General features: G+C 36.5%; 1 protein-coding gene, 1 long non-coding RNA gene and 1 pseudogene across 3 annotated transcripts; all 3 read right to left on the minus strand.

The window, feature by feature from the left end:
* Window positions 1-78475: 78475 nt before the first annotated feature.
* On the minus strand, window positions 78476-97243 carry LOC309607163. Its single transcript, XR_014232292.1, has 2 exons — window positions 91898-97243; window positions 78476-91516 (listed from the first exon to the last, which is right to left on the minus strand). It is a non-coding gene; the product is annotated as an uncharacterized lncRNA (long non-coding RNA).
* An 84420-nt stretch (window positions 97244-181663) lies between these two features.
* Window positions 181664-857306, minus strand: CNTN6 (contactin 6). The gene is given in 25 exon segments (XM_082345413.1): window positions 181664-186613; window positions 186615-186691; window positions 187543-187711; window positions 188475-188587; window positions 198153-198339; window positions 199710-199825; window positions 199937-200171; window positions 208349-208419; window positions 210530-210679; window positions 210801-210959; window positions 211598-211715; window positions 212083-212258; window positions 231169-231296; window positions 254256-254406; window positions 256328-256457; window positions 257982-258118; window positions 261116-261300; window positions 279407-279509; window positions 281789-281992; window positions 296922-297017; window positions 332260-332435; window positions 337924-338050; window positions 420374-435144; window positions 791255-794563; window positions 857249-857306. Coding segments are annotated over 23 exon segments (3141 nt in total). The 5' UTR covers window positions 420429-435144; window positions 791255-794563; window positions 857249-857306; the 3' UTR covers window positions 181664-186535.
* LOC309607344 (sperm-associated antigen 1 pseudogene) lies at window positions 624511-630170 on the minus strand (annotated as a pseudogene). The gene has a single exon. The product of its transcript is annotated as a sperm-associated antigen 1 pseudogene (transcript).
* Window positions 857307-1076178: the final 218872 nt, after the last annotated feature.

Consider the following 1076178-nt stretch of genomic DNA (forward strand, 5'->3'; position numbering starts at 1 on the left):
AATCATCTCAAAATTCAGGTGGTGGACTTTGGGAGCAACTGGAGACTTGGGGTTTGCTTTCTGCATCTAATTTGTTTCTGGTTTTATGTTTATCTTAGTTTAGTATTTAGAGCTTATTATCTTTGGTAGATTTGTTTATTGATTTGCTTGCTCTCTTCCTTTTTTTCTTCTATATATGTATATATATATTTTTTATTTTTATTTTTCTCTTTTTGTGAGTGTGTATGTGTATGCTTCTTTGTGTGATTTTCCTGTATAAGTTTGCTTTTATCATTTGTCCTAGGGTTCTCTGTCCTTTTTTTTTTTTTACTGTAGTTTTTAGTGCTTATTATCTTTGTTGGATTTGTTTATTGGTTTTGTTGCTCTCTTCTTTCTTTTTTTAAATTACTTTTTTATTTTTTACTTTAATATTTTTAATTTTTTATTTTAATAACTTAATTTTATTTTATTTTTTTCTTCCTTTCTTTACTTTATTCTCCCTTTTCTTGTGAGCCATGTGGCTGACAGGGTCTTGGTGCTCTGGCCGGGTGTCAGGCCTAAGCCTCTGAGGTGGGAGAGGCGAGTTCAGGACATTGGTCCACCAGAGACCTCCCGGCCCCATGTAATATCAAATGATGAGAAGTCTCCCGAAGATCTCCGTCTCAACACTAAGATCCAGCACCACTCAATGACCAGCAAGCTCCAGTGCTGGACACCTCATGCCAAACAACTAGCAAGATGGGAACACAACCCCACCCATTAGTAGAGAGGCTGCCTAAAATCATAAGTTCACAGACACCCCAAAACACACCACTGACGTGGTCCTGCCCACCAGAAAGACAAGATCCAGACTCATCCATCAGAACACAGGCACCAGTCTCCTCCACCAGGAAGCCTACACAACCCACTGACCCAACCTTACGTACTGGGGGTGGACACCAAAAACAACAGGAACTATGAACCTGCAGCCTGTGAAAAGGAGACCCTAAACGCAGTAAGTCATGCAAAATGAGAAAACAGAGAAATATGCAGCAGATGAAGGAGCCAGGTAAAAACCTTACAGACCAAACAAATGAAAAGGAAACAGGCAGTCTATCTGAAAAAGAATTCAGAGTAATGATAGTAAAGATGATCTAAAATCTTGGAAATAGAATGGAGAAAATACAAGAAACATTTAACAAGGACCTAGAAGAACTAAAGAGCAAACAAACAATGATGAACGACACAATAAATGAAATTAAAAATTCTCCAGAAGGAATCAATAGCAAATAACTGAGGCAGAAAAACGGATAAGTGACCTGGAAATAAAATAGTGGAAATAACTATCACAGACCAGAATAAAGAAAAAAGAATGAAAAGAATTGAAGACAGTCTCAGAGACCCCTGGGACAACATTAAATGCACCAACATTCGAATTATAGGGGTCCCAAAGAAGAAGAGAAAAAGAAACGGACTGAGAAAATATTTGAAGAGATTACAGTTGAAAACGTCCCTAATATAGGAAAGGAAATACTCAACTCCAGGAGGCACAGAGAGTCCCATACATGATAAATCTAAGGAGAAACATGCCAAGACATAATCAATTAAACTATCAAAAATTAAATACAAAGAACAAATATTAAAGGCAGCAAGGGAAAGCAACAAATAACATACAAGGGAATCCCCATAAGGTTAACAACTGATCTTTCAGCAGAAACTCTGCAAGCCAGAAGGGTGTGGCTGCACATATTTAAAGTGATGAAAGGGAAAAACCTACAACCAAGATTACTATACCCAGCAGGCATCTCATTCAGATTTGACAGAGAAATTAAAACCTTTACAGACAAGCAAAAGCTAAGAGAATTCAGCACCACCAAACCAGCATTACAGCAAATGCTAAAAGAACTTATCTAGGCAGGAAACACAAGAGAAGGAAAAGGTCTACAATAACAAACCCTAATCAATTAAGAAAATGGTAATAGGAACATACATATTAATAATTACCTTAAATGTAAACAGATTAAATGCTCCAAACAAAAGACACAGGCTGAATGGATACAAAAACAAGACTGGTATATATGCTGGCTACAAGAGACCAACTTCAGACCTAGGGACACATACATGTTGAAAGTGAGGGGATGGAAAAAGATATCCCATGCAAATGGAAATCAAAAGAAAGTGGGAGTAGCAATTCTCATATCAGACAATACAGAGTTTAAAATAAAGACTCTTACAAGAGACAAAGAAGGACACTACATAATGATCAAGGGATCAATCCAAGAAGAAGATATAACAATTGTAAATATTTATGCACCCAACATAGGAGCACCTCAATACATAAGGCAAAATGCTAACAGCCATAAAAGGGGAAATCGACAGTAACACAATCATAGTAGGGGACTTTAACACCCCACTTTCATCAATGGAGAGATCATCCAAAATGAAAATAAATAGGGAAACACAAGCTTTAAATGATACATTAAACAAGATGGACTTAAATGATATTTATAGGACATTCCATCCAAAAACAGCAGATTACACTTTCTTCTCAAGTGCTCATGGAACATTCTCCAGGATACATCATATCTTGGGTCAAAAATCAAGCCTTGGTAAATTTAAGAAAATTGAAATCAGGAAGTATCTGTTCCCGACCACAATGCTATGAGACTAGATATCAATTACAGGAAAAAATCTGTAAAAAATACAAACACATGGAGGCAAAACAATACACTACTAAATAACCAAGAAATCAAAGAAGGAAAGAAAAACACCTAGAAACAAATGATAATGAAAACACGATAACCCAAAACCTATGGGATGTAGCAAAAGCAGTTCTAAGAGTGACGCTTATAGCAATACAATCCTGCCTCAGGAAACAAGAAAATTCTTAAATAAACACCTAACCTTACAACTAAAGCAATTAGAGAAAGAAGAAGGAAAAAAAGAAGAAGAACAACAAAAAAAACCCCAAAGTTAGCAGAAGGAAACAAATCATAAAGATCAGATCACAAATAAATGAATAAGAAATGAAGGAAACAATAGCAAAGATCAATAAAACTAAAAGCTGGTTCTTTCAGAAGATAAACAAAATTGATAAACCATTAGCCAGAGTCAAGAAAAAAAGGGAGAAGACTCAAATCACTAGAATTAGAAATGAAAAAGGAGAAGTAACAACTGACACTGCAGAAATACAAGGGATCATGAGAGATAACTACAAGCAACTATTTGCCAATAAAATAGACAACGTTGAAGAAGTGCACAAATTCTTAGAAAAGCACAACCTTCCGAGACTGAACAGAAAGAAATAGAAAAAATAAACAGACCAATCACTAGCACTGAAATTGAAAATGTGATTAAAAATCTTCCAACAAACAAAAGCCCAGGACCAGATGGCTTCACAGGTGAATTCTATCAAACATTTAGAGAGAAGCTAAAACCTATCCTTCTCAAACTCTTCCAAACTATAGCAGAGGGAGGAACACTCCCAAACTCATTCTACGAGTCCACCATCACTCTGATACCAAATCCAGGCAAAGATGTCACAAAAAAAGAAAATTACAGGCCAATATCACTGATGAACACAGATAGAAAAATCCTCAACAAAATACTAGCAAACAGAATCCAACAGTACATTAAAAGGATCATACACCATGATCAAGTAGGGTTTATCCCAGGAATACAAGGATTCTTCAATATATGCAAATCACTCAATGTGATAAACCATATTAATAAATTGAAGGAAAGAAAACATATGATCATTTCAATAGATGTAGAAAAAGCTTTTGACAAAATTTAACATCCATTTATGATAAAAACCTTCCAGAAACTAGGGAGAGAAGGAACTTACCTCAACATAATAAAGGCCATATACGACAAATCCACAGTCAACATCGTTATCAATGGTGAAAAACTGAAATCATGTCCACTAAGATCAGGAACAAGACAATGTTGCCCACTCTCACCAGTATTAGTCAACAAAGTTTTGGAAGTTTTAGCCACAGCAATCAGAGAAGAAAAAGAAATAAAATGAATCCAAATTGGAAAAAAAGAAGTACAACTGTCACTGTTCGCAGATGACATGATACTATACATAGAGAATCCTAAAGATTCTACCAGAAAACTACTAGGTCTACTCAATGAATTTGGTAATGTAGCAGGATACATTCCTATACACTAATGATGAAAAATCTGAAAAAGAAATTAAGGAAACACTTCCGTTTACCATTGCAACAAAACGAATAAATTACCTAGGAATAAACCTACCTTAGGAGACAAAAGACCTGTATGCAGAACACTATAAGTACAGATGAAAGAAATTAAAGATGATATAAACAGATGGAGAGATATACCATGTTCTCAGATTGGAGGAATCAACATTGTGAAAATGACTATATTACCCAAAACAATCTGCAGATTCAATGCAATCCTTATCAAACTACCAATGGCATTTTTCACAGAACTAGAACAAAAAAGTTCACAATTTGTATGGAAACATTAAAGACCCCAAATAGCCAAAGCAATCTTGAGAAAGAAAAACAGAGCTGGAGGAATCAGGCTCCCTGACTTCAGACTATATTACAAAGCTACAGTAATCAAGACAGTATGGTACTGGCACAAAAACAGAAACATAGATCAATGGAACAGGATAGAAAGCCCAGAGATAAACCCACACACATATGGTCACCTTTTCTGACAAAGGAGGCAAGAATATGCAATGGAGAAAAGACAGCCTCTTCAGTAAGTGTTGCTGGGAAAACTGGACAGCTACATGTAAAAGAATGAAATTAGAACACTCCCTAACACCATACACAAAAATAAACTCAAAATGTATTAAAGATCTAAATGTAAGGCCAGACACTATAAAACTCTTAGAGGAAAACATAGGCAGAACACTCTGTGACATAAAACACAGCAAGATCCTTTTTGATCCACCTCCTAGAGAAATGGAATAAAAACAGAAATAAACAAAAGGGACCTAATGAAACTTAAAAGATTTTGCACAGCAAAGGAAACCATAAACAAGACAAAAAGACAACCCTCAGAATGGGAGAAAATATTTGCAAACGAAGCAACTGACAAAGGATTAATCTCCAAAATATACAAGCAGCTCATGCAGCTCAATATCAAAACAACAAACTAGATTGTCCAAAAATGGTCAGAAAATCTAAATAGACATTTCTCCAAAGAAGATATACAGATTTCCAACCAGCTCATAAAAGGATGCTCAACATCACTAATCATTAGAGAAATGCAAATCAAAACTACAGTGAGGTATCACCTCACACCAATCAGAATAGCCATCATCAAAAAATCTATAAACAGTAAATGTTGGAGAGGGTGTGGAGAAAAGGGATCCCTCTTGTACTATTGGTGGGACTATAAATTGATATAGCCACTAAGGAGAACAGTATGGAGGTTCCTTAAAATACTAAAAACAGAATTACCATATGACCCAGCAATCCCACTACTGGGCATATACCCTGAGAAAACCATAATTCATAGAGAGTCATGTAAAACAATGTTCATTTCAGCTCTGTTTACAATAGCCAGGACATGAAACCAACCTAAGTGTCCATTGACAGATGAATGGATAAAGAAGATGCTGTATATATATACAATGGAATATTACTCAGCCATAAAAAGAAATGAAATTGAGTTATTTGTAGTGAGGTGGATGGACCTAGAGGCTGTCATACAGAGTGAAGTAAGTCAGAAAGAGAAAAACAAATACCATATGCTAACACAAATGTATGGAATCTAAAAAAAAAAAGGTTCTGAAGAACCTAGGGGCAGGACAGGAATAAAGATGCAGACGTAGAGAATGGACTTGAGGACACCAGGACGGGGAAGGGTAAGCTGGGACAAAGTGAGAGAGTGGCATGGACAGATATACACTACCAAATGTAAAATAGCTAGTGGGAAGCAGCTGCATAGAACAGGGAGATCAGCTCTGTGCTTTGTGTCCACCTAGAGGGGTGGGATAGGGAGGGAGAGAGGGAGGTGCAAGAGGGAGGGGATATGGTGATATATGTATATGTATAGCTGATTCACTTTGTTATACAGCAGAAACTAACACACCATTGTAAAACAATTATACTCCAATAAAGATGTTAAAAAATAAATAAAATAAATGTTAGTTTCTTTATTTAAATGTATTTCATCTTGTTTCCATTGTCTGATAATCTCATGCAGGTGCAAAAACGGGAAAAATGATCCCTGAAAATGAATATGTATTAATGTTTAAATATTTACATTTTATCTATTATACATATTAGACTCAGCAATATAAATTCAGTCTGCCAATAACTTTTCCAGGCTCTATGAGGTAACCATCCTTCATACCAAGAGTTATTACCCTAGGACTATACTACAAATTTGATTTGGTCAGTTCATTCTAGTGACTTGCAATCCAGTGGGGAAAACATCAACAACAGCTTCCAGTGTTATTGGATTCACTTCCATTACTTTTCAATACATTTAAAAATCTTCACCCAGTTGTGTCTATGGCAAAGAAAGTGAAAAAAAAGTTATCTATATCAAGCAATTTCCCAAATTTGAGATTTTTTTTTTTTTTCCATTTTATAGTCTGGGAAATTTTTTAAAAATGTACAAAGTTCCATTAAGCTCACATTCAACAAAATCTTTTATGTTGATTTAGTAAACTTACTTTTGTTGGGAGACTTTTTTGATTATTGATTCAATCTAATTACTAGTGATTGTTTTGTTTAAATTTTCTATTTTTTCTGAATTAAGTCTTAGAAGAGTATATGTTTCTAGAAATTTATCCACTCTTCAAGGTTGTCCAGTTTTTTGGCATGTATGTGTTCATAATAATCTCTTTTGATCCTTTGTATTTTGGTGGTGTCAGTTGTAACTTTTCTTTCATTTCTGATTTTATTTATTTGGGTCCTTTCTCTCTTTTTCTTATTGATTTTGGCTAAAGTTTTTTCAATTTTGTTTATTTTTTCACAAACAAGCTCTTAGTTTCATTCATCTGTTTCAGTGGGTTTTTTTAATGCTCTACTTCATTTATGTCCACTCTAACCTCTATTATTTCTTTCCTTCAACAGATATTAAGCTTTATTTGTTCTTTTCCTCTTTTCTTTAGGTGTAAGGTCAGATTTTTTATTTGAGATTTTTTTTCTTGTTTCTTGAGGCAGGCCTGTATCACTCGAAACTTCCCTCTTAGAACTGCTTTTGCTGCACCCCATAGATTTTGGAACATTGTGTTTCCATTTTCATTTGTCTCAAGGTATTTGTTTAATTCTCCCCCTGATTTCTTCATTGACCCATTTGTGGTATAAACAGCATGTTGTTTATCATGCACATATTTGTGATTTCCAGTTTTCTTCTTGTAATTGATTTCTAGTTTCATACCATCGTGGTTGGAAAAGATGCTTGATATGATTTCAACCATCTTATTTTTATTGAGACTTGTTTGGTCCCAACATGTGATCTATGCTGAAGAATGTTTCATGTGCACTTGAAAACAATGTGTATTCTACTGTTTTGGGGTGGAATGTTTGTATATATCTATTAAGTCAATCTGACCTAATGTGTTGTTTAAGGCCAATGTTTCCTTATTGATTTTCTGTTTGGATGTTCTATCCATTGATGTAAATGCTGTGTTAAAGTCCCCTACTATTATTGTATTACTGTCAATTTCTATCTTTATGTCTGTTAATATTTGCTTTATCTATTCTTCTCCCTAGGTTAGTGAGCATCCTTATGACTCTTAATTTGAACTCTTTATATGGTAAATTGCTTATCTCTGTTTCATTTAGTTCTTTTACTGAGGTTTTGTTTTATTCTTTTATTTGGAGGGTATTCTGTTGTCTCCTCATTTTGCCTAACTCTCTGTTTCTACATATTAAGTATATCAGTATTAAGTATAAGTATTAAGTATATTAAGTATATCAGTCTCCCAGTCTTGAAAAAGCCACTGGATATGAGTTCTGACTATGCTACATCTCTGCCCCTCCTACCTATCTTGATGTGGCATTTTCTTTATAACGTTGGTTGTAGAAAATCTGTTCTGCTAGTCTTTAAGTCATTCTCAGAGACAGGTGTTCTATATGTAGTTATACTTTTTGTGTGTCCATAGCAGGAGATGAGTTAAGGATCTTCCTACTTTGCCATCTTGATCTGGACTGCCTCTCCCTCATTTTTAAAGGATTGTTTTTTGGGGAGTGGGCAGATAGTGAATGCTTTGTTCACAGTCTTTTTCTTTAGCACTTAACTATTTCATACCACTTTCTTTTGGCCTCTGTGGTTTCTGAGAAAAAAATCTATGGTTAACCTTATAGTCACTTCTCTCTTTCTAATTTCAAGGTTTTTCTTTGTCTATGGCTTTTAACAGCTTAATTATGATGTGGTTAGGTGTGGATTTCTTTGAGCTTATCCTATTTGGAGTTCAATAAGCTCCTGTTTGTGCAGATTAAAGTTTTTCATCAATTTGAGACATTTTAAGATATTATTCCTTCATATATTCTTTCTGCCTCTTTCTCTCATCTTCTGGGACTTCCATTATGCATATGTTGGTATTCTAGATTGTATCCCAGAGATCTCCAAGGACTTGTTTATTTTCTATTTTTTCTGCTCTGCAGGCCAGATAATATCAATTAACCTCTACTGAAATTTGCTATTCTTTCTTTTGCCAGAAAAAAATCTGCTGTTGAGCCCCTCTAATGAATTTTTATCTCAGTTAATGTACTTTTCAAGTACATAATTTCTACATAATTTCTATCTGGTTCTTTTTAATTTTTTAAAAATAAGTTCTCTCTCTTTGTTGACATTTTCTGTTTGGTGAGGAATCATTCTCATACTCTCTTTTAGCTCTTTAGACATGGTTTCCTTTAGTTCCTTAAATTAGCATATTTAAAGTCTATAATAAGTCCAGTAGATGGGCTCTTCTGGGTGGGTTTCTGTTGATTACTTTTTCCTTGTATATCAGGTATGCTTTCTCACTTCTTTGCATTCCTCATATATTTTAGTTAAAACATGTATATTTTGAGTAATACAATGTGGCAGCTCTGAACACCAGAATCTGCCCCCTTACCAAGGTTTGTTGTTGTTGCTGTTTGTTGCTGTTGCTGTTGGTTTATTTAGTGACTTTCCTGAACTATTTTTCTGAAATTTTTGTCATATGTGGTCTCTGAAGTCTCTGTTCATATAGCTTAGTGGCCAACTAGTGATTGAACAGATTTCCTTAAATGTCTGAAACTCATCAGTCTACCATCTTTGCCAGGTACTCTTAGTATTTGTTGGGGGCAGACCATCAATGACAAGGTAGAGAGTTTACAATTCTGCCTTAGTCTTCACTTTTTGCTTCCACAATTCCTCATGATCAGCCAGACAAAGAAGTGTAGGCATTCTTGGGTCTTTTATGGGCATGTGCACAGTACTATACATGTACCTAGTCTACTAGCTCACCAGATATTTTGGAGCTTTTCAAAGACCTCTATGGATCTATCACTCCCCAACTTTTCCTTTACATGTTTGGTCAGCTTCTTGTTTGCTCCAACTGTTGTTACACCTCAGACAACTGCAATGCTACTGATTGTTTTGATAAATGCCCTGGAAAAAAGTTGGTTGCAGTCAGTGAGTTCTGAGTCAGGTCAAATAATGACAAACTCTGTGAATGGTGGTTTCCAGGGAAATGGCATGAAATTTTTCATGAAATTTTCATGAAAAATCATGAAAATTTTCTGGGAATGGGACTCTGGAGAAACTCAGAACTGTTTACACTTTCTAGTGGCTGCTATGCTTCTGTTTTTCCTGACTATGATAATTGCAAGGTTGCTCATTTTTATGAGAGCCATACAGCAGGGGAGTGGGGGCTAAAATGACACAAAGCTCACTCTTATTACTAAGATTCGCCCATTTTTCTGGAGTGAATGCGCCTCATATTGCCACAAGCCTTTGGTTGATTTCCACAGTTGATTTTGACAATTTTTGCTAGTTCTCATTGCGTTTATGGATAAGTAGGTTTTGGGGGGGGGTGCATATTTTGCCTTTTGTGTTGACATAACTTCTCTGGGTGGTTCAATTTTAATCCATATGGCTTCATTTAGAGTGGTTGGGTCTGGAATATCCTCTTTCAAGTTGGTCTGTCATTTGGATTTACTATGACTTCTCTCCTTCTTTTTTTTCTCATGTTTTTTCATGACCCAGAACCCTCTCTACATGGCTTAGGCCCTCCTCCAGTATGATGGCACCACAGTGTTTTATGCATGATGACATGCTTTTACAATACCAAGTCAAAAGCTGTCAGCCCTCTTAAATGAAATATAGTAATTTCTACATACTTTATTGGTTATATACAGTTACAGACTAGCTCAGACCCAAGAGACTCCACATTTTACTGGAAGAGCATCAAATAATTTGTGGTACTCCAAAAATTTGCCACATGCATGTTACCTATTTTATCTTCACAAAATTTTATGGAATACATATTGTTATTCTCACTTTAAAAATGCTAAAACTGAGACTAAGTTAAAATATACAGAAAGTATAAAGCAGTGACATGAATCTGTTATGTCATACTAACTCTAAAATTTGTGTCCTTCAGCGATGACATAAGTAGACAAGCATTTTTCCTAAATCTTTTTCACAGAACCATAGTAATTAGAAATTTTCTGAAAAAGAAAAGGGATGTGAAATAAAGTATTTCAAAAGTAAAAATAAAAATCAGTATATTTGAAACCCTTTTTAGAGACTTAAAATGTATATTTTCATATAAGGTTTTTTCTCTGCGAAGTAAGTTTTGTGTAAATAACTGTTATTATACTCCAATGGAAAATTTAAGGAACACACTTTTGGGAAAGACTTAGTAGGTGATCACTCTTAATGTTTACTGAATCGACTATAAGGCGGTCAATCATCAGCAAGTGCCACTGAAATTTCAAGGCTTGAGTAAATTGTTACATTTCTAGACAAGAAGTTGAATCATGTGCTTTAAACAAGGAGGTGGGTAGGATTATGCAGATGCAGATATTGTTCATTTACCTAGTAAGTATAGCAGAGCTCAATTGTGGAAATGGGTTGTTTTATCTGGTGACATGTACCATAGCATTTAAGAATATGGAGGTAAGATCACAAATGCCACTTTTCAGATCTTGGCTCCTCCTCTGAGAATAAGTATAGCATTTGCTAAACTGTTTACACTCTGTGCCTTTGATTCCTTAATGTAACACGAGGGCAAAAATAATACTTTACTGAATTTTTAAAGTTGAAAGAGGAAATGCCTACAAAACTCTTGGCATATTGTAGGCAGTCATTAAGTTTATATGAGAGTAGTAATTACAAATTTGTGGTATTCAAAAGTCTAACAACAGTCTATTGTGTTTATAACACAATTAGCCAGACACAGTAAAGTCAATAAACTAAAGCCAGGATTTTTTTTAAGGCAGATCTCAACAAGTAAACACAGAGAATGGTAAAGTAGGTTCCTTGCTGGCCTTACACATTTTAAGATATGTTTCATAGATCAAGAAAACACAAATAACAAACACTGGCAAGGATGTGGATAAAGGGGAACCCTCCTACACTGTAGGTGAGAATGTAAATTGGTGCAGCCACTGTGGAAAAAAGTATGGCGGTTTCTCAAAAAACTAAAAATAGAACTACTCTATGACGTGGCAATTCCACTCCTAGGTATATATATCCGAAAAAATCAAAAACACTAATTTAAAAAGATACATGCACCCCAATGTTCATAGCAGCAATATTTACAATTGCCAAGTCATGGAAACAACATGTGTCTATCGACAGGTGAATGGATAAAGAAGCTGTGGTATATATGCACAATGAAATACTACTCAGCCATGAAAAAGAATGAAATTTTGTCATTTGCTGCAACATGGATGGACCTGAAGAGAATTATGCTAAGTGAAATAAGTCAGACACAGAAAGATAAATACTATATGAGATTGCTTACACGTGGAATCTAAAAAATACAAAAAAAAAAAAAACCCCAACACCAAAAAACAGTGAATATAACATAAAAGAAGCAGACCACAGGTATATAGAACAAACTAGTAGTTACCAGTGGGGAGGGGGTGGAGGGGCAATATAAGGGTGGGGGAGTGAGAGGTACAAACTATTGGGTATAATAGGATAGGCTCAAGAATGTATTGTACAACACAGAAAACATAGCCAACATTTTATAATAACTGTAAATGGAAAGTAACCTTTAAAAATTGTATAAAAATTGTAAAATATTAAAAGAAATGGGGGAAAAAAGCCTTTTGATCACTATTTTTCTTAGTGATAAGTCTCAGAAATTTCTGTCATTGTATTCACATAATTTTTCTTCCTATCATTAAATATTGATTTAATATATTTTCTAAAAAAAGAGCTGCTTTCTCTGCATGTCTACAGGGATAAATTGAAGAGTTGAAATGACAGAATAGAGACGACTTTTTTCATATTTATAATACCCATATAAGTCTCAGGTTGTGTTCAGACTAATCAAGTGTTTTTCTTTTTTTAAAAAATCCAATATAGATTGAATTTATTCACACCTAAAATATATTATTGAAAAAAGAAGGATAAGTTGCAAAGTAATATGGACATGTCGTTTTCAATAAAAAATAAAAGATACATATTAAAATCTGGAGAAATATGCATCAAACTATTCAAAGTGTTGTGTCTTTGTGGGGAATTGCATAAAATTCCCTCTGCTATATATTTCTGAGGTATTCGTATTTTTAACAATTATGTGTATACTTTTGTAAGTTAAGAAGAAAAAGTTGATTTTAAAAATTGATATTTGTTCAGTTAACAAACAATTTAGAAAAAAATTAAAATGGAATTGCATGAATTCAGATATTAGCTAGCTGCACCCTCTAAATGCCCAAATAACTTCTCTGGTTAAATCCAAATGTTTTTTCCAAAACTTTGAGAATAAAAGCATAGTGTTTATGTCTGATTATTAAAGAGTAAATTTTAAATTTCATCTTTATTATTATATACAATTGGAAATATAGACACCTCAAAATAACCAGATTTAAAAATCTGTTAGTAAATATTTTGTGAATCATATGCCTCTTGGGAATAATTAGTCAATATAAAGTTTCTTTAGTTAGGAAACATGGTGTAGTGCCTTTGAATAAAGATAATTCAAGTAACTGGTGGAAATGTTTATTATTTTAAACATTAAGTTGAGAAACTTATATTTGCCTATTTCCTACACACAAATGGTTATGGAATAACAGAAATGAAAGAGAACTGCTTAAAACAATTGGTTGAGTTCTATAAAATTTGTCTGGAAATGATCCATTTGCCCCTAAATATTAAAGGCTAACGAATTCAACAATTTAGCAATTTTGCTTCAATTAAATGAGCTTGCAAATTTGCATGTCATTTTAATTCATGTCAGAAATGCTTGTGATAATGAAAGTTTAAAAAAATCCAGTGATAAAATAGTATTTCGAACATCAAACACATTTATTGCTTGCAATAAAAATATGACATCATATAAAATGCAGTGAATATATTAAAAAGGCATCTTATTTATTATAACTGTTAAAATAGCAAAAGCTTAATAACTAATAAACCCTGACAAAACTTTGTTTTCCAATAAATTTTTTGATAAAAGATAATTTTGACAAGAATGTTCTCCATGAAATACCTACGATGACAGCTAATTATTGTGTTTAGTAAGTGATGAAAAATACATTTTCTTATACATAAGTAGCTTAAATATGCACTCTGCGACCTTCTTGAGAAATTTTAGCCAAGTCCAATTAAAGGTTTCTAATTAAAATTGTGTAGATAGGAAGGAAATTAATGGCTTCGTTTGAACTATTTATTTCATCATCAAGTGTACTGGATATAATTGCAAGGCCAAGAAGAAATCATCAAAATTATTCTTTACCCTGTTGATTTCCTGTTATATCACTTCATTTCAGAACCTTCATTTTTCCAACTTTAAAGGAAAACAGAAGTAGCTAAATATAAGACGTTAACCTAGGAGACTATTTTTCTCCGTCACTATTAACTAGAGACAACATGTACTGAACAAAAGAAAGGTTAAGTTTCAATAAAGCATTCTAAATATATTTAGTGAGACATTGGAAAAGCTCATAATGCTTCTACCTACACAATTTACCAAAAGCCCTGAATAAAGTAAATTGTAACAGAAGCCAAAAGAGTGCTCAGATGCCTTACTGCATCATGTGGCTTTCCATGGTGAATTATGATTGCCCTTACACTAAATACAGTTGTTTCTAGGAGAGGAAAAAAATATGTATTCCAAAAATAAATAAATAAATCTGTTTCATAATTGTTGCCAACATTGCAGACAAAGTCTTTGAGGGAATGGCTGAAAGTAAAGCCTCATACATACTCACTTTCTCCTCCCCAGATTCAAATGCTCTTTCCGGAGGCTAAAACTATGTGGAACCAGGTCACCGACTTGTTATATTCAAGTCCATTTTTGCAGCTAGCGTACTAGAGGTTTATTTGTTGCCAAAACTGGAGGGATTACTCTATGGCTTTAAAATCAGAACAAAAACTCAGCACTAACATACAGATTGAGGAGGACAATTTTCTAAAGAGGAAATGGAGATCATCCCATGGTCCTGGAGGGAACCATTGTTTCTCTCTGCTTCTCCACTTCTGAGAAAGATACCGGACACTGGCTTGAGCACAATTTTCTGATTCCTAACTGTGAGAGCTGCCTTTGTACGTCTTTTTTTCCAACTAAACACGACATGGTCTGAAACAGGTGTTGGGAGCTCAGCTCCCACTCATGGAGTGCTGTGCAAAGGCTTCATTAACATAATAGTCTCTGAAACCCTGGCTGGGCAAAGACCCTCCCCCAGGTTGCTTTAGGTCTGTGTCTCTGCCACTCCTGAAATTGCACAACTCAGTAATTTTGGTAAAAATATCCAACAATTTAGTGAGAAAAAATGATCCAGAGGGTTATTTGGCATCATGTATTTGTTCAACTTCCTCTCTCGCTCTGAGGAAGGTTCTGTGATTATCATTTTAGGTGTGTGCAAACTAAGTTTGGAGAAGTTAAGTCACTCACCTAAAATCACATAAGTAATCAGAATGACAGCCAGGAATCTAACCCCCTACAAGTCTAATATTAATACCTACCCTCTGCTCAATATATTTTATTGCCATCCTTAAAAGCAATTTGTGTGTGTGTGAGAGAGAGAGAGAGAGTTTTTTCTCTTCCTCATGTTTGGAACAATTTACTTTTTATAACAACATCTATCTTTATGATTTAGGGAATTTAACTTTTAGAAAATGTGTTTATACTTGGAATCCTTGAGTCATCAGCTTTCAAAGATATCTGTTTAGATGTGGCAATTAATGCTCTAACACACTGTGGTGGATTTATATTTTGTCAACTTACCCAACCTGGAACAATGTTTTCCAGATTCTCTCATATATATATATATATATATATATATATATATATATATATATATATATGTGTGTGTGTGTGTGTGTGTGTGTGTATATATATATATATGTGTGTGTGTGTGTGTGTATATATATATATATATATATATACACACACACACACACACATATATATATATATATATACACATATATATATATATATAGTATCTGGTTAACCTGGGCCGAAAGACACAATTTACATGAGATTTGAAAGGCAGAAGTTCAGAAAGCAGATATATTATATAGAGTGTGTATATATAAATATGTATATATGTATATTTTAATTGACTTTATTTTTTAGAGCTGCTTTAGGTTCACAGCAAAATTGAGTGAAAAGAAGAGATTTCCACCAATACCCTTACCCCAATACATGCATAGCTCCTACACCACTAACAACATACTGCCCTGGAGTGGTACATTTATTGAAACTGATGAATCTACATTGACACACAAATACCACCCAGAGTTCACAGCATACATTAGGGTTCACTCTTTGAGTTATACATTCTATGATTTTGGACAAAAGTACAGTGATATGTATTGACCAGTATAGTATCCTACAGAGTAGTTTCACTGCCTAAAAATCCTCCATGTTTCACTACGTCACTCTCTCCCCACTAACCCTTGGCAACCACTGATTTTTATTTTTTTTTACTGTCTCTATAAGTTGCCTCCACATATTTTTTACACTCAGATAGTTGGTGTAGGGTATGAGGATTGTTATAGCTCTCACAAGCTGTAGCATCTTTTCTATCTTACTTTCCGGAGTGGGACAGAAGCAGGATTCAGCTCCTTCAGTTTGTGCCATATTGCCTCCTTCAGTTTCTCTGACTCCTGGGACAGGTGTGTGTTTAGTTCTGAGAAGAAGGGCAGCAGTTTCACTTGCAGGTCACACCTCTTTACAAAGTTTGAGCTTGGAGCTGGTGAGAGCCTTATATTGGTTTCAGTCTATCCTTACAGTCTTCTGTTTGTCCATGCTTTTCCTACATCATGTCTTTCTTTTCTCCCAAACTGCCTGCCCTGTGGATTTTAGACCTTAGCACCACACACAGAGGCAACAGTTTTACACAGACTTTTTAACTAGCTCTCACAACTGAAGAACATAAGATCAAAGCCATATAATAAATCTCCTATTGAATGGAGTGGGGGTGGAAAAGAAGGAGAAAGAGAGAGAGCTCTCCCCCAGTGATTTCACTTCTCTGATTGTTCCTTGATTGATACAATGTTTATTCATCTCCCCCTTCCCCATCCTCACCTCCACCATATATTTTGGTTGGTTTTGTCACTATTATTGTTTGATCTATACATACAACTGATTATTTTCTATTTAGCTTATTCCTCTCAGAGGATTCAATTATTTGTATGTTGAATCTCCTTCATCTTCTATTTCTGTTATTTTTTTCTCTAACACTGTAAGCATGCCTTCTTTTCAATTTTATTTCATTCTATTTTCTGAAGGTGACCTTATTTATTCTTGCTATGTTTTGGAGTGCTTTTCATTTTGGTCCTTCCAATGTGACTTTTGCTTTCATAATGTTACTGTTTATCTCTTTCATTTCTTCACTAATCCCTTTCAGCTTACTTTTTATTTTCTAATTCTGTTGTGTTTTTTTCCTCTCCTTTGAACACTTTGAAATTCTAATTTTCATCATTTTTCAGACACTGTAAGTCATATTTTTATTCATAACTCATAATTTAAATCTGCTTTGCTACATACATTTCACGATTTGAATTGCTTTTCTCCCATCAGCTTTTCATGTAAGGAAACTTACATAGTTTCTTTGTATTTATTGTGGTGGTTACTCACTTTTACATGGGAGTACATTTTTTTTCTGGACCAGATGATTTTTGAATAATGTCAGGGAGGAGGTGGGAATGTGAGTTAGATCAGCATCTTGGATTTTAGTCTATTGTTTCAAACACATTCTCAGAAATAATCTATTCCATAATATATCTCTAGTCTGGCCTTGGTCAGAGTGCAACCTGATTTGTTAAAGGTCTTTCTTCTGATTTAGACTGACTGCCATCCACTTTTAATTGGCACACTGTCACACTGATATTCTGATTCCTGCCATGTTGTCTTGTCTTATCTATGCTTCCTCACTTGGCCCTTGACACTTCCATACTATGGTGTTTTGGAGGGCAGAGTTTAGGAAGGCTCTAACAGTACAATTAGTACTTTGATATTCAGTGAAAGGAATTTCTTTTCCTCCTAAAGATGGGAAATATACTTTGGGAGAACTCTGAATAGTTGATCTGAAATATTAACAAATAAAATCATGGTATTTTTCCTTGTTTAGTTGTAATTTTCAAAGCATTTTTAGCCTTCTCTTGATTGTAATTCAGCACTATTTTTATTTTTATGGAAAATCTCATTTACTTTTGATTTTTCTTCTCCTTTGTCCTTTTTATTATCAGTTGTTTTGAAAGATGAAAGCTAGAGAGAGATTCTCCTTACTTAAAAGCAGTTACTTAAGTCCTTCAAACAGCAGTTTCTGCTCCTTTGAACCCAATTAGAATGAAAACCAACAAAAAATTAGGAGCTCAAACTACAAGAGGCTAGACTCTGAAATCAAAGGTTATGATATGACTGGAGATAAATTGCTTGACATGTCTAGAGCCTCTTTTCATACTTCAGATTGTTGGCTAGGATCCTGCTTTCATCCAACCCAAACACATGGCTACTAAACTGGTCCATCACAGAGTAGTTCATTGGGACCTGAATCAAATGAGGATGTTGCCATCACCCTGAGGGATATCATCAGTGTCTGGAATCTTCTGTTCACATATCTTATGAATTTCATCTTTACACCTTGAAGATTTACACCAGTACAAGTTGGACAGAACTTTGCCAATTGGAAATTGTGACTTAGCCTGCTTGTCAGCATCTTTGGAAAGACCAATTCTATAGCCAACTTGTGTCACTTAGTTCTGGTCTATTCACTCCTCCCTGACTTCATCAGCTATTTTCTGAGGTTCCTGGAATGTCCTGAATTAAACCTAAGCAAGCTATATCAACCCTACTGTAATGGGGAAAATCAGTATCAGAGTTATAATCTTATATACAATAATAGACACCAGGTGGAGAGCAAATTCTCTACTGCAACAGTGTCACTCCTGATGAGAAGAAAAATGAAAGTGATAAGTCCAGTTTGCTATCCTTTGGTACAAATCAATTCAGCTATATCGTTTCTCATGAAAAGCTAAGGCATCAAATCTCTTCTACAATGCTACTGGCTAACCTAGTCCCTTGTAACTCCAGTATTACAATTGCCTCTCTTTTTTTCTAGATATAAGGATAATACGATAGAGGGCTTTAATCAGGGAATCTCATTTGCTTATAAAAGCATTTGAATGGCATTACATTGTTTGTATACACTCACATATATTATCCTATATAATCTGATTTAATGGAGACTGTCTGAAGCACACAATGCTTACACGCTCACGATAAGCCTTATGGGAAGCTCAGAGAGGATTTCCATTAGCTTATTTAATGTATAACTATTTCAGTGAGAAAGAATGCTGTGACAATATATACACTTGTCCATTACTGTGAATTAAAAATAATTATTATTATTTACTAGGATAAGTGATAAACCTGATATTCAAGTTCTGATTCTGCCATATGTTATACAGATGATTTTGCATAATTTATCTAATTTCTCATCCCAAGTTTCTTTCATGTTAGTATTGCCTGACTCAAGAGTTGTATCAGTCATTAAAGGAGAATGCTTTGTTTAAAGAATAACCATGTATCATTTAGCATGTGTAAATCAAACAGCTTGAGAAAGTCAGAAAGTCTTCATGGAGGAGGTGCTATATGAGCCAGATCTTGGAGGATCAGCATGATGTATCCAAATGTAGAACTGTAGAAAGGGGATTGCAGAGAGAAGAGTATGTGCAAAGACATAAAAGAGTGATAAGAATGGATAAATTGGAAAATTAAACAATTGGGTGTGAATTAATTAGACTGTAGTATATATTCAGAAAGAATGAGGAGATAGAGATTGGAGAAGTAGAGGGTCATAATGATGCCTTACCCCATGTTTATTGTTTTAGGTGATGTTTACAGATTGTGCTCAAATGTTATTCTATTTTTAATTCATTAGTTTTGTATTGAGTCACTTGCATAATTGCAATCTGGTGATTTGTGCGTTTTTTATGTGTGTGTGTTTTATTGTTCTACAGTTGGTACTTTTGTTTGGTACAATTCAAAGATATAGAAGGAATACTGTAGCTAAGTAGTTCTATGCACTATATAGTTGGATCTTGCATTCTCCCTTAAAAAAACAACAACAAAAAAAACCCAACCTAATAATCTCTGCCTTTTAATTGGGGTGTTTTGACTATTTACATTTACTGTGATTATTGACAAAGTTTGGTTTCAATATAACATCTTGCTATTTGTTTTCTATTTATGACATCTGTTATTACTCCATTTTTTTCTCTTTTATTGCTTTCTTTTGGGTTAAGTATGGTTTTAATAATTTCATTTTACTTCTTTTGTTAGTGGTTGTTTTGGAGCTGACAGTATACATTTTTAATATCATAAGTCTATTTTAAGTGATATTATACCACTTCAGTATATTAAAAAAATACAATGGTATACTTACTTTACCATCTTTTGTGTTAGTTTTTATATTTTACTTCCACATGTATTATAAACTACACTATGTATTGTTACTATTTTTGCTTTAATCAGTCAATTTTAAATACCCTTTAAAAATAGGAAAAATATATATTTACATACAAATTTCCCATTTCCTTTGCTTTTCGTTCCTCTGTGAAGATCTGGCTTTCTATATGACATCATTTCCCTTCTGCCTCTAGGATTTACTTTAACATTTCTTTGGTGTAGGTCTGCTGGTGATGAATGCTTTCTGCATATTTATGCCTGAGGAGTCTTTATTTTGTCTTCATTTCTGAAAGATATTCCTGCTCTGTATAGATTTCTACATTGATAGACTTCTCTTTCAGTACATACTTGGAATATGCAGCTCTAATGTCTTCTGGATTGCTTTGTTTCCTATGAGAATTCTTCTGCCATTCTTATCTTTGCTCCTCTGTATGTAATGTGTCTTTTTCTTTCCCCCCTCAGACTGCTAATAATATATTCTCTTCAACATTAGCTCCAAGAAATTTGATTTTGATATGCCTTGGTATAATTTTCTTTATATACTGTGTGCTTGGGGATGGTTGTGATTCTTAGATCTATGTCTAATTTTTATAAAATTAAAAAAAAAAGCAATAAATGTTCAAATTTTTTTTCTGTTGCTCCTTCTCCCTATTCTCCTTCAGGACCACAATTACATGTACATTAGGCCATCTGAAGCTATACCACAGCTCAATGATGGTCTCTTTATTTTATTTTTTTTCTGTTTCATTTTATTATTTTTTAAAGTTTTTATTATTTATTTACTTTATTTATTTTAGGCTGTGTCAGGGCTTAGTTGTAGCATGTGGGGTCTTTCACTGCGGTGCAAGGGCTTCTCTCTAGTTGTGGTGCGCACGCTCCAGGGCTCTGTAGTTTGCAGCACATGGGCTCTCTCATTGAGGTGAGCAAGCTCAGCAGTTGTGGCACGTGGGCTTAGTTGCCACGTGGCATGTGGGACCTTAGTTCCCTGACCAGGGATCAAACCCGAGTCCCTTGCATTGTAAGGTGGATTCTTTACCACTGGACCACCAGGAAAGTCCCATTTCATTTTCAATAGTGTCTATTTCTATGTCTACAATTTTACCAATCTATTAATCTCTTACTGGTCCTTCTTAACATTCCAGCTCCATTTCCTAAACTCTGGGCATCCACTGGGCTCTGCCTTAGTTTCTTCCTCCTCTACTGCTACCTATAAACACTCTCCACATACTAAACTGCTACATTGTAGGACTCACTTCACTTGTTTCCACTCTCTCTAGGAGCTGTTGCCCTGTACTGCACAAAGCTCAATGCTGGAAACAATTATCTCACATTTTGTCCATTTTTTTAGTTGTTTTTGGTGGAAGGGTAAATACCTTGACTGGAAGTGGAAGTACTATTTTAAACCCATTTAATATAAATAAACAAGTTGGTTAACAGTAAAAGAATGGAAAAACAGACACCATCCCTACATTAATCGATACAAAACTGGAGGACCCTATATTGATGTCAGATCAGATAGATTTCAGAACAAAGAATATTACCTGGGATAAAGAGGGTTATTGTTTGATGCTGAAAAAAATCAATTCAATACAATGATGTAGCAATTGAAACATCTATTTGGGTTGGAAACAACCCAAATTTCCATCAACAGTGAATGGGTAAACAAATTATGCTGTGGGATATTACTCAGCAACAAATATAAATGAACTATTGATATATGCAACAACATGGATGGATTTCAAAATAATTATGTTGAGTGTAAAAAGCCAGGACAAAAAACCCTACATACTCTATGATCCCATTTATATGAAGTTCTAGAAATGAAAATTAATCTTCAGTGACAGAAAACACAGCAGTATTTGTCTGATGATGTGTGGGTAGGGGAAGTCAGAGGGAATGACAAAGTGGCAGTGGGGGAAGGGTGACTATTATGTTCATTATCTTGATCACAGTGATGATTTATGTCTGTATACATATATCAAAACTCATCAAAATGTGCACTTTATATTGGACCCATATATTGTTAATTACACCTCAATAAACCTGAACAAAAATGTAAAACAGATAGGGAAACAGATTCAGGATTCCACATATCTGTGTATTGCCCCACCTCAGCTCCCTACCGGCAATTTCAATAATTCGGAATCATTATGAAAAAACTACTTCACTCGTTCTTTCAACAAATATTTATGGATTCCTGCAATGTGCCAGTCCCCACTTCAGTTGCTGGAAATAAAATGGAAACAAGGTACACAAGGTCTCCAGACTCGTGAAGATTACATTTTGTTGGAGAAGGAAGACAAAATCAAGTAAACATAGAAAAATAATTACAATGAATGATAGACAGAATACAGTGTTAGAGAATAACAGAGGAACCTGCATTACAGTGATCAGAGGGAGGCTCCTCTGAGTAGATGACATTTGAGTTGACCCGTGATGTTTGAGAAGGAGTCATTCAGACAAAGATACTGGAAAAAAAATTCCAAATTCCAGGTTTAGGGCCAGAATGTATTAAGGCTTGCCCATGAGACTAAGCTAGGCTTGTTCCTGAAATTGAGAGAAGGTCATTATGACTATATCTCTAGAAGCAACACGTACAGGATACTCATTCTATGCTCATCATTTCACTTTAATTTTGCAGACTCAGGCCCTCCTCTCAGAGCCATCTAATAAGCATCTCTAGTAACCTTTATAATTTCTTCCAAAGCATACATTCCAAGCTTCAGAAAAAAATCACTGTGAAAAACTGGAAAAAGAAAGAAGATTCTAAATCTTTGAAATATTAATGAAGCCACATATATTGGAAAAGAGATGTTCTTGTTTTTAATCATTTTTGCCACATCTTGCTTTACAATCAGCTTAAACTGGGAACAAAGATTATTTCATTGAAGCAAGATTCCTCTGGAATTAGTGCCACTCATATTTCTGTAGAGCATCAGAGCCAATATCAGAAAGAATAAAACAGAGAGGAAAAGAAGGTAGAAAAGAAGGAGAGAGGGAGGGAAGAGATGGAACATCAAGAATAGGATTAAAATTATAAATGTACTTTAAAATATATCTTTCAATATTGCCTATAATGGGACTTCCCTTTTGGTGCAGTGGTTAAGAATCCTCGTGGCAATGCAGGAGACACGGGTTTGAGCTCTGGTCCAGGAAGATCCCACATGCAGCGGAGCAACAAAGCCCGTGTGCCACAACTACTGAGCCTGTGCTCTAGAGCCTGTGAGCCACAACTACTGAGCCCGCATGCCACAACTACTGAAGCCCACGTGCCTAGAGCCCGTGCTCCACAACAAGAGAAGCCTGCACACGGCAACGAAGAGTAGCCCCTGCTTGCAGCAAGTAGAAAAAGCCCACGTGCAACAACAAAGACCCAATGCAGCCAAAAATAAATAAATAAATAAATAAACTTATAAAAAAATATTGCCTATAATATTTACCTTGTCATTACCTTTTCAAGAAGTGTTAGAGGGTGACAACAGTGTAAAAATAGCAGTCTCTGTATTCTCTATATCAACATGAAAGAAGCATCATGAATCCTAAAAATATCGGTACTCAGTCTCACTAGAATAATCACAGATTCTTCATTTGTGAGCTAGCGTGTTATATGACAGATGAGGATGCTAAAATTGTTTGCCAATTCTATAAGGTACAACTCAAGGATGCCAGGGGAGTATTAACTAATGTAAAGCGATCAATAAAGTCCAAAGGTTGCCTTCAAGGAGTGGAAGTAATGATTATAAATATGTGTCCCAGCTGCAAGGAAGCAGGATCTGCAAGACCAGCAGGTTTGACTTCAAAAGCAACACAAAGATTAATAAAACCAAGGAACTTTCCTAAAGAGAAATGAAACTACCAGATGGGTAATTTCTAAAAAGTTCCTATATGTGCTTTCATTTGGTAAAACTTGGTCTTGAATATTGCTCAAATCTAAATCAGCTGAACTGCGGTGAGAAGGCAGTTACCAAGGGAGAAATTTCTAAAATAGCATGTTGCCTTCTTTTGAAGTTTCCCTTAGGGATTAATGCCATAAGAGCCTTCTGTTCCTGTTAGCTCATCAGCGACAGCGGTTTGGAATTAGCCAATTAAGCTGGACTGACCCAATGGTCAATGGTCATTGGACTGATGGCTCCCAGTCAAATGTGGTTGGAGGGGAAGTGCTGTGTGGTGTTATAGAAACCCCAGGACTGCTGACATCAGAGAATAAGGAAGAACAAGTTGGAGTTTCCACAGGTATCAAAATAAACATAGATGATGATGGCAAGTATGAGGAACCAAAGAGAAGCCAAATGGTCCCGGCTCTACCACTGCACTTTGAATGAACACATCATATAGAGTCACGCATATCTTTTTCACCTCTGAAACAAGGCCATGTTGTCCTACTTTGCCGTTACATTGTGAGAATTAAATAAGATAAATAATATAAAAGGACACTGTAAATTGTAAAGCCCACACAGATGTTAGCTATTGCTGTGGCAATACAGCAGGATGGCACAGTGTTCTGTTTGCCATTGCATTACTGTGAGGAAAAGGTTTTGGCTCCAAATAAATTTGGATGGCAACATAGTTTAAATCAAGTGGTACAGTGGCAGAAAAACAACAGCTGGTTGTCTCTATTAGTCTCTTCTACTGTTTTCTTCAGTACTGGGTTTCTATCACAGATAATACAGCCCCTAATTATCAAACAGCATGTGGCTTGGAAGGGCTCAGTGGTTTGTGAAATAAAAACCTTCCTGAAGACTCACTATGGTCATAAGCTCAAATGGATCCAGAGGGGCCTGTCGAGTTGCAATACATGCTTTAATAAATTTTTAATTTGCTTTTTTCTTGAAAGAACTGGATTCTTATGTCTCATTGAGCAAATAAGACTCTGAAAAGAACTGTGGCCACAAAAAAAAAAAAAAATGCATGTTAAGAGAAAGAGTGTAAAGAAACCTGCCAGGGTGAGTTATAAGAGGTTAACATGGCAAGAAAACTAGATAGAGCCCTTGGGATTAAGACTTAAAAGAAATCATGCCGTGGGCAATTATGCATTTTTATATAATTGGGAGCCCAAAGCTTCAGCACTGTAACATTTTTGAGGCTACAATCGATATTTTGCCTTAACCATAATTCCTGTGATGTTGGGAGATACAAGGTGAAAATTGATAGAAAAGCTGGTTTAGTACCCACAATAACCCAGTATCTATTATTTGCCCCTGTGTATTTTCTCTAGGAAACTTTTATTACTAAATACTAATGTCAATCAAAGAAGGCTTGGGTGATTTTCACCTCACATTTCATTCATTTAAACACATTTTGAGCACCTATGTACTGGACCATGTATGTGTTATTCAGTGGTTTAAATATAATAGTTTCCTACAATAAAAACAGACATAAGATATCATAGCAGACTTTAGAGAAAGAGCTGATTTAGACATAATTTCTATTGTTACTTTGTCTTGGGCTCACAGTTAACAAATGTGGAATCCGGGTATGAACTCAACATTCTGACTCAAGTCCATTCACATAACCACTAAGCTATACTTCTTCTCACGTATTCTGAGAAATACTAAAGACTCTCTTAGTGTGTGAACCAATCAGAATTATCCCCATCGGGAAGCCATAGCCAAGTATAGTTATAAGTCATGAAGTCACCAATCGACAAACATTCACATAAACCCAGCTTTCTTGTAGGAAGGCAATTTGTGAAGGAGGAACCTATGAAAATTCAGCACTGTTAAAAATCACCAGCATATGGCTAATTATGCAAGAGAAGCTATACCTCAAGGATGCTATGAGCTTAAAATCAGAATTGCCCCTTTCTAGTTGTGTGCCTTCAGACAGTGCACTGCTGCAGGCTTCAGTTTGTTCTTGTTTAACATGAGGAGAACACCTTAGTTAATCATAAAGTAAAATATCCATATAAGTTATAAGTAAATAATTTTAATATAAGATATAAAGGGCTAAACACATGTAGGTACAAATAGAGTAACGCAGTAGCTTAAAAACAGTTGGCATGGGTTTGTCACAAGTATGAAAATACCCATATAAAAGTGACTTTAAAGATTTATTTTTCCTTTGTAACAAGAAGTGTGGAGCCAGGTGGCACCTGGATTGGTTGAGTGGCTCAATAATGGCAGTACTCTGAATGGATTTCTCTTGAGATTGTCTCAATCTCCCCATCAGAGTGGTAAATTGGCTACAGCAAATACATATCTGCATCTCAGTTCTACAGCTAAAGATGGAAGGAAGGGGAAGGGACTTTCCTTACACATATTATTACCATGGTGGAAATGCTTCCTAGCAGATTTCTCCTCCTGGCCTGTTGTCCAGGAGATGGTCACATAGGTATATATACTAGTGATAAAGAAGGTAAGGCAAGCACATACCTGGAATCTTCAGTGTGTTTAAACTGGCCCTACCCTCCATGAACAAAGGTGGAACAACAGCTGTTGGAGAGGCTATTGAAGCTCTGAGACAGGAAGGAGGCACTCTTGATTCATTGAATTACAGGGGCAACGCCATAAGTGGAAAGGAATCATGAAGCCAGGTGGTGGTAGTGGTGGAATACAGGAAGATAAACATTTTGATTTGATTGGACTTGTGTGGAACTTTAAGGAAACCTGCAGAATAAGATATTTTTCGTTCAGTTACCAGTTGCTAACTTCTTTTCATACATATGAGGTACATATGTACCTGTAGCCAGATCATGGAAGACCTTAAATTTCATGTAAAGGAGTTGAAATCATGGTGCTTGCAAATGTAGCATCTCACGTTTTAAAGCATTGAGAGTCCTAAATACCAGGGCATACATGTCGGCTGATTGAGGCCAGGAGGTCTACAGAAATTAGTGATAGATTCATGATGAAAATAAAATAAAAAGGGGCAAGATGGCTAGCACATATTTACAACCACTGTTTTCTCTGAGGAGTTAAAATTCCCTAAACTTTCTCAGTGTGCTGACATATTGGACAGGGCAGAACCGTGGGGCACACGTGGTATAAGTATGCCCTCCAGTGCCTTATGTTGTATTTCCCGTTCCTGTTGTTTCCTGGGGACCAGCGGGCTTCTCTACATTCTGTGAGGACCAACCTGTATTTGTGGCTTCAGCCAACCATTTTGTATATTTATGAACTCTGCCTTAGGGAAGACCAGCAAAAAGATGCATTTGTACAAATCTATCCATCCTACCAGAGAAATTCGAAGGATCTTGACTACATTGATGATAGAGTATAATTTCTATAAGTGTCATGAGATCAGACACCTCATTTGTTTCATCCACTGCTATATCCCTAGGGCCTAGAATGCAAATAGCACATAGTAGACAGTGAATGATAATTATTTTACTAATAGATACATCTACTAGTTATTAGCTTCCAACTCAGCTATTTTCAAAGATAGAGAACTGCTCTGACCAATTACCTCAAAATGAAACATTACCTGGGAATTTGGAGGTATGTGTCCTTCTCCTAGTTCTAATACTAATTCTTTGTGAACTTAGACCCACAATTTAACTTCCCTGGATCTCAATATCCTCATCTACAAAAGAAGGAGATTTGACCAAATGATTTCTATATTAGCTTAACTTCATCAGACAGGTAAAGTATTTTAAGGACGTAGAGAAGTCTTACAACACTCAAGGGCAAAATTGGAACAGGGCTTCGGAAAGAAACTAAACCAGGGCTTGAGAAGCTCAGCAAGAAGTCTTAAAACATTTGCTTCCTTTTTCTCTTATTTGTTGATCTGCCATATCTGCTTCCCAGTTCATATAAGCCAGAAAACCTGGCTACTCATAGATTCTGAAGTCACATAATAAGATCTAAGCACCTACAAAGGTGCCTTCCTTCACTGAGTCCACATTCCAAATTCTTAGGAAAGAGGTTGTAGTCGTATCAAATTTGAATCAATTGTCCACGTGAGCAGCAAGAACGAGGGGTTGGAAGATGGAAGATATAAAGCGTGAAACGGCAGCTTGGATTCCACTTGTGCCTCAGGTACAGGCAGTCACCAGAGAGGCAGGTGTTGTTAAGAGCTGAGAGTGGAACACAGTAAAGTCTCCTAACCTTAGCAGTTAAGATTGCCAGATAGATTTCTTCCTTTTGTGCCAAACTACATCAACTGGCACTGTAATGCTGTCCTAAACACTACAGAAAACTGAAATGAAAAACATCTGACTGATGATTAACAATTTAAAACCTAAAGTTATAACAGTGTTAAACATAGAGATTATTATATTCTTGATTATCAAGGAAATGAGCCATTTCATTAAATAATCCAAAATATCTGTTAATACAGATATGATACATATTTGTCTTTGGGAATGCATGAATTTCTAAACAGACTTAGCTTTTTAAATGTTAGTTCAGGCTAATATTTAAATTAGTCTGCATTTCCTAAGCACATATCAATTGATGGAACAGAGAGTGATATCAGATGTGTGCCGGGGAGGCACAAAGAAATCAGCCTGAGATTAACCAGCCCTGAATACTTCATACATGCATAATTGAGAGATGATTGACAACCAGCAACTGACTGACAAATAACATTTGCAGGTATTTATAAAACTTCCCTTATGAGCGTAAGATATATTTGAAATGGTAAAGTACATCATGACTCTTGCCCTGTTTATCACTCGTATTAGTCAGGGTTCTCCAGAGAAACAGAACCAACAGGATAGGATAAATGGATAATTTTCTTCTGCCTTCTGTTCTATTCAGGCCTTCAATAGGTTGGATGATGATCACCCACATTGGGGAGGACAAGCTACTTTACAGAGTCTACTGATTCAAATGCTAATCTCTTTTTTTTAAAACATCTTTATTGGAGTATAATTGCTTTACAATGGTGTGTTAGTTTCTGCTTTATAACAAAGTGAATCAGCTATACATATACATATGTTCCCATATCTCTTCCCTCTTGCATCTCCCTCTCTCTCACCCTCCCTATCCCACCCCTCTAGGTGGTCACAAAGCACCGAGCTGATCTCCCTGTGCTATGTGGCTGCTTCCCACTAGCTATCTATTTTCCATTTGGTAGTGTATATATGTCCATGCCACTCTCTCACCCTGTCACATCTCACCCCTCCCCCTCCCCACATCCTCAAGTCCATTCTCTAGTAGGTCTGTGTCTTTATTCCCGTCTTGCCAGTAGGTTCTTCATGACCTTTTTTTTTTTTTTTCTTAGATTCCATATATATGTGTTAGCGTACTGTATTTGTTTTTCTCTTTCTGACTTACTTCACTCTGTATGACAGACTCTAACTCCATCCACCTCATTACAAATACCTCCATTTCATTTCTTTTTATGGCTGAGTAATATTCCATTGTATATATGTGCCACATCTTCTTTATCCATTCATCCGATGATGGACACTTAGGTTGCTTCCATGTCCTGGCTATTGTAAATAGAGCTGCAATGAACATTTTGGTACATGACTCTTTTTGAATTATGGTTTTCTCAGGGTATATGCCCAGTAGTGGGATTGCTCGGTCATATGGTAGTTCTGTTTTTAGTTTTTTAAGGAACCTCCATACTGTTCTCCATAGTGGCTGTATCAATTTACATTCCCACCAACAGTGCAAGAGGGTTCCCTTTTCTCTACACCCACTCCAGCATTTATTGTTTGTAGATTTTTTGATGATGGCCATTCTGACCGGTGTGAGATGATATCTCATTGTAGTTTTGATTTGCATTTCTCTAATGATTAATGATGTTGAGCATTCTTTCATGTGTTTGTTGGCAATCTGTATATCTTCTTTGGAGAAATGTCTATTTAGGTCTTCTGCCCATTTTTGGATTGGGTTGTTTGTTTTTTTGATATTGAGCTGCATGAGCTGCTTGTAAATTTTGGAGATTAATCCTTTGTCAGTTGCTTCATTTGCAAATATTTTCTGGAAACACCTTCATAGACACACCCAGAAATAATGTTTAATCTGGGCATCCTGCAGCCAGTCAAGTTGACACCATAAGATCAACTGTCACACTCATGGTCCAGGTCTTCCAACAATGACTGAAGCAGAAACTGAGTAATTTTCTGTGTGCTCAGGAATCTAGGGTATTCAACAGACTTTAAACCTTATAAGACTTAATTTTGTTTTGTGTGGTGAAAACATTTCAGCAGGATTGTATAGTCATTTTAGAGGTTCTATTAGTTTACTAGGGCTGCTGTAATAAAGTACCACAAACTGGGTGCCTTAAAGAACAGAAATGTATTATCTTACAGTTCTGGAGGAGGCTAGACATCCTGAAATCAAGGTGTTGGCAGGGTTGGTTCCTTCTGAGGTCTATGAAGAAGACTCTTTTGTCATTCTCTGGTGTGTAGATGGCCACCTTCTCCTTATGTCTCCTTACACTGTCTTCCTCTATGTGTTTCCCTCTGTTTACAAATGCCCTCTTTTTATAAGGACACCAGTCATATTGGATTAGGACCCATTCTAAATGACCTCATTTTAATGTGATTACCCCTTTAAAGACCCTATCTCCAAATAAGATCACATTCAGAAGCACTATATCTTCACTGGAGGGACACAAGTCAACCTATAACAGAGGTGATGACTTGGGAATAATAAATCAAAACAAATATTAACACAAAGTATATAGGTTAATGACAAAATACTACCAAATATTAATTGTATATGAAGCATGTATGCAATGTAGGGCATACATGATATATTATATTTAAACTTTGCCTTTAAAGAATTTATGTGAAAAGCAATAAGAATTTGTAGTTTAAGAAAATCAAAAGAACTTTAGAAATATTTCAGGGAAGTTCATGTATAATTGACAAATTAATCAAATATGTAGTAGTGACTGCCAAAGTTCAGAAAAGGAGAATGCCCCTGTAGACTGGGTGGTGAGATGTTCAAATGCTTTTAAGTAGGTTGCAAGCTCTGGCTGCATATGTCTAAAACCAATAAGAAAAATTTCCAGATATTCCATAATTCATTCTCCTGCTATACTGACCTGCTTTAGTTTGCTAGCCAGTGTCCCACAAATCCATTTTAATTATTATTTTCCTGCCTTTGCTCCTATCTATATAGATTAAGATGTCCTTTCCATCTCATCTCATCCTTTTCACTTTCTCTCTATTCTCTCCATCTTCAAATTCAACCACTTTCTTTAAATTTAAAGAAAGCCCCAAGTAATTTCCTATTCACCTATTTTATGATACGATGCCCTACATCTGTATCACCATGTACACCTCCCATTGGACTTACCAGATTATTAGATAATATAATATGATACTATACTAAATAATGGAAATAAATAGTTATGTGTCTGTATCTCTTCCCAATTTTTGTTGCCTTAAAATTAAGGATGATATTTCATTTGTATCTCTAAAAGCCTAGCATCCTACTGGAAATATAAATTCCAAAAATTAATTTTAAAATATTTTGTACAGAAGGAAAAAGTCAGAGTAAAATTCTAGTTTTGATGTTCTGTAGTGGAATTGGAATTGTCTATATATTGGCTGAAAGAATGCTGCTGTGGGCATGAGAGAGCTCAAATGGGCAAAACTCAAAAGTGCTGGTCACTAATTTCACAGCTATGCACATGCACAAACATACCTTCTCTGAGGAAAAGTGATAAAGTGGTTTGTTTTGTGACAATCATTGTTTGCATTTTCAAGAATTAAAAAAAGAGAATCTTAGAAAAATTAATATTTCCCTGTGAGAACATCACATCTTATCTAGAATCAGATACACAGCTTGAAGTACATTAAGAAAGACTTTAGAAAAGAAGAATAAACTTAGCTCATTGGGGCATGTTATGTAGATCTAGTTCAGGTCCTCTATTTCATAGATAATAATAAGGACAACTAACATCCAAGGGCCATACTATATGCCAGGGGTTATGCTGAACACTTTCAATGGATGAAGAAAATGCTCAGATTTCATAAAGCTATAAGCAAACTTGTGATTATATACTCAAACTGCAACTCTAGAAACATTTCCAGTTATAAAATTTTTAGACAGCACTATCTTTTATATACCTGTTAACCACATGTGTAAAAGATGTAATAAACCAGTTTAAAATGCTGCCTGGTTTTTATATATCATGAGAGTCTATCAACAGTCTTTCCTGTGTTTTTCAAGGCTTAGAAGAAGTTTTCAATAGAATAGAAACAATATTAAGAAGCTTACAGAAATGAAATATTTTTTTCCAATATGCAAGTTATAGCACATTCTAACTATATTATTTTTCAATACTAGCAACTACGGTTTGCTGGTAAAACAGATCAATACATTATAATTTCACTGTATATCTTCACTGTGATATTTTTGTTCCATTAAAATTACATACGGTTATCTTCTCTATATTTAGAATAATATGACACAATTAATTTCTCTAAATCAGGGATTTTATGACCAGAATATTTTAATGGTAAGAATGTAGAGAAAGGGATATATTTACAATTTAACAGACTCAGTAACCTCAGTTAAGATAACCAAAAAAATACCAGAGAAAATCATGTAATTCCACGTCCTCAAAGCAGATATTTTAAACAAATTAACTTGACCCGTGCTAAGGTACATATTGACAGAGATAAACCGAGAGGCCAAGTCATCAGTAATTGAATGAATCTATAGTTATTCACCCCCTCTGTCACCATCATATCAAACTGCTTAATTTGAGCAAGAAACCCATCTCATCTTGAACTATTTCATGCAGTATAAACCAACCAAAGAATAAAAATATCTGCTGAAAGCTTAATTGGAAAATATTTCCTTAGACACTAGGAAATATCAGCTTTTAGACTTCTAAATATACTAATGTTATAGATGCCACAGTGGTAAGGATATGTTTTTCTTGATTTCAAATTATATAGTCATACATTCTGAATTATTATAAAATCGTTCTCTAATATTCTACTCTTTCATAGAGCTAGTTTATGTATTAAGTCACACTGAACCAAAGATAATTCAATTCTTTGATGACCACATCAGGTTCAACTTAAACTAGAAAACATATTGAACTTGGGTACCAAGTAAAACAGTCATTTGAATGATTTCTCCCTCTTTAAAAGCCAGTTGAGTCATCAAGATATTCATAGGTGAATGACTTAAACCTCTTTGGAGTGTGGATGAATTATCTTATATGAAGTCAAGAGCATTTGCTGGCCACAGCATGCAAGAAAACAGCAACCAAAATAAGTTGACTGAAAGGGCTAAAGGAAGCCCAGACAGAGCAAAGGCTGAAGCCCAGACAGAGCAAAGGCCAAAGCCCACATGATTCCAGAGTACGCTGCCATTAAGGTAAATGTGCTGTGGTCATGCAATTACACTTGTGTAAGTGACTTCACCTCTCCTTTCCTCATCTGCAAAATGAGGAGGCTCAGTTGAATAAAACCAGATTATCTCACAGTTTGAGGAGACCCTTGCAGGCACTCAACCGAACTTGAAACTAATATTGAAGACCTACTGTGCATAAGCATCATGGCTCAACTTAAAGAGGACCTATTACTCGGTGCGATGCCTTGTCCCATGAAGAGACAGTTCCAGTAAGTGACAATGATGTATTTGAGCAGAACATTGAAATTTAGACGAGACTTTCATTTATATTATTTTTCATATTCATATAAGTTGTATGGAGAAGGACAAAGTTGTTGTTAATAATTTTCATTTTGTGCATCAGGAAATTAAGATTTAGAGAGAGAAAGCAACCTGTCTGAAATCACAAAGCCATTAAGTGGTATTGTAGGTGCAAACCAAGGTGTTTAGATTCCAAGTACAGTGTTCTTTCTACTACCTCCCCCATTGCCTCTCTAAAAGTGTCTGCTCATGTTACACTAAAATCTACCTGTCTCCAATCCCCACCTGTTGATTCCAGTATTATTATTTGGACCAATAAGTATTTGATATATTTTAACATAGCCAATCTTTCAAACATGGGCTTAATTCACTGAAAGATCTCTTTAAGAAGCCATTTCCCTGCAATGTGTAGATATTTGTTGGTATGCTTATAAATATATTTGATGAACAGAGTGAGGTAGGGAAGGAATCAGAACAGAAATAAAAATTGTAAGTGTAATTCAGACAGAGCCACTGCTAATTATAAATCAATGTGAAATTCAGAAGATGCCATTTTGAATGAGATAGTTAAGAAAATATAAGGTAACAGAAGAGTGATAGTTTCAGTTAGTTTAGGAAAACTTCATGGAATGGATGAGAATTTGGGGGTTTTGAAACAGAACGTATTCCATACAGTTGTTGCATGTCATATGAACTTTGCAGTCCTGTTGTTAGATTTCAGAAAGAATGTGTAGACCAAGGAAGCAGAGCATAAGAGGGGTCTTAGGGTGTGATGAAGCTGGAAGGTGGCTGGCACCTTGCTTCTACCTGTTGCCATTTACAAAAGAGAGAAAATTTCATGATTCTTATGGATGACCCTTCACCTTGATGATCATTTTCCCTCCCAGAAAGCACTCCAAACAAATGCAAACCTCATTCATTTATTCCATAAATATACATGTAACACCTTCTCTGAAACAGTTATGTCAAACAGTTAACCATGCACCAAAATTTATGCTGCTCCTCCACAGAATAGGTAGTGGCTGGGAACTGGATGCCCAGACAGAAAGTACATTTCCCAGCCTCCCGTGCATTTAAGTGAAGCCATAAGACTATTTCTTGCTAATGGAATATAAAAGTGGCATATGTCACTTTTGTTGTGACAAGGTTAAGAAGTGTTAGGGCTTCTCCACCTTCTTTTTTCCTTTTATTCTACCTGAGCACAGTCGACTCTAGAATGCTAGAGAATAAGAGAGGCAGTGCCACGATGGAAAAATCCAAATGCCTAAATCTTCAGGTTGAGTACGGCCACATTCTGACTAGGAACACCTGCATCAGAACTGTTATCCAAGCAAGAAATTAGCTTCAATTATGTTAAGTCAATACAATTTTGAGGTTTATTTGTCACATTAGCTTGCATTACTCTAGTTAATATAGGAAAGCACCGATGAATAAGATGAGTTGAAGGAAAGTCAGAAATAAGTTTTGTTGCTGATTTCTTATACAATATTCATCCTCATTTCTTAGAATTAGTTTCCAGTATTCAGGCCAATTCATACTATATTTTCTAAATTTAAAAACAATTTTCAAATAAGCAAATTTTTGAAGTTTAAACTCCTTTTTTCAAGTTTTAAAGGTGAAAATAATAACACATGTTTCATTATTTTCTCTTGCTTGGGCCTTACTGAAATTTCATATGCATAAAAGTGCTGGAAAAGAACATGAATTCATATTTGTCTCCCTTTCATTATTCCATTCAGAAAGCATTTGTATCATGGACTATTCCACTAACTTTGTATTCTTTCCCAGGTTTGCTCTCCTACTGTTATAATATTGATTACTAGAACCCTCTTCTAATACACTCATTATCAGAGAAGCATGAAAGATTTTGACAACAACCTTTAATTGTGTGAGCATTTAAGGTTAATTTGGTCTTCATTACTCTATCTTAAATGAGGTTTCATTTCCATACTAAAATTATTCATACCTTAATTTTATAACATAACTCATTCATCCCCTTAAAGGAAGAATGTTTCTCAATTTTAAATTTTAAAATGTAAGATCTAACAAGAATTCAAAAAAGTACAGTAAATGTTATTTAACATCTTATTGGCCATCTGTCATTGTGTGAATTGTAGTCAATAATAATTTGCCAAACAATTAACAGAGTTAATAAATAGTCACAGAGTAACCTAATCTGCCTGCCACTAGTAGTAACTAGTTGGGAATCAATGTACTGAAACTCTTCAGCATCACACCTGATACCCAACCAGATGGAGAGCAAACATGACATAACAGATGATGATTAATGATAAGGATGATATAATTCACTAATAACATTTTAGGTGCTAGAAATCCTTTCTCTTCTCTCTCCTTGTTAAGTTTGCAACATGTATCATACACTAAAGACTCTTTTAGGCAGAACTGTATGCATTCTTGGCAGTTTTTGCAAAAACACATGTATTAAATAAAAATGAAGCTGAGGTCTAAATTACTTGTTTATATCATTTCTCCACTTGAGTTGTTCCACGATAGGAAAAATTATAATGTGTGTTATTAAAAAAATTGAAATGTTAACATTTATCCAAGTCACCAAGGGACTAAGTAATCATGTTTATAAAACTAATACTTGCCCATGTGCACAAAAAGTGTGCGCATTTCAGCATTATTTGTGACATTAAAAATGGGACAATACCTTAATATCTATCAAGACGTATATGGTCTACAAAGCAATAATCTGTACTATGCAATATCATCTTCCAGCTAAAACGAATAAGATAGATTCACGGAAAGATCTCTAAGACATGTTTTTACATATATATGAAGATATTTTGGAAAACTGTTCATTCTATATCCAGGATTGACAAACCACTTCTTAAAGGGTCAGAAAGCAAATATTTAAGGTTTTGCAGACCAAGACCAAGAGACAAAATTGAAGTTGTCATATGAGTTCTCGTATAACTATTTGAAAGTAACAATTAAAAAATGTAAAAACCAACCTAGCTCACAGGTAGTAAACAAACAGGTGGCCAAAAAGATTTGACCCCCAGGCTATAGTTTTCTGATCCCTCTTGTATATAATCCCATTTTAAACATACATATATGATAACATAAATATCTATGCATAGGTCTGGAAAAATACCAAACTGATAGTATGTGTATCTGGGACAGAAATGATATTGGAATGGGGATGTGGTAGTCAAGGGGTTATTGCTTTGTCTATATTATTTAAAATTTTTACATGTATTTTACACACACATACACACGCATGAGAGGGATCAACATTCAACACTCTTGGGGATGATACAAACAAGGAGAGCATTCTAAGTAGCAAGCTGCCTGGACTCCTGTACCAGTCCCGGTCCACTTTAGAGCATTAAACAAGATTTTCAGCTTTTCCTCGTATATAGGGCCTCCTATAGCATCAAAAAGCAGAGGAGAAACTATGTGAAATTTCAACTTCCTCCTTTATTACCTACTCTGATTTGATAGTGTGAAGGGGGAAAGCAACAGGTATGGAATTGCCAAAACTTCTCTTGAGTGCATAGACATAAACTCATCCCTGAGCATCTAACTCAACTTCTTCTCCTTTGAGATGTCATTGTTTCTCTGGAGCATAACTCCCTTTCAAACTCCTTTCCAGACTTTCACTCAAGATGGAGCTATCTAGATGATATGCAGCAGTGCTTCTAATTACTGTTTATTTCATTTGCATGACATTTTCCTCAATATACTTCCATTCTTATGAGTTAGAGTCTGCAGAGTGTAGCCTTAACTTTGATTTAACTCTACTTGGTCAGATGTCTACTATATTCTTGGTCTTTCTCACTTTTTTGATTAAAAGATGCAAACTATTCCACACTTTGGCTTGTTTTCTTTCTTTTCCTTTTTTTTTTTTTTTTTTTGGCCACGCCACCCGGCATGTGGGATCTTAGTTCCCTGATTAGGGATGGAACCCACATCCCCTGCGTTGGAAGTGAGGACTCTTTTTTTTTTTTTAATATTTATTTATTTGGTTGCACTGGATCTTAGTTACAGCAATTGGGCTCCTTAGTTGTGGCATGCATGTGGGATCTAGTTCCCTGACCAGGGATCAACCCCGGCCCCCTGCACTGGGAGCGCAGAGTCTTATCCACTGCGCCGCCAGGGAAGTCCAGAGTCTTAATCACTGGACCACCAGGGAAGTCCCTTGCTTGTTTTCTTATTGTATTTTTCACTTCTCCATAAGTTTCTTTTGGCCTATATGTTTTCTCTGGAATTAACTGATTTAATTTCTCTTACTTCTAGAAGTTAACCACAATGTCTTTTCCTCCTCTTACAAGGCATGTTTTTCCATTTCTTACCTTTCTAATCAGTATTTCACACTTAGCATTGCAAAAATAGCCTCTTCTATGAAATGAGCTATAAAATTAAGAAGTGAAATTTCCTGGTTCTTCCAAGGTGTTCTACCATCTTGCAAATCCTCCAGAGAATGCCTTCAAGGGCTTTTGTTCTTTTCTAATCTGTTTTTCTCTTGAAGAAATTCTCAAGAAATTGTGGTTACTTCTCATAACCAGGGCTTATCTTTATCCCTTTCAGTTTAGGTTACTCTAGTTCTTTTTTTACAGTTCAGCAGGATCTCGTTCTTTTTTATTTTTTTTTAACCCCTTTTTTTTTTTGGCTGCGTTGTGTCTTTGTTGCCGTGTGCAGGATTTCTCTAGTTGCGGTGAGCGGGGGCTACTTCGCTGTGGTGTGTGGGCTTCTCATTGTGGTGGCTGCACTTGCTGAGGAACACAGGCTCTAGGCGGGCAGGCTCAGTAGTTGTGGTGCACGGGCTTAAGTTGCTCCATGGCATGTGGGATCTTCCCGGACCAGAGACTGAACCTGTGTCTCCTGCATTGGCATGTGGATTCCTAACCAATGCACCACCAGGGAAGTCCCAGGATCTCATTCTTAAAAAAGAATGACACATAACTGAAACAAAGGTTTCTTTTCTTTTAAAATTACCAATCCCTAGAATGATTTCAGAGGCACCACCACTGGCCCTTGGAATCATATAGAATAGAGGTTGAAAACCTCTAGATTATAACTTTTGTAAGCAAACAAACATCTAGATCAGTGCTTCTCAAAGTACCTGTGGTGAAAGAACCACTATGTTGAGAAACAATTATCTATGGGATCGTCATATGTTTGCATGTCTTTTGAGTGAAAGAGATACTCACTGCTTTTTATTCTCAATTATCTTTTCAAGGATGTTTGTATTGTGAACAGCTTAGGAGGATAAAGATAGAGTTTTCCTCTGGAGCAAAGCACAAATTTGCTTACAACCTGGAAGGCAGAGATAGCATCTGCTTTGGGGGCAAAGAGCAGATATGCTTACTGTTGATTACAAAATATTTAGGTTTGCTGAACTCAGGGTTCCTCACCTGTAATGCAATCCACTGCTTGTGCAAGAGTAATCTGGCACTCTGTTTCATTTGGCAAGAATTGGATTGATAAAACAATATTAACAAATGCTGATGTTCTGGCTACTCATTATTTCAAGTGATAAAGCGTCCTTAGTCTCTGAACCCATAGTTTCTTGTCTTCCTACCAGAGATCCATGAAATTGTGGCAGGCTAACTTGTTAAATGGCATACAGCACAGAGTAAAATGCCAATCCCTTCATAATTTTTTTTTTATACTGCAGGTTGTTATTAGTCATCCATTTTATACACATCAGTGTATACATGTCAATCCCAATCTCCCAATTCATCACACCACCATCCCCACCCCCCCCGCCGCTTTCCCCTCTTGGTGTCCATACGTTTGTTCTCTACATCTGTGTCTCAATTTCTGCCCTGCAAATCGGTTCAGCTGTACCATTTTCTAGGTTCCACATATATGCATTAATATACAATATTTGTTTTTCTCTTTCTGAGTTCCACATATATGTGTTAATATACAATATTTGTTTTTCTCTTTCTGGCTTACTTCACTCTGTATGACAGTCTCTAGATCCCTCCACGTCTCTACAAATGACCCAATTTCGTTCCTTTTTATGGCTGAGTAATATTCCATTGTATATATGTACCACATCTTCTTTATCCATTCCTCTGTCGATGGGCATTTATGTTGTTTCCATGACCTGGCTATTGTAAATAGTACTGCAGTGAACACTGGGGTGCGTGTGTCTTTTTGAATTATGGTTTTCTCTGGGTATATGCCCAGTAGTGGGATTGCTGGGTAATATGGTAATTCTATTTTTAGTTTTTTAAGGAAACTCCGTACTGTTCTCCATAGTGGCTATATCAATTTACATTCCCACCAACAGTGCAAGAGGGTTCCCTTTTCTCCACACCCTCTCCAGCATTTGTTGTTTGTAGATTTTCTAATGATGCCCATTCTAACTCGTGTGAGGTGATACCTCATTGTAGTTTTGGTTTGTATTTCTCTAATAATTAGTGATGTTGAGCAGCTTTTCCTGTGCTTCTTGGCCGTCTGTATGTCTTCTTCGGAGAAATATCTATTTAGGTCTTATGCCCATTTTTTGATTGGGTTCTCTGTTTTTTAACATTGAGCTGCATGAGCTGTTTATATATTTTGGAGATTAATCCTCTGTCTGTTGATTCGTTTGCAAATATTATCTCCCATTCTGAGGGTTGTCTTTTCGTCTTGTTTGTAGTTTCCTTTGCTTTGCAAAAGCTTTTAAGTTTCATTAGGTCCCATTTGTTTATTTTTGTTTTTATTTCCATTACTCTAGGAGGTGGAGCAAAAAAGATCTTGCTGTGATTTATGTTAAAGAGTGTTCTTCCTAAGTTTTCCTCTAAGAGTTTTATAGTGTTCAGTCTTACATTTAGGTCTCTAATCTATTTTGAGTTTATTTTTGTTATGGCGTTAGGGAGTGTTCTAATTTCATTCTTTTACATGTAGCTGTCCAATTTTCCCAGCACCACTTATTGAAGAGACTATCTTTACTCCACTGTGTATCCTTGCCTCCTTTGTCATAGAATAGTTGACCATAGGTGCATGGGTTTATCTCTGGGCTTTCTATCCTGTTCCACAGATCTATATTTCTGTTTTTGTGCCAGTACCATACTCTCTTGATTACTGTAGCTTGGTAGTATAGTCTGAAGTCGGGGAGTCTGATTCCTCCAGCTCCGTTTTTTTTCGCTCAAGACTGCTTTGGATATTCGGGATCTTTTGTGTCTCCATGCAAATTTTAAGATTTTTTGTTCTAGTTCTATAAAAAATGCCATTGGTAATTTGATTGGGATTGCACTGAATCTGTAGATTGCTTTGGGTAGTATAGTCATTTTCACAATATTGATTCTTCCAATCCAAGAACATGGTATATCTCTCCATCTGTTTCTATCATCTTTAATTTCTTTCATCAGTGTCATATAGTTTTCTGTATACAGGTCTCTTGTCTCCCTAGGTAGGTTTATTCCTAGGTATTGTATTCTTTTTGTTGCAGTAGTAAATTGGAGTGTTTCCTTAATTTCTCTTTCAGATTTTGCATCATTAGTGTATAGGAATGCAAGAGATTTCTGTGCGTTAATTTTGTATGCTTCAACTTTACCAAATTCATTGATTAGCTCTAGTAGTTTTCTGGTGGCATCTTTAGGATTCTCTATGTATGGTAACATGTCATCTGGAAACAGTGACAGCTTTATTTCTTCTTTTCCAATTTGTATTCCTTTTATTTCTTTTTTTCCTCTGATTGCCATGGCTACGACTTCCAAAACTATGGTGAATAATAGTGGCGAGAGTGAACATCCTTGTCTTGTTCCTGATCTTAGAGGAAATGCTTTCAGTTTTTCACCATTGAGAATGATGTTTACTGTGGGTTTGTCATATATGGCCTTTATTATCTTGAGGTAGGTTCCCTCTATGCCCACTTTCTGGAGAGTTTTTTATCATAAATGGATGTTGAATTTTGTCAAACGCTTTTTCTGCATCTATTGAGATGATCATATGGTTTTTATCTTCAATTTGTTAATATGGTGTATCACATTGATTGATTTGCATACACTGAAGAATCCTTGCATCCCTGGGATAAATCCCACTTGATCATGGTGTATGATCCTTTTAATGGGTTGTTGGATTCTGTTTGCTAGTATTTTGTTGAGGATTTTTGCATCTATATTCATCAGTGATATTGGTCTGTAATTTGCTGTTTTTGTAGTATCTTTGTCTGGTTTTGGTATCATGGTGATGGTGGCCTCATAGAATGAGTTTGGGAGTGTTCCGTCCTCTGCAATTTTTTGGAAGAGTTTGAGAAGGTTGAGTGTTAGCTCTTCTCTAAATGTTTCATAGAATTCACCTGTGAAGCCATCTGGTCCTGGACTATTATTTCTTGGAAGATTTCTAATCACAGTTTCAATTTCATTACTTGTGATTGGTCTGTTCATATTTTCTATTTCTTCCTGGTTCAGTCTTGGAAGGTTATACCTTTCTAAGAATTTGTCCATTTCTTCCAGGTTCTCCATTTTATTGGCATAGAGTTGCTTGTAGTAGTCTCTTAGGATGCTTTGTATTTCTGCGGTGTCTGTTGTAACCTCTCCTTTTTCATTTCTAATGTTATTGATTTGAGTCCTCTCCATCTTTTTCTTGATGAGTCTGGCTAACAGTTTATCAATTTTGTTTATCTTCTCAAAGACTCAGCTTTTAGTTTTATTGATCTTTGCTACTGTTTTCTTTTTTCTATTTCATTTATTTCTGCTCTGATCTTTATGAGTCCTTTCCTCCTGCTAACTTTGGGTTTGCTTGTTCTTCTATCTATAGTTCCTTTAGGTATAAGGTTAGATTGTTTATTTGAAAATTTTTCTTGTTTATTGAGGTAGGTTTGTATTGCTATAAACTTCCCTCCTAAAACTGCTTTTGCTACATCCTATAGGTTTTGGATCATCGTGTTTTCGTTGTCATTTGTCTCTAGGTATTTTTTGATTTCCTCTTTGATTTCTTCAGTGATCTCTTGGTTATTTAGTAATGTATTGTTTAGCCTCCATATGTTTGTGTTTTTTATATTTTTTCCCATAATTGATTTCTAATCTCATAGTGTTGTGGTCAGAAAAGATGCTTGATATGATTTCAATTTTCTTAAATTTACTGAGGCTTGATTTGTGATCCAAGATGTAATCTATCCTGGAGAATGTTCCATGTGCATTTGAGAAGAAAGTGTAATCTGCTGTTTTTGGATGGAATGTCCTATAAATATCAATTAAATCTATCTGGCCTATTGTGTCATTTAAAGCTTGTATTTCCTTATTAATTTTCTATTTGGATGATCTGTCTATTGGTATAAGTGAGGTGTTAAAGTCCCCCACTATTATGTGTTAATGTCGATTTCCTCTTTTATAGCGGTTAGCAGTTGCCTTATGTATTGAGGTGTTCCTATGTTGGGTGTATATATATTTATAATTGTTATATCTTCTTCTTGGGATTGATCCCTTGATCATTATGTAGTGTCCTTCCTTGTCTCGTTTAAAATTCTTTATTTTAAAGTCTACTTTATCTGATATGAGTATTGCTACTCCAGCTTTCTTTTGATTTCCATTTGCATGGAATATCTTTTTCCATCCCCTTACTTTCAGTCTGTATGTGTCCCTAGGTCTGAAGTGGGTCTCTTGTAGATAGCATATATATGGGTCCTGTTTTTGTATCCATTCAGCGAGGCTGTGTCTTTTGCTTGGAGCATTTAATCCATTCACGTTTAAGGCAATTATTGATATGTATGTTCCTATGACCATTTTCTTTATTGTAATGGGTTTGTTTGTTTTGTCTCTTGTGTTTCCCACATAGAGAAGTTCCTTTAGCATTTGTTGTAGAGCTGGTTTGGTGGTGCTGAATTCTTTTAGCTTTTGCTTGTCTGTAAAGCTTTTGATTTCTCCATCGAATCTGACTGAGATCCTTGACAGGTAGAGTAATTTTGGTTGTAGGTTCTTCCCTTTCATCACTTTAAATATGTCATGCCACTACCTTCTGGCTTGTAGAGTTTCTGCTGAGAAATCAGCTGTTAACCTTATGGGAGCTCCCTTGTATGTTATTTGTTGTTTTTCCCTTGTGGCTTTCAATAATTTTTCTTTGTCTTTAATTTTTTAATTTTTGTCAATTTGAATACTATGTGTCTCAGTGTGTTTCTCCTTGGGTTTATCCTGCCTGGGACTCTCTGCGCTTCCTGGACTTGGGTGGCTATTTCCCTTCCCATGTTAGGGAAGTTTTTGACTATAACCTCTTCAAATATTTTCTCAGGTGCTTTCTCTCTCTCTTCTCCTTCTGGGACCCCTATGATGCGCACGTTGTTGCGTTTAATGTTGTCCCAGAGGTCTCTTAGGCTGTCTTCATTTCTTTTCATTCTTTTTCTTTATTCTGTTCTGTGGTAGTGAATTCCACCATTCTGTCATCCAGGTCACTTATCCGTTCTTCTGCCTCAGTTATTCTGCTATAGATTCCTTCTAGTGTATTTTTCATTTTGGTTATTGTATGGTTCATCTCTGTTTGTTTATTCTTTAATTCTTCTAGGTCTTTGTTAAACATTTCTTGCATCTTCTCGATCTTTGCCTCGGTTCTTTTTCCGAAGTCCTGGATCATCTTCACTATCATTATTCTGAATTCTTTTTCTGGAAGGTTGCCTATCTCCACTTCAGTTAGTTGATTTTCTGGGGTTTTATCTTTTTCCTTCATCTGGTACATAGCCCTCTGCCTTTTAATCTTATCTCTCTTTCTGTGAATGTGGTTTTTGTTCTACAGGCTGCAGGATTGTAGTTCTTCTTGCTTCAGCTGCCTGCTCTCTGGTGGATGAGGCTATCTAAAAGGCTTGTGGAATTTTCCTGATGGGAGGGACTGGTGGTGGGTAGAGCTGGGTGTTGTTCTGGTGGGCAGAGCTCAGTAAAAGTTTAATCCCCTTGTCTGCTGATGGGTGGAGCTGAGTTCCCTCCCTGTTGGTTGTCTGGCCTGAGGTGACCCAACACTGGAGCCTACCTGGGCTCTTTGGTGGGGCTAATGGCAGACACTGGGAGGGCTCAGGCCAAGGAGTACTTCCCAGAACTTCTGCTGACAGTGTCCTCGTCCTCAAGGTGAGCCACAGCCACCCTCTGCCTCTGCAGGAGACCCTCCAACACCAGCAGGTAGGTCTGGTTCAGTCTCCTATGGGGTCACTGCTCCTTCCCCTGGGTCCCAATGCGCACAGTACTTTGTGTGTGCCCTCCAAGACTGGAGTCTCTGTGTCCCCCAGTCCTGTCGAAGCCCTGCAATCAAATCCCACTAGCCTTCAAAGTCTGATTCTCTAGGAATTCCTCCTCCCATTGCCAGATCCCCAGGTTGGGAAGGCTGACGTGGGGCTCAGGACCTTCACTCCAGTGGGTGGACTTCTGTGGTATAAGTGTTCTCTAGTTTGTGAGTCACCCAGCCAGCAGCGATGGGATTTGATTTTATTCTGATCACGCCCCTCCTACCATCTCATTGTGGCTTCTCCTTTGTCTTTGGATGTGGGTTATCTTTTGTGGTGAGTTCCAGTGTCTTCCTGTTGATGATTGTTCAGCAGCTAGTTGTGATTCCGGTGTTCTCGCAAGAGGGAGCCCCTTCACAATTTTTGACATAATATTGTTTTTTATTTAAAAATTTCCATTTGGTCACATACTGATATATTTATAAAATACAAACCTGTGGTAAGTAGCTTCTAAGGTAACTTCCAATAATACCTAACTTGTGCTTTTAACGCTCTTCTGTAATCTTCCTAAGTGTGGGCGAGATGCTCTGATTTTCTTCTTCTGATAAGAATATGTCGAAAGGGATAGGCTGTGACTTTCAAGATTAGGTAACATATAGACTCTGGTTTCCATTTTGATTTTCTTCTTCTTGTTCTCTTGCTTGCCACTATGATGGAAGCCAGATATCATGCTATGGTGTTCCCTATAGAAAGGTCCATCTGGCAAGAAACTGATGGTAGCCTCTATCCCACAGCCAGTGATGAACTGAGGTCCTTAGTCCAACAACCCACAAGGAACTGAATCTTGCTTAAAACCATGAGAATGAGACGAGAAGCAGATCTCCCCTAGTTGAGCCTTCAGATGAGACTACAACCCTGGCTGACATTTTGATTGCAGCCTGATGAGAGACTCTGAGACAGGAGACCCAGCTAATCTATGCCTAGATTCCTACAGAAAATAAGAGATAATGAATATTTGTTGTTTTAGGCTGCTATATTTTGGGGGTAATCAGTTAAGCAGTTAGGCAGTTCAAGCACTGGCATAAATTCATGGAGCACCCTTGCCTTGCTCTAGATAATATGCTCTGTGAGGGAAGGAATCCAATCTACCTTATTCATCAATGCATCCTCATACAGTGTATGGTACATGATAGGTTACTGATAAACTATTTTTGAAAAGGTTAATGACCCTCTGGTTAAACCCAATTATGGCCAGAATATCTGTTAATAAGATATAAATTGAGAACTGGGAAGCATGAGGGTAAGTACAAGTCATATAGGACAGCCACTGTATTACTAAGAAGACGGTAGGTGATACATATAATGGATGGAAGAGGAGTTTGGAAATAATAATTTAAATAATAATCTATGGGATCTATTCTTGATGCACACATAAACATAAATGAACTTAAATACATATATAAGAAATTCGGATGCTGCGCCCTGGGGCAGGTTTGGGTGATGAAGAAGGGTTACCAGCTGTGTGGATGAAAGGCTCTTGGTGCTCCAGCCAAGCATCAGGGCTGTGCCTCTGAGGTGGGAGAGCCAACTTCAGGACACTGGTCTACAAGAGACCTCCCAGCTCCACGTAATACCAAACGGGGAAAATCTCTCAGAGATCTCCATCTCAACATCAAGACCCAGCTTCATTCAATGACCAGCAAGCTACAGTGTTGGACACCCTATGCCAAACAACTAGTAAGACAGGAACACAGCCCCATCCATTAGCAGAGAGGCTGCCTAAAATCATAATAAGGCCACAGACACCCCAAAACACACCAACAGACGTGGACGTACCCACCAGAAAGACAAGATCCAACCTCATCCGCCAGAACACAGGCACTAGTCCCCTCCACCAGGAAGCCTACACAACCCACTGAACCAACCTTAGCCACTGGGGACAGATACCAAAAACAACGGGAACTACGAACCTGCAGCCTGTGAAAAGGAGACCCCAAACACAGTAAGATAAGCAAAATGAGATGACAGAAAAACACACAGCAGAGGAAGGAGCAGGGTCAAAACACACCAGACCTAACAAATGAAGAGGAAATAGGCAGTCTACCTGAAAAAGAATTCAGAATAATGATAGTAAAGATGATCCAAAATCTTGGAAATAGAATAGACAAAATGCAAGAAACATTTAACAAGGACGTAGAAGAACTAAAGAGGAACCAAGCAATGATGAAAAACACAATAAATGAAATTAAAAATACTCTAGATGGGATCAATAGCAGAATAACTGAGGCAGAAGAGCGGATAAGTGACCTCGAAGATAAAATAGTGGAAATAACTACTGCAGAGCAGAATAAAGAAAAAAGAATGAAAAGAACTGAGGACAGTCTCAGAGACCTCTGGGACAACATTAAACGCACCAACATTCGAATTATAGGGGTCCCAGAAGAAGAAGAGAAAAAGAAAGGGACTGAGAAAATATTTGAAGAGATTATAGTTGAAAACTTCCCTAATATGGGAAAGGAAATAGTTAATCAAGTCCTGGAAGCACAGAGAGTCCCATACAGGATAAACCCAAGGAGAAACACGCCAAGACACATACTAATCAAACTATCAAAAATTAAATATAAAGAAAACATATTAAAAGCAGCAAGGGAAAAACAATAACACACAAGGGAATCCCCATAAGGTTAACAGCTGATCTTTCAGCAGAAACTCTGCAAGCCAGAAGGGAGTGTCAGGATATACTTAAAGTGATGAAGGAGAAAAACCTACAACCAAGGTTACTCTACCCAGCAAGGATCTCATTCAGATTTGATGGAGAAATTAAAACCTTTATAGACAAGCAAAAGCTGAGCGAGTTCAGCACCACCAAACCAGCTTTACAACAAATGCTAAAGGAACTTCTCTAGGCAAGAAACACAAGAGAAGGAAAACACCTACAATAACAAACCCAAAACATTTAAGAAAATGGGAATAGGAACATACATATCGATAATTACCTTAAATGTAAATGGATTAAATGCTCCCACCAAAAGACACAGACTGGCAGAATGGATACAAAAACAAGACCCATATATATGCTGTCTACAAGAGACCCACGTCAGACCTAGAGACACATACAGACTGAAAGTGAGGGGATGGAAAAAGATATTCCATGCAAATGGAAATCAAAAGAAAGCTGGAGTAGCAATTCTCATATCAGACAAAATAGACTTTAAAATAAAGACTATTACAAGAGACAAAGAAGGACACTATATAATGATCAAGGGATCGATCCAAGAGGAAGGTATAACAATTGTAAATATTTATGCACCCAACATAGGAGCACCTCAATACATAAGGCAAATACTAACAGCCATAAAAGGGGAAATCGACAGCAACACAATCATAGTAGGGGACTTTAACACCGCACTTTCACCAATGGACAGATCATCCAAAATGAAAATAAATAAGGAAACACAAGCTTTAAATCATACATTAAACAAGATGGACTTAATTGATATTTATAGGACATTCCACCCAAAAACAACAGAATACACATTTTTCTCAAGTGCTCATGGTACATTCTCCAGGATAGATCATATCCTGGGTCACAAATCAAGCCTTGGTAAATTTAAGAACATTGAAATCGTATCAAGTATCTTTTCCGACCACAACGCTATGAGACTAGATATCAATTACAGGAAAAGATCTGTAAAAAATACAAACACATGGAGGCTACACAATACACTACTTAATAACGAAGTGATCACTGAAGAAATCAAAGGGGAAATCAAAAAATACCTAGAAACAAATGACAATGGAGATACAACGACCCAAAACCTATGGGATGCAGCAAAATCAGTGCTAAGAGGGAAGTTTATAGCAATACAAGCCTACCTCAAGAAACAGGAAACATCTCGAATAAACAACCTAACCTTGCACCTAAAGCAATTAGAGAAAGAAGAGCAAAAAAACCCCAAAGCTAGTAGAAGGAAAGAAATCATAAAGATCAGATCAGAAATAAATGAAAAAGAAATAAAGGAAACAATAGCAAAAATCAATGAAACTAAAAGCTGGTTCTTTGAGAAGATAAACAAAATTGATAAACCATTAGCCAGACTCATCAAGAGAAAAAGGGAGAAGACTCAAATCAATAGAATTAGAAATGAAAAAGGAGAAGTAACCACTGACACTGCAGAAATACAAACGATCATGAGAGATTACTACAAGCAACTCTATGCCAATAAAAGGGACAACCTGGAAGAAATGGACAGATTCTTAGAAATGCACAACCTGCCGAGACTGAACCAGGAAGAACTAGAAAATATGAACAGACCAATCACAAGCACTGAAATTGAAACTGTGGTTAAAAATCTTCCAACAAACAAAAGCCCAGGACCAGATGGCTTCACTGGCGAATTCTATCAAATATTTAGAGAAGAGCTAACACCTATCCTTCTCAAACTCTTCCAAAATATTGCAGAGGGAGCAACACTCCCCAACTCATTCTACGAGGCCACCATCGCCCTGATACCAAAACCAGACAAAGATGTCACAAAGAAAGAAAACTACAAGCCAATATCACTGATGAACATAGATGCAAAAATCCTCAACAAAATACTAGCAAACAGAATCCAACAGCACATTAAAAGGATCATACACCATGATCAAGTGGGGTTTATTCCAGGAATGCAAGGATTCTTCAATATACGCAAATCAATCAACGTGATACATCATATTAACAAATTGAAGGAGAAAAACCATATGATCATCTCAATAGATGCAGAGAAAGCTTTCGACAAAATTCAACACCCATTTATGATAAAAGCCCTTCAGAAAGTAGGCATAGAGGGAACTTTCCTCAACATAATAAAGGCCATATATGACAAACCCACAGCCAACATTGTCCTCAATGGTGAAAACCTGAAACCATTTCCACTAAGATCAGGAACAAGACAAGGTTGCCCACTCTCACCACTATTATTCAACATAGTTTTGGAAGTATTAGCCACAGCAATCAGAGAAGAAAAAGAAATAAAAGGAATCCAAATCAGAAAAGAAGAAGTAAAGCTGTCACTGTTTGCAGATGACATGATACTATACATAGAGAATCCTAAAGATGCTACCAGAAAACTACTAGAGTTAATCAATGAATTTGGTAGAGTAGCAGGATACAAAATTAATGCACAGAAATCTCTTGCATTCCTATATACTAATGATGAAAAATCTGAAAGTGAAATTAAGAGAACACTCCCGTTTACCATTGCAACAAAAAGAATAAAATATCTAGGAATAAACCTACCTAATGAGACAAAACACCTGTATGTAGAAAATTATAGGACACTGATGAAAGAAATTAAAGATGATACAAATAGATGGAGAGATACACCATGTTCTTGGATTGGAAGAATCAACATTGTGAAAATGACTCTACTACCCAAAGCAATCTACAGATTCAATGCAATCCCTATCAAACTACCACTGGCATTTTTCACAGAACTAGAACAAAAAATTTTACAATTTGTATGGAGACACAAAAGACCCCGAATAGCCAAACCAATCTTGAGAACGAAAAATGGAGCTGGAGGAATCAGGCTCCCTGACTTCAGACTATATTACAAAGCTACAGTAGTCAAGACAGTTTGGTACTGGCACAAAAACAGAAATATAGATCAATGGAACAGGATAGAAAGCCCAGAGATAAACCCACGCACATATGGTCACCTTATCTTTGATAAAGGAGGCAAGCATATACAGTGGAGAAGAGACAGCCTCTTCAATAAGTGGTGCTGGGAAAATTGGACAGGTACATGTAAAAGTATGAAATTAGAACACTCCCTGACACCATACACAAAAATAAACTCAAAATGGGTTAAAGACCTAAGTGTAAGGCCAGACACTATCAAACTCTTAGAGGAAAACATCGGCAGAACACTCTATGACATAAATCACAGCAAGATCCTTTTTGACCCAGCCCCTAGAGAAATGGAAATAAAAACAAAAATAAACAAATGGGACCTAAAGAAGCTTAAAAGCTTTTGCACAGCAAAGGAAACTATAAACAAGACAAAAAGACAACCCTCAGAATGGGTGAAAATATTTGCAAATGAAGCAACTGACAAAGGATTAATCTCCAAGATTTACAAGCAGCTCATGCAGCTCAATAACAAAAAAACAAACAACCCAATCCAAAAATGGGCAGAAGACCTAAATAGACATTTCTCCAAAGAAGATATACAGATGGCCAACAGACACATGAAAGAATGCTCAACATCATTAATCATTAGAGAAATGCAAATCAAAACTACAATGAGGTATCATCTCACACCGGTCAGAATGGCCATCATCAAAAAATCTAGAAACAATAACTGCTGGAGAGGGTGTAGAGAAAAGGGAACACTCTTGCACTGTTGGTGGGAATGTAAATTGATACAGCCACTATGGAGAACAGTATGGAGGTTCCTTAAAAAACTAAAAATAGAACTACCATATGACCCAGCAATCCCACTACTGGGCATATACCCTGAGAAAACCATAATTCAAAAAGAGTCATGTACCAAAATGTTCATTGCAGCTCTATTTACAATAGCCAGGACATGGAAGCAACCTAAGTGTCCATCATCGGATGAATGGATAAAGAAGATGTGGCACATATATACAATGGAATATTACTCAGCCATAAAAAGAAATGAAATGGAGGTATTTGTAATGAGGTGGATGGAGTTAGAGTCTGTCATACAGAGTGAAGTAAGTCAGAAAGAGAAAAACAAATACAGTATGCTAACACATATATATGGAATCTAAGAAAAAAAAAAAAAAAGGTCATGAAGAACCTACTGGCAAGACGGGAATAAAGACACAGACCTACTAGAGAATGGACTTGAGGATGTGGGGAGGGGGAGGGGTGAGATGTGACAGGGTGAGAGAGTGGCATGGACATATATACACTACCAAATGGAAAATAGATAGCTAGTGGGAAGCAGCCACATAGCACAGGGAGATCAGCTCGGTGCTTTGTGACCACCTAGAGGGGTGGGATAGGGAGGGTGAGAGAGAGGGAGATGCAAGAGGGAAGAGATATGGGAACATATGTATATGTATAACTGATTCACTTTGTTATAAAGCAGAAACTAACACACCATTGTAAAGCAATTATACTCCAATAAAGATGTTAAAAAAAAAAGAAATTCGGCTCAATTAGATATTTGTATATTTATACAAACTCCTTGTCCTTCTCCTTAATTTTTTGTTATCATTAACTTTAATTTTTATATATAATTTTAAAAGGCTACCCTTTTGGCTAACATTTTGGTAACAAATTAGTGCTTAAAAACAGTAAGAGAGCCAGACCATTGTTATTGATTGTGTGACTGCTGGCATTTAAACTCTGTGGCCCACAGGGACTGCAACTGTCAAAAGATCATCAGGTAAATGATCTCTAAGGTCTCTTCTAAAAAGTAAAAATTCTATGTATCCTGACTCCGTCTACAAAAGTTAAAATAAGTCAGCCCACATTGATCTGAAAGAAACATTTCATAAGACTTTTTTTTTTTAACATCTTTATTGAAGTATAATTGCCTCACATTGTTGTGTTAGTTGCTGCTGTATAACAAAGTGAATCAGCTACAGGTATACATATATCCCCATATCCCCTCCCTCTTGCGTCTCCCTCCCAACCTCCCTATCCCACCCCTCTAGGCGGTCACAAAGCAAAGCAGGTCTAGTTCTAATTTAAGGCTGCCCCACAAATTTAATAAACCAGTATTAAAAATAAAAAAAAAAAACTAAATACTAAAATTATTTCCTAAAACTAAAGAAATAACTTTTCCAAGGAAAAATAATTATTTGGGGTCACTACAATTTCACTTATTTTACAGAAAGAATTACAAAGGAGAGCTTGCTAAACAGGATAATATTCTTTAAAATACTGTAATTTCTAAAATTTAATTCATAGTTTATTTTTATATATTATGACCTTTGGAGTGCTTTATATTTACTTTTGATTAAATTTTAGCTGACAGAGGATCTGTCATTCTAGCTTGCAGTTTCTCTATTGCCTGATATCTCTTCCACTGAATTTATGACTTGTAAATAACAAACCAACAAAGAAATTCCATTATGTATTGTTATATTTACAGAGAAATTCATTTTTCCTACTAATAAAATTGTAGCTTATTTCCAATTTTCTCTAATGGATCTTCTTATTTTATACATTCAAGTTTTCCCCAATGGATTTCTTTAATGTAAAGTATGACAATAGTTTCCCACACCTGCTCAAGCTGAAAGTGTTAAAAAAATTATAAAGTATTACAATAAGATGAATAACTTACCACCCAGGGAAGCAAACCTACTTAGACAACAGGCTTAATAGCTAGCTAAAATTGACTACCACATTCTAGTTCAATAAGAAGAAACAGATATTTATGCTTTAAGAAGTAAATTGACAGTTGTCATATTAAGAAATATTTCAAATTCTCAGTGAACCAAAATTTGTAAGAAAAGTCAACAGTAATTTTTTTACAAAATATAATTCACAATAGAAAAGAAAAATAACACACATAAAAGTCTATGGAAAAATGTGTTTCATTAGTAAAAGGTTATATGTTTTCAGGATTTAATAAATCATAGAATGAAAAATGCTGATTTAGGAGTGATAAAGGTGCTAGAGATGTAAATTAGAAAGGTTTCCATAACTTCTGCTTTTTTGAAAGTACAGTTTCTTTGCTGATAAAAAGTAAATAAGCATTGAGAGGGCTTATCTGTATAAAATGGCAGATATTAATTGTCTCTGTCTATAAGATTCCTCAGCATGTTGGCTAAGATTTATACAAGGTGCCTTCATTTGGTCCCCTTAAGTTTTATGGCAATGCAGCGATTTCTAAGGTTCAATAATACACATTCTCTTACCAGGATATAATTGGACAAACTGAATTTGTAACAAGTGAACACAACCAGAAATGTCACATTTTAATATAAAACTCAACTAATCTGGTGTGACAAGTTCACCATTAAGAAACCTGGGCTGTACTTCATGTGTGGAAAGAATGCTTAAAGGGCCCCTCAGGAAACTCTGAGGCATTAAATATTACTTCCCAGCAGACTGCGGTCAGTGACAAATTTGGGAGACCTTGAAGGAAGGGGGAAAAACTCATCTCATAAATATTGAAGACAAAAATTGGTTGAGATAACTGGTTTTCTGTTCTCAGAGAAGATGACTTTAGAAAACTGATAAAAAGAAAGAAAAGATAATAACTTTCATGATACTTACAGACTCACCATATGGCTATTTTCTATAGGGCTTTAGATTTACTGACCATAGAACAAATGGACTTTTGTGTGTTAACAACACATCTTGTACCTATATAGATAAAATTGATAAAATATACACCATATAACTATATAAGCCCATAGACTATATAAAACAGCCATTGGGATTATTTTAGTAATTATTCCCAAATGTGAGGAAGTCATTCAGAGGAATAGCATCAATATGCTTATGGAAATACATCTTGTCTTTTCAAAATCAGATATAAAATTTAATATAAGGAATGCTTTAAAAAGTTCTTAAAGTAATTTAAAGGATAGAGCAAAGAAAGAAATGCATTGAAGAAATAAATTTATAGAAAAATCTCATCACTATCACTGACTTCTTTCCAGAGCTTGGATTTTAACATTTCCAGATGGTTGAAGAGAAAATTCTGTAGTAGTTAAAGAGTAAGAGTCTCATAATATGAAAAAAAATTAAATGTCATTCTGTGGATAGGCTGGCTTGTATGAAAGAATTTGAAAAAGAAATTAAGACAGTAAAAAATACATTTTCTTAGTCATATTACAGCTGGAAATACTACAAACCTCAGTTTTTAAACACTGTGCTAGTTATTACATACTGTGAAAGTAGGGCTTGCTTTTATTTATTAAACTATAAAATTATTATAACATTATTGACCCAATGTTGAAATGCATTAATAAGAATAGTACAGTTTATTAATTTAAAATTTAGAAGTAAAACTGTAATATATATATGCTCAACACACCATAGACAATTATAAAATTATACTCCTAAAACAGATTTCTCTATTTATGACCTTCTTCCACTCTATTTCAGTCTTTGGGATAGAAATGCACACTTATCAAACCTTTATTTTTATTTGTCTATATATAGGTTAAAGCTTCCCCATCTTTTGAAAATATAAGTAGCTCTCAAAGTTAACCTTATTATTAAACAGAATACAAAAAGTGTTTCCTGACCCCATTTATGCACTAGCCCTGAAATGGATTCTTTAGTTGACACCAAAGAAAAATAAACAATTCCACCTTTGAGGAACTCAAAACCTTGCTAAGAAGCCTAGATGTACACATATAAAACAATAAGACACATAAATGAGCATTAGTAACATAACATTGAAAATAACATTATGATTATATTTTCTTCACTTCATATGTCACTCAATAAAAAACAAGGAAAAAATTATATATATATATGAATTTCAGGATTAGAATAATGGGCATTCACATCCACAAAACATTATTTTATGAAGCCATTACAACTGACTTAGCATCTGCAGTAGCTACTATGGTTATAATGTGCTTTGAGATATTTGAATGAAATACATTAAATCATCATCACTAATGACCATGGTTACTATCTGTCATTAAAAGTCTAGCAGCAACCATGTGAGGGTCTAATGGGGAAAGAGAATTATAATGAACTATAGCGACCGCTAGACTATGTGAAATCTCTCCCTGCTGGTCTCTTCTCCATGGTCAAAACAGGAATCAATATGAAATTGAGTGAGTTGGTATTTACATGAGGGATGATAATCATTTATTTTTTAAATCTTAATGTCTTAACACAGCAGTTTCGAAAACTGTATTTCATAAGCTAACAAAATATTTTAAAATGGGTCTTCTGTAGACTGAATGTATTCATATGTTGAAACTTACTACCTATGTGATGGTATTTGGAGGTTGGGTCTTTGGCAGGTGGAGCCTTCATGAATGAGAGTAATGTCCTTATAAAAGAAACCCTGGGGAACACCTTATGCCTTCCTCCACGTGAGGACACAGCATGAGCACACACCTCTATAAATGAGGAAGCAGGTCTTCATCGGTGCTTAAATGTGCTTGTAGCTTGACCTTGGACTTCCCAGACCAGAGGACTGTGAGAAATAAATGTTTGTTGTTCATAAGCCACCTACTCTATGTTACTCTGTTATAGCAGGCTGAACTAAGACAGCCCAAACTGACTAAGACAGGGTCTACTGCACGTAAGAAGAAATAAATTGTTAAGTAAAGACATAATCTGAAAATTAAAGGCACTTTCTTTAAATTCAACAAATTTAACTCTGTGGGTAAACTTTCACTAAAGTGTCCTTAGTTTTCTTTTTGCCACCAATCTCTGACTCCACTGGGTCTGGATTTAGGGATTCTACTGCTTAAAAGTTCTTTCTCCAGTAGTCCACATTTTATTTCCATCTTGATGAGGAATAGGCTTGTTACTATGTGTGTTACTATATGACACACAATTAACCAGGTATTTATGAATGTCAGACAATGTGAGAATGCACCTAGACCTTAAAATCAGCACCACTAAAAGAAACAACTCTAGAAGCCACATTCATATTATATTCTATGGGAACATATCCCCCTCCCCCAGGGAGCATGGAGAATACAGTGTGAACGATAATTTTGAATCTGGACAACTTGATTTGTCCCCTTAAAATAGAGGGCACGCTGGAATCTAGACAATATCACTTAATTGGCAGTGTAGTAGACTATGAATTGTTAAAAACCAATACATTGCCCTAGAAGTACCAGAAATATTCCTATTGTCTCCACCCCACACCCATTTTTTTTTTTTTTTTGTTAAAGGACACAGTGGGACAAATGTTGTGATGGAGCAACAAGAGAAATAAAACTGGGAGGAGACTATCCAAGATATTTTGCAATTGCAATATTCAAATATTTCTTTTATATCCTTTGTATCACTCTATGAAAGCGATACAGTCTGTGCTCATGATACGCTCTCATGTTAATGACATCAGGGAATTATCTAAGATTCTGTGAACCAGAAAAGGTTTTATCACCTCAGTGTTATGCCAGTTGTCTAAAGACTCTGATGAAGGCTAAAAGAAATTATCTACAATCAGTAATGACCACTATTTGCATATCTAGCCAGGTAAGCATCATAACATGTCATTATATTACTAAGGGACAGGAGTCTTGATGGCATCAAAAACAGTCCGAAATAGAACTGCCAACATTCTTATATCTAAAACCAAATAGTTTACTTAACCTAGTCTTAGAGTTGATATGGGTGTATGTATCTATTTCAGAAAACCTAGGTTGCTTGGTAGATTCTCCTGCAACATTCTAAATTCTAATTGGAAATTACTATTGGATAATATTTAGTTACACAGATTATTTAAATACGTAACTGAATTTTGAGTAAAACTCCAGGAGAGAAAAAGATTTGAGCAAATGTGTTTGTTGTTTTTTGTTTTTGTCAGAAGTACATAAACACTTTGAAATGGTATCAAACAGAACCTGAAACATTACTCTCTGAATGCAGTGATGAACTAGATGTGTGACTGGTTTTGGTAAAAACTGAAAAAGGACTATGTACATTCATTGTTAAATGAATATACTTTTTCCATCTTGTAATAATAAAGCTATCACTCATTCTGCCTATACACTTTTCAGCATTAAACTTTACGTGAAATTGGAGAGATCGTGTTGTAGGATATCTTGCGGGAAGGCACATTTCAATGCTTGTGTGGAGGGCAAATCTACACCTTGTACTTGTGGATGTTTTAAACTGAAGGCAAAAGCCATCACTGAGGTATAAACAATTTGTAGAACCTCATAAGATATTCAACTTTGTTTTCTTTTTGGAGGTAGAGGATTAAGAAGCAGATTCTGAAATATTGCTGCAATCCTATAGAGAGAATTATCCAGAAAACATATTTTAATAATATAGTTTAAGTAGTCTACTCCAAGGATGTTTTGGTCACTTCATTTCATTTCCATTTTTTAACATTAAAGTATTTTTTGTAGAATTTGTCTGATGTGATGAAAATGCATCTCTGGCTCAACTGAAGCTGAGAAGTCTCAACAGTGTTCATGAATAAATGCCTAATTTCTTGATCAGAAATAGTGTTCTACAGAAAAGGCTAGCATGTGGCATTAACACCATAATTTCTCAGTGAGAGAAAAATAATAAAGATAAATAATCTCTGAATGGACCCAAAGAGGATGGAAGCAAATGATGTCAGATGACCTCTGAATGCATGGGAGATAAGAGAAATTGAATCTCATTATATGATCATTGCTAAAGTACACAAGTGAGAGGAAGAGAATACTATAGGACAAAGATGCCTCAATGAAGAAGTATGATTTGAGGCAAACACTGTTGAATTGAATTGGAAAGAACTAAACCAAGCAATGCCATATATCTGCTGCTTAATAAATGAGAAGTGAATGAGGAAGAGCCATGTCAGAAGGCAACTGCTGAGCAAATGTGAATCAAACCAAGATAAATAATGTTCAAGGGTGGTTACTGAGACCAGCAGGGTGAATTAAGATAAATGATATAAATGGCCAATCTTTAAATGAACTAGTGACAAACCAAGATCAATGTTTCCAGATGTAAAAAAAAAAATTAAAAAGGAAGTGACCAAAAGACACTAGCCTCAGGATGCAGCCAAGAGTAACCATGGCAGAGTATTCACAAAGAAAGTATCATTAGCCACTGAGGCTTTCCCAACTTTTCAATTTCCTGTAATGTAAGATAACTTTCCTTATTCTTTCTTTATTTATCTATTTATTTTTGGCTGTGGTGGGTCTTCGTTGCTGTCAGCGGGCTTTCTCTAGTTGTGGCAAGCGGGGGCTACTCTTCATTGTGGTGTGTGGGCTTCTCATTGCGGTGGCTTCTCTTGTTGTGGAGCATGGGCTCTAGGCGCCTGGGCTTTAGTAGCTGTGGCACGCAGGCTCAGTAGTTGTGGCTCGCGGGCTCTAGAGCTCAGGCTCAGTAGCTGTGGTGCACAGGATTAGCTGCTCTGCGGCATGTGGGATCTTCCCAGACCAGGGCTCGAACCGATATCCCCTGCATTGGCAGGTGGATTCTTAACAACTGTGCCACCAGGGAAGTCCTAACTTTCCTTATTCTTTAAGGTAATCTGAGTTTGTACTTTTTTGTTATTATTTATAGTAGAAAGAATTTTAAATGATAAAATAAATCTCTTTCCTGCAGCAAAAATACTGAAACACACAGGTGTTTCAACTTCTCATATATATATATATATATACATATATATGAGAGAGACAGACAGAGCCGCAGAGAGACTTTGATTAAAAACCACCTTCAATTTGAGAAACAATTTTTTCCGATGCCTTTTTTTCAATTGTATAATGTTCTTTAATTATCTTGATTTACTTTGGACTGATTCTTTAAAGCCCACCGGTAAACACTGTGAAATCTACTGCTCAGATGTTTTGAGATGGTCATGGAACTTATTTAGAAATAATCAAGTTCTCCTGAACTTTGTCTAGGACACCCTAGACACTAGAAGACCTTGTTGTTATATCTACTGGGAGCTAACCATCACCACTCTTTCTTTCATGTATTTTGACTGAACAAAAACTTTATTTGAATGTTTACCTATTACACTTAAATAGCCAAAGTTATAGAGAGAAAATAATTACTGAACAAAATGTATCTCCTGGATCTTATTGCCTCTATGACATATAATGGACTATCTATTGACACAAAGAAATGACTCTCACTGTAGGCACATTGCAGGAATCTTGGAGCATATCAGTTCCCACACAACCTTTCAATTTAACATTCAGTCATTCTCTAACCACTCCAGCATCCGACACAGCTGAGGCTGGCACTAGGGTGCAATGAAAAGAGCCCTTTCTTAGAGACAGAAGGTTTAGCTTGTGGCCCTGTTTCTGCCACTTCCTAGCAGTATAACTTTCAGGAAGTTTAACTGGAAGGCTCCCAATCTATTATTCCTTTTTTGAACTCCAGATTCATATTTCCAATTAGCTGGATAACTTCAGGCAAGAAACTATCTTCCTGAGCCTCAATTTCCTCAAGTGATTTGGCAATTTTACAAAGCTGAACTAGGTATCTAGAAGGACACATGTAAATGTCATCTGAGAATTGTAAAGTTCTGTTTCTAGCTACATGATTATTATGAAATACTTTCTTGAGGCCACACAACCTCTTTCTCTCAACTCTCATTACAGATTGGGTTCTTAGGAAACACATGCTGAGATGCAGTTTGGGGTGCAAGATTTTATTTTTTATTATTATTATTATTTTATTTTTTTAAACTAAAAGCTGGGAAGGGAAGGAGGAAGAAGCAAGATTGAGCAGAAGAAATCAAATTGCAATGCAGGCCTGACTGACATAGCCTTGGCCCACCAGGTGTGGGTACAGGAAGCTCTGGAAGGAGTATTATCTGTTAGAATTGTCCCCTGTCTGGTCAAGCTGGCAGATATTTATATGCCTGCCTTGCTCAGTCACTGTGTTTGGGCTGTATTTGGAATGGTGTGACCTTGGGTAGACCAAGCTTTCTGATACTGAGGCAGATCTTGAAGAAGCTGACATCTTGAAGAATATGTCTGCTGACTACTTCCCCACGATCCTTCCTTCAAGGAGGATTTGAGAGCCACATCTCCAAAATACACCTGTTATATAAGTTTGTTATATCTTGTGCTTTCTCTGACATCCTTGACACAGGTGTTTCAACTGTTCAGTCTATGTATTCTACTTCTTTCATTCTCTATTTTCTTCTTTGAAGGTGTCTTATATTTCTTGGGTTTGACTCTTCCACAAAGATAACTCATAATCTATGTCTGACCACTTTCTTGGGCTCTACTTCCATATTTTAGTTGTATTGTAGACAACTTCAATTTGATCCCATTCTGAAAATGAAATCGTTTTAACAAGTCCTCTCAGCTGTCTGTTCTGTTTCCACTGGTACCAAATGCCACAGTAAACAGCCCAAAGATCTTTTCATCCCACATTCTTTCTCCTCTCTCTATACGTCCCAACAAATTCTTCACTGGGTCCTCAAGTGAATTAAGTTTTCCAACTTATTAGCTTGACTTAAATGATCTTTTGGATTCTGATCCAAATCTTCACAGTCATAATTCTCCTACAAAAATTCTCCCCTCTGATCATCTGGTCCAGACACCATCACCGTGCACACCAATAATTTACTACCTTTACACACTGGCTCTAGCCCTTCCTGTTATCTGAAATCTCTATATATTCTTCTCTCCTTTTAGGAAACTTTTTTTCATTTATTACGTACCTTAAAAACTGTATTTTTGGTGAAGCCAATCTTTACCCATTTGATATTATTTCTTAATCCTCTGAGTTTTCATGATATTCATTATTTTTACTACTCATTTGAAACAAAGTGTTTTGATTTTGAAAGAAGATGTATTTCAATAATAATTCTAAAATACCTATAGGATGATAATTATGGACCACATACTTATATTAGGTCTTAGAATTCTAGAGTGAGGGGGGAAATGTTGTTGCACATACACAAAGTACAGATAAAAGACAATTAAACAATAACCAGGTAAATAAATATAGTATTTCTATTGTGTTATTAGAATGACATGTTCTTGGTACCTTGAGTCTACATAAGAAGGAAATTTGACAATATCAAAAAGGTCAGTGAAAGTTTCCCTTAGGAATTAAGTATTGAGCTGAAATCTACTTGATAGAGAGAAGTGAATTGGTTGAAAATGGGAGGAAAGAACAACTGCACAGAAAATGACATATGAAAAGACACTGTAACAGGAGATGGCATGGGACTTAGGGGGAATAGACAAGACATTGGTATAGGAGAAGTGAAAGAGCAAGGGATGTAAGATGTGAAATGAGTCTGTGTATGTAGGCAGGAGCCAGTACATGGAGTGCTTTGTGGAAGACATTGAAGACTCCTGTTTTGGTCTTAAACTAAGGGCATTAGGAAGCCATTGAGGAATTTTAAGTACAGGTCTAATGGCATATTTTCAGAGTGGAAAAGAAAAGAAAAAGAGAGGGAAAGAAAACTCACATCATCTCTGGCTGGGGTGTAGAGAATACACTGATAGGGTGCAAAGATGGACCTGAGTAAACTATTTAGGAAACTAGCACCTTAAATCTGGTAAGAGATGAGGGTACCACGAGTGGAAACAGTGGTAAGAGAGGGATGTGGGTAGGTTTATTTCATATTTAGAAGGTAAAAACTCCAGGGCTTGGTGTTCAGTTGGCTATGGGATATGAGGTAGTGGAGACTGATCTGTCTGGTTTGCCTAAATGAATATTCCACTGCTGTAGCAAACCAACAAAAAACAATCAGGTTTATAAAGAAGATTAAGAGATAAGACATGTGCTTGTTAAATGTGCCTTTAAAACCTACAAGAGGAGATTTTAAGTAAGGCAGAGGGAATTATCAGTATGGAGCTCAGAAGAGGGTTTTAGCCTAGAGAGATAAATTTGGGAGTTAACTACAAGCAGAAATAAAATGTCACAATTCAGCTCTATTATTACTGTGAAACAGTGGACAAATGTAGCAAACTAAGGCTCTTCCAAATCTATTTTTTCCTTGTTGCTGGGCATATGGTCATGCAGCTAGTGATTACACTTTACAGACCTTCTTCTATCTAAATGTAGCCATGTGAGTAAATCCTCACCAACAGAATGTTACAGAATTGATGGAGCCAACTTCTAGGTTTTTTTCATAATAATGCTTGGCCTGAACTTGTTTATCCTTCTCATTCAAAGTGGCTGAAACTAGGTACAATGAGAACTAGAGCAGACCCACTTGTCCCTGGATGACTTTTGGGGACACAGTCTGCTTACCTGCCAGATACTACCCACCATTTTAGAGAAATAAACTTTTATCCTGTTGGAGTCATTGCATTTTTAGGTCCTTTGATCACAGCAGTTTACTGTTTACTCAAATTTTCAAAAGCTCACCTATAATGTAATGAACCTACAGGTCTGGAGAAATTGACAGGTGATGTGCAAAATGCAAGTACATTTTTTGGCTTATGGCATCATGCAAATAATTGTTTATATTCATATCAATCCTGCAAGTTAGGTTTCCATATTCCTATTATATAGACAGGAAAGTTAAACTCAAAGTGTTTCAATAAATTGCTTAATTCACTGAGATGTTAAGGGATCCAGGATTCAAATACAAGCCCAACTTCAAAGATCCCATTGTTTCTAAGACTTCATGTTACAGGTTTATATCTCTAATTGTTTCAGTACCTTGAGCATCAGCACCATGTCTTTTACTTTTTATTTTCTGGAGTGCCTAACACGAGGCCTCACACATGGTTGGAACTCATTAAATATTCATTTATTTCCTTAGAATACAGGCCTTAACAGTCCAACTAGAGAATTCACTTCCTTCCATAAAATTCAGTAATGAGAATGAGCCCGAAGAGACTTAATTTCATTTCAGAGAATCTATATCCAATACCATATCACTATATATTATAAATCATGGCCTATTTGCAAAATGAGGCTCTGTTCTAATGGATCTGAACCCTCAGCTTTTTTCATTTTGCTCGGATTTGTAAATCGGCATGCAAGCAAACAAATAACTTTCAATAACCTACATAGTTGCACTGTTTATTTGTATTGTTTTTATTTTAACCAGGCTGCCTCATTCCCAAGGATCACATAAACAATGAAATCAGCATTTCTCCAAATCACTCACTCAGCAAAAATAATTAAATAAATGCTCCTCACCTTTGAATAATAACTATTTTCAAGAGTAAATCATTTACATACTTATTATTAATATCCAACCACTGTGTTGACTGGAAATATTATGATTCCATGTGGAACTGAAAACCTCTCAGTATTAGATTCTGCATGTTTACCTATCTTGACACCTCTTTCTTTCATTAGTATTCATGCAGCCTTGCAATGGAGAAATAAGGTAATGAAAATTCAGCCTGAATCAGATCTGTATTTACATGGGCAGGCATGGACAAGGAAGTTCATTTTGGCTGAACCCATGAGCTCTCTGATTTGTTTCCTTATTAATATTTTCCTTGTAATCATTAATATACTTTTATTGCATCCTGGGAACAGTGTGGGAGTTAAATATTGTCATTAAATAAATTGAGGCATGTGGTTCAGCTTCCCTGCTACTGTACAGATAGATGGCAGGAGATAACACAGACACAGATGTATAAATTATACCTGTGCAGTCATACCTCCTTCTTTCTGCCAATATCACGACTTATCAACAGTTCACAGTTGGATATGCAGGGGACTGTCTTCAATAACGTACAGTGTATTAGCATATCCTTTACTCCCAATTACTAAAACACTAACAAAAAGGTGTCCAGTTAACAACACATGCAGGAAACAAACGATTGCTCATACTGTTTGAACAAAGAAGGAGAATGCCTCTAATATTAATTCTTTCATTTCTCCATTCACAAAAATGGAGTTGTTTTTTCCACTTACACAAAAGGTGTCAAATTTTGTCTGATAAATAACGAGTGGTGTAAAAGAAACTAAATATATTAAGTTTCAAAGAATAACTATAATCAATTGGTATCTTTTAAATTTGAATTGTAGCATGATACTGTGTTGGTGTTAAACAAATACCAATGTTTTATCCTCTTAGACCAAAGATAAGCTCAGAATCATACAGAATAATTACTCTAATAAGAACAGTCACCAACTGACTTAAATCTAGTTTATTTTATGAATGAGATCAAGGCTACTCTCTTATGACTAGATCCCAGGAGGCAACAGATTATATGTTTAACTCTAGCAAGCCACCTCCAAAATCCATGAACTCGATAAATTCAGCATAATATTTGAGAATGCATAAATCCCAAGGAATATCATCAGTATATCAATTTAAAAACAATAATATAAAATAATTAATATTATTGAGCACTTTTATGTCAGGTACTCTTCATTGTGATTTACACGTACTCAGATTTGCTCGTATGATCTCTAACTTGACACAAGTTATGTGTCACATGGGCATAAATCACATGCCCATTTTACGGTGATGAAATCAAGGCACAGAGACCTTTGCTGCTTTTCCCAGAGCTGGTAAGTGATAGAACCACAATTCAGACCCAAATAGTCTGCTTGTGGGATTTGTGTTCTCATTTGCTCTTACATTATCTTTCTAGATAGTCTGCATCTACTAGTGATTTCAATGATAGTTACCATCCTCAAATATGACAAAGAACATATGCCCATAGTTACTCATAATCTATTACAAATTTCAATTGTTGTGCAGATAATCATTGAGAACATTAGCAACTGTACAAAAGAGAGAGATGCCGTGAGAGCAAGGATGAGATTCAGAGGTGCATTTTTCAGTATACACTGGATTTAGTGAATACAGACAGAAAACTATTTGGCTAGGACATTGAAGGGGGAGTAAACTACATTAGAGGAAAAAAAAGTTTTAGATTAAATGCATTTTGGGTGTGTGAAATTTTGACAGCAGAAGAGGCCTTACTTCCTATTGATGGGGTCAATGATAACAGTGTAATCCACAAAGCACATGAAAAGTAAACCAGGGTACCAAAAAAGAATTTACTTCTATCCTTGACCCATAACGGCCTTTCAAAAACATGAAAGTGGGAGGGAAGGAGGAAGAAAAAGAATGCAAGTTAAGAAGACTGTAGAATAAACAGAAAACCAAATTGTTGTTGTTTAGTAAAGAATATATTTACACTTCAGAGGGACTTCCCTGGTGGTCCAGTGGTTAAGAATCCATCTTGCAATGCAGGGGACGCGGGTTCCATCCCGGTCGGGAACTAAGCGCCCACATGCCGCAACTACTGAGCCTGCGAGCGCCGCCACAACTAGAGAGAAGCCCACGCGCCACAACAAAGACCCGACACAGCCAGAAAATAAATAAATATTAAAAAATAGATTTACACTTCATTGCAGTGGGTTGATCTAAATGCAGACGTCTCAGTAAAATAAAGTTTTAAAATATTACTCAAAGGCTTCATATAAATATTTTAAAGAAGTACCTATTTCCATGATTTATGTTTTGTATACACTGATCAATCTATTCTATTCACATAATAAAAGTAATCACAATGTAACTTACAATGGGAATGGTACGAGACAGGTACCTTCCTAGCCTATTGTTTTCTGGTATATTTCCACTTTTGCTTTGGATGAAATATTTGAAAGAGTTTGAACAGCAAAATTGTTTAAAAAATCTGTGTCCATATTTGTATTCAGAAATATGTATTTTTATGCTTTCAATGTGTGTCTATATATATATGTATATATGTATATGATATATATCATATGTTATAAAGAATCTTATTACAATAAAAAGAGCTTACTCTCATTTACTGTTGACTCTAGTTGTATTCTTACCTGAGACCAGGAAGATGAGCAAAAAGTTTAAATCAGGAACAACCAAACAGGACTGGGTAGATAAGAGATATATGTAGCATTTGTAAACTCTGTTTTGAGATACACTTTTCCTTTCTGAAATCAGAAAATATTTTGTTGACTTTCCTTATCTTGTTTCATGACCACTGCTTACCCTGATTCTTATCTGCAAGAGTATTTCTATGAAGCACACAATGGACATCCAGCTATTTTTCATTCATTTTGGCCACGTAGGTCCAACAGGGAAAGTTGCATAAAATGGAAGGAAAAAACCACTGGTTTTAGAATCAGACCATCTGGAAAAAAAATTCCAACTGGAACAATTACTAGCTGGGTAATTTTTGTAAGTTACTTACAATATCTGAATTTCAGTTCCTCTTACATGAAATGGTAACACTCTACGCCCTATTATTATTGTTAGAATTCTCTGAGATAAAGTATGTGGGAAAAAAAAAAGCCTTTTTCAGACGATGATGTTTAATAAATACCCACTGACCAATATCCAAACTAAATAACTCTTTGTAAGAGATGTTGAACTTTGTCTAGTTGGCTGTTTCCAGTTATCAAACTGTTGGAAAGCTTTTCATATGGAAACCCTGGGGTCCGTTGTGAAGATATAATGTACTGTATTCTCTTATTCCTCTTGTGGGTGTCTGTCTCTAGTGTACTGACTGTGATGTCAGATATACTGCTCCCTTCATGCCTTTTCATCCTCATAGGTCTCGGTTCACCCAAACACAGGAATTTCATTGGGTTGCTCTTTTCTTTGCTACTCTCCCTTGTTTGCCAATTACTTTTAACTTTCACTTTCTCTCAAAAATTTAAAATCAGATGCTTGATTCCCTATTGCTCTATACCAGGCCTTCAGTAGGGCTGCTATCCAGTGTCTAAATGAAGAATGAACAGTTAAATAAACATTATTGAGAGCTTCACATTTAAAACCACTCTTAGGAACACAACAGCAGAAATGCTTTGGCAACATGGCATAAAACAAAAACAATGTTGGAATAAATGTAGAAAAACAAAACTTTAACATCAAAAGCCCCCCTTATAATAAACTAGGTACAAGCAAAACCAAAAGAGAATAGTGAATGAAAAAAACACGTTTTTTAAAAAGGAAAACGGAAATAAAAGAAAAATTGAAACTGCTTAATAGCAAATGGCTTTTTAGAAATGGTACTCTCTTAGGGTATGTTTGTGTGCATTCTCTGCCAGACTTCAAAACGCAGAGTATACTTTTTTATGCTTTTGAAGTTAGATCAGTGTTCAGGGATGGTTAGAGTGTGGCCACAAGCAAAACTGCCGCTTTGCTGTTCATTAAAAAATAAGTGTAGGAGGACACAAAGGTGCATCCCATTAAAGTAGTTGGGAAAATCTGTGTAATTGAAGAATTTTATAGAGGTCCTCTTGGCTCCACTCTACTGAAGCAAAAAGACATAAGCAATTAAACATGACACCTTGTACTGTAGTCATAAAGGCCAAGGATACAATTTTAAATTATTAAAACAAAACACATATGGACCACCATTACAGTTGGCTGTAATGTCCTGATGAACCTTCTTCTACTTTCCACCAAAATGCCTTTGAAGGTTCTAGAAAAGATGAACACAAAAGCATCATGGAAATACAGGTATGACAGTCTCCCTAGAAAGAATTCCCAGAAAGAACTCAGGCCTATGACCTATGAAATTTAATAGAAAAATATCAAAGGTGAGACCTCTGAAATATATATCCAGAAGCAGAGGAACTTTGGCCATTTGAAAGTTGTGGGGAAAATTTTTGGATCTGGCTCATTTACATAATACATTGGCTCATTTATGCAATGCATATTGAGACCTACTATGTGCCAGGCACTTCCTAGGCACTGGAATAGAACAGGTGATGTCCCTGTTTTGAGAGAGCTTGCATTCTGGTGAAGGGTGTCAGGAAATAAATAGATTGATCTTGCATCAGTGCTTTGGAAACATAAAACAAAAGGAGCAGATATAGCTGTTCCAGTGAGAGTCATTTAATCCCCTAAATATTGCTCCAGAACCCAATTTGCTCAGTGGTCACTGATTCTTAACTTGGAAATTTTTAGTGTGTTAGTCCATGTAACATTGTCCCCATTTTCACTGCAGTGCTCTCCCAAGCCTGATCTGCAGAGATTCTCTCTGTTCTCTTTTGTCTATCAGAATCCCATTCTTTTTGTTTGAAATTATTCTTTTGGTTTTCCATATGTTAATAAAAACTTCATACCCTCTACCACCCCTGCCCAGTCAGCAGGTGTTAATGCTCCTTAAATGGAGAGTGGGGGAGGGAAGGGACTGGGGAGAGACAGAGCTTACAGATCCCATTTACCCTCTGATACAGAAAGAGCTGATTTTTGTTGTTTTTAAGGAAGGTCACTTTTTAAAAAAATTGAAGTATGGTTGTTTTACAATGTTGTGTTAATTTCTGCTGTACAGCAAAGTGATTCAGTTATATTTTATATATATACTTTCTTGTTTCATATTCTTTTCCATTATGGTTTATCACAGGATATTGTATGTAGTTCCCTGTGCTCCACAATAGGACCTTGTTTATCCATCCTATATATACTAGTTTACATCTGCTAACCTCAACCTCCCACTTCATCTAAAGAGAGCTGATTTTTATTCTTACTTTTTAAGTTTCAATACAAAGTTAAAAAATTTAAAATATATTTCTTTGATAATCAGAAAATTAATATATTTGAATATTTTAATAATGATTATTTAAAATTTCATGTATATTTTAGATATTTGTTCTTATTTCCAAAAGTAAAGCAAAGGACAAACAGTGGGTATGGTCTTCTATCAGTTTTCCTGACAAATAACATCTGTAAAACATTTCAAATAAAAAATGAAAGCCATGCAAAAATATAAGGCCATGTAATCTATATATTGATAGAAACAGCTGCTAAATAAGCACATGATACAATATTAGAGCTTGATAATAGTAAAAAAGGCAAAATAAAACAAGAAAATTCCACTTTAGAGCTTAAATGATCAAAATGCATCCTCTAATTTTTACCTTGACTGTCGTATTTGTGACACTTGTAAAGCCACATACTTTTGATTGGAAGTGCAGTTTAATACAACATTTTGAGAAAGCAAAATCATTCAAATATTTATACCTTCAATACTATAATTCTATTTTTAATTTTTTCCAAAATAAACATTTTGAAAAGAAAAATAAAAAGCAATTAAATATATAAAATACTTGTCACTATATTTGTAAGAATAAATAGACATATAACTACAATAGAATTGCTTGGTAAAAAAAATTTCATGATGTTTCATTTCATGGAATAAGAGGTAGCTATTAAAATAACTATTTAGACTATACAGTAACATGGAAAATATTTATATTAAATTAACAGGCAAAATTAACTATATTTATGTATGTATGCATATATATGTACTTATATGTATACACACATAAATTTTAGGTGAACACAGTGCATAAAAACATAAAGACTAAGGATAAAATGTGAAAATAATTTGACTTCCAAGAGTATCAGAATTATGGGTGACTTTTCATTCAATGACTGCCTATTAGTCCTGTTACTGTATCCTTATAATGTTGGTATAATTATAGTTTATTAAAATGATAAAACAATGCCAATCTATTCTAGTTTCAGGGCCTTTGCTCACTATTTTCTCTCTTGGACTCCTCATCCTCCAGATATCCACTCGGCTTTCTCGTTCATTTTTTTCAGATCTTTATTTAAATGTCATCTTCCTAGTGGGGCCTACCCTGGCCACGCTTTTTACAATTACAAATCTCGCTACCTGCCAACTGTTCTTACTTCCACTTTCCTTTTTAAAATTTCTCCTTAATGCTTATTACTATATAACATATTATCTCTTTCATTTGTTTACCAGGCCTATTTTCTGTCTTCCACGCAAGAATATACGATAAAGTCCATACTTCTTAACCGAAAAAATAGGCTCTTTGTAATGTGTTCTCAGTCTACTCCTCCAGCTATACCTATCCCTAAAGCCTTTCTTACATTGTCCACTCTGGTCACATATTGTTGGAAAGCTTCAAAAAATAATATGGTTTGAATGCAGAAATAGATAGATGGATAGATATTTGCTAGAATACATATAATAAGATGCTAACTGTTGAATCTACTTGGTAAATATACATTTGTTGTATTTTTTTTAACCAGCTTTGTAAGTTCGAAATTTTTCTTATGAAATGCTGGGAAAAATGCCATCAAACAAGGAAATGTCATGTAGGGAATGTATTTTGACTTGCTCTGAACAAATGAACTATAACAATATTGTTTTAGATAAACCAGGGAAATATGAACACTTAAGTGGTATTAGCTGATATTAAGTAAATAGTGCTATTAACTTTTTAAAGCATGATAATTTAATAGGTATTGTGATTTTTTTTAAAGGACTCATATTTTAGACAAAGATATTGAAATTTTGTAATGGGTGAGGTGCTATTGTGTCCAGGATTTTCTTTGAAATAGGAAGCAAAAGTTGAGGGAAGAGTAGAGGTAAAAAATAAGACAAGAGTTTGCCATACACTGATAACTGATGGAGTTGGATGATGGGTTCCTAGGGGTTTAACATGCTATTTTGTGTTCATTTGAAAGCTTCCATAATAAAAGCTTGAACAGTATTCCACATTTCTCTCTCATTTATCATACCATATGGAATCATATTTAATTTTACCTCTTTTGCTGGACCACAAGTACAACTATTGTATCTCCAGTTCCTAGTATAGTGCCAAGAACTATGAAGTAGGTATTCAATGAATAGTTGTCAATTATTGAATGTGAAATGTCAAGAATAATACAGTGCACAAATATTAAATTTCTAGTAGAACTACTTTAAAATTTTCATTATTCTTTCATTAAGTAACACAGATGGAAGTCAACTTTGCTGATTACCACCATCTGGCTATTTATAATCCTTAGAAGTGTATGTGAGTGTAAATAATATGTTAAGAACAATTATATAAGGTTCTTAACCTCTAGTCCACTACTTTTTCTAATCATTCTCTCTTTCACTTCATAACCACTGTGGTAGCCCTCACAACATATCCTTAGTAATAATCCATTAAGTGGTTGTCTCCATTTCTCTTGATACAATTAATTTGTTTCTCATGCTTTGCTCTTCTTCCCACCTGCTAGCTTAGTGGGTATGCACTGTTGAATTGCACTGGGAATGTCAGAGCTAAGAGAACTGCAGACTCCTTCCCTCAAAAGCTACAAATGAGCAATTATCCCTCTACTTCCTAGATCTTAAGCTGGTGCCAAAGTTCATAGGAAAAATAGTTATGCTGACTCTCAGAACACTGGTTCCTGATAGAGAGTTGCTGCTACAGGCACAGGTTAAATGGTGTGTCTTTATTATGCATCTGACTCTACCCTCTGAGTTTTGGTATACCTTCTGCCCAGTACATAAGTGAAGCTTGGAAAGAATCCATGCCTGAGTAGCTCTAGGAAAGCAAATATAAAGCAAATTGTGCAACTGTGTCAACTCTAATGCTATTGCATGAGCAAATTACATTAGTAAGCCATGAGCTCTCTGATGTGTACAGTTGGCTGACAGAAGAGAATGACTTTTTTTCAGAACCAAAGGCAGCTCATAAACCTTTCTTTAAGCCTGTGTGGTTAGAATGGAAAATTCTAATATTAATCTTTTTGGAGGAAAGAAAGTTGTTTAAATCTCTTGTGTAATAAACAAATTAACAACATGTAATATATGCTGCAAAGTATGTTATTTCACTTTTAATTACACATTTAATCATTTGCCTCAGATGTGCAATTTTCTAACACATATAACTTCAGTCCCTCTAAGTAAATCAGGAATTAACTTCATAATGCTGCAAACTAGAAATTATTGAACCAGATGATTAATGAAAAGCAAGTAGTGAAAGTCAACAGAAAATCTTTAGGACCTTCCTTATATTCAGAGGAATGATTCTGAAATGAGTTCTACTCTGAAAACCTTTATAAATCTCTAGTGAACAAACAATTGAGATTTTCACTTGATTGCTGGCACATTTTAGAGACTTACGGAGTGAAATGTGTAGTCTGTTTTCTCAACTGAGCAATTCATAAAAATGTTCCTTTTACTATCTCCCCTCCAAAGAAACCCCAGAAAGAGGAGCTAAATATTTTTAGTAAATTACAGCTGGGAAAAATCTGTCCTGAAAAATATAACCCTTTCATCTACATATTTAATTAACAATATTTAACACCCAGAGAGTCTATATACATTATTATATGCTGTTATATTTTCCTCATTCTAAAAGTGGAACTAGTCATGTATATACTCACAAAAATTTTAAAATGTATTCTATTCATCATCTGGCTCTTATCAGATGAACAAACGTTTTGGATCAAGCAGGAAAATATCAATATGACTGATTAAATTTTTATTTGTAATCAATGTTTGATACTTCATAAATACAACTATATATGATCTTATGCTTGCTACAGATACACTACATACATATATGCGCAACGACATGAATTCTTGTATTTAGGTCAAAAACAATTTAAAGAAAAATCATTTTTTCTTACAGAGAGAAAGCAATTTAATATTTATTGAATTTAAAATAAGAAGCAAGAACATAAAGGCAATCGGAAAGGAAGAAATTTCATTACTACTATTAAGGAGAAGAAAAATGTATTATCATACATTGAACTTCATGTGTTTAAAGACAAGACAAGCTCTTGATGACTGGGTTTGCAAACAGAATATGACTATGTTAATTTTGAAATTGCATATATTAGATTTAGTTAAGAAGAGTTTTTTGGTGTGGGGAAGAATATTTGATTTTGTATTCTATTATTCCATAGATTATTTATTCCTCAACTTTCAAAGACTTTGAATCTACTGGTAAAAACCACTGGTAGATGGACACTAATTTATTCATTAGTTTATCACCAAAAAAAAAGGAATTAACACAGACAAGGCTGTAGTATCTCAGCCTTTAAATCTATGAGTGCATGTAGGATATTATGATCACTAAAGTAAGATTCTCATCTGGAACCTTCTGTGACACTGAATTGAGCAAATTTCAAACTTATTTAAGGAGAGTTCAGAAGTACAAGTCCAGTTTGTCACTTTCCTGTCATAATTTCAGGCTGAGATTAAGAATTTAACTTTCCTCTGAAGTAAGAGAAGGCACCAAGTTTAATCATGTTTGCAGGAAAACAATATCAGAAAAGAAGGGAAGGAATGTGGCTTTACAGAACACAAAAAAATCCTTTCTAAAATCTAGAAAGTAATAAATATTATCTAAAATACTATTTATTTGTTTTTAATTTGAGTATAGTTGATTTACAATATTATACTAGTTTCAGGTGTATAACATAGTGATTCAGTCTTTTTATAGATTATACTCCATTTAAAGTTATTACAAAATAATGGCTATATTTCCATGTCCTGTACAATATATCCTTGTTGCTTATTTATTTTATACATAGTACTCTGTGCCTCTTAATTCCATACCCCTATCCCACCCCTCCTGCTTTTCCTCTTCCCACTGGTAACCACTAGTTCCTTCTCTATATCTGTGAGTCTGTTTTTGTTTTGTTATATACATTTATTTTATTTTTTAGATTCCACATATAAGTGATAACATAGAGTATCTGTCTGTCTCTAACTTATTTCACTAACCATAATACTCTCCAGGTCCATCCAAATGCCAGAACATCATTCTTTTTTTAGGGCTGAGTAATATTCCATTGTAGATATATAGCATAACTTCTTTATCTATTCATCTATTGATGGGCACTTCCATATCTTGGCAATTGTAAATAATGTTACTATGAACACTGGGGTTCATGAATCTTTTCAAATTAGTGTTTTTGTTTTCTTTGGATATATACCCAGCAGTGGAATTGCTAGATCATATGGTAGTTCTATTTTTAGTTTTTTGAGAACCTCCATACTGTTTTCCACAGTGGCTGCAACAATTTACAATCCTACCAACCAGGTACTAAGGGTCCTTTTTCTATATATCCTTGCCAACATTTGTTATTTCTAGACTTTTTGATGACAGTCATTTTGACAGGTGTGAAGTGATATCTTATTGTGGTTTTGATTTGCATTTCTCTGATGATTAGCGATGCTGAGCATCTTTTATACATGGGCCTGTTGGTCATCTGTATATCTTCTTTGGAAAAATGTCTATTCAGTTTTTCTGCCCATTTTTTAATTGGGCTTTTTGTCTTTTTGATATTGACTTGTATACTTTTTTTACATTTTTGGGGGGTATTAACACATTATCAGTCATATCATTTGCAAATATTTTTCCCATTAAGTAGGTTGTCTTTTTGTTTACAATATTATTTAAAAGGGATTAATATTATTTTTTAAAACTACTACCTTAATACAGGTATATGTGTAAATATAAGCTATAATCTCTATATTGTGATATGTCTATGAGCAATTTGTAAGTATAGATCTTTCTAAACATGAAATTGTTTAATTTCTGAGTTTAATTATATTGCGTAAGTCATTGCTAAAGTAAAGTAAACCCAAAAACATTTTAAAGAAGTTTGCAGTGTAAAAAAAAAAATAGTGCTTTCACCATTTAACCTAGTAATTATTTTGCTTTTTGTCTGAGCAGATATTTTTAAAACTGGAGAGAATATTAAAAGATGTAAAACATGACAGAGAGAGAGGGAGTTACAGGAGAGAGCAAGAAAGAAGTATAGAATGTCTGAAGGTAATGTTATATCATTCCTGGTTTGATATCATACTTTGCAATGCCTTTCTAACTCCAAGGGACCATGACTTTCTGAATTCTTGATGGCATCATTAAACAGCTGTGCAACACTCATTCTGGAACAAAAACGCTCAGGCGGGAACACTGGAATTAACTGTGGAGAATACAAATTAGCTAACAGATTTATTCCTCATACTGACATAATAAACAAATATTGATGGCTTCCTGTGGTATAATACGTTCTTATTCATTGCTTCACAACTCACTCATAGCTTCTTCATTTTCTCTTCAATGCTTCTAAATGGGTGATTCATCCTACACTTCTCGAAATATTAGTCTGTTTACAGTCTTCATATAGCTAACAGATTGTACATCATTAAAGTAGCTCAGTGATGGCTTTCACTGTAGATTGTTGTTCTCTTTCAATTTATTTGCTTTTTTATTTCTTTTTAAAGTTTAATAGAAGAGAGGAAAGTAAATGGCATATTTTTATTTAGTAATAAATTTTTGATTGTACATAGTAGTATTATGTTTTTAATAACTTTCAGCTTTCCAAATACATCTAAACATAGCTAAAATACGAATTAGTCAAAGCAAAAATCCATAACCAAAATAAGTATCTTTTCTTTCTTTTTTACATAGTATCTTAATCCTTACCCAGTTGTATAGTCAATTTGAAAGGAAATCATAAGAGCTCTGTCCATCTTTCTATTTACAGTAATGTTGGGACTAAGAAAAATGCTACTATTCTACTTAGGATTTTTTTTTTTAAGTATGGATGGAGTTTTCACATTTCTATGAAAAAGGCTCAGCACTAGAAATATTTTTTACATTGGTCATACCTGATTATATTATATAGTTTATTTAAGTCAGAACTACTCTTTTGAGTAGTAGGTAGTATTGGTAGGTACACCATAAAGGGATAAAATGACACCAAAAAGGGATAAAGTTACATACCCCAAATTGTAGAATATACCAGAGTGAGCAACTACACAAAACTTAAGAGTGCACACACAGAAATTCTGCTAGGTACATACTATCAGTATTTTAGAATGCTGAATACAGGCATCTTGAAATGGAAAACCCAACTCTCACACCCTTGTTTCTCAGTTATTTATTGGTTGAACACGGATCAATGCCATTGTCTGCTATTAAATTTGTATTCTTTATAGATTCCACACTGGAATCACAAGCAAATCTGTCCATTAACGATAATGGACATTGAATATAAATAACTGCATTCATGATGTAATGCGTCCCTAAGTAGTGTTTAAACTATTGTATTGTCAAAAAATCTCATTCTACAGCATTGCTGGGTCTAAATTCTTGTTAAAATGTATTGTGCCTTGGAAAAAAAGTGACAAGATTAGGCCTGAGACAGTAAAGGGCATGTCAGTCACAGTGTAGTTGGAACTCATAAAGTTCCTACAATAATGTAAGCATGAACTTTACAAAGCATTTCACTTGCTTGCAATACAGTATTCTCCTCACTGCAATACCAGGATTTCAGCTTGATGATGCAGGAACATCCCATTGAGCTCAGTAAATTTAGATGTTACATTGGAGTGACATATATTATTAACTGTACATTGATAACAAGACACAGGAAAAAATCAATTACAACCTCTTTGGAAAGAAGTTATCAGCATTTCTGAATCCAAATGCCTATATATCCCCTGTCGTGTACGCCAAGAAATAACAATAAATAATATGATAACGGATACATTATTTATGTAGGTAATAGTTTTGTAATAATCTAAATGTGGCATCTGAAATGATTTGATACAAGATATCCAAGGCCAACATTAAGGGGACAGCTATGCTCTGAGGATTGATAAGTGGCGTAATGGAAAGAAATAGATTTTGACTCAGACATCCTGGGCTTATGACCCAGATCTGCTACATACTACACTATACTGTTTGACCTCAGGCAAGTCACGTAACCTCTGTGAGTTATGCAATTTCAACATCTGTAAAATGCAAAATAGAGCGATTTACAGGGTCATTGTATAAGGAAATATATTTGAAACCCATTGCAAACCGTGTGTGTGTGTGTGTGTGTGTGTGTAATTTACTTATGTTATTAGAAAGAATCTTGACATAGATACATCTAATCATTGGTATTTTTGTCACATTCCCCCTTAGCATACATTTCTTCTTTTCTACAAAGTACATCCTCCTTCTCATGTCAGTAAGAGATTAATGGGGAACAAAGGAGTAGGACATCACATAGAGCATCGTACACCACACAGAGATACTGTTTAAAATAGCATCTTATTGGGTTAATTATTTAACCTCTCTGCACCTTAATTTCCTTGTGTATGAATCATGAGAAAATATGATCATATATTGTTGGTGAACTGACTAAAAATAATATGCTATGATCACAGAGTAACCCCCCAAAATAACTGGTAGTTATCATAATTTTGTGCTCTATTCTTGCTGGTAACTGATCACTGTTAAAATACATTAATGATCTCATGTTTGAAGTACCTTCCACCATATATGCATTCCTAGCATAGAAGGTATCAAGGCTAAATTTTTGTATGAGCTCATTCTTTAAAGGATAGTCTTGATCATAGCAACCAATGTTGTCACAGGCAGGTTGTGCCTATAGCCATTCCAACCTCATCTCCTATAGTCTAGGTATCCTGTTAGACAGGTACTAGACTATCCAACTGCTATATAGGCTGACAGGTTCTACACATTTGCTAAACATCAAGATGTTTGGGTGCTATATTGCTTATTGAAATAATTACACTCTCAGCACACACACATACTTTGCAAGACATGAATAAAGATCACAGCACTTCCAAATTGCATTCACATCGATAATTCGATTTCCCTTAAAATAATTCTTTTTTACAGATGAAGAAACTAATGCACAGAGATATTAAGTAATTTGCTTAAGTCACATAACTGGTGAGGAAGAAAGCAAGATATAAGAACCAAATTATTTATCATTTAATTTTATTGCAATATGTTAAACATGTTACTAGAGCTTCTGAAAAGTCCTCAATATTTTAATATATATAAATGGTATATACTTTATTTACAAATTGTGAAAAATCTAGATTTAGGGATAAAATAAAATCAAGTGGTTATATTCATTTTTTAAGAATTTTGAATGCAATTACTTTAGACTTTCTAAACCATTTGGATACATGTGTTTCAATATCTTTGCTACATGATTATGTATCACTATTGAGATTCTACATTAACTTTCAAATACCTTGCTTCTTCTTAAAGTGAAGAACATGTGTAATTTATAGGTTAATGACTGTTTCAAACAAAACCAATTTATTCAACATACTGGTTGGTTTATCTACTCAAAGAGCTGAGTTTTCTCTGTTTAAAATGAGTAGCTGAGGGCTTCCCTGGTGGCACCGTGGTTAAGGATCTGCCTGCCAATGCAGGGGACACGGGTTCGGGCCCTGGTCCGGGAAGATCCCACATGCCGCGAAGCAACTAAGCCCGTGCATCACAACTACTGAGCCCACACGCCACAACTACTGAGCCTGCACTCTAGAGCCCACAAGCCACAACTACTGAAGCCCACGCGCCTAGAGCCCGTGCTCCGCAGCAAGAGAAGCCACCACAATGAGAAGCCCACGCACCGCAACGAAGAGTAGCCCCCGCTCACCACAACTAGAGAAAGCCTGTACGCAGCAATGAAAACCCAACGCAAAGATAAATAAATAAAAATAAATAAGTTTATTTAAAAAATAAAAATAAAATGAGTAGCTGAAACTTGATTTATCATTTCTCATTGTTTCCTCCACATGCCCTATGTTCCAGGCACGATAGAGAATCTATTGTTTCTTGAATAAGGTTCATACATTCCTGCTGCTATATTTTTGCTCATTGTCACCTCCACACTCTGGAATTCCCTAACCTACCCTTTTCTGTGCTCCTACAAAGTATTACTAACCATCTTCACTTTCCCCCTGCTTGATCTCAGATACAGTATTAGAATAATTCTATGCAGCTACTCTCAATGTTTGTACTTAAAATATATTTGCCATCTCCTCCTCAGCCTTTTTCAACATCTCCCTTCAGCTCTTCCCTACAGCTGCCAAGCAGGGAGGAACAGGTTGTGTTTAAATGTCTATTTGTATGTCTATTTGTCCAGGTTCAAATCTACACCACCCCCCTCAGAAAGCCATTTCTGATTTTTTGCTTACTTGATTCTCACCTGTCCCTGCTTAAATCAGTTGTTCTTTTCTCTGCACTACGTAGCATTTGGTCTCTCAATTACAACATTTTTAAAAATCAGTTTTGTAGTATAACTATTTGATTTCATTTTGTATACTCCCTATGTATTTTAAAGAAGACTCACTAACACCTAGTTGAACTCATCATCAATGTGTCTATGGCTCCAAAGCTGTTATTCTCCCCTGTCTGAATTATTCCAAGTGCTTCCTAACTGGACCCTTTGTTCTGTCCTTGCCCCACTGGGTTTTAATCACAGCAGCCAGAGTGATGTTTTAAAATCATAAGATTAATCATTTCCTTCCTTTGCTCAAAACTCTCCATTGGTTTCCCATCCACTTGGAGTAACAACCAAGATTCTCACAATGGCCTCCATGGCCTCTAACTAGGTCCCTGCTCCCTTCTGCTTCTCATCCCCTCATCTATTCCATTCCAGCCATACATAGACTTTTTGCTACTCCTTGAACTCTCCGACACAAAGCAGCATCAGGACTTCTTTACTTGCTCTTTCCTACACTTCTTCTTTCCTCAGATACCCACATGACTCACTTCTTCACTTCTTGCCTCAAACGTTACCATCTTATTGAGGTATTCCACGGACACCCTATTTAAAATCGCATTTCCATTAGTGCCTTGCTTCTTCCCCATTTTGTTTTTTTCTTTCCATCTAAAAGACTCGCAGTATATGTTTTTTTAAAATTTGGTTTATTTTTTGCCTACTTCCGCTAGAAGGTAAAGAGAGGAGAAACTTGTCTGTTATATTCACTTCTGTATCCCCAACAACTAGATCCAGTCCTGATACATAGTATGCACTCAATAACTACCTACTGAATATAATTACTTACTGAATAAATGAATCAATTCATCCATTATATATAATGGATGAGTCATAATACATCAGAAGTAATAATAATCCCTAATACAATGCTGGAGGATACTAGCTAGGTGAGTATAGTCCTACATTTTGACGTGAGACAAAATTCTAGCCGTCATCACTTATCTAACCCCATCCTTATTCTGGCTGCAATTTGGAGACAAACATTTCAACAGCTGCTGTGTGGACTCTGACTGAATACTTTCTAAGCTTTCCCATTATTTGTTGGGCAGTTCTATTGTTCAAGTCATTAGAAATGGTGGCTGGGAATCTTTCTCTAGTTGTTAGAATTCCGCTGCACTGATTAGGCTTTTCACCTTTAGAGTTATGCTTATACTGCCATGGCTTGACTCAAATATGACCAGAAGTTACCTAATCAAGACAGTTCATGAAAAGCTTTCTCTGTCATTTTAATTTTCATGCTCGTCTTCAGAGAAATCTGCAGCACACATGCGCTAAGGCAATTTCCCTTACAGAGGCAACATCATTCCTGGTGTATCCCCTCAAAATCAAAGTTTGTCTTTAAAGTCCTATAAATTATAGGTAATATCGCTCTTGTGTTCCCCTGAGAGTTGCTTCAGTTATTGCTGCTCCTCTTTGAACTTCTAGGGTAGGCTCCAAATGCCAAACCACAGATAATATCTCTGCAGCCACAGCATCCGATTCTCTGGCAGCCGTTTCTGACAATTGCCTTGGCAGCCTGCACGTTCCCTCCAGTTCTCCTCACAGCCTCAGTGTCCAGAGGGCTGCCGTCTTGGATGAAATAATGTTTTACACATTTATAGGCTCTCTAATATGAGGGTCATCCTTTTTCTGAGCCCTGGTGAAAGAAGCAAGCCTGTCTGCTCTTGCATATCACCCTGGAGTTCCTGTCCCCAGAACTGCCATTTCACCTCATAGGGTCTGGCCAAAAGGCATGCATCACATTCTGGGCATGTCACATAAATCTGTCTCCTCGATTTTGGGTCACTTTCCTGTTTTAGAACAGGCACGGGGCAGCTTGCTTCTCTATTAAATTTAAGTGGTCCTCATCAAAGTGCAGAACCTCTGCTGCGAGTGAAATTAATAGCACATTTGATGCATTGCTGGCACTCCACTAATGGATTTTTGACCACACAGCAGAGTGAATATGACTGAAGTGTTCAGAAAGTAAACCCTTTATGCAAGTTCTTTTTTTGTGGTCAGATGGGATCGATATCCGTCCTATAGGTTAAGCAAAACACGTGAGGTTGTGACTGCCATTGTTTCAATTTGGGAGTATGTTTTTTTTTCCTTTACCATATGTAATCAATAATGTGCTCATTAAGTGGTAACTTTGTATCTGAAACTGTGTCAGGCTCTATTTTTTGACATAATATTAGGACTCAAGTTGTTCTGAGTTTCTTGAGAGTTACACTGCAAACACAGATGAAACAGAAATTGAGACAAGACAGATTGCAATTAAGATGAAAATCTATGTTGGATAAAGAAGTGTCATAGGGCAGAGATATCCTTAAGGGTCACAATAACTAGAAAGGCTTTATTAAAGGTATAGGATTTGAATTGTTCCTTGAGTTTGTTATGTACTGAATGCTGCAACAAAGGGTTTATACTCTCATGAAGTCAAATTCATAATCCCAGGTCTGCCCATAACTTGTTATACTCCTAAACTGAACCACAATTTCACATATGCATACCTCTATCTCATGAGACTGCTTGCTTTCTTTCAAAGTGTTCTGCAGTTTCCTACCTTTCCCATTTGCTTACAACCTAATGTCCATTCATTAAAGGTTTACTCCTACTTTAAGTCTCTGCTCAAATTCAAATTATTCCAAAAGTGTTTCTAGATCATTTGAATCAGAATGAATTTATTTTCTTCTTATGCTTGTAACATTTAGTATTCCTTTAAGCCTCCTAGCATTCCTTTGGTACTATTTTTCTTTGATCAGATAAATTATGTGTGTGTGTGCGCTCTGTTGCTTTCAGAGAAGATTGAAAATTTTATACAGCTCTGTAAAACACAGTCTAAGTGCAAAGAAAATTAGGGATCTCTTTATATAATGAATAGCAAACACAGGTTTTTTGTTTTTATTTTTCAACTTCCAACTTTTTGCACACAGAAAGAAACATTACATATCTACTTTCCTGAACTCGTTTTGGGAAATGGACACAGAGGACTGAAAGCAGAGGGAGGTTTGCATATTGTATTAGGAACAAGCCATTTTCCCCTGCCTTTTCCTAGTTGAGTTACATTTTGTAGATGGCAAAGAGGAAATATTTTCAATAAAGATGGAATTTTACAGTGCCCATTTCTAATATCGTAAAAAACTTTGCTGTCAGTACTCTTCATGGGACCTGTTTCCAATAGCAAGCTTCATTTCATCCCACAATAAATGCAAAAGAATCCTTCCTTTTGTGGATTTCTCCCTTAAAGAGGCAATCCCTTATTTTGCTTGTCAGACTCAGCCACTGTCTATTGGAATCTAACCCGAAATCCTTGATGGATAAATCCTGTTCTAAATGCTAAGGCATATCAGAGTTTAGTCGGAAAATTAGTCACCACTTTGGTGTACTCAGAGTGTATCAGAGGAAAGAAATGAGTCAAGCATGTAAGGTCTTTCACTTTGTTGTCTTTTTGTAGCCCTGAGGTAGAATCCATAACCCACATTAAAGTTGTTATACCTGCTACAACCAAGACAAAGATTTTGCAGCTCCAGTCCCAACTGAGATTCTTGGGACCTATATCAGTGATACTTAATAAATAAAATTGACTTTCCTTTTTGTTAATTTTTAGAGGAGGATATATCAGTATAATAAAAGATGGAAAAATACATAGGCACAAAAACACAGGCACACACGCATACTAGCTTCAACTTAACATTCCTCATTCATCCCCTCCTGAGCTGACAAAATAAGTAGGACAGTCCCATAGTGGTTACTATGACATCTATCCTAGTTTGTACCTTGGAGAGGCTGCCTTGGCAATTGATACACTTTTTCTTGGTATCCTCTCCTTACAGATTTTAAGGAAGGCCTCCAAGGCTCTGTAAACACTTGATTTGCGTTTGAGGAATGCTTGGAGTTTATATTCTACTTGGGGGAAATGAGCAATGAGGTGAGGGTGCACTACATTAGCTAAGGATGTTAGAGGAGAAGGCTCTTGGTTATGATGATGCATTTCATTACAGATCCACTGCAAAGGAGGCAGCCATACAAAGGTCTGGAATAAGAACATTCTGGAGAAGAAAAACAGTTTTAACAACCTGAGCTAGGACGAAGTTTTATTCCTGATTGACATAAATGAGGTTGGTGGTGCAGGGACATAAGAGTAGTATGTGATGAAGGTACAGTGGGAGGGAGAAGCCAGATGGAGAAGGGATTTTATACGTGGTTAAGGGTGTAGACTATATTCTTATTGCCATGAGAAGACACTCATTTTAAACAGAAGATTGATTGGGTATATTTACTCATAAAAAATTATCTTGGTTACTTTGGAGAAAATAGTCACTAAGAGGACAAAAGTGGAAGCAGAGAATTTTTTGGAAGCCTATTTCAGCAATCCATTGAACGATGACAGTGGCTTAGTCGAGGATTGTATCCATGGAAATGGAAATACATGCACAGGGTCATTATCTATTCTGGAGAGAAATCAACTGCAAATCTCCTAGGTTTTGGGTGGATAGTGCAATTTACTGATACAGGGAAGATGGATGTTATAATAATCCAGAGGATTATTTTTTCACCTTATGGCCACAGACACTTACTCATGTAATAGATTCTTATTGAACAACCTATTGTACAGAGAATCATTCTTTCTCTAGAATTCACTGGTTCTTCATTAAAAGTATATATAAAACTGAGACATTTTGTAAGCATTCGTTATGTGCAAAGCATTGTGCTAAGCACTTGGTGTGGAGTGCATTTGGTAGTTATTGTCTTTTTTTCTGTCAAGAATCTCTTTCTGGTAATTCTCTGATTCTAGTCAAAAGTGAGCACATGACAGAGAGTGAGACCACCAACGTCCTTCCCTGGGATTTTTCTGCTAGACCTTGAAAGGAAGATAAATTCTTTCTCCTTTGCGGAATCGTTCCGTGACACATACAAAGACTGAAGAAATAAAGTTAACATTTTAAAAAAATGAAGAAATTAGGAGTGCATCAATACAGTCTCGCTGGAAATGAGTTCAGAAATACCTGAAGACTCAGGAGGTTCCCCTGATCCCAGAGTTCTCTCTTTGATCTGTGAGCTTCCCCAGGTACAGTTCCCTCATCAAAGTTTACCCTCTCCATCTCTTATTCTTGCTTAAGAGAGTTCAAGTTGTATATCTATCCCAATCAACAGAGGCAGGAAAAAATTTTCATTTCACCCTACAGTAACTGGTTAAATTGGAATTATGATCCCATTTCACAGAACAAGAAGCAGAATTTAAAAGCCTGAGTCGTGGACTAAGATCAGACTTCATGTAGTGAGACAAGTTCTCAATTGTGGGTCCTTCTCTGCTTAGAGTCCAATTTACTAACACCTGCATGGAATTATGCCCTGTACTCTGGGTGGAAAATGGATATGTGTCTGTTTGTGTAGAAATCAGAGGACGGAAGAAATAAAACTCAGTCAGACCTAGGTCATATCCTCAAGGACATTAAAATTAAAATGTCATAAACATAGCATGTAAATAATAATAAAACGAACATGAAATAACTGCTATAATAGAGGGACAATGAGAGTGAAGAGAAAGGATGATTAATTCCCATCAGGATATCAGGAGAAGGTCTTTGAACTGGACTTTGAAAGATAAATCGTCTGTTTATTATGCCTCCCCTGTCTATGCAAATCACCTCTTATGTAGCTGCTTTGATTTATCTCATAAACTCATTTATCCTTTATGGTTCAAATACAGGTTTTTCTACCAATTATTATTATTTTTTCTAACATGGTCCATGCACTTGAATCTAAATGCTGTGTCTGAATTCCCCAAATGGAAACTCTAGAAATTATCCAGTTCATTTGATCCCTGGAAACAAGTGAAAGGAAAACGTACTTTGATTCAAGACCAAATTAAACTGATAATCGTCAAAGCTGTGCTTTATTTTATACAGGAAGTTGAAATCTCAATTCCCTACAGAACTTTACAGATATTTCCCCCCAGCCAATTCCTTTTTTTTCCATTTTCCCCTACTAACTATAGTTTTTCTTTGCCTTATTTTTGATTCTTATTCTCTTTTCCATCTCTTTTCTCAGTTCACGCTAACAATCGTGGCTTATTTGAAAACTGCTTCAGGTAGATAGTGTTGCTTCTGCTCTTATATAAAATTACTTAGTGCTAAGAAGGGAGTGAAGAGCTCCTGAATGAAACTTATTTGGAACTCTTTTTCAATTCCACATCTGACAGTTTTTGTCTTTCCAAACATTAGCATTACAGTCTTTTTTTTGTTGTTGTTGTTTTGTTTGTTAGTGATTGATAATAAATCCCCCTTGAACATAACTATACATTTTACACTGCCTGTGACTTCCATGGATGATATTATTTTTTATGCATAAGTTTCAGATTATCCTGAAGGGAAGTAAGGCAGATCAGGATATGAATTGCTTCTGGGACTTTCTGAAAGATCACAATTTGTAGAAAAACAGTGCAAACATTCCATTACCTGGATGACCTTTTGTCTATACTTTGACTTTTTACACCCTCCTTTTTCTCAGCCTCTCCAAGGCCTTGAATTCCCTCTATCCTTTTATTCTTATTTCATGTAATATTAGTCCTCATCTTCTTGACATTAAGCCCAACTTAAAGATACTTTGAAGACAGGCTCCTAATAAATGTACAGAATAAGAAAAGGGCATTGAATGACATCAGGCATATCCCTCAGCATCTTAAATATCACACTTTGATTTGCTATCAATTTAATACAAAACTCATGCACAACTAGACTGTTCTGAGCTTCATTAATAACGTTTGGTGGTTGTCAGGTAGCATGAAAAAAGTTAATATACCTTACATAGTCTCCCAGCTTTCAACTAGACAAAAGTAACACATTTTCCCTTCTTTGCTGATTTTTTTTGGTAGCACTATATCATTGCAATGAAGTAGAAAAAAGTGGAAACTGGATTATTCTGGATTCTTTTTTATACATAGTTACAACCTAACACTTCCAGCATGTATTTTTAAATCCTTTAGAAATGATTCTGAACCTTATTATCAGATATTTCAGGAGTCTTATTGCAACTGACCAACAAGCCTCATGAATTTAGCTCTCCTTTGCCGTGATGGCATCAACATGAATAACACTTTTTTGTCAGTAGATGGAAAACAAATATTCTCTAAGAAAATTCACCTATAAATCTTTTCTAAAAGATTTACTTAGTAATCGAACACAAAGGGAATATTTTTAAAACTACACTGGCTCCAGCCTTGAATGCTCACTCCTCGTGGCTTACTTCTATCTTGTGTTTAACACTTCCTAGTACCAGATCCTCCAAAAAGGATTTCCTGACCATTCTGCCTCACTCAGTCAAATTTCTTGCTTCCTAGTATCAGCTGGACCCTGTCAATACCTTAAAATAGCAGCTATCACAGAAAGACATTCTCTATTTAAATACCTCTCTCCCAAAGAGAATATAACTACTAGAGGGCAGGAATTGGGTTTTACGTATTGACTTCACTTCAAAGAAAGTTGCTGATCTGAACTCACTCATTCATTTCTCACATGAAGTTTGTATTATAAATCCTACTTTAAAGAGAAGAAAATTAAAACTTTGAGCCTCAACCCAGTCAGGGTCTATACAGCTGGTAACAGCAGGGATAAAACATGAACCCAGGACCGCCTGACTCCAAAGTCTATACTTTATTTACTACAAGGCATTACAACTTATCAGACGATTAACACTACTTTGGTCTGCCACTGATTTGAAGTAATGAGTTGTTAAAAATAAGACTAGATATCTGATAAAAGATTTGTATCTAGAATTTATAGAACTCTAACAATTCTATAATAAAAAGACCGAAAAATCCAGTTAAAAATGAGCAAAGGATTTGAATAAACATTTCACCAAAGATAACACATAAGCAACTCTTAAGCATATGAAACACTATTCGTTGTTATTAGAAAATGCAAATTAAAACAACGAGATACTATTTTACATCCACTAGGATGGTTAAAATAGAAAGAAAATAACTGTTGGTGGGGATGTGAAAAACTGGAACCACATCCACTTGTGAGAATGTAACATGGTATGACCACTTTGGAAAACAGTTCGGTAATTTCTTAAGAATTTAAGCATAAACTTACCAGATGATAAGTAATTCCACTCCTAGGAATCTACAAAAGATAAATGAAAATATACGTTGTTAACATAAGGACTTCATAGTGAATGTTCACAGCAGCAGCATTATTCATAAAAGCCCCAAACTGAAAACAACCCACGTGTCCATCACTGGTGAATAAACAAAACATCGTACACCCATATGATGAAACACTGTTTAGCAATCAAAAGGAACAAAAACTGATCCTTTGTCTACGTGAGTGGACCTTAAAAACAGTATCCTAAGTGAAATAAGCCCGATGTAAACATGATATATATGATTCCATTTATAGGAAATGTCCATAAAAGGCAAATTTATAGAGATGGAAAGGAGATAAATAGTTGCTTGAGGCTGTGGGTGAGAGTAGGGATTGAAAACAGACAGGTACAAGGAATTTTTCAGAGTAATGAAAATGCTTGAAAACTGGATTTGTGCCAATGGTTGTGCAACTCCATATATAATTGTGGGAATATATTATTGAATCATATGCTTAAAATGGTGAATGCTATAGTATGTAAATTATGCTTCAATAAAGCTTTAATAAAGTGTGGACTCTTGGATAATTTACTTTTTATGAACCATTTGCAACATAAATCTGTCTTTTTTTAGCATTAAATTCGCAGAAGTTCTTCCCAGCAAAACCTATTCTTAGAACTCACTTATCTTCCAAAACTATATCTAACTACTGCTATAACTAGGGTTAAGCAAACTCTTTCTGTAAAGGGACAGATAATAAATATGTTATGCTTTATGGACAACACTGTTTCTAACGAAACTATTCAACTCTGCTACTGCAGAGCAAAAGCAGCCACAGATCATACGTAAATGAATGGGTGTCACTGAGCTCCAATAAAACTTTATTTAAGAGAACAAACAGTGGGCAAGGTATGTTCTGTGAGCCATATTCAGTTAATAGCTGCTATAGACTAGTAACCTTTGATCTTCTAGTAAAAACTGAAGTTGCAGTAAATTATATCCTAGAATTTGCAACATGAGGAAACAAAGCCCTCAAAGCATTATAATTGTGCTTTGCCTATTACTTCTGACTTGCTCTTTGTTAAAAAAAAAAAAAATTACAGGATTTCAATCCTAGAATAACAATAGCTATTAATGATTGAATGCTTTCCAGTGGCCAGGCACTGTTCTAAGAAATTTACATTCATTGTTTCTTTTAATTCTACCAACAACCCAAAGTGGAAGCCCCAGAGAAGTTGAGCTATTTTGCCCAAGATAAAAGACAGAATGAATTAGACTGAGGAGACATGCACAGGAGGTCTAATTCCAGAGACCACGTTTTTCTAAACCCCTATGCTCTCCTGCCTCCAGACATCAATTGGTACCTAACTATTTTTGAAGAACAAACTGTGGTTTCTACTTTGTTGGATAGGGATGAGTTCCTTCATTGAAGAAGGTGAAAAACATAGGGAGCTCACTATGATATCTGGGAATTCAGACTATGCCCTATTTCTACTTGGAACTAGTAACACTTAATACAAGTAAGATTTCAGATAAGTGGGCTTTGTCCCTTATTAAAGCACTTTGTATTTCTATGATAAAGGAGAACTTAAGTTCAGTTTTTAAAGAGACCTTGGATAGTGATTTCAATCATTAGTTAGAACTGAACTCTCTCTTCAACAGACTTCTTTGGATCAGTATTTCTTAGAACTGTTGATGTCATATTGTACCTTAATGCCAGCCACCCCCCGCTCCCCCATCTATAGATATATGTTATTTACAGTATATTCCAAAACAGTGATTTGTTTTGCTAATTCCAGAATGAATGAAATTCAAGAACAACACCAAAATGTCGATTTACTCATTTTGTTGACCAAATGTCATCAGGGAAGCTACTTTGCAAGTCACAGGGGAAATGAAGCATTTCTAATTCAACAAGTTAATCCTGTGATTTGAGGGACTTGAGGGGAGAAGAAGAAACTGCTTAATGCACTGCATTAGTCAGACAAGCATCCATGAAAATAAAAGGCTATTAAATTGTTCAAATGCAATGCTAAAATAAAAAGCAGCAAGTTTGTGGACTGGGGTAGAGTGATTTCAAAGAGAGAGCTGTAATGTTTACAGAGTATTACTATAGTGCTAGACAGGGAATCAAGGTAGAAGCTCATAGGATATAATTATAATCCTTACTTTTTGGAGGTGGTAAAGCTTTCTGTCCAACTATGATTAGTTTAGAAACTGGAGTAGCCCTACCATACAGGGGAAGTTGACTGGTGAATAATAAATTGTGATAATGACATAATCCTGGAAATTTACAGAGTACTCAGTATATGTCAACTGGATTTCAGCTGGAGGTGTCAAAGGGAAGGTAATAAAACAGGGGGAAATATCTTCAGCCCTGTCTATGCTTCCATTACTTGACTCAAATGCTTGTTTTAAATTTAAATCAAAACAGGGAGTATGGTAAAATGGAAAGTGTTTTGCAATTAGAGCCAGGAGATTTGAGTTCTAATTTTCTCATCTTAAATATGCCAATTATCATCTCTAATGATAATTAGCAATAAAAGCTTGTTATTTTTAATGGAAGATTTAGACTGGGTGATCGCCAAGATTCCTCATAGATGTTATCACCCAGGATTTCACTGTGCAATACCATTTTTAACAAAACATGATTTTACAGACTGTGTTGTTTTCTCCATAAACACTTGAGACACTGCATGTAAGAAGAAAAAGCTCCTTCCACTTTTCTTGATCATATTGTTTCTCCATACACTCAGGATACATAAGAACATCCAACTCTTTATTGCCCATAATTAGATTATCCTTTAAAAATATTTAATCTCAGACTTGCCTTTTCCCTAACCTCACTAGAATTGATTGATAAGTACTGGGGTAGAAAATCTCATGTTTAAATATAGCTTTGGACAATGAATTCATCCTGTCAAATAATAGCACAATGACTTTGGAAAAGAGTTTTTGAATGATCTGTGGAATTACTTATGAGTATTTATAACCATAGGTTGACTTGATATGATTCTTACATAGACATTTTGTATTATGCTTAAAATAGATTTTTAAAATAGATTAATACAGAACAAAAACATCCTTAATGTACTGTCTTATTGTCCAATACAACAAAATATTCTTGTATGCATCTAGAATCATAAACATAATTATCATAAACAGTAAAAAAATAACATTTCTTATTAAGATCTACCTTGAATTATAAAATAAAGACCTTGCTTATAGCCCAAGAGACCCTATGCTAATTGTGTTGAATGATTAATTTTGCAAAATTCAAGCACCACAAAGTTCTCTGCTGGCTGAGGAACTGTCAAAGCCACTATGAAAATATTCCCTTCAACCACCTTGTACGATATCATTATAATTAAATATTGGCAAAAAAAGAACATGTAGATTAAAGAGTATACGGGGTGATCTAGGGATGTGACATTTACCATAGCTTTTCTTATCCATTCTCAAATTCCACTTTACTGTTGTTTACCTCAGTCAAAAATGTTACCACATTGACATTCCACTTACATATTTTTATCAAGAAAATTCTGCACTTTATTAATAAAATGTCAACTGCATCCATGCCATCGTGACATGAAAAACTTCAGATTTAATGGCATTAGTGTCTTGTTATTGACATGAATTTCTTTGGTGTCTATATATCTTCTCTTTTTCATTTTAGAGTATTGGGCCCAGGATACGGAAGATGCCTGACACAAAAGCAAGGGGGATGTAAAAAAAAAAAAACAAACCCAGAAACAAATGTGACAGATTTTCAAGAGTTGCCTCGACTTAGCTTCCCTCCCCATTTTCTTCCCTTCTTGTTAACCTTTTACTTGAGAACATCAAATAAAAACATTTGCAAATAGCATTTCAGTTAACACTTTAAAACATCTATTTCTTTCATAGGCCCTTCAGTTGACTACAGTTTCTATGTCTGTTTGGTTCTTTTTTTTCTTATTATATGCCACCAGAAGTCAAGAAGTTTCTAGAACCTTGACACATAACTGAATCTCAGTACCTAAGGCCCGAACATTGTCTTTTAGTTGTCTTTCTATATCATAAAATGTGAGTTATAGTTCTTTTAATGAAACAATACAAAAACTTTTTTTAAAAAGGAATAATTGAGAGTCTCCGTAAGACATAATTAGCATATTATAAGGCATTAAGTTGGTTCAGTACTGTGTGGAAAAGGTCAAGCCTTCACTTGAACAGGGAAGAGTTCAGGAGACCTAAGGCATAGAGACAAAATCAAAGTGCTTTCAATAGTTTTCATTTAGTAAAAAATGTAATCACTATGCATCAGTGTACATTTCTTTAAAGCAACTATTGTGCAGTTAGAAACTTACTTAGCAACTAGGGAGTTCTAAATATTTTATCATCTAAGTGGGCTTATAAAACTTGTCAGGAGGTGCAGATCAAAAGTGGCACCTTTGGGCTTCCCTGGTGGCTCAGTGGTTGGGAATCTGCCTGCCAATGCAGGGGACACGGGTTCGGGCCCTGGTCCGGGAGGATCCCACATGCTGTGGAGCAGCTAAGCCCGTGCACCATAACTGCTGAGCCTGCGCTCTAGAGTCCACAAGCCACAACTACTGAGCCTGTGTGCCACGGCTACTGAAGTCCACGCACCTAGAGCCTGTGCGTCACAGCAAGGGAAGCCACTGCAATGAGAAGTCCGTGCACCGCAGTGAAGAGTAGCCCCTGCTCCCCGCAACTAGAGAAAGCCCATGCACAGCAACGAAGACCCAACGCAGCCAAAAATAAATTAATTAATTAAATAAATTTATTAAAAAAAAAAAAAAAAAGTGGCACCTTTAATTCTGCTACATACCAGGCTTGACACTGTTTAGAAGTAGGAAATTTGGGAGTTTCTTCTCAAATGCTCTTAGGAGCTATTTTCTTAACTGTGACCACATTAATGAGGGGAATGTGCAGCCAAATTATTGCCTTTTTTTATGAGATTTAAATTTTAATTTATTGTATATACCGAAGAAAATATTTTTATATTACTCTAAAAAACCAGCAGATATAGGAATTACCAGAAAAATTGTTTTCTGATATAAACCAGATACTAGAAGAAACTACAACTTCATTTAAACTAGGGATGAACCAGGTGTAGGAACACGTTGACTGGTGGGTGCCAATTGCATTAGCACCTTTGACAGCTGGAAAAGGGCCAAGCTAACCAGAATGATGCTCTAGATTTTAGGTCAACCACGTATTTCTCTCCTCTGGGAACAACTATCTATTTGCATTATTTGCAGAGTTATTGACTTAAAATCCATGTTTTTGGATTTTAGAAGGATTGCTAGAAGGTAGGTCAGATAAAACCTGTTCATTCTTTCTAGCCCTGTTCCATAAACTTCAAACCAGGCGACAAACTCTTGAGATTTTATGCATAGATATTTTATTTCTGTTTTTCTATTGAAAATATTTTGGTTTTAAATTTATTGTAGGCAATACATCTACAAACCTAAATGTAAAAATACCAACTGTAGTTACTATGGTGATAATGTAAATCAGTGTCTCTTCAGACCTCTTTAGCAATTTGTGTTCAAGATGAAAAAGGAAACTCTTCAAGTTTCTTTGACCTACCGAACTGCATGCTTTGCAAATACCAGTTGGAGATGTATAGACAGGAGTCAACAAACAGTTATGATTAGAGGAGGTGAAATTCTTAGACATCTGTTGTCATTTAAAGTACTCTAAGCTTAGTTTAGTTGTTTCCTTGAACTCTCATAACATTCAGAAACTTCCAGATTCTGCATTAATGATGTACTCTTCCACACAGTTACCCTGTTTTCATTTACATATGGCAACCAAATACAGTGATATTTTGCCACTTGTGAATAAGACCACGACAGAAGAAAAAAAGTTGTGAAAAACCTACCTTCAATATTTCGAATAAAACTGTCAATGCTACGGAAGAGAGTGAATCTTCACTTTTTTGACTCAGGCTCTGCCTTCTCATCTGAGGATATAGGTTAGTTTTGAACTTTTTATCAGGTAGATTATCTGTTTCATTAATTTTCCCCCCTGAGGTTTTATCTTGTTCTTTCACTTGGAACATATTCCTGTTTCTTCACGTTCCTCGACTCTCGGTGCTGGTTTCCGTGCATTAAGTGAAGCAGCCACCTTCCTGGTCCGCAAGGAGAGGCCTCGTGTAGATGGACTTTATCCTGCAGTCCTGCCCCGGCTCTTGGTTGTCTCTCAGGCTTTGTGACCGTCCAGCAGCCTATTTCATTTTTCGCGGCTCCCAGTGGGTGAGCTCTGCCCAGCCCTGTCAGCGTCCTGAAGGGAGGGGAGGGCTCAGCCCGCACTGACTCGGCTGACTGGAAGCCCAGCCTCAGGCGGCAGCTCTTAAACAAGCGCACATACGCAGTCCTGTGGGGCCGCGCGCGGAAGCCGCCAGAGCCAGGCCGTCTGGAGGTGCCCCCTGTGCGGCAGCGGCAAATACAAGGGTTCCAGAGGAGCGTGGAAGCTCCCGTGTGCGGGACACGGGCAAACTATGGGGGCAGAGGGGCCGCCAAGATGGCGGCGCAGCGCCCTCAGGGGCGTCGGCAGCCTCTGCTCGCAGCAGACCTGAGCTCCCCTCAGGCGGGAGCTCCTCACAGGCAAATAAGTCTTTCTCAGAAAGATGGGAGCACATTTTAGTCAGCGGTGTGCGCAGAGCCCTGGCGAGGGCGGCCTGTGGAGAACTGCGCCTTCCGTGGTTGGTTATGTCACAGCTGCACGGGACTCAGGAAAGCAACACCCCCGACCCCACCCCCATCTCTGGAGCAAGAGATTCAAGGGGCGTGTCCTCGGCAGCAGCTAAAAAAGCTGGGCCCCAGACGTGTGGAGAAGCTGCCTTCCAGGAAATGCTGGCACACTTTGCGTGGCATAGAAGAGCACAAGGAGGCACCCTCTGAGTAAGGAAAAAAAAGAAAAAGGAAAGGAAAAAAAAAAAAAAAAGATGGTGCCCGCGGGCTTCAGCACCACAGAGGAAGAGCGGGAAGATGGCGCCCACCAGCCCGGTCCGCAGAGAGTATCCCAGCAGGTTCCTGCCCTTCAAACCCACACTTAAAATTAGCAAATGAGTCTCTTTCACATCGAGTCTGGGCACCTTTTAAAGGGCTGATTCTGCGCCGGGCGCTGGAGTAGCGGGTGAGTCTGTGCGAGGAGTTTCTCAGTTCCTCTCAGCCCCTCGGGTCTTGTCCCTGTGGACTCCGTCAGTCTTCAAAGCCAGGGGTTTGGGGGCCTTGTCTCCCAAGTGCAGGTCTTAATAGTTGAGATGCCCGGTGTTGGACACCCCAACTTTTCCTCAGAAAAAAAAAAAAAAAAAGCTTCAGGTATGGAGCTCCCCCCTGATTTTGGGTCGCAGCTTAGATGTGGCTTCCCTCTCGGCCCAGTGTGAAGAGGTCACTCCACCAGTTTTAGGCTCTTTTCAGAAGACATTATTCCATAGATAGCTGTAGCTTCCGGGTGTCCAGGGGAGGAGGTGAGTTTGAGGGGTTTTTTTTTGCTTTGCCGGGTCTTAGTTGCAGCATGTGGGATCTTCCATGCGGCATGAGGGATCTAGTTCCCTGACCAGGGATTGAACCCGGGCCCCCTGCATTGGGAGCGTGGAATCTCACCCACTGGACCACCAGGGAAGTCCCAGTTTGAGTTTTTCCTGAGTCGTTATCTGGACCTGGGACTGAGCATATACATTAGAAGTAGAATTAGAAGTATGGCTGTCGTTTCCATCAGAGTACTGGTTTGTTGGTTTAAAACCTCAGGAGCTTCTCCTGTGAAATCTGAAACTGGCCCCCATACACGGAAGGCAAGGAGAGACCAAAGAAAGTAGCAGAACATTCCAGATTGGTAGGGGGCAGTTTTAATAAGCAAGGGACTTACACACAGGGTTTGTCTTGGGCGGTAGCAAGATGAGTAGATCTCTCACCCACCTGCCAGAATCTTGGAAGTTTATACAGAGGCCTTAACTGGGTGCATTCGTGTGTACCATCCAGCTCGGTCTCAAGAACACATCACTCTCTCCAGGCTGAGTTCTTGGGGGAGCTTCTAGTGCAGGGAAGGCAAGTGGGATGCACATTCCGAGGACAGGGGATTGGTGAGGAGCCTCCAGTTGTGTGGGCCCAGCTCACGTGTCAACAGAGTCACATTCTCTCCATGACCTCCTCCAGTACGGTTACATAAAATTACAAGTAGTTTCTTGTGTATTTGTTTTCTCTCTCAGGCTGTAAGGAACTCTGCAAATGGAGAGGGTACTTTATTCATATTTTTATAGTTCAATACCTTTAACCTCAGATCTTGCTTTTCAAATATTTTTGTATAGTTTCCATATTAGAACCTAGGTTAGCAGTTGGTACATAGTAAGTACTCATTAACACTTAATGAATGAAATTAGAATTCAGGCCAACAATTATTGAGTACTAACTTATGCCCCTCAATGAATGAAACATTATGGGATTTAAATAACTTATTCTAGATATTAAAGGGTACATTAGCATTCCAGTAGCCCTCTAACATGAGAACTATACTATAAGAATTCCCATTTTTATCAAGAGGAACAGAGGAAGAAGAAAATGTGACATGAGTGACTCAAGGCATAGGAGAATTTCCGGATAGAAAAAATTTAGAATTATAAGTTATTGAGATAAGAACCTTCTTTAATAGGGATATTCATTCAGTCATTAAAAGTAATTCTGTGTCAGCCTAGAAACAAGACCATTGTCTCTCACTGTCCTCTTTATCCTTTGGTTCTATTATTACCATCCAATACTTTCAACTTAAAGTTTTCACTCCGACAGGTTAATAATGAGAAGCACCGTTGTTTCCCATGACTTGCGGCATGGATTGCCTCATTGGAATCTAATCATTTGCAATTATGCAAAAAAATTGAAAAGCAAGATCTACACTCAAATGTACTGTACAAATTCCATTTAATATGTAATTGCTTATATTGGCAATCTCTGTATTGACTTTCCCCAAGCAGGGCTCAAATTAAATGAATCTGTCTTTCTTATAAAATGACCATTCAACTCATTTAAAATAGTTTTATAGTCAACTTGCATTTGTATGATATTCATAACAAATATCTTATTACAGTACAACCGTGGGTTTTTATCCAATAGCAATTATTCCTCTATCTGGCACTGCTTTGCAAAATGTCAACATACTGTAAAAACTGTATCAATCATGCAAGTGGAATGGGAGAATAAATTAGTCAAAAGTCTCAGCTAACTAAGATTCAATTCAAGTTGCCCCAGGTGGTATTCCTGATAAATTTCCTAAATCTCTCATATGAGATTTCTAACAAGATAAAGGACAGCACTTTGCTCATCATGTTCTGCAAAAGCGCTTTATCCAGAAAAACAGCCCTCCTTGCTGAAATACAGAGCAACAACAAAAAAAAAACTGAAATGAATTGGGAAAATGCTTATGTAATCTTATTTAGAGAAAATTAAGATGTTTGGTGATGCAGATTTTGGTTTAGTAAGACTTCTACTTAAAACTCGATAAAAATAATTTAATCTAAGGTTTATGACAGTATACAATCTCAGTAAAACCACAAATTCAATTTTCAAACTACTTTTATAACCATTTCTGCACATTAATCATAAATATTGAGATTTTCATTTGGAAGTACAAATTAAGTTAATAAAGCAAAGTTTTTTATTGAGATATAATTGGCATATAACATATTAGTTTCAGGTGTAAAACATAATGATTCAATATTTGTATATATTATGGAATGATCACAACAGTGAGTCTAGTTAACATCAGTCATCATACATAGTTACAGTTTTTTTTCCTTGTGATGAAAACTTTTAAGATCTTTTAAGTTTAGCAACTTTCAAATATACAGTACAGTATTATTAACTATAGTCGCCATTCTGTACATTACATCCTCATGACATTTATTTTATAACTGGAAGTTTGTACAATAAAGATTTAATGCCCTTTACGTACTGCCCTAAAATGAATAAAAATTTCAAACCCTCTTCCATTCAGTGTAGGTCTTCCTTTAACCATATTGACCCTACTTGCTTCTATACCTTGAAATAGTATTATTTTCCATTTCAATGGAGTGCCTTTTCTTGAACAAATCATTATAAGCACTGCACAATGCTTTTGTTGCTTATAGTCATTATAATAAAAGTTCCCCTTCAATTAGCTTTTAAAAATCAGATTATATTAGGTTTGGTAAATTATTTTTTGCTCGTTCATAAGTTCAACAGATATTTAATAATCCCCTGATTAGAAAACTATTAAGCCATGGTTCTCAGCTGGGGGTGATTTTTCCTCCTAGAGGACATTTAACCATGTCTGAAGACAGTTTTGGATGATTGTCACAACTGGGGTGAGGTTGCTACTGGCATCTAGTGGGTGCCCAACATCCTAAAATGCACAGGACAGACCCCACAGCAAAGAGTAGTAGTGTAGAGGTTGGTAAAAACCAGTGTAAAGAAATTATCAATAAATCACTCATAACAAGGCCTGAGATCAAACTCTAGCCCTGACCAGCCAGAGCCACTTCAGACAATTAGCATAATTATCTCGTTATAGTATAAAGGAAACTTCTATCTCCTGTTTTATGGGCTGAGAATTGTAACATACACCTCACTGGTCTATAGTGAGTATTAAATACAACAAAATGTATCAAGATATTTTTGTAAACTCTAAAGTAGCTTACAAAAAGGAAAAATAATTGATAATAAGAGAACTTTCTCATGTATTTAGCTTCAATAAAACATCCAGCCCCAAAGCATCATTTAATATAATTTATAATTTAATATTATCCTATATTCTCATTTGCTAAAATTTTAAGCTTAGATATATATAACATATTCTTCCTTTACTCTAGATAATGTCCAGTGTTTTACTCTCCCCACATACTCTAAACCTTGTTAACTGTATGTATTATTTTTCTATTGCTGCATAAAAATTACCCCAATACTTAGCAGCTTAAAACATTACACTGTTTTAATCTTATTTTTTGAGAGCCAGTAACTTTATTTGCATATTTATTTTTATTGAAGTATAGTTGATGTTCAATATTATATAACTTATAGGTATATAATACAGTGATTCACAGGTTTTAAAGGTTATACTATATTTATGGTTATTATAGAATATTGGGTATATTCCCTGTGTTCTGCAATATATCCTTGTAGCTTATTTTATACATAAGAGTTTGCACTGTTTAATCCCCTACCCCTCCCTATCTTGCCTCTTCCCTCTTCTCTCTCCCCAGTGGTAACCCTGGTTTGTTCTCTATATCTGTGAGTCTGTTTCTTTTTTGTTAAATTCCCTAGTTTGTTGTATTTTTTTAGATTCCACATATGAGTGATATCATACAATATTTGTCTTTCTCTGTCTGACTTATTTCACTTAGCATAATATGCTCCAAGTCTATCTATGTTGTTGCAAATGGTAAAATGTCCTTCTCTTTTTTATGGATGACTAGTATTGCATAGCATGTACATACCACATCTTATTTATCCATTCATTTGCTGATGGACACTTAGGTTGCTTCCATATCTTCACAATTATAAATAAGGCTGCTATGTACATTGGGCTGCGTGTATCCTTTCGAATTAGTGTTTTGTTTTTTTTTTTTCTTTTAGATATATACCCAGGAGTGGAATTGTTGGACCACATGGTAGTTCTGTTTTTAGTTTTTTGAGAACCTCCATACTGTTTTCCACAGTGGTTGTACCAAATTACATTCCTACCACCAGTGTATGAGGGTTCCCTTTTCTCCATGTCCTTGTCAACATTTATTATTTGTGTTCTTTTTGATGATAGACATTCTGACAGGTGTGAGGTGATACCTCATTGAGGTTTTGATTTGCATTTCCCTGATGATTAGCAGTGTTGAACAACTTTTCATGTTCTCTTGCCCATCTGCATGTCCTCTTTGGAAAAATGTCTATTCAGGTCTTCTTTGTGGGCCAATAAAGTGACAGCAGCTCTGGTTCAAGATCTCTCACGAGGTTGCAGTCAATATATCAGTTGGGTCTTTAGTTATTTGAAGGCTTGGCTGGAATTGGAGGATATACCTCCTACAAGGCTCACCAACGTATCTGTCATAAGAAGGTCTTAGTTCCACCTGACTGTGATAGGAGACCTCAGTTCTTCACCATATGGACTTCTCCATAGGGCTGCTGGAGGGTCCTCATAACATGGCAGCCAACTTCTCCTACAGGGAGGAATTCAAAAGAGATGCAGTCCATTCTACGGTCTAGTTCTGGAAGTTTCATGCCGTCAATTCTGCCATATTTTATTTATTAAGAGCAAGTCATTAGGTAGAACTCCACTTAAGGGTGGGTCATGAATTAAGTGCTACCTTTTGATGGAAGAAGGGTCAAAGAATTTGGAAACATAATATAAAACTACCATGATCTCTTCCTTCCCTTTGCTTTTAAGATTCAACTAAAGGCCCACGGCCCACTATCTCTAGGAAGGTTTCATGACCACTTCTGCCTATGATAATTTATTTAATTTCCTATACCCTCTCCATATACTTACCATATAGAATTTATCAACTGTGGTATAACCAAATTACTTAGCCTACAATTCCCGATAATCCATCTCTGTTTGTCTGGAATGAGACTCAGGAATTTATATTATTTTAAAATATCATTTGTTGTATTTTTATGTACAGCCATATTTGAGAACCACTGGTAATAAATTATATGTGAGCAATTGCAAATTTACATAAGTCATGTCCAAAGTTCTTTTCTTAAGGAAATTATTGGAATTTGGGCCATATTTTTCTCCAGATAAATCATTTAAAAAACAGGAATTACGTGTGGCCGGAATAACATTCTCACATGATAATTTCACATTATTGGAATTAAGGAAAATAATAGGATTCTGATAATATTAATTTTACCATTACCACCTCACTCATTTCTCCCATTTGCTGAGTGCCTGTAAGAAAGGGAATTTTTATCCCTTAACTCTCCAAGTTAGAATGATATTTTTAGGGTTGCAATTACACAAAGTTTTTTTTTTTCCTATTTGTAGATGCAATGGCAAACATCGAATTGTTGCAGTTAAAACACACAATTTTTAATCAGTCTTTAAAAAAAATAAAACACACAAGAAAAGTAATTTTATCCTCCAGGGTAATGACCATGTCAATTCCAACTACTGCTGCTGCTGCTTCCCTGAATTCCCCTTAGATGTTCTTTTTTCTTTTCAATTTGTTGTACCCTAACCAGTCACAGCATGGTCTTGTACTACTTTGCAGTAATTCATATCATTTTAATTATTACATGAACAAATAGGTATGGGATCAAGTTTAATCTTGCCAGAAATTTAGACTTAGGGTTGAGTAGCATAATTTAAAATTTCTTAGTGGACTAGGTAAGAAACATGTTTACTTGTTGGATAGTTGAATATATGTGTCTGTGTATATGAAACCTAGTAAACAGCAGATTGATTTCTACTTTTATGACCAGTTTTACCCAAATTGTATGTTTTTATTTGTTTTAAACACACTTAAAAGGGGCAAGCCAATTAATTCTTCCTAATGTGCGATGTTGACTGCATGTATAGTAATGGGTTAATTTCCAAGATATTATGGGCTCTTGAAAATAGATTTTAAATTAAAATACCACTTTTTAAAATAAAGATTTTTGTCAGTATAAAAGAATAAATTCAAAAATACAAAACCACATTCCTCCAAGTTTATTCATTGTAGCATTATTTTTGATAATAGAATACTGGAAAAATCTAAATGCCCTTCCACTGGAGAGTGGTTGATTAAACTGTGGTATATCCACATAGTAGAGCACTGTGCAGTCATAAAAAAATGAGTAAGCATGACCTCTATGATCTGATAAGGAGTGATTTCCAGTATATAATATCAAATAGCAAAACAAGAGTAAGGTGAAAAAAAGTACGTAGAGTAATCCACCATCTGTGGAAAAAAATAAAGAAGAATAAGAAGGCTATATATATATGTGTGTGTGTGTGTATACCTACACACACATATATATACCTACATACACACATATATACATATATGTATATGTTACGTATATACATATATAAAATCAGATTAATTGGGTGTGTGTTTGTGTAAGTATACATACATGTTGCTTATTTTATAAAGAAACACAGAAATGATAACACAAAAACAAATTAAAATAGTTACCTGTAGCTGGTTCAGTGAGGACAATGTAGAAGGGATAGGGATGGATATGAGGCCTTCAGGAGTTTATCTTTTTATACTGTGATGACTTTAGAACATAGTCAAACATAAAATAAAATCAAGACATGCAAAAAAGTAACCTCCTAAAATTGAATACAAACAAAAGCAAATTAATATATATGTATAATGTAAACACACAGGAAAAAAGTATTTCAAGTTATATTTGATCAGAGTACAGCTTTAGGTTCTTTGAAAAGAAATTCTGAACTTTAGGAGGTTTGTTGTCATTAGAGGGTATGAATTTATTAAATTTGAAAGTATTTTATATGAATTAAGTGATAGAGCAAATGAATAAATACACAGTTGTGCTTTGGAACCAGTACTTTCAATATTAGGGAATGGGAGGAAAAACTCTGTGCAGTTGGAATTGAATTGGCAGTGATAACATAAATTTGTTAGACATATATTAGAAAATATAAACATTTCTTAGCTTTAGATGAAATGAAAGTGCAGTAACAATAAGGATGTCTAGTTTCCAGAACTTGACTTACAATGTCATTACCTGTGGCAGGGGTAGGAAGAGGGAAGGGGAGGTTAAACCAAAGTTTTTAAAGAAAATGTTGGTTTTGGGTGTTGGACACAGAAATTACAAGCTGAATCTGAATCAAGGACCATTAGGGACATGTTCTGAGGACCTAAGATCTCTTTAAAAGCCACTGTTACAAAAATGAATAGGAAAGCCACAGACGGAGGGAAAAAATTTCCTAATGTTTTCTGACAAAGGACTCCAGTCTAGTCAATCTCTCTGACAACGGAATATATAGCTGTTGTATACATATATAAATATATATATATATATAAGATATATATAAATAATATATATATATGATATATATAAATATATATCTGACTAAGAAACTCCTTCAAATCAACAATAAAAAGAGGAACAAACCAATTTTTAAAAAATGTGAGAAAAACTTGAACAGTTCGAAAAAGTAGGTGTATATATATGGCCAATAGGTTCCAAAAAAAAAGGAGCTCAACATCATGAATAGGGACATGGAAAATAAAACCACAAAGAGTTACTACCTCATATCTATTAAAATAGCTAAAATAATTTTTAAAAAGTTACAATATTAGATTTGGGCACTTTTTGGTGAACTGGACTCTCGTACATTGCAGGAATAAACCATTGTTTGACAGTTTCTTAAAATGTTAAGCATGCATATATGCTATCCTATGACCCCAGAAATTTGACTCTGAGGTATTCACCAAGAGAAATATTTTTGCCAGCAAAAGGACCTGTATGTATAGGAATGTTCATGACAGCTTATTTACAGTAATTACAAATTAGAATGAATACATACGTCTAGCAATAGTATAATGTATTAAAAATTATGTTACATTGACAGAATGCTACACAACAGTAAACAGGAGCAATACATTGATACATACAACTGACATGGGTGAATCTCAGAAATGCTATGTTGATTGAAAGCAACAGACACAAACAAGTACAGGCTATGTAGTTCCATTTACATGACATCCAAGAACAGATAAAATAATCTTTACTGGTGGAAGTCACCTCCTAGGAGAGATGGCTACAGAGGGCTGGGGAAGAAGAGGAGGACTGACTGAGAACAAAACTAGAGAACTTTCTGGAATGATAGAAATATTCTGTATCTTGTTTGAGCTGGTATATACAACTGTCAGTACTCATCACACTGTACACTTACTATGTATGTAATTTACTGAGTATAATTTATATCTCAAAATTAAAATAACTGTAATTCATATATTTTAGTTTATACATTTCATCCTGGTGTACTATGCTCTTCTCTCACAATTGAGACCATATGGTATGAATCACTATATGCTGATTGTTTGAATATAAGAGTGGTGCAAACTTTTAAATCTGAAAAAGATGCCAAATGGTCATGGGCTGGTAGCGCTCTCCCTTAAGGAGAAGTTGCCACACAGCTGAAGAGAGAGATGGAGCATAGCTATAGGGTAGTTTCCTATACTGAAGCTCAAAGATTGTGTGCGTGTATGTGTGTGTGTGTGTGATGGGGGGAGGGATTTTACACAAAAGATAAAAGTGTGTGTGTTTTACTGACTCACTAGAAAATGGCAAACATCACGCCTCTTCACCAGAAAATAATTCAGCATTTATCTTTCCCAAAAGGACATTGTCGTACATAACCACAATATTATTATCACATCCAAGAAATTTAACATTCATAAAATATTATCTGCAATTTACATGTAAGGCTAGATAATCAACAAAACAATAAATCAAGCCCTGATTTGTAGCAGTTGTTAATTTGATGATGTAAAAACTTCCATTATGGATGATTTTAAGCTATCATCATGATGTCACTGAACGCAGAGCTGGGAAGGGATGTGCAATAACCCACCAATACTTAGCATTTCCATCATACTGACATAATAGATAGACATAACCTCAAGAGCATAGATTATAGCAAATTGTAATTAATTAGTAGTGTATGGGTTGATCTTTGCAACCCTGTAAATATTTTGTTTCTCAAAAACTTTACACCCATTGGTTTTAGTATTCAAAAGTGTTCTTGACCTGAATCAGTTATTACTATACCTATGTCAAATTTGGTTAGTGTGAGCCCTACAGGCTTGCTCCTTTGCCCTTCTTTTCTTTTCTTTTCTTTTTTTCTCTTCTCTTCTCTTTTCAAATAATCAAGAATCACTTAGTTTTTTGCTGCTGTTTATCGTGCCTTTTTAATCTCTTCACCTGAGAACAGTTCTATCTCATTTTTCTTTCCTTTTTCCATTAGGTTGATGTTTTCAAAATCTAGGCTAGTTGTCTTGTAGCCTAACAGTTTGCATTTGTCTGATTGTTTTCTCAAGGTTAGATTCAGCATAAAGACATAGATGCTTTCACGTAGGTATTGTTGATTACTTTCTATTGTATCACTGCAGAGGTACCTACTGTTAGTTTGTTCTGTTGTTAGTGATGCTAAATTTGACCATTTTAGTACATTGGGGTCTGCCGGATCAATGCATCATAAAAGTATTATTTCTCTTATAAATGTAGGAGAATAGTTAGGAAGTATGAATTTTGAATGTTTATCTTTTTTTACTATAATACATTTAATCAGAAGTTAATGTAGTTTAACATTTAATAATGGCTAGGTTTGACCACTGGCTCACAAGATTCCTGATAATTAACAACTGGCTCTCATGAAATGGTATGAACTGTCTCTAGCACACTACTGTGCCTATCTCAATATAGTCCCAAATAGATAAACTATCAAATTATATGATAAAATTCTATATATATATGAGAGAGACAAAATCAATAATTATAGTTCAGTAGTTATAATAGTGAATCCCACTTGGAACCTGATATGATCAAATAGAAATATGCACAGATACAAAGTACAAATAACATGATTAATTGTGTCATCTAGTCTGTGTGTATCACTCTTGGTTGGTAGATATATAGACAGAAAGACACAGAGAGAGATCATTGTGTACAATAGAGAAAACTTACTATGTTTCGAACACCCATGGCCCATTCACAGAAAATTCAGGCATTTACTAGACCACAAAGAAAGCCTTGGTGAATTCCAAAGACTCAAAATAAAACAAAACAACAAGAAAAGCTGCTCCACGACTGATTATGGTTCTTTTACCACACTGCAGTAAAGTTAGAGACAAATAACAAAATAATAGCTAAAATTAGATATAAATTTTTAAAAATAATTACTGGGGTAAGAGAGAAAACACAGACTATTTCAGTCTGAATGACAGTGAAGACACAGAGTAGAGAAATGACACATGCAATTAATTTAGTACTTGTCACTGACAAAAATAACTCTGAATACACTAAAGAAAAAAACCTGAAACTTGATTTTCAGTTATGAAATGCATTAAACTTGTATTTTTTTATCTTAAATTCTTTTTTTAATGTACCCTTTTTATTTTTATGTTTTTACCTTTTTAACATCTTTATTGGATGTGTTAGTTTCTGCTGTATAACAAAGTGACTTAGCTATACAATGGTGTGTTAGTTTCTGCTGTATAACAGAGTGACTCAGCTATACTTATATATGCATCCCAATATCTCCTCCCCCTTACATCTCCCTCCCACCCTCCCTATCCCACCCTTCTAGGTGGACACTAAGCACCATGCTAATCTCCATGTGCTATGTGGCTGCTTCCCACTAGCTATCTGTTTTACATTTGGTACTGTATATATGTCATTGCTACTCTCTCACTTCATCCCAGCTTCCCCTTCCCAACCCCGTGCCCTCAAGTCCGTTCTCTACATCTGCATCTTTATTCTTGCCCTGCCACTAGGTTCATCAGTACAGCTTTTTAAAATTCCATGTATATGCATTAGCATACGGTATTTGTTTTTCACTTTCTGACTCACTTCACTCCACATGACAGACTCTAGGTCTATCCACCTTACTTCAAATAATTCAATATCATTTCTTTTTATGGCTAAGTAATATTCCATTGTATATATGTGCCATGTTTTCTTTATCCATTCATCTGTTGATGGACACTTACGTTGCTTCCATGTCCTGGCTGTTGTACATAGAGCTGCAGTGAACATTGTGGTACATGACTCTTTTTGAATTATGGTTTTCTCAGGGTATATGTAGTGGGATTGCTGGGTTGTATGGTAGTTCTATTTTTAGTTTTTTGAGGAACATTCATACTGTTCTCCATAGTGGCTGTATGATTTTACATTCCCACCAACAGTGCAAGAGGGTTCCCTTTTCTCCACGCCTGCTCCAGCATTTATTGTTTGTAGATTTTTGAGGATGGCCATTTTGACTGGTGTGAGGTGATACCTCACTGTAGTTTTGATTTGCATTTCTCTAATGATTAGTGATGTTGAGCATCCTTTCATGTGTTTGTTGGCAATCTGTATATCTTCTTTGGAGAAATGTCAGTTTAGGTCTTCTGCCCATTTTTGGATTGGGTTGTTTGTTTTTTTGATATTGAGCTGCATGAGCTGCATGTATATTTTGGGGATTAATCCTTTGTCAGTTGCTTCATTTGCAAATATTTTCTCCCATTCTGAGCATTGTCTTTTCATCTTGTTTATGTTTTCCTTTGCTGCGCAAAAGCTTTTGTTTCATTAGGTCCCATTTGTTTATTTATTTTTTTATTATTTCCATTTCTCTAGGAGGTGGGTCAAAAAGGATCTTACTGTAATTTATGTAATGGAGTGTTCTGCCTATCTTTTCCTCTGAGAGTTTAATAGTGTCTGGCCTTACATTTAGGTCTTTAATCCATTTTGAGTTTAGTTTTGTGTATGGTGTTAGGGAGTGTTCTAATTTCATTCTTTTACACGTAGCTGTCCAGTTTTCCCAGCACCACTTATTGAAGAGACTGTCTTTTCTCCATTGTATACTCTTGCCTCCTTTATCAAAGATAAGGTGACAATAGGCTTTCTATCCTGTTCTATTGATCAATATTTCTGTTTTTGTGCCAGTACCATACTGTCTTGATTACTGTAACTTTGTAGTGTAGTCTGAAGTCAGGGAGCCTGGTTCATCCAGCTCCGTTTTTTGTTCTCAAGATTGCTTTGGCTATTCGGGGTCTTTGGTGTTTCCATACAAATTGTGAATTTTTTTGTTCTAGTTCTGTGAAAAATTCCATTGGTAGTTTGATAGGGATTGCATTGAATTTGTAAGTTGCTTTGGGTAATATTGTCATTTTCACAATGTTCATTCTTCCAATACAAGAACATGGTATATCTCTCCATCATCATTTGTATCATCCTTAATTTCTTTCATCAGCATCTTATAGTTTTCTGCATACAGGTCTTTTGTCTCCTTAGGTAGGTTTATCCTAGGTATTTTATTCTTTTTTGTTGTAGTAGTAAATGGGAGTGTTTCCTTAATTTCTCTTTCAGATTTTTCATCATTAGTGTATAGGAATGCAAGAGATTTCTGTGCATTAATTTTGTATCCTGCTACTTTACCAAATTCGTTATTTAGCTTTAGTTGTTTTCTGGTAGCATCTTTAGGATTCTCTATGAATACTATTATGTCATCTGCAAACAGTGACAGTTTTACTTCTTCTTTTCCGATTTGGATTCCTTTTATTTCTTTTTCTTCTCTGATTGCTGTGACTAAAACTTCCAAAACTATGTTGAATAATAGTGGTGAGAGTGGGCAACCTTGTCTTATTCCTGATCTTAGTGGAAATGGTTTCTGTTTTTCACCATTGAGAACGATTTTGGCTGTGGGTTTGTCATAAATGGCCTTATTATGTTGAGGTAAGTTCCCTCTATGCCTACTTTCTGGAGGGTTTTTATCATAAATGGGTGTTGAATTTTGTCAAAAGCTTTTTCTGTATCTATTGAGATGATCATATGGTTTTTCTCCTTCAATTTGTTAATATGGTTTTATCACATGATCCTTTTAATGTGCTGTTGGATTCTCTTTGCTAGTATTTTGTTGAGGATTTTTGCATCTATGTTCATCAGTGATACTGGCCAGTAATTTTCTTTTTTTGTGGCATCTTTGCCTGGTTTTGGTATCAGGGTGATGGTGGCCTCGTAGAATGAGTTGGGGAGTGTTCCTCCCTCTGCTATATTTTGGAAGAGTTTGAGAAGGATAGGTGTTATCGCTTCTCTAAATGTTTGACAGAATTCACCTGTGAAGCCATCTCGTCCTGGGCTTTTGTTTGTTGGAAGATTTTTAATCACAGTTTCAATTTCAGCACTTGTGATTGGTCTGTTTATATTTTCTATTTCTTCCTGGTTCAGTCTCGGAAGCTTGTGCTTTTCTAAGAATTCCTTCATTTCTTCCAGGTTGTCTATTTTACTGGCATATAGTTGCTTATAGTAACCTCTCATGATCCACTGTACTTTTGCAGTGTCAGTTGTTATTTCTTTTTCATTTCTAATTCTATTGATTTGAGTCTTCTCCCTTTTATTCTTGATGAGTCTGGCTAATGGTTTATCAATTTTGTTTATCTTCTCAACGGACCAGCTTTTAGTTTAATTGATCTTTGCTATCATTTCCTTCATTTCTTTTTCATTTATTTCTGATCTGATCTTTATGATTCCTTTCCTTCTGCTAACTTTGTGGGTTTTTTGTTCTTTCTCTAATTGCTTTCGGTGTAAGGTTAGGCTTTTTATTTGAGATGTTTCTTGTTTATTGAGGTAGGATTGTATTGCTATAAACTTCCCTCTTAGAACTGCTTTTGCTGCATCCCATAGGTTTTGGGTCGTCATGTTTTCATTGTCATTTGTTTCTAGGTATTTTTTGATTTCCTCTTTGATTTCTGCAGTGATCTCTTGGTTATTTAGTAGTGTATTGTTTAGCCTCCATGTGTTTGTATTCTTTACAGATTTCTTCCTGTAATTGATATCTAGTTTCATAGCATTGTGGTCGGAAAAGATACTTGATGCAATTGCAATTTTCTTAAATTTTCCAAGGCTTGATTTGTGACCCAAGGTATGCTCTCTCCTGGAGAATGTTCCATGAGCACTTGAGAAGAAAGTGTATTCTGTTGTTTATGGATGGAATGTCCTATAAATGTCAATTAAGTCCATCTTGTTTAATGTGTTATTTAAAACTTGTGTTTCCTTATTTATTTTCATTTTGGATGATCTGTCCATTGGTAAAAGTGGGGTGTTAAAGTCTTCTATTATGATTGTGTTACTCTCGATTTCCCCTTTTATGGCTGTTAGCATTTGCCTTATGTATTGAGGTCCTCCTATGTTGGGTGCATAAATATTTACAATTGTTATACCTTCCTCTTGGATCGATCCCTTGATCATTATATAGTGTCCTTCTTTGTCTCTTGTAATAGTCTTTATTTTAAAGTCTATTTTTGTCTGATACGCAACTTGCTACTCCAGCTTTCTTTTGATTTCCATTTGCATGGAATATCTTTTTCCATCCCTTCACTTTCAGTCTGTCTGTGTCCCTAAGTCTGAAGTGGGTCTCTTGTAGAAAGCATATGTACAGGTCTTGTTTTTGTATCCATTCAGGCAGTCTGTATCTTTTGGTTGGAGCATTTAATCCATTTACATTTAAGGTAGTTATCGATATTTATGTTCCTATTACCATTTTTTAAATTGTTTTGGGTTTGTTATTGTAAGTCTTTTCCTTCTCTTGTGTTTCCTGCCTAGGGAAGCTCCTTTTGCATTTGTTGTAGAGCTGGTTTGGTGGTGCTGAATTCTGTTGCTTTTGCTTGTTTGTAAAGCTTTTAATTTCTTTTTCGAATCTGAGTGATATCCTTGCTGGGTATAGTAATCTTGGTTGTAATTTTTTTCCCTTTCATCACTTTAAATATGTCCTGCCACTCCCTTCTGGCTTGCAGAGTTTCTGCTGAAAGATCAGCTCTTAACCTCATGGGGACTCCCTTGTATGTTAATTGTTGCTTTTCCCTTCTTGCTTTTAATATTTTTCTTTGTATTTAATTTTTTTTTCTACTTTTTTTTTGTTTTTTTTTTTCATTTATTTATTTATTATTTATGGGTGTGTTGGGTCTTCGTTTCTGTGTGAGGGCTTTCTCTAGTTGCGGCAAGCGGGGGCCACGCTTCATCGCGGTGCACGGGCCTCTCATTATCGCGGCCTCTCTTGTTGCAGAGCACAGGCTCCAGACGCGCAGGCTCAGTAATTGTGGCTCACGGGCCCAGCTGCTCTGCGGCATGTGGGATCTTCACAGACCGGGGCTCAAACCCGTGTCCCCTGCATTGGCAGGCAGATTCTCAACCACTGCGCCACCAGGGAAGCCCCCTTTGTATTTAATTTTTGATAGTTTGATTAATATGTGTCTTGGCATGTTTCTCCTTGTATTTATCCTGTATGAAACTCTCTGTGCTTCCTGGTCTTGACTGATTATTTCCTTTCCCATATTAGGGAAGTTTTCAATTATAATCTCTTCAAATATTTTCTCAGTCCCTTTTTTCTTCTCTTATTCTTCTCGGACCCCTGTAATTCGAATGTTGGTGCCTTAAATGTTGTCCCAGAGGTCTCTGAGATTGTCCTCAATTCTTTTCATTCTTTTTCTTTATTCTGCTCTGCAGTAGTTATTTCCACTATTTTATCTTCCAGATCACTTATCCGTTCTTCTGCCTCAGTTACTCTGCTATTGATTCCTTCTAGAGAATTTTTAATTTCATTTATTTTGGTGTTCATCATTGTTTGTTTGCTCTTTACTTCTTCCAGGTCCTTGTTCAATGTTTCTTGTATTTTCTCCATTGTATTTCCAAGATTTTGGATCATCTTTACTATCATTACTCTGAATTCTGTTTCAGGTAGACTGCCTGTTTCCTCTTCATTTGTTTGGTCTGGTGGGTTTATACCTTGCTCCTTCATCTGCTGTGTATTTCTCAGTCTTCTCATTTTGCTTAACTTACTGTGTTTGGGGTCTCTGTTTCATAGGATGCAGGTTTGTAGTTCCCATTGGTTTGGTGTCTGCTCCCTTGGGTAATGTTCGTTCAGTGGGTTGTGTAGGCTTCCTGGTGGAGGGGACTGGTGCCTGTGTTCTGGTGGCTGAGTCTGGATCTTGTCTTTCTGGTGGGCAGGACTACGTCCGGTGGTGTGTTTTGGGGTGTCTGTGAACTTATTATGATTTTAGGCAAACTCTCTGGCAATGCGTGGGTTTGTGTTCTTGTCTTGCTTGTTGTTTGGCATAGAGTGTTCAGCACTGTATCTTGTTGATCGTTGAGTGGAGCTGGGTCTTAGCATTGAGACGGTGTTTTCTGGGAGAGCTTTCGCCGTTTGATATTACATGGGGCTGGAGGTCCCTGGTGGACTGATGTCCTCAACTAGGCTCTCCCACTTCAGAGACTCAGGCCTGACACCCGGCCAGAGCACCAAGATCCTGTCAGCCACGTGGCTCAGAAGAAAAGAGAGAAAAATAAGTAAGTAAGTAAGTAAATAAACAAATAAATAAATAAAAAAGTTCTTAAAATGGAAAAAAATTATTAAAAATGAAAAAATAAAAAGTAATTAAAAAAAAGAGAGATGGAAAGAAGAAAGCAACCAAACCAAAAAACAAATCCACCAATGATTACAAGAGCTAAAAACTATACTAAACAAACAAACAAACAAAAAAAAAACATACAGAACCCTAGGACAAATAGCAAGAAAAAAAGCTATACAGACAAAACCACCCAAAGAAACATACACATACACACTCACATAAAGAGAAAAAGGAAAAAAAAAACATATATATATTAATAAAATAAAAAAGGAAAGAGAGCAACCAAATCAATAAACAAATCTACCAGTGTTAATAAGTTCTAAATAATAAACTAATATAACCATAAAACTATAAACAAATTAGATGCAGAAGGCAAACCAGAAGTCTACAGTTGCTCCCAAAGTCCACCGCCTCAATTTTGGGATGATTCGTTGTCTATTCAGGTGTTCCACAGATGCAGGGTGCATCAAGTTCATTGTGGAGATTTAATCCGCTGCTCTGGAGGCTGCACAGAGAAATTTCCCTTCTCTTCTTTGTTCGCACAGCTCCTGCTGTTCAGCTTTGGATTTGGCCCCGCCTCTGGGTATAGGTCGCCTGAAGGTGTTTGTTCCCTACCCAGAGAGGTCCCCGTTAAAGTAGCAGCTGATTAGGGGGCTCTTGCTCACTCAGGCTGGGGGGAGGGAGGGGTACAGAATGTGGAGTGAGCCTACGGCGGCAGAGGACAGTGTGACGTTGCAGCAACCTGAGGTGCGCCGTGTGTTCTCCTGGGGAAGTTGTTCCTGGATCACGGGACCCTGGCAGTGGCAGGCTGCACAGGCTCCCAGGAGGGGAGGTGTGGATAGTGACCTGTGCTTGCCCACAGGCTTCTTGGTGGCTGTAGCAGCAGCCTTAGCATTTCATGCCCGTCTCTGTGGTCCGCGCTGATAGCCGTGGCTCACGCCCATGTCTGGAGCTCGTTTAGGTGGTGCTCTGAATCCTCTCTCCTCGCGCATCCCGAAACAATGGTCTTTTGACTCTTAGGCAGTTCAGGGCTTTTTCCCGGACCTCTTCCTGGCTAAATGTGGTGCACTAGCCCCCTTCAGGCTGTGTTCACGCAGCCAACCCCAGTCCTCTCCCTGGGATCTGACCTCTGAAGCCTGAGCCTCAGCTCCCAGCCCCCACCCACTGTGGCAGGTGAGCAGAGAAGCCTCTCAGGCTGTTGAGTGCTGGGTGGCACCGATCCTCTGTGAGGGACTCTCTCTGCTTTGCCCTCTGCACCCCTGTTGCTGTGCTTTCCTCAGTGGCTCCGAATCTTCCCCCCTGCCCACTCCTGTCTCCACCAGTGAAGGGGCTTCCTAGTGTGTGGAAAGTTTTCCTCCTTCACAGCTCCCTCCCAGAGGTGCAGGCCCCATCCCTATTCTTTTGTCTGTGTTTTTCATTTTTTCTTTTGCCCTACCCAGGTATGTGGGGATTTTCTTGCCTTTTGGGAAGTCTGAGTTCTTCTGCTGGCATTCCATAGGTGTTCTGTAGGAGTTGTTCCACATGTAGATATAGTTTTGATGTATTTGTTGGGAGGAAGGTTATCTCCACGTCTTACTCCTCTGCCATCTTGAAGGCACCCCTTGCATTAAACTTTTAAATTAAAACTGAGAGAGAAAACAACACGGAAGGAAACAAACAAAACACATACCAAAAAAGCTAATATTAAAGTTATATAAAATATTAAAAATCAGTAAATGCAAAAATTAATATCATAGCTTGGAATGACAAAAAGCAAAAGAGATGATTATGAATACTGCATTATAGACAAACCTTGGACATGACTCAGCAAGAGAAAAGAAAAAGCAGATGTGAATATTTTGCAGAGTGCAGAAAGGAAAGAAAACCAGTATAGATTAAAATTTTAAATATTTGATTAGTTAGTTACACCAATAAATTTTAACACCTAGCATACATTGATAACCTTCTAAAAATTGTGAATTACCACATTTAACCTCCAAATAAATAGAATGTTGAACAAATAAAAGCCTATAAAAGACACTGAAGTGGGCTTCCCTGGTGGTGCAGTGGTTAAGAATCCATCTGCCAATGCAGGGGGCACAGGTTCAAGTCCTGGTCCTGGAAGATCCCACATTCCATGGAGCAACTAAGCCCGTTCGCCACAACTACCAAGCCTGCATTCTAGAGCCTGCGAGCCACAACTACTGAGCCCACATGCCACAACTACTGAAACCCGCACGCCTAGAACCCATGCTCCACAACAAGAGAAGCCACCGCAATGAGAAGCCTGCACACTGCAATGAAGAGAAGCCCTGCTCACCGCAACTAGAGAAAGCCCGCGCACAGCAACGGAGACCCAAAACAGCCAAAAATAAAAATAAATAAATTAAAAAAAAAAAGACACTGAAGTGATGGTCTAAAATTTCCCTCTTGAAAAATCATCACCCTCAGGTGGCTTCAGAAGTGACTTCTACCAAAATTTCAGAGTCTATCTTATATGAGTTCCAGAATTTACAGGAAAATGGGACATTTATAAATTCATCTTATGAAGTCACATAGTTCTAATGCCAAACTGAGATAAGGATGATCTAAAATAACCGAATTAAAAGCCAGTTGCTTTATAAACATAGGTTTTAAAAAATTAAGTATGGTAGTGACCAACATATGTCCCTATGTCATTGACTTAGTTTACAGCACTGATATTTCTTTTCAGTCCTGCCTCCGATGGTGTTCTAAGTCATCTAGTATGTTTTTGGTTTCCTTGCAAGTGTTTCTTTTTACATTCATCATCCTTTCATCTCATGCAGTAATATTTTCATATCAATCTGTTATCTTCTTTTGGTTTTCTGCTTCTGTATTAGAAAGCATGTCTTTTCACTCATATTAAAGTTATCAAGCCATATTTAAAATTTTTCTTTCCTTTTTGCTATATTAACTCCTAATAGTTCACTCACAAAAGTTGCATTCATCACTTGGAGAACTGGCTCATGAAAAAGAATGTAAAATAGTGGTTGGATTTGTTCCAAGAGATCCTTAATGTTAAACATAATATAAAGAGAAGGCTTACAGAATATAGCTTTATCTTTGGAAAGCATGTATTTCAATATTAACTATATGCTAATGATTATTATTACTAAGATTTAACAAAAAACCCCTACAAGTTTTAGAGTGCTTGTTATGTTCCAGAAATGGCCTTGTTTTCTATTCATATTATACATGAGAAAAGTAGAACTTAGTCAAACAAGGATCTTGCTCAAGATCAGCCAGTTATTTAGTGGCAGAGCCAAAATTTAGATTCATCCTAACTCTCCTAACACCATACATAACCTTTACTATTAAATACTGGGCTCTAAAGTATTATTGGATATTACAAGGTACCTATTCTCTACATATTATAAAATAATCAACATAAATTCATATTTCTAACATCACTTCATCTATTTTATAAATGTGTGTTTTCTCATTTTTGCCAGAAGTCTCTGACAATTTTGAAAATGAAATCTAAGAATATAACATTTTTCCCCTTAGGTTAAAAATGTATAAACCTTTGGGCCAGTGATTCATGTGTAAGAATGCATAATAAAGTAATAAGGATGGTTATTTTAAAAAAAGATTATACTACACAGATATTCATTTAAATATGGTATCTAAAAGCAAGATACATACTAAATGTATATATATATATTAAATGTCTTAAAAATTGGAATTAACTAAATAAAATATTGGAATACCATGAATGGAATAGTATGAAAGCATTTTTTAAAAGCACTGACAATGTAGAACACAGTTAGCAACATGAAAAGGTGTTGATAAACAAACAAATTACTTTTTGGTGTTTAAAGATATTTTCACTGAATTTTACACTTCCAAAGGGTGACTTTTATGGTATGTGAATTAATTTTTTTATGAAAAATATTCATTCTTCTTTGGCACAAATTAAAACAAGGGACCAATCGGTTAAAGGATTTCTTTTCCATACCTGCATGACAAATATATCCTTCTCTTCACTTGTAAAATTTAAATAAAACGATATCGACACAATTTGCCATGTATTTCTGTGCACAGAACATATCCTATCCATGAAATAATGAAGTATACTGAGTATTAAACAATGGCTACCGGTTTGTATCTTCACCCATGAATGATTTTCATTTTTATATTTCTACTTAAGCCTTCCAATTTTTCCATGTTGAGCATTGTCTTGATTATTAAATATAAAATATAATTTAAAAATTTTTATTCTTTTTTAAAAATTTTATTTATTTTTGGCTGTGTTGGGTCTTTGTTGCTGCATTTGGACTTTCTCTAGTTGTGGCGAGTGGGGACTACTCTTTGTTGCGGTGTGCAGGCTTCTCATTGCGGTGGCTTCCCTTGTTGCGGAGTACGGGCTCTAGGCACGCTTGCTTCAGTAGTTGTGGCACGTGGGCTCAGTAATTGTGGCTCGTGGGCTCTAGAGCGCAGGCTCGGTAGTTGTGGCGCATGGACTTAGTTGCTCTGAGGAATGGGGGATCTTCCCGGACCAGGGCTTTAACCCGTGTCCCCTGCATTGGCAGGTGGATTCTTACCCACTGCACCACCAGGGACGTCCAAAAAATTTTTATTCTTTACATGACTGCTAATCCTTCTCTGTAGAGTGCTAGTTTAGAGTCAGAGTTCTCAACTATGGTGATTGTTTGTTTATTTTAAACACAGATTTCTTCTGCTTTGCATGAAACAATTGGGCAGTACCTGTCCATTTTATTAGTGGACTCTTAATTGGCTGATTGGTTGAGGCTCTGCTAAGCATGGTGAGTGGAGGTCGGCAATGTAGGAGTAGCTGGATATGGGAAGGGCCAAGCATGGATTATAGTGGACTGTGACAGTGCATTTTCAAACTTGCCACCTAGAGGTGCACTGTTTGACTTTTCCTTAACATCGAATAAATTAAAACAAGGGAGCACTCGGGTGAATTATTTCTTATTCCTACTTGAAATTAATCAAATATACCTTCCTGCTCACCTATAAAACAGGAATTAAAAGACATCAGCCCAGGACTTATGTGAGGATTTTATCAGATAATATATATTTGAGAGACACATCTATAATTTCTTGGCATATGTAATAGAAATAGAAAATATATATTATGTAAATCTGAAAAGATATTCTTAAATATTTTTCTGTTATAAACTGGGCTAGTCCCTAATGAAGTAAACATCCCTCAAACCTCAGTCAGAAATGATTTCTGTATTTATATATTGAAATGGTTATCTTTTGCCCTGATTTGAAGTGAGTGTTAGGATTATCTTTCTGGAGGTAAACTTCTTAGCTACGTGGCCCTATAAAGTTGGCCACTGCTTTCCAGGTTGCCTGAACTAATTTGCATTCCCAAGCAATTACTAAATCAGAATCTGTAGGGAAGATTCTTTCCTTACATCAGGAAAATTTGGGGAACACCTTGTTCAGGGATTAAAAAGATCAGCCCTGGAGCCAGAGGAACAGACTGAATGAGACTTTCTGTTGCACCCCTTTGATCCAGTTTTTTAAATCTTTCTGGGTTTTAGTTTCTTCATCTCTAAAATGAAAACTCAAAAGAAGCTGGATGATTGGGTAATTATGGGGATGGAATTAATATACATAAAGTCCTTAAGACAGTACCTGGAAAAATTATTTTCAATCAGTCCTTGCTACTTCTATTGTTGTTATTACTACTTTTTCAGTGTGTAAAGGAAGATTATTGCACCATTTTCTCTCCCCGAGTAAGTGTTCAGTATGAAATGTGGCATAATAATGATGGCAGTTAAAGCTACCCCATCTGTAGAAATCCTTTTATTTAAAACACCCCATGAAATATGTCCAAATATTTGACTCTCCTCCACAAATTAACTCTTTTATGCTTATATCTTTAAAAGTTCCTACAATTAGTGTTTGCTAGTGACTGGTCCTCAGATTATATTTTAAGAAGGCTTTATTGTATCCAACTTCATCTGCAGACTCATTTAAAATTCACAAAGCCTTGCATTATCACACATCAAATGTCACAGTCTGGCAGTTAATCTTATTGAAAGGTTAGTTATGTGTAGCACCTGCAAAGGTGTCTGAACTGAAGATTCCCAGGATTTGATGCTAAAATGGGGATGAAGGTAAAATTAAATTGAGGATTGGAAAGGCAGCTGTGTATTAACTAACTTTTGGATATCTCAATGTCTTAAAACTTCCAGCATAGTTTTCATTGGTTATTGTTGACAACAACAACATATACAACAAATATCAACCTTCTCTTTCTGAAAACAAGGTAGTTTTTAGGTTTGCTTCTCTCTGTATAATACCAAAATAAGGTAGAAAAAAAATTTTAATAGCATATTAGGTTTTTATTCATCCACTAAACTAAGAACTTTTTTTAGGATGTCAAATTCCACAAATTCTCAATTAGATATGTGTAAGTTATCTTCATTGTGCAGAAAATTTAAATATTAGTCTAGTCCCACTAAGCAGCATGTCTGTGATCAGTTTTTGCAAGGATGTGTGCTCTGGGAATGTGATCTTTAATATTTAACTCAATCTAATTATAATTATAAAGGACAAACTTCTGGGAAAAGGAAAGAAAAATGCAGCTCTGTTTGGATTACATACCTTTTGATTATTTCATAGACACAAATGTCTAGAAGGACAAGACAGGTAACATAAATGAGTGTAATGGGTCAGCTCAGGTGTGCGTGTCCCGTTCAATGGGGCCGAAAGCCCCCTCTGCCACTTCAATTCATGGCCAACTCTGAGAAGATATGGAGGGTTATAGAGCGGAATGTCAAGGTGTTCTTGTTCAGTTGCACCAAGGTAGTTTATTTGGTGGGCGGTGTTTTCCTTCCATACCAATGCTCCTCCCAACCCCACCAGACCCATGAGTCTAAAGCCCACCATAGCAAGTCTCCTGGGCCATTTGAGTAGGGAGGTTGCCTAATATTTAGCTATTGGTAGACTTTGTAAAGACAGTATGGGGGCAGCATTTCTACTAAAAGATCAAAATCCAAGCTGCTGTTACAGGGAAACCAGGGTGAGTGTGGTTAACATAGCTCCTCTCTTGGGGGCAATGTGTAGAATCCACTAAAATCATGATGGATGGGTTTTTGTAGCAAGGCTCTCAGGTCCTGCTGTCATCCCTGACACCAGCTGTGAAATCATTTGCTCTCTTGAGCAAAAATTGGGTGGTTTCGACTCAGTTTTTCTGAATCCAAGGAGGTTTTAAAAGCATCCTCTTCATGTTCCTTCTTCTTGTACTTTGTCCAACAAGAAATGTTTTCTTCTATCTGCTTTTCAGTGTAGTGGTTGTGGATAACCTTTGTGTCCTGCTATATCAGAGTTTTCCAATTTGGACAAAATGTGTGGGAGGCTGAGGGACAGAGAGTATGTAAGTGTTGAGGAAGCCATGGAGTTGTGCTACTCAGATCTCTTTGAAGAGAACTTGCTGTGGGGAGCAGCTGACTGAGAGCCTCAAGCTGCCAATCCAGAGAACTAGGAAGCCTCGCCTACCAAGGGTTTCCTCCCGGCAGTGACAAAGGAGGGTGGGCTTCTAGTGCCGGTTGGATTCCTGCTCAGTGAAGGACTCTGCTAACAGGCAACTTGCTTGAGGAGCCCCCATTGTTCTGGCAGAAAATTTTTCAGACCCGAGCTGTGGTCTGAGGCTCTTCCTACCCAGTCCTTCTTCCACATTCTCCTTTCATAGGATTCAGACCTGCCTTGTGGTCTGAAGATTTTGCCTCCTCCTATGCTTTCTCCCTTTATCCGTCACAGGTGTTCCTTCCACTAAATCTCTTCGATGAGGCATCTGCCTCTCGCAATGCATATGTGACTTACATATATATGTATAATGTATGTGGAGGGTTGTGTGTATATATATATGTATGTGTGTTTGTGTGTCCTTTCTGTTACAATGTGTATTTATATAATGTAAACTAGATCACATACAATTCGCATATAGCAGAAAAATACTAATAAAATGTGGAAGTTGCATTAGTCTGTGCTTGATTTTCCCAACATGCCAATATTTTGAAGCCGTCTGGGACATGCTTTCCCAGAATTAAAAGAGAAACCTTCAGGAAGTAGGAAATACTACATAAGTGCTTTCTATTAGTGCAAATACTAGCTGGTTTAGTGGCTTTAAGAACCTCTAAGCTTTCCATAATGTCTCTGCCAAAACTGCAAATGCAAATGAATCTGCAAAGATATTTCCTGTGTGTTTAGAAAAAACTGATGTGGAAGTCCACACTGTGACATTTTTAATTTTGATAAAACTGGTCTGAATTGGGAGTATATCCCTCTAAGTAAGTTTATCTTGGGGGAAGAGGCATGAACCTTGGGAAAAAACTGATGGATTTTCACCTTAGGTGTCAAGGCCAGTTGAGATTTAACTCTGATAATATTTATATTAAGATTATTATTGTTTTTATTAGTACTTTGGCTACAAAGTTGCATAGGTTTTAGTGCTCTGCCTTCAGTTATTTTCTAAAAATATACAGTTATTTTAGTATGTGATTTTGTAGAGCACAAGTATTCTCTCATTATAGAAGAAACTCCAGTGTATATCAGTATAGATATATATTGGTTCATTCTTTTCAGAGAGCCAGGGTTTGGCAAATTAAAAGCTTTTGTGCAAAGATTGTCCTCAAAATGAGCTTGAAAGGCCTATTTCGGAACTCAGAAGCTAAACATTGAATCTTTCTTTTTCATTTGTGCTCTAACCATCCTCTCTTTCCACTTAGGCAATGGATAATCCAGAATGAATTCAGAGAAGACCTGTATTAAAGATGCAAAGAAGAAGCAAATACATGTTTGAAAATATGTCTTCATGTGGGCTTGTTGCTGATGCTGACTAGTCACCTTCTAAGTGACTCACTCTGCACTTACCCACCCCGAAGCACCCAGGATTCAAGTTCGTGCACCAGAAGAAGGGAAGAATATTCATATGTTGTGGACCTTCAGGATCACTTGGTAAGTTGAAAAAACTGAACACCAATGGTTTGCTATTTTAAGCACATAACAAGAGGGAAAAAATAGCTTAGAAAGGTGAGAATGTATTTTATCAAATGCTACTAACTACTGTTTGCACAGACGTGAAGTATTTTTCTCCTCCAGCCACTTAAATGATGATCTTTTGCTAGGAAATTTTCATTCCGATTACCTAAGAGAAGTACCAAAGCATAAATATATTTTCAGGTTTGCAGAAAAAATTAAATCTCAGTTATGGATTCTTTTGTCCTCAAATAAATTGTATGTTTTCTCTAGGAGGGAAGTTTGAGATGTAACTTCATAAAAATAAAATCCAGGAGTGAAGAATAGCTTTTCCCCTACTCCAATGATGGCAAGAGTAGTAAGGGGCATATATCATGACAGATGATTTGGAAAAACTATAAGAAAGCCTTTCCTGATAAGGCAGTCCTAAAATACTGCAGTGTTGGAAAGGATTACCAAGGGACTTCCCTGGTGGCATGGTGATTAAGAATCCACTTGTCAATGCAGGGGACACGGGTTCGATCCCTGGTCTGGGAAGATCCCACATGCTACAGAGCAACTAAGCCTGTGTGCCACAACTATTGAGCCTGTGCTCTAGAGCCTGTGAGCCACAACTACTGAGCCCATGTGCCACAACTACTGAAGCCTGCACCCCTGGAGCCCGTGCTCCACAACAAGAGAAGCCACCGCAATGAGAAGCCCGCACACCACAACAAAGAGTAGCCCCTGCTTGCCGTAACTAGGGAAAGCCTGCACGCAGCAACGAAGACCCAAAATGCAGCCAAAAATAAATAAAATTTTAAAAAAGTCATTATCGCCTTTAAGAAATAAATAAATAAAAAGGATTACCAAAAAACAGTTCAACACTATTGTCTTTAGAGCACTGTGTCCTAAATAAAGGTAGAAGGAAAAAGAGAATGGTCATGGGTCACATGGCCCTAGCACATAATAAATCTTATCTATCTTATCTAACTTTAATGATAGGTTAAGGTTCTTACAATTCTGCTGTCCCATTCTTTTCATGAACTATTTGATTTATGATTTTATATTTTCCTATTCACATGATTAGGAGAACAGAAAAATAAAGATGAAATTCATCTCCAACAATTAGTCTGTAACAGTGGTTCTCAAACAATGGTAGGTAGTAGAATGACTTGAAAAAAAAAAGTATTATAATGGTGCCTTACCCAGCGCTTACACAATCAGATTTCCTGAGTGTGGAGCATCTATCTTTACTTGTTTTAAAAGTTTAAAATGATATATATTTTTTCGAAGATTGACTTTAAATTCCTATCAAGAATAAAACAGTCATTTAAATTTCCTTACACAAAACTACACAGAAACTACACCAAGAAAACTGAAGTCCATCTGGAACTTTTAAGCTACACGACGGTCACCTAAAACCATTAGTGGAAGAGATAGGGCCTGAATTCAACAAAGTGAAATTGAAAGTCACCTTGGTCTTTAAAAAAAAAAAAAGACTTTAGAACAGAAATGTCAAGAACAGATGTTTTAGGAAAAAATACAAGATGCTTTTAACCCTATGATTTATATTCAATTAGGAGTAGGCTTTAGCATAGGTAGTCAAATATCTTTATAAAATATGTGAAATTAACTGTTACATTACAAAATGCCTTGTGACTGAGTAAACTGAGGGTCTCTGGTGCACTAACAAGAGGGTCTCTGGTGCACTAACAAGAAATTATAAGGTCATTTGGAAGGTGGGCTGGGGTCACTGAAGTGAAGTCACAGGATATGAGCATTGCCAATGCCCACCAGAGTATCACTCCTTTCCCTCACCCCTCAATATAATTGTTAAATTACCATGGACAATAAAGGGAGACTTTAGGATAAGAAATATTTAAGTAAACGCTGATCTTCTTTGTATTTTGAACATAAATTACAAGTGAAATAATTCCCACCACATAATCTGCTGTGAACATTGCCCTATTTTCTTTTTCATTTTCAGGAAAATTATTCCTGCATTCAATAGTTATAAAGAATGAAAAAACATAAAATGTGAGATTAAAAAAATCATGAGTTATACTATAGTTTTAACACATATAGGTTTTATTACATGGCTATAATTACAAAAAGAAAGTTTCTGCATTGTCATTGGTTCTCATTATTAGAAGTAACACCCCCCAGCCTGAGCCTGGCAGTCTATACCATCACCTCACTGAACTTCAAAAGACATTTTTAAAATGGACAGTTGCCAATAAGTAGCCTGCTTCCATCCTACTTTAATATTAGCTTAACAACTGGAAGGATCTGGCTGTTTAAATATTAAACACATGTTCAATTATTAAAGAGTTAACATTCTTTTTCTGATTATTAAACCTGTATGGAAAGAGCATTAAAACTCATGTGCAGTCTGTTACCAGTTTCACAGACTGCAATGTCACATATGCTAAATTGTTTCTATACTGTCTTGGCCGTCAAAACAGGGCTCAGCAACGCCAGAATCTGATGAAAATGCAATTAAAACTACTGCTCAAATGTTCCAGTGGGCACAATGGATCATTTCCAAGAGGGATGTTCAGATTATTGCTCAAGGCAAAATGACTACAGATTATTGTTTTGCCATTGATCTAACAGGAAAGAATTGCCAGCTAATGAACCTCAGGAAAGAGACTAATTAAAGGAATAAAAAGATAGCTCCTACTCCCACCCTTTTTCAAACATGAGCAAGTCTAACAATAAGATGTAAGATTCATTAAAAACCAACAGTAAGTAAGGAAAAATAAATGCAATAAACACTGAATTTCTGGATAAGTAACAGCATTCCATAAATACTACATCAAACAATTAGCTAATAAAGTTCAATAGTTTATCACCTTTGGACATGTTACCATGAAATTTAAATATTCAAATACATTAATTAATGTCTTAAAATTAATTTAATAATATAGACTGTCTCATCCCAGTTGCTGGTTTGAATAATTCTAGGGGTCCCCCATCCTCCTGAACAAATGATTTTGATCAGGATATTATACCTTCTTGCTTTAGTCTGTTCTTATAGAAAATAGGAAGGAGAAATATAAGGAAAATTTAGTAGAACTAGGTTTAGAAATAAAATTTGATTTGCTGCCCAGTATCCAGCATTTCATATATATATGAGCATTCAGCTATCTTGCTAAATCACTACAGGTAAATTTTCCTAAAATTAAACATTATATTAGGTAAACCCAACAAACATGAGATCATATGTTTCATGATAAACATTAGGCTGGGCCATGACATGCAAGAAATGTCAATAAGAAAAATGACATCCAACTCTCAAGAGACTGTACTCTCAAGGTGGAATATTCATGTAATGGAGTCTAATGATATTGGTACTGGTACTTCTGCTACCATTATTAGGTTATATGACTCCAGACAAGTCATGTCACCTCATCCACAAAATGAGGTGCTGGGTTAAATACTCTCCCTTTCTCCTCTTCACACTATAATTTTACAATGTGTAAATTAATAAAGGGAAATGGGGCTGAGATAATGCATGAACCTAGAAAAGAAGAAGTCATTGACATTTAGCCTTGGGATTTTTTACTTTCATATTTATGTTTTTCATGGGCTGGTATTAAAACTAGTTTCATTCCCAGGTCACATCACATGATGGTGAAGTCAGATGACTCAGATTCATGCTGGGAAGAAGGGTGAAATAGCCTAGGAATAATTCACAAGATAGGTAATACACGAGTTAGAAATGGCATTTTATGGGTAAATAAACACAAATTCCCATGTGCTTAGTGGAGACTTAGACATAATCTATTAAGCAAATGTTTATTAAGTGCTTATTTTGTGCCCACCAATTGTGTTTGAAACTGCAAGACCCAATACAGGAATTAAAATTTATATTCTCTACCTTAAGCAAACTTACAAGTTAGTTGGGAGCACTTCAAATGTCAAAATATCATCTCTTTCAAACCGGAAACTATAGTTAATTAAGTAATAATTGAATTGATAAGCTGGACAGTAAGTTTAAGTTTCTTAATGAAGGTATAAAATAAAGTATAAAAGAGGAGATAAGAATCATTCTGTCACTATCCAAAAGGGAATACTGTGTGATACCGTGAAAAGTTAAGCAATTAACTGAAAATCTGAGGAAACTTGAGAAATGATTGGAGATGTTCAGGTATTAGGATCATAAATCTCTCATCGGGCATGAGAAGAAAGTACGTAATTCAATTTAAAACTTGCTTCTTCAGATAATGTCTTTATGTGGCAGTGGTGTGAATTCATTACAAATAGGGAGACAAGTGGTATACCTTATATCAGAAATGGAAATATTATAATGTCTAGAAAGAATGTAACATTATATGATATAAATTCTCAAATATTAATTAATGACTTGCTTACCTTCACAACATACCCCAGTCAGTGCTTTAGTTGATACATGATGAATTTCTATTTCATCTCTGCACTGGTCAGCATAGAGTAGTTTTTCCTATGGCAACAAAACACTAAACCTAAAATGACAGAAGTCAATTACTTGCTAAACATCTGCTCACTCTGGGACCCAAGCTAATGAAATAAGCTGAGTCTGGACACAATGTTACATGTCGTGACAGAGGAGAAAGACAGAACGGATCCACTTGTTGGTTCTGAAATATTCATTCGTCAAAGCAAGTCACATGCTCAAATTTGTAGCCAATAGGAGAGGGAGTAGAAGCAAATATTTGTAAATACTAATAGTTTCTAACACAGCCTTCCACTAGTTTCCTCTTACAGAGTCATTTTTCTAATTAAAATTTTTGTCATGAAACTAAGGCATGCATGTACTTTTTAAAAAAGCAATGTTTTGAAAGATTTTTAATGGTAAAAATAAAACAAAAACAAAAAACAAGTGTTCCCTGCCCAATCTTTCCTTCACCTGAGTCTTTCCTCAGACGTGAATAGCTTATACTTTTCATTCGCTTATTTTAATATATGTTTATGTATATGTTTGTCTATCTCCACATTTTCTTTTTAAACATTTATTTTTTAAATTATTTTTAACTTTATTTTTGGCTGCATTGGGTCTTTGTTGCTGTGCGTGGCCCTTCTCTAGTTGCGGCAAGTGGGGGCTACTCTTCCTTGCAGTACGCAGGCTTCTCCTTGCGGTGGCTTCTCTTGTTGCAGAGCACGGGCTGTAGGCGTGCAGGCTTCAGTAGTTTTGGCTCACGGGCTCTAGAGCACAGGCTCAGTACTTGTGGTACACGGGCTTAGTTGCTCCGCAGCATGTGGGATCTTCCCGGACCAGGGCTCGAACCCGTGTGCCCTGCATTGGCAGGCGGATTCTTAACCACTGCGCCACCAGGGAAGTCCCTATCTCCACATTTTAAAATAATGAACATCTTAATAAAATGTTCATTCTGTTATTTACTGATTTATCAATCTTAAATACCATGCATTTACTTTCTACTTCCTAGGCAGAGGTTTATCATTTTTAAACCAACGTGTTCACTTTTTCGCTTCATTCTTCCCAGTTATCACAATTGTCTACAGAACAGTCAGTGCATTTTTGTATCTATAAAATTACCATTCACTGTTGGGTGAAGAAGTGACCTATTATTATGTTTATTTTCTATTTGATATCTTTTTTTTAGCCTGGAGTAAATAATCACCTCTTTTTTAGGTGATTTTTTAACTTGCTTAGTGTAATATGTATTGTGTTGATTTCTCCTCAAATTCTCTAACAGATATGTTACATGATTATAAATAATTATTTCCAAATATTCAAACTAATCAAATAATGTTTTCATTATTTTTATTTCTTTTCTGGAGATTTTTTTCTTGAAAGTCCACTGAGAGATGCTCCAGTTTGAACAGTTTTCACACTGGGGCAAATTATGCACTATTACTTTGGGAATTCTCTTTGTTGCTCTCTGATAATGGATTACAAGTTTCCTGCATTCCTGCATGTTCTTCCCTCTGTTGGTTTATTTATTTATTTATTTTCCTAACACTCACTTTGCACTTGTTTTCTAAAAGGGGAACTTGGTGCATGAGAATTTCCTGGTTTCTTCTCCTTGCATTTCTGCAAAATGTATATAATGTATTTTAACAATAATTTAGCTGGTTATGATTCTAGGTTCAAAGTCGTTTATCTCTAAAAATTTGAGGATGTTATTCTACTGTATTGTGGTATCCACTGTTACCGTTGGAAAGTCGTATGCTAGTCTGGTTCTACGCTGATGTATATGACTTTTCCCCCATGAAAGTGTATTAAACTAGCTGGGCTGCCAAAACAAAATACTGTAGACTGAATGAGTGGCTTAAACAACAGAAATGTATTTCTTACACTTCTGGAAACTGGAAAGTCTAAGATCAGGGTTTCAGCCAATTCGATTTCTGGTGAGAATGCTCCTCCTGGCTTACAGACAGCCCTTCTTGCTGTGTCGTCACATAACATAGCAGGGAGGGAGGGAGAAAGAGAGAGAGAGAGAGAGATCGCTTTCTGAAGACTCTTCCCATGAGGATTCTAATCTCATTGGATCAGAGTCCCACTTTTAAGACCTCATTTAATCTTAATCACTGCCTTACTCCAAAGATAGTTACAATGGGGGTTAGGAATTTAGCATATAAATTTTGAGGAGACACAATTCAGACCATAGCATAAAATATTTAGAATCTTTCCTTTATCGCTGGATTTCTGAAATTTCATGGAATGGGCTAATCTTTGGTTAATCCAATCATTCCTTCATGTCTGGAACGTTTCCACTTTTAAAAAACATATAATTTCCTTTACTATGATTTCTGTCACTCAAATATTGCAGTTCTTGAACTCATCTTTCAACTTCCTCATATTGTTCCACTATCTTTCATTTATTGATCTTTTTACTCTACTTACTAGGATATTCCTCAACCACAATATTATACTAGTATTCAACTTTTCTCCTTAATTTTTACTTGATTATCCAGTATTTATGAGTTATCTTTTGTTCCCTTTCTCTCGATCTATCTTTCTCTGTCTCACTCTCTCGTAGTTAAGGATGTTAATTTTAGTTTCTGTAAACTTTTAATTTCACATAATTATGTTTCTTTTTGCCTTCCCTTTGTTGGTAGTTTGTCCTTATCTCTATTTTTTATAATTAGAGATTTCCATCAACCATCTGGTCATTATTGTATGCCTGTGTGTATTTAAAAATGAAAACTGAAAACATGTTTAAAAGGTTGGAGGTTAATATGCATAGGTGGGTTTCTTGTTTGGTAGACTTCACGATTGAATTAGTGCATGATCAGCTGCATCCCCAATGACAACACAGAAAGGTTGTTTCTCTAAGGCTATGCAGTTCTTCCAGAGAAATATTTTCTAATTTTCAGTCACTTGGATGATTGTATCTATAGGAGGGCTGATGGGAGTGGTTCTGAAAACCTTTTTCTGGTGTCCTAGGAACAAGGTTCTATGGCTTGGCATTGAGATTCTTTTGTAATCTGCCTTCCTCCCTTTTTTGAACCATACTTCACTCTGGACTTCTACTGTACGTGGTGTCCCCAGACCAGAAATCTCTTTTAGTATCTCTGGAATGTATACCTCCTGTCTCCTGCTGCATGGAGATAGGATGGATCATCATCACCTTGCTGCACAGTGTGAGGCAAGGATCACCTGGTCCCTTCCTTGTGAACACTCCTAAAACCAATTCTCCCCTTTTTTAGCACCAAGTCTTACCTCAATATCCTGTAGGCTTTGGGTTCTTAAGTATTCCACCTTTCTAATTCTGTTGCCGCTCTTCCATTTATTTTCTTTCTTTCACAAATTTATTTACATTTTTTATCCATTGTTTTCTCCTTTTCCCATCCTTTTTGTACTTTTGCTTGTCACAAAGTACATATATAGATGGCAGTTCTTTTGAATGAGTTTTCTTTAGTGACCGTAAATGAAGACATTTTCATTGTGTGTATTATCTGAAAATGTACTGTTAGAAATAATGATTTTGGACTTCCCGGTGGTGCAGTGGTTAAGAATCCGCCTGTCAATGCAGGGCACATGGGTTCTATCCCTGGTCCGGGAAGATCCCACATGCCGCGGAGCAACTAAGCCCATGCGCCACAACTACTGAGACCACATGACACAACTACTGAAGCCCTCGCGCCTAGAGCCCATGCTCTGCAACAAGAGAAGCCACTGCAATGAGAAGGCCGCACACCTCAACGAAGAGTAGACCTGCCTGCCACAATTAGAGAAAGCCCGTGCACAGCAACAAAGACCCGATGCAGGCAATCAATCAATCAAGCAAGCAAGCAATAAATAATTCAGTGGTTTATAAAGAACCTATCATACAGCAATCCTCCATCTGTGGCAGCAATATAACTTCTCACTATATTGATAACTCATTAATTTAAACTTCTTGGTATCACACTTGCTCCTTCCTTTTCACTGAGCCATTGACAATCTTAAGAAAAAGTTATCAACTGAGCTCTGCCCACCAAAGCAACAGCCAGCTCTACCCATCACCAGTCCCTCCCATCAGGAAACTTGCACAAGCCTCTTAGATAGCCTCATCCACCACAGGACAGATAGCAGAAGCAAGAAGAACTACAATCCTGCAGCCTGTGGAACAAAAACCACATTCACAGAAAGATAGACAAGATGAAAAGGCAGAGGGCTATGTACCAGATGAAGGAAAAAGATAAAACCCCAGAAAAACAACTAAATGAAGTGGAGATAGGCAACCTTCCAGAAAAAGAATTCAGAATAATGATAGTGAAGATGATCCAGGACCTCGGAAAAAGAATGGAGGCAAAGATCGAGACGATGCAAGAAATGTTTAACAAAGATCTAGAAGAATTAAGGAACAAAAAAACAGATGAACAACACAGTAACTGAAATGAAAAATACACTAGAAGGAATCAATAGCAGAATAACTGAGGCAGAAGAATGGATAAGTGACCTGGAAGACAGAATGGTGGAATTCACTGCTGCGGAACAGACTAAAGAAAAAAGAATGAAAAGAAATGAAGACAGCCTAAGAGACCTCTGGGACAACATTAAACGCAACGACATTTGTATTATAGGGGTCCCAGAAGGAGAAGAGAGAGAGAAAGCACCGAGAAAATATTTGAAGAGATTATAGTCGAAAACTTCCCTAACATGGGAAAGGAAATAGCCACCCAAGTCCAGGAAGTGCAGAGAGACCCATACAGGGTAAACCAAAGGAGAAACACACCGAGACACATAGTAATCAAATTGGCAAAAATTAAAGACAAAGAAAAATTATTGAAAGCAGCAAGGGAAAAACGACAAATAACATGCAAGGGAACTCCCATAAGGTTAACAGCTGATTTCTCAGCAGAAACTCTACAAGCCAGAAGGGGGTGGCATGACATACTTAAAGTGATGAAAGGGAAGAACCTACAACCAAGATTACTCTACCCAGCAAGGATCTCATTCAGATTCGATGGAGAAATCAAAAGCTTTACAGACAAGCAAAAGCTAAGAGAATTCAGCACCACCAAACCAGCTCTACAACAAATGCTAAAGGAACTTCTCTAAGTGGGAAACACAAGAGAAGAAAAGGACCTACAAAAGCAAACCCAAAACAATTAAGAAAATGGTCATAGGAAATACATATTGATAATTACCTTAAATGTGAATGGATTAAATGCTCCAACCAAAAGACACAGGCTTGCTGAATGGATACAAAAACAAGACCCATATATATGCTGTCTACAAGAGACCCACTTCAGACCTAGGGACACATTCAGACTGAAAGTGAGGGGATGGAAAATGATATTCCATGCAAATGGAAATCAAAAGAAAGCTGGAGTAGCAATACTCATATCAGATAAAATAGACTTTAAAATAAAGAATGTTACAAGAGACAGGGAAGGACACTACATAATGATCAAGGGATCAATCCAAGAAGGAGATATAACAATTATAAATATATATGCACCCAACATAGGAGCACCTCAATACATAAGGCAACTGTTAACAGCTATAAAAGAGGAAATCGACAGTAACACAAAAATAGTGAGAGACTTTAACACCTCACTTACACCAGTGCACGGATCATCCAAGCAAAATTAATAAGGAAACACAAGCTTTAAATGACACATAGACCAGATAGATTTAATTGATATTTATAGCACATTCCATCCAAAAACAGCAGATTACACTTTCTTCTCAAGGGCACACGGAACATTCTCCAGAGTAGATCACATCTTGGGTCACAAATCAAGCCTCAGTAAATTTAAGAAAATTGAAATCATATCAAGCATCTTTTCTGATGACAACGCTCTGAGATTAGAAATCAATTACAGGGAATAAAAACGTAAAATCACAAACACATGGAGGGTGAACAATACGTTACTAAATAACCAAGAGATCACTGAAGAAATCAAAGAGGAAGTAAAAAAATACCTCGAGACAAATGACAATGAAAACATGACGATCCAAAACCTATGGAATGCAGCAAAAGTAGTTCTAAGAGGGAAGTTTATAGCTATACAAGCCTACCTCAAGAAACAAGAAAAATCTAAAATACACAATCTAACCTTACACCTAAAGGAACTAGAGAAAGAAGAACAAACGAAACCCAAAGTCAGCAGAAGGAAAGAAATCATAAAGATCAGAGCAGAAATAAATGAAATAGAAACGAAGAAAATAGTAGCAAAGATCAATAAAACTCAAAGCTGGTTCTTTGAGAAGATAAACAAAATTGATAAACCATTAGCCAGACTGATCAAGAAAAAGAGGGAGAGGACTCAAATCAATAAAATTAGAAATGCAAAAGGAAAGGTTACAACAGACACTGCAGAAATACAAAGGATTATAAGAGATTACTACAAACAACTATATGCCAATAAAATGGACAACCTGGAAGAAATGGAGAAATTCTTAGAAAGGTATAACCTTCCAAGACTGAACCAGGAAGAAATAGAAAATATGAAGAGACCAATCACAGGTAATGAAATTGAAACTGTGATTAGAAATCTTCCAACAACGTCCAGGACCAGATGGCTTCACAGATGAATTCTGTCAAACACTTAGAGAACAGCTAACACCCATCCTTCTCAAACTCTTCCAAAAGTTGCAAAGGAAGGAAAACTCCCAAACTCATTCTATGAGGCCACCATCACCCTGATGCCAAAACCAGACAAAGATACTACAAAAAAAGAAAATTACACACCAATATCAGTGATGAATATAGATGCAAAAAGCCTCAACAAAATACTAGCAAACAGAATCCAACAACACATTAAAAGGATCATACGCCATGATCAAGTGGGATTTATCCCAGGGATGCATGGATTCTTCAGTATACGCAAATCAACCAATGTGATGCACCATATTAACAAATTGAAGAAGAAAAACCATATGATCATCTCAATAGATGCAGAACAAGCTTTTGACAAAATTCAACACCAATTTATGATAAAAACTCACCAGAAAGTGGGCACAGAGAGAACCTACCTCAAGATAATAAACGCCATATATGACAAACCCACAGTAAACATCATTCTCAACGTTGAAAAACTAAAAGCATTTCCTCTAAGATCAGGAATGAGACAAGGATGTCCACTCTCACCACTATTATTCAACATAGTTCTGGAAGTCCTAGCCACAGCAATCAGAGAAGAAAAAGAAATAAAAGGAATTCAAATCGGAAAAGAAAAAGTAAAACTGTCACTCTTTGCAGATGACATGATACTACATATAGAGAATCCTAAAGATGCCACCAGAAAACTACTAGAGCTAATCAATGAATTTGGTAAAGTAACAGGATACAAAATTAATGCACAGAAATCTCTTGCATTCCTGTACACTAATGATGAAAAATCTGAAAGAGAAATTAAGGAAACACTCCCATTTACCACTGCAACAAAAAGAATAAAATACCTAGGAATAAACCTACCTAGGGAGACAAAAGACCTGTATGCAGAAAAGTATAAGCCACTGTTGAAGGAAATTAAAGATGATACCAACAGATGGAGAGATATTCCACGTTCTTGGATTGGAAGAATCAATATTGTGAAAATGACTATACTACCCAAAGCAATCTACAGATTCACTGCAATCCCTATCAAATTGCCAATGGCATTTTTTACAGAACCAGAACAAAAAATCTTAAAATCTGTATGGAGACACAAAAGACCCCAAATAGCCAAAGCAGTCTTGAGGGAAAAAAACGGAGCTAGAGGAATCAGACTCCCTGACTTCAGACTATATTACAAAGCTACAAAGACTATATGGTACTGGCACAAAAACAGAAATATAGATCAATGGAACAGGACAGAAAGCCCAGATATAAACCCACGCACCTATGGTCAACTAATCTATGACAAAGGAGGCAAGGATATACAATGGAGAAAAGACAGTCTCTTCAATAAATGGTGCTGGGAAAACTGGACAGCTACATATAAAAGAATGAAATTAGAACACTCCCTAACACCATACACAAAAATAAACTCAAAATGGATTAGAGACCTAAATGTAAGACTGGACACTATAAAACTCTTAGAGGAAAACATAGGAAGAACACTCTTTGACATAAATCAGCAAGATCTTTTTTGATCCACCTCCTGGAGTAATGGAAATAAAAATAAACAAATGAGGCCTAATGAAACTTAAAAGCTTTTGCAAAGCAAAGGAAACTACAAACAAGACGAAAAGACAACCCTCAGAATGGGAAATATTTGCAAACGAATCAACGGACAAAGGATTAATCTCCAAAATATATAAACAGCTCATGCACCTCAATATTAAAAAAACAACCCAATCCAAAAATGGGCAGAAGACCTAAATAGACATTTCTCCACAGAGAACATACAGATGGCCAAGAAGCACATGAAAAGCTGCTCAACATCACTAATTATTAGAGAAATGCAAATCAAAACTACAATGAGGTATCACCTCACACGAGTTAGAATGGGCATCATCAGAAATCTACAAACAACAAATGCTGGAGAGGGTGTGGAGAAAAGGCATCCCTCTTGCACTGTTGGTAGGAATGTAAATTGATACAGCCACTATGGAGAACAGTATGGAGTTTCCTTAAAAAACTAAAAATAGAATTACCATATGACCCAGCAATCCCACTACTGGGCACATACCCATAGAAAACCATAATTGAAAAAGATACATGCACCCCAATGTTCATTGCTGCGCTGTTTACAATAGCCAGGTCACGGAAGCAACCTAAATGCCCATTGGCAGATGAATGGATAAAGAAGATGTGGTACATATATACAATGGAATATTACTCAGCCATAAAAAGGAACAAAATTGGGTCATTTGTAGAGACGTGGATGAATCTAGAATCTGTTATACAGAGTGAAGTAAGTCAGAAAGAGAAAAACAAATATCATATATTAACACATATATGTGGAACCTAGAAAAATGGTACAGATGAACCGGTTTGCAGGGCAGAAATAGAGACACAGATGTAGAGAACAAACGTATGGACACCAAGCGGGGAAAGCAATGGGGTGGGTGGGTGTGGTGGTGTGATGAATTGGGAGATTGGGATTGACATGTATACACTGATGTGTATAAAATGGATGACTAATAAGAACCTGCTGTATAAAAAAATAAATAAAATAAAAATAAAAAACATAAAAAAAGTTATCTACTGCCATATAATGTTTGACTTGTAATATACTTGATATTTATTAGTTATTTGAATATTTTTATAGGTATAAGAATTTATGACTATACTAAAGGCATGAAATAAAAAGTAAATATGTTTTATGTTAGCCAATATTTGTGTGGTATTTTAGCACACAATTTTCTAAAGATAAAATTGACATCATATACACTGTTGGTATGTTCTTAAATATTAAAGCATGAAAACATATGTTTATGTTTCAAAAAATAAATGGGAATAATCTGGTCAGAAGCATGAATTTTGGTATTAGACAGTTCTGGACTTGAAGGCTTTGCAAGATGCATGATCTGGGACATGATACTTAAATATCCTTTCTTTGTCTCAGTTTTCTCATCTCTATAATGGGGATAAATACAGTAACATATTTTCTTCATAGAACTATATTGTGAATTACCTGAGATAATTTAGGTACACCCTAGAGCTCAGTGACTGGCATACATAAATGCCCAATAAATTTTGCTAATATTAAAGTTATGAGTAATATTAATGAGTTATTGATTCATGCAAGTCTCCTGGATTATGGAAAGAAGACTGAGAGAAAGCTTAAAGCAGTCAAAGTGTTCTCAGAGTAAAACATGGAATAGAATTTGACACTAGATGACTGTCTCATGCTTTCTAGAGGTATGTGCACTGAAGAATTAGTAGAGATATAGTGAGAATGTTAGAACACCAAAGAAAAAGCAGGAAGAAAGAAAGTTCCAAAGACAAAGTAACTTAAGTTGTCTATATTTTGCAATTTATCAGAAATTTCTGAGGTCTCATTAATTTTTCATTTCACAGCTAAAATTAGAAATGGGGTGACGGATTTTAAAAATCACCTTTTCCTACTATGTTGCTAGTTAAGATAAGCCAGTGTTGGGAGTAAAATTCAACTTTATATTAAAAAAATGAATACCCACAATTCCATGGGATCACCAGGCTTATGCAGTAATAACTCAGATATTATGTGGATAGAGCACCTGCATTGACTATATAGAGGAGCCTTTTTCTTTGTTAGTTGACACTTGCATTTATATGGAAAATTCAGTGCTAAGTTTCCATCTATTCATGTTCTGTCACCTTTTGATTCATCTCTTGTAAAAGTCAATATGTCACTCTTCTCTGTCAGTGGAGACTGATTAGACTGCTGACTTTAAAGACAAGTCAGAAAGTCATTGCAAAAAAAAGGCAACAACCTTTACTGAAACAATGTTGCTAAATGTCAAAGAACAAAAGATTTAGATGCAATTTAAAGGCTGACATGCAAAATGTTTAACTGTATTGCTGGGATATTAGGTTCCAAATCATGTAAAACTGACCTAAGCTTATCCAACAGCTCTGCAAAGTCAATTTGGAATACTACCTCCTTCCCAGGTTCTCCTAGAAGGGAAGAGGAAGGAGAAATAGCCACCTGGAAGGGGCACCTATCTGCATTAAAGCAGGTGCAAAATCTTGACACCAAAGGGACAAAAAATTCCAAGTTTAAATTCTGGGTTTTCTGTTTTCTCATCATGTTTTAAATGAAAAATGACTATATCTCTGGAGGTGTGGGGTCTTTTTTTTTTTTTCTTTTTGTTAATACTGTATCCATCAGAGATTCACACAATGAAGACATTATCTCTAACGTAGGTAAAATTATTCTGTAGAATTTATGACACTCTAAGGAAGCCTTCAGCAATTCTTAAACTTTCTTTATTGTTATTCCTGGAAAAGATGTTCATTTTAGATCATCCTTGAACCTCAGCCCCTTCTGTAGATGTGCCCTATTTTGAGTAGGTAGATTCAGGAATCAATTTTAAAGTGGAAGTGAACTGAGGACGAAGTATGATGTTAGAGGTGAGCTGAGGTTATGTCAGGACCAGAGAAGACCAGCCAGAAAAGGTCAGGGATATCTATTAATTTCATTAATTTGAAAAATTGAAGTGGATATTTTGTTTAACACGTCGAAAGGATTGCCTTTGCTATTTCCATTTATTACATTTTAACAAATGTGTACTGTATTAGATTTCTTCCTACATGCCTCTCATTGTGCTTGGTGCTGAAAGAACAACAAAGAACCAAACCTTTTGACTTCAAGGTTTACTGTCACGTGGGAAGTCAGGCACAAACCGATAATTTCACCACTGCATGGGTAAGGTACAAGTAGGCACAGGGTGTCTTGAAAGCACTTAGCTGAACCCTAGAGTTCAGGTTTTCCTTCCTAAAGAAGGTGACATCTTAGCTGGGTCTTCAAGAATATATATTGATTACTATGTAGGGATACATGAAAAGCATTCCAAGAAGACGTAGAATGAGCAAAGCTACAGAGACATGAATATGTATGAATCGGTCAGATCCTACCAGTGGTTCAGCATTATTTTTAGAATACAGTTGGATAGTGAACAGATATGAGGCCGCAAAACAGCAATGTTTTATGTTTCGTTAGAACTTTCTATAATGATGGAAATGTTCTATATTTGTATTGTCTGGTACATAGATACATAACTGCTAGCCACATGTGGCTTTTGAGCACTTGAAACATGTTTATTGAGCTGAAGAAATGAATTTTTAATTTTACTTGATTTTAATTAATTTCCATTTAAATTGTTACGTGCAGCTAGTGGCTATTATTTAGTGTAGCAAAATTACAGAAGTGCATGCTATCCATGTACAGTAGGCTAGGGTTGGATATTATTCTGACAACATTAGAAAGCCCTTGATTGTTTTATTTTATTTTATTTTATTTTTTTCCTTGATGATTTTAAAACAGGGAAGTGGCATGGCAGAATTTATGTTTTAAACAGATTTCATTGTCAGCCACATAGAGAATGGGTTTAATGGGCTAAGTCATGAGTCAGAGAGATTAATTAAACCCCACTGTTGTTATCCAACTGAGAGAACCAGTAATAGGGATAAATGGATTGATTTGAACAATATTTAAGAAGTAAAGGGCTTGGTGAGAATGAGGAATGGCACGAAGGTTCTGGATTGTGTGACCACATGTGTACTAGTGCTAATGGTGTAAAGAACACCAAGGTGAGAGTTGTAAGATGAGAAAAAGCCATTTATAACACCCAGCTTGTTGGGAAGAGTCTCCAACTCTGATAACAACTGATCCCTCAAAATAAGACTGTTACCAATCAAGAAATCATGGCACACTCTCATCTGCTCTTACATCCTGACCTGCATCTCTGCCTTCTTTTGGTCAAAATATTATTTTACCGGGGGTGATGTTTTTTCTTGATTCCATCAATAATGTTCTAAAAATAAAGCTAACACAGATAGAAGTAGGGCTGAGGGAGATTTCTAATGACATTTTTTTTTTTTTTTTTGTATCTGGATCTAGTGTTGCCTAAACTCAGATGCTTCTAGAATCTTAAGTTATATGACTCACTAGTTTTGTTTTTTGATTAGATAGTCTGAGTTGGGTTTGTGACCCTTGTAAATGAAATAATCCTGAGTTCTGGACCAGAAGCAACTGGCAGTGACTTGTTTTGCTGCCCCTACTGCCATCAATGCAGGAAATTATGCTTTGGACACAAAAAGGTGTTTCCTGATATTTTCCCTGTTTCTACTTGGTGTAGGACATTTGGGGAGCAATTAGAGATGTCATTATTGTTGATCAGGGTTAGATTCCCATGGAGAAATTTTTGAGTATGTCTATCTCACCAAGAATTGCTCATTAATTGAGACATTGGCAATTGGCAGCAGGTAATTCTCCACTGTAATGAAATTCAAGTGTTTCTGTCATTCTAAAGAGGACAATGACTAATGTGAAATCTCTTATTCCTTCCTCTCTTCTATTTCTCAAAAGGCTCATTTGGTCATAGGGTGACTTTTTCAAGTACGAAGCTTAGACCTGAATAAATAATTTCTTTCAAACATTAGTACTGGTATTGTCTTAGTAGTAAAAGGGTTCTACTCATGCTTTCAAAATTGTTAACAATTTTTAACAGTTATTAAGTGGCTGAATACATGTTTGACATATGGTGATATTTAAAAAGTACAACTGTCACTGTGTTATCACTCATTAATGTGTTCAGAGGGTAGGATCAGGAGCACTATTGCTTAGATTCACATTTTAGGTCCACCACTTTCTGTGTGATCGTGGGCAGATTACTTAACCACTCTGTGAATATATATTAAATAAATTGTTTTGAATAGTGCCTGACAGATAGAAAATTCTCAAGAAATGCTAGTTCTTACAGTACTAGGTATATTATAGGGGCTTGCCAACTACATATGGGTTTTTATCACTATGCAAGTTAGAAACATATGGATATTTTTATTTGACTACTTTGGGAGATAACAGGTATAGGGCTAAAAATTCCAGTTCAAATGATGAAATAAGGTGTCTATTGAGTTTAAAATAAGGAAGAAAATTCCTGCCTTAAAGCAAAAGAAGCTAAAAGGATAAAAGTCACACCATTCATTCAGTAATGAATTTAAAGATTCATTCTATGTGTTGCAGTTATAATATGACTAATGGAATCGAAAGCAAGAGAAGATTCTAGTATACCAGTAGGTAACAGGTGGACAAAAATAAAGGCCTTGCCCCTTCAGTCAGCAGCTCACAGCTGGTCTAGTTTTCTTTTTCTTTTTGTCAAGAACCATTATTATTTGATGATCTATGTGATGATTGCTGGCTGGTGATCTCAGTGAAATGTGTTTGCTGGCTTACTCCTGGATTTGATTGATTGATGTTTCCGTTATAGAAATCTCGGCTGCACTCCGTTCTAAGTGATGTACTGCTGGCAGTGTTTGTACAAAGGCCAACAAGTGAATGGGCCACAAAGATAGCCTTTTAGCCCAGACATTGCTCCATTCTTCCTGGGCAGGGAACAGGCTCGCAGGTGAAGAAACAAAGAACACATCTGGTTGCTGCAGCTGCCTTTGATGTTTATTTAGTGGTTGGCAGGTTTCAAATACAATCATAGTTTCAAATACTTGCTAGAGTCGCCTCTCTGTCATTACTTGGCAAGTCCCAGTGGTATTACCGCAATGTCTCTTATTCACAATTATATACGAAAAATGTCTATTTGCTGCATCATACGAAAGTAATTTTTTTAAATAATGCTGTACCTAATTGGGCATAGGACATGGGCTTGAAACCTGGCTCCTCTGGTTAGTCTGAGCACACTGGGCAAGTCTTTTAACCTCCCTAAGCCTCCCCTAGCTCATATGTAAGTGGATTAGAATTACAATACCTACTTCGTAGAGTGATCGCAGACTTAAATTAGATAATGCATGCAGATGACTGGCACATAGTACAGCTTAATAGATGGAAGTTAATAATAATAATTATTATCATAATAAATCATGCACACAGTTTTTATAAAAATATTAAATATTTCATTTTGGCAGGGGTTTTATAATATCCATTTCTTAATGATGTGGCTCAGAATTTGCCATTTTCCTTGCCCCATTCCAGGCAAAGAGTGACATAAGAACTAATTTTTTAAAAACCATCTTGTTATTTTTTCCCAGTGTTTTATGATGATAAATTTCAAATTTTAGTGAAGTTGAATTTCACAGTGAACATCGTGTAGACATAACCCATGTAGTTTTTAAGTGTTTCAACATGTATTTGGAATTGGAAGTTTCATTCTAGTTCAAGAAGAAGCTAAGCCTTGCAACTTAGATAAGTCAATGGCAGAATTGCCTGGCCTAGTCCAGGCTGAAGAGCACTGTGGCAGCACCGTGGACATCCATGTTATTAGATGTGGGGGGCTTTTGTGTTAAACCAAGCCCAGATCCTTGAGACCACCTCTGGAAGAGGGACTTCCAGGTGTGTGGGTGCAGAGAGGAATAAGGGTTACCTGTACACATGTTAGAATAATGCAGCAGTTATTTTTCTCTGGGGAAAATAACATGTAACTGAACACTAGAGGGCAAATCACAATCACTTTGAAGAGTGAGAGACAGCCATCAGTCTTCTTTTTTTTGGAGACATCTCCTCCTAAGGGTTCTCAGCTCCTGGTTACTCAGTTCCTGGTTACTGCCACTACTTACTCCAAGTGGACATGCTACTTAACCTTTTAAATTCTGGTCTAGTCCTAAGCAACCCCTGCTCCTTCCTATTTTCTGAGATAGGCTGACATTTTAATCTGTCTATATTTGTATCTATACCTATATCTATGCACATGTATTTATGTATCTATTTTTCTATTTTGTCTGTCTGTCTAGACAAACACACAGAGTTGTTGTTTTTTTTAAATTAAATACTAAGGGAGAAAATGAAAGAAGCAAAGAGCTTGTATGTAACAAAGCAGTTGCATTAGTAAGTGTGAGTGCTGCTTCTGTAATAGTTATCAAACACCCAGATAAATCTCAGTCAATTCCACAGTAAATTTCCTGAAATAATTACTCTCCCAGGTCAAAAGCCTAGTATGTTTTCGGGTTTGCCTCCTTCTTCATTTCTTTCCTGTTTGCCATAAGAGGTATACACTTTCTTTTTCCTACGGATGATGATCTAAATTGTTTAAAGGAAACACATTTTTTTGGACATGTTAGAGGACTATCACTGTAGAAGATGTCACTCACAGATTTTCTTCACTTTTCTATATGGATGAAAATTTAACAATTTCTGACCCTGGCGAAAAACAAGTACAGTGATGAGTTATATTTCACCATTTATGTAATGGATTTCATGTCCTTTTGGCAATTCTATGACATTTCTCTGGGCCTGCAAATGTTTTGTCTTAGAAGTTGCCGATGAGTGGTACACCAGACCCTAGGCATTCACAACCTATTTATTCCTTCACTGGCAACTTCAAAAGACCACATTTTTTTTTTAACATCTTTATTGGAGTATAAATGCCTTATAATGGTGTGTTAGTTTCTGCTTTATAACACAGTCGATCAGCTATGCATATACATATATCCCCATATCTCCTCCCTCTTGCATCTCCTTCCCACCCTCCCTATCCCACCCCTCTATGTGGTCACAAAGCACCGAGCTGATCTCCCTGTGCTATGCGGCTGCTTCCCACTAGCTATCTCTTTTACATTTGGTAGTGTATATATGACCACATTTTAGATCGATCACACATAGGACCCTTTAGCTGAGAGTGGGTTTCTTGGCATCATTAGAATTCGCACCGTAATTGAAGTGGCATTTCAAGTTCTATGCGATAGTAGCTTTCTTTTTAACATGTTCCAAAAATTTCTGTCTCCACCACAAATACATGGATAGTATGGGATCAAAAGGTGCTTGTTGAGTGGATAAATGTGTGAGTGTTACAATAGCTTCAGCATGACCATTGTTAATTCATAAAGAGAAATTTCAGGTAGTTCATTGAGGCTTATTCTATCACTGATTGAAATGAGGCTATCTATTCAAATCAGAAAATATGCTGTTTAAGGCAGTCTACATTTCTTCATCCTCCTCACTCTTACAACCTTCATCTTCTTTTTTTCCCTAACCTTTTTTTTTTATTTGTTTTGCTGTGTGTTAAATATATATAGAGCTTGGTACCTCCTTGATGGTTCTGTAGAACCCCTCCGTCTCCCTCTTGTGATCCTATAGCATCTTTCCACCCATGTATTTTTCCTGCCCTCCACAATTCCATAAGCAATACTGTGTTCCTTGTGCCATTAAGCCCTTCACATTGCCTCACGATGTTAACAGCATTATCTCCACCTTAGTCCTGCATTTGAAAGTGAAAAAACAATACTTGCTGTCATCCCCAGACAGATGATGGACTCAGGGTAAGCAACAGTCACTTTGTACCCAAAACATGATAAACCTGTAATAGTCCAGTTGGTCCTTTCCTCTGACCTTAATTCTCATCGATTTTTCTCTTGCTTTTTCAAATACCTGAAAGGAATTCAAGTTGTTTTCAAGATAAGGAACATGATCTGGACATGAAGCTTTCTCTTTTTCCTTCTTTTATCTGTGATACTTTTGAGCCTTACTGAATATCCTGATTTACAATTAAGTGGATTGGAGGAGATTGTAGAAAATACTACATTGCAAAGTCACACTAAATGATGAGCACAGACCCCTTCTGCATGGGGTTGATAGAAGAACAGAGGGAACATAAGTGTCTTTTCTATCCTTTTGTGTGTTCTGTAGCGTTATGTCAGGGAAATTTTAGTGGACTATAGCTTTTAGGCTGACATAAGAAGCAAAAATTGAAAAAATAAATATTTAGTCACATTAGACCGGAGGAGATGGTTGAGTGTACTCCTTCAACCCTGTTTAAATGGTGTTGAATGGATAATACATTCTGATGATTGGTTATTTAACAGTTACTGAATAAATGTCTCGTATTAGTTATTTCACTGGTTTCCAGGTACAAAAGACCTAACTTGAATTGGCTTATGTTATATAACTGGAGGTTCTAGAGGTAGGTCTAGCTTTAGGTCCATCTGGACAGAGAGGTCCCAGATATGTCCTTAGTATACAACATTCTTAATTAAGATTATCTCTTAATCTTGCTTGAAATAGTTTATTCCCTCTTTGTTGCTAGTTAATTACTAGAAGCTTGCTACACCTGTACACTTACAGATTTAAATCCCAAGAAAATGCCTGATACTTATTCTATGTCCAGCTCAGGTCATACACTAGCATGGAACTAATAACCATGGCTTAGAGGATGGGACATACAGGGTGACTTACACCAGAGTCACATGTTCCATCCTTAGGGTTTAAGCCCTGGTAAACCCATGTGGATTGAAATTGGGTAAAGATGGGAGAAGATAAACTAGAAACCTTCATAACATTATTTACTATGTTTTGAGAGAAGTGTGGGTTGTACAGATGAATTGAAAATCTCTACCTTTAAATATTGCATAAATTACAAAGAGGTGAATTTCATCAAATAGATTAAGAAAATATGCTATGGAGACTCAGAAAGGGGGTGTTTATAGGAAAATGGATCAATGGGATCAAGATTCAAGGGTATAGCCTTTTAATAGCCTTGGGTGGATTTTTACATTCAAGAATAAATAGCAAAGATGGGAAAAGCAGAAAACAGCTTGGGCTTAATCATGGAGTAAGCGCAATACCATATACAGAAGTGTAAGGCAAGGCATTCCAGGCAGAGGGAACAGCAGGAAAAAAAGCACAAAAGGTGACAGGACAGTGAACTTTCAGAAAACCATGGAATCACAACTCTCACTAAAGCATGTAAAATGAAGGTGGGTTAGTCAGAGGTAAGCTCGGAAAGGTCACTTAAGACTAAATTATATAGATCTTAGTAGCTTTGGATAAGGGGAACTTAAACTTAGTGTGTAGGCAGGGAGGAATCACTGAGGCTCTCCAATAGAATAGGATGATCAGAGCTGTCAGTAAGACTAATCTACAGGTGGAGTATAATAGGTTAGAGAAGGAGACAAATTAGAAAAGAAATAAGAAATCAGGAAAGTGTTCCTGAGGGCCTGAGAGGATTGTTCTTAGTTCTTTTTTCACAGCTACTCATGTATGTGAGACAGAGTATGCCAAAAATATTAAGGAGTGTAGAGTGAAGAGGTAGGGCTAGAACCACTGCCACCTGTGTGTTAAGGTAGATCTGAGTTTAATTAATTTCAGAGCAACTTGGTTGTGTGGCTGTTTTGGGGAAATGATCCTGTTTGTACTGTTTAGGTCAAGATCAGTGGTTCTTATCATTGGCACGTTAGAATGAAGAAGAAATAGTCTCAGGTGAGCTTTTGAAGAAACAATCTGAGATGGGGCCCCAGGTAAGTGTATTCTTAAGGTGGGCTCCCCTGGTAAACTTAATGTGCAGCTAGGGTTGAGAATGACTGATGTAATGGGAAGAACATTTAACTGATCGCTCAGTGACTTCATTTCTAGTCTGGGCTCTGTCTAAATTTGCTATAACCATGCAGGAGACTTTTAACATATTTCTCCATTGTCCAAAAGTAATATGTACAGACATGCCACATACAGTGACTTCTTGATGGTGTTGGAGAACAAAACACAGATTTTGGAATAAAACGTACTAAAGTTGAATTCAAATTCCTCTGCTTACTAGTCGTATGGGCTTGGATAGATTACTCAGCCTCTTTGAGTCTCACAGAAAGATTTAGGGACTTGCCCAAGGTCATGCAACAAATGCAAGGTGGAGATGCAGCTTGAACTCAGGTCTGCCAGAAATGCCTCTATACTCACACTTTCTTCAGAGAAGGAGAAAATAAAGCTGGATTAATTTTTAAAATTCTTTTCATCATGGTTTATTGCAGGATTGAATATAGTTTCCTGTGCTATACAGTAGGACCCTGTTGTTTATCTATTTTATATATAGTAGTGTGTATCTGCTAATACCAAATTCCTAATTTATCCCTCCCCCCACCCTTTTCCCCTTTGGTAACCGTAAGTTTGTTTTCTATGTCTGTGAGTCTGTTTCTGTTTTGTAAATAAGTTCATTTGCATCGTATTTTAGATTCCACGTATAAGTGATATCATATATTTGTCTTTCTCTGTCTGACTTACTTCACTAAGTATGATAATCTCTGGATCCATCCATGTTGCTGAAAATGGCATTATTTCATTCTTTTTCATGGCTAAGTAATATTTTATTGTGTATATATATAATTATAATATATATAGTATATAATAATTATAATATAGATTATAATATAATAATTATATATAATATATAATTATATGTATAATATTTTATATATATATACACATCTTCTTTATCCTTTCATCTGTCGATGGACATTTAGGCTGCTTCCATTTCTTGGCTATTGTAAACAGTGCTGTTATGAATATTGGGGTGCATGTATCTTTTCAAATTAGAGTTTTCTCCGGATATATGCCCAGGAGTAGGATCGCTAGATGATATGGCAACTCTATTTTTAGTTATTTAAGAAACGTCCATGCTGTTTTCCATAGTGACTGCACCAGTTTACATCCTCTAAAGCTGGATCCTAATGGCCAGAACACTTAGGTCAGTTATTTTACGTTTGAGCCTGTTTGCTCATTTGTACAATGGTGAAGCTTTTTTACATGACCTCTTCCATATTTACGACAGCAGAAGTAAGCAAGTATTGACTGCTCGGTGTATACAATATTATTGAAAGTGTGAAGCATGTATAAACTTGCATAATTCTCCAACAACTTATAAGCTTGGAGTTATTATTGTCTCTGTTTTAAACATAGGAAATAGGTCAAGTATTAACTTACCCAAGATCACACAGCCTGTAAGTGCATGTTTTGAAGCCAGGCGATCTGTCTCAAGAACGCTCACTTTTAACCACTACACTCTATTTTTAAATCTTTTGCTGCCACTTACATGCTGGATCAGCTGAAGTCCATTTGAACTGGGAAATGGTATTAAGAGAATATGCTTTTGAAGTGAAATGTTACTGCAGGCAACAAGTGCCTCATGAAGTATCCCAACACATGGAGGCTCCTGACATGACAAGATTTCAGATCATTTTACAAAGTAACCTATTTCCTCTTCCTGGAAGGCTGCCTCTCACTTTAAAGGGTCATGGAATCAGAGTCTAAACCAATATTAACAGGAGTGGGTAAAGAACAGTAAATCTGCCTCCCATGTACACTTATCTCAGAAAAAGCTAGTGTGCAATGGCAATCTCATAAAAACATTATTAGAAGATAAAACAGCACTATGAAGTCTAGTGGGATTAATGGATGGGCAGTAAATCTGACAGATCTTGAGTGAGGAGAGTTTGGATTTAATGTAATTTAGAATTTGCCTGCATAGTACCAGAGTCCCTCTGATAAATTATACTGATGTTAAATGAAGTTGATTCTCCTCCTCTCTGTAAAAGGGACAATCAGAACACTTTATAGGGAAATTTTTGTTGCTTTTTTCTTAGGGGGAAGAGAAAGCAAACAGTATGTGAAAAGAATAGAAAGAATTGCTTGCTCCATGAATGACCCCAAATCGTCTATGGCTATGGTGATCCTCTGATTTTACAAAGAAATAGTTTCACTGGTGTTCTTTTAGGGGTAGAGACAGAGAATCTTAAAGACCTGTGTAAATTTTCTTCTGTTCTCCCTCAGTTAAAGATAGCTGGATCATTAAATGGAATGAGAGATATGTACCAGACATCACAGGTTTAGAGCAGGGAATTCAACTCTATACTATTCTTCTAAGAACAAAGTATTATTTATTAGCAAAATCCACAAGATCAAAATATTAATTACTTAACAAGAATAGGTTTGGAAATATGTCATCCGTTATGCATGCTATACTTTTGGACATTCAGCAACAGATATTAAGATGCCTTAACAACAGTTAAACAACAAGTATCTTCTCAGGTTCTCACTATTTAGTGACATAAATAAAATTTTCAGAGGCATTAAAATTATAATTATTTTCCCCTATTCCCATCAGTTATTTATATTATACATATAAACACTAATATGAATTATACACAATCCCACTTAGAACCCAGGTACAAACACACTAAATTAAAATTTTTCTTTCCAAGAAGAGAAGTAATATGGATATATAATTATAATTATAGACACTTCAAGCCAGAGGTGCAGGTCCTATACATCTTTGGGGCCAATTGTGCTTTTGTATAACAACTTCTGAGTAGATGTTTTGGGATTTTGTTAAGTGGAGCCAGTTCATATGGAGTTAAATCTACAATTCAGTGTTTGTTTGAATACTCATAATGAGTAAGCAGAAGAAAACTCCCAGAGTTCATAGATTAGTCACTGACAAGGGTAAAACATTGTAAGTGATATGAACATGCATTTAACACATTGGGCCATACAAAATGCAAATCAATAAGAGAAATTTTTACTACTTCCTCGGACTCCTCCCTGCTATCTGTGCTAGCCAAGTGAGTCTCTACTGAGCAGACTTTATAGCATTTCTACTCTAATTAGACTCTATCAGTTTCCTTCCACAGTGAAATGACCTTGAAACATAGAAAGCTCTTTCACTGCTAGCTCAAAAAATGCTTTCTTGTGAGATTTCAAGTTCTTCTTCATTTCTCAGACCTCACATCTTTCCAGCAAGGGCATTCTTAAGAATACTCTTTGGAATGAATATGCCATAAATAAACATGTCTAACCTTCACCTCTTAAAAATTAGAATTTCAGAGAAAAATGTTATATTTTTGATCTGAACACTGGAAAATTTTGATAAGGAGCCAGAAAGTAGTTATTTTGTCTTCTCTGATTGACGTAGTTTTTCTCAAAACTGATAAGTACAGATAGGAATCAGACATATTATAAAATGCTGCCTTGAAATGATCTCTGTATTTAAAACCATGATTGAGATAGTATGACTTAGTGAACCTAAAGACTAAGATCAACTTATTACAGATTCTTTGTAAGTGATTTTATTTCAAGGAAGAATACATTCCTGTATTCAGAAATACGGTACTGTGCTTTGTTGCTAGAGACATAACTTTAAAATTCTACATAGTTGTAAATGCCGAATGTCCACTTGTCTTCAAAAGAAATCCAAAATAGATTATTTTCATGGAAGAAAATTGAAGAAAACACTCTAAATTCTCAAATCCACTTTTTCTTTCAGAAATATATGTTTTTTTGTTCCTTGGTAAGGCAGAAGAATAAGGTGAGAGTCAAAATATGTTGGATGTATTCATACAAAGTATAAAGTTGTTTTCTATTGACTTATCAAATTATGGCTTGTTGAGAAGCACACTTGGCTTTGTTTTTTTATGATAATAGATAGACATAGAAATCATTCTTTCAAAAAAGAACAAGGACATCTTGTTCCCTATCTTTCAAGAGGGGACAAAGATATTTTGTTCCCCCATTAGATGAGAACCCATAGGCCCACTCTTGATTTGTTGGAGCAAATCGTTGAGAAAGAGTTCTAGTGCTGCTCGAAATAGGTCCCTGAATTCAGGAGACAACACATGAGAACAGAGACTGGTGTCTGCTCTTGGTCAAGAGATTCATGAAAGCAAGAAGAATTCTGGAGTAATTCTTGCCAGCATAATATGAAAAGCCTCTATGTGCCTGGGAATGGAAAGTGAATAAGACCCACCAAATCCCAAATCTTGGTGGTCTTTGGAAGGTATGGAAGTAATACCTCAGTGGCTCCGATGATTCCATCAAAGTTAGATGAGGGGCAAGATCCAGGTACCACCCTGGTGGAACTTGGGCCAAGTTCCACCCCAACTCAGAAGGGCAGGGATAAAGTAATATCGTTGAGGCTGAAGGGAGATATACCTCCTCCTTTCAGGACATCCTCTATGGTGGATGGAGCCAGGAGAAGCTGAACACTGCCTTCCAAAACACACACACACACATACACACACACACACACATGCATACATACATACATACATACATACATACATACATACAATATCTGCAGAGTCTACTATTTTAGATGAAAGCAGACCAAACTAGAAAAAAGCCTCTTTATCACTGACTAGAGTTTCCATGTTAATTGGCAATTCGTCAACAAAGGATGTTCAATGCTCTTAAATACTATTTCTAGTCTAAGAAGTAAGCATATCCTTTACTATCTTCTTAAGGTAAAAATATATGAGAATTACAAGAAATTTTGGAAATAACTTGACTTAGATTTTTCCTGACTTTTTTTTTTTTAACACTGAGGTGCGGTGAGGAGTTTTTTTAAATTTTTATTTATTTATTTATTTATTTATGGCTGTGTTGGGTCTTCGTTTCTGTGCGAGGGCTTTCTCTAGTTGCGGCGAGCGGGGGCCACTCTTCATCGCGGTGCGCGGGCCTCTCACTATCGTGGCCTCTCTTGTTGCGGAGCACAGGCTCCAGACGCGCAGGCTCAGTAATTGTGGCTCACGGGCCCAGCTGCTCCGCGACATGTGGGATCTTCCCAGACCAGGGCTCGAACCCGTGTCCCCTGCATTGGCAGGCAGATTCTCAACCACTGCGCCACCAGGGAAGCCCCTGACTATCTTTTGAGAAAAAGTTTTGGGCTATGAGATATTACCAGCTGTTTCAAAAACAAAATAGCTATATTTCTGTGGTCAAATAATTTCATTAAACTATGAGATAAACACAATTAAAAAGGATATTTAAATTATTAACTTAATTTGTTTTTTGCTAACATGCTAATATGATTTGGGATCCTCTAAGGCACTGCTTATGAAACTGTAATGTACATAGGAATCACGTCAGGATTCTGTTAAAGGGAACGTTTTAATTCACTAGTATGGGGTGGGGCCTGATATTTCTTCATTTCCTGCATTTCTAACAGGTAACCAGGTTATGCCCCTCCAATGTGTGGGAGGTACATTCTGAGCAGCAAGGTTCAGAGGGGTGTGAAGGAAATGGTTATCTATTAATCATCATTTCTCAAATTAATTTTACCACAAAACTTTTTATTAATATCTTGGCGAACACTAATGTTCCCTAGTACACAATCTGGGAAATATCCATAAATCTAATCTCCTGGTTTAAACAGGCAGCTAGTAAATCTCTTTCACATCATTTACAGTGCAATTGTAAGCAGAATCTGAGTGAATGAGGTGTTCTGTATAATTAAGTAGAGGAAGTGCACAAGGTTAAAGTGAGAATTTTATATTTTCATTTTTAGAATGGGTATTTTTATCTTTATCAGCTAGGAAAGAGTTAAGCTCTGTGGAGTGCTTATTATTTTCTCTGATGGAAAATAAATAACTAGTATTCCTCAGGGCAGAAACTAAACTCTAACAAGGAGAAAGAAAGGACATGCTCCTACTTTCTCATCTATGTAGGCATTCTGATTGATCCCTGGGGACTTTGATTCATCTGGGCAACTTTAATTGGCCTCACTTGGAAATTCTTTTCTCCTCACCTGGAAGGGAAGTCATCTTAAAAAAGAGAGCAAAAAATTTTAAAGGAAAAGAAAATTTTTATAAAATAGAAAGAGGAGAGGAGAGAGAAAAAGAGAGAGAGAGAGAGGAAATATGCTTGTCCTTTTCCTTGAGGAATGTGTATTGCTTCCTGATTGCCCAGGATTACCAAAAGATCCAAGGGTTAGCCCAAACTCTTTCAGAAAGACTCAGATGTGATTAAACGAAAAGGAGTGAGGTGGGGAAGAATTATATATTTGATCTCATTAAAGGATGGGTACTCTGTTCTGCATTTTATGGTTTTAGCATCTACACTAAAGTTAGTTTTCAAAGAATTCCTCTGCTATTTACTATTAAGCAGAACACTACAAGGAGCCTCAGGTTCTAAGCTGAAATCACTAGGTCTTGTTGACTTTTCATTTGCTCTTTTAACTTCAAAAGGGCAAAAAAGAGAAAAATGAGCATTAGAGAGAAGTGATCAACTCAGTATTCTTCGAATATGCCTGGCTGCTCAGTTTCTTGCATAATACAAATAAATGTGATTATTCATGAAAAATTTATTGTCTAAAGCATTGGTTCTCAATCTTGCCTGAAGAGCTGAATCACATGGGGAGATTTTAAAGTACATGATGCTCAGGCCTCACCCAAGACTTAACGAAATCAGAATCTCTGAGTGTGGACCCCAAGCATCAGTGCTTTTAAAACCTCTCCAGAGGATTTCAATATGCAGTAGAGGAGAGGCATTGGTAAAAGGAGGTAACATTGTATCAACTATTAGGTCACATACATAATGACAGTGTTAGACACTGTGCTAAGCACTTTACATAATGACAGTGTTAGACATTGTGCTAAGCACTTTATATGAATTGTTTAATCCTTCAAAAGAAGCCTATAAGATAAATATTTATTATTATCTCCATTTTAAGAGATTACAAAACAGAGGCTGGAAAAAGTTAAAGAATCCATCCAAGTCTACACATTTAGTGTGACCTGGGGTAAGAACCCTGGTTTTGTCTCTCAGTACTACATACCATCTCTCCATAGTTCATGGGGGCCATTAATTTCAAACAACAAACTGGAGGATGACTATGATAATCATCTTGATCTCCCTTGGTGCTTCTCTAAATAAGCATGATACCTCTGTCTTCACATTGTAACTGTTTTAGCCATGTATTTAGATCATGAATACTTCTGAGATCTCAATTTTTCCTGAAATTCAGTGTGTCTTATGAAAAGCCTTCATACGTCACTGTAAAATTGGTCAATACCCAGAGATTCTGGATGAAGAATGAAGTCTGCTCAAGTGACATTTCAATAACGTAACGGTACTGAGTTTGTGTGATTTTACAGTTAGTTCACATTACTAATGATTTTATTGTCTTCCTTCTCCCCAACCCTATACATTAAATACTTTCTTTAGACTTTGCTGAAAAATAGGGTTTAAAATATAAACATTGCACAATGTCAAAGGAATTTTTATTGAAGTATAGTTGATTTACAATATTGTGTTAGTTTCAGGAGTACAGCAAAGTAATTCAGTTACATATATGTATATTTTTCAGATTATTTTCCATTATAGCTTATTTAGCTTATTACAAGATATTGAACATTGCTCCGTGTGCTATATAGTAAATCCTCATTGCTTATCTATTTTATGTACAGTAGTTTGTTAATCACATTCTCCTAATTTACCCCTACCACTTCCTTTCCCTTTTGGTAACCATATGTTTGTTTTCTATGCCTGTGAGTCTGTTTCTGTTTGTACATAGATTCATTTGTGTTATTATTTAGATTCCACATATAAGTGATATCATATAATATTTGTCTTTCTCTGTCTGACTTCACTTAGTATGATACTCTCTAGGTCCATCCATGTTGCTGCAAATGGCAATATTTCATAATTTTTATGGCTGAGTAATATTCATTGTGTGTGTGTGTGTGTATATATATATATCTTCTTAAACCAATCATCTGTTGATGAGCACTTGGGGGTTTCCATGTCTTGGCTGTTGTAAATAGTGCTGCTATGAACATTGGGGTGCATGTATCTTTTCTTCTTTATTTAAAATTAAATTAATTTTGCTGGAGTATAATTGCTTTACAATGTTGTGTTAGTTTCTGCTTTATAACACAGTGAATCAGCTTTATGTATACATATATCCCCTCCATCTTGGACCTCCCTCCCACCCATGTAGGTCATCACAGAGCACCATGGGGTGCATGTATCTTTTCGAATTAGAGTTTCCATCTCAAAGTAATTTTTTTAGCCTAATGACAAATTGAGAGGAATTCTAGAGGACTGATGTGAACCAACAAAAGTGCATCTCCAATGCTAATTTTTCACACTGAAAGAGCACTAGAGAAGAATCTCATTCTGTATCCTGAAATGTTAGCAGTTTTGAAATACTTTGAGAGTTCCAGTTTCTGTGCAATTTCTGTGATTAAAGAAAAACCATACTGTTTCGCTACGGTGTTACAATGTAAATGGCCTTTTCCAAAACCCTGAGCAATTTTAGCTTTTGGCTGTCCACCCTAGTGTCCTTCAGTGTTCTGTGTACATTTTAAAGTACACCTTTTCTAGTCAATTTGGTCTTCAAAGTGATTAACTGACTTCTGTTATAAAACCCACAGCAAATCTCTGCCATCCATCTATTAAAACACTTAAAAAAGAGAGAGAGATTCCAGAAGTGAACACATTTAGCCAGTGATAGTTTCTCCTGCTGTTTAACTAGTGTTAACATTACCTCAGCTCTAGGGCAGCAGTGGTAGTCAGCATGGCAGCTAATTGCCTGATTTTAATTTATGCACCTGTTTATTCACCAGCTCCATGGTGATGTAGAGGGGAAGAAAGGTATGGTAACTAGGAATGTGCCAGCAGTAAATTTTCACATTTGGCTTAGTCTACTGCTTTTCTTTCCTGCCGTTAGCTACTTTCATCTTCAACCTGGATTTCAGGCCGTCCTACTTAGCAGGCATTCACTTAACATCTGGTCCTTTGCTTCATTCAGCCTTGGCCGGAGGGCTCAATTCTGGGAAATCATGGCCGAGACATGAATCAAAGCTGTTTTTCAGCTACTTAAAACAAAACCTCAATTATGCTACCTGTTGAAATATTCTGACCTTGAGAATAGGGATTCTCCACCACTACATTATACACCTTCTGCCATAGGGTTCTGCTGAGTGTCCCAAACTTTTTTCTGGGAATGACTAGTGGCTGTTGAGAGGAGAGGAAGGTAATGGGTGAATCCCACAATCGAGTGATGGATGAGTAACTGAAAGCCTAACTAATTCCCTAAGGATAAAAGAGGAACAGGGTTTCTGGGAGTATGCAAGTGAACCTGTAGGTCCACCTCGGCTGCATTTCCCACAGTCCCAGACCACAAGTTAGCCAGAGACCTGTCAGGAACATCTACAAGTCCAGCTTCATGAATGTGTGACATGTACAGTTGTACAGGACCCACACTTAGAAGGGCCCTGCCCTTAGTTTAATGTCCTGCTGTAGCCATCTTGAAATTCTTATTATTTTTGGACAAGGGGCCTCACATTTTCAATTTGCCCTGGGCTCCACAAATTATACAGCTGAATACAAAGAGCACTAAATTATCTCCAGAATAATTTTAAAATGCCAGTTCACTCAGGTTTCCACACTGTTAGGCCTTACACAGTGGTGGAACAGATGGCACCTGGAGGTGGAAAGACAATAAAAACAGAAACAAGTATTTCCTTGCTAGAACTAATCTATGTGATGCTCTGCTTACAGTGGACTTCTGCAAGTTGGATTGTGCTATTACTGGGTGCAGCACCACAAATATGTCAACCTCGAAGTTACATCAGTAGAGATTTTGAAAATGAATAATGTTGAACGGTGTATTGTCTACTGAGAGGAGTCATGCCCCTCCATGCTCCCCTAATTGTTTCAGTATGCTCAGACCCCATCAGTTTCCCTCAGACTCTCCCAGGACTCTCCCTCCAATGACCCAATGCTCCTGCAGTACTTTCAGGACTTCCAGACCCCATTATCTTCCCCACAGATTCCCTCGAGTTCCCTAAGACACATTCAAAACCTTCCAGGCCCCTTTAGCCTCCCTCTCATAGGCCCTCAGCTCCCCACAGGTTATGCCAAGATCCCTGAAGGCCTGAAAAATTCCCTCAGTCTTTGGGCTCCCAGGCTCCCTCTAGTCCCCCAGCATCTCCTGCCCCAAGGTGCTCTCTTCCTGGACAAGTCCTGGTAGATTCACCCCAGGTGAGGTGCCATAGGTAGGGCAGCAGAATTCTCTAGCTTGTTGCCAAGTGGAATTACTGCTGGAGGCCTCCTGCTGCCTCCAGAAGACGCTGTGTGGAGAGGAGGGCAGTTAGAAGAAAGGGTAACTATTCCTTAGTGCCTGTTTGGGCCTGGGCTATGGAAAGGGAAAGGTTAAGCTGCTGCTGAGTACTTGTGTACTCTCAGAGGCTCTTTGGGCTCAATGTTGCCTGGAGGGGGTGTGTTTTTCTGCATCTCTTGAAAATCACTTCCATTAAGGGGCTGGGGCCAGAAGGGGCTTGGGTCAGAAAATTTTCAAGTATCTTTTTATTAGATTTTGAGATTTCCTCCCAACATTTTGTCAATTAAGTGTATGTTAATATGTCAAAAGCAAACCTTTAAAATACAGTTTATTTTTTGTGACTCGATTTTGTCATTTCTTCATTCATAAACATCTACTTGGAGTCTCAAAGCACAGAATTTTTTTGGCCATTCTCCACCTCTGAGTGACTCCACCAGCAAATTCCAGAGCTTAATTGCCTCCAATTAACCCTCAAAAGGGCCATCTTCTGTCTGTCTACTCACTTGTTCATTCTTCCTTTCAACAGAGATGTTCTGAGAGCACAGTGTTAGCAGCAGTAACAAGGTCCAGCAAAGGTGCTGGCATCTTCACACACAGGACCTAGTGGTCGAGACATGCAATAACAGGGCACTGTGTTAAGAAAGATGATAAGGGGCACACACAGCTCAGTGGGAGCACTTAGAAGGGAAAGCCAACCCAGGCTGCGGGTATTTGTCTCACCAGAAGAAGAGATGTTGAATCTGAGATTCAGAGGCTGAGTCTAAGTTTCCCAGTGGAATTGAGTGGGACTGTTACAGGCGAGGGAAAAGACAGCACAAGATTCAGACTCCAGAGAGAACATAGCACCTTCATGAAACACATTGTTCGTTATGTCTGGACCTTGGATATTGGCTGACTAGGTTAGAAAATAAATTGGGATGGGGTGTTGTATGTCATTCTAAGGAGGCATGGCTTTATGTAAGGGCAATGGGAAGAATACCAAACACATTTCATTTTAAGCCAGGGGTTGAAAATATTCTCAACTCTTTAGTGACCAACTCTGAACTCAGAGTCATAATTGTAAAGATTAACAACTATAAAATAATATATTGGACTAATTTACTCAATCATTTGCAAATTTGTATTGTGTGCCTTAATACGATGCTTTTGTTGGGGATTACAATGGTGACCAACAGTTCTGCCTTCTGTCCTTGTGCCATTGCAACACAGGTGGCTTTCGGACCCAGTAAAAATGGAAGAAAAATGAAGTCCTCTCAACGTCTTGGTGCTGATTGCCCCAGCTGGCTGTCAGTAGCCAATTTTGCTATTTATACCATAGCTCAGAATAAAGTGAAGGACAAATGGCACTCCCTGCTGCCTTTTTCAGTCTGAAGAAGAATTTCCAATGCTGAAGAACAGCTAAATGCTTCCTTTCGTGTTTGTCTGATTGTGGACAGCAGTGACCAAAGCTGTGAAATCAAGTCAGAGAGAAACAGGCAGCCTCACCAGTGAACTAACAAAACATTCACTATGGGTGCAGATGACATAGCACATTTTCAGTGCTAAATGAAATCTTTACATTTCACCCAATAGGGGCTCTTATCTATTTCCGGAAGTGTTCTGTCTCTTATTTACATTGGTCTGACTTTGGAACTCAACTTTAGTACAAGGATCCATGCTACTTTCTGAATTTTCTCAGAAGGTACTTCTCCTGGGGTCACCAGATAAACAGGCCCACCAGATATGTAGCAAACCAACAGTTCTACACTTGTATGAATTTCCACTTTTGTTATAATATTCATAGAAATACACCAACTTTGAGAGCTCTCCTTATTTAAAGTTGAGAAAATAATTCTAGGCATACATAGTATAATGATACATGAAGTAATATCAGAGCCCTGGATTTCAAAGAAATCTTTTCAGACTTTTAAAAGAGAGAAAAAAATCATTACATGAATATGTAAATAGAATAGTAACTGAATCATAAATACAAAAGAGTTTCAAGATTCTAAGTTCCAAAATGCTATTTTTATTATGATTTTGGTGCTCCCCCAAAGCAGTCTGGATATGTGTATAAGCAGTTGCATTTGTGTGTATGTGATTGTGTGTGTTCTGAGTGCAACTATTTTTCATATTGTAAAGTACTCAGCCTTTTCATTCTAAGCAGTGGGGACAGTGGGGGAAATTATCTGACAAATTGAAGGAGAAATATATTTCATCTTATAAAAAAAAGAGAGATTACTATCTTTATACCCAGAGTGTATAAACTTGGATTTCAAGAACAAATTATCCACAATTTGCTTTGCTTGAGTTACCAGGATATTGAGATGGGGAAAAAATTAACTTGGATCTTACTGCTATTTATTAGCATTCCAGATATTGAGGGAAAAACATTTTCGTCGGAACCTTACCTTCGGTCTATCTTGATTTTCTAGGGAGTGCACTTAATATTGCATTGATAAAGTGTTTAAGTTTTCCACTTATTAAATTGCATTTTTTCTATACAGCATATGCATCATTATTTTCAAGGAATGATTCTTTTAATAATAACACAATGATATTAATAATAACTGATATCCACTTCTATAAATTAACTAATCATTTTAATTCTAATATAGCGTCTTAGTTACCCAGAGGACTAAATCCTAGTTTCTGTAAAATAGAAATATTATTTTTTTGAAAATCTATTCTGAGAACATTTATAAACATGGCGTAATCCAGAGAAGTCAGTTCTTCAAAAGCCATGTACAGAAATACCAACTGTTTATTATTACTAATAAGGTTCTTCTAACTAAAACTTTCTACCCTGTTTTACTTTATCTCTTTAACAAAGACATTTATCAAGAGAGTGTTTTCATATTGTTTATGGCTTTAACGAAAATGATTTCATGACCTACAAATATACTTTTATGTCTCTCTCTTTGTATATCTGCTGTTTTTTGTCTAGCATGGTTATTTGCCATACAGAAAGACACACGGATGTTAAGAGTATATTTCACTGAGTTTTGATAAATGGGTATATGTGGCTTTACCATCACTGAAATCAAGATATAGAACATTTTCATTATGCTACAGAGTTTTCTCATGATCCTTATTGGTCAGTCCAGCCACCTGCTGAGTCAACCTATAACCTTAATTCTATTACTGTAGATTAATTTAGCTTGTTCTTTTTTTTTAATTTTTAATTTATTATTTTATTTTTGGTTGCATTGGGTCTTTGTTGCTGTGCGTGGGCTTTCTCTAGTTGTGGCGAGTGGGGGCTACTCTTCATTGCGGTGCGCAGGCTTCTCATTGCAGTGGCTTCTCTTGTAGTGGAGCACAGGCTCTAGGTGCGCGGGCTTCAGTAACTGTGGCGCACGGGCTTAGTTGTGCCACAATTGTGGCAGGCTCAGTAGTTGTGGCTCACGGGCTCTAGAGCGCAGGCTCAGTAGTTGTGGCACACGGGCTTAGTTGCTCCGTGGCATGTGGCATCTTCCCGGACCAGGGCTTGAACCCATGTCCCCTGCATTCGCAGGCGGATTCTTAACCACTGTGCCACCAGGGAAGCCCTAGCTTGTTCTTAAAATTCATATATGTGGAATCATAGTATATGTACAAATTTGTGTCTGGCTACTTTTTCTTAATATAATATTTAAAAAATTAATCCATATTGCAAGACTGTGACTAAGGAATTTGTTCCTTTTATTCCTGAGTGGCATTCGATTATATGGATATAGAACAACACTAAGCTATTATATTCATGGAAATTTGGGGTATTTCAAGCATGGGCTATTATAAATAATCTCCTATCAACATTCTTATACATATATTGGGTTGGCCAAAAGGTTCATTTGGGTTTTTCGTAAGATGTTACAGAAAAACCTGAATGAACTTTTTGGCTAACCCAATACTTTCAATTTTCTTGAGTATTATTGGATCATAAGGTATTGTGTTTTTAACTGTATTAGAAACTGTCAAATGGTTTTCTAATTTGGTTGTATCATTTTACATTCCACCTTCCTTCCTTATAGAAGAGGTTCGGTTTTCCACATCCTCGCCAGCTCTTGTATTTGTCAAACTTTTTACTATTAATCACTGTAGTGGATGTGAAGCAACATTTCCTCTTGGTTTTAATTTGTTTCTGCATTATAACTAGTAGTGCCAAGCACCATATGAAGTGCTCATTGACTGCTTATAATCTTCTGTAAAATATTTATTCACAAGTGTTTTGCCCACTTTTTAAATTGGATTATTTTCTTATTATAATTGGTTTGTATCCTGGATAATAGTCCTTTGTCAGATATCTATTACAAACATTTCCCACAGTTTAAAGTTTACTCTCTTGTTTTCTTATCTGTGACATGAGCAAAGATTTTCATTTTAAGATAGTCTGATTTATCAACTCTTTGCATAGTTACTGTTTAAATAATTCTCTAAATAATCTTTGCCTGCACTACAGTTATGAAGATATTCTTCCATATTTTCTTCTAGAAGATTTATAGATTTAGCTTTTATGTTTAGGTCTATGATAAATCTAAAATTAATTTTTCTGCATGGTGTAAAGCAAGATTCAGCTTTGGCATCAACTGTTGAAAAACTTTTTATTTATCCTCAGAATTGCAGTGACATGTTAAAATCAATTTACCTTTCATATGTGTCTATTTCAGTACTCTGAATGATGTATCCTTGATTTATTTGTGTACCCTGATATGAACACCACACTCTCTAATTATTGTAGATTCAGAGTGAGTCATGAAATCAGTTATAAGTCCTTCAAGTTTGTAATATTTCTTCAAGATTGCCTCAAACATTCTAGGTTCTTTGGATTATCATATAATTGTTATAATAAGCTCATTCATTTCTAAAGCCTTTTGGGATTTTTATTGGGCTCTATTGATATTGTAAATCAACTTGAGAAGAATCAGTATCTTAATATTGAATCTTCTAAATCATGTCTTGGTCAGTTCTAAAATCTGTATTTGTTTTGTTTATCAGTGATATTTTATATATTTTCATATAATATTTTCAGTATAATTGTCTTCTTGCACACATTTCATTACATTTAGTCCCAGTATTTTCGTTTCTTTTTTGATGCTGCTGTAAATGGTATTTCAAAAATTTTACTTTCCAATTGTTTGTTGACTGTGTGTGTGTGTGTGTGTGTGTGTGTGTGTGTGTGTGTATTTCATTGACTTTGTATTCTGTGCCTAGGCCAAAATCACTTAGTAGCTCAGTTAGCTTCTCTGTAAATTCCTTTGGATTTTTTAATGTACACAATCATGTTATCTTCTTTCCATTATTTTATGTTTTTTATTTCTTTATCCTTTTTATTATATTAACCAGGCCCTCCAGCACAATGTTGAATAGAAGTAGTCTGGGAAAACATCTTTGTTTTTTCCTGATCTTTTTGAGAACAGCATTTGATTTATCAGTTGCATATGATGTTAGCTTTAGAATAGTTCCAAATGCACCACATCTCAAAGATGTTCTATTTTTTGCTTGCTGAACGCTTTTATTCAGTATGAATAGGTGTTGAATTTTGTCAGTTGCCTTTCTGCATCCATTGTAATGATGTTTTTTTCTCCTTTACTCTGTTAATGGAGTGATTTCTGTTGAATGATTTTTTAAAATATTAATTCAATTTTGCATTCCTCAATTGGTTATAGTGTATTATCCAATGTGTATAACACTAGACTTGATATGCTTATATTTTAAAGGATTTTTGTGCCTTTGTTCATGAGTTGTATTGGTTTGTAGATTTTTCTTCTAATATCTATATTATATCTTATTATAGTATGCAAAATATTTACATATATTTATGAACATTAGATATTATATATATAATTATATCAATTATATAGTAAATATAAATTGATTATTTTATATATATCTCCTTTAATCCTTTATTATTAGGTATAATGACCTTATAAAATGAGTGCAAGATTTTCACTTTTTCTCTGTTGTCTGAATGTAGTCACAATTGGTATGTCTTCTGTAAGTATTTGATTAATTCACCCATGGAGTCATCTGGACTCACAGAAAAAAAGAAGAGAAAAATAAGCAACCAAAGCTCCCAGAAAGATGGTAACCAAAGAAGTTCAGGAGGTCAGAATTAATGTCTTAGTTGCAGAAAGTCATGGGCGATCTCAAATCTCAAAATAAATTTCCATTCATTTTTTAAAATTCTATGTCACTTTGCCCTGGAATTCTCTTATTAATATGTTTATATTTTATGATTATAGAATCTGAAAAGAGGGTGGAAGTCCAGTTGTTGTTTGGAGAGGGGATTCATTTTCTTAAATCTAAGGTCTTAATTATAATAATATCATGGTCTTTTCCAAAAGCAGTTTTTGATGAGAGTCAGTTTTGGGTCCCTGAAGAAGGTACCATGGCAATACCTATACATCTTGAATAGATAAATTCCTCTTAACAACCTGTATTATTATTATTATTATTATTATTTTAATTTATTTATTTATGGCTGTGTTGGGTCTTCGTTTCTGTGCGAGGGCTTTCTCTAGTTGCGGCAAGCGGGGGCCACTCTTCATCGCGGTGCGCGGGCCTCTCACTATCGCGGCCTCTCTTGTTGCGGAGCACGGGCTCCAGACGCGCAGGCTCAGTAATTGTGGCTCATGGGCCCAGTTGCTCCGCGACATGTGGGATCTTCCCAGACCAGGGCTCGAACCCGTGTCCCCTGCATTGGCAGGCAGATTCTCAACCACTGTGTCACCAGGGAAGCCCTATTATTATTTTTTAATCTCAAAGGAACCTACAAGCACTTTAATTGCTCAAGTTACTGGAGTTAATCCTCCAATCACTTTCTGGCTTTGTTGTAAATACTAATCGTCATTAATGTAATGACACCGAACACTAATCTTCTATTTCACAGTATGAGGTACAAGGAAAGCATAAAGATAGTTACTCAGTAGAAACAAACAAAAAACAAAAAAAAAAAGGAAAAAAAAATCTCCTGACAATTTAATACCTTACAGCTAAGGAGAACCTCCCACATTATTTAAGATACTTAATTTTCACAACATGCATTGATGCTAATCTTTAAAAAAATCTTACACACTAAATGGAATTTTTAACTCTCTTTCTTAATTCTTTCTCTCTGGAATTGTAACTTAACTTTTCCACCAAGAAATAGAATAGAGATATTTATTTTTCTTAAATAATTTGCGTTGTTCAGCTTTATATGAAATACAAATTAATGGCCCTTGTATGATGAATAAAAAAACCTTAATGGTAATGAGAAAGGCAGGTGGTGATGTCAGCAAATAGTGTTCTGATGTTTGAATGTAATTGTTTAAAGTTCAGATGTTACAGAAGTCATAGACTGAACTAGTCCTCAGTCCAGGATTCAGAGGAAATTCTCTCTAGCTGAGATAAAATGCTTGCTGTGGGCAAACACTGATGAATAAAGCATTGGTTCAATGTCCCAGAATCATAGAATTTATGAGTGAAAGTGGATCCTAGTGATCATTCTAGGTTAAACCTCTCATATCATCAATGAGAAAACAGTTACTGAAATATTAAATGATTTTTCCATTTTACCCAGTTAGCTACTGGGTTGAGAACCAAGAGCTTTAGATTCTCTCTATAATATTCTTTCTACTCTACCTCTGTATGGGTCATTAATTAATAAAAATAACATTTATTGAACGTTTTTATAACTTTTTAAAATATTTATTTATTTATTTGGCTGTGCCGAGTCATAGTTGTGGCACACGGGAACTCCGTTGCCGCATGTGGGATCTAGTTCCTGGACCAGGGATCGAACCTGGGCCTCTGCGTTGGGAGCAAGGAGTCTTAACCACTGGATCACCAGGGAAGTCCCTACTGAATGTTTTTAACATGACAGGCAATGTGCTGAATGGTTTATATGAATCCCTAAATTTATCTTCCTAATAACTCTGGGAGGTGGGAATCCCAAGTTTACATATATGAATATTGTGCATGCTCCACTCCCTCCCAAATGCAATTCCTCTCTCAGGCCTCATATCCCCCACAGTCTCTTCTCATTCCGGCTGAAATGTATCTCTCTTTTTTCTGACCTCCTATGGCTGACTCCTAACAAATTGTGTTGTCTGTCTGTGGATGTCGTATGAGAATAGCATGCTATTCTGTCCTTTTATGGGAGGATTCCTTTTTCCACCACCCAGAGTGTCAGCTTCCTGACACTTTGGTGCAGTGCTCTCCCTGGGTATGATTGGCAAATAGCTCTTGTACAGTTGATTTAGAAGTTAGCATTGATCAGAAAGTCAATGAAGTTAATACCTTTCACATATTTCATATTTGGTTTAGCGTGAGAGCAGTGGATTTTCCAAGTCAGCTTTCCCTTGTTCCCCAGCATTCAGTCCAAGGACAAGGAACAGACAACTTAGGAACCTGAGGTGGGATGTGGTGAGGAGAGGCTTCCTAGTGATAATTACCAAAATAAAAGTATAGTGTAACGGCATGATTTTAAAAAACAAATGCTAAAGATCTGGGTTATGTTGTACAAAACTCTTAATCCCTATTACCTATTTCCTCCTACATGGGCTGGAAAAGAATAGATTCTTAAGTCTAGTTTTAGTCCTACCACTACTTTTTTCTCACCTTGAAGAATTTACTTACGTCACTAAGTTTCCTCTGCTGTTAGATGAGAAATGTGAACAAGTGAGTCCAGCCTAGCATAGCTCCTCCCGTACTCCCTGCCTCCACAAACCACTAGGCACTGCACTGAATGGGAGTCCAGGTGTCATGCTATGTTTTTAAACCTTTCTCCACATCTTCACACCTGATCCTACACTGCTTCCAACCTCACTGGCTAGCATCGCTGCTCTTTGTTTTCTCATTCTGCAGCACAAAGTTGAGGCAAGGTCAGTGATAACTGGTACTGAGTTGCAACTTTACAGGGTAAGTGATTATGTTGCAGGATATCGTCTGAACTTTACACATGGAAGCCAATATTTAAGTAGTAGTATCTCTTTGGCAGCCATGTACTCTCATTTCATCAAAAAGCCTCCTCTGAATTGAAGCTTCTTTCAAATATCAGCTTTCAGGTGAACTTGTGACAATCAGCACTTGATAAGAATAAGTGGCTTACCATGTGAACTTATCATATTATACATCATAGAGCCAACAGGGAGGCAAAGTTTGTCAAGTAGGTAAGAGTTCTGTTTCCAGTATAATTAAACCTCTTTTCATTACTATAACATATGAGAACACAATGATCTCAGAACACAATGCAAATCTGAATCATTTCTCATGCAGTGATTTGGACTGTGACAGGACAGTTTCTCTGTTCCATCTCACTCCCATTTTATAGTAGTATATGAATTTTGCTGTCTTTTTTTCTTTCCCTGTGATATTTAGAAAAAAAATGTTATACTTGGACTTTAGTTTTCAAACTTTTAACTCCTAAGACAGGTGAGCATTTGAACAATGAGACATCGGTAAGCAAAGATGCTGCTGGCCAGGGAATCACCATGGAAACCACCAAAGACATGGATTATGAAGATGAACAACTTTGAGTTAATTTATTCTCAGGGTTGTGGCATTTTGGTTCATTGATTCGTACGTTGAAGTGTCTTTTAGAGGAAATGCTGTCAGAGACAAAGATGGATCTCCCAAGATTCATTGTAGAGTAAAATTCAGAGCAAGTCACACTCAAGTTCTTCAAGTAAGAAAAGCCAACAAACAAAATATCCCAAGGAAACATAAATCCTTGCTAAAGCATAATCATACATGACTTGGAAATTGAACCACTAGATGTACCCCAAATAAACTATTATCATAGGACTGCAATAATTCTGTCATTTCAGGTGTTGTATTGTGGAATTCTCACATATACTGAATTATCAGGTGGAGTCCCCTGTCTGACTATCTCTACTCATTAAATAGCAGTGAATGCTAAATGTGAGCTCTAGGTTAAATTTGGCTATAGAGCATTATATCTATTTTGTGATTAAAGTAAATGAAAAATATAATAGGGGCAATAATTTTAAAGTTTAGAAATGAGCTATACTTTAAGAAATATAGTGAGTCCCTTTTAAAAACTGAAAAGATGTCAGAGGAAATATAATTGATGAGTAAGAAAATGACTGAGCTGGAAGGGACCTTGAAAAATTGTCTGGTCCAGCTGGAAGTCTTTAATTTGCCCACTAGCAGTTAAATGTCTCAGCCTTCTAGAACAGATAGATGTCTGTTCTCTTCTCGGAGTTCTCGAGGGACGGAGTCTCAACAACTTAATTTAATAATCCTTGCCAGGGTTTTATCACCTTGACAGTGTCTAGAAGTTCTTTTTTATATCCCACAGAAATCTCTCTTGTAGCCTGTTTTCTCTAGGTGGGTTTTCAGTGAACAAAAAACAGAAAATGTTCTGTGCCCTTCTCGGGAACATTGTTCACATACCCAAGTTGTTGCATCTTAATAGTGTCTTCTCTGGGCTAATTTACAACTGTCCTCTCCTGTTTTGAATGCATAGGACACATTCCTGGGTCCTTTGGCATTACTTTTTCCCTAACTATGCATTTTTGAAGTAGGAAGTAGCTTCTACCTGTCTTCTGTTAGGCTCAAGGGAAAGTAATAACAGCTACATTTGTACAGTACTGCACAGTACTTTGCAACGTACAGACCATTTCATGTGCATTATTTCGTTAGATCTACAACGTCAACTCTGTTAATTAGGCAGAGAATGAAATCCTCATTTACATTTTCAGGATTATGTATACTAAGTATTCATGTGGATTAAAGTACTGATAAATAAACCCAACTGAAAATATTGGGCCTCAGATGAATACTAGACACAGAGCTATCTGCTTTGCCATATTATTTTAGGTGTTTTCACACACTATTTCACATACTCATCAGAGACTATTATATGCATTTTATAGTTAGAAAAATTGATTTTATTGTGTTTATAGTATATGTTCTTCCTAATGCTGTATAGCTGGTAAGCAGCGGAGTTGGTATTCGAATTCATATCTCCACAATTAAGGGCATAAATTTTCCTGCTTCTGAACAGCTACCTCTTTCTTGGCATTCTTTTTTGAAAGCAAGATGTAAAATACAAGAAAGTAACCAAGTGTTATGATGATTTTATTAGATAATATTTCAATCAGTTCTTAACACGGGACATGTTACATAGTAAGTGCTCAATTAATGTTAGCTCATTATTATCAGTGACAAATACACAACAGAGGAGTAAACCAGTTGGGTTGAGATCATTAAAAGCAATAGAAAGTGATTACATCTAATGTAAGTTCAATAACTTCATAAAAACTTTTTACAAAAAAAAATATGATGCAATTCATGTTAGAAAAAACTTCAGACTGACTTACAAATCTAAAAGTCAACAATGCAACACAGGATTTTGCAGTAACTAAGGAAATCTTGATGTTACGAGTAATCAAGAGTCTGAGTATAGAGCTGCAGACAAATAAGATAAATTATTATAGTGGACACTAGATACAAAAGTACTGCTATGAAATGTCTAATATTTCAAAATCAGTTCTTTGATTTTCTCTCAAAGAGAAGAGTGAATAATTTATTCATCTCTTGACTATGAACATCATTATATGATGCTTCTGAAATAGAGTTCTCACTTTTAAGCCCCTTGCTTTTAAAAGTACTCAATTTAATGCCATAAGAAATTCTTTCCTTTGTCATTAAAGAACTGAAAATGCATTATTTCTTTCTCAATTTTTTTCCAGAAGTATGATAATGCTTTCTTTCCTAGTATTAAAATATAATTAGGTTGTTTATATTAAATCTACTCAGAGCAGTGGATCAAAGTTTAAGGGTTCTGGATTCTAGTTCAGCTTTACTACTTGGTGGTTTTATGATGCAGTCATTTAAATAGTTTTTCAATTCCCTTGGTGCTATGGAATGAGTGTTTATTGTGTCCCCCAAATTCATATGTTGAAACCTAACACCCAGTGTGACAGTTTTAGGAGGTGGGGCCTTTGGAAGGTGCTTAGATCATGAGGGTGGGGCCTCATGAATGAGATTCATGTCTTTATAAAAGAAAACCCAGAGAGCTCCCTTCCCCACCCCCCCATGTGAGGACACAATGAGAAGACTAAGAGGAAGAGGGTCCTCAACAGACATCAGATCTACTGGTGCCTGGACTTTGAACTTTCCAGCCTCCAAAACTGTGAGAAATAAATTTCTGTTGTTTATAAGCTACCCAAACTAAGATATTTTTTATAGCAGCCCCAGTGGACTAGAACACTTACAGAACACCATTTCCTTCTATTCATAGGGTTGTGTGAATCAGATGATATATTATAAATGAAAGAACTTTGAAAATTAAGGCATTATACCCACCATATATAGTTTTAATAAATATAAAGCACTTTCTTACTGTGCCTTTTATTTACAAGGTTCTCTATAGTTTTTAAACATGCATATTTAATTGATTGATCAGCACTATACCCCTTTCCTTCTTCCCTTTCCTTTTTTCAACACCTTCTTTTTCTGTAAAACTCTTACACAATTTTCAAGTCCTGAATCAAATGTTTCCTCCTCTGAGAATCCTTAAGTTTCCGAGACTGAGATGGTCACTTCCTCTATCTGTGATCTCATCTCTGGCGTAACAGTTACCCTGCTGGAGTCCAAGTCATGTGTTTAAATATCTGTTTCTTTTACTGGACTGAGTTCATCACACAGATCAAAGCACATTCCCTTCAAGTACACATTAACCACGGAGTACTAATATTACGAGAGCTTCTAAGGAGTCATTATAAGCTCTAATTACTGTACTGATCTTCAGGAACACGCGTTTGAATTATTTACCTCACTCTCACTCTTCCAGTAGAGATTTTGGGAGAGGGAATTGATACTCTCCTGAAATGAGTCCACAACCATGTTATCACAATCAAAATTAAGAAGCCAGCAATTCATCCACTGCCCCACCCACCTCACCTCCAAGCCCTGTGGCCAGCTTAGTGATCTCCCAGCATTTCCCCACCCCCTCTCAGGGATCCTTCCCCCAGTGCTCTTAGTGATTAGGCACCAGCAAGGCTCACGTGGGCTCCAGAGGTAAGGAAGGGCACAGCTTTGGTGGTCAGATGGACTTAGATTTGAATCTTGACTCTGCCACGTGCTTTTGTTAATCCTTGAGCAAGTGAACCACTTTGGGTGTCTGTTTCCACATCTAGAAAATGAGGATAAGAACAACAGTATGTTGAACAAAAAAAGTCTGTGTGTGTGCACGTGTGCGTGTGTGTGTGAATGAACCCTCTGCAGAGGGCTCAGCACATAATAATCATTTCAGAAATGATTATTATGGGCTTTGGAATTGGACAAATATGAAATTGAATCCTCATTCTGACTCATCCAATAATCAGCTGACTGGATCAATTTCAACTTTTCTTTGTGTGTGTGTCTCTCTCTTAAAGGCACGCATATACACACACATGCACACACACACACCCCTTCTGTGCTATGATATAAAGAGGAATAACATCACTACACTTAAGGAATTTATCTTCTAGTGTATAGTGTACCTCCAAAGGCAGCATGGTACACCCCCCTCAATGTCTGTCCCCCACTGAAAGTAATCCATTCTCAACCCATTGAGTCTAGGCCTACTGAATAGAGATGTTTGATTAACAGGAATCAGTTGTTTCATTTATTGCAAATAGAGATGCACTTTATTTTTACTCTTAAATGCCTTCCAACTCTGTGTAAAATATTTATTTTTAGTTTTAAATACCTTCCAACTCTGTAAGGTGTTTGCTTATTTCTTTGGAGCCTCACAGCCACCAGCAAGATGAAGAGAAAAAGGCAGTAAGCTTATGTTTATTTAAATAATAAAGTCCCCAGGCTCAAGTGGTTTAATAAGTTGTCTAGAGTCACAGAGCTAATAACAGAATAATAGCAAATTTAGTTACCATTCATTGAGTTTTTACCATGAGCTGGGCAGCAGCCTTAGTGTTTTACATGTATTATCTCAGTGGTAGGAGACAGGCATTATCTACAGTTTAAAGCTAGAGGATCTGAGGCTCACAGTTGTGATGTGCTTTGCCCAAAGATCCAGAGACAAAATTGGAAACAAAAACTAACCCCAAGGGGCTTCCCTGGTGGCGCAGTGGTTGGGAGTCTGCCTGCCAGTGCGGGGGACACGGGTTCGAGCCCTGGTCTGGGAAGATCCCACATGCCGCGGAGCAACTGGGCCCGTGAGCCACGATTGCTGAGCCTGCGCGTCTGGAGCCTGTGCTCCGCAACAAGAGAGGCCGCGATGGTGAGAGGCCCGCGCACCGCGATGAAGAGTGGCGCCCGCTTGCCGCAACTAGAGAAAGCCCTCGCACAGAAACGAAGACCCAACACATCCATAAATAATAAATAGAAAGTAAAAAAAAAAAGACAAAACTGTAGTTCCCAGAGGCTCTCATTAAAAAAAAAAAAAAAACTAACCCCAAACCTGTGCTCCATCCTGCATCCTCACAAGCAGTGAAGTCCAATGGTTAGACATGTGAGCTCCGGAGTGGGACTACCTTGGTTTGAGTCCTGACACTATTATATTAGCTGAACGACTTTCAGAAAGTTTATCTGATTCTCTAAACATCTGTAAGATAGGACTATCATAATAGTCTTAATCTTGGGGTCTTAGAGTGATTCAACACCATAATATATGTAAAACTTTTAGTAAAGTGCATACTGCGTTCTGAATAATGCCTTTTATTATTAGTTCTATCTATTGCTACCCCAGTTCACCTTCCACATTTCTTGTTCATTTTCCTTCTCATAGACAAATGGCTTTTCAATTCTTTAGATATATAAATAAGAGAAAACTTGGAGTAAGCGAGACAACTATGGTATCATACTTCTCGAGGAGGAGGGGGTGTGTTATTGATACTTTCATGTATTGTTCTTCCCAGTCCACTCAAAAGACCATTCCTTCTCCCTAGAATTCCTCCAATTCTGTGCAGATTTAATGGTTCATTAAAGCTGCCTTCCTCTGAGAAACCTTGCTTCTCTTGAAATTGGAAAGAGGAAGTCTGTGAGAATGATAACAAATATGGAAAAGATTATGGACCATGTCTCAAAGGAAAATATCCCTTTTATTAGAAACATATTAAAGGAAAGGAAATCAATCTTGTGAGATCATGAAAATCTGGGATAGTTTAAACTTGATTTATTTATTTAAGATTTATACCCAGTCTACTTCCATAAAGGATTCAAGGTGGCGGCAGGCTAGGCTAAAATCATTTTCTTGTAATGTTTCAGACTGGAATTAGAAGTTCGTTTTCTAGCAGATGAAGTTAAGCTGATTACAGCAAATGAGCTATTGAAAATCAATACCATAAAACTGTTCCATTAGTACCTGTACAATCATCCCAGGATTATAAGTAATATTTATAATCTCAAACACTGACATTTTCAGGAAATGAGATGCAGAATATTTGCACGGGGCACAGCCACTTGTGGTTGCTTGGCTCTGATGATTAAAGCATGTTGCTAATGAGGCCAAGGTCATGGGCTTGCTCCCTCCATAGCCTAATTATCTCCCTTCTGTTCTGCAACTATGAATGTAACCAGATTCCTTCAGCAGCTGCTTTACTATAATGTGCAGGGGGTCACTAAAGCTAAGAGAGCCTTCCTAGGTTACGACATATGCATCCCCGCTGTTGAAAGAGCACCCCCAAGTGCGTGGCATGTTGGCTGTGTTGTTCCTTTGGAAGAGATTGAGCACACACATAAATGCTCTCTCTCTTACACATATACATACAACACACAACACACGCACACACACATATACACACACCTCCCTCTGGGAGAGGCATGATGATTCAGAGGAACAATAACATGGAGAAAAAATTTCGACTTTGTACAGTCAGAAGGAGTTAGATTAAGTCCAAGTTTTCACATATACTGGCAGCAAGGCCTTGGATAGGTAAATAGCCTCAGTTTTCAAAATTTCAAAAAAAAAAAAAAAAAGGACAGTATATTTACCTTGGAGAGATGAGGGAGTACTGAAGGTATAATACACATATAGCACTTGGAATAGGCACACCGGTGACTTTAAAAAATCAGTATTATTTAACCATTAGTATGTACCATGTATGAGGTAGATGTCATTGTTATCCTTTTTATTCATAGTGAATTAAAGTGAGATTTAGAGATTGTAAGTAATTTTCCCAGTTCCACACAATGAGAAGACAACATGACTAATGCCCAAACCTAAACCAATGTCACCCCAGGGCCAACATGTTCTTGTGCTGTGCTGTATTCATGCTGCTTTTCCGAAAACTGAGCTGCTATTATTATTCTAACCTCTATCAACTGGCCTTTAACAATGTGGTCCATTCTCCGACACAAAAATATAATTTCATCTCCTGTGGGCTGCCGCCTACTTCAGCACAAATCCTTTAGTTGGTATGGTTGCTGTCATACTTCAGGAGCCTGCTAGAGTCATTTTAGATGGTGTATTCCCTCTGAGACCTATGTGAACATAAATTTCCTATCTCAGGAGACCCTTAAAAGGAACCTAATGTTAAGTATATAAAATAAAGCAAGCAAGGACCACAGATTACTTCCCTCTCTATTTGTATGCATCTGTTTTTATCCCTGGGGGTCCAACAAGATGGATTTCTAAAGCAGATTTGCTGGGAAGCTGCGTAAACTCTAGGCCGTGGCTCATTATCCAGCTATAACAATGACTCTTGAAGGCCAAATAAGTTACATTCACTTGATGATGTCGAAGTATGCTTCCACTATTGTAACCTTCATCTTTTATTCTCTGGGAGAAGAAATTATATCTTCAAAAAACCTTTCATAGAGTGGAAATCCAGAGATTACCAAGTTGACAGAGTCTGTGCATGAGGTCTATTGCTGGTTTGCTTTTATTTTTTTTAATTTATTTTTTTATAAATTTATTTATTTATTTATTTTTGGCTGTGTTGGGTCTTCGTTGCTACGTGCGGGCTTTCTCTAGTTGCGGTGAGCGGGGGCTACTCGTCGTTGCGGTGCGCAGGCTTCTCATTGCGGTGGCTTCTCTTGTTGCGGAGCACGGGCTTTAGGTTCGCGAGCGTCAATATTTGTGGCACGGGAACTCAGTAGTGGCTCGCGGGCTCTAGAGCGCAGGCTCAGTAGCTGTGGCGCACGGGCTTAGTTGCTCCACGGCATGTGGGATCTTCCTGGACCAGGACTCGAACCCGCGTCCCCTGCATCGGCAGGCGGATTCTTAACCACTGCATCACCAGGGAAGTCCCAACACTGCGTATTTTAAAATGGACATAGAACCCTAAGTTGTGTATCATTTGAAAACAGCTTATTTGACAGAGCAGATTTTAGGATTTATTGCTCTAAAGAATGCAGGAAAGTATCAATGAGACTGCAGAGAGGAAGAAAGGAAATAATATCTGCTGAAGAACTACCCTCTCCTAAGTGATTAACATGCGTTGGCTTATTTAATCATTATAACAGGCTTGTGTAGTAGATATTAGTGTGTCTTTCTATAAGATGAGAATCAGGTTCAGAGAGGTTAAATGTATGGTTCAATATTAGCCAGCTGGAAAATGATGGAGTTGCAAATTGATCTCTCTTCTTCCTGGCTCTAGGAAGTGGAGAGCCACTCTTCTCCTCTCCAAACATTTTTAAAGTTTCTTGCAAATTATTTCAAAGCCTGATTTTCAGGAGAGCTTACGCATCTCTCCAACAACGCTTGCTACTGAAGCTCATTCTTGTACTGATGCACTGTTCTCTTATTTCTCTACACATTCCTAAGTACCTGGTTATAACTTCTTGTCCATTGTGGTTAGTGTTGCTTTCAGGATTCCTCATATCTAAATCACGAAGAATTGATGAGCAATTGTTAGTAACAATTACAGTTATAAACATTCCCAAAGCTTTAAAAGAAAGTAGATACACACACACACACACACAGTAAAATCCATAATCCACAATCAATTTATAACCTGAGGATAATGCTGGTAGAACTGTAATTTCTTTTGAGTATTACTGTGTGCTGTGTATCTTCAGCATCCCATGAAACAAGCTGTATAAATAGTATTTAGTAGCACTTTGAAACCAAGTTTTTCTCTGCACTTTCATTATCATAAAGATATGCTATTTTCAGGTAATCAAAATGAATGAGGCAGTACTTCGTTGGTGTGTTTGTCTCTGTGTGTGTTTGTGTCTAAAACATATATAGTTATATAATCATTTATATTCGTGCCATGTGTGTATATTCATCTGTGTGTGCAGTTTTGAGTTGTTTTTAAATTAGCAGGTACACAAAATGGGTTTTCTTTCTTTTTTAAAAAATTAATTAATTAATTAAGTTTTGGCTGCGTTGGGTCTTCGTTGCTGCACACGTGGGCTTTCCCTAGTTGCAGCGAGTGGGGGCTACTCTTCGTTGCGGTGTGCAGTGGCTTCTCTTGTTGAGGAGCACGGGCTCTAGGCACGCGGGTTTCAGTAGTTATGGCACACAGGCTCAGTAGTTGTGGTGCACGGACTTAGTTACTCCGAAGCATGTGGGATCTTCCTAGACCAGGGATCAAACCCATGTTCCCTGCATTGGCAGGCGGAGTCTTAACCACTGCGCCACCAGGGAAGTCCCTAAAATGGGTTTTCTTGTCAGGCTGTGTGGGTTTTATTTCTGACTCTCCATTCACCGTATGAACTTGGCAAGTTTCTTAAACTTACTGTATTTGCTTCCTATTACTGCTGTACCACAAACTTAGTGACTTACAAAAACACAAAATAGATCTCAGTGGACTAAAATCAAGGTTTTGGCAGAGCTGCATTCCTTCTGGAGGCTCTGGAGGAAAATTGTTTTCTTGCCTTCCCAGCTTCTAGAGGCTGCCTGCATCTGTTAGATTGTGGCCGTTTCCATCGTCAAAGCCAGACATGGCCCATCTAGTTTTTCTTATATCAAATCACTTCGAATCTGATTCTCCTTTTGCCTCTAGCTTCCACCTATAAGGATCCTTTTGATTATATTGAGCCCATCTAGATAATCCAAGTTAATCTCCCCATGCCATAAGGTCCTTAATTTAAACACATCTTTAAAGCCCTTTTTGCCATGTGTGGTACATTTCACAGGTTTTGGGGATTAGGACTTGGACATCCTTGGAGGGAGGAAGCATTATTCTCCCTACCATACTGACCGTTCTGAGATATCCTATCATCTAAATGATGGAGCCCACATGTCAGGATTCATGTTTAAGAGATCTGAGATAACTGAGAAAATGTCTGGTATACATTGTGAGAAGAAAGAGATTAAACTGAATATATATTTTGTAAAAACGCTTTATGACAAATTTATAGAAAAAATGTAAAGCTGTTCTTAATATATGGTTGGAGCCAAAGCAATGTGGGTAATTAGAAAGTGTGTTCTTCTTATTGTAATTCCCAAAAAAAGTTTGTCTTGCTGGTCATGGAAAGAAAGAGACTTTTTTTCTTTACTTTTTTGAGAAATTGCAAGTCAATTTCATCTCATGATGCCAAAAAAAAAAAAAATTATTCATAGTTACCTTAGTGGCAACTATAACAATGCCTAGTCATAGTGGCATTGTATTTAAAAGAATTCTGAAGGTCAGCAGGAAGGATTGTCTTGGTTATGGGATGGTAGAGTTATGCATGTCACATATTGTCACCTTTTTTCCACTAGGTTGATTTTTTTTAAATGTAGGTAGATGTGAGATAAAATAGGCATTACAAATATAATTTAATAAAAGCTTCTCTAATTTCACATTGTTTTCTGTTCCATAAAAAAGATGATGAAATCTGAGAACTGTCTACTTGTTTTGAGGAATAAGTAGCCTAGCAGAAGGTCTAAGCTGGGTTCTAAGAACAGAACAGTCTTTCAGGAAAGATATAAGTAATGGTCATTAACTCAATGATTAATTCCATCTTTTGTGATTAAATAATGTGTGCTTATTTTATTAGATATTTATTCAAATTTATTATTTGTTGCTTATTTGTTTCTAAATAAATCCCATTTATTGAGAGCTTCCCAAGTGCCACCACCGTGTTAGGTACTGGCGATATGTTGATCAACCAAAAACAAGGTCCCTATCCTCGTGGATCTTGCAGTTTATTGGAAAGTATAGGAATTTATTGAAAATAACACAAATAAATGTAAAAAAAACCCACAAAACTGTAGCTATGATGAGTGTTAGGAATGAATGACATTGCTACAATGGAAGAATATAAGAGGGTGGGTTTACCTAATCAGAGTTAATAGAAATTAAGTAGATGAAAGGAGCAAGGGTAGATGAGCGAGGGCAAAGGGAAACTCCAGGAAGAGATAATAGCATATGCAAAGGTCCTGTGGTGAGATGGAGGTACAACTCATGGGTGAAGGGGAAATGAAGGTCTATTCTGCTAGAACACTAAAAATGAAAGGCTAGAATAGTAACAGATGAGTTTGAAGAGGTTATTAAAACTGGAGATAAATAGCAGAAGGAAATGAGGAAGGAAAATGTCTGACAAGAGTGGAAAAACAGTATATGGTAGAAAAGTGTTTATCTGATAAAGGGGATTTCACTGAGGGAAAGCTGTTTACCTACAGTCATTTTAATTCCTGCAGTAGGATCTTCTGTTTCTACTCTTCCCTTCTTGTTTTACTGGGGCTTCTGCCTACACCGTGAGAGATACCATGTCATGTGGTGGTTCTGACGCTCCTCTTCCCACCATGAAGTTGCAAATATGGGAGGAGGAAGATATGTTTCCCATAAGCCACATCAGAATTCTAAACGTGCTTTCTCAGAAAATCATGGTTTCATTTTAAGATTGGGTTTTTGAGTACCACCAAATGTTAGACTGTCAACCCATCATGAAATAATAGGCTTTTGTGGGCTGTAGAGGGGACCATCTTCAGCAATATTTCTATGAAGAAAAGTGAACATATGTCTAAACAACCAAATGACAGACTTCCTAGAACAATATAATTTATTCATCAACTAGTGAATGTCTGTACCTTGAAAGCGTCATACTTCATCCTATCGGGAGACTACAGTTTGGGAATGGCTAGAATTTTCTTCCACTAAGAGCTCACCTAACTCTATGATTCTGGGGGTGCTGACTGCCAAGACTGTAGGTGGGTTTAAAGAGTAAAGAGGAATCAATTTAAAAGAATAAATTAAACATTGATCTTGGCAATGAACATGTCCAAATCATTTTACCTTTGGATGTTAACCTGTCTTCTGGACAAAAGAGGCAATAGTGCTGGGATTTTGTTTTCCTTAAAATGTAAGTTTACAGAAAAGGCCTGCTTGTTTAATTGTCATAAATCTAACAACATGGTCTTAAATTCAAATTACAGAAAATAATTCATGTAGAGTTACTTGTCATGATATCTTTAAAATGTTTGTTCTTCAGCATGTCTAAGATGAACTAATAAAAGATTCATGTTGATAATAGGCTTTTTTTCCTTCCTATTTCAAGATACTCCTTTTATAAACATTAGAAAAAAACTTTTGCTGGCAAACTAGAGTATTTAATATTATCATTCCATATTCTTGCATTTAGATTCTTTTTGTTCTAAAATATATAGCTGGCAAAATACATTCAGACCGGTTCTTTTTTTAAAAAAAGCAATACTTCCTTCATTTCTTCCCTGCCTCTTGTCTTCCTTGTGCTCAGCATAATAGTTAAGTACAGGAGAATTCATAGTCCTCAAGTAAACCAACAGTTGAAAAATGAAGTGCCAAATGTTGTGATAGAGATGTATGCAGGGAGCTCAAGGGACTGCAGAAGGGCATGCACAGTCTGAGGAGGAGGGTGGAATAGGCTGGGAACTCTCCAAGGTGGCAGTGTCTGGCAATAGGGTTAGTTACTGAAGATGCTCTTCCCCAGGCAGTCAAAGGGAGGAAGGTATTCCATGCAGAGAATGGAGCATAACTAAAGGTCTAAAGGAAAAAAAGAAAAATGTCACAGAATAGCAAACCATTTTGTTACCCTAAACTTAGTAATTCAGAGATGGATAACTCTTTTATGGAATGAAGTCATAGGAAAAAAAACAAACTAGAAGATCTGTTGATTTCTCATTTTGGAATTTGGTTAAACCCAAACAATCTTTTATGTTTCAATCAGTAATCGATCTCAAAGTATTCTGCAAATGCAGTTCTCTGGTTAATTTTGAATTACAGGTAACATTTCTTCTCAGCATTTTAAGGGTAAAAAAGAAATTTAAGCTTAGTAAAGTCAAGGTGGTAATCTGAATATACCTGTTTGAATGGTTGACTCAGCACCTTTCAGGGTTTAGGGTTCTTGTTACAAAACAGCAATTATGTATCATTTATACTATTTGAGTACTACTAAATGATTTAAGAATTTCCCTAGACACAGCAGTACATTATAAAGAAAGAAAATGTGAGACTCAAGAAGCGAAGTAGCCCACTTCAAAAGTAACCTCAGAGGTCAAGGCTCACTACTGCCTGTTAATGAAAGAGCTGGAACCCTGGGGAAACCCGGATCTCCTTGACCCTAATTTCAGTGATGTGTTCCATTGACATTTCCACCCAGATGTGTCATAGGTATCTCTAACTTACCAAACCCAAAAAAGAAATCTTGATTTCTCCCTAACCTCTGTATTCCTAGGTGTGCTCCTTCCGTAGTCTTCTCCATCTGATAAAATAACAGCAGCAAAACCCAAATCTCTTACCTGGTTATAGCCTGCCAACTGATAGTTCTTGGCAAGTCCATCCCCAACTACCAACTCAATCTGCACCACTATTATCCATCACCGAGGCTACTGTTAGAACCTCTGGTTCTACTCTTGACTCCTGACGATCCATTTACCACACAGTAGCCAGAGTAATCTTCTTAAAACATGCATACTGTTTAAAACTTAAAACCAAATTCTTTCTCATGACCTGAAAAGTCCAGGATAATGGCATTCCATCTTATCTCTGCAAATTCATGCACTGCACCCTTCCGGCCCCATCCTCAGTGGCCTTCCTTGAGCCACTATAACACACTGAACTCTTTCCCTCCTTAAGGCATTTGCAAATTTCTTTTTCAGGTTTCAGTGTAAATGGAACTTTTTATAAGTTGTTGGACCTTGTTTTATTCTCTGTCCCAGCCCTTCCTTATTTCCTCTTAGCATTCACCTCAACTTGTAATTATTATTATTATCATTATTATTACTATTATTATTTGCTGGGGTGGGGTGGGGTAGGGGGAAATTGGTTGGTTTATACCTGCTCCCAACCTTGGTAGCACATTTCTCCTCTTCACTATTTTTTTGCAGAGCCAAGCGCAATGTATAGAACATGATAAACAATGAATGTTTTTCAAATGATTTGGTGGATTATAAATGCAGATCTAGTCAATGAGTAGCAGCAATGTTTCTGACATCAATGTGAACAGGAAGATATATTTTTTTAAAAATTGATGACATAATTGTAACTTTTTCTTTTCATTTCATATAAATGTTCATTTTTCTTACATTAAATGCTCATAGTTCACATGAGAGCTAAAATGAAGTGTTCATTTAAATAATATAATATGCTATAAAAATGATATTTATTACTAAGCTTTCAAAAACATAGAGTAAAAATTAGAAATTAATGTAATTAAGATAACATAAACATAAATAAAACAGAAAGAGGCTATTTTCACAACCTAATTTGAAAGCCATGATGGGCGTTTTCTGGTACTACCTGTACTTCATCGAAAACAGTAAGTTCAAAGAGTCTTAGCCAATCAATGCCCCTTAAAATTGTTAAACTCTTCAAAATTTATAGACCTCTTTCCAGCCTTTATTTTGTGTATTCCTTAGAACAACCCCATTATGTATATGGAGAAGATATTTTCATTTAACAGATGTAGAAACTGAAGTTCAGAACAAATAAGAATCTTGCTTAAGAGCATCCAACTAGGGATAGCTAGTCCAAAGGTCTTTCATCAAAAAATATTATTTTCTAAGTACATTTTGTCACATATAACAGGAGTCAAACTCAAATGCCTAAAGATGGACCAGTGAGTATATGGATTATGGAAGCTGGGAGGGGAGTTTGGTGAAGGGAAAAGCAGTGTTTCTCAAAGGGACGGCCCTATTCAGTGGCTCACTAAGTTGGCATCATGCAGGAAGTTAGGTCCAGGATTACCTATGGAAAGCTGGATTAACATAACATCTTCTGACTTCTAAACACTGATAACTATTTCAGTCTTTGAACAGACACTCATGACATCTAAACTGTTTGTGGCTGGGTTTGACCTTGGGCTGAATGTTTGCAACCTCTTTAATGTCAAGGGAATTTTTTTTTTTTCTGATAACTTCAGTAAATCATCAGGTATTCAGAGATTTTTGGAAACAAAACTGTCTGAATCTTACAATGTGGACTAAGGAAGTAGCACCTTAGAAGAGGATGTCATAACTGTGTTATCTGCCAACTAAAAATACTCTCCTGGCTGAATATATGGATTTAATATTGCAGCATGACAAGATGATTACATTTCATTATAGTGTCTGATCAAGTGTATGGACTTTAGTTAATTTGACTGCAGGGAAAATAGTTACAACTTAGACCTTGGAATGGTCCATAGGCTTTTTCACACATGGGTGTTACTCCTGAGCTTGATTCTATAATTCTGAGAGTCGTGTTTATACAGACAAACTTTTGATTCTTTTGTCTATTAAAAATCTTACAGTGGAAGGAGAAGAAGCTTTTGTACAATTCCATGGTATTTTCTATGAAAAGTTTTGCCCTTAAAATTTTATTTTAGAATATTTGTTAAAAAATTAAAATATTTTATGTGCAGACAGAGCTACATTAGTTATACATCTTGCCAAATCATACTACTTTAACACGGAAGGCTTACTGAAAGGTAACATTCTTAAGGTAAACTTCGCTACTTTGCAGAAGTGGTAATGAGAGTCTATTGAACAATTTATGTACACAATTTAGGCACAGAAATGTATGCTTCTTTTTGGTTGTTTATTCATTCAGAATATGTGTTTTTAGTAACTACTGGATTTTAGACATTTCTCTTGGTGTGATGGATGCAAGGAGGAATAACAAGATAACGTCCAGCTCTTCCACGACTCATTTTCTAGAAGAGTGAGGCAAGAAATAATATAATATGATATGATGTGATATAATATATAATATTATATAATTATGATATTATATAATTATGACGTTACAGTCGGCCCTCCCTATCTCCAGGTTCTGCATCCTCAGATATGGAGGGCCAATTGTAAGGAACTTGAGTATTTGTGGATTTTGGCATTGAGGGGCATCCTAGAACCGATCAATCCCCCATTAATACTGAAAGATGACTGTACTGTAATGTAACATAAAACATAACATAACATAACAACATAACATAACCCAACATAAGGTAATGTGATGTAAAGAATTAGAAGTTTTCTGATGAAGAATATCAATTTCAGATACACAAATTTCGGTATCTTAATTCTTATCAACTGTTATGAAGTGAATATTAATTTCTCTCCTGTCTGTCTATTGACAACTGCTTGTAGGTTCTTCAAATTGTCTTCAGTTAAAACTCATACTTATGCAAACGTCTAGCTTGAAATATTAAATGATTCCAAATATTGCTGAAAATAACTTGAGCCATGTCCTTTTATTTAAGAGACTTTTTTTAGAAACTTCTAAAGGCTCTGCTCCCTAAGAGTGTAAAGGGATGAAAATAGCTCTGTATGAGTTTGCAAATCTAAAGATAACAATAATTTAGGATGACAACACTTTCACTTTTAAATAGATAAAGAAAATGATCTGATTTAGAAAGACAGTAATATATTCAATTACTTTTTGCTGTCAACAAAAATAGGCTGAAATTTATCTGCTCAAAGTTGGTTTGGGAGATTTTATAACTACTGCACTTAAAGGTAATAAAAGTTGCCTACAAAAAAAAAAAAAAAAAGTTGCCTACACCCCATTATTGTTACTATCTGAAGCCCTTGAGAAAACTTGAGGTTTGTTATGAGTAAATATCAGGAACAAATTTTCATGTTATGACATTTACTTCACAAGCTGGTAACTCAGTCATGAATAGATGTAGATTACCTCATGTTTGAATTAAAATTATTTAGTCGATGCAGGATATTATGAATTCACCTAAAATGTTGGTGTCTCAAAATGTTTACCTTTCATACTTCCCAGTTACTGCTTTCCCCCAGGCATGGACCTGGCCTCGATCACTAATGCATGCTTTTTCAAAGTGCCATTGCAAAAAGTCAATATACTTCTGGGGAAAAAAAATCCTAAAACAATCATTAGAACTTATGAAGTGCTGTTCCATCCTCAAAGTGATTTATGAACATTAATTAATCACTGTCCAAGAACAGGTACCTACCCAATACAGCGTTCAGTTCCAGGAGTAACATGAGAAACCTGCAAAGATTTCAGCCTAGCATACTTCCTAGTCTTTGATGGGGATGGGAGCAAAACATTTTATTACGTCAGGATTTATTTTCTCTCTCATTGAGCTGCAACTTACTACCTTTATTTAAAGAGTCGCCATGTTTGTTTCTCTCCTGAGTTTACCTTGGAAAGAAAAGTATCTCCTCACATATGCCTTAACAGACTATAATGTATATGTTTTCAAAAATAGGAAAATAATTTGGCATTTCTGATATGTTCTCAAAAACTACTGTATTCCAAGAATTTTACTTCATTTTATTCCTTTCAAGAGTATATTATTTACCCATCAAAATCTGGAGTTCAGTTTAGCTTATTATTTTAGCCAGGCTTATAAAAGAAAAATACTTATTTTCTTGAGGAAACTAAGGAAAAACAAATTGCCCCAACAGTTGGCTGTATAAATCAGTCCAGAAAGCAAAATATGTGTTTCAAGCATCATTCTCTCTGTCCAGGACAGTACCAAGAACTATGAAGTACAGAACTTTTAAAAATAATAAGGGAGACAAATTTGCCTTTTTGTAAAAATTATTTTGCTTTGTCAAGACATGAAAGAAAGCCTAATAGCTACTATTTGTAATTTCATAAAAGAAAAGAAATTTTCGTATAGAAAAGTAGAAAGCAAATAGTCTTCACATTTTAAGATAATAAAACAATACAGGATTTTTATATTCTTTTTGTTGTTAATTATTTTAATAGCTTGTTTTAAAAGGTAGACCAGATTTCCTAGACCTGTAAGTGCGTTTATGTACATAAACAATAATTAATTACATAGAACTCAGAACATTGGTGTTCAAGGGATACAGATAAAGATCTTGGCACACAAACTTTAGTCGATGGACCAAGTCAAACTTACTAATTTGATGGTAATGAGATAAAAGAAATAAAAGTATTTTTAAAAGATATCATGAACACCAGTGATTTTCAGACTTTTGATTTTCTCAGAAGATAAAAGTCTTAAATAATAATAAGAATTGATTTGATTTATAGAAAGTAACCTACTCTTTTACCAAGTAAGATATTTTAAAACCGAACACATAAAGCCAGCTAGTATTCATATACAACTTCATTTCATCAAAGAGTGAACATTTCACCACAAAAAGCCAAAAAAAGTAGTAATAATCTCCCAAATATTTCATAAATTATTTATTATTAAAATCTCACTACACTGTGTGAATTTTTCTCATTTTTTCACTGAACAATGAAACTTTATCACAGCCTTGCCCTTGGGAACCACTGAAATACTCCAGCAATTCTCAGTGGAGTATGAAGATGGGCCAGAACTTTTTTTTTTTTAATACATTTATTTATTTATTTATTTATGGTTGCGTTGGGTCTTCGTTGCTGTGCGTGGGCTTTTCTCTAGTTGGGGCGAGCGGGGCTACTCTGGGGCTACTCTTCGTTATGGTGCGAGGGCTTCTCATTGTGGTGGTTTCTCTTGTTGCGGAGCACAGTCTCTAGGCGCGTGGGCTTCAGTAGTTGTGGCTCGTGGGCTCTAGAGTGCAGGCTCAGTAGTTGTGGCGCATGACCTTAGTTGCTCTGCAGGATGTGGGATCTTCCTGGACTAGGGCTTGAACCGGTGTCCCCTGAATTGGAAGGTGGATTCTCAACCACTGTGCCACCAGGGAAGCCCTTTTTTTTTTTAATTGATGTATAGTTGCCTTACAATGTTGTGTTAGTTTCAGCTGTACAGCAAAGTGATTCAGTTATACATATATATGCATTCATTTTTAAAATATTCTTTTCCATTATGGTTTATCATAGGGTATTGAATATAGTTTTCTGTGCTATACTGTAGGACCTTGTGTATCCATTCTATATATAAAAGTTTACATTTGCTAACCTGAATCGTCCACTCCATCCCTCCCCCACACCCGACCTCCTTGGCAACCACCTGTTATCTATGTCTATGATTCTGTTTCTGTTTCATAGATGGTTCATTTGTGTCATGTTTTAGATTTCACATATAAGTGATATCGTATGGTCTTTATCTTTCTGTCTTACTTCAGTCAATGTGATAATCTCTAGTTGCATCCATGTTGCTGCAAATGGCATTATTTCACTCTTTTTTATGGCTGAGTAATATTCCATTGTATATATGTACCACATCTTCTTTATCCATTCATCTGTCGATGGACATTTAGGTTGTTTCCATGTCTTGGCATTGTGAATAGTGCTGCTATGAGCATAGGGGTGCATGTATCATTTTGAATTATAGTTTTGTCGGATATATGCCCAGGAGTAGGATTGCTGGATCATATGGTAATTCTATTTTTAGTTTTCTCAGGAACCTTCATACTGTTTTTCACAGTGGGTGCACCAACTTACATTCCCACCAACAGTGTAGGAAGGTTCCCTTTTCTCCACACCCTCTCCACCATTTGTTTTTGTAGACTTTTTAATGATGGCCATTCTGACCAGTGTGAGGTGGTACCTCATTGTAGTTTCGATTTGCATTTCTCTAATAATTAGAAATGTTGAGGATCTTTTCATGTGCCTCTTGGCCATCTGTATTTCTTCTGTGGAGAAATATCTATTGAGGTCTTCTGCCCATTTTTCAATTGGGTTTTTTGTTTTTTTGTTGTTGAGTTGTATGAGCTGTTTGTATATTTTGGAAATTAAGCCCTTGTCAGTCGCATAGTTTGCAAATATTTTTTTCCCATCCTCTAGGTTGTCTTTTCATTTTGTTTATGGTGTCCTTTGCTGTGCAAAAGTTTGTAAATTTAATTAGGTCAAGATCGGCCAGAACTTCTAAGGGTTCTTTGCCATTTGGAAAACATACTCAATTTTATCTATTGTTTTAGTGAAGTCCAATTAAGAAAGCTCAACACAATTATTTAGGCTAATGAAAATATAGGAAAAAAAGCTGGAAAAGCCTTGCAGAGTGTTGTGTGGGTTGTGAAAGGTTATTAAAACCTGTTTTGCACTAAAAATAACACCACTGTGCAGCTTGATATAGAATTACAGGATTTTAAAGGAACCTGGAGATCATGTAATCCCAACATCTCATTTTACAGATGAATAAACTGAGGAGAGTGTCTCCATAACTTCATTTCAAAAGTTTTGGGGATTACAACTGAATTATTTAAAATAATTAAAAAGAGTGCTGTGATGGTTAATTTTATGAGTCAACTTGACTGGGCCAGAAGGTGCCCAAATATTCTGGGTGTGTCTGTGAGGGTGTTTCTGCATTTGAATCAGTAGACTGAGTGAAGCAGCTTACCCTTTTCAATTTGGATGAGTCTCATCCAATTCATTAAAAGCCTGAATAAATAAAAGGCTCAGTAGGAAGGAATTCTTTCTCTTTGCCTGAAAATCTTCCAACTGGGATATTGGTTTTCTCCTGCCTTTGCATTCAGACTCAGAATGAAAATTACACCATTGGATCTCCTGGTTTCCAGACTCAAACTGGAACTATACCATTGGCTCTCTTGGGTGTGGAATTCTTAGCCTCCAAAATTACATGCTAATTTCTTATAATATATCACTCTCTGTCTCTCTCTCTCTGTCTCTCTCTGTTTTTCTCTGTGTCTCTGTCTCTGTCTTTCTCTCTGTCTCTGTCTTTCTCTGTCTCTCTGTCTCTCTGTATACACATACATGCACACACGTACACACACACACATTCTGTTGGTTCTGTTTCCCAGGAGAACTTAACTAATTCAAGTACTGTGTTCAATAGAGATGTTGAAATAAATTCTTGAATTCTGGAACAGAAACAAATTAAATATGTTGTTGAATTAAATATATAGTTCTGTAGACAATAAGGTAATAATTGTGGCATACAGTGGGTGTATAAAACGTGACATCCCAAGATGGGGTACAAACTGATAACATATAGAGGCTTAAAAATAGTAGATTTACTTAAGGGAGGTCATGATTATGTTACTGCGTTTGGAATCTAAATTGATTCCAGGTCATCTCTCACTGTTTGCATTTGCTGTTATAGAGAGCAGGTGTGCCCTTCTATAAGGCACCTTCTGGTGTATAGTCAGAAAAGGGACACTGACCTGGAAGTATTATAATGTGAATAGTAAGAGAAGAGAGAAAATGGAGTTGAATTTGAAGTTAACATTATCTGGGCAGCCCATAGCTTTATAGTGTTATATTTCCCCTGTGTCAAGTGTCCTAACTCTTATTCACTTTCATTTTCTGGCAATTTCCAGGTACAATCACTTTTTTTTTTCCTTTTCCTGTAAGAAGTATGGAAATGAGTTATCATGTTCATAACAGTGTATAACAGCAGTATACTCAGTCAATAAAGGGATTCACTGGCAATCCTTCCTAAATGTCAAAGGAGTGTATACATCACAAAGAATATTTTCCTGAAATGGATTGGTGGAACCACGATTGGTTCCATTCTTTAGTGCCATTTAGTGTTGAGTAGGTGGACTGCTCATTTTTCTTGAAGCTGTTTTGTAATTTGATATAAATACAGGTTGAATATGTTTTCATAGTCTATTGAACACTTAAGTAACTTATTTCATTAGGGGTTTAGTTCACAGCAGCAGATGACAGCAGCTCTGTTGACAGCTTACAGTGTTGCAACATGCTCAATACTTGTGTGCATTATGTCCTTTAATCCTCATAAAAGTGACATGGGGACGTTAAAAGATGTGCCCAAGGCCTCACAAAGAGTAGAGATTCAAATCAGTTGAGAGTCAAATCTCACACTTTTTCATATTAATGCCAAATTATATTCTGAAAAATTTAGCATGGATGGGTGAAAATATAAATAATATATTATATATTGAATAATACAGACATTTAATACTCCAATGATTATGAATTAAAACACACCTGCAAATAAATGTGTTGTTGATAAGAACTGACTTAGCTTTTGGATTCTTACTCAAATGACTATGTATCTAATTCTCTTAATTGCAAAAACAAAAATCTCATAGTATATTTCATGCTCAATCTCCACTTTGGGGACCAGGACACAAATCTTGTCTCTTACCAATTTGAGAAAACCATTAAGACCATGTGCCAACACTGGTATATCTGATCAATACAAATATGTGTTGTTCAGGCAGCTGTTAATGTGAGTGTGCCAAACAGTATTTTCTGTTGTTTGTTTATTTTGCTCCATCAAAGCACAGTCAGATCTTAATGTGCAGGGATAATAAGGGTCATTGATTTGTACTGCGTGCTTGACATACTCTTCAGCAAGGAGCAAGTTCTGAACTATGGAAAGTCATTGTCCATCTGCTGTTGACTATGTCGAGTATTTTAAACAGCTCTAAAATATTTTAGAAGTGAAAATGACAAAATCCAGCTTTGAGGATTGTGTGATATGAGAGTTGGGAGGAGAGTTCAAATATTTTCAGCATAATTTAATTAAGAGGTTGCGCCATGTTAATAAGGCAATACTAGTGTGACCATTCCTCACTCCCAGCTTTGCAGGGCATCATACCTGATTGGCTGGGAGCTAGAGCAGGCTGACAGCAGGACAAACCCCTCAAGGCTGTTTGTGAAGGATAGATGATTACTTAAAAGGTCATGGCCTCCCTCATTAACCTTTCCTCTCCCCAGGCTGCTTTCTCCAGACTGTGCAATCCCAAGAAGTGAGACTGCTGACTTTATCAGGTACATCATAGAGAAGAGTCAACCCACAAAAATCTTTCTAAGCCTTGGATGGTATAGAATTATTTTTAATAGTTGCAGAGAAGATTGGCAAAAATATATATATATATATTATTTTTTTTTGACCAAAATGTCAAAAAAAACTTTGTAAAGTAATTCCGTTCCCAGATTTATTTATCGTACAAAAATAAAACCCACACACATTGCTATCACTTTGTAATAATTACCTGAGAATTGTTCATGCAACCTCTTCGTTGGGAGAATTCAGAATTGATTTTAAAATTAAACTTTGCTGTAAGAAATTGCTTACTGTATACAAGATTCATTAGATGTTTTCGCTGGTTCCTTTTTCCCTTCTTTTCTTTTTCTTTGCCAGAAAGCGCTTTTTTTGCCATTTTTATTACTGAACCTGATAGAAAAGTGAGTTGAGAAGAACATCAAGTAAATGGATATATTACTGGGTACAAATATTTCTTGTCCCAACTTGATTCAGAGATAAAACGCAGCATGCTTTACAATAGCTTACATTTTTAAAGAACCCCGAGGATAAACAAATGATTTTATTTTATTTCCAACTAGGGTGAAATTTTAATTTACTGAATTAAATTGCCTGGAGCATATAAAAAATGGACATCTTAGCTATGGAAACTACAATTTCTTTCAATACATTGACCATCGTCATCAAGAGAATTATTTATACTCTCCATTTAAGTCACTTAAAAGCCACAGTAGTGACAACTCCATGCATTAATTTGGCACCTTCTGAATGTGTGTAATCATGTGTGGACTTTGAAATTCCAAAGTGTTTAAAATTGTTTTATTAATGTACCATAGATATGTACAAGATTTTCATAATATACATTTTTTCTTTCCAAACAAGTCAGTTTTAAGAATGTATCTTGTAACAGGGGCTGGAGAGCTTATTTACAGAATGATTTGCTTTCAAAAAAACTCAAAGATTTATCGTTTTCTTCATCATATAAGAGGCTGAATAGCAAAACAGTAAAAAATCATGATGACAATTGACAGGAAATGGATGCTAGGTTCTAAGACTGAAACTCCTCTGGAACTCAAACCTGCAAAATATAAAAATGAAACAAAATGTCTTGAGAAAAAGTAAAATTACTTGTTAGATTAATTCTTCATGAACTAAAATGCATACTGTTATTTCTCTTTTAATAACACGTTTTAGTACACTTGTTTCACTTATATTGGATTTAATTTTAGGAAGTGTATTTAACCCTCTGTCTTAGGATATCTGTTTTAAATATAAAAAGAAAAAAGAAAAATGCCTAAAATTGGCCAAGCCTGACTACAGGGCAGAGTAGGATTGGCTAACGTGGTGGCTGATGACTTATACTGAGTCACAGCTTCAGGTAGATACGTGGGCGATTCTTCTAAAGCAGAAATAATAAATTATTATTACATGCTAAATATGACCGATTGGTGTTACCTGCTTAGGACATCATATTGAGAGGATTTGAAAGTGCTGACTCAGCTCAGTATGAATGTCATAATCGATTAGTGATGTCCGCCATGAAAATGGGAAGAGAGGTGTTATGTACATGTGCTTCATATTTGCTATCCTTGCTCTCAGAAGCCTCCAAGTTAGTATCCATGGAAAAACTTTCTCGTTTTTGTGCCAATAGAGTGAAGCATATACCAATGACACAGTTGTGAGGGTTTTTTTTTTTTATTCAAATGAGGAAATATAAAACTGTTTGTGATATATAAGCATGTTGTAAATCTGAGGGATTAAAGAAAGTTGACTCATCACCTCTTGCTCACAATTGAAAAATGGAACCATAGACCTTTTATTTTTTCACCCAACATTTAAACAAGAATTGGAAAGATTCATAGAGCCCAGATTTCATGCTGGCATCTGTCTGGATTCAAAATCTACAACAGGAATGGTGATTCAACTTACTTGACATTTTTGGAATCCTAATTTCCTCACTGCTGCTTCCATCCCCACCATCACTAACTGTTCTTATTTCAATCAAGTAGTCCTCTTCAAATGGAACCAGAAGCTCAGCAGATGTGTTGTTTGTTTCCAAAATATGAGTTTTACTCTGTCTGTTTTGCCGGTACAGAATCTGAATAAAATGGTGAATCAAGTTAAATGGACATGTTGCTTATCTAAGGTTCAGAAACTCTTATGGAACACTGTAACACCGCGAGCATTATACATGCTGTAATCCTTGGATGGAAATATCTGGTCTGTGCCTTTTCTTTAAATTTAGTTGTTAAGAGAAAGATTTCCTTTTTGGCCAGTGCTTCTGAAATGAGAATAGATTTATCTCTATTAATTAAATAGCTTGAGGCCATTATCTTTGGAGCTTGCCGTGAAAAGTTACTGGTTAGTTTGGACCCATTTCAGATGTTTGACTACTATATGCATTTGCCAGGAGAGGATGTTCATTACCACTGATGGAAATGGTTTGCTCTGGGTATTTGACTGTACTCTTGTTGGAGTCCTTTTATGTTGTTAAAAGATGATATCCTACTGTAGCCTAAGTTCTAGAAATTCTATTTGAATATACTTTTTGACCTCATACTCATCTCACAGTTACTATCTACGTACACCATCATTTTTTGATGGCAAGGGGAGTCACTTGAAAAAAGAATGTTGCATACTATGAAGTTTTATTTCTTAATGCTCCATGACACATTCTGACCTCACAATATAAAATTTTCCATGAAGAATTTAAAAGCAGCAATGCCAAGTATTTTCAGAACATTGGAAAAATAAGATTCCTATATTTCCATGTGCATAATATTTGTTTCTTATTTGGTTCTGACATTTCTGGTTCCTTAGTAAGTTAATTGATATGGTTAAAAGAGAAACAGAATACTCACCTTGTAGCCCAATACTTCAGACTCATTTTCCATGGTTTTTACATGCTCCCAGTTTAGGCATAATTTAGAGTTTGTCAGCTTCCAGGCAATGTTAGCTGGTGGTTGGCTTGGAGCTTTAAAAAGATAATCAAAGATCCAAATGAATATAAATTAGCTCATGGTTACTGTATGACCCATCGACATGAAAAGGGAAAATAAATCGTGGATAATTAGCATAGAAGGAGCTAAAATGGTTTCAGTGTCTTTTGAAATATCATATTAATTCTAATCAGAGTAAGCAAATTCATTCAAATTCCGGTCATTTGGAAATATCTCTGTGACAAACTTATGAATTAATAATGGCGTGCTGGATGTCCAGTATTAATTTATTAATCACTGCTGTTGAATTTGTTTACTTTACTATATATGAATAGAGGGAGGGCTCCTTTATCTAGTGTTTAATTTGTCCATCAATCAATAAGCATCTCAGACAAACTCAGGCGGCAAACTTTTTACATATATCAACACAAAGGTATTCATTCCTAGTAGTCCTTTACTTAATAATCATGTACTAGTTAGGACTTTCACTGTAAGTAATACAACCAAATCAAGGTGTTTTAAAACAAAATATTAGGAATATACTGTGAAGGATATAGGAGACTCTCTTTAGAATTCATGGCAGAATGCAGCAGAGCCTCAGAAGGGACAAAAAATGTCCAAAAGCCAAGAAGTTCCTCTCTGTACCTCTCACAGTAGTTTTTGCTGCATGCTCATCTTGCCATAGACCATCTCTTTGTTCTTCTCAGTGTGTGTGGCAGAAATCATGACTGCCCACCTACACCTGAAGTTTGAAATTTCCTCTGTTCAGAGATAGTCCAAGTTAGAATTTCCAAGTAAAAGCTGATGATTGGCTTAATTTGGCCATATTCTATCTTAGCCCAATCGTGGCTAGACAGTGAGAAAGATACATGTCACTTAATATAGATAGAGCTGGTAGGAACCCTGAAGAGGGAAAATTACAAACTGGATGATCATCCCAAAAGGTGTCTACTCTAAATCCAAACTGTGCTTTTAGTTCCCTGAAATTAATGTTTTCTGGGAGAAACGTAGTGGGAAGTAAGGGAAGACGTATTTAGAATCAGCCTTCTAAATTAATGGATCTTGTCCAACTGAAAAATTTTACATGCAAGCAAACTAGAGTCCAGGTTGGAAATGTATGTCTTCAAAAGCATGCAGCTAATGAGTGGCCGATCCCAGTCAGAATCCTGGTCTCTTGATTTTTAATCTAGTTTTTCTCCATGACAGCATACTGCTTCTCAAAGATTTGAGTCCACATGATTATTTTTGAGATTTAAGAAACTGGAGACATTAAAAATAATTCAGCTGGATAGCAGAGGCAAAGATAAAACTACCCAGCAAGATGTTTTTGGCATCTTATTTGAATTTGTGAGGCTGAATGAGCATAATATTTAACTCATTATAACACTGATGGAAATAGAAATGATTTCTTTTGGAGTTTTGACTCAACTGCTATTTAATGTCTTATGTGCCACTGGAAGAATCACAGGGTGTCCAACTTTGCATTATGATACATCTACTTGCCTTCGCCAAGCCCCTGGGATATCATTCACCCAGTCACTTACACCTCATTTGGGACGTAGTGGAGAGATAAATATTTCCCCTGTGCTCTCATGGGACTCAGTTCATATTTTATTATGAATTTATCACATTGAATTATAGCTATTCGTGCTCTGTGTTTATTTAAATTTACTGAGGACATATGCCTTGTTCAACTCTGTATTCCATCATCTAGCATGGTGCTTGGCATGTAGGAGGAGGCATATATTTCATATATGTTGAATAAATGACTGTGTAATAGATGGCTAAAGAAAAACTACTTGGGGTCCTGTGTGATTTTCTTGGGTCATATTAATTATGTACTGGGCTGTGGGAAGATCCATAGGTGGCACAGTGTGGCCAGTCCATTCATTATGCTGTCCTATAATCAAGGCCAATTGACATGGCCAAACCTATAGCAATCCACGTGAATTTATAAGACGAACATGCCAGTTGGATCAACCATGCCCTAGTACATTTCTTGGCAGTATAAACCCAATCATAATAAGAAGACCGAGAGTTTTGCGCTTGGTAAGAACTCAGTGAATGATTGTCAATACGTTTATTTCTGAAGGGCTGATGGCAATGATTATAGTTTTGTAACTATTTTCCCTCAACTTATCCCAAAGTGCCTTTTCTAATCTTTTTCTCAGCTATAAAAGAGATAATATAAAAATTCTCCTAAGATACCACAGTTTTAATATCTAATATACTCTTGTGACTCATTTCTTTTACTTTGTTCTTTAAAACAAAGTGCTAACATTAACAACGTCATACAATCAATACAGAAAAAATATAAATTCAATCCTTTGATGTCACTGGCCGTGATGAATTCTGAAGGTTTCATCTATTGCTGTGCCTTTTCTGTTTCTTTGCATGTTTAGATAAAAAGTACTACTTTTAACACTATGAATCCATTGATGAAGCTCCAGACTGAGAGAGAGAAGAACTGACTTCTACTAACTATATGGTAGTGATTGTGTCTCTGATACTGGAACATTTGCATTTATTTCCTCATCTACCAAAGCAGAAGTAAGACTTTCCATGGACATAAAATGAGAAACATTCTGTCAGGAATGAACTCACGGTATGAATGGCCAATCGTGTGGATTATTTGGAATGCTTTACCTCTCATGCTATCTGGGAGGTGTAAAGAGTTGGGCTTTGAAGTCAGAGAGACCTGAATCTGTATCCAGTCTCTTACAAGAGGCCTGGTTTTCCAATCTTTGGAATGAGACTAAAATATTCTAGTTATAAGAGTTTTAGCGTCCATGAAATAAAATAGGAAATATTCCTATCTTGGTTAGTGGTGCAAACTAAATAGCTCAGTAACTGTTAATTCTCTTCGTGGGAGTAGCAGTTCTTCACTGTGGCATTATGACATAATCAGTTTTTCCATTGTGTTCAATGTGGTTTGCTACTAATAACAGAATTCCAAAGTTTGCAAAAGATTCACTTCTTAAATATAATTAGGGTATACTCAAGATTTTCCCTTAATAATTTTGCTCTTACTTGGATTCTTTATGTGCTTTTTGAAAGGCAGATAAAGTGGTGAAGTCTCAGCTAATTTTCTGGGAAGTTCTCATGTCTATAGCTTTTCTTATCTTTGTCCATGAGTGTGACTCCAATGCCAATGCCCTGTGTCTAATATATTTTTTTTTAAGTTTCTAAAATGTGCTTCAAAAGGCCATCATCTTATTATGAACACCTTGAACAGCTCTGGTTTCATGAATTTGATGTATTTGCTTAAACTGGATTGTAAATATCTATGATGAAATTGAAATTTGTATTACCTAGGAAAAACAAAACACTGTCATGTGGATAATATAAAACACATGCCATGGATGTTTGTACCTACTTGGTACAAGTACCAAGTACCTACTCAACAAACAAGCACTTTTCTAGTTTACTGAAAGAATTTTGCAGGCAATTTCCAAAGACTAAATAATTTTCTATTAATCAAATGACAGAGCAACATTAAACTAGCCCTCTGCAGCTCTAATGGCTTCCCTGTGATCAATTTTTCTGTAGATGGCATTTATATTCCACTGTAGTTCACACTGTGAATTCAATTCAAAAACAACTTCTTATGTTACACTTCTAAGTAACAGCATGGGGTTGACATTTGGGAAAGAGAGAAAGAACATAAGTGCAAGATGAAATAAAAGCTTAATGCTTCCTTTATGTCTAAATATGGATTGATTACATTATTTACAGCAAGAAAAATCCAGTACAGAGTGCTAGTCAGTCGACGTCAGGGGCCAAATTGAACCAAAATTTGCAAACACTTTCTGTTACTGGCTCTGAATACTTCTGTCTACATAAGCAGTGCTTTTTCCTCTTGGAACTGATGTAAATATTTTTCTCCCTTTGGTTGTAAATCTAAATTCCATTTAAGCGAAGTCTGTGTGGATCACAATATATTTGTACTTGCAGTGCTCCTCACTTGTCTTTTGGAAAGACATAATTTTTAGTAAGCTACAATACTTAATGTTAAACCACTGATATTTACTTTAAAAAAACCTGTAAGGCTATCAACATCACCAGCAACAATAATAACAAAGACTTCAGAAGCTTTGCATATGCTGTTCCTTCTGTTTGGAGGTCTCTTTGTCCACTAGCTCCATTTTATCTTTTATGTCATATCAAAATGTATAGCCTTCCCCATATAGGTGCTCCTTATGTATATCTCAGCCTCTTATTTTCTTCATATTACTTTTCATAATTTCTGATTATTTCATTTTCTTTCTTGTTTTAAGTTGCCTCCCCACTAAAAGAGCAATTGCCCAAAGGCAGGTATAGTTCCTGTTTTAATCTCCATTAGGCACCTAACCCTGTGCATGGCTCATGGCAGGCACTATTTTCTTGAGTGATTAACAAATTCATCATGTTTCAAAAAAAAAAGGCTCTGTCTTCTGTTTAGCGTACCCAGTCAGAATAGGCAGAGATTTTGGTAAATGTGAGCTCTGCTTTCTCAGAATTTACAATGGATGATCAAATATCAAATGGAAAATCTAGACAGTAACAGTATGAATGTGTGATGGATGCAGAATTTTTTGCTGTCACCACTATTCAGAGGTAATGTTGGTATCATCTCAAGGACATGGAAAATCAAAGTTAGATCCAGGGATAACACTTAGAATCAGAGCTATCTTCAATGTTTCATTAAAGCCATTTCTCATCTTTGCTTTTGCCTGTCCTTCCATGACCCTTGAAGAAAATTTCTGCAACAAATTTATGAAAAGAAAGAAAGTAGAAAGTAGATGGGCTTTCCTACTTTAAGAAATGCAAAGAAAGTGAAATCACCTCTAAAGAAGAAATTTAATAATATATGTTACTACACATTGATCTCTCACTATATGGCTGCCTCTGGGTCACCTTGGTGTATATTATATCCTTTAGTTCTCAGAGCAAACTCTAGAGGAAAGTACAGTCGTCTCTGTTTTTCAGTTGAGAAAATGGGTTCTGAGTTATTAAGTAATTAGACTTACCACACAGTTCATGGCTGGGCTGGGATTCATACCCAACTTTATTTCACTCTGAAGTTCTTTTCTAGCTCTTTCCAACAATATTTCACAATGGGCCAAAGTTATAGAATCACCCAGTAAAATGCAAATATATTAAAGGGGAAATTTATAGATCAGTAGAAAAGATATTTGTTTATAGGCATGGTGGGACCACTACAAACTGGGAGAATGCATGAAATTAGATAAGTGAATGTTAAACTTTAGAAGATCATTAAGTCTGGTGCTGCGAGGGCTAGATGAGGAATGGGATGAAAAGAAATTTGGGGACAGACTGTGAAAGATCTTGTACACCTTTCTCTACTCTTTGTTCTCTGGAATAGAGGAGACAGTGAAATTTTGGAATTAGAAGAGAGTATGATTCCATTTTAGGGCTAAAAATCTCAAGCCAGTTTGAGGTCTGGACTGAAGATTTGAGAGTCTAGAGAGAGAGAGACTATTTAGATGGTTAGAGATGAAGATTGCAAACTAGTACAATGTCCATGGGATCCAGAGATTCAGAGCGTCCATGTTCATAGTATGCCAGTCCCACAGATGCCACAGCAGAACCTTTTTAAGCATCTGTTTTCTTGTATCTAGGAATTAAAATAACATACTCCTTGATGTGTTGTAATAATTGAGATAAGTATGTAGAACGTTAACGCTGGGCTTGGGACATGAGTGCTCAGTATTTTGTAACTGTCATAGGCAGAATAAGGGCCTCCCAAACATGTCCAGATTCTAATCCCCAAAACCTGTGGATATGTTACTTGTTGCACATGTGATTATGTTAAGGATCTTGACGTGGATAAATAATCCTGGATTCTCCGGGTGGGTTCAATGTAATTACAAGGATGCTGATGAAGGAAAAAAGGAGGCAAGAGAGCCAGAGTCAGAGGAAATGTGAAGATAGAAGAGGAAGTCAGAGTCAGAGGAAGACTTGAGGATAACATGAGGCTGGCATTGAAGATAGAGGCAGGGCCCACAAGCCAAGGGGAGAAGGCTCTCTAAAAGACAGAAAATGCATGGAAACAAATGCTCTTCTAGAGTTTCCAAAAGGAACACAGCCCTTGCGCATATCTTGTTTTCCAGCCAGTGAAACTCATTTCTGACTTTTGACCTCTGGAAGTGTATGAAAACAAATTTATATTGTTTTAAACCACTAAGTTGTGGTAATTTGAATAGCAACAGTAGGAGACTAAAGTAGTTTCTATTCTATTTTCATAATGTTAGTCATAAAAAATGTTGAAAGAATAAAATTAGAGGTTTTATTGGTATCCAAATACGAGATAGAGTCTTGTAGAACCTTATTCTCAAGTCGTTGTTGGATATTTTTATAAAAATGCTGTTGCACACAGGCTGGTGAAAGCCAAATTTAAGAAATATTGAAACAAGGTTTTCATGAAAGAGTTTAGGAATTACAAGGGTTTTTGTGTGTTGGATTGAATCAAAAAAGAATGTGGATGCTAAAGAAACACTAAACTTCAGTTTATACTTTGACTCTCATCTCACTCTCCTCTCAGCAGATATATTCTAGCATTGTATCTTGATAAAATTACTCCCTGTTAATTAAAGTGTTTTCAAAGGATATGTCTCCTACTCTTTGATAGGGCTGATCTCATGTGAACACTCAGACAAACCACCAACAATGTTCTTGGCATTTAATCCAAATTTCAGTCAAGCCCATTTGTAGGACCAAGTGGGTCAACTGAGCAAACCTGATGCTACTGTGTCTAAAACAAGTTTTCTGCTTAAACACATAGAGTAGGTTAGCACAAACTATCACATGGTTAATTTAGGTTGCATGGACAAACTAGCAAATTCAAGTTAAAGGAAAAAAATTATTTTTAAGGTTATATGTAATATGTATGTATGTTTGTTTATTTATTTATTTATTTATGGCTGTGTTGGGTCTTCGTTTCTGTGTGAGGGCTTTCTCCAGTTGTGGCAAGCGGGGGCCACTCTTCATCGCGGTGCACGGGCCTCTCACTATCACGGCCTCTCTTGTTGCAGAGCACAGGCTCCAGACGCTCAGGCTCAGTAATTGTGGCTCACGGGCCTAGTTGCTCTGCGGCATGTGGGATCTTCCCAGACCAGGGCTCGAACCCGTGTCCCCTGCATTGGCAGGCAGATTCTCAACCACTGCGCCACCAGGGAAACCCCTGTATGTATGTTTTTACAGGTGGCCCTCTGTATCTGCATATCTCTGGGTTCCACATTGGCAGATTCAACCATGTTAGGATTGAAAATATTTGAAAAAAATTCCAGAAAGTTCCAAAAAGCAAAACTTGAATTTGCTAACAACTATTTACATAGCATTTACATTGTATTTGCAACTAGTTACATAACATTTACTGTTTTAGGTATAATAAATAATCTAGAGATGACTTAAATTATACGGAGGATGTATGTAGGTTATATGCAAACCCTGTGCCATTTTACATAAGGGACTTGGGCATCTGTGGATGCTCCTGGAACCATCCCCCCTAGGCTACTGAAGGACAATTGTACATGTGTGTGGGTATATATAGATGTATATACATGGTCTCCTATGTATATCATGTATATATCTATATCTTTTTGATAATTAAGTTTATTGTTCAGGTCTCAGCCCACCTTAAACTGGTTAATGGAATCGCACGTAATATGAGTCGGCTTGAGTGTTACATCAACAACTACACTAAAATGTCTGTCAGTTTATCACAGATCTGTCAGATCTGTGAGGTTTTTTTGATACTATCTTTACGCATTTCTAATCACCCTTGATTTTGCCTGAGATAGAAACTAAATTACACACAAGAGTTTCTGTGAGTTTGGCATCTCTCAATCAGCTAGAAGGAAATGTCCGGGCAAATTTAAAACCACTGATTGATTGGAGATTTCAATCGGATTTTCAGATTAACTGAAAGAGGCTAGACTCCAGAAGGACCATGGAAGCAAATCGTTCATACAGGTATATGGCAATGACTTCATCAACTTGGTCAAAATGGAGTAAAACAGGAAGAGGAATAGAACCACGTCTCTAGCTAGTCAGTTCTAGAAGATCACTCATGACCTAGTCTTTATCAAACTAGGGGATTGAAGGAGAGCTGGTTTAAGAGTTGTTGATCCACACGTACTCTTCCCTTAAAATGGACTGGTACTAGAGAGTTTTGTTCATCTGTTTGTTTCCTGCTTAGCAGTTCTACAGTACTTTGTATTTTCCAATGTGCTCCTATAATCAGAACCTCGTTTGTGCCTCACTGATAATTTGAGAAAATAGTGAGGGCAGAGAAAATTTCCATTTGACAGTTAAGAAAATTAAAGCAGAAAAATGGAATGTCTTGTCCTGTATCAGGTCATGAGTCACTGACGTACCCAGAATTAGAACACAAATCTCTGGCTACTGGCTGGTGATACGAACACAAGTGGGTAATGCACTCTGTAATCAAAGACCTATTAACTGAGATGATTCCTAAGTCCTTTTTGGACATGACAAATATGTATATGGAAAAAAAACTGTGTATCACTTGATTTTCAAACTTTTTAAAACCACCTATTCTTTCCCAATACACAGGAAAAAAACGAATGCAGTATTTAAAGGAAAGCTGTATTTTTTCCTGTCGGTTAGTAGCAGTGAATTCATGTCTTAGTCATTCTCAAAATTCAGCAACTATATTTGTTACTCTTTTTCATTGGGATTTAGAGACCAAAGAAATTATTTTAAAAAGCCTGTTAACACAATTTATGTTCATCTACAATATACAAGAAATATGTAACTATTATGCAATTATATAAAATTACAAATTGCAGCTCTTACTAAGTCACATCTGATCAGTTTGCTATTTACTACTTTGCTTCGTATTATGGAATATTTGTGCAATACCAGACTCACTCACAGGACAAATGCAGCAACAATCAACTCTTCATCCTTTATTTAGTAGGTCCTATCTGTGTGAAAGATATGTAGCTTATTGTTAAGGGAGATAAAAAGAAGCACAAGAGTTAATTCTTGGATTTCAGGGGCTACCAAGTAATTTGCAGTGATAAAATATCATAGAAGGAAAGATCTAGGTATCTGACAGTGCAAGGATCACACCAAGACTCAAATGGTAAACCAAACCAACAAAAACAAACAAAAAATCATTGACTAAGCATTTACTAAAGTACGTACTGGACACTTTCTATTAATTATCTCTTTTAATCTTGAACAAAACCCAGTGAGAAAATAGGTACTATTTTTCCTTCATTTTACAGATGAGGATCTTGAGACTGAAAGATTAAGTAACCACTTAACATTCCAAGGATGGGAGGTCAGGTTATGAACTCAAGTTGGAAGAGGGCATTGGAGCCATTATATTCTCTGTCTTTCATTTATACTGAAAATATTTTCTCTTTTGCAATTCCAAAAGATCAGAATAGTTCATTTTGATTGTTACCAGAGAGTTTCAACAATTATCCAGATTTAAGGGAAAAACCCACTTGACTAAATAAAGTGATCAGTAAAATGATGAGGTGGTAAGAATGAAATGGAGATTGAGCAAAGGAATGTTTCTAACTGTAGGTGAATCTTGGTCCCTGCAATGTGATGTATACTTACGAGACTTCTTGGTGGTGCCATTGACTGGGGGGCTTGAGGGCCCTGTCCCAGCAGTGTTGTAAGCTCTCACGGAAGCAAAGTAGACGGTGTTAGCTTTCAGCCCTGTGATGTTTTTGGTTGTGACATTTCCACTGACCCTAATTTTACCAATCACGGATTCTTTGGAGTCATCTGTCCAGTATAAGACCTGATCATTAAAAACAAAGAACAAATAAATTTATTGTTTCCTAACAACTGTCAACCACAGTGGCATATGGGAAGAAGTCAGGAGCATAAATGAGAGAATATTTTCCAATTAAAATGGTTATACAACAATAACAAAATAATCAAAGTCCAAAATTTATAGGGAAGAAATAAAAAAAAAGAATACAAATTCACAATGGAAATTAGAGAACCTAGGTTTTTTTAGATTACCACAATAAAATATTTCATGAAATATCTAAAGGTTGACAGCTTTAACAAAGTGTATACAATAAGTCAGAGAAAAACAAGATTCATACTGTCAATCAAAAACTTACATTATGTTTTACTACTGACATTTCCTGGAGAGTTTTTTAAATCACAGATGAATTAATAATTCAACTTTTACTGAGGCCTTCCTGTGCATTAGCACTGTTTTAGGCACGTTGGAAAAGGCAAGAGAGAATAAAGCATAGTACCTGCCTTTGAACCTCTTATAATCTAGTTAAGATATTAGAGTACATATGTAAAAAGAAAGCAGAGAATGCATCCCAAAAAAGTGATATGGAAATAAATGCTAAAAGAATTTGAAGAAAGATAGTATCAGGGAGTGATCAGAGAAGAGTTCAAAGAGCAGGGGAGACTAGAGATGAGCTTTGAGAAATAAATAGGGTTCAGATAAGAGGTAAGGCATTCTAGGATTGGAGTGGCAGAGGCATCTGTTATCATATGAGTAGAACTTTCTGTTTGGGCAAGAGGGTTCAGATAAAAAGAAAAAAAAAGAACAGTACAAGGGAAAATCATAATTTTATTCTAACTCCAAAATAAAGTAAACCTTGTAACTCATTTTGTGGATCATTAGATTTAAAAGTCAAAGGAACAATAAGTGATTAATAAGTCTCATCCCTTAACTTTGTGAGAATGAAGGCCCATAAATTCAAAGTGATTTGCCTCATTCTAGATAGACTATAAATGACAGATTAGGAGAATGTAGACTTTTTCTTATCACTTAACTGCCTTTTCCGAGATGACTAACTTTTTTCAAGTTATGCTCCAGTTCTTAGAGCAGGTTTCCCAGTGAGATTCTTCTATGGTTTAAGATCACTGAAGATTAAATGTTTACTTCTCCCCAAAAAACAAACATGACTGCAATTTGGATACTTAATTAAGATAATCACCTGATTACTTTTTAAATGCTACCATTTGTTACTTTGCTTGCTTAAGATCACCTGGAAAGATCCCCTCCATTAATTCCTCTCTATAGCTTTAGACATATACTATCATATACTAAGAACTAGGTTAGTAGTACAGGACTGTTGAACAGAGCTATTGCTAGCTGGCATATTCATAGTAGAAAGTGAAATTAATGTGGATTACCTCATAGCCCAGAACTCTTCCAGTGTTTCTATTCCAGGCAATAGCATTCCATGAAACCTCCATTTCCGAAGCAGAAAAACTTTGAACAGAAGTTCCCCTTGGGGCCAGTTGAGGTTCTGCCATCAAGAGAAAGACACAACCATCTTCAGCAGAGTTGTTCATGAAAACAAATGCAAAATATACATACAGTCTCAAGGAGGAGCATTCCAGTGCTGACCACAACTTACCATCTTCCCCAGAGTAGACAATGGATGTGGTACTCAGGGCTCCTTCTCCTTTCTTATTATATACACCCACTTTGACTTCAAAGGGAGAGAGGGGGGTGATGCTTTCATTTCTGTAAACAAACCTTGACGATTCTACAAATGGTACTCTTTCCTTGGTCCATGTTGTTGAGCCAACTGGCCGCAGCATGATGATGTATCCAAATTCCTCTCCATTTTGTAGTTCTTCTGGAATTGACTTGGGCAGAAGTGATCAATCACTGAGTATTTAGAAAAATGTATTGTACAGCTATTATAATGTTTATTGATTGTTTGGCATATCTTTTGTAGAGATAGCATGGATATTTACCCTGTTTAATGAAGTATTGAAAAAAAAAATACTTCTATTTGGAATGCCAATTAGAAAAATGATCCCAACTTAAGATACTCAGATAAATAAATGAAAAATTTAAATGGAAATGTAAAACAGGTTTTACATGTTTATATATCCTTCCTGATTATTCCTAAATTGTAATAATAAAATGGTTTAGAAGATTGCAAGATTTTATAAGCTAAAACATAATTTTGATATAAAATTTTAAACTCGGCACAAAATTAGCTTGTTAACTATTTCAAGGCTAGCCATGTTTTCCTTTCACATTTTCAGCAAATTTTTGTAAAATACAGGTAATATAATAAATGTGTAATAATATTTGCTTTAAAACATATAGACTATTACTCAAACACAAACATATAAGGGACCGTCCAATATTTTTTTTGAAACATACATCTTAATTAGTCGTAGTATCAGTGTGCAGTTTCCTTAACATTAAAAAACAAACAATAAAAAGTTTGCTAAGTCCCAAAGAGACAAAATTCTTTGAGTCATTTAAAACTTAAATTTATTAAAATTACAAAACAAAAATAGATACAAGTTCCCCATTATAGATAATTATAACATTATAAATAATCACATCAAGAAGTGAAAATGGGGCTTCCCTGGTGGCACAGTGGTTGAGAATCTGCCTGCTAATGCAGGGGACACGGGTTCGAGCCCTGATCTGGGAAGATCCCACATGCCACAGAGCAACTAGGCCCGTGAGCCACAACTGCTGAGCCTGCGCGTCTGGAGCCTGTGCCCCGCAACGGGAGGGGCCGCGATAGTGAGAGGCCCGCGCACCGCGATGAAGAGTGGCCCCCGCTTGCCACAACTAGAGAAAGCCCTCGCACGAAACGAAGACCCAACACAGCTAAAAAATAAATAAATAAATAAATAAATAAATAAATAAATAAATAAATAAATAAAGTAGCTATTAAAAAAAAAAAAAAAGTGAAAATGAATTAGTCCTTGAATTTAGACAAATATTCCAGCTGTTTATAAGAAAGTTATATTTAAAAATGATAGAATTAATTTAGTTTCTCTAAAGGAAGATGCTTTTTATTTCTGAACATTTTCATGTAGACTAATAAAGGCATACCTGATAGGGCATAAGGCTTGAGTCTGTCATGCACACAACTTTATTCCTGAGGTTTTCCTTACCAAAGGTATCCATTTATTGTATCACATTATCCTGTGACTTGGACCACATCTGGTTATCCAGCAGTGGGCACCAGAACAAAAGGCACCCTCTTGGTCAGAATCTTTGAGGTGTTCTGGTATAGAATCTCTGAATTCTTTTTTTTTTTACACATATATACATTCTTTTTTAAATATTCTTTTCCATTGTGGTTTATCCCAGGAGATTGGATACAGTTCCCCATACACTAGGAACTTGTTGTTTATCCATTTTAAATATAATAGTTTTCATCTGCCAACCCCACATTCCCAATCCATCCCCCTCCCTACCCCCTTCCCCCAGGCAACCACAAGCCTGATCTCTGTGTCTGTGAGTCTGCTTCCTAGACAGGTTCATTTGTGCCATATTTTAGATTCCACATATAAGTGATATCATGTGGTATTTGTCTTTCTCTTTCTGACTTACTTCACTTAGTGTGATAATCTCATCCATGTTGCTGCAAATGGCATTATTTTATTCTTTTTTATGGTTGGGTAGTATTCCATTGTATATTTGTATCACAACTTCTTTATCCATCAGAATCTCTGAATTCTATAGTGACTAGCAAACCCAATTAATTCCTCTCCCTTATGGAATTTGAATATGAAACATAGGTGTGTTGGGGTAATAATAGATAAACTTAGAGCAAGCAATAAGTAGAAAACATACAGTAGCAGGGACACTGAGGCAGTGGAAGCTAGGAGAAAATCTAAGCTGTAAATTATACAGAGAAGAGATAGAATTTAGCCATTAGCCAGGTAGAAAACTGTAAGTAAAGTAAATAGGAAGAACTGAAGGATGAGCAGGAGGGACTCTTAGAACTGGGGCTGGGTTACCAGAATAGATGACAGCAGGGTAGGGCTACGGTTCTCAGAACAGTGATGAATGATGTTCCGGTTCTTCTTTTGCCCTGTCTGCTTGGTTACTGAGACTTTTTCCCATCCTCATTACTTCCCATGTAGCTTTAAAATAAATCCCCATTAACCAAGATGACCTGAGCTGCTCCCTGCTTCTTGCCATGTGGAACAGTCTAAGGAATATGGACTGTGAAAAGCAGAAGAAAAATACATGTCCTGAAATCTTAGGAAAGAAAATGCTTCCTTGTGTTGACACTTCCCTTTCACAGGTAGATCAGAATTAAAATGGTTAACTTTGAGTGGTATGGAGGAGATTTATGAGAATTTAAGCTACTTGCTAGAGAATTTGATTTCTTTTGGATGCTTCTCTGATCTTAGATTTAATCAAGATGTTTAGTTCATCGGAGAAAGTGGAGGACTTTTGTTTTTGGTAGTGAAGTGCAATGAATGTTTCACATGGTGTTCCCTCAAGAAAGATCTGAGTCCAACATGCTCAGTTTAGAGGAGAAAAAAAGGCTTATTTAGGTCCTTCCTTTCATTCTTCTCATATGGGTTGAGAGCCAAATGATGGAGAAATATATATAGCTATTTAAGGTGGCCAGAAAGAGAGTTTTCTCCTTTAAGCAGAGAAAGTATTCAGCAGAATACAGAAATTCAAAAATTCCTCTGGTAATGAAATCTCTTAAAGTTGATAAAGATTAACAATATCATTCTCCACCACAGTGTCTGTAAGAACTACATTTTTAGTATAGACCAAGAGTCAGCAAACTACGGCCTTTGAACCAAATCTGGCCCGTAGTCTGGTTTTGAAAATAAAGGTTTTTGGAAACACAGTCACACATGTTAATTTGTATAATGATATATGGCTTTTGAATGACAATGGCAGGGATGAGAAGTTGTGAAAGAGGCCATGTAGCTTGCAAGGCTGAATAGTTTTACTGGCTGACCCTCTAGGTAGAAAGTGTATCAATGGGCAGTTTGGGTGTTTATTTCTTACTCTACAGTTTTTTATCCTATATGCTTAATTTTATAGTCATATTTTTTATGAGACGTTTATCATAAGCACCTCAAACTTGCAGTTATTTTGGGTATAAATTACAATAACATATGAGTAAAGATACCTTTAAAAAAGGTTATCAGTTATAACATCCCTAAAGTTAGATATCATGTCTAGGTTAGTTGAAAGATAACAAACCAAAACAAATAACCATACACAAAATACACATTATTTTGGCACAGGAGAAAACACAGGTCGATTATACCACAGTGTACTTATAAACCATAATGGTGGAGTCAGACTGAGTTTAGAACAGTGATTGGACCTGGATTAGTGTTGAAAGCTCAATGGGTACTTCTTCATCCACAGTGCGGTGACTTTGGCCTGCAATGGTCTCTTTATCCCCGAGTTCTTTTTCACAGCATAGTTCAGATATGCTATGATGGTACCTTTCCTGACCTCCTTTCAGGCTGAGTTAAGGCCATCCTGTCAATTTCTGACCATAAAGACTTTTTTTTCAAGAAATTCATTTTTGTACCCCCACTGCACTACTCGTTAGTGTTCACTGAATTGAAAGTGTTACTATGTGCCTTCTGATTGCTCGAATTAATGTATGCATCTCCTTCTAAGTACACATAACTGATTCCTTAAAGAAGTTTGGGCACCAGAAGAATTTGGCTCAGTAACTGCATGTACATGATGCCAAATGTGAATGATAAATGGGAACTTGCATCCATTTATGTAATAGTTTCTGTTAGTATCCTCATATCTGATATCCCAAGAAGAAATACACAGAGGGAATGATTTTAACTTAATTTTTTAAAAATATAGGTCAGAAAAAGTTTTCTGTAGAGGGTCAGATGCTTAAATATTTTGAGCATTTGGGGATCTAGGGTCTCTTGCAACGTCATGAAAGCAGTGATACATAACACATAAGAGAATGGGTATGGTGGTGGGTGAATTTGTTTAGGAAAACAGGGAGCAGGCCAGATTTGGCCTGTAGGTGATGGTCTCTGGAACCTGGCTTTAAAAACAACATTATAAATCGTGGAAAGTTTTTTTTTTTTTTTTTTGTTAATTCACATCATCTCTATTTAAGAATAGTATACATAGGATTTCCCATTCTCCTCACGTATAGACTGAGTAGAAGCTGTGATTTACCAACCTTTAGTAATTTCTGACATGGAGGAGAAAAAACAAGGGGTGAAGTTCGGCAAGTGATGAAAAGCTTATATGGCCTTCAAAGAATATTGAAACCTAAATAACCTCCTCACCATCCCACAAAACCAATCCTGTTTTAGACTACTTGAGAGTCAGTGTTTCTGTGAGAAACATGTTTGGTAAACAAGAATAACTTGATTAACTTACTACTCAAGGCAGATACAGGAAAACTCCTGGCCTCTCTAAACCATGACTTTGCATATGGACCATTGGAATTCTAATTTAGGACAAAGTAAAAAAGCATGGAGAGTCCTATAGTCAGATGCTTCTCTGCCCACCTGTATTGCATTTCTAAGCCTATTTTCTTTTCTGAACATGGCATTGCCACCGGCTAGCATTGTCATGAGGAGTAAATGACATGAAATGTCCAGCACAGCACTGAAAATCCTGTAAGTGCTCCACAATTGAGCCACATCTCTCTCTGTGCATATCCATTCCTTCAACAGGTACTTCAGGAGGTCACACCACATTCCAGGCACTGTGCTAGGCCCATAACGCATATGTGAAACTAGACGTCCAGAAGAAAGGACAACTTTTATAGCAGCTGCACCTGGTTCCTGGCTCTGTTGTTTACAACCTTTAGAAAACATCTCTGCGTCTCAGTGTTCTCTCATATGAAGAGGGTTTAATAATACTACTTTTTCTCTATCTGTAATAGAATTTTTTTTGTTTGTTTCTTTTTTAAAAATTTTTTATTGGAGTATAGTTGCTTTACAATGTTGTGTTAGTTTCTACTGTACAGCAAAGTGAATCAGCTATACGTATACATACACCCCCTCTTTTTGGGATTTCCTTCCCATTTAGGTCACCACAGAGCATTGAGTAGCGTTCCCTGTGCTATACGGTAGGTTCTCATTAGTTATCTATTTCATACACAGCATCAGTAGTGTATATATGTCAATCCCAGTCTCCCAATTCATCCCGCCCCCACTTCTCTCTTGGTATCCATACGTTTGTTGTCTACATCTGTGTCTCTATTTCTGCTTTGTAAATAAGATCATCTATAGCAATTTTTTCAGATTCCACATATATGCGTTAACATACGATATTGATTTTTCTCTTTATGACTTACTTCACTCTGTATGATAGTCTCCAGGTCCATCCATGTCTCTACAAATGACCCAATTTCGTTCCTTTTTATGGCTGAGTAATATTCCATTGTATATATGTACCACGTCTTCTTTATCCGTTCCTCTGTTGATGGACATTTAGGTTGTTTCCATGTCCTGGCTATTGTAAATAGTGCTGCAGTGAACATTGGGGTGCCTGTGTCTTTTGAATTATGGTTTTCTTTGGGTATATGCCCAGTAGTGGGATTGCTGGGTCACATGGTAGTTCTATTTTTAGTTTTTTTAAGGAACCTCCATACTGTTCTCCATAGTGGCTGTATCAATTTACATTCCCACCAACAGTGCAAGAAGGTTCCCTTTTTTCCACACCCTCTCCAACATTTATTGTTTGTAGATTTTGTGAGGAATAAAATGGACCATATATATAGAAGGTCTTATACTACTGTAAAATCATTTACAGATGCAATGAATCCCTATTATTCTGCAACAGGGTTTCTCAACCTTAGCACTCTTGACATCTGGGGGCAGATAATGTCTTCTCATGGGGGGGCTGTCCTGGGCATTGTAGGATGTTTAGCTGCATCCTAGCCTCTATCCAGATGAACCTCTCCCCTTAGTTGTAAACAACCAAACATGCCCTCAGACATTGTAAATATCTCCTGAGGGATGAAACCACCCCTGCCTCCCAATGAGAGGCCCTCTAACATATCAGACATCATGATTTTTAACTAAAATATCCATAGCCATCATGTTCTTAGGTGTGGTATTAAAATGTCCAAGGAAGTGGATGTTTTGGCTATGAAAATTATCACCACAGTGTCAGAAACATGTACACAGGGCAATGAAATAGGGCAAGGCTCTTTTATCAGTTATAGCTGGGGCTCAAAGCTGGTAACAAAGGTATGAAGTGCCATGCATTCTAAAGAGAGACATCAAACCATTTATATATAAGTCTACCTGGCAAAACTTAGCCTATAACCCAAGAGAAATGTACAGAAAGGGAGTGTTGGTTTGTTTAGGGAGAGATTAGTAGGAAGATATTTCTTTTGAGACGGTTGTAGAAAAAGCTGTGCATTCCTACCCCTCTACCCAGGGGAAAGCAAAGGGGCTACTTCTTATCCCTTGCCTAACGAAGTGAAGAGGCTTCAGAAAGAAACACATGGTATATGTTCTCTGTAATTTAGGGGATGCAGGTTCTTTTAACTGACAAATGCCTGAGAAACTGCCAAAGGGGAGAGAGACCCGGACAGTGTATTGTGGCAGAGTGAGGAGAGGCTAAGTGGGGACACACTGCACTTCCATGGAACATAGAGCAAAGGTGCATGTTTGCTGAGGGCAAATGTGAAAACCATGTAGGGAGCTATCCATGAGCAACCTTATGGTTGCTCTGTCATCATAAGGTTGTGACCTTATGATGCTATATCCACAAAGAGCATCTAGAGGAGAGAGAGAACCTCTACCAGAAGAGTCTGGCCATGGACCACCAGATTCCAGGAACTGAGGAGACCTTCCGGCAGCTTGCACCAAGGAATGACAACCAAAAGTTTGGGCACTTCTTTGGACACTGCGCCCTCCCCGCCACCACCAAAAACCACGAAAAAACAAAGCAATACAAAAAACCGCTCTATGAAATGTCAACGTCTGGTCATTTACCATTCCTAGAGTATACCAAAGTCAAATTACAAATGTACCAGCAATCAGGACTTTTTCTGTCCCTTTCCTCTCCTCCCAATCCCAGTTTACTACAACTCTGGAGGAACTAGTTTGGGAAAGGAGAAATTGAATAGCAGAGTGGAGAAAAGGTGGAGAACTGACTATGCGTTCCCTTTCACACTATAGCATTTCTCCGCTGAGGCAGGCCTGAGCGTCTGGAAATGAGAAACTTTAGATTGGTTGAAAGTCTAAAGTTTATGATAATAAACCAGGTTGAAAAAATTTTAAGTACAAAAATGAACCTATTGGGGCTTCCCTGGTGGCGCAGTGGTTGAGAATCTGCCTGCTAAAGCAGGGGGCACGGTTCGAGCCCTGGTCTGGGAAGATCCCACATGCCACGGAGCAACTAGGCCCATGAGCCACAGCTACTGAGCCTGCGCGTCTGGAGCCTGTGCTCCGCGACAAGAGAGGCCGTGATGAAGAGTGGCCCCCACTTGCCGCAACTAGAGAAAGCCCTCGCACAGAAACGAAGACCCAACACAGCCAAAAATAAATATAAAAATAAATAAATAAATAAAAGATTACTATTAAAAAAAAAAAATGAACCTACTTGTTGATACTTAATAATAATGACTACAAAAGCTATACCATGTGCCTAAGCTTTCATCTAGATGCAGGGAAGAACAAAGGAAGGATTTAAAGAACAGTGATAGGGAAATTATTTTCTACCTGTGCTCTGCTGAGTCTAACTCATGAATAGTTCTAGAGGTAACAAATAAAATAATTTCTAGTTCATCAACTAATAACAAAAATGCTACTGACCCACCTTCAATAGACATTGAACGTCTGTTTCTTATATTTGGAAGCAAATTGTGTTGAGTTAGTCACACTCTCTTACTTTAGTAGAAATACAAGAAGTTTCCAATACCTCTTTTAAATAATGCATCATCAGGAGTCTCTCATACCACGTATTTTTATATACTCAATAGTGATCAAATAAATCTTCTTTTTTGTTTTTCAATATTCCTCTTAGCCAGCTAAATCTTTTTCCTTCAAAGTAACTCAGTTGGATAGAAAATTACCTCCCACGTAATGACAAGTTCAGACCGACTTCCTCCACCTCCATTGATGTTTGTTGGTGCCACGACAGGGACTAAAGCAACCAAGAGAAACATAGGATGGCAATTACTAAAGTAGCTCTTCATTGGGAAGAATTTTGTTTTTGGATTTCACCTTTCAAAATCTCACGCAGACACATTATGAGAGAGTCTTGCATTTTTAATGAACATAAATTATGTTTACACATATCCAAATTTCTAAGAGAGGGGACACAGTTGTGTTTGATACAAGAGCACCCTGGCTCCAAAATTAATTAAAAATCGACTAACATCGTGTATTTGACATTATTATGCATCATCTACTAATTGGCAAAATGATGTTCCATTCAGATGGTAACCGCAACATTGCTGATTTAGTGCCTAATTATACAGTTGTGCTGTAAACAAGTTACTTAGGCAGTCTATTAATTAATTTTTTTCAATAAACTAAAATAATTTTTCTTTTTGTTAGCCATCAGGATATTTTAACATTTAAAAATGAATCCTGCTTTGATCTTCATAATTTATTTAAAAGATTGCCTTGAACCTATGCCCTGTCGTCTAAGCCTTCCAATGCCTTTGGCCAAAAGCAGCGTGAATTGGAATAGCTTCTACAGTTGCAGGGTTTCTAGTACTTGACAACTTACAGTAACATATTTTAGGACAATTGACTAGTTTAGATACATAAGGAAATTATTTTAAATTATACTTTAATTAACTCTTTGCAAAAGTTTCCAATGTTCTGGGTAGTAAAGTTCCCTCTTTTCTTCAGTTTTCAAATGAACCATACTCATCCTAAAGCCATATTGAGAAGAACTGTCTTTGATGATACCAGCAAACAAACAAACAAACAAAACCTCACAACCTCTCACTGCAGTATGATTTGGAGCCTCAGGGAAATCACTATGAATACCAAGTCTCATTATGCTACTGAAATGAGAGCGCCAATGGTTAACAGAAGGTGACATAAAAACTACTGTAAAAACTTTAGAATTAGCATCAACCCTGCCCAAAACTATCATAATATAAATCAGCTGTAAACAAACAATCTGAAATTGAAGCTAATATCCAGAGGCATGGACCAAACTTGCAGATTCTTATCCAGTTGGTCTGTGGTAGGGCCTGGGAATTTCTATATTTAGACATTTCCTTATGTCAGTCTTTATCTCATTTAGGTTAAGGTCCACTGTTATGGTGAATGCTCGTGCCTAAGTCTGGATGTCTGGGTTCAAATCCTGACTTTGTCCAAAACAATCAGCTAACATCCTGGTCTTCCTTTTCTTCCTCTATCAAAGGAAGGACCCTCCTCTCAGCTCTAAACTTTTAGAATGATTTAAGATATCACTACCAAATATGCTGTTTTCCAGCCCTAATCCTATAATAAAATGATTAGCATTACCTTTAGTTTCAAAAAAATGATTTATTGACATCTGACAGTTGCGCACACTTTGTTGAAATAGTTTGTGCTTGTTAAACTAAGCCTCAGCATCAGTGATCCTTCATAGGTGACTGGATAAGAATGTGAACTTTGTTGGCTACATGCATTGCGCAGATCAAGTATCACCTTGGATGTGAAAGTTTAAGAGTGGAACAAAGGATCCATTGAAAAGAGCTTAAGAAGGTGTGATTTCTGAGGCAGGTTCCACTTGTATTCTGCTGTTCAGTGAACCAGTTGATGCTCAATTAGCACTTCTGTTAAATGAGTTTAAAATTTACCTCATTTGCCTGTGGAAAAATTTATAGTATCACTCAATGAAGCTGCAGCTAGGTCAGAGTTGAGAAATAGATGGAAATATGTGGCTGGCGGCACCATCAGAGTCTCAGTTAATTCTTGGCTACAACATTTAATGAAACAAGCAGTAACTCATTTGCATTTACAAATCTACAGATTCTCTATTGGATTTTGGCTAGAAAATAAATGAGATGAGAGGACAGCTTTTGAAAAATTCTAATTTTTGACATGCCTGCTTAACTATAATCATCTCTTTTTGAATTCACTTTTTGGGAGAAAATATACCTTGCTCTGTGCACATACAAATGGAAAATAAGAGCCACTGGTTTACTGCCTCTGATTTTGGACCAAAAATACTACACTTCTCACTTATTTTCTTTAGGAACTAGACTTTAAAAGGTCTTCCACATCTTTAGAAGACATTGATTTCTTACCTGATGCTTTGGTTCTTAACACTTCTGATGGTTTACTTGGTTCTCCAATCCCAATGCTATTCCCGGCAACAACACGAAACTCATATTCCACCCAAGGACTCAAACCAACCACTGTTGCATTGTATGTCTTACCATTGAGAATTTCTGGAACTGAAAAGAAGGGGATGCTTCAGGCCCCTAAATTGGCACTAGTTAAAAACAATCAGTTATTCAATTAAACAAACACACCATCTGTTTTAGAAAATTATTCAAAAATGCTTGTGTCACTTACCTGTAGAAACAGCCTGCCAACCCACAGAAAATGGTGTCCGAGCCTGAATACTAAATATTTGAATGGGACTGTTATTATCTGAGCCTGGTCTCCAGCTTAGTTGAGAAGTAGTACTGGAAATATGTTCCACTCTTACATCTTCTGGGGGACCTGGGGGACCTTGAAAAATATGTTTTATGATGACTATATTGGAAATTATTAAATTCATGGATTTGGGACAGGGATAGTCCATCTGTTATGCTTAGAAAATAAAATATTGAACATAATGTATTTTAGCACATTATTTGAGATAAAGCCCTATTAATTCAACTTACATGGTGAGAGATTAATTTAGAAATGCTTCCCTTGAAGATTAGAAAATGCCAGTCATGGGATGGTTGAATATCATCCGATAGGGAGTTAACCTCAAAAATTGAGAACCATTCTCGTCCATTCTCTCTTGAAAGCTAACTCAAATAAATACATCTGATACGGAGACCTTCAGGAACATGTGACTTTGACCCTGCTCTGACAAGAATGGTTTATTATGAATAGAAAACATGTCTAAATTTTAGGGACCGACACTGCTTGCTAAGTCTGACCATTCCTTATAAAGAGACAAAACCCACTCATTTCAATATCCATATCTATACCTGTACCCTGGAGTCTTAGAGTTTAGAAAATAAAAAATCTGTACTATTTATCTCACTTTTTTATCATAATGTGGTTACTCAAAGATCTACCATGTATCAATACATATTAACATTTTTGATTGTGAATAAACTGTGTGCTCCTTCATTTTCACCATTTATGCTTACCCCTCACAATGATATCAGCTTCAGCAGATAAACTTTCCAGAGTTGTTTTTACTGTGCATAGATATTTTCCTGAATGATTTAACTGAATATTCCTTATCATCAAATCCCCAACAGATTCCTGCAGATAGATAGGGAAAAAGGGATAAAAACATAATCATACACAGCAGGTCCCTTTTTTTTTTTTTTTTCAGCTGGATAAATACTAAATATGAGGCAGTTCTGAAATTAGGAGATATACTAGTATCATTATAGTTTCTCATATTTGATCCCTTTTATTATCCCCTTTATTATAATTGCATCCAGAACACAAGCATTTCTATGCAAGACATAAAACAAAATAAAACAAAACAAAAACAGTTGCAACTTCATAAACAGACAGTGACTATCCATGCAAATCAATATGGGGAGAATAATTATGAAAGATGTTGATTCATGTAAAAGACTTGATTCATTTTATTAAGCACTTAAAAATTTCAGCAACTTACTCCTCCAATCCTCTCAAAATGAGCCACTCCTCTTTTTAAGTCTATGACATCTCCATTGAAAGACCATACAAATACAACTTCAATGGAGGGGTCATGGGACACCTGGCAGGGTAGGACTATACTCTCGCCAACTGTAACATCCATTTTGGAAGGTGGCACGGTAATAACAGTCCTCTCTGTTGAGAAAAAATATTATTATTATAAAAGCTTATCAAATGCTAGCATATGGCTATAAAACATATTATTTTGAATGATTTTGCCATTGTTTGAAATTGTATAAATACAACATGAAGCTCTACTATACTCAGTATGAAAAATTATATTCCCACTTTTCAAATATTTCTGCATTAATCAATGTAGCCTATTACTTGTAAGAAAATTCAAGATATACATTCATTTATACTTAATATAAAAATGAGTAGTTCATAGAAAACTGTGGACATCAAAAGACAGCATTCCCTACATAGAGAATGCACCACACCATTTTTATTATTATTTTATTCTGAAATTCCAGCCACAATATTACAATCCACACAATGGTTACAGCTCTAAATATTCTATGTTAATTTCATATACTATGAGACAAATTGCGTCCCTAAGATCATAACTACATTAGTTTATATTATATCGAGATTTATAATCATAACCTTATATTTGCAAATGTGAATACAACATATTTATTCTATTTCTGACATAGCTGTGATAAAAAATTTCTATTTTAGATAAAGGTGCAACACGAATAGGAAGGAGGTAACTTTTTTCTTTTTCATCGAGATTTCACAATTTTAGAATTACACATCTATCATAAAAAAATTTCTCTCTAGAAATATGAGTCACAATATCAGCCCTTGCTCTACAAGTCATATCATGTCATTGACCCATTTCAAAGGATAATTCCAAACAGTGTTCCAGCTGGACTTGTGAGTCCTATATTTCTGTGGTTAAAAGAGACTCATAGTGATATCATTTTTGACTACATTTTTTATAACAAAATACATAGTTTTGATTTTAGAGGACTAAGAATTGACTAAGATGGCAACTCAGTAAATTGACCAAAATGGCAACTCAGTAACCACACACACAAAAAAAAACCCTGGACATATATTTGGATTTAGATATGCACTATCTTACCAAAATAAAGTATGTTTTAAGGGGTTTACATTTAAGAATTAGGGATTTTGGCAAATTATAGTGAAAGCAAGTATCATACATAAAGAAGTTTCAAAACAAAATGAAATGAGGACCCTGGAAAATCTCTTTCTCTAAAGATCACTCATAAGATAAAGTTTTACCCTCTAGGAGATAAGCTAAAAGCTTTACTTTCCTTCTGGCTTCTTTGTGCTGCTCAAGAAATCAAAGTAGCATTGAGGTTGAATTTATATGTTCATATGGATGAGTGTGCCACTGTATTTTATCAATAGAATGTTTAAGTATTATTCCAACATTTCAATAATTGTGATTGTTTCCTTAATAAACAAAAAGTAGGAAGTAATAATCTTGGGCTTTAAGGTACATATTGATAAAAGAGTCATGGAAAAATAAAAGCACATATTTTGTTTCTGAATATAATGAAGAAAATCTACCTCAGTCTACATCAGATGGTGTCTGTGTCTTCATATTTTCATATTTTAAAGATACTCTTTACCTTATTATATTAGACACATATACTTTTTATTCTAATTATTTCTGGGGAAAAGTTTAAAGAATGATTTTGTGGACTAAGTCCATTCTTAATTCCAAACCTTCTTCAGACGTCTCCCACAAAGAAAGGATAAATACTAACCAGGGTTTCAATAACGCATTTTAAGACTAGAGACTATTTTCCTTCTTGTAGTATCTTTGAAAAAAATATATCGCTAATATCTTATTTACACTTATGGGAAGATGAGTTGGCTAACTGGTTGTGCTGGTAGAGCAAAATTGCTCTGATTTAAAGTTTTGGATCATGCAGTTAAAATAATTTTCAAACATTAAAAATGAAAACCTCTCCTTCCATTTATGGCACCACAAAGTGGCAAAATTAGACAAATCATTCCCTATATACAGTTTGTTAGTAGTATAGTAATATTGACTAAAACTTCATGAATAAGAAACATTTGTATTATAATTCATTATAATGTTTACATGTTCTCACTAGTTAATTCATTTATTAACTAATATTTATTGAGCACCTACCAAATTCCAGCTGTCTGCTAAGTATTGGAAATACAATGGAAGGAGAAGGAAAAAAAAAAGCACCAAATAAAAATGATGTGGTGCTTGCCTTCACAGATATTTAAGAATAAAACGAGAGGCTGACATTAATCAAATCATACTCAGAAATACATAGTTACAACTGTTATAAGTGCCATGTATTAGAAGTAAATGATTCTATTAAAATAGTGAATCCTGAGGGATCAGTTTATTGGGAAAGGATTGCTTTAGCTGAAAGCAAAAGGCAAATAGGAGTTAGCTAAGTAAACATAATAGTCAGGGAGAAGTAACTTTATTCACTATGCAGGCAAGAGCATTTACAAAGAATCTGTGCAAAGAAGAATGGTTTGTTGAGGCAAGGCAGCCATTTTGCTGGAAAGAAGTGTTGGAGAGTAAAACAGGAGTGAAGGTGGAGAGTATGAAGCTTGGTGATGGTCATAGTCCGAATGTAAGCTTTAGATGTTTTTAGGGCCAGCTACATAAATAATTTTTGGGTCGCAGTATGAAATAAAAATGTGGGGTGTTTTTCTTTGAAATTACTTTGCTTTAAAAATAATATATTACCTACAAAATGTAACAGGGTAATAATGATACATGAGTAACAACATAAACATACAAATTGCAAAAGTATATTTTTGATTCAATTTTATATATACATTAAATAATAATACTTTATTAAATTTATTTCTTGATTGATCATAAGATTTTTCTCACTTTTCTATAAATTTATTAGGTCATCAGAATTTGTTTTAGCAATTTTATTTTTAAGTGATTGACATCGGTTGCTCATGGCAAATGTAAAATCGCAAATGCTTTTCGATAATTCTTTATGTTTGCAAAGATCTTTCTGTTGATGCAATTGTTATGGAACCATTGAGAGTATTTTATAGGTTGTGAGAACATTGGAATAAATATCTGATAAATTATTTTGAAATGTGAATCTTAGATCATCTAGAGCTGATGATTCTCAAGGAACAATCTTTTCCAAAAAGATTTATCTCTTCATACAAATCCCTTCTGTTTAAGTCTGCATTGAATTTTAGATGTAAATTTAAACAATGGAACTGTTACATTCTTCGGACACATCCTGTAACTTGTGGAGGTTTCACGGGAAACTGAAAGTGGCTTAAAGGTTTGTGTATAATCCAGAACGCCTGTTTATGCATTCTACTGCTGTATCTTTAATTGTAAGGAAACACTCATTAATAATTGGTTTACCCGGAGATTTGTATAGAAATAGTATTTTTCCCATTGAGTAGAGTAGTCTCTAAATTTCTATTTCTAAGCCTCTGGAAATGAGCTTTCTAGTGTTGCAGACATTTTCAAAATCATGTATGCCAAACTCTTTTAAGAATTCACATAACTCTATGATACGCCTTATTGCAATATATGTAGGCTTTTATTTCGTAATACTTTACTGACAAAATTTACTGCCTGGGCACTGACAGTTCCTTTTCTGGTGCTCAGGCTGAAGAGTTAATATTTGTACAGATGTCACCCGGACATTGTCTGGGCACAGATGAGCAAGCTGACTTCTCACAGTGGATCCTGACGCTGACTGCTTTCTGAGTTCCTTGTTCCCCTGAAGCCCTTGCTGTCATCCCCTGAAGTTTCTACAGCTGCTACCATCATCACCTCCACCAATTTGGTCCCGGGTCCTGATTTGCTCCCCTTCCTCTGGGCCTCAGCACTCCTGACCGCCATCAGGCATGTGGGTATACACAGTCCCACCTGCCTGCTTGGTGCATGGACCTGAGCCCGTTTGTGCACAAGCTACGGCTGCTGAACCATAAACACTTGTACGTGCTTCCACCTAGGCTGTCTCCTCTGCTCATGGTCATGCTCCATTGTCCCACTAGCTTTCACTTACAAAGCACAAGTTCAGAGACAAAGCGATCAAGAATTTTGAGATGGCGACAGTGGAGCATTAGACCAAACATGAGGCATATCTCAGCACGGGATCCTGTGTGACTGGGTTACAAACGGATGAAACCAGCCCTGGATGCCATGTTAAAAAATTGCCAAAAAAAAAGGGAAGCCTTGGAAGTATGAAGCAGAGGGAAAAAAGGCATAAAGACATAGCAGTATTTGTAGGGTAAAAAAAAAAAAAAAAAAAAAGGATTATATTTAAAAGAAGAGTCTTCTATGTGGGCAGACTTGTTATTCAAAAACAGGGAATGCATGGTTATCTGAACATAGTCCCCTTGTGAGTACCCTCCTGTGAGGGTGAGGGGGTACATGGACAAGAACGCTTATAACTACTGTATCCTCTCCTCACACCACATGCAGACCTGTCCTGATCCTGTGTAGGTGGCTGTCCAACACCCACAAGGCCACTGATTGCTACCCTGAAGCGTTCCCTTCTGCAACCGCGCAGAGCTCTAACTCAGAACTAGAAGTGAATACCCCACAGAGACAAAATCACAGTTGCAGAGAATGGGAGAGTGGTTCTTGAGCAGGAGAAACATACACAATTTTTGATGCTATTTTAGGGAAAGAACAAGGAGGAGCTTTAGTTCATTAACAAGTTCTGATTCCTGTGCATATACTTTAACTTCTTAAGAAACTAACACCAGAGAAATTTTTTAAAAAGCCACTCGAATCACTCTCAAGGAGTGGAGGGATGTATATACACACATCTAGTGTACTACTTTCCTGGGAGCGCATACATGCCAGTGGAGTAGGTGCAGTAACATGAGGCTCATTATTAACACCGAAATACTTCTTGGTATTTATGGATAAGTGAGATAATTAGGGCCTGAATTATAACAAATTAAAAAGGAGGAACGTCGACTCTGCTAGACTCTATCATTTGTAAAACTTTGAAATTCTTTAAGGCTCTTTCTCTGAAACAAAATAGAGCGATAGTTATTCCTTTTCATTTCCTATAATTATATTTTTGTTGCCTATTCCTTAAGTATTGATATTTATAGAAATTCTACTCTAGTAGTTTAAAAATTTAGCATGAATTTCCTGGAGAATGTGTTCAAAATGTGCATTTCTCTGCTTCCACCAGAAATACTGATCTGGCAGGTCTGCAGAGAGAACCTAGAAATGGATTTTTTTGACAGGTTGCGTCTTCAGTTGATTTTAATGTGGTCAGTCCAGGCCCATGCTTTGAGAAATAATTGCTTTAGGTTTTGAAATTTGAACCTGAAATTTCTATTTAAGGAAAATCCAAGCTATGTGAAATATATTGCCAGAAATCCACCAATGCTTTGGATCCAGGAAAAAGTCATATCCAGTAAAATGTTATTGATTAGTGATGCTCCAAAAATAAATAAAGGTGCATTTCCCAGGTTATTCAACTTTAATTAATTCTGTATACTTACTATGTTTGCTTTTAGAGTTTCATAGTACCTTTTAGCATATTAAAAGCTTTGAAAATTCCTGTATTAAAGAAGTTTCCTTAATTCTAGTTTTCCTGCACTTACTAGATATGGAACATTTTTAATTCATGTAATACCTCTTAATACGTTTTGGGATATAAAGAATTCTAAGAAACAATGTTTGGAAATATGACTTTCATGGTTGAAGAGGGTTAGCGTACACAAATATATACACACATGTGTGTGTATTTATTTAACATGCATAATACATATATAAATATATATTTAAGAGATAATCACATACATTTGAACTCCGAAAAACTTAAGAGTAGTCGTTAATTTTTTTAAGATAGGAAAACTGGTTTATTGTTATGTTAAAAAGATCCCCTTGTCATTTAAAAATACATTCTGAAATATTTATAGAATAAATTATGATGTTTATGATTTGCCTCTAGATATTTGAGGTGGATGTTGGGGAAGTAGGTGAGGGTATAGGTGAAACAAAGTTGGATATGAGTTGATGATTATCAACCCTGATTGATGAGTACATGGGTATTCCTGGTACTGTTTTCTCTACTTTTCTGTGTGTTTCTAATTTTCAATAATAATAAAAGAAAGACATAAAGGAAATGATGGGGGTAGTGAATATTTATATAGAGAATAGGGAGACATCTTTTCCATTCGGCTTCTAGTGTGAAGAGGACCGACCACTTTTTGAAGGTTATTCTAAGTATGAATGACATGCGTTAATGGAGAGTTCATAAAATTACAGAATTTTAATGTTTACTCTTTTCAGTCTGTTTCAGTGAGAATCAGATCGTACGAAAACAGCTTGATCTAACAATCCTATCCTTAAGAAGTACAAGGAAAGGCTTAATAAAATATATAATGCTTTTGATGAATAGCCTTACTCAAATTCACATTGTCAAAATAGACAGTGATATTTCCAGAACCCATCTTTAGTAAAGAGCACCTCAGGAGACATGAAAACTAATAACAAAATTTCTCTCAGAACTGTTAAGCATGATTTCTTTAAACATAAGTGTGGCTTGTTCCCTGTATCAATGGCCAAACACTCTATTACATATCATGATCCCCAGCTACATTTTTACAAGCCAGGGATGGCAATCCATCATGTAATTGGTCTTTCCTGAGCATCCAGAAAATATTACTTTTGGTAACTTTTTGTTTGTTTCTTTTGTACTTTTAACTCAGTTGAAATCTCCATCTGTGAGTGATAATCTTTCAGGGTCATTGTTCAGAATAATAACTGCTCAGGTGGTTCTGAATTACCAATTCCTCTCAAAAGATTGACGAATGTTAAGAAAAATCATCAAATCTCCCTCTGTGCAACATGTGATTCTGCCTTCATTTGTCTATGACATTATTGGAAATGTTATTAAGATACTGATATAAAGGAAATTAGTGTATAAATAACACTTAAAACAGGTGATGAAAGTCTCTGATATTTTCTCTCATTAGTTAACTTGTGAAGACTAGAAATAAAAACTTCTAAAATTTGGTCCTCTTCCTAATTCCCCAGAATCTCAAATTAGCCTCGTATCAACGTATTAACTCTTCCCATTGCTCTTAATTTCTTCTTCAATCTGTGACCACATTGCTTCTAGTTATAGGAGTTTCATTATCATTTCTTTTAGTGCAGATTTGAGTGATAGGTTCTCCGAGGTTTTGTTTGGTGAAAGCATCTCTATTTTGTCCTCATTTGAGAGGATATTTTGCTGGGAATAGAATTTTATTGGTATTGTCTTTCAGACCATTAAAAATGTCATTCCACTGTCTTCTTGATTCCCTTAATTCTGTTGTTATGTCAACTGTCATTGTCATTGTTATTCTTTTGAAGATAATGTGGTTTTTTTTAATTGGGATGATTTTTCTTTCCTTTGTTTTCGCTACTATGTGCTTATTTAAACTTTCCTTTGTGTTTATCCTAATTAAGGCTCATATGATTTCCTGAATAGATGGCTGATGTCATTTTCAGTTTTTTTTTAACTCTCTGGAAAATCTTTCTTCAAACTGGTCATCCCTCATCCCTCCTCAGCCCCTTTGGGAACCACAATTTCATGTATGTTAGAGCTATTCACCATCAACAATATATTCTTTGTGTTCTTTTTTGTCTTTCCTATTGCATTTCTTCTCCATATTGGATATCTTATATTCACATATCTTCCTCTTTACTAATCTTCTTCTCTACCATATCTAATCTGCTGTTAAGTCAGTCTATTTTGTTCTTAATTTTAGCCTTTGTATTTTTCACTTCTAGAACTTCCAACTGATGTTTAATACATGCCATTTCTCTTCTGAAATTCTCCATCTTGTCACCTTTAAAAAAACATACTAATCACAATTATTTTAAAACCCTTGTGTGATAGCTTCTATATTTCTATCAGCCGTGACTTGTTGCTGTTATCTGATATTTCCCTGGGTTTTGGTCATTTGGTCCTGGCTCCAGCTGTTCTTGGTAACATTTTATGAAATGTCAGGTGCTGTGGCTCAAAATGTAAATATTTTCATTTTGTTGTATTTTTCCCAAGAAGACTGACTTTTAAGCAGGCAATTGAAAAAGAGCAGAATCTAGTCAGGAATTGATACAAATTGAGTCTAAAGTCAGTGATTTTAAGTCCTGGTCAATTTTGCTCTGCTTTTATTACTAGGGCATAGTCCCTTAGGTGTCTTGATTCAAGATTGAATTGTTTAGCTGGCCTCATTCTATTTGGTTGATTATGAGCCCCAGTTTTTTCTTTCTGGCACTGTGAGACCACCAAAATTTCTGCTTGAGATTTTTATTTTTAAAATATTTTTACATTATTGTGATTGATATTGGTATGATGTTTGTGTGATAAATCTACTTCAACTAGTCAGGACAGAAGTTTCGCCAATATTATTAACTTTTTGTAATAGCTTATGTGTAGGGTTGGAAATATTTAGGCCATTTATCAGTAGCTTTTTAGATAATAGCTTGAACAGTATGATAGTTAATGTCATTTGGAAAAAGAAGTGAGCACTACTTTGGACAGATGTAGAAACCCTTAACATAAAAATATACTAATTGTTTATTCAATATTTTATTCAAAACCATTTAATTAGTATTGAACCCTTACTTTCTTCCAGGTGTACATCAGTGTGAATACTGAGCAAATAAAACAACACTGAACTGAGGAGCCTTTAGAGGATTTCCATAACAAAGGCAAAAAACTCATCTACAATTTAATAGGAACATTCAAGCTTCTAGAAGGGAGACAAAGATGGAATTGAGACCCATACTTCTGAGGCTATGGGTGAGTCTCTTAATTTCAATATTGTTATCATTTTGGGCCAGATTATATTTTGTCGCATGTATGTGTAAGTGGATTCAGAGTGCGGTGGGGAAGCTGTTCTGTGCATTATAGGATATTTAGCAGCATCTTTGGCCTCTACCTACTAGATGTTAGTAGATCCTTCAGTTGTGACAACCAGGAATATCCCTACACATTGCCCTATGTCCCCTAGGAGGCAAAATAAACTTAGTTGGGTATCTCTGTGCTAGAGACACACTTTGGGAAAGTGACAGTATTGGTTTAAACTAATGTTTGGTCATTGAAGTTGTGGGACCTGGTTAGATTCTTTACATATCTTGATGCTGAGGCCATTTGTTGGACAATGGGATATGGGGTTTGAAAGAAGGAAAAGAGTGAAAATGACTGCAAGGATTCGGCTTGAGCAAGTGTCGGTGTAGGCTGTCATTAATATAGTGGGGATTTACTGTGGCAGGAGCAAGTTCTGGGAGTGAGAATTAGGAGGTTAGTGTTAGGATATAGTAAATTGGAAGTTAAGATAAATTGGCAGTTGGATTTGGGATTAAGATAGATAACTAAGCTGGGTTATCATTTTGGGAATTAGCTTGTAGATTTTGTTTAAAATGATGAGACTGGACGAGTTACCAAGTGAGTGGTAATAGCTATGGCAGAGAATAAATTCGAGGAAAGTTCCCTGTGATATTCCAAATTTAGGAAATTGGTAAGATTCAGAAGAACTAGAAAAGGAAATTGAAAAGGAGTGACTCAAGATGTTAAAGGAAAACCTGAAAATTACTATGTCCTGGTAGCCAAGTGAGAAATGTGTATCAAGAACTGTGTGATCAGTAGTCTGATAGGTTAAGTAAGATGACTGAGAACTGACCGCTGGATAAAACAGTGTGGAGGCTACTAGTCACCTTGTTAAGAACAGTTTTGATGAAATGGTAGGAAAAAAGCCTGGTTGCATGGATTCAAAACAGAATTGACCAGAAAGATTGAAAAAAGCAAGCTCGTATAGACAACGTTTTAAAAGAGTTTTGATATAAAGGAGAAGAGTCAAATATGGCAGTAGCCGGAGGGGAAGTAAGGTCAGAAGATGACAGCTTTTTAATGATGAGAGTAACAATATGCAAGTATGGTGGTGGGAGTGATGCCTTAGAGGGGATAATAGAGATGAAAAAGACAAGGGAGGGAGAGGGAGGGGGTAAGGAGGGAGAGAGAGAGAGAGAGAGAGGGAATGTCCCTGAATGTGAGAGGGAATCATATCTAGTGTACAAGTGGAAGATTTGAGTCCATGACCCATAATCTCCCAAATTGTGCTTTCTAGATTACTTGACAAATTTTGTTTAAGCAAAAAATAGCTAAAGCTTGACTTCTTCTAAATATTAGCAGAGAAAAATAGTATCACAATAAAAAATAGGATGTACAACATCCTGGCGATGATAATTGATTACATAGTATTTACTTCAAGTTCTTTATAAACATCTAATAAGTGATGCCAAAAGAAATTTTTTTTCTAAGACATTAATCCACCAAAACAGAGACGAAAAGGGGAGACAAAATTTGAGGAACTGGAGTGAAGTTGAATGACTTCTAACTGGCTTACTGTAAAGGTCAGTCATAGGCTGGCAGTGGGAAGGCTGAGGAGAAAACTTATTTAGCATGTCTTTATGAATTAATTCATTTTGGAATTTATGAATAGGATGCTATTTGGTCTCAAGAATGTTTTCCCATCTCAGAAGAAAACCAGCAAATTACTTTCCTGAGAGGATATGCAACAGAGGGTCTCAACTGCTGGTCACCAAGTACAGTTAAGGGTGGGGGGCTCCTACTGAAAATAGGGGAATTAAGGAAACATGTACAGGGTGAGGGCTGAGATCCATGTGTTGTAAGCTTATGCAGTTCTGAGGGTGCTGTCTGCTGGGCCTTTGCTCTCCAGGCAGGAAACCTGGATGGGAGGTGAGGGACAGCTTTCCTAGGGATCTGATGAGCCTACAAGAGAAGATCCAAATATAGTGACCTTAGAGTTTTCCAAGGAAATATCTTGGCCAGATCATCTAAATGTGAAGTCCAATCATTCAAAAATCCCCACACTTGATCAGAGCTTTCTGTAAGATTTTTAGTGACCCACTTTTAAATATGAGCAGGCAACAGATGCACAGAGTATCTTTGTACACCTTTTAATAAAGGATAGGGATTAAAACAAAGAAAAGAGAAGAAAGTAGTTTGGGACAACAGATACCATGCATAAAAAATAAACTAGAAAAGAGAAAAACTACAAGCAATATTTTCAGAGGAAGGGGGAGAAAATGAGCAAGGCCAGAAAATAAAAGGACACTTAGAAATTTTTTCAAAATAGCAAAAACAAAAATACAATAGAAAGTCTGGAAGATAAAGTTGAGAAAATCACCTAGAAGATAGAGCAACAAAGCTATAAAATGGATATGAGGAGAGAGAAACAAAAGTATATATATGTGTGTGTGTGTGTGTGTGTGTGTGTGTGTGTGTGTGTGTGTGTGTGTATATAACATGAGCATGTATATAAATTATATGTATCTAAATATATATATAATTATATAAAATACAATATTATATACAAAGATAGGTAAATAGTTACATACATACATACATACACACACGCATAAACTCGAATACCAGTTTAGGAAATCTATTAAATAATAGGGATTTCAGAAAAAGAAATGGAGTAAATTATTAAATTATTTGGGAAGATATTCCAGGACCAAGAACTACGAGTTTCCAGGATGACAAAGTACGCCAAATGCCCTGTGAAAAGGTTGAAAATAAATTTACACCATGGCACATCATCATGTAATTGTGGGACACTGGGAAAAACAGACTTGTAGAGAGAGAGAGAGAAAAGATGTCACAAACAACAGGTCAGAAATCAAAATGGCTTCAGCTTTTAGAGCAGAGTAACATCTCCAAAGTTATGAAGAATCCTGATTTCCAGTCCAGAATTCTGTTTCCAACTAAACCATCAATCAAATGTAATCATAGTGTAAAGACATTTTCAAACAGGAAAGATCTCAAAAAAATTGCATTTTTCTTAAATTGTTTCTCAGAAATCCATAGGAAGATGCAGTCTACCCAAATGAAGAAGTATGTCAAGAGAAAGGTATGTTGCTTAGGAAACCAGGCTCCCCAACACAAAGGTAGATTGATATTAAAGGAAGAAAGTTGAAATAGAACTGAGGGATGAATTGTTGCCAATTCCGTAGAAAGCTAAGCAAACAAACAAGAAAATTACTAACTCTAGGAAAAGCAAGCACAGGAAAATCAAAGCTAGTACTCTGAAATAAACCCTGTAGAGAAAACAAACAAACAAGGAAATCAGTGTGATAGAGTCTTCAATTCCCCACCTCTAGCAAGCAAGAAATGGAGGAGTTTTTAATCTTTATTTAATACATTTTTCCTCTTTGTACATATACTTACAGTAGGCTAGGTTGTTTTACATCCACTAAAATCTACGTGCAGTACTTGGTATTTATATTATATTCCACCATAGGCAGAGTATGATTTAATTCCAATGTACAAAGTAACCATGGTCAGTATATTACAGTTTCTCTGCAGTTACCATTACCCATTTATCTTCCACTTCAATATTTAAATGATTTAGAACAAATATTAAAAGACTACCCTGAACCCCAGAGTAAAAGAAACAAATGAAGAATTGTCTGGAGAAAGTAATTGTCTAAAATTTGAGTTGTCTAAATGAGAAAACAAATCTAAGTATCATGCAAGGTAACACTGAAAAATTCCCTAGCAAGTAATAATGTAAAATGTAAACACAGATCTTCTATATTAACAAGTAATCAAAACAGAGCCTGACGTCTATTTAAAAAGAGCATGCACTGTAGATTCTGCTTAATGAATTAAATATGCCAACTACTCACTTTCAAAGCAGTAATACATAATAGGCAATGACTATTTATGGGATCATATTTATATTTCCTATAAATAGATAGCATTCGCTCAGTCCTCCAACTGTAACTTTATGCTGGGTTGTAGTAAAATATCAGGTTGAAGTGTTGTGTAGTTTTAAAAGGGATGGAATGAGGAAATTTTACTTTGCCTGGCAACAGGACCTAATAGAAAATGTTTTCTTCTGAACATTTATGTTGGGATAAGGATAGATGAAATGAGAAAATAAAATCCAGAAGAGGAGAATCAGCGTCAATCAATTCATTTGATTATTTTTCCCCTCTACACCCCCTTGCCCCACTCCTACCCCATTCCTTTTTTTGGCTTGAAAGAATTTGCTAATAACTGTTTCCTTGAGTGTTCAGGATCCACAGACCTAAAACAGAGCTTGCATCTTTTTCTTAATGTTGTAATGACACACATTTTTCCTAAAAAAATGTCACTAGAGCTTGAGTGACCACTGTGCTGGTTTAGAAATAGAATGCCCAAGTAACACAGGAGTCTAATCACTTCCTTTAGCTTCAGACTGGAATCAAGAAAAAAATTACTGAACTTCCAATTCCTAACCCAATACTCAGGGCACAAGTGTGTACAAGTTTGGGAAGGAAACTGGAGACAAAGATATTTATAATTCAAGATTTTTTTTTTTTTTTTTACTACACAGGTTAAACCTACTGTTGGTAAAGTTTTGTTTAGTTTTGTTCATTTTTAATAAAAACAGAAGGTTGATAGCTAGTGATTTAAGCTGTGTGAGAGAAGCCAGATGCCAAAGAGTATATTCTGTATGATTGCATTTGTATGAAATCTGTGGCAGAAAAAAATCGTAACAGTACTTGCTTCTAGGACTGGGGTGGGGGTAGGGATTGATTAAGAAGAGGCATGAGGGAAGTTCTATAGGATGATGGTAATTATCTTGGTAGAGTTAGGGGTTACGCAGGTGTACGCATTTGCCAAAATTCAGCAAATGTACACTTAAGACGTGTATTTCATTATATATGTAAAGTTTACCTCAAATGATAAAGATATAAACAAATATTGAACTCTATTTAACAAAGGAAAACTGAAGTATTTAGGGGGAAGTACTAATATCTGCAAGTTACTATAGTTTCATTTTCTTTGAACTTTAAACAATGTCATGTAAAAGTGTCTCATGTAAGTATGATTACATAAATTTACTAGAAGGGAAAAAAGAGTTCTGCCACTTAATAACAAGGGACCTTGGCAAGCACTTTCAGACGTCTATGCCTTAATGTCTAATGATCATCTGCTTCAAAGTGTTGTTCGGAGGGTTCAGTGAGATGATATACATAAAGCAGCTATAACAGTGCCTGGAGCAGAGTATGTATATTTAATAGAGTGTCGTTAGTGATAATAATAAAGAATACAACATCAAACAGCAAAAACAAACTCTTTAGGATTTCATGCTAGTTAGTAATTGAACTAGTTAATCTAATTTCAAAGTTTCTGCTTTTCATCTCTTTAAGAAGTGGTATGTACTCATCTGTCTGGCCTGTTTATTTGGTATAAAGCACAAGCTATACAACCCCCTGTTTTTATTAAGAATAAATAAAACAAAGCAAAATTTTAACCAATAATAGGTTCAGTGAAAATTTTCTTGCATAATAAAAAAGTGCAGACTTATAATTCATTAATTATAATTAATATATAATGTCCTTTACATTATATATTGTATAATATATATTTAAAAGAAAAAAGGCTGCTTAACATGCCTGGAAATTTCATCTGAGTGATATGTGCTACATTTTTAAAAGACTATGAACTAAATTATTATGAAGACTAAAATAATATTGATATTATTGTGTTTGCTTACATGAAAGCTTTTTGTTTGTTTTCTCCTTTATACTTGAAGAGATTATGGAATTCAGGTCTCAAGAACTCAGCGTTATTTTCAATACTGGAGGGGGGAAGAAAACTTCATTTCTAGACAGTATAAAAACTCACTATATATTTTTTCACCTTAAGAATACTTCCATTAATAATTTTTAAATCAAAGTCTTCTTTCTATTAAATGTTTTAATTCATTCTTGTAGAAAATTGGAATGTAGAATTAAATATTTGGGGAAAGATATTAGCAGTACTGGGAGACTTCAACCACTACAAAAAGATGGATGTATTCCATTGTGTCTTGTCATTTCTGTGAAATTGTATTTTTGGTTTACTCAGTGAAGCTGGGCTTCTAGATACAGCTGGGCTCAACACCTCAAATCTTTTAAACTGCAGTGTAAAGCCACAAAGCCTCCAATTATCTACCTATCTAGATATTTCTCTTAGTAAATGTAGAACAATATTAGTGAACACTCTCATTCTGCTGGAGAAAATGGATAGGCCACTCTCCATGCTGATAAAATAAAGACTTCTATCACAAAGAATAAACAACTAAATGAGCAGCAATAAACTTAATTTGCACATTAGATATGCTTTTCCAAGTTCCGACATTTCAGTTGAAAATAATGCTGAAGCAATGAGGCCTATAATTGGACATACAGAACTTCTCCAGTGAGGAAACAAAAACAAATGTTGCCTGCAAACAAGATCATTTTTATAGCCTGCTGTTACTCTGCTTTTTAATAATTTTCCAAATGCCAGATCAAATAATTTCCCCTTTTATGTGATTTTCATACACCTCTTAGTGTATGTACACATTGTAATTTTACTAAGTCCTCCAGACTGAAAACATTTAAACTCCCTTTCCTTTCCATTCTCTGTCTGTGCCTATGGAACATGTCCTCAAATTACACTGGGCATCTGCCAGGGCTCTGGTAAGGCTGGTGCTAATTGCACTCCCTGTGTTGAATAGCAAATTGCTTTATCCTGTTGCATAGTGGAATAGAAATTTCCAACATACAGTGCAGATAACTTCAGAATCCTCTTGACACAGATAAGCCATATCAGCTAAAAACTAAGCTGGAAAATATCTTACTCCTGTAACTATTATCTTTTTACATGTTATCTAACAACAACATTTCTTGCATGACTGAGGCAGGTAAGTAAATTCAAAGAAAGATGATTGTTTTATCAGCTTTACTGAAATTTCTCATTTGCTCCTTACCACCCTATTACCAGAAAGGTCACTGTAAGATTTTGATTTGAGAAATAAAATTATATTTGACTCTATAATGACAATCAGATGAACATTATAGACAAGAAAATGCAAACATACAAACACACACAGGTGCACACACACACATACATACATACACAGAGAAGTATTAAATCGTCTTAACAGCCAAATGGCTACACTCTTAACAGTCAAGAAAATGTTTGAATCAATGCATAGTATTATGATTCCTTCTCATATTAAAGCTTCAAATTTGTAGGTTATAAAATAATAATTTTGGCAGTGATACCTTCAACATTCCCACGTGAAAGGGAATTAGAGATAGCAGTCTAGTTAAGAAGCTGTGCTAATGATAGACTTATCTTAGAACTGTATTTGTGTAAAAATCCCACAGTTTAATAAAGATTATACATTACAGATCAGTAATAAAGCAAAGTTTCTAAAGATGCTTTTATCCATACTGTACACATTTTGTGTTTATGTAGTTTTTTTAATGTATATGTTATTATGTATGTATGTGTTTATTTATATTGCATATGATGGTTACTGTCAATGGCAAAGAAGCAAGAAATCCCCAAATCCCTTTAAAATGGCACATGGATATTTCATGAAGGTTAAAAATAACAAACACAATTTCCTTCCCATTACTAGATATAAATGAGTGAAAATAACTTGATATTCATGCATATTGACATAAGCCCTTTTTGCATATGTAAATCATCCTCTGGTATTATGCTGAAAATACCAGAACAGTGAGTTCTCTGCATGAAGTCTTTCAGATTTTCATGTATTTTCATATTTGTCCCCCCTTTCAGAGTGTGGGGTTCTCTATGTATTAGAATAATGTAACTACAAACCGTAAAATTGGGAAAGTGAAAGCATTTACAAGTTTGTTATTTGCCTTTGATGTTCTTTATTGTGAAGTGTTCTAACAAGAGTACACCCTGAAAAATTGAAAACTTGTAGATTTTAGAGCAAGGAAGTCAGGATGGAAATTATCTCTGAGAACTAAGGGGAATGAGGTGAGATCCTTTCACTCAATCAATAAATATTTATTGAACACATACAGTTCCCAGGACTGTACTAGAATTTGTGATGTCCCTGCCTTCTTTATGCTTCTTTTCTAGAGGAAGGGAAATAAAGGGAAAAAAATACATGTAAATAAGTGAATTATATCCTTTGTAAGAAGATGAAATGTGCCACAGAAGAAGAAAGAGTAGAAAAGATAAAGTTGACCAGGAATGTAGATTGAGATAATTTTGTTTCAATAGCTCCAGCAAAAAAAACACTAGAAATAAGCAAAAATATATCAGTTTTTAAACTGAGCAATCTTAGTTATTTTCTTACTCATAGACAGAGTGGAGTGCCTGAGGATTATGGTGTGTTTTGTGGAACATCCCAAAATACATATCAACTTGATTCTATCTTGAGAATTAGGAACCTATTTAGTAAGAAACATGGCTATGTTTCACCTCTACAATATCCAAATTCCATAATTAGAACTAAGTTAGTAGCTGCTCCTGAGTTTCTCACATTTATGTGAGTCTTCTCCTTTTACTTTTCTTCCATTAATTACTAATTGACAGCATTAAGACAGCATTTAGCTAAAGGCTAAAGAAACATTTGAGGAAAAGAAACTATCCATTTAGCTCAATCTATTAACTTTTTTTCTTAGTCTCTGAGGTGAAAGCATCCCCATCATTGTATTTTAGCAGGAAAATTATTGGTCCTACTCACCCATCACCAGTATTCTACCAAAACTTTCTTTGAGAAACTACGTTTCCACTACTGATGTCTTCATCCTTAAAATTTCATATTTTAACTCCTCCTGGATTTCTCCATACCTGTAAGAATTAACTGCAATGCCTTTTTATCCTCTACCATATTTTAATCTTCTGCTGTAATAAAAATGAGTGCATACCACCTGTAGTTTCTTAATTTGACATAAGGTAATCTCTTCTGTTTTTTTCTCCTTAATGGACATGTTAGTTCTTCAAACATAAAGCATTCACACTCTTCAGTACATGAGTATTACCAAAACTTTGCTGGAGAAATTCCCTATTATTAAATATAGCTACGGCACATTCCTTGAAACATTAAGTCCATATCTGTCTTAAAAACCTGATGACAATACAATCTTAAAGAAGTGAAGTTTTTCAAAATATGCTACACTGGTTGAATTTTGATACAAGTTCTATCATTTATATTTCCCCTGAGTGTTTCAGACAATTGTTGGCATAATGTAATAGGCTTGAGATAAAGTTGGGAGAAATATCTTCCAGGGATAAAGATGAGTTTATTTTCCTGGAGACATTTTAAAGGATAGTAGAAGTATAGCAGCTAACTACTTTTTATTGTATTTAATCATTTTTAATAGAAATGATGATAAAGCATCAATTGCTGAATTTAATCATTTAATCATTTGGGCTTAAGTAGCTGCTCAAACTCATCTTTCAAGACAGTCATTTTTGTCATCCAGGAGGCAATAAAATGATAAAAGTGACCTGGCTCCCCCTAAACAGACTAGTTTTATGAGCTGAGGTTCAATAAAATAAAGTAGCAAAGATGGGGAATAGATGCATCTAATGCTAATTATGTCCTTTGGTGATATATGTAGTTGCATTTGGATTGATACTAGTTTAAAAGTCTCAAGACTAAGGTATGCACTTTTACCATCTGAAGTTGTGTGAGCGTATGTGTTTACTGTGATGGGAATCTAATAATAACTCAAATAGACACTAATGTTTAAATTTTTTTTCTTTGCAAAGAACTGCTTATTAAGGTGAATGTAAGAGAGTCTGCATTTCACTAGTTAGTACTTAGAGTTATAGAAATAAATGAACTGATTATGCACTTGGCAGCCTTACATCCAGGTAAAAACTTTACACAAAATGAGTTTCTGAAGGAAACTTCACAAAAAAAATATTATCCACTGATGTCAACAAAATGTCCATGGCTTCCCCACACTGAGGCATCTGTGGAAATCCAAAATTTTTAGTTCAAGTTTTAGTTTTGTCTAATTACCCGCTGGACAGCTTTTCAACTGCCAAGGTATTCACATCTACCATGTTATTCCAGTGGCAAAGTGAGCATGCTATTAATGAATATGGGAACACAACTCTTAAATAAAATGTGAAATCAAACATTTCACATATACAATATGATACAGGGTTGACAACTGTGATAGAGGTCATGATATGCATACATATCTTCCAATGTTCATCAAGCACAAATGAAGATAGTAAAATACCTTTTACAACTAGGCTGCCAGTGTTCTTGGCAACACCAAACTGATTTGTAGCTATGCAAGTGTATGATCCGGCATCCGACCTGGTAACGTTATGTATCTTGAGGCTGGCATCCTTCAGGATGAACACTCTAAAAAGAAAATGTATAACTAACATAAGTAAGGCTCTTTAAAACTGGTAAGTCTTAACCACCTATTTTCATTTTAAAGCGTTACTGAAACCATGGGTGCATTTGTTAATATGAATGTATTCCTTTCCTATTATCCTGCTTTTAATTGTGAGCAATCTGTGAATCCACATATTAGAATAAATGACATTTGCTTTTATTCTGACACAGTACTGATAATTATTTTGCTATAACTTGAATTATCATTGCTGATTTCAATGCACATTAAAAGTCAAATGAGTGCTTGGTGCTACAGTGCCCATTTGCTTGATTAATAACAAATGCAACTAGTTACTATGCATTTTGAAAAACCAACTCTGGTGAAAACTGAACTTGGCGTTAGAGAAACGCAAGCCCAATTTTCACATTGTTTACTCTGTGGCTTTATAGACCAGTTTTTACTTAGGACTTTCAGCTACCAAACAACAGGGTTTTCAACCATGACAATATTTGCCTGTGCTAGTGAGTTGAAGGAACCATCCATGGGGTTCCATAGCCAGGGGGCTCAGGCCATCTTGTTATGTGGCCTGTCCCATTAAAAAGAGGAAGAGAGAAGTAAAAAGAATGAAGGCTTCAAGAATCAGACTGAATTAAATATTCCTAAAATACATGTATTCATATAATACGCAATGGAGAGAGCTATTTAAGAAGTTCCAGTCTTTGAAAAAATGATTCGTATGAAGTTTTCTCTGAAACTCAGAAATAGTCAAAAGCAAACATCAGAACACTGTCGTAATCAAGGGAACCCCTAAGATTGGTTTCTTGACAAAATCATCATCAAATGTTTTAGTAAGGAGACAAAAAATGAAAAACAAAACAAAACAAAAAAAAAACCATGTGCCCAATTTTATGTCTTATAAATTTAATTAACGACCTTTTAAAAATACAGCTCTAAGAACAAACACTAGTGGGTAGTCAGAGTTGCAGAAAAATAAGCAGTGAAAACTCATTTGTAATGACAACGGTTTTAAAGGAATGAAAGGAAAGAGAGTTGGCATGCATGTCACATCCATTAACAATAACAAAACAGTATTTCTTTCATTGCAAACATATCATTGTTTCTAATATGTGTATTACAGGAAATGTAGCTAATATAATTAATTACCCAATTTGAAACACAGAGAACATCAGCCAACTACAATTTGTATGAAACCAGCTTATGATGTTGGGTGTATTATCAGTGACAAGTTCCATATTCTGTTGTCAAGTGAGTGGAAGGGGCCACATCTGGGTTTAGAATGTTCCATGGCACATAATCAGATTTCTTTTAAGTCATTTTCTTGGAGTATTCCCCAACAGTGAACATTTGACATCTTATTTAATTTCTGAAATGTCTAGATTTCTTGATCCCAGTTTATACTAACAATCGAATCATACCGCTATTGACACAGTAACAAAGCTATTCTAGTATGCAGCAAACTTCTGGCCAAAAACAATTCTTAACCTGATTCAATTAGAAGAGGTCGGTGTGAGAAACATTTGGGTGCATCACTTACCTCTAGAATTTAGGAATAACTAAGAATTTCAAGCAACACAGAAACATTAAATTTTGGCCAAAAAACATTTTAAATGTTAAAGAAATATGTATCTGCTGATAGCTAAAGGCCGTCAGACAAACTTCCCAGCTAGTAATACCAATGTTTATATGTCATAATTTTCCACTTAGCTTTCAGAAAAGGACAATTCATATAAACTGTGGTTTAATATTACCCTAAGTCCACCAGCCTTTTCAGGCTCATTGTGTATGTTCAGTAATGTTTGTTAAATTGAACTGAAATCGTCATCATTGAAACTGATTATTTCTTTTGAAATCTTAATCAACCGACATTTCTCAAGCTTCAGATAATAAGAAGACAGACTAAGACTAGGAAAAGTTAAAATCTGCTCAAGATTAAGCAGCTAATAAGCATCAAAGAATGAATTGAAAATTATAACTGAGTATCTCTAGTGCTCATGCTCTTTCCAGAACCATCACTTTGCGTCACTTGTAGTAAATAATTCTGCATGTTGACTATGACGTTCAAGAAATATCTGCTGAGTCATCATTAGAGGCCCTTAAGATGGTCTTAGGTGTTTGCTCCTCAAAATGTGGTCTCATCCCAGACCTACTGAATCAAACTTTGCATTTTAACATGATTTTCAGTAATTAGTATGTACAATAAAGTTTGAGAACATTGCTCAGTTCATTATAAATCAGACTTTAGTCTGTAAAGATTATCTTTATGTCTAAGTAAGAATCCATTTTGTTTTCATAGATCAATATGTAAAAATGTGCAAAAGAATAAAAAATCTTAGATTTAAATGTTTTATGAAAATAGCCAAACTAGTAACCAAACCAATGTATCATTTATTAAAACTAGATGATTAAAAAAGTAATTCTCCCTAGTGCCCTAGGATATAGAAAGCCAGACATTTAACTATAGAGATTTTATAACATAATAAATGGTATGAATATTTCAACTTACTATTTTTTCATTAATAAGAGATGTTAAAATATAGTAAGAAAACTTAATCTTTAACAATGTAGATGGTCTCAAACTATCTAATCATAGCCCTAAATTTATGCAGAATAATTAAACAAAAACTATTAAAGAAAAGTGAGAATTTCCAGTTCTCTCACATATCAAAACACGGCTTAGTAGAAATTATTAAAAAAAAAAAAAAAGAAATAACACCCAATTAACATCAAACTGTATTAAGAAAACTGAGCAATTGACGTTTTCAATGATAGGGAAGGATGCACATGAAAAAATTTACTGGAACATTTTAATTGATAGTTTTGGTAACATTCATAGAGAAAGATAAAGACTGACTTTTTCTATCCTTCTTTTGAAATATTCTAAAAGATATTTTAAAATAGTACCTGGAGGGTTCGAAAGGATATATTAATAAAGTACATTAAAATATTGTCTTTGTTCATACAAGACTCTCTGGTATTTAAAAACAAAACACAGCCACAAGTATAGATACGCTCGGCTAACTGAAAAACTGAGACTCTGGTGATAAAAATGGAAATTTGCATAAATTATTAGCAAACAGAATATAAGTTACAGAGAAGAAAGCAAAAGACAGTGAAGTGATTGATTACATATAATACAGATATGTATTTAAATTAGCACTTAATGCTGAGATTACACTGCTAATAGACAATAGATCATAAAAGCATATATGAAAATATCTGGTACCATGGAATATGGTAAGGCTTCTAAAAACTTAACAGCAATTTTAATGCCTGATTGGAAATAGAACAATGCTAAGACTTTTTTTCCTTCTAAATTTATTCAACAAATATTTATTAAATACCTATTGTGTTCCAGGCACTATGTTAGATATCACAATAGGTATGTAAGAAATAGAGAATGTTAATATCGAAGATATTCTTTTTCACGACTAAACTCATTGGTCAAAACACAAGCAGGTTGTGAACTATTATTGTAAGCTGACTCTGCACAAGTCCTCTACTAAGTGTATAATAAATGTCAACTCATTGACTTACTAAGTAAACCTCTGGGCTTACTATTGTTATCATTCCCGTTTTACAAGTCAGGAAACTGCAGCATGGAAAGAAGTGGGTACCTTAAGGTACACACTCAGTAGTGTAGCACCAAGATTCCAACCATGCCTTTCTCTTTACACCAGGAAGCACTTATTTTAAGAAGGGCTCTTTCACTTCAAGTTTACAAAGTATAATTTACTAATAATATAGTTACTTAGAGCACAAATTTAAGCATATATATACATATATATAAAATTGTATTTGCATAAAATGATCTTTAATATTGGAGGTTTATAATCTGACCTTCAGGGAATCCAATAACTCCCCAAAATGTGATGGAACATTTGTGTGTGTGCATATATGCACATTTCCTCAGATTTCTAAGCGTTTGTGAAACCTTAAAGGTGAGTTTGATCTACCCTACTATAGGAGAGTTTTAACCATAAACATGAGGTAATAATGATGGCAATACTAATACTAAGGATTATTTTTCTTCTGTTACACTGTCCTATGCAATAATGTAGTTGAGTTATTAGCAAACGTGGAATTTGGGGTCAACTGCTTGTGACTGAATCTGAGCCCTAATATTTAATATTTGTATTACTGAGTCCAAGTTACTCAACTGTGCAAGAGTCTTCAGCTTTCTCATCTGTAACATGGGGATATTAATATTACCTGTGTCACTGAGTCATGAGGAGTAAATGATATAAACTGTTTAAAATGCTCAGCCCTGTCTATGCCCTACTCCTGGTTAGCCATCAATAAGTAGGTTTTTAATGAACCATTTTCTCATTCTGCCAAAGAATGTAAGCACTTCTATAACTCCATGAGCAGTAACAACAGGGAAAGAAGGAAGTGTTTTGTCACAATTCAGTTTGAACAAAGGGACCTGAGAGGTATATGCCAGGCTTTTTGAAAGGAGCCTAATGCCAGAAGATTTTTCCTAGCATTACGTTTCACTGCCTAAGACCCTTCGTTGAATTCATGCCACTTCGTGTCTGTACTTGTGGAGTCAATCTTTCCGATCCGCATTGCTCTCATTTTTATTTTAGAAATGGAAATAGGGTTGTCATAAGAATTGAATTAATTAAACGCTAGCTATTAATCTTATTCTTTTTCTTTGCTGATAATAGTTTTTGGTCTTTGCTCTTCTCCATGACTCGGACCAGCATTTTCAATTCTCACTTTGATTCTTACTCCTGCCTGATGTCTTAAAAAACACTTTCATCTGACTGGACTCAACAGTATGTTTTGTGGCTTTAACTACAATATGATTATCAGTCCTCGGTGTCACCAAGTTCTAATACTTGACTTACGGTGTATGTATGTTTGCTCTTTAACTCTTCCTCTATAATCATTTCACAGTTCAGTGATAACACTGTTCCTCTCTGGTGTCTATTCTCAAATATCCACTTAATTAGAATATTTCACCTGTTCACACAATCAAATAGAAAAATTTCCCCCAAATTACCAAAGCTTAGTATTCTATTCAGATGATTAAATCACAAATTAAGGCATTGCATTTAAAATGTTACATAATAATTAGAATTTAAAGACATTTACATGTATAGATATATTATGACCATTCAACAATAGAAAAATTAATAGTTAGCATTTGTAATGTATCACACTATTCTTCTAATTGCATTTGGGCATTAAAAAGGTGGAAATTCAGAACTACAAGCTGTGTCTGATAGTCAAGTGACATTGGGAGATTTTATAGTCACATTAGAAAACAGAAAATGTAGAAACCTGAGCCACCAACATATGTAAACATTTCAAGGTTAACTGATAAGTTGAAGGCAGACTATGTAGTGTGATTGAACATCCAACATTTCAATCTTCCCACTGTCAGGGAACGTTAGTAGCATAAAGCGAAAACAAAAGTAATGGATGCTTTGACTAGTTGCCTTCTACTTTCATACCCTTTGCCTTCTACTTGATGAGCTATTGTGAATAAAACATCAGGAAGATAGACTACGACATCAAGTGAACTCCTAGGAGTCTTTTACCTGGAACATGTGTGTCAAATTTTGTGTCATTCTAAGGAATTAGTCTAAAGACTAATGTCGAATGCTTTTACCCTTGCTTTCCTAAGTTGTACATGATTCCAATTCATTACAAGCTTCATAAATAAAATAGATATTAGCATTCACATCTAGTTTATCACTACAACTAATCTAATGTATTTCCAAATTTTGATTTACCTACATATAGAAAAAACAGATCTATATTATGTAGACCCTATATGAATAGCAAATGAGGAAGGCTCTGATTTTTTTTTTTGTTTAATTGTCGACCATAGCCTATCACAAAATTTGAGGACATAGAAGATTAGCAATAGCTAAATTTCTTAAACTCAGAGAAATTAGGACATTGGGCAATTACAATTTCATATTGCTGAAACTAGAGCAGTACTTCTATTTTTATAGTTAGATTATTAACTGGAGTATTGCTTCCACTTCTGTCTAAAGATAATACTGTAGACCATGAAATTTTAATTGACAGTTTAATTTTACTGATATCTAGAAAATGTAAAATAGATTGGATTAAAATGAATTAGATAAGTAGGAAAGTATGTATAAATTTTGGCTCTGCACAATTTAGGTTTTAGGTAAAATGTCCCACTGGAATCCATTTTATTTTATTTTATTATTTTTAATTTTTTTTAACATCTTTATTAGAGTGTCATTGCCTTACAATGGTGTGTTAGTTTCTGCTTTATAACAAAGTGAATCAGTTATACATATACATATGTTCCCATATCTCTTCCCTCTTGCATCTCCCTCCCTCTCACCTTCCCTATCCGCCCGCTCTAGGTGGTCACAAAGCACCGAGCTGATCTCCCTGTGCTATGCGGCTGCTTCCCACCAGCTATCTATTTTACGTTTGGTAGTGTATATATGTCCATGCCACTCTCTCACTTTATCCCAGCTTACCCTTCCTCCTCCCCATATCCTCAAGTCCATTCTCTAGTAGGTCTGTGTCTTTATTCCCGTCTTGCCCCTAGGTTCTTCATGACCATTTTTTTTTTCTTAGATTCCATATATATGTGTTAGCATACGGTATTTGTTTTTCTGTTTCTGACTTACTTCACTCTGTATGACAGACTCTAGGTCCATCCACCTCACTACAAATAACTCAATTTCATTTCTTTTTATGGCTGAGTAATATTCCATTGTATATATGTGCCGCATCTTGTTTATCCATTCATCTGTTGATGGACACTTAGGTTGCTTCCATGTCCTGGCTATTGTAAACAGAGCTGCAATGAACATTTTGGTACATGACTCTTTTTGAATTATGGTTTTCTCAGGGTATATGCCCAGTAGTGGGATTGCTGGGTCGTCTGGTAGTTCTATTTTTAGTTTTTTAAGGAACCAGTGGCTGTATCAATTTACATTCCTGGAATCCATTTTAGATCAAATATTGACATTACATTTTAATAATTTTAGCACCTGATTAGCATAGTTAAGGTGTAATATCTATGCTTATCTCACTGTCATTTAATAAGCTATCTTTTAAAAATTCCTTATTTTAACAAGCTACAAAAACTGATCTACAAACAAGTAAATACGTAAGCTTCCTCATTTAAATCAAAGCAAAGGTTCCTTTTCTGTCTTTTTATGTCAATAATTTTAAACAGCTCTAAAGGCAGTTATACACAGAAAATATCTCACACCTCTGTACAGGGAAAATTTAAAGGTTTAATCACTGGATTATTAAGATGTATTTTATTATTCCTTATAAAATCATCAGAGTAGTAAAAATCTCAACAGATAACCCAAAAAAGAAATAACAAAAAAGATAAAAAGATAGAGACAGAATAAAAATTAAGTGCTATCTCAAGACAGAGATGACTGAATGGGCACAGAAAATAAAATCTAGTCTCTCTACTAAATAGTGTAGATCATCTTCTGCAAAGAACAATACACTTTTTATCTTTAATCAGTTCTAAACAAGGGGAAGCACATACCAGAAAATTCAACAAAATTTATGGAAGGAATTCTTAAATATGTTATCTCTTTTATTTTGTCTGGCTGTTAGGAAAGAGCACAAATATTCTTTTCAGTAAAGAGTTGTGTAACTCCCAAAGAGAAAACAAATGTTCATAATTTGCAAATCTTTGTTAGAATACATCCTTCAGAGACTTGCCAGATGAAAGCCTAGAGTCTCTTCCCCAAGTATCTAGCAGAAGATTTGCACTCCAATCCGCTTGTCTGAATTCCATCCATCCTCCCAAGCCTACTTTGATTTTCACCGTTTCAGACACACCTTATGTGTCTCTGTCTCCTCAGCTTCTCTTAGTTCCATTGGCTGCCAAAGGTCCAGATAATACAACCCCACTGACAAAGGGGCAGCCAGCAGATAAATCCCATTTTCTTTCCTTCCAAAGTCTTTTTATTCCCAAGTGGTTTCTGTCTGGAGACAGTTTATATGACTAACTGATGCCAGCCTACGTGTTGTGTGTCACTTGGCTTAAAGTGAGTCAGTGGCCAGTGTAATAAGATATGATCCTGCATTGCTGCCTGTATTTACCTGCTTCACTCTTAGTTTTGTGTCCTAGGGAAACTGGAGTAAGATATGTAGCTTTCTCTATCACACCTGTCCTCTCAAACACGACAGTTCACAGTACTCTGTCTCCCCAAATATTAAAAATCAGCAGTTTTGTCCTTCATCAATAAACTTATATGGGGAATTCTTTGGTGATCCAGTGGTTAGGATTCCGCACTTCCACTGAAGGGGGACGTAGGTTCGATCCCTGGTCAGGGAACTAAGATATTTTATTTTAAAAAAATAAAAAATAAATAAACTCATATGCAGGGAGGTTTAATAACTTACTTAGCTACAGCAAGGATGCGGGTCTTCTGATCCTGATTTCTACTGAATCATTATCTGAATCATTATGTTGCCTTGTATTTTGAATTTTCCTTTATTTTAAGACTTTTTTTTTACAGCAGTTTTAGGTTCACAGAAAAACTGAGAGAAAGGTAGATTTCCTATGTACCCGCACATATGCATAGCCTCCCTTGTTGTCAACATTCCCCACCTGAGTGGTACATTTCTTACAGTTCATGAACATACACTTACGAGTCATAGTCAAAGACCATAGTTTACCTTAGAGTTCACCCTTGGTGTTGTGCAGTCTTTGGGTTTGGGAACATATATAATAACATGTATCTATTATTATAATATCATACAGAATATTTCCACTGAACTAAAAATTCTCTGTGTTCCACCTGTTCATTCTTATCTCCTCCAGCCCTTGGCAACTCCTGATCTTTTTACTGTCTCCAAAGTTTTGCCTTTTCCAGAATGTCATATAGTTGAAATCACACAGTATGTAACCTTTCAGATTGGCTTCTTTTAGTTAGTAATATGTATTTAAGATTCTTCCATGTCTTTTCATGGCCTGTTAGCTCATTTCTTTTTAGCACCGAATAATATTCCATTGCCTGGATATACCAGTTTATTTATCCATTTGTCTACTGAGGAATCTCTTGGTTGCTTCCAATTTTGGGCAATTATGAATAAAGATGCTATAAACTATATAGTGTGCAGGTTTTTATGTGGACATAAGTTTTCAAGTCCTTTGGGTGAACATTAAAGAGTACAATATCTGTATTGTATGATAAGAGTATGTTTAGTTTTGTAAGAAACTGCCAAACTGTCTTCCAAAGTGGCTGTACCATTTTGCATTCCCATCCGTAATGAATGAGAGTTCTCGTTGCTCCATATCCTTGCCAGCATTTGGTGTTAGTCTTCCAGATTTTGGCCATTCTAATAGGTGTGTAGTGGTATCTCATTTTAATTTACATTTTTCTGATGACATATGCTGTGGAACATCTTTTCAAATGTATATTTGCCATCTGTATATCTTATTTGGTAAGGTGTATGTTAAGGTCTTTTGCCCGTTTTTTAATGGAGTTGTTGGTTTTCTTATTCTTGAGTTTAAAGAGTTCTTTGCATATTTTAGATAACAATCTTTTATCAGATGTGTATTTGCAAATATTTTTTCCCAGTCTCTGGCTTGACTTCTCATTCTGTTGACATTGTCTTTCACAGAGCAGAAGTTTTTTGTTTTTTTATTTTAAGGAAGTCCAGGTTATTATGTCTTTCCTTCATGGATCTGCCTTTGATATTGTATCTATAAAGTCATGGCCTTACCCAAGGTCATCTAGATTTTCTCCTATGTTATCTTGTAGGAGTTTTACAGTTTTTTGTTCTACATTTAAGTCTGTGATCCATTCTGAGTTAATTTTGTGTGTGTGTGTGTGTGTGTGTGTGTGTGTGCGTGTGTGAAGGGTGTAAGGTCTGTGTCTAAATTCTTGTTTTTCTTTTTTTTGGCATGTGGCTGTCCAGTTGCTTCAGCACCATTTGTTGAAAAGACTATCTTTGCTTTGTTGTATTGCCTTTGCTCCTTTGTCATAATTTTCTTTTTAGACAAGTTTTCACTCTCTAAATAGACTGTAAAAGCTAAGTTTTTTTGCTTAAGTGATATAGGGGTCAAGTGATATAGGGGTTTTAAGACCATGAACTCTAAAGTCAGCTTGCTTTTGCTTTGTTCTGGCTCTGTTCCTTTGGAAGCACTTGCTTGCTTTCTATGAAAATTTCCATGTAAATGGGGATAACAGTAGTAATAATATCAGTTTGTTATGAGAATCAAATTTTTTAAATGTATTAAAAATGCTGAGATAAGACTAGAGGATAATGAGTAACCCCAAATGGTAGCTGTTCTTCTTTATGTTTTTTGTATTTTTCAACAATACCTATAATTCATAGGTACTAAATAAATACGTATTTTCTGTTTGTGTATACCACAAAACCTTTAGTCTTCTCTTTCTAGGTGCAGATGTATATTTATTACCATTACCAATAAATTCAGTAAACTTACAGAAAGTCACTCAGGCAAATAATTTCTTTGTTTAAAAGTAAAAGCTAGGGCTTCCCTGGTGGTGCAGTGGTTAAGAATCTGCCTGCCAGTGCAGGGGACATGGTTTGTAGCCCTGGTCCGGGAAGATCCCACATGCCACGGAGGAACTAAGCCCATGCGCCACAACTACTGAGCCTGCGCTCTAGAGCCCATGAGCTACAACTACTGAGCCTGTGTGCCACACCTACTGAAGCCCGCGTGCCTAGAGCCCGTGCTCCGCAGCAAGAGAAGCCACCGCGATGAGAAGCCCGCGCACCGCAAAGAAGTATAGCCCCTGCTCGCCGCAACTAGAGAAAGCCCGTGCACAGCAACGAAGACCCAATGCAGCCAAAAATAAAATAAATAAATTTATTTTTTAAAAAAGTAAAAGCTAGTTAAAAATATAAACATGATGCTTATTTAGCTAAGTGACTTTCAGTTCGTTTGCTGATGCCATATAAAGTAGGACAAGAGTTGAGGTAAAGAAATACATTCAAATCAGTCTTAGCAAGGACAAGGCTTGCTTATCCTTGCTAAGAGGATATAGAGCAAATTTTAGTCATCCTTTTATATAGTTACAATCATGAAACTAAAGTTTTAATAAAGTACTTAATAAAAAATTCTTAAATTATTATGGTAATATGGACCCTGTTGGGGGGTTCCTAATTATTTAGTTAATTTACAGAAAATACAGTTATTATAGCCTTTGTTATTTTCTTAGCCTCTTCCCTAGCTCCAAAGAAGTAACAGTGTTCCTTTGGTCTCTTGTATTGAGTAACATCAGGCACAGAATGTTTAAATTTATATGTGTAATGGGATGTGAGTGGAGTAGCAAAAGTAAACAAACATAAAAACCTACATGGTGTGGCATCACCAATCGGTAGCACAAATAAATTCAATTTTGCTATGTTTTGTCAGAAAATACGTTTTTCTCAGGTGTGTAGGGGAAAAACACAGTATGCATGGTTGCATGCCCTTTTTTCTTACTACTCGTAATGGACGAAAGGATTAATCAGATTAAATAGCTAAAGATATGTTTGTCATGAACTGATTAATCAAAGATGATTTGAGGGTCATTATACAGTTAACTGAGAGGGTTTAACTAGCAAAGGATTGTTTAGAAATATTACCTGGAGATTAAAAATGGACTCAAACACATTTTAATTTGCATAAAAATAAAAACATCACTGCTACCAGTGTCTAATTTTTTAAAAATTCCTGGTTTCTATGGTTGCATTTTATGCTTAATGCATAATTACTGGTGTGAACAGCCAAATGTTTCAGAGTTAAGTCTTTGGTTCAACTCTTCTAAACTCCAAAGCAGAAATCAAGCATCAGACCTTAGAATTCATCAAAATGTGACTCCTTCTTTAATATACACAAATAATTTAAGCAACGGCTTTGTAGTGGCTGACATACAATGCAAAAACAGATTCAGGGTGACTGAATTGTGACATAAATTAGGAGATGGCAGATAAGAACCTTTGCTAAATAACATAATTATTTGGTGTAATGATGTGTCTTTATTTCGATGGCATGCCAAAGAGTGTGCTGCTAGGCTGATTCCCATAAAATGTGAAGGAAGTGTGATTTAACATTAACAAAACTGCATCAGATGGAGAGCTTAGTTAAATTAATCCAGTGAAAGAGCCCTAAGAGGAATATTTAGCTGTTTAGTAGAAGAAAGAAAAGATCAAGAAAAGTGTCTGCATTTGCTGCAGTATTTTAGGATGCCTGAGAAAACACAAAAGGGAATTAAAACAGATTCATATGCTAACATGCCTTACAGCCCAAGCAAATCAAAAGAAAAGATAGGAAATTATAAAGTTAGCAAATGACAAAAAAGTTGTGAAAATAGGACTTAAAAGAAATATCTTAAAAAGTATGCTCCCAAAATAACTGGAGGAAAACCGATTGAAAACACAATGGGAGAAAGAGTTGTGCAAAACAGAATGGAGAAGTTTGAACATTGCAAGGACATTTTGGCTACACTTTCATTATGTTTATGATGATGAGCCTATTGTGTGATTTTCCTCAAGGCTTTGAAATTTTGCAAATGTAAAGCTGTATCTGAAGCTTACTTTGAGATAGATGGATGAGATTCAAACACTGCCAGGTGAACTTAAACTAGTAACTTTATCCCCGAGGTCTTTGTTTTCCCTCAGATGTAAAAAGTGAGGGAATTGGGCTGGAACATTCATGATTATTACCCCTTTAACTCCAGCTTTGTAATTCAGTGCTTTCAGAATATGTGTATCTCAGAAATGCCTCCCCTTGCTATCTTGAACGTGGGTAGTTTTGAAAGTGATGGATGCTAGTGGGATTTCCAATTCTAGATCCCCTTTGGCTACTGAATTATTGTACTCCTCAGAATCTTTACAAAACTAACAAACTGGCTGAGAAAGGGAGGTCAACTTGGATGTGCCTCCTAGTCTGCTAATTCTTTCTTCTTAATTATAACACATAATTTCATATCAGATCAAGTCCTTTATGAGTTTAGGGAGTTTATCCGTGTTTGTTGAATTTGCATATCTGTGTCTATATGTCACCAAAAATTATATTGTATGTTACATTGAAAATCCAGTCAGTCATTTGAACGTTGTGGATGCAGGATGCTAAGCCACTAAGAGGACTGAATTATTTTATTTTATTGATGTGAATTGACTCCATCTTTCAGTATATTGACAACATATGGACTTATCCTATACCTTTTATTGATATAAAAATAGAATTTGAGTGTATATATCACAGTTTTCAGAAGAATTTTGGTCTAACTGGAAAAAATGAGGAACAAATAATGTGTACAGTATGACAGTCTGCATTTAGATCCACAGATGGACACTATACTACTTCAAAAAGCTAATGAAAAACCTACAGTGTAGTGTTTAATATTACACATGGCTTTGAAATCAGAGCTTCCTGGAATTGAATGCTTTTCTATCATTTACTATCTGTGTGACTGTGGACATGATGCCTAACTTCTCTAAGCCTTAGTTTTAACTCATCTAAAAAGTATAAATAAATGATAACCTCCATAGGTATCTTGTAAAAATTAAGTGAATTGTTGTAGCTAACATTTTAATATACTGCCCATTGTAGGTAGGATATTAGTGGATGTTATTATTGTTATTGTTATTATATATGATGAGACTCAGGGTCAACTATGAGAAGGGTAGATTTCTGGCTATATTGGTTAATTTAATCTGAGAAAGAATGAAAACTGTATGTAATTAAGTACATCTAAGCATCCCTTGAGTGCTCAAAGAGTCAACTGTTGGATCGTTCATAAAATAATTTGATTCTCTACTTAGAGAAATCATGGATGAAATATATCCTGTACTGAGGAAGGGAGGTCTAAATCTAAATCTTCGAAATGGCATCAAGTATGAAGCTTACTATGGATTAAAGCTGCCACACAGTAAACCTGTTCCTCCTACATTCCTCGTGTAGGAGATTTTCCTACCTACCCTTCAAGTGCCAGGTCAGTTACCTCCAACCTGCTAAGGCCTTTCTCTCCTCCTGTAAGCTGCATTCCTGAGTCTCTACACCATCTTCTGTCTGTGGTGACACATGCTCCACTGCACTGGAGCTGTTGACCTGCCTGCTTCCCCCGCCAGATTCTGGGCTCATTCAAATTTATAAACCTAGAATCTTCTACATGGCCTGTCAAATTGGTTTGCAGTTGTGCTTATTAATAAGTGAATGGTTTGACAAGTTACACTTGAGGATCAGATTTGTCACTCTAACTCAGTAATTCTCCAGCTATGCTCTCAGGAGATCCAGGGGATTCTTAGGGCACTCCAACGGCTGCTTGTGGCTGAAAAGTGATGAGGGTTTAGAGAGGGGCTCTGATTCTCCCTCCAGGACATTAGCCAGATTAGTTCAATTTTACTTGTTTTATGAAATGAGCTCTTGCATAAATTTCATTTGGAAATGCTTTTTAATTCTACTGTTGAAAAAAAGGAAAAAAAAAAGATATAGGGAAATAATAGCCAGTGACTTAAAAAAAATGCTCTGATAGCCTCACTCTTCATTTTGAAAATATTAACAAGACTCACTGTCACATAATTGGTCTGGCTTTTATTTCTTCAACTGGATCATAATTTCTACCAAGACAAAAATTATATTTCTATCTATTTCTATTTATTTACTTTCTGTATGCCCACCAGTTATCTCTAAAAAAGGGTGGGCGTTAACAAACACTTGTCAAGCAACCATTTTCTTTCCAAGTAAGGAACATTATACTTTAAGCATATCAAGTGATCACTTTTTTCTGCCAAAGTCAAACGGAGAATGAAAGGTCATTTGTATAAATTGCACTAATAACTGACCTTGTCTGTCTATAAAATTATTGCTGTTGAATATTTACGTAAACTTTGGAAGATATAAATGTCACTCAGAAATTAGAAGCAAGCACTTAAGTAAGTTGACACCATTTGAAGGCCAGTTGTATTCATATTTTCAAAAAGTAACTGAACTGAGGACTTACATCTCCTCAGCAATGAGATAAGATGAGGAGCTGAGCGTGTTAGTACAGGAAGCAGAGTTCTTAGGGGAAAGAAGATGAAACAAAGTTTCTATTTTTTAAATGATACATTTGCACCAAGTCAGTGTTTCTCTAGGTGGTATGGAACAGTCTCAGCTTTACTTGGGAGCAGAGAGAGTGAATTTGTAAAAATGCAGATTTCTCAGCCCTTCTTCTTACCCACTAACTCAAAATCTTGAATGCAGCTCTGGGATCTGCATTTTTCACAAGGTTCTTATGCATAATCATGCATGATCTTGAAATCTTATACACGAAAATCTTATGCATGATAATGAAGTCTACCAATCTAGCCAATGAATTCATAGCAACTCTATGATGAAGCTTATGCATTTTCAGTGATAGCTTATAGTACAAGAATTTATAAGATGCTATTTATTTGTGGAACTTCTTTGCTTTGCTGTATTTGCCCTTGGCTTAAAACCACAGGATGTTATTACCCATCATTAAAACATTTTAAATAGGGAACTAAAGCAATGATAGTCTAACTAAGGCAGTAGTGTAAAACAGCACACACCCAGCTGGGCAGGCTGGGTTTAAAGGCAGGCTTTACATCTTTAATGAACTGGAGCTTTTTCAGACCATGTCAGGTAGGTGGCTCTACAGGCATTGTGCTAAAGGGTCAGTGCTCCAGGCCAGTGGAGGCCAGTGGGGATAAAGAAAGGAAGATTGGATGGCAAGAGGAAAAAATAGGGCAAGACTGACAGGGGCACACATAGGATTTTAGCTTGTTACATCTTTGCGTGACACAGGCAAGAGTATCAGATGGCTCTTGACATCTTCAGCATGTATTCCCTTGGAAAGGCTCACCTTAACAAGGCTTTCAGGAGTTGAGTATGAACGATTTAAAATTTTATTACAAAGAAGCAGCACAGAAGGGAGATTGTAATAAGCCTGGCATTATGCAGACTGTCATTCTTCCTTAAACATGGGAACATATGGTTCATTTGCCTATTTGATACTCATGCTACCTAATGTACTAAGCACTATTGTATTAAGTAGTTGGTGATACAAAATAAAATTAGTTTTATTTGCTTGTTCCATTAGGAAGCTCTGCAAGGAGGAAGGGCTAGGAAATCCTGCTTACCAGTTGCTACATTCTGGCTAAAGTTGCATTAAAAAAACATGTGTGGAGGGGATATTTTATTAAGATCGAGTGCTTGGAGGTAAAGGTTTAAAAAAAGAAGGAATAGTGGTGATTTAGAAAGCAGTTATTGAAAAATGCATAGAGAAGGGTCAAACAGGGAGAGAGCATCATATAATCGGCTTCCTTACAACGAGGCAGCCAGACTCCCATTAGGTGATGCCCCACAGGGTAAGATGGCTGTGAAAAGGCTCCAAGGAGAAAGTGGAATGATAGCTAAGTGTTGGGCAACAGGCTCTGTAACTAAAGGAACTACTTTGTCCAGGTAGCTTAGCAAGGAGAAGAATGAAGACAGACTCTTTTTTTTTATTCTGTTCTTTTTCTGTGTCACTATGCTAAGGGCTTTCAAATAGGTTCTCCCAAGTGTACCTTTTTACCCATGAAGAAAAGAAAGATCAAGTGACTTGCTCAATAACGATCAATTATCTCTTGGCACAGAGAATGACATCTCATCCTCATCTCCTTCTCTCTCATTTCTGCTTCCCCTCTCTACTCTTCTTCCCCTGGCCCTTTCCCACAGGTACTATTGTGTCTAAGAGGGAGGTCTTGGGAGTTGAAGTGCCATGCAGATGGAAATGGAGTGGGCCCACCAAATTGGGGGATTGAAGGCGAAACTATTGAATAAACATCACTACTAGATTCCATGCCACCTAATGGGTTCATTATGTTCCCACAGGGTACACCATTTTATGAAGTGCCCAGGGCCATGCAGGTTTTAATGGTGTCATTATTGTAGGATAAAGCACAAAATCCAGGATTTGATAAGATCTGTTTAGAAGTATATATATATATACGTATCTGGGTGGAAAGAGGTAATGAAATCGGTTCCAAAAAGTCCAACAGTCCTCTTAGTTCAAGTCTGTGGAATATGATCACATCCTGAAACCAGTTGCTCAGGGGTAGGGGCAGAATCTCTATGACTGAATGAGTTCGATTCTCTGTGAATTTCAAAGTGCCGTTTGTATTCAGCTCTTTGAGATTACCAGGGTAAAAGTGGTACAAACATAACCGTATGCTCTGTGGCAACTGTGTCCTTCAGAAATGTATCTGAATATGAAAAAAGTGTGCTTTAGTTTTTTGAGATGCATGAAAAGCCTGGTATACTGCCTGTCATATGGAGGTGCTTAAAATGGTTATTTTAATTATTAATGACAATTAGTCTAACATATAGCTGGATTTTATTTTACTTCATTTTATGAAATGACGGAGAAATGTGGTGGATTTTTTTAGGAAAGTGAAGAAGCAATGTAATGGGTTACCTATTAATTCAATTATTATTCTTTCAATAATAGGAAAAAAAATCTGTCCATCTCTTTGTTTTTGTTGATCAGAGCTTGTGTTCCCACTCGGACAAGATCTCAGGTGATTTAGGCGTCTTACTGAATGCTGCCCTTCAGAGGACGTTTTGAGCTGTCTTCCCAGCAGGTTCACATTTCCTGCGTTTTCTATTAGATTCATGAGGTGACCCCTGAACAGGTAGCCAGCAGTCACTGGGTATAAGGAGATAAATCTAGGCCTTTGATTTCTGTCAGTTCACTTGCTAAGTGGATCCACAAGGCAAAAAAGAAGCGATTAATCAAACTTAGCAGATGTGGAATTGATTCCTTCAGTTGCCTCAGAATGCCTTGCACAGATAAGCTTAATCTGTATTCATCTTGACTTCCTGTGGTGAAGTCTGTGGTTTTTCCCTTGGCTGGTGGAGGTAAGAATGTGTAACTTGGATTTGCATAAAGGTTAGGATAACAGCAGTAAATGCACCCAATGGTAACAGAGTGTATACAGATCACCCCTCCTTTTCACACATGCTATGTCATTTGAGTCTCACACAACTCCAAGGGTGAGACAAGTATTATTTTCTCTATTTTTCAAACAAATCAACTGAGAACCATTGAAGTTAAAGGACTTGCTAGAAGTTAACTTAGTGAGAAGTAGAGTTCATACCAGAACTCAGATCTTTGACTCCAAATAACTTAAAAATAAGACACTTTCTTATGAAGGCATATTATGTATCATCTAGTTGGCTACTTAAAAATTATCTACAGAACCTAGTATAGTATTTAGGGTATAATTTTTGCTCATCAGATCTTTACAGAATGAATGAATAAACACATCATTGGTCTATTAATTATTAAATACGTTTTTGGTTTAGCTGCAAAATCTCTTGATTCAGGTAGACACAAAACAAAGTAAATTTTAACTTTCATTGATTTAGCAAAGTAGAAAATGTTCATTGGACATCTGTTATGTGCCAGGTTTGTTCTGGGTGCTGGGCCCATAATGGCGAGTTAATGAGTGGTGCCTAGTACTCTGGGGATGCTTAAATCTAGATGCCAGGGCCCTCTGTAACCTCTGAATCCATCTAAACAGATCATTTTAGCTGTTTTGACAATTCACAGCAATCACCATGTTTGGCTCAGTCACTTGGTCACCTGAACAAATCAGTAAAACAATATATAAAACTATGAGTATGAGTGTGATAGAATCTGCAATTTCAACCTGCCAGGCTAACGTTTTGCATTGATTTCTAACATATAATCTCTATTCTGGCAGTCATTGCATGGGTAGCATGCTTAGTATTTCTGAAAGTTGTTTTCAAATTATTTCATCTTAAATAAGTCCAGGAAACAGTGACCTCAGTGAAAAAAACAGTAGGCTAGTGATTTTACCCAAGGTCAGGCCGCTCGTCAATGACAGAACTGGGACCAGAATCCTGGTTTTCTGATTCCCAGCAAGGGACTCTTTATAATACATCCCAGTTTCTTCCACAGGAACACACCATTGCTTTTCTTCAGTTTAGGTGCTGTTTCTAAATGACTGGTAGCTCCAAAAAGGAAGAGGTAGATGGAGTATGACTATAGATTCCTGGCAGGAAACCGGGCAGCCTTAGGGCTCTGTAATGCCATCTGCCTATTTTTAGTTGGAGTAAAACTTTTCTCTTCTGACAGCCAGCCACGAATATAGACACTTGTAAAGATGGAACTCTTAAAATAGTCAAAACTTTGTGACACACAGGCCAATAAGAAACACTAACCATATTCAGAAATGTTGCTTGATCTGAATTATCAACACATGAAATTTGGTAAAAATCACGTGACAATAGCTTTCAGAAAATAAAGAGTTTGAGTATGTTCTCCATTATTTGCAGAGAGGAAAAGATCTGGAAACAGAGATGGCAGATTTGGCATCAATTCTAAGCTTTGCATTAGCTATGTGATATATGCTGTCTTGATTCTTGTAAGACTGGAAGAAATTGTCAAAAAATATATATTGCCACCATTTTTATAAGTAGGGCATACAGTAAGATTAGTTTGAATAGGCTTCTTTAGAGTCCTTTCAACCATTTCTAGTTACACTTTATTGGAAGCAAGTGTAGCAACAATGAAATTTCAAAGTAGACAGGATGGTATAGAAGTTTTATAACAGACAAAAAACTTACATTTACCCATGTAGATATTTCCAAGGTCAAGAACTAAAAACGGTTCCTACTTGGAATCATTTAAACTGTTTTCTGTACCTGATTCTTTTAATCTTCCTGTGTATACAGTTGTATCATGCTTTAACAGAGTATGAAAGGATAGGAATTACATTTATTTTGCTATTTAGATAAAATATTCAGGCTGATGTGGCATTAAAATCTGTGTACTAAGACTCAGTGTTCTGTGTTTGAGTTTAGGATCTGGCTCTATAAAATTTGGACAATGGACTAGGTCTCTGTCTCCTAGGGTAATTAATTTCATTAGTTTTGGAAATTATGGCTACCCCTATGGTACACACACACACACATAAGTGTGTGCACACACAGTGTAAAAATGTATACACAGACTCTAAGTCAAATAACTTTTATTCATATATTGCAAATGTAAGAAGAACTATTTTGTGGCATTAGGTACTCTTTTAATATTCTCCTCCCCAAAGTGTTCTTCCAGTGTGGTAGCTACTTACAAGCTGAATGCAGTTACTTTGCTAGAATTTGGGATCTGTTCTGGCAACACTGACTTGAGAAGGAGAAAAGATCATGGAGAAAAGAGTCAGTTCCCTTCTAATGGCTCATATCAAAGCTATAGAAGAAATAATCAACCTTAGGCTTGAATGGGCTTGGAGACACTACTTGGCTCTCTGTTCTCTTTTAGGAAGGTGAGATGCTTCTAATCCATTTTACATATAGAGGCCTATCAAAGACATGTGACTTACTCTAAGTTATGGTGTAATTAGGATAGAATAGAGGCTGGGCTATCTCTTCATTGTACCATACAACCTCCACAGTAAACGGTTATGCCCTTTCCATCCTTCCCTCCTCCTTCCCTTCCTCCCTTCCTCCATTCCTTCCTTCCTTTCTTCTTTCCTTCCTTCTTTCCTTTTTTTTTATCACTGCTCTAATTTTTACCTTCAGCCTGTTTGGAAATCACCATGATAAGACTACAAAAAAGCCATCAAGTCAACACAAATAGAAGCATGGGTGCTGCATTTCCCAATAAGCTGCATGAAGTCAACTCTTAATGAAACCAGTCGTCTCAGAAAACAATAGAAGAGGGGGCAGGATAGGAAACATGCAGAAACACATAGTCTCACAGAGCTGGCTGTGTGTGACCTTTGCAAATTACTGCTTAAGGTCAGCTATACCTGGCAGAGATATACATCTGTAATTACTGTACTCTGCTGGGGCTCGACTTTTTTTCCCAACTTTTTAGGATGCATATTCAGGAGATAATTTTATTTGTTTTCTTTTGCTGAAACCTGTAATGAAATTCTAAAGCAATGAGTGAATGGAATTTTGAAAGAAGAATCTGTACATAAAAATCATGTGGGCCATTCCTTTAATCCCAGTGAGACGATGCTGAATCTGATATAACTATTAGTGACTGTTCGGAGGCTAAAAAGATCCCAAATTCATCCTATATGGGGCAAAACAAATAAAACAAAAATCTGAAAAGCTGTTTTAAAAAGCAGTTTCCCTTGTACCCTCCATCTAAATCTTTTTCCTTTTCTTTCTCTTCCCAACATGCCTTGCATTTGGGTCTTTAAAGGTTATAGAAGGTATACAGTAATCATTCTGGGTCTTTAGGTGAAAACTTACAGTCGCTTTAGTAAATGAAGCAGAGCTAATCGATCTTTCCGAACCCTCAGTACAGAGCCTGTGTTTGAGCCTATGGGATCTCTTGAGTTTTCCTGTTCTACAGCAGTATATTTAAACTTTGATTAGGATTTAGGAATGAAAGAGAAAACATTTAAAGAAGATCCACATCCAGATCTGTTGGGAGTGCTTGCAGCAGTTTCCCAGGTAGTCTACATGAGGAAGGAGCCCAGCTGGTGCAGGGCACCAGTTTTCCTTTCACCTTTCTTTTCACCTTAGTTTCGAATTATCTGTTCTTATGTCTTGAGGCATTTCCTCCCAGAATAGGCTTTCTATAAAGCTGGTAATGCCTTACATATTCATCCTTTTGGACATGTTCATTCATTCTGCAGATATTTATTGAGTTTGGGTTCTGTGCCAAGGCACAGGACATACAAGGATACATTTGACAGAATCCCTCTCCTGGGAAAAGCTTCAGTCTGGGGCTGTAGAGACCCCTGGAGACAGAAAACAGTAAGAAAGGAAAGAGTGCCTTTGAAGGGGCTTTCTCTTGTATATCTTGCCATGTCAGGAGAGGGTCTGCAAGGCAGCAGATATAACGGTGAGAACACTGTACACAATTAACACTGTTTATTTGCTTGTTTTAACTTCCTTTTCTCTCTTCCTGACCACAAATGCAATCTGAGATCAGAAATGACAAAATGGTGTCCCTGCAACCCGCCTATGGACATTTTTTCTGGCTCAGAACTTTCAGTGCCAAAAATCAGATTTCTAGCTTTTCCTGAAATGTTAGAGGTTCTTCCCATAAAACATTTGACTGCATTCAGAGTTATGACTGCCTCTTTTAGGTGTAGAACTCGCTCTCCAGTCCTTCACAGTCTTCCAAGATTGACAGATAGCCATTTTTTCATCACACTTCAGTTGTCTTTTCTTTCACTTGGCCTGTTTCATTATTTATGTTACCTGCCTGGTATGTATATGAGTTTGTGACGCATATGATGCTGAAGAAGTGCCCATTGAACCATTTTCATATCTTCAGCACAACAGCTAATTCATAGTAGTACCCCATTGTATATTTGATCACATAGAAACACACATGGGTCATTAAATTAGAGCTGCAACTGTAGTCAAGTCAACTCTGGGTATACAAGGTTCTACAGCACAATGGACTGAAATGTATTATGAGTAGAGAAAAACACCTGTTTTTGGGCTGTCAAAACTCTCCCAGAAAACATGCCAGTGCCGATCAGGGATTTCTCAACCACATCCATAGTAGAAGGAAACCTCTCTTCTTTCTCTACAGGAACCTGTCTACATTTTTCTCATGTGGTGAATTCATTTTGTCCTGGGGTGAACACCTGTGTGACTATTTAAAAACTGCAACGCCAGGTGTATGAGTATGACTGCCTCCTTTGTTTGTATAATGCTCTTCTCAATGATTTCTCAGCAGGCTGGGTCAAGAAAAAGCCTTCAAACTGAATATAGAAAAAGGTGTTAAAGGATTTTTAAAAATATATCTGTTACAAGTGCATGCACTGAAAATATTGCAGTCAAATTATAGAAACAGCTTGTAGCCTTGTAAGATCCTTTTGTTTTTACCATCATGTGAAAATGTTTGATATCTCCGCATATGTAGTTGTAAGTTGGGAGGGAGTAATAAGGGAGAGAATTTTGGAAGACCTAGTAAGCCCTAAAAATCTGGAAGATATTATATTACAAAATATTTAAAATATTAAAACAAAAGAGATTTGTTTACCTTTTGCTTTGTCTCAGGCTCTCCATTCCTCTTTTCCAGGAGATGGCGGCCCTAGGGAAAGCATTCGGTTTGCATTCGATCACAATATCCCCTCCAACTTGAACAACTGAATTTTTTTTAATGGGATTTTTGGAGAAATCAGGAGCTGAGGCTAAAAACAAAATTACAGAATTGTTAAATTACTAATATCTGTAAACAAAACTTTTTTCAAGCTACTTTGCTCAAGGTTTCTTTGGGCTAGTTATGGATTTGGCATTTTGGAGTCAGTTTCCATTTGTAAAATGAGGATGACAGTAGATATTACCTCAGAAAGTTAGTCTAGGTCTTGAATGAGATAACATTCAATAAAGAAGGGTAAATAGTGCCTGGCACAAAGTATGGGCTCAGTAAATGTAATTTATTTTTGTTTTGGTGCTGGTCATTGTGATAACAAAAGCAAGCTGGAGCGAGGGAGGAAGCAAGTTACAAAAAGTCACATTCTTAATAGTATTTATAATGAAGAGGGTGAAGATGGTTCCACAAGAACAGAAGACGGAATTTTAACCCTGATTAGGGAAATTACTAAATCTGTTCTAGCCAAGATAATAATCCTAAATGTGAATATACATATATGACAATGAAATACCTTTGAAGTAAATCAGAAGTACATCATCATTATTTTAGATTTCTTCAGGCGTGCCTTTAACTAGAAAAATGGAAATAGTCTGCCTTCTGTTGAAGCAGGCAGGCTGAGTAGAAACTTAAAAAAAAAAAAAAACCCAATCTTTGTCAGTTTCAACAAATACCAGTTCATGAGGGTGATCAATAATTAGACTGCCTGGGTGCATCCAAGTCTTCCCAGCTCCATTCTTGTGGGAACCTATGTGTCCAATCCCCATTCCTAGCCTAAAGTCTACGTGAACTGAAGTTCTTTCAGATGTGCCATGTTCTCTTGCTTCTGGGCATTTCGAGTATGGCTTCTCTGTCCTTCCACTGACTTGTGCATGCTTTTTCTTCTGATTTCAGCTTAAAGATAATGTTCTCAATTTAGGTTATGTTCAACTGATAACACCTATTCAATTCTTCACTGTAATAACCATGATATTTTAAAACTTAGCCTTTTTCCTCTGTGAAACTACAGGTTCTATGAAGGTAAAGATCACTTTAATTTTGATAATTATGTTTTAGGTGCTTAGTACACAATAAATATTCAATAAATACTGGCTGAATGAATAAACAGATGAATCAATGTCCATCACCCATATGCTCATGAAACTGTCTTTTTGCTTGATTCCTCCTCTCTTTCATCTCCTGTCTTCATACCATTAAGAAAGCGTTAGGATGAAATATATCAATGAGTCATTTATCCTGACAGACACCACTGGTTGACTGTTCCAGAATATCATCTGCAAACCACTTCTATCTCAACATTTTCCACTGTAGGGGCTTATTTTCCCAGCTTCTCTCGAGGTCTCAGTGGTCATATGACAGGGTTCTAGCTAATGACATAAACGGAGTCTGCTGTAAGGGCTCAGAAATTTTTGCTTTTCTAATGAAAAGGACTGTCCGCTCTGTCTTATTCTGCTTTGAATATGGACTTGATTTCTGTAGCTACAGCAGTCATCCTGGAACCAGGAGGCTACAAGCATGAGGAAAGAGTTTAAAGAATAACGTCATCAAGTCACAGTGCCATTGCTCAGTTACCACCCATGAAGTTCTTATTGAGATAAAATAAATCGTTGTTTAAGTCTCTATAAATTGAGGTTTTCATTTCTTGTTTTCTTATTTTCAGCTGAAAACATTCCTAATAGATGCTTTTGGGGTTGTATTCAAAACCTCATGCTGGGATCAGCTTTGGAGGAACCCCTTCTGGTTTGGATGAACCCAATAGTGGGCTCCTCCAAGCCCTAATATGCTGCCCTAGCAGAATAATAATTCTCACTTTGCATTTTTGTAGAAGCTAACTTAGACATTTTTCATTATTTCAAGGAAAAGCAATTTCTAATTTACAGAAAAATTGGATTCATATTACACATAATCATAGCTTGCTAAAATGTCAGTTTGAATTTTTTGGGTATAAATGAATGACTTACCTAATACTCTCAATTCTGCATTTGCATAAATTATCTGATATTTGTTTTCTGCAGCACATTGGTAGATACCAGAATCTGACACATTCAGCATAGTTATGATAAGTGTCCCATTTTCTATATGAATTCTTTCCTAATAAAAGAAAAGTCACATAAAGATGCTAGTGTGTTAACGTGGGTATTCTCTTATCATTTATGCATATCTATGAGCTATGATATTTTGGTGTATGAGAACTATTGCTTATGAAAATGAGGTTAATATACTTCAAGATCCTGAGAAGCTTTGTGGAGTTTAAAAAAATGGAAATGTTCTTAGTATAATTTTAGTGGTTAGTATATTTTATGTTACCTTATTTCTTTGAATATTGGCATTTTTTGCATAGAAGGTATGTTACCTTTCTGTTATACGGTATATAAAATAATTGGAATACTCTACCATTACAATTTTCCAGAAAACATGGTTGACAATAATGTTAGACGTGGGTAGAGTGATTAGCAAATTTCCTTGGATTTCCATCATAATGTCTCAGAAAGACTTAAAATATGATGACTTGATAATTTTCTAATTGAGTACATAAGTTGAAGGAGCTAAATTCTTCTTTTCTGCAGTGGACTGTAAAGTATGTTTAAATAGCCAAAATCTGTTACAGAGTCCCATTTGGGGTATAGAAATATAATTTTGAGTGTGTAGAATGAAATAGTTTAATAGTGCAAATATAACTTTAAATACTTCAGGGTACCTATTACCATCCTCTAAAGATAACAAAAGTAGGCTGGAGGAAACAGGGAATGTTATATGCAAAAGGGATTCAGGAATTAAATTTCAGTAAAGCCGAAACAAAGAACAGTGTTCCATTCAGATTCTAAACAACAGATGTTCCTTTTATCTCTAACTGTGCATATAAGTGCAAAGTAGAGTGGAGAATTAACACAATTATTTGGATAATTTGATGGGAAAAATAACCTTGTCTCATTTTCTGTATATTGTAGAATAAGGTATGCTTTAGATTGAAAAATGAGGATAACTGCCTCAGTTCTCTACTTCCCTAAGGTTAGAGACAGCCATTAGCTTTCATAAAACCAAGACACTGGGTAATAATTAAGAGCTTGGGTTCTGGAGTCAGATTATGCTTAGAATACTAATTCTAACATTTACTAGCTGCCGTGTGACCTTGGACAAATGGACTTAAGCCCTCTGAAACCAATTTTTTTTCATTTATAGAAATAATAATCACATCTCTCTCATAAAATTGTCATGAGGACACAATAAGATAATGCATGGAAAATATTTAACACAGGGCCTGGCTCATATGAGAGTTCCGTGGATGTTGTTGTTGATGATGATGATGATGATGATGATGATGATAATGATGATGATGATGATAATGGTATCATCTGAATACGGATCCATCACTGAGTAATGTGTGACCTTGTACACATTGTGTTCTCTACCCTTAGTTTTCTCATTTGAAAAATGGTGATAATATTAATAGCTATGTGAGGATTAAATAAATTTAAGGATCAAATAAATTAAGGTATATAAAGATTATACTATATTTCCTGACACCTACTAAACACTCCAGAAACATAGTTTCTGTTAGTAACAAAATTTCCCTAGCAGAGTAGGTGAATGTTTAATATCAGCACAGTTGCTTACCTCTGGATTGAGGCGTTCACCATTCTTTAACCACGTGTACCAAGGGTTTGGCTTTCCACTAGCTTTGCATTCCCAAAACAAGCTGTCATAGATGGACAGGTATGTATTTTGGATTTTTTGTTCCCATTCTGGAGGGGCTGTTTCAAAAAGAAACAACAGCAGCTCTTCAGCAAGTCAGTTATCCAAGACATTATTTTACTTTCCAAGGACTGTAGAAATCAGAAGGGCAAGGCTAACTGGGTCTGGTAGTACTGTACACACATGATTTGAGGGAAGAGAAATGCAGGACCCCCAAAGTGGGATAAGAGAAACCCTGTTGTAAATATCAGTGGACCTTTTGCATAAGATTGATGTTTGCCTTTTGTCATTTTGCTGCACCTATATAACAACTTGGGAGTTGTGGGAACAAGGCTAGAGAATAATTCCATGTTAAATATTAGGATGTAGGTCAAGTTAGAAAATGTATATCAAATCTGAACCCTCTGTGGGCAAAAGGCCATTGATTACATTTGGATTAAACTAAGTAAAATAATTGTATCTCTACCTGACATAATTACAATTCAATAGTTTGAAGCATAAATCAAATATCAGCCTCATCGCATTTTAGTACGGTAATAATCCAGTTTTTTTTTTTCCCTACATAAAATTCTTGACAGGGAATGAGAACTTTTGGAGTTGTATATCGGTTAAGCATCTAACTTTAATCCTAGGCATGAATTTTCCAAACCTTATTTTCTAATCTGAGAAAGTTCTACATAGTTCTGAAGCAAAAAGCAACTGGTATAATTGATGTTGAAATGTTATTTAAGTGTAAGGTAGTATTATCCTTTCTAACATTCATGGAAACAGGGGTGTATAAGTTAAATGCTTTAAAATTAATATTTCTTCTATAATGATGATAGGAAACTTTCTGGATTTGCCATTTAATCCCTCACCTTTGTTTAGATCTATTCTAGATATGTTGGAGTGGAGGAGCCTTCCTTTGGAATCTCAGTCTATTACAAGCTAGGTGTTTTACATGTGTTGTACTCAATTCTCCCTCCAAACTTTTATAGAGGATTTTGTTGTATGGGTGTTAGGTAACCTGCTCAAGAAGACATAGTTAGAAAAGATAAACATATCTTTTTACTCTGAGAGCAGAGCCAAAGTCAAGGGCTTGTGTTCAGTTTGTTTATTTGTGAGTGCTGGCCAAGGGTAAGGTGTCAGGAAAAGGGAGAGTCAACAGGGAAGGAAAGAGTTAATGCAAGGATGAGTTATTGAGTTGACCACCAGCACGGACGATTGTTACCCCATCCTCTGTGAATGTATAAGGAGTGTCTATAACTGCCTACCCAGGAAAGGAGGAGGAAGCATTTATGCAATGGCTCTTTTTCACAGTTATTCAAGGGCAGTGCAAGTGTTAACTATTAGAACATCCAGGTTGTGTGTGCTTAAGTGCTGAGTAGGTCCTTGAAGGGGCCAAAGAAAACTGGAGCAGGAAACAAGATGGCCTTCTGTGGCACCTGCGGTAAGACTCTGTCAGGTTACACCTGCAAACCATGGTGCTGAGCTGGTCACTGCAGCAGTAGTTGGAGAAAGTGGGACTGAGAGTCTTTGAAATGATGCACAAGTATATCTGACTTTCAGGGTGTTTCCACTGTAACTTCCGCTTCCACAAAGATAGAAGGTCCTTTAGGGAGGAGAGGAAAAAATCATGATGTCCCACTGTGGTGAAAAGTAAGCCTAGATTACCTCCTGTGGAAATCAGGGCAACTTCCAGTTACAGAACATGTTTTTCACAACCTTGAGGGATAAATGAAGGCAACCCTTAGAAGAACTGAGTGTATGGGTGAAATTGATTCATGTTTCTATTTATTATTTTTAAAATGTATAATTTGTAGGTAATTGTTTAGAAATTGCCCTAACATATGTTTGACCTGGAAGAAGAAATGCATGGTCATATAAAATCCACATAGTTTACAGGAGTTTGAGATATATATGGTTTGTTGCTTAGTGCAATAACTGTAACTTTAAACCATATTTGTTTATTTAATGTGTACATTCTTTGGATGCTTAGGATTCTGAAGAACAAAGTTTTAAATCATCAACTAAGTAGGAACTACATAAAAAAAAAAAAAGCTTAGGGTTTCAAGTCTGCCATATGGGCTTGGGTTTTAGATTTATTTTTTCCCCGTCAATGGTTGTGTAACTCACTTAACTCCTCTAAATGTGTTCCATTTTTTATAATGAAAATAATATTTTATAAACTTATTTTGGAGGTTATAAGGACACAATATAGATGGATATTTTTCCTCCAATTACTTTATTATTGATTATAAATGTGTCACATAGAAACATGTCACATAGAAAATGACTTTTGGCCATGTATAAATACAGTTTTAAAAAGTCCCCTAGTACAAATGTATTAAATTTAGCAAAGAAGTTAAGAATATTTTAAAAGCAACAAACATTTTGATAATTATGAGGTATATTTTATGGTTTTTTTGGCATCAAAAAAAAAAAAAAGTGAATTTCATGCAAGTGTGTATTTTGGCCTAGATGAAAGAAGACATAAAGACAACTTTTAGAAAATATATGCTTTCACCATCTCTCTTAAGTCCATGACAGATTCTGATAATTGAGGCAAGTATATTTTTTAAATGAAGTAATGAGTTTATTTTTCTATTACCTACATATGAGTAGACAATTATGGGAAATATAAACAAATACTGAAAACTACCATTAAGTATTATGTTTCTCCTGTCATTTTCTCCTTTTGTAAGTTCTACTTGAGATTATAATTAAGGTTTTCATAGGCTGTTGCTGAATGTTTTAAGGAAAATATATTGAATTCCATTCTACTTCGTGTTATAAACGTCTATGGCTTTTACATGACATTGCTGATATTTCCAAGGCAATTATAATAAACAATAGCATGCTATTATTTATTAGCATACTATGCTGAAATTAAAGCCATATTTTAAAAATGGTCATTCCCATCTGCTAATCATTGTATTAATAAACATCCTTTCCTGGAAATGTGTCTTCTCTATTTCTCCTATGACACTTTTCCACAACATGCTAAAGACCTTCACTATTTACTATGAAGGATATGACCAATTATTTCATATACTTTTTGAAATTCATTAGCTCACCATAGAAAATGAGTTGACCTTTTGCAAGATTTCTTCCTCGAAGGTTACTTGCAATGCACTCATAGACGCCTTCATCTTCCTGTTGAAAGTTTGGGATTTCAAGGATAGCTTGGGATTTGCTGTACTTGACTTTCCCAGGCAACGGGCTTCCATCCAACCTCCTCCAACTAATATCAGGGACTGGACTAAACAGTTATACCTCATTAGAATAGAAGATGGTTCAGTCTTTATGACAGCAGGATAAAATAAGAATTCCTTAAGCATAACTCTCAAGGAAAATAAATCAATCAATATATTATATTGTGACTGGTTTTCAGATCATGCAGTCATTCGCCATTCACTCATCCAGCGATTTATAACACTTTATTAAGAGCCTGTCATGTGCAAGTCACAGTACTAGGATCAGGGAATAAACTGATGACTGAACTAAACATGTTTTCTGCCCTCATGTTGCTCACAGACTAGTGGGGAAACAGGCAATAAACAAATTATAAAAAACAAATATATTTGTAGATTGCAATAACTGAAACAAAGGAAATAAGGTGCAGAGATAATAACAAGATTATATGAGTTTAAATACGGTGGTCAGGAAATTCTTTGTGAGGATGTGACTTTTAAGAGGAGGCAAGCTCTCTCTATTTACAGATTCTAGGACAGAAATACAGATTCCTCTATAGCTAAATTGGTACTAATATGTAACTGAAGACATATGTGATGGGTGAGCTAAATTATCAAAGGGGATCAGTATTATATAACAGACCCAGATGAATTGGGAGGACAGAATCTATGATCCTCAAAAGAATGTACTTATTTATACCCAAACTTAAAACAAAATGACATAAAAGATAACTTTACATTGTACTCTGTCTCTTTTCAGAAAGAATTTGTAAAGAATTCCTTTATTTATAGGAATTTAGCTTAAGGTCTTAAATCTAATATGTTTAGTCTAATACGATTATCTTTTAAAACAGCAAAAATACCATGGTGAGGAAGGCCTCACTTGTACAGATAGAATATAAAGAAATGTAGGTTATAAATAAAGTTATAACCAGAAAATCTTCCCTAATAAACCAATCATTTGTAAAATCAATCCCCAGTCTATTCGCACTATCATCTTTCCTTTCTTACTTTCAAGTAATTCTTCATTTCCTTATGGATTTTCAGGTGCTTTAAATATTTCTGTTCTAAACGTATTTCAAATAATAATAATAATAATAATAATAATAGTAAATCATTTTGCAAAGCCAAATTATAAACTTTGTAGAAGATGCAGAATTTTTTTCAAGTCCATGAAACTAATGTAGGAGAACCATCCAGTCACATACAAAGTGGTTGACAAATGAAGATCTACTGAGTCTGAGCAGTAAGAACTGCAGAAAATTGGTGGTGATGACTGAGTAGAGACTTCAATTAAAGCAGGAAAACTGATGAAGGCTCAGGAATTTTTTATTGCAAACAATGATGATCCTGCTGTGCAAATCAAAGATATACATCATGCAGAACGTCATACGTGTGCTCACACATATTTGACAGGAAACATACTCCCCAATCGTTTGGTTCATCTGTTTTTCTCGAAATTAGCATATAGTGACAAATGCAACTTGAATTTTGTTAAACACAACATCATTATGTATTATGATAAGTTTTGTTTTTGTCCTTTTAAAAAGCCTTGCCACTCGCCACAACTTTAGGTTGATATTTTAGTAAAATGGCATATTCTTGCCAACAATTAATCCAGTTAACTGGTTTTCTTATTCATTCATTTTATGAAGTACCAAACTAAGAATAAAAATAAAGTTCTAGAAGAAAGTTTACTCACAGAGAAAGATCTTCACCAAGTCTGGGGCAGTATTATCCAATTTTTAAAAATACATGCAACGTGTATGTGAACATGAAAAGTTAGTAGCTATAGGTGGTGAGAATATGAACGCCTTTTATTCTCCTTTTTTCAGCTTATCTCAATTTTTCCATTATTTTCCTACAATGAGCATGTATTACCCGTGTAATAGAAAAATTCTAAGAAAATTTATTTACAAAGAGAAAAATATTATAAATAGAGGCTCTGATATTTATCTGAATTCATGATCCTTTGTTGTCTTTTTATGATAGTGTATCCCTGAGGTTTATGACAAATACATGCAAAATATTCAACTAAAAAACATTTTAACCTAAAACATTCAGACAAAAAAAAAAATTTCAGTGAAGACTATTTTCCCATTGTTATATCATTGTTCTTTATTTTAACTATGAAGACAGAAGTCAATTTTTAACCTAACTAAATATCTAAATCTCTGAACCAGAAATTGAATGGTTTGACACTTGATAATAATAACTATAATAATATCACAATGAAGAGCTACGGTTTATTAACCACAAACTATGTGCCAAGCACTATGTGCCAAGCACTATGTGTATAATGTGTAAATATAATTTCATTTTCTCTTTCTATAAGTGAAGGTGGCACAGCTGGGATTTATTTCCAGGTTTCTTTGTCTCAGAATCTATGTGCTTACAAGACAAAACAGACATCCCAGCTACTGTAAAATCATCCTCTGATAGCTTTCAATTTTTGTGGTTTTGTAAAAGTGAATCACCATCTTAAGTGGCCCAATTAAGTGGGGGTAAAAAGAACAAGTCCCACCAATCCCAATTATTCTGACTTTTCCCTCCAAAAGAACTCAGTGAGGACACTGGAGTCTCTGGACAAGCATTTTTCCCTTGAAGGATAAAATGATGTATCCTGTATAGACACACCTTTCCAATAGAAGTAGTGTAGCAGATAATGTCAGTGCTTCACCCGTTTTCTTTCTCATCCCTTAGCACCCCAAGTCCTGATGTGCTTTCACCCTCAACAGTTAGTACATGCATCATTTTGCTGTCAACTACCCTTAAGCTGCTGTAGCTAACTTTTCCTTCACAAAAAAAGAGCTGAAAACAGTTAGGAATTTACATACTCCCTGGGGCAACTCTCAACCAATAACTGACTAAATGAGGCGTAAATACTCCAGCCCCCCTGCCCCTGATGGTGGAATACCTCTAGGTGTGACCTGCACTCTTTCTAGAACTCCTGTACAAGACTGAGGCAAATTTATCTTCTGTGGAGCTTTGCATGATATTATACTCTGCCTGGCTACTCTTTTTTCCCAAGTGGGCTTGTCCATTCTCTGATGGGTTCTTCATAAGAACTCTTCTAAAAAGTCACTTTAAAAAAAATATCCTTTCAAGATCTACTTCTTGGAAAACCAGTTTATTAGAACACCCAATATGCTCTAATCATGTTCCACTTTGATTACAATACCAGCTGTAAGTACTTCTCAATATGGTACTTCTATATAGCCACTAGACACATAAAAATGATATTCTGTGGAAATGAACATTAATGGCATATAAGACCAAAAACTGAGCAGTAGAATCCTTGTGAAAAACCATGAGTGTGGAATATATTTTCAGAACAATGCTCTATAGGGTCAAAATTACACTAGAAGGCAAGAAATGTGAAAGAGACATGAGGCTGAAGAGAGACATAAGTTTCTCACTTAAAGAACATCCTCTAGATCTTGTTTTTCTTACCTCAATTATGTTTGGAGTGATACATCTTCTCTCATAAACCACTCAACTCAATTGAGAAGCTTATAAGATTCAATGAACTGGCTTCTAACATAACTTTCAATTTTGAAGAAGGGTATAAGAATTAGACCTCTGTATTCTCAATCTGCAGTGGATATGTGTTGGTTTTTGTGTGTGCATTTTGATTTTCCTTAGAAAACCCAATGCTTACTATCTTTAGTCCATCTGATTTGAATTGGGAGGACTGTACCTCTGGCTGCAGGACCGAGCACAAGATTCAGATCTTGCCATTAGAAGCTAGTGTACCGTGGCCACCATGGTTGGTTAACTCTGGGAACTAAGACAACCCAATCAGAGACAACTAGACTCAGTTCTGGGACTGCTTTTGGAGGAGCTATTAAAGAGAGGATCTTTTGTCACTAGGGTTTCCTCAGACAGTGGGATATAGCTTGGTGCTTCTAGGCAACACTTCCACCACATGGAGAAAGTGTCTTTGAAAGTCAAAGCTAACACAAAAGAAGGAAACTTGGAATTCTTTACAGGTCTAGATTGTCACGCTTGATGCCAAAAATTTTTTTTTAAAAATCTCCTTGAACATTTCCATTAGTCAATACAGTCTCTTTTTGTCTTATGCCTGTTTGAGTAATTTTCCTGCTGCTCTCGTCCAAAAAAAGACTTTACAAATAGTGTCTGAATGCCTGGGTTCAAATCCTAGCTATGTTATTTTCTATCTGTGTGATCGAATTGTATGATATGGTAGATTCCTTCAGGATATTATATTTTATACTCTAGATATTTTGGAATCCTCAGAGCAACTAAACTATCAAAAAATAGTCACTCAAACATTTAAACTTTTTAATCAAAAGCCTTATCAAGTGTGTTTTGTGGCTATATTTCATGTTAACAAAATGTCTAATGGGAGAAAAATCAAGCAGTTTTATACGATTTCACAGTTACTAATTAAACGTTGAGATTTTGTTTTCAGATTTGTTATGTCAGTACAAAATATGAATGTCATGAGCCTCTTGATTACCACTGGTAATGTGAGATATAGGGTCAGGGAGAATAAATGTAAAACATGTGCATTTTAATGAAAAGTTCCCATTTAGTCTGGGCACTTTTTATGAAGACACTAAATGAATTGCTTTAGATTTCGCACCGTCTCTCTTTTCTGAAGACATCCCAAATGGACAGTGGGTAGAAGGAACTAAAATCAACAAAAGATGAAATTTTTTTAGTAGTGAGCTTTAGTTTTAAATGCAAGTTAATTTTTCCAAGAGATACCATTCTGTATAAATGATAATACTAATACTAGTGCTAATATTAATAACAAAGCTATTATAATAGAATACTATTTATACAGTACAGAGCAGAGTGCAGTTTTTACACTTACCAGCTATATGTTATTGCACATTTATAACATAAATATTCTCATTTATAGGATAGGGCTTAACACTAGTATGTAAGTCACAGGATTAGAGTGAAGATTAAATGATATAATACATTTCATGTGTTTAACACACTGTCTAGAACACATTAAACAATGTATTTTTTGTGTAAATGACAAGTTAAAAAATAATTTAAGATTATTATGTTACTGTTATCATTTCAAAAGCCAGATTCCTAGCTTATATTTATCTGTTTTCTATTCTCCTTTAAGAACTCCATATGACTAGGCATTTGACATAAATTGATTTATGAATCATAAATAAACTAAAATCAGGTCTCCATACTGTGAACGAAATGGGTACACAAGCATGCACATATGTCTCTAGAAGTAAATTTCCTGCTTCTTCCTGTTTAATACACTGGCTGGTAAGGAGATAATGCCTCTGATCATAGCGGTCATGTTCATTTCCTCATCATGAGAGCAGGGATGTCTCAGGTGAGATATAACATGCTTTGCTGTAAAATACTTTTTTTTTTCAGCCTGGCTTATCATCTAGGGCCATTATGGTAGAGAGGAAAGGAATTAGACAACATTCTCCAAAGAGAAAAAAAATGCGTTGTAAGAAAGCTGAACGTTTATTTATGAATATTAATAACCATTAATTGAGTGCTTACTATATACCAGGATTGTGACAGATGGTGTCCATATGTCGAGTTAAATACTCAGCTGGAAGTTGTTAACAATCCTAATTACCTTCTTGGAATGGTACTCACGTTTAGACAGGTAATTTCTGCTAAATTATTACCTGCCAATTCTCTTCCACTTAGCGTTCCAGTACAGGCTAATTTACTGTGATCCACCCTCCAATTCTCTGAGTTGCCACCCATTCAGTTATTAGCACTAGTAGACTCCTTCTCCTTCTGTGGCTTTAGCATTCTATTTAGGCTCTACCTAGTTTGTCCACGATGATGATATTAGTGATGTAATATTCTCTGGCAGTTCATTTTAATTTAAAATAAGTGATCTATTTAAAGTGCAAAGTTAATATATTAATATATGAAGAATGCCATGCAGCAAGGGAGATCTTTGAAGGGTCTTCAGAATGGAGATTATTATTAAATCTCTTGAAACTCTGTCGTTTAAAGGTTAAGTTAAAATACATGGTGCCATCATCATCCTAACTACAGGTATCAGCCATTTCTGGCAACATTTCCCTTTCAGCTCCAGTTCCTCCCCACTTTTTTTTTTTTTTTTTTAATCTTCACAAATATGGTGTCAAAATCCAGCTTGGATACAAATCTCAATAAAGAAAATCAATTTGAAGCAACTCTCTCATCCAAAGTTTCCTCAGACCATAGATTGAGGCATTCATGAACCGTGTATTTCAAAAAACTTTGCAAAAGCCTTTTCTTATTTTGTTTCTATATTTTCCTGAAATGTGAGTCCTCACAGTTCTAAAATACTACTAGATCATAAAAGCAAAGTTTCTTTCTTCCTCCTTCCCTCCCTTCTGCTTTCTCTTTCCCTCTTTTTGTCTCTTTCTTTCTCTCCCCCCTTTCTCCCTCCCTTCCTTCCTTCCTCCCTCCCTCCCTCCCCACCTCCCTCCCTCCCTTCCTTCCTTCCTTCCTTCCTTCCTTTCCTTCTCTCTCTCTCTCTCTTTCTTTCTTTCTTGCCCTTCCCTCTGGTATTGTGCTTCTTAAATAAGCATTGCCATAAATAAGGACTTTCACTCCTTACTCTCTTGTCATTATGCTTTTACAGAGTGAGCATCCCATTAATTTTATCTGGAGGCAGAGAATACATTTGTTAACCCTCTGGCCTAGTTCAACCTGAACTGGAAGTTAAATTAAAGCTCTTCACACTCTTGTACAAACTCTGCTTCAATTCTATACTTTTAGCCCATAAATAGAATTTTCATTACTAGTGCTATTTGAGAAAGCTTATATTTCTTCCCTGGATTTCTTAAATCTCATTATCCACAGCTTAAATCCATGCCATACCAAGTTTTTAACTAGAAACTGGTACAGAGAACCTGTTTCCTAAGATGCTTATATTTGGGATTATTCTTAACTTGAACCGCATTTCAGAAAATCCCGCCAGTGGCCATTTTTAATCGAAGAGAGGGAAGCAGAATAACAAAACCAGCAAGGAGTGCCTTTGTTAAATTTTCAGACTGTTCAGCTAGCTGCTTTCATTTCCTCAACTTGAAATATTCATACAAAGAGCTTGGAATATGAGATTGTCCTATGGGGATACAATATGGATAAATTCATGAGTTCTGTAGAAAAGCAATCTTACTGTTATGGAAAAAGGAAAATCTTTTTTTTTTTTTCTGAGTGATCTAAACGTAGTCATGATCCTGTTCTACTGGTCAGTGTGTATACCAGGTTTCCCTTGGGGGAAAAATGTTATCATGTGCACGTATTTATCTGGTATTTGACACTTGACACTACAGTTGCTGCAGCCAATTGAAAAGCCACAGACGGTTTGGACGTAATAGCAGTGGTAGCAGAATAGTACTTGCATGTAGAGTAAAAGGACACAGGTGAGTTTTGTGTAAATGAGTGCAAATTACCTAACATCTCTGAGCCTCAGCTTTCTCTTTATAACTAGAGGTAACAATGGGTACGTAAAAGTCTTCTTGAAAGGATAAAATGAGGATATACTACGAGAATACATTCTGAAATATAAACTTTGAACCAATAATAAAGCTTACTAAGTTGCCTTATTACCATGATCATCACATAGGGACAGGAAGGTTCTATCATCCAAAGAGTCCCTAAGACTTTATTGCTATTTTCTACTCCACAATGTGAGTAATCATTTGCACATGAAACATAAAACTGGAGCCCATAATTTCAAGGTGTGGTAGAGCTGAAAATGATACTGCACTTAGCAGTTAATTGACAGCTTCTCCATAATGTTTTATTTTTATTTATTTATTTATTTTTAAAAGGGTTATGCTGAGTTTGTGAATTTGAGAATTTCTTTAATTTATTTATTTTTGGCTGTGTTGGGTTTTCGTTTCTGTGTAAGGGCTTTCTCTAGTTTGTGACAAGCGAGGGCCACTCTTCATCGCGGTGCGCGGGCCTCTCACTGTCGCGGCCTCTCTTGTTGGGAGCACAGGCTCCAGACGCGCGGGCTCAGTAGTTGTGGCTCACGGGCTTAGTTGCTCTGCAGCATGTAGGATCCTCCCAGACCAGGGCTCGAACCCGTGTCCCCTGCATTGGCAGGCAGATTCTGAACCACTGCGCCACCAGGGAAGCCCCTCCATAATGTTTTATTAATACATAATATTAACCCTAAATAAATACTTCACCAATCATATGAGTGCTATGTTACACTACAGCAGAGAAAATGATAATTTGGTTGAGGTAGGTTCTCGAGGCACATGTTCCTTCAGAATTATGTTCAGAATTATAACTCCTTAAGAATTATAGGGCTTGACCTTAGCTCTGCTCATAATCATAAACTTAAATATAAAGGAGACATTGTATATGGTTTTTTATATTTAATCATTCTATTATTAATACATTTAACATTTATTGAGCACATTATGTGCCAGGCACTGTGCTAAGTGCTTCATTGAAACCATATAATAATACCATGAGACACAGTACTATTGCTATTAACATTTTGTAGATGAGGAGATTGGGACTAGAATAGGTTGAGTAACATGCCCAGTATCACACAGTAAGCTTTAAAAGAAAAGTTTTGAGCTAAAGTCTGTCTTTCCATACTGACTGAGCTCTAAACCACCATGTTTTTCTGCTCCTGTGTGAGCTAACCAGCTACAACATGAGAATCACCTTTTTAGTCTGTATAATGTGTGCTTAGAAATATATTCTTCACCTAATGAACTAACATGTTTTATAATCAGTGGGTAGAGTTCCTTTTGTCCAAGGGCCAGAAGATGAAATCATAGAGTTTTTTTTTTTAACATATTGAGATGCCTCCAAATTCCAGTAAAGGTTCTAGAGATGGGTTCCAAGGTCAGCTGGAAAAAAGGAAGTAACTTCTTTTCCTTCAGCTCAGTTCCAACTTGGATTTGAAATCTTTCTCTCCTGCAATTGCCAGTTACTTAAAAAGTAAGAACTGTAGGTCTCCTGAGAAAGGTGGTGATAGACTGGAATGGAAAGGATGAACAGTCACTTGCAGAAGTATATATATTCTTCTTGGATGATTTTCAGAACCTTTAAATTAATTTAGTTTTGGAAACAGCAGTGTAAAAATCCAATTTTGGTTTTTGAAATAGAAAAAAAATGAAAGGAATGTTCGACATTGGATTCAGCATGTGTGTAAGATCAAAAGAGACCCAACTTGTAACCTAGGGTCCTGGTCTTTGAAAGTGGACCCTCTGCAGTGGTTCTTCAGGAGAATTTGGCAACACATATCAGAAACCTTAGCTTTTATATTCCTGTTATCCAAAAATTCTAATTTTTAAAAAATATATTGAGGAAGTTCACATGGAGATGGGCAAAATATAGCCACAAGAATATGCATTACATCATTATTCATGACAACAAAAAATGAAAACCAAACGAAAGGAAACTAAATGTCCACCAGTAAGAGACTGGCTGAAAACATACATCTGAATACCCCACTGTCATTACAATTGAGGGTACAGAAAACTGTTTAATGACCCAGAGATACATTCATAGTGTACATTTAAAAAAACAATTTTAAAAGCATTTTACAGAAGAATATGCTGAAACAATTTGAGCAGCAAAATAAAGTAATATTGGATTATGACCCAAAGTATGAAATAAATATCTACTAATCAATACTCATATAAATAAAGGATTGGATAAATTAATAAATGGGAAGGGAGACCTGAAAAATCTCCCATGAGGAAGAATTCCAAATAAATTAACATAGATTAGAGGAGGTGAAGCATGACTCCCTACTCATTAGGTGTGGACAGCACATATTAACCTCCTTTCAAAGACTCAAATGTAAAGAGAGAAAAATGAGTACATTTATAGTGGAGAACCCTGACAAAACTGCTTCCGCCAGGTGATGAAGGGCAGCATCGGTAGCCATAGATCATTGTGAGAGAAAGTAACCTTAATATGATGTGCGAAAATGGCACTTTACCTTTGTAGTCTTCTTACCCAAGACCCATAACCTCAGACTAATTATAAGAAAAATAGTAGACAAATTCAAATAGAGGGCCATCCTACAGTAAAACTGACCACCACTCCTCAAAACTGTCAGGGTCATCAAAAACAAGAAAAGTCTGAGACACTGTTACAGCCAAGAAGAGCCTAGGGAGACAAGAAAACTCAGTGTGGTACGTTGGATGGAATCTTGGAATAAAAAAAAGGGCATCAGGTAAAAACCAAGGAAATTTGAGTAAATTATGGACTTCAGTTAATTAAAATGTATTCATGTTGGTTCATTAATTGTAACAAATGTACCATCTTAGTGTAAGATGTTAATAATAGGGGAAACTGTGTGTGGCATTATAGGGGATTTCACTATACCATCTGCTCAACTTTTGTGTTCTAAAACTGTTATTTCAAAAGTATTAATTTTGAAAAAAAAAAGTATTGATGAAATGGGAGAAAAAGAAGCAAGAACCTTCTATTTCTAAGAGATACGAAGGACCCCTTCAATAACAGTCTAACATTAGTTCTACCAAAGGAATTGAGAGTGACTGCCTCCAATCTCAATTTAACAAGGAGTAACCTGGGGAAAAGATAATCGGGAAAGCTCCCAGAATGACTATCCTTGAATCTTCCTTCACTGAGAGTTTGTAAGGAAAGAGCAGATCCCAGGAAAAATGTATGATCACATATTGTTACACCAATCCTATTTTCAGTAGCCTGCAAACTCCCTGGGGCCTTTATATCATATTTCCGCAGGGCCTAGCCTAGCATCTGCTGCCAGGAGAATTCCTTCTGACTAAGTGAAGGAATAAAGGAATTAATTATTGAATGAGGTATTTAATGCATATTTGCTAAGTTAATAGATACTGGAGCTTAATTTGCCAAATGAATAAATGAGGGAATGTCAATAATCCTTACAAAGATTAAACACATTATTTAGAAATGGTAAATCCATTGTTCTGAGCAAGTCCTTGAGGATTGTGTTAGCCCAGAAATAGAATGCAGAAACCCCTACTCTCCCTCCTGTGTATTCCTTTTTACTTCCTCAGCCAAAGCAGCACTGACAATGACCACAATTAATAAAATTGTTGTAATTTATTGATTGCCTATTATAAGCCAGGGACTCTTGTAGGGAAGTTTAATAGTATTTCCAGTCCTTACATCAATCCTATTCTCTCTATTGTCTATCTATCTATCTATCCATCTATCTATCTATCTAGTTTTTACGTTTGTTTTACAGATAAGAAAACTGATCATAGCGACCCAGCTATTGACAGGGGATCTGAGAATTTAAACCCTGATCTCTTTGAATTCAAAGTCTATACTCTTTCCAGAACACAATGTTGCCTTGAAATGTTAGTAAATCTGCTGATAAATCTTTCAGCCCCAGGGTGAGTGTGTGTGTGACTGTGTTTTTGTTGAGGGGTTACTATCTTTCAATTTCTCAAAGATTGGCTTGAACATTTGTCATTTCTCAGATTTGCATGGACATTACCATACTATTTTATGCCAAGCAATATAAGATCATGATAAAAAAGCAAAGCAATTAGTGAGAACCTAATGAGTAAGCTTCAGTATACATTGTGGGGCAAAAGGGAGAAGGTATGTTAGGAAAATAGTCTGCTCTCTATCCATTCAACTCAATGAGGAAAATAAAAAAGCTAAACTGCTTATTAGGCATTCAAATGGGACAATTTTAAGATATCTCTCTGACTTTTTTTTTAAACCAAGTGTTAAAAGTCTGAAAAATTTGAATGTACCTAGTTTGATTTTAAAATACTACTGTCATCCTGAGTGTCTTGAGCAGCCTTTCTGTGGTATGATCTGCAATGATGTCCATATGTGTAAAAAGAAAAGCAAAATCAAATAGCTGCTCTGTCATCTGAAAGTTCTGGAATAGATCAAAACATCTTGGTGAGACTTCAGATTTATTGCTTGACATTAATAGCCAAGCTGAGTATCTTTTTCTTCATAAATTAGAAAAAATAAATAAGATATACATGTATACATAAATATAGTCCTCTGTGTGAAGGCTCCAGAACACATAGGAACATTTAGTGCAGTGACTAATTTTATTTACATTCCAGGGCATTGACAGCAAAGTTACTAAATTAAGATTCACACACAAAAAAGAAAAGAAAAGAAAAGTAAATATGTTTGGTTGTTTACAAGAGTGGTAGGAGAGTTTTGAGGGATATCAGTTTAACTTCTTTACTAAGAGCAAAGGCCTATATTTTCTTGAGAGGAGACACACAGATCTATAAGTCAATCATACTACATTTGCATAGCACCTATCCAAGGAGTTCCTCGGGTATTTCACAATACAATTAATTTGCAGCTTAGATAATTAAGAGTCTGCCGTGTTAAACAAATGAGACAAAGCTGAGAGTTGAAAGCTGTGATCATGTCAGCTCTGAAACTCCAACATAGAAAGTGATCATGTCAGCTCTGAAACTCCAACATAGAAAGTGAGTTACATGTCCCCAAAGTCATAGTAATTAAAGTTCAAGCAGGTATCTGAAGTTTTGTCTTAATTATTCTATACTCACATTAGCCTGTGGTGGTTTGAGATGGTTAAGGTCTATGAGTAAACACTCTAGCCAGCCTTCTATAGACTTCACTCTCTATACTCTGCCTGCATGATTGCAGCAGACTCCTAGGTTGATTGGCATGTTTTCTGTGCTCTCCCTAATCATCTACCCCAGATTTTTATAAATGGTAGATATTACCATCATCACATACAAACCAGTGGGGTGTATGCTCCACAATGGCCCTGATTGATTTTTAGAAACACTTTTTTCTTCTCATTCAAAAGCAACTTGAATTTTGAAAAGGTTATCTTTTGAATTATTAAAAAAATTTAATGTATAAAATTGAACTTACTTTTTTGCTGAATTATTAGTAATTACAGAGAATCTAAATGGAGAATACATCCATAATTTCATTCCCCAAATAACATCTTTTTACCATTTTGCTGAAATGTTTCAAGCCTTTTCTAAGGAAAACATTTACAGAACTGAGGGCTAACTACATCTGCACATGGGGCATTAATTCATATATTAAAAGGATAATTTGATGTAAATATCAAACGGCTATGAGCATGAGTTTTGAAGTCAGAATCAGTGATATTTAGATTTGAATCCCAGATTTACAACTTATTTTTATCAAGTCATTTCATTTCTCTAAACTTCACCTCATTTACCTTCACAATTAGCCTTAAAGAATACCTGGGTTTTAGATATGTTGGATTAACTGGAACTAGATTTACCCTGCTGGGAACAATTAGAAAACTGGACAAATATAATGGGAAACAAACCTGATTCCAGAGATGTAACAATGGGTAGCACAAAACTGTGATCCCTAAAGGAGGGGGAAATGTATGAAGTAAGCCGTTGGTATCCCTGATTTTCGACCTACAGGCACTTTCCAGAACACGGAATAAGGAAGCAAACATAAATAGGACAAGACTGCATCCCTGAGTTGAGGAGACACAGGTGACTGAAGTGGCTGGGATTGCAAAGCAAAGTATCAGAGAGGATGAGACTAGAAAAAGAAAGTGCTCCAAAAATCTTAAGAGTGTCACATGAGGCTGGGCAAAGAACAAATTTTAGAGCTCAAACAGGGCTAGAAGATGTTAGAGTTCCCCCAAGCCCGAGAAGAGAGACTTAGCAAACATTTAGAGCATTCAATTGGGAGATGCATCTTAGTAGTAAACAAGCCTTAGACTAACATCTACTCTGTATCTACCCAAGGAAGCTTAATAGTAAGCTATAGAAAGATGAGATTCATCATAACTTAACTTCTATCAATAAAATCCAATACTTGAAATAAATATACCACAGTGTAGCATTCAATAACATAACATTTATCATGTCTCTAATTCAATCTAAATTACTAAACTAAAAAGCATAAAAAATAGGAATCATGATAAGAAGAAAAAACAGTCAACAGAAACAGATCCATAAATTACAGAGATTATAGAATTAGCTAACAAGGACATTCATACCATCAGTAGGGCTCCTGAATAATAGCTGGGGGTTACAGGTAAAGAAACTGCAAACCTCAGCCTTTAATTAAGAAAGAGTCTCTAGGGAAACCCAAAGACAACAGGAAAAACAAAAACAAAAACAATGGAGGAAATTTTAGCCTCTGACACCACAACTACAGCAAACAGTAAACACAGCCTAACTCCTTACCAAGTAAACATAAAAATTTACACCAAAATCTAGTGTAAAATCACTTCTTTTTACCTGTTACATCATATCTAGGTTTCAGCAACAACAAAAAATGTATAAAAGGCCCATTGACAAGTACAAATGCAGAGACAAAGCAAGCATTGGAACCAGACTCAAATATGGCAAATATTTTTAAAGTATCAGACTGGGAATTTAAAATTTCTAAGATTAATATGCTAAGGGCTCTAATGGAAAAAGCAGACAACATGCAAGAACAGATGATTAATGTAGCAGAAAAAAAGGAAATTCTAAGAAAGGGTCTGGGGGATGGTGGTGTGATGAAGTGGGAGACTGGGATTGACATATATACACTAATATGTATAAAATGGATAACTAGTAAGAACCTGCTGTATAAAAAAATAAATAAAATTCTAAAATTCAAAAAAGAAAAAAGAAATGATAGACATAAAAACACTGTAAAACAAGTGAGAATGCCTTTGATAGGCTCACCAGTGGGCTGAATGTGATGAAGGAAAGAGTAAGTGAACTAGAAGAAATATCAATAGAAACTTCCCAAACTAAAATATGAAGAGAGAAAAAAAAAGAAAGAAACAAACAACAAAAGAATGGAATATCCAAGAACTGGGGGCAATTACAAACGGTGCAACAGATTTCTAATGGGAATACCAGAAGGAGAACAAAGAGAGAAATGAACAGAATAAATATTTGAAATAACAATGACTGGAAATCTTCCAGAATTAATGACAGCCACCAAACCATAGACCCAGGAATCTCAGAGAACAACAAGCAAGATAAATTCCAAAATAATCTACCCATTTAAGAGAAAGAATATTCCCAGGGATAAAGGGAATTATTTCCTAATTACTTAGGAAATATTTCCACAAATATTTAATGAAAACTAGTCAGTATTTCAGGAACTGTCGTAGGTCCTAAAAATAAAAAACTAAATAAGATGTGGCATTGACCTGTGTTATTTTTTCTTTTTTTGTTCCTCTTTCCTATTCACCTATCCACCTACTGATTTCCTTACTCCCTCCCTCCCTACTTTCCCTCCTTTCTCTTATTAACTAAAATATATAAACCTTAGTTTCATGACTGTATAGTTTATAGCATAAATAGTAGTCAGTAAGCAAAAGTGTTTAGAAACATTGTTAATAAGAAAAAGAACTCTGATTCTATTCCTCACTGAACCAATTAGCTTGTTTCAGTTTGGGGTTTATCCAACTTATTACAGAGAAGTGCAGTACCTCAGAAAGTGAATAAGTAGATTTAAAAGGATTTATACAAAGCAATCCCAACATTTGGAAAAATATATATATAACAAAACCAAGTGCTGAACAGCAATATTTTTATAAAGAGCTGTCAGAGAACATGATTTATAATTATCATTCAATAGTTTGTAAAATACTTGTCAATAAACCTGCAAATAGAGATTTATAATTTAAAAAATGGTTTGATTTTGTTCTTTTCAGATTGTTATTTATGCCTATCATGTAATTAATTGTCTAGGGAGTACGTTGTTTTTATGTTTGTTAATGTTGCAAATTTTAAAAAGTCAGTAAAGTATTTGGTAAATATCAAATTTTATAATGGACTAGAAAGCTTCTTCAGTATGTTTGCAATGTTTCAACTACAGTGCAACTTGTTTTCTGAAAACTATTGGCGAGCAAATATAAAAACTTTTTGTTAGTAGCTAAAATTTGTATAATATTTTCCAAAGTATACAAAGCATTTTCATACACATTCTGTTCATTTGAAGAAATGAGAACTAGATCTGCACTTCAGTTACACAGAATATATATTTCTTATACATGGCATTTTAACACTATCTCTTTGACCCTGTGGATGCTTTGGACTTTGCATTTTAACCCCTAGGCATTTCAATTCCATATTAATAATTTAATAAATATAATTTCAACATTAATTTTGTCAGGGTAAAATGTTTTTAAGCATACTCCATTAAATCAATTATTTCCTTGACAATTTTCTATGAGGTGCAATTAAGTAATTCTCATCATTTTCCCATTCTTCCTTAATTTTATTTCATGTGCAGTAGTTCCTTTATGTATAAACTTAACAATGAATGTATACTTTATCATTCAGGGTTTTTTTTGTACATATACATCGGATATGCCATGTTTTTACATGTATTATCCACTCTCATCTTCAAAACAAACACAGGAGACAGGTATCATTATAACATTTTTTGGATGAGAATATGGAAATTCATAAAGCTTAAGACGCGTGTTTGCTGATGGTCAGACAACTCTTTTGAGAAAGTTGGGAGTTCAATCTGCCTCCTCTGACTTGGAGAGCAGTTATCTTAACCATTTGGTCAAAAGTTTCTAAGTTCAGAACTTCAAATCAGGTGGGACTAAATTTGAATCGCCCTCTCTTTCTTATCAGAAGCATGAAATTGAACAGGTTACTTGTACAATCTGAGCCTCATTTTCCTCATATATAATAAAAATATCATGTACCCTGCATAATTATGAGGATTATGTATGTCATATAAATTCTTAGTTATAAATGATTAACAAATGAAATTTATTTACATGAGATTCTTGAGAACCAGCCTCAATCCTTTTCAGTTATTTATTATGTGAGTATTTTTTAAACTACAGAAATCCATATTTCCTGATGCCAGACATGATAGAATAAACTATTAACATTATTTTCAGATACTCTCTTTCATTGGTTTTCTTTTTAAAGAAATCAACTAATTGTCAAAGTATTTTGCTGACATTTTATGTTTTTTGTATACTTTAATTTCTGAGAAAGCTTGAAAATGGTGAAAGTTCATCATGTCTTAATAGGCAGGCAAACAAATAAAAACGGACAAAGCCTCAATTTGTCACTTTTTAAAAAATAATTTAATCAATCAGTTATTTATTGGACAAATACTATGGGACCAGTATTGTATAAAAATTAAATATGGTCTCTTAAATATATGAAAAATGGATAACCTGATAAATTTAAAGAGCTACAAGATTTCATATATAGAAAGGAACCTAAAAGATTTAGTAACCAGCATTATTTGGATTGCTCAGTATATTTACTTAATAACAAGTTGGAGACTTTTAAGGATGTTTGCCATAGTTTGGAACGTAAGTCACTGTTTCTGAATGTGAGGCCCACATTACAAATAGACTCTGGATTTGTAAGTAAGCCCTTAAATGTGGTAGTGAGAGTCAAGTCCTTTACTCTTGAAAGTATGTTCTGTAGACAAGAAGAAGAATCACTATTACCTCGGAGCCTGTTAGATATGGAGCAATCAGACATCACCCCAGATCTACAGAATCTCAATTTAACTGTGCCCCCAGATAATTCATATGTATATCAGTGTTTTAAAACGGCAAATCTGATCTATCAGTTTGTTACTTCGTTCTGGTGTTTATGGGCGTAAAAATAAAATTTGAATATTGCCAAAAAGCAAAGAAATGTTCTCAGTATTCCATGCAAAAATGCAGATATTTGGCTGGCTTCAAAGCTTTCCAAACCTACTGCTGATAAACACTTATCTGAGTGAAATAAAATGCCTCCACTGCCAGGACAGGTTTGGCTCAATTCTAATTATCCACTATGAACAATGGCTTTTAATTAGTCTTATTTTGGACACTAGCAGTGCAGGTTTTTCATTTACAAGAGTCGCTGATTAATTAAGCAAGGAGACACTCCAGGTAATATATTTCTGGATGTAGGATGAGATGGAGTGAAGGATACCTCGAAAGTTTAGTGACCTGCTCACCATCTTATACAAGCTCACTTATTCCTTTGCAATGTGCTGCCTAAACGGGTTTCATTGTGCTCAAACTCAAGTAAATATCGGCTCATTTGGGGAAATTGCTGCCCCAATCACTTTCAGAGTATTAGGCATGTTTATTTAAAGTCCAATCAGAAAGTTCCACTTCTGCCTAGCATTTAAAGTCTATTTGCTAATTTACCTTAGAGCAGCGTTTGAATACCAAAATACTCGTTTGTTTTAATTAAAACAACCAGGAAAAAAAAAAAAAAAAAAAAACCTTACTTTCCAAGGGCAAAGCATTCCAGTTTTATAGATGAATCCTTTGCAGCTTGAATAGTTTCAGGAAAATGCACTTCAATCTTTGGTTCATATTCCCCCATCACACCTGTTAAATACCAAAAGAGCTAGCAGCATTTCTAGAGAATAGAAGTTTTCTATGAAGCAAATGCTTTATTTACCAAAATCTGATTATTCTGTCGTTCAATTAACAATATTTTTCTATACTGTAATGAGTGACAGAGGGCAAGGAAACCTCATGATGCTATTTAAGGAATTAGTTTATTCCTCTCTCCCCTAAAAAAGAAATACCTAAGGTATATCAAAGTATCAGAATAGAGGCATTCCAAATTTCCCTATATTCCACAACAGCATCTTAAAAAGAATTAATATTTCCAATTAAGAACTGAATATACCCAACTTTAAAATGCTTCTGAGTTATCGAGCAAGTTTCTTCTCTAGAGATTTGGATCTTTCACCCATTCACAGAACTCATGGGCCAGATCTGCTTAGGAATAAAGAAGTTTTTAGCTAACACTGTGTAATAGATCTGATACAGAACCTCAATCCAAAATATCAGTACTTTTGCAGCAAAACCTTTGAAGTAAGTAGTTGGGATAAATAAAGACATAAATATTCTTATGTCGGTTTATTAAGGTTTTACCGCTAAATGAGTTTACTGTACACTTATAAAAACTTATTTTAATAATTTAAAAATTTTCCAAAGGAATTGTGGATACGGGCTAAGATAAGACTAAGACAATAGTCCAAGGTATTGTAAATATGCTATCTACCAGAAGAGTTGGAAAAAGTAGAAATGTATCTCTGGGCTATCCTCATTAACTTGATTAATTTAATCAACAACAAACTGTTGTTTAAAATGTTTAAATTTCTTTAAAACATCTTTAAAAATGTTGAATTTCTTTTATTTTTACTTATATACCAAACATCAGAATAATACATTCCTAACATAAATGATTTATTGGTGGCCAGTACAAGTGCACAAAAAAGTGAAATTTACAAAATACATATAAAATGAAAATACCTCATTTTTAAGACCTTAATCATTCCAAACATTCAAAGAGGCTATGGTTGAGGAGGTCAAGAGTATTACTTCATTCAACTAAATTGGTAATCTTTATGTTTTCTATTTCTTTGACATCTGATACTTCTTGAGTGACTAATTTTAGAAGAGTTTTTTTTTTTGTTTTTTTTTTAATATTATGTATGATGCTTCTGGTCATTTTTTACCATAAATGTGTTGAAAAGAATAGAGGAGATGGAAGAATGAAGGAATTAAGAAGAGAAAAAGAGGGAACTAAGAGTAGATGGGGGAAGAAAGGAAAATATGGTAGCGTTTCTATACATATTATTGGCTCATGAGCTCTTGCAATCATGAAAAGAGTACTCACTGAAGGGGAGAAATTGGACTTATGAATAAATCTAGTGGTTGCTGAATTCTGAATTAAGACCGTGAAAATATATTTGAATGGTTAGTGATTATAAAAGCTCTGTCATAAGTACTCCCTGTAAGGAGCTAGTTCCATGATTCTTTAGCCGTCATTAACATTGTATTCCTGCTTTTCTTACGCTCCTTAGAGAGGAGAAAAACTCTATGAAGTGTTACATTTCAAGTCCAGAATCTGATCACAAAATGCATCAACAGATTTTCCATCTTTACATTTCCCACTGTGAATATGTAATTAAAGAATCAACTAGAGGATTTTTCTACTTCAATGACTTCCTTAGGTTTTCTAACTCTCTAAATCTTGTACCAGCTATGGCTTGACTAAACTACAAAACTCATCAGAGACCAATCTGAATTATGTTCCTTGGAGGAATATAATTAGTATGAATCTTGTGTTTCATTTTTCTTTGGAATGCTCATAATTAATGTTGACTTGATTTACTTTCCTTGGATCTGAATCATTTACCTGCCTTGCCAACCAGGAAAATAAATGGTGAACAAAAGATACAAATACGGAAAAGAAAGAGGCATTAAAGAGAAGCTGTGTCCTATGTCCATTGAAAATATATTAATTCAATCAATAAGTTTGGCAGCACCCACACATGTCCACACACCTGCCTACTCTCCCAAACAAACATTGTTTTTTTAAACAAAATACTTCTTAAGCAAAGAAAAGATGATCTGTTCCAACGCCAGAGAAGAAATGGCATAGTATACCCAGAATCATCTATACTATGCTATGTGGATAAATTATATAGTTTTCTATTATTTTTTGTGATTTTCATCATACTGTGAATTAAACCTCGCCTCATAGATGATATGGCTCCACTGAACCACAGGGAAGCAGAAAGCTCTACAGATCTCCCCAGGCTTCAAGATCCACAGATAAAGTATATCACTAAGATAACTCATCATCTTACCATCAGTACGCTGCACTAGTGGAGTGGGTGGTCCTTGAACACTTCGCTGGGCTTCTTTGTTTGTTATGTAGCAAGTGTAGTTGCCAACATCTGATGGCTCCACTTTGGCAATGTACAAGTTTCCTGTCTCTTGTGAGACAAACCGCCTGTTGTCCTCTTGGACATATAAGGGGTTATCATTGAAAGTCCACGCATAAGATAAACCTAGAAAACAGAAAAAATAAGTATTATCCTTACTGTATTCATTCTTACCTGAAAGTTCTGTGCCCTACTTCTCCATAAGTAGAATACAATTATACCCGTTTGTCCAGTTTATGCCTGTAGTCCTGCTGTAATTGTCATATTCCCTTATAGTTAAATATATCCCAATTTGGATGATACAGTCTCCCTATCCATCACTAGCTTTGTGTAATTAAGGATGTGATGATGGGATGTCGAGGGAATAAGTGAATGAACTTATTAAGAAAAGCTATAAGATATAAAATACGAAGGACTCAAAATGCACACTGAATTTCTCCAGCAATGCTTGTGTTGAAGCACTGTTTCTCAATTTGCAGTCAGAAGGATGCCCGCATTAATCATGTTTAGGTGTACTTGCTAAAAATTTAACTTCAAGATGCAAGTCCAAGGACTCTACCACTGATCTTGGAATTCATTCATTCCATCATTCAATCATTACATAATTTCTGAACACCTAGTTTGTGACCATTTTCGGACTTAGAATACAGCAAAGCAAAACCTATGCCGTATAAAGCTTGACCAGTTAAACTAGTTACAACTAGTTTGGACAATGTCAGTGTGGGATGATATGTGCTTTGACAGAAGCATTGTAGGGAGCCCATAGAAGGAAGCTAGAATGATCTGTGGTCAGAAAAGTCTTCTGAAAAGAATTCCATGTTAGGGACTTCCCTGGCGGTCCAGTGGTTAGGACATTGCCTTCCAATGCAGGGGGTGCGGGTTCGATCCCTGGTCAGGAAGCTAAGATCCCACATGCCTTGCGGTCAAAGAACCAAAACTTAAAAGCAGAAGCAATGTTGTAACAGTTTCAATAAAGACTTTAAAAATGGTCCATTCATCTGTCGATGGATGACACAAGGAGATCAGCTCGGTGCTTTATGTCCACCTAGCGGGGTAGGATAGGGAGGGTGGGAGGGAGACGCAAGAAGGAGAAATGGGGATAAATGTATTTGTATAGCTGATTCACTTTGTTATACAGCAGAAACTAACACACCATTGTACAGCAATTATACTCCAATAAAGATGTTAAAAAAAAAATGGTGCACATTAAAAAAATCTTTAAAAAAAAAATTTCCGTGTTCAAACCAGAAGGGTGATTCGGAGCTATCCAAGCAGCAGATGAGCAGCTAGACATTGCTCAGAGAATAAAAACTTGAAGATGAAAAAGAACATATCAGTTTTGCTGAACATCAATCAACCTATCTCTGGAAATCTTATATATAAATATGAATATAAATATATAGAGACATATATAATTGATATAATGAACATACTATAAAATGCACAGATCCTAAGTGTTCAGTCCAATTAGTTGTAACAATCTAAACCCTATGAAACCACCAACCCAAAATAAAATATGGAACATTTCCATCTCTTCAGAAATTTTCTTATGTCCCTTCTGGTCAGTCTCTACCATTGTAACAACTACCTGATTTCTATCATCATAGATTATTTCTGCCAGTATTGGAATTTCATAAAAATGGAATCAAACAGAATGTACAGTTTTTTTTCAATTTTTATTTTATATTGGAGTATAGTTGATTAACAATGTCATGTTAGTTTCAGGTGTGCAGCAAAGTGATTCAGTTATGCATATACATGTAGCTATTCTTTTTCAAATTCTTTTCCCATTTAGAGAGTACTGAGCAGAGCTCCCTGTGCTATACAGTAGGTCCTTGTTGGTTATCAATTTTAAATACAGTAGTGTGTACATGCCAGTCCCAAACTCCCAATGTACTGTTTTGTGTCTGGTTTCTTGAACGTATTTTAATGTTCCCCTATGTAGTTGTGACTACCAGTACTTCTTTCCTTTTTATTGCTGAGTGGGATTCCAGTCTATGAATATACCACAATGTGTTTGGCTGCTTTCTTCTTGAAAAACATATGAATTATTTCCATCTCGGGACCATTGTATATTAGGTTGAAATAAACATTCTTTTCTAAGACTATCTGTGGACATTTTCATTTTTCTTCGTTAAGTTCTTAGGAGTGAGCCATAGGATAGATGCATGTTTTACTTTATAAAAAACTACAGAAGAACTTTCCAAAATTGTACCAGTTGATATCTCCATCAGCAATATATGAAAGTTAGAGTTGTTCTAAATCTTTGCAAAAATTACGTGTTGTCATTTTTTATTTTAGCCAGGTATCTTTGAGCAAAGGAAAATATTCTCATGGATTAAGGTTTTGTAAGTGTGGTGCTATATGAAGGTTAAAAATTATACGTATTGTGGAAACTAGGTAGAACTGGACTTATGTCTAGGAAAGTGGAAGAATATAACTGGTTCAAAAATGACCCCTCCCCCCTAATAAGTGGAAGGTATAGGTGCTAGGGGTGAAAAGGGGGATATACTAGTTATGGTTAAAATATCTTCACCTGTAGATGAATTTGGACATCACACACTTAGAAATCACAGCTCATAGGAGAGCACCTGAAGCAACTAGGGGCCTCTTGTCCAGACAGAAGTTGCAGGTCATATCTCTCATCTGCACTTATATTAAAACTGGTACAGAAGTGAGACATGGTAGAGACCAAAAAAAAAAGGCTAATTATTTCTGGTGTGATCTAGCAGTCTTCTCCAGATAGAAGCAGACCACCTGAAACATTCTTCACTAGTCGTACTGATTTAAAATTGTCTAAAGGATGAGGAAGCAATACAGATTGACAGCTATTCTGACCTTAAGCCTGATCCATATAGAAAAACTTTTGAGAAGGTGGGAGTGTGGGAATTTTGCCATCTTTATCATCCCTTTCACCAAGAAAAAAAAACATAAAGCATTAACAATACACTTAGAGAACCAGATTATTAAAAGAATACAAGAAAGGAGGATAGGAAGGAGAAAGAAGAAAAGAGTGGGTGTACAAAAAAACAGACTAATAGTGAGGAGGAGCTAAATCAAATCAAATCATCTATTATATATTAAATTATATATATTCTATATAATAGTATATTAAATTCTGACAACAATTCATAATGATTTCAACAAAAATAAATTCATCTATACAGCCAGAACTCTGATATCATTCTAAGGAGTGAAGAAGATATAAGGGAAATATATGACAAGGGGGAAGAACAGCAACAAAAATGCCACTAAAGCATGAAATGTGCAAATGCACAAAGTGGCATTAAACCTATAAAAGTAGTGTTCAGGAAGAAAAATATTCAAGACGCATCATTATGTGAAAAGCGTGTTGTAAATCAAGATGTTTAGTATGATCCCATTAAGAGTTATGTATCTGTGTGTGAGGACTTGTGTGTATATGTATATATGTGTGTGTTCATATAAATTATTAAATTAAGAAACCTAAGAATGTATATAGTGGTTTTCTCAGGGTAAGGAGAAGGAATACCATAGGTTTTCACTCTCTGCATAATGTGTTTCTGCCATATTAGAGTTTTTAATTACTATGTAGTATTTGTGTAAATGGGAAAAAGAAGCAACGGGATGAAACTAGTATCAGGAAAGATAAACACTAGAATGAAGCAGTGTTTTTACAACTTACAAGTTTTTATGACTTATAAAAAATATGATGGATAATATTTTTTATTCTTACTCTGAACCGTTAAGACTGGAGTATTATGTTTTATTCAGAGCACATTAGGAAGCTTGTTAACGTACAGATAGCTAATCCTACTCCTATCAATTTGGTTTATTAATATCTGAGTAAAATACCATGGAATCTGTTTTCAACACCCTACAAATGTCTCGTGGTTGAACTGTAATATTATGTTCAGAGCACCCGTTATTGGGAGGGAATTAAAAATCTCAAGTATATCAAGAGAGAGATAAGCAAAACATAGCAAAGGCCAGAAGTTAGGACACCAAAGAAAGTGATAAGAACTTAGATATTGACCCTTGAGGGGGAAAATGGGGAAGAATAATTGAATTGTCTTCATAGGTCGAATTGCTGTCGTGTTCATAAAGGGCGAAATGAAGCCCTCTCCATTGATGTCCAGAAGGCAAAAGTAGGACTTGCAGCTGTTGAGGGTTACAGAATGCAGTTTGACTGTATTAAGATACAGTGAAGACCAGTCTAAACTTTAGAGCTATACCAGCAGAAGATATATGAGAGAACAAGTTTTCTATCATGAGAGGTGACCAAGCAGAGAATGGATGAGCATTGCTTGAGGTGTTGCAAAAAAATTTATTTTTGCAGTGGATGGGAGGTTAAACCTGTGTTTGTATGAATGGTCTACTCCACCCTCAACATTCCTTCGATTTTTCTAATACTCTATGCTTTTAGATCAACTATGCATAAATACAATTCGCTTTTTATTTTTTAAAATATGCTTTGACATTCTTGTCCTGTTTCCGGGTATTGAATCTTTGCTTTCTTTTTCAAGTCCCTACTGGAGTCTTCTATCATTTCATGTGGTCTCTTGCTTCTAAGTTTCTTTACTGATGTCCTTTGCGGTCTCATTTCTGAGCCTGTTGCTTTGTCTTTACCAAAGAGATGCTCAAAGGGTTTTGTTTAAAACTGGAGAGCCATCTAGATAGCAAAATATTCTTCGGTATAAAGAGGAGGAAAAAATGTAGTTCAGATCTCCCTGTTGTAGTGACTCCTCATCTTTTGAACCTTCTATGAAATAAAGACAAATCTTGAGCAAATTCCCAGGACTGTGTTCAGCTAGGGATCTTTCATCAATACCTCTGTGGGGAGAAAAATAAGCTCTAGCTCTCTGAAATCCAAGGTAACCCCTTTCACTTTACAGAAATTACAGATTGCCGCTAGTGCCCAAGAAATCTTTGTATTCTTTACCCTATAATCTTGGGGCCAGAGACTGTAATTTTCACCTCTCCCTTGCTGAATTCATTTTTACCTTAGCTGCTAAAACTTTTCGATCTGTTCCTACATGTGGTGTATCCTTCTTCAATTATGGTATATTTTGAAGCTGCTCAAAGAGTGGTTCAGAAATAAGGAGGATTACCTAAGGAATAATAAAAAAAAAAAAAACAACTAAGAAGCACTTTTATTTCATACCTGTTTCATCATTCCCACAATTTGTTTTGTGAGGCTAATTGGCTATTACTAATATGCCTGTCATATATATAGGGGAGGATACTGGAGCTAGGGGTATAAAAGTAATTTCCCAAAATCATACTGTTAACATGTAGAGAGGGGTAGAACTTGAACCTAGATCCTTCTAATGTCAAACCCTTTGTTCTTTCCCTAATACCATCTTTCTTCTTTTCTGTGTATCTACAACTGATCCTCTTTTTCTATGTCAGTATGCTTTTTCTGGCTATTCTTCCTTGCCTTCAGACTTCCAAAACCCCAGCTCCCTGCATACCTGAACCTACTCACACCTAGGACAATTGTTCCTCACCACGCATTCCCTCCCCTATCAGTACTGCCTGTCCTGGATTCAATTTCCTCAGAATGTTGTAGAATAAATGATTAACCCGCTATTCTAAATTACTCCAGTGTACTTATAGCTACTATTAGCAGGGAATAGAACACATTTGCAAAACCTGTAATAAGTAATTCTTCTCTCCAAAAAGTCCTCTCTAGAGAAGAGATTTTAAAACTTCCGTGAGCATCAGAATCACCTGGAGGACTTGGTAAAACACCAGCTGCTGGGCTCCACTCTCTGAGTTTCTCATTCAGTATGTCTGGGGTGGAGCCAGAGAATTTGCATTGCTAACAAATTCCCAGGGGGTGCTGACACTGGGCAAAGTCTGCTTTGAAAATAACTGCTATTAATGGTAAATTTCAGTGTCCTCTGCGTGATCACACTAGGAAGGATTTGATAGAACGGTGGTCACCTTGTATATTTGCCTTTGGGCTGGAGAAAAGGATGTACATCAGTTCATAGATTCATGGAATGTCTGGGATGGGAGGGACCTGAGATTTCTTCCAGCCCAACCTCCTCATTTTACAGGCGAATAAGCAGAAAGGAAGATTGCAGTAGCTCTGAGACTAGAAACCAGGTGTCTTTTGTGCCCCTCTGTGAATTGTTGAAGATGTAAAGCTGCAAGCCCTTCCTGTCACTGTTATTTTTCATCCTGCCCTGCTCCCTTCTCCCCATAGTCTGACTCTTCCAATTCATCCAAACAGCCAGCCTGCAGTGGGGGCTTTTATCTATTTTGTTCCATTATCAGCCACTGCCGTGCTTAATTTGTATATTTTTTTAATGGGGAAAGAAGAAAAATACCTTGCAAATTAGAAGCTTAAAATCCTTCCCATTTGGCTTTTCTTAATTAAATGTATAATTCATGAGCCACTTAAGTTGAAACCATTGAATTTTTAAATATTTTCTCCACCGTCTATGGCATTTATTTGTTATTGATGATTGTGATGTATTTTCCCTATGATGATTCAGCAGGAACGCTGGAACTGAATGATAATAGGTCCTCCCTGAACCATTGTCTGTAGTTTCACGTTGACACCATCCTCTACAATTATTATTAGAAATGGAAGATCTGCAGTAAGCAATTGAAGACTGTCTGCTGCTCTGTCAAGCATACAACAAATCCTGTTTTCCCCAGAGCATGAATACATTTTAACATCTTTTGCAGCCCTATATCTTGTACTGTGATATTTAAAATACAAACACAAAAGTTATATGCAAGTATACCCATTATATGGGATGTAATTTTTATTAGAGGGGAAGCATCTCATGTGAAAGAGACCAGTAAAAATAAACACTGACACTGAGAACTTCTGTTGGCTCTGTAGAAAGGATGTCAAAATTGGTAGCATGTTTCTTGAGGCAGAAAATAAATGAGTAGAAAAAAGAATTTGAAGCAGAGTGCTCAGATTTAGTGGCTAAATCCCCCCTTTGGAATATTCCAGTATGAGTGTAATTTACTGCAAACATTGTGTAGTGCTACAGGGTAAAATGTGACTGGCTCTTAGGTGGTAAATCATGGTTATGCCAGCTCAGTGGTAAAGACCTAATCCAAGAAGAATAATTCCTATTCTGGGTTGAGGTCACTGATACCGGTGCTGAGCAAGTTTATGATGCAAGCCAGAAAACTGCCCCAACACCTTTATAATCACTCCTATTTGAGCTCCCATTTGTTCCATAATTACTGCTTGACCACCTAGATTTTATTCAATACCTTTTGATTTACAGCACCTCCTGTTTGGAATCATGGAGATCGCTGCCTTTGTGGCCTACAGACAATCACTAAGTAAAGGCCCTCAGAGTTCCTATGATTCCTAGGTTCCAGTGAATTCTAGGACAGCATCTGTACTGGCAAATCCTTTCTGAAGAAGGAATTAAAACCTAGCCAGATTCTGAATAAACTTCAGGGATTCCTCCAATTCTAAGGAAGCCTGGGCAAGTCATGGGGGATAATACACAAGGATTAGACTTCCTCTTTCCTCCTCAATTTCCATCCTCCGTGGGTGAGCTTAATAGAGTGAATGTAAGAGATGGGCTAAACCAGCGGTTCTCAACCAAGGGTGATTTTGCCCACCTGGGGATATTTGTCAATGTCTAGAGCCATTTTTCGTGCTCACAATTGGGAGAGGGTGTGCTACTGGCATCAAGTGGGTACAGGCCAAAGATGCTGCTAAACATGTTAGCAATGCACAAGACGAACCCTATATCACAGAATTATCTCATCCTAAATTGTCAGTAGTACTGATATTGAAAAACCCTGGGCTATTCAGATGGTAACAGGCTGTAACATGAGTTCCGTTCAATGTGCTGAAAAGTAAGGAAAACATTCTTCCTGGGAATGAATGAGATTCTGAATGTGGAGAGAATGTGTGGAGCATGGGACCTAGAAGAATAAACTCTGGGTTTTTGGTCCTACATGCAGTGGGAGAGCCATAATCTTTCTGGTTCTCATACTGTACACTAATTTTAGGAAAATCAATCCACCTCTCTGGATGGTGTTTACATATTCTCCAATAGAGTTCAGAACACTTGCTATCACTTTGTATACTTTATGCAGTAATTATTAAGTGTCTGCTGTGGCCAGGTTATGTCTGACAAAATTAGGCAGTAGAATAGATGCAGTGGTATTTAGATAGGATCCTTTGAACTCCAGATACATGATCTTGGCCAAGTTAACAGTAACCTCTTTAACACAGTTACTCAATTTGTAAATTGGAGAAATTTTTCTTGAAAGTGTTACATGAGTCGAGGTATGCCAGATGCTGAGCTGAACGCCCAGTGTATAGTAGGCACTCATTATCTTTCCAATCATATGGTGTTAGATACTATTTACATATGATAACTTCCAAATTTCGTTCTTCAAACCTTTCTTCCTAGATACATCAATTCAGCTGCATACTCGAAGTTTTCGCTCTGAAGTTAGATATTTGAAAATTAACGTGTCTTATAATAAATTCCTGATTTCCCCCATCCCCAAACCTGCTCCCCCTTTATTGGCCTCATCCCTGCACGTGGAACTGCATTCTTCCAGCTGCTCAGCCTAAAGACCTTGGAGTTATCTTTTACTCCTCTCTTTTTCTTACAATCCATGTTTAATCTTTCAGGAAGTTATTTCAGCTATACCCTCTAAATATATCCTGAATATGGCAACTTATCCACCTGTCCACTGCTATCATCCTGGTTTAAGCCACCATTAACTCTAGCCTGAATCACTGTAATCACCTTTTAACTGCTTATATTGTTGCCCCTTGATGGTCTGTTCTCCAGAATAAACTATTAAAACTGAAAGTCAGAGAAAGCATGTCTTTCTTCTGCTCACTATCATGCAATGTGTTCTAATCTCACTCACAGGAAACTCCAAAGGCTGTAAAATATCTTCAAAGTAGTGCTTCTATCCTCATCTACTCTCCTGTTTGCTCACCCTTCTTCATCCACACGGGCCTCACTGCTGTTCTTCCAACATGCCAGACACAGTCCTACCACAGGTCCTTTGCACATGCTGCTCCTACTCCCCAAACTGCCTTTTCTCAGTGTCTCACTCACTCCTTTAGTCCTCTTCGCAAATGTAAATGGCTTCTTTGACCTCTGAGTAGACAGCAGCCACACCCATCATTCCCTATCCCCTTTATTTTTCTCCCTAGCTTTTATCACCATCTGCCATACTTATATTTTTTATTATATTTGTTTATGGTAAGATTCATGGAGTGAAGGACTTTGTTGCTTTGTTCTCCACCATATCCCTGAAACTCAGTAAAATGAGTGGCACTTAGTAAGTACACAATAAATATTTACTGAGTGAATATATAATAGAAGGTCAATAATGATGGTTATCATCACTATTATTATTATGCTAACGAGCAGCTGTTGGGCCTATCTGCCTAAATAATTTACACATTCAAGCAACATTCAAAAGTAATATTGTCACTGCCAATTTGACCTACCCACTAAGACAACACCAGTGTAATTTACTCCAGAAACAAGAAAAAAACCAACAAACTAATTGGGAGGAAGGGGATATGAAAGTTTAGCATGTTTTCTCAATAGTTTTCCTCTTTATTCTCTAACACAATTTTGAGCCTTTGCTGGGAACGATTGTCAATTTAAGTTGAATCGTCAACATTTTTATTGACTCAAATACAAATGCTGGGCTCAAACAATAGTGCTATCTTTCTACTACAGACATAGATGCTCCAAACTACTGGCATAAATTCAATTGTTCTACAAACCTAAAAGTTGTATCTGAGGAGAGAATGGAACATTTCCTCTAAAACAAATTTTAAACCTACGATTTTTATGAGCCCAGGATTGAGTTTTATATCCAGACAATAAAGGGAAAGAATGTTCTTTACTTTCAATATGGTGAAACTATTATTTCACAGTGAAGGTGATTTTAATTGTTTTAGACAACATGTATCATTTCTACACTGTCATTTGTAAACAAAATTTCATGTGAGGTCAAGCTCATTCACTGTACTCATGAAGATCTATTGACTGCTTATTTTCATATTCATCCAATAGCTTTGTCTTCAAGTGTTTTACGTTCATTTCAAAAATTTAGAGGAAACTCTGCTTTCAGTCCTTTTGCAGATGACTTACGCAAAATCATTGTTACAAGTGACTGAGGCTCTTAACAAAAGCTCACTCTTGAGGTGAGTGAGAACTCAAGGTGCAACGACCTCTCTGCATAACAGTTCAAAGTCCACCTCAAGGCTGTGACCCCTCCCCCACATGAATTAGTAAAATAAATGTTCTATTGGTTCTTTCCACCACATGAACCTGTGTTTAGAGGAATGACCTTAGAACCCTCCAGAGACATAGTGGAGGAAAGAAAAGGGTTTTATTTAGCTGACTCTCCAAATTTTAGTTCTGCTAAGCACCAAGAAGCTAAGTAGGAGAATTGTATTTTTCTGAGACAGTTATCCAAATTAAGGATAAGAACTATAACAGATCATGGAAGGAACTGTTAGATATTGTGTCAAGATAAGGGAAGTCATGGACGACCAATAGAGTTTAGGAGAAAAGAAAGTGAGGTCTAATGGGAAATGAAATGTTTCAATCCGATGTGTTCTTTCCACCAAATCTTCAGTACAACTTACATTTCTCTGAAATATTTTGGAGTTATATATATTTAGGAGGATGGAAAGGAGGGATGAGTCTGCCTCTGCAGGCATGGATTCAGTCACATCCATGGAGCTTATCTCTAGCTAGGAAGTAGGATTAAGGAAGAAAATACGCTTCTCTCCTCAGAGTATAGGGAATGGTTACTGTTTTGTTTCCAAATCTCACATTTCTAAGGGGTGCAGCAGAATGTGCCAGTTTTGCGTTCTGGCATTATTGCCTAGGTTCCTTTTCTTTTCCACTGTGGGTACGTTTCTCCTAGAATAACCTTTATCTGTAACTCGTCCCTTCCTAGATGAGTAGCACATCTGCAGTTGTGGTTGTCCTAAAAATTGTGTAGGAAGCATCCAGAAGAATGCCTACTCTGGATTCAGATCTCCTTTGGTTTATTTGAAAGAAAGGATGTCCATATAACAACACCTGTTCAGTTTGGTTTATGCCAGTTACTCTATTTCATTGAGTTGTGACCAATCATTTCTGTGGGAAATCTGTTTACACACATTTTTTCTTTTGTTTTGGTCCTGGAGCTATTCTTTGCTGGGTAAATTTATAGGATTCAGCCTAGTTGATAATTTTTCCTACTCTGCTGTAGGTTTTTTTTTAATATTATAAAATACACTGAAATGTATTTGATAGGCCTTGTTAAGAAAAGAATTTGCAAGTTTTTTGTGAATACACTAGAGAGAAAGCACAAAGAATTCAGGATGTTCTGATAATATCACGTTTAATATGATTTCTCCCTTGTTACTGAGCAACTTGAGGGATTCACTGCTGCTGACCAGGTACATAGAGAAAGGCAACATAACCGAATTGTCCAAAAAATGATGTAAAAATTTCAGCCCTAATGGTCTTCTATCACTATGGAATCTGTAGCACTTTTCTTTATGAGAAGCTTTATTGATATTTACAGTGTATCTTTGCTTTTCACACACCGGATATAAAAGTAATTTGGCCATGCCAACATTTGCTCCATCCTGCCCTGCTAACCTCATCTGCCCAAATTAGTATATTTCTAAGGCATGTTTTTGTGACTGCCAAGTGTGCAAGCAAATATGGAGCCTTTAGAGAGATGGAAATAAATGAAGGCAAAATTTTTGGAAAGTGTATTATGGTTGACAAAATTCTAAAATAACTGCCATTGACCCCTGCCCACCATCTGAGTATGATGGGATTAATGAGTATGGTGAGATGTCACTTTCATGATTACGTTAGATTAGATGGCACAGTTGACTTGGAAAAAGTGACTTTATCTTTAGTGGAGCTGACCTGTTCAGGTGAGCCCTTCCTGGGATGGGATGCTTCTTGGCTAGAGAGATTTGAAGTATTAGAGGGAACTGATGCAAAGGAGGTTCTGAAAACGGAGAGGCATGTGGCAAGAAGTGTGGGCAGCTTCTAGAAGATGAGAATGCTTTTGACAGCTGGCCGAAAAGGAAACGGGGACCTCAGACCTACAACGTACGGAGCTGAATTCAGGCAATTGCCTGAATGAGCTTAGAAGTGGATTCTTCCTCAGACTCTCCAGAAAAAAAGTCATCTGGTTATGGCCTTGACCATAGATACACATGAAATCTAAGGACAAATTACAAAGACAGACAAAGATAGACAATGTCTGTCTCTAGAGTCAACCCACTTTAAACCAGCTGTCCATTAATCCAATTTAAAGGTTTTCTGACCAATATATTTCTCTTCTTTCTTGAGGTCTTTCCTGGCACAATTCACCTTCACAAGAAGGTGAGGCAGGAAAAAGAAGAATAAAGAATTGTTTTAATGAACCGGTTAAAGACACTCTCAGGGCTCTTAGCAGACCTGAAGGTGTAAGATTCTTGAAACTAATAAGCAGCTTGAGGTTTAAGAATTAACTATAGAGTCTTCTATCCGTAGGCATTTTTTGAAGTCAGAAAGTCCTGGGTTGGAATCTTGCCTTTATTTACCAACTGAAAACCGATTTACTTAGTCTGAGTCTCAATTTCCTCATTTTAAAATTATTATTATTAACGTATATGTATAGCTGATTCACTTTGTTATAAAGCAGAAACTAACACACCATTGTAAAGCAGTTATACTCCAATAAAGATGTTAAATAAATAAATAAATAAATAAATAAAATAAAAATTAAAAAAAATTATTGGAATGGTGGGAATGAGAAAATAAATGGAAAGTCTTATAGTGCTTGCTGATGGTAACAATTCAACAACTGGTAGCTCTTATTACTGTTATTAATACTTTATTGCATTAATTTAATGAATTAATTACTTTATTAATACTTTAATGAATGAATGACTATTTGTATAATTGGAGCAAAAGGTGTCTGTTAATATTCCCCTCAGTTTTGATCTGAGAGAGCAATAAAGGACAAAAGAACAGTATTCCAGCATTCCTTCCTTTGTAGAGATGAGGAAGCCATGACTCTCAGGAAGAAAATACTTATAATACCTGGATGAAGTCAATATTGACAAATACCTTTGGAATCCTGCTAGAATATTTCATATTACATAATCGAATTTGTTATCAGGCAAGTTTGTCATAATTTGCATGCAACAGGGATGCATTATTCAGTTATGACGATCTTAATTTAGGCAGGTTTTGTATATCTGTTATTTAGTCTTATGGCATTAAGCAGAAAGGCACTGTTATAATGAAGGACTTATACGCTTTAAAAGATCAACATATACTTCTTCATTGGTAGGTGGCAAGGTGACAAGGGAAAGCTTCTCCTAGTTGATGGCCTTTTTAAAATATATGACACTCATTTAGAAGTATTCTACATATCTGTTATTCTTATTTAGAGTAAACAAATTTAAAAATGATCTTCGATTCTGTCAAGTCTCTTTGACCAATGTCAGAGTGTAAAATGACACAGACTGACAGCACAAATGAACATGATTTGCATGTCTTGTCATCTTAGATTATGGTACTGGAAAATAATTTTCCTATTATTAAAAAACAAACATCATCACATTTTTGTGTGCTCTTATTTTATCTCAGATAGCATTGAAAGTTTTGTAACTCTTCCCTAATATTTCAGGTGAGCATAGTGACATACCAGTCTGTAATAATATTGAATAAAAGTATTGTTAACTTCCAGTTAGTATTTTTTTTCTTTCTTTTTGTGTCAGCATTTCACAAGGTTGTATAAAAATGAAAGTAATGGCAAAAATATTTTCAACTTTTTAAAGGATCATAAAAAAGATTTGGTTTAATATTAGAAGAAAAGTTGCTTTCATTTTATTTTTAAATATTTGTCTATGTGTTTCCAAGAATCCTCCCATTCCAAAGTGGAAATCAACTATAACAGAGGCAGTGGTGGTTAAGAGCTGCCCAGGGTCTGGGACCCAGTTTGCCTGGATTTGAAGCTTGGCTTCACTGCCTACCAGCTGCATGACATTGGACCAAGTACTTAACCTCTCTCTACCTTAGTGTTCTCATCTGTAAAACAATAATCATTATAGTATCTCCCTCGAGTAGTAGTTGTTGTACAGAGTTAAAAAGTTAATACATGTAAAGTATTTAGGTGTGTACTATGTAAGCACTTGCTATTATTATTAAGCTAACTACAATATAGTCAGTATGATATCGGATTGTACTAAATGAAATGACTTTATGGATATTTTTACACTGAATCCTCCAGGATCACAGTTGGTTGAGAATCTACCAAATTGTACCAAACCATACAGAATTTGAGAAAATGCAGCCCCAAGGGCTTGCAGATCAGTGGGTGGTTTAGATCCCTGGCAACAGGTTAATTCACTGGCTAATCCAGATTCTTCCAAAGTAAGGAATGGCATTTATTGCTTGATTTTCCCCATTGCTAGGAGATATTCTGATTCAGTGCCATCCAACATTTGCTTCCAATTAGGGGGTAACTTTCCTCTTCCAATAATTAAGGTGAGGTCGCCAAAATGAGTGTTGGCATTCACTTCTCCATAGAGCCCGATAATAAAAATAAAATAACAATCTTAGCTTTCTTTTTTAAATAAAACACTAGCCATTAAACTAATTGATTTACATTCATTAACTCATTTAACATTCACAACAGTACTATAATATAGGTATTAGTTAGTGTCTCCACTTTACAGGTGAGGAAACTAAGCCTAAAAAGGTTAAACAAATTGCCCTTTGTCATGCAGGATGACAGGCAGCAGATTACAGCTGTGGTTGTTTCACTGCAAAGCCCCATTTCTCACACGTGTGTACAGAGCCATCCTGCATCTCCTTAAGGGCATATCTGTTGAGTGGCTGATTGAATAAATATTTTTAAAAGAAAAGATTTGGATTAAGACTGTTTGGATGCAGCAAGATGAGCCCGAACCTTCCTGGTCCCTTAGATTTGATGAAGGGCTACCATTGGCTCTAAGAACTGAAGTGCCTATTTTATTCCCTGAGTGGCCACCTGAATGGTGTGACCCAAAATAGCCCCACCATACCTCCAAAGTGTGGCGGTGGACCACAGAGAAGCACCACACCTTGACCTTCTCGGACGGACACTGTGCTTCTTATTTTGGTTTCAAAGTCTTCAATATCTTGAAAAACAAAGAAAAGCAGCTTTAGAACTCGTTATTTTGCCGAGAAAAAGTTTTAGAAGAAAAACTTATCGTTAACAGTAATGAACACTCACACTTGTCTGACCAGAAGTTTTAGTTGATGGTCAATTGCTGTACCCTGGTTATATTTCTCAGAATTTCGTCTTTCCTTCTTTTATTTTAATGCAGTTAAACAGAGTATATGATAAAGACATTTGTTAACAAAACTCACTTTTTGTTTACTTTTATTCTCCCAGGCAGCCTGTAGCCCGAGAGGAAATCTTTTAAACCCAGCACATATTTACTTTTCCTTCCCAAGGAAGGTGTGATTTAAAAAAGGTATGTGGCAAGTGTGCTGCAGTCTTCTAGCATCTAAGCTTAATGGTAACCGTTTTGATGTGGGGATGAAGTCTGTGAGAAATTAGCATGGAATGTTGTGACGGACAGAGTTTTATGTGACTGAACCAATGAGAAGAAAGGTATATTTTCTAATTTCTGTTGATCTACTCCTTCACAAAGCAGCTTCACGGTCTTATATGAAGTGTTGTAATTTCCTACAACACCGAAGAATCATAGATATTCAGTGCCGGAAGACAGCTTACTAGCTATCTTGATAACCTATCCATCTGAGCTGTAAATCGTTCAACATTCCTAGAAATGGTCACCCAGCCTCCAGGAAAGGCTAATGTCTGAACCTTAGTTTCTTCACCTGTAAAATCCCTTTTATTCATTCATTCATTCAATCAGTCATTCAGTGATTTAAAAATTTTGTATTAAACCCCTACTAAAAGATAGGAAGGGTATTTAAGGGCAGGAGATATATTGGTAAATAAAGCAGACTTGTACCTTGCCCTTATTGTGCTTACTAATAGGAAAAGTAGAAGGCCAATTAAAAAACGTGTGTTTGTGTGTGTGTGTGTGTATAAAATATACACATTGCGATAAGTGTCACGGGGTAGAGGCTGCTACTTCTCTACCAAAATCTACTCTCCCTTCTTCCATAGTAATAGATTTATAGAACAAATACTACACTTTTCTAACCAAAAGATACATTTCCCAAACATCTTTGCAGCAAATAGAGTAAGCAGAAACTTCTCACATATTGTGAAACTTCCACCTATTACGTTTGAGAGGAAATATCCAAAAAATTTAATGTTCTCCACCTACCCACCCAATATCACCACCATCTAGATGGCCAGTGACGTGAAAATATTGAAGGTAAAAGACCACTAGCCTGGGTGCTTGAGTGACTGCATGGAGCAGAAGCACAGCTGATCTGGACCACCTACTTTTCATTATTATATTAGATATTAGTAAATTTCTATCTTGTTTGAGGCATTTTGGGGGGCAGGAGTATTATAAGTTTAATAACTCTTATATATGCTTTACTTTTAATAATGAAAATATTTACCCAAGATGGACTCTGCTTCTTCCCAACTAAATCTCTTCCCCTTCCTCTTCAGCAGTCATTAGCCTTACCTCTGATTAGGACCTGGAGTGCCTTGTACATTACATTTCTTCTAGAGGATTTTTAAACAAATATTCCCTCTTTCTTCTTTGGCCATACAAAGACTAAATCAGCCTACATATGTTGGTACCATTGATGTGAATTATTGCCTTGCCTTGGGTTTGCATCATTTTACATGTGACTCATTAAGAATCAGGCTAACAAACTGAATTTAAAACCAAAAATCAATATATTGATTGTTTCTATTTCGAGCAGTAATAACGGTGAGGATTTTAAGGGTTTTTTTTCCTTACTTTTATCATTGAAAGTTCCCATTAAATTGTCATGACATTTTACTGGTCACAAAAACAAAAACTGTCACAAAGGAGTAGTGAGAAATTGAATGATTCTATGAAATTAACAAGCTTTCGATTAAATTCCCTGTGTCACATTGTCAGTGTTCCACGCTCACAGTAACATCAATCATGTTTTCAGTGTTAATCAGAAGCCATTACAACACACTGTTGATAAGACTATGGGTACTTTAATGTATTCTGTGTTCACTTCCACTTAAATAGTATCCACTTGTAACATAATTTCTCCATGCCTTATGATTACAACGGCGTTTCTATTAGCTGACATGAAAGGAAATCAACCTCTTTCAAAAGTCACCCAAGCTCTGTTAGCAATCAAAACACAGTCATTTGAAAATAGTACTAGTTCACAGGTTTTAATTAATAATTCAGATTTTAAAACTGTTTAATAGCACACATATCATAGACAAGATCTAATTTTGCTTTATCTAAATTAAGTGAATTTAAGTACCATTTCACGTGAATGTACTTTGAACAAGATCTGTTTTAAGTATCCAACCTGTATTTCACGTACCTTTCTGCTAACCAGAAACATGATATAATTCAGATTATTTTGAAGCAAGGTTCACTGAAGGTGGCCATACATGCATTCAGTGAAGTTTTCTTTGCTCTGTAAGACCTTTAAAAACTCCAGATTTATTCTTCTTTAAGGAGAGGCCAGAGAGAACCACCTTTTTCTATTTTCGTCCTATCCATTTTTTGCTTAAGAGAAAAATAGCTTAGTATGAGTCGTTCCCTGAGTCTCAAATTCTATAATATTTGGAGAAATTCCCATAAACCAGAAAGGTGACCTGCCCAGGATGTCCTTGTGCTCAAGGTACAAGTCCTGCCGTGCTGGTTGCTATTAAAGACCCCAGTTGTCGAGGTTGCTCTCATTAAGCCATTCTGATGACCAGGGCTTATTGGATCCTGTGGTTTTATTGCTGGTTTTGGAGGAAGCATTTGGCAGGAGCATAAGCAAAAATGCATTCACAAACAAGGCTCTGTTCCAAAGGCCAGCAGGAAGTGCCTGAGAATGGCCCATAAAATGAGCTTTAAAGAATTACTGGGCCATTTGCTCTCTCCTGGAGCAACCAAGGTGCAGTGGAGGGAAAAGGACCACCAAAATGTATTTAAAATTAAGTCCAAGCAATGCTAAGCATTTCAACGCCTAATTGTAAGGAGAATACATCTTTGCAGCTGCCACTTGTAGGAATGAATCTCAGCCCAATTAAAGCGAGAAAACTCTGTATTCGCTGCCAAGACCTGAGGATCACAGTCAGAGGATGTGCTTGGCGGTGCCAGCCCCTGTCACAGAAGGAGGCTAGTGGTTTGCCAACTCTCATAAGCTTGGAGGAAGGCTGTGGGTACTCAGAGTTTATTGATCCTGACTAAGAGAACAGCACCTGAAAAGATAGGGATAGGAAAAAATATTCACCAGGAAAAGGTCCATGCTTCAAGCAGGACATAGTGTAGTTGAGTTGGCCAAAGTAAAAATAATACTATTAATTGCATCTTTCTCTATTTGCTGTGCATGAATTATTTTATTTTAGTGTTTTAAATCTTCTTTATTTTTCTTTCTTTCTTTCATATATCAAGAATAACTACTAAGCGCCAGACACTCAGTGAAGCAGTTTCATTGAATCTTCATGATGATCCTGGAATATAGGTACCAACGTCACATTCATTTCACAAAGGAGGATATGAGGTTCAAAGAGGATTAGCAACTTACTGAAGACCATACGGTTTCTATTCGTCAAGACAGAACTGAAAAGGAGAGAGTCTGGTTCCAGGGCTCACACTCTCAAACACCAGGTTATTCTGCTTTCCAGATGTTAACTGAGGTCTCCCTGCCACTTACAGCATATAAAATGGCATAAACTGCCATTCCATTTTCAAACAAAGAAACACAAAAGCTCAATGCCTTTCCAAAGGGTTCTGCAAATTGCTGGGTTGGGGTAGGGAGTGCTGTATTGCTAGGTTTTAGAAATAGCTCCCTTTCTAATATCCTTACTCCTCTGAATCCTTCAGATGTGTTTCTTGATTTACCTCCACTCTCATGTCCCTGCAAACAAGGAACTTAGCCCCTTATCTTGACCCTCATACATAGATATACCCCCTCAACACACACACACACACACACACACACACACACACACTTGAAGCACCACCATTATCATACTTTGTGCCTCTGTTGTCAAGCTTATTGATTTAGTAAGATGTGACCCAAACACCTTAAAATCAAATATTAGGTATTTGATTCTTAAAAGTTATTTTGCTCCCCCTTTCTGTTGCTTATGTCTGTTCTCTCTCTCTCTTCTCCAATTTTCCCACTACAGCCCTCTCTTTGAAGAGCAAGGGAAATCAAAATCTTCCCATTTTCCTCTGCAAAGAAGTTCACCTCCCTCCAGCTCCCACTACCAACTCAGAAATTGATGGATCTGCCCTAGTTCACACTGCTTATAAGAAAAGGAAATAAAATTCAATTCCATATATCATCTCTCTAGAGGGCGTTTGCTTAACCACCAGCCTTAATTGCCTCTCTAGCTAGAGCTTCACCCAAGGCTTAACTGCCTCTCTAACTAGAGTCTGACCCTAGACACAGGCCATATGATCTGCCCTCAGACCAGAGACAGTGCTCATTTTCTCTTTCCACACCTCAAAAGCAACTTCAATTATGTGTTACTTTGAGGACATTAAATCTGATTTTCAGCTCTAAGATTTCTTTTACCCTGCTTCTGGCTTTCCACCAATCAAATTTTGTTTCCCCCCTTTGCAAATCCTTCCGAAGAAGTCTCAGCATTGAGATCTGGTGCTGGAGTAAACAAGACCAAGGAGCATGTGTTCACCTTTGTGATGCAGTTCTCACGTTGGAGGTACGTGTTTTGTTTTCACCTATGGCAAAAATATCTTGTTGGAGGAGGAGAAGCTGATACTCTGCCCAGTGAAAGGGAAATGGTGAAAGATACCAAGAATAATTCTCTAGTTCTGCATTAGTCTTGCAGAATTCCCAGATATAGTATATGCAACTTTTGCAATCAAAGTACTCTTTTTGAATCTTAAGACATTATAATAAGGTAATTCTGAATTCATATCTCCATTAATTTTCCCCTTGGAAGAGGACCACTCATGGAGAATACCAGAATTGTTCATGTTACTATTTCCTGTTTCCTGGTGGTTTTGAATAAGCTGAAGTTCTTGGTACTGTAATTAATTTTCCCAGATCTTTATTAAGTGGCATACAAAAATATCTCTACTTAGACCAGTTTCACTTTCCACCATCATTTTCAAGATGCGATATACTCAGTTACAGAGTTTGTGATATTACTGTGTTTCCTAGCACAACTCAGTAACATAACATGACATAACCTAATAAAGCACAGTGATATTGTCAAATTCTGTAAAAGAGGCAATAGCTAAGTCTTGATATTGGACATAAATTTGGAATGGTAATATGCAAGCAGGAAGTAAAGAGATATTTTAAGAGATTCTGGTGTCAAATCCATTTACAATCCAAGTTAAAATTCCTCCTTTTGTGGTGTAAAAGTATTTTTATAAAAATTCATAAATAAATGGAGAGAAGTGAGTCGTTTCTTGGTTTCCTGAGACTAATGAATCCACTGAGAACCATTTTCTTATGGTGTTTAAGAAAAAATATATAGGATAATAGTCAGGAGGGGGGGGGGTGAAAGGCTTTTTCTGTCAGCCCAGCATCAAGGTTTTCAGAGAGAAAAGCGTTTAATAAACACAACAAGTAAACAAATATGAAATAATTGGTGTATTATAATATACATGTAAGACTGGATTTGAAATTCTATAAATGGACTCATTTGTCTGATTAATGGTGGTAAGAATAGTGTCAGCTATGACTTAAAAAAAAAATACAAGTTTTAGGCATGACCTGTCCTCTGCCTTGCTTATTAAGTTTGCATATTCCCTATAGTTAAAACTAAGTGAGAGAAGCAGAAGTGAAGGATGGAATGATACAACTTTGATAGCATAGGATAGACTGGATGTGAGATGACTGAAGAGTTCAGATCTTCAGTGTTTCTGAAAAGAAAAGAAGCAGTTTAAGTAGGCACGCAAAGATTAAACAACCCACTAATGAATTCCGTACGAGGTTATTAGTGATAGAACAGAATGATCAGACTGTGACCAGTGATCAGAACAATTAAGAACACACGTTTAGGATCAGACTGTGTAGGTTCAAATGTTAGCCTCACCATGCTAGCTGTTGATACAGGGCAGATTAAATATTCTCTATCTCAGTTTTTGGCGCTTTAAAATGAAGCTACAGGGAATTCCTTGGTGGCCCAGTGGTTAGGACTCCACGCTTTCACTGCCATAGGCTGGGTTCAATCCCTGGTCGGGGAACTAAGATCCCGCAAGCCTCGCGGCCTAATTAATTAATTAATTAAAATGAAGCTACCAAGAGCACCTGTCTTAGAGGAATAATGATATAATGTCTTTTAAATGTTTAGAAGATGTTAAATACTAAATAATAATGTTGGGGACTTTGTATTATTAATGATCTACCTACACATGACCAAAAGGAGGTTGTTTAGAATTTTTAAATAGGTTTCATTTTCTGTTTTCATCTCAGTGTCCGATGATGTAACAAAACATATTTTCTTGAAGTCTGAGTATGGAACTCCCTTTTCTGCTCACCCAGTGGCCAGCTCAAATGCTCAGTGAATAAATGAAAAAAAAAAGCCTAAAGTCAAAGTATATGAATTTTATTCCAAGCACTGCCACATCACATTTCATTTTACTACAGAGAATGTTTCGCCAACTTGACAGGAGTTATTACATGGAGGGTCATTGAACCTCTCTGCCCAGAAAGCTACACAGCCCAGCTGGAGGCAGAAGTAACCTCTTGGCCTGGTGTGTGAGTAGCCAGAAAAATCCTAGGCTGCCCTGCTTCTTCTTGGTCTTGGATTGTGCCTTTTGGCACTTACTCATTTTCCCATCTCTTGTTCTACAGGGAGGATAGTGCCAGTACCTTTTTAGTCAATTATCTCTAAAGAGATTTCTTAGGGCTATTTGTGCTCCTTGAGATTAATGAATGATACAAATATTGCTCAAGTGCAAAAAGAGGAGTATCTGGAGTAGGTCAAGTCCTCAGGTGAATAAAGGATGCACTGCAGCATGTGGGAAGATGTGGACTTAGCTGTGTGTGTGTGTGTGTGTGTGTGTGTGTGTGTGTGTGTGTGTGTGTGAGGGGGCAGGGAGAGAGAGATCAAGGTAGTCTTTTCTCCAGAATAAACATTTGAGGATTTTGCTGAGGAGCCATGAGTGACAGAGAGAAAATACATTCCATCGTGAACACCAAAGTAGCTAATCCAAAGGACACTGGGGTTTAAATAAATTTCAGTTAAACATTTGAATGCATCAGTGAAGAGCTTGGAGGGTTGCAGTGAAAGGGGTTTCTAGCACAGGGGAAGGGAATTCTTATTTATTGACATACTTCCCAGTTACTGGAACTTTATAAACATCATAACATTTAATCTTCACAGTGACCCTGAGATGTAGCTACTATGACACTATTTTATAAATAAACATACCAAAGTTCAGAAAGGTTAAGTAACTTGCCCAAGGCTACACAGCTAGAAGAGGGCCAGAAAGGGACTCCTACCTAACTCTGACACTGGAAGCATTTTCAGCTCTTCAGGATACCACTCTGGTCATTCCATGGAGGGAGAAGGAAAAAGCAGAGGAAAGGGAGAAGGGGAAAAGAAGAAGGCAAAGCAGAATTTCTTTTTATCCAACAGTCTTCCTGCCTTTTTGGGAAGAACATCCTAGCCTGGTACAAATGTCTTTGCACGTTGTAGCAAAAAAGCCAAACTGACCGCTGGCCCCCCCAGAGGTCTGAGGGAGTTTGGCCAGAGCCTCAGCTGTAATTACCTCCTGTCCCAGATCATCAGCAAAGGGGGCTGGAGTATTAGTTTTGGTGGAAATATGGTGAAACTGTGTCCTTTCAGGAGCAATCCCACTCTTAACTCCCTTTTGACCCACTTTTGTGATGCTCATTAGAGTAAAAGGGAATGATTTCCTTGAAGTAAGTCTCCAGGATCTTTGATAAGAGGGATTAATGTGAACATTTACAGCAACCAGAGTCCTTTCTGAAACAGCACATAATAAGCCCTTTTATTCATTGTGATGGTTTTTTGTTTGTTTGTTTTTTGTTTTGTTTTTTGTTTTTTTTTGTTTTTTTTTTTGACATATGTTACATGGAGCTTTTTTATTTATTTATTTATTTTATTTATGGCTGTGTTGGGTCTTAGTTTCTGTGCGAGGGCTTTCTCTAGTTGCAGCAAGTGGGGGCCACTCTTCATCGCGGTGCGCGGGCCTCTCATTATCGCGGCCTCTCCTGTTGCGGAGCACAGGCTCCAGACGCGCAGGCTCAGTAGTTGTGGCTCACGGGCCCAGTTGCCCCGCGGCATGTGGGATCTTCCCAGACCAGGGCTCGAACCCGTGTCCCCTGCATTGGCAGGCAGATTCTCAACCACTGCGCCACCAGGGAAGCCCCCATTGTGATGGTTTAATCAGAATGTTCAATTTCAAAATTTGCAACCTATGTAGAATATAAAAGGTGGAGTTTTCAAAGTAATGGAGCTGAGTCCCTGGCTAAATGTGTTACTACTCCTGTTTATACAAAGAGTGTGAAATGAGAGCACTTTTTCAAACACCTTGCACACACTTAAGCTCTGAGTTTACCAGAGTTTTTATCCTACCGACTTCAATTTGCAAGAACTTGAACAACTGGAATTAAGGAGATTGACTTCATGATTGTTGCTAAATACTGGAGGGGTTTTTTGTTGTTTGTTTGTTTCTATCAAATTGTTTTACTCTGAGCAAGGTCTTTGGAGTCACAGCTACAATCTGCATTTCCTTTGCAGCTTTCACCAGCTCAGCCCTCAGGGGAATTGAGGGTCAGTGATAAGGACTTTTGCATGCATTGTCATTTAGAGACAGAGAAGGAGAGACAGAGAGAGAGAGAGCAGAAGCCAGAGTAAGAATGTGCACCTAATTTAAATAAAACCCCGTTCTTTTTCCAAGCACTTTCACTTCTGTCATCTTTGTAACTACTTATAGTAACCTTGACAGGTGAACAGGAAGGATATTACCAATGTACAGGATAGGTATACTTGGTTCTATGGGCAGTGCACTTAAGTGTTATACAAATAAATATTTTTAAACTTTAATTGCTGTGCATTGCTTTTTTTGTGTGTGCATTGCTTTTTAAAATTTCCTTCTATTTATGATGAATGACACCAATTTTCTAGATACAGTGGTGATAAATATGTCCTTTTAAACAAATGTACTTACTAAAAAGTCAAAACAATTTGATTGGGAAAAATAAATATAGTATATGTGGTACCTGGATATTTCAGACCCCACGAAATTAATGTATAGATGCCTGAAGTTTGGGGATGATTTAAGAAAATGGGCTGTTTGAGCTCCAAAGGATATGGTGGATCAGGAGACAGGACACTTTTGAGAGAACCAGGGTGGTCTGTGTTAGGAATGAGCAGGGATGTGGTTGGGAGGTAGGGGTGGGGGAAGAAATAGAAACAAAAGGAAAATCAACTTACAGAATGCTGAAGGACTTTCAGAAAAAGACAATTCAACTTAAAACGGCTTGTGTTCTTGTGTCAATGTACCTTTCCTCCCCCAAACTTCCACAAATGTTTTGATACAAACCAAAAACAATGTGAATATATTTAGCAGTGCTTTATGTGGGGGACAGAACTAAAAGTTCCATCCACTTTTGGGTCAAAACCAGGGTGAAGAAAAGAGAGAAAACTGTAAGAGGTAGTGAGTGCAGAGACAAAGCTGGAGCTGGAAGCGATGGTCAGGATGAATATCTGTCCACTGGGGTATGCAGGAATCTGGACACTGATTTTCCTACAGAACAGTGAGTAGATTTTATCTAGACTTTAAGAGGCAGAAAGTGCCAGCTGACAGGAGTTTTGTATAAATGAAACTGGTCTGAGTCATAGTACTTGTTTCTGACAAAGTTGAAATTGGTTCTTTCAGTCTCAGCCTCATTCTGAGGAATCTCTCAGGATCCCTTTAAATAGCTGCATCTCATAGACAGGTGCTCGAGAAGTATTGGTTGATTTAATACACTAAAAAGATAAGTGATTTGCTTGCATTTCATTATAATTTATTATAAGAATCTCTTAAATGTAGAGTTTGTTCATTAGTTCATGCATTCATGAAATTATTTATTAACCCTACTCAGCTGCAATTGCGTGTATGACTTCCTTGTACAAAATGAGCATATGGGCTTGTTTTTGTATTCCCAGTACATAACACAGTGCTGGCACACAGTAGGTACTCAATAAATGTTTGATTAATGATTATGAACTCAGAGAAATAAAAAACGACTTTAAATCGCTTACTAAATTATTTAAGCCTCCATATGATATGGTCCTTCTTACCACTTCTTTTCGTCTGTTGTTCAGGAAACTCCATACACAATGAACATTTTATTTTCATGTTTCTCAGAACACAATAGGTTTCCTTCCCTTTATGGTCCTCGGCCTTTTTCTTTCTTCTTCTTGAAAAATTCCTCCCAGATCCCTGCATCGCTGGATTCTTTCTAACATTCAAATCTCCACCTACATGCTACCTTCTTAGGGAAGCCTCTCCTGGCCAATCTAAAGTAGCAGCTCCCCATCACTCTCTATTTTTCCCCCAAAGGTCTAATCACTGTCAGAAATGATTGGTTTAATTTATTTCAATTTTTGTGAAATAGACTCTAAGCTTCAAGAGAAGAGGGACCTTGTCCTCCCTCAGTAACTAGGTCAGTGCTCACAAAAAGCAGGTATTGAACATGTTTAATGAATTAACAAATAATTATAACTAAAGCAAATGTGTGAATGCAAAATACTACATATGGAGTCCAGCATATTTTCTTCCGGAATTGAGAGGATAAGAACAATTTTTCTTGGATCATAGAAGATTGCAGAGAGCAGAGGCTAGGATGTATTCTGAAAAAATGATGTTGTAGCCAGACTCCAAAATGGCCCGCAGTGAACCTGCTCATGGTATCCACTTCCTCCTCTAGTCCCGTCCCACCACATTTTACTAGAATCAGTCTGTGTGACCAACAGTATGGCAGAAATTATGGCACATCACTTCTGAAGTTTGGTTATAAAAGATCATGGCCCAGAAGAGAGAGACAAACCCATGAGCAGAGGGGACGTTTATTTCTTTTATATAAAAGGAAAGAGTGTTCACATAGTTGAAAGATAATGTTTGGGCTTTGGATTTAAATAAACCTGTGTTTGAATTCAGCTCTTGGATTTATAAACTGTGAGACACTGAAAAGTTTACTTCTCAGCTCTTTTAAGTGTTACTTAATATACTTATTATCTGATACCTAAAGGATATTCAACAAACGTTTGCTGAAAAGAAGAATGGATGGGTGAATCTAATCTATAAACATATTTTATAATAATTATGTTATTGGATTTTTGTGAGAATCAAATGAAATGCTATAAGTAACCTGTTGAAATACTATGTCAAATAGTCCTCAATAAGTTGTATAGTTACCTAATAAGTATGCACCATTATTATGCATATTTTGCACATGAAATGCTAAACTCCAAAAGCTTAAGAAAACTTGCCAAAAGGTCACTGAACTAGTAATTAATTGTTGGAGCCAAGTTTCTAATTCCAAGGAGCTACAGTTTTTACCACAATGCCATAATGCCTAAATGATGACCCAGTTGATCTAACACATTCTAATTTCTGCTACAGTCATAATCATGTTCATTGTTTGATCTGGGTCTCTTTGCATGGCAGGGACAGAAATTTACTTAAAGAATTCTAAACTAAAGGAGGGGGCAGGTATAAAGTTATCAAGAGAAATCATGCCAGCAAAGTCAGAAACGTGTCTGAGAACAGGAAGGCCAAAGGACAGCTGTTCCCTCCCTCCATCTCCTTTTTCTTTTTCCAGTCGTCATGGTCTTCGTCATCTCTGCTTTTCTTTGAGCATCTGCTCCGTTCTCTTCTCTGCAGATCAGTCTCCTTGTATTTACTTACAGTTCATGCACCCTTAAAATCTCAGACTGCGTATTGTTTTGGCTTATCCTAACTGCTCTATACACTTCTCAGCTCTTGAACCTACCATGAAGTTTGCTTGTGTCTCTTATTTGAGATTTTTGAGATGTTTAATGCCAGACATCTGTGACTATAGAAAAGAGGTTATCCATCCAGCAACCTAGGTTTGCTCTTTTACAAGACAAGCAGAAACTGTAATTATCATCTTCAGCATAATGATTAATCAAGGAGATCACTGTCCAATTGCCTCAATTAGGTATTTCATTTATTTTAAGGGTAGAATAAGTGCAGTCCAATCACTTATTCAGTAATCAGAAACAACTGAAAAATAACCTATTTACTCATAGAAATAGGAGGGCCAAGTATATGGAAAACATAAAATTCCTGAACTGCTATCTTTGAACTTTCACGTACCCTCTTACCTTATTAGATAAGTCTCTGTGACCTTTTTAATTAAAACTGTGTAATAGATGTAAATACCAACAGATTTCTTGAATTTTCTCACATTGTGACTGTCACTTAGAAAACCAAAAGTAGTGTCATTCTTTCAAGGTATGATTGTAGCAGCCATTGTAGCTCAGCCCATCTAGGAAGTCACCTGACACTTTGGGGGACAGTTACAGTTGAGAAGTTGCTACCTTCAGCACTTGGGTCTCGCTGCCTGAAACTGCTCCGTGGACTTCTTTATTCCATGAGCATAGTATGACTTACATCCCCTGTATGCCTGCTGGGGATTTAATGTCCCCAGGAGTGACCCTCAGCCCAGGAGATAAGGGAGTTGGTAGGTAAGAACCCTAGCTTCCTTGCCCTGTGGTGGGCAATCGTGTGGTGTGTTCTATACAGCTTCTCAGAGGGGCCCACTGTACGGAGCCATAGTTGCCCACTGTGATAACCTACTCCTGAGCTTCCTTTCCGTGGGTTTTCTGTCTTTCCTTTATACTTTCCTTGTCCTTCACCGTGCTTCCTGAAATTACCTTCCAAGTATACTACCTCATCCAAATCCTTGTCATGAAGTCTGGTTTTGAAGAAAGTCAAGCAAACAGAAAGAGTTTACTACAGACATTTAGAACAAGTCTTATCTGCCAATTTATTAAGCAGCTACTCTTTGCCAAGCACTGCTCCAGAAGCTGCAAATGCAGCAATGAACTAAATTGCCAAAGAGATTCGTCTCCTGTGGGAATTCCATGTTTCTCTCATTTTTTTCTTTTTCATGGCACACGTGGAGTTTTCTGAAGCTTCACATTAAGTTTGAACAGCCAGTTTCCTTATTTCTTCATAAAGCAGAGAATGTGATGCCTTATAGAAACAAATCAATTTTTGTTTTTCTTTCAGTGAATTATTACCTAAAACACCAAATAAGGGGAATTTATTGCTGTTGTTACCACTATTAAAATGTTGACGAGAGGCAGAGAAACTCGTGATGGTATTCAGCAGCCCAAACATGCTGCAACATTAAACATCTGCCCTGAATCCATCTTTGGTACTACATAGTTAATGGTATAAAATATTAAGACTCACCTCTGGACCGTAAGAGGTGCTGTGCTGCATAGTAAGTACAGATGGAGCCTCCGGATGCTTTGAGTCTGAACCCCCATCCGGAAGCCACAGGCAGGCAAGGCAATTGGCTCGCCAAAACAAAAAATGTTTTTGATATTCTGTTTTTGAAAAGTTCTCTAGCTTGTCATCACAGAGTCACTTACAATCAGGGAGTCAGTTTTGTATTCAAGAGGTTCTCTTTCTATCAGCAAAGGGTTTATAGGCACTTTCACTAAATTGCTTCTCTAAAAGAAGTAGTCAGTATCTCATCTGCATTGGCTTGAGGATATCTCTGCCTAAAGATAGAGGGATGGCCTAGATGACCTGCTAAGAACTCTTTATGCCTCAGAATCTGTGAAAATTTCTTCTAAAATTTTGGTTCACATTCAAAGCATTTTTGGTTTAGATCATTGAAACACAGACTTTCTTTACTCATCTAAATAATACATAACTTTTTAACATACACTTTCACATACATCATATACTTTCATGTGTGTGTATGTTTGCATATATATATTTAATTATCTGCTATGTATTTTATATATTATGCTGTTCATGATTTTGTATATTAATATATCTGTACAAGCATGTCTATATTTAGTAATTCAATAGATCCTGAAAATAATGTAGCTATAGAGCCAGTGCTGCTCTAATTTTAAAAATGAGACAATTAGGACTCAAAATGCAACTTGCCCAAACTCATACATCTTATAAGTGTTAGAGCCAGTTCATTTAACTCCAAATTCCTGACTCTTTCCAACATTTCATGATGACTTTACATATCTTGTATTTAGTCTTCTGTACTTTTCCCCTACCAGTAAATTCATAATTAATTTTCTCCAGATAAAAATGTAAACACTTAAATTTAAACAATAATAGCAATCTAGGATCCTGTGAATAATAAGCTAGAGCATTATGTCATACTTCATTTTTTTTCTTTAATTAAAGGAAAAAAAACTTATTCACACACGGAAACATCTCACCGAAATGGATTTTTGTGGGATCTTCATTCCTACTGATTAATTAGAAAAGCATTATGGAATAAATGGTTAGAAAGCTTGGGTCCCAGGATGAGCCTGACTTCAAACATCCCTGTACCATGTCCTAGAAAATTACTTGAACTTTGTCATCTTCTGCTTATTTATCTGTAAAATGGGTTTATAATAGTTCCTGCCTCTTAGTTTTGCTAAATGATATGAGATTTTGAGTAGATGCTCAATAAATGTTAGCTATCCCCATTGGCAGAATGCATCTAAAAAAATATTCTGTCTCTTCAAGTACTCAGGAAACTATGATGACCCACAGCTAAATCCAATCTACTGCCTGTTTTTGTAAATAAAGTTTTATTGGAACACAGCAACACACATTTGTTTATATATGGTTGCTTTCACGCTGTAACAGCAGAGAGGTTGGCCTGCAAATCAAAGGTATTTACTGCGTGTCTCTTTACACCCCTGGTCTACCCCTTCATCAACACTCCTTCAGACTAATATCTCGATCAAGCCTGGCTGATCTTTATGTGACACAGCCAAGAAGAGGATCTGAGAAAGGAAATTGAAAGTACCCCAGACAAAGGTAACTGCACCATGGAGCAGATAAAAGCCAAACCTAAGAGCGTCAATATGAACTGGAGATATAAATCCTCAGGCATCCAGCGATATTAGAAGAGTGGTACTAGGGGGAAAAGTTGAGAAAGTTGACTTTTAACAGCTATGATCCCCAGACACAAATGAAACTTCTTTTATTTGAAAAACTAAGCTCCTTCAACCCACAGTTTTTTATTAAAGGTATTTATGAGTACTCTTCCAGTCCCGCACACAGAAACCATGCACCGCCTGAGCCAGACCACTGCACATTCAAGCTTTGTGACGCATATGAAGCGAGATTTACCTGCATTACAGCCGTGAAAGGGAAGTAAATTCGGTGATTTCATTACTCTCTGTTCAATGAAATCCTTATTTTATTGCTGAGCTTTGACACTTTTTCCAGAACCTCAACTATCTTTCCTCTCACCCACTAAGTAGCAGCAGCACCAAAAAATAATCTGGACATCTGGATATTGCATTCAATAATTTATTGGAATCTCAGTCATACTGCTACAATGAAAGTAGAGGAGATAAAAATAACTTTACCCATACAACAAATAAAGGAATTGGAATAATAGTCTTTTTCTTTTTCTCTCTCTCTCTTCAAAATATTACATTTTATCAATCAGAATCTAACAGCTCTGGGACCAGAACATGCTTTGTTGTTAACAATATCTCAATCACACATATTGCTTTTCCAATACAACTTTCAGGCGACTGATTTGTGATAAAGCTGATATAGGAAATGCAGAGGGGGACAGACATATAGCCAAATAAATCAGGTTAAAATGAAATTGATGGAATGGACTCAAAGGCAACTCTTCACTCACTTTCTCCAGTTTTGATGCTGCGTTTGGTCTTAATGGCTGCCTTTGAAACCTTTGTATCTGACCTATTCATAGGAAGAATAAAGCAACGCAAACTACTAAGATCTAGGTAGTGCTGCCTTTTTAAAGGTTTGTCTTTAGTTGATAAACAGGCTTTCTCCAGAGGAGAAATATCGCCCTGTGGTACAGTCTTGAGCTTTTTAGAACAGTTTACTGTGTCACCAGCCAGTGTTACGTTCTACCAGGAGGGGCAGGATGAGGGCAGAAGGGAATTATTTAGGGTAATTAGAGTCTTTACTCTTAATTACTACATTGTACTGCCTCCACAGCAAATAACTACTTGGATTTTAAGTGGAAAATGGGCTCTGTCAACACTGGACTATTTAATAAATGAAAATGAGAAAATGTCACAGGACAGAAATGAGAAAGCAAAGCTAGGTGTTTACCTCAAGCTCCTTACAAAAATAAATTCTAGATAAATCACAGATCTAGATGTAATAAATGAAATTACAAGGATACTAAAGGGGAATAATTTTATAATCTTGGGCTTTAGAAAATGTTTTTGCATGTGTCACAAAACAAAAAAATTTAAAGGAAATCAGAGATACTTTGAATTACAAAAATACCAATTTTACATGCTAAAATTTCTATAAGATAAAAATAACACAAGCAAAATTAAAATCAAAGTTGAAATATTTTAAATAACTTGTAATAGAGAAATATTAATACACTTAGAGTAAATAATTTCTGGAAATTAATAAGAAAAATCTGAACCCCTCCATACAAAACTAGGCAAAGACCATGTGTAGGAAATTTGCAAAAGAATTTTGGATTTCTAATATGCACATGAAAAGTTCAATTTTATTAGTAAACCAGGACATCCAAATTAAAGCCACAAAAATTTGTAACTTATCAGGTGGTAAATGAAAAATTAAGCAATATATACACTTGAGAGGGACTGAGGAAACCGCATACTCAGTGATGCTGCAAGTATAATTTGGTATAACTGTTTTTTAAGGGTTGTTAATCAAGATGTATTCACATTTGAAATGTAAAACTTACATTCCCCAGCAATTCAACTTTCTAGTATCTACTCTAAGGATATAATTTGTCAAATGAGTAAAGGAATATATAATACATGGTCATTATATCACTGTCTAATGTAGTCTAACTAAGCCCGTTAACAGTAAATTACTTAAAATAATATGGTAAAGTTCATATAATCAGGTACTATGTAGCCATTTAAAAGTGTGTGTATATCTATCTATATTCCTTGATGCCTAATCATTGGAATTATTTTGCATTTATTTTGGGGACCTCTTCTTTCTTTTGAAAATTTCACTCTTGGTGACTTCAACCACTCTTATGGCTTCAGGTAATATTTATATGCAATATTTATATGCAATACAGACCTTCACATCTAACTATATGACATCCCTAAAATGGAACTCTTAATTCCTTCCTCAAAGTAGTTCTTCAGTCTTACTCATAAAAAACACAACTATCCATTTGACCATCTTTGATATCATCTTCTCCCTCAAAACTGATATCCCTCCAGCAGCAAACATTATTAACATCACAAATTCCTCCACAGTATCTCCACTTTTGCTTCTCTGTTGCTACCCTCTCACCCATGGTTTTCTCATCTATTCAATAACATCTGAACAACTGTATAGCTTCCCAAACTGTTTCATCACTTGCATAATTACAGTCTTTTATATGTTATCACACATATTAGCCAAAGAAATTTAATTAAAAATTAGATTATATAATCTATTAAATCATGAAAAGATTAAATTAGATAATAAAATCAATTAAAATGAGATCATGCAATCGATTTCTTAAAATTGTGTGGGGTCCTATTGTTCTTGGAACACAATTCAAAATCCAAAACATGGACAGTGAGGCCAGCATGACCTGGTCCCTGCCAACCACTTCAGCTTTCTCTCATACCATTCATTTTCTTCAAAAAACTCCACAATGTCCTTTTTTTTCTAGGTTTGGAATGTCTTAGTTCCTTTCAGCCTCTAAGTCTTTAAATATGTTGTTCCCCCTACATGGAATTTTCTTCAGTGCCATCCCTTGTATCATTTATAGGAGAGTGTTTGCAAATTAGCCCCAGTTCTTCACCTCTCACTATATCCACATTCTTTGCAATATGACTTTGGAGGACCTTTCATCACAAGCGTAGTCTACTTTACCACTGCTTAATCTGGCCTGGTCTTACAACCAAAATGCAGCAGAAGTGACAATCTGCCAATTCTGAGCCTCTGCTTCAAAATAGCTTTGTAATCTTTTGCTCACTCTCTTTCTCTTGGAACCCCACCCATCCACTATGATAAAAGCTGAGACTAACCTGCTGGAGCATAAGAGACTCTATGCAGAAGAACTGAGTCAGTCCAGTTGCCCCAGCCTGGACTGAAAGGACCCAGCAAAATCAGTAGAGCTGCTTATTTCATCCCCAATATATAAGTGAGCACAGATGAGACCAGAAAAACCACCTAGTAACCCAAAGACTTGTGACCAAAAATAAAGGTTTACTGCTATATACCACAGGGGTTTTCTCCTTGTTTGTTTGACAGCATTATTATAGAATTAGGTATAAAAAACACAGTGTATCACTGATATTGGATAAACTCTAGTTTTCATCCATCAGAGATTTCATCCATCTTGAGTCCTACTTTCCTGCACCCCCAATAAATAACCCCTACATTTTAGTCTCTCAGAGTTTCTTCAACTATTTATTAAGGTTTTTATGCTGTGTATATATTTAGATGATCCCTTTTCCACTACATACACAGACTCATGGTGGCCAAGGACATGTTTGTTTTGTCAAGCACTGTACCTTCAAAATATCATAGAGTGTCTGACACATGATAGTAGCTCAATAAAAACAAGTTAAATGAATTCATAAACATATGAAAATATCTTTGTAATATATTGTTCCTGAAAAATAAGATTAAATTTTTATTTCCATCCTTGCATAGAAATAGAATAAACTTTATTTTATTCATGTGATGAAATACTATACAACAGTTAAAAGGAAAGACGGAAACCAGCATGTAGAAATATGACTAACTTTTAAAACTTAGTGTAGAGGGGGAAAAAAGTTTCAAAAGGAATTGCACTCTGATATCATTTATACCAAGATTTAAAACAAAAGGAATAAAAACACAAAGCCATACTTTAAAATATAATAATTCTGAGGAGAATATAAACATCAATAATTCTATTTATATAAAGAAAAAGAGTGAAAACCTACTTCAGTATTTATTAAGATCTCAATTTTGTGCAGACCAACACTACTGAGTTAAAAGAATAAATAAAAATATAAACATTCCTTTTCTTGCTTTCAAAAATATAAGAGTAAAGAGTATGGCATCACGATGCTGGGCTGGGTTAGGTGAGGTGGTGTGAGAACTGATGCTGAAGGGGTTTTGTCAGCTGACAAAAGAGAATGCTTGAAATAGATTAATTAGATTAGACCATCCACATTGTATCCATTTCTATACCTGTCTCTAAATAAAATTTAGCAGTCCAGTGGAGAAAATGCAGAAATTAAGCATCTGACTTACCAGATTTATCCAAGCAATACCTTCTTCCAACAGGGAATCTTTGTTAAGGAGATGCCCTGAGAAGATTACTTACGCCCTGGACTGAGCCAAACACCAACAGGATTTAGAATGGTCCAACTTGGAGGTTCTCAGAGATGCATGTTACCAGTCTCTGTGAGTCTCCTCAAGTCATCTTGACAAGAAGGAGCCCTCTTTGCATGCAGTTTTACATGTAGTTTGGCATTTCCAAAATCTTATTCCCCAGAAGTAAAATGAGCATCTTAGTCAGGAAACTTGAATTTTAAAAGAAAGATCATTACTGTCAAACTTTGAGAATTCTGAAATCCAGACACTTTAGAGAAAGAAAGTAGTTGGACCATTCTATTATTGATTACTACTAATGAGGGAAAAGGCACACAAAAAGAAAATCACACACCTGTATGCTTATCCTTGGAGGACAGCACACAGTCAGACTCAGGAAAAGTGAATTTCAATACAGAAAGAGGGTGATGACATGTATTTAAAGAGAAAGGCAAGCTGGGTGATGTCTAAAAAGTGGGACTAGGTTGTGAGATTAAAAAAAAAAAGGCGAAGGCTTTGCAAACTTTGTGGGGGAAGAGAAACCCAACACATTAACATCTTTGAATTTCATGATTACTTCCCTTCCTTATCTTAATGTTAAGTGACAATAAGGTCCCACTTGATGTCAGTGTTTATGAATGAAAAATGAGACCAGTTGTCATGGTTGGACTTTTCTCTGGGTGAAAATTCTGTTTTGGATTTCACCATGGTTAGGTTTTCACCAGATGAATAAAATGAAGGAAGAAATGAGCAGTTGAATCAGGGGTAACTGGAAAAAAATGGTTTCAAAGGTAAATCAGGGAATATAGTCTGGTTAAAAAGAGAATGATGACAAGGGGTGGGAGAGGGACAGCGGGTAGTTGTTAGGATTCATATAGGATCCAGTGAGTCGAAGTGTGGTTGGAGTCCATGGACCATAATAGGGGCAGTGAGCTAGAGAGTTAAGAAGTGGTGTTCCAGAGTTGGGAAGGTTGAAAATTAGCTATGGGTGAAGCTTGGCATTTTAGATAGTGACAAGGTTTCGGATTCAGCTTGACAGGGTGGCGTTTGGCTAAGGTAGAGAGATGAACAAGGTCAATGGAAGATAAAAAATCAAGGAACTGAGAAATCAGGTTATTGAATACTGAATGCTGACTATAGTGAAAGATGAAATGGCCAAGAATATGACAAGAGTGTTTTGGTGAAATTAACAATAAGCTAGGAGGTAAAGTCTCTAAGGAATGATGGGATGATCTGGAGTGAGAACATGAAGACAACATGGGTAGCATAGTCTAATGGCCATGATCCTAGTGACTGGGGCATTACATATGAGAGGAAGGTCATCTAGAAGTGGCATTGAGGAAAACGGGGGACTCTATCCTCACTCACAGACTGGGTAGTAAGAGGACATGGGACACACTGCTATATTTAAAATAGATCACCAACAAGGACCTACTATATAGCACATGGAACTCTGCTCAATACTCTGTAATAACCTAAATGGGAAAAGAATTTGAAAAAGAACAGTTACAAGTATATGTATCACTGAATCACTTTGCTGTACATGCGAAACTAATACAACGTTGTTAATCAAGTATACTCCAATATAAAATAAAAATATTAAGAAAAAGAGGACCTGGGAGAAAATAGTCACAAGTCTGGGGGAATACAAGAGAAGCAGCATCCTCAGATGAAAGCCAAATTTCAGTTGATGCAACCCAGTGAGGAGGAAGTCAGCAAAGGTTAAGGGTATAAGGATTCGGCTGATGACTGACTTGGTTTCATGAAGTCCAGGGAAGAACTTTAGCAGCTGGGGGAGGGTTGGCAAATGGGGTCAGAAATGGGAACAAGCAGAGTTACGTGTATATGAGGGTTTGGGCAGTAAGGGGTGACCTTGGAACTCTAGGCTTATTACAGTGCCCTATGTACAGCGCAGTGGAGGCCCAGCATATCAGAGTTGGTAATGTCAAGGCAAATACGGGGGCAAGGATACATGCTTGGGGAGGCATGGTGGAGGGTCTTGTCGAAACACCCTCTCCACTTCTGCTGGGAGAGCGTGGAGTTGAGGGGAAGGGACACTTATTTGGAGCATCACAGACTGACGCTTCCTTTTGTTAACCGCAGAAAGAGAGGTGGAGGGCAGAGATGAGATAACCGGGACCACAGGCAGTAAGATGCTTCTTTAGGACACCTGACACTGGGGATGCTTGTGTTGAAAGCCTGACTTCTGCTGTCAGTCAGAGCCAGGTTTAAAATCCTGGCTCTGCCGCACACTTGCTGGGGGAATTTAAGCAAGCCCGGGAACTGCTTTTCCCAGGGCTTGGCTTACTGGATACGTATTAACTTTTATTAATATTAATATTTATGTTAATAAGCATAGTCAAGGCCCTAAACCTGCTAGACGTGCCAAAAAGAAATGTCATAAACTTCGATGTTTGACTCAGCCAGATTTTGTTCCTTTTTAAATGAAAACACTAGGATTACTTTCTAAATGAATCCTGAGAACAGTACAAAGACAAAAACAGAAAGCTGAGAGGCAACTGTGGGGGGGAACAGCCCCCTAGCACAGTTGTTTACATTTGATGCTTTTGCTTAAAACTGATGAAATAATTAAAATAAATCCTTTGTGCTCAAGGGATAGAACCCTAGTAAGATAAACTCTAGTAGCTCTTATGGATGGGATTTCTGGAAGAATTAAATGAAGGTTATATAATCCCCATTCATAAAATAGAATTAATTTATGCAAACCAACTCATTAATATGCATGTGAAAGTAGATCTGTCAATTTAAGTATTCTCAAATAGGTGGGGAAACACCCTGCAGTTGACTCCTTAAGTCATGCCTGTAGATCTAGACTTTCTCATTTGCATTTTCTGATGTCATAAGTAGAAATTTCTGACAGGGGACTATAGTTTGAAAACCTATTGTTTTGGTTGATGCGCAAACACACTTTTCTTGTTCTATATTCCAAAGGCATTGATATTTTTTTTTTAAGGAAGTCTATAGTTATATTTGAGCAGGTGCACAAACACCGAAAATAGAGTTTACTTTGCTCACTGCCTCCACCTGTGTTTGTCACATAGTAGGTGCTCAATAAATATGCATTATTTGAATGTGGAAATAAATATGTTAATGGCCATCTTAGAGTTTGGAAATATAGATTAACATTTGCTTTTCCCCTGGATTTATGTAGACCATATCATAGCTGCCTTTTTATATCACCTTGGGTTAACCTCTACATGCTGCTATTAGATTGTCTTTAGGCACTAACATAAGGCTTATTTTGAGACTGTATTTCCTACTCAATATGGTATTGAGGCCAGCAACGGATGTGTCACCTGGAAGCTTGCTAGAAACTTAAACTATTGGCACCCCCCCCTTTGGCCTCTTGAAACGGAACTTACATTTAATAAGGTCCCCAAGTGATTTGTATGCATATTAAATTAACATTTGACAAGCACTAGTTGAATGATTAGGGAAGTGGGTTATAATATCAAGAATCTCTGGCATTACATCTCACCTACACTATTTTCTAATGACCCTAGGCATGTTACTCCACTTCTCTGAAGTTAATTTTCCTCGTCTATAAAACTGGGTTTATAATGGTAGCTTCTGTGTTACATGGTAATTTGAAGGATTAAACTAAATTATCCTCTTTAGCTAGAAAGAACTGTTGAGAAGGTTGTGACTTCCTTTTAGGAACATATATGTAAGCATCCATCATAGAGGATGTACTCAGTATCATAAAACTTGAAATGCTTATGTGCCTTATTTTTATAAATTCCCATCATTCCCTGGCTCCTACAAGAATGGAGAAGGGGGTAACATAAATGTAACACCACCAGTTCAGGAAGCAGAACAACTTTCTTCCCAAACCATCAATCTCGCAAGTATAGGAAAAGGCGCAGGCTCATGGAAGCACACCAAGAAATGCCCAGGAAAAATATTCTAACCTAGTTTTCTGAAATAGGTAGGCAGGACCTCTGGACTGAGTTATGCTTTGTGAGCCTTCCACCAAGAAAAGCCACATAATATGTGAATAAAGCAAGCATTGGATTCACCTGAAGTTTGAAAAATTTAGCAAGTCATTTCTATTGCCTGTGCAGAGGACCTATTGTGGTGGTGTTACAGCTATAGCCAGAGATTGGTGAGATTTGCAAATAGAGATAGTGACATTGGCTACAGTGATAGTAAACTAGGCACATAGTTTAGGAAGCCTCTTAACTAACACTATGGAAGAGGCTTAAGGAGTATCTAATGAATGTGAGCTATTATTTTTAAGACATGATATAAGAAGCCACTGTAAGAAATCCAATGTTGTAAGCATTTGAGCAGGTTTGTGAGACGAATGTGATCCACTGATTCACCCACTTTGCTCTTGAGGATTCACAAGAGAAGCTTCTCTCAGGTTCTAGAGTCAGAGCGATTACGCTTATAGGAACAATTGGCATGTTTTTATCCCGTGAAAGATATGAACCCTTTTTTGCCTTGGCCACTGAAAAGCTCGAGTTTAGTAATTGGATATGACTTTATGATATGAATTTTTATTCCCTTTTTATTTTATTTGAGATATTTTTCCCCTTGAGTTTAGCTTACAAATTGAGCCTCATTTTTAATCCATATCATCTATTTTAATAACTCCCAGATATCAAGACTAATTTTAAGACTGCTGTAAATGAGTGTGGCATTTGCACAAAGATAGACAAATATAACAATGGAAGAGAAAAGAGAGAGCCTAAATGCAGTCCCAAGCAGCGGGTATGCATGCTTGATTACCTTCAGAGATGGCACTATAGAACTGTGAGGCAAGGGTTGCATTTTTAATATCTTGGTTGGCTCGATTGGATCCCTATGAAGATATATATATATATATGTATAGAACCTACCTTACACCATGCCAATAAATAAATAAATAACTTCCAGGTGCATTGCAATTCTAAATATGAAAGACAAGACAATAAACTGTAGAAGATAATATAGGAGAGTATCTTCATTTAATCAGGGCAGGAAAACGTTTCTAAAACTTTTTACAAAAAGCATCATTACATATAGGAAACAACTGATAAATTGGACTACATTAAATTTGAAAATTTCTGTTTATCAAGGACATGATTAAGAGAGTATAAAAAGGCAAGCCACAAGGTAGGAAAAGCTATTTCCCTACATAAAACCAACACTGTGCTCATATCTAGAATCAGTCACTAAGAAAAAGAAAGACAGCTCAATAGAAAAATGATTTAAATTTTTTTTAAAGGGGGTAGGCTTTGCATGTAGCCAATACACATGTAAAAGGTGCTCAAGTTCATTAGTTATCAGGAAATATAAATTAAACCCAAATGAGATACCCTTACATATCCTCCCCAAAAGCTAAAATTTAAAAAAGACTGACAATACCAAGTGTTGTCAAAAAAACATTGCTGGTAAGAGGATAAATTAACAAAACCACTGTAGACAATAGTTGGCATTATCTTTTAAAGTTGTAAATATGCATACCCAAATGCTCTATAATTAATTCTACACTATGGTATATACAACAGAGAAATGTATACACAAATGTACCGAAGATAGATACATGATTATTCATAAAGAATTATTCATCTTTGCCTCTAGAAACAATGCACATTTCCATTAAGAGTAGAAGTCATTCATAAATTGTAGTATATTCGTACAATAAAATATTATATATTAATGGAAATTAATGATCTACAGCTACCCACAACAATATGGATGAATCTCACAAATACTGTCGGCTACAAAGCCAGACTCAAAGGAATTTATATTGTATGGTTTTATTCATATAAAATTCAAAAAGACAATATTTAATTATATATTTACATGTCAAGATAGTGGAGAAGAGAGAGAGAGAGTAGTAACAGGAAGGGTAGACCAGAGGAGGGCCTTCTGGAGTGTTCCCAGTTTTCTGTTTCTGAATCTGGTTTAGTACTGCTTCACTGATCTATGTACGTTTTGTAATTTTCTTGTATGTGTTTTGCTTCTTGGAAAAGATTGTATATAAATTAATACGTTAAAACGTGATGGGGGCTTCCTTTGGTGGCGCAGTGGTTGAGAATCTGCCTGCCAATGCAGGGGACACGGGTTCGAGCCCTGGTCTGGGAGGATCCCACATCCTGCGGAGCAACTAGGCCCGTGAGCCACAATTGCTGAGCCTGCGTGTCTGGAGCCTGTGCTCCGCAACAAGAGAGGCCGTGATAGTGAGAGGCCCGCGCACCGCGATGAAGAGTGGCCCCCACTTGCCGCAACTGAAGAAAGCCCTCACACAGAAACGAAGACCCAACGCAGCCAAAAAAAATAAATAAATAAAATTAAAAAAAAAAAAAGAGTCAATTTGTATTAAAAAAAAAAAAAAAAAAAAGTGATGAACATTTCCAGAGGTTGCCACCAAATCCTCTTTATCATTTGAATTTACTTTTTAAACATTTAATTCTAGTCTGCTATTTTGATAACACATTAATAATAAACCCCAGAAAATAGTTCATCTGATTCTTTAGTACAAATAAAAATTTTGCTGTGATTCCTGACCAAATTTATAAATCTCAAAAGCAAAATCTCTACAGGCTATGTTCAAAACTTCCTCAAAATCATTTCTCAGATAGCATAAGAGTAATAAATAAGCACTTCAGCTTTGGGTTTCTTTCTCAGTTTTACAAATCAGAAAATCTCAGTTTTGATCGGATGAATACCTTACTTTCTAACATTGTCTTCTCCCACCCCAACTCTTTGCCTGTGCAGCTCGAATGTTGCAACTTTATTCAAATGGACCAAAAAGACTAGGTCCTGCTGAATATGAGTAGAGGTGAGGGGTAAGAGAAGGCCTGCATTTTTAAAAAGTATCATTTCTGATAAGATACATAAATAGATGTCCAGCAGTGATGATGAAGAGAAAATGAGGCTGAAACATTGGATAATCCACTCTCCTGTTGATTGAAAAAAATAAAAATAATAGTGGCTTGCTGTAATTCCACCATGCAGCTGCTCTGAGTCCATTTGTTTAAGGCTTAAATTATTCTTAAAAGCGAAGACAAACTCTTCTCCTTTTTATGATACCCACTGATGGTTATTACATTAAGATAAATTCAGAATATTAAATCCATTGCTACATTGTTTAGTGCTGTTTCCAAAATGATCATTAAAAATCAATACTAATTTATCAGATTTCTTGTATTTAATAAATTAAAGAAAAATATTTCTTTACCCACTTTGTTTAGGTACTTTTCTGATGTACAAAAAAAAAAAAGGTTAAAAACCATCTAGCATTTACATTTATAATTAGATACGCATTACCCACTTAACACACACTTCACAATTATCAGAGCCTTTACAATTTCCAAATGCGTTTTTAAGTGTTATTTTTAAAACCCCTTCTCTTGGGTTTTAATTTGCTTTTCAGATATAAATGCACTTTGTCACTATATCATCAGGATCATGTATAACTGTTTTTATATTTCTTATATATGAAAAATTATTAAAGGCATTCTGAATTCATCAGTACCCAATGAAGATTTTAAAATTTATTTCTAAATGTGAGAGGGTTTTTGTTGTTGTTTTTCATGCTTGTACAGACCCTGGGCAAGAGACAGAAATAAAAATACACGTCACCTACAAATACACAGATATCTTAGAAATCCTTCTCGAAAGAGCCAAAGTCCTTTATATCATTACTTTTACCTGGAGACCTTTTCTGTTGTTCTCTGACTATGGTTTTTGGATTTGTGTGGATTCTGTTTTACTTCCTCTATCTACAAATAAATGTATATTTAAAAATTATTTTCAGATGGAGATGTGAGAAATTCTAGGTCTGTGGTAGGTTGGTGACCTTGGGCAAGTAACATAGTTGCCCCACTTTGAATTTCTTTAATTTTTTCATCTGTAAAACATGGTTTAGGAGAGCTTACAGGTATAGAATAAAGATGAACAGCATTGCAGATATAAAACCCTTGGCATTTCTCTGGAAAAAAAAAATTATGGTGATTGTAAATGCCTGCATGTTTATAGCCTTTAAAATGAAATATTATTGCATTTTAACCTTGAGCCACCTAAAATCAACCCTGTGACACGGAGCAAGATCCTTTAACCCCATCCTACAAGTGTTAGAAATGAGGTTTGGAACATCCCTAAATATGTGTACCGTGGTTTTAATAACATTAGTAATATCATTAATTTATCAGACTGATATTTTTAAGGGGAAAAGTATGTGGCGTTTTCAAACAACGTTCTATAAATAACTTCAAAATTCTTAACATCAAAGTATTTCCATTGTTCATAGGATAAGTACTGAAGTCCCAAACTTGGGCTATTAATAGTTGCATGGGCAGACCTCTGCCAAGCTCTCCATCAACAACTCACAACAATATATCAGGTGCCCTTACCCACTGCTCTACATGTAATCATAAGTATTTGGGCCTTACAGTAAACCTACAGAAAGTGGGTACTACTGACACCTCCATTTTACACGTAAATTCACACCTGTGCACAATGTCACATTGAGTGGGGAATATTTTTCAAACTTAGGCAGTTCATGCCTGGTACCTCTGCCTAAAAGCTTCATGATATGAGGGAGTTCTGCAGGTTTCTCTGGCATCTCCTAATATCACCCAATCATTCCATTATTTGTAGATTAAGCTTGGAAATAAAGGGTCTCCAAAATTTGGATATACCTGGCTCCAAATTATGTTTCAGCCTTGTCCTAGAAAACCGGTTATTTCTAAATCATAGCCTTTCACATTCCAGGTACCCTGGCCTGGTTTTTGCCATTGCCCTCGCATTTTCTCTAATGCTTGAGACTTGTTTGCATTTGCATTTCCTCTCACTCTCCTGTCAACCTGAATGTTCTCCTCCACCTACTTTCTGTGTTTGGAACACAAACTAATATTCCAAGGCTCAGTTCAAGCCCAATTGCCTTTGGAAGGCTTCCTTTGCCCTTTGTCCAATCCAGACAAACTTTACTACTTCCTTCTCTGGTCTCCCTTATAGGTTACATCTCACGTCACCTGATTCTTTTTTTGAGGAGGTACAGTGGGCAGTAAGAACTTGGACTCCAGGTTCTGACTGCCTGGGTTTGAATACTGACTCTGCTACTTATTATGTGTGTGATTTTGGGCAAGTTAGTTAATTCTTCTGTGGCCTCAATCTGCTCATCTGAAAATGGAATTATAGTAACTTCATAGGGTTGTTGTAAGGCTCATTGATGTTAATTTACATAAAAAGCTCGGAACGGTGCCTGCTATATAATACATACTATGCAAATGCTAGCAATTTCTTTCCTTTTTTTCTTGCACACAAGATTTCACCTGCCTGCTCTGTGAAGACAGGGAACAGCTATTTCATATCTATCATTTAATCTTTAGTCCCTAGCACAGTGCTTGATGCATATAAATAAGGTGTTTTCTGGTTGCTTGGTGGATGAATAAATAAATGACCATTCATTTATTCAACTAGTCTAGCTTCAGTCTAGCTAGGCTAGGAGGCTCTAGCAATAATGGAACAAACTTATGTGAAATGGTATCTGTGATTAAATTTTAAATAGTGCAGGACCAAAAAAGCCCTATTCATAAGTAACTTTTATCCCAATGTTGATCTGTTCATTGGTAGAGTTATATATTATGAGTGTCTAAAAAAAATACAGCTCAGTGAAATCATGGATTTCTTTCAAAATGCCTATCTTTTTTACTCAAGGATGACATTTTAAACAGCAATGACAGATGCAATGTTCTCTCACACAAGTACAGAGTAATTCATTAACATAGATATGAAAGGAAAAAGTCTACATTCTACCTTTACCACCAAAGTCCTTGAGAAATAAAAGAAATTCAAAGCAGCTACGAGTGTAGCTTGTAAAAAGTCAAACTAGTGTTATCATTCAAGAATACCAGGGTGATAACAGGAGCTTTTGATGACTAGACACTTGCTGAATTTGATTTAGGGTTGAGGTTGGGTAGAGGAAGAAGAGAAGAGCTTAAATTAGAATCTATCTGAGAATTTGGAATGACAGAATCTTATGTGGAAGAACTGAAGGAGACTTTTGCAATTAAATAGTTCAAAACATACTTTTGATAAGTCCACAGAGATGACTGACTTGTCTGAGTAACATAGCTGGTTAAAGACAAATTTGATTTAGGAGGATTTTTCATAACAGAGTTTTTTTATATTTGGGCTGCATTTCAGGATGGTTTCATGGTGGGGTGATTCAAGGTGAGGCAGACTGTAACAGGCTGAGTCTAATATAAACTCCAAGGGTGCTTTTGAATTTCTGAACATCAGGACAGAAGTTGCAAACAAAAGTCATCAATTATCTAGATGTATTTACCTACAGAGTCTCTCCCATGGACAAGTTAGGTACTGAAAGGCTGTTCATAGTTCATTTGTTCTGAAGGTCAAAGTGGCACTATACAATTGACAGCCAACTGGTAGGAAGCAGAGTTGTTGACACAATTTTATTTTGATGTATAGCTTTGTTCTTACCTATGGAAATTCATATTAGGGCTTCTGGACGCAATTTCTCTGTCAATAAGAAGATCAAATATCTTATATTGAATGTTTAGTGTCTGTCTTACTTTGGGTTCCTTAGAAGCAGAGTCTGATGCAGAGATTCAGGGTGTTGATTTATTGAGGAAGCACTCCCAGGAGAAATGGAGGGATGGAAACTGGATAGATCAAGGGAAGGGGCTAAGCAAGAAGGTGTCTCAGCTGTTGTCTAGCTCCATCCTGACCCCATGGGGAGCTCTAGGGCATGCATTGAAGAACAGGGGCAGCTGTGGGCATTAACAGCTGGGCCCACTGCCCGTTAAAAGGGATCTGGACCCGGCACCAACAGCATCTACCACCAGGCTTATTGTGAAGGTTACTGTCCTACAGATATGGCTTATTATTTCAGCAAGGATTATACCAATAGCAAATGAAATAAAGAAAGAAGGTCCACATAATTTGTGTGGGCAGTGTTTGAAAAGGACTGAATACCTTAATACAAAAGCCATGAGTTTTAGAATCTGAACCTTTATACTCAAGTTATAACTGGTTCTCTAACAGTATACTTTTTAAAAAGTCCCAATCTCAGTGAGCCTCAGGCTTCTAATCTGTAAAATGGGGACAACAATAGCATCTTCCTCTTATGGTTGTTCCACAGTTCAAGAAAGGTAATATATGTCAAATACCTAAAAGTCTTGAAAACTAGGGAACAGCTGGTCTGGAGAAAGTTTTAAAATGTAAACTAGATTTTTTTTATGAGTAACTGTAGCAGTTTGAAATATGTAGATGTTTGGCCAACTTGAGAGAGGAAATGAAAATATAAAAAGAAGAATTAGAGTTACCGTTTCCTGAGTGCCTATAAGGGACCAGGGGTTTCACATTCATTACCTCAGTTAATCCATTTCACTGTGCTATGGATGCTGCTGTAATTCTCATTGTATACATTTCATAAAAGAGGCTTAATATTGTTAAGAGGTGACCTAATATCATACTAATGGTTGTTTTACAGAGAGAGAATTTGAACGCAGATCTCTTTGTATTGAATATATTAGCATTTGGCCACCATTGTTGCAATGTTCAGAAAGGTACAAAAGCCTTTCTAGCAAAATAAACAATGTTGAAAATTTATGAAGGTGGTGGTGAGAACTCAAATTAAGTTGAAGGTGTGGCTCTTGCACTTTAGAAACTTTCCATTTGGTTGGAGACTTGCATTTGGATTCTACTTTTTCTGTGCAAAGAAACGGAACAGATACTTAATAAGGAAAACTTACTCTTTTTTTTTTTTTGATAATTATGGGAGGAAAAGAAGCCAACTGAAATGATTACTTTTATTCCACTGAATTCTGATGATATCATTTTTTAAAGACTTGTGGTAAAATACGTATAACATAAACTTTACCATTTAAACCATTTTAAGCGTACAGTTCTTTAGTATTAAGTACATTCGCATTGTTGTATAATCCCCATCCATCTCCAGAATTTTTTAATCAATCCAAACTAAATCTCTGTACTCATTAAACAATAACTCCCCATTTTCCTTCACCTAGTCCATGGAAGCCACCATTCTACTTTCCGTCTAGGAATTTGCCTAGTCTACTTACCTCATATAAATGGAATCCTACAATAAGTATCCTTTTGTGTGTGTCTTATTTCACTTAGAAAAATGTTTTCAAGGTTCATACATGGTGTAGTATGTAATAGAATTTTAAAATTTCCTTTTTAAAGTTGAATAATATTCTGTTGTATGTTTATACCACATTTTGTTAATGCATTTATCTGTTGATGGGCATTTGGGTCCTTTCTACCTTTTACCTGTTATATATAATGCCACTATTAACATGGGTATACAAACATCTGCCTGAGTCCCTTCCATCCTTTGGGGCATTTACCTAGAGGTGGAATTGCTGTGTCGTGGTAATTCTATGTTCAAGTTTTTAAGGAACTGCCATGCTGTCTTCCACAGTAGCTGTACCATTTTACATTCGCACCAGTAATGCACAAGGATTCCAATGTTTTCACATCCTTGCCAACTCTTGTTATTTTCTGCGTGTGTGTGTGTGTGTGTGTGTGTGTGTGTGTGTGTGTATTTAAAATAATAGCCATCCTAATGAGTGTGAAGCAGCATTTTCTGGCTCTGATTTGTATTTCTGTACTGATTAGTGATGTTCAGGATGTTTTCATAGCGAAACAAATTCCCAATTGGATATTTCTCTTCTATTATGTTCTCTCTTTTTCTTTCTGACTCTCTTCTCTCTGTCTCTCTATTTCTCTGCCTTTCTCTTTCCCTTCCTCTCTTTTTGGAAGAGTAACCTTATTAATGAGATTATGCATAGATTTGCATGTGGATACAGATGTAATTTCTTTGAATGAAATTTCAGAAAACCTATTTTGCAAAATTAATATCCTGTATCTCTTAAATGAGATTAGAAGAAAGAATTTGTAAGTGGAGTCTTCTGGGCTGTAAGTCATCAACCTTTTTTTTCTTTTTTTTTTTTTTTAATAGAAAGCTTTCTGCTTTTTTCCATGGTCTATGTCTTGACTTACGGTGTTTTTTTGTTTTTTGGTTTTTTTTCTTTTTTAAAGGATGTTTTAATTAATTTATTTATTTTTGGCTGCATTGGGTCTTCCTTGCTGCGTGTGGGCTTTCTCTAGTTGCAGTGAGCCAGGGCTACTCTTCATTGTGGTGCATGGGCTTCTTATTGCAGTGGCTTCTCTTGTTGCAGAGCACGGGCTCTAGGCGTGTGGGCTTCAGTAGTTGTGGCACGTGGGCTCAGTAGTTGTGACTCGTGGGCTTAGTTGCTCCATGGCATGTGGGATTTTCCCAGACCAGGGCTCGAACCCATGTTCCCTGCATTGGCAGGTGGATTCTTAACCACTGTGCCACCAGGGAAGTCCCCATCAACACTTTTTGATTCATCTTTAAGATCTTTGTGCTCATTTGTACAAAAAATAAACCACTCAGACTTGCATAATAGCAGTGACAAAGCTAGACCTGGTATTTTCACCTTTTGAAAAGAAGTTATTTACTACTTGGAATGAACAACTGACTTAAGTAAGGTGGCAAGAGTACTTCTGAAATACAGGAAATGAAGGGAGATACTTTATAGGTGATTAAAATGTGTTGGTTATGTTTAGGGTTGATTCAAGAGATAATTACACTCAACTAAATCTCTCCATGGACCTAGTAGGAAATGTTTCAGGCATGGGACCACTATAGATACTGGACACAAAAGGCAGAATGATGTGGTTCTTTTTTTGTTTTTGTTCTTGTTTTCAAGTTTAAGACTTGGAACATAAGATCCTTTAAGTCTGCAGGAGAAAGATCAGCTAATGCATGTAGGCCATTCTTCTTTCTGCATGAATAGTAATAGAAACGATTTTAGGGATCAACTGTCATGCACCTTCAACTCAAAAAAAGGAAGATTTTGTGAAGAGACAAGAAAGTCAGCAAGGACAGAAGAATTGATTTTCCCGTTCATCCAAATGAAAGCATACAATTTCTTCTTAATTTAAACCTTTCCTCTTTTTTTAGCAAAGAGAAAATATGATTTAACTTTGAAAAACTTCTGGTTACACATATTTTTAAAAGCAGAAAAAAGGTGAGAAAAAATAATGTAGGGGATTAAAAATATATATTTTTTGTTTAAGAAGAGGAACAAAGAGGAGGAAATAGATGGCCATGTAAAGCATAGTGCATTAATTTTCATCATAGGTATTCAGTTATTTTCAAGAATGGATAGAATCCATAGCTTTAGAGAAACTCCAGGATATAGCACATAAATGTGCTGTATGTGTTTTCCGTTGCCAGAAAGTCAAATTTATTCTTATGCAATCTGATCCAAATCATTTGTATCTTCTAGGGTTATCTCCCATCCAAGTAGGAGATATAATTATTTTGGCAGTATCATTGAAAGTCTATGGAGCAATTGTTTACTTCTAAAATAAGTTTCTTATTAGTATTTTGCTTGCTATTATTTTTCCAAGTGCTGGTCTTAGCTGAAATGCAGAAATCAAGTATTGTGTTTATCTTTACCGTAAGGTTCAAGCAGCCATCAGCCTTTGTTCAGATTCCATTTAGCTCTATAAACTTTTGCATTATCCTTTGATTTCTGCAGATATAAATACATTCCGATACACTTAGTAATGCTTGTGTGTATGTATACATGTGTATATATAGGACCACATACATATATGTACATATGTATAATGTGTGTATATTTATGACCGCATGCATATATATACATATATACATATGTGTGTGTATGTGTGTATTTATTTCTGAATATGTTTATATACATATTCAGAAACAATGCCATCCCCAGAATGGTCAACATAGGGGAACTATGTGTAGAACAAGGCATATTTGGAACACAAGACCTGCAATGGGAAACAGACCCAATTGTTAATTTATATATCTAGTGATGACTAAAGCAGTTCTACAAGGTGGGCTTTGGACATATATTTTTATTTTATTTTTTAAATTTTTTAAATTTCAAAATAATTACTTTTTCAAAGTAACAGAAGCATAGACCTTTTCATGAGGGCTGCAAAGAGTAGCTTCTCACGCTTTGGCCCCTGATACATCCTCTGAGGTGGACATGGGTAGGGATTGGGTCAGGGAGGGGGTACAAAAGGAGACATTTAAGGCTTCTACTTCATCCATATCAACAGATGTAATTACTTTCAAACAAGGCTTTCCCTGGATCCAGTATGAAACATTTCAGCCCCTGGAAACACTACATAAAAACTATATAAGGAGCAGTATGTCTATTGTTCATCTGCTAATGTCCCCAAATGTCACCAAGGTAATTATTTGGATGACATTTTTGTGACGCAGCTGGACATTGTTACAGTTAATATAAAGTCTGCCTTTGGCAACCACTTTATTTCCACCTACATCAAAGTGTGGATGCATGATCACTTTTCCTGGGAGAATACTTGCCTCCCCCAAAAGACATCTCTGCCCTCAGCTTTTGCTTCGTGTGCTCTGCATACTAATACCCAATGCAAAAGAAAAAGGAAAAAGAGTAATATATATAATCTTTATCTTAATATGTATATCTGGAACTTTCAGAGATGTTTCTAAATATAATTCACAAAACACAATAACACTGATATTTCCTTCTTTTTTTGAAACAGATTTCAGCTATCCCCAGGAGTCTGAATTCACAAAATGCACACTGTTAAAACTTTTTGCCTCTATAAATTCATATTTGCTCGCAAAGAGCATATGATTGGCAAAGCTGGATTTTTTTCTACTATGATTATAATAAAAATATATTTTTACAAACATAAAGATTATAGATTTTTCCCACAAACTCACATGCAAATTGGAGCTTCGCCTTCTGGCTCAGAATTGTTCCCAGAGGGTTGGTGGCCAGGCACTGGTACGTGCCAATATCTTGATCTGTGCGCGGGCTACTGATTGCCAAACTGCCTCCATCCAACCTGTAGTGATAGCTCATGGTAAAATCAATATCTGTGCCATTTTGCTTCCACCTTCAAGGGAAAGAAAATCAAATCATGTTTCTAATATACAGAGCTGACCACTCTTGTCTTAAACAACATGCACCTGTAGTTCCTGAGACTGTTAAAATGAAACAAAACATGGTTATATGTGGATACATCCCACCAGTTTCATCGAAGATAATCGTCTTCATGAGCTCTGTGATATCAATAGCTAGGTTATTTTGAAGATCTTCTACTCTTTACAAATTATGAACATTCACCCAAATGTGTACAAAGAGGCAATAGAACTCTTGACGTGAGAAATAAAAAGTAGGCATTCAGTCAAATAAACCTGGCCGCCCTGTTCCTTTAGCAACTTTTCAAATAACATATACCATACCTGAACTCGCACAACTGATACTGCAAAATTGAATGTCAAAAATGATTTAGACATAGAAATCCAAGAAAAATATATTAGAAATGGCACAAAGAAAGCCAGCAAAGATTTTACAATGCCAATTTGAGGCTGATAACAAAACAAAAATAACCAGACTACTTTAGAACATTATTGTCTCTGTTAGTCTCTTACTAGGAAAATTAATTTCAACAGTATTTAGAAATACTGAATATTTTTCAGTATTTCTACAGTATTTAGAAATATTTCAATAGTATTTAGAAATGTCAAACTAAAATTATACCTTAACAAAAACAAATGCAGTTTGAGAAGTTTTTATTTTAGGCTGCAAAAAGTTTCTTGGCTTACTTATTAGTCAACAATCTTTTTGTACATGAATTAAGTATCAGAAAGGCCTAACAGTTATATTTATTTTCAAAGAAACATAAGATGTTTTAGAAATTGCATTTGGTCATTTTAAGATGAATGAATAGCCAGTAATTATCTTTAACTGGACTCACTTCCACCACCTTGCAACCCCTAACTTCCATCAAAATATTCAGACATTTTGAAATAAGAATATTATATACTTAAACAGGTACATTTCTAGGGCACAAGCTGTGTGTAGTCATATAAAGCATTTAAGAAAAGAGATATTTTAAACTATTGAATTAAGATAGTCAGTCAGAAAAACAAGTGAGTGGCCTCTTCCTATGTAATATAGCCAATTTCCAAATCATATTTTTTTAGGGTTTATGCCAGCTTTGCAGTTTCTCCCCTTATTTTGGTAGAGGTAGCTAACTGTAAGAAAGGAATGACATTTTATAGCATTATTCCAAATGTCATTGACTTTTTTAGGAGTATTCTGAAACATCCCGTGGAAAAAGTCTGGCAAATATCTACAACATTAGAAAAGAAATACGGACTTAGTTAATCTTCTACCCTATTAAAGATGAGAAGTGATTGACCAGATATCAAATCATCCAGAGGTTTTGAACAAACTCTGTCACTTTTAAATTATATAGCCAGTTCTTGTGCACCTCAACTTCATTTTAATAAAGGAAGTTGAAAGACAACAGTCAAAAATAGTATATTTCATTTGCCTGAACTATCTGCCAAATTTTTTTCTAGAGAACTTTGTTCGGCCTCTCGTTCTCAATTTCAGAAGAAGAAAATGGAGAAAACTATTATTTTTTAGGCCTATCTGAAGCCTCGAATATTCTCCTTGCCAGCACTGTAATACTGTCTTACATGGTCTTTTAACCTTTGTGTTCCCTTTCGTTTTCAATGCAAAGGCTATACAGCACTTAGTTTGCCAGCTCTCTTTAATTTTGGAATCAATCACTGAAATAACTGCTGTCATCATTATATGCTCCTAATTAAGCTCAGTAATTGTTTTTCAACACAAATTCAAAGTTGTTGGCTTAGCTGCAGCAAATGAATTTTTCACAGTATCCCCATAATCATTCTAATCACTGTGGTACAATGATTATTAAACTGTGCATATAGATTAAGGGTTCAACTCATGGTGTGGGCTTTGTCCTAATTAATATGTTTAAATCAATGGAGAAATAGTATTAATGAATTCAAGTGATTGTCTTACAAACGTTACGGATAGAATTGCATGCCCAGGAGAATTATCCCATGATGCAAACTAGGAAATATGCTATAGATGATTATTTTAAGCATCTGCCTTAATATCATATTAATTCCATGAAACATATGGATTTGAACTAAAATCTTGAACTTTTTCTGGTGAACATCCTTCCCTATTGAGTAGTTAAGAATATAATGGCTGGGGGCTATATTTGTTTGCTGGCCTGTGATAATGCACGAGTGTGTGTGTGTGTGTGTGCACGTGAGTGTTTTTCAAAACTGAGCCTTGCTTTAGAATTACATGGAGCGCTATTTCCGGGTCCATCCCTAGACCTTTGAAGAACTCCAAAATCTAAATTTTTTAGTAGTCTCTGTGGGTGATTGTAATGTGCACTGAATTTGGCTCCATTGACCCTGTAGAAAGAGTCCTAGGCCTAGCTTTGACATTCCTTTGCTGTGTATGCTTGTGCAAGTAATGACTTCTCCAAAAGTCACATCCATCAATTATAAAATTTGCACAATAAAAATATCCTGCTTTATCACATGAGGTTGTTAAGAAGATCAAGTGAGGAAATGAATAAAAAGAATAGAAGGGCAGAGTAACTACTTTCATGATTTTTACTCAGAGACCTAGAGCTTCTCCAGGCTTAAGAACCTCTTTATGACTGGAGTAGATTAAATTACAGAAAGGAGCCTCCTCTTGTGACCAGGTCCAGAGAACATGTGTTAGAAATCCTCTATGACATTGAAAGATAGTGTATCTGATAGAGAGTGTGTCCAATGTAAAAATGATTTATGTGTGTGTTACTTCATTTTCCCAAATAAAAGATATATTCTGAGCTGGAACTAAGCTCATTACTATCTGATTTTCCTAAACTTTTTAAAGTATAAGCAATCCTACCCAAGTACTATTTTTGCATAACCCATTTTCCTTCCCTTAACAAAGCTTCCTGGTTAGATGTTAATTGCCATGTGTTGCGTGGTCTTTAAAAGAATAAAGAGTGATCCTTTCCATGGGAAAACTTCTGTGCCAACTTGCCTGACATCTGTATCTTCTTGTTTTCTACTGAAATCCTGTCTGTGAAGGTGTTGACTCCAACTGTAAGTGACTTTAGACAAGTTACTTTTAAACTGTTTCCAAAGTTCTGCTTTAAATATTGCTTATTTTCTCCTATGAGATTTCATTTGCTAAAGGAATTTACTAAAAGGAATAAAACACACCTTAAAGTCAACCACACCCTCACTTTGTGGATAAGGAATCCAATGCCAGGAGAAAGAAATGATTATTCCAAGGTCACATATGGAATGGTTCTAAGTCAAGGGCTCTTTAGTACGGCTTCACACTATATCCAAATAACCTCAAATAACGTTAGACTCTGAATCATAAAGATTGTCCCTCTATTTCATACACACACACGCAATCTAAGATGAATACAGTTACGATGTTTTTTAAAAATAAACTTTATGTTAGAAAGGATCATATTAAAACTAAATTTCATATTTTGTTGCTAATGTGCATTGTCTGAAATACCTCTGCCCTTTGCTTTATTATCAAGAAAATTGGGTCTTAGTCTGACATTTAAGCATTAAAAACTTGGTTTTGTTCTCACTCTTTTTTCAAAGCCTCTTGCCTATGAGTATTTTATACCATGATATTAGAGCCGAGCTAAACCTGGTTATGGAGATTGGAAATAAGAATCTAAATTACCTGTCTTTAGCCTCCTAATTTATAAGTATGTTAGAAACAGAAGCCATTTCACAACACTGGAATTTGCAGTCTCTTCATTCAGTGTATTTCTTCATAGATAATATTAGCAAATTGTTGTGAGAACCACTGTTTTATATCTTTCAGCCTGTTATAAGCCAACAGACATTTTTATTTAAGTACATGATTGACTGATGATTTATCTTACTTATACTTAGCAAATGTTTCTTATTTTATAGGGATTCATACTTTTTTTTCCTTTCTCTAACAAAGTCTGTCAATCTTTAGGATCAATCAAATTAGCTTTCAAAAATAAAATTCCAACTTAAACTGTAAGGTGATCCTGAAAAATGTGTTAATCACGTTTTTATATATTTAACCAAATTTTAAGTTAAATAGGACAACTCTTTATTTAAGGAAAACAAACCACCAACCATGAACTGGGTGAACCAATTTATAAACTAAGTAATCTTTATCAACCAGATGGACTTTATTGGTTTGGGTGTCCTAAAGATAGGAAAGCTTTAATAAAGTGTAGTGAGACACAGTTTTTCAGCTCTTTTGTTGTAAAAAAACAAATTCTGAAGTTCTTTTGACAAAATACAATGTAAAGGAGAGTTGTCTTTAACTTTGTGCATTTAAGTCATTTAGCTAGTTAATCTAGACAATCTTAAGATCAACGTAATTATACATAGAAATTTGGTATTTTTAATGGAACATAAAAATCACACCAAGCCAGCTTATTTTGCCAAAATGGACTGAAATTGTTGCTTTTTGTGTGTGATGATTTAACTTAACTACTAAAAATTAAGACTTAAAAAAAATGCTTTTAAAATCCCAAAGCCACAATAGTGATTTTAATATTTATTCTACTTTTCCTATATTCACACTGCATATGCAGTTCTTACCAACAAAATATCTTTATGATTTATATAAGCATAATATATACATGCATATATTTTTAAATTTGTGAAGTCCACCCACAAAGTGGATCAGATTCTGCCTTTACTGCAGTATTCTAAGAACTGAAACACTATAGAACTTTCTTCCTTATTATTTCAGAGGTAATATGTGAGGAGCAAATATATATTTTTCTACTTGCCCAGAATGAAAATTCCTTTTCTGCGTTAGATGGTACATAGCTGTCTTCAACATGTTTTTCTAAAACCAGTGCTTTTTGGGTGATGGGACATGTCAGTGGAGCCACAGAAATTAGTCTGATAAAATAAAGTTTCCATCTGGATTAATTCCTTTTAGGGGAACATTTTCACAGTCGTTGTATATGGGGCAACTGAGGCAGTGGCTCCAAATTGTGGGGAAGGGAGTACAAAATGAACTTGTGCTTTACAGTCTTTCAAATTGGGGAAACAAATCTTTTCCTGTCCTTTCCCTTTATTTTTTCTTCTTTTTTCCTGTATTCCTTCCCTCCTCCCTTCCTTCCTTCCTTTCTTCTTTACTTCCTTTTTCTCTCTTCCTTCAGGAAACTTCCTTTTTCTCTCTTTCTTCAGGAAACTCTGTCAATTCTCTCCATAACATGGCACTGCATGGCACCAATCTCAAGAATAACCGTTCTAAGCAGACCTAATCAATAAGTCATAATAGTGGTTGCTGCGGGTGGGGGTGGGGTAGTCATCTTTGGCAAGTGGCATGAGGGAACAGCTTGCCGTACCAGAAATGTCCATATCTTCATTTGAGTGGTGGGCATGCAGCTGTATACCTATGTAAAAATTCTTTGAGCTGTACACTTCAAATTAAGTCACTTTATTGTGTGTATATTTTACCCCGAAGACAAAGAAAAAAAAAAAAAAAAACAAGCAATGTGGTACTCAGAAGTAGAACTTTACCTATAATGGGGTGAAGGGTAACCATTAGCAGCACAATTCAGGATGATTTCAGATTTTGACAAATCCAATGGAAAAATAACATCTTGTGGTTCCTGGGTAAAAATAGGACGGCTCAAATGACCATCACCTGGAAAAAGAAAAGAATTACACCACATGAAAAAACTTGACCCTGTTTTGAATGCAAGTCTGAATTAGACATCAAGTCAATACATATTTTTAAAAACATTTTATCTTGAAACAATCGCAGACATATGGAAAATGTTTCAGAAATGGTACAAAAAATTTCTTTCTATGCCGTTTAGAGTAATTTTGCAAATTTATGCTACATCATCCCAAATAAATTAGTTTATATTTCCTACAAAGGATACAATAAAATGATCAAAATCAGTGAATTAACATTGATTCAATACTAGCATCTAATCTTCAGATCCCATTTCTCCATTTTCCCTAATAAAATCCTTATAGCAAAAAGATCCAGTAGAGAATCACAGATTTCATTTAATTGTTTTCTCCTCTTAGTCTCCTTCAATGCAGAACAATTTCCCAGTCTTTCCTTGGTTTTCCTCACCTTGGTACCTTCGAAAATTACAAGGCACTGATCTGGTAAAGTTTCACTCAATTTGGGCTTATCTGAGTGACAACAGGGTAAGGGTCCTGGTAGGAGCTGTGTGCTGAGGGTATGGGTAATAAAAAGGGTCTATAAAGATTTTAAAAAACAATAATAAAACCAATGAGAAAACTGGCTCTTATTTTTTAAAATTATCACCATGAAAAAGACTGGTCCCTACCAGCCAGAGTATATTGATCACGTTGTCTTCCATCTTGTCCCTCCATTCCCCTCACCCACGGGTGCACCACTTTGTCTGCTGTTTCATTACAGTTAGATTCAGGAATGCTGTGTGCTTCAGATTGTATCCTACCAGATAGTGCAGGGCTTCTATTTGTCCCATTTCTGCTGAAGTTAACTTTGATCACTTGATTGACATGCTGCCTGCCAGACTTCTCCACTATAAAATTGCTTTCTTTTCCCCCTTTATAATTGGTAAACATTTTGTGGTTAGGGACTTTGAGACAATGTAAATATACTGTTCCTTACTGAACATTTAAATTTTTTATTTATATATTTCTATCAGTATGATCTACTCTATCACTGTGAATCCATCGTTTCTTATTTTATTAAAATTATCCATTACTATTTATTTTGATGCCCAAATTGTCACTGATTTGGCCAGCAGAAACCATTCAAGCTGGTTTCTTCATCTTTTTGACATGTGCCTATCATTCTTTATACTATTCTTTACTTTCTGGTACAAGAAAGTGTTCCAGAATCACCTTGCATTTCTCCTGTTCCAGCCATCGAAGTAGTCTTTTTTTTCCCTAAGAAAAGCTTGTTCCTTTTATTAGAGAATGGTATTTAGAAAGCATGATCTGGAACTAAGTGTACTTATTGTTATTGAGGTGTTCTTGCTCTGAGGATTTTCAGTGTGTGCATGTGTGTGTGTGTGTAGGTTTTATAGATTATATGTATGAATACATACATATAGATACTTATATGAATTTATAAACACATATGAATACATGTAAGTATGCATATGTATAATTTTATATACAGACATATATTTATGTAAATATGTATATATGTGTGTGTGTATATATTCTTATTCCATACTTCTATCTATCTATGATGATTTATAGTGGGTTTATTATAGGTTTTTTCTGTCTATATATATATTTTAAATTTTATTTATTTTTGGCTGTGTTGGGTCTTTGTTGCTGCATTCGGGCTTTCTCTAGTTGTGGTGATCGGGGGCTACTCTTCGTTGCAGTGCACGGGCTTCTCCCTGTGGTGGCTTCCCTTGTTGCAGGGCACAGGCTATAGGCGCGCTGGCTTCAGTAGTTGCAACATGTGGGCTCAGTAGTTGTGACTTGCGGGCTCTAGAGCACAGGCTCAGTAGTTGTGGCTCACGGACTTAGTTGCTCCATGACATGTGGGATCTTCCCAGACCAGGGATCGAACCCATGTCCCCTGCATTGGCAGGCGGATTCTTATCCACTGAGCCACCAGGGAAGTCCTCTGTCTATATTTTTAACTCCCTATTCCAGCTGTGAGAACCCTGGTTTCCACTATTCTCAGTGTATTTATGAATTTGTTCAATCTCCTTGTATGTAACTAACCTCCAGTTACTGTCACCACCTTCTCCCCTTTGTGAAGCTCCTCTTCACCCTGTACAGATTCTGATACCTGCTGCAAGTTCTACTCCCATACCTTCCTTGACACCACTTGTAAGCTGTCTCCTACCTCCTCACCTCACTCATGTTCTGACCCTGTGCAGGGTCTCCCTCCTGTGTGGATGCTATCTTTCACTACACTTGACCTCTGACACTCTGTGCATAGTTATATTCCAAAGTGGATAACTTTCTCACATCCTTGAGGATCTAACACCTCACCCTGGAATGCTCTTTCCCTGTGGAGGCTCTGTCCTCACTCACTTAGCTTCCAGGTTTCTATCTTCACCACCCTCTCCTGGCAATGGAACCCTCCTCAGGCTTCTCAGACTCTGATAGCCTGTGCCAGGCCACCTCAGTAAGGGCATGCCCTTCTCACCTTCCTCGGGCTCTGCCACTCCACTGGGCCACCGCTGCCTTACCCCTTGTCCTGCATGCCTGACTTGCTCACCACTCTTAGGCTCCAACAACTCATGCTGGGCTACTCTGGTGCTCATCTTCCACATTCATGTGGATGCCTACCTTACTGAGCCCTACTTCATGGCATTTGGACTGAATTGTTAAGAAAGAAAGATTTGGAGGAAGGGAGGAGGAAGAGTTCGGTACTTATGTTTTAGGTGAAATTCTGTGTTTTTTAAATGTGCAAATGAATACATAAAGCAAAAACCTCATCATGTTAAGATTTAATTTTAGGACACCCAGTCCAGAACTCTAGTAGTTGTACCTGAGGGTCATGTAGGAGCATGGTCATTTCCTCTGATACCAACCACAGCTCTAGAGAATCTCAAAGTTGGTAGGTCTTTTGTAGACCATTCAGGCCAGACTTCTTGGTTTGGAAAGACAATAGAGCTAGTGGTCAATAGCATGTGCCCTTGAATCAAATGGGCTTCAGTGGATTTGTGAAATTTGCAGTATCTTCGTTGACAAAATAGATAGACTCTGTATATCAGATGGTTATTTTGAGATTTAATGACATATTACTTATAAAGTATATCACATTGTGCCTGGTACATGTAAATGTATAATCATCAAATTGTGAAAATTACCATCATTATTCTCATCATCATCATCATCCTTATTATTATTACACACAAGGAAACTAAAACCCAGGAAGTTGAATCATCTTTTCCAAATTCACCATCTGCTTTGAGAGATAGGAGGAAGTTAAACTTAGGCATCTTGATTCTCTCACTGTTTTCACCATCCACTCAGATCTATTTCTTTCTTCCAGAATATTTGCACCCAGGTAAAATATTAATTTAGTAACTTTATCTTAAATTGTAATTTTAGTATACTCCATTATTTACCTAGAAGTGCAGACAGTTATTAGCTGTATAATGCTGGACAAGTTATAACTCTTAACTATAAAGTAGCAATACATCTTACATCTTTGTTTTTTTTGCAAAGGCTGATTGAGAAAGAGTGAGTTAAACATGTAATACAGACTTTCCTTACTCTAGTACCTAATGAAATGCACAAGGAATTATAAATATAAATAAACAACAAACAAATTAACAGTGTCTGAATAAGAAAAGGGACAAATTCCAATGCCATTGGCTAAAAATAATCAAAAGAAACAAAGAAACAACAGAAAAAAACATTTGTGGCATAAGAAGAGTTTGTCCAGGCTCAGAGGGGTGAAAGAGTTCTTGACGTCTTAATCTCATCCCTAACCTCTGTGAGATTTACTGGTGAAATGACAAAATTCTGAGAATTCTCATAACAACCTCCAATGCTGGAGTTAAGCAGCTTTGTATATACATGCATAGTGTGTTTTAATCTGTTTTCTCTTCTGGCTGAAGAGAGGAGTAGACGGGGCTCCTGGAGAAAAAAAGAGTGAAGCAGAGAAGCATGACTAGTAAAGCTGACTCTGTTTCAGAAACTAATAGTTTCACGCCTATATATTCACTTGGTAAAATCTCTAAAGCCCAACTGAAAACTGATGCATTTCCCAATAAAGTATACCTATGACTCTTCCACCAATAATCTTGCTACAAACCACTAAAAAAGAAAAAAAAAACCTTAAAATAGAAGCACCCAGATATTCTGCTAAAGGCTGAATTTCCCACAATCCCAGTATTTCCTCAGGCTACAAAATGGGGGTACTCGTGATATGTGGATATTCAGCCTCCAAAATTGAGCTAAGAGGAAGAAAACAAACAGTTCCGTGATATGATGAGAAGAACGTTTAAAAATATCCCTTTCTATAGAGGAATGACTGAGTTGTCTGCACACAGTTCCTCAAGTATGAGCAAATGAAAAGAAGTGGAATAGTAAGTATGGAAATGTATTGCAACAATAAAAGTGAAAAACATAGCATGCCAAAGATAGACAAAATATCCAATCTAGAAGAAAATATAACTCAAGGAATCCTAGGAAATTTCTCAAAATTTTTCACATAGTAGAGTAAGAACCTGAATTCAAAAGACGTAACTCAATGGCAAGATGAAAAAGACAAACTATAGAATCAGATAAATTAGATGTAACTTAAACGTAAAAATTGCAACCAAAGGAGCATCATTAAAGAATTAATAAATCAACTAAAATAGGCAAGAAACAAAACAGATACCTACTAAAAGTCAAATTACTGACATAAAGAGAAGATTAGAGATAATTGTGGTGAATACAATTTAAAAAACACAGATAAGAGGGAAGAGAAGGTAATGGATAAGAAAGATAGATAAAAGATGATCCAACATAAAGATCCTTGATGTCACTGAGATAGACAAACAAATGTATTGAAAGATATCACCAAGAAAATTTCCTGTGAATTGAAAGAATACACCACATTCCAGAGACATTTTAGAGAGAGCACTTAACACCAAAGCACGTGTTAGTTAAGTGACTGATGTTCAAACTTAAAGAAAGACTTTGCCAGAAGACCCGGTTGAAACAGAAAATTACTTAAAAGAGTGAAAGATAAAATCAGATTAATTTCAGATTTTATAATAGTAGCATTAGCATTCTATACCAGAAGACAGGGAAAGTCTACAGTATTCTGAATAAAAGGGTGACATGACTGTTATTACCCACTGATATAGCTTTCGAATCTAATGACATTCAACATTCTTTAACATCAAAATACAAACAAATAAACAAACAAAAAACCCTCAGGGAATACAACGTAAATGACCACTCTTAAAGAAATGACTTAACAATGAAGTCTATCCAGGTAGAAATGAACCAATATACAGATCTCAAGAATGAAGGAGGAATAGGATGCACAATGAATACATTTAAATATAAAACTACCACTTAAGAACCATGTTGGTTTTAGTTATAGAACAGAATATGAATGCCATAAACTTGGATAATATAAAAATAACAGTATAAACAGAAAAATGAGGGATGGGTAAAAGAATACAGTTTGAAATGTGTGAGTGCTAATATCTTCTTTCATAGCAAAAATTCAAGTGGAATATGAGGGGTTTTTTTGTTTTGTTTTTTCATAGATCTTTATAATTTAAACATTTTCAACCACCTTCCTCTCCCCCTAAAAAGAAAACCTGGCTGAAATATTAAGCACCGTGCTATGTACAAAATAGGCAGACAACAAATGTTAATTTATCTTCCTTTACCTTCACTCAGAGAAGAGCTCTGTTCAATCTTCATATAATCTAAATTAAGGGTATAATTGACTTAATAATATTTTATATTTGGGAGAGTAATTTGTAGTTTTCCAAGGAGTTTTACATGCACCAAGTAACAAATTAAATTCCTGTGACACGTTTTATGAGACATACATTTCCATTCCCATTTGACAGATGAAGAACTTGAGACGAATAGAATCAGGCATTTTCTAACAAACTTTGGTTATTTTGAAAGACAGAAAAGCCTGGTCTTGGTGAATTATCATCAGCCCATATCTTATTTAGTCATTTATATTTGTTGTTATCAAATTTTTAAGAGCTTGAATTCATACCAGTAAAATGTCTAGCTTTTGTCAACTAATTGTTTGGTCTCTTGTGGTAAATCCTTAGATTTTTTTCATAGCGCAATGAGATGATTAAATAATAACAGACTTTTGTTGCTTTGCCTACAGTGTCAGAAAGCAAGGACAACATGAGCTTTCTGTACAAGAAGAGCTGAAACCATGTGACAATATAATATCAAAAGCAAGAAATCAAAAATGCTTTTTAAGTACCTTTTCTTTAAAAATGCGCTAGACCTTAGGAAAAGTGTCGGTATTTTGAGCAATAAGTGATTAAATAATTGTACTGACAACACCTACTGCTATAAAATCACCTACAATATAACACTACACAATAAGAAAAGTTTTTACTTGGCAATAAAGGAAGAACTTTGCAATAGAGGAACGTTAAAAAGTAAATAATTTTAAATGACAATTAAAAGCAAATTATACAATGTTATTGAAAATTCATGTAGGGTTCTGCCCCATTTTTCTTCCTCTTTATCTTCCATGGAGTTAAAAAAAAATTAGTCCTATGATCTGAGTCCAATACTGGATCAAACTACCAGAATCTAAAGTTCATTGTCATCCCCCGAATGCAAAAAACTTTTGATTATATCTACGGCAGTCACATTTTGTCATTTCTGGACAGTTCATGAAGATCTTTATGGAGAATCATCTCTTAACTGATAGGAATAGGCCCTTAAAGTCATATTTTATTTACTTCACCCCATTCTTATGGCCATGAATGACTGGACAAAAGGTGAATATGTCCTGCTCGGCTGCTGTACTTCTCTCTCCTGGAAATTAGGAAATAAAATGAAGAGATTCTTAGTTTCTGATTGTTACTTGAATAGAGAGGAGGTTGTTCAGGATTATTAGAGCCTCTGTCTTCCATAAAACTTGTTAAGAGTTAAGAGAATGCTAGTGTAGATGGACCCTCAAGATGCCAGAGGAGTAAGACCTGGAGATCACTTTCCTCCCCACAGCTACTTAAAAAATACATCTACATGTGGAACAACTCCTTCAGAACACCTACTGAACGCTGGCAGAAGACCTCAGACCTCCCAAAAGGCAAGAAACTCCCCGCATACCTGGGTAGGGCAAAAGAAAAAAGAAAAAACAGAGACAAAAGAATAGGGATGGGACCTGCACATAGGGGAGGGAGCTGTGAAGGAGGAAAAGTTTCCACACACGAGGAAGCCCCTTCCCTTGCAGAGAAGTGGGGTGGGTGGTGGGGGGAAGCCATGGAGGAGAGTACAGCAACAGGGGTGCAGAGGGCAAAGCAGAGAGATTCCCGCACAGAGGATTGGTGCCAACTAGCACTCACCAGCCTGAGGGGCTTGTCTGCTCACCCGCCAGTGTGGGTGGGCGCTGGGAGCTGAGGCTCTGGCTTCGGAAGTCAGGTCCCAGGAAGAGGACTGGGGTTGGCTGCGTGAACACAGACTGAAGGGGGCTAGTGCACCACAGCTAGCCAGGAGGGAGTCCGGGAAAAAGTCTGGAGCTGCCTAAGAGGCAAGACACGATTGTTTCAGGGTGCGCAAGGAGAGGGGATTCAGAGCATCGCCTAATGAGCTTCAGAGATGGGCTCAAGCCGCGGCACTCAGCACGGACACAAGAGACGGGCATGAGACACTAAGGCTGCTGCTGCAGCCACCAAGAAGCCTGAGCGCAAGCACAGGTCATTATCCACACCTCCCCTCCCGGGAGCCTGTGCAGCCCACCACTGCCAGGGTCCCGTGATCCAGAGACAACTTCCCCAGGAGAACACAGGGCACGGCTCAGGCTGTTGCAGCATCATGCCGGCTTCTGCCACTGCAGGCTCATCCCGCATTCCGTACCCTTCCCTCTCCCCCGGCCTGACTGAGCCAGAGCCCCCTAATCAGCCACTCCTTTAATCCCTTCCTGTCTTGGCGAAAATCAGACGCCAGAGAGCAACCTACCTGCAGAGGCGGGGCCAAGTCCAAAGCTGAACCCCAGGAGCTGTGCGAACAAAGAAGAAAAAGGGAAGTTGCTCCATGCAGCCTCAGAAGCAGCAGATTACATTTCCACAATCAACTTGATGTACCCTGCATCTGTGGAATACCTGAATAGACAACAAATCATCCCAAAATTGAGGCAGTGGACTTTGGGAGAAACTGTACACTTGGAGTTTCCTGTATGCGACTGACGAGTTTCTGATTTATATGGTTATCTTAGTTTAATTTTTAGTGCTTGTTATCATTGGTGGATTTCTTTATTGGTTTGGTTGCTCTCTTCTTTTTTTTTAATTATTTTTTTATTGTTATTTTATTTTATTTTTTTATTTTAATGATATTAAAATTTTTTTATTTTAAGAACTTATTTATTTATTTATTTTTCTTTCTTTTTTTTCTCCCTTTTCTTCTGAGCTGTGTGGCTGACAGGGCCTTGGTGCTCTGGCCTGGTGTCAGGCCTGAGCCTCTTAGGAGGGAGAGCCGAGTTCAGGACATTGGACTACCAGAGACTTCCTGGCCCCACTTAATATCAATTGGCAAGAGCTCTCCCAGAGATCTCCATCTCAATGCTAAGACCCAGCTCCACTCAACGACCAGCAAGCTCCACTGCAGGACACCCCATACCAAACAACTAGCAAGAAAGGAACACAACCCCACCCATCAGCAGAGAAGCTGCCTAAAATCACACTACGTTCACACAGTGTCGTGCCGGCCTCTGCTGCTGCAGGCTCATCCCGCATTCCGTACCCCTCCCCTTCCCCAGCCTGAGTGAGCCAGAGCTCCCTAATCAGCCGCTCCTTTAACCCCCTCCTGTCTGGGCGAAGATCACACTACAAGCACCCCAAAACACCACTGGAAGTGGTCTTGCCCACCAGAAAGACAAGATCCAGCCTCATCCACCAGAACACAGGCACCAGTCCCTTCCACCAGGAAGCCTACACAGCCCACTGAACCAATCTTAGCCACTGGGGGCAGACATCAAAAACAACGGGATCTACGAACCTGCAGCCTGTGAAAACGAGACCCCCCCCAAACACAGTAGTTAAGCAAAATGAGAAGACAGAGTAATATGCAGCAGATGAAGGAGCAAGGTAAAAACCCACCAGACCAAACAAATGAAGAGGAAATAGGCAGTCTACCTGAAAAGAATTCAGAGTAATGATAGTAAAGATGATCCAAAATCTTGGAAATAGAATAGAAAAAATAAAAGAAACGTTTAAGAAGGACCAAGAAATACTAAAGAGCAAACAAACAATGATGAACAACACAATAAATGAAATGAAAATTTTTCTAGAAGGAATCAATAGCAGAATAACTGAGGCAGAAGAATGGATAAGTGACCTGGAAGATAAAATAGTGGAAATAACTACCACAGAGCAGAATAAAGAAAAAAAGAATGAAAAGAATTGAGGACTGTCTCAGAGACCTCTGTGACAACATTAAATGCACCAACATTTGAATTATAGGGGTCCCAGAAGAAGAAGAGAAAAAGAAAGGGATTGAGAAAATATTTGAAGAGATTATAGTTGAAAACTTCCCTAATATGGGAAAGGAAATAGTCATTCAAGTCCAGGAAGTGCAGAGAGTCCCATACAGGATAAATTCAAGGATGAACATGCCAAGACACATATTAATCAAACTATCAAAAGTTAAATACAAAGAAAAAATATTTAAAGCAACAAGGGAAAGCAACAAATAACATACAACGGAATCCCCATAAGGTTAACAACTGATCTTTCAGCAGAAACTTTGCAAGCCAGAAGGGAGTGGCAGGACATATTTAAAGTGATAAAAAGGAAAAAGCCTATAACCAAGATTACTCTACCCAGCAAGGATCTCATTCAGTTTCGACGGGGATATTAAAACCTTTACAGACAAGCAAAAGCTAAGAGAATTCAGCACCACCAAACCAGCTTTACAACAAATGCTATAGGAACTTCTCTAGACAGGAAACACAAGAGAAGGAAAAGACCTACAATAACAAACCCAAAGAATTAAGAAAATGGTAATAGGAACATACATATCAATAATTACCTTAAATGCAAATGGATTAAGTGCTCCAACCAAAAGACATACACTGGCCGAATGGATACAAAAACAAGACCTGTATATATGCTATCTACAAGAGACCCATTTCAGACCTAGGGACACATACAGACTGAAAGTGAGGGGATGGAAAAAGATATTCCATGCAAATGGAAATCAGAAGAAAGCTGGAGTAGCAATGGAGAAAGATGGAGTTAATTGATATTTATAGGACATTCCATCCAAAAAAACCCAGAATACACTTTCTTCTCAAGTGCTCATGGAACATTCTCTAAGCTAGATCATATCTTGGGTCACAAATCAAGCCTAGGTAAATTTAAGAAAACTGAAATCGTATCAAGTATCTTTTCTGACCACAACACTGTGAGACTAGACATCAATTACAGGAAAAGCACTGTAAAAAATACAGACACATGGAGACTAAACAATCTGCTACTAAATAACCGAGAGATCACTGAAGAAACCAAAGAGGAAAGCAACAAATACCTAGAAACAAATGACAATGAAAACACAATGACCCGAAACCTATGGGATGCAGCAGAAGCAGTTCTAAGAGGGAAGTTTATAACAATACAATCCTACCTCAAGAAACAAGAAAAATCTCAAATAAACAACCTAACCTTACACCTAAAGCAAGTAGAAAAAGAACAAAAAACCCCCAAAAGTTAGCAGAAGGAAAGAAATCATAAAGATCAGATCAGAAATAAATGAAAAAGAAATGAAGGAAACGATAGCAAAGATCAGTAAAACTAAAAGCTGGTTCTTTGAGAAGATAAACAAAATTGATAAACCATTAGCCAGACTCATCAAGAAACAAAGGGAGAAGACTCAGATCAACGGAATTAGAAATGAAAAAGAAGTAACAACTGACACTGAAGAAATACAAAGGATCATGAGAGATTACTTCAAGCAACTATATGCCAATAAAATGGACAACCTGGAAAAAATGGACAAATTCTTAGAAAAGCACAACTGTCTGAGACTGAACCAAGAAGAAATAGAAAATATAATCAGACCTAATCACAAGCACTGGAATGGAAACTGTGATTAAAAAATCTTCCAACGAACAAAAGAACAGGACCAGATCGCTTCACAGGCGAATTCTATCAAACATTTAGAAAAGAGCTAACACCTATCCTTCTCAAACTCTTCCAAAATATAGCAGAGGGAGGAACGCTCCCAAACTCATTCTACAAGGCCACTATCACCATGATACCAAAACCAGGCAAAGATGCCACAAAAAAAGAAAACTACAGGCCAATATCACTGATGAACATACATGCAAAAATCCTCAACAAAATACTAGCAAACAGAATCTAACAGCACATTAAAAGGATCATACACCATGATCAAGTGGGGTTTACCCCAGGAATGCAAGGATTCTTCAATATACGCAAATGAATCAATGTGATAGACCATATTAAAAAATTGAAGGAGAAAAACCATATGATCATCTCAATAGATGCAGAAAAAGCTTTCAACAAAATTCAACACCCATTTATGATAAAAACTCTCCAGAAAGTAGGCATAGAGGGAACTTACCTCAACATAATAAAGGCCATATATGACGAACCCACAGCCAACATAGTTCTCAATGGTGAAAAACTGAAACCATTTCTACTAAGATCAGGAACAAGACAAGGTTACTCTCACAACTGTTATTCAACATAGTTTTGGAAGTTTTAGCCATAGCAATCAGAGAAGAAGAAGAAATAAAAGGAATCCAAATCGGAAAAGAAAAAGTAAAACGGTCACTGTTTGCAGATGACATGATACAGAGGACATAGAGAATCCTAAAGATGCTACCAGAAAACTACTAGAGCTAATCAACAAATTTGGTAAAGTTGCAGGATACAAAATTATTGCACAGAAATCTCTTGCATTCCTATACACTAATGATGAAAAATCTGAAAGAGAAATTAAGGAAACACTCCCATTTACCACTGCAACAAAAAGAATAAAATACCTAGGAATAAACCTACCTAAGGAGACAAAAGACCTGTATGTAGAAAACTATAAGACACTGATGAAAGAAATTAAAGATGATACAAACAGATGGAGAGATATACCATGTTCTTGGATTGGAAGGATCAACATTGTGAAAATGACTGTACTACCCAAAGCAACCTACCGAAGCAGTCACATAGCACAGGGAGATCACCTCGGTGCTTTGTGACCACCTAGAGGGGTGGGATAGGGAGGGAGGGAGGGAGGTGCAAGAGGGAGGGGATATGGTGATATATGTATACGTATAGGAGATTCACTTTGTTATACAGCAGCAACTAACACAACATTGTAAAGCAATTATACTCCAATAAAGATGTTAAAAAAAAAAAAAAAGTAAGAACAGTGATGGGTACACACAAATACAGTATATAAACAATGAAAAAAATTTCTGTATATGATGTAAATAAAATAAAATTGGGTAAATATAAAAAAAGAAAAAGAATACTAGTCTATATAGAGACAAAGATTGAGACAAGACAGACAGGCAGACAGTAGAATGATGGGGAGAAAGAATAAATAGTAAAGCGGGACTTTATTCCCTAAGCTTATTAATCCTTGGTTCCAGTTTCTAGTGAGACTTGCCTCTGGGTTCCATGAGCCATTGACTGTACAATTTCTGCTTTCCGCAATGGACAGAATGTTGGGAAAGACTGATTCAAATAAACAATATAGAATGACCAGTGTTCTGCTTTTCTCCTCTCCAGAAATACCAAAGTGCAGATAACCTGGGCACACAACAATTTGTTTTCAGGAGAAGTTATTAGGGTCAAAGTTAAGCACATGAGAAGACCTGCATCTAAAAGAGAACAGAACTAAAAGGCATATTATCCGTGGTTTTACTTGAATTTCATTGTTTGGGCTTAGGCAAATTTCAGGTTTCACAGAGGGTTAAGACTTGAATTCTCCAAGGTCACACCCAGAGAGAAAATTGCTGGCATCACTCTTTGTGCTACAGTCCTATCCCTCCCAATAAATTTCCCCACCCAGGTTCCTGGCACCCCCAAAACATCTTCTATTACAGAAGTTCAATTTTTAAATTATTTTCCAATTCATTAAAAACAGGGCAAAAGAAAACAAGCAAAAAGAGAAGTAAAAGAAAAGGAGATATCTGTGCTTGTTTTTACCAAAGAAGAAACTAAAACCAGGGTGTGTAACCAATGCGACCACACAGGGCTAGGCACTTAGAAGGGCCTAGCAATTCTAGTTTAATGCTCTGAAGTCACCATCTTAACATTCTTGATACTATTACCTGTAATTTTGTGCTTTGTTAAGTCAAGTCCAATGAATCTGATAAGCCCTGAGTGCTTGGAGCCTTGGCTAATGGGTGGTGCCTGCTCCAGCCACCTCCAGGGCTGCCCCCTTGGACAGGTTCTTCTCCTCTTGCTCCTCATCTCCTGATGCCTCAGGCCTCTCCTGGCTTCCCCTCATCCCCTCTGCCTAGCAACACCTCCAGCCCCAGCTCCAGAATGGGGCCCAGGTAGAGCTCACACAGCGTCAGGGTCTGCAGTGAGTGTGCCGTTGTGTCTCAGAGCAGGGCATGGAGGTGGTCATTCCTGCCCCCACCTAGCAGCACCATAGTACATTCGTACATAGTACATAGTGTTGAGCATCTTGTTAAGGGTGAGGCTGTTGTCCATTCCCGCTCTGCGTACCTGGTGTATCCTGGCACAAGAGACTGCAATGCCTTGAGGGTTGTCCATCTGCTGTGAGTTGGGGGAATGGTCCAGGGCACAACATGTTGGTCAGGCAGCTGGTAAGGGGCAGAATCCAGCGGCCAGCAGCAGCAGCTGGGCCATGTTTGCACAAAGTAGTGGCGAGAGGCCCTCAGGGCCTCTAAGGGTCTACCTTACTCAACAAATATCCCTGTGCCCCAGGGAAAGTGACTTTAAATAGCAAATAAAAAACATCATACCAGATCAAGAGAGATAGCATGACTAAAGTTTACAGAATTTAAATGATTTGATCAAGGTCACACTGCTAGTGGTATTCCAGAAGGGGTACTCAAACAGAGGTTTGACTCCAAGTCCAAGGTTGTACACCCTGCAGTATATCCACCAGAGTTCTGTTTATTTCCAGGACTAAAAGAGCTCTACTCTGTCTGCTTTATTTATTTATTTTCTCTTACTAAGCCTCTGCCTTAGTTTCCAAACCAATTTCTTTAGCCTGTCAAACCTACCCTAGACTAAGGTCAGTTGTGTCTTCCCTGAAATTAAGGTTCTATAAAGAGAAAATCTCTCTCTCATTCTTTCTATCTTTCTCTCATTCTCTCTCTCTCACCAATTTCCCTTGTTATTCTAAGCAAGTCACAGAATTTTAAAATAGAAAAAAAAAAAGGTGTATCAGAGAAATTCCACCTAATTTACAGGGGAGGAGAAGTAATTCCAGGGAGCTCAAGTGCCTTATTTAAGAATTAGAGGCAGACATGAGTCTTAAATCTGACTATAAAGCTCTGCACTGGAATTCCCAATATATCTTGATGCTTAGCTTGTGGTAGGTTTTATACAGGGAAGACATGTTAGGATTATTTTTTGGTGGAAAAACAAGAGGGAGAAAAATCATCAGCTATGTCAGAGAATAAAGATAAATAGAATTTAAAACATAGTTATGAGATTATTACAATAGTCCAAGCGGAGAGATACATCCTAAAGTAATGTAGCGAGAGTAAGAATGGAAAGGAAAAATAAAAAGGTGATTTGTCAACTAATTGAATTTGGAGGATGCTTAAGTGGAAAGAAAACATTAAAAATTGCTCAGAGATATACTGTTTTTCAAAATAGGGGGAAAAATAAAAGAAATTAGTTCAGATTTGCAGATGTTGATTTTCACGGTTCCTTGGGGCTCATAGGTTTAGCTGTCTAAGAAATAGTTGTATATACTGCTATGGCTTGGTAATTAGGGCTGGGGTGGAGAGACTGATTTTTTGGACTCATTGGTCTTTAAATTTTAGTGAAAAGAGAATTTTATTCTACTGATGGTTTGATGGCAATACATTCTAGAGATATATTTGAAATTGTTTCAAAAAAGTAGGTTCCCATGTTTAATGCAGCATTGTTTACAATAGCCAAGACAGGAAACAACCTAAATATCCATCAGTGGTTGAATAGATAAAGAAAATGTGGTATATACATATATGTGTATGTATATATATATATGTGTGTGTGTGTGTATACACACACACACACACATATATATATATACGGACTATTATTCAGTCATAAAGAAGAAGGAAGTACTGGTGCTTGTAACAACATGGATGAACTTTGAGGACATTATGTTGAGTGAAATAACTCATTCTCACTTATAAGTGGAATCTAGAGAACTGGAACTCATAGAAACAGAACAGATTGGTGGTTGCCAGGAGTAGGGATGAGGAAGAATGGGGGAGGTGGGAATAGGTGAAGGTTGTCAAAGGTACAAACATCTAGTATAAGATGAGTAAGTTTGGGGTATATAAAGATGTACAGCATGGTGACTATAGTTAACAAGAGTGTATTGTATATTTGAAATTTGCTAAGAGGTAAGCTCTTAAAAGAAACACACAAAAAATTGTTACTACATGAGGTGATGAATGTATTAACTAACCTTATGGGGTCATCATTTCACAATAAATACATATAGTGCATCATTACATTGTACTCCTTAAACATACACAATGTTGTTATATCTCAATTGACTTACACAATGTCAATTATATCTCAGTAAAGTTGGGGAAAAAATATAGGGTCAAATTAGCGTTAGCTTTAAGCATTAATTAGATTCAAGCTATATTTTGACGTTGGCGTTTTTTTTACACCTGGATAATCAGTGACTTCTTATTCAAGTAAACATCAAAAGTCTGTAGAGGAGGAGGTTAATAGTTACCTGAGAGTGACCATGCTTGATGTTTCTTTCATGCAACAGACATTTGAGAAGACAATTCTTAACTGAGAATCTACTCTGAACATGATGGAATCATTTTGGTTATTTTTTTATAAGTTACTCTAGCAGAATGAACTAATGGTATACACATGGTATAACATTGGAGACCTGCAGTATTTCAGTCTACTCAGACAACTATGGTGACCTACTGATTTAGAAGTTAAGCCTTAAACCTGCCTGGAAAGTATATGACATATTGGAAGTGGCACACAGATAATAAAGTAAATCATAATAAGTGTGCCTTACCATATATTTCACATATGTTGATCTCTTCAGTCTAAAGCCAAACCAAAATAAAATTATCCATCGTTGCTTATTTTGATATTGCCAGCACACAGTGATAAAGGCCAACATAAGTAAATTCAACCACATTTAATTAGCTCTGATTATGTGTTAAACCTTCTTTATGCACTGCCAATGCAAAAATAAATAAATGAATTGCACTCAAGATGCTTATAATCAAATAAGAGCAATTTTGGCATATAGTAAGAGCCAGGGACAAAGTTGAACTTTTATAGGAATTATTTTATCCTTACATAAACTCTGTCACATAGATTCCAATATTCCCATTATAAGAGTGAAGAAATTGATGTTTGAGGAACTTAAGTAACTTAGTCAATACCAAACAGCTAGAGAGTGTTGGAATCCAGTTTTGAATTTAGGCAGTCTGACTCCAGAACCCATACTCTACGTCACTATGATATATACTCCAGAAAGGGAGGCTGACAAAAACAATTAACTAATTGCATTATTACAGGATAAGTGTTCTACCAAAAGCACAAATATAATTTTAAGGAAGTCCAGAGAAGGAAGTAATTAATTCTACTTAGAGGTTATGGACGAGTGACAAAAGATGCAATATTTGAACTAAGTGTAAAAGAATGAGAGTGAGAATGCCTTTGAAAGAAAAGGGAATAGTAAGGAAACTTTAAGAATAGCGATATGAAAATACCTGTCATTCAAAAAATGTAACTGGTCTGGAATGAAGGAGAGTAATGAAATATATGGATGGAATTGTAGATTTAGAAGAGTTTTGAAGGACTTTCAGTGATATGACAGAGGTTTGAACCTGATGTGTAAAAGTTAGAAAACATGGGAGTGTTTTCAATTTTAAGCAGATGTATGACAAACTTAGATCTATGACTAACTGGGGGAGGATAGGGGAAGAAAAACCACAGATCAGGAAGATTATTTATCAAACCATTTGAAAACACTGAGATAACTGGGGCATTGTCAGTAAGAATGAAAAGAATGAGGACGAAGTGAGCCATTTTGAAGTGTTTAGAGGCAATACCAACAGACTGGTATAACTGATTTGATGTGAAAGATGAAGGAAAGAGAACATTTAAGATTACTCTGAGCTAGCTATTGTGGATGAATGCAAGAATGCATGTATGTTGAAGTCCTTAACTGTTAAAGGGAAAAGGAGAAGAAGAAAGACTAAGGGCAGTGAGGACGAAAGGAGATGAGAAAGTAGATATAAGGTTAATTCATTTTTCATTCATTTTTTAAACATTCATTCAGACACAAACAATTTCCTTATGAGTTACTAGCCTACACACCCCATGTTTTCTGTAATCACGCAGATGTGAATGGAAGTTTGAATGATTAAATAAATGAAACATCCATTCACTGCAGAGAATCATTTTACAAGGCAAACTGGGTTTAGAGAATAAAATTATTCAAGAAATTCTGCAAGTATTTAGGTTCACGTTTTAGAATCTTACACCTTAAGCTGTTCCTCCTTGACAATTGAGTGATGCGCTTGGGGTGACAGGAGGGATCTAGTTCATTGTGTAGTAACTGGCCTTAGAAAGGTTCTTTCACAATAACAGGAAGGAAGGCAGAGTAGAGACAGATAGAAAACGTACTGATACAAGTGGGATTGAAAACCTGTTAAAATAATACTCAGATTTTTTTTCCCTTACTTTCTTAGGAAGGAGAAAGGAATATCATTAGCTGACACAGATGATGGGAGAGGAAGTATGGGAAGTTTGAGAAGAGATGATAATGTGTAAAATGATCATCAGGAGAATGAAAAAGTGAATAGACAAGAGATATGTGTTGTGACAGGACAAACCAGGAATATTTGTGAAAGATTTCAAAAGGGACATGAAAAGATTACTGAGTGTTCTGTTCAGTGCACTTTTGGGGGTTAATTTTGCCTTTCAGTGTCTTTTATCTATTTTACAGCAGTGTAAGGAGGTGGAAAACTATTAAAAAGGCAAATGATTCTAACCACTAAAATGCAAATGAATTGTGCCCAGTGGAATGCCATTGGTTTTTCCCTTTTTCCCGTATGGAGAAACCAGCCTTTTGTTTTGTTTTGTAACAGCTTTCTTGAAATATAATTCACATGCCATATGATTTAGCCATGATAAACCCATATTGCATCTATTTATGAATTAATATTACCATTTCTTATCGCCTGTGTGGTTCTTTGCATTCTATTTTGAACAAGTTGCAGCATTTTACTGGTTTCCACATTAATTGATTTGTTTAAGCAAAATTTTTCAGATGGGCTTATTTATATTTGTTTGAGATTCATGATTTTGTCATTTAAAGAATATCATTAAGACATGTTAAATTTGAATTGCCAGAGGGACTCAAAGTTGTAGGAGGGGGCTGGGGACAGAAGCAGAGTTGGATGGCATTGCTTTGTAAAAGGTAGTAACAACATGGAATTTAAATAAAAACTAAAACTGAAGATGGAAGACCAATGATCATCAACATCTATAGAACTGACAAAAGAGAGAAAATAGCCAAAAAATTCTGAGGAAGATCTATATGAGAAGTTGAGACTATTTTACCAGGATCATTGTATGAGTTTTCTATTGCTACCATAACAAATTACCTGAAATTTAGTGGCAGTAACCTACACATATTTATTATCTTATAATTCTGTAGGTCGGAATTCCAAAATGGGTCTCACTGAGCTAAAATCAAGATTGGTACAACTGTATCCCCTTCTCAAGGCTCCAGAGTAGAGTCCTTTTCTTTGCCTTTTCCAGCTTCTAGAAGCTGCCTGCATTCCTTGGTTTGTGGACCCCCTTTCTCCAACTTCAAAGACAACAACAGCACATTGAATCCTTCTCATATCAAATTACTCTGGCTATTCTTCCAGAGTCACATTTTTCCTGATTCACTTGTCTCTCTTGTAGTTTTAAGGACCCTTGTGATTACACTGGGCTCATCCAGATCATCCAAGATAATCTCCCTATTAAGATCAGCTGATTAGCAACCTTAATTCTATCTGCTACTTTAATTCCCCTTCACCATGTAATCTAACATATTCACACGATCCAGGGATTAGGATATGGACATCTTTGGAGCCATTATTCTGCCCATCACACCCATCACATGGGAGACCAAGAAAGGAGAGCTTTTAATAAAGGACATAGTTAAGATTGTCACATGTTAGTAATAATGAAAAACAAGAACAACAGCAAAGCACTAGGGTTGGTCATCAGAAAGTCTCTTGTTTCTTCTTTAGGAGAAATTTCGTTTTCAAAGTCAAGATGGATTGAGACAAAAAGGCCAAATTTTAAATAAATTCAAGACAGAGAAAACTATGGCATTGTATATAAAATACTCTACAAAGAAATCAGATGGCAGAGAGAAAGAGAGGTGAACAGAAATAACAGCAGGGCCTAGAGCCGTTGGTATATGTGAGTTTCAGTTCTGATTATTTATATTTTTAGGAAAAAAGGGACAATCTTATTTGTAGGCTGAGGGGCTGACTGAGAGGCAAACTTAGATTCTGTCTTTTGAACTTCTGGGTCTTTGACCCTATTACTTGCCCAATTTAGAGCATTTCAGCATTAACCTTTGAAAAATAACAGCATGCTGTCAGGAACACAAAGCACCAAAAAGCACTTTGCTAAAACGTCGCAGAGTGAAGATGTTAGAAAACCCCTGGAAACCTATTATTATCATTGAGATATTACAGGGCCCTCTTTGGTTGCTCTCTGAGATAAGATTGTGTCTGCCTGAAATGGCATTGATTCCATGTATATACCAATAACAAACCGAAGAAAGAAAATTTGGAAAAAAAGAAAAATAAATAACTGAGAAAAGCACTCTAAAAATCTGTGAATGCCAGACATAGTATCCCAGTGTATATTATTTGATGATGACAGACTTAATTTTGGTTACACAGTGTCACCACAAAGCATGCTGATCTATCAGTCCTGCTTGTACTTATTGCCAGCATGAATATCTTAATGAAATCAGTGTTTTGGGGGTTAAATGTCACCCAAGTGGCCTCCTTTGGAAAGTTAAAGCAGTACCTCATTCCCATATATGTCATCTATGCCTTTCTACTTTCTCACGTAGAATTCTATCTCTCATTCTAGTCATGTACTTTTCCTGCCCTCTGTGCCAAGCAAAAATGCCACCAAATTTGTCAGAAAAGGTTTGCCCTTTGTGAAACTAGCCTGATTAAGTTTTATCAGCTCATCTCTCTCTGGATGTTTGGTAACCTCACTCCTTATTACTGTCTTAGAGATCTTGCCTACAGCCAAGGGCAGATCTGCTCATTTATAATTTTCTGGTTCTTTTTCAGCTCTTTTCTCACAGGCTGGGGTGAAGTATTTGTTATTTCATTTTGCCTCTATCTCCCTGTAACTGTGAAACATTTTTGCTAAGGTTTCCTCATTTTGGTTAAAAATTTATTTATTTAGAAATAGATTTATATTTTTTCCAATTTATCACAATGAAAATTTCTTATAAATGTAAAATTATTGGTTGATAAAAACCTCTCATGCATTTCCTGTACTTGCCAATGTGATCTTTCTTGTCAAGAAAGGCTCCTTAGAGTGGATGAACACTTATTCTCTTTATTTCTCTCTTGCTACATCGGTTTAAACTTCATAAACACCATAATTACACTAGACCGAACTTGAATGTGAAATAAGAAAATGAAATAGCATCCCCTGATTCATTATGCTATATTGTCTTCTTCCCAATATAAAGATTAAATGACAGGGATAGTTTACAGAAATGAGAAACACGAGTTCAATTTTTTTCGGACTCATAATCAACAAAAGATTTTTTCTTTTCTTTTATGAGTAGGGAAACTGGCTGATTCCCTATGTGAGAGAAGCACTTGACATTTTCTGTTTATTCTTTCAAGGTTCAGTTAGTTCTGAATTTTGCCTTTTTTTTTTCACTTCAGTGTTTGAACATAAACAGTTTATCCTGTGATGCTACATTGACTTTGTAAACATTTTACAAAGATGAATATGCGTCAGGCTTTTTCTTCTTCTCTTTCCTATTGATTTTTTCCCCTTCATGTTCTTTATCAACCCGTTTCCATGTTCTTTACGATAGGTGAAAATTTAGACAAGAGAAATACATCACATATCTCATTGGCAGGGACTGGTATGGACATGTAAGAAAAAGTTTTATTTACTCAACCAGTATTGTTTTAAGTTTAAAGTTTTAATTTTATGCCATTATATAAACAATAGATGCTCATTATGGAATATTTGCAAGACTCAAACATGAAGAGAAAAAAATACCCAATTGTGTTTTTGCAAAATAACTACTATTAGGATATTGGTACCGATAATTCCAGGATTTTTTACTATACTATGCTGTTAATTTTTAATCTCTGCTATTACTCAGTTAAAAATATGAGATAAGCATTTCCCTGCTCTTAATTAGCACTTGTGAAATTTCATTTTTAATGGAACTATACATTTTGAAAGTTTCATAATAATCCATCATATAACTGGTGTATCTAAATGAAAATATTTACATTGTTCCATATTTTGGTTTTCTATTACCAAAACAATGAAATAATAAATGCCTTTTCTATATTTATGATTATTAGCATAATTTTCTAGAATTGGAATTAGTGAATATAAGAGAATTAATGTTTGGATTGTTCTGATAATTACTGATAATTTTCATCTAGTTTAATGTTATAAAGTCAGAAAACACTTTCTAGTACAAATTCTATCCTAGCTAGGGTTTGAAAGATGATGAGGATGATGACATTTTTGACAATTTACTTACTGTTAGGTGTACTAGTTTGGCATTCATTATCTTATTCTTAACACAACTCTGAGGAAAATGCTAACTCTCCCCCATTTTACACAGGGTAGAATTTTGACACTAGTCTGTCTCATATCAGAAGCCATGATCTTAACAACTCATGAAGATATAGGAATTAGGAATAGAGAGATTATTTAGAAAGAAGAAAGAGTAAGTAAATGCAAATGCCCTGAGTTGAGAGAAATTAAGGAGAATTTGGAGAACTCACATAATCCTTGCTAAGGAAAGAGTTGACAAGAGATGAGGCTAGAGAGATAGATATCCAAAGTAACATCAAGAAGGTCATTTTAGCCACCTTAAAGAATGAGAAATTAATCCTGAGGTCTTTGGGGAGCCATAAACATGATTTAAGTTTGTGATTACATTTTTGCAGTTGGAAAAACATGTCCAAATTCTCATGCAAATTTGCCAGGAAGCAGTAGCTGCCATGCTTGTATTTAAGGAGCTTAACAGAGAGCCCAGATATGAAGTGCGCTCTCCAGATAAGAATGTCTACTGAAAAAAAATGCACAACCTAAAAGTTGAGAGTTATGTTTTATTCATCAGATTTTCTAAGGACTTCAAGTACAGGAGGCAGATTCTCAGATCGCTCTGAGGGACTGCTCCAAAGAGGTAAGAGAAGAGCCAGGATACATAGGGGTTTTTGCAACAAAGACCAGGTAGTCAGAACATCAAAAGATTACCGTTAATGAATTAAGCACTTTTCTCGGTATGGGAACATGCAAAAGTTTGGACGCATTGAAATCATTCCTTTGATATGCACCTTAGCTACCTAGGGCCAGTATCCTGTTCTTTCCCTCCAGAGTCCCCTCAGGGTGCACTGCTGTGGGTGGCTGCAGTGGCTGAGGGCTTGGCAGTGGGCAGCCCATTTGTCTCCATCCTGAGTTCCTTCAGGGCTCACCGTCAGTGCGGCTGTAGTGGCTTGATGGCTGCTGCAACATCCTTTGTTTACTGATACGGTAGGCAACATTTTTCATTTACAAGAAGGAACTCGACTTAGGGCAAATCTACTGTTTTCTTTATTTGCCTATCTGTCCCCAAAGGGTCCAGATGTCTCTGGCTTCTTCTGATGCCGTGATCTTGGCTGTCTCTTTTGCTTCTTTGGAGGTATCTTTGCTGTCCACTGACCGAGCAAGTGTCACATATACTGTTAGACTCAGTTCACATAGCAATGACTGGATGCTGCTCCAGAAAGGACTGGATTAAAAATATGTGCTTTATTTTCTAGACAAAGAAATAAAAAGAGAATTCTAGCAGAGAGACTAACTGACATTTAGCAAACATTGCTATGGTATATTGGCTATTACCTATTTTGTCCTTTCTTTTATTTGTTTCTTCTAGAGGTAGCGTAGAAGAAGCTGACTGCTTTGTAAACTTTTCACAAACACCAATAATTCACAAATGCCAAGGACTTTTGTTGACAAGAGCACAAGAGATAACAGAAAAAATAATGGAGAGCTCACTTTTGAGTCATAATTTAACTCAATCACAATGTTTTGCAGTGTTTTCTCCACCCACTTTGTACAGTTTGTCACCCCCCCATCACCAAAAATTGGAACAAAAACAAATGGGCAGAAGAGGGAAAAAGCTTTTATTGAGCTATATTTAGTGGCATTTTCCACATTTCAAATGGCCGTTTTGTAATACCATATACATGTTTCCTAGGGCCGCCATAACAAATTACCGATAACTGAGAGGCTCAAACCAACAAATGCGTTCTCTCACAGTTCCAAAAGGCTTAAAGTCTAAAATGAAGATGTCGTCAGGGTTGATTCATTCTGGAGGGTCTGAGGCTTCCAGAAATCTTCCCATGCCTCCATCCGAGGGTCTAGTGGTTGTTGGCCATCCTTGGTTTTCCTTGGCTCATAGACACATCACTTCAATCTCTGCGTCCATCTTCACATCACCACCTTCTGTTTCTCTGTGTGTTTTCTTCTAAAAGGACTCCAGTCATTGGATTTAGGACCCAATCAAAATCTGTTAAGATTTTATCTCAATATCCTTAATTAATTACATTTTCAAAGACCCTATTGCCAAATATAATCTCATTCTTAGTTTGTAGGTGGACATAAATGTTGTGGAGGACACTGTTGAACCTACAACACTTAGCTCAGCATTTTTTTGAATTATTTCTTTTATTAGAGCTGTTCCAGATTTCTCAGACACTTCAACACTAAAGTAAGAATTGTTATTCTTTAAGGTGCAAGAGGCAATCTAATATTCAATGTTTCCCAAACTTATGAAGGCAGATTTTTTTTAAAAATAGCACCTTATGATATAAGTTGTTTCTTTGTTTGTTTGTTTTTTATGGACAGTTTTTTGGAAATGTTGGGGAAGGCAAGCTTCAAATACTTCATATAAAACTCATTTCTTTCTCTGCCTTTCAGTTTCTCTTTGTATTCTGGCCTAAACGTTAGTATACATAGGCTACACATCTCAAGAAGCCCAGTGGAAATAGCAAAACTTGTCTGTCTTTGCCTTTTCCTCTGATTTTCTGCAATCCCTGGAGAAGTAAAGTAATTGCTTTTCAACATGAGTTAATTGTTTCTTTGCATGAGTTGGGAGGATGGAATCATTTCCTAGAATAATAAAAACTAACATATAATCAGCACACATTGCAGAGCAGACACTATATGAAATATTTTATAAAATAGTATTTAATGCATTTTAATCCTTATTACAACCCTGTAGGTATTAATATTATGTCCATTTGACAGATAAGAAGGATGACATTCAGAGGACTGTGACTTGCCCATGTTCACACAGCTGATAAAATAAGGAGCCCACACTCTTTGTCACTATGTGTGCTTCCTTTCCGTATAAGTACACATTTCTCTATTTTATCATGTTGTACATGTGTGCTGGGAGTGGGGGAGTGGGGGTGGGGAGGGTGCACCTGACTTGTATCACTAAGCGCTGTAGGTGCTGCTTTTTATTTATTTACTTATTTAACTTTATAAGCTCCTTAAGTTTCATTAAATGCATAATTGACTTGGAGATAAAAATGTCCACTTATGCATAACCTCTCATAACAATTTGGCGTTAACAATTCAAACAGTGGTACCACTAGCAAATCACAGATGCTGATTAGCAAGGTTTCAGGGCTGTGCTTGGAACTGCTGGCACCTCTATCATTATTACATCCAGAAAATAGATGAGGTTAGAGATACAATGGTCTAATTAACCAGGAGCTGCTTCAGTATCCTCAGTGACCAGCCACAGATTAATCAGAAACAGAAACCTTGCTTTTCAGAGGACCCAGAGATGATGCTTAGATGTATATCAAGAACAATGGCACTAAAATAACTAATAGCCAATTATGTCTATAACCTGAAAGAACTAGTTGAGAAATTCTCTAGGGCAAACGTTGGCAGTAAAGAGGAGAGTCTCTGAATAATCTCTTGTCTCAGAGAAAATGCTTTTGTATCTCAAGAGTTTTAGAGAATCTGATGGATACAGAAATGCCAAAAGATTAATAATAAAGTTAATAATTTGAATACCCTGTTTTCATCACTGTCCTATAGGTTTCTTCTTCCTCAGGGATTGGTTATTGATAGACATATAGGAACTGCCCTGGGTTGGGCAGAATGTTTCATGGATGTGCTTTATTTTTGGCTATTTTTGTTTACCTCTGAATCCTCAGGTCCTGTAATAGTGCATATGATCATTGCTGGATACTTACTTGGTGAATAAATAAATAAATGGACAATACAAATAGGAATCTAATATTATAATTAATTGATTTCCTATAAACCCATCACTGAACTCTTTATTAAGTATAAAGGATTTAGTCTGTTTTTGTCTTAACTGTATGTTTTTTAAATGAACTGAGAGCTTACTGTGTGCCAGGCCCTGGTCTAAGGGCTTTGCATACATGATAGCAGTTTATCCTCATCACAACCCTTTGTTCATTCAACAACAAATATTTATTTTGTGCTTCCTCTGGGCCAGTCACTTTTCGAGGTACAGCAAACAGCAGAAAACAAAACAGATAAACAAAGAAACCATTTTTTCTTTTGGATCTGAAAAGAAGAAAGTGATATTACTATCTGTCTGAAGTCAGAAGTAGACTTGTTCCAGGGTAAACCCAGGTACTTTAACTACAGAGCCCCTACTGCTAATAAAAGCCTCTACACCAACCACCATGCTAAAGGTTTTCTGTACCATACTCCGTGTACTATTTCTGCGGTGATCACTACACTAAAGAAAGAAAGAAGATACATGCTCTCTGGATGATTGTTCAGCCTGAGCAAATGCCAAATGCTGTTAAGCAATGCCTATCTCTAAAACAAATTCTTTCTCATTGAATCACCAAGGTTAAGGGAGATATTTCCATAAGCAGAAGCAAATTAACTTGGAGTTTTTCATCAACAATAATGAGATGGGGCAGTAAGAACCTAACCTTTCATTGTGTCTTTTTGCTTTATGACAAAGAGAGCACCTTTTCGAGCTGCCTAAAAAGGAATTACTTGCTGCTGAGTTTTGTGTGAGCTTTTAGTGCTGCTCATGAAAAAAATCTTTGGCTGCTGAAATAGTGGGTATAGGTTCTTGTGTGGAATATAAGAAGTTAAAGTGATAAATCCCTAAGCAACATGGAAATAAGATTACACTAAAGGTGAGATTAGTAAGATCCAGTATATAATGAATGAGATCAACCATCAGATCAACCATCAAAACAGCCCCATGGGTTGTCTATAAATATATACCTGAAAAGGTCTGGTAACACCCAGGTCATTCAAGGGGTAAAGTAACAAGACAAAACTAGGGTGGGTCTAACCAAAGCTATGAGTTTTAATCTGGTACATGTTACTGTGAATAACTAAAAAGCCTCTTAACAACACAGAAGTGTCTGCTTAGACCCAGAAAAGAAGAACAAAAGGAGTAAGAATTTGGAAGTGTTTTTATAGTACTCTTTCCGCAGGAGAGACTCTAGCATGGCCCCTAAAACAATAAAATATTAATGGTTATGTGTACTTAATGAGTGTATCAATTTGTGTACATTCAGTAAAGATTAGACTTGCCCAAAGGGATGTTCAGCTCTTTGCCCTAGAGGTAATCTCTAAGCCCTTGGGCTGTCAGACCTGGTAAGAATGTCTGTTTACTTAGGGCCTAGGCCATGCTGGATAGTCTAGGCTAACAATGTGATTGGTGGTGCAGAGGGTGGGAGGCAAAGAAAGACTGGGCCCTGCAGCACCAGCTTGACCTCTGGAAGGGCCTTAGCCTAAGGGAAGGCACATGGGCAGTCAACTAGTCTACATGACGGAGCCCCAGTAAAGACTCCACATCAAGACTGAGCATGCTTCCCTGCATATGGTCATGCATCTTTCCTAGAAATAAGCACTCTTTGCACGGTTCCACTAGGAGAGCACACCTGAAGGCTGTGCACATGGAACTCTTCTGGACTCTGCCCTATGTGTCTCTTCCCTGGGCTAATTTGAATCAGTATGTTTTCATTGTAATAAACTGTACCAGTCAGTATAGTGGCTTTGCAGATTTCTGTGAGTCCTTTAAGGGAATTACCAAGCTTGAGAGTGATCTTGGATTGAGCTTTTACTTTTCTTTTTGGCCACGCCATGCAACTTGTGGGATGCTAGTTCCCCAGCCAGGGATTGAAACTGGGCCCCCTGCAGTGGAAGCGTGGAGTCAGGATTCCTAACCACTGGACTGCCAGGGAATTCCCATGAGGTGATCTTGGGACCTCCTGAATTTGCAGTTAGTACCAGAAGTGAGGGTGATCTTGGCAACTCCAGAAATTTGCAGACATATTATTTAATCCTCATAGCAAACTAATGAGGTTTAAGATCACATGGCTGAGAAGAGAACATAAACAAAATATTCTCTGACATAAATCATAACAGTATTTTCTTAGATCAGTTTCCAAAGGCAAAAGACATACCAGCAAAAATAAACAAGTGGGACTTAATCAAACTTACAAGCTTTTGCACAGCAAAGAAAACTGTAACAAAATCAAAAGATGACCTATGGACTGGGAGAATATATTAGCAAATGTGACCGAGAAGGGCTTAATTTCCAAAATATACAAACAGCTCATACAACTCAATATCAAAAAAACAATCAAAAAATGGGCAGAAGGCCTAAATAGACATTTCTCCAAAGAAGACATCCAGATGGTTATCAGGCACATGAAAGATGCTCAATGTCACTAATTATTAGAGAAATACAAATCGAAACTACAACGAGGTACCTCCTCACACCAGTCAGAATGGCCATCATCAAAAAGTCTACAAATAATAAATGCTGGAGAAGGTATGGAGAAAAAGGAACCCTCCTAAGCTATTGGTGTGAATGTAAACTGGTGCAGCCACTATGAAAAACAGTATGGAGATTCTTTAAAAAAACTAAAAATATTGTTACCATATGACCCAGCAATCCCACTCCTGAGCATATATCCGGAAAAAATAAAAACTCTAACTCGAAAGGATAAGTGCACCCTTGGGCTCTCCTGGTGGTGCAGTGGTTAAGAATCCACCTGCCAATGCAGGGGACACTGGTTCGACCCCTGGTCCGGGAAGATCCCACGTGCCGTGGAGCAACAAAGCCCATGCGCCACAACTACTGAGCCTGTGCTCTAGAGCCCACAAGCCACAACTACTGAGCCCATGCGCCACAACTACTGAAGCCCACATGCCTAGGGCCCATGCTCTGCAACAGGAGAAGCCACTGCAATGAGAAACCCACACACTGCAACGAAGAGTAGCCCCTGCTCACCACAACTGGAGAAAGCCCGTGTGTGGCAACGAAGACCCAACTCAGCCAAAAATAAAATAAATAAATTTATATTTAAAAAATACAAAAGGATACATGCATCCTAATGTTCATTGCAGCACTGTTTACAATAGCCAAGACGTGGAAGCAACCTAAGTGTCCATCCACACATGAATGGATAAAGAAGATGTGCTATATATATATAAAATGGAATATAACTCAGGCATAAAAAAGAATGAAATATTGCCATTAGCAGCCATATGGATGGACCTAGAGATTATCATACTAAGTGAAGTACATCAGACAGAGAAAGACAAATATTATATAACACTTATATGTGGAATCTAAAAAATAATACAAACGAAGCTATATACAAAATAGAAACAGACTTACAGACTTAGAAAACAATATTAGGGTTACCAAAGGGGAAAGGTGGGGGGAGGGATAAATCAGGAGTATGGGACTAGCAGATATATACTACTATATATAAAATAGATAAACAATAAGGATTTACTGTATAGCATAGGGAACTATATTTGATATCTTATAATAACCTATAATGGAAAATAATGTGAAAAAGAATGTATATACATATACATGTGTATATATGTGAAACACTTTGCTGTACACCTGAAGTTAACACAACATTGTAAATCAACTATACTTCAATTTAAAAAGAAAAAGAGAAAAAGATTACATAGCTAAGAAGTTGCCAAGTTAAGGTTTGAAACCCAAAAGCCTGACTGCTAAAGTCATGCATTAATCACTTTTCAGTTCTCACACTAGTGTAGAAATCACTAAGGATGGTACTTTGTAAGGGACAGGGAGGATTTATAAGACTTCACCATAACTCTAACACATAGTCTCAAGACTATCCATTTTTTATGCTGGCCAACCAACTTCTTGATATCTAATTGTTCTAAAATGTAGGTTTTATTATTATTCGGGTATAGTAAGGACAACAGATTTAGGAGATGACTGCCATTAAAAAGATAGTTCGGTATTTGTTTTTCTCCTTCTGAATTACTTCACCCTGTATGGTAGACTAGGTCCATCCACCTCAATACTGTATGCTAACACATATATATGGAATCTAAAAACAAAAATGGTTCTGAAGAACCTAGGGGCAGGACAGGAATAAAGACACAGATGTAGAGAATGGGCTTGAGGACACGGGGAGTGGGAAGGGTAAGCTGTGACGAAGAGAGAGAGTGGCATGGACACATATACACTACCAAATGTAAAATAGATAGCTAGTGGGAAGCAGCTGCATAGCACAGGGAGATCAGCTCGGTGCTTTGTGACCACCTAGAGGGGTGGGATAGGGAGGGTGGGAGGGAGACGCAAGAGGGAGGGGATATGGGGATATATGTATACGTATAGCTGATTCACTTTGTTATACAGCAGCAACTAACACAACATTGTAAAGCATTTATACTCCAATAAAGATGTTAAAAAAAAAAAAAAAGATAGTCCGTTATAGTTCCCAAAAGCAGGGGAGATTCCATGCCATGCAAGGCTACACAGGGAAGCACCAGTGTCAGTCAGGAGGCAGAGGAAGTGGAGGCGAGAGAGAGCTTGTATTGTGATTTCCATAGGAAGAAACAGGGAAGGCAGTCTAAGAAGGTTCAGGATTGACTAGTTTGAATACTTTCAGCAGCCTCTGGGGTGTAGGGTCTCTCTCTAGTTGTCTGATAACTGCCCCGAGGTGATTAGGGCTGGGGAATAGTGGCCCAGAGTGTAAGATCCCAATAAAGGAGGTGGTTTGGGTATGGACTCTGATAGGTTGGTTTGCATATGAAAGACAGCTCAGTGGTATCTCTAGAAATTGGCTAGCCCTGGGAGGGGCAGACCCTCCAGGGTCAGCAAGGCCCCAGATGGCAAAGTAACAGAAATACAGAAAATGAGATGACATGATTATTCAATAATCCATACTGCCAGGTAGCAGGAAACAAGAAATAGGGTATACACCCACAATGGGTCAATATCACCCCCAAGGAGGTGAAAATTAGTTCCAAGGAGTGGAGAGGATGGTGAAAAAAATGTTACTTTTTATGTATAAAGCACAGGACCACATATATTATATGAATAAATATACAGAATATATATGGTATTAAAACTTCATGGGTGGGGGACTGAGTGGGCCCCTTTGTGGCAAAAAGAGAGTGAAAATAAAATAAAAGTTGAGAAAAACTGGAATAAAGTATCCTAGATAATGAATGTAAATATTCTGTTAAGTGAAAAACAATCCATTATAATAATATATTATTAATGTACTAATATATTAATTAATATAAACTTTTTTCTGATTTATATATAAAGTCATATAAATTTGCTCAGCAAGTGTTTGTCCATAAGACCTGATCAACTCTGTGCTAAGAAAACCTAGTCTCCAATACCACAGAACTGAGAATCAGACTCTGAAGGGTGATGAGTGAAACTCCACTATTCTGTGCTTGGGCACCACCATTTCTCTGAAAGATTTCCTATCTTCTCCCTCTAAAATATCATTAATGTTATAAAGACATCTTGTAAAATAGAGATTTGTGCTTTTAAGTGGCTGGGGGTGGAGGAGCAGCTCTGTACTCACCAAGAGTTTGCTGATCTTAGATTGGCTCAAGAGTATTTCTGGGTTAATTGTTCTTTCTCTTTTTTATAATTTCTGCTGCATCTGAGAGAATAAGGGAGGTAATCAGAAATGCAATGGGTAGTGCCCACTTTGGCAAAATGAAGTAAAATTAGCCTGATACAAAGAAGATTAGCATAGAACTTGCATAAGGATGACACAAATGTTTTTGAGACAATTCCATTTTTTCTTCTTTTTTTATTGAAAAAAAGACATGAGAAACTACCTGGGATAATGGAAATGTTTTACAACTATAAAAACTCATTAATCTGAACACAAGATCATTGTATTGAATATTAAACATGCTTTAATTTTTAAAATGAGTACTGTGAGAAGACTGAAACAATGATTTAACTCTGGGGTTTGCAGGGTTGACTGCCTTATATGTAACTAAGGTTGAACAAATAGAGCACTAAGCATAAGCTTATTGTACTTTATATAACAGATGAAACTGCATTGGAAAATCACATATTTATAAATTGAAGAGTTCATGAGAAAATGGAGGCCCAGAGATAAAACTGACTTTACAAATATTGCAACTGGGAGAAGAACAGCACTAGAGGGAAAAATATCCAAGAACATGCACGGATTGCTTACCGCATGCTAGGTACTGTATTGGCATTTCAAATTTCTTATTTCATTGATTGTTTATACCAACCCTATGAAGAACTCGCTACTAAAAATCCATTTTTACCTTTTGAACAATGACAGGTTAAGTGACCTACCCGAGGTTACAAAGCTAAAAATGGTAAAGCTAAATCTTGAGGCTCTATTTCTGATGTCAAAGTCTGTACTCTTGACAACCAAGGCATGTTACTTCCATTCAGTCATTGTAGGTTAGCTTAGGCTAGTTTAATTATGCATGATGAGCCATTAAAGGGCAACTTGAATCACATTGGCCACTCTACTTTTAAATATGTAAAAGTATAAATATGTGCTATAACAATAGCACAGCCAAACCTGATTATTTTAATCTCTTTAATTCGGTTAAATGGCAGAATTTTAATGGCTCAATATGGCCAGCAGGTGGCAATGGTATTCCATTAAGTCAATACAGCAACTTCAGGCAAATTAATGTACATATAAAATACAGAGCTGCAAAAAAGAGGGGAGGAGCTGATTGGGTTTACTGAGTCGTTCTTGTGTCTTGACCCTAGATTTTTATGGACTTGGCTTGTGGGGTATACATAATTTGTGAGTAGTTCACACACCTGTGCTAATTTAATTGCATTATGGGTGAGCTAAGCAGAGGAAGCAATAATGAACACATTGAAAAGAGAAGGTTCCAATGAACACATTGAAAAGAGAAGGTTCCAAGCTGTCTAAGTGAGGGTAGAGATAGAAAAAAAAAATTATTATTTGAGGGAAGTTTTGAAGCTTCCTTTACAGTGGTTGTGTGTTGGGTGTGTGAATATTTGTGTGTGTATGTATGTATATATGTATATGTGTGTGTATATATATATATATATATATATATATATATATATATATATATATATTGATGTCATTGTTGTTACTGATGCACACATAAAACTCAACAGCATGTGTGGATCTGTGACAAAAAGGAATACTTTTGGACTTAAGCCAAATCTTTCTACCTCCAGAAAAGTAAAACCTATTCTGAAACTAACATGCAGCAAACAAGGGACATTTGCCTCCAGTGTTGCAAATGACATGTATTATGATCCATGTAGGCAACAGTTTCCTACAACCAGAATGCTGGACAGAGAAAAGCTTCCTGGGCAAAAGATATTTATTTTAGGTTTTGAAAGATAGTAGTAGTTTTCCAGGAAGACAAGGTAAGTATAAATATTTTAGGAAGAGGCACTAGCAACTAAAACAGGTATAGAGAAATCAAAAAACATGGTGTCTTCTTAAAGCATAAATAGTTTGGTAAAAGTGGGAATTTGTAGTATCCTAGGGGAATGAATCACGGAAGGCTTTTTGGCCATGCACGGATTTTGGATATTATCCTATAAGGATCTTTTAGATGAGTTTGTCCATTATGAAAATATGAGACTTAAAAAAAAAAAGGTAATGGGGGCCTAATCTGAAAGTATCAAAAGGAGGTTATAGATTGAAGAGTTATTTGGGATGCATATAAGACTATTCTAGACAGATAAGCAATCACAATATACAGAAGAAAAAAAAAAAAAAAGCCCAAACCAAAAAACAGCCTTGCCCTGAGTACCAGGGAATTGGGTCAATACAGGAAAACTGAACTGGAAGACTTATTTTTTAATATAAATTTATTTATTCATTTATTTTTGGCTGCGTTGGGTCTTTGTTGCTTCGTGCAGGCTTTCTCTAGTTGCGATGAGCAGGGGTTACTCTTCGTTGCATTGTACGGGCTTCTCATTGCAGTGGCTTCTTTTGTTGCAAAGCACGGGCTCTAGGCACGCGGGCTTCAGTAGTTGTGGCACACGAGCTCAGTAGTTGTGGCTCGCGGTCTCTAGAGCACAGGCTCAGTACTTGTGGCGCACGGGCTTAGTTGCTCCGCGGCATGTGGGATCTTCCCACACTAGGGCTCGAACCCGTGTCCCCTGCATTGGCAGGAGGATTCTTCACCACTGTGCCACCACAGAAGTACATTGGAAGATTTTTAATAGAAAAACAGTGGCAACAGTTTCACATCATATTTTTCAGTGGAGGCTTGGGAGGAAACCCACTGTTCTCCAGGAGGTAATTGAATGTTCCCTTTTTCTATATTTCAGCTGAGAATTTTTTCACTATATTTTGGGCTATTATTTATCTTGGTCCTTGACAATATTCATTTTTGAGGTTATAGTGTATAGTCATTTCTCATTTTGTATTTTTGGTTTTTTTGAAATAAAAAGCATTTTAAAAACTTCTAATAGTTTGTTTTTTTAACCAAAATCAAGTCCTCAGAGACTATAGAAAAACTAAATGTACAATGGGATGGCAAGTTCTGTATATCTAGTACCGGCCTATGGATGTGTATGTAAACACACTATGCTTTCTATAAAAGATCAGGTGAAAACTGTGCCCATGGAGAAGGACTTTTGTGCAGCAGACACACATTCTAATTATTTCATCCTCATTGGCTTCTATACAACTCAAAGGAATGTAAGGAAGTGGGTGAAGGTGTAGGAAAGAAAAAAAGTGGTATGTATAGATGGAACTGATGTTAGCGAAAAAGTGCTTTATTACACATCAGGCAGTTTTTTGAGCTTGCTTAGTTCCCGATGGAAGGTTTTCACTGTAGGGGGCAATTGACCATAGGAATTGATCAGTGGGAAGCCTATGAATTGTAAAAAAACAACAACAAACGCTTTTGCAAGTCATTCTATGTGGATAAAATAGGTAAAAATCCTCACATTGGGGGCATTTATGAGAACCCACTGGCCTTACCTCTTTACCTCCCATTTCCCTTAATTGGCTTCACTCCTCAACTTCTCTTTTCCTCTTAGGCAACGTGAAATAGACCTTTATACATGACAAGATTTCTTTTATATTTGTATTTGGGCAGGGAGAATGGGGAGAAATCATACTGAAAAGGGCAACTTATCATATCTCTTTTTTCCCCTGTTTATTAAAAAATAAGAGTACAACTGAGGGACTTCTGCTGAGTGTGGCAGACACTTCACCACTGTAAAAGGGGCTCCAGCTGTAAAGGGTCTCCAGCCAACTAGATGGAGCAGCACTTCTCACCACAGCCACGTTCAGGTTGTCTTTTCCAAACAGACAGCTAAATTAGGAGTTAAGAGATGCCCACGTAGCTTTTTATGCTGCAAATGAAAGATGAAAGAGCCCTAACTCACAGGAAATATTAAAGAAAGAAAAACACCTAGGCGGAAAGCAGAGTAGCTAAATGACTTGCATTTGGGTTTTATTTTGCTGGTCAGTCCACAGGACTCAATATTTTGTTCATTCTAAATTCATTCTAAATTAAAGATATTTTTGTGAAAATTTCCCAAAATGGTTAAAATGAAACAGGTCTTTTTCTCTCCTAGGTAATTTTGGGAGACTGGTTGGAATTTGTGAAGCCATGTGTGAAAATCGCGTTTACATTCTCATGAATGTCTGCAGGTATGTGATGTTCTCATATATAAACATAGATCTACAAATCTCTTTTCAAAGGATAGGTAACCCTTTAGTAACATCAGCCATCTCTGTGGTTCAACGCTGACACCCTTCTGGGTACGGCTCAAAATGACGTCTTTCAAAAATTCATAGAAATAACTCTTTTATTTTGAGATTTTACTATCTTGTACTAGCTTTCATTTTCTTCAATATACTACTAACATATAAGCAAAATCTTATCTTTTATATTACACAATTAACATTTCCATCACAAAAGTCACATCCTGTTTCCTTTTATAGTCCTCTTATTATTTGGGCAGTGTCTTGAAGTTGGTACAGGAATCAATGAATATTTATTAAATGAATGAAAGTAACAAAGCCCTAAAATTTATTGATAAGATTACATCTGTCTCTAGGAACTAAAAAATAGCAATAATTAAGAATAAACATTTCATAGTTCATAATCTGTACAAGACACTGTTTTATTAATTTATATAATCCTCATAAAACTTCATGAGATGTCATTATTAATATCTCAGTGTTACAGATAAGAACAGTGAGATGCAGAGATGTAATGTATTCAAGTTGACAGTGGCAGAGCAAGGATTTGAACCAATGCAGCCTTCAGGCTGTGCTCTTAATTACTATGCTATATATAGCTTTCCTGACAGACTATATTTATTATGTCTGTTGTAAGTGCTTTACATGCACTAATTCATTCGTACCATGAATTCTATTTGCAGAAGCTGGCTGTAAGCCATGATGGGGTATATTAGCACTTTCATTGGTCTTTAACAATACCAAACATAGGCTGAGGATTTCATACTTCTGTTGTTTTATTCTAATGCAGTGGTTATAAAAATGTGGATTGGAAAACCAAGGGGTCCCCAACGTCCTTTTAGCTCATCCATTTGCATAGTCAAATCTCTTCTAGATAGCAAAGAAAGTGTTTCGTAATTTTTTTGTTCTTTTTCTCTTCACATATTTTATAAAATTTTTTTAAACACATGATATTCATTGTGGAAGAGATAAGAATCCCTGAGTGTAAAAACTACAGCAAATAAATGCAAAATTAAAAAAGAAATCATGGATTTGTGATTGGTTCACGATGGCAGAGTAGAAGGACGTGCGCTCACTCCCTCTTGTGAGAGCACCAGAATCACAACTAACTGCTGAACAGTCATCCACAGGAAGACACTGGAACTCACCAAAAAAGATACCCTACATCCAAAGACAAAGGAGAAGCCACAATTAGATGATAGGAGGGGCGTGATCAGAATAAAATCAAATCCCATAACTACTGGGTGGGCGACTCACAAACTAGAGAACACTTATACCACAGAAGTCCACCCACTGGAGTGAAGGTTCTGAGCCCCACGTCAGGTTTCCCAAGCTGGGGGCCCAGCAACGGGAGGAGGAATTCCCAAAGAATCAGACTTAGAAGGCTAGCAGGATTTGATTGCAGGACTTATACAGGACTGGGGGAAACAGAGACTCCACTCTTGGAGGGCACACACAAAGTAGTGTGTGCACCAGGAACCAGGAGGAAGAAGCAGTGACCCCATAGGAGGCTGAACCAGACTTACCTGCTAGTCTTGGAGGGTCTCATGCAGAGGTGGGGTGTGCCTGTGGCTCACTGCAGGGACAAGGACACTGGCAGCAGAAGTTCTGGGAAGTACTCCTTGGCCTGAACCTCCCAGAGTCCACCATTAGCCCCACCAAAGAGCCAGTAGTCTCCAGTTCTGGGTCGCCTCAGGCCAAACAACCAACAGGGAGGGAACTCGGCCCCACCCGTCATCAGACAAGCAGATTAAACTTTTACTGAGCTCTGCCCACCAGAACAACACGCAGCTCTATCCACCACCAATCCCTCCCATCAGGAAGCTGACACAAGGCTCTGAGATAGCCTCATCCACCAGAGGGCAGACAGCAGAAGAAAAAAGAACTACAATTCTGCAGCCTGTGGAACAAAAACCACATTCACAGAAAGATAAACAAAATGCAAAGGCAGAGGACTATGTACCAGATGAGGGGAAAAGATAAAACCCCAGAAAAACAACTAAATGAAGTGGAGATAGGCAACGTTCCAGAAAAAGAATTCAGAATAATGATAGTGAAGATGATCCAGGACCTCAGAAAATGAATGCAAAGATCGAGAAGATGCAAGAAATGTTTAACAAAGACCTAGAAGAATTAAAGAACTAACACCTAGAAGAATTAAAGAACAAACAAACAGAGGTGAACAATACAATAACTGAAATGAAAAATACACGAGAAGGAATCAATAGCAGAATAACTGAGGCAGAAGAACGGATAAGTGACCTGGAAGACAGAATGTTGGAATTCACTGCCACAGAACAGAATAAAGAAAAAGAAAGAAAAGAAATGAAGACAGCCTTAAAGACCTCTGGGACAAGATTAAACGCACCAACATTCGCATTATAAGGGTCCCAGAAAGAGAAGAGAGAGAGAAAGGGCCTGAGAAAATATTTGAAGAGATTATAGTCGAAAACTTCTCTAATATGGGAAAGGAAATAGCCACCCAAGTCCAGGAAGTGCAGAGAGTCCCAGGCAGGATAAACCCAAGGAGAAACATGCCAAGATACATAGTAATCAAATTGAGAAAAATTAAAGAAAAAGAAAAATTATTAAAAGCAACAAGAGAAGAACAACAAATAACATACAAGGGAACTCCCATAAGGTTAACAGCTGAATTCTCAGCAGAAACTCTACAAGCCAGAAGGGAGTGGAACGATTATTATAAAGTGATGAAAGGGAACAACCTACAACCAAGATTACTCTGCCCGGCAAGGATCTCATTCAGATTTGATGGAGAAATCAAAAGCTTTACAGACAAGCAAAAGCTAAGAAAATTCAGCACCACCAAACCAGCTCTACAACAAATGCTAAAGGAACTTCTCTAGACAGGAAATACAAGAGAAAAAACGACCTACAAAAACAAACCCAAAACAATTAAGAAATGGTAATAGGAACATACATATTGATAATTACCTTAAATGTGAATGGATTAAATGCTCCAACCAAAAGACACAAGCTCACAGAATGGATACAAAAACAAGACCTGTATATATGCTGTCTACAAGAGACCCACTTCAGACCTAGGGTAACATACAGACTGAAAGTGAAGGGATGGAAAATGATGTACCATGCAAATGTAAATCAAAAGAAAGCTGGAGTAGCAATACTCATATCAGATAAAATAGACTTTAAAATAAAAAAATGTTACAAGAGACAAGGAAGGATACTACATAATGATCAAGGGATCAGTCCAAGAAGAAGATATAACAATTATAAATATATATGTACCCAACATAGGAGCACTGCAATACATAAGGCAAAAGCTAACACCTATAAAAGAGGAAATTGACAGTAACGCAATAATAGAGGGGGACTTTGACACCTCACTTACACCAATGGACAGATCATCCAGACAGAAAATTAATAAGGAAACACAAGCTTTAAGTGACACAATAGACCAGATAGATTTAATTGATATTTATAGGACATTCCATCCGAAAACAGCAGATTACACTTTCTTCTCAAGTGCAAACGGAACATTCTCCAGGATAGATCACATCTTGGGTCACAAATCAAGCCTCGGTAAATTGAAGAAAATTGAAATCATATCAAGCATCTTCCAGCCACAACGCTATAAGATTAGAAATCAATTACAGGGAAGAAAATGTAAAAAACACAAACACATGGAGGCTAACCCAGAGATCACTGAAGAAATCAAAGAGGAAATCAAAAAATACCTAGAGACAAATGACAATGAAATCACGACGATCCAAAACCTATGAGATGCAGCAAAAGCAGTTCTAAGAGGGAAGGTTATAGCTATACAAGCCTACCTCAAGAAACAGGAAAAATCTCAAATAAACACTCTAACCTTACACCTAAAGGAACTAGAGAAAGAAGAACAAACAAAACCCAAAGTTAGTAGAAGGAAAGAAATCATAAAGATCAGAGCAGAAATAAATGAAACAGAAACAAAGAAAACAATAGCAAAGATCAATAAAACTAAAAGCTGGTTCTTTGAGAAGATAACAAAATTGATAAACCTTCAGCCAGACACATCAAGAAAAAGAGGGTGAACACTCAAATCAATAAAATTAGAAATGAAAAATGAGAAGTTACAACAGACATCGCAGAAATACAAAGCATCATAAGAGACTACTACAAGCAACTCTATTCCAATAAAATGGACAACCTGGAAGAAAAGGACAAATTCTTAGAATGGTATAAGCTTCCAAGACTGAACAAGGAAGAAATAGAAAATATGAACAGACCAATCACAAGTAATGAAATTCAAACTGTGATTAAAAATCTTCCAGCAAACAAAACTCTAGGCCCAGACGGCTTCACAGGTGAATGCTATCAACATTTAGAGAAGAGCTAACAACCAGCCTTCTCAAACTCTTCCAAAAAATTGCAGAGGAAGTCACACTCCCAAACTCATTCTACGAGGCCACCATCACCCTGATACCAAAACCAGACATAGATACTAGAAAAAAGAAAATTACGTACCAATATCACTGATTAATATAGATGCAAAAATCCTCAACAAAATACTAGCAAACAGAATCCAACAACACATTAAAAGGATCATACACTATGATCAAGTGGGATTTATCCCAGGGATGTAAGGATTCTTCAATATACACAAATCAATCAGTGTGATACACCATATGAACAAATATGATCATCTCAGTAGATGCAGAAAAAGCTTTTGACAAAATTCAACACCCATTTATGATAAAAAAAACTCTCCAGGAAGTAGACATATAGGGAAGCCACCTCAACATAAAAAAGGCCATATACGACAAACCCACAGCAAACATCATTCTCAGTGGTGAAAAACTGAAAGCATTTCCTCTAAGATCAGGAACAAGACAAGGATGTCCACTCTCGCCACGGCAATCAGAGAATAAAAAGAAATAAAAGGAATACAGATTGGAAAAGAAGTAAAACTGCCACTGTTTGCAGATGACATGATACTATACATAGATAATCTTAAAGATGCCACCAGAAAACTACTAGAGCTAATCAATGAATTTGGTAAAGTAGCAGGATACAAAATTAATGCACAGAAATCTCTTGCATTCCTATACACTAACAATGAAAGATCAGAAAGAGAAATTAAGGCAACAGTCCCAATCACCATTGCAACAAAAAGAATAAAATACCTAGGAATAAACCTACCTAAGGAGGTAAAAGACCTGTACTCAGAAAACTAAAAGACACTGATGTAAGAAATCAACGATGACACAAACCGATGGAGAGACATACAAGTTCTTGGATGGGAGGTATCAATATTGTGAAAATGACTCTACTACCCAAAGCAATCTACAGATTCAATGCAATCCCTATCAAATTACCAGTGGCATTTTTTACAGAACTAGAACAAAAAATCTTAAAATTTGTATGGAGACACAAGAGACCCCGAATAGCCAAAGCAATCTTGAGGGGAAAAAACGGAGCTGGAGGAATCCGACTCCCTGACTTTAGACTATACTACAAAGCTACAGTAATCAAGACAATATGGTACTGGTATAAAAACAGAAATATAGACCAATGGAACAGGATAGAAAGCCCAGAGATAAACCCATGCACCTATGGTCAAGTAATCTATGACAAAGGAGGCAAGGATATGCAATGGAGAAAAGACATCTCTTCAGTAAGTGGTGCTGGGAAAACTGGACAGCTACATGTAAAAGAATAAAATTAGAACACTCCCTAACACCATACACAAAAATGAACTCAAAATGATTAAAGACCTAAATGTAAGAACAGACACTATAAAACTCTTAGAGGAAAACATAGGAAGAACATTCTTTGAGATAAATCACAGTAAGATCCTTTTTGACCCACCTCCTAGAGTAATGGAAATAAACAAAATAAAGAAATGGGGCCTAATGAAACTTAAAAGATTTTGCACAGCAAAGGAAACTGTAAAAAGACGAAAAGACAACCCTCAGAATGGGAGAAAATATTTGCAAATGAAGCAACTGACAAAGGATTAATTTCCAAAATATCTAAACAGCTCATGCAGGTCAATATTAAAAAAACAATCAACCCAATCCAAAAATGCGCAGAAGACCTAAACAGACATTTCTCCAAAGAAGGCATGCAGATGGCCAAAAGGCACATGAAAAGCTGCTCAACATCACTAATTATTAGAGAAATGCAAGTCAAAACTACATTGAGTTATCACCTCACACCGGTTAGAATGGGCATCATCAGAAAATCTACAAACAACAAATGCCAGAGAGGATGTGGAGAAAAGGGAACCCTCTTGCACTGTTGGTGGGAATGTAAATTGATACAGCCACTATGGAGAACAGTATGGAGGTTCCTTAAAAAACTAAAAATAGAATTATCATATGACCCAGCAATCCCACTACTGGACATATACCCAGAGAAAACCATAATTCAAAAAGACACATGCACCCCTATGTTCATTGCAGCACTATTTACAATAGCCACGTCATGGAAGCAACCTAAATGCCCGTCGACAGAGGAACGGATAAAGAAGAAGTGGTACATATATACAATGGAATATTACTTAGCCATAAAAAGGAACAAAATTGGGTCATTTGTAGAGACGTGGATGGACTTAGGGACTGTCATACAGAGTGAAGTAAGTCAGAAAGAGAAAAAGCAATATCGTATATTAACACATATATGTGGACTCTAGAAAAATGGTACAGGTGAAGTGTTTTGCAAGGCAGAAATAGAGACACAAATGTAGAGAACAAACATATGGATACCAAAGGGGGAAAGCGGCGGGTGGGGAGTGGTGGGATGAATTGGGAGATTGGGATTGACATCTATACACTAACATGTATATGTATCTATTTTACTAATATGTAAACTAGATAGCTAATTGAGAAAAGAAATCACGCATCTGCTCCTTAAATCCATTAATTTTAAGGAGAAGGGGTTTTGAGGTCACCCATATCCCACCGAACTGGGTCTGTTAACTACTGGACCATCTTAAATTCCTTATTAAAGATGTAACAAGCAATGATTATTCCACAAATTTTAAGAATGGTTCTTTACTCTCTAACTTCTGTTAATGGGATGCCAATACTTTCAGTGTATGTACATTTTATTTTTTACCATTTCCAGTAAAGCTGCTCTTTCCTCTAATCCATACCAAAGTTATGTTAAGGTAATGCTAAAATAAGCACTAGTTGTTCCTAATTCTATAAAGACAACCAACAAATTCTTATATATTAATTTTACATCCCCATGTGATTCCCTAATTGAACTTCTAGTGAAAAATACCAGGAATGAAAATGTTCTAGTAAAAAATACATAATTCCATAAGCCTTGCCATTCACACAAATGCTTAATTCCTAGGCTATGTAAGTTTCATTCAGTCTGCAGTTAGCTGTTCAATCGTTTCCTAGGACCAGTATAAAAGTCATTACTTATTTTAAGATACTCTTACAGAGAGGCATCATTATATTCCATTGAAATCAGTATATTAGTTATCTTACAACTAGTTCCAAATTTGGGCTCTGGTTTTTTGTTTTTAACGTGAATAAGTTTGTGTCCTTCAAATATGGTATTACTATTACATGTACTATATGTAACTATCCTACACATAAACATCAGACTTTGTAGACATATATCCACTATTAAGTTAAAGGGTGGCATCTTTATGATATATGCTAATCTCAAAGCATATTCTTCTCAATTAAACATCATTAGAATTTTTGATAACAGTCAAAGCAAATAATTAATAATAAAACTTTTTAATCTACTGTATATGCATCACCTTCCTTGAAATTTCTGGGTTAGACCTAGATTCAGTGACATATACTATCTCTTCTATTACACTTCTATAATATTCCTTAGGCAAAATTGTCTGCCAATTACAGAATAGAAAAAGTGTGGTGGGAAGACTCTAAAAATGACCCCCAATGACCCTGCCTCCTGGTATTGGGCATCTTTGTGTAATCCCCTGCCTTTGAGTGTAGGTTTGACCTGTGACTTGCTTCTAACCAGTAGAACACAGCAGAGGGGATGAAGTGTCATTTCCATGATTAGGTACATAAGATTATAACTTCCCTTTTGCTAGAAAATTGTCTCAATTGCATAGTCAGTTTGCACAGTTTAACAAAGTAAGCAGCTGTGTGTAGATACCCATGTGTTAATGAATTGAGGGCATCCTTTGGGCAATAGCCAGCAAGTGGCTGAAGCTCTCAATCTAACAATATTCAGTGAACTGAATTCTGTCAACAAGCATATGACTATGAAAGCAGATCCTTTCCCAGTTGGGTTTTCAGATAAAAACCCAGTCATGGCCGGCACCTTGTTTGCCACTTTCAGATGAGACCTCGAAGCAAAGAACCCAGATGAGCTGTAGCCAGACTACTGACCCACAGAAACTGTGACATAATAGATGTGTGCTGTTTTAAGCCTCTAATTTAATGGTATTATTGTACCATAATATTATTATACCAATGTTATAATGCAGCATCAGAAAATTAATATAGTAACTCGGGCACCTGTTCTCTTTGAAGCCAGAAACAGAATTAGGGCTTTGATTCCAAGAGGTGCTCCTCTTCTTAAAAGTAAAAAAATAAATAAATTACATGAAAATATGAGAATGAACCTAGAATGCCGAGAAAATAAGTGGCACTGAGGATTATAAAAATATGAAATCCAGTTGTATACTGTACAATAAGTAGAATACTGGTCCTTGCAAAACAGTTTCATACTTAACTAATGCTGAAAGAAAAAATATTTATGATCATGACCAAGAGCCTGGTTATACCAGCCTCTTATGAACCCACTTATTTTTCAATTTAAATATTCACTTATATATTTTTCATACATTTAAAATTGCCAATTGACCAGTAAAAAATATTAATCCATGGTTTCTCTTTGAATAAGTGAAATTGTCTTAATAGAAGAATTTGTCACATTTTATCTTCAGATTCACAGCTACCTTTACTTTCTCTATGCTGATTTTTATTTCACTGTTACTTTTTTTCTAATGATAATCTTGATGTTAGAATGGTTATATTTTTCTGAGAACTATAAGTTTCAGTGTGAAGTTAGCAGCATTATATGTTGCCTTTTAAATTCTATGCCTATGTATATAGAGTATTTCATCTTGGCCTTTTAAAAAAATCACTACTTTAGCTCACACATGAAGCAAAAAGAGAGACCATGCCCATGAAAATTATACCAATGCTTTTCAGCACAATAAGTCAACAATAGAATTAAAATAAAATAAAATAATTATTTGAGACAATACATTTTATGCATCAAACATGGACTCCTACAGAGCTGATCTTTAGGTGTATCTTATGAAAAGCTATAGAATGAATTCCTCCAGGATTACTTTTAAAGGAAGAAATTAAATTGTCCATGCAATACCATTATGTATGCAAGAAAAAATATTCATAGATGCATGATAAACATTTTAATTGGATTACACTTTTATAGCTAGAACTGAAATATAATTTTATGTCACAAGCATTCAGGCATATTTTATCAATTTTCTGTTCTTTTACCCATATGAAATGTGTGATATATGATATAAATATACACACACTTTGTATAGGAGTTACATTTTTGAAGGGTAAAAACAAAAAAAGCCAGAGAAAATGTCAATAGAAGATGCTTGCCTTTATCTTAATGCTGTGTTTTAAACTAAGAGAATATTCACTATAACTACATATTTGCCATCCTTGCTCAGGCTGATGATACTATTTTGAATTCGAAAAACATTATCAAGACTTGCTCAAAATGAACTACCAAGTAACTATAGTTCTTTCGTGACTTCAGAAAACAGAACACCCTGTCTACCATGACTGACTGATCTAGGACTATGGAAACAAACTATAGGGAAAGTCCATTAACTGAAGTACCTCTTTGAAAACTGGAGAAGGAAGATGATCATTGTCAGACTCTAACCCTGATAGGGGAAATATAATTACTAAAATTTCATACATAGGAATGCTAAGTTAGTTTTGTCTCTCTGGGATATTGGGATAAAACAATGAGTTAATTCTTCTACCATTCCTGAACAAAGGTCTTAGAAGAGTAGCTGGAAATGGTTGATGAGATATTAGTAGAAAGGATGAATATTAAAATGTCTTGAAATAATACACTGTATACTGAGTGTGTCGGAAGTTTAAAGCTTTGAAAAGCAGAAGGAAAAGATCTTCTGGAGAGACAGCCGTGGTGATAGGAGTGATGTTGGTAGGATTGTCAGGGTGACGGCTGATGGTGGGCAGAAAGGGTGTTTTGCTCTGGAGTGTTTGGAAGGGCACAAATGTGTGGAATACGTACACATCAAATATTCTATTCAGTAGTCTTTTGTAAATATTATTACTGTTTGGATTCTTTATACATTATAAGCCTGACTGAGCAGAATAAAATGCTCTCAAATATCAATTTTCCACACCCATGAATAGCCTAGCTGTTTAAGTCATGAGACATTAACATGACACAAACAAATCACAAGGATAGAGCACCCTATGTGCAAGGCACACACCTAGCAAGAAATGTCACCTTGTAAACTCAAAACTGCATAAACATAATACCTGGAGACACACATATACACAAATGCTTAAAACTGCATGTATAACTCTGTGTCTCAAAAAGATGTAGCCCAAAAGTTTAGATGTTCGTATTAACAGAGCACTTAAAAAAAAACACAAAACAAAAATAAACTCTATATTGCTTGTTGTAAGAACTTTTTGTTTACATTGATTTTTTTTTTTTTGTAAAACAAGATGAAATCTCAAAAAAGCAAAGATTTGGAATGATTAATAAAGCAGCTTGCATGATTTGATGATGCACATATAATCACGGTATTTGAGAAGTCAGTTCCTCTTAATATGACCTCCATATAGAAACAGCAACTCCAAGTTTTTCTCCCCTTTTGTAGGATATGGGTAAGTGAGTGTGTGTGGGAATGTGTTTTATTCATTGTGCATCTCTGGAGAAAATCAGGTCACCTTCAATGATCTTATCAGTCAAAGAAAATAGGACTGCTTCACAGAGCTATTAAAATGGAAGAGAATTAAAATGTATAAAAAGCTTTCAGATGCCAGGATCAAAGGGAAGAAGGTCACAGACTAGTCAGGGATTGTTGCCTTTGCTGAAATTCATGATTTTGATTAACATGAAGTTGTAAATGGCTATAACATTGTAAGCAGTTGTAATAAAATAAAGTGGGAAACAAAGGCCAAGGACATTACAGAAACATGGAGGAAAGCATCAAAAGAATACTTCTAACAAGTGGAAAAAATAAACAACTAGACGAGAATTATAATAATATGCTTTTCGGTAATTTATTTATGATTCACAAAATGCTTTAGCATATACCAGGGAATTTAACCCTCACAAGTGAGGTAAGTGTTGTTACACATACTTCACTGAGATGGAGATGAAGTTGAAGATAGTTATAAATTTGTGCAAGTTCAAAGAACTAGTAGGCAGCAGACTACTGTTTTCTTCCATGTCTCTAAAAACAACCGATAGAACACTGTAAAATCTCCATAAATATTTGTTAAATGAATAAGCTTGCGTTTAAGCCTATTTTTCCTAATTCCAAATCTAATGTTCTTTCCAATCAGCTGACTTCCTTAATAAGTGGTGAATTTATGCAAAACCATTTCTATTTTATTTGAAACATTGCTGAGAGAGAAGTAAATGAAATATTTACGAGGAGTCTGTTTTTAAAATAGAAAAAACAGGAGTGGTATCTTAGGATGACAGTGTCAGAGCAGGATGGAAAAAAACCGATTCACCTATTTTTTTTGTTTTGTTTTTGGTTTTTTTGGCCGTGTTGGGTCTTCGTTGCTGCGCGCAGGCTTTCTCTAGTTATGGCGAGCGGGGGCTACTCTTCGTTGCGGTGCACAGGCTTCTCATTGCGGATTCACCAAGTTTGACTGAGACTAATAAGAATACCATAATACTATCACTCAACAGATTATGTCTTAACTACATGTAAAAGATTTGAGCACTTCTTATGAGTTAACACAGAGAAATGGAAAGATAAGTATTATACATATCCATAGTCACTTCTCCTAGTTTTACCAACTATTAATGTTTTGCCACATTTGTGCTTTCTTGCTCTCTCTTTTTTGCATGTTCTCTCTGTGTCTTTCTTTCCTTTTTTTTTTTTTTGCTAAACCATTTGAAATCAAGTTTGGGACCTCCAGTTTGTGCCCAGGATGTACAAAGCTGGAAAGTATTATGCCAACTCAAGAAAAAATAGCTAGACAAATTACGAATTCACAACTTTTCTTGAACCAGAAAGCTGAGGTTGCAGGAATACCACCTAGCCTAAAATCTAAAGAAAGACGTGCCTATAAGGAGATAGGATAAACTAGCACTTGTTTGCTTGGTAACAGATTGGTAAGGAAGAGCGTGGGCCTGGTGCTGCAGATAGAATAGAAATTCTCTCACTTTCAGGCCCTTGTTGTAGAAACTTGAGGCCAGAGATACAAGGGAACAGCAGCCACCATAGCAAAGGCAAGAAATCTCACTCACACACTTACATTCCCTTCCCCTATCTCTCCTATAGAAGCAAAGCTTTAAACTGTAGGGAGAAGTGCCTTCAGGAAGGGATGAAAACCCATTGCAGCTGGGGATATGAAACAAAACCAAACCTCTATACCTTTCCCAGAGTTATAGCTCGGAGGAGGGCAGGAAGACTGAGACAGCCACATCCCTGAAATCCAGGGACATAGTGTTTGCCTAAAACGGAGACTTAATCAGAGCAGGAGTGACCCTCCCACCACTGTATCCCCAAAGCTGCAAAGAGTTGAGTGAAGTCTAACAGTGGATTCAACTTCGGGAGTCTCAAAAAACATGTGGGTAGAGACTCTCTGAGGTACAGTGCAAAGAGAAGACCCCAAAGATGAGGATGGAACAGACATTGAGAAAAACCCTCTGGCAAACCAATCCTCACCCTAAACACAGTTATCCCCAAAAGGAGTTGAAGCCAGTGGTACACTGATGGTCATCACAGCAAATCTAAACCGGCACTACTCCTAACTAGATTGACTCAAATTCCTACACTAATGGCCTACCAGAAGCAAAAACATGCCGCTTCCAGATATAGATACGATATAGTTTCTGTTGTTCTACCTAAGATGTCCAGCTTTCAACAAAAAAATTATGAAGTATGTGAGAAAACACAAAAAAAATATAGGCTTCCCCCTCTACGCGGAAGCAGCATGTTCTTATGAAACCTTTCGTAAGCTAAGGTGGTATAAAGTGAAGAAGCAGTTACCTTAGAACACATCTTGCTAACACATGCATGAAATAAATTGATATAGAGCAGAGATGTTCACCAACACAGTTCAACTCTGTGGTGGCTTGATGCTAAGATTCTGAGTGTAGTCCCCAGGAGAGGAGGTTGACGGTGCCACTCTCACTGCTTGGGGTGCACCCTGCCTCTATAAAGCTGAACTCTGTTTTTGCTGTTCACCTTTTTTTTTTTTTTTTTTTTTTTTTGATAAAAGCAAAAATCCTGTTCTGATTTCTTTCAGTTAGCGAAAACAGGCACTAATGTAGGTTTTTTTGTAAAATTCAAATGGCATAAAGCGAATTTCCTAGAAGTGGGGGGTTACCTGTACAACCAAGGGACAAAGCAGTCAGCAGAACCAGGATAAGATATGACACAGATATTGAAGCTATCACAAAGAGAACTTAAAATAACTATGATTAATATATTAAAGCTCTGATGGAAAACATTATATGCAACATCAGCTGGGTGCTTTCTACAGATGGATGGAGAAAATCAATTGGATATGTTAGCAATGGAAAATACAGCAGCAGTGATGAAGAAAGCCTTCAACAGTCTCATTGGCAGACTCGACACACCTGAAGAAAGAAAGCTGAAAGAGCTGGGAACTACCATGGATGGGTTCCATCGTTCTTTTGAATACATTCAGGACTATGTCAACATTTACGGTCTGAAGATTTGGCAGGAAGAAGTATCTCGTGTTATAAATTACAATGTGGAACAAGAGTGTAATAACTTCTTAAGAACAAAGATTCAAGACTGGCAAAGTATGTACCAGTCCGTGTGTGTACTAGTCCACTCATATTCCAATACCAAAGTTTACCCCTGTGGACGAGTCCATAACATTTATTGGTCGACTCTGCAGAGAAATCTTGCAGATCACACACCCAAAGTAGGTGTATCTGAATTCCACTGGAGAGCTTTTTTTTTTTTTTTTTTTTAATTTAAAAAGTTTTAATAAACCAGAGAGTCCACAGACCCAAGTGAGTAAAATGTTAGCTGGAAAGCAAGAGAAGCATAGACTAAAATAAGAGGTGGCTGAATAGACCTTCTAATTGTTTTCGTCTATATGTCTTTGGACTGGGGTCTCCTCAGTCACACTGAGGAAAATATGCAGCCTCAGAGAAACTGAAGTTAATAAACCCATTAGAAAGGCTCCAATTGTGGCAGGAACAAGGGTGTGATCTAAGTAGATATGATATATGTTTAGAGACACTGTCCATGGCATTCAAAGTCCAGTGGAATTGAAGATACGTCAATAGGAATCTTTAAACGAAAACACAGAGAGAAAAATGAGTGAACAAAGCAGAACAGAGGCTCCAGGAGCTGTCATACAATATCAAACTGTCTAACACATGTGTAATTGGAATTCCAGAAGAAGAACATGAGACCAGGGCAGAAGGAACACCAATCAAGATTAAAAATATGCAGGTAAGTTATAATCAAGCAGAAAATCTGAAAGACAAACAAAGAGAAAGGACACATACACACAGGAAAACAAATACAAAAATTACAGAAATGTTCCTTCAGAAGTCATGCAGGTGAGAAGAAAATGGAGTGATATCTTTAAAGCACTGAAAAAAAAATCTGCCCACAATTCTATAACCAGTGAAAATATCTTTCACAAATGAAGGAGATGTTATGATTTTCTTTAGACAAAATACAGAGTATATTGTCAGCAGACCTGCAGTAAAAGATATATTAAAGAAAGCTCTTCAGGCAGAAGGAATGTGATGCTAGACAGAATCTAGACAGTAAAATTGTGTGCTAAAAATAGAATAAACAAAGGTAAATATACAATTCAATTTTTAAAAATTGTTTTGACAGTAAGTTGCAAAATATCACATTTCATCTCTATATACCCCAGCATTTATTTCCAAAGAAAAGGGTATTATCCTTCAATAATCATGATGATATTAGCACAATTGAGAAATTTAATATAGATACATTTCACTATAGCCTATATTAAAATTTATCCAACTGGCCAAAAACATATATCCTTTGTAACTGCTTTTGTTTCTCAGGATCAAATCAAGACTGCATTTTCAATATAATCTCTTTAGTTTTTTAATCTGGAACAGTTCTCCAAAGTTTTCTTTTGTCACATTGATGTTTTTGAAGATCCTGGGCTGTGGAGACAGTTTCCCAGTCTGAACTGTATGGTTGTTTCCGCAAGATTAGATTCAGGTAAAACATTCTTGGCAAGACTATCACATGTGTGACGTTCCTTACTTCCTATTGTATCAGGGAGCATATTATATCAGTCTCTTTATGGGTGACGCTGTTTGATCACTTGGCTAGAGTGGATTGTGCACATCTTGCCACTGTGGAAGTCTCTTCCTCTGTAATGAAGAAGTAATCTGTGTACTGATAATTTGAGATCATGCATAGTACATTTTATTCCCTAATAAATTATAAACATTCTAACTCCCATCAAAGCTAAACATCTATAAATTTGCTACTATACTCATTGCTTCTGTTTCCACACTCCTCATTCACTGAATTCAGTTTTACTCTTTATACTTTTAAAAATTATCCATTTACTTGACCACTCAATGGTCATATGTGGTTGTCTCCCCTGAAAACACTCTTTTTCTTTGCTTTTTGTGATAACACACTCTCTAGTTTGCTTCATATCTTTGTGGTTACTACTTCTTCACCTTTGCATGGTAAATATTCTCTATCAGCCACTCTTTTGATAACCAGCTTGAATAAAGTTGTCTCTAGTCTGGTCATGGTGCCTCTGCTCTCATCTATGCTTACCATATTTTATTCATACTTATGGCATGATGATTGCCAAATTCACCCTGGCTGTAACTCATCCCTATTCTTTTTGTTCCATGGATATTTATTTTTGTACTCAACACTTCTACAGGAATAATAAACTTACATAGAAGAAGGAACTCATGGTCAAAACCCAGATCCGGTTATCTTCCCTCTTTACTTCAGAAATGGCATCATGATTGAACCAAATGTTCATTAGACACCTGGGAGTCCTCCTTAACATCTTCCTCTCACCTCTCTACATAACACAATTCCAAGTCCAGTTGTTAACCCTTCAATTCAGTCCTAATTCTACTTAAATAGTTCTGCTGCTACACCCAGATCCTTACACCAAACTATTGTGTTTTTTAACCTTCATTACGGTGATTTCCTTTTAACTCTCACTCTTTTTATTCTTTCAATATATTCACCATTGAGGAGTCAATGTAATCTTTTCAGTTTACAAATTTGATCATTTCTTTCTTGTTCCTCTTCCCTATCCTACCTCCTCCTTGCAGCTAGAAAATCTTAAATGACTACATTCTTTGGGGACAAAGGGAAAACCCTTAATAATTTATAAAAAGACCTACAAATTCCTGTTTGGTTTGGTCCTGCCTCTCCCTGTTGCCTCATCTGCTCTTCCCGTTTTTACTATCTGCTCTACCCTTCTATTGGCCTTGAACTACTTGTGTTTTCTCCCACCTAGTTTTCTTTGGAGTTTATTTTTGCTTATGTCACAAACGCCTCTTCTCCACTGTATATAACTAATGGTCAATTATTATTCATATTTTAGAAAGTCAGTTCCTCAAGGTAGTCTTCTTTGGAGTCAGATGCGCTACCATTAAACCATGAGGTCTTGTGGGGGCCCCTGAAGGTAGTCTTTTTTGAATTCCCCAAACCAAGTGAGATTTCCTGTTACAGGCTCTTGAAGTCATTTCTCTTTTAGGGCACTAATCACAGATGTGTGTTTGTGTGTGTGTGTAAGAATAAACAATCATTGGACTACAAGCTTTATAAGGATTGGTCCATGTCAGTTTTGCTCAGTACTTTACCTACAGCACAGAGCTTGGTATCTTAACTCAATTTTATTCATTGGGTTTCTCCTATATGTTCCTCACTGATTTAGGCTTTGGGGATATAGAAATGAAGAGTAGAAGACATGTGACTAATAGTTGTTAAATGGTTGACTGCGATTTTATAAGAATACTGTGGACTCCAAAATCAACACAAATAGTTTCTAATTATATGTCCTACCACAATTACAATCTGGAAAGAAAAAAGAGAGAAGGATTTAATGGCTGTCATTACCATTGCTCAAACCACAGGTCACATTTATGACAGAAAACCTGACAGAAGAACGTTTGTGATAGGAAATCTGGAAAGTTCACGGGATACAGCTAAATAATTTAGTTTGAGGTAGAGTCCATTCTCCTGCATATGAAAATATTCAGTCTGAAAAATGTGTCCTCTATATCTTTGTATTTAAAGAAATAAAAAGTTGCAGGATACAAAATTAATGCACAGAAATCTCTTGCATTCCTATACGCTAAGGACAAAAGATCAGAAAGAGAAATTAAGGAAACAATCCCATTCAACATTGCAACAAAAAGAATAAAATACCTAGGAATAAACCTACCTAAAGAGGTAAAACACCTGTACTCAGAAAACTATAAGGCAAAGTGGGGTTTACCCCAGGAATGCAAGGATTCTTCAGTATACGCAAATCAATCAATGTGACAAACCTTATTAACAAACTGAAGGAGAAAAACCATATGATCATCTCAATAGATGCAGACAAAGCTTTTGACAAAATTCAACACCCATTTATGATAAAAACCCTCCAGAAAGTAGGCATAGAGGGAACTTACCTCTACATAATAAAGGCCATATATGACAAACGCACAGCCAACATCATTCCCAATGGTGAAAAACTGAAAGCATTTCCTCTAAGATCAGGAACAAGACAAGGTTGTCCACTCTCACCACTGTTATTCAACATAGTTTTGGAAGTTTTAGCCACAGCACTCAGAGAAGAAGCAGGAATAAAAAGAATCCAAATCGGAAAAGGACAAGTAAAACTGTCACTGTTTGCAGATGACATGATACTATACATAGAGAATCCTAAAGATGCTACCAGAAAACTACTACAGTTAATCAATGAATCTGGTAAAGTAGCAAGATACAAAATTAATGCACAGAAATCTCTTGCATACCTATACACTTATGATGAAAAATATGAAAGAGAAATTAAGGAAACACTCCCATTTACCACTGCAACAAAAAGAATAAAATAACTAGGAATAAACCTACCTAAGGAGACAAAAGACCTGTATGCAGAAAACTATAAGACACTGATGGAAGAAATTACAGATGATACAAACAGATGGAGAGATATAACATGTTCTTGGATTGGAAGAATCAACGTTGTGAAAATGACAATACTACCCAAAGCAATCTACAGGTTCAATGCAATCCATATCAAACTACCAATGGCATTTTTCACAGAATTGAAACAAAAAATTGCACAATTTATATGGAAACACAAAAGACCCCAAATAGCAAAAGCAATCTTGAGAAAGAAAAACGGAGCTGGAGGAATCAGGCTCCCAGACTTCAGACTATACTACAAGCTACAGTAATCAAGACAATATGGTACTGGCACAAAAACAGAAGTATAGATCAGTGGAACAGGATAGAAAGCCCAGAGATAAACCCACGCACCTATGGTCAGCTAATGTATGACAAAGGAGGCAAGGATGTACAATGGGGAAAAGACAGTGTGTTCAGTAAGTGGTGCTGGGACAACTGGACAGCTACTTGTAAAAGAATGAAATTAGAACACTCCCTAACACCATACACAAAAATAAAGTCAAAATGGATTAGAGACCTAAATGTAAGAGCAGACACTATAAAACTCTTAGAGGAAAACATAGGAAGAACACTCTTTGACATAAATAACGGCAAAATCTTTCTTGACCCACCTCCTAGAGTAATGGAAATAAAAACAAAAATAAACAAATGGGACCTAATGAAACTTAAAAGATTTTGCACAGCAAAGGAAACTATAAAGGAGACGAAAAGAAAACCCTCAGAATGGGAGAAAATATTTGCAAATGAATCAACGGACAAAGGATTAATCTCCAAAATACATAAACAGCTCATGCAGCTCAATATAAAAAAAAACCAACTCAATCAAAAATGGCCAGAAGACCTAAATAGACATTTCTCCAAAGAAGACATACCAAGAAGCACATGAAAAGCTGCTCAGCATCACTAATTATTAGAGAAATGCAAATCAAAACTACGATGAGGTATCACCTCATGCCAGTTAGAATGAGCATCATGAGAAAATGTACAAACAACAAATGCTGGAGAGGGTGTGGAGAAAAGGGAACCCTCTTGCACTGTTGGTGGGAATGTAAATTGATATAGCCACTATGGAGAACAGTATGGAGGTTCCTTAAAAAACTACATATAGAACTACCATATGACCCAGCCATCCCACTACTGGGCATATACCCAGAGAAAACCATAATTCAAGAAGACAAGTGCACCCCAATGTTCATTGCAGCACTATTTACAATAGCCAGGTCATGGAAGCAACCTAAATGCCCATCAACAGAGGAATGGATAAAGAAGAAGTGGTACATATATACAATGGAATATTACTCAGCTGTAAAAAGGAGCAATATTGGGTAATTTGTAGAGACGCGGATGGACCTAGAGACTGTCATACAGAGTGAAGTAAGTCAGAAAGAGAAAAACAAATATTGTATATTAACGCATATATGTGAAATCTAGAAAAACGTTAGAGATGAACCAGTTTGCAAGGCAGAAATAGACACCCAGATGCAGAGAACAAATGTACGGACACCAAGGGGGGAAAGTGACGGGGGAGGGGGGTGGTGGGATGAATTGGGAGATTGGGATTGACATATATACACTAATATGTATAAAACAGATAACTAATAAGAACCAGCTGCATAACAAATAAATAAATAGGAAAAAAATAAAGAAATAATTCTTCTCATTGCCTCTCAGAGGGCGTTTTGCAGGCTCCCATGCCAATTAAGAGACATTTAGTAAATTGGGTGCCTCTGAAGAGATGTACAGATTTGTTAGCTTTACCTCTGGCTGTAGCTAAATGAACAGGAAATTCTTAGAGGAAAAAATAAAGCCTTTGCAAAAGTGGATGTATTGTGTGGGTACCAGAGAAATGCCTCAAGCTGAGATTTGCAGAGAAGACCCATTTTATAAAGGGCTATATTAAATTAAATAAGTGCTTGGAATCTCTCTGGGGAGAGGCACTATGGAGATATTTGAATGAGCACAAAGTTAAGTAGCAGTGAATGTAGAATTTCCTATTACTGGTGTTTTCTCCAGTGAACTTTGTAAACCCTTTGTGAGGCAGAAATATCCTATGCATCAGAAAATCATAGAATATCATAGATAGAAAGGAATTAAGAATTCATCAGTCCAATTCCATCAATTTACAAATAAAGAAACTGAAGCCTAGAGAAGTAACGTGATTTTTCTGGTGTTGGCCATTAGTGGCATATCTGAGATTAGAATACTGGTCTAATCTGTTATTCTAGGTTCCTTCTACAAGGAAAATATTAGGAAATTGGCACTTCTGGAGACTTTTTTGCTTGTAATCCAATTTCCATGTCTTTTCAGATTCTACAAATGCATTCTTTTTGTCAACTACAAAGAGAAATGAAGGTGAAAATAACATTATAGGTCAAGCAATAAAAGATAATCTCAACAGAAACTCACATGAAGACAGTGTGATAAAATGAACAACCTTGGGTTTGGGGATTGGATAGATCTGTGTTCAAATCCCAACTCTGTCATATACTAGCTATGTGAAATTGGACAGTTATTTACCTTCTCTTCATTAGTTTCCTTTATCTAAAATGGGGATAATAATACCTATTTCCCTTTAGAGTTTTCTGAGAATTAAATGAAATCATTCATGTAAAGCACTTAGCACAATATTGGGCACATGTTGGCAAGCTTAATAAAGGGAGTTATTTTTACTGGAGCATTCACACTAAAGTCTGTGCAAACTGCCAGATGATTTAAGAGCATTTAGCATAAGGGATGGATATCCAAAAGAAGAAGCCAGAAATGAGACAGTAATAAACAGAACTGGACTGATTAACTCCTACTGAAAAGAAGTAAGATGATAATATATATAACCACAGTCTGTAAGTATAGTTAGGATGTTAAACATCCTCTGTTTCCAGAATGAAACAGAGTAATCCTTAAAAATGTCCTCTCTTTAAGGTTTGCCTGGGAGATGTCACAGCTGGCAGGAAGGCCAGAAGGAAAACAACATCTCCAGATAGGAAGACAAGTAGGTTAAATGAGCAATGGCACTGAGTCAGCTCAAGTGTGATATAAATAGTGCTAAGTTCTGTCTCAGTTTTGTAAGCAGAGACCTTGGCCTGAACCCATCCGCTTCTGGAGAAAGATCTTCCAGTAGGAAGACATGTACCTTATGTGAAATGGGCAGAGATTCCTGCCTCTGATGGTGAACAGCCAAGTGAGACACTAAGGGACTAGCAGACTGGAGGCCAGATGCCTCTAAATCATTTTTAAAAAGAGACAGCTTGCCTCATGAGAGATCTGTAGATAGAAACTTGCCTTCTCTCCAATGTGTAAGAGTTGCTTTTCAAGAAATCTGACTGTTCTCTTCGATCCTCTGGGACATAGTTGATTCCGGGTTTTAGTGAGATGCTTAATATTTCAAAAGTATGGGTTAAGTTGTGAGATACACATAGCGCACACACACATATACACACATAAATATGGGCACCACAGGCTGTCCCCGCCTTTCACAAGAATTCCTGAACACTGTTAGAAATGGTACACTAAAGTGGGCACAGGGTACTGAGTCAGGCAGAACAATCCGGAATGGCCATTTACTTACAGTACAATGTTGGAAACAACCTACCTAAGTCTCAGTTTCTTCATCTAAAACTTTTACTGTAAGGATTAAATGAGATACTAAGTAATCTAGAAGCTGACACATGGTAGCTTAATCATTGTTAGTTCCCTTCTTTCTTCTTCCTTCCTAACACATTGTTTTTATGTTAAAAGCCTCTTTTGGTTTTTAATTTTTTATAACCAGTAGTATCTGCAGAAGCCAATATAGTCCTGCTGTTTTGGGAGACCCTCAGAAACTGATGGAAGAGTGAATTTGGGTTCAGAATAGTGAAAAATACTATTTTTTTAGGCACCTCTGGGAAAGTAGGTACATAGTTGGAAGAGAGAAGTATGAAGTTTGTGTAGTTACTCTTTGCAGAGCACATGAGGGGAGTGGGTATCATGAGAGGAATCCTGAAGCAGCTGTCAACCTCCATGGAGAGATGGTCCAGTAGGAGATGGTAAGAGTCTCCATGTCAGAAGACTCAACAGCTGTAGTAGTTTTGGTGTGAAATCAGAGGTTGAGGCTTTATTGGAAGGCAGAGTATAACTAATGGTTGCTTAACTTTCGGAGCATTCTTAAAGAGTATACAGAAGTCATGCCCAATTGGGGGCACTTTTCCTCCCCAGTGGACTTTTTGAGTCTGGAGACATTTCTCGATTGTCATGACTTGGGTGGGTGTTGTTGCTGACATCTAGCGGGTAGAAGACAAGGATGCCAGTAAACATTCTGCATTGCACAGGACAGTTCTGTACAGCAAAGAATTATCTGGCCCCAAATCTGATTAATTAACAGGTCCATAGGTTAAGGATGAGAAACACTGGTTTGCAAAGTTCCCAAATAGGAAATTAAGTGATTTTGTAGCCAAAATTTTGAAGAAAAATTTTAGGTTATTTTATCTGTATTTTTACAGTTCCTCCCATGTCTTTCTGGCACCTATAATTGTTCCTTCATTTAAATTTAGGGTTTAATCTGTGGCCATAATAACCCAGTTATTCACTTAGGGTAATTGAGATGGAGCATGACCCCCTGTTCATTTTAACTTTGGATATTTGATTCAGAGCAGTAGGAAGTAGCCATCCAAAGCCCAGGGATCAAAGAAAGACAACGTACATTTCCCAGGTGACTGAGTTTTAAAATCTGATCCTTAGAGTTACAAATACAATCTAGCAGTGAGTGGTGTTGGCTATTGATTCTACTTCAGCTGTTAGTATTAACCCATCTCTTAGCACTGTTCTTACCATGATCCCACTAGCTATCATTTGTTGAGCACTGTGCTAGTCACTTTGCATTTCTGCGTATCTATACAAATGAATAGTGAAATGTAAAACTCACTGATGAACTAGGTGTTAAACCTATTGTAAAGTGAAGAGAGAGCTGAGAAAAGTATGAAACTTGCCAGGAGTAACTCATCTACTTAAAGGGCAGAGATAGGGTTGGTACACAGGTATGTCCTTCTCCAAAGCCCATGTTGTTAGGTGTTAAGAACACGGCAGTGTACCTGAGGAAGGACTAAGGTAAGGAGAAAAGCATTGGAAAAGTCCTAGGGTATGTAAGTTTTGACACTGTTTGATTCTCTGTGTTCCTTGAGCTAAGACTTGGATAACACAAGTGATACAGAAAGGAAATATTTTGAGCTTTATAAAAATGTTTTAAGTTTCACTTTGGTTATTATGATCTGTGCTAAGATCTCAATTTGTATCTTCCTGGGATATCAAACTCTTGAAATCAAAGGGCTCTAGAGATCAAGTGTTTCCACTTCCAAAGAAGTTTGCGATTTAAATAGACATTCTGGGTTTTAGAGTCAGTTTTGCTACTTTTGATATTTCTGGTGTTAAGACTACTTTACCCTTTTTTTGTCTATATAATGGAGAGAATATCCATTCCTTTCTACTTCATAATTTTTTAATGATTAATCATGATAGTAAAATTAAAGAACTTCGAACAGTATATGTGAATATTACAAGTACTCTTTTCTAATAAAACTTACGATGGGGCTTCCCTGGTGGCGCAGTGGTTGAGAATCTGCCTGCCAATGCAGGGGACACGGGTTCGAGCCCTGGTCTGGGAAGATCCCACATGCCGCGGAGCAACTGGGCCCGTGAGCCACAATTACTGAGCCTGCGCTTCTGGAGCCTGTGCTCCGCAACAAGAGAGGCCGCGATGGTGAGAGGCCCACGCACCGCGATGAACAGTGGTCCCCACTTGCCACAACTAGAGAAAGCCCTCGCACAGAAACGAAGACCCAACACAGTCATAAATAAATAAATAAATAAATAAATTAATTAATTAATTTAAAAAAAAAACAAAAAAAAAACTTACGATGACTATAACCTATGTCATATATGTAACCCAAGAGTTCTAAGAAAATACACAAAAGAGTTAAGTATTTGATTATTTATCAAAGTCAAAATCCTTGGTGGTGTTTGGAAATTTAGAATGGTCAAGGTTTATCAAATAAAGTGGAAAGTTTGGGTCAATTGTCTGATTAGTTCAGTGGGGAAAATGCCTCAGCTTCTCAAGTCATCTATTTAACTAACAAAACTTTTAAAATCTATTAATATTTTATTTCAAAGATAATATAAACCCACTTAAAAATTTAGAAAAGGGCTTCCCTGGTGGCGCAGTGGTTGAGAATCTGCCTGCCAATGCAGGGGACACGGGTTCGAGCCTTGGTCTGGGAAGATCCCACATGCCGTGGAGCAACTAGGCCCGTGAGCCACAACTACTGAGCCTGCGCGTCTGGAGCCTGTGCTCCACAACAAGAGAGGCCGCGATAGTGAGAGGCCCGCGCACCGCAATGAACAGTAGCCCCCACTTGCCGCAACTAGAGAAAGCCCTCGCACAGAAACGAAGACCCAACACAGCCAAAAATAAATAAAATTAAAAAAAAAAAAAATGCTTAAAAAAAAAATTTAGGAAAGTACAAAGAGTAAATAAAATTCACTGAAATACTACTACTCAGAATTACTTTTCCAATTCAGCTCTGAAACTTGACCATACAGTTTCTTTATATTATTTTTAGCCTCTTGTTAAATATGGTCTATGCTAAAGAAATATGAATAATTATCATCATTATCTGCAGCATCCCTGAAGAGCTAAATATCCAGTCAAAATCTGGATCATCACATAAGCACTGAGAATTAAATCTGGACGTGGACAGAATATAGTGAGTTGAGAGTGTGATTTCTAAATTCAATCTGTGCTAAAATATAACTTCTGTTACTTATCTGCCATGTTTCCTTGAGCAAGTCATTTAGCTTCTACAGTTTTGATTTCCTCATCTCCAAAATGGGAATAATAACAACACATACCTTATTGTTGGGTAATAGGTAAAGAACTAGTAGGATATTTGGCATCTTACACATGCTTAATACAAATACCGTTTACAAATATTATTATTAGTGTGTCCTTGCAGAAGTGAGTGTTTATGAGACTTGAGCTCAATTTGACCAGCACAAAGCATCCTTAAAGAAGAAAAGTAGGGAAAAAAGTTCTAAGAGGTTTACTGGGGTCTTGAAGAAGCTTCAATATGAAGTTAAGAAGAATCTACTTGGTTCTGCAGCAAAGGGACAGCACGTGAGGTCTGGTCAGAGCAGATGGACTATTGGAGCTATATTTCAAAATGGAAAACATGAAACTATTGTGAACCATCTCTTACTGGCATAGGAGAAGCAGGGTGTGGTTGACAGTGAAGACAAGGTGATTGCAGAGACGCCTGCAGCAGCCAAGGTGAGAGGTAAAGAGAATGGAAAACAGAGTAGTAAGAGTGGGAATGGGGAAACCAATGACCTCATCTCATTAGAGTAGCAGCATGTTTCAGTGCAACAAACACTATAGAGTATGAGTACCTGTTTGTGTTCAGTTCCTTCCTGCCACAGATAATCATGGGTGAGCATGTAACTCTGCCCTTCCAGTAACCTTAGGAGGAATCATGAGCAGTAAAGAAGATGATGTGTGCAAATATCCTATATTCTGTATAGCGCTGTATATGTTGCCGTTAAAAAGTGACATCCCTGTAACCCTATTACAGCTTGATACCCTCCCACACTATTTTGCATTTTTCTTTCTTTGGGTGAAAGCACTAAAAATCATGGTCAAATCAACAGTAAGGCAACCCAGAGGCACAGTGATTTAAAGTACTCTCAGCCCTTTGTTCCTGAGTGTGAAACAGCATACTCTCTCCTTCTAAAGCATGGAACTTGGGGAAATAAGGCCAAGGCTGGCTTTTGCAATAGAGAAAAGTTTAAAAGAGGTTAGGGCAGTTAAGTAGGGACTGCTACCTGAGAACTAAATGGTATGCGAGAATAATAGGCTTCTATACAAAGAAGCTGAGATTAAAATATCAATACTCTGAGTATTATGCTTTCATACTATTTGCAAAGGATTTATTCACTATACCAGTCACACTGTACATGGAAAATTTAAGTTCCCTGAGAACTTCAACATTCATCAGACATCACAGGGGAAACCACGTTATAGTGATTTGGATATTGCTCCCCCATCAAGCATGACAAATTTGAACTGTATTAGTCAGGGGTTCAGTCAGGAAAGCAAACTCACTATGAATAATAGAGTATAGGGGATTTATTTCAGGAAGAAGATCTTGTACAATTATAAGAGAAACTGGAGTACTAAGGGTCCAAAAGTGGAAGCTGAAGGATGGCAGTAATGTTATCAACAAGCCCTCTTGGGCACTGGAGCAGGTGGATAAGTCAGATCTTACAAGTGGATCTGGAAGGGTTGCAAGTCCAGAGGCCAGAGTGGACATGAGGAGACCTAGGTATAGACTGTCATCTCTGAAACTGGGAGGGGGCCTGGGGTCGCTGTTGGTCAGCAGTGCCAGCAGTTGGGACAAAAGCTGGATATGAGGAAGGAGACAGGGACACACTCTCAGCTTATCAACATCTCTCTCTCACCACAGTTACTTACATGTGGCTTTCGGAGAACCTTGTCATTTCCACCTTCCGAATTTCACTCAATTTCCTTTTTAATCAACTCCAACCCAGAACCATACAGGGAAAGGAAATTTGGGAAATTTAGTTTTAGCTAAGCCAAGTTTGTTGATCCTTCTTATCTCTGGATTCAGATTTCCCCTGATCATCACTCAGTTTTCTAATGAAAATAAGCAAGAGTTCAACGACTATATATTGGCAAAATGTTTACCTTCTTAACACATCAGCTGCTAAACACGTGTTTCATGCTGTCTCTTTACATTAATAGTTTGTCTGCAGTGTCTGAGTGTCTCACTGAATTAACCAATTTGACCACACTGACAGACAGGCAGGCTAAGCAATGAGCTTTCAAAGCTGGAACCTGGGTATAGCACAACCTTAGCCATGGAACTGTAGCATTCAACAACTTGACAACAACAGTGGAGTTTAAAAACCATTACCCATCTGTGACTAAATTCCATCAGTGATGCTCTTGAAAATAATTTCAAAATAACAATCAGAAAATGTTTGACGAAAGAACAGCACAGAGCAATTCACTCTATAGCATAAGATGGATAAATACAATTCAGAGATGAGTTCCCAAGTGCCTTTTAGCTAAAAGAAGTTATGCTGTTGTTGTTTGTTATGTCAAAAAATAGTAAAATTGTGTAATACTTTTCATCTTAAAATCATTGAATATCCGGGCTGGAAAGGTCTGCTGGTACAGAGATTATAAACTCTAATATTTTCAAGGGCCAAATCAGAACTAAGCTGAGAGGCTAGTCCCCAGGCATAGATTATTTTCCCTGGTCTCATTTTTCTTCAGCATCTCATTTCTTTTCTATTCCTACACCCTCATTTGGAGTGATTTTGATGTAGTAAAAATATAGGCAATGGGCAGGTGCAAAGGGGCAGAATGTCCAGCCAGGAAGTAAACAGAAAAACCTGGCAGTTGAATAGAAGATGATTTTTCTGGAACCAGTTCTCTGAACAGCCCATCTGCATCATCAATCCTCACATGCTTTGGACTCTGGAAATGTGTTCTCAAACACAAAGCATGATCCAGCTTCCACAAATATTTTATCATACAACAACAAATCATTTGGCAAATTGTCAACTTCTACTTAAGAGAGACTCTGAGTCTGGGTAAGCAAGATAAGTGTATCGCCATGAACTTAGATATATTAAATTATACCTGTGGCCTTGGATTCAGTTTAGCAATGCTACATAAAGAGCACAAAGTAAAAGGACAATTGACAGTTATTAAGAGATGCTGTGACCACCCAGTGGATTTCGATAATTTGCTCCCAGAAAACACTCTTCCCTCAGTTACTGGTGAGTTTGAATAAGACTTCTGTGTAGAGGATGAGGGGTTGCACCTCTCCTCTTTCCAGCTGTACCATTGTGGCTCTGTAAAGCTCTTATCACAAATGTAGCACTTCTGTGTTCTTTGATGTAAGTGCTTTCTGTTAATTTCCATGCATGCAAATACAGGTAAACCACACAAAGTAAAACAAACAAAGCTTCCTGCTCTTTTTTGAAATAAATTGACATTGTTTCCGGGCTCAGGGTTGAAAACTGATTATAAAGCTGGTCAGAGCATTCAGGGAGAGTTTGTTTTTTATTCAAATGTTGATTGAATTCTGTATATACCAAATTTCTTCGTTGTGAGTTTCTGGCAAAGTGAGCAGACAACACCTATTGTTAGCTGCAAGTTTTAGGACATGCAAGTTTGATTTTTTTTTAATTACAGGGAGGGAAAGAAACTCTCTTCATCTGTTTTTCTGGTAACCTAATAGGTATATTTTCAGATTGAGTTTTTTTTTAACAGAGTCAAAATCTGTTATCTTTGTTCCTGAAATTAGCACTAATTCTGTAGAGTAAACAAAATATCAAAATCTAAATTAATGCTAAAAGAAACAAAAACAATTATAATATCAACTCTCTCCCTCTCTGTAGAAACTTGATATTTAATATATTGATTAATATGAGATATATATATATATATATATATATATATATATATATATATATATATATATATTCTGGATATATTATATATATTCCTAAGGTCACCATGATCTGGGTCTCTAATAAATCTATAAACATGATATACTTCCACTAAAAAAAAGGCTAAAAATTTTTATAATGGTTAAATGAAGCAGCACACTAACAGATGTTTAACAACCACCACACTGAAAAAAAGTTTGTGTACACATATATATGTGTTTGTATACCTATATATGTGTGTGCATGTATGTATATATATGCTTATTATCAATAATATTAATACAATGAATGTTAGCAGACAATTTAAATATAATAATAAAATGTACAATACTCTTCGTTATAAATTCCATAAAGTCAATTTATTCTCACTGAAGGCTTTTGTTAAGTTTGCATGAATGCATATACTCCTAGCTAATCACTTGTTGCAATTCAACAATGACTTGACAGTTGGAGTTGCGTTTCAATTCACTAACTCTATTCCAGGTTATTGTCATTAAATCTGATATGTTATATAATCTTAAACAGTTTCTCACCCTCTTACAAATTATTTCATTACTGAAAACACTTTCAGCATCAGCACTCAATCAAGCCCTGATTTGTAGCATTTGTCAATTTCTATGGTATAAATACTCCTGTGGCTGATTTCAAGCTAACATGACATCACCATGAATGAGGATTTGGGAAGAGAGATACAGTAGTTCTTCATGATACAGTATTTCCACCATATAGGTACTATATATATAAACCACTTCAAGACCATAAATAATAATAAAGTGTAGTAAAGCAATTAGGAAGTAGTAAGTTTTGAATATTTATTACTTTTTAATATAATTATTTTACTTTTAAGATGACATAATTTAACTTTGAATAATGGCTGTGTTTAATAACTTGCTTACAAAATTCCTGAAAGTAGCACTCAGCTCTCAAGAGCTGCCACAAGTCACTTGCTGCACATCCCTGGCTAAATAAATTATTAATAAATATATATGATATAGATAAATTTTGTATTACATATAAAATGTAAACCTAATCTATGTGATTGGAAATCAGATAGTGGTTATCCTTTTCTGTCTCAGCTGTGATTGGTGGGTCTTCTAGGATGACAGCCTCGGTCTGCATCCTGACTTGAGTACTGGTTACGTTAAGTGGGTTCAATTTGTGAAAATTCATTGAGCTGATATTCATACTCAATCTCAATAACCAAACTGAGCATGATTAAATCTGAATTGCTAAGGGTGGGACTTTGACACAGTATTCTGAAAGGTCCTCATGTGATTCCAGTGTGAAGTTTGAGAACCAGAATTTTTCCACATAGTTTAAATGATCTGTCAACTCACAGTAGTTTAAAATATACTAATATGTTCACTCAAAAAAAAGAAAAAGGTTATATAAAAGATAATATAGTTGCAAAAAAATCATATAATTAGGAGGTATTTTGAACAAAATCTAGCTCCCTATCATGACTTAGGAGGCCCTGGGTAGTTTAGCCTCTCTCTCTCTGTCCAGCCTTCTAGTTTTCTCTGATTCGAATTCAGTGAAGCCACATAAGCCAAACAAAGTGAAACCAGCAGAGAAAATATCCAGACAACCTGCAGAATCACACACACACACACAAAAATAGTGAATTGTTGTTTTAAAGCACTAATTTTGGGGTAGGTATATAGACAGCTATAGGCAACTGATACATATACCTACAGTTTTAAACAATATCTGTAGGATTGCAAAGGTGTTCTTAAGGTTTGCATATATTTTAATGAAATGAGGTACATAAAATCTATTTTTCCCCAATTTTACCTACTTTTGCATTAACCATGGTTTTAAAAATGTGACTGCATTTCTACCTCCAGTTCCTCTTTTATTCTGGTGAGTTGAGGAGAATTTCTGTAAATACAGATGGTTTTCTCTTTCCCTGTCAACTCCTCCACTTAGGACACATCCTTTCTTACCTTTAAAATACATAGTCTCCAAAGTGAGGTGGTTTGCACCTATAGAGTGTACAAAATGAACCATTGATGGTGAGGGAAGAAAATGTTAGGCATTCTATACCTGTCTATTTTATCTAATACTTTCCTTAACTTTTATTTTTCTGTGTTTTATAATGTATGTAATATAAATATAGATTTGTTGGGCTTATATGTTTATAACTACTACTTCTTTATTTTCTGGTCATAGAATTTTGGTGACTATCTCTTTAAATCATACTATAGTTTGAACAGAAGCTAGCTTCTCTACACAATGGACACCAACCTGAAAAAGCCAACTGTTACATAAATTTGAATTTATGTTGAGAAGCAAAGTCTTGAATAAATACTGAACAAAATTTTCATCTGAGTGTTGGATTCTTGTCATAAACTCTGCTATTTTCTAGTCCTATGGTCCTTGATGAGTCTGGTACCTCTGAATTTCAGTTTCTCCAGCTATAGACGAAAGATAATAATACTTCCTCTGCCTACTTTTAAGCACAGATGAAACACTGCATGTAAAACACTTTATAAACTGTAAAGCACTAGGTAAAAGATATAACTAATCAAATATCAAAGGTTAGTCTTTCTTTTCCCTTTAGAACTGGACATTCCATGATTATTAACTTATTTTCAACAAGAGCAAAATATATATTTCTCAGAATGAGTACGTATTTGAGAAAAATGACATCTTTTAAGCAAAGTGTATGGAAATGATAAAATTCCTCTTAAGAGTTAAGGAGAAAGGGAAATTATTGGTTCCTTGGAGGATTATTCAGAGTGGAGGTCACATTTGAACTTGGCTGAGAAAGGTTGGATTTGCCTTCAGTTAGGGGGAAATCGATCTGAAGAAAGACAATGCAGGTGGAGACAGTCATATGAGGAGAGACTTGGGAATAAAAAAAAACCTGCAGAGATCGTACTAGTAGTACAGTCTGACTAAAATGAAAGATACATGAAGGAGAGTAAGGGAAGACATGGCTCATGACACAGGTGGAATTGAATTAACTGGAGAACTTTCAATATTTGTTGAAGGAAATTGCATTTGAATGCTTGATTAGACAGTTTGAACTTCATAGGAAATGGGATCTGTGAAGGTCTTGACACAGAGTAATGGCAAAATCAGCTGTGATTTATGATTTGTCCGCACAGGAGTCTGTGTCAATAAGCTATGTCTTGGAAAGGATGTAGAGGATGTCCTGAAATAGGGAGAAGTCTTAGGAGACCACTATAAAAGTCTTGGGCAGAGTAATGGGGGATTGGCTTGACTGATGACCCTCAAACTGGAAAAGGAATGAACAAATATATCCTGAGGTAAAATACAGCACAAAGGTTTTAAACGTTTATATTATTTATGACACAATATCAATGGGCATCTGCTACCCAATAATATTAAAATAGCATTGGCTGTGTGTTCAATATGCTACTTCCTGAACAAACAACACTAACATTATGCCTGAGTAGGTCAAGTGTGTCTTAGCAAACTGTATTAGCTTTACAAATTAGGGGTAGCTTCATGTGTTCATTGTATATCATGATTTGTTTTAAAAACAAAAAAAGTACCTATCTGAGACCAAATTACGTGTTGTGATTAAAACACTTATGCCTAAAAGTGGATTCTAATAATATCCAATAAAATTCTAAAAGTGTTTGGGAATATTGGATTACACCTAATTAGTCATAGGGGATTACTTTGAGAGGTCAGTCATTTATTCATTTATTTCAAAATATTTATTGATTGCTTACTATGTGTCAGGCAGTGTTCTGGGCATGAAAGATGCAGTCATATATATGACTGGAAATAGTTTTATCTACGCAGAGCTTATATTCCACAAGATGTAGAAAGAAAATGGACAAGTAATAAATAAGCTAATTTCAGACAGTAAAAAGCGCACTGAAGACAGTAAAATAAGATTGATGAGAGTAGGGCCAGTGGTGGGACTAGGTGCTGACTTCCTCCATAGTGTTCTAAGGGAAGGTCGTTCTATGGAGGTGATTGATCTGAGGTGGGTGTAATGGAAAGAGCCAGCCTTAGAAAGATTTGGAGAAGAGAGTTTTGGGCAACTGAACAGCAACTGCAGAGACCCTAAGGAACAATTTTGAAATTTCTGGGAGCCTAAGAAAGAATAATGGCTCTAATATAATGGAAAAAGGGGAGTTTAGTATAAGTTGAGATGGAAAGGGTTGACAAAGTCAGATTGTCTAGTGTCATGGTAAGGAGTTTGATTTTAAATCTCAGGAGAGATTTAAGTGGAAAAAAAAAACTATCAATCCCCCGTGTTATTTTCAATTTGTGGAATAACTATTTATGGTACCCCTAAAATTAAAAAAATTACCTGATGTTATCACCTCCATAGAAACCTTGACCCTCTTCTTCAAAGACTTCAGGTTAAAAACGAAGTTCCCCACATTCCTTTCTGCTAAGGGGTTTACATTCCCTATACAATATCTTGTCTACATAACAATCATTTCCTTCCAATGCTGACAAAACAATTATTTTTTTCTACATTGTTACCAGTCTTAAAAAGCAATTTCATTTAGGGTTTAAGAATCAATTACTTTTGCAGGAGCATCAAGATGGCTGAAGAGTAAGATGCACAGATCACCTTCCTCCCCACAAATACATCAGAAATACATCTACATGTGGAACAACTCCTACAGAACACCTACTGAACGCTGGCAGAAGACCTCAGACCTCCCAAAAGGCAAGAAACTCCCCACGTACCTGGGTAGGGCAAAAGAAAAAGCAGAGACAAAAGAATAGGCACAGGACATGCACCTAGGGGAGGGAGCTGTGAAGGAGGAAAGGTTTCCACACACTAGGAAGTCCCTTCACTGGTGGAGACTGCGGGTGGCAGGGGGGAAGCTTCAGAGCCATGGAGGAGAGCGCAGCAACAGCGGTGCAGAGGGCAAAGCGGAGAGATTCCCGCACAGAGGATCAGTGCCGACCAGCACTCACCAGCCCGAGAGGGCTGTCTGCTCACCCGCCGGGGTGGGCGGGGGCTGGGAGCTGAGGCTCCGGCTTCGGAGGTCGGATCCCAGGGAGAGGACTGGGGTTGGCTGCGTGAACACAGCCTGAAGGGGGCTAGTGCACCACAGCTGGCTGGGAGGGACTCCGGGAAAAAGTCTGGACCTGCCTAAGAGACAAGAGACTTTTTCTTGCCTCTTTGTTTCCTGGTGCGCGAGGAGAGGGGATTCAGAGCGCTGCTTGAAGGAGCTCCAGAGAAGGGCACGAGCCGCGGCTATCAGCGCGGACCCCAGAGACAGGCATGAGACGCTAAGGCTGCTGCTGCCGCCACCAAGAAGCCTGTGTGCAAGCACATGTCACTGTCCACACCTCCCCTCCCAGGAGCCTGTGCAGCCCGCCACTGCCAGGGTCCCGTGATCCAGGGACAACTTCCCCAGGAGAACGCACGGTGCACCTCAGGCTGGTGCAACGTCATGTTGGCCTCTGCCGCCGCAGGATCGCCCCACACTCCTTACCCCTCCCTACCCCCGGCCTGAGTGAGCCAGAGTCCCTGAATCAGCTGCTCCTTTAACCCCGTCCTGTCTGAGCAAAGAAGAGACGCCCTCAGGCAACCTACACACAGAGGTGAGGACAAATCCAAAGCTGAACCACAGGAGCTGTGTGAACAGAGAAGGGAAATCTCTCCCAGCAGCCTCAGGAGCAGCGAATTAAATCTCCACAATCAACTTGATGTACCCTGCATCTGTGGAATACCTGAATAGACACCGAATCATCCCAAATTGAGGAGGTGGACTTTGGGAACAACGATATATATATTTTTTTCCCTTTTTTGCTTTTTCTGAGTGTGTATGTGTATGCTTCTGTGTGTGATTTTGTCTGTATAGCTTTGCTTTTACCATTTGTCCTAGGGTTCTGTCTGTCTGGGTTTTTTTTTGTTTTTGTATAGTTTTTAGCACTTGTTATCATTGGTGGATTTGTTCTTTGGTTTGGTTGCTCTCTTCTTTCTTTTTTTCTTATTACTTAAAAATTTTTTTTAATAATTATTTTTTATTTTAATAACTTTATTTTATTTTACTTTGTTTTGTTATTGTACTTTATTTTATGTTATTTTATTTTATCTTCTTCTTTCATTCTTTCTTTCTTTTTTCCCCTCCCTTTTATTCTGAGCTGTGTGGATGACAGGCTCTTGGTGCTCCAGCCAGGCATCAGGGCTGTGCCTCTGAGGTGGGAGAACCAAGTTCAGGACACTGGTCCACAACAGACCTCCCAGCTCCACATAATATCAAATGGCGAAAATCTCCCAGAGATCTCCATCTCAACGCCAAGACCCAGCTCCACTCAATGACCAGCAAGCTACACTCTTGGACACCCTATGCAAAACAACTAGCAAGACAGGAACACAACCCCATCCATTAGCAGAGAGGCTGCCTAAAATCATAATAAGGCCACAGACACCCCAAAACACACCACCAGACATGGACCTGCCCACCAGCAAGACAAGATCCAGCCTCATCCACCAGAACACAGGCACTAGTCCCCTCCACCAGGAAGCCTACACAACCCACTTAACCAACCTTAGCCACTGGGGACAGACACCAAAAACAACGGGAACTACGAACCTGCAGCCTGCGAAAAGGAGACCCCAAACACAGTAAGTTAAGAAAAATGAGAAGACAGACAAACACACAGCAGATGAAGGAGCAAGGCAAAAACCCATCAGACCTAACGAATGAGGAAATAGGCAGTCTACCTGAAAAAGAATTCAGAATAATGATATTAAAGATGATCCAAAATCTTGGAAATAGAATGGAGAAAATAGAAGAAATGTTTAACAAGGACCTAGAAGAACTAAAGAGCAAACAAACAGTGATGAACAACACAATAAATGAAATTAAAAATTCTCTAGAAGGGATCAATAGCAGAATAACTGAGTCAGAAGAACGAATAAGTGACCTGGAAGATAAAATAGTGGAAATAACTACTGCAGAGCAGAATAAAGAAAAAAGAATGAAAAGAATTGAGGACAGTCTCAGAGACCTCTGGGACAACACTAAACACACCAACATTCGAATTATAGGGGTCCCAGAAGAAGAAGAGAAAAAGAAAGGGACTGAGAAAATATTTGAAGAGATTATAGTTGAAAACTTCCCTAATATGGGAAAGGAAATAGTTAATCAAGTCCAGGAAGCGAAAAGAGTCCCATACAGGATAAATCCAAGGAGAAACATGCCAAGACACATATTAATCTAACTATCAAAAATTAAATACAAAGAAAAAAATATTAAAAGCAGCAAGGGAAAAACAACAAATAACACACAAGGGAAACCCCATAAGGTTAACAGCTGACCTTTCAGCAGAAGCTCTGCAAGCCAGAAGGGAGTGGCAGGACATATTTAAAATGATGAAGAAGGAAAACTTACAACCAAGATTACTCTACCCAGCAAGGATCTCATTAAGATTCGACAGGGAAATTAAAACCTTTACAGACAAGCAAAAGCTAAGAGAATTCAGCACCACCAAACCAGCTTTACAACAAATGCTAAAGGAACTTCTCTAGGCACGAAACACAAGAGAAGGAAAAGACCTACAATAGCAAACCCAAAACAATTAAGAAAATGGTAATAGGAACATACATATCGATAATTACCTTAAATGTAAATGGATTAAATGCTCCAACCAAAAGACATAGACTGGCTGAATGGATACAAAAACAAGACCTGTATAGATGCTGTCTACAAGCGACCCACTTCAGACCTAGGGACACATACAGACTGAAAGTGAGGGGATGGAAAAAGATATTCCATGCAAATGGAAATCAGAAGAAAGCTGGAGTAGCAATTCTCATATCAGACAAAATAGACTTTAAAACAAAGACTATTACAAGAGACAAAGAAGGACACTACATACTGATCAAGGGATCAATCCAAGAAGAAGATATAACAATTGTAAATATTTATGCACCCAACATAGGAGCTCCTCAATACATAAGACAAATACAAACAGCCATAAAATGGGAAATCAACAGTAACACAATCATAGTAGGGGACTTTAACACCTCACTTTCATCAATGGACAGATCATCCAACATGAAAATAAATAAGGAAACACAAGCTTTAAATGATACATTAAACAAGATGGACTTAATTGATATTTATAGGACAGTCCATCCAAAAACAACAGAATACACTTTCTTCTAAAGTGCTCATGGAACATTCTCCAGGATAGACCATATCTTGGGTCACAAATCAAGTCTTGGTAAATTTAAGAAAATTGAACTCGTATCAAGTATGTTTTCCAACCACAAGGCTATGAGACTAGATATCAATTACAGGAAAAAATCTGTAAAAAATACAAACATATGGAGGCTAAACAATACACTACTTAATAACCAAGAGATCACTGAAGAAATCAAAGGGGAAATAAAAAAATACCTAGAAACAAAGGACAATAAAAACACGATGACCCAAAACCTATGGGATGCACCAAAAGCAGTTCTAAGAGGGAAGGTTATAGCAATGCAATCCTACCTTAACAAACAGGAAACATCTCAAATAAACAACCTAACCTTGCACCTAAAGCAATTAGAGAAAGAAGAACAAAAAAAACCCAAAGTTAGCATATGGAAAGAAATCATAACGATCAGGTCAGAAATAAATGAAAAAGAAATGAAGGAAACAATAGCAAGGATCAATAAAACTAAAAGCTGGTTCTTTGAGAAGATAAACAAAATTGATAAACCGTTAGCCAGACTCATCAAGAAAAAAGGGCAGAAGACTCAAATCAGTAGAATTAGAAATGAAAAAGGAGAAGTAACAAATAACACTGCAGAAATACAAAGAATCATGAGAGATTACTACAAGCAACTATATGCCAATTAAGTGGACAACCTGGAAGAAATGGACAAATTCTTAGAAATGCACAACCTTCCGAGACTGAACCAGGGAAGAAATAGAAAATATGAACAGACCAGTCACAAGCACTGAAATTGAAACTGTGACTAAAAATCTTCCAACAGACAAAAGAACAGGACAAGATGGCTTCACAGGCGAATTCTGTCAAACATTTAGAGAAGAGCTAACACCTATCCTTCTCAAACTCTTCCAAGATATAGAAGAGGGAGGAACACTCCCAAACTCATTCTACGAGGCCACCATCACCCTGATACCAAAACCAGACGAAGATGTCACAAAGAAAGGAAACTACAGGCCAATATTACTGATGAACATAGATGCAAAAATCCTCAACAAAACACTAGCAAACAGAATCCAACAGCACATTAAAAGGATCATACAGCATGATCAAGTGGGGTTCATCCCAGGAATGCAAGGATTCTTCAATATACGCAAAGCAATCAATGTGATACACCATATTAACAAACTGAAGGATAAAAAGCATATGATCATCTCAATAGATGCAGAGAAAGTTTTTGACAAAATTCAACACCGATTTATGATAAAAACCCTCCAGAAAGCAGGCATAGAGGGAAATTTCCTCAACCTCATAAAGGCCATATATGACAAACCCACAGCCAACATCGTCCTCAATGGTGAAAAACTGAAACCATTTCCACTAAGATCAGGAACAAGACAAGGTTGTCCACTTTCACCACTATTATTCAACAGAGTCTTGGAAGGTTTAGCCACAGCAGTCAGAGAAGAAAAAGAAATAAAAGGAATCCAAATCAGAAAAAAAGAAATAAAGCTGTCACTGTTTGCAGATGACATGATACTATACATAGAGAATCCTAAAGATGCTACCAGAAAACTCCTAGAGCTAATCAATGAATCTGGTAAAGTAGCAGGATACAAAATTAATGCACAGAAATCTCTTGCATTCCTGTACACTAATGATGAAAAATCTGAAAGTGAAATTAAGAAAACACTCCCATTTACCAATGCAACAAAAAGAATAAAATATCTAGGAATAAACCTACCTAAGGAGACAAAAGACCTGTATGCAGAAAATGATAAGACACTGATGAAAGAAATTAAAGATGATACAAATAAATGGAGAGATATACCATGTTCTTGGATTGGAAGAATCAACATTGTGAAAATGACTCTACCACCCCAGGCAATCTACAGATTCAATGCAATCCCTATCAAGCTACCACTAGCATTTTTCACAGAACTAGAACAAAAAAATTCATAATTTGTATGGAAACACAAAAGACCCCGAATAGCCAAAGCATTCTTGAGAAAGCAAAACGGAGCTGGAGGAATCAGGTTCCCTGACTTCAGACTATACTCCAAAGCTACAGTAATCAAGACAGTATAGTACTGGCAGAAAAGCAGATCAATGGCACAGGATAGAAAGCCCAGAGATAAAGCCACACACATATGGCCACCTTATCTTTCATAAAGGAGGCAAGAATATACAGTGGAGAAAAGACAGCCTCTTCAATAAGTGGTGCTGGGAAAACTGGACAGCTACATGTAAAAGAATGAAATTAGAACGCTCCCTAACACCATACACAAAGATAAACTCAAAATGGATTAAAGACCTAAATGTAAGGCCAGACACTATCAAACTCTTAGAGGAAAACATAGGCAGAACACTCCATGACATAAATCACAGGAAGATCCTTTTTGACCCACCTTCTAGAGAAATGGAAATAAAAACAAAAATAAACAAATGGGACCTAATGAAACTTAAAAGCTTTTGCACAGCAATGGAAACCATAAACAAGACGAAAAGACAACCCTCAGACTGGGAGAAAATATTTGCAAATGAAGCAACCGACAAAAGATTAATCTCCAAAATATACAAGCAGCTCATGCAGCTCAATATCAAAAAGCAAACAACCCAATCCAAAAATGGGCAGAAGTCCTAAATGGACATTTCTCCAAAGAAGATATACAGATTGCCAACAAACATATGAAAGAATGCTCGACATCATTAATCATTAGAGAAATGCAAATCAAAACTACAATGAGATATCCTCTCACACCGGTTGCAAAGGCCATCATCAAAAAATCTACAAACAATAAATGCTGGAGAGGGTGTGGAGAAAACGGAACCCTCTTGCACTGTAGGTGGGAATGTAAACTGATACAGCCACTATGGAGAACAGTATGGAGGTTCCTTAAAAAACTAAAAATAGCACTTCCATACAACCCAGCAATCCCACTACTGGGCATATACCCTGAGAAAACCGTAATTCAAAAAGAGTCATGTACCAAAATGTTCATTGCAGCTGTATTTACAATAGCCAGCACATGGAAGCAACCTAAGTGCCCATCAACAGGTGAATGGATAAAGAAGCTGTGGCACATATATACAATGGAATATTACTCAGCCATAAAAAGAAACAAAATTGAGTTATTTGTAGTGAGGTCGATGGACCTAGAGTCTGTCATACAGAGTGGAGTAAGTCAGAAAGAGAAAAACAAATACAGTATGCTAACACATATATATGGAACCAAAAAAAGAAAAAAAAGGTCATGAAGAACTTAGGGGCAAGACAGGAATAAAGACACAGACCTACTAGAGAATGGACTTGAGGATACGGGGAGGGGCAAGGGCAAGCTGGGACAAAGTGAGAGAGTGGCATGGACATATATACACTACCAAACGTAAAATAGATGGCTAATGGGAAGCAGCCGCATAGCACAGGGAGATCAGGTCGGTGCTTTGTGACCACCTAGAGGGGTGGGATAAGGAGGGTGGGAGGGAGGGAGATGCAAGAGGGAAGAGATATGGGGACATATGTATATGTATAACTGTTTCACTTTGTCATAAAGCAGAAACTAACACACCATTGTAAAGCAATTATACTGCAATAAAGATGTTTTAAAAATATTTTTTTAAAAAGAATCAATTACTTTTGAAAAAGATTTGATAATCATACAGCTACCTTTATTAGTAGGCATTGCATAAAAATGGGTTTTCAGCATTTCTTAATTGGACCATCTCCAGTAGAAATTGCAAAGACGTCACTTGACTTAAGAATATAGCCTGGTGTTCCATTCCTGAAGGCGCTATTATGCTAGCAATAAATCTGAACAAGACTGTAGGCAGAGTGTGGGTTGTGATGTACTCAATATTCATCACACTCTGACCCAAAGGAATATCCATTATGTGCTTCTGGGATCCTTGAGCAAAGCAGGTTTATAACACCTGCCAATTTTCATGGATTTGCTGTGTGATACATCGTCTTCTTTGAAGAAATCTTGGTCACAGTGCATATTTCCATTCTTGTGGCTTTCTTTGTCAGGTAGTTCAATTACTCTGGTTCTCAGTTCAATAGAAACTATGTTTGAAATAGAGTAAAATTCAAGCCATCATACATACTTTCAATGTCCCCTTATCACAGACCCCTGATTGTTAGTATTTAGAAGAAGGAACATTTTCTCCAGATTCACGTTAAGGCTACTCCATTTGTAAAATGGCATGCTGTGCAAAAACACTGACAAAACAGTTTTTTTTTTCTTCATTGGTATAATCCCTAGAAAAAAATTGATTCAAGTTTTAAGAATCAATTACTCTGGGAGAAGTTTTGAAAATAATATAAGTACATTTATCGGTAGATATTACATAAAAATAGTGGCAGGAACAACATCTTATAATTTTAGTCTCAGTTTATTCCTCAAGAGTAATTAATACAGTGAGAGAAAGTGGCTCATTAGGCCCTGATGACATAATACAATAGTTACATGCCTACAGGAGGCCTTTAATCCTGCTCTGCCAATAAATGTAACTAGCTTCCTGTTCACGTCCTTGAATTATTCAGTTTCTCTCTGGAAAAACTGAGTCTCATACTGCATAAGCAGTACTTCTTCAGGACTAACCAAAGAGATGTTCAGTCATAGTTTTACAAGATATGGACAAAAGTGTTTGGCCATAGGAAAACAAATACAAATGGCACACAAATGAGCCACATACATTTATGAACCAAATGCGTTGTTTAAAAAACTACCATTTAAGCTATAATATTTTCTTAAAGTAACAAAGTTAAAAGAGAATTTATTAGGCAGAAATTCTTAAGATGATATTAGTAAATCCCTTATAACTAGTGACGTTTGCTATTTCCTATTAGGTTTGAGTCTAAAATACCAGCCATTTGACCTCCATTGACACTACTCTTAAGCACAGCAGAGTTTTTATGAGGTTCTTGGTTTAAACTTGTGCTATCTCTAAGCCTGGATGACTCGTAACATATATAGCACAAGATTTAGCTGATTATCACTTTTACACTACTAATCAAGTATTTAGTATTTTTTAAAATATCAAATTTTTAAAGATTTGGACTTAAATTGTGAAATCTGTCTATAATTTATCAAATTTTATATGAAAATCATAGTGAGATGAAAGACTTAAATGAATAATAACATATAGTACATTCTGAGCCTTTTTTTCACCATTGGAAAATTTAACACTTAACCACATCGGTAAACCTTGGGTTTCTTACACATGTGACATTCTAACATCAACAAAATCTGATCCTACATGATTTTTCAGCTTCTGCTATACCCTACAGATTTGTTCCAGCCACTTCATTTACTATTTATTTAAGCATAAAATATTTCTTTATGAAAACTTCCCGTACTTCATGAAAACTTTCTTGGCTACAAGAAAAGAAAACAGTTGTAGGTTTTCCTCCATTGATCAACGTGGTCTCCAGTTATCCCATTAATGTTATGTTTTTTCCAACCCTGAGACATAGATGGTTCAATAATTTGGGGGCTAAAAATCAACCTTCTGAGTCTATATTAAACCTCTTGATGCTTTTTATCCTTCCAGGAAATATTGTGCCTTTTCTGCATTCCTTTATTTTCTCTATTCCTCATTCCCAGCAGGGAGTAGGCATTTATCTCAAGTGGAATTCTATTTCTAATCTAACTTCTTCACTAATATTCACTAACATACGTTGAAAACAATTTTTAACCTGTATTAGACAAGATTCTTTCCATCACAAGGGACAGAATTTCAATGGAAATTAGCCTAAAATAGGAAAAGGGCACCTTATTGGTTTATATTACTTAACGTTCAAAAGGTAAAGTTAAGAAATTGTGCCTTTCTTCCCTTGGATTGTTCTGCCTCTGTGTGAATTTCATTTCCAGGCCAACTCTTCCTTCATAGCAGTCCTTGGTACATCTTTATACTAACTAGAACAGCACAGATGCAATGTCTTTCTGTCATTTTAATTTAGCAAAAGCCCAGGGATTTGTTCAGATATAATATATCCTGAACCAAATAGTATGGTGAGGGAGGATGGAATATGCCAATTGGCTGATCATGAGGTTATGCCAATCCCACTCAAACTACAAAGACTGATAGGAAAGATTGGTTTCCCAATAAAAATCAAATATTCTCTATCAGAGGAAGCAGAAATGGATTGAGGGTTGACAAAAACACCAGATGTCCTCTTAGAACATTTCCATGTTATATGCTCCCTACTATGTTTTTCAAATAGCAAGTTGTACTTTCTCTATTGCAATTGTTGACTTACTTGCTTGTTTCCATTTTTAGGCTGTAGGCTGAAGAGGACAGGGACCATGGCCCTCTTATTGGTGAAGGTCAACATCTAGCTCAGTGCCCGGCACATCTAAGGTACTAAAACTATCTGTTGAATTGAATGGAACTGCTTTATTTAATTAATTTGATAAATATCTACAAACCGTATGCTAGGCAATGGAGAAACAGCAGAGAATAAAACAGATGGAAATCTCTGCTCTCCTGAAATTTACTTTCAAATAGGGCATAGTTCGAAACTTTCAAATGTTACTAGAGTTTCATCTCTAAAATTCTATGATAATAACATAACATAGGGGCAATCATATAGGGATACACCGGAACAATTATTCCTCAGAGGAAATTATATGACTAAACTTCTTCTACTTGATGATAATCCAAATAGGACCAATGCATTGGATCTAATTCATTCATTCGTTCATTCAACAAGTATTTATTGAATCCCTACCAAGTGCCAGGAAGATACAGTCCCAGCTGTCCTGGAACTTAAAGGTTAGTGAGGAAAAAACACGTTGCATTAGTTTCCTATGGCTTCTCTAAAAATTACAACTTGGTGGCTTAGAACAACACGCATTTATTTTCTTACAGTTCTGGATGTCCGAAGTCCAAAATGGGTTTCACTGGGTGGAAACCAATGTATCCACAGGGCCATACTCCCTCCAAAAAAGAAAACATCTGTTTCCTTGCCTTTTCTAGCTTCTAGAGCTTCATTTCTCTCATTTCTTGGCTTATGGTCCCTTCCTATACACTTAAGGTCAGCAGCATAGCATCTTCAAATCTCTCTCTCCTCTTTCATCACATTGCCTTCTGCTCTGTGACAAATCCCCCTTTGCCACCTTCTTACAAGGGCATTTGTGATTTCCCACTCAGTTATTCCAGGATAATCTCTCCATCTCAATATCTTTAACTTAGTCACATCTGCAAAATCCATTTTGCTACTTAACGTAAAAGTCACAAGTTCCAGACATTAGGTCCTAGATACCCTTGTGGGCAATTATTTAGCCTACCACACACATTAATGAAATAATTAAAAAGTATATAATTAGCAATCATGTTTCTTAATTAAATGGTTTTCTCATAATATTTAAAAAATATTAAAATAGAACAATAGAACTTTTAAATACCCATAACTTCAAAAATGTTCCAGAACCATAAAGTGTGTCTGGGTAGATTATGGTTCATTGTAAAAGCTTAAAGGCCAATGTTCATAGTAAAGAAGTTAGATGAAGTAAAGTTAATTGAAAAAAAAGAAAAAAAAGAACAGGAGACGAGATTGGGGGCAAAATTTTTTATTTTAATTTCGAGTGTGGAGAGATTTAAAATGTAAACATTTTGAAAAGACTGTAACCATAAAAATAGGAAGGAAAAAGCACATAATTGTGAAAGATTTGCTGGCCTTTCAGAATGAATCAAAGGCAAGTTTTGGAAAAACAAAGAAGATATTACATATACGCATAGAAAGAGTAGTATATCATTAGAGAATCTAATTTTCTAAACTAGCATAGTATCTGCAAGTAGGGAGACACACCATGAAATCTCTAAAAATAACAAGCAGATTTAAAGCAATACTCTCTTGTGTATATCATTATCAGCATCCTTACCTCTGGGGCAATGTTTAGCTCAGATTATCTTATTTAAATAGCTATGGCTTAAAAAAAAAGATCCAATCTGTTCTTTCACAAGAAAATTGTACACCAAGGACATATGATTATTTTTCCCTTTAGGATAAAGCAAAAAGACATGTTGAATCACATACAATTTTGATAAATAAAAGTTAACAGAAGAACTGGAGGATTTTTCAGATCTGATATGTGCTCTGAGAATAATAATTTATTTTTTTTACCATGAAAGTTCTTCTAGAGATACTGTGTTGATTCAATATAGATATTTAAAGGGCAAAATGTTAATGATAAATTTTGACAGGAAGCTGAAACTTGAGGGTAGAAATATAATTTTTATTCACATATGTATAATTTGGGGGCACCTTGATGCAGCTTTTTTTTTTCCATCTATTACAAAAAAATATATTGTTATTTAACTCTGATTCTTTGTTACAGAGAGTTAGAAGTGACATGAATCAAAATAATGTTATAACTTTGAATAAACATGATACGGCTGTAGCACTTCTAGCCACTGGATTCTCTAGTAGTAAAAATACTTTTATTTAAATGGTTTTCTGATTCTAATAGTTGTTTTCTGCATATTTTAGCCTTCTCATAGCTTTTAAGATTAGAAAGCTTTCCACTTCTTAGAATTGTCATTAAATATTTGTCTCTTACAATTACTGTGTTTCTGGCTTGTATGTTACTATGTTTGTTCCTGTGTTTCTCCCAATATATTAGGGCTTTGTCATGAACATTGGAAACTTCAATAGTACCCGCTATTGAAGGTGATGGGAAGCAGTATGTTGTAATAGAAGAGCTGCTCTGACAATCAGATGACCCGGACAATATCCATTCTCTTTGGCAACTCACATAGGTAAGCTTGAAAATTCAGAACAGAATTCTGTGTTCTTAATAGACTATGGTTGATTATGTACAAAAACAGCTACTAGTATCCCCTTTACTATTTCCATGCCCCTTTACAGTGTAACTTTGTGGCTTTTCTATCAAGAGATGCAGTATATTTTCATATCTCTTGAATCTGGACTGATTGTGTGACTTGGAATTGTTAAAAGAATGCAGCAGAAATGACACTGTGTCAGTTACAAGCCTTGACATTAAAAAGACTTGCATACTTCTGATTTCTCTTGGAACTCTGAGCAGGCACTATGTGAAGGAGCCCAGACTCACAGAGGATGAAAGAACCCTTGGCCCAGGGCAGAGACAGCCCAGTGGTCTCAGCTGAGAATATCCTAGACTAGCCAGATCCCAGATGACTCAGTAGCTAACCACAGGTGTAAAGTACTCAGGCAAAATCAAAAGAATAGCGCAGTTGATCCCATTTAAAATTGCCAACCTACAGACTTAACTAAATACATGGTAATTTGTTATTGTAATCCATTCAGATGTGGGATGGTTTATTACATGGCAAAAGCTAACTGATACACAGACTTAATATATTTTAGTTGAGTGAAAGAATATATCATTGAAATGGAAAGAAAAAAAATTTCTAAAGTTATTCTACTTCTGATGTGAAATTCTATATTATTTTTTCTTCTATACCAATATAGCTTTTTATCCATACCAAATTCTAAATTTGAGGGAAAATATACATTTCTATTTTAATTTTTAAAGACTACTCTAAAGGAAATAAAAAAGAAATATTCTTCTTTGTTTATTGATGAGAAAATTACTTAATCACATTTTTACTATAAAAATTTCATATGTGACAATTTATAATTGAAATAATCTTAGTTCTGTTTAAAAATGGCACTTGATTTATTTTTTAAGGATTAAAGTCTCTATATTAGCCATAGAGATTACCTTCAAAATTGTATCATTTTAGTCATTTAAATAAATAAATAACATAAGTTATTTTGTATTTGAAAATTGCTTCCCTGCGGAAAAAAATAAAATGCCAATAGATTATCAATCAAAACTCATAATAATAGAACACTTTACCTGCATAAGTATTTATGAGTGTCAGCAGAATTACCAATTTCCAAAGCAACCTCATTTCCACTTGCTGAGGTCAAAATTTCTCCCATACAATCAGCCGGAAAGAAAATGTCTGTCTTCCAGTCTGAAAGAAAAAAAAATTGTCATGAAATGACAAATATACAAACATGCATATTGTAAAGTATGTATGAATTGTTGCATATTCATTCAAGTTGATATTAAAATATTAACCTAAATAAAGCAACCTAAAGGTCTACTTTTTATATATATGTGTAGTTTATAAATTTCCATAATTTCAGCTCATATTTCCATAATTTCAATTCATACCTTAGAAATACATGTCATTTGCTATAAAATTTGCTGTAGTAGTTTATGGGCTGTAGTACAATTCAATTGAATGTATTCTATATGGATTAAAACTTTCATGAGTATAATTTTAAATTCGGTTCTTTTTGAAATGTTAGAGAGGTTTAAAAACATGTTAAATCAACTCCTACAATTCTGTTGGTGACTTTTATTTTTGATTTTACACCATTAGGAATAAGGTAAAATATTACTCTGTCTTATATATATTAACAGTGATTTTATACATTTCATGGATTTTTAAGTGTTTTTTTTATCAGCATTATTCTCAATATATTGAGAATATATTCATTGGGAAACATTTTCCTATTGTTACTAGAACTAAAATTAATATTGTGCTACAATATTTCTGCTGGAACTCAGTTTCTGGAAGTATTATCTTTCAAGTGTGAGACATACTTTTCCTTTGTGATCACGTCACAATTTTCTCTAATTTATTTTTACATTTAAGCTTTCCAGTGAGAAATGAAATCAAGATAAAGTGTTTGTTCAGCCTTTACTCCAAAAGTGAAATCTAGTAAGCAGCTCATAAAGCTCATAATCTCAAACAAGTATAGAATAAACTCACATAGGTCACATTTGATAAAATTATTATATATCAAATGATAGGACCCTTTGGAAACTTTTAACTTAGTGCAAATGTATTTTCTTGCAACTTCAAATATCCTTGGAAGCATGTGGATTTTAAGTGTAAGTCTAGTAAAAAAAAACTTTTTTTTTTGATCATTTCCTGATATATTTTTAAATTGTAAAAATCTTTAATTTCTTTCTGTAACTAGTTACTTCAACTTAAACCCCAAACACTGACTGTATTCAACTTTAAATCTATATAAAATCCAAGTTAAAAGCTTTCAAATTTAATCTAGGAATAAAAATCAAAAAGAAAATAAACAATATTCAGGTCAATATGCTATGCTGAGTTGACAACGTCCTTCCAGAAATTCTCTCATATCTTACATCATCTTTCCATTCTCTTTGACACCACAGGTTCTAAGCTCTTAACCCCTTACAGTTAAGTGAAATTATACACGATATCCATTCATTAATTTATATTTTTTCAAGAAATATTTATTTATTTATATTTATTCTCTGCCAGACATTAGGTACTTTGGTGTTAGTAGTGAATCTAAAACCCTTCATTTCTACGCTTGAGGTCTTGCCATCTTTTAAGAGACACAGACTTTTAAGAAAAACAGCAAAATCAAACACACACACACACACACACACACACACACACACACACTGATAAATAGTTAGGTGTGGTAAATATGGTAATACTTTGAAGAAAACAAATGCAATCTATGAGGCGGGGTTCGAGTAGTATTTTTGAACGGAGGCTTGAAAAATGAGTATGCTTTAGCCAGGCGAAGAGTACATGTACATGAGGTAGGGAGCATAGGAGAGCAGGGATTAAGATAGGTAAGATGTGGAAGGAGACTACTAGCTGTCTAAGCAAAAGGGAGAGAGTGTGACAAGGTCCTGAAGCAGGCCTGAGTTTGCATTTTCAAAGACCTGACAAAGATCCAGTTTGCTATTCAGAAGGACAGTAACATGAGACAAGGTTGGAGAAGGACAAAGAGGTTAAACTATGGGCCATGTTGACAAGTATGGATGTTGTACTTCTACATTATAATGAGGATTTTTAAGCAGGACAGAATCAATTTAATATACATCGTACAAACATCACTGGCTGATGTGGAGAATGGAAGGGGAGGAGTAAAAAGTAAAAACTTACAATTACTAACTTATCTGATGGGCATTCATTATTTTTTCCAACCAAACAATTCTTCCCCCTTCTTCTGATAAAAGCTCTGTGGTTTTTTGTTTTCGTTTTTGTTGTTTTAGGAACCACCTCCCTACACACCCTCAGTCCATATAATGAGAGTGAGATTCCCTTCACCTCCTAGCTCCAGGGATGAGGATGTGACCAGGGCTATGTCAGTCAGGAATCCATACCCCTGGCTACAATGTTTTGTAAAAGGATGGGCATGTAGCCTAAGCCAAACCAGTGACAACAAAGCCAAGACCTTTGTCAATAATATTAAGACAGTTAAGTTGTTAAGATATAATCTGTTGATCCAATGTAATACAAAATTTTGCAAGTCCTGTCTTGACCCAATTTTGAAGGCATGGCTAAAAACGCTCGGGCTTCCCTGGTGGCGCAGTGGTTGAGAATCTGCCTGCCAATGCAGGGGACACGGGTTCGAGCCCTGGTCTGGGAAGATCCCACATGCCGCGGAGCAACTGGGCCCGTGAGCCATAATTACTGAGCCTGCGCGTCTGGAGCCTGTGCTCCGCAACAAGAGAGGCCCCTATAGTGAGAGGCCCGCGCACCGCGATGAAGAGTGGCCCCCACTTGCCACAACTAGAGAAAGCCCTCGCACAGAAACGAAGACCCAACACAGCCATAAGTAAATAAATAAATAAATTTAAAAAAAAAAATTAAAAAAAAAAACGCTCAATTCCCCTTAGCAGACAGTTTGCTGAGTCCCCACCCCAACTTCTTCCCTTATCAGGCCCTGACGCTTCTGGGTTATAATGCACACAAACCAATTTCCAGAGGCCTCCAGTTACCTAACAACCAGGAATGGCCCTTCTTCCTAGGGCTGACAGAATTATTCAAAATACTCAATCTCAATCAAAATACTCAATCTCAATCAAAATACTCAATGTCCTCAAAACTTAGCTAACACTACCTCACTTGCCATACATTAGCTGCTCTTATCCTGTCCATACATACTTGTCATACATCAGTCCCAGCTTGCTATTATCCTGTCCCTGGGTATACTTCCATGAATACCCCTTCTCTCATTTGGATCTGTAGGAAACAAGAGTTTTGCTTCATATATCCCAGTTTCACATATCTGAGTGTTACTATGTTGTGTTCCTCCATCTAAAGAACCTGTAGTCGTAGCTGATATCATGAAATTATGAAATGTCATGCTTAAAATCTGGAATTCCCAGATGTGAATGAGTAAGACAAAATTTTTGCCCGATCCAGTTTGGGTTGTAAATTTTTTTGTCTCTTGCAAACAAAATCATCTGACTAGTATATTCATTTTTCAGCCTGAATTTATATAAAGTTTTTCTTAAAGACTCCAGTGCAAACTGACATGATATATACCCCTTGAGCCTCGTATTTATCAAAGACTCCATTATATTGCCAGCATTTTCATACATTATCTTGAAGATAAAGCTGTATGTAATGCTTGCTCCTAATACATGGTATAGTATGTAATGTAGAGCACATAGGTATTCAGTAAGTAGGTGTCTGGTTTGTATTTGACAACCAAACAATCTAGTATTATGAAGGAAAAGACTAAACTGGGAATCTAGAGACTCTGCTTCTACTACTGTATTTCTCTTAACCAGCTTATTAATTTTGGGTGTTTCATTTCTAATCACAATGATTGTCAGCTTCCTCCTATGAAAAAGGAAGGGCTTGACCTAGAGATCACCCTTAAATTTCTTCCAACTCTAATAGTCTAAGATTGTTTGATTCAACCAGGTATCTAACTTCATAGCACATATTTCCCTTTATCATCTGATTGCTTATCAACATCCTGTAATGAGGGCAAAGTCCAAGAGATATTTTATTTTGCAATGCTCTATAAAGATAGCCTAAATAGCTAATATTTATGCATCAGTTGCCATTTGTAAAAGTTCCATTTGTAAAAGTTTAAATTGCCTGAGGAAGGAGAATACACTGGCTCAATGAGAACAATCCAGATAAGAAGAGTCTGGTTATTTACTCACAGCGAAAAGGGATAGAAATATTCAGTAGCTAAAATTTATGCTGGGCACTGACACGCAAAATAGCCACAGGAATTATTTCTAGGTTCCTAGAATCCTAAAGATTGCTTGAGGCAAAATAAAGGAGGCCAGTATATAAACTTAACTTAAAAGAACTTCCCGAAGCTCTAAAAAAGTTTCAAAAATGCATCACCAGCACTTTGTTTTGGATGAGGTTAATAAACCATGCAATCTTTAAATATCATTTTGGCCTCGAGAAGTGGGTGTCTTGGTTCATAACCCAGCTGCTGAGGTTATTGTTCTATTATTACTGGACAAACTTGTCCCCTCCAGACCATATGTGTTTCTTTTTCCTCTCATGGAATTTCTCAGTGCAAAAGTAACAATTTCAAACACTTCAACACAAGAATATGTGTAGGTACACAATCTCTTTCTTGTAATCCCCACCCCCAGATTTTTTTAAAATCTCTGAAAGTTGAAATACCCTTGTAAGTTGAGTGGCAAAATTAATTTGGTGGTAAAATCTGTACCAAATTAATGTGAGGTTGTTTAGTCTGTTTCATCCAACTTAGCATGAATATTTAGGTTTTGCTGTTGAACAGAAAGTGTTGGTTGATGATAGAGCTGTTCAGCCCACTGAAGGTATTGTCTAAATACGTGTAAATTTGAACCACATTGCCTTTCTAAAGACCAAAGTAGGGATCAGCAAACTGAAGTCTTCTGACCAAAGTCAGTCTTCTGCCTGTTTTTGTAAATAAAGTTTCACTGGAACCCAGCATACCTATTTATTTATGTACTGTCTATGGTTCCTTTTGTGCTACAAACGCAGAGTTGAGTAGTTGTGCCAGAGACCATATGGCCCTCAAAACTGAAAATATTTACTATCTGGCCCTTTATAACCTTAGGGCTTCTGGAAGTTCTGTTGCTGATCTCTGGTCTAATATACTCTAAAGTCTAAAAACATTTGGCTCTGAAGATTTCAGGTAAAGGAATGTGGAACTCTATTTCTCTAACCGCATGTATACATACTCAGCAAGAATTGCACATGTTTAGCAGAAAAAATAAATGGGTCTTGATTTTGAAGTAGCTTCGGACTGTATTATACCTTAATAGGATATCTTCTTACCACGTGTCCCCAATCAGCATCTGACCCCAGATGGCACAGGAGAGAAGAGTTCAGAGATGATTGCTGTGACTGTGAGTTTGTACCTAAGACTGATTGTTCTCAACCCACACAACACAAACATTTCCTTCGTTTGGTTCAGAATAACCCTTTTTTTTTTCAAATAGAAAGCCATCACTCAATTTCTTGGCCATAAAACCATTCATCAGTCTATGAATGTGCTACAAATGCTCATAAACCAGGAATGATTAGGAAGTTAAGTATTGGCTTGACTTTAGGTAATAGAATAATTCTGGGAGGTTGTTGCCATGTTAAATTGTGGTGTGCCCAGCAGACATGAGAGACAATGGGTGTTACCAAAAGAGAGATGGAATGAATCTCTGCTGTTTAGCTTTTACAAAAGCATCTTCCAACTTCTCTTTGCACTGAGAACTAGCAACATTTGCTTAAACAAAACGGTGGGTGGATGTGCATGTACAGCTTTGTAACAAGCCTTTGAAAGGGGCTCATGAAGGATTCTACTTGGTACTCAATAACTACACTTACAAGCTACAGAGAATGCCTAAGATAACCTAACACATCACATTGAATGACAGAAGAAAAACCTGGGGAGTTATTCTTGTCTAACTGTCTCAACTTGATGCTCTTTAATATCTGTAGATACATCTATGTGACACCAGTTTGGGTGACAGACAATTTTGTTAATCGGTACATACAGTGTATAAAAATCCTCAGGTCTATTACAATTGTACCTGTTTCTTGCCCTTTTTGCATTATCTGAAATGATTTTCTCACTTTGGTAGTAGGAAAAAGAAGTAACTACTCATTGGCTTTGGTGGTCACTATAAATACAGGGTAATAGAATGACCAATGGAGGAATATTACTTAAAATATTGCCAACTTCTCTCTATGTGTATTAGCTGTGCTGCTTTAACATGAAAGGAAATCATTGTTGCAAGTGCATTATTCCTAATGGGCTTATTCTTCCTCTACTTATAGCAACATTGCTTTGACATTGAAGAATTTCATAGCAGAGATTAAGATCCATTTTCAGATGGCATGTTCATCATAAGAACAAATGTGCTCAGCACTAATTGCCCTTTTGTTTTTAATTGACCACTTAATTAACTGCACTAGGTAAATTAAAAATCTCAAATCCATTTTCTTCAGGTAGCCGCACTGTTTTATTTCAGTATGATAAAAATCTGTGGCCAGATAGAAGGGAAGATGCTTAATAATTTTACAACAGATTTCCAACCTCAGCATTCATGGAGTTATTTACTATCAAACTAAATCAATAATAAATTAAAAAATGAAATATTTATGATCTGAAAAATCTGATTTAGACTAGGAAACCCCAACTGCCTTTAAGTCAGGCAAAGTAGCAAGATAAATCATGCCATCACAGTCTTTGTTTTCAGAATATAATGCAATCACTTACGGTAATTGTTATGCCAGCTCTCAAAATAGGCAGTCATAATAGATGATAGATTAGCAGAAAGATATAACACAGCGTGTTTAATGCAATCATAGAAGAAACATTCCTTCTTTTCTTCGAGGAGACATGATTAAATGTTAAGTTGTTAACAGCATGAAATAAATGCAAATATGTTTGTTATGAAAGTAGTTAGAATCATTTCTACATTTTTTCTTATTAGAGAAACCAAGCTGTACAACTTAACCTAGTCATCAATACAGTCTATCTCATATGGCTTTTGCTTGAGGCAGTGGAGTCTTGCTGAAAGAGACCAACATGAAGAAATTAGTTTTCTAAGTGATAAGAAATCATCCTTTCAATGAATTTCAGAATTGAAAGAAAGTACAGATCTTCCTCGATTTACAATGGGGTTATGTACCAATAACCCCAATGTAAGTTGAAAATATCATAAGTCAACAATGCATTTAATACACCTAACCTACTGAGCAGCATAGCTTAATCTAGCCTACCTTAAACATGTTCAGAACACTTACATTAGCCTGCAGCTGGGCAAAATCCTCTAACCCAAAGCCTCTTTTATAATAAAGCGTTGAATATCTCTTGTAATACGTTGAATATTGTATTGAAAGTGAAAAACAGAATTGTTGTAAGTGTATCAGTTGTTTACCTATGTGATTGGGGGACTGATTGGGAGCCGTAGCTGCCCAGCATCATGAGATAGGAGCCTACGGCATATTGCTAACCTGGGAGAAGGTCAGGGTTCAAAATTCAAAGTAAAGTTGAATTTGAAACATCGTACGTTGGGGTCCGTCTGTGTAGAGATAATATTGCTTTCATAGGGGAGGAAACTGAGGCCTCAAAGGAGTAAATAATTATCCCTATTCAGTTCATGACCTAGAGTGAGACCTGAGGGCGGATCCCTGATAGAGAGTCCTCCCTACTACATGCCCCTTTTGATCTGTGACACTGGACACGTCACCTAAGTATAGCTTCAGCCTCTGTGAGCCTATTTTCCCAACTGAAAAATGCAGGTAATTATATCTCATAGAAATGGTCTTGGTATCTCTGTTAATCAGACTAAGAGAATCAGGGTGGGTGATAATGTAGTTTGGAGGATTTGTAATGTCAACTCTCATCTCTGAAAACGGTGACAAGAAATATTTGCTGTTCAGGCAAACCTAACTTTATTAGACTTACTACAGAAAGAGAGACTATAACTTGAAATAGTCTTAGTACTATCTCAGAAGGGGAAGTTATGGATGATATTTATAGGATTTTATGGCCTGAGCTGAGTGACTTTAAGGTTGATCTTGCAAGATGAAGAACTGACTAGAAATAGGCAGAATTCATGGTGTAATAGCTTTAGATTGATGGGCACCATGTGGTTAGACTCTTGATGTAGGTCTTGATGTTGTTCTTGAAATGAAAGTTTTATCCTATAGAAGTGAATACTTCCTAAGGCAAATAACTAAATTACTTTGCTTTCAGTATCATTTAACACAGGGATAGGGAATTATGCCAGTTTCAGTTCTCAGTAATGAGTTGAATAATAAGATGGACAGACTGCTAACCAAGCACCAAAGCAGAAAGGAGTTGGGAAATTTTTCTGTAAGAATCAGATAGGAAATAACTTTCGCTTTTACAGATCATTCGGCCTCTGTTGCCACTACTAAACAGGACTGTTGTAGCAAAAAAGCAGTCATAGACAAGACGTTAACAAATGGGAGTCGCTGTGTTCTAATAAAACTTTATTTACAAAAAAGTGATCAAGGGTAGCATTTAATCCAAGGCCACAATTTGCCAACCCCTGTCTAAAGAATGGCATGGAGAGAAGTTTCTAGTGGGAAGTTATCAGCCCAAGCCTACTGAATATTTGAGTAACCTCTGGAATGACAAGAAGCTGGGAGGGAGAGTGAGTATATCAGATACCAGATATATTCAGAAATATAATTCAGAAATATCTTGATTAAAACAAATGGGGTATAGTCATTTGCCCCATTCTTTTTAATCTAAATATTTCTGAATTTTGCTACTGATATCTATGTTAAATATATGATATATATTATAATGTATATGATATACATATATCATACATAAATAAGTTTAACAGTAAGAAGCAGATTATTTTTCTTTTCACTCTTATTGCTTCTTCATGTATTCCAAATTAAAAAAAGGGCTAAACAAAACAAGAATATTTATAGCAAGATCCTGTTGAAACAACTATGCATATGAAGCGTTTTGTTCATTTGTTTTGTTTGGGGGAATATAAATAAGCTTATTTGGGAGCAGCATTAGAGCATCAGAGGAAAAAAATTTACTTCTTTATGTGCTTAAGAAAAAGCAGTCAGACTGGGGGAAAATTTCCTTTTTTTCTGCTTTGCTAAATTTGGCAAATTAAAGAAAAACAAAGCAAAACAGATTGGTATAGTCCAAAACAATATCTAAATCTAATAAGGTGGTATTTAATAAGAGTACATATTAAGTTTTAGGTTTAAAACATTGATCTACTTATTCAGCATAGGAGCAGCGTGGGGCAAAGTGACTTTACATAATTTCAAGTTAGAAAAACAAACACAATATGGGGTGATTCTAGGCCAACATTCAATATTTGCTTATCTTTTGACATAGTTGCTGAAAATCAGATGTAACTGAGGTTGCATTAATAAAAGCATAGTGTCCAAAACAAGGGAGGTGCTATTTCTACCTTAACGTGCGCTTATGTAACCACATAGGGGGATTGCATTCTCCTCTCAACATCAAGGCTTAAGAGAAATTTTGACAAATTGAAAGCCTCTCCTAGGGAGCAGGGTGAGGATGATGAAGTGGCTGGGAGCTTATGAGGGTCATTGGAAGAAAACGAGTATGCTTAGCCTGGGGAAGAGAGGATTTAGCAGGCAGAGGAGAACCATCTTCAAATATTTGAAAGGCTGTGTTGTGGAAGAAGGATTAGACTTATTATTTGTGTCTCAGGAGAGCAGAACTGGGACCAAAGAGTAGACATTTCAGGGCAGCAAAATTCAGCTTAATATCAGCCCAGAGCATTTTAACAAGTAGAATTGTTTAGCCAGTGGTTAAGTGCACTGGCTTTGAAACCTAGGCATTCTAGGTTTGTATCTCAAAACCTACAGTCACTTAATAGCTTTGTGACTTTAGAGGAAGTAAAATACCATCTCTGAGCCTCAGTTTTATGATAATGACAATGGAAAAAGTACTATCTACTGCATGGGTTTATATAAGGATTCAGTGAGATTGTGCATACAAAGAGAAAAGTGGTTTCTCCATGAGATACCAAGTTCTTCAGGACTAGGCATATAGAAGGAGCAGCTAGATGACCACTTCTCTGGAATATTATAGAGGGCATTTCTGCACCAGGTAGAAGATTAAACTAGACAACCTCTTAAGCCCTTCTAAACTTGTATCTTTTTATTTCTATATAGGAGCAGGAAGCTGAAAATCCTCTGTACCAGGGGTCATTGGGTGGTGGTCCAAAAGCTGGATTCCCCTAGAAGAACACTTGAAAATTGGGAAACCAGAATAAAAAGGAACATTCTGGCTTCTCTTTAAATATCTGAAGACTTGGTATCAATGGTTCACATTTCTACATGGTTAAGAAGCCGAATCCAGCCTCTGTACCCCAACAGTGAATTAAATCTTGGAGACAGAGTTTTGGGTGAAGTAGAAAAGAATAGCTTTATTGTTTTGCCAGGCAAAAGGGGCCACAGCAGGCTAATGCCCGCAAAGCTGTGTGTCCCCACTTGGAGAGGGTAGTGAGAAGTTCTATAGTAATGGTTCAAAGAGGGTGTGATCAGCTCATGGACATTCTTCTGACTGGTTGGTGGTGAGGTAAGTGGGAGTCAGCATCATCAACCTTCTGGTTCCAGCCAGTCTGGGGTCTACATGCCTGTGGGCAGCATACCTTCGTTAACTGTTAACTTCACTCACCTGATGGGGGTTTCAGTATCTGCAAAACAGCTTAAAGATATTGTTGTGTGTATCCCTTGATGGGGAACAGGACCTTGCCCCAAGGTGGCACTATTGTTTGTTTCTCCCCTGTCTCATGTCCCCTCCCTTCCCTAATAACAACTGCTTGAATCTGTCCGTTGGGACTCAGGGAAATTCATGGAGGCTGAATAAAGCCTATTTCTTATAATCAAAGAAATGGGGGACACAGAAAGGTTTTTGTGCATAGGAGCCTCACAGGGCCCTGCTTGGTATCAGTAACAACACCTTTAAAAGGCATTAACAACAACAAGCATCAGCAGTGCTTGGCCCTTTAACATCATTTGCCTTAGTTTAGACAATCAGACCCAGTTCGTCTAAGATCCAGCCCACCTTAGTCTCATATCACCTGCCTGATCTCTGAAGGCGGTGTATTGCCATTTCTGTCCTACATTAGCTAGGTGAGATAGCTGGAAGCAGTCCTTCTGGACTGCAGTCCTTTTGGACAGGATAGAAAAATAGGAGGAGGAAGAGAATGAATGGGATACCGGCAGGCTGTCTGAAAGGGAAGATTAACAACAAAAGTATTAATAATATTAGTTTTTGAATACTGACCAGTTACCAGGCTCTGTGTCAAGGACTGTATGTACATTGTCTCATTTAATCTTTACAGCAGTCCTATAAGGTGTGTAAAATGATTGCTTTCCTTTTATGAGTGAGGGTACTAAAGCCTGGAGGGGTAAATACTTGCGTAAATGTGTGCCCAGCTAATAAATGGCAGAAAAGTCTCTCATCTGACCAGTATCTGTTCCAATCCTGAGCCTTTGCTTTCCTCCACAATGGCCAATCGTACAAACTTTACAATTTTGCCTAAAGCCAGTCCTGGGAGATTCAGTTCTAATTTCTGAGCAAACATATTTCTGATAGGAAAGGTCTCTTCCTATCAGAGTTGCAAAGGGAAGATTCCTCCTTCATTGTGAATAACCTGAACTGTTACGAATCTATATGGCACTGTGCAAGGTTTCCCACAGTGTGCTTTTTGGACTTAAAAAAAAGTAGCATGTAGTCAAATACTATGCCAAACACAAGGTTAAATAAGGTGAACAAGTTCTTTCCTGCAGGATTTCTCAGTGTCTCTACTCTTCTAATGCACATTATAGAATCTGAGGAGAAGGGTGCGTACTGTTTCTTAGACTTCCGTGATCCTGGGACTCTGTATTCTTCAGTGTTTACCCTAGAGTGAATGAATACTCCATAGAACACAAACCTAATAGAGAGAAAAGAGCCCTGGACCAGAAATGCAATGGTATCAAAGTCCCAACTCTGCCAACAGCTAGCTATGTGATCTAAGTCTTGTAACCTCTGTTCTTATGTTGGGACAGTAATATCTGTCCTACTGACCGCTCCAAGTTTTTATAGGGATAAACTAAAAGAGGATTTAAAAGAGCTCTCTAAATTGAAAAAAGCCCAAGATATGCATAAGGGATTAAATGACTAATGTTTCTCTCTCCTACGTAACTGATCAGGGAAATGGGCTAGATTTTAATCACTTTCATGCCAATCAGCGATTTTCTGACCACACATAATGTTGTATCTTTTAAAAATGCATGAATGTGTGAATTTTCTGATCTACCTGGGAAGAATTATCAAAATATTATCTATATATTCATATTGTCATGAAAACATTAGAGCTATGCAATTGTAAACTCTCTGCTGAGAAAGAACACACTTTCTTCCAAGGCTATCCATTAAGGAAGGAAAGAGGAAAGAAATAGTGAGTACTCATAGCAGGATGTACACTGATTCCATTCTGTTCCCTTTGGCTAAGGTTCATGGTCCCCAGCCCCTGGACAATTGGACCTTTTGCCTTCTCTTCCATCAACCTGTCCCCTGATATGTGCTCCCATTGGCAGTCCTGACCTCACAGAAATAGGAGTCGTCTCCGGAGGAAAATGCAGTTGCCTGTCAACACTGTCGCTGTAAAAGTGGGAAATTCCTCTGCTATTGAGAGGCTAGAATTTCTAAAATAATAAAAATAAAAAGGAGAGAGAGAAAAAAATAACTCATTTGGCAACAGGGAATGGCATTGAACCTTGGTCTCTTAAGTGCCCCATTCCTTGGCTTTTTGAAGTTGCAGAAATGCGAATCAGGCTTTCTGTTGAGTGTGTTACTCTTGCTAAATACATGGTCACCGAGAGGAAAGATGCTGTGGCCTGGGGCACGGGGGCAGACCTCATTCCTCAGCCCTTTGCTCATTCTTTCACCTTTGGAGGTGGCTTTTGTAGGTAAAGAAAAAAAAAGTCATCTGCTGACCTGACGATACACTTCCCCAAAGGCAGGGTATTAAGATGTTATCTCAGATTTCCCCCAGTTCATGCCTGCTTCCTGCCTTCTTACTAATAGGACCTAAACTGCCTTCCAATACCTGGATCTCATGTTTATATAAATAGTACCCCACTTCTGTAAATTGATTTATAGTGTGAAAAGTGCTTTCTCAAATAAAATGTCTCATTTTGATTTTTTTTTTAATTACCAAGAAAAACAAAAAGTGAGGCTCTGAGAGATTAATTAACTTTCTTGGAGTCAGCCAGGATAAAGTATGCATACTCTTTTAAAAATATTGTTTTATATTTTCCACCCTCTAAATTTTGGTGATTTGGGACAAAACTGTATTATAATTTATATCCAGATCTAGGTAAGGGTATTGTGAGCTGTGAACGGTGGGGAGGGAATAACAGGAGGATGTGAAAAGCACTCTTAGAGGAAAAGAGCAGTACCTTCTGCAGAGGTTCCCCATGGGCAGACTGGCCCAGTGAAAACATCACTGGACCAGGAATCCAAAGGGCTCAGAGACAGTCCACCACTGCCAGTAACCAGTTACATAATCTTAGTAAATCCAGCAACATTTCTGGTCTCAGAATTCTATGCTGAGATGGGAGAGCAGGCAATTCAACAGAAACAAGTAGGAGGCAGGCTTCCAAATAATGTAACGCTACTTCAAGTATTGGGCCAAAAGCATATAGGTAGTATGTGGCCGAGCTGGACCTTGGACCTAGGTCTTTTGATTTTAAGACTAAGGCCCTTTCCATATTATATATAGGAAGCACAGGATTGATGTCAGTGATCTGGACATATGTACTTGGAATTATTCTGAAAAAGACATTAATTGGTTTCCAGAACAGTAGGCAACTTGAATGTAAAAGTAGTTTTAGGAAAATATCTAAAGTGGGACAGGCTGTAGTGAGACTAAAGGCAGAGTGGTGCTCTTAAAACTGCCTTTTGTTCAGTCCCTATGGCCGCCTACTAGACTAAGCAGATCTGCGGAAGGAAAGAGAACACCAGAAAACAGCCACGTTTCCACTACAGTAGTTTCCTTTCTCTGCATAATGTAAACAAAAGGCCATGATTCTGGGGAATAGCTCCCAACCCAATCCAGCAGTCCATTTTGCACATAGGTAGATGGCCACTACTGCCCTGAACTCCTATGTGCAAGAGGGCATTGGTTCTGTTAGGCCACCATGTCTGAAGGGACATGGAAAGGACGACAGAGTCATTGACTCAGTGGCTTTGAGCTTTTCAAGAGGAGACAGTGGTAGCTGCAGGTCTGTGCTCTGTAGCCACGCCTCCTCCTTTCAATCCAGCCTCTGCCTCTCGTTCAGTAAGGAATTTGGTACAGGTTACCTAACTCTTCTGTGCCTTCGTTTCCTCATCAGTAAAATGGGAATAATAATAGTAGCTACTTCCCAAGTCTGAGGCGAGGATAAGTTAATTCATATAAACTGCTTTGAACAGTATCTCATATGAGACCAGAGCTCACTAAATAATAGCTGATATTATTATTGTCATCATTATTGTTGTTATTATTAAGTACAAAACAACCAAATTTAAAAGATCAGGTCATTTTCAAGGATGCCTCTGTCTTTGATTATGTTGGTCCATCTTCCTAGAATTCTCCAATTTTAGAATTCTGCCAAGATTCAATGACCTTTATCCCATGAAGATTTTTATTATACCTTCATTTAGAAATGCTTTCACTTTCAACTTCTAATCAATTTATCTTTAATGAAGGAATGAATAAAATATTTAAGGTATGACTGCTTTTCCATAATATTTTTTGCTGGTCTATTTTTCAGCATTGTGTGTGTAAGTGTGTGTGTCCTTGTACACAGGAAGGATCAAGTTACACTAATTCACTGAGCGGGTGAATGGTTGCTACTTATGACTTAAATGTATTTCAGGGGTGTTATGGAAAAAGCCATTCAGAAGCAATAATAATTTTGAGAGTTATCATTCTCTTTGTTACCTTATAGAATTTAGTACAGTCTCCTTGAAAGGTGATACACTAGACCTTTTAAATAAGGGTAATGAAGAGAAGTAAGTAGGCTTACCCTTGCCTGTCTTCAAGTGACTATTACCCAAACAGTCTAGAATGAGGAAATAAGTGAAAGAAGAATTCTTTTTGCACTAAAGTGATTCCAGGCAAGGATGATATCACCTATCCTCCTCTTAACATCTTTTCCCAACCTGTATGTCTGGTATGTCATCGATGGGACAACCGGTCTTTAGGCTTCCAGAAGAGGTATATATTCTGAATAGGGCAGTGACTTTGGATTCTGCATCTGAATCTCCAATGGCTTAAACTTGGCCTCCCAAGTGTAAAGTGGATTTTAAAACGATATGAGTTTGAAAACATATTGATCATGTTACAAGATGTTATTTGGAGATTTTACAGTAAAAGAAATATAAGCACAGCTGCATATTTCAGAAATTTCAGTCCCAATTTGCTTGTCAGTTCCCAGAACATACTAGTTTTTCAGGGGATGTACATATATAAATAAACTAAATGCGTATAGAAAAGCACATATATCTTTTCTTTCCAAATAGCTTTCCTTCACTCTACCTGACATAAACTCCCTCATGTCCCCAGCCAGAATGGTATTTTTGGCACAATATTGTTCCTGACTTCTCTGTTGCCTCCTGGGGACCTGCCTTTCAAACATCTAATGTGAATTTTCTCATGAATGCCAATGATACACGGCTACATTTTTCCTTCGAACTTTTCATCCCCCAGGCACTCCAAGTACTCTGTAACTACTTCCAAGTTATCCATAATTAGATGAATAGCAATTACTTGTAAAAGAGGGTGGAAAAGGCAAAGGGCATTTTTATTGGTTCTGGGAAGATTTAACTGCATTGATACAGCATTTACTGAAAATCCCCATCACCCCAGAGCATGATGAATGGCCACCTCCATCTCAGCTCTGTCTCAGGAGGTTTCTGGGTACAAAGTGCCCTGAGGTCTCCTTTGCCACGAAAAGAAGCTAGTCTCCATTCATTCTCTCATGTTAACTTCACTTGAGTTAAGTGAGCAGACAACACTTTATTCACTCCCAATTCAAATCAAAATAAAGGTTTAATTTGCTTCCCTGTCTTCTGGGGCTAATCTCCCTCATTGAACACTCATACTCCCATTAATTCAAGGAGAACAACCCCCTAAGCAGCCTTTGATTAGACTCGAAGGATTAATTGTTCCTTTGGAAGCTTGCACACAGCATCCACCAGTATCAACAAGAACCTCCCTTTGTGTACCCTATACCCCAGGGCAGAATTAGGTACGAGACATGACCATCAGCGTTTATGTGACTAGCGGCAGATAATTCACACTCTACCTACTTCTGAGCTCAAGTGCTAAATTTCTAGGATGCCTATTATAGTGCTCCATCTTCCCTGCAGACCTACCATTTGCAGGTAGAATACAAAGACGTCAACTCCTGCTAAGTGTCGGGAACTTTTATCACATAGGAGATGTCAGAACAGACTTTAGCAGAAGTTAGCTTTATGGAATATCTCCAGGGTCTGCCTCTAATGTTAATGGATCAACCTCCCGGTTGAAAAAAAAAAAAAAAGAGTTCTCAGTTCTTTTGCTATTCTTTATATTCTATGACTTCAACTTTATTATTTACATTCAAAGAATCTCTTGAGATAAAGTAAAGTAATACGTTTCAATAATTAGTTTAATAATAAGTTAATTAAGAAAGGATTCACTCCCCCCAACTCTAAGCTGAGTTCCACTTACAACAGCTCTTATAAACCAGCTTAGAGAAAGATGAGATGATTTGTATGTTGATACAGAGAGGCAGAAGTTTTTCTGTGTATGTGTGTATCTTTTCATAAGGGTGGACTAATTTATTTATCAAACAGTATTTTCTTTTTCTGAGTTCCCCCAAAAGTAGTCTGTGAGTCAAGGACTTTTTAATGCAAAAAGGTTGGTTGGGAAGTTATCCTAAGAAACATGGGAAGGGAAGTGGCTTACTCAGACACAGAATAATGGAGCCAGTAAAAGTTTATTATCAGGCCAGTTGTCAGTGTGGTCAACTGGATCTCAGTCTCTCTGGGGAGTACTGGAAGCAGAACAATGTTCAGTTATCCCAAATGAGGGGCACAGAAGATGAGTATTTATTTATCAATTTCTCATCCATAATTGATTGAGAGTTGGTTCTGGGAACATTAACTCTCAGGCAATGCTACTTTGGCCTGCATGGAGAAAAGCTTGTTTCTCAGGCCAGAAACAGAGATAGTAAGGTTTTCACAGTCATCAGAGTTGTAGTTGTGAATCCTGATGGTGGGTATGGGGGTGGGAGATTCACTGAGAGCATGGACAACCTCTGCTATAATTAGTAAATCTCTGCCATTTATTAGACATTGGGTTGTACATTAGCCTTGAAATAGAATCAGTGCCTTTTATAAAAATTGGACTTCAGCAAAGATTTTTATTACTAGAACACCAGGATTATTGCTACCCATCAATCTTCTTGTTTTGCAATTGGCTTTTTCATTAAGTAAAGAGAAGAGAGAGAAGACAGAACATTTAATAGGTAAGTCACACTAAAATTAAGGTTTGGCCTTTCAAACCAATTTTTAAACTCCATATTAAGGAAGCATGCTTTTTTTTCAAAGGGATTGAATATTTAAAGTAACAAAAAATTAAAGAAAGAAAACAAAATGTATTCTATATAAATGAACACTGCCTGATGTAGATAGTTTTCAAAAGCATGACCTGGGAGTTTAAATCAATAACTGTTGAAAATTACCTAGAAACTCATATCTAAAACCAATTCATGTACACTTAAATGTTTAAGTTACAGTACATATACCTCAAACACTTGTCACTTAGAAAGTGTTTTATGTTCCAGCATTGATCCTACAAACTTGCTGGAGTTAAGAAAAGCATCTTATATTTATATAGCATTTTGACTATTAAAATGTACCTCACATTCATATTTTTACTTAAACTTCATAAATATATGTGAGAAAAGTATTATTCACATTTTATAAAAATGGAAAGTGACAGTGCAAAAAGTCAGGTGATTTGCTATAGGTCACAAAACTAGGAAAAGTTGAAACCAAAAATCAGCCCAAACCTTCTTACCAGCTTGTGCCTACATGCATGAAGACAATACAATTCCAGCTACTATTTCACTTGGAACTTTTGGTCAGACCAATAGGACCAAATTTCTTGAGTTGCCTGGGAATTGAAGGTTTCCTGGGATGCAATACTTTGAGTTCTATTATCAGGGCCATCCCAGACAAACGGAAAATTGGGCCTTCTGCCTGGCACTTAAAATATGTACATTGTTTTAGAAGCATATGCTGAAGTCTTTGGTGCTTATACTGCTCCATAGTTGTTCTCGAAAGTTACAGTTCTTTAATAACGTACAGCTGATCTCTTAATGTTGATAATATTCTATAACTTGCTTTTTAAAATGAATCCACTTTTTCCTAAGTGGCTCCCAAGAATAGCATTAGCTACATTAGTATTCTAATACCCTTCCTGGAATATAGTTTACTCATTTTTCACTTATATTCATTTACATAGACCCTAAAAGGAAAACCATAAATAAAAGAAGGCATATACCTAGTTGTTCCAATATTGAAATGAAGATTAGATGAGATAAGGAATGAAAACACTGCCTACCTAAAATAGCTTTATGGAACTTAATAGTACTCAGAAAGCTTGAATTATTAAAAGTCCAATATCTTTCAGCTTGTAAGTTGAATATATTTGGGCTGCTAAAGGGAAAATCAGAAGTTCTAATGTTGTCATTTGTTTGATCAAAAACTATAGAAACAAACAGCCCCCTCAAGCGTGTTGCTCTGTAGAAATACGTGTATCTGTAGGAGGCTATTGAATTTTATAACTAAAACTAATTAGGTGAATAGCTAGTGACTTTATTTCCCTGAAACAAGCACAACTAAATTCCTCAATTCTCAACTCATTGATTCCATCCCTGCAGGTTTCTCCAGGGCAATCAATCATTAATCTATCTACATACCTGAGTTTTGGTACAGGCACTGTCTCTAATTTTCTGTGTGACGTTTGGAAAGTACTCTGCTTGTTTGAATGTCAGTTTTTTATCTGACAAATTGTGGAGTGGAGAGGCAGTTGGACCAGATGATTTCCAGATTATCCAGAGAATGAATTATAGAACTTGACCTGATGACAAGGAACATTACAGTTGATTCTAAATTAATGGAGATGCACAGGATTGGGGTGGTGCCCACTCTGTATCTTGGCCTCACATGTCATTCTGGTCACTTTAGGGTGTCATCATATGGGAATTAATGCAACAAAGTAATCATTATGTAACAAAATGTCAAAAACATTTATTATGTACAAGTAATGTTGAAAGTTATGGTCTGAAAAATTATATTCTGAGATAAAAGAAACATAATTTCAAAAGAATAAGTTGATTGATTCAGATAGGTTGTCTCTATAATTCAACCAATAAATAGGTTAAACCAACTCTAGGTAGACTCTAAAAGTAGCTAAAGAGAAGCAGTTATGTAAATCTGGTTGGTACGTGCTTAATTTAGAATATTTCTTGTAGACAGCCATTCCCTGCTACAAAACTTTTGAACCTCTAGGCCCTGCAGTGGGTGCTCACTCAATTTCAGAGACATATCCTTTGCTTTCTATTGTTCATAGTTTTTTTTTTTAACAATCTATGTTCTATATATACATATATATATATAAATATATATATATACATAAATATATATATATATATATACACCCACACAAAATTGAATGGCTGCATAAAATATTGAAGTTTTACATATTGAGAATATCACTTTGACCATTGCTTTAGCCTAGCAGAAGACCCTAAAAAATTCTGGAAACATAGAAAAGACCCCCTAGTTATATGTTAGACTGTCTTTTCCTAGTGGACAAGAATTCAATCAACAAAATATATTTAATGCTGAGAATACTTGATATCAAAGTAACAGATTAAAAAGCAAAAATTCAATCAACTTATTGTTTTTCTATACAAGATATCAAAGTAGTTCATTGACTTTACAGATTTCCTCTGGCTGTGTCAGCCAAATCATATTATTGGTTAGTGTTACTTATCCATAGCCCTAATTAAATCTCATGGTTATAGGGGAATAAAATATAGTCATTTAGAGAGGTTTATGTGCTTACATATATATCTGACAGTAGATATTAATACGGATAAATTTGATGCGTAATCTGAACTCAAAGAATTTATGTAATTGAAAATGGATTTGGCTTACAAAACACAAAGTATCAGTCTTAAGAAATTTTCCTTCTTGTGTTCATTATATAATAATATTGTTAGAATATAATGAAACATTTATATAAAGTTGTAATATCAAGAGAAATTAATTTTCCTTTTTTCTGGTTGCTGTATAGTTATTTTAGAACTGTGCTAGGATATGTCCTTTAAGCAAGAGTGTTTCCATATCACTTAGTAGACGAAAATAGGCATTTTTAACTTTGCCACTTTAATTGAAAACAAATAAATACTTTTACAAAAGTATGTGTAAACTATGTATAATACATATAAAATACATGAAACGTATATACTTCTATACAATTTATATATTATATATATATATGTATGTATGTATGTTTATATATATGTATAATTTAAGGTACTTAGGGCACCAGTGATGTGGTGATGACATATCAGATAATTAATAGATAAGAGGATCCAGAACCAATGGGAAAGGTGCTGACTCTCCAGATGACTTTCCCTCTGTCCTTCCTCTGGTCATGTGGGGAGTTCCTGGTTGGTGATGGGAAGAAGAGGCATGTGGAAGAGACACAGGAAGAAGCTCTAAATATAAAGATTATGCATTCTTTTTGAAAGCCTTTCTCATCTCTTCTGGCTTGACCCAAGACATTGCTTTCATTCCATAAAATGTGGTGTCTGCAACCAAAAAAATCTTATTTAACAAACATTGATTGATGACCTGCTAAGAGCTCTTTGTGTCAGTGATAGAACGTTGAACAAGGCAAAAATGGTCTGTGCCCTCCTGGAGCTTTTATTCTAAAGGTGGTGGTGCCAGAGACAATAGGAAAATAGGCAGAGCCATAATAAATAAAGATTGTGATAAGTATGAAGAAATAAATAAATAGAATAATTAGACAGTGACCTGAGGTGTAATGAGATGGGGAGTCTTTCTGCTACTTTAGGTAAACTGATTAGGGAAGGTCACATCACTGAAAATCCTTCCAATTAAATGAACTCTCACCTTACTACATGATAAGCCAAAAGTGGGGAATGAGTCTTACCCAGCAGAATTAGATTTATCTAAAGAATCTATAATTAGCATACATTCATATGCACGTGCTTGTTTTTTTGTTTTTTTTAATATCAAGTACTGATTTAACTTTCTCTACAGTTCTCCATATTGAAGATGAGGAAATGGAGGCTCAGAAGGCGGGCAAGCAAAACAATCTCATAAAATCTGAAACTTTTCCAAACAATTATCAATTTAACTATTTAGGAAAACATAGGAGGAAGACAAAAATAAACTGAGGAACATAACATTGGTTTGGAAGATTGTTAGGCTCTCAAGAACTGGTATGATTCTAGAGGTTATGAAGAGTACCTAATGGTAAAAGGAGATATTAGAATTTAAAATGCTATGAAATATAAAAGCAAAATGAAAACTACAATCCCTAAAAGGCAGAACACATCTAGCTCATCGTAGAAATATGGTGTTGGCTTTTGTCTTAAATCTTTTCTCTTAAGATGATATCATCTCAGTGTGTTGGGGCTTGTCAAATAAACATTAGGATTTATGTAGTATCAATACCTTGATTGGATTAAGTGGAAAAGTAGGCTTTGATTTACAGAAATTCACATCACAGCCAAGTCTTACTTGAAACACTTCTAGTCTGTAAAGCAACACTGAAACTTGAGGCATCTTGCTGACACTATGACTTATTTTTTAATATTTGTAAAGGGCAATAAGTAAGAATGAGTTCTTATATCATTTTACACGCTGGGTGGCTGGTTAGTAGTCATTTTTATTCTGACCTGGTTTGAACTTGCACAATACTCACATTGCCTCTGGCATTTGACTGTGTGCAGACTACATTTTATTTCTTTCTCCAGAAATTGAACTCTGCCTGGGAAAGCCAGAATTTCCTAGAAGATTGTGCTCCAAGCCTATTGATTTAAAAGGCAGAAATAAACTGCTTTCTTTTGCCCCAGATTCTATTTTCAAATCTTGCTTGTGTATCTCAGAATTTTTTCAAAAACCAATTCTGAAAATGAGTGCTCTAAAACTCTGGGTTTGTCTCTCAGTCTTTGCACAGATAGCGAATCAATAATTTGGTAAATTAAAACAATCAGATATATTAACTGTCATTTATGGGTAAGGCACAGTATTAAAGATTTAGATAACTAGATTAAAAATATTTTAATTGGTTATTTTTGTTTCACAGAGATATCTTAAGTGTACACACACAAAACATTAACTTACATTTTTAAGTGCTACATTTCCTGAATGTTACAGATAAAGAAAAAAAAAAATGTAGGCTGATTCATTCAGTTATTCTTGTGCTCATTCTATAACTTAAAAACAAGCAAACAAATAAACAAACAACAAACAAAAAACTACTGTATAAATTGCAAAGGCCCGGGTCTTGAAGATACAACATTGAGCAAACAGGATTGGGTATAAAACTTATAGAGATTAACTTGTTATTTTAATAAACTGATAAATGCTATGATATAAGCAGTGTGGGTATTAGGGGGAAATACTACAAAAGTACCTCTCTTAGTCTAAGGAGGATCAGAAAACCTTCCTGGAGGAAATAACTGAGAACTAAAGAATAAGTAGAAGTAAAACTCCATGGTGTTGGGGAGTGAAGAAGGGGAAAGGATATTCTGATCAGAGGGAAGTAAATGTGTGGAAGATGAGAGCAAAAGACAACTTGACTGACAGAAGAAACTAAGTGAGGTTCAATGTGGCTAGAGCATAGAAAGAAGAGGGTAGGGTGATTTGAGGAGGCTGAGGGGAAAGAGACTAAATGACAAGTTAACGAAAGAATAATGTTAGTAGGGTTGATGTAATTTAGAGTTTCTCAACTTGGGCAATATTGACACGTTGGGATGGCTAATGGTTTGTTGTAAGAGGAAAGGCAGCTGTTTTGTCTATTGTGGACTGTTTAGCAATATCCTGGCCTCCATACACCAGATGCTGCTACCACCCTCCTCCAATGTGATAATCAATACTACCTTGATATTTTCAAATGTCTATTTAGGGTGCAAAATCACTGCTGGCCCAGCAGCACATTAAATGGATTATGTGTCACTATCAACTGAGAATTATCCCAGAGATGCAAGGATGGTTTGACATAAGAAAAATTAAGCAATGGAATACACCACATTAATAGAGTGAAGGGGGAAAAAGAGGAAGAAAAAATGCTTATCTTAATTGATGCACAAAAAAAGGATTTGACAAAATTCAGCACCCTTTCATAATAAAAACACTCAGAAAACTAGGAACAGAATGAAACTTCCTCAAAATGATAAAGAACATTTCCTCCGAACCTGGTAATAAGACAACTCAGTTGAACTATTTCTCAGAACTTTTAGTAAATAGCATAAATATCTGGTTATGTAAAAATAAATATTATGATCATGGACTTTTTTAAGTTGAAGCTGTTCTAAGAGCTGAGCTGGACCACGGGAGCACTGTCCTTGGATTTTGCAGTTTTTTTTATCACAGACACACACACACACACACACACACACACACACACACACACACACACAGGTTTTCTAATGTTACTTTTTCTTTTTCTCAAATGTGCCTAGACAGTAATGTTCTAAGGCCTAAAATCAGACCATCAACAAACAAATAAAATGATAGTCATATTATGATCTACATCTACTGACTTAAAAAGGACTGAAATAATCACTTTACTAATAGTTCAGCTTCAAAATTCATATTACAGTTATTTGGAAGAGGGAATCTGAAAGAGTCTGTGACACACTTGCCAACAGTTCCCTCCTCCACTTCTGCCACATTGACTTCTTTTCAGAATTCTTCCAAAAGTGGGTGGAAATATTTGAGATGGCTCAGTGAATTAGACCGCTTATGTATGATTATATGAAAAGCTAGCCACACCATTTCCACCTTCTTAATTTATGGATCAGAGATTACATTTGTAAATAAAAGAAAAAGGAGAGCGGAAAATGATAATTTCTATAGAGGAATTGGAAAGCAGTCATCTTAATAATACAAAGGTCATCAATCTGGCAGAAAACATTAATGACACAAATGCTAAACTTAACTCTCAGATGTCTCTTGGACTTGCCAAAATCATTTCCATTAAATTATGAATTAGAGAGACATGACTGTATGAAAGGCCAAGTGACCAGTACTTGAATTGAGGAAAACAACATGAGTTGGATTGGTGTGAGGAATAAATATTCATTCTTTCAGCAATTATGTTACCCATATTTACCACCTGTCCACAGACTATAACCTAAAGAAGAGAGGAGAATAATAAATGAGAATAAGAGTTCAAAAAAATTATGGAAAACACACATTATTAAGGACCTGAGGACTTTTGGATCAGTGAATTGTGAAAGTATGGGCAAGTCACTTACCCAGAAGATCTTACCTTTTACTTTTATGAAAGCAGGACTTTAAAGTCCCTGCTCTCTTGGTTTTGGAGTCAGTGTTCACCCTGACATCCAATTTTTGGCCAAATCTCACTTTTCTTCATTGAAACCTCTATCAGATAAAATATTTTAATATCTCAAGGATGTTCTTCTCAGTACATTTCACACCTGGGATATTTTTGTGATAATATGTTTTATATTATTTTCCGCTTCTTTTTTCTTGTCTATGTTTTAGAAGTTCCCTAGGATATTATACTTCATAGATTAATTCTTTACCTTTCTTATTTTATTGCTACTACTATAAAATTATTATTATGTCTTTCCTTTCTGGATAATTCCTTCAACTTTATCTTACAACTCTGTGCTGAATGTAATTTTTGTTATCATTTTTGTTGTTTTGATTTTAGCTATCATAATGTAAGCTTCCAAAAACTATTTCTAATTCCTGTATTGTTTTCTTCCATTTATTTCTTTAATGTCTTTTTTGTGGATGAAAAAATTTTTATTTGTATTTTTTTGTAAAATCATTTTAAAAAATTTTTATTTTATGTTGGAGTATAGTTGATTAACAATGTTGTGTTAGTTTCAGGTGTACAGCACAGTGATTCAGTTATACATATTCATACATCTATTCTTTTTCAAATTCTTTTCCCATTTAGATTATTACAGAGTATTGAGAAGAGTTCCCTGTGCTATACAGTAGGTCCTTGTTGGTTATCTATGTTAAATGTAGCAGTGTGTACAAGCCAATCCCAAACTCCCAAACTACCCTTCCCAAGTTTTTACAGTCTTGATATGAAGAAATCAGTGATTTTTTGAAGTTTTCTTGTTTCCATATAATGCCATTTTAATGGTTATTATTTAGTTGGAGGCCTTACTCTTGTATACTGAGGGCTTCCTCAAATGGTTCATAACCCTAGCTCTTCATTCATATATCTGTATTCATGGATGTAGTGTGTTGGCTGATGCTCTTCATTTTTAGGTTATTAAGGCTGACAGTTTTTTATTGGAAAATTCCTAAACATGGATATTTTTAAGTCTATCTTTTGGGTCTTTCAATTTCTGCACAGAAGGATCATCCAAAGTCTGTTTTCTATCTCAAGCCTTATGCTATTTTCTTTTCTGTCTTAAGACTGAATGTCTGGAGATCCTGTAACTCAATTTCTCTGCAAATATTCTCCAGTCTCCCATAGGTTTTGTCTGTGTGTGAGTGAGAGGGAGAGAGAGAGGCAAACAGACAGACAGACAGAGAGAGACAGTCCACTGATTGGAGAAGGTGATGACCTGGAAGGCCAAGTGAAAGCCTTTCAAATAAGCCTTCTATTCCAGTTTTAGCATCCCTGCCACTACCTTCCAAGCTATAAGGTGACTCCAGTTCCTGGTCCTTTGAGGGGAATCCACAAGATATTTCACTTACTTCTTGCAGTCATCTTCCTTTGAGAGTATTTTGGTATGACACTTTTTCTTTCTGCATTTATCCTTCCACTTTGTGTTCTTGTCGTTTTTGAGATTATAACTTGTCTCTGTGTTTCATTGACAATGGAATTTTGATTTCTGTTTCTTGCTGTCCTAGTTATTTGTGAATCCTTTTAGAGAGGGTACAGGTAAAGAAATGTCTTTTATCAACATCCTGAGACTAAAAACAGCACCTTTGTGAAGTCTTCTTCACACCGTCATCAACAATTATCTTTTACCTCTTCTGAGCTACCAATTTACTTGGTCTATATTTATGTTCTTTTTTGTTTTACATTTATTGTGAGTCTTTACAGATCCCTGTGTTCCTAATAGACCTGTGAGACAGGAACTTTGTCTTTTAGTAAATTACTATCTACATAATTTCAGATAGGACCTACCACATATGAGGTGCTTAATAACCACTTGCTGAATTGCATTAATAAAGGAGGAAGGAAGAGGATGTTATTCTGTGTCATTACTTCTATGCATATCTATCCTCCTTCCTGCCACACACAGGAATTCAGCTTTCAACATTTCCAAGGCTTGATTCATTGGATGAATAAAGCTGCAACTAAAAAAACCTAAATTGAAGTTATACAATGGCTAAAGAGAAAAGATGCTCACGCTAGTGAGTGAACACAAATAAAGAGCTCTTCAATTAATGCTACCAGTCATCTTGCCTTTACAATCATTCCTCTTCTCTCTCTCTCTCTCTCTCTCTTTTTACCTTCCTGTCCTGGAGAAGTCTGTGACTGGAATTGTAGATACTCATGGAACCATACATAACTGAAAAGTCTGTTCTCTAGTACATGGATTGTATGCCACCACCTTCTTGAAGACATCCCTATTTTCCCAGCTGCAAATCATCTCTTTCTCTTTTGAATTCTGTAGTACTTTTGCTATCACAGTGACTAGCTGTAAACACGCAAATCTCTATTGAAATGACCAATAAATGAATAGTGACCATATGTGGGAACAGGATTGTTCTAGCTGTGTGCCCATACCAGAGTCATGGAGAGATATTTTAGAAGATGATTCTCCTAACCCACTGGGTAGGTGAGGACTTTTAACTAATATGTTTTAGTAACATGATGCCATTCTGTGTAATTATACATGAATTTCTATGTGCAACCTGAGACAGTCTGCAGCTAAATAGAGGTCTCCAGTTAACACTAGAGTGGTATCTAGGATTAACTAGATGACACAGGAGAGTTATTACTGCATCTTAACCACCTGAGTCAATCCCCTAGGAAAGACAAGGCCATACAGATTCAATAGTCTCATTGTGAGTGTCACTGAATTTGTTTACTGAATTTGAATACTACATCCTACAAATGTTTTATTTATCTCTTAATTTAATTCTTAAGATTTTTTCATGTTATTATGTTTCTTCAGAAATCATTCCTTTTCCTAGAATTTATAATGAAGTTGTTCACATATTGAGCAATATACTTTATTGCATTAATTACTCCCAGCCTCACATTTTTCATATGATAATTTGTTATTTACCTTCTGAATCAATAATTAGACCATAAACTGAATAAGTCATGATCTGGAAAAATATACACATGCCTCTCATTTATTCACCAGGAGGGTATAAAAATCCAGCATCTTTTTTCAGTAAAATGAAGCTGATTTGAATAATATCAATATTTGTGAATGTATTTGGCTACTAGTTAATCCAAAGTAATTAGACTGTGTATTTATTATTCTAAAGTTCCTTGCCTCTTCAGGAGTTAAAGGCAATATAGTATTTCCACCCCTATCTTTCCCTACTAATCTCATTTTCTACCACTCGCCTGAACTCAGTTTTCTTGTCAGGAACCCCATGAGATATCAGAGCGTGAGGAAAGGCACTCTGACTTTCATCTTCACAACTCAGTGCCTATTGTATTGCCTAGTACCTAACAAGTATTTAATAAGTGATAATGTGATTAGTGAATGCTCAATATTACCATGCCCATTATTCTATAAGTGCTATACATTTTAACCTCTTTCATTCTTCATCTCTTCTTGGAAATTGCTTATGATTGCTTTTCCACCCAATAAAATTCCCTTGCATTTCTCAATGTCATGGACTTTCTGAATCTTTATGTCACCTGCCTGGGAGGATCTGGTCCCTCCAACACTTAACATTGCACTCTCCTATGACTCTTTGGGTCTATTTTCCCTATTTTGCTGTGAGCTCTTTGAGAAAGGAATTTCTAAGTACCTGACAAATTATAGGTGCATTAAGGTTTAATTAAACTGATAGAGTTTTCCCTGAGGGACTGAACAGTGAAGTGCAGAAGTTCCACAACTTTTTCTGATCCTGTTGTTCTCGGTGTCTCAGTAATTTTCTCCTGGCATCCCTAGGCCAAAATAAACACCGAACAGTTGCATGTATAAAGCAGTTTGATTCAAACAACTTATGTTTTAACAACCTAGGGGCTGTTTGACAAATAATATGCATATCCAGGCATACCTCGTTTTATTGTGCTTTGCTTTATGGCACTTCACAGATACTATGTTTTTTACAAACTGAAGTTTGTGGCAGCCCTGCCTCGAGCAAGTCTATCGGTGCCATTTTTCCAACAGCATTTGCTCATTTCATGTCTCTGTGTCACGTTTTGGTAGTAATTCTTGCAATATTTCAAACTTTTTAATTATTATTACATTTGTCATGGTGATCTGTGATCAGTGATCTTTGATGTTACTACTATGACTCGCTGAAGGCTCAGATGATGGTTAGCGCTTTTTAGCAACAAGATATTTTTAATTAAAGTATAGACATTTTTAGATATAATGCTATTGCACATTTAATAGACTACAGTATAGTGTAAACATCACTTTTATATGCATTGGGAAACCAAAAAGTTTATGTGACTCGCTTTATTGCAATATTTGCTTTATTGTGTTCTGGAATCAAACCTACAGTATCTCTGAGGTATGCGGGCAATGATAGAAAAGATAATATTTTTATTTTCTTCTTAAATAACCACTTTTACTTATGGCAGATATGCTCCTGTTAGGCAGAGCACAACTTCTCAACCCTTGAAATAAGAGTGCCCAGCCTTATTTCCTATCCGACACTGATTTTCACACAGCATTTGGTTTTTGTAAAGCACAATCACTGGAAGCCCAGCTCCAACAATGACACGATATCGAAAGCAAGTAGTGCGATAAAATGTTGGAGCAAAACTACCTCAAAGTAGTAGTCCATGCAGTAGCTGACAGGTGTCGAGCATCACTGTGTTTCTCTGGAACATTTAAGTACATCCCGTGATGCCTCTGTGAATTCACTGTGGTGCTCTGGGGTGCCTTGATTTTCAGTTTGGGAATGGAGAGTATGGTGGTAGAACACATTGACTTTGGCAAAAGACTGCTTGGTTTTGAATTCTGGCTCCTTTATTGAATGGCTCTTTGACTTTGAGCAACTTACCTTTCTGGATCTCAATTTACTTATCTGTAAAATGTGGAATGATATCACTTCTTCTTAGGGTTTTTATGAAAATTAACTGTGCTGGTCTAAGAAAAGAACTTAGGAAAGTGCTTGGGACTATATAAAGTGGGTAGCTATTCCTGTTGTGATTAATACTAATTTGAACTAAATATCTTGCTTTTGTAGTAGAGATCAGTCAAACACCATACAGGGTCACTGCATGTCCTCGGGGGGATACCACTATTCCTATACCATCTATGTTATTTCTTTACTCATAATGAATCTAATGATACTATATTACTTGAAATTCACCGAGTAATTACTCTATATCAGGCATTGTGCTAAGACTTTTAGATTCCTTCATATCAATTAATTCTCCAAACAATCATGAGAGATGTTATTTCCCATTTATACGAGTGAGAAAACTGAAGCTACAGATGTCAAAAAGTGTATCTCATTTCAACCAGCTAGTAGGTGTCTCAGCTGACCAGTATTCAAATCCAGATGTGCCTGACTCCCAACTTGAATTCTTCACTACTACCCCTTCTGATGGACCAAAAGGAAAGGCAGTTTCTGTCACTAGACTAAGGATCTCAGATCTTCTTACGACTGAGGGACAAAGCAGAGGTTGTAAAACCAGGTACAGGTTGGGTCAGGACCCAGGAGGACTTGTATTTCACATCATTCACAATTGCAGCTTCATCTCGGTCACAATCCTGACGACACTGTCAATCTGCTCATCGTTTTTTCTCCTGAAGTACTGATTTAGAGTACAAGATAGAAATCTTCAGGGCTGCTGAATATTAAGTGAAAATCTTAACAGAGTCATTATAAAATATATCACCTTCCTGCAGGATTCATCTATAAAAGGAATTTATTTTTTCCAAATTTGCCAGCTTTGAGAGAGACTTTTAGAAATGTTCAGAGGCTAGAATATGTGCAGAGTCCACCATCTAAGGAATAATGGATGGTATTGATTTCTTTCAGCCACTCAAACCTCTATATGAGTTTATGGTGTCCTAAATCAAGAAGCAATTTTTGGTTTTTGACAATGATATAGAAAGTATCTACTTTCCCCATGATGTTATACCTGCTTTATGTGGTTTCTTTAAAAAAAAAAAAAAAGTTTCTTCTATGGTTTTTCTATTGTTTAGCAAAATTGGATCTGTTTTAAAGTCAATCTTTTAATGAGTGAATATTTACATATCCTAAATCAAAAAGCAATTCTGTTTCTCTGACGCCAATATTTTAAATGATGATTCTTCTATCTCTTTCATAAGACTTGGTTCACTGCTTTTTGAATGTCTGTGGTGTAAATATCAGATGTAGAAAACATAAAGCACTTTTCCTTAAGAAGGACACAGGTCTAACACATTTTTGGCCATGGGAAATATTTCCCATGAATATGGGAAATATTCAAATGTAACACAACAGCTGACAAGTAAGTGCTCCAACACTAGACAACAATTTAAAAACACCATCCATAGATAGGTTAAAATTGACCTACCCAGTGAAAACAGCTATAGGAGACATTTATAGAGAAGAAATATATAAAAATAATTAAACATTTAAAAATTACAATTAAAGAACAGAACAAGAGAAGGCACTGAAAAAAACTGGAATCTGTTTGTAATTCATTTTTGAAAAAACTGTATACAAATACAAAGCCTGTATGTGCATATAAATAGAAATATGGGTCTATTTGCTTTCCATTTAGATTTACCTCAGAGGATCAGCATCAAAACTGGTAAAGAGAGGAGAATGAAAAAAAATATCATTTTTTAAAGTTATTACTCAAACCTTTTCAAGTCTGTTCAGAGGCAATAAATAATGTAAAATGACTTATTATGTATTCTAAATAAGAATACAGTGTGAATACAGGCTCAAAATAACTATACCATTTTAAAAAGTCAACAGCAGCAGAACAACTGCTGTCTATTTAGAGTTAAAAATCATAGCCACAAAGATGAACTTATTTCTTAAACTGGGAAGAGAAAAATGACGGTAGATAATGTCTAATTTACATTATTTTGACTATTTAAAAATGTACTGTATGTTCTATTTTCTTTTGGCTTTGGTAGGTTTTAAACCAGAAAATTAGCAATAAAAGATTACAGAGTATTTCAGAGCATTAGATTATTTTACTCGAAAATTTTGCACAATCCTACAAAAAGCTAACTTTTTCCTTTGAGAATGAATATAGAAACCACAGCCACTGGAGTTGCATGTTAAAATCTGAGTCTCAGTGTTTGCTCTACAGTCTTGGGCAAGTCCCCTTATCTCCGTAGAATTCAGGGTCTCAGTGCTCATTGCAGATCGTAAATTAACATCCAATTTATTAGAGTTTCAAATGTAAATACTGTTTTTCTCTTAAAAAAATAGGCTTAATTTATATTCTTCACATAATCTTAGTAAAATAAGAAAAATCTCTTCACTTTTGCCATGATTAATGTTCAATTATTTCAAGTTGAGTAGACTAAACTTACCTAAACAATAAGGGCCATTGATAACTTAGTTTATTATAATGTCCTCAAATATTTTAAATGGTAGTTATAAAATTTAAGTATTTTGTTCTCTTAAGTGTCTCAAAGGTCTAACCAATCAACATAAGGACCTTAACAAGGAAAATCTTTCCAAGTATTTAAATGTTTTATATTACCCTCCTAAAATAGTAAATCTTAACTTTCTTTTCAACATTTCAAAATGTTTTAAATTACTTTTTATATATTGTTCAACTTAAACTGATATGTTTAAAATCAGTTATTTGATTACACACTTAAAAGTGTAAACATAAGTCTTAGTTGTGCAGGGGATCCTCAGAGTTTTAATTATTACAGGCCCTTTATACATCAATATGTAGAAGTGGTACTAATGAGCAAAAACTTACCCTAAACTGAAATCAAGAGTATTAATACCATGGGTTTGATTTATGTCATTATCTCTATATTTCATTCTAAAACATTTTCATGTTAAAAGACATTTATCCTCTAAGGTGTTTACCACCTCAAATGAGTTAAAACTTTTGGGGGGCATAAAACTGAGAACAGGTGCTAGGAGCTAACTATGCCTCGGATAATTTTCTGCATAACACACACGAGACACGCTGAAACTTAATTGTAATTATATTTACTATAATAACTGAAGACTCCAAGTTTAAACCCTTCAGATGGAGGTGGATTTTTGCGGTTCTAGTTGCACTCTTAAATATACTCTTAAATCTTATATGGCTCATTTTGCAACCCGTGACCCAGGTTACAGTTAACTTCTTTCAGTAAACTCCTTGCAGTTCATCTAATTCCTTGTGCATTTCATATTATTCTCATGTGGCTGGGCCACACCTCTTATAGACATTTATCTGTCTTGGGGGGGTGGTGGTCACAACTCCAGGTTTCAACGCTGCTAATTACACACATTAACACCTAACATAAAAAGTGAAAGGTGATAGAACAGAGAAGCGAATCATCTTCAGAAATTCTCAAACACACCAGGAAGTATGGTCAAACATTGCTAACTTACTCAGCATTTATCACCCTGGAAAATTTAAAATTCTGAACCATTTCATTTTGATCTTTTGGAGTCTAAAATATGATTAATGACACATTTAAAAAGCAATCTAATTTTAAGCAGGAGAAGTTATTTATTTTGCCCTCTCACAATATACACAACAAAAAGTGGCATTTTTGACATCTCCATGAATGGCAACTGCAAATGAATGTACTTGAACTTGCTATGAATAAATATGCAGTCATCTCATAATTATAGAGAGAATTGAATCAATTTAACATTTAGTCCTCAAATGAACAATGGAACTTTTAGGGAAATAGATAAGCAAAAATTATCATTTTAAACCATGTAACATATTTGATGGTCATTTCTCTGGCTTTTACATGAAAAGTATTTGTTTCTCAACCAGGTCAACTGAGTTTCTTTTATCTACTAATATTACGACACTTGAGAATTTCAATGTTGTTTTATTATTATTATCATTAGTGACCAGAAGGATGTATGTTAACAAAACAAAATTATTATGCTACAAAACAAAAATCCACATGGTGACACTCATTGTAACAATAAAGTTATGCTTAAAAAACATATAAATCTCTTTGGTTACCTATTCATCTCTGAATTGTTCTGGTTAACCATGACCCCGGAGAAATGTATGACATCTATTGGATAGACTTCTAACCAAAAATAGTTATAACTTGATATTAAAATAGCACTTAAGTCCACAGTATATTAAAAAGAAAATCACTTAAGAAATTTACAAAGGTTTCCAAGAATGTAGAGAAGTCACATATATTCTTGACTCTAAGTATATGGGTACCTGTGAACCTGCTTTACTCTTTATTTTTCCCGTCAAAGACCAAATCCAGCACATAAGTCTTATATTTTGGTCTTGGTTCAAATTCTAACCAACTCTGTGCATATAATACACATTGAAGTGAAAATGAATCTAACAGATTTTTTTTGGTCTATTTTTTAAATTTCCTTACTCGGATTTAGCAGTTTATAATTACAAGACTTGGAAATCCAAAATTAACCATACACAACTTTTAGAGACAGGCTTGTGCCATGTGAACCTTGGGTATATTTTTCATAGGGCTGCATAAACTAGGGGTCTGTAATGTGAAAAACAGAACTTTGGGGGCACTTCATAGCATTTTATTTTTCTTCTAAAAATTGACCAAGTGATTGTGATTGTGTCATTTATTGAATGCTCCCTAACAAACCACCACAAAAATTGGTGGTTAAAACAACAATTTATTATTTCTCAAAATCCTGTGGGTTCACTGGATAGTTCTTTGGATCTATGTAGTGTCTCCTGGGGTCACTCATATCACAACTGGACTGGAAGATCCAAGAAACCCTCTTTCCTGCCTTGGCACAGACTCTTAGCTGGGGAGCCTGCGTTTCCCTCCAAGCAGCCTCTCTCTTTGTGTGGTGTGTCTATAGGGACTCTACAGACCTCTTCCTTCAGAAGAAACAAGAACTTCCTTAATGCATGGTGTTTGGGTTCCAAGAAAATGAAAGTAGAAACAGCTTGGCCTCTTAGGGACCAAGAATTGGCATAGTTTCACTTCTACTTTTGGTCAAAACAAGTTATGAGTCCAGAACAGAATCAAGGGGAAAGAAACAGACATCACTTCTTGAAGAGAGGGTGGGTACATATATACGGGGAGTGGAGGGCTTATTGGTGACCATCTTTGGAGATTATCTACCACAGTGAGAATCTTACATCTCTGTATATTTTTAGTAAAATTTTAGCTTAGAGTGGAAATATTAGAAGTTTTGTTATCCTTAAAATATAAAAGTTTAGGGAAATATTTAGGAGTAATTTTTGGAAGAACATATTATTTGTGATTTTATTTTTCTATATTATTATTTTATATACTTTCCAAACTTTCCATTTTGGACCTATACTTTAAAAATTAGTAAACTGTTCTTTTACTATTTTTTTTCAAATCTTTCAAATGACTATTGTGTGAAAAAGTCAACATAAGGAAAAAACAACAAAATTGCAGGATTTGTGAAATTCAAAACGGGTTTTGCTTTGTTATCAAATGAGAGGAAACTCTAAATAGGTGGTTATTTTCTCTGTTCCCTATGCCATTCCATCTTGATTTCCGTATCATCCTGATGCTAAATATTTGAATAGTGAAAAATGAATTTTCCCACATTGTAGACAGGAGAATTACTTCAGTACCTAAGTCTGGTGGTATTATTTCATTCCCAGTAGTCCTCAATAGCTCCTCTATTTTTGTAGGAAGAAAATCCAAAGCCCTAACACGAGCTGCAAAACCCTTGGTCAAGTTCTCGTCTATTTCTCTAGCTTCCTCTGGGCACCTGGACCTCTGGTCCACCTGGAACTGAATCTTGCCTTCTTCGGTTTCTCATTCCTGCTGTGCCCCCTCTGCTCATCTGCTCTTCCTTCTGTATGAACATCTCCCCTCACATCCAACTAGTCAGCACCTAGTCAGCACTCCCCCATGGAAGTCTTCACTGGCTTTGCTTATGTCATATTATCTTCTCATGGCACCATGGAGCTGTTCTCCTGGGCACTTAGCACAGGTTCTACTTTATGTGGTAATTTAATTCAAATATATCTCCTCAAAATGCTGTAAGATTCATGAGTACAAGGTGTGTTTCTCTAAGCCCTAATACTCCAAACAGAGTCTTGGACATGTGGAATAGATAATAAATAGTTACTGAATGAATGAATCAGTGAATGAAAGTGCTATGAACGAGGTGACTACTTAATGTATAGCAGACAAAAATGTTGATATGTATTACTCCTTAATAGATACAAAGAGTGAAAATGCATCTCAGTAAAACAAAAGAGAGTGAGACTGCTTGACACAAATGAAGTAAATTTATTCATTGGCAAAAGGTACAAGTAAAATATTTTTTGTTAGCAAACTCAAAGTGGTAGATATTGTTGTCACTCAGCAATATTTCTCATCCTCCTCTTGTAAGGTACACAAGCAATTTCACTTCTTCACTCTCTTGAGTGATTTGCTTTAGCCAGTGAAGTGTGAATGCAAGTTTATGTATCACTTCTGAGTGGAAGCATTTAAACGCCACTGCAAGACTCTAGAATTCTCTTTTCTGAAATTGTGGAAGCACATGTTCATATGAAGTTGTAACATTGAGTTTTCTCATGGAGGATAGTTTCCTCAGAAATGCACACAGAGAAATCTTGGTTGGTTCAAACTCCTAAGATTTAGAGGTTGTTTCCCTTGTGCACTGTTGGTGAGATTATATATTGTTACAATTACTATTGAGAGCAGTATGGAGGATTCTTAAAAAATTAAGAACTACTATATGATCCAGCCAGTTATTCCACTTCTGGGTATATATCTGAAAGAAATGAAATCACTGTCTTGAAGATATAGCTGCACTTATGACAACATAAGTGTCCATCGACAGAGAAATGGATAAAGAAAATATACCTATATACATATATATATTTGAATATATATGTTAGAATATTTTTTATCCATAAAAAAGAAAGAAATCCTGACATTTATGACAACATGGATGAACTTTGAGGACATTATGCTAAGTGAACTAAGCCAGAGATAGAAAGATAAATACTGTATAATCTTACATGTGGAATCTAAAAAAAACAAATTCATAGAAACAGAACACATTGGTGGTTGCCAGAGGTTGATGGATATGGGGGAAATGGGTGGACATGGGGGAAATGGGTAAAGATGGTCCAAGAGTACAAACCTTCAGATATAAGATGAATAAGTGCTGGGGATGTAATGCATGCATAGTGACTATAATTAACAATACTGTATAGTATATTTGAAAGTTGCTAAGAGAGTAGATCTCAGAAGTTCTCACCATAAAAAAAAAGATAACTGTGTGAGGTGATGGATGTGTTAACTAACATTACTATGGTAATCATTTCACAATGTACAGAGCTTCATCAACTTCCAATGGGGTTACATCCTGATAAACGCATCATAAGTTGAAAATATTGTAAGTCAAAATACATTTAATACACCTAACTTATCAAACATCATAGCTTAGCTTAGCCTACCTTAAACATGCTCAGACACTTAGATTAGGCTACAGTTGGGCAAAATCATCCAACACAAAGCCTCTTTTTATAATAAAGTATTGACTCATGTAATTTATTGAATACTGTACTGAAAGTGAAAAAACGGAATGGTTGTAAATGTATCAGTTGTTTACTCTTGTGATTACCTGGCAGACAGGAAACTGCAGCTCATTGCTGTTGCCCAGAATCAAGAGAGATTATACTGCATATGTTAGCCCAGGAAAAGATCAAAATTCCAAATCCCAAATACAATTTCTACTGAATGTATATCACTTTTGCACCATTGTAAACTCAGAAAATTGTAAGTTGAACCATTGTACATGGAGGATTGTCACTATACACATATCAAATCCTTATGTTGTGTACCTTAAACTTACATAATGTTATATGTAAATTATATCTTTTAAAAAGCTGAAAAACAAAAAAACAAGTGAAGAGAGCACTCAGTAGCATTCATACAATGATATTTGCTTTCTTGTTTGTGTCTGTGTTATCTCTGTTTAAAGTAGACATCTACTGAATATACATCATTGAATAAAATGAGCAAGACCTCTTGTCAAAAAAAAAAAAAAAAGATTTAGGGATTGTTTGTTATTGCAGCATAACCTGATTTATGAATGTCGTGATTCGAAACTAGAAGTAAAACATGTTTGTTTGATAGCGTTTATCTTTATCATTCAATATGCCAAACAAAGTGTGAATATATTTGGGTCTAAATCACACACAAAACTATTCCTAAAATGCTGTTTGGCCGAGCCAAATACTTCATTATTTTCCTCCGAATTAAGATAGGATCACATGTGAACATAACAAGTTATACTAAGTTAAATGCAGGTTAACACACAAAAAAGAAATTCTTCTACTGAGCATCTGGAGAAGAAATTTATGTATCTCATATAATTTTGAGATAAGAAGAAATTATTACATACCTCATATATACTCTCTCTGTAATTTATAAATTGCTTATGAATCTAGAGATGTTTTTAAATTTTACCCTCAAATCTATTCCCTATTACCTCTGTGCACTTCTGAGTCACCCTTTTATGCCAAATCCCTGTCAAGCCCACAATATACATTAGGTCCAAAGACAAGACAAATACAATTTGTAGTGATGCAATAAATAATGACTTAAATTTCCTGATTGCTTCATCATGGAGAGGATTACTGAGGTTGCCAAGGGCAGAGACATAAATTTAAGTTTAACATTAATTATCATTTTAATATGTGCTATTTTTTACACCATTAGATTTAGATGGCATTCTAATAGCATACTTGGAATGGACACAGATGTATTTGAATTTATGTTTCTCTAGTATATTTAGAATCTACGTTCATTAAGCAAGCATTTATTGAGCACCCACCACATGCCAGACATTGTGCTAGGTACTAGACCTAAAAACTTGAAAACATAGTTCCTATCCTTAGTAGACTTCAAACTTATTAATTTAGACTTGTTTGTGATCTGATGAACAATCTAAGTCAAATAGTGATTTAATTTTAATAAGACTGAGAACAATAGTTACAAAAGTACATTTGGGAATACTAACTCATTTCAGTTTCTCTAAATTTGTGGAATTCAGGCCAGGTATTATTGGCTCCACTGTGAACATATGGAAACTGAGGTTCAGATAGTATTTCATACATTTTACAAGGTTTCACAGTTAAAATGCAATAAGGTAAATATATTATAAAATTTGAAAAAAGTTTGAGACATGTATGTATGAAAATTAAGGGTTATGTCCTTATATGATGAATTTCTTGAGCATAAGAAAAAAGTCCGAATGGAAAAAATGGAAAAGAATATGGGCTGACCTTAACAAAAGGCAGAGATACAACCGGTTCAAACACCCATAGAATATTCAGCCTGTATTTATGAAAAAATGTGAGTTAGAGAAATATTGAAATAGATTTTATTTGTGCATTTGTTTTGCCAATTCAATCAAAAGAGCATTTACATTAATAATATGTAGTGTTTACAAATATGTGGGCAATGAGAATTCATCTGCCTGGAAATACAAAGGGAATTGTCTTCCTAAAGCACAATTTACTAATAAACACAGTGACATCTTCAAAATAATGTACTATAGTGTGTCATATGACATTGAAATTGTAATACTAGAAATTTATTTTTAAGGAATAATCAGAGACACGTGTAAAAGATCGAGGTACAAAGATATATGTACATCATCATATTTTTATAAGTAGTAAATATTTAGAAAAAGCTAAATATCTAATGATAGGTTATTGGTTTGAGTAAAATTATGACATACCCATCTGGTAGAATATCCTTCAAGTTTAGAAGAATATTTATGATACTTAAAATGTTCACAATATGTTAATTAACGAAAACCAGTTACAAAACAGAACACATAGGATTGGTTCAAGATGGTGGAGTAGAAGGACGTGTGCTCACTCCCTCTTGCAAGAGCACCAGAATCACAACTAACTGCTGAGCAATCATCGACAGGAGGACACTGGAACTCACCAAAAAGCTTACCCCACATCCAAAGACAAAGGAGAAGCTACAATGAGATGGTACGAGGAGTGCAATCACAATAAAATCAAATCCCATAACCACTGGGTGGGCGACTCACAAACTGGAGAACAATTATACCACAGAAGTCCACCCACAGGAGTGAAGGTTCTGAGCCCCACGTCAGGCTTCCCAACCTGGGGGTCCCACAATGGGATAAGGAGTTCCCAGATAATCAGACTTTGAAGGCTAGAAGGATTTGGTTGCAGGACTTCGACAGGACTGGGGGAAACAGAGACTCCACTCTTGGAGGGCACACACAATGTGTAATGTGTGCATCAGGACCCAGGGGGAAGGAGCAGGGACCCCATAGGAGACTGAACCAGACTTACCTGCTAGTGTTGGAGGGTCTCCTGCAGAGGTGGAGTGTAGCTGTGGCTCACCACGGGGACAAGGACACTGGCAGTAGATGTTCAGGGAAGTACTCCTTGGCGTGAGCCCTCCTGGAGTGCACCATTAGCCCCACCAAAGAGCCTCTAGGCTCCAGTGCTGGGTCACCTCAGGCCAAACAACCAACAAAGAGGGAACTCAGCCCCACCCATCATCAGACAAGCAGATTAAAGTTTTACTGAGCTCTGCCCACCAGAGCAACACCCACCTCTGCCCATCACCAGCCCTTCCCATCAGGAAGCTTGCAGAAGCCTCTTAGATAGCCTCGTCCACTAGAGAGAGGGCAGACAGCAGAAGCAAGAAGAACTACAATCCTGCAGCCTGTGGAATGAAAACCACATTCACAGAAAGATAGACAAAATGAAAAGACAGAGGACTATGTACCAGATGAAGGAACAAGATAAAACCAAAAAAAACTACTAAATGAAGTGGAGATAGGCAACCTTCCAGAAAAGGAATTCAGAATAATGATAGTGAAGATGATCCAGGACCTTGGAAAAAGAATGGAGGCAAAGATCGAGAAGATGCAAGAAATGTTTAACAAAGACCTAGAAGAATTAAAGAACAAGCACCTAGAAGAATGAAAGAACAGACAAACAGAGATGAACAATACAATAACTGAAATGAAAAATACACTAGAAGGAATCTATAGCAGAATAACTGAGGCAGAAGAACGGATAAGTGACCTGGAAGACAGAATGGTGGAATTCACTGTCACGGAACAGAATAAAGAAAAAAGAATGAAAAGAAATGAAGACAGCCTAAAAGACCTCTGGGACAACATTAAACGCACCAACATTCACATTATAGGGGTCCCAGAAGGAGAAGAAAGAGAGAAAGGACCAGAGAAAATATTTGAAGAGATTATAGTCGAATACTTCCCTAACAAGGGAAAGGAAATAGCCAACCAAGTGCAGGAAGTGCAGAAGTCCCAGGCAGGATAAATCCAAGGAGAAACACACCAAGACACATAGTAGTCAAATTGACAAAAATTAAAGACAAAGAAAAATTTTTAAAAGCAACAAGAACGACAAATAACATATAAGGGAACTCCTATAAGGTTAACAGCTGATTTCTCAGGAGAAACTCTACAAGCCAGAAGAGAGTGGCATGTTATATTTAAAGTGATGAAAGGGAAGAACCTACAGCCAAGATTACTCTGCCCGGCAAGGATCTCATTCAGATTCGACAGAGAAATCAAAAGCTTTACAGACAAGCAAAAGCTAAGAGAATTCAGCACCACCAAACCAGCTCTACAACAAATGCTAAAGGAACTTCCCTAAGTGGGAAACACAAGAGAAGAAAAGGACGTACAAAAACAAACCCAAAACAATTAAGAAAACGGTAATAGGAACATACATATTGATAATTACCTTAAATGTGATTGGATTAAATGCTCCAATCAAAAGACACAGGCTCGCAGAATGGATACAAAAACAAGACCTGTATATATGCTATCTACATGAGGCCCACTTCAGACCTAGGGACACATACAGACTGAAAGTGAGGGGATGGAAAAAGATATTCCATGCAAATGGAAATCAAAAGAAAGCTGTAGTAGCAATACTCATATCAGATAAAATAGACTTTAAAATAAAGAATGTTACAAGAGACAAGGAAGGACACTACATAATGATCAAGGGATCAGTCCAAGAAGAAGATATAGCAATTATAAATATATATTTACCCAACATAGGAACACCTCAATACATAAGGCAAATGCTAACACCTATAAAAGAGGAAATTGACAATAACACAATAGTAGTGAGGGACTTTAACACCTCACTTACACCAATGGACAGATCATCCAGACAGAAAATAAATAAGGAAACACAAACACATGGAGGCTAAACAGTATGTTACTAAATAACCAAGAGATCACTGAAGAAATCAAAGAGGAAATCAAAAAATAACTAGAGACAAATGACAACAAAAACACGATGATCCAAAACCTATGGGATGCAGCAAAAGCAGTTCTAAGAGGGAAGTTTATAGCAATACAATCCTACCTCAAGAAACAAGAAAAATCTCAAATAAACAATCTAACCTTACACCTAAAGGAACTAGAGAAAGAAGAACAAACAAAACCCAAAGTTAGTAGAAGGAAAGAAATCATAAAGATCAGAGCAGAAATAAATGAAATAGAATCAAAGAAAACAATAGCAAAGATCATTAAAGCTAAAAGCTGGTTCTCTGAGAAGATAAACAAAATTGGTAAACCTTTAGCCAGACTGATCAAGAAAAAGAGGGCGAGCACTCAAATCAATAAAGTTAGAAATGAAATGTGAGAAGTTACAACAGACATGGCGGATATACAAAACATCATAAGAGACTACTACAAACAACTCTATGCCAATAAAATGGACAACCTGGAAGAAATGGACAAATACTTAGAAAGGTATAACCTTCCAAGACTGAACCAGGAAGAAATAAAAACTATGAACAGACCAATCACAAGTAATGAAATTGAAATGTGATTAAAAATCTTCCAGCAAACAAAAGTCCAGGCCCAGATGGCTTCACAGGTGAATTCTGTCAAACCTTTAGAGAAGAGCTAACACCCATCCTTCTCAAACTCTTCCAAAAAATTGCAGAGGAAGGCACACTCCCAAACTCATCCTACAAGGCCACCATCACCCTGACACCAAAACCAGACAAAGGTATTACAAATAAAATTAGAGACCAATATCACTGATGAATATAGATGAAAAACCCTCAAAAAATACTAGCAAACAGAATCCAAAAACACATTAAAAGGATCATACACCATGATCAAGTGGGATTTATCCCAGGGATGCAAGGATTCTTCAATATACACAAATCAATCAATGCGATACACCATATTAACAAACTGAAGAATAAAAACCATATGATCATCTCAATAGATGCAGAAAAAGCTTTTGACAAAATTCAACATCCATTTCTGATCAAAAGTCTCCAGAAAGTGGGCATAGAGGGAAGCTACTCAACATAATAAAGGCTATATATGACAAACTGACAGCCAACATCGTCCTCAGTGGTGAAAAACTGAAAACATTTCCTCTAAGATCAGGAACAAGAAAAGGATGTCCACTTTCGCCACTATTATTGAACATAGTTTTGGAAGTCCTAGCCATAGCAGTCAGAGAAGAAAAAGAAATAAAAGGAATACAAATTGGAAAAGAAGAAGTAAAAGTGCCTCTGTTTGCAGATGACATGATACTATACATAATTATCTTACATTATCTTTAGATAATCCTAAAGATGCCACCAGAAAACTACTAGAGCTAATCAATGAATTTGGTAAAGTTGCAGGATACAAAATCAATGCACAGAAATCTCTTACATTCCTATACACTAACAATGAAGGATCAGACAGAGAAATTAAGGCAACAATCCCATTCACCATTGCAACAAAAAGGATACAATACATAGGAATAAACCTACCTAAGGAGGTAAAAGACCTGTACTGAGAAAACTAAAAGACACTGATGAAAGAAATCAAAGATGACACAAACAGATGGAGAGTTATACCATGTTCTTGGATGGGAAGAATCAATATTGTGAAAATGACTCTAGTATCCAAAGCAATCTACAGATTCAATGCAATCCCTATCAAATAACCAATGGCATTTTTTACTGAACTAGAACAAAAAATCTTAAAATTTGTATGGAGATACAAAAGATCCTGAATTGCCAAAGAAATCTTGAGGGAAAAAAATGGAGCTGGAGGAATCAGACTCCCTGAGTTCAGACTATACTACAAAGCTACAGTAATCAAGACAGTATGGTACTGGCACAAAAACAGAAATATAGATCAATGGAACAGGATAGAAAGCCCAGAGATAAACCCACGCACCTGTGGTCAACTAATCTATGACAAAGGAGGCAAGGATATACAATGGAGAAAAGACAGTCTCTTCAATAAATGGTGCTGGGAGAACTGGACAGCTACATGTAAAAGAATGAAATTAGAATACTCCCTAACACCATACACAAAAATAAAGTCAAAATGGATTAGAGACCTAAATGTAAGACCAGACACTATAAAACTCTTAGAGGAAAAGATAGGAAGAACACTCTTAGACATAAATCACAGCAAGATCTTTCTTCACCCACCTCCTAGAGTAATGGAAATAAAAACAAAAATAAACAAATGAGACTTATGAAACTTAGAAGTTTTGCACAGCAAAGGAAAGTATAAACAAGATGAAAAGACATCCCTCAGAACTGGAGAAAATGTCTGCAAAAAATTAACAGAGGATTAATTTTCAAACTATATAAACAGCTCATGCAGCTCAATATTAAAAAAACAAACAACCCAAACAAAAACTGGACAGAATACCTAAACAGACATTTCTCCAAAGAAGACATACAGATGGCCACGAAGCACATGAAAAGCTGCTCAACATCATTAATTATTAAAGAAATGCAAATCAAAACTACAATGAGGTATCATCTCACACTGGTTAGAATGAGCATCATCAGAAAATCTACAAACAACAAATTCTGGAGAGGGTGTGGAGAACCCTTCTGCACTGTTGGTGGGAATGTAAATTGATACAGCCCCTATGGAGAACAGTATGGAGGTTCCTTAAAAAACTAAAAATAGAATCACATTATGACCCAGCAATCTCACTACTGGGCATATACCCGGAGGAAAACATACTTCAAAAAGACACATGCACCCCAATGTTCATTGCAGCACTATTTACAATAGCCAGGTCATGGAAGCAACCTAAATGCCCATTGACAGACGAATGGATAAAGAAGAAGTAGTACATATATACAATGGAATATTACTCAGCCATAAAAAGGAACAAAATTGGGTCATTTGTAGAGACGTGGTTGGACCTAGAGACTGTCATACAGAGTGAAGTAAGTCAGAGAAAAACAAATATCGTGTATTAACACATATATGTGGTATGTAGAAAAATGGTACAGATGAAGCAGTTTGCAACACAGAAATAGAGACACAGATGTAGAGAACAACCTTAAAGACACCAAGGGGAGAAACCGGGGGCAAGGGGTGGTGGTGGGATGAATTGCGAGGTTGAGATCGACAAATATACACTAATATGTATAAAACAGATAACTGATAAGAACCTGCCATATAAAAAAAATAAAATAAAATTTAAATTAAAAAATCAACTATCAAAAAAAACCAAAAAATAAAAAAAAGAAACAAAGAGAGAAGCCAATATGTGGTCTTAATTGGATCTTGATCTGAGACATAATCAGGGAGATTTGAATGTTGACTGAATTCTACATTATAATCCCTATATTAAGGGATGGTTGTTAATATTCTTTGGTTGTGATGTGGTTTTCTGGTTAGGTGTTTTTCAATGTCTTTATCTTTTAGAGATATATATGAAAATATTTATGGATGATAAGATATAATGTCTGAACTTGTTTCAAAATGTGATCAGAGAACTAGAGGGATGGGTGGAAGATTTGAGATTTGCCAGTAGTTCTTTGTTGGAGCTGAGTGAGGGTTCCATAGGAATTCACTATGCTAGTCTCTGCTTTTTTGTATATATTTGGAAGTTTTCATAACAAAGAAAAGTGTTTTTAATGAATGGAAAGGACCCAAAGATGAAGAAGAGTCTAAGCTCTGCCAAAGTCCTACTGTCATTTCCAAGAAAGCCTGTTTACTGAAAGTAACACTTTCTATATAAATTTCCCCAAGTAATTATCTTGACAGAATACTTCCCGTTAACACATCTTCTTTCCAAATGTTGTTGAGAATTTCTGAAACACAGGACAAGCACCCCTTCCACAGGGTTACATTAAGAAGTTTAATTCACAGAAAATACTGTATAAACTCATATGAAACATTAAATCGATGTTTGGCCTGTGTATTGTATTTGTTGCTGCTTGTGCAGTCTGAGCCTTTATAAACTTATTCACCCTAATTTCTATAATCTTAGCAGGGAGAGATCTTTCTCATCCTGACACCAAAGACAGAAACCATAATGACAGATTAGTTACACAAAGATGTAAAATTTAGAAGCCTGAAACCAGTGTCTTTTCATAATGAAAGGCATTTGCCAGACATGACAGCAAAAGAGATTAATATTCTTAGTATTTAAAAAAAAAAAAAACCTCTTCCCAAGTCAGTCTGTGAGGTGAAAAATAAAACTACCACTGCTATTTTAAAAATCAGCAAAAATTCTGGACAGATGATTTCCGGAAGAAAAGGAACTAATGTAGGACTGCCAGGTACAATATAGGATACCCAGTTAAATTTGAATTTCAGATAAATAACAAATAATTTGGGCCATAATTATGCTAAAACATTACTTGTTGTTTATCTAAACTCCAATTTATGCAATTTACAATTTAGGCAATCCTACATTAGTATTTTTATTTGCCAACTCTGGCAACCCTAACTAATGGCCAATGAATTTGAGAAAATGATTAGCTTCAGCTCTAATTATCAAGGGAGAGCAAGTACAGCAAGAAGAGCAGAGGCCCCACCAGGTAGGGGTGGAAGAAGAACACTGCACTTGCACCCACCTGGCCCACCTGGAGCTCAGGGGAGGAGGCGTGACCTCAGGGCCTCACAAGGGCAGGAGGGAGGTGGCCAGCACTGAGGCAGTGGGGTTCACAAGTTTGTTTGAACAGCCCTGAACATGGTCTTCAGGGGAAAGGAAAAATATGATCAGCAGCTTGGAGCAGAGGACCCCGTGCAGAAGCAACACTTTTATTATTTGCTCTTAAAACTTTGTTGTGATCTATCAAAATGCATTTTTATCTTTTATGGAAAATTTTATGATGTACTATGTAATACTTACAAAAAGGAATTTAAATATCCATGTACTCACCTTCCACTTTAAAAACATAAAACATTACCAACCAATGTTTCTCTCCCTCCTGCCCTCACACCCTAGGTAACTACTATAACCTGAGCTTAAGAATCATCATTGCCTTTAATTTTCACATGTTTTTTACATATGTTTGCACCCCTAAATAAAATACATAGTATAGTTTTCACATACTTTCAACTTTCATGTAAATAGCAGCATAACGTATGTATTCTACAATTTGCCTTTTTTCACCCCACATTTTGATTTTGAAATTGATCCATAATAATGAGTGATGCTTTATATTAGTCAGTTTCAGGGCTGTGTAATATTCCATTATTTGGATATACCAAAATTTCCACTTCTAGTCCCTGTTGATGGACAGCTGGTTTACAATTTTTGCTACTACCAAAAATTACTGCTGTGAACATCCTTAAACATGTCTCTTAGTATACATTTCAGCGCATTTCTCTAGGGTATATGCCAGAGTGGAATTACAAGCTCAAAGAGTGTGTACAACTTCAACTGTAATTCTACAAAGTGATTGTACTAATTTATATTCCCGCCAGCATCAATAAATACATTTTTTACAGTTAAAAAAAAAAAAACCACATAGATTCATCCCAGTGTTGTATTTTACACACACACACACACACACACACACACACACAAAAGATGACTGAAAGGATGCCATTATCTTGAGTGATAGGATAATGAGTAGTATTTATTTTTCTGCATTTCCAAATTTTGTATAATAAATATATACAACTTGCATAATCAGTAAAAAGGGATTAAAATAAGTGATATTCTGTTTGTTTTCAATTTCCTTCACTGCTATATAGAGTAATTTGCTGAAGTTATTTAAGAATTTGGTGTAGTTTGCAAATTTTGAACATATTTCATCATCTTTGTGAGTCCACAAGTACCATTTACTTGATGAAAATGAGTAACATTCAGGTAAAGAAGTTGGGACATGTGATTAGAAAATTATGTGAACATGTATATAATATGAGATGTTATTTTTTTCAGGTAGTTTATGAATCCACTGGATAACCTAGAATATATCAACATCTATAACAATAGAGGGATAATTATTCCAAACAAATATGCATTCCTTTTCATGTAGTCCTTTCTGTGTTTCTCACTATATACAGTTTTTTCATTAAAAATTATTTTGGAATTAAATATTTTATTAAATTCTAATGCTCATTTCTCAAGTAAATTCTAAAATTTTAGCCCCCCAAATTGGTAGAGATGGGTATTTAATTGAATTCAAGAACACATGTTAGAATTTTGATTTCACAGTAGCAGGACTCTTCTCTGTCTTGTTTATAGTTGCACTCCAGTACCTGAAGTAGCATCAATCACATAGTAAGTATTCAGTCAATATTTGTGGAATTAATGTATTAGTGAAAATCACTGTCTACAATGAACCAGGCACTGAACATACAAAAAGGAACAAGTCAGGGCCCAAGCCTTCAGGAACTCAGATTCGGGGGGAGAACAAAACTGGAATAAATAATTAAACAAAGTAAAATATGGTCCAAACTTCCATGAAAACAAAGTGTTAAAAAAAAATTTTTAAACTATGTTTATAAGACAATAATTATAAATATATGCATCACATTTTTTCAATCATTTATAAAGATAATATTGAAAAATTTTAGTGTACTGAAATGTTATTTAATTAAACTTGAGAATTCCTTTTACTATTGCTTTATTATCAGTACATTTTATTGAATTATATTATTAGTATTGTAATTAAGTATGTTAAATTATTGATCTGGATTAAACAGAATTTTTGAATAAATTGGGATAATTTCATATACACATAAAAGCATGAAAGAAAATGTTGCCCAGGGGCTAAAACTCTGAGAATAAAAAAAAATACTTTAGGACATCCAAAGATATATTTATAAGTCTTGAAACTTCAATGGCATAAAATGATTTTTTTGTTCTTCCACGTTTCTTTGTGGAAAATGACTTTTACCTTTTTTTTTTAAACATCTTTATTGGAGTATAATTGCTTTACAATGCTGTGTTAGTTTCTGCTTTATAACAAAGTGAATCAGCTATACATATACATATATCCCCATATCTCCTCCCTCTTGTGTCTCCCTCCTCCCACCCTCCCTATCCCACCCATCTAGGTGGTCACAAAGCACTGAGCTGATCTCCCTGTGCTATGTGGCTGCTTCCCAATAGCTATCTATTTTACATTTGGTAGTATATATATACCCATGCCACTCTCTCACTTCGTCCCAGCTTACCCTTCCCTCTCCCCGTGTCATACAGAGTGAAGTAAGTCAGAAAGAAAAAAACAAATACCGTATGCTAACACATATATATGGAGTCTAAAAAAAAACAAAAAACAAAAACAAATGGTTCTGAAGAACCTAGGAGCGGGACAGGAATAAAGACACAGATGTAGAGAATGGACTTGAGGACTTTTACCTTTTAAGTGAAGAAGTCACTAATGGTAAAATAAATTGGCTCAAGTATTGTGCAGATGATGGACGTGTGTGTGTAAATGTATGAAAACTTCTATTTGGGTTTCTATGTTGAACCACACAGGGCAAATAGGTTATTTTTCTTTTAAATTCCATTCTCTCTTTTTCTATAAGAAAGCTGTTTCTGTCATTGCATAATCACTCTGAACATCTTACAACAATAGATGAAACTAGAGTGAAGTCAGCTGAGACAGTTTTCCCCATCAAAGTGCCCTATAGCTTGAAAGGAAGAAGCAGATAGAGGCCTCATTCTCTTGTCTACAAACCATATAGACACAGTTGGCACAAAATAACATATCGGCATCTCTGAAAAACATGTATATTATTTTAAGAGAACTTAATTTTAAGAGAACTCTTGAATACACACTTTTGTGTTAATTTAGATATAGGAATGTCAGAATTAGCATACCTGTCAGCACCACAGATTCACAATTAAGCGTGTTTAAGAATTTGCTAACAATATTAAATGCCTAGAAAACATCTTAACGTTACATATTTGAAAAAAACGTTCCTTCTATCAAACCTTGAGTAACTATAAGCTTTTCATCTCAATAAAACTTGAAGGAATTTCTTTAATTTACTCATATCAGCCGATAGAAAATTAGCAGCATATCTGCTTTCTGACCTCTTTCATTTGCTGCTCTTTACTAATTGGAGAAATTTGATGGATGCCAGAGAGGAAAATTAGGTTCTTTGGCTAAGAGCTCTATTCCAACAAGTGTAATGCACTCCTGACATTTACAAAGATACCATTAAAATTCTCTATATACAGCTCCTTACACAGCCCTGTCAGTCATGCAAATGTAATAGAAGCCAAATAAATTAAACTTTGAAATAATAAAATAAAAGTATTGAAAGTAACGTGTCCATATTGGCTTTTTTACACACAAGAGTGAGAAATTACTAGAAACTTTGCAAAATATCATATTTGAGTCTTTCCTTCCTGCCTTAAAAGGAGACTTTTAAAGAGCTTTTAAAACACATCCAACCCAATATTCTCACTTTAATCAGCAGAAGCCACCTAAAGGAAGAATGGTCTGTTTAGCACTCAGCTTTACTGTGTCATTAGGAATTGCTGTGATAAAAAACATTTTCAATAATTGCCGCTACATTTTAAGAATTTGCACATCATTAAATTTAAAGAATTAATATAGCTGCCACTCCCAAAGAATATATAAACGTTCAGCTTTTCTAACTAAATTCTAGAGTATTACCTAGCATAGTTTCTTATTGAATGAACTGTCCTTTTGGACTGAATCAGACACTTTAGTAAGTCAATGTTTGTGGAACCAATGGAAACACAAATACAGCTGGCTTTAACCATTTCTTGTTAGATAATGTGAGGATCTAGCGAATTACTTAAAAATTAAGGAAAGTAACCATCTTTAATTTCTGTGAAAAATCTATTTTTAAAGCTCAGAATTGGGGCTTCCCTGGTGGCGCAGTGGTTAAGAGTCCGCCTGCCAATGCAAGGGACACGGGTTCGAGCCCTGGTCCGGGAGGATCCCACATGCCGTGGAGCAACTAAGCCCGTGTGCCACAACTACTGAGCCTGTGCTCTAGAGCCTATGAGCCACAACTGCTGGAGCCCGCGCCTGGAGCCCATGCTACGAGACGGGAGAGGCCACCACAGTGAGAGGCTCGCACATCAGAGCAAAGAGTAGCCCCTGCTCACCGCAACTGGGGAAAGCAACCCCGCGCACAGCAACGAAGACCCAACGCAGCCAAAAATAAATAAATAAAATTAATTAATTAAAAAAAAAACCTCAGAATTAACTTCCAGCTTAATATTTTGGAATGAGTGTATGCCTCCACCCCTAACGTACCATTGAATTGATCCAAAACATACCAAAAGAAATATATGAAATCATAGAGGGCCGGGAAGAAAAAAAAACAGTAAGCCAGAAATTTGATGACTTTCTAAAAGATGGAAAGCAGATGGGGAAAATTCGAGTCAACGTGGAAGTATATGATATTATGCACAATAATGAGAAAGTTATCATTTCCACCACGGATGCATAAAATACTATCTAATATACTTTAAAACAAATATAAAAATGTATATAACCAAGGTTGTAAATGAAAACAAAAAATGCTCAGGGAACCAAAAATGAAGAGGAAACTCAAACGTAGACTGGTGAGGAGGTGGTAAAGCTAAAATAATTCAAGGAGAAAAGGACCGTGCATGAAAGAGGGAATCTTGAAGGATTCTGCTTATCTGGTGGAAAAAGAGTCTCTCATAGGTAGCCAGAATACCAAGTTTATCCCAAGCTTGGTTGTAGGGCTCAAATTTATTCCATCTGCATGGTGAGGTAATTTTAGGCCAAAAAGTTAACATAGAAAGTAGTCCAAAACGGGGAAATTATAGAGCCACCCTAGAGGCAGAAGTGGAGCAATGTTATAGAGAAGCATCTTCTACTCACATGATGCTGGTCTCTTATGGAAAGCAACATCTGCTGAAGATGAATTTGCCATAAAAGGAAATCATAAACACCAGAAAGAATGAGCCACCATGAGGGAAATCCAGCAGACACAAGTAATGGAATAATTTGTCTCTAAAAATGAAAACTAGTTGAACAATCAAAATTCAACTTTAAAATAAGCTTAGTTAAAAATATGGGAAGCAGTTTAAAAATAAAATGAAAATAAAATGGTAGAAAGGCAGACACTGGGTAAAATATCTTGGAGAAAATTTAAACAAGTCATGATCCTGTTTGTGAAGAGGATTTATATATTATCTCTAGCCTTTTTAGAAAATATAAAGTTATATTTTATGTTAGAATATTTATGTTCACTAAAATGTGATAGAGTATCCAATTTTTAAGCTAGTAAAAAATATATAAATAATATATTTATCAATCCAATAAAAGGCGGTAAACAATAAATACAATAAAATAAACTGTTGAAATTATCTCTGGGAAGTGGGACTAGAAATGTGTAGGAAGGTATTTTTATTTTACTATCTTTGCTGTAGTTTCAAATTTCATTACTGTTGTTTCGAGGTGCATGTATTACTTTTTTAGGACATTAAAATTTTAATTAAAAAATAAAAAGCCCTTAGTAACAACAGGAAAGAAATGCATAAGCATTTTGTCATGGCTTTCCTTGGTGAAAGGAATTATGGCTATTTAAAAAATGTTTTTCTGTGCATTGCATTCATAATCAGAAAATTAAATAAATCCTTTTTCTTGATCAGGACTGACTGTTTGGTCTATGCAGAAATATCACTTCTATTTTTAAGCTATATGGATCTTAGGGCCAGCATCTCTAAATCTTCTCTCAATGCCCCCTGAGCTCTATTTTCATATCTTATTGTGATTTACACCTCCAAATTTAATTGTCTACTAAATACCCAATATAATTGAATAGATGATTGTAATTTTCATTCGTTTCATTGTTTTGTATTATTTGTCCCAATTGATCCCAAAGCTTGTAGACAAATGTTATAGTAGTGATACTAACACAAAAACAATTAAACAACTAATACAAAGAGTACTTATTAATTTCAAGGCTTTCTTCCAGGTGTTTTCACATATTAACCTATTTAATCCTCTTGCTAATACTTTGAAGTCAGTACTATTATTCTCTCCATTAGGGATGGGGAAACTGAGCTAAAGAGAGGCTAAGTAACTCACTTAAGGCAACAAAGCTATTCTGTACTGGATGTAGAGAAGAGCAGGTATATAGCTGATGGGTGGCACTTCAGCTCAAGTGGCCTGCCTTCAGAATCCTGCTTATCACTTTATACCCATGCAGAGAATGGAACTTAATGGAACATGTTTTACCAGTAAGATCACTCATTTTTTACTTCATAGGATACATGATTCTTTTATTGCTTCTTTCAAAAATATCAATACCTAAGTAATTTCATTCGTTTATTCATTTAATTGGAAACCAATTATGTGTAAGTTTTATACCCACTCTACTACCATAAAATATTTGAGAGTGCTAATTTTGATTCATGCTACTAGGACGCAAATTCACTGTAAATTACCTTAGGATTCATTGCAGGATAGTTAAGTAAGCCATAGACTTCATCATGAAAGACTAATACGAGATCAAAAGAATGCCCAATGACTGTGGGTTGTTTTTTTTTTTTTTTCTCTAGTATGCCCTGTGTTATGCCTTTACTATAACAAGTATTTAATACTAGAATACATAGTGCACATGAAATCAATTTTACCTAAAACAGCTCTTGTCAATATGAATGAGAATAATTTAGTTTCTAATTTTCTAATGAAATTCCCACTTAAAAGAATTTTCCCCAACTGAAAGATTTTTACTTAAAGTTCCTTAAAGAGATTTCTATTCCTCATTTATTCTGCAGAAACAAGGAAGAAAGAAAATCATGATGGTGGTGGGATACAAAAACAAAGCAAAAAACCCTCTGTTTTCAATGAAAAATGTGAGTAGAGGTTACCCCAAAACACAGACTCTGAAGCACATTTCCATCACTGCCAAAGTCTGAAGAAACATGGACCTAAGGGGGGGTGCATGAGGGAAAAGTGACAGTTACTTTCTCCTCCTCTTACTTTTAGGAGAATGCAGTTTGTCCCCAAACCCTCTAGCTTATACACCCTGCCCACACAGGTGAACAGCCCCCCCACTGTCAGCATCCCCACCACAGTATACATGATTCTACAATTTGTTACAATTGGTGAACGTATATTGTTACATTACCATCACCCCAAACCCACAGTTCATATTAGGGTTCATTCTTGGTGTTGTACATTCTGTGGGTTATGACAAATATATAATGACATGTATCTACTATTATAGTATCATAGAAAATTGTTTCAGTGCCCTAAAAATCATCTGTGCTCTGCTTATTCATATTTCATGCCTATATTTTGAAAGGAAAAGAAGATCGTGGGGAGGGGAGAACAAAGGGAAATGCAGTTAAAAAACATAAATCTCAAGAAGAATCAGCCCCAGCTTGGGGAAAGTGCTTAGTTACTCTTACATAGATTTAATATCTTCTGCATATATTTTTAAAAAGAAAATCAAAGTGAACTGAAAAAGTATAAAATTAAAAATAATTTGGATAATATGATAGATATTGAAGACAGACAAGTGAGATCCAACATGCCCATAATTGGTGATCCTGAAGAAAAGAAGCAATATACAAACCATCTCCCCATTCTCTGGGAAAAAATTAAATACATAGTGTAACAACAAAAAATTTTGAAATAAAAGAACCTCAAATCAGTGGAGTACACCATATTCAAGCAAAGTTGATGAAGACCGACCAACTTCAGAACATATTCTGGCAAACACAAACAGACAAACAAGAATCATGTGGACATCCATCACAATAAAAGCAAGTTGTATACAAGGATGAAAATTTCAAACATATCTAAAAACCACTGGGCAGCACCATTCACTATGGGAAGTGTCCTCAGCTTTGTTTATAAATATTTACAAATTTCTGAAGGAAAAAATAAGTTTGATTCAAGAAAGATAACTTGTCTTTCATGTATAAGGCAAATGGAATAAACAGTCTATCTAAGCACAGAGAAAATACAGCATCTATGACAGTTTCTTTGGTGGAGGGGTACTACTTAACAGTGACCTCCAACAACCTGAGAAATAATTCAAAATAAAGAATACAGGAATGGTGAATTGATCAATTGGTAAGGACTGAATCCTTTCAAATTTGAAATAAGTCCAAACCAAGACTGTAGGAATTAAGCCAGGATGTAAATACTGTAAATCTCAATAATGTAAAACTGATAATATAATTAAAATTCAGGTGGTATGTGTAAGGGAGATAATCATAAAGTACATGTGCTAATTTCTTTATCACAACAAGGACTTATAAGAGATTGTTTAATAGTTAAACATGCATTCTAAAAATGAGTTGAAACTATTAACATTTTCATAATTGTTGTTCTTAACTCTAAGGTAATTTTTCTGGAACTAATCTCTCTGTTGCAAGGAAATGAATACCCAAAATTTAGTCATTTCTTCAGTTTCATATCAGCTCCTTTTTTTTCTGCTTAATCCAAATCTAAAATTAAATTCAGTACCTTTTTTAAAGAGTAGGGTAAAATCATATCCTTTTAAAAAAATCTATCTATGGATCTATCTATCAATCATCAATCATGTTATTTAAATTCTTCTTATTTGTAAAAAAAAAATTAAATATGTACGGTAAGAAATCGTTCTTACCAAAGTCTTTCTCTTTCTCATTTAGGCATTGGCATTGGATGTCTCCAGTGATAGTCTTTAAATTTCATGGTTGTTATTTATGAGTGTTGAGATTTCTTTTTCAAACTTTTATGTTTCAGTTATTTTTAATGAGTATAGCTTCTGCTACTGCATTCTAAATAACATGATGTTAAATACATAAAAGAATAATTTCATAACCTTCCTCCACTAAAATAATTTAAAAGGTACAAATTTACTTTTGTACTACTGAGTATTTTATTTGTCAGAAAAATTAAGTATGCAAACAATATACCTAACATGCTTTTTACAAGATAATTAATTTGTTTTGTCTAAGTTTGTACCAAATATGTAATAATTTTCTATATGACAATGTAAATTCTTTTTATTAAGGAAAGTTACATGGAGAATTAAAAAAAAAACTATTCTGGTACTTCACTAGCAATGTTCAAAGAAGTAATGCACAGTAGTTGATGGGTTTTTTTTTTTTTTTTTTTTGCTAAGATGTGATAAGTTATGCATTTATATAACCTCATATAAAGCCTTATATAAAAGTTTGCAGATTTATATATTTGAAATCTTTGGACTGCATAGCCATGTTGTTGCTTTAAAAAAAAAATCACTGAAGCATCAAAGATAAAATGACTGTATTTCTGTTTGTTATACACATCTTGTCAGTATTTTTGTATGTATCTGTTTGTTTTGTGAATTTGTGTAGGTTTATACGTGTGTGAAAGAAGGGAGGGTCAAGGGAGAGTGTGCTTAAATGTCTCTTTTTTTTTAATAAAATACAATGCACATAAATTGGTAGTCTTTAAAAACAATAATCAAAAAAAGATGATAAACAAACCCATGAGGCAAATGAAAATTGTTCAAAACAAGCAATTCAGTATTCAACATATGGCTTCTTTTTTTTATAAAGACCTTTGAAAAACATTGCCACTTTAGATAAGATTATGAATACCTCATTTTCTGAATTGATTCTGTGTAATTCTACTGTTCTCCCTATTTTTTCCTCTTCTATTTAGTCATTCTGTGAATGTTTCTCAGAGGACATAGTCAAGATGCTGATTATTTAAACATAAGTAGTTTACAATTGGAGAAGCAAAACTGTGAATTCCAATTTCCCCCCAAACCCCCAATGTTGACAATATTCCATTAACATAATGGGTTATATGTGGCTAATCTCAGAGCTCTTAAAAGTTTTATTCCCAAGTCATCAACTTTTGAAACTTTCCATAAAGTATTATACATACCTTAACACTGACAAGCTTAACTATTATAAATGGAAGCTCCAGAAGCTATTATCTAGAAGCTACATAAAAGGCAAAATACCAGATAAATTTGGTGAGCTCGTGTGACCTCCAGTCTTGCTCTGCTCCCCTAACTAAAACCCTCCCCCAGGAAGCTTTTTATAAACATTCCTTTAAATCATCCTTTGGACACTGTAAACCCCACCCCTTTACCCTTTGATGAAAAAAATTTAGCAATCACATTTTCCCTTTTGCCATTACAGAAAGGGCATGAAGCCATCTGAAAGTACCAGAATTAGCACTGTCATCCCACCTTGCCCATTAGTTTTACTGCAGCAAAGACTAGTGAAACACTGAAAAATATACCTGTAGTCTCTTTCCCTGGTTTGATCCTAAGCTCCTCCGAATACAGATTCAATACATTTTCTTTCACAGGAATAAATGCATTTTAAGCATCAGCATCATAGAAACACAGCATAAATAAAGCAGAGACTTCTCCCCCAACCCCAGCTTTTACCTGTTATGCTAATACAAAGACATTGAAAGGAAGAAAAGCTGCAGCTTGCCCAGCAATATTCTCATTGCAGCGGACAGCACAATTCTGTACTTACAGATCTTGCCAGGGAAATGTCTCGGGATCTTGACAGTTTTTCTGCAGAACTCTTGTTTCAAGCTCTCAGCCAGGCACGCTGTGCGTCCAGGCGGAACCAAGCCGTACGGAATGTCTATGCAGCTGGGAGATAATGGGACTCTTTTTCCCAGCTGGGACCGCAAGCCTTTTATCCACTGAGTACTGCGTGGCTCTTCTCTGGTCTTAAGCATAAAACACGCTTCTCTCCTGCTGCATTCCTGACGGAACCTAGACAATTAGTTCTTGAGGCACATGTGCAAATCTCCCGTTTGGAATATTCAAGAGGAAAATTCTCCCTACATTGAAAAGCCAGTTCTATCTTCATCATCCTTCACAGAATCAGAGAATGCTGAGAGTAGCTGCCATTCCAGTGGCATGAAAGATTAAATTCACCCTCCCCTTTTTTTGACTAGAGATAGTCACTCCTGTTGGGTCGTCAGAAAATCTCTCTTATTGAAAACTGGGTCAGGCTAACTACTTATTAGGTTTCCAACAGGAAAAGAAGTAAATTTGTTTCTTCCTATGGTTTCACTGCATTGTCATTTGCAAGCAAAGATTAAGCTGGTCAAGGGTCTGCCCTAATTTAGACTATATTCAAACGTAAGCTTTCTTAAGCTTTCATGCCTGTAGCTCCTGCGACTCGTTAGGGTGAAGAGAAAAGGGAAGTAAAACCCAATGATCTTATGCACTGTCACTGAATCCTTTCTAAACCATAATTTTAAAATACGTGCATGAGGCTTCTAAAAGACAGGTAAGCACATAAAGAAAGTAAAGGCCAAAAGAGTATAGCTGCTCTCTCAGGTTACATATGTATAATCTCCTGAGGCCGAGAGCCACTGTATATGTGTTTGCAAAACAACTCTGTAAGGAAAAGAATGCTGTTTGTGTTTCACATCCAGCCCTTCAACTAAACTTTTTAATATGTTTGAGTTTTGCTATTGCTTTTGAAGGGAGTAACAGCTTGTTGAATAAAAGCTAAGAAATAGGAAGGCCACCTGCATGCAGAGACACCAACAGATACACACATGGCTACAACATGAGAGCAGAAGAATTGCTTGGGCTTATTTTCATGTTGTAATAAAAGGAAATTGCACTTTTTACATCTTAAAGTAAATAGATACTGGGAAGATGAAATCCACAAATCAAATATGGTATCTTTCAGACTCAGTTTTCTTTTATCTGTTGAGCCAGAAGGTTTCTATGTCTGCGTGTTATGACTACATTCTATGGATTTCTATGATTACATTCTTCTGTAAATATGTCAGTCACATACCTCATTTCTACACAGGGTCTAACAAACATTATAGGGAGGTTTAGAGAGGAGTTAATGCTTCATAACACTAGGTAAGCTCAAAATGGTCTGTACTATTCTTCTAATTCATGGGGAGGCAAATTGGAAGAATTATTTTATAGGGATATTTGTCTTAGTTGAACCTCAAAACTTTTTAAGTTAAAGGCATCTCTCTCTTTTGAAATCAAAATGTTGTTTATTTATAAAAATTCCAACATGCTGAATTTTTCTGAGGATGTATGAGAAAAATAGTCATAATGTAGTAAGGTTTTCCATGAAGAGGAATTCATTTAGTTTAAAGGACACCCCTTGACTCACATCTCTAATGCTTCTGCCCCATATTCAAAGACAGCTAATTGCTTTACTTCCTATTTCCCGGAGAAGGGAATAAAAATCAGAAGAGGGCTCTAGTAGCTCCTCCTACTGCATCTAATTACACACTTGCACCTGTACCCATAGACTCTGCCTTCACTTCTGCTTCTGTGTGTGAACCATGCTCCTTCCTCAGGCCAGGTCCTCCACTGTGTTCTAGTTACTGTGCTCTCTTACATATTCAAACACTGTTCCAGCTACTTGTCCCCCTTTTCAGAATCACCAGTTCTGTCTTTTTTAAAGCACCTTGAATGAATTGTCTATACTCATGGTCTTCAAATCATCCTCTTTCTTTCTCCCTTGAATCCAACTTAATTGGCTTTTTCTCCCCACTGTTCCCTGTCTCACTAGCTGTTCCTGCTCAGAAACTTTTGCTGGTATCTTCTCATCTTCCTAATCTTTAATCACTGGCAGCATCAAAGTTTTAAATTAAGGTCTGTACACTAAAAACTATAAAGGAGTACTGAGAGAAATCGAATAAGACCTAGATAAGTAAAGAAATATACCATGTTCATGGACTAGAAAACTCAATATTTTTAAGAGGTCAGTTGTCTACAAATAGGTCTTTAGATTTGAAATAATTCTAATCAAAATCTCAGCTAGTTTTCTTGTGGCAGTTGTCAAGTGATGATAAAATTTCTATAGAATGAAAATAGCTAAGAAAAGTAAAATCAAAATGATAAAGAACAAAATTGGAGAAATTATACTCTGATTTTACCACTTACTACTACCCTAAACTGATCAAAGCAGTGTAGTATTGGCAGGATAGTTCAACAGAACATAATAGAGTGTCTAAAAATAGAACCACACTTATATGATCAATTGATTTTAGACAAAGGTGCCAAGATGATTCAATGATGAAAGCATCATATTTCAATAAATGGTGTTTAAACAAATGGATATTTATTTGGAATAAATTAACCTTGACCCACCATACATACACATGCAAAAAAAGGATCACAAACCTAAAAGTAAAATTTGAAATGGATCACAGACCTAAAAGTAAAATTTTAAAACTTCTAAAAGAAAATATACAAGTTATTGGGCTAGGCAAAGATTTCTTAGGACACACACATACATACACATTTATACACAATAACACAAAACATAGCGAAAAATAGAAATATTGGGCTTTGTCAAAATGGAAAATGATCTTTGAAATATATCATTAAGGAATTTTTACAACTCAATAACAAGAAGACAACCAACTAAAAATTTTTTGTAAATATATAAACGGACAGTTCACCAAAGATATGTGAATATCATTTAAGCACATAAAAAAAAGGTGCTCAACATCATTATTCATCAGGAAAAATGCAAATTAAAACTGCAGTGAAATACCACTGCACACCTATTAGAAAGACTAAAATTACAAACACTGAAAATACCAAAGCATTTTTGAGGATGTGAGACAACTGGAATTCTTACTCCTGGCTGCTTAGAGTGTAAAGTGTTAAAACTACTTTGAAAAACAATTTGGTAGTTTCTTAAAATACTATTACCAAGAAACTCCACTCCTATGTATTTTCCCAAAAGAAAAGAAAGCGTATGTCTACACAAAGTTTTTCAGTGAAGGTTCAGAGCAACTTTTTCCTAATAGCCAAAAGTTGGAAACTACACAAATGTCCATCAGAAGATTAAGGGATTAAAAAATTGTGCTACTTTCATAAATGTAATATTAGTTAGCACTAAAAAGACAAAAATTACTGATACTCATTACTTAGATTAATCTAGAAAATAATATGCTAACAGAAAGATATTCAAAACAAGGCATGGCAGTTTTATACTGACAGAAAACAAAAAATGGTTGCTTAAGGCTGAGGTGGGAGAAGACTAATTGCAGCTGGGTATCGGGATATTTTAAAGTGCTGAAAATATTGGTTTTGATTTTGATAGTGGTTACCTGGTATGTACATTTGACAAATGTTTTCATACTCTACCAGTGGGTATGTTTTATTTCATGTAAAGTATATCTTATAAAGTTGAGTTTTAATAAATTAAATGATGATGATGGTAGGTAGTAGTTTTTCTTACAGGTTTTGGAAAAATAAATATTGACAAGCCTATCATTCTGACCAAATATTATTATTTTTGCTATTATTGTTATTACTGATTTTAGTGGACAATGAAAATTGTCCTCTCCAATCTCTTCTATGATTGTTAGTCCTTTCAATCCTTTTTTGATCTACCTGTGTCAATTTGATTCATTTTTATTTTTCTAGGGATCAGTGATGATGATGGTGATGATGGTGATATTGAGAGGTAACTTTTATAGCCCCAAATATGTGCCAGGTAGTGTTTTAAGTATTTTATATTATTTATTTAATCCTCACAATAACGTGATTAGTGTTATTATTTTCCATATGTAACAAACAAGGAAACTGAAGCACATAGAGGTTAACTAAATTGTCTAAGAGCATCTAGGCAGGAGATAGTGTAAAGGAGGGACCAAGCCCAGGCAGTCTGGCTCAAGAATTCAATATTAATATTGATTTTATTATTCAAATCTTTATATTCCTTTTTACATTTTGTCACTTGACATGTCAAATTCTGTGAAAAGCATATTAAATTTCTCCCACAAAGATTTTTTAAATCAAGTAATCCTCATTTTTCAAGAAGCTTTTGCACTGCATATTCTCCTGCTAGATTGCTTAATGGATAAAGGTTATGTGTGTGTGTGTGTGTGTGTGTGTGTGTACATATATATCACTATGTATCTCACTATAGTGAGATATATATACTATATATTGTATCTATCTATCTATTCTCTACCTACCTATACAGTGAATTGCATCTTTATGAGTGTATATGTATGTATATATACATATGATTGCATCTTTATGATATTATAACAACTTTAGGAATCCTTTTAAACTTGTTTACATCTCTTGGACTTGAATTCTATTTGGCATCCCTGCTTTCTGGTTTGCATTTTCCTGTATACACTTGCACATTAACAAAATTTTTTGCCAGTTTGTTTTAGCTGTCTTTCTCATAATCATCATAAGGTTGGGCTTTCTTTTTTTTTAACTGGGGTATAGTTGCTTTACAATATTGTGTTAGTTTCTGCTGTACAACGAAGTGAATCAGCTATATGTATACACATATCTCTTCCCTCTTGGACCTCCCTCCCACCCCCCCCACCCCACCCATCTAGGTCACCGCAGAGCACCGAGCTGAGCTCCCTGTGCTACACAGCATGTTCCCACTAGCTACCTATTTTACACATGATAGTGTATATATGTCAATCCCAATCTCCCAATTCATCCCAGCTCCGCTTCCCCTCCCCGTGTCCACATGTCCATTCTCTACATCTGTGTCCTTATTCCTGCCCTGCAAATAGGTTTATCTGTACCATTTTTCTAGATTCCACATATGTTCATTGCAGCAGTACTCACAATAGCCAGGACATGGAAGCAACCTAAATATCCACTGACAGATGAATGGATAAAGAAGATGTGACACATATATACAATGGAATATTACTCAGACAGAAAAAGGAACAAAATTGGGTCATTTGTAGAGAAGTGGATGGACCTAGAGTCTGTCATACAGAGTGAAGTAAGTCAGAGAAAAACAAATATCGTATATTAACACACATATGTGGAATGTAGTTGGGCTTTTTTAACCCAATGTGGCTCTGCTTTCTGATAGGGTAGCTTAGTGCACTTGCATTTAGTGTGGTATCTGGCATTCGTATTGGAATCTCTTTCTTTCTTCTCAGTCTGTCTGAGGCATGGAGTTGGGAGTCTTTCTGTGTGCAGATATTTGCCACATGCCCACATGGTCTGGGAGACATTGAGACCTACAGTTCAGGTTCTACCCAGTGCAGTAGGACAGCCTCATTCGGCAGGACCCCTGACATTAGGCACAGGCTGACGGGTGTAACGCGTGTCTCAATTCTGCCACAGAATTCCTTCAGCAGTTAAGTCAACATCAGGGAACTACAAGACGCTGCTGTTTTTCCCCTCACGGCCTCAGGGAGCATTTCCCTTCATGCTGCTATTTCCTCTGCTCTCTTGGTACCAAAGGAAAACAAACAGACAAACAAACAAAAACAACAAAAGAAAACGGTGCTCATCTTCGTCCCAACACTTCCCAGTAGAATACATAGGCTCCGCTCACCTGCCGACTCTTGAAGTGGGTCCCCCAAATTTTATAAGCTTCAAGCCCCACACAATCTTGATCTATTTCTTCCTCTTGAAAACATGCCTATTAACTATAACTGATATATAGTTGCTTTATTGTGAAGAAACCTCTAATGACATTCTTTCTCTAAAGGAATTAAAAGAAAGGTTACTTTATTGAACTAATGCAATTATTTAAAGATATATGATATACCAACATAGAGGTGTTGTTTCTTGATGTTATTGTTTTGTTACCTTTATTTTCTATTCAGATACTTTGGTATGCACAGCTGTTCTAAATAACCCTTGTTTAAAAATGTGTATATTTAATGAAATATTTTCCCCTGCCCATGATAGGCATTTCTCCTAATATTACCAAAATATAAACAAGTTTTTATAATTTCCTGAGGGTTTCCCATGGGCCAGACGCTAACTCTAAAATCTCGCTTAACCCTTACGACGACCCTATGATGTAGTTACTATCACCTTTGCTATACTGGCACCTGAGATTTGGAAAGATTAAACAGCATGCCAAGATCATACAAATTGTAAAAGGCCAAACAGGGATTTGAACGCAGGTCCATTACCCTCAACATCTGTCTCCTGAACCTCTCTGCTAGGAGCTCTTTGCTGTATCCAATGGCATATCTAATGGAACGCAAAAATAACTGCTATAATTTTTAAGGTTATTTCACTCTTAAAGACATAAAATAAAAGGTTTCTCTTGAACACAATTGTTTAAGCTATAACTGCACAGACTTTGACAATTAACTAGATAATTAAGCCCTATATTATTTATAGAACAGCTGATTTCTCATGAAAATAGTATGAATCTAAATATTTGGCTCAACTCTCCACTGTGCTTTGAAAAGGATAGATGTATTAAATGGTCCCAAGAAATGTAAACTATAATTTTTCCTTTACCATTTTCTTTTCCTTTTTGGTGAGGGAGAGGTAGGGATTAGAGTGCTATGAAGGGAATTTCAGTACACATATTACATTTACTTTCCCTCAGAAAAAAGCACATTGAAGGAAGGATGATAACAGTTTTCTTAGTCTTTTGCCCCAACACAAAATTGTTTTTTCACTTTATACCACGTATGTATAATTTTAAAGTTATTCAAAAGTTCACTTCCCTTTGGGAAAAAAAGGAACACTTTTTTGCCTGGAAATGTATTGCTTTTCAAAGGGAAAATAGTCAGGGAAATGAATATATTCTTTTTCTACCACATAGTAAGAAAAGGTATATTTTAGAAGAAGTATATTCCAATAATTCAGTTCAAACACCTTGAATATGTTCATATAAATATGGAAGAATTTTTACACAATGATAACTTACAACAGGGAGTAGGTAAGACCTGATATCTTGTGACATGAATTATTTTTCTTCAACCAGAGATGGACACTGAGAAATTGTTCTATGGAACTGCCTGCCACCTGCTGCTTCCAACACTGAATTTTAATGAGCACCAATTGCTCTGCGAGGCTCACTATTTTAGGAGTATTATTTACCATGAGGCCCACTATGATTTTTCTAAATTATAGAGTAAATTGCTTGGGCCCCAGTGAAAATAAATGTATTTCATTAATGCGGCGCCTCTTCTAGTCTAATCTTTTTAACCCTGAAGATTGAGACATTTTCCATGCATAATAATTATGATTGTATCCTATTTCCTAGACACAATGAAGAGGTCACAGCACATAAACTCTAAAATCTGGAGCTTAGCTGCTTAAACAACTGTTCTGGCTTCCCCATTCTTGTCCTTCATTTATGCAATATACAAACTATTACACTGAGTTTTAATGGTGATTAGACATAGAAAACATGAGTTTCATCAGAGTTTCCATCAAGTAGAATTTACTTATTGGCCCACTGGCATCATTACCAGAAATACTGCACAGGTTTTTCTTTCACTGACAATGCAGTGGTACTTCTTTCATAATCATGTGGTAGATTGGTTTATTACCTTCAAGTCTTTATCCTTCCCTGTGTATACACAATTGCTATTGCTTCATTGTAGGTGGAGTATACTTCCCTGTCCCTCGATTTTTGGACTTGACATGTGGCTTGCTTTGACCAATAGCATATGAATATAAGTCACAGTGTGCTGGCTATAGGCCTAGGTTTTAAGTAAATCCATGTGTTTCTGTTCACCTTCTTGTTCCTTTGGTGTTACCATAGAAAAACATGTTGGCTAGCCTGCAGTCCAAGGAGAATGAAAGATACTTGGAGTAGAGCTACTTCAGCTGATTCACAGACTTGGGTAATAAGCAAGCTGCTTGGCTAAGTGCAGCCCAGATGGGCTGAACCTCAGCTATCTTGTAAACACAAGCAATAAAATCAATTTTTATTATTTTAAGCCACTAAATTTTGGGGTGATTTGTCATGCAACAATAACTAGCCAACATAGATATTATCACTCCTTGAACCCAAGTCAACATAGTCTGGATTCTTTTTAGAGCAGAGCCTGAGATAAGGACTTTTTGTCTTTTGTCATATATGAGTGATTTATTTGAAAATGTGATCTCAGAGGAGTGAGGGACAAAGAGAATTAAAAAGGGAGCAAGAAAATCCAATACAGGATGTATCATTGAGTTTTCCATCACTAAGTATGAATGGTTGTTCAATAATATGGGAACATCTAAGAAGTTTATCATATCCAGTGCCTCTCTGGGCTATCCACCTAGATTGAGCACGAGAGAAGCATATATCTATTGGCTCCCATCCCCAATGGTAACATGATCATATACTTCATTATGTAAAACAGGACAATTATAACAGTAAAAAGAGAAAGTATTAATAGTAATGCTGGCACAACTGGTATAACTCAAATCTATCCTGGGCCATTGAGGACATGTGACCACCCTACATATTGGTCCAAGATTGTCCTAGGAGACATTAACTCTTCTACACGTCCATGGTACAAATACATGAGTGCCAATCAGGTTTGTGTGCTCACTCAGTACCATGGAGTCAGAAAAACTGCTGAATGGGAAACAAGAGTTATGAGAGATAAAATTTGTCAGGTAGCATCTGTGTTAGATGAAACGTTGCCTTGAATATTTGGTCAGACTGAGAAGATTTGAAATTGTGCAGAAAAAGGCATTGAATTTAGTTCCCACTTTGCCATACTCAGATCTATTCAAAACCTTCATTAAGTCCAAACAGTAACAGAGTCAACTTCTGGATTGAGCCAGGCAAATTCTCTGCAATGACTTAAAAACAAGAGGCTTAGAGAAAAATAGCTATAGCCCCACTGAAACTAGACTTGGGATGGTAACTGATAACTCTCATCTCATTTCTTTACTACCAAATCTAGATTTTTCTTACCCTCAGCTAGCAGTTTGGCTGTCCTTGACTATCTGTTTAGGTAACCCAGATGTACTTCCCTGGGGAGATTATACCCTTAGACCTCTTGCCCTAGTGAGACTACATTGGCACACTTCCCAACTATTATTTTACAATAAAACTCAAGAGATAATCCAGTGTATAGTCAGCATTACAGATGTACTCCTCCAAGACCCCACTCTGTAGCAGAAAATGTTGCTCCTAATGGTATTAAGGGTTAGCTAGTCCCAGCAATATATTAATTTCTTTCTTTTTCTATGTGTCACTAGAATAAGATAATTAAAGAGATCAAGTAGAAGTCATAGAATATTTATTGTCTCCTAGTAAAAGTTTTCTTCCATTAGGATTCAGAACCTCTAAATTAAGGAATCTGAAATTGCAGGGGTAGGAGCACAAATTCTGCAAATGGGCAATTGGGAATGATGGTAAGAAAGACTAATTGTACTACTGCCCTTCATTTCATGGATCTACATATCCCACTCACGGTGGACATCACCATATATCAAATGCAAGTTTAGTGTATATATCACATCCCAGATGACTGGCCTCTAACTCTGCAAGGTATGTTCCTGGAACTGTCAACTTAGCTAAGTCTTGAACAGTTCACTCCATCATTACATTTGACTGGCTGTCCCTGAGTAAGAAGGGCATATAGAATGAATGTTGAAAATCCCATTTTCGTTCACCCATTGTCACTCATACTTTGACATAAAATGAATCCCTTCAGCTTAGGCAGTGATATATAGGATACCATAATGATAGATTAAGCATTCTGTAAATTCTCAGATGGTGGTGCTAGCAGAGGAATTGCAGGCAGGGAAGGAAAATCTATATCCTGAGTAGCTTTCAGTTCTGATAAGAATAAGTCACTGTTTCCTTCAGGTTGGATAATGTGCACTATAATCAACTTCCCATCAAGTGGGTGCCTGGATTCTTGAGGAATGGTGCCGTATTGAGGAGTCATGACTGGTCTCTACTGTCAGCAGACTAGGCAAGCAGCAGTGGCAGTAGCTAGTCATCCACACGTTGAAGAAGGGCATGCTGTTGAATTTATGCCTATCTACATCCATGAGGCCATGGCCACTCAGTTCTTGGGCCTACTGCACCAGAACTTGTGTGGCCAAGAAGAAAGAATGACTGGCATTCAAGATTAAGTTATTCTCTCCAGTTCAGTGGTTGAGGGCCTCTTTGCAGTGGATGCCTTCTGGTGGACATGAATATAAAACACAAAGAAATCACAAATCATGCTTGCTACTATGTGTCTATCTCCAATGACTGTCCCTTGTTTCTGATTTTCTATTCTTGTTCTTTCCAGACTCTCTACTAACTAGGCAAACCATTCATTATTGCTTAAGGGTCCATGTATATTCATAACTCAGGTCCCTTCTCCCTCCCTACAAAGAGAACAATAATTGGACTGTTCACTGCTCAGGCCTCCAGAAAGATTTCCATTTACCACTTTGTTTAGAGCCACCTCTGAGATAGGATATAATGAGATAGTAGTCCATTTTTGGCTCACACCAATATTTCACAACAACTGAACTGTTATATAGGCTTGATATATGTTTTCCCTCTTCTTTTAGTTGGTCAGTATTTCCAGGTGCAAAATATGTTGGCTGAAAAACTCAGAAGGCCCACCAAGTGACGTGCCTCTTTATTAATGATAGGGGGTATATGGTGAAATAAATTGTCCTATCTTAGAAAGGATGTCTCAGGATGCCACAGATATTTGAACACCTAAAAATGTTAAAGCAGCAGTCCCAGAGCCTTTGTGAGTTTACCTACCATCATATGGGATTTAGCATTTCTTATAATATGGCAGGTCTAACGGTAACAAACTTCCTTAGCTTTGTTTGTTTAGTAAAGTCTTTATCCCTCCTTTGTTTCTGAAGGACAGCCTACTGGCTAAAAAATTCTTGGTTGGCAGTTACTTTCTTTCAATATTCTGAATATGTCACTACATTCTCTTCTCTTTCTGTTGAGAAATCTGCCTATGGTCTTATGGTGGTACCCTTACATACAACTTCTCTCTTATCTCTTGCTGCTCTTAAAATTCATTTTTTTGCCTTTGACTTTTGAAAATTTATTTTTAATGTGTCTATGTGTAGTCCCATCCAGGTTAAAACTATTTGGGATCTTTGGGATTCATGGATCAAGAAATCTATTTCTATCCCCAAGTTTGGAAAGTTTTCAGCCATTTTTGCTTAAACATTCTTTCTGTCCCTTATTCTTCCTCTTTTCCTTCTGGAATTTCTGTAATGCAAATATTGTTTCTTTACATTGTGTCACCTAATTCCAGTAGGTTTCTTCACTCTGTCATTCTTTTTTTCTTTTTGCTCCTCTGACTGGGTGATTTCCAAATTCTTATCCTCTAGGTCACTGATTCTTTCTTCTGCACGGTCAGATCTACTTCTGAAAATTTCTATTGAATTCTTCAGTTCAGTTATTGTATTTTCCAGCTCTAGGATTTCTGTTTGTTTGTTTGATATTTGCTATTTCCTTGTCAAACTTCTTGTTTTGTTCATGCATTGTTTTCCTAATGGTTTTATCGTCTGCCTGTGTTTGCTTGTAGTTCATTAAATGTCCTTAAGAGGATTATTCTGAATCTTAAATCACTTATCATTTTGTCAAATTTAGAAAGTACTTCTACACATTATGACATATAAAGGAGTACTACCATTCTCTGTTCTCTCCAAATTTCTCCAACTGCTTTCTTCAGCTATGTTTTTCCTTTTAATTTGCTAATTGTGGTAACCTTGTTTTTTGGTCCAGTAAACGTAATTAAGACGTGTGAGTTTTCTATCAATTGATTTGAAATTCTAAAAGCCATTAATCGCATTTTAACTACAGATCTTCCTCAGCTTACAATGAGGTTACATCCTGATAAATCTATCATTAAGTTAAAAATATCATAAGTTGGGGACTTCTCTGGCAGTCCAGTGGTTAAGACTTTGCCTTCCAACGCAGGGGGTGCAGGTTCAGTCCCTGGTTGGGGAGCTAGGATCCCACATGCCTGGTGGCCAAAAAACTAAATCATAAAACAGAAGCAACATTGTAACAAATTCAATAAGGACTTCAGAAAAATACATTTAAGAAAATTAAAAAGTTAAAATTAAAAAAAATTTTAAATAAAAAAAATCATAAGTTGAAAATGCATTTAATACACCTAATCTACTGAACATCAGAGCTTAGTGTAGCCTACCTTCAATGTGCTCAGAACACTTATATTAGCCTTTAGTTGGGCAAATTTATCTAACATAAAGACTACTTTTTAACAAAGTATTGAATACCTCATATAATTTATTGAACACTGCACTGTAAGTGAAAACCAGGATACTGTAGTTGTACGGGGACAGAATGGTTGTGCATATATTGGTTGTTTACCCTCGTGATTGTGTGGCTGAGTGGAAGATACAGCTGCCACTGCCCAGCATCACGAGAGAGTATCATACCACGTTTTGCAGGGAAAAGATCAAAATTTGAAATTTGAACTACGGATTCTACTGAATGCATATCGCCTCTGCACCAGCATAAAGCTGAAAAATTGTAAGTCAAACAGTCATAAGTCAAGGACCATCTGTATTTTGGATTTCCTTTTCTTCCTTGTGGTTCCAACATCCACTGCTTTTCAGCCATTCAATAAAAACTATTTCTGGGTTCCTATTCAGATAAATTCCTTTATTTTCTGAACTCATCGATTGCTTAGGGTCATGCTACATTTTATTTTACTTTCTATTTGAAACTTGGATGCCCTTAAGTGTTTTTGTGATTTTATCTTTGCTTTTATTTGTTGGGAGGAAAAAAAAATTCTTTTTTCAAGTACAACATACGACTATCATTTTCTAGCTTCTTATTAATTTTTTTTTTAACAGACTCCATTCCATTTTTTCTTTTTCTTTTTTTAGAAGAAATTCAGCTTAGATCTTAAAATTTCCTTCACTAAGTTAGACCCTTTCTGACCATCATCCTGCAGCTAATTTTATAGCACTTTAAAGTTCTTTTAATTTTTTCTTATGTTTCAAATCTTTCTCTCTCTTGGTTTTCACCTTCCTTTTTTCTGGCACATACCCATATGTATCCTGTGAGTCTTTTTGTCTGAGAAATATTTATTTGGGCACTGGTTCTTTGGTATAGGATTTATAGTCAAAATAGTTTTCTCACAAACTTTGAAAGCATTGTCTTCTAGAAACTGGTTTTACTGATGCCAGTCTGATTCTGATTCTTAATATATTGCAGATTATCTTTTTTTTCTGAAAATTTTAACACTTTCTTTTGTTTTTTTGAGATCTTATAAAGGTATGTTTAGGTATATCATTTTTTAAATTTCCTTCCTTTGTCAGTTTTGATTCTTTTAATCTCAAAATGTGTGTCTCTAATATGCTGGCAAATTTAATTTTATTATTTCTTGATAATTCCTTCCCCTCCCTTTATTCTGCTCTTTATTTCTAAAAAGTAAAATAGGTTGGTGTTGCATTTCTTTGATCTTATATTTATCATATCTTTTCTGTCTTAGTATCTATCTTCTTGATTCTTTTATCTTAATTATGTTTTTAATCTTCAAGTTTTTACACTCAATGTTTTTGTTTGTGTGTGTATTTAATTGTATTTTTAATATTCTAAATTTTAATAACTTTTATTTCATAATTTGACTTGATTGAGAAACCCTACCTCCTCTCTGAAAGCATTATTCCTTTTCTCCATGATTCTAAATATAGCATTTAATTCTTAATTCTAGAAAAATATCACTATGGAGTGAATTGTGCCCCCTTGTCCCCAAAATTTATAAGCTGAAGCCCTAACCCCAAATGTGAAAGTGATAGTGTCTGGAGATAGGGTCAAGAGGAGGTAATTAAGGTTAGGTGAGGTCGTATGGGTAGGCCCTAATGTAATAGAATTGTGGCCATAGAAGAAAAGGAAGACCTCTCTCTCTCTCTCTCTCTCTCTGCCAAAGCAGCATCTGCAAACCAAGAAGAGAGGCTTCCCCAGAATCCAACCATGCTGGCACCCTGATCTTGGCCTTTCAGCCTCCAGAAGTGTGAGAAAATATATCTCTGTTGTTTAAGTCCCCTAGTCTATAGTGTTTTGTTGTGGCATCCTGAGCTACCTAACACAAATACTTATTTTTTATTTATTTAATCATGATAACTGCATATACCATTTGTTTACTGATTTATAAAGCTAGGCTTCTCCTTATGAGTTTTTGGTTCTAGAGAGAAGGGGTACTATTTCTGTCTATATTTCCAACATGCAGTATACTACTTAGCGCTCACTAAAAAGAATTTTGTTGGATTGATTTTGTTGCACGAGCATGATGTGATAGTTTGTTTAGGCAAATCTCAGGAAGTACTACAGTCAGGCGAGGCAAATCTATGCCATGATAATAAGTAAACCCGGAATTTCCCTGGCATAACATAACCCAAGCCCAGTGCAGGTTACATGGCTTTTGGCTGTCTTCCAGAGAGTAATTCAGAGACTAGGCTTCTTCTGTCTCTCAACTTTGTCACCTCACCCTCCTTTGTTTATACCTGTGCTAAGGAGAGAAAAAGCTTGGGAAAATATATCCACGTATGTATGTCAAGACCAGAGGGACATGCCAGCTCTGCTCATTCTCCACTAGAAGAATGAATCACTTGATTCCTTCTAGATTCATGAGGCACAGGAAATGGATATTAGATAAACAATAACAGTTTATTGCAGATGCCTTCTATAATATGTTGAGAGTTGTGTTTAATACTCTAAAATCATCTTGTCTACTTTCTGAATAACCTGCCAACAAATCTCCTGGATCAGTGGTTCACCAGCAGTAAGAAGAGCTTCTGATTTTATTTCCCTTTAAGTTAATTCTTACATAAGTTTTAGTATAATATATATCCTATAAAATTCTGTAAAATTATTTTTCTTATTTAATTAATCTAATGTAGTAGTAAATTAAATCTAAAAATGGAAGAAATAGAGCAGTAACCATAAATGTCTATGTAATTGTATAGTAAGAACAAGATAACTTTCAAACACCCCATATAATTAATACCTTTCTTATCTGGTAGAAACATTATTACTAGAAAAATTCTATGATATTTGATTGCTTAATATAGCCAATACTATTCTTATTACCTTAGATAGTTTGAGTAGAGTTATTTGGAGAAATTAAACATAAGTTAAAAAAATTTACTCTAAAGGAAGAATACAAATTACTTCAAGGTAGTTATCTAAATTAGTAGTTCACACTGATGGCATTAATTAGACAATTATTCCAAGTTCACTTTCAGTTGTAATACTATTTAATTAATGATAAAAATCAATCTCTTATTAAATGAAAAAAAAATCCCTAAATTCAAGTTAAAATGATTGGTAGAAAATAAACAAACTGATTATGAAAACTGGAGTTCAGGGAAAACTCCCCTAAAACTAAAATGTGTAAGCCAAGGTCTAAAGAACGGATAAGAGTTAACTGCACTGAAGGGAAACAAAAAACATGAGCAACACTGGAAACAGTAGGGACAAAGGTCTTGAATGGGAAAGGAAGCAATGAGTATTCAAAACATCAAAAGAAGGCAGGAGTGACTGAGAAGCAGTAAGAAGGGTGAGAGTGGGGCCGGCAAGGCTGGAATGGCTTCCCAACATTTGTCACTCTCATTTGTTGCCAAATTAATACAGAGTAATTATTCTAAATTTATCATTCACTCACTCATTAAATTCATTCAATGAGCATCTTCTAGTGTTTCATTATGATATAGATTTCTGAGGGTAAAGAGACAAAGACCAGTTTTTGCTCATATGTTTGTTTGTTTTACCCCAAGGAGCTCACACGAACTCTTTTATACAACAAACTCATTAATTTGCATGACTGTAAAGTAGGTATTTTGAATTCTTGTCTAGCACAATATTTCCTTCCTGCTGACTGCCATGATGTCAGAGTGGCTCTCAGAGGCTGCTTTGCAGAAACCTTGCCTTATAACCACTTTCCATGTGTACTTATTGAACACTTACTGTGTCCCAGAGCTGCCTTTATTGCTCACACTTTTGTACTTCCTTCTTCTTTGGACGAACATAGGCCAAGCCTACACGATATCCAGTGAAATAGAAATGTAGCAAACGATTTTATGCATGTATCTGAGATCTGTCTTTCTCTGGAGCCATTTCTTTTCTGCTATGCAGCAACAGATTTGAACATTTTTAGCCTTACCATGATATCTCAGACCAAGGAAATAAAAGGTTCAAATCAATATTTGAAGCTTATCTGTAATGGAATTGCAAGCTCTTTAACAAGACAACTCACTGTCAAGACTGATGAGAGATAATTGGATGTTTGGGGAAAAAAATGTGGGAAGGGTTAAACTCTGAAGTTATTTCAGCAGCCTATATTTTTCTGACTAGTTTCAAATGAATGATCATGTGTAAATTATAAACCATAATGCAATTGTACCATCTTAAGCTGTCCTCAGTATCTTTATAGAAGCTTTGTAGCTAGTCAGTCTCCAATTTATTCACAGCAGGTATTTTGCAACTTTTTCTTTTAACAATCTGTAGATTAGAATAAGTTGGTTTGTAAAGTCCAGATTTTTTTTTTTCCTTTTTTAGTGGTTGCTGTTGTTACTGTAACTTGACTGAATCCTCTTAAACTGATTTCTCAAGTGGTGAAAAAAAAGAAATCAAAAATGACATTTTCAATGTTGTACTTCATGAGTTTACTAAATGGTCACTTAAATTATTTTCTTTCTGAACATTGTAGTGTAGAGAAGTCTGTCATGTTATATATTCACCAATAAACCAGTTGTCCTGGGTGCCACTGAATGGCTAATACCATGAATGTAAACATCATTCCATATTTATTCAATTATCATTAGTTATTTTCCTGGAAGAAAGTCTGAGGTGGGAATTTTTATTCAAGTTAATTTATAGGCTAAGTTCTCTCTGGGTAAAGCGAGTGAGGAAAGCAGGATAGGGCAGAGGAAAAAAGCTAAGTAGCTGTAAACAAACTCCAGCGTGTCTCAATGAAGGCTCTGGAGCATAGATTGCACCACAGAGTTGATTCCACTTTGTGGCAAGAAAAACAGCCTCTATACCCTCATGGAAATCAGTCTTGGCTGTGGGCTTTGGAAGAGTGTGGGTGGAGAGCAGTACACTCCCCAAGTCACCACAGATCCAATTAACTGAGGGTATTTCTCTGAAAAAAAAAGGCATCATAAAACTTCAGCAGCCCATTCTCACAGCAGCTGATGGTCTCATGCCCAGGTCTGGAGAAGTGGCCAGGGCCAGGCAGGAACAGCATCCACTACAGAAGCCTGTCCTGGGGTCACCACACGACAGCAGATTTTTAACCTAACCACACAAAGGGATTACTCCGTCTTATAAGATCATCAGAGGATGAAAAGAAAACCTTAATAAGTATCCCTTACAAACGTAAGTAAACAAGTATACATTTAGAAGGAAACAAAAAGTTACCATTAGTATTTTTCAGAACTTCTCCTAAAAGAAACTCCTTTGAACTCTCACTAACAATATCAAATTTTGGCACTTAGAATTGGTATGATTGTTTCACTATCTATTGATGAATTGTTTATTCTTCGGCCATAAAATAATTTTGAAAACCCATTTCCTCTCTACACTATTAGAAAAGCAAAGTAAAACACAAAAGTACACGTAGAAATATACATTTCTTTTCCTTAAAATATGCTAGTAAATAGGTAAATTTTACCAATCTATCCTTTAATTTGCATAATCTGACTTCTCTTAATAATTTAGCAAACTCAGTGGAACTTTAAAACTCCAATATATTTTAATGGAGAAATCAAATAGTTTTTCTTCTCACACTATTTTCCAACTTTTTTGATGTTTTGTTAGCACACTGTGAATTCCAGTATTAAATCGTATCATTTTTTATTTTGATATAGCAGTACAATTGAGACAGGCAGTTCCTAGAAGGAGCAGTGTCTGATTCTTCATGTTTCTCCATGGAGGGGAGCCTTGCAAATAGGAGGTGCTCAATGAACGTGTTGAGTTGGTAAATAGAAAGTGAAGTTACGTTTTATGAGAAAATCACGTTTTGAAGACAGCAAGGAAAGCAACAATTCCATAAAATTGAAATTATCTTTCGAAAGCTTATAAAACTCCCATTAAGTAACATATATGGTTTTGTGTGTATATCCCTGTGTCTGCTCCTCTAATTTCATGTTGGTTAATATTCCTTTATGCGTCTCAATTTTTCATCAGTTTCTTCTTTGCTGATAGTGATAATTCATCACTATCTGCTTGAAGATCACTTAAACAATGCATTTAATGTTTTCCAATGGCCAGGAAATCTTGAAACAACTTTTATACGCACTTCTCATACGTTTTGATAGTTTGCATTTGTTGTTCTTGCTGTGATTACATCCATTGCCCATTTAATATGAAAAAGGAGAGAGGGGCATATCCTGTGTATGAAATTAAATTTGTGTAAGTTAAATACATTAATTATACAATTTTATTATATTGCTTCTTAAGTGAATATAATTAGCACACCAACTTAAAAATAAAATGACATTTCCCATTGATTTTATTAAAACTTCTAAATTCCCTCCCATCTTCTTGTCTTTCACATATATTCATTATCTTGAAAAGTATTAAACGGTTTCTTTTGGACCTTTACATTATGGTCATAACCAAGAGCCACTGAATAGTACCCAAATCCATCCCTTAACAGTGACTTGCTTTTCTATATGCAGACTGTCACATTGTTGTGTTTACAGAATTGCTTCCAACAGCTAATTATTGTAAACAGCATAATGCTATATGGTACTGACAAGAGTAAATATGATAATGACCATGCATACTCATCATAGCTTTATGTTTGGAAAACTATTTCTGAAAGTAAGAAATTGATGATCATTGGAATACAAAGTGAAGGAAAGGGGGAAATTTTGATTACTAGGTTTTAGAGGTTTCAATTTGCTGAAAAAGTAAATCTCTAACATAATGACATGCAAGAATGTGAAAGAAAAGGCTCCATCACCACTTGGACAGCTGTTTACATTTTCTTCCATCTGGAACACAAGTGAAAAGAATAAAATTTTGTTTGATTGGAGCGACCCAGGTCAGGGAATTAAAAATGCAACAAAATTCCCCTAAAGCAGTATGGTCCACAAACTGATTTCCCAGAAGCTAACACAAATTTATTTCTTCCCCAAAGTAATCAGCATTCTGGACATTAAAAAAGATGGAGGTTTTCCAGCACTTGTTTTCCCCTTCTTCCAACCTCTATTGTCATTCATTGTTTTCTTCTGAAGTACCATTTCAACCAGGAGTCCCACTTCCATGTAGTAGAATCAAACAAGAGGACACTCACAACCATAGGGAGAAGATGATACAAGTTTTGGGAAATTTTAACAGATCTGCTTTGTCTAATCATACACAATAACATAGACACAGGTTTCTGGTGAGCAGCTTAAAACAAAATTACATTAGTTGAGAAATATAACCACACAAAGAGAAATTGGTCTACAGCGAAATCAATTTTACTATGATATGGAAAACAAATTGAGGCTTTTCTAAAGCTTACTTACAATACTAACCATAAAGACATTAACATCTACAATTAATTCCAAAATAACAAACGTACAGAATAGCTTAACTTCTAGTTGAGGTGAAGTTTTGACCAGGAAGAAAGACTTTACTGATAAACAAAGTGACAAATAAGCTCCTGAGAAATAAAGTATCTCTATGATGTTTCCTTATTGTATTACAACTGTCTCATAGTATTTGTATTACACATTATGCTAGTCTTATTTCATACTACTGTAAAATGAATTCAATACAATCTGAAAATTATATAGTAATTCTGTATATATAAAAAGTAATTATATTACTTTTGCAATGAAAAATATAAATATATAATACATTTTGGCTTTTAACATCCTTTGTTTAATTATTGTGTCATTTTCAGTCTTCTTCCTTTATGTAATATTTTTCAAAACCTGGGTATATTTAGACCTATGTAAGTTTTCTATTGCTGCTATAATAAATGATCAGAAACTCAAATATGAGTTCAAAAAAGATCTTGCTGCGATTTATGTCAAAGAGTGTTCTGCCTATGTTTTCCTTTAACAGTTTTATAGTGTCTGGCCTTACATTTAGGTCTTTAATCCATTTTGAGTTTATTTTTCTGTATACTGTTAGGGAGTGTTTTAATTTCATTCTACATGTAGCTATCCAGTTTTGCTGTGCATTAGAAGCTAACACAACATTGTAAAGCAACTATACTCCAATAAAAATTAATTGAAATAAAATAAAATAATATGAATTCATTATCTTACATTTCTGGAAGTTATAAGACCAAAATCAAGGTGTTGGGAGGCTGTATTCCTCCTAGAAGCTTTTGGGGAGAATCTACTTTCTTGCCTTTTTCAGATTCCTACATTCCTTGGCTCTTGGCTCTTACCTTGCTAATATTATTCCCACCTCTTGTTTACATTGTCACACCTCCTACTACAAATTTGATCTTCCTGCCTCCCTTTAAAAGGAACTTTGTGATTGATTACATTGGATTCACCCAGATAATCCATGATAATCTTCCCATCTCAAGGTTCTTTACTTAATCACATCTGCAACCCATACTGATGGGTTCTGAGGATTAGGACATGGATTTTGAGGGAGCCCATTATTTAGCCCATCACAAAAACCTATAATTTAAGTATTAACTGATTCTTTTCCATATTATATAATACCATGTAAGTATCACATTAATCTTTGCCCAATACTCATCTTTCATTTTTGGAATGTTTAAAATTTTTATGTTAAAGTTTTTTTTTCTATACTACAATAATAAAAATCTCATTTAGTTCAGTCCATCTTATCAAGCTGACATTTAGAATTCTTATCTTTTCACAAAAATAATGTCATTTTATAATGCTTTTTATAAATAATGTATGTTACATATGTGAATATTTATCATTTATCTTAAATTAAAATTTTCTCTAATAACTTTCTCAAGTATGATCACCAATTTCTCATAGTTAGGAGAAAAATTAAACTACCACTTTGTGTTCACCTACTATGTGCTAGAAATTATAGATACATAATTTTAAATTTCAGAACAAAATTCTAAAGATAGGTATTATTATGTACATTTTAAGAGTGACAAAACAGAGACTCAGAGTGGTATGATGAATTTTCCAAGGCTGTGCAGTTGATAGATTATGGATCTATTATTTGAACCTAGATCTTAGTCAAAAGAAGACTCCATCGGTACAAAATGGCTAAATTACCCTATGCAGATTATATCATTGATATAGTTTTGGGCAACAATTATCTTTTAAAATGTTCTGTATGTATGTATTCTAGTCTGGCGTCTGGGTTCTATTATGAATGAATGCTTCCCCCACAAGTCTGTAGATGAGTTTATTAAAATGAGGGCATAATAAATGAAAAGCATCATAACATGAAGTGGCCTTCAAGTTTTCATGGACATTTTAGGGGAATTTATCTGCTCCTTTGCATTCTTTTTTTATTTTTCTCGAGACACTTCAAAGCTGTATTTTTTTTTAATATGTCGTTTTCTCTAGGAGGCTGTCCTAGTTTAAAAACTGCATCACCATAACCTAGGGCTTCGGGGCTAGAAGACATCTCATAGGCATTAAATTCTGGTAAGTATTGTGTATATAATTGATGATAGAATGGATGAATGAATCAATTAATGCAATGGGAGTTTTACAGAAATAATTGTTGGGCTTTATGTTGGATAAATAGTTAATGGTGTCTTTCTAATTTTTCTTTTGAGTTTCAGTATATGTTCAACATACCCCTGACATGATGCTGCATTCTGTGTAAACCTGTCCAGCTGGGTTAACACTCTTAAAGACTTATACTGATAAGGAAACAAAAAGTCTTAGCTTTGGCCGTATTTCATATAAAAATGACAGTGGTGTAGGGAAAAAAAAAAACACAACACATCTTTGGGACCTGTTTAATAAGTACAGAAACTATGTAGAACATGTGCTTTAACAATGTTATTTACTCAGAGGAAGGTAACTAACCATTTTCGTTAAAAAATTAGCAGATTGTTTTATTAAAATGGTCAGTTGATTAACTGATTTTAATTAAAAAAAAATTTTAAGTTAATATATATGTGTTTCCCAAAGTGGAAACTGAATCACACTATGTAAAATACCACTGTTTGGATTTCTACAGGAATCATTCCTACATTGTCTTTATAAAGCTACAAATTCTTATTCTAAAGCAAACATTTGGCCCAGATTAATCTTTTTTATAAATCAATGTTTTCATATACAGAACTTGCTTAAGGCAAAGCACACCTGCATAGGCAAAAGCCATTTTAATTTTACAACACTTTCTTAAAGAAGAAAAATAGCCAAAAGGCACTTCTCAAGGGTTGGAAATTTACAGGTTATTCATAATTGAGCTACTGCAATGCAAACAACTAAGTTGCTTTTTTGTCCCCAGAGAAGATCTGTTAGATTCTTCTTTCAATGGGAAAAATCCATTTGTCAGAAGAGAACTAAAACTAAATCTAGTAGAAACTCTGTACCTACATGCATTTATATGGCAAAATCTCAATCTCAGTGTCCTCAGAATAAATGTTCAGTATATTCATTGGTACTTTTCCTTTATCAAGTTTTCATTTCAAGGAGCTGGGTTGAATTTTTATCTGAATTTTTGATCAACCCAAAGGCTGGCTCAGGATTTCTCAACCTTACACTTTTGACATTTGGATGGTGAGAGAGGGTCCTTGGCCTTCACTCTTTTGATGTTGGGTGTGACAATCAAATTGTCTCCAGACATTGCCAGATGTCCGTTGGGGATGAGGGTGGCAGCAAATTCACCCCAGGCTGAGAACTAGTGGCCTAGCCAAATGGAAGATCCAAACAGAATCAGTGCTATGTCTGTTAAGCAGAGAAACATACTCTGATAATTCTGGGCAGTACCGAAAGAAGTACTTCATTCAGTAATGATCAGGGTCACTGCTTGTGTTCTAAACTGTAGATTTTGTGCCTGACTTTGAAAACCCAAGAGGTACATTATACTTGGAAACTGGACAGAGGGCATGTACAGACATGCCCTGGAAACAGAACTAACCCATTTGATGATTTCTACTGCTGAGATTTATGACTTTAGAGTCAAAACCTCCACCTCACGTTCCAACCTTTAGTTAGGACAGCTAAGCTAGTTATCCAAGCGAAAGCATGCAGTGAATTCAGGCATTCCGACTCTATAGCATCCTTTCTGGCTTTTTGCAACAAATTCCAAAGGTTGCTGAACTGAAATTGCTGGAAGTATTACTCAGAAACTTAGAGAGCAAAGGAACAACAACAACCACAATACACACACACACACACACACACACACACACACGCTTACATTTTGAAAAAGTGTATAATACATGGCCCTCTCCTGTAGTATATTGCACACCTATCCACACAAACTGCTTTTAACTTTCTTTTTTTTTTTTTTTTTTTTTTTTTTTTTTTTTTGCTTTTAACTTTCTTTCTCTCCATGGTTGTATCAAATTGAGTGGTTTATGTTTTGGTCAAGGGTCCTCTCTGAATTGGAAGAAATGGCTTTCTCTTTGCAGGTCCACTTCTTCTATCTGTGTTGTTCCTGAAATGCTGACAAACGTGTTGGCCTTTTCAAATTCTGTCTGTCTCCTAGGTAAGGAGCTTCCTATTCTTCCCTGGCCTTCTAATTATTTCCACCAGAAGAGAGAGTTCTGAAAGGACTGAAACTCAAAGCTTCTGGGTTTTGTTTTCTTTTGTTTGTTAGTAAATGGAGCTGGGAGGCAATATTTACCTAAGGGATTTCAAATAGAATTTCAGGAAATACTATTCCCTGAATCTTACTACCTTTTTTGAGGTAAGGCAGTGAGCATGTGCACAGAGCATTACTGAAAACGATCAGAAATAAAGAGCCTGCACTTTTAAACTAATTTCATAAAATGCAGAGATAGTAATTGGATTATGGATTAATTGTCCATACACACAAAATTATGGGGTTTTGGTCTGATTCTTAAGTTTAGCTGGTTCCCTTGTTTGAATAAAGCAAGACATGCCTCTTCTTCTTTTTGCAGTAGACTGGTAAGTGCATTTATTGGGGTAGAGTGAGAGTGAGGCCAAAATTCTGCCAAAACACTTCAGAGGATTAATTAAATGCTAACCAAAAAAAAAAAAAAAAAAATGCCGGATTCTAGTCATCTCCTTAAATCGCAGATACTTTGCCTTTAGAAGGTGCATAGTACCAATTTCTCTTCTTAGGACTGCCAAAAATTCTTGATATTCAATTGGGGATTGTCCAGGGCATCTGTTTTTGAGTAGGTGTTGCTTCACAACTTAGTTCAAACTCTGAAATGGCTTCACCATCAATGTGTGGGTAATATTGATCCCCTAAACATCATGCATGGCACTATTATCTGGCACTATGAGGTCATCTTGTGAATCAAAGTGTATATCCAATGTTAAAAAGGAGTTTCAGTCTACCTGATGATGCAAGTTAGAATATCATTTCAATTTAAAAAAATATGGCTTGCTTACAATCACCTCATTTATTCCTCACAGAAACTAAACGGGGTAAATCCTATTAACCCCATTACCGAGATGAGCAAACTGAGTCTTAGAGATATTTTTATTAACTCCACATTACATAGAAGTTGGCCTTGGCTCTTATAGCTTCAATAGGTAAAACCAAGACTCAGAACAATGTTTGTCTGAATTCAAAACCATACCCTTATCTGAAAATCCCTTCTTCTCTTTTCAAACTATCCACCCATTTCTTCCACTTGAAAGTAGGTCAGGGTGCCTATCTTTCACAGTCCTTAATAGAAAAACAGTTCTATACTCAAGTATCAATTTTTGCTTAAAAGAGATTGTATAGTCTGTTAAATAAATGTGCACCAGAGAACCTATTACTTGCATTAGACACATTCCTGTAGAGATTTAAAAAGAACAATGCTTGCAATTTTTTTCCAATGAACAAATGTTTGTTGAGAGATAGTTAGGGACAAGGTAACAAGCACTGTGAGGCTACAAACATGCAGAAGTCTATAATCTTTCAGGGAAGCAGAGACAAAGGAGAATGAGATAATTCTAATAGGAGATTAAAAGCATTACTATGGGTTTTCATAAAATTATTAGACACAGAAGTTTTTGTCTCATTTTTTTCCTTAATAGTGTTAGATTGTGAAAGACCTTTATCAACTTCAAAAACCATAAAAGAAAAATGTATACATTCATGTACATCAAGTAAATTCTGCATAACCAAAAACAAATTATATACTTGAATAAAAATATTTAGAATTTGTAGAGGAGTCTAATTTCCTTTATATATAAAGGAAATTCCTTTATATATATATATAAAACTCAATAAGAAAGAAGACACATGATATATGTACAATGTTATTCATTGAAACATTGCTGACAATAGCAAAAATGTTGGAAATACGTGCTCATCAGAGAGGACTGGTTACAGGTATTATGTGCATGGATACTATATCATATTATGCATCCATTTAAAAAATGAAGTTGTTTCTTTTAAACTGACAAACTATTCTATATATTGAAGAAGATATATTGCAAACTATTAAAGATAGGACCCAAAACAAAACTTACCTTAGGCTAAAATAAGTATGCACATTTGTGTATACATACATATCTTAATAAGGTTAATCTACAAGAAATTCATAGCAATGTTTGACTACACTGAGATCTAGGGAACTAGAAGTTAGAAATGGGAGGGAAACATTTCACTGCTATAAGTGAATTCATTACGTAGTCAAAATTTAAATTAAACAAAAAAAAGAATTGTAAAAGACATTATAGGGAGGCTTCTAAGGGAGGAATTATAAAGAGTTTAATAGAAAGTTAGAAGATAACTGACCACAGAAAAGAGAAGTAGTTCAGCCTAGAACTCAGTGAATGAGTTTAGTCTTAGAATAATTGAATTTATCATGCTAGGGCTCATGTAGATAAAGTTGTCTGGTGGACAGGTGGCAATGTGGGTCTAGAATTTTGATATGTTTAGGTTAGCATCTCTTCTCCAAACCGACAGCACCAAGCTACCTCCATTCCATATCCATGCCAAGCCCTGTCTCAGCCTAAGCCATAAGCCCGGACTCCTCTTGGTTGTCTGAGAGGAGAATTCTGATGAATGGAGGATGCTGGAGTTTAGTGACCAGTAAAGAATTGTGTGAGGATCGTAGACATGAAAGTTGAAGTTAACGGAAAGTAAGGAAGACCATAAAACAGGTGTTGATATTATATTATATAATTCCCCCTTATATTTTTTTTCACTGCTGTATTTCTTGCTGGCTATGGACACTGGCTGTGTTTGCTTACAGTTTTACACCCTTTCTCTGAAATCAGCACACTGATGTCTCCTGTAATGAGCCCTCGCTCTCTATTTTCATTCCCTGTGGTTTAGAAGGGACTGATTTACATCCCTGGAACCAGAGACATACCCATGATGTCAGCCATCCCAGTTCATCCCCATAGGCCACAGTTAGGGAAGGCAAGTGAGTTAAAAAAAATTACCTCAATACTGGGACCATTTTGTAAGTATTCAAAACAGAGATGATTTCTCTTCCACTAGGGATACTTGCTAAGATATAAATGTGTAAGCCTAGAATTGGGGGAGTCAACTACATAGAATTAGTGAGCTACTGGAGAATGAAGTTAACACCAAAGAAGGAAGGCAGAAGTGTGTGTGTGTGTGCGCACACGTGCACACCTGTGCATGTATGTGTGTGAGAAAGAGAATAAATCCAGATCACATCTATTGAATTCCTGAATCAAAGCCAAATTCCTTCTTAAACTTTATTTCCTGAGCCAAAAATGTCTATCTGTCTCCCTCCCTCTCTCTCTCTCTCATCCTCATTATCACCATGATGCTCTCTCAGAAGTCTTCACAACTGAGGTTTTATTATTTAAAAGAAGTGTACAAAATTTACACAATGTAATACTTGCCAATTTGGTAAGTATAATTATAAAACTCCATGATTCAAATTGTTTCTCTATTTAAGGTAAGACCCAATTTTATAAAATTTTTGAACATGAGTATAAAGTTTCTTAACAAGCAGTTCTAAGGGGCTCAGTGAACACTTGGTGACTGTTCTCACATCTCTTTATTTCAATACACTGCAACAAATGTGTTGAGCAACTGCAGTAGTCAAGGCTTTGCTTCACTAAAACAAGCATTCGTACTTGTGCAAAGCACAGTCAGTTAACTGACTTTATAAGGCTGGGTCCAAGACTGTAGTGCATGAGTTTTGATATGGGACAGGAAATCTAGTGAAAAGAAGCCAGATTTCTTGTGGGCAACCTTATTTCACTATTAATGTATGGTTTCATCTTTCCATAATGTGTGTCTTTGAGTTTCTCTTTAGCTTTAAAAGAGGAGAAAATTCTGTAATCTTTTGTGAACAATGTAAAAGTAACATTTAGATTTAAGACAAAATAACAATATATTTTAGGACACACAACTCAGATCTATGTAGCTCATACGTTCACTTTTTACAGTGTACATGAATATATTACAAATAACATATTGTGTTTGGCTCTGCCCAGAAAGCAATAAATAAAATCTAGGTTTAATGTCATTGACATATTAGTAGTAGCTGAAATTTTATAGATGCAGCTTTACTGCAAAGAAAAAAAAAACAACAGTTATTTTGGGATCTCTACAGCTATAAACCTGTACATAGATTTTTACAGTGCTGAGTAAGCTTATATAAAATTAAAGCATAAAATTTCCCCACATGGCTACCTCGGTTATCTTTGGGAATATTATTCATTTGAAGATTTTTATTTCAAATAACAAACATATGGAAGTACTTTTTTTTCTTTTGCTTGATGTGGACCAAATTAATGAAACTAATATAACAAACAGACAGAAATCGTCTGTCACAGACACTTGCAAGACATTTTGCATAGAAATGTCCTTGTGTTTTGACATTCTGATTTCTTGTTTTCTGACAGTGCTATAATTTGCTTTAAGAATTGTTTTAATCAGTTGCCAAATGATTCTTATGCTGCACTGAATAGAAATAATTGAATTTTGTAAAGATAGAGTAGCTGTGGTATGATTAAACATTTATTTTTCATTGACCCTTCTTGATTTCAAACCCAGGGTCTAATTAAAGGCAATGCTTCTTAAAAGAGATAATCACCAAAAATAGTTTTAATAAAGCTTCACAGGTTAGTTTTGATGACACTGTTGTTTTCTTTAACTAGAGGACTAACGTCGTTCCTGCAATGACCAAAGTCGGTAATTAAACGTCTCTCAGCTAGCCCATGTTAAATCTGCTCTGTTTCTGAGAGCTTATATATCCATGAAAATAAATCTCTTTGGGGCCATCTCAACTCAAGAAGCATATCTTTTAAATAAGCTATAGAATCGAACCTTGCTCTTTCCCTGAAGGGTGTAGCAGATTGCAGAATGCTTATTTATAGAACTACTTTAAATACAATCACGGCCTCTTCTTTTGAAAGAAATACGTTTTCACTGATGTTTTTTCATTTCACTTTGAGATGAAAGTCGTCTTCCTTTATTTATGAGATTCTATTCACATAAGGCAGGGTTGTATATTAAAGAAAGTACACCAAAAAATGTGAAATACCAAATCATGATCTTATATTTATTCCTAGAATTTTTAAAACTCATAAAAGCCTTAGAAATCACCTAAGGAGTAAGAGGTGCTTTGGGGACAAACATTCTCTTTAGCCTGTCCAGCGTCCGTTATCTTTTCTCTTAGTGATTACTCAATTCTCCTTTGCAACATCGCTCCTCCCCTGATGACCACGGCACACGGTCCATTTCCTCCCAGTTCCTGCTACCTAGTTTTCGGGAACTCCTTGGTCTCTGGTCTTTCTGTAACCTGGATTTCCAGCTTCCCCTTCAAATCTGTCAGCTACCCTGGTTCCTTCTAATTAAGTCATTTTGGCTGGTGAGAGCTCCAGCTGGTTTTTGTTGCTTGCTCTCAAAGAAACATTGCTGACTTTAGCCCATTAAATGAAAGCACAAGAATTGTGTCTATCATTGCTTCATGCCCTAGTGTCTGAAACACAGTAAAGGATCAACCAATATTTATAGAATTAATGAATAAAACCTAGAGGAAAGGAGTGGCATGTCAGTTCTCACAGCTAGATTGTGCCAGAGCCTGACTTAGACATTAAGTTCTCCTTAACTTGTCCTTCCATTTTTTATTTCCCAAAACGCAGCCTTCTCTTAAGCTATACATGCCCTGCTCCAGGTTTTCTGAAGACAGAGCTTACATTGCTGGCTCTTGACATGTGTGCCATTTCTTTGATACGGTAAACTTACACTATTCTGATACTTCCAGTGTTTTATCTGAGCGTAAAAGTATTCCAGGAGTGCCACTGGATGACAAATTTATTAAAGTCTTCATCTCTCAAATCCTCTTAAGGTCATAAATCTAAAATTATGACATAAAATAGAATATAGAATAAGACCAATTATTTTCTCATTTACATTCATTCAACACACAGTGAACTGTACACTGTTTGGGTAGAAAAAAGTACAAGATCAGGCAGTTCAGGTAAGAAAACAGATCGAACATAAATAACTCCTTGGTATAAAAGAGTATTTTACAAAGGGTAAAGTCAAACTCTTGAATATATCCTACAAAGCTGTGTGCTATCTGGCCTCACATTTTATTTTTCACCTCAAGTCCTACCTGCTCTGAACATCCAGAGCCTTCCAACCCCACTCACATTTTACCTCATTTCCTCCATATACACTGGTGTCTCAGAGAAATGTCTTGGACCCTTACTTATACCCTTACACGTACTGCTTGCTCCACCTCTAATGCCATTTCCTGGGCTTTTTATTAACATCCCTTTAGACCCAGAAAAAACATTAACTCATTCATTACCTCTTTTTCAGTTGGCTCAGACTCCCTCTCTCATCTCTTACAACACATTCTATAAACATCCATTCTAATGTTAAATACATTCGACCATAATTATTTTTACACGTTTCTCTCTCCTAATATTCTACACTCTCTTTAATAGTAAGAAATGAATCCTGTTAATTTAGTTATTTCCCCCACTTCTCTCCATGCTAACTGGCACATTATAGGCTCAACATATATCTGACAAATAGAAGCATAAATGAGCAGAAACGAGATAAAAGTGAGAACTTTCAACTCCCAGGCTGGGATTCCTTCCATCGCATCAAGCTGAGTTTATCCATAACAGACAGAACGACAGCTATTAGGTTATAATCTAACTATAAATCCGAATGATTTTCTTTAATTTCAAATATAGTTACAAGTATATTATGTAAGATTGGGAAAGGGAGTATAGACAATCTGATGGTTTAGGCTACACATTCTCTAATTCAAATATCTTTAGGTTTTAGAATATATTCTTTTGGTTAGAAACACCCATTTAATTATTTCACTTCTTCACTTAACTTTGTAATGGGTATGTGTAACCCTTAAGCTCATCTTAATGTTGTGGTTTACATTCACTCAATACCAATTATAAATGTGATTCAAACCAAATAAATAAATAAATAAATAAATAAACACATCTCAACCCTCTAGCTTTGCTTTGACTGAATAGTAGGACATAGGCACAGTTTGTAAACCTGGCTGACTGGGTAATTGGTAATGTGTAGACTTGGTCTGTGTTTGTTTCATAGTGTATCTTCATTCTCAAGCCATTGTTTCTATTAGACTTAATTGGGCTCCCCTGCTACTTTAAATCGAGGGTATCCTCAAAATGAAGATTGCGTCTATTAAATTTAATTACTTCCCTCTGTGGATCAAGTGCCTAAGATGCCACCACTAAAACGAGGCGGTTATTAAGAGAGCCCGTTCCTAAACTGGAACATACATTTATAAAACAGCTCCCAGTTTCTTAGCGTCATGGTTCCAACCAGCTGTGTGCAGTTCTTGCATGAGTTCATTCTTTTTCAGTAAACATGCCTTATGGAGTTAATATCCCAAGTGAATATGCATACATCTTCTTCCCCTGCACCTGACTCCATCCCCAGCATGTCTTCTGAACATTGATTATGTAGTTCTACTTGACTGGTATTTCAACAGGGAAACGCCATATCTACTCTAGCATATTGTGGCTAATGGCTACCGGTAGACAAATCTTGAGGCTATATATGCTTTTGCAATAATTAATTTATTAGTAACATTCCTAAGAGTGTTGTAGAAACTGGAAGGTGATGGAAAAAGGAAAAACACACAGAGAAATTTGCCAGCTGTATACCAAGATCTATTATTACAAACCGTTTTAACTCAGATAATTGAACTCTAGGGGATATCATTCCTTGAATGTTCATTTTAGAATTGTCCCAACATAATTCCATTGATCTTCAGATGTATTTATGAGCAACCTAATACTGATGCCTTGTCTAAAGAATCTCAAACAACATTAGACAACAAGAAGGAACAAATTACACTATTTTCTATTAATAAGGACACTTACTTAGAATCACAGTATTTGTTTGCAAGTCTCTGACTCTGAGCAAATTCTTTTGGTAAAACAAAGGTGGTAATTATAATTCCTGCCTTACCTATCTTCTGAGGTTATAAAGATAATGAAACACGAATTTCCATTTCAAATTTCTATGTTAAAATTAATTTAAAATATCACTATTCATAAAAGTATACAAGTTCAAGACAGAAAATAAGAAAACAGCAGAGAGGAAACCAAGCTATTTTGGACAGACAGTAAAAAATGCCTATCCCATAAACAAACTGTCTACATGATTCTGAGCTGGTTTGACTCAGAATTTTTTACCCAACTGATGGGATGTTTTGGCATCCTGAAGACATCATTATAAAATAGCAATTATTTTCTCACCTTTTATCACCTTCTCTTGGACAAGAGCATATGCCAGAAAACTAATTATCAAAAGCAGTTTTCATCATGCAAAACAAGGTGATCAAATTACTTGGGTCAGTTCCTAAATAAGTACTTTTATGTAATCTAGATATTTAAGTGAACTGTCTGTGCTCAAGAACCTGCTCCTACAATCCCTCAACCCATGTTCTCCAGGTGCTTTCCGCCACCACTTTTAAAAATGTGTTATGTTGTGATACCTCTGGATTATAAATTATTCAAAACACAATTAAAATGACAGAGCAGTTAATCTCTGACCTTGGACAACTGAAAAGGAAAGATATCTTCTATACCCTGTGTGCAAGTCTTGAAGAGCCTATTTACTAAAGAATAAAGAGCTATGGTAAAGGAGGAAGGGTGTGAGACAAAAAAAGATCTGGATCTGTAACATGAAAGAGAGATTCGTTAATTCTTAATGACTCTTGAGAGCAGGACTAACATCAGTTGTTGCAAATTTTAAAAAATGAAAACAGTAATAATAATTACAACAATGACTAATATTTATTCAGTGCTTTTATGTACTAGGCACTTTGCCAAATACTTTATATACATTTTTAAAAACAAATTTATTTATTTATTTATTTTTGGCTGCGTTGGGTCTTTGTTGCTGCACGCGAGCTTTCTCTAGTTGCGGCGAGCGGGGGCTACTCTTCATTGTGGTGCGGAGGCTTCTCACTGCGGTGGCTTCTCTTGTGGAGCACGGGCTCTAGGTGTGCGGGCTTCAGTAGTTGTGGCTCACGGGCTCTAGAGCACAGGCTCAGTAGTTGTGGCCCACAGGCTTAGGTGCTACACAGCATGTGGGATCTTCCTGGACCAGGGCTTGAACCCATGTCCCCTGCATTGGCAGGTGGATTCTTAACCACTGTACCACCAGGGAAGCCCTACATTTTCTAATTAAATCCTTTGAACAACCTTACCAGGTAGTACAATTATTACCCTGACTTTACAAATGAGGAAACTGAGACAGAAAGAGTTTGAGTAAATTGCTCAGTGTCACATACCAGGATTCAAACTCAGGGCTATTTGATATCAGAGTCCACTCTTAATCTCTATACTACATTGTAAGAGAGGCAAAATCCAGCTAAATATAACTTTGAGTTCTCCAACAACAGAATATGCTTATCAGTAGTAGTCATCTCTATTCATAGAAATTAAACTTGATAGAATAGCAAGCTTGAAGCTACCCTACAGTTGAGGAAAATGAAGTCTGGGATCTTCAAAGTGGCTTTTTCAACATCATAAAACTGTTTAGAAGCAGAGATGCGATGGATCTAAGTCTCCCTTCCCCAATCTAGTGATTTCTTCATTATATCCACTGTTTTTACGATTCGATCCTGGAGGAACACCTATAATGATGTTGTAGAATTGTTTCAGCAAGGAATAGTGCCTTGGGCTCTGTTAGTTATTTTTGTCTGTCCAGCTAGCTTTTCTATCCTTATTCCTATAATTGAGACTAGTCCCCTAGTTATAGGAATCAGCAATAGAAGTTGGCAACTGTTATAACTTATATCCCAAACAGTTGTGATTGGCCCAAACAATGGACAAATCAGAGTTTGGTATTAATCCATGGATTTTTAGAGGCACCATGTGCTTTTGCATTAGAGTTGCTGATATGTGGTTATGGTTAACTTATGTTTGGTAGAAGGAAATTGGACCAGCACACAAAAATTAATAGGAATTAGAGAAGGTCAAAGAGAACCCTGGAGCCATCAAACCCAGAGTTCTAGGTTTTGAATCCATTAGTCTTTTGGTTCTTTGATTCTATGAACTACCCCATATCCCTCCTTGACTATACTAGTCAATTAATTTCGCTTTCAGTTAGAGTTCGGTTTAAGTTTCTTGCAACTAAAAGACAGAGGCCTGACTACTCAAGATGGAAAAGGGGAAGTCTGTTTTCCTTAAGGTTTCTTTCTGAATCAATGTCACTGTGAGTCACTAATCCTTATGTCTTCCGTGTTCAGTCATTCGACACCACTGCCTATTTACCACCAATTCATGAAAGCATCCAGGAAGTCAAGCCAAGCCACTTACTGTGAAGTTAAGTGAAAATCTCTCCAACACTAACCCTCTTTTCAAATGGCAGAATGGAGAGAGATAGTCTAAAAATGAGCCCCAATCTTCATTAAAATGCTTGGCTTTCTTCAGTGGAATTAAAAACACTGTAGCTAGAAACTTTTCTTTAGCACCACTAAAAAGAGGCATTGGAATGAAGCATTTTCTTTAAAAAATTTTGTTTTCTTTCAGATAAACTCCTTAGTGACGTTATGCACTAGGTTATTTCCTCCCAAGCACTTGTTTATTATCATGTAGACATGGGAGATGACATGGCTATTTGTTGTGCATAAAATGTAGTTATAATTCTCTTGCTGCCTCTCAGGAACAAGTTTTTGTAATTCAAAAGCCAATGGTCAATAGACTCAAAAGGGACAAGCCTTTTAAAATCACTGCAAAATTTCTTGCTTATGACACTTAGGTCCTTTGGAGAATAACTTATGAACATATTGATGACCAGCAACTTACATAAAAACAACGAACAACAATAACTGGGATTCACAGACAAGGAAGATACACCTAAAAATATATTTGTGATGTTCGCATTAAGCATAAAATTATTAAACTTTTAATGTTGCCTATGAATTCAAAACCTCCAAATGTATGTTGCTGGTTCTACATTATTTTTCATATGGAATTGACAAGAGAGATGTTACGGCATGAAGGTTGTCATTACGGACAATAAAAACTAGCTAAAATATTAGAATCATAACAGATAACTATATTATTACTCTTTATGTTGAATTGGATCACATTGTCACTTATACATTTAAAATGAATTCCAAGTCGTTCTATCTCTAATCATTCTCAGGAGTAAGAAAAACAGATACTTCAGGAGCTGTCAGATATTCAAGAAGTGACCCGCTTTAACCACTGACACAGTTGGTGATGTGGAAATTTTTTGAGGTCAAGTTATTGAAGAAGGGCTTAAATGGGTACCTCTATTACATGCAGTGGGCTTTAGCCTTCTGTCTGTAGCTTTGAACCGCCGACTTTGTATCAAGACTTACCAAAAATGGAGTGACTTTATGAGGTTAAGACATAGAGGGAATTATCGAATAGATTGATTATGCCTCAGGCTTAGTGTGGGATTATGTCTTATTTTCTTAAGTGCTGCTTAGACAATAAATAGGCCTAGAAGAAGCTCACAACATGCTAAATATCTGATATGTCTCTAATCAGCCTTCAAAATATGGATTGCCATTTCGAAAGCACTACTTTATTTCAAACCAAGACTAGGGGATAAAATTCTATTTTCAGGTGGTTTACTACACCAATGTGACTTTCTTCTCTGTAAATGATTAAAACTTAATTTTTAAAAACCCGTAAACTGGAAAGAAAATTAAAAATCACTCTGTTTCTGATACCTCTCTTGGTATTTTGTAATTAAAAACAAGAGTCAGCACCAAAATGTTAGCGGCAATTTTCCTGTGAATTCACAGCCTTAGAACAGTGGTGTCCCTTCAAGAAAGCATTATTCAAAATGACAAGGACAGGATATCACTAGGCAAAGAACCATTAATGTTTAACCTTTCCCCTCTTCTCTGATGTTTTGTGGAAAATATGGTAGTAACAGATAATTTATCTGTCTCATTCTGAGTCACTCTTGACCAAGCAATCTACCCTTTGGGGACATCTTTCTTTCCCCCACCTTCACAATTTTGTACATCTTTCATGCATTGAGTCTCCTTTGACTTTAAATAGAGATTCATATTTTAAAAGATGGAACAGTCAAAGCAAACGAATAATATGGACTTGCATGGGAACAGAATCCAACAAAAAATGGAATCAAAATTAAGAAAAATGATGAAAATGTACACACCTGAATAACTTCGATTTCAATTATGAGGATGATCCAAATGTTTCTGTCTTTATAAGATTGGTTTCCAAGTTATAATTCATTTTGATGTCAACACACATGATGTTATTAGTTACAACTTTATGAAAAAATTAGGGTTAAAGAAGGTTATTATATAGGTTGGGAATTTTGTTCATTTTTCAAGAGGCTTGAGGAATAATGAATATTTACCTTAGTGCACAGTTGTATCATCACCATCACCCCTTTCATCGTTGTCATCCTTCTCCTCCTCATCATCATTCATTAGTTACTATAAAACAAGTCCCATGCTCAGCACTTTTACATACATGATCTTCTTAACCATCAAAGAAGTAGGAAAAAGAAAGGGCAACAAATCCACAAGGTAAGCAGTAAAATCATTTGAAAACTGCATATGAAGTAAAGAGAAGTTAATAAATGCTCAAACGCATGGAAAGATCTGGTATAGAATCCAGGATTTGAATCCAAGCAATTTGAAAGCCTTGCTTTCAATTCAGTTTCTTAATTCATGAAGATTTATGTGAAAATGTCTTTATGCAAAAATTCTGTGATAGTATTTGAATTGTATGCTACTCAAAGAGCATACAAAGAGTGAAGATTACTGAAATTTGAAAGATTCTCAACACTTCTGGAAAGTTCTCTGAAGACAAGCCTTTATTCTTGGTTACTATCACAGTAACCAAGTACATGTAATGATGCTAAATCATTTTAACTAATTAATATTTTGTCAACGTAAAACAAACATTGTGTTTACAAAATTAAATAGTGTCACCACATGCTTAGGATGAATGTCATAATCTCCTTCAACCCTCATCCCAAACTTGGAAGAAGAAACTTTCTTCTGGATCTTGCTTCTATATTTCCAAATAACAAGCTTATATTGATGTCTCTAAATGGATATCTGTAGACTGATATTTAAATTTTCTTAAATTTTGTATTGTGGCAGGTGAGGATTTTAGCTCTCCTACTGTCTACTTTCCCTACCTCTATTCTCCAAATATGGTTATATCATAATCTTTAGGTAATGCCATATTCGGTATTTTAATAATCATGACCACGTAAATATTGTTCACTTTTGAGTCACAGTACACTATGATTATACTTGCTTTCTTGTTACTCCTTCTTTCGTTTATCCTGGAGTTAAGCGTTCCTCATTTTTATCACTTAATAGTCTTTGAATCTTTTGCCAAGACTTCCTACACCCTCCAAAAGATCCCCAAATCCTCTCAATACAATATTCACATATTCAGAAAATCTGTCAATTTCATTTTTTTCACCCTTTGTAGATATCTCTTCTGGAGTCATTTCCTTACTGCTCCAAATTATACTAGTTGCTGTTATCAGGGCCTATTGTACAGATATTATCACAGGTTTTCCTTTGATCTCATCTAGGGAATTCCCTTGATCTCATTCCAGGAATAGATCTCTCTTCTCTGGATCCAATGCCTCCATTTTCTTATTTTCTTTCTCATTATCTTTGTAGTGCATCCTGCATTCAAGTCCAGAACAGGGCATGGAAGGAAAATTTTTGAAACATTGGTTTTGTCAACACATCATTATTCTTACTCAATTTATAAATCTATATTCAGTCATATTATTTATTAGAATGAATGAATGAATGAACAAGTAAATAAACAAATTCACTCTGATTTTTGAAGACATTTGATTCAATTATCTTCTAGCTTTCTGTGTGGATGTTGAGTCTCCTGCCAAGATGATGTCCAGTTCTTTGTATGAAACTTTCTTATTATTAAGATTTAAAAGATATTGGATCTTCTTTTTATAAGCAGTATTTTGGGGAAAATACCATGAGCACATACCACAGAGTGGATCTTTTTTGAGTCTTTTTTTTTTTTTTTTTTACGTCTTTACTGTAGTATAATTGCTTTACAATGTTGTGTTAGTTTCTGCTGTACAGCAAAGTGAATCAGCTATACATATACATATATCCCCATATCCTCTCCCTCTTGAGCCTCCCTCCTACCCTCCCTTGTCCAACCCCCTAGGTCATCACAAAGCATTGAGCTGATCTCCCTGTGCTATGCAGCAGCTTCCCACTAGCTATCTGTTTTACGTTTGGTAGTGTATATATGTCAATGCCACTCTCTCACTTTGTCCCAGCTTCCCCTTCACCCCCTGTGTCCTCAAGTCCATTCTCTACGTCTGCGTCTTTATTCCTGTCCTGCCACTAGGTTCATCAGTACCATTTTTCTAGATTCTGTATATATGCGTTAGCATATGGTATTTGTTTTTCTCTTTCTGACTTACTTCACACAGAGGGGATCTTTTTAAATTCATTTTCTTGGATGCTTCATGGACCCTTCTAATGTGGAGACTTATTTTATTCAGTTCTGGGATTTCTTTTCCAATATCATTTCTTTACTAATTTCCTATTCTATTCTCTGTTGTGTTTTCTGGAATATCTCTTACAGGATATTGGACTGTCTGACTCATTCACACATATCTTCTTATATGTTCACCACTATTATCTAGATCTGTATCCATGTAATTTCCAAAAAATATTACAGACATATCTTTTAAAAATTAGATGCTTTTAATTTTATCTAATCATTAATTTATAAGATCCTTATTTTGTTTTCTAATTACAATTTGTATAACTTTTGTAAAGCTTCCTCTGTTCTTATTTTGGAATTTATCTGAGAATATTGATTATACTTTTTTTTTTTTTTTTGAAATGTTCTACTTTCTGTAAAGTCTTGTTCATCCTAAGTTATTTGTGTTTTTGTTTTAAGTTTATTCACTTAGTCATCTTCCACCTTGGAAAGTTTCCTAAAATGTGTTCCTCAACTTTGGCTATTTGTTTATATTTCACTTGGTACTCCCCAATATCAATATTTAGATGTCTCTTCTCTGGAGTGGTTCAGTTTAGCCAGAGAAGGATGCTCTTACATCCTTCATTGAAGGTCATAAGCCTCTCTGTTAGTTTTATAGAAACCAGGAAGAAAAAGAGAGCTCAAGTATCACAGTTCTGTAAGTAGCATCCTACCTTCCTGGGATCCTGGAGTTGGAAGTAACTGATTCAGTTACTTCAGAGATTAGATATCCTATCTCTTGGGATGTAGGTGGTTTATCCACGTGACTATTAGTAACGGAAGTGGTAATCTTGGGTTTGTCTTTCTCTATATACAAACTTTTAAAAAATATCTCTTAGAAGCATATCCACCATCAACCTAACTGCACCTTTTTCAATAATACGTGCCTTCAAATTTCAGCTTTCCAGGAGTTGTCTGGAGTAAATCAGCTTCCACCTTGTTACTATTTCCTTCATCTACTATGGGGATTTGACATTTTTTTCTGCCCTGGTTGTCCTATTACCATGTCTTCAACTTTCCATCTTTTTATATTGTGATTTGGAGATATTTATTTATCTTAGATTCATTAAGGCCAGAGTTTGCATTTCTGTTTCTTGTACTTCTTACAGCATAAGAGGTGAAAGGGCCTAAGAACATTTCTTTACTATCTTAAAACTAAAAGCCTGCTACCTATCAGATGGGATCTATAAATTAATAAATTGATTAATAAACAACTACAAATATCAGTGGAAGTATTGGTTTAGTGATCATTGTAAATATGCCTCAAATCCTTGTTGAAATTTGAACCACAATTTTCAACAATTTTAAATAGTAAAAACAGACTGATTACATTTTTTTTACAACAAAGCTTCTCTCCTTATATACGAGATGCTGAAATTGACCAGTGGGTGTGGAAAACTCCACTGAGAAATATTAAACAAAGAAAACTGATAACTAAGTAAACATAGTGCTCAAATTTAAATATATCTAGGAGCTCAGCTATTATTCTTAAGTACCTTAACCATCTCCCCCAAGTCTATCCATCCAATTATGCAGAATGCAAAGAGATACCACTACTTACTCCACTATCTTCAATGGATAGATGATTACATCTATAAATACAAAAATGCTGCTTTACAATCCACATCACACTCCCTAGGAATTTACATGACACATTTGAGTGACTCAAGCAATAATATTTGCTAATTGGTCACAGTTGCTGATTGGCTGTTCCTTCATGACAGAATCTTGTGTGAAGTTTCTCAACAATTGAGAATGATAGGGTACCTATGATAATTTTATGTAGAACAAAGATATGAAAAAATAAGAGACGTGATTTTAGAATTGATTATATAAAACAATATAATTAGCCTATGAAAACTGTAATATGCACACTGTAGTTTAGGAAGTGCTCAGGTATAGAGAGCCCAAATAAAGCAGTTGTTAAAACTTACCAGCAGGGGCTTCCCTGGTGGCGCAGTGGTTAAGAATCCGCTTGCCAATGCAGGGGACACGGGTTCGAGCCCTGGTCCCGGAAGATCCCTCATGCCGAGGAGCAGCTGGGCCCGTGAGCCACAATTACTGAGCCTGCGCGTCTGGAGCCTGTGCTCCGCAACAAGAAAGGCCGTGATGGTGAGAGGCCCGCGCACCGCGATGAAGAGTGGCCCCCACTTGCCACAACTGGAGAGAGCCCTCGCACAGAAACGAAGACCCAACACAGCCATAAATAAATAAAATTTAAAAGAAATAAGCAAAAACATTCTTTAAAAAAAAAAAAAAAAAAAAAAAACTTACCAGCATATGTAGAGCGCAAACATGTTCTTTGACAGCGCTTCACTAAATTTTACCATAACTTTTTAACATTGTAGTATACATGGTTGGTTACTTAATGTTGAATTCTCTAAAATTTCACCAGACAACCTGTTAATAAGTCTAACCTAACTTTTTAAGAATACCTAATAAATGAGAATACTATCTTAACAGAATCCTACCAGTTTCTTAGAAGGGGAAAGTCGTAAGTTGTGTATTTACAGGAATTGTTCTGAATTCAGATATTTTAAGGGAAATCTGTCAGGTCAGGATAACTATTAGGATAGGGAAAATTTTAAGATAACAATTTAAACTTGATGGATATAGTTAGACAAGGGTCTTTAAATGATTCTTGTTAAGTAAACTTGTTTGATAAGCAAGCAGTTTGCTCAGGTAAATAAACTCTTACCTCAGATAAAAACGATTTTCAAGAATTCCCTGGGCTTCCCTGGTGGCGCAGTGGTTGAGAGTCTGCCTGCCAATGCAGGGGACACGGGTTCGAGCACTGGTCTGGGAGGATCCCACATGCCGGGGAGCGGCTGGGCCCGTGAGCCACAACTGCTAAGCCTGCGCGTCTGGAGCCTGTGCTCCGCAACAAGAGAGGCCGCGATGGTGAGAGGCCCGTGCATCGCGATGAGGAGTGGCCCCCGCTTGCCGCAACTAGAGAAAACCCTTGCACAGAAATGAAGACCCAATGCAGCCAAAAATAAAAATAATAAATAAATTAAAAAAAAAAAAAAAAGAATTCCCTGAAGAAAATAGGATTTGTATGTAGTTTTCTCTTTTTTGGGCAAAGGTTTTTCAGAAAATTCAACAAAGACAGCTTAAGTGGTCTAAATTCATTTCTTTCCTGGGCAAAATTTCCTGAACACAAAACTAAATAATGGTGATACAGGTAGTCTCAGTTATACTTCTCTTTAAATCAGTGTGCTTTTGGATCAGATGGCCTTATCCCAAACTCCAACAAATACATTCTGATTTTTCTCACCACTCTGATGCACTTTAGGTCAAAGAATAGAGAGGGAGGAGGGGCATCAGCAAAACGGCAGCTCCAAGTCTCTCTCCTCCAAATGAAACATTGAAATACAAGAAAAACTATGAGTGCCAACTTTGTCAGAACGCTGGAAAAGAGTCAAAGATTTACAACAACCAAGCAAACAGTAAATTAAGAAAGAAAACTTCAAAACGGTAAGAAAGTTTTGTGGCATTTTTACTCGCACTTGTCCCATCCCCATCCCTGGAGTGACACCACTACTGACGATGGAAGTGTATGTTCCCAGTGTGGAACTCTGAGCCCTCATTCTGGCAGGAATAGAGAAGCTCTTCATCACGAATCATTATGTATGTCTGTTCTAACATGTATACTGTCTATCTGCACAATTGATACAAGGCACCCATCTTTCTTTCACCTAGCTCATAATTCAAGCTGGAAAAGTGGTGGGCATTCCTCAAAAACACGGCAAGATGAACTAACAAACCACAGATATCTGGGGTAAGAAACACACAGTAGACTGCTTAAGGCCCAGAAGAAAAAGTTGGAGAGAACTTCTTTGGGAAATTAGGAAGTTCAAAAGGATTTTATGTGAATGGGGGATTTAGAAAACAATTTTGAAAGCTTGCCCAAAGCAAGATGCACGCTCAGAAAAGTTTGGAGAAGACCTTGAACTTTTACCTTAGGCTGAACCCAGGCTCAGTGCAAGACTGACTAAGTGGTAAGGAAGTGCCCTGACACAGAGCCAAGATGCAAAGACTGAGACAGGTTTTTTTTTTCCTTTTGCATATTAACTTCTTTTTACTCTTGTCACACTTGAGAACATTGCTGTCAAAACAGTATCTGAGCACAAGCTGAGAAACAGAGACAATGATCTTATATAATAAGGAATACAGTCTTTTCGAAAATATAGTTTGGAAAATCACTAAACAAGTGGACTACTATAGCCATCACCAATTTTTAAAAAAAGCAAAATAAAACAGCAAATTGGGGAATGAGGAGAATTTACATCTAGAGTTACTACATTATAGTATTCAAAGGTCTAGTTTTCAGAAATAAACTCATACACCTATGGCCAATTGATCTTAACCAAGGATGACAAGATCATTCAGTGAAGTAAGAATAATCTTTTCAGGAAACTGTGCTGGAACAACTGGATATTTTCTTGCAAGAGTGAAGTTGAACCTAACACCATATACAAGAATGAACACAAAGTGGAGCTAAATGTAGGCATCATAAAGCTCTTAGAAAAAATATAGGACTAAATCTTCATGATCCTGTATTTGGTACTTGGTGCTTTTGAACAAGACCTTCATTTTTAAAAGGAGGTACATATAAAGCGACAAACCTTTCTTTTACTGAGCATGGTTTCAGTTATGAGTTAAGACTCAGCTTGTAATCATGGCTGTGTCTGACTTGAAGGCAAACTCTATCTGCTAAAGAAGCAATAAACCTTATAAATTTGTGATGTTATTAGCTGTTGAATCAACCATTCCTTTATCTAGCATGTGTCTGGACCACTTGTTATATGAGATAGTGAATCTCCTTATTGTTTAAGCCCTTTTTGGGGAGGGTTTGGTTCCTTGGAGCCCCAAAGCACCTTATATGAATTAAGAAGTATAGATAGTAGAGACAAGATAAGTTGCTATTTTAGATTGTAATATATAGAATTTCAGTATACACCACAGCATTCTTCCCAACACTACACCATTAAGGTGTTACTGATGAGCAAAATATGTATAAATAAAAAAATAATTGTCAACTGATTTCATACCTATCTATATTTTCTTGGGAATTTGCCATAGATCAGTCATTAAAATTCATTAATTACCTAAATCATTTGTCAGTTGTAGCAGATGTTGTCAGTGCCTCACTCATATTCCTCAGACCTACTATTCTGGTGTGCTTACAGCAATTTCCAACTGCCAGTAAATGTATCTCCGAGCCTAAGGCATTTTGCAGAACCACAGAAAGCTGTTCAGCCATGCTTGTGTTGTAGAACAGAGTGTCAGAGAATCAAAACTCTGAGAGCAGTTCTCAACCAATGAGTCTCAGAAGTTCAAGTATAAATATCCAGCTCCCTTTTCCTTCTGGTGAAATAATTCAAAGGATTGTGTTTTGCACCGTTTCAGAGCTTTATTATAGAACTGAACTCCAGAGACTCACTGTGGTTACTGGCTTGTTATTATACTCTTTGTTTCCTCTCTTCCCTTTAATACTTCCCTATCACCCTACCATGTTCCCTGCACCTGCCACATTAAATATTTGCTTTCAAATTCTCGTCTCTTCCAAGGAGATTTAAACTTAAGTATTAGAGTGCTACAAAAAAATAAAGGCAAAATTATCAACCTAGAGATATATGTCTTATTCACAATTACTACTTGTACTAAATTTTTCATCACAGTCTTCACTTTTTTGTCACTGGGAAGCCCTAGAAATGAATGAAGATTCAAGAGTAGTACTCAGTGAAGCCATTAACATTATTAAGAGTAAGGAACTGAATCCATGGCCTTTCCCCTCTTCTGCTTTGTTAACAGTGTGATTACCAATAACTCCTATTTCTTACTGAAGCTAATTGGACTTCTTATAGAAAAGTTCTCATTAATAGTTTTTGTTTGTTTGGAGAAAAATTATTTAATATATTATGTTCACTTGAAGAACTGCATTATGTATTAAAATAACATATATTGCTAGTATATTTGGTCATTTGAAAAACTAAAATTAATCTGTACAAAGCAAGCTTCATCAGTATTTAATGTATAAGAAAGTGAATGGAAAAACTAGAGCCATGCTTTTCATGCTTAGGTTACAATGAATGGTGTTGATTTGGTCATCTGAAAACATAGTTACTAATTCATTCAGTCAGCTTTGCATCTTTTAAAGTCTTGTATAATCCTTTTGGAAGTTCCTTCCCAGTCTGCATGACAGCAATGAATAGATAAAATATACTTTTTTCCTATCTCTCCAAAAATATTCTCCACAAACTTGACAAGTTCAGAGAAAAATCAGACTCAGCATCGCTTCAAATGGCATTTGTAGAAAAGTGTTGTTGAATAGAATCATATCATTTTGGTAAGGGACTAAATCTTAGTAGTCAGTCCCCTAATAATAATAATAATAATAACAACAACAATAATATATATACAAATGAAGGGTTGGCATTAAGACCAAACTAGAAAATGAAACCACCTTGTCAGCTTGCTATTTCGTCATTTTAAAACTAAGAGCAGTATGCCAAATGTATTGATCCGACACAGCTATATCCTTCTCATTGGGGACTTTATTTTTAGATACACCTTTTGTAAATTAATTAGATTTATTGTTATTTATTTTTACTTGTTTATGTTACTCCATTGCCATTAAAATAATAGTGTTGTTATGTTTTCATTGTATATATTTTTACAGTTAGCTTTTATTTATGGCAAACACATAGATTTTTAAAATTTGTTCTACTGATATAAAATCTCCATTTGAAATAAATCTAAGAATACTAATTGAGTCAATTTAGACATTATTAAATGTATATTAGTGCATAGAAATGACAAAAATAGATGAAATATGACTACAGCAGAAGAAAATCTGTCTTAAAATTGGAATTGGATCCTGTCAAACCTGAAAGAACATAGTTTTGGGACTATCCTGTGCTACCTGTGTGAACTTAATCACTTCCCTTTATTCTTCTGGACTTCAGTTTCCTTCCAAAAATATTGCACCTTATAACCTAATATTTTATGATTTTTTAACTACTATTCATAAAACTTTCTATTGTTCCATAACCTTTTACATGTATTATTAAAGTATTTTTTTTCTACATTTTGATCTCTAAATCTCCACTTCTTGATTCTGCTACTTCTGCCTCAGAGTAGATTGTACTTTTGGTTGTGATTTTCACTGTAAACTCATCTTTAGCAGGTTCTGTTTTCTTAGAATGGACAACCCAGAGCATCAGCAAATTTCTACCACTTGGAATAATTTCTTTGTTGCTGGCATCTTGAGATTTTTGTTCTTTTTCTCCTTCCTTCCTTCCTCCCTCCCTCGCCTCCCCTCCCCTCTTTCCTTCCTTCCTTCCTTCCTTCCTTCCTTCCTTCCTTCCTTCCTTCCTTCCTTCCTTCCTTCCTTCCTTCTCCTTCTCAAACAGACAATGCCACTACTTACTTGCTTTTGTTATATTTTATCCAGAAGTTCTATTTACTATCTGGGGCTGAAGGGTATCATTCCACATCAGCTCATTTGTCATATTACTAAAGGTTATTTCATATTTATAGAATATATTGGGAGCTTAGGTCTGTATTCGTATTAGGGAATAAATATTGTTTTTAGCTGGATCAACTTGTTCTTTTTAATCGTAACTAGATTCCATTACAAAATCTAATCTATCCGTTCACATTAGAAAATGTTAAAATAAGTAGAGAAAGCTATTTTTCATGGCATTCTACCTTTAGCTTCTTATACTTCAGCATATAATTTTTTAATTAAAATACAAATGTTTCAAAAATTCTAAATATTGTTAAGAAAATTCACAGTCCTATTTAAGGGTCCATAATTCTTTGCATTTAGTCATGTAATGTGTTTTCTTGTCAAATGTGATTTACTATGTAATTGAATAGATTTTCATTTAAACATGAAGCACTTTCTGAAAATCATTGACATGTGGAAATGGCAACATTTCCCCTTAAGCCTTGAAAACAATTATGTTAAAGGACCAATTCTGACTGACTTTAAGAAGTTCAAGAGTTCAGTAAATAGAATAGGTCAAGTGTTAGTCATATTTTTATAGTGTAGCAAATGTGTGTGGCACTTGGACACAATATTTCGCTGAGTTCACTGTCCTCAATCACACTCAATCATTACCTTTTTGTTTCTAATTAATGAATATTTGTCCTTCAGAACTTAGCTTAAACATTACTTTTTACATAAAAACTTCTATGACCACCTGAATTGGGTTATAACATATGCTTATATAATACCTGGTAATTGTGTATGTCACACTTTATCAACGTTACGTGTTTAACGTCTATCTTTTTCCCATTGCCCTATAACCTCTCTGAGGGCAACAACTCTGTAATCTGGTTTCCCTTTATATCTGCAATCCTTACACTCTTTGAGGATGGAAGAGGCTGAAGAAATGTGTTGAACGCAGAAGTGAATATATAAACAAATACATGTTCCAAACTATTTCTACACATAATTTCAAAACACAACATGTTGAAAGAAAGAATGTGATATAATGAAATCAGAATAACTGCTACTTTCAGGTGTTGGTCAAATATGCTGTCTGTAACCATGAGCTTGACTGATAGTAAAGACCATAACTATCCTTGGCTGCTCTTTCTGATCTAGTTTTTATCGTTCACAAGGTTGAAAAATAGGGGTCTTCACTAAGCTAGATTCATTTCCTCAACATCTTTTGTATTATCCCTGATGCTTGGGTCTCAATTCCCTTTTATATAAAATGAAGACCATGTACTGGAATGACCTCTAGGGAAAAGTTTTCAATTAATACACTAACCAGACTTTTCCTATTTGATTTTTATGTTTTCTACAGTATACCTTGGTATTTTCTTTCTAATATTCCAGGGGGAACTTAATACTTCTTTAGGAATTCCTTCATTCCGAATAAATACTAAAAACAAAAAACATTAAAAAAGAAATAGCTATAGGTCTTGATTTTATTTATTTTTTCCTCTTTTGGCATTTTTATTCCATGAAAATCATTTGCTTGGTCCACGATTTTTGTACATCTTGACCATCCAGCCTATTTGAGTACCTCTAAAGTAGCTGCTTATTTAATCAATAGAAAAGGAGACCTGAAAACAAGTTAATTGAATGCTTCCATAATCATACTTATTTTAAAAGCTACAGCCCCAAATCTCAGTTTTGCTAACAAATATCACTGCTTTCGAGGGGTTTCTCAGAAAGATATTAAATTCTGTTCATTTTGTAGACTTTATTTCCCCCCAGCTTGCAGCATTTAGATGGTCTCTGACTTGTTTTCCATCACTTGCATTGTTGCAAGTTGGCAGCAGACAATTTTCTAGTCTATTTATTTAAAGGCCACCTTCAAATACAACTAAAAAAAATATATGATGCATAACCTATAAATTAGAATTTAGATAGAAAATATAGTATTTTCCCGGCAGGATTTTTTTATTTCTTTTTTTTTTTTAACATCTTTATTGGAGTTATAATTGCTTTACAATGGTGTGTTAGTTTCTGCTTTATAACAAAGTGAATCAGTTATACATATACATATATCCCCATATCTCCTCCCACTTGCGTCTTCCTCCCACCCTCCCTATCCCACCCCTCTAGGTGGTCACAAAGCACCCAGCTGATCTCCCTTTGCTATGTGGCTGCTTCCCACTAGCTACCTATTTTACATTGGGTAGTGTATATATGTCCATGCCACTCTCTCACTTCGTCCCAGCTTACCCTTCCCCCTCCCCGTGTCCTGAAGTCCATTCTCTATGTCTGCATCTTTATTCCTGTCCTGCCCCTACGTTCTTCAGAACCTTTTTTTTTTTTTTAGATTCCATATATATGTGTTAGCATACAGTATTTGTTTTTCTCTTTCTGACTTACTTCAGTCTGTATGACAGACTCTAGGTCTGTCCACCTCGCTACAAATAACTCAATTTCATTTCTTTTTATGGCTGAGTAATATTCCACTGTATGTATGTGCCACATCTTCTTTATCCATTCATCTGTCAGTGGACACTTAGGTTGCTTCCATGTCCTGGCTATTGTCAATAGAGCTGCAATGAACATTGTGGTACATGACTCTTTTCGAATTATGGTTTTCTCAGGGTATATGCCCAGTAGTGGGATTGCTGGGTCATATGGTAGTTCTATTTTTAGTTTTTTTAAGGAGCATCCATACTGTTTTCCATAGGGTCTGTATCAATTTACATTCCCACCAACAGTGCAAGAGGGTTCCCTTTTCTCCACACCCTCTCCAGCATTTATTGTTTGTAGATTTTTTGATGATGGCCATTCTAACTGGTGTGAGGTGATACCTCATTGTAGTTTTGATATGCATTTCTCTAATGATTAGTGATGTTGAGCATCCTTTCATGTGTTTGTTGGCAATCTGTATATCTTCTTTGGAGAAATGTCTATTTAGGTCTTCTGCCCACTTTTGAATTGGGTTGTTTGTTTTTTTGATATTGAGCTGCATGAGCTGCTTGTAAATTTTGGAGATTAATCCTTTGTCAGTTGCTTCATTTGCAAATATTTTCTCCCATTCTGAGGATTGCCCTTCTGTCTTTTTTAAGGTTTCCTTTGCTGTGCAAAAGCTTTTAAGTTCCATTAGGGCCCATTTGTTTATTTTTTTTTTATTTCCATTTCTCTAAGAGGTGGGTCAAAAAGGATCTTGCTGTGATTTATGTCATAGAGTGTTCTGCCTATGTTTTGCTCTAAGAGTTTTATAATGTCTGGCCTTAGATTTAGGTCTTTAATCCATTTTGAGTTTATGTTTGTGTATGGTGTTAGGGAGTGTTCTAACTTCATTCTTTTACATGTAGCTGTCCAGTTTTCCGAGCACCAGTTATTGAAGAGGTTGTCTTTTCTCCATTATATATCTTGCCTCCTTTATCAAAGATAAGGTGGCCATATGTGCATGGGTTTATCTCTGGGCTTTCTATCCTGTTCCATTGATCTATATTTCTGTTTTTGTGCCAGTACCATAGTGTCTTGATTACTGTAGCTTTGTAGTATAGTCTGAAGTCCAGGAGCCTGATTCCTCCAGCTCCGTATTTCTTTCTCAAGGTTGCTTTGGCTATTTGGGGTCTTTTGTGTTTCCATACAAATTGTGAAATTTTTTGTTCTAGTTCTGTGAAAAATGTCCCGGCTGGATTCTACTGGTATATTAATTCCTGTTGTAGCCTCAGATACTTGGCTTATAAATAAGGACATGTCATAAACAATTCAACTCCTCCCAAGTCTAGTAATAGTTTAAACAGCTTTTTCAAAGGCTGGTTCATTCATTTGACTAAGTAAATCTGTAAGGTACAGTTGCAAACTACCAATGAATCTGTGATACCACATTAAAAGAGAAGGAGCTGAAACATTTCTGTTTATGCTCTTGTGAGAACCAGTGTGTTATTTGTGTATAGTCTTTGTAGCTAAAATTAATACCTGGATACTTTAGAATTAGTTGTGCTATATAAATCAGCATTTGAATCTTATTAGTAATCCCCCCCCCCTCATTTTTTTTTTCATTACAGTTGTTTCAGTCTGGTACAAAATACTTCAAGCTTAATTTGAATATTAAAGAGTTTTATGGCAGCATTTTGTCTGCTTCTTGTAGTGAGTTCCATTTGGAATTGCAGTCTTAAGTTTCATCTAGCTTTTTAAGGAAGTGATTAATTATTTTACTGTGGTGGTTTATAATGTGTAACTCTGATTACTTCAGTGTTACATGGGCTCTAGTGTTAAATTATTTCTTTTTTATTTAGTTTAAAGGATTTCTCGGCTATACTGTTTCTTAAACCTAAAACAAAAACAAAAACAATAAAACAGTCAGCCCTTGGGATCATATATGAAATTTGAGACCACATATAGATCCAAGAATTGGAAGTGAGAATTTTTAACTCTAAAATCTATAGAGGTAATCCAGAGGTATAAAGAATCTTCACATTTTAAACTTCAAAGGGACTTTAAAAATCACCTTGTTTAATCACAGTACAGTTCCATTATGGATTCAATCCTTTGATATATCTTGTCTACCATATAAACTATAATTTATGAACTAATTATTAATACATTTCCTATATTTTTTCACCAAAGTAATATGTACTTAACATTCAGAAATTCTGATCAGTATATAATAATTATTGGGACATCAAAAATTAATTTCACTCCAGAGTGCAGAAACTACATTTTTGGGGTACAGTTTGTGCTTCACTATTAAACAGTTTTTTTTTTTTTAAATAATAAAATGATCCTGCACTCACCCCATTGCCAACTATCAAGAATTTCATTTTATAAGGAGCAAAGGGCCGTAGTAAGCAGTCTGCATTACCATGGGTTGGTAATCAAATAATTAATTGATACCTTAGAAAACTGAGCCCAGGAGTCTGCATAAAACAATGAATGCTATAGAAATTCAGAGCTTGGGACATTGTTGTTTTTAAGTTTCTTAATACTGTGGACTATTGCTTTATCTCCAGAATTTTTCACTGTGCCTGGCATATAATTAGTGTGCAATGCAAGTTCCTTGAATAACTGAACTAAATGAACAAAATAAAACACTGAGTAACTTTAGTATTGTGAGTAGAAATTTGAGATATCTGTGTTCCTACAGTGAGCGTGGAGAAGGACAATCGTAGAAACGTAGATGAAAGGGAATTTAAAAATAGCTTAGTCTAATTCCTCCTTTTGCAGTCTCAAGACATGACATGTGATAAAGAGCATACAGCTGACTTACCAAGGGCATAGTTAGGTCTTGAACTCAAGGCTTCTAGGTGTGATGAAAATAATTTTGCTTACTTCATTCTTCATGTACAGCCAAGGAGGATTGCTGTATTTATACAACAAGAAGGTGATATTCCATAACTAGGAATTAATACCTAAAGACCCCTGTTTTATACACTCTACTTCTGTTCACTTTGGCTTAAATCTATGATAAGGTTGTTAGCAATCCTGATAGAGGTTGCTGTTGAATTTCTTGATCATGGTGTTTATAATGCTTCAAGCAATGTCATTCAGCAGGCAGCTTAGTTGGTATTGATTTTACTAAAAGGAAAAATGTATCCATATAGCATTCCTGAATCATTTGTTGGTAGACTGGCTCTTAGTTATGGTCTGTATCTATTAGATTTAACTCTGGTCAAGTGTCAACATAGGTGCAGCAGTTGGATCCTATCTATCAAGGAATGATGTGTGATGTATTTTTTTAATGTAACAGAACTCCTCTAGTCTGAGGCACAAAATTGAAAATTGGCAATCTATACACCACATTTAAATCTTCTGGTCATGGGAAGGTATCTTTGGGGGGAATTTGAAGCCGATAACATAAAATGGCAGATTGTTCTGTCAACTGCTACCAGGTACCACTTATATCGTAGTAGCTGTAAGACTATTTAGCTATTTTTAACAGCTAGCAGGGAAGGTCCTATTCAATTGGATTGGATCAGTCAGAAATGGAAAACTTTATGTGTCTCATATCTTCATGGCTTATTGACCCATGTGCCTGGAAACATCTTTTACATCTCATGTTTACTACAAGAAATGTTTCTCTATAACTGTAATATTTTCCCCCAATATCCTTGGTAAGAAAGTAAAACCCAATTTTAGTCTCGATAATTCCACAACAAGTGTGATTCTGGGTAAGTCATGTATTGCTGCATTTGTACTCAGAGAGTTTTGAAATATATGATGGTACATACCATAATATTAACACCTAAATATCAGATTCCATAGAAAGTCTTTAACCTATGTGATCTCACTTAATTGTTATAAAATCTTAAATATAATCTTCATTTTATTGATGTGGAAACTGAGGCTCAGATAGAATTTGTTGCCTATCTAAATTATGACAGAGCTAATTATGAATGCTGGTGGTTGTAGTTCCAAAGACTACACAATTTTTACTATATCATACTGACATCTTGCTCATTATGGAGGCTTGTCTTTTATTAAATGTCTGAATGTATGTTGTAGAGTGGTGTCCTTGGATATCTATAGCAAAGAAAGTTAACTGACTGATTCTGTCTAATTTACAAACATAAATGGAATTCAAATGCATATGGCATTTGCAAGGTTAAAAGTCTCACAGAAGATGATGTCTATACATGCTTCGTAATCTTAGAGTTCTTTCTGAATTGATTGTGGGTTTGTGTGTGTGTGTGTGTGTGTGTGTTTCGGGAACCTGGGGGCTTCTGTGGAATAATCCTGGTTTCAAGCAAGATTTTTCTGATTCTAATTGCAAAATTATCTTGCTTTGGCAGGGCTCCTCAAGTTTTTCCTATGATCTCCCATTCACATTGTTCCCCCAAAGAGATTACGTTTTTAAAAACTGGCTCATAATAATAGATGGCATTTGTTAACACTGATAGTTTCATTTTGTTCTTTAATCAACATCAATTTTCTTTTTATTTAAAGTTAAAAGAAAACAATATTTAAGTAGTGGAAGTAGTGAATAAAGCTTCAAACTCCTTTAATTATTAATGTCCCAATGGTCTTTTCATTTGACTTGAAGTTGTACAACTATACGAAATCTATTTACGTATAATTAAAATGGTCGATTTTTAGTTTATTTTGTAATTAGATGATTTTTGATGTCACATATATATGCATACAGAGACACGAACATGCACTCATTTCTGTGGAATCCAAATTAGACAGATCTGTAGCTTTAATAGGGTAATTTTAAGCTATATGTAAGTACTATTGGTCTGAACTTTAGCAGACCAGATCTAAAAAGTAGTTTTAAGATTAAGGAGATTCTCAATCATAAAAAGAGTCTCAGAACTAATCAGATTCTTACTGATATACCAAGAGAAATATGGTATATGACCCAAGAGAAATATTGGATTCACTGATTATGTTGCAATATGATCATTTTTTTTGATTGTTTCAGCTGAAAGTTACACCGGGAAAATATTTTCAGAATCATTCAAAATGCTGGTATATCTGGAACTATATTCCTTTGAACATTCTCTTTCTAAGCAGTATTTCTTACTTTGTTTAGACATACAAGTAAGAACAGACAAAGTGTGATTCCACTCCCACGCTATCATCCTTGGAAAGTTTCCTTTTAAATTCAACTGTCTATGAATGTGCAAAGAGAGTGAAAGTTTTTCTGTCATATTATGCTTAGAAACTTGTATGACATTCAGAACATAGCAAATTGAAAGAAAAGAGATTGAATTTAAGACATTAAAAATGAACTAGACACATCGGTACTTTCAACAAGGTTACTAGAAACCTCTCTTTCTAATAATAACCACAGAAATAAAGGGAAAGAAAAAATCTAAGTGATACAGCTTTAATCTAAATGGAAAGACTGCAAAGCATGCAATTATAGGTGTGTAAAAAGTCAGGAAGTGAAGAAGCCAAAATAATGAGAGATTCTTTTAATATCTAGTGTCACAAAGTTGCAGTACTGTCAGAAGTTTTGGTCTCAAGAGGAATCTTGGAAAGGAAAAAAAAAAAAGCCTCAGGAAATAATAACTAGAACTTGGCAAAGAAAGCTCCTTTATGAGAAATGCCTGCAGGGCAGAAATAATTGGAAGCACAGGCTTCCTTTGCCTTGACAGGTGCCCCTTGATTCCACCAGGAGTGGATCCCCTAAAACACCCAAAAACAGAGTAAAATAAAAAATTATCTGGGGGATGATCTCAACATTGTATTTGGACAAACAGAGGAAAAAGTGAAGAGAGATATTAACTTAAGTGGACATTCACACCATGTCCACCATGGGGCTAGAAGGCAATTATTGGGGTAGTGCAGGGCAAAACATGCTTTAGCCTGAAGTATCCAGTGAGTATTTCCTCGGATGACTGGGATAACTGTTTTCATATCCCCATCCATTTTTGTGAGTGCTGAGCTGGTCTGAGAAATATTAGTGCTTAGCAGAAGGAAACTTCCCTCTTGGTGGCAGTGAAAACAGTACCTTTGAGAGTTCATTTCATCTACCAGAAGGTTGAACACTCACAAGAGCATACTGGTAGAGAAAAAAGTATATCAACAACTACTCTTTCAGCACCAATGCCAGTTTAGCTGCCAAGATAGAACCAAAAATATGAGTCAAGTAAAACAAAAGGTTGAAAGCATTTAAAATTTATTTTAAAAATCTAGTATCAGAACTTAAATCCCTTATTATGTAATGAAGCAGTTTAAAATTATCTGTCTATTTCTCTATCTATCATCTATCTATCCAAATGGCTGTTTTATGAACTTCTTCCCAGTAAGAAGCATTGCATATTTCTAAAAGATTTGGTTGATGGGAAATGTTGAAGAAGGGAACTGAGGTTCATAATATTATAACATGGAAATTTAAAAATATTTTGAAAACTAATATTTCCCTCTATTCACCTTAGAACTTTGCTATTCTAAAAATATTTAATTTAGTAGAGTGATGCCTGAAGAATTTTATGTTTAAAATGGATCAAAGGATAACATTTAAGATGGTTTGACTGTGACAGCATGGTTGAGCTTGAACCTATATTTCCCAGAATCCCCTTCATTGTATAGTTGCAGGTTGAATTTGGCGAAAAAATGAACTTGCATGAGATTTGGACAGTGTAAGTGAAGTAGTGACTAATACTTTCTGCAAGTTACCTTAGCCAGATGCAGTCCTTAGGTATCCTCTCTCTCATCTACTCTGTGTCGACTCGTCTTCCTGGTCTGTCACCAGAGGCTTGGCTGCATAACCATAGAGAAATCCCAACTTTCCATTGATCTCCTGCCCTTCCTTTCATCATGCTGTAGAGAAAAAGTACTAGATTAGAAAGTCGGAAGCCTTCCATTCTTATCCAGGTTTTCCCATAGCTTCAGGACCTTGAGCAATCACTTACTTACTCTGTGCCTCAGTTTCCTCAATTATAGAATAAAGGTATTGGACTAGAGAAGTTCTCAGATCCTTTACAGGTCTAAACATTGATCTTTGTCTCTGCTAGGCTTTTATTACCAGTTGCCTTGTACAGGAGGTGAATCGAGTGAATGATTTCGTCACTTCCTCAGGTGTGCACGCATGCTTGACCCCACAAAGCCTGTTGCCTCCTGAAATCGATTTTGTGCTCCGTGTTTTACTTCTGCTCTGATAGACAAAACTCTAGAAGCTCTACTTTGAAAAAAACTTACTTTAGCGTCCTGAACTTTTTTTTAAATATATGAGAAAAACAAATGTAAGTGGCTTGTTACCACTGGGGATGAAATAATTACATTATGGGCATAGGGAAGCATTGATGCAGCAGTTTTCTATATTTTTAGTTATTTTGAAACGAATATAAATTATGCCACAGTTAAGAGTATATATTTAAAGTTGAAATAGTAAAAGAGAGTTGCAAGGCGAGATTTAAATGAGGACAGATTGGACTGTTTTATTGTTTGGAGTAAAATTGAGGTGTAAAAGTGAAGAGATTCCAGAATGTTCTTTTTTTAAAATTTATTTATTTATTTATTTATTTATTTATTTATTTACCTTAGTCTGCGTTGGGTCTTTGTTGCTGCGCGCAGGCTTTATCTAGTTGCGGCGAGCGAGGGCTACTCTTCGTTGCGGTGTACAGGCTTCTCTTTGCGGTGGCTTCTCTTGTTGCAGAGCAGGGGCTCTAGAGCACAGGCTCAGTAGTTGTGGCACGCGGGCTTAACTGCTCCGCGGCATGTGAGATCTTCCCAGACCAGGGCTCGAACCCACGTTTCCTGCATTGGCAGGCGGATTCCTAACCACTGCGCCACCAGGGAAGTCCTTCCAGAATGTTCTTAATTGTCAGGAAAAAATTTTTCAATTAGAAAGTCATTAGAAAGAATGATTTAATTATTATAATAAAATGCTAACATAATCAAAAATACTTCTAAAGAGATCTTATATGTTTTAATATGTGATGATTGAATAATATCAAGTTCATTGTCCACCCATTTTGACCCTAAACCAGGTTCATAGATTTGCGGTCTAATAGCAAGTTCAGGTGACTGATCCTCAGTTCAGCTCAGAGCTTAGTACCATACTCTTTCATCTTCTTTTAATCATAATATTCAGCTTATCAGTTACTTCAAATCATTTAGGGAATACTGAGTTATCTAATCATTCCTTTGTCCAATCATTTGATGGTTAATGTGGAAGTACTTACCACATGCTGGAAATGTGCAAGAGACTCAATGCATTTTCCCATTTAATCTTTATAGGAACTATGGTAGATTATATTATTACCTATTTTCTCCATATGAAGAAATTGAGGCTTAGAAACCTCCGGAATTGGCCAGAGAACACTTAGTTAGAAAGTCCCAAACAAGGGTTTGAAGGCCAATGCGCCTGATTGCAAAATCCACACTTCACATTTACAATATACTGGCTCTTAAGTATAATCCCATATCGTATCCAGCTGTAACCCTATATATAAGTCTCCTGCTCGTGGAAGTAGAAAATGAGTCCAATGAAGTTAAGTGACTTGTCCCTGGTTTACATAGTCAGGGGTACAACATGCTCAAAAGATCGGAGGTGCTTGTGTCTAGATACAGACAGAATTCAATTCGGAGGGAGAATAGCAGTTGTATTCACTCAAGGTCTCTTCTTTTAACCTGTATTATTTCAAATGACTAGTCTCTTGCTGTTTTATGTACACAGTCTAAAAAAGTTGCTAAATATAGAACCCTGAGGTGAAGAATATTCCATCTGAAGTCAGAAAGATGAACCAGATAACCTTTCCTATTTTTTTCAAGATAGCCAAATAATCTTTATATTTTCCTAAGGTTATTGAATAATTGCAAGTAAAAGTTCATGATCATTTGTTTTTATTTCTATTTTATTTTATATTGATGCAAGCAGTCATTTTTGTTATTTTCTTATGAATTAGGATGCTAAAACTTCTATTATATCTAAATATTTTCCGTGAGAAAACTTGAACAAATGGTTACATTGAAAATTACCATTTTCTTTTAAAAAAGTGCAATAAACTACAGTATGATGATATATGCCTATGAAATTCCTAATTGTGTCTGACACAAAAAACTTTTCATGTTGAATCTACATTTGAACTTCAGTCGTAGCAAAGTATGGAAATCTAACAAACAAGATAAACTATATATTAAAATTACATTTTAAATTTAATCAGTTCATTTAATAAGTGCAATTTCTTCTTTGTCTCACTTTTCAACTATTAACCCTAAATAAAATTTAAAATCAGAAAATTTTATTTATAATATTAATATCAGAAAGCATCAATTGTTTACATTATTAGTACTCTACCTCTTTATCTCCACATATGCCAAACCATTCACATTTTTATTGTTGCATAATAACCTTCATATAACTCTTAAGCTCAGTTCAACTGTGATCTCTTTTGAGAAATTGTCTCTGATGCCTCCAAAATATTCTACTGTGGTAGGCTGGTTAAAAACATGTCCCGAGCTCATCACCTCTTTCTATATCCAAGTCCTCTGCCATGTGACTTGATAGTGCTTTCCATCTTGAGTAGAGTAGGTTTCTCTACCCTGTGAATCTAGGCTGGTTATGTGAATTGCTCTGTCAAATAGAATGCAGTGTACATGAAACTCTGCCAGTTCCAAGGCCCCATACACTACTGCTTGCTCTCTTGATACGTTGCTATTACCATGAAAACAAGCTCTGGATAATGTGCTGGATAATGAAAGACACAAGGTCTAGTCATTGTGTCAGATGACTGCCAGCTGAGTGCCAGGCAAGAATGAGGTCCATCCTAGGACACCTAGCCCCCAGCTCACACACCAGCTGAGTACAGATGTGTGAGTGAGCCCTGCCAAGATGGGACAAGCCTGACCCTGATCATCAGAACCACCCAGTCTGCTCATAAGTGTAAGAGCAATGATATGCATGTTTGTTTACTACTCTGTTTGGGGGGTGATTTCTTATCAATATTATGATAGACCTTGTTGATGCCAAGCACTTATTCCTCTTCCCTCACAACTAACACTTCTTACATATGCCTTTGATCTCTAATCATTTCAGCTATATATATCTTGAATCCTTAAGTATTTTAAAGACCAATAGAAGAGCCGTGTGTGGTTCTTGTTAACCATTTTTAAAATATAATTTTTAATACTCAACAAAGTACCTATATTAGTGGGAGGTTTTATCGAGTAAAGGAAAGAACTGTGGAATAAGCATCTGCTAAGCTAACTGCATGCACTGCTTCTTTCCCGTAAGTGACCTTTGGCAAGTCTCTTAACCTTTCTGTACTTTCTAATTTTAAGCCGAGTGTTCGCCACCACCTCACACTTTAGAGAGAACAGCATCTTGATACTATCCTCCTACTTTGGTAATGAAGCCAGAGAACATGCACTTTTAGTTTCCATTTTACAGCAGGGCCCAGATTTGAAAGCCTTACTTGCTCCAAATTCTGTTGGACATCTCTATCACTTTGTACCACATTAGCATTTCAAATGGTCTCTCCTTCCAGCAGCTTTTGCCTTTGCCAATATATTGAACAGGATAAAATGTAAATGAACTGATTTTTTTGGTAAGGAATGTAAATAATATTAATATATTTCTTACAGACCTGGTCAAATGATATACTGAATTCTGTCTCCTCTCATGTTAAACATGTGCTTATATATCTGGGTAATTTCATTCACCAGTTCCATCCAAAGGCTTAAAACCATTGTGGAGGTTAACTGAAAGAAACATACTATTTTGAGGATGTTTGAAATATGTATATATGACTATTAAAAGTACTGATATAAAGCAAGCAGAAAAAAAAAATCACCTGATAACTAGCTAATCAGTAACGATTATACTGGGTTTTGAGAGAAATTTGCAGGTGTCACAAATCTCATTGTGCTTTTGCTCGGCTATGTTTAATTATAACTATTTGCAGATTGCAAATAATTATATACATATAGATGGATCTAAATAGCAGATTGCAGATACAAATGATATATTTCATAAATAGTGAGCTATCAGTAGAACTACATTTTAAATATCTTGGTAAGAGAAGTACTTCTGTGCCCTAATATGAGCTAAACAAAATTTTTAAAGCAAATGTTTGGCTCTCATAATCCTGGAGCACTTGTTTTCTGGAACACTGCACTTGGTTTGAAACCGGGGTAATTAGCCAGGATTGGCAAGGTTTCTGTGAATAAAGTACACGTTTGTGGTCATTTGGAATGCATAAGAATATACCATTCAGTGGTAGCTCTTGTGTTTATTCTTCAGGAAATTTGGAACTATAGATATACAAATGAGCTTATGAGAATCTTAGAAATCTGCGACTGATATCCCACCTTAACAATTATTAGATTAGCTTGATATCATCAGATTCAATTTGTAGGGCCCAGATACTTATAAAAATTGTATTTATTTCCTCACACTAAATAGATAGCTTTTCAAAGCTGTGTTGATCTGAAGAACACTGGCACAGTATAAATTTTCATTCATATTACTGATACTTAGGGCTTCGACAACAGAAGTAACTAACCAACTAGTTTGCTTAGTGATTCTCATTGAACTTATCACTCTTGGTAGGCTGTGTCTAAGTCTTTAATTTAGTAAGGCTCTAATATGACTTTGAGATTACTTTCAGGTAGGGAATAAAGTCTAATTCATTTATATCCTACTGGATGTCACCCTTGGATCCATCAAGAAACCGAAGTGTGCTTATTAAATTATTCTGGGTCTAGAACAATATACACTAATTGAGATACAGAAATACCATATTTTATTGATATTAGGATGCATAAATTTCACAATTTAACATCTCTAAAATAGAGCTGTATCACAATCAGAAGCATCTTAAAATTAGAGTTGGCCAGATAACATTAATGAGGTAGTTGCTTGTGTACGTGCAAATTTTTATAATTTCTTTTTGGGTGACATCGCTGGATACGAGTAACCTTTTGACATGTAAATTATTAAACCACTTGAGAATCATTGGAGAAGTCTACCAATTCTAGATACTGTCTGAAAAACCTTCAATTGTCATCATCTGGTAAAGTCAGGAAAGCAATAAAACTTGCATCACTGATGTCAGACCTTATAAGAGAATCCTGGAGAGAACAGTGAAGTCATCTTTTAAAAAATGTTCCTGCCCTCTCCTCTACCCCAGGCCTTGGATGGTACAGAAGACATCATGGTGTGGAAAAACACTGACACCAACAACTGCGAGTTGGAAAGTGATGTAAAAGTTTTGGATTTTAATGTTAAGACATTTGAGGAGTACCTTAATTATTTTCAAAGTTGTTTTCCTTTTCACATACACGTAGGAGTTAACTTTTTAAATGACCAAAACAAACCTCGAAATGATCTTATTTAATAAGTATAAGCACAGATTTTAGTAAGAAGAAGACATAATGAAACAATAAGAGAGGCTTGTGTCATAGTTGATTTGGCAGCAATTTTTCTTCTTTAGTTTTACAAAAAATAAGATGTCTAATGAGGGCAGCTTAGATTTAATAAGTAAGGTACTATTTATTTGAGAAATCATATTACTATTTACAGTTTAGGAATATGAGTTTGGTTTTAACCTGGTCATAAAATGGACACTGAGGATCCAACCATGCTGTGATAAACAAAATGTGATATTCTATGTAGAGAAAATTATTATTGGACATTGTAAAAATATTGCTTATGAGAGTAAAAGTCATCCCTATGTTTTATAAACTTTGAATTTGAAGCTTTTTAAATAAAATATAACATGGCTTTTTTTTTTTTTTAATAAGGTGTTAAGTACTTATTTATTTATTTATTTTTGACTGTGTTGGGTCTTCGTTTCTGTGCGAGGGCTTTCTCTAGTTGCGGCGAGTGGGGGCCACTCTTCATCTCAGTGCGCGGGCCTTTCACTGTCGCGGCCTCTCTCGTTGCGGAGCACAGGCTCTAGACGCGCAAGCTCAGTAGTTGTGGCTCACGGGCTTAGTTGCTCCGCGGCATGTGGGATCTTCCCAGACCAGGGCTCGAACCTGTATCCCCTGCATTGGCAGGCAGATTCTCAACCACTGCGCCACCAGGGAAGCCCAACATGGCTTTTAAAATCAATAAAGAGATTTTTGTCTCCCTGGCCAATTCTCTCAAGGCATCACCTTATATATATATTTGGGGACCTTTAAGAAGAATATATGACTTTACTCTGAAACACTTTCTTAATTTGAGAGTCCTGGAGATGCTGGGAAGAAAGACAGTTTTATTTGTGAATCCAGCACATCTTGGATCTGTTTTATTTAATGTCTTCCTTTAGCTTATCCTCTTCTCTAGCATTTTATCATAAGCAGCAAGAACCCAGGAGGCATCTTCCACATTCTGCCTAGAAATCTCCATAGATAAATTTTCCATTTCATTAGATACATTTTCCACTTGCTACTTTATCACAAGTAGTTTTGCAAAACTTTCTGCCAGTACATAGCAATAATTCCATTTCTTTCAGTTTCAAATTTTCTTCCTTTTTCTGTAAGATCTCACTGACAGCCTCCTCAGAGGCCATCAGACTTCCACTAACTATTCGAAGCCCTTCCAACTTCTGTCTACCATCCATAGCCACTGGCAGTTTCTAAAGTTTTTGTTACCAAGGACCCTATTTATGGTACCAAAATCTGCTTCAGTTATTATAATTATTACAAAAATTCTCAAAATGTAGTGGCTTAAAAAAACAATATCATATATTATCTCTCACAGTTTCCGTGGGTGAGGAATTTGGACAGGGTATAGTGGGAACAATTGGTATTACTGCAGAAGGTTTGAGGTCTCAGGTGGAAGAAGGGAAGACTGGGGACTGGAAGACTTTGCAAGTTTTTTTTCTCACTTGACTGAAAGTGGATGCTGCCTGTTCACTGCGGACTTCAGTTTCTCCTCCTGTTATACTCTCCATGTGTCTGGTTTGGGAATTCCAATAGCATGGTTGGAATCCAAAGGCAAAGTTCCAGAGAGAGATGGGTGGTGGGGGGAGAGTGTCAGGCCGAAGAGGATCATCTTTATGACCTTACCATGAAAGTTTCATATTATCACGTCTGTCATGCTTATTTATCACAAGAGTTACAAAGCCCAGCCTCTTTACGAGAAGAGAACATAGACCCTACTCCTACATGGGAGTGATGCTTGTACTATAAGATGAGCACATTTGGAAAATGCAAACTGACTCCGTGGGGTTCTGTGGGTAAATTCTCAATTTTTCTTTCATGAAACATCTTTATTTCACCTTTATAATTGAACAGTATTTTTACTGAGTATTATCTAATTCTAGGTTGGGAGTTATTTTTTTGATAATATCATTCCAGTGTATTTTGTTTTTCACTGTTGCTTTCTAGAAGTCAGCTGTCATTCCAGCTTTGCTCCTTTGAAGGCATCCTGTTATTTTTTTTCCTTTTTTTTTCCTCCTAGATTTATTTATAGTTTTATATTTGTTTTGTCATTTTGCTATAATATGACTAGATGTTAGTTTTTATTTATATTGCTTGGTATTTGTTAGGCCTATTGATTCTGTAGATTCATGTCTTTTATTGTTTGGGGGCAACTATCAGTGATTGTCTCAGCAAATTTTACTTCTGCTCCATTCTCTTCCTTCTTTGCTTCTACAACCCTTACATTAGAACTCCTCATTATATTTTTTTTAATTTTTACAATTCTTTAAAAATATTTTGCCCCTTTGTTTTTATTCCAGACAATTTCTTTTTACATTTCTCTCAACCTATTACTTCTTTTAACTGAGTTCCCATCAGCCAAATCTAGTTTGTTGCTGAAACATCCATTAAGTTCTTAGTTTAGGTTATTTTGTTTTCCTTTGTAGAATTTTATTCGATTAATTTTAAAATATGCTATATTGTATTTTATGGTTTCCTGATCACTGGAAATTTGCAAAATTGCCTGTTATTTTTTTTAAATAGACTACTTTTTAGATACATTTTAGGTTCACAGCAAAATTGAAAAGAAAGTACAGAGAGTTTCCAGATACCACCTCCCCCAGGCCCTGTTCCTATACTCACATAGCCTCCCCATTACCATTCGCTCACCAGAGTGTTACATTTGTTACAATTGAATGTACATTGACACATAATTATCACCTAAAATCCATAGTTTACATTTGAATTCTTTCTTGGTGTTGTACATTCCATGAGTTGGACAAATGTATAATGACATGTATCCACCATTATTGTATCATATTGAGTAGTTTTACTGCCCTCGGAATCCTCTGTGCTTATTTATCCCTCCCTCCCCTCAAGCCCTGGCTACCACTGACCTTTTTACTTACCTTCACTTTTGCCTTTTACAGAATGTTATGTAGTTGAAATCACACAGTATGTAACCTTTCAGATTGGCTTCTTTTATTTATTAATATGCATTTAAGTTTTCTCCATATCTTTTCATGGCTTGATAGCTCATTTCTTTTTAGTCCTAAATAATATTCCATTGTCCAGATATACTACAGATTATTTATTTATTCATCTATTGAAGGGCTTCTTGGTTTGCTTCCAAGTTTTGTCAATTGTAAATAAAGCTTCTATAAACATCTGTGTGCACATTTTTGTGTGAACAAAGTTTTCAGCAACCTTGGGTAAATACTAAGGAGTGAGATTGCCGAACCATATGGTAAGAGTAAGTTTAATTTTGTAAGAAACTATCAAACCATCTTCCAAACACCAAAGTGGTTGTAACATCTTGCATTCCCACCAGCAGTGAATGAGAGTTTCTGTTCCTCCACATCCTCGCCAATATTAGGTGTTGTCAGTAGTCTGAATTTTGGCCATTCTAATATGTGTGTAGTGGTATTTCATTGTTGTTTTAATTTGCATTTCTCTAATGATACATAGTGTATGCAAAGAAACATCTCTTTGACCCATTTTTTAATTGGGTTTGTTTTCTTTTTGTTCAGTTTAAGAATTCTTTGTATATTTTGGACAATAGTCATTTATCATATATATCTTTTGCAAATATTTTTCCCAGCCCATGGATGTCTTTTCATTCTCTTGACTGTGCCTTCTATCTGTTATTATTTCTTTTTTATTTCCAATATCTGTAGTACCTGTGCTTCTGTTTCTTCTATCTGTTGTGTATGTTACCAGTTTTTGTTTGTTTGTTTGTTTGTTTATCTGCCCAGATACCTTTTATTCTGTGCTGGACATGTCTTTGAAATAACATTTGTAAAAATACTTTGAGATCTTGGATGATGTTATTTTCTTTCAGAAAGAATTTTTATATTTGCTTCTGTCAGTTACCAGGGCACTATTAATCCTAGATCTTAGTGGAAAAATATATGTAAAGTACCTAATATATGCTAGGCATTCTTTTGGACTCTGGAATGGAATAGAAAACTAAGTAGACAGAGTCCTTGTCCTTATGGAAATTATATTCTACTTTGAATTTGTCAGATTTTGAATATAGGGAAAACTTGTTACTTTTGCTATTTATATCAATTCCACACTCTTTTGGCATTAAAAAAAACTTCATTTTCCTTTAAATGACTATTTTTATCCATTAAAAATATTTCTATTGGAACTATAAATTACGAGGCTCTTCTGTACCACTGCCCCATAGTGAAAGTGTTCTGTGTGCATGGGAAGGGAAAATTAGAATAAATCAAAATATTAGTTATTTCAGAAGGAACTTTAATCCCTGAGGAAAATATAGTGACCAATTATTTTTAAAATAATCAATACCTTGAATTTATCCCTTTAGATTGAATATTAAATTACATAATTTGTATATTCATAGAAAGACTGTATTGTTCTTTCTTTGAAATGTGAATTTGATTTTTTATAGTAACTTTTTATAGAGATAAAAAAGTAAATGACTCAGATACATTTAATATACCTACTCAATCTTTCTTTTTGTTATATTTACAAATATATAGAATTTGCTAATTTTTCAATTAATTTCTCCATAGGAAAAATAAGTTTACAATAAAAGAAATTAACATCCAAATTCTCTGCTACTAGAAGCAATTGAAAAATGCCTTTTATAATTGCAAGTTCTTTGAATCAAACTGTGGTTTAACATCTGAGACTACATAATTAACTAGAAATAATACTATATTTGTTCTGAAAAGGTTTGTTGAAACTATGCTCTTTGTGTCTCTATTCAAATTTATCCACTGAAGTTAAGATTATAAACTTACAGTACAAAAAGCATACTTTACATTTAAATAGTGCTTAACTTTTTGAAAAGCATTTTACAGTCATAATCCTATTGGTACTTAACTAACTCTCACATAGGCAATGCTGGTGTTATATATGCCATTTTATGGATGGAGAAACTGAGGTTCAGATAAGTTACTTCCCAAAGCTTACATAGTAGGTGAGTATTTGAGTTAGAATCACCAAACTTCTGACTTCTAGTCTTGTCCCTTTCTTACACTTTACTGAATATATTCTGCAGATCACCATGCTGAGGGATGCAATATTAAACATTTTTTAAAGGCTCTATGGCAAATAAATTTCAAAAATCCCAATTATTGCAGATTCACAATGTATGTTAGCATATTAAAAAGCTCTGAGAAGACCATTGGCACTGTTTAACTTAGTTTAATCCAGCCTCTCTCACATTTATTTGTGCATGGAATTCCTTTTTCATGAGACACATATTCATAATCTGTGTAAATGTTTTCTGTAAAATATATTACAGTACAGAGTACAGTACAGAGTACAGAGCAGTACTGTATTATGTTCTATGGCTGGTCTTATCTTTTATCCATTGTTTGTTTTTTGTAGACCAAAAGCACTTTATGGGATTCTAAGAGATGTGCTATATAGTTTCTACCCTCAAATGGTTTTCAATTCTCCTAGGAAGCAGAATACTTCACTGACCTGAAACATTTCACGAATTACATTATGTCACAATGAACAATAAGTGATGTGGTTCCTGAGAAGATGGAGTGATTAACAAGGGCAAAATTTTCTCAGGTATGTTTTCATGGCGAAGTCTATTATAAAAGATTACTGAACTGATATCTATTCTAATTTTTGCCTTCATTTCTCTGTGTGATACTGGATAATTCAGTTCAATTAACATTTCCAGATTTTTTTTTTTAATTCTTCTAGAAACTTGTATTTATTTGACTAGATCATTACTTTTCAAACTGTACCTGACAAAATTCTTGAGAGAGCATGGCAGGGAAGAAGTTGGGAGAAATTCTGTGGCACCCAGTTCCCTTCTGATCTATCCCGAGAAGCTCCCCTGCTTCCATATTGGTATTCTTCACCAGATTTCAGGTGAACAGTGGATTCTCAGGATGAAATTAACTTTGAAACCAGTTCCTTTGGAAGACTGGTTCCTTCCTATTTTAACATTCTAAGAATCTCAATCTATGGAAAATTGAGAATGAAAAATCTAAACTATTTTAATTTTTACAATAAATTATTTTAATTTTTATAATATCTAATCTGTGTACAGTATTTACATACTCAACTTTAAAAAATGTTTTTAAGAATAGTGTCATTAATTGATAACCAAAATTTCTTAAATGATCTGTTTATAAAATATTGGGCACTCAGAATTTAAATCTTGATATCCATCATTATTTTGCAGTAATATGCAGTGATAACACAAAGCAAAATTGCAGAATATTCACTTATTGTTCAATATAATATCATATGCTAATTTAGAATGCAGTCTTTATATATTTTGGTTTCTGGAATTACTGATCAATCACTAGCAGAAAGTTTGAACACTAAGGGGAAATTACTTTGACTATTCATAAAGATTAATTTAAAGTGCAGGATGAATTCTTCTCACGAACATGGATTTATAACAGTGTCAGAAACAAAGGTACACTTGAGCTTTGGAAGAAGAGGGAAGGATCTCATTTTTCAAAAGCTATTTAGATATCCAATCGTCCTTCTCTTGGGGTGACTTAAATTTCCCAGAAAGCAACATTTTGAGATGAAGCAAAATGTGTTCATTTCTTTCTACCTCAACAATGACACTGACTAAAATTATATCTAAATTGTGTTTGCTGAAATAAACGGACTTCCACCATCACCTTCTGTGAGATTTATCAGACAGGTCAATAAAGTTAAGTGGAAGTAGATTGCCTTTTGGAGATATATTAGTGGGCTTTTACCACGTAATGGTTTCCTAATTACTTGCCTTAATGTACTTTCAAAAATTAAGCAATTTATTCCCTACCTCCTGAGTGACAAATATTGGGAATTTTTCATTCCTATGTCCAAGTTGTTTAGGATGAACCTTCAGGGAAGTGATGAGTAGGGAAAATATACAAATTTACTGCTTAAAAATCCCTTTGTTAGAAAAAGTTGTTGCGTTTGTAAAGTACTATGCAGAATTTATATAGTTTGTAGATGTATAAAGCAACAACAATAATGATGGCAACTTTTAATTAGAAGGTCTCTTCTATATAAATGGGGAAAAATTATTCTACCACGAGATAGCACATGCACCTTCTCCTTTTGATTTCACTACTATATAGATTTATCAATAGTTAATTGAAACCCATATTGGAATGGGTTTCATAGGTATACAGTTAAACACAGCCTGACTTTATACATGTCACCAGGTTTAAAATGATCTATTCCCATTTTACTCAGATAGCAAACTACGTAACAGTCCATGAAATGGTACCCAGCAATGAAACCTACTATTTGATCTGGGCATTTTGATGCAATTCACTTAATTTGGCTGAGCTTCAGATGCTTAATCTACAGGAAAGCTTATGTCAGAAAACCCAAGTAAGTGAAAGCGCTGAGAATAGATATGACCTATATGTAAGTAAAAGAATTCTTACCCTTTTAAGACTTTACTCCTTGATTATGGCACTCTTATGGTAAAGCAACAACAACATCTTTTTTTTTTTAATTAATTAATTAATTTATTTATTTATGGCTGTGTTGGGTCTTTGTTTCTGTGTGAGGGCTTTCCCTAGTTGCGGCAAGTGGGGGCCACTCCTCATCGCGGTGCGCGGACCTCTCACTATCGCGGCCTCTCTTGTTGCGGAGCACAGGCTCCAGACGCCAGGCTCAGTAATTGTGGCTCACGGGCCTAGTTGCTCCGCGGCATGTGGGATCTTCCCAGACCAGGGCTCGAACCCGTATCCCCTGCATTGGCAGGCAGACTCTCAACCACTGCGCCACCAGGGAAGCCCCAACAACATATTTTTAAAAATGTAAGTACAGCATACTAAAAGGGACATAAAATGGGGAAATGCAAGGGAGAAAGAATGAGAGAGAAAGTATGTGTGTGTGGGGGGAGGGCAGGGTAAGGAGTACTTCAATGAAGAGCGATCGGTATCCCCAAGTAATTTAAATTCAAAATTGAATGTGTTACCATTGTAAAGCAATTATACTCCAATAAAGATGTTAAAAAAAAAAAAAAGATAAATCTACATGGCGAAAAGAAAACTTAAAAAAAAAATGGAATGTGTTTATACCTGTGGCCCTATCATCACCTTACTTCTGTAAAATAGCATGAAACTCTCTAAAACACTAGTCTCTCCTATTGCTCTTTTCTAAGTTTCAATCTGATACAATTTTTAAAGAAAGTGAATACTCAATCAGACACCCTCAGTAGGTGAAACAAAATGCAAACCTTTATCTTTTGTGTTTCCCTTCATAGTTTAGCAGTTCTCAAGCTTAAAGCCTTCAATGGCCATCACAGCAAAGAATACCTCAATCAAGTGCTACAATGTGTTAAGGCATCTTAATAATAATAATGAAATAGACTCCCTTAAAGCGGGTAAAGGTCTTCATTTGTTATTCATTTAAGAGCTTAAATCTACAGTTAAAAAAGAACACAATTTTCTCTGATTGTCAGCCCACTGACGAGTGTGGAGCAGTAAGTACAATGTGCCTGGTGAGACTGTAGACAGAGTATCTGTTGCTCAAAACCATTTTCATTGTTCATTCTCCAGTTAAACAAATATTTATTGAATGTCCAAGAAGTGCTGGGCTATGCTAAGTGCTAAGATAAAAGAGTGATTGAGAAAAGAACTCACTCCTGAGAAGGTCTTGAACTGTGGAGGCGACAGACATGTATCTTTACAATTACAAGGCCTTTAATAAATATGTATAGAAGATAACCTCAAATAAGTGGTAGACACTTTGGCTTAGGGTGTTAAGATGGTGGGGGGATCCAGGGACAATTTTATACTGAAGGAAGGACTTTTAAGGGAAACAAATCAGACCCTAGTTGTTCTATTCTATTTCTCTCTCTCCAGTGGCACTGAGATCCAACATTAGTTAAAGATCACACTATATTACACATAATGCTTTTTCAAACATTGTACTCCAAATAAATAATACTATCTTCAAGTGATTCTCCCATTCTTTTACATTGTATAAGGGAAGAGTACATCTCTTTTTCTCTCCTCTCAAGCTCTGCATGATTTTGTGAGGTAGACTGTTGTGTCAAGTGGTCAGATTTTAGGAGAAATGAATTTGCTACCCAGTTTTTGTTGTTTTGTTGTTTTTTTGTTTTTTCTCTCACAAGGATGATCAGTTGTTAAAACACCCCCCCTTTTTTTTTTGTCTGTAAAATAAAAACAAATAGATACTAACAAAGACGCTGGTCAGAAGCAAAAGTGTTAGAGTCTGGGGTTGAGATTAAATTTGAGAATTAGCTCTGATAGTTATTGGTTGTATGACCTAAGGAGAATGACTTAGTTCTTTGTGCCCCAGTTTACATCTTTAAAATGGGCTAATAACACCCTCCTCTTTGGATTGGGGTGAGGAATAAATGAGCTAACACAGGCGAAGTACTAAGAATAGTACTTAGCACATACTAAATGCAACATAAATGTAAGCTATTATAATCCATACACATAAATCAGTGTGGGTGGGGCTGAGGTCAAAAAGATTATTAATCAAAAACTGAAATAACTAAAATCTATGTTGTTAAAAAATAATCATGTATTTGACTGAAGTAATTTTTTCCTATTCATGTAACATTCAATAAATATTTATTGAGTTCTTTACTATTGGCAGTGGGGATATACAAATATATACAAAGTTAAAAATGGGCAAAAATCTTGCCCTCCTAGAACTTAAATTCAAGACACTGAAGTTGCATAAGAAGATTAGACTGACTTTTCAAATCCCATCCTAACCCATGATTTTAAGAAAATGTTTCAGGAATTTGTTTTTCAATGAAATGAGCCTTTACTGTATGGCATGCTTTGTCCTCAGCACTTTTCCTACATATTTTTTTTCTTTGTGATGGAGCTGTAAGGGAAGTATTGTTATCAGCATTTTACCAATGAGAAAACCATGATTGGGAAAGTTAGGAAACTTAACCAGGATGGAACAGTACTCAGTAGTAAAACTAAAATGCAAATTTAGGAGATCTGATTCCAAGGGCACATGCTCTTTACCAATAACTAGTATTGTGTCATTTTAAAATTCAGTGTGTCAGGATTACAGGAAAAAAAAGAAAAAAATACCTTTTCAATATTTCACTCCGTACAAAAAATGTATTGAAATATTTTATTTTGTTAGAAAGATAAAACTTGTTAGCACTTTTTGGTACTGAGCATATGGATGCTTCTTGTATGAATCTTTATAATTTTATCTATTTTTTGAAAGGTACACATAGAGGATCAAGTCAATTTTTATGCATTTACTATGTGCCAGGCACTGTTCTATGCTCTTTATGTGTATTACTCATTTAATCCACACAACTATCTTGTGTGAGAGACGCTATTATTTATTTATTTATTTATTTTTGGCTGTGCTGGGTCTTCGGTTCGTGCGAGGGCTTTCTCTAGTTGAGGCAAGTGGGGGCCACTCTTCATCGCGGTGCGGGGGCCACTCTTCATCGCGGTGCGGGGACCGCTCTTCATCGCGGTGCGCGGGCCTTTCACTATCGCGGCCCCTCCCGTTGCGGGGCACAGGCCCCAGACGCGCAGGCTCAGTAGTTGTGGCTCACGGGCCCAGCTGCTCCGTGGCATGTGGGATCTTCCCAGACCAGGGCTCGAACCCGTGTCCCCTGCATTAGCAGGCAGATTCTCAACCACTGCGCCACCAGGGAAGCCCGAGACGCTATTATTAAATCACGAATTTTAGAGATGAGGAAATGGTAATACAGAGCGATTGAATAAGTGATAGAGCTAATATTCAGATCCTGGCAGTAAGCTTCCAGAGCATGTGTTTTTTTTAAAGCTGTCTACTACTCTCATTTCAAATAACAAGATGTAACACTTATGAAACATTTATAATGTGAAAGCACTGTTGCCCTTATTTTGCATGAATTAACTGGTTTAATTCTATCTACAACCTTATAAGGTTGTAGTATAATAGAAACTTGTGTATTTTTCCTTTAAAGTTAGAAAATGTGAACCACACAGAGATTTAGTTATTTGCTTAAGTCCACACATCTAAAATGAATATCATCATCAAAAATAATAATTACCTTTGAGTATTTACTGAAGGTAATTCTGCCCCAACGCATAAAATCATTTAAAACAACCACCACACACATAATTTTTTAAAAAACTGAGATCTAATTTTTTTCCTGTCTCTGAAGTTAGTACATGTGGCTACTGACAATATGGTGAAAACCAAATATGTTATGAGTTTTCTTTATTATTATTTTGTAGTGGATTTTGAAAGGATTAGCAAAGAGTTTAACTTGTTGCTAAAAAGAAAACTACGGAAATATTTTTTCAAAAAAAGACAGTAAAAAGGGAATGCTATTTTTTTATTGCAAACAGTTAAGCTTCTCATTAGCCACTCACTTTTACTCATTTTTGAAAGAATGAAAAATGACTAGCATTACTCAATATTCTTCTGTTTCATCAGGAATGATAATGCTTTGTATAATTTCTGCTTCATGCCTGAGTAGTGATAATCATGCATTATATGTTTTTTTACTAATCAAAAAAAAACTATGTCTCTATAAAATTCTTCAACATCTATTTAAGATGGAATATTTTCCTTTGACAGGTAACCTTGTATTAGATTTTTCTGAATGCACCCTTTGGAAAGCATGTCCTGCTGGTGCTCACAACTCCCTTTGGATCTTTCTTTTAATGCACATCACAGCAAGTAATACCACACACCTGTTGCTTTTTTGTGTCTCCTTTTTGTAAATTTAATTCCACAACCCAATTAATGTCTGTCCAACATGGAGTTACTGGGGGAAGGGAGGAGTTCCATAAAGCATCTGGCCCATTGCCAATTTACAATTATGACAAGAATCATCAGTTTGTGTGACTGTAAGAATAACCAAAAAGGCAGGTGTGAAATATACCCAGTAATGCACAGGTTTCAAGTGTTCAGAACTAAATATCTCTAGTCCCAGAATGGTATCAAGAGTATGAATCACTCTTAGAGAGACCAGTCAAAGAAAAGAGCCATTCACATTAACATTGTTTTACAGGTTACAAACATCTAGAAGGCATGACAACCTTCAGAAACTCCCATGTCACTGCTGAGGCACTTTGGCCCCAGTGATTACATAACTAGTTTTATTAGATGACTTGATTTGACCATTCTTTTAGGTAGTGTCCTCTCTTGCTATGCCGCATTCTTGCTACTCCGTTCAATGCCTTTAATAAAGAGTGGAAAGACACCTGAGAATATATTCAGACTATTTAACTTTATAGATGAAAGAACAGACATCCAATTTTTACAATATGAAATATATATCTATATATATCTTTCATGAAAATACCTCAGACATTCTTTTATTTCAGAATTATTGCTATAACTATGGGTTGGTGAACAAAATTGAGATGTTCAGTCATTTGCCACAAGAACAATCTTTGATTATGCTTTTGCAAATTGTATGAAAATAAAAACATAAAACTCTATGAAAGAGTAATTTTAATACGTTAACATTTCAGAGTTAATAGTTTATTTAGCTTGGACTTTTATTCTCAAAACTGCAGCCTTGAATAATTTCCTTGACATGCTATTTAAAAAAAAAAAAAAAAAAAAGATTACAGAAATCACTAGTGTCATCTGTTGGTGAAACTGAAAATTACAAGATATCTTAGAATTAGATTTCTTTAAAAAAACTGTCTATCATCCTTATAAGATCCATTGAGGAAGCATCTGTGGGATTTTGAGGCTAATAAAACTCTTTTGTGCTTCATTTTATCATTTCTCATTTAAAAAAAATGTGCTCTTTTAGATCATAGTTGAACAATAGCAAAACTGTTTTTGCAAAATGAGTTAGAAATGTGAGGCTGTTTTAGATAAATGGATACGTATTTATGTAGCAAACATGGATGCTATTGTAGAATAAAATAACAGTAACTCCTATCTCCCTTTCTATTACTAGCTGTACTGATACAGTGGGGCTGCTTTGAACTTGGGTAAAGTATTGCCCAATAACATTAAGAATAGTAAGTTTGGAGTGTGGGAGGAGGAAAGAAGCTTATTCAGTTATTTCTTTCAAATGAGTCTTAATTCCTATTACCCCAAACCATCTACATCTTATCACTTCCTTTCTTCCAAAAGTTTATAAATGAGTGAAATGGCAGTGATTTAAAAATACAAAAAACAGTCAAGTCCCCAAGGAAACAAAGCCAGTTCTTCTTATAGTTTCAAAAAGAGAACAAGGGAAGAGAAGAGAAGGGGAAGGGAGGAGAGGGGAAGGAGGTACACCCAGAACTGGATCCTTCTGATGTGCCAGCGGAATTACATCCTTGCCACCACTTGAAGTGGTCCAACCAGTATCATTGGTAATTAGTAGAGATTTTGTTAAAAATGTAGAATCTCAAGCCCCATTGAAATCTAAGGAATAAGAGTTGACATTTTAATAATATTCTCAAGTAATTTATGAGAATGTTAATGTTTGGAAATCATGGATCCCACCACTTGGCTTGTTTAAGTCTCACAATGCCATTAGGTACATACTTTTAATCCCCATTTTACTGATCAAGAAATGGATCTTCAGAGAATTTCTCTTTACTTTCCCATGTGTTTCAAATACAGCAAGAATCTCCCAGCCAGGCAAAGTTTAATTTGTGTGCTTATCAGAAATGACATTTTCTAGAAATTTGTGTTTCCTAAACCAATCACTTTATCATTTATGTGTGAACATTTTTTTTCTCCTATTAGAAAGAATAGAGATTGTTTATGCATCTGTAGTCCTAGTCCCATATTTGTCATGCCAAAAAAAGTTTAACAATTTGGGAGTATGTGTGTGTAATTGTATCAGTATTCTCTGTACCTTTGGGCAAATTTCTCAACTTCTATTCGTTTCAGAGTCATTATCCATAAATAATCTGGTGGTAGAACAGTGGTGCTCAATTCTAAAGGAACTTCAGCCCTTTTAGAGAACAAATATTTTATAATGCCTCTTTTATTATCCTGAAATTAAATTCACAGACATTATTGTCTATCTCTCCATATAAGCTAGGAAAATGGAAAAGTTATATGATGCTCTAAATTGACATAATGGAGAAACAGAAGGAAACCAATTGATGAAATATTTTTCACTGTGTAATTGCTTTATTATGACTACTCTAGAAGATAAAATACAAGAGTTACCTGTTTGCACCTATTTCCCCAGAATTACCATGAATTTTGTGGCCACAAATACAGATTGATATAAATAATTGTATTGGCAGTTTATATAGCACAAGTGGTGTGACTACTAGTGATGTGACTTCCCCAAATGGCAAACAACCCTTAACTTTGAGGAAGGAAAATACATTTGATTTATCGAGTTCATATAATTTGATCAATCTGGACAAAATACTTGTTGACTTAAACTGGACCAGACTTTAGTCAGGCTTCTCCCCAACTCCCACATCCAGTTCCTTCAGCTTTGTCCACTTATAAAAGAAGAGCCATTCTGCCTGACCTTTGAGACTCTTGCAGACCTTACAATCAACGTGTTCTCTCTACTGCAATATTCTCCCTTTTCCTATTGCAATAGTCTTTTTGAATAAAATCTCTCTTTATCTAACTCTGGATTTTTTTTTTTTTTTGACATACTCTAGAAATTCACAAAGGTATTTGGCTAAAGAAGATAACAGTCTTTGAAAGGACCTCACATTGTGGTCATCTTTCATAGGTCCCTTTTGATATGTTTAAAGGCAGCCTTCATAACTGAGTTTTAATAAATTTTCAGAAAAAAAGGGGTACAATGTAATAGGCCCTATCCCATATATTAGCACTTGGGGCTAGAGTCTAGTTGGTATTTTTGAATGCAAAATATTTTGTCTTTAAAAGTAAAGCAGAATTATATACAAAGATGAGGTGATTATGAACAGAGTTTTGAAAGTTGTGTGAGATATGAAAAGCTCTCTTCATTGTGTAAGACTTTTCCATGCCTTGTGATTTGTAGCAATGCTGGCTACCAAATACCACTAGTATTCCCAATTATAATAGCCATCACATCCCATCAAATTCCAAAATACTACCTAGAAAACCATACTGCCCCAGTAAAATTCCCTGCACTAGAAGACATCAACCTCTTTTTTACTTGGAAAAATTCCACCTTTCTAAATAATTATAGAGCAAAAAAATGTGTACTAAAAATGGTCTATTTGCAAGAGAATATAACTTTCATTAGTCTGAACTAATAAATCCGTGAAATATACAGATATGGGGGGGGCAGGGGAGGCATGTGTGTTTATACCTCACCTCATTCCAAAAAGATTTAAGGAAGTGACACTAATATATTTTTTTATCCTTTTATATATTTCCAAGGCTGGTGGATTAAACAGGTCAGCATAATCATTTTCTTTAAATAGGAGATTTAATCTTTTTAAAGGCTGTGTATGTCTAAATTGTGTAATTAACATTATTCTAAATGTATTATAGGAGTGTATTATACACAGAAGTTCTAGTAATTAAAATTATGGAAAATCATTTGATTTTATTCCCATTCATCCGTTTAGTCAGTCAGTCAAAATGTGGTTAGATACTTATGCATAGGATATAGTCCTAAATAATCTAGGAAATACTCATGAAACTTAGATTTTATTGGGAGGAGAAAGGGAAATAAAGGCACACACAAAATAAAACCATCAAATAAACACATAAAAGTACAATCAATGCTAAGAAGACCATTGAAATAGAGCTATGACGGAGAACAACCTTGTTGCTACTTCAGACTGGGTGGTTAGAAGAATCATTTCTAATGATATAACATATAAGATGATGTCTGCATATTAGGAAACTACTAGATGTGTGAATATTATGAAGAAAAGCCTGTCAGGCAAAGAGAATAGTTTGTGCAGTGGTCCTGACAGAAAGAAGCCCAGTATAGCTAGAATTCGGTGGGCAAGGAAGGGAGGTTATAAGAAGTCACAGAGGTAGGCAGGGCCCACACTGGAAGTTACTTACAAGTCATGCATTCTTAAAAACCTAGCACAGTATATTATTCAGAAGGCTTTGAAAGTAAGTAGTCTAGCTCATCCACCCGTGATTCCATGTGTCAGTCTATTCATCTATGCAACCAGGCATGCATCCATCCATCCATGCATCTATTAATCCATCCATCTATCCATCTATTTATCCATGCATCTATTTGCTCATAAACATTTATCACATACTGTGTTCTGTTTTGTTTTTTTTTTTTAATCATCGAGTACAGTGATAAATAAATTCCCAATTGCTGACCTCAAAGAACTCATGGCCTGATGGAAAACGTCTATTTTACAATAAATAGAGAACCAGGACCCCTCCTTCTGTCACTTTCATTGCTCTGAGTTCTGATGCAGAACCTGCTGAGAGTTTTACCCAGTTGAGTTGTCAGCCTCCTTGCAATCACACAGTAATGACTCTCTGTGTTGTCTGACAACAATCAAGCCCCTTATCTTCAGATAACTCGCAAGATAAAGCCTGTGACTGTGGCATCAAGCCAGACTAATGTGCCTCTCTCACTATAGGAGAACACATGCCTTTGGATATAGCTTTAGACGGATACACAGGTGCTGACGATAAATAGATATATTACATTGTCTGCCTAAGTGCACAGATACACAAATAGATAAATTCAATGGGGAGAAAAGCCGGCCTTGGGATATCATCACCTAATCCCTGGGAAAGCTGATTGCTAGAGCCTTGACAGAAGGAACCTATTTACTTGTAACAAGCACCATGACAGGCTGATTTGACAACTCCTGAAGTAAATATTTTAAAACTATAACGGAAGAAGAAATTACTTAACTTCAAGTCCTTGTAAACCAAGGAAAGCTTGTCATATGATGTTTTTCCTTCTGTGACTTTATGTTGTTGTTCTCCTAAAGGCACAACTATTAATTGGATTTGATGGCTTTATTATTCAGATTTTATTTTGAGGAAGAAAAGAGGGGGGTGGTGGGAACAGAGAACTACACAGCACGCTTATTAAGGGGTAGATTTTTTCTAACTGTTTCCTAAATGGAATTTCTAGCTCATCTGACCTGTATTTTGTTACCTCCCATATTTGCTAGAAAAAGGTTGAGGGCTTAGCATGATATCTTAACTGTGATGATCCTGCTGTAGAGAAAAAGTTAAAATGTCTTTATCTGAGGAATAGAGAAGAGATTCACTAAAGATATCTTGCTGTGTGAATATAGAATTGTCTCACCCTATTCTCCCCCATCTTGTAGCAAAAAAGAACAATCTCCTCAAATTTCACCTCTGAAAATTACCACTGTGTTTTAAAGTTCCACTGAAATGATGTAGTTGACTCTTGCCCAGGGTCAGTTCAGAAAGCCTGGTATCTAAATAATAATACAGTTCAGGCTCCCTGTACTTAGAAATGAAACAGTTAGGATTTACCCTTTCCCCCCTGCAGCGATCCTGAGATAAATCTTTCCCAGAGAAGTCAAGCTGTTGTTAAAAGCATGTCACCATTTTGGCCAGCTTGGAAGTTTCACAGCCTAGGGTCAGAGTTAAATATTAAGTAGTCTGTAGTTAAACGTAGAGAAGACAAGGTGCGAGGGAAACTAGTTCCTGAAGCCCGTCGAAGTGGACACCTTAGGTGCTGCAGAAACATTTGGGGGTTGACCAGGTATGTTCATCTTTCTCAGGGAACAGCTACCTCTACCCAGCTGCGCTAGCAGCCATGAATCAACTTTCAGAGCCAGAGCTGTGCAGCCTCAGATGTAAATTTGTAACCAAGGGTCGACCAATCAGATTCTTTTTCCTAGGAGTTTGGAAATGGAGCAAGTTAGCCTTAAGTCTATGCAGATGACTTTGAATGGGGTACATGTAAAATCAAGCATAATAATGGCCATTGACACAGAAAAAATTAAAGTCCTATAGAGAGAAAATAATAAAGTTCACATTGAGAAAAGTGAAGACCTCTCTGTTGTCTTTGCCCTTTATTCCATGCAATTTCCTTTATTAACTTAACTCAGTTTGAAAGGGTTTTATCATTGGAAACTAAAAGATTTTACCTAAAAAAACACTACTCAAATAATTAGGCCACAGAACTTATTTTCTCAAATGCTAATACTGCAGTTTACCTGAAGTATATTATGTGCATTGAAATATTAAATAACTAGTCTTAGTGTTTTTCAAAGTCAATAAACCATGCTATCAATTTCATTTAATCGCCTAGAATGTATAACGCTCTGATAGTTTGGTGGGAATAGAGAGATTAATAAGATGTCCCTGACCTTGTAAATGAGTAGGTGGGGCTCTTTGTCACTACGTTTCTGTAATATTTTTATGTACAACATACAAATATTTATATGGAATGAGAAAGTAATCTGTAGTCAATGTGTAGATCACAGTAGTCATGATTTTAACTGGTACATGCAGACACATTCAGAGTCAGAGAAACATCCCAAGAGTTTTCAAGACTGTAATAAACTAAGTTCCCTGAGAAGATAGTGAAGTGAAATGATGTGATAAGCTCCTCTACTTATATAGACCTGTCCTTGGAGAAATACAATTTCAAATGCTTGGGAAATCTATACAAAGAAAACAGTCCAATAACATACCAGGAAATCTATAAATCCAAGATGTTAAATGTCAACCTACTGTTAGTTGGATAGAAAAGCTTGGCAATTAACCTCTAGAGGTAACAGTTGAATGTGTTGGAAAATAATTATGGAGTGAGGTTGTTAATCAGAATTATTTGGCAGGTGATGCCTTAGATAAACTAAGGAGATGATGATGAAAATTATCAGAACACTGGGCTACACTCGGGTTTATTAGCTTTCTTATTTGGGGCACAGGGAGTCCAGTCCAAAAAAAAATGGATTTAAAATGTGTGGATATCTAGCATGCCATGGTAGTAATAGAGATTTGATTAGAGAAATGACTAAAGAAAACTAAATTGTAACTTCCTTACTTCTGGAGGTACTTTAATTTGGTGCCATACTACATCACAGACTGCTCCCAGACCTCTGCAAACAAATAATTATTCTTGGTTCACAAGACAGAATCTTCAGGCCAGCATTCAAATTCCATCTCCACCACTCACAAACTGTGTAGCTTTGGACAAACCACTTAGCTTCTTTGAGCTTGTTTTTTTTAATCTATAAAACAAGAAAAAAATCACAGTAACAGCACCAAGAAAGATAATTATATTTCTCCAGGATATTTTGGATATCAAGCCAAATGAAATAAATTAAAATGTTAACTACATTACATAGTGCTCTGAAGGAGTTAGCTAACATGTTTAACGTCATGTCTCCCTCATTTCTTCATCTTTGATCATCACCATAAACACATGCCCATTTATTCATCACTAGTCCTGCCTGTTCTCCATGCTCATAGCCATCCCGCCCTGCTCCCCTCCCACACCAAATCATTCCATGTTCTGAACCAAATACCAATGCCTTTGATATAACATTTATCTACAGTTTCCTTGATAGCTTCACATAATGCCCGCTCCCCTCTTCCTTCATTTAAATAAAGCTTTGGTTTGAGAACAAAATGATTATTTTCTTTTCTCTTCCTTTGTTAGACCCAGAAGAAAGTTGGAATTTTCCTTCCTCTCCACTCTTACTTGCTCATGAAAAACTGGGCATGTTTTAAACTCTTCTGAGCTTCTTCTAAATTAGTAAACTGTATCTTGAGGGTGGGGATGATTAAATTAGGTAATGCATACTAAATAATCTGATTAGTCTTTTGCGGCTGACCCTCCCATTCATTGTTTACCTCTTATCTGGGATTAGGTCCTGCAGAAGGCATCTGCTGGGCTCCCTGGCCCTCAGGCTTGTGGGTGGGCTTGGCAGGTCAAAGGAGGGCCTGAGCAGACAGCAGCCTTTGCTTTACCGCTTCTCTGTCAGTGACACTATTTTTCTCTGGCTAGAGTCTCTGTCAGGCACCCCTTTTCCGCAATCCTCATGTGACCTCTGATGATACCTCCCCACTCCTTGAGGCCTAGGGTAGTAACAGCTTCTCAATTTTGCAAGATTTTGGGCACCTAACCAACCACCAATGATTCCTTTGACTCTGTCCATACTCTGTAAAATTGTCCCTTCATTAAATTCTGTTCAGTTAAACCCTTTTAATTAAGCCATCTTTTTTTCTGCCAGAGTGCTGATTGATGCAAAAAGGATTTAGCACAGTGCCTGTCAGTAGCCAGCATTCAAGAAACATTGGCTTTTTATAACAAAATAATATATAGAATGATGAAATAATTATTCATTTATTATTATTTTTAATCAGTGTCAGTATATCACGCCTGAAAACAACCCCTAAATTAGTCTATGTTGGTCTCTTCCAAGACTTCCGTAGACAAAGAGCTCTGTAAGACACAACATAAAGACCTGCTATTTTTAGTTTGTCAGTAAACAGAATAGACAAAAGCAAACATCAATTTTTATTTTTCAAAACTGAATTTGTTGTTTTAAATCCTTTTTTGATTGATGGATTTTCTGGTTTTTTGTTAAGCTGAATAATCAGTTGTGAGATTTTTTATTTTATTTTTGTTTCTGATGGAACCAGTTTTAGTTGAAAGGACCCCTCAAGTTTCACGTGGTGGATTAAAGGCAGTTTAAGATTCAACAGAAATAAATTGAGATTTTGAATACTGGATTATGACAGTTGAAAAGCATTGCCTAGAATCCTATTACTCTCCTTTATAACACTTTGTACCCTTGGATGAGAAAGCCATCATCTTCTTGGAGATTCATCTGTTAAATAAGAATAATAATATATACTCCACCCAAATCACTGAGTTGTTGTGAATATCAGTTGAGTTAATATACGTACAAGAACTCCACTGTGTGCAAGGTGATTTATTTACAAGCATTAACTGAGTACCCATGATAGGCCAGATATGGTGCAAGATTCTCAGTATGAAGATGAGTTAGCACAACGCCCATTGGTGGTGAGCAGGGTGGCAGTGAGGGTTGGCATGGGGGAAAATTAAGTAAATAATGTACATTGGTTTTGTATAGCTGCCTTAACAATGCACCACAAACTGGGCAGCTTAGACACAGTTCTGGAGGATAGAAGTCTGAGGTCAAGTTTGGTTCCCTCCAAGACTGTGAGGGAAGGATCTGTTCCAGGTCCTTCTCCTTAGCTTTTGATGGCCATTTTCTCTGTCTCTTCACATTGTCTTCCCTCTCTGTGGATCTGTGTCCAAATTTCCCCTTTTGATAAGGACACCAGTGTCCAATGACCCAGTGACCTCTCATTAACTTGTTTACCTCTGTAAAGACTCTGTTTCCAAACAAGGTCACATTCTGAGATACTGGGGTTTAGGACATCAAAATATAAAGGGGGTAAAGGGAACAATTCAATCTATAACATAAAGAAAACAGAGTGACAGTACACTGTGGTGGAGGAGAGCATAGGGCACTTTGAGAACATAAAAATGAGATGTCTACCTGAAATTATTAAAAATTCTGTCTTAAGGCTCATTTTCTAATTTCTCTCTGTATTTAATTAGCTCTAAATCATTTTGTGTTTTCTCAGTATCCAGAGCTTTGCTGCATTAACCTAGTGAAAATACTTCTATTCATTAACCTATAAGTCATTAGATTCCTCTCTTTTCAAGTGTTTCAGTGGGACAGAGCCCAGGACTCAAGTCTCAGTTAAGGCACTAACTAGCTACGTGACCTTGGGCAGATGAGTTAACTGCTCTGAACCTCTGTTTTTCTACTGTAAATCAAGCGATGAGGTGGTGAGCTTGCTAAAATATCTTTTAGCCCCTATATTCTAAGGTTCTAATTAATGTATGGATGCTGCCACACACTACCAGAAGGCCCTTCCTTTTTAAAGAGTTCATCTCTGCTAAATTGGATAATAAATTTACCAAATTCTATATAAAAAAGCACAGGTTGTACTGAACAGTTAATTGATTCATTTTGAAATAAAAAGTTAATATGAAATTCTTAATCTTCTGGGAGGAGACATTCAATTAGAGTGTGCTTGGTTTCAACTTCCAATGTAATGGCTCTGCTTAAGTGAAAAAGTGAATACTTAGTCACATTAACTTAGGGCCTTCAAAGACACACCTACCATGGTATTTGGATACTTTACTCAGAAATTTTATCTCCCAGGACTATATGGTTCTTTGCTTTGATTTTCCACTTTATGGTGTGTAGTTTTTCTTGAAGGGGTCCAGAATATACCACAGTGGCATAAAAGTTATATTGAGCTGAAGGCGTTAGAGATTCAATTGATGCAGGAAGATGCTTTCTCTGTACCCCCTTTCTCTGCCTAATAGCAGAGCCTTCCAGAAGAATTCAGCTGCCATAAAAAAACCCTACTTTAAGGAAGGATTCCTGTACCGGAGGAAAGAGTGACTACCATCACTGGGGATGAAAAATTGCACAAACAGACCTTATTAAAATAAACCTTGTCTTCCATTAGTTTTCCCCATATATTTCTCAGTCATTTTGTGCCATTTATTTTCCCTTAAAATTCTAGCTGTCTCCCCTTGTTAAGCTGGTATATAAACCCCAAATTCTAACTGCTTCTTTGAGTCATATTTCCTTTCTTACTCACAGGTCTATATAAGTGGATAAACTTTGTCTTTTCTCTTGCTAATCTGCCTTTTGTTAGTTTAATTTGCAGACCCCTGTCGACTGAAAAAAAAATGCACAACCTAAAAGTTGAGAATTGTGTTTGGCGGACACAGCTGCAGACTTAAACCTGGGACACAGCATCTTGGATAGCTTTGAGTCTGAACGACTGCTCCAGAGAGGTAAGGGAGGAGCCAGGATATATAGGAGTTTTTGCAGCAAAGACCAGGTAGGCAGAACTTCAAAAGATTACTGTTAATTTAAGAAAACCAGATATGTCATGTTAAGGAATTTAGCACTTTATTATGTATGGGAAGATACAAGTGTCTGGGCTCCCTGAAAGTATTCCTTTGATATGCATCTCAGCTATCTGGGGCCAGTATCCTGTGCTTTCTCATCCTGAGTCTCCTCAGGATGGTGGGTGGCTACAGGGGTTGACTGCTAGATGGAAGGCATCCTGTTTCTATCTTGAGTCCCCTTAAGGCTCACCATCAGGGTGGCTGTAATGTGACGCCTTGATGGCTGCAACATCCTTTGTTTACTGATATGGCAGGCAACATTTTTTTTTTTTTTCTCATTGACCCCCCCAATCAATTACATAAGAGAGTAGAGGTAAAGTTTTTCTCCTTGACATTCTGCACATCAAACTGACAATTTAGAAAGTATTTGACTAGTAAACATATGTAATTATTAATATAATAGCTAGAATGGAGACAGTTCAGAAGTCATGCTTTTAAAGGTAGAAGGAAGCACAGTCCTTATATTGGTTGTTTGAAGGACAATTACAGAAAAAGAAATATTGCCTGTCTTAGTGAAAGTGTGGGTCATGGACAGCATAGCATGTTCTTTTTTGGCCACAACTTGGAGATGTTCCCTGAAGAGATGCTGCTGGTGTGGAGCTACACTGATAAAAAATCAGCATTTTCAGTGTAGCAGGGCAATGCTGTCTTGGGGAGCACTCCCTTCCGGTGATAATTCCACACATTACACTGAAATATATATTAGCATTCCTGGTGGGTTCAGGGATCTAGGTGTCAAAATGTCCCCCTACTGAGAGTCAGCATGATGTCCTTAGGAACACAAGTTACAATTCCAGATGGTGCCAACTTACACCAAACTGTACATTTGGAGAATCCAATTCCTTTAAGAAGTTGAAGAAGCAGAGGGAAGTATGACTGCCTGATGAAAACTTTGCAGAGTAATAAAATAGCAACTTTCTTATAGAAAGTGTGTGAAATACTTTTGTAAATTTAGCAGTATGGATGGAGCCCCCTGACTAGTCAAGAGTTAATACAAAGCTGGTTACCATGGAGACCCACTGATGAAGTGGAGCCCAGATGAAGAAGGGGTGTTTCTTCATCCCTGGTTCTTCCATTTGCCATGTACACTTGGTGAGACTTGGGAGACTTCAGTGGGGACCAGGAAGGAGGTATTCTGTCAAATTTGTCCCAGGGCTTTTTTCAGTTGCCAGCTCTTCATTTGTCCATTCATTCCACAACTGTTTCTTCAGAATCTACTGTGTATCAAGCACTGTGCTAGGCACAGGAGATAGAGAAGTGAACAAAACAGACCCAGTTCCTGTCACCATGCAGCTTTTCATATGTTGGGGGACTAGTGAAGAAGGCCTGGAAGATGGGGCAGAATGTGGAATAGGTGCATACGTGCAGAAACCTCATGAATGCAGATCCTAAATGCTGGACCCCAAAGTTAAATTTCACATGGAAGTCAGTAGGGATCTGTTGAAGGAATTTAAACACAAAGAAGGCATATCTTGTTTTACATTTCAGAAAGAATATTCCAGCAAGCCTTAGGAAGGGTACATTCATGAACAAAGCAAAATAAAAATCTGTAAGCAGACAAAGGTATTTCTTCCCATGAAATTCAGTTAATAATGGCATTTAAATATTCTATGCCTCAATTTTTTCACATATGAAATAGGTCAGTTGCAGTAGATGAGAGGTTGGCCAACTATATAGCTCTAAGGCCACATTTGGTGGGCTGCCTGTTTGTGTAAACAAAGTTTTATTGGAATACGTCATACTCATTCTTTTTGTGTGGTCTAGGGCTGTTTCTGCCCTACAATGGAAGAGCTGAGTAGTGGCAACAGAGGCTATGTGGCCCACCACACCAAAAATATTTACTGTGTGGCCTTTATAGAAAAAAAGAAAAAAATGCCAACTGTGCACTAGACAGTCAGTTAGGTTTCTTCCAGTCATAATATTATTTGAGTCTAACCAAATACTTGACTAAACACCTATAGCCTCTTTCCCCTTTCCTTCTCACATGTGTGCTATTTATCAATTAATACATACACACATATAATGATTTGGGATGTTTCAGATAATTGAATATATTGGTTAACTGAGAGTTACCCATGCTCAAAATATGTAAAATTTTAAATGCTTAGCTAAAAAAATACATTAAATCTAGAGTTAAGTTAATTTGATACCTGAGGATACAGATTATTTTCAGAGGAAGTAGAATAATGAATACTCAGTATAAAGTATTAGAAAGTAAAGTATGTAAGCTAAGGGACTAAACATACCATCATGAGATTGATGTATCTCAGATGTGATTTACTGAATCAGTCCCTGACATTGCCTTTTCCAATTATCATTTGTTTAACTTGTAAACATGTTTATCTTTTAATTGTTTGTATTATATCAAATGTGATGACCTGTACAGAGTCATGAAAGGACAGCAGAATTGCTCAGAGGTCTCATCTGCTCAAGGATTCACAGCTTATTGCTATTAATAATGGAAATACATCATATTTATGTAGCACCTTTCCTTGGAAGAATTCATTAGATCATTTATTTTCCCGGATTTTTATTTAAAATTCCATGGTTCATACTTATATCAAACTTTTCTTAGAAATATGGAGGGATAGATAATTTTTAGCTATCTTTTATCTATGGTGAAATTAAAGTACAAAAATCACCATTTATTTTCTTTTTCTTTTTTTTTTTTTCCCTTATTTTTGTATTTAAGTGACAGAACAAGTTAAGTGTAGTACATCAGAAATCAGATCATTTAGACTGGGGTCTGCCTCCCAAGCTAGAATTGTTATGATATCTCTTTGTTATTTCTTTAGTCAGATGGATAAGGCACCAAATGCTGAGATTAGAAAGTTAGTTTCTGAAAATTAAAAAAAGGAAACCTCAACTAAAACTAGAGTTGGGAATGGTCTGTAAAGGGAGCTCTCCAGCCCTATCACTCACCATCATTTGTAGGCACTGACCTTCACTGCATGCCCCACAGGAAGAAGTATACCTTGCACTACCAAAAAGGAAGTGCAACTACTTTACTATCTGGAAGGTAGAATTTCTTCTTGCCCAGAAACAGCCCAGCCAATTAGAAATGTTGCTACTCAGCCAATGAGAAGCCCCTGAACTCCTACTTTCTGCAAATGAACTTTCATTTAGAACAGCCAATCGCAACTCCCCTTTTTTTCCCCAATTAAAGCAGTTCCCTTTCTTTGTTCTCTGGACTTGCCTGTGGTTTGCTATAGTTTGTATATCTAGATTGTAATTCTTTGCTACCTTGAAAAAAAAAAAAGGGCAAAACAAACAAAACTGTTGCTGATAAAATAACTGGCTGTTTTACTATTTTAGGTCAAAATTCCTTTCTGACTTTCATGAATTTCTCAAGTTCTCTGAGTCTACTTTCTATTAAGAAGACAGATACAATGCCAGTGTAGGTAAATCTCAAATCTATTCCAAAAATGAATGAGAACCTAATAATTCTAAGTAAGAAAATTTCAAAGTTTTATTGATTGCTAGCTCCAACACTGTCCTTGTTTGGACTAAATTTCTTCCTTTATTTCATCATAAAGGAAGAAATTTATTCCTACAGACTATTCTGAGCTTAGCTCAAATCTTTCTTCTTCCCTGAACGTCTATCCTGGGTAGTTTCAGTCCTGGGTAGTTTCTCACTGATCTGAATGATGTTAGCAGGTATTGAGTGTTTACTATGCTCTAGGCACTATGCTATCTAATACTTACAGCATTCCTAAGGCAGGAGTTATTAATTTTATTATTCCCATTTTATAGATGAGAAAGTTGAGTTGGTCCAGTGTAGGGAAGACAAATAATTTTTCCTCTACCCTTCTGAGTTCTTGGCTTACACATCCCCTGGTAATAAAAGACAGGTTAAAAGGAGAAAAACAAACAGAACTTTAATAACATATATACCTCCTGTATACATAAGAGATATTCAGAAAGGCTGAGTAACTCCCCAAAATGGCCCAATCCATCCCTTAAATAACATCTCCAGCTACAGACAAAAGAAGATGTTGGTGGAGAGGGAAGCCAGTTCTGGAAGGTTACCGGGTAAAACAAACTAGAGTATGGTTGCTAAGCAGATTTAACTCATTGCCTTCTCTATTAATAAGAGTGTCTAGAGATTTAGTCATCCTCCTCTTCCTGTTACAGAGAGGGAGACCCCCCCTTGCAAGTAGAGATTTCCCTTATAATTGTACATGTCTCTTATAAAAAGGTAACTTCTATTCAGTTTCCAGGCTTTTCCAATGTCTGCCTTTTCTTAAAAACAATCAGTCTAAAATAATCCTTATGCCAGAGAGACATGTTTTGTGCAGGCAAATTCTGCTTCCCTTGATTAGTAAGTGGTAGATACTGGATTCAAACCCAGGAATCCTGACTCCCAGTTCCCCACTCTTAACACAATTCTGCTTTCTAGCTCATCAATCCCTATATACTCTGCTCATTTGATGTTTTGCCTTTATATTTTGTAAATAAGCTTTACACTTTTAATTTAAATAAAGTATCTGTACCTTTTCTCTCTAATCAGATAGTATGCCACCTGAGGGTAGTGACTGTCTTATCAGTATCTGGAAGATAGGCAGGTGTTTTTGACCGAAACAAAAGTGCACAATGTAAGAGTTTCAGTTTTATTTACTGAGAACTATATCCCAGGAAACAGCCTCTCCGTAGCTCTGAGAGAGCTGCTCCTTGGAGGTAGGGGAGAAGGCAGTATATACATATACATGGTTTTAGCTAGGGAATATATGTGGTCAAGCATACATCTCAGTAAAAGGTCATTGCTAGTCTCAAGGAACAGATATCTCAGTTAATGATTTTGGGATTTTTTTCTTTGAGTATTATTTTTTTTTTAATTTTTATTGGGATATAGTTGATTTACAATGTTGTGTTAGTTTCAGGTATACAGCAAAGTGAATCTATTATACATATACATATATCCACTCTTTTTTAGATTCTTTTCCCATATAGGCCATTACAGAGTATTGAGTAGAGTTCTCTGTGCTATACAGTAGGTCCTTATTATTGGGTTGGCCAAAAAGTTCATTTGGCTTTAGGTAAAAATAAAAGACATTTTTCATTTTCACGAAGAACTTTATTGAACAACGTATTCACTAACTGAACGAACTTTTTGGCCAACTCAATAGTTATCTATTTTATGTATCGTAGTGTGTATGTGTCAATCCCAATCTTCCAATTTACCCCTCTCCAACCCCCCCTTACCCTCTGGTAACCATACATTTATTTTCTACATCTTTAACTCTATCTCTGTTTCATAGATAGGTTCCTTTGTACCCTTTTTTAGATTACACATATAAGTGCTATCATATGATATTTTTCTTTCTCTGTCTGACTTGCTTTACTCAGTATGACAATCTCTAGTTCCATCCATGTTGCTGGAAATGGCATTATTTTGTTCTTTTTTATGGCTGAGTAATATTCCATTGTATATATGTACCACATCTTCTTTATCCGTTCCTCTGTTGATGGACATTTAGGTCCATGGTCCATTTCCTGGGTATTGTAAATAGTGCTGCAATGAACATTGGGGTGCATGTATGTTTTCGAATTATGGTTTTCTATGGATATATACCCAGGAGTGGGATTGCTGGATCATATGGTAACTCTATTTTTAGTTTTTTTAAGGAATCTCCATACTGTTCTCCATAGTGGCTATACCAGTTTACATTCCCACCAACAGTGTAGGAGGATTCCCTTTTCTCCACACCCTCTCCAGTAGTTATTGTTCGCAGATTTTTTGATGATGGCCATTCTGACCAGTGTGAGGTGATACCTTATTGTAGTTTTGATTTGCATTTCTCTAATAATTAGTGATGTTGAGCATCTTTTCATGTGCTTTTTAACCATCTGTATGTCTTCTTTGGAGAAATGTCTGTTTAGATCTTCTGCCCATTTTTTGATTGTGTTGTTTGTTTTTTTGAAATTGAGCTGCATGAGCTGTTTGTATATTTTGGAGATTAATCCCTTGTTGGTTGCTTCATTTGCAAATATTTTCTCCCATTCTGAGGGTTGTCTTTTTGTTTTGTTTATGGTTTCCTTTGCTGTGCAAAAGCTTTTAAGTTTAATTAGGTCCCATTTGTTTATTTTTGTTTTTATGGTATATTTTTACATTTGGGAAGATGCAAGAATCTGGGTTCATTAAAATTCTTCCTGAGATGTACATCTAACTATCTAAAGGAACTGTTTTTCCAAAGCACCAAGTACCTCATCCTGGTTTTTGTCCTGAATTCCTTTCGGATGCAACATTGGTCAGCGACTGCAGCCACTAATCCTTATGAACTGAATAGTGGGCAGCATTCTTTGTTTCATAGTGTGCACAAAAATCTCTGGAGTGACTGAAATAAATAAATGTATGTGTACCAGTGTGTCTATGTAGAGTGTGTATCTTCAATCTAAGGCAAATGTCAGATGTTTTATAAAATTTCTTAAGAGCATTACCATCCCTAAAAGGAGGAGGAGTTTCTCCTCCCTTAAACAGCTGTCTCATGTTATGTGCATCACTCTTCCAGAATTTTTTTACATTCTACCTATCACCATTGATATTTGGATATGTTTTAGCTCCCTTTTAAAATTATTCGCTTCTTGAGTTTAAAATTAAAGTCATTTTTTTCCCCTTTATCTGCACATTTCTTCACAGACTGACTTGTACGTGATCTGCAAAACTACAAATCTCTGCTTAATAAGTGAATAAACATTAGCTGATTTTATTTGTTGATTTTTTATTTTGTTGATGTGCTGATGCAAGGGAAAATTTTTAGCTTTCATGTTTAGACCCTTTTTCTCAAACTAGAAAGTGTTCCAGATTGTATGATATCTCAAAGTCCTAATAACATTTTAATTGAAGTTCTGCCTTTGATGCTTAACCTTGGGGCTTATAAGGAGTTTCTCTGATTTTGTGGTTAACTTTTTACATCTGAGTTGTAAATTTGACTAGTTTGAGGTGGCATAGCAATATCAGACTGAGCTCACCTTGAGGTCAGGAACTTTATCATTTGGAAATCATATTATTTTGAAGTAAGCAACTCTGGATACAAAGAGTAATTGCGTCAGGGTTCACCATATAACAAGTTGTATCTATAAGAAGAAATGAATTTTGTGAGCCTGTGAGAGGGTACAGAGCCATATGTCGTTTTACTTTTTTTTGTTTTCATGCTGCTATGAATATGGTTGTACAAGTATCTCTTCAAGACCCTTCTTTCACCTCTTTTGGGTAAATACCCAGAAGTAGAATTGCTGGATCATTGGTAATACTATTTTTTTTATTTATCTATTTTAACATCTTCTTTGGAGTATAACTGCTTTACAATGGTGTGTTAGTTTATGCTGTATAATGAAGTGAATCAGCTATACATATATCCCCATATATCCTCCCTCTTGCATCTCTTTCCCACCCTCCCTATACCACCCATCTAGGTGGACAAAAAGCACCGAGCTGATCTCCCTGTGCTATGCAGCTGCTTCCCACTAGCTATCTATTTTACATTTGGTAGTGTATATATGTCCATGCCACTCTCTCACTTTGTCCCAGCTTACCCTTCCCCCTTCCCGTGTCCTCAGGTCCGTTCTCTATGTCTGCGTCTATTTTCCTGTCCTGCCCCTAGGTTTTTCAGCACCATTTATTTATTTATTTATTTAGATTCCATATATATGTATTGGCATATGGTATTTGTTTTTCTCTTTTTGACTTACTTCACTCTGTATGACAGAATCTAGGTCCATCCACCTCACTACAAATAACTCAATTTCGTTTCTTTTTATGGCTGAGTAATATTCCACTGTATATACATGCCATATTTCTTTATCCATTCACCTGCTGATGGACACTAAGGTTATTTCCATGTCCTGGCTATTGTAAATAGAGCTGCAATGAATATTGTGGTACATGACTCTTTTTTTAGAAATTCACGTTCTTTTATTTATTTATTTATGACTGTGTTGAGTCTTCGTTTCTGTGTGAGGGCTTTCTCTAGTTGCGGCAAGTGGGGACCACTCTTCATCGCAGTGCGCGGGCCTCTCACCATCGCGGCCTCTCTTGTTGCAGAGCACAGGCTCCAGACGCACAGGCTCAGTAATTGTGGCTCACGGGCCCAGTTGCTCCGTGGCATGTGGGATCTTCCCAGACCAGGGTTCGAACCCGTGTCCCCTGCATTGGCAGGCAGATTCTCAACCACTGCGCCACCAGGGAAGCCCTACATGACTCTTTTTGAATTATGGGTTTCTCAGGGTATATGCCCACTAGTGGGATTGCTGGGTCGTATGGTAGTTCTATTTTTAGATTTTTGAGGAATGTCCATACTGTTCTCCATAGTGGCTGTATCAGTTTACCTTCCCACCAACAGTGTAGGAGGATTCCCTTTTCTCCACACCCTCTCCAGCATTTATTGTTTGTAGATTTTTTGATGGTGGCCATTCTGACCAGTGTGAGGTGATACCTCATTGTGGTTTTGATTTGCATTTCTCTAATGATTAGTGATGTTGAGCATTCTTTCATGTGTTTGTTGGCAATCTGTATATTTTCTTTGGGAAAATGTCTGTTTAGGTCTTCTGCGCATTTTTGGAATGGTTTTTTGTTTTTTTGGTATTGAGCTGCATGAGGTGCTTGTATAGTTTGGAGATTAATCCTTTGTCAGTTGCTTCATTTGCAAATATTTTCTCCCATTCTGAGGGTTGTCTTTTCATCTTGTTTATGGCTTCCTTTGCTGTGCAAAAGCTTTTAAGTTTCATTAAGTCCCATTTGTTTTTTGTTTTTATTTCCATTATTCTAGGAGGCGGGTCAAAAAGGATCTTGCTATGATTTACGTCATAGAGTGTTCTGCCTATGTTTTCCTCTAAGAGTTTTATAGTGTCTGGCCTTACATTTAGGTCTTTAATCCATTTTGAGTTTATTTTTGTGTTTGGTGTTTAGGGAGTGTTCTAATTTCATTCTTTTACATGTAGCTGTCCAGTTTTCCCAGCACCACTTATTGAAGAGGCTGTCTTTTCTCCACTGTAGATTCTTGCCTCCTTTCTCAAAGATAAGGTGACCATATGTGCGTGGGTTTATCTCTGGGCTTTCTATCCTGTTCCATTGATCTATATTTCTTTTTTTCTGACAGTACCATAGTGTAGCTTTGTAGTATAGTCTGAAGTCAGGGAGCCTGATTCCTCCAGCTCCGTTTTTCTTTCTCAAGATTGCTTTGGCTATTCAGGGTCTTTTGTGTTTCCATACAAATTGTGAAATTTTTTGGTCTAGTTCTGTGAAAAATGCCATTGGTAGTTTGATAGGGATTGCATTGAATCTGTAGATTGCTTTGGGTAGTAGAGTCATTTTCACAATGTTGATTCTTCCAATCCAAAAACATGGTATATCTCTCTGTCTGTTTGTATCATCTTTAATTTCTTTCATCAGTATCTTATAGTTTTCTGTGTACAGGTCTTTTGTCTCCTTAGGTAGGTGTATTCCTAGGTATTTTATTCTTTTTGTTGCAATGGTAAATGGGAGTGTTTCCTTATTTTCTCTTTCCGATGTTTCATCATTAGTGTATAGGAATGCAAGAGATTTCTGTGCATTAATTTTGTATCCCGCTACTTTACCAGATTCATTGATTAGCTCTAGTAGTTTTCTGGTAGCATCTTTAGGATTCTCTATGTATAGTATCATGTCATTTGCAAACAGTGACAGTTTTACTTCTTCTTTTCCAATTTGTATTCCTTTTATTTCTTTTTCTTCTCTGACTGCTGTGGCTAAAACTTTCAGAACTATGTTGAATAATAGTGGTGAGAGTGGGCAACCTTGCCTTGTTCCTGATCTTAGTGGAAATGGTTTCAGTTTTTCACCATTGAGAACGATGTTGGCTGTGGGTTTGTCATATATGGCCTTTATTATGTTGAGGTAAGTTCCCTCTATGCCTACTTTCTGGAGGGTTTTTATCATAAATGGGTGTTGAATTTTGTTCATAGCTTTTTCTGCATCTACTGAGATGATCATATGGTTTTTCTTCTTCAATTTGTTAATATGGTTTATCACATTGATTGATTTGCATATATTGAAGAATCCTTGCATTCCTGGGATAAACCCCACTTAATCATGGTGTATGATCCTTTTAACGTGCTGTTGGATTCTGTTTGCTAGTGTTTTGTTGAGGATTTTTGCATCTATATTCATCCATGATATTGGCCTGTAGTTTTCTTTTTTTGTGGCATCTTTGTCTGGTTTTGGTACCAGAGTGATGGTGGCCTCATAGAGTGAGTTTGGGAGTGTTCCTCCCTCTGTTATACTGTGGAAGAGTTTGAGAAGGATACTTGTTAGCTCTTCTCTAAATGTTTGATAGAATTTGCCTGTGAAGCCCTTTGGTCCTGGGCTTTTATTTATTGGAAGATTTTTAATCACAGTTTCAATTTCAGTGCTTGTGATTGGTCTGTTTATATTTTCTATTTCTTCCTGGTTCAGACTTGGACGGTTGTGCTTTTCTAAGAATTTGTCCATTTTATTGGCATATAGTTGCTTGTAGTAATCTCTCATGATCCTTTGTATTTCTGCAGTGTCAGTTGTGACTTCTCCTTTTTCATTTCTAATTCTATTGATTTGAGTCTTCTTTTTTTTCTTGATGAGTCTGGCTAATGGTTTATCAATTTTGTGTATCTTCTCAAAGAACAAACTTTTAGTTTTATTGATCTTTGCTATCATTTCCTTCATTTCTTTTTCATTTATTTCTGATCTGATCTTTATGATTTCTTTCCTTCTGCTAACTTTGGGGTTTTTTTGTTCTTCTCTATTTGCTTTAGGTGTAAGGTTAGGTTATTTATTTGAGATATTTCTAGTTTCTTGAGGTAGGATTGTAACGCTATAAACTTCCCTCTTAGAACTGCTTTTGCTGTATCCCATAGGTCTTGGGTCATCGTGTTTTCATTGTCATTTGTTTCTAGGTATTTTTTGATTTTCTCTTTGATTTCTTCAGTGATCTCTTGGTTATTTAGTAATGTATTGTTTACCTTCCATGTGTTTGATTTTTTTTTACAATTTTTTTCCCGTAATTGATATCTAGTCTCATAGTGTTGTGGTCAGAAAAGATACTTGATATGATTTCAATTTTCTTAAATTTACCAAAGCTTGATTTGTGACCCAAAACATCCTGGAGAATGTTCCATGAGCACTTGAGAAGAAAGTGTAGTCTGCTGTTTTTAGATGGAATGTCCTATAAATATCAATTAAGTCCATCTTTTGTAATGCATCATTTAAAGCTTGTGTTTCCTTATTTATTTTCATTTTGGATGATCTGTCCATTAGTGAAAGTGGGGTGTTAAAGTCCCATACTATGATTGTGTTACTGTCGATTTCCCCTTTTATGGCTGTTAGCATTTGCCTTATGTATTGAGGTGCTCCTATGTTGGCTGCATAAATATTTACTATTGTTATATCTTCTTCTTGGATTGAACCCTTGATCATTATGTAGTGTCCTTCCTTGTCTCTTGTAATAGTCTTTATTTTAAAGTCAATTTTCTCTGATATGAGAATTGCTACTCCAGCTTTCTTTTGGTTTCCATTTGCATGGAATATCTTTTTCCATCCCCTCACTTTCAGTCTGTATGTGTCCCTAGGTCTGAAGTGGGTCTCTTGCAGACAGCATATGCACGGGTCTTGTTTTTGTATCCATTTAGCCAGTTTATGTCTTTTGGTTGGAGCATTTAATCCATTTGCATTTAAGGTAGTTATCAGTATGTATGTTCCTATTACCATTTTCTTATTTGTTTTGGGTTTGTTATTGTAAGTCTTTTCCTCCTCTTGTGTTTTTCCTTTAACTTTTTTGTTCAGTTTATTTCCAGACATGCCTTTCTTTCTTATTTGGGGTTATTTATTTATTTAACTCCGGTTTTTTCGTTTTTGTCTTCTTTCTTTCTGGATAGTTGTAAAATTTTTTTGTAACAATACTAACAATACCAAATCACAATTTTTATTAACATGCTTCCAGGCAGAGTTTAATTTTAATTACTCATGATATTCTGCTCTGATTTTCCAGTAAAGATAATTTTTAAAGGAACAGAGATGTGATGCTTCTGTACATTACTTTTTATTAAGTTTTGCAGAGAAGTGTGAAGATTATTAATTTTCAGGTTTTTAAGGTGGGAAACACAGAGCTTTTACAAAGTTCAAAAACATCTACAAAAATTATCTTTAGAACTCATAAACTGTACTTTCTCTTCCACTGTTGGTGAAGGTTAGAGTGAATAACTCTGGGATTAGGCTGTGGGTTCTCCTGATTGTTCCATTAATAATAAAAGGTAACATTGCTGGTGTACTTATCATGTTCCAGAATCATGTTTTACACTTTTTATCTCCTTTAATCTAGTTTATGTTCTAGATCATCTTTAATTAAAGCAGAAATACCAGTAAGAGAGGACAAGATTCACAAAGTAAATAATGGAGGTGCCAAGATTTTTTGAACTCATGTTCTCACCTTTATCAGTAAGAATACTTGCATATGTAAAAATCATGGATAGCCAGAATTTTGCAGGGAGCGGTCTTTGAAATGAGTTAGTTCGATTGTCTCATTTTATAAATTAGGATGGATCAGTGAGTTGAGGTGAGTTGCCTAAACACATTAGAAGCTGTGTGTGTTACCAAATGCTGTGCAAAAATCTACCGCAAACCTTCATGAATTGAATCAACAATATTATATCTCATAATTGGGCAATCAGTGCTGGCTCATTGGGACAGTCTTTCTGCTCCACATTATGTCTTCTGAGCCTGGAATGTCTGACATACTGCTACATTCACATATGTGGTGCCTTAGCTAAGTGGCTGGAACCACTGGGGGGGTGACCAGTCATCATTTCTTTTCATTTAGCCTTTGCATGTGGCTAACTTGGGCTTCCTCACCACATGGCATCTGGCTGCCAAGAGGGAAAATACTGTTAAAAAACAAAATTCAATTGAGTGTATTTTCAAGATTTTGTTGGCTTTATTCAATGGTTCAGGCAGCATCCCATCAAGCAGATAAAAAGGAGCTCCAGGGAGCTGTACACAAAGAAAGACTTTTACAGGCAGAAGATAGTGGGAACAAGGAATTTATGCCAGCAAAAAGTGGATTAGTTGTGGCAAGGTCACCTTCCTTTAGGGATGGCAGGGGTCTATCAGGCAGATTACCTCACTAATGCTGGCCAAGTGATTCCTGTTTGACTGGTTTAAGATTCTTCTCTGGAAGAGGCTGAAACTGTAATTAAGTTAAGTCTGAGATTGGTGACATGGGATTTAGCGTAAGTGACTCCATTTGGGGCCTGTTGTCTTGTTTTCAACAATCCCCTTCTTTTCATCAGACTCTCAGCCTGAGAGATGTGATCAAAGTTTAAGGCATTAGCACTGCTCCCAGTTATCACCTTGAGGTTCCTGCAGTTTTCTGCTGATCGTTTCTGTGGTATTCATGGGTCACAACTTTGGGCTCGCATTTAAGCTAGTCAGTCTTTTCATTTCTTTTCGGATGTTCTGTTCTTAGCGAGATTATTTTCTTGGTGGCTACCAGCTTGGAACATGCATTTAAACCTTTTGAGAGAATGCATCCCATTAGGGACACTACTATGATTGTTATAAACAGGATAATTCCCAACATCTGGAGTGCACTTTGGAGCCATGGTCCCCAAGACCCAAACCAATCAGAATCAAATATATCAAAGAAAGTGCTCTGTTGAAGGAGTCACTTTCTTAAGCCAAGTGGCTTGTTCAGTGATCTTATGTAGCTAAGAATCAACTTCCCCAGAAGTGTCTATCCAAGAGCAGCATGTGGTGTTGGCCACAGCACTAACACCTCTTTGCTCAGCTAAAAGATAATCAAGCCTATCCTAGTATCAAAAACAACTTTGTCCAGACAGTCTAGGGATTTTGTTGGGCAGCTATTGCTTTAGCAGCACATTCTGCAATATCTTCAAGAGCTAAGGAAAGATTCCTGATCATCGTCTCATTTGTACTTACTCCTAACCAGGGCAGTAGGGATCTGCCAAAGGAGGCAAATTTTGAATCATGAATGACTCCTGGTAACTCCAGTTTGAGTCTGTGGCTCAGAACTGGAAAGGTGACAGCCATGGGGGACAGTAAAATGTAAAGATCTGTAGACCACACAGGAGGTTTTATTCTGGTTACCCTTGCCTTGTGTCCCTTTCTTTCTATACAGCCTGGATGTAAGTTTCCGCAGGTTTGGAGTTGTTAACCAGAGACAGGGAAATGGACCCCCAGGGTTAGGGAATCTGACACAGTAGAGAGAGGATGTGTTTGTCCAGAGAAATTGAGGCATCGGAAATCAGGAAGAAGTTTGTGATGAGCAGAACTTTATGATCACTGGCATTGTGGTAAATCCAACAGTTGTTTGGCGGTTGTATTACCCAACAATGAGTAATATGAGATATATGAGCATTGGCATTATCTTTCCAAGCCAGAACAAGGCAAAAGGTGGACAAAAGAATTGTAAATGCCTTCATGATGTAAGAATTAGGAAAAGGATGGTCAGAGAAGGAAGGAGGAAAGGAAAGAAACAATCTTGATCCTCTTGATCTGACAAATTGAGAGGAAGCAGTTTACTTTGATGTCGGCTACCTCTTTTCGTAGTTAATTTGATTTTATGGTCTCGAGCTGGTGAGCAGTTCCTAGGGCCTAAGGGAGCCCTTTTTAATTGGGATATATGGACCCAAGATTCAGGTTCCTGCAGTTTGGCTGCCATCTGGTAGTGAAGCGGATCTGGTATAGTCCCTTCCAGAAAGATTCAAAGATAGTCTTTGTTCTTAGTGATCCCAAATCAGAAAGTTGGGAGAAAATTGGAAATGTTAGTTTGGAGATTCATAGCCAGATATTTGAGGAAGCTAGAAGAATTCAGTAGGCAGTCTAGTTTATAGGTGTATAACAAAACCTCAAAGACAATTAATAGGATTTAAATCTAATATCTATAAAGATGCAAACATAATTTTCTTTTCAGACACAGAGGTAAAAGAAGAGGATGAAGAAAAGCTTTAAGACTTTTGATGCAAAGAGGAGGAAAGTTGAGAGAAGATTTGATTGATTAGAAATATCACTGAACACTATTTTGGGGAAAATATTCAAATTTTGATTAAAAAAACAAATGTTGTTACCAAAAGCAAAGAAAAGTTAAATTAAAGATGATACTTCTGTATTGCTCTTTTAGGAACATTGCCATCTTTCAGAGAGAGGAGGAAAGAATAACCACAGCACAAGACACTTGTCTTTTTCCTTTCAAAACTTCTAATCTTTAATTTTGATATAATGCTGAATATCAGAAAGGGATGAGTAGTTAAATTAGAGCTTAAAATTGTTGAGTGCCAAATTCTCCAATTATTTTCCACCTTTTGAGATTTTGTAAGTAGAAGATTAACAGTCTTCTCAATATTTGAAGCAATAAAATATATTTTGGAGATGATATTAACATCCTTACTTAGAGTGTTCTGAAGAGGAAGAGGTCAAGTTCAAGAAGAAAAAAACTTCCACAGATACTCAAGTGTTACTCAGACCTCTGCAGTCTTTCCAATTTTTATGCAATGCCTCAGCCTATCTTAAAGAAAAATCTATGTATTGGGTTGAACGAAACTTTGCTTTTTCTTTTTTTCAAATAAATCTCTTTTTTAAAAAGAGAGCTTAATATCTCATCAGGAAAGACCAAAAACGAAGCCTCAGGAAATTAGCCATAAAGGCATTAATCAATTTCTGTGAGAATAGCCTGCAGTAAAGCTTCAGAGACATCATCCACTAATCTTAGCATTAGTCGACATTAATTTTGAAGTAGTTATTGCTAATATGAATATGTATAACAGATGAAACTATATTTATTTGCAATCTTTAAAATTCAACGGGATGTTTCCTCCCTTTGATATATACATTTAAATTCTCATTACTAATCATGCGTGCTCTCCTAAGAAGCACCTGATCACCCATAACCCATTTTAGGTGGGAAGGGAGAGTCTCATGCCTTCTTTATTCCACATGCCTAACTCATTTCACCAACTACCAACATTTTCATTGGAAAGTTAAGAGTTGTCCTCCTCCCTCTCAACTGCCTTATGTAGTGCAAATTATTACTGAGACCAATGAGGATCCATCAAGAATAAGAGCAACATTTTCTTTGGTGTGAAAGAATTCAAGAGAATATGACTTGTGGTTTAGGTCATAGAATCTGGAATCAGACTACCTGGGTATCAATGCCAACCTCGCCACTTACTAGCTGTGTGCCAGAACAAATTGATCATTGTCGGTCTAACTTTCCCCAAGGAGAGATAATAGTAGCACCTGTTGCATAGAGTTGTCATGAAGGTTAAATGAAATGACCTATACTAAGTCATTATCAGAGCACGCAATATTATATTTTTTATTTTATTATTTTATTATATCAAGCATGCCAAAGTACTACAGAGTTTAATCTTTACTTTATATGAAATAATACAACTTATTAAAAAATAAAAATAACTCCCAGTGTTGTTTATACAATACCATGTAGCTCAAATGTCACTTTCTCAATAAGGCTTATCTCATTTAAAATTGATATCCATACTCCCCTATCTTGACCCAGTACTTCCAGCCATTTTTTTTTCCATGACACTAATTTCCTAACCTCAGTATTTATTCTATTTAAATTCTTTCTCAATTCCACTAGAATATCAGCTCCTCAAGGACAGAGATTTATGTCAGTATTTTCCTCTAGTATATCCCAAGTGCCAAGAATAGTGCCTGGAATACAGTAAACACTATATAAATATTTGTTAAATGAAAGGAGGAAGAAGAAAATAAAGAATGGAAGCAAATACAATTGTTCTTTTCAAAAAAAACAAAAAGAAGAAGGGAAGGGAAAGGAAAAATGAGTGTATCACTTATAAGATTTAAAATATTTTAAGGAAATAGCAACATTATGAAAATGATGAAAATGTTCTTGCTCCATGAGTAGTTCATTAACCTTTTCTAGCTTAAACTGTAACAACAAATTTAGAGCTTTTAAGAGTAAACATTTCCTCAAAAGAAGAAAAAAATAGCTTTAATTATACGAAATAAGAATAACATTGAGGACATGAATAGGCCAGGGGTGCTTGTTGCTTGTTCTGACACATTTTGTTTTTGTATTCTTTTATTTTATAGAAGCAATTTTCTCTAAATAGGGGCCACAGATATCCAGTAATTACCTTCCTCAGAAGTGGAACCCACAGAACAGAAAGTCAGCTCTCTCTAGTTCACTGACTAACTGGAAGAGCCTACCTAGAACCTATCACCTCTTATACCTAGTCCAGGGCAAGATAACCATCTTGCTTCATCAACTCAATCACAGATTTGCTCTTGGAGGGACAAAGGAAGATATTAAAATTATTTAACTAGCATTTGAATTGGATCCAGAGGTAGAACCACTCATGGGGGTGAACACAAAACAAGCTTATGTCAAAAACAATACCAACAATCCTAATAATTGGGTGAGTCAAAGTCAGACCATATTTTTGCCTCATTCCAACATTTGAAATTTAGGAAGAAATTAATAAGTATCCTGAGAAAATGGTACACAGAACCAAAAACAATGGGGAGAGATGAATTCTCTTTAAAGGGTGATTAATTTTATCCAGTTTTAAGAAAGTATTAATGTTATCATCGTGGTGATAACATCTAGATGGCATCTTTATGCAAAGGATTTCTCATGCTACTTTCTTCACCTTCTCTTTTCTCCTGTCTCACCTCTCCTACTTTATGCTATGTATGCAAACATTCTATCCAACAATTACATAATCTCTTCATAATTACATATTTATGAAGGGATATAAGAGGAATTTTCATACCACACCACCTAAGAGTCCAGAGTCCAGATGTTGAGGTTGACCATACATGTCAGTTTGTAGGACAACCCTGGTTTTTGTCAATATTCCTAGTGTATCTATTAATAAAACCCCCTTTCATTCTCAAAAGCCTTTCAGTTTGGATGAAGAATGTTAAGGTCACCCTTAAAAAGTTGAAGTCCAGATGCCAAGAGAAGAGGAAAGAGTTTCAAAGAGGACACGTCACGGTGAGTCCATCTTCCAAGGCCACTACCTATTAATGTTTACAATGGAGGATTCAGAGGACAAACGCAGCATTCATTCCAGGTGACCCCAGTCACCCACACCCAGATTTACATCATTGCTACATCTTGAAAATGGCATTCACTCATGGGTCCCAAGATTTTCCTAAAGTCTATTTATATTAAATACCTGTCCTTGTCCCAAAACTCTGATATTCTAAAACTCTAAAATCTTTCTTTCCAAACTTCCATACAGATTATTAAATACAAAAGGGGGTATCTTACCAGGCATGGCTCCAAACACTTAACTCAAGGGATAGTATCTATTTGCTCCATACTTCTAAAAAGTTGTTTATCTACATCAAAAGTGCAAAAATATATTCTTTACATCTATGTAGGTATTTAAAAGATTTTAGTCATTTAAATCTAGATGAAAAATAAAACCTGACTATAATAAGTAAAAGAAATCCATCAGTTGAGTTCAAAAGATTTTTTAAATGCAAATAGTCTATTTCTCATACAGATATTGTACTATGGTAGTGGAGGGGGGGCTTATAGATTTCTGTCCATTTTAATTAAACCTCTCCTCATTTGATGATCTCTTTCCTTTTGTTGGAAAATCATGATCACCTCTACATTTGGTGGCATATTAAAACATAATTAACAAACTAAAAATTGGTTCAAACAAGGTGAACAGGCAGGCATAATAAAATCAGTCTATTGATTGTCATTTAGTTACTGTTTCACTCTCAGGCGGTGGAGAAGTGACAAATTGTGGGCCATGAAATCCTCAGCCTGCAGGATCATGTCATTTAAATGGGAGGATTACACAAAGCTTGTATCTGCAGAAAATGACACTCCTCTCAAATTACAATTCTGGCTACTCCAGTGGCAGACATGACCATCATCAATATGAGAAAATGTACAGGATCACAGGAAATGCTGTCCTCCATTTCTCTTCCTTCCTAATACAGCTTTCTGCTCTCCAAAATGAGATAGCTGAGTACTTGCTGGATCGTTTCCTAATGATTAAAGATGCTGCCAGCGTTACACCATACGTTTCATACGTTTTGTTGCTTGCACGTTGGGGCTCTAGTGAAAAGAAAGATACCCCACTACAGGAGAAGCATGTTTAGGCAATGTCCTTTTCCTAGAACCTGATTAAATCAGGATGCTTAAAAGAGTTTTGCTTTTATGATACAAGTAGTTTGAGCCCTATTGGCACTGAGTTTAAACACTGCAAGCAAAATATTAGTTTTGGGTCTGCAGTGTATTCATAGCCCTGAGTGTCTCCAACAAGCTTATCTGGAGGATTCTGTTTATGTGAAAGAAATTGCTGTGATCAATCACTGTGTAGTAAGGGATCAAACAAAATGCTGAATCGAGAAATATTTTCCATTGGCCCTGTTCAGCAAGAGACAGGAGCACTACAAGTGAACTGTTATATATTCTGCAGGAAAACTACAATTTATGTTCTAGATTTTTTTTTTCCTTTTTTAATATGAAACCTCATGTTTCAGGATCATTTTTTTCCTCCAGTTCGTATTATGCAGTCTCTATAGAACAGAAGGCAATTTCAGTTGCCCAACCTTGGCTGTTATGAGTATTTTAAAATCGTATATTTTTCCTGAAATAAAAGAAAACCACTGAAATTCTCAGTGTGCATTGCAGAAATGAATTCAATGTTTCTTCTCTAAATCTGTGAGACGGTGGCCAAAATCATTATCACCATTTCATAAATACATTGATACACTGAGAGAACATTTGGGTTATGGGAAGCTCTTCAAAGAAATAACAATTATAAGGAAAGAAAAACGAATCTGAGTCCTAATTTCCAAGTATGATGATAAATCATACGGTCATATGTCCTTTCAAAATGTATTTCTGTGTGCCCCTTTATGACTTCACAGGGTTAAGTGGGCATTTGAAATTGTACAGGGTGATAACTCTTTTGTAGAGTTAGCAACAGGCAAATTTTAGTATTCTAATTTTATATTTAGAATACTTCCTTTTCTTTTTTCTCCTTTTCTCTTTTCAATTCCCAGCCCCCATCTAGTCACATACTTATAAATAAATTTGGGGCAATCTATTTTGCCCCCTCACTTTCTTCCTGATGCTCCAATTAGATCTTGCCAGTGGTTTCCAATCTGGTACCTTTGTATCCAAACTTATTTCTTCATTGAAAAATCCACTGCTGGATTACTCATTTGAGAGTGATGCTCTGAATAGGTCATTCTACTGCTCGAAAGTTTCATGAATCTTATCCTATAGAGTAAATGTCAAATTTCTTATGTAAGCATTCAAGATCCTCCACCTTCTGGATGAAAATTTCCTTCCTTAGTTTTTTTGGGTTGTTGTTCTTTAATCAAATTCTACACTTCAGACAAATAGTCTTTATCCTGCAGCTTTACTCATTTGTTTCAGGATCACAAGGACCCTTTCTTCCTCTTGAACTTGCCCACAACTTAATTTTTTAAGGTATGAATGCTATCCTCCTTCAAGCCTCTCCTTCACCAACACATACTCTATGACATCATTCCCCATCCTTTAAGTTTAGAGGAGAACTTTCTGGTCTTTCATACTCCCACAGCCTATTGCTATTACCACACTTAGCACTTTTACATGATATCCTAGGGGTGGATAAGCATGCTTTAGTGTCCGTGAGCCTGCTAGGCTACCAATTCCTTGGGAAGAAAAGCCACAGCTTGTCCATTTTGCCCTCTAACTGATAAATAGTGATTTACGTGTGGTAGGTGCTTGATAGGATTTTGCTAAGTGAAATAAGAGGAGTGTTTCATTTTTCAATTCTATGGAAATCATCAAAACTTGTTTGTCACAACTTTCATTCCCTCATTGAGCTCTTTTCTTTCTTAAGACATTAATAAACTGGTTTATGATCATAGAGGTAAATGAATTAATGAGTTATTCTCATTCTAAGAGTCTTCATTTAGAAAGAGACTTCTTGGTGACACTGCCTTGGGGCTTTGACAGCTTTATAAGATGGACAGCAATACATTTTACTCTTGCTCTGCTGACTTTTGATAGCGTTGAGCTTAGAGGATTTGTCTTGACTGCTTTTCCCATGAAATACCGGGACCCCTTTACCCTCAGGGGATTCATACCCCAAGCTCTGTTAACCCATATCTTTTCCTCTTAAAAAATACTTTACAAAGGTCTTCGTCCCACAGTTTAGTTGATCTTGGTTAAACTCAGCCTGGGCCTCCTCTTCTGAACAATTTGGAGAGATATTTTCTTTATATAAAAAAAGTAATACTTTGAGGAACTGAATATTCCAAATGGATAATAATTAGACCATCTATAAATACAGAACTCTGGCCCACAATCTATTGCAACCGGCTCAATGTACTATCTACAGTAACCAGTCCAGTAAGCCAAACAAGAACCCTTATAACTGTTGGCTCAAATGGACCACAAATTTTTATCAATTCCCTAATTTTTGTCCTCACCTCAACTTAGGACCAAAAGGAGATAGCCAATTATGTACCTTTAACCAATCACATAGATTGCCTGGCTTCTAGTTACCTGTATACAGCTTCCCAATGTCAACAGCTTCCAATCAGCACATACCTTTCCACTATAGAGCTTTCCCACTCCTCTGCCTGCCTTTGATTCTGCCGAAACACAAGTGATGGTGGCTGACTCCCTTGCTGTACAAAGTTCTGAATAAATAGCCTTTGCTTATTCTCATTTGGATTTATTTGCACGGCATACTAGTAACATCAGTAGCTAGAATATTTTAGAGACTATTCCTCAAGGCTCACCTGGGAAAGTTAGCTTGGTCTTATTCCACTTAAGTTCTCTATTGCTGTGTTAAAAACTAGTCTGAAACTTAGTGGTCTGAAATAATAACCAGTGATCATTTCTCATGATTTTGTGAGTTAACTGAGTGGTTTTTCTGCTGGCCTTACCTGTACTCACTACTGATGGAGCATTAGCAGGTGGGTTGCCTAGGGAATAGGCTCAACTGGGACTACTGGGACAGCTGAGTCTTTCTATGTGGTTCTTCCCTCCAAGGCATGGTAGTATCAGGGCAGCATCCTAGGAACTCAAATACAGAATGTGCAAGGCCTCTGGAGGTCTAGGCTCTGGAATGCACACATTGCCACTTCTGGTACATTGTGTTGTTCAAAGCTAGTCACACTTTTAGCCCAGACTCCAAAGGGTAGAAATTTCTCTTAATGAAGGCTTAGTGAAGTCACACTATAAAGGGGCATGTGTGTAGGAATGGGAGACCTATGTGGCCAGTAAACAATCTAGCATGTGCTTATATGGTGGTGTTCAGACTGTTGTGTCTGCTTCTACCACTGACTAATCTACCAGATTCTCAACCACTCCTGGGCTGGAAGTGGTAACAGCGAGGTGATCATAGGTATAGTCAAGGGTGGTGTCTGCACCAAGCCAAGCATCATCTTTTTCATCTTATCAAATAATTCTCTAGTGGTTTATTTATAATTCAGCCCGGCAAATACATATCAAGCACCCATAGTTCCAGTACTGTGAAAGATGCTAAAGACACAAAGATGAGGAGAATACTCAAGGAGTTGACAATGTACAAAATAAGATTAGATAAGTACTCTAAGGCTAATAACATAAGGTAGGGTTACTTAAGAACCATGGGCAAAGTTAAATTACAATGGGAATTATAAGGTTCAATTTAGTGCCCTTGGAAGGGTATTATTCTGGGTATTTATTGCTTTTTTGTTTTCTCTTCCTATTGTTTTATAAATGCCCCTTCACTTCATTTGTTCCTGGCTGGGCTGTCAATCAAAAAGCCATACCACCCCCAGGGTTATTCAGACTAGCCAATCAATTTCCCAAATCCCTGGACAAAGTGATTGGTCCAGGTGATCATCTGACACAGGTAGGACCAACTGGAGTCTGTGTTCCTTCCTCTCTCCCTCCCATCCTCCTTCCCTCTTTCCTTCCCTCCTTCCTTCCTTCCTTCCTCCTTTCTCTCTCCCTCTTTCTTTCTCTCTCTCTCCCTCTTCATCCCTTCCTCCCTTCCCCCCTTCCTCCCTTCCTCCCTTCCCCCCTCCCTCCCTTCCTCCTTCCCTCCTTTCCTTCCCTCCTTCCTTCCTTCTCTCCTTCCTTCCTTCCATCCTTCCTTCCTTCTTTCCTTCCTTCCTTCCTTCCTTCCTTCCTTCCTTCCTTCGTCTCCAGGTTCTTCAACTTTACCACCTCACTCTGCTATTGGAAGCTCATTGGTGAAGGTAGTCTCTCTCTTCTGATCAATGCTTATATGGACACTTCCAACCTTTTCTTTTAGGATATATTCTTCCGACATTGATCAACACATCTTCTGATAAATATGTTCTTTAGTCTTTGGTTATGTCTTGATGGCATGGAAGCTGTCTTGTATCTATCATACAAGGCTGCATACCTGTGCTAGTGTGTCTTAAGTTTTAGTTTTAAATCTCAGACAGGAACTTAGGAAGTTGAAGTTTTACAGAGATGCCTCATGGTTGCCTATAGGATCTGGCACCAACACAGTGTATTATAATTACATCTTTTATGTGTGTCTATCTTCCTACAAAAGTAAAATTTGCTTATTATTAGGATTTATTATTAGAACTCTAAAGAATTCATCTTTGCACCCTTATCTCTAACAGAGTGCCTCTCCCATGATAGATACTAAATAAATAATTGTTGAAGATATTAGTTGTGTGTGTGTGTTTGTCTCTTTTTGTAAGCAACAGAGACTGACTCTAGCTAGCATAAGAGGAAAGAGATGAATTAGAAAAATATGAGAGTTTGTAGACTCAGAGAGGAGACTGGAAAAGTAGACTTAGAAAAGACAAGGACCAGTATAACTCTAGGGGTCTGGGTTATATGACTTGATGTGCTATCTTTTTTTAGATTAAGTATTTGGAATGAATAAACTCCTACTATTTCTAATCTTTGTGTTAATCAGATCAAGAGGGATTAAATGGGGTTCATGCACCAACCATCTGGCCACTACAGGGCAGGCTACCTTGACTGACATCCCACCAGACTGTAGCCAGTGGAGGCAGGGTTAGTTCCCTCAAATCTGGAGGTATTGCCTAAAGGTAAAAGGATGCATGCTGACTACCAGACGGAAAGAAGACCACTATTTTCCTGATTTAATGATATGACACTTTTGGAAATCTGAGCTTGGCTGGCATTCTTAGAAGATATTAGACATTTGGGAGATTAGAGACATTGATTCAGAAATCATTTGCCCATGATTACTATGTAAGGTTTTGAGAATAGGTAAAATCACAGAAGAGGCAAGAACAACAACAAAAAAAGAGAACAAAAGTAGAGAAACTGGGAAAACCACTCATTTTTACAGAAAAAAAGAATGAAAGTAATGAGAAGGTAACCTTCAGAAAACTGCCTAATGTCTCCAAACCCTTATTGGTTTATTTTTTATTTTGTTTTGTCTTTTGTACAATGCAGATTATAATAGCATCTACTCCTTTGGTGAGTTATGAGAATGAAATGAGATAATCTGTGTAAAGCCCTTACTAACTGTGTGGTCTATCAATAAATGTTATCTGCCATAGTTATTAGGAAAAGGAGAAAACAGAATTCCATGTTTTAGGAACTAAGGAGGTTGGGAAGGTCAGTAGGTTTCATGCTTCAGGGTAACTGAGAAGATGAAGACTGAGGATCTGACTGTTAGATAGTTATTGGAAATACGTAGAAAATAATTTTCAGTAAATGACAAAGAAGAAAAATTGAATGTGGTGAGGCAAGCCATGGTTAGGGCAGCCTTTCTTTCAGAAGGCTGAAGTCAAAGGAAAGGAGCTGAAAATTCATGAAATTCTCCCTGCCAGTTGCCCATCTGAGATCTGTCCTGTTATCTGTGTCAGATTCTGGATTTAGACATCCCCCTTTCTTCTGTGCTGGAGCCTTGGAGAGGACAATTCTGAAACCAAACCTAGACTTTTACATAATCTATAAACGTGTGTCTACACTTGGGACTCAGAAATGAGCTTTTAATGGAAAATTAATATCCAAGCCTAGTTTAAAAAAATGAAACTGAATAAATACAGTAAGCAAAACAAAAAGCCAGCTGGCAGAAAATGAGATTGCTCCCCTTACTTGCACTTGTGAAATACCTACTTCCAAGAGCTAGGAGAGCTTCATCAGTACTTTCTGGTTTTGAGTTGACATAGAACAAGTCTGTTGCTTGAATTTCCATCAGAACAGTTCAGCTAGGTTTCTTCACCATCCCTAGTTTTTATCAAAGGAAAAAAATATTTTTATTGAACTTGCATAAAGACCAAAACTACTAATTGAAAAGAAACCTTTTCTATTCCTTTTATATTTTTGGTGAGTTTTTAAGCATAAGCTTACTCTTTGAACACTGTATTATTTACACTGAGCTCTATGTATACATTACTAAAAAGTGATGTTCCCTTTTGTGTGTATTAATCTCCTGTTGAAATTACATCCATCCTTCAATACCCACTGAAAGACTCCATTTTTCCATAAATTCTGCTCATTTCTTACATTTGCAATTAATCTCTTCCACATAACATGTTTTTCTCACAATCTACATTATTTTGTATTTCTATACCTTCCACTAGTTAAAAGCTCCTTGAGGTAAAGTACTTATTTCTGAGTTAGTCTTTTCAACAGAATCTAGCATAATCCCTTGCTGTTAGTAGGTACTCAGTAAATGTGTATGAAATTGAATTTTATTGATGAATATATTTTTTTACATCAGGGAAATATTGCTGTGTTGAACTTGCTAAGTTAATTTTTCTGCATACTCAAAAATCTACTTACCCATCACCTGATGGTAAGACTCTTGGGGAAATAGTCTCATACAAACTTAAGAGACTTGAAATCAATGAAGATGAAAAGTGCATGTCTCTCCCACTTTCTTCTTCTTTTTTTTTCTTCTCCAGGTCTTGTCCATCTAATTATAGTGGTTGGGCAAGAAAGATCCCCAAAAGCTAACAGTACGGGGCAAATTAACTTCAGTAGTAACCAACACAGTATCAAAAATGGCTATTGAAATTACATTACTAACAAGCTCAAACCTGATTTCAATGCAAGCTCTTTTTTTCTGTGTTGAGGGAGAGCTACCATATCTCAAAATATTATTAAAACTCTTTATATTATCATTTTGCCATGGACTTCTAGACCAACAGACTTTGAGAACAGAAGAGAATCTTAATTCTCACCAGATCTTCTCTCTCAGCTCAATTTAGTGATTATGAAACTGATATTCAATAAGATTATGTAACTCTCTACACACATAACCACTTATCATGGATTTATAACACAAAAGCTCCAGTAGCAGAGAACTTAAGACATTCACAATGTCTTCCTTTAATTAAGGGCAATGGTCAAGTTTTCTCCTTTAACAGAAGTGGGATTACTTATGTTGCTGTATTTCTCCCTGGCCAGGTGTCTACTTCTTATTTGAAATAATTTCTGTAGCACCCACCCACACTAGACCAAAGTGACCATCTTCTCCTTGAACGCTCTACAACCAGCAAAAGCCAACTTGTCCCATTCTTGACCTAACTCCAGTGGTATACATCCCCCTACATCTTCTATCCATGTTAGTGAGAAGGCTAATGAGTACCTTTTGCTAGGGGAGTTATGTCCCCAAGATACCTTGTAATTGTTATAAAGGTTTTAGAGTGTCATTCTGTGTTGTTGGAATTTCAGGTCATTTATTGTTGAATCTCACAATGTTCACGCTCTATGAATGGTTTTTTGCTGAAGATTTCTGTTGCCTCTGATCTTTGTTTTTTGTGATAGGTCAAAACAGTAGGATTGAGACTCAGCATATTAATGGTTGGTAAGCACAATTACCTATAACACTGTATATTTCATGGAATTCCTAACTTGTATTATGTTATGCCTCTCAACTCAGCTTGAAATAGTCATTAGATGGACAGTGGCAGTACGTAGTGTGATACTCTGTCACTGGGGCCATTTAAATTTTTCAAAGCCCAGAGGCAGGTTAAGATCAGAGGCAGCATCTACTTGCCTCATTAGGCATTTGTTTAACCAGTTTCATCAGTTCTCTGTCTCCAAGTTAGCATTGGAACCTCAGGCTTTAATAATGAACACAAAGTGGTTGAAGACTGGCCCAATCTGTACTGATCACTAATGAAATCCTGGTGCTTTCAAAAACTCTTCAATAATTAAACCTGGCAAGACACACACCAGGTTTAGTTTGCAGCGTGCTTAAGGCAATCGAGTAGGATAATTGATGATTAAAACAAAAGGGATCTGCACTTTGTTCCCTAAAATAGGAATTAGAAAGCTAAAGAGAATTCACAGGCTCATAAATGAATGATAGTACACACATGAAAATGGGTTGAAATGTTAAAAAATTTAAAAAAGCAATTCAGTGTCAGCCTAGATATAATATACTATATTTCAGCAAAATAAATTTTCGTTTTAATGTTTGCAAAAGAATCAGGATTCTCTGTACATCTCTCTTTGGGAAGGGTACTAGAGCAGAGAAATACAAGTTATCCAAAAAAGCTCTGTAATATCACCAGAAAGATATTGAAAACTCAATGAGTCTGAAGAGCAACCAGGGAATGTAGTTTCCAGTCGTTTTTCATTCCCATGTGCTTTAGATTGTCTTAGTATAATAGAGTATTATATTTCTGTGACATTACTGGAGCTGGCTTCCTGAGGTAATCATGTAAGTCTGCTTTTTGAGAAACTCTGTATGGGGCAGGAGGTAGCTATGGGAGCAAAAGGATGGGAAAATGGCACCATATGGCATTGCCACAATGGAAGAAGCCATTAACTACCGCCAACATTAAAAGAAAACAAATTGCTTTTCACATACAGGGAACATAAGTAGAGCAGCCTTGATAGAAGACTGCAAACATATAGTGCTGAATCTATAATAGAGTACCAATGGAAGAAAACAGAACTTGTTTTACTTGGTAAAATGATACTACTAAGCCACCAACAGTCAGCCATATACTTGACATGTCCTTATCAGAAGTGGTGATAGGTCTGGACTCAGCCATGCAAACAATGTATCCTTTCTCCCTTATGCTAAACAACTGTTTGCAAGCAAATAACCACCACTGAGTGAAATGGTAACTAGACTATTCAAAGATTAAACTCACAACTGTGTTCTCTTTAAAGTCAGCTGCCCAATAGACTAAGCTAATTTATAACTCCAGTATACATGTATAACTTACTTTAAGCAAACTTTCATGCAAAATAGGTCAAATTTTTCTCTTCTTTTACCACTCCTATTTTCTTTAGTTTATTGATTACATACATATTTACTTGTTTTATTCTCTTTCTGACCCTCACTAGGTTATAAACTCTCTGGAGGTAGCGTCTACATCTCTTTTGTTCATCACTCTCTAGTGCCTGGAACAGTGTCTGCTGTATGGTGAGTTAATAGATAATTGTTGAATCAATCAATCTGTAACCAAAATAAAAATGAATCGTGGATAGATTAATATTTTTAAACTCTTCCCCAGAGGATAGTGAAATATAAATAGTTTGGTATTTTAGCAATAGATCTGAAGCTGAAAAGAAAGAAAACGTAATCTGTAAACTCTACCAGAGAAAAAGAATCTTCTCACTGTAAGTCAGGGGAGCCTTGGTTAAGTTTCAAACTAGAAATCACCTTTATACTTTATCTGCAGCATTGGGCTGCATATCATGATGATCAGTAGCCTCCAAAGGCTTTTGGAATATATACCAAGCTCCAAACTTCTCAGCACAACAAACTCCAAATTTATGTCCACTTCAGCCTTTGCCATTTCAGTGATAATTTACTACTTGGGTTGGAGATAATAAGTAAATACTATATATTTCTGCTCACTTCATGGACAAGAGCTTTCAATGACTAGCATATCATTTATTTTATTATACTGTAGCTCTAGCCAAACATTCTTATCCTCTCACACCACATTTGCATTCAGTGATTTAATATAAATCAATGATTTTTCCTTGCCTCTTACTTTTGGATCAGAGTGCTTACTGATCATTTTATTTTTCTGGAGGGAGGTTGAAGGTTGAAGAGCGTACATGTACAAGTATGGGATGTATGTTTGAAAGAGGGGACATGAAGGTGTAGAGAGGATATCTACAGGTATATAATGGAAAGCTTTTGACTTGGCCTTTTGGATTACAGAAAGAATGTCGTTGATACACACTTCTTCCCTAACAGTTCATTCTGTTAAATGGATAATATTCTCTAAAAATGTCCCATTTACAAATCATTTGATGTATGCCTCTTTAGAGATGAAATTGCTCCAATACAGAAACTGAGGTAGAAAAACTTGTATAATAGCCACAAAAAGTTGTCAACCAACTTAACTTGAAAATCTCCAGTAATGAAGAGTGAAGGAACAAACGGAGGAGGGATATAGAGAACGGTCCATATTTACTTGATGGGTTTCTTTGTTGTTGATTCATCACCAACACATTCCATCCACTAGCAAGTTCTACACATCCTAACACCAAACCATATCCTGGTCTATTTATTTCATCTCCATTGCTCATGGCCCCCTCTATGCTCATCAAGCCACTGTCATACCTCACCTAGCACGCTATAATTATCTCCTTGCTTCCATATTTGCAATCCAGCAATTGGCTCTTCACATGGCAGTCAAACCAACATTTTCAGAACATAAACCATCTCATATCCCTTCCCTTCATAAAGCATTCCAGTATCGTCCCATCTCACCCAGAATCAAATCCAAATTCTCAAGGACCAATATGTTGCCCGACCTCTGTTTACCTTCCCAACCAGCATCCCTGTCACCTTTTCTGTTCCCCAGACGTACTGTTGACTGCCTCAAGGCTTTTATATTTAGTTTCTTCAGCCTACAAAACTCTCCCCCTTATCTTCTATTTGCTGAACCCCAGTCCACCACATAAGTGTTCATTTACTACCCTATAGAGAATTAACCTGTACAGTCACTCTGTGTCCTATTGCCCCGTTTAACTTCAGGGAAACTTATGACATCAATTTATTTATTCCCAGATTCATTCATTTTCTTGTGTATTTGTTGACTGTCTATTTTTGCCTCTAAAATATAAACTTTATAACAGTAAGGCCAGGTCCACTTTCGCTCACCACTTCAACTCCAGTTGTCCAGAAAAGTTTCTGACTCACAGAAGCTATCCATTAATGCTTGCTGATTGAGTAAATGAATAAGAATTCTAGTTCAATATAGCAAGTTTCTGAAAATCACCTAACTTTCTTATCATGGAATGCGCCATTTGGGAAGTAGTAAATCCCATCATATTTGGCCCTTTTAACCTCTGAAAGCGCAAATTAACTAGTGTAACAATAGCACTTATCACATTGTGTTAAAACTCATAATTTACATGCCCTTCTCCCTAAACTCTGGGCAGTATGATGCCATAGACTGTGTATTATTCAATTCTAGATCTCCTGTGCCTATCATAGTAGAATATTTGTCTATAATGACATATGTTACCAAAAGACCTCATGTTCTGCCTAGTAGCAGGGGATGACAAAGCCAATTTTAAGTAAATATATTTTTTTAACCAGAGCACAAACAGAAAAAAAATAACAATTGCCTGTGGAGTTAACTAGGCAGTCAGCTTAGTGTAGCTGAATGGTGCCATAGAATATTTTAATAATGTCCAAAAAACTTTAAGTAAGGAGTTTTGATAAGTACTGAAACAAAGCAGATGGAAACAGAGATCTCAGTCAGTGAGGCTGATAATGTGGACTTGGAAGGAAGCACAACTTGTACTGGTTGAAAAAAGCTGACGGTGAGCCTGTCTAGGGAGGAAGCCCTGTCTGCTTGCATTCAGCTGGAATGATCTAGAAGGGTTCTCACTGCCAGGGCAGTAGCTGAGATGATGGCTTTTTTCTTTTCTGCTATAGGGTATGATCTATTTCCTTTTGTCTGGCTCCTTTTGCTTGAGAAAAATCACATGTGAACCAATAAAATTTTGTATAACGCTGACATCATTCCCCTACTTATCAATCACATATGAACCCTATGTAATGGGTAGAATAGACATAGTGGAGGTTGAAAGAATGATGTAACACAACAAGCATATTTTGGCTTAAAGGGCATCTTCAGAAGTTTTCTTTGTCAGTCAACGCAACTTGGAAAATAAAAGGGAACATTTAATCGCTTCACCTCAAAATAATGGAGTGTCCTAAAGGACTTACAATCTGAGATATTTTATTTGGAGATCAATGACGCAATGTCTATCTTTTCGGGGGTTTTCTCCTATCCTTTTGACATCCTCATAAAGAAGGATGGATTTCATACACACTTCCATTTGATTTTACATTTCTAAAGACTAATCTTAGTGTTAATTTTTAAGGAGTTGTGGTGCTCCTTTAGAAAATGGCATACTTCTATATAATTAGTATCAGAACACTATGGTTAGTGATGGTTTTAGAATGCTAACTTAAATATTATGAACTAATCCTTTTGCGGATATTCTCACCTGGTTTTAAGTAGCTCTTAATAAAATATGACTGATTAAATCAGGATGGATGATGGACTTTGTTGTCGACATTTCAAATTATGAATTGGCTTCACATTCAACATGTTGATTAAACAGAATTCTCCATTATTAAACATCCCTATGTAAAGACTATGCAATATTAAATCCACACATAAATTTTATGATCTAATAAGTGAATTATCTGTAAGCTAATTAAATGTATGAAAATCTAGGTAGGAAAATTAAGATCAAAGAATAGGTATACATTTGTAAATAGCCACTACTCATTCTTCCAGGTTGAGTGATTAATGCTAACAAGTGAAAGGAATAGTACTTGAACAGAACTTTTCAGTCACTGCTGTGTTTTAAATGAGAGATTACAGGGACTTCCCTGACAGTCCAGTGGTTAAGACTCCGTGCTTCCACTGCAGAGGGTGTAGACTCCGATCCCTGGTCAGGGAACTAAGATCCCACACGCCACTCGCCAAAAAAAAAAAAAAAAGAGAGAGAGAGAGAGAGAGATTACAAATTAATAGAAACCTAAATGAAGGTTATGGAGTTCTCTCTTCATCATCTTGAGTAAAATTACTTACAGTCAGGCGATTTTAGATATAAATGGTGAAGAAAGCAATGATTCAACACTGAATCATAGACTCTCTGAGTTAAAAGAAATATTATAACTTACTTATTGGAAGCTTCTATCTGATAAATTACTCCCATTTATCAAACCGTCCATATATTTGTGTTTCTTCCCCTTTTGAACACCTCTAAGAAGAGGAGCTTGATTATAAAACCTCATATTCCATTTTTAATACCTCAGTCTGTTTGAAATGTTTTTCTAAAGCTGACTGGAACTGTGACCACACAACTTCCATCCACTGATAGAGTCATAAAAATAAACTGAAGTCCACTGAAGTATGGCAGTTCTTTTTTAAAGTAATTATCATAATTAGGAAGTATCCACTAAATTTTCTCTTCTCACACATACATATGACTTCTCTATTTTTTTCAACTATTTCTCGTACATATTGATTTACAAAGTCTCCGTCCTCCTGGGGATTTTCACTCAAATATACTCAATGTTTAAATGTTCCTCCTGTGTCCTGCCTACAACTAAACATAGTGCAGTCTACTCTCATTAAGCTAGAAAGCTTCAGTGTTTGAAATCACTCTGTATACAAAAGTGTATAAAATGGAGGTATAAAATATATTTCTCCACTTCTCACATTGGCAAAAACGGCAACATGACAAATTGTCAACAGTCACATTAGAACAGGGAGTTAGAAGCATAACTTAGAAGAGGGAACTCTATAAGCACATGATGAATGAGCAAATGCAATGGTGCCCAAACCCTCAAAATTGAGTTCCAGTGGTACGCAAGTGAAGCTTAACTTATACAAAGCCATAGGAAATGAAAACAAGTATTACTGAAGGTGATTGCACTCCAGGCATGATCTCTCAGATCTGGGCTGGAGAGGAGCTAGTATGAGCTTGCGTCTGCACTTCTCAGAGGAAGGGAAGATTCAATATGCACACACACATGCTCTTTACAGTCTTGTTACAGCATTGCCTCATGACGCGTTTGCAGCCAGCTACAGCCTTTTCTCGCACAGACTGCTATCGCTGTTTGAGTCTATCTTCTCCTTATTGGCTTCTTTTTTCTTTTCCTTTGCTTTGATTTTTTTTTCCTTCTTAATTCAAATATGTTGATCCTTACTATACTTCATTTTATTAGGATCAAATTATTATTTCAATATATTGGTGTGGAATTGGATCTCAACACTACTAGTCAAAGTTTTTTTTTATTATTTTGCTTTGAGCCACTCAGGATGTCAATGGTCTTAGCCAAAACACTGGTAAAATTAGGATGAGATAGGAAAGAAACCAGAGATTTTTAGCTAGGGACTCTGTTCTAAAATGATCAATTTCTATTTATTACATCAAATCTGAGTATATACTGTTGATATTTCTATGAGGGAAGTGATCTGGGGAAAAACAAATTAAGGTAGAGTCAAATGTAATCTGTTAATCATCCACTAGTAATAATGACATTATGAACTTCATTCAATTTTATGTGCTACTCTGCCCACGTTTTCTAGACACATTTGTTGCCTCATCCTTGGAGGATTAAAAATAATAAACACACATTGTAAATTAACTATACTTTAATTAAAAAAATAATACCCTACCTCACATTGTTCACAAAAGACGTCATATGTGATTTCTTATATGATGCTCCTGATTCTCATGCCCTTATTCAGGGCACCAGTGGCAGCTGACCATGAGTCAGCATTTCTAAATCACATGAGTCATGCATTTCTAAATGAGTCATGCATTTCTAAACAGACTTCTCAGTAAAATTATTTCCTTTATTATTGTCACCAGGCATGTTGAAAATAGATGCTTTTGTAAGCTTTTCAATGAAGCAAAGAGAGAACTCCTGAAGGGTAAGATGGTTTTGACAGTGTGATTCATTTTTTCAAGCCATAGGCACTGAAAGAATAAAGCAACAAATAAACAAAACCTGTCGGGTTAGCTGTCAAATATAATTAGACTATAATGGCTGCTATGAGACCTCAGTTTATTTCCAGCACAATGAGCTGGTGCAGCACTTCACTGTGATTGTGCCAGCGGTGGGTTTAACGGGCTGGGCATGGAAACCTGATTGATGGGACAGTCCTTTCTTTTTACACCCAAATAATGCGCTAACAGTTCTCCTGACAAAGATGGCCCAGAAATTAAGGTTTGGTGTAGAGCAGTGTAAAAGGTATGACCTTTACGATCAGGAGCCTAAAGTTCTCATCTGTTCTCTGCCACCACCTAGCTTGGTAACTTTAGGCTGGACATTCGAACACGATGTGTCTCCATTTTCACATCTATAGAATGAGGGGCTTGAACTGAATTATCTCCTTTCAGGACAGCTTTAAATTCTTTTATACCATTCATTATCTGGGAGCCTTAAAATCAATCAGGCATTAAATAGAGAATATTCAATTCACTGCAGTTTTATTTTGCCTTTCATTGGACATTTTGTCTGTGATGGAAATCAATATTATTTTTGCTCTTTTTTTTTTTTTTTTGAAAGCTAAGTGGGCAAACTGGGGAGCCAGGATGCGTCACTGCTTTTTTTTTTTTTTTAATTAATTAATTAATTTTTGGCTGTGTGTTGGGTCTTCGTTTCTGTGCGAGGGCTTTCTCCAGTTGCGGCAAGCGGGGGCCACTCCTCATCGCGGTGCGCGGACCTCTCACTATCGCGGCCTCTCTTGTTGCGGAGCACAGGCTCCAGAGGCGCAGGCTCAGTAGTTGTGGCTCACGGGCCCAGACGCTCCGCGGCATGTGGGATATTCCCAGACCAGGGCTCGAACCCGTGTCCCCTGCGTTGGCAGGCAGACTTTCAACCACTGCGCCACCAGGGAAGCCCTATTTTTGCTCTTAACATAGGAATATTAGAAGCTAGAGAGGGAAGTAAGGACGAGGTGGCAAAAGTTGGTGAGAAAATGAAAAAAGATTCAAAGATGCCTTTTTCCTTCATGAATCTAGGAATACCATGGGGCCCATGTAATTAACAGATCTCTAATTATTATACACAATTGGGAGAGGAAAAAATTCTTGCTGTTGTATATTATTGAATTAAAATATTTAAAGTCTATAAACCCAACAGCCATCCCTTTTCTCCTTCCTTGCTGATATTATGCCTTGCTGGTGGACCTGATCCAAAGAGCCCTGTGAGAGCCAATTGCTCAGTTTCCAGGAGTTTTGCAAACCATTTTTTAAACATAGACGTTGTTAAAAACCAAATTACATAAACTCACAATTAATTACATTAAAAACAAGGGAATAAAAGCTCAAAACTCATCATTTCCAAGTATCTTACTATCTTGTACTATTATCTTTTCTCCTGTGTTTTTCTACATTTATTGCATCCGTATAGTGGAAATTATATATAGTGGTATGCTACTTATTATTGCACATCGCTTCTTGGTCCCATATGGAGGATGTCATGTTGGTAGCATGAACTTAGCTAAGCTAGGAGTATTTACACCAAGGAAATAGGCAAATGCTATAAATCAAGAATTGATTAATAAGGTTTTTGATTGTCTAGACCTAAGAGAGTGATGGAAAAATGTTAATAATGTAAATTAAATTTTAAAATGTCATGTCAATAGCAATTATGCTATGAAAACTGCAAAACATCGAGGAAATCCTGCTGGTATTCAAAGATTCAGGAAAGATGTCCTCACATCATTGATAAACAGGTGAACTTTTTTTTAATACATCTTTATTAGAGTATAATTGCTTCACAATGCTGTGTTAGTTTCTGTTATACAACAAAGTGAATCAGCCATATGCATACATATATCCCCATATCCCCTCCCTCTTGAGCCTCCCTCCCACCCTCCCTGTCCCACCCCTCTAGATCGTCGCAAAGCACCGAGCTGATCTCCCTGTGTTATGCAGCATCTTCCCACTAGCTAACTATTTTACATTTGGTAGTGTATATATGTCGATGCTACTCTCACTTCGCCCCAGCTTCCTCCCACCCCACCGTCCTCAAGTCCATTCTCTATGTCTGTGTCTTTATCCCTGCCCTGCCACTAGGTTCTGACGTACATCTTCTGTGTGGTTTCACTTTCGCATCACTCTTTAACTCAAATGAAATTAGCAATTAACATTCAGGGTGAACTACTCTCAGGAGCTGCAACCACAGTTTGGCTACAGATATAATGTTTCGAAAAAGTCAGTGGACACATTTTGTGTGTATCAATTAGGTATATGGAATTTACAGTTAAGAATACTGTATAGATTATTATCAATTATTTGTAAATAGTGTACTATACATCCTTTATATCTATGAAATTTATGATACACTTTTATATGTATAAACATGTGCCCTCCCTTCAGAAAGCCATTTGTTAAACATTTACCAGCATTACCAGCCCTCAAAATTGAATGTAAAATCAACAAAAACTTGTATTCCCAGTTCCCATTGCAACTAGGAAGGGCCATTTATCCCAGTTCTGCCCAATTACAGTAAAGTGAACTTGTTTGAAGGCCTCTGAGAAGTATTTTATTAATTGGTAGAAAGGAAGAGTTGTATGAGAAGAAAGTCCCTGCCTCTTCTGTCCTGCCTTAAATATTTTTTTAGAAGTTACATGCTATGAGCTGCAGCAGCCATTTTGTGACTATGAGGGGAAGATTAAGAGAGTCATATAGAAGTTATCTGGAGCTCTGATATGAAAAAGTCACTAAAACCATCCTTGGAATTACCTCTCTCTCTATCTCTTTTTGAGATTTATTAATTCCTATTAACTAATTTCTTGAGTGCATCTCAAGAAAGCTCCTCCTAAACATACATGATTCCGTACCTACGTTGCCACGTTGATGTCTTGTGTGTGTGTGCGCATGTGGGCTTCAAGCTACACCATTCTTTTTACTCAATTATACTGTTTTCTTGGGCCGTTGCAAAGGTCAGCCACTCTGGTTGTAACACTTCCAAACCCTCCTCATTTCACCATCAGTGTTAAACTCTACAAATCTTTCATCTCAAGATCACTTCCTTAGAGAAGCATTCCCAACCCCATGTCTTCCCTATCCTTATTTGTTATTATTTATTGTTTGAAAACAGTGTCTTTTCTTCTGTAGCATTTATCTCAGTTTTATATTTTACATTCATTTGTATAGTTATTAATTAATAATATCTGACTTTATTATTTTTATTAATAATCTTTTATTCCTTTTATTAATAATATGACTAACTGCATTCTTACTTAACTAATATCTTAACTTATTTATGACTCTGTCATCCCTGAAATAAATTTTAAACTTATAAACTTCCAGGACACCATATAATTTCTTATTATTCACTGGCTCCTCCTTCTCAACCCCCTTTGATGAATCCATATCAGCTCCTTAATCTCTTAACATCAGTGTGTCCCATTGCACAGTCATTATATCCCTCAATTTCTTGATACATCACTCAGTCCCTTTAGGATCTCATGCAATCTAATTTGTTTAAATAATATCTATGATGACAACAGCCCAGACTTGTACTTCCAACTATAGCCTAATGGATATCTTCACTGGGAACTGAAAAGCAACATGTTCAAACCAAACTCCTGATCTGTTTCCACTCCCCTCTCTCCTCCAAAGCCTTCTCCATCTGTACTCTCTCCCATCTCAATTAAACGTACATCTATTTGTCCAGCTATTCAGGCCAGATCATTTTGAGTTAACCCTGGTTTATCTCTTGCTCTCTTATTCCAGGTCCTATTGATAAGCCAATCCCATCAGCTGTATCTTCAAACTATGTAGAATGCACCCACATCTCCCCAACTCCATCATTGCTGTCCTGGTCCAGTCCTTTATCACATCTCACTTGGATTGTTGCAGTTGTCTTCTAACTGATTTCCCTTCTTCCTCTTTACTCCATTTCAGGTTCTTCTCTATATAACAGAATTTAGCTTTTACTCTGCTTGAGAAAGGGAGGCTTTGGGGTATTAAGACAAAGCCTTTACAATGGCTTCTAAGAACCCACAAACTTTGGTTCCCTATCACTCTCTGGTCTCATCTGCTACCGGTATCTCTCTTGCTCAATTTACCGTTGAACCACCAGGCATCCTCCGAACCGAGGCCTGTGCACTGGCTACTTCTTCTGCCAGAGATCTGTCAGAGAGCTACGTGGCTCACTCCCTCACCGCCTTCAAATTGTTCCTCAAGTATAACCATCTCAGGAAAACCTTTACTGGTCTCGTTTCAAAAAATTGAATACCTCCTGGTCCTGACACTCCCTTCTCTGCTTTATTTCCTTTCTAGCACATTCTGTCTTTTTATATAATGTACAGATTACTTATTTTTTCTTATGATTCTCCATGACAAGAATGTAAGTTCCATAAAAATAGGCATCTTTGCATGTTTTTTACAATGTTATACTCCTAGAGCTTAAAACAACTTTGTACACGGTAGCTTTTCAATAAATACTAGTTCAGTTAAAAAAAAAAAGCCAGAACTATGTTGTAGTTGTTGTTGTTGTTATTGACACAGAGACACAAAGTGAGCAAATGTTGTTGGAGAAATGATGCCAATAGACTTGCTGTATGCAGGGTTGCCACAAAGCTTCAATTTGTAAAACATGCAGTATCCGTGAAGTGCAATAAGATGGGGTGTAACTTTGCTGTGTGTTGGCCTGTACTGATGAGCCTTTTCATTCTGTAATTTTCACATATCTAGTTGTGGCCTTTTCTTTTTGCTTAGAGAAGTTCCTTTAACATTTCTTTTAAAGGTGGTTTGGTAGTGCTGAATTCTTTTAGCTTTTGCTTGTCTGTAAAACTTTGATCTCTCCACCAAATATGAACAAAGCCTTGCTGGGTAGAGTATTCTTGGTTGTAGGTTTTTCTCTTTCATCGCTTTAAATATATTGTGCCACTTCCTTCTGGCCTGTAGAGTTTCTCCTGAAAAGCCAGAGATGACCTTATGGGAGTTTCCTTGTGTGTTATTTGTTGCTTTTCCCTTGCTGCTTTTAATATTCTCTCCTTATGTATAATTTTTTCCATTTTAATTACAATGTGTCTTGGTGTGTTCCTCTTTGGCTGTATCCTATATGGGACTCTCTGGGATGGCTGGACTTGGATGGCTGTTTGCTTTCTCAGGTTAGGGAAGTTTTTAGCTATTAAATCTTCAAATATGTTCTCAGCCCCTTTCTCTCTCTCTTCTCCTTCTGGGACTCTTATAATGCAAATATTAGTGTGCTTGATGTTGTGCCAGAGGTCTCTTAAACTGTCCTGTTTTCCTTTTTTTCTTTTATCTTTTTTTTTCTGTTCACCGTCAGTGATTTCCACTACTCTGTCTTCCATTCCTCTGTACCATTTAGTCTACTGTTGATTCCCTCTAGTATTTTTCAGTTCATTTACTATATTCTTCATCTCCGGTTGCTCTTTATACTTTCTATCTCTTTGTTAAAACCTTCTAACTCCTTGCTCTATGCACCTCATTTTGCCTAAGTCGCTGTTTTTATTTTTATGTATGTGGTAGGTTAGTTACATTTCCCAAAGCTGGAGAAGTGACCTTCTGAAGGAGACGTCCTATGTGTCCCAGCAGTGCACTCCCCTCTCATCACGTCACCTGAGCTGTATGCTCTAGGGATTCCCCCATGAGGGCTTCGAGAGTCCTCTTTCTGTGGAAGGCTAACTATGTGGGTGGTCTGGTAGGCTTCATCCCCTTGGTTGCCAGGCCCTGCCTTGTGCAGAGGCTGCCACCTGCTGGTTGGTGGGACTGGGTCATGAAACCACTGACTTGTGGAACCACAGGCCCCGACCAACCCATCCAGGCTAGTTCTGGCTCATTGGGGGGTAGACTCTGGGTCCAGAAAAGTCTGGGGCTGTTGCCCGCCCACCTGTGGGTGAAGCCAGGTCTTAGGGTTAGTGCCAGACTACTAGCAGGCAAAGCTGGGTCCTGGAGTCTGTTTGCAGGGCCCCGGGATCCCAGAGCTGGTGTCAAGTTTCTGAGTGGGCAGGACGGGGGTTGGGGGGGATGCGCAGGGTCCAGTGTGTCCCGAAGCTTGTGTTGGCCTGCTAGTGGGCAGGGCCCCAGTCCAGCTGGTCTCAGGACAATATCTGGCCTGCTGTGAGCCCGAGTCAGGACTGCGGTTTTCCTGAATGTGGTGTCTGCCCCCTGGTGGTTAAGGCTGATCCAGAGGCTAGAGTAGGCTCCCTGGAGGGCAGTGACAGGGCCTAGGGGATTCTGGGACTGTTGCCTGCCCACTGGTGGGTAGAGCTGGGTCCTGGGCCCTCTGGTGGGCAGGGCTGTGTCTAGAGGAGGCTGTGTGCACAGGAGGACTTAAGGCAGCCTGTCTGCTGATGGGTGGGGCTGTGTCCCCATCCAGTTAGTTGCTTGGCGTGGGGTGTCCCAGCACTGGCACCTGCAGGCTGTTGGGTGGGGCCAGGTCTCGGTGCTAAGGAGCTAGAGGGAGGAATCCATAGCACCTGCACCAAGTAGAAGGAAATTCCAAGAACGTCTGCTGCCAGGGTCCACATCTGCAGGAGGAGCCCCGGCACCCACCCCTGTTCCTTCAGGAAACTCTAAGACCAGCAGGTAGGTCTAGCCAAGCCTCCTATCAAATTACTGCTTTTGCCCTGGGTTCCGGAGGGAGTGAGATTTTGTGTGTGCCCTTTAAGAGTGAAGTCTGTTTCTCCCATCCTTTGGGACTCACAAAATTAAGTCCAGCTGTCCTTCAGAGCCGAATGCTCTGGGGGCTTGTCTTCTGGTGCAGGCCCCCCCGGGCGGGGGAGTCTGGCGTGTGGCTCAGACCTCTCACTCCTGTAGGAGAACGTCTACAATGTAATTACTCTCAGTTTGTGGGTTGCCCACTTGGGGATATGGGACTTGACTGTATCACGAGTCCGCCCATCCTACATGTCTCATTGTGGTTTCGTATTTATATCTTTAGTTGTAGAAGATCTTTTCTGATAGGTTCTGGTCTTTTCCATCAGTGGTTGTTCTGCAAACAGTTGTGATTTGGGTGTGCCTGTGAAAGGAGGTGAGCACACTGTCTTTCTACTCTGCCATGTTTTTTACATCCAAAACTGTGTTTTACTCCACAATTATCTATCCCCAGTGCTGAACTTAGCATACAACCCATAATTGACTCTTTTATTTTTTTAACATCTTTATTGCATATAACTGCTTTACAATGTTGTGTAAGTTTCTGCTGTATAACAAAGTGAATCAACTATATGTATACCCATATACCCTCCCTCTCGTGTCTCCCTCCCCCCCTCCCCTCACACCCCTCTAGGTGGTCACAAAACACTGAGCTGATCTCCCCATGTGATGCAGCTGCTTCCCACTAGCTATCTATTTCACATTTCGTAGTGTATATATGTCAATGCTACTCTCTCACTTCGTCCCAGCTTACCCTTCCCCCTCCCCGTGTCCTCAGGTCCATTCTCTACATCTGCATCTTTATTCCTGTCCTGCCCCTATATTCATAAGAACATTTTTTCTATTTTCTTTTTAGATTCCACATATACGTGTTAGCATATGGTATTTGTTTTTCTCTTTCTGACTTACTTCACTCTGTATGACAGACTCTGTGTCCATCTACTTCACTACAAATAACTCAATGTCGTTTGTTTTTATGGCTGAATAATATTCCATTGTATATATGTTCCACATCTTCTTTATCCATTCATCTGTCGATGGACACTTAGGTTGTTCCCATGTCCTAACTATTGCAAATAGAGCTGCAATGAACATTTTGGTACATGACTCTTTTTGAATTATAGTTTTCTCAGGGTATATGCCCAGTAGTGGGAATGCTGGGTTGTATAGTAGTTCTATTTTTAGTTTTTTAAGGAACCTCCATACTGTTCTCCATAGTGGCTGTATCAGTTTACATTCCCACCAACAGTGCAAGAGTGTTCCCTTTTCTCCACACCCTCTCCAGCATTTATTGTTTGTAGATTTTTTGATGATGGCCATTCTTACTGGTGTGAGGTGATACCTCATTATAGTTTTGATTTGCATTTCTCTAATGATTAGTGATGTTGAGCATCCTTTCATGTGTTTGTTGGCAATCTGTGTATCTTTGTTGGAGAAATGTCTATTTAGATCTTCTGCCCATTTTTGGATTGGGTTGTTTGTTTTTTTGATATTCAGCTGCATGAGCTGCTTGTATATTTTGGAGATTAATCCTTGGTCAGTTACTTCATTTGCAAATATTTTCTCGCATGCTGTGGGTTGTCTTTTTGTCTTCTTTCTGGTTTCCTTTACTGTGCAAAAGCTTTTAAGTTTCATTAGGTCCAACTTGTTTATTTTTGTTTTTATTTCCATTTCTCTAGGAGGTGGGTCAAAAAGGATCTTGCTGTGATTTATGTGATAGAGTGTTCTGCTTATGTTTTCCTCTAAGAGTTTTATAGTGTCTGATCTTACATTTAGGTCTTTAATCCATTTTGAGTTTATTTTTGTATACAGTGCTAGGGAGTGTTTTAATTTCATTCTTTTACATATAGCTGTTCAGTTTTCCCACCACCATTATTGAAGAGGCTATCTTTTCTCCATTGTATATTCTTGCTTCCTTTATCAAAGATAAGGTGACCATATGTGCGTGGGTCTATCTCTGGGCTTTTTATCATGTTCCATTGATCTATATTTCTGTTTTTGTGCCACTACCATACTGTCTTGATTACTGTAGCTTTGTAGTATAGTCTGAAGTCAGGGAGCCTGATTCCTCCAGCTCTGTTTTTCTTTCTCAAGATTGCTTTGGCAGAAGATATACAGATTGCCAACACACACATGAAAGGATGCTCAATATCACTAATCACACCATTGTAAAGCAATTATACTCCAATAAAGATGTTAAAAAATAAATAAATGAACATTTTTTTAAAGTAAATTAATTAATTAATTAATTTAAAAAAAACCAGCTCGCTTTGGCTATTGGGGGTCTTCTGTGTTTCCATACAAATTGTGAAATTTTTTGTTCTAGTTCTGTGAAAAATGCCATTGGTAGTTTGATAGGGATTGCATGGAATCTGTAGATTGCTTTGGGTAGTAGAGTCATTTTCACAATGTTGAATCTTCCAATCCAAGAACATGGTATATCTCTCCATCTGTTGGTATCATCTTTAATTTCTTTCATCAGTGTATTATATTTTTCTGCATATAGGTCTTTTGTCTCCTTAGGTAGGTTTATTCCTAGGTATATCATTCTTTTTGTTGTAATGGTAAATGGGAGTGTTTTCTTAATTTCACGTTCAGATTTTTCATCATTAGTGTATAGGAATGCAAAAGATTTCTGTGCATTAATTTTGTATCCTGCTACTTTACCAGATTCATTGATTAGCTCTAGTAGTTTTCTGGTAGCATCTTTAGGATTCTCTATGTATAGTATCATGTCATCTGCATATAGTGACAGTTTTACTTCTTCTTTTCCAATTTGGATTCCTTTTATTTCTTTTTCTTCTCTGATTGCTGTGGCTAAAACTTCCAAGACTATGTTGAATAATAGTGGTAAGATTGGACATCCTTGTCTCGTTCCTGATTTTAAAGGAAATGGTTTCAGTGTTTCACCATTGGGAATGATGTTGGCTGTGGGTTTGTCATATATGGCCTTTATTATGTTGAGGTAAGTTCCCTCTATGCCTGCTTTCTGGAGTTTTTTTGATCATAAATGGGTGTTGAATTTTATTGAAAGCTTTTTCTGCATCTATTGAGATGATCATATGGTTTTTATCCTTCAGTTTTTTAATACGGTGTATCACATTGATTGATTTGCATATATTGAAGAATCCTTGCATTCCTGGGATAAACCCCACTTGATCATGGTGTATGATCCTTTTAATGTGCTGTTGGATTCTGTTTGCTTGTATTTTGTTGAGGATTTTTACATCTATGTTCATCCATGATATTGGCCTGTAGTTTTCTTTTTTTGTGGCATGTTTGTCTGGTTTTGGTATCAGGGTGATGGTGGCCTCGCAGAATGAGTTTGGGAGTGTTCCTCTCTCTACTATATTTTGGAAGAGTTTGTGAAGGATAGGTGTTAGCTCTTTTCTAAATGTTTGATAGAACTCGCCTGTGAAGCCACCTGGTCCTGGGCTTTTGTTTGTGGGAAGATTTTTAATCACAGTTTCTCAGTGCTTGTGATTGGTCTGTTTATATTTTCTATTTCTTCCTGGTTCAGTCTCAGAAGGTTGTGCTTTTCTAAGAATTTGTCCATTTCTTCCAGGTTGTCCATTTTATTGGCATAGAGTTACTTGTAGTAATCCCTCATGATTCTTTTATTTCTGTAGTGTCAGTTGTGACTTCTCCTTTTTCATTTCTAATTCTATTGATTTGAGTCTTCTCCCTTTTTTTCTTGATGAGTCTGGCTAATGGTTTCTCAATTTTGTTTATCTTCCCAAAGAACCAGCTTTTAGTTTTATTGATCTTTGCTATTGTTTCCTTCATTTCTTTTTCATTTATTTCTGATCTGATCTTTATGATTTCTTTTCTTCTGCTAAATTTGATGTTCTTTTGTTCTTCTTTCTCTAATTGCTTTAGGTGTAAAGTTAGGTAGTTTATTTGAGATTTTTCTTATTTCTGGAGGTAGGATTGTATTGCTACAAACTTCCCTCTTAGAACTGCTTTTGCTGCATCCCATAGATTTTGGGTCATTGTGTTTTTATTGTCATTTGTTTCTAGTTATCTTTTGCTTTCCTCTTTGATTTCTTCAGTGATCTCTTGGTTATTTAGTAGTGTATTGTTTAGCCTCCACGTGTTTGTATTTTTTACAGTTTTTTTCCTTTAATTGATATCTAGTCTCATAGCACTGTGGTCAGAAAAGATACTTGATACGATTTCAATTTTCTTAAATTTACCAAGGCTTGATTTGTGACCCAAGATGTGATCTGTCACATATTCAAGGAATATTGGAATATGGAATATTCCAATATTGGAATATTCCTTGAGCACTTGAGAAGGAAATGTATTCTGTTGTTTTTGGATGCAATGGCCTGTAAATATCAATTAAGTCCATCTTGTTTAATGTATCATTAAAGCTTGTGTTTCCTTATTTATTTTCCTTTTGGATGATCTGTCCATTGGTGAAAGTGCGGTGTTAAAGTCCCCTACTGTGATTGTGTTACTGTCAATTTCCCCTTTTATGGCTGTTAGCATTTGCCTTATGTATTGAGGTGCTCCTATGTTGGGTGCATAAATATTTACAATTGTTATATCTTCTTCTTGGATTGATCCCTTGGTCATTATGTACAGTGTCCTTCTTTGTCTCTTGTAATAGTCTTTATTTTAAAGTCTATTTTGTCTGATATGAGAATTGCTACTCCAGCTTTCTTTTGATTTCCATTTGCATGGAATATCTTTTTCCATTCCCTCACTTTCAGTCTGTATGTGTCCCTAGGTCTGAAGTGGGTCTCTGTTAGAGAGCATATATGTGGGTCTTATTTTTGTATCCATTCAGCCAGTCTGTGTCTTTTGGTTGGAGCATTTAATCCATTTACATTTAAGGTAATTATCAATATGTATGTTCCTATTACCATTTTCTTAATTGTGTTGGGTTTGTTTTTGTGGGTCTTTTTCTACTCTTGTGTTTCCCGCTTAGAGAAGGTTCCTTAGCATTTGTTGTAAAGCTGGTTTGGTGGTGCTGAATTCTCTTAGCTTTTGCTTGTCTGTAAAGCGTTTAATTTCTCTGTCAAATCTGAATGAGATCCTTGCTGGTAGAGTAGTCTTGGTTGTAAGTTCTTCCCTTTCATCACTTTAAATATATCGTGCCACTCCCTCTGGCTTGTAGAGTTTCTGCTGAGAAATAAGCTGATAACCTTATGGGAGTTCCTTTGTATGTTATTTGTTATTTTTCCCTTTAAGAAATGACTTTAAGTCATTTCTGCCTTGAGTCACATGTACTGTATCCAGATGGTCTCAACACCTCAGTGCTCTCTCAGGGCTTCCTCCTTGAAGTAGCTCCCACTGTGGAAACTCCCATAATTGACTCTTAATAAATATATATATATATTTAATATTTTTTTAATGAATGAAAGAACAGCCTACTCTTTAGAGGTTGCCTGATAGACCTTTGATGGCTGATTTATTATTTATGTCGTGTGTCTCTTGGACTGCTCAAGGTGATTCTGATGCAGGGTACTTGAAGATGGCAGTTGCTGTAACACTGAGATAAGGACAGGGAAGAAAGATAGAAAGAGGGGAAAATCCCTTTTGTGACTTCTTTGGTCATTTCTCCTTTATCCTAGGGTTTCTGCTTGAGTTTCGATAGAAACACATGATGCCAATATACATCAGCAACATGTGTTTTCCATCTTGGATGTTATTGCTTAGTAATGAATGTGAGACACCTCCCACAAATCCACAGGATGTCTTTGCCAGAAAAGGACAGACAACCACCTGCAGCTTTTCATCCACCATCATCCACTTCCACGCCTGTTTAATACAGCATCAGTTCTCACGTCAGATCAAGAATGAATCTGTGTTCGATTTCATGTGCCTGTATTTAAGGAACACATTTTTATATTTGAGTGTGCAGTTTTAATTTTCTTAAACTTACCAAATTTATGGCTATCATAAAATATCTATACTTTTCTTACTGAATCATAATCTTTTCTTCCTCACACCCTTCCTCATTTCCTTTTTTTCCTTTTCTTCTCTCCTCTCACCCCTGCCCCCTCCTCAACTCTCTTTTTGCTTCCCTTCTTTCTTTCTTTCCTCTCTTGTCCTCTAGTGAAACTGTGGACATGTGAGTGTATGGATGACAGCAGGCACCAGCATCTTCCATGTTATACACAGGGTTCTGAGCACAGCATGCCTTTGGTCCAGGCAGGTGGAGGAGCTGAGAGAAGCAGGCTAGCCATCTGGAGACGAACATATGGGTGGTGTGGCATACATTCTCACACTTGGCGGCTGGGAAGATCAGAAATAGAAAGGGGAGGTTTGACTCCTCTTAATCAAATAAACAACAACAAAAAAGGAATTTGAAAGGGATACCAATGTGGAAGGATACTAATTTTAAAAAGAAGCATGGGTTTCCTAAATTTCCTAATAAACTGAAACAGAATCTTTGAGAGTGAATACAGAAGAGGTACAAAATAGGGTGGAAAATGGAGTAGGTTTTTTTTTTTTTTTTTAAATCCTCCCTAGATTTATTCTAATCATTAACCAAATTTGGTATATTTATAAAAAATTCTGGCCTTGGACTCAGGAGTGCTATGTTTTAGTTCTAACTTTGATCTTTGCCAGAGCTTTAGGCAAATAACTTTGGTTTCTTGGGACTCCATTTCCTCACCTCAAAAACAAAAATATCAAAATAAAAGACCTCTATATTCAGATATTCTGTGATGAGATTTATAATTCTATTTTTACTATAGTTGAAATCGAGTGAAATGGATAAAATGGAAGTGTTGTATTATACACTAAAACATATTGAGAATTATGTCAAATAATGTAATAAGTTGCCTGGTAAAACAGATTAGAGTGGTCTTATAATTATTAGCAATGGTTCCATGATGGCTATTTTATTAGCTAATCTACTCTCTACAAAATTGAATGAACAGGGAAGTTGAGTGATATGTATAGAGGAAAATAAATTTTTTTTACTTAGAGTATTGGGTTTATTTTTCTGGTCACATCATTTTCAGAGTTTTTTGTATTTACCTAGAGAGTGAAAACCCTGTTCAAGGAGGAGTGATGGGGGTTATAAGGGGTCAGAAAACATTTAACATAAAGGTTGATTGAATAAATGAAGGTCATTATTCTTGAAGTGAGGACCTCCAAGTCAGAGTAAGGAGCATGATGCTTCTCCTCAAACATCCAAAGAAACATTAGGTAGAAATTCAGTTACACTTCTTTTATGTAGACTAAAGGAAGTCTACTCATTTCTTCCATAGATATTTACTGAGTAGATGTTATATGTCAGACCATAATTTAGATGCCATGGATCAGATAGTGAGCATAAAGAAATATAGCACCCACCTTTATAGAAATTTTTGGCCAGAACCTAATAAATCCTAGAAATAAATGTATGATAAGTTCTTTTTTTTTTAATTTTTTAAAATTTATTATTTATTTATTATTTTTATTTTTGGCTGTGTTGGGTCTTCGTTTCTGTGTGAGGGCTTTCTCCAGTTGCGGCGAGTGGGGGCCACTCTTCATCGCGGTGCACGGGCCTCTCACTATCGCGGCCTCTCTTGTTGCGGAGCACAGGCTCCAGACGCTCAGGCTCAGCAGTTGTGGCTCACGGGCCTAGCTGCTCCGCGGCATGTGGGATCTTCCCAGACCAGGGCTCGAACCCGTGTCCCCTGCATTGGCAGGCAGATTCTCAACCACTGCGCCACCAGGGAAGCCCCGATAAGTTCTTTGTAGGAGAGAAATTAATCTAGTTAGAGCGGTCAGAAATTGTTTCCTGGGGAAGAAACCATTGAACTGGAATCTGGAACATGAATGAATAAGAAGGAATTAACTTAGCAAAATAATCATTTAGTGCATGTGTATATGTGTGTGTTCTTGAAGGTATGGCTGAATGGAAGAGTGTTGTTTCGGTAGAAGGAACAGCATATGCTAAGGTCTTATAATAGGAGGGACATGGTCTAACTGAGAAACCAAACAGGTGGTTGCGACATATAGGCTGAAGGAGAGTGTGGGGTGAGTTGAGGCTGTATAAAGAAGCTACAACATTTAGGATTTCATAGGTCATATGAAATGTGATCAGAATCCACTGAAGTGTTTCATGGGGTGAAGCATGTGACATCATTACATATTTGTTTAGATAAGTGCAGCATGAGAACAATTGAAAGAGTTGGAAAAGTGCTGTGGATTAACCAGTAAGAGACCTTCCACCTCCAGACAAGAGATAGTGAACACTTAGTCTTAAGAAGTGGTAATGGCCATGGAGATGAAGTGAAGTGGGTATATATATATAGGAATTTAAGAATAAAGACCAACAGAATTTTTTGTTGAACTTTACAGTGAGAGAGAGAAAGGAAGTGTGTCAAGGATGATTCTGGGGTTTCTGGCTTGTATTGTACAAGCTATGGATGGTGGTGGTTTCCTTGTTCCCTGGTAAGATTACTCAGGAGGAGACCAGGTTTGAAGGCTTGCGTATAGATATTATAGGTTGAATCGAGGCTTGCTGAGCTCATGTGTCATGTTCAAAATTTTTATATCACCAAGTCCCTACACACGTACAGTCAAAGACTGGGAGAGAAAGGGCAAATGAAGAAAGACCTTTGTGAAAGCAACTTGGCTCTTCTTGGTCCTGATCTTGTTTTAAACCAATGCTGAGACAAGCATAAAAGGAACCCTCAGCAAATATTCAGCAAGAATCCAGTGTGACATTACCCAGAGGTCTGTATTCAAGGTTGAAAGTGGTACTCGAAAAAATTTGCTTGTCTTTGTCTTCCTTGCTTGGCCCTAAGCCTCAGCGTCTGCTGATAATTCAAGCTGTTAGTAAAAAGAGGGCAACATTTTCCCCCATATCAACAATGAAATATATAAATAAAACACCATGTGAAGTAATACATAAGGCAAAACAAGTAAAGAAATAGCTGAGAAAGGAGAAAACAAAGTCAATAAAAGCTAATAATCAGGAATGTTTTAAGAATGTAAACATTCAATATTGAAAAGAAAACAGAAACATATTTGTAGATGCTGTTTAGTATTTGGACAGCCTTCATTAGAATGCTCAGCACAGTAAAATTTTTTAGAAAAACCTTTCTGCACAAACATAGTGTGCCTATGGTTTAAACAATTCTCTCTTTGTTATCTGAACTACTGAATAAAATAGCTCCAAGTTCCCATTGACTGCCAGGACCTCTCCAAGTTATTTTATTTAAAATAGAGATTGTAGGATATTTGTGAAGTTTTACTGTTGATACACAATTCTACCTTTAATATCTTCAAGTTTTAAAAATTTTGGTATTTGGCAGTACACTATGCTGTGGGAAAATTATAGCATGTCTTTCTCAAATATCTTGGGTTTATGACAGAAAGACATCACTAAGAAATCAATCATTCTCCAGGCTGAATCTTTTCCACTTTTGCCTCAGAAATAGTCAGCAACTTCAAGCTTTTAAAACGATGATTTCTTTGGTGGCCTATGGGCTGTTAAATCATGTGAATAATTAATTGATGTAATTAAACACATAAAGCACCACTTGCAAAATTTTGTACTGTGAAAATTAGCTAGGGTTTTACAGTAAATAGGCAATTCATGCCAAAGAATAGAGAAGTAAAGAATACATATTGAAAAAAATGAAAAAAGAATACATATTGAGATTCTGTTTTTTGTGTGATATTACCACAACCAGAGGAAAACTCTTTTTTCTTTGGCTGCGCGCGTGGCTTGTGGGATCTTAGTTCCCAGACCAGGGATCAAACCCTCACCCCCTGCCTTGGATGCACAGAGTCCTAACCACTGGACTGCTGGGGAAGTCCCCCATTTTTTAAAAAAAATAAACTCGTAATTTTATTTTATTTCATTAATGTGTTTATTTTTGGCTGTGCTGTGCGGCATGTGGGATCTTAGTTCCCCGACCAAGGATCAAACCCACGCCCCCTGCATTGGAAGTGCGGAGTCTTAACCGCTGGACCACCAGGGAAGTCCCTGGAAAATTGTTTAATTGTTCCTTTTGGTGGACAAAATAACATAAACATTTATAATACTAATTGATCAGTTGGTATACTTAATACTGAATCAAAAGATTAAGTCCAGTTTTCTGACATACCTTCAGTTGAGAAGGAAGACTTACTACAATGGATTGCAGAGGGAAAAGGTTTTTTTTTAAGAAAAAGGGAGGAGTCATGCTGAGGACCCTGGCTTCAAGCAAGCTTCTTTTAGATCCCTGCACCCCAGGAGATAAGCTAATTGTTCCCTCAACCACATCTTCCCTTTCTCCTCCACAACCCCTCAACCCTCGCCCCACCATCAAAAGTAGCTCAGCCCTGCCATGTTTCCACTGCTTTCTTTCCTTTTATCCTTCATTCTTAAGAGTAGCCATCCTGGTTGATATTAAATTATGCACTTTTTATTTCTTAAACATCCCTTTCCTTCATTAGAACTGAATCTTGTCATGTTTCTGATTATGTTCCTGTTTCCTAGAAAAATGACTAGCAGTTTGTAGGGCTCAAACAATTTTTTGAAAAACTAAGCACTTATGTGCCAGGCACAATCCAAGGTGCTTCATATGTATTTTTCTTATAATTCTTCAATAGGTTTAGCTTATAATAAACACTCAATAAAACTAATTTTGTTAAAATGAAACAAAATATTCTTCCAGTGTAAGGGTGTGCTTGAATTCCAGTTAAATCTACCCAACTCTACTGGTTGAAATATTTCCAATGACTGATTTATCAATAAATGGCTATTTGGCCAAATTTACTACATTTCCTGCTAAATCTGATCAAACATACTGTTAGTAATAGCAAATATATTTTAAAAGCAAATATATTTTATTTATGGAAGTATCCTTGATTTCTGAAATTCAGTAGGTACGTAATAAATGTCTGTTTAATGAATGAAATAGTAGCTATATTAGTTTATGTTTGCAGCTACAGGTACACAGTTAACTAGGTCCTATGGGAAGTATAATACCAAACTGCATTTGTGCCTACTGCCTATGTCTGGGATCAGAGCTCTACATAGACACTTATTTATGGACACAAATATTCATTAAATATGTTAGTGAAAATACAGTACAGAGAAAATAGAAGGGATGCAAATAAGTAAATTCTGTGAATGACAACCATCTATAGTAGGTGCTATTGACTAAATTGTGCCCCCCAATTCAAATGTTAAATCCTAAACCTCCAAACTGATTGTGTTTGGAGATAGGGCTTGTAGGAAGTAATTAAGATTAAATGAGATAGTAAGAGTAGGTGTGTAATCCCATAGGATTTGTGGCCTTATAAGAAGAAGAAGAGAGAGCCATCTCTTTCTCTTTTTGCACACGTCAACCCATGAAAGACCACGTGAGAACCCAGCAAGAAGGTGGTTGTCTGCAAGCCAGCAAGAGATGTCTCTCCAGGAACCAAAGCAATGGACAGCCTCCATAACTGTGAGAAAGAAATGTCTGTTGTTTAAGGCCCCCAGTCTATGATATTTTGTTATGTCAGCCTACGCAACTAGTACGTTTGGTACTCTTATTGTCTCCGTTATATTGAGGAGGAAATCGAGGCACAGAGAAGTTAGGTGTTCTGCCTGAGGTCATAGAACTAGGAGGTAAAAGGGCCAGGATCTGAATTTAGCACATATGATTCCAGAGCCCATCCTATTAATCATTTACAGAGCTTCTAGGCATCAAATAAGTAAAAGGGTGCAGATAAAAGAAAACGTGCCATGTGGAGAATTCCAAGAGAAATGAACATGAGCCTGGAGAGGCAAGTAAAGGCCAAACCAGGCAAGGGCTTTTTAAAAAATGTCCTGTTTTCCTCAGGGCAAAAGGAAGTCATTGAAAGGGTTTAAGCAAGGGGGACAGACGATGGGATGATGGATGAGATGTGGATTCTGAAGAGGCCACTCCAGCTGTAGCCTATTTGTTAAAAATATTGAAAAGACTTGATCTCAAGAGTGAAATAAAAATGGTCATTTGGAATCTACTTGGAATTCTTATCTTTTCCACAAGTCAGATTACTGCCTGATATATCACTATAAAGGCAGAACTGTGTTAGTAAGGCAAAGAGGTTTAACTTCTCCAAAGAGGTTAGAAATGTGAGGTTTGCCTGCTTAAGCATCTCAGTTGCGGTAAACATAGTGCATTATTTTCCCATTGCTATCATAACAAATTACCACACAGTTAGCAGCTTAAAACAACTGAAATTTATTATCTTATGGCTCTGTAGGTCTGAAGTCCATGAAAATTGTGGCTAGTCTGGTTCCATTAGTGCTACACAATTGTAGAAACAGAGTTGCCATTTCATTGTTGGCTGTCTGATAGGTCATTCATGCTCATCTGCTAGAGCCCATATTTCCAGGTTTTTGGCCCCTTTCAAAGCCGATAATGGTGTCTTCATATCTCTCACATGCTTCTCTTTCTGCCTTCTCTCTCCAATGCATCTCTTCTGCCTCAATATTCTGCCTTGGTCTTCTGCTTTCAAGGACCCATGTGATTCAAACCGACCCAGATAATCTAAAATAGTCTCCTTAAATTAACATGAGCTGATCAGTAATCTTAATTCTAACTATAAAAGCCCTCCCACAGTGGTAACTAGATTAGTGCTTGTTGAAATAAGCAAAGGATGGGAGTCTTGGGGGGAAATGTGCCTACCACACATGGTCTCCATTTTCTATGTACATATAATTTAGAATTAATTATATATCATGGATAATGTTCTTGAACTATTTTTTGGTTTAGTTTCAGTCTCTATCAATACACATGTTTTCATTCTTCCTGTAGTCATAAAACAAGAGTTAGATAAAAACATATTCTTTTCAAAGAAATCATAATTTCTAATGCTAAGGGTGGATATGTCATTACTTGTGGAGCCAGTATATATGGATAGAGACTGAAAGCCTAGAAATAAATTTCTTAATATGATAAATTAAGGTATTCCACTCATTCAATTATCTTTCCAGCAACTCATCATTCTTCTGGAATTTCATTTTTCTATTTCAGATACAAATGACATATTTTATTCAGTCAAAGCTGCATTAATAATTTCATAGCAAAATAATACAAAAAACAAGTGCACTTTAGATGACAGATGATGGAAATTGGAAGTAGGAACAAATTCTGATTTCACTTATTTTACTATCTATGCCAATACCTCCAGCAATGAAGGGAGCAAGAGTATGTCATGGTAAATGTCTGCATCCTAAAGCAAGGAATAATTAGTCAATATTGGTATTTTGTATGAGTCTTCATGCTTCATCTAAATCAATCTTTATAAATGCATTAGGTACTTCAGAGATGCCCTTAAGGCAGCTACCAAATAATATCAGTGATTTTGAAGGAGTTAATGTGTACCCCTTAGAAAGGAGCTTATCTGAAGGTAACTAAGGTATTTGAGAAAATGCTCTAAGACATGATAAATATGGATAAAAACTGAAAGTGACATTTAATTCTACATACAGGTAAAAGAATAAGTATTATTTAATGGATTCCAAATCTATACTACTTTCCCTCCAGTAAAAAAATAATCAGGTAAGATTTAGTGAACAGCTAAATACCTTTATAATTTCAAAGAGCTTTGAAAAATAAGTGAACATTCCAACAACTAATAGGGAATTAAGTTTATCTTTCCTTAAACAGAAACAATAAATCTAGGAGCCAGTATTAACAGTTACTTTTCAGTTTGCCCTACAGTGTTCCTAAAGACCTATGTCTTATGTTCAGTGTGATCAACATCTCTATGCTTTCTGTAGGGGATCAGAAAAAATGCAGAGGGGATGTTAATTACATGGTCATTATAGAATTTACAACATGTTGATTGATTACTAGGCACTAACATCTATGCAGATGAGGAACTGAAGGCCAGAAGTTATGAAACACAAGAATGAAAATGAGCTCAAGAATCCCACACGAGTCTTCTCAACTCTGACTCTTTAACCAGTAAGTGGAAAGATGATGAAGTTTAGATGTGTTTTTTATTTTGGAGTTCATGTTAAACACGCAGTGTAACTAAAAGAGCATCAAATTACTTCTCACATACTGTATGAATACTGTATATAAGTAGAATAAGTATTTAGAAAGCAGTTGGTGGTGGTGTAGGAAGATGTCCTTATCCTCAGCCAAATCCTAGTTACATCTATGTTGCCTTAGAAAAAACCTACAATGTTTTACCATCAACTAACTTCAAAGGGTGTTCTATTTCCAAAGAGACAGGGAGTTTCTGAGCATGCATTACCTATAATTCTTTTAGAAAGTCCAAATGTTGTCACATTTATCTTGTGTTTACAGAGAATCACTCATCTTTCATAATACAACTACTTAGCACTGAGAAATGCATAGGTAACTGACAGTATATGTCTCCCAATATAAAATAAAGTTTATATTTTGGGCTTAAAATATGTAGGTCAATTTACCAATATTTTGATAAACAGGGTAGATCCAGCTTACCTCACAGACTATGTCTATGAGGTTTAGTGGAAGTTGCTTGTTCTGAGTCTTACTCATGAAGTTGAAATGATACATAAATATATATCTTTTCACCATTTAAATGAAACTCAAACCCAAGAGTATCTAATGAGCAGTGTTTGCAGCCTATAAGGAATTTAATAACACCACTGGAGCCAACCACTTTATAATATATTTGGGCCTCAGTTGTGTCAGAGCTCAGAATAAATCAGGGAGCAAACTGCTGTTTATGCCTCTGCAATCCTCAGCCAAGCTCAGGATAACAGCCATGTTTACTGATACCATTTTTTGAGTTGTTAATGCCCTTACAAAATAGAACTCGGAAAAAATGATACAGAATCTGAATGAGTACAACTTTAAGATAGCCGTTTTTTAAAAGAAGATAACATTTAAGAAAAAAACCCAAATTTACAATGCATGAGTTCCATGATTTCCAAATTTGTTATCATTGCTTATTAGCGGATTGAATAAAATCATGGCAACATTTCTAATGGGGTTGAATTCTGTGGAAAATCATACAAAGGGGAAGCGAGGTATATATGTTAGAAGAAAATGAGAAGAAATATGTTCTCCTACTTACAGTGTGGAATAATTTACAGACTCCTAAACATTCTTGGCCAAAGTTCTGGGATGTATTCTATATAAGCTATCAATTTACAGACAGTTTGATGATATAATAAGCATGTACTCTCTAAAGGAAATTGTTTTGTTTTGAATCCTGGCTCCACCAATTACTAGGAATGTAATCTAAAGCTGTAAATATGGATAATAAAACATTTGTTTGTGGAACTTGCAAGAGGGCAAAATGTCCCACCCCAAAATGTGTCTCTTTGGCATGAGGATTATTTTAGGCAGGTGGTTTTTAAGAAAAAAAATGCTCAGGAAGAGCTTTTGTCTCTCCATTCTTACTGCCTAAAAGAATTTAGATGGAGGACCTGTTCCACGGAGGGAGCCGTCACTGAAGATGACTACAGTATAATATGAATTAGGTGTGATAGACCAGGAGGAACCTAGAAAAGTCTGTTTCTTAAAATTCCTCTTTGTGTCCCAGCAAACATTTGTGTACCAAATATTTGCTCTTTTTCACCTTCCTGTGAATTCCCTTCCTTCTCTTTTATTTTTTAATTTTTTTTCATTTTTGCATGTTTAATTTTCAGGTTAATAGGAAGAACACCATGAATGTAATTAAAAATAGGTTATGTTGTTTTCTTCTATTGACCGATGCTAATGCAAATATGGGACTTTAGCTCACATTAGTTGCCTTCTTTACTGCAGGGCTGACTTGTTCAGATGAATAAAATCATCTTAAGTTGAAATTTTGGGGGGTGAGGAACTTATAAATTTTATGAGGGATTAGCCATTTCACTGTCCTATTTTTTTTTTAAACATCTTTATTGGAATATAATTGCTTTACAATGGTGTGTTCGTTTCTGCTTTATAACAAAGTGAATCAGTTACACATATACATATGTCCCCATATTCTTCTGTCTTCTGTCTCCCTCCCTCCTATCCTCCCTGTCTCACCCCTCTAGGTGGTCACAAAGCACCGAGCTGATCTCCCTGTGCTATGCACCTGCTTCCCACTAGCTATCTATTTTACGTTTGGTAGTGTATATATGTCCATGCCACTCTCTCGCTTTGTCCCAGCTTACCCTTCCCCATCCCCGTATCCTCAAGCCCATTCTCTAGTAGGTCTGTGTCTTTATTCCCATCTTGCCCCTAGGTTCTTCATGACCTTTTTTTTTCTTTTTTACATTCCATATATATGTGTTAGCATATGGTATTTGTTTTTCTCTTTCTGACTTACTTCACTCTGTATGACAGACTCTAGGTCCATCCACCTCACTACAAAGAACTCAATTTTGTTTCTTTTTATGGCTGAGTAATATTCCATTGTATATATGTGCCACATCTTCTTTATCCATTCATTTGTTGATGGACACTTAGGTTGCTTCCAAGTCCTGGCTATTGTAAATAGAGCTGCAATGAACATTGTGGTACATGACTCTTTTTGCTTTTTGGTTTTCTCAGGGTATATGCCCAGTAGTGGGATTGCTGGATCATATGGTAGTTCTATTTTTAGTTTTTTAAGGAACCTCCATACTGTTCTCTATAGTGGCTGTATCAATTTACATTCCCACCAAGAGTGCAAGAGAGTTCCCTTTTCTCCACACCCTCTCCAGCATTTATTGTTTGTAGATTTTTTGATGATGGACATTCTGACTGGTGTGAGATGATAGCTCATTGTAGTTTTGATTTGCATTTCTCTAATGATTAATGATGTTGAGCATTCTTTCATGTGTTTGTTGGCAATCTGTATATCTTCTTTGGAGAAATGTCTATTTAGGTCTTCGGCCCATTTTTGGATTGGGTTGTTTGTTTTTTTGATATTGAGCTGCATGAGCTGCTTGTAAACTTTGGACATTAGTCCTTGGTCAGTTGCTTCATTTGCAAATATATTTTTCCATTCTGAGGGTTTTCTTTTTGTCTTGTTTATGGTTTCCTTTGCTGTGCAAAAGCTTTTAAGTTTCATTAGGTCCCATTTGTTTATTTTTGTTTTTATTTCCATTTCTCTAGGATGTGGATCAAAAAGGATCTTGCTGTGATTTATGTCACACAGTGTTCTGCCTTTGTTTTCCTCTAAGAGTTTTATAGTGTCTGGCCTTACATTTAGGTCTTTAATCCATTTTGAATTTATTTTTGTGTATGGTGTTAGGGAGTGTTCTAATTTCATTCTTTTACATGTAGCTGTCCGTTTTCCCAGCACCACTTATTGAAGAGGCGGTCTTTTCTCTACTGTATATTCTTGCCTCCATTATCAAAGATAAGGTGACCATAGGTGCGTGGGTTTATCTCTGGGCTTTCTATCCTGTTCCATTGATCTATATTTCTGTTTTTGTGCCAGTACCATAGTGTCTTGATTACTGTAGCTTTGGAGTATAGTCTGAAGTCAGGGAGCCTGATTCCTCCAGCTCCGTTTTTCTTTCTCAAGATTGCTTTGGCTATTCGGGGTCTTTTGTGTTTCCATACAAATTGTGAAATTTTTTGTTCTACTTCTGTGAAAAATGCCAGTGGTACTTTGATAGGGATTGCATTGAATCTGTAGATTGCTTTGGGTAGTAGAATCATTTTCACAATGTTGATTCTTCCAATCTGAGAACATGGTATATCTCTCCATCTATTTGTCTCATCTTTTATTTCTTTCATCAGTGTCTTATAATTTTCTGCATACAGGTCTTTTGTCTCCTTAGGTAGGTTTATTCCTAGATACTTTATTCTTTTTGTTGCAGTGGTAAATGGGAGTGCTTCCTTAATTTCTCTTTCAGATTTTTCATCATTAGTGTATAGGAATGCAAGAGATGTCTGTGCATTAATTTTGTATCCTGCTACTTTACCAAATTCATTGATTAGCTCTACTAGTTTTCTGGTAGCATCATTAGGATTCTCTGTGTATTGTATCATGTCATCTGCAAACAGTGACAGCTTTACTTCTTTTCTGATTTGGATTCCTTTTATTTCTTTTTCTTCTCTGATTGCTGTGGCTAACACTTCCAAAACTATGTTGAATAATTGTGGTGAGAGTGTGCAACCTTGCCTTCTTCCTGATCTTAGTGGAAATGGTTTCAGTTTTTCACCATTGAGGACGATGTTGGCTGTGGGTTTGTCTTATATGGCTTTTATTAGGTTGAGGAAAGTTCCCTCTATGCCTGCTTTCTGGAGGGTTTTTATCATAAACTGGTGTTGAATATTGTCGAAAGCTTTTTCTGCATCTATTGAGATGATCATATGGTTTTTCTCCTTCAAGCTGTTAATATGGTGTATCACATTGATTGATTTGCTTATATTGAAGAATACTTGTATTCCTGGGATAAACCCCACTTGATCATGGTGTATGATCTTTTTAATGTGCTGTTGGATTCTGTTTGCTAGCATTTTGTTGAGGATTTTTCATCTATGTTCATCAGTGATATTGGCCTGTAGTTTTCTTTTTTTGTGACATGTTTGTCTGGTTTTGGTATCAGGGTGATGGTGGCCTCGCAGAATGAGTTTGGGAGTGTTCCTCTCTCTGCTATATTTTGGAAGAGTTTGTGAAGGATAGGTGTTAGCTCTTCTCTAAATGTTTGATAGAACTCGCCTGTGAAGCCATCTGGTCCTGGGCTTTTGTTGGTTGGAAGATTTTTAATCACAGTTTCAATTTCAGTGCTTGTGATTGGTCTGTTCATATTTTCTAGCTCTTCCTGGTTCAGTCTCAGAAGGTTGTGCATTTCTAAGAATTTGTCCATTTCTTCCAGGTTGTCCATTTTATTGGCATAGAGTTGCTTGTATTAATCTCTGATGATCCTTTGTATTTCTGTAGTGTCAGTTGTTACTTCTCCTTTTTCATTTCTAATTCTATTGATTTGAGTCTTTTCCCTTTTTTTCTTGATGGGTCTGGCTAATGGTTTCTCAATTTTGTGTATCTTCTGAAAGAACCAGCTTTTAGTTTTATTGATCTTTGCTATCGTTTGCTGCATTTCTTTTTCATTTATTGCTAATCTGATCTTTATGATTTCTTTCCTTCTGCAAACTTTGGGATTGTTTTGTTCTCTTTCTCTAATTACTTTAGGTGTAAGGTTAGGTTGTTTATTAGTGATGTTTCTTGTTTCTTAAGGTAGTATTGTATTGCTATAAACTTCTCTCTTAGAACTGCTTTTGCTGCATCCCATAGGTTTCGGGTCATCGTGTTCTCATTGTCATTTGTTTCTAGGTATTTTTTAATTTCCTCTTTGATTTCTTCAGTGATCTCTTGGTTATTAAGTAGTGTATTGTTTAGCCTCCATGTGTTTGTATTTTTTACACATTTTTTCCTATAATTGATATCTAGTCTCATAGTGTTGTGGTCAGAAAAGATACTTGATACGATTTCAATTTTCTTAAATTTACCAAGGCTTGATTTGTGACCCAGGATATGATCTATACTGGAGAATGTTCCATGAGCACTTGAGAAGAAAGTGTATTCTGTTATTTTTGGATGGAATGTCTATAAATATCAATTAAGTCCATCTTGTTTAATGTATCATTTAAAGCTTGTGTTTCCTTATTTATTTTCATTTAAGATAATCTGTCCATTGGTGAAAGTGGGGTGTTAAAGTCCCCTACTATGATTGTGTTACTGTCGATTCCCCTTTTATGGCTGTTAGTATTTGCCTTATGTATTGAGGTGTTCCTATGTTGGGTGCATAAATATTTACAATTGTTATATCTTCTTCTTGGATTGATCCCTTGATCATAATGTAGTGTCCTTCCTTGTCTCTTGTAATAGTCTTTGTTTTAAAGTCTATTTTGTCTGATATGAGAATTGCTACTCCAGCTTTCTTTTGATTTCCATTTGCATGGAATATCTTTTTCCATCCCCTCACTTTCAGTCTGTATGTGTCCCTAGGTCTGAAGTGGGTCTTTTGTAGACAGCACATATAGGGGTCTTGTTTTTGTATCCATTCAGCCAGTCTATGTCTTTTGGTTGGAGCATGTAATCCATTTAAATTTAAGGTAATTATCAATATGTATGTTCCTATTACCATTTTCTTAATTGTTTTGGGTTTGTTATTGTAGGTCTTTTCCTTCTCTTGTGTTTCCTGCCTAGAGAAGTTCCTTTAGCATTTGTTGTAAAGCTGGTTTGGTGGTGCTGAATTCTCTTAGCTTTTTTTTTTTTTTTTTTTAATGATAATTTTTTTTTAAAGTATTTTTTAAAATATTTTATTTATTTATTTATTTATTTATGGCTGTGTTGGGTCTTCGTTTCTGTGTGAGGGCTTTCTCCAGTTGCGGCGAGTGGGGGCCATTCTTCATCGCGGTGCGCGGGCCTCTCACTATCGCGGCCTCTCTTGTTGCGGAGCACAGGCTCCAGACGCGCAGGCTCAGTAGTTGTGGCTCATGGGCTTAGTTGCTCCGCGGCATGTGGGATCTTCCCAGACCAGGGCTCGAACCCGTGTCCCCTGCATTGGCAGGCAGATTCTCAACCACTGCGCCACGAGGGAAGCCCTTCTCTTAGCTTTTACTTGTCTGTAAAGGTTTTAATTTCTCTGTTGAATCTGAATGAGATCCTTGCTGCGTAGAGTAATCTTGGTTGTAAGTTTTCCTTCTTCATCACTTTAAATATGTCCTGCCACTCCCTTCTGGCTTGCAGAGTTTCTGCTGAAAGATCAGCTGTTAATCTTATGGGGATTCCCTTTTGTGTTATTTGTTGTTTTTCCCTTGCTGCTTTTAATATTTTTTTTGTATTTAATTTTTGATAGTTTGACTAATATGTGTCTTGGCGTGTTTCTCCTTGGATTTATCCTGTATGGGACTCTCTGTGCTTCCTGGACTTGATTAACTATCTCCTTTCCCATATTAGGGAAGTTTTCAACTATAATCTCTTCAAATATTTTCTCAGTCCCTTTCTTTTTCTCTTCCTCTGGGATGGGACCCCTATAATTCAAATGTTGGTGCATTTAGGTTGTCCCAGAGGTCTCTGAGATTGTCCTCAATTCTTTTCATTCTTTTTTCTTTATTCTGCTCTGCAGTAGTTATTTCCACTATTTTATCTTCAGGGTCACTTATCCGTTCTTCTGACTCAGTTATTCTGCTATTGATTCCTTCTGGAGAATTTTTCATTTCAATTATTGTGTTGTTCATCACTGTTTGTTTGTTCTGAAGTTCTTCTACATCCTTGTTAAGCGTTTCTTGTATTTTCTCTATTCTATTTCCAAGATTTTGGATCATCTTTACTTTCATTATTCTGAATTCTTTTTCAGGTAGATTGCCTATTTCCTCTTCATTTGTTAGATCTGGTGGGTTTTTGCCTTGCTCCTTCATCTGCTATGTGTTTCTCTGTCTTCTCATTTTGCTTAACTTACTGTGTTTGGGGTCTCCTTTTCACAGGCTGCAGGTTCATAGTTTCCATTGTTTTTGGTGTCTGCCCCCAGTGGCTAAGGTTGGTTCAGTGGGTTGTGTCGGCTTCCTGGTGGAGGGGACTGGTGCCTGTGTTCTGGTGGATGAGGCTGGATCTTGTCTTTTTGGTGGGCAGGTCCACATCTTGTGGTGTGTTTGGGGGTGTCTGTGACCTTATTATGATTTTAGGCAGCCTCTCTGCTAATGGATGGGGTTGTGTTCCTGTCTTGCTAGTAGTTTGGCATGGGGTGTCCTGCACTGTTGCTTGCTGGTCGTTGAGTGGAGCTGGTTCTTGGCATTGAGATGGAGATCTCACGTTTGATATTACATGGAGCTGGGAGGTCTCTTGTGGACCAGTGTCCTGAAGTTGGCTCTCCCACCTCAGAGGCACAGCCCTGACACCTGGCTGGAGCACCAAGAGCCTGTCATGCACAGGGCTCGGAATAAAAGGGAGAAAAATAAGAAGGAAAGAAAGAAGAAGATAAAATAAAATAAAATAAAATGAAGTTATTAAAATAAAAAATAATTATTAAAAAAAAAATTTTTTTAGTAATAAAAAAAAAAGAGAAAGAATGAAGAGAGCAACCAAACCAAAAAAGAAATCCACCAATGATAACAAGTGCTAAAAAGTATACTAAAACAAAACAAAACAAAACAAAAAACGGACAGAGAGAACCCTAGGACAAATGGTAAAAGCAAAGCTATACAGACAAAATCACACACAGAAGCATACACATACACACTCACAAAAAGAGAAAAAGGGAAATATATATATATATATATATATATATATATATACACACACACACACACACATATATATATATATATATATATATACACACACACATATATATATATATATATATATATATATATATATATATATATATGTATGTATATATATATATCGTTGCTCCCAAAGTCCACCTCCTCAATTTGGGGTGACTCGTTGTGTATTCAGGTATTCCACAGATGCAGGGTACATCAAGTTGATTGTGGAGATTTAATCCGCTGATTCTGAGGCTGCTGGGAGAAATTTCCCTTTCTCTTCTTTGTTCGCACAGCTCCTGGGGTTCAGGTTTGGATTTGGACCCGCCTCTGCTTGCAGGTGTCCTGAGGGCGTCTGTTCTTTGCTCAGACTGGACAGGGTTAAAGGAGCAGCTGATTCAGGGGCTCCGCCTTACTCAGGCTGGGGGGAGGGAGGGGTACGAATGCGGGGCGAGCCTGCGGTGGCAAGAGGCCTGCATGACGTTGCACCAGCCTGAGGCGCCGTGTGTTCTCCCAGGGAAGTTGTCTCCGGATCATGGGACCCTGGCAGTGGTGGGCTGCACAGGCTCCCGGGAGGGGCGGTGTGGACAGTGACCTGTGTTTGCACACAGGCTTCTTGGTGGCGGCAGCAGCAGCCTTAGCATCTCATGCCCGTCTCTGGGGTCCGCGCTGATAGCCCCGGCTCGCACCCGTTTCTGCAGCTCCTTTAAGCGGCGCTCTTAATCCCCTCTCCTCGCGCACCAGGAAACAAAGAGGCAAGAAAAAGTCTCTTGCCTCTTCGGCAGCTCCAGACTTTCCCGGACTCCCTCCCGTCTATCCGTGGAGCACTAGCCCCCTTCAGGCTGTGTTCACGCCGCCAACCCCAGTCCTCTCCCTGCAATCCGACCGACCGAAGCCCGAGCCTCAGCTCCCAGCCCCCGCCCGCCCCGGCGGGTGAGCAGACAAGCCTCTCGGGCTGGTGAGTGCTGCTCGGTGCCGAGCCTCTGTGCGGGAATCTCTCCGCTTTGCCCTCCGCACCCCTGTGGCTGCGCTCTCCTCCGTGGTTCCGAAGCTCCCCCCTCCGCCCCCCGCAGTCTCCACCCGCGAAGGGGCTTCCTAGTGTGTGGAAACCTTTCCTCCTTCACAGCTCCCTCCCAGAGGTGCAGGTCCTGTCCCTGTTCTTTTGTCTCTGTTTTTTCTTTTTTCTTTTGCCCTACCCAGGTACGTGGGGAGTTTCTTGCCTTTTGGGAAGTCTGAGGTCTTCTGCCAGCGTTCAGTAGGTGTTCTGTACGAGTTGTTCCACATGTAGATGTATTTCTGATGTATTTGTGGGAAGGAAGGTGATCTCCACGTCTTACTCTTCTGCCATCTTGAAGCTAACTCCCCTTCCCTTTTAAGTCCTAGACCCCTACCCCCTTTTCCATAATCCAGGATGACATGTATACCTCCGTTTGCTTCACTGTCTTTGGAATCTCTCATTTTATGTGGATTCCCTGTAACTTCAAAATTAAATTTTATTTTCTCCTGTTAATCTGTACCATGTCAGTTTAATTATTAGGCCAGCCAGAAGAACTGGGTAGGGTAGAGGAAAATTTTCCCTCCCTGATAAACTGTTGAGGGGATTAAATTAGGTAATATATTTGAAGCATTTAATAGAATGCTTGGCATGCATTAGGCATGCAATAAAATTAGCTAGTAATATTGATAGAAGTAAAAACAAAGCAAATTTAAGATAAGAATTGCTAGGTGTTACAATCAGCAGCATATTGCCATATTGATGTTATGAGATTTTATTTGTGAGTGCTTTATATTCATTTCATTTAGGAATTACAGCCTATCTTTGAAAGGACCTTACACAAATTACAAAAAAAAAAAAAAATCTTAAGGGAGGATAGAGTCAATATGAATAAAATCACATTTAATTAACATTTCCCCCCTTACCTAGTCCAGTGCTTTGTACATAGTTCACATACAAGTAATCCCTAATGAATAAATAAATAATGGAATGGAAAGATGAGTAGAAGTACGCATGCATAAATGAAAAGCATTCTGGATCATCTGAAAGATGCAGAAAGATTATATTTTCAACATCTGACTTGAGCAGGTTGCCACGTTTCAGCAATAGTTCTAAAGGGAAGGAAAAGTAGGACAAAAAAGAGAAATATTTAGGTATCTGCTTTTACTTCTTTCCTAAGGGAAAGAAAACATTTTTTTTCCCTGACATTAAGTGTGAGCAGAATTTCCTCTGTAGCTTGTGCTACAAAGGAAAAAGATTCTAGTTTCTCCTGGTTTTGCCACTGTCTAGCCATATGAGCTTAATCTCCCTAGAACTTTGTATTCCTCAGTTGTAAAATGAAGTAGAACAAGAGTACTGACAAAGTTTCTTTTACCTTCAAAATTTTGTAATTTAGATAAAGGAGATTATTTAAAGCCACTGCATCAAGGAGAAGGAGGGGATTAGTTTATGAAAGTGCAAGCTGATAAGTCACATCTATTCTCCTGTAGTGGGATATAACTTCTGATTCTGAGATCCTGGCCACTGTTAATCACAAAGGATCATTCACTCCTTGATCAGCTGGAGGCAATGGAACTCAGACTGGATATGAACAGACTGACTTTAAATCCCAGCGCTTGCTACTTACTAGCTGTGGCCAGATGATCTCTCTGTTCCTCTTTATCCTCATTTTGTAGTAAGTAGCAATAAATAGTATATACTTTCTAAGCTTGATTGAGGGGTTGAATGAGTTACTGTAATAAGTGTAGTAGGAGTGTGGCACAGTAAGCACCAACAAATGTCAACTATTAATATTGAAGCTCAGACTTGGTTAGAGGAGTTTTCTAGAAGATGAATGGACAGCTGATTTGTCTCTGTAACTCTACCCTACTAGACACAGGTCCTTTGATGACAAAAGCTATGCCTTTATTTATTCTTCAGCACTAGTTGACAACCAATATATTTGTTGAGCTACATCTATGTCCCAGGCACTGTATAAGCATAGACAATGCATTAAAGAGCAAAATTTGTACATGGACCATACCCTCAAAGAGCTTGAGTGGGACAGAAATTAACAAAACCATCCAAGTCAATGCTTAATTTCATTAATTTACTTAATTTGTTTTTGTTGTATAGTTACATGACTAATTATAACCAATTTTATGCTTATAAATATTTAAGAAAAACATAATAAAACAAATTTTTTAACAGGGATAGATATATTACTTGATACAGTTCATTGTTTTGCCTTCTGCCTTCATATTTAGTCTAAGAAAGCCAACCTGGTCTACGTTCTTTAAGACAGCCTTGTGAACCTCTCTGACATACTAAAGCTGAGGGTTTTATTCATTCAAACACCACTATTCAGCACTGTTCCTAATACTGGGGATGCTTCAATGAACATAAAAATCCCTATCTCAAGAAATTTATATTCTACTTTGGAGAGACAGACAATTACCTAGAAAATAAATGAATACATAAATAAGTAGAACTATCTTATAGTGAAAAGTGCTTTGCAGGAAATTAAAAACTGGGTAAGTGATAATATGATAGCATATGTCTTGGTGATGGTATTAGGTTGAGTGATTAAGAAAAAGCCTCTTGAAGGAAGTGACATTTGAGCTGAAAGCTGATTGATGAGAAGGAGCTTTTCATGGCAGGCACTCATGGAGGAAGAGAATCCCAGGCAGAGGCAGTGATTAATGCAAAGGTCCAGAAATGGGAACTTAGCACGTCGGAGGAACAGAAAACTCAGTGAGGCTGGAATGTAGTGAGTAAGCAGGAGAAAAGAGCTTACAGCAGAAAGAGGAAGAATTCAAATCATCTAGGACTTTGTAAGATAAAATAGGGAGTTGAATTTTATTCTAGGTGAAATGGATAGCTATTGGAAGTTTTTAAGCAGGGGAAGGGCTATCTGATATGTAATTTAGGAAGAACTTTCTAAAATTTAAGATGACTGTAAAGATTATAAAAGGGCAAAAAAAAAAAAAAAAAGGAACGGAAAGTATTAAGAAGTTGTGTCAGTGCTTCATACACCAGACAATGGTGGTTGCTGAGGAGATTTTAAAAATAGAAAGAGTTAGGGTTTATTTTAAAGGTAAGGTCCAGAGGAACTCCTGATACATTGGATGTAGTAGGTAAGGAAAAGAAAACAAACAAACATAATTTTTTTTTTGTAAATTAATAATCACAATTTATTTAATAATCATTTCATATTATAGACTTAAGTGTTACATTTCATCTTAGAGGCCTGTAATCCACAAGTAGTATAAAATGGGATTTATATATATCTTAGCAGGAAATAAAAATGATGTAATAATCACTGTTAATGATTTTCACTTTTAAAAATGAACTGTAAAGAAATACATTTCTATCAAACTTAACAGGACTCCTTCATAGCCCAAAGAAGTGTAATTTAACTCAAAATTTTAACAAGTAAGTTATTAAAAGAAAATGTATAATATAAATTAAAATGCATCTTAACAAGTTCCAGATATACTTATTATTAAATATAAAGATGTTAGCTCTGGTACATAAGAAAATATTTACAACTAATAAAAAGCAGATTGTAGAATATATGTGTTCTATGTATAAAAATAAGTAAAATATTTTATAGTCCAGACCAAGGGATCTTTTCTAAGCCAGCTTTTATCCATGCAACTCTATTACAATACCATCTCATTAGCATTACTGGAACATATACATGCATGGAAGAAATCTAACAATAATCTTTATTTAAAGCTCATACTGCCTTTTGAGGGCCTGCACATCTTCTAAAGTAAAATGTTTGTTTAGTGTGTCTGAGAGGTCATCAAAGAGCTGTTTAATCTGCTCCTTTCGGCCCTTGCTAATCAAGATGTGTCAACATCATCTTAAACCTTTCTGCTTTACTCAGATATAAAAGATGCTGATATACCAAGGAAGGATCTTTATCAATAAGATTATTTTTCAGAGACTGGATGAGGAGCAGGAATGTATCCCCTTCAAGTTTGTTACTCAACGACACTGGCAAGTCTTTCGGTTCAGTGATGGCTAACAGGTGTGCACAGGCTTCTTTATCTTTCCTAGTACTGACGGCGTTTATAACCTGGCCAACTTCGTAGGCATTGTTAGGCTTGGGGATTGGTAGTTTCTCATAGAATTCTTGGGGCCCGTTGCTTGTGTCCCCCTTCTCAGAAGCACGGGAGTCAGTGGAGACGTCCTCCGAGGTCCTTTCAGGCTGCTCTTTACGGCCTTCATTCACCTCTTGAATCTCAATTTTCCTTCTCTCCTTTTCTTTGTTGAACGATGCTGCATTATCCTGAACATTCAGGATTCTGGTGACCTCTTCCAGTTCCATTTTTGCCTCAATAATATTTGGGTCTAGTAGGAGAACTTTATGGAGATCATTTAAACTTTTCTGATAATTCTTGAGTCCTTTGTGAGCAAGAGCTCGTCTATAGCATGCTGTCACATTGCTGAGATCTATCTGAAGCGCCTGGTCACAGCCCTGCTTTGCCTCTTAAAACTGGCCCAGCTTCAAGTAACAGAGGGCTCTGTTTGTATAAATGGCACATTCCTTGTTGTTAATCTTTAAGCATTCACTGTATTTACTAAGGGCATCTTTATAGTTTTTGTCCTTTACACATTGATTTCCTTCTTCTTTAAGGGTTTTAAACATTTTTTCATCTGTGATGCCCGGTTGGTGATGGCTGCAGGAATCTCCCACTTGGTCTGGGGGCGTCTCTGCCACAGGCCGCCAAGCTCGCAATGGTGCGGAAGTGGGCACAGCAGGAATGGGCGACAGCTTCTCCCGCCAGCTTGGTCCATCCAGGGCCATTAACATTTTTCTTATCCTGTTAACACTGTCATTTGCTATCTGGATTCCGCAGTCTATTTGCAACACTGTTTTATAATCCACATAAGCTTTCTGATACTGCTCTAAAGTTTCATAGGCCATTGCTCGGCGAAGAAGAGGCTTGATTGAGAATGGATGAAGTTCCAGAGCCCTGCTACAGTCTTGAATGCAGCCACTGCAGTTTCCGTCTTTTAGGTAACATGCTGCTCTATTTGAATATAAGATACTCAGATCATCTGCACTTCCACTTCCTGCAGGCTCCAGCTGCGCGATCGCCGCCGAGTACCTGAGAGCCGCCTCGGCGAACTGCCGGTTTTTAAAGAGCTCGTTACCCTGGCTCTTCAGGCCGGCGGGGCCGACCAGGGCGGCGGACGCCGGCGGCGGCGGCGGCGGCGGCGGCGGCGCGCCACGTCCGGGGGACGCGCCGGGCCCAGGGGGCGCGCTGGACGCGGGGTCCTCGGCGCCCCGCCGGCCGCTCGGGTGCCTACTGGCGCCGCCCGCCGTCGCCAGGGCCCGCGGCCGGTTCCGCTTGTCCGCGCCGGCCTCCGGCGCCCGGACCCGCCGCGGCGCGCCCCTCTCCGGCCGCCCGCCGCCCTCGCTCTTGCCGGTCAGCTTCTTCTGGATGTTGCCTATGGCGCGCGGCTCGGCGGCGCGCCCGGCTGGCGCCGGCTCCGCGGCCTCTGTGGGGAGTGGATGCGGGAAGTGAGCGTTTGCCTCCAAACAAACATAATTTTGAGAATTTTGGCTCGAGAAATGAGACAGAAGGTGGTGTTATCTAATCAGGTAAAGACTTACTGGAATAAGAGAAGGTTGAGTATATCAACCAGATGTTGACAAACTTTCTCTAAAGGACCAGATAGTAAGCATTTTAGTATTTGAAGACTATACAGTCTCTGTTGTAACTACTCAAATCTACCACTGCAGTGTGAAATAAGCTATAGACAAAATGTAAAAAACAAAAAATGATGTGGTTGTGCTCCAATCAAATTTTACTTAACAAAATTATGTGGAGGGTCAGATTTTAGTTGTAGTTGTAGTTTGCCAACAGATGGTGTAGACAAAAAATTTTGTCCAGGTCCTGTTAAGTTTGAAATGTGTCTGAGACATCCAAATGAAAGTACCAAGTTGGATATTTACTACTGGAGTTCTGAGGAGAGGTCAAGACTTCTGGTTGAGATTTGGGGTTTTTCAGCATTTAGAATGTGTTGAATTTGAGCTGCAATGTTGAGTGTACAGACAAAGAAAAAAAGGAGACTCAAGGATAATGTATTGAAACACTCCAATATTTGGCCTTTTGAGGTAAAAAAGGAGCAATCAGAGAGACAGGAGGAAAAATCATCATAATTTAGTGTCAATGAAACAAAGAGAAGAAGTGATTTCCAGAAGTCATGTGTAGCCAACCATGTTGAAAGCTGCTAAAAGATTAAGGGTAAAAATGAGGCTAGTTGATTTAGCAATGTGGAGGATATTTTGATGACTAATAGTTGAATTTCTGTGAAATGTGAGAAGTGGACATAGCAATAAAAGACAATTGTTTTACAAAGTTTGGCTGGGTAGGGGAGTAGAAAATTTGGGTCACAGTGAAATACGAGCTAAAGTGATGGCTTTTCATTTAAGAATGACTGATGATAGAACATGTTTATTAGTTGTTGGGAATGAGTCATTGGAGAGGGAAGAACCGAGGTAGGCAGAAGAAAAAGAGAATACATGTAAGAATTCAATTCTGCAACAAGGAAAGATGGGCTCAAATCCAGAACACAAGGGGGTGAGGACTGACTTTGTCTCAGAATCTGGAGATTTTGGATAATTCACTTCTCTTTCTTCTTCTGGAAGCCTTATTTAATAGTTAGTGGTGTGCTAGAGCCCATTTGAATCAGCTAGAGAGCACCAGTGTAAGATATCTAGGAATTTTAACTTTTGATAACTTGAAATTGGCCATGCTGTGAGTATTTACTACAGAGTAATAAGCAAATCCTACAAATCAAGACCTTTTTTTTTTTAAAGAATGTGAGAGCGTTGGACTCTTAGTCCCCTGACCTTCGTATCTGGAGACCATTACAGGGATTCCTTTGAGATGTCTTAATACTGAAGTTTCCATGTTAAAATCCCGCTATTCTAACCATTGTGGGCTATTGCTAGAAACTGGTACAGAAAGAAACTCTGAAACCAGCATATGAACTAGGACTCAAAGCACTGACTCTTCATAGTTAACTGGAGTGTTTTCAATATAAAGGGGACCTTGAACCTTAAAAAAAAATCTGAACTATGAAAATCTGTCTGGAATGAGGTTTAATCAGATGCCTACTCTCATGACAGTTTTATTCTTACTCAGTGCCTGGATTTTTGACTTACAGTTGGCCCATGGAATCAAGGTTCCCTTCTTGTGTTGTTCAAATATGCCACTTCCCATTGGTTACTGATGCCGACCTTTTCCCTGACCCTAACTCCATTTGGCTTCCCAAGCAAGGTTTGGGCAGTGGGCTTATCTTTTCTCAGTAGTGATCCCTGTTTTTATCTCTATTTGGGCTTTGCAACTCCCATCAGGATGCTGATAACTTATTATGAATTAAATGTTTCCCCAAAATGCATATGTTGGTTTCCTGACCTCTAGTAAGATGGCATTAGGAAGTGGGAGCTAAATAGGTCCTGAAGGTAGAGCTCTTATGAATGGGATTAGTGCCCTTAGAAGAGACTTGTAAGAGTTTGCTAGGAGAATGGAAAGAGAACATGGTTGTCTGCCAAACAGGAAGTGACTTTATCAGACACCACATCTGCCCAAGCCTTCATTTTGGACTTTCCCGGTTTGAGAAATGTTAGAAATAGATGTTTGTTGTTTAAGCCACCCAGTCTATGGTATTTTTGTTGTAGCAGCCCCAAAATGATTAAGACTCAACCTATACAAACAGTGTATGAGACCTAATTACCCCATAGAGCTTCTGTATTATAAATGGGAATAATGGTTATGTATGTAAGGCACATAGAAATTCAAGCTTATTTTCATTTTTAATTACTGTAAAACAAACCAGAAACTAATTGCTACCAAGTCTTCAAACTTCATAAGTGAAACTCATGCCAGAATAAACAGATGGCTCCAAGCCTCCTTCAAGAAGCACATCCCACCACAGTCAGGACTCGGTGGCATCCAAGTATGTGCCATAAGGGAGCTTAAAAGGCGACATTTAGATCTGCAGTCCTGCACATTATAGGCTCACATGTTTAATAGGATTGGCATGTCCTGTGCCTCTAAGTCAATTATGCTTCTAATAGGATAGTGGGGAGAGGTAAATTAATTCTCCTGAAAGAACCTCATTCCTCTAATTTTTAATAGTTTTCCCTAAGATTTCTCCCTGACTAAATACCTGGTTGAGATAGAGAATAGTGCAATTTGGGAAGGCAGATATTTTATCTCTTTTCTCTTCTTCAAAATATCATTAGATTGCAGAGTTCAAAAACTGTGATGCAAATATAAGTAATTACTTATAATAGTAATTACATATTCATGATCCCATTGGTTAGACGTTGTGATTGGACAGTGAATAAAATGTCCCTGCTCTAGGATCATTCTCCATCATTCTACTAACTAACAGTCTTCAGAAGTGGTGAAAGAAATGAGAAAATTTTTTTTCTTCATTACTTTTATTTTCACTCTTTTCATAAGTTTTCTCATTAACCAAGTTTACCAAGTTTATATTGCAATTTTATATTACTTACACTATTGGAGAAATGTGAAAATTAGAAGTAATGGCAAGAAAGACATCACCAGGCTAGGAGGCAAAAGAGACTTGGAACTGGAAAATCAAAACAGGTCACAAAGATTGTATTTACTTTCATTGATTCTGTCTTGTACTTTCTTGGTGAAGGACTAGAAGTCTCTAAAGAAATGTATCTATGGAATTATCTTCTTTTTAAAAATGTTATTGATCTTATAAATAATAGCACCTTATATTTGTACATGGCTAGCATTATACCGTATATGTCCACATGTATTACATGCATTACGTGCATTACATTTCCATTATTTTTATTTTACAAATGAGGAATGAAACCCAGAGATGAGGAACAACTTGGCTTAAGTTAAACAGACAATGAAAAACCAAGAGTGAAGTTAGTTCTTGTCAACCTGATTTCATTCCTCTTTCCTTTAACTAACAAACTCTAATCGCTTACATCGATATTCATTTATTAATTCAGTTAATAGTAAAGATTGAGACACATCCTGTATCCACTCTATGCTAGTACTGGGTGTATAGTGGTGAATAAAACACAAATTGTCCTTCCCTTATTGGGACTTAGATCCTAGCTGGCTATAGAGGAAACAGTAACAAAAAAATGTCTAAAAAAATAACAAAACATGTAAGACAAGTGTCATAAAAAATGAGCAGCGTGCTCTTAGACAAAGAATATGGGTATGTCTTATTTGAGGTGACAAATAATAAGTGTAGGTCTCTCTAATGATGTGAAATTTAAGCAGAAACCTAGAAAATGGAAAGGGCCAAGTATATGAAAAGTGGGAGAAAAAATATTGCAGGCCAAAGGAACTTGTGTCAAGGAAAGGGTTTGACATGCTTGAAAAACTGAAAGTTTGCCACTGCAATGAAAATGGAAATAATGAGTGAGAGGATGTCAGGAGAAGTTGGAAACGTGGTCAGGGGCTAGAAGAAGGAAAGCATTGCCGGTCGTGAAAGGAGTTTACATTTTATTCTAGGTTCAGTAGGAAGTCAGTGTATTGTTTCCAGGAAAGAATGGCATCATTATTTTATGTGATTCTCTTAACAGTGCTGGTAGATAAGTAAGACAAGTATTATGATGGCTGGTGGGCTAGAGCATGAAAAGATGCAGAGAGCTTAGGTAACTTGCCAGAGTTATACAGCCCTTTAGTCACAAACTTCTCATCCAGGTTTCCCTGCCTAGCCGGGTGGAAATATCCGTGATAAACTTTAAGATGAGAATGAGTACCTCATGGTTTAAAAATAGCTAAACAGTTTCTGAAACTCTACTGTCAAAACGCATAAGTCCTGAGCAACAGAGAAAAAGCCAACTTTCAGCAGTGGATTGCAGTTCTCTTAGCTTTAGAGAGTTTAAAACCAAAATGCTTGTGTGGATTTTTGGCATTGGACACACTGTTTATAAGAATTGTCATTTTTAAAAAAAAAGAATGTGTAATGTTTAATACAGAAGCTTTACCCACTAGTTAGTATCATGAGGATTAGTTAAAGCTGCACAAATACTTTTAGAATAAAGACTGCTAACACGTTAATATATTATGTTCTTGCTGCTCTAAATCAGACATGCTGATATTGGAATTTGTTTAGAAACCTTTCACATACCTAAAGTAAAATTTTAGATTTTCTGCTTTTGTTTGTTGTTGTATCCTATAACAGTGTCTGGCTTAAAATAAGTGCTCAGTAAAATTGTGGGCCATGAAATAAATTAAAATATGACTGCATAAACCCTTTGAAAAATGTGATTATGAAGATACTGATTATTTTGAATTTAATTGCATTTTATGTCAATGGTTATGTCATTTATACTGTTAGTTCTCTGCATATAAAGCAGTGAAAATTAACCGAATATAGTGTATACATGTGTGTGCATGTGTGTGTAGTTTATTCATCATATTGTGAAAGAGTGGCAGCATAGGGGGTCAAAATGTCAGTGTTCTATTCATTGCCCTGTCTCACCACACATTAATTTATAAGGTCCAGAAGATAATCTCTTTAGAGCAGTCTTTAGAATGTTAGGATATACATTTCAAATGTTTTTAAACACGGAGATCATATAGCATAAGGACTTTATTCTTGTCTTAACAAAAGATTTGAAATCCTGGTCACTCTATCCATGATAACTCCCCAGTTATTCTCCATGTAATTCCTGTGCTTGTTTCTTTCTTGGCAATGATGCAAGCTATAATGAATCACTTATTTGTCTACTTCCTGTCTGTCCCAGCAAAGTATACGTTCATGAGGACAGGAACCTTGTCCTTCTTATCTTTCACTTCAGAGACTTGCACAGTGCCAAGGCTCAAGGTGCTCCATAAATATTTGGAAAATGCGTCAACGGGTTAATGAGTAGACTAGGTTCAGATATGTAACTAAGGCTTCTGTTCTGTAAATCCTCATACCCTTTCCCTTTATTCTTTACATCATTTATTCTTCAACAAATATCTTTAAAAAGGCTTTATGTATCAGATACTGTATTAGGCTTTGTGTAGCAAAATGGAAATAAACATAGTCTTTGGGGAAAACAGCCTTTTAAGGGAGGCAGGACCAAAATAAGAAACACGCATAAATAAAATAGTCATAAATTATAATAATAGCGTATGGTAGCCAAATTGGGTACTGATGTATAGGATAAAGAAGGACATGGGAGTCAAGAAAGATTTGGATGGAGAACATGAATGATTTATGAGAGCCTGGGAACGAGGTCAAGGGTCAGTAAGAGACTCCAAGAAGGGACAGTCTTGGGATTTCAGAGGAACATAAAGGAAGAAAATGAGGCTGGAATACAGTGATCGATAAAGAAAGTGAAGCATGGTAAGTTTGGAGAGGTAGAAAACTATCAGATAGGATTGCCTGATAAAATATAGGGCAACCAGTTGAATTTAAGATAAATAGTAATTTTTTTTGTATAAGTATGTCCCAAATATTTTGTGAGATATACTAAAAACTTAATTAGTGTTTATCTGAAATTCAAATATAACTGGGCATTTTATATATACAGTTGACTCTCATTATTTATAGATTCCATATTTATGAATTTATGAATTTGCCTCCTCGTTAACATTTATTTGTAACCCCCAAATCAATATGCGTGATGTTGTCACAGTCATTCATGGACATGTGCAGAGAATCAGAAAGTTTAACTCACCCAACATGTACTGTCCTAGCTGAAGTCAAGGCAATGCTCTACCTTCTTATTTGAGCTTTCATACTATACATGTGTCCTTTTCATAGTCTATTTAGCACCACATATTTCTTGTATATTTGTGCTTTTGCTGGTGATTTTTCTGTTCAAAGTGGTCCCCAAGCTGAAGTGCTGTCTATTGTTCCTAAGCCCAAGAAGATCATATGTGCCTTAGGAGGAAAATATGTGTGCTAGATAAACTTCTTTCAGGCATGAGTTACATTGCTATTGATCATGAGTTCAAATATTAAATGAATCAAATATATTTATGTATATTTAAACAGAAACACACATAATACAAGATTATGTGTTGATTGGTTGATGAAAATGTTCCAACCGGAGGCTCTCAGAAACCTAACCCTCCATTTCCCCAGGAACAATGGTTCTATATTTGCTAATTCAGTGTTGTTGGCAATTTTATACAACATAAGTACTGTGAATAATGAGAATCAACTATATATCCAGCATATATATGTAAATATATATACACACGCACAAGTGGACTGAATATATATCTATGTGTGTGTTATATTTATTTACACTTATATATTTTATATAATTTATAAATGTCTAAAACATAAAATTTTGTAACATATGTAAATATATATATATTTGTTACATATATAATTCTTTTCTTAATCTGGCAACCTGAGATACCATGCAGAGCCTTTTAGACCATGGTTGGTAGTTCAGATGTCATTCTATGTTTCTATGTTCAAAAAGTCTCTGCAGTTTTTTCAGCGAGAGCTTAAAAATGGAGAATAAGTTGAGAGAGGGTGAAATTTGGAAGCAGGGAGAGCAATTAAGTGTCTATTGTGGTAGCTGAAGGAAGGACAGAAGATAAACTGATTTAAAGATAAACTGGTAAAGATAAGAAATAATAGACATTTTTGAGCTTAATTTTGAAGGTAGAATAAGACTATGGGCAAGCCACACCAGCTCCCTCGATAAGCGTGAACAGCCATATGCGTACACATGAGTGGATAGATTGGAGTGAAGGTTAAAGATGGAGGTAGTATTAGCTATCACTTTAGTGGGTCATTAGAAGAACAAAATGGGATAACACATGTAAAGAGGCTGGTGTAATTTATACTTATGGGGAATATGCAGGAAATCTAAATGCATTCTCCCACTGTGCTCACCACTCCACAGACAAATCTTATATTTTGCCATAAATATTAGTTGAAATGATTTTTTTCAGAAAAATGAGTTTCCAGGATAGTTATTTTTAAACAGTTCATATGACATTGTTTTAGCATCAACATAGTTTTCATATCCATGAAAAGCTGCCTGCAAGTGAATTGGAAGCTCCCTTAGCTTTAGCGGTATAGGCATATATTTGTCAACTGTCCAAAGCTTTCTTAGTATTCCACAGGAATAAACATATAAATATTCAGATGCTCCTGTTCTTGGCCAGCATTAGCAGCATAAGGCACCAAAGCCTGCCATGTGATCCAAACCTTGTAGTCTTTAATTCAACACTAATGGCTGAGACATAAGAGCAAACACTTGTTCATGTTCCAGGGTCATCTGCTATGAAATCCGCTTGGCAGGTCAAGTTGGAGAAAATGTTGACACAGAAAATGTTAAATAAAGGTTTGCTTTAAACCTCCATACTTCATAGGGCTTAAGTTGTTTCTGGTTTATGAGTGATAAATACTGCAAGATCAGATGTTAAATAGACCCTCCCATTTCTAGCAGGCAAATGTTGGAAGGGTCCAAGGAATGTAATGGAACGCTTTCCAGTCTCAAATGTAGGGGATAAAATGTTAGAAACCAGATTGTATTGATTTGAGATTAGCTCTCATGTTAAATGAAATGGTTTTCCTGAATTAATTAATGAAACAATAGAATGCATACACATTATTTATTCAAATCGTTTGTATGTATAAAATGCATAGTTTAGTGTAATGCAGTTTTGAAACATTAAGATAGAATGGCACAAAGAAAAAGACAGGAGGAAAAAAACCCTGTAGTTTCTAAATGTCTGCTCAAAGTTCTCTCAATAAGAAATCTGTAACTACTCAAGGAAAAAAGAAAACATCAGTCATGTCTACTAATTTAATCATGTACCCAATCAGTAGAGTCAGAAAGAAAAAGAGTCAAATTCAGTTTGTGGTATGTGCATATGGGCACACGCACGTGCACATACATAGGGATTGAGAAAGTATGGTTGGGGAGGGGGGTAGCAGGTTACATTTCTACCTGAGGCATGGAATGCTGATTTTGTTGGCACCCTGTCTCATAATCTAGTATTCAAGTCCAGATCAAATTTCATGCAAAGTGATTCCATCTTCATAAATAAAAATGTGTCACCAGACTTAGAAGGGCAACACTATTCTCTTCAAGCTTTTGGTAAGGATGTTCAACATTTTATTTGAGCCAGATGGACCTGATCAGCAGATACAGTGTCACTCAGAGTAAGTTTGTGTGTATTCAAGGAAAAGGGAGGAAAGTGACAAGACGTAACCATTGTTAGGCACAGATATTTGTACACCCAAGAGTCTAGGAATGCAAGCTTTTTAGCTTCTTCTGACCCTCTCTTCCAAAATGTTCATACACACACAAAAAACCCTATTTTTTTCTTATTGAGCCTTGTTGTTTTTGTTATTATTACATTTGAATAAAATTTTGAGGTTTCAAAAGAATTATTTTATAGGCTGGCTCATTGCATTTTTATGTTCTAAATCCATACCACTAAGCGTGACTGTAAGGTACTTTATAATCTGACTTCTGTTTTACCTCTCTCTTGTGTGACTTTACTATACTAATAGTGTTTAATCTTCCACTCAACCCTTCTTCTTGCCCTGTGTTTGGAACTTTGTACTTTTCCACCTAACTCTGGTTGGTAATGAGGTCTGACAGTATCACCACCACCTGGGAGCTTATTAGAAATGCAAATTCTATGGCTCCAGCCTAGACCTCAGAATCAGAATTTCTGAGGTTGGGGTCCAGCATTCAGCATTTTAACAAGCCCTCCAGTCAATTCTAATGCATGGTCAAGTCTTAGAACTACCAACCTAACTTTTGGTTTAAAGGCCCAGCTCATGGTCATCTCCTACAGGAACTTATTCACAAATCTTTCTTATTGACCAAATTCCCTCCTCCTTGTGCCCTTAGTAACCCAAATACATCAATGCTTATAATTTTTATTGAAATTATTTGCTTATATTTTTGCAGTAGGGATCAAGATTCTTTTGCTACAATTCCTATGAGTAAAAACAAAACAACAGTGGCCAAAAATTTATTTTCTAACACTGGTTTCCTCATGATTTAGGTAGGCAATATACCATAGTGATTAAGAGAATGAATTAATGTCTGACTCTACCTCTTACTACTTGGGTGACTTGGTGGGATTTGCTTTATCTCTGTGGATCTCATTTGTAAAATGGACATAATAATGTCACTGGACTGTTGTAAGGATTAAATGGGTTAATACATGTAAAGCACTTAGCATGGTCCCTGGTATGTAGAAAGCAGTACCTAAATATTCCTCCCCAGTTTCTCTCTGTTCTCCATCTGGGACCACAATAATAAATATTTTAGACTTTTATTCCCATGCCCTAAGTTTCTTATGTTCTTTTCTGGATTTTTCCTTATTTTTATTTTCTTCTTAATGCTTCAGTGTATGTCTCTTCTGACCTACTTACCAGTTCATTAATCCTGTTGTCAATTGTATCTAATAACATGTTGTTCTTTGAATCTGAGTCCTTAATTATATTTTTTATATTTTACATTTCAAAATTTTAATTTATTTTATAGTTTACAGTTAGTGTTGCCAAATAAAAGAAAGGGTTCCCAGTTAAATATAAATTTCAGATAAGCAAGAAATAATTTTTAGTATGACTATGTCCTAAATATTTTATGAGACATACTTTCACTAAAAAAGTATTTGCTGTTTATCTGAAGTTGAAATTTCACTTAAAATTCTATATTTTTATTTGCTAAATCTGGCAACCCTATTTCCAGTTCTCTACTAAACATTTTTATGACTACACAATTTTTTAGTATATAAAACACTGGTAATTAAAAATCTGTGTATCCAAATATCTGGAAGTTATCCAGGGAATCTGTTTTATTTTATTTTTCTTTCTTTTGGTTTTGATTATATGGACTTGTCTACTGGTGCTGTGGGCAGAATTCTAAGACAGCTCCCAAGATTGCTGACCCCTGGTGTATATGCCCTGTGTAATCTTCCCCCTTGAATGAGAGAGGGAACTGTGACTGTGATGGGGTATTATTCCCCTGATTGTATTATTTTCTATGACAAAGGGATTTTACAAATGTAATTAAGGTCCTTAATCAGTTGATTTTAAATTAATCAAAAGAGGTTTTATTCTTATTCATTCTAAATCAGATGAGTAGGTCAGCGTTGTTTGACCTAATTATATAAACTCTTTAAAAGTGGTTTTAGAGCTCAAGGACAAGAGAAGTCAGAGAGATTTAAAGCAAGGGAGATGCTCTTTGCTGGCCTTGAAGACAAAGTAAATTTCCATGTTGTGAGAGGGACTATGAAGGGGGGCACATGGGAAGAAACTGTGGACATACGTTAGGGACCTGTAGCATCTCCCAGACAGTAGCCAGTAAGAAAACAGCAACGTCAGTCCTGTAGCCACACAGAACCAAAACCTGAACATTCTTAAGAGAGGACCCCCAGCCTCAGATGGGATCACAGCCACGGCTGACACTTTGATTTCAACATTGGAGACCCTGAACAAGGGACCCATATAATCTGTGCTGACAGTGGAAACTGTGAGAGAGTAAGTTTGCGTTTCTTTTCTACTGATTTTTAGTGTGAGAACTGGCCTATATCAAACTACTTACCATTATAAACTACAGAGATTTCATATAAAATTTTAACAATTCTAACTTGAGAAATACAGTCAATCCAAATAGATCCACTCTAGATACATCATTGTTTATAAATATAATCTTGACCCTACAAATATGAGTGTCTAAAAGTACTCGGTTAGGAAATAAGAGAAAATCAAACTTTTTGAGTAAATATGGAGGGTTATTAGGAGACGGATATTAGATTCTTAGATCTGTAAACAGTTGTCATACAGGATTTATTTTTAAAAGCATACTCCCAGTTTGAATTCAATATGGTAAACTAGACTTACATATTTACTTCACTACTGAGAGTCCACTGGAAAAAAAAGTAATAATGGAAATAACTTTAGAAATGCAAAGGAGAAGAAAGCATACCAAAAAAAGGAAACATTTCAACAAATTTCTAGGTGTTGTAAAATGGATAGAATAGGTAGAAAAACTATTTTCCTTAGAAGTGGGAGAATCTGCCCAACAAAACCCCTTTCTAGCCTTTGACTTCAGAGTAATCAGGTACTGAAAGTTTGGGAACACAGTGGGAGCAGAAACCAGAAATTAATTGGAAGGTCCTATAAATTGTCACAACTCGACAATATTTTCTCTCCCAAAGGAGCATAGAGGGTAAACGACAAAGATGTTTACCATGAAGGAAACAATATCCCAAAAGCAAATGACTCTTCTCTAAAAGAACTGGATTATCTCCTTAGGAAAAGGTAAGGTCTTTAATGAGGACACTGGTTCTTTTCTTATCTGAGCATTTTGGGGAATCTGTGGCCAGTATCACTGTCCTTTTAAAGTATGAAGTGACAACCAAAGATCACTAAAAGCAGCAACTTGAAAGAGTAGGAACAAGAGAAATAAATAGACAAGTTTTTTTCAAAGGAAACAGACCTAATTTATAGGAAAAAAATTAAAGTTATAATCTATACAGAAAGATTTAAAAACCTATTACAACCATAAAAAATGAATGGTATGCTATAAAATTTTAAAATCAAGAAAGTTCTCTTAGAGAGTAAGAACATAATTGTCAAAAATTAACAATAGAACTTCTAAATAACGTTGAATAATTCTTACGATATATGAGGAAAGGAAAAAAATACAAAAATGGGACAAACTCAGAAGGTTCAATATTGCAGAGAGAACATTAGAAATAAAGAATAGGAAATAATAGAACATAATTTTGCAGAGATGAAGAAAGACCTAAACCTTCAGAATTGAACCCAGAGCATGCAGCAAAAAAAAATTAAAGAACCCAGACATGTTATCTTGAAATTTCATAACACTAAAAGTAAAAAGAAAGTCCCAAAAATGTCCTGAGAAAAGAAAAGCGAGTTCACTACTAATGAGAAGAGCATCAAAGTCTCATCAGCTATTGTGAATGCTAAAAGTTATGGACAGATAAATTTAAATTTGGGAGGATTGAGAAGGAAGTGGGAGGGAGGGAGAAAGGGAAGAAAGAAAAGACATTTTCAGACACCCAAGTAGAAAGAAAATAATCTCCTGTTTGCCCACCCTTTTATAGAGATAGCCCTCATAACAACCTAAAATCAGAAACAGAAGACTTTATTTCTGGAGAGGAAAAGGGTGGGAGAGAGACTGTGGTTACGGTTACTTTTATTTTATTTCAAACCCCTCTGCAGCCATTAGGTTTGTAACTAGTGTTTATCTGAAGCATGCCCTGATTTAAGGAATTGAAATTAATTAATTAATTATGTTAAATGTCAATTTGGAAAAACTTCAGCCTGACCAACAGAAGCACCTTATTTTGATTTTTGTATATGCAATTAGACTAATTCTGATTGATCATTTAATTATACTACTCTCTTAGTTGTCTATAACCTCAGTCCTGATATAAATAATCAGAGTAGTCAGTACATTTCATAATTATTCAGCATAAATCCTTTCTTTGTGATACAGTCTCCCTTGTCAAACTCCATTTAAAAAAATATCTAAAGATATTCTCTTCATCATACCTGACATGTAACATCTGTGGCTAGTATAAGACAACAAAGGGAATATGCACAATAAAGCTTGCTAGAAAGAAATTTAATTTGAAAAATATATTTTATTTTCACAGGTGGCTGTATATTGCATCTTGTCATAAAATCGAAATGATGTGCTTGGTGTTGGCGTGTATTTGAAACAATAAAGGACTTGTACAGCCATCAAATACCACGTTTTGCTTCTTCATTTTACTGAATTCCAGAGTCACTGTAATATGCTGTTGTATGAAAGAATCTCTAACGGGGTACAATTATAGTTTTGTTTTGTTATTTAATCTTTGAGAGATCACTGGGATTATCTAATTCAATTAATTTATGCATCTCTTGTCTGAACAATTGATTAGACCATTAGATTCAGACTTTCACAAAAAAGCATTAAATATAACAAAGACTGAGCTAAAAACAGCCAGCTTAATTATCACTTGGCCTTGTGTGCAAGGTATATTTTTGGCCACAGGGATATAGTGGTTAACAAGGTAGATAAATAGGTAATGCACCTTCCTTCATGGAGCTTCCATTCTAGTAATTTTGGTTTTGCAAAAGGATGACAATAAAAGAGAAAACGGGGGGCAAATGGAGCCCATGTTCAAATACTAAGCACATATCATTTGCATTTTTAAAACAGCATTAATCAGATGACAGAGGATCTCAATTTTTTATTTTACTTGATGAACATATTCAGGTTTTTCCTCCCAAGAGGAAAAAAATTATACTTGGGACTATATAATTTCTCTGAAAGATGTAGTTGGTCAGAAGTCTCCCCTCCATCTGTAGAGGGAAAGGTAATTCATGAGAAATCCTTTCCTTGTGTTTCTTTCAACTGTACTAAGAGATGCAAAAATATGTAACTAAGCCTTGAGAAGATGGAGACTATGTCAGGAAGAAAGAGATATCCAGAGAGGCCTTGAAAAGATGAAGAAAAGTAGGTACACAAGCCAGAGGCAGGACTAAGTACTTGCTCCAGATCTCCAAGTTCATCTGAGACCAACAAGAACTGCTAGAAGTCCCTAAAGACCATTACAACCCCCTTGTCACATACATCCCACTGTAACGACTTAGTGTTCTTTTAGATATTCACCCTGAACTGAAGCATTTAATTGCCTTCTCTGCTTCCACTGATGGTACCCAAACTCTCTCACTCATTGGGGTGATTTTGTGGAACTTCTTGCTCCTGCCTTTTCTTCTGTGAGTGTCTTTGGCTAAAACATTCACTTGTTGAAATCCCAAATGTTCCTCAGTTTTAAATGAAATTTCACTTCAACTTTGACCATGCCCTTGATCCCTCTAGCTGGAGGGATCTGTCCTTCAACTTCACCATCATGTCATGTCACTCATATAAGATATTTCACATATACCAATATCTTGTGGATATTACTAACAATTGTTTATCTCTTCAAACCATCATCAAATTTCCTTGAAGTGCAGGGGTATGTTTTGTTCAGATGGAAAGAAGCCAGATAGAATTTAATGAGTTTTGAACCGGACTATGAATGCTGACTGTCACTACCAATCTCTATGATCATATTTAAAATCCTTAATGATTCTGAATGCAAATTTTTCATCTATAAAATGAAGGTGCTTCATCAAAATAGCTGTGTGATCCTACTTCTGCTCCACAGTGCCTAACATACTACTTTTAATATGGTAGGCCATTATAAGCATTTATGGAATTGTGAATAAATTTACTTCAAGAGTAAATGATTCAGGGTGATAAAAAGGTATTTGTCTTTCTCTTTCTGACTTACTTCACTTAGTATGATCATCTCTAGGTCCATCCATGTTGCTGCAAATGGCATTATTTCATTCTTTTTTTGTGGCTGTATAGTATTCCAGTGTGTGTGTGTGTGTGTGTGTGTGTGTGTGTGTGTGTGTGTGTGTGTATCCCATCTTCTTTATCCATTCGTCTGTTGATGGACATTTAGGCTGCTTCCATGTCTTGGTTATTGTAAATAATGCTGCTATGAACATTGGGGTGCATGTATCTTTTCAAATTAGAGTTTTGTCCGTGTATATGCCGAGGAGTAGAATTGCTGGATCATATGGTAGTTCTAATTTTAGTTTTTTAAGGAACCTCCATACTGTTTTCCATAGTGGCTGCACCAATTTACATTCCCACCAACAGTGTAGGAGGCTTCCTTTTTCTCCACACCCTCTCTAGCATTTATTATCTGTAGACTTTTTGATGATGGCCATTCCAACTGGTATGAGGTGTTTTGATTTGTATTTCTCTAATATTAGCAATATTGAGCAATTTTTAGATATGTTTTGTTTTTCTCTCTCTGTATATTGCACTTTTCCACTCATTGAGATTGTGCTTATTGGCTTAATGGATGGATACAGCAGGGAACAAGCTTGAAACAGCCAAAAGGGCTTCCTGGCTCTTTCTAAGCCTCAGTAAACAGAAGCAGTGCAATGGACATAAAGAAAGTGCTTGCCGCAGAGATAGAACCATAGCAAAGATGATGGGAAATGATGAAAGTAGAGAGGATAGTAGGTCCAGGGCTGAACTTCTGAAGAGGCATCAAGACCTGAGAAAAAGGGTACATGGTGCATAGAGATGAACAGAGGCAAAAGCCATAGACAAACAGAGAACCATGAGCCTTGATGCTATTACTGTCTCATTACTGACTGGTGCCGATGACTGATTGACCTTTACTCCATCTTGGCACTACTTAAGAGTCCATATGTACCCACAACACATTTTAAGTTTGGAGGAACCCTGAAAAAAACTGAGGTTAAATTTTACATAGTCTTGGTGGGATTAAAATATGAATAGTCTTTAAAAATGTATAACATGTTTTTGCACATCAATGTATATAGGCTGAGATTCGTATCTTCAAAACACAATGAAAGGGCTTTACAAACTGCAAGTTGCTACCGAATAACTCTAGCTCTTTCGAGTGCAAAGCTTTGCTCTACAGACCTGACAGTGGGATCTTCTGAACTTTGCTAATCTGAACTGCTGCTCTCCAGGCCTAATATGATTCTGAGATATCTGAAAGACTCCCTATCTATTGGCTCAGTTAATTCTTATTCTTTTTTGTTGTTTTTCTATCAGCAATCCTGTGGAAAAGCAACGCTGAGATTTACAGTCGTTTCTCTGTCAGTTATGCTTACTAATTTTTGGATATCATTATAAAATATCACATTTGCATGATGAATTCCCACTTAGTATGTTTCAACAGTGTCTCATATTCTATTTTAACAGAAGGGTAAAGTATTTTTAATCTCATTTTTGAGTGAAGCCAAACATTAATATCATTCCTGGTGTACAGACCGGTAACTTGAGGCATGATCCTATTGCTAGTGGTTGACAAAGCCTAGTCAACCAGGAACTCCAAACTAAACTTTTGTCTGTAGATCTTAGGCTCTTTTTACTACACGTTGTGGCTTAAAAACTATTGTTTTCCTGGGAATTCCCTGGTGGCGCAGTGGTTAAGACTCTGCTCTCCCAGTGCTGGGGGCCCAGGTTCCATCCCTGGTCAGGGAACTAGATCCCGCAAGCATGCCACAACTAAGGAGCCCACCTGCCGCAACTAAGACCCGGCACAACCAAATAAATAAATATTAAAAAAAAAATAAGCTTGCCTTAAAAACAACAACAACAACAACAACTATTGTTTTCCAGCCTTCTCATTTCTCATTTCTGTTCCATTCTCCTTTTAGGAATGGTGTATTCCAGCAGCCAACCAAAAGATCTCCGAATGGCCAAAGCCAGAACAATGTGAGTAACAAAATGAAAGTATTGGATTATAAGTCAAATTCTAACATAAACATTAATGAGTCCAAAATGAAATAAGTGATGATTTAATTATATTTAATAAATAGATAAATCAATGAATAAGGAGAGTAAACAAGTTTTCAGTGTAGAAGAATGTCAAATAAACCATATAGATACTCTCCCCTTTCACCTCAGGAAGGCAAAGCATAATGCCCTGCTTCATAAATGCACGCTGTTTAGTAACTTCCTTCCAAACTGTGCAGTGCACAAAGGGGGAAAAAGTAACTTTACAGTGGACCTGACAAACATTACCTCAGCCAAGTGATCAAGGTCAACCTCAGCAGTGATAAGTCATGTTGATACTATGCACCCTTGAACTGGTGTGATGGGAATGCACTTTACTTTTGTGGTCTTCCTCTCAAAAACCTGTATCTCAGTCTAATCATGTGAAAAACGGCAGACATACCTCAGATGACCAATGCTGTACAAAACGCTTAACCAGTGCTACTTAAAAATGTTAAGATCATCAAAAACAAGGAAAGCCTAAGAAATGGTCACAGTCAAGAGGAGCTTAAGGAGACATGACAAAGAAATGTAATGTGGTATCTGGAAACAGAAAAAGGACACCAGATAAAAACTAAAGAAATGTAAATATAAATTATAGACTCTAGCTACTGATAATGGCTTATTAATTGTACTATAGTAATGTAAGATATTAATAATAAGGGAAATTGGGAGGGAAGAGGAACTCTGTACTATCTTTGTAATTTTTCTATAAATGAAAACTATTCTAAAATTTTTTTAAATGGCATATTTTTCTTTCTGTATAATCATCTGCACAGCCTCCTTGCACTGTAATATCTACTCTTATTGTCCTATATAACATTTACCAAATTTTCATTCTAACTTTATGCTAAAGAATCAATTAATTTTTCAAAACATGTTGATAATCTGAGGAAAATAGGATATAGATTTGAGGTCTAGCTTGCTCTCCTCCCAAGCATAAAAACGCCAAATCTTGCCAACCACCAAATCCATGGTAATTCCCCACAGAAAGAGCAAGTCCACTTTAAAGATTTATTTACAAAGCAGAAACCCCAATCTCCTCTCCTTCTACCTGCCTCCAGCTGCAGGGAATTACCAGAAAGGGCTTAATACCCTAACAATCTAATCAATTCCAAACTGAAAACTTCATTTTGCTTTTAAAAGATTAGCACTGCCCATTTATACTTTCTGCCTACACAGATTTAAAATAGATATTGCATGGCCATGCCATTCAATTGATTACAAAATTAATCCACGTAAAGGGGAGAGACAAATGAGCTTGAATGGACTTTTTGCTTTGTAAAGTAGACTCTAGCCGTAGGATAGAGACAAAAGCCTGAGAGATTTGGAAACGTATTCAGCAGGGCAGATAGAGGCACAGTCTGAATATTATGACCACGAGAAATAGGAACAGCCTCCTGCCAACACTACTTTCAGAACAGCGTTTTGCTTCTGGGAAGAAACTTCTCGGTATATCCAGTGCTATCCTAGCCCTACCTCAGAAATACCAATTCTGTGTGGAAGTGCAATAGTAAATTGACTTTCTTTAAGGATTTTATGGTCAGTGTCAAGTCACTGACTGTCTTCTGTGGTTCTGAGGCTTCTCTGCTAAAGGAGATGTGGGAGCAAGCTCGTCAAGCAGGTGGGCTGGGATGGCAGGGAAATTGACCCCTCGCTGCCTGACACAGACCGCCCAGCTTAACTGTGCACGAGGGAGTCTTAGAGATCCTCTCACAAGTCGGACTACAAAGATTCAACTGCCAGAGAGAAAATGCCTTTTAAAAGGACGGCTGTCTGAATTTTTAAGAATTCTGAAAAGAGGTGAAAGTTCAAGAGCTCCTGGTTTTCTTTTCCTCTGTACTCGTTTCCCTCTGTGTGCTGTTTATGTAAAACTGCTGTAAACCAGGCTTTGGGGTTTGTCTTTTGTCCACAGTCAGTATCTTGAGAGGCTAAAATCATGAGGAGAGTCAGGAGTACTGTGTCTTAGGCCAAGTTTTTGCATTTTATAGTCCAGCTCCAGTGCTTCTCAAATTTTAATGTGCCTGGGAATCACCTGGGATCTTCTTAAAATGCAGATTCCAATTTAATACGTTTGGGTTGGGGCCTGAGAGTCTTCATTTTTAACGAATTCCCAGATGATGCTAATGCTGATGGTTTACAAATCATGCTTCGAGCGGCAAGGGTCTAGCTAATGTATTTTTAGGCACCATACAACTATACAGAGTCTCAATGCCCAAGTCTTGGGAATGTCAGAAAGGCATCCGTCATGGGCATCGACAGAGGTTTCTTAATGTCAACCTCTTTTCTTCTCCTAGTTCATCGATTTTTAAAAAAAATCCTTCTCTTGTTCTTCCACTTACTTTATCCATAGCAATTAACATACCCCCTAGCTTCTTTTATCTTAGAAGATCATTTTTATTTCCTTTGAATGAATATATATGTTCAGACATGTTACCATATGAATTTCACCTTTTTCCAACAGCCCTCTCCAGACTTATTCAAAAGCTAAATTTCTTTCCTCTTTCTCCACCATCATCCTTAGCGTAAATTTAGTAGATTATTGTGTTAAAATTGTATGTATCTTATATCTTATATTAGGTTTATATTAAAAGCATTCTGCCATTAGCCTAACACTGGAAGGTGTCAGTCCTAATTTTTTCTTCTCCCAATTACTAATGATGGCTATCAGAGCAGCACTGATGTGGTAAGTAACTGAGGACTAAACACAAACACACACACACATTCTAGAAAGCACATAGGTGACTAGGTTAGTTTTTGTTTGTTTGTTTTGTTTCAAATTAAAAAATTAAGTCAATGGGAGTTGTGAATGTATAGGAATACAAAGTGGGTATGATGAGAAGAGACACTTAAATTTCACTCTGAAGATATGGGTAATTTCCGTAAAATTATACCAAGAACTGTTTGAATTATTTTGCCATATTATTTTACTCTTGGAAATGAGAATAAGCAAGTAAAGTGAAGGATATCCTAGTCTTCATGGCTTTATGGTATGAAAGATTTGATGTAATGTAGAGAACATCTACTTCTATGTTCTGTATAACTAGACATAATCTCGCTCACAGGATAGGAAGGCAGAATGAGAAAACCTCACTAGTTTGTGAATTCTGCTTTAATTCATCTCCTTCTTACGAATAAAAAAAGAAAATAGCCAAACATGGCAATTTTGATCTTATTTTCATTGTTACCAGTGATTTTTTCGCTAGGGATGTTGTTCAATTAATGAAAAGATTCCACCTATAGCTTGGATTGCGTAACACCTCCTTGTCCTGCATTGTGAATGAAAGCAGATGAATAAATCACTGTACAGTGGTGCCTCTTTTTTCCATTGGAAAATTGGTCTGAAAACACAAGGTAAATACATCACATTAACTTTATAACTAATGTTCACTATTTAGCCAGCTAACTGTAACTGAGAGTGTTTATTGTTGTCATTGTATTGTTTTGTTTCTGTAATTATGTATTGCAACTGTTTAGTGTAGAGTTCTGAGGATGAGAGCTCAGACTGCTTGCTGATGGAATCTAAATAGGACCTCAAAGTTGCTTTGATTGGCTAATACAATATTTTAGAGGTAAAAAGACAGTAATTTGGATGCCATGGGAAGGGGCTTGCACCTTAGTTCAAGGAGTTTTTTTCTCCTGTTTCACTTCCTCACATTCTCACCTTTCCTCTCCCCCATCCAATTCACTTGTGTATATTCCCTGACTTGCGTTTAAGGTATCTGAATTTACATCCCTGTTCTAGAGTTGGTCTCAGTAAAGACTTGGAGTCAACACCAGCGTATCTGCTGGATGGCATTTGCTATCCTAGCACAATGCATACTAGTGTTTTTTGTTTTAATTACCTTCCAGCATTCATCTGTCTATTCTGTTATTTAAACAATTCACTTACAGCCATGGTAGCTTTTCAGTGGTAAACAGAACACCTGATACAAAATCTGATAATTCAGTTTGTTCTTTTCCTTGTTAATCTAAAATGAAAACACACTTTTAGTTAAACATCCTCTTTGTATACCTAAAAGATGGGGAAAAATAAACCTCTGAAATATTCTAAAATAGTAAGAATTTGTTTAGCTCATCTTTCCTTTTATCCATATATGTATAAATTAGCCAAGATACACTTTGGGCTAGTAGGTTCCACTTTATTTTGACAATTAGTCAAATAATAGTATAATGTTTTTTCCAATGTATACTCATTGAAATGAGAATATTTCTTTCTAAAAAGAAGCTGCATCAGACTGATCTTAAAAAATTTATAGAGAAAGACAGTATAAAGGACTCCTCAAAGGTCTTCTGAATTTTTAAGATAATTATTACACGTTTTGATCATATTTTAAATGGACAAATGAATTTTGGACGGTCATCAATCATTAGTAAATTATCTATATGGTGGTAATATCTGCATCAGATTTTACTTTCAAGTTAACCAACGCATTCACTCAACAAATATCTATTATCTGCTCTGTAAAATGCAGGTACTAGATTCTATTCAGCGGTCATCTCCTTTGCTATGGAATCATTCTTGTTTTGTAGGTTTTTCTTGTATGTAATTTTGAAAGTTTCATGGCATTCAGGCAATGGAAAACAGTACAACATATTGAAAGGCATATGACAGAGAGAGGATGGATGGGAGGGAGAGAGGGAGGGAAGGAGGGAGGACGGAAGACACTTATTTTAGGAAAGTTCACTACCTGCGTTTTGGCCAATTTTTGTTAAAGTTTTAAAAGTTTTTAAACTTTATTTTGTATTACGTTGACCTTTTAAAATTAGACAAATACAATCTTCTCTTTTGCCTACATTTCTTATTCATTTTCCTAACAACCACAATTTTATGATTTATGATGATCCTTCATGGTATGATAAATTTATAGCTTGGTACATTTTGCAAAAACTCAAATCTGAATAGTAACGTTTTTTTTTTTCCTGTAAATCCTTGCACAATAAGCAAATTGCTTAGGAGAGGAAGAATGAAAAATAACCACATTTTCTTGTGAAAGGTCAGGTAACGTATTGCAAATCTGGTGGAACAATAGCTTTTGAAATTTAGGAGTCAGGCTTATATAGGTATGTATTTTTTTTGTTTTTAAAGGAGGGCTCAGACTAGCCTCAGGCCTCACTCTGGCCTTTTAAAATATGGTTAACTCATATAAATCATATAATTTGAATTTGTATCTTTAACAGCTAACTTATCTAATCCTTATTAGAAAAAAAAGCTACCTGTAAACTTTTCATTACCTGCCACCAGGACTGTCTCTATAGTTTGTGCATCCACTGCAAATGCAAATGTGGGCCCCTTGTTCAAATATTCTTAAGAATTTCAAGATGGCAGCAGCAGAGAATTAAGTCCAGGATAGAGACTTTCTAAGCGTGGGGTACTCTGTCCGCATAGGTCACACACCCATAAAGCCTGTCACTAGTAAACGTTTAAACGTAGGATAACAATGGAAAAGTGCTCTGGAAAAACTTGGTATTTTGGGTGGTGTGTGTGTGTGTTTAACATTTTCTTTTGAGATCATTCATATGCAGTTTCAGGAACTAATACAGAGAGCTCTTCTGTACCCTTTACCCAGATTCTCCCAATGAACACATTTTGAAAAACTAGAGTGCAATATCACAACCAGGATATTGACATTGATACAGAGAACCTTCGTCACGACAGGGATCATTCATTTTGCTTTTTAGTAACCACACACACTTCTGTCCTGGCAACCACTTATCTGTTCTCCATTTCTATAACTTGGTCAGCGTTTCAAGGATGATGTTTCAGTGGAATCATACGGTATGTAACCTTTTGGGATTGGCTATTTTTCTTAAGCATAATCCACACTGTTGTGTAGCACTCCAAAGTGTAGATGCACCACAGTTTGTTTAGCCAGTCACCAGATGAAGAACATCTAGGTTGTTTCCAGTTTGGGGCTATCATGAATAAAGCTGCTATGAATATTCCTGTGCACATTTCTCCCTGAAAATGTCTTCACTTCTCTGGAATAAAGACCTAGAAGAACAATTGCTGGGTTACACAATAGTTATATGTTTACCTAAGAAACCGACAAACTCTTCCTAAGTGGCTCTCCTTTCTTAAACCCTCACTGACTATATGAGTGATTCAGTTTCTCTGCATCTTTACCAGCACGCTATGTTTATTTTATTTTATTATTTTTAATATTAGTCATTCACATAGTTGTATAGTGGCTTTACTCTGCACTTCTCTAATGGCTGATGTTATTGAACATATTTTCATGAGCTTATGTTATCATATGTATACATACTTTGCTGAAGTTTTTTTTTTTTTTTTTGCTCATTTTCCAATTGGATTGGTTATGCTGTGAAAGTTGAGTTTCGAGCATTCTCTATATTTTCTACATAGCGGTCCATTGTTGGATATGTGATTTGCAAATCTGTTCTTCCTATCTGTAGCTCTTCTTTCAATACTTCTGACAGGGACCATTGCAAAGAAAAGAGTTTTAATTTATCATTTTTTATTTTGTGGATCATGTTTTTGGTGTCACGTCTAAGAATTCTTTGCTTAGTTCTAGATTCCAAAGATTTTTTTCCTGTATGTTTTCTAAAAGTTTTATAATTTTATGTTTACGTCCATTATCTATTTTGAGTTAATTTTTATAAAAGACATGAGACATAGGTAGAGATTTTTATTTTCCCCTATGAATGTTCTATTTCTCTGGCACCATTTGTTAAAAAGATTGTCTTTTCTATTTTGAATTGCTTTTGCACCTATGTATGAGATCAGTTGCATGTGTTAGGATGAGTCAAACTCAGCGTTTTCTATTCTGTTCCATTGATCTATGTGTCTATTTTTCTGTCAATACCAAGTCATCTTGATTACTTGAATATGTCTTGAAATTAGGTAGACTGATACCTCCCACTTTATTCTTCTTTTGAAAATTGTTTTGTTTGCCTTTCCATATAAATTTTAAAATAATGTTATTTAAGTCTACAAAAATATTGCTGGGATCTTAATAGAAATTGTGTTAACTTATATATTATTTGGGGGAAAGTTGACTTCTTTACTATATTGAATCTTCAAATCCATTAAAACAGTATGTTCCTCCATTTATTTAGATTGTCTTTGATTACTTTCATCAGCATTATATAGTTTTAACATAGAAGTCCTATACATGTTTTCCTATATTTACACCTAAATATTTCATTTTTAACAACTGTAAATGGTATTGTACTTTTGCGTTTGGTGTCCATGTGTTCCTTGCTTATGTACAGAGATAGAGTTGAGGGTATTTTTCTTTTTCAGATCTTCAACAAGTTGAGAAAAGTTCTATTTCTGTGTCTCTGAGGGTTTTTTTAAATTTTTATTTTATATTGGAGTATAGTTGATTTACAATGTTGTGTTAGTTTTAGGTGCATAGCAAAGTGATTCAGTTATACATATACATATATCTATTCCTTCAGATTCTTTTCCCATTTAGTTTATTACAGAATATTGAGTAGGGTTCCCTGTGCTATACAGTAGGTCCTTGTTGATTATCTTTTTTACATATAGTAGTGTGTGTATGTTAGTGCCAAAGTCTTAACATGGATGGTGTATTTCGTCAAATGTTTTTTCTACGTTAATGCAATTATATGATTTTTCTTCTTTGGCTTATTGATATAGTAGTTTACATTGTTTCATTTTTTAATATTAAACCGGCCATGTATCCCTGGAATAACCCCACTTGGTCAGAGTGTATAATTCTTTTTATACATCACTGAACACTGTTTGCTAGTATTCTGTTGAGGAATTTTGCTTGGGGAATGGGGAGTGTTTCCTATTCTTATATCTAATTACATCATATTTGAAACAAATTTCTTATAAAGAGCGTATAGTTAGATCATGTTTTAAATCCACTCTACTAATCTCTGTATTTTATTTGGTGTATTGCCATTTACATTTAATGTAGTTATTGATATGTTAGGGCTTATGTCTGCCATTTAGTTTTTTATTGTCTATTTTTTCTCCATGTTTTATTTCTGAATTGTATTTCATGTCTTCCTATTGGTTAATCGAAAATTTTTTAGGCTTCCATTTTGATTTATCTATAGTGTTTTTGAGTGTTTTTGTAATATAGAAATTTTAGTGGTAGCTCTGGGTTATTATTCGTATATAACTTATCACAGTCTACTGTTGTAATGTCACCCGTTTGACTGAAGTACAGAAACCTCACCTTTTTTATGCCCCTTTACTTTCTCATATTTATAAATACTTGTCTCAAATAGTTTCTTTCATACATTTAAAGCCACATCAGACAAAGATATAATATTTTTCTTCAATGATGAACATAGTTTAGAAAACTCAGAGGAGAAAGGAATCCTACTGTATTTATAATAATTTTGCTTACCGTATTTATTTTTATTACCTGATGTCCCAAGTTTACTCATTTTATCCTTCTGTTTTTGTTTAGAGAGAAACTTCTTTTAGCCCTCCTTTTGGTGTAGTTCTGCTGGTGACAAAATAATTTTCCTTTTTTTTAAGTATATCTTGATTTCCCATCCAGTCATGAAGGATATTTTTACTTGGTGTAGGATCCTTGATTGAAAGGACTTTTCTTTCAGTACTCTAAATTATTGTGCCACTTCTTTCTTTTTTTTTTTTTTTCCTGGGGGACAGAGGACCCCAGGCCCTGAATTTTTTTCTTTTTTTTAAATTAATTAATTAATTAATTAATTTTTTTGGCTGTGTTGGGTCCTCGTTTCTGTGCGAGGGCTTTCTCTAGTTGCAGCAAGCGGGGGCCACTCTTCATCGCGGTGCGCGGACCTCTCACTATCGTGGCCTATCTTGTTGCGGAGCCTGTGCTCCAGACGCGCAGGCTCAGTAGTTGTGGCTCACGGGCCCAGTTGCTCGGCGGCATGTGGGATCTTCCCAGACCAGGGCTCAAACCCTTGTCCCCTGCATTGGCAGGCAGATTCTCAACCACTGCGCCACCAAGGAAGCCCTGTGCCACTTCTTTCTGCCTCCCATGATTTCTAAATAAGAAATCTGCTGTCATTTTTATTTTTTTTCCCCTAAAGGAAGGTATTTTTCTCTGTATACTTTCAAGATTCTTTTTCCTTATGTTTAGTTTTCAGTAACTTAAGTATTATGTCTCATGGCACGGATTTTTGGGGGTTCACTCAGTGTTTATATGTATGTGTATAAAACATTATAAATTGTATTATTAGAAAAGTTGGGGGAATATTTACATGTTCTTTTCTAAGAACTAGTTACCTAGCCCACTGAGAATTGCCATATAGCATGTGTACAAAAAGCTCATACAAATCAATAAAAAAAATGTCCAGATGCATGTCTACTTAATGGGAAAAAGGATTATTTATGGCATAGGCCATTAATAAAAGAAAAACAAGTGGCAAAGTAACCATATATTAAATAGTTTATCATAGCTGGATTATGGAGTTTTTTCCTATTAAATTGGGAAAAATTCAAGAAGAAAGAGGACAGAAAGAAAATGATACTGCCTAGTTTAATGCAGGGTATACATTCAAATTTGTAAATTCGAAAATAAAGTCATTCTGAATAATATCACACTTTATTAACATATTGTGGAAAATAATGCAAAATATCTACATTAAAATGTATTAAGTTTATCAGTACCGTTTTTTTAGATTCTATCTATGTGTGTTAGCATACAGGATTTGTTTTTCTCTTTCTGACTTACTTCACTCTGTATGACAGACTCTAGGCCCATCCACCTCATTACAAATAACTCAATTTCATTCCTTTTTATGGCTGAGTAATATTCCATTGTATATATGTGCCACATCTTCTTTATCCATTCATCTGTTGATGGAAATTTAGGTTGCTTCCATGTCCTGGCTATTGTAAGTAGTGCTGCAATGAACATATGTGGAATCTAGAAAAATGGTACAGATGAACCTAGTGGCAGGGCAGGAATAAAGACGCAGACATAGAGAATGGACTTGAGGACATGGGGGTGGGGAAAGGGGAAGCTGGGCTGAAATGAGAGAGTAGCATTGACATATATACACTACCAAATGTAAAATGGTTGGCTAGTGGGAAGCTGCTACATAGCACAGGGAGATCAGCTCAATGTTTTGTGACCACCTAGAGGGGTGGGATAGGGAGGGTGGGAGGGAGATGCAAGAGGGAGGAGATATGGGGATATATGTATATGTATAGCTGATTCACTTTGTTATACAGCAGAAGCTAACACACCATTGTAAAGCAATTATACTCCAATAAAGATGTTAAAATAAAAAATAAATTAAAAAAATAAAAGTAATAGGGAAGTTTTGTGATGAGAAGAGAGAGGTGCTAGAAAACTCACCTCAACTGAGTCAGTCTCCCTAAGAGTTAGAGAGGTGGGATAGGGAGGGTGGGAGGGAGGGGATATGGGGATATATGTATACATATAGCTGATTCACTTCGTTGTACAGCAGAAACTAACACAACATTGTAAAGCAATTATACTCCAATAAAGGTATTAAAAAAAGTGTATTAAGGATCATAGAACTTCAAAGCTTCTGTGCTGAGTGGATTATAAATGGATTTAATGTAATTGCCACTTAGCTCTGGCTCTTTAGTGAGTAAAAAGTAATAGCTACCATTCTTTATCAGGATTAGTCTTGAATGATGCAAGTTTTGAATTAGGGGAGTCTTTTAGAAAGTCCTCTTTCACACACATAGCACATACATCAACTCTGTTATAATATGACAAAAGTGTTTCTAAAAATTACACTATGCAAAGTCATGAAATAAAAAATAAAGAACTTATGGGATAAACGGAGTTGGAACGTAATGCTTTAAAAACTTTTTGTCAGTGACATACACACACAAAAAATAGGAAAACATTAAAAATGTTAGCACATTTTTATGCATGTTAAATGGTTAAGAAATACATAATTACAAGAATAAATATATACTTTACCCTTAAAAAGAAGACCTGAAGCTCCCTGTGGAAGTGGGTGTTGAAAGTGTTTCAGCTTTTGAGGGACTATGAAATGGTGGGAAAAGGGTTATCTGAAATGAGACAAAAAGTCATAACACAGACTATAAATGGGTTAGCTATTGATAATAACACGTGCTGAACTGAGGTGTCTGCTAGGTGTTTGGGTGGATGCATGTTTACATTGTGTATATGTATATATTCCTACAGGGCTTAGTTCAACCAGGTGCTGTTTTGTGCCTCCACCTAGTGTTTCTCAAAGACAAAGTAGCACAAAAGCAAATGTGAAATTTGTATTACGCTTAAACTGTCCTTTAATATGTCAATAGTATTGGAACAAATTCACTTCTTCCAAACAAGCATTTTAGCAGAACTGCCTACACCTTCTTTATAATCAGGATACATTTGTTTACAGGTGCTTAAGTTGGCCGAGACTTTGTGTAGTGTAGTTCAGTACAATTCCTTTTAATATCACGTAAACCCTGTAAAATCTGTATGCCATTTGATCCAATATATCAACTTCTGGGACTTTACTAAGGAAGTTAAAATCATTTCATTTCAAAAACATTTAGTGTGAGGGTAAATTTAAATACAAGTAAGTTAAACCCTACTTTAATGTATAAATATAGGTATTTGGTTTAATAAATTATGGTATATCCATATAATCTACTTCCATGAAAATATTAAAATAGCTTTGCAAAACTTATCTTTTGATATGAAAAATATTTATGGCATACAAGAGAGAGGAAAGAGAAGATATTAAAATAATACATATGGTGAAAGAATGTCAAGGATAGTCATTTTTTTTCAGGGTAATGCATTATCACCATGTCCCCTTTTGATGATGTATTATACTAATCAATCAATATATTGTTGCCTCTGGGTGGATGGGATTATAGTTTTCACTTAAGTATTTTTGTTCCTTTTGTTTCTAAATATTTACTGTTATTTTATTCTTGTAATACATATACAGTTAGCATTATAATAAAAACATACATTATGCAAATGTAATGTATGTAAAAAACAGAACAATCTGATGATATATTTTTATTAAGTGATTTACCTGTGACCCAAAATTTTAATAGGTACACTGCCTTTATTAGACCCAGGCCTTATGTCTTGGGCCACTGGCAGACATTCTAATTGATCCCTGACTCACAATTTTTATCAACACACTCTTGGTATAACTGCCCCTGAGCAATTAGAACTGGCACATGAGATGACATCTGTTGGCTTCCTCTCTACTTCACCACACTTGTCAAGATGACCAGTATGATGTATTCCCACTTGAACACCCATTGTCACTATCTATCGTGAGAAATTTAGTATGGCTATTTTTAGAGCTGACCAAAATGAACTACACTCACTGTATTGTTGTATGTGTATTTTTGAAAAAGATATGTGTCCTACAACAACATCAAGAAATGATCTATTTTTTTCCAGCATATAATGCTATCTTTCTTCTAATGTATCCTCAGAGGATTCATTTTTAGAGCTCACTCTTGGACAGAATATTGCCACGCTCTCCTTCACTGGTGACATTGAAATAAAACTGCTGTGAGCCAAGGACTAGAGAAATAAATACAGTATTTTTTTAAAGAAGCTAATTTGATAGCAATTGAGGGGGAAACAATACTGTGCCAGTATCAAAAACAGCGCTTTCTCAAATCCTATCCGTTTTGCAGTGCAGAACAACCTTCCTGAGTTATACTTCTCTCAAGTCCCGAAGCCAAACTTAAAAAGTTTAATCCCACATGAATGAGAAATGAAATCCTTCATAAAAATAGCTCCTGGCCAAAAAGCTCTACTTAAAAAAAGAAAGAAAGAAAGGAAGAATTAAAAAAGCCGACAGCAAATAGGATGGTAAGTCAACAGAATTCTAGCACTGTAACCTTCCCACCTAGCACACAAAGATTCTGGGCAGCCGAGTGTCAAGCTATGTTGAGAAAAAACATGAGTCTCTGGTGCTTACAAATTCAATTCCATTAAACAAGTATTTATTGAGTGTCTTCCATGGGCTCAGCAATGTTTTAGACACCGTGGAAGAAACAAAGGAAGTATAAGACAGTTACTACCCTGAAGGAGTTTGCAATCTTGTTGAAGAGCTTCCTCTGGAAAACAATTTGCTGCTGAATAAGTCAGAAATACACATGATTCAGAACACCCCGTGGACAGAAAACCTATTCACATGTCATCGAGGTGTCATTTTAATGGAAGTTCAATCACCTCATTTTTAATTTACCAAAGGAATCAACCCAGAGCATACAAACGTCTTTAACCTTGTCCACATTTCAAGTAGATCATTGTAAGCAAACAAACTCACTTCCAGACCCAGAATGCTGCTGATGAACTGTGTTGGAGCTGCCTGAATTTGCTCCTTGACCTTGTCTGGCAAGTATGATAGTCATTTTTCTTCCAGTAATGTATTATCACCGTGTCCCATTTTGATGATGTATTATACTTACACATCATTGAAGAGGCAATTTGCTTTGATGATGTACCGACATGCAATAGATCACAATTCTGAAGGAGCGAGAGAAGGAGCACCCTGGAGCTCTATAATTCAAGTAGCGATGGCATCTGTAGAAGAACAGGGAGACGATTAATTTAAATTATCTGGACAGGAACTGGGCTGACAGAAAGACTTTTGACCCTTTCCCAAATGTAAAATGTAAAAAAAGTTATGCTAAAAGTGCTATCACATGGTTATAAAAGAGCAACATCACAGATCCTGTGTTTATGGAACTTTTCAATAACTTGAGTGCATTCGTGGAGGCACAGACCCACACAGGTAACAAAAATGCATAGAACTTAATATGTACACACACACACACACACACAAACACACACACACACACATGGGTGAGTATAAGTCAAACTCAGGTAATCTGAATAAGATAAATGGATTGTATCTGTGTCAGTATCCTGGTGTGATATTACACTATAGTTTTACAAAATGTTAATATGGAGGGAACTGGGTAAAGTGTATACAGAATATTTTGTGCTATTTTTTACAAATGCACATTTGTACATTTGTTCTTTTTTATAAATGCAAACAATTGTACAATTGTCACTAACGTCAATGAAAATATTTCACATTAAGAATCTCAATATTCTAAAATAACACTCAATATTGGAATTTGTTATATTTTAAGAAAGTTTGCAGAAGTTAGGAGAAAATCATAAATGCTAATGTTTATAAATCATGAGCAACTTTATGTGATATCTAAACTGATTGTACGTAAATTTAAGAAGCCTATAGTTTATTACAATTGGGGACTAGCTACTTAAAGTGAGGCCATAATTTCTAAAACACAGTGAGCTTACGTTAAGAGTCAATGATTCTCTATCACTTTTTAATGAAGTAATTAATAAAAAAAACAAAAATCTGCTGTTTATAGTAGCAAATAAAATTAAAGATCTGGTGATGTTTAAAATGGAGTAAAGACAACTTGACAATGAGGTGAAGGGGAAATAATGAGGCAAATATTAAAGGATTATTATATAAAAGACAGAAAAGACTTTGGTATCATCTCAAGTAAAAGAATTAGACCCAATGATGGAAATGCAAAGGAGGTAGTCAAATGAAGGTGTATTTCAAAATGGAAAAGACTTCCTCAGAAGATTTGAGGGGATCTTTCTAGAGGTGCTTCAAACATTTTGTAGGTCTTACACTTCCTTTTAAATCTGAAATTCTGTCATTCAATCATAGGCAAAGTTAGACTGAAGAAACAAATATTTGACAAGAATGTAGATAACACAATTTACAAAAATTGATGATGATTAGTAAAGAGTTTCCAGGGATAGCTGGAGCATATTCTTAACTGTTGAATTTGAAGTCAAATACCACAGCCAAGATCTTGGTATCTCTTTCAAGAAATCAAAATGCACCAAGATGAGTCTTAGGTTCAGTTTTACAAGTCTGATATTTCTGGGATAATGAATATATTAGCTTTTCTAAATAGAGAATTAGCATGAATTGTAGGAGAGATGGCTGAAGCAACATTCCTTTGTTCTGAAGAAAATAGTTCTAGAGCTTATTGGAACATACCAGCTAAAGTAGTCTTAATTTATTGCTACTTAATTCAATCCCACCTTAAACTCTCCCTTTCTTTTAGTTTTTAAAATTTGGAAGTGTGTTCATCCCTAATTGTGACTTCCTACTCTCCTCTCTGACATGCATGATAAATGCCAAGCCCATGAGAGCTTATCCTGTTGAGGATGAAGTTAAAAGGCGTGTTTGTCTTAGACCTGTGATATAATATACAACAGGTTTCCAAGAGGGCCTATTCTTTTCTTTTTATCTCAGTGTGATTGTCTTAAGAGAAAAATTTAAAGCCCTTTTGTATACCATTAGTTTGTTTTCTGGAGATAAAGACATAGCAAATATAGAGATTTAAAAAAAGAAAACTTTCTTATTTTGCTAGCCAAAAGTGTTTTTTTAAACCATATCACAATAAAAGTCCAGTGGCAGTAACATTTATTCCATTCTTAAGATGCTCATCAATTCAAAGAACAAATGTCCCTATTTGTTTGTTTCGGTAGTTTAGCATAACCAAATACAGCAGTATTTTAATAAAGCTGAAGGGGATTGAACATTCCTTTGCTATTCAAAATTAATTAATACTAGCACTGAAGCTCCTAATTTTTTTATGTACTGAGGATAATTTTTCAATTAAAAAGTGATCTATGACTAATACAGAAAATAAGTCAAAAAATAATTATATATTCCCCAAAAGAAGCAGAAATTAGGATACAAGTATACATTTGATTATAGATTTACCATTTTTTAATAATGTTCCCTACAGATAAAAATACTAAGTTGCAAAAGACTTAAATTATGACATTAATTCACACATATGTTTGTCATTGACATCTGGATTAATTTGCAAATTTATTTTGAAATTAATCATACCTCAGTAGTTCCAGGACATTGATAAATTTGGAATCTAAGAAAATCCTGAAGATTTTATCTCTTTGGAAAAATTAAAAATGGATTGCACTCAAAGATGCATATTATACAAATAAAGCAATAGACTTTCTAATACATGTTTGGGGTTGGAAATTAAGCCTGAGTTTGTTAACAATGGGTTAGTATTTACTTGGATTTAGTTTATCTTGAGTAATCACTTAGGAGTCAGGCCAGTCAGGTCATTTTTTGTTTGTTTGTTTGTTTTTGGTAGCATTGCAAGCTAAGAGAACTAGATATTGAAATTCAAAGTCTCTTGAAAAATGGAATACTATATGTAGAAATAATAGAATCACAAGTACATAGATTATTCACATCAGTTTTTTTTAAAGATTTTCCTCTTTTTAAAATTAATTAATTAATTAATTAATTTTTGGCTGCGTTGGGTCTTCGTTGCTGCACGTGGGCTTTCTCTAGTTGCGCTGAGCGGGGGCTACTATTCATTGTGGTGCACAGGCTTCTCATTGTGGTGGCTTCTCGTTGCGGAGCATGGGCTCTAGGTGCGCAGGCTCAATAGTTGTGGCACACGGGCTTAGTTGCTCCATGGCATGTGGGAACTTCCCGGACCAGGGCTCGAACCCGTGTCTCCTGCATTGGCAGGTGGATTCTTAACCACTGTGCCACCAGGGAAGTCCAATTCACATTAGTTTTAAGCATGACGATTTTAAAGGGATAAAGACAAAATGGAAAATATTTTGTGGTGATAAGCAATATGATGAGAGGATTCAGAGCCATGACATGTTACTGACAGCTGAACGAACTCAGTGTTTACCCTCTATACAGATGACTCTGGATTTAGGTCAGTATTGCATGTAGCAGTGAAGAATGTAACTGGGCCTAGTGGTGGAAGTTTCCACGAGGAGCTTTCAGTTCTATGTGAAAATGGGGACGTTACACAGAGATGTCATGGACTTCCCTAAAACTTTCGTAAGTCTCTAAGTTTTTCTGTTTTTTTAGTTAGAGGTATTAAAAAATAACAATTGGCAGGGAAAGCGTAATTCTTAATATTCATGATTCTGAATAAGGATAAAACGGAATAATACCATTTTATTATTATATATTAAGGACTAGTTATATATCAAGACAGTCTAGTGTCAAAATACAACTTGGCCCTATATAACCCTATTTCTTAAGATACATATTTTCACAGCTTTCAACTAGCGTATCTGAACACGTAAGTATCTAATGAAGTTTCATAATGGATTCAATGTGGTATATCACATATTCAAGCATAGTGATGGGTTGTACAAGGCTTCTTTCTGTTATTAATATTAATAATAAATGCAATTTTTGTTAACTAATGATAACATACTATGTGCTGTTCTAAACACTTTGAGTCAATAATTCATTGAATCATTAGAATCAAAGCATTAAAGGGTTAAGTATTTATTTAAGGTCACCCATAAATCGTAGAATGAGAACTGAAGCCTCAGTTTATCTGAAACACATAGGACACTTTTTCATAATTTAATCACTTTAATTAAGCTTTTGGGATTATTTTTCGTTTATACCACTCCAATAATTCCTTCAATATCTTCTTTGTTCTATAGAGATGAAATATGAAAAAATTAGCTCAGGGATATATATATTATAAATATAATACACATATTATATAACATTATAAGTTACATAATACTATCTAGTATAGATATATAATTTTGCTAAGGGATAGATATATATATGCCATGTATATGGCATAATTAGTGTAAAAGATATCTAGAACAGAAAGACTATGAAGAAAACTGCTTGTTTTTATACTTCATATAATAAAGACAGTAATTGCTGGAGAATAATTTTAATCAAGTATTATTTTAGAGTTTGGGACATATGTATTTATTTTGTTGGCTACTGTATTCTTTTATGCTTGAATGAGCCACATTTGAGTCACAAATATTTTTAGCAAGGTCTGTGATGTTTCAGCCAGGATGATGAATGAGGCCTTTGAAGACAGGAGGCAACAGCCTCTGACTTTGGCCCCAGGAAACTATGAGCCCTGACATTGTCTGTCTTTAGTAGGAAGCAAGTTTATCCTTGAGTCCTTTGACCCCAGATAAGTTTATTTGCTTGCCTTTCTTTGCTCTCTAGTGGTTTCTCTGGGCAGCAAATTCAGTCCCTTTCACTCAAAAAATAAAAGATCACACATGATTTGGCAAGTTTGTTATAGTTTCATAAATGGGCTGGGTGATCCAGGTAATGTCATTTCTTTTGCCTGTATCTCTACACATAAAATGGAAGGAGATTATTGGGATCACTATCCAGGTAATTCAGGTGAAAGGTTTTATTTGCAAAAATTAGGACTCTGTGTGAGTTAGCAGGATGTATTTAAATCAATGATTAACATTGGTCAGCAGATCATTTAACTGAGTTGCACAATCATAATATTCATTTTGGAGGGGTTCCTCACTTTTTAGATGAAACTAGCTAAAGTTTAACACAAAAAGCAGAGTAATGTACTGAAGGTGATGAAGAATTATTCACTAGCTAACAAAAATGTTGCAGAGGATTATTAGAAAAATTACAGTTTTCTGCAATAAGAAATAGAGACAGCCAAGAAACTGAAATATGTACAGCTCAGGAGGCAGCTGATCAGTAGTAGGGCAAAAGCCTGTGTATGTGATTTCCCCTGGATTGGAATTCCCGAGGAATAATAGCTTAGAGATGTGCAGTCCATGGAGACAAAATGCATATGTTTGTTCCACCCTTTCAAACTTCTTCTGCCTGAGGTTAATAATAAATACTATAATTAAAGCAGTTTGTGAAATATGAACCTAGAGAGGTGAAAACAGGAATTGCGCAGGTGGAGAAATGCCCATTAAGTTGTACTCCAAGTATGTGCGGCATGACAGCTCAATGTATTGAATCTTAGCCATCTGAGTACCTCCACACTTGCTGAAACACTCCAGACAAGCTAAATGAGGATGATTCAAGGTTTTGCTGAAAATGTATGACTTTTCATAAAGAATAAGTTTCAGGTTCTTATTCTATAATTTAAAAGTGGCTCAAAAACTAAGGTATCCCCCACTACCACAAATAAATTTTCATCAAGTTTTGATGTTTGCATCTTGTCTTTAACTCTTTATCAAGACCACTTAGAAAAAAACACCATCTGGTCAAAAACATAAAGTTTATTCTTTCTTAAGCTTTCCCTGTCTGAATCTATGTGTTGAACCCTAAAACTTCCTATTTTATAAACAGTTATAATAGATATGCTGCATCTACTCCGATATGACCAGTGTTATATCTGAGTAGCATATATATATTATAGCGTTATATATAATGCTATAAAATGAAAGCATTATTTGTGTGTCTGCCTACTTTTAGACCAAGTATTTTCACCAAGAGTTAATATGCTTTGGTGCCAAGGAAATTCAATGAATAAAAGAAAGAAAATATTTAATAAATGATTTTGAAACAACTGGATAGCTATATTGGAAAAATGATGAACCTCGACTCTTAACTCACTTCATAGACATAAATGAATCTGGGATGAATCATAGATGTCAATGTAAAAATTTGAGCCATAAACCTTCTGAAAGAAAACATAAGAGAATAGTTTAGTGATATTGAGGGAAGCAATAATTTCGTTGGATGCAAAAACAATAACCATAAAAGAAAATAATATATATTGAGTTTACTAAAATTAAAAATTATATGTCATCAAAAGAAATATGAACCTAGAAAATGAATAAGTAAGTCATAGATTGGAAAATATCTATAACGCATCTATCTGACAGAGAACTTGCATCAAAAATATATGAAAACACCCACTAATCAACAACAAAAGGGAAAACAATTCAATAGAATGATGAGCAAAAGCCTTGAAAAAATACTTCACAGAGAAAGATACACAAGTGACCAAAAAGCATATGAAAATGTGTTCAACATCATTGTATCATAAGGCAAATGCAAATTAAAATGACAGTTCTAAACCATTTCACACTCACTAGAATGACAAAAATTAAAAAGATTGGAAACCCCAGAAGTTGGCAAGGATGCAGATTGTATTAGTTTCCTATTGCTGCTGTAACAAATTGCCACACACTTAGTGGCTTAAAGCAACACAGCCTTTTAAACTATAGGTTCTGGCAGTCAAAACTCCCAAAATCGAGGTGCTGGAAAGGTCATATTCTTTCTGGAGGTTCTACAAGGGAATGTATTACCTTGCCTTTTCCAACTTCTGGACACCACTTGCTTTCCTTGGTTCATAGCCTCGTCCTCCATTTTCAGAGCCAGCACTGTGGCATCTGTTTTTTCTCTCTCTCACCCTCCCCTCTGTCTCTGCCTTCATCATCATATTTCCTTCTATGACTCTAACTCTCCTGCCTCCCTATAATAAGAACCCTATGATCACCCTTGACGCACTGAATAATCTAGGATAATCTTTCTCTTTCAAGATCCTTAAATTAATCACATTTTCAAAGTCCCTTTTGGCGTGTAAGGTAATATATTATCAGGTTTGGGGGAGTAGGACATTTGGGTGTCCTATTATCTTGCCTACCACACAGAGCAACATGAATTCTCAAAAATGCTGATGGTGACATACAGTGGCACAACCTCATTGAAAAATAGGTTGGCGATTTTTTATACATTTAAAGATAAGCATATATAGTTACACCTTATGACCTAGGAATTCCAGTCCAGGTTATTTACCCAAATGAAAATTAAATATATATACACAAACAGGCTTACATAAGAATGCTTACAGCAGCCCTAAAAGCAGACAAAAACTGGAAATAACTCAAAATATTTATCAGAGATTATATAAATGCATTTTGGTATATCCCTACAATGGGATGCTACTTAGCAATAAAAATGAGCAAACTAATGATACATGCAACAACATGCATGGATTTTAAAAACATTATTTTGAGTGAAAGAAGACTATACACTGTGAACCAAGAACAGGCAAAACAAACTGGTTCACTGGAAATAAGAATCCAAGAATCCAAGAACAGGCAAAACAAACTGGTTCACTGGAAATCAGAAAGTGGTTGCCACTTTGAGGGTGGAAATTGAATAGAAAAACATATGAAGGAACTCTCTAGAGTGATGGAAATATTCTATGTCTTGCTTAGGGTCTTGGTTACACTGGTATATACAATATCATAACTCATCAAAATGAACACATAGGATTTGTGCATTTTATTGAATGTAAATTATACAACGATGAAAACATGTTTTAAATGTTTAAAAATTCTTGTCTTGAAAAAATTTTGAGACCTTATGTTACATTTTTCTTCTACAGGTCTTAATTCTACCTAAAGGTAGTACAAATTTCATTATATTGAATCTATGTAAAAGAAAATAGCAACCACCAGCACAAAACTTTATTGTTAACACACATGTATGAGTGGTCTTTTTCCCTCTCTTTATTTCTTCTCTCCCTCTTCCAGAACAATTGATTATCATCGCTAAAAGCAAGCAACTTGACCTATTAGTAAACTGGGAAATGTTATTGTTTTTCATTTTAATATACCACAGACAGCCCTATGGCAAAACATTTTTATTAAAATCAATCCTAACAATATTTGGATTTTGAAATACAATTTCTTTCATCCTTGATCGATGAGTTTATTTTATGTTAAATGAAGATACGCTATAGACCTAGAATCAATCCACCTTTACTTCTACTCTGTGTCTATATCTATCTATCTACATGGAAAACATAGGTTATTATAAGCCCATATTTTTCGATTTTGCACTGAACTTTCTATTATTTCCTCTTAGAATGTCGCTTTGAATATTCTGTTTATTCATCAGAATTATTGATTCTGCCTAAACAAAGGAAAACATTAGTAAGAATCACACTAACTGTTCCCTAGATCCTTGTTAAAAACACTCAGGCATACAAAGGGGTTTTGTTTCCCTTTAACCCACATGTACTTTTTGCATTGAAATTCCACAGCATTTTGTTCACCAAGGCAGGCAGCTGACATATTCATGTTCGTCATTTCAATAAAACCAAAGCAAATACTGCATTTCTCCAAGAAATTCGTACTGTGAATACTGATAAAGTTAACAGGGATATGCAGGCTTTACCTGCAACCTCTTTGTTAACTCAAATACTGTCAAAATAATAATGGCTTTTACTTGTGCTTCTCTACGCTATTCTAGCTAATAGTGCGTTCATTTTTTTTCTGAAATTATCCTTCAAAGATGATTTTTGTGACATCTGTATAAGTCCACAGAGCTGCATTGCCTTCTAAATTGTATCCACTTGTTCACAAGGATTTAATTAAGAATCTCAAAAATTGAGTAGTAAGACCAAAATATGCTTTGAAAGTTTTCAGAAAGGGGAAAGGTTTGCTTGATGAAGCTGCTTTAATTGTGAGTACAAGAAAGACTACTTAATTGATAATAAGACTGATCCTAATTTCATAATGCAAAAAGAGGATGGAAAAGGGAAGGTAGATAGTAAAAGAAACATCAGATATTTTATACTATTATAGTAGTCCAGAGATATAAAAATATGATGCATATTAAATTATCATATTGAGACCAAAACATACAGGTGTTTAAGAATTTAATTTTAAGTCCAATCCAAGCATTTTATAGCAAACAAAATGTCAGTAATTGTTCCTAAAATTATTATATAGCATAGAAAAAATAATTAAAATGTGTTGTTGTGGAAAATAAGTGCAAAGTATTTATCAACTTGTATGTGTCCCTCCAATTTCCTCTAATCAGATAACGTTACTTTGGCTAACTGTTTAAAATTAACTAACAGTTATTCAAATTTACCTGCTATTGAAAAGATTTCAGCTTGCCCCCCCCTCCTACAAAATACCTGTTTGGGTAATAAAATGTGTATGTATGACTGATCCAGCTCAAGAATTAATTACAATTCAAGGCTAGATTTCCCAGCTGGTACTAGTGAGGCCAAAGTCATGGTTTTCAATCTATTAAGTTTTGTTGTTTGCCTTTGGACTCTGTACTGTGAATTTAAACCCCCTCATTTTAAAGCTCCCATTCATCAAAGACATTATCCATGCCATTATCATGATATTTCTCACTCTGGCCATCTTTTTAATGAGGGCCTTAACTGTCAGAGAAATAGGAAAGGAAAATCTGGGTAGATCAGTAAAACCCTACGCCACTGATGGAAAAAAGATAACAGAGACCATTTGTTAGGATGGGTCCAAAATAGCACGTTCATCCATAGAGGACACTGCATGTTTAACAGTATATACTATCAGCCATCATTATCCCTCAACTGCGAAATTGAAACAGTCTTCTCTCTAGCATACATCGCTATAACTTTTCACCCTTCAAAACTATCTTCTCTGCAATGCCTGCGTCCTGTACTAAACAAATATAAAAAGGCAACTGCCTTGAATAAAAAAAAAAGTCCTCTGTATTACTGTATGTTAAAAGCATTATTCCTTGGCTTACACAATAGCCATTTTCATTTGATTTTGTCAGTTCTCTCCATGTGCTTTCATAACTAGGTATTTTATTGTATGACAGCTTTAAAACATCATTTCTTAAGCCGATTGTCTTTGTTTCCTGGGGCTGCCATAGCAAATTGCCACAAACTGGGTAGCTTAAAAGAACAGAAATTTATTCTCTCAAAGTTTGGAGACCACATGTTTGAAATCCAGGTGTCAGCAGATTTGGTTCCTTCTTGGGGACAAGGAGTGATAATCTGTTCCAGGCCTCTATCCTAGCTTCTGGTGGTTGCTGACAACTTTTGATGCTCCTTGGTTTGCAGGTAGAGCACTGCAATTCCTGCCTCTGTCGTCACATGACCATCCTCCCACTGTGTGTGTCTGTCTTTACATGGTGTTTCCACTGTGTGTGTCTGTCTCTGTGTCTCTTCTCCTTTTCTTATAAGGTCCCCAGTCATAATGGTTTGAGGGCCGACCTTACTCCAGTAAGACCTCATCTTAACTTACACGTAAATTACATCTGCAAAGATTCTATTGTCAGATAAGTCCGTATTCATAGGTACCTGGAGGAAGGACATCAGCATATTTGAAGGGAGACACAATTCAACACACAAGGAGGATATGCATTTATGTCTTCCTCTTATTTTTCTTTTTTTTTTCTCACTTTACCATGTTTTGCCCTCATTCCTACTTGGAAAAGCTTCTACCTAATCTTAAAACACCAGCTCAAATGTCCATTCTTTTTGTAGATTTTCATACTCTTCTTGAAGTAGACTCATTCTTTTCTCATAGTAATTTTCACACAAGTCCTTAGAACAAGGGTTACGGCATCATGTCTGATACATAGTATATTCTCAATAAATGAATTTCAAATGAATGCATGGTACTTATATTTTTTAATATTTATAATAATGTATTAGACTAGACATCTTTGAGCATATGAAACTATGTATTATTCATATACTCATGCTAGTTCTTAATAATACTTATCTATTTGAATTGAAGAATTTTCTAAAAATGAATATTACATCATTTAGATGGATATTAAATGCTTACAAATTACTTAGTCTATACCTGTCTCTTTTTTAGAAATGGATGAAAATCATCCCTCACAAATAAAAACATATTGATTTTTAGGACCTTTTCTGTCCCTCATCACTTTCTTTTTCTTTTTTTTTTTTGATTTTATTTATTTTTTAATTTATTTTTGGCTGCATTGAGTCTTCGTTGCTGTGCGGGGGCTTTCTCTAGTTGCAGTGAACGGGGGCTACTCTTCATTGCAGTGCGTGGGCTTCTCATTGCAGTGGCTTCTCTTGTTGTGGAGCACAGGCTCTAGCTGCGTGGGCTTCAGTAGTTGCGGCTCGCGGGTTCCAGAGGTCAGGCTCAGTAGTTGTGGCGCAGGCTTAGTTGCTCCGCGGCATGTGGGATCTTCCCGGACCAGGGCTCGAACCCGTGTCCCCTGCATTGGCAGGCAGATTCTTAACCACTGAGCCACCAGGGAAGTCCCCGTTCCTCATCACTTTCACTTTCACAGGTTTGTCTAAAGATACAGGATCAATGAAATGTTTAATTTGCAATCGAATATAATATAGAAAAATGCAAAATATTTTCTAAATATCTATATACATGAAAACAATATGATTATTGTTATGCGTAGAAAAATATTAGATGGGCACTAACCACAAAATACTATTAGGAAGCTATTATGATCATTCACTGGGTGTATCATCATACACCAAATCCATTGTCTATAAGCCATTAGAAGTACACATTTAGCAGTTTACTAGGGAAAATGAAAAAGTCTTAGAGACTTACTCTTTGAGTCTATGGTTCTGTGAAAAATTTAAATTCTACAAAACTGAAGCTTAGAGAAATATCTTTCTTGATTGGGCTAGATGTTAACATAAAATCAACTAGTTTCACCTACAGTGTGTGGAAAGAGGCAGGCATTAAATAATTTATAACGTTTGTTCTTTCAAAAAAATCATTACATTTTATATAAAAACAACAGGTAACAATACTTTTCACCGTAGTCTAATTTGCATAAATTCTCTTTCTGGTACCTTAGCCAGTTTCTCAAAAATGTAGGCACCACTACTAGTCATACTTTCAGCCTATTAGTATACTAATACTAATAAATAGAGTTACATTATTCTATAATAGCATGAACTTTGACATTATGTAATTATTCCACATTCATGTGAATGTTCCAAGTGTTATTTTGGTGGCTACACTTGCCATAAATATAGTTTTATATTTATCTTACAACTAGCGATTCAGAGATTCTCAGGTGTCTCTAACCTTACCAACTACAACACAAGTAGTTTTCGCTCATTTAAATTAAGAGCACTCTGTATGTATGTAAATATATTTATATGTATGTGTTTTTTATATGTGTATGTACATGAGTGTATATGTGTGTGTGTGTGTGTAATTGTGCATTTTTTTCCCTGAAAATATCATATCCCAATTCTTTCTAAAATCTACTGTTGACAATTTTATGGTCTTAAGAGAGCACAAAACTCTACTTGGTATTTAAGGTCTAGGCTCCACGATTTAGTTTTTCACCTTCTGTTCCCACAGCTGCACTCCATGCTTCAGTTAAACAAAAGGACTCACTATTCCCATCTCCTTTACTTTGTATTCACATCCACTAAAGTCTGACTCATCCTTAATGGACCATTTCCAATGTTACCTCCTCCTTGAAATCTTTATTAATCTCCCCAATTAAAATCAGTGTTTTTCTCCCTTAATTGTTTTCAGTGCTTTAATCTCATTTAGTGAATGTAAAACATCCTCTGCTTTGCATGGTATTAATTAGCATAATAGATGCATCTCGGCTTTAAAACTACAAACTCTTTCAGGATAGGAATTTTTCTAGTCATCTTTATGTTCCTGTATGATAGCATAATGCTTGGTCCAGAGAGGTTATTAAAAAAAATCTGTTAAATTGAACTGGATAGAAGTATTAATACAAATTCTAAGTTACAACCTATTAGTAAGGAGTTGTGTCACAGAGAATCAGACATACTTTATACATACATCTAATATTGAAAAAAATTACAATTAGAAGTTAAAACAGGGTATTTAATAATGGGTGAGACAAATATATCTTATTTATCTTTCCCTAATGCACTTCACAGGACAAGTTCTGTATTTTGAATCGTTCTTATTGTCAGAACAGATAAATGTGGATTCTTAAAGGCTACATCCATGGTGTGTAGGTGCTGGGGAGATTCACAGAGAAAGGAGAAAGCACCACCAGGTCTCACGTGTTAGATTTTCACAGAAATATGATGTCTTGGGTTATATCTCTACTTACTCACCTACTGCTCCCTGAGTGTTATCAAATCCTGAAACCAGAGACCTTAGAAAGGCATTTCTGACATATTTTTATTTTAGCAACAACGAAAATAGACCAGAGACTTGGAAGTACAGTCTCTCTGACTAGTCTTGGGATTTAACAAAGGCATAAAATCTGTGAAAACTCTACGGAAAACAGAATTAGTGCCTTAGTTCTCCTTCAGGGCAGAGTTAACCTCTCAGTCATCCAGATTATTTTTTTTTAATCAAAGAAGATTATAATGTTAAGGAAGAATCCACAAAGAGCAACAATTCTGAAAAAAAAAGTACTTCCTCCTTATTAACCAGTAACAATAGATGTTTTACTAACCTCATGTTAATACATGTTAGAGGTGCTTAGGTAATTAAGTATCTAAGGCCTCTGGAGAAACCAAAATCACCCAGGAACTTGGCCAATATTTAAGTAAAAAAAGTATGAATATCTATAATGACAATTCACTAGTAGTCACCCTTAAAAAACGTAAGTATTAAATAAAGTACTCAATCTTAAATAATCTTTAAGACATGCTTTTCCTTGACTGCATAAAAAAAATAGACATTTATTTAAAGCTAAAAATGTTAATGATAGTGGCATTCATTCACTTCAGTGACCTATGCTCAGAGTAGGGCTGGTTGTACAATTTTTTCTCCTAGAGGAACTAGAGCCTCTTTTCACTTTTTTAAAAAATATCTTTATTGGAGTATAATTGCTTTACAATGGTGTGATAGTTTCTGCTGTATAACAAAGTGAATCAGCTATACATATACATATATCCCCATATCCCCTCCTTCTTGGGTCTCCCTCGCACCCTCCATATCCCACCCCTCTAGGTGGTCACAAAGCACCAAGCTGATCTCCCTGTGCTATGCGGCTGCTTCCCACTAGCTATCTATTTTACATTTGGTAGTGTATATATGTCCATGCCACTCTCTCACTTCGTCCCAGCTTACCCTTCCCCCTCCCCTTGTCCCCAAGTCCATTCTCTATGTCTGCGTCTTTATTCCTGTCCTGCCCCTAGGTTCTGCAGAACCACTTCTTTTTTTTAGAATCCATATATATGTTTTAGCATACGGTATTTGTTTTTCTCTTTCTGACTTACTTCACTCTGTACGACAGTCTCTAGGTCCATCCACCTCACTACAAATAACTGAATTTCGTTTCTTTCTATGGCTGAGTAATATTCCATTGTATATATGTGCCACATCTTCTTTATCCATTCATCTGTCAATGGACACTTAGGTTGCTTCCACGTCATGGCTATTGTACATAGTGCTGCAATGAACACTGTGGTACATGACTCTTTTTGAACTATGGTTTTCTCAAGGTATATGCCCAGTAGTGGGATTGCTGGGTCGTATGGTAGTTCTATTTTTAGATTTTTGAGGAACGTCCATACTGTTCCCCATGGTGGCTGTATCAATTTACATTCCCACCAACAGTGCAAGAGGGTTCCCTTTTCTCCACACCCTCTGCAGCATTTATTGTTTGTAGATTTTTTGATGATGGCCATTCTGACTGGTGTGAGATGATATCTCATTGTAGTTTTGATTTGCATTTCTCTAATGATTAATGATGTTGAGCATTCTTTCATGTGTTTGCTGGCAATCTGTATATCTTCTTTGGGGAAATGTCAATTTAGGTCTTCTGCCCATTTTTGGATTGGGTTGTTTGTTTTTTTGATATTGAGCTGCATGAGCTGCTTGTGTATTTTGGGGATTAATCCTTGGTCAGTTGCTTCAATTGCAAATATTTTCTCCCATTCTGAGGGTTGTCTTTTTGTCTTGTTTATGGTTTCCTTTGCTGTGCAAAAGCTTTTAAGTTCCATTAGGGCCCATTTGTTTATTTTTGGTTTTATTTCCATTTATCAAGGAGGTGGTTTAAAAAGGATCTTGCTGTGATTTATGTCATAGAGTGTTCTGCCTATGTTTTCCTCTAAGAGTTTGATAGTGTCTGGCCTTATGTTTAGGTCTCTGATCCATTTTGAATTTATGTTTGTGTATGGTGTTAGGGAGTGTTCTAATTTCACTCTTTTACATGTAGCTGTCCAGTTTTCCCAGAACCACTTATTGAAAAGGCTTTCTTTCCTCCATTGTATATTCTTGCCTCCTTTGTCAAAGATAAGGTGACCGTATGTGTGTGGGTTTATCTCTGGGCTTTCTATTCTGTTCCATTGATCTGTATTTCTGTTTTTGTGCCAGTACCATAGTGTCTTGATTACTGTAGCTTTGTAGTATAGTCTGAAGTCAGGGAGCCTGATTCCCCCAGCTCTGTTTTTCTTTATCAAGATTGCTTTGGCTATTCAGGGTCTTTTGTGTTAGCATACAAATTGTGAAACTTTTTGTTCTAGTTCTGTGAAAAATGCCAGTGGTACTTTGATAGGGATTGCATTGAATCTGTAGGTTGCTTTGTGTAGTATAGTCATTTTCACAATGTTGATTCTTCCAATCCAAGAACATGGTGTATCTCTCCATCTGTTTGTATCATCTTTAATTTCTTCACCAGTATCTTATAGTTTTCTGCATACAGGTCTTTTGTCTCCTTAGGTTGGTGTATTCCTAGGTATTTTATTCTTTTTGTTGCAATGGTAAATGGGAGTGTTTCCTTAATTTCTCTTTCAGATTTTTCATCATTAGTGTATAGGAAGGCAAGAGATTTCTGTGCATTGATTTTGTATCCTGCTACTTTACCAAATTCATTGATTAGCTCTACTAGTTTTCTGGTAGCATCTTTAGGATTGTCTATGTATAGTATCATGTCATGTGCAAACAGTGACAGTTTTACTTTTTCTTTTCCGATTTGGATTCCTTTTATTTTGTCTTTTTCTCTGATTGCTGTGCCTAAAACTTCCAAAACTATGTTGAATAATAGTGGTGATAGTGGGCAACCTTGCCTTCTTCCTGATCTTAGTGGAAATGTTTTCAGTTTTTCACCCTTGTGAACGATGTTGTCTGTGTGTTTGTCATATATGGCCTTTATTATGTTGAGGTAAGTTCCCTCTATGCCTACTTTCTGGAGAGTTTTTATCAGAAATGGGTGTTGAAAGCTTTTTCTACAGCTATTGAGATGATCATATGGTTTTTCTCCTTCAATTTTTTAATATGGTTTATCACATTGATTGATTTGCTTATATTGAAAAATCCTTGCATTTCTGGGATAAACCCCACTTGATCATGGTGTATGATCCTTTTAATGTGCTGCTGGATTCTGTTTGCTAGTATTTTGTTGAGGATTTTTGCATCTATGTCCATCAGTGATATTGGCCTTAGTTTTCGTTTTTTGTGGCATCTTTGTCTGGTTTTGGTATCAAGGTGATGGTGACCTCGTAGAATGAGTTTGGGAGTGTTCCTCCCTCTGCTATATTTTGGAAGAGTTTGTGAAGGGTAGGTTTAGCTCTTCTCTAAATGTTTGATTGAATTTGCGTATGAATCCATCTGGTCCTGATCTTTTGTTTGCTGGAAGATATTTAATCACAGTTTCAATTTCAGTGCTTGTGATTGGTCTGTTTACATTTTCTATTTCTTCCTGGTTCAGTCTTGGAAGGTTGTGCTTTTCTAAGAATTCGCCCATTTCTTCCAGGTTGTCCACTTTATTGGCATATAGTTGCTTGTAGTAATCTCTCATGACCAATTGTATTTCTGCAGTGTCAATGGTTACTTCTCCTTTTTCATTTCTAATTCTATTGATTTGAGTCTTCTCCTTTTTTTTCTTGATGAGTCTGGCTAATGGTTTCTCAATTTTGTTTATCTTCTCAAAGAACCAGCTTTTGGTTTTATTGATCTTTGCTATCGTTTCCTTCATTTCTTTTTCATTTATTTCTGATCTGATCTTTATGATTTCTTTCCTTCTGCTAACTTTGGGGCTTTTTTGTTCTTCTTTCTCTAATTGCTTTAGGTGTAAGGTTAGGTTGTTTATTTGAGATTTTTCTTGTTTCTTGAGGTAGGATTGTATTGCTATAATCTTCCCTCTTAGAACTACTTTTGCTGCATCCCATAGGTTTTGGATCGTCATGTTTTCATTATCATTTTTTTCCTAGCTAGTTTTTGATTTCCTCTTTGATTTCTTCAGTGATCTCTTGGTTATTTAGTAGTGTATTGTTTAGCCTCCTTGTGTTTGTATTTTTTACAGATTTTTTCCCTGTAATTATATCTAGTCTCATAGCGTTGTGGTCAGAAAAGATACTTGATATGATTTCAATTTTCTTAAACTTACCAAGGCTTAATTTGTGACCCAAGATATGGTCTATCCTGGAGAATGTTCCATGAGCACTTAAGAAGAAAGTGTATTCTGTTGTTTTGGGATGGAATGTCCTATAAATAACACTTAAGTCCATCTTGTTTAATGTATCATTTAAAGCTTATGTTTCCTTATTTATTTTCATTCTGGATGATCTGTCCATTGGTGAAAGTGCGGTATTAAGGTCCCCTACTATGACTGTGTTACTGTCGAGTTCCCTTTTCATGGCTGTTAGTATTTGCCTTATGTATTGAGGTGCTCCTATGTTGGGTGCATAAATATTTACAATTGTTATATCTTCTTCTTGGATTAATCCCTTGATCATTATGTAGTGTTTGTACTGTCCTTCTTTGTCTCTTGTAATAGTCTGTATTTTAAAGTCTATTTCGTCTGATGTGAGAATGCTACTCCAGCTTTCTTTTGATTTCCATTTGCATGGAATATCTTTTTCCATTCCCTCACTTTCAGTCTGTATGTGTCCCTAGGTCTGAAGTGGGTCTCTTGTAGACAACGTATGTATGGGTCTTGTTTTTGTATCCATTCAACCAGTCTGTGTCTTTTGGTTGAAACATTTAATTTGTTTATATTTAAGGTAATTATTGATATGTATGGTCTTATTACCATTTTCTTAATTGTTTTGGGTTTGTTATTGTAGGTCTTTTCCTTCTCTTTTCACTTTTAAAAGGTAGATTATACTATTATGTGCTCTTTTGGGGAACTTATTTATGCTGAAGAGAATGGAATTATTAAGCATTTCAGGCTTATAACGTTAAACTATTAACGTTTGGCTTTTAGACATTGATTATTTTTGTTAAGTGACCTCAGGGTCACAAGTTCCTCTTTATCATTTATTATATATAATTATTATATATTAAAACATTATTATTTTAAGTTAAATAAAGTAAAACTCACTTTTTGATTGTATCCAGACCTATGAGCTTCAACACATACATAGATTTTTGTAACCACCACCAATAACAGGATAAAGAACAATTCCAACACCCAAGGGATTCACAGACACTGCCCTCAAACCTAACCAGGGACAACAGGCAGTCTGTTCTCTGTTCCTAATAGTTTTATGTTTGTTTATATTGTCTATGTCTACAAAGAATCCTGCTAGGCCTTTAATTGGAATTGCATGAAATCTGAAAATCGATTTAGAAAATTTGCATCTTAATTATACTGAGTCAATCCATGAGCATGGTATTTCCCTTCATTAATTTAGATTGTCTTTGATTTCCTTCATCAGCATTTTGTGGTTTTTTATCATATAGCTCCTACATGTAATTTGTTATAATTAGAGTTAGGACATCTCATTTTTGAGGGGCCATGGTAAATGGTATTTTTAAAATTTTAGTTTTCAGTTTTTTATTGTAAATATATAGAAAAATTATTGTGTTTCTATGTCAATTTTGTATCCTGCAAACTTGCTGAACTCACTTATTAGCTCTAAGAAAATTTTGGAGATTCCTTGAGATTTTTCTACATAGACAATCATCTTGTCTATCATCATTTCTTCCTTTTCAAATTGCATGCCACTTATATATTTTTCTTGCCTTACTGCACTTGCTAGTACTGAGAGCAGTATAATGTTGAATAGTAATAGTGAGAGGGTACATCTTTGACCTGTTCTCACTAATAGGGGAAAAGCATTCAATATTTCCCCACTAAGTATGATGTTAGCTGTAGTTTTGGTTAATTTTTTAGAGATATTCTGTTTTCAGACTGGGAATGTCACCTTCTCTTCCTAGTTTGCTGAGCATATTTTTTTTTAATATGAATGGATATTGATTTTGTCAAATGCATTTTCTTCATTTATTGATATGATTATATGTTCTTTTATATTATTTAGTCTGCTGACAGGATGGATTACATTGATTGATTTTTGAAAGTTGAACCAGCCTCCCTTGCCCCAGAATGTGACCCATTTGGTGAACATTCCATGTGCCATTGAAAAGCACATGTATTGTTGGGTTGAGTGTTCCATAAATGTCCATTAGGTCAAGTGTTAAGTCTTCTATATCTTTGCTGATTTTTCTGTCTGTTGTAACAATTACTGAGAAGAGAGTGCTACAGTTCCCAAGAATTTGCATTATAGTTCCTCATTTAGTTCTATCAGTTTTTGCATCATTCTGTTGCAATTTTAAAATTTTGTTGTTAGATGCATACACACTTAATTAGAATAGAAAAAGCAGTTTTGAAAACGAAGAACCAAGTTGAAGGACTCACACTAAATGATTTCAAGATTTACTAAAAGGCTATGGTAATTGAGACAGTGTGGTTTTAGCAAAAGTTCAGACAGAGATATTAGTGGTACTGAATAAAGAGTCCAGAAATAGATCCACCTTTGTATGATAAATTTGACAAAGATACAAAGAAAATCAGTGGAGAAAGAACAGTCATCAAAAATTGTGCTACGGTGCTTTGTGACCGCCTGGGGGGGTGGGATGGGGAGGGTGGGAGGGAGGGAGATGCGGGAGGGAGGAGATATGGGAACGTGTGTATATCTGTAGCTGATTCACTTTGTTATAAAGCAGAAACTAACACACCATTGTGAAGCAATTATACTTCAATAAAGATGTTTAAAAAAAAAATTGTGCTAAAACAATTGTTCATCCACATGCAAAAAAAAAAAGTAAGAAAGAAAGAAAAAGAAAGAAAAGAAAAAAGAAGAGAAAAAAACCTTCTCCATACTTCACATCATATACAAAAATTAAGTCAAATAGATTGTATACTTAAATATAAAACCAAAAGTTATATAACTTCTAGAAGAAATCATAGGGAAAAAATCTTTGTGACCTTGTGTTTGGCAGATAATTCTTAAATATTACAAGAGTTTGATGCATAAATTTGTCTTTATTAAGTTTTAAAATTCATTTTAGGTACAAGAGGCATAGGGTATATTTTCAGGTGATGGAAATATCTTGATTGTGGTGTGGTTACATAACTTATGTGTTTGTCTAATTTATGGCATTATACACCAATTAATTAATTAATTAATTAATTTTCCTTTATGTAAATTATGCCTGTAATAACCTGTCTTTAAAAATAAAATGTGGCTAGGAGGTGAGTTGTTGAGGCATTTGAGAGATGGGAAAACCTGTTTTGATTTTTATTTTGGGAGTTCTGGGGAGCTACTTGAGGATTTCGAGAAGTTAAATGAGTAAATATATGGGGCATAATAATTTCTCTGTTTGAAGCGTGTAGGATGGGTCATTCCATAGATGGGTATATGATTAGAAGGAATGTGTGCTATATTTTTCCTGTGGTTGCTGTTGCTAAGGAAACATCATTCCTGGTAAGCCTATCTACTTTTCTCTTCTGAAAGACACGAAGGCATCTCATCAAGGAACCTATTGTCTGTCTATCTATCTATCTAAACATCCATCCATCCATCAACTATCTGTCATCTATTTTAGCTTATACTATTCTCCATACAAGGAAGAAGTGTTGTTTTATTTTTATTATGTATACTTTAAATTACTCTATAAAATTTAATATTTAATGCTACAATGCATTATTATTATTGTAATTATGCCTACCTATCTAAAAGTACAACCTTCTAATAGACGTTTTAAGAACTCAGGTCTTTGTGGTGGTAGCGTGACTTATTGGAGAAGCTCTGGGCATTGGAGCAAGATAACAGGCTAAATAAGAGCTCTGTTATATACCTTGATTGATCTCATGTAATTGTATTTAGCTTATTTGCATCATCCTGTAAATAAATAAATAATGATCATAATGTTAATAAATTTCCATCATGTAGGTTTGTCTATTTTAGCCACAAAACAAACCTATGTGGTGAGAATTACTATTATATGCTAATAATGTATATGTATATAGATAGATACATGGAAAGAGTACTCAATATACTACCTATCATATATTATTCATCATATGTCAATTCTTCCTCCATCCCCTGACCCTTTGCTAACCAGAACAACTTACATGGTTTAAACCTGTTATGTACTCTTTAAAATCACTTATTTGGCTCAATTAAATGCTAAATACAAAAACCCAGTAATTGAAGTCTACATACTAAAGTCCATATGTTTAGAAATTATATCTTATTATCCTGTTTATAATACACTAACTTACAGGATAACTTATATTCATAGACTTGAGGTCTTGAAGTCTCTGATATTTTTAATATGTTATATCTTAATATATTTATGATATTCTATGTATCTTCTTTATTCAGAAATGCTATGGAAGAGGAAAATCAATATATTAGATAAATGGGGAAAGTTGCCTAAACTCTACATAGCCATGTGTTAGATGTTTCTTCTGAAAGAAATGAAACAGACTAGGTGGATGTTTCCTTGAAGTGTAAACTAAGCAAAATTTATAGCTGCTGGGGTACAGGAAAATTACTAAAAATCAGGAGACTTTTGTGCTGATATCAATTCTTCCATATCCAATTACTGGTCTTAAGTAACGACTGGTCTTTAACCAATCTCTTTGTTATCTCATCTGTGCAATGAGAATGCTGGACTAGTTGCGGCATTGCTGGAATTAGCCATTCAGCATAAAATGCTCCTTCTTTTACTACTGTAAAATTTTCCTTCGGGAAAACACTCACCTTCTATTCTTCATATGTTTCTACGGTACATGGGGCTCCACCCCTGACTCTAGGGTTTTATTTAAAACTTTGGCCCAGGCAATCTGAGCATGACAGCAACTTGTCCCTAGTGATTAGTTCAAGGATGAGCACAGGGCCCTCATAGCCCACAACATAGACTGTAGAAACTTTTTCTAAGACTCTTGAAAGTGAGATGTTATATTTTTTCTACTAACTTGATAGGTTGTGGGTATCCATTTCTCATCACTTAGAATGTTGAAATTAAGCCAGCATGGGGGAAAACTGAAGTAAGATATAATAAAAGCTGAGTCCTGGTGACATTTTAAGCCACTAAAACCAGGTATGCCTGAAGTTATATTTACCTGTGAATCAAGTTACATGAGGCCGTGTAATACCCACATTACATATACATGTTAATAATCACATGCTTGTATGTATTACATGAAAAGATGGAATACGTGTTTTAAATGATCAAGCTGGCTAATGTATTAAAAAAACTTGTGCAGAGAAAGAGTGACTTCCCTGTGCAAACTGGATTATTAAAAAAAAAAAAAAGCCAGACATCTCACCAAACAAGATATACAGATGGCATATAAGCATATGAAAATATGTCCCACATCATGTGTCATTAGGGAAATGCAAATTGAAACTACAAAATACCGCTATACACCTACTAGAATGGCCAAAATCCAGAACACTGGCAACTCCAAATTCTGGTGAGGATTTGGAGCAGCAGAAACTCTTATTTAGTGCTAGTGGGAATATGAAATGATACAGCCACTTTTGAAAACACATTGGCAGTCTCTTATAAAACTAAATATATTCTTACTATACATACAACCCAGCAGTTACGCTCCTTGGTATTTACCCAAAGTTGTTGAAAATGTATGTCCGCATAAAAACCTGAACATCATAGTTCATAGTAGTAGCTTTTTTCATAATTGCCAAAACTTGGAAGCAATTAAGATATCCTTCAGTTTGTGAATGGATAAACTGTGATACATACAGATAATGGAATATTATTCAACGCTAAAAAGAAATGAGCTATCAAGCCATGGAAAATAGTGCTGCGGTGAACATTGGGGTGCATGTATATTTTTGAATTATGGTTTTCTCCAGCACTATTTACAATAACTAAGACATGGAAACAACTTAAATGTCCATCAGTAGATGAATGGATAAAGAAGGTGTGGTACATATATACAATGGAATATTACTCAGCCATTAAAAAGAATGAAATAATGCCATTTGCAGCAACATGGATGGACCTAGAGGTTGTCATAGTGAGTGAAGTAAGTCAGACAGAGAAAGACAAATATCACATGATATCACTTATATCTGGAATCTAAAAAAATGATACAAATGAACTTATTTACAAAACAGACACAGACTCACAGACTTAGAGAATGAACTTCTGGTTACCAGGGGGGAAGGGTGGGGAGCAGAAATAGGTTGGGAGTTTGGGATTGACATGTACACACTGCTATATTTAAAATAGACAACCAACAAGAACCTACTATATAGCACAAGGAACTCTGCTTACAGTACTCTGTAATAACCTAAATGAGAAAGAAATTTGAAAAAGAAAAAATACATGTATAACTGGATCACTTTTCTGTACACCTGAAACTAACAACATTGTTAATCACCTGTACTCCAACATAAAATTAAAAAAAGTAGAAAACACAGAGTATAGGCATGATATTAATATTAAAATGTCATTAAAAGCAAAAATCATTATGTGAGACTGAAGTGTTTGCCCTATATTTATAAAGGTACAATAAGCAACACTGTTTTAGTTTAAAAAGAAAAAAGAATAGTTGAAGGAAAGGGAAAAAAAATTACCAACCAAAGATAACACTGTCCATTTTGATACATGTTTTTTCTTTTATTTTTTTAAGTACTTTTATTACATCTTGTATTCTGTGTCTTTCTTTTAGCATAAAACATGCCTTTCACCATGCTATTAAAATTTTTCATGATTATTATTCTAATGGATAAATAATATCCCATTGTCATATGTCACATATCAACATTTACATAACTTAATATGGGGCATTTAGGTTGTTTCCAAATATTATAATATTTAATGTTTATCTTATAAACAAAGCTGCATCTCAGTGCAAAAAAGAAAAAGAATAAATGGTCAATAAACAATTATAATTATTTTAAAAAAAGACGTGGAGGAAGCTTAAATGCATATTACTAAGTGAAAGAAGCCAATCTGAAAAATCTACATGCTGAAAAATTCCAACTAGGTGACATTCTGGAAAAGGCAACACTATGCAGACAGTACATAGATCAGTGGTTGCCATGGGTGGGTTGGGATGGGGAAGATGATTAGGCAGAGCAGAGAGGAATTTCAGGACAGTGAAAATACTCTGTATGATACTATAATGATGGAAAAATGTCATTATACATTTGTCTAAACCCAAAGAATGTACATCAAGAGAGAACCCTATGGACTTTGGGTGATTATAATGTGTCAATGTAGGTTCATCCTTGGTAAAACTGTAACACTCTTGTGAGTGATGTTGATAATGACTTTATGCACACCTGGGGGCTGGGGTGTGTGGGAAATCTCTGTTTCTTCTCAATGTTGTTGTAAACCTAAAACTGCTTTCAAAAAATTGTCTTTAAAATTTGTTTTTAAATAGGCTGGAAACATTTTTTTCCTGAATTATAGTATTAGTCCTTTTTCAAACAAAATGTTAACGATATACAAAGATTGCAAAACACAAGTCTTCAATATTATCTGAATTTAATAAATCTTTCATAACTGCTGGGAAATAATCATTATGTGTGTCAAACCTATGAACTAAACCACACATCTGCTAAGACGTAGTGGTGGACTTTTTAAGGCTCATGGAAAGTGCGTCTACTTTCAGATTGTGAGTCAACTTTTACTCTCCATCCCCCACTACTCCCAAGCCACACTTTGGAGACACGTTGGGAGATTTTTTTTTTTTTGGTCAAAGCCAAGATCGCTCACAGTAGACCATCTAGAAACTGCTACTATTATTTCTTCTGGAAAACTTAAGAATGAGGGAATAAAATAACTTGGCATGTCTTCTACTTTCACAAGACCCATTTAAATATTTTATCTACATTTCCCTGGGGAGTGGGCTGGGGAGTGGAGGAACCAAGAATAGTGGTACATGAGTGAGTGTGTACACACATGCATACACAGATGGTACTTCATGCTCTGAAATAGATATTTTGTGCTGAATTACTTGATTTTGTTGCATACTCTTAAATCTGTTTTCTTAGACGATGTTTACATTATAATCTTGTAAAGCCTTATTGATTACAATGCTAAACTCACATGATGGGCTTAATAAATACATACTCAATTGATTAATAGTGATCTTCATAGCCCCCCTGTTGGGATAGTGATCTGCTTCATGCAGTTCATTAGGATAGCAGCATGAGTAATTCTCCAATTATACAGGGACCAGCAAACAATGGCCAAGTCCAGATCTTGCTTGATTTTATAAATAAAATTTTACTGGAACAGCTACATAGTTACACCCATTTATTTATATGTTGTCTGTGACTGCTTTTGTCCTAGAGTAGCTGAGTTGAATAGTTGCAATAGAGACCTATGGTCCTCAAATCCAAAAATATTTACTGCCTGGCCCTTTCCAGGAAAAGTTTGCTGTCCCCTACTCCAATATATTTATTTTTCATGTTGTCTACCATGGTGAAAATGTAACTTTGGTCTTTATCCATATGAACTTAAAGCTTAAAAAATCAAGACATAAGGACTAGGATTCAAGTGATGGAGTAAAAAGTGTCAATAAACATACAATAATAGCTTGCATTGTTTTCATATTTTATTTTCTGTAATCAGATAAATTTTAAATAACACACTTTAAGTAATTAAGATAGATATTGAATGTAAGGAAAGCAATCAACATGAATAAACCAGGATTCTATGTGTTCAATTCCTTTGAGCTTAAAATTTTATTATAAAGTATTAAAATATTATCTAGTGGGTATGATAGGAATTTTTAAAAATTTATGCATGTATGTGTTTTGCCAAAGCATTAAAAAAAATTTCAATGTTTAGAAGATATGTAGCAATAGAATAAGTCCCATATGTTAAGTGAATTCTTTGTGGCTGGAGATACTTAAGCCCAGCTAGATGCAGAAGCACTACTATGGAGGAGAGTCAGCACAGTAAGGAGGGTCCTCCAGATTCCTTTCAGCTGAGATTTTGTGATTTGACATGGTGATGATTAGGTCAAATATATAAGACTCAAGAGCCACCACTGAAAAAAAGAGATAAAAAAGTGTGTATGTGTGCCTGTGTGTGTGTGTGTGTGTGTATACGTACACATCTGAGTATTTTCTGGAGAATTCAATTTTAATTCTGTGGGGTTTTTACCAAACCACTTTCTGCTGCTACAGAAGCTACAAATTATAAGCTATGGATCCTGCCCTCAAGAAGCTTAGATTTGGTTTTAAGAGTTCTGTGGAGAGATTGTTCACATTAGCTCGTCCATTCAGGAAACTGAGGTATGAAGACAACAAAATCTGAACAGTTGTTCAAAAGAGTTAAGATGTAGAAAGAGAGAAAAGGCACAGGTAAAAAGAAAGGTATTGTATACTTTCAGAAAAGAACAATTCAGCTACACTGGCTGAGATCACAAGAAGTGAAAAATCAACCATATGAGACACCTGACAATCCATCATGTAGAAGTAATCACTATTCATATTTTGTTATATGACCTTCTGGTCTTTTTATGTATCTGCACACTTCTGCAAAATTAAGGTGTATTGAATATAAAATTAGGTAACTTGCTTTTTCCACTTAGCAAAATAAAATGACTATTTTCCCATAGCACTAGATATTCTTTCTAGCTGAATGCTTTGTCTTGAATAGTTGAATCATAATTTAATTAATCCCCAGTATTTGATATTTCCACTAAGATGGTTAAAGAGAAGCATGATTTATATAAATCTGTAGTGCCCATAGACAAATCTGATATTTGAACTTATAGTATCCTAAACAAATTTTTCAATAACTGAAGACAAGTGGCAATGCTATTTTTGAGTTGTTATTACCTTATAAATTTATTTGATGGATTTTGTTAAAGAGAAAGACTAAGGAAAGGGAGTCATGGACAGACTTACTTTAGCTTATTATGTGTTTGAATACCAAGTGTGGCATATTATGGTAAATATTACCTTAAATGCAGAAGTTATCTTAAATAAGAACCCTTTATTTTAAGGCTATAGCAGGATTCAGTTGTTTCTTACTGATGGGTATTACAAGAGATGGAAGATTTCATCATTATCCTTGGATTGTTTGTGGATTCTGAGGGGATTGTTCACCTTCACATTTCCTTTTGCCATTACTATTATTTTTGTCTGAAGAGAACGAAGATGAATTGTATGCTTGTACCTTTGTCCAAGCTTTTCTCCTATGTCCCATTACCAACCTACTAGCTTTCTTTTCCCTTTGTACTTTTCTGTGAAGATTTCATATCCTGTGTACTGGGAGAATAACATCTTTGGAAGGAGTGTTTTATCTATATTTTGTAGAAAGAAGTAAAACAGGGAATGTGTGTTGTTTAAAAACAGGGAATGTGTGTTGTTTAAAATATATCAATAACTTAATGAAGAATTGATAAAAATAGGAAAAAAATAATTTCAGATAAATGCACTTTGAAGAGAACATGGTTGTCCTCAAAAGAAGAAAATTCAGAGTAAAAAAAAAAAAAAAACTCTATACATTTTTTATTGAGTCTATCTCTGTAGCACTTTCATGTTCTTTAATCTCTTTTTCTTCCTTTTTTATCAGTTGGTTTTTGAAAACTTAATTCTCTGTGCTGTACCTTGAGCAGTAAAAAGTATAGCCAGAGTGAGAAAACTTCTTAAATTTTGCTTTTTATTAGAGCAAAGATCCGTGAATAGAGCAAGAGAGAAACAAAGCTTGTAAGATTGATGCGGGAAGAGAGAGAAAGAGAAGCTGAAGAAACCGAGGTGCTAATAATGGAATTTGTTTGGTCCCAAGCTGCAAAGCATTCTACCAGGCTAAGTACAAATGTCTTATCCTATTGTTCTAGGTCAAAAAGTCTTCTCGTAATTATACTGTTGGTTCTTGGCAGCTATAAATATAATTGTTATCAATAAATGGAGAAGCAATATTAAATTACAAGTGAAATTTCTGATCAGGTTTTTCTGAATTCAAAAATGTGCTCTTGACACATGGCTTTTCTTAGTAAATTAATAACATACAATCCTATTTTTTTCCTGGTTTTAACTCACCATATATGGGATGATTCAATTTAAAGTCAGTTTACAAAAAATTATCAATATAAATTTTGGCAATTATCTATATAAATCTTACAGCATATTGAGCTGCCAAATCAATATTGACTTAGAATCACTATGTGTGCACTTGGTGAACTATAGCAGGTAGGAAAGTCATGGTTGAAGTCGCTCTCTTATAAGTATAACATTTTGGAATAGTAGTTTCATTGTGAATTCTTCTACTTAGAAGAAAACCAGTGATAGGCAGTATAAATTATTTAGCAAATCAGCCTATCTGCTTGCTAACAGTTTGCTATTTCTTTCCTAAGCACACGAGATTGATTCTGAAAAGTGCTCCTCTTTCTGTGGGTCTAGAATTTTCTGCTTCAGCCACTGTGCAAAACCAGAAGGATGCTTCAGACTAGATGTTTAGGATTTCTACTTCAATTGTGTGATTATTTAACACAGTGTTTTTGTAAATAGATCTGATTTCTTATTAATCACAAAAGTCACAGTTATTAGGCTAGTGCTAGAGGAGAGGGTGTAGCTTTGTGGTTTGGAGAGTTGGATTTAGACCTTAAATCTGCCACTACTGATTACGTTATGTTATGCTGGTGAGTCATTAACCTCTTCAATGCTTAGTGCCTCATCTATACAAAGGAAATACTAATATCTAATGTACACAATTGTTAGGAGTAAATAAGATAATGGCATTAACCACTTAATCTACAGTAGCTCAATGCATGGTAGGTCTCTCAAAATCCCCTGTTGAAAGCTCCTTGAAGCTGGAGATCCTATCAAACTAATTTAATATCTCCCCTGTATGATACCATGTAGATTATGGACAGTAAGGCTGATTTCTCATTATGAACACCAAGAAAATTGGGAAGATAAAGATTTATTCACCTCAGGTTCTACTCATCTTCAAATTCTTAGTTTTATTTTACATTCTTTTGGATTTTATTTATTTCAGGCCTCAAAGCTGTTATCTTAGCTGAGACTGCAAAAAAATTTTTAAACATCATAAAATTAAATTTGCTAGTAGCTACAAATAGCATGTTGACAGCACTGCTTTTTTTCTCATAAAAAGCATGCATGCATATGGAGAGTATTTCATTTTTCTTAATCTTTTTCTGGTGTTAAATATCTGCAGTAAACAGAAAAAGTACACATGATTTTCATATATCACTTGTAAGTGTCTGAGAAACTGCAGGATATGGCACTCACACTCTAAGTCATAACTGATATTTTAACACAAAATAGAAAACCACATATATCATTATTACTAATAATAAGTTGAAATCTGATCCTGTGAACAGTAATCCTGTGTCAAAATCTGATGTTTAAAAACTTTGTAGACGGATAAAAGAGTTTATCTCCATGTGCTTGTTAGTTTGTTTTTTTCTTGTATTACAGGATATTAAGGCAGCTTTTAAAAATATTCTTGTCTAATAGTCATATTCTATAATGTGATTAGCTAAGCATGTTTTTAGTAAGCATGAAAGTCTAGCCTGCACTGAAAGAAAACTTGGTATATTAAAATTTAAGTCTCAGGAAAATTATATTTATGTCAAAATAATTTAATTTTATACTATTTTAAAAATGTGCTTCCTAATGTAATGAAAATTATGTAATTAAAAATAAAAGCTTCTATCTATGGATAATTTTTAGAAAAGTTATCAGATTTTAAAAGTGGTGGTAAGCTAATGTAAGATAAGTGTACAAATCCTAGATAAGGACTACGTTTTGTCTCTTTTCTAGGAAGTAGAACTATAACAGAACCAGATAAAGATGATTTTATATGAAACTCATCAATCTGGCTTCTCTGCCATAGGTTGTGTTTAGAATGCTCTATATTCTAGTCTTTGCTGATTAGGTCATTTTGTAGAAACCCTATTATTGATGTGTCCAACCCACAGCTCCAGCTTAGATAGGGCCTAGATCAACTAAACCATGATGTTGTGTTATCCAGCTGATCTTAATACTTAAAGACTTTTGGATATTAGCACTATGCCTCTGGATCCTTGACTCCCTACTTTCAATTAAGGATTATCTTCCTTTAGTGGTGAATAGGGAGATTCCTTTGGTACAACCTGGCCATTAATTGCCTGAACCCTGGTAGAAAATTAGTTACATGGCCCAGGCTTCTTTTATCAGCAATGACAAATACAGTAAATATCAGCTAATTTCACTCGTTGCCGTGGCAGCCACCCATTGCAGCTACCATTTTTGATTACAGTCTTTTCTATGAGGTGGAAAGAGTTAGTAGGTGTGAACTGTTGTACTATGAATAATATTCAGGCTCCTTATAGGTCTGCATGATATGACCCTTACCTCTCCCCGCTACCCCAACTTCATCTTATACCACTTTTCCTCTTGTTCAAAGTCTCTGTGCCAGTGTTCTCGCAGGTTCTTAAACAAAACAGCCACTCTTGCCATAGGACTTTGCACATGACATTGATGGAGAAGAAGCCAGCAAGGGTGTTGTTTCAGGTCAAGTCCTTTTGAAGGTAGCTTCATCCTGATCTTACAGGATGCTGAGAATTCATACTCACACCACTATCAGCTTCTGGCTAAGGGCCTCAGAGTAGCAGGGGGATGTAAATTCCCAAGAACTCTGGGTCTTCGTGCCTATGGGCAAAGTGTCTCCAATAGCCCTAGGTGAGGCCACCAAATAAGATTTGCAGGTACAGCTAATTGACATCAAAAACACACTGAAGCTGGAGGAGGGCCACTCTGAAATGAGAAATGGGAAGAAGGAGTCTGGACAGTAGATCAGTAGGGTCTTGTAACATCCATCCATATAAATAGAGTTTTATCTCTAATAATGATCTATTCTGAAAATTTTCCCATTTAGCTATGTTCTGCCAAAAGGAAAAGTGCTACACATCAGTGAATTGTCCAAAGAGTGCTGGCAATTGGAATAATAAGTATGGAGTATAAGATAACGAATTAAAACACAAAGGAGGAATCAAAACATTATCAATTGCAACAACAATGGCAAAAGAGGATATAAAGAACAGTGAATGTAAAGTTCCTTAAGAATCAAGGGTGAAAGAAAACAGAACTTATGAGGGTCAACGGAAGACTAGTCTGTCAAATTGATTCGCAGCTTAGCACACCTTTTCCTCTCCTAGAGGGAACACTCCTTAATCATCTTGATAGTCCTGCTAGCAAGAGAGGTATGCTAATTGGATGCCTGGCCCAGTTTTCTAAGACTGAGCAACTACTTTATTTCATAAACTTTTTTTTAAAAACACAAGTCTGCATAAGCAAGGAGAAAAACAACACTTTATATATATTCCAGGTAAGAACTTCTTAGAATATAAAAGAGAATTGGTAAGATATACTGGAAAGAATAAGAAGGCAAGTTTACTATTTTTTCTATCACAAAATACCACATGCTGACACATAGCGACTGGCTAAGACAACTCTGAGACTTGGCTAGGAATCTAGTAGTGTTCCCTTTGAACCCCACACCCCATCCACAACTAGGGTGGTATCAGAGTTTCATAGTGTCATATTTATTCTATACTTTTTGCTAGAGCCCTGGTTTAAGTAAGCAGACAGGTGATTTGTTTTACAATTCCACATTCATTTTGCCTTCTTTTGGAGACAGCACAGTAGTTTCCTATTGGGGAATTACTTCTCTCCCACTGTAAGCAATATGGTGGATCTGTCAGTCAAGGTGATGTAATTCTCTTAACTGAGAAGTGAATATATGATTCAAACCAGGTCAAGCCAACATTCTCCTGCAGGTCTCTGAGTCAAGTGGAGGAATTCAAGAACAGAAAAAGAGTTGGAGTTGATATATGCTACTGTCAGTGTTCAGGTAAGATGGAAACCTACTAGTTGGGTGATCGGAATAGCCATTGTTTCTGCCCCCGCTATGGTGCCTCAGCCGTTTGTTTGAGTCTATGAACTATACTGGAATCTTACAATAAACATAACTGATATAAAGAGCAAAGGGAGCTGGTAGTTAACTAGTCTACCTACCTCCTCCCTGCTAACGTACAAGCTAAACTTCAGTATCAAAGCTCTTTGTAATTTGATGCAATTAAACCTTAAATGGGTTGAATATTAGTTTTAGTCTTGAAATATGTCATTGGATGTAAGCTTTAAGAGGGCATTGCCCAGACCCTTATAGAATGTTTGTTATATAGCAAGTGCTTAATAAATATCACATTTTGCAATAATAAATGGTGAAGAAAAATAAATATTATATGAGTTATCTTTAGCAAGTCATTTAATGCTCTGGGTCTTTTTCTCCTTAGCAATGAGATGAAAAGGCTAGATTTTTTTTTTTTTTTTTTTTAAGGGAACGCTATTTATTTATTTTGGCTGTGTTGGGTCTTCGTTTCTGTGCGAGGGCCTTCTCTAGTTGCGGCGAGCGGGGGCCTCTCACTGTCGCGGCCTCTCGTTGCGGAGCACAGGCTCCAGATGCGCAGGCTCAGTAGTTGTGGCTCACGGGCCTATTTGCTCCGCGGCATGTGGGATCTTCCCAGACCAGGGCTCGAACCCATGTCCCCTGCATTGGCAGGCAGATTCTCAACTACTGCGCAACCAGGGAAGCCAAAGGGCTAGCTTTTAAACTGAAAAATCCTATGCTTCTTTAACGTTTCCTCTCCTCCCCCAATGCAGGTAATAATTATTGCTTTGTGCTGGAATCTAATCTTAATTCTTTATATTCATTACTTCTTTGAATCTTTATGACAACCCTGTGAGAAAGACATTAGCATTAGTTGGGAATTCATTCGGTAATAAGTGGCAGAAAACCACAGTATGCTGGCTTAGACCCATTAATTTTTCTCACTTCACACGAAATCTAAGTGTTGGTAGCTGATGTCTTGTTGATGTCAAAATTAGAACTTTTCCTCACATGCTCACAAGATTGCAGACCTAGCTCTTTGCACTGTGTCCTTGTTTGAGGCAAATACAACAGAGGAAGGTGGAACAGTCTAGAAGCCAGATATTTTTTTTTTTTCCATCAAGAAAGAACATGCTTCTTTCACAGCCTACAGCTGGCTTCCATTTACATCTTATTGGCTGGGACTGTTACACGGCAACCCTTAGCTTGAAAGGAGCTAGAAAAAGAGTATTTAGCGGGGAATATTTCTAGGCCTCAAATTGGGGTTCTGTTGCCAATAAAAAAGGGAGGGATGGATGTTTAAAAGACAATTGACATGGTTAGTTGCAATACTTTTTGAAAATTTTTATTTTACGGTTGAGAAATGAAGACCCCAAAAGGAGAATAACAATGTCAAACAGCTAGTAAATGGTAAAGAGAGGAATCTGATGCTCAAAAGCCTGTTTGAGAATACAAACTCTTAACAAGGGTAGGGGCAGTATGGTACAGGACCACAAAGGGGCAGCCAGGACTATGTAGAATGTCCAGCTGTTCTGATAACTAAGTATACAGAAACCAGTTGGATCAATGGGGCCAGATTTTTAAAGATGACTTGTAAATCTATATTAATTATGGCAAAACTATTTTTTTGTCATCTTTTTTTGGTTATGTCTTTTTTTAGTTTTTATTTTACATTGTAGTATAGTTCATTAACAGTGTTAGGTTAGTTTCAGGTGTACAGCAATGTGATTCAGTTATACATGTACATGTTTCTATTTTTAAAATTCTTTTCCCATTTAGGTTATTACAGAGTATTGAGCAGAGTTCCCTGTGCTCTACAGTAGGTCCTTGTTGGTTATCTATTTTAAATATAGTAGTGTCTTCTTAATGTGTGTGCTTGGTCTTAAATCAGTCTCCATTGAAAGGAATTACAGTAAATCTTTTAGGTCCCTATATTTCAAGATCCTAAGCCACATTCCCATACAAATCGTAAGTTTTTGGGGTGGTATGGGGTGGTAATAATAGCTTAGTTATGGGTGGCCCAAACTAGGCTTGAAACATGACATATTCTTTTGTGAACCTCTGTTAGTAAATTACAGTGATCCTCAGTTTATTCATATGTGAAAGGAAATGATAATAGATTAAACATTTTTCAGAATAGATTAAATGCATATATAATTTCTAGCAGAGTACATGGGTACATTGTAGACATTCAATAAGTGGCACATATTATTTTCATTATTTATGAATATTTCTGAGTTTTTCTCTTATTACTAAAAAATACATCTACTTTAAAGCAAATGTTTTAAATACAGAAAGTAAAATCAAGAAAATAAAATCACCAATAATCTCATAATAGAGCAATAAGATCAATATGATTCTTATGTATTCTACCCTAATTTTTTCTGTTTGAATATTTATTAGAGCAACACATGTCCCAGATAACTAATGAATTTGTACAGAAAAACTCACTATAGAAAACCCTCAGTCTATAGTCTCATTCCTCTTCAACCCTAGTTCCACTTTTTAAGAAAAACTCAGCTTTTAGATAATGTAATTATACAACTATTTCTCAATCTATCAGATGTAGACAATATCTCTTGACTCCTCAATGTGAAAAATAAAGTTTTAGTTTTGATATACTGTACTATAATTCTTCTAATGATTATATTTTCAACATTAAATAATATACTTAAAACTCAATTTCTGGTTCCATTAACATCCAGCAGTATTTCTTGACTTTTTAAGATTAGCATTTAATTTCCCTTACTCTCTCTTCCATTTTTCTTTTTCCACTTTCTCTCCCATGTTAATGTACTACCTTCTGTAAGTTGTGCTTTAATTTGTACTTTGTTGATGTTTTAATATTAATATTTTATATTGCAACTACAAACAAGTTTATTATGTGTTGTCCTTAGGTTGATGCTAAAAAGTAGTTTCACATTTTTTGGTTATATAAATTTTTGGTTGTTCAACAAAGTACTATAAGAAGATTGCATTTAGTTGTCCTCTGATCCAATATCTGCACTCTGTGTTATGTATAGGAGAATTTTCTTAGCATGAGGTTCAAATAAATCACCTCCTTTAATTGCCTAAAACCATTCTATCAGTTCATTTGCTTTATGACTGGACCATGACAGCCATATAAAACTTTGTTTTTCTTAGAGTTTATAACTGTTTTTTCCCCCCTCTCCTTTTTTTTTTAATTCATCATTTTCCTTTATACATTCATGCTTTTCTAAATTTTTAATCCTACTATCCATTCTGTGGATTCCCCTTTTCTGGATGCCTCTTTCATCAAGACTTCCTCCTGTTTTTAATCTAAAATTGTTATATAATCCAGGTTGTCTGTCCTGCTGTTGTTCTAGTACTTCTCATCATAACTTTCCTGGTAGGGCCCACTGTTTTTTGATCTCATGTGTTATTTTTTCTTGGATTATTCTTTGGTGTGGATTGTTTACCCTGAAGTGACTTTTAAAGAATGCTTTGTGAGAGGAAAGGCACCAATGTCATTTCATATATTTTTTTAATAAAGCTTTACATTTGATTTGTAATTTGACAAGTATAGAATTCTAGGTTAAAAATATTTTTTCTCCAAAAATTTGTGGTTCTAAGACTTCATAAGAATATAATTAGGTATCATATAATTGAGTTTTTTAGTATGTGTTTCTGGGGCCTTTACAAGCCATTTTGATCTACATTTTAGTGCCTATTTTCAGTTCTAGGAAATTTTCTTTCATTATTTGTTTGATAGTTTCCTTTGGGTTTTCATTCTGTCTTGTTTTGGTTTGTTTTCTCATATAATTCTTATTTCTGAGGGACCTCCTTTATTGGTCCTTTGTATCTCAGGTTATTTGTATTTTTATCTCTTTTTTTCTATTTAAAAAAAAAAATCTGCCCTTAGTATTTTAATCTTGACAGTGACCTTGTTCTCTGATTGCTCCTTTGACATGGCAAACTCTATTTTAGAAATTTCATACTTTCCCAAATTTTTAATTATAGACTGGATTATTTTAAGTTCTGTTCCCTGAGTTATCTCTCTTTGCTCCTAAAATAGATTTTATGTCTGAGTTTCTTGATTTTCTTGATTCTGCTAGCTCTCCTCATAAGCAAGTTTTGAATTTAAGAGGTGAAGATGCAGAGAATGTTCTCTTACGAGTTTGCTTGATAAATAGTACAGTTTCCTTTTGATTCTCCTCACTGAGTTAGAACTTTGAACAGAATCTCTACATGGGGTAGAATGAAGTCTGACATGTTAGCTGTGTAACTATCAAGCTTCCTCCACCAAATGCCAAAATGACCATGACCTCATAATTAATACCGACAGCCACATTTGAAGCCTTAACTTTCCTCTAACTGTGGGTGCTTGGCAGAAGGACCCTGCTTGGGCTTTTGCCTCACTAGCAGATGCCAGTGGTCTGAGATTGGCTGTAGGATTGCTACTTGGTTTAGTTGTTTTGCATAATGATGATTTGGGACCCCGCTTGCCCCTTGCCCTTGATTGTGTTTCCTGTTGCTGACTTCACAGCCTTTAGTGACCCAATTGGCTCCAAAGTCCCTCAGCCTTCCATACTCTGGGATGTGTGGCGTTCCTCATATTTTTCATCAATTAATCCACTCCCCTCTAGTTTTTACCTTTCATTCAGTTATAAATCACCTCCAGTTACCTCTCTTGTTAATATATAATCATTCTGTGCTAGCTTGAAACATAGAAAGCAGCTAATGTTTAACCATTTTTGACTTAACAGAAATGGCGATTTCAAATCGTTTAACTAATATGATACAGTCCGTAAACTATGCTTTCCCTTCAATATTTTTATTTCAGTCAATTCTCAGGATGGAAGACAATGATTGTACTAGCGATCCATCTTAAATTGGGAGCTTATATTATTTTAATGGGAGTATTCACAGGGATGTAAATTGAGCCCTGCTGGATTATAAGCCTGACAAAACCAGTTCCTTCTTGCCTGGGAAGGCTGAAATTGTCATATGATAAAGAGGAATAGTTTTTCTACTCAGTATTTTATCTACTTAAGATCCTGACTGTTTTGCAGATATTACTTAAAACAATACTGGTCAATTTTGGCCTGGTAATCCTTCCTTACTAAAAACGAAGCAAACAGAGAAACAAATCCACCAAATCACAATAAACAAAAACCTTCTGTACTTCTAATGCATGATTTTTCCACAAAAAATTAAGTCCAAGAGTGAAAAATAAAGACTCTCTTCCTGGAAAGAGAAGCGTAACCTTAGCTGATGGTTATCTTGAACAGACACACCTAGGAGAACACGCCAGGATGCAAATATGTTGTTAGAGGCCAGGAACACAGAACATTCGCTCCCTGTTCTGCTTCCATAGCCATGTGATGGACAAGCTGAGAGTGCAGTGAGGCCAGCACGGACAGACCAGAGTGTCAGGTTTAGGACTCCCACACAAGGCTGCCCTGCCAACGTCTTCAAATTGCTGTGCAAGATTTGCAGCTCTGCTTGGCTTTCTGCTGTCCGGAAGAGAGAAAATGGGGAGGCAGCTTTGCAGAACGCAGAATATATTTGCATGTTTTCAATCTTACATACTGCAGTAACCTCTCCAGGGCCATAGCAATGAGGCCCGGATCCTCCTTATATCCTCAGAGCTTGTGGCCTGAGAGACTGAGAAGGTGTCTGAAAGTATGTGACCCACCCTACGTTCCAGGAAAGGACTGAGATACTGAGTACTGGTTAACACTTCATTCATGGACCAGTTTATTTTTCTGTGTTGAGCTGGTGTTTTCACTTAATCTTTCAAATGAATTCTGCAAGGGTCAATCGAACTTCTGTGCTCTAGTTGAAGATGCTTAAAATCTCAGATTAAGCTTTATTCTGCCACAATAAAGCTATTGTCTTCATCTGATTAACTTCCTCAAGTATGAATTGGTATCATTTTCTGGCTAAATAAAAGGTAAGGGGCTCTGAAAATATTGGTCTAACTTAGGTCTCAGGTGTGTTGTGAATTGAAAAAACCTTGTAATAAACTGTGATTAAATTCTTGACAATTATAATAGAATTATAATAGAAATTTGTTGCTTTTACCAATCCACATCAGTTTTCTTATATTCTGGTAAGAGCTCCCAATTTTGCTTTGACGGATTGGTCATTTAGTAGAATTGTCCACCGTGGTATCCTGCAAGTAGGTGGGCACATAATCCACATTTGTCCTATTCCATTCACTATAGAATCTCAACCTTGAGCAGAGCAATCAAAAACAGAAAAGATTTTTAGCCACTTCATCCATCGCAGGGGTAATGCCCTGAGTACTTTGATTATAATTTCCTGCTCCTTAGACCACAGGAACTATCTCTGTTTTTGTTTATCCCCAGCCTTGTTCTTCAAATATGTCTTCAGTTTTCTGAGCTATCTATTATATGTCAATATATTTATTTCCTGCTTAAGAAAACCAAAGTCTGCTCCTGAAAAACTATTACAAGAATATAATGACCTATTTAAATTGGGAATGCTTGAGTGTCCAGAAAATGTGGCAACAGATATGCTATACAAGTCTTCTGATAAACAGAATTTTCTTTGTCAGTTGTGACACTGTGTAAATGAACCATGTCATTCAACAGTGCTAATTCAGGGTTAATTCTGCCACTGAGCTCAGGCATCTTATTCTTTTTATTTCTTTTTTTTTTTTTAATTGAAGTATAGTTGGTTTACAATGTTGTGTTAATTTCTGCTGTACAGCCAAGTGATTCAGTTATACATATATATATTCTTTCTCATATTCTTTTCCATTACAGTTTATTACAGGATATTGAATATAATTCCCTGTGCTATACAGTAGGACCTTGTTGTTTTTCCATTCTATACATACTAGTTTGCGTCTGCTAATAACAAACTCCACTCCATCCCTCCCCCACCCCACGCCTTGGCAACCACAAGTTTGTTCTCTATGTCTGTGAGTCTGTTTGCGTTTCATAGATAATTTCATTTATGTCATATTTTAGATTTCACATATAAGTGATATCATATGGTATTTGTCTCTTTCTGACTTACTTCACTTAGTATGATAATCTCTAGTCCATCCATGTTGTTGCAAATAGCATTATTTTGTTCTTGTTCATGGCCAAATAATATTCCATTGTATATATGTACCATTTCTTCTTTATCCATTCATCTGTTGATGGACATTTAGGTTGTTTCCATGTCTTGGCTATTATGAATAGTACTGCTACGAATATAGGGGTGCATGTATCTTTTTGAATTATAGTTTTGTCTGGGTATATGCCCAGGAGTGGGATTGCTGGATCATATGGCAACTCTATTTTTAGTTTTTTGAGGAACTTCCATACTGTTTTCCATAGTGGCTGCACCAACTTACATTCCCACTAACAGTGTAGGAGGGTTTCCTTTTCTCCACACCCTCTCCAGCATTTGTTATTTGTAGACTTTTTAGTAATGGCCATTCTGACCAGTGTGAGGTGGTATCTTATTGTAGTTTTGATTTACATTGCTCTAATAATTAGTGATGTTGAGCATCTTTCCATGCAGACACAGTCTTATTCTTAATGAATTATGACTCACCCAACTCAAATGTGAAAGATTAATAGAAAACTGCCACATGATTTCATATCACATATATGGTCAGGTAGACACAAGACCAGGAGAAAAAGGACAAGAGAAAATGAGACTCCAGAAAAATGCTACTCAACTTTTTTCTTCCTTATACTCTCTGTGTGAAAGCATTATAGTGGTATTGACAGCAAAAATGACATCATTATGCAAAAGAGGCGATTGGGGAAGTAACGATAATTTTAAAGATGGGCAGAGCTGAAGCAAGTGCATATGCCTTAAAGAAATGGGGGAGGAAAAGAACCTGTGCTTCTCCAGGGACTGATAAATTAAAACAGATCTTTAAAAAGAAAGCAACACTCTGTCCATCAGCTTTTGTTTCAGTGGAGTTGTCTTCTCTGTAGAATATTTTCTTTAGTAGAAAAATGTTTAGGATACCAGATGCTATACAGACAAAAGGGATAGTGTACTACTCATCAGTTGTTTGAGCTGGGAGACTGGGGTGGGTTAAACATTGTGAAATACAAAATTCACTATGAACAACCTGAGGATCTGTTGACATTAAAAAAGTGGGGCAAGATTTGCACTTATAAATGTTTTAAATTAATATCTACTAATAATACTGCTTTGAGCTCCATAAATCTTTTTCTTCAGTGACATGCATTATCTACTTAATATAGTAATACTTATATTAATATGTGTGTATACAACACATACATCAGTACCATGTAAGACATATATCTTAATACACATAAAATATATACTGCTTATAACTCTCTGACTTCGGGTAAATAGCTCACCTATCCTATTTCTTCATCTATGAAATTAATTATAACACGTACCGCATCAACTTGTTGTGAGGGTTAAATAAGGTAACATACAAAAAGTAATTAGAAAATATACATATTATATGAATTATAAATCTCATTTTACTTTGGTTGAAAATGTCTCTAATCCCTTTATTATTCCTGCAATATTCTGTGATAAAATTATTGACGGGAAAATCATTACTATTTTACTGAAATTTTTCTGAGTTAAACTTGAAACTTGGTATTGCATAGCTTTTGATATAGTCATAAACTGACCAGCTTCATGCATTCAATCATTCAAGTAAGTAATTTTAGGCATGTATTTTGTGTCCAGTGCTGTGCTATGTAAAGCAGATGCAAAGATGAAAACAGGTGCATCTGCTCCAGAGTCTCATGATTGTGGCCCAGTAGTTGAAAAAAAGCTTTAAAAGATAGAATTTAGACGAAAAAACTGTGTTCTGTGTGAACATGATTCATGTGTGCAACTTGTCTGCACTCACTTAAATGTGGACTCTTAAAAAAACAAAAACAACAACAAAAAAACCTCATAGAAAAAGAGATCAGACTTGGGGTTATCGGAGGCGGAGCATGGGGGGAGAGAAACTAGAGGAAGGTGGTCAAAAGGTACACTCCTCCATTTATAAGATAAATGAGTACTGGGGATGTAAGGTACAACATGATGACTATAACTAACACTACTGTATGCTATTTAGGAAAGTTGTTAAGACAGTATATCCCAAAAGTTCTCATCACCAGGAGAAAGTTTATTTTCCTTTTTCTTTCCTTTTTATTGTATCCATGTCAGAAGATGGATGTTAACCTAACCTATTTTGGTAATCATTTCACAATATAAGTAAATCAAACCATCATGCTGTTTCTGTAAAACTTATACAGGGATGTATATCAATTATTTCTCAATAAAACTGGAAAAACATTTTTTTAAGTTGACTATATAAGTTAAATGAAGAATTGTGGTATTAAGTTCCCAGAACATTTTAAGTAAGTTGTAGGGAAGTTAAAATGAAGTGGGTTCTTGGATAGAACATTTCTATAAAATAAAGACATTTCCACTGTGTTTCAAAAATATAGTCATCGATCTTGTTAATAACCCTCCCTTTTTACCATGTGGAGAATATTTCATTCTTCCTCTGATGTCAGTGACTTCCTTTTAGAATTGCTTCCCATTCCTAGAAAGGTGCTCATTACAAAAGAATGGATCTGCCAATAATCTGAAGTACTAAAGGTTCAGTAGACAAAAGAGCTTACTGTTTTGATAAACAGGAGGTTTTAATTTGAATACCCCAGATAGTCCATTAATATTAACCAAATTAATTTTTAACTTGTCAAATTATATAAACCACATGATCATACCCTTTAGTATTTTACTGGATATATATTAGGTCTTGTTATTGCTAGATACCATTTCCATCATCATTTGTTTCCCTGTTTATTTGTTGCCCAAACAAGAAGTATATTCTCTCTTCCTGTGTTTGAGGATCTCCCAGGTCTTTAAATAAAGACTTGGTAAAAGGCAGAGTTCACCATAAAGCTGAAAATATGAAACATTTGTGTACTACTTATTTCCTGAGTCACATTATCTATACTTCCCAATCATTCCAAGAAGCACTTAATACCTATTTTAATAAATTCCTTTTTCACTTAAATTACCTAGAGCATAATACATTTGGGCACAAATTAAAGATACGACATATGGAAAGAAACTTGTTTTAAAAGTTTCCACTATATGCTAGGAACTGTTGATGTTTTTTGAAACATATTAACAACAGCAACAAATAATAATACTTTAGTCACTATTTTATTATTTATAAAAGTTGTTCATTTCCACTGCACACATACTGAAACAACATAAACTTACTCTAAATTATTATAAAATTATTATGCACTTCAAAAATCCTTTATCATAAGACACACCAAAAGCCTTTCTTCTTTTCCAAATGGCTGAGTGTATACCAAGCTTTGCCAAATTTGTGTTAATGAGGAAGTAAAAAACATTGTTCACACACAGAAGCCTGAAGCACATCCTCTTGCTAACATTTTTACAAGCTTTTTTAGTCTTTACAGCAAATTTCCATTTGTGGTTCTTCTTCGAAAGAAGGCTGGGAAATTTTTGCAAGAGTTCATCGTTTTTCTGTCTCTCTCATGAACTTTGAATAGATAAGTGTCTTGCTTTGCAGTTCAGTTATTCTGAAAAGTTAAAGTAGACCCTTGGGGTTACTGTACAAATATCCACCCACAAGATTCAATGTAGAACAATTCTGTGCTGCTTGTGTTTTACATTTGCTACTCATTTCCAGAGCTTGACCTCAGCTGATAAACATTTTTCACTTTCAGTTGCAAGTGAAGGAGCTGAAAGAAAGCTGGTCTCATCTGGGACATGTTATAGTCACAGCTAATTAATGTTCCCAATGCCTTTCTTCACACCTAGAAATGTGCGAAGCTACCTTGATAGTGTGCAGGATAGTTTGTTACTTATTAGTATGCTTATCTATGAATCTTTCTGTCAATAAGAAAATGAAATTTTGCTTGGAAATAACTGATAAAATAAAATTTCTTCCTAATCACCTTTTAGGTAAAAGCAATTCAGAGCTATGATTACAGGTAGCTGCAGGTAGCTGGCTATTTCTTCTCTTTGTGATTCTTTTTTCTTTCTTTTTGTTTTCTTCTTCTTCTTTTTTTTTTTTTTTTTTTTTTTTTTTTTTGGTGAGCAAATTATTCAGATTCCTTGCAAAGGATTTCTGAATTAGGGTTTAGGTAACATTTTCAGATTCAAAACAGAATTTCAAGTAGGGAGAAACCAAATCAAGTTCCTGGAAGGGAGAGAATAGAGTTTGCTTTTTAAGTACAGGCCACTAGCTCCCAGTACCTCACACCATGTTTCCCTTAACCAATTATTGTCTAATGATGGGGAGAATCACTCTGCCAGTAGACTGAGACAGTCTGGAGAATATCAGTGTTTTTGCAACTGCAGTCCAGGAAGTACAAAAACCAATAGCTGTAACAGAAAACCATAAATTATATTTGAGACAGGTTTAAAACTGAGATCATTCAATTTGTGGTGCTATTTAATATCTGCAATTAGCCCCAGTTTGCTTTGTAGTGAATCTGTGATTGTAGAAGGAAAAGAAAAGCCTCTCCAACAAGAAATAATAAAGACAGGAGACATTTACAGGAGGCAGCTTGGGGAGCTTATATCTTCTTTGTGATATACAGAAATCATGTTTTAAAAGGCTGTAAATCTCCAAATCATCTGTGACCGCAGTGTGAAGTCAATTCAGAGTTAGCAATCATTCTGGAGGTCATTTTTTAATCCAATATCAATTTGATGGGATAGGGAACACATACCATTTAGGATTAACATAATGCTTTATGACCACAAGACCACAGAGGTGGGCTGTGAAGAACAAACGTAGTAAATTTCTCCACAGTGGAAAATACCATTTTGCTGATCAGTTCTAGCATTCTAAGCTAGGGAAGAAGCAGTCTTTCATTCTCATAATTCATGGATGATCACCACCAACAACAAATAAATACTTGAGTCCAAAATAAGTTGACTTAAGTAATTTCAAAACATAATTGTGTATTATAGAATCCAAGTTACAGAGATCTTAGAAAGTATAGTGAGATACGGCTATGCTTCCACCACAATGGTGGGAATTCAGTTAACAAATTAAAAAGACTGACAACATTGAGTTTTAGAACAAACAGCAGCAGCCTCAGACCGGAGACAGTGTGAATTTATCTCATGATTTAGAATTATTTGCCTTTGTCTACTAAAGTAGGACATATGTTTCCTCTGTTACCCATTAATTCCACTCTTTCAATATCTAATTAATACAAATGTGATTTGCATCAAAAGAGAAGGACAGAAACATTCGTAGTAGCGTGATGTCTGATAGTCCCAAACTGAAAAAGTCCAAAGGTCCATCAATGGTTGAATAGATAAATAAAGCATGGCGATGTATACAATGGAATACTATACAACAACGAAAATGAAAATGCTGTTGTACAAAATAAGAGTATATATTCATGTTCTCATTTATAAAATGTTCAATTGAAGCAAAAAATAAGTGGCTTGTAATAAGAGATATTTATTGACTCACAATTCTGATGCTAGAAGTCTAAGATCAAAGTGTCTTCAGGGCCATACTCCCTCTAATGGCCCTGGGGAGCACCCTTCTTTACCTTTTCTGCTTCTGGTATGTTCCAGCAGTCTTTGGTGTTTGTTGGCTCCTAAATGCCTTGTTCCAGTCACATGGCCATCTTCTTCCTATGTGTCTTCACACCATTTTCCCTCTGCATTTCTTTCTTCATGTCCAGATTTCTTCTTTTTATAAGGATGATAGTAATACTGGATTAGAGGTCTGTCCTACACTACTATCTCATCCTAACAAATTACATCTTCCACAAGCCTCTTTCCAAAGGAGGTTACATGATGAGGTACTGGGAATTAGGATTTCAACATATCTTTTTGGAGGGAAACTCTTCAACTCGTAACATACCTGAAATTCTCAGTGTGAAACTACTGAGGTGAATTGAAAAATACCTGGGGTTGGATACAAAGCTGCATGAACCCCCATGTAGGGTGTACCTACCAGCTTTATGATGCCATGTTTGTCAGTAATAACTCAGGTACCAACATTTGAGGGTGATTTCTCTGAACACGACCATTATCTGACTTTCCTACAGTCTACACTAGTGTATGTGTAGACAACACCTTTAAATTTAAAGTCCATGTCTTTAAATTTATATATATTTCTGGGTCGAATATCAAATATCTCAGAGTCAACCCATTTCTTTTCTGTTACAGGACTGATCAGTGATTCTAGGAGATTAAGAGTCAAGCATCAAGCCATGAAAATGTTAATATAGTGCAAGGATAACACATATAGGAGGGGAAGTGTATATAGTGCAAGGATAACACATATAGGAGGGGAAGTGTAGAGCATTATAATCTACATCCAAGCTCATCACAGACCTTGAGAAGGGAGAGCAGAATACACTTCAACAGAGACCAGACAAGACTTTACACTGCATCTTAATACCACGTTCTAGGCAGCCATTCCCAATTACCCAGAGTTGGTATGTGAGGTGAAACCTATGATTAGTGTATACTGAACATGGCAGGGCCAGGCCAGGGCTAAATGATCAAGTCAGGTAAATTTGACCTCTGCGACATCTTTCATATCTTCCATTTGGGCTCCTTTCTCCTTTCTTCATATTCTTAGCAATATCCTGATGTCTCTGGCCACCCATGACTCAGTGGTTTATAATCTCAAGAGAGGTTGCTCTCATTGCTTACTTGCCATGTTAAGTTTGTACCCGCATCCACTCTCAGCCACCAACTTTTGCCAATTTCTAATTAAATGATAATATGTATATTATAACCATGACTGTTAATGTAGTGTAATATTACTGCATCTATGGCAAATTACCTTGGCTTGAAGCATTGCTTGATTTTGATAACAGAGATGGTACATTGTGATGGTTATGGGCTTTGACTCTTGACTCAGAGTGTCTGGATTCAAATGTTGATGGTTCCACTCATTTACTTTGGGCAAATTACCTTCCTGGTCCATGCCTTTGCTTCCACTCTATATAATACAGATAAATAAAGTCCTGTCTTACAGAGTTGTTGAGATTAATGAATGAGTTAATACAGAAATGCTTTAAAACATTTTTGGCATATAGAAAGCATTTCACAGCAGTTAGATATTTTAATTGTATAATTATGCAAACAGGAATCCTATATATGATGGTTAAACTTAAAGGATAAAAACAAAAAAAAAATTCTATTTGATTTTTACTTATATGTTGGGCACTGTGTTAGATTTTGGAGATATATGGCTGTGTCTTGAAGGAGAATTTAATGAAAGAGAAAGACATAGAAATTAAAATGAAATATGGTAAGTGCTATAATGACTTTATTTAGTTCTTGTTATGAGAACATGCTGACATGATGCAGCAGATTTTTTTTTTAGCTTTGAAACTATTTACTCTTACTGTTTTCTTTTTTACTATACAGTAGAGAAATTTTCCAGTTAAAGCAATGACGTGCTTTTTACAAAGATCTGGCTATCCTGTCTTGCTGTCTTTTCTCCCTACACTATTCGTTCTCACTCCATGCTTTTCTAGCCTAGATTATCAGATATTCTTAGACTAATACACTTTATAGATGAGTGGGGTTCTTTAACATCTGACATTCAGTTTCTAAGAAACGTCCCTGTAATTTAAAGTTAGGTTTATTTATGAGAATTTATGATGTTGGTTAGCATTAATTAATTCACTTGTACTTTGAAAAGAAAATGTGTATATGCATATATATGTATGTATGTGTACATATATATATATATAATTTAAATTTTGGCTGACAAAAAGACTTATTAGACATTGCAGGTAGTTTATTACAAACATGATATATTTTCTCTCATGATTTAGCTCAGCAATTCTACTTTTCATAGTTCCTAAACAAAATAACATTTTGGTCAGTATTCAAAGATTTCTTTTTAATCTGAAATTTCTTTCTAGTGTATGATACAAACAGGAAGAAAAACATCCTAAAGGTTGTTTTCATATTTAAACTTACCTTTTTAACATAACAATAAAATATATAACTTTTAAAATATCACTTGTCACCAAATATACAGGGCCAGATATGATAGCAGATCCTGGGCTCTAAAAGTTTACGATTTCATATACACCTCGTCATTCATAAACAAATGTTCAGAGCGCCCAGTTGTTTGCCCATTTTGAAATAGAAGTGTAATCTTTAAAGCTTAAAATCCACAGTTACTTGCTTTAGGCATTTGACAGAATTCTATGTTGATAAAAATAAAAGTTGTTAAATACCAAGGCTATAGGCTAACATTCAGAAACTTTTTCAAAATACTCTACCAGGCCAACTCTGTGTTAAAGATTTGACTCTAATTGCTTAACAAAAGATACATCTCTATGGTTAATATGAAAAGAATTCTAAATTGGCTGTTTACTCTCTCGTCCCCTTCCTGGAAGCCTTGAATGAAACCCTCCTCAGGATATTAAAAGAGAACATGTGTTGGAGCCATGAATATATATGTTACTCTAGTTTCTTCCTATTGACAAAGTTAGTTATTCAAGTAGAGAATGAGCTCACTACCTTTCTTCCAGATTCTCTTCTATTCTCTTTAGCATCTCCCCGTGCTTTTCTTAAACCCTTAGCAATCTGTAAACTTAGCTGTCTATGAACTTTTTATGGATAGTTCAAACAACAGATGCTGCCCTTTGAAATCTGTTTTGAAATCTGTTGCAAGATGTAATCAAAAGTAAGTAGGTAGGAGAAGAAGGGCAGACCTACATTTGCTTTCTGTTTTTCAATAGCATGAGCCTGTCATAAAAGCATGGTTTCTTACCTCTATTTTGTTTGAAACACTGACCTTTCTGCAGTAATTAAAGCAGAGTGTGTGGTTTCTGTTCTGTAGAGTTTTAAATTTACTGTTAATGTGTATGTTTGCTGGGTACTTTCAGGCATAACCTGTGCTGTTTTCAATTTTAATTCAAGTTAATGTGGGAAGGTCTTGAGTCAACCTTTAGAAATGCGGATGGGTTGTCATTATAAACAATACAAGATGGCATTCAGTAACTGTTAGGAAGGAAGAAATAACATCGAGTACAAATACACTTTGTGAACAGAGGTTATCAATTATTTTTGTCCTGTGGAATGAAAGCAAGAACATTATTATGTTGAACATAATAGAGTTGTTTACTTAGACTGAAAATATTTGAATCCATCTTGGATTCAGCTAAGCTTTAGATCGCATTTGTATTGTTGCCATCACGGAAGCAATGATTTAAAATCAACCACAGAGGAGGAGCTTCAAGATGGCGGAAGAGTAAGACGCGGAGATCACCTTCCTCCTCACAAATACATCAGAAGTACATCTACATGTGGAACAACTCCTACAGAACAACTCCTGAACGCTGGCAGAAGACCTCAGACCTCCCAAAAGGCAAGAAACTCCCCACGTACCTGGGTAGGGCAAAAGAAAAAAGAAAAAACAGAGACAAAAGAACAGGGACAGGACCTGCACCTCTGGGAGGGAGCTGTGAAGGAGGAAAGGTTTCCACACACTAGGAAGCCCTTTCGCGGGTGGAGACTGCGGGTAGCAGAGGGGGAAAGCTTCGGAGCCACGGAGGAGAGCGCAGCCACAGGGGTGCGGAGGGCAAAGCGGAGCGATTCCCGCACAGAGGATCGGTGCCGAGCAGCACTCACCAGCCCGAGAGGTGTGTCTGCTCACCCACTGGGGCGGGTGGGGGCTGGGAGCTGAGGCTCGGGCTTCGGTCGGATCCCAGGGAGAGGACTGGGGTTGGCGGCGTGAACACAGCCTGAAGGGGGCTAGTGCGCCACAGCTAGCTGGGAGGGAGTCCGGGAAAAGGTCTGGAGCTGCCAAAGAGGCAAGAGACTTTTTCTCGCCTCTTTGTTTCCTGGTGCATGCGGAGAGGGGATTCAGAGCGCCGCTTAAAGGAGCTCCAGAGATGGGCGTGAGCCGCGGCTATCAGCGCGGACCCCAGAGACGGGCATGAGACGCTAAGGCTGCTGCTGCCGCCACCAAGAAGCCTGTGTGCGAGCACAGGTCACTGTCCACACCGCCCCTCCCGGGAGCCTGTGCAGCCCGCCACTGCCACGGTCCTGTGATCCAGCGACAACTTACCCGGGAGAACGAATGGCGCGCCTCAGGCTGGTGCAACGTCACGCAGGCCTCTGCTGCTGCAGGCTCGCCCCGCATCCGTACCCCTCCCTCCCCCAGGCCTGAGTGAGCCAGAGCCCCCGAAGCAGCTGCTCCTTTAACCCCGTCCTGCCTGAGCAAAGAACAGACGCCCTCAGGCGACCTACATGCAGAGGCAAGTCCAAATCCAAAGCTGAACCCCAGGAGCTGTGCGAACAAAGAAGAGAAAGGGAAATCTCTCCCAGCAGCCACAGGAGCAGCAGATTAAATCTCCACAATCAACTTCATGTACCCTGCATCTGTGAAACACCTGAATAGACAATGAATCATCCCAAATTGAGGAGGTGAACTTTGGGAGCAACGATATATACATATTTTTTCCCCTTTTTCTCTTTTTGTGAGTGTGTATGTGTATGCTTCTGTGTGTGATTTTCTCTGTATAGCTTTGATTTTACCATTTGTCCTAGGGTTCTGCCTGTCTTTTTTTTTAATTACTTAAAAATTTTTTTTCTTAATAATTATTTTTTATTTTAATAACTTTATTTTATTTTACTTTATTTTATTTTATTTTATCTTATTCATTCTTTCTTTTTTTTCTATCTTTTATTCTGAGCTGTGTGGAGGACAGGCTCCTGGTACTCTAGCCAGGTGTCAGGGCTGTGCCACTGAGGTGGGAGAGCCAAGTTCAGGACACTGGTCCACAAGAGACCTCCCAGCTCCACGTAATATCAAATAGCGAAAATCTCCCAGAGATCTCCATCTCAACGCCAAGACCCAGCTCCACAATGATCAGCAAGCTACACTGCTGGACACCCTATGCCAAACAACTCTCAAGACAGGAACACAACCCCATCCATTAGCACAGAGGCTGCCTAAAATCATAATAAGGCCACAGACACCCTAAAACACACCACCAGACATGGACCTGCCCACCACAAAGACAAGATCCAGCCTCATCCACCAGAACACAGGCACTAGTCCCCTCCACCAGGAAGCCTACACGACCCACTGAACCAACCTTAGCCACTGGGGACAGACACCAAAAACAACAGAAACTACAAACCTGCAGCCTGCGAAAAGGAGACCCCAAACACAGTAAGTTAAGCAAAATGAGAAGACAGACAAACACACAGCAGATGAAGGAGCAAGGTAAAAAACCCACCAGACCTAACAAATGAAGAGGAAATAGGCAGTCTACCTGAAAAAGAATTCAGAATAATGATAGTAAGGATGATCCAAAATCTTGGTAATAGAATGGAGAAAATAGAAGAAACGTTTAACAAGGACCTAGAAGAACTAAAGAGCAAACAAACAGAGATGAACAACAAAATAATTGAAATTAAAAATTCTCTAGAAGGGATTAATAGCAGAATAACTGAGGCAGAAGAACGGATAAGTGACTTGGAAGATAAAATAGTGGAAATAACTACTATAGAGCATAATAAAGAAAAAAGAATGAAAAGAACTGAGGACAGTCTCAGAGACCTCTGGGACAACATTAAACGCACCAACATTCGAATTGCAGGCGTCCCAGAAGAAGAAGAGAAAAAGAAAGGGACTGAGAAAATATTTGAAGAGATTATAGTTGAAAAGTTCCTTAATATGGGAAAGGAAATAGTTAATCAAGTCCTGGAAGCACAGAGAGTCCCATACAGGATAAATCCAAGGAGAAACACGCCAAGACACATATTAATCAAACTATCAAAAATTAAATACAAAGAAAAAATATTAAAAGCAGCAAGGGAAAAACAACAAGTAACACAAAAGGGAATCCCCATAAGGTTAACAGCTGATCGTTCAGCAGAACCTCTGCAAGCCAGAAGGGATTGGCAGGACATATTTAAAGTGATGAAAGAGAAAAACCTACAACCAAGATTACTCTACCCAGCAAGGATCTCGTTCAGATTTGACAGAGAAATTAAAAGCTTTACAGACAAGCAAAAGCTAAGAGAATTCAGCACCACCAGACCAGCTTTACAACAATGCTAATGGAACTTCTCTAAGCAGGAAACACAAGAGAAGGAAAAGACCTACAATAATAAACCCAAAACAATTAAGAAAATGGTAATAGGAACATACATATCAATAATTTCCTTAAATGTAAATGGATTAAATGCTCCAACCAAAAGACATAGACTGGCTGAATGGATACAAAAACAAGACCTGTATAGATGCTGTCTACAAGAGACCCACTTCAGACCTAGGAACACATACAGACTGAAAGTGAGGGGATGGAAAAAGATATTCCATGCAAATGGAAAACGAAAGCTGGAGTATCAATTCTCATATCAGACAAAAAAGACTTTAAAGCAAAGAATATTACAAGAGACAAAGAAGGACAATACATAATGATCAAGGGATCAATCCAAGAAGAAGATATAACAATTGTAAATATTTATGCACCCAACATAGGAGCACCTCAATACATAAGGCAAATACTAACAGCCATAAAAGGGGAAATCAACAGTGACACAGTCATAGTAGGGGACTTTAACACCCCACTTTCACCAATGGACAGATCATCCAAAATGAAAATAAATAAGGAAACACAAGCTTTAAATCATACATTAAACAAGATGGACTTAATTGATATTTATAGGACATTCCATCCAAAAACAACAGAATACACATTCTTCTCAAGTGCTCAGGGAACATTCTCCAGGATAGATCGTATCTTGGGTCACATATCAAGCCTTGATAAATTTAAGAAAATTGAAAACGTATCAAGTATCTTTTCTGACAACAACGCTATGGACTAGATATCAATTACAGGAAAAAATCTGTAAGAAATACAAACACATGGAGGCTAAACAACACACTAAATAACCAAGAGATCACTGAAGAATTCAAACAGGAAATCAAAAAATACCTAGAAACAAATGACAATGAAAATACAACGACCCAAAACCTGTGGGATCCAGCAAAAGCAGTTCTATGAGGGAAGTTTATAGCTATAGAAGCCTACCTTAAGAAACAAGAAACATCTCAAATAAACAACCTAACCTTACACCTAAAGCAATTAGAGAACGAAGAACAAAAAAACCCCAAAGTTAGCAGAAGGAAAGAAATCATAAAGATCAGATCAGAAATAAATGAAAAAGAAATGAAGGAAACGATAGCAAAGATCAATAAAACTAAAAGCTGGTTCTTTGAGAAGATAAACAAAATTGATAAACCATTAGCCAGACTTATCAAGAAAAAAAGGGTGAAGACTCAAATCAATAGAATTAGAAATGTAAAAGGAGAAGTAACAACTGACACTGCAGAAATACAAAGGATCATGAGAGACTACTACAGGCAACTATATGCCAATAAAATGGACAATCTGGAAGAAATGTACAAATTCGTAGAAATGCACAGCCTTCTGAGACTGAACCAGGAAGAAATAGAAAATATGAACAGACCAATCACAAGCACTGAAATTGAAACTGTGATTAAAAATCTTCCAACAAACAAAAGCCCAGGACCAGATGGCTTCACAGGCGAATTCTATCAAACATTCAGAGAAGAGCTAACACCTATCCTTCTCAAACTCTTCCAAAATATAGCACAGGGAGGAACACTCCCAAACTCATTCTACAAGGCCACCGTCACTGTGATACCAAAACCAGACAAAGATGTCACAAAGAAAGAAAACTACAGGCCAATATCACTGATGAACATAATTGCAAAAATCCTCAACAGAATACTAGCAAACAGAATCCAACAGCACATTAAAAGGATCATACATTATGATCAAGTGGGGTTTATCCCAGGAATGCAAGGATTCTTCAATATATGCAAATCAATCAACGTGATACACCATATTAACAAACTGAAGGAGAAAAACCATATGATCATCTCAATAGATGCAGAGAAAGCTTTCAACAAAATTCAACACCCATTTATGATAAAAACTCTCCAGAAAGTAGGCATAGAGGGAACTTTCCTCAACATAATAAAGGCCATATATGACAAACCCACAGCCCACATCATCCTCAATGGTGAAAAACTGAAACCAATTCCACTAAGATCAGGAACAAGACAAGGTTGTCCACTCTCACCACTATTACTCAACATAGTCTTGGAAGTTTTAGCCACAGCAGTCAGAGAAGAAAAAGAAATAAAAGGAATCCAAATCAGAAAAGAAGTAAAGCTGTCACTGTTTGCAGATGACATGATACTATACATAGAGATCCTAAAGATGCTGCCAGAAAACTACTACAGCTAATCAATGAATTTGGTAAAGTAGCAGGATACAAAATTAATACACAGAAATCTCTTGCATTCCTATACACTAATGATGAAAAATCTGAAAGTGAAATTAAGAAAACACTACCATTTACCACTGTAACAAAAATAACAAAATATCTAGGAATAAACCTACCTAAGGAGACAAAAGACCTGTATGCAGAAAATTATAAGACACTGATGAAAGAAATTAAAGATGATACAAATAGATGGAGAGATATACCATGTTCTTGGATTGGAAGAATCAACATTGTGAAAATGACTCTACCACCCAAAGCAATCTACAGATTCCATGCAATCCCTATCAAACTACCAATGGCATTTTTCACAGAACTAGAACAAAAAGTTCCACAATTTGTATGGAAACATAAAAGACTCTGAATAGCCAAAGCAATCTTGAGAAAGAAAAATGGAGCTGGAGGAATCAGGCTCCCTGACTTCAGACTATACTACAATGCTACAGTAATCAAGACAGTATGGTACTGGCTCAAAAACAGATATATAAATCAATGGAACAGGATAGAAAGCCCAGAGATAAACCCATGCACATATGGTCACCTTATCTTTGATAAAGGAGGCAAGAATATACAGTGGAGAAAAGACAGCCTCTTCAATAAGTGGTGCTGGGAAAACTGGACAGCTACATGTAAAAGAATGAAATTAGAACACTCCCTAAGACCATACACAGAAATAAATTCAAAATGGATTAAAGACCTAAATGTAAGGCCAGACACTATCAAACTCTTAGAGGAAAACATATGCAGAACACTGTATGACATAAATCACAGCAAAATCCTTTTTGACCCACATCCTAGAGAAATGGAAATAAAAACAAAAGTAAACAAATGGGACCTAATGAAACTTAAAAGCTTTTGCATAGCAAAGGAAACCATAAACAAGACGAAAAGAAAACCCTCAGAATGGGAGAAAATATTGGCAAATGAAGCAACTGACCAAGGATTAATCTCCAAGATTTACAAGCAGCTCATGCAGCTCAATATCAAAAAAACAAACAACCCAATCCAAAAATGGGCAGAAGGCCTAAATAGACATTTCTCCAAAGAAGATATACAGATTGCCAACAAACACATGAAAGAATGCTCAACATCATTAATCATTAGAGAAATGCAAATCAAAACTGCAATGAGATATCATCTCACACTGGTCAGAATGGCCATCATCAAAGAATCTACAAACAATAAATGCTGGAGAGGGTGTGGAGAAAAGGGAACCCTCTTGCACTGTTGGTGGGAATGTATGATACAGCCACTAGGAAGAAGAGTGTGAAGGTTCCTTAAAAAACTAAAAATAGAACTACTGTATGACCCAGCAATCCCATTACTGGTCGTATACCCTGAGAAAAGCATAATTGAAAAAGAGTCATGTACCAAAATATTCATTGCATCTCTATTTACTATAGCCAGGACATGGAAGCAAGCTAAGTGTCCATCAACAGATGAATGGATAAAGAAGATGTGGCACATATATACAATGGGATATTACTCAGCCATATAAAGGAACAAAACTGAGTTATTTGTAGTGAGGTGGATGGACCTAGAGACTGTCATACAGAGTGAGGTAAGTCAGAAAGAGAAAAGCAAATACTGTATGCTAACACATGTATATGGGATCTAAAAAAAAAAAAAAAAGGTCAGAAGAATCTAGGGGCAAGACGGGAATAAAGATGCAGACCTACTAGAGAATGGACTTGAAGATACGGGGAGGGGGAAGGGTAAGCTGGAACAAAGTGAGAGAGTGACATGGACATATATACACTACCAAACGTAAAATAGATAGCTAGTGGGAAGCCGCCGAATAGCACAGGGAGATCAGCTCGGTGCTTTGTGACCACCTAGAAGGGTGGGATATGGAGGGTGGGAGGAAGGGAGATGCAAGAGGGAAGAGATATGGGGACATATGTATATGTATAACTGATTCACTTTGTTATAAAGCAGAAACTAACACACCATTGTAAAGCAATTATACTCTAATAAAGATGTTAAAAAATAAAAAAAATATGAAATAAAGTAAACTACAAATCTCAGAGTGTCAAACGATGTTTAAACTTAAATGTTATTTTCATCATTTCACTTTAGAGTAAACAAAATTTATTTCAGGTATTATAAAATTATCATGAGTCAATAGTTTGGCAATGCCAGCATGGTGAAAGATTTTAGATATTTAGTTTTCCCCAAATAACTTACATAATAGTATTTCCCAAAAAGAAATAGTGTTTCTAACCTAGAAAATAATGAAGCAAATGCCCAGTAAAACCATCAAAAGACAGCAATGCACCCCATAGAATGCATGATGAATAGAGTTGCTTTTGTCTCCTGACTTTTTAAAATGTCTTCCTGCTCTCTATCAGTGAATCTTGAAATCCCCCACCTCTTCAGATCCTCTCAGAGATGTTTCATTAGGTAGAAAAGAAATAAATTATGAAACAGGAGGAATTGAGCTGAAAAAACTTAGAACCAGTGTAATCCAGTATTTGCATGTGTGTGTTCACTACCTTTAATAATAATGATGATTAATCAACTTGTTTCAAGGAATTCTTTACATTCGAAGATAAATGACTGTCTAGGCAGGAGCTGGCATATTTGTTAACCAATAATGTGCTTTATCGTGTTAGTGGTTTAAACATGGTGTTTGATATTTTTTTCAAATTATAGCATTGTTTCAAGCATCACAGTTAAAAAGCCCTTCAAAATGCCACAAAGAAATCATTAGTCTAGTAGAGTATATTTTTGTATAATTGATGACAACTGTGTAATGATGTGGTAAGCTGGCAATTAGTCATAATTTGCTTATGCAAGTTAGTTGAAAAAAATGGGAATCAATATTCAGTCTACACCTATGTGAAAAGCAATTAGTTTAATTGATGGGGAAAAAACCCTCAACAATGGCTAATTATTCCAAAATGACCTGAAACACTCATGCAAATTAGTAGAATTAATTATACATGAATGACTAGATTATATAAATCATTTTTAAAACCTTGAAGTTTCTATAGTTATTCATATAATGTAGTAGGAAAGGTGATTTAATAATATAATGGATGCACCTTAGAGAATAATCATCAGGTTTTGCTTACAATCTGTTGGCACGATGCCATCTCAAAATAGACAATAATGAATACAGACAAAACACATGTCATAGCTTCTCACTCAGGTATAATAGTTCAACAAAGAAACATTTATCCAATAAGACACTGCTTTGTATAATTATTATTTTCTCTCAGTTCCTACTTGGCATCTACAGGAATTACTGAGAAACTTGTAACATTTTATTTTCTCTTCTGAAGTTAAACTCAAATATCTTGATTTACTTATCACCAACACTGGTTTTCTTCATGAAATAGATGACGATTTACTCTGTACTTATTCTGCATTTTATTCATCATGTAACCATGCCATTCTCATTATTACTTCTATGAAAGAAGCAGTTTCACGAGTGTCTGAAAACAACATATTTGCTATACACCTGAGATTAATTTTAATTCAGGGCTGATTCGCATTATCAATATATCAATCTGTAATCTAAATATTACATATGGATTCACTGATGACTTTTTTGAACTCCAAGCCCAAGCAACATAATCGATTTTAAATAAATTAGGGGCAATGCCACAAACAAAAGCAAGTATTTGGGTCTGACTTCATTCTCTGATGTAAAGTTATAAAACAGAAGTCCTGTTGTTACAAGAAATTTGTTTCAGCTGAAGTGGTTTCTGATATAAACATAATATTTTTAGGAAGAAAAACATACACACACACACTCAGAAGATGGGTGATGCCCTAATTCAGGTTGCCTATTTTGGTAGGTACCCCGCTTTTCAGAATATCTTTAAACTTATCTCAGTATCTTATTCTGCAGAAAGTCAAAAAACAGCTCCCACAATGATTCATTTTCTTATAAGCTTGCCTTCACAGTGCTGCTAGAGTTTCATTCTAAGATAAGCCTAAATATCTTCACTATTTTTAACGTTTGTCGGTTAGTCTATCCCCAGTTCATCAGTGGTCTCTATAAAATCTTGCTTTTTAACTTGCAATTCTAGTCTTCATCTTTCCCTTCAACATCATAGCTTTATCCCTGTGTAAGTCGGCCCTGTGGTGCTGGCCAGTGGCATAACACAGTGTTATTAGCACTCTCGAAGGACTCTGCACACATTCTCACAAATTATGGAAAGATATTAAGCATGAATCTTCAGAATGCCCAAGTGCATTTTACAGCAGCTCTGATAGCACTCTGAGCTGTATCACATTTTTGTTCTGAATGGGAGCCCCTCAGAGAGGAGGCAAAAAGTTATCTGCTGTCAAAAAGCCTTGATGTGTTTCCAGTCATGGAAGTTTCACACTTGAGAACTGAACACGGTTTTGTATGGAATATTTTGACCTTTTCCGGAGAATGAACAAGTCTGAAAACAAATAATAGAAGTGTAGGGCTCTGAGCTCTGCCACTGGCTCCTGGTCATTGCAAGTCTTTTCATAGCTGCTTATTGAACCCATAAAATTTGGAGTTATCAACCTTGTGATTCACCAGAGTCCTGTTATCTGGACCTTGTAGGGTGACCAGGGGCAAAAGTTTCTCACCTGAGCGTTGCAATAAGAATTTCAAATTCCTGATCACCTTTCTGAATTTAAGTAGGAACTCAATAGGTTTGGAATACGTTGTTTTATATTTGTTTATGTACTTTTATTTTAATTTCCTCACAGTCTTTACCACAACTGTATGACTTAAGCAAAGCATTGTACGTAGAGGGTGTTGAGTCATACATGAAAAAAGAAAAGGAACCGTAGGATGAGAAAATGTTCACATAGAATGTTGGCCCCAGAACTAAGATTAGTCTATGATACTTTTCTTCTAGGTGTGGAAGTTGTTGCTAGATTGGGCTGCTCATCTAAAGGGTTGGTATGATCTGTTCAACTCAGCAAGCAGTTCACAATCAATGTCCCTGCATCAATCCTAGGTCCCCAATTACAGCCTACACAAAATATATTGAACCCCTCCAATCTTTAAGACAGTCTTCTTCAGAATTACAGAAGTCTTAGCATTTAGGAAACAGGAGAAATCTTAGAGAATGTCTAAAGCAGCAGTTCTCAACCTGGCTGTACTTTGGAAACCCCCGGGAAGGTCTAAAAACTGACACCTGGGTTCCACCCACATCTATTGGTCTGGAGTGCACCCTGGACACTGGGATTTTTAAAAATTTCTCCAGAGGATTCATAAGTATAGCCAAGATTGGGAACAGTATTGTCACAGATCTGAGGCAGTATTGTAGGACTTAGAAACTTATATGCCTATGGGAGCCAAAAAGATTACATAAAAGAGGGAAGTAGGACAGGTATAAGAAAAATAACATTGCTATCTTTTATTGCTTAGTTTTTCTACTCTTGATTGAAATATGCGTAAGAGAAATATTGTTTCACCATATATAAGAAAAACACCTGTACAAGCTCAATGTCAAATGGTAATTGGGGGGTCATAGGAAGTGTTGAGGATTGTGTTTAACTAGAAAATGCATGACCATCTAAAGTGTCAAATGCTAAGCTCCAGGTGAATTTGGGCTTAGAGTGTACAGATCTATTGATTTCGTCAAGAGAATATAACTTTTTTTTTTAATTTCAAATTGCTTGTTGGTTTAAATGCTGGCTCATTCAATAACTAACTAATGTTAAAAAATTTAAACAGGAGAGCTTTATAGTCAGAGTGGAGTAGAAGGAAATGAGTGTCTGAGGAGGAGGCCCTTCCAGCTCTTACCCAGTTTTTTTTTTTTTTTAAACCACAGGGTTAGGGTGAAGTCCAGGCTGCATATGTGGTCTCCACTGACACTGCCCTGGGAGTTGGGAGCTTATCACTGCCTGATGTGGATGAGAGATCCAGTTCCCTACTCTGCTTTTTCTGACACCACCTGGTGGGATTTTGAACAACTCCGTGCAGCCTGGTAAGCACGGTCTAGACTCCGCACTTGGCTTTTGCTGATGGGGGTGGGACTATAATCTTTTCAGTGGTGCTTGACTAGAGTAATGCATTATTGTCTGAAAATTGTCTTTCTTCTGAGGCTATCTCATTTCTCCTCCTTGGGCTAGAGAGAGCAGGCTTTTCTTGAGCCACCTTTGTCTATATACATTGACCTTCCTGAGTTGCTGGCTCCTTTACCTTTAAGTCTGTGCTATGAGTCAAAAAGAAAACCCAAGGAATTCACCACCATGTTGTCCTTGGGTCTCAGGATCTTTAACCTGCCTGTCTTCTTTCCTCCACCTTCAGAGTCTTCTTTTGTTTCTTTTGTATAAATGTCCAGGGTTTTTAGCTTCACTTAGCAGGAAGAAAAGTGTAAATGTGTCTACTCCATCTCTCTGGACATGGGAGTCGGTTAAAATATATTTTTTAGAAAAGAACTCTAAGAGATCAGTTAGCCATCACTTGCAATATCTAGTAACTCTGTTAATAAAAAGACATTTCTTCATAGACAAATTGCTGTTTTCCTTTTAAAAATATATCATCTCCTACTGATGGATAGTACTTGGACTTCCTCTCAGTGATTTGCTTTCAATTCTACAGTATAAACCTAAGAGACTCACCTCACTACTTAGTCCCTGAGAAATCTAGCACACAGCAGTTTGTGTTTACAAAGCTCACTGACAGCATTAGCTCAACTATACTGAGCTGGATTATGTGAAAAGTTCAGCATTTCTCTGGGATTCTCATCCATTTTCCTCCCACTGACACCTAAATTTCAGACAGAGCAAAGAACCTGGAAGAGGACAGATCAGAGCAAATAAAATATAAATTAGGGCCTCTTCATTAAATTCAAACCCTAGAAAAGCTGGTAAATGTAACTTCTTACTGGTATTTTTAAAGCTATAAAAATTGTACACAATAAAAGCAATCCCATAAAACTTTTATAATTGTCATTGTAAAATGTATTTTCAAATCAGTAGTCCAGATACAAAGCTCTCTTAGAACTTTAAAATCAGCATATTGTGCTTATTTATGAGCATTGTACTGTTCTAATAGTGTAAGCTTGTGAGTATGCCACTGCCTAAAATTGTATACTCTGTACCCAAGACATCACCTACCCTAGTGCAAGGCATCAATAAATGCCTGTTAATTGAAGTTTGAATAATTAAATACATACTGCTACCCACCCACCCCTTCCAAGTTCTCATCCTGGTATTTAGGAAATGTCCCTAACATTCCAGAAGAGTACTACTTGGATACTCATAACTGTAGCATTGAGTAAATGCTTTGAGTGTTCAGTTTATGTGTACATAATATACTACTTCCTTGACTGTCAGAATCCCCCTCTTAATTTCCTATCTCTTGATTTGACATCACTCTAGGTGTGTCAGTTCCTTAAGAAGCTACATTCTTCACATTTCATTTGGCACTCCTCTTGATTTTAAATTTTATGAGCCTGAAGATCAATGCCTGTCCTCACTAGTTTTACCTTGGCATGCAGCCTGTCAAGGTGATTTTATTCAGCTACCCCATGTGTCACTGTGGGTCAAGAAGTGTACTATTGGGGAAGTGTACTGCTGATATCTTTTGACTAAAGTCACCCCTTCCATGTCAGTGGGCAGCAGGACCAAATCTCTCATGATCCGGAAATACATAGCAATCAGGCACCTTCTTGATGTTGTAAGGGCATGCAGAATGAAAACACGAGCACCAGCCCATCCCAGGAAAGCCAATGATACCTTGATGATAAGCAAGTCAAAATAGGATGGTATCCTTCAGCTTCATGAAGATAGCAACCAACAAAAATGCAAAAGGGTCTATCATACCTCTGTAGAGGATTGTCCTGTGGAAAAGGAATGAGACTCATGCTAAATATTAACAAGGGTGGAGTTTGTCACCATGTAGAAACTTCAAATGGATAAACTCAATCTCAATATGAGGAAGAACTTTCTAACTGAACAAACTGACTTGTTTTAGGACAGGCTTCCTCAGAAGACAGTGAGTTCTACCACTAAAATTATTTGAGTTTAGGCTAGACATCAAATTCCACATGTAAAAATCAGTTGCTTCACAAGAAGATAAGTTTTAAATGGAACTTAGCAGGGTTAGGTTAAACTTCCTCCTAATACCAGCATTCTGGGATCCTATCAAAGATGACCTCAGTCTGCCGATGTTTGCCTGCAAACACTCAGAAAGAAAGAAACAAAGAAAAAAAGCCAAAGCATAAATAACTGAAAATAGATACCAACACAGAAGTAACACCTACTCTACAACTAATTGCTGGTGTGATTCTCCTCTAATTGCATAGCTGTGAATGTGTCTTTTCTTTTTAAATCTTCTGCCAAGATGGCTAAATCCAAGCATAGTTTACAGCAACTCTAATAGGGAAATATATTTTGGAGTAGAATTTGTTGAGTCCTTGTCAGTACCTGTCATTATTTTATTTGATATTATTGACTTCAATAGCATTCTCAGGTGATATTTCCTAGATTAACGAGTGGATTTTTGCATAGAGGAAAGTAAACACTTTCCTCTTAATGAAATGCATTAAAGAATTAACTTTATGCCAGTCCATTTTATAGAAGTGGTATTTCTAAGCCCTGTTAAAACTGTTTTATAGATTTCCTAACTGCTGAAACACATTAGGAGGTAATCACATTAGATGTTGCCTGCTGAGTCTGGCAAGACTTGGTCAGTAGTTTAAAGTAACTGTTCCAATGGTACAGTCAGCTCACTAGTAGCTGGGTGACTCTAATTGAAATAACCTGACTGCACCATTAGTCCAAACGAGCACTTCAGTCCCATTTATGCTTCATTTGAAACTAAGATTAAGAAGATGTCACTTATAAAAATGAGCTTCATTATGAAATTGTCCTCAAGGGTCAGGATAGTGGGCATATATTATAAGTGAAACCTCATACTCATACACATTTTTAAATCATGTGTCTGTTACTTTTTGATTACAAGCACCTATTACCTACATAGTCAAATCATAGAAATCCCTATGATATAATAAATCTTAATATAGCCATTTCAGTTGATCACTGTTAGATGAAGATCAAGCAGACTTTAATTTGTTACTCTTGACAAAGCCCAGTCTTCAGGGTGTTGATGGAGATTATACCTTAATAACCGTAATAGCTAACCTTAAAGATCTACCCCCCGCCCCTGCCTCCCATGATCCCAGCTTCCTGCTATTCAGACCCTTATGCAGCCTTCTCCCACACTGTACCATGGTTGGTCTGTGTGACCATAGAATACAGCAGAGATGATGGTATGTCACTTGTAAGATTAGCTTGGGTTGCCTCTCTTGCATAGCTCTTCCTGAGGGAAGCCAGCTGCCCTGTTGTGAGGATACTCGAGCAGCCTATAGAGAAGGTCATATGGCAAGGAAGTGAGGTATCTGGTCTCAGGAACTATGCAAAATAATACGTGTTTGTTGTTTTAAGCTACTAAATTTAGGATTATTTTTAATGCAGTTATAGATAACTAAATTCAGATTTTAGCACCTTAGAAATGGAATGCTGCAATAACAAAAATTCTAAAATATGAGAATGACTTTGGAACGGAGGGGTGGGAAGAAGCAAGAAAAGATGTAAAGATTTTGAGGAGTGTGCTAATGAAAACTTAAAGTGCCTTGAACACAAGGATTTAAAGGAAAGTGAAGAAGATCTGATAGAAAACTGGAGTTTAGCAATACTGTTGCCTGCAGTAATGTACAAGGTAGAAAATGTGCCTAAAGAGCTGGGTGATCTTGCTGAAAACTTTTCTGAGCAAAGTATTTAAAGAGTCCCTTGATTTCTCCTTGCTGCTTATAAGAAAATTTAAAAGGAGAGATAAACTAAAGGAAGGGTTGTTAAACAAGAAGAGATCATTTTCATGCTAGTTATATGATGTTAATAAATATGTAATGAAAAGAGATGACATGACAAATTCATTAAAATATGCAAGAAGTAGGAAATTTGAACACTTATTAACATGAAGTAAATTGAATTGGTAGTTAAAGACATGTTTCCATTCCAGCAGCCCTTACCCACCCTAATTTTTTAAAGAAATTAATCCTAGATGGATTCAGATGACAATTACCAAACTATCCAGGATAACTTATTCTATGCTTATTAATTTCCTAGGGCTACTGTAATGAACTAGCACATAATATGTGGCTCAAAACAACAGAAATTTGTTTTCAAAGTTTTAGAGCTGGAACTCCCAAATCAAGATGTTGGCAAGGTTATGCTTTCTCTCTTAGCTTTTGGTGAACTTCTTTTAAAAAAATAGACTTTATCTTTTAGAGTTATATTAGATTCATGGCAAAATTGAGTGGAGGGTACAGAGATTCTCACACACCCCCTGCCCACATAGCTTTCCCCACTATCAACATCCGCCACCAGAGAGGGGCATTATTATGATTGATGAATCTGCACTGACACATCATTATCAGCCAAAGTCCATAGTTTACATTAGGGTTCACTTTTGGTGTTGTGCATTCTGTGGGTTTAGACCAATGCACAATGACATGTATCCACTGTTACAGTATCACACAGAGCAGTCTTACTGAGTTTTTAATACTCTGTGTCTATTTATTCATCACTCCCTCTTCTCTAACCCCCAGCAACCACTGATTATTTTATGGTCTCCATATTTTTGCCTTTTCCAGAATGTCGTATAGTTGAAATCATACATTATGTAGTCTTTTCATATTTGTTTCTTCCATCTAGCCATATGCATTTAAGTTTCTTCTATGTCTTTTTGTGGCTTAATAGCTCTCATTTTTTTTTTTTTTAGCCCTGAATAATATTCCATTGTCTAAATGTACCTAGTTTACCCATTCACCTACAGAGGGATGTCAGAGTTGATTCCAAGTTTTGACAGTTGTGAATAGAGCTGCTATGAACTTCTGTGTGTAGGAAGTAAGTTTTTAACTCCATTGGATAAATACCAAGAAGCCTGACTGCTGGACTGTATAGTAAGAGTGTGCTTAGTTTTATAAGAAGCTGCCAAATTGTCTCCCATAGTTGCTGTACCATTTTGCATTCCCACTAGCAAGAATTACTCCATATCCTTGACAGTATTTGGTGTTGTCAGTGTTTTGAATTTTGGCCATTCTAATAGGTATGTAGTGATATCTCAGTGGTGTTTTAACTTGCATTTCTTTGGTGATATATGATGTGGAGCAACGTTTTTATACGCTGATTTGTCACCTGTATATCTCATTTGGTGGGGTAATTGTTAAGGTGTTTGGCACATTTTTTTAATCGGGTTGTTTGTTTTCTTATTTGTGAGTTTTAAGAGTTCTTTTTATATTTTGGTTAACAATCCTTTATCAGATATGTGTTTTGCAAATATTTTTTTCCCAGTCTGTGACTTGTCTTTTCATTCTCTTGACAATTTCTTTCTCAGAGCAGAAAATTTTAAATTTTATTCAGGTCCAGTTTATCAGTTATTTCTTTCACAGAGTGTACTTTTGTCGTGGCATCTAAAAAGTCATCATCAAACTCAAAGTCATCTACATTTTCTCCTCTGTTACCTTCTAGGAATTTTATAGTTTTATATTTTACATTTATGCTGGAGATGGTTCATGTGAGGGCCAAATTCCTCTCCATCCATGGATGTCTAAAACAGGGGGAAAAAATTATCTTTTTCCAAAATTCTATGGTGAGCTAAGCATAGGACAAACATTCCCATTCCAAAAGAAAGACATTTGAAGGGGGACAAAAATCACAGGTACCAGTCAAGTCTGAAACCCAGCGTGGCAAATTCCATTAGATTTCAAGGCCTGAAAATACTCCTCGTGGCTCTGTCCGTTGGGCCCCTCAGGGCGGTCCCACTCTCTGAGCCCTCCTCAGCAGCGTCCCTGCCCTCTCCCCCCACAGCAGTGGCAACCCCAATCACTCAGTCCTTGAAAAGCCCCCTGGCCTCTGAGCCACTGTTTGAGTCTTTCTTCTCTTTTCTTTAAAGATAACACATGTTTGTTGCCGAGTAGCTCTAGCCACCCACGTCCTACCTATAGCATCCCACAAATCCAGTACCTTTCTTCAGGTATTCCCATCTCTGTCCAAGCAGCATTTCCGCTGAGATAGTTGACTGCATCCCTGAGTCATATACCTAATCTCTCTAACAAACGTTTATCCAGGCACACTCTTGGTGTTTTCTCTCCACAACACATTGTGTGATACTTTGAAATATGGATAGACTGAAAATTTTCCAAACTTTGATTACATCCACAAAGACTCTATTTCCAAATAAGATTATATTCACAGTTACTGGGGTTCGGACTTCAACATATCTTTCGGGGGGACACACTTCAATCCAGATCACATACATTTTGCATTTTTTTTCTGAGAAATTAAAAGAAGTAAAAGCTGTTTAGATTATTTTATGTCATATAATTTTATTCAAAAATCATGATCTATATCAGATTATAGAAGAAAATACTACTGATTATATAAGAAAATAAAATTTTAGCCACATTTTGCTTATACCAGTAAATGCAAATACCAGTAATAAAGTATTAGCCAAACCAATCCAACAGTACATCTACACAACTTACAGTACATTCTGATGAATGAGGGTTTATCACCAAACTTCAAGAATGTTATTAGTTGGGATAAAGGTTCAATTGAAGTCATGAAGAAACCCCAAATTTCAGTGATTTAAATAAATGGGAAGTTCATTTTTGTCTTATGGGAGATTCTGATCAGTTCAAGGTTGTGTCATAGGTCTTCCATGCTTGATCCATGGCTTCTGAAGTCATTCCAGTTATTGTTATTTGCAGTCAGCAGGAAGGAAGGAATGGTTATGGTCAATCCAGGGCAGGTGGTATATATGTTGGAGATAATTTGTAAGTCGCTCATAATAACTTTACTCTCATTCCATTTCCCATATTTAGTCACATAGCCCCAACTCTCTGCAAGGAAATCTTGCTTGAAATATAGGTACATGAACAAGTAAACAGGCATACAGTTTGAGAAGAATGCTTGCACCGTACAAAATGGCAAAGTGTGTTATGTCTAGAATATATAATGAAAGCAACAAAAGATTCAAGATTCCAACTAGAAAAACAAAAAATAATATGAATAGGTATTTTATAGAAGTGGAAACTCTAGGTTATAAAATGCATAGAGAAAAAGCTAAAACGAATTTTACACACATTAGAAGGTCAAATGTGGAAAGATGGCATGACAAATGCTGTGGATTGATCCTTTCAAAATCCTTTCCACCCCCCCCCCTTTTTTTTTTTTTTTTAGAAATTCACGTTCTTTTATTTATTTATTTATTTATTTATGGCTGTGTTGGGTCTTCGTTTCTGTGCGAGGGCTTTCTCTAGTTGCGGCAAGTGGGGACCACTCTTCATCGCGGTGCGCGGGCCTCTCACCATCGCGGCCTCTCTTGTTGCGGAGCCCAGGCTCCAGACGCGCAGGCTCAGTAATTGTGGCTCACGGGCCTAGTTGCTCCGCAGCATGTGGGATCTTCCCAGACCAGGGCTCGAACCCGTGCCCCCTGCATTGGCAGGCAGATTCTCAACCACTGTGCCACCAGGGAAGCCCTCCACCCCACTTTTAATGTACTTTTCTGTATTACAGAAGCCAGAAAGCTAAAATCACATTTCCCACACTCCTTTGCAGCTAAGGTTCTGGAAACAAATTAAGTTCTACCAGTAAGGTAAACACTCATGCATTTGGAAGATGAAAATATGACAAAGGACCTCTCCTTGCGCTTTTATCTGCTTTCTGAGCAGGAATGAGTCAAGAGCTGTGAGTAGTTTCTGCAGCTATGTCCCATTCTCTGGCATTCTGAACATCCTTTGGGGATGCCAAGAAGTATTTGCATCTGTAGTAATGGTGGGACCTTCTTTCTAGTTGTAGTTTCCTGATACACAGATAGCAGGTACAACAGCTTCTTAATCTCCGTAGTTCAGGGTGGCCTCAGAGGTTGTAGCTACCCTTTTAAAGGTATTTGAATATCATTCTGGTGTCATTCCTAGCAACCCAGCCTAGACTTGCTGCTGTATCCCATTCAATAATTTTTTGAAAGCATGGAAATTACCTTTGTTAAACCCCTTTCTCCTAAAGTAGAAAAATTAATTTCCATTTCTGCAATGTGACCTGTTTGAAACCATGGGCTATTGCTGAGTTTGGTAGATGGTCTCATAGATTCCTACTATAGACTGATGGAGTCATTCTGGAGAGCCACTCATGAGTCCCTAGTCAAAGTCAGTATATGAATACCACATTCCAAATAATTCCGGTCCTGGGTATATAAGTCAGATACATGCTTACACAAGTTTATAAGAAGATGTTGGCAGGAATTTATTGCAGTGATGTTAGTGATGGTGCAAAGTTAGAAGCAAAATGGGTATCCATTACAGAGAAAGTGATTAAGTAAAATTCTACTTATGCTCACCTTAGAGAATTGCACAACAGTAAGAAGCAATGAACTGGGTATACCTGTACAAGTATAGGTATATTATAGAAACGTATTGTGAACTTCAAAAGTGAGAAATGGAATAAGATCAACACTACTATTTATGAAAATGCAAAACAACAAAACAAATTTTATGAAGCATACATCAACAAAGAGATACCTATCAAATGCATTCAAAACGTTGCTTTGTTAGGGGAAAGATAATGCAAAGTGAGGAATAGGGATAAAACTGAATGAATGAAGAAAAGTGAATTAATGGTTTTGTTTATCTGTAACATAAGATTAAGCTACATGTACTTAGGATTACATTAATTCATCCCTCTATGCCTGCAGTCAAATAATTAGAATTCTACATACCCAACACAGAGCAGTTACACACTGAAACTTAGTTGTAGTATACATTGTGGTTGTCTCCATAGAATTGATGGTACCTCCCCCCTCCCCCTGCCATTGTGTAACATTCTTGTGATTAATGGGACCAGTAAAAGGGATAGGACATAAATGGCCAGTTCCAGACAGGATATTCCTGTTCACCCTAGCAACAAAGATCACTGTAGCTAACCTAAATCTAAGTGTCCTACCCTTGGCTATAAGGATGATTTCAAGTCTGATCCAACCTACAGGAAAGTCAGGATTTATGCTTGAGAACTCTAGGTCACAGATTTCTCGAAACTGCCATTGACCTTTGCAAACATAAGGGACGCCTACAAGTAAATCTGACACATTTGAGAACAAACCTAGGAGACTCATGAGAGCAGTGGCTCTGGACTTTATATTTACATCAATCAATAAATCTCCTTAATGTTTATACGAGGTAGAGTTGAATTGTCCAGGACAGAGAGCACCCTAATTCATCCAGCAAATACACATTGCTTTCTCTCTGATTTTATTCTTTTTCTTGCTGTTTTCGTGTGTGTGCATGCTTGCACATGAGTGTACTGGTGTATGCACACACCTATCCTTATGGCAGTAGTGTGACTGTGTAGTATGAAGAGGGTCAACCTTGACGTCTAAAGAACTGGGTCCAATATGCAGCTACATTTCCTACTGGCATTATAATTGTGAAGAAAATACTCATAGATTCTCCATGTATTCTTTAGGGGGAAAACAGACTAGTCCTAAACTATTCCATGTATACCCCAGGACCACTTTAAGTTTCAAATGAAATGACATATGTGAAAGAGTTTTTTAAATTCCCATATAACATATGATAATTATGTTATCATATAAACAATTATTATTACCTTGTATATGATGCAGTCTATAGAAGCATTTAAAAAAATGAAATCCCCAATCTCTTCAAGTTTATCTTGTATTCTACTCAACTTCCTTCATTTTTAAAGCTGCACAAGTGAAGGACAAAATGTCGTTTTTTACTTTGAATTCCCTATCTTTTGTCAGTGTGTTTCACAACCTTCACTTCATTTAAGCATAGTTCAGTGGTAAATTTCTATATATAACTGCACTTTCAAGTTGCTTAAAGATATAACATAATTGGGTGTACCTTTAACCCAGTGGCTTAAAATCCTAAAGGAATGGTGTGCACACAACATCTTCTAGTATTAAATAGCCTGAGATCAAATAAAATGCAATGAACAATGTCTGCTCCTGCTGAACTGGAAATGTTGTTAGTGTGATACTGGGCACAAATGACAGTGCTACCTCAAGAAACATAATGAGAGAGTTTTGTCCAGCCAAACCTTTTAAAATGTTTGAACTCCATAAAAACCTCCAGGCATGACAGATTAAATGTAATGCTTACCTCTGATTCTGAGCTGCAACTTGTATCATCTAATTCCTATAAATAAGAACAGATGTGCTGTTAGAAGGTTTTGATTTGTGTTTTTATTTTTCAAAACCCATCTAGCATAGTGAGGTTTTTCCACTTGGGGGATGGTGGAGGAGCTTTGTTTTCTCGTTCAAGCATGTCAGAAACAGGAAAATAAGTCTCACTCATCTACATCCTATTAAAAGAGAGGCTCAACACAATTTACAGAGTTGGATGTGTGCTTTAAAGATGGATGAAAAGAGACTGAGCTATTCAAATACATCTTCAAATATTTAGAGTAGCAGGAGAAAAACATTACTTTAGCAAATTTTGAAACTTAACAATTATGAGTTTCAGCTTGTATTTATGTTATACCAGCAGCAACTTGAGAAGTCAGTAAGCACCTAGAATAAATAAACAGGGTAAAGATACTTCAGGCATCCCATTTCTAGGCAAGCTTGCTACTCCTATAAATCACACACCCTCTGCTTTAAGGATACATGTTGCTATTTTTTAATAGGGCAATTTCTTCAGCAAAACATAGTAGTCTCAACTTTAACACATATAAAAAATATAATTTACAAGTTTTGCATTTTCATTTCTGCTGATGACAGTTTCATAAGAGCCTCACAAATCTAATTAAACAGTTCACAGACACACATTTGAATATATTCACATGACAATGATATGAAAAGGATGATGATAATACTTTTCACTTACAGTGAACCAAGAAACTCAGAATAATGCCGTAAAGCTTGCATAGTATCAAGAAGTAACATGGAGTCTGTTAGACTTAATAGCTGCATGTAATAAAACAATATATAGAGGTCTTTTAAGTGATGTTTTTCTGAATAATCATATTTATATACTAATTATAACCCACATATTAAAATTATGAGGGAGAAAATATCCAGCTCTCTTCACATGCCACAATAAGTGAAAAGCAAAAATAGTCAACTTACATGGATTGTCTCGCTACTCTGAAACAAAATGACTTTTAAAAAAATTGAAGTATAGTTGATTTATGGTATTATTTTAGTTTCAGGTGTACAACATAGTGATTCAATGTCTTCATAGATTATACTCCATTTAAAGTTATTACAAAATAGTGGTTTATACTTCTCTGTGCTGTCAACAGATCTTCGTAGCTTACCTATTTTATATATAGTAATCTATACCTCTTAATCCCATACCCCTATCTTGCACCCCCTTCTCCTCCCCACTGTTAACCACTAGTTTGTTATCTACATCTCTGAGTCTGTTTCTGTTTTGTTACATATATTCATTTGTTTTATTTTTTAGGTTCCACATATAAGTGATAACGTAGAGTATTTGTCTTTGGCTTATTTCACTAAGCATAACAAAATGACTTTTTAACATTATATTTTTTTTAAACGAAATCACCAGTTTCGTTTGGTACTATGCAAATACCACTTTTGACTACATATATATACATGCTACTGAAAATTTTATATTTTTTAAATAGTAAGAAACCAAGAATATAGGTAAAATATATAAGCAGAAAGTAAAAATCCATTTATTGTTATTGTTATTTACATTTGACCTCATCGTGAGAGAGTTAAAATCTGTTTTGAATGATAGTGAGGAAAACAAGGAAGGTAAACAATTCAGATCACCAGTAAATATATTTGATTTTATTTTAATAGTTCCTATTATTTTGGGGTAGCAGTATTACAGAAAGCATAAGATTGAACAGTCACTTTCTCAGGACAGTGTTATCATTTGAGATGATTAATTAGATGTTTCATACCATCCATAATGATAAGAACTATAAACCATATTTCTGCCATCTTTGAAACCCTAGTTCCATGCAAATTGAACAACAATTACTAATTACTTCGGAAATATTTGCTAAATAAGTTTAAACACAAATGTAAATGAGAACTGCCAACACACAGCAGTGTGATGGTCAAGAGTGTGGCCTTAGGCATTAAAGGGACATGAGTCTGAGACCATTTAACAGCTGTGTGACTTTTGGCAAATTTTCTAAGTGCTTAAATATCAGTTTACCAATCTATTGGGCTCATACCATCTACCACATAGTATTGCTAGGAATATGAAATAAGGTAATCCATTTAAAGTGCTTTGTACTGTAGACTGCAATAAATGCTAGCCATAATTAAGAGTAATCGCTATTATTGGTAAGTCAGCCCTGAATTGTCCTCCAATAATCCTATTAGATTGATTTTTGGATTCAATTATTAATGTTATCACTCATTTAAGTTTGGATTTCAACACAGAGGAGGTTTGTCTTGAAAAGAGGATGATTATGTGATAAAGTAAAAGAAAAACCTCATTGCATAGTTGCATAGTCATAGATTTTGGTTTAGATCCAGAAAACAGCAATTGTATGGGGTCAATAAAATAATACCTTCCTTTGAAAGAACATTGACTGATTTCTCTTTGATCTGCTACTTAAAAAGTGGCAGTCCCCATATCAAAGGCCAGAAGTGATATTATTTCACTTTTTCATACATATTTTTAACTTTTACTAAAAAATATGTAGTAGTCCCATCTGCTTATGACACTTTTATACAAACAGGATGCTGCTTCCTGACTGTTCTCTGTGAGTTCACAATCTGAGTAACCCTAACTCAACATACAAGCATATGCTCTTCAGAGAAACTGTGAGAGACACGGTGAGAGGCATTGGAAGAGATATTACCGTGAGAGGCAATGGAAGAGATATTTTAGGATTAAAAGCAACAATATTAATGGAATAATCTTTAAAAATATGAAATAGATCAGTGAGTATAAGATGCATCTTTTAGAACCCCTTATAATATAAGACAAATCCATCAGTCAAAGCTTATTCTCCATATACTAGCCGATGTTAAAAAAAACGAACTAAAGGAAAAGGCAAGAAAAATTTTAAGTGAGGATTTACCTTCTTTTCCTCTTCTAAATACGCTTCAGTAAACATTTATCTCTTTTGTCCTTGTGTGCAATACTCAGTGATTGGGAAAGGGAGACTTATTAATCTGAAGAAGAAATAGAGATGGGGTAGGGAAGCCTGATCTCTGCTTCCATGTACATATTATGAGCAATGAGCAGTAAAATTAAATCTTATTCTATACAGGAGAAATGATAATCAGCAAACAGTAGTGTCTTTTGGGTGTGAGGTGAAAACGAAAATGAGGCCATTAGAATAGAATAGTTTGAGAATAGTTCCACAGATCCAAAAAAAAAAAAAAAAACCATCATGAAAACTACATTGTAGCAATTTGGAGAAACTTATATTTTTAGTTGGGTTGCAAACATTTCACAAAAATCATAGTTAAAGTTTCGTCTTGAGATTACACACATATATGCATTTTTTCCCACCCAAAGCAGGCAGAATTCTCCATCAAGATTAGTTTCCTCTGAGGCAAACTTGTGACAAGGAAGCTAAAAATTGCATGGAATGCTCTGATGTTGCTAGTTTGAGTCGACAGAACTGAAATTATCAAGAATTGTGTACACTCTCATGCTTTCAGAATTAGACACTTTTATTTTTGGTGTTATTTTTTTTTGAGGTAGCGTGCGTTTTCAATAAATAATTAAAACATATTTCTTCTACAACTTATCCTTCTGTTTCTGGGAAAAAAATATTACTAGAAAACAAATGGCACTTATATATTTTACCTCAGAGCTACAGGGGGAAAAGTAAATAGAAAATAACGAAAAGCTAGGTCTTTGCCATCTTTAAAAAAGATGAAAACTGTCACTTTCCCTGGTCATCCAATAGTTTATTTTTTTATGGACAATGTTCTAAAATGTGTACATACTGTGTGGTCTAGGGTACCTGCTAATTTTATTTCCATTTGCCATTTACTAACCCCTTGAAATCTAACTTGATCACTATAACTCCATAAACTCTTTATTTTATAGCTTCATTGAGGTATAATTGACATACAAAAAACTGCATGTATTAAAAGTGTACAAGTCGATGAATTTTGTCATATGTTTAAATCCATGAAATCACCACAACTATTCTAGCAAACATATCCACCACCCCAGCAGATTTTTTCATGCCCTTGTTACAATCTATTCGACTCTCTCCAGGCAATCATTGATCTGCTTCCAGTCAATAGAGATTAGTTAACTTTACAGAATTTGCATAAATTGAATCATACAGTATTTTTTTTTAGTCTGGTATATTTCAGCACAGTTATTTTGAGATCAGTCCATGCTGTTTCGTGGATTAATCATTGGTTAGTCCATTCCTTTTTTATTGCAGAGCAATATTCCATTGCATGGATATCCTACAATTTGTTATTCCATTCACTTATTGATAGATATTTCTGTTGTTTCTTCCTTTCAGTGTAATCAGAAGCCAATATTTTACAAAGTCTAATAGCTCGTTTCCAGTCTTCATCTTCTTAGACCATAGCATCTGGTACTCTTAACCACACACTTGTGTTTTGAGCCTTCCCTTTCTGAGGCCTGTACTATTGCCATTCTGTTTCCTGCATTTCTAATAGGTTGTCCTGTGTTCTTCCTGGCAAGCCTTCTTTTTCTAACTTCCAGAGGAAGGCCATCCTGCTCACTGCCCTCATTTCTCACTCTGAACTTCCTTTTATTAAAGAATCAAGTACTCCCAGGATTTCACTGATGTCGTCATGTGGATGACTCCTTGAATCTGAATTTCCAGTTTCAGCTGTTTCTCTTGGTTTCAAGACATCATCTTGTTTCCCTTTGAAAAATGGCCTTTAATTCACATCACGCTATGGAAATTGCACTTGCAGAGGTAGCTGATGGTGAACTCAATGGCTTTTCTCTTTCTTCATCCTCTTTGTCAAATATCCCAGGCTCAGCATTTGAATTAATCTTCCCTTTATCCTTTTCTATATCTCATGTGACCAACCAGTCTCAAATCATAATCTCCTTTGAAATTTGTGTCTGTATCATTCCTTTTTCTCAATTTTTATACCTCCCACTCTTTTGCGAAATAACAAAACCTCATGATTTTTTTGTTGTTCCCCCATCTCTCATCTTCCTTTCCAGTCTTCTCTGCTTATTGCTATAGAACCTCCCCAAACACAACTTTATTTTGTGTTCCTTGAGCCACAAGTCTTTTGTGGATCTCAGTTGCTTCCTATATCAAAAAATTAGCTTCTTTTACCAATAATCTAGGAGCCACCCTACCTAGCAAGTCACTTTCTCACTTTTCCCCAATTAATACCTCCCTTCCCCAACTGGCAGCCGCCTTATCTCTGTACATTCTTTACTGTATCTGTTCAGACCATTTCACCTGCTCTGAAGATCGACACTGCGGGGTCTAGAGTCAGGTTTACCAGGCTAGCATTCTGGGCCTACTAATTGCTGTTGATGTTGCTTTGGATGATGCTGTCTTCTTTATATCCACAAAGTAGGGTTGTGAAGATTAAGGAGATAATTTGTAAAAAGCTCAAGCATATATTAAGTGACCAACAAATGTTAGCTATTATGATTAAGTAAATCCTATTTATTTTCAGAGACTAGCTCAAATGTCAACGAACAAATCGACGTAAACCTAATGGCAGTTTAGGGCAGTGTTTAAAAGTATTGGCTCCTGAGATAGACTCACTGGATTAAAAATCTAGTTTTACCATTCTCTATCCATGTGGCCAGGGAAAATTCTTCAGATGTCTGTGCCTCAGTTTCCTTATTCATCAAATGGAGATGATATTAGTATTCACTTCATAGGGTTTTTCTTTCCTTTATTTTCCCCCTCAACACCATTTATTGAAGACTGTCTTTTCCCCATTGTATACTCTTGGCTCCTTTGACATAAATTGACCATATATGCTTTTGTATATATGCATATATGGTTTATTTCTGGGCTCTCTATTCTGTTTCATTAATCTATGTGTCTGTTTTTATGCCAAAACCATACTGTTTCAATTGCTCTACCTTTGTTATATAGTTTGAAATCAGGAAGTTTGATGCTTCCAGTTTTGTTCTGCATTCTCAAGGTTGCTTTGGTTATTCAGGGCCATTTGTGCTTCCATACACATTTTAGGATTGTTTGTTCTGTTTCTGCAAAAAATGCCATAGAAATTTTGATAAGGATTGCCTTGAATCTGTAGATTGCTTTGGGTACTATGGACATTTTAACAATATTAATTTTTTCCAGAATATCTTTCTACTTATTTGTGTCTTCTTCAGTTTCTTTCACCAGTGCCTTATAGTTTTCAGTGTATAGGTCTTTCACATTCTTGGTTAAATTCAGGGTTTTTCTGGAGAAAAAAATAAGATCACCCCTGGGAGGAACTGAGAAAAGTTCCTGACACTACGCTTATTGCTTACTCCAAATTTTATTTCTTATGAGACTCAGGTTTATGGTAGTTTCTGGGCTTATGTTTCTGTGGGATATATTTATCATTAAACTATATCTAATTTTTATGTAAATTGGATTGATTTTTCCCTTTGCCCTGCAACAGTGAAAGACATATAAAAACAGAATTTTTTCTAACTATGGATTCAGCCCTGAGTTAGATGTATCTGTACCACAGAAAAGCCTATTCCCTGCATGGATTCCTGTTAGTGGTTCAGAGTAAACATCTGGTAAACATTCATTTTTATGTGATGGTCTCTTAGTGTTGCATTAATTTTATTCAACTTTTTACATACCTGATCCTAATAACCTTCTAGAACAGGGTCACCAAACTACAAGCCACAGACCAAATCTGGCCCACTGCCTGACTTTATAAGTAAAGTTTAAATGGAAGACAGCCAAGCTCATTCATTTGCATATTGTCTATGACTGCTTTCACTCTAGAAAAACAGAGAAGAGTAGTTGTGACAGAGACCATTTGGCCTGCAAAGCCTAAAATATTTACTACCTGGCCCTTACAGAAAAAGTTTGCTAACCCTTGTTCTATAAAACATTAATTTCTTCCCTAGTGAGGAGGGATGTTCATTTAACAAAAATTGCCAGATGTAGATGTCAGTGGCTCAAATTTTCTTATTACTTCGATATCTGTCCCTACTGTGAATATATGCACTCGAATATGCTAAGTGTTTAGCTTGCATTTATACCTGCCTCAAACAAGCCGATTAATATTTTAATTAATTAATTTTATTTTTGGCTGTGTTGGGTCTTCTTTGCTGCGCCCGGGCTTTCTCTAGTTGCGGCGAGTGGGAACTACTCTTCGTTGTGATGCATGGACTTCTCATCGCGGTGGCTTCTCTTGTTGCGGAGCACGGGCTCTAAGCACACGGCCTCAGTAGTTGTGGCACTTGGGCTCAGTAGTTGTGGCTCGTGGCTTCTAGATTGCCAGCTCAGTAGTTGTGGCGCACAGGCTTAGTTGCTTTGCACACGTGGGATCTTTCCGGACCAGGGCTCGAACCTGTGTCCCCTGCCTTGGCAGGTGGATTCTTAACCACTGCGCCACCAGGGAAGCCCCCGATTAATTTTCAAAAAAAACAGTCATTCAGTCAATTTTTAATATTTTTTAAAAATCAAGGAAACTATTTCTCTGGCAACAGGTAGTAAAATAAATGGTTGAATGAAAATGTTTTACTGGTTGCTCTCAAGTGCAGAAACAACCTCAGAGTGAGCTATACTAGCTATTAACATTTATACTAAATTATTTTTAATGATCCATAAAGTCAAATGGGTAGTAAAGCAAATCAGAATTATTAGGCATTCGTGTCCCACCAAGATATTTTTAACCGTCTCTCACAGCTCTCCCCAACACAATGCATACTCCCACCATCCTAAACATCAGAACAGTTGTCATTTTCATATCTTCACTAAAGTCATTTCTCTGCTTGAAATTCCCTTCTGCCTAACACCATTTTTATCCCTAAAGCACACTATTGATAAAATCCCCATTCAAATATCATTCACTCCATGATATTTTTCTACGATTTCAGCCAATATTATATTTATGCTACTCATTTCTATTTTGTGCTGAAGAAACTAGTGTACATGGTTCTTTTCAATGATTACATTGTAAATTCCCTGAGGGCAAAAAACATATATTTTAGGCATCCGTGGAATTTAAACACCAGGAGCCTAATTCTAGAACTCGTGCTTATAATCCTCTGAATAACCCTGAAGACTGGGAAAGAAATAAGGAGAGCCTAATTGTTTCCAGATTAGGGGAGCTGAGAGATATAGGAAATAACTAAGAAGTAAAAATTTTGATATAGGGAACAGTATTGGGAGGAAATCACTATGTAGCTTCCCGATTAGTAGAAATCTCCCTAAAACTATTTAGACATCATTGTAGAGAAGCTGATGAAGACATCTGCTCAGTGTTTAACAACTGACATATCAGTAAATATGATTGTTAGACTCCATTCAGTCTTATATGTCAACAACTTTATGTAAAATGTTGATAATTTTCTCTATGAACGTGAGTTTAGTATTAGCCAAGTAATTTAAAAAATACAGCTGGAGTAAAATAGAGATATAAAGACTTGTTCCTGAGAAAACATTACACATTCAGAGCTCTTACCATGTCTTCTCTCATCCAAGCCAGTATTTTCAACTTAAGTTAAAAATTGAGAATATATATGCATATACATACACATATATATTAATGTTATGGGATATACATATATCATGGGATCCCACGTATGTAATATATGTATGTATGTTAACCCATAAAATGCATTCTTTAGAAGTAATTACTTAAAAATGCTAAGTGAAATAACACCAGTATCATGCCTGATGCCACCATGTTGATAACCATTGTTAATACTTTGGTAGAGATATGCACACTGTTCCCCGTTTCAGTAGCACTGTCCCCTCCCAAAGTTTCCACAGAGATCTGAACAGGAGTGAGAGAGAGCCCAGATCATCATGCTTTCCTAGTAACACCATCCTTCCTTCTCCTCCAACTCACATTTGCTGTTCTACCACCATCTGCCTCTCAGACCAGACCTCATGTGATCATGTCCCACACATCTGTTTGTTAGTGACTGCAAGACTCCTTTGCCAGCAGGGCTCTTTTCCCTATATAGTGCTGAAGATCTCAGTCTGACCCACCTCCTACTTTCCTTGACTCCTAAAGCTGTTCTGATCTTGCTCGGCCATGTGGACTTCATGGCTCCAGGAAATTAACTCATGTTTTCAGTCTTTTTCCTGAGCATCCCCTTAACCATTTAGCTGGAACTGAATCCTAGCTCTTTCTTAAGGACATGGCTTCCCCATGACCTTCTTTAAGCTGTGACAGTTTTCTCTCCCGTAATCCTTGTTAATTCTGAGTCTTAAGGTAGGATAGACCACCTTTGCTCTTCAAAGCTTCTTTCAGATTATGATTTATCTCTGTTCCCTAAAATACCCAGCTTTGTAGCTCATGTCATCATATTCTACCATCTGCCTCCCTTCCATGTTCTAGACAATGATACCCCCTTGAATCCTCTATTCCACATTCCTGAAGATTTTGGTGTATGAACCACTGCTACTCTTTCCATTCCAACTTTTGTGATAATTCTTGGTGACTTTAATAATAATCTGAGCAGTTCTTCCAGGACTCTGGCTTCTCATACCCTTCATTCTTCAATAATCTTGTCATTCACACTATCTCAGCCACCTACTCTCATGGTCATAGTCTAGATATTTTCATTTTTAATAACTATACCTCCTCTATAATCTTAGTTTCAATTGTTGCATTTTCCACTTATTAACTCATTATCTCTCCAGCTGCAATAATCTGTCAATCTCTCAGGACTTCTCTGTTGATCCTAGTGCTTTTTACTCTTACAAGATGAAACAATACAATCTCTCATTTGCATGAACCCTGAATGCCTTTATCAATCCCTGTTTCTCCTTTCTGTTCCCATCCCTTTCCTCATCTTCAGCTGACAACCTTGCTTCCTTCTTTTACCGAGAAAATAGAACTACATAGAAGAGTACTCCAGTTGCACTAATAACCGCAACCACCAGTCTGCCTCTATCTATAGCCTGCATCCTCTATATTTAGTACCACTGTTATTATGTATCATCCATCGGTAGTCCCAGTAAAGACCAACCGCCTCACTTCTGCAAAGGAGCCCAGGTCCTCTTACCCTCACCCAGCCATTGTTTCTTCTACTCTAAGTAATCCTTGATTTTTCTCTCTATTGCATTATTGCCATTAGCATATAAGCATGCTATAATATCTCTCATGTAAAAACAAGGACAAAAACCTTACTTCACCCCCATACCCTGCTATCTATTTTTCCCAGTCTATGCTCCCTTATAGGAAATCTTTTCCTACTCTTTCATGTCCTCTTGTTTCATTGTTTTAAAACCACTGCAATTAGATTTTTATTTTCACCACACTACCAAATTCTCATACGGATGCCACCAATGATCTCCATGTTGCAAAATCACATGGCCAATTTTCAGCTATCTTCCATGACTATAAGATGTATTTGAGGGAGTTCATCACAAACTCCTACTGAAATACCCACATTTGGTTTTGTTTTCAAGTCTCTCGGTTCTCTTCCAATCTAACAGCAAGCTCTACATGCAGGAATACTCCAGGATTTAATCCAGAGATGCCTTCTTTTTCTGTCTATATACTCTCTACATGATCAACCCGAGTCAATCCTTTAAAAATCCTTCAATACTTTTGCGCTAATGACTCCAAAATTTCTGTCTTCAGTCAGACTTACATATCCAACTGCCTAATCTCCATTTGATGTAAAATCGGCAGCCCAGTCTAAACATGCCCCAAACTAAATTTCCACTTTTCTCTTAAATCTATTCCTTCCTCAGTCATTTCCATGCACCCTTTCACTTGGTCAGGTTAGAGACTTGGAATCATCTTTAAGTCCTTTCTTTCTCTCATTCACTGTGTCTATCTATCTGCAAATACTAATTGTTCTGTCTTTTAGTTATTTCATATCTCTCACCACTATCATCCTGTTCTAAGTCACCAACACTTCATATTTTGCTTTATGAAATAGCCACCTAACTGATCTCTTTGCTTCCATTCTTGTCACTCACATACACACGCACACGCATATATCCCTACAGTGGAATATTACTCACCCATAAAGAAGATGGAAATCTTGCCATTTGCAACAACATGGAGGAAACCTGAGGAAGTTGTGCTAACTGAAATAAGTCAGACAGAGAAAGACAAATACTGTATGATTTCATTTACATGTTAAATCTAAAAAAAAATCAAACTCATAGAAATAGGGAGTAGATTGGTAGTTGCCAGGGGTGAGAGGGTGGGGGAAGAAGTTGAAGGTGATTAAAGAGTACAAACTTCCAGTTATAAGATGAATAAATTCTGAGGATCCAATGTACGGCATGGTGACTATAGTTAACAGTACTGTATTATATACTTAAAAGTTGTTAAGAGAATAGATCTTAGAAATTCTTAAGACAAACAACAACAACAACAAAATGGTGATTCTGTGAGATGATAGATGTGGTAACTAACTGGATTGTGGTAATCATTTCACAATGTATACATATTTCAGATCATCATGTTATATACCTTAACATTACACAATGTCATATGTCAATTTATCAATAAAGCTAGGAAAAAAAGAAACTCTGAATCCATAGGTCAGTGGTTAAAAAAAAATCTACTTTTTAAAGACATTTTCCAATTCATTATGCAGGTAGTCTGAGGATAACACTTTGAGGATCACTGATAAAGACAATGTGTAAGATGCATCTGATCATTAAAAATAAAATTATTTTAACATGTGTTGATTTTTCAAACAATGAGTCTGCTTCTACAGGGAAGTCACTAAATTTTTTCCTTTCAGTATTAGGTCACAAATGATTTTTTAGTTTACAAAAATTATAAACTGTTTACTATCAATTTTTCCAAGGGCAGAGTGTTATAATGAATTGCAAAAATAAACATGCTATGGTGTTCTAACTCACAAACACCTCTGTTAAAGTCACACAGCCAAAGGCTAAAATTGAACAGCTTTCGTAAGCAATAAAATAATTTTTTTGTTAAAAATGAAACGTCCTAATCTCCCAATTCATCCCACCCTCCGCTTTCCCCCTCTGTGTCTACAAGTCCATTCTCTACGTGTACGTCTCTATTCCCTCCTTGGAATGGTTCATCTGTACCATTTTTCTAGATTCCACATACATAAGTTAATAGAAGATATTTGTTTTTCTCTTTCTGGCTTACTTCACTCTGTATAACAGACTCTGGGTTCATCCACATCTCTACACATGACCCAATTTCATTCCTTTTTATGGATGAGTAATATTCCATTGTATTGACATAAATACACTACCATGTGTAAAATAGATAGCTAGTGGGAACCTGTGGTATAGCACAGGGAGCTCAGCTTGGTGCTCTGTGATGACCTAGATGGGTGGGATGGAGGCGGGTGGGAGGGAGGTACAAGAGGGAGGGGAGATAGGTAGACATATAGCTGATTCACTTCGTTGTACAGAAGAAACTAACACAATGTTGTAAAGCAATTATACTCCCCCCCCCCAAAAAAATTAAACGTCCAATTATCCTGCTGACCATAAGACTGATTGAGACGGGACGGAGGAAAGTCTTGAACAGGTAGTAATACATTCCAAATGCTTAAAAATACATAATATCAAAAGGGAAAAAATGACCACTGAAATAAGTCAGATTGTTAAATTCTTCACTTCTACATAATTATAAATCCCTTTGCTCACAAAACAACCTTCTGGTCTGTAGTTTGATAAACTGAATGGATTTTCTTACCAGAAAGTTATGCCCCGTGAAGACAAATAGTTCTGGGTTGTAGGCCACATAAATCTCCAATTTTAAATCAACTGCCATTCTGGTTTTTGAGATATTCTCTGGTGAATCTAGTTCATTTCAATTCTTCAGATGATTGCTGAACAAATGGATCATAAAGAACTTCTCCATGTACAGTCACTTCGTGAAATCATGGAGTGATTTACTACCATGTTGGGCAGGGAAACAGTAAATGGATTTTATTTTGCTAGACAAGTTCGCAGAAACATTGAAGGACCATGGCCCAACAATAGTGCACAAAATCGTCCTCCGATGGGGAGAGTGTTGGGTTTGGAACATTTTTCTACACTTCTTCAAATTCTGAGGTCTCATGAAAGAACAGGAAACTTATCACTGTTAAGTATCAGAACTGTCTATTGATGTCACATTATATAATGAATATAGTCAAAGGAATTTGGTGAGTGGGGCACTTCTGTTGGATTTTATAAGACTTTCTACTTGATTTAACTCTCTTGGTGATTCTGAGGTGGATAAAGATGGTTTTCAGTTACAGTCTTAAGTCCTGGTAGCACTATTTATCAGATAGGAAACAGAGACAGAAAATAATGGTTTAATCAAACAATACAGTTCAGTCTGCAACTTTTTCTATATAGTTTAATATGTGTTCTGAATGGAATGTCCTCTTGGCACTTGAGGAAATTTCAGCAGAGACTACATTTGTTCCAATACTTTTTTGAAAGTAGTACCAGTCTTTTGACTATAATAGACATTTAATATGGGGCAAGGTTGCCCCACTTTTATTCTCGTTGGATAATCAAAACGTTTGATAAAATACATTTATAAATTGATTATTGTCAATCAATGATCAGATTGATTAATGTCTTTTTCTTCTCCTAAACCATCAGCCCATGAAGCCAGACCTCATATCCGTTTTACTCGGTATTGTATACCCAGTATATGACCTACTACATAACAGAACTTAATAAATAGTTATCAGTGAATGAAGAATATCTTAATATGTGGATTATAAAAAACAGTCAGGAAGAATGCCCTATGCATTTCTTTTGTTACAGAATTCCTTTCAGTGCATTTAATTGAGAAACCATTCCATTTACCCTTCTACGAGCCAAAGAATCTTGCCAAAATTAAGAAATAAAAAGTGTCATTAAAAACAATAATAGCAACAATTTGCATCTATCCTGTTTAAATGATAATCTAAACAATATTCATTTAAGACAAGCACGAAGACAGAACAATAAAACCCTTTAAAAGCTTTCAGTGCTTTGCTTTTTTATACATTTAAGAAGGATCAGGGTAAAAATTTAAGCCTTTCTTTATCTTTTATGTGATAATAAACATTAGTTTTCTGATAGTCTCATTCTCCTCATTTCTTTAGTAAGAGTCACAAATAGATTTACACCTTTATTTAATACACTTTATGTGAATTGTAAAATACATTATCTAACTTTAACTTTGCAGTATTACCATGATAACCATTTCTTCTCATTTACTGTGTGGATATTGAAGATAAGACAACTTAAATAGTTTGTGTAGTGTCCTACAACTAATATACTGGGGCCAGCATGTGAAGTCAGGTGTTCATATGCCAAACTCACATTCTTTCCACTGCCTCAGGGAGCCCAAGATTCCATAGCTGGTCAAGATACTGGTAGGTCTTGTTTCCAGATTTATGATTCTCATTTCAAGTGCAGTTCCATCACTCTCTACTATCTCATATCTGGGCTCCTAACATTCAGAAACAATATCTCCAGTCTTTTAACTGTTTGATTGTTAAAATTCATAGTAAGCAAATAAATTATGTTCAAGTTCTTTCTCTTTCTCTGTTCAAAAATAGCAAAGGATCTGAGATTTTCTTAATTATGAAAACTAATTTTATTTGTAAATATAATACAGGTTTGAAGCTACAAAAAAAATTAAAAATATAAAAGAAAATGTAGAAAATATGCAAGAAGGAAGGAAGGGAGGGAGGGAGGGATGGAGGGAGGGAGGGAAGACAGAAGGAAGGAAAAAAAGCAGGAAAAAAAAATGATATCAAGATAGACAAAATGACTTAACATTCCCCTAAAGCCTGCTACTCTTTTCTCTGTTTATATATTAGTCAATTATAGATATTGTAGTTAGCTATATATTATCAGTTTATTTAATAAAAATGAGAATGCACATGCCCTAAGGCCACCAGTGTATGTAATAATGTGTTTGCTATAGTAATTTTGTTGAAAAAAACAAATTGCTAATAATTTGAATGTTTTTGAGTAAGAAATGGTTGAGCAAATTACAGCATATATTTCTCATGGAATATAAACCAGTTATGCTTTTCATAAATTAGATTCATATCGACTGGCCTGGAAAATTGACTGTTAGAAAGTGATAAGTTAAAAAATAAAAGCAAGTTTCAGAGTAATAATTTTAGTATATTCACATTTATGTGTAAAAAATTTTAAAAGATAGAAAAATGCATTTGTGCTACTAGAAGCATAGAAGAAAAACTGGCATTATGTGTGCCAATCTGTTACTTTAGTTATTTTAAGAGATTTAGGTCTGGAGCAAAGAAGGAAAGTATATTCTGTTTTAGTCTCCTTAAATTCCTCTGCATTATTTGAATTGTTTGAAGCCTATATTACTTTAAAATTGAAGAGAAAATCTTATATTATGTTTTAAAATTTCTACTGAAATCAAATCTAGATTGCCATAGTATTATGGTGTATATTTACTATATAGTAATTGAAGTGAAATGGGCTCAAACTATCTTTCAAAAAAAGTTCTAGGAAACCTCCAAATAATTAGATAATGACACACAGATACAAAACCATAATTGTGCCCCTTGGTCATTTTTTTAAAGTTTTTTTAAAAAATTAAATTATAATTGATTTACAACATTGTGTTAGTTTCAGGTATACAGCACAGTGATTCAGTCATACATATATACTTTTTCGGATTCTTTTCCCTTATAGGTTATTACAAAATATTGAGTATAGTTCCCTGTGCTATACAGTAGGTCCTTGTTGGTTATCTATTTTGTATATAGTAGTATGTATATGTTAATTCCAAACTCCTAACTTATTCCTCCCCCCCTTTCCCCTTTGGTAACCATAAGTTTATTTTCTGTGTCTGTGGGTCTATTTCTGTTTAGTATATAAACATTTAGTATCATTTTTTTTAGATTCCACATATAAGCGATATCATATTATATTTGTCTTTCTCTGGCTCACTTCACTCAGTAAAATAATCTCTAGGTCCATCCATGTTGCTGCAAATGGCATTATTTCATCCTTTTTTATGGCTGAGTGATATTCCATTGTATATATGTACCACATCTTCTTTATCCATTGATCTGTCAATGGACATTTAGGTTGTTTCCATGTCTTGGCTATTATAAATAGTGCTGCAATGAACAATGCTTTCAGAATACAATCAAATATTTTATTAGGGTTCTCATAACTGTCACTCAGTAGATAGTCAGAATTTAAATCCAGGCTTCATTTAATGTAGCTATACTATACATTAGTAGAGAAGTTTTGGGGACAATGTGTTGAAACAAAAGAAGATTTCATATATACCTACCAAACAGTGGAGAAACATCTGTGATTGAGTATCACCCCATCTCAGAGGCTTGGAAAGATATAGGGATGTGTTTTTTTCATTTCCTTTAGAAAATTTTGTTAAGTTGGTTTGGTTAGGTTTTTCACTTTAAAATTAGCTAGAGATCACAAAACCCTCAAAAGACAATTAAGGAGGTCAGAATCAAGTCTAACATTGCTGTTGTGAGGTCCTCTATCATTTTAATTAAAAATAATATAATCCTTAAGCCATTGGGAAAATAAGAAAAATATCCATATTTAGACATGTTCAACTACTTCTCCCTGATTATTTGCCTCATCCCATATACATTGCAAGTCCTCATATGACAATGCTATTAATGTGAGAGAGAGTGAGGGAGAGACACAGAGACAGAGAAACAATGACAGAAAGACAGAGAGAGAGAGAGGGAGAGAGAGGGAGATGGGGTGGGAAGTAGGGAGATGAAGGAAAGGAAGGAGAAGAGAAGGAGGCAGAGAAAGATTTAACTCTGAGACTCAAGCTTCAGAGCTACCGGATATATACAAGAATGTATACATAGTAGGTGAGCAATAAATGTATGTTGGATGAATTACCTTACTTGAGATGTTTCACTGCATCTCCATTCACAATATTTTTTTATAATACTGAGAAATTGGAAAGGAAGCCAATAACGAACAAAAGTTCCTTAAAAAAAAAAAAACTATGGTGCAACCATCCATTAAAAACAGTGTTACAGAAGTACATGGACAGACATTAAGAAATATTCTATATATTAAAGATTAAAAGTACATCAAAAATATAGGCAATAAAATCACATTTTTGTTTAAATCTATGTTTTGAAGGAAATGAATAAAAATATCAATTGTAGTTATTTCTAGGTGATACGGGTATAATGTTTTTGCTTATGGCACATCTACATTTCTGAATAACTTATTAAAACAAAGCAAAAGTATAATGTTACTTTAAAAATAAGAAAGTAAAATACCATTCAGTTGGGATATTTGTGTAGCCTCATAAGAAAATCAGTCAGAGGCGTGTGTGTTTTGCACGTGGATAGATGGGGGATGGTGTTGGATATCTAGGAGCATTTCCACTTTTAGATCATCATGTGCACCTAGGTTGAATTTTGGAATGATTGAGAAAGACTTTAAGAGTATCAAAACCTGCGTCCCAATCTTCAGAGATTCTGACTTATTTCACCTTGAGCTGAGGCCTGAGTATGAACCTTTTTAAAAGCTCTGCCAAATTAGTGATTCTAATTTGCAACCAAGGTTGAAAGATACCACCTTAATCTTTTCTTTTCTTTTCTTTTCAAAATAAATCTCGTCCCAAATCAGGGCCTCTTTCTGCATTAAAATATAGATGCACAACTAGGAATGACCCTTCATTTATTCTAGGGCATGTCATCGTGCACTTCCTTAATCTAACTACATCTTGTGTATTCTCTATTTCCTGATTCACATCCTGCATTTGTTTGAAAACAAAATATAAATTCCTTTCGAACCACTTCATAACCACAAAGAATTTCGAAAGTACTTCCCACATGTTACTTTGCCAATAGCTATTCTCATTTTATATTAATACATTCAATTGCTCTGCTCTCCACCATGTTATAATAGCTTCTATAGCCCAAGTCCACCCACCCCACTCCCAATACCCAGAAACACACAGTTCCACTCCTGTGTGAGCACATATTCAAAGTTCATTTATCAGTTTTGTAACTCTAAAATGTACATATATGTTAATCTTCTATAAATGCATGATTTTAGACAGAACTGCATCTACATGAGATAAAAACCTTTATTAAATTCTGATTACTTTTTTACTACCCTCAAATCACCTTGGTCAACATTTCTTAGCCATGAAGTCCAGTCTGATGAAATAATCTGTAGTATACCAAGCGGAGGAGCTAACCTGAGACTACCATTTCACTTTCTCTTTTAATGTTTTGAACTCTGGTAGATGAAAAATGACTGCAGTTAATCCACCATGTCACCTCATAGGCAATAAAAATACCTAGCACTGAAGTAGCACTTTTCATCAAAAGGACTCCAAGCACCTTATACACGATTTTCTCAGGAAGCCTCACAACAGCCATGAACACTAGGTAGGCAGTTCTCATTATCCCTATGTTTCCAAATGAGAAACCATAGCGTGGAGAGGTAAACTTGCTCAAGTTCACACAGGATGTAACTGAAATTTTTGCTTTTCAAGGATGTAATTAAATATTTTGCTATCCATCCAAAGCATGTTAAGTTAAAATCTTACTTTTACTTTTTAAGGTAAAAAGATTTTTATCATCTGGAATATTGTTCAAAAGTCTAAGAAAATCATTTATGTTCTCTAGAGCCCCTTATTATTTAACTGATTTTTGATAGTATTTGCCAATGACTTTTTCATTATTTATATCTAAATTAAAATACACCATCTTACTAGCTACTGTTACTTAATGCTGCATGTATTGCTCTCTTGCCCCATTCGCACATAAGTGAAACCTTACCAAACACAACAGGTTTTTAAAAAATAATTTGTAGCATTACTGTATTGCCTTACAGCCTGCAAAATAATTATATTTTTTCAATAAGAATTGTCACTAAATTGTACCATAATATAAACTCTTTCCTTTCTACAAGAGGCAAAGGTTAATAACTACCATAAATAGCATTCCCCATCCTTTGTGGAATAATGCTAGCGAAAAAGGAAAACTTTGGTGTTCATTTGTCCAAATAGTATTACACTGAGAAACTATATCATCGTAAGTTCAAGGACTTGAGCAGCCTAGCGCATACTCCTTTCTATCTCGCTCAATAGAAGCATTAACTATTCATTGAAGATAACTACATGATTTTAAGTTTATCTAGCAGAGAGTTTTGATTATGTTTCAAAAATTCCCCAGGTCATTTAAAGTTAAAATTGTTAGTATTTTATTCATAGTCATACACTGACAATATAAAATGTCCATATAGCATAAGAAAAAGTGGTGCTATAATAAAGAAAAATATATATATTTAATCATATCCCATAAACTGGATAGTTAAAAACTGTTATTTTAGTATCAAGTGTGATCTTTATTATATATTTGATTACCTAATTATAACTATGCGTTTGTAAGTTCCATAAATCAAGGAATTATCTAATTTATACTTAGAACCTTGCCAATGTCTGGTACAATGTCATATACAACGTTTTTTGTGTTTTGCAATGTTCGTTAACTAAATGAAAGAATGAGTGAGTGAATGATTAAGTGAAGAAAAGCATTTGAAAAATAAGTAAAGTTCTTCGAATACTAGGAAAATGTGAGTCTTGAAGCTTTAAGGAAGAAAGAGGGTTAGTGGAGACATAAACCCTGATATTCAGTAACGTTAAAGGAAGATATACACTACAGAAAGTACAATTAGGTTGATGTTAAAAGTTTCACAGGATTTTATAAAATTTAAATTTTAATACCTATTTTATGTTAAAAAAAAGTTAACTTTTTTGAAATAGCAAAATGCAGAGAAAATAATGGTTGGGTTTCAGAAAGTTGCCAGAGCCTTTAATATGTAAAACAATACTAAAACACTACAATGTATGAGCTAATCTCATGGAACAAGAAGTGGAAAAGATAATTTAAGAGATTGAATCACTTAAAATATTTTGATTGATTTTACATTTCATACACACACACATATGCACCAGGATATTTTCACTCATTTATTATTCATTCATTTACTCATTTATTCAAATATTTTTTTTGTGCCTAATACATGCTTGTTACTCATCTCCTGTCCTTAAGGAAAGTATAATCTTCTTGAGGGATCTAAATCTTAATAACCATGTAAATGAATGGAAATTTTTGATTTTAATATGTATCAAGAGAGAGAGAAGTAAGTGATGCTCTAAGAGAATAAAGAGGATAAAAGAATAAAGCTGATAGATTAGATTAGTTTAATAAGACCCTAATACATCATCCTTCTTGTATCTTCCTAGCTACTCATAAAGCTGGAGAGGGTGGAGAAGACCATGTGATTTGGTAACATTTCACAAACAAGGCACAATAAGTGTGCTGCTTCTACCCTCCCTCTTTTCTCCCTTCACAAAAATAAATCAATTCCCCAATATACAGATTTAAACATACAGAATAAAAATTGGATGGATTTGGTGAGTACATGAGGAAAAGCAGAAGATATGCAGCCCTTTAACAGCGATTTTTATATTAACATAAAAAATCTGTTTCCACTAGTTTTAGACATGAATCAAAACTCAAAAGACATAATAATTTTAAATTGAAGATCATACACTCATTGACTTTGTTTAATCAGGAGAAGTTGGTTCAAGTTTAAAAGTCACAGGAGAGGAGTTTTTAATTGTGTATCTGTACAAACCCAAGAAAAAAATGTACTGGGAATTCTTTTGCATTACTTTAAAAATGTTCTAAAAGTAATAAGCAAGAGGTTATTATTTGGACTCTGTAATTCACAAACATTAAAATGAGAAGAAATCTTAATGATCATAAATATGTTGCATTCCTTCATCCCCCAAACCCTATTTCTTAAATGAGGGACGTCAAGGCCAGAGAGACTGAGGAAGACTATTAGAAACCCAAGTCTTCTGAAAAGGATAGGGAAGAGCATAGCATGATGGGAAAAATATGTGCCTAGAAGTCAGACAGATATAGGCTTTAGTCTTCCCTCTGTCAGTTATATTATTTTTCACCTTTATTCAGAATGCCCTTCCACACCACTGACTTTGCCTTTTCATCTTTCAAGCTTCATCTCGAGTTTAACTTACAACTTTGTCTTTACTGCTCCCACTCTACTCTTAGAGCCTATAATATTTGTTTTTGCAGTTAATGTCACAAGATTAGTTTTCCCTATCAAGCACTCAAGGGCAAGGTGTTTGTGCTACTTATCTGATTATGCATTATTTGTCTTTGTACTCATTTTTAAGTCTTTTGCAAATATGAAATGTCTCAAAGGTTTTATTCAACCCATTAATTAATGAGGAAACAAGGAAGATGTTAAAAATGGCTCTGAGAACATTTGAAGAGATAGGTATTTGTAAACAATTTAATAAAGGAATGTTAAGATGAAAATGCTAAGTAAAATACAGACCTGATTGATACCCAACAGGGCAATAAACCATAACCGTCTATACTTTTTTAACATCTTTATTGGAGTATAATTGCTTTATGATGGTGTGTTAATTTCTGCTTTATAACAAAGTGAATCAGCTATACATATACATATGTTCCCATATCTCTTCCCTCTTGCATCTCCCTCCCTCCCACCCTCCCTATCCCACCCATCTAGGTGGTCACAAAGCACCGAGCTGATCTCCCTGTGCCATGCGGCTACTTCCCACTAGCTATCTATTTTACATTTGGTAGTGTATATATGTCCATGCCACTCTCTCACTTCGTCCCAGCTTACCCTTCCCCCTCCCCGTGTCCTCAAGTCCATTCTCTACATCTGCATCTTTATTCCTGTCCTACCCCTAGGTTCTTCAAAACCACTTTTTTTTTTTTTTAGATTCCATATATATGTGTTAGCATACGGTATTTGTTTTTCTCTTTCTGACTTACTTCACTCTGTATGACAGACTCTAGGTCCATCCACTTCACTACAAATAACTCAATTTCGTTGCTTTTTATGGCTGAGTAATATTCCTTGTATATATGTGCCACATCTTTATCCATTTATCTGTCGATGAACACTTAGGTTGCTTCTATGTCCTGGCTATTGTAAATAGAACTGCAACGAGCATTGTGGTACATGACTCTTTCTACATTATAGTTTTCTCAGGATATATGCCCAGGAGTGGGATTGCTGGGTCATATGGTAGTTCTATTTTTAGTTTTTTAAGGAACCTCCATACTGTTCTCCATAGTGGCTGTATCAATTTACATTCCCACCAACAGTGCACGAGGGTACCCTTTTCTCCACACCTTCTCCAGCATTTATTGTTTGTAGATTTTTTGATGATGGCCATTCTGACCAGTGTGAGGTGATACCTCACTGTAGTTTTGATCTGCATTTCTCTAATGATTAGTGATGTTAAGCATCCTTTCATAAGTTTGTTGGCAATCTGTATATCTTCTTTAGAGAAATGTCTATTTATGTCTTCTGCCCATTTTTGGATTGGGTTTTTTGTTTTTTTGGTATTGAGCTGCATGAGCTGCTTGTAAATTTTGGAGATTAATCCTTTGTCAGTTTCTTCATTTGCAAATATTTTCTCCCATTCTGAGGGTTGTCTTTTCATCTTGTTTATGGTTTCCTTTGCTGAGCAAAAGCTTTTAAGTTTCATTAGGTCCCATTTGTTTATTTTTGTTTTTATTTCCATTTCTCTAGGAGGTGGGTCAAAAAGGATCTTGCTGTGATTTATGTCATAGAGTGTTCTGCCTATGTTTTCCTCTAAGAGTTTAATAGTGTCTGGCCTTACATTTAGGTCTTTAATCCATTTTGAGTTTATTTTTGTGTATGGTGTTAGGGAGTGTTCTAATTTCATTTTTTTACATGTAGCTGTCCAGTTTTCCCAGCACCACTTATTGAAGATGCTGTCTTTTCTCCATTGTATATTCTTGCCTCCTTTATCAAAAATAAGGTGGCCATATGTGCGTGGGTTTATCTCTGGGCTTTCTATCCTGTTCCATTGATCCATATTTCTGTTTTTGTGCCAGTACAATACTTTCTTGATTACTGTAGCTTTGTAGTATAATTTGAAGTCCGGGAGCCTGATTACTGCAGCTCCTTTTTTTTTGTTTTTTTTTTTTTTTGTTTTTAACATCTTTATTGGAGTATAACTGCTTTACAATGGTGTGTTAGTTTCTGCTTTATAACAAAGTGAATCAGCTCTACATATACATATATCCCCTTATCTCTTCCCTCTTGTGTCTCCCTCCCTCCCAACCCTCCGTATCCCACCACTCTAAGTGGTCAAAAGGCACTGAGCTGATCTCCCTGTGCTATGCGGCTGCTTCCCACTAGCTATCTATTTTACATTTGATAGTGTATATATGTACATGCCACTCTCTCACTTTGTCCCAGCTTACCCTTGCAGCTCTGTTTTTCTTTCTCAAGACTGTTTTGGCTATTCAGGGTCTTTTGTGTATCCATACAAATTGTGAAATTTTTTCTTCTAGTTCTGTGAAAAATGCCATTGGTAGTTTGATAGGGTTTGCATGGAATCTGTAGATTGCTTTGGGTAGTATAGTCATTTTCACAATGTTGATTCTTCCAATCCAAGAGCATGGTATATTTCTCCATCTTTGTATCATCTTTAATTTCTTTCATCAGTGTCTTATAATTTTCTGCATACAGGTTTTTTGTCTCCTTGGTAGGTTTATTCCTAGGTATTTTATTCTTTTTGTTGCAATGGTAAATGGGAGTGTTTCCTTAATTTCTCTTTCAGATTTTTGATCATTAGTGTATAGGAATGCAAGAGATTTCTGTGCATTAGTTTTGTATCCTGTTACTTTACCAAATTCATTGATTAGTGCTAGTAGTTTTCTGGTAGCATCCTTAGGATCCTCTGTTTATAGTATCATGTCATCTGCAAACAGTGACAGTTTAACTTCTTCTTTTCTGATTTGGATTCCTTTTATTTCTTTTTCTTCTCTGATTGCTGTGGCTAAAACTTCCAAAACTATGTTGAATAATAGTGGTGAGAGTGGGCAACCTTGTCTTGTTCCTGATCTTAGTAGAAATGGTTTCAGTTTTTCACCATTGAGAACGATGTTGGCTGTGGGTTTGTCATATATGGCCTTTATTATGTTGAGGTAAGTTCCCTCTATGCCTACTTTTTGGAGAGTTTTTATCGTAAATGGGTGTTGAATTTTCTCAAAAGCTTTTTTGCATCTATTGAGAAGATCATATAATTTTTCTCCTTCAGTGTGTTAATATGGTTTATCACATTGATTGATTTGTGTATATTGAAGGATCCTTTCATTCCTGGGATAAACCCCACTTGATCATGGTGTATCATCCTTTTAATGTGCTGTTAGATTCTGTTTGCTAGTATTTTGTTGAGGATTTTTGCATTTATGTTCATCAGTGATATTGGCCTGCAGTTTTCTTTTTTTGTGGCATCTTTGTCTGGGTTTGGTATCAGGGTAATGGTGCCCTCATACAATGAGTTTGGGAGTGTTCCTCCCTCTGCTATATTTTGGAAGAGTTTGCGAGGGATAGGTTTAGCTCTTCTCTAAATGTTTGATAGAATTCGCTTGTGAAGCCATCTGGTCCTGGGCTTTTGTTTGTTGGAAGATTTTTAATCACAGTTTCAATTTCAGTGTTTGTGATTGGTCTTTTTATATTTTCTGTTTCTTCCTGGTTCAGTCTCGGAAGTTTGTGCTTTTCTAAGAATTTGTCCATTTCTTCCAGGTGTCCATTTTATTGCCATTTAGTTGCTTGTAGTAATCTCTCATGACCCTTTGTATTTCTGCAGGGTCAGTTGTTACTTCTCCTTTTTCATTTCTAATTCTATTGATTTGAGTCTTCTCCCTTTTTTTCTTGATGAGTCTGGCTAATGGTTTATCAATTTTGTTTATCTTCTCAAAGAACCAGCTTTTAGTTTTATTAATCTTTGCTACTGTTTCCTTTATTTCTTTTTCATTTATTTCTGATCTGTTCTTTATGATTTCTTTCCTTCTGTTAACTTTAGGGCTTTTTTGTTCTTCTTTGTCTAATTGCTTTAGGTATAAGATTAGGATGTTTATTTGAGATGTTTCTTGTTTCTTGAGGGAGGATTGTATTTCTATAAACTTCTCTCTTAGAACTTCTTCAAGAGTTGCATCCCATAGGTTTGGGGATCGTCCCATAGGTTTTGGGTCGTCATGTTTTCATTGCCATTTGTTTCTAGGTATTTTTTGATTTCCTGTTTGATTTCTTCAGTGATCTCTTGGTTATTTAGTAGTGTCTCATTTAGCCTCCATGTGTTTGTATTTTTTACAGATATTTTCCTGTAGTTGATATCTAGTCTCATAGCGTTGTGGTCAGAAAAGATACTTGATACAATTGCAGTTATCTTAAATTTACCAAGGTTTGATTTGTGACCCAAGATATGGTCTATCCTGGAGAATGTTCCATGAGCACTTAAGAAGAAAATGTGTTCTGTTGTTTTTGGATGGCATGTCCTATAAATAACACTTAAGTCCATCTTGTTTAATGTATCATTTAAAGCTTATGTTTCCTTATTTATTTCATTTTGGTTGATCTGTCCATTGGTGAAAGTGGGGTGTTAAAGTCCCCTACTATGATTGTGTTACTGTTGATTTCCCCTTTTATGGCTATTAGCATTTGCCTTATGTATTGAGGTGCTCCTATGTTGGGTGCATAAATGTTTACCATCATTATATCTTCTTCTTGGATTGATCCCTTGATCATTATGTAGTGCCCTTCCTTGTCTCTTGTAATAGTCTTTATTTTAAAGCTATGTTGTCTGATATGAGAATTGCTGCTCCAGCTTTCTTTTGATTTCCATTTGCATGGAATATCTTTTTCCATCCCCTCACTTTCAGTCTGTATGTGTCCCTAGGTCTGAAGTGGGTCTCTTGGAGACAGCATATATATGGGTCTTGTTTTTGTATCCATTCAGCCAGTCTGTGTCTTTTCATTGGAGCATTTAATCCATTTACATTTAAGGTAGCTATCGATATGTATGTTCCTATTACCATTTTCTTAATTGTTTTGTGTTTGTTATTATAGGTCTTTTCCTTCTCTTGTGTTTCCTGCCTACAGAATTTTCTTTAGCATTTGTTGTAAAGCTGGTTTGGTGGTGCTGAATTCTCTTAGCTTTTGCTTGTCTGTAAAGGTTTCAATTTCTCCGTCGCATCTGTATGAGATCCTTGCTGGGTAGAGTAATCTTGGTTTTAGGTGTTTCCTTTTCATCACTTTAAATATGTCCTGCCAATCCCTTCTGGCTTGCAGAGTTTCTGCTGAAAGATCAGCTGTTAACCTTATGGGGATTCCCTTTTGTGTTACTTGTTGTTTTTCCCTTGCTGCTTTTAATATTTTTTCTTTGTATTTAACTTTTGATAGTTTGATTAATATGTGTCTTGGCATGTTTCTTCTTGGATTTATCCTGTATGGGACTCTGTGCTTCCTGGACTTGATTGACTATTTCCTTTCCCATATTAGGGAAGTTTTCAACTATAATCTCTTCAAATATTTTCTCAGTCCCTTTTTTTTTCTTCTTCTTCTTCTGGGACCCATATAAATCAAATGTTGTTGTGTTTAATGTTGTCCCAGAGGTCCTGAGACTGTCCTCAATTCTTTTCATTCTTTTTTCTTTATTCTGCTCTGCAGTAGTTATTTCCACTATTTTATCTTCCAGGTCACTTATCTGTTTTTCTGCCTCAGTTATTCTGCTATTGATTCCTTCTAGAGAATTTTTAATTTCATTTATTGTATTGTTCATCACTGTTCGTTTGTTCTTTAGTTCCTCTAGGTCCTTGTTAAACATTTCTTGTATTTTCTGCATTCTATTTCCAAGATTTTGGATCATCTTTACTGTCATTACTCTGAATTCTTTTTCAGGTAGACTGCCTATTTCCTCTTCATTTGTTTGTTCTGGTGGGTTTTTACCTTGCTCCTTCATCAGCTGCGTATTGCTCTGTCTTCTCATTTTGCTTAACTTACTGTGTTTGGGGTCTCCTTTTCGCAGGCTGCAGGTTCGTAGTTCTCATTGTTTTTGGTGTCTGCCCCCAGTGGCTAAGGTTGTTTCAGTGGGTTGTGTCGGCTTCCTGGTGGAGGGGACTGGTGTCTGTGTTCTAGAGGATGAGGCTGGATCTTGTCTTTTTGGTGGGCAGGATCACATCTGGTGGTGTGTTTTGGGGTGTCTGTGGCATTATTATGATTTTAGGCAGCCTTTCTGCTAATGGGTGGAGTTGTGTTCCTGTCTTGCTAGTTGTTAGGCATGGTTTGTCCAGCACTGTAGCTTGCTGGTCTTTGAGGGGACCTGGGTCTTAGCATTGAGATGGAGACCTCTGGGAGAGCTTTCGCCATTTGATTTTACATGGAGCCTGGAGTTCTCTGGTGGACTACTGCCCTGAACTGAGCTCTCCCACCTCAGAGGCCCAGACCTGACATCCAGCCGGAGCACAAAGACCCTGTCAGCCACATGGCTTTTGGGAAGTCTGAGATCTTCTGCCAATGTTTAGTAGGTGTTCTGTAGGAGTTTTTCCACATGTAGATGTATTTCTGATATATTTGTGGGGAGGAAGGTGATCTCCACATCTTACTCCTCCACCATCTTGAAGGTCCCTTAACCTTCTATATTTACTGCTGGTCAGAGTTATGTGTATCTCTACCAGACAAACACTTATAATTTTATAATGTAATATGTCAATTCACTAGATATGGGCCTATCTTTTATAATAAAGTGATTTGAACAAAATGCATTGCTTAACACTGCGTGATATATATGTGTGTGTGTATATGTTTGTATATATATGTGTGTGTGTATATATATATATATATATATATATATATATATATACCACCCATATTTTGCCTAATTTCAAAATCCAGGATGTTTTGCCTTAACATCCAAGAAGTTGTATGCAAATGAAAATGTTTGTCAAGTGGATGAATGAACAAATGAGTCAACAATGTTTAGCATATAATTTAATATGTCTGAACATCAGTTTTCTTATATGTAATGAAAAGTTATACATTTTACCTTATAGGGAAAATAAAAGGATCATAAATAAATATCATATGCCTATCATATGCCTGAACTCAGTAAATATCACTTCTTGTCCTCTATTTTGCTTACTGTTTAGCGTCAGTGATTTCCATGACTGTGTCTTCCAACTCTTTGATCTGTCCCTCCATATCATTTACTCTACTGTTGATTCCTTCTAGTGTATTTTTCATTTCAGTTATTGTATTTTTCATCTCTCTGTTATTGTATTCTTCATATTTTCTAACTCTTTGTTAAAAAAACTTCTAACTTCTCCTTCTGTGTATCCTTTCTTTTTCCAAGTTCTTTGATCATCTTCGTAATCACTACCCTCAACTCTTTCTTGGGTAGATTGACTATCTCCACTTATTTCTTCTTCTGGAGTTTTATCTTGTTCCTTCATCTAGAACATGTTCCTGTGTCGCCTCATTTTTCCTAAATTGCTGTTTGTATTTTTAGGTAACTGGTCAGTTTGTTATGTTTCCCGACCTTGGACAAGTGACCTTCTGTAGCAGACGTCCTATGCATCCCAGCAGTGCACTCATCCTCTCATCACTTAAGGTACATGCTCTGTGGGTTCCCCCATGAGGTCTGCGTGGGTCCTTCTGTTGTGGCGGGCTGACTGTGTGGGTGGTCTGGTAGGCTTGGTTGGTCCCGGTCTGGTTGAGTGCCAGGCTCTACCTTGTTCAGAGGCTGCCCGCTACTGGTTGGTGGAACCAGGTCAAGAGGCGGCTGACTGCAGAGCCCTGGGGGGCCCCCAGGGCTAGTGCTGGAGTGAGCTAGAGGGGCATGGTCAAGGTCCAGAAGACTCCAGGACTGTTGCTCCCCTACTGGTGGGTGAAGACAGCTCCTGGAATTAGTGTTGGACTACAAGTAGGCAGAGCCAGGTCCTAGAGTCTGGTTGCAGGCCCCAGGAATCCCAGAGCTGGTGTCAGATCGCTGGTTGGGGGAGGACTGGTTCCTGATACAGTTGGATTTGGGATCCAGGTTCTCCCAAAGCTTGTATTGGCCTGCTAGTGGGCAGGGCCAGGGACCAGCTGATCTCAGAGCAAATTCTGGCCTGCTGTGGGTAGGTTCATCCGCAGGAAGTGGGACTGAGATTTTCTTGTGTTTGGTGTCTACTCTCTGGTGGTTGATACTGGTCCAGAGGCCAGAGCAGGTTCTCTAGAGGGCAGGGCTGGGCCCCAGCGAATTCTGGGACCATTGGCTGCCCATTGGCGGGTAGAGCTGAGTCCTAGGCTCTCTGGTAGGCAGGGCCATGTCCAAAGGCTGCTGGGAGCTCAGGAGGTCTTTAATCAACCTGTCTGCTGATGGGTGGGTCTGTGTCCCTGCCGGTTATGGGCTGTTGAATGAAGCCAGGTCTTGGTGCTAATGAGCTTGAGGGAAGAATCCACAATGGTGCCCTCCAGCACCAGCATCCACGTAGTAGAAGGAGCTCCCAATAATGGCTGCCGCCAGTGTCTGTGTCCCCAGGGTAAGCCACCCCTTGCCTCTCTGGGAGACTCTCCAAGACCAGCAGGTAGGTCTGGGCCAGGCTCCTGTCAACTTACTGCTTTTGCCCTGGGTCCTGGAGTGTGTGAGATTTTGTGTGAACCCTTTAAGAGCAAAGTGTCTATTTCCCCCAATCCTCTGGGACTCCTGAAATTAAGCCTCACTGGCCTTCAAAGCCAAATGCTCTGGGGATTCATCCTGACATGGGGCTCAGTGCTCTCACGCCTGTGGGAGAACCTCTGCAATGTCATTATTCTCCGGTTTGTGGGTCACTCACCCAGGGCTATGGAACTTGACTATGTTATGTGTCTGTCCTTCTTACTCATCTTGTCATGGTTCCTTCTTTATGTCTTTAGTTGTAGAACACTTTGTACTTTGGTGGGTTCTAGTCTTTTTCATCAATGGTTGTTCTGCAGATAGTTGTGATTTTGGTGTGTCCATAAGAGGTGAGCTAAAGGTCTTTCTATTTGGTCAATCCTCTATCACTACTGGCCCAGGCACAATAGCAGCAGCAGTGGTGTCAGCACCCCAAGCAGCCCAAAGAAGTGTGAAGACAGCCCCACACTTTGCTTTTTCATTCTTTAATCAGTGTTTTTCCCAGAATGTCTGCTACTTTTCTGTGAACTGCCCCCTAGTTAGTGACATATATATTTTCATGTATAAAGTCCAGCTTTATCATGCATTTACATAGTTTCAGAAACTCCTTAAGTATGAAATACAAGAGGCAGAGACAGCAATAGCAATGTACATCACAGCTGTAAATTATATTATCTTATTAGTGCAATGTCCTGGCGCCTTGTTTTCTTGCTTCTTATCTTACTTACCCAAGGCTACCGTATTTTTTCTCTCAAATTCTCTACCTGTTAGTTTACTCACATATCCCACAAGGTTTCATCTCAGCCATATACTACTTTTTCTTAATTTATTATGCTCCTAGCTGTGGAACAAAGACGGCCTGGAGCACTTTTAAATCAGGGACATGTGATAGGAATTGTTTTTTTCTTCATGTTTTGTCAGTGGCACAATGGAACCTCCTGTTTTGTTTGCCATTAAGCATTTGGTGATGCTAGTCGTCAATTCACAGTATCCCTGTTTTCATGGGAGAGAATTGTGGTGGTGGTAGCGGTTAGCTGGTCATTAAGTCTTTCAATATGCCTTGTCAGCCTTCTATTTGCATATTAAACTAACGGCTTCAAGGCTGGAGTGAAGGAGGCATGAAGGAGATCATTATCTTGGAGAAAAAAATGATGCCTTTGCTTCTTGGAGATAATAACACTTTAGGATTTTTTAGTACATCAAAAAGAAGAAAAACAAGGAATAGGAAGCCTGAAAGTATGACATGACAATAACAATCTCAAAGATAATCTAGGTACTCTACAAAGTTTTTTTTTCTAGTATTGAAATGTAGTTGACATACAATATTATATTAGTCTCAGGTGTACTACATAGTGATTTTTCCATTTGCATACATTATGCAGTGATCATCACGGTAAGTCTAGTAACCATCTGTCCCCAGACAAAGTTATTACACTATTACTGACCATTTTCCTTAGGCTGTATATTACATCCCCATGGCTTATTCATTTATAACTAGAGGTGTATACCTCTTAATACTCTTTATCTATTTTATGTGCCCTAATTGTCACCTACCCCAGCAACCACCCATTTTTTTCTCTATCTATGAGTCTGTTTTTGTTTTGCTTGTTTGTTTTGCTTTTAGGATTCCACATATAAGTGAACTCGTACAGTATTTTTCTTTTGTTGCCTGACTTATTTTGCTTAGCATAATACCCAGAAGATCCACCCATGTTGTCATAAATGGAAAGATTTCATTTTTTTATGCCTGAGTAACATTCCATTATATATATACATGCATACACACACACACACACACACACACACACACACCACATCTTCCTATCTATTCATCTATCAATGGCCACTGCCGTATGATCCAGGAATTTTGCTTCTGGGTATTTACACAATGAAAACAGAAACAGTCATTTGAAAAATTATATGCACACTAATGTTCATTGCAGCATTATTTACAATAGCTAGGATATAGAAACAACACAAGTTTTTTTTAATCTAAATAATTTAAATATTTAACAAAAGATTGATATTGCTGACTGAAAACAAAACATAAAAAGCAAAAAATAAAAACTATCAACCTCATTGCCGCTAGATACAGTTAAACCTATAATATTTTAAATGACTTTTCTTTGAAATGTAGAGAATAAACACATATAATGTGTTACTTTCACGAACTTTGTGTTTGACTAAAATTGTCATTGACATAGTACATATTTAAACACCAGAATAGGCAACTGTGATAAAGGTGGAAATAAAACAATCAAGCAAATAAAATTAATTGGCTATCTTGAGGAGATTTATAAAAAGACTAATATGAGAAAGGGCTTACTGCAGGTAATTGGTCAATATTCTTTCAATTATTTGGTAAAATTCAGGAGTGTAGACATGAGGAACAGAGAATATAGGGTCAAAGAACTAGAAAAACAAATAAAAGAAATAATTATTTTTCCTTTTCCAAGAGTCCACAACAAATGAAGATGCTTCGGTAAGGTCTGTATCTTACATAAAATTTTACAGGTGAAGTTTAAATCGATTTCCTTCTTCTCTACAATAAACTGGTAAATAGTTGATTATCATAAAATAAATCTTTCAGATACTTGGGAACAGTTAAGTATCCTCTTAGTTTTCTTTCTACAATATAAAATTACTTATAAATTAACTTATGAATCATACACATACCTTTAGAACAAGCACAGTACATAAATCAACAATTCCCCTTGAGAAATTTGTGTGTTCTTTTAAAATATATGCAAAACTTTCCATTTATATAACATTTTTTTCTGCCAGAGTGCATGGGCAACCTCACATATATCATTCTAATAGCAGCGCTTTGTTTACGTTTAGCATCTTTGTACAAAAAATGCAAACCAGTTTGGAGACAAATTCACTCTTTACAACTGTTCTAAGAGACAGGCAAAATCTTCCCTAAATATAGGAGCAGTATTAGTGTTTTCTCTTATAGATTTCCATGGATCAAAATTTAGGGCAGCAGTCTATTGGGGAAAGAAGGAAGGGAAGCGAGGAAAGAAAAAAAGGAAGAAAAAAATGAAACCTCAAAAGAAATAATAAAAACACTATGTCATTCTTTATTCACTATTAATTATTTCCTCTCATTTTCTCTCATTTATTCCTCTCATGGATTCTCTGATATTTCCTTGTTCCCCAAATAATCCTTTCCAGGACTCAGGCTCCCTTTCATTTTAATGGCCCATTCTTCTTTACATTGTGTAATTCAGTGTCACCTAAACCTCTTCAATACTATTTCCTTTGTTAAGTCTAACTGACTTCCATCCTCATAGCTTCCTTAGCCACATTTCTAGAAGCAACTTCTTTTTTTTGATTAAGGGCATGCTCATTCTTCCAGACACTTGGAATCAGAATTTCTATGTCATCTTTGATTTCATATTTCAGTAGGTAGGTGTTACCAAATTCTGGTACATCATCATAATATCTAGCTTATCACTCCCTTCCTTCTAATTTTAATAATGATCAAACTAGTTTAATCCTTGTTTCTTCTCACCTGGATTTTTATAACAAATCTTAAGTTGATACCTGTGTATCTTGTCTTTCCCTTTACCAATCTATGCACGATGCTTCTGTATTACTTTCTTAGATTATGAAGCCCAATTTATTTGATCCTCCAAGATTATGAACAAATTATTCACCCTGACATGTATGACCTTCAATAGTATGCCCTGATACTTATTTTCAGCTAGATTTATTTTTCATATATACCTTAGCCTCATAGATTCTGTCCTGCTCTGTGTGCTTTCCTCCCTCTCTATTTTTATGCATTCAATATCCTCCACCAGGAAACTCTTCTCCCTTTGGAATGCCCAAACCCTCTATTACTCCTCCTAATCCATTAAAATTCTATCCTGCCTTTGGTTTTCAAAAGCAATATCATTCAGTAAATGTCCTAAGTTTTCCTAATCCTCATAAGAAAATGTTTTTCCTCCTTCCTATGACTACACATGCATTTAGGCTTGTACTTTTTAGAGGCACCTAATTTTACCTCCCTGTAATGTATATATGTGTACTTCTCTAATTCCTTTTATCAAGTCTTAGAGCCATTGTGAACAAGGTTGTTGAGAAAATACCCACTGTTCAAGGAATGATTGTGGTCTTGTGGTATACTCCTAAGTCACTCCCAAGCATACACAGAAAAAGGTGGAGAAGATGGTTTAAAAAAACACACAAAAAAGGCTGGTTTAAAAAAAAAGAATCTCTGTCCCTATTGGGTTTACATTTGTGTGACCGAAGACTAGTCTAGGATATTCAAATCAATGAATGTACAAAAGCACATAGTAAATCTTTCAGCAAAATGCTTATTCGGCTGGAAAAGAGAGAGTCACACACTGTGGCCTTTATGGTTTGGCTCAAAAGCAAATCCATAGTCACCTTTGTGTTTTTAACCATGCATCAAAGCATGCTCTTAAAGAACGGGAACTATTACACGTATATGAATGCTTGTATCCTGAGAAGGTCACATGCAGCTTCAGTCATTGTAGCTGGCCTCATCCATTTCCTTCGAATCCTGTTAAGACAGAGAAGGGCCACCTGATAGAGTTCTTGAGGCAGTCGTTTCTCTTTGGGGCCCCACATCATACTACAAACTACTTGAAAATGTTCCTGGAAGCAATAAATATTTAATTTAAAATGAATCCTCACTGCAGAAGCTTGAATGTACTTGAAATATCTGAGAAACCCTTGAAGTTATGAATATATAAAACCTCAAAGCTAGTCATTTTATAAATAAAAATCATGAATTTGTAATCAAAAGAAGATTTCCTCAGTGTAGGCTCCTAAATGTTTTATATCCGATATTCAGTGAAACGTTTGCTTTTGTGGATGCCTTATCCTTAACGCCCCGCTCATCCTATTTGCCTTAATGTCAGATACCATTCCAGCATGTGTATATAGTTGATTCTGTAGAACTTAGAGTCCAATCCTGGCATCTAGCCTGACTTTTATAGACAATATAGCAGTCCAGTCATTTAAATTTTTTTTGTCTTTGATTTACATTGTTTCTGAACTGTGTTAAAAACACATTCTTGGGCTTCCAAAAGAGAATTTCAGAAAGAATATTTTGAGATGAGATTTCTCTTTAAGTTCAAGTGGATAATAGGGTCTTGTAAGACTCCTCTGGTAGAAGATAGCCCTGAATTTGCTGGGGTTTTCTACTTCAGGTGATAAAATATCACATTAATATTTGGGGGAGAATACCATTTTGTTACTAAAAATATAGACATTTATTTAATTTTTATCAAAGATGCATTTTTAAAGTCGCATTTTAAAAAAATTTATGTATTTATTTATTTATTTTTGGCTGAGTTGGGTCTTTGTTGCTGGGCGCAGGCTTTCTCTAGTCGTGGCGAGCGGAGGCTACTCTTTGTTGTGGTGCGCGGGCTTCTCATTGCGGTGGCTTCTCTTGTTGTGGAGCACGGGCTCTAGGCACGCAGGCTTCAGTAGTTGTGGCACTCAGGCTTCAGTAGTCATGGCTCGCAGGCTCTAGAGTGCAGGCTCAGTAGCTGTGACATGCAGGCTCAGTAGTTGTGGATCACAGGCTCTAGAGCTCAGGCTCAGTAGTTGTGGCTCATGGGCTTAGTAGCTCTGCGGCATGTGGGATCTTCCCGGACCAGGGCTCGAACCCGTGTCCCCTGCATTGACAGGCGGATTCTTAACCACTGCACCACCAGGGAAGCCCTAAAAGTCACATTTTTGTCACCAGTTTCCAATTGCTATCTGGAATCCAGTTTAAAATGTTTAAAGATATAATATATTTTTAAGTCCATGAGAAGATAAATAATAAGGAAAGCCTATAGGAAATATTTTAAACTTCCTGTTACTATCAAACCCTTGTCTATAGAATTCTACTTTTAACAATGCACAGTCTAGAAGGAAACCAGAAAACCAAAAACGTAGAAGAAGCTAAGGAAAATGCATTGGAAAATAGCCACTATGTTAGAATATTCAAAGAAAACTATAGATCTCAAACTATTTCAAGAGTATACACCCATGATTACAAGTAACTCGGAGATTTTTTAACTCTTCATAATGTAGTTACACATTAAATAAAACTTTTATTTTTTTTATCCTAGTTCAAATATTTTCCTGTAAAAGGTCAGCACACATTGCCTAATTAACTTCGGAGGTGAGCAGAGACTAAGACCAAAGGAACAAGGAACTTCAAATAAGTACTGTACTCTAGTTGGTAAAGTTGGTTCCTATCGGGTACAGGTTAACAATTCAAAAAACCTTATATATGTAAAATGAAATTCAACAATTAAGTAAATGGGTGGCAGACAGTGGGAGCTAGGTTTCTCGCTCTTGGCATGGGGGATTCTAGATAAGCAAGGGAGAAGGTTAGAATGATCCGTGTTGTAATTGCAATTAAAGACATGAACATGAACTCATGTTTAGCATAAAATAGATACCAATAGATAGATACATATAGAATTATCTACAGATATGTGTACATACCTGGGTCAGTATATACACATATATTTCCTTCTCTATGAGCTGCAGGAGCCTAGAAGCCACACCCCACTAGCAATAAGCACACTCCACCCAGATCTTGGTTTCTCTAATAAAAGGAACCAGAACTCCTTGTAGAAATGGTTGATTCTAGGGCTTGAATGGGGAATATATAATATTATCATAGAATATCTTGTACTGCCAGACAGCAAAGTAGTGCTAAAATCCAAGCCAAACCAAACAAACAAAATCAATGATGGGGATGTATCAAAGGGGCACAGGAGTCAATAGAAAGAGCTCCTAATAGCCATGGCTAGAACCATATGAGCAACAAAATTTAAAACATAGCATTAGATTAAAACCTAAATTATAAAATATCTTTAAATCCATACTTATATAAATTAATGATTGAATAAATGAATCATTGGAGGGGAGTAGACAATTATCCTGTACAGAAGAATCTCAAATGATTTATGTAGATACTGTCTCCCCAGAAGAAGTGGAACATAACTTTCCACTCCTTAAGCTTCACATAGGACCTCCTTCTAAAGAAAACACTATGGAAAGTGGAGGAAAGAATAACTTTATAGCAGAGAAACCTGACAAACACTCTGTCGGCTAGGTGACTAAAGTCAAGTCAACAGTGATAAAAGTCATGTTGATAGCATGTGCTCTTGACATGATGTGAGAATGGTACTTCATCTCTCTGTATTCTTTTTCCTAAAAACCCATGACCCCAATCTAATCATGAGAAAAACATCAGACAAATCCCAATTGAGGGACAGTCAACAAAACATGTGACCAATAATCCTCAACACTGTCAAGGTCATTGGAACCAAGGAAAGAAACATCTAAGAAACTGACACAATATAGGAGCCTAAGGAGACATGATGACTAAATGTAATGTGGTGTCCTGGATGGGACGCTGGAACAGAAAAAATGACAAATGTTCCATAATAATGTAAGATGCTAACAATAGGGGAAACTGGGTGTGGGCTATATGAGAACTCTGTACACTTTTTTCATAGCTTTTTTGTAAATCTAAAACTATTCTAAAGTAAAAGTTTATTTTAAAAAAATAATAAAACTTTTTCAGGGTGATGGACATGATCTGTGTTTGACGCTAATGGTACTTACACAATTCTGTCAGAATTCATAGAACTGGGCACATAACAAAAGGTGAATTATAACATGTGTACATTACATCTCAATAAACTTTTCAAACTGTCCCGTGGCTTGTGGTTGTCAGGAAACCTGTGAAAGTGATAAACCTCAGAGAATGTCTCTCTTTAAATAGCAGTGATGAATAAGAAAACGATGTAACTATTGCATTACCTGGAGGCACCATATCAGTGATTAGATTGGAGTACTTTCCATTGATTTTAAATATATTACATATAGAGTTAGATGTCAGGGAATAATTGCAGTCACTATCACCTTGTTTAAAATACCTTGCAATGAATGATATGACTGATAAGTGGTTAATATCCAAAGTATAACGATAGCTCATACAGCTCAATATCAAAAAAACAAACAGCCCAATTTAAAAATGGACAGGAGAACTGAATAGACATTTTCCCAAAGAGAGCATGCAGTTGGCCAACAGGCACATGAAAAGATGCTCAACAGTGCTAATCATTAGGAAAATGCAAATCAATACCACAATGAGATATCACCACACACCTGTCAGAATGGCTATCATCAAAAAGAATACAAATAACAAATGTTGGTGAGGATGTGGAGAAAAGGGAACCCTCGTACACCATGGGTGGGAATGTCAATTGGTGCAGCCACTGTGGAAAACAGTATGGAGGTTTCTCAGATAACTAGAAAATACCATATAACCCAACAATTCCACTCCTGGGTATATATTCAAAAGGAACAAAAACAGTAATTTGAAAAGATACATGCACTGCAATGTTCACAGCAGCATTATTTACAGTTTCCAAGATATGGAAGAACCTAAGTGTCCATCAACAAATGAATGGATAAAGAAGTGGTGTACACACACACACACATACACACACACACACACACACACACACACACACACACACACAGTGGAATACTACTCAGCCATAAAAAAGAAGAAAATTTTGTCATTTGCTGCAACATGGATGGACTTGGAGGGTGTTATGCTAACTGAAATAAGTCAGAGAAAGACAAATACTGTATGATATCACTTATAGGTGGAATCTAAAAAATACAACAAATTAGTGAATATAACAATAAAGAAACAGACTCACAGATATAGAGAACAAACTAGTGGTTACCCGTGGGTAGAGGGTAGGGGAGAGAGGCAATATAGGGGTACAGAATTAAGAGGTACAAACTATTATGTATAAAGTAAGCTATGAGGATATATTGTACAACATGGGAAATATAGCCAATATTTTATAATAACTATAAATGGAGTGTAGCCTTTAAAAACTGTGAATCACTATATTGTACACCTGTAACATATAATATTGTACATCAACTATACTTCAATTTTAAAAATAAATAAACTACATTGCAATGCAAAGCTATATTTAAGAAAAGAGTGTTGGAGCAGATCCACCTTAGATTTGAGTCCCAGTTCTGCCACTTACTAGCTGTGCAAACTTGCACAATTCATTTCACTCACCAAAGCCTCAATATCCACATCAGCACAATGAGAATAATAATACTTACATCATAAAATATTTAAGGATTAAATAAGATAAATCAAATTTAGAGCTAAGTATCATGCATAAATTAGTGGAGGTGCTCTATTAGTAGTAGAGCACCATTATGTTTATTATAATGTAATTTTATGTTTATAACAGTGTGAGTGTGTAAAATGGAGATAAACGGAAGCGTCAGAGTAGTGGAAAACTCTAATTGAAAGGCAGGCCCACCCTCCCAGTAGTTTTCAAAACACAGTGTGTTTTTTACTCTGGCTTCCCATATAATGTTAAACTAAGAACTAATGTTAAACGCAATCTGGTTGGGTTGTAACAATTCCATTTCGATTTGAGGGAATAACAGTCTAATTAGTGAACTTTTGCAATGACCAATTTGCTTCTCCTAGAAATCTAGGGTAAAGGGCTCACTTAGTGGTTTTTACCTACACAAAATAAGCTATTTTTTCCTTTCTGATAAATTGTGTAACTCAAAGGTCAATAATAGTATCATGCATCACAGGTCCTTTCTCATGCCTCACAGTGCCTCAGGGCGCCCATTTTAATGTGATCTGTCAGCCCCTACCTAACAGATTCAGTTCTTACTTGTAATATATTAATAGCTTCATTTTTAGATTTTGCCTTCTTCCCAAATAGCACTAAGAAATTGATTGCCAGCTCACTGAGTTGAGAATGGAAGCAGATTGTTGAGCATGAATTACAATCATAAAAACAGCATCAAGATTGCAGATTTGAATATGATAAATAAGAGAGAACTTACAAAAGAGTTGGGGAGCCAGCTGGGGTGATTTTCTATTAGAAATGGAAGAGATGGGACTTTCTGGTATGTTTTTAAGCTTCAGAAATAGTTGCCAAGGCATACAATAAGAAATTAACCATCTACTTCAAAAGAGGTAAACATTTATTTTGCTTTTATTCTAAAGCATGGTAGTTCTCACAGGTCCTTAAAAATGCACAGTGGGAAAAAAATGGGTCCTTATTTAATCTACATTAAGTGAAAGAGTAGAAAATAGATATGGAATTAAAAGACCTATTTTCATATACTGCCTTCATTACTCTGCCAATATAACATCAGGGATAATAAAGTCATTTAATCTGCTTAAATTAGCAGGTTTTGTACAGTCTGCCTCACAAGGTTTTGGTGAGTTTCAAATCAATCCATGAAGTAAAGAATTGATAAACTGGACTTCATTAAAATTGAAATTTGTGCTGTGCAAAAGATACTGTCAAGAGAATAAGACAAGCCTCAGACTGGGAGAAAATATTTGCAAAAGACATATCCAATAAAAGACTTTTATCCAAAATACACCAAAAAAAAAAACCAAACAAACCTCTAAAAACTCAACAATAAGAAAATGAACAACGTAGTTTAAAAATGGACAAAAAACCTGGACGTCTGACCAAAGAAGAAATACAGATGGCAAGTAAGCATATGAAAAAAAATGTTCCTAATCTTATGTCATTAGGGAAATGCAAATTAAAACAACAGTGAGATACTACTACACGCCTATTAGAATGGAGAAAACCCAAACTATTGACAGCACCAAATGCTAATGAGGATTTGGATCAACAGGAACATTCATTCATTGCTGGTGGGAATGCAAAATGCTACAATCACTCTGGAAGACAATATGCTGTTTCCTCAAAAGACTAAGCATATTTTACCATACAGTCCAGAAATCATGCTTCTTGGTACATACCCAGAGTTGCTGGAAACTTATGTCTACATACTGTACTTTATAGCAGCTTTGTTCATAATTGACAAAACTTGAAGTCAACCAAGATGTACGGTAGGTGAATGGATAAATAAACTGTGGTACATCCAGACAATGGGATAATACTTAGCACTAAAAAAAATGAGCTACCAAGCCATGAAAGACATGGAAGAACCATAAATGCATATTACTAGGTGAAAGAATCCAATCTGGATAGGCAACATACTGTGTCATTCCAACTGCATGACATTCTGGAGAAAGCAAAACTCTGGAGACAGTGAGAAGATCAGTGGTTGCCAGGGTCTGAGGGGAGGGAAGGATGAATAGGCAGAGCACAGAGGATTTTAGGACAGTGATACTTTTCTTCATGATGCTAATAGTGGACACATGTCATTGTATTACATGTGTCCGTACTCATAGAATGTAGGACTCTAACAATGAACCCTAATGTAAACTATGAATTTGGGTGATGATGATGTGACAGTGTAGGTTCACCATTTGTAACAATTATACCATTCTGGTGAGGAATGTTGATATTGAGGGAGACTGCATGTGTGGGGGCAGGGGTATATGGGAAGCCTCTGTATCTTCCTCTCAATTTTGCTATGAAACTAAAAGTCTTAAAAAAAATAGAGTGCATTAAAAAAATATGTAGTATGTGGATCACCTGCATTAGAATCACTTCAGGGCAGTGGTGCTTGTTTTTAATGCAGATTCTCAGACCTCTTATTAGTCCTACAGAAACTTAATCTTTGGACATGGGACAAGAGAATCTGAATTTTTAATGGGCTGTCTAGATGGTTAGTAAGAATAGGATAGCCATATGATTAATCATCCAAAGTCAAGATATTGAGAGAAAGAAGCATTGTTAATAATTATACCAGGACTTTATTCAGGCAAACTAGCACATATGGTTACCCCATATAAGAACACCAACTTCAGAACTGCTACCTACAACAGTGATTCTCATTCCCAGATGCACACTGCAATTATCTGGGGTGCTTTTAAAAACAATGACACACAGGACCTCTCCAAAACTCTTAAATCAGGCACTGATATTTTAATATAGCTTCCCAGATGATTCTGAGTGGACTCGTCTGATCCCCATTAAATCCATGAACAAGTTCCTTTTTTATAAGAGGGAAAAAACCCTTTGTTAGAAAAATAAAGACAACATTGTCACAGTTTTTAAAAATCTGGGATCATATTGCCTAAAGATAACAATAGCATCCTAGAGCTCATGGGCCCTATGTAAGTTAGAAGAATATACTTTTATATAGTACAACATAAGGTTTTATGGGTTGAGATAGCATGAGTGACATGAAACACACTTCTGGGAGAAAAAGAGAACATGTGGGGGCAGTGGCACAGATCAGAAAAGGCTTCCGTTACTCAGAGGAATCACGTTTTCAGGCCTCTGGAAAAAATCAGTGGCAAGAGAAGAGGAAGGGCTATTGATTGAGGGCACATAGTTAAAAGGGGGTCAAGAAATTACTCACAGGTGTGAGGCCATGTTCCTCATGAAAAGGGTGAGCCTCATACAGGGGTAGCTGGGAAAGAGGAAGTGGTAGAGGTAAGTGCTTTCAAGAAAAAGTCATGACCATTTTTCAAGGCCTGATGTCGGGTTCTGCAGTGGGGGAAAGCACCCTGGGGCATGAGTGAGTTCTGATTTGGGTTTGATGATCACCTTCAGAAGTCATCCTCAGGTTTCTAGTCCTTGAATTCTTTTCCCTTAAGTAATGTCCTCTTCTTCTCCTATATACCTAGGGTCAATTCATGGAAATCTAGCTAAAGAATTAGATAGTTATGAGGGTTTCATGATGGAGCACAGAGAGGGCAAGAAAATGTATCACAAGACAATAGCATCAAGATGAAAGTTTTGGAGACAAGCAAACCTGGGTTCAAACCTTGACTCTTTCATGTATCAACCATGGAATCTTAATTCTTGGTTTCTCTTCTGCAAAGTGGAGAGATTAACACCTGCCCCAAAGTTGTTGTGAATAGTGAGATAAGACATGAAAAGCTAATTCCATCTTAAGTGCTTAGCAAATTATTGGTATTATTAATACCAAACTAATAACTGCTGGAGTTTTGATTGTTATTTAAGAGAAAAGAAGGCCAAAGGGTGATAAAGCGTATAGAGAATAACTTGGCAAATGAATAATCAAGAACATGGAGTAAACAGGAGTTCTCAATGCCCAAAGATCTGATTCAACAACCCAATAGGACCTTCTCAGATAGAAAATCTTTAAATGTTAATAACCAGACAATCGGCATGACAAATGTAGTGCTACAAAGTAGAACAATGGAGTTAACAGTCCATTATAATCCAAAAGGTCTACAAAAAGTGGAGATTTAGAAAGAAATCAAAATTATTCTTTCTATTTTTCACTTCTATTTTAGAACTAAATTTATCTATAGATAAATTTAATTTATGGATTTAATCTAAGGATGATGATATACTGGTATTTGTGATTTATGTGGTATATGCAGTATTTGTTAAAGGGCTTGAGAAAGCATGAAGCAAAGTTTAATAAAGTATTTACCAAACAACTCGTCACCGAATGCTTTTCACAAGTAATGCTTACTTACATCTCCAGCACTAGAATTCCTAGAACAATTATTTTCTATGGAACCTGGTAGGGTATATGGTCTGAATCATTCATTTGGCAGTTGAATTCGTTTACCTAGATTTAGACAAATCTATTTTAAAACTGCATTATTAGCTTTAAACTCATTTTTAGTCAAATCTATGTAAATAAAAGATTTTTTCATCATTTTTGTGTTTTTACAATGGAATTACTTTTGCATAAGAATTGCGCATGTAATTTAGTATTGTCCACAGTAGCATTTGGCAGGCTTAGTTACCTTTTACTCTTAAATATTCCTACTTTCTTACAAAAGCCCTTGTGAAAAGCCAGATTTACTTTTTCTATACACTGATTTTATTGACAATTTTCCAGTCTTCTATTTTGCTCTGTATATGTCTTGATTTAACATACTCATTTTTGTTTTCTCTGTAAATGCAATTATCATGTCAGCATTATATTTGTTCTTTTAATATATAAAATTGACATTTTTATAAGGTGCCAGAATTTTTTCTTAAGTGTCTATTTTCATCTCATTCATAATTGGCAGTATTTGTTTTTTCATATAATTTAGAGATTACTTTTTAAAAATTCTTTAAAAAGTGAAACAGCTTTCTGTGAGTTTCTAGATCTCAGTTATTACATACATTAGTTTGGGAGGTTTTCATTTGTTTGTTTTGACGATAATGTTCGTATGATCTCAAGAAATGTTCTGATTACTTACAAAAAAGGAACTAAATATAATAGAACATCTTTCTCAAGCAATGTTATTTTTGTTTAATTAGATCCATTTGAATTTTTCTCCAATTAACAATTTCTCAGACATTGTCATCCTACTTCTCTTCCTTATTCCACTGCCTAATTTGCTGAAAATATGGCCACACCTCCTGCTTCCATTCTTCATTTGTAAGATTTTGTAATAGGTTTCTATACTTTTTACTGAAACTGCATATCCATGTAAACAATAGCCATCTGTATTAGTTTCCTATTGCTGCTATAACGAATTGGTATAAATTTAGAGGCTTAAAACAACACAAACTTACTATATTACAGTTTTGGAGAGCAGAAGTCTGAAATCGGTCTCAGTAAGCTAAGATCAAGATGTCAGAATGGCTTTGTTCCTTTCTGGAGAATCAGTTTTCTTGTCTTGCCACCCTCTAGAAGATAAGTGCATTCCTTGGCTTATGACTTCTTTCCATCTTCAAAGCCAGAGATGGCCAGAGGAGTCTTTCTCACATTGTGTCACTCTGATACTGACTTTCCGCCTCCTAATTCCATATACAAAAGAGCCTTGTGATTAAACTGGTCCTACTTGGATAATTCAGAAAAATCTTATTTTAATGTCAGCTGATTAGCAACCCTAATTCCATCTGCAACCTTAATTCCCCTTTGCCATGTAATATAACATATTCACGGGTTTCAAGGATTAGAATGCGGGCATCTCTGGGGACCTATTATTCCACCTACTATACTTTCCTATCATCAAATTCTCTTCATTTGTACATGTTCTGTCTCAGTCTCCATTGCTGGTAATCCTTATTTTTGGAACTCCATTGTGGGTGTCCTGTGAGGTTTTCTAAAGCATTACAATCTCCTTCTCCTTATATTTCCTTTTCTGGAGAAATTCTCTATTTTTCATGTAAAGATATGATTTTTACTCTGTGCTGATGATTCCAAAATGTTTAATTTTGGCCCTGATATTTCTGTCTCCCCCTCCCCCCTGCTCTTTCTCAGAACCCAGTCCTATATCTTCCAAATTTTATTGGGTAATTTCTGCAGCCCTCTCAAATTTACCCTATCTGGTACCAGGACACCAGTTTCACAAGTGTGGCTCTTAGGACTGTGGCATAACTTAAAGGAAGACAAGACACTGTGGTTTACTCTCAGAAAAGATTACTGATAGAATTAAGTCTAGAGCAGCATGGGGTATTAATGTCTAACTGGAAGAATGTAGAACAAAGAATTTATTTTATTTTTTCTTGCATTGCTTTATTATTACTTTTTAAACTTTTTAAATTGAGATAGAGTTGATGTAATATATAAATTTTAGGTGTAAAATAGTGATTCACAACTTTTAAGGTTACATTCCATTTATAGTTATAAAATATTGGCTATATTCCCTATATTATACAATATATCCTTGCAGTTTATTTTATACATAGTAGTTTGTACCTCTTAACCCCCTACGCTGTTTTTTCCCGTTCTCCTTGCCCTCTCCCTACTGGTAACCACTAGCTTTTTCCCTATATCTGTGAGTCTGTTTCTCTTTTGTTATATTCACTAGTTTGTTGTGTTTTTAAAACAAATATTTTAATGTTCCCTCTTCCCTTGAAAAATTACTTACAAGCATGATAACACCCCAAAGTATAAGACAGGGAGTTAATAGGAACGTTTCAATAAGGGTGAGAAAAATTGTCTTGCCCTAGCTTACTTTTGCCCATCCTTCATGAACATTTGTCCTTGGAGGATTCCTGATTTCTTTACATTGTGTACTCATAATATGTTACATTCTACCAAAAAGCACTAAAGTATCCAGATTTATTGATTATCATGTTGTTGAATCCTTCTTCCACGTAAATCACCAGTAAATGTGACACATACTCAGTAAGACATGCTTCTACATAACAAGTAGGTGAAGGATGGCAAAATACTTGTCAAAAGGAGTGTTTATTATCTTTTAGTTCTCTTTTCTAGATTACAAAATGCAAGATAGAGAGCTGAAACATGATTCAATCCTTGACAAATTATGACTCCAAACAACTTAAGTGGAAACATCAGAATAATTCCCTAGGTTTTAGGCTCCTAAAATATTTTCAGTATTTTTCCACAAAAGCCCTCTTGATTTGATCTTTTTGAGGATTACTTATTACAATATTTTATTCACTCTTTCAGGCATGAACTCTCTTGCCAGTTTTAATTACTTTCTCTTACAGTCTTTTCTCCTTCCCATCCACATCCACTAGCCCCCATGTCCTGTGGATTAATCTCTTCTATTTGTGGCTTCTATTCTATGTTCAGTGCCTTCATTCTAATTCTTAATTATTTTCTCAAAATAGAGATATCACAATAGCTTATTAATGAATTCCCTTGCCTCCATCTGTTTTCTTTTTTTAATGAAGTCTACATATCATTGTCAATTAACCTTTCTAACTTACCACTTCCTTATTGTTCTACCTCAGAAATCTTTAATTGCTCTCCTGTACCTGGAGGATAAAGCTCCAAATATATAGACTGTTTTTTATGAGTCTTCATAATTGGTTAGTCCTACCTTTCCAGTTTCATTTGTCATTATTGAATTATATCAGCTGTATACCTTGGATCATCACAAAGTGTTCTGTAAAAACAAATCTAAACAAAATATTTTTTTAAATTTTATGTTAGTACGTTGGGAGAAATAAAGGTTTTAGAAAAATGTGACAGGTTTATTTACTCTGTGATGTTTCAGTATCTTTAATACACTAATATTAATGGTTAAAAACCTCAAGAAGTAATGCTGATAAGCAGGGATTCTGACATACAAATGATTAAAAAGCCCTCTTTGTTCATAAAACACTATTGATATTTTGAAACAACACTGGAGAAATCTGCCCACTGCTGCATCTGGCTGGGTTCACCTCTTGGTGCCCTGCAGGATCTGCAGATTCATGGGGTGCTTGCAGTTTGGTGCAGCTGGTTTTTCTTCACAGTTACTTCTTTCCTCTTATTAGTTGCCTATAGACTCCCATCTCAGGAACAACATAAAATCCTACTTAAATGAGCTGCAGTAAAATGTTATTTGTTTACTTAAGCATAAAACTCTTAGGACTTAGTACTATCCTAACACACTCTAGTGGTTTTTAAAGATCCTTATTCTCTCATACTTTTAATTACTAGATGTTAAGGCCTGGGTGAATGTCATTTTAAAAGTGAGAACTAAGTAAACAGGCATAATTTTGAGAAAATAAAAGCAAGAAAGATATAAAAGTCAAGCTGAAATTTGACTGCAAAGACTGGTGTCTCAAACACAGTGAATACAAATGATACTTGTAGGTCCATAGACTGTATTGAGACTATGTAATTACTAATAGTGATTACCATAAACTGCACTGAATGCCTACTATGTGTGAGTACTAAGTTAGAGTCTTTGCTAACATTACCTCATTTAATTCTTATAACAATTCACAGAACTGGTAATATTCTCCCTAATTTACAGATTCACTACAGTAAAGAAAGGTTCATTGATTTACTAAGAGTCACACAACTACTAAGTAGCAGATTTAGACTTTAAATTTGTGTCTTTAGCTGATTTTAAACTACCAGACTCCATCAGGTGCTGAGTTTGGACCCTCCACTATTGAAGAGACACAAGGATGATCAGAAGAGAGCTCAAATTATGACATAAAGGGAATAGTGTATGGAAGGCTAAACAAATATTTCTTTTCTAGATAGAGGAGGGAAGAAAAAGCTAAGAAGCAAATATACTACACATCCATTGATTGTGCCAAGAGAGTTATATCAGTGAGAGCCCTCAGTTACGAGTCACAGAAATTGACTCTGGCAGAACTTAATAAAGAGAATCTATTGAATGGATATCGAATAGATTAGAGTACTATCAGGAAATCCAAAGAACTAGACTCAAAAATACACAGAAACAGTAAAGAAATAGGCAGCTGGGAAGATCATAATGAAAACTTTTCATAAAACTAATTCAGGGAGGACACCACACCTGTCTTCTGGAGCAGTGTATGCCACAGACCTTAAAGCCATGGCTGCCACCTCTGGATACCACGACTGAGCCACTTAGTCTCTTACCCCTGACAGTCACGTATTTATGCCACCCCGTCTACCTCTGCAATAGATTCTCAGCCAGTCTCTTTTTTTTGTTTGTTTTTCATCATTACCTGCCAATTTAAACACTTGGTTGGAAGCATCTCGTTGATTGACCATGCCCTAGTGCGGGGAAGGTTGAATACACTGGAACGTGCTGTTTTCAACTTTTAAAGAAATAATCTCTGCCTTCTACTGAGACTCTTAAAATAGTGAATTATCCAAACATAGAGTAGAGGGTACAGATTCTAAGCCTTGAAAAAAAATAACAAGCATTTTCTGTAGTCTACAATGTGATATGACTGCTATTTACATAAAATCTAATATCAAATCCATGGCTCTAAGCTGCAGTAACCACTTGAGGTACACGGTTAATTCATACTATTCTATTGATCTATATTTAGATTTTGTAAGATGTACAGTTTTAAAAGTTAATTCACATACCAACTTTTTCCAGATATACTTGAGAGTTTTCTAATAAATAAGCCAAATATTAGCTTTTAAACTTAAGTTTTAGATAATTAAATTAAATGCATTTCTACATTCACTTTATCAATAAAAAAGAAAAATTAGTAAATATATATAACATTAGAAATTACAAAAAAGAAATTATTGAAACCAAAGGAAATTTTTAAACCGTAAGAAACTACGTTTTCTATCTCTACAGAAATAAACTTGAAATTCTAGGCAAATGAATTATTTCCCAGAGAAATACAGATTACCGGAAGTGATCCCATTGAAGTTAGAAAGCTTAAGTAGACCAATTTCATAGAATAAATATAGGAAACTATTAGGAAAACACCACACAAAATAGCACCAGGCCCAGTTACTTTCACAAGGTAATTTTTCTAAACATTCAAAGTCCAGATAGTCCCAATGCTCTATGATTATTTCAGAGCATTAAAAGGGAAGAAAAATATCTTATTTCCTTATGAAGCAACTATAACAGTGATACTTAAATTAGATATATACCACATGATGAAAGAAAACTACAGGTCAATATTACTCATAAATATTAGTGTAAAACTCTTAAATCATTAGTAAGCTGAATCCAACACCACATTAAGAAAATAATACACTATGAACAAATAGGATTTACTTCAGGAATGCAAGGTTGGTTACATATTAGAAAAATCATTTATACTATATGCCATATTAACAATTTAAGGGAGGATTATATTATTTTCATAGACATTAAGAAAGCCTTTGACAGAAAACATGACTAATTTATGATAGAAGCACTCAAGGAGATATGAATTAAGGTATTCTTTCTTACCCTGCTAAAATATATTTACCTTGGTCTTAAGGCGGGTATGTTCTTTGATGCTGAAATACAACAGGCATTTCCAGTAAGATTAGGAACAAGGTAAGGATACTTATTATTACTACTGCTATTTCACATTATTCTATAGTGTTGGCCAACTCAATTAGATGAGAGGAATCAATAAGAAACATAAAACATTGGTAAAGAAGAAATAAAACTATCTCTACTTGCTGTTGTGGAAAACCACATAGGATCAGTAATAGAGCTCACTCAAGGAATCAAATATTTCAGTTAATTAGGTGGATATAGAATTAACATTAAAAAAATCAATAGGCTTTATGTAGTCTCTAACAGTGAACAGTTAGAGAACTTAAGAGAAACCCCATGTACAATAGCAAAAAGAATACTAAATATTTAGGAATAAATTTAATTAAAAATGTATACATGTATGATGAAAATTTTAATGCTCCTGAAAGACACTAAAGAAGACGTGAACAAATGGAAAGGCACCCCCTGTTCTTGCATAAAATGACTCAACACTATAAGGATGTAAGTTCTCCATAAGTTGTTTTATAAATTCAATACAAACCTAATCAAAATACCAACAAATTACAAAGTTAGATAACATGATACTAATGTTCAGATGGAAGAAAAAACATGCAAGAGTACCCAGGAATACACTGTAAAAGAAGAAATACCAGGGAAGACCAGTCTTACCAGACATTAAAAGATACTACAAAGTCTCTACAATTAAAATAGAGTATTACTGGCACATGACTAGACAAACAGAAGAATGGGATAGAAGGTCCAGAATTAAACTTAAATATATTGGGGAACTTAGTATATGACAACAGTGGCATCTCAAATCACTGAGATAGAAATAGACTTGTTAATAACATGTACTGGGATGACTGCATAGCCATTCGACAAAAGGTAAACTTAGCTCCACATCTCACACCATAAGCAAAAACAATCACCAAAAGCATTTGAACTCTTTCAATCCATGAAAAACAACAAGAAAGGAGGAAATGGAGTATTCATCAAAATTCCTACCCACGTCTTCACTAATTTCTTCACCATAATTAATAATGAATAACAACTTCCGTATACCACATTCTGTCAATATATGATGGGCTTGACTACACATGAGTCAGCCAATCTCTTAAAATTCCCCATCACTTTAATTGAGAAACAAAATTGAATTTAAACATGTTACTTTGCACTTAGAATGCCACACAAAATGTACCTTTGTGGAGTCTATTTTTATAACTCCTAGCTGCAAGGTGGCTCTGTGAATACATTATTTGCACATATACATTCCCAGCCCACCTTTAATGACAGAGGTCTCTTAACGATTTCTCCATTATTTCCCAAACTGTCAGAGAATTTGAAAAGTTGTTTTACCCTCTTATAAGATCATTTCAAGCCCATTTTGCCATGAAAGATCCACACCTGAGATGCCTAATAAAGAACTACCAGTAAGTTACCAAGTGGCAGGGGAAGGAGAGAGGCATTGAGGTCTCGTTAGGTCAACACTAACCAGGAGATCAGCGCTCTAGCTTCTGGTTTCTGCTTCTGCTCTGACACTATAATTCTTGGTATAAATCCGTGCCCTCTGGATTTTCAGTTCTTTCAAAATAAAGGGATTAGGCATGAACTGATTACTAAAACTCCTAATCGTTTCAGTAATGAGAGAGTTGTTCTGTTCTTAATACATACAGATATACTTTATTATTTATTTTTTTAAAAATGCAAAAACACAAAGAAACAAATCAAGGATAATATCATTTTTATCATTTCTGTCTCCTTCAATCCTTTTATCTATCTCTCTCTTCTTTCCTTGATCCACTATTTACCTATCTGCCTGTTTATATATTCAGGTATTCAACTATTTCTTTTTGAAATTAGGATCTTAAGGTTTAATAGACTCCTTTTTTTTACCTAAAATACATTGTAACCATTTTTCTGTGTGATTCCATCTTCTTCTATTATAGCACTCTTCGTGGCCATGTGGTTATTTTATTGATTAGATATCCCATGGCTATTTAATCAATGTCTGTTTTTTAAATAGCTAAGTGTATCAAATTTTGATTTTTGATTTGTTTGACTTAGGGTGAAGAAGTTGAATTGAATCATTAATATTTTACAATCAGGGCTTCAACTCTATACGTTTGGTAGTTTGGGATCAGATTTTGAATGTGAAATTTGACAGCTATAGAATCATAATCAGAAACCTACGTCCATCAAAAGGATAAAATGCCTGACACATGTATCTGTGAAACCAAATTGAAGCTAAATCAGTTTCAAATAATGGTTTAAACAGCAAAGAAAAGCAATATGAGAGACATTGCATCAAGGAAGTCTCAACATGAATGCACTAACTATTGGTGTCATATTAAGGGAAAGAGCTATCCTATTTTGTATTTCACCAGGATTGTGTTAAACATTATAGATGCTGGTGGCTTTTTTTTATGCAGTCATATTAGAGAAATATTAGCTCCCATACTTAATAATGCCTCTGAGCCATTGTTGAGATCCATATTTGTGAATTCAGTTGAAAAGATACATGTTAGATACCTTGACGTTTACTTCCACCAGTGACCTGTTATCTAACACTGACACTTTTAAAATGATAACACAGTGTGATCATATTGTAGCTGAAAACAAGTTATAAAGCCATATAAATCTCTCTAGAATTTGCAGGCTTAAAATATGTATGTCAAAGTAGGCAGTCCAATGAATTTATCTAAGTTTTATTTTAGAGTAATGGAAATTGCAAGAGAGAAGTAAATGAGAACCACTGTTAACATGAAATTTAGCCAGAGGGCACTGTTCTTATAAAAAAACGAGATGATGGCGGAGTGGTCCTTAATTCATTTTCTATATGCAACACCTATCAAATGCATCATTACTGTTTCCATTAAAGCAGAATCTTACAAGTCATTCTGTTTGCTATCTCTGGAGCAAGGGCATTTCTAATCAATGTCACTGTGTTTGGAAACTTGTACAAATGACTGGTGTCTTGTTAATTCTTTAACTGCCAGTTATAAGTACATTTAATTCAGTAAAACTTTTATGGCTGTTAAATATCATACTTGCAAAACTGCTTCCAGGCTGCTATGCCTGCCACGATATCATTGTAAAATTTCTCAGTTGCCTGTGAATTTTGTTATACAATTTATATCCTAGTACAATTAATGCAGTGAAAATAGGAAACACTTGTATACTCCAGCAGATCACAAATGGAACGCTTTTAATTGGGTATGAAAATCTGTTCTCGTGCCATCAACAGAATTTTAAAAACGCTTACCTACTTTCTATCATGCTCACTTATGAATCATTGAAAATCCTCTTAGAGGGCATACCAAGAGGACAAAACTATTTTTTTTTGTAGATGTCATGACTCACCCACAATATTTTGCAATTTTCCAAATCCAAATCTGTGTATGTTCTCAGATGACTAATGCTATGTGGGTGGATTATCATTTGAAATTGAGTGGTTTTTGGATGATTGCATTAGACCATGCAGTTATCATTATATAAAAATTGAAACCAAAATTCTTCACAGCTGAAATATTCAAATGATATGTGTTCTAAGTTTCACTGAGTAAATGTGTTTTTGCCTTAATATAACATTTGAATACCTAATACCAATCTCATAACTGTCACTAAACCTCACTTGAATAAGACTAGACTAAATTCCCTGATCTACCACTTAACAATTGTGAAAACTTGGAAAAATTATTGAATTCTCTGAGCCCCAGTGGTAGATTAATAATAATCATTGGAATAGAGTGGGGTTTAATATCAATTAAATAATACATGCAAACCACTTAGAATAGTTCTTTTCACACAGCGAGCAGTCAGTAAATATTAGTTAAAAGTATTGTGTTATCTTCCTTAAACCAGTATATCAGACACAAGAGTTTATTCCATAATTAAAGCACACATAAATTTAGGTTAGTTCTCTCCATTATATTATGGATATAAAGATATGGACAATTAGGCTTTTCTGAAATGTGTTTACCAAATATTCAGAAACAGCATTATCTTAGGAGATAAACATTAAGATAAACATAAAAAGTAAAGAAAAAGTGCATAAAAACTCTGTTCAGATTATGTAGCTACTCTACCCTCAGAAAGGAGATACATAACTCCCCACTACATAAATGTAGACTGTGCATATGAGGGCCTTCTGAAGAGTACCATATGGAAAGGGGGAACAGAAGAGAAAAGAAGTAACTTTGCAATGGAGAGACCAGACAAGCTCTCTCTCAGCCAGGTGATAAAGATCAAGTCCTAAATAATATTGATGGTATATATAGTTGATATGATGTGATAAAAATGGCACTGTATCTCTGTGATCTTCCTCCCCAAAACCCACACTGCCAGTACAATAATAAGAAAAACATCAGACAAATTGCAATAGAGGGAAAGCCAACAAAATACCTGTGTTCCAAAAAAAAAAAAAAGAAAAAAAGCCAAGGTCAGCAAAAAAAAGGAAAATGTGAACCTGTTACAGTCTGAAAGAATTTATGGAGACATGACCACAAAATGGAACTAGATGGGATTCTGGAACAGAAAAAGGACAATTATGTAAAAATGAGGGATATCTGAATACACTATGAAATTTAGTTAATAACAATGTTTTGATACTGGTTCATTAACTGTAACAAATACAGTACCCTAATGCAAGATATTTATAACAGGGAAAACTGGGTATTAGATGTATGGTAACTCTCTGTACTATCATTGTAATTTTTTTTTTTTTTTTTGTAAACCTAAAACTGTTTTAGAAAATAATATTTTAAAAGTTGGGAAAGACTGTGTAAATGAACGTATTCTCTATACAGAACATCATGCCAGGAATATGTCCTAAAACTCTAGGGGATCCTGTTGTAGAAAGGTAAGTCCCTATGTTAAACAGGGTTTGTTTTGCCAAGTATAAAGCTGTATAATCAGAAAAATGCAATTATCTGGGGTTTAAAGTATAAGACCAAAATTAACATTGAAAATCAGAAAGATAAATAATTGTTTAATTATGCTGTACACTTTAGGGCTTGTTTTATGACTTTTTTCTGGTAATATTTTGATCATTTTACCTGTTAGAAAGAGCAACATATGCTTAAATTAAAGGCTGCTAAGTAACACAAATTTGAAAGTTGCAAAAGAGATAAAGATGATCACTGACTTAAGTTAATCATTGGCTTGTAGTGAGGTGATTCAGCTGTTAAAAATGTCGTGATGGGAGTTTAAAATACAACTCACTATATCTTTGTGTCATAGATGTGGTTTAAATAGAATGACAAAGATAAAATTAACTTTTGGATATTATATTATCCATGCAATTGCAATATTAATAAAATGACAAAACAGAGTGTCATGAGCAAGATAAAACTTTTTTTTTCTTTCTCACAGAGTAGTTTAGGGTTAGTTTAGCAGTCCAAAGTTGGTTTTCTCATCTTTAATATATGGCTTCCTCCTTTGGGTCCAATTTAGTTGTTCAGATTGTCACCATCTGTCAGGCAGCATCATGTGGAACAGGACCAGGGCTCACACACATTCACTTTCTAGGCCTGACCTGAAAATCACAGACCACCTTCTACTCACATTCCACTGGGCAGAACTTTGTCCCATCACTACAGGAAGTTGCAAGAAAAACTGAGAAATGTACTCTCTTGATGGTTAACCTAGTAACCAGCTAAAACTAAGAGGTTCTTTTATTTAAAAAAACATAAAATAAAGAATTGCTGGTAGATACCCAGTCATCTCTGCTACAGTAATGTCCAGGTCTCACATGTCCAAAACTTGCATATAACCCACTCGAGGAACTTGTTAAGTTGCAGATTGTGATTTATTAGGTCTGAGATAGAATCTGAGGTTATACTTCTAACAAGCTCCCAAGTGGTACCATTGCTAATTATCCAAGAATCAAACTTTGACTTTCAAAACTCTAGATTATATCCTGCCTAGAAGATTTGCCTTTGAGCCAGATCTGGAATGGACCAGTATTCAGCTTAAGTAATACTTTTACTCTTTAGTTTGCGTTTTTTGTTTCTTGTATGTGGGATGATGATGGTGGTGATGAGAGAAATCACAAAGAATGCACTAGCATTGCAAATAAAATTAGAAATAAATGGACTCTATACAAGAAAAATTTGCAGTATATTTTCTCTTTATTAGAGTTGTGTATTTAATTTATCACTGCGACAGTTAATCATAATAATGAGCTGAGAAACAGGATGAAATTGTGGTGAGGCAGTATGTGGGTGAATGCATGCTAGAAAGGGTGAGAAGAAAAATTTAAATCTGTGTATGAATTGAGAAAATATAGTATATTTCAAAGGGCAAAAGAACTGTTAAAGTGAGTTTTTTGTACTCAGTAACATATTGAATTTTATATCTATTTTTCCCTGTATAGCTGAATACTCTTATTTTTGCACTCAGTGTATATATTGACAGTAAAAAGATCAGCTATTTTTGTCTCCATTTTGCACATATATACCCCAGACCCATCAATAAAAAATGGGATGGGTAGAAACACATAATGCAAACACGTCCACAGGAGCTACCACTTTGGAGTAGGGAACACTTACCAGATAATGGGCAAGGCTTGGGAACTACTAAACCTCCCACAGTATTTCTAGTATATAAATATAAGCATTTCCAACTCACCTGCATAAGTCACCCAAAGAAAATGTACATTATTTATTCATTAACACTGAAATTTGTAACATATGATTTCTAGAAACAAGATAATCAAAGGGTTTTTTTATAGTTTATTTTCTGAGTGGAATATTCACTCTGAGAGTAGAACTATGTAGCACCACACTGCTCAGGGTCAACAGGGCTAGGATCACTACATACTCAGTACATGCTCACTGGTGGTTGGGATCAAGAAAGGAAAATGAAGCTTCCTGAAGGTCACTGAAAAAATGTATTGGCTCATTTTAGATAATTTTAGTTCTTACCATAAGCAAAATACTGGCACTCTGAGATATAGATTGAATTATGTTGCATCTCTGAGATGCAACATAAATTCCCTCTGAGAATTTATTATCTAGTAGGGGAGATGAGAAATTGATGTATGAAAATTGCTATAGATGATTAGTTCCAAAAGCCTAGTTAAAACTATGCCTGTCACAGGCATTTTACAAAATGATCAATACTGGTTGAACTAATTAGGAAGAGGTTCATAGAATCACAGGATAAGAAGGCATTCAGAGGTCTAGATATATAATGCATTACTCATCCAGTCTCCCCTGGATAACCCTCACCACGTTTTTGCCAAACTTGTACTTAAAAATGTATAGGAATGGCAAACTGATCACCTTCTAAGGTAGGTCATTCAGATAGCTCCAAGATTAAACATTCTAATAAACAGTGTTTAAATAAATCTTAGATTTGAATGCAATCTTAAAGAATACTGGAAATTCAGTAAGCCAAGATTATTCCAGGTAGTGGGGATAAGGGGAGTTATGCAGAAAAGCACAAGACCATATCAAAGGAGAAAACTTGTTAATGGATGTCAAGAATGAAAAAAAGCATAATAAGACTAACTTATATGAATGTAAGCTATGAGTTTGGGCTGAATCTTATAACAACAGAATACTTACTGAAGACTATTGACAAAGCACATAACACGAGGGATGGCATGCTTTAAGAATATTCATCTGTCGGTGGTATTCTAGATAGATTGGGAAAGAGCATAAACTAAAGACCAGAAAGATAATAGTCAAAGGTGAGAGGGAGAAAGGCTTGAGCTACATGATCACAGCAGTACTAAGCCTCAGGTAAACTGTAGCAGTTGCTATAAATGTCTTGCGTGAATATATATATATATATATATATATATATATATATATATATACACACACATATAATTTTATATATACATAAAATTTTTCAATGCATCTGAGAACTTCCAACTGCCAACATCTGCATATCCTTGTCCAGAATCTTTTCTCAGAAGGCCACTCTGTTTGATTTATCCCTGCTGGAAAATCAACTTTCCTCCTAAAGTAATGATGATGAGGAGTGTATTAATACCTCAAGTCCATTGACCATTAAGTTGGATATTTCTGGGTTCTTTTTACATTGTTTCCCAGTCTTCCCTATGAAAGTCAGCTTCATTCACCCAATGTGGTTTAATAACACATTATTGGTTACCTATATTTCCCTGTATCACTTTCCCATTTCTCTCTTCACGTTCTCCATTCCCAGTAATAAACTACATTCACTTGAATATTTCAAATTAGGGTCTGCTTCTGAGAGAACCTAAATTAAGGCATTAACTTTTGTCAAAATGGAAGAAAACACTTTTGGTGAATGTTTGCATTTAGAAGGTCTCAGTAGCAGTTTAAAATGTTTTGAAGAGTACTAGGTCAAAGTCAATTAATTAATTAATTTAGTACTTATTGAATGCCCACTATATGCTAAGTACTGCATTAGAGCCTGGAAATAAGAGTGAACAAAACTAAACTTAATACTCACGCTCGTGAAGCTTATATTCTAGTGAGTATTTTATTTAACAATGAGACAAATACATGTAAAGATTGCAACAGAGACAAATGCTACAGAGTAGAGAGACACAGTAGGGTGTAGCTATGAGAATACATAACAAAAGGACTTGACTCAGGTTGGATCAGAATTTGACAAAGAATTCACAGTTATGCTGAAACCCAGGGGCAAAAAGAAAATACATGTGCAAAAACTTTATATTAAAAGGAATCTTGTGGCATTAAAGAGATAGAAGGAACACCCGTGTGAGCCAAAGGAGTGCAGGGTACTTGATAAGGCCAGAAATACAGGGTCTTACATGGCATTTTGGGGGATAGAATTGTAGCAGAGACAGTTGGCTATCCACTGAAAACTATCTCACCATTTATGGTGGAAAACTCCCTGGAAGTGGCTTTCCATTGAAGGAACATAAACCCCAGATATAAGTCCAGCTATATATGGCCATCAGACTATTTCAAGCCAATGGAATGTGTTAAAATTTATGTGCACATCTGGAATAACATGATTAAGGAGTAATGTGACTTCTTCACCCTTTCTTTACTCTTCCATCAGAATGTAGCAAACTCTGAGTCCTTAAGGGATGGAACTGGTGTTCTCATATCATAATTAGATTGAATCGCGCCTAGCAGAGACATCTGTTTTTTACTGAACATGAATGAAAGAGAAACTTGTACTGTGTTAAGCCAGTGAAATTTGGGGTCTATGTGTTACGGCAGCTATTCTTTCTCTAATACAATGTCTTATACTAAGAGAAGTTCTGAGCCACTGAGGGGTTTTAAGCAATGGAGTGGATGTCATTATGTTTGATTAAAAACAAAATTCCTGTGGTTACAGATTTCAGAATTTGAGTATTTGAGCCTAGGCAGAGTGAGTGCAGGTATTCCAATTAGGAGGCTCTTATAGTACTTGTGGTAAGAGCTGATTATAGCCTGAAACTTGAGCAATGCCAAATCTTGGTTGGTAATACCTATGCTTAAGTTTTACTTGCAGTAGGAAGAAAATAATTCATAACTTACAACTTGTTCTTCCTTGATAAAAACACTCATTATTTCCTTTTGCCATGACATATGTGCAATATAACTAATGGAAATACCATTAACTAATGAAAGTTATAGGCAAAAAAGACTCATGAACCTGTATTTCATCAATTGTAAGACATAAAACATACCTTGACTTATTCATCCCATTTCTTCATGGTATTGCAAACTGTCAACTAAATCAATGTTTCTAAAACCTATTTAATTATAATGAAATAGCATTTGTGTTAAAAGTGATAAAATATGTTTATTAACATAATTAAGCATAGCAGCATATTCTTTAAGCTTAAAGTATACTTCAATTAGTCACTGATGTAGCAGTAATAAAAATGACATCAATATGATACAGAATTCCTTCTGATGGTTTTCAATTCAGGAAGTGAATAAATATGGATAATTCCAAATTTGCACTGCTTGATTAAAAAGATTTTTCAAGGACATTTAGTCCTTTACAATTATAAAAGTGAGAATGTTGTTTCATATCACTTGGTAAAATCACGTGTACAGTGGTTCTGTAGATCTAACAATACAGAATTCTTACTGCCTCTGACATTACTCCCAGATGTCACTGCTTCTTATCAAATAGAGACAAAGCTGAGAGTTTTACACTGTGCAAACTACCAGAGCATGTTTTATATCTAAACTGACACATCCAATATTTATTCACAAAAGCAATAATTTCATTGAGGCTTGTGCACACCATCTCTTTAAAGGATTACCTCCAAATGCATAAAAAAAGTTTTGGGGGAACACGCAATGTTAAGTGGTATATGCCATATGAGCTAGTAGGTGCAATGCTGTACTACTTGTAAGAAAGACCTAGAGTTGGTTATTTTGTCATTCATTCATTCATTTACATTCATTCATTCATTCATTGCTTTCCATCAATAGGCAAAAATTACCATCTCAGTGCTGTCTTTTTCCAAATATGTGATCTTAATCAATCTCTTTAACCTTTCTGGAGTCAATAACTGGTCTGCCTACTTACAAGGCTTTTACTAACATCACCTAAAGCTATAGATGTGAAAGTATTTTGTCAAACTGTAAAGATCAGTACTAATGTGTTTCCATCTTAAATCATCATGTGAAGCCCCCCAAATTTCTTGAGTGCTCTCTGATCTACAACACAAATCATGCAAGAGACATCTCAGAGGGAATTCTTTTCTGAATCTTAGCATACTAACAATTGAGAAAAGCAAACTCGATATAAACTCACCATGAAGCTGTGAATGTAAGCTCTGGATTTTCATTCCCCACACTAATCCCTTGATCTTGCAGAATTATTGTCTCCTGTGTTAGTCCTTGCAAAACAGCTCTTCCTGATCTTTAAGACAAAGTCATTCCTGAGAGTCCTAGTGAACACTGGACTACGGCTACATCATACTATGTTGTAACACATTAACACATCAATGCATTTAATGTGATCGTGCATCTTCCCTTGCAGAACATCGACTTCAGTTACATTATCCAGAAAGAACAAATGAATTTAAAAGTGAGAATAACATGATTTGACAAGGTAAATTAGCTGCCGAGATCCACCCTGCACACGGGAGTTAGCCACTGAGTTACATTTTAACGTATAATAAGCGAACTTGTTCCCTCTCTCCCTCTCTTTCCCACTCTGCCAACACAGAGAAGAAGATATCATTCCTCCAGATAAACATAAATTGATTTTTTGGCTTAGAAGGAGGATCTCCTAGTAAAAGCTGTGCATTCAAGAGTATAATGAGATTGATTCCATGCTCTGCAAATAAAAACACATGGCATTTAAATTTGGCTACTTCAAGGATAAGTGAATGATTAAGATGAGTACATATGTTGAAGAAGCAAGTTAACTGAGACTGTTAAAGAGAAATGCCATGACATGTCGAACAAGTGAAACATCATTTAGAGATGTGACTGAACATGTAGGTTTTAATCTGCTGCTCAATCCGTACTTCAAACCAGGCAAGACCAAGTTCAAAAATATCAGGAGCTTGCAAATATTTCCTTTGAACATAATAATCCTCACTGTTTGATGTCATATGTAACATGAGAATATGCTGGATTATTTATTTAAATAAAATTAATGACAAAGTGACTGGATTGTATTTCTTACATACTTCGGTAATTGGATCACCATGAACCCATTTGAGAGCTATTTTTTTTTCATCATATGAATTTTGATATCTTGAGCAGCCAAAATTTGAAAAACAATGAAATCACCCATAGATATGATTAAAACAATAATTTCCTTATAATCTACTGAACACCTTCAGTCTCCTTTCCTTTATGTATGTTGTGTTATACACAATCTATATTTATTAGTATCTATTGACTTCTTCTGCAGTAGGCACTATGAACTAGAAACTTAAGAATTAATAAAAAGTATGGCTAAATACCAAAAAGCTAATATCTAGTGCACAAACCACACTTTATGAGCAAATATGTACTCTGCTTTATTCAGTTACATAGCAAGTGTTATTCCTTATAAGCACATACTCTTCTTAAAGAAACCAGTTTAATTACAAATTTACACATGTGCATTATAAAAATCTCAGTGAGAATTACTTTGAATATACAGTAAACTTCATCTTTCTTTACAATACCCCACATTATAATCACCAGAGTTAACCATTGATAATTGGATTGTTTCCATTTAGCTGAACACTCACTGACACAGACCAGACTCAGACAACTTGGTTTATACTAATGTGATCTACCTAGGCATATATTTTGAGGCTTGGTGTTTATCAGTTACCTTACTTTGAAGTTACTTCCAAATGTTGACTGATACAGATCTATGTCAGCATTGTGTGTAAGACATTCTTACACTTAAGTAACTGAAAGTAATTAAGATCTTGAGTTATATTGCCAAATTAATTTCAATGAGCACTTTTATTTTGAGATAACTGAGTCATGTGCTGTTATAAGAAATAGTACAGAGAAATCCCATATACTCATTACCGAGGTTCCCCCACTGTTACATAGTGCAGCATCACAGCTAGGATATTGACATTGGTACAATTCACCAGTCTTATACAGATTTCTCAAGTTTTACTGGTACTTATCTGTATGTGTGTATGTGTGTGTATTTTTTAGTTTTATACAATTTTATCACATACGTAGGTTTGTGTATCCATCACCACAGTTAGGATACAGAACAATTCCATCACTACAAGGATCCCTCATGCTGCCTTATACAACCATATCCACCACCTACCCTTTGCCATACCTCCTTTCCTAACCCCTGGCAACCTCTAATCTGTTTGCCAGTTCAAAAATTTTGTCTTTTCAAAATGTAATCTAAATAGATTTATAAAGTACGTGACCTTTTGGATTGACTTTTTTTTTCACTCAACATAATTCTCTGGAGAGTCATACAAATTGTTGTAGGTATCAGTAATTTGCTCTTTTTCATTGCTAAGTACTCTTCCATGCCACAGATATATAACCATATGTTTATTCACCAACTGAAGGATATCTAGATTGTTTCCGGTTTGGGGCTGTTTTTAATAAAGCTGACATGAACATTTGTGTACAGAGGTTTGTGTTATCGTACATTTGTTTTTGTCTAGGATAAATGTCCAAGGGTGCTACTGCTGGATTGTGTTGTAATTGATATATAGTTTCATAACAAATTGCCAAACTGTCTTCCAGAGTTTCTGTAACATTTCACATTCCCATAATATATGGGAGATAGTCTCCCCCAGTTTCTCCACATCCTCATCTTCATTTGGTGTTGTTACTGTTTTTCATTTTAGTCACTTATGTAGGTATGTAGTGATATCTCACTGTATTTTAAATCTGCATCTATCTAATAGCTACTGATGTTGAATATCTTTTCATGTACTTATTTGTCATCTGTACATTCTCTTTGGTGAAATATCTCTATACCTTTTCCCATTTTCTAATTGGAGTGTTTGTTTTTTCACCGTTGAATTTTAAAAGTTCCTTATGTATTTTAGATACCAGTCTTCTTTTGGATTTGTAGTTTATAATTATTTTCTCCCAATCTGTATCTTGTTTTTTTCATCCTTTTAACAGGGTCTTTGACAGGACAGAAGTTTTTTTGTTGTTGTTTTTGTTTGTTTTTGTGTTTGTTTTTGTTTTGATGTGATCCAATTTATCAATCTTTTATGAAACATGTTTGATATCAGTCTAAGAACTTTTTGCCTATCTATAGATACTGAAGGTTTCTGCTTAATTTTTTTAAGTTTTATAATTTTACTTCTTATATTTAAGTCTGTAGTCCATTTTTGAGTTGATTTTTATGTAAGGTAGGAGGTTTAGGTCAAGGTTTATTTTTATTGCCTATAATCAGTCACCATTGGTTGAAAAGCCTATCTTTCCTCCATCAAATTGCTTTGCTACCTTTGTCAAAAACCAGTTGGACATCATTGAGTGAGTCTAATTCTGGGCTCTATTGCTCTATGTGCCTATACCTCTGCCAATACCACACTGTCAGACTCCTGTATCTATATAGTAGGCCTATATTCAGGTAGAATAATTCATCCCATTCAATTCTTTTTCTTTTTTTCTTTAATATAAGTGTATTTATTTATGTCTGCATTGGGTCTTCGTTGCTGTGTGCAGGCTTTCTCTAGTTGCAGCGAGCGGGCTACACTTCGTTGCAGTGCGTGGGCTTCTCATTGTGGTAGCTTCTCTTGTTGCGGAGCATGGGCTTTAAGCGTGCGGGCTTCAGTAATTGTGGCACTATTAAACTGAAGAATAAGTTTGTCTATGTCTATAAAAAGCCTCACTGGGATTTGATAGAAATTATATCAAATCTCACTGATACACACAGACCTCACTAAAAATAAAAAATGCCTAAATAGGTAAATCAGTTTGTCAGAATTGATATCTTTGCATGTTGAGTCATTCAATCCATGAACATGATATATCTCTTCATTTATTTAGGTGTTCTTTAATTTCTTTCGATCTTATAAATCTTTTGTTAGACTTATACCTAAGTATTTCATTTTTCTTGGATCAGTTGTAGAACAACAGTTTTCTGTTTTTCAAATGGTTTTGTGTTTTTTTTAAGTTCATTCTCTACATGATCATTGTTAGTATATACAAATGTAATTATTTTTTGTGTTGATCTTATGTACAGTAACCTTGCCAAATTCACATAGTAGTTTTAAGAGTTTATTTTATATAGATTTATGCTAACAAGTTAATTTTTATAGAATTATATAAATTATGTATTGACAGAAAGTATTTGGAAATATTCCCACACTTACTGCACCCTTTTCAGGACTAACTTCTCATTTTTTAATGCCACAGTTATAGCTAAAAATCTTAAAAAAATATTTTTCCATATGTGATAATCATTTAATGTTGTTACCTAGAACTCTTGTTTTCATCATTTTAGATAAATGGTAATATTTTACTTATATCATGAATATGTGACTGCTTTGACCAACAACAGTAGTGGAAATAACAATTATCATTTTAGAAAGAAGCTTTAAAAAAATTGCCACTTTAGCCACATTCCTTTTACCTGTTTTAGCCCCTATGAAGGCCTGTGTTAAAACAGAGCCCCCATCAGCTATGTCCCTCGGTGATACCATGAGCAGAGCTTCCCTGCTGCCCCATGTTCAAAATGTAACAGGAAATAAACTTGTGTTGTATTAAGATTAGATTGATACAGAAACCGGTACTAAAAGTAGGAAACTGGTCTTAACAGATATCTAATGTAAATCAGTCAGGTAGGGCCTCAAAAGTTGCAGACAGGAGGTAGGCTGAGAAAGCTGTTCATATCCTAATAGGGGATATTTCCTAGTCTCTCCTATGGATATAGTCAAGAAGGATAATAAATTAGAAAGTATCTTTAAGAAGGTAAGACCAGGGGCTACAGAGACCACTGTGCAAAGGATTCTCAGAAAATAGAATCAGAGCTTAACCAAGGGGTATGCCCCACCTTCAAGGTAGAGGGCCCGTAGAGTGCGTTTTCAATTTTTATAGAAGCATATATCTTTTTTTTTATTTTAACATCTTTATTGGAGTATAATTGCTTTACAATGGTGTGTTAGTTTCTGCTGTATAACAAAGTGAATCAGCTATACATATACATATATCCCCATATCTCCTCCCTTTTGCGTCTCCCTCCCACTCTCCCTATCCCACCCCTCTAGGTGGTCACAAAGCACTGAGCTGATCTCCCTGTGCTATGCGGCTGCTTCCCACTAGCTATCTATTTTACATTTGGTAGTGTATATATATCCATGCCACTCTCTCACCCTGTCACATCTCACCCCTCCCCCTCCCCATACCCTCAAGTCCATTCTCTAGTAGGTCTGTGTCTTTATTCCCGTCTTGCCACTAGGTTCTTCATGGCCTTTTTTTTCCCCCTTAGATTCCATATATATGTGTTAGCATACTGTATTTGTTTTTCTCTTTCTGACTTACTTCACTCTGTATGACAGACTCTAACTCCATCCACCTCATTACAAATACCTCCATTTCATTTCTTTTTATGGCTGAGTAATATTCCATTGTATATATGTGCCACATCTTCTTTATCCATTCATCTGTCGATGGACACTTAGGTTGCTTCCATGTCCTGGCTATTGTAAATAGAGCTGCAATGAACATTTTGGTACATGACTCTTTTTGAACTATGGTTTTCTCAGGGTATATGCCCAGTAGTGGGATTGCTGGGTCGTATGGTAGTTCTATTTGTAGTTTTTTAAGGAACCTCTGTACTGTTCTCCATAGTGGCTGTATCAATTTACATTCCCACCAAAAGTGCAAGAGTGTTCCCTTTCCTCCACACCCTCTCCAGCATTTATTGTTTCTAGATTTTTTGATGATGGCCATTCTGACCGGTGTGAGATGATATCTCATTGTAGTTTTGATTTGCATTTCTCTAATGATTAATGATGTTGAGCATTCTTTCATGTGTCTGTTGGCCATCTGTATACCTTCTTTGGAGAAATGTCTATTTAGGTCTTCTGCCCATTTTTGGATTGGGTTGTTCGTTTTTTTGTTATTGAGCTGCATGAGCTGCTTGTAAATCTTGGAGATTAATCCTTTGTCAGTTGCTTCATTTGCAAATATTTTCTCCCATTCTGATGGTTGTCTTTTGGTCTTGTTTATGGTTTCCTTTGCTGTGCAAAAGCATTTAAGTTTCATTAGGCAAGCATATACAGTGGAGAAAAGACAGCCTCTCCAATAAGTGGTGCTGGGAAAATTGGACAGATACATGTAAAAGTATGAAATTAGAACACTCCCTGACACCATACACAAAAATAAACTCAAAATGGATTAAAGACCTAAGTGTAAGAACAGACAGTATTAAACTCTTAGAGGAAAACATAGGCAGAACACTCTATGACATAAATCACAGCAAGATTCTTTTTGACCCAGCTCCTAGAGAAATGGAAATAAAAAAACAAATAAACAAATGGGACCTAATGAAACTTAAAAGCGTTTGCAGATTTTTTGATGGTGGCCATTCTGACCGGTGTGAGGTGATACCTCATTGTAGCTTTGATTTGCATTTCTGTAATGATTAGTGATGTTGAGCATCCTTTCATGTGTTTGTTGGCGATCTGTATATCTTCTTTGGGGAAATGTCTGTTTAGGTCTTCTGCCCATTTTTGGATTGGGTTGTTTGTTTTTTTGATATTGAGCTGCATGAGCTGCTTATAAATTTTGGAGATGAGTCCTTTGTCAGTTGTAGAGGCATATATCTTATGTCTCCTATTTTTTTTCTAAGTGAAAATACTTATTATGGATATCCTATCACTGTTTCATGATTATATATTTTGTGTGAGTAGGAGTAGATAACTTATCATTAATTTTGGAGGTTTCTGGATCAAGAAGAGATATAACCAGTACTTTTTATAACTACCATGAACTACAGCCCATCACTCAGGTATCCTAGATATTAATCTTGATGTTGTGACTTTGTGTGGCTTATAGGTTATTCCCTTCATAGACCAGGTGAATGTTTGTTGTTGTGTGTATATAGGAAGGAACGAGAGTATATAAAATATGTGGTGACCAGAAGGCAGATTTTGCCGGTCAATAGGGATAATCATAAATATTCCAGTTTTTCTGTTTTCCAAGCACATGGTAGGATTGTACTCAACTGGCCCCCTTGATATTAAGCTTGGCTTTGGCCACTATAATAGGAGCAAAAAGTTACAAGTGTCATTTTTCAGGCAGATGTCTTAAAGCCGGTTTTGACTAACTATGTCTCCTTTATTGATTGTGGAAGAAAAGGAGTTTTCAGCACTTGGATCCTTGAGTGACTACAATGAGAATAGACCAACTTGCCAATCCCTGTTGGGCAAGGAGCTTGTGAAAGAGAAACTTTTGGTATTTCAAACCACTGAAATCTGGGGGATTGTTTGTTTCTGCAGCGTAAACCAGCCTGTGCTGACTGATACGCCATATTTTAACCAAGTGTCTTCTTTATTCTTAAATTTCATAAAAAGAAAGAGTTAAATACTGTGTTAAGGTCTATACGTGTGATAGAAATTTAATGAATACCAACTAGGAATTTTTATATATACCAGTTTTAATTTTAAATTATTTTCAAAATCTGAGAAAGAGCTACTAAGCCTAATAGGACCAGACTTTCACTGAAAAAGGACAAAGTAGCACTTCATTGCACTGAACTATCTAGCTAATGAGCTGTAGTAAAAGTTGCACGTAAACCAGGAGAACAGAGACAAGCAATCTCATTTTAATCTCACTTATTTGCACCCATTGCAGGAACGTCAGCTTGAATTAGTTAAAAGTCTTAATTACTGGACCAAAAAGCAAAGGTATTTTTATTACATTGAAGAACACATAGTAATTGGAAATAGGCAAAAGAAACCCTTTGTTGGTGAACCTATAAACATGCTATATAGACAGAGAAAATACCAGACGAAGCAGAGATGTTAACTACATTGATGGTAAAATACGCTTCAAAATTCCCACAAACTGCTTATTATTTTAAGAGAATGAAACGTGAACTCGAAACTTGATACTAACTTTACTACCAAGCCATGTTTTGCTGCTAGAAACACCTTATGTCCAGTTTCTGATCAAATTAGCACAGATTTTCAATGGAGCAGAAATTAAACTGTGCTCAAACTGTAATAAGGAAAAACAGAGTAAGAAGGCCAAAGCAGAGAAGAATATATACTACCTTTAAAATAGTTAAGGTTTTGAATGATCTCACTAGTTGTCCACCTGGAGATATTTGGGAACCTGTTTGACAAATCTGAGTATATTCTGGCAACTGAATAAAATCAAAGATATGCATAGTGGTATATTTATGTTTTCATATTTACTCTGTATTTTACTGAATCTACTTAAATGAACTATACGTAATTAAGTGGTGTGATCATTTTTCATATTTGGTACACCTTTATTAAATACCTTTTGCAATTAAACCTGAATTTACTTAGAAGTGTTTGGGAAGAATTGTGAACAATTAGAGTGATGAATATTTTTTTCTTATTGTTTGTCATTTAATTTTAGTTGTGTCATTATTAACATCCCAAATTATCAAATCATACCATACTGCTTTAGCATACTGTCCTTCAATTTTCTAGCATAGTCAACTTTTGTTGATGAGCACTAGGAAGAAAATAGCACATTTATAGAACATAGAGAACGCTTTGTCCAACTAGACTGCAGAAAGCATATTGGATGGGCTGCCCCAAACCTATGATCTCCCGCCAGGTGCAGGATATAACTCCTTACACCATTTGGAATCCATAATCCACTACTGAACTACCAACCTTAGGTGGAATTCAATACCTGACTGTAGCACATCACCTTTTTTTGAGGAAGATGTCAAGCTTTTGAATCTGCACCTTTTATTTTAAAGCTGAAAGCCCATTATTAAGTACGAAAGATTTCTGTATATTTCTTATATATAAACATCCTGCATGTGCCTCTAGAAATTCTCAAAACTGGAGCATTTAATGGCACAGTCTTCTATGCAACTAATAAGGGGTAGTGATAGAGATACAGTGTGGACAAAAGTCAGAAAGTTTTTCTCAGTTTCCATATGAGATCAAGAATTTGGATCTGTAATTATAAATAATAATATTATAAACCTCAAGGTTGCTAAGGCTAGGTCTGAATTGTTCCCAGCACAAAAAAGAAATGATAACATACGACGTGATAGAAGTGTTAACTAATGCTGCCATGCTAATCTTATTGCAAGTCATAAAATGTATCAAATCAACATATTGTACACCTTAAACACAAACACCGCAATGGTTTATGTTAATTATATCTCAAAAAAAATTTTAAAGAATTTGACTCAGATTCTACAACTTTTTTTTACTTCAGGCATGTGACAGTATCTATATATAAAGTGCTAAATTTGTTATTATAAGTTTGTATATATAGGAATGAAAATAGTGTGTAATGCTGCTTAGTGACAGATATATAAATGTTCTTCCTGTCTTAAAATCAGGCAGAAGGTAAACTATCCTAGATCTTTATTAATACATATTAAGTACCAATTTTATTCTTCCATAATATCAATAATATCTAACATTAACTGATCACTGACTAGGTACAAGCCCCTGAAACTGCATAGATTTAAGTGTGAAATAAAAGGAAGTCCAGTGATGGTGTTAACAGACTTGGCATTTGAGGATTGGCTGCTGTCCTCTGCTGATTCCTGAGAAGAGCTGTAAATTCCTGCAACTTATGTTAGCTGGGCGTCAACCTTCTCCTGAGAACTTGCTGCTTCCAGAAAGCACTGTTCTCCTTCTTTTCTCATCTCTGTCCTTGGGGACAGAGGTGAAGTTTGGCAGGAAAGCCAGAGCTTCTGTGACTGCTTGAGATAGGCTGCAGCAATTTTCAGTGTGCCTTGCTTTTCCATGAAGAGAATTGTTCTATACATCTGTATAACCAATAGAATACTACTCAGCCATAAGAAAGAAGGAAATTTTCTCATTTGCAGCAACATGGATGGACCTGCAGGGTATTATGCTATGTGAAATAAGTGAGACAGAGAAAGACAGATACTGTAGATATCGCTTATACGTGGAATCTAAAAAGTAAAACAAACTAGTGAATATAATAAAAAAGAAACAGACTCATAAATATAGAGAACAAACTAGTGGTTACCAGTGGGGAGAGGAAAGGGGGGAGGGGCAAAATAGAGGTAAGAGATTAAGAGATACAAACCATTATGTATAAAATAAGTTAAAGGATATATTATACAACACAGGAAATATAGCCAATATTTTATAATAACTATAAACAAAGTATAGCCTTTAAGGATTATGAATCACTATGTTGTATACCTGTAACTTATATAATATTGTACATCAACTATATCTCAACTTAAGAAAACCCATGTGCTTTGACGTCTACCTACTAATTTGTCCTCATTTCATAGCACTTTTCTCCTTTATACTCCCAAAATATATACCTTCCATTTTTTTTTTTTTTTTTTTTTTTATACTTTCCATCTTTTTGTGAACATGCCGAGATTGCGAGCAAACTAGGGTTTTTGTACTAGTTGGTCCATCTGCCTGGAATGATTTCACTGCATGTATTTTCATAGATGGTATGGCAAGCGGTCTATTAAGAAGGCTCCACCTTCTGCTATTTTTGTTTCTTTATGTTATCCCCTCCCCTTGGATGTGGATTGGAGTTAGAATTGCTTCCAATAAATAGAATGCAGCAAAAAGTGATGGGATGCCACTCTGAGATTAGGCTTCCATTTTGATTGCAGACTTTATTTATTGCCTTCGTGGCTTACATGCTTTGAGGAAGTGAACTGCCATGTTAGAGAAACCTACACGTGACTAGAACCTGAGGGCAGCCTCTGATTGGCTGCCAGTGAGGAAGTCAGGTCCTCAGTCCAACAACTGGGGAGGAACTGAATTCTGCTAACAACCGCCTGAGCTTGCAAGTTGATCCCTCCCCACTTGAGCCTTGAGGTGAGATTATAGCCCTAGTCAACCCCTTGAGTCTAGCCTTGTCATGGGACAGAAAGCAGATGACCCAGCTAGGTCATGCCCAAGTTCCTGACCCACAGAAACTGTGAGATAATAAATGTATGCTATTTTAAGCCGCTAAGTTTGGGGTTATTATTATTCAGAATAGATAACTAATATAATAGAAGAAGTTTCCCCTCATGTAGGTGTCAACCTAACTATCAAATCATCAGAAATTCTGTCATTGACAACCCAATCTTAATGTCTCATCCTCACTAAAAAAATCACGCAGTTTATTTTATCACTTTTTTTTTTATAGCTCATTGCTATCTTAAGGCAAAGCTACTAGTTGTCACCAACTATCTCTTCTCTCCTGCTTCCTCATTACTAGAACTTCTGGTCACATGAATGCTCATTTAAAAAACAAGCAAACAGACAGACAAAAAACATCAACAAAAAAAGCACTGTAACTTCCAGCTTTCCTTGCAGTTAGTCGTGACCATAAGAATAGGTCTGGTTGGTGAGATTAAGTGAACGTGGAACGTCCAAATTCCAACAGACATTCTTCTTCCCACCTTTTACCACTCTCCCTAATGTGGATGTGATGGTTTAAGCTCCATACTGGACCCTGAAAACGAGGGTTACTCATGGGGATGGGAGCACAGACTGTTGAAAGTAACTTGGCCTCATTTGACTATAGTCACCAAACCAGCCCTGAAACACCTATCTAGACTTTGACATAAGAAGGACACAAACTCCCTTGTTTAAGCCACTATTATTTGGGAATCCAGATATACCAAGGCAATCCTAAATCTAAGAGATATATATTTATTAGATTTTGTTTGCTTATTATTTGATTCCTTCCTCATTCTCCTTGTTACGTAAATTCCATCTGTAAAAGCTCCATGATGGATGACCATTTTCTTATTTCCAGTTTTCATTGGTCCATCTCCCATGACTAGAACAGTGTTTGGCATGTAACAAACATTTGATAAACACTTGCAAAATAAATGTATATGAATGGTCATTTAGACTGATTTAAAATTTTTGCTATTACAAAGCTGTAGCAATAAATACCCTTGTATATACATCTTTGTGCAATGATGAGTACTTGTTCTAAGGAGGACACCAAGAGGTAGAATTGCTGGATGGAAGAATATGTACATTTATATTTAATAGTAACTGCCAACTTGCCTTCCAGAAAAATCTCTACCAATTTATATTTTTATTCACAGTTTATCTTAGGAACTATTTTCCTATTCTTTTGCAAAGAGTGGATATTACAAATCATTTTGCTTTTGCCAGTCTGATGAGTGAAATAGATCTCTTGTGATTTATATTTTGATACAAAAAGATTGTTCTTCTGCAAACCTACTCAGATTCTTAATATGTAACATGCTTTGAGATTCTCTGTAAGGGATAGCCAATATACAATGTTTCCCGAAGTAACCATGGCACCTTTTTTTCTTTCTTAAAGGGTCTCAAGACACAAGAGTTCAGCACTCTCTCAGAAATGTTAGCTTGGACTCAACTGGTGGCTGGGATGCAGAGTACAGTTTCTCTCTAAGCTTCCTGGAGGCTAAGATGAATATATTTGGAACTTTCCATCAAAGGAATTCACTGAGAAATGAGACAGTAATAAGAGGTAATTATCTTCAGATTTTAATTTAGCAGAATGACCTTGAGTTCATAACTAAGCAATTACATTAAGCCGTGTGACTCTTGGTTAAGATAATGGGGTTCTCTGAGAAAGAGGAATACTTGTCTCAGCATAGATGCCAAGAGGAAAACCTTAGTCCAGTTCACTTTGTGTACTTGGAGAGTTCTGGGTGGGTTGAACAACTGACATGGCTTACCCTAGAGTGAGGGCTTTCCCAGGACTTTGATCTTTCAGTGCTGAAACTAGAAAGACCTGGGCAAACTTGGATGAGGTGGTCACTGTAGTTCAGGCTTCATATCCTGGGCTGGTTATTTTTTATAAAGTCTTGTCTTTAGAAGAGTATTTGCTGCAGAAACACATTGCATTTTCACATACAAACTTTTTGTCTTTCATGCAGCTTGTGGTAAAACATTGCTGTTCCAGCTATCTCTTCCTGCATTAAAAACTAGCCCAAAAGTTGTGGCTTAAAACAGTGACAATTTAATCTCGTCTCATGATTTTTGTGGGTCAGGAATTGGATAGAGCTTAACTGGGGAATTATTCTCTTCCAATTTGTATTAGTATAAGGCTTTTATGAAGCAGAGGTAAAAATGAGTCTAGACATGCGTGGGATTTCTTGGGGAAATGCCTGTGAAGGATAAAGAGGAGGGAGTGGGAATAGGTAGGAAAAGACTCAGGCTGGGATGCAGGTCTGATACCTATAAAAGAGACAGGGAAGGAGAGCGGACTGGGGAGGAAGACCAAGACTGCAGTGTTAGTTTAAGAAAGGCTCGGGCAGGCTGCAAGTTACCTGTGAGAAGAAATGTGTTGAATATGTCCTTCAGGAATGAGATTCCACTAGTAGACTAACTGTACTCAGTCACTGGATAATAGGCGTCTAGGAGAAGGGTGGCTTTGGACCACCTGGATCAGGAGGGGTGACTGTCAGTCATACGTACCCCCTGCAGCCAGTTGTCTTGACAATCTGAGCAGTACATTTTCATGGCTGTCACACAGCTGTGGGATGGGTGGATCTCAGTGGCCCAAGATAGCTTTGCACACATGCTGATAGCATGAGTGGGTGTCTGGAGTGTCCATTGGAGCACCTTTTCTAGAATGATAAAGGTAGTGTGAATGATAATGGTAGTGTGAATTCTTATATGATGGCTCAGGTAGTGTGTTCCAGTGAACACAGCAGAGCTGCACAGCCTTTCATTAGGTAGCACTGGAAGATACCTAGAGTCCCTTCTGCCATACTCTGTTGGTTTAAACAGTCACAAGTCTGCCCGGGTTCACGGGCAGGGGACATAGACTCCACTTCTCATGAGAGGAATAGCACAACATTTGCAGCCATGTTTTAAAACAGCCACATGGCCTACGTTCTTCCATCTTTCAGCTGGACACCCTCTCTCCATTCTTATTAACTCTAAGAGGAAATTAATTTAACTGTTAAGGGAGCCCATTCTTTGAAATCAGATAGACATGAAATTGAATCCAAGTTCTATGACCTCAGTTTACTTCCCCTTTGTTTTGCCGTAAACTCCCAAATGAAATGGAAATAATAATAATATTGAACTCACTCTGTTTTTGTGAAGAGTGAATGAGATCATGCATGTAAGGTTCCTGGCAGGCAGTAAGCACTCAGTACATGTTTGCTAATACTCATGTATCTTTGCCATTTTTTATACTGTAGCACTGCCAATTCCATTGTTTTGGGACAAATCATTTTGAGTGTGCCCTGCTGCCAGAGAAGTATCTTTGTGGGTAAAATTCATTTATTTCACCGAAGTGTTTCAGACTTTTAGATCTAGAAGGGACACATAACAATCAATTAAAGTTAGCATTCCATCAACATTTATTGAGCAGCTCTTCTGGACTTGGCTTAGGAGTTAGGATGAGACTGCAAATGGAAGAGAAAACAAGGTACAAAGATATACATTTTGCTTGTGTAGTACTGTAAATGGGTTAAAAGGTGGCACTGCAGCCCATCTCTCCCCTCCCTACAACCCTATCCCGGAATGCCAGCAGCAGGCTGGCTGTGCTTCCCATGCCCAGGTGTGCCAGGGTTTGACTATGGCCACTTAGTGGGTGTCCCCGATCAGGCTCCCTGTGGATGCAGGGACAGGAGGACCGAGCTTTGCGCTGATAGCAGCTGAGCACCTCAGACGGGGAGTTGTGCCAGCTCACACAGAAAAAGGTCTGGCCAGGCCTGGCAACCAGATGGCTGGCAGCTGGCCCAGCTGATTTTTTTCTCCATCCAATTTCTGGGCTGAATGTTACTGTTCCCCGTGGTGACCTGGGGACTGCAAATTTTGAGACTTGTTGATGAATTTGAGAAGTACTGTGTAAATAGATCTTATGAAATGTAATGCATTCTTAAGTCACAGACACCGTGTTAAGTGCTTTATAACATTATCTCATTTAATCTTCCCAATGCATTTCTGAGGTTGGACTATGATACGTATTCTACAGGTGAGAAAGCTGAGGTTCTGCTACATGAAGGGAAAAATTAGAGAATCAGGGTTTGGCATTTTAAATGGACCCATGGCAACAAAGTGAATGTTTTCTTTCTTAATAAAACAGAATTCAATGAGTGGGTTTTTTTGTCCTTTACAGATTAGGTGTAAAGAAAAGTGTACAGTAGAAACCCAATCTGATAAAACTGGCACTGATATTTGATCACCCATAAAAATATCACTTAATGTGTGGGATCATACACACAAACATTTTTAATATAAAAATATAAATGTTCATTTATTCATTAACTGTTTGCTGCAAAACCAAGGCTTTTTATTTACTGAGTATAGGTCTGCTGACAAAAGTTCCCCGCTGCCTTTTTACTCATTTAAAAAATTCTCAGGACACATCATCTAACATTTCCAGCTTTAGTTTCCTTACAGAGTGAGGTCTTTTATATTTTTATGATGGTTTACCCCAATTATTTAAAACTACTATATACCTAATTCTACAATAAGTTTTGAGCAAGATGCCCTTTCTGACTGACTTTATAGAACACACATATTTCTTCAGTTTTAAAAATATTTATTGATAAATAAAACTTAAAACTTATCATTCAGCTCAAATAAGTGGTTTGGGTAGCAAATGCAGCAACTGTTAGTAAGCACATCCCTGGGGGACCAGGAGTGCATCTACGTCCCCGAGGGCAGTCAGAGGGGCAGGTGCCGGCTCACCTGTAACATTCATTAAACATAGGGGGTTGGAGCATAGCGGGTCTACCTCTGGCTACTTTTTACTTATCATTAGGATCACATTTGTTTCTATTGACACATGTACCGTTTGATCCACTATTTCGGCTTTGCTTCATCATTAGTTCCTAGGCTCTCCCTTTGCTAACGATTCATTTGCTTATAGAAATGAGTGAGCCATTTTTGTTCCGTTGGGTTGTTTTTCTCTTATTGATTTGTATGTTTGCTTTATATATTCTATAGATACAGTGTCCAGTACATTGTCATTAGCTACATACAGCTGTTGAACACTTTAAATATGTCTAGTACACCTGAGGAGCTGAATTTTTCATTTTATTTAATTTTAATTCATTTAAATTAAAATAGCTACACCTGTTTTGTGGCTGTCATACTGACCAGCAGAGATCTATACTTATTACTCCAGAATTTCCTCAAGTACAGGGCTAACTTATATGACTTGCTTCAAAAATAAATGAAGAGATTTCAGAGGTAAATTATAAGGATGCTTTAATGTTACCCTGGGAGATTTCCTCTTAGTTTGATTGAAAGAGAAGGTGTGCTGTAAGTACATCTCTGCACACAAATACATACTAACTGTATAGTAAATTATTTTCTAGATGATTCTTTCTTTTGGCTTAGTTTAGCTTAACTCTCATCTATGAGTGAGCCAAGAAAGTCAGAGGGCAAATGTCTTGCCATTAGGGTGTAAACTAATTCTTGTGTGCAATGACATGCAAATCAATGTAAATAACCATATTTGTATTACAGCTCATTAAATGAGCTTATGATAAAGCAGAAATATGCAAAATAATGCAAATATGAAAGCAGATCAGTCAGTGATCATGTTCAAAATGTAATGATCACTGCAAAGCTACCTGGATTTAGGAAAGTTATTCAAATCATGTCTACTTTGATTTCTGAGTCTACCAGGTCAGCCTTTCCTTTGCATTCAGGTATTGGAACCTTCACTGGCCTGTGAATTGTAACACCCCAACTTGGAAATTATATGTTTCATAGACCATTGTGTGTCTTAATTTATAATCAGCATCTTCCAATCAGCATAGGTACAATGGACTGAAAGTTTTGAGATAGAAATAACCTATTGATATTTGTAATGTTCAAAACTGGGTATTAGATCAAGCAGAATATAATCAAAACATTTGGTTGAACTATTTTACTGCTACTGTGGTATTTTAGTGTTTTGGAGGTCATTTAAAATGTCTGCTTTTAACTAAAATATTTTCAGTATACATTAATTGTAAAATACATTTCAAAATATGTTTTAGTCATGCTTTCTCCCACATTTTAACGAATACAGTTTTGCTCTCTTCTTTTAATTAATTTTTATTCAAGTATAGTTGCTTTACAATGTTGTTTTAGTTTCTGCTGCACAGCAAAGTGAATCAGTTATATGTATATATATATCCACTCTTTTTTAGATTTCCTTTCCATCTAGGTCACCACAGATTATTGAGTAGGTTTCCCTGTGCTAAACAGTAGGTTCTCATTAGTTATCTATTTTATACATTGTAGTGTATATATGTCAATCCCAATCTCCTAATTCATCCAACCCCCTTTTTCCCCCCTTGGTAACCATAAGTTTGTTCTCTACATCTGTGACTCTATTTCTGTTTTGCCAATAAGTTCATCTGCACCATTCTTCTAGATTCCACATATAAGCGGTATTATATGATATTTGTTTTTCATTCTCTGACTTACTTCACTCTGTATGACAATCTCTAGGTCCATCCACATCTCTGAAAATGACACTATTTTGTTCCTTTTTATGGCTGAGTAATATTCCATTGTATATATGTACCACATCTTATTTATCCATTCCTCTGTTGATGGGCATTTAGGTCACTTCCATGTCCTGGCTATTGTCAATAGTGCTGCAATGAACATTGGGGTGCATGCATCCTTTCAAATTACAGTCTTTTCCAGTTATATGCCTAGGAGTAGGATTTCTGGGTCATGGGGTAGCTCTATTTTTAGTTTTTTAAGGAACCTCCATACTGTTCACCATAGTGGCTGTACCAATTTACATTCCCACCAACAGTGTAGAAGGGTTCCTTTTTCTCCACACCCTCTCTAGCATTTATTGTTTGTAGATTTTTTGATGACGCCCATTCTAACCTGTGTGAGGTGATACCTCATTGTAGTTTTGATTTGCATTTCTCTAATAATTAGTCATGTTGAGCATCTTTTTATATGTTTGTTGGCCATCTGTATGTCTTTTTTGGAGACTGTCTATTTAGATCTTCTCCCCATTTTTTTGATTGGGTTATTTGGGGTTTTTTTTTTGATATTTGCCATCTAAATTGATTTTAATTATATTAAGGAACAACCTTCAGATATTATTTGAGTGTCAGGGAGGGATAGGTATAAGGTGACTGTTGGGAGTTAGGAAAACTCTTTTCTATGGAAACCATAAGATTGTGTGTTGTCAACACTATTCAGTTGCTAGAGGGGTGAGTAATAATTGTAATGAATGTAAAGATTAAATATTATACTTAAAGCTATTATACACTGGACATTTTGTAGTACGTGCAGCCTTGCATCCTGTGAAATATCCTTAATTGAGGATTACTCACTGAAAAAAATTTTTTTTAATTTTCTTGTCCTTTTGTTGACTGGCTACTCAATTTGATGGATTTTATTCAGTTATGTTCAGCCAATTAATATCACACAAGAGAATAAACCACTTAAATTCAGCATCTTCCCTCTTATGGAAACTTTGCAGAATAAATGTTCTTCATTGAAAAGCCAGGAATGGTAATTTCTGCATGAGAGCAGAACCATACTGTGCATTAAAGTGGAATGAAATAAAGTGCTCTACCAGGGAAACACGGAGCATTGTGGTCTGTGAGACGGATGAACATGCTGAAATTGGAATTGTGATTTAGACTTATGAATCAAGTGTTCCCAGAGGAAGCGGCATGTAGAGGAGCCACTTTCCTCAAGTGATGTAAACAAGAGTTTGGATTAATTTGTCTTGACAGTCTCTTGCCACTGACAACTCCTCCTTGGCAGGAGAAACAGTTGACCTCTGCCAAGCATTTGTGTTCCTCTCCTGCACCCCTGCCTTTTATGCAAAGTAAAATGAGGCTGCTTCCATTTTTTTTTTTTTTTTTTTTTTTTTAATTTATGGCTGTGTTGGGTCTTCGTTTCTGTGCGAGGGCTTTCTCCAGTTGCGGCAAGCAGGGGCCACTCTTCATCGCGGTGCGCGGGCCTCTCACTATCGCGGCCTCTCTTGTTGCGGAGCACAGGCTCCAGACGCGCAGGCTCAGTAATTGTGGCTCACGGGCCCAGTTGCTCCGCGGCATGTGGGATCTTCCCAGACCAGGGCTCGAACCCGTGTCCCCTGCGTTGGCAGGCAGACTCTCAACCACTGTGCCACCAGGGAAGCCCTGCTTCAATTTTATAGAGATTACTAGTTCATCCAGCAGTAAAGGAACTAAAAGTCCACACAATTGGTTTAATATTTTAAAAAGAGCATCCTTAAGGTGACTGAAGTCTTTGTGGATAAATTTTAGCAATCTTTTGGCAGAATCTTTTAAACTTACAGTGTTGAAATGCCCATTTCACAGATTGCAAATGTGTCTCATGGTTGAACCAAGTGCACAGAGAGTTATTATGAGTATCAGATTATCTTAAAAATATTTTTCGTGGCCTTTGTTACAAGGCCTACTCACAAATATCCAAGTAGGAATACTGTTGATTTTTATAGATAAATAAAGATTGCAGCCCCTTTTCCACCAAATTTTACTATAATGTAATCATAAGTGTACAGTACAGTTCTACAGTTATGTAAAAATTCATTCGAATTGGACAGAAACTTCTGAATTATCTGAGTCAAATTTCAACTCCTCCCCAAAGTCAATGGAAATAAAATATTACTAATGGACAATGAATGCCAAAGAGCAATGGCAAGAAAGAATGAACGGGCAAAAGGCTAAAACATGAATATTTAACACATTCTATAATGAGCCAGTGATAAATCTAGAATTGATTTGCACTTTCACTCTGGCACATAAGGCCCTTACCTTGCTAAAACAAAATAATACACAAAATGAAACAAAGCAACAGACAAAAATCTCATGATATTATTTTACAGAATGCTTTGGCTGCAAGTAATAGATAAACCACTCAAATGGTGTAAACAATAAATGGATGTGTTATCTTAAAATTGTGTGCTTACCTAAGTACATATGTAGGGCAATTCCAGGCATGATGCTCCATCTTTTATTCTTTGGGTTTTTCTTGAATCTCTCTTCCATCTTGTTCTGGCTTCATCTTCCAGTTGATAGCAAGATGATCATAGCATTTCTAGGCATCACATACAGGGAGAATACCATCAAGAGTCAGGAGGGGCTTTGTGCTTCAATGAACACCCCTGTACATTTCCTATTGTGCACATGTGCAAGAATGATCCTAGTTTATGAACCTGGAATTGAAATTATTGGATGGGAGTATATACACAATATTAATTTTCCTACGTACATCCATGTTTCTTAATGTAAGAAAATTAATATGGATCAACTTATAGTTCTACTAACAGAGAATAAGAGTTCCTGTCTCTTCCTATTCTTATCAACTCTTAACATTGAGAGACTGATTAACATTCTAACATTCTCATTAAAGCTTTTATATATACCTCTCTGATTTTAGTGAAGCTGAGCATCTTATATGTTTACTGGAATTTTTTCAGTTCTTATCATGGCCTGTACATTGTGTTGTTTATGATGGTCTTTTTGAATCAGAGAGTTCATGGATTTAATGATACTCTGGTTCAATCTCCAGTATAGAATGGAATCCATTTTATATAAGCACAGGAGGTCCATCAGCCACCATCTGTTTAAATACTACCAATTACATAATTTTTACTAGTGCCCTATGAATATATTTTAATATTGGAGAATTCTAAACTCTAACAAATAGTTCTGTAAAGTGTTTCTATTTAGTAATCCCTAATGTTTAAAATCCCTATATTAATTTTCATAATGCATGGTAGTAAGGTTTTTTAAGCAATTTGTTTTCTTCTTATAGTTTGAATATATTTTTAATATGCTTTCAATTTGTATACTTAATATTCCTAATTTTAAATATGATGCCACCAAGGACTCATGTTTAGGATGTTACCATTTGTTCAAAAGCAGGATTGCTACAGAAATGGCCTTTTTCCGTTGTTAGTATATCTTAGTTATTTTTCTTATAACTTCCAAATAACATTAAAGAAAGAAACTCTTCGGTGCTTGGTTGCAACCAGACTGCACCATACATATGTTGGTGTATTGGACGGGACATTTTTAGTTATATATAACAAAGCCCACTTGAACCAATTTAAAGAAAATGAAGGAAATACTGTATTTATTTTATGTATCACATAAACACATAAAATGACAGAAATGCATCAGAAATGAAGAAATGAACTGAAACAAAGGATTCAAATACTGAAAGGACATTCATTCTGTCTTTCATATATGATCTTTTTCTTGAATCTAGTTCATTTTTCTTCCTGATAGCACACTGGCATTCACTATTTCCCAGGCCATATGTTGGAAATGTAGCTTCTATGACATCCTGAGTTTTCCTGTTACTGGACCACCTACATGGAGAGCAATTGAATTGACCCTTTCCATTTTTAATCTCCCAGGGAAGATATGTCATGAGCTCATGTTGGGTTAGCTGCCCACTACAAGTCAATAGACTGTACACAATATGGTTGAGACATATAATATAGACATGGCTGCTTTGGCTCTACCAACATGATTTGAGGGGTACAAATCACATAAACTAGAATGGGATTGGGCTTGAAAATCAGTGTAATAGATGCTCACTACAGTATCCATTATATTGAGATGCTCACTGCAGCTAGTGAATGTTGGGTAATATTTTATTAAACACCTACTTTGCAATCAGCACTGGACTTGACTTTTGGGTAAGATGATTGAACTTTGAGGCTATTTGTACTTCCAGCAGTTAGGATGAAAGTATCATTTTGTAGTTTCTATTACATACCAGACAATACAGCAGACTCTTTTCATATTATCTCATTTGACACAGCAATGCTAACCTTTTAGCCCTGTGAAACTACACTGATCAGATGGCTCTTCAAGAGAACCAGCTGCAGGGAGCATTGCTGTTTGACAGCTTCTAGCTGCCATCTCTTTGAATTTGCCTCTGTGTTGACACCAGGCAGTGCTTTCCCTGGGCTGCTTGCTCCTGGCCAAGGATTAAGCCCACTGGGGACACTAGAAGTAAGCCATTCCTGCCCTCTGCAGAATTCTTCTGGTGGGCAAGTTAGGCCTGGGCGTTCTCCCTCGGCTCTAAGATCTTTTTGGTCCCGTGCTCTTGTCTGAGGTTCTTCATACCCAGTTCCCTTCCCTTTCACCTTTCACAGGTGCCAAATCCCACCTGCAATGTGAAATTCTGCCTACTTTTTGCTCCATCTCTTTTTAATCTTCACAAGTGTTTTCCCCAACAAATACTGTGCATATCTTACCCTGTCTTGGTGTCCGTTTCCTAGAGGATTCAAACTAACACTTCTCCATTTTACAGATAGAAAACCAATCCATAGAAAAGCTAAATAACTTTCCCAAAGTCACATACCTATTGTTAGTAAAAGGCAAGTGTCAGGATCACACATAGATCTTTCTTACATGAAAACCCAGATTTTTTTCCACTTCATCATATGCTTTTTACAAGTTTTATAAGAGTGATATCATTAATTTAATGTGTGAGGCATTCAGAATAATGTATGGCATGTAAACAGTCATGTATAACTGTTATTATTCTTCTGATCTTTGCCTTTGTTCGTGTGTTGTAAGAAATTTGGAAAGCAGCTCAGCACAGCAACTTCTAGGACAGCTGTATGGTGGATTGTGAAAGTGGCCACAGATTTTTCCTCTCCTGCATTCCCCCCATCCCCTGCAACATGATACTGTATATCTTTTCATTAAGAAGCAGATACTATTTTCTACCCTTGAATCCGCATTAGCCTTGTAACTTTCTTTGGGCAATGAGACATTAATAAATATGATGCAACAGAGGTTTTAAAAAAAATTTGTACATTGGGGATTACCTTTTAGTGGCTCTGGAAACCTTTCCACCACCGTGTGAACAAGTCCAGGCAAGTCTGTTGGAGGAACAAAGAACATACAGAATAGAGCAGAGCTGTTAAAGCAGAGAACCACTCCTAGAACACAAACTCCCCTTGACCTAACTGCCCCCAACTTCCCTGCAGCTCACTACAGATACATACACAATAATAGTCGAGATCAGCAGGAAAACTACCTGAGTGCAACCTAAATGGCTGACTCACAGAATTAAAAGCTAAGTAAATGGTGTTGTTTCAAGCCAGTAAGTATTGGAGTGGTTGGTTATGTAGCAGAATTTAACTGTTACCCAATTATAACTGCAGAAGGGAAAATATTTGTAGTGGGTGCTTTTGGTTGTCTATTCAATGGCTGTTCCTTCCCTCTTTCTGATTATCATTATACTAATGGCCTTCAGGAACTAGGTACATAAAAGCTTACGAAGCCTCTCTCTGGCACCTACTAGTTAAATTTTGATTGCTGTAAGCCAATCATGGTAATTCTATTTATTTTGCTATTGACTGGGCAGCAGATATAATACTGACAAATGAGTCATCTGGGAATTCTGTTGTTGGACATTTCCAGATACAAGGCAGAAACATGTCACATCCTGGCTTTGAATATTGCTTTGTTGTAATGTGATGCTTGGTGCTCTGGCAGCTACCTTGAGGGCATGAGGTGAAAGTCAAGAGAAACCGAGAAGTTGATGTGGATACCTGATACCACTGAGTCACTGAATTAATCAACCCTTGAACTGCCTGCTCAAGATTTCCTGTTATGTGAAATAATGTATTTCCTACTCTTTAAGACATATGAGTTATAATTTTCTGTAACTTTTTCTGTAACTTGATGGTATCCAATTTAATACAGTGGTTAAATTTAAGCTTCTTAGAAATTCAATACAAACTTTTGAAATGAACGCATGAATATTCATGCCAGGAGATGAAATCTAACCACTAATAAACTTCACCTTTCAGAGTTTCTATTCCTTTCTTCCTCCTCTTCTCTAAACCTACACAGAGCTTTATAAAAATACTAAACAAGAAAAGCAGTGCTTCAGTTTCACACCAAGAGAATGTTCTCCAATTTTCCGAAGTATTGCTGAATATTTCCATTTTAAAAACACAGCTGATTCCTTTAACATGAACTTACTTAAACCAGAGAGTTATGTGCCACAAAATTAGAAGGGAGCCTAATATAATATGTTTGATCTTTGAGAGGGTGATCCGATCCCTTCACAGAAGGTCAGAAATCGTGGCCTAAAAATACCATTTTCATAATTGCTCATGAGGTTACCCATCTAGGTAGGGAAATAAAATGTGTTCTTTATTTCTAGTGTAAAACAGTATCCACTAGAACCCACTGTTGCCTCATAACTCTCCAATAAAATCCCTTGTTTCTAAAGTGTGTTCATAAATTGTCCCTGCCAAATGCAGAATGTCTCATCTGGCTTTCTCAAAACAAGCATGCATGTTGCTGTTTCCTTATTTCAGTGCAACCCAGAAATTGTCTTGCTGTAAGATGGAAAAGAATGATGTTGGAAAGCAGCTAACATAAGAGTAAGTTTGATAACTGGCAACATTATAACGTCTGATGAGAGCGCTGCAGTTGAAGCCTGCCAATTATTCACATCTCCAAAGGATAAATGATTTCCAAAATGGCATGCATCCACCCGGGTAGGGTATCCAGGGTGTTGCAGGAATGTTTCTAAACTGTGATTTGAAGGGTGATGGTCTGAAAGCAATGTTAATGGAGCTTTGTGCCTGGCAAACACTGACAAGAGGCATTTAGACACCCTACATTTCCTCCTTGGGAATGACAGTGTCAATTATGGACTCCTCAGGTAATTTCATCTGGCAGTAGAGATGCAGGCGGTGGGAGAGGATGCTGACTCAGAAGGGAGACTGCTTATCAGTCCATCAGCAAATAATCTTTGGTGCCTGCAGTATGCCAGCACAGTAGGGTCTGAGTCTTTATGATCAGAACTCCTGCCAAAGATAAGTGGGTCATGGAGGGCAAAGGATATGACGAGGATAGACTGGGGTCTCTTCCACATAATCATCGGTACCCATGGTATCACCAAAAACCTTTAAGGACAAAGACTTAAGTTTGGATATACTCTTTTAAATGTAGTAAACTAAATTAAACCTAGGTGCTTTTATACAATGATGAAAAGGCTACCATGGTCTCAACCCTCAGAAAATTAGAAAATCTGAGAAACATCCCTTATGGCAAAATCACAAATCATGTTGGCCTTGCTGCCTATAATGTTCTCAACAGTTAGTACCTTTTACCATCCACTTCCAAACCTCCAGCCACATCTCCCAGGACTAAATCCATGCCATATTTTTCAGCTTTACGTCTCGCTCCTTAAACATACATGCACGTACATACAGACATAACACTCTCCTCCAAGCTTCTTCCTTAACTCTTGTAATTTGCCATTTTCCTGCTCTTTTCTCAGTTTGGAATAAGCTTCCTTTCTTTCCCCCGTCTACTTATACCTTCTCATCCTTTTCTTTCCATAAGAAATACAATTTCATCTACAAATCCTGTATTTATTTCTCTGAATTTGTTTTATTTCCTAGCATTTACTAAGATACATATTGATGCAGACCTTTTACCTAGAACAAAATAGATACTTAATAAACATTAGCTATTTTTGGTTTCTTTTATCTTTTCTTCCACGTTTTGTATCATGCATTCTTTTTTTTTTTCCTTTAGAGCTTAAAGGTCCATTTACTTTTGATTTTGTACAGAAATGCTTCCCTTATCATTCTTTTTTTTTTAAATTGGAGTATGGTTGCTTTACAATGTTATGTTAGCCTACACTGCACAGCAAAATGAATCAGCCATACACATACAGATATCCCCTCCCTTTGTATCATGCATTCTTAGTTACATAGTTTTCCTGTATACCATGGAAGATTGTCTGCAAAGATGGCTGCCGACACCTCTCATTCCTGAATGCCTGACTACTTCCTCCATCAAGCGGTGAGGTCTGTTTCCCCTCCCGTTACATCCTTGATGGGCCCAGGATCAATTACCTTGATCAACAGAATGTGGCCGCAGAAGTGTGAGACTTCTAGGCCTATGGTGGAAACTTTGACTTTTAACCTCTTGAGACCCATCTACCATGTGAAAGGTTTGGAGGGTTATTGTAGACATGAAAAGAGAGAGAGAGAAAGTCCACACCAGCCACTCCAGCTGAAACATGTGACATGTGAGTGAACCTCTTAGATGTTCCAGCCGCAGCCGAGCTTTTAGCTAAATGAAGCTGCATAAGTAACTCAAGTCAACTCTGTCTCTGCACAGATGATCCATACCCCACAAGCCTGGCACAAATTGTGTACTTGCGAGCCAACAAATCGTAATTGCTTTCTAAAGCCCCTCTAAGTTCTGGGGTGGCTAGATATACAGCAATACAGATAATTAAGATATCTACAATGTACAAAATGCAAACACTGAGGGAGAGCAGCAGGCCTTCCGCATTTGTAAAACCCCTAATGCCTAGATCAACATCATGCCAATAGTCGTCATTAAGTTAACATCTTAAAATGAACAAAAAATGCTCCTTGGCTAAATACAGCTCCTGCTCACCCTGTGTCATTTAGGTGATCTCTTTAAACCTGAATGATTGCACTGCAGATATCCTTGGCACTTCTGCTTAGCTGGCATCTCACTTGTACACTGGCAAAATTTGCTCTGAAATGCATATTTTCTAACCTGATTTCAAGCCCAGTGTTCATCATTCTGTCCCAAGAGTGTTCCTCTGGATACCTTTTTGTGTGCTGATCCAAAAATGTGGCCTCATCTGCTTCAGTCTTTTGCAGTTCAAAGGAAATATGAAATTATCCATAGCTATGGACAAATACTCTTTCAACAATCAGAAAATAAAGAAATATGGAAATCACTTTCTCTACACCTCCCCTGCCCACATAACATAGCACGTTCCAATCTTGGTGGCATTAACAACTTCCAGCTGATGTTGAGGGTTCTTCCAGGTGTATGAGCTCTTCCTTGGCACTCTCAGGTTTTCTTGATCTTTACTATGTTGTGAAATTTTGAAATGCTAAAACAGATGTTTCACTGGTTTGATGTTCCCTTCCTCTAGGTTCTGTAACCCCTGTGAAAATACCCCTCACATCTAATTGCCAGCAAATCTCAGTTTTGATTTTAGACCTTGCATGAAAATGTCAATGGTGCTGGCTAGCATTAGCTTTGACACAAGTTCTCCACTTTGTCATGTCCACATGACATGATGATTAGTTTTTAATATGAAAGAGATCATTTTACATCAAGATAATACCATCTATGGAACTTGGATTTCCAGTGCCTTGGACTAAACTTCCACTTCCAGTTGTCCATTTTGTTGAGGCTGGTAGAAGACATATCCACTATTGACTACTTTGCAACAATTTTCTCTTATTTTTACTCTGTTACTAGAGTCATACTATATCCCTTTCCTTTAAAGCACCTTTTTGGACTGGGATCCTAATGCTAGATAAATCAGTTGAGTCATGTATGAAGGAAAAAAATCCATTTCATCTTCATTAAGTTGTCAATAATCCTAAAGCATTTGTTGTTTACAAGCACTGAAAACTTGACATCTTTCTAGAAGATTATTGTTCTGAATTAGTATTTATATATGAACAAAACATGCAGCCTAAAATATGTTTATTCATTAATAGTCCAGTGATCTGTTTATCGTTAGGGAGGATTTTACCAAAACCGATCTTCAAATTTGCTCATTTAAATTTAACTTGCATACTAAGGCTAACATATTTGGATCAAGTATTAATAAAAAGCAATCATGGTGATAAGTAATCAAGTATTAGAAACTGTGAATTTGATGTTTTCAACATTCGGTAATTCAAAGATTTTGCTATCTGTATAAAAATTTTATTTCCCGGCTCTGTCACTTTCCTATTATCAGATGTTTGTGCTCCTTTAGTAAGTGCTACTTGGTTCAAATGATGAAGTCTGTGCTGGATGTATATTTTCATTGATATAATAAGAATGGTTTTAATCAACCCTCAACACAGAGGAGAGGTTTAAAGGAAATTCTTTAAATAATGAGTATCTAGATATAATCAGCTGTCATTCTCAAGAAGACTCCATTGCCAATTCACACTTCTCATTCTTTGCGTCTAGATCAATGGTTCAAAAATTTATTCTGGAGGACCTTAGAGATGGTGGAGGAGTAAGATGTGGAGATCACCTTCCTCCCCACAAATACATTAAAAATACATCTACATGTGGAACAGCTCCTAGAGAACACCTACTGACTCTGGCAGAAGACCTCAGACTTACCAAAAGAGAAGAAACTCCTCACGTACATGGCCATGTGGCTGAGAGGGTCTTGGTGCCCTGGCTGGGTGTCAAGCCTGAGCCTCTGAGGTGGGAGAGCTGAGTTCAGGACACTGGACCACCAGAGACCTCTCAGCCCCACGTAACATCAATCGACGAGAGCTCTCCCAGAGATCTCCGTCTCAATGCTAAGACCCAGCTCCACTCAACGACCAGCAAGGTCCAGTGCTGGACACCCTATGCCAAACAGCTAGCAAGACAGGAACGCAACCCCACCCATTGGCAGAGAGGCTGCCTAAAATTATAAGTTAACAGACACCCCAAAATAAACCACCAGACGCAGTCCTGCCCACCAGAAAGACAAGATCCAGCCTCATCCACCAGAACACAGGCACCAGTCTCCTCCACCAGGAAGCCTACACAACTCACTGAACCAAATTTACCCACTGGAGACAGACACCAAAAACAACGGGAACTACGAACCTGCAGCCTGCGAAAAGGAGACACCAAACACAGTAAGGTAAGCAAAATGAGAAGACAGAGAAACACACAGCAGATGAAGGAGCAAGGTAAAAACCCACCAGACCAAACAAATGAAGAGGAAATAGGCAGTCGACCTGAAAAAGAATTCAGAGTAATGATAGTAAAGATGATCTAAAATCTTGGAAATAGAATGGAGAAAATACAAGAAACGTTTAACAAGGAGCTTCCCTAGTAGTGCAGTGGTTAAGAATCTACCTTCCAATGCAGGGGACATGGGTTCGAGCCCTGGTCTTGGAAGATCCCACATGCTGCGGAGCAACTAAGCCGGTGCACCACAACTACTGAGCCTGCGCTCTAGAGCCCGTGAGCCACAACTACTGAAGCCCGCATGCCTAGAGCCTGTGCTCCGCAACAAGAGAAGCCACTGCAATGAGAAGCCTGCGCACCACAACAAAGAGTAGCCCCCACTCGCCGCAACTAGAGAAAGCCCAGGCACAGCAATGAATAACCAATACAGCCAAAAGTAAATAAATAAAATAAATTTATATATATATATATATAAAAAGAAACGTTTAACAAGGATCTAGAAGAACTAAAGAGCAAACAAACAATGATGAACAACACAATAAATGAAATTTAAAATTCTCTAGAAGGAATCAATAGCAGAATAAATGAGGCAGAAGAATGGATAAGTGACCTGGAAGATAAAATAGTGGAAATAACTGCCACAGAGCAGAATAAAGAAAAAGGAATGAAAAGATTGAGGACAGTCTCAGAGACCTCTGGGACAACATTAAACGCACCAACATTCGAATCATAGGGATCCCAGAAAAAGAAGAGAAAAAGACAGGGTCTGAGAAAATATTTGAAGAGATTATAGTTGAAAACTTCCCTAACATGGGAAAGGAAATAATCAAGTCCAGGAAGCACAGAGAGTCCCATTCAGTATAAATCCAAGGAGAAACACACCAAGAAACATATTAATCAAACTATCAAAAATTACAAAGACAAATACCAAGAAAAACCATTAAAAGCAGCAAGGAAAAAGCAACAAATAACATACAAGGGAATCCCCATAAGGTTAACAGCTAATCTTTCAGCAGAACCTCTGCAAGCCATAAGGGAGTGGCAGGACATATTTAAAGTGATGAAAGGGAAACACCTAAAACCAAGATTACTCTACCCATCAAGGATCTCATTCAGATTCCACGGAGAAATTTAAAACCTTTACAGACAAGCAAAAGCTAAGAGAATTCAGCACCACCAAACCAGCTTTACAACAAATGCTAAAGGAACTTCTCTAGGCAGAAACAGAAGATAAGGAAAAGACCTACATAACAAACCCAAAACAATTAAGAAAATGGTAATAGGAACATACATATTGATAATTACCTTAAATGCAAATGGATTAAATTCTCCAATCAAAAGACATAGACTGGCTGAATGGATACTAAAACAAGACTCGTATATATGCTGTCTACAAGAGACCCAGTTCAGACCTAGGGACACATACAGACTGAAAGTGAGGGGATGGAAAAAGATATTCCACGCAAAAGGAAATCAAAGGAAAGCTGGAATAGCAATTCTCATATCAGACAAAATAGACTTTAAAATAAAGACTATTACAAGAGACAAAGAAAGACACTACATAATGATCAAGGGATCAATCCAAGAAGAAGATATGACAATTGTAAATATTTATGCACCCAACATAGGAGCACCGCAATACATAAAGCAAATACTAACAGCCATAAAAGGGGAAATCGACAGTAACACAATCATAGTCGGGGACTTTAAAACCTCACTTTCACCAATGGACAGATCAACCAAAATGAAAATAAATAAGGAAACAAAGCTTTAAATGACACATTAAACAAGATAGACTTAATTGATATTTATAGGACATTCCATCCAAAAACAACAGACTACACTTTCTTCTCAAGTGCTCTTGGAACATTCTCCAGGATAGATCATATCCTGGGTCACAAATCAGGCCTTGGTAGACTTTAGAAAGTTGAAATCGTATCAAGTATCTTTTCCGAACACAGTGCTATGAGGCTAGATATGAATTGCAGGTAAAAAACTGGAAAAATACAAACACATGGAGGCTAAACAATACACTACTAAATAACCAAGAGATCACTGAAGAAATCAAAGAGGAAATCATAAAATACCTAGAAACAAATGACAATGAAAACACGATGACCCAAAACCTAGGGGATGTAGCAAAAGCAGTTGTAAGAGGGAATTTTATAGGAATATAATCCTACCTCAAAAAACAACAAACATCTCAAATAAAAAACCTAATCTTACACCTAAAGCAATTAGAGAAGAACAAAAAAACCTCCAAAATTAGCAGAAGGAAAGAAATCATAAAGATCAGATCAGAAATAAATGAAAAAGAAATGAAGGAAAAGATAGCAAAGATCAATAAAACTAAAAGCTGGTTCTTTGAGAAGGTAAACAAAATTGATAAACCATTAGCCAGACTTATCAAGAAAAGGAGGGAGAAGACTGATATCAACAGAATTAGAAATGAAAAAGGAAAAGGAACAACTGACACTGCAGAAATACAAAAGATCATGAGAGATTACTAAAAGCAACTATATGACAGTAAAATGGACAACCTGGAAGAAATGGACAAATTCTTAGAAAAGTACAACCTTCTGAGACTGAACCAGGAAGAAATAGAAAATATAAACAGACCAATCACAAGCACTGAAATTGAGACTGTGATTAAAAATCTTCCAACAAACAAAAGCCCAGGACCAGATGGCTTCACAGGTGAAATCTATCAAACATTTAGAGAAGAGCTAACACCTATCCTTCACAAACTCTTCCAAAATATCTCCCAAACTCATTCTACAAGGCCACCATCACTGTGATACCAAAACCAGACACAGATGTCACAAAAAAAGAAAACTACAGGCCAATATCACTGATGAACATAGATACAAAAATCCTCAACAAAATACTAGCAAACAGAATCCAGCAGCACATTAAAAGGATCATACACCATGATGAAGTGGGGTTTATCCCAGGAATGCAAGGATTCTTCAATATACACAAATCAATCAATGTGATACACCGTATTAACAAATTGAAGGATAAAAACCATATGATCATCTCAACAGATGAAGAAAAAGATTTTGAAAAAATTCAACACCCATTTATGATAAAAACTCTCCAGAAAGTAGGCATAGAGGGAACCTACCTCAACATAATAAAGACCATATATGACAAACCCACAGCCAACATCGTTCTCAATGGTGAAAAACTGAAACCATTTCCACTAAGATCAGGAACAAGACAAGGTTGCCCACTCTCACCACTATTATTCAACATAGTTTTGGAAGTGTTAGCCATGGCAATCAGAGAAGAAAAAGAAATAAAAGGAAGGAATCCAAATTGGAAAAGAAGTAAAACTGTCACTGTTTGCAGATGACATGATACTATACACAGAGAATACTAAAGATGCTACCAGAAAACTACTAGAGCTAATCAATGAATTTGGTAAAGTAGCGGGATACAAAATCAATGCATAGAAATCTCTTACATTCCTATACACTAATGATGAAAAATCTGAAAGAGAAAATAAGGAAACACTCCCATTTACCATTGCAAGGAAAAGAATAAAATACCTAGGAATAAACCTACCTAAGGAGACAAAAGACTTGTATGCAGAAAACTAAAAGACACTGATGAAAGAAATTAAAGATGATACAAACAGATGGAGCGATATACCATGTTCTTGGATTGGAGGAATAAACATTCTGAAAATGACTCTACTACCCAAAGCAATCTACAGATTCAGTGCAATCCCTATCAAACTACCAATGACATTTTTCACAGAACTAGAACAAAACATTTCACAATTTGTATGGAAACACAAAAGACCCTGTAGAGCCAAAGCAATCTTGAGAAAGAAAAACGGAGCTGGAGAAATCAGGCTTGCTGACTTCAGACTATACTACAAAGCTACTGTAATCAAGACAGTATGGTACTGGCACAAAAACAAAATTATAGATCAATAGAACAAGATAGAAAGCCCAGAGATAAACCCATGCACCTATGGTCACCTTATCTTTGATAAAGGAGGCAAGAATATACAGTGAAGAAAAGACCACCTCTTCAATAAGTGGTGCTGGGAAAACTGGACAGTTACATGTAAAAAATGAAATTAGAACACTCCTTATCACCATACACAAAAATAAACTCAAAATGGATTAAAGACCTAAATGTAAGGCCAGACACTATCAAACTCTTAGAGAAAAACATAGGCAGAACACTCTATGACATAAATCATAGCAAGATCCTTTTTGACCCACCTCCTAGAGAAATGGAAATAAAAACAAAAATATATAAATGGAACCTAAGGAAACTTAAAAGCTTTTGCACAGCAAAGGAAACCATAATCAAGATGAAAAGACAGCCCTCAGAATGGGAGACAATATTTACAAACGAAGCAACTGATAAAGGATTAATCTCCAAAATATACAAGCAGCTCATAAAGCTCAATATCAAAAAAAACAAACAACCCAATCCAAAAATGGGCAGAAGACCTAAACAGACATTTCCCCAAAGAAGATATACAGATTGCCAACAAACACATGAAAGAATGCTCAACATCATTAATCATTAGAGAAATGCAAATCAAAACTACAATGAGATATCACCTCACACCGGTCAGAATGGCCACCATCAAAAAATCTACAAACAATAAATGCTGGAGAGAGTGTGAAGAAAAGGGAACCCCCTTGCACTGTTGGTAGGAATGTAAATTGATACAGCCACTATGGAGAACAGTATGGAGGTTCCTTAAAAAACTAAAAATAGAACTACTATATGACCCAGCAATCCCACTACTGGGCATATACCCAGAGAAAAGCATAGTTCAAAAAGAGTCATGCACCACAATGTTCATTGCAGCACACTTTACAATAGCCAGGACATGGAAGCAACCTAAGTGTCCATGGAGAGACGAATGGATAAAGAAGATGTGGCACATATATACAAGGAATATCACTGAGCCATAAAAAGGAACAAAATTCAGTTATTTGTAGTGAGGTGGATGGACCTAGAGACTGTCATACAGAGTGAAGTAAGTCAGAAAGAGAAAAACAAATACCGTATGCTAACACATATATATGGAATCTAAAAAGAAAAAAAAAATTGGTTCTGAAGAACCTAGGGGCAGGACAGCAATAAAGATGCAGACATAGATAATGGACTTGAGGACATGGGGATGGGGAAGGGTAAGCTGGGACGAAGTGAGAGAGTAGCATTGACGTACATACACTACCAAATGTAAAATAGATAGCTAGTGGGAAGCAGCCGCATAGCACAGGGAGATCAGCTTGGTGCTTTGTGACCACCTAGAGGGGTGGGATAGGGAGGGTGGGAGGGAGAAGCAAGAGGGAGAGGATATGGGGATATATGTATACGTATAGCTGATCACTTTGTTATACAGCAGAAACTAACACAACAATGTAAAGCAATTATACTCCAATAAAGTAGTTAAAAAAATTATTCTGAATGAATAAAACTGCCACTCTCATAACCTTGTTTTAAAACTTTAACTGGAATAATTTTTTTTATAATTTCACTTGAGTTGGTTAGTTTGAAATCAAGTGATCTTGCCCAGGTGTATGTGTGTCTTTTTTTTTTTTAAAGTATTTATTTATTTATTTATTTATGTCTGTGTTGGGTCCTCGTTTCTGTGCGAGGGCTCTCTCTAGTTGCGGCGAGCGGGGGCCACTCTTCATCGCGGTGCGCGGGCCTCTCACTGTCGCAGCCTCTCTTGTTGCGGAGCACAGGCTCCAGACGCGCAGGCTCAGTAGCTGTGGCTCACGGGCCTAGTTGCTCCGCGGCATGTGGGATCTCCCCAGACCAGGGCTCGAACCCGTGTCCCCTGCATTGGCAGGCAGACTCTCAACCACTGCGCCACCAGGGAAGCCCTGTATGTGTGTCTTGATGCTATCACCTGCCTTGCTCCTCAAAGTTTTACATGGTCTTACAGGTCCCCACATAAATTTAAATAATAGTAAACATAAGTTCTATTTGCCCTTTATCTCCTCCTGTAATAATTATCCAAAGCATTCAATTTAAGTATTTTGCAGTTTTTTTCCTTTTTTTATTCTTACACGATAAAATACCAAAGCAAGATTATACAACACCGAGTAACTCTCCCAAGGTACCACTATGACTCAGACATCTTCTCATGGGCAAGAGGTGAGGGCTGGAGAGAATTGCAATGCATGAAAAGCTTTTCTGAACCACTGTAGGCAAGATCACTTCATGTTCTACCTAGAAATAAGCTCCCCAGTACTATGAGAGCTGTCACTTAAGGATAAGTGTCTCATGAATGGTTCCTTAGTTTCTTGCTGTTCACCTGCTTTAGGGCTAGAGCCAGTCACCTAACTTTTCCTGGGTTTTAGTGTTATCCCATGAAGTATGAGTAAGATGGCAGTCAATTGTATTTGAGGTCACTTGCTCCTCAAATGAAGTTTCCACTCTTGAATGGTGTCTCTGCCCCAGGGCCCCACAGAAGAGGGAAGGCAAATGGGGAAACCAGCACATTGGTTCTGTGGGCTGGGACCCCTGTTCTGGGAAGAGTGAGCAGACAGTCTTTCACACACATCTTGGTGACATTCTTCCATGTATATTTACACAAAGAGAATCTCTTCTCTTTCCCTATAATCCTGACCTTTCTCTTCACCCCTTTTTTCAATGAGTTTATTTAAAATGCCTCTTTTTTTCCTTCCAAAGTAGAGAAAAATATTACCTCTCCTCAGTTCCAGTTGTAACCTGCTGAAATAGGATGAACCCATGCTCTAATGACAACTAAACTTTGAGAGAAAGTGAGAGGGCATGAACAGAAGGACAGTTAATGGACCAAGGAGCTGTGGCTTGGCATAATGAGGGGGTTCTGAAGAGACTGGGAGGGATTTAGAAGCTTGCCCATGTGCTAGGCAATGAAAGAGTATATTCTTGTCCACATCCATCCATAACCTTTCTGAGGAGGCAGCAGTCTACTGCTTCCATGGCACAGTTGATTGAAAAAATAGTTGTCACTCACCCCTTTCAAAAAGAGTTATTTGACTGAGAATCCAGGAGCAGAGTTGACTATGAGCTTGGCTGCTGTAACTGAAAGGTCATGTCGATGCAGGTCTTGGGGCTGCCATTTTAGGAAATAGAAGATTAGAGTGAGAGGAAGATAAAAGAAGAGAGTGAAAACTGAGTAAATGTCTGGAGAAGGACAGTTATGCAGTGTCACTGTGGCAGAAATAGAGACATGTTTGGACCTAAACGCTGCCTGCATTTCTGCCTTTCATAAGAATGGTTGTCGAGGTACTCTTGAGTTCCTTCCCGTGTATGGACATCCTTTCAAAATCTCCCCTTTATCCTGAGGTTCTTTGGTCAGGTCTTTGTTCCTTGAAGCCAAAATTTCTTGATGGGTACAGTATTTTGAAAAAAAATAATGAAGCGTAAAGAAGAACAACACAGAAGAAAACTCATGAAATTGATGGGAGAAGCTACCCAGAAAGAATTAAAAGTATGGATGTATTAGTCACACACACGAAACAATGATGGGGGGAAAATCTTTATTTGGAGGCTGAAATGCACAGAATGGAGTCAAAACAGGTGTGGACATACTTCAAGGGAAATGAGAAAGGTTAACAGGATGGGTCAAAACAATTTAGGATGGAGACAAAGTATTGTAAAGAAAATGCCAAAGAAGGTTAAGTTTTCCTGTATCTCCTCTCTGATTGAATCTTCAATTCCAACATTTCTACACCTCCTTTCTTCTACAAAAATCACTGAAAAATTTTGCATTTCTTTTTTTGCAACATGCTTTGTATTAACCTTTTCTAATTAAAATTTGAACCTTTCTTTTACTTATGAGTTACTTCAAATGTTATTGTTACTCTGAGCACTGTTTCCCTTCTTTAATAATTTGCAAATAGCATAATTCCTTAACAATATTTTTATGGAAAGGTCAGTGAGGCCACAAAACACATTTAGCCGACAATATTTGGAGTTTCTGTGTTTGAAAACATGTTCAGCTATTTCCATCTATTTCTTGTTTATTTGGAACTTGTGAACAGTAAATTTCACTTTTTATTTATTAAGTTATTTATTTGGCTTTCCCCTGGGTCATAATTGAGACTCACTAAGGACTCACTCACTACTTAATTTGGTTATGATGCCTATCAGAAAATGACCCTGGAAGGTTTGAATATGGAAAAAGAGTGTCCTCCTTTGGAGGTTTAGCTTTAGTATAGATCTAAAGGTCCTGGTGCAGAAGACTTACACTGCTTTGGAAAGGAGATGCTTTATGGTGCTTTGAAACATAGAGTCCATTAATAGAAACCAGCAACTAGTAGCCCTCAACAGTAACACCATATGTAGACTGGGCCAACAGTCGGCTAACTTTCACACAAGCACTGCAGCAGCCAGGTGTTCAGGTTCCCTTTGCCTCAGTGGTTCTCCAGGTGGTCCAAGCCTGAGTTGCCTGGAGAGCTTATTCAGACAACATATGATGTTTATCTGTATGTATGTGTGGGTGCACGTTTATCACTACACACTCATAAGCATATACATAATACATGCACAGATTCACTTCCATGGACGAGAATGCTTCAGTAGCTCGTGCTGGTCACATGTCTGTTTGCTCTCAAGTCCATTCCTTACAAGGGAGGGTAGGGGAGTGGAGAAAGCAGGGTATGTCTGCTCAGTCCCTCCTGCTTCCTTCTGCAGCAGATCGAGCCACAGGGGAAACTCCACCATAAGCTCCGGCTCCCACCGGGTGGCTGTTCTTACAGGTTCTCAGCTCCAAAGGGACAGCCCTTCCATGGCCGCCTGGAATTTTCTGAGTTGCTTCACAGCAATTTCTGTTTTCCTGGATGGCCTCCAGTGACTCACACACTCTCATGTGTGCATACATATTCGATAATATTATGGTTGTTATTACAGTTGCAGCAGCTGAACACTTTCATAGTGCTCCCTATTTGCAGGGCACTCTTCTAAGCTATTAAGTCATTTAATCCTCATCACAACCTATGAGGTAAGATCTAGTATTATCATTTCCTTTCTATAGGGGAGGCAACTGAGACCTGGAGGGGTTAAGTGACTTGCCTGTGGTCACACAGCTAGAAAGTGCAATATGAACATGACAGTCTGGCTCCACACGTGTCCTCTCAATGGCATGCCCGTATGGTGGAGAGCCTAGACGCTCCATCGCTACACACGCTGCCTCTGCATACGAGCACGTACAGGCGTGTGCAGCTCACCTCCATTTCCTCCACAGGAAGGTATAAACATAGTTGTGCAAATCTGATTTAGCATGTGAGGGTGTAGCCCAAGTAAAAACATGATCAGAAAGTCTTCCAGATGATTTACATTTACAGTCCTATTTAGAAGTCATTACTTTAATTGTTACCTGCTGTGGCTCTTGTCGAATTATAAGGCGGAATTGGGCAAACCTTCACAGAGGTGAGAGGTTTTTTTTAAAAACGCATCCTTTTTCTTTTTTCCTGTTTTAGCCAGAGGCCAACATGGTGTAGATTTGTTTTTAATGTCAAAGGATCTTTCTAGATGCCCATAGTCCCTCCCCCCGCACCGCCCCATTTTGGTCTTTTACTATGAAAAACACAATCACCTGCATCTCGCCTCATCTATCTACCCCGAGTGAGTTGTTACAGCCCCCCTCGCCTTGGCCAGTAAGGACTGCAACGTTTTCTGCTTTAAATATTATACATTTAAAAATTGAAATCTATCTTAATTTAGAATTGATTAATGGGTGGATCCAGACCTTTAAGGCTCACCCCATACCTCATGGGTATCTTGAAAGCAGGGGTGATTTGATGCATCTGCTATTTTTGTAACCTCATTCGTGATGAAGGGGCTCAGGACAAGAAAATGAATCTCAGTGTTTTCCTGAGGGGGGGATTGCTCTGGTAATGCAGGGAGGAAACTGAGAGAAGATGTAGGCAAAGTGTGTCCTCTGTATACTTAGAGAAACTGCTAGTGCATGACGTCAGGAAAACAATACCTCCTACATTTTATCTGAGGCCAGCAGACTTGATTCTAGCTTCTCCACAGTATTTAGGAAGCCCCGGGACGTCCAGCTGTAAGGTGGGGGGAGTGTGACTCGGAGTCTGTTCTAATGACAGGAGAAATATTTTTATTATGATAAGAAAATAACATCAAAGTAAAATCACATTCTGTTGACACAATAGGTTCTTCTTCCACTTTCCTCTCCAGTCAGGCACAGTTTTCTCAGCTCTAAAATTGGGGTAATGATAATGCTACCGTCGTTGATTGTTGGGGGGTATGAATGAGTTCATAGCTGTAGAGCACTCAGAGTACTACCCGCTTCCAGATGCTGAGCACGTGTTAGCTCCTAGTACTAGCATCATAACTGGTAATGAGTAATATAATTTCCGGTCAAAGGGCTCAATCAAAAAAATTGAGGTTTGAATTGTGTGTTATTTATGGATGGCTTAAGAGTTTAATATAGCACTTTGACACCCATTTTTTTTCTTTCTGAAACTAGAAATTATATCCAGTTTCTACTGTCACATAATGGAATACCAGGACACCATTATAATATTTTATATTTGAGAAATCTAAGCTAGAGACTTTCTTGAGGAGGCAGAGTTACCAAAAGCATAGTCAGGACTCAGACTCAGGTCTTCTGACAAATAGCTATAAACCAAGACAAACTATGATAAGGCCTAAATAATGTAGGGATATGGTCTGTGATGCTTCAGATGAAGAAGGGAGATATTTTATTGGAAGCTGGGATAAGGAAAGGGCATCTGCTTGAAATTCTGTTCATTGGCTTGTATTCTGCCTGGATGTTTCCATAGATGGCACTGAGTCAGTCAGCCTCACTGTTGTGGGGTCCTAAATGACCATAGAAGTTGGCCCTAGAGCCATTTCTTCCTAATCCCATTAGAATTGGCCTCACCCTTTTCACTTACATGGTAAATCAGCCTTAAGCCTTGCCCTCTGCTTGAAAGGTGGCTGGGAATGAGTTCTAATTCAGAGTAAGACTAACTCACCGCACGTGGGCCACCCAGGTGTGATCATCTCTGCCGTGGCTGCCAAACCAATTCTGGGTGTGTGTCAGGGTATAAGTTACTCGCCCTAAAAACCTAGATCAACCAAATTTTATTTTATTAAAATCCATCTGGCCTCTCTTTGGTACCCTTTACCCTGTGTCAAAGGCAGACGGGCTAAAAGTGCTTGGGCAATTTTTGGGCAATTTGGGATTATTATTTCCCTGGCTGTCTTTTGCCAGTAAAGACTAGTCCTTCATGCTCCATGCAGAGAAGAGTTCTGTGATCACTCCCATGAATAAAATGGTATACACAGACTTGCTAATTCAAAATGAACATCACAGAACTAGGACCAGGGTGAGGTGAGTGAGGCCCTCATCTCGAGCCTGAAACTTAAGCAGGTGCCCCAAAATGCAGTAATCAAGATAAATAATATTTAATGGAATATTAATTTAAAATCAATTTTAATGAGAAAAATCCATGATAGATGCTATATCGAAATTGCAAATGAATATGAAATCCAGCACTACATTTCACAGCCCTTCCTCATTCACCTCACAGCCTGCAGCCTATAGTTTACTGATTTTTTTGTAATATTGCATTAAAATATTTCTCTTGATTCCTGAGTTTTTTTGTTAAAATTACGCTCCAGTAGCATGTGCCTCAGTTTCCTTACCCTGGTCCAAATTAGGTTCTTAGTAATCTTGCAGTAGATATGCCTAGATAACTAGCTCCAACCCACTGCACATTTTTCATAACTTCTCACAAAACTCGAGTTCCAGAAAAGCCCTGGTGTGGAAAATTCCAGAGAATAGAGAATAATGGTGCCTATTCATTTCATGCTCTCAACAACCAAATGAAGTGGGCACTTTTATTATGACCCCACTTAATGGATGAGAAAGATGGAGCAATAGTGGTTACATCATTTGCCCTGGCTAAGAGAGTAAGGGACAAAGCTGGGTTTCAGACTTGGACAGACTGACTAGAGTATCAGGTGGCAGAAATGAGAGCCCATGTGGTCCCAGAAAGAGAGAGTAAGAGCCATGGGATGTGGGAAGAGTGTTTCCTACGGGCGTTCTGGTTCCTAGTTCTATACTATGTGAGGCCAGCTACCCTCCTGCCCTTGGATTCCATGAGATTTTTCTGTATCCTTTAAAGAAATTCCCATCATAAATTTGTGTTAGTAGAGGTAAATTTCTGCCTGCCCCCAGGAGTCTTCAGTAAAAGAATAACTGGGTGAAACTTGGTTCTTCCAAAACTCTACCCTGACAATAGCCATCTCAGTTTTTCACTTGGATAAGTCCATTAGTTTTCATCATTTCAACAGTTATTCCATTTTCATTAAATGTTTACAACTTTGTCAGTAGGCAGTTTTATCATTATTTTTCATTCTTAAAATAAATGTTTATAGAAGTACACACATATCCTACTTTTTTTCTCAGCTGGATTGTACTTGTGTTGCACTAGCTTTCTGCCCATGGTATCCAGTTGTGTTGTGTACACAGGTGTCACACAATAAACATTTTAGAAAGTACAAAATCCATCTATTGACTATTTTTATTTTTACCGAGATACAAGGACAAACTTCATCTCCAGCACTTTTAATATGCAACCATATAAGCATAAAAAGATGTTTGCTATCTGTGCTGTTAACCCTGGAATAAACAAGTCTGAATTATGAGATGCTGTAATTCCTTAGAGAGCCACCAATGACAATAGAAAACATGAGTGCAAAGCTCAAATGGTTTGTGGGTTGACCAGAAACTCAATTCGAAATTATGGCTCAATAATTCATCTTTCTCCTGTGAGGTTGTTTTATTTTTAATTTTATATCCTACCTAGATCAGAGTACCTAGCACATAATATGCACAGACAAAATCAAACAGGGCCTAAAAAAATATTAAGTATTCATAAATCCATTATAACTGAGTAGTCTGGGAAATTATTTTATTTTCATAACCTGTACAATGATATGTGAGTCTGAGTTCGTTGTGGACTGTGTTCCTGAAGTTGTGTTTTGGAGCAAGTGATGGATATGTCCTAAAAATACCAATGACGTTTCCGAACCCACTTTGTGAATTTCCATATCCTCAAGGTTTACCAAGTCCAAAATAAGCATATTGAAGCCCAGCTGGCAAAAAACATGATCTTAGGAAGAATTACTGGTGATTCTAATGCAGATCCTAACGCCTAGAAATCACTGAATGGCCACTGCTTGAAAAAATAGTTAAAATTACTGTACTGAGTCATACTTAGAGCCTATGAAGAAGTCTATTTTCTCTCTATTCATGCAAAATTCCAGGAAAAATCTTAGCTGTCCCTCTGTGATATCACCCTTAAAGGGTCAGAAATATATCCTTCTAAAATCTAGCATACCTCCATTAAATTTGTGAGCCTCAGTTTTCTCCTCTGTAAATTGGCAATGACAGTATCAATTTTGAAAGAGTATTGTGAGGATTTAATCAGTTAATGTATAAGGGTGTATTGACTGTGTTATGAATGTACAATGTTGCTGTTTTTATTATTTGTTATGATTTTACTCTTAGAGTTTATTTCCCTGTCATTAATTTAACTAAATCTTCTTTGAAACTGTATTATGAAACTCTGCTTAACATCTCTGGGGTTAACCAAGGTATCCTCAGGTTTATTACTTGCTATATAAGGAGGACTTTGTTCGAAAATCAGCCTTTCAAGTTACAGAAGGTACCTTTTTCTCGCTGTGTGCTACTGTCTGGCTAAAAATGGGCTTTGTTTTCCTTCATCAGCATTTTGTCACGACTGGGATTTCCTCGGTCATGGTGCAGTTGTGTGTCCCTCTGGAAATACTTTTTCTTTGGCTTGATTACTGCAGCCCTTATTTTTATTTGACTGTGACTTTTCGTTCAAGCTCAAATGTGAGCATCAATCACCTATTTGGAAAGCTGTTTTGCAACATCTTTCCATCTAACTAAGGATTACTGTCTTATTTTCACTCTGCACTCATCTGACCTTCCAACTAGAATCTAAGTTCCTTGATAACTGCCCTATTTCATTCACTTTTGTAGCCCTTAGCATAGGTCAGTGCCCAGATTGTATTAGGTTTTAAATGAATGAATGAAAAAAATGTGTAAGATATGTAAAAAAAAAAAAAAAAATGTACTAGAGTGCTTAATTTTCATAGTCCCTTGGCTACTCCCTTCTTTAAAATAGAACATTTTGGGGGATTTCCCTGGTAGTCCAGTGGTTAAGAATCTGCCTTGCAATGCAGGGGACACCGGTTTGATCTCTGGTTGGGGAACTGAGATCCCACATGTCACAGGGCAATTAAGCCCACGTGCGGCAAGGAAAGATCCTGTGCGCCACAACTAAGACCCGACGCAGCTAACAAATAAATAAATAGATAAATATTAAAAATAAAATAAAATAGAACAATTTGGAAGATTCTATTTTGCAGACATTTTTTCACTTAGTAGCTCTGTTTACCGAATGGGATCCTGATTGCCTAAAAAAAAATGAATGTAAAACCCAGAGGTGCCAATGGGATTCTAGGCACTAGGAGAATCTGACTTAACCCTGTTATCAATAATAACAGCAACTACGGGAACGAAGCACGAAAAAAAATTATTTAATATTGTCAATTTCTAAAAAATAAGCAGATGACAAAATCCTTCTAGGTGTTTATCAATTCTGTTTTGTTGTAATGAATTCGGATATGTTTCAAGTGGACATGTTCAGCAATTTTGGATATTGGCTAAATGTTAGAATGACAGCATGTGGATGAGCTTGATATCCATTCTTATGTCAACCAGTAACTGTTCAATTTATGTAAAACTATAGAAAATTTTCATTCATGTTAGGGAACTCTATCAAAACAGAAACATAATGTGAAATTTCAGAGTATGTGATGCACAAATATTTTTCTAGCGTCTTACGAACTTTTCTTAGATGTAGATTGTTTTTCCTAAAACAAATTCAAAACACAAAGGCTATATTCACTGGAAATTTTGGTGCTATGTGTAATGAAAAATATCACGTTTGACACTAACAAGCTGGAGCAGCTTTATATTTATTTCTAATCTAATTTGTTGTGTTTGCATAGACATAACTTATGCAAAAATTATATAATTAAAATGCTAAAATTGTGCCAGCTATATTTAATACTAGTGTTTTATGATCATACTTCTTGATCAGATATGAGTTTACCAAAATATGAAAAGAACCAACAGCATCATCTTCTTTCTTGATGTACTTTGGGCATGTGTCTATGATATTAATCACCTGAGACGTCATGGACCAAAGTCTAAAAACTGACTCTGCCAGATTTCTAGGATTTAAAAAACTGAAATTTCCAGAGGTGATAACTTGGTTTACAGCATAATTTGTCATTCTGTGTACCTAACTGTGGTTTTTACTTATTTCTCACATTATCTAATAGTTGGCAAATGACAACTAGAAGTCATTTGGATTTCATTTTTTTAAAAAAATTGTATGATATTTATAACCCACCTTAAGATAGGTGGAAGACACTTCAGGATAGTCTTTTATCTACTCACTCAGTTAATCTGAAGAATATTTTTTTTTTCTGTATATATAATCTATTACTTAGTGATTCCAGAGGAATGTTATGCATTGTATTTTTAAAGTTTGTGTATTTAAATTAGGAAATGGCCAAGTTACTGCCTTTATTACCTAATTTTTACAGTTAATAACATCCAATAAATATGATGGACCACCAATGCTCAAGAAAGCACTCAAAAGTGGAGTATCAAATCTAGAATAAGGGAATTCGTGCTTCTTCATTAATCATAATCATAATTGAACTAGCTTGACAGATCAGGAATTGAGTTTAATTCTAAAATTTAGGAGCATGGAAGTCAGCTTTGAGTATTTTCCAAACATCCCCAAGACCATAGGTTTGTCGAATGGAAATGCTGTTCCTTTTGCGTTCCAGTCATGCTTATCTTTAAGAAAACATCATCCCAGTCATTTAGAACCTGAAACAACTTCCAGTGGGAAATTTCGTAACTTCAACACAAGCCTAATCAGCAAATCCCCAGCCACGAATAAATAGTTCTGGTTTAACATCTTGAAAATGAAACCATCACCCAGAACATCTTATTTCCCATTGTCCATTTGCAGTCTAATTCCAGTCAAAGTTACAAGATTTGGGTGTGCACATTTTTAGAGTCTAGGAAGGTATTTACATGTTCTGTAGTTCATTGTAGTAGAACATTTTTGTGTTTGTCTAAAAATTATGTACACAATCTTTAAGAGCATTTTGGAAAGAGCAGGAGCCTCAAACTCACATGTATTTTTCATCACTTTCCAGCTGCTATTTCTTAGATTGTCAGAAGTGGGATAATAACCTGAAGGCTATCATTCTGCGATTTGCTGAAAGGGAAGATGGGGTTGCCACCAAATCCCTAATTGAGACCAAATTAAAATAAACAGTTGTTAAGCTCTCCAGCCTAATTATGGATGGTGTGTATTTGACATTCACTAAGATATAAATTAAAATAAAAAGAGCATTTTCAGAGTCATTGGAGAAGCTTTGCATTAATGATGGCCTCCCTTGTACTGCTAAAGGTTTACATTATTCATAATGTCATTATCAGGACTATTCAGTGCTGAATGATTTGTGCACCCAGAAATTGTATGGCCTGACCAGATAAATAATATCTGTAGTTTGTATTTATTCTTATGACTGCTTACCCAGGTATGGCTTCTTTTATCTCTGTTGTGAGCTTACTTACTGCTGTTCAGCGGGATGTACCATCAATGACATAAGCTTTATTCATTTACAGATGCAGAGGGCTGCATCAAAGTATTAAATCCTGCAAACGTGGGTAAAACTCAAAGGCTTTAATCCTTGGACTGGCAATCGGCCTTGTACCGCTGCCATATGTCAACGCTGAAGTTGAGTTTCTAGTCTGCACGCAGTCAGGCAGGCATGCGGGCATGTGCTGCCTGCTTGTTTGTTTAAGATAGAGTCTTCACTGCCACTGCAGTAACTTTGCCATTCAAACCCGTTTCATCTGCACAAGATGCAGTACCCGGAGTCACACAATGAAATGCCAACGGGTACTTTCAGAACTGATTGGTCTATTTCATAGCTGCTTTCTTATTCTAATTAAACTTAGGAGAGAACTGTGTTTTAGAATCTTGGGCTATGGAAAGACAAGGAATGGCAGGCGGGAATCAGAGCATGTAGAAAGCTCTCTGCTGTGAAAGCAAGCTTTAAAGGTCTACAGGGTTTTCTTTTTTTTTCCCCAGCAAAGAGATCATCTTTTGAAATCTTCTCCATCAGCTCCCCTCTACACATACCAATTTCAGTTTTATAACACCCCTTGCTGTGCATCTCTTGGCAGGAAACTTGCCCATCTTGCAGAGTCTTGCATGAATAATTCATTTTAGTGTCATGCTGACTCTCAAAAGCCTGAATTACTGCTTTGGAGGAAATGTTTAATAGGATTCTTCCAAACAATCCAAAATATAGTTCTGAGTTCTATGAGTCCTATCTCTTAGAAGGTCTGAGTGCAATGAAAGAGTGAATGTGCTGAAAGCCCAAACACATCTAGGCCGTTCAACCTCTGTCTAGTTGGATGGTGACCTCACAGAGAGGTTAGTGTTTTAAATTGGGGTCACTGCTATTCAGACACATGATTCTTAAGTACAGGGTTTCAGTTGAAGACATTGGCACAATTACTTTTTGTGAATCTTGAGTTTTCAGCCACTCTTAGAGAATAACAAAGGATCTTGGAGAACCAGGCAGACAAGCAGCTGAGAGAAGTACTGAGTTGGATGTGGGCAAAAAAACCCTACACAGAGCAGCCATTGTGATCTCCTGCTGTTACCCATTGGCATTGTTCTTCAAACAGTAGTCCTAGTCTGGCTGTTGGCCAAACTAGAGTATTCAAAGATTTTCTTTAGACTCAGAAACTTAACCTCTTTTAATCCCTGTCTGGTCATTTCATTGCATCTCTTCACCTTTATCTCCTCTTCCTTTCCCCACAAAGCCTTCCTTTAGCAATTCCATCAAAGCCTACCTTCAACAAAGTCTTTAAAAATATTCATATTGCCCTGTGAAGGACTGATGGCCTAAATTTTAGCCTACTCACCCTCTCCCAGGATGATTTGCATTATAAATCAAGAAGAGCATCACAAACTTGAAAAACACTCTCTGTTGAGGCTTTTTTTTTTTTTTTCTTGCTTAATGAGTTTGAGAATGACAAAAGTAGTACTTGCTCATTGCAGAAAAACAAAACAGATAAAGCAAAAGAAAGAAAAATATTAAAATGATAATCACCAATAACATCTTGGTATATTGATAATACCAATATACCATCTTGGCACTATGGTATATTAATCTGTATTCAAATTTTATATCTATATATTGATCTATCTATAGGTCTATAGATCCATATGTCCATGTATATCACTTTACAAAGGAGAAATAATCTACAGCAGAATTTTAAACAGTGGTGGAATTGCAGAGGAGTGTCTACTCCATAGGTGTGCCCTATCTAGGTCATTGGGTTTTAAATTGTTTCACAGAGCCCTGCAGATTAGTTGAAGGGGTTTGAGTTAGATATCACTTTTTGTTTGTTTGTTTGTTTTGCCCTCAAGGTCTGTGACACTTGTTTCCACTGTTCTTTGTCTCTTGAGGCTAACTTGAATGGATTATATTAATAGGCACCCTTACCTTCCTGCTACCCATTGGGTTCAGCCAATGAGAGAATCAGCAGGAGCTCATCAGGAGGGAAGATAGTGGGTTTTTGGGTATTTATTCTCCCAGTTTCCTCTCTTGGGAGGGGCCATTAATAGCACACACTTCTTTCTTCTTCTTTGTTTTAGTAACCAAAACCTCCCCTTTCTTCTTCAGGCCTAAGGGTAGTAGCAACTTCTCAATTTAGTTATTATTAGTGCAAAGCAGGCTATCCCAAAAACATAGTGATTTAAAACTACAATCATTTATTTGCCCCAAGATTCTGCAGTTTTCGCAGGGCTTGGTAGAGATTCTGCAATTTTTGCAGGGCTCATTTCTGTCTTTTACCAGTAGAGGGTCTACTTCCGAGAAGGCTCCCTAACATGGACGGCAAGTTGGTACTGACTCTACGCTTGGAATTCAGCTTGGACTGAGAGTCAGGGGGCCTTGGTTCTATTTCACACAGGCCTCTTCAAGGCTGTACTGCTTGAATTTCCAAAATTCCCAATATAGTGGTGGGGTTCCAAGAGCAAGCTTCTCAAAGAAAACCAGCATGTAAATGGCATCACCTTTCAGGATGCAGCCATGGACATTGCATAGCATCATTTTCTACTATAGTCACAAATGTTCCCAGATTCAAGGGAAGGGAACAGAGATACCACCTCTCAGTCAGAGGAATCCAAGGGATACTGTACAAAGAACACCTGGGATGAGATATATTATAGCCATTTTTTTTAATGCAAAGAGACTGCTTTAGACAATTAATAACTCTAGGGTATTGTGCTATTTTGGGTTTCTTTATACCCTGTCTATACCTTTGTAAATAATCTCTGCTAAATTATCTTCAAATTATCAAATTTGAAGATGCCATATTTTCCTGCTGGGACAGTACCCAGTAAAGGCTGAAAGTGGATGAGTTCAAGGAAGATAGAGGAAGATGGCTTCATTTAGCAAGGTGCCAGGAACCAACCTCAACCTCAACTACTGCAGTACTATCTTTATTTAATTTTAATAGATATTTTGTACTTCATAAGATCTCATTTGAATGAAGTGTCCTTCTGCTTAAAAAAAAATTGTGTTTTACACCACTGCTTAGGTCCTTGAGCACATTGTTAACAGTTTTCAAAGTTGTTTCCTGCCTACTCTAATAAGTCTTAATCAAAGCCTTTACAAGTCTGTGCTTCTTACCATGAAAGTTCATTCTTTGTTCTTGGTTAATCACCAGATATGTACAAAGCATGTGCAGTATTCAACGCACTGTCAGATGCTTTAACAAAACATTATCATCACTAAATTCCTGAATTTCTCCAGACTGACAGTCATGGTGTCATTAACCTCAAACTTGAACGGTCTGTTCAAACAGTGGACTCATACAGGAATAGTTTTTTAAAAAATGTTCAACGAGACTTTTTCTCTTTTGCACTGTACATCTCTTCTCAGGTGAAACCCTCCAAATGCCTATTGAACCCACAAAAGGAAATAAGAGGCAGGAGCTAGGATATATTCTACTTGTGACAACAAGCAGAATAGAAGGGAGTTGCTGCCCTGTTCAGCTGGTGGAATTGAATTCTCCTGTAAAATAAAAATAGAAAAAATCAATATTTTGGCTAGTAAGGAATCAGGTAAAGGTTATACCTTTTTTTATTCTTTTTTTCTTCTGGCTTTCTAAGCTTTTTCCTATGTGAAACAGAAAGCAGTAGAATTGCTAAACACAATGAAGCAGAAATAAATGAAGAGCTGTAAGTCATTGGAAAATTTAAACCTCAGGTAATTGTGCATGTATTTGTCTATTTTGAAGTGCACAGTAGAGACACAGTCACAATAAATTGTAATACAGAACAATAATCTATTGATACATACTCCCTTCAATGAAAAAAATGTCAATTTTAACTTAATCATTAATGTTCTGGGTTAGAAAAACCAATACCCTTTTCCCATTGTCCCCTGTGATATTAGGGTAGAGTTGGCCCTTAGGTCATTGTGTTAGTCAGGGTCCAGTTGAGAGACAAAAACCACACCAGTTTTTTTAATAGAGAGAATGTGATATAAAGAAATATTAACCATGTATAAAGTTGTAACTAGGTAACTGAAGAGGCAAAAAGGGAAACTAAGGTATCATGGAGATGGTAACTGCAGGAAGCAGCTGTCACCCAGTAGGGCTGGGGAAACAGGGAGAAGCTTGGAATCATTGCAACTTAGAAGCTTGGAAGAAAAGCCCTGTGGAACGGACACACGGACTTCTGAGCAGGGATACTGAACAGCTGGCCCTGGTCGTCTCAAGGGGGACACAGTGAGGCTGGTTCTACAGGTGCTGAAACACCCCTACGACAAACACAGATGTTCCAGGATGGAGAAGCACGGCTAAGGTGAGGGTCACAAGAATAGGAAGCCCACATGAAGCAAGCAGGAAGGAACAAGTCCATTTTTCCTCCTCTAGCCTTTCATCACTCTCTATCACCTCCCTCCCCCACCCTGAGATGGAAGAGCCAGTAAGCACCTGGCAAAGAGGAAATAAGGTTTGCAGAGTCCCAGCCCTGCATCACAAAGCTGAGTGTAAAAGGATGGGTTTGGACAACAGCTAAATAATTGGCAAAACCATTCCTTATAAAAATCAATGTCTGTATTAGTTATTTACTGCTGCATAAAAATTAACCAAAAAATTAGTGACATACAAAAATCCCCAAACATTTATTAACTCAGTTTGAATCAGGTAAAGGAATCCACGTATAACTCAACTGGCTGCTTCTGTATTGGGGTCTCTCACAAGACTGTAATCAAGATGTTGACTGTGTCTCCATGGTCATCTCAAAGCTCAGCTGAGCACATCCTCTACCAAGCTATTTGCAGGGCTGTTGGCCAGCCTCAGAAAATCTACTTCCAAGCTCACTCATATGAGTGTTGGCAGGCCTCGTGTCCTTGCTGGCTGTTGGCTGAAGACTGTAGAGAAATAGTTTCCCTTTCCACTGGGGAAGTGTTTCTGTCCTGCTATCTCTAGTCTTGATGCAGATGTAGTTCCAGGTGATGGCCTTCTGATACAGAAGACCGATGTACCAGTCTACTCTCCCTGCTCCAGTTCCTGCCATAAAAATTACTGAACCAAAGCTTGCCAAGCTGTTTCTTGGAAGTTGAATCTTGAGTAAATGAGAAGGAGATAAGAGAAAATGATTGCAGATGATTCATTGCAGTGTTGATGGTGACAATCAAGGCAGTGTCGTGACTTGCCCTCCTTAGTTCCCTTCACAGCTCCCAGAAATCCCTTGGCTACTACTTCTAGTAGATTCAGTGAGAAATATCTCTGGTCCAAGTCACTCCTAGAGTTATTCTTCTACTAGATCCACTTCACTAAAGATAATAATTTTCGGTACTCATTGCTCTCCTTAAGAACTCTAAATAATAAACCAGAGCATAATTTTAGTCTTTCTTTTCCATTTTTCCTCACATATGAGATTAATTGCTTCTAGTGCAGGTAGATTTATTACAATAAGATGTTTTTTCTCTCTAAGTATTTTATCCTCTCCTATAGATTATTTGGAGTTTCTTGGAGCATATGTGGTATTGATAAAGACATTTTTAATTAAGAGTATTCAGTTCTTGGTAAGCCATGTAGATTGTTTTCCCTATTCATGTTAGTTGAATAAATCTAGTAATTAGATATCACGTGAGAAGTTGTCTTATTTATTTATTGGAAATGTATTATGCTTATTATATGATAGGGGAATAATATAGTCTAGTCTCAGTCTCATATCTATACAAGAAAGCCTTTGGCAGGCTGGCAATTTCCTCCATAAACAGCCTTTAATTGTGCCTAAACTCAAACTGGTATAATGGAGATAGGAAAATCGCATTCGTTCAGTATTTACTATGTAACAGCCTGTTGAGGTTGGTGCTTTTCAAAAATTGTCTCATGTGGGACTTCCCTGGTGGCACAGTGGTTAAGAATCCGCCTGCCAATCCAGGGGACACAGGTTCGAGCCCTGGTCTGGGAAGATCCCACATGCCGCGGAGCAACTAAGCCCATGTGCCACAACTACTGAGCCTGCGCTCTGGAGCCCCCGAACCACAACTACTGAGCCCGCGTCCCGCAACTACTGAGCCCGTGCTCTGCAACAAGAGAAGCCACCACAATGAGCAGCCTGCTCACTGCAACAAAGAGTAGCCCCCACTCACTGCAACTACAGAAAGCCCACGCACAGCAATGAAGACCCAATGCAGCCACAAATAAATAAATAAAAATTATCTCATATGATTTTTCCCCGTAATCCAATCACATAGATGATATTGTTCTCATTTCTCATTTTAACAATGAGAAAACTGACATTATAAAACTTACGCAAAGATGCAAATCAAATAAGTGAGGTAGGCCAGATTTGAAGCTAGAAAAAACTCCTTCAAAAAGTTTAAAGCCCAGGGCCCCCACCAATGTTGGAACCACTGTCAGCCCATTTTTTGTCTTTGTGCTTAGAAGGAAAAGGTGCCTCCTCCAGGTAGACAAACCTCGCAGATACATGTCTTGGCAAGAGGACTAAACATTTGCATGAATTAACGAAAGGCACCTTTTCTTCTGAGTAGATGCAACTCTGAGCCAGGCCACAAAGCTTGGAGAACAAAGCATGATTTGATTTTAACCTCCAGGCATGTCCTTGGTTTGGTCCCCTTGGGTAGAGTACAACCTATGCAATGGAATATAATGATCTTTTCTCAGAGACACCTCTGCCAAAAAAAAAAAAAAAGTCCATGTCTAAGATCTCTCCTTTATTCAGATTTCAGCATTAAGTACTACATAATTTTTTGCCCTAAAATGTTTATGTTTCTCTTCATTTCTCTATTATATAATAATGCCAATTATATAGTAAGTTAGTGGGCTCTTGCTGAGATAAATAAAAAATTATCTCAAAACTTAGCTTCCTAAAATAACAAGCATTTATTATGTCCTACGGATTCTTAGGGTCCGGAATCCAGGAGAAGCTTAGCTGGGTAGTTCTGGCTTAGCATCTTTTATGAGGTTGTAATCAAGCTGCCAGTCGGGGAATCGGTCATCTGGAGTTTTGCTCTAGCTGGAGGATCTGAGCTCACTCCAAAGGCCACTGTCAGGGCTTCAGTTCCTCACCACAGGCACCTCTCCCTAGGACTACTCGTGACGTGGCTTCCCCCAGAGTGAATGACTAAAATGAAGAAGAAAGATAGCAACCGTAATGGAAGCTGCAGTGACTATTATAATATGATCTCAGAAATAATTAATGCACCGTCCCTTCTACTGTATTCTTTCTACTGGTCACACAAACCAACCCAGGTACAAAGTAGGAATCATTGGGGTCCATCTTGAGGGGTAGCTGCCACATAAAGCTCAGGCGTCCTCCTCATATGTGTCAGCAATCTGAGGAAATGAAACTGGCTGATATTCTGGTTGACCGTCAGCAATATGTATGTTGACTGGCATTTATTTTGACCAAATGGATGTTTGTTCTGATTTTTCTAGGCTTGGGTTCAACCAGTTGTTAAATATTTTGAATACCCTTCCTAGAAATAGGTATTATTATTATTCTCATTTCACAGATATTGAATGTGAGGTTTGTAGAGCTCAATTTCTCCCTTGAATAAATGCAATAACAGAGGTTGGAACCCCAAAATTTTCAAAACCATACTATTACGCCCTTTACCATATTCAGTTTTAACTTTGGGCCATGACTTCTGGAAGTAAGCTGGCACCACACCAATATCAAACATGCTTCTACATGGATAAGTTTCAGTAACATATTAAATATAAAAGGCTCTTTTAAAGCTAACGATGCTAAAAATCCAAGGAAGAGATTTTATCATTAGACAGGTCAGAGGCTCATTTTACCCTTGTGTTCAGAGAGCAGAGCCCATGCTTCAGATAAAGAGCTTGCCTCATTTTGAAGAAGACGTTCGATATTACTGTTTTCTTTCTGGCTTATATGATATTTGAAGTTAAGTTTTAAGGAAATAAACCTCTCCCCAAATATTTAGCTTCTGAGTGTCATTTCAATAGGGATGCATTGAGCGTGATGGGAGGTGGGGTCCGTATGTTTGTATCCCCCTCCAACAACAAAAAGACTCAATTCTATTTGTTAAAATTATCAGATAAAACTGGTTGACAGAAAAAAAAATGGCAACCTGACTGAACCTTCCTATTTTCAAATAGATACTAACCATGTTATATAAGTGCTGCCTGAAGCCTGAGTTTGAGTTTATCAAAGAGCAGTAAATGACAGAAGACATACTGTGTAAGAAAATAATGAATTTATGCTTAAGAAGAATAAATGCAAGTTATTAATAGCCACCATTTTATCTAGTCCCTAATTTAGGCAACATTTAGAAAGGCCAAGTGTAATTGAAGCTAAGGTTATTACCCAGGTATGAGCTCAGGGAGAACCCCCAACATTTTGCTGTTGTTTGTCAGAACTAACTATGCTCAGCCCCCCAATATATCAGGATCTCTTTGGCTCTAGAGTAATGTAAACTAAGAGAAAACCTATTTGGTTTGCATAAGCTTTGGATATTTTATTAGCCATGTGGCATTCTGCAAGCTATGGAAATCGAGGTCTGTCCAGGGCCAGGTCTAAGAAAAATAGACTATCACACTACTTTAATAAGCTCACACATTTTAATATCATCTCAAATCTGCTTTCATTTTCCCCATTTCCCACCTAATAACCACTCCCACACTGAAAAGCATGGGGTTTGGGGCCCAAAACCTCCCTCCTTTTTTTAGGAGAAATCTTATTCAATTAGTCCATAAGTAAACACTATGGCCCATGCCATACCACAAGCTAAAACAAATATCTAATATGTTTTTCCTGTTTCCACCTAGCGGCTTGTCCTAGATGCATGGGCCAGAGGCTTCCTATATCACAAAAGTCCTATAATTCAATTATTTGTGAAGGAAAATATCAAAGGAAAGTCTTTGTGGGGGTGTCAAGTTAGAAGTGTAGAAGCTGAAGTTTTCTGACTGAATTCAATTTCAATTAGATTTTAATATCAGATTTCCCTCTGATTATTAATATTATTTCACACATTTAGAAAAATTAATTTGTCCTGCATTACCCTTGCTAGCTCTGTATGTCCATCATCAAATTTGCAGTCATGCCATATTCTTTATTGTCTTTGTAGATAAGCTCTTAATCAAAATCTTATTCCACCCTTAAAAGTGTAACTTTCCTAAATTAAGTTTATAAAATGAGAAATTTCCTCATGCAAGCTTTGTAAATCAGAATCTTCTTAACCTCGGTGTATTCTGCAGAATGAAGGAAAGATGGGACGGGAGGTTTGGAATTTTTAATAACCCCCTCCCTTTGCTTCTTCTAATGATGATTTAAGATTATATGTTACTTAATGAGACAGTTTTCTGTTGACTTGACTTCTATGAAATATTTTCTGGATAACATATAAAGTGGGCCTCTCTTGGGGAAAAAGAAGATACATAGTTTTTTATATTTAAATCAGCATATGACATTAAGAAATTAATCAATTTACAAACCATAAGTGGAATAACTATGGTATGAACGCATGTTGCTGCTGCTTAAGTTTTGACCATCTTTATAGTAATTGAATTAACTCAGTCTCTTTTTCCTTTTAGGGCAAATAGGTTTGAATTTTTTCCCCCAACTTGTGTTGCTAGTAGCCACCAATAGTGCTGTAATGAGGATTTTGAAACTGTCTGAAGTTATTGGAAACATTATCATGACCAACTAAGGATGTCTGTCATGAGTTTGAGAGGGAGAAGTGGTAGCATATATTTTGCAAGACATTTTGCCTTCCTCGTGTATATAAGGTCAAAGGGCAAGACTGACTAATTTTTCCTATTATTTAACTTCAGGACTCAAGGGAAATAGCTCCCATACTTATGGAATTAAAACTCTCCGTGCTGGTGTTTGGGAATGCAAACTTTCCAAAACTTCCCCAAGTGATTCTAATGAGGGCCCAAGTTTGGGAGCCGTTATCTTAAGAACCAGAGTTAAATCAAACATGTTCTGCAGTTCAGAGGTAAGTGGTAAGCAGTGAGCTGAGCATGTGCATGTATGTGGCGGGTGAGAGGGGGTGGTACAGGAAAGCAAGCAATCAAATTCTTGTTTTATGATAGACTCACAGGATCACTTTTGTGTTTTGTAATTTTTTTGCATGTGTGTTTTTGTTATTCTGAAGACAAATTCAGGGGAAAACAAAAAATAGGTATAGACTTGTCCAGGAAAATAAGAACGAGGTAGAGTATAATCTCCGTTAGGGACATAGGATCCCTCTTGTTTCTCTCTTAATTTAGAATGGCTCACCTGCCTTTAGATACAGTGGAAGTGGAGAACTCTGGCAACTGTTTTGAAATTCATTGATTTACCTGATAATTGCTTCCAGTTTCCATCTCAATCAGACTGTGAAGACCTAACCATAATTTACTTCCTGGTTGATTGAGTGATTCCTAACAATACTTGCACTGCTTTCTCTTAATACTGTACAATGTTATCACAGACCATAGTGACATAAATAAGGAAACACATGAATTCCCTTACCTTTTCTCATATATTTAAAGACTTTATTAGCTTCTAAATGCATGGGGCAATAAATATCTAAATGTTTTCACAAACATTTCTCTCTCTCTCCCTCTCCCCTTTCCCTCTCACACACACATGCTATATAGCTATTTTTGTTAATGCATTCTAATAAAGAAAAACTTTGAAAAAGTCCACAGGCATTAAAGTTTCTCAAGATGAGTCATGATCTAACGATTAAAAATAACAATGTTTTGTAACATGCAAAATTATAACATATTGCAAAAGATAATTAAAATTCCTGCATGTGCCTAGGATATTAATATTTTCCCCTACTTTTTTTCTAATTAGAGAGATGTGGGTATTTAAAAATCTGCTCCCCACATGTGCTGAAGCATGCCAGGTTTTTCCTGAGTCATTCTGCCAACCCAGATACTGTGTTTGAATGTGTCTTCTATTTCAGTGATAGTATATACACATATGATATTTTAATATCACTGGAACATACTGGTGTGCTGGGGATGTCAGCACAGATGTAGAAACATGCTATCATCATGGGAAAATAATTCATTTACTGGGCATATTCATCTTTCTATTGACAGTGGTGGCCCTTACGATCCAATGTGATTTATAGCCTCAATATTTACCTGCTAAAACTGATAGGCTTCCAGAACATGGAAAAGTTTTGAGGTGCTGCTATGGACTGAATATTTGTGTCCCTCAAATTCGTATGTTAAAATCTAACTGCAACACGATGGTGTTTTGAGCTGGGGACATTGGAAGGTGCTTAGGTCTTAAGGGCTGAGTCCTCATGAACTAGATTAGTGCCCTTACGAAAGATGGCCCAGAGAGCTGCCTTGTTTCTAACACCATGTGAGGATGCAATGACCAGATGGCCGTCTATGAACCAGAATGTGGGCCCTGACCAGATACTGAATCTGCTGACACCTTGATCTTGAACTTCCCAGTCTTCAGTAACGTAAAAAATAAATTTCTGTTATTTAAGCCATGCAGTCTGTGGTTGTCTGTTATAATAACTGGAGCAGATTAAGAGAAGGGAAGACCTTCTTTTAGAGCTGGTCCTCTAGTAGCAGAACCTGACCAGGATCCCTGGTCCTCTAGAACCAGGGATTTGGATGTACTTGACTAATTGAGGGAGGGTGCTCAAGAAGAAAGAAGTGAGGGAAGCAAGATAGGAAGGGGATGGGATCAGCAAGAGGTGGCTCCACCTTGAGGCAAGAGGGCCAGCATTTTGTGCCCCCATTTTCTTAGTTTGCTAGAACTGCCTTCACAAAATGCCACAGGTTGGGTGGCTTAAATGAGAGAAATGTATTGTCTCATAATTCTGGAGGCTGGAAGTCCAAGATCGAGGTGCCAGCAGGGTTGGTTTCCTCTGAGGACCATAAGGGAAGGATCTGGTCCAGACCTCTGTCCTTGGTTTGCAGATGGCCGCCCTCTTGCTGCCTCTTCACTTGGCCATCTCTCTGCGCACTCGAGTCACTGGTGTCTCTTTTTTTTTTTTTTTTTTAATTATTTATTTTTGGCTGTGTTGGGTCTTCGTTGCTGCACGCGGGCTTCTCATTGCAATGGCTTCTCTTGTTGCGGAGCACGGGCTCTAGTCATGCAGGCTCAGTAGTTGTGGCTCACAGGCTCTAGAGCACAGGCTCTAGAGCCCAGGCTCAGTAGTTGTGGCGCACAGGCTTAGTTGCTCCGCGGCATGTGGGATCTTCCCGGACCCAGGCTCGAACCCGTGTCCCAGGCATTGGCAGGCGGATTCTTAACCACTGCGCCACCAGGGAAGCCCTGGTGTCTCTTTTTATGTCCAAACATCCTCGTGTTTTACGGACACCAGTCAGATTGGATGAGGACCTCCCCTAAGGGTCTCATTTTAATGAATCACCTAATTAAAGGCCCTGTCTCCAAATATAGTCATATTCTGAGGTACTGGGATTAGGGCTTCATTGTATGAATTTGGAGGGTGGTGAACAATTCAGCCCATAACATACATTGATCTGCCAGTCAGTGGCTGAAGGCCACCTCTGGGCCCACCTTCTGGGTGTCTCTGGAAAAGACTTAGACCAGCTGGGGGCTGGGGAAGGGAGTCTGGCCAGAGCCCCACAGGATCCACTGCAGAAATGATCATAAGTAACAATAGCTAATATTTCCTGAGCTTTAATAACATAGTTCATCAAATTTAGGGCCCCACCAATTATAAAATGCACTATTATTTTAAGTACTATAAAGAAAGGAAAAAATGCCCAAGGTGAGGGTCTAATAGAAAAAAAAAAACCTTCACATAAAGCTGGGACACCCAAGAGCTAAATCTGCAGTGTCAGAGCAAATGTGTAAAAAAAAAAACACCAGGCAGGAAAGGGCAGTAATGAACTTTCATATTTCGACGTTGGCACAGGATGGAAGGAAGAAAAAGACAACTCCCATTAGAGTTAGAACCACAAGCTCTTAGTACCATGGATATTTTACTTGCATTCACACCACCAAGATGGTCCCAAAACCTTGAGCAGACACTTTAACATGCTCTCAGGTATGTGGTGCTCCCAAATGACTCACAGAAACAAATACAAATCTGGATAAACAGTCAAGTAAGATGTTATTGATTACAAAACATTTCCTCCAGAAATATAAAATAATGATAAAGATAGATAAATTTTGGTATATTCCAGGGCTTGTTCTCTAGGGGTTGACAAGATATAGTCCATGGCCCAGATGTGGCTGCCACCTTTTTTTTGTAAATAAATTTTATTGGAACATAGCCACACTCATTCATTTGTATAGTCAGTCTGCGGCTGCTTTTGTGTAGCTGATTCATTGCAACAGAGACCACATGGTTTACAAAACCAGAAAGAGACACTATCTGATCCCTGACAGAAAAGGTATGCTGACCCTGATGAACGTCCACCTATTAACTTTTTAATTTTCATAATAATCTTATGTGGTAGGTAGTGTTATATCCCCATTTTATAGACAAGGAAATAGAGGCACCAAGAAAGTAAAGGAATTACCCAAAGTTGTATAGCCTGGTAAGTAGTATAAGAAAGATGTGATCATAGGTACGCCATTCTTATATCCAGTAGTTACCTATAGAGAAGTCAAGATGTACAAAGAAAGGGATTGGCTGATAATAGGAGCTTCGTAGACAATTTGTGGCCTGAGTGAATGAATATAGCTAGGAAGTGGCAGAAGCAAAACTTGAACCCAGGTCACTCTGAATCCAAATGCCATTATCTCTGGGAAACTAGATTTTAAAATGTAATTAAGAACAGAGACTCTTTTAACCTCTCCACTTAACTAACTTGCCAGAGTAATTCATACCACTGCCTCTGATAAAAATATGCTGACTAATGCATCTAATAGGCTACGCTCAAGTACTTTTGTTCCTAGCAGTTGAGGTGGATGATTCTTACTTGAATTAGTATTTTAATTAACTGACCTACTATTGTCCTGATTTCACTGAAGAAGTGGTCATCCACTGTACCAGATATAGAACTTTTTGTGAGTTAATAGAGATTCTAAAGACAGAAAATTTTTTTCCTTGACAAATTATTTATTTGTTGCCTAATGCATATAAAGAATAGTTATTCTTTTTTAACAATTAAAATTAAATTATTGAAAGTCCTAGCTGTTTGAATTTAATACCCAGTATAAATCTTAAAATCATTAGAATTGAGGTAGTTATATATGTGCATATAAATCTTCCTAAAAATATTCCACATAAACTCTTTTTGAAAGGATTATTTTTAAATAATGGGAAAATAGGAAATAATATAGGAAATATTAAGAAAATAATTGAAAAATATTTTTTAAACTACTAAATCCTTTAAAAATATATTAGAAGGACTTGATATGAACAAGAAGAAGGCAAGGTCTTCTGTCCAGTGGGCGAGCCTCTGTTGAACTCAATCGGTTTTGGCTCCAGTGTACTTGCTTTTAACCACTACCTTTTATTTGCTTTTTTCTGGGAAATGCCACTCTGTACAAGTTCTGTACAAAGGGCTTAAGGAGCTTTCTGATTGAAGCAGAGAGGAGAAGACATCCGAGCTGAGTTGTGAATGGCTCATGGGAGCTCAGCAAAAGAACAAGGAAGAGAGAAGGGTTGGGGGAGCAGGTTAGTCAAAAGAAAACCTATGCAGAGACCAGACACACGAAGCCGCACAGCAAGTACAGAGAGTTTAAAGCAGTTCCGTACTAGCAGAGGGTCGGGTAAATGCTGGCCCCCGGTGAAGGATGAAACCAGGAAAACATACATGCCGTGTCTGGAGTGGGAAGGCTTTAAATGCCAAGCTTAGTCTTCAGCCAAGGAGCCGTGAGGAGCCACTGAAGAATTTAAACAGTGGGCCAAGGAACTCATATTTTCATTACTGAACAGTCTTCGTGGCAGAGGTGTATACAATGATCTGGAATGGGGACAGATGGGGTCTCTCTGAACCTTCCTTATCAGTGTTTGCTGACTTCTCCGCTGCCTACGCCTTCCGTGCAGTGGTGATGCAAGAGCCAGTCCTTGGCCCCTTCTTCTTACTCTCCACACTCCCTTGTTCAAACTTATCCAGTCCCATGACTCACAAATGGCTGCAAGCCAGCTGGGTCCCTCTCATGAGGAAGAGTCCATCACTGCCCACTAACAGCTGCTTGGAGCTGAGGAATCTCAAACTCCGTGCATCCAAATCTGACTCATAATCCTCCAAACTGTATCATGACCTCAAATCAGTAATGACCTCCCTATTTCATCAGATAGGCAAGCCTATCAGAAAATCAGATTTCCTAAATCCCTCTCTTTTTTTCCTTTTTTTAAGTTGTGATAAGGACACTTAACATCGAGATCTACCCTTTGAAAATTTAAAGTGCAGAAGACAGTACTGTTAACTGTAGGCGCAGTGTTATACAGCAGATCTCTAAAGCTTATTCCCCTCACGTAACTGAAAGGTTATACTTGTTGAAAATCAACTTCCGATTTCCCCTCCCCCCAGTCCCTGGCAACCATCATTCTACTCTCTGTTTCTATGAGTTGGATTAGTTTAGATACCTCATGTAAGTGGAATCATGCAGTATTCATCCTTCTGTCTAAATTCCTCTTTTTCTCTCATCACTTCTCCCGTTTTACTCAGTTTCAAAATGATGCTTGAATCATGTTAACCTATTACCAGCCCCATCCTTGCTCTTGGTGTGGGTCTTCGATATCTCTCCCCTGAGCTGTGTCCCCTGGTCATCTCCTAATAGAATGGGACCCTTTGTGTCCAGTCTTGCCCATCTTCCATCTATTTTCCACCCTCTGATGAACACAGTCCTAAAATATCAGGCTGCCCCTTGCTTAAATCTCTTCTCTGTTTCCCCATTGCCTACAAGATGAAGTCAGCACAGTTCTCAACTCTTAACTGTGAACTGGAATCTCACGAGGGGCTTTCAAAATGCACAGATGTCAGAATCCCACTCCCAGAGTCAGAGTTACATGCTCTGGCGTGAGGCTCAGAAGGGCTGGTTTGTCAAAGCTCCCAGGTGATTCTGATGCACAGCCATGAGTGAGAATTACCGCCATGAGCCACAGAAGCTGTCACTGATTTGCCCGTTGCTTACGTCTCCCCTTTCTCTCCCAACATTACCCCACTTTCAGCTCATGGCTTGTCCTTCATCCATGTTGAAAGAATGGTAAATTCTCAAATATGTCAATCTATTTCAAGCCCTCTGGCTTTAACATATGCTATTCTCTGTGTCTGGATGGCTCACCTTCCCTCCTCACTATCTGCCTGATTCTTCTCACCTCAAGCAGAACTGACTACTCCCTCCCTGGGCACCCAAGCCTTCAGGTTCTTCCTCATATTTTAGAACATCTATTGCTTTATTGCATTTGCTCTTTACCTGCCTGTCTTCCCCCATAAGAAATAACTCCCTGAGTTGAGAGTTCAGGTCCAGTTTTGTTCCTAGTGTTATCCCAGGACCTTACATCTAGAACAGAGTCTCTCAGCTTTGGCACTGTTGATATTGTGGACTAGATAATCCTACTGTGGGGCTGTCCTGCACATTGTAGGAAGTCTAGCATCCCTGCTCTGCCCACTAGATGCTAGTAGCACATCTCCTGCACTCGGGATGATCACAAGCGTCTCCTCTGAGTGGGGGTAAGGGGGCAAGATCAGCCCTGACTGAAGACAGCTGAGATGCTAAAGCTGATTGGAGGAGGGAATTCATCTAAGGTAAGGCAAACTGCTACAAATTGATGGCCTCTGTGAGTCAAGCCTCCTTATATCCACACCTGTGGAGTTCCCCTCCCCATACTGATGCAGGGCTTGGTCATGTGACTTGCTTTGGCCAATAGTCATCAACAAGCGTGGTGCCTGTGGAGGCTTAAAAATCGCTTGTTGAACGGGGGCTCGCTTCTTGCAGTTTAGCCACCATGTGAGAAGTTCCGGCTAGCCTCCGTCAAGATGAGAGGCCAGGTGAAAATAGAGACACCCAGACATTAAGGAGAAAGAAGGTGTCTTTCCCAACATCCCAGCCAAGACAAGCTTCCAGCTTACCTACCACATGGATATGCTCAGGTAAGACCAGAGTCGGAGCCTCCCTGCCAAACCACAGAGTCATGAGAAATAATAAATCATTGTTTTAAGCCACTCGCTTTGGGGTGGCTTATTAGGCAGCAGTGCAGAATGTGGAGCTAATTGTCCAGGTCCAGTGGAAGAAATGGGGAGTCTGAACAAGGGCAGTGGTAGAGGGAATAGAAAACATGGGAGTTAATTTGCTTTTTATGTTTTCTTCTGGAAAATCTAAGTCTCCTGAAGGATTTGATTTTGTAAATAATGGATGATTTATACTTGCACACATCTTTAAGGATTTGAAATCCCTTATATATCTTGGTACTTTTTTCTTAAGTGTTTGCCATGCATTGGACTCTTTAAAGCGTATTTCATTTAACTCTAATAACACTGCGAGGCCAGTCATGATATCATCCCATTTTACAGATTAGGGAGCCGAGGTTCATAAAGACTTGGCCCCATCAAACAGCTAGTGAGTGCTGGAGCTAGAATTCAGGTCGAGCTACGTGTGGCTCCCAAGACATTACTTTCAAACGCTCTACTGTGTTTTCCACAAAAGCCTTTGGTGTAATTTAAGATCTTCTTTATTCTTGATGGCAGGAAAGATAAGGTATTTACCATGCCCTTCATTCTCAACAACTCCTTTCCCTGGTACATCTTCACTTCCTGAACCATAAAAGCTATAGGAGGATGGATGTGGACATAGACTTGCAGCCTATCGTAGGAGCCAGGGAAGATTATTTGCTTTCAATTGATCCGCCACTTAGTTCTCTCCCCTCCTTCCATATCTAAGGGAAATTCAGTCTTTACTAGCTGATCCCAGGGCTCTTTGTGATGCAGAATTAAGAGCTCAGGTAGAAAGTCATCTAGGGTGGACAGAGCCACAGGTGTGCTTCTACTAAAGGCAGGGATTTGAGGGGCGAGACAGAGGGATCAGCTCCAAGAGGGAACAAGTTCACCTGTGGCCTTTTGATAAGTCAAGGTCACGCATTCCCTTGTGAATGTTGTGAACTGCACAACCAAGGAATATAAACTTTCTTGGGAAAAAGTCAAGAAAAGAAAACTTTTCTCCAAACTTAGTAAAGGCCGGGCCCATGCTTAGTCATCCTTATCATTCCTGCAGCTGTGAGACCTTCTATTGAGATTGTCTCCTCCCCTTCACCAAAAGCAGGGTCAGGAAATCCCACCTGAGAAGCTGTCACTGAAACAAGGATTTGTTGATTTCAATCTCAATTAACAGCAGCTGGCAGTCTTGACTGCTTCTGGTGACAAAGGTGCATAAAAAGTCCAGTCGTCTTTTAGTCTAAATGTTCCTTTTCATGTTTAAAGTTCTTACAGTCAAACAGACGTTAGGAGTGCCCATTCGGATTTGCTGAGTTGGAAATAGTTGTGTATCCATTTGTTTGCCAAGGTGAGAAGGGACTAACGTTCTTAGGACAGTGCAAAGTGTGGTATAGTCAAGTGCTAGTTAACTGACTGCATATATCTAAGTTGATAGTTTTCTGGAAAATACAATAAAAATTACTTGGTGCTCAAGTCTAGGCCATTGTCAACCGTGACAACTTTTCTTTCTTTACTATTTAACCCGGCACATACCCAGCAGGGGGCACTGGTTTAAAACCAGAAGGCTTGATCACTGAATGGTTTCATTGCGATTAGACTATTTTTCTTTTCAAGCCATTTTCTAACTGGAGCAAATGTTTGAAAATGATGTGTACATTGGCTTTGGTAAATGGTTTATGAATTTAATCATCTTCAACACAACTGCAAACTGGATTCTATACCAAGTCTATCAATACAGTAGCCACTTGCCACGTGTGCTATTGAGCATGTAAAACATGGGTATTTTTAATTGAGATGTGCTGTAAGTGTAAAATGCATACCAGGTTTTGAAGATTAAGTACCAAAAAGTAATGTAAAATGCCTCACTGGTTTTTATATTAATTACCCATTGAAATAATATTTTGGATATATCAGATTAAACAAAATAAAATTTGAGCTGGTCTCAGTTTTTCAAAAATATGGCTGCTAGAAAATTTGAAATTACAGGTGTGGTTTGTATTGTATTTCTATTAGACGGCACTACATTTTCTTGTACGAGGAAGTATTTTCCCATTATACTGTCTTTTTTCGGTTCACTCAGTAGTTTTGCTTTCTCTCAGTGTTTCTCATTTTCTCAGATGATTCCAGAAACCATGAGACCCAAATGGGACTGTGGCATTAAGGGAATTATCTGAAAACTATTTTTAAAAATAATAAGGTGCCTCTCAGAGCTCTTATTATCACCTTGGGAGTGTGTTTTGAACTCAGAGAAGGAGTCTTCTGAACCCAGAAGTGTATAACAGCAAACAGGAAAGTTCTATTTGACTAAAAAAAAAAAAAAAAAAAGACTGTTCTTGGTTAAATGCCGAGGGTTTTGTTTTTTTTTTAATGCTAAGGTTTTCGAAACAAAACTAAGCCCCTAGTTTATGCCAGAGACTTTTACATAATCACCTCACTTAATTCTTGCAGAGAAGCTTAGCGAGATTCAGAATTAGTCCTATGCTACAGATGAAAACTTGAGACTCAGAGAGGTTAAGCAACTTCACTGAGATCACACAGCTGGGAAGTGACAGAAGGAACTTTGGAACTCTTATTTGTTGAGTCTGTTAGGTCCTCTCTCTGTAAGTCTCTGGCAGATGAAGAGCACCCTGGGTTTGGGGTCGGGGACTGGCAAGTGATGAGTGAGTGGGCTCTGCTTGCTCCCAGGTGGTCTTCTGTATCAACAAGAAAGGAGGGAGCTGGCTAGTTGAGAGCAGTGATATCACCGTCGACAGCTGTAGGATGCTGAATAGATCAGTTACCACACTCAGAGAGCATGTGCACAGAACAGAAAGCAGTGCCTTCTTCTGTGATCTCAAGATAAGTGTTTCACTGTTCTCAGCTCTGGCTGGGGCCCATTTTCAGCAACAAAAGAACTGCTTTAGAACTATAAATATTCTGCTGATTAGACAAACTGGGTTCATTAGAAAGATCAGGCAGAAAAGAAAAGTTAGAGGGAAAGCAGAATTTATCAGCGCAGTTCAGACTCTTGGGCTTAGTGAGGTGTCATTTTCTCCACAATTGGATTCCTGAGAACAGCAAAGCCATCTCTTCTGTCATCACCCCTACTGTTCTCTCTTGTAAAAACCAGGGAAGTGTCACGGTAATTGTGTTCATGGCATCTTTGTCATTTTCTAGGCTTTAAATGAGCCAGCCCCAAAACAGTGCACATCAAGCTGGGTTAGGCAAAGGGAAACTTAGTCTGCCAGGAAGAATACATATTTGTGTAACAGCTGAGCTGATGATAATATTGACTGAGCATAGACTATTTTATAGACGGCTTACCAGCACTATTTCACTTAATCCTAATTCACATTAAGAGAGCAGCACAGTAATCAGCCCTATTTTACTGAAGAAGACACAGAGGCTCAAAGTTGATGTAACCTGTTCAGAGTCATGGGGCTGTCTAGGCCAGGATTTCAACCACTGACTCACCATGACACCATTCTGCCTTACTTAGAATATCTTACTTTCATGAAAAAAGTTACTTTCTTTCTCTGGTCACTTTCTTGAAAGAAAAAATAATGCAAAAACCTATATTGAAGACATTTGCAACACACTGGATCCTCTTCTCCATTTTCATTCTCTAACACAAAGTTGATACCAAATGTCAGTCCATGTATTTATGAAGGTAGTTGCTTCCTACTCACCTCATTTTGCCATTTGCTTTTTTTTTTTTTTTTAATTTCATTTATTTATTTTTGGTTGCACCAGGTCTTAGTTGCAGCAGGTGGGCTCCTTAGTTGTGGCATGCATGTGGGATCTTAGTTCCCTGACCAGGGATTGAACCCACATCCCCTGCACTGGAAGGCAGATTCTTAACCACTACACCACCAGGGAAGTCCCTTGCCATTTGCTTTGATTCGAAGAAAGGAATAACTAAGAGCAACCTTTACTGCTGTAATTGGATTTTTGCCATCGAGAATGGCTTGGTCCAATTGTATCCTAGAAGAAATAACACACATTTTGGGTTTAGTTTTATAGAACCTGTTTACTGTAACCTCAGAGGTCTCAAATTTTATCTAGGATTGCATTATGTTCAAAACTTGCAACTTGGTTGTAACCCACTAGGGAAAAAAAAGGCTAATTTAAGAAGATCTTTCTACTCTTGTCTTCCAACCTTCACAGTGGACATACCCATCTGAAATTTACATTTGTAGTAATCTTGAACTCTGCATAAAACTTCTAAAAATGGTCTTATCTACCAACTGCAGGAACCATAAGGATAATCTGGTCTCCAAAATCATTACTGAAGCATTTTGGTTTCCTTTGTGTTGTTGAGAGATTCTGTCATTTCTTCAGTATGTGGTTTTTATAGAAAATCTTTGTTTAAGACATTATGTATCATACATACAGTATTAGATGAAAGGGGATAATTTGGGTAAACTATTATTTTTATTAGTACTAACAACATGGAGCTTGCATTTTTAAGAGAAACCGTTTAATTGGCCACAGTTGAGGAATTAAGAGTTTTCAACTTGTGTTGGAAAGCATAAAGGATATTGAGTATGGTTTGGGGATTAAAAAGGGCAAGGGTAAGGGGCCATTTTGCTGCTGGTTTACCCCTTCCTAGTGAAAATGGAATACATCTCCTAACTATAGAAACATAACAGTTATTTAGAGCTTTATGAAATTATACTATGTTCTTCTATTAGAAATAACCCAAAACAGAACATGCAATTCAAGATCAAGATTCTGAATATACTTTTTCAAGAAAAGCTAGGTCCTTTAAAAAAATAAAATGAGTGACAGATAATCCCCAAAAGGCATTATGGTAGATTAATCTCTCAATAGAGAATACTATTTCTATTTTGTGGATTTTGTACTATCTGAAGAATTTGAATAAAAGCCTGTTTTCTTTTCCTTATTTTTTTTTTAACATCTTTATTGGAGTATAATTGCTTTACAATGGTATGTTAGTTTCTGCTTTATAACAAAGTGAATCAGCTATACATGTGGATATATCCCCATATCCCCTCCCTCTTGCATCTCCCACCGACCCTCCCTATCCCACCCCTCTAGGTGGTCACAAAGCACTGAGCTAACCTCTCTGTGCTATGTGGCTGCTTCCCACTAGCTAGATATTTTACATTTCGTAATATATATAAGTCCATGCCACTCTCTCACTTCGTCCCAGCTTACGCTTCCCCCTCCCTGTGTCCTCAAGTCCATTCTCTACGTCTGCGTCTTTATTCCTGTCCTGCCACGAGGTTCTTCAGAACCCTTTTTGTTGATGCTGTTGTTAGATTCCATATATATGTGTTAGCATATGGTATTTATTTTCTCTTTCTGACTTACTTCACTCTGTATTACTCTAGGTCCATCCACCTCACTACAAATAACTCAATTTCGTTTCTTTTTACGGCTGAGTAATACTCCATTGTATATATGTGCCACATCTTCTTTATCCATTCATCTGTCGATGGACACTTAGGTTGCTTCCATGTCCTGGCTATTGTAAAGTGTGCTGCAATGAACATTGTGGTACATGACTCTTTTTGAATTATAGTTTCATTAGGTCCCATTTGTTTATTTTTGGTTTTATTTCCATTTCTCTAGGAGGTGGGTCAAAAAAGATCTTGCTCTGATTTATGTCATAGAGTGTTCTGCCTATGTTTTTCTCTAAGAGTTTTATAGTGTTCGGCCTTACATTTAGGTCTTTAATCCATTTTGAGTTTATTTTTGTGGATGGTGTTAGGAAGTGTTCTAATTTCATTCTTTTACATGTAGCTGTCCAGTTTTCCCAGCACCAATCATCGAAGAGGCTGTCTTTTCTCCACTGTATATTTGTGCCTCCATTATCAAAAATAAGGTGACCATATGTACATGGGTTTATCTCTGGGCTTTCTATCCTGTTCCATTGATCTATATTTCTGTTTTTGTGCCAGTACCATACTGTCCTGATTACTGTAGCTTTGTAGTGTAGTGTGACGTCAGGGAGCCTGATTCCTCCAGATCCATTTTTCTTTCTCAAGATTCCTTTGGCTATTCAGGGTCTTTTGTGTTTCCATACAAATTGTGATTTTTTGTTCTAGTTCTGTGAAAAATGCCATTGGTAGTATGATAGGGATTGCATGGAATCTGTAGATTGCTTTGGGTAGTAGAGTCATTTTCACAATGTTGATTCTTCCAATTCAAGAACATGGTATATCTCTCTGTCTGTTTGTATCATCTTTAATTTCTTTCATCAGTGTCTTATAGTTTTCTACATACAGGTCTTTTGTCTCCTTAGGTAGGTTTATCTTCTCAAAGACCCAAATTTTAGTTTTATAGATCTTTGCTATTGTTTCCTTCATTTCTTTTTCATTTATTTCTGGTATGATTTTATTTATTTCTGATTTTATTCTTTTTGTTGCAATGGTATATGGGAGTGTTTCCTTAATTTCTCTTTCAGATTTTTCATTATTAGTGTATAGGAATACAAGAGATTTCTGTGCATTAATTTTGTATCCTGGTACTTGGCCAGATTCATTGATTAGCTCTAGTAGTTTTCTGGTAGCATCTTTAGGATTCTCTATGTATAGTATCATGTCATCTGCAAACAGTGACAGTTTTACTTCTGCTTTTCCAATTTGGATTCCTTTTATTTCTTCTCTGATTGCTGTGGCTAAAACTTCCATACTATGTTGAATATTAGTTGTGAGAGTGGCAACCTTGTCTTGTTCCTGATCTTAGAGGAAATGGTTTCAGTTTTTCACCATTGAGAATGATGTTGGCTGTGGGTTTGTCATATATGGCCTTTATTATGTTGAGGTAGGTTCCCTCTACGCCCACTTTCAGGAAGTTTTTGTCATAAATGGGTGTTGAATTTTGTTGAAAGCTTTCTGTGCATCTATTGAGATGATCATATGGTTTTTCTCCTTCAGTTTGTTAATATGGTGTATCACATTGATTGATTTGTGTATATTGAAGAATCCTTGCATTCCTGGGATAAACCCCACTTGATCATGGTGTATGATGCTTTTAATGTGCTCTTGGATTCTGTTTGCTAGTATTTTGTTGAGGATTTTTGCATCTATGTTCATCAGTGATATTGGCCTGTAGTTTTCTTTTTTTGTGGCATCTTTCTCTGGTTTTGGTATCAGGGTAATGGTGGCCTCATAGAATGAGTTTGGGAGTGTTCCTTCCTCTGCTATATTTTGGAAGAGTTTGAGAAGGACAGGTGTTAGCTCTTCTCTAAATGTTTGCTAGAATTCGCCTGTGAAGCCATCTGGTCCTGGGCTTTTGTTTGCTGGAAGATATTTAATCAGTTTCAATTTCAGTGCTGTGATTGGTCTGTTCATATTTTCTGTTTCTTCCTGGTTCAGTGTCAGAAGGTTGTACTTTTCTACGAATTTGTCCATTACTTTCAGGTTGTCCATTTTATTGGCATACAGTTGCTTGCAGTCGTCTCTTATGATGCTTTGTATTTCTGCAGTGTCAGTTGTTCCTTCTTTGTCATTTCTAATTCTATTGATTTGAGTCTTCTCCCTTTTTTTCTTGATGAGTCTGGCTAATGGCTTATCAATTTTGTTTATCTTCTCAAAGAACCAGCTTTTAGTTTTATTGATCTTTGCTATTGTTTCCTTCATTTCTTTTTCATTTATTTCTGATCTGATCTTTATGATTTCTTTCCTTCTGCTAACTTTGGGGGTTTTTTGTTCTTCTTTCTCTAATTGCTTTAGGTGTAAGGTTAGGTTGCTTATTTGAGATGTTTCTTGTTTCTGAGGTAGGATTGTATCGCTATAAACTTCCCCCTTAGAACTGCTTTTGCTGCATCCAATAGGTTTGGGGTCATCGTGTTTTCATTGTCATTTATTTTTAGGTATTTTTTGACTTCCTCCTTGATTTTTTCAGTGATCTCTTGGTTATTTAGTAGCGTATTGTTGAGCCACCATGTGTTTGTATTTTTTACAGGGTTTTTTTTTCTGTAATTGACATCTTGTCTCATAGCACTGTGGTCCGAAAAGATACTTGATACGATTTCAGTTTTCTTAATTTTACCGAGGCTTGATTTGTGACCCAAGATGAGATCTATCCTGGAGAATGTTCCACGAGCACTTGAGAAGAAAGTGTATCCTGTTGTTTTTGGATGAATGTCCTATAAATATCAATTAAGTCTATCTGGTCTAATGTGTCTTTTAAAGCTTCTGTTTCCTTATATATTTACATTTGGGTTGATTTGTCCATTGGTGAAAGTCGGGTCCCTTTTAAATTCCCCTACAGTTATTGTGTTACTGTTGATTTCCCCTTTTATGGCTGTTAGCATTTGCCTTATATATTGAGGTGCTCCTATGTTGGGTGCATAAATATTTACAATTGTTATATCTTCTTCTTGGATTGATCCCTTGATCATTATGTAGTGTCCTTCTTTGTCTATTGTAATAGTCTTTATTTTACAGTCTATTTTATCTGATAAGAGTATTGCTACTCCAGCTTTCTTTTGATTTCCATTTGCATGGAATACCTTTTTCCATCCCCTCACTTTCAGTCTGTATGTGTCCCTAGGTCTGAAGTGGGTCTCTTGTAGACAGCATATGTACGGGTCTTTTTTTTGTATCCATTCAGCCTGTCTATGTCTTTTGGTTGTAGCATTTAATCCATTTACATTTAAGGTAATTATCAATATGTATGTTCCTATTACCATTTTCTTAATTGTTTTGGGTTCGTTATTGTAGGTGTTTTCCTTCTCTTGTGTTTCTTGCCTAGAGAAGTTCCTTTAACATTTGTTGTAAACCTGGTTTCATGGTGCTGAATTCTCTTAGCTTTTGCTTATCTGTAAAGGTTTTTCATTTCTCCATGGAATCTGAATGAGATCCTTGCTGGGTAGAGTAATCTTGGTTGTAGATTTTTCTCTTTCATCACTTTAAATATGTCCTGCCACTCCCTTCTGGCTTGCAGAGTTTCTGCTGAAAGGTTCGCTATTAACCTTATGGAGTTTCCCTTGTATGTTATTTGTTACTTTTCTCTTGCTGCTTTTAATATTTTTTCTGTGAATTTAATTTGTGATAGTTTGATTAATATGTCAGGTTCCTTATTTATCCACTCTTCCTAAAATTGGGGGAAAATTATATATGTGTGTGTGTATATATATATATATATATAAAATTATAATGTACACACATATGTGTGTGTATATATATACATACATATACATTTAGAATATTAAATATATGTATGTATGTGTGTATATATACATATATATACATACAATTATATATATATAATTCCAGCAGATGCAAGGCATGGTATAATTTGAAGAAAATGTAAGTAAATAAAATATTGATACATAAATATAGCCAAGTAGAATGTGAGGTTGTAATTATAGTCTTTGATGTGCAGATGAAGAATTTAAATGAAGAATTAAAACTTGAAAAGTTGTGTGATTTTCCTCAAGGATACAAATTTAGCACAAGGATTTAGCTTTTACTTGCCTCTTCTAGTTTTGCTGGGTCTCATCCCATGTACAGGAAAGACAGAAATTACAATAGAGAAGCGAGTACTACTTTCTCTTTTACTTCTCTGGTTATTTGCTTGAACTCATTTTTTCTTCATTGTGAATTTTCAGAATGTTTCCCACCAGCCAGGGAGTAAAACTCATTAATTTATTAAGTAGTAAAGGAACTAGAGATCATTGTAATAATACTTGAATCAGCAGCATAATGGATTCCATTTGGAAGTGCCTACTAGGATCACTGTCATTATCATCAAAACACATTTAATTTGCTTCCTTAGGCAGTGTTGACCTCCAGGAGTCTACCTCTACTCATATTTAAAGAGAACTTGACAAGATTAAGTATTTGTACAGGGAATGACCTACCTTTTTTTACTTCCCTCTTTTTGCTTACCTTTCAAATTGTTATTTCATTTGGAAATATCTAAAAGTAAGACATTGAATCCTTTCATCTACTCTACAGAGATTAGGATTAATACTGCTCTACTGTTTCTAGAAAGTGAACTATGAGATAGAGTCAGCTCTCTGTGATTTTCCGAGTCTTTGATGTTATTAACAGCATTAGTAATTATAGCTAACACCTTCTAGAATGTAAGTGCCAAAAGAGCAGTGGTTTTGGCTTGGTTTTTGAAGTGTTTTATCTTAATACATAACAGGCACTCAATAAATAATTGTCAATAGATAAATAAATTGATTACACCTTCCTAAAAAAAAAAAAAGATGTGTCTTGGCATGTTTCTCCTTGGATTTATCCTGAATGGGACTCTCTGCACTTCCTGGACTTGAATGACTATTTCCTTTCCCATATTAGGGAAGTTTTCAACTGTAATCTCTGCAAATATTTTCTCAGACCCTTTCTTTTTCTCTTCTTATTCTGGGGCCCCTATAATTCAAATGTTGATGCATTTAATGTTGTCCCAGAGGTCTCTGAGACTGTCCTCAATTCTTTTCATTCTTTTTTCTTTATTCTGTTCCATGGCCATTATTTCCACTATTTTATCTTCCAAGTCACTTATCCGTTCTTCTGCCTCAGTTATTCTGCTATTGATTCCTTCTGGGGTATTTTTAACTTCATTTATTGTGTTGTTCATCATTGTTTGTTTGCTCTTTAATTCTTCTAGGTCCTGGTTAAACATTTCTTGTATTTTCTCCATTTTATTTCCGAGATTTTGGATCATCTTTACTATCATTACTCTGAATTCTTTTTCGAGTAGACTGCCTATTTCCTCTTTATTTTTTGGTCTGGTGGGTTTTTACCTTACTCCTTCATCTGCTGCATATTTCTCTGTCTTCTCATTTTGTTTAACTTACCATGTCTGGGGTCTCCTTTTCACAGGCTGTAGGTTCATAGTTTCTGTTATTTTTGGTGTCTGCCCCCTGTGGGTGAGGTTGTTTCTGTGGCTTGTGGAGGGGACTAGTGCCTGTGTTCTGGTGGATGGGGCTGTATCTTGTCCTTCTGGTGGGCAGGGCCACAACTGGTGTGTGTTTTGGAGTGTCTGTGAACTTAGTATGACTTTAGGCAGCCTCTCTGCTAATGAGTGGGGTTGTGTTCTTGTCTTGCTAGTTGTTTGACATGGGGCTTCCAGCACTGGAACTTGCTGGCCGTTGGGTGGAGCTAGGTCTTAGTGTTGTGTCGGAGAGCTCTTGCTGATTGATAATACGTGGGGCCGGGAGGTTTCTAGTGGTCCAGTGTTCTGGACTCGGCCCTCCCACCTCAGAGGTTCATGCTCGACACCCAGCCAGAGCACCAAGACCCTGCCAGCCACATGGCTCAGAAGAAGAGGAAGAAAGACAAAAAAAAAAAAAAAAATGACAGAGCGAACCCTAGGACAAATGGTAAAAGCAAAGCTGTACAGACAAAATTACAAAAAGAGGTATACACATACACACTCAGAAAAAGAGGAAAAAAAAAAAAATATATATATATATAATAAGCTCTAAATACTAAACTAAGATAAACATAAAACCAGAAACAAATTAGACACAGAAAGCAAACCCCAAGTCTACAGTTGCTCCCAAAGTCCACCTCCTCAATTTTGGGAACATTCGATGTCTATTCAGGTATTACAGAGATGCAGGGTACATCAAGTTGATTGTGGAGCTTTAATCCGCTGCTCCTGAGGCTGCTGGGAGAGATTTCCCTTTCTTTTCTTTGTTCGCACAGCTCCCAGGGTTCAGCTTCGGATTTGGACCCGCCTCTGCGTGTAGGTCGCCTGAGGGCTTCTGTTCCCGCCCAGACAGGACAGGGTTAAAGGAGGAGCTGCTTCCAGGGCTCCGCCTCACTCAGGCGGGGGGAGGGAGGGAGGGGTGCGCATGCGGGGTGAGCCTGCGGCGGCAGAGGCCAGCGTGACGTTGCACCAGCCTGAGGCGCCGTTTTTTCTCCCGGGTAAGTTGTTGCTGGATCCCGGGACCCTGGCAGTGGCGGGCTGCACAGGCTCCCGGGAGGGGCGGTGTGGAGAGTGACCTGTGCTCGCACACAGGCTTCTTGGTGGCGGCAGCAGCAGCCTTAGCGTCTCATGCCCGTCTCTGGGGTCCGCGCTGATAGCCACGGCTCGTGTCCGTCTCTGGAGCTCGTTTAGGCGGTGCTCTGAATCCCCTCTCCTTGCGCACCAGGAAACAAAGAGGCAAGAAAAAGTCTCTTGGCTCTTTGGCAGCTCCAGACCTTTTCCCTGGACTCCTTCCCAGCTAGCTGTGGTGTGCTAACCCCTTCAGGCTGTGTTCACGCCGCCAACCCCAGTCCTCTCCCTGCGATCCGACTGAAGCCCGAGCCTCAGCTCCCAGCCCCGCCCGCCCCGGCGGGTGAGCAGACAAGCCCCTTGGGCTGGTGAGTGCTGCTCGGCGCTGAGCCTCTGTGCGGGAATCTCTCCGCTTTGCCCTCCGCACCCCTGTGGCTGCGCTCTCCTCCATGGCTCCGAAGCTCCCCCTTCCTCCACCCGCGAAGGGGCTTCCTAGTGTGTGGAAACCTTTCCTCCTTCACGGCTCCCTCCCACTGGTGCAAGTCCCATCCCTATTCTTTTGTCTCTGTTTTTTCTTTTTTCTTTTGCCCTACCCAGGTACGTGGGGGAGTTTCTTGCCTTTTGGGAGGTCTGACGTCTTCTGCCAGCGTTCAGGAGTTGTTGTGTAGGAGTTGTTCCACATGTAGATGTATTTCTGATGTATTTGTGGGGAGGAAGGTGATCTCCACATCTTACTCCTCCGCCATCTTGAAGGTCTCGCTTCCTTATTTTTTTAAACAAATGTCCAGTCCTGCCTGATCCTCTTAGGGTCAGACTTTAAGAATCAGCATCTTACTTGACATATCCATGTCTTGAAAACAATGCTTTTTTGCATGTGAATTATATGAGCATATTGTGAAAAAGCAGATTCTGATTTAATGGGACTAGGATGGCACCTGAGATTGATCATTTCTAACAAGCTCTTCACTGCCGCCCATGCCACTGGCTAGCTGACTACACTTGATGTAGGAAGGAAGGGAGGCTGCCACATTGAGCCTCACTTTCTGTCTCTCTTCTCATTCAATCCAACTGCAAGTCTATTGGTTCTACCGTCAGACACTATGCCTGATAGGACCACATCCCTGAATTGCATAGATAAGACCCTGAACCAAGGCACTGTCTCACCCTTCCTGATTACTGTCCTTGCTTCCTAGGTTCCTGACTTCTGTCTTTGACTCTTGCCCTCGCCCCAGAATATTCTTCTACAAATGGCAGAGACATCATGTTTCACACATAAATTAAATGATATCAAACTTAATTGTTATTATCTTCCAGCCCATTGTTTGCCAGCCCATTAAAAACAAAATCTGAACTCTGCCAACAGTAAAACCCTCCATTATCTGCCCCAGTTTCCTCTTCCCCCTTGTCTCCTATTTTTCTCTTCCTTTTACTCCATGCCAGCCATACTGGCTGTCTTGTTACTCCTTCAAAATACCAAGTGCATTCTTACCTCAGGGCCTTTGCACTTGTTTTCTCTTCCTGGGAAGTTCGTGTTCCAAATCTTTGAATGGATCATTACCTTACATTATTCAGTTCTCTGTTCTAATATCTGCTCTTCAAATAAACCTCCTACATACCTTATTTTAACTTCTTTTGTTCCAGTTATTATGGGTACTTAAATAATCACCAAAAATTACATGGCTTCAAAAAAAAAAAAAACAATTTTGTTCTCTAATCTACTGGTCAGAGTTTGGTGGGAATAACTCATTTCTCTTCCTCTCAACTTTGGCGGGCGTGCCTCAAAGCCTGGTGCTAGAACAATCTGAAGACTCATTCACACATACGCCTGACAACTGGCCTGAAAAGACTGAGCAGCTGGGCCCAGGCATCTGTCTGTATCTCTTGTGGTATCACCACATGGTCTCTTTCTCTTAGCTGCTTCAGGTTAGCCAGACTGTAAAACCCCGGGGAGTAGGGGGAGCTGTGTGGAAGCCAAATGGCCATTTGTGATCTAGCTGCAGCAGATATGTACGCACTGTCACTTCTGCTTGATTCACATCTGCCAAATTCTGTTTGTTGGAAGCAGGTTACTAAGGATGGCCCATATGCGAGGGGAGAGAAATTAAATTCCACCTTTTGGAGGAGGAATGTCGAAGACTTTGTTAAACATTTTGTAAAAACCATCACATATTCCAACTGCTCACCCAGTATCTTTCCTAGCAGTGCTCACAAGGTGAAATCACACTCTTCTTGGTTCCTCTTACTAGAATATAAGTCCCATGAGAGAAGGGACTTGGTCCTCTTTACTGCTGTATCTCCAGCAACTGAAACTGCTGGACAAAGAGTCGGCTTTTACAAGTACGTGATGATTTGTTTATTTAATAAACCTATTTTCTCTGCAGAGCTCAGTTGAATTCCCATTTACTGCTGTTACTAATTGAGTTCACACAGGAAATCCTTAGAATAGTGCAGCTACATGGTTTATGCTTAATTAATACTAGGTGACATTCCTAATAGTAGCTAACGTTGATGGTACACTTCATACACACCTAACTCTTCACATGGATTACTTTATTTAATCTCCTAAGAAATCTACAAGATGGTACTGTTATTACACATCTACTTAGTGGCAGAACTGGAATTCAAAACCAATCCTGCCTAATTCCAAAGGAAACTTGTCCTGGCTATTCTATTTCACTTTTTTGTCTTTTTTTAAGGGGCTGGGGCGGTGCTGTAAGCTTCAAATGAGTTATCTGTGAGAGTGACTTGCCAAAAGTACACTGCTAAAGGAGTGTAATATAATCCTTTATTTGCTTATGTGTCTCAATCTTTGTGATAGACATTTGTGTGCATATTTCATCCTTATTTGTAAGTTTTTATTTTCAGGCAATGACTGTACTTGTCTATCCCACAGTGCCTTAGATAGACCAAGAGTTTGATAACTATCTGAGGAATTAATGCGTAGGGTCCAGAAGTCCTGATAGGAAGAATGATCTTAAAATTTTAAAATGTATATTATTTATATGCATCATATGCATAATTCACTATTTGCAACTAAAATGCCTCACATTGTTTGAGAAGTAGATAGGCAATTGTCATAAAATAGCCACTTGACTTACTATGCATGGAATCATGAAAGTGGAAAGATGGAAAGAGTGGAAAATAAGGTTCAAAATTCCGATGTACCTCTTAGTAGAATGAGCAAACTCCTAAATGTTTCTGTTTTAAGCTTTAAAGATGAATTTAATTATTGCAATTGGATTGCCATTGTAACATTAGCTAACAACTCAGGCATGTCACACAATTATCATTTCTTTTTTGTGGTGAGGGTAATTAAGGTCTAGTCTCAGAACCTTTGAAATGTATAATACAATATTGCTGACTGTAATCATTAGGCTGTGCATTAAATCTCTAGTTGCAAATTTGTACCATTAAACAATGTATACCCAATTCCTTGGGCCCCTGGTAACCACCATTCTCCTGTTTTCTGAGTTTGGCTTTTGGAGATTCCACATGTGAGTGATACCATATATATTTGTCTTTGACTTATCTCACTTAGTATAATGCCCTAAAGGTCCATCTGTGTTACAGATGGCAGGATTTCCTTTTTTCTGGCTGAGTGATATTCCATTGTATATATAAACCACTTCTTCTTGATCCATTCATCCATTGATGGATACTTAGGTTGTTTCCATATCTGAGCTATTATGTTTATTGCAGCGTTATTCATAAGAGGGCAGATAACTTTTAATATCCTGTTTTCATTTCCTTTGGATATAGGCCCAGAAGCAGGATTGATGGATCATTTGGTAGTTCTATTTTTAACTTTTTTGAGGAACCTCCGTAAGGTGTTCCATAGTGGCCGAACCAATTTATATACACACAGGTTTCCTTTTCTCTACATCTTTGCCAACACTTGTCTTCTTGATGATAGCCGTTCTAACAGATCTGAGGAGATACCTATATTTTTTATCTGTGTTTCCCTGATTATTAGTGACTTGGAGCATTTTTTTCATGTACCTGTTGGTCTTTTAGAAATTATTAAAAACTTGTATTTTAAAATTATGAAAGTTTATTATGGAACCCAAATTGTTGTCTTTTATTACATAGAAAATTGTTCTTAAATGACTGTGTTACCCACAAATGTTTTAATGGAGGCATTCCAAACCCTTGATCGTTGTTACCAGGGAGAAATAGGGCATGGCCTGTGATGAGTCTTGGGTCTCCCAAGTGTCACCCTTCAATTGTTTCCTTTTTAAAAGGTGTTTGATTTTGTTTGGAGTAGCAATATGACGAGCCCCAAGGGGAAATTCACAATGGATTTTAGCCCATTGTGTCTATTCTGTTTTCCTCTGCTAGATATGTGCCCAATCATGTGTCATTAGAATTATCCATGTAATAAAATTACGTTCAATGAAATGTAGTGGAGTCTACTGCAGGACTTCTAGGGAGGGGATGCTTTCTGATAAGCTGAAATTGTACTGTTGCATTTTTTTCCATCCCTTTCTGCTTGAGCCATTGATGACTTCCTCATATTTGCAACAACACAAGAGACCAATAAAATTGAAATTCACCCTCATCTAATAGAATCCTGAAAAAATTGAGCCTCTCGATAACCCTTGTACAGACTACCTACAGATTTCTTAAGTAAACAATCAAAATTCTATGAGTACAGCCACTCCTTATTTGGTTATTGTTGGGATTACTCACAGTTTACTGTACCCTAACTTACCCACATTAGACAATCTCAAAAATCTAGAATGGTCGCAAAGCAAGGGTTTCATTTACTATGTTGAAACAGTAGCATCTTGAAAGAAGCAGTTTTGATTCTAGCAAAAACAGAAACAAAAAAAACCAGAAACAAAAAACAAGCCCAACAAAAACAATTCTAATTTTCTCAGTCTTGAGCCAGCCAGACATCCAGAACTGATCCTTCTCATAAGCCATCAATAAAATTTCACTTAAATTTAGTTAAATGTAGCGTGACCAGTTGAGCAAAAGGACAATGAAGAGTTCTCAGACTATTCTTCATCAGTTCTACTGACTTAAAAATTTTATACTCTGTTATTTAGAGACCTCTTATTTTTGTATGGACTGACCCTTTGAAATTCTGTGAAGGAACTGAAAACATTGTAAAGGAACTGAAAGAAGTTCAGGGCATCGGGATCCAAGACTGAAAAGTCAGGTGGCAAAGCCACCCAGCAGAAGTGAAAACAAGAGTAAGACCATGTGAGGCCAACTTAGAGAGTTAGGACTCTGTCATAGCAAGAAGGAGCAATTGCTCTCCTAATGAGAGTTAACTTTTCTAACTGCAGCATCAAGAAGAAGTTAGATGGGGCAAGATGGAAGAAGATGGGGGAAAGTGACCACTCGGTGGTTGATGGTATTTAGACAAAAATAATGGTAGCCTAAGTATGGGGCTGGATAGAAGGGACCATGTGTGAAGGTAGTTTAGGAAAGTATATAAAAACAGAACAGGAGTTGGTGTTAGGTTAAAATAGAGACATAGAAGGAATATGAGTAGTTACAATGACATCAACATTTGGGTTTCAGATTTAAGAAAACCAGATGGAAGATAGAGGAACTGTTTGCTGGGAATGGCAAATTAGGCCAAATTCTGCAGAGAAATAACATTAAAAGAGAAACGTATAGAAGACATTGGTGAATAGGTTAAGAATACGGTCACTCTGGGGGAAGCCAGACAGTTGTGGATTGAAGAGGGGGGTGGGCAGTGAGTTGTCAGAGATGGTGAAGGCAGATGAATATTGAAGAGGTGGACAAGAGAGGAGTTAACTGGAGGGAAATGGGAATGGAAGGTGGAAGGAACATCTTTGTTTGAATAGGAGGGAGCTGAGGATGTTTCTTGGATCCATCCTGAACAGTTATTACCTTTATTCTCATCTCTTACAAGTCATACACTAAAACAAACAGATTTCTGTTGTTTTCCCTTCCTGTGGCAATGCAGGCAATACGCAGAAAATAGTCAGACTCTGAGAATGTGATTCCCAGAGGTAGTGTTGTCACACAGAAACCAAAAGGGACCATTTTAAAGTTGAAAACAACAATAAAAGTGCAAGCTCACTGGGACTACAATGCTTCTAGCCTCCTCTTCCGTAGCAGACGTTGCTGAGAGGCTGCTGCTTGCTACCTGGGTGCCTTCCTCGTAGGATCCTCCTGGAGGAAAGCAGAATCTCCAGTGTGCGGCCTCCCTTCTCAAGGGGCCTCCTGTTTCTGTTCTGTTTTCACAGAAAGCCATTTCAGCTTTTGTTTCACTTCCCCTTGTTGAGCACAAGTCCATTTCTACAAACAAGGTGCCAGATAGCTCATGCGTAGAATTGTGTATCAGCCTTGGAAAACCGACTATGTTTGTGGTAGAGATCCCTTCCTTTCCCCAAAATCTGTTTCCTCTGGGTCCTGGGTACTTAATGAGACTCCATTTCCCAGCCTCCATCGCAGTTACGGGCAGTCACGTGCGATGTGCAATGTGGGCTGAAATGATACCTGTCACTTAAAACCTTCAAGTGTTTTCACACATCCTTTTTCTTTTCAACTACCTAGAATGGATACAAAGTCCAGGATAAACTTGTAAGCTACTTATTGAAGATAATGGTGTCAAAATGTAGAAGTCTGTGTCCCTGATTTAGCACCTGGAGGAGAGTCGTCTGACAATCAGAAATTTTTATCAGCGAGACATAAACTTCTCGGGTATTAAGCTTTTGAAATTCCAGAGTTTAATCCATAAAAACAGCGACAATAGTAACAAATACATTATTTATTCATGGTAATAATGTGCCATATATTGATTTATATACCACTCACTATATGTAAAACTATTATATTATTTAATTCTTTTATCAACTCCATGAAGTAAGTATCATTATCACCATTTTACAGGTGAGTTTAGGTTTCAGAGCAATTACCAAATGATCCCAATAGCTTCTACAGTAACTCTCTAAAAGCCATGTAGGGACTTATAGTATCTTCACCTGAAACATTATTATGGAACAAATTCCAGGAATGTTTGCCTATTTATAACTTCTGCTTCAGAGCAAAAGTAAGCTCTTAATTCATTTTTAAATATATAGGTATAAAACATTTGAAGAATGCAGAGCTAAACTATTATTTACAGTATTATAACTCACAGTAACATTTTAATTACCTCAAATCAGATTTTCTACCATGCATATGCAAGGTCAAATTCTAGAGTCCTTTTTAAAATAATAAAAAAGGGAAAGGTGCTCTCCTGTTAAAGTCCAAGATATAGGAGTACATCATAATAAAAATTTGCCGGACATTCCTTTCACTTGATATAACCTATTTAAAATGAATAGCTCAAAACCGGCCTGGCTTGACCTAAGTATATTTGCAAAATCTTGAATATTCACACTATGGCTCATTGAAAAGGCAGTGGGCTTTACGACAAGATTGACAACGAAAGGAAAAATGATGAGGAAAATTGCCTTACTTATCTGCTACAGTACTCTTGATTGCCAACTGTAATTTTACGGTTCATTATAAGAGGGGGAAAAGTTTGACTGTCAACTTGAGTACGTGTATATCATATTGATACAAAGAATAAGTTTGCTTGAAACACTCTTAATGAAGCCACTATAACTGTGTGTTTTTGAAGCATCAATTTTCATCGTTTTACCCCTAATGGAGTTATGTGGGTAAAATATTTAAAGGTCATCAAACACTGTGGGATGTGAATCAGCTGTAGGAAAGTGAAGATATTAAAATCACACAGGGGTGACACAGGCTATTTTCTGAGTTATCCCTTGATATAACATAAGATTTGACTGAGTAATTGAGGTAAATAGCATTGCTTTCATAGATGTCAGGATAGATCAAATAGGGGTCAGAAAACTTAACAACTTTAATCACCCTTTAACATAAGAGAATGCCACTCTGCAGTACCGTGGGGATGCCCCCATTTAAAGTCTTATTTCCCCATTTTACTAATAGTACTAAACTTCACTTTTTCAAGGGATACTTCCATACTCAAAACACCTGACTACCTTCTCATTATCTAGACCAGTGCTATTCAATACTACAGCCACTAGACATGTGTGGTTATTTAATTTAACTTAAAAGTAAAAATAAAAATTCAGATCTCAGTTACAATAACCACATTTCAAGTGTTCAGTGCCTTCAGGGGGCTTGTGACTACTGCCTTAGACAATGCAACTCTACAACATTCCCATCAACTCTGAAAGTTGCATTTGATAACTCGGATATAGAGCTGGGCTACCTGATAGGATACCCACTAGCCACGTATGGAAATGTGGCTAGTCCACACTGAGATGTGCTGTAACTCTAAAATACACAGCAGGTTTGGAAGACATAGTTCAAAAAGAATATTACATAATTTCAGTAAGTTTGTGTGCTGATTACATGTTGAAACAATGATATAGGATGGACCTAGAGTCTGTCATAGAGTGAAGTAAGCCAGAAACAGAAAAACAAATACCGTATGCTAATGCATATATATGGAATCAAAAAAAAAAAATGGTACTGATGAACCTTTTGATAGGCTCAAAGCAAAGAAGGGCTATTTGCCAAGGGTTTAACCTCAAGCCTGAGGTTGAGAAGCAGACATTTATCTTATCTTTGGAAAGTAACAAAGTCAAGATAAATGCAGAACGTATTCAAAAACCCCTTATTTGAAGTTCTGTAACTAGGTTGGAAATTGAGGCTTCTTCCTTCTGTCAAGGAGACTCAGTCCAGTCAAAGGTGGCAGGCTCTATTCTTACTAGTATGATTCTTTAATGTTACATCCTTTTGTTAATTATCAAAAGCAATTTTTACAGGCTAATAATAAAATTTCATATTTCTTGACCTAGCGTTAAAGTTCATCCATGGTCTCTGTCATTCCCAGTAACATCCCTTATTCTTCTTCATACACACTGTGATTATGCAAAAATGTCCTGTTCTTGCCACTTCTTTGGCTCATATTCCCTGTACCTAGAATGCTCTTCCCACTCCTTCTGTTGAAATGTTTCAAGGCTTAATTCAAGTATCATAGCTGCTTTTAAAGTCTTCCCAGATTTTACCCACCACAGTCAAACTAGCATCAAACAGATATTTCAAACTGATCTTGACCTTCCTTGGGCAAATGATGGACACACTTTTTAATTTGTGTTATAACTATTAAGTCCCCTTCCTTCGTTCCTTCCTTCGTTCCTTCCTTCCTTCATTCGTTCGTTCGCTCGTTCCTTCCTTCCTCCCTCAGTCATTTCCACCCATCTAATTCATGCCAGACGTTACTAGGCAATACATGTATATGTTGAGATATTATTCTCAACATATTTTGCAGGCTATAGGTGAAATAGGAGATAACTAGGTAGTATTCTTTGAGGAGCTGTTGGAAAATTATCTTATGAGTCTGGTATACTGTCAGAAAATCTGATTTTTCTTGGCAAGGATAAAATATATCTGACATAGGAAATTCTATACTTCTGAAAAAAATATGCTAGGAAGCAAAAGCTTGGTGCTTTGCCTGATTTACTAAGTGATTTGGGAAATAATACCTAGGCACCAGGAATACTAAGACATCTTGTGACTGTTTCCTCTTCAGGCAATCAATCATCAATAAATAAATAAAAATAGAGTATTGTTGTCCAAACTTTTTTCATAAGAATCACAAAAAGAATGATTCCCAGGCCTGGTCCCCAGGGATTATGATTAGTGAGTTTAGAGAGGTCTAGAATCTATTATTATTATTATTTTTTTTAACGAAGCATCCATCCCAGTAATTACAAGGAAAGTTTGCGACCTAACTTCACACTTGTTAGTGTATAAGAGTCACTGGGAGGCTTGTTAAAAAATGGAGATTGTGCTGTCTCACCTCTAATGATCCTGATTCATTCAGCAGATCTGAGGTGGGGTTCAGGAATCCAAAATTTTAATGAGCATTTCCAGGTAATTCTGACTTGGGTTCATAGACCACAGTTTGAGAAATACGGGAATCAATTGCGACTTATGAGAGTTGAGAGATTGCCTAGTTGATGGCTATAACTCCGGCAACCAGAGCAGAGCTGGTGCTCAGTAACCATTGCTGAATCAAATCGAAATTCCCTATGATGCGGTATTGTTTTATCTAGCTAAAGAAACCATTATTAAGAAGGGAAAAATGAACTGATTTACTAATAAAATAACAAAGATTGATATGTCTCTTCCAGTCCTCTGTGTCTTCAGTACATTGATTGTTTCCAATTCATTCTTTCATTTATTCAACAAATACTTCTTGAAATCCTACAATAGGCCAGGCAGCCTGTGAGGAACGGGTGATACAGCCATAAATAAGGAGACATACCTTCTGTCCTGCTGGAACCCAAGGTGTAGGAGGGTTTTAGGGTTATCTATTGCTGGGTAATAAACCATCCCAAAACTTACTGGCTTAAAACCAACAATCATTTATTTTGCTCACAATTAGCAGTCTGAATAGAGGCAGTGGGACATCTGTCTCTGTTCCATGTGGCATCAGCTTGGGCATCTACTGTGGCTGGGAGGTCCAGTTTCAAGAGGCTGCCTGGCCATTTGGCGGTGACTGTCACCTGTGCGCCCAGCTGGGGCTATCAGCAGGGGTCCTGGTCCCCCTGCATGTGGCCTTCCCAGGGGTTGCTTGGGCTCCACACAGCATGGAAGTCTGAGGGTAGCTGAACTTTTTACGTGGATGCTGGCTTTCCTCAAAGACAGTGTTGTGGCAGAACAAGGTGTAGGCTGCAAAGGCGTCTTCCTAGGTAGCCTCTGAAGTCACAGAAGGTCACTTCCACTAAGTTCTGTTGGCAACTCAAATTGCTAAGGCTGTCACAGATTTATAGGGTGGGAAATTTTCTTCCAACTTCCACTAGGAGAAGTAGCAAAGAGTTTGTTGCCATTTTTAATTGTTCACCGGATGAGACAGATATTTAACAATGAACTAGATACACTTGCAGTAAGTACTACTAAGAAAAAGTATCTGGTGCTATGAAAACTTAAAACAGAGGGAGATAATTAGGAAGGGACCCCCTAAGGAAGTAACATTAAAGATGAGACAGGCTCCAAGTCACAGTGCTCCATAAAATGTGAAGAGATAACAATTAGAAAGCAGGTAGAAAAAGTAGGCCAAAGAAATGAGGCTAAAAATGGTAAGAGGTCGTCTTACTTACTTGCTTGATCTGTGTTAGGCACTATTTCCAGACTTTGCATCTATTATCTCATTTAACTCATAAAAATCCTAGGTGGTAAGTAATCGTATTCCCATTTTGCACATACTGAGAAATAAAGAGCTCCCCAAGGTTACAGAGATAGTGAGTGACAGTGCCAGGGTTTTAGGGTCTGGTTGTATTCTAGAAATTTGAGAGTAGGGGCTTCCTTGTACCAAAGGCAATTACAGTGAGGAGCCGTGAGTAGCTAGGAAATTCCAATGGGGGAGCTGGCACCCACGGAGAAAGTTATGCAGAAAGTAAGAATGAGCAAACACCAAACATGAACTTCATCTCCTGCACGCCTTGCTCTGGTGAAGGGTTGTAATTTTCTCTCACAGCGGAGTGTCAGAAGGAGATTGAAAAATAACAGCTGGAGTCCCATTTTTAAGTAGGGGAGGGAAGTCATTCCCTTTGATTTGGCTCCATTTTCCAACTCGAATTTTTTTAAGCCCTAAAAGACCTTAACTACCTCTTTCTCCAGGTACAGTGGAAATGGATGATCTTGCAGCACGGGACAGGATTTGCTAAATAAATAATATCACTTTAAATAAACCTTGAAAGGTGTAAGTCACTTGTATAGGTTTCCACAGGCCGAGGTGACAGTTCAGTAAATGCATCACCTGAGTGATGTGGTTCTTATGATGTACAGATGTAATACTTCATCTGGACCAGTGTGATATAGTATCAGGTCTGTGTTGCTTTGATGATGTATTACTTGGTAAAATGAGGTTAGCTGTCAAAAACTCATTCCAAGGAACTGAAAGTTTGGCTGGGGGAAAAAATTCATTTCAGGCCTTTAAAAAATACATTTTTCACTTGAGTGGAGGGAGAGATGACATGGTTAGAGTCAAAAGGCTTGAGAGCCTTGTGAACCCTGGTGAAAAAAAAAAACATCTTTCAATACAGACAACTCAGGGGAAAGTCAGGACCAAATCAACGAAGCCAGAGCCTTCCTATTTTGCAGGAGCCAATCACACACAATTGCAGAATGGTACAACTTGGGTGACTTTTTGTAACTTCCACTACTATGTCCTTGAGACAGCACAGGATGGAAAAATTATTTGCATAGGTGTTTCAAGAGACTAAATTTTCATAATAAACATTTGGAATTACTGTTCGGTACATGGGCTAGAAATGTCTTATTATTTAGCATAGCCCTATTTATGGATGGCTTAACAACTGTTGTTTTTTTATAGAAGGTGATAATGTATTCTAAAATGATCTTTAATACTGATATTTCAAAATCTGTTCTTAAATATGTGTGTGTTGTATGAAATTTAAAAAAAAAAAAAACCTTTCAATGTTTTATTTGGTTTCAGACGTGCTGACTAATCTTGGAACTTGATTTATATTTATCACAAAATTCAGCTTTTAGACCCACCTATTTTTAATTTCTACCCGATATTTTCATTATAATGAGAAACTTTAAATATAGGGTTAGGGAAAATAAATACCTTAAAAAAAAAAAAAAAACCACCAACAAAAGAAAACCTCTAAGGGAGCCAAATGGAAGAAGTATTTCTTTTAGGCAAAACAAGCAGGTCCCTAAGTTCTGAAGTTCTACAGTTGGGCTCTGATTTTGGTAACAGTTGGATCTTTTCTCTTGTCTAGAAGATACAAGAGAAAGAAAACTTATCTATTCATCATTGAGATGAATATCACTTTCTATCAATGATTCTTGGTTTTTTTAAGAAAAACCAAGAATCATTCAACTAAAAACTATCAGACTAAAACAAAGTAGCCAAACAGTGATTGTGAAACAAAATGTTTATTCTCTGTTCCCTCTCTTCTAAATACAGTAGAGGTAGAGATAGAGCATGCAGTGTTACATCGTTTTCCAACTTTAAAAAATAATCCAAAGTGTTTCAAATTTTGTCTGCCACAATTTGTTCTTACTAATTAGAATGTGTAATTATATGTACATGACTCGAAAATATCTTGGTATTGGGGTAAGTTGGAGTGGACTTAGGTATGGTGGGGAATCTATCCAACTACTTATCTGAAAAATGGATGTAAAGAAGAGTCACAAACTCAATAATTGTTTTGAAATCAGTTCATGTATTATTAGTTTTGGCCTTAAAATAACTTCTCAATGATTAAGCACACAAACAGTAATTTTATCATCAAATAAAAATCGCAGTTGCCTATAAAGCTCTCACCACTTGTTGGCCAAAAGAAAATATAGCGTCGGGAGAGGAAGACATAAATATATCAACTGGTATCTATTTCTAAATTTCCTTTTTAATTTAAATACACTTTTACTTTCTTGAAATTTCTTAGGATTTTTTTAAAGTATTGTTGAAGGAAAGATCCTAGAGAGTTTATAATATATCACAAACATATTTTTAAATGTCAATGTGATGGGTATTTTAATTATTTAGTATTTTTTTGAGTTTAGAACGGGTGATTTGTTACCAGAGAAATTTACAATGATGAAGCCCAGGTGTGTTGGTTCTGTTCCGAGCTGCCAGACTGCTTACAGATGATGATGATAAAATATAATAATTGGGTTTTGTTTTTTAAAAAAAAGGCAATCTAAAATCATTCTGTGTTTAAGTGCCCAAACCAAATTTTAATAACAAGGCTGAGAGAAAGGAATTATGGAATGTGTGTGTGTGTGTGTGTGTGTGTGTGTGTGTGTGTGTGTGTGTGTATGGATATCAATATAAATAACTATGTAGATATATTTCTTGCTTTTTTTTTTAAGGAGAGAGATACTGTGGGAATCTAAAACATCAGAAGTCTTATAATTAAACACAAAGGTTGTGAGGTTGTAGGAAAATATGTTTCCATTGTGAAAAATGTGTAAGAACTAAAGGAGTATTTTAAACTAAATGGAGTCCCTACTGTGTGGAGACAGAGGTCTGGTAAGAGATTGGAGTGCATGACATGAGAAAACCTGAGACACTCTTACCTGGGAAAGGAATTTTGAGTGACATGAGAAAGAAAGGAATAAGTACATCAGAGAGAGGGTGTGACTTACATTTAGCTGGTTACATGATACCTAAGTGGAATTTTTGACAAAGCAATACAGTGAAAATACTTAAATTTCCAGACCTACATCTGGGCCAGTGTGCTGTCCAGTAGAGTGGGGCATGCATGTCTTAAACTCTGCAACTAAGGCTCATGTGATCAACTGCCGGAACTGAGGTGTGTCATTACGATGGCCTCTGTTACCTAGAGGGGTGCCTACAGGGTTAGAAGACATAGTTCAGTGAGGACAGGACAGAAAGTTATAGGGGCTTGATGGTAAAATAGTATGGAGGACACTTCAAGGAGACATAATACCTTGCCCTGTCCTCCATACTCATTTATGGATTTGATAGTTACCTTAACAGGGAAAGTTTCAAATACACGTTCTTTTCATTTTATGTCTCTGTTTCCCAAAGTGTAGTAAGCCTAGTATTGGGAGTATTCACAATGATTTTAGGTGGTATGCCATAGACATTTGTTCTAATAGTTGTTCGTTTAAAAGTATATATATCAGAAAAAAACGTGGCTGAGTCATGAAACTGATGATTTGACAATATCTTTGCTTAAGATAAGGTCAAATCAGTCTTTAAGTAAATTTTGAAAAAAAAAGTGAGTTGCTAATCAGTAGGAATGTTTAGGGAACTCAAAGATGTTGAAAAATAGTCAAGACGTTAAGTGGAAGGCTGAGATGGGAAAAACCCTGGTTCCCTATTTTTCTTCCTACAGCTTTTTATGTCTCTGATACAGTCTAGATTTATTCCTTTCATCATTCTGTACCCATCCTCTGTCCCATGACTGACCACATAATTTGTGAGACCCAGTGCAAAATAAAAATCCAGGGCTCCTTGTTCAAAAATTATAAATAATTTCCAGATGGTGACAGTAGAGCCTTAAATAATGTGTGGGGTGCTTGTGAGCTTGAGGCCCAGTGCAGCTGCAGAGGTCACGCACCCGTGAAGCTTGTCCTACCCCCTCTCTGTGTAAAGGGATAGGTTAAGTTGGGATCTGCCAAAGTTACATGTTAGTCTTTGTTGCAGGAAATCTGAGATGCAGAGTCAGAAAATTTGTGTTAAGTGTTTGTGTGTGTGTGTGTGTTTGGGTATTATTGTTTCCAGTGGAAAATCAGAGTATATCTAAGACATTTCCAGAAAAGTCAAACATCAAAACTTTCTCTGTTGTTACATATGTGGCAGAACATGTAGTCATGTGAGTTACAGAAACCAGGGTCCCAGTGGTCTCCTTTGGAAGATCTTAGGGCCTCATATTGGTCTCTCCTATGAAATCGCCTACTTTATATAGATAACCAACTATCCCAAGTTACTTTTCTAGGTTAACCTAGGACTCCCAGGAGGTCATCACTTCTGGGAAGAACGACATTTCCGCCTCTACTGCATGAAATGGGAGATGATATATCAATTGCTTTTCTCTCCAGGTTCATCTTAAGTCTCATCAAGCCTGCAAAAATTGGAATGTTTCTCTCTCTCCCGCCCTCTCCCACTCTCCCCATCCTCGTGTTTTTGCCATCATCCAACTTATATTTTTGCCTTCAAGTCTCAGCTTACAAGACATCTCCCCATCATGCATTTCTGAAGCCCAGGTGTGTTGGTTCTGTTCTGGGCTGCCAGACTGCTTTGTTCTCCTTGATGCTCTCCCCTAGAAGAGCACTTCAGGGGCTTTCTGGAAGTTCCTTGCTTGCCTGTCTTCCCTCTAGATCCTGAGATGGGTGAAGGCAGGACTTTATCTTGTTGACTGCTTATTCTCTATATTCTGCCAAAGATCCTGGCACATAATACACTATACATATTGAGTGAATGAATGATTGAATGATTTAATGCATCAGTTAAAATATATGTGAGGGGTGAGAGCACTAAGAATGTCTACAAAAAGACACAAATGAACTAGCCTAAACAATATTTTTACTGCTTATGACATAAACGTTATGGTTGCCATATGGACTTTTAGGCATGTATAAGTATCTTCATCCTTATATATGAATTCATACTGTACTTTTCAAATAAATGATTGCTCTTAAAAATACTTTCAATATTCATTTAATGTCTAGTTTCAAAATAGATTTCATATCAAAAGCCTGTGCATACCAAACCAATAATTTTGTCTAAATTTTCATAATAAATGTGAATTTATCCTAGTGCTTAAGTAATAATTTTTAAAAATCACCAATATTTACCCTTTAAACATTTAAACCATGTTTGTGGTCGATTGTTTTCATATATTAACCTACTCTTCTACCGCATGTGAAAACATATTTAATTTGTGTAAAATTGTCTTTTAGTGGGGACAAAGGGTAATTCATGTGATAAATCATTTCTGATTCTTAAATACATCACAGAGAACTTCAAAAATGAAAATTTTTCAAACTTCTAGCTCTAGAGTTTATTGGCTTTGATGTTAGATGCTTATGTTTTCTAAAATAATATCCATTCCCAAGTCTCTTAATTCTATAAACTCTGGACTTAGATTCAGTTATGAACCATAGAGCAACAAATTTGTAATCTAAAAGGTCTGTCTCCTTATGTATATAAAATTTACACATTGTGTATGATTATATTTGGGGGTTCATGTGGAAAACAAATTTTCAATTGTCTTATAGAAGTGTTCCATCATTAAGAAATTTTGCAGTAATATGTATAAGGGCTTAAGACATCTGAGCTATATGCAAATGAAGTAGAAAAATTAAGCTTTGTAGAAAGATGTTTCTGCCTGTGAAGTATGTTGTCAGAAGATTTTGGACAATCTGACAAGGGGATGAACAATTTGGATCTTTGGGTGGAAAAAATGTACAAACATAGCTGAGAGTTATTACAAATGTGCCCTGCTTTTCTCTGTGGGAAGTAATGGACTGGAATTGCTATAATAAGCATGAGTTCTGTTCTTTTTTGTTTTAATTAATTTTTATTGGAATCTGGTTGCTTTACAACGTTGTGTTAGCCTCCACTGCACAACAAAATGAATCAGCCATACACATACAGATATCCCCTCTCTTCTGGACTTCCCTCCCATTTAGGTCACCACAGTGCATTAGGTAGAGTTCCCTGTGCTATACAGTATGTTCCCATCAGTTGTGTATTTTATACATAGTATCAATAATATATATGTATCAATCCCAGTCTCCCAATTTCTCCCACCCCACCCCTTTCCCCCTTGGTATCCATACATTTGTTCTCTATGTCTGTTTCTCTATTTTTGCTTTGCAGATAAGATCATCTATACCATTTTTCTAGATGCCACATATATGCATTATTATATGATATTTGCTTTTCTCTTTCTGATTTACTTCACTCTGTATGACACTCTCTAAGTCCATCCACATCTCTACAAATGACCCAATTTCATTCCCTTTTATGGCTGAGTGATATTCCATTTATATATGTACCACATCTTCTTTATCCATTCCTCTGGTGATGGACATTTAGTTGCTTCCATGTCCTGGCTGTTGTAAATAGTGCTGCAATGAACATTTTGGTACATGACTCTTTTTGAATTATGGTTTTCTCTGGGTATATGCCCAGTAGTGGGATTGCTGGGTCATATGGTAGTTCTATTTTTAGTTTTTTAAGGAACCTCCATACTGTTCTCCATAGTGGCTGTATCAATTTACATTCCCACCAACAGTGTAAGAGGGTTCCCTTTTCTCCACACCCTCTGCAGCATTTATTGTTTGTAGATTTTTTGATGATGGCCATTCTGACCGGTGTGAGGTGATATCTCATTGTAGTTTTGATTTGCATTTCTCTAATAAATAGTGATGTTGAGCATCTTTTCACGTGTTTGTTGGCCATCTATATGTCTTCTTTGGAGAAATGTCTATTTAGGTCTTCTGCCCGAGTTCTGTTCTTAAGTGGGGATTAATAGGGACTCATAGAAGATGATGTCTGACTTCCTTTTGATCTGCACAATTCATTTCTCACATCTTTTCTACATAAATAGTCAAACTTTGCTAGAGAAAATACAAATACTTACCATAAGTATATTTTCTTTGCCATTTTTCTCTCTAATGTTGCTAGACACAAAATGTGTTTTCTGAAAGGCTGTTCTTTATATAACAAGGTCAAATATATGGACATTTCGACTTTCAGCAAAGTGGAGCATAGTGTTACAGATCTAGTGCCTTGATATCACAAAACCTTTTTCACATGCTGAGAGCATTGTGACCAAACTGTGAGACCTTCATCAATAACTTACCTTCTATTTAAAAAATAGCAGTTTCAGCTTCCAAACAAAATTGAGAGGAAGGAACAGAGATTTCCCATATGCCCCTAGCCCCCAAACATGCGTAGATGCTCCACGCCCCCCCACTGTCAATATCACTCACCAGAATGATACATTTTTTACCAAGCACCTACATTGAGGCATCATTATCACTCAAAGTCCATCGTTTACCCTAGGTATTACTCCCAGCATTGTACATCCTATGGGCTTAGACAAATGTATAAAGACATATATCCATCACTATAATGTCATACAGAGCATTTTCACTTCCCTAAAAACCCTCTGTGCTCTGCCTATTCATCCTTCCCCCACCTCCACCCTGGAAACCCCTGCTCTCTTTATTGTCTTCATAGTTTTGCCTTTTCCAGAATGTCATATAGTTGGAATCATACAGTATGTAGACTTTTCAGATTGGCTCTTTCCCTTTGTTATATGCCATGCTTTTTCATGGCTTAATAGCTCCTCTTTTTAATTTTATTGCTGAATAATATTTCATTGTCTGGATATACCATAGTTTATTTATCCATTCACCTACTGAAGGACATCTTGGTTGCTTCCAAGTTTTGGCAGTTATGAATAAAGCTGCTGTAAACTGTGGTATGTCCATTTACATGTGGATATACATTTTTATTCATTTGGGTAAATACCAAGGAGAGCAATTGTTCAATCGTGTGTTACCTATGTTTAGTTTTGTAAGAAGCTGCTAAATTGTCTTTCCAAGTGGCTGTACCATTTTGCATTCCCACCAGCAATGTGCAAGAGGTCCTGTTACTCCACATCCTCACCAGAATTTGGTGTTGTCGCTGTTGCAGATTTTGGCTATTTTAATGTCTGTCGTGGTATCCGACTGTGGTTTTAATTAACATTTTCCTAAGGAAATAAGATGTGGAACATCTTTTCATAGGGTTACTTGCCCCCTGTATATCTTTTTCATTGAGGTGTCTGTTAAGGTTTTTGGCTCACTTTTTAATCTGGTTGTTTGTGTTCTAATTGTTGACTTTTAAGAGTTCTTTATATATTTTGAATGATAGTCCCTTCTCAGATGTGCCATTTGCACATATTTTCTCCCAGTCTGTGGCTTGTCTTCTAATTCTCTTGACACTGTCTTTTGCAAAGAAGTTTTTAACTTTCATGAAGTCCAGCTTATGTTTCTTTCTTGGATTGTATCTTTGGTACTGTATCTAAAAAGGTGTCACAACACCCAAGGTCATCTAGGTTTTCTCCTATGTTATCTTGTAGGAGTTTCATAGTTTTGCACTTTACATTTAGGTCTATGATCCACTTTGTGTTGATTTTTGTGCAGGGCGTAAAGTCTGTGGCTATGTTCATTTTTTTTTTTCCATGTGGATGTCCAGTTGTTTGAGCACCATTTGTTGAAGAGACTATCTTTGTTCTCTTGTATTGCCTTTGATCCTTTGTCAAAAATTAGTTGACTGTATTTGTGGGAGCCTATTTCTGGGCTCTCTATTTTGTTCCTTTGATTTTTTATTATTTTACAAATACCACCAAATACAAATGTCTTCATTATCATAGCTTCATAGTAAGCCTTAAGGTTGGGTAATGTCAGATGTCAGAGTGCCAACTTTATTATTTTCTTTCAATACAGTGTTAGTTATTCTGGGCCTTTTGCCTCTTCCTGTTAGGTTATTACGTGAAATAATCCTCGTAACTTTGTGAGGATGTATTACTATGATTCTTAGAAAACTAGGGCTTAAACTATTACATAAGTTGCCTAAGGTCACAAAGGTAATATGTTTTGAAGTGAAAATTCACTTGTGGGCCTTCTGACTCAAACATATTTACATTTTTAATGCTTAATTAAAGATCAGCATTTGTATTTCAAAGCTGAGGGACTGGAAAGAATACATTTATGTTTGTGTTTATGTATTTGCCATACTAAAAATAAAGATTAAAAAGCTATTAGAAGAAATATAATAGGAGGTCAGGTCAGAGGATCAACAGTGGAGGATTGTTATATCAACAATTCCTCTCTACATTTCCATCATTTTTGAATCTTACTAGCGTTAAGAAATTAGTCCAAGGATGAATTGCTCTGAAGGGACTATACATAACCTTTCCCATCACTCCACCCCTGCTTTGCTGTTCAAGATACACACATATATATCATATTATATATAAACAAAATAATTCTAGTACATAAACTTAGCATTCCTGGAGAAAGATGTATACTGAAAATAAGTGAGCTTGCCTAAACTTTCGATGACTACCATGGCCAGTAAAGTACTTGGCTAAACATACAATTTTTTGGAAAGTAAAGGTTAAAAATTAAAAGATCATATTCAGGTATGGTACTTAAGTGTCATGAAAGTTGCATGGTTAATATTGGGCAATACATTAACATTGGACTGAAATCACTTTGCTTCTTTTTACTCACAGTCTCACTTGATTTTTAAAAGAATAATGTATTTAGAAACAGACTAATAATTTTCAACCACAACCTTTATCTAGTAAACTTTGGTTACCAACTGCCATATTAATATCATGGAGACTTTAGAAATAAAGCCCATATATTTTTGATTGTATATTTGTAGTGTATGAAATAATTGGTAGTTTATTGACTAGTGGTTAAAAGTTTGGACTTTAAAGTCAAACAGGCAGATATAAATTTGGATCAGAGCTATACTTTTTGTTAGCTCTGTGATTTGAGGCAAGTTAACTAACGTCACTTGTCTTTAATATGTGATTTAAAAGTTCCTATTTCACAGTCCTTTGAATTAGAATGAGATAAAACAGGTAAAGTGAATAGCTCATAATAAACCATGTAGTAAACAACAAAACATACTGGTTGTTTTTAATATTCACTGTCATAATAAAAAGGGTTTTAAGTGAGTGTCGTCACAAAGCCAAGTATTGGGGCTCAGGTATTACAGTAAGAAACTAAAAATTTTAAAGCATATTATACATTTATTTTAAATTTTTGAAAATAGTATATGCTATCTGAAAACCATCTAGATGTTCAGTAGCTAACTTCAAGTTTAAAAAAAATTGTCAACTAAAGTGAACTCTCGGATAGTACAGGCTGTTTAGAATCTTCTCCATCCCTATTCATTCTGTCTTATACATTAGTACAGCCTATATGTGTTGAACTAAAGACTATGGACATGCAAACTCCCTTTACATTTATCAACAATACAATCAGAGTTTGCTCTTTCAGGGCCAATACAGTCAGTCAGTGTGAAGGGTGGGACAGTGGAATATTTAATCAAACCATTGATTCCTTTTTAAGATAACACATACATGGGCTGAAATATTCACTTTTTTATTTGGTTGTTCCATGTTGGAAGCTGAAGAAACTATCCTCTATTTGTCTTCTTTGGCCACACTTATTTCTGTGTGCAGCGCCAGTCAACATGCCTCTGAGACTAATTCATGCCCTCTGAAAAATGTGAATAAGAAGCATTGCCTCAGACTTAAGTTTCTAACTTAAGGGAGAGACTACAGGCAAATTTTTCTTTTTCTTTTTTTTCATAATGGGAAGTGATTTGGTATGGTGATAAAATGAGACAGATTTTGGAGGAAACTAGCAATGATACTAAAGTAACAACTTGTACACATCTATAAAATCTTTGTAAAAATTTACCTTGTGACTGAGACTCATGCCTTTTTCTGCCTCCACTTTAGGGCAAACTTAGTTCCTGGGTCTGCAGTCCAGAACTTTTGGCTTCTCGACATCATCCCATTCTCCTAAAAGGGTCACAACAAGCAGAGGAGGAAGGTAAGAGTTGTTAACATTCCAGGCGCATAACATATAATCAGCAATATATTGTGAATTAATGACTAAAAAAGCCAATCAAATTGTTATGTACAATAAATCTCATATTCCGAGGTCATAGGAAGTTTTTTCTTGAGCTTTTAAACACCAGTTCTATACTTATGTTTACAGAACATAAAATTGCAGTATTTTAAACTTACAATTACTTACCCTGGGATCTTTCAGATCCCTGCTACTGGAGGTGTGATCCAGAGATCAGTAGCATCTGCATCATCTGGGGGTTTGTTGAAGTATAGAATCTCAAGCCCCACCCTTAACAGTTGCGTATGAATCTGCATTAACAAAACACCTAAGTAATCCAATGCACATTACAGTTTGGGAAGCACTGGTTTACATGAAATTTTTTTTTTTTTTATGTTGTTTTGACATTATGAAATAGACTAATCCTGACCTTGATAAAAAAGTGATGTGATATTTTCCACTTACACTGCATCATTTATTTCTTGTCACAGATATTTATAACTACTTTGCTGTGTCAAATCACAGAAATTGGTAATCAAATGAGATTGGCTCTAAATGTAAACATTGATGAAAGTGATATTTTAAAATGTAATAAAGATTTTTAAGAGAGATAGTGCTTAATTAAGGGTGTTATTTAGATAGTTTTATGTTATGGGATTTACTTTCAGGAAAAGCATGATTCCTAAAATATATGAATTATAGAGATCTAGAAAGCGACCAGATACATTGATTATTACATTTGTTGATATTTGTATGAAACATTGGCATTATTCAAAGACCATCAGTTGGTTTTGAAGATTTTAAGATGTATATTATATTGACAATATCTATTGATATTCTATTGACAGTATCATATTGCTTGATACTAATTGGCGTTAAACCCAGAAACATTCATGCACAACGGCTGATGCAGTTGGTGATATTTCATTGTGCTCTTGTTTCAAATCTGGAAGTCATCATAAGATATCTTCTTTCAGAATTAGAGTTGTATTTTGTGCTAATTGGATGTTTATAGCTTTAAGGGAAAATTGGTGTTTATCAATCATTTAATTACTGTGAATTAAAATGTATATGTAATCATCTACATTGTATTAAAACTGGACAGATTTATAAGGAATTCTAGGTGAAATATTAGTGTTAGCACCTTGCAAACCAGACTGATAATTGGGAAATCTGTATAATTTCTTCTACTGTATCAAATTAACTCATTCTACTAATTTCTCTAAGGCTTGCTGAAGCAAAAATTCTCTGGATACATAAATTCAAGGGCAATTTTACCATATTTTTAAATTTTTTCATTGAGGCATAGTTGATGTACCATGTTATGGAAATTTCAGGTGTACAACATAGTGATTCACAATTTTTAAAGGTTAAACTTCATTTATAGTTGTTATAAATTATTGGCTATGTTCCCAGTGCTGTACAATATATCCTTGTTGATTATTTTCATACATAGTAGTCTGTACCTTTTAATCCCCTACCTCTATCTTGCCCCTCCCCCCTTAACTCTTTCCACTGGTAACCATTAGTTTGTTCTTCATATCTGCGAGTCGGTTTCCTTTTTGTTATATTCACTAGTTTGTTTTATTTTTTAGATTCCACATATAAGTGATATCATACAATGTCTGTCTTTCTCGGTATGACTTATTTCAGTTAGTATAATACCCTCCAAGTCCATCCATGTTGTTGTAAATGGCAAAATTTCCTTTTCTTTTTTGTTTTTTGGCTGAGTAGTATTTCATTGTATACGTGTACCACATATTCTTTATCCGTTCATCTGTTGATGGACACTTAGGTTGCTTCCTTATCTTGGCAATTGTAAATATTGCTGCTATGAACATTTGGGGTACATGTTTCTTTTCAAATTAGTGTTTTTGTTTTTGTTTTTAGATAAATGCCCAGGAGTGGAATTGCTGGGTCATACGATAGTTCTATTTTCAGTTTTTTACATTCCCACCAAAGTGTACTAGGGTTCTCTTTTCTCCACGTTCTCATCAACATTTGTTATTTGAGGTCTTTTTGATGATAGCCATTCTGACAGATGTAAGGTGATATTTTTAGTGGTTTTGATTTGCATTTCTCTGATTAACGATGTTGAGCATCTTTTCAAGTGCTTATTGGCCATCTGCATGTCTTCTTTGGAAAAATGTCTATTCAGCTCTTCTGCCTTTTTTTAAATCGGGGTTTTTCTTGGTGTTGAGTTGTATGAGCTGTTTATATATCTTGGATATTAACCCCTTTTTGGTCATATCATTAGCAAATATTTTCTCACATTCAGTAGTTGTCTTTTGTCAAAGGTTTGCTTTGCTGTGCAAAAGCTTTTAAGTCTAATTAGGTCCCATTTGTTTATTTTTGCTTTTATTTCCTTTGCTTTAGGGGACAGATCCAAAAAATAATACTATGATTTATGTCAAAGAGTGTCCCGCCTAGGCTTTGTTCTAGGAGTTTTATGGTTTCCAGTCTTACAATTAGGTTTTTAATCCATTTTTTAGTTTGTTTTTGTTTATGGTGTGAGAAAATGTTCTAATTTCTTTATTTTACATGTAGCTGTGCAGTTTTCCCAGCACCACTTACTGAAGAGACTGTCTTTTCTCTATTGTATATTATTGCCTCCTTTGTCATAGATTAATTGACAATAATTGTGTGGGTTTATTTTTGGACTCTCTATTCTGTTCCATTGATCAATTTGTCTGTTTTTGTGCCAGTACCATACTGTTTTGATTCCTGTAGCTTTGTAGTATAGTGTGAAGTCAGAAGTGTGATTCCTCCAGCTCTGTTCTTTCCCAAGATTGTTTTGCAATTCAAAGTCTTTTGTGTTTCCATACTAATTGTAAAATGATTTGTTCTACTTCTGAGAAAAATGCCCTTGGTATTTGATAGGGCTTGCATTGAATCTGTATATTGCCTTGGGTAGTATGATTATTTTAACAATATTAATTTTTGCAATCCATAAAAACAGTATATCTTTCCATCTGTTTATGTTGTATCCAATTTCTTTCATTAGTGTCTTAAAATTTTTCAAGTACAGTTCTTTTACATCCTTAGGTAGGTTTATTCCTAGGTTTTTTTTTTTTTTTTTTTTATGTGATTGTAAATGGTGTTTTTTCTTAATTTCTCTTTCCGATTGTTTGTTGTAGGTGGTTATTGTATAGAAATGCAACAGATTTCTGTATATTACTTTTCTATTTTGCAACTTTACCAAATTCATTGATGAGTTATAGTAGTTTTGGTGGCATCTTTAAATTTTTCTATGTATAGTATCATGTCATCTACAAACAGTGACAGTTTTCCTTTTGTCCTTTCCAATTTGGATTTCTTTTACTTCTTTTTCTTGTCTGATTGCTGTGGCTAGGACTTGCAATATTATGTTGGAAAAGAAAGTGGCAACAGTTGGCCTCCTTGTCTTGTTTCTTAGAGGAAATGCTTTCAGCTTTTTTACTATTGAGTATGATGTTAGCTGTGGGTTCGTCATATATGGCCTTTATTATGTTGAGATATGTTCCCTGTGCCCACTTTCTGGACAGTTGTATCATAAATGGATGTTGAATTTTATCAAAAGCTTTTCTGCATCTGTTGAATTGATCATATGGTTCTTACTCTTGAATTTTTCAATGTGGTGTATCACATTGGTTGACTTGCAGATATTGGAAAATCCTTGCATCCCACATTTTCTTTTTCAAAAACAAAGAACTATTAGGTTCTTTGAACTTAAATTATTTCTTTCAACAAATATTTATTGAGACTCTATGAGAAGAATATCATTCTGAGTACTGTGTGGGGGAAAAAAGAAATCACAAACTGTTTCAGATCACAAGCAGAATATGTACGTATATCTCCATCTTTGTGTGTGTAATCATCATTGAAAATAAAGCCTTTTCATTTCCATCTAATTGTTATTTTTCATATGTTTCAGGCACTAGTTATGATTGTAAATAGGTAGTAGTAACAGTAGGCCTTACTCACCACTGACATTATGTCAGCAACGTTGGTAAGCATTTCAATTTCATTATCTCTTTGAACTTAATAAAAATCCTATGAATTGGACATATGTGTTACTTCATTTTGCACATCAAAAAACAGAGGCTCCGTGATGTCTTGGATATGTTGTTCAAGATTACAGAGATAATAAGTGTTGAATCCAGAAATAATAGCCAGTGTGCAGGATGTGTTTGTGTGTATGTGTGTGCGTGTGTGTGTATGTTTATCAGCACTCAGTATAAGCTTCTGATTATTGAATAACTCTAAAGAAACACCAAATAAAGAGACCTGCAAAAACAATAGGGTAGACTCATGCTGTGAATACCATTCTTAACCGAGTAGCAAACAACTACCATCAGAAAGGTGAAAGAAATCAGATTGAACATTAATGTTTCTCATCATGCACAAGGTTTCTATTTTTGCCTCTTTTGAAAGAAAAAAAAAAAAAAAGAAGAGATTTAGTATAGGCAACACTATTCCACTAGTATAAGTTACTGTCCTGTGACAGTATAAAAATTCCTTTTCTAAAAGGATAGAGAATAAAAAGAAAGTTTGAGTATGCATATAATGTCTGTCAGAATGCGACCAGTACCATTTTACATCATTCCCTTCTTCTTGGTACTTTTTTCCAGAAGGTCCAGAAGTACAGGATGTTTCTGAGTCCTATTTTCTGACTTGATGGATGATTTTCCTTTAAAAAAAAGTAATATCCTTTCAGGGCAAAGATGGAGATGCCTGCCTGACAGTAGCCAATGGTGCCAGATACTCAGGTTTTTTCACTCTTCCGCAGCTAAACTTTTAAAGGAGAAAATGGAAGGCACACAAGCTTGTCTGCCCCCTGAGGGCCTCTGAAGTGACTAATATATACTTTGTTTCGCGATCACATGGGGCCTGTTAAATCAGAGGAGTGACTATTTTTATCTAGTTGGGTTAGAGTTGGACTCCCCATAGAGCCATAAAGAATGGGAATGTAGACCATCATTTTGGAGGTAGTTTCAACTGAAAGAACATTAATGTTGGAAGTTAGAACAGGAGTCTTCTTCATATCAAGGAAATTAGAAACTCCTGTATGGGTTCTGCATTAAAGACCCACTGTTACTCTTTTGTTGTTATTGTTAAGTAATACAAGGACCATACTGATCTTTTCTCTTTTTTTTTTATTATGGTATAATGAAGTTACACTTGTTTTGAACGTTTATATTTGTGAATAGTCTTGACGTTTCGTCACAGTTTAATATGTTATATATTTAGACTCAGTCATCACTCTCCACTGCCTCTTTTTAACACATTTGTAATTGGGAGGAACTAGTTCATTTAAACCAAATGAATCACCCTCTGCCTGAATTAATATTTATTAACATGAGTTATATTGATGGCTCATTTTTTTCCTCTCCTCCTCTCCCGTTTTACTTGCTGTCATTAAGCCTAGCTGTATCTTATTTTAAGAAGAGAAAAGAAAAAAAGGGAAAAATAAATCTCAGCCCAGGGCTAAGTGTTGAAGATAACAACAGCCAATAAACAAAGTGCTGATATTTTTCCTGATGGAATAATGGACACCTTGCTTAAACACATTCTTTATAAATTAACAGGTTTATTTTGCTTCTGAGTGCTAATGAAATGATCAGAACTGTACTGCATTTAATAAAGTTAAACACTTGGAAATAGCCATGCCCATATTCTCAAGTCCCGTCATGGGAATGATAAACCTAAAGGCCAGTTAGGAGTTTATGGTTTAATTTAATGAACATGCATTATGAACTCATGTACCATCCAGTGGTGTGCTAGAGACAGCTTGTGCATTATTTGTATCTTTACCCAACTCCATGTTCAGTGATATCACAGTGTTGACTGGAAATGGGTTACAGTAGGAGTATTTATACCATGGGAATCAGTAAATGCTATAAATTAGAGCTCTCCTGTTTTTTCCCATCCATAGAGAAGTTATTAAGCATTTTCTAGTACACCACTGCATCTGAGAATGCAATTCTTTTTGACCTATTGGCATCTATACTTGCTTGTTGCTTTACAAATGCCTGGCATTATCCACAGGCTAACCACACATAAATCTGGATAAACTGCTAATTAATTGGAAAATGTCCAGCCCAAAGCTCATGTGTTGTATTTCCTTGCTATTTTTGTCACAAATTCGGACCTCACTCAGTATTTGCTGAGTGACTAAATCACCATACGTGATAAAAAAATAAAAGCCTTACCTATTTGAATATAAAGTTCTTTTTATAAGTGCATTTAATGTAGACTAGCTCTTGTTGGAAATTGTAGTATACTGATTTACAATTATTGAGGGAAAGTTTCACATGATAAAAGAGAAAAAATATTAAAGAAATAGGACTGGACTCAAAATCCAGCTAAGCTACTTGCTAAATAGACCTCTTATTCAAGTTGTGTATTCTTCAGTTTCTCATCTGCAAATAGAATAATATCAACCGTGGGCTTATTGTAAAGATTCGGGCAATATAAAGTATTTGGCACATAATATGCTTAAAAGTGGCAATAGATGTTGCTAATATATCAAGGTCAATAAGTATTATTCTTGCTATTATTGTTATTTTAGACATCATCACCTGAGGACAAGTGACTTTTCTAAGTAGTATGTGAGTTATGGAGTCACTGGTAATTCCTTTAACTGCACTGGAAATAAATCTCTTTGAGTAGAATCTTTCATGAAGACTCAGAGTTCATCAAGATCTGGTCTAAGCATTTTCTTTACCAAATAGTAAAATTCACTTTCAATTGTCCAGCTAAAATTTGCAGTGAAATTTACCTAAATAAGAGACTTAAGTTAACAGTAAATTTCTAAGATCAAAAAGAAGCAAGTCCCCAAACATCTGATAATTGGGAAATAGACATCTCCTTTAGGGAAATAGGAGAGTGAGTGATTATGCAACAATTTTGTTCTAACTCAGTGGTTTTCAAACATAATATGCAGAACAGTCACCAGAGAAGCCTGTGGAAGAAATGCAGATTATTGACACCCCTTTTACTAACTCCCTACTCAGGGAGGAAAAGTAGAGAGGGAAGAAGAGGAGGAGAAGAGAGAGGGAGGCAAAGGAGAGAGGGAGGAAAGAAGAATGAAAGGGTAAGAGAGAAGGGAAAGGAGACAGGGAGAGGGAAGAAAAGAGGGAGGAGGGGGTAGAGAGAAGAATATTTTTGGAAAAGATTCATATTTACATCTTAATGTCTTCTGATATTCTAAAGTCTCAACACTGGGCTTTGTGTTCTTTTCACTTTTTCAGAGTTTTGACATTTGGAAAAAAGATTGGGAGTTTATATTGATGTAATTTAGGTAGATTTATATTTTAGGGTAAGTCATCTTACTGGAAATGGTGTCGTAAGTCAGAATGATATTAAGTAAAAACTGATTTTCTCAATGGAACAATGGTACGGTCCAGAGCAACATCCCACACACATCATGAAATGAGAACAAGCATCCTCTTTTCTTTCAACTGCAGGTGATAGACATATACAACATAAAGCTTTCTCAAGGGATGCAAATTTACCTGGCTGTGCTTCATAGTCACCAAAGATCTAAAATTGCACTTGATATGATACTGCATCTCAGTGTACTCTGTAGAGTTATTATGCTCTTCATAATTTATGTCCTATTATTAATGCAACAATGCATAAATAAAGGAAAGCCATTGGTATCCTGAAAGTTTGAAGGATTCCACTCCTTGAGGAAATCTGTTCCAAGTATTTTTTTTCTTTTGGTAAATATGGGATGATTAGAATTCTCTAATAATCATTTTGACTTGTGGATGTATTTCTTGATCTTTTTTCTTGGTATAAATGTTAATGGACCAAATTACCAGCACTAAAGTTCAGTTTGTTGGTCTTTCTGCTAAATTGTAAACAAGTGTCTTTGCTTTCTTAAAAATAATGTTATCAATATTAATAATTGACATTCATAATGTCTCAACCCTAGCAATTGCATAGCATCTACCTTGGATGGGTACATAGCTGCCTTTAAAGTGTACACATTGACATGTATTTACATATTCCTCCCCGAATTTTCAGTACTCTTTTTTTTTTTTTTACAGACTTTTCATGAGATTTAAAATTTAAGTTTGCATGGTGGTCAGATTTAAATGCACTTTGGGCTGAGTTTTGTCTCAACTCCACAGAATTAGAAATTCTCCTTTCTTAAAAGGACCGCATTTAAAAATAATATACTCACAGATCCCAAATTGCGTTATTGCACCACCATTCAATGTATTAAAATTTCAACATACAGTATGACTATAGATTAATGTAATTGATATTATAGAAACAAACACATCAGAGTCATATCAGCTGGGATCCAGCCAGGATATAGAAACCATTCTAAGAATTTTAAGCAGTTAATTCAGTATAGGGTCTTGATAACACAAGCAACATGAAAGCTTACAAAATCAAAAAGAGAACGGGGGGATGCAACACAGTTTAGTAATAGCCAACTCAGCTACGATGCCTGAACCCTGAGAGAGAAGAAAAGGATTGTTCCAAATCCCAGGGAGATGTCCAGCAGATAGCCTGGTGAGAGCTTCAACTACCCAGAAGTACAGACATTCCCCCACAGACATGCCAATGCAGAGCAAGAGAGGAAGAAAGACCCTAATTTCTACCTTCCTAGGAAATGTACTTTGCAGAAGATATAGAATGTCTCTGAGAATTAAATAGATAAGGAACAGCTCAGATAAATATCTTCATGTATATTGTTCTTTATAAAGTTGTCTTCATGAAAGACTCCAAGATCACTCAAATGATGATGCCATTGCAGAGTATATTTTTACATTTCCATTTGTAGAGTTTTTACTACTCTCAGAAGAAAATCTGTCTTTCCCAGAGCCTGTGAATAGCATAACTTCAGTTATGTCCTGACTTACTGTTATAATTACTGCACATGACAACATGCCTGTAATTTGCCTGTGCTGCAAAATGTGAATCACCAGATGTTGATTGCCACGAAATGAGATCTATCTGTTCTAGCAAGTTTTAAGAGCTTTCCCATTAGGGAAGTGAAGGATGATACAGTTTTGGCTGTATATATTATCACAAAGCTCAAATTTTGTGATAGCCAAGTAGAAATTCTGAACACTCTTACTGCTTTTAAACTATTACCCTTTAACTGGGCTGTATATCAGGACTTTAAGACCAGTTAATGGTAACATAGAGTTAAGATTTACTGAGTACCTACTATGAGCTGGGCACTATGTAGGAACTTTGCAAACATTACCTTATGGTGTTATGAGGTAGGTGTTCTGTTTAATGTGATCTAATATCCATTCTCTCTCCGTTACAAATCTATAGCATGAATATTTTGAACTCACCTGTGGCTTTATTTTAGGTGACCTAAACCTGTCTCATTTTCCCACTTATTTTCAGTTCATTCATTCGTGTATTTTTGTGAGCAACTTTTAAACTTTGAGGGAATGAGACAAGCTTTAAATAAATATCGTTCCACTTGAAATAGGATTGTCGATTATACATTAGACTGTGAACTTTCTTAGAATGCGGCTTTCTTATTAACCATTGTTCGCTTGATACCAAGTGTCAGAGAACGACTTTGGAATATTTGTGTGTGTGTGTGTTTGTTTAATTAAGCGTATTTGAATCTATGCCCAATCATATGCCACGCAGATATTTCTGTAGTAGTAACCAATTTTTTTTCTGCTTCTTGATCCTTGTAAGTATGCATGCCTGTTTGAAAAAAAAATGTATTTTTCCAACTTGCTTTTTTCTGGGTCCTCTCTTAAGAATGAGATTTGATTGACTTCAGTATTATATTTTTTCATTTCACTGTAACACCTTTAGTTTGAAAAGACTCTTCCTAATTACTAAGAAGGATTAACAAGGATTTTTTTTAATTTTTGCATTTTTTTGTTTTGCAGTAACTTTTCTGTAGTTCTGTTGCATTTTTCAGTCTATAACACAATAAATACAAGTGGTAGGATAAAACAATCTTCTGAATACCACTGGGATGTTTCATACTTCAGAAGTCTGACAATTCTCACAATTTCACTCACATATTTTTTTAACAACGCAGGTCTCTAATTTCAGAGTAACCTTTCTTTGTCTTAGAACAGTAAGGTTGTGAGTAACATTAGCATGGCCTCTCAACAATTCTTGTCAGTGGAAAAGGTGTTTGTGTGTTGCTAGTAAGGCTATAAATCCCTCATTGGGGATTTATGCAGATGACAGAGAGGATTATTGCCTGAGTCTTAATGGTTATTTTACATAACTTGGCTTGGGGCCATGCTAAGGAACAAACAACTTCTAAGAGCTATCTATTTTGCTTTAATAATTTTGTGTTCTTGAAATCACATGGAGAAGCAGGCAGCTCTGCAACCTATGGAACAATGAGATAGCATGCGTAAAGCTGAGCTGATACCTTGAGGTAATTCTCGTTTGCCAACTAAAAACATATTCATTAGTCAGCTACAGCTAATGTGTCTCCATGATAATATATTCTTGTCTTGAACACAGCAATTTATTTCTGCTAACATATTCCTTTCAGCACTTACATCTCTATCTCCCGCTCAGTTATATATGCATGGGTTCATGTTTTCACATTGCGTGTTTTATTCACACCTTCTACACTTGCAACACTTAATCCAACAGTGTATTATTTACCTCTGCCAAGCATTGTGTTCAGACAGGTACAAGCTTATCCAAGAACTTCCCAACCACATAATCACAAGTCAACAAGTCCACTGGTTTTGTATACATTTGACAAAATTACTATTTAGTTCAATGGGAGGCAATGTCAATAAAGCAGTTTTTTAAAAATTTAAATGAATGTGTGATCGACTTGTCAAAATGCCACTCAATGAAAAGAGATTTGGGGAGACAAATATACTAAGATAGTCCATTTGGAAGAGCATTTTTCAGTTGGCACGTTAAGCTTCTCTTTGCAGATACTGAGAGAAAGGGGATAGTCTGGTATGTCCATGTGATTGAGGTCTTGTTTTTGAACTTAGTAACTTTTTCCTATTTAAAAACTTGCAGCTGGATATCGACCAGAACGACATCTTGATAGCAGGAGAGGTTCTGCCACTCTCTCCTGCATGCTTACCATATTAGTCTTTTCACTGGCAGGCGACCTGGTACCCTCCAGCTTTAAAGTGGAATGTCTTAGTGGCTACTCTGAAACCTGACACTGACTTGCTCTTCCTTGAAGTAGGAAATAGCCTCAAAGATAATTACCAATATTAACGAGTCCAAGCTCATACTACTCACCATGTGACAGGCTAGTAAATCAAGAGACGAGGTGTTGGGGCAAGAAATAGTGGCTTTATTTGCAAAGCCAGCAGACCAAGAAGATGGTGGACTAGTGTCCCAAAGAACCATCTTACCCAAGTTAGAATTCAGGCTTCTCTTATACTAAAAGGGGAGGGGGCGTGGCTGGTTGTCACAGACTTCTTGGTTAAGGAATCCTTTGTTCTTTCAGCTGTCAGGTAGATCTGGTCACAACGTTCCTATAAACCTCCAACAAGACAATTGTTATTTTCTGTTCTGCAACTTTTTATAAAGGTCAGAGCCTTGAGAATGGGCTGTCATGTATATTTCAGGCTATAGGCAACGTTCTTTTACAAAGGTGCAGACTCAGCATGACTAAGCACAGGCAACAGAGCACAAGGGTTAGAGCTAAAGGAATAGATGCAGTGTGGAGTCAGGTTTCTTCTTTGTTTCACCATCTCTTCCTGTCTTGGCACAAAGCACTATTATGGCAACTCATGGTGGTTCTTACTAGTGTTTAGAGCTTACATTTTTTTAACCTCATCAAAGCAGAGTTTCTAGAATAAATTTTGGTGATATTTCATCACCATCGAATGGAGGAGGAAAATAACTTATCTGTGTAATTCAGTAATATTCTTCTTCTTTCTAATGGGGGATTAAATCTTTTGTAACCTCCTTAAACTTTTGTTACCTTTCTAATTTAAAGCGACAAGTTAAATGCTAATGCAATTGATAGGGGTGAGCAACTGGTCAATGACCAGCCTGATCAGACTACATAATGTAGCTGAAATTACTAAAATATGCAGGCCCATTGTAATTTTGACGGAAAACAGTTTTCTGCAGGGCTTTATCTCTCCCTAGGTGATATTAAAAGCCAAGAATGTTGTAAGGACCACATTTCTTTCAAGGAAAGTTGGGAGACATCAGCAACCTTAACTTCAAGTTAAAAATATGTCCATAAATTTCTGAGTATCTTGAGATTTGTGTCTATTTTGAATGGCATATTTGATGGTAAATTATGTTAAAAAATAAGAACACAGCCCAAACTGGGGTGGCTTATGCTAGGCTCCACGTCACCAGAATGAAACTTGACTTAACTACAGTTTCAGCTCTACCGAAAATGAAATCTTAAACCAGTCATTCACGAATTGCCTGATCAACACTAGCTGGGTAATCTTCCTGATAGACCCCTGCCATCCCCTAAAGGAAAGTAAACTTGCCACCACTGCCCAACTTTTTTGTCTCCTATAAATTCTTTGTTCTTGCTCCCTTCTGCCTGTAAAACTCTTTCATTTTGTACATCTTGTGGGAGTTCCTTTCCATCTGCAGGATTGGATGCTGCCTCATTCAAATAGATTTTTGCTTAAATAAACCCTTAAAGATTTTAATATACCTCAGTTTATCTTTGAACAAGTATAATACTGCAGTTTAAAGGTCCTTGTCCACTTTGCAGCCACAATCAAATGATAAGTTATAATAGGTAAGAACCTGCTTTTTCCACTTAGCTCTAGGTCCTCTAAGGCAAAATGAATTAGACATTTTTAGCAGTTATTTGGTGATGTAGGGGTAGGCAATGGGAGTGGGGAAAGCTTGCATACAAATTAGAGTACATTTATTTCAGTAACTTTGGTAGGACCAGGATGTCTGTAAACGGCTAGCATGATGAACGTACATCTGTTAGTATTTGCTTTCTAAAAGCTCATATTTTTTTTAGTATATACTTTTTATATCTATTTGGTGATCCTTGTTTTTTTGCAATATTGAACTAGACTGCTGTTAGCCCATATTGCACTTTTGTACAAAAAGGAAAAAGGCACCACTTCCGGTATATTCAGCACTACACCAGGGCTCATGGCAGAACTGGCTACGTAATATGTGGGAAGCAGTGCAAAATGGAAATGTGGGGTCTTTTGTTTAAAAGGTACTAATAATTTGAAGACAATGACAGTGGAGCAGTAAACCAAGTGCAGAACCCTTCTGAGTTTGGGCCTGTTCAACTGTATAGGCTACCTGCCCATGAAGCTGGCCCTGGCTTGTGGTTTTGTCAGTGGAGCACAAGCTGTACTTTGAATCACATTTGCCCTTTGATGGCCAGATACCATCATTGAGGAAGAATGTAGGACCTTGTTAACTAGGCTGTGATGAATTCTGGCATCAACAGCAATTATATAAATTAAATGCATTTTAAGATGGTATTAATGCCAATTCAAATTTTGGCTAGAATATTTTTCTAGGTAATACAAGATGTAGGTTAGTAAGTGGTGAAAGGGGCACTGAATAACTTCTCTTGCTCCTTCAGTTAAGCACCTAATCAAAATTATGTATTGTTCATTTATTTGTGATCATTTTCCTTGCTTAGTCATTGTGGTAGGGGGCAGTGTACTTTAGTACATTAGACCTAAGAAAGTCAGATCTGAGGGTGAATTCAGACTACATCAGTTCTTAGTTGAGAACATTTAGCCAAGTTACTTAGATCATTAAGTACCTCCTCTGCAAAATGGGGAAAATATCTACAACCTAGAATAAGTCATGTACACCTCTACCATAGGCATTGACTAAATAATATCTCGGATTATGCTAAAATAAAATCAGGTTATTTCTCTTAATGGTAAACAATCTGTATTAATATCTATGAGCTTTGGTTAAGAATGTCTTAAGTTATTACAAATGATACCTTGCAAATCTGAAATACAATCTCCAAGGAAATTGAATCTCTCCTTTTTAAGGAGAGAATGGGTTATAAAATCAAACAGTGAAATAATATCAAACCTAAAAATGGCATAAAGATTTTCTTTAACACTATAATGGAAGCCTAAGTGGGAATTTTAATCATTTCCTGTGTGTGTGTATTTTATAGGAGGAATTTTTTCTTGTTGAAATTGTACTTTTATTTAGAAAATCAATTATTTAAATATATGTCACTAAGGAAATTAAGAGATTGATGGTGAATGAACAATACAAATGTAAATAACTAGTACTCTATGGAGAGAAAGCAAAGAATTTAATCTGGGAAACTTTTGAGTGTTAGCCAGTTAAAATATTAGCATTGTGCAAAATGATTTCCATAGCAATGGGAATTTGGAAGTCTCAAAACAATTTTATTTTAACATTTCATCTCATTTCCTAATATATTTCATCTTGATGAGAGGCCAAAAATTCTTGTGATATCAAAAGATATAAATATCAATGGATAAATTTTTGCCAGAAGAACACATTTTAGAAAACATGATGTATTGGATAAAGTGCAGGATTTACATCCAAACAGACCTTGTTGAAGTTCCAGCTGCCAACATTAAATAATATTTCTGTAACTTGGCAAGTCATTTAATGTTTGTGACCCTAGATTCTTTATTTTTTAAATTAGGGCAATAACACCCATTTTACAAGAATTAAGATGGAGTGTCATATATGTAAGTGGCCTTCCAACATGGTTCTTGCTTAATAATTGATTATTATTGATGGTTATTAACATTAATAATTTTGAAACATATCTTATTTTTATATTTCATCTTATTTTCCCAAGTAGATTATTAGCTCTTTGTGGGTAGGTGCCATAGTAAAACTCTTTTGCATACTCCAAAACCAACAACAGAACTTTGACCAGTTAACTACTTAGTAAAGAACTGCTGGAAAAAGACATGATTCTATTCAACAATTGAGCATTCTCTCTTAGGTCAGGGATTGGAAATTCAAATGCCTAAAGAACAGGACAAAAGATGCCCTGGAATGTTTTCTTATGAAATATTATGCTGTGCTCTTTTGATCCAGACACACATTATTTGCATGTGAAGCTCAGACAAATATTTTCCATTTCACCAAGGTACATTCTCCTCTGTTTTTGTAAATTCAGAGACTTTTCAGGCTTTGACTTTCCCACATTTAAGAGTCGTAGACTAAAAGGTATTTTATCTCTTAATTCTAAGATTAAACAAGTGCATAAGTATAATGATAAATGACTAGATTGTCTATCCCAATGTCAGGCGGCAATGTGGTATAGTAGTGACTATTACAAATGGGAAGGCTTATGCCCCATCCAAAAGGACAGCTACACTTCATCCTTAGCCAATTATTAGTAGTGAGATGTGACCCAGTATTGCTAGATGGCTTTATTTTTCAAGAAAATACGAAAATTCCACTTCTTGTGAAATTTTAAAAATTGGAAACTACTTTGTTGTATTTTGATATGACTACTAGCACTATGTGGACAAAGCGAAACATTTCTTGGGCTGATTGCACATAGTAGGTCACCACTTAATAGTCCCTGATTTAAGTAGTAGCAGATCTTTTTTAGCCGAATCTATAATCAAACCTCCTGAAGACATGACGCCATAGCCAGTTGGTTGAACTGGTGGTCCAGCAACCATTTCTACCTATAGGATGGGGTAGCAGTGAAGAAAATAATATACACGTTCTTATGTCTACTTAGAGACCCTACCATAAATAAATGTCATTCCCAACTGTATTCATACAAATAGTTTATGATTATTGGATAACTGAAAAAGGCTAGAGACCTATTAACTACTTCTTGACTGTTCCATTGCTAATCCCTCTTTTCATTACAAGCTCCTCTATGTGCTACCCCCACTTTCAAAATTAGAAACAGGTGAAAAAAATGGAAGAAGAGTCAGAATATAGCACAAGTTAAATTCTGATAATAGTTTTGACATGTTACCCTAATTAGCCTGAATATATCTGGATTTCTGTGACTACTGCTGACTGGTTGAAATTAGTCAAAATAGTAGTGATTAATGCATCCTTTATACCCTTCCTAATCACAAGGAATAAAGAATCCCTGCTTCACTCCTGAAAAATGAAGATGTCTTGTAAAGATAAATGATGAGGTAACGAAGACAGGAATGGGCCTCAGCAACCAAGGAGTTAGGTTTTATAGAGAAGCACACTGCTGTTCTTGTGATTCAGAAAGAAAGGTCTGTCAGTACTTCTGGTGAGTTAACACCTCTTTTAGCATTTGCTCCCTAAAGCAGGCATTCAGGTCTCCTCATTAGAATTCTGCTAACCCTGCTACTCTCTCTGCTTTACTCTCAACATGTTTATATGCCATTATTGAATTTTTCTATTCTGCTTTCTGTCTCATAATTACCACTGCACTATTGACTTCCAGTGACTGGTGACTTCCACTTGTCTCATGGATTTAGCTGCATGCCCCTCAGCTCAAGCTCCTACAGAGAGGAAGTTCTTACTGGATCTGTTAATCACCATCCAGTTGCTATGGTGTTCTTCTTGGTAGAGTTTTCAAGTCAGTCATTGCTTATCGTGCATCCCACCAATCTATGGACAGATGCCTTAAGAGCAGGTCCCCATTTTGATCCAATCAGCTGTGGCCAAGGCCAGTGGGGTCACATGGTCTGAAGTGCACAAACTCATTCACAAGGAATTCCTTCCAGGTGGAATGAGATCATGACAGAACCTGTGAGGCTCCTCAGAAGGAAATACTCTAGCTTGTAGTATCTTGGGTGGCTGGGACAAATAGTAGTTTCCTCTACACCCTCAGCTTAACCATAGGTTGCCAAAAATTTTCAATGATTCAAACACACCTTCAACTCAGTAACACAACATATTATTCAATGTTTCGTTCAGTAGTCCTATGGCTTCTGAATTCAGAGGGGTTCACAAAGTCTATTCTGCCCTGAAGTTATGGAGACTTTTTGATGCTAAAATACTATTAAGAGTTTGTAAAGTTTTAAAATAGAATTGTAAATTTTCATATTTCCTTCCACAAAGCTCAAATGCATGAAAGCTCACTGATGTCATGGAGTGAAACTGCTTATGCCCATAATTCTGAAAAGTGGGTTACTAAAATACCAAATAAATGATTGGGAGAGATTTATTTGAAGTTTCTAATAGGTAACTAAAGTGGCTGTCTTGAATGCTTGATTTCTAATTAGCTATAAAGTTCTAGAACTAGGGAATTCTGCACAGATTGAGACAGCATCCTTTGACATAGACAGTGAAACTTCAGGATAAGTAATGCCTTTCAAGTATTCATTTCTCCATTTTGGTCAACATCTATATCTACAATTTCTTCTTCCTTTCAATGTGATGTAGAGTTCAGTGTTTTGAAAAAACTACTTTTAATTCTGAACCTTTCTATTTGTGAAGTGCATCTTATTTCCTGTTCAAAACCAAAATCCTCTATTGATAATGAGGTCCATTTCCTCCTTTAGAAGGATGCTCAAATGCTTCTCATACATTTAGGCCATGTGCACACACATGCGCACACACACGCACACAATATGAGAAGTGAAAAACTGAAATGTTCTAATTACAAATGATTAAACATTCCCTGAAATAATTTGTTTTCCACTGAAGTCTTACTTTAGTAAGTTTCCAGATTGAAACTCTATGGTGCTTGGAAAACTTAGCAAAAGGTTAAAATTTGAAAAAAAAAAATGAATAAAAGAACCATCACTAGGTTATCTCTGTAGCATATATTAACATAAACCAATATTAATAAAAAGACTACTGGTTTTTCAGATCCTTTTCTCTGCTTTACTTTGATCTTCAGTCAACTTTGACACGGAGCATAATAAAAATGATCACTTTTGTATAAAACCCAGACCTCAAGGAGAACATTTTATTTTGATTTTTGCTTTTTAAAAACTGTTGTTAACGAACATGTACCAGAAATCTAACCTCTTAACAAATTTTTAAATGTACGGTAATGTATTGTTAACTTTAAGGCTATCGTTATACAGCAATAATGTTGTACCAGTTTTTCTTCTCGTATCACTAGCAACTTTATACCCATTGAACAGAAAATTCTCATTTCTCCCTCCTCTCAGCTCTGGGCAACCACCATTTTACTTTATGCTTTGATGACTTTGACTCCTTTAGATAGCTTATATGAGTGGAATCATGCAGTATTTATCCTGCTGTGCCTGGCTCACTTTTTAGCATAATGTCTTAAAGCTTCATCCATGATGTACTATATAACTGGAGTTCCATATTTTCATGATTGAATAATATTCCACTGTAAATGTGTATAAATCACACTTTTTTATTGGAGAATAATTGCTTTACATTGTTGTGTTAGTTTCTGCTGTACAATGAAGTGAATCAGCTATACATATACATATATCCCCTCCCTCTTGGTCCTCCCTCCCTAGATCACACTTTTAATCCATTCATCTATTGTAGGACATTTAGTTTGTGTCAACTTCTCAGTTACTGTGAACAATGTTGCAGTGAACATGGGAGTACAGACATCTCTTTGAGAACCTGGTTATTTTTTTGGATAAATACCCAGAGATGGGATTGCTATATCATATGGTAGTTCTATTTTTAATTTTTTGAGGAACCTTTATACACCATAGTGCTCCATATTGCCTACACCATTTTACATTCCAGAGAACATTGCACAAGTATTCCAATATCTCCACATCCACACCAATACTTGCTTTTTTATTTTTATAATGGCCATCTTAAAGGGTGTGATGTGATATTGCATTGTGGTTTTGATATGCATTTCCCTGGTAATTAGTGATCATCTTTTCATATATCTGTTGGCCATTTGGATGGCTTCTTTGGAAAAAGTCTACGTTTTTTGCCCATTTTTTCATTGGGTTATATTTTTTGTTACTGAGTTGTAGGAGTTTCTTATATATTTGAATATTAACTCCTTATTAGATATATGGCTTGCAAATATTTTGTCCTATTCTGTAGGTTATCTTTTCACTCCATTGATTGTTTTCTTTGCTGTAAAGAAACTTTGTTTGATGCAGTCCCACTTGTCTATTTTTGCTTTTGTTGTGATTTGATTTCATATAAAATAAATCACTGCCAAGATCAGTGTCATAAAGCTTTTCTCCTGTGTCTTCTTCAAGCAGTTTTATAGTTGTCAAGTCTTATAGTGAAGTCTTTAATCCATTTTGACTTTATTTTTCTGTGGGGTGTAAGTTAAAGACCCAACTTTATTCTTTTGTATGTGGATATCCAGTTTCCCCAACACTCTCTGTTGACAAGGCTATTTTTTCCTATTGTGTATTCTTGGCACCATTGTCAAAGGTCATTTGGTTGTATATGCATAGGACTATTTGGGGGCTCTCTCTTCTCTTCTATTTGTCTAAATGTCTGCCTTTATATCAGTACCACATTGTTTTGATTACTCTAGCTTTGTAATATGTTTTGAAATAAAGAAGTGTGAGACTTCCAACTTTGTCTTCTTTCTCAAGACTGTTCTTTCTATTTGTTTTTTCTTTGTAGTTCCATTTGAATTTTAGGGTGAGTTTTACTATTTCTGTAAAAGGTACCATTAAGGGTTTGATAGGAATTGCATTGAATCTGTAAAGTGCTTTTGAAGGTATGGACCTTTTAACAATATGAAGTTTTCCAATCCATGAACATGGAATATCTTTCCATGATTTGTATCTTTCATTTTTTTCAGCAATGTTTTATAGTTTTCAGTGTACAAGTCTTTTGCTTCCTTGGTTAAGTTTTTCTGAAGTATCTTATTTGTAATGCTATTGTAAATGGAATTGTTTTCTCACTTTGCTTTTCAGATTATTGTTAGTGTACAGAAATGCAAATGATTTTTGTATGTTAATTTTGTATGAGGCAACTTTTCTGAATTCATTTATTTTAACAATTTTCTGGGGGTTTTGTTTGTGGAATCTTCAGAGTTTTCTACACATAAGATCAATTCACCTAGGAATAGAGATGATTTTACTTCTTCCTTTCTGATTTGGGTGACTTTTGTCTCTCTTTCTTGCCTAATTGCTCTGGCTAGAGTATCTAGTACTATGTTGAATGGAAATGGTGAGAGTCAGGTTTGTTGCACTGTTCTTGATTTTGAAAGAAAAGCTTTCAGGTTTTCATTGTTGAGTATAATGTTAGGTTTGTTTTTTTTATATATGACCTTAATTATTTTGAGGTACTTCTCTTCCTACTTTTGTTTTTTTTAATCATAAAAGGGTATCGAATATTGTCAAATGTTTTATATACATCTATTGATAAGATCATGTAGTTTTATTCCTTTATTCTGTCAACCTGGTGTAATACACTGGCTAATAATAATATGTTGAACCATCCTTGCATTCCAGGGATAAATCCAAGTTGATCATGTTTTATAATCCTTTACTATGCTGTTGAATTGAGTTTGCTGTATTGTGTTGAGGATTGTTGCATCAATGTTCAGAAGGAATATTGGTTTGCAGTTTTATTTTCTTATAGTATGTTTGTTTGGCTCTGGTATCAAGGTAAAGTTGGCCTCATAAAATCAGTTTTGGAGTGTTCCCTCCTCTTCAACATTTTGGAAAGAAAGATTGACATTAATTCTCCTTTGAATGTTTGGTGGACTTCACCAATGAACCCATCTGGTCCTGGCTTTTCTTTGTTGAGAGGTTGTTAATCAGTGATTCTGTCTTACTAGATCTGTTCAGTTTTCTCTTCTTCATGGTTCAGTCTTGATAAGTTGTATGTTTCTAGATATTTTCTATTTCTTCTATATAATTCAATTTATTGTCATAAAATTGCTTATAGCAGTCTCAAAATCCTTTTTTATTACTGTGGCATGAGCTGTGATGTTTCCCCTTGATTTCTGATTTTGTTTATTTGAATCTTTATTTTTCTTTCTTAGTCTATCTAAAGATTTGTCAGTTTTGTTCATCTTTTCATAAAAACCAGCTCTTAGTTTTCTTGATTTTTATTTTATTCTCTAATTCGTTTATTCCTATCTCAATCTTTATTATTTCCTTCCTTCTGCTAACTTTGGAGTGTTCTTGAAGCATGTCCTTAGGTATACTCCTTGCTCTTGAAACTGTATAATGACTTTAGTTTCTTCCTACTTTCTCAAACTGAGTTTCTAAACTCAGAGCTATTCCTTGAGCCTTTAGCATCTTTCGAGTGCACTTCCTTTTTGATTGAAAAATCATATTCTGTTATCTGAAACCAAGAACCATTGTATTTTTTGAGCAACAATTGTGAATTAGAACTTTACCTGTATTAAGCTCTATTTTAAGGTATATTGATGGCATTAATGGTCCAATTCTTTACTGCTCCTTGTATACACATCCTTTGTAATGTAACCCTAGAGTTATTCCCATAAAGAAAGAGAATATTTCAGTACCACATGGGATTTATTTTGCCCAGTGGTATTTGATGAAAGGGACAGTGTACCAGTTCCAAACCTGGGCCTCAAGAGACCTTGAGTGCTTCTATTTGTATTCTTGACTTCTGCTATCAGTCATGAGAGAACATTTCTAGGGATTCTGCTGACCCCATGTGAAGGACGGGAGGTACATGGAAAAGAGAGGAGTCACCTGAAGCTCAGCCTAGATGAGGTCCCCAAATGAGCCCAGACTACATCAGCTAAATGACTTAGACACATGAAAAGTAAATTCTTATTGTGATATGCCAAAACATTTTGTTATGGTTTTACACAGCAAAAATAACCAATATAATTATATTGTGTTATTAATCCCAAGTTTTCAAATAAGACACAGGGGCTTAAAAAATTAAATTTAAATAGCTAGTAAATAGAAGAACCAGGGTTTAAAATTGACTTTGGCTGCTACAAAGTACATGGTCTTCCACTATTCTCTGAGAAATCTAATATAGCAGTATTTTTACATGTTCAATAGCCTACATTTAGAAAGGGATCCAGCAAGAAATATTATATTTATCTTTTTAAGATTTGAATTATTTTCTGTGACTATGAATCCAAGCATCTCCTCTTTTATTTGTACTATAAATAAGAAACAACTATAGGAAATATCTGATTTTGACCTGCTTTTTATCAAACATAACTTTCAGTCTTGTTTTTAAAGTTGTATATCAGTCAGGGGGAATTGAGACATCACTGAGCATTACTGCCACAAATAGCATGATGCTCGAAATGAACAGGACTACCATGGAGACAGTTATTTGCTTACAGAGATAGATTGCTAGGTAGATACAAAATTTTCCCACATAGGAAAATATAGCTCATAATTTTACCACCATGGAAATCTAGTAAACGTTGAAAAACAAGCAAAGAGGAAAGGGAATTTAAAAAAATCAACCTATATTAAAAAGGTAAAATAATACTAGTGAATAAAAGCTTTTACTACTAAAATCTCTCTCTTTAAAGAGAACTGTTAACATTTTTACCCAAGAAAAAAAAGTTTTTTTCATTTATCACAGTATACCATGTCTGTACATAGGCTTTCTCCCATCAATTATTTTCAACAGACCCCTAGTGAGGAACCTAAGATTATTTCCATTTTTTAAATATTTGTAAATATATCTTAGAGTACATATGGAATGAGTTATTTGCAGGACGATGCCAAGCTGAGTTAATAACATGTACATGCAACGTTTTGCTAAATAGCGTCAAATTGATTCCTAGAAATTTGCCCCAATTTGTGCTCTCTCATGTACAAAAATTACCCCAATTAGCACACACACACACACACACACACACACACACACACACACACACACACACACTCCTCACCCTTGCCAGCCCTAGTATTTGGTAGATTAAAAAAAGAAATATTTTGGTCATATTTCAACTCAACACAATAGCAGCTACCTATCCCAGGCTTCCAGCTCTGTGGCAGACAGCTATGCATGCATTCCAAGAGAAATTAATATCGAACTTTGGGAGCCAGGATGGGCAAAAAGGAGCCTGTGGTCCAGATACTGGGGATCTGTACTCTAATTGCTTATTGCTGTGTCTGATCACAGAGGTGCAAAGAGTTTGGCAGTCATTATTGTTGCATCTCCCCCCCATTAAGGCAATCTCCTATCCCTCTAAGTTGAAATGACTTCTAGAGACTTAAAGAGCCAGTGCTTTTCCATTTCCTTTCATTTTTCTCTTTTCCCCCTTTTGAGAGCTGGACATTAAAGACTAGAATATTCGAAAGAAACTGCATATATGGGAGAAATTAGAAAGTTTTTGTGCATGCCCAGGGAAAGGCATAATAGAAGACCTAAGTAGATCTTAAGTTTATACCTTAGGCTGATCCTTGGCATGGAAACAGTCTATGTAAATTAAATAAACAAAAGCAAAAAATAGAAAGCCATAGGGAAGAGTAAGAATCTGACTTGCATAGTTACCACATTATTATATTTAAATGTACAGTTTTCAACAACGACAATAAAAAATCACAGCACACAAGGAAACAGAAAAGTATGGCTCATTTAAAGGAAAAAAACAAATCAACAAAAACTGTCCCAGAAAAGACCTGATGATTGGCATGTCTACTAGACAAGACTAAAACAATTGTTGCAAAGATGCTCAAAGCACTAAGGAAGACATAGAGAAAGTCAGGAAAACCAGATATGGACAAAATGGAAGTATCATTAAAGAGAGAGAAAACCTAGAAAGAAACCAAAAAGAAATTCTGGAGCTGAAAAATACAGTAATTGAAATAAAAAAGTCACTAGAGAGGATTCAAAGGCAGATCTGTGCAGGCAGGAGAATGAACCAGTGAACTTGAAGGCAGGATGATGAAAATTAAGTCTGAGGAACAGGAAGAAAAAAGGTTGAAGAAAAGCGAACAGAGTCCAAAAGAGTCCTTTTTGAATCAAAAAGAAGTTACAAGAGATAAGGACATTACTTATTAACAAGATGTTCAATAGATCAAGAAAATATAATAATTATAAATATTTATGCAGCCAATAACAGACCATCAAAATATATGATGCAGAATTTGACAAAATTGAAGGAATAGACAATTCCACAATACTAGCTGGAGGCTTCAATACTCCACTCTCAATTATGGATAGAACAATAACTGATAGAACAATGGAGAGAAGATTAGAAAATAAAGAACTTGAACAACACAATAATCTAACTAGATCTTACTAGACATCTATAGAACACTCTATCCAACAACAGTATACATATTCTTTTCAAGTGTTCATGGATTTTTTAGGATAGGACATATATTTGACTGAAAATTGAGTTTCAATAGATTTGAAAGACAAATATAATACAAAGTAATATTTTCTCTAACAACAGTGGGATGAAGTTAGAAATCAATAACAGAAGGAACCTGGAAAACTTCCAATGGATACCTATATGGGAAAAGAATATGAAAAAGAACATTTTATATATATCTGAATCAACTTGGCTGTATACCTGAAACTAATACAACATTGTAAATCAACTATACCTCAATAAAAAATAAATTTAAAAAAATCCAATGAATCAAAGAAGAAATCATAAGGGAAATAAAATACTTAGAGATAAATAAAAACGAAAATAAAATATACCAAAACTTACAGAGCACAGCAAAGAAATGCTAATGAGGAAATTTATTGATATAAAATTTTTCATTACAAAAGAAGAAACCAGGCTTCCCTGGTGGCGCAGTGGTTAAGAATCCGTCTGCCAATGCAGGGGACAGGGGTTCATGCCCTGGTCTGGGAAGATCCCACATGCACGGAGCAAATAAGTTCGTGTGCCACAACTACTGAGCCTGTGCTCTAGAGCCTGCGAGCCACAACTACTGAGCGCACGTGCCACAACTACTGAAGCCTGCGTGCCTAGAGCCCGTGCTGTGCAACAAGAGAAGCCACCGCAATAAGAAGCCCTCACACCGCAACAAAGAGTAGCCCCAGCTCGCGGCAACTAGAGAAAGCCCGCACACAGCAATGGAAGACCCAATGCAGCCAAAAAATAAATAAATAAATAAATCTATTTAAAAAGCAAAAAACAAACAAAGAAACAAAAAAGAAGAAACCAACTTTACAACCCCTAAGGGACTAGAAAAAGAAGAACCTGAACCCAAAACTAGTAGCAAGAAGGGAAAAATGAGGACTAGAACAGAGATAAATGAAATAGAGAATAGAACAGCAATAAAAAAAATCAACAAAACCAAAAGTTGGTTCTTTCAAAAGAAAAACAAAATTGACAAACCTTTAGCTAAGTGGATTTCAAAAAAACAAAACAAAACTCATTACTACTGTTTCTAGAAAAATAAAAAGGATTATAAGGGCACGGTAGTCCCCCAGATCTGTGAGTTTGCTTTTCACAGCTTCAGTTAATTGCTATCAACTGCAGTATGAGAACATTAAATGGAAAATTCCAGAAATAATCAATCATAAGTTTTAAATTCCATGCCATTATAAGAAGAGTGATGAAATCTTGCAGTGTCACAAATTGTCCTTTTCCTTACTACCTGGGATTCCCAACAATCAACATCATCCTGGCTTGGTGGCCCAGGATCACATGAAGAAGATGATTGTCCTGACATGTCAGAAGGTCCATAGTAGCCCAATGTTATGTCATAATACCTACATCATTGACTTCATTTCCTCCCATAGGCATTTTGTCATCTCACATCATCACAAGATAATATATTATTTGCCCATTTTTAAAAGCTGAGTATTTTTGTTTGTTTTATGTTTTTTACTGATCTGAGTGTAGTGTCCTTAAACTTAAAAAAAAAAAAAAAAAAAGTCCTTTGTCTGACATTTCTATATAAATCTTTAAAGCAGAAGATTTGATCATTATCTTGGTACTCAGGGTAACTAAAATTGGTCTGAGGGGAGGAAACACTTGGGCCCAAATAATGCAGATTGGTGGTAGTCTTACTTTTTCAGTGGACTGCCTTCTTGTCTCCCAAATTTTGCCAATTTAAACCTATAATTTGTATTTCATCGAGATCATGTTATTATTTCAAAATAACTTTCCAAAAGTAAACATTTCTATATCCCTGCAAACTGAAGTCCCAGTAAGGCTTTTAAAGTTCTATTTTTCCATGAATTAGGTTTGTGATGGTGTGTTTAGCTTTTATTCTGGGAGATTTTTTATTCCTAAAAGGTGTTATAAAAATAAATGAGTTGATTTATAAAAAATGCAATGCATTTTTATTTTGTTCTCATAATGCTTATTTTCCCTCGATTCCTAGGTGAGTAATATATTGGATTAATTCTCCACATACACTGTTTGATTTTAATTTGTTGAAGAGCATTATCCATAAATAAGAAAATAAATAATTGCATGTTAAAGCTGATTCTAAAATGCATCTAATTTTCAGCATGTCTTTGTGTTTATCATCTAAAATATTTGATCCTCCAAAACATTCATATATTTTGGAGGCTTTATAGCATTTCTATTATTATGCCTGGAAACAATTAAGTTCTTTATTATAATTATCCTAGAAACCATTAACCTATATTCACTAAACGCATTTAAATTAACACACTTAAAGTCACAATTTAAATGAAATTTTAGCTGCTGTTACTTAAAATAGGAAGATTCAGTTGTGATGGCGTTGCATAAAACTGATGTTTGACACCTCAAATAATTTTTAAAAACTTCAAAATGGACCAAAAGCTGTTGCTCTGCCTATGGATTTTTAACAGCCCATTGCTTTTCAGGATTCAGCAATAAGAGATGGCTATTTTAAAAAGTTACTTTTCCACTTCAAAGGAGGTCTTGTGGGAGTATACATCATTCCTTGTATGAAAGTTGAAAAAGAAATCATGTATATAAAACCGAATATTGAACATATAAATATGTAAGAGTATGACACAAAGAGTCACAAGACCTAGAGGTTATTCTCAACCCTACCTCTGCCTCAGTGTGTGAGAACATGGCCAACATTTAGTGGTTTTGACCTCTGTTCTTCACCCTCATAAAAATTGGTTGGAATCACAGAGGGATTTATTGTAAAGCTTATGAAGTTTCAGTTTCAGGGATTCTCATTTGCACAGGTCACTTCCAAGACCCCAGGTGGCCCAAGTATTTTTGTATTCATGCTTTAAATATCTTTTTCTTAAGAGCGGCCTCCCAAATGGATGTGCTTCTGGATTCCTAAAGCCTGGATTGGTATGCATTCTTGAATACGTTCTCCTGAGTTTCTTCCAGTTCTACAATTCAGTGCTATTTTATGAATGCTCAGTAATTGTTCATACAGTTACTCACAACTCTTTGTCACCCATAGTGTTTTCTGTCATAAGATGTTTCTGCTTTTCTTGCTACACTCTACAACTGATAGGAAGACTGATTTTCACTGGGATACTAAAAAACCCTTGAGATCTCTGTTCTTTATTCTTGTACTTTTCTATCTTTCCTTACCTCTTAGTATAGGGATTCCATCATTGGGTGTATCAGGATCACCAGGAGTTGTTCTTTTTTTTTTTTTTTTTTCTTTAAATGCAGATTCTCACCACTGCAACCTAGATTTACTGAGTAAATGAAAGAAGGAAAGGGTTGCTGATACCAGAATTCAGCATTTTGAAGAAGCCCTTCAAATGCTTTCTGTGTCCACTAATCTTTAAGAGCCAGCTACTTATGTGCATGTTCTGGAAGGCTTCTGTGAGTGTTTGTTAGAAATTAGGACCATATGGCAAGGAGAACAAGAATGTAAGAAAAGCTAAACGCAGGTGAATGTGTGTGACCCTTTCCCCAAACAAAATGGATAAGATTAGCACATTTTATTGTATTATATCATATTATTATCCCATGTCCCAATTTATATTCCCTTCTTATTTGCCATTTTTCCCTTCCACTTTTCTGTGCCCTTACAGCCAGACTAAAGAGAGGAGAGACAAAAGCTGCAAAGTAACGCTGCCTTACATTCCCTTGCCAGACTTCTTGCTTGAAGGTTCAGAATCCAGATTTGGAGAATTGGTATAACCCCTCCCTTAATACTCTGGGGATAATCTTTGCACAGACCTCTCTTACACTATAAGGAGTTGCTTCAGTAAAGGTCAAAAAGTGGAGTAGCATACACTCAGAGAAAGAAAGGCACCCCCAAGCCTTTCTGAGTTCCATGGCTGCTGCATGCCATGATGGAACCCAAGATGATCCGTAGCAGCGCAGACGCGTACCAAGTGCAGGCCAGGATCCATACGGAATGAGCACTAGAAGCTCCGAGGGCCCTGACATATCTGACGCTGCAAGAAGGGATCATTTTAGGATGTGGTAGTATTTTGACTAGTCCTACATCATCATACACAGCCCATGCGCCAGAAGATCCTGAGAAACAGCTACAGAACATGTTTTAGAAACACAATTTCCATTGTTAGAAATGGAAAAGCACAAAAAGTTGGAGAACAAAGAGTATTTTCAGAGACCTTCTTTACCACCCTACAACATATTTAACCAGTGTTTTAGGGTGATAGTTTGCTTGAAGAAGTGTGCCTGGCAGATAGGGAAGCAAAAAGGAAAAACAGAGGTAAAAGTTATTTGGAAATGACCTCAGTTTTTTTGCTGTGCTCAAATTTTGTGATAAGGCTGGTATTCCATGCTGGGCTTTGGAGGACATAGTCACATGTATGTGATTAGCAAGGGTATGAGCAAGCGGAAGTGTGTGCATATTAGTGTGTGTCTCACACAGAGAAATGGGTACTTCATTTGGCCTGGTGTGTTGCTTAGTTGAAATGTTTATGTTGCCCCATCAATTGAGATTGTTTATGCCCTTTCCAGTAGCCATGATTTTCACTGTGCGATCATAAATGGAAACTTGCCTCAAAAGTGTTTTAGAAAATGAAAGTTCCTACAACTAGTTGAAAACTACATTTTAACAAAATATTAGTGTTCTTTATTTTCTTCTTTCCTTCTTTTTATTGACCAATGAGTATAACATGGTTGAAGACAGAGTATAAATGAATATTAGCAAGGGGTATAAATGAAAAATTTGGAAGGGGGGAGAATTTTTAAAGCAACTTTAGTGAGAGAAATATTGTTAAGGAAAACAAGAAGGCAAATCCATCCAATTGTTTGCGGAATGTGAGTTCTGAATGCCAAAAAAGACTGGTAGGAAGATATTAAATTTGAGTGATCACATGAATTTTCATTAATTATCATGAGTGTTCATGCTACTTAAAATCTTCCTTATAGCTTGGCCAACAACTTTAGTCTTTATGGCCACATTTAAAAATGTGGAGGATCTCTTAATGTGAGGCTTGGCATTGACCATCATACCTATCGGAAGCTCTCTATGATCATAATTTTCTTTTTAACCATCTTTAGATTTTTATCTCAAACCTTGTGCTCTTATTGAAGATAACTCAGCATTCAAAAAAAAAGAATTAACAATATGCAGAAGTCAGGCCATCCATTCATATGAACTGTTTATAGACATGCTGTTAAAACACATTACCTTTTATTCCAGCTTGGTTTTCTATATGTCATTATTAACATTTACGCAAATCTTATTGCAAGTGTTTTGTTTCATGAGGATACAGAGGAATGCACACAAAATGGCAAGTACTATTGTCATTGACTCTTAAATGGTAGCTTTGAGATTTGAAGACATGCCTTCAGGATGTTTATCAGAAAGAAAAATTAGCCTTAGGAAAGAGGCTAAACTGGTCTATAAGGTTATTTGAAGGAATCATCTTGGGAAGTTACTTCTATGAGAATAACTTTCTGTTGTTAGAGGGTCATTCATTATCTCTAAGACTGGCAGATTAGTTAGTTGTTGCTATCTTTGATAACACGGGAAAAGTAAGCTCAGAGTTAGGGATCAATTCTGATATTAAAGAGTTAGTTTCACATTAATGCATTATTGGGCTCAGCCAGGTTCCCAGGAGCTATTTGGAAATGCTGGGATGCTTATCACAAACCTATTCCCACTACTCAGGATATGCTTTTGTCTACGAGTCAGTGGTTTCAATGACTAATGCTGGGCATATAGCAAAAGATGGAGTAGCTCTTACCAGAAACTCTTATTCATTTCATTTCATTTTGAACAACAGTATAATTCTTAAAATTCTTGAAGTAGCACTCAATCTAATTAAGCAAATGATTTCCAAATTATGATCCTTACTAATGCCCCTCCCCAAATTCAATGTCTATTAAACTTTTTATATTACATCTTCTCCCAGGGTTTCTAATTCCCTTATTGCTTGTTTAAGCTGACTCTTTTAATATCAGATTTTTTTCAATGTAGTATTAATATTATTACTAAATGTTTATTTGGCAGTATATATTTCTAACTGAACTCTTCAAAGAGAAACATCATCTCTACTAGCCAATGTTATTGTTCTTAATGATACACATTACTTGCCATTTGATTGGTAGGGCTGCATGAGTCACAGTGAGAAAAATGCTAGTGATGATTGCACCTTCTAGGTATGTCTGTTGTGCTACTGTCTGCTCATTTCCTATATATAAAAAAATAGCATTTTACTTAGTACTGACTTTGCCTCAAGCCTGAGAAAGTATTAAACTCTCCAATACTTTAGCTACATATTTCTATAGAAACAGAAAAAACGAACTATAATGAAAACTATAAATTCAGATACTTGTTAAATGGCTGAGGAGTATATTTGGTAGTGTGATAGCTATTAAATGCATTCTAACATCCATAATAATTGAGAATAGTAGCAAAGCAATCATTATGAATGGTGAAACCAACATTAACTAAAAAGAAATTGCTATTCATTATTTTTTGTTGCTTTTTCTAGTGCCAGAGTTTTCCTCCCTACTGTGATAATGGTATGAAGCATCAATGTAAGCTATAAAATATGAAGCAATTTTCAAAATATTTTTATAATTATTTCATTGTGAATGCTCTCATTTTCCAAAATATCTCAAAATAGGATAATACTATACTTGGGTTAATGAAACTGGACCTTCCAAGGAGATGGCACTTTATTTCATAAAACATTTTTTCAGTAACATTTATTGTGGACTTACTGTGTGCAAGGGTCATTGCTAAGTACTAGGGATACCAAGATTAATGAAATGTGTCTTATTTCAATAGGCTGTAAACTAATGATAGAGAAAAACATTAATAAAGAAATGTACAAGGAACTATGAGGATACTGTAGAGGAAGATGACCCAGGATTACTAGGGAAGGGACCAAAAAAAAAAAAAAAAAATGAAAACATTGTTTTCTCCCTTCCCCACCAACTGCAAGTAACATAAACTTCAGTTGTCTTCCTCAGTCAAAAGTATTACTCTTTCCCTCCAAATACTTAGCATTTATTTCTTCTCCCTTCCTCTCTGACCCTTTTGCTTTGAGAGAGGAGTTGAAAGGGAAGGGTGCCTGTCACATACTTACATAAAATTTCCCCTGTTGGATCCTGCAAAAGTGATCAGTTTTCCAATGATGTATCTAGAAAATAGTGACTTGCCTGGTTTAATTTATGGCATGAGAGCATAAGTTTTGTGGCAGAAGAAAAACCTTAAGTTTAGTATGCAGAGCTCGTTGTCTGTGGTACAACTGAATAGATTTGCACTGGGGCCTGCCTGCATTGGAGACAGGGTAACTGAGTCCATAGATCTGCACTCCATGATCTGCTGGGCTGTCAGTTAATTCTCTTTCTGGTACATCACTAAACTTCAAAATTAACATTCATGAGAGCTTAAGGAAAACTACCTAGCCAAAAAGATTTAGGCTTTGTCTTTATTTGTCTTCTATATGAAGGAAACAAGTTTATAAAATACCCAAGTATTCTAAAATATTCATAGCCCAGCAGTATCTTAGAATTAAAATTCTTTAGCCGATTCTTGGACGTTTTGAACGAGGACATTAGATCATTCTTGGTACTTAGGGCTATACAGCAGAAGTAATATCTGGAAAGGAAATAAGTCATTCAAAATGATTTTGGACATCTGTTTTCTAATAGAAAACTGCTTCCTTCCTGTAAAATATTTTATCGTAATAAGAAATAATAGTGTTTTTGTTTGTATGGAAATCTGTTTATTTTGTGTGTTTGCTTTTAACTTGAGGCCACAGAATTTTCCTAAATAATGCTTATTTGGAATATTCTGCCCTTTTAGAGCATTTTATCTGATGGCAAGTTTGAGTCTTTGTAAGGACACTGACAACTGATAAGCGTGGCACACTGTGGTTTTGGCGTCAGAAAGACATTAATTCAAATCTCAGCATATATAACAGGGACTCCTTTAAATTCCCTTCTGATGGGGGAATGTGCAATTTTTACTATCCCCATATCTACCCTTTACTGAGGAGAGGAAAGCCAGTCATGCTGTTCTTTAAACCCAACTCCATTAGTCAACCAATAAAAAGAAAGAGTTCTTCTCTGGCACCCTATAGCCCTAAAGTGAAAAAAGTAGATTGGAAATGACTTCAGTGGGAAAAGTTGACCACAGCAATATGGTATCAGGTGATAACCAAAGGGTAAAGCCAGTAAGAGATTGCTGATCTTAAAAACACTGGGTCTTTGTGGGTATCCAACAAATTGTCTGTTCTTTGATATTGTCAGTGGGGACTCTTAGAATAACTCAACTTAAACCAGCTTTTCTGTTTGTATTTTTTTCCCATTGTTTCTCCTCCACCACCTTTACAACCCAAGCACTAATATCTTCTTATCCTCCCTCCTAAATATTGCATGCACGCAGTCAGCTTTCATCCATCCCTATTCTCCACCGCCATGTTCCACTTTCTAAGATCTTTCAAAAGGTGCCATTGACTGAGGCTTTCAGCAGTCCATATTCCTGAGAGAGTCTTCAAGATATCAACTTTATCTACCTCTTCAGCTTAAATTTGTGTCATTTACATTCCTATTACTCTACACTGAAGCCATTTGGAACGTGGGACTTCTAGTAGCTATTCACAAAAGCCATGTTCATTCCAAGCTAGGAATATCTCCCTTGCACCTTCCATGTGCCATACTCTTACTCACCCTTGATGTCTCAGCTGAAATGCCTTTTCTGACTTTGTAAATTATTATTCTTACAAAGGCCTTAAATTATTATTCTCCTTGCCATAAGCTTTCATAGAATCCTATGTTTTTCTTTATATCAAGCTTTTCTATATCAACTTTTTAAAAAAAATCAGTTACCTAATGTGTTGATTTTCCAGTAACTTACGAGTTCCACCAGATTAGGAACCATTTTATCTGTGTTTATCTTGTATCCTCAGTATTAAATAGAGTGCATATAGGTAGTATAGCCAAAATAAAGACTTGGCGATTGATGAAGCAGATGATAATGCTGATAATCTGTTTAGGAATTAGCCACCAACACTAATTTACTCTATACAGCACCATTGAATAATCAGAGGCATTGATTAGGATATTACAAATGATTTAAATCATTATATTTGCAGGAAATCCATTATTTTTCATCACTCAGTCCAAATTAAATTGCATAAATAACTTTAATCCCCCCAAAACTGCATTATGTCAGAATTGTTTTGAAATGCATAATTTTGCTGATGAAGATTGTTTACAGTACGATTTATTCTGTAGGTTTGGTTTTAAAAAGCCATAATTTTTATAGTGTGGTAGATTAGATTATTATTAAGAAGTATTTATTTTCTCTCCATGAACATCCATGACATACATATACTTCTCTGCCTTTTGACTTTGGGTTTGGCAAAGTCATTTGTTTGGCCAGTGGGTTGCTAGCAGACATGACATGTGATACAGGCAAAGGTTTGGTATATGTTTGTGCAGTTGGGTGTGAGAAATTTTTCTTCTTCTCTGTGCAGAGCTTTTCCCTGAAAGTTGTGGTCCCCTTAAAATGGGGTCTCAAATGTGAGGATGTGGAGAAAATGGAACCCTTGTGCACTATTGGTGGGAACGTAAATTGATACAGTCATTATACCAGTATGAAGGTTCATCAGAAAATTAGAAATAGAACTACCCTCTGATCCGGAAATCCCTCTTCTGAGTTTATACCCAAAGGAAATTAAATTCTGTAAGAGATATCTGTGTTCCTATGTTCATTGCAGCATTATTCACAATAGCCAAGACATGGAAACACTTAAGTGTCCATTGACAGATGCATGGATAAAGAAATTGTGATAACATTAAAACAGGAGGTCCTGCCATTTGCTACGACATGCATGAACCTGGAAGACATTATGCTAAGTGTAATAAGTCAGACAAAGAAAGAAAAAAACTTCATGATCTCCCTTATATGTGTAATCTAACAAAGTCAAGTAGAGAGTAGAATGGACGTCACTGGGGTCAGGGAAATGGGGGAAGAGGAGATGTTGGTCCAAGGATAAAAAGTTGCAGTTATGCGGGACGAATCACTCTAGATATCTAAGGTTCAGCATGATGACTATAATTAATAGTACTGTACTGAAACTAAAAATTTGCTAGGAGAGATTTCAGGTTCTCTCATCACACACACGAACTATGTTAAATAGTTTGACTGTAGTAATCATATCACTGTGTATATGTATATCAAATCATTACGTCATACCCCTTAAATATATAAAATTTTTATTAAAAAAATTAAAACCCTTAAAAAATAAAGAACCAGAGGATTGAATGGTTTTGTTCAACTGCTTCTGGATTAACATGTTCACAAATAATAGATTTTAAATGTTGGCTTCCAAGTTAAAAAAAAAAGCAAAACAAAACCTCTCAAATGAATATACAGGGAGCAGAGCTAACTCAGCTGAACTGTAGACTCAAGAGAAAAATACATGGTCATTGGTGAATGCCATTGAGAGTATCAGGATTTTTATTAGTGGCAATAGTTGATTTTTACACATAGTACACAAAAATTTATAGGGAAGATGGTGTAAGGCAGAGAACGCCAGTTGTTGCCTGGGCGAATCACCCTAAGTGAAACTTCCTTAAATACTTGAGTGTAGTATAAATGAGTAAAGGCTATTAACACTAGGAGGTAAAGTTGTCAGAGCAGTCAGAAATATCACATGAGTAAATAGTAAAGATATTCAGTAATGTTTTTATACTTTCCACACACTAGATACATCTCACCCCAGGTTACTTTCCTCTCATCCTAAAATCTAACCAAGCTCTGTTTCTTACTTGTGTCTCTATGTAATTTCTAGTCACTTGATAAGATCTGAAGGCCAGTGCATCCTTAACTAATACTAAAAGCTAACAATATTTGTGCCCAAATGTTTACACTGAGACATGCAGAGATTTTTGTCAAGCCTGCAACTAATCATTAAAACATAGAAGGGTGATCCTCTTTTCACCATCATAAAGCATCAAAAGGCATTTTTAACATGATGCTATAACTCATAATCAGTTAAAATTTTCCAGTATGTTGGAAGCTGAAGTATGTTTTCAAAATGAAATTTGTCCTCTACTCTCATTAATGAGTGCTTTGGAATATGTATGGAAATAGTTCTCCTCATTTTCAATAAATCTTGTTCATTACAGCATTTAAAGGGGTAGAGGGTGGGGAGTAAAAATACCATTTTGCAGGCACAAAAGTTTTAACTAGCAGCAGATGGTGAGACTGTAAAGAAACTGCTCCTCATATCAAGTTTATGGAAAATGGTCTCTTAGAGTCACACATCATTTAGTACTAGAATCAGGGGTCAGGGCAATACTTGACATATGTTAACCCCAGTATATCTACCTCTTGCTGTTATATATGCTACATTTCAAGGAATTTGATTTGAGTCAAAGCATGCTATAATTTCTATAATAACAAACTGTGACCTTTGATGATATTTTACCACTGCCCAGTAATGAATTCTCAGAAGAGCTTGAATCTCCTTTTTTTCTTTGAAATAAAGCTTAATCTTAATATAAATGCTTTGTGGAACCAAAAAACTGTATTCTTTTTACATACAACCTGGGAGGGGGGTGGTTTGAGGCAAAGGAAACAGTGGGAAATATGTGTGTTGGGGTGTGTGTGTGCGCGCGCGCGCGTGTGTGTGTGTGTGTGTGTCTTGATGTGGGCGTGGAGAAGTGATGGAGGGAAAGGTGGTAGGCTAGAAGTTAGCGGGAGAGGAAAGATCCTTTACCGTCCTTCTATGGTAATTTTTTTTTTAATTCCCATAAATTCTTGGATATGCTTCCCTTCTAAAGTTGGAGGCTAATTCCCCTCCCCCTCAATGTAAGATGGACTTTCTGGACTTGTTACTACTGAATAAAATGAGGTAAAAATGATGCTATGCAACTTCTAAGAGCAGATGATAAAAAGGATAGCTTTTATCTGACTCTATTGTACTATTTGCATTAGGGAAAGGCATCTGCCATGTTGTGAGGTAACTCAAGTAGCCCCGTGGGGGAGTCTGTGTGAGGAGGAACTGAGGCCTCCTGCCCACAGACAGCATGACTTGCCAGCTATGTTGATGAGCCATACTGAGAGCAGATCCTCAGATCCAGTCAAGGCTTCCGATGACTACAGCTCTCAAACATATGACTAAAACCCATGAAGCCAGAAATGTCCAGCTAAGCCACTCTCACAGTCCTGACTCTTTGTCACTGTGAGAATTTATAAAATTTTATTAATATGGTAAGCCACTAAGTTTTGGTGTAAGTTGTTACTCAGCAATAAATAACTAATATGCACAAGTTTAAATTCATTGATCTCATTTTATCGTCATAACAGTTAGATACTATTATTATCTCCTTTTATTTTATTTTTTTAGATGAGAAGCTGAAGCTTCCAGAGTTGCAGTGACCAAATTATTACATTGTTCAGGAGGTCAATATATCAGTAAGGATTAAATATAGCTGTAATTAATAGAAAATGCAACAGAAATAGTAAGACAAATACCTATGTCCACTTAAAAAAAAAAAACATTGCATGTTAGAAAATTGAGGGCTGGTTCTCTGGCCGATGGAACAAACACACAATCTATCCTAGCTCCTTCTAACTATTTTGTTCACTATTTTTAAACTGTGTTTTTTTTTAATACTCATGTTCACATGATGGCTACTACACCACCAGCTATTGCGACCATATTTGGGGCAGGAATAAGGGAAAAGGGCAGCGGTCAACACTTTGCTTTGAATAGATTTGCTTTTTTGTGTCAAGAAGAAAAACCCTCTCCATGACTCTCTCCTACACCACAGTGGCCGTGGTTTTAATTGCCTCTCTTAGCTGCAAGGAAGGATAAGCACATTGACCTCTGGGGGAAAACCTGGCATGTGTGGGTAGTAAGAGATGGAAAATGGATATTTCTAGGCAACTCATTGCAACTCTCATCACCTACCTCTTTGGTTATCCTATGTTCAGATAAACTCTTTTCCCCTTTTAATTTTGCAGGCACACTCATCCCAAAGGGTAGCATCCACACGGGTCATTGACTGTAGCTCAAAGGTTAAGAACTCTGGGTAGTGTACAGATGAGTCCATTACTCCCAGAATAAAGAATAAAAGTAAAAACGTATGCCATAGAAAAAGACTATTTTATGGTTGTAAAAGAAATGGGTCTTCATACTTACTAGCAGCCAGATACTGGCTAAAATAAGTTAAGTAGTTTACATTTTCCTAACATGAAGAAATCATTCAAGAGATGTAAAATTATTCTTGCTCCAACATTCAAGTTTTGCTTTGATATAAATCAAATTATTTAGTGCAAATTTTTACAATCTCTTTAGATTTTCATATTTCTTTAGATCTTAAGTGAAGCTGCTGATTATAAGCCAAAAACTAAATTAGCCCACTCTTCAATTAATTAGTAAATTCAGAATTCATTAAATGCACACTTTACTATCAAGAAACAATTATGTACAATCACTATAAGTTCTTCTCAAACTTGTATAAAGTTTACCTTAATTAAACTTAAATGGCTAATTAAATAATACGTATATGTGTTGTTTTCTCATATACACAGTTAATCTGCTCAAATCAATTGCGAGGAGGTTTTCCATGAAAATAGCCTATTATAAACCTAGAAGTTTTAAGGATGTTTTTCTAAAAGGCTTCTGTTAAATTCAATATTGTTTACTGAGCAAATGATTTAAGTGCCTCTCCAAATTATATTAAATGAGAAAAAGAGGAGTTAAAAAATATTAAGTCCTTATTATACCTGAGACTATGAGAGAGGAATTTTATGAAATAGAACAAACGTTTTGTAAAGTTTCTTAAAAATACATGACATATAAAGAAAAAACGCAACAGAAGAAAAAGAAATACTCAGAAAAATATGTAACATAAATGGTCAGAATAAAAGATCAGTAGAAATATTTAAAGATTAATCAAACAAAATTGCCCATAACATAATTCATTGACAACAACAGCAGAAGATATGGAGAGTGAGAGAGAGAAGAGAGAGAGATGTTAAGAGATATGAAGTTTAATTCAAAGGACAACTTCACACAACAGAGCGGAGAAAATAAAATATGAGGAAAAATTATAAAATCTGGAAAAAAAAAGCTTAGCTTTAAATTGGAAAAGCCAACTAAACACCAAACAGAATGAGTTTTTTAAAAATCTCATACTTTGATACATTCTTGACAAATTTTTGATAAAGTTTCTAAAATTTTTATGAAGAAAATCTTGAGGATGTATTCCAGCAAAATAAGAGTAATTTAAGCGAAAGGAAGAGATAGGATCCAGACAACAGTGCAATTCACACAAATAGTCAGTAAAATGAGATTTTAGAATGGCAGTTTTATAGCATACTTAGAAAGCAGTCAGGACAAAGAAAACAAGAAGTCTGTGGTCTCTATGACAAATGTTTTCAAGAAGAAAATGGTTTCTATTTAGCCTATACTATAATTATGGATTTGGAATATCTAATGACTGTCAATGGTGGTCTATGTATGAGACATACTGAAATGATTTATCATTGTGTACAGTTGCTAGAAAGTTAGGAAAAAACTCGTGTAAAAACCTCTCATCTGAGCTGCCAGACTTAGCAACACGGTTTTATTCTTTTTGTCTAGGCATCTTAGTTGATTTTGTAATAAAATAAATTCACGCAGTAACAATATTGGCATGTAACCCCTAGTACCTCAAAATATGACTGTATTTGGAGATAGGGCCTTTAAAGAGGTAATTAATGTTAAATGAGATCATTAGGGTGGACCCTCATCCTATGAAAATCTATACATTTTTTTCTATAAACTATCAATATAAAAAAATACATTTCTGTTGTTTAAGCCACCCAGTTATTGGTTCTTTGTGATGGCAGCCTTGGCAAACTAATACTTTGTAACTATCACACTCAGGAAAAGAATGGAATGAGAATGTGCTAAGTTATTTAAGTGAACTAATTACATCACCTTCATAACAGAACAAAATAGGTCCTGACTGATTTTGGTAAGAAAAACAGAATAAACAACTAATGTAGAAAATTGTTGATGAAAAGGAGAAGAATTAAAATGATTAAAAGTGATTGCTTCTTAGAAGCAGCACTAGAAATGAATAGGAGGTGAGAGGTATTCAGCTTTTTAAAAATAACCTTCTGTACTGTGATTGTTTTTTGTCCATGGATTACTTTTTACCAAAAAAGTACATGTAATTAATTATTTAGTTTTGAACTATTTATAGAAAGTTACCATAGATTCTGTGGCTTCTGTGTCAGTTTCTTTTCCTGGTATATTTTTATTGCATGAGCCATTCTGGTTTACAGAATATGAAAAAGAAAATAAAACGGTTGTGAGAACTAATTTATTCTCTGGTTTCCTAAAGTGGAGACTACATTGGTGACAAAACACAAGGGAAAAGTCTAATGTAAGGGACTGACTTCAAAGGAGTTTTCGTTGGAAGATGCAGACTGGGAGTAAGATACAATGCAGGGAATGTTTATAAATTATAACCACAGCCATTGAAACAGATGGAGTAACGAGTGGTGGAACAAGAGATGAAGTGTAGAATGCTGGTGGTGAAGGGGAGGCAAAGAGGACCAGAATCAACTTTCTGAAAGGACTTCATTTCAACACAGTATCTTTGAGAAAGTGGATGCTTTCTGAAATAACTGAGGGGCCATTCTATTGTACCCATGTCCTAGCCATTGACATCAGATGGATCTAGTAATACAGCTTTTGAAATTATTAGAAAATAAGTAATGTAAAGTTGATTAATTGCAGCCAGTCAGTCTTTTAGACGAGGTTGAGGGTCATAATCAGTTAACAAAGGGAAAGACAAAACTCACCGCAAGACTAGGGATCTGAATCAAACTATTTACTATTTATACCCTATGTGCAGGGAAGGCATAACTTGGATCAAAAATTAAAATATAAAAATTTTGGGTTTCTGCCTGTTTTATAATGCAGATGGGATGCCTTTCATAAAGAAAAACATTTTTTCATATACGTTACATAATTTTATTACTCAGTTTAAGTGAGATGGAATTTGGAGATAATTTGTGAACAGATTGAAACATTTATCTATGGACAAAGTAAACACAACCACATAATCTCAAATGCAAGTCATTCAGAATGAATTGTTTAGACTTTTATTTTTAATTGACCAGAAAATTACTTATTTGTCCCTATAATAAAAAGAAAAAAATCACCATTAAATGACTGGCAGTGATGGAGTCTCCATCATGTACATTACTTGCCTTTCCATTACAGCCAAAGGCATGGTAAAACATTCTACACTTATTTTAGTTCATCAGGGCTGCTGTAATGAAGTACCACGGAGTGAGTGGCTTATAAACAAAAGAAATGTATTTCTTACAGTTCGGGAGGCCGTGAATGCTGATGTCAGGAAGCCATTATGGTCGGGGAAGTGCCCTTCTCTGGGTTGCAGATTTCTGGTTGTATTCTCACATGTCAAAAGGGGCTAGAGTTCTCTGGGTTCTCTTTTATGAAAGCACTAATCCCATTCATGAGGCTCCATCCTCATGATCTAAGTAGTTCCCAAGACCGCCACCTTCTAATATCATCACGCTGGACATTAGGATTTCAACTTAGGGATTTGGGGAGGACACAAATATTCAGACTATAGAAACGTTTGTTCATTCTGCTTCTTCATGTCTCTCATTCTTCAATCTCTGGAACCTGGCCTTGACCCCCACGATATGATTGAAATAATCTTTGTAGATGAACAGGGACGTCTTTGTAATTGTCCTCATCTTACTTGACTTTTCAGAAACTCTGAGTGCCAGACTACTTTATATATCTCCCTACTGGTTATTTATATCTGGATGTTCCTCAAATAACTCAACGTCAAATGTTCCAAAATGGAACTGTCTCCTTGTTCTTCCGTGGTCTAATCAGTTGACTCTTCCAACTTCTTTTCATCCCCATGTATTGATCACTAATTAAGGTCAGTGCTACCTCCTAGGTATTTGTTCTAATCTAGCCATTTCTCTCTGTCCTTGTGTCCTTATTCTAGTCAAGACTATCTTTTGCCTGAATTATGGTCATGCCCTTCTAACTAATCTTTTTGTCTATGTTCTTCTGCAGCTCCATTCCATTCTCCATATTGTATACAAAGAAATCTTTTTCAAAAATTACTCTCACAAACATGCAGTATGTATGAACATATATGTGTGTATATAATATATGTATACATTTTGTGTGTGTATGTGTGTAATTCCACAGCCTTGGTTCCTCTCAGTGTAAAATTCCAAATGCTTACCCTGGCTCATAAAGATCCTATGTAGTTTTGGCTATCTCTTCTTATTATTTCTGTTTACTTATTCAGCCCCATCTCTCACTATATCGCCCCCGCAATGAACAATTACTGAACTATTTTCAGTTCCAGCATAATGATGACATGTTTTCTTCTTATTTTAGGGTTTTAAAGCATCCTTTTCCTTCTATTCACAACTTTTTTATTCTCAAACCATGTCCCTCTACATTCCCACTCCGACTTCTGGATAATTCTGTGGATTAAAATGGTCAGTAGCTGCTTCTGCCCTTTCCTTTAGCCTCCTGGATACAGGAGGGTTGCCCATGGTCATTTATTCTTGCCATATCAACTCAAGGAGTTTCTGGAAGTATACTTGTATTGGACCAAAATAAGTGATAATCCAGTTGGGGACTACAGGACTGGCTGAAACATCTATTTTTTAAGTATGTAGTGTTGACGATGAGATGCGGCTGAGAATATGCGGGTAAGACATACCCCTGAGTGGATGCCCAAAATACTAGGCATAAAAGTTGGAATGGACTGAGGGCTGGGACTTTTTAAAGCTGAAGCTCTGCACATACTTGTCTTTCACGGCTACGCTTCTCTCGAGTGAGGAATGACTTAAAGTGTGCCTGGGAGCCATAGGAACTCAGTAATGCTGCTGTTGTGCACATTCTCAATTGTTTCCTTTCTGTATCTTTTTCTAAAGATCAGTCAACCTGATGCTAGTTGAAGTATGTTGAGTCTCATGAGTTAGGTTGTCAGTTTAAACCTAAGATCACTGCTGCCAGTAGAGCAGAGAGGCAGTTGCATCTCTATTCATTCTTTAAACTTAGCTAGTGAGCCATTTCCTCCAGGGAGTATTCCCTGATTGACCAGGTAAGTCAAGAATTGAAGGTCCTAATGTTCTCATAAAGCAGGTACACTTCTCTCCTCAACAGTTATAAAGCTATATAATTATTTCTTATCTTTATCCATCACTAAATTACATAAATACTTTCTCTTATTCATTGGTGTATCCCCAATGTATATTACCTGACACTTAGTAGGTTTATAATAAAATTATTAAATAAACGAATGGCTAAAGAACATAAATCTATCTCTGCCATGGGGAATAAGGAACTGGTTAATAACATTTAGGTAACTAAAGCTAAGTTTTCTATTTATTCTCCCATTGTATCAATTTATTCTTGCTGTGTAACAAACCTCTAAAATGACAATAATCATTTATTACTGAGCATGTGTTTTCAGGTTGGCTGGGATGTGGCTGGTCAAGGCTAGGCTTAGTCAGGATACCCTGCTTTAGGCTGCAGTAGCTGGATAGCTCCATCTCTTAGTGTAGGACTATGGGTTTAGTCCACAGGTCTCTCATGGTTCTCGGACCAGCAGGATGGGTAGGCCATGCTTTTTATATGGTGGTGGCAGAGATGCAAAAGAGCAAGTAAAAGTATGCCAGTTTTCTTTCAACACAGGCTTGGCACTGGCATGCTGTTACTTCTGCCCACCTATCATGACCAAAGCAAGTAACAGAGTCACATCTGAAGTCAAGGGCCAGGAAGATACATTGTACCCACAGTGAGGCCATGGCAGAGCAAGTGAAGCAACAATGCAAAAAAAAAAAAAAATGTAACTCTGTGACGAATGTATTAACTAACCTTATTATGGCAATCATTTGGCAGTATATCCATATATCAAATCATTTGTTTGTACACCTTAAACTTACACAATGTTATATGTCTATTTTACCTCAAGAAAGCTGGAAGAAGAAAAAATGTTTCCATACTGCCTCACATTTCAACTATTAATTCTGATTTGTCCAGGAAATTTGAAGCAATATGAAACCTAACTTTCATAATATGGATACATGCAAAATTTCTCTAAGTTAGGTGGTCTGGGCTTTTTCTTATGAATATAGAAAAATAACATTATATATATTCTTATGACCAAGTTAGTTTCTCCTGAGGTAAAGAGTGGTTATTTTAAATACAGAATCTCAACTGCTTAGTTCTTCAGATCCAAGTATTGTTTTTGTTGTTTTTACTTGGATTATGTGGATAATTTTCTTGAGCATTAATTGGTCATGGCCTGCAAATATCTGACTCAAGCTGTATTGCTTTTTGCTGAACAGTTGAGGTAGTCATTAGCATTACTGAACATGTTTCCACATTTTTGTAATTTATTTTAGTCAAAGGAAAGATCAGTTTTTGCATTTTGAAAATACTGTTCACATTGTTAGGATCCTTCCAATCAATTCAAGCCAGGAAGGTGTAGATTCATTATTTTATAATCTAGATAGCATCTAAGATAATGATAAATGCTTTCCTTGGAATAAAAACACACATTTATTTCTTTTCTAACCTACAAATTACTTGTATAACTTGATATTTTAGTCTGCTTCCAATATTTAAAAAGTAGATGATTTAAGGTCAATCAGTGAATTCATTCCTCTTGACTTTAAATGTGTCTTCATTATATGCGTCCCAAAGAAAAATTATTACCTAATCTGCAAAGATACATTTTAATCACTAAATAATCTGCTGGATGCATTTACAACTGTAATTTTATGCATTGTGAAGCACTCTAATTGCTCAATGTGAACTTTAGTCTAATGCGTAGCAAAAAAAAAAAAAAATCAAGGTGCAAAAGTATGCATAATATAGGCTGCCTCCAGATAAACAAATGCACTGAGGAACAGAAAGAATTAGGCAGTGTTTTAAAGGCAGTCAGATTCCTAGTTCTTAAACCTCTAATGCTGGTTATAAAGTTGGTTAAGGTAGGGATAGGGGAGAAAATGTTTGAGGAGGGGTTATAAAACATCATGGAGTTTTGATATTTTTTCTCTTATTTTAAAATGTCTATCTTGACAGTAGTTATACTGGGATAGGAACTACGGAGATCTGAGCCATTTTGTCAGAATGGCATGGAGAAAAGTGCCATTATGACACATGAATGACTGTGATAGACTGAATATTTGTGTCCCCACCCCCTGCTAATTAATAAGTTGAAATCCTAATGCCCAAGGTGATTGTATTAGTAGATGAGGTCTTTGGGAGGTGATTCATGAAGGTGGAGGCCTCATGAATAGGATTAGTGCTCTTATAAAAGAGGCCCTGGAGAGCTCTCTTGCCCCCTATGTATGTTGAGAACATTGAGAAATCAGCCATCTGTTAACCAGGAAGAGTCCTCTCACCAGACACTGAATCTGTAGGCACCTTGATCTTGGACTTTGCAGGCGCCAAAACTGTGAGAAATAAATTTTATTGTTTATAAGCCACCAAGCCTATCATATTCTGTTACAGCAGTCTGAATGGAGTAAGAAAGTGACTTTTATAAATCTTTGTTTTATTTTACTAAATATGTAGTTAGGTGAATGTAGAGTGTTTTCTACCCTCTACACTTGCTACTTTATAAGATTGGTCTGTACCTTTGTGTTTATGTATGCATAATTACCTTAGGATTGCTTGATAACCTTATGAGAAAGGTCACCATACCGGGGGAAGCAGAAGAAGAAAAGCATATGCTATAAATCACTGGAGATGTTTGATCCCTGAATGTGTATATCCCTGTAGATATTTGATAACCTCATCTAAGTATATGCAACTTCTTATGATACCTGATGTTTCAAAGAGTAAGTGCATTGATTCACATGTGAACTTTAGAATAATGGTATTGCAGGTAATTAGAACCTGAGGGACAAGAGACAAAAAATTAATAAACCTGTTTCTGTCTTACTTACCCTGGTATTTCCCTACTTCGCATAGGGCAAACAGTTGATATTCATTGAAGGAATGAATAAATGAATGGTACAGGAGTCAGGGATTGTGAATTAAAAGTATAGTATATACATGGGATAAAGGGGTTAATATTGTAAGACAGATGGACTGGTGAGACGGTAAAAAGTAAAACCTGAGTGAAGAAAGTAAAGACTCTAACCTGGGAAAGATGCAGCTCTTAAGGATAGAGAACAGAGTCTTTTGGAGACCTGGTTTGGCCTGAACTGAGCATCTAAAGATAGGCAGCAATTGAGACTCAGTGTTGAAGCCGAGAAGAAAAACACGTAGATTGGATAGGCAGAGCTAAAATTTAGCCTTGACTACAGATCCTGGATCCTAGCCAGAGATGATCACCTAATGAGACCCCAAATTTATAGATTCTTACTCTTTTCTAAACCACATAAAACATCTTATATGAAATATTTTATTCATTTCTTGCAACAACCCTGGGGTAAGTATTATTTTATGATCAGTCCTTTGCAAAGGAAGCAGTTGAGATACTGAGAGGTTAATCTACCCCAGGTTCCCACAGCTGGGAATAGAGAAAGCCAGGATGGAAACCCAGGCAGAGCTCTGTGAACTCATGCCCTTAACCCCTGGAGGGTCCCTGGAGAAAGAAGGGAGTTAAGGGTTATGGCTTCTCACCATTCAGATGGAGTTAGGAGCACACTGTGTGATGACATGTGTGGGTGGAAATGTCCTGGTAACGGGTAGGCCTGCAAGGAAACTAGCACTTCCATCAGCGAGACTCAGCAGATATAAAAGCAGCAACACCATCTGTGTGGGTACAGATTCCCAAGGCATCAGGAGAGATGGCCTTGAACTTTCTTCATTATGAGGCTAGATGGGAACAGTTCTAATTGTGGCCAGGGCATGATGGCATCAAGGCCAGAATGACATTCAGTGTTTGGAGTTCCCTGGGGAAAGAAAAAAAATTTCACTAAGCCTTTTAAACCATAGATAATAGCCAGTTACATCCTTAAACATTTCAGGGCACTGGTGCCTAGATTTAAGCTGCTGAATTTAATCATTTTGCATCATCTACCTTTATAACAAAGGCTTATAGGTTTTCACTACTTTAGGGGACAGTCTGGTGACCACAGAAAGAAAATTTCTTTTCAACATGTTATTTGATTGAAAGGGTTCTATCCCTGAAGGGTATTATGCTAGGCACTCATAGACAATAAAATAAATTGAAATACAGACACCAGACACTGTTAAGTTATAGACGGTTACTAATGGGTATCTTTGCAGTAAAGCACTGTATTTGGAATCGCACGTTGAATTCTACCACAAGAGTTACTAGCTGTAAAATAAGTGCATTATGTTCCTTGTGATTTCAGACCTTTTGAGCATTATTGCACTTTTTCTAGATTATTTATAACTGGACTCATGGCTTTAAATTGAGAGACGCTCTCCTGAAGAAGATATTTGAAAAAATATATTGTGCATATTATTTGAAAATGCAATTAATATCCCTTTAAAAATAAGAGGCTGTCTTGTGTTTTCCAGTTTTTCAGATACCCTGACATATATATAGTATATGCTTAGTAAATGGTAACTGCTCTGCTTTCCATATCCGAGTTTTAAAAACACAGCTTGTCATACACAAAAATAAACTCAAAATGGATTAAAGACCTAAATGTAAGGCCAGACACTATAAACCTCTTAGAGGAAAACATAGGCACGACACTCTATGACATAAATCACAGCAAGATCCTTTGTGACCCACCTCCTAGAGAAATGGAAATAAAAACAAAAATAAACAAATGGGACCTAATGAAACTTAAAAGCTTTTGCATAGCAAAGGAAACCATAAATAAGACGAAAAGACAACCCGCAGAATGGGAGAAAATATTTGCAAATGAAGCAACTGACAAAGGATTAATCTCCAAGATTTACAAGCAGCTCATGCAGCTCAATAACAAAAAAACGAACAACCCAATCCAAAAATGGGCAGAAGACCTAAATAGACATTTCTCCAAAGAAGATATACAGATGGCCAACAAACACATGAAAGAATGCTCAACATCACTAATCATTAGAGAAATGCAAATCAAAACTACAATGAGGTAACAACTCAAACCAGTCAGAAAGGCCATCATCAAAAAATCTACAAACAATAAATGCTGTAGAGGGTGTGGAGAAAAGGGAACCCTCTTGCACTGTTGGTGGGAAAGTAAATTGATAGAGCCACTATGGAGAACAGTATGGAGGTTCCTTAAACTACAAATAGAACTACCATACGACCCAGCAATCCCACTACTGGGCATATACCCTGAGAAAACCATAATGCAAAAAGAGTCACGTACCACAATGTTCATTGCAGCTCTATTTACAATAGCCAGGACATGGAAGCAACCTAAGTGTCCATCAACAGATGAATGGATAAAGAAGATGTGGCACATATATACAATGGAATATTACTCAGCCATAAAAAGAAATGAAACTGAGTTATTTGTAGTGAGGTGGATGGACCTAGAGACTGTCATACAGAGTGAAGTAAGTCAGAAAGAGAAAAACAAATACCGTATGCTAACACATATATATGGAATCTAAAAAAAAAAAAAAGGGTTATGAAGAACCTAGGGGCAGGACAGGAATAAAGACGCAGATGTAGAGAATGGACTTGAGGACACGGGGAGGGGGAAGGGTAAGCTGGGACGAAGTGAGAGAGTGGCATGGACATATATACACTAGCAAATGTAAAATAGATAGCTAGTGGGAAGCAGCCGCATAGCACAGGGAGATCAGCTCGGTGCTTTGTGACCACCTAGAGGGGTGGGATAGGGAGGGTGGGAGGGAGACGAAAGAGGGAGGAGATATGGGGATATATGTATATGTATAGCTGATTCACTTTGTTATACAGTAGAATCTAACACACCGCTGTGAAGCAATTATACTCCAATAAAGATGTTTAAAAAAAATAATAGATAACATAAAAAAATTAAAAAACAGCTTGTGATTTATTTGCTGAGATGTTTTATGCTATTCTCATAGAATATCTTTGTTTTCCAAGTCACTGGATGAAAGAGTGTCATAGAGGGCCATGAGGAGTAAGGCTGGGTTTCTAGGCCTATTATCTCAAGAAATAGCTGTTCTCTAGGCTGGGAATTCTCTTTATTCCCTTGGGCAGTAGAATGAGAACAGATATGAAAAGGAAGAATCCTTTTTGATAATTTTATCAGACCTTGTGATCCTTTGACTTTTAATAACTTCATTATCAAAACTTTAGGAGGAAATGTGAAATAGTGTGGTAGAGTTTGAGGTCCACACAGCAGAAAAAGAGTAGGTTGTGTACATGAGTGTGGCCATTTTACGTAGGTGTGCATGTATTGATGTGCTTGCCTCAGAATTCTGTCCTATCTACCTTCTACAGGTAGCATGGCCCTCTTTCCTTTGAGAATAGCCTCCCTATGTCACCTGGTCCTGATGGAGCCAGGGAGGCCACACACTGTAGTGATCTGAGCATAAAGATCTGGGCTGGACTGGCTGGGTTCACATCCAAGTTTTAATACTTACTGTGTGACCTTGGGCAAGTTACTTAACCTCTCTGTGTGTCCGTATCTTCATCTTAAAATGGGGTTAATACAAAACCTTCCACATTAGGTCGTTGTATATTACAATTTGTATAACCTGGGTTTCCCTCAAAAGCAGAGTCTAAGATAAGGGATTTGGGCACAGTTGGTTTGTTCTGGAGAGTGATCACGGGGAGTGGGGACATGGGAAGAGTAAAACAGTGAAGAAGCAAAAGCATTTTAAAGATGTCTCCAAGCTGGTCACTGCTATGGGCACTGGGGTTCTACCCTGCTGCAAGCCCTTTAAGGCCTGTGCAGACTGTCTACCAAGAGGTTGAGGAAGGGTGTATTCCTATCAGATCTCCCTTCCTCTGTTGGGCAGTGTTTGCACCATGGGGTGTTGACTTTGATGCACTTGGAGGTTTGCACACATTTATCTGAATAGTTCCACAGGAATCTCTCCCAGCTTTGGGACAGAAGCCCAGGGCAGATACTGGGAAGTTTGTTGCAACACATAGGTGAGATATTGTCAGATTATACCTGGTGGTTGCCATCAAGCAGCTGGAGTGAAAAAGATGGACCAGGAGATGTGACAGGAGAGATGTTCACTTGGGACTAAATGGAAAAAAAAAAAAAAAGTGTCCAAAATGTGTAGACCATTGTCTGGCTCATAGTAAGCACTCTTGCATACTGTTCTGGGCAGAGGTATACAAGAATTTTACAGAAAATCATGTCTCTAGATTTCCTTCCCTTCTTATAACATGTATATATTATGTCTTACAATAGTATGGTCAGAGCTTTACTGTGCCACGTTCCAGGAACTATAGTAACAAGTTGTCACTCCCATCTCTTCCCAGGGAAAGGAATAATTAATTGCAACTTGACCAGTGTCCAAAGAATCCCTAGGCTTGTAAGTAAGACTATCCAGGGGACAGAAAGGTTAACAAATTCCTGTGGACCCAAAGATGTGTGATCAGTGTAAGTGCTTGAACAGGATGTTTTCCCAACCTCACCACACACACACACACACACACACACACACGCACGCACACACACAATTCAGCTGAGAGAGAATATCTATGAGTATGAGCTACTTCTCAGAGAAGTTTTAGATCTGTCTCAACCCACAAAAGAGGCAGTTTGAGCTGAAAGTGGGACCTACTTATTTTCTTAATTCCCAGTTGCTTCACTGAGAACATTAAACTTTTTCTCATTATTGTGGATAATGAATTAGCAAACTTAAATTTAGATCATTCATACTTTTTTTTTAATCTATAATTGAAAAAAATGTGCTTCCTTTTGTCTTTATTTCCTTTGATGCTTCCTCATGATACTTAAATTTTTATTTCTTTATGCTTATAAAATATGGGGAAGAACATAGCCAGAGTGTTCAGCAAGATATCTATCTATAAGTGAAGACTTTTTCAAGTTTGCCTTTCTTACCAAAGATGGGGAAATTGGATAGATTTTCTGGGGAGAAAAGAAAGCATACTGAATATAGAATTTTTTAAATTAAAAAGCAGAAAGGATTGCTTGGAAGAAAAGTAAAAATGCAAATAATTATCAGCCTTTTTGTCCACAATAATGTTCACATGGGTCAAGATGTCCTTTTAAATATTTTAAATTTGTTTTGAAATTTAAAAGTTACTTACACATTTTTTGAAATGTCTATCTTGTATGTGTTAGACATATGCTTTACAGTATTATCAAAATTAAAACTATTGACTTTTAACAGATCCTTTTTGGTTTATTAAATCCAACACATTGACTCTTCTGTGCATGACCTTAAAAATCAGAGCACTGCCAGTGCAAATGAAATCACTGTTTGGGGTTTTTGTGCTCTTTCACAGAAAATGCTAAAGAGATCAAGTGAGTACCCCATAATGGGTTTACCTTGGCTCCTCACAACACATTTACCTACAGTAGTGATAATGAATGGCCACAAATCTAGGCATAAATTTAAGACTTGGGAAGTTTAGATGTGGTGTTAGGAGTGTCTTAGTATAAATAAGGACTGGCTGCCCTTGAACGTTTTTAAAGCATGTGTGAATCTGGTGTTAAAACTAGCAAAATTCATTGCTCATTTTTCCTTTGCTAGGAGAAAAATTTACAGTATGTCTCTTGGGTCTCTTGAGCTATGTGGGAATAAACAAATCTCAGTTTTAGTGAGAGCCATATAGCACCTTAAATAGGCTTTTGGGAACCAGAAGCAGCTCCATTGACTGGGGGATTTGCTCATTTCAGAAAATTACATGGACTTTTGTGTTTAGGATGCCCTATATTATCTTAATTGTGACTCTTTTAACATACTTACTGCCTAATGTATGACTTTTCTTTGCAACTTTTATCACCTTAACTCTGCTGCTTGGATTTGAAGATTACCGCAATTAGGAAAAAACAGTTGACCTTCCCCAGGGTCATCATGAGAACCTCTCCCAAGCAGTGATATGTTTGGGTTATATTGGGCTGTGATCATCTAGATTATTTAAAGTAGTGATAATAATAACTAGTAGAAAGTTAGGAAAATGGTTTGTTGCTTGATTTCTCATTTTATATAAGATGATGTTTTCCAATGGATTTTATACACTAACATGTTCCACTAATCATTATTTGTATTTTTGGCATGAATACTGTAGGAAAGATTCTGGGAAAGAAAACAGGGAGAGACTTTGCCCTAAAGATGCTCATAGCCTGATATGGGCAATGAGGCAGTTTAAAAAATAGCAATATACCCAAAAGAAATATATATATACACTTATATGAATTAATATATATGCCTGTATAATAATTAAAATATTAATTGCAGCACTATCATGATAGTCAAAATCTGGAAATTACCCAAATTTCCCTCAAGAGTAGAATGAATTACTAAGCTGTCTCATAGTTGCATGGTAGAATATAATATAGCCATAAGAATTAATAAATCACAACTACAAGTAGAAACATGGAAGAATCTCATAAACATAATGCTGAATAGAAGAAGCCAGACACGAAAGAGTGTATACTGTATGATTCTATTTACGTAAAGTACAGACAAATGCCTCTGTGCTGTTAGAAGTCGTGCTAGTTACCAGTGACTAGTGACTGTAGTGATAGATGGGGACATGAAGTGACCCTCTGGGGTGCTGGTCATGTTATGCTTCTTTGAACTATGTGCTATGTGTACAGATCATGAAAATTCATAAACAGTATATGTATGATGTGTGCATTTTTCTGTATAGACATATTTCAATTGAGATTTTTTTAAATGAGCGGTATTAAGCAGAAAAAATAAGACACCTTTGTGGAAGAAATGTTTTGTAAGAGTCTGGGCTGTATTTACTAGGTGCCACTGCCTTAGTTTTCTTGATGAATTGACAGGGCTTGGAGATCTGGAGATAGTCATGAAAGAAGAGAAACACAAGCCAAAGCAAAGAGAAAGTGTCGGGTCTCATGTTAAATGAACTTTTAAGTACTTGAAGAGAAGTAGGACAAATACAAAGAGAAAAAAACTAAGGTTGGGCCAGACAGTGAAAAATTTTTAAATATAATGAATAAGATTTCTATTTTTCTTTAGGTGATGGGAGTCGATGAACATTTTTGAACAATAGAATGGCATAGTTGTGTTTTTGAAATCTAGTAATTGAGTTTGGGATGATGGATTGAAAGGCAGAGTGACTGAAGGGGAAGAGATTTAACGACGCCTGCAGTATTAACAGGGGAACCTCACATGGATCTGTACTGGGTGACTGACAGCAGTGGGACGGTGATTGGTGCATAACTGGTGCTCGTTAAATATTTGCTGAATGAACACCAGTGTAAAGCGGTAAGTGAAGGAACGGGATTTTGCTTTAGACTCTGTAAATAGGCATTCTTGAAGAATGAGTTTGCTTTTTCAGTGGTTCATCATTCCAAAGCAGGATCTATTTTTTATAAAGTGATGCCATTTGAAATTGGGGCTGGAGCACACGGTAAAGTCTCCCACACTCTTAGGTGATAGATCATGGAATCCTAACTGCGTCAAGTCCAAATTGTATATAGAATGCAGCAGTGGGCTGGGTTGTATTATCTGTCTGCTAATTCTGCCAAATGCATTTTGAAGTAAAATACAAATTTCTCTCAGGTAGAATATTGGACCTCTTTCTTGATAATTATCCTAAAGAGAAGATCAACAGTCACAATGTACTTTGGGTGATTTGGTTAGGAATTGTTTTACACTGTAATTCTTTAGTAGTTCTTACCCTGAAGGTTACTAATTCCAGCATTCTGAGAGAGAGATCAATGATGGTAAGTGTGACATTAGTGTTTTCCCTTAAAATTCTGACCATAGGTATACTTATTAGGTTTAGGGTCAGTTTTCAAGGAAATGGTATAGGTTTGTGTTGAATTACATTTTTCGCTTAGTTTTGCTTGTGAGTCCTGGAAAGAACTTTGGAGCATTTGGTGGCAATTGGCTCTGGCCATTTATATCTGAGGAGGGCAGAAGGGGTGGTCCAGCTCCCAAATCCAAGCAAGGATGTGTGCCAGGTGGATCAGGAAGACAATTTACCAGCAAAGTATGTGGGCGGAAAGGACGCCTGGATCATCTAATTCTTTCCAGCAAGTGTTTGCTTAACTGAATCTGCTAGATAATTATCTTCATTTTCTCTTTGCTCTTCTCGACACAGTTTAATTGTAGAGGAATGAAGAAGATAGAAAGCTTAGCTGATTCATTATATATTTAGTGGGAAATAAATACAGTTTCAATTCCAACTTGTATTTCCAGACTTTTCATCCTTCCTGTTTTTGCTTTCCTACTTCCAATCCGTCTTCCACATTCTCACTAATGCTATCCATAATTTTTTTTTTATTCAATCATGCCAGGTCTCTGCTGAAAAAGTTTAATGTGACAACTGGGGAGGCATTAACTGGCTTTTCGTAGGTGTTAATGGTCTGTTTACTGAATCAACACTCACTGAGGAAAAGAAAAAAATCTATCATAAATGGCAACTTAGAGATAATATGACCCTAAAAAGATTTTAGCTTAGTTTTGTTCTGCTTTGCTGATTATATTTTAAATTATCCAGCCTATGTCAAGGTTTTCGGTAGCGATAATGAATTGCTTCTCTCTGAAACGTGTTCTGGAGTTCATTGTAAGGAAATACTGTTGCAATTTAAATACTGATGCAGGAGTAATTGAGGTTGTAAAATGTGTTTTATAAAGCCATGCTGTTATTCTTGTTTATTTACGGGAAGAAAACAATCTTTGAGTTTGAATTTTCACATAAAAGAGCTGAAAAATTTACACCCTGCCCAAAAATATATATTCAGAATTTAGGAAGGGAACATAGTGATTAAAAGAAATACCAGGTTCAGTACATGTTAATTATGGAATGAATCAAGTAACTTTACCTTCACACATCATATTTATTTCTGAAATCTAAGAGGACTATTTATTATGTGTCAACATGTCACATTTTTATGGAAATTCTTGTAACATTTTAAAGAAACTTCTAACATAACCCCCATACAACTCATAAACCCATAAACGTGGAAACATTTTTCATGTGTCATTATTTAGAATTTTTAAATAATAAGTACATTGGAAATAAAGTTTCACTTGTTTATTGTAACAGAAAACTGAGACACAAGTTCAGAAGAAGATATATGCCAGACAGGAAATGGAATGTTATCAAGGAAAGTTGTTAGTGTTTTCATTAATGTTTCTAATATATGATTTCTCTCATAAAAAATAGTATATGCTGGGTTCATAGTTTCCTTCTTTCAAAGAAAATTTTGCTGTTTCTCTTGGAGTCCATCTCTTCTTTGCAAAGTGATAAACACAAAATCATTTGTGAGTCATGGTTTCATAAGATGTGATTATAAAAAGATAAGCAATGCAAATCTGATGCATCTTGTTTTTTCTTTACCTTTAAAGATGTTTTTCTTTTGCCTCCACATATTTACTTTCTTAGACTCCATCTAAAAATATTTTTTAAGGAAAAAAAGGTACCTTGTGACAATTTGCATATGTTAATGCAGATAAGCATCTAGACATCTGGATGGCATTTTAATACCTCATTCTCATTCAAGGAACTAGACCTCACACAGATGTTAGAGACAATTTTAAGAGCATTGTTGTAAGCAAATAAGGCAGCCAGGAAACCAAACACACTCCAAGATAGGCTTTGCCACCAAAGAAGCTTTTTAGTGAGATGTTTTGACTACAAGATTGTACAGCCCTTTTCAGTATCTGACAAAAGGAGAGGGAACCAGCAGGCAATTTTCCTATGCAAAGGAAAGGGGAAAAAACCTACACTACCGGCATGCATTTTCAGCTTTGAATAATTGAAAGATTAAATGTACTTTTTAAACTTACACAGAATATATGTGTGCGTGTACCCTTACACACATACATATGTACATATAACATGTATAAGTATATATACTCATACGTATATTTTAATAAAGTAGGCATATAGGATTTACCAATAAGTTCATCTCTTTCTTCCTTCTCTCCCTAGAGATACCTACAGTCAAATCTTTGGCTATTAAAAGCTGGTAGTCTGGCATCTTTTTGCCTGGGTTTAAACCCTGAGTTTAAATCTACAATTAACTAGCTTTGTTGTTTTGAGCAAGTGACTTAGTCTCTTCTTGCATCTGTTTTGTCATCTCGGATCATGATGGTCCCTATCTTAGAGGGTTGATAAGAAGATTAAATGGATCAATTACTTAGCACATGCCCAGACCTATCACACATTCAATAAATGTTAGCAGTTATTATAATTGTTTTTTTTTTTTTTTATATTCTACTTTTGAATCTGGCCATCTGTAATACAAAAACAGTTAACTTGTTCTCTCACATGGTAATAGTGGGTTTCAGGGTCTCCTGGGGCTGTGATAAGGATCATGCTCTGGAATCAGACAAACTGTCTTAAACCTGAGTCTTTCTGTTACTAACTGGTCTGTCATTAAAATTCTGTCAGGGTCAACTTCTTTATGTGGTAGGTGGGGACAATACCTAACTGTTTTTCCTATATGAGAATTCATATGAAGTAAAAGCTTTTGGGGACCCCTATGCAGGTCACATGCCTTGTTACTGAGATTTGCATGGCTACTCCTACCCAAAGGAAGGGACATTCTGCAACCATATTTCTCCTTATTCTATCTCTGTGGTAATCACTGCTTAATTTGGGCCAATATGGATTTGGGGTTGAGTGACATTTGTGAGTTGATGCTTAGCTTTTTTTTTTTTTTAAGTATTTTTATTTTTTTAAATAAATTTATTGATTGATTTTTGGCTGTATTGGGTCTTTGTTGCTGTGCACAGGCTTTCTCTACTTGCGGCGAGCAGGGGCTACTCTTCGTTGCAGTGTGCAGGCTTCTCACTGCGGTGGCTTCTCTTTGCTGTAGAGCACCGGCTCTAGGTGCGTGGGCTTCAGTAGTTGTGGCACGTGGGCTCAGTAGTTATGGCTCATGGCCTCTAGAGCACAGGGTCAGTAGTTGTGGCGCACGAGCTTAGTTGCTCCGCGCATGTGGGATCTTCCCGGACCAGGGCTCGAACCTGTGTCCTGCATTGGCAGGTGGATTCTTAACCACTGTGCCACCAGGGACGCCCTGATGCTTAGCTTTTAAAATAATGGCATTTCATTTGAGGAGCTATGTATTTGTCATGGTTATCCTTGGTTATGCCAAAAGAAGCAACAGTTTTTTAGTAGAGAAAAGCAGAAATGGAAATAGAGGAGTGAAAGCCTATCTGGAAGAGAGAAGACAGAGTGAAACAGAGAAGAGATAAAGTAGAGAGAGTGATTTCCTGGGTTCCATGGCATATCTCAGATTCATTCAAACCGATTTTTTTAATCTACCCTGTATGTGATAGATTTCTTTCACTAGTAAATAAAATATCCCTGATTAAGATGACACATAATTTGACTTTCACTATTAGATCATCTGTGGGGCTATACAGTGATATACTTTATCTTGTCCACAGAATAGAAATGATCATTCTCAGATTCCATGGAGTTTGGAAATGAACTGACAACTACAGGGAAGGGGGGAGCAGGGATAGCAAATCATTGCTACATCTGCCGGCACTACCTTATCTTAAACCCTTGACAGACATCATTAATCAGACATCACAACCTCTCTCCTATCGAATAGAGAAGCAGTATTAGAATGCTTTTCATTGCACAACTTCAGCAAAACACTCAAACTGAGTAAGACTCGAGTGGGATGTGATGTCAGGAACAGGTCAAAGCAAATGGTTTAGGACTAATCCCAGGAAACACTTTCTAAGTGGGCTGTACATTCCATGCGATATGTGGGGCAAGTGTAGTTTCTTGAAAAAATGATGGAAGATGGTCATAAATAATAAAAAAATATACTGTATATAGTTCATGTCTTTAAGAGGCAAAATGAATTCTGAACGTTAAAGTAGGTACATAAAAACAAAGCAAAACAAGATAGTGATTATTTTACTATGGGTCAAATAAACAGAACAGATAATAAGGGTAATAAGAGGTCATGTGCCCTGAGGACTGGGGAGCCTGGCAAGGACTAAAGATGAGGGCCAAGCAGGGGACAAGCTGTGGGAGGCCTTGAATGTCATGCTAAGAAATGAGGACTTCATTTGTAGGCAGTGAAGAACATTTGAAGGTTTTTGAATATGGAATTGTTGATGTCAGAACTGAGAAGGATGTTACATCAATCGGCCTAGCTCTCTACCTTAAAGCATGAGAATTTATAGTTGTTTGATAGTAACAGCTGATTATTCATGCTCACAAGTTAAATATACTACTTATATAGCTGATTATATATTTCCAGGTTTAAAAAAGTGGAGAAAATTGTCCATGGTGATAAGAGGAGGTAAGACAACTAGGGCCATACTTTCTAAGGCACTGGTTAAATTCCATCTAATCATCTTAGTAAATATTTTATAGCTTATTTTATATATAGCATCATTATCTCCTTAGAGCAATGATCCTCCACCTCAGCGCTATTGACATCTTGAGACAGATAATTCTTGATTGGTTGAAGGAGAGCCTGGTGCATCATAGGATGTTTAGAAGCTCTCTCAGCCTTTATCAGTAGATGCCAGTAGCACACCACTCCCATAGTTGTGACAACCAAAAATGTCTACAGACACTGCCAAGTGTCTCCTCGGGACCAAAATCATCCCTGGTGGATAACCACTGACTTAGAGCATGGATTTCTATTTAAAACTTAAAGAAATAATTCCTTAGATTTCAAAATATAATCTTTACATGTAACCATGCAGTGGTTTGCAAGGTAAATTAGAGGAGATAGAAGTGGAAGACAATAGAATATTCAGGAATGATCATGTTAATCTAGGAGTGAGTTGATGAGGCAATGAACTAGAGCTTTGTGCCAGGGAATAACAAACAGAGACACTGCTTCTGGCAACTATTACTATTATTAGTAATAGCAGGAGTTGCAGGAGGTGTAATGCAACTATTACTAGTAATAGCAGGAGTTGCAGGAGGTGTAATGCAACTATTACTAGTAATAGCAGGAGTTGCAGGAAGATTAATGGCAGTAGAAGCAGCATTTATTGGGCACGCATAATATTACTTCTCCCAAGAACCCTTTGAAATCATTGCAACTATTATTATCTCCATTTTACAGAGGAGGAAAATAAGGTTAAGTGGTCATTCAAGGTAGAATCAAGAGTTCAACTTATACTGGTTGGACTTCAACAGTCTGTAATGCCTCACTCCTCAAACTGTAAGTTTGCATTGTGAATGGTAAATAGGAAAAGGCCATCACAATGGTCACCCTCTCTGTTAAATTAGGCCATCCTTCCCAGATCCCATTTGTTTTGTCTAAAGATGGAAACAAAAATGGTTCCCCTTAAGAATGGAATATGCTAATGCGAGACTTAGAGCCCTGTCTATTCTAGCTGAATTTGATACTACTACATTACATTAATTGAGAACATTTACAATACCAAGTGGGCCCATTTTCCAGGGACATATTTTGCATGGTTTTGTCTTTTACTTAAAAATTCATTACACAGATAAAAGTGTGATTGTAATATAACAATTGTAGCCAAATTATGGTATAAAGAAACTTGTTAAAAATAGACAAAAGTAGTTGTAAAATTTTAGACATTATAAAACCTATTTCTTACTGTTGGTACTGTAAATTTTTTTATATTACCCTAAAGACTTTTTGTAGACCTCATTTTATGCCCATAACTTACTTTCACAATTCCAGCATGCTCCTGAATATAACAAAATAAATCAGTTAGTGCCATAACGGATTAACGTTTTGTGGAATCTCCAAGCTGGCCACTTCTCTCCTTTCATTTGGAGTTAAAACACCTTTTGTTTACTTCTCTATAACACAGAAACTCCTACATTAAGCCCAAGTAGGAGAAATAAAAGGAAAAAGAAAAAAACCCAGACACGACTCTTTGGAGTTGGTTGGAAGCTTCTCCAGATGACCTTTAACATAGTGTTGGGAAAATACAGATGCCTATCTTGTAATTGGCAAATAAATTAAGCTCATGGTACAATTCTAAATTTCTGACTTTAGAGGTTTGTTATATGTGTCAATTGAAATATAAGCTCGAGAAAGGAGATAAAAAGCAGGGTTCAAATATGAGACCTGTTTGTTTAGCTTCTCTCAGCTTTAGTTTCTCAATCTGTGAGGTGGTAATAAAATATGAACCTCACAGGATATTAAAAGAGAAATGAGATAATGTAAATTAAATGCCTCCATAATGTCTAGCACAAAGCATAACAAATATGGTTACTTTCCTCTGGTAACAGAGCTATTGACCAATTTCTGCAGTCGTCATTAAGCAAGAGTAGTAAACCTGGACATGTAAGGCTGTTGTAATTTCAGTCCAATACCCAATATTTATGGAAATGACAATATTTATGGAAATACGTGGCATATTTTTCTCTCCCAAGCACCTGTTTAGGTGGTCTTTAACCACTAAATGGGTCAATGACCTGTCTTCTATTGCAAAATTCAGTCTGTATTACTAGTAAAGGATAAACACTTATGCACATAAGAAATTCAGGTATGTGACACTTGAGTGTGCAGTCATAAGTGGGCCGTGTAAGTGTCGTCACGTAAAGGCTTTCTAGCCTAGCCATTGAGATCCTGGCATTAACCTAGATTCTAGATCCTAAGTTTGTGTTTATTGAAAATTCACCAAGCAAGACATATTTCAATACATTTTCCATTTTTATTATCAGTCTCCATCATTTTAATTATGCATAGGATAAATAATAGGAATAAAAGAGCATGATTCAAAGCACGGTATTTATGTATATTCCTTGTGAAAAACACAACTGAAAGGTTAAGAATAAAGTTGACACCTATTTTAAAAATTGCTTGAAGCTGGCTAGCGTATAGTTAAAACTATTGCTGTGGGAAGAAATCACACTCACTTTAGTATTTTGGTATGTTTTCTTTCTAATAGAGAAAAACCACACCTTGCAAACGTGCTACATTTATCCTTATTTCTCTGTGTGGATGAGGCCTCCTTTTCCATTTTTTGGAACACTTTGCAGAAGTGTGCACTGTATTTGGAATTTATTAGATTTCATCAAATGGCAGGTGGTTATGAATTTTGTTTCCAAAAAGGAGACCCCAGGGATATTCCATATTAAAGGCTTTATTCCCTTTTGGTAGAAACATGCAAATCACTTGTTTTTGCTAAAAAAAAATTTATGAAACATTTCTTCTCTTATTATTTTCCTTGGGAATAACAGTTCCCTATTATTCATAATTGTAAATGCGATTGACATCTTGAAGTTTATGTTCATGGGAATAAGATATTTTTGGACATTTTAGGGATATCAAGCCTAGGAAAATCTAGTTTTTATTTGTAATTTGTATGTATGTACCATATGTTAATTGGACTACCATGAAAGCTACTTCAAATTTGGCTCTATTATTCATCTTCTGGGGGGACAAAATAGAGCGAGAGGTAAATTTAACCAACAGAGCAATTGACTCTTCATTGAAATTATGATACAGTTGAAGAATAAAGACACATATGCGTGAAGAAACAATATGTGAAGTAAAACATTCGTTAAATAGAATCTATTACCATCATAAAGTACAAAAATGTTTGAAACAGGAAAGATCTGTACTTTCAGTTAAAATGACAATAAAATGTCAGCAAAAAAAGCAGGACTGTCTATGCAAGGCTGGCTACTTCTGTGATGTCCCAGTCTTTACTTATCCACTATGTAGTTAGCTGGTGTTAACACTGATGTACTACACCTGAAATACTGGAAGAGACCCTTTGAATCTATTCCAGTCCACATATGATGCTGGAACTAGGACATCTCCCCCTAGTAAAATTTCACTGGGGAAAAAAGAATCCTCTGCATGTGGATCAGACAAGTGCTAAAATACACGACTCATCTAACTGCCTCTAAATAATTGGTTAACTTCAGCCACCAATTATTCATAAGCATGTAGGTGTTCTGTGCCACGACACATTCTCCGCAGGCAACAACTGCCTGGAGTTGCCAAATGAATAATGGCACCACGATGAGACACTGCTGTTTGAGCACTGCCAAGGTGAGGGATAAACAATGAGGAACAGCAGTGAAAAGTAAGTGAAGACTGCAATATAATATGAATTCCACCGAGGAATTCATGTGGACCGGGAGAATGGGCGTTTAATGGATGGATTGCCACTACTTTCAATCCTCACTTCTCTAACCTTGTTTTCCCCCAGCCTCCAACACACACCCCAGGCGAACAGACACACAGCTGTATGTGCTTGGCAACTTCCTACCCATTTCATTGTTCAGTGCTTCTGGAAGGGCACGGAATGCGACTCTAGCCTGGAAACATTTGGAAAAATAATACTGTTCATGACATCTTTGTTTCTTCGTGAGTGATAGTGGAAGGTGACTTTCCTGCCTGCCGTTAGCAATTTTCCAAAATTAAATACCAGATTTTTTGTGTTTGATAGGCACAGCTGTGTCTTTTACCAAGGGCAAACACACCTGCACAACACTCTGTGTTCATTTTTATACTGAGAACTTTTTTTAGAACCCAGTTTTATATGGGAAAAAAGTCAAATTTTGAGGGCAATGAATTCTTGGATTCCACATTGAGTTGTGAAAAGGGCACATTCATTTCTTTCCAATAGACGTAATATAAGCTTAGCCAAAATCTTAGCAGTGAAGCAAATGGAATCTCCATCTACCTGTGTGAGCTTTGTATGTATATATTTTTGAATCTAGTTTTTAAAACTCCATGGTGTTCTAAATTTGATAAGTACTAGTGGAAAGTGGCAAGACCAAATTTAGAGACTGGTGTGAGAGTTCTAACTTTGGTATTTGGTCGGGGGACTCCATTTCTCAAAGTCTCCATTATTTTATTTGTCAATTGCCGTGTCAGAGTAGATGAATGCCCGCAGTCATCTGGAACTCTAAAAGTTCCACAATTTGGGGACTGGGGAGGTGGAGTATATGAACTCTCCCAATTAAGGTTGCATCTCTCCAGGCAAAATTAATTTGATGCTTCAGGTAACATTGGTTGACCCTTGTTATTTATGAGGGACCACAGTTTCCAAAGTGTGTCCAATGGGATACTAGTCCCTCAAGGTGTTCCACAAGAACAGAGGTTCTATGGTAAGTATGTTTGGCATGCTGCACACACTTTCTCCCTCCTCCTGATGAAGTCATAAATCACATAAGCACTTTAAGGCTCTCAGAAATCCTACAGAAAAGAAAATTAACTCTGTTTGATCCAAGCTTTCTCAAACTTAATTGGCCTTGTGTGTTAATGTCGTCTTTCCTTATTTGGCATCTTTCCTTTGCCCCTGCAAGTTTACTCTGAATCCTTCTCCATGCTGCTCTGTGTTCATGGAACTGCCCTGTGTGGGTTGTAACATTGGGTTTCCTTTCCACTGGCTTGTGGTTGCGCAGCAATGAAGAGCACCCTCTGAAGAAAGGAGGGAGGGAGAATGTGTCTGAAAGAAGGGAAGTTAAGGTTTTTAACTCCCTGGCTTCTTCCTTACATGCTGATCGTGTCCTTCCATCAGAGATCACACTTCCGGTCCGGTGGCCCTCTGCACACAGCTCTTCCTCTAGGTTCCTGTAAACTGTTCTCTCACTGCCTCCTTTCAGGTAGAGGCTGGAAACACACTCCTTTTAGGTTACTGGCTTCTCTTCTACTTTTCCTAAAACTTGCCCACATCTTTTTAAATACTTCCTATTTTAGACTCTTCTCAAATCACCCATTTTGAGTCTTTCTGTTTTCTGCTGGAACCTTGAACCATACACATAGTATCCTTTTTACCTCCCTGCTTCATGATATTTTGATGGAAATACAAATTACTACCCTTAAAGTGAGGACAGTTCTTGTGGTATCAAAGTGTCTGGAACGTTATAGTTTTATCTGATTTATGCAGCTAATTATAATTATTCAACCACCTCTGTATGTGTAGACATACCGTGAGGCCATGTCAGTAAAATCAGATACTCCTAAATCCTATCAGAGTTTATTTCACTCCTGTGAGCCTTCCTTTTGCTCTTATTGGATCTTACTGTTACCTAGTAGTAATAGCAATTTAAATAGTCAAACATCAGGAAGTCATGCCATTTATCTATTTAGTCAACAAATATTTTTTTTTTTTGCTTTTTTAAAGTATGATCTTTATTTTTTTATTTATTTTTTATACAGCAGGTTCTTATTAGTTATCTATTTTATACATATTAGTGTACACATGTCAATCCCAATCTCTCAAGTCATCCCACCGCCACCCCCCAACAAATAATTATTAAGCATATATTTTGTGTGTGTGTCTAACACAAATCTAGGTTTCAGGAATAAAAAGGTAGAGAAAAATTAATGTGATCATGGAGCATCCCAAAGAAGGCTGCATTCTCTCCACCACAGCAATGATAACAATATCAATATTAAACGGAGTGATAGCTAATACTTAACATAGTTCTAAGTGCAATGAAGGGCGTATGTAGTCTGAGTACTTTATGTTTGTTAACTTATTTAGTCTTCCCAAAAACCCTATGAAAAAGGTACGATTATCATCCCTATTTCACAAACAAAAAAATTGTGACAAGGCAGAATAAATGAATCTGTTCAAGGTTACCCTGAAGGTTAATGATGGAGCTGGATTTACATCACATGCAATTGCTACAGAGGAAGCATAATGAATCATGAAGACAGGGCAAAGGGAAGACTTGACTAAGTTGACATCCAAAGGATGAAAAGGTGAAGAGAAGAGTGTAAGGGAAGAACTTGTGCAAATGTCCTCAAAGAACTGAAAATAGAACTACCATATGATTCAGCAAACCTCCCTGTATATATATGAAAGAATTTATAAAAAAAGAATTGAAGTCAGGATCTTGAAGAGAGATTACCACTCCCATGTTTATTGCAGCACTGTTGACAGCAACAAAGATGTGGAAACAACTAAATGTCCACCCCAGATGATTGGACACAGAAAAACAAAGGGTGTTCACCTACAGTGGAATACTATTCAGCCTTAAAAAAGAAATTCTGCCATATGCGACAACATGGATGAAGCTTGAGGACATTATGCTAAGTGAAATAATCCAGCCATGGAAAGATAAATACTGCATGATTCCATTTAAATGAGGCGTCTAAAATAGTTGCATTCCTAGAATCAAAAATAGTGGTTACCAGGGATTGGGAGGAGAGGAATGAGGAGTTACTAATCAACAGGTGTGAAGTTTCAGGTGAGCAAGATGAACAAGTTCTAGAGATCTTCAGTATATCGTACTTATAGTCAAAAATAATGTGTTGACTTAACAGGCTAAGAGGTTGGATCTCATATTAAGAGTTCTCACCACAATAAAATATAATTTAAAAAATTTGTATGACATTCCATCATCCAGAGCAGAAGGTACTTAGGGCAGTCAAAATGCAGTTGGTAGGTGGTTGTCTGCACAAAAATATTGGTCACGGTCTTAATGGCCTGATATTTAGCAATGGCAACATCATGGCAACATCATGCATCATGGGATATGGTTACAGACCTTCAAATGAAAAATTTGCTTCTTGTGTTAGCAAGATATTTTTTTTAACCAGATTATTGGATTATTGAAGGAATTAAAGTGAAAACAAATTGAGTTTCAGAATAAAGACGATTTCCACAGTTACTGAAAGTTCTGTTTGTTATTAGTGAAGAGGTAAAGAACTCTTTACTGTCCTGACCATATTCTCTTGTATAAGTCACGATACAAGTTTCTTACCGTTTCTAGCATATGGGATATCTTTCTTTACACTAGTGTGCCTTTATATTAAGCCTCATCAGTTCCTGGCAGCAACTTTTTCCCAACCCTGCTGAATGTGCAGTGCTGTCCCAGAAAGACATCCGTGTAAGAGTGTCGTCTCAAACGTAGCAAAAATCGGTTTTTATATGATATCAGGGATAACGTGCTTTTGAGGACTCTTTCTCGCTTCCCTGACAATGCTGACAAGCAGAGTAAATTAAATGTTCCACATTTCTAGGTTCAGAAAAATACCCATCGTAGTGCTAGGAATGAACATAGCAAAAGTATCACTTCTGAAAAACCCAAGCCCCTGGACGTTGAAAGGACTAGAGGGGGGGAAAGGCTACTAATTTCTGAAGTAGTAGTTACTTTTGATCTTATCCCTTTGCGTGCTTAGGGCAGAGGAACTGTCCTTCACCCTTGCCTTTTACAGATGGCCTGGAGTGTGAAGAAAGGGACAAGGGTAAGGGACATGGTGCCAGAGGGAGATCCCAAAGATGTCTGCAGTCTCTCGGGTTGCCATGGCAAGAATATCAGAGCTTCTCAAGAGTCATGTTTATTCTACAGAAGTTAGTTCGGGCTTAAATCATCTTGTCAGTGTTCCACAAAGGCCACACCCATAGGAAAAGGGAACCCCAGCCACAAGAGTGTGGAGGGTAGATTATTTGGGGACCAGGAGTATGGGACAGAGTGATGCTGGGGACCTGGAGACAAGAGTGTGGAACTGTAATAATTGGATTGCATCTCAGAAATACTCATGCTGAGCTTCATTTTTCACCAAAAATGATTGGAAAAAAAAAAAAAAAGATGTCCGCTCTAGGCAGATGGAGGTAAAAGGCTACTCTAGACCCAGAATGTTAGATTCAGATTTACCATGTAACGAGATTCATGTGTGTGCGTAGTGGCATTGAGATTTCTGGTTGGAATTGGCTACCTTAACGAAGGTCAAAATTTGGAAGCCTGTTTGTAAAATGGCTTAGTGTAACGTACTGTTGGAGACTGATTAAGAGCCACTGGTCTGTGGTTTTCTAGGAGGGAAAAAGAACGTTGCTTATCTGTGTATAACTCAATGTAAGAAATTTCACTCAAACCCAGTGATTAAAAAACAAACGAACGAAAAAAAACTGCCCTTCCCAAGAAACACATATTTCGTTTCATATTTAATAAAATTCTCTTTGCCTGGGCAGCTAGGAAGTTTGGATGCAGGCTTCTTTATACTCTGTCACAGCACCTGTTACAGTTAGTACAGTTTCCTTTTTATTGCAACAACTTTTTCACATTTTGTGTTAATTTTTCCTATCTATCATGTTCTACTTGTCTACCATCTGTCTGTGTATCTATGTATGTATTTATCTGTCTATTATACCGAACTCTTTTTGGAAGTGTTGATATCTAAATAAATTTAATAGTATTTGTTAAATACACTTCTTTTGTTCTTGATTTATTCATTTCTTCTATCATAAATACAGTTTGGAAATAGAAATTTGTAGATAAAAGTTACATATATATTGATCATGCAGTTATATAAAAATATATATATACATATACGAAACTCTAATCATGTACATGTACATCCACGTATGGGACTTGTAGTAAATTTCTTTTGGTTTCTTATTTGTAAACGTAAATCTCACAACTGTAAGTTCCCAACACAGTTGGAAACACCATTTATCTACAGAATTCTTCTGCTGGGGTTTTGCTCCCAGGGAAGCTGAGAAAATAAAGAGTTCAGTGCCTTTAATGTTTCTGCTTTTTATGTTCATCATAGTGTCTGCTTTTAGCAAACACCTCCTCACATTAAAAGTTCACTTCATATTTAACCTTAGGAATTTCCTTTGGTAGCCCTGCCCTAAAAACTTGCCCCAGAATTACACAAATGCCATTGAGACATCTATTCGTGCTTTTCATTTGTTTTTGTTTTTTTTTCGTTTCAGCTGAAAGTATACTTCCTCTAAAGTGCACATTTGCAATAGGCATATATTACTGATGGCAGAAATAAATTTCAATGCAAATTCATATTGTTGTTGTATGTGGTAAAGTGACAGCCTTTTGGAAATCATGTACCCAAAACTCCAGGGAATCTCAGATCTATTATCGATTTCATGCATTGTGAGACTTTTATTTTAGTGTCCCCTATCTCTCATTTTTAGTTGTTTTTTTCAGTCTGTTAGTATTATCCATGCCCTTTGAATCACCCAGGATTTTGTCTAAGACTCCTCCTGGGTAGATGACATACTCATATGTGACTATATAATTGAATTTTGACATATGTCAAAAAAGCTGTAAAGTAGATAAGAGAGAAAGTACTATAAATAGATATTTAAAAGAAGGGAACAGATGGCCTCTTTGTGAAGATGTTCAGATACAGCCAAAAAATGACAAACAGATGGTTCACACATGTTGGGTAGGTTGATGATGGAACCTGGAGCTGGTGGGGTAGAATGGACAGAGCTCCAGCATTTCCTAAAAAACTGAAGTTTGGATTGTCAGAGGAAAGCACTACAGACTACATGAAAATACAAACTTAAAAACGTGGCACACTCCATATCATCTTCCTAGAAACCTCCATTTGCATTTCCTTGTTCCATCAATAAGTAACTTACACTTAACTGTTGAGGAGGAAAATTTTAAATGTGAGGATGATAGGGTAGATGATGTACAAGTATCTCAACTTGTTCACCCCTCAATTAGTGCTGACTTAGGTTTACTTCTTTTTCAATATTGGCATAGCCTTGTTTATTTTACAAATCAAATATTAAGAATATTTAAAATATACCAGCTTATTTCCCATATATATATATGTTGCTAGTTATTTCTACTTATAGGGAATATGTGGATTTTTTTAGGAGAATAAAGGGTCAGTGAGCTCTGTCCTCTCTTAGGCAGCACTTTCTGTGTTAGGTAATTCTCCAAACAAAGAAACAGACAAACCTGTTTTCCTTTAAAAAATAATTACAAAGGCAGTGCTTGAATGTTACAGTTTGAACAATGCAGAATTATATAGATTGAAAAGTGCCCCCTGCACCGTTCTCTTCTTCCTATTTAAAATCTGTATTCTAATCTTCCATGGCAACCACTGTTATCATTGCAGTACATATTTTATTCTATCAGTTTCTATGAATTTACATGTGTGTATGCATGTCCAAATTCACATATATGGATTTTATTAAATTCTAAATTCAATAATTTCTGTTCATGAGCTTTTTTCTCTTAATAATGTCTTAAGAGCTTTATACAAAAATCTAACTCATTTTGAGAAAGGTTTGCATATTATTTCATAAAATGGAAGTCCTATAATCTATCTGTGGAATATCTGGCATATTTCCATTTAAGAAAATTTATTACCACCCATACTTCATTGAGCAAGCATGAACAGATGGATTTATGATCACGTGTGGAAAATGAAAGCAGAATTTTTAGGTGAATACCAAAAGTATAACTCTTAACTTTCTTTCATAGACAGATTGGCCTTTTTTATTTCTATTTCTCTCCTCTGTATGTATTCTGAGGTTTTTATGTAATGTGAAAAAATAATGCTCAGAAATATACAGTAGTCACATGGAAAAAAACTAGGAGTTTACAGAGACCAACCTAAAGAGCAACTCTGATAGTACTTGTGTCTTCTATTGTTTTGCTTACTGATCTGCAAGGAATTTGAATCATATAGGACGAATTTTAAAGAGTCACATTTTTTTTTTCCTAAGAACTGATCTGTGTATTCAGGCATGTTACCTGCCCAACTGGGGCAAAAAAAAGATTGATACTCAGAAGACTGATACTGATATCCCCTTGAATATATATCCCCCTGGGAACTTGCTATATTAATTGGACACAGTGATTAAAATCACCAGATTTTATTTCTATTTTACTTTACTTGACCTTTGGAGGCGCAGCTTTCATTTTTCCTATCCATCCTTCTGGCTTCTGTCTAGCTACTGTCCCATAATTTTTTTCTATTAATCCCCACATTATTCATGGTCTTTATTACGCCAGTCCTCTGTAATTAATTTCTCTGGGTTCTAAATGAGAGCAGATTTATCTTCACTCTCATTTAGATGTGCTTTGTCCCTAAGTAACACAACTCTTGAAAAGATAGATTTGGTTGATTTATTTGGAAATGAGACCCATAATTCTTAGCAGTAAATATGCCTGATTCTCATTCTTAAAACTCTTATTTCGGAAGATTCCAGTTGTATCCTAAAAGAGATTTTAGATGCGATGGATATTTTAAGGGGTATCTGCTTTGGATCAAGAAACGTTCACAATGCATTGTTTTATTAGTAAAACTTACTAAGTATATGCGAGTGAAACTGTGAAATGAGAGCCATGCTTTTTATCATAGGAAGAAGAAACAACCCATATCTTAAGTCTAAATCTATAAAAAAAAAAAAAAAGGAATTCCAATATTTTATATATGCATAATGGTTTCCAATTTAAAAACACTATATTAGCTCAAGTGATAGAGACCACAACCACAATATGGTGGAATATTAATATTTTAATTTTTAAAGAAGATAAAATTGACTTGCCAATATGTCACAGCTACCTGCCCTAGGATTCTGGTGTTTTCCTTCTTCTCTGGCTTCTAACAGGCTGACAAACTACTTCTTAGTTTTAATTGCCTTATTCCAGGAGTGTCAGTAATCAATAGAAGCAGCAACTGTTCCCTGCTTATTGGTGTATATAGATTCATATCATTTTTTAATTAATATATTTTATGACTTTTTCAAACTTCTTTGTAGTTTCCTTCAATAAATCATGAAAGGGAGCATATGTGACATTTTTGCCCAACATAACCCTATACTTCCATCAAGTTGGCTTATTTTCAGTGTACACTTTGTTTACACATTCTATAAGTCTTTGTTAAATGAATGAATGTAGGGCTTCTATAGCATTTAAATCATTCTGTACATGGTCTCTAAGTGACCTATCTATATATTTTTATCACCTCAAGCTCCAGTATTTTGATAGCATTTGTTGAGTATTCATTTGGTTATAGCAGCGTATTTCCTGAATAAACATTTTGATTTAAAACTTGGTGCATTGGAGGAAAAAGTGAATATGCTTAAATATCAACCATTTTATTTCTTCTGATATAGCTTTGTCTATTCTGATATAGTTCATGCCAGTATACAGTTTAATAGCCACATTACATACTTTTACTTTCCGCAGATAAACTATGGTTTGATTCAAAATTTTGCAATTATTGAACTTCAGAGTTGATATTTTGTAGCAGGGACTGCTCAAAGTTTTGTATTTTCATTATAGTTAAAGGGTGCTATACACATTTTCCTCTTTCTTTGCTTGTTTGAAGCTCCTTATGTGAAAAGTTATTATTCGTATAACCTCAACAAACTTGTGTGTGACTACAGTATTTATAAATTAACAACAGTGGTACTGTCATTCAAGCTTTTAAGGCAGAAGACATTGTCTATCCTTAGTACTTGTTTTGTTCCCCTTATTTGTAGTTTAAAAAAATGCTCTCAAAAGGTAAACGCTTGGTTAATAGGTCTAAAAACACTTTAAATTTCATTGGAATACCACTTCTGAATGGTGCTGTGGGCAGTTTCCATTCAGTCAGAATATTTGTCCTCAGTTTCCTTAGTTACGGTTCCTATATTGATAGGATTTCCTCTTCTTTTGTTACGTTTATTAACCACAAGTTGAATCATTCTATTTCTGAACTCTATCAGTTTCTTTTGCATGAGTAAACTACAGTTAATTAAGCCATTTTTCCAGTTTACTCTCCTAACATACACGTTGTATAACAGAGTATTTTTTCTGTCACATGAATTGTGCCATTTGCAAATACTATTGATATTTTTCTCTGCAATTTCTTACTTTACAACAGCCTTTATTATTTCATATTTTATTTTTAGGGGTCATTTATGTTTTTCTTTTAAATAGTTTCTCCAGGGTGAATATCTTTGATAGATTTTGTTCACTTCTTTATTCTTTTTTGTGTTAGTTTTATCTGGATCTGACACTTCCCCCCTTACTTTGCCAATAATTTTTGAAGTTTCTCATTGATACTTAATATTTTTCTTCACTATATAATTTTTCATGTTTTTTTTTGAGTTTTCTTAGGAAGTGGCAAAATGTACTTCATTTATAGGAATATTCCATGTCTTTCAACTTCAGTAAAATTTATGCTTATTAATAGTTTCCTTTTCCTATAACACTGGCAATGGAATGAAACCAGACATCTGTTTCTTTGCGCTATCAGCATATTTAGGAATTGGCAGAACAGTTTGATTGAAATTTTTCTAAATGCGATCACAGTACTTTATAGATTTTCATCTTTTTTTTATATAACAACATATATATGGATTACATTTGCCCTTTAATCAAGTGTTTGTGAGTCAAGTAGACTTACCAAGACTTAGATGGTTCTGAGGAGAGACTGCATTTCTCAGTCTAGTATACGAAAAAGGAAGTTAAACTATTGTTAGAAAGAAGAAAATACCTTCCATACCCGATGTCATGTGCATTCTTCCTGGTCTCCAGGATTTTCTTAATCTTTAAGATGGGGATATTAGTATACTTTTCCTACCAAGCTACCAGAGAGGACCTTTAGGAGGATCGGATGAAATAATTTGTTAAACATTTTACTTCATGGCTTATCTACTGTTAGTAATATGTTTATCCTTTTATATATAATATATATTATGTGATAGGATTTCATAGAACTATATCATATATATATATATACATATAACATATGTATATATTTAAGCATTATCTTATAATGGAAAAAAAATGCAGTGGCAGCTATAGATTTTGAGATGTGATTTGCTAATTTTGTGGTGTTGAATGATTTCTCCAATCATGACAAAGTACACAGTGATTAGAAATAACAAACGTCATCCATTCTTTTGATAGAGTACCCAGGCTTCTGTAAATCTGGGGAAACTCTCTGATCATTATTGGCTTTCTAATTCTTCAAGGCAGCTATACATTAGGCTATTGTCATATTACAATTTTCTCCCAAAGAATTGTTCACATTAGTACTTCCTAAAGTTAAAATGGCCTTGGATTTGGTCTTGCTTTCAATGTGAACTGGTCTATGGGTCAGAGATTAATTGCCAGCAGTGTTCCTAAAAACACTATGAAAATAATTTTGAGCAAAATACTCCATTTAATATAACAGATCTTTGGTTTTTGTGATAAAAATGTTCATTTTGAATCATATTTCTCCACTTAATTAGCCAGATATTTCAATATGCTCTATAGATACCTCAATTTTAATATGGCCAAAAAATATTTCTAAATCTATCTCTACCTACAAACAGTTTCTCTCCATTATTTTAAATTTTGGTTACTCTATCTGTATTTACTCACTGTCTCAAGCTTAAAATCTCAGAATTATCATTGACTACTTCCTTTATTCATTCCTGTAAGTCCTTTTGACTCTACTTTCTAATGCTTCTCAAATGTGATCTCTCCCCTTCTTGCCCTTTGCCAATGCTTTATTTTAGGTAAAGTTTGCCTCTTACCTGGACTATATCTGAACATTTGATTTACCTCCCTATTCTCAGTTTTTCCTTAGCCTCCCATCCCTGGATGTTTCATTCTATCCTCTACATAGTTCCCCAAATTACTTTTCCATTATAAATTGTCATCATTTTTGTATATTTAAAGGCTTCCAATGCAAGATCACTGGCCATTAGGGAAATGCAAATTAAGCTACAATAACATACTACTCCACATTTACTAGAATAGGAAAACATACTGACCATACCAAGTGCTGGCAAGGGTGTGGGGCAATGGGATCTTCTCTACATTGCTGGAGGGGATGTAAATTGATATATCCATTCTGAAAAAACAGTTTGACAGTCTTTTTTTTAAGTTAACTATACACTTACCATGTGAAACAGAAATCACATTCTTGGGTATTTATCTCAAAGAAATGAAAACTTACGTTCACATAAAAACCAATACACACACAAAACAAAAAACAAACAAAAAAAATACACAAAAATTTATACCAGCCCTAAACTAGAACAACTCAATTTTCTTTCAATAGGTAAATGAATAAACACAGTGTGGTACATCAGTACAGCAGAATACTTCTTAGCAGTAAAAGGGAACTATTGATACACACGACTGGGACATGTCTCAAGGCCTTATGCTAAACGGGGGAAAAAAGCCAATTGCAAAAAAGTTACCTAGTATACGACTCCAGGCATATAAAAGTCTCCAAATGACAACTGTAGTGATGGAGAACAAACTGATGATTGCTAGGGGTTATGGTTAGGTGAGGTGGAGAGTGTGACGATTAAGGAGTAACATGAGGGAGTTTCTTTACGATGATGATGATGGAACAGTTCTGTATCCTGATTGGGGTGACAGTTACCTGTATCTATATTTGTGATAGAATTTCATAGTGGTATACCCTGAGGGATGAAAGGGGGCTTATAAAAGCTGATGAAATCTATATAAGGTCTGTAGCCTAGTTACTAGTATTGTACCAGTGTTAATTTTCTGGTTTGGACAGTGTTACTTGGCTACACAGGTATATGAGAATCTCCATACTATTGTATTTTATTTTTTAAAAAACTGCACTCTCTTAAAATTTGTTCATCTTAGGCTCTTTTGAAGTAAACTGTTGTTAAAAGAGGGGGAAAAAAGGCTTCTGCTGATTCCTCAAAGCCAAGAGAGATAAAACCCAACCTCTTACCAAGGCATAATCCAATGTAAATTGGATTATCCATTGTAAATCCAGTGTAAATCCAAATTATTTTTAAACTCCGTAAACATCATTCCTCTTCATTCTCACGAGTAGTTTCCATCTTGACCACCTGAAACCCTCACAGCTATGCATGGGATTCCTTCTTCCGCCCTCTTAGGGGCAGATTCCTACTCACCTTTCAATACAAGGGTCGATCTCCTCTTGCTTGTAGTCTTTCTCAGACCTCAGTTGCTGCTACTCCTCTGTGCCCCATCACACGCTGTCGTACTTCTACTTGAGAACTCACCACATTCGCTGGGGTTTTTTTGTTTGCTTGTTTAAGCGTAGGTTTCCTCCACTAGACCATGAACGTAGGAAAGGATACAGCACCTTGCTATTTCACTTTCAGCCCAGAGGAAACTCTACATTAGTCCATTGAAATTACAAACACAATATAACTGAGTTCATAATTTAACCCCCAATAAATTAATGTTTCCTGTGTTTTTATCAAACTTTCACCCTTAGACTTTGTTAATAGAAATATTTTTATTTTCTCCCACCCATGATTCAAGTCTACTTTGCATTGTTGTTTCTGACCTTCGTATTCTTCAGTGATTGGCAGAACTTAGTGATTTTCGGATACAGTTTTAAAAGCAACCTTTGTGGATCTAATAAGAATTAATGCCATCTGTGCTTTTCTATAGCCCAGGGAAATTCTATCTAGAGTTACAGAACATTTTCAAATAGAGTTAGAAATATCTACAGTCCCCTTGGAGTCCATAACATTTTATTTGCCAGATATTATGTCCATAGCATCTAATGCCTGCTGTTATGTGCTATTATAGCCACAATTTAAAAAACATTTGTTTTATATTTAATCTCTTAGGTCAAGCTCTCAGGAAGTCATTTTAGATTATGTCATTTTGATATGATAGAATCACTTTCCAGAAATGACCGTAGTGACAACATGAAAGACAGTAGGACTTCGCTATAGGAAACAAAAGCAGAACCTATAAATAAATTTTGCATGAAGCAAATTATGTGTTAATTTGGACACCACAATTAGTAATACTATGGTGATGCTTACAAATTTCAAACTTTTATTCAGCCTCATTCCCAAACATTTTCTCATACTCCTTCCATCATCAGACAGCCAAGGTCTCTCCCTCCCTCTTTTTGACTTTACTATAGACAGCATAGAGTACGTGCAACATGAGTTTTAGTCAAAACAGTATGATTCATAGACTTTCCAAAGACTTTCCAGCCACATTTCTTACCCTAGATTATGAGGCTGTACATAAAGGCTTTGGCTGTATCTTTCCTTTGCTCCTTACACTTCAGACTCATTGGCCTTCTTTTTGTTCCACCAACAATTGGAGCTTGGACTGGCTTTGGGACTCTCCACTAGCTGTTTTCTCTGCTCGGAATGTAGCTCCTGTAGCTCAACACGTGCCTTTTTCTGGTTATTCAAACTTTAGTTTAAATGTCACTGTCTTAGAGAGGGCTATTCAGCCTGAAGCACCTTTATCAGAATATGGTAGGGCCATCCCAGAACAGTTCACTAGGGCTAATGGTACAAGTCTCTTTCCAACTTGATATTCAGCAATGTTACATTGTAGCTTGAAAGCACGTTTCATGTTGGGATTATTTACCCCACAAAAAACAGCCAACACTACAACCCCGGGCTTTTCTTTTTTTGAGAGCTGGTTATTAAATATTTACCAACATACATTGCCTCTACCACCAATCGATATGTAACTCTTTTAATTCATTTATTTTTAAATAATCGTTTGTCTTTTCAAAAATCTGTATTCATACATGTGTATTTCTTTCTGGTAGAATAGAAGCATCCTGAGAACCGATTCGCTGCTCTCTGCACAATGCCTAGAACAGTACTCTCCACAGACAGGTATACAGCAAATATTTGTTGAATGAGTGAGTCACCAGGCTAGACCTGCTGTTTAGAAGAGGTGAATTTACTAACACCTAACACCCATTAGTTGATATTTTTCCTACAAAACTTATTTAACTCTGCGAATGATTTCCTCAAGTAATGTTACATCTAATGTATGCTGTATGATTAGTTTATTTCAAGTAAAGTCGAACATGGGCCAAATTTCAGGAGGGCTAGTTAGATCTGCTTTATCCTGCATATGAACTTCACTCAGAAGAGAGAACTTTTAAATCCTTAAATCATCTATCTCTTCAATTCTTTCATGTCAAGGTTAATAATTAAATGTTTAAGACTTCGTTAAGCTATCAAGCTAACAATAAAGATGCAATATTTTAGCCCAATTGACTCGACTAAAGAACAATTCCAGATGTTATTTAAGAGGAAGAATAGCAGTGAGCTGCATTTCATTAAAATATGAGAACTAGAAAGAGAATTCTTAACATATTATATAAAGAAGTTGATTTAACTCTTTTTGATAAGGGAAGAGTATCTTCAGTTCCCTAAAACCATGTTGATTATCATTAGACTCTGAGGTTACCTAGTATGAATCATTGCCTTTTTATCGCCTGCATAGCTGTGAACCCATATTTGTTAAGTCACCCATTATCAAATGAAATTTAAATGCAGGTTCTCTTCTTTTTTTGACTGGATTTATCCTGCTAGTTCTTATTTATTCACTTATTTTTATCCAAATGATCATAACCTTTATGTTAAATCTGTCACTTATTTGGAAAATTCTTTTGAAATGCTATCATTATAATTCAGTCCTGAAAAATGTATGTTTAAATTAATAAAGAAAATGCAAAATATCATTCTTTGTTACAGCTCTTTTAAACTTTACTGAAAGGTGAGTCAGTGTGATAAGGAATGGGTCAAAGGCCAAAATTCCCCTTAAGAGTATTGGTAAGACTTCCCAGTGTCTTCTGCTCTCATTATAGGCAGAGTTAATGTGTCATTTTTATTTTTAAAAAATTGAATAATCTAAGTATTTGATGATCTTAGGGTTTAAAGAGAAAAAAATATTGAATATCAGATATCCTGGATGGAGATTCTACTCTCTTAAAAAGCTAATTCACCTTTTATGCTGTTAACTACCTTCACAGATGATATTGTTAAAGTGATCAGTTATGACATTGCTTTCTATTGTTCAGTGTGCACAGAATCAAATCTGCAATATAGTGTTATAAGTGCCTTTGGATCCTAAGACCTGGGTTAGCTGAAAAAGTAAGACCGTGACTAAATGGCATTCAGTTTTATTGTTCAGCATCTGATAAAGTTGTTTACCATTTGTTTTTAGGTCCACGGTTGCTAAAATGTTATTCTTACCTCATGCTCTAGGAGTGATGCATGGCACTAGGAAATCATTGTTCTTTATGGCAAGTCAACCACAGCACAAAGCTGCAAATAACCATCGGGCCTTTATTTACTAGTACACTCTGAGATATACTGCAGAGAATTCACGTGGAAGTAGGAGGGTCCTTTACCACAGGGAAAAATAAGTCTAGTTTAGACAGGTTTAAATTCACATGGGTAATAACGAAGGGAAGAGGGAGATGACTGAAACATGAGAACAAACCAGTAAGGAGTATTTAGAGAACCATTATATCCAAACTCTGCAAACAGGGATTCCTAAAATGGAAGAGAAAATAAAAGAGGTGTTTGTTGATTGGAGATCATGGTTTTGTTGTGAAGCAAAGCTAAGTCCCTGTTCTAACTTGTGTAAAATTAGGAGCAGAGGAATGATTAATGTATTCATGGCATATATTCCTCAACAGACCACCAGCCTCTGTGTATGGGGGACACAAAAAGGAGACAACCTCCTGACAAAATCACACGAAGAAGCATACATATACACACTCACAAAAAGAGAAAAAGGAAAAAAATATATATATATATCTATATATATATATAAAAAAATGGAAGAGAGGAACCAAATCAATAAACAAATCTACCAATGATAGTAAGCTCTAAACACTAAACTAAGATAAACATAAAACCAGAAACAAATTAGATGCAGAAAGCTAGCCCCAAGTCTATAGTTGCTCCCAAAATCCACCACCTCAATTTTGGGATGATTCGTTGTCTATTCAGATATTACAGAGATGCAGGTACATCAAGTTGATTGTGGAGCTTTAATCCGCTGCTCCTGTGGCTGCTGGGAGAGATTTCCCTTTCTCTTCTCTGTTCGTACAGCTCCTGGGGTTCAGCTTTGGATTCGGACCCACCTCTGCGTGTAGGTCGCCTGAGGGCCTCTGTTCTTCGCTCAAACAGGACGGGGTTAAAGGAGCAGCTGCGTCGGGGGCTCTGGCTCACTCAGGCGGGGGCGAGGGAGGGGTACAGATGCGGGGCGAGCCTGCGGCGTCAGAGGCCGGCATGACGTTGCACCAGCCTGAGGCGCACCGTGCATTCTCCTGGGGAAGTTGTCTCTGGATCACGGGACCCTGGCAGTGGCGGCTGCACAGGCTCCCGGGAGGGGCGGTGTGGAGAGTGACCTGTGCTCGCACACAGGCTTCTTGGTGGCGGCAGCAGCAGCCTTAGCGTCTCATGCCCGTCTCTGGGGTCCCCGCTGATAGCCACAGCTCATGCCCATGTAGGGAGCTCCTTTAGGCGGTGCTCTGAATCCCCTGTCCTCGTGCACCCCTGAAACAATGGTGTCTTGCCTCTTAGGCAGTTCCAGACTTTTTCCCGGACTCTCACCCGGCCAGCTGTGGCGCACTAACCCCTTCAGGCTGGGTTCACGCCGCCAGCCCCAGTCCTCTCCCTGCGATCCGACCGACCGAAGCCCGAGCCTCAGCTCCCAGCCCCCGCCCGCCCTGGCGGCTGAGCAGACAAGCCTCTCGGGCTGGTGAGCGCTGCTCGGCGCCGAGCCTCTGTGCGGGAATCTCTCCGCTTTGCCCTTCGCACCCTTGTTGCTGCGCTCTCCTCCGTGGTTCCGAAGCTTCCCCCGTCTGCCACCCGCAGTATCCGCCCGCGAAGGGGCTTCCTAGTTTGTGGAAACCTTTCCTACTTCACAGCTGCCTCCCACTGGTGCAGGTCCCATCCCTATTCTTTTGTCTCTGTGTTTTCTTTTTTCTTTTGCCCTACCCAGGTACGTGGGGAGTTTCTTGCCTTTTGGGAGGTCTGAGGTCTTCTGCCAGCGTTCAGTGGGTGTTCTGTAGGAGTTGTTCCACATGTAGATGTATTTCTGATGTATTTGTGGGGAGGAAGGTGATCTCCATGTCTTACACTTCCGCCATCTTGAAAGTCTCTAGGTTGTTTCTCATATATACAATGAACAAGAGCAAGAACACAAATGAATATATAACTATGACTACTGTGCAGTGTTTTGTTTGCTTTTCTTTTTTAAAAATTTTATTAATTGTCAGATAAACAGTACGTCATACTGGGAAAATTTCGTTAATGAGGGTACAGGTTAAGTTGTCTGTGGAAAACTAATGATGGAAGCAATTTCTTTCTCACTCTCTGCATTGAAAGGTGGAGTTCATTTCCTCTCTCCTTGAAACTGGGTTGGCCCTGTGACTGTTGAATCAGAAAATGTAGTAGAAGTGACACTGTGCCAGTTCCAAGAGGGTATCAGCTCCCGTTTCCTTTTTGTTGGAATGCTTTCTCTGGGGTGAACCAGCTGTCATAAGAGAAGTGGACACCCCAAAGTTGCCATGCTATAAGGAAGCCCAAGCGGGCCATATCCTTATATCATTTAGACATTATGCATTTTAATTGAGTAGGCTCCTTATTTGGATGTTACCTTTCAAACAAAAAAGAACAAATATATCTTATTTATTTTCATTAATTTTTACAGTACACATTTATGGAGTGTAATTAGAGAAACAGAAGTAAAAGTATGTTTGCCTAGAAGGAATCCTAATTGTGATTACATTCTGAGAGACAAGAGAAGTGAACATCCACAAATAATAAAATATTACAGGTGATATGACAGAAAAATGCACAGTGTACAAGTTGGGACACTAAGCTAAGAATGCTAATTCTATCCAGAACCATGGTGTCTACTATACTCTTTGCATATTTTACTTTTACTATTATTATATTTTATGTGCATTATTATTAATAGTAATAACAACTCTCCAATTTTTAAAAATTTATTTTTATTGAAGTGTAGTTGATTCATGATGTTGTGTTCATTTCTGCTATACAGCAAAGTGATTCAGTTATACATATATTTACATTCTTTTCTTAGTATTCTTTTCCATTATGGTTTATCATAGGATACTGAATATAGTTCTCTGTGCTATATGGTAGGACCTTGTTGTTTATCCATTCTATATATAATAGCTTACATCTGCTAACCCCACGCTCCCACTCCATTCCCTCCCCCAGCCCCCTTCCCCTTGGCAACCACAAGTCTATTCTCTATATCTGTGAGTCTGTATCTGTTTTGTAGATAGGTTGATTTGAGGCATATTTTAGATTCCTTATATAACTGATATCATATGATACTTGTCTTTCTCTTTCTGACTTATTTCGCTTAGTATGATAATCCTAGACCCATCCATGTTGCTGCAAATGGCATTATTTTGTTCTTTTTTATGGCTGAGCTACTCTCCAATTATTAAGCACAAATCAAATGCCAGGCATTATGTAAGTGATATAGTACCCTGCTTCTACCTGAGAAAGAGACAAGGAATTATGAATGCTATGGTTCTAGAATTTTCATTGCAAACAAGTCTCGAAAGTAGTACGGCACTTAGGTAACTCAATTTATCAGGGAAAGGAAATAACTAGATTATAAAATTGGATACCTCCTCAAAAAGCAAACTCATCAATGATAGTACCCTAAAGTGTTATATATGAAGATAGAAATATTTAAGGTTTGTCCTTGACCTCTTGATGCTAACATCAGAAAAGACAACACTGTGTTCCAACAAAAATTCCTATTATTCTTCTTACTGATAGAAATACATGTGGAAAGAGCTTGTCTCATTAAGGCAGATCTTATAATGACATACAAATGCTAACAAATGTCTCTGAGTAGAATCTCTCTTCTGATCAGCCTTAATGAAAGGGATGATTTGTAATCTCAATTTAATTGTTTGCATGAGGATGAAAGTACTGAAAATGTGACTCTTAAAGCACTTGAAAATAATTTGAATCCTTTAGTTTTTGAAAATTTACTTCAAATTTGCTTTGTTTTCTCATCGATAACACAAACACAAATCTTTAGCCTAGCACTTTCAGAAATTATTTCAAAATTGGAATTAACAGTCTGAATTCAATGTATCATACTTAAATTGCTTCATTCATAGGGTTGAGTTCCAAATCCACCACTTTCTAGCTATGTGTTTTCACACCAGTCATTTGTCTACCTCACATAGGCCTTGTGAAGATGGAAGGAGAGAATACATGGTGGTAGTTTTCAAAGGGACTTCGGCAGAGACACCCATTCTTTAAATCACAGCTTACTAAGAAGCCAAATACAAAAAGCATATAACCTTAGTGTTACTTGAAGGAGTTCCAGTCAGTACAGTTTTAATGTATAAGAAAGAGATTTGCAACAATATAAAATCATTTTCTTGGTGAATATCAAAGAAGAAACTTTAAGTTCAGTTATATTCCTTTTTCATCTTTTCTTCCCACAATACTGGCTAACATCAATTCCTACATATGGTAGGGGCTTCAAAATTCTCTATGAGATAGGTGTCTATTAAAAATTTAAAAATTAAAAATCATCCCATGGAGAGGAGAAATGAGCAGGGGTAGGACAAAATGAATGAATAGATAGGAATATGTTAGGTAGCAAATTTGTTGTAGATGTTACACAGAGAAAATCTCATTGTCAAATAAGTTTGAAAGACACTCAGTGATTAGGTAGTCAAATAGATTTCTTTATTGCACGGCTTCTCAGAGCCTTAGATACTGACGTGCTCTGTGATTCTCCAGGAAATGGTATTATTCTTCAAAGTTAGGCAGCAAACCACTGAACTTTAGGAAAGACAGAAATGTGTTTTATTCAGCATTTTATCCCCAGTGCTTCCTATAATATCTGACACATAATCGACCCTCAATATGTAACAGTTGATTGAATTGAAATTGTTTCTGAGTTTTAGTTCCTGTGCCACTACTAAGTGGCTTTTTGACTTGAAATACATAACCTTTTCTCTCTGGCGCTATTTCTGTTATACTAGAGGTTTAAAAAAAAAAAAAATAGAAGCAAGCACAAACAAACAAACAGAAGCTCTGAAACTGTACCCACTGAGCTGCTAAAAATTTCCATGTAGATTTATTACATTCTGAGATCTAGAGAGGAGTTGCATGCCCAAATGGGAAAGTCGTATCCAACATAGGAAGACAAATATATTTATCTGTGTCCGTGCTTCACGTCATCTGTTTTATTATTTCTTATTGCTTTCCATGTAATTTATGCTTAACATACTCTGTCCACATTTAATGAACTTCATTCTAGGAGGGTTATTTTGTTAAATTTAGTTTTTAAGCTTATTCCAACTAAATTACAAATTTCTATATGTGCTTCACAATTGAAAATAAATGTAGGAAAATATACTTACCATTATTAAGCACTTATGTACCAGGTGCTATTCTAAATATAGTACATTTATCATAATATCTAATTTTATTAATTCTCTCAATATTGCCTGAGATAAGTATTACTGTCTTTATTTTCTTAATGAGTAAGAAATTTTGAGGGTAAGAAACATTAAGGAATTTTTCCAAACACATAGCTAGAAAATTATAGAGTTGAGGTATAGACTTAGTTTTATCTGACTCAGAATCATATACCCTTAAATAGTAAGTAACAGAAATTTAAAAGACAAAAATTAAAGTTCTTTCCCATCCTGGCTTCCCCAGAACTTCATTACTCTGAGGCGGCAATGGAAAGAAAATGCCTTCTATATTAAACCCCCTCACCTCATTATGAGTATGTACACTATTCCAGGTTTAGTCCCAAAGTAATGGATGAGTCCAAACAGGCAGAAGGTGAGAGATTGGAACATTAATATCAGAGGTCTCAAGCGATTTTCTCCCTCCTATGACAGTATTGAATGAGCTTAAACTAATGCTAGCATCAAGATTTTCAAAACATCATTGATCGTGGGGAAAAGGGAATCAATATTAACATCAGGATCTTCCCTCTTACTTACAGCTTTACTTCACTTTTATGTACAACTAACATAACCCCAAACAACTAATTTCATTTTATAATATTGCCTATGAATTTCACACATTCATCCTTTATTGTTCCATTAGTCATCACTGCATTCCTGCCTCTGTTCATTTAATTAAATACTTATTGAGGACCTATTTGTGCCGGCACTGTTGTAGGCTCTGGGATACATTAGTAAACAAAAAAGACAAAAATCCATGACATAATAGAGCTCAAATTTTGAGGGGTACAGACAGACCATAAATAAAGCGAACATGTTAATATTTATGTGACATGAGAATGTTATAGGTACTATGGGGAAAATAACTCAGAGAAGTCAGATAAGGAGTTTTGGAGAACAGAGTGAATTTTAAATTGAGTATTCAAATAAGAACTTACTGGAAAGGTGACATTTAAGCAAATAAATGAAAGAGGTGAAGAAATGAGTCAGTTGGATGGATATCTGAAGGAAGAGCAGTCCAGGTGGAGGGTCCAGCCAGGTGGCAAGTATGTTAGGAATATATCAGTGAGGAAAGGAGTGCTAGGAAGATGGAAAAGCCATCACAGTTGCAGAGTAAAAGCCATTATAGGCATAGTGCGTGACAGGTGGCTCTACATCTCACCCTTAATTTGGCTGGGCTTCTGACTTCTTTCACCAATAGAACATGGTGGAAATGTTGCTATGTGACTTCTGAGTGCAGGTCTTAAAAGGCATGCGGCGCCCACTGTTCCCTTGGGATCGTCATGCTAGACAAAGCCCACTGCCATGGAGGAAATCTGACTACCCTGAGGGTGCTGTATTGGAGAGACCACATGGAAAGATCTCATAAGTGAGTCAGAGAGATGCCTGATGAGCCTCCAGATGTTGGTCATCCCAGTTCAGGCACCAAACCTGTAAATGAGGAAGGCTTCAAGATGTGTCAGCTCCAGCCTCCATCAGACTGCAATCATATGAGAAAACCCAAGCCAAAACAACCCAGCTGAGCCTAGTTGGTCCCCGGGCCCTTGAAAGGCAACAATAAATGATTATTAGTTTTTTAGAGCCTCTCTGTTTTGGAATTGTTTGTTACATGTAACTAGATAATTGAAAGTAGTAGCCTTCTGAGTATTTTGAGCAAAGGAATGATATAATATTATTTCTGTTTTAACAGGATTTCTCTGGCTTTGTGGGGGGCAAGAGGGAATAAGAGAGTATTTTAATAGTATAGGCAAAAATATTAGTGGCTTGGACCAGAATGGTTGCAGTTTAAGTATTCAGAAGGAGTACTTAAATCTACTTTGAAGGTATAGACAACAACTTTACCTGATAGAGTAGATGTAGGGTATAAGATAAAGAGTTGAATTAAAATGTTTGCAAGGTTTTTAAGCATCTGGCTGAACATTAGCTCTCATTTAGTGATTGCGGGCAGAATATGGGAGGAGCTAGTTTGAAGGTATAAAGTCAGGACCTGAGTTTTAGGTTTCTTAAGTTGTACATGTCTATTTGACATCAGAGTAAAGAAAGCACGGAAGTAGATACATGTAAGAGCCTAGTATTCCTAGGAGAGGTCCTGTCTGGAGATATAAATGTGCCAGTTGTTAGTGTATAGAAAATACTCAGCCAAGAAACTTACTGAAAGCGTAAAGGGAGAAAAGAAAGACCAAGAACTCAGAGCACTTCAATTTTAAGAAGGCAGAAAGATGAATTGGGGCTAGCAAGGGTGTTCAAGAGAAAAGGGCCAAAGAAATAGAAGAAAAATTAGGAGTGATGTCCAAGGAAGCCAAGTGGGAATAATGCTGAACCAAGACCAGTATTCATTATGAACCTGAATACCCAGAAAACAGTGTGAAGGTTTAAAAACTATTTTGTCTGTATTCATCAAACCATGACAACCACTACTGACATCTTGAGTCCATTCTATGTGTAAGTGCCAGTAGAACTTTAGCACATGATCTCAATTATAAGTGAAATTTCAGAAATTGGTGGAGAATTGGGAGGAACTTGGAACTTTTTTCTAGACATGATACCAATTTATAATAAGAAAGGGGAATGGTTAGGGCAGGGTGTTTTAGCCTCTTCTCTGTTTGTTGAGTGTCAGGGGGCATCTACCACCATAATATCTCTTTGATTTTAAGTGGGGATTTTCCTGCAGGACACTGAGGCTGTATCATTCTTACTGTTCATATTAACAGCTCAAATGATCATTAGTGATACCATATTTGTTTCACATGCTACGCATTGTCACAAATTTAAATATATAAGCTGCAGAAATAAATTAGTCCAACCATCCTATAGAATGGGCTTTTCTTTCCAAGAGGCACAATTAGACTTCACTCTGCTGATTTTTCTTTTCTATATTTCCCCATGTGTTTATTTTAATCCCAATACAGATGTCACAGTCCTGTTATTTTACCCCTTAAGGATGTTGGTAGTAAATACAATGTAAAATCTCAAAGAAATGCAGAATAATATACACATACAACTAGTTTCATAAGTGAAGCATTGAAATGAACTCTCCAAGGATTATATTTGCTATTAAATGTTCCCTGTTGAAATGAACAGATAATTAATATGCCTCATGGTTAAAATGTAAAATCTGCTTCAGTACACAAAAACCTAGGGAATTAAAACCATCCTTTTCTCTTCCAATTTATGAAAGGTAAATTTAAATTTTAAATTCCATGTTTTACTCATTATTAAGGACTGATAATGTACACAATATATGTGAGAGCCAGTTATCTAAGAGCAGTTTTAGGTTCACAGCAAAACTGAGATGAAAACACAGACATTTCTCATATACCTGCTGCCCCCATACTTGCATTGCATGCCACCAGAGTGATACATTTGATACAGTTAATGAACCTACATTGACACATCATAATCACTAAGGTCCATAGTTTACCGGAGGATTCACACTAGGTGCTCTACCTTCTTTGGATTTGGACAAGTCTATAATGATATGTATCCTTCATTTTAGTATGATACAGAGTATTGTCACTGCCCTAAAAATCCACTGTGCTCTGCCTATTCATGACCTTCAGTTTTAAATGATAATTTTGCAAGGTTAAGAATTCTAGGTTGGTATTGTTTTTTCTCACCACTTTAAATATTTCACTTCAGTGTCTTCCTGCTTGCATAGTTTCTGAGAAGTTGGATGTAATTCTTATCTTTGCTCCTGTGTAGGTAAGGAGCATGTAGTTTTTTTTCTCTCTGGCTTCTTTCAAGATTTTTCCTTTAACTTTGATTTTCTGTAGTTTGAATATGATATACCTAGGTGTAGTTTTTTGAGCATGTACCTTGCTTTGTGTTTTTTTCTCTCTGGCTTCTTTCAAGATTTTTCCTTTAACTTTGATTTTCTGTAGTTTGAATATGATATACCTAGGTGTAGTTTTTTGAGCATGTACCCTGCTTTGTGTTCTCCGAGCTCCCTGGATCTGTGGCTTCCTGGCCTAACACTGATTTGGGGAAATTAGTCAATGATTTCTTCTGTTCCTTTTTCTCTTTCTTCTCCTTCTGGTATTGTCATTACATATATGGTAAACCTTCTGTAGTAACCCCACAGTTATAAAATATTCTGCTTTTTAAATTTTTCTCTCTTTGTTTTTCATTTTGGGTAGTTTCTATTGAGATATCCTTAAACTCAAAGATTTTCTTCAGCCATGTCCATCAAAGGCATTTTCATTTCTGTTATCCTGTTTTTGATATCTAGCATTCCTTTTTGTTTCTTTATTAGGATTTCCATCTCTCTGTTTACATTGCCTATCTGTTCTTGCATAATATCTACATTATCCCTTAGATCCCTTAGCATATTATTCATAACGGTTTGAAATTCCCAGTTGGATAATTCCAGTGTCCATGACATATCTGAGTCTGGTTCTGATGCTTGCTCTGTCTCTTCAAATTGTCTTTTCTGCCTTTTAGTACACCTTGTAATATTTTCTTGATGAGTGGCTGTGATGTACCGGGTAAAAGCAATGGTTATAAATAGGCCTTAGTAATGTGGTGGTGGGGAGTCAGGGGAGGGGAAGGGGTCTATATTTCTATGACTCGGTCTCAGTCATTTTGTGAGCCTGTGCCCCAGATTTGAACATCACATACGCTTCTCAGTTCCCGTCTCCCCAACCCCCATGTGGTACAGGGTGGCACGAGTGGCCTGTAGTTGGATATTTCCTTTCTTCCATGTGGAAGGATAGAGGAGGTTGGAGTTGAGTACTTCCTTGCTTCCATATATAATGCTAGAGTGGCTGAAGTTGACTATATTCCCTTCCTTAGATTGGTTAGGCCTAGAAAACACCCCGATAGTTTAGTGTCTGGTAAAATAGATTCTCTTGGGAGCAGACTATATTGAAAAAAAAAAAAGGAAAGAAAGCTCTGACATATTTTAAAAATGTTCCTTTTCCTCTCCCTCTGCCAGAAGCACAAGGGATTTTTCTCTGAGAAAAATTTTAGTGTGAGGATCTAGTCGAGGTCCTATAGGTACAACGCACAAGTGTGTGGGTGCCCCCAGTGACTGGGTTCCCTGGAGTTTCTGACTCTGAGAACTGTCCACACTGAACCCCCAGCAATTCATCAATTATAGTTGAGGTTTTCCTACCCTGGCCCTGGTTCCTGTGGAGGTTTCTGCTTTTGGGGTTCTGCTCCTATAAGTTGTGATCTTCTGTGTTTGCCCTGTGTCTCTCCAGTTTGGGGGCCAGTAGTTTGCCCTGTGCCCTCCCATCTCTTATGAGTTTAAGAAGAGTTGTTGATTGTTCACTTTGTTCAGCTTTTTACTCATTGTTGGGATGGAATGAAAATGCCAGAAAACAGAAGTTCTTTTTAGACCAGAAAACAGAAACCTTCTAATTATTATTTGAATAAGCATTCACATTACTACCACAAAATTCAAAGCAATTTTCTTGAGTTTATAGGTCATTTTTATAACTTATATAAAATGCATATTTATATATTTTGCCCACATTTGTACATTTTATTACCTTACTGATTTGTAGGAGCTCATATTACAGGAGATTAGTCTTTTATTTTTTACATATATTACAGCTATTTTTCTTCAGATTACTGTCCTTCAGACTCACACACTAGTGTGTTTTAACATGGATTATGCTCTCTTTTTGCATATAATAAATATAGTAGTATGCTTCTTATAGTAGTATATAGTATAGTGTAAAATATCTCACTTTTTTTCCGTTAGTTTAGAACATTAGAAAGATCTTCTTCACCCAATTCTGCAATTTCTTGAACCAACACATACACACTTCCATACACAGAGGTGTATATATATATATGTGTTTGAGTATACAGTTGACCCTTAAAATGTGGAGGTTAAGGGTGCTGACCCACCCCCCCACCCCGCTGAAAATCTTTGTATAACTTTACATTTTTTCCTTGGTATCTGAGGGGGATTGGTTCCAGGACTGGCCTTGGATACTAAAATTCGCTCAAGTCCCATAGTCAGCCCCTCTTATCTGCAGTTTCATATCCAGGGATTCAACCAACCATGAATCATGTAGTCCTATAGAATCTGTTGAAAAAAAAAATCTGTATATAAGTGGACCCATGTAGTTCAAACCCAAGTTGTTCAAAGGTCGACAGCAGATGGTGTGTATGTGTGTGCGTATGTGTGTTCCATATTTGGAGCTGACTTGTGTAAGTGCTAGTATGAATCGGAGACTTCTGTTTTCAAGAGCATCATCAACTGTTTCAACACGATTGAACACTTATTGAACAATCCCGCTTTTCCACCACTCATTTGAAGTGTCTTCTTTGTCATAAACAAATCCTCATGTGAGGAGCTCCTCAAGCACATGATGCTCACTGACACCTCCTTGCCTTTGCTGTTCTCTCCCATTCACATCTAATGCCCATCTTTCCTTTTTCTACATGGTGTATACTACTCATTCCTTATATCCTCAGTTTAAGTGTCAGGGGTTGTGCTTTCACTCTACTTGTTGTGATATCATATACTGAATACTAATCAGCTGGTATTGGTAGGATGTCTGATATACTTCTGGGTAAACTTGACCCATAGGAATATATATTGCTTTATTTCTGAAAGGATGAAGATGAAGATAAGAAACAGGTACATGTGTTGCTCAAAACACATAAGATGATTAAATTTATGTCTCATTACGTCATTAACATATTGGGATTTCCCTTTTACTACAAATACTCTTTTTCAATATGTGCTTGTTTTATTGAAGTATATGTTTTTAAAATATATATATATGCATAGCCTAAATATGTATATGTTCAAGTAGATGTATTAGTATTATAACCTTCAAGAAAATTAGGGTTGCCCTAGAGTGTGGCAAAATCAAAGTTAGCAATTATTGTTTTAAAGTTTCTGTATTTCAGGCATTCAGCCTGGCACATTGCAAGCATACTGGTGTCTTGTAGGAAATGGAAGAATGTTCATGACATTATCTCAGGCAAGGCTTCCAGCCTGGAAGGCAGCATACATCTGAGCTGTTAATTTTTCCAGTTCAGTCTTTGTCCTCTTTGTGGGAAAAATCAAAGGGATGTCACTTGATCAAAGTGCGAATCACAGAAATGTTGTGGTTGGTTCCTTTGAAAGTCTGATATCAATTGAACACTTCATTAGTTGGAAATTCTCTCCTTTGGTTCCAGTTACCACTTTCCCAGTTTAAGTCCAGAAAACAACAACAGCAACAGCATCTTTGCCAGCTAACCTGAATTGAATTGAACACTGTACCTCAGCTTGGGGAAAGGTGATAGCTTTGGTACTGATTCACCTGTTGAGCCTTTTGTTGAGGGTAGTTACTAGTAATTGGATTACTTCTATGCACAGAATCTGTGGGTGAGCACCCCGCTCTGATGGAAGAAAACTGGAGTTTGCCAGCTAGTTAACAAATGTAAAATTAGGCAATTTTCCTGGGAAGTAAATATATACAGTTAAGTGTGTGTGACTATTACACAGCAGCAGAAAAATCCACATGCCGGTTTGGTTTATTTGCTTACGGTGCTTTGGAAAATGAGATACTTTAGAGAGAGAGAGAGAAAAGGAGAAAGAGAAAGCACAGACTTTCAACTCCATTGATTTTAATTAAGCTAACTGTAGACTGGCAAACACTGCAAAATTCATGAACCTGATGAGACAAAAGAGATTACACAATAGGTACCGGGACCAATGGCTAGTCCTTAATTACCTGAAACTGACAAGACAGTGACCTGTCAAGTTGATGGAAATTATTTTCCATAAAGCCTGGCTGGTATGGCAGTGCAATATTTATTTTTTGGTTGCTCTGTTTTCTTTTTTATTTTTTTATTGAAGTATAGTTAATTTACAACATTTTTTGCATTTCAGGTGTACAGCAAAATGATTCAGTTATATATATTTTTTTCAGATAATTTTCTATTATAGGTTATTACAAGAGATTGAATATAGATTCCTATGCTATACAGTATTTCCTTGTTGCTTATGTATTTTATGTATAATAGTTTGTGTCTGTTAATCCCATATTCCTAATTTATCCCCTTTGGTGGCCATACATTTATTCTCTTTGTCTGTGACTCTGCTTCTGTTTCGTGTATATATTCATTTGTATTATTTTTTAGATTCCATATATTAGTGATATCATATCATGTTTGTATTTTCCTGTCTGACTTACTTAATATGATAATCTCTAGGTTCATCCATTTTGTTGGACATGGCAATATTTCATTCTTTTTTATAGAAGGCGGCACAGTATTAAGTTTTAGAGGAAAAAGAAGTCTGGACTAAAAAGAAGTTCTTTGTCATTAAAAATGAGTGTGTGTGAAAAGAGAGACACGGGAATACTGATGATATATTAAGTGAAAAAAATATATAGAAAATAGTATAGTCAATGTGCTTCCATCTTGGTGAAATTTACATGCACCAAACCATTTTAACCTGTTCAGCTAATGCAGGAAGATATATAGTCACTTATCTTTCTTTTTTTTTTTTTTTTTTTTAATTAATCATTAGAACAGCCCATCTGCCTTGCTATGAAAACATCTAGTAGTGCTTCTCTGTCCTTCTGCAAAAGCACAGAGTCCTTGAACGGTGCACCAGTGACGTTCTTCTCAAAGCCACACAGTGTGTTACTGTCTAAGACTGGGCATGAAAAACTTCACACTTGGCTACTGCTCCTGGGATGCCTTTATTGGTTGAAACCTAGGCCAGATTGGTGCCCATAAGGCACCAGGGATAGAGTCCATTTTAGATCACACTCCCGTGTTCTGTTTTTATTCCAAAACACACAGTAATAGAGCTAGTAAGACTGGGTTTAGAGGATTTTCATCAGGAAAACTCTACTAGCCCAGCCTCTGCACACCCCTGTCTCTAGAGCTGATCCCAAGTCACCAGGCTAAACCATCCTGGATTACATTAATATGTATCCCTCATTTCACATCCAAGGAGTAGGGATTGATGTTTTATTCCGTTTTCTCTTCTGTCTCCAGCAGCTCAGGTTTCTACCTGTATTGACTACTTTTTGATTTTCAGTCAGTTATGTCTAATTTCAGGGTAATGAATGGCCAACAGTCTTAAATGTACATATCAGAGATGGCAAATTGTAGCATTCAGAAGATGCACCTAAGTTCTATCTTCATATGAACATAGGCTTAGAAAATACCAGGGTATTATTTCTTTCTTTTTTTTTTTTTTTTAATTATTTATTTATTTATGGCTGTGTTGGGTCTTCGTTTCTGTGCGAGGTCTTTCTTTAGTTGTGGCAAGCGGGGGCCACTCTTCATGGCAGTGCACGGGCCTCTCACTATCGCGGCCTCTCTTGTTACGGAGCACAGGCTCCAGACGCGCAGGCTCAGTAGTTGTGGCGCACGGGCTTAGTTGCTCCGCGGTATGTGGGATCTTCCCGGACCAGGGCTCGAACCCGTGTCCCCTGCATTGGCAGGCAGACTCTCAGCCACTGCGCCACCAGGGAAGCCCCCAGGGTATTATTCCTAATTGGCAATTTTCATTTTTTTATTCTAATGTGTATTGATCCTTATTATTTTTTCTAGTTCACTAGCAGATACACGCATTATTCGTGTCACAATAAATGTTTGAAATTATGAGAAGATTGTCATTTTATGTCCCATTTCATGTATGTCAAATATTTTCATTGCTCAGCTTCTGTGAAGAAACTTCTAACTCTAATATGGGAGACGAAAACATACAATGTAGGCAATTAGTAATGAGAAAAACGGTTAGTGTGAGAGCCACACAGATTCCTAAATGAAAGTCACAGTTTACTAAATGTCCCCCCTTGTCCCTCTATTTCTGCAGATTTATAAAAGTTAGAAGCAAAGTCCCCCTGCATGGACTCCGAAAGAAATTTCTCTTAATATGTCTGGCATAGCTGATTGTACCAAATCATCATCTGTCTATATCAATGATACATACAGTTCAGGGCCATGAGAATTGAGATAATTGTGTAAAACTCTCCAATACTTTTCTCTGACGTGTATCTCGGCATTTGAAAATCAAAAATGTCTTTGGCTTCAATTATCCAGAAAATTGCTTTCATTACGTGCTCAAACTTGGCTTGTTTGGTCCACCACAGAAATTCCCTCTCAGACTGAAGAAATAAAAAGCAAACAGGATATCGTTTTTTTAATATTATATTTATTTCATTTATTTGGCTGCGCCAGGTCTTAGTTGTGGCACTCAGGGTCTTTGTTGCTGCTTGCAGGATCTTTAGTTGCAGCATGTGGGATCTAGTTCACTGACCAGGGATCGAACCTGGGCCCCCTGCATTGGGAGCGTGGAGTCAACTGCTGGACCACCAGGGAAGTCCCAGGATGTCATTTAAATAAACTTTCTATTTTATTTCAGTACCTGAATCTCCAGGGCAATGATCCTGAGAGTTTGGGTTCCTTTGTGCTTCTATTTTTTTATTTTCTTTAATACTGAACATACTGGACATTCAGTAGCAGAGGTGCATGGGGGATAAAGGAGGTACATGGGGGATAAAGAAGATAATTGATAAAATTAGTTATATTGGTAATCCCACGTGATATTTCTAAGACATGTACAGTCACACCTACTTACATAAAGCGGCTTATTATTTGACTCTTGGCTACACAGGTTAAATAATGCACACAGTAAATTAGAGCACATTTGCTTAAATGTGTCGTGGAGATTCATCTTAATTATAGACTCATCCTAACTAAACAGGTAAATTTGGACTTTCTAGGAAAGAAGGAAGGAAGGGAAGAAGGGAGGGAAGAAGGAAGAAGGGAAGGAAGGAAAGAGGGAGGAAGGAAGAAAGGGAGGAAGGAAATTTAAAAAACTGTCTGTACCATCTCAGTAGTAAGTGTCCTGAAGTCCATCTTTCCATTTTTAAAAAGTCACCAAACTTATGTTCGATAAATGTAAATGAATTTTTTTTAGCCTGTCATTTTAAATGCTTTGGGAAATGCTTTTAGTTTATTTCATTTTTTTCTGATGTAGCTCCTATCTTTCATACTTTGCTTATCTTTTGGAGCTGTCTGTCCAACTTAAGCTCTGCCAAGAAGATATTTAGCAAGGACATCTTCTGCTCCCAGGTATAAAAATGAGTCAAACACCACTATTATTTTTACCCTTCAGGAAAAACCTTCTGTGAAAATCCTGATTGCATTTCCTTTTTATAAGACTCCCTCTCATATTTATTAACTGAAAGGTTTGGGTCAAATCAGCCACATGTACCCGCTGTAGTTTATCAGCAGAAGGATTCTTTGAAAGATTAAATTGCATAGGACTGACTTCTAAAGTGCAGTGGCAGAAAAATAAATCACCTAGTAAAAAATGCTATAACTGTTATTTTCTTGGGGAATGTTGTAAAATTTTAGCAAATTAAATATATTACATTTAAACCTATTTGTACTTGAGACTGCAGTGTTTATAGATGCTTGAAAGAACTGTCATTTGTGTGTAGAGATAAGCAAATTGAAGCATGGTAATTACCCGTAACAGTGTTTTGTGTTTCCTGGAATTTTAAAGTAGTCAAAAAATATCAATGAAATCAAGCAGGGAGAAACTATTGCATTATTAATAGTGTATTTAAAAGTAAATGAATGTCTTTATAGATCATTTTTAGTCGGCATAATCCTTCAAGCATCAATTCACTGTATTTTTAAATGCACATTCATCATCTCTGTATGTGGTTTTCCCCATCTCTCATTTTTCTTCTCTGCCTTTCGGTTTGGAGAACAACGTAGAAGTGATCTCTCAGAAATACATGTCTCCTCTCCCTTAGATGGAGTCCACGTTTATGGTTAAATAATGATTTGAAAATTCTAATTTGTTTCCCATTAGCCTTTCTGACTCCAATTGCTTCTAATCTCAAAGGTTAAGAGAACCACACACCATCTTCTTGCATCTCCCGACACCAGATCCTACTTAAATTTTTCTGAATAGGTCCTCAACCTCTCAGCCCCCTGTGCCAACTCCTTAGTTCAGGTTCTTATCACCACCCTCACCCCTGCCGCCTTAGGTTATTTCAGTAGCCTTTTAACGTCATGCTCTTGTTGCCTCTCTCTCCTAATCATCGTAACAATGGCTGCTTTTAGTTCACATATATTATGTGCCAGGTCCAGTGCTAAGACTTTTTACTATTGCATTTAAACCTTAGAGTCAGCAAGCACGGGCACACATAATATTATCTGACTTTTCACGCGACCAAACTGAAGGTTGCTTAGGGTTTAGTTTTAAATTAAGGCTCTGGTGTAGATCCAGTTCTGTCTGACTCTAAAGCATGAGCTCTTGTATGGTACTATATGCTCCCTCCCTCTCCATTGTGGCCCCAGGAACCTTTTTTTTAAAACCATGAATCTGACATATTTCATTATCTTCTGCAAAACTCTTCAGTGGATCTTAACAAGAGTAGGTTTAAGTACAAATTCCTTAATATGATATCAATGTCCTTAATTATCTGATTCTCTCTTGCATTTCTGGCCTGTTCTGTTTTTAGCCACTTTCCCAGTTTCTCCTTAGCTCTGAAGACTTTTCTCACTTCCAGGGAGAGGTGGTTTCTCTCTCCTCTGGGCACCTTCACACCTGTACTAGGTAATGAACTCCTCAAGGGTAGAGCCTATGTGTTTTCTGTCTTTATGTTTTTGAGGATCTAGCATCATGCTTTGCTCATACTGGGATTAAACATACATTTTTTTTTTTTTTTTTTTTTTGATGAATGTAAGCACACTTACTTTACACAGGAATTTTTGAATCATTCGCTCCCCAAATAGCCCTATTCTCTTTTTCCATTTTGGAGAGGAGATAGAGTTTTCCAAAATGATCCTGTTTGACCAATATAACCTGTTCACTGAGTCAACACATTTGGACTGGCTTCACTGCCTAAGGAAACGTCGTGCAAGTCTTCCTTTCTGGAACTATGCCAAGAGCTAAATAGGAGGCTATTGAATCCTCTGTTTCAAAACCACTCTCTGACTTATTACCAAGATTATTTTTCTCAGTTACACTGATTCTTTATGTGTATTTCCTGCCCTTGGCCATGTTTAAAATTGAATTGCTTATGTCTCTTCCCTTGACTTCTCTTTTAAACCTATTATTATTTAGTTCATTTTTTCTTAGATCCTTATTGGAAAATTTCTGGCTGTAACACTTTCTTGTAACTTCTATTTCTATCCCAGGTTTTTGCTTAAGCTCAGTGTTGCATTAATAAGATTGGGCAAAGTTTCAACAGCATTTAATCTTACATTTTAAATTATTCCTCACATTTTACTATCTTGACACATTAACTGTAATAAAGGGAATCATTAATTCACTTAGAAATACGTGTGTGAAAACTATATTTTTCCTTTTGATTAATTTCCATATTCATCATTACTTTGCTGTTAATTTACTATGCATCCAAGAGAATGAGAGTGAAGAACACAATTTTTTTCCCTTTTGTTCAAAAAGAACTGTCTTAGAAATCAAATGGGGCTGAAAATTAATTTGTCTTTTGGTTGTCAGAGGGGAGGAGTATACTTCTTCTTGAAGATGTTTCTTTGCTCTCATCCTCACGTTTCTCCTCAATCTAAGTAGATGATACCCTTCTATACTTTGCTAGAAAAAAATACCATAAATTGGGTGGCTTATAAGCAACAGAAATTAATTTCTCACAGTTCTGGGGCACTGGGAAGTCCAAGACCAAGGCACCAGCACATTCAGTATCTGGTGAGGAACCACTTCCTGGTTGGTAAATGGCATCTTCTCACTGTGTCCTCACATTACAGAAGGAGAGAGGGAGCTCTCTGGTGTCTCATTTATAAGGACACAAATCCCATTCACGAGGGCTCTACCGTCATAACCTAATCACTTCCCAAAGGACCCACCTCCTAAAACCATCGCACTGGAGATTAGGTTTCAACACATGAATTTCGGAGGACAAACATTCAGTCTATAGCATTACCACTGTCATATCAATTTCTAAAATACATTCTTGTCCTTTATGAAAAGGAAAGAAACCTTGATTTCCCTTTGGATTAAGGAAAACAATCATCCAAAACAAACTTTTACAAAGCCAGCTGCAACTTAAACAGTATTTGATTGACCCCTCTGTCAGAAAACAAAAACCATGCTTGGGTGTGGAGGTCAAATATCTTATCCAGAGTTAGTGGCAAGTGATGGAGTCCTGGAATAAAGGGAAGGTCTTGAATCACGTTTGGCATTTACTCTTTTGTGCACGTAGTGAATTGATAGTGATAGTGACTCCTAAAATTAAGAAAAAGGAATCGATCGTTTTTACACTGGTGATAGAAATAGCCATGTTGGGAATATACCAAAATTATAGTTGTGAAATGAGAACCAAAGTATAAAACTGGAAATAGCTAAAATTGACAGATGGCTATACATGCCACACACTATTCTTAGACCTTTTTATAAATCAATAAAAAGTCCTCACAACAACCCAGGGAGGACTTCTACTGTCTACATGTTACAGAGGAGAAAATTGCGGTCCGCAAAAGTTAAATAAGTTCCCTTAGTTTATTTATTTATTTATTTATTTTGAGAAATAACCTAGTTGGTTTATTGGGGTTACTTCCTGGTCATCTACAGCTAAGACATTCAGCTCTTCAATACCAACTCGGTCGCCAGGTGTGCAGCCCTCTAAATGAAGGGGCAGGGGGGAAACATGAAGAATCTGAGTCACCAAAAGGCAGTCACTCTAGAGATTGAATCTTGTTTGGTAACAGATGTTAATTCCCCCCAAAGTTCTTTTTTTTTTTTCACACACACACACTGTATTTTATTTTTACAGGAGATAAATAAACTGACACCAAGCATTGTAAATGGATGACCACAACCCTTAGTTTATTTTTAATAAGTGAAGGGACTTGGAATTTGAACCCAGGCAAGCTGACTCTGGAGCCCAAATTATTAACTTCAACAGGATTATGCAAGTTACCAAATAAAATAAAACCTGGGCATTCCTGATGTCTTTCTGGCTCCAGGCTTTACTTTTAAGAGACCCCTTCTGTGTCTGTCCTTACTGTGCAGGAGCGGAGGAGGCAGGATTGCAATGGTTTTGAAGATGGCCTTTGTCTTGGTCTCCTCCTGGCTTTGAATTCGGGTTTTACCTTTTACCACAGCTGTGGCAAGTTATCATAGATGGTCATACATCTGTTTGCTCATCTCTAAATGGACATAAGAACATTGGATGCAAAGAATTTGGAGGGAGGGTGAATAAGAGGTGATGTGTGTATAAATAGCTCAGCAAAGTACCTGAGATATACTTGGCCCTCATAAATGATTCTTAGCTTAAAGCATCCCTTAGAGTAACCCCTACTGGAAGAGGAGAATAAAAACTTATCAATACTTGACAGTTGTAGAGAGCGTAACACCAAACCCAAACAAAATTTTTCTTGTTTTAGTTTACACATTCATGCAAACTTTGTATTCTGCTCTATAATACATAATTTTATGTTAAAAACATGATATTTGGAAGTACTTATTACCAGGAACTTATATTTTAGGTGTGCTACCTATGTCCTTGGCTAACGGTCAGAGGCTGTATAGCAGTAAATCTGTATCCATTTTGAAAAACTGGGTTGTAGCATAAAGCCACATGCAGCAGAATGGCAATGATTTGCTCATAAATAGATGCAAGAAAGACTGTTAAGGTAGCAGAAACTTTGGTAGCATTTATTAGCTTTTTCTGTGTCATAGGCACAGATGGTGTCACACACAGATAGCCTTCTTCAAGTGTTGTTTGATAATTCACAGCTGCTTGGCTGGTAAGCTTTGCTCCCACCTCCTCCCCTGCAGATATGCTCTAGGGCAATGACTCACTGACATGGCTTTGCCTCTACGTGGCGCGAACCATGGTGTGTAGCCTTCCTTTCCCATCCTTGTGATTAGACCGCAGCTAGTCTCTCATGCCCTATTCAGTTTCCTTCATTCTCAGTCTCCAAAGAGCAACTCTTCTCCCCTCCCCACTCCCCAAAAACCTCTTGAACCAGAATTCCCAACTCTGGCTCTGCTTCTAGGGAAGCAAACTTAAAACATAGAGACTTATTACTCAAACAGAATGCTGTGAACTCCGTAAGAAAAGGGAAACAGAGTTTAAACATTTTAAAGCAGAATGATTTAAACGCTCAGATATTTTTTAAAAAATATTTTTTGAGTATTATCTATCTCAGTGTTTCAAATGTAGTACTGTAGTACTGGGGTGTGTGAAATGGTTTTAAGTGACAGATTGTTAAATTACTGTAGTTCCATGTTTATGTTAATACCAGTTAGTTAAATATGTGTGTGTGTGTATACATGTATGTGTATGTGTGTGTGTGTGTGTATATATGTGTAGCACACCAAATATATGATTTTGCATTTATGATTGCTTAGAAGAAAGAAAACATGGAAGTTATATTTAAATTTGATCTTAAAAACATTAATTATGGATACTAGTTGGATATGGCAAATATATTAAATGTATAAATTGATGGGTAAAATGTTAGGAAACACTTCTGGTCCCCTAAGTTCTTCTTGTCTATAGCAGGCTGAGAATTTATTTGGTTGCCATGTGATGGTGCTGTCCAGCATGGTGGCATCCGGCAAAAGATTATAGTAAATTCCAAGTGATGGCCAAGTGTTGCAAGGTTGGAAAAGGCTTAGTAACCAGCTTCTGTCATGGGGACTTGCTCTGTGGAGTTATTTGGAATGATTTATAGTGTACTCCACCTTCCCCACAATATAAGTGTGTATTTTCCCATCGCCTCGTTTTAGGCATGATTCATTAGGAAAAAAAAAATCCCTGCATCAGATTTCAGGGGCTAGGATATGATCTTTAATCATTTAGATCAAGTGCACTAGCTAGGGGCTCATGTGTCCTTGCATCCAGTGGCTTTCTGTACCAAATTTTTATGTATGTGTGTTTGTGAGTTTTGTAGAAATAGGTTCTATAAATAACAGTAGGTTCTAAAGATTTTCCTGTTCCCCAAAAGATCAAGAACTACTAGACAGCACAGAAAACTTGTGAAACAGAAGATCTAGAGAGAGTGGGAATAATTACATTGTTCCCTGTAGAATACATAATCTTAAAAATCAAATGGATTTTAGGTTAATCATAAATTCGTATTGATAATTCCAACTTATATTTTTACCTCACTAAACGTTCTTTTAACTGAAACCAATATCTTATAAACGTATCTCTCTTAAAAACAGCATTTGTCTAATATCTTCTAAACCATGACTATTTTTTTAAAAGTATTGGGATAAATATGTATAACATAAAAATTTATCATTTTAACCATTTTAAATGTTCAGTGGAATTAAGTACATTTGCACTGTTGTGCACCATCACCACTATTCATCTCCAGAACTTTTTCATTATCCCAAACTGAAACTGCACCCATTCAACACTAACTCCCCATTCCACCCTTCCCCATTCCAGCCCTGTTAATCTCTATTCTACTTTTTGTCTCTATGAACTTGACGATTGTACCTACTTCGTGTAAGTGGAATCATACAGTATTGGTCCTTTTGTGTCTAGCTAAACCATGATTATTTCAATTCTGTTGTATTCAGCAGAGTTCATGGTGACAAGAATTGTTCTCATTTCCTATTTTTCTTTAGCATCCATGTATTACCTAATACATAACGGTTTTCAAAATGTATCTATATAGAAAACAAACTAGTGGTTACCAAAGGAAAGAAGGAAGGTGGGGAGAGGCAAATTAGGAGTGTGGGATTAAGATATACAAACTAAGTTGTATAAAATAGATAAGAAACAGGATATTTATACCTGAAACTAATATAATATTGTAAATCAATTATAGTTCAATAAAATAAATAAATAAATTTTAAAAGAAAAAAATGATAACTATCTTGCTACATAGTAGGTTTAGTAGCATAGATATTATTGGAACAAATTTTATATCCTCTGTAATAGTATATTTTTATTATCTCCTTGTGTACTAATATTTCGATAAAAACAATTTATGAGTAAAACACACATCTGGAAAAAGAACATCCATATAATTTAGTTCATAAGTTTTTAGACTCACATTGTCTCTAGTGAATGTTGAGAATTCAAAAGCTGTATGGCGTAGAGGTGGAGAACAATCTTTGGCTACAGACAGACACGAGTTCTAGTGCTAACAAGACCACTAACTAGTTGTGTGACTTTGGACACATGTTTCATTCTTGGGAACATTCGGTTACCTCATGCTAAAGATGAGCATGGTGAATCCAACTCAGAAGTTAGTATGAGAATTAAGTGAGGTAATACCTCCATCTACTCAATAAGTGTTTATTAAATGCTTATTATAAGCCAGACAATGCATTAGGTACTGGCTGGGCTGTGATGAATAATACAGAAAAAGCCCATGCATTCATGGAGTTTGCAGTGTCTGCATATAGTAAATGCTCAAAAGTGTTAGTTGCAATTATTAATATCCCCCAGTGTTTGATCCCTAGTCTGAAAAAAAAGATAAACCTGCTTTATCATACCCATGTGTATGTTAGAAAGTTTCAAGCATTTTATCCAGTCCTAAATACAGGACACAAGTCAGAATGCTAAAAATCCTCTAAAAGTTGATCATTGCCTTATTAACCAGACAAGAACTTTCTGGAATGGCAAATTTCGCTGAGTTGACATATTGAATAATAAGATGGTAAAAGAGCATCAGGATGAGCCCCTTTATTGAGAGGTTATGAAAAAATGTAATCCGGAGGCATTGGAGTGACCCAGAGAAGCTACATTTCACTTAGAAGTGTTGGAAATTCTTTGAGAAATTGGTTTATATCTGAGAACCTGAATGAGTCTAAAATGGCCTTCATCTTCTGAAAAGAACAAATGTGAAATAAGACTGCTGTTATTTCTTTGTCTTATTGAGATTCTTTTTTGCAAGAGGATGTGAGTATGTGAGTTTTCTATAATAACATCATACCTGATGTTGGATCACTAGGTAGTTATGGGATAATCTAGGGCTCAGGGAGAGATTTTTATGACAAGCTTTTTTTTTAATTTAACATCTTTATTGGAATATAATTGCTTTACAATGGTGTGTTAGTTTCTGGCTTATAACAAAGTGAATCAGCTATACATATACATATATGCCCTTATCTTCTCCCTCTTGCGTCTCCCTCCCACCCCCCATCCCACCCCTCTAGGTGGTCACAAAGCACCGAGCTGATCTCCCTGTGCTATGCGGCTGCTTCCCACTAGCTAGCTATTTTACATTTGGTAGTGTATATATGTCCATGCAACTCTCTCACTTCATCCCAGCTTACCCTTCCCCCTCCCCATGTCCTCAAGTCCATTCTCTACATCTGCGTCTTTATTCCTGTCCTGCCCTTAGGTTCTTCAGAACCGTTTTTTCAAGCTTTATAATAGACTTGCAGTGTTTTTCAGGAAGAAAATCCCACTGAGGATAGAAATTTCATATTTTTCTTTGACTGTTACATATCACAATAAAGATGATATTCTGCTGATATTTGAGATTCATGTTTTCTGCAAGAAAACTAAGTGTATTGTTCTATGTGATAGTGAAACTGTCTAGGAATGCTAAGGCAAGGGGGAAAATGACATTTAGGTAATATTTACAGAAATAGGGAGGAAAATTTAAGCCTATGAGCCAGAAAGTAAACTGATAATTATTTTTTCCCGAGTCTGTTCAGTTTTAAGTGGCTTTGGCACTGTTTATGAGATGATTTTTCTTTATATTTCATTATCTTTTGATTTGAATTACAAAAACATCTTTAGATGCACTATGGATTATTTAAAATCCACAAACCTAATTCTTGGTGAAGAAACTATTGTTTGTTCTTTGCCAACCATAGTCCAGCCTTCTGTGATGGTTAACATGTCGACTTGGCTAGGCCGTGGTACCCAGATACTTGGTCAAAACACTGGTCTGAATGTTACTGTAAAGCAACTTTTTAGATAATGTTAACATTTAAGTCAGTAGACTTTGAGTAAAGCAGATTAACTTTCCATAAATGTGGGTGGGCCTCATCCAGTCAGTTGAAGGACTTAATAGGAAAAAAGATCCATCTCCCCAGAGGAAGAGGGAATTCTGCCAGCAGACTACCTTTGGATTCCAGCAGTAACACTAACTCTTCCCTGGGTGTCCATCCTACCAGCTCACCCTGCAGATTTTGGACTTGTCAGCCTCCACAGTCACATGAGTCAATTCCTTAAAATCTTTCTCTTCTATATATACATACGTCTTATTGTTTTCCTTCTTCTGGAGAACCCTGACTAATACACCTTGTATGCATGAATCATTCTTGAAACAGAAATTTCTACCTAGGCATTCACCTTGGACAGTTGATTTGGAAGTGGTTTTGCCAGGTCTGTACAAGACACAGTTCAGGTACACTTGGAAGCCCGGCCATGAAAAAAATAGCAGAGAGATTTTAAAAATAGAACTATATTATCTATCTAATTCTACACTGATGCTTCTGGTTTTACCTGTGTGTCTTCTAGTAGTTTCATCTTCCCCATCCACACATTTTTCCTATTGTTGACATCAGATACCATAAAACATAGTCTAATAAAAATTTCTTTTTAGCAATCAGATGAAAACAGATACTCTTTCAGTCTAATAAGGACAAATGCTAGCAATAAGTTAATCTCATTATTAAAATTCCAACTGTCTTTTAAAATCTCCAACATGAGGGCAGCTAATGGGTTACAAAATAGCAGAAGATTCTATGACAGAAAAGAGATTATGACTCCCATAAAAATTAATTTAAAAAAAGAGATTATGAGGGCTTAAGATAGCTGATTCCTCAAGAAAATTTTTTTGTTGGCTAATGGGGACAGCCATTTGAATGGAGGATGGGTATAAACTGAATGAGCTAAAGAAACCATACTGGATTTCTACCACTCTGGAGACAGACTTTAGAGTATTAGGATTGAACCTGAAGTAAAGAAGTGAAGTAAAGATTACCCCCCGGATTCCAGTTGGTCATGATGAAATAATAAAACTATCTGGCTATTATAGACTATATTACTTATCCCTTTCATGACAGTCCCTTTCATGCCCAGCTGGAAACATGGAACACAAAATATAGGCTGGATACTAAAGACATGATGGTAAAGAAATCAGTCTTGGCTTTCAAGGTTTTAAAAACTTGTGACATCCTTCTATTTATTGCAACTCTTTGCATCCATCCCCTTTTTCAGTGCATTAGCTCGTTGCAGTCAAGGGACAATGAATTTATAGTATGTTTAGATGCTTCACAAAGTTAAGCATAGATACAAACATACACACACACACAGCTGTTTCAATTTGCTATTGCCACAAAATTCTGCTTAGCAAATCTCCTCACACTCATTAGCTTAAAGCAATAAGCATGTATGAAATCTCATGCATCTCTGAATTGCCTGTGGATCAACTGGTCTGGAGGCTGGGCCGGAGGTAGCTCTCCTGATCTGTGCTGGGCTTGGCTGGGTGGTTTGCTTCTCATTTATGTGTTTTCTCTTACTCCCAGAGAGATAGCTTGGCATGTTCTCATCACAGAGGCAGAGGTACAGGAGGTCAAGGTCAATCACACAGGCATTTCAAGCCTCAACTCTGTCACATGTACGAAATTCACATTGGTCATATAGCAAGTCGCCAAGCTGTATCCAGGGACAAGTGGAAGAAGAGATACTGTAAAGTTACCTGACAAGTTTGGATGTATAATTCCATTGCTGGAGGAGGGGGAGTGAAACATTGAAAGAATCTACCACAGACACACTTAAGGAATTCTAAGTGTAAGCATGTTTCTCCAAGCTATATCTATGTTTATGGATTCTCAAGAATAACTTACAAAAGTGAGAGTTTTGGTCTTTGTTATTACATTGAATATGCTGATATGCAGAGTTTCAAAGGCATCTTTAAGGTAAGAACTTTTCGCATATTTTAGTGAAAAAGAAAAGCAGTACACATACTTCACGAAAGGTGGAACAACTTTTATAGGAAAGCTGTAATCCAGAGCTATGTGGAGTGACAAAATTGTTCTTATGCCCCTCCTAGGATGGATTAGGGTTTTCTTTGGTGTAAAACTTCTTATACAGATCAAGAGAGAAGCTGTCCTCACAGCTCTTCATGAAAATATACTAAAGAAAATTCACTTCTTTATGCCCAGTAACTTGATTTTATACCTCACTTTGTGGACTACACATCAAGCAAGAGCAACCAGTATGACTTAGGAAAACAAAAAGCCTAAAAAATGTTTTTGTTAAAAAATGTCATCTGAGGGCTTCCCTGGTGGCGCAGTGGTTAAGAATCCACCTGCCAATGCAGGGGACACGGGTTCGAGCCCTGGTCCAGAAAGATCCCAGATGCCGCAGAGCAACTAAGCCTGTGCACCACAACTACTGAGCCTGCGTGCTACAAGTACTGCAGCCCGCGCGCCTAGAGCCCGTGCTCTGCAACAGGAGAAGCCACCGCAATGAGAAGCCCACGCACCACAACGAAGAGTAGCCCCCGCTCGCTGCAACTAGAGAAACCTTGCGCACAGCAACGAAGACCCAATGCAACCAAAAATAAATAAATAAAATAAAATAAATTTATTTAAAAAAAATGTCTCATCTGAGAGTAACTTTTGATTCCTAAAAGAAAAATAAACTTGTTTCATTTTGGTCACATAGTAGCATCTTACACACATTACAATCTTTTACAAAGTAGAGTTGACCCTTAAACAACACAGGGGTTAGGAGCTCCTGCCCTCTGTGCCATTGAAAATCCATGTATAACTTACAGTCAACCGTCTGTATATGTGGCTCCTCAATATCCGTGCTTCTGCATCCACAGACTCAACCAACTACAGATCGTGTAGTACTGTAGTATTTACTATTTTAAAATATCTGCATATAAATGGACCTGTGCAGTTGAAATCCATATTGTTCAAGGTTCAACTATATTTTCACACATGTCTGGTTGGATATGTATATAATATCATTTAAATAGACAGAGATTTGTACCCTCATTTACCATATGAAGAAATTAAAGCTCAAGTCAACGAAATTAAGACTTGACTGTAGTCTATGTAATAGTGAAGGATGCATCTGACAGCAAATAAAAGATAATCCAATTCAAATTGGCTTAATCCTTTTTTAGGATTAGGTATTCTAATCTACCTCTAGCTCAGATGTAGATTAGGATAATCCCTGGTTCAATAAGAGTTTGACTTGTCTGTGACTGCTGTAGGTGTGTCTTTCTCCATATACTGATTTTATATTCTGACCATATTCACAAGATTGCCACTAGCAGAACTGAGGGCAAGTGCTTTCTGATTTACATCCATTGACTAAGAGTACTGAGCTTTCCACTCACTGAACCATCCTGCAACCAGTCTCGCAGGCCCTGGAATACTGTGTGGTGATTGGTCGGTGCCTGGATTACACAAACCAGTCCCTGTAGCCGTGAGTTGGACATTTTGTCCCAAACTCATGGAGCTCATTGTAGCCAAGGTTTATCCCCATTACTGGAGAAGAAGATACTCAACCAAAATTGAACAAACAGATCATACCAAAGAAATCTGGGGATTTAACCAAAGATGAGGGTGTAGGAAGAGGTTTAAAGCTAGTAAACAACATATATAAGATTAAAATCTGTCCCCCGCACACCTTTAGTGACCTTTTTACTCTTAAATAACCTATCTTTCATTGTTTAATGCACATTTTGATAATGGTTTGTATTACTAATATTTACCTACTTTCTCCATTATGTGAATAATAAGAAAGAGCACATGTCTGATTATAACAAGGTGGTAAGTCAGGTAATAATCTATTTCTTGAGCCTCTGTTGAGATTTTCTATTAAATAGCAGTTAAGGCAAAAGCTTTGCTACTTTTGAGACATGGTATTTCAATGTATATCATACATTCTGATATTATTGTTCAGTTGTCATCTTTTACTAATAAAACACTTCAGAGCAAATGACCATTTATTTGATTGATTCATGTAGACAAATTCTTATACCTTTAATGGCAGCTTGACTTGGAAGGCATATCAAGTCGTACATTACAGAGCCATTTCCTCTGAAGATTGTTCTTCCATGTCAGCAAATGCATATTTTGTTGGGACTAAATCACCAGAATGTTTGTGGCTACATATATGTTATATATGAAACATTGTTAATGGCTTACTGTCTTTGCGCCAATATGGTTTTATGCTGGACAATTTAAGGACAGTTTCCAGTCCAAAGCCTTTGGTCATTTTTCAGAGGCTCCATTAAATTTTCCAGGCTACTTAGAATACCACTTAGTAAATTGCTGCCTCAGGGCACTAGATAATGATTTTATGGTTTAAAGAGTTAATATACTTAAATTGCCTGACTTAAGTAAAATGCCTCATTACACCTCACACACACACACACACACACACACACACACACACACACACACACACACTCATTATAACTTTAGCCACTAAATTTTACTGCTGGTGTTCGCAAAATGTGTTAGAGTAATAATAATTCAGTTTTCAACATTAAAGGCACTCCAGAGACCATGTCATCAAACTTCCTTATTCTAAAGAGGAGATAACAGAGTCACTGGCTTTATCTGTCTGTTCGCTGCTCTAGTACTTTAGAAGGCTACAGCTCTCCAAACTCCAAAACTTGCATAATTTGAGGAGTAGTTATTTCTTTCTTTTCACAGAGAATAAAATATTCCCAAATTATGTTTGAGGATGAAAGAATAGTGAGCCACCAGCCGAGGAAACCTGTCTAAAATCGATCATTGTGGGGAAAGGGTAACAGCATTTCACAGATCTCTCTAATTTTTTTAAAATCTTATTTAATTTCCCAATAAAAGGTGTGGTTATTGCACATGCTATAGTTCTCAAGGCTAAAAAGATCCGAATATCTTCAAAAAAAAAAAAAATCCATAAAGAGGTGACTTCGTCGGACTGTAGTTGGGCTGATTGAGTTTAGGTTTAATATTCCTCCTTAGCTCTGGTGTCCCCCTCTGCTGTTTCTAGGCAGTGTCCTTTCCTTTCGCAGATTTGACATTCTCTTTTGACCTTAACTTCTTAATGTCCCTTCATTCTCTCAATGCTTCATTTTTCATGCGTTCAAAAATGGAGTCTTTGAAATAAGGACAACTGTCATACTGTCAGTTCGTAGTAAAATCAGCACCATAACCCAGATGTCACACTTCTCTGTCTGGTTGCAGTTGGTTTGTATAACAAGATTTAAAACAATAATGTTAGTGTTGTTCCTGTGAGTCTCAGAATGCAGTTTTTTTCAGCTTCTCCCATTCTACACATTCCCTTTCTTTCTAACTTTTAACATTCTTGTCTCTCTTATCCCTAAAAATAGATAAATAAAAATATATAAAACCTTTCTTCCCCACATACCTATCTAGCTACCTCCCTTTTGACTCCATATTCCACGTTCTTTAAGAATTAATCAATGTTCTCTGCCTTTATTACAATTAATTTCCACCCTGACCAACCCACTAAAACTGGCCTCATTGAGTTAATAATGATCTTTTATTCCTCAGATCAAATGGATACTTAAGTTATTCCATCTCTAGAGCAATGACTTCTTTCTGAAACTCTTTCACTGTTAGAAAGAAAACGTTTGCTTGGTCTCTCTCCCACCTCTTAGGCCGAACTTCTTTCACTTCCTTATCCCCTGCCATGCTTACCCTATAAATTTTTTTTGTATCTCACAAGTCAATTATTGATATATTTCACTTTCTCAATTTCTAATAATCAGATTAATTTATTCAGCTCTTTTACAAAGGAAGACTTTTGTAAAGGTGTTAGTGAAGCCCAGATCACCAACCTTTCTTCTTTGTGAATACACACACATATACGTGTATATATACATGTTTATGTATACACATACACACATACATAAATATATACACATATATATACGTGAAATGTTTGCCGGTGATGCTATGTTTACACAAGATTGAAATGAATAGCTTTAGAATAATACTTCTCAAAGGCTCCTTGGCTATACATAATTAGGATCTTAGCTTATTATCTGGAAATCTGCATTTTTAAACAACTACAAGGTGGTTTTATGTGAATTCATGCTAAAGAATCAATTCCTTTGCCAAGGTCCAGGCCAATCACAAAACAGGCTATTACATGTTACTAGTTGTCTACTCCCTGTTGCATCTATTGAAGAGCTGCCATTTCCCCTCTGTCAATACAGTAGAGCTGTTGGCAGGAGGTAGCAGATAATTATTAATTTGTAGGCTTTTAGGCCACGAGTTTGGACACTGGGCCTCTGGGCTGAATGTTTTCCTGAGACCATATTGAAAATTTTTTGGCATCACCCAGACTCACACCCTCTTATTGCTAATGGTAGTGCTTGCTTTAAGTGGTCACAAAATTGATCGCAGTCTCAAGGATCAATGTAAGATTTGAAGGTAAGGACTTCCTTATGTGGAGAGGGACATTTTCTGATCTGAAGGCACATCACTTATCAACCTAAGGTGATTTTTCTTCCTCAGCCCTTTCCCTTCTTCTATCAATACTTGTCCCTATTTTAACTTTCGTGATTTGTATACTCGATTGCTGTTTAATTCCATCGTTGCAGCCCTTGGGGCTTCTGGGAACTTGTGCACATCAGTGCATGATTGTAGTGTGGTAGCATGAAAGGGACCCTTGACAAGGAAGCTGGGTACCTTCTTTTCCAGCTCTGATTCTGATACCAACCAGCCATACCTGTCTATGTTGGCATTTCACCCTTTTTTTGAATGGAGAACATTACAGCACATTAATCTTGAGCTTTTTTGAAGTGTTCTGAGGTCTTACTGAGCTCTGAGGAAAGGAGTCGAGTGAATGTGGGAATGGCATCTGGCAGTAGGTGTGCTAGTCCTTTTCCATATGTGACCTGAAATTTTTAATTGTATAGTATAAACAACTTGTGTACGTGTGTGTGTGTGTAAATAGTATAAACAATTGTATAGTATAAACAAATGTTAAGCGTTTATGTGTATGTACATGTACGGGTATTTATACACTAACAGTAGTAGAAAGTATTGATGGGAAAAGGTCAACCTGTTCTAATAAAAATATTTGAAATGAATTTGAAGAAATAGACCCACATATACACATATGTATATACACGTACATATATATTTAGGTGTGTGTACCTATACACAAGCATTGGACTTTGTTTTTAGATAATGACAGTTTTTAGTGGGAAAATGAAAATATAAGAAGTTTGTTACGAGACAGTTGGTCTGGCCACGCTGTGTGAGACAGATTTGAGGGATAAAGATTTGAGACTAAGACAGCCATTCGGAGACTCTTAAAATAGCTCAGAAAGAAAGAACGAGAGTCTCAACAGGGTAGTAGCCCTGGGAATGAAGAGGAAGAAATGGATAGGACAGAGTGTGAATCAAAGTGGTGGTTCATATAATCAACTTCTCTGAACAGTTTCTGAATCAGAGTTACCTTAGGGAAACCCCAAAACATTATTCTTAAGCACTCATATACCTTCTCAGTATGAGAAATAACCAGGTTCTTTTGTAGGTGCTGAAAGACTTTAATTAAACTCAATCAACTTATAAAAGAAGTAAAAGTTGAGGAGGTGACTTAATTGGGCCATGGGAGGGCTCTCCCTTTAAGGTCAGAACTTCCCATTTAAAGGACAACACTCCCAATGGCAATGTCTGTACTACGTTTGGAGATACGAATCTTTGAACGATTCCACTAATTCCACTAATTGGCTGCCGCCACCTGCATTAATGGATATACTGCAGTCTTTTCCCTGCGAGCCCCAGACATATGTGGCCACATTGCACAAGGTACACAAATTGCCCGCAAAGCCAGTGAAACTTACGGCTCCTGTCAAGGTGGTGGCTGGATTATTATTATTACTGATCCACTTGGCTACATCTTGTCACTATGTCACAGCTGGCTTGCAGTCCTAGGGAAGAGCTATTACATATGCTGAATCTTGAAAGCTAAGGGGGAAAAGTGAAGGGGGATAGAGAAACAGTATTAACCACCCGATACCCTGCTGTGTTTTGGTTTAGGGTGCTGGTGAGAAAGTAGAATTCATAGTCTGGTGGAGAGACTGTTGGTGTTAGAGAAAAAATTTTATTTAAATTTTAATGAACGGTGGATAAGTGCTTTAGATTATGTGAACATTCAATTTATAAGTTAACTTTGGAGTGCCTACCCCAGAAATCACATAATCTAAAATCACTCTAATAAGAGTTTGGCTGTGACTAAATTCACAGTTAAAGGAGAGATGTTACTCTAAATTTAGCCTCATTTTTGGATCATGAAAATTGTTAGATTGGGTCATACACACCATGGTGCCGAGTAGTGCTTAATTAACTTAATGGGCCAAGACTTCATTTTGCATGATCTTTATGGGATTTGTGGAACTATTGGCAGCGAAACTAGCAGGAGCCAAAGCCAAGACGCTGCCACCAGGGGACGCTTAAGTACTTCCTTTCTCTACCAGTCACCCAAGCAAATCAGAACTTATTGATGTCTGGAAGGAGCATAAGAGTAGACGCTGATATCCTGAAGGGTGACATTAAACTTCTTTAAATGCGCTAGAAACATATACTGGTCCTAATGATAAGATTTAGTCTATTTAGTGAACCAGACCACACAATACACACACATAAAGGGGACAAGTGTTTTCAAGTGACAGTGATTATATCAAAATATTGTTGAGTGCTTATTTGATGTAAGAAACAGAGTTCATTAACTCCTTTTATTATCTCAATTCACACATTATCTCATGTTAAGTATCTCGAGTCTCACAACATTATTATGAAGTAGGTACTACTATTATCATTTCTTTTGTAGAAGAGGAGATGGCAACTCTGAGAGGTTAATATAGGTTACAGGATTGCTTAGTCGCAGAGCTGGTATTCTAATGCAGTCATCTACTCAGAAGCCTCAATTTTTAACCAGTGTGCCCATTTGCCTCTGAAATCAGCACCCTTAGAATTGACTGGAGTCCAGATGTTTGTCAAAATTTTGAACAAATGGTATTTAAAATTGAGGTGAAATTTAAAAGTTTTAGTTGACACTAAACTTGTATTGAATTTCCTTCCTGGTAAAAGAAAGTGACAAAAGAGGATGGACAATTGCATTTGGTAATAAACGCAGAAACACTATAATAGTAATATAATACACTCGAGCTGCCTTTGTGAATTAATTTTAAAATGGTTGCATGCCTGGAATCGCTTAATAAGAACTTGCCAGTAGAAGAATCTCTGACTTAGCCTTTCTTGTTAATAGGATTGTCACTTTTTTTTTCTCTCCAACTCTGAACAACAGACAGCATTGTATAAAACTTGTCCCAATAGAGGCTCCGAATCAGCAGAGGATGGAATATGCACACTGTTATTCAGAGGCCCATTTCCTTTGTTTTGTAAAAACCAGTTGGGAAGAAGGTTAATCACAGAGATTTAATTCAGCCCAGGGAAGAGTTCCTTCCCCATTCTGGCAATGGCCTTAATCTTAATTACTTGATTTACCCCAAGGAAGAGTCAGATTAATGTACCTGTTAGAACAGCACCCAGTTTGTCTAATTAATGTAAATTGTAAAATGTTCAGGAGGTGTTAGGAAGCAGAATGTGGTTTGTTCCTCTAATTTGAAATCACTCTAATTAGGAGGTGTTCTTGGAGAGAGGGTTCCTTGTGTACCACCTCCAGGAAAATCAGGAAGATTTCTAAGAAACAACAGAAAGGGTTGGGCTGAAGTTACATGGGAGATGCATTGTTTTTCTGAACAAAGACATGAAATAATGGAATCCGTGAGTGAACGTGTGTTGGTCTCAGATCGGATCAACTCCTTTAAATTGTCTCAGGCTGAGAAGACACAGTTAGAAGTGCAATTCAGGCTTTGAGAACACTAGCCTCAATCTCTGACCATTAGCACAGCACTCTCTTTTCATCACCAGCCCTGCCACCACTAAAACCACCACTGTCGTCATCCAAAGTGATTATACACCTGTTTGTTTAAGGGGCTATAAAAATAAAAATTAAATAAACATTGTCCCTTTCACCTAGGGGTTTACTATCTAACGAAAAAGATAAAGAGAAGTATTCTTTTTAATTCATAGTTTGAAAAATCTGGGCTTTATTAGTGTCTCGTATAATATTGGATAACGTGGTACATACAGAAATACTACTGGAGGGGAAGAAAAAAGCCTCCTAATAATTTTAGTCATTTATTGAGCGTATATTTATTGGATATCTGCTATGTACTGAAACACCTTGCTTGGTAGAAAGGACACCAGAATGAACGAGACCTGTGACCTCCAAGAACATTGCATCTAGTGGATGAGATAGGATAGGAATCAGGAAAGGATAACACCTGGGAAACATATTATGCTGGGGTTAAGCATGGGTAGCCGTGGGAACGTATGAGAGGTCCCCCACTCTATTTTCTAGAAGTGTTTGTGAGAGAATATCCCAGGAGGAGGTCAACGGGAAGAGTTAAGTGGACAAGGGGAAAATGAGAGCATTTCAATCTGCAAAGATCAAGAGGTAAGAGAGTACAGGGATCACCCAGGAGTCAAGAGTGAGCTTTACGCGGTTAGAGTTAAGAGAGTGGAGTGAGAGATGGTAAGAAATGAGGCTGGGAAGGTAAGCAGGGACTGATTCCTAAAAAGCCTTCTTTTGCTATGGGAAGTTTAGGCTTAACCTCATAAGTGTTGAGAAGACATGAGAGCGTTTAAACAAGACACTTTTGAACTTGAGAAAGATCACTGTAGATGTTGTGCGAAGAAGGAATGGCTAAGAATTAAGAAAGGAACCAAGTAAATTCGGTGGCAGGCTATCAGAACTTTGGGGTAGAGATAGTAGGTAGTATTCTGACTGTGGTAGCAACAGTGGGGCTGACAAAGTTGGATGGTATCGAGATATTCCAGAAAGAATCTTAACTGGATTAATGATTGGATACATGTAGGTAGGGGAGATATAGGATAGGATTCCTTTCAGACCTAATACAGATCTTCCTCGACTTATGGTGGAGTTAAGTCCTGATAAACCCATTGTAAGTTGTTAATATAATAAATCGAAAATGCATTTAATACACCTAACCTACAGAACATCATAGCTTAGCATAGCCTGTCTTAAATGTGCTCTGAACACTTTGAATAGCCTACATTGGGCAAGTCATCTAACACAAGGCTTATTTTATAATAGTGTTGAATATCTCCTGTAATTTATAGACTACTGTCCTGAAGGTGAAGAACAGAATGGTTATATGGTACAGAATGGCTCTGAATGGATCTGTTGCTTACCCCTGTGACCACCTGGTTGGCTGGGAGCTGCAGCTCACTGCCGCTGTCAAGCATAAGTATCGTACCACATATGGCTAGCCCAGGAGAAGATCCAAATTCAAAATTTGAAGTAAGGTTTCTACTCAATGTGTATCACTTTTGGACCATCGTAGTCAAAAAAATGTAAGTCAGGGACTCTATGTATTTTATGATTTATTTATAAGACAGACTTGTGGTTTGGAATACACAATTTCAAAGAAAATTAATATGGTGGCATAAAGATGCTGGTAAGAAAACTGGGAATTTTAGAAGTGCTGGAGGCAACTGAAATTGTCTCAGTACATTGCTGATTCTCTTATCTGTGTATGACTTCTTCAACTTTAAAAACTGAACATACTTGACAATCAGTAGGCGAGCAAACATTAACTAGGAGTTTTCTAAATGGTTGAACTTTGTTTCATGTACTCGGGGAAATTCTCATCTCTGCTTACATACTTAGTAGATCTGCTGGCTTCTGAGATATAGTTATGATATCATTAATTAGTTGGTTTTCCAGCTCACAGGAAATTAGACGCACCAAAAATAAGGAGGCTAGTAGAAGCTGGCACACTGACAGCAGGCACAAGAAGAAATGATGGTGAATATTTATTCTTTGGGGAAGTCTTTTTTGAGCACTTCCTAGGTGCGTAGCACTGATGATATCCTCCTTCTGGGGAATCAGCAATTGGGGATTCAGCTGACAAAGGAGGAAAAGGAAAACCATATAATACAGGTGCAAGAACGCAAAACAGCATCACAAACTGGAGTAATTTAGCATGGTTTATCATAATCCCATACTTTACAACCCATGCAGTCAACCAGCAATGTTATTTGTGACAGCAAGTCTTTAAGAATAGAAAGAGGTACACTAGACTTCACTGCATAAAAAGAAGGGAGCATAAAATGTTTCTAAAGCATTGCATCAAAAATGGCTGATCTTTAAATTGGTGAAATATAGATAACGTAAGCTTTTTTATTTTCCTTAAACTTTTTTTTAGGTAAGGAGGAGTAACTCTACTAATTTTATGTGAGAAAACAGCAATGTTTATTTTTCTTCATTTTCTTCTTCTTCTTCCTCCTCTTTTTTAATCTAAAAGTGCACCTCAGCCATACACATTCTCAGTTGTAACAAGATTCATTTTTATGGAGTCGAGGAATGTTGAAAAGCACTTTTCAGCTCACTTTCTTGAGAATTGCCTGGGATATGTGGGTATTTTTGGCTGGTCGAATTTATGGAAGGAAAGAAGTGGGAGCTGTCTTCCCATGGAAACTCCACTGGCCCATAGAACTTCTGATAAGAAATAGTAGAATTTCCCGAGAAGATTCTAACTTTTCCCATTTGATGGCCAAACTCCTCTGTTTCCCTCGAAAATATGGATCTACTTTCTGCCTTGATTTCTTCACTTTTCATTTGCTCTTAACATTTCATAAGCTGGATCTAGCACCTGTACCACCCCATAACAGCTCTCTCTAAAGTCTCCGGTGATTCCTTTATAGTTAAGGCAGTAGAATCTGGCCTTTTGGCAGCATCTGGCACCCTTTCCATCACTTTTTCTTGAAACACTGATAACTGCCTACTTTTTCCTCCTAATGTGTGTCATAGCTTTAAGTGCCTATTTGTGTGATAATGTGATTAGGTCTGTCTCCTCTATCAGACAGTAAGTTTGGTAAGAGAAGGGTTCTTGACTATTTCGCCTATCAGTGTATCATTAGCACCTAGTGGATGCCACAGAGAAAGTTCAGTAAGTATTTATTGACAACATGAATAAATAAAAGGCTAACTTGGCCAGTTTTAGGAATATGGGACTGGAGAAAAGAAAAATTTCTACTCTCCTAAAATTTGAAGTCAGTGTTCCTTTGCTAGTTTAGTTGTACAAGTTTGATAACTCAGTAGAACCTGTCCAATAATAACTTTAAGATCGTGTAATTCTGTTAACTCTTACCTCAAGACAAGAGGCAGGCACAGTGATTTCAATGGCTCAATTATAATCAATGAAAATAGTCAAAATATTTTAAAACGGTACAGCATTTCCTGATGAATCAGAATAGTTACTGACTATAAACACTTTGGCCCTCGTACTAGTATCAGCTGAGTACCTGGTATGGACTGATTTGCATCCCCACAAAATTCATATATTGAAGCCCTAACCCACATTTTGACAATATTAGGAGATGGGGCCTTTTAGGGGGCAATTACACGGTCATAAGGGTGGGGCCCAAATCTGTTAGGATTGGTGGCTTCATAAGAAGAGGAAGAGAGATACCTTTCAATCTTTCTCCCTCTCCCTACCTTTGCTCAGAGGAAACCGTCTTCAAGCCAGGAAGAGAGCCCTTACCAGAAACCAAACCCTGCAGAACCTTGATCTTGGACTTTCCACACTCTGGAACCACGAGAACATAAATTTCTGACATTTAAGCCGCCCAATCTATGGTGTTATGTTATGGCAGCCCTAGCAGACAAACATGCAGCTCTGATTAATAGGAACAATCTTGCTGCCAAGAATCTGGTACACTTGTTACACAGAGATTGACCTTGAGCTTATCTTTAAAAGCTTCTGTATAACTTCTACAGCTCTTTGTAATACAAGTTAAAACTTAAAAGTCCATTGATAGGAATACTCATCTGGACACCCCATGCCAGTTCTCACAGTAGTAATAAATTACTTTTTGCAGTGTGTGTATCCTAGAAAAACACATATGGTTAACTTTATAAAGAAAAGTATCACTTATTACAGGAATTTACCATTTCCAGAAATGGTACAGTATGCCACTTACCATAATGAAGTTTTTAAAGGATAATTTTGTAAGATGTTCCAAAAGTGTTTTTTTTTTTTTTAAATCTCTTGATAGAGCAAGTGTGGAAAATGAAGCTTTGTTAAAACAGAGTTCAATGTGGTTATTTCATTGCTGGACCTTGTAGACACTTCCACATGCCAGTGTGTTGCATGAATTGATCAATAATGTTCATCAGGCTTCTCAAGAGGTAGACACAAACGCAGAATTTTCCAAGGACATCTGACAAAAGGATCCTTATTTCATTTAGTACAAATTAAAAACCCACGGGGGGCTTCCCTGGTGGCGCAGTGGTTGAGAATCTGCATGCCAATGCAGGGGACACGGGTTTGATCCCTGGTCTGGGAAGATCCCACGTGCCACGGAGCAGCTGGGCCCGTGAGCCGCAATTACTGAGCCTGCGTGTCTGGAGCCTGTGCTCCGCAACAAGAGAGACCGCAATAGTGAGAAGCCCGCACACCGCGATGAAGAGTGGCCTCCGCTTGCCACAACTACAGAAAGCCCTCGCACAGAAATGAAGACCCAACACAGCCATAAATAAATAAATAATTACTTAAAAAAAAAAAAATATTAAAAAAAAAAATCTATTAAAAAAAAAAAAAAACCCACGGAACCGGTACCTGCAGGACACATAGCTTCTCAGTAAATCCTATTTTAAAATGAAGAACTCTTTTGCAAATGAAAGAATCACTGTATCAGTAGATTTCAGAGCAGGAAAAAGAAAAACAGAATATTTTCTAATTGTTTCAAAGAGAACAGAATTTCACACTTGGAATTAGGTGGGAGATGGGTGGGAAATATTGCTGCTAAATCATTAGGTCACATCCTGTAAACTGCATTAATGGCAGAAAGGTGCCACTGCCAATGGGATATCAAAAAATAAAGTTATAGGAAACTATTAAGGAATCACAGTGCTCCTCTGCCCCAAAGATGAGAACTGTCAGAGGACATGCCGTCCGGCCAGGCCCCACGGATGCTCATGTCTGCTGAAATCAACACATCAGCCGCCACTGCTGGAGGAAGGTGGCCCGCTCTCCTTCTCACATCTTCCTCGGCCTGCACAAGCGCATCTCATTGGCACATGTAGGTTGAATCCAGAGCCCTAGAGACACAGGAGTCTGTGAAAGGTAATACCCAGGCTTCTACCTCAGAGATACAGACCTATGAATCATACACTCTGGATTTCTACTTCTCTTGTCAGTGAAACACGCTGTAAACAGGTATTCTGAGATTTAAGTCCTGTTTCCAATCCCCTTTTTTCTAATTCCTTCAGGGAAAATAGAGAACAAATCTCTTTAACACTCTTTTACCTGCTTGAAGAATCATAGGCACATAGTAGGGGCTTCAGAAGTATGTGTTGCATGAATAAATGAATAAAAGACATCTACATTTTTATGTAATTGAGGAAAGAGGAAAATACAGTGACGTGAAAAGATTGTTAATAAATGAAATGCTTCTCATGTGGAATCCACGGGTTGTCCTCAGGGAGGGTCACATTTGCTTTATGAATTAACTTCATTTAATAATGACCTATTTCAGTTATCTTAAGCTTATCTACACAGTAAAATTGAATTAAGCTATATTTACTACAAGTTACTCATGAAAAGAGAAAAGCACGTGTACTGAATATGAGGACACAGAAGATAAGATCGAAAGAGGAACAATCATTATGATTCCGCTGCGTTTTTCCCTTTCTTTCCTCTTTGCCGCAGTGGTCAGAGACTCTCAGAGGACCTGACACACTTCTCTTCAGTGTAGACATGGCTCTCAGTTGATGGAGTATCAGTGCTTCCTCCTGAAACATGGCTCAGATATACAGGTTCTCATCTGTCTTTCTATCACAAAGCCAGAGATTTAAGTTGGGGCTTGGACTTGCCGGTCCAGTGGTGAAGACTCCACACTTCTACCGCATGGGGCATGGGTTCAATCCCTGGTCAGGGAGCTAAGATCCCTCATGCCACGCGGTGCAGCCAAATAAACAAAGTTGGGGCTTAAGGTACCATGTAAATAGTATCAGTGCCAACGTGTGTGTGTGTGTGTGTGTGTGTGTGTGTGTGTGTGTGTGTGTGTGTGTATGTATTAGGGAGGAAGAGTTTCTCTCTCAATATACTATTTTATGGTAATATCCAGGCAAAAGAGGGGAGATTCTAAGTAGCTCAGATATTTTTTCTTACTTAGGTGGATATTCTAAGAAATCAGAACATTCTTCTGAGTGGATCCTATTAAGCAGCATAAATGTACATTTTGATCTTTTATTTTTGAAGAAAAAATTAACACCTTACCTAAACTCTGGATGGTAGTATGGCATTGGTTTCTCCCCTTCACCCCTCACTCTTTCCCTATCTCCCTCTCTCCAAGAAAAGTTAAGAACACAGGGAGATAATAGACACCAAACTTAATAATAAGATCAGATACCAGACATCATATTTTCAGACACCAAATCTGATAATACACGCCAAATATTCAGTCACTCTGTCATTGTCTAGTTTCTCTCACGGGTGGGTTTGAAACGTGAGTAGTTCTATAAACAATACTGACATCAGCCTCACGGCCTGGGGTGATGCATTTCCTGTATGGCCTGCCCTCACCATCTCTGTCCCTTTGTTGTTGTCACCTTGGAGCCACACGTTCCACCAGATGCCCGACTCCACAGCAGACCTGGTGAGAAAAAAACAAAACAAACACACACACACACAATACTGTGTTATACCTCTAAGATTTCAGGATTTGTCTCTTTTAGGAGCTAGTATTTGCAACCCTGGCAAATGGGAGGAGGGCATCTTTTGTACTAAAAGTCCCATAGGCTGAAATTCATTTTGCCTTTTTCATTGCAAACCCCTGGTGAGATCAACAGAAGTGGAATTTCAGAAACCTTCACTACAAAATAGATAGCTAGTGGGAAGCAGCCGCATAGCACAGGGAGATCAGCTCCGTGCTTTGTGACCACCTAGAGGGGTGGGATAGGGAAGGTGGGAGGGAGACACAAGAGGGAGGAGATATGGGGATATGTATTTGTATAGCTGATTCACTTTGTTATACAGCAGAAACTAACACACCATTGTAAAGCAATTATACAATAAAGATGTTTAAAAAAGAAAAAAGAAACCTTTACTACTGTATCCTGGGAATTGTATGCAGTACTCCATGTGTGTGCTTTTCTTTTCCCTGGAAAGAGGGTAGATAACTTATATCGGAGCCTCCAAAAGGTCTAGAGTCCAAAGAAGGCCAAGGACTACCAGATGAAAAGTTGTCTTTAGTTGAGGGAGTTTTGAGCTTCTGTGAAATTCTCAAATCATGGAAGCCGTTACCAAAAGGCAAGAAGTCTGCTTAAATCTGAGCAATCTTCTTTAGGCTATTGCCCTTCAGGGACTCAGAAGCCTGGCATTTGGGCTTGGGTTTGCAAGAAGCAGGTGTGTGGCAGGTGATGGGAGCTCTTGTGATTAGGAAGTATAGTCTGGAGCCAAGAGGCTTGTTCAATCATGTAACACAAAGGGATTAAAAGAAAAGAGGCAAGCAAGTGCTGAGCAGTTAGTCTTTGTGGTTGGAAGTCTTTTGTCTTCCTCTAATCTCCTTAAATGTGATTGCTGTGATGGCGTAGGCTTTTATATTTAATAGACTCAAGTTGCTTTGGAGATGAAACGTTTTACACTTACATAAAACGTATTTTATACCAGAACACAGATGCTACAGTCAGTACCCCCTCGCTCCAAGAGAGCATTTCACAAAGGGTCCCCAAAGATTTCAGGACTGCATTTATCATATATAAAAGAAAGATTACAATAATACTAAACTCCAAGATTAACGTACCAGAAATAGAAGCACGGAAGATGGGGTTATTTATTACTTTCCCTCTTGGGGAGTATCAGCCAAAAATGTTTTTTAAAATGCACTTAACCATGGCAAGGAGAACTGTTCCAGGTATATAGATTTTCAGTAACTGCTCAAGTTGTCAATACATTGCACTCACTGCTCGGTAGGTGCCCCTAAATTGTGTATTTTGTTAATGAAGAACTGTCAAGAAGTATTGGCTTCATTTAGAAAGCAATATTCTTCTCAGTAGCCTTGGTCTCATTTTAGGAAATCCACAGGGGATACATAATGTAAGAGTTCAGAGCACAAGGTGTCGTATCATTATTCCCCAAATCTTTGCAAGTGTCCCCCAAAGCAGAAAAGATTAAATTATAAGGTTTTGATTTCTCTACTGTTTCAAAGCACAAATGTATAAAAGGGGAACATTGACACTCTTTTTCAAGGGCATAAAACCACCTTTAACTTACATGAAATGCTTTGAGTTGGTGTAATTTGCTCCTCAGATCTCAAGGCACTTTGTCATGTTTCATTGAACTTGGCACTTCCCTTTGCGCAGGAGAGGTTAACCAAAAAAAAAAAAAAAAAAAAAAATCTTGCACTGTTTGCTTTCTCAAGCCACTCCAGGATTAAAAAGAGACACAGCATGTCTTTGTGGCCTTACAATTCTTAGCAGGGAGATTTTCTATGCATTCCATTTATGGGGATAAGTAGGAGTCGTCTGTACATACATAGACAAAGATGGGAACTGTGCCTTCTCCAAATCTACCCATTTCAAGATGGTGTCTGGAATCTATGATTCAAAAAACGATTGAAGACTATCCTGCTAAAAGTTGCATTTATTTTGGAGAATTGTGAGCTTCTATGGTGTTGTGAAAACACGTAGGCAGTTAGAAAAAGTCTTGGTAGTACTTCACCCAGATGCTCTCTGAAATGGTAAGTGGGGATAATAAAAAGTTATTGCTTCATCCATGTATTTTGAAGGTTGAGTAAGATGAAACTTGTAAAGAGCTTAAAATAGGGCAGAAAGTAAACTCAGTAAACGTTAACAAGCAATACGAATAGTAATGGTAGTTGTAAAAAACCTTCGTTGCTCCCTGTATCCAGTTTGCACATGTTACCACATCTATAGAGTTTAATGTATAAAATCTGACAGTTAGTAGTTATTTTCTATAGAGCTTAATTTATAAAATCTGAAAGTTACAAATTATTTTCTCCCTTCCTCCTTTTCTCCCTCCTCCCGTCCCTTCTTCCCTTCCTTTCTTCTTTCCTTCCTTGCTTTGCTGTTTATTTCATTCAATCAGTAATTCTTAGTGAACACCTATTTGTAAACACTGTGGATAAAGTGAAGACCAAGCTAAACCCAATCACTGAAACATGGAATTTATATTTTAGAGCATAGAGGCAGATATTAAAGCCAAAATTTCACAAATACTTAGTGCCAGTTGTGACATGTATTTTACCAGAGATAGCATGGGAGACATTAATGGATTGTAACCTGGGCATATATAAAAAATAGGGGCAGACTCACAATGTATGAAGCACTAATTGAATTGTTTTCTAAATTCTTTGCTAATGGATAGACATACAGTAGTAAATAAAAACGTACAAATCTTTTCCCTCATGAAGCTCTCATTTTAGTTTTCGAATTGTGCGCTAAGAAACTCTAAGGGTCTTAGAAATGTGAGACTCTAAATGCCCAATGGACCATGTTAGGGAGAGGGCATGCACTAAATCTGCACAACTCCACACCCACTTCAGTCAGATGTGGGCAGCCCTCACTTTGCATGACACCATATTAACACAAATGTGTGACTGTGTGTACATAGGAACTCAGTCCTTGCTTTAACAGGTTTCTAATATGCATTAATGTCAGTTAACTTGGTACCATGTAAACTTGGATGTCCTCTCATGTATGTTTGACAGAGGTCATACAGCTAAAACGAAATAATTGTCAACTCTTAGTTAAAAGTTCTAGTCTGGAACATGGTTTTCCAGTTCAAGAGTCCTTATAAGATTACATAGCTCCAAAGAACTATCCTACTGCACTGGGCTAAATATCTCATTTCCTTGACTTATTCTCTTAAGAATCAGCTCCGTTACTCTCGCTACCCTGGTCATCTCTTTGTATACATACTAGTTGGACAACATTCCTCTTAAAGCTTGGAACTCAAGACTGAATGTCAAGTATACTTTGCAATGGAATATTTATCTGTAACACTCTCCAGACTGTATGTTCTATCAAAGTAGGTACATGTCTATGCAATTCACTCTTGTAACCTCAGTACCCTAGCAGAGTACCTGATATCTAATTGGCACTTAATGGTCGTTTCATTAATAAGTACTCTAAGTATTGTATGATCCTCCATAATATGGATACCTACTTTAATAACTATAACATTATCACACGACCTTTGCTGGTAGCCACGTCACACAGTTGACTAATTTCGTGTTTCTTATCGATTTATCAGATTGGCTACTTTTCATTTGTGAAGGTCCTGAGGGAGCAGCCATGAGGGCGGTAAATTTTGTTGGGGAGGGATTGTGAACACAAAAGAGCAAAAGTCAGATCTGAGTGGAATCCTAAAGTGGAAAGGAAGTTGTTAAGAACATTATGATCTCTCTCCCCTAAGTGCTTTGTGCTCAGAGACTGAAAAGAACAAGGAAATCAAACTTCACATCATTCTGGAAATGCCAAGGCATAATGCAGAAATTTTATGGGTTTATATTTTAAAGGTTCTGCATTATAATATTGATTTGAATGATTTGAAATTTCATACAAAACTTCATTACCTCTTAACTTGATGAAAGTCACCGCAGAAAGGAATGTTACAGAAATGGGCTATTCCATAATGCCTTTCATATTCATGTCAGATTGTCAATGCAGACAACTGGGACTTCAAATTATGTGGGGGAAGTACACTTGAATGTCATATTTGGGCAAAGCAACTTGGCACTTATGCGACCAAGCTTAAAATACTGACACTGAAATTAGAAATTATACTTCTGGAAATCTAAGGAAATAATGAGGGGACAGTCAAAGATGTATGTACAAAATACTTCATCATGGCACTTTTTATAATAGAGAAAAAAAAAGGGACAGTGTTCTTTAACATGGAACCACTAAGACCAAATTATGGTTAAACCTATATGATAAAAAACAAAACAATTATACTTCCAGAAAGATGCAGAACAATATGTATAGTAAGTTAGCCTTAAACTGAAAGAAAAAGATGGAAAGGTAAAGCAAAAACTAATAATAATTGTTACCTGTAAGAGGAAGGAGGAAAGGAATAAAGTAGAAGAAAGAGCCTAGGATACTTTAGTTTTGAATTTGGAAGCAGGTAAATGTTTTACGTAACATGTAATATGGAAAAAAGAAATCCTGACACTCCAAAGGAAAATAAAACAAAAGAACTTGTGTGTGGAGTTAGTGGCTTAATGATGTTAAAGAAGAAAATTTGCATTCTAATAATTTGTATAAGTTTTGTGGAATATATCTCAATAACAAAAAGATGGCAAAAACATCTTTTTTTTTTTTTTTGTCCATATTTTAGTTAGGTTATTTTTCTATTGGTAAATTGTAAATATGATTTGTATATTTTATTTTTTTTATTTTTATTTTTTTCCTTTTTTTTTTCACACACACACACTGTATTTTATTTTTACAAGAGATAAATAGACTGACACGAAGCATTGTACATGGATGACCACAAAAAAAGCAACAATGATTGCAATTACCAAACCTGAAACACACTCATACTATGTCATAATATTGACATTCAGTCCAGTAATCCTCCACTGTAACAGCTCCTTTACTTTGCAGTGAAAATTGATTTGTATATTCTTTGCCTCTGAGTCCTTGTGGGATTTTTTTTTTTTTAATTCAGACAGAAAGTCACAAAAATTATACTCATCCTCATCAGTTCACTCAGTCCCATGTAATTAAATTTTTTTTTTCATCTTGATCTTTTGTTAGCACTTTTTTGAGTTCATCGCTTTTTCATTAGAGTTCTGAAAATGCTTATTCAATCAGTTCAGCAGTACAGTCAGTTACCAGAAACCTGTACTTGTCAGAGTCTTTTCCATGAATTTCTTGGAGATGAAACCCTTTTATAGGAACATATTTGCAAAAGCATCAGAGTACACCCAGAACTGTCTGTAAATGACAAAAGACTTAAAAATGACCACAGTTGGGCTTCCCTGGTGGCGCAGTGGTTGAGAATCTGCCTGCCAATGCAGGGGACATGGGTTCGAGCCCTGGTCTGGGAAGATCCCACATGCCACGGAGCAACTGGGCCCGTGAGCCACAATTACTGAGCCTGCGCGTCTGGAGCCTGTGAGCCTGTGCTCCGCAACAAGAGAGGCCGCGATGGTGAGAGGCCCGCGCACCACGATGAGGAGTGGTCCCCACTTGCCGCAACTAGAGAAAGCCCTCGCACAGAAACGAAGACTCAACACAGTCATAAATAAATAAAAAAATAAAAAAAAAAAAAATGACCACAGTTAAAGATTTGATGAAAGTTCATAATAATGCAGTTGACAAGAAAATTAGTTATTTCTGAGATATACATTTTAAAGTAATAACTAGGATTATTACTTATAACATTATACCAGAACATATAAGATTTTTAGAAATTTCATGTAATGTCTGAAACATTTATATTAACATATTTCTATACAAATAACCCAATGAAAGTTTAGTATTAGTTGTTTTGTTTGTTTTTTTATACTGCAGGTTCTTATTAGGCATCAATTTTATACACATCAGTGTATACATGTCAATCCCAATCACCCAATTCAGCACACCACCATCCCCACCCCACCGCAGTTTTCTCTCCTTGGTGTCCATATGTCCATTCTCTACATCTGTGTCTCAACTTCTGCCCTGCAAACCGGCTCATCTGTACCATTTTTCTAGGTTCCACATACATGCATTAATATACGATATTTGTTTTTCTCTTTCTGACTTACTTCACTCTGTATGACAGTCTCTACTTCACTCTGTATGACAGTCTCTAGATCCATCCACGTCTCAACAAATGACTCAATTTTGTTCCTTTTTATGGCTGAGTAATATTCCATTGTATGTATGTACCACATCTTCTTTATCCATTCGTCTGTTGATGGGCATTTCGGTTGCTTCCATGACCTGGCTATTGTAAATAGTGCTGCAATGAACATTGGGGTGCATGTATCTTTTTGAATTACGGTTTTCTCTGGGTATATGCTCAGTAGTGGGATTGCTGGATCATATGGTAATTCTATTTTTAGTTTTTTAAGGAACCTCCATACTGTTCTCCATAGTGGCTGTATCAATTTACATTCCCACCAACAGTGCAAGAGGGTTCCCTTTTCTCCACACCCTCTCCAGCATTTATTGTTTGTGGATTTTTTGATCATGGCCATTCTGACCAGTGTGAGGTGATACCTCATTGTAGCTTTGATTTGCATTTCTCTAATAATTAGTGATGTTGAGCAGCTTTTCATGTGCTTCGTGGCCATCTGTATGTCTTCTTTGGAGAAATGTCTATTTAGGTCTTCTGCCCATTTTTGGATTGGGGTGTTTGTTTCTTTAATATTGAGCTGAATGAGCTGTTTATATATTTTGGAGATTAATCCTTTGTCCGTTGATTCGTTTGCAAATATTTTCTCCCATTCTGAGGGTTGTCTTTTCGTCTTGTTTATGGTTTCCTTTGCTGTGCAAAAGCTTTGAAGTTTCATTAGGTCCCATTTGTTTATTTTTGTTTTTATTTCCATTACTAGGAGGTGGATCAAAAAAGATCTTGCTGTGATTTATGTCAAAGAGTGTTCTTCCTATGTTTTCCTCTAAGAGTTTTATAGTGTCCAGTCTTATATTTAGGTCTCTAATCCATTTTGAGTTTATTTTTGTGTATGGTGTTAGGGAGTATTCTAATTTCATTCTTTTACATGTAGCTGTCCAGTTTTCCCAGCACCACTTATTGAAGAGACTGTCTTTTCTCCATTGTATATCTTTGCCTCCTTTGTCATAGATTAGTTGACCATAGGTGCGTGGGTTAATCTCTGGGCTTTCTATCTTGTTCCATTGATCTATGTTTCTGTTTTTGTGCCAGTACCATATTGTCTTGATTACTGTAGCTTTGTAGTATAGTCTGAAGTCAGGGAGTCTGATTCCTCCAGCTCCATTTTTTTCCCCTCAAGACTGCTTTGGCTATTTGGGGTCTTTTCTGACTCCATACAAATTTTAAGATGATTTGTTCTAGCTCCGTAAAAAATGCCATTGGTAATTTGATAGGGATTGCATTGAATCTGTATATTGCTTTGGGTAGTATACTCATTTTCACAATGTTGATTCTTCCAATCCAAGAACATGGTATATCTCTCCATCTGTTGGTATCATCTTTAATTTCTTTCATGAGTATCTTATAGTTTTCTGCATACAGGTCTTTTGTCTCCCTAGGTAGGTTTATTCCTAGGTATTTTATTCTTTTTGTTGCAATGGTAAATGGGAGTGTTTCCATAATTTCTCTTTCAGATTTTTCGTCATTAGTGTATAGGAATGCAAGAGATTTCTGTGCATTAATTTTGTATCCTGCAACTTTACCATATTCATTAATTAGCTCTAGCAGTTTTCTGGTGGCAGTTTTAGGATTCTCTATGTATAGTATCATGTCATCCGCAAACAGTGACAGTTTTACTTCTTCTTTTCCAATTTGTATTCCTTTTATTTCTTTTTCTTCTCTGATTGCCGAGGCTAGGACTTCCAGAACTATGTTGAATAATAGTGGTGAGAGTGGACATCCTTGTCTCTTTCCTGTTCTTAGAGGAAATGCTTTCAGTTTTTCACCATTGAGAATGATGTTTGCTGTGGGTTTGTCATATATGGCCTTTATTATGTTGAGGTAGGTTCCCTCTATGCCCACTTTCTGGAGAGTTTTTATCATAAATGGGTGTTGAATTTTGTCGAAAGCTTTTTCTGCATCTATTGAGATGATCATATGGTTTTTATTCTTCAATTTGTTAATATGGTGTATCACATTGATTGATTTGCGTATATTGAAGAATCCTTGCATCCCTGGGGTAAATCCCACTTGATCGTGGTGTATGATCCTTTTAATGTGTTGTTGGATTCTGTTTGCTAGTATTTTGTTGAGGATTTTTGCATCTATATTCATCAGTGATATTGGTCTGTAATTTTCTTTTTTTGTAGTGTCTTTGTCTGGTTTTGGTATCAGGGTGATGGTGGCCTCATAGAATGAGTTTGGGAGTGTTCCTTCCTCTGCAGTTTTTTGGAAGAGTTTGAGAAGGATAGGTGTTAGCTCTTCTCTAAATGTTTGATAGAATTCACCTGTGAAGCCATCTGGTCCTGGACTTTTGTTTGTTGGAAGATTTTTAATCACAGTTTCAATTTCATTACTTGTGATTGGTCTGTTCATATTTTCTGTTTCTTCCTGGTTCAGTTTTGGAAGGTTATACCTTTCTAAAAATTTGTCCATTTCTTCCAGGTTGTCCATTTTATTGGCATAAAGTTGCTTGTAGTAGTCTCTTAGGATGCTTTGTATTTCTGCGGTGTCTGTTGTAACTCCTCCTTTTTCATTTCTGATTTTATTGATTTGAGTCCTCTCCCTCTTTTTCTTGATGAGTCTGGCTAATGGCTTATCAATTTTGTTTATCTTCTCAAAGAACCAACTTTTAGTTTTATTGATCTTTGCTATTGTTTTCTTTGTTTCTATTTCATTTATTTCTGCTCTGATCTTTATGATTTCTTTCTTTCTGCTAACTTTGGGTTTTGTTTGTTCTTCTTTCTCTAGTTTCTTTGGGTGTAAGGTTAGATTGTTTACTTGAGATTTTTCTTGTTTCTTGAGATAGGCTTGTATAGCTATAAACTTCCCTCTTAGAACTGTTTTTGCTGCATCCCATAGGTTTTGGGTCGTCGTGTTTTCATTGTCATTTGTCTCTAGGTATTTTTTTATTTCCTCTTTGATTTCTTCAGTGATCTCTTGGTTATTTAGTAACGTATTGTTTAGCCTCCACGTGTTTGTCTTTTTTACGTTTTTTTCCCTGTAATTCATTTCTAATCTCATAGCGTTGTGGTCAGAAAAGATGCTTGATATGATTTCAATTTTCTTAAATATACTGAGGCTTGATTTGTGACCCAAGATGTGATCTATCCTGGAGAATGTTCCGTGCGCACTTGAGAAGAATGTGTAATCTGCTGTTTTTGGATGGAATGTCCTATATATATCAATTAAATCTATCTGGTCTATTGTGTCATTTAAAGCTTCTGTTTCCTTATTCATTTTCATTTTGGATGATCTGTCCATTGGTGTAAGTAAGGTGTTAAAGTCCCCCACTATGATTGTGTTACTGTCGATTTCCTCTTTTATAGCTGTTAGCAGTTGCCTTATGTATTGAGGTGCTCCTATGTTGGGTGCATATATATTTATAATTGTTATATCTTCTTCTTGGATTGATCCCTTGATCATTATGTAGTGTCCTTCCTTGTCTCTTGTAACATTCTTTATTTTAAAGTCTATTTTATCTGATATGAGTATAGCTACTCCAGCTTTCTTTTGATTTCCATTTGCATGGAATATCTTTTTCCATCCCCTCACTTTCAGTCTGTATGTGTCCCTAGGTCTAAAGTGGGTCTCTTGTAGACAGCATATATATGGGTCTTGTTTTTGTATCCATTCAGCCAGTCTATGTCTTTTGGTTGGGGCATTTAATCCATTCACGTTTAAGGTAATTATCGATATGTATGTTCCTATGACCATTTTCTTAATTGTTTTGGGTTTGTTTTTGTAGGTCCTTTTCTTCTCTTGTGTTTCCCACTTAGAGAAGTTCCTTTAGCATTTGCTGTAGAGCTGGTTTGATGGTGCTGAATTCTCTTAGCTTTTGCTTGTCTGTAAAGCTTTTGATTTCTCCATCAAATCTAAATGAGATCCTTGCCGGGTAGAGTAATCTTGGTTGTAGGTTCTTCCCTTTCATCACTTTAAGTATATCATGCCACTCCCTTCTGGCTTGTAGAGTTTCTGCTGAGAAATCAGCTGTTAACCTTATGGGAGTTCCCTTGTATGTTATTTGTCATTTTTCCCTTGCTGCTTTCAATGATTTTTCTTTGTCTTTAATTTTTGCCACTTTGATTACTATCTGTCTCGGCGTGTTTCTCCTTGGGTTTATCCTGTATGGGACTCTCTGTGCTTCCTGGACTTGGGTGGCTATTTCCTTTCCCATGTTAGGCAAGTTTTCGACTATAATCTTTTCAAATATTTTCTCTAGTCCTTTCTCTCTCTCTTCTCCTTCTGGGACCCCTATAATGCGAATGTTGTTGCGTTTAATGTTGTCCCAGAGGTCTCTTAGGCTGTCTTCATTTCTTTTCATTCTTTTTTCTTTATTCTGTTCCGCAGCAGTGAATCCCACCATTCTGTCTTCCAGATCACTTATCCGTTCTTCTGCCTCAGTTATTCTGCTATTGATTCCTTCTAGTGTAGTTTTCATTTCAGTTATTGTATTGGTCATATCTGTTTGTTTGTTCTTTAATTCTTCTAGGTCTTTGTTAATCTTTTTGTGCATCTTCTCAATCTTTGCCTCCATTCTTATTCTGAGGTCCTGGATCATCTTCACTATCATTATTCTGAATTCTTTTTCTGGAAGGTTGCCTATCTCCACTTCATTTAGTTGTTTTTCTGGGTTTTTTTCTTGTTCCTTCATCTGGTACATAGCCCTCTGCCTTTTCATCTTGTCTATCTTTCTGTAACTGTGGTTTTTGGTCCACAGGCTGCAGGATTGTAGTTTTTCTTGCTTCTGCTGTCTGCCTTCTGGTGGTTGAGGCTATCTAAAAAAAAACATCTTTTTTTTTCTTTGATTTTCTTTAAATTGAAGTATAGTTGATTTACAATATTATATTAGTTTCAGGTGTACAGCTTGGTGATTCAGTATTTTTACCGACTATACTCCATTAAGTTATTATAAGATATGGTTATAATTCCCTGTGTTATACAATATATCCTTGTTGCTTATCTATTTTATACGTAGTAGTTTGTTTGTATCTCTCAATCCCACACGCTTAATTTGTCCCTCCCCCTGGCAAAAAAAAAAAAATCTTAAAATGTTATCTGTAATCATACTTAAATAATACTAATATTGTTATTTTTAATTCATTACCCACATATTTTGGAACAAATCAAAGAAGTATTTTTATATCATGAGGAAACATGACTTTAATTGTTAAAATAAATCAAATATAAAGTCAAAGAAGTTAAGCAAAAGCCCTTTCATCCAATATTTGATTTGAAATTATCAAAATGAACTCATACTGTATTTTAACATGATATTTTCTATATCTCTCCACTAAAATGTCCAGAAACAATGACTGTCCCCATATTAGTGAATAGCCCCAGCACACAGATTGTGGTCTCTAAGTGCCTTTCCTAATAAAAGAAATCAGGACACCTTGGAGAGATGGCCAATTCCAGATTTGGGGCAGAAAGAGTATAAGATGAGACTGAAATATATGCTTGAACCCCCAAACAGGGAAGTCACATAACTGTCCTTATAGTGGAAGGTAATTATAATCATTTTTAAGGGCACAACCCTATCTAAGAAAAGATGAGAACTGTGAGCATTGGAAATAGCGATAATGGCAATGAACTGAAATGTACCAAAATATAAAAAATGTAGATGCATAGTGATAGCAAAAAATGGTAAAAAGAGAATCATGTACTTTTCTTACCGTTTCTATTCACACCATCTCAGTGTAGCCAAAGAGTTTCTTTATATAGAAGTATTGTAGGTAATAAATGTGGAAAGAATGATAAAATTAGATTATTACAATTTTGTAACCACTAATGAAAAAAAAGATAATAGCTGCTAAAACCAAAACCCAGCAATGAATGGCTGGTAGGAGCTTTATAATGGATAGATCAGGTTGTCAGTATCTTTAAATCTTAGTATCAGGCACACACACATACACTCATATACACACCCACCCAGAAAGCAGAAGAAGATGTGCATATAGATGTGATGCAGTAGGAATTATTCAGCATCACCTACAGCTATGAATTATCCATGCCATGATATTGAACCTGAATCTGATCAAGCTTCAAGACTTACCAGTTTGCAGGACATACACAGGTAGAGCAGCATGTTGAAAACACCCCAGAGAAACTATCAGCAAAGTTCAGGGTGTGAGAAATTCTTCAGGACGAATAACTGATTTCTTCCACAAATTAATGGCATGAAAACTAAATAAGAGAAGGAAAGGGACCAATAGATTAAGAGACTCAACAGATGTCTCAACCAAATGATATATGTTGGATATTTTTTTTAATCCCAGTTTAGGCATACAAAATAGTAAAAACACATTTTAAAACTGAAAGATTGAACATTGACTTGGTGATATTGAACACATTTTCAAATGCATTGAGTGTGATAATGGTATTTTAATTTGGTCACAAAGTAAAATCGTTATCTTTTAGAAGTACAAACTGAACTGTTCATGGATAAAATTATATGACATGTTAGATTTGATTTAAAGTATGCTAGTGGAATGATCGAATAATGGGTGGGGGTGTAGGTGAATCAAGATTGGCCATATGTTGATAACTGTCTAAGCTAGGTGAAGGGTATAAGAAGTTTTAATATAATATTCTCTCTAATTTTATCTATGTTTGAAATTTTACATAATAAAAATTTAAAATTAATATTTTTAGATAATATTAACAACAGTTATCTCTGGGTTACAGGATTTATGAATCTTTTACTTTCCTTGATTTATTTTATTGTATAACTTTTTTTTAGCAAGGGCGTATGACTTTCATGAGCATTGAAAAAAAGGTATATAAATTTTAAGTGAACTCAAGACCAAATCTAAGCTGATATAACCAGGTTCAAATTCCCTAACGCTTGTAAGGAATCACTATATTGTTTTCCAAGGGCTGCTGTAACAAAGTACCACAAATCAGTGGCTTAAAACAATGGAAATTTAATCTCTCACAGTTCTAGAGGCTAGAAGTCCAAAATCAAGATGTCAAGAGGGCCATGTTCCTTCTGAAAACTGTATGGGGGAATTCTTTCTTGCCTCTTCTAGCTTCTGGTAGTGGCCATCAGTCCTTGGCTTATAGCTGTTATCACTCCAATCTCTGCTTCTGTTGTCACATGGTATTCTTCTTGTGTTTGTGTCTTTTTCCCGTATAAGGATGTCAGTCATATTGGATTAAGGGCCCATCCAACTCCAATATGCCATTATCTTATAACTAACTATAATTATATAACCAATTATATCTACAATGACCTTATTTCCAAATAAGGTCACATCCTGAGATTCTGGTATTAAAACTTCAACATGACTTTTGGGGACACACAGTTCAACCCATAACAGTCACAAGTGCCATCTATGACTCTTGAAATAGCTGTGATATACTAAGCAAATACCCTACATAAATTTGGCCCAAATTCAAATCTCAAATAAGCCCTTTATTAGTTTTGTGCCCTCAGATTTAATTTTTTGAATCATACTTTCCTTGGCTGATCATACTAAAAGTGATAATAATAATAATTTGTCTTAGGTCAAGTTCTCTACCAGACACCCTAAGGTAGAATTTGTGTGCTAAACCCTGGAGGTGGGGAGTGGGGGCGGGGTACAGTCCTGCAGCAGCAAGAGTGAGGGAGAAAAGGCAAAGAGGCAGGAAAACACTGGAAGCAAATACGGTGGGCCCTCCATACCAGTGGTTCAGCATCTGCAGATACAACCAGCCTTGGATCCAAGGTTGGTTGAATCCCAGGATGCAGTAACCACAAATAGAGAGGGTCAACTGTACCATGCCATTTTATATAAGGCAATTGAGCATCCGCAATTTTGGCATCCTTGGGAGCCCTGGAACTGATCCCCTATGGATACTGAGGGATGACTGTACATGCTGGGACACTATTACCAAGTTGCTCACAGCCTCACAAGAAGACAGTGTCAGCTGCTCAGTCATGTAGGGCATTTCCAGACAGGCTGTGTGGGGCCTCCAGAGCTTAGCATCCTTCAGTGGGGTAAAGAGAAGAAACACGTATTTGCCAGCTCCTCCCTATCTCCTGTTTCTCATTGTTCCTACTTAACCCCATGAATCCTTAACCCTCCAGCTGTCCCCATACGCCACTCTTGGTCTTGTTACGCAATCCGCCTAGACAGTCCAGGGAAGCCAGATCCCATGCCAAGCAGGGAAGGGCTTCCTCTGAATTCAGAAGTGGAAAGAGTAGACAGAGCCTCTGGTGGGTAGGGTTGGGATGGATTAATGGTGGGTAAAATGGAAGCTGTGTCCAAACCCAGCCCTTACCCTGGAAATTGTTTATGGAGATGAGGCATATGAGGCTATATCCTGAAATTTTCAGTGAAAAGCAGCTGAGGCCCAGGGGCAGATAGACTGAGAAAATCTAGTGTGACACATAAATTGGGTCCAAAAACCACTCACCAACTTACAGATCATTTGTGATAAGTACATGAGAGAATACGTAAAACAATTCCCTGCTTCTTGGTACCACCTGGCTTAAGTCAGCCACTCCGTAAATGGTCCTTGCTTATTTCTGTTTATTTGGAAGAGATATATTTCAGCATCCAAGGAGCTTATCATAAAAATCATGTTAAATTTCTTTAAGAGGGCCACATGAATTTGAGAAGAAGGGGTCAAACTGTGTTTAATTGAGAAGATTTTATTTTAAAGCCACGGTGATTTAAACTCAGCCTCTGAACTACTTGTAATGGAAAGGCAACTAACCGCACAAAATAATATGAGCTTGGAAAAAAAAGGATGTCTTAGAATTATATTTGAGTTTTTGAACTATCGTAAATAAGAGTTCAGACTGTGGCCTGATGCACTTTTATTTTACTACATCATTTTATTTTTATTTTTTGCAATGAAACAACACTCCTTTTTATTGATCTTCCCTTATTCATTCCTCCTCCCACTCCTCCATCCTCCTTAATACTTCTTGTAGTTAAAAGTCTGGGCTACAGGGAAAAAAGAGATTTAAAAATTCAGATACCAACTTTGTAACTCAAAAGCTACATGCAAATTGTTTAACTTCTTAAACTTTGGTTTCCTGAGTTGTAACTAACAAGTCACAAGGATTAAATAAAATCACATACACCAAATGCTTAGCACTTGCTGTCTCTTGGCATTGTCCAGTTTTCATCCCCACTGTCTTCCTCCTCTCTAGATCTGAACAGAACAGCTGCCTAACTTCCCCACCCACCTTTACTCCCCAGACCCTACCTGCCAGCCTCTCTCTTCACTCTCTCCTTATACCGTAACTGGAGGAATCCTGGTCAGAGGGAATTCTTTTCAGTACCTTCTCACTAACAAAAGATAACCATGAAATTCCCAAGTTTGTCCCACCTCTCTGTCCAGCTTTGTTCCTCACTATCCCCATAGTAACCACATGCACACCGTTTCCCATGTGCCTTATGTGCTCTGACCTAGACCTTTATCCCTGCAGTGTTCTTCCTCTTCTGGCACATAGCTAATGTCTGCTTGTCATTCAGGCATCAGTTGAAGTTTTTCTTCAAACTAAAAAGCTTCTGTACAGCAAAGGAAACCATCACCGAAATGAAAAGGCCACCTATGGAATGGGAGAAAACATTTGCCGACCATATATTGTAGAAGCGGTTACTATCCAAAATATACAAGAGATTCAGACAACTCAATAGCCAAAAATACATAACCCACTTAAAAAATGGGCAAAGGATCTGAATAGATATTTTTCCAAGGAAGACACAAACCTGGCAACTGAAAAGATGCCCAACATCAGTAATCACCAGTGAAATGCAAATCAAAACCACAGTAAGATATTACATTGCACCTGTTAGTATGTCTTTTATGAAAAAGACAAGAGAACAAATATTGGCAAGGATGTAGAGGAAAGTGAACCCTTGTACACCATTGGTGGGAATGAAAATAGGTACAGCCATTATGGAAAACAGATGGAGGTTCCTCAAGAAATTAAAAATAGACTACTATATGATCCAGCAATCCCTATTCTGAACATATACCCAAAGAAAATTAGATCATTATCACAAACAGATAGCTGTATTCTCATGTTCATTGCAGCAGTATTCAGTATAGCCAAGATAAGGAGACAACCTAAGTGTCCATCGATGGACAGATGAAGAAAATATGGCATATCTACACATGGGAAAATATTCAGCCTTAAACAAAAAGGAAATCCTGTCATTTGTAACAAGATGGATGAATCTGGAAGGCATTATGCTAAGTGAAGTAAGCCAGAAAAAGACAAATACTACATGGTATTGCTTACATGTGTAATCTTACAAAATAATGTCAGTCTCACAGAAACAGAGGGGGAAATGTTGGTTGCCAGGGTCTGAGGTTTTGGGGAAATGCTGAGAGATTGGTAAGAGGGTACAAACATTTAATTATAAGATGAATAGGTTCCGAGGGTCTAATGAATAGGATGGTGACTATAGTTGATAATACTGTATTATATATATATTTCTATGTATCTGGACATGATGTACTGGATTTAAAAAACCGGCTATAAATAGGCCTTAAGAATGTGGTGGTGGAGTGTGGGTGGAAGGGAAGCTTTTCATAGTTCTAAAATTAGGTTTCTGTCTTTTAATGAGCCTATGCTTCTGGAATGTGAACTTCACAAGAGTTTCTCAGAGTGTTTTTGTTGTTGTTGTTTTGTTGCTGTTGTTTTCCCCCTTCTTAGACTGGACAGAATGGCTTGAGTGGGCGGGAGTTGGGTGTTTCCCTTCCCTCAGGTCAGCTAGGTGCTGATAATACTGGATTAGGCTAGTCTCTGATGACTAGTTTCCCTGAAGTCAGGCCTTGTTTAAAAGAGTTCTCTGATGTATTTCAAAATGGTTCCATTTCCCCTCCTCCTGCTAGGAGCAAAACAAGAATTTTCTCTGGTATTGACTTTAGGAACCTGGTCAAGGCTCAGGAGGTATAATCTCACAGGATTGTGGGCCCCCCTGATGGCTGGGTCCCCCTGCAGTTTTTAGCCCTGAGTTGCCCACATTGAGTCTCCAGCAACTGGTCAATCCCAGTTCAGCTTTTCCTACTACAGGGCATGTTCCCGCCTCAGTTTCTGCCAGTGAATTTCTGCTCCAGGAAACCACGATTCCCTGTATTTCCCTGTCTGTCTCTCCAATCTTTAGGGCAGTGAAACACAAAACCTTGTGTTTTCCTCTCTTGTGGATCCAAGAAGAGTTGTTGATTTTTCAGTCTGTTCATCTTTTTACTTGTTAAGGCAGAGCGGCGACTTCCGGGTTTCTTACACGTGGAACAGGGAATTGGGAACCCAGAGTTAGATGATACTCTGCATTCTTTCCCCAAAACAGCTCTCATAAGACAGAGGTTGACTGTGAAAGAATTTCGCCGTCCTGAAATCTATTTCTGAGGCATTTATCCAGGGTTTCCAATGTATGTCACCTAGATCTTACATGTAGAAGAGCCATCCAGATATTTTCCAGCCTTTTCTTGAAGTGTCAATTTTGAATGACAGTCTTAAACTACATTTTTAAGAATGTTTCTCCTCTCCTTGAATATTGCCTAGCAATGACAACTGCATTCAGGCATGTTTTTGTTTGTTTGTTTGTTTGTTTATGGTAGGTGCTATTTTATTGTAACAATGTGTAGCCACAGTACCTGTCGGGGTCTCCAAAGGCGTTTAAGCAGGATGATCTTGGGACCCTGTGCACCTTGTACTGCTACCCTTGCTGTGTTCTGGGGGTTTTTTTGTTTTGTTTTTTTATTGGGGTATAGTTGTTTTACAGTGTTCTGTTAGTTTCTACTGTACAGTGAAGTGGAGTTCCCTGTGCTATACAGCAGCTTTTTATTAGTTATCTGTTTTATACATGTTACTGTATACATGTCAATCCCAGTCTCCCAATTCATCCCACCCAAGGCATGTTGTATTTTTGTTTGTTTGTATATTGGTGAAAAAATTTGAATGCATAATGCCCCTTTGAGGGTACCACATTTCTTCTGTTTCAATACTGTCTTAGAAAAGAATTAAGGATTTGAGGGCTTTAACCCATTCTAAGTGTGCCTGTCAAGAATGTCACCACCACCTCACACCTTAACCCAGCCTTCAGTCAAGTGCTTCTATAATTACACTGTAAGTATCTAATTAAGAAAGTGTTTAATGTACTGTAGTCGAGAGTGCTTTCTATTCAGGAAATTAGTTCTACTGCTTATTAGGAGTTGCAAATAAGCAATTCAATAACCTGAATCCAGTCGAAACAAAATACTAACCGGGTATCTTCATGGAGGCATAACTCCAGCCAGAATAAGTGTGCGTGGAAATTACTTTCTCCCCCTCCCACTTCTTCACATTATTGTTATCCAGTTCCACAAGGCAGAGATAAGAAGCACAACACCTCATTTCTCAGATTACCAATCTCTTTATCCTGTGTTGGTAGAATGACACTCATTTTTTCGCTGGTAGCATTGCTGCCACCATCACAGCTGGATCTTTACTTCTTTTTCAAATAAATGAAATTAAAGGTGCTCAGCATGGCATAGTTCAGCTGTATATCTCCAAGTTGCACGCAAATTGAAGCTGCTTGTAACTTTTATTTTTAAATTTCTTTGCCAGCATGCAATGATAAAAGTAAAGAGAGTCAGACAACGTGGTCCATTTACCTGCCTGCCTTCCTTCTAAATAGATAGCAGTTGGTTGTGAATGTGTTACTATTATAGGGCAATTTTATGGCAAAGAACTTTTTTTTTCTTAAAAGGTAATGGGAATATCTGGAGAAAAAGACAGATTTTGTTTGCCTTTAAAAATTTCTCAGGCATCGGCAAGGTCAGAGTTGTTGATAAATGAAGTTGGGGTAATTTACTGAAACTTTTGTGGTGAGTAGATTGGGAAACTGGAAGAAACTATATTTATTGCAAGGTATATAAGGCATTTTGTATTCTGCAATCATAGCATTCACTTTTTTTTTTATTGAAGTATAGTTGATATACAGTGTTGTGTTAATTTCTGCTGTATAGCCTAGTGATTCAGTTATATATGTGTATATATATATACATACATTCATTTTTATATTCTTTTCCAGTATGGTTTATCACAGGATATTGAATATAGTTCCCTGTGCTGTACAGTAGGACCTTGTTGTTTATCCATTCTAAATATAGTAGTTTGCATCTGCTAACCCCAGATTCCCACTCCATCCCTCCCCCCGCTCATAGCATTCATTTCCATAAGGTAACTATATTTTGGAAAACGCCAGCAACCTAATTGCATGGAATTTTGTGAAACATGTTGGGGACATGTGATCCAAACTTGGTTATCTGAATTTTTCTCCCAGGATTTGAAGCTTTAAATGCAGTCATATAAGATTAAAAAAAGGGGGGGAAGTGGTTGGAGCTGATTCATTCTTGCATTGAAGAGACTTTGCATTATGGATTGAATTATTTTCCACTCAAAAGTATATTAAAGCCCTAACATCCCTGGTAGCTGTGAAATAGAGTCCTTGTAGATGCAATGAAGATAAGATAAGGTCAAACAAAGACACAGAGGTAGGATAGCCACGTGAAGACAGAGATAGAAGTTGCTGTTATGCTTCCACAAACCAAGGAATGCCTGTGGCTACCATAAGCTCGAAGAGGCAAGAAAGGACCTTCCCCTAGTGGATCTGGAGGGCTAGAGCCCTACCTCTGCTTTCCTTTGCACTTCTAGACTAAAGAGCTGTGAGAAATGAAACTTCTGGCATGCAGAACTTCCCTGCCCAGGGATCTAACCCATGCCCCCTACATGGGAAGCACAGAGTCTTAACCACTGGACCACCAGGGAAGTCCAAAATTTCTGTTGTTTTAAGCAACCCAGTTTGTGGTCATTTGTTCCATCAGCCCTAGGAAACTAGTAGACCTTTCTTTTGCTTTTTCAGCTTTGATCTACTATGATGCCCCATTTCTGGTTCCTTCCCAAGCCGAACTCATCAATTTCTCCTTTGTTATTTAAGTTACCCCATAGTCTTTCAAATAAATTCCCTTTAAACTTAGGTTAGCCTAAATGGAGTTCTGCTGCTTGCATCAAACTGTCCTAGCTAATAAACATTTCTTGCTGCCATCCTAGGTGTCTTTTGGTATTGGTAGGTAGTCAGACATACTTTATTAAGAAAAATGAACCAAACTTGAAGTCAGGCAAAGGTAGGGCAGCATGTATTCTTATAGACGTATTAAGATAGAACACTGTTTAACAGGCCAACCCAAAGATTTTTAAATTATCTATATTTAAGGAATGTACCACTGATTGACTTAATGCTTACTATAAGAGTCCATAGTCTGTGAAATTGCCGTGAACTTCTAGACTTTTGTTTGGTAGAGATGCAAATCGTTATTTTCTGATAGAAAATATAACTAAAACGTTTGGGTTTCACTGCCCTGTAGAACATTAATGAGTTTTATGTCTAATCTAGCAATGTTATGCCCACATTCTTTTTTCCAATGCCTATACACCCTTTGTTCTGACAATTATCCTTTGAATCAACTTTGCCTTCCTGCTGATTACTGCATTAATGAGGAGAATCAGTCTTGATACATTTGTATGAAAATATATTTTCAAATTTTTGGTAATTATACTTTGCTGCATGCACACACAAAATTATTTGAGAATGCTGATAGTTCGAGATTAGCTGAATACCTTGTGTAAACATATCTACAAGGCAGAAGTTAGAATGTTGATATTAAATGGAAAATATGAAAGGATTTCATTGTGCTTAGAGAAAAGAATGATTTTCCTATATATATAAAATTCTAGAAAGCTGATTCACTCAGATACATTGACTGAGAGAGTACTAAGTGTCTCTTAAAGCTAAGACAAATTTTCACTGAAGATACGGTCATTAAGAGTTATGTTAAATATCTTCAAGTCCACGTTATTTCACCCAGTTCTTTGGGTGTAACTAAATCTGCACACAGAAGCATAAAAATATTAAATAAACTGAAACCACCCAAAGCAGCTGAAAACCAGCTGTAAGTTACTTGAAACTGATGAGAAAATGAGGTAATTTCCATAGCAATATCCAGCTTTAGTTTTCATTGCAATATTGAAACGTCAAAGTAAAAATAAAAAGAACAAAGAATGAGTGCAACCAAATCCCATAATATTTGTAATGTAGGACCAATATGACTTTTTTTTTTTCCTTTTGGGGAGCGCAGAGTCTCTTTTATTTTTATTTTTATTTATTTATTTTTTTTATTGGACATTTTTGAAAAGGACCAGATATCTCCCTAATGGCAGGGGAGCGTGTGTGTGTGCGTGCGCGTGTGTGTGTGCGTGCACGCACATGTGCATCACAGAGGTAAAATTTGGGACAGCATAAAGGGTAGAGAAGGAAATAAGGATACCACCATTTTCTGAGTGTTATTATATGCCCTGCTCTAGGAGAAGTCTTTTTAAAAAGTGAAGTTTTCAATTCTTGCCATATGAGAGCATATATTGTTATCAGTCCCATCAGTAAATGAAACTCAAGGTGATTATCTTTCCCATGCAACAGCTCATGCAGAAACAGGATTCAAGTTCATGTCTAACTCCGGTGCTCCTCTTTTAGATTTTCTGTTAAAGATCATTGCATTACTTCAATGAAAACAGTTGTTGACGCATTTAATGTGAATAAATCTGAGATGCGATTATTTGAAAAATGACATTATTTTATGTCCCATTGAGAAAGAATAAAATGTTAGAACTTAAACTGATACAGTGCTTTGTTATCAATTAGTATTTTATTTTATAGTTATTGAAAAAACTTTTTACTTAGTTAGAAATAGATACTTTTATCATATATCACAAACAGGAAATATAAGAAAAATAAATTTGTGGTATTCCTAAATTTTTTCCCATTCAGTGTCCAAGTTTTCCAGATAACATTTAGACTCATAGTTATATATGTTTTTCCACATACAACTACTAATTAACATCTACAAGTGCTTCAAAACTAATGGTAATAAAGCCTTTCTTTAACAAATGGTTGATTGCTATCCCTGAGGATTTCTTCAAAGACAGTGATATATTTTATTTTAATTTGACGCTGGTAAATATACAAAAATGTGTATCTCTGTGTATTTGCCAGTATGTGTGTATATGTGTGTGTGTATGTGTGTACAGTCATATGATTAAACATGTGAATTTGGGGCATATGTATATATTCTATAACATTTCTAGGTTGTGAACACCTAGCAGGGAACACTTGGATATTATTCATCTTGACAGTCCCCTCAACATACATTACATTGTCTTCCACAAAATAAGAACTCAGAAAATATTTATCAACATGAGGACTTCCGTGGTGGCCCAGTGGTTAAGACTCCGAGCTTCCACTGCAGCGGGCACGGGTTCGATCCCTGTTCGGGAAAGATCCCACATCCCACGGCGTGGTGAGGCAAAATAAATAAAATATTTATCAAAATGAAGTGGGCCTAAAATATTCTACACTAATTTTTACAACTTTCAAATTATTTGGCTTCATATGTAATAAAGAAATCCATTAACTAGAGTGAATTTTCTAGACATACTGAAAATATATCCCTAAATGTTTACCATTTATTAGCAATAGAAAATCAGTAAAGATAGTAAATTCCAAAATATATCAATGAAGGCAAATTTTTCCTTAGAAAAGATAATTTGAAATTATAGTATTCCATGGAGTTCTGCAGTGTTATTTGTTGATTTCTGCCTAATTAAATGCAGATTATAAAGCAAACATCTGCTAGGCTCATTCCCACCAATCAGTTGGGTAACTAAAGGTAACAAAATTGGTATGTTTGGTTTTCTATCTAACACAGGATTTCTTTTATTACCAGCATTTTAAAATAGGATTTTTATCACCATTTTATGTGACTTGTAATTTATACATTAAAAATAAAAGTTTCAAAAATAATGATCACTTTGCATCTTATTCAGTAGTAATGTAGGGTATGAAATCTTGCTTTGATTGAATACTAAGTTAGACTCCAAACTTCTAAGTGCCCCAACTACCAGCTGGTCTTCCCAAATACTCATTTGTAATTCTGAATTAAATTTGAAATAATTTATTTAAACATGTCATACAAATACGTTGGTATGTTCTAGAACAAGCTGTTCCTACTAGTAATACATCAGTGTATCAAAACAATTGTTTCTCTAAGCTACTGGTTTATAACTAGGAAACCAGACTTTGCCTTGTAGCTGATGTGCCCACTGCCTTACTCCCTCCAGTTCTGGGAATTTTGCAATTATTCTTCTAACCTGAATGCTACACACAGACATACACACACACACAGTTTTTGAAATAAATAGTATAACATAAAAATTCAATGGCCTCAATACCGTAACACGGTGGCTAACAGTACAGATTTTGGAGTAAATTGCTGGGTTCAAATCCTGTCTCAACCACTACTAGCTTAGGGCCCCTGGGAAAGTGACTTAGCCTCTCTGTTCCTCATTTCTTCATCTGTAAAATGGGCTAATAGTACCTAATACATAGGAATGCTTTGAGGAAAAACTAATATTTGAAATGCATTGAGAATTCTACCTGCCACATATTAAATCATATAAGTGTTTGCTAAATTTTAAACAATGAAAATATATTTCTATTAGTAGTCACATCACACGCTGAAGGATTCTGTAAATTTTTTTTTTAAGTGACAAAGCTGGTATTTTTATTTTGTTCTATTTTTTAATTAAAAAAAATTTTTTAACATCTTTATTAGAGTATAATTGCTTTACAATGGTGTGTTAGTTTCTGCTGTATAACAAAGTGAATCAGCTATACCTATACATATATCCCCATATCTCCTCCCTCTTGTGTCTCCTTCCCACTCTCCCTATCCCACCCCTCTAGGTGGTCAGAAAGCACCGAGCTGATCTCCCTGTTTTATGCGGCTGCTTCCCACTAGCTATCCATTTTATATTTGGTAGTGTATATATGATAATGCCACTCTCTCACTTTGTCCTAGCTTACCCTTCCCCCTCCCCGTGTCCTCAAGTCCATTCTCTACGTCTGCGTCTTTATTCCTGTCCTGCCCCTAGGTTCTTCAGAACCTTTTTGGGTTTTTTTAGATTCCATATCTATGTGTTAGCATACAGTATTTGTTTTTCTCTTTCTGACTTACTTCACTCTGTATGAGTCTCTAGGTCCATCCACCTCACTACAAATAATTCAATTTCGTTTCTTTTTATGGCTGAGTAATATTCCATTGTATATATGTGCCATATCTTCTTTATCCATTCATCTGTCGATGGACCCTTAGGTTGCTTCCATGTCCTGGCTATTGTAAATAGTGCTGCAATGAACATTGTGGTACATGACTCTTTTTGAATTATGGTTTTCTCAGGGTATATGCCCAGGAGTGGGATTGCTGGGTCGTATGGTAGTTCTATTTTTAGTTTTTTAAGGAACCTCCATACTATTCTCCATAGTGGCTGTATCAATTTACATTCCCACCAACAGTGCAAGAGGGTTCCCTTTTCTCCACACCCTCTCCAGCATTTATTGTTTGTAGATTTTTTGATGATGGCCATTCTGACCGGTGTGAGGTGATACCTCAGTGTAGTTTTGATTTGCATTTCTCTAATGATTAGTGACGTTGAGCATCCTTTCATGTGTTTGTTGGCAATCTGTATATCTTCTTTGGAGAAATCTCTGTTTAGGTCTTCTGCCCATTTTTGGATTGGGTTGTTTGTTTTTTTGATATTGAGCTGCGTGAGCTGCTTGTATATTTTGGAGATTAATCCTTTGTCAGTTGCTTCGTTTGCAACTATTTTCTCCCGTTCTGAGGCTTGTCTTTTCACATTGTTTATGGTCTGCTTCGCTGTGCAAAAGCTTTTAAGTTTCATTAGGTCCCATCTATTTATTTTTGTTTTTATTTCCATTTCTCTAGGAGGTGGGTCAAAAAGGGTCTTGCTGTGATTTATGTCATAGAGTGTCGTGCCTGTGTTTTCCTCTAAGAGTTATAGTGTCTGGCCTTACATTTAGGTCTTTAATCCATTTTGAGTTTATTTTTGTGTACAGTGTGTGTTAGGAAGTATTCTAATTTCATTCTTTTACATGTAGCTGTCCAGTTTTCCCAGCACCACTTATTGAAGAGGCTGTCTTTTCTCCATTGTATATTCTTGCCTCCTTTATCAAAAATTAGGTGACCATATGTTCGTGGGTTTATCTCTGGGCTTTCTATCCTGTTCCATTGATCTATATTTATGTTTTTGTGCCAGTACCATACTGTCTTGATTACTGTAGCTTTGTAGTATAGTCTGAAGTCAGGGAGCCTGATTCCTCCAGCTCCATTTTTCTTTCTCAAGATTGCTTTGGCTATTCAGGGTCTTTTGTGTTTCCATACAAATTGTGGAATTTTTCGTTCTAGTTCTGTGAAAAATGCCAGTGGTAGTTTGATAGGGATTGCATTGAATCTGTAGATTGCTTTGGATTCTGAAAATGTCATGCAGTATCTACCTATTTTTTGATATTTACATCTTCCCTTACCATAAATATATTTGCTTTTTGCTACTGCTCTCTCAAAAACTTTATTACAATGTATAACCATATATAAAATGCCCACATAGCTGGTTATTTCAATGAAACATAAAATTAGCCCCAGCCCTCCACCCCTCAAATGATTAAACTGTTCTTTGTTGGGAATGAGTAGAATTGGGTGGATTTTACCAAGCAGAGTTTACAAATTTTAATAGGGCCAATACTATAGAGAGCTTATGGCTTAGATACTCTTATTGAGGAATTTTTGTGGAAGGCCACAGGAATACAAACATTTGCAAAGTCTTAACCTGATGCCCTTGATGTGCCAGCATTAGTGATCACTGATCCCATCCAAGTTGGGATTTGAAAATTTCACCATGTTCATGTACTAAATCACATTCCACGTGAATAAGAAGCACTGTCTCTGACTCTGAGGCATGAAAGGAATTCATAGTGAACTTTTACCAATGTTTCAAACTCAATAGGATCCACATAAAGAAAGTCATACATTCTGTCTGCCTTTCTGTGCATCTGAATTGAAGAATTGAAACAGGTCTCTGCCCTACCTAGGAACCTGAGACTTGCTTCCTTTTACAAGTAGAATTTGTTTCATATAAATATGATTTTCATCTGTCTTTTTTCCTTTTAATTATCTTATAGTTAACATGAATGGGATTCCCTTAAGAGTTGTACACATTGTTAGAGGTAAATACAGTTTATTACTTAATAGGTGAGGCTACTGGGTATCTTCTTCTCATTGACCTCAAATTGTCTGATTAGCTCCCTTTAGACTCCCACGTGGTTAAAGTATTGGAAACAATGTGAATAGTTTTCATTGAGCAGCTCTCCCTGCAAAAGTTCAGCGGTCCCATTTTACTATTCTATTTACATACTAAGTTATACATTAACTTGTACAATAATCTTTGTTCCACGCATTGCAAATGGTGGAATATTAGTTTTGTATAATGTTAAGAAATGTTATAAGGAAAAATTTTTGCAGTAAGTTTGTTTGAAAAACAGTGAGTTAAATCAAAAGAAATGGGTTTCTTTACTGCAAGTCTTCTCAGAACCATGTTAATATGCATCATCTTCAAGGGGGAGATGCAGGATGCTGTGTCTTCCCAACATTTTTACCCACCTTTTTTTTTTTTTAACTTAGAATATTTCTCAGAATTCGTGTTATGTGATACACTGTTTGGGAGTGGCTTCTTGGTACACTTTTCTTATTTCTGAAAACTGAGGGTAAAGTAATCATTTGTTTACCATCACTTGAATTCTTTTATCTATTCTTTTTTTTTTAGTTAATCCTTCTTCATGTTCCCAGATAGTGGAGGGTTAAGGAAAGCAGTGCAGTTGTGAATAATACTAAAAAACAAATATATATAGCTTAGCTTATTCCTCCCCTGGGAAATGTAATTACAGCTTTGAAATTTACTATTTCTGTCATCAATGTAGAAATTGATAGTGTTGAGAATATTTATAAAGAAAAGCTATTAACAAGACCAGCTAGGTCTGCCATGGCACTAGAGAACCTCCAGCTGTTTCCCCTAGTCTAATGCCAAGCCATGGCTAGAGTACTTCTTCAGTGGCAGTGAAAAACAAATGAGCACTTTCCATTAAAAATCAAATGAGGATCAGTGAATAGGTACTCCAGGAAGCCAGCTTTGGGATTAATATGAGGGAAACATGGTCATACAGAAAGGCCAACGTGGTAAAATATGTAACAGAATAGATTAATGCTATGAATGTATGACCCAAAGCCAGTTAACCATACCCATGGACTTAGAGAATGTTTCTATTTGGAAGAGAACTTAGAGTAATAGTAGGAGGATTTCAGCTCCCATGATGTCTTAGTCCCTTTGGCCTGCGATTATAGAATATTATAGATTGGGTGGCTTATGAACAGCAGAGATTTATTTCTCACTTTTCTGGAGACTGAGAAGTCCAAGATGCAGGTGCTAGCTGACTCACTGTGGAGTGAGTGCATGCTTCCTGTTTCACAGATGGCTCTCACATGTTGCTGTGTCCTCACATGGCAGGAGGGGTGAAGGAGCTCTATAGGGTCTCTTTTATAAGGGCACTAATCCCATTTATTAGGCCTGCATCTTCATGACTTAATCACCCCCAAGGTCCCCACCTCCAAATACCATCACACTGGGGATTAGGATTCAATTTATGAATTTTGGAGGGATAAAACATTCGGTCCATAGCACATGCCAACTCTGATTGACTTGTAGTGGCTTTCTGAGCAGTATGTGGAGGAAAATTCAAGTCTCAGTGTTAAAGTGTAACATGAACAATTAACAAAAGATCATATTTTTAGGAATTGGAGTGTTGACAGCGTATGGGTCACCTGCTTGGAATTTGAACCACGTGTTTGCATCCCAAGTCATCTATAAAAATACACTTTGCTGAAGTTTACCCCCTGAGACAGCCATCATTGCCTTCCTTGCCATTTAAAATCTTAAATAAGACATTCAATTATATGTCAGTCATATTCACTCATCACAATTAGAGCTGTTGAAATGAGAACAATTTTTCATAAACCCATTTGGTTCTGAAAGTCTTCACAGAGCTATAGGCTGAATAAAAGTGGAAGGGTCTGTCATTCCAACTTGTAGAGCAAACCAAGTTGGAAATCAGGCATGTTATTCTTCGTAAAGAAACAAGTAGGGAAGAACAGAGAAATGTCCTTGTGTAGAAAAAGAAAATTTAAATATCATAGTTTTGCTTTTACCTTAGTGCCATCTTTAAAATCTTTGTCTCTTGACTACGCAATAAATAATGAACTCTATACATCTTATAGCAACAACATACCCATACAAAAGCTATTCAAAATATGTAATGGAAAGCTTTCTTTGCAGTGTTTCTTTTCCTCTTTCCTTTTATCTTTGTCTTCGGGCTTAAATAGACTGTCAACCGTCTATTTTTATGGAATTTTTTGTGAATTGAGCGTTTGGTAAAAGATCAAAACAGAATTGTAGGTCTTAATCACATAGAGTGGGAGACATAGAGAATAATATGTTCTAAAATCTAGGCGATGTCTTACATATAAAAATAAAGTGCCAGGACTTCCCTGGCGGTCCAGTGGTTAAGACATCACCTTCCAATGCAGGGGGTGCGGGTTTGATCCCTGGTCAGGGAGCTAAGATCCCACGTGCCTCGCGGCCAAAAAACCAAAGCCTAAAACAGAAGCAATATTGTAACAAATTCAATAAAGACTTTAAAAATGGTCGACATCAAAAATTCTTTTAAAAAAATAAAGTGCTGACTAAACATTAACAGAATGTGCTTTGTGTCTTCCAGTTAATAATGTCTTTTCCAGATTTCAAGTAACTAGAATCTTGAATGTTCACAATGACTGGGGTTGTCTTTGGTCATGGAATGCAAACTGTGATTGTAACCTCATTAACACTCTGGTCAATTTTGCACTAATAGGATAAAACAAGCATGGTAAAAGGAAAGCAGAAATTTATCACACGTAAAAATCAGAAGACCTTATTCATAAGACTAGAGAAATTTAGAACTGCAAGGGATTGTTATAGACTAATTTAAACTTCTCCTTTCCAAATGAGGAAACATACCCCAAGAAATGTAGTGATGTGTGCTAAGCACTTGGTTCAGTGTAATGGGGCCAAAGGTGAAACTCAGACTGTAAGATTATGCCATTTTAGTGTCCTTCCCATTTACCCAATAGAAATGATTTTAAAATGACAAAATCATAAACTGGTATAAACAAATTCCACTCTCATCCAGCATTTGCAATGACAATTTGGAAGGTCAGAACCACATTTTTTTCATTGTTCTGCAAGAGTACATTCGTACACTGAAACAATTTGAACACTTTATGGGATGCAGGCTTTCTAAGACAATTGCCAAAATAGTAGAACACTCAGATTGTTAATTTTTGAAGACACAGCTATTTCCAAACTGTTTTTATTTTCGTTATGTTTTATCACTTACTTTTTTACACATGATGAAGATTAAGGTCTTGGTAATTTAAAAATTATGCAACAGCTGCTGCAAACTGCTTCTTACACTGGAACATGAAATTTATATTGGGAAAACACCTATTACTAGCTATAAAATATATATGAGCCTCTGCAGCCAACTGTGTAAAATGGAATTTCTCCTCGCAGCAAAATAGAATGGTTACTTTGCTTGGGGGATTCACCATTAAAGGAGAATTGTATTGATATGTGTTAAGTATTGTTCTACTACATGAATAATGCAACCATCCTTTGTGATGCTCAGTATTTTGGAATTATTTCTATACCAATTTATTATTTAGACACTTAAGTATATGCTGCCTTTTGCAGCAGATCTTATTTTGTTTGATAGAATGCGTAACTGTATAGGTATAAATGGCAAATGTGTATCCGTAATTAATTTTGGTTCTGTGTGTTTCCACGGCTAATTAGATGGGCATGTTTTCTATACCATATACAATATCCACGTCAACCAGAAAGAAAAAATCATAGTATTTTTGGGGTGTTTTATGTTTATGACGAATGACAAAAAGTAAGCTGTCAGGGATTTACTTTAAAAATTATTTCTCAGAGCATTTTGAACGTTTCACAAAGATAGTGTTATAATCTCGTTTTGTTCTCTTAACCGTGTAAGTCTCACAGACTTAGCAGCCCTGTTTTCAAAATCAAGACACATGGTGGTTAAACAGTTTAATCATCTTTTGCCAGTGCTACCCCCAAACAGCCAAATTAATCTCCCCAAAGTATTTCTCATAAGATTTGGTCTGGCAGCTATAAAATCTTCAACATCTCTTACGGGTCTGCCGAACGGACTACAAGTAGCGTAGCTCATCTTAACGTTTCAGGTCCTTTTGAGAAGCACAGCCAAGTGACTTTGCAACGCTTTCCAACTCCACTCTCTAAGTACACCTTACATACTACAACCCTGCCACACCCTTATTTTTTTTCTTTTTGTTCCATGGCTCATTCCCCCTCCAAAAGAAGCTCTATCCATCACCATCTTGAACAGTTCTTACCATCCTTTCCAACACAACTCACATGCCTTTATCTGGCAGTCCGATTACCTCTCATTTTACGGACTAGATATTTTGTGGGAAGTGGGAACAGTGGCCTGCGGGCTCCTGATAATCTTTCCTCATCCCCGAATTCCAGTAAAATGTACAGGTGAATATGTTGGAGATAGATCTACACTGCCTGTGTTTAAATTCCAAGTGCACCATTTACTAGCTGTGTGCTTTAGGGTAAGTTATTTAACCTCTTGTTACCTATCTTAATTTGTAGCTGCTTTAACAAAATACCAAGACTGTGTAATACCCAGTTCTGGAGGACGGAAGCCCCAGGTCATGGTGCCAGCATGGCTGAATGAGGTCACACTTCCTCGTTCATTGCTAGACCTGTTTTGCTGTGTCCTCACATGGAAAGGGCCAGGGAGTTCTGGGGGTTTAACTTTGTAGTTACGGGTAACGACCACATGACAGCAGCACTTACTCCTGCCCAACTCTGGTTCCTGGTGCCACCAGAGCCTGAGGGAAAGTGGGGTTATGTGGTTTGAAGTTTGAGTGGAGTGTGCCAGCAGAAACGCCCCAGGGCTTGTGTCTCATTTCTTCTTTCCCCGTACCCTTCAGATTCAAGACAAACGGCAACCTCTGCCAAACCTCGCTGCTGCGGCTGCCCCCTCAGGAGTGCGGGGCGACCTGAGGAAGGAGGCTGGAGGTGGGAACCCCGCCACCGGGAGACCTGGAGACCTGGGGACATTTCAAAGCTAATCCCACCCAGAGGCTGCACCCTCCTTTGGGTGCACTAGGCTTGCTTTAGCTGTAGGAGGGCCATCTGGGTCTGGAGATTATGTTGCCAGCCAGAGGGGAGCAGGCACTCCAGGTCCAATGAGGGCTCATTGCTGGCACATTCTCCACAGCTCCCTTAGCCCCAAGACCATCAACTCTTAGACCTCAAGTTTACTCAGGCTCCAGGGAAGTGATATCAACCCAGATTTTTGAGGCCAGAGGGGAACAGGGTCGGCTTTTTTTTTTAATTAATTTTTTTTCGGGGGGGTGATTCTACAATCGATTTCTAACGTTGTTTTAGTTCATGGTGCACAGCAACGTGATTCCCTTCTATACATACAGCTATCTATTATTTTTTGGAATCTTTTCCCATACAGATTAATACAAAGTGCTGAGTAGACTTCCCTGTGCTCTGCAGTAGGTCCTTGTTGCTTATCTATGTCATATATGTTTATGTGTATATGTTAATCCCAGCCTCCTAATTTATCCTCTCCCCACACCGTCCCCTCTTTCATAACCGTAAGTCTTTTTTCTAAGTCTGTGAGGCAGTCTGTGTCTTGTAAATTAGCGTCTTCGATTCAATTTTTTTTTTCGATTCAATTTTTGATCCCACCTAGAAGTGATATGCGATGCTATTTTTCTGTGCCTGTCTGTCTTACATCACTTAGCCTGTGGTCTTCCTAGATCCATCCATGCATTGCAAATGGCAATACTGCTTGCTATTTTATAGCTGAGTAATGTTTTTTTGTATATATGTACCACGTCTTCTTTAGGCCATCCTCTGGCCATGGATATTTTGGTTGCTTCTGTATCTTAGCTATTGTAAATAGTGCTGCAATGAACAGTGGTGTGCGTGAATCTGTGCGAATTACTGTTTTCTGTGCATATAATCCCAAATATGGGATGGCTGGATTATGTGATAGGTTACTTCTTAGTATTTTAAAGAACCTCCGTACTGTTCTGCGTAGTGGCTGTACCAATTTCCATTTCACCCAACACGGAAGGAATGTTCCCTTTCTTCCAGGGCCTCTCCAGCATTTATTGTATGTAGACCTTTTGATGATGGCCACTCTGACTGGTGTGAGGGGATCCCTCGTTTTCGTTTTTATCTCCGTTGCTCTAAGCGTTAGCAATTTTGAGCATCTTTTCTTGGGTTTTCTTTTTTTAAACGGTTTGACTACAATGTACCTGTTGAAATGGGCTTCTTGAAAGTTGGCCCCCTTTTGAACTCCTTTTCGACTGCCTACCCCAGGGAATTTATTGGGGCCAGGTGTTGTTTACAGCCCTGCAAGCCTTGTGAATATTCAGTGCCAAGATGCAGGGGCTTTCACGTTGTAGTTACGGGAAATGTCCACAAGATGGCAGCACTGGATCCTACCCTACCTGGTTCTTGCTGCCACCAGAACCTTTGGGGAAGTCTGGTGTTAGGGTTGTATTGGGTTGGCCAAATGTTTCGTTCGTTTTTTCCCCTAAGATGGCTCTAGTAGCACTTAGTTGTCTTTAACTTTATTAGAAACAATTTTGTTAGATTGTATGTGACAGCTGTCATATCAGCGTGCATTTAAAGAAGAACGTATCAAAACTGGTGACGTTTTGTGTAGCCATTTTAATACTGAAGATAAAAAAAGCAACATTTTTGACATAGTGTGCTTTATTATTTCAAGAAAGGTAAAAACGCAACTGAAACACACCAAAATTTTGTGCAGTGTGTGCAGAAGTTGCTGTGACTGACCAAACAGGTCAAAAGTGGTTGCAAAGTTTCTTCCTGGAGATTTCTCGCTGGACAATGCTTTACGGTTGGGTAGACCAGTTGACGTTGATAGTGATCAAATTGAAACCGTAATTGAGAACAATCAACGTTATACACATGGGAGACAGCCGACATACTTAAAATATCCAAATCCAACTTTGAAAATCATTTGTCCCAACTTGGTTATGTGAATTGCTTTGATGTTTGGGTTCCACATAAGTTAAGTGAAAAAAACCTTCTTGACCGTATTTCTGTATGCCATTCTCTACTGAAATGTAATGAAAACGTTCCCTGTTTAATACAGATTGTGACAGGCGATGAGAAGTGGATACTGTAAAACAAAGTGGAACAGATCTTCCTGAAAACAGCGAACGAACGTTTTGGCCAACCCCATACACATATCTCTTCTTTTTCCGAATTTTTTCCCATGTAGATTTTGACAGGGTTGAGTAGACTTCTTTGTGCTCTATGGAAGGTCCTTGTTGATTTTTTATTCCATATATATTTGTGTGTTTATGTTTATCCCAACCTCCTTATTTATCCTTCCCCCACTCCCCAGTCTCCTATTTGGTAACCGTAAGTCTGTTTTCTCAGTCTGTCTGTTTCTCTTTTGGAAAGTAGTTTTTATCTCCATTGCTCTAATAGTGATTTTGAGCCTCTTTCCATGTTTTTTCTTTTCTTTAAACAGTTTGACTACAATATCCCTGTTGAAATGGGCTTCTTGAAAGTCTGCCCTCTTTTGAACTCCTTTTTGACTGCCTACCCCAGGGAATTTATTAGGGTCAGGTATTGTTTACAGCCTCTTAGGCCCTGTGAATATTCAAGGCCAAGAAGCTGGGGTTTTAACGTTGTAGTTATGGGAAATGGCCACAAGATGGCAGCACTTTCTCCTGCCCAATCTGGGTCCCAGTGCCACCAGAGCCTGAGGGAAAGTGGGTTTTTGTGGTTTGAAGCTAGAGTGGCGTGTGCCAGCAGAAACACCCCAGGGCTTGTATCTCATTACTTCTTCCCCGTTACACTTCACTACCCAGGCAAATCTTAACCCTTCCAGAACCTCAGTGCTGAGGGTGCCATCGTATGTGGGTGGGGTGACTCTGAGGAAGGAGGCTGGAGGTGGAAACCCCACAACCAGGAGATGCTGAGACCAGGGAACATTTCAAAGTTAATCCAGCCCAGAGGCTGCACCCTCCTTTGGGTGCACTAGGCTTGCTTTAGCTGTAGGAGGGCTTATCTGGATCTGGTGATTGTGGTGCCAGCCAGAGGGAAGCAGGCACTCCAGTTCCAAGGGGGGCTCATTGCTGGCACATCCTCCCCAGCTCCCTTGGCCCCAGGGGAGTCCAGCCTTAGGATCCAAGCCTGGTCAGGCTCCAGGGGTGTCACACCAGCCCCATTTCCCCTGGGCTGAGGGTAATATAGTAGGTATACCTTTTTTTTTTTTTTCTAATTTAATTTTAATTTTTTTTGGAGTATAGTTGATTTACAATGTTGTGTTTATTTGAGGTGTACAGCAACATGATTTAGTTCTATATATACATGTACCTGTTCTTTTTCAGAATGATTTCCTGTGTAGATTATGACAGTATTGAGTAGAGTTCGTTGTGCTCTATGGTTGGTCCTTGTTGGTTTTCTAATTCATATATATTTATTGTATATGTTAATCCCAAATTCGTAATTTATCCTTCCCTCTCACTTCCTCTCCTAGCGCTAACCCTCCTATCTGTCTTGTTGTGGTTACTTGCTTTTTGGTTTTTTTTAATTTTATTCATTTTTTGGCTGTATTGAGTCTTCGTTGCTGCGTGCGGGCTTCCTCTAGTTGCGGTGAGCAGGGGCTACTCTTCATTGCGGTGCGCAAGCTTCTCACTTCCGTAGCTTCTCTTGTTGTGGAACACGGGCTCTAGACACGCGGGCTCAGTAGTTGCGGCACGTGGGCCCTAGAGTGCACGGGCTTCAGTCGTTGCAGGGTGTGGGCTCAGTAGTTGCAGCACGTGGGCTCTAGAGCACAGGCTCAGTAGCTGTGGCACACAGGATCTAGATCACAGGCTCAGTAGTTGTGGCGCACGGGCTTAGTTGCTCCGTGGCAGGTGGCATCTTCCCAGTCCAGGGATCAAAGCCGTGTCCCCTGCTTGGGCGGGTGGATTTTTAACCACTGCGCCACCAGGGAAGTCCTAGTGGCAACTTTTTTATGTCTTTATTTGTAGAAGTTCTTTTTTGCTTGGTTCCGGTCTCTTTCTTCAATGGTTGTTTTACAAATCGTTGTGTTTTTGGTGTCCAATGAGAGAAGGTAAGCTCATAGTCATTCTACTTCACCATCTTAGCTGATCTCCTGCTGATTTCCTCTTCCTGGCTGTTCTCTTGCTACCTCTGGAGGTGTTACGCAATTCCCTCTTTGGTCCTAGATCCCAGCTGTGCAGTTTTTACATTGTGAGCTTTCAGGCTGTTTGAGCATTTCTTTTCCCGGACTGGGTCCAAAACTCCTGAACTGGTAACATTGATTCCAGGGTTACTGCATGTCTCTTAAAACACACACTTCAATGATATCCACAGTAACTCAACTTCTTCAGGAAGAAAGATTTTCTGGGTAGTATTCTCCCATATGGAGCTTTTTAGTCCAGGATCAATAATCTGGATGTTAATATGCTGTAGAGCCTTTGGAAGATTTTGAGCAGGAGAGTGATATGGTCTAGTTAATGTTTTTAAAAGTTCACCTTGGGTCACTTTGCAAGTTAAGCCAAGGGGACTGCAATGGCACGGTAGTGGGTAAGAGGAAAACCATTAGAGTGTGATGTCCTGGAAGGCAAGGAAAGAAAATAATTTTCACCATTGTGATTACTCCTGAGAGGTCTAGCAAGGACAGGGGCCTGCCCATTGGGTTTGGAAACATTAATGGCATTAATTATATTGGAAGCAAGTTTTGAGCAGTGGTAGGTATTTGAAGGATGACGGGAGTTGGAAGGTGATGAAGAAATTGAGAAAGTAAATACAGACAGCTATATTAAGAAGTATGGCTTTGAGGGTGGGTGAAGTTGGAAGCCCAAGGATGGAGTGTGGTTTTGCGTATGATATCAGTTAAGCCTGGCAAGGTTATGCTGACGTAACAAACAACCCTGCTGCTCAGTAGTTTAGCGCAACCCTTATTTTTCTCCCATGCTATAAACCTAATCAAATTTTGCAATGGGCTTTGCTTATCATTCTCACTCAGGGAGCCAGGCTGATGAAGGCTCTATATTTGCTTCCATGAACACCTGGAGTGAAGCAGAAAATGTGAAAAATTTAATCCTTATCTCACATCCAACTATGTGAGTGGTTGAAAGCAGCAAACTTTTTATGTACATGAAACATTACACCTCCAGTATCCATAGGCAAAAAGAGTTGTTTTGGCTTTTTTAAAAAATAACTTCTTGCCTATTTACAATGTGCCCTGCAATCATTGGTTTTAATTTCCATCAGTGTGTTAACTGTTGTAACACTATGACCATTTTTCTTTCATGATAGACTACTTTTTATTTCCTCTTGGGGGTCATTCTAGTTATTTCAGAACTACAGAAAGCTGATGCTGTTTTATTGAGCTTGATTATATTGAACCAAGATCCGCAAACTTTTTCTGTAAAGAGCCAGACAGTAAATATTTCAGGCTTTGTGGGCCATGTCCCCTGTCATCACTACTCAGCTCTACAGTTGTTATGTGGAAAGAGTTAAAGACAATATATGTAAACGGGCACAGCTGTGTTCCAGTAAAACTTTGCAAAAACAGGAGGGGCTTAACTTGGCCCAGGGGTAGTAGTTTCCCGACCCCTGATAGGAAACTCTAGCTCTTAAATGACTGGAAGTTCGAAGCATGCATCTATGTCTGTGCTACTTCCTATCAGTTTAAACAGAGTAATAAATTTATACTAATATGTATGAGATGTCGACTGCTATCCTGTGTGCATACTTTTTGTAATTTTAAATTACTCATTTGCCTTATTTTTAGCAAATTGTTGATGATTGATGGTAAATATGGAGAAATTCATCATTGCTTGTTTTAACTGGGAAATAATGCTATGATACACATTGAAACAACAGTGGAATTCCAAAACCTGATAGCAGCAGTAAGTAAAGATCATATATTTTAGTACCATCTCAACTTCTTAGTCACTTCTCCTCTGTGTAACCAGCTTCCTCTCCTGACTGGCGTTGCTCATGCAATATCACAGCGCAGATTAGACTGCAATTATCATCAACATTTTATGTGTGAAAATACAATGCCCATAAATGTGGAATGACTTGCCCATCATTCCCAAACCTATTTAGTAGCAGAGCTGGGACTGGCTGTCCAGTGCTGTTTCTACCACATCACTCCGCTCTCTGGGTAGAAAGAAATCCCTATAGGTGCTAGAGAGTGAGTGATCTTGTAGCTTTTCAGCAGAATTTCCAGGAAAAGTACCCAGATTTGGGGAACTGAGGGAGGCAAGGCTCCAGATAGTCAGCCAATGTCGACCTGACATTTATTTATTTATTTTTTTAATATTTATTTGTTTGTTTGTTTATTAATTATCTTGGCCACGCTGGGTCTTTGTTGCAGCACGTGGGATCTTTGTTGCGGCATGCGGACTTCTTAGCTGCAGCATGCGTACGGGATCTAGTTCCCCAACCAGGGATCAAACCCAGGCCCCCTGCATTGGGAGTGTGGAGCCCTACCCACCGGGCCACCAGGGAAGTCCCTTGACCAGACATTTAGATGATGCTGAGTGGTGCAAAGGTCTGAGTTGGTGGCCTTCATCTTTAGCAGCAGTATTCCATATGTTTGGTAGTTAACAGCTGGAGGTTGATCTCCAAGTACTTGTTAGGCTGTTGTCTGGGACTTCAGCAGATATCCCAGCCTTTATGCATTAGATATCATCTGCCTTCTTAACACTCAAGTCAGGGATGCTCAGTATGTAACATGAGTCATTAATTAAAATGATGTGTGTTCCTAGAATCTCCCATCCACACCATGACCAGACCAACGTTTCTTACCAACCATGGGACCCTTGACATCAGTATTACCTCTGAATCTTGAAGAGAACCCGCACATAGACTCTATTAGCCAAGTGAAATCTATTTGCCTTCGTAGCCCTAGATGACCGTACTGTTAGCTGTAGTTCAGATCTGAGGCAGGCATTGGTTCCAGTGTTCCACAGTGGCTGTGGGTTTTTGGATAAGCACCACCTTTTGGTCCCAGACTTAGTTGACTAGTAGTGTTCAGGTTGGGAGCTAGATCTTCGGTGCATTTAAGAATGTAACTTCGAGTAGCAGTAGATTTTTTGGGTCTTAGTAAGTGGGAGAAGTTTAAGAAGGTATTTATGTCTTGAGCATCAAATTGTAGCAAAGGAGGAAGAAGAGAAAAATAAGCAAAGTGAAATGAATAGTTGAGAAGGGAAAAAGGAGGTGCAACCAACATTCAGTGTTGCGAGTGGAAGCTTCTGGAGAATGGTGGAAACAGAAGGAGACTTTCTGCTATTCCTACTGAGGCTTACTGGGCTTCTTTTTGGAATAAAGGTCATTCTTCAGTGTTGCATAGATAAGTCCTTTGTCTTTTATTCTCTGAGTAATCACTAGTGTTCCACAAGTTTTGAGTAGTGCTTTGTCTTTCACTTAAGCTTGTTCATACATCTATGTCTTCTGTGGCTACTGCAAATCTCTTCTATCTAATATAATTATACAATTAATGCATTTATATTTTATATATATATGTTATTTATCTACATTTGAAATAATGTGATATAAACCATAAAAAATTCTTAATTTGTGCAACACCCTTCTCTCCCCAAAAATTATGTTCAAGAATTAACTTGATTTCATAGCTAGCTGTGTAAATTATAAACAGTGTTTCTGCTTTTTCAATCGGCGTTACCTTTTTCAGCTGATAAATAAGAAACCCAGTTTATCAAGATGAATCTTCAATTATGCAAGTTTTCAATCATATTAGGGCATTAGGAACACACTCTAGCATGAGGTAGAGTGCCCTGGACAACCGAGTGTATTAGCTGGAGTTTCAGAATGTGAGTAACTAAAGATAGGTTAAATATCCCAAGAGGTCTGAAAAACTATTAACTATATAAAAATTCCTGAGCCCAAAGAGGCTTGGAGAATGATGAACACAGGCTCTATAGCAATGAGCAATCTTGTAGTATCTTCCCTAACTACCTGGGAAAACAGAAATATCACGGAAGGAAAGAAAGTATGCTTTCTTGCTAATTGAACCAATTACCAACGTTTGTGCCTGAAGTTCTAGGACTGTGCACTCACTAAAATATATTTGACAGTGGATAGAGGATAATTGTGGGCAATTACTGATAATAAAGACTCCATAATTATGGCAAAAGTTAATCTGTATTTTTCCATTGCAGAGAAATCTATCAAATAATTTTATTTATGGTTATTTTCTTGATAAGCGAACAAAAGAAACTACTATAGTCTTGCCAAGCTGTCCAGAATGTGAAAATAGATTGTGGGTGTAGAAAAGATAGATATGATGAATATCAGCCAATCCTTTGTCTAATCAGGGATTTTAAAGTCAACTCCAATTTATATTTCATGTTTATTTTATTAAGAATAAAGCTAAATTTTGTCTCCCCCTCACTTTTACGTATCTCCTTATTTCACAGTATTTGGAAATTGCTTTGCTTTCAGATTCCCTTTTCTGCCCTTATGATTTGGGATTTCCTTGACCAATTACTTCTTTCTCCATTTGTTTCTTTCTTGAGGCAGATATTTCCCCTTAGCCGAATAATGTACAACACATGACTGTCTAAGCATTTTTTTCACAAATGACTTTTCTTTGTACTTGGAGTTTTGCTATTTAGCTTTGGCGTGGAGACCCGTGTCTAAACAGTGTCTCTTAAATCATATGGAGAAATAGAAACATTTAAATTAGAAAGCCAAAACAGCTGTTACAGAGGTCACTCAATATTGACTTCCCACACATAATATTCATCAAGTATGAATAGATTTTTTTTATAGGAAGGTTATAAAGTGGAATTATTGGTAAAATTCACAAATACACGATGTTGGAGCTGTGTTAGTCATGAAGTCGGACAGTTTGGTGTGGATGAACTAATAGGGTGCGTGCTAGGACGTGAAACATGAAAAGGTTTCACAGTGAGTTCTGGCGTGTAATTTTATTCAAAGAAATTCTGTGAATGTAATGACTAAAATGTTGTACACTAAAGTTACCATCATATAACCTTGCCAGTTATTCTAAGGAAAGTTAAACTGATAGTTATTGGTCTTTTAGTCTCCATGATTTACATCCTCTTACGGACTAAATGTCGATCTAAGAAAGAAATGGAAAATTTTGTTTGAGCCAAAATTTGAGGATTGTAACCCAGAAAGAGCATCTCAGAAAGCTCTGAGAACTGTCCCACCCATTAGAAGTCAAGGCACACTTACACAAGTTTTTTGAGACAGAGGGCTATACACTAAATGACATATTACTGACAGTTTACACAATTCAAATCATCGTGGCCCCTTATGAGATCAAGAAGAAATGTTACCTTTTAAGGAGTTGTCTTGTTGTTGCTGGGAGAATGTTGCTCTTGATGGTTGAGCAGGTATTCCTGCCAATGGAGGAGATTTGGTTGATGCATAATGCAGATACACGAGGCACAGTAAGGGAGAGAGGAGGCCAAAGGGCAGAGAAAAATTTTTATGTTTAAATTTTTCTTGTCTGGCCATAAAATTTGAATTTTATTTCACATGTATATGTCCCCTGAGAATTCCTGTGTTGCAACCCTCACCCCCAGTGTGACTGTATTTGGAGATAAGACCTATGAGGAAGTAATCAAAGTTAAATGAGGTCCTGAGGGTAGGGCCCTCATCCTATAGAACTAAAAGAAGACACATCAGAGAGCTCTCTCTCTCTCTCTCTCTCTCTCTCTCTCTCTCTCTCTCTCTCTCTCTCTCTTTCTTTCTCTCTCTCTCTCTCTCTCTCTTTCTTTCTCTCTCTCTCTCTCTCTCTCTCTGTCTCTCTCTCTCTCTCTCTGTCAGGGGAGGACACAGGAAGAATGCTGCCAGCTACAAGCCAGAGAGAGAGTCCTCACCAGGAACTGAATAAGCCAGCACCCTGATTTTGGACTTTCCAGCCTCCCGAACTGTGAGAAATAACTTTCTGTTTAAGCCGCTCAGTCTGTTGTATTTTGTTAGCGCAGCCCAAGCCAACTATGACACACAGGAAGTAGTAATGTATCTATTAATGTTCAGAGGGATGAGTACATCAATTAATGTGGGTAAGGCCCCACATTAATCTTGTTGAATTGTAGCATTAAATAAAACTGATAGGTTGATGATTTTTGAAAATTAGTTGTAGACCTTTTCTAAGATAAAGTCACTTTTGACTCTATAGCATAGATGGGTGCTTCCCTACATACAGATATTTATGGTGACAATGTTGAATTTTACCTCAGCTCTGTGCTCCTGGAAGAAGCCAGGACTCAGAAATCCTCCCACCATTTTGTGTTCTGGAAAATGGCTACTGCAAAAAACACCTTTCCCCAAATGACTTAGGTAAGAATCAAGATACCCACCCCCCAATTTACATATGACAAGGCTAGAGACAGCCGCTCCAAATTCTCATTCTTTGCCTTTTAAATGATTAGCTGAATCGTTTTTTGTTGCCACTGACCAAGATAACAAAATACTTGTTAGAACTTGGTATAATATAGCTTAGTTTTCAGGTCTACAGAAGGTGCTGAACAACAAGAAAATGCATTAAAATACGTAGAATTGGATTAGGTGGAAATTTCTCCCCTTCCCATTCTCAGTTTTGACCCATGCTCAGCCAGTGCCAGCATACAGCCCCTCCTTAAAGGCCCTTCCAGGGAATAGGCAGGAGGTGATATTAGGACAAAATATTCTTCTCAGTCATCCTACTTCCCCAAGCCTGGTGTTGCCTGAAAACCGGCTTCACCAAAAGACACAACCAAGCCAAAAGCGGGGAAGGAATGATTTATTAATTGCAGAAAGTCAGGAGACCACCAGGGATCTTTCCCAAAGCAGTGTCTCCCCTACAAGAAAACTGGGGAAGTTTTAAGCTAAGGGTACATGCATATTCATGAAGGAGCTTGAGGGGGTAGGCTGAGTCCAAGCTTTAGTTGAAGTCATGAGGGTCAGAAAAGGTCAACATCATCCCTTGGGTTCCAGTTGATCTGGTGGTTAAGCGCCTGAGGGGGGATTTAAATTCTATAAAACAGCTTTGTGGTGGTCCAAAACGCGGGTTGGAAAAGAATTTCCAGACACAAGGCAGAATGTAAAGAAGATAGAATTTATTAGAGAGAAGGGTCACTGCCAGAACAGCCGGCCAGCTTCCTAGTAGTCTGGGAGAGTCGATCCCGAACATGTGCTATTGATCAGTTTTTATAGCCAGAAAGCAAAGGAATGGTCCGAGGTGAAAATTTTGTTTACTGATTCGTGGAGGCACATATACCTCCCTTCTATAGGGTGGGAGTGGGACGGGCCAGCTGCCTTTCCTTATTTGGGAGAGGTCTCCTTGCCCAGGTGGGCTCAGGAATTTCATAACCATGGCAACGTGGCAGGGAGGGCGATTAAGAGTCCGGTAGGGGGTGTAACATTTTTCAGGCAGGGTCATCCTTTGTCCTTGAAGCACCATTGTCCTTGGAGCACCACAAGCTTAAGACGGTGCTTTAGGCTCATCTTTGCCACTGAAAGAGGAGTGACAGTCTTTACAACTGCTGTTATTTTTGCTATTGTTATTTTTCTTGCCTGATAAGTTTGTCCTTTTGTTCTCTTAAGCTTTTGTTAGTACTGAGACCTGTTTAAGCACTGTGGCCCGGTTTAGATCACAAAATGACTTAGGCCAAAAATGGCTTCTCTTATGTCAAGAAAGCCATGCCTGATTCTCCTTCTTCAGAGACCCCCCCACCCACCCTCTGAGCTTACACTGGTACTTCCTAGTCTTGTTTACTTATCCTGAGAAAAACTGCTTTTGCCTAACCTCTGAGACACTGGCTGATCTTGTGATCCCAGTACCTCCCCCATTGCAATAGTCCCATTCACCCCTCTTGTAATAATCCTTTAGAACAATCTCTCTTTTCATCCAGATTTATCTTGCATTTGACGAAGGAAACCTGAAGGAAATAAAATTTTGTCAGAAGGCTCTGGGAATCTTAGATTATCTAGCTCCACAGACTGGTCTCTCTTCTTTCCCAGTGACTACCACTGTTTTGGTTTCTGCTCCTATAATTGAACATTGATGGGTAAAATAAAGTAATACATGATCAAACTGGGGGGTTTCACCTTCCTTCTGGGAAGATCTCCTCTAGAATATTTTCTATCTCATCCAGTTCTACATACTGTAATAAAGATTCTTGTTGTTCAGCACCTTTTGTAGAACTGAAAACTGAGCTATTGTACCAAGTTAGTGTTAGGGGATTTTTATAAGATACATTAGAAAATTTAAACCACCTTTCCTCTAGAGAGCGATGGGTATGATTAATAGTCCTATAATGTTCTGATCAAAAGGTTTGCCTATTGAAATGATTGGGGTTCCCTCTAGGAGCGACATGTTCTACTTAGAAGTAAGTTGGGCTTGGATTTGCGATGTCCTGAGAAGAACTGTGGTTTAGAATCATGCAGAATTTGGCCCCAAGTTCAGTCTCCTGTTTTGTAGCAGCTGACTGACTTAGCATCTCAACTGTTTCATCTGAAAATCAGGGGGAAAAAAAAAAAAAAACCTCACATGGTTGTTGGGATGATTCATTGTGGGCAAAGGGCTTAGCACAGTGCCTGGGACCGGTTAAATAAAGAAATACTGTTATTATTAATAAGGTACTTTTTTTTAGTCCTCCTCTGCCCCTTTGCTCAATGGAGGAAGTTCTCTTCCTGTCTCTGGCTGAAACGTTAGGCAGTTCTCTGACTCCTCTGGTCCATTTTAATATCTTCAAAGTCCTTTGTTAGTTTAAGTTGCAAGACACATCCTCGGTTTGGAAACTAGAATGTCTAGATCCAGAAAATCCTGATTGTAAAGTAAGCCGGCATATGGGATCTGAATAAAGGATATGTATGTATGTGGCATATCTGATTTGTGTCTCTTTTTCTCCACCACTAATCCTGGCAGGTGTTTGTTGAAGATTCTTCCTCTCCTGGAGGATTTTGTTGGTTCTTTGGGGACCAACCCCATCCTATTGTTGGGGAACTCTTTCCTCCAGCTCCATTGACTGGGGCAAATGGATTTTCACTTCTGCTGGTCACTTCCTTCCGTAGCAGTTCCTTTAGAAACCAGAAGTCTACTGCTAGCTTTTCTCTGCTGATGTTATTCCTCCTCTAGGAAAATCTTCTTGGATAAGATTTGACCGCTAACTGCTGACCCTCCACCCCACACTGGATCTCACTCCCTCATGGTCCTCACAGGAAAGACCTGCCCATCCTTGGCCCCAACAGACACTTGTAATACAAGGCGATTCCCAAGCGGCTTTCTCTTTTCCAGCCTCTATGCCCTAAATTCTCCATCTTTTGCTGTTCAGATTTCAGATAGAAGTCAAACACTAGTCTCCTGTGTCCTTTCAGCCTCAGGTGACCCATTTCAAGGTCTCTGTGTGATTCTGTTGAAGTTATTTTCTCTAAAGCAAAGGGAGAAACCCTTCCCTCAATGTTGGTGATCTATGCAGAGACATATAACTGGTTCTTGGCCATCTAAAGCTTGCAAGTTCCACCAGGTAGGCTCTTTTACAGCACTCTTAGAAATCTGCTATCTGATATCTTATAGATTTGAGTCCATTTTAACACCCTCTTCCATTATTGTTATTGGTTTATTAAGGCTCTTCAGCTCAAATCCATAGGTTATGTGTGTGATTAACATGAGCTTAGCACTAGAAATGATTCACTCCCTGTCCAAGTACAGAAACCTTGGGCAGGTGATCTAAGAAACTTCCAAAAGGCTCAGGAGGGAAAGTAAATAAACGAAAAGAAAATAAAAGGATGAGTTTTAATATTCAGCCCAAATTTCATACCAACAGCAGCAGCATGGGTGTTAGTGAAGTGCATGGTACCAGCTTTAGTGGACATTTTAGCTTCCTTCTCAATACATATCCTCCCTGATAGAATAAAAACAGTAGCTACTATTTCAGTAGGCTTTATTAGCAGGCATTGTGCTAAACACTTTTCTATATTTTTTATGTCATTTAATCCTCAATGTCATTCAGAATGCCAGAAGAATTTAATAATGTGTCCAAGATCACATGATTAACAAACACAGAGGTATAAAGTTCATACCAGCTCTGTCTGGATCCATAACCTGAGCTCTTAGACAACTGCACTGGTTGATGTTATTCCAGACCCTTTCCTAGGTTTTGCAGAAAATTTGTCCAAGGTCTTGTGTCACAATCATGCCCTGGGCAGGCTCATTCTGTGAGGAGGAAAACATGTTCTGAGAGTTTATTCAATATTTTTCCTTGAGTTTGGCTGGAGAAGTATCCTGCCACGTATCAGTTTAGAGAGCAATGTTTTCTTTAAGTTTCCAGATGGTCCACCAGTGACACAATCAAAATCATTAATTTGGTAATGGATTCAAAAGGTGCATTTTGTACACATAAACAATAGAAAATGATGTCTTATTTCTTCTTTGGGAAATACCAGACAGCCTAATGTTAGCTAGAGGGGTAGAGATTATGCAATGTATGTACATACATCTGTTTATAGAAAGAAAAAGAAAGAGGGAGGAAGGGAGGGAAGGAGGAAGGGAGGGATGAAGGAAGGAAGGAAGGAAAAGAGAAAGGGAGGGATGGAAAGGTGGGGAGGAGAGAGAGAGAGAGTTGGAGAGGAAATGATTGGGATTTAAGAGTTGGAGAGGAAATGATTGAGATCATTAGCTCCTGAACTCTGTTTTTCACAGTGTCCCACACGATGTTAATGCGGATTCTGTGATTGAGTTCTAAGAACATGCATGTTTGTGAAACACTGGATTAAACAGGCTTCCATCCTACATTTTCTCAGTCTTTAACATGTGTTTCAACTCTCTAAGAAGGGGACACAGTTTACCGTAGTTTCACACTCCTTTGATCATAGAAGCCTTTGTTCCCTCCATCCACCCACCTCTCAGAAGAAACAAATATTACAAAGTGTCAGTGCTCCAGGGAAGTTTCTTTGAGAAAGGATGGTCTTGGTGGTCACAGGAAGGAAGCCACTGCTCTAATCAAATGTGATTATTGGAAGAGAAATAGAGTCAGAATTGCAGGGGTCTTTTCTCCTAAAGAAACAAAGTCAAAATGGTTTTCTGGTGAGAAGGAAAGTGTCCAAGTCAGATGTTTCACCAGTGGGAACACAGCATAATGAGGCTGCACATTCAACGCCACCGTCTGATGCACGTTCCCTGAGACGGATGGCAAGACTTAGGCTTCTCTTTGAAATTTTTAAGTGATAAATGCTTATTTTTGGCGCCAAATGTCACGGTCTTTTTTAGAGACTGATATCCCCACTGAAATAATTCATCATAATGATGTGCACAGACTGTACACTACAGATAAACTTCCTTCTGCTATCTGCAAATGGAACATAAACAGTAGGAGGGCACCGAGGCTACAATATGCAGCTTCTTTTAGTAAAAACCAGAGAAGAGCAGATGTTAGTAAGGGGAAGGTTACAGGGCTTTCTAATTTATTTACTATTTTACATCACACAGTGTTAGAGGAGTCATATTAACCTCATTTTGCATTAGAGGAATAGGAAATAAGCTCTTCTGGTAGAAGGAAGTTATCCATGCTACTTTGGAAAACAGTGTAATGAAGATATCATGCACAGAAACTGACTTTACTGGATTCCAAGCCTTTCTTTGCTACTAGACCCTCTTTCCACATGGCTGAGCCCAACAAAATTGTCACCCATGGAGGATTCATGTTGACAGCTCAGAGACTGAACAGCCTTTTGCTGTGACCCTTATAAGCTAGCTCTGAAGTCACTTGGCCATTCCCCATCTTCTTGGAGAACCCCACTATTTTACCAAACCCTGCAACCATTAGCTTTCAAATCTCTTCTTAATTCTATATGAAAGTAGTTGCTGGGATTTCTTGAGAGCATAAATTCTTCACCCCTGAATCTAAGAGATTCCAAGCAAAGGAATTATGAGGTTATGTTTAAATTAGTAATTATATAGTCTGAAATAAGTGAGAAGATATTAACTCTGGTAATCTCAGATATTGGGTAAATGGGTGTGTGGTATTCCTTGTTCTTTCTGAATTTTTTAATAACATTAAAAGTCCATATTTTTACGTATGTATAGAACTTTTTAATTTAGAAATTACCTTTGCTTGCAGTGAGGAAGATGGAGTAAGAATTTGAAGCCCAGCCGCGTGATTGGCCCAGGAGCACTGGCGAAAATGGGTCCCCCTTGAAGCATGATGTTTCAAAGGTCAGCTCACCCCCCTCTATGCACGGTGTCTCCTGCAAAGATTATGTTTTGAGACGTTTAGTTTTGAACTTGTTTGAAAGGCATGAATTTGGGGGGGGGGGCGGTGGTGGTTTAGGAGAACAGGTAAGGAATTGCTGTGTATTCTTTTCTTTTTTTTATACATCAGGTTCTTATTAGTTATCTATTTTATACATATTAGTGTATATATGTCAATCCCAATCTCCCAATTCATCCCACCACATCCCCCCTGCCGCTCTCCCCCCTTGGTGTCCATAGGTTTGTTCTCTACTTCTGTGTCTCTGTTTCTGCCTTGCAAACCAGTTCATCTGGACCATTTTTCTAGATTCCACATATATGCATTAATATACAATATTTGTTTTTCTCTTTCTGACTTACTTCACTCTGTAGGACAGTCTCTAGGTCCATCCACGTCTCTACAAATGACCCAGTTTCATTCATTTTTATGGCCAAGTAATATTCCATTGTATATATGTACCACATCTTCTTTATCCATTCCTCTGTCAGTGGGCATTTACGTTGCTTCCATGACCTGGCTATTGTAAATAGTGCTGCAATGAACATTGGGGTGCATGTGTCTTGCTGAATTATGGTTTTCTCTGGGTATATGCCCAGGAGTGGGATTGCTGGGTCATATGGTAATTCTATTTTTAGTTTTTTTAAGGAATCTCTGTACTGTTCTACCTAGTGGCTGTATCAAGTTACATTCCCACCAACAGTGCAAGAGGGTTCCCTTTTCTCCACACCCTCTCCAGCATTTGTTGTTTGTAGATTTTCTGATGATGCCCATTATAACTGGTGTGAGGTGGTACCTCATCGTAGTTTTGATTTTCATTTCTCTAATAATTAGTGATGTTGAGCAGCTTTTCATGTGCTTCTTGGCCATCTGTATGTCTTCTTTGGAGAAATGTCTATTTAGGTCTTCTGTCCATTTTTTGATGGGGTCATTTGCTTTTTTAATCTTGAGCTGCATGAGCTGTTTATATATTTTGGAGATTAATCCTTTGTCTGTTGATTCATTTGCAAATATTTTCTCCCATTCTGAGGGTTCTCTTCTCATCTTATTTATAGTTTCCTGTGCTGTGCAAAAGCTTTTAAGTTTCATTAGGTCCCATTTGTTTATTTTTGTTTTTATTTCTATTACTCTGGGAAGTGGGTCAAAATAGATCTTCCTGTGATTTATGTCAAAGAGTGTTCTTCCTATGTTTTCCTCTGAGAGTTTTATAGTGTCCAGTCTTACGTTTAGGTCTTTAATCCATTCTGAGTTTATTTTTGTGTATGATGTTAGGGAGTGTTCTAATTTCATTCTTTTACATGTAGCTGTCCAGTTTTCCCAGCACCACTTATTGAAGAGAATGTCTTTTTTCCATTGTATATCCTTGCTTCCTTTGTCATAGATTAGTTGTCCATAGGTGCGTGAGTTTACCTCTGGGCTTTCTATCCTGTTCCATTAATCTATATTTCTGTTTTGGTGCCAGTACCATATTGTCTTAATTACTGTAGCTTTGTAGTACAGTCTGAAGTCAGGGAGTCTGATTCCTCCAGCTCCATTTTTTTCCCTCAAGATTGCTTTGGCTATTCGGGGACTTTTGTGTCTCCATACAAATTTTAAGATTTTTTTGTTCTTGTTCTGTAAAAAATGTCATTGGTAATTTAATAGGGATTGCACTGAATCTGTAGATTGCTTTGGGTAGTATAGTCATTTTCACAATATTGATTCTTCCCATCCAAGAACATGGTATATCTCTCCATCTGTTTGTGTCATTTTTTATTTCTTTCATCAGCGTCTTATAGTTTTCTGAGTAGAGGTCTTTTACCTCCTTAGGTAGGTTTATTACTAGGTATTTTATTCTTTTTGTTGCAATGGTGAATGGGATCGTTTCCTTAATTTCTCTTTCTAATCTTTCATTGTTAGTGTATAGGAAAGCAAGAGATTTCTGTGCATTAATTTTGTATCCTGCTACATTACGAAATTCATTGATTAGCTCTAGTAGTTTTCTGGTGGTGTCTTTAGGATTATCTATGTATAGTATCATGTGATCTGCAAACAGTGACAATTTTACTTCTTCTTTTCCAATCTGTATTCCTTTTATTTCTTTTTCTTCTCTGATTGCTGTGGCTAGGATTTCCAAAACTATGTTGAATAATAGTAGCAAGGGTGGACATCCTTGTCTTGTTCCTGAAGTTGAGGAAATCCTTTCAGTTTTTCACCATTGAGAATGGTGTTTGCTGTGGGTTTGTCATATGTGGCCTCTATTATGTGGAGGTAGGTTCCCTCTATGCCCACTTTCTGGAGAGTTTTTATCATAACTGGGTGTTGAATTTTGTCAAAAGCTTTTTCTGCATCTATTGAGATGATCCTATGGTTTTTAGTCTTCAATTTGTTAATATGGTGTATTGCATTAAGTGATTTGCGAATACTGAAGAATCCTTGCATCCCTGGGATAAATCCCACTTGCTCATGATGTATGATCCTTTTAATGTGTTGTTGGATTCTGTTTGCTAGTATTTTGTTGAGAATTTTTGCATCTATGTTCATCAGTGATATTGGTATGTAATTTTCTTTTTTTGTAGTATCTTTGTCAGGTTTTGGTATCAGGGTGACGGTGGCCTCGTAGAATGAGTTTGGGAGTGTTCCTTCCTCTGCAATTTTCTGGAAGAGTTTGAGTAGGATGGGTGTTAACTCCTCTCTAAATGTTTGATAGAATTCATCTGTGAAGCCATCTGGTCTTGGACTTTTGTTTTTTGGAAGATTTTTATTTGCAGTTTCAATTTCATTACTTGTGATTGGTCTGTTCATATTTTCTATTTTTCCTGGTTTAGTCTTGGAAGGTTATACCTTTCTAAGAATTTGTCCATTTCTTCCAGGTTGTCCATTTTATTGGCATAGAGTTGCTTGTAGTAGTCTCTTATGATGCTTTGTATTTCTGTGGTGTCCATGTAACTTCTCCTTTTTCATTTCTAATTTTATTGATTTGAGCCTTTTCCCTTTTTTCTTGATGAGTCTGGCTAAAGATTTATCAATTTTGTTTATCTTCTCAAAGAACCAGCTTTTAGTTTCATTGATCTTTGCTATTGTTTTCTTTGTTTCTATTTCATTTATTTCTGCTCTGATTTTTATGATTTCTTTCCTTCTACTAAGTTTGGGTTTTGTTTGTTCTTCTTTCTCTAGTTTGTTTAGGTGTAAGGTTAGATTGTTTATTTGATATTTTTCTTCTTTCTTGAGGTACGATTGTATTGTTATAAACTTCCCTCTTAGAACTGCTTTTGCTGCATGCCATAGGTTTTGGATCGTCGTGTTTTTGTTGTCATTTGTCTCTAGGTATTTTTTGACTTCCTCTTTGCTTTCTTCAGTGATCTCTTGGTTATTTAGTAACATACTGTTTAGCCTCTGTGTGTTTGTATTTTTTACATTTTCTTCCCTGTAATTTACTGCTAACCTCAGAGAGCTGTGTTTGGAAAAGATGATTGATATGATTTCAATTTTCTTAAATTTACTGAGGCTTGCTTTGTGACCCAAAATGTAATCTATTCTGGAGAATGTCCATGTGCACTTGAGAAGGAAGTGTAATCTGCTGTTTTTGGATGGATTGTCCTATAAATATGAATTAAATCTATCTGGCCTATTGTGTCATTTAAAGTTTGTGTTTCCTTATTAATTTCTGTGTGGATGATCTGTCCATTGGTGTAAGTGAGGTGTTAAAATCCCCCACTATTATTGTGTTACTCTCGATTTCCTCTACTATAGCTGTTAGCATTTGCCTTGTGTATTGAGGTACTCCTATGTTGGGTGCATATATATTTATAATTGTTATATCTTCTTCTTGGATTGATCCCTTGATCATGATGTAGTGTCCTTCCTTGTCTCTTGTAATAGTCTTTATTTTAAAGTCAATCTTGTCTGATATGAGAATTGCTGTTCCAGCTTGCTTTTGATTTCCATTTGCATGGAATATCTTTTTCCATCCCCTCACTTTCAGTCTGTATGTGTCCCTAGGTCTGAAGTGGGTCTCTTGTAGACAGCATATATATGGGTCTTGTTTTTGTATCCATTCAGCCAGTCTTTGTCTTTTGGTTGGAGCATTCAATCCATTCACATTTAAGGTAATTATCAATATGTATGTTCCTATTACCATTTTCTTAATTGTTTTGGGTTTGTTTTTGTAGATCCTTTTCTTTTCTTGTGTTTCCCACTTAGAGAAGTTCCTTTAGCTTTTGTTGTAGAGCTGGTTTGGTGGTGCTGAATTCTCTTAGCTTTTGTTTGTCTGTAAAGCTTTTGATTTCTCCATCGAGTCTGAATGAGATCCTTTCCAGGTAGAGTAATTTTGTGGTAGGTTCTTCCCTTTCATCACTTTAAATATAGTGTGCCACTCCCTTCTGGCTTGTAGAGTTTCTGCTGAGAAATCAGCTGTTAACCTTATGGGAGTTCCCTTGTATGTTATTTGTCATTTTTCCCTTGCTGCTTTCAATAATTTTTCTTTGTCTTTAATTTTTGTCAATTTGATTGTACCTCGGCATGTTTCTGCTTGGGTTTATCCTGCCTGGGACTCTCTGTGCTTTCTAGACTTGGGTGGCTATTTCCTTTCCTATGTTAGGGAAGTTTTCGACTATAATCTCTTCAAACATTTTCTTGGGTCCTTTCTCTCTCTCTTCTCCTTCTGGGACCCCTATCATGCGAGTTTTGGTGTGTTTAATGTTGTCCCAGAGGTCTGTTAGGCTGTCTTCATTTCTTTTCATTCTTTTTTCTTTATTCTGTTCTGTGGCAGTGAATTCCACCATTCTGTTTTCCAGGTCACTTATCTGTTCTTCTTCCTCAGTTATTCTGCTATTGATTCTTTCTAGTGTATTTTGCATTTCAGTTATTGTATTGTTCATCTCTATTTATTTGTTCTTTTATTCTTCTAGGTGTCTGTTCTTTAATTCTTCTAGGTCTTTGTTAAACATTTCTTGCATGTTCTCGCTCTTTGCCTCCATTCTTTTTCTGAGGTCCTGGATCATCTTCACTATCATTATTCTGAATTCTTTTCCTGGAAGGTTGCCTATCTCCACTTCATTTAGTTGTTTTTCTGGGGTTTTATCTTGTTCCTTCATTGGTACATAGTCCTCTGCCTTTTCATTTTGTCCATCTTTCTGTAAATGTGGTTTTCATTCCACAGGCTGAAGGATTGTAGTTCTTCTTGCTTCTGCTGTGTGCCCTCTGGTGGATGAGGCTCTCAAAACTCCAGAACCCCACACTCTGGAGGCCCTGCTTTGGCCTGCTTTGGACATGCTGCCTCTCCCCTTCTGCACAGGTCCTCTGTGAATTCTTAATATCTCTGCTGTCTAGTTACTTTTTCAGTGTGTGAGGAACCTGAGAAAATATTCTTTCTTTAAAATATCATTAGTAGGAGCAGTAATAGTACTACCTAATTTTATTGACTACGTAGCTATATGCCTGGTACCACTTTACATGCTTTTAAAAATTGTAACCATCAAGACAGAGACTGAGGTGGGAAGAGAGAGAGAGAAAGAGAGAGAATATTAGTTTCCTCAATTACAGTTGATGAAACTGAGTGATACAGACTCTGAGAGATTAAATAACTCCCTTGAAGCCATTTACTTAGCTGGTTACTTAGCTGGTAAGTGGTGATGCCAGACAGTAAATCCAGGAATGTCTGACTCTTAAAACCTAGGGTTCATAACCACAAACCCAGGAAATGCAAATACCCTGTGTATGTGCTGCCAGTCCCTATTCCTATGTCCACGGCAGACATTATTAATCGATACTGGCACTTTCTATTGGACTACCTCAGTGTGCCTTCCTTCCCCACAGAGCTCTGCCAACAGCCACTACTATGTGATTGGAGTTGGCGTGTAACATGAGTTGCCATTCTTTCATCAACTATACTGACTTAAAAATTCATACTCTCAGTCACTAAGATATACTTTGAGGAAAAAAGTAGCTAACTCATCATCAATTATTATCACGCTGTCAGTAGTAATATCACATAGGCATGGTTATATATGTCTTTTAGTTGGTTACAGGTCGGAAAAGAAGTGAAGGATTGTTAATTTGGACTGCAGTGCCTGCAGCCAAAGAGTGATGATCACAGACTTTGTTTGATATGGAATATCCTTTTTTAATTATTTAGGCAAGTGACTCATTGTTACTAGTTCCAAAGTATAAATAACACTTTAGAGACCATGTGTCCAACCATCTGCAGGATTCCCGTATAATGTGTGTTCTAATGAACTTAACTATACAATTGGGAGCTGTGCAAGCAATTAGTTGCTTTCTCTTTGTCCTCTGATTTCACCAAGGCTGGCAGAGGAAGGAAGAATTTTGTAAGGAAAAAGAGTAAAGACAAATAGTTTTAATGGGTGGGGGTGTCATGAATGCTATGGCCATTTGCGCATAGTCCCAAAGAAAGTATAAGTGTCCTGAAATCCTTAAAAGCAGGTTAAGGTCTTCTGTGTTACATTAGCTTCCTGAAAATCCTCAGACTATAAAAAATGGAGAACTACCCACCCAAGGGAAGCCCAGCAGTGGGCTACAATTAGAAGTGAGTCCATAGAATTTTTCAACACTTGTTTCAATTATAACAAGTCCCATACATTTTTCTGAGAAAGGCTGCAGACAATGATCATTTTTGAAGTGATGATTTCAGCGAGAGGATGGAGAAATCCATGACGGCTGTTACAGAAGCTTTATGTCTAGTAGAGTAGAAAGATGCAAGACCTCTGGTGAGATGAAAAATTCAATAGTTCCTACTTAAAAGCTCTTTTCCTATAACTTGTGGTACAGATAGTAGTTAAGACATTAAGATATTTTATAAAAATCCATAACATAAATTGTAAGGGATTTTATATTTTATGTAAGCAGTTATGGGTGTTTCCATATTGACAATCATAGTCATTTTCTTACTTACTTTCACACATGAAAATCATTACATCTTACAAATACTTACATTTGGCTTAAAGTGTCCAGCAACTATTTGGCAAGAACCTATTTTGTTCCTTGTTATTTTAGTTAAAATTTTCTTACTCATTCCTTCCCACAAACCTGAAAGTTATCATCACAGATGAGAAAACTGAATTTCGAGGGGCTTGCTAGGTCATACAACTGGAAAGTGGGGGAGCCAGGCTTTGAAGTCTGAAATATTGGGTTCATATCTACCTAAAATATTGAAGGCTACCTCTTGGATTTCATCACTACAGGTAAGCAATGTGACCTTAGGCAAGTCCCTTTTTCTGAATTCATCATATAAAATAATGATGTTAAACTAGATATCCTATTTTTTTCTACCAAGGGATTCTAATCCTGAACAATGACAAATGTAAAAGCACAAACAACACAGCACATTATAGAGGTTATACATACACACACACATTATATCCATATTTGCATACATACATATTAAATACATATATACTTAAATACAAATATATATAGATATATGTATATAGATATATGGATGTAAATATAGATAAGAAACTATGCTATATCTATATACTTTTTTATTTCTTTTTTTTTTTTAACTTTTTGGCTGCACCACGCAGCATGTGGGATCTTAGTTCCCCAACCAGGAATCAAACCCATGCCCTCTGCAGTGGAAGCGTGGAATCTTAACTGCTGGATGCCCACGGAAGTCCCTATATTTATATACTTTAACTACATGCTATAACTAGCACAGTGTCTTCGTCAAACATTTTTTTTTTTTTAACATCTTTATTGGAGTATAATTGCTTTACAATGGTGTGTTAGTTTCTGCTTTATAACAAAGTGAATCAGTTATACATATACATATGTCCACAAATCTCTTCCCTCTTGCGTCTCCCTCTGTCCCACCCTCCCTATCCCACCCCCTCTATGTGATCACAAAGCACTGAGCTGATCTCCCTGTACTATGCAGCTGCTTCCCACTAGCTATCTATTTTATGTTTGGTAGTGTATATATGTCCATGCCACTCTCTCACTTTGTCCCAGCTTACCCTTCCCCCTCCCCATATCCTCAAGTCCATTCTCTAGTAGGTCTGCATCTTTATTCCCATCTTGCCCCTAGGTTCTTCATGACGATTTTTTTTTTTTTTTTTTAGATTCCATATATATGTGTTAGCATGCAGTATTGGTTTTTCTCTTTCTGACTTACTTCACTCTGTATGACAGACTCTAGGTCCATCCACCTCACTACAAATAACTCAGTTTCGTTTCTTTTTATGGCTGAGTAATATTCCATTATATATATGTGCCACATCCATTCATCTGTCGATGGACACTTAGGTTGCTTCCATGTCCTGCCTTTTGTAAATAGAGCCGCAATGAACATATTGGTACATGACTTTCTGCATTATGGTTTTCTCAGGGAATATGCCCAGTAGTGGGATTGCTGGGTCGTATGGTAGTTCTATTTTTAGTTTTTTTTAAGGAACCTCCATACTGTTCTCCATAGTGGCTGTATCAATTTACATTCCCACCAACAGTGCAAGAGGGTTCCATTTCCTTCACACCCTCTCCAGCATTTATTGTTTGTAGATTTTTTTTTTTTTAGAAAGTTGTTTTTTTTGTTGTTGTTTTTCTTTTTTTGTTTTTTTTTAATTTCTATTTATTTATGGCTGTGTTGGGTCTTCGTTTCTGTGCGAGGGCTTTCTCTAGTTCTGGCAAGCAGGGGCCACTCTTCGTCGCGGTGCGTGGGCCTCTCACTATCGCGGCCTCTCTTCTTGCGGAGCACAGGCTCCAGACGCGCAGGCTCAGTAATTGTGGCTCACGGGTCCAGTTGCTCCGCGGCATGTGGGATCTTCTCAGACCAGGGCTCGAACCCGTGTCCCCTGCATTGGCAGGCAGATTCTCAACCACTGCGCCACCAGGGAAGCCCTGTTTGTAGATTTTTTGATGATGGCCATTCTGAGTGGTGTGAGATGATATCACATTGTAGTTTTGATTTGCATTTCTCTAATGATTAATGATGTTGAGCACTCTTTCATGTGTTTGTTGGCAATCTGTATATCTTCTTTGGAGAAATGTCTATTTAGGTCTTCTGCCCATTTTTGGATTGGGTTGTTTGTTTTTATGATATTGAGCTGCATGAGATCCTTGCAAATCTTGGAGATTAATCCTTTGTCAGTTGCTTCATTTGCAAATATTTTCTGCCATTCTGAGGGTTGTCTTGTCGTCTTATTTATGGTTTCCTTTGCTGTGCAAAAGCTTTTAAGTTTCATTAGGTCCCATTTATTTATTTTTGCTTTTATTTCCATTATTCTAGGAGGTGGGTCAAAAAGGATCTTGCTGTGATTTATGTCATAGAGTGTTCTGCTCTGTGTTTTCCTCTAAGAGTTTGGTAGTGTCTGGCCTTACATTTAGGTCTTTAATCCATTTTGAGTTTATTTTTGTGTATGGTGTTAGGGAGTGTTCTAATTTCATTCTTTTACATGTAACTGTCCAGTTTTCCCAGCACCATTTATTGAAGAGGCTGTCTTTTCTCCACTGTATATGCTTGCCTCCTTTATCAAAGATAAACCCACATACCTTATCTGCGTGGGTTTATGGTATGATATGGTCACCTTATCTCTGGGCTTTCTATCCTATTCCATTGATCTATATTTCTGTTTTTGTGCCAGTACCATACTGTCTTGATTACTGTAGCTTTGGAGTATAGTCTCAAGTCAGGGAGCCTCATTCCTCCAGCTCCGTTTTTCTTCCTCAAGATTGCTTTGGCTATTCGGGGTCTTTTGTGTTTCCATACAAATTATGAAATATTTTGTTCTACTTCTGTGAAAAATGCCAGTGGTAGTTTGATAGGGATTGCATTGAATCTGTAGATTGCCTTGGGTAGTAGAGTCATTTTCACTATGTTGATTCTTCCAATCCAAGAACATGGTATATCTCTCCATCTGTTGGTATCATCTTTAATTTCTTTCATCAGTGTCTTATAATTTTCTGCATACAGGTCTTCTGTCTCCTTAGGTAGGTTTATTCCTAGATATTTTATTCTTTTTGTTGCAATGGTAAATGGGAGTGTTTTCTTAATTTCATGTTCAGATTTTTCATCATTAGTGTATAGGAATGCCAGAGATGTCGGTGCATTAATTTTGTATCCTGCTACTTTACCAAATTCATTGATTAGCTCTAGTAGTTTTCTGGTAGCATCTTTAGGATTCTCTATGTATAGTATCATCTCATCTGCAAACAGTGACAGCTTTACTTCTTCTTTTCCGATTTGGATTCCTTTTATTTCTTTTTCTTCTCTGATTGCTGTGGCTAACACTTCCAAAACAATGTTGAATACTAGTGGTGAGAGTGGGCAACCTTGTCTTGTTCCTGATCTTAGTGGAAATGGTTTCAGTTTTTCACCATTGAGGATGATGTTGGCTGTGGGTTTGTCATATATGGCCTTTATTATGTAGAGGTAAGTTCCCTCTATGCCTCCTTTCTGGAGGGTTTTTATGATATATGGGTGTTGAATTTTGTTGAAAGCTTTCTCTGGATCTTTTGAGATGATCATATGGTTTTTATCCTTCAATTTGTTAATATGGTGTATCACATTGATTAATTTGCATATATTGAAGAATCCTTGCATTCCTGGGATAAACCCCACTTGATCATGGGGTATGATCCTTTTAATGTGCTCTTGGATTCTGTTTGCTAGTATTTTGTTGAGGATTTTTGCATCTATGTTCATCAGTGATATTGGCCTGTAGTTTTCTTCGTGACATCTTTGTCTGGTTTTGGTATCAGGGTGATGGTGGCCTCGTAGAATGAGTTTGGGAGTGATCCTCCCTCTGCTATATTTTGGAAGAGTTTGAGAAGGATAGGTGTTAGCTCTTCTCTAAGTGTTTGATAGAATTCACCTGTGAAGCCATCTGGTCCTGGGCTTTTGTTTGTTGGAAGGTTTTTAATCACAGTTTCAATTTCAGTGCTTGTGATTGGTCTGTTCATATTTTCTATTTCTTCCTGGTTCAGTCTCAGAAGGCTGTGCATTTCTAAGAATTTGTCCATTTCTTCCACGTTGTCCATTTTATTGGCATAGAGTTGCTTATAGTAATCTCTCATGATCCTTTGTATTTCTGCAGTGTCATTTGTTACTTCTACTTTTTCATTTCTAATTCTATTGATTTGAGTCTTCTCCCTTTTTTTCTTGATGAGTCTGGCTAATGGTTTATCAATTTTGTTTATCTTCTCAAAGAACCAGCTTTTAGTTTTATTGATCTTTGCTATCATTTGCTTCATTTCTTTTTCATTTATTTATGATCTGATTGTCATGATTTCTTTCCTTTTGCTTACTTTGCGGTTTTTCTGTTCTTCTTTCTCTAATTGCTTTAGGTGTAAGGTTAGGTTGTTTATTTGAGATGTTTCTTGTTTCTTAAGGTAGGATTGTATAGCTATGAAATTCCCTCTTAGAACTCCTTTTGCTGCATCCCATAGGTTTTGGGTTGTCGTGTTTTAATTGTCATTTGTTTCTAGGTATTTTTTTATTTCCTCTTTGATTTCTTCAGTGGTCTCTTGGTTATTAAGTACTGTATTGTTTAGCCTCCGTGTGTTTGTATTTTTTACAGATTTTTTCCTGTAATTGATATCTAGTCTCATAGCATTGTGGTCAGAAAAGATACTTGATATGATTTCAATTTTCTTAAATTTACCAAGGCTTGATTTGTGACCCAAGATATGATCTATCCTGGAGAATGTTCCATGAGCACTTGAGAATAATGTGTATTCTGTTGTTTTCGGATGGAATGTCCTATAAATATCAGTTAAGTCCATCTTGTTTAATATATCATTTAAAGCTTGTGTTTCCTTTTTTATTTTCATTTTGGATGATCTGTCCATTGGTGAAAGTGGGGTGTTACAGTCCCCTACTATGATTGTGTTACTGTCGATTTCCACTTTTATGTCTGTTAGTATTTGCCTTATGTATTGAGGTGCTCCTATGTTGGGTGTGTAAATATTTACAATTGTTATATCTTCTTCTTGGATTGATCCCTTGATCATTATGTAGTGTCCTTCTTTGTCTCTTGTAATAGTCTTTGTTTTAAAGTCTATTTTGTCTGATATGAGAATTGCTACTCCCGCTTTCTTTTGATTTCCTTTTGCATGGAATATCTTTTTCCATCCCCTCACTTTCAGTCTGTATGTGTCCCTAGGTCTGAAGTGGGTCTCTTGTAGACAGCATATATACGGATCTTGTTTTTATATCCATTCAGCCAGTCTGTGTCTTTTGGCTGGAGCATTTAATCCATTTACATTTAAGGTAATTATCAATATGTATGTTCCTATTACCATTTTCTTAATTTTTCTGGGTTTGTTATTGTAGGTCTTTTCCTTCTCTTGTGTTTCTTGCCTAGAGAAGTTCCTTTAGCATTTGTTGTAAAGCTTGTTTTGTGTTGCTGAATTCTCTTAACTTTTCCTTGTCTGCTAAGGTTTTAATTTCTCCGTCAAATCTGAATGAGATCCTTGCTGGGTAGAGTAATCTTGGTTGTAGGTTTTTCTCCTTCATCAGTTTAAATATGTCCTGCCACTCCCTTCTGCCTTGCAGAGTTTCTGCTGAAAGATCAGCTGTTAACCTTACGGGGATTCCCTTGTGTGTTATTTGTTGTTTTTCCCTTCCTGCTTTTAATATTTTTTTCTTTGTATTTAATTTTTGATAGTTTGATTAATATGTGTCTTGGCATGTTTCTCCTTGGATTTATCCTGTATGGGACTCTCTGTGCTTCCTGGAATTGATTAACTATTTCCTTTCCCATATTAAGGAACTTTTCAACTATAATCTCTTCAAAAATTTTCTCAGTCCCTTTCTTTTTCTCTTCTTCTTCTGGGATCCCTATAATTCGAATGTTGGTGTGTTTAATGTTGTCCCAGAGGTCTCTGAGACTGTCCTCAATTCTTTTCATTCTTTTTTTTTATTCTTTTCTGCAGTAGTTATTTCCACTATTTTATTTTCCAGGTCACTTATCCGTTTTTCTGCCTCAGTTATTCTGCTATTGATCCCTTCTAGAGAATTTTTAATTTCATTTATTATGTTGTTCATCACTGTTTGTTTGCTCTTTAGTTCTTCTAGGTCCTTGTTAAACGTTTCTTTTATTTTCTCCATTCTATTTCCAAGATTTTGGATCATCTTTACTATCATTATTTTGAATTCTTTTTCAGGTGGACTGCCTATTTCCTCTTCATTTGTTAGGTCTGGTGGGTTTTTGCCTTGCTCCTTCATCTGCTGTGTGTTTCTCTGTCTTCTCATTTTGCTTAACTTACTGTGTTTGGGGTCTCCTTTTCGCAGGCTGCAGGTTCGTAGTTTCCGTTGTTTTTGGTGTCTGTCCCCAGTGGCTAAGGTTGGTTCAGTGGGTTGTGTAGGCTTCCTGGTGGAGGGGACTAGTGCCTGTGTTCTGGTGGATGAGGCTGGATCTTGTCTTTCTGGTGGGCAGGTCCACGTCTGGTGCTGTGTTTTGGGGTGTCTGTGGGCTTATTATGATTTTAGGTAGCCTCTCTGCTAATGGATGGGGTTGTGTTCCTGTCTTGCTAATTGTTTGGTATAGGGTGTCCAGCAGTGTAGCTTGCTGGTCGTTGAGTGGAGCTGGGTCTTGGCGTTGAGTTGGAGATCTCTGGGAGATTTTTGCCGTTTGATATTACTTGGAGCTGGGAAGTCTCATGTGGACCAGTGTCCTGAACTTGGCTCTCCCACCTCAGAGGCACTGCCCTGACGCCTGCCTGGAGCACCAAGAGCCTGTCAACCACACGGCTTCAGAGTTATGTTGAGTGACTGGGCACATGGAGTTCAGTTGAAGGATATTTTATCTGTATGCTGGTGTAAACTTTAGCAGGTCCCGTCTCAGTCCTGTAGACATTTCTGAATCCCAGGGTAAAAGTCACTTGCAGTGTTCAGGTAGGGATCCGTGTCATGGTGGCCAGGAAAAGGCCCTGACCTTCGACCTGGCCTCCATCCAGGCTCTCCTACTCCCTCCTGGCTGCCATGCCCTGCTCCTCCTCAAACATTTATTTTAGACCTCAGTTTCTTCTTAAATTAAACGTGGGGGTGACTAGATCAGGAGTTCCTAAGAAAGGTGAATAAACTGTGCTTCAGCAAATTCTCCAAACCCTTGTTTAAATGGAAAATTGTTCATATGAGCAGCTTTGGGAATCTGATGAAAGCTATTACAGATTTTTCTCAGAAAATAGATATGTGCAAATAGATTCCAGGCTTATCTGTCAGAATAGTAACTCCCGGACTATGAATTCCAGAAGTTTTCATTGTGACATTCTATCACTGTAAAGTGCTATCTTCATAACAGGTTTACTTGAAAATGACCATTTTTAAAATTTGAGTTGTATTGCTATTTTTTCCCTTACAGTTGAATATAAATTGTAGGAAATACAGTATTCTTAATTATATTTCTAGAGTATATTTTGGGACTTCTTCTACATTTTGACACATACTGCCAAATTGCTCCTTTAAAATGTTTTACCAATAAGTGTTACCAGGAGTTATCAACAGTTGACCATCTCCCTTGCTAACCCTAAATACTATGATCATTCTTCCTCTTTACCTATCCTGTGGAGACTAATTGTGCTCTTTCTTTAAATTTTAATTTTACTGTTACAGTTTTTGCACCCTGTTTGCATGTCTCAGATTTGAATTTGCCACAGCTACAGCCTTGGTTGTAAATATTTCTAACATCACGGCAAAATCTGAGAATGAAAAATGGTACCCTCTGAACAGTTATAGTTTCAGGAAGAAGTACGAACATAGATGCTTTCTCTCTGGAGTAGTGGGTTCTCGTGTAACTCTAGGAAAGTTCAGTGTTGGTATAATCTGCATGTTTATTTTACCATGTACACTAGGCGTCCCTATTAACTAAAAAACTTTCTAAAGATCTGTGAAGCAGAGGCTTGGAGGATCCTGGGAAGTAGGATAATTTCGAAATGGTTTACAGTAATCTGCTGTAGGCATGCACTTCTCCAGCTGCTGGGATGATAAAGAAATGGCCGAGAGAGTGGGGTAGAAACTGATTAAAGGTTTTGAAGGATTTAAGAAGTGTTGCTTATTCCAGTGCAAAGAGACTTTCTGCTCAGACTTGTAGAGAACCAAGAACTGTGAGATTGCTCTGCCGCAGAACCAGAACAGACGCTGAAGCAATTTTCCAACCATTTCATAACTTCTCAGAGTCCCTCAAGAGTAGCTGTTTCATTTGCTTAATTAAAAATATATATATAGGGACTTCCCTTGTGGCGCAGTGGTTAAGAATCCGCATGCCAATGCAGGGGACATGGGTTCAAGCCCTGGTCCGGGAAGATCCCACGTGCCATGGAGCAGCTAAGCTCGCATGCCTAGAGCCTGTGCTCTGCAACAAGAGAAGCCACCGCAATGAGAAGCCCAGTCACCGCAACGAAGAGTAGCCCCTGCTCGCCGCGACTGGAGAAAGCTTGCACGTAGCAACAAAGATCCAAACACAGCCAAAAAATAAATAAAATAAATTAAGTAAAAAAAAAAAAAAAAAAATATATATATATATATATATATATATATATACACATGTATAATAGGAAGTTGTGCAATTTATCCTAGACCAGCATTTCTCGGGGTAAAAAAGAAAACATCTGTCAGCTATCTGAAAACACTGAAGATTAATATTACTTTGTTGTGGATTTTAGTCCGTAAATCATCAAGGGGATATGCTATTACTTATCATTCTGGAAGTTAATTTACTACTTCTGTGAAAAGAATATTCAGAGAACTGATGGAACGTAATTTTGTTCTTTCTAAATTTTTCTTTATTTTAATGGATTGTTTTCAAATATCGGCATTGTTGTAGGTCAGTTGTTCTCCAGGTGCCATCACCTGACCAGCAGGGGAAGCAGCAACATCTGGGAACTTTTAAACATGCAAATTCTTGGGTGCAACCCCAGATCTACAGAACCAGAAATTCGGGATGGAATCCAGCATTCTTGTGCTAACAAGCCCTTCAGGAGTTGCTGACAGTGCAAAGTTAACTTTTATGTACTGAAGTGAAAGTTCAACTTGAGTTTGAAGTTAATGTTTTATTTGTATTAGATGTCAACTCAGATTTCACCTCGTCACTTTTCTTAACAAAATAGTTTGCTTCAAATGGCACTCTATCTTTTACTGCAGAATGATCAACATGATCATAACTACATCTTTTCAGTTAACAGTTTTTAAGAAGTGTTTCATTAATAATGTCATAATGTGTGATTAGCACTTTGCATATGGCTGAGTTATTCACATATTTGAACTCGTTTTCATCTTTACAACAGGCTGATGATACAGGTGTTACTATTAATTTAGCTATGCAGATGTTCAGCAGAAAATACTGTATCCTCGTACCTATGGTATTTATAAATTACAGAAAAAAGGAAGAATTATCAATTTGTTTAGAAATAGATAATAATATAAACAAATTGGAGGTCACTTCTGTTTCTACCAGAAAGGAAAAGATGAAAAAGAACATATTTTTTTCATGTCCTAAGTATTACAACACAGTTTCATCATATATTAAGAGTTGAAAAATCCTGATCCCTTAGAAAAGACCTGTATAATTGACAAAACTTGAATTAATGAAGTTCAGTAATGACCATAACTTAGAAGTGAAAGAGTAAGAGTAAAAATCTCTAAGTAATATATACACAATACATGCTTCAATCTTGAAAACTGCCTTCAAGGAAAAAGACACCTTGACTGCAGAATGCTTTCTACAAAGGGTATAATATTGTGAAACACTCCCATCTGGTGGTTGACTATTTTAATTACATTTTTATTAAAATAGCAAAATTATAAGATACTTCCACTCTTTAACTTCATCAAAGAGGCATGTGTTGGTATTTTAAAAATTAATTGTAAAACATAGTAAATTTTTATACTCTTTGATGAAGTGTATTATCTTAGAAATATTTGTCCTGTGAAATTATACACATAAATTATAAATATTTAATCATCAAAATCATTCTAATATACATTGTACTATAGTTAACTTCTTTGTATGTAACTTGCTGAAATTTACCTCCCCCCCAAAAAATTTGTATTCAATCTCATAAGTGGTTTCACTGAGGTGATTACTGAGTTACATAGTTGTTTTACAAAACATTAAAAACAACTTCTCCTGAAAGCAGAAGAGAGGGCTTGGCATCAGCTTTGAAAAAAATTGTTTTTCCATGATCAGGCCTGCTGTATGTAGTTTTGTATTTTTATTGAGGCACCTGTATATTCTTTTTTAAAACTGAGATATAATTGACATATGACATTATATTATTTTCAGATATACAACATCTGATTTGATCTTTATATATATTTTGAAATGATCACCAAAATAAGTCTAATATAGTCTAAATATATGAATACTTATAAAATGCAAAATTCAGGTCAACAGGTTTTATTTGAAGTATACAATATTAGGTAAGTTACAGGTGTACAACATAGTTATTCACAATGTTTAAAGGTTAAACACCATTTATAGTTATTATAAAACATTGGTTATATTCCCTGTGTTGTATAATATATCCTCCAAGCTTATTTATTTTGTACATAATAGTTTGTACCTCTGAATCCCCTACTCCTATCTTGCCCCCTCCTCGCTTCCCTTTCTCCAAGGTAACCACTAGTATGTTTTCTATATCTGTGAGTCTGTTTCTTTTTTGGTATATTTACTAATTTGTTTTATTTTATAGATTCCACATATAAGTAATATCATACAGGATTTGTCTTTCTCTGCCTGACTCATTTCACTTAGCATAATTCCCTCCAAGTCCATCCATGTTGCTGCAAATGGCAAAATTTTGTTCTTTTTTTGTGTGTGTGGTTTTATGGTTTTTTTTTTGGCTGAGTAGTATTCCATTGTATTCGTATACCATATCTTCTTTATCCATTCATTTCTTGATGAACACTTAGATTGCTTCCCTATCTTGGCAGTTGTAAATAATGCAGCTACAAACATTGTATGTATCCTTTTGATTTAGTGTTTTTGTTTTTCTTAGCTATATACCCAGGAGTGGAATTGCTGGGTCATATGGTAGTTCTACTTTTGTTTTCTTTGAGAAAACTCCATACTGTTTTTCACAGTGGTTGCACCAATTTACATTCCCAAGAAGAGTTAGGGTTTTCTCCACATCCTCTCCAATATTTATTATTTGTGTTCTTTTTGATGATAGCCATTCTGACAGGTTTGAGGTGCTTTAGATTTGCATCTCCCTGATGATTAGCGATGTTAAACATCTTTTCATATGCCTGTTGGCCAGAGTATTTCCTCTTTGGAAAAATGTCTGTTTAGTTCTTCTGCCCATTTTTTAATTGTTTTTTTTTTCTTTTATCTTGACTTGTATGACCTATTTATATATTTTGGATATTAACCACTTATCGGTGATATAATTAGGAAATCTTTTCTCCATTCTGTATGTGTCTTTTCGTTTTGTCAGTGGTTTCCTTTTCTGTGCAAAAGCTTTTAAGTTTAATTGGGTCCCATTTGTTTATTTTTGCTTTTATTTCCTGTGCTTTAGGAGACAGATCCAGAGAAAGATCACTGAGATTTATGTTTAAGAGTGTTCTGCCTATGTTTTCCTCTACGTGTTGTATGGTTTCCAGTTGTACTTTAGGTCTTTAATCCATTTTGAGTTTATTTTTGTATATGGTGTGATCAAATGTTCTAGTTTAATTTTTTACATGTAGTTGTCCAGTTTTCTCAGCACTGCATATTGAAGAGACTGTCTTTTCTCCATTATATATTCTTGCCTCCTTTGTCATAGATAATTGACCGTAAGTGCGTGGGTTTAGTACTGGGCCCTCTATCCTGTTCCATTGATCTGTGTGTCTGTTTTTGTGTCAACTTTGTAGTATACTCTGAAGTCAGGGAGTGTGATTCCTCCAGCTCTGTTCTTTCCTGGTATTGTTTTCTATTCAGAGTCTTTTGTGTTTCCATACAAATTTTAAAATGATTTGTTCTAGCTCTGTGAAAAATGCCATTGTTATTTTGATAGGGATTGCTTTGAATCTGTAAGATGCCTTGGGTGGTATCATCATTTTAACAGTATTAATTCTTCCAATCTATAAACATGGTATATATATCTTTCCATCTCTTTGTGTCATCTTCAGTTTCTTTCATCAGTGTCGTACAGTTTTTGGAGTACAGGTCTTTTGCCTACTTAGGTAGGTTTATTCCTAGGTATTTTATTCTATTGGATGTGATGTTAAATGAGATTGTTTCCTTAATTTCTCTTTCTGATATTTCATTGTTAGTGTATAGAAATACAAGAGACTTCTGTATATTAATTTTGTATCCTGCAGCTGTACCAAAATCATTTATGAACTCTAGTAGTTTTCTGGTGGTATCTTTAGGATTTTATACGTGCAGTATCATGTCATCTGCAAACAATGACAGTTTTACTTCTTCCTTTTCACTTTGGATTCCTTTTATTTCTTTTTCCTGTCTGATTTCTGTGGCTAGAACTTCCAGTACTATGTTGAATAAAAGTGGTGAGAATGGACATCCTTGTCTTGTTCCTGATGTTAGAGGAAATGCTTTCAGCTTTTCACTGTTGAGTATGATGTTAGATATGGGTTTGTCTTATATGGCCTTTATTATGTTCAGATGTGTTCCCTCTATGCCCGCCTTCTGGAGAGTTTTTATCATCAATGGATGGTCAATTTTATCAAAAGCTTTTCTGCATCTATTGAGATGATCACATGGTTTTTGTTTTTCATTTTGTTAACACAGTGTATCTCATCGCTTGATTTATAGATATGGAAAAATCCTTGCATCCCTGGGATAAACCCCATTCGATCATGGTGTATGATCCTTTTAATGTGTTGTTGGATTCAGCTTGCTAATATTTTGTTGAGAATTTTTGCATCTATGTTCATCATTGATATTGGCCTATAATTTTTGTGTGTTATACTTTAGTCTGGTTTTGGTATTAGGATGGTGGTGGCCTCATAGAATGAATTTGTAAGTGTTCCTTCCTCTGCAACTTTCTGGAATAGTTTGAGGAGGATAGGTGTTAGCTCTTCTCTATGTGTTTGGTAGAATTCACCTGTGAAGCCATCTGGTCCTGGACTTTTGTTTGTTGGGAGCTTTGAAATTACTGATTCAATTTCTGTACTGGTAATTGGTCTGTTCATATTTTCCATTTCTTCCTGGTTTAGTCTTGGGAGATTGTACATTTCTAAGAATTTGTCCATTTCTTCTAGGTTGTCTATTTTATTGGCATATAGTTGTTTGTAATAGTCTCTTATTATCGTTTGTATTTCTGTGGTATCAGTTGTGAGTTCTTTTTCATTTCTGACTTTATTGATTTGGGCCCTCTCTTTTTTTGTGTGCGTGATGAGTCTGGCTAAAGATTTATCGATTTTTTTTTTTTTTTTACAGGTTTCCTTTATTTATTTATTTATTTATTGGCTGCATTGTGTCTTCGTTGCTGCATGTGGGCTTTCACTAGTTGCAGTGAGTGGGGGCTACTCTTTGTTGTGGTGAGCAGGCTTCTCATTGCAGTGGCTTCTCTTGTTGCGGAGCACGGGCTCTAGGTGCACAGGCTTCAGTAGTTGTGGCACGTGGGCTCAGTAGTTGTGGCTCACAGGCTCTAGAGAACAGGCTCAGTAGTTGTGGAGCACGGGCTTAGTTGCTCCACGGCATGTGGGATCTTCCTGTACCAGGGCTCGAACCTGTGTCCCCTGCATTGGCAGGCGGATTCTTAACTGTGCCACCAGGGAAGTCCCAGATTTATCAATTTTGTTTATCTTTTCAAAGAACCAGCTCTTAGTTTCATTGATCTTTTCTGTTGTTGTTGTTTTCTGTCTCTGTTCCATTAATTTTGCTCTGATCTTTATGGTGTCTTCTACTAACTTTGGGTTTTGTTTGTTCCCCTTGCTGTAGTTCATTTAGGTGTAAGGTTATGGTGTTTATTTGAAATGTTTCTTGTTTTTCAGATAAGCTTGCATTGGTATGAAGTTCCCTCTTAGAACTGCTTTTGCAGAAGATTTTGGGTTGTTGTGTTTTCATTTGTCTTCAGGTTTTTTTTAATTTCCTCTGTGATTTCTTCAGTGGTCCATTGGTTGTTTAGCCTCCATGTCTGTGTTTTTTGCAGTTTTCTTCCTTGTAGTTGATTTCTAGTCTCATAGTGTTGTGGTTGGCAAAGAGGCTTGCTATGATTTCAATGTTCTTAAATTTATAGAGGCTTGTTTTGTGGCCTAGCATGTGATCTGTCCTTGAGAATATTCCATGTTCACTTGAAAAGAATGTGTATTCTGCTGCTTTTGGATGGAATGTCCTATATGTATCTATGAAGTCCACTTGATATAATGAGTCATTTAAGGCCAGTGTTTTCTTATTGATTTTGTCTGGATGATCTGTCCATTGATATAAGTGAGATGTTAAAAATTCTCTACTATTACTGTGTTACTGTTTTTTTTCCCCTTTATGCCCATTAATATTTGCCTTATGTATTTAGGTGGTCCTATGTGTTTAGATGGTCCAAGGCAGCTGACTGCAGAACCCCAAGGAGCCCCAAGGCTAGTGCTGGCTCACTAGTGGTGGGCAGAGTCGGGGTCCAGAAGACTCTGGTGCAGTTGCCAGCCCAATGGTATGTGAAGCCAGGTCCTGGGGTTAGCGCTGGCCTACTGGTGGGCAGAGCTGGGTCCTGGAGTCTGGTTGCAGGGTGCAGGGGTCCCAGAGCTGGTGTCTAATTGCTGGGAGGGGGGTCAGTTCCTGACACAGTTGGTATGGGGCCTGGGGTGTCTCAAAGCTTGTGCTGGCTCGCTAGTAGTGAGGGTTAGGGCCCAGCTGGTCCCAGGGCAAGGTCTGGCCTGCTTGGTGGGCATGCTGTGCCACTTGCTGCAGGATTGTGGTTTTCTTATGTCTGCTGTCTGCCCCCTGGTGGTTGAAGCCGGTCCAGAGGCTAGAGCAGGCTTCCTGGAGGGCAGGGTGAGGGCCCAGGGGTTCTGGGGCTGGTGCCTGCCCCCTGGTGGGTGGAGCTGATTCCTGGGCTCTTGGGTGTCCAGAGGCAGCTCAGTGGGTCTTAAGGCAGCCTGTCTGCTTATGGGTGGGGCTGTGTTCCTGCCCAGTTATTTGCTTGGCCTGACACATCCCAGCACTGGTGGCCTATAGGCTATTGGGCCAAGGTAGGGCTGGATCCTGGGGCTAAAATGCTAGAGCAAGGATTCCACGATGGTGCTTGCCAACACCAGTATCCACATGGTGGAAGGAGCTCCCAAGAATGGTTGCCACAGGGTCTTTGTCCCCAGGGTGAGCCGCATCAGCACCCTGACTCTCCACGAGACTCTCCAGGATCACCAGGTAGGTCTGATCCAGGCTCCTATCCATTTACTGTTTCTGCCCTGGGTTCTGGAGTACAGGAGAATTTGTGTGCACACTTTAAGAATGAAGTCTCTATTCCCCTAGGCCTCTCGTTTTTCCAGAAGCAAGCCCCACTGGGCTTTGAAGCAAAATGCTCTGGAGGCTCTGCTTCCTGGTCCAGGACCCTTAGGCTGGGGAGCCTGACATGGGGTTCAAATCATTCACTCCTTTGGGAGAACCTGTGCAATGTAATTATTCTCCAGTTTGTGGATCGCCCACTCAGGGATATGGGACTTGACTATATCACCAGTCTACCCCTCCTACCTGTCTCCTTGAGGTTTGTACTTTAGTAGAAAGTCTTTTCTGGTAGGTTCCAGTCTTGCATCAAGGGCAATTCTGTGAATATTTGTGATTTTGATGTGCCCTTGTGAGGAGGTGAGCTCAGGGTCTTTCTACTCTGCCATCTTGTGTGATCTCTCCCAGGTCAGTAGGTTTTGTTTTTGTTTTTGTTTTTGTTTTTTAATTTTTATAAATTTATTTATTTATTTTTGGCTGCGTTGGGTCTTCGTTTCTGTGCCAGGGCTTTCTCTAGTTGCGGCAAGCGGGGGCCACTCTTCATCGCGGTGCACGGGCCCCTCACTATCGCGGCCTCTCTTGTTGCGGAGCACAGGCTCCAGACGCGCAGGCTCAGTAGTTGTGGCTCACGGGCCCAGCTGCTCCGCGGCATGCGGGATCCTCCCAGACCAGGGCTCGAACCCGTGTCCCCTGCATTGGCAGGCTGATTCTCAACCACTGCGCCACCAGGGAAGCCCAGGTCAGTAGGTTTTAATAAGCAGACTAATTTGTTTTTTCCCTTACTGTTATTTGTTGTTTCCCATTTGGTGCTTTAGCTCATTCATTTACCCAGCAATTATCTTTTTGAGATCTATTACATGCTGGGGCCAATTCTGGGTGTCAGAGCAGGGAAAAAGATAGGCAAAGTTGCTTTTCTCATGGAGCTTGCATTGTAGTAGGAGCAGAGAAGAAAACAAAAAATCACATAAGGATATAAATTAATACAGTAATGATTGCTTTGAAGAAAGAAAGAGGAATAAAGTAGCAGCCCGTGACTATTTTAGAGTTGATAGTCAGAAACATCTTCTCTGAAGCAGTGACCTTTAAATGGCCTATGAGGCAGTTTATATAAGATTTGGGAGAACATTTCAGACAGAAAAACAGCAATTGCAAATGTCATTAGGTAGAAATGAGTTTTCCTGGGCTCTAGAAACACAGAGAAGGTCAGAGTGGCCAAAGCATAGCTCTCTCCAGAAAGAGAGTATGAGATATAGTCAGTATGGTAGGCAGGTCACTAAGATAGCTCATATGGTCATGTGGTTAGCAATTTGGAATTTTGGCTAAGTTCACTGAGAAACCATTAATATAATCTGATTTATACTTTGTAAAGCTCCCTGGGATTGTTTAGATGGCAGAGGAGGACAAAAATGAAGCAAGAAAACCAGCCCTAGGAAAAAGATGTCTTTTGCTTGGTTTAGGATGGTGGTAATAGTGGTGAAGAACTATGAAAGGGTTAAAAATGTATTTTGGAGCTAGAACTGATAGGAGGTGATGTGAAACAATGAGAGAGAATGGATCCAGGAATGACTTTCTGGCTTTTGGCCTGAGTCATTGAGTGGATCCTGGGGTCATTTATTAAGACAGAAAACCTGGGGAAAGAACAGTTTAGGAGCGCTAATGGAGATTCTTTCAT

This window comes from Balaenoptera borealis, assembly GCF_965194805.1.
Source record: "Balaenoptera borealis genome assembly, chromosome: 12".
NCBI lineage: Eukaryota > Metazoa > Chordata > Mammalia > Artiodactyla > Balaenopteridae > Balaenoptera > Balaenoptera borealis.